This window comes from Trachypithecus francoisi, unplaced genomic scaffold (genome assembly GCF_009764315.1).
Source record: "Trachypithecus francoisi isolate TF-2019V2 unplaced genomic scaffold, Tfra_2.0 Lachesis_group6, whole genome shotgun sequence".
In the NCBI taxonomy this organism is placed as follows: Eukaryota; Metazoa; Chordata; class Mammalia; order Primates; family Cercopithecidae; genus Trachypithecus; species Trachypithecus francoisi.
Genome location: NW_022681471.1, coordinates 10,231,558 through 11,384,990, shown reverse-complemented (window position 1 = coordinate 11,384,990; position 1,153,433 = coordinate 10,231,558). Strand labels below are relative to the sequence as shown.

General features: G+C 38.9%; 2 protein-coding genes, 1 long non-coding RNA gene, 1 other non-coding gene and 2 pseudogenes across 8 annotated transcripts; 3 read left to right on the top strand and 3 right to left on the bottom strand.

Moving 5' to 3' along the window:
* The first annotated feature begins 89,016 nt into the window (after positions 1 to 89,016).
* Positions 89,017 to 89,148, top strand: LOC117078662. The gene has a single exon (XR_004435098.1). It is a non-coding gene; the product is annotated as a small nucleolar RNA SNORA17 (small nucleolar RNA).
* A 173,743-nt stretch (positions 89,149 to 262,891) lies between these two features.
* LOC117078062 lies at positions 262,892 to 264,250 on the bottom strand (annotated as a pseudogene). The gene has a single exon (XR_004434916.1). The product of XR_004434916.1 is annotated as an STARD3 N-terminal-like protein (transcript).
* Positions 264,251 to 388,370: 124,120 nt separating this feature from the next.
* On the top strand, positions 388,371 to 389,417 carry LOC117078109 (annotated as a pseudogene).
* A 138,599-nt stretch (positions 389,418 to 528,016) lies between these two features.
* FGF13 (fibroblast growth factor 13) lies at positions 528,017 to 1,101,134 on the bottom strand. 4 transcript variants are annotated; one of them, XM_033201057.1, is made up of 7 exons: positions 1,100,829 to 1,101,134; positions 1,082,327 to 1,082,539; positions 740,773 to 740,940; positions 602,961 to 603,071; positions 597,120 to 597,223; positions 532,007 to 532,205; positions 528,017 to 529,428 (listed from the first exon to the last, which is right to left on the bottom strand). In XM_033201057.1, the coding sequence occupies exons 2-7, from the start codon at positions 1,082,373 to 1,082,375 to the stop codon at positions 529,292 to 529,294; spliced, it is 768 nt and encodes a 255-aa protein (XP_033056948.1). In that variant the 5' UTR covers positions 1,082,376 to 1,082,539; positions 1,100,829 to 1,101,134; the 3' UTR covers positions 528,017 to 529,291. The 4 variants fall into 4 exon arrangements, with proteins under 4 accessions (XP_033056948.1, XP_033056947.1, XP_033056950.1 ...); XM_033201056.1 differs by lacking the exon at positions 1,100,829 to 1,101,134 and adding an exon at positions 1,083,182 to 1,083,334; XM_033201059.1 differs by lacking the exons at positions 740,773 to 740,940; positions 1,100,829 to 1,101,134 and adding an exon at positions 1,083,182 to 1,083,334.
* LOC117077387 lies at positions 606,242 to 610,694 on the top strand. The gene is made up of 3 exons (XR_004434748.1): positions 606,242 to 606,277; positions 608,831 to 608,916; positions 609,999 to 610,694. It is a non-coding gene; the product is annotated as an uncharacterized LOC117077387 (long non-coding RNA).
* Positions 872,307 to 873,231, bottom strand: LOC117077386 (ran-specific GTPase-activating protein-like). Its single transcript, XM_033201060.1, has one exon. The coding sequence runs from the start codon at positions 873,097 to 873,099 to the stop codon at positions 872,449 to 872,451; it is 651 nt and encodes a 216-aa protein (XP_033056951.1). The 5' UTR covers positions 873,100 to 873,231; the 3' UTR covers positions 872,307 to 872,448.
* Positions 1,101,135 to 1,153,433: the final 52,299 nt, after the last annotated feature.

The window sequence follows — 1,153,433 nt, the reverse complement described above, 5'->3', positions numbered from 1 at the left end:
GAGTCTTAGTGTCTTTGTAAGTCTCTAAGGACTTGCTTTGTGAATCTGGGTGCTCCTGTATTGGGTGTATATATATTTAGGATTGTTAGCTCTTCCTGTTGAATTGATCCTTTACCATTATGTAATGGCCTTGTCTCTTTTGATCTTTGATGGTTTAAAGTCTGTTTTATCAGAGGCTAGGATTGCAACCCCTGTTTTGTTTTGTTTTTTTTTTTGTTCTCCATTTGCTTGGTAGATTTTCCTCCATCCCTTTATTTTGAGCCTATGTGTGAAGAATGCTCCATGTGTACTCGAGAAGAATATGCATCCTGCTGTTACTGGATGGAAAGTTCTGTATATGAACATTAGGTTCATTTTGTTTATTGTGTTGTTCAAGTCTGCTGTCTCTTTATTGATTTTCTGTCTGCATGATCTGTTCAGTGTTGAAGGTGGGATATTTAAGACCTCTAATATTGTTGTATTACTGTCTACTTCTCCCTTTAGTTTGGTTAATATTTCATTTCTCTCTCCATATGTGGAAAGTTTTTTGTCATTATTTTTATTTTATTTTATTCTATTTTTGGTTTTTGTGGGTACATATTAGGTATATATATCTATGGGGTACATGAGATGTTTTGATATAAGCATGCAATGTAAAATAAGTATATCATGGAGAAAGGGGTATCTATCCCCTCAAGCATTTATCCTTTGAGTTACAAACAATCTAATTGCACTCTTTTAGTTATTTTTAAATATACAATTAAGTTATTATTGACTATAGTCACCCTGTTGTGCTATCAAATAGTAGGTCTTATTCATTCTTTCTATGTTTCCCATACCCGTTAACCATCGGCACCTCCCCCTTCCACCTTCCAACTACCCTTCCCAGCCTCTAGTAACCATTCTTATACTCTATGTCCATGAGTTCAATTGTTTTGAATTTTAGATCCCACAAATAAGTAAGAAGACGTGATGTTTGTCTTTTGGTGCCTGACTTATTTCACTTAGCATAATAATCTCCAGTTCCATCTATGCTGTTGCAAATGACAGGATCTCATTCTTTTTTAATGGCTGAATAGTACTCCACTGCGTACATGTACCACATTTTCTTTATCCATTCATCTGTTGATGGACACTTAGGTTGCTTCTAAATATTAACTATTGTAAACAGTACTGCAATAAACATGGAAGTACAGTTATCTCTTTGATATATTAATTCCCTTTCTTTTTGGTCTATGCCCAGCAGTGGGACTGCTGGATCATATGGTAACTCAATTTTTGGTTTTTGGAGGAACCTCCAAACTGTTCTCCATAGCGATTGTACTAATGTACATTTCCACCACCAGCATACGAGGGGTCCCATTTTTCTGTATCCTTGCCAGCATTTGTTATTGTTCATCTTTGAATATTAAAAGCCATTTTAACTGGGGTGAGATGATACCTCATTGTAATTTTGATTTGCATTTCTCTGATGATCAATGATGTTGAGCATCTTTTCATATGCCTGTTTGGCATTTGTATGACTGCTTTCAGGAAATGTCTATTCAATATTTTTGCCCATTTTTTGATCAGATTATTTGATTTTTTTCTATAGAGTTTTGGATTTCTTCCTGGTTCAATCTTGGTAGTTTGGATAAATCTAGTAATTTGTCCATTTCTTCTAGATTTTCTACTTTATTGGCATGAAGTTGCTCATAGGAGCCACCAGTGTTCCTCTGAATTTTTACAATATCAGTTTTAATGTCTTCTTTTTTGTTTCTGATTTTTATGTATTTGTATATTCTTTCTTTTTTCTTAGAAGTCTGGCTAAAAGTTTGTCTATTTTGTTAAACTTTCCAAAAATCAACTTTTTGTTTCATTGATCTTTCACATTATTATTTTCATTTAAATTTCATTTATTTCAGCTCTGATCTTTATTACTTCTTTTCTTCTACTAATGTGGGGTTTGGTTTCCTCTTGCTTTTCTAGTTCTTTAAGTTGCATCATTAGATTTTTCATTTGAAGCTTTTCCTCTTTTTTGATGTATGTCATAGGCTTTCGCTTTTTTTTTTTTTTTTTTTTTTTGACAGAGTTTTGGTCTCGTTGGCCAGGCTAGAGTGCAATGGCACGATCTCAGGTCACCGAAACCTCCACTTCCTGGGTTCAAACAATTATCTTGCCTCAGCCTCCCAAGTAGCTGGGATTACAGGTGTGCACCATCATGCCCGGCCGGCATGTTGTGTTTTTATTATCAATTGTTTCAGGAAATGTCTCAATTTTCCTCTTAATTTCTTCATTGACCTACTGGTGATTCAGGGGCATATTGTTTAATTCCATGCATTTGTACAGTTTCCAAAATTCCTCTTGTTATCAATTTCTAGTTTTATTCCATTGTGGTGAGAGAAGATACTTGGTATTATTTCCTTCAGGGTCAAGGGCTCTTAAGCCCAACTGGTGAATGCTGTTGGGTCTGGGACTCACTCTTCAGGGAAATGGGCTCCCCTCTGGCCCAGGACAGGTCCAGAAATGCTGTTGAAGGGTCAAGTCCTGGAATTGAAGAGTCAAGTCCTGAAACTGGGGACCCCAAGAGCCCACTTGGCGCTTTGTCTCCCTGTGACTGTGCTGGTAACTAAGGTTCAAGACAACATCCCCTTAAGTTTTCTTTCTGCTTTTCTCAAGCAAATGAAATTTTGCCCCATGGCCACCACAGTTGATAAGGTGCTGAAACTCACCTGTAGCCAACAATCATCAGAGGCTTATCCAGGCCCTCAACATAGTACCTGAGTATAGCTGCTTGTGATTCAGGGCCCAAGGACTCTTCAGTTAGCAGGTGAGGAATACTGCCAGGACTGGGTCCTTTCCTTCAAGGCGGAGGGTTCCCTTCTGGCCCACAGTGTGTCTAGAAATGTCACCTGGGAGCTAAGGTCTGTAACAGGAGCCTCATGACTCTGTCTGGTGCCTTATCGTGCTGAGGCTCAGATGGTATCAAAGATGCAAGACAAATTCCTCCACACTCTTTCCTCTCTTCTCCTCAAGTGGAGAAATGGATTATCTTTTGGAGTCTTGGGCTCTGCAGTCTTGGGTTAGAGGAGGGATAATGCTAGCACTCCCTTGGCTGCCCCAGCTGGTGTTGCAGTATGTCACATTCCCCCGGTGTACATTGTCTCTAGGCCTAGTTCAGTACTAGGACTAGCCTAAGAGTTGCAGTCCTGATAGTCTAGACTGCCTTTCAAATCTACTTGGAGACACAGAGTGCTGTAGCCCTCTATGGTGAGGTTTGCAGGCACTCAAATTCCAACCAACAGCCACCCACGAACCCAGATTATATTTACTGCTTTATGCAGTATTTTAAATCAGATAGAAGGAAAATAGTTAAAATAAAAAATATTTTTACTATTGTTTGTAAGTATCTATGTAGAATTCTTTATTTCTTAATACGGATTCAAATTACTGTTCAGTGAAGAATATTTTTGCTGGATGTGAAAGTCTTGGTTGACAATCATTCTCTTTCAGAACTTTGAATATATCATCACACTGCTTTCTGGCCTTCGTGGTTTCTGATGAGAAATTAGTTGCTTAATTTTATTAAAGATCCCTTATACACATTCAATAATTTGTCTCTTGCTACTTTCAAAACTCTGTCTTTTAAAGGGATGGCTATGATGTGTCTCGTTGAGTTTATATTCGGAATTTGTTACATTCTTGGATGTGTAGGTTGATTTTTCATCAAATTTAAGAAGTGTTTAGCCATTATTTATTCAAATATTCTCTTGCTCTTTTATTTCCTTCTCCTCTTCTTATGGAATTCCCATTATGAATATGTTGGTATACTTGATAGTGTCTTATAGGTCTCTGATGCTCTGCCTATTTTTATTATGTTTTATGTTCCTCTGACTGGATAATCTCAATTGGCCTGTCTTCAAAGTCACTGATTCCTTCTCCTGCCTATTCTAATTTGTGGTTAAAAACCTTTTAGTGAATTTTCATTGCAAGTATTTTACTTTTCAACTCCAGAATTTGTATTTGGGGTTTTTAATAATAATATTTTTTATCTCTTTATTGATATTGTCAACTCAGTGAAGTATCAATCTCATTTTTTTTCTTAATTGTTTAGGCATGACTTCCTTTATTTCTTTGAACACATTTATAATTTTGATTTTAAAGTATTTCTTGTCAATTGTTTTTGACAAATGCCTTGGGAATAGAACTTTTCATATAGAAAGAATTCTGAGTGAAGTCAAATTAAAAAAAGAAGAAAAAAAAGCCCTAGAATGGTGCTTTTCAGCCAACTTCCAGGCACGTCAGTTAGTGATATTTCTCTTGGGTGGGGCTTTTGGGGAGCACCAAACTGGTTTTGTCCCCTCCAGGGCCTGCTAGGATGCTGGTTTTCACAACTAAACATATTTGTGAGGTTGTTGGTTTTCAAGGCTACTGTGGAGCTGCGGAGAGAGGGATGGGATTGAAGCAAGTTAAACATACAAATCTGGCTGTTCTTACTGAGGTTTAGCTGGTTTTCTCTTTAATAAATGCTTATAGAATTATTTCAAGCCTTTGTTATTTTCAGAGCTCTGAAAACATTGTCCCTTGATGGCTTTTGCTAACGCTATTACTGATTTTATGGAGGAGCAGAATTTTGGAGGTCCTTACATAGGCAATCTAAAAATGCATCCTCTCATCTTCATTTTTTAAAATAAAAATTTTCTGGATATAAAAGTTTAGTTTATCAGGTGTTTTTTTCTTTGATTATTTAAAGCTGTGTCCCACTGTCTCCTTACTTGATTTTTTTGTTGCTTGCATATTCTTCTGTATTAAGGTATCTCTTTTTTTCTGGCTTCTTTTAAGATCTGTTTTTTATCATGGGTTTTGAGCAATTTGATTTTTATTTGCCTCCATATAATTTTCTTTATTTTTAAGTGTATCAGGTTCATTAAGCTTCTTATTGTTACAAGAAATACTTTGGACTATAACATCTTCCCCCAGAATGGGAAGGACCCAAGGGACAAAAGAATGACTGATACAAGTCCAGCTTGATGAACAGATGAGTTTATTAGGACTTACATACAGAGAACTCCTGGGTGGCAGCAGGATAGCTCTAGAGATCAGCACTGCCTCCTATCTCTAAACTGCTTTTAAGCTAATTTTCTGGCTCTGCCTACTGTGTTGAGTGCTGGGATTGTTTTTCTCGGGAGGTTTTCAGATACTTTTTGCGATGTTTTGGTTCTCAGGGACACATGCACCTCAGCTAGGCTTCATGACTTTGGTTTACCACCCGGCCTTTGGGGTTCAAGCAGCAGACATATACCCTTAAGTGATATGATGGGGCACCTGTCACCCTATAATCCACCCCATCTCCCAGCTCTTACATTCTTTCCACCAGTCTTGCACAAGAGTTCCTGAGAAGACTACAAGGGAAAGAACTATGGGGTTTATACACTATATCTGTGGCTTGTGCATACACATCGCATCTACAGTAGACACAATAGCATAAAAAGCAGAAGCTAACTAAAATTATGATTCCTATTAGCAAAACATAACTCCAATGAGTAGGTAATATCTGTAACCAGTTTGAGAATGAGTCAAAGAAACGTAATTGACTTATATCACAAATCTGAGTTTAAAAATGATTTAAAGCATTTGTGAAATTATTTTCTTTATCAGGGATATAGGTCCAACAAGCAGTGCCTATAAGGGCAAACATTGTTGGATCTTTGTTGAGTTGTTAGTTGGGCCTCTTGGTAGATGCAGTCCTTAGTAAGCTGGGGTGCACTATCAGTGCTGTTGAACTAGTCACTCCAGTTCTGTCAGAAGAAAAGCAGAATATTCCAAAGCATACAATTATTATTTAATAGGAGGAGACATCCATATACCCAACAATTGGACTTGTTGCTGATTGCTGCTATAGTCTCATCCCAGTCCACAAATCATTACTAGCTGCCAGGGGTAGTAGGAACAGCCTATGGGCATAAACACAAGTGTTTATTAGGGACCCTTGTGGATATAGTCACTTCTTCCAATATTATTACCATTGTATTTTTTCTCATTGGCCCTATTATGGAGGCCATCACTGGCTCCAGGCCTGACTTATAGCACAAGACATGGCTTTCCTCCCTAGGAGCAGGCACAATAACCAATTAGTAAGTTTTCAGCCTTGTTTATGCAATCCACACTATGATCACTCTAGCAGGTATTGGTGCTGCCATGTGTTGATATCGTAAGGATTTTGGACCTCCATCAAGGAGCATAGCTGGGACCACCTCTGCTCTGACAGTCTTCATGGCGCCCTATGGTGCCACACAATTGATCTGGTATGGGGATACGTTCCAGGTCAACTTTAGGTCCACAGAGACATTGCTGCTTGGTAGAACCGCTGGTATTCTCAGAACCACAATCTGGCCATCTGCTTCAGGAGCCTGTTTGACAGACCTTGCCAACCATTCATATGGAATAATGCCATGTGTGGGAATAGGTGAAATATTTAAAGTTTGCATGGCTTCAAGGAGATTCTTAATCCAACACATAAAAGAGCCATCCTGGAACAGTGCACATAATTTTTTTTTTAAACAGGCTATTCTTTTTTTTTTCTATGAGTCCTGCCCCTGTTGGGTTTTATGGTAAGTGGATTCTCCAGTCTATATTTTGTTCTATTGCCTAGTGTTGCGTACCTTTGCTAGACTCATCAGTGTATCAGCAGGTTCCCCTCATATGGTGGTTGGCCTGGTTGGTGGCTCCACTGCCATGTTGGCCTCCTCCATTTGTTCAAAGTGGATGAGTCTGAGCACCTCTTGTAGTGTCTGACTTAAAGAACTAGCAGACAAGACACTCTTCTGTTGTAGATAGAGGTGCCATTTCTGTTGGGTGTGTGATTGTGCCACCCCAGAGGTGGGCTAGGCTAGGAGGCCTTCCACTTATCCTTTTTTGGGGTTGGCAGTTTTTACTGTAATGTACTGCTTTTTTGGCAATGGGTTCCACTTGTTGCAATTGCCTATATGTGGTCAATAGCTGTTGCTCTAGGACTGTATAGTGGGATTCTGCCCCCTTTCATAATTGAGACCAAAACCCTACAGGTATCACTTCCATTAGTTACTTTTGTCACCAACTTCAATTTATCCCCATGACATCTCTAGTGACTTCTAACACAAAAGGATGCTTGGCAGTGGGACCCCTAGTGCTTGGGCTTGTTTCACCAACATTTTCGTTTTGTTAAATGTTTGTTGTCTATATGTGTGTCCAGTCTCTTTTTTTTACCTTGCTTTGTTAGGGTGTATAATGGGTGGACAGTTTGTGCCAAATGAGGAATAAAGATTCACCAGTAGCCCAGTAAACCTAGGAAAACCTGAAATTAGTTTATGGTCTGGGAAACAGGCTGCTGTGCTATCTTATCAATGACAATTCTGGGCATGTTTCATGTCTTATGCAACCATATAACCCTTGGGAATTTGATGGCTACACTCGGCCCCTGTATCATTTTTAGGTTTGACTTCCCATCCCCTGTCCTTTAGGCCATCGCAGACAGTTTGTTGGGCAGTTTCACATCTGTAAGAGACTCTGAGGTTAGCATGTTATCATTAATATAGTGAAACAAGGGGACCAAGGCAAGCAAAGAGAGTTTAGACAGGTCTTGCTCAGCCATACTGTGATGGATGGTGGAGCTGTGCAGGTACCCTTGTGGTAGCACCTGGAAAGTTCATTGTTGGCCCTCCTAAGCGAAGGCAAACTGGTCTTGTTAATCTCCTGATAAAGGAATACTGAAAAAGGTGTTAACCAAGTCAATCATAGCATGGACACTTCCTAGCTTAAGGACCACTTTCCCTAGCAGTTGAACAATATTGGGTACAATTGCATGTACAGAGTTCATCACTTTGCTTCGCTCACAGTAGTCTACTATCACTGTCCAGATGCCATCTGGCTTCTTCACAGGCAACACAGCGCTGTTATGGGGGTCTTGGCCAGCCTGAATGCTTGTAAATTATGTAATTTCTGCATTGTTTGGGTGATTTAAGAGTATCCCCTTGGCAGGTGGTATTATTTTGTGTTCATTACTTGCCTCAGCTGGGGCAAGTATATAAACACCCATTTTCCCCATTCTCTTTTCAATCCTTGATTACTTTCTGGACTTGGATCTTGTTTATATCTAACTCACTGAGGCCAACCAATGCTTCCCCTATTGTAGATGTTATTTACCATTAACAGACTCAGAAGTGTGACCAATGAACTGTATTATAACCCTTTACAATTGGAAACGACCCACACATTCAGCAAGTACTTAAAATAATTTTAAGATTTTAAACTACACAAAAGGTCCACTTACAAGGATTTATTTCATTTACATTTACTCAATTTATTTTTAGCAGTTAATCTAGATTACTCGTGAGAACCAAGACATTAGATAAAGCTAGTGATCATTCCAAGTTATCTCCCTGTTAACCATTTTCTTAGCCTGCAAATATCAGGTGTTCACCTAAACAAGAGCCTTAAAGTTACACACATGGGCATTTTTACCAATAACTCAGAAAATTTAGCTGTTTTAATTAAACCAGCAATATCAAATTGGTCTTGCTTATCAAAAAATCACACAAACAAAGATCATTCTAGGCAAAGACTAATCAAAGATTAGTCTTGCTTATCAAAAAATCACACAAATGAAAAGATCATTTTTGTCTGGGTTTATGGTGTTATAAACTTCATGTCAAACCCTGATGCCTTAAAATATCTAGCAAAGGCAAATATAAAACGTATCTAATTAGTAAACCCAGACAAAAATGTGGGCTGACAATTCTGAAGACATTTTTATTTTTATTTTACCAATAATTTTAAAGCCAGTTTATTTATTAAAGATCACTAAATTCACATGAACTTGAAAGGTATTTTGATTTATTTTATGAGTGCTCATTCACTTGTAAGCCAATTTGTTATTATGCTAAACACAACATCTAATATAATACATGTGCATATGGATAAACACATTTAAACATGTATACACACACACACAAAGATTCAATAGCTTTTCCCTCAGAACTCTAGCCACGAGACAGTATCACAAACTCATTATTTTACAAACGACAGCTGGACCCAAATTACTTCTGACAAAATTGGGACCTCTTCACATGCTTAAAATTTGCTTGCCTTATAGGTAATCCAATGAAGGCTATGGTCCAACACTTTAGGTGAAACAGTTTCCATAGCAGCTTTATTCTAAAAAACCTCTTTTATCCTTTCTTTCCCCACAGTTTCAACTGAGTTTTTAATGTTTACATTTTAGCTAGAACTGGCTGAACTGTATAAGAAAAATAAAATCTCCAGTGGCCTTGAGTCGGAAGTACCATAAACAGTGAGTTTTATCTCAACATAGTAGCTTAATAACAGCAGGTTCAAAGCAGATAGAAAAGGGAATAAAGAGAGAATTAGACAGAAAGCTTTAGAAAACTCGACTTAACTATAGTTGCAGGTTAACCATTTGAGCTCTGATTTTTTCTTTTGCTGTAATTTGCCCATCCGTTTAAAAATGTACAGAGGAAAGGGCCAGAATAGTTAACAAGCTGGAGTCCTAGAAAACCTGGGATACCTTTGAACTTCTGCAGGAGTTACTACCCTTTCTTCCTTTCCTGCTCTAATAATTTCTTAGTGGCTGGCCTTATTGCAACAAGGTATTGACCCTCCTATCACACTTTAATATTTTAACTTTTTGCAATATTTCCTCAATCCCCACTAGCATTTTCTGAATGTCCCTGGCCCTAAAAGGTTGAGCAGTTGGGCAACTCCACCACACATGTATATTGCCAACCACTCTGGGATTCCCTCAGCAGAGACCCTTCTTGATTCATCATTTGGTCTCTCATATCCTGTCTGTGATGCCAATTGTTACAAGAAAAATGTGCGACTGTAACCTCCCTCCCCCCGCAAAAAAATTTGGAAAGGAACTGAGAGACCAAAGAACGACTTAGAAAAGTCCAGCTTGATGAGTAGAGGAGTTTATTCGGATTTACATACAGGGTACTCCTGTGTAGAGGCAGGACAGCTCTAGAGATGTGTGCTGTCTCCCATTTCTAAACTGCTTTTAAGCTAATTTTCTGGCTCTTTTCCTAAAGTGTTTGAACACTGAGACTTTTTTTTCTTGGTAGGCTCTCAGATCCTCTGCGGAATGTATGGGTTCTCAGGACACCTGCTCTTCAGCAGAGCATCATGGCTTTGGCTCACTGTCTGGCTTCCAGGGTTCAAGTAGCAGACATATACCCTTAAGTAACCTGGTGGAGGACCTGCCATACTACACTTGATTCTGTGGTTTTACAGTTTTCATCCCATTTAGAAAACTTTTGGCCATTTTTTTTTAAAGAAATTATTTCTTTTTTTTTTTAAAAAATCAACTTTTATTTTAGATACAGGGGATACATGTGCGGGTTTGTTACATGAGTATATTGCATGATGCTGAAGTTTGGAACATGAATCCTGTCACCCAGGTAGTGAAGATAGTAGGCAATATGTAGTTTTCAACCCATGTCCTCCTCTCTCCCTCCACCCTCTCGTCTGCAGTGTTAATTTTTCACATGCCCAAGTCCATGTGTACACAATGTTGAACTACCACTTAAAAGTGAGAATTATACAGCATTTAATTTCTGCTCCTATGTTAATTTGCTTAGGTTTACGGCCTTCAGCTGCATCCACGTTGCTGCAGGTTATTAGTAAAATCGCCCATGTGTGTAACTTTAAGACTCTCATTTAGGTGAACACCTGATATGATTTCATTCTTTTTTATGGCTTCATAGTATTGCATTGTGTATCTGTACATTTTCTTTATTTAATCCACCCTTAATGGATAGCTAGATTGTTTCCATGTATTTGCTATTGTGAAAAACATGGTGACGAACATGCAAGTGCGTCTGTTTTGGAGAGAATGATCTATTTTTCTTTGGGTGTATACACAGTAGTGTGATCTCCAGATGGAATGGTAGCTCTGTTTTAAGTTATTTGAGAAATTTCCAAACTGCTTTCTACAGTAGCTGAATTAATTTACATTACCATCAACAATGTATAAGTATTTTCTTTTCTCTGAAGCCCCACCAACATCTGATATTTTTTGACTTTTTAGTAATAGCCATTCTCACTGCTGTGAGATGGTATCTTATTGTGGTTTTGATTTGCAATTCCCTATTTATTAGTGATGATGAGAAGTTTTTCCTGTGTTTGTTGGCCATTTGTGTATCTTCTTTTGAAAAGTGTCTGTCAATTTCCTTTGCCCATTTATTAACGGGATTATTTATTTTTTGTTTGTCAGTTTGTGTAAGTTCTTTATCAGTTCTGGACATTAGGCCTTTGTCAGATGCATAGTTTATGAGTATTTTTTTTCCCATTCTGTAGGTTGTCTGTTTTCTCTGTTGATTATTTATTTTGCTGTGCAGAAGTTCTTTAGTTTTACTAGGTTCTACTTGTAAATTTTTGGTTATGCTGCAATTGCTTTTGAGGACTTAGACAAAAATATTTTGCCAAGAAAAAGAAAAAAGTTCTATATTTATTTCTTTAAATAAAGAAAATGTACAGCTGCATTGAGGTCTTGCATTTAAATATTTAAATCACTTTGAGTTTATTTTTGTAGATGGTGAAAGGTAAGGTGTACAGTTTCAATCTTCTGCATATGGCAAGCCGTTTATCCCAGCACTTTTTATGAATAGGGAATTATTTCCCCACTGGATATTTGGGTCAGCCCTGTTGAATATTAGCTGGTTGTAGATGTGTGGCTTTATTTCTGAGTCTTCTATTCTGTTCCATTGGTCTGTGTTTCTGTTTTTGTACCAGTACCATGCTATTTTGGTTTCTAGTACAGTTTGAAGTTGGGTAGTGTGATGCCTCTGGTTTTCTTTTTCCTTAGGATACCTTTGACTCTTCAGGCTTTTTTTGGTTCATATGAATTTTAGATTAGGCTTTTTAATTCTATGAAAGATGACATTGGTAGTGTGATAGGAATTGCATTGAATCTGTATATTGCTTTGGGCAGTAGGACCATTTTAATGATATTAATTCTTCCAATTCATGAGCATGGAATGATTTTCCATTTATTAGTATTGTTTCTGATTGTTTTTCAGCAGTGTTTCATAGTTCTCCTTGCAGAGATTGTTCACCTCCTTGGTTAGCTTTATTCCTAGATATTTCATTTTCTTTGTTGTTATTGTACATGGGATTGTGTTCTTAATATGACTCTGAGACTGGACATTATTGGTGTACACTGATTTTGTATCCCAAAGTTTACTCCAGTCATTTATCAGTTGTAGGAGCCTTTTGGCAGTTTTTAGAGTTTTCTGGGTATAAAATCATATAGCCTGTCAAGAGAGAGAGTTTGACTTCTTTTCCAATTTGGCTGCTTTTCATTTCTTTCTCTTGTCTGATTGCTCTGGCTGGGTCTTCCAGTCCTACGTTGAATAGTAGTAGTAAGAGTGGGCATCTTTTGTCTTGTTCTAGTTTTCAAGGAGAATTGTTCCAGCTTTTGCCCATTCAGTATGATATTGGCTTTGGGTTTGTCATAGATGACTCTTATTATTTTGAGGTATATTTCTTCAGTGCCTAGTCTGTTGAGAGTTTTTATAATGAAGGGATGTTGGATTTTATGGTAAGGTTTTTCTGCATATATTGAGACAATCTCATGGTTTGTGCTTTTGATTTTGTTTATGTAGTGAGTCACACTTACTGATGTGCATATGCTGAGCCAACCTCGCATCCCAGGTATAAAGCTTAATTGGCTTAATTGATCATGGTGAATTCACTAGTTGATGTACTGCTGGACATGGTTTGCTAGTATTTTGTTGAGTAGTTTTGCATGTATGTTCATCAGGAATACTGGCCTGGGTTTTTTGTTTGTTTGTTTGTTTTGTTTTGTTTTTTGCTGTGTCTCTGACAGATTTTGGTATCAGGCTGATTCTGACTTCATAGAATGAGTTAGGAAGGAACCTCTCCTCCTCAATTTTCTTGTAAGAGTTTCTGTATAATTGGTACCAGTTCTTCTTTGTATGTCTAGTAGAATTCAGCAGTGACTGTATCTGCTCCAGGGTTTTTGTTGTTGTTGTTGTTTGTGGGTTTTTTTGTTCATTTTGTTTGTAGGTTTTCTTTTTTTTTTTTTTCGTTTATGTATCTTTTTTTTTTTATTATACTTTAAGTTCTAGGGTACATGTGCATAACGTTTATATCATGTATAACTCCCCATGCAATCCCTCCCTCCTCCCCCCTCCCCATGATAGGCCCCAGTGTGTGATGTTCCCCTTCCCGAGTCCAAGTGATCTCATTGTTCAGTTCCCACCTATGAGTGAGAACATGCGGTGTTTGGTTTTCTCTCCTTGTGACAGTTTGCTAAGAATGATGGTTTCCAGCTGCATCCATGTCCCTACAAAGGACACAAACTCATCCTTTTTTATGGCTGCATAGTATTCCATGGTGTATATGTGCCACATTTTCTTAATCCAGTCTGTCACAGATGGACATTTGGGTTGATTCCAAGTCTTTGCTATTGTGAATAGTGCCGCAATAAACATACGTGTGCATGTGTCTTTGTTTGTAGGTTTTCTTAAAGTACTAATTCTATTTCAGAACTCAACATTTGTCTACTCTGGGTTTCAATCTCTTCCTGATTCAGTCGTGGGAGGTTGAGTGTTTTCAGAAATTTATTTATTTCCTCTAGATTTTCTAATTTGTGTGCATAGAGTTGTTCATAGTGGTTTCAGAGGATATTTTGTATTTCATTGGAATCAGTTGTAATGTCCTCTTTATCATTTCTGATTGCATTTATTTGGATCTTCCTCTTTTTCTTTGTTAATCTGGCTTTCGGTTTATCAATCTTGCTTTTTTTTGAAGAACTAAATTTGGTTTTCATTGATCTTTTGTACGAACTTTTGCATTTCAATTTTATTCAATTCTTACCTAATTTCTGTTTCTTTTTTATGTTAGCGTTTGGGCTGGTTTGTTCTTTTTTTCTAGTTCTTTTACATGCAAATTTAGATTGGTTATTTGGGATCTTTCTAACTTTTTGATGAAAACATTTAGCACTATAAACTTTCCTCTTAAAATTGCGTTGGCCGAATTCCAGAGATTTTGGTAAGTTTTGTCACTGTTTTCATTAATTTCATAGAATTTTTAAATTTATGCTTTAATTTCAATGTTCATTCAGGAGTTAATCAGGAACAAGTTGTTTAATTTACATGTGATTGTGTAGTTTTGAGACATTGTCTTGATAGTGATTTCTATTTGGTCCAAGAGTGTGCTTGATATGATTTCAGTTGTTTTGTATTTATTGAGACTTACTTTATCACTAAACATGTGGTCAATCTTACAATGTGCTCCTTGTACAGATGAGAAGCATGTATATTCTGTGGTTGTTGGATGGAATATTCTATAGAAGACTATTAAGTCCTATTAGTCAAGTGTCAAGTTTAAGTCAAGAGCTTGTTGGTTTTTTACCTCGATGATCTGTCTAACATGGTCAGTGGTGTTGAAGTCACTCATTATTATTACGTGGCTAAGTATTGCGTAGGCCAAAAAGAACTTGTTTTATCAATCCAGGTGCTTCAATGTTGGGTGCATATATATTTAGAATAGTTAAGTCTTCTTGTTGATTGTACCCTTTATCATTATGTAATGTTTTTCTTTGTTCTTCTTATTGTTATTGGTTTAATGTCTGCTTTGTCTAATATAAGAATATTAGTGACTCCTGCTTTTTTTCTTTTCTATTTGTATTGTAGATCTTTCTCCATCCCTTTACTTTGAGCCCGTGAGTGTTGTTACATGTCAGATGGGTCTCTTTAAACAGCATATGGTTGGCTCATGTCTTTATCCAGCTTGCCACTCTATACTTTTAAGTGGGGGTATACTTGGTTAGTATTGATATCTGAGATTTTGATACTGTCATCATATTGTCAGCTGCTTGTTATGTAGACTTGAGTGTCTAGTTGCTTTACAGTGTCTGTGGCCTATGTACTTAGGTGTTTTTGTGGGAGCAGGTGTCATTCTTTTGATTCCATGTTTAGCATTCCCTTAAATACCTCTTGTATGTCTGGTCTAGTTGAAATGAATTCCCTCAGCACTTGCCTCTCTGAGAAGGATCTTATTTCTCCTTCACTTACGAAGCATAGCTTGGCAGGATATGAGGTTCTTGGTTGGAATTTCTTTTAAGAATGCTAAAACTAGGCCCCCAGTCTGTTCTGGCCAGTAAGTTTTCTGCTGAAAGTTGCATTGGTAGTCTGATGGGGTTCCTCTGTTGTGACTTTATCCTTCTCTCAGACTACCTTTAAGATCTTTTCTTTGGTGTTGGCCTTGGTGAATCAGATGACTATGTGCCTTGGGGATTGTCATCTTGTACAGTATCTAGCTAGGGTACTCTGTATTTCTTGGATTTGCTTGTCAACCTCTCTAGCAAGATTAGGAAAATCTTCATGGACTATAGCCTCAAATATATTTTCTAAGTATCTTATTCTCTTTCCTTTTCCCAGAAATTTCAATGAGTCATAGATTTGGTCTCTTTACATAAGCCCATAATTCTTGGTGGTTTTGTTCATTTTGTAAAATTTCTTTTTTCTTTATTTTTGTCTGAGTTGATTTGAAAAACTGGTCTTAAACTCCGAGATTCTTTCCTCAGCTTGGTCTATTCTGCTGTTAATACCTCTGACTGTATTATAAAACTATTGTGGCGAGTTTTTCAGCTATAGAAGTTCAGTTTGGTTCTTTTTTGTTTTGTTTTGTTTTTCATTTTTAGATGGAGTCTCGCTCTGTTGCCCAGGCTGGAGTGTGCGGTGGCACGATTTCAGCTCACTGCGACCTCTGTCTCCTGGGATCAAGCGATTCTCCTGCCTCGGTCTCCTGAAGTTTGGTTCTTTCTTAAAATGGCTATTTCATCTTTCAGCTCTTGGATTGTTTTATGGTATTCCTTAGATTCTTTGAACTGGATTTCAATTTCCTCTTCAATCTCAGTGAACATCTTTGCCATCCAGATTCTGAATTCTGTGTCTGTCATTTAAGTCATTTCAGACTAGTTAACAACCATTGCTGGGGAGCTAGTGAACTTGTTTGGAGGTAAGGGGACACTGGTGTTTTGAATTACCAGAATTCTTATGCTGACTCTCATCTGGGAGGGTTTGTGTTCCTTTAGCTGTTGTGTAATTTGAATATAGTCAGTTGGCTTTGTTTCTGGATGTTTTCACAGGGCCAACACTCTGTACAGTCTTCATCTGTGGCTGAAATCTTGCCCTTATTTTCACAGAGAGGGTGTACTTGCAATTTATTTTGGATGTTGTAGTTTGCGCTATGATCCAGTAGATGGCGCTTAGGATTAATGGCCCATAGATACGCTCTTAGCTGCGTGTCTCCTTTGTGTTAATACTTCCTGCGTGTCTCCTTTGTGTTAATACTTCCTGGCATTTGCAGCTCTGTTCTGCGCTGCATGAGGTAGACCGATGCCCCCTTCTTACCAGGTCCACTACTGGGCCTTGGGGGGCTGCCTCTTGTCACTGGCACTGTACTCACATTTCTTGTATCAGGTGTTCTGGGCTACAAGGCTCCCTTGAGTGGAGGCCACCACAGGGAGATAGGCCACACTCTCCATAGCGGCCCTGTGTAGGGTGCCTCACCCTGCTCCCGTGCCAGTGCATGAAAGTGCGTGTGTCACCTTTCTCAGTGTGTGGCTCCTCCTTCACTGAAGTGCCAGCCACAAATCTTGGCTCTGCACTCTCAAGCTGTATGCGGCAGCCCTGGGGCATGGGTACCTGCTCATGGCTCCATCCTCTTAACCTTCGGCATCAGGTTTTGGGTGTATTGGGAGGTCTGAGAAGAGGCCACTGGGAACATACTCAGGTGGAGCAAGGAACCAAGGCCAGGCATCAGAGATTGTGCCGTGCACATGTTCCTGTGGGGCAGCCAAGCAGCGGCTCTTGGAAGGGCTCGTGGCGGGGGGCGGGGGCCTGTAGAACACATGTGCCCCAGTGCCACAGGGAAGATGGACCCACTTTCTCCAGGTCCAGCATTCAACTGGGTCTAGAGCTTTTTGGAAGGAGATGTAGAGCCCTGTGGGGGTGGGTGCCTATGGCCGCCCCGTGCATAAAGGTCTCTGGTTCCATGATGGCTGAAGCCCTGTCTCTGCCTACTCTCCGAAAATATCCCTCTGCCAGCTCAAATGTCCATGGGGGACATGGGGTTCCCTGCAGCTAGGATCCCAGAGGGCCACAGTGAGAGTAGGGAGCCCCATAGTCTCTTCACTAACCCTTTCCCCAGGAGCCATTTGGGGCTGGGAAGTAGCCCCAGCATGTGGGTACCCCACACAGGGCTCCCAGCTTTCACCCTCTTAAGCCGCAGTGTCTGTGTGGCTTTTGCATCAACTATTGTCATTTTCTCTCTGAAGAGCTATTCAAATTTTGTTGGTTTACTCAAAATTTCTGTCTTTCTCGGTGGGAGCCGTGCTTCCTGGCTACATCTAGTCAGCCATCTCATTCCTCTCTCCAGAAATTATTTTTTTCTTTCCTTTTTCTCCTCTCTTTTTGGGAGTCTCATTGATTTGGCTACTTGGGGTATTTCCAGACTCACTGATGGTCTTTTTGTTTTAAAATACATTGTTCAAGTAGTTATCATAGAAGTAGAGAGTAGAATAGTGGTTACCTGATGCTGGGGAGGGCTGGAGGAAAGAGCTTTAAAATACGTTGTTCAAGTAGATATCATAGAAGTAGAGTAGAATAGTGGTTACCAGATGCTGGAGAGGGCTGGAGGAAAGAGGTTTGGGGAGACATTGGTCAAAGGTTATAAAGTTAGATAGGAGGAATAATTTCTGGTGTTGTTCTATTGCAGTAGGGTGACTGTAATTAACAATAATGTATTGTACATTTCCAAATAGCTAGAAGAGAGAATTTTGAATGTTCTCAACATAAAAAATAATAAATGTGTGAGGTGATAGATTTGCTAATTATCTTGACTTGATCATTACACAATGTATACATGTGTCAAGACATCACATTGTACTCCATAAATATGTGCAGTTATTATTTGTCAACTAAAAATAAAGTATAACTTTTTTAAAGTTCTTGGTAATTCAGAGAAAAAAATACATTTTTCTCCATGTGTTTCATTTCGGATAGTTTCTATTATTCTGTCCTTGAGTTTACTGATTTTTTTTTCTGCTCTTAATTTTATCCAGTGTATTTTTAATCTCAGACACTGTGTCCTTTTATCCTTAGAGGTTGGGGTTGAGTCTCCTTAAAATTGCTCACATTTCTACTTAACTTTTTGAATGCATGGAACACAGTTATAACTGTTGTAATATTATTGACTTCTATTTTTTAACATTTGGGTGAGTTTTGGTTTCAATTATTTAATTATCCTCATTATGTGTAGTTTTTTTTTCTAGTTTCGATGCTTGGTAACCTTTGACTAGAGGCCAGATATTGTTAATTTCTCTTTGTTAGTTGCTGAATGTTTTTCTATTTCTATAAATATTTTTAAGCTTAGTTTTGGAATATAGTTAAGTGACTTGAAAAGTGTAGGCCCTTTACATGTTGCTTTTTAAATTTTTTTGGTGGACTCAGAGAATTTTTCCATGTAGAGCTAATTACTTGTCACTACTGAGGCTAGACCTTTCTGTGTACTCTATCCAATGACCTGTAAATTATGAATTTTCCAGTCTAGCTTGTGGGAACATTCACTATTTCCAGTCTTATGCAAGTGCGAGACACTGCTCCCTTTAATTCTATCAGACGGTTCTCCCCTGCTATGGACTGAATTGTATCATTCCAAAATTCATTTGTTGAAGCCATAATGTGACTATTTTTGGAGGTAGAATTACAGGTGCCTAATGAGGTTTAAATGAAGGTGTAAGTGTGCGGGGTTCTATTCTGATAGAATTGGTGGCACATCATAAGCTCTCATAATGTATGTTGACTGATTAAATAAATGAATGAATGTGTGGACCAGGTAGACGCTTGGCTGGAGGGAGGTGTCGGTCCTGGCTGAGAGAGATTATAGAGGACCAGTCTATGTAGAAGAACACTGAACAAGCTCATTCAGGAAATACTTCACGCAAGATAAATACATTTTAAAATCCAGACAAGATCACAAAGACTTGCTTTAGTAGTTGTAGACATGCATTCAGAATTTTACCTTAGCACTTCAGAAGTGAAAGAAAGTATCTAGACCTTCAACCATTTGAGGAAGATAAATTTTGTATTTCAAATCCATCAGAGGGTTTATGTGATTTAAGAGATATGTGACTTCAGACCTAATCCTTATCCTCTTGGCTTAGAATTTCAAGTCAAGTTAAATTTGAAATGCCTTGATAAATTACATGGAGGCCATAAACCTAAAAAACATTTTGTTTCTCATAGCCTAAATGTTAAGGATATTACTCTTCTAACTTTAGCTTTTAGGATAAATTTAGTGTCTATGAAATAATAAGATTAGAGGCCTGGAAACAGCACAAATGTATTGGCATTCATAAGTAAAAGGGGACATTTGGCCTCTGCTCCTGAGTAAAGGGTATGTGCTTTGGGACCTTTCTGACTTTGTCAAACATGCTTAGACTTGAGCCATGTAATTGTCGTATGTTGGAAATGCATTGGGTACTTTGAACGTTTCTTGTAGCGACCTGTGTCTTTATGTTTGGGCTTTGAGATTGAAGAGACTAAAGAGGATCTGGATCAGTAAGGAGGCAGACATGACAGGATTTGGCCAAATTGCTGCACCGTCCAAGCCTGGCAGTATAGTATGTTCACACTTGCATGTTTATGAGACTTTCTTGATCCTGATTCTGGGAATTATGATATGTTTCACAGAGTCAGAGCATGTCAGAGCTGAAAAGGGTTTTAGAGGTTGCCAAAACCCATCATGATTGTATGGAGAAACTGAGGCCTGAGAAATGATTTATCCAAGGTCTCAGAGTTAGTACATGCTAGGATAGAACCCTGGTCTCTGACACTTCAATATATTGTTTTTCCTACTATGCCAAAGTAACTCCTTGGAGAAAGAAAAGGTTGAGGGACATGTATATCCTTTCTCAGTGATTGACAGCACCACTTATTGCATTATATGATGTCATTGAATCTTCCTGGACAAATACCATCTGAAATTCGGCCCACGATATGTTTCTCTAGTCTTGCCCCAGAGCATCTTTGTACTGTAAGAGAAAATCCTTCTAAAAATTCGTGATCATCAATCTCAGTTAGATTCTTGATACTTCTTGGACATCATTTTTGCTTGTCATTTCTTTCAGTGATTGTACCAAGTTTTTCCTAGTCTCGTGAAGTCCTGTATCCAACTATCAGCAGATGATGTTGCATGACTTCATTAAGAGAGTTAGAGTTATCAGATATGAGTTTTCCTCAGTCTCTTGTTCCTCCTCTACTATATTTTCCTTGCCCCCCAGTTTTTCTTCTTTTCTCGATTCTCAGTGAAAGATGTGTCCTTTCTTCAAATCCAGTTCATTCCCTTACTCTGGTTTTTGGTCATATTTAGAATCAGCTCCTCTTCTGGGATAAGTTAGTCACTCATTATTCTATTTTTTTATGCTCTCTCTCTACTAATTTCACTCTGGTCTGTCTTTGCTTTTGAAGCCTTGCTTCTTGAAACTGTATTCCATATTTGCTTTCTTCATTTATTCATTTGTGATGTAATCCTCAATGCATTACAATTTAGATTCTCTTCTCACCACTCCACTAAAGGCTTTTTACTAAGGAGGCTAATAATCTCCAAGCTGACAAATTCAATAGCTAGCTCTCTATTTTTAACATATTGCATCTATCTGCTATGTTTCCAATTGATTTCTACTCCATCTTTGTTTTAAAACATTCTATTTCCTGGGCTTCCATAATACTAGTTTTTGTTTTTGTTCTTTTGTCTTTATAGCCACTATTTTTCAATCTTCTTCAACAGGTTTTTCTCTTATTTCTGCCTCTTTTTTAAAAATTTATTTATTCATTTATTTTTTATTATACTTTAAGTTCTAGGGTACATGTGCATAACGGGCAGGTTTGTTACATATGTATACTTGTGCCATGTTGGTGTGCTGCACCCATCAACTCATCAGCACCCATCAACTCGTCATTTATATCAGGTATAACTCCCAATGCAATCCCTCCCCCCTACCCCCTCCCTGTGATAGGCCCAGGTGTGTGATGTTCCCCTTTCCGAGTCCAAGTGATCTCATTGTTCAGTTCCCACCTGTGAGTGAGAACATGCGGTGTTTGGTTTTCTGTTCTTGCAGTAGTTTGCTGAGAATGATGGTTTCCAGCTGCATCCATGTCCCTACAAAGGACACAAACTCATCCTTTTTTATGGCTGCGTAGTATTCCATGGTGTATATGTGCCACATTTTCTTAATCCAGTCTGTCACTGATGGACATCTGGGTTGATTCCAAGTCTTTGCTATTGTGAATAGTGCCGCAATAAACATACATGTGCATGTGTCTTTATAGCAGCATGATTTATAATCCTTTGGGTATATACCCAGTAATGGGATGGCTGGGTCATATGGTACTTCATTAAAAAGTCAGGAAACAACAGGTGCTGGAGAGGATGTGGAGAAATAGGAACACTTTTACACTGTTGGTGGGATTGTAAACTAGTTCAACCATTATGGAAAACAGTATGGCGATTCCTCAAGGATCTAGAACTATTTCTGCCTCTTAAACATTTATGCCTCTCATGAGTCCCTCCTTGGCCCAATGTTGTTCTCTCTTTACATGCTTTTCTTGGGCCATATTATCATCTTCCAAGGTTTCAACTACAACCTATATGGGCACTGACATTTAAAATAGGATTTTCAGCTTAGGCCTTTCTCCTGAGCTCTGGACTTATATTTCTCTTTATTTTTATTTTATTTTATTTATTTCTTTTTTGAGACAGAGTCTCGCCCTCTTTCCCAGGCTGGAGTGCAATGGTGTGATCATGGCTCACTGCAACCTCCGCCTCCTGAGTTCAAGCGATTCTCCTGCCTCAGCCTCCCGAATAGCTGTGATTACAGGCATGTGCCACCTTACCGGGCTAATTTTTTGTATCTTTAGTAGCGACGGTGTTTCACCATGTTGCCCAGGCTGGTCCTGAACTCCTGACTACTTGTTGCATGCCTCCTGTACCTTAGTCTAAATGTGACCCTATCTAAATTCATCATCTACTACTTGTTTTAGTAAACTGCATCATCTACCTAGGCATCTAATAATGCAACCTGAGAATGATCCTAGCATCTTTACTTTTCCTCTCTGCCTTTCCATTTTCCACTTTTTGTCAATCATCTTCTTGCATTTAGTGGCCAGGTTGATCATTCTAAAATAATCTGACAATTATACACCCATATTTAAAACTTCTAATGGATCCCCATTTTCTAGAGAATAAAGGTTGATTCCTTTATCATAATTTACAGGATACTTCATGATTTGGCCCCGATGTGATTCTAAAGCATCATATTTTTTGGTCATTTCTCACTCCTTCTGTATAGTCTACTACTAGCAAATTACACATCCTTCTCTGTAAATAGTGTGCTGACTTCGATTTGTTGTACTTTTCCTTCCCACATGTCTCCATATAGAAAATTCCAACATACTCTCAGCAATAATTTCCTCCTGGAGATTTTGAGCCAGGCTATGTGCCCTGCTTCAGACTTCTCATGGCATCTGTATAGACTTTTTGCATAATCTATGCTATATTTTTCTGAAATTATCTGTGTATGTGTCAGTTTTCTCTAATGGGCAATATACTCCATGAGAGTTGGGTTTGTATCTTATTTATCTTTGTAGTTTTGTGTTTTGTATATTATAGGCATTCAGTAAGTATTAATAAAATATTAATCATATTAACCACTCAAGACAGGCCTGTTAGATTCTTAGAAAACTCTTTTTCATTCATCTTTCCACATCTAATTATTCACCAACATTTAGAATATATCTTTAACCTGTCTTCTTCCCTCCATTCCTACTGTTACTGCCTTACTTCTAGACTTCATATTCTCTTGCCCATGTAATTAGAATAATTTACTCATGAGTATTTCCCTCCAATTTATTCTTCACACCTCAGCCAATGTAACCACTCTTACAAATTTAACCATGTCTCGCCTTTGCTTAATACTTTTGATAGATTCTCATAGGGCAAAAACCAAACACCTTAGTCTGGCTTTCAGTAATATCAGTTTCTTATTTCTCCAGCTTTATATCTTGCCATTTCCTCCCCACACCTTTATGCTCTATTTGTACCAAAATTTTAAAGTTCTCTAGTCACCTGTACCTGCTCCATGCTACCATGACTTTCTGGTTAAAATACTTTTCCTCTTTCATTCTGGGATACATGTATCCCAGAACTTAAAATACATTTAAAAAAATACAAAAAAAAACAAAAACAAAAACAAACAAACAAACAAAAAAAAACCCTTTCCCTCACTCCTTGTCCTTTTGGGAAAAATATTTACTTTTTTGAGAGATTCAAGATTGGTTAAATACTGTGGTCTCAGCATCCAGAACAGTGCCTGGTATGGAGTAGGTGCTTATTGACTGTTGTTGAATGAATAATTGTATGAATAAATAAAGGTAATAACCCAGTTTAGGTACCATAAAAAGACAAAAGGAGAAAGAATTTTAGGGGATAATGAACATGGAGTTTAAGAAGTGTATGATACCAGAATAAATAATTCCCCTGGTCTCAAAGTTCAAAGAAGGAACAAAGTTGAAGATATAGTCCTGAAATCAGACAAATGATCTGTTTTTAGCAGTCATAACATGCTGGTGGGTTGAAAGGAACCAACTTTTCTATTTTAATGCCATACTTCCTCATCCTGCTAAACACATAGCTCATTCCCTTCTTCTGTGACAAGTGCTCCTGAGATGGCTGAAGGAAAAGGACTCAGTGTGAATTAGATTAATCAACTTGCTTTTCTAACCTTTAATAAGCAAGCTGCACTGAGGAAATAGGATTTTTAATACAGTAGGAGAGTACGACAAATCTTAGTGGTCTTTGACGCGAGCAAGAAGGCATACGAAAGCACAAAATGGATTGGGTGAAGAGAGACAAGGCTAATACGGAGATGAGTCTGCATGAAAATAAACTATAAACAGACTTATGAACCTGGGTCTAAGACGGTATGAACACACAGAGTTCACAGGGGAAATGAAAGGGCTATTAGAATTCCAGCAAAAGAGAGCAGACAAAAGGAACAAAGATAGAAGGTCAGAAAAGACGCCTTCACATGGCCATTTTGATGGTTAGCACAGAAATAGTTGAATGTTGAAACCTGTTGCCTCATGTATTTATTTTCTATTGCTGAAAGTTTGTAACAAATTACCACAAACTGAGTTGTCCTTAAAATATCATAAATGTATTATTCTTACAGTTTGGGGTGTTAGAAATCCAAAATACATCTTGCTGAGCTAAAATCAAGATATTGGCAGGGCTGCATTCCTTTTGGAGCTCTAGGGGAGAATCCATTTTCTTGCCTGTTTCAGCTTCTAGAGACTGTCCACATTCCTTGGCTAGTGGCCCTCTTCCTCCATTTTGAAAGGTTGCAACATTGAGTCAAGTCTTTCTCATGCTGCCATCTCACTAGTTCTCTTTCTTCTACTGCCCTCCACTTGTAAGAACCCATGTGATTATGTTGAACCCAGATAGTCTGAGGCAATCTTGGCAGCTAATTAGCAACTTTAATTCCATCTGCAACCTTCAGTCTCTTTTGCCATGTAACCTAACATAGTCACAAGTTTAAGGGATTAAGATATGAACATCTCTGGGGAGGAGGCACATTATTCTACCTAACACACCTGACCTACCCAATGCAGCATGAGTACATGAGGATAAACTATGATTAGGGAGAGAAAAATTAAAAGGTCCCCTTCGTTTTCCTGAAGGTTGCTAATTCTGGGCAGTTTGTCCTGACATTCCTTGGGCCTGACTCTGAAGCATCTCATAAACAGTATGCAGCAGAAATTGCTGAACAGAATACCCAGGCCAGCAACCTATGTGCTTGCTCAGGAAGTACAGGTGGAATAATATATGAGATTCAGTTAGTTTCACAGTTATAGCCTTCCAGAACCAGGGATCTAATGGATCCCCTGAGACCCTTCTTCATTCTGACGGGAGAGAATAGTAATATTATCATCCCCTGAGACTCCAAGCTTTCATTTTTCTCCTCTTCAAATGAAAAAAAAAATGTTAGAAGAAAGCATCTGGCCAAATGAATCGCTATAGCTGCTCCTGCTGACTGCAATCTCCCGGGGATACTTTAGCTAAGCTCAAGATGAAGACAGGACCTATTTAGAAAGTCTTTAATCAAATGTATTTTGCTTTGAGTATACTGTACATTCTGCCACCCATAATTAAGCAGAGTGCAATGTGCCCATTTTGATAGTCATTTTCATAGTCTTTAAACATAAAATGGTCTTTTCTAAATCAGCACAGAGATAGAGAAATTGCAGGTTAAGTAAGAACAGAACTATGAAAGTATTTGATTCATATGAAGTCTTAGGCCAAAGGAACACCCCACTTTTTAGTTTCACTGTTAGTTTCAGCATTTTGAAATGCAATGCCATTTTAATTAGACCTTGAAATGCTAAATTATGCTCAGAAGCAGCACATTACAGGAGCAAAGATGAAAGAAGATTGCTTCAAGCAAAAATGATTTTTTCTTTGCTTTTTAAAGGTAAACAAAACAAAGCAACAAGGACAAACCCTATCATATGAATTAACCACTACATCAGAAATACAATACTGTAAGCTACAGCAGAAACTTATACAGCTTGCATATATCATTGTCATACATTGCAGGGTTTGGGCAGAGAAGCAGAGCTACTGTAATTAATATAAAATAAGGAATTTATTATAGGACTTTGATGTTATACTATTGTGGGATATGGTTAAGTGGTCCCTGTAAGGCTGTTGCTTCTGTGTCTAGTGTTGGTCATGTTACAAGAAAACTTCAGCCAAATTAAATTTAAAGGAGTTTAATTGGGCAATGAATGATTTGTGAGTCAGGCAGTCCCCAGAATCATAGCAGATTCAGAGAGACTCCAGCGCAGCCACATAGTGGAAGATTTATGGACAGCAAAAGGAAAGTGAAGTACAGAAAGCGGAAGTGAGGTACAGAAACAACTGGATTGTTACAGCTCGGCGTTTGCCTTATTTCAACACAGTTTGAACAGTTGGTTACATTTGATTAGTCAAAACTCAGTGATTGGCACGGCTGTGGGCTATGGTTGGTTTACATCTTCATTTGTCATAGTTCACGATGTACAGAAAAAACTTTAGGTATGGCTGGGCACAGTGGCTCATGCCTGTAATCCCAGCACTTTGGGAGGCCAAGTTAGGTGGATCACCTGAGGTCAGGAGTTCGAGACCAGCCTGGCCAATATGGTGAAATCCCATCTCTACTAAAAATACGAAAATTAGCCTGGCGTGGTGGCCTGTGCCTGTAATCCCAGTTACTTGGGAAGCTGAGGCAGGAGAATCGCTTGAACCTGGGAGTTGCAGGTTGCAGTGAGCCGAGATTATGCCACTGTACTCCAGCCTGACAGACAGAGCAAGACTCTGTCTGAAAAACAAACAAACAAACAAACAAAAAACAAAACAAAACAAAACAAAAAAACAAATCTTTAGGCTGAACTTAAATATGTAAGGAGGCAGCTTTAGGCTAAACTTGATTTAGCAGGCTTGAAGTAATCAGGGCTGGCAACCAGGAAAGAAAGATGGGCATAAAGTGGGGTGAGCAAGAACAAACTGGAACCTATGAGGTTAAGCTGGAATGTATGAGAATGAAGTGAAATCATCAAGGACAAAGTGGAAGCCACAAGAGCAAATGAACTTGTGAATACAAGCTGGAATCCATGAAGATAGGTTGGAATGTACATCTTTCTCTCATCACTACCAACTTCAGTGATGTGGATGACCCACACGGTCTTCACAGCATGAGCCTGTTGCCATACTTTGTCGTCTATAAAATTAATTCCTTGGTCAGAAGCAATACTCTGTAGAATACCATGAGGGGTAAGAAGACATATATAGTGGTTATAGTAGAAGTATTATAGACAGGAATGGTAAACCTGTATCCAGAGTAAGTGTCTATTCCAATGTAGACCCCACCCTTTCTATTTATTAAATGGCGTCCAATACAATAAATCTACTACCTGGAAGCTAAATGATACCTCTAGAGAATGCTGCCGTATTAGGAACTCATTATTGATTTCTGCTTTTGGCAGGTTAGGCACTCCGCAGTGGCTGTAGCCAGATAAACCATGGCAGGAAAAAGCCATTGTTGCTCAGCCCATGCATAATCTTCAACCTTGTTACCATAGCTACTATGGCTGTGAATATATTGGGCAGTGACAGGAGTTGGAGAAATAAGCTAGCAGTCTGACTTACATAGAACAGGCCAACTTGTCCATCTGATTACTAAGCTACTTCTCTGCTGAGGTAATTCTTTGATGGACATTTATATGGTACACAAATATCGTCACACACTATGCCCATTGACAAAGGTCTGTCCATATAGTGCTTCCTCAGATCTCCTTGTCAACACTTTTCCAGTATTATATTTTTCCAAGTCCCCAAACATCGAGCCAAACCGCTATCTAAGCTCACGAATCAGTGTAGATCTGTGCGCCTCTAGCCATCTCTCCTTTTAGGCACAATGAGCAACCAGATGCACTGATCAATGTTGTGCCTATAAAGAGGACTTCCCTTCACAACTTTCTTCCAGGGACATCCAGAGTGAGACAGGAATAGTACATCTGTCAACTTTTGGGTGGTGACTGCAATATTGTAAACTGATCTTGAGTTTTTTCTTTTTCAGATCAGCTCATAAGGAATTCCTCATGAGACCATACATGCAGGCTGGGAGAGAGAAGATAATGCAGCAGGAATAAGGGTAATGTGCACCTGGACCATTTGCTCATGCAACTTACTTGTTGTCTCCAGGACCTAATTGAGACTAAGCTAATCTATAGTCTCTAGCTGATGACTGAGTGCTGCTATGCAGGTCCAAATTTGTGTCTCAGTTGGTCAGACAAGAGCCAATTTATGAGGGACAGCTTAGGTCACATGGTAACTTGGAGATTTTCCCTGAGGTGCAACAGATAGTCAGAAACTGTTTATCAAATGGAGAATACCTGCATATCTCATTTATCTCCTGCATAAATGTCTGTGCTGTGATTCACCAATAGGGGCCTGGTCAAAGTTCCAGACCCCATCTTTATCCGTTCCTGACACTTCAAGCTCCCAGATCTGCTGTATGTCAAGCACTTTAGATCTGCTAGATCAATGAAGCCTATGTGGCTAAGTGGCTTGCATGAGTCCGGACCTTGTGCAGAGCCTTCTCTTGTTCTGAGCCCACTCAAAACTGGCATCCATTTGAGATACTCATTACATGGATTGAACCCAAATGAGGATCAAAATAAAGACTCAAATGCTTCCAAAATCCAGAAGCCCACTGTGCACTGTGCCTCTGCCATCAACAAATATGTTAATTTGCTCCAGCAATGAAACCATATCTGGAAGAGCAGCTGCAATTGAAATTTGGCTTCAATTTATGATAATCGGCTGTCATTCATTTTCCATGCTTGATCTGCCTTCTGTACAGGTTAAACAGTTGACTTGGATGGGAAATGGTAGGTAAAAGCAGTTTTAATGGCTTCTGCGTTTCTTCCTTACCCTAATAGTCCTCACTTCATAGATCGGAAAACCAAGATGGGTATTCTTCCAGTTGCTGAGTATGTATATTCCGACTATCTATTTGGAACTGGGGAAATAGCTACAGTGGGGGTTTGAGGACTTGCAGGTCCACTGTGAGACAGACCTGAGGTACTCTACTACTATCTGACCTACATGACTCCTATTGATGGACCATATTGGCATTTTGGGTCTCCAGTAATTAATGTCAACTCATAGACAGTGTCCAGTTATCACCCCCAAAGTTTGATTATTCCCCTTTTCTAGATACACAGTTACCCCGATAAGTGGCCACAGGTCTCTTTCTCTGCCTTCTCCAATGGACTTAGATATAACAAATCAACCCATTAGAATACTTTATTTTCCACTAAAGTGTTTTATGAGAGCAAATTCTCGGTCCCTCCAAATGGTGTCCTTTATCACAAGTGTCTACAGGTGACAATTAAGTAACTCTTTTGCCACTACACAGCATGTACTAACATATTTGTGTTACCACTGGGAAAAGGGCAATTTGCACCTTTAGATCTAATCAATTCAGACAATCAGTTACAAATAATTTAGAATCAATAGAAGAATCTATAATTAAGGCTCTGTGGGTACCCTAGAACTACATCTGGTGTCATATTCTGTATCAATTAGTATTTGATCTGAGAAGGAGAACTGTTACGGAAAATATAGCATAAGAAACTTATCATAGAAATTTGATGTTATGCAACTGTAGTACTGTGGTGAACCAGAATATGCCACCCCAAAATATGTCACTTTGGCATAAGAATTATTTTGAAATAGAGGCAAAAGGGAATCAACACATGCAGAAAGAAACTTTTCTAGAACTTCCCTTATCTGACTAAAAGTGGAAACTTCTGAGAAATGAAGATTGCCTTAAATCCCCTCTCTCAGAGAAGTTTTACGGCCATAAAAAGATGGACAACTTGATGGACGTATGCAAACAAGCCTTACTTCATTAGTTTTCCCCATATATTTACCTTCTTTTAAAAAATTTTTTTTATTATACTTTAAGTTCTAGGGTACATGTGCACAACCTGTGGGTTTGTTACATATGTATACATGTGCCATGTTGGTTTGCTGCACCCATTAACTTGCCATTTACATTAGGTATTTCTCCTAATGCTATCCCTCCTCCATCCCCCTATCCCACGACAGGCCCCGGTGTGTGATATTCCCTGCCCTGTGTCCAAGTGTTCTCATTGTTCAGTTCTCACCTATGAGTGAGAACGTGCAGTGTTTGTTTTCTGTCTTTGCGATAGTTTGCTTAGAATGATGGTTTCCAGCTTCATCCATGTCGCTACAAAGGACATGAACTCATCCTTTTCTATGGCTGCATAGTATTCCATGGTGTATATGTGCCACATTTTCTTAATTCAGTCTATTATTATGGACGTTCAGATTGGTTCCAAGTCTTTGCCATCGTGAATAGTGCCACAATAAACATACGTGTGCATGTGTCTTTATAGCAGCATGATTTATAATCCTTTGGGTATATACCCAGTAATGGGATGGCTGGTTCAAATGGTATTTCTAGTTCTAGATCCTTGAGGAATTGCCACACTGTCTTCCACAATGGTTGAACTAGTTTACAGTCCCAACAACAGTGTAAAAATGTTTCTGTTTCTTCATATTCTCTCCAGCACCTGTTGTTTCCTGACTGTTTAATGATGGCCATTTTAACTGGTGTGAGATGGTATCTCATTGTGGTTTTGATTTGCATTTCTCTGATGACCGGTGATGATGAGCATTTTTTTCATGTGCCTGTTGGCTACATAAATGCCTTCTTTTGAAAAGTGTCTGCTCATATTCTTTGCACACTTTTTGATGTTCCCCATATATTTACCTTCTAAGAGTTTGTTGCCATTGGAACTCTAAAACTCTTTTCCTTTCCCTTGTCACTTCTTTACAAATTTACTGTTCTTTGCTGAGATGCTATATAAGGGCAACTTCTAACCATCTCTTTGAGTTATTCATCTCTGAGATTTCTCCTGCATGATGTGTGCTGTTTGCACTAATGAACTGTTTTTCTCTTGTTAATATGTCTTCTGTCAGTCTAATTTGCAGGGTCCCAGCTGGAAAACTTAGGAGAATTGAAGGAAAAATGTTTTCTTCCTTACAGGATTCAGTAAACAGTTTATGTAAGGCTGTTGCTTATGAATATAGTGAGAGTGTAAAGTCAGCAGAGCCAGTAGTCAGAAAGGGAAATTGGATGTGGAGTAGGGGGTAACATATCTACACTGGAGCCTGTGAGGACAAACTAAAACCTATATTTTCTGTCATCTACTTCAATCTTGATGACGAGGGACACCTGCAGGATGAACTAGTGCCTTTTACTATAGGTACAGATGCTCCTGGCTCAGGACTTAGAGAAGATGAAGACAAAATTCATCAGGAGCTGAAAGAAATGCAGTCTTTGCTGCTTCTCCACACCAACAAGGTAAACCACATCAATGAAAGTATGGCTGAGTTGCAAAAGTACCTAGTTCTTACACCAAACTTCCAAACATAAGAATGGTTGCTGTTTTATTTCTGCCTTTTCTATCTCATGCAGATTTCTCTTTTGGAGAAGCCTAACCCTGAACTATACAGGAAGAGGAATTACTGGAAAAGTGCTTCAACCTTTAGCTAGGTTCACACAGTATCACCATATGATACATCAATCCAACAAATATTTATCATGCTCTTCCTATGACCAGGCTCTGTGCTACGTTCTGGGGGATAGAGTATGTGGTCTAAGCCCTGACCTCAAGAAAGTTCCCAGGTTAAGGGCATGGGGAGGCAGTTACATCATCTGCCAATTATAATGTAGCATACTATGTGCTCTGACAAATATTGTCACCTAGAATTCACAGAAGATGCTCAATAAATATTTTTTAAAATAAGTATTTTTAAAACTAAATATTTTGAAAACTATGATAGAAGTACACACAGATGTTATGAACATGCAGACAAAGGCATTCTAGAAGTATCAAAGAAAATGCATACTGGAGGAAGTAATTCCTTAATCAACTCTTGAAGACTGAGTTGAAGTTAACCAGGTGAAGAAAAGGACAAAGGAATTGTAAAGAGAGGAAAAGCATGGTAATAAAATGGCATAACATGTTTAGGAAACAAGTAGAGCATTAGGAGGGTAGAAGAAGTAAAGAGGTAGTCAGATCAAATAATGAAGGATTTTAGTGTCATGTTAGGGAATTTAGATTTCATCTTGTAAGCACCGAAATATCATTTTAGGATTTTAAGCAAGGGAGCAATGTGATCAAAACTGTACTACAGTTTAGGAAAGTGGATTAGAAAGTGAGACCAGGAAAAGAGACAATTGTTTGGTCCATTAAAGAAATAAGGGCTTGAAATAATGCAGCGGGAATGGAAAAGCAGTAATTACTTCAAGAGACATTGAAGGGGTAGAATTGGGAATGAGATGAGCAACATAAGAAGAAGGCCAGATTTAAAGTCGGGATGAGGCAGAGTTGGTGTTCATATGACGTTAGAGATTCCTATGGCTCTCCTATTTATGCACGTTATAAACTGCTGTGGATATGGGACTAAGACTCAGGAGAAAGTCTGGACTGAAATTACAGTTTTTAGGATGATTGGTGTGTTTGTGAGAGTTAAAACCATAGGAGTGGATGATACAAACTTCTGGATGAAAAGAGAAGTAGAGGTAGAAATCTGGAGGTGAACATTTAAGAAATAGGTAGAAGAAGGCTGAGGCAGATGAATCGCTTGAACCCAGGAGGCGGAGGTTGTAGTGATCCGAGATTGCACCACTGCACTCCAGCCTGGGGGACAGAGCGAGACTCCATCTCAAAAAAAAAAAAAAAAAAAAGGAAAAAGAAAAAGAAATAGGTACAATGAGGGGTGTAGCAAGAAAGATATGGGAAAATAAGAAAAAACAACATTCCAGATATGAAAGAAAAAGAATTTCAAGAAGGAAAGAGTAGTCCTTTGTATCAAATGCTTCACATGAAGACCATGAAATACTCCTTGGATTTAGCCCTGGAAAGTTTTGTGAGAACAGTGTTATAAATTGGTGACATTTCAGGGATTCTAGACACCCCCAATACCAAAATAATGTTCCAGATCCTCCCCTCATCCATTTTCATAGGATTGCATGAACCAGAAAATGCATGAAGCTCATATTCCTGGAAAGGCAAAATGTAGCTTTTCTTTAGTTTAATGGAGTAGAGCACAGCTTATAGAAATGGTATGAAGGGATTAGTCTGGACAGAAATTCACAGGTAAAATTGATAATCTTATAGAACAAGGTGAAATACATGAATGAAGACTTTTCAGTGTGTGAAATTAGAATGGGGAAAACCATGAAGTCCAGAATGATTAGGCAGAAAGTGTGCGTGCACATAGCCACAAGAATATGATGATTTCTAGGAGGAAAGAGCATAGGAATATGTAGTTGGATTTTCACAGCTTTGTACTTAAAAAATAACCCAATAAGAATAACAGAACAAATGTGTTCAGCATCCTAGACTACACTGGGTACATTATGATGGCCCTGATTTTTGACAGGCAGAAGAATCTCTGCAAGTGGAAAGCTCTCAATAACAGAGAGCTGGGTATGCCTGGGTTATTGCCCCAAATACTTCCTTCTCTCTTCCTCTACTTATTCTGCTCCCCTTTCTTCATTTAATGGATATATGGTTGCCCTTTGATCAGAAGTATATGAAGCTTTTATAAGGAAAATGGGAGAGGTGCTGAATTGAGAGAGAATCCATGTTCTGGGAAAATGAAAGCCTTCAAAACAAGGTAAAGAGTTGGGTTAGGGCAGAGGGGAGGTGCAGCCTACAGGCAGGGCCAAAGTTATTTTCAAAGAACCTCTAGGACATTGAAACCTGGGGAGTACCCTAAAAAAGGTGATTATTATTGAGAAAATGTTTTTGCTTTACTAATGGTTTCTTCACAGGATTCCTTTAACACAATAAGGTCCTTAATGTATTTGAAATATGATATATTTTATTTTCATGTAACTATTTGAGAAGGCATCTATCTATTGGATAAAGCCAGATGCATCTGTGTTAATAAGTAGGGTATTTTATTTAGGGAGTGTAAGCAAAAATCTAAACAATAGTTAGCAAGCCCCTTACCACGTCTCTCCCCAAACATAGGTACTCCTCAGAACAATTTTATTATTAAATTGTTCCCAAGTCTATAAAAAGAGAACTTTTTGCTTCCTAGATATCTACTCTATCACCATTTATTATTCCTAAAGATATTTTGGCACAACTATTTAATAGAAAATACACCTTATTTTTGTTTTCAGCTGTATTATTTTTTAACTATTGTAACATGTTTGCTGCAAGAAGAATAATATTTTATGAAGACTTTTAAAATTTGATGTTGGGTCTTGTCCTGTTTGACATATTTGGAAAAAGATACATTGTTTCCTTAAATATAGTGTCTCACATCTCCCAGATGGAGTATTTAGATACATTGTCTCTTAATATGTACATCTATCAATTTGTTTTTTCCAAATTTGGCAGGCCAACACCATAATTATTACTTTAGCTCCACTCTGGGCAATCATTGTATGACTTACAGAGCACAGATAAGACTACTATACTGTTCATTTCCAGGTGTCACCATTGAAAGTATAGTCTATGAGAATGGTACACCCATAGGTGCTTGGTGCACAACCCAAGTAGCCATACATAACAGCCCTGATGCCAGGAAACACATTCATAAATTACTTCAGGACAAAGATTTGTGAAGTCAACAAGCAATATTAAGGAATATTTACAGAGTGTCTTAGGAGGTCTCTGTGAACTCATTTACATTAATAACCCCTAATATCTTTTAGAGGGGACTGTAAGCAGCAAAATAAAACTGGGCTCTAAAATTTATATAGATAATAAATTTATTCAGGGAAGGATCAATTTTAGTTAGATTCAAAAGCACCCTTAACAATTACTTAGGAAATAAAAAATCTAAAATCCAATCCACCTGCACATGAACATACCTTTTTTTTTTTTTTAGACAGGTTCTCACTCTGTCATCTAAGCTGGAGTGCAGTGGCGTGATCTTGGCTCACTGAAATCTCTGCCTCCTGGGTTCAAGCGATTCTCCTGTCTCTGCCTCCCAAGTAGCTGGGATTACAGGCACACACCACCATGCCTGACTGATTTTTAATTTTTTTTTTAGTAGAGATGGGGTTTTGCCATATTGGCCAAGCTGGTCTCAAACTCCTGACCTCAAGTGATCCACTCGCCTCAGCCTCCCAAAGTGCTGGGATTACAGGTGTGAGCCACAGCCCCTGGCCAATACGTCATCATATACCAAAGTGCGATAAGATCCTACAAGGATCTACAAAGTGCGATAAGATCCTACAAGGAAAACTACAAGTCAACAAGGAAAAACATGTTGTCAGTACCACTCTCACATAACAAGCAGTGAGGATACTTTGGCAAATAATTTAAAAAGTCCAGGGTTTGTGGTAAGAATGGCCCTTTAGTGAAGCATGGTGACCCACCAGGCTGCCAGAATTATATGGGCATAATCCTTCTTATCCAACACTTCCTATTTGACTCAATTCACAGTATTCTAATTATGAATTTGGCATACTAATCCTAGGAATGTCATTCTCTAGCCAATGAACAGAAGTATATAATGTTACTTGATATTTCTTGTAATATCCTTTAGTGTCTTAGTTAGTTAGGGCTGCTATAACAAATTACTATAGATGGGTAGTTTAAACAAATAACATTTATTTTTCACAGTTCTGGAAGATGGGAAGTTCAAAATCAAGATGCCAACAGATCCAGTGTCTGGTGGGGTCACTCTTCCTGGTTTGCAGGTTATCTTCGAATAGCAACTTCACATGGCACAGAACATTGAGAAAGCAAGCAAGCCCTCTCCTGTCCTTTTGTAAGGGCACTAATCCCATTTATGAAGGCTCCATCCTTATGACCTAATTACTTCTCAAAGACCCCACCTCCTAATATCATTCCATTAGGAGTTTGGAGCTGGGTAATGGGCATAGGTTGGAAGAGTTTGGAGGAACAGATTAGAAAAAGTCTAGATTCTGGTGAAGGTTTAGAAGACAAGATGACTAGGGAAATTTCAGAACTTGTTAAAAATTGGTTAAGCGGTCATAACCAAAATGCTGATAGAAATATGGGCAGTAATGGCCATTCTGATGAGATCTCTGATGAAAATGAGAAATTCCTTATTGGAAATTGGAGTAAAAGGCACCCTTATAATACAGTTGCAAAGAACTTGGCTGCATTCTGTCCATGCCCTAGCGCTTTATGGAATACAGAATTTTAATGAACTAGAATGTCTGGCAGAAGAAATTTCTAAGCAAAATATAGAAGTATCTATGTGGTAACTTTTGGTTGCTTACACTAATATTTGAGAACAAGTGAATAATGTAAAGATGGAATTTATAATTGAACAAGAAGTAGAGCAGAAAATTTTGGAAAATTCACAGCCTGACCACGTAAACTGCAAAAAGACATGTTCAGGAGAGAGTGCTGAAGGTGTGGCCCGGGGACCCCTTGCTAAAGAGATTAGCATGGATGAAAGAGAGCCAGGTGTTGTTCATCAGGAAAGTGGGAGAAAACCTTTAAAGGCATTTCAGAGATATTCAAGGCTTCTCTTCCCATTATAAATCCAGAGCTGTGGGAGGATAGAATGGTTGTGGGGGATGGGCTGCTTCCCAGGGCCACCTTGGGTCTCTGCTCTTTGCATTCCAGTGCAGTGCTTCCCTACCACACAAGCTATGGTTCTTGTGGCTCCAAATGTGGTTTGTGCTGATGCTCCCAAGAAAGCAAGCAGTAAGATTTGGTGGGGTCCAGGTGTGCTAATTCTGCAGGCATGCAGAATGCACCAGCTATGGGGCCATGGTGTTCTTCACCAATATTTCAGAGGGTATATGCAGAAGACTGGGGGCCCAGGCAGAGAGGCAAGGGTGAAACCCCTACTAGGACAACACTGAGCAGAGGTGTGGGGTCAAAGCCAGAGCCACCCAAGACCTCAGAACTGTAAAGCCATGGGCAGCATGCAACACCTGCTTGGAAAAACTGCAGGCACCAGTGTGCAACTTTGACCGGTGAGAGCAGCCACACTGGCTGTGCCCACCAAAGCCTTAGGGGTAGGTTTGCATAATGCCTTGAAGGCCCACCTTTTTTCCAGGTGTGCACTGGATGCTGAACATGGAGTCAAACAAGATTATTCTCCAGCTTTAAGATTTTTTTTTTCCTCTGCCAGGTTTCAGAATTGCTTGGGACTGTTACTCTTTCCTTCTGGCTTATTTATCCACTTTGGAATGGGAATGCATACCCTATGCCTGTCTCACTATTGTATTTTGGCAGTAGAAAACTTGCTTTGATTTCACAGGCTTACAAATGAGACTTTAGACATTTGAGTTGGTGTTGGAACAAGTTAAGGTTTTGGGGGGTATCAGGATGGAATGATGCATTTTACAAGTGAGGACATTAATTTGGGGGGGCAGGGGTAGAATTCTGTGGTTTGTATGTGTCCTCTAAAAGTTTATATGTTGGAAACTTGGTCCCCAATGTAGCAGTGTTGAGAGGTGGGACATTTGTGAGGTGATTAGGTCAAAGGGCTCTGCCCTCATGAATGGAGTAATCCATTAATGTGTTAATGGAGTAAAGGATTAATGGGTTATTGAGGAAGTGGTTTAGTTATCAGGAGAGTGGGTCGGTTATAAAAGCCAGTTTGGCCATCTCCACGAGCCCCTCTTGCCCTGTAATGCCTTCTGCCGTGTTATAACACAGTCTGTCAGACTGGGCCTCCTGTTTGCATTCTTATTAGCAACACATAATGGTTCCTTTATTGCCACATTCTCCAGCAGGTGACATTATCTGATTTTCCAACGTTTGTCAATTTGGTAGGTAAAAAGTGTCATTTTATTGTTGTTTTAATTTACATTTCTCTAAATAATAGTGAGGTTGAGTATCTCTGAATATATATGGTAGTTATCTATATTTCTTCATTAAATTACATATTCACTGATTTAATATTGGATTTCCTGCCTTTTTCTTGCTGATTTGCAGGAGTGTCTTGTATATATCACATATTAAAATTCCTGTGGGTTTTAGATATTAAAAACATTTCCCATTCTGTCACATATCTTTTGCCATATTGTCTTTCATTGAAGAAATTTTGAATAAGATGTGTATTTTATCCATTTTTCTTCTTTGTTCTGTGCATTTTGAGTATTGTTTAAGACATTTTGCCCCACCCCAAGGTCACAAAGACATTTTTTCTCCTTTTTAAATATCAGTTTTATAATTTTACCCTTTTCAATTAGATCTTTAATCTATCTTTATTTTTTATACAATTTGGTGTAGTGATTAAATGTTATGTGTTTATAGAATGAGATAATTTGTCAACACCCATGTTAAGTAATTCATTCATTTCCCAGAAGACTATTTTTGCAATTTGAAAAGTTGAGTTATAATTAACATATTATACATTACATATTAAAATGTATATTACATATATTACATAACACAAAATTCATCATTTTAATGTGTACAATCCAATGGTACTTACTATATTTACAAGGTTGTGCAACCAACATTTCCATCACCCTCTCATATATATATATATGTGTGTTTGAGAGAGTGATGGACATATACATATTTCCATATATATATAATATATATATATATATATATATATATACACACACACACACACATATGGAAATCCTCCTCATTTCCTCCTTAAGTGTTCCTGGAAACCATTAATTTACATTTTGTCTCTAAGAAATCATACATACTGGACATTTTATAAGTGAAATCTTATAATGTATGGTTCTTTATGCTTGGCTTTTTTCAATTAGATTAATGTTTTTAAGGTACATCCATGTTGTAGCATGTATCAGTACTAAATTCCTTTATATGTAAAATCAATAATTAATCATATAGATATAGCACATTATGTTGATCCATTCATGAGTTGATGGATATTATGTATAATGCTGCTATAAATATTTGTGTATATATGTTCTCACTTCTCTTGGGTGGATACCTAGCAGTGGAATAATTGGGTTATATGGTAATTCTATGTTATTGTCACAGCTGTTATATATGCTGCCAAACTCTCTCTATATATATACATGTATATATATATATAATTTAAGTTTTATACACATATATTAAACGTTAACCATATATGTATTAAATTTTAAATAAATAGATACATATTAAAGTTTATGTTTTAAAATTTTATGACAATTGCTGTCAAACCATTTTCCATAGTGGCTGTACCATCTACATTTTCACTCTTGATGTACGAGTAATATGAGAATTTCGATTTCTCCACATTATTGCTAACATTTGTTATTGTCTGTCTATAGCCATTTTAATAACGGTGAAGTAATAGCTTATTGTGGTGTGAACTCATGTTTTTCTAATGACTAATGATGTTGAGCATCTTTTCATGCATTCATTGTCTATTTGTGTATCTTCTTTGGAAAAATATCTATTCAAATCTTTTGCTCATTTAAAATATGGTTATTTGTATTTTTATCATTGAGTTATAAGATATCCTTATACTATGGATATAAGACCATGTGGTAGGCTAAAAATATGGTTCCCCAAATTGTATCCAACTTCTAATCCCTGGAACTTGTGAATGGTGTCTTATGTTGTGCCAAAAAAAGTGTCTTCACAGTTTTGATTAAGAATCTTGAGATTATCTTGGATTATCAAGGTGGATCCTAAACACTATCATGTATCCCTAGAAGAGAGAGGCAGAGAAAGAGTTCAGATACAGACAGAAAGAGGAGAAGAAACACATAAAGAAGAGAAGGCAATGTGACGAGAGAGTAGAGAGAAATTGGAAGGTTCTGGCCTTGAAGACTGGAGTCATGTGGTCACAAACCAAGAAATGCCAGCAGCCACCAAAGGCTGGAAGAATCAAGGAATGAATTCCCCTTGAGAACTTCCAGAGAGGGTGTAACACTGCTGACATCTTTTGGCTCCATGACATTGATTTTATACTTCTGGTCTCCAGGACCATGAAATAACGAATTTCTTTTAGAATAAACCCTAAACAGGATTCCAAATGGAATATTTCCAAACGGAAATATTACATTATCCTTTCATTTATAACACAGAAAACAAATCTGCGGAGCTTGGCATGTAAGGTACTTATTAAAGAGTACTTTGGGGATCAACACCTGTGGAATGGAGGGAAAGGAAATGGGGATGTTCAGAGGGAGAAGTCACACTGTGATGAGACCCAAGAACTTGAGCTGATACTATGGAAAACTCCAGAGCTAGAATGATCCTTCAGTACTGTGTCAAGGGAGAGTACAAGAAAAGAGGGCTTCCTTACTCCATTCTCAGCCTTGGCAGATTGTTACTCCAGTTTGGCAAGACACCTATAGTACTAGCCAACAGAGACACTGCAATTTTGAAATAAGTCCAGAGCCAACTCCATGAGAGTAGGGATCAGAGAGTATCTGGGCACTGCTTCCATTTGGATTTGAGTGTTAACCTGGTACCTGGCCAGATGCGTCTTTGAAAAAAAAAAAGAACACAACAAAACCCAAAAAGCTAAAAGTCCTGCTACTTTGATTCCAAAACATTTTTATGAAGGGAACACACCTTTTTGGAGTTACTTCTGCTTCCATTTCAAACTCTATTACCACTGATGTACACAGTAAATATACTGGCATTGATATTTACATTTAGTTATTCTTACCTGCATTCAGAATGCCAATTGTCTGTTCACACACAATTGAGAAGTTTTTCATTCTTTGCATTCCACATTACTTTTTAAATCTCAATAGATCTAAGAACAGTAACAAAATACCGATTCATTAGTCATTAGCTCAATGTATTTTGTTGGCGAGATGCTAAAGGAGCATCTAACTCAGTGGGCAACCAGAGCCTTAGAGGAAAAAGTTTTAACTCAATGACATCTCCCAACAATAGGTGCTTTACTCTCCACTGCCATCCTCAAAAACCTAATCCTTTTAACTGCTATAAGCCCATCACAATAGTCTATAAATATGACTCAATAGTTCTTCCTACTCATTTAGAACTGACTCCATATCTTCAACTGCCTACTGGATATCACACACTCCAACACAGCATTGTCAAAACCTGACATCAACCTCTAGCTCTAATCAGAACCTACCTCTAACTTATTCCTGACACTATCCTTCCAGATATATGGTTCAAAATTATGTCATCCTTGATTCTTTTTCCCTTCTGATTTATTTTCAGTCCCTTATACCATACCAACATTGCTATGAAATCCTTTAGTTTTTATCTCTGAGCCCGGTGTCTACTTTCTCTAATCTATTTCAGATATAGCTGTCAGATAATCTGCCTTAAATATCCTGTTAGCTGGATCCTCTCTGAAATAGACACTAGTTGGAGTTGGGAGTGTAGGAGTTTTATCAGGCGTGGGATAGAGTAATACCCATGAGAGATAAAAAGGGGGAGATGGCAAGATTCAGCATGGAGGGCATGTAGACGGTGGTTCAGACTTTATACCTGTGAATAAAAGGAGAGAGAGGAAGCAGAATTGGCCAGAGGAAATCCCATACCACAATGCGGATCTGACAAAGTCTTGGCCAAACAAACATGGAGCTATAAAGCAAATACTACTTATTAGAGGAGTCATACATTGGGCAGAAATGGCTAGGCCCGAGCACCTCATGCTAAGTCATTGAATGGAGATGCCTACAGAAAATATAACCTTAGTTCAAAAGTTGAAGAAGTTCTCAAAAGTGCTAACAGCAGGAGTGCTAACCACACTACCCAACAGTAGAATTGGCAAACTTCTTGAAGGAAGATCTGGGCAGCACACCTCTGTGGCTGCTCAAAACACCCTTTTTTCGTTTTTATTATAATTCTACTCAGAACCTTCAATAACTTACTTATGTCAAAATTTCCTTCTATCTTTTAAGATCTCCATAATCTTGACTTCTGCTATTTTGTCAGCCTTATTTACACTACTGTACAATATAACCCTCTACTGTAGGAGTGGATGCAAACATTCTACCTGAACTAGTCTATTCCTACTCTTTCTCTCCCTCTCTCTTTAATTTTAATATTTTTACATCTACATTTTGCTCGTACCATTCCCATGACTTAAAATGTCTCCTCTGAGCCACATATTGTCTTTGGGCAAGTTCTATCTGTTCTTTAAGGCCCAAATTAAGCACTGTCTCCTTTTAAAAAATCTCTGTTCTAGCCCTTACTGAGGTATCCATGGTAGAACATGTGATTTAAATTGGATTACAGCATCTACCTGTACTTTCTCAAGTACTTTATCAGTCAGATGTCACATTTGCAAAATGGTAGTCATAAATCAGAGTTATAGAACTAAAAGAAGCTATCTAGCCTATAAGATTTTATATAACCTTGAATCATGATCAGGCTCTGATCATTGAACTTACATGTGGGAGTCCACTCTAAGTGTTAATTTTTCACATATATTAGTTGATAAAAAAGGCAACTGATTGCATACTTAAGACACCGTATTGGTTCAGATCATGACTTTTGCAGATTAGAGAGACATAGTTTTTAATATTGGTTTTCATACCTCTTTGTACCTCTTTTCAAATTCGCAATATGAGGATAATAGTAGTTCCTACTTTCTAGTGTTTCTGTGAGAATGAAAATAGATAATCCACGTAAAGCACTTAGCACAGTGCCTGGTATATGTTAAGCACTCAAGGAAGCTACCATTGTTACCCTTTTGACCAAATTGACCAAAACATCTGGATCAATTCAGTTCACAGGTATGATGGATGTATTGGTTTTTATGAATTAACTAAAGTGTTAAGCAACTAGTTATGATGGTATCATCAACTCTCCATGTCTTAGTCAGTTCGGGTTGCTACAACAAAGTACCATAATCTGGGTGGCTTATAAACAACAGAAAATTGTTTCTCAAAATTCTAGAGACTGAAAGTCGGAGATCAGTGTGTCAGCATGGTCAGGGTCTGGTGAGAGCTTTCTTCTGGATTGCAGACTGCCAACTTCTCATTGTACTCTCACATGGCAGAAAGAGGGTGAGAGAACTTCCTGGTGTCCCTTTTATAAGGGCACTAATCCCATTCACAAGGGCTCCACTCTCATGACCTAATCACCTTCCAAAGGCTCCACCTTCTAATACCAGGACATTGGGGATTAGGATTTCAGCATATTAATTTTTGGTGGACACAAACATTTTGTCCATTGCACTCAGTGGCAGAATTTCAGACAACTCAAATAAGAAAGCATTTTGAGATTTGTGGGACATTAGTATGAATGACCTTCACTCAGTGTCATACCTGATAATAAAACCATAGACTCTGCCTATGAGTACCTGGGTGGACAAAAGACCAACAGGACTCTGTTTGAAGAATATTTAAGAACCTTGTCAGCTTCTCTTGAAGGCAGAAAGTAAAAACACTAAGGATCAGCAGCTTGTGTGAATTCCAATTTGGAAGATTTGAAGAACAGCAGGGCGTTCTCACAAACCAAAAACTCACTACCTATGTGCATTGCTTCCCACAGTTCCAGATGAGAAGAAGAATCAAGAGAAAAATGAAGTACAAGAACATAAAATTGGTGTATACATGTTAAATAACATGTTGAGTCAATCATACTCATCAAGTACAAATTAGGGTTGGATTAATTAGATTATGGAATTTAATTTTGGCAACATTTGTTTGTAGAAGTGCTTTGGGTTCAGTAGTGGAGCTGAAAATTCTCAGACGCAAATTGCTGCATGTGTTAGAAAAGATCCCTTAACAGTCTGTTTAAGCAGAGTGCCTGGCATATACTATGAAGTCAATGAATGTTCACTTTCATCCCTAAATGCAAAATAAGATAAACAGATTGATTGCAAACAGAGGGTTATTTTGTTCATAACTGTGGAAGGAAGAAAAGGTAAATCTCCCTTATTGGAGATGCATTTGCTTTACATTGATGTAAATAATTTGTGTGTGTGTGTGTTGAGACTCAGCTTAGGTGCTTGCTTCTTATGGCAATTTCACTGACACCTCCACCATCCAGGCAGGTAAGGAGCCTCTATTCTGCAAGTTCCTGTGGTTACCTCCACCACAGCACTTCTCACACCTGATAGAGTCATCTAGTCTTCTTATCAGATTGTGAGCTCCTTGAGCTCTCATCTTAGCACTTCCATCTTATTCACTTACCACTGTAACCCAGCACAGTTTGACATTAACTTAAATATCTACTAGAACTCCATAAGATATTTATAACCATCCCTAAGTTATGAGGTTGCTCAGTAGGAGTGAATGGAACCATCTATTTAACTGAGTTTTCTGGTTAAATAAAGGCTAGTGATTTTTGTAGTGAAACTGCCTAGAACAATAGGATTTTGATATCTGAGTTAACTGGGAAAGGAGTAGTGTATCTGTTTTAGATGTACAGATATCTAGAACTGTAGCATTTTGTTAACCAAACAACTTAAGTCTAACAAGTAATCAATAGTTGTGTACATACTCCTTTGAGAGTCATAAAGACATACAATTAAACTTTACTGACTTTGTCTAGCCAGATTAAAGAAACACAATGGAAAAATGAAAATATTCCCCCTACATTTTACAGTTAAAAGCAGAAAGCTCTAGAAGGTCATGAAAAAGTGTTAGATAGCCACAAGAATACACTTCAAATGCAAAGTTTAATTTAAAAAATACTATATAAAAACCACACCAAAGTGATTCTGAAAACAAACATATATATATCTATTTTTTCAAACCACCTAGTGTGGCCACTGGAGCATACATGTTAAAGTAGTAACAATTTAAAGAAACAGGGATGAAATTGAACAAGCTAGCAAAATACTTCTATATCAGCTACTGATTCAATTTTCTCCTTGAAATCAAAAATACACTTTTATGGAGTTAGAGAAGATAGCAGAAATAGATAGCTAGTTTGTAGAGAGGAGAACAGGGCTTTAAATCTAGGAATTTGCAAATTTACCTTTTATTTCCCTATTTGATCATCTGCTTTGCTTTCTTCATCCCATACTTTCATTGACAGTATGCCTTGCCACTGTGCCTTACATAGCTAAGGGGATGAGAAGCATTTACAAACTTGGCATACAGTTTTTAGTTTATCCAACGTATTCCTCTAATAAATAGAACTTTCACTTCACCTGGCTATCAAGACTTTGATTTGCTAGGTTATTCAGAAGAAACTGCTCACCTAACTTCTACTCCCCCAACTTGCAGCCATCACTGGCTACAGTCACTCACAGTGTTTAGTGGGATTCAGACAGCAGGTTCTGATCACCGTATCACAGCTTCCCCCTTATAATTGATTTTTAACTACCAGAGACTCCATAGTACTGCTTGGAGGTTGTAGAGATTCTAACAATAATTGCTATTCAGGAAGTGACAATTGGAGAAAATGGCAAGCAGCCAGCTGATATTTTTGTGTTGATTAAAAAAATATTTTTTACATTTTAATGTGTATATGAATCACTTTGATAGTGGAATGAGGAAGATGGTGAACAAGCCAGGGTGGTTAGCTCCTCTCCAGAATCCAGTGTTGGAAGTATTTTACAAGTAAGAGGGAAGTTGATTAATTTCAGAACCTAACAAGTGGCTCTTACACATCCTGGTATGTGTAAGGTTAACAGCAGATTCAGGGGCAAGAGAACCACATGTTATGTATGGGGAATGCAGGAAGCATATTTTGTTGTTCTCTTGTCCCCCACATGTTGCCTTGGACATATCATTGTCTATCTCTTCAGGGCGTTAAAGCAAGGCCAGTTTAAGGGGTAGCTAGGCACTGTTAGAGATATGTAGAAGCCCAGCTGAGTTAAGGAAGAAATCACAGGTGTATTTCAACTGGCAAGCCTTTAAGCATTTCCTCCCATCCCCCATCATTTACTCTCCACCCTTTAATTTGTGGGCTAGATTATTAAAACTCAAAAAGATAGCTCTTGGAAAAGTCAGTGCTTATGATTCAAGCATCGAGAGGATCCCTGAACATAAGGATTGCCAAGTGGGAAGAGGCAAATGGTGGATGATTGAAACAAGATTATAATACCAGATAATCTCATTTACTTGAAAGCACATTATGGGATCTAAGCTCTTTCCTTTCCCTTAGGTACATACTACTGGCCAAGTAAGTTGACAGACTTGAGAAAACATAACCTCAGAAGAAACATGACCTCTAAAGAGCACACGTGCTGTAAAATTAGAGACTTTATATCAGAGAAAGACCTAGTAGTCCTGATGAAACAAGAATGTAAAATAAGTATAATGAACATCCTCAAAAGATAATAGAGAATATTGAAAACACGAAGCAAGGACAAGTAGTCATGAAGAAGAATCAACTGAAGAAATTGTATAGGAAAATTATAGTTGAAACATAGCACAGATGAATGGATTGGATAGAAGAATGAATATAAATAAAGAATTAACGAAGTGAAAGACAGGGCAAGGAACTCATTGAGAAGGCATAAAAACATTAGGAAGAAAAAGCAAAAGAGAAATATAAAGGAAATTAAGAGATATATAGCACAGGAGTAGAAGTTACAAAATCCATAAAATAAGGGCCAGAATAAGAAGAAAAAACAAATATGGAGGAATATTTGTAGAACTAATGCCTTAGAATTTTCCTAAGTTAAAGAAAAATTTAAGACCTCTGAAAGAAATGGTTTGTAGAGTACCAAACACATCAGAGAAGGGAAAAAACCACCACCAACCTTATCTAGATATGTTATGGAGAAAATTTAGAATATTAGTGACAAAGAGAAAATTTTAAAATATCTACAGGGAAAACATAGACTATCTACAAAGGAACATGAAGTATATTGACATCAGACTATAAAAATCGTATATGCAAGAAGACAATAAAATAATATTTTAAAGAATTGACAGAAATAACTTTTGAAACAAGAATTGTATTTTTAACTAAACTATCATTTAAATATGAGGTTTAAAAAAAAAGATTCTTAGGCTGGGCACAGTGGCTCACGCCTGTATCCCAGCACTTTGTGGGGCCGAGGCGGGTGGATCACCTGAGGTCAGGAGTTCAAGGCCAGCCTGGCCCACATGGGGAAACTCCGTTTCTACTAAAAAAAAAAAAAAAAAATGATTAGCTGGGCATGGTGGCGGGCTCCTGCTATCCCAGCTACTCTGGAGGCTGAGGCAGGAGAATTGCTTGAACCTAGGAGGCAGAGGTTGCAGTAAGTTGAGGTCGTGCCATTGCACTCCAGACTGGGCAACAAGAGCGAAACTCTGTCAAAAAAAAAAAAAAAAATCTTAGCCTGAACAGTTTCAGATCCTATTTGAAAGCACATCTGGGGAACATACTCCAGCATAATGAAGCATATCAATCCAGGAGGCAGTGCTTCATCTGTAGTGCATATCTATATGTTGAATGAATAAAAATGGTGCAGTACAGGTATTTTGTGGCCATCTTGTTTTATATTAGGAAAATGTACTCATGGTTTCATTCGTATTGCAAATTCTTTTCTATGCAATCTGTGACCATTCAAAATTTCTCGTTTTTTAATTGGAACTTTGTATTATACTGGAACCAATAGGACACACACAGGTTATATCTCTTTTTTGGCTATGATCTACCATTAGAAAAATATGTATCAAAGCGTGCTCTACACTAGGGCTGTGTCAGGTGTTGAGGATAAAAAGTAATCAAAACATAGTGTCCGTGATATCAATGAGCTCATGGTGTAGTATGAGAGACAGTAAATTAAACAAAAGAACAATTTATGAAAAACTTTTTTTAAATTAAAAATTTCAATTAAATTCCAACATCAAAAAAAAAACTTTTGTTCTGCCAGGCTACAAGACTGACTCAATAATGAAAGTCAATAGATGTAACCCAACATCTTAACAGGCTAAAGAAGAAAGCTGCATGATCAAATCAATAATTGCAGAAAAATAATCTGATAAAATTCAAAACCCATTCTTACAAAAATCATTTAGACAAATAGGAATAGAGAACTGCCTTAACTTCATAAAGAGCATCTACAGAAAAACAGAGCTAATTTTATACCTAAAAATAAAAGACTAATTGCTTTCCCCATCCTACCCCAAGTCAAGAACAAGACAAGAATATCTGTTCTTACCAGTTTCAGTTGACATAATGTAGGAGTTGCTAGCCAGTGCAATAAGACAAGTAAAGGAAAGAAAGGGCATACAGATTTAAAGAAAGAAATAAAACTGTCCCTATTTCCAGATAACATGATTGTCTATGTAGAAAATCTTAAGTATCCAAAAAAAATTTCCTAGAATGAATAAGTAATTTCAGTAAGATTGCAGGATACAACATACAAATATTAATATCAATCTAGATATCTGGAAAGACATATTGTGCTCATGGATTGAAAGATTTAACATATGAAAAATACAAATTCTCCCCAAATTGATATACAGATTTAATGCAATTTCTATCAAAATCTGAGCAAGACTTTTTGTAAATATGTAATATGTAAATATGTAATACATATGTAAATATGCAATTACATATGTAAATATGTAATATTATCCCAAAATTTATATAAAAGACATAGGAGTTATACCAAATAAGATAATTTTTTTTTTTTTTTTGAGACAGAGTCTCGCTCTGTCACCCAAGCTGGAGTGCACTGGCCAGATCTCAGCTCACTGCAAGCTCCGCCTCCCGGGTTCATGCCATTCTCCTGCCTCAGCCCCCCGAGTAGCTGGCACTACAGGTGCCCGCCACCTCACCCGGCTAGTTTTTTTTTTTGTATTTTTTAGTAGAGACGGGGTTTCACTGTTAGCCAGGATGGTCTCGATCTCCTGACCTTGTGATCCGCCCGCCTCGGCCTCCCAAAGTGCTGGGATTACAGGCTTGAGCCACCGCGCCCGGCCCAAATAAGATAATTTTGTAAATAAAAATAAAGTGGGAAGACACAGTGTACCCAATGTCAAGACTTGTTATGTGGCCATGGTAATCAAGACTCCATGGTGTTACAGAGGAATAAACACATGTAGAACCTACAAACCTAACCATGCAAATATGTCCAGCTGATTTTTGACAAAGGGGCAGTAGTAATTCAGTGGTGGAATGAGTCTTTCCAATAAATTGTGCTAGAGCAACTAGAATCCACATGCAAAAAAAAAAAAAAAAAAAAGCCTCTTGACCTAAGGGTCACACGTTGTAAAAAAGTAACTCAAATTATATCAAGGTCTTAAATGTAAAACAGAAAGATATTACACTTTTAGAAAAAACATAGTAGAATGTGCTCAGGATCTAAAGCTAGTGAAACATTTCTTAGTCTTGACAACAAAAGTACAATCCATAAGAAGAAAAATTGATAAATTGGACCTCACCTAAATAAAAAGATTTTCTCTGTGAAAGACCTTGTTAAGAAGATGAAAAGAAAAGCCACATAGTGTGAGAAACAATGTGCACACCACATATCCTCCAAAGGAGTATATCTAGAACATATAAAGAAACCTCAAACCCAACAGTTAAAAACAAATCCAAATAATTCAATTAGATAACTGGAAAAATACATCAATAGACATTTTACTAAAAATATATACAGATGGCAAATAAGCATACAAAAAGATGCTCAATATCATTAGACATTAGGGGAAGGCAAATTCAATATCACTGCACACTCATCAGAATAGTTAAACTAAAAAATAGTGACAACACCAAATGCTGGCAAAGATGCAGAGAAATTAGAAGATGCATACATCACTGGTGGGAGTGTAAAATGGTACAGTCGCTGTGGACAACAGTCTGGCATTTTCTTAAAAAAAAAATAAAATGCAACTACATCATGACCTAGCAATTACACTCTGAAGCACTCTTTATTATATTCTTTATCCCCAAAGAAAAGAAAACACGTTCACACATAAGGTCATACACAAATCTTTATAACAGCTTTCTTTGTAGTAGCCACAAATGAGAACCCAGATGTCCTTCAGTGAGTAAAATGTTTTTTTTTTTTTTTTTTTTTTTTGAGACGGAGTCTCGCTCTGTCGCCCAGGCTGGAGTGCAGTGGCCGGATCTCAGCTCACTGCAAGCTCCGCCTCCCGGATTTACGCCATTCTCCTGCCTCAGCCTCCTGAGTAGCTGGGACCATAGGCGCCCGCCACCTCGCCCGTCTAGTTTTTTGTATTTTTTTTTAGTAGAGACGGGGTTTCACCGTGTTAGCCAGGATGGTCTCGATCTCCTGACCTCGTGATCCGCCCGTCTCGGCCTCCCAAAGTGCTGGGATTACAGGCTTGAGCCACTGCGCCCGGCCCAGTGAGTAAAATGTTAAAAAAAGAAAAAACTCTGTTATATCCATACCATGCAGTATTATTCAGCAATAAAAATGAATGAACGATTGATACACACAGCGACATGGATGACTCTTTAGAGAATTGTGCTTTAGGAAAAAAGGCATACCCAAAATCTTTATATTGTATGATCCCATTTATATAACATTCTTGCAATGGCAAAACTATAGATAATGGAAAACAAATTAGTGGTTGCCAGACTGAGGTCTGGAGGTAAGTGGGTGTGGCTATAAAAGGGCAACATGAAAGATCATTGTGGTGATTAAAATGTTCTCTATCTTGACTGTATCAATGTCAATATCCTGGTTGATATATCGTATTATGGTTTTGCAAGATGATAGCATTGGGGAAAACTGGGTAAAGATTACACAAGATTTCTCCATATAATGTGTTACAACTGCATGTAAACATAAAATTAATTGAACATAAAAGGTCTCATTTTAAAAAATATTTTGCTCTGTGAAAGACAATGTTAAAAGAATGACAAGATAAGTCACAGACTAGATGGAAATTGCTTATTAAATAAAGCACCTGTGCCTAAAATGTATCAACAATTGTTAAAACTCAACAAAAAGGAAAGAAACAACACAATTAAAAATAGACAAAAGATGCAAGCAGACAATTCACCAAAGAAGGTAAATTAATGGCAAATAAGCATATGAGAAGATGTTCAAAATCATTAGTCATTAAGGAAGCCAGAATTAAAACCACAGTGAGAGTACGTACACATCTACTAAAATAGCCAAAGTAAATAAACCTGATAATATCAAATGTTCCTAAGAATGTAGAGCAGTAGGAATTTTCATTCATTGTTGATGGGAATGAAAAATGGTACATCCATTTTGGAAAGCAATTTGGTAGTTTCTTATAAAGTTAAATACGCACTAACCATATGACTCAGCAATCTCACTCTTTATTTACCCAAGTGAATTGAAAATGTATGTTCATATAAAAACATGCATGCAAATGTATATAGCAGCTTTACTAACTATTACCAAAAAAGCTGGAAATAACCTAGATGTTCGTCAAACTGAATGGATACACAAACTATGTGGGACACACATAAAATGGGATACTATGCAGCAATTTATATACTATTGATTCAGACAACATGGATGAATTTTAAATATATTTATCTAAGTGAAAGTGGTTGGACTAAAATGTAATTCCAGAAAAGATTAAATTATAGGGAAGGAAAATAAAGCAGGGTTGCCAGGGGTTATGAGAAGGCAAAGGGATTGACTACAAAGGGACCACATAAACTAATACTTAGCATGATGGAACTGTTCTATATGGTACTGTAGTGATGTATGCATAACTCTATGCATTTGTAAAAACCCATAGAACTCCATACTATAAAGAATAAACTTATATTCTAATTTTTTAATAGGAAACAACCAGTATGTTGGAAACCCCAGGGTTAAATGCAAACTGTGACAGATAAATTTAACTTTAATGTAAATGTACAACATAATCTCACTAAAAGGGGTTGGAAAAAATATAGAGCTGATTGGATATTGTAAGGATAAAGGAAAAAGAGCTGTACATACACATCCTACTCTAGTTGGTATTTTTTTCTCACAGGGATATGGGTTAGCAATTCTTAAACCTCCTTATAGGTATGCTATATATAATGGAAGCCAGATTTCTGGTCAACAGAGAAAGAACTTCCAAATAAGTAAAGAAGGAAGGCTAAAATGAACCCTGCAGTGAAGGATTATAGTTGGAGATATCAACATGAACTCATGTTTATTTTATCATTATTTCATTGTATATATTTAAAGTGTACAATATGATGTTTTAATATACATATGGATAGTAAGATGATTACTACAGTTGATCAAGTTAACATGTCCATCATCTCAGATAGTTACTTTTTTATGGTAAATATACCTAAAATCAATTCTCTTAGCAAATTACTACTATACAATACAATATTATTAAGTATAGTCCTCATGCTGTACATTAGATCTCTAGGTTTATTTATTCTACATAGTTAAAATTTTGTTCCCTTTGATTTCCATCTCCCTATTTACCCCACTCCCGCTAACCATTTCTTTTTAACTCTCTGTTTCTATGTATTTGAGTTTCCTTGTTTTGTTTGTTTTTTAGATTCCACATATTAGTGGGATCATGCCATATTTTTCCTTCTGTATCTAGCTTATTTCACATAATGTCTGCTAGGTTGATATATGTTGTCACAAATGTCAAGATCTCCTTTTATAAGTCTGAATAATATATCGTTGTGTGTGTATATGTGTGTGTATGCATATCACATTTTTAAAATTCATTCATTGACAGACACATGGATTGTTTCCATGTCATGGCTATTGTGAATTTTCTTTCTAAGTGATAAATTTCTCTCCTTTGGGTATACACCCAGAAGCGGGCTTACTCAGTCACTGGAAATCCTATTTTTAATTTCTTCAGAAACCTCCATACTGTTTTCCACAATGGCTGCATCAATTTACCTTCCCATCAACAGTGTACAAGCATTCACTTTCTCCACACCCTCACAAACACTCGTCATCTGTTGACTATTTAATAACTGCTATTCGAACAGGTGTGAGGTGTTATCTATTGTGGTTTTGATTTGTTTTTCCCTAATGATTAGCAATGTTGAGTGTGTATATGTATGTTGTTTTTATTTATTCTTTAGAGAAATGTCTATTGAGGTAGTTTTCCCATTTAAAAAAAATATATATGGAAGTGTCCTCAACTTCAGCACTATTGACATTTTGTGCCAGATGCTTCTTTGTTGTGGGGAGATGTCCTGTGCACTGTAGAATGTTTAGCAGCATCTGTGGCCTCTACCCACTAGATGCCACTAATACACCCTTCCAACTATGACAAACATATCTTCATACATTGTTAAATATTCCTTGGCAATGTGGGGTGGATGTAAATACATCATCAGTTGAGAACCACTGAGATAGATACATACAGAAATAAATATACATGTTTATGTATACATAAGTTAGTATATATGCATGCATTTCCTACCTCTGTCCACTGAGATAGCATAGATACAATAATAGCCCAGCAGCAACCAGCGCAATAAGCATCTATATATCGGTTTCCAAATACCTTTCCTACCTGAAGGGAACCAATGCTGTTTGGAGAAATTGCTGAATCTAGGGCTGAAATATGAAAAATAAAATATAAACATAGAGCATTTTATAATATCAGAAAGTAAGGAAGTGCTTTAAAAATAAAAACAGATGGGAGTGTGTTAAAAGGACACAGATGCCCATCTGAAAGAGCTCCCAATGATCAATAAATTTGTTGCTCAAATTTATCAATAATAACATAATATATAATTATATTATCACCCAAAGAATAAAATAAATGTCACTGAGTTGACAAGGATATAAGCAATTGGTTTTCAATACATAAATAAACAGGAGAAGGGACACATACTTACAAAAATTCAAATTAATACATATAGAAGGAATGATAAAAATGAAAAACTATCATTAGAATACTACAGGAATAATTAGTACAAGCAAACCAACAGATCAATTACAAAATTAATGGATAAAAACACAGAGGAAATAGAATATTTGGACAGCCTTAAATTATCTTCCTCAAATTCACTCATTACTGCAATGGTTTTTACATATGTACACAAATTCTTTGACACTTTTCCTTCCTGGAGGTGGAGCTTAATCTTTCTCCTCTGAATACAGGCTGGACTTTGGTTACTCATCACCATTGAATAAAGTGTACTAACTGTAAAATACTCACTTTACAATGAAGAAGCCTGGTTGACACTATCTTAACCAAATGATCAATGCTAACATTACCAATAATAAGGCAAATTTATATCATGTGTCCCAGATATGAAGTGATGAGAAGGGTACCACATCTCTGTAGTATTGTTTCTAAAAATTCATAGCCTTAGTGTAATCATTAGAAAACAGCCAAACATGAATCGAGATTTTCACTAAAATTTCTGAGTACTACTCTTCAAAGATGTAAAACTCATCAAAGCAGGAAGAAATATCTGTAACAGATTACAGGCTGCTAAGAAGACAAGATGGGTAAATGCAATGCGGGATAGGTGATTTGATCTGGAACAGAAAAAAGGACATTAGTAGAAAAACTGGTGAAATTAAAATAAAGTCTGTCATTTAGGTAATAGTATCTTACTGATGTTAGTTTCTTAGTTTTGGTATATATACCATGCTTATGTATGATGTCCACATTAGAGGACACTAAGGAAAACACTAATATATTTTAAACTTCCCTATAAATATAAAACGTTCTTAAAATTTTCATGTAAAAAATTCTTGGCAAGATAAAACTAAATATGGTTGAACAAGGAAATGGATGAAAATAACAAAAAATTTAGATTGCATCAACATTCAATAGAAAGAAAGATGACTATTAGCAGTCTATTCATACTTCAACAACTTGAGATGAACAATAAATCACTGAATTGTTAAAATGTTTCAAAGCCTTGGCAGTAAAATGCATTATCCCTGGAAATGATGAAGCATGGAAATGATCTTCTTTTTTAAAAGTAATTTGAGTTCAAAATTATATCCATAGAAACTGCATATTTTTGGCTAAAATGAATACTTTTGTTCTTTTATGAGAGAATGTTACCTGAATATTCTCATTTCAGGATTTGAATGAACAATTATCCTTTAATTGTAGATAATGGCATGGGTGACCATGTTTGCTAATAATGAGCTTTAATTAGAGTGAATATACATCAGAGAGCTCCTCAGAATTTGAAAAGTAAATTAGCAGTTAATCTGAGAGCTATGTAAACCAATAGCCAATTTTTTTTCTAGTGGATTCATTGTAGACTGTCATTTTCATTGAACACCTATTAGTACCTCACCCATAGCCTTTCACACATATACATATCCCCACATACCCAACCATATGATTTTCCACTGCCTGAGCAGTGTTAGCCACAAAATGGCTGGAGGCTCAGACTCTTGTCTTCATTCTGCCACACATGCAAGATAAAAAGAAATGCGTCGGAATTCTTGGAGGGAAAACAAATTATGAATCATGAAAGGAAGACAACTGAAAATTCTAAGGGTAAGTCTGTCGCCTGGATCAAAGGAGAAAGAAACCAGATGTTTAAGCCACAAAGAAGTAATAAATGAAATGGACACGTCTCAGACAATAATATACTTGAAATATCTTTGCCTCATAAGGTAGTAATACACTTGTGCTTTTGTAAGCTAGATCTCCACAGTAACAAACATAGAAATACACCCGGAATTACTATTTAGTCCCATTTTGCTGCCACCTCTTCCCACCATGCCATATCTAATCCAGGCAAATAAAAGTTCTTACCACTTCCCAAACATACCAGGTCTTTCACAACATCTTAAAGACAACCAGTTCACTTTTCCTTTTTCTTTATTAGTATTTTCCATACTAAAGTGGGCCCAGGGTTTCTTCTTCTTCTTCTTCTTTTTTTTTTTTTTGAGAGAAAAGTGGGCCCAGGGGACCTGCGCTCAGCATAAGGAGGACCCACGCCGGCACCTGTCTCTGAGTTCCCTCAGTATTGGGACCTCTGCCTAGGAAAGCTAGGTATTGTCCAAGGTTTCTCCTGGATAGTCTGAAATATGGCCTCCTGGGAAGGGAAAGACCCGATCGTCCCCCAGCCTGACACCAATGAAGGGTCTGTGTTGAGGAGGATTAGTAAAAGAGGAAGGCCTCTTTGGAAGGTCACGCTGGGGTAGGAAAACCTGACAGTTTTATATAATTGACAGTTGCTATAAACTCAGGGCGGACAGGTCTTCCATGCACAGTCTTCTTTCACCTCCCTAATCAGACATAATCTTTCATTGGATAAGGAAGGAGGAGGCACTTTCTCCGACAGTTCACACATCATGGAAGGTTGCAGTGGGTTCTGAATTACACCGTAGGCTCATTGCCAGCCCTTGGAAGGGATGCCAAGAGATGATTTAAATTTTAACATTCGGTTCATTCTTATCCGCCTGCCTGGGAGTCCTTCTGAATGTATCTCACTCAGAGCACAGCGGACTCTGAGGAATGTGTCAGTCACAGGGAGCTATGCATCTGCTGTCTGCGAGCTGGACACCCAGGAAAGCCAGTGCTGTAGTCTGAAGACTGGAGAACCAGAGAGCTGACAGTGTAGATTCCAGTCTAAGCCTGAGGTCTGAGGCAGAAATCCACGAGCAGAAGCCTCTTGCATTGGCCGGTGCGGGTCCTCCCTATGCTGAGCGCCGGTCCCCTGGGCCCACTTTTCTTTCTCTATACTTTGTCTCTGTGTCTCTTTCTTTTCCCAAGTCTCTTGTTCCACCTGACAAGAAATGCCCACAGGTGTGGCGGGGCAGGCCACCCCTTCATCTCTAAGTTCTCTTCCATTTATTTGTGTGTCTATCCCTTTACCAGTATCACGCTGTCTTGATTAATGAAACTTCGTAACAAGTTTGCAAACAGGTACTGTAATTTCTTCAGCTTTATTCTTTTTTTTTTTGTTTCAAAACTGAACTATTCTTGTACCTTTACCCTTCCAAAGAAATTTAAGAATAAACTAGTTTGATCTTGATAAGAATATGTTTATTTAATGACAACTACCTTCACTGAGTGCTTGCTAACTACCAGGAACTTAAATCATTAAATTTTCATATTAAATCTGTGTGATAGGAACTATTTTTAATCTTCATTACACACATGTGAACACTGTGGCTCAGAGTGGTTAAACGTCTTACCCAAATTCAAAGGTGGTTGCTGCGATCTGAGCCAAGGTGCTGCAAACTGACATAAAGCAATTCAGTGATTCAACAACTGTCAGGTCGTTTTGGAAAATATTAGACGCCTCATGACTCTTCTACCCAGTGATATGTAACATAGAAGGCAAGTCTGAGGTATGTACAAAATTTAATTAGTAAGTAGACCCTAATGGTCCTGTTCTTGAGGACTTGGTGAAATCCCATTTTGTCTTTGGGCACTCTTCCAGTTAGTAATTTATTGCCCCTCAGCTCCAAACCCACCTTTCTGTGCCTATTGTGATACTGAAGTTTAACACTGTAGATTACATTTCTTATTTCCAACCTAGCTTCGTTGTTAAGCTCTGCCAATACGGTGAACAAGAGGGAGACTGCAAGGTGGGAAATGGAAGAAGAGACATGCTATTTTCCGTGTGGCAGCAAGCATATCAGTGTATGTGAAGTCCCATCAGCTTTTGCAGTTCAGCAATGGGCTCCTTCTGGCAAATTTCTTCATCTCTAGAGCAGCAGGCTGTTCTTGCACGTGAGAGGCAGGCACACTCTGGCAAGCTTCATTGTCACTACAGTGGCTGCAGCTCTCACAGTTCCCCAGCAAGTGCCTCCACTAAGTTTCTTCATTATCACAGAAGTGCAGCATGTCTCTGTGGCAGCCACTATCTCTTCTCAGAAATCAGAATCTCAGGTTTTCAAGAGGGGGTCTCCCTCTAAGTTTCTAAGTTCTTTCCTTGTTCAGTCTTTCCTTAGCCCTAGGCCTAGCAGTTACTTTTAATATTTGCTACCTTCATATATTGTGGAATTCTTTTTTACCCCTTTTAATAGTTAATCACCTTCTACCTAATTAATCATTCTTTATATTAAATTTTCCATGTCCAAATTACTAGTATAAATTGTCTCTCTTGAGTTAACCTCCAAGCAGTCTATCAATTTCCTTGAATAAAAGAGTTTTCCTAAGACCAACACAATGACATCCTGACAAGAACTACAAGCTACTAGTCAGATCATACATCAGAGTTCTTCTTTTGTAGCCAGACTCTGGAACCAACGGGGTTCATTCAGAATTTCAGATTATACCCTTTAAGAGTTATTAGACTTTGTTCCTTCAAGGAAAAGTAAACTTATACAAGTTTTCTTTTCAGCCACATATTTTGAATAACACTATTTTTTGCTAGTAATGTCTCTCTAATAACTTTCCTGACTATTAACAGTCTCCAGTACAGGTTTAGATAACACTATTTAATGTACTTGCTGTAGCCCACTTTGGAGTGTAGACCCCAAATTTAGGGTCCTGCAAATGCTAAATGCTCACTAAGCAGTCGTGGGATAAGGATGCCTGATCATGAAACTTTATATGGTAGGTAGCTAACTGTCCCTACATATAAATTTAATGCCAACTTATATACTCATATGCATCAACCTGTTTATACTAAAACATTTTAAAATAAATCATCATATCCAGCCTGTTGTTTAACGTTATGCTTGATAGCGTATGGAATATCACAATGACTTGGTTTATCTAAACTGGCTGAAAACATGGCTCAGCTTGGCATAATTCTTTGTCTGCAGCAGGGGTCCACAAATTATAGCCCATTGGCTAAGTCAAGACCAACACATGTTTTTCTGAGTTTTTACTCGATCAAAGATATACCCACTCTTTCATATATTATATATGACTCTTTTTGTGCTAAAATGACAGAGTTGAGCTGCTATGATAGTCACAAAGTCTAAAATATTTACTTTGTGGCCCTTTAAATAAAAGGTTTGCTGATTTCTGGTCTAGAGTTATGTTTAAGAAAATATCTTGATTACTATCATAAAAGCAGTAAAAGCTACCAGCTTTCTTTATTGAAAATTTAATGGTGGAACATAAGAGTAGACTTGATTTATTTCTAGCTTCCATTATCAATGTCTTCTATCTGAAGTGTTAGAACAGATTCATTCTGGAAAAGCCTGAGAGATATTTAATTCTCATGCCTTCATTTTCAGAAGTGGAAATTAATGCTCAAAAGTGTCCTAAAAGAAAGACAGTAATGACATTCAACTTGCTGGTTTTTACTTAGTACATTTCCATTTCAATTGCATAGCGCATCTCAAACTGCATTACCTACAGCAAAATAAATATGATTCTTCTCCCCAGTTCCACAATATCTTAGCTTTGTGACCTCAGGCAACTTGCCTGACCTCTCTGTGTCTTAATTTATTATCTGTAAAATAGGCTGCTGTAAGTATGAGTTAATCTAGGTGAAGTGCTTAAAATAGTGCCTGGCACATAGTAAACATTCATTAAACATTAGCTATCATTATTAGTAGTAGTCCAGAGTATGATCATTATCATCATTATTATTAGTCCCAATTTTACTTGAAGATTTGGAAGAAAAAGACTTTTAGAAATTTAAAACAAATGTGAACATGTTATTGACAAGAACGTATGGTCTGCATGAATTTGGAAGATAAAATATAAGATCTCAAAGTGATATATTAAGTCTTCCCTGCTCCTTGGGGAAAATTGGCTGGGAAAGTTGGAGAAGTTCTGTGCCCTGCTCTGCTGTCTGTCATTTCTATCTTGTCACAGATACTCTGACTCCGGTATCTGTGTGATTTCTGCCTTGCTGGAGGGGCTTTGTGGCTCTAATACATCTGCATTTCCCTTTGGAGCTGCTTGGGAAGAAGTTCTTTGTATCTGTTAAGGTGGACTGACTGAAAACTTGTTGCTATTGTTTTGAAAAAAATTGCCCAATGACAGAGCTCACCTAGATTCTGGACTCTAACTTAGGAATGATGCAGACCAATTCCATTCTTTTTCTGGTGCTGTTTTTTTTTTTTTTAATTATACACCGCTTAAGGAACACAAGGTGAACTGGCAAGGCCCCCTTGGGCCCTTTATGTCAGCATAATGTAGGGAGTGAGTTACCTTGTTACTGCTTGTTTCAACATTTCTCATTAATGTGATTAATATGGATAGAGCTGTCAACTTTCATTTTCACTAAACAATAAAACAAGCCTAACCTTGTATCTGTGAGGCTAACAGTTTGAAAAGCAAATGAGATATAATTGGGATCTCATTAAAATAGAGTATATTATAGTTTTTTAAATTGGAAACTCAAAATATATAGTATTAACATGAGTACGTTTTCCATTTGACTAAGTAAGTCACAAATTGATCAGTTTTTAGAAATGTCTAGACATAGCCTTTAAAGATTGGGACAAATTGTTCCCAGAATATTTCTTGACATTCTAGGAAGGATGTGAGGATAAGAAAGATGTTGATAGCACAGAAATCTCTTAAAGAGAACACTTTTAGAAAGCACTTGGATTAAATGGCCAGATAATTTATTGCAAGTGGGTGAGTATAAAAACAAACCAGACAAATGTTTGACGTTGCGGAGTAGAGCTTGTTATTTTCTGAGGACTCACTGTGTGTTAGGTGATATATCAGAAGTTGATAATGCAATGCTAAATAGGCAAAATTATTGGCTTGACAGAGCTCATGGTTTAATGGAGGAGAAGACAGGTGTATTAGTCTGTTTTCATGCTGCTAGTAAGTATATGCCAAAGACTGGATAATTTATAAAGGAAAGAGGTTTAACGGGCTCACAGCTACACATGGCAAGGGAGGCCTCACAATCATGGTGGAAGGAGAATGGAGAGCAAAGTCACATCCTACATAGTGGCAGGCAAGAGGGCATGTACAGGGGAACTTCCCTTTATAAAGCCATCAGATCTTGGGAGATTTATTCACTATCATGAAAACAGCATGGGAAAAACCCACCTGCCCGATTCAATTACCTCCCACTGCATCCCTTCCATGACACATGGGGATTATTACATGAGATTTGGGTGGAGACACAGAGCCAAACCGTACCAACTGGCAAGTAAGCAATTCTATAGTTCAATTTGGTGAGTAACAGGGCAGAGACTGCCCAGGGTCCTATAGGAGCACACAAAGGAGGGGCACCAAACAAGGCTAGGGGACGGCAAAGGAAGGCTTTTTGGAGAATGCATCCTGTGAAGTAAATGTTAAAGGAGAAATCTGTTATCTAGGTGTAGTATGCCAACTTTTTGAGTAACAAAAGCCACGTCACCCCAACAGTCTTTGGTATACAAAAATCTATGTTTGCTAGGAAAGGCATAGGCACATTTGCATTGGGAGTAAGAAAACTCTTGGCAAAAATGGGATGGATAGCCAAAAAACTAAACATAGAATGACCATATGATCTAGCAATCCTACTTCTTGGTATATACTTCAAAAAATTGAAAGCAATGACTCGAATAGCTATTTGTATACCCATGTTCATAGCAGCATCATTCACAATAGCCAAAGTTGGAAAGAACACATATAGCCATGAGTGGATGAATGGACAAATAAAACGTGTCATTTCAGGGAGTTGTTTAATGGGTGCAGAGTTTCAGTTTGGAAAGAAAAAGAAGCTCTGGAGATGGATAGTGGTAATTGTTGTAAAACAATGGGACTGTACTTATGGCCACTGAATTATTAAAAAATAGTTAAAATGGTAAATTATATGTTACATATTTGTTACCACAGAAAAGATATGGAGACTTCAATGTCTTTCCCTTTTGAGATGCAATTTTATTAGGACATCTTTGACATTTTAGATAAGATGGTCTCAATTGAGATCAGTGGGCAGAGACAAACACCAAAGATCCTTTAAAGGAAAATTCATTCTAGGGGAATGTGGAACATGGACCAGCCATCCACGTAGGTTCAGCATTTGAGCCTACATTTCCCCTTGAGAGGAGAGGCTGCTTAAAGCACAATGTGTTGGGAGGTTAAAAGCTGCTCCTGGACTTGCTCCCACACACTGTAGTTATGCTTTTGGATTAATGGTTATATGAGAATGTGTGAGTATAAAAATGAAAAGTCCAGATCATGGATGTGGTATTGAAAATCATCTCTGATCTTAACTCTAAGGGAGAGATTTAATTTTTCTTACTTTCTCCAAAGCATGGAGAATTACTGCAAGAGTAGCAGTGAAGTCATTGTAGTGATGAATAGGAAAAAAATTGATATGTAGAATGGCTTTCTTTCAACAATGTGTGTATGACAGTACATTTGCTTATTCTTTAAGGTGCTTGGAAGAACACGGGTTGGTCCGGCAGAAAGCATTTTGTTGGTAGCAATGCTCATATTTTGATGGTAGTGGTGGTAACAAGTCTCTTTGGAATTCCTGAGTCTTAAATTGTAGTCCTTGGCATGATGGCATGGTGTAGCAATCCTTCCTAAAGCAAGTATCTTCTGGTGGCAATGGAAGCATTCTCCAGTGTCAATGGGGCATACCGTATTTTCAGATTAAGAGGCCAGGTGGGAGCTACTAGAAATGAGAAGAGGGATTATCTCAGTAGAAATGACTCTGGGGTGGAGAGAAGGAGATTTTGAAGGTGCCAAAAGGGGTACTGATAGTCATTTTGAATTTTAAAGTTAAAAGTGTTGTGGGATACAAGATAATACATGCACAATTATTAAAAAGCCTGTAAATATGCATTATGCATCAATATTTTATCAAATGGTAAAATTGACAGTGATTGCATGACAGAGTTGGAGTTATGTACCATTTTATTTTCTCCATTTTCCAAATTTCTATAATATTGTTATATATTTTATATGTTATAAAAAAATTTGATCCTAGGCATAGCTGTTACTAAGAGCTAGAAGAGATAAAAAAGGAACTGTAAGCAGAAGAAGTAATATTATGAAGACATTTGCAAAAACATTTGATCCTCCTAACAATCTCACAGCATGTACATTAATGTCTCTCTTGTGCTGATGAGAGAACAGACTCATCAAGGCTAATTCACTTTTTCTGAGGTTAAACATCTAGTGAGCTGGTAGGACAGGACTTCCAGCTCCAATATGTGAGACTCCAAGGACTGTGCTCTCATCACCACAGTGTTTGCCTTCCAGAAATAATATCTAGTAGATGGACCCAATAATCAAATACGTCAACATTTCATTTTTTGATTTTGATAGTGTGTGGCCATGAACAAGGACAAGTTTTCAGGAATCTGACAAATGTACCAAGGCCAATAACAAGGCTTCCAAATTCATTTTAATCAGGTGATACTCAACAAAATAAGCGAAGTCCAGTGACCCTTACTTTTCTTACAGTCTATAGAGACTCCTGGTCATTTGCAAGTAATCATTGACTATTTATTATATAGAAGACCCATTTCAAAAATATTCCAGAACTCTGTGTATGGCATATCAGTGTTATTCAATAAATGTTATAATTAAATTGAATGAAGACAAATCCCTGCTTACTTAGCACCATGTTTATACACAGCAGTATTTTGAATTTATTTGCATTTTTAAAAATTCTACATTTAATGAAAATATACTGGTTCACTGGATTTGGATTGGATTCGATTGGATTGATTTTTCCTCCTTTAGTTGGTACTTCTTTCATTCTGTAAATACTGCCAAAATTGTGCATGTGTTGGTGGAGGCTGGCTAAGCAAATTGGAGAAGGAAGGGTACAGCCAGATAAAATAAAGTTTGCCTACACAGTTGAGGAGGGAATTTTCCATATGCAGCTCATGTAACATTTCTAGGTACATTTTATTCAGGACAATAACTGTCTCTGTGGTTATCAGGATTTGGCTCTTCCTCTGGATGTTCATCATGGGAAAAAGAGTTTCTTCCCTAAAAATAGAGGACTAAGGTGGTAGCCATGTAATTTAGGATCCCAATCCCAATTATCACTTTTGATGAGAAACTGTTTCTACGTAACACTACACAGACACTTTGGGAGAAATACAACGGTGCCCAGGGGCTCCAGCATTAACAGGTTATATACCTGCTAAGCCTTTTATCCAAATCTTGCTCTCCATATCTGAGCACTGGTAGGAGGTTTCTTTACACAAGCCTCTGATTGCCTACTGCAAAGTCTGTTTTGAAGATTCAAATATCAAGTAAATTGGAGTCTATTCAACTGAAATGGCCAAATGTAGGTACTGATTTCGGCCCTGATTAGTTTTACATCAGCCATTGTTCTGGAGTTTTCCTCAAAGTAGTCCCTTCTCTCAGGTGTACTGGAATGAAAAAGGTTTGTTTCTAGCGTTTCCTCCTAAGAAAGATCTTAGATAGGTGATAAATTGGGTTAATCTTTAAAAGCATTTTATTATGGAATATTTAACCATATACTAAAGTAGAAAAAATACCATAACAGGTACTCACTCACTCTCCTCCATTCCTCCAATGGATTAGTTTAAAGCAAATCTTGGACATCAAGCCATTTTATCCATAACTACTTCAATAGGTACCTCTAAAAGATAAGGATTCCTTTTGTAAAACATAATAAAGAGACCATTATCACAACTAAAAATGTAATAATTCTTTCATATCACCACATATCCAAGTAATGTCCATATCTGTCTGAATTTGATAGAGGTTTTTCCTTGACCTCATTTGTCTTGCAGATCCTTTTGGGGATTTTCTCTGACAAAGTCTAGGTCCAATAATGTATAACGAGGCAGATAATTTCATTCTCCAGAAGTTCTTCACCTGAATTCCCTGTGGCAACACACACACACACACACACACACACACACGAACACAGAGCATTTTTATGGCAGTGAAAATATCCTGTATGATACTAAAATGGTGGATACATGTTCTTATACATTTGTCCTAACTCATAGAATCTACACCAAGAGTAAGTTTAATATAACTATGGATAATGTTGCAATACTGTAGATTCATCAGTTGTATTAAATGTACAAATTTGTCAGGGATGTTGATAATGGGAGAGGCTATGCATATGGTAGAGCAGGAAGCATATGGGATATTTCTGTAACTTCTACTCAATTTTGCTGTGAAGCTAAACTTCTTTTAAAAAGCTAACGTCTTTGCAAAAAGCAGAGAGGAAATGACTCCCAAGAAGTTTTGTGCCTTTGCTTCCACTGACAGCACAAGCAAACTGCAGGACACCGAGTCCCCAGGATCTCTGTATATCTCTCGATACAGTTGGGCCAGTGACAGGGAGCATAGCCCTGCTGGTCATTCTGGCGTACAGCTTAGGCTTGCAGATTTAGCAAATTTTAAAAAAGACGCCCAGTCAAGTTGGAATTTCAGATAAACAGCAAATGATATTTTAGTACACATTTGTCACAATATTGCATAAGACGTATGTATACTAAAAAGTCTAAAAATGTAATTACTTATCTGAAATTCTAATTTAACTGTACAACCTATGTTTTATCTCACAAATCTAGGAGAGGTGGCAGAGTGGGTTTAGCACAGGGAAAGAAATAACTAGAAGAGCTCATGAGGCCATGGTTTCTTGCAGAGTCGAAAGTGCCTGTAGGAAATGAAAGGCCTGGGAGAAATGAAGACAGGAGATTTAAAGGTGTTTTGGGGTGAGGAATTGTAGCTCTTTTAATGTTTTTTGAAATAGTCAAGTAAAATTTAGAATTACTTTTTGAAGTGATTTTGGTTGTTAAACCTTCACTTTGAATATAATACCACTCTAAAATGGAATGAGAATTCTGAATGTGTGCAGTTTATTTTGCTTGTTTTTTGCCTCTCCAGAGTTGGGCTTTCTCAAAGTGGTTTGTGGGATAACCTTTTTTTTTTTTTCTTTGCAGAATCATGGTAGAGGAAGAAAGACAGTGTTCTGATATTTGCTTAGATACTCAACATGCTTTCATTCTCTTCAGCTCCCTCCACATTTCTAGTCTCTGTAAGAAACTTCTGTTTGTGTTTGTTATACATTTTTATAGTATCCCAAATTTTGTAAATATTCTTAGGCACTTCTTAATTTTTAACATACATGGAACCTCTGTAAATGGAAGCAGAAAAAAAGAAATGTCGCTAAACTCCCTTCATCTTCTTAAGGACCTGCTTACTGGTAATGAAGAAAGATTAAATGTGATTTCTAAGTCCTTGTGTGCATAATATTCGAGGGTTTGCAAAAGTCTTAGATGTAACTCTTCATTTGTATAGTAACTGACAGTTCACAAAGCCTTTTCACATGGGGTTCAGTATCTCATTTGGTTTCCACAATAGTTCAATTGGGTAAGCATAGCACGGATGCACAGATGAAGAAGTTAAACCACTTGTTGTTGGTTATACAGCTATTGGGTGGCAGATTCCAGACAACGATCCAGTTGTTTGCTTCCTAGTTGTTTTCCCCGTGATGCCACACTGACTCGCATCCCAGGATTTTAAAAAAGTACTTTTAATACATACATTCTGACTTGCACTCCATTTGACATTTTGTTGTTGGTTAATTACATCTTATTTTTTTCCTGTTATTTTAAAGACTTCCTTTCCCATCAGAAAGCCATTTCCAAAAAAATTCATAAAACTCAATACATCACAGGCAAAGCATTTGCTAGCCTCTTTGCTAATTCCTTTCTGGAATATATTTTTCAGGCTTTTGCTTCATTATGAAATATCAAGCCAATTGCTGAATGCCATTCAAAATGAAAAGTTCATCATTTTTTCTCACTCTGCTATCTTCAGAATAATTGGAAGCAAAAATGATGCAGGAATTGAAATAACTTATCTAAGGAATGCACCTGTTTCTCATATTTTAATGTCATTTATGACTCTTTAGAAAGAGTGAAAAGCAGCTTCACCAATGGAATGGGTGTTCTTCCAGAGCAATTTTTTTTTTTTTATTTCAAGTAACAGGGTTTTAAGGAAATAAAAAATTAACATAAATTCTCTTGAAGAAATGATGGAATTTTTCCAAAGAGCTAATTTTTGCCTTTAAAATTCTTTTTATATTTGCATTTCAATATGAATTCCCACTGGAGTGTTAAAAGCTAGTAAGTAAGGATTCCAGCTCATGGTAGTGAGTCTCTGGTTCACAGAGTTTCAGAACATCATCTGTCACTGCCAGGAAAGAGACAGTTTCTTAGAAGCTGGTACATAAACGTTTAGAACTCTCTGAGTCATTATCCACTGACTTAAGGCTAACGTCTGGATAGAGAGGGAAAGTTTCACTTGTTATTTTGTTTCCAGTCAGTGGGGATAGGGATAGGATAGTTAAGAGCTGCCACAGAATTAATAAACATTAATGGTAGTTGATTGGGATAGGTGAAATGTAGAAGAAGGACATTGTGGAGTGTGAGGTAATGATATTGAGTATGGTACTAACCAAACACGGGATTCCGATTTGTAACTTTATGTATTTATTTGTCAGATAAAATCGTATATACAACATTATGTTTCAAAATATATGTACATTGCAGGATGGATAAATCAAGTAATTAACGTGCAATTTTTCATGCAGTTGTCATTTTTATGGTGAGAACACTTAAAAATCTAATGTGTTAGCATTTTCAAGAATACTATATATTTTTGTTAACTGTAGTCACAATGTGGTACAATACATTGCTTGAACTTATTCCTGCTATCCAAGTGAAATTTCATAATCTTTGATCAACATCTTCCCATTAATATCACGATGGAGAGGGGCAAAAAGCACTCTTAAATTCCTGTCTTAGCTGTATAGTGAATAGTAGTCTTGACTGACTCTGGTGGTGGATAAATAGGCCTCAGTTTCCTTGGAAAGGCACATTCTTTAAATGAATTCCTAGCTTAAAATTTGTCCTCAGTCCTATATTGAAACATCCATTTAGTAAACAGGATGTTATCAAGGAAGGAAACAAAATATAATATTCCTTTTCTGATTATTGAAAGGATAATAGTGATGCCCAATATGTCATGAATAGAGGAGGAAATTGGATTCTATTCTTAATTCATTGTTAATGACTAAACTTCACAAAACTACTTAGTTTCCATTATACTTTCTTCTGTGTTAATTGTGGAAACAATGGGGTAAGTCTTACCGTAGAAACCAATTATCTTACATGACACCTTTTAATTCTGTAATTTATTGATCCTCATGAAGTTGAGAATTTGAAACCAAGTTTGGCAGTAAGCAGTTAATTAAAATTGTCTTAGCTTAATGGCAATGTGAATAACTTTGAAATCGTCAAGAACAGAATATGCAGACATCACAACTAGATACAGATGTTTATCTGACTTTAAAGACTAAGTTCACTGGTAACTCTGTTTTATTGAGCACCTACTATGTGTCAGGCACTGCCCTGTCTCTATACATACAAGATTGGGAATGAGAGGAAGAATAAAAATTATCTGCTTGAATTCAGTTAAACAAACTATGTGAAAGAAGAGCAAGGAAGATGAATTCTGTCAAAAAGCAAGGCGATTTGTGAATCACCAGTTGCATCCAGTCAGTCAGCTGTTACTTGACTATTTTCAAAATGACTGAATGCAACCAACTGATTTAAAAATCACTAACACTCTGACTAAAGGTCAACTGATTGGTATAAATATAGCCTATTTTCTTTCTTTCCATTGTTCTCTTACAGTCCAAACAGAACAAGAAAAAACGTTTTGACCAGATTACATCATATAAAATTAGGTTAGTATGCAAAGTGGAAAAGTGGTTTTTAAGACTCACTGATTAAAAAGCAAACATTCCTAAGTGTAAAATAAAGTTTCTGATGATTTCTAGAAAACGTATACAATATATAAGTATTTTATCTTAATAAGGAATTTGTAATGAAGCTTAAATGCTTCATTACATTTGATCTTGCTTATTTTAAAAGTATTATTTTTCTGTTGAAATACTGAAGTACGTATGTAGAAATGAGAATATTTCCCCAAGTAACCTAACAATTACAGATTTAGGTCCTACTTTTGAGCTTAACACTCTGCTAGGCACTGTACACTGGAGAGTTTTCCTTTCTTTTCTTTTCCTTCTTTTTTTTTTTTTTGAGAGGGAATCTCCCTCTGTCCCTCAGGCTGGAGTGCAGTGGCGCGATCTTGGCTCACTGCAAGCTCCGCCTCCAGGTTCACGCCATTCTCCTGCCTCAGCCTCCTGAGTAACTGGGACTACAGGCACCCGCCAGGGCGCCCGGCTAATTTTTTGTATTTTTAGTAGAGACGGGGTTTCACCGTGGTCTCGATCTCCTGACCTTGTGATCCGCCCGCCTCGGCCTCCCAAAGTGCTGGGATTACAGGCGTGAGCCACCGCGCCCGGCCTTTTTTTTTTTTTTTTGACAGAAACTCCCACTGACAGTCACCCAGGCTGGATTAAAGTGGCGTGATCTCGGCTCACTGCAACCTCCATCTCCTGGGTTCAAGCGATTCTCCTGCCTCAGCCTCCCAAGTAGCTGGGACTACAGTCATGCGCCACCATGTCCGGCTAATTTTTTGTTTTTGTATTTTTAGTAGAGATTGGGTTTTGCCATGTTGGCCAGGCTGGTCTCGAACTCCTGACCTCAGGTGATCCACCTGTCTCGGCCTACCAAAGTGCTGGGATTACAGGCATGAGCCACTGCGCTCGGCCAAGGTTAATTTTCTTTGTTGGTACTCTGCAATGACAGGTTAAGTGAAGTATTTAGGCTTATATTTATTATAATGTTTTTCAGATAATGAAGAGAGAAAGAGAAAGAGAGAGAAGGAGAGAATGATCACCATTTCATTTATAGGGAAAAGATAGGTAATTAAACTTGAAAGTAGTTTTTTTTTTTTTTTTCTTTTAACGGTTTTTAGTTCCTTTTTGAGAATGAAGGATTAAGTGTTGACAGGTAATGATCCTAACAGATATCTGTCATATATCTTACTGGGAAGAGCTCACTGGAGTGAATCCTGGAGTTGAGTGTCAAAGAGGACCTGGGATCCATCCATACTAGATAAGAGTACAGAACATCAGTTTGTCAAAGGGCATTTAAAACTTGTCTTCCTTAATTCATTTCACAGTTAGGAAAATTGAGGTCCAAGGAGAATATAAAATGTGTATGATATCATCCAGTCAGTTAGTTGATCAGTTAGGAGAGTCGGGCTAAAATCCGAGTCTCTAATCCCTCGTTCAGCACTTTTTCACCCAACATACAGTACCCATGCTGGTAAAATCCAGATATGTCTGACCAGTGTGCTGAACTCTTCTGACTTTTTGAAGAAATGAGATTATGTATCTTTGATTTATCACCTCTATAAATTATTTGTTTTTTAAGAACTCTCATATGTTAATTAGTCTAATGCAGCCATGCCATAATATATACATATTTCATGAAGTCATGTTGTACACCATAAACATGTATAGTTTTTACTTGTCAATTAAAAAAGAACTCCTCAAATAGCACACATTTTTACATTTAGAATGACTGACTTGCTGTGTGCTAGGTCAGGAAGTTATTGGAATGAAAAAATGCTAGAAAATGATGAAAAAGGAACAATCTCAATCTTTGAAAGAGAAACCTCTTGTATTCTTTTGAGTTATGGCATAAATTCCTTTAGAATTTATCAACAGGAGGAAGTAAACACTTGAGAAATCTTCTACTCTCAGTCTCTTCTGTCACAGTTGTTCACAAGGAAAATCCGATCCTAAATTTCTAGACATTCCTCCAGATTACCTAAGAGCCAGTAACAGTCTTTGTGCTCTTCTGGATATCAGGAGAACAAGTCCTTCAACTTTCCAACCAAAGTTTTTCAGCAAAAGAGAAAAAATAAAACAACTCACTCTGATGAGCATCAACTAAGTGCTCTTTCTGTAGGTAATTGGCTTCCTGGAAGGTGAGTCGGCACTCATTTAGCAATACAAGGCCAAGTGGGTCTTGGCCAAGGGAAAATAAAATGTATCACATTTAGTGTTAAATTAAAGACAGGATCCACAAGCTGAGAACCCACATGAATCAGAGATATGAATCACAAAGCCTGTTCTGTTTATGGCAAATTGGCCCTGAAGAAAAATAAAAAATCAATCATTAATTTTCACACTCTGCTTTTGATAGACTTTTTCATTTGAAGGCAATTGCTATAATAATAGTAATAATGGCACCTTATAATTTTACTTTGCAAAGTGCTTTTCTGTCTACTGCTCATAATTCTAATTTCTCTAAATTCGGAGGGGAAAAATATGACTTTTTATAACTGATGCAAAATGACAATTCAAAGGAAATTCAAAGGGATACTAAAGCTCCAATTATATAGTGCCTAGCATAGGGTGATTATGTTAGGAACCAGTGTGGATAACATTTATCAGAATCCGGAATTTTTTATGGGTTGTTTGATATAGTGCTGGCTCAAAAAAGGTGATGCTTTCATTCTGTGAATTATGTTATAGCAGGTTAAAAGTAACTTGTGTGCTTGTCAGTGATGTATCAGTTCAACAGCAAGCAGTAACTGATTACCTTCTGGTTGATTGTCACATATGCTAAACTCTGAAGATTCAAAATCGAGTAAGACATTGGCCATGCCTTAGAGAAAGGAAGGAGATTTCTGGTAGAAGGAATAGCAGATGTAGAGGCCCAGAGATACAAACAATCATGGTTTGTCTGGGGAAATACAAGAGTTTGTTATGGGCAGATCATTGAGTAAAAGGGGGGTGAAGGGAGTGAGGAAGTAACAGAAGATGAAGATAGGACCACACGATAGAGAGGCTTATGGGCTATGCTAAGGCACACAGACCTGAAGCCTAAAGAAGAATGAGCATCACTAAGGGATGTTAATAGTTAATATAGAGGGTGACATGAATTGATTTCTTTTGCAGAAAAATCACTCAAGTGACTTATGGTTGATGGATTAGAGTGAACCCAAGATTGGAGGTTATGGTAATAATCCACTCAAGAGATGAAGACTTGGGCTTTGACAATAGAAATGAAGATGAAAAGGAAAGGATAGATTTGATGACCTTGACAGGTAAAATCAGAAAACATTGATGATTGAATGTGAGGGCTGAGAGAAAAGGAGATGTCAGAGTATCAAGGTGATCTAAATATCCAACTATCAGCTCTTCATCTTACCCCCAAACTTGTTCCTACTTCAGTCTACCCTGCCTCAGTAAATGACAATTCTATCTTTTCAGTTAGTCAGCCCCAAAACATGAACTCATCCTTGACTTTTCTCATTCTCTCATGTTCCACAGCCCATCTGACAATAAATTTGGTTCCACCTTTAAAACACATACAGAATATGACCACTTCTCACCAACTGCACTGCCGCTACCCTGTTTCAATCCATCATCATCTCTCATCTGGACTATTACAACAGCCCTCTGTCTAGTTTCCTTGTACTCACTCCCACCTCAGAGCATATTCTCAGATAAATTATCTAGACTGATTCATTTAAATATAAGTCAATCTAATCAGACCACTATTTCTAATTACCAGGTTACAAAAATACGTGAAGAGACACAACAAATGACACAAGGAAACAATCAGACGAAGCTTTCCAGGATAACTGGTTCAGGCTCTTCAATAAGTTAATGCCATAGGGAGAAAAAATGCGAGTTGGAGTACTGTTCTACATTAAAAGGTATGTGAGGAGCAAAGCAATCAAATCGATACATGGTCCTTGATTTGATTCTGGTTTAAACAAAGCCACTATAAAAGAAATTATGGGGATGATTAGGGAAATATAAATATCAAATAGGAATTAGAGTTGTTAGCTTTGGTAGTTATGATAATTATGCAGAAAAATATTTTACTTATAGAAGATATATACAGAAGTATTTTGGGATTAATTGTCACGATAGCTACACTTTAAAATACTTCAACAAAATATACGTGAAGGAATACACTCTGGCATAACGTTAACATGTTACTTCTAGCATAAAGGATGTTTATTATGCTGTTATTTAAACTTTTCTTTATATTTTAAATTTTTTTATGTCAATAAAAGTAGACCATATCTGGATACTCCTCTTCTCAAAATTCCTCCAATGGCTTCCCATACCACTAAGAATACAATTCAATCCTTTTACAATGATCTGAACCTCTCTATCTCTTTGATTTCATCTTCTACCACTCTCTCCATCATTCACTGTTTCAGGAAGACAGATATCCTTGCCAAGTACTTCCCTTCCTCTGGCCTTTGCACCTGTTTTTCTAGCTGCCTGGATTATTTTTGTCTCGGATATCCACATAATTCATAGTTTCACGTTATTCAGACTTCTATTTCCCTCATTAGTGAAGCCTTTCTGGATCATCCTTTGAAAAATATCACCCCTTCCATCCACTATTTCTGTGCCTTTACCTTGTTTTATTTTTCTTCTTAACATTTATCACTACCTGACATATAATATTTGTATTTTCATTGTTTGCCTCTCCCCTCCCCATGCCAGCAGACACTTGAATGTAAGTTAAATCTTAGCAAAAGCTTACTTGTTATTATTATTATTATTATTATTATTGCTTCCTGCTATGGCATGGGTAGTGATGAAATAAATCTTTTTTGAATGAAGTTAGTAAGTAAAGGTGTTTTGGTGGAAAGGCTAAGTTGAGTTTAGGGCATGCTCAGTTTGAGAACTTATAGTTTTATTTCTTCCTTTAAATCTGTATGTCCTTTCTTTCTTTTAGTGGAAATGTCTTGTTCTCTATTTAACTTGGAGAAGTTGTGGTTTTAGATTTTGTGATGAGAAGATAAATAATTTTGCCTCAGTAGTATCTATTTATGTTCATTGAAGAAGGGAGTAATGTCATCAACTAAAAATGGAGCAAAGATAGAAATTAAAATCATGGAAGTTCATGTCTTCTCATTCTATGTACTTCCTTAAGTGAAGAAAAGTGAAAAAGACAGAAAGTCCCCTGAGAAAAGGAATATTTAAGGGGCAAAAAGACCAAGAGGAGGACATTTAAAAAACAAGAAAATGTGATTAGAAAAAGGGAAGACAGCCAGGATAATCTAGGTATTATGCAAACTAAGAAATATAATAATTTTTAAAAGGGTATCAGATACCAAATGTCCTAGCATTGGCCATGTAAAATAAAGACATATGAAGACATTTGTTGTCATATGAAGGCAAATGGGAGAAAGGTGAATTGGGGTGTTGGATCCTTGGTTTCAGGAAAGAATAAGAGATACATAAATAAATATTCAATTTAGGATACTTTTTAAAATAAGTTTTGCTGAGAAGGAAAGAAAAAAGTAACTTGGGCAGAGGGGCTGGATACAGTGCTAAAGGAGTGACTTTTCTTTACAATTAGAAGACATTTGAACATATTTTAATGCTGAGGGTGATAACACAATAGAGAGAAATAAATTGAAAATCAAATACTAAGAGAAAATATATGAAGAAACAAGCTTTAGGAGAAACAACAGAGATGGCCCAAGTGACGGTCTCAATAGGAAGAAAGACAATAATGGCTATACAATGGGAAAGAAGAATGGATGGGTACAGAGAGAAATCTGTAGGTAGAATATTGGCAAGATAAAGGATTTCATCCTAATTGATTCAATATTAATGTTATAGGAGTTTTTGAAAGTGAGGGAATTTGGAATTAGGTAGATAACTTGAGTAGAGAAGCCAAGATTTGGAATAGTTATTTTGAGAAATAGGGATGAACTAAAAATAAGTAAAGGTATTGATAAGTGCTATGAAGGATCCAACTGAAGTAAGAAATCATAGATTTGTAAAATCATTTGTACAAGGTTTTCTTTAGCAGTGCTCAGCTTTCTGGTTATAAAATTGAGGAAGGCAGACTGTGTGCTGAGAATTTGTGAGGCAGGTGCAGCAGCAGGGGCAGTATTGCCTTGTGGTTAATTGTAAAGGTTTTAGTCACAGATAGGGCTTTGAGTTCTGGCCCTGCTAAGTGTATAACTTACATATCCTCCTAAACACTTAAGTTCCTCAACCTTAAAATAGAAGTGATAATAGTAGCTATTTCATGGGGTTAGAAAAATTAGATGAAAGAATCAATGCAAATTGCCTGATACTTAGTAAACCTTCAATAAATGTTATCTAAACACAGAAGAAAAAAAAAAGGATAGGAAGAAGTTGAAAGAGCTGGTGAGACAGAAATCCACCTTCTTGACCATGGGCTCCAGGCAGCATTGGGAACAAAATTAGACTCTGGGGTATGTGGGGGGGGGGGGGGGGGGTTGTAAATTAGAGGCAAATGAAGGAGTCATGGATATGGAGTATGTTTTTGAGGCTGAAAAACAGTTGTAAAGGGAGTGAGAGAACTATACAGTAGATAACTCTTTGAGACTAGTATTGACATTTCCAATTTTAAAAAATTAAACGTTTATTAGTAGTTACAAAGTCTAGGGTAAGGTCCTACAGGGGATTGCCTGAAGTAAAAAGAAGTTGAAAGGCACTAACGTAAGAAGATGCAAAAGTTGTTTTATATTTGTTTGTTTTCCTTTTTTGAGACAGGGTCTCACTTTGCTGCCCAGGCTGGAGTGCAGTGGCAAGATCATGGCTCACTGCAGTCTCAACCTCCTGGGCTCAGGTGATCCTCCCATCTCAACTTCCCGAGTAGCTGGGACTACAAGTGCATGCCACCACGGCCGGCTAATTTTTGTATTTTTTGTAGAGAGGAGGTTTCACCATGTTTGCCCAGGCTGATCTCGAATTCCTGAGCTCAAGCGATCTGCCTGCCTTGGCTTCCCAAAGTGCTGGGAGTACAGTCATAAGCTATCACACCTGGCTAGGATGCAAAAGTTTGAGGTTGGGTGTTGAAATTGCCCAAAACTGATGGGAGAATAAAGGTGGAGAGATGCCAAAGACTTCAATGGCTACAGACTGTGTATTAATTTCCAGTGACTGGTGTAACAAATTCTCACAAATTGGTAGCTCAAAATAAAATAAATTTTATCTATCTTGGTTCAGAGTTCAGAAGTCTGTAATCAAGGTTTCTCCAGGGCTGCACTTCCAATGAAGACTCTAGAAGAAAACACTTTCTTGCCTCTTTCAGCTTCTGGTGGCTCCAGGTATTCTTTTTCTTGTGACTGCTTAACTCTAATCTCTGCGTCTATTTTCACATGGCCTTTTTCTTCTTTTCCTTCTGTGTCTCCTTTGTGTGTCTCATATAAAGGCATTGTCATTGGATTTAGAGTCCACGTGGATAATTAAGGATGATCTCATACAGAGATTCTTAATTACATCTGCACAGACTCTTTTCCCAAATAAAGTCACATTCAGAGGTTCCAGGGGTTGAGACATGGACATATATTTTTGGGGGCCAACATTCAACCCACAACAGGCAGTGATTTGACAGTTAAAACACTGATGGCTAAATGTCTAACTACATTTCATCTCTCAGATCCTATGGACACATGTTAGAGTTAGTAGAGTTCAAACATAACGTTAATCTCTGTTTGATGATGCAAGAACTTTTTACTTTTGCAATACTTTCTAGCTTTTATTACTGGGGACAATATACTTAAGAATAGTGGTAATATTAAACTGCGTATTCATGGGAGGTCATTAATAAAAAACCTATTACATATATCTGTGGCAATTCTAATTGATTCCTGGGTTCAATGGATCCAGCTATCTTGTCTAAGAGTACTTAAAATATTTTCACATTATTTTGTTATTTGTCAGCTAAATAATGAAGGGATGAACAAATGTGGCCTGTGAGAATGCTGTGGTCAAGGGTAGGGGGTAGATCAACTAGGGAGTAAAGGGAGCAAGAAAAGAGAGGCTGAGGTTGGGGCTACTATCTCAGTCCAACTTCAGTCCCCTGGAACCAAGGTGTACACCCTCCTTATTTGGTCCTGAAGTTAGAATTTGATAGGTAGATTAAACTGAACTTTAGGGGATATTGCCCCTTTTGTGGAAGGTCACCAGAGTTTGTTCTATCACCTTGAGTTCTATTTTTCTGGAGTGATGAATAATCATCTAATGAAGGAATGTTCCAGTGTTACCTAAATTCTCACTAGACTTGTTGATGAATCAGACATTGAATCTATTAATTTAAAAATGATAAGTAAAAGTTACAAGGAAATCTGAAATGTCCCTACTGTCCAATAAATCCCATCTCCTCCCAGAAGGGAGATCACAAGATCTAAATGTGGCTTGATGAGAATGGTGGCCTGGTTGAGGGAGGGCATGGAAAGGTCATAAACTCTGTTAACAAAGGAATGTCCCATCCACTCTACCTGCACCAAATCAAGTATTAAGTGGTCGAGTCACTATCTCTCTGGACATATCTGAAGAAGTTGGCAAGGGCCAATTCCAGTTCTCCTTTTTCTGGACTCTGACACGACTGCCCTTCAATTTGTCTTGTCATTACATTATCCTTCCTACTTTAATAGATTTGCAGAACCTTTTATAACTTCCAAGTTGATAATTTATTTTATGCTGATTGCATTGAAGTTTGGCGGCTTCCTAGGAAGACGCTTTACTCTTATTAGTAACACGTCACCCTGCTGGATGGGTAACATCAGGGAAGGCTTCCAGTAGCCAGCTGCTTTCATTCACAGGCAAGTTTTAATCTGAAAAGATCCCATTTCGAATGCTTTTCTTTTTCATTCTTTTTATTCTTTCATGTCCACCTTGGTTCCACATCATCTTAGCTACTTTCATCCTTCTGGAGATTATTCATAAACCAAATATATACAACCAGGATGTCTACTGCTCATGATATGCAATTTTCCATAAAGGTAATTGTTTACACTTTTCTTTCATATGCAAAAACATAAAATATACAAGTTATAACATGTAAAATATACAAGTTGAAATGTTCCAGTGAATCTTTACTAGACAACTTTCCTGGAGACAATATTTTGTGGATTGCATAGCAATTAACACCAAATCATCATATCATTAGAGATAGCCTCATAAAATTCCTTCATTCTGTGCTGTATAGAACAAATCAATAAATGTTATGCTTCTTTTCCAAGATTTTCCAGTGAGGTCAGTTGTGATTCAGGGTAAACAAGAGAGCATCTAGGACAGTTAAGATATGTGGGGGCACTTGTAACTTCCACATCTCCTCAAATCAGGGCTATCTAAATTTATCTGGAAATTTAATGCTTGATCAATGTTTGCTAGTGAAAATATAGTTATTAGAAAAAGAATCATACTATCATTTACGTCTGATGTGGCAATTCTTAACACATTTAATCTTACTTTTGAAGAAATCTTAAAGAAAGCAGGTGAAAGGGGAAGATGGGTTAACATATGATTATATAGCTTCTTGTTGCATTGGAAACACATGTGCACACATCTAATTATGTGCAAACAATAAATAAGATCATCTGCACAGGCTACATGGACTTTTGTACACATCCAATATTTAGGAAGAAAGAGTAAAGGTAACCACATTGCTCTAGGTGTATAGAAAGGAGGTTTGTGAAGATAAATTTTAGTAGAACCATTCATTAAGGCTGTGCTTGCTAAGTGCCACAATAGATGATTTCACTAAACTATATAAATCAAGAGAGCATTTCACTTTTTTTGAACTGAATGGAAGAAAAGGCTGGCTGTTTAATATGATTATTTTCATTTTGTCTATTCTAGTTTATATTATTAACCAACCCTGAAGCCTACTTGCTACCAGCAGAGGGAGCTCAAAGACAAGTTGCCAAGCTGCAGTAACATGCAGGAGAATGGTGGCCTTTTGAGGGGTGTGGGGTGGGGGCTAGAGGTATGAGATTGTTCAAGAATGTACATCACTCGAAAAAAAGCCACAAAAATAATTGCCAAAAAGTGCATAGATGACATAAATGAAGTCAAGTTTGGGAATCTATTAAAAGGGTCATTTTTCAACACCCACATTTACCCCTCCTACTTCATCTACTGATTAAAAATGAATTTAACAAGTTAATCATTACATCCTTTTCTTAACAAATGGAAGGAGTATCTAAGCAGTTTTGGAAACTTTCTAGTTTATTCTTCTAACCATTGCTCAAAACAATCTTAAAATATCTGCACTTAGAGAATCCAATTAAATATTTTAAAATTAGGTTAAAGTTGATTTTATCACACAGTGATTTGCCATCCATCTTTTAATGGTCATGTTTAATAATCCTCTTTATGTTAAGAGGCTTTTTTCCCTGTATATACATTTGCTCGAGCTTAATTCAAACAAACTGTGTGACAATATGTACACAGAGATCTAATTTGAGCCATTGTTTTGTGAACAGTTTGGTGTCTACTATAATCTGAATGTTTGTGCCTCCCAAAATTCATATGCTGATACTTAATTCCCAAGGCAGTAGTATTAAGATATCTAACCTTTGGAAGGTAATTAGGTCATCAAGGCAGAGCCCTCCTGAATTGGATTAGTGCCTTTATAAAAGAGGCCAGAAGGAGGCTGTTTGCTTTACTGCCATGTGAGGACGCGTGGAAGGTACCATCTATAAGGAATGAGTCCTCACCAGATATCAAATCTCCTGAAGCCTTGATGTTGGACTTTCCAGCCTCCAGAACTGTGAGCAATATATTTTTGTTTATAAATGACCCAGTCCAAAGCATTTTATTATCGTAGCCCCAAAGGACTAAGACAGTGTCCCACCTACATTCATGTATCAATTTATCCAACATATATTTATTGAATGCCTATGATATACTAGTTGCAATGATGAGATCAATGGACCCACTAGGGAATATGACAAAGAAACTTACAGTCTACTGGGTTAACAGGCAATAACCGATCCAACAAATAATATAATTTCAGAGAAATGCCATGAAGAAATTATGAGGATAATATGAAGAGTGACTGGATGGGAGAGGGGGCATATCTCTCAGAGATGATAATATTAAACCAGAGATCTAAATAAGGAGAAGGCCATACAAGGATCTAGCTGTGTTTGGCAAACTTTTTCTCAAAGGGCTTGTGAGTCATATGATATTTGTCTCAACTTTTCAACTCTGCCACAAAAGCAGCCGCAGTCAGCAGTAAATGAATGAGCATAACTATGCTACAATAAAACTTTATTCACAAAAATAGATCCATGAAAGGGGAAACATCTTTCAGGCAAAGGGAATAGAAATTTAAAAGTCCAAAATCAGGAATAAGCTTGGCATTTTATAGGAACAAAAAGTCTGGTATGACTGGAGAATATTAAGCAAGGAAAGAATGAGACTAGCATATGTCAGAGAGATAAATACTGGGCAGGCCAGCTTGTAGTTTGTGGTAAGTTGTTTGAACTTTATTCTAAGTATAAAAGGATACTTTTGGAGAATATTAAGCAGGTTATTATTAACATAATTATTAACATAATCTGATGTGCATTTTAAAAGTTGAACTCTGACTGTTGTGTGGAAAGTAGATTTTAGGGAGGAAGAGTAGAAGTCAAAGAGTAGTTACTAGTTGGTTCTAATGAGAGGTGATGGCAGATTTGATTAGGATAATAATCAAAGTAGAGATAGGAGTAGAGATAGCAGTGGATGGACTCAGTGTGTGTGTTGGAGGTATAATCAATAGGAATCACTGATGGACAAGAAAGATAAAGAGGGAAATCCAGTTTTTAACTTGAGCCTCTAGGTAAATGGTGATACCATTTACTGAGTTGGGAGAGATTAAAAGAGAAGCAGTATTTGGGGGCAAGACAGAAACCATAAGTACTCTTTTGGACATAAGAAAGTTATAGTTGCCTATTAGATATTCAAAGAGGCAACTGGAGATATGAGACTGGAGCATGGAGCATACGGCAATTCTAGCAATATAACTTTAGGGGCCATTTATTAATAAAAAAATCAAGTCTAAACATATAACTTTTCAAGTCATTAGTTAACAGATAATATCAAAACCATTTAGTTAAATGTGCTCACCTAGGGACAGTGTATTGGACAGAGGAGATAAATGAAGATGGGTACCAAGTCTTGAGGTCCTCAATATTTAGAGTTTGAACAGAGAAGAAGCATCAAAGGAAACTGTTTTCCTCATTGGCTATGAGGAAGAGTAGGAGAGTGTACCCTTACTGGAATTAAATGGAGAAATGTCCCAAGATGAGAGAGTAGCCAATAATCAATAGTGGCCAGTCAGTTTCAGCGACCAGCCAAGAAGGTAGCAAGCAGGGAAGCTGAAACCAGACAAAACCTGTTGGTGTTCTTCTTAAGTGGGAAAAATGTATAGTGTATCTAAGCACCAAATGATCACTCTACTTTAAAAAAATGTATTAGTTTGAACACTTTGGAGGCTGTGTTGTATACTCAACCTATGATGGTCTAAATATCCTAATTGTTTTCACATTTTTACCACAACGACAAGGAGCAGTTCTTTAGTTAGAGTATTCCCAGTGCTGTTTACTTCTGTTCTGGCCCCATCTTATCCAGTTTGCTTCTCAGTTTTCCAGTACCAATTCTAACGTGAAATGAAATAACACCAATGGTGATTTCCAAAATGGTGAGTCCAAAGTGCTGGACTATTTGATGCTTCAGTTTCTTGAAGAAATGAAAAAAGGGAATCGGAGATCCACAGCAGGCATCAGAGAGATCCTTGGCAAGAAAGGAACACTATTCTGGATGCATGAAGAGACACAAAAAGTACGACAGACCTGTTATTTTCCTGGCATCAGGAAAGATGCTCTTGGCAATGAAGAGCCATGTTGTCTCTAAGAATTCCAGTCTCAGTGTCTTTACTGTTGCTGTGAGGTTCTGCCAATTGACACTTGCCTTTGCCTCCATATTAAATGGAATCACTGTGTCTGGGAAAAGAAAGCTGTCTAGTGCTCAAAAGAAATAATAAACTAGATGAAACAGAGAAATAGACAGTTGTTTGCAAAAGTTATGTTTATGAAGGGAAAAAATCTAATAATGATTTAAGTATTTTGGACTTTTCTATTCACACAAGATTGCTTTGAACGTTCATGTATCAGTTTTTCTGTGAACACATGCTTGTGGTTCTGTGGGATATAATAGTAAGAGTGGAATTGCTGAGTAATATGGTAACCTTATGTTTAACTGGTTGAGGAACTGCCAAACTGTTTTCCAGAGAGGATGTAGCAATGGACATTCCTGTCATCAATGTATGGGGATCCCAATTTCTCCACGTTCTAATCAACACTTCTTATTTTTCCATTTATGGTAATGAGGATGATGAATCCATCCTAATGAGTGTGAAATGGTCAGAGGAGCATCTGCCCTAGTGACAGTCCAGAGAACCTTTTGATTTTATGGTTTTCATTTATATTTCCTGCTGAGTACTGATGTTGAGCATCTATTCATGTGCTTATTGACTATTTGTATATCTTCTTAAAAATCTCTATTCAAATTTTTTGGTACATTTTAATAGGGTTGTTTATATTTTCCTTGTTGAGTTGTAAGAGTTCTTTATGTATTCTGGATACTAGACCCTTGTTAGGTATATATTTTGCAAATATTTTCTCCCTTTTTAAATTTTTTTTGAGATGGAGTTTTGCTCTTGTTGCCCAGGCTGGAGTGCAATGGTGCGATCTTGGCTCACCACAAGCTCCGCCTCCCGGGTTCAAGCAATTCTCCTGCCTCAGCCTCCCGAGTAGCTAGGATTACAAGCATACACCACCATGCCCAGCTAATTTTGTATTTTTAGTAGAGACGGGGTTTCTCCATGTTGGTCAGGCTGGTCTTGAGCTCCCGACCTCAGGTGATCTGCCTGCCTCAGCCTCCCAAAGTGCTAGGATTACAGGCGTGAGCCACCGCATCTGAACTGTTTTCTCCCATTTTGTAGGCTGCATTTTTACTTTCTTAATAGTGTCCTTTTGAAGTGCAATTTTTGAAAAATTTGAGAAAGTCCATTTTACCTGTTTTTTCTTTTGTTACTTGCCCTTTGGTTGTCATATCTAAGAAACTGTTGCCAAATTTTAGATCAAAAGATTTACTAATATGTCTTCTTCTAAAAGATTTATAGTTTCAGCTCTTACATTTGGGTCTTTGATATATTTCGAGTTAATTTTACATATGGTGTAAGGCAGGTGTCCAAATTCATTCTTTTGCATATGGGTACTCAGTTGTCCCAGAGCCATTTGTTGAAAAGAGTATTATTTCCCTCACTAAGTGGTCTCCAGACCCTGGTCATAATCAATTGATTATAGATGAATGAGTTTATTTCTTGACTTTCAATTCTACTCCATTGATCTATATGTCTATACTTATGCCAGTGCCACAGTATTTTGATCATTACAATGAGCTGTAGCTCTAGCTTTGTAGTAAGTTTTGACATCAGGAAATGTGAACCTTCTGACTTTATTCTTCTTGTTCAAAATTGTTTTGCTTATTCAGTGTCTCCCTTGAACTTCCCCGGGAATTTTAGAATCAGTTAGTACATTTTGCATTCCCACCAACAGTGTGCAAGGGTTTCAATTTCTTCATCTCCTAATCAACTGTTTTCTTTATTTCTTGGATAATAGCCATTCTGACAGGTGTAAAGTGATAGCTCATTGTGGTTTTGATTTGCATTTCCCTTATGATTATTGATGTTGAGAATTTTCTTATACACCTGTTGCCCATTTGTATGGGCTATGAAACATTTTGGAAAAATGAAGGTAAATAAGTGTTTTTGAACATCTAGAGTTTAAGGCTTTAATAAAACCAGAACATACTAGGAAAAGAAGTCACTGGTACATCTTATATTCCTTAGCCTATTTTTAAATCAGGTTATTAGACTTTTTTACTATTGAGTTGTATGAGTTCTTTATATATTTTGAAGATTGACACCTTATTAGATATATGACATACAAATATTTTATTCCATTCCGTAGGGTGCCTTGTCACCATGTTGATTGTTTTCTTTGCTGTGCAGAAGCTTTTTAGTTTGATGTAGTCCCATTTGTTTATTTTGTTGCCAGTTGTTTTTGCTGTCACATCCATGAAATTATTGTCAAGACTAATGTCATGAAGCTTTTCCTTGAGTTTTCTTCTAGTTTTATAGTTTCAAGTCTTAATATTTAAGTAGTTAATCCATTTTGAATTGATTTTTGTGTATGGTATGAAATAAGGGTTCATTCTTATTTTGTTTTTTGTTTTTTTTTTTTTTTGCATGTGGATATCCCATTTTTCCAACAACATTTGTTGAAGAGACTATCAATTCCCTGTTGTGTATTCTTGACACCCTTGTCAAAGATCAGTTGATCATATATACATGGATTTATTTCTGGCCTCTCTGTTGTTTTCTATTGATCTATACATCTGTCATCTGTTTTTCTTTTTCTCTTTTCTTTCTTTCTTTCTTTCTTTTTCTTTCTTTCTCTCTTTCTTCTTCTTTTTTTTTAGGCAGGGTTTCACTCTGTCATCCAGACTGGAGTGCAGTGGCATGATCACAGCTCACTGAAGCCTGAACCCCTGGGTTTAAGTGATCCTCCCACATCAGCCTCCCAATTAGTATTATCATGCCCAGCTAATTTTTGTATTTTTGTAGAAACTGTGTTTTGCCATGTTGGCAGGCTGGTCTCAAACTCCTGGGCTCAAGTGATCTGTCCACCTTGGTCTTTCAAAGGGCTGGGATTACAGGTGTGAGTCACAGTGTCCAGCCTATATATATTTCTTTATGCCAGGAATGTACTGGTTTGATTAATGTAGCTTTGAAATTTATTTTGAAATCAGGAAGTATGATGCCTCTAGCTTTGTTCCTTTACAAATTTGTTTAGCTATTCATAGTCATTTATGATTAAATATGAACTGTCAAATTGTTTCAATTTCTGTGAAAAAATTCATTTGGGATTTGTTAGGGATTATATTGAATCTGTAGATTTCTTTGGGTAGTATGGACATTTTAACAATATTAAGTTTTCCAATTCATGAACATAAGATGTCTTTCCAACTGGAGGTTCCAAGATGGCCAAAAAGGAAGACCTCCAGTCTACAGCTCTCAGCATGAGCGAGGCAGAAGATGGGTGATTTCTGCATTTACAACTGAGGTAATGGATTCATCTCACTGGGGCTTGTCAGACATTGGGTGCAGCCCATGGAGCATGAGCTGAAGCAGGGCAGGGTATCGCCTCATTTGGGAAGTGCAAGAGATCACAGAATTCCCTTTCCTAGCCAAGGGAAGCCATGACAGGTGGTACCTGGAAAATCGGGACACTCTCACCCTAATACTGTGCTTTACCAATGGTCTTAGTGAATGGCACACCAGGAGATTATATCCTGCGCTGGGCTGGGAGGGACCCATGCCCACAGAGCCTTGCTCACTGCTACCACAGCAGTCTGAGATCATATTGCAAGGTGGCAGCGAGGCTGGGGGAGGGGCATCTGCCATCACTGAGGCTTGAGGAGGTAAACAAAGTGGCCAGGAAGTTCGAACTGGGTGGAGCACACCACAGCTCAAGGAGGACTGACTGCCTCTGTAGGCTCCACCTCTGAGGGCAGGGCATAGCTGAACAAAAGGCAGCAGAAATTTCTGCAGACTTAAACTTCCCTGTCTGACAGCTTTGAAGAGTAGTGCTTCTCCCAGCACGGAGTCTGAGATCTGAGAACGGACAGACTGCCTCCTCATGTGGGTCCCTGACCCCCGAGTAGCCTAACTGGGAGGTACCCCACAGTAGGGACTGACTGACACCTCATATGGCTGGGTGCCCCTCTGAGAGGAAGCTTCCAGAGGAAGGATAACGAAGCAACATTTTCCATTCTGCAATATTTGTTGTTCTGCAGCATCTGCTGGTGATACCCAGGCAAACAGGGTCTGGAATGGACTTCCAGCAAACTCCAACAGACCTGCAGCTGAGGGTCTTGACTGTTAGAAGGAAAATTAACAAACAGAAAAGACATCCACACCAAAACCCCATCTGTATGTCACAATCATCAAAGACCAAAGGTAGATAAAACCACAAAAATGGGGAGAAACCAGAGCAGAAAAGCTGAAAATTCTAAAAACCAGAGGGCCTTGTCTCCTCCAAAGGAATGCAGCTCCACACCAACAATGGAATAAAGCTGGATGGAGAATGACTTTGACGAGTTGAGAGAAAAAGGCTTTAGATGATTGGTAATAACAAACTTCTCCAAGCTAAAGGAGGATGTTTGAACCCACTGTGAAGAAGCTAAAAACCTTGAAAAAAGATTAGATGAATGGCTAACTAGAATAAACAGTGTAGAGAAGTCCTTACATGATGTGATGGAGCTGAAGACCATGTCATGAGTACTACGTGATGCATGCACAAGCTTCAGTAGCTGATTCAATCAAGGGAAGAAAGGGTATCAGTGACTGAAGATCAAGTGAATGAAATGAACCCAGAAGAGAAGTTTAGAGAAAACAAGTAGAAACAAAGCCTCCAAGAAATATGGGACTATGTGAAAACACCAAATCTACATCTGATTGGTGTTCCTGAAAGTGATGGAGAAAATGGAACCAAGTTGGAAAACACTCTTTAGGATATTATCCAGGAGTACTTCCCCAACCTAGCAATGCAGGCCAATGTTGAAATTCAGGAAAAACAGAGAATGCCACAAAGATATTCCTTAAGAAGAGCAACTCCAAGACACAAAATTGTCAGATTCACTAAAGTTGAAATGAAAGAAAAAATATTAAGGGCAGCCAGAGAGAAAGGTCGGGTTACCCACAAAGGGAAGCCCATCAGGCTAACAGCAGATCTCTCGGCAGAAACTCTACAAGCCAGAAGAGAGTAGGGGCCAATATTCAACATTCTTAAAGAAAATAATTTTCAACCCAGAATTTCATATCGAGTCAAACTAAGTTTCATAAGTGAAGGAGAAATAAAATTCTTTACAGACTAGCAAATGCTGAGAGATTTTGTCACCACCAGGCCTGCCTCACAAGAGCTCCTGAAGGAAGCACTAAACATGGAAAGGAACAAGAGGTACCAGCCACTGCAAAAATATGCCAAATTGTAAAGACCATCGATGCTAGGAAGAAACCTCACCAACTAATAAGCAAAATAACCGGCTAACAATCATAATGACAGGATCAAATTCACAAATAACAGTATTAATCTTAAATGTAAATGGGCTAAATGCTCCAATTAAAAGATACAGACTGGCAAATCAGATAAAGAGTCAAGACCCATCAGTGTGCTGTATTCAGGAGACCCATCTCATGTGCAGAGACACTCATAGACTCAAAATAAAGGGATGGAGGAAGATCTGCCAAGCAAATGGAAAGCAAAAAAAGCAGGGGTTGCAATCCTAGTCTCTGATAAAACGGACTTTAAACTAACAAAGATCAAAAGAGACAAAGAAGGCCATTACATAATGGTAAAGGGATCAATTCAACAAGAAGAGCTAACTAACCTAAATATATATGCACCCAATACAGGAGCACCCAGATTCATAAAGCAAGCCCTGAGAGACCTACAAAGAGACTTAGACTCCCACACAATAATAATGGGAGACTTTAACAGCCCACTGTCAACATTAGACAGGTCAACGAGATAGAAAGTTAACAAGGATATCCAGGAATTGAACTCAGCTCTGCACCAAGGGGACCTAATAGACATCTATAGAACTCTCCACCTCTAATCAACAGAATATACTTTCTTCTCAGTGCCACATCACACTTATTCCAAAATTGACCACATAGTTGGAAGTAAAGCACTCCTCAGCAAATGTAAAAGAACAGAAATATAACAAACGGTCTCTCAGATCACAGTGCAATCAAACTAGAACTCAAGATTAAGAAACTCACTCACAACCGCTCAACTACCTGGAAACTGAACAACCTGCTCCTGAATGACTAGTGGGTACATAACGAAATGAAAGCAGAAATAAAGATGTTCTTTAAAACCAATGAGAACAAAGACACAATAACTCAGAATCTCTGGGACACATTTAAAGCAGAGTGTAGAGGGAAATTTATAGCACTAAATGCCCACAAGAGAAAGCTGAAAGATCTAAAATTCACACCCTAATATCACAATTAAAAGAACTAGAGAAGCAAGAGCAAACACATTCAAAGGCTAGCAGAAGGCAAGAAATAACTAAGATTAGAGCAGAACTGAAGGAGATAGAGACACAAAAAACCCTTCAAAAAATCAATGAACCCAGGAGCTGGTTTTTTGAAGAGATCAACAAAATGGATAGACCACTAGCAAGACTAAGAAAGAAGAAAAGAGAGAAGAATCAAATAAACGCAATAAAAACTGATAAAGGGGATATCACCACCGATCCCACAGAAATACAAACTACCATCAGAGAATATTATAAACATCTCTATGCAAATAAACTAGAAAATCTAGAAGAAATGGATAAATTCCTGGACACACAAACTCTCCCAAGACTGAACTAGGAAGAAGTTGAATCCATGAATAGACCAATAACAGGCTCCTAAATTGAGGCTATAATTAATAGCCTACCAACCAGAAAAAGTTCAGGACCAGACAGATTCACAGCTGAATTCTACCAGAGGTACAAAGAGGAGCTGGTACCATTACTTCTGAAACTATTCCAATAAATAGAAAAAGAAGGAATCCTCCCTAACTCATTTTATGAGGACTGTATCATCCTGATACTAAAACCTGGCAGAGACAAAACAAAAAAAGAGAATTTTAGACCAGTATCCCTGATAAGCATGGATGCAAAAATCCTCAATAAAATACTAGCAAACTGAGTCTAGAAGCACATCAAAAAGCTTATCCACCAAGATCAAGTTGGCTTCAATCCTGGGATGCAAGGCTGGTTCAGCATATGCAAATCAATAAACATAATCCATCGTATACAAAGAACCAAAGACAAAAACCACATGATTATCTCAATAGGTGCAGAAAAGGCCTTCAACAAAATTCAACAGTCCTTCATGATAAAAACTCTCAATAAACTAGGTATTGATGGGACGTATCTCAAAATAATAAGATCTATTTATAACAAACTCACAGTCAATATCACACTGAATGAGCAAAAACTGGAAGCATTCCCTTGAAAACTGGCACAAGAGAAGGATGCCCTCTCTCACCACTCCTATTCAACATAATGTTGAAAGTTCTGCCCAGGGCAGTCAGGCAAGAAAAATAAATAAAGGGTATTCAACTAGGAAAGAAGAAGTCAAATTGTCCCTGTTTGCTGATGACATGATTGTATATTTAGAAATTCCCATTGTCTCAGCCCAAAATCTCCTTAAGCTGATAAGCAACTTCAGCAAAGTCTCAGGATGCAAAATCAATGTGCAAAAATCACAAGCATTCTCATACAGCAAGAACAGACAAACAGAGAGCCAAATCATGAGTGAACTCCCATTCACAATTGCTTTGAAGAGAATAAAATACCTAGGAATCCAACTTACAAGGGATGTGAAGGACCTCTTCAAGCAGAACTACAAACCACTGCTCAACAAAATAAAGGAGGACACAAACAAATGGAAGAATATTCCAAGCTCATGGATAGGAAGAATCAATATCGTGAAAATGGCCATACTGCCCAAGGTAATCTATAGATTCAATGCCATCCCCATCAAGCTACCAATGACTTTCTTCACAGAATTGGAAAAAACTACTTTAAAGTTCATATGAAACCAGAAAAAGAGCCTGCATTGCCAAGAGAATCCTACGCCCAAAGAACAAAGCTGGAGTCATAATGGTACCTGACATCAAACTATACTACAAGGCTACAGTAACCAAAACAGCATGGTACTGGTACCAAAACAGAGATATAGACCAATGAAACAGAACAGAGCCCTCAGAAGTAATATCACACATCTACAACCATCTGATCTTTGACAAACCTGACAAAAACAGGAAATGGGGAAAGGATTCCCCATTTAATAAATGGTACTGGGAAAACTGGCTAGCCATACGTAGAAAGCTGAAACTGGATCCCTGCCCTTCACCTTATACAAAAATTAATTCAAGCTGCCCCTAGAGGCGTTGCAGCTGTGGCTGCCGTGTCACATCTGTGTCATTAGGTGGCAGAGATTAGAGAGGCTATGTCTACGCTCAGCGTTCTGTCCCGTGAACGTTTGAACGTTTGATAGTCTGACACTCCTATTATATGGACAGGCATCTGTTTTCCTTTGCTGGTATCAGAGAGAGGGCAGGCCTTGAAGGAGGTGACTTTGCCTGGGATGGACTTCCAGTGTGAGCACTGGCCAGGGTGACCAGGCTGACCTGCACCAGCCCTGATCAAGATGCAGAGCCCAGGATGTGGGCCCAGCCCTGTGCAGGAGGCTGGCTGGAATAAAGGACAATATTTCTGTGTTGGCAAAATTTGAGAATAAATTGGCCTCCAACGGAATGGACTGTGTTGACTCATGTTGGGAGCAGAGCCCGGCCTGAAGAAAGGTGTTGCTGTGGTGGGATCTTCTCCTGGGGGACGGTTGCTGGATGCCTTGGGCTGCTGGGGAGAGCGCATGGGGCTGGAAAAGAAGTTTCTAGGGAATGAGTTGTGCATCTCATGGCTGGATTTTGTAAAATCAGTTTAAAAAAAAAATTAATTCAAGATGGATTAAAAACTTAAATGTTAGACCTAAAACCATAAAAACCCTAGAAGAAAACCTAGGCAATACCATTCAGGACATAGGCATGGGCAAGGACTTCATGTCTAAAACACCAAAAGCAATGGCAACAAAAACCAAAATTGACAAATGGGATCTAATTAAACTAAAGAGGTTCTGCACAGCAAAGGAAACTTCCATCAGAGTGAACAGGCAACCTACAGAATGGGAGAAAAGTTTTGCAATCTACCCATCTGACAAAGGGCTAATATCCAGAATCTACAAAGAATTTAAACAAATTTACAAGAAAAAAATCAAACAACCCCATCAAAAAGTGGGCAAAGGATATGAACAGACACTTCTCAAAAGAAGACATTTATGCAGCCAACAGACACATGAAAAAATGCTCATCATCACTGGCCATTAGAGAAATGCAAATCAAAACCAAAATGAGATACCATCTCACACCAGTTAGAATGGTGATCATTAAAAAGTCAGGAAACAACAGGTGCTGGAGAAGTTGTGGAGAAACAGGAACACTTTTACACTGCTGGTGGGTCTGTAAACTAGTTCAACCATTGTGGAAGACAGTGCGGCGATTCCTCAAGGATCTAGAACTAGAAATACCATTTGACCCAGCCATCCCATTACTGGGTATATACCCAAAGGATATAAATCATGCTGCTATAAAGACACATGCACACGTATGTTTATTTTGGCACTATTCACAATAGCAAAGACTTGGAACCAACCCAAATGTCCATCAATGATAGACTGCATTAAGAAAATGTGGCACACATACACCATGGAATACTATGCAACCATAAAAAAGGATGAGTTCATGTCCTTTATAGGACCTGGGTGAAGCTGGAAACCATCATTCTGAGCAAACTTTCGCAAGGACAGAAACCAAACACTGCATGTTCTCATTCATAGGTGGGAACTGAACAATGAGAGCACTCGGACACAGGGTGGGGAACATCACACACTAGGGCCTGTCGTGGAGTGGGGGCAGGGAGGAGGGATAGCATTAGGAGATATACCTAATGTAAATGACGAGCTAATGGGTGCAGCACACCAACACCGTGCATTATACATATGTAACAAACCTGCATGTTGTGCACATGTACCCTAGAACTTAAAGTATAATTAAAATAAATAAATAAAAATAAAATAAATAAAAAAGATGTCTTTCCATTTATTTCTGTCTTTTGAAATTTCTTTCATGAAAGTTTTGTAGTTTATGTGTACAAGCCTTTCATTTCATCAGTTTATTCCTTAATATGTTATCCTTTTTGGTGCTATTGTAAATGGGATTGCCTTTCTAATTTCCTTGTTAGAGAGTGTGTTGTTAGTGTATAAAAACACAACTGATTTTTGTATGTTGATTTTGTATCCTGCAACTTTACTGAATTTGTTTATTAGTTTTAACAGATTTTTTAATGGAGTGTAGAATTTTCTATGTATAAGATCATGTAGTCTTCAAAAAGGGACAAAATTATTTCTTTCCTTCTGATTTGGATGCATTTTATTCACTTATTTTCCTTGCCTGATTGCTTTGGCTAGGACTTCTAATAAAAGTGGTGAGAGTGAGCACCCTTGTCTTATTTTTAATTTAAGAAGTAAAGTTTTCAGTCTGAGCTACTCTTCCAAGGATCAGTTACACAGATGAACTAAGGACAGTTGTGAATAAAACCCATGCTGCTCCTTCTTATACTAGTGCTGGGAATGTCACCAGGGGAATGTCAAATTTTAGTTTCAAGACTGAGCTGGGGATCATGACATGTGGTATTAAAATGCCACGAATCTCACTGTTCTTATTGAGATTCAGAGTTTTTTGTTGAGTAAGTGCTCTCTGGGTTGCTGCAGGCTTTTGGTTAGGTTCCAGAGTTCTTAAAGGCTTTACTCTGCCAAGTTCACCCAGTTGTTAAATAATTTTTATAGTGGAATGAACTTTGGAGTTCCTTTTCCCTACATTTTCACTGGTATCACACTTTTTAATTTTTCATACTATAATTGATGCAAGACGTTAGAGTCACATCTTACTTGGAACTAGTTCAAATATCTTCCCATGGAGTCTTTCCCATGTAAACTGACCTAGCCTAAACAGAGTCTACTTTAGCCATAAAGTTCATTTAGATTTCCCTTAAATAAAGACTTACTATTCTTCTGGCAGCCCCCAGATTATGACTGATCATGACCAGGACCTGATCATTTCCTTCCAACATGAGACTTTTCTAATGTATCCATTCCTCCAAAACAGGGTTCGTGTTGGAACGTAATATAAATAAGATTGACTAAGAACGACAGGCCAACATTACGGAGATCTCACAGGCTAGACAGAAGTCTAGTAAAATCTCACAGGCTAGGCAGAAGTCTAGGCTTACTATGTAGGCAATAGCAGGTTACTGCAAACTTTAAGTTTTATAATATAATTCTTTTTATAATACAATAAAAATTGCACTTATGGCTATTATGGGGGTGTGTTTTCTGGATCTCCCTTCAAGAAAGAACCTGTCACTCAGCTATAAAGAACGCATTTATCTGACAACCTCCACCAATTTGCTTAAACCAATTTGCTTAAAGACAGCAAATGTCTTTCTCATGGTCACACAAAAAGCTAGTTGCCAAGCTGTGGTTGAAATCAAAGTCCTCCTGATTTCACAGAGCTCCCCCTTTCTATTTTGTGGTAACCATACTGGATGTGTCAATGATTCTAGAGTATTTCTGTCGTCAAGAAGCTTAATCCAACAAAGCACATCCATCTGTAATTCTTTGCCACTCTCAATGAGCTAACATGCAGCTCAACAGAAAATTTTCTTTTTATCTGCAGAGATGATCCTTGATACATGATGAAGTGAAAATCAACTAGATGTTACATAATTTAGATTATCCAACTCCAAAGCAAGAGAAGGCCTCAAGCAACATTATCTGGTTATGGAATTTTGCTGCTGTAGGCAAGTAATCAAATTAATCTTAGAGGTTCATTTATGGGTGTGACATGCTCATTTCATCATATTGAAACTCCCCAACAATTTTCAATACAAAAGGTACTGGTGACTTCTTTTCCTAGTATTTTCTGATTTTATTAAAACCTTAAACTCTAGATGTTTGAAAATAGTTATTTACTTTGAATTTTCCAAAATGTTCATAGTCAGGCTTTCTGGCTTTAATGTTAATTTCTAATAATATAGATCAGCTCCTAAAAGGACAGCAAACTTATTAAGTTGTTTCTATAGAAAAAAAATATACCAGGTGCAATAGAATCGGGTGCAGTTGGATCTGCTTTTTCCAAAGCGCCAGGTTTAATTATAATTGTATCTTTTGGCAACTCAGTGGCTGGCATTTTTCCCTTAGTCATTATTTAACTCATGTTCCTACAAGGTATCAGGGAATACACGGCTTTGTGAAGTGCCAAGCTATTGACCGATTCTGGCTGCAGCAAATCCTATGACAAATGTAAGGATTTAGCTTGACTCATCTGTTCTCTTGTCATCCTCTTTTGATTGTTGTCTCTGAGGATGGTCCTTTGGTTTGAGATTGGCACTACCTTGAACTGGTGGGACTCAGACACCTCAGCAGGGTGAGATAGGAAGAGATTGGTAATGGCTATAGTTAATCAGGGTTATGAAATGCTGGAAAAACTCTAGAGATTTTATTTCTACATCCTATTTTTATGGGTAAATGCCTGTTCCTGGGGAAGTATAGGGTGGTACCTGTCCCTGTCTTAAACTTTCTTATAGCAGAATCAGGTTTAAATGAATTTCAAGGATATCTCACAAGGGGAGACTGTGTTGCATATTTGTAGTGGTAAGGCATTACCAAAGCAATGTTCATTCATTTATTAAGCACACACTGTGTATCACATACTGGGCCAGACAATGAGATTATAATACTAAATAAGACAGAAAAAGGTCCTTGACTTCAGAGAAGTTATGATCTAATGGGAAATAGAAACAGATACATGTATAATAATTATACACTATACAGAGATGGATTCTATTGGACTGCCTAGAAAGGGAATCTAACATGGATTTGGGAGTAATGAAAGACTTCTTAGAGGAAGTGATATCTAAGTTAAGACCCAAAGAAGGTGAGAAGTGAAGGAGGACAGAGTTTGTGCTCAGTAGTGAGGATGGCATCTGTAAACAGATTCAGAGAGTAAAAATCATGAAAGAAAGATCCATTCAATTAAGGAGAGAAGTCATGCATAGATGGAGCGTGACATGTAAAGTAAGGAATGATAAAGCTCTGAGGGCTGGCTATTATTCTGAAGAAGAGAGTTAGGACTTTAGCATCAAAACGCATATAGCTCTATTTCAACGGCACTCTATTCATTAGTATTCATCATATATGAAACTCTGCACTAGGCACTCTGGGAGTCAGATCTTTATTAATTATTATAGTACATATTTATTGAGTATTTAACTCTATGAAATGGATACTATTGTTATCTTATCCTCATTTTGCATATGAAAATACAATGAATAAATGGGAGAAAAATGTAAGCAGTATGTAGCATGGACATTCATAAGAAGAAAGGATCATAGGACTCGAGCTCTCAAAAAGACAGAAGACCTTGAGACACAGGAAATGATTGCAAAGGAGAGGTCAGAATTAGATTTTTTCATCAGCAACTATGGGCTTAGATAGACACTGCCCCTAAAAGAGAGGCTAAGCGTGAGGAAGGGCAGATACCGATGATAGAAACTTAGAAGATGCTCATGGTCTACTAGAGTGAAAAGGAGAAATCATCAAATGAGACCAAGAAGGAAATTCTTGTCTTCTCCCTGAAGCAAGTCAAAGGAACCAGAAATTTTCTTCCCCAAGGCAGGCTGTAGAAACTAGAACTCTTCTCTTCCAAAGCAAGCCTTAAAACTCAGAAAGGTCAGTATCTCCCTTTTCCCTTCTCCCTTCTCCCTTGAGGACCCTCATTCCAGAGGGGTCTTGCCCCACACCTGGGAGGAAGGAATGCTACACAGACAGAACAAGAAAAATCGAAACAGACAGAGCTTGATGGGTTCCTGGAATCTAGAAGGGATGAGTTTCACAGAATGTGTGAAGGATTGTGTCAACTAAAACTGAAGGAGGAAGTTACTGTGACCTCTAACAACACAGTTTTACTTTTTCTTCTAAATATACTATGTAACAAAGCAAATGTTGGTAGTTTTCTTGCTAATACTGAAAGTTGAGATGCAGAAACATGATGCGTTGACAGGAATTGAAGACACATTTTTGATGTAGTTAAATCCTAAAGGTGTGTCAACATTTTCATAGCCAGAAGATTTTTTCGGTGCATCACCAGATCACTTCTTTGCAAAAGTACTTGATGTTTTAAAAATAAGATTATCAGTTTATTTCATAAGGGGAAAGAAGAGTCTTCTGCTCTAACAATGCCTTCATCCTCCTCAAGAAGAACTTCTCTTTATTACAAAACCTCTAGCCCAATGGCATAAGATTAACATTCATGAAATGCTTCAATTAAAGCCAAATGTGTAACTACTTGATAAGTGCTTCTGTTAAGATTAGAACCCAGGTATCCATAGTTCTAAACTGTACTTTTTCTTCTTGGGTGTCTCTTAATATAAACCAAATTAAGAAGGAATTAACCATTGAGCTGAATGAATCCTGGCCTTTGTATTAGTCAGGGTTCTCTAGAGGGACAGAACTAATAGGATAGATGTATATATGAAAGGGAGTTTATTAAGGAGAATTGACTGACATGATCACAAGGTAAAGTCCCATGATAGACTGCCTGCTGCAAGTTGAGGAGCAAGGAAGCCAGTGGTGGATCAGTCCAAGTCCCAAAATGTCAAAAGTAGGGAAGTGACAGTGCAGCCTTCAGTCAGGCCAAAGGCCTGAGAGCCCCTGGCAAGCCACTGGTGTAAGTCCAAGAATCCAAAAGCTGAAGAACTTGGAATCTGATGTTCGAGGGCTGGAAGCATCCAGCAAGGGAGAAAGATGAAGGCCAGAAGACTCAGAAAGTCTGCTCTTCCATCTTCTCCTGCCTGCTTTATTCTAGCCATGCTGGCAGCTGATTAGCTGATGCCCACTCAGATCGAGGTTGTGTCTGTCTTCCCCAGTCCACTGACTTAAATGTTAATCTCCTTTGGCATCACCCTCACAGACACACCCAGAAGCAATATTTTGCATTCTTCAATGCAATCAAGTTAACATTCAATATTAACCATTACAAGTCCACCCTTTGCCAACTTGAACCCATACATATCTCCTGAAATCATATATAATCTTCAAATAAAGAAATAATAAGGTCTTAATTTTGCCTAATATAATACAGCTACCCTTCACACAACTGAAAGTGCACTAATCCTTAACCTAAATGCTATTACATCAAGTTAACAGCACCTAAATGCTGATATAAAGTAAATAAATCTTATGTCACATGATAAGGAAAAAGATGAAATAAAAAGTTTTTTTTTTTTTCCCCCCAAGATGGAGTTTTGCTCTTGTTGCCCAGGCTGGAGTACAGTGGTGCGATCTCGGCTCACTGCAACCTCCCTCTCCCGGGTTCAGCAATTCTAGTGCCTCAGCCTCCTGAGTAGCTGAGATTACAGCCTGGCTAATTTTTGCATTTTTATTGGAGACAGGATTTCACCATGTTGTTCAGGCTGGTCTCGCACTCCTGACCTCAGGTGATCCACCCCCCGCTGGCCTCCCAAAGTGCTGGGATTACAGGTGTGAGCCACCCACCCCACCCCCCGCCAAAAAGATATTTTCTTACTACAGGTGTATAAATGCACAAACATGTTCTTAACAAAATAAGGAGGAAATACTCATGACAATTACAGTCCTCATTTCTGCAACTGGTCATGTGGTAGTAGCTGGTAATGATGACTACCTTCTTCTACTACCCATTCTGCATTCCTTTTTTAAATATAACTTCTAATTCCAAACTATATCTTTGTGAATGAATAAAGCTGAATGTTTTTTAAGAGCAACCAACTCACCTCTTGAAAGTTTCGCTGCTTAGAAATTTCTTCGGCCAGATAACCCTAAATCACCTCTCTCAAGTTCGAAGTTCCACAGATCTCTAGGGCGGGGGAAAATGCCACAAGTCTCTTTGCTAAAGCATAGTAAGAATCACCTTTGCTCCAATTCACAATAAGCTCCACATCTCCATCTGAGACCACCTCAGCCCGGACTTCATTGTCCATATCACTACCAGCATTTTGGTCAAAAAGCATTTAACAAGTCTCTTGTGGGAAAGCTCTACACTTTCCCACATCTTCCTGTCATCCTCTGAGTCCTCCAAACTGTTCCAACCTCTACATGTTACCCAGTTCCAAAGTTGCTTCCACATTTTGGGGTATCTTAATAGCACTACCCCACTTTACTGGTACCAAGTTAATGTATTTTCATACTGATATGAGTCCATTTTCATACTGCTATAAAGAAATACCCAAGACTGGGTAATTTATGAAGAAAAAGAGGTTTAATGGACTCACAGTTTCACATAGCTGGGGAGGCCTCAGAATCATGGAAGGTGAAGGAGAAGCAAAGACACATCTTGCATGGCAGTGGGCAAACCTTCAGATCTTATGAGACTTTTTCATGATCACGAGAACAGCATGGGAAAAATCCATCCCTATGATTCAATTACCACCCACCGGGTCCCTCCCATGACACATGGAGATTATGGGAGCTACAGTTCAAGATGAGATTTGGATGGGTTCACAGCCAAACCATACCAGCCTTCATTCTTTTCCAAATGGTTGATGTGGTATTTGGACTTTTGAGGGACTATGAAGTTTTAGTAAGCAATTCCTAACTTATCACGAACCAGGCTTCTTAAACCAATGATCTTTGATGTCACATACCCAAAATACAGAAAGATAGGATGAGAATATTATCTCCCAAATTTGCTTCTTTAGCTTGATAAGCTATAACTTGTAGGTTGAGAAGCGATACATTACTTAAAAACATTTATAAACTATGATATGTAAACATTTCTGCATAATTTTAATGGCTGTACCCCTACACGTAAACCTATTTGAACCCAGTCAATACCTTTGCAGGGGTGAAGGGAATGTGCACTATTTCAACGAACTAAAATAATAAAATTCTTATTTTCTGATACTTCTGTTTCATGTAGACACAATATGATAAATAGATTTTCAGTACAAGGAAAGTTAAAGACACAGAAGAGATGGAAATAAAGGAAGACTAGAAGAATAAAAGGAAACAGAGAAGGCTGAGGCATTTTCTTGGTCTGTCTGACCTTCTACTTAGGTGGTCACTGGAAAAGGTCAAGTATTTTTCTCCAGATGAAAGTGAATCTGATTTAAATGGGAATATTGGATTTTTCAGATCACTGCAGAATGGCAATCATGCTATTTAAATGATTCATTTCTTTTGTTGACTTCACTTTGTCTTCTAATCTTTATATACCTGAAGAGCAGAAGAAAGCTCCTCAAATAATAAAAGGAACTTCAAACACACGTAAGCCCTGTTCATTTTTCTCTATCAGCTATAAACTTCACATTAACCCTAGCTGGCCAGCTCTCAAAAATGCTTTACCTTTTATAAGGAAGATTTGTGGGACAGGAAAAATGTCTAGGTCTACTCTCTAGGTTTCTACTTACATGGAAAAAATGCAGAGGTGTCACTGTTTGTAGAGGGGACCCACAAGAAAAGTTAAGAAAAGGAGGCTGTAATAGCTGTTTGGTGTGCTCCCAGATTCTCACATCAGGAATGAGGCACTCATTCCACTAACCGCAGAGTGTTGGCTGCCAAGTTGAGTTTTTACCTGGGAATCACTCCATCAGCCAAAGGAAACTGCTATGTTCAACATTAAGCCTTCTCGCCAGGGGTAGCCCACATCCAATGCCTGGAAATATGGAGTACAAAGCCTGGATCCCTTATGTTGGTTCAGTACAACTCAAAATGGCCATCTCACCTCCAGAACTCCCCCATAGGACCAGCTAAGGCCTTTGTTGCAGCTGCATATCAGTAGAACCTCTCTGCCAAAACTCACTTCTCCCATTCCTTTACCATGTTATTCCTGACAGCATTGCTCAAGAAAACTCCCGCACACAACTTCCCATTTCAAAGTCTGTTTCTTCAGGAACTTGGTGTAAGACACGGAAAAGTAGAGATGTTGTTATCTAGCAGTATAGGAACAGCTCCAAGGAGCTCGATGTTTCTTCTTTTTTCTGGGTTAGCGACAAAATACCATACTGCTGGCATACCACTTTCAGTCCAGGAATTGCTGAGTTTATCAGTACAGAGTGAACTTCTGATCTATTTATATTTTGCCACATTTAATATGACTCCATTGGGATAAATAAAATACCCTCTGATATTTTAACTGAATTGACTATTTAATTCAGTTAAGATGGTAAACTCACTCAACTGTATAGATAACAGCCCAAGAAAAGTTAATAAAATCAGACTGGGGAATTTAAGAACAATGAGTAAAGACTTACGTGATGCATAAATCTGAAATTTCTTTTTTTCAGTAGAGTGGGTTATAAAATAAAAAGCTGATATACAGAGAAAAGAAATGTATTAGTGGAAGTGCTAAGATATGCATTATTGATTAATACATAAGTTATTACCCTTGCACTTTCAAGTGATCTGCAATGGCCAATAAGGGATAGGAATGCTTTGTGCCTCAGTTTGATCATTTTTAATACAAGGCTTTTGACAAGTTCAACCTTCTCATAACCAAGGTCTCTTTTTAAAAAATTTCCTATCCCCACCCCTGCAATACTATGGACTTCACAATTAAAAATATTAAACCCATTCTGCAAACTTCTTTTTACTAAACAATAAGTAATATTTTTTACATTTGAGTGGCTAAACATACATGTGTCTGTCAATCAGAGCTTCTGATGAATGTGAGATAGCCAGATAAAGCACACTAATCTCATAAAAACTCCAGCCCAATGCAATGACACTTAATATTCTACTTAGCCTGTGTAGCTTTATTTTGAGAAACTAGGACTTCCAATTTAAAACAGTTCCAAATGCCTTAATATAAGGCTTAGAAAACCTATAGAAAGCTTAGAACTTCAGGTTGGAAATCACTAGGCTATTTTACCTTGAGAGTACCTCTCAAGTCTAACATTTTATGTTTTATGACATTTCTTCACCTCTCCTTTTAGCAATCATTTTAATGCATTTTGTTCAATCATAAAGAGTTTCACTGGATTCTGAACCCTTATAAATCTAAGAAGTAATTTCCTTTTCAATTGGTTATATAGAACACTTCGGTATAATCTTAAAAATGGTCTAATCAGAGGTGAGAATCAGAAGTTTATTATGACAAACTACAAGATAGGTGGTATCAAAGAAATCACAAAGACCTCTACCTCTTGTCATAACTCACGTGGTAAATCCACAGTGCCCCAGAAACCTAGGATCCATTATTCGAGAAATATAACTAACAAATTCCAGCGGGTGAATCCTGCTAACAAAGCTAATTCATTGCATGTACAAGTAAATCAGCCATCTGAATTTTATCTGCAAGTTTATTTGATTTCATAGGTTTCTATTTACAAATGAACAAAGGAATGTCATCTATCATCCATCAGGGTCAACATACATTTTGTACAGACATGAAAAATATTTGGCCTTGCTCTAACTGGAAAGTGATGAGATAGATCATCTGTGCTTATTGGCAGGACTGGTAAAATTTACTGGCAGCAGGAAGAATTCCTAACCAATAAGCAAAGTATCTCCATTTATGGACAAGATGGCTTTATCAAGCAGTAGCAGGGAGGACTGGCTAAGAGAAAAGCCAAAGCCTCCCTTTAAGCTGCCTAGCTCCATGCTACAAATCTCAGTCAGTGTGAAAATTAAAATCATATTTGATTTAAATAACATTCCTCTTTGGTGTAGGAAGAGTGTTGAAATAATGAGAGGACACATTACATGTTGAAATAATGAGAGGATACATTAATTATTATCTTTTGAAGAATGACTTGGGGTACCGAGGGACTGCAAAAGTTTCTTTGACTACTTTAAACACTCTTCTAAAGCAATAAAACATGCATAATATTAAAATACAGCACATTTTACATTTCTGTACTTCTTGTTTACCTGTCTTCTTTAAATGCTAATGAGCAAGGATTATTCAGTTTACAAATGCATCCAAGGCCATGTTCAAAGACCAGTGGAGTCAGATCACATATGCAGAGCTCTGCCATTTTGGAAGTCACTGGACATTAATGCCTTGCCTGTTAATGGTTTTGCTCCTATGCAAAGGTGGTGTAGAATACCCTTGGTGACTTTATAAGCAGCACTTCTGTTAAGTTCCTTCCTGTCTAGGTGCTTTAGCTTCCTGGGAGACCATCACTGTCATTTGAAACCTATGAATTTAGTAATCTATAGATCTAGGGTGAGTTACAGCTAATAGAACTATGATTCTCTGTGCTTGCAAAACATCCAGGTCCCTTCTTTACTGATTTATGTGACGTTCGAGGGAGGGTGACCTTCTTTATTTCATTATCAGATTCAACTAGACAGAACCTCAAAGGCATTAAAGACCAGGCACCATTTTTTTTTATTATGTCAGAATTTCGGCAGAGGGAGGGGTGACAATTGTGGTATCCTGGAAGGCACACTGGAGTGGGAAATGAGAGAGCTGCTTTGCTGTACTACTAACATCTTTAACTAAGGTCAATCACTTTTCTTTCTAGTAGGCAATTCTCTTAATTGCAAAATGAAAGGTTCAGGGATATGGGGAAGGAAGGAAGTTCCATTTTACTGAGAGTTTTCTATGTACTACTGGACACTACAAAAATCCTTTAACATATTACTGTATTTGGTCTTTACAACTACCCTAAAACCTAGATACTACAGTTCTTTCTGTTTTACAGAGGAGAAAACTGAGGCTTACAGAAACTAGACATTTTAAATAGTCCTCAGCGGAGCCCTAGGAGCCTTTAAAGGTGCCTCTGTACCCCTCAAGGTAGTGAGAGGGTAGATGCCTTGACCACCAATTTCAATCAAACCTATTGTGTTTTTACACATTGTATATGTTGGGTTTCCATGTATGTTTTTGTTTGCACTTCATATTCTGATGCTAGAAAGATATTTAAAAATTTTTAGTAATCTCAAAGACCTTGTCTGCCATCAATATAACATTCAACACCCATTCACCACAAGAAAATACTAAAAGGTAGACATCTGCTAGGCTTTCTCATTAGAGATCATAGACTTCTCACATGAATTTGAAATCATCCATGTTTTTCTTGCTCCTAGTATGGAAACCGACAATGTGAGCTTTCCATATCTTATGCTGTTTTGAATTCTACACAGAAAGCCAGGTTGACCTGGCCTGGGTAAAATGCTCATAGGAAATGGCTGGAAGAGTTTGCTTCTTAGACCTGGTTATCCTGGGCAAAGCAAAAGTTCAGGGTGAAATCAGGACTGTCCTCAATTCTCTGTCATTTCAAGCAGAGATGAGCTATTAGGCTTGCCCCACTTAGATGAGGCTTGGACAATCTCCAATTTCCCAGCTAATTAGGCAGCCCCTATTGCCCTGTGGAAGTTTCCAATACTGCATACTGTCATAAATATGAGTAAAGCACCCTATCTTGGCTGATAAATCAGTCAAAATTACAGTTTGGTTTCATTTTAGCACTCTTTGCCATCCATCTCTGTCCAAGTTTATTCCTAAAGACAATGTAATAATAAAATCTCATAAAAGAATGAGATTTAAAGCCACCCAATCTGCACTAAAATGCTTTCCTGATCAATAAGGCTTTTTTTCCATTCATTCATTCATTCATTTATTCATTTATTTTCTACGATGTGCAGGCAGTGAACTAAATGCTGAAAATGAAAAGATGAACAGTAAACACATGGTTCCTGCCCTTAAGAGGCTCACAGTCTTGTAAGAGACACGCATGCACGAGTAAGAATGAGACAGGGAGATGAAGGTAATTATCCAGGTATGTTCAAGGTACGTTGGTAAGGACCAAAGGACTAAATGGCTCTCAGCAGCCCTCTAAGAAGATTCTTTTTTTTTTTAAATTATACTTTCAGTTCTGGGATACATGTGCAGAATGTGCAGGTTTGTTACATAGGTATACACGTGCCATGGTGGTTTGCTGCACCCATCAACCCGTCATCTACATTAGGTATTTCTCCTGATGCTGTCCCTCCCCTAGACCCCACCCCTCGACAGGCCCTGGTGTGTGATGTTCCCCTCCCTGTGTCCATGTGTTCTCATTGTTCAACTCCCACTTATGAGTGAGAACATGTGGTGTTTGTTTTTCTGTTCCTGTGTTAGTTTGCTGAGAATGATGGTTTCCAGCTTCATCCATATCCCTGCAAAGGAGATGAACTCATCCTTTTTTATGGCTGCACAGTATTCCATGGTATATATATGCCACATTTTCTTTATCCAGTGTATCATTGATGGGCATTTGGGTTGGTTCCAAGTCTTTGCTATTGTGAATAGTGCTGCAATAAACATACGTGTGCATGTGTCTTTATTGTAGAATGATTTATAATCCTTTGGGTATATGCCCAGTAATGGGATTCCTGGGTCAAATGGTATTTCTGTTTCTTGATCCTTGAGGAATTGCCACATTGTTTTCTACAATGGTTGAACTAATTTACACTTCTGCACAGCAAAAGAAACTATCATCAGAGTGAACAGACAACCTACCTAATGGGAGAACATTTTTGAAATCTATCCATCTGACAAAGGGCTAATATCCAGAATCTACAAAGAACTCAAACAAATTTACAAGAAAAAAAACAAAACAAACAACCCCATCAAAAACTGGGCAGGGATATGAACAGACACTTTGCAAAAGAAGACATTTGTGCGGAAAACAAACATATGAACAAAAGCTCATTGTCACTGGTCATTAGAAAAGTGCAAATCAAAACCACAACGAGATATCGTCTCATGCCTGTTAGAATGGTGATCATTAAAAAGTCAGGAAACAACAGATGCTGGAGAGGATGTGGAGAAATAGGAACACTTTTACAATACGGCTTAAAAAAAAAAGAAATTAGACAGACAAAACCACACAACATTACAAGTTAGAGTTTGCACCAAAGCTGGGAACGTGACCTGGAGCAGAATAGATGTATTAATTCTTCCAAGAAGTGAGAGCACTATGCCATCAGAGGCACCGTTGTCTTTGTGACCTTCAAACTGTATAATAGCCCTAGATGCTTCTGTCTTCTCCATCATCTCTGGGCCCTGCATCCTGGGTAAAGGGGTAAGGAATAAGAGCCACCTGGCTGGGCTTTGGCCATAATCCCTTGCTGTTGGTGTTTTGTAGTCTCCAGGGCAGTATGGCACCCATGTTTCCCCCTCCTATTTCTCCAACAATTTTTATTGATGAGGAAACTTTTTAGGTGATAGATGTGTTCACTATATCTTGTTTGTGATGACGATTTTACAGGTGTATAAACATGTCAAAGCTCATCATATTGCATACTTGAAATATGAGCAGTTTGTTATAAGTGAATTAGAACTCAATAAAGCTGTTAAAATGTTTATCGGGTGCTTCCCCTGTGTCAGTCACTGTGTTTGATGCTGGAAGTGCAATGATGAATAATACCTCATGGTCTGCACCAAGTTTGATTGAACCATATAAAATTGCTTTTTGTATAGGTTAAAAATGAACAGATATTTGCAATGGTTCAACCTAGTTTAACAATGATATGTGCTTGTACTGTCACTTTGAGATAGGCAGTGTGGGTATTAATACCATTTTATTGGTAAGAAAATTGGGGCTTAAACAGGTAAGGTTAATTTTTGCCACCCTTATTACAGTAGTCTGGCCTGAGTACACTAAGAAGGCCAACTCTTACAAGCCTGGACATATAGACCATTGGTTGTTACAATTTCTATATTCTTAGTAGCCCTTGGAGGTGCTGCTCCTGTGGCAACTAAGAAGCCAGTGGGTCCTAAGGACCTGTTCGCTTTTCCTTGTTGACATACGGGTCCTTGCTGAGCTAGTGTTATGTGCTCTGGGTCTGTCTATGGGTCTGAGACACTTGCCTCTATTTGCTACAACCTCAGCTATCTTTTTGGTTTTTGGTTTCTACTTACAACTTGCTTTTTTTTCTCTATTTCCAAGTAAACTTCCTTTACCTCTGACTTCCATATTCCAATGGTTTGGCTATGGTTTTCCTACCCAATAGTGAATCTTACCTTCTAACTAGAAATAGCGCCTTCAAGGTCTAGGGCTAGAGGGCCCTGAGGACATCACAGTATAATACATTTTTAAAAATATTTTCTGAGTTCACACAGCAATTCTTTCCTTCAGTGGATGTGTATTTTTTTTTAAAATTAGCAGTCAATAATATTAGCTATTATTCTTATCCACATAGCATTAGATTAAATGGTTGGTTTATGTTCGTAGCAGTTTAGATATGATAGGATTAGAGACACAACAGAGTTGGATACTGTAAAACTACTACCTACAAGGAGCTTGCAATTAATTATCTAATTTTAATATAAGACATATTATGACAATTAACATTTAAAAAGCAAAATATGCTACAACAAAGGTGAAATTCCAAGTTAGGGATGGGGAACTGGGGAAAACTTAATAGAAAATGTGGCATTTGAAATGGTCTCTAAGGGACAAATCAGGATTTGACATGAGAGATGGGCAAGAATGGAGTGGCTATGAAGGTCAAGGAAATGACATGGGCAAAGGCAGAGAGGTGAGAAAGTATTTCTGGGCATTTGGAGGGAAGGCAAATTGCTGTGGTGTTCCTACAGGTATCATAAAAGGGGAAGCTACAAAGGTAGTCTAAGACCAGGCTTCCAGTAGATTTTAGCGTAGAGGTATTACAAGTACCTGTCAAGATCACTTTGTATATCCTGAGCCCAGCATTAGAAGCAACTGGATGTGGTGTTTTTTCACAACTGGTGATGAAACTGATTCAAAAACTGATTGCGATGTGTGACACTAAAATTTGCTTGTCTGTGAACAAGAGAAGATTTGGAATGCTTTGCCCTTCGAGGGACTATACACAAAGAAGCAGTACCAGGAATTCTCTTCTGCTTTGGAACTTCAGTTATATATTGTAAACTTTCCTTCCCTCATCTTGCTGTAAGACATAGAGTGCAGAAAGAAATAACAATGTGACCCAATAACAATATTCTAATCGACACATGGGCTACTCTTCCTCTGCTTGTAAGAAACATTAGCAGGTGGATTTAAAACCTACCTTATATGTTTTGATTGCCCTATGGGAACCTAGACAATAGTTTATCTTGCCACCCCTCTTTTTTTATTTTTCTTTTTTTAAATTATTTTGCTTTAAGTTCTGGGTACATGTGCACAACGTGCAGGTTTTTTACATATGTATACATCTGCCATGTTGGTGTGCTGCACCCATTAACTCGTCAATTACATTAGGTATATCTCCTAATGCTGTCTCTCCCCGCTCCTCCCACCCCAAAACAGGCCCCAGTGTGTGATGTTCCCCACCCTGTGCCCGTGTGTTCTCATTGTTCAATTCCCACCTATGAGTGAGAACATGTGGTGTTTGTTTTTCTGTGCTTGCAATAGTTTGCTCAGAATGATGGTTTCCAGCTTCATCCATGTCCCTGTAAAGGACATGAGCTCATCCATGTTTATGGCTGCATAGTATTCCATGGTGTATATGTGCTACATTTTCTTAATCCAGTCTGTCATTGATGGAAATTTGTGTTGGTTCCAAGTCTTTGCCATTGTGAATAGTGCTGCAATAAACATATGTGTGCATGTGCCTTTATAGCAACATGATTTATAATCCTTTGGGTATATGCTCAGTAATGGGATGACTGGGTCAAATGGTATTTCTAGTTCTAGATCCTTGAGGAATCGCCACACTGTCTTCCACAATGACAGTCCCACCAACAGTGTAGAAGCGTTCCTATTTCTCCACATCCTCTCCAGCACCTGTTGTTTCCTGACTTTTTAATAATTGCCATTCTAACTGGTGTGAGATAGTATCTCACTATGCTTTGATTTGCATTTCTCTGATGGCCAGTGATGATGAGCATTTTTCATGTGTCTGTTGGCTGCATAAATGTCTTCTTTTGAGAAGTATCTGTTCATATACTTTGCCCACTTTTTGATGGGCTGTTTTTTTTTTTTGCTTGTAAATTTGATTGAGTTCTTTATAGGTTCTGGATATTAGCCCTTTGTCAGATGAGTAGATTGCAAAAATTTTCTCCCATTCTGTAGGTTGCCTGTTCACTCTGATGGAAGTTTCCTTTGCTGCACAGAACCTCTTTAGTTCACTTAGATCTCATTTGTCAATTTTGGCTTTTGTTGCCGTTGCTTTTGGTGTTTTAGACATGAAGTCCTTGCCCATGCCTATGTCCTGAATGGTATTGCCTAGGTTTTCTTCTAGAGTTTTTATGGTTTTAGGTCTAACATTTAAGTCTTTAATCCATCTTGAATTAATTTTTGTATAAGGTGTAAGGAAGGAATCCAGTTTCAGCTTTCTACTTCTGACTAGCCAAGTTTCCCAGCACCATTTATTAATAGGGAATCCTTTCCCCATTTCTTGTTTTTGTCAGGTTTGTCAAAGAGCAGATGGTTGTAGATGTGTGATATTACTTCTGAGGGCTCTGCTCTGTTTCATTGGTCTATATCTCTGTTTTGGTACCAGTACCATGCTGTTTTGGTTACTGTAGCCTTGTAGTATAGTTTGAAGTCAGGTACCATTATGACTCCAGCTTTGTTCTTTGGGCTTAGTATTGTCTTGGCAATGCAGGCTCTTTTTTTGGTTTCATATGAAATTTAAAATACTTTTTTCCAATTCTGTGAAGAAAGTCATTGGTAGCTTGATGGAGATGGCATTGGATCTATAAATTACCTTGGGCAGTATGGCCATTTTCACAATATTGATTCTTCCTATCCATGAGCATGGAATGTTCTTCCATTTGTTTGTGTCCTCCTTTATTTTGTTGAGCAGTGGTTTGTAGTTCTGCTTGAAGAGGTCCTTCACATCCCTTGTAAGTTGGATTCCTAGGTATTTTATTCTCTTCAAAGCACTTGTGAGTGGGAGTTCACTCATGATTTGGCTCTCTGTTTGTCTGTTCTTGCTGTATGAGAATGCTTGTGATTTTTGCACATTGATTTTGCATCCTGAGACTTTGCTGAAGTTGCTTATCAGCTTAAGGAGATTTTGGGCAGAGACAATGGGAATTTCTAAATATACATTATGTCATCGGCAAACAGGGACAATTTGACTTCTTTTCCTAGTTGAATGCACTTTATTTCTTTCTCTTGCCTAATTGCACTGGGCAGAACTTCCAACACTATGTTGAACAGGAGTGGTGAGAGAGGGCATCCCTGTCTTGTGCCAGTTTTCAAAGGGAATGCTTCCAGTTTTTGCCCATTCAGTATGATATTGGCTGTGGGTTTGTCATAAATAGCTCTTATTATTTTGAGATATATCCCATCAATAGCTAACTTATTGAGAGTTTTTAGCATGAAGGGCTGTTGAATTTTGTAAAAAACCCTTTCTGCATCTATTGAGATAATCATGTGGTTTTTGTCTTTGGTTCTGTTTATATGATGGATTACATTTATTGATTTGCATATATTGAACCAGCCTTGCATCCCAGGGATGAAGCCCACTTGATCATGGTGGATAAGCTTTTTGATGTGCTGCTGGATTCAGTTTGCCAGTATTTTATTGAGAATTTTTGCATCGATGTTCATCAGATATATTGGTCAAAAATTCTCTTGTTGTGTCTCTGCCAGGTTTTGGTATCAGGATGTTGTTGGCCTCACAAAATGAGTTAGGGAGGATTTCCTCTTTTTGTATTGATTGGAATACTTTCAGAAGGAATGGTACCAGCTTCTCCTTGTACCTGTGATAGAATTCGGCTCTGAATCTTTCTGGTCCTGGACTTTTTTTGGTTGGTAGGCTATTAATTATTGCCTCATTTTCAGAGCCTGTTATTGGTCTATTCAGAGATTCAACTTCTTCCTGGTTTGGTCTTGGTAGAGTGTATGTGTCCAGGAATTTATCAATTTCTTCTAGGTTTCCTAGTTTATTTGCGTAGAGGTGTTTATAGTATTCTCTGATGGTAGTTTGTATTTCTGTGGGATTGGTGGTGATATCCCATTTACCATTTTTTATTGCGTCTATTTGATTCTTCTCTCTTTTCTTTTTTATAAGTTTTGCTAGTGGTCTATCCATTTTGTTGATATTGTTATTTGTGAATTTGATCCTGTCATTATGATTGTTAGCCGGTTATTTTGCTTATTAGTTGATGAAGTTTCTTCCTAGCATCGATGGTCTTTACAATTTGCCATGTTTTTGCAGTGGCTGGTACCGGTTGTTCCTTTCCATGTTTAGTGCTTCCTTCAGGATCTCTTGTGAGGCAGGCTTGGTGGTGACGAAATCTCTCAGCATCTGTTTGTCTGTAAAGTATTCTATTTCTCCATCACTTATGAAAGTTAGTTTGGCTGGATATGAAATTCTGGGTTTAAAATTCTTTTCTTTAAGAATGTTGAATATTGGCCCCCACCCTCTTCTGACTTGCAGAGTTTCTCCCGAGAGATCTGCTGTTAGTCTGACAGGCTTCCCTTTGTGGGTAACCCGACCTTTCTTTCTGGCTGCCCTTAACATTTTTTCCTTTGTTTCAACTTTGGTGATTCTGACAATTATGTCTTGGAGTTGCTCTTCTCAAGGAGTATCTTCATAGCATTCTCTGTATTTCCTGAATTTGAATATTGGCCTGCCTTGCTAGTTGGGGAAGTTCTCCTGGATTATATCCTGCAGAGTGCTTTCCCACTTGGTTCCATTCTCCCCGTCACTTTCAGGTACACCAATCAGACAGAAATTTGGTCTTTTCATGTAGTCCCATATTTCTTGGAGGCTTTGTTCATTTCTTGTTACTCTTTTTTCTCTAAACTTCTCTTCTTGCTTGGTTTCATTCATTTGATCTTCAGTCACTGATACCCTTTCTTCCATTTGCTCAAATCTGCTACTGAAGCTTGTGCATGCATCATGTAGTTCTCGTGCAATGGTTTTCAACTCCATCAGGTCATTAAGGACTTCTCTACACTGTTTATTCTAGTTAGCCATTCATCTACTCTGTTTTCAAGGTTTTTAGCTTCTTCACAATGGATTCGAACATCCTCCTTTAGCTTTGAGAAGTTTGTTACTACTGATCTTCTGAAACCTTTTTCTCTCAACTCGTGAAAGTCATTCACTGTCCAGCTGTGTTCCGTTGCTGGTGAGGAGTTGCATTCCTTTGGAGGAGAAGAGGCACTCTGATATTAGAATTTTCAGCTTTTCTGCTCTGGTTTCTCCCCATCTTTGTGGTTTTATCTACCTTTGGTCTTTGATGATTGTGACGTATAGATGGGGTTTTGGTGTGGATGTCCTTTCTGTTTGTTAGTTTTCCTTCTAAGAGCCAGGACCCTCAGCTGAAGGTCTGTTGGAGTTTGCTCGAAGTCCTCTCCAGACCCTGTTTGCCTGGGTATCACCAGCAGAGGCTGCAGAACAGTAAATATTGCAGAAAGGAAAATGTTGCTTCCTGATCCTTCCTCTGGAAGCTTCCTCTCAGAGGGGCACCCAGCCATATGAGGTGTCAGTAGGTCCCTACTGGGAGGTACCTCCCAGTTAGGCTACTTGGGAGTCAGGGACCCACTTGAGGAGGCAGTCTGTCCATTCTCAGATCTCAAACTCCGTGCTGGGAGAAGGACTACTCTCTTCAAAGCTGTCAGACAGGGACGTTTACATCTGCAGAAGTTTCTGCTGCGTTTTGTTCGGCTATGCCCTGCCCCTAGAGGTCGAGTCTACAGAGGCAGGCAGGCCTCCTTGAGCTGCGGTGTGCTCCACCCAGTTTGAGCTTCCTGGCAGGTTTGCTTACCTACTCAAGCCTCAGCAATGGTGGACGCCCTTCCCCCAGCCTCGCTGCCACCTTGCAGTTTGATCTCAGACTGCTGTGCTAACAGTGAGCAAGGCTCCGTGGGCATGGGACCATCTGAGCCAGGTGCGAGATATAATCTCCTGGTGTAGCTTTTGCTAAGGTCATTGGAATAGTGCAGTATTAGGGTGAGAGGGTCCCGATTTTCCAGATGCCATCTGTCATGGCTTCTCTTTGCTAGGAAACAGAATTCCCCGACCCCTTATGCTTCCTGGGTGAGGTCATGCCCTGGCCTGCTCTGTGGCCCGCTTGTCTGGCAAGCCCCAGTGAGATGAACCTGGTACCTCAGTTGGAAATGCAGAAATCACCTGTCTTCTTTGTCATTCACACTGGGAGCTGCAGACTGGAGCTGTTTCTATTTGGCCATCTTTGCGCCACCCTCTTGCCATCCCTTTTTACTTCAGCATAATCACAAACAAGCTCTGAATCAATATTTGAGATGCACAGGGATCACAGACTTTAGGTAAGGTTTCAGTAAGCTAATTCCTCTTTCAGCATGGCTAGGGATTGTCCATATTTAAAAACCTGTCACAATGGATATAAAATTTAGAACATCATCTATTCTCACCCCACACCGCAATCACTGCCAATGCTGCTACCACTGCCACTACCACCACTAATACCTGCCACCTAAACTGTGGCAGCATCTTTCTAAGAAGCCCAAAGCCCAAGAGGCATGCTACCTTGTCCAGTATTTCCTAGTATTTCGAGAGCCAGTGATTAAATCCCTCAGTCAGTTGCCTGTTAAGCACTTTGAATAATTTACAATAACATTTGTGTGTGTGTGTGTACACTTACCGTGTGCCAGGCATCATGCTATATGCTTTACATGTATTAGTTCATTTGATTGTCATAAAATCCTATTAGGTGGGTACTAGTTTTGTTTTTAATTTTAGATAAAGGAATGCTGAAATTTGGAGAAGGAAAGTGCTCAAGGTCACACATCTCTTAAGTTGCAAAGCTGGGATTCAAACCCAAACACCAAAGCCGAGTTCTCCACCTCTTTGCTATACTGTCTTCCAGGCCATTTTATCTTATAAACTAAAAATAACATACATATCCAAACATCTCAGTCTAGCTTGGACTTTCAAGTCAGACTGTCATCTGCTAGTGAGACCTTGGGCAAGTTACTTCAAGTTTCTAAGCCTCAATGAACTCACCTGTAAAAATAGTGATAATAGCATTGCCTCTCTCATAAGGGGTATTGAGGTGAAATGAATTTATGTATGTTAAGCATTTAGAACAACACCAGGCACATAGTAAGTACTGAATACATGATGCTATTACTATTACATAAATTTGAGTGTGCCATGGGAAATATTGTGTCCTCTGAAATAGTACTCAGACAATGACAGTCCGTCAGACTCTCATTATCCCATTATGCAGACATTAGTTTTGCTCTCAATGTTAGCATAATAAATTTAGAAATTCTACTCCAGTCATAGGTGGTCTGCTATGAAACTAGAGGAATTTTGTTTTTCTTTGTAAATTATTTAATTGACAAGTATTATGGAGAAAATCCTACCTGTTTCAGCACTGTACTAAGAGTGAGAGTATTACATACAAAGTATGGGATAGTTGCCCTGCCTTCATGAAGGCATAGTCCAGCCAGAGAGACTAGCATGGAGGAAATAACAATGAGGAATGCTGGATGACACATAATTAACTGCCAAGTGGTATGATACTTATTTGAAGGGACATGAAAGTTCAATAGGCAGGAAAGAGGTGAATTGGAATCAATATTCACATCAGAGCCAATTGATGACAGTATTCACTCCTAAAACATGCAGCAAAATTGACTGCTTGAGTGCTAACCAAACCTGAAGCTGGCCTGGTCTGATAGGCATTGGGACAGATGTCACCTAGCTAGTCCCCCATGTTCCTTAGCAATCCCTCGTTCCCTCTCATGACTGTTTTCTATCCAGCCACTCTCACCATGCATCCCCTTACTCTGTGTTGTTTCTTTGTAGTACTTATCACTACCTGACTTAATCATATATTTACTAGTTTTGTGTCTTGTCTATTTCTACCATTGGATTGTCAGATTTTTTATAGCAGGAATTTTCTTGCCTTCATTCCTCAATCCCAGCCCCCACAAGAGTGCCTAGAACCTACAGATGCTCAATAAATATTTTCTGGGCAAAGGAATGAACTTCTCACCATAATGCTCTCTTCAGCTTTCTTTTTTGTTTTAAGGCCAAGGCTACCCCAATACTGAAGCCACAGTTAGCTGCCACAGAAAATAGTAGTTATTGGTGATTGAGTCTTACTATATGCCAGGCTGTATAATGTGGTGCACACAACCATCTCGTGAAGCAGATAATGTTATTATTCCCATCTTACCAATGCAGCAACTGAGGCCCCAAGGTGTTGTATAACTTGTTCAGGTTCACATAGTTAAGAAATGAGTGACTTATAATAAAGATTGACTACATACCCTATGTTCTCTGGCTTTATATCTTACACTGACTTCTAGTGGTTTGGGGACATGCCCAGAATTTGAGGCACAGAAATAGACCCTTGAAAAGGTAGTGGTGGAGGAAGGTGAGAGAGTTGGTGAGTAGGTGTTATAGGCTGAATTGTGTTCTCTCTCCCTCAAAGACCATTGTCCCTTATAAGGAAACCTGCTGAGACTTCACAGATTATGTGGTCTTGCCAAGGTCAATGTTGCCCTAAGCTATCCCAAATCTTTGTACATGGATAAACTTCAGAAAACAATTTGTGTTCTAGACAACTCCCTTGTCATGACAACAGGAAGCTTTCCTCATGACTGGGGCTAGTGTTTGATTTCTCTAACACAAGGGTCAGCAAACTTTTCTGTAATGAGCCAGATGGTAAATATTGTGGATTTTGAGGGTTATACAGTCTTTGTTACAACTACTCACTTAAGCCATTGTGCAACAATGGCCATGAACCATAAATCAATGAATGGGTGGGACTGTGGACCAAAAAAATTTTACTTACAAAAATAGACAGTGTTCAGATTTGACCCATGGGCCATAATTTGTGGACCTCTGGTGTGTAACATATGCTGCTCATGGAAATAATGTTCTTATTTCCAAAGCTTTGGTGTCCAGATCTTTTCTTGGAAATGTCATGTCAGGGATCACATTATCATTATTATTATTGCTCTGTATATTCAAACAGACAAGAGAAATGAATTGATCTGTGTTGTTACTCTTTTTTTAGGGTTCCATATTACCAACACTAAACTAAAACGATGCCAACCTATGACCCTTTAATTATTTTCCCTAGAGTATGTTGGCTTATAAATTTTGTGATAAAGAACAAAGAAGAAATTGCCTTACAGAGTGTTTCCCTCAGTGATGAAATGGCATTGATAAAAGAGGACTAGACTCTGTGTCTGAAGCCCTGGCTTCTTGTCTCTGTCTCTGGCCCTGACAAGCCCAATAACCCCTTACAGTCATTTCATTTCTCTTATGCGACAACTCCTTCCTTACCTACTTCATGTGATTGTCATGAGAGTAAACTAAAAGGACCAAGATAAGAAATGTAAAGGCATTTCATTCAAAGTTAAATTGAAGCTAAATTCAGCTTTATTAGAGAGAGATTATTGTCACAGATATATTTCTCCAAAGAAGCCAGAAAGATGAGAGGAATGTTTTTCTGCATAGATAGATATGTTACAACTGAAACATGGCACTGAATCCTCACAATGTAAGGGGACCAGGACAGGAGAGGGCAAAGGGCTGCAGATGAAGCAGGGGCAGTTTCAAGCCTTCCCATTGGACTGGCTGGTTGTTGTGTCATTTATACCTAAATTGATTCCTTTCACTTTTAGTTGCTTCCCGGCAAGTTTATTGGAAATAACAGGTGCTCATTATTGAATTTCCTTGTTTATTTTCCCCCAGATCTATTAAATCAGTACCAAGCAGTCAGAATTCTCTAACACTAAAGCAAGTGATTTATTTATCCGTAGTTCTCTATTGCATCTTGCTTGATAGGCTTCATTTCTATGTTAAAAACATAGAGTCCTTTAAAAGTTTAATTTTGCTGCAAAAAGAAAAGTGACAAAATAAGCTATGTAGGAGGATGTGGATGGGAGTAAAGGGGAGCAACTCTCTGGCTGACAAGTCTAAATGTCAATGCTTTTTAAAAAATACACAAAAATACATAGAGTCTGAACATGGACTAAGAGACCAGAGTGCCAGAAATCCTTACAGGAAACTCTTATTTAGGTTTAGGCCTAAGATAAGGGTGGGAGATCTGGTGCAAGGGAAAGAGCAGTGGGGTCAGGAAGCCGACTTTGAGTCCAGGATCTGCCACTAACTTGCTATGTGATAAAAGCTAAGTTAGTCACTCTTGGCCTTTGTCTTCTGATTTGTATTATGAAGGGATGTAATTTGATGTGATCCTAAGCTCTTTCTCCACTCATTTTCTACAAGATAAGAATTCAGTCACATGACACATAACCAATAGTTCCTACTACAAATCTCATCATTCATTCATTCAGGAAATATTTATTGAGATGCTACTATATGAGCTAGGCATTGAGAATACAATGGTAGACAAAGAGCCTCAGGTCCTTAACTTCTTGCATCTCATAGCGTAGAGACAATCGCTCTCTTTCTTCCCTTGAATCAGAGAAGCAGAAGGGCTTCTATACCATCATTCTTCAATTGTTATTTCAGTCCATTCTTTTGAACAGTACAAATTTTACCTGAGTCATAAGACAATATTGACCTGATCTAAAATCAGACTCTATTGTGGTAATGAACATAATGTTTGAGTGTGCATGTGGAAGATGTTTTTGATTTAAAGAATATTACTAGAGGCTAGGGTTTCCAGTTTGAGGGCAAGAGTTGCCAAGCTTTTAGATCTTGATGACTCAGGGATTGTAAGTAACCTTGAAACCTCACCAGAAGCCTGAGTCCAACTGTCTCTAACTATAGCCTGGGTCAGGAGGGGTGGGACTCCTAGCCAATTTGCCTGGAGAGAGAAGGGAGAGGTTTCAGCAGACTCTCCAGAGAAAGGGCCACAGCCCAGAGCTCCACAAAGCATAGGACAGGAAATAAATGGCTACAATAGCATAGAAGTGTCCACAAGTTTGCAATGGCTAGGAAAGTAGGTAGGGAATGGAAAGAACAAAGATCAGGGACAGTTGTCTGGGCTCATAATAGACAAGAACAGCCATGCTGGGGCTACTACATAGTTGGGAAAGTTGAAAATTAACTCATCGATATTTGCTTGTTGAGTGCCTAATTTGCACGACATACTTTGCTACATCCTGGAGATACAGAGGTGAGTTGGACTTGACCTGTGCCCTCCACAAGCTTATGGTCCAGTGAATACAACAGATGAATAAACGGCTAATTAGTGATGATGGCTGAGCAAGAGAAAAATGGAAGAGGAAGGATCAGTGAGATATTAAGAAGGGAGACTAGACCACACTTGGTAATGGATTGGAAGTAAACTCAGGGAGAAGTGTTAGGGAAAACCTTCAGCCTTCAAGCAGGCAACTAAGTGGATAGTGATGCCATTCACTGAAGGGAAAATCTCAGGAGTTTGAACCAAGTACAGAAACTGCGGAGTAAGGGATGGGAGCCCAGTAAGGCACAACTTGCTGTGAAGCTCTAGAATTCACAAAGGAGCTGATTGTGATACTGTTCTTTCTGTTTCCAGCTTTGTTTCTACCACAGGATATCTGTTTGTGTATCATATCTTGAGGAAAAGATAACTATTCTTTTTGAAGAGTAAGTAGAAACTGGGAACGATCTGCAGTCTCTGACACAGTGAGAGTTAAATCAGGGAGGTGTGCAGTAAGTCAAGTCTACTTCCTTCTTCTTCAGAGATTCCAATGCTTAAGTAATGCCCTGAGATATTTAAAAGGATAAGAAAGAAAATCTACTTGGGAATATTTCACCTGTCAGTTCCATAGTTCAGCTCACAGATATGGATAGGGTTTGCCTTTCATCTATAAAGCCCTACCTTATTTGTGACTCCATGAAATTTTGAGATTCTCCCTCTCTTAAAGGCTCCTTTATAGAACCATTATGGCAATTAAGTTCAGGCAGAATGGAGCCACATGCCCAAACATTATGCTAGGTAGAAGGATGAAAAATTAGCCTATTACTGGTGAAAAGTGCTTCTGTCTGGAATTTCTTCTTGATGGGTTCCTTAAGAATGTATTTTTGTGATTTTGTTATTTGAAACTGTTGACTATAGCACAATACTCAGTATGTATTTGTTTGTATGTGGGGTAGAAGAGTTTTGCTGGCATATTTTGGCATAGAAGTTTAAGTAACATAATTTAAACTGAAAATTTTGTACAAAAGCAACCATCATGAGGGAGTCAAGTGTAGAAGGAACACTGCACTAGGAGTCAGGAGCCCTTTATTTTAGTTTTATCCTTATTTCTAACTAGCTATGTGACCCTAAGCAAATCTCTTTCTGTATATCTCAGTTTCCCCAGCTATAAAATACGGAAGTTGGACTAAATGGGCTTTGTTTTTTTCAGCTCTGAGGTTCTATCTAGAAAAGCGAACTGAGAAGAAAACTACTATGACATAACTACTATGAACTACTGTGAGATAAATCAAGAGTAAATAACTGTTGCAGGAAGTCAGGGAACCCGAATGGAGGGACCGGCTGAAGCTGTGGCAGAAGAACATAAATTGTGAAGATTCCATGGACATTTATTAGTTCCCCAAATTAATACTTTTATAATTTCCTATGCCTGTCTTTACTGCAATCTCTTAATCTGGTCATCTTCTTCGTAAGCTGAGGAGGATGAATGTCGCCTCAGGATCCTGTGATGATTGTGTTAACTGCACAAACTGTTTGTAGAGCCTGTGTGTTTGAACAATATGAAATCGGGGCATCTTGAAAAAAGAACAGGATAACAGCAATGTTCAGGAAACAAAAGAGATAAGACTTCTGGCCACCAGTGAGCCAGACGGGACAGAGCCATATTTCTCCTCTTTCAAAAGCAAATAGGAGAAATATCGCTGAATTCTTTTTCTCAGCAAGGAACATCCCTGAGAAAGAGAATGCACCCTGAAGGTAGGCTTATAGACGGTCCCTTTAAGGCGTGCCGCCTTTTATGGTCGAAGCCAAAGGGATGAAATGAGCCCCGGTCTCCTGTAGCGCTCCCAGGCTTATTAGGAGGAGGCTTATCAGGAAACAGTTTGTTTTATGGCTCGGGGAACATCATGGATCTTGCTGACATGTGATGTCTCCCCCGGACACCCAGCTTTTAATTTCTCTCTCCTGTGCTCTTTCCCTTTATTTTTAAAACCAGCTGAGACACTTAGGAAATAGAAAAGAACCCACGTTAAACATCGGGAGTGGATTCTCCTGATAATAACTACTCTGGTCAATAGCTTCACTGCAGACCTCCTTGAAAAGCAGTAACTGGTAGATGAAAAGATAATTAAAACAGTTTATAATTTTAATTAATTATGTCCCTATCCTAGAAATTAATCTGATGCATGTTCTCCCTACAGAGCTGGACTAAGGAGCCAAATTGCAGTTCTGAGAAGTAAAGAGCTCTACGTTTTTTGAGAGAACATCAATTGGCTTTAGGTTAACCCACGTGCTCACTTGGGGGTTTCTGCTGATATGGTTTGACTGTGTCCCCACGCAAATCTCATCTTGAGTTGTAGCTCCCACAATTTCCACATGTCATGGGGGGAAACTGGTGGGAGGTGATTGAATTATGGGAGTGGGTCTTTCCCATGCTGTTCTTGTGATAGTGAATAAATCTCATGAGATCCGATGATTTTATAAAGGGGAGTTTCCCTGCACAAGTTCTTGTCTCTTGTCTGCTGCCGTGTGAGATGTGCCTTTCACCTTTTGCCATGACTATGAAGCCTCCCCAGCCACGTGGAACTGTAGGTTCATCAAACCTCTTTGTTTTGTAAATTGTACAGTCTCTGGTGTGTTTTTATCAGCAATGTGAAAGCAGACTAATACTTCTGCTAAATACAGAAGGTGGCTAGGATAAAGGTAATCAAAGGTTCCTATACTGACAGTTAAGTGAGGGCTATGGAGAACCCCATCCCTACCATCCTAAAGTGATTTTTTCCTATGCCCAAATAAAAAGGAGTGCCTCATAATGCACTGGGGATCTGAGCTGCTTCTCAAACAACAAACATAGCCTTTCCAATCTCAAAAAGAAAGAAGCTATGGTAGCTAACACCTCTGCAGTTTGGGTGGAGACTGTAGGAGCTAATCATCTCTACTAGAATTGTGATGGGGGTCCACATCACTTTGGGACACTGAGTCTTTCTGTCACTGCCAACCCAGAACTGACAGAATAAACATAACCAAGTCATGTTTTCTTAGAGGCAAAGAGTAGAAGATATGAAGTCAACTGTGTGGGGTGGGAGAATTTAAGGTACCTGAAGAGTGGCTCCCTATGTTGGGCTTAGCCCCTGAAGTGCCTACTTGTTGGCTTCCCTTTCAAAATGGACAATTTTTCATGACAGTATTATTCATAGCTTGTATTGACTGCGGCAGTGTAAGAAAAAGAACATGAATTGTGACCCCGTCTGTGTACTCTAGCAGTGCCCCAGAAACCACGAGACAACTCCTTTTCTTAGACTCAAGAAGTCTTCTGTGAGTACCACAAGAGATTTTCTTACCCTCTCCCCAGAACAGGGATGCAGAGCCTCAGGACTTGGGCCTGGGCCATGCCATGCCTCAGATCACAGTAAGTTAATGGCAAAGTTAAAACTCAAAATCAGACTATTTTTGCTGAATAATCAACCGTGGCTACTTTCCTTGCTAGTGGTTCTGAACTGAGGCAGCACCATTTCCTCCACCTCTTCACCTCACACCCACAGTGGACATTTTGAAATGTGTGCAGACATTTGGGGTTGTTACAATGACTAAGAGTAAAGATGTTACTGGCATTAATATCCAGAGGTCTGCAATGCACTAGCCACTCCTGCATTACAAAATGCCAACAATGTCCCATTAATAATCACTACAGGTCTATACCAGGTTGTGTCCATTTAGAAAAAAGAGAGGGTTATGTCTAGGTCTATACCAGGTTGTGTCCACTTAGAAAAAATACAGGGTTATGGCTGTATCCTGTCTCCCTCTTTGCCTCAGAATAAACATGGAGAATTGAGGAGGAGGGTGATTAGAGACCTTGGTTCCAGTCCTAGCTCTGGAATTACATCATTGTGTGGCCTTAGACAAGATTTCCTATCCAGACCTCAGTTACCTAGTCTGTAAAATAGTGGTTTAGTCAAGATGGTCAGCAAGAGCTCTTCCAATTAGACATTTCGCTCCTTTTTCTTTAAGAGTACGGTCCAGGGACCACCTGAGAAGCAGTTTGTTAAGAATTGAGATTCCTGAACCCTATAACAGACTTGCTAAATCAGAATTTATGAAGGTAGGCCACTGAGATCTGTATTCACCACTCACTCCCGTCCCTGGTGATTCTGAAGTACAAAATGTTTGAGAACCAGGATTCTAGTATTCTAAATGTTAGAACTGTACCTGATCAGCTAGCAAATAGAGCATAAAGAGATGATTTCCACCTCCCATTCAGAGGTGCAGCAGCATTTGTGTGATGGCAGGCCTGTCCCCACCAAAGCTTCAGCACTGCATTCAGTGCCCTTTGCAGGCTCCTTGCCAGACTGCTGAGGCATATGGGCAGGAAGACAGAGTCAGCTCAGGGGTTGGAACTGGTAGAGGCATAGGGTCTCCAAGGGCACAGCCTGGCTTTTAAGACTGCAAGGTTTACTGCTCTGACAACAGAGAGGAGACAGCCCAGTCCTATTACAGCTGCCCACCCAGCACCTGCCTTTTCAAGCAACTGCCTCTGTCGAAGCTGTAAGCTCAAGCTACATGTTCCTATTGCTGCTAACTAAAGAACTTTTGCACTTAGTCTAAGCACTTCGTCTGTAGCCTGTCTCTTCACACAACTCCAGTGGCTTTTGGTTCTATTCCAGTACAGTGAATAGAGTCAGCAGCAAACATATTGTGTACAACACACCCAGAGTACATTGATGAGTCACAGAGTGCTTTGCTCTTCCATTTAACAACCCAAAGTTGAAGACCTCCAACAATGTTCAAAACCAAAAGGCAAATACATGGAATTCAGTCTGGCTAGTTTGGTGGAGGGTGTTTGAGTTTGGAAACAAATGGATAAGTAAAGTGGCAGACATTGCTTTTACTTATTGTGAGGAAGATGCAGGTGTTGTGTTCCAGGGAAGCTTTGAAGATTTATTATCTGGCATACTAGATGACCTTCAGGCTGACAGACCATTGGTAATCACCCTTCTAAATAATGCAAAACATGTTGGCACAAAGAAACAGAACACAGACACACACACACACACGCACACATTTATTTATTAAAACTCAGTTTTCTCAGTGAGTCTCAGGGATCTTAAGTCACCACAAGAGAATGAGGGAAGGGTAGAAGTTAATTGTCAAACTAGTGTCCCAATTTAGGGTGTACTCTCTCTTTTATAGACAACAATATTTCTGAGTTTAATTTGCTAAAAGTGATGAAATATAATATGAGAGACAGTTGGTTCTAAGATGGCCAAATAGGAACAGTTCCGGTCTGCAGCTCCCAGTGTGACCAATGCAGAAGACAGGTGATTCCTGCATTTCCAACTGAGGTACCTGGTTCATCTCATGGGGACTGGTTGGAAAGTGGGCGCAGCCAATGGAGGGTGAGCCGAAGCATGGCGGGGCATCACCTCACCCGGGGAAATGGGGTCAGGGGATTTCCCTTTCCTAGCCAAGGGAAGCTGTGATAGACTGTACCGGGAAAATCAGGACACTGCCACCTAAACACTGTGCTTTCCCAAAGGTTGTAGCAAATGGCACACCAGGAGATTATATCCTGCCCTTGGCTCAGCGGGTCCCACGCCCATGGAGCCTTTCTTGCTCACTGCTAGTTTGAGATTGAACTGCGAGGCAGCAAGCCTGGCTGGGGGAGAGGCGTCTGCCATTGTTGAGGCTTGAGTAAGTAAACAAAGCAGCCAGGAAGCTCGAACTGGGTGGAACCCACTGCAGCTTAATGAGGTCTGCCTGCCTCTGTAGACTCCACCTCCAGGGGCAGGGCATAGCTGAACAAAAGGCAGCAGAAACTTCTGCAGACTTAAAATTCCCTGTCTGGGCCGGGCGCGGTGGCTCAAGCCTGTAATCCCAGCACTTTGGGAGGCCAAGACGGGCGGATCACGAGGTCAGGAGATCGAGACCATCCTGGCTAACATGGTGAAACCCCGTCTCTACTAAAAAAATACAAAAAACTAGCCGGGCGAGGTGGCGGGCGCCTGTAGTCCCAGCTACTCCGGAGGCTGAGGCGGGAGAATGGCGTAAACCCAGGAGGCGGAGCTTGCAGTGAGCTGAGATCCGGCCACTGCACTCCAGCCTGGCGACAGAGCGAGACTCCGTCTCAAAAAAAAAAAAAAAAAAAAAAAAAAAAAAAAAAAATTCCCTGTCTGACAGCTCTGAAGAGAGCAGTGGTTCTCCCAGCATGGTGTTTGAGCTCTGAGAATGGACAAACCACCTCCTCAAGTGGGTCCCTGACCCCCATGTAGTGTAACTTGGAGACACCTCCAAGTAGGGGCCAACTGACTACTCATACAGCCGGGTGCCCCTCTGAGATGAAGCTTCCAGAGGAAGGATAAGGCAGCAATATTTGCTATTCTGCAATATTTGCTGTTCTGCAGCCTCCGCTGGTGAAACCCAGGCAAACCAGGTCTGGAGTGGACCTCCAGCAAACTCCAACAGATTGGCAGCTGAGGAACCTGACTGTTAGAAGGAAGACTAACAAACAGAAAAGAATAACATCAACATCAACAAAAAGGACATCCACACCAAAACCCCATCTGTAGGTCACCATAATCAAAGACCAATGGTAGATAAAACCACAAAGATGGGGAGAAACCAGAGCAGAAAAGCTGAAAATTCTAAAAACCAGAGTACCCCTTCTCCTCCAAAGGATCACAGCTCCTTGCCAGCAACGAAACAAAGTAGTGGGGAGAATAACTTTGACGAGTTGACAGAAGTAGGCTTCAGAAACTTGGAATAACAAACTTCTCTGAGCTAAAGCAGGATGTTTGAACCCATTGCAAGGAAGCTAAAAACCTTGAGAAAAGATTAGATGAATGGCTAACTAGAATAAACAGTGTAGAGAAGACCTTAAATAACCTGATGGAGCTGAAGACCACGGCAGGAGAACTACGTGATGTATACAGAAGCTTTAGTAGCTGATTCTATCAACTGGAAGAAAGGGTATCAGTGATTGAAGATCAAATGAATGAAATGAAGCGAGAAGAGAAGTTTAGAAAAAAAAGAGTAAAAAGAAATGAACAAAGCCTCCAAGAAATATGGGATTATGTAAAAGACCAAATCTACATTTGATTGGTGTACCTGAAAGTGATGGGGAGAATAGAACCAAGTTGGAAAACACTCTTCAGTATACAGTCCAGGAGAATTTCCCTAACCTAGCAAGGCAGGCCAACATTCAAATTCAGGAAATACAGAGAACACCACAAAGATATTCCTTGAGAAGAGCAACCCCGAGACACATAATTGTCAGATTCACCAAAGATGAAATAAAGGAAAAAATGCTAAGGGCAGCCAGAGAGAAAGGTCAGATTACCCACAAAGGGAAGCCTATCAGACTAACAGCAGATCTCTGGGCAGAAACCCTACAAATCAGAAGGGAGTGGGGGCCAATATTCAACATTCTTAAAGAAAAGAATTTTCAACCCAGAATTCCATATCCAGCCAAAGTAGGCTTCATACGTGAAGGAGAAATAAAATCCTTTACAGACAAGTAAATGCTGAGAGATTTTGTCACCACCAGGCCTCCCTAACAAGAGCTCCTGTAGGAAAGGAACAACCGGTAGCAGCCACTGCAAAAACATGCAAAATTGTAAAGACCATCGATGCCAGGAAGAAACTGCATCAGCTAATGGTCAAAATAACCAGCTAACATCACAATGACAGGATCAAATTCACACATAACAATATTAACCTTAAATGTAAATGGGCTAAATGCCCCAATTAAAAGGCACAGACTGGCAAATTGGATAGAGTCAAGACCCATCAGTGTGCTGTATCCAGGAGACACATCTCACGTGCAGAGACACACAAAGGCTCAAAATAAAAGGATGGAGGAAGATCTACCAAGAAAATGGAAAACAAAAAAGGGCAGGGATTGCAATCCTAGTCTCAGATAAAACAGACTTTAAACCAACAAAGATCAAAGGAGACAAAAAAGGCCATTACATAATGGTAAAGGAATCAATTCAACAAGAAGAGCTAACTATCCTAAATATATATTCACCCAATACAGGAGCACCCAAATTCAGAAAGCAAGTCCCGAAGGACCTAAAAAAAGAGACTTAGACTCCTACACAAAAATAATGGGAGAATTTAACACCCCACTGTCAATATTGGACAGATCAATGAGATAGAAAGTTAATAAGGATATCCAGGAATTGAACTCAGCTCTGCACCAAGCAGACCTAATAGACATTTACAGAACTCTCCATCACAAAACAACAGAACATACATTCTTCTCAGCACCACATCACACTTATTCCAAAATGGACCACATAGCTGGAAGTAAAGCACTCCTCAGCAAATAGTAAAAGAACAGAAATCACAACAAACTGTCTCTCAGACCACAGTGCAATCAAATTAGAACTCAGGATTAAGAAACTCACTGAAAACTGCACAACTACATGGGAACTGAACAACCTCTTCCTGAATGACTATTGAGTAAATAACGAAATGAAGGCAGAAATAAAGATGTTCTTTGAAACCAATGAGAACAAAGACACAACATCCCAGAATCTGTGGGACACATTTAAAGCAGAGTGTAGAGGGAAATTTATAGCACTAAATGCCCACAAGAGAAAGCAGGAAAGATCTAAAATTGACACCTAAACATCACAATTAAAAGAACTAGAGAAGCAAGAGCAAACACATTCAAAAGTTAGCAGAAGGCAAGAAATAATTAAGATCAGAGAAGAACTGAAGGAGACAGAGACACAAAAAATCCTTCAAAAAATCAATGAATCCAGGACCTGGATTTTTGAAAAGATCAACAAAACTGATAGACTGCTAGCAAGACTAATAAAGAAGACAAGAGAGAAGAATCAAATAGACGCAATAAAAAATGACAAAGGGGATATCACCACTGATCCCACAGAAATACAGTCTACAGGGATCTGCGCCAAGATGGCCAAATAGAAACAGCCCCAGCCTCTAGCTCCCAGCATGAGCAACACAGAAGACAGGTGATTTCTGCATTTCAACTGAGGTACCGGGTTCATCTCACTGGGGCATGTTGGACTGTGGGGGCAGGACAGTGGGTGCAGCCCAACGAGTGAGAGCCAAAGCAGGTTGAGGCAATGCCATGAAGTGCAAGGGGAAGGGAATTCCCTTTCCTAGCCACGGGAAACCGTGACACACAACACCTGGAAAATCGGGTCACTCCCACTGTAATACTGTGCTTTTCCAAGGGTCTTAGCAAATGGCACACCAGGAGATTATATCCCATGCCTGGCTTGGAGGGTCCCATGATCACGGACCCTCTGTCCTTGCTAGCACAGTGGTCTGAGATCTAACTGCAAGGCTGGGGGAGGGGCACCCACCATTGCTGAGGTTTAAGTAGGTGAACAAAGTGGCCTGGAAGCTCGAACTAGGTGGAGACCACCGCAGCTCAAGGAGGCCTGCCTGCCTCTTTAGATTCCACCTCTGGGGACAGGGCATAGCCAAACAAAAGGCAGCAGAAACCTCCGCAGATGTAAATGTCTCTGTCTGACAGCTTTGAAGAGAGCAGTGGTTCTCCCAGCATGGAGTTTGAGATCTGAGAACAGACAGATTGTCTGCTCAAGTGGGTCCCTGACCCCCGAGTAGCCTAACTGGGAGACATCCCCCACTAGGGGCAGACTGACACCTCACACCTCACGTGGCTGGGTACACCTCTGAGACAAAGCTTCCAGAGGAACGATCAGACAGCAACATTTACTGTTCAGCAATATTCGCTCTTCTGCAGCCTCTGCTGCAGATATCCAGGCAAACAGGTCTGGAGTGGACCTCGAGCAAACTCCAACAGACCTGCAGCTGAGGGTCCTGACTGTTAGAAGGAAAAATGACAAACAGAAAGGACATCCACACCAAAACCCCATCTGTACGTCACCATCATCACAGACCAAAGGTAGATAAAAAACCACAAAGATGGGGAAAAAGCAGTGCAGAAAAGCTGGAAATTCTAAAAATCAGAGCGCCTCTCCCCTCCAAAGGAATGCAGCTCCTCGCCAGCAAAGGAACAAAGCTAGACAGAGAATGACTTTGACAAGTTGAGAGAAGAAGGCTTCAGATAATCAAACTTCTCCGAGCTAAAGGAGGAATTACGAACCCAGTGCAAAGAAACTAAAAACCTTGAAAAACGATTTGATGAATGGCTAGCAAGAATAACCAATGCAGAGAAGTCCATAAATGACCTGATAGAGATGAAAACCATGACACCAGACCTATGTAACAAATTCACAAGTTTCAGTAACCTACTCAATCAACTGGAAGAAAGGGTATCAGTGATTGAAGATTAAATGAATGAAATGAAGCGAGTAGAGAAGTTTAGAGAAAAAATGAGTGAAAAGAAACAAACAAAGCCTCCAAGAAATATGAGACGATGTGAAAAGACAAAATCTATGTCTGATTGGTGTACCTGAAAGTGACAGACAGAATGGAACCAAGTTGGAAAACACTCTTTAGGATATTATTCAGGAGCACTTCCCCAATCTAGCAAGGCAGGCCAACATTCAAATTCAGGAAATACATAGAACACCACAAAGATACTCCTTGAGAAGAGCAACGCCAAGACACATATTTGTCAGACTCACCAAAGTTGAAACTAAGGAAAAAATGTTAAGGGCAGCCAGAGAGAAAGGTTGGGTTACCCACAAAGGGAAGGCCATCAGACAAACAGCGGATCTCTCAGCAGACACTCTATAAGCCAGAAGAGAGTGGGGGCCAATATTCAACATACTTAAGGAAAAGAATTTTCAACCCAGAATTTCATATAAAGTCAAACTAAGTTTCATAAGTGAAGGAAAAATAAAATCCTTTATAGACAAGCAAATGCTGAGAGATTTTGTCACCACCGGGCCTGCCCTACATGAGCTCCTGAAGGAAGCACTAAACATGGAAAGGTACAACTAGTACCAGTCACTGCAAAAACATACCAAAATGTAAAGACCATCGATGCTAGGAAGAAACTGCATCAACTAATAAGCATAATGACAGGCTCAAGTTCACACATAAAAATATTAACCTTAAATGTAAATGGGCTAAATGCTCCAATTGAAAGATACAGAATGGCAAATTGGATAAAGAGTCAAGACCCATCAGTGTGCTGTATCCAGGAGACACATCTCACGTGCAGAGACACACAAAGGCTCAAAATAAAAGGATGGAGGAAGATCTACCAAGAAAATGGAAAACAAAAAAGGGCAGGGATTGCAATCCTAGTCTTGGATAAAACAGACTTTAAACCAACAAAGATCAAAGGAGACAAAAAAGGCCATTACATAATGGTAAAGGGATCAATTCAACAAGAAGAGCTAACCATCCTAAATATATATGCACCCAATACAGGAGCACCTAGATTCATAAAGCAGGTCCTTAGAGACTTACAAGAGACTTAGACTCCCACACAATTATAATGGGAGAGATTAATACCCCACTGTCAACATTAGACAGATCAACGAGACAGAAAGGTAACAAGGATATCCAGGAGTTGAACTCATCTCTGCACCAAGCAGACCTAATAGACATCTACAGAACTCTCCACCCCAAATCAACAGAATATACATTCTTCTCAGCACCACATTGCACTTATTCCAAAATGGACCACATAGTTGGAAGTAAAGCACTCCTCAGCAAATGCAAAAGAACAGAAATTATAACAAACTGTCTCTCAGACCACAGTGCAATCAAACTAGAACTCAGTATTAACAAACTCAATCAAACTACACGGAAACTGAACAACTTGCTCCTGAATGACTACTGGGCACATAACGAAATGAAAGCAGAAATAAGATGTTCTTTGAAACCAATGAGAACAAAGATACAACATACCAGAATCTCTGGGACACATTTAAAGCAGTATGTAGAGGGAAATTTATAGCACTAAATGCCCACAAAAGAAAGCAAGAAAGATCTAACATTGACACCCTAACATCACAATTAAAAGAACTAGAGAAGCAAGAGCAAACAAATTCAAAAGCTAGCAGAAGGCAAGAAATAACTAAGATCAGAGCAGAACTGAAGGAAATAGAGAAACAAAAAACCCTTCAAAAAATCAATGAATACAGGAGCTGGTTTTTTGAAAAGATCAACAAAATTGATAGACTGCTAGCAAGACTAATAAAGAAGAAAAGAGAGAAGAATCAAATAGTCACAATAAAAAATGATAAAGAGGATATCACCACTGACCCCACAGAAATACAAACTACCATCAGAGAATACTATAAATACTTCTGTGCAAATAAGGTAGAAAACCTAGATGAAATGGATAAATTCCTGGACACATACACTCTCCCAATACTAAACCAGGAAGAAGATGAATCCCTGAATAGATCAATAACAGGCTCTGAAATTGAGGCAATAATTAACAACCTACCAACCAAAAAAAGTCCAGGACCAGAAGGATTCACAGCCAAATTCTACCAGAGGTACAAGGAGGAGCTGGTACCATTCCTTCTGAAATGATTCCAATCAATAGAAAAAGAGGGAATCCTCCCTAATTCATTTTATGAGGACTGTATCATCCTGATACCAAAACCTGGCAGAGACACAACAAAAAAAGAGAATTTTAGACCTGATGAACACCAATGCAGAGATTTTCAATAAAATACTGGCAAACCGAATCCAGCAGCACATCAAAAAGCTTATCTACCATGATCAAGTGGGCTTCATCCCTGGGATGCAAGGTTGGTTCAACATATGCAGATCAATAAACGTAATCCATCACGTAAACAGAACCAAAGACAAAAAACACATGATTATCTCAATAGATGCAGAAAAGGTCTTTGACAAAATTCAACAGCATTTCATGATATAAACTCTCAATAAATTCCATATTGATGAAACATATCTCAAAATAATAAGAGCTATTTATGACTAACCCACAGCCAATATCATACTGATGGGCAAAAACTGGAAGCATTCCCCTTAAAAACTGGCACAAACAGGGATGCCCTCTCTCACCACTCCTATTCAACATAGTGTTGGAAGTGCTGGCCAGGGCAATCAGGCATGAGAAAGAAATAAATGGTATTCAATTAGGAAAAGAGAAAGTCAAATTGCCTCTGTTTGCAGATGACATGATTGTACATTTAGAAATCTCCATCGTCTCAGCCCAAAATCTCCTTAAGCTGATAAGAAACTTCAGCAATTCTCAGGATACAAAATCAATGTGCAAAAGTCACTAGCATTCTTATACACCAATAACAGACAAACAGAGAGCCAAATCATGAGTGAACTCCCATTCACAATTGCTTCAAAGAGAATAAAATACCTAGGAATCCAACTTACAAGGGATGTGAAGGACCTCTTCAAGGAGAACTACAAACCACTGCTCAGTGAAATAAAAGAGGACACAAACAAATGGAAGAACATTCCATGCTCATGGATAGGAAGAATCAATATCGTGAAAATGGCCATACTGCCCAAGGTTATTTACAGATTCAATGCCATCCCCATTAAGCTAACAATGACTTTCTTCACAGAATTAGAAAACTACTTTAAAGTTCATATGGAACCAAAAAACAATCTGCATTGCCAAGACAGCCCTAAGTCAAAAGAACAAAGCTGGAGGCATCACGCTACCTGACTTCAACATATACTACATGGTTACAGTAACCAAAACAGCATAGCACTGGTACCAAAACAGAGATATAGACCAATGAAACAGAACAGAGCCCTCAGAAATAATACCACACATCTACAACCATCTGATCTTTGACAAACCTGACAAAAACAAGAAATGCGGAAAGGATTCCCTACTTAATAAATGTTGCTGGGAAAACTAGCTAGCCAAATGTAGAAAGCTGAAACTGGATCTGTTCCTTACAACTTATACAAAAATTAATTCAAGATGGATTAACACTTGAATGTTAAACCTAACACCATAAAAACCCTAGAAGAAAACTTAGGCAATTCCATTCAGGACATAGGCATGGGCAAAGACTTCATGACTAAAACACCAAAAGCAATGACAACAAAAGCCAAAATTGACAAATGGGATCTAATTAAACTAAAGAGCTTCTGAACAGTAAAAGAAACCACCATCAGAGTGAACAGGCAACCTACAGAATGGGAGAAAATTTTTGCAATCTATTCATCTGACAAAGGACTAATATCCAGAATCTACAAAGTATTTAAACAAATTTACAAGAAAAAATGAAACAACCCCATCAAAAAGTAGGCAAAGTATATGAACAGACACTTCTCAAAAGAAGACATTTATGCAGCCAATAGACACATGAAAAAATGCTCATCATCACTGGCCATCAGAGAAATGCAAATCAAACCACAGTGAGATACCATCTCCACCAGTTATAATGGCAATCATTAAAAAGCCAGGAAACAGCAGGTGCTGGAGAGGATGTGGAGAAACAGGAATGCTTTTACACTGTTGTTGGGAGTGTAAACTAGTTCAACCATTGTAGAAGACAGTGTGGCGATTCCTCAAGGATCTAGAACTAGAAATACCGTTTGACCCAGCAATCCTATTACTGGGTATATACCCAAAGGATTATAAATTATGCTACTGTGAAGACACATGCACAGGTATGTTTATTGCGGCACTATTCACAATGGCAAAGACTTGGAACCAACCCAAATGTCCATCAATGACAGACTGGATTAAGAAAATGTAGCACATATACACCATGGAATACTATGCAGCCATAACATGGATGAGCTCATGTCCTTTATAGGGACCTGGATGAAGCTGGAAACCATCATTCTGAGCAAACTATTGCAAGGACAGAAAACCAAACACTGCATGTTCTCACTCATAGATGGGAATTGAACAATGAGGACACTTGGACACAGGATGGGGAACATCGCACACGGGGGAGTAATGGGGGAGGGATAGCATTAGGAGATATACCTAATGTAAATGACGAGTTAGTGTGTGTAGCAAACCAATGCGGCACATGTATAGCTATGTAACAAACCTGTACGTTGTGCACATGTACCCTAGAACTTAAAATATAATTTAAAAGAAAACAAAAAAAGGATGGGAGACAGTTATAAATAAAATTGAAAATATCAGTATATCTCCCCTGTGGCATTTCTTAAAAATTAACAGTGCTTCCCCTTCCATTGCACTCCTCCAAGGAGAAAAATATTTGTTAATGTAGGTTTTATCATTTCTGGCCAATGGCAACAATTTCTGCTCAAGCAAATGTCAAAGAATCATTGCTCATTATTCAATAGCTCAATGTGAGAATTTAATTACAAATAAGTAATTCATTAAGAGTAAAAGATAAGTCAAAACAAAGGCCAAAAGACAATGCACTGTCAGTAAGGTAAGGCCCATTTTACACCTGTTGGAAAGTCATTAATCTGCCCTGACAGGAAGAAAGTAGTTTTGTACCTGGCAGACTTGATAAATGTGCAGACATTGGCCCTACATTTTAAAATCAGTATGGAATGTTTTTCATGGCAAATCCAGATCTAGCTGGCATACCAAACACATCGCATAACAACCAACATGTAGACTAATTGTTTAAATGAGTTCTGGGGGGCAAATTAAAATTACGAGAGGGAAGATAAGAGTGAGATAGCGGTGATAAAGGAAAATGGACTTGGCTTGGTTCAAATGAACTTTTCTCTAATAAAAATGACCTGGGATATGAACGGGACCTGTTATGACAGACAGAATAAAATGCAGGCAAGAACTGAGTAAGCATTCAGTTAGAGCTCTTTATGGATAGCATGCAATTTGGGGCTAAAAGAGTGAACTATGAATCAGAATCCTACACAGCTATAGGCACAAAAGCACTAATGTAATGGAGGAATCCTCCAGGTTAGAGATACCCAGCTACAGCTTTTATTTTACCTGGATCAATTTATTAACTAAGCACGAACACTTACCAAGAATCCTGGAGAGTCACTGGTGAACAGAACACTGTCCTTGCCCACAAGGAGCTCAGAGAAGAGTAAATAAGACAGAGATACACATGTGGAAAATTACAGTACCATGCAACAAGTGCTGTGACTGAAGGAGGTGCAAATGTTGTTGGACTAAAGAGCAGAGGCACCAAGCCCAATTTTTCTGGAGGAGAATCCAGGAAGCTTTCGTAGAGAAAGGCAGAATTATGTCACAACTTTGAGCCAGGCTCTGAAGTCAGATAGCCCGGAGTTCACATCCAGGTTTTGACAATTGCTAGTTATGTGTGACTTTGAGCAACTCACTGATTTATATGAGCCTTGGTTAACTCATTTCCAAAATGAGAACAATAGGACCTACCTCATAGGCATGTGCAGATTAAATGAACATCCCATGAAAAGCACTCAAAAACACTTCCGTCCCCAAAAAACTGCTTAGAAAACAAAAGAGAATGTATTTATTCATTCTCTTCTTTTTAAAGCAATGAGTTCTATAGACAGTAAGGAGATGTTCTGCTAATGCACAAGTTTATTTCCATAAGGGGATTAAAAGGGAATTATTTTTTCCACAGCGAGATAAAAAGGGAATGATTTTTTTTCAGAAGTCTTGCACTGAACTTGCTCAGCCAGCTCTGGAAAACCAGTTCCACAACTGCTACTGACACTGCTACTCTTTGTTTTACTAAAGCTGGCTCCTACACCTGAGCCTTAGAGGAAGCTGGTCATTAAACGCACATTCATGCGCATGCACACATATGCACATGGCACGCACACACACATCTACCTTCTCCTGGGCCTTGTGTTAGTTCTTTCACATATTTTCTCTTATTAAAACTTCACTCCAAACTTGAGAGGAAATTGTTGCTCTCCCCATTTACAGATGAAAAATAGGAGGCTCAGAGAGATTGACTAACTTGTTGTACTGGTTAATTTTGTGTGTCAACTTGACTGGGCCATGGGGTGGCCAGATATTTGGTCAAACATTATTCTAGGTGTTTCTGTGAGGCTGTTTTTGGATTAGATTGACATTTTAATCAGTAAAACAAATTGCCCTCCATACCATAATGTGAGTGGGTCTTATCCAATCAGATGAAGTCCCAAATAGAACAAATAGACCAACCTTATCCCCCCTAAGAGAGAATTCTCCAGCAGACTGTCTTCAGACTTCATCTATATCACTGAATTTCCTGGGTCTCAAGTCTGCCAGTCTAAGCCACAGATTTGGCCTTGCCAACCTCCATAATTGTATGAGCCCGTTCTTTTTAATAAATAAATGTATGTGTGTGTGTGTGTGTGGTGTTCTGTTTCTTTGGAAAATGCTCAGTAATACGGTCACATCTTCTATTTTATTAAATTATTTTAATAGTTATGTAGGATTTAAATATTATTAATCATGTTTAACAGACAAAACAGTGAGGTATAGAGAGACTAACTTACCAAAAACCACAGTTAACCTGTGTGTGTGTGGTGTTCTGTTTCTTTGGAAAATGCTCAGTAATATGGTCACATCTTCTATTTTATTAAATTATTTTAAAAGTTATGTAAGATTTAAATATTATTAATCATGTTTAACAGACAAAACAGTAAGGTGTACAGAGACTAACTTTCCAAAAACCACAGTTAACCACACATTTTCCCATAGCCAGACTGATTCTACATACCTGTTTAAAATCCTAGTTTGCACACAGCAAAATGTTACCAGTGGCTAAAAAATGTTACCAGTGCTTTTAGGTTGTAACAGCATCCAGCCGAAGCCCTAACATCCTTTGAAGGACATAGCACAGCACACACAAACATGTAAATCAGGCTATCAAATGCAAATAGAGGCATCAAGTTGGGAGTACACTTCAGTGTTGACAAAAGGTACCTCCTTATCTAGTATGCATTTCTCTAATTGGAAAGTCTGCTTTGCATAGCAAAGACAGACTTTCAGCAAGTTCAGTTTTTCTTCAGTGATGAAACTCTGGGTTTGGAACTCTTTTCTATTTCTTGTCAACGGCTGGCAGTCCTGGGTTAAGTCTGGCCTTCTATGAAGCTACTAAATGAAAAGCATATCAGACAACGCTGGACAGCAAAGTGGAGCCCCAGAGCACAGGCAGAAAGGTTCAGGTGATAGACATGGATGGATTTAGTTGAGGAGTGGAACGGCCTCAGATTTTCTGGCGGAATGTTTTTTCATCTAACATTTGTCAAGAACCTATGCTGGTGATGGTTACCCTAAACACCCAGACTTCAGGATTACAAAATAGATCCATGTAACAAATTGCACTTGTACCCTTTAAATTTATACAAATAATTTTCTTAAAAAAACAACCTATGCTATGCTAGGCATGGGAAATCCAAAGACAAATAAGATGTGTCACTGTTTTTGAGTAATTAATAATCTAGTATATATCACAAGATGACTAGGAATTCCTTCATCTATACAACAAACTTACTAATCGCCAGTGATGTGTCAAGGCCATGTGCTAACTGTTGGACATGGAAAGGTGAGTAAATTCATGTACTGTAGGCTCCCAGCACTAATGAGGCTCACCGTCTACCACTATATCTGCCCTCAAATCACCAGAATGGGGAGAAAGCCCTAGAGCCCTGCTGCCACCCTCTTCCCAATCTCCTTGAGTTGGGCTCTTCTGCAACAATGTATTGTGTTTCTCTATTAGATTCTGAATTCACTCCCTCTGTCGGGAACATAAGGCTGTGACTGTGGAGAGATTACTGTATTTTCAGTTATACAAAGCCTAACACTTTTGGGAAAAAAATAAGATGGACAGACACTATACTAAGACATGCAATCTCTCTCAGCCAGGACGCAAGGCAGCCAGAGTGCAGTGACGGCCATCCATCTTCCCTAGCCCAACCCAAGAACAAGCAATCTTCTCTGAATCTTAAAGGCCTAAGAACAATTTACAGGGAAAGTCTGCACTTGCTTTCTCTCCCCTACCCTATTCAGTGAAATGCAATTCTGACATGCAGAGAGAGGCTTCTTCTAAGTAGATAATACAGCCACATTTCTCAAAGGGCCTGCCATGGCTTTTTATCCTCCACAGCATCTAATATTTGTCAAACATTTTAAATTAAAATGAATATAAAAAACTCAGCCTTACTCAGCACTTCTTTTTCTCTGCATGTCAGAGACTAGGATGAGAACAAGCCTCAGGGCTTTTAGGTTCACACTGGGATTCCCCTTCCAGATACCCCACCCCCCACCGCCCCTTTCCCGACCAATAGCAAATAAGAAGTAGCATTGGCTTTGGAGTTGGGCATACCACTGACCTGTTGTTGACCTTGGGAAGTCACTTGACCTCTCTGAGCCTCAATTTCCTTATCTTGATACTGGGAATAATAATCCTTCTCCTTCTCCCCATAGGATTATAACAATAATTAAATAAGATCACATATATAAAAGATTTGATACACAGTGGACACTCAACTGACAGATGTCCATCCTGTCTCCCATCCCTGAAGACAGCCTGAGAGCAGACCCCTTCTCGAGGCTTACACCCTTGTTTTGACCCGTACTTTCTTACCTCTTCTCAATTCTTCATGTAACTAGGGAATTCCTCCTGGCCTTCCTTCAGGTATTTCCTGCTTCATTCTGGTTTCCATTTTTGCTGCTAATTAAGAAGTAGTAATTAGTACAACCCAATCAAAATAAGCACGATCTGTCATCATTGAGAATCTGTATAATTTAACTGATGCAAATCCTCCAATAATGTGAAAGTTTCATGTTGCATATGAAAACAAATCTCTGGTAATTAGCATCTTCTTGTCATCACTGTGTTCCGGCAGGTTGGCTGAATGGCTTAGGTCAGGGATTGGCAGCACTCCAAAGCCTCAGTCTGTTAGGAGTTCAGGCCTTTCAGTAGGTTGAAAGGAAGTAATTTAGGAAGGAGGAGAACTTTCAGCACTTCTCATGTCATACCGTGGGAGCGGCCTAACATTTGCCATCCTCTGTGCAGAAAGCTCAAAAACATTTTCCAGTCACCATCTCTCTCCCAGTCAACCTTCCTTGGTTCACCTATTAAACTGGCATGTCTGTTGCTAATCTACTGTGTGACTTGGGAAACTCTCTTCCCTTCTCTTAGTGCCAAACTTCTCTTAATTGAATAACCTGGAGAAGGGCCACAAGAAATCTGGAATGTACTAGATTTGGATTATTTCATTGTCCTCATCTCCACTCACCACTAACATAAAAAATCTCTCTGGGTAACTTAAACGGCAGCAATACAGGTCTTTATTGGCAGGATATCAGGGTGCTTGCAGATTGAATGGGAGGCTGTAGACCTATGTTAGGAAACAGACTGAAACCTGGTCAGAAGTTATTTGGGCTTAGGGTGCTGCTGCTTGCATGGATCAATCTCAATCATATATATTTTGTCTTTGGATCACTCTTTGTAAGACTGAAAGTGCTGGGATGCAAAAGCAAATGCAATAAAAACAAAGATAAATAGCTGGGACCTAATTAAACTAAAGAGCTTTTGCATGGCAGAAGGAACAGTCAACAGAGCAAACAGACAACCCACAGAGTGAGAGAAAATCTTCACAATCTATGTATCTGACAAAGGACTAATATCCAGAATCTACAATGAACTCAAACAAATCAGTAAGAAAAAACAAACAATTCCGTCAAAAAGTGGGTTAAGGACATGAATAGGCAATTCTCAAAAGAAAATATACAAATGGCCAACAAACATATGAAAAAATGCTCAACATCACTAATGATCAGTGAAATGCAAATCAAAACCACAATGTAATACCATCTTACTCCTGCAAGAATAACTATAATCAAAAAATAAAAAAAACACCAGTAGATGTTGGCATGGATGCGTTGATCAGGGAACACTTCCACACTGCAGGTGGGAATGGAAACTAGAACAGCCACTATGGAAAACAGTGTGGAGATTTTTTAAAGAACTAAAAGTAGAACTACCATTTCATCCAGCAATCCCACTACTGGGTATCTACCTAGAGGAAAAGAAGTTATTATTCGAAAAAGATCATTGCACGTGCATGTTTATAGCCTTACAATTCACAATTGTAAAATCGTGAAACCAACCCAAACGCCCATCAATCAATGAGTGAATAAAGAAACTGTGAGATATATATATGATATACATAAATATATGATATATATCATATACATATATCTATATAATATATACATATATATGATATATATATACACATATGATATATACACACACACACAATGGGACTACTACTCAGCCATAAAAAGGAACTAATTAACAGCATTTGCAGTGACCTGGATGAGACTAGAGACTATTTTTCTAAGTGAAGTAACTCAGGAATGGAAAACCAAATGTCATGTGTTCTCACTGATATGTGGAAGCTCAGCTATGAGGCATAAGAATGATACAATGAACTGTGGGGACTTGGGGGGAAGAGTGGGAGGTGGACAAGAGATAAAAGACTACAAATATGGTGCAGTGTATACTGCTCGGTGATGGGTGCACCAAAATCTCACAAATCACCATAAAGAATTTACTCATGTAACCAAATACCACCTGTACCCCAAAAACTTACAGAAAAATTTAAACAATAAAAAATAGATAAACAAATTAAAGGAAAGTGTGACCAGGTGTGGGGGCTCACACCTGTAATCCCAGAACTTTGGGAGGCTGAGGCGGGTGGATCACAAGGTCAGGAGATTGAGACCATCCTGGCCAACATGGTGAACCCTCAGATCTACTAAAAATACAAAAATTAGCCGGGCGTGGTGGCATGCACCTGTAGTCCCAGCTACTCAGGAGGCTGAGGCAGGAGAATCACTTGAACCTGGAGGTGAAGGTTGCAGTGAGCTGAGATCTGGCCACTGCACTCCAGCCTGAGCAACAGAGTGAGACTCCATCGCAAAAAAAAAAAAAAAAAAAAGGTGCTAGGATGGTCCTCACTCCCTTCCTCCAGCTGTGTCAGCTTGTTTCTTCACTTTTGATATTGTCAAGGTAGTTAAGGTTTATGCTTTGTCTTGTAATCATGCAGAAAAGAAAAAAGAAGGAAAAAAGGAAAAAATCCTTTTTATTTATTAAAAGTTTCTTTTTATCTTCTATTGTTAAGGCACTGTCATGTTTAGTCACTCTTCTATTCCCCCTAGTTAGTCTTTGCTTTTCAAATGATTATTTTCTTTTATTTGTAATTCTTTCATAAGTTCTGTCACTTTCTTTCTGAGCATTTTAAATCCTGATATATATTGTTCTTTCACATATGTTTCATTTTTTAATATATTGTAGCTTGTTTAAAAATAATAAGTTACGATTTTGATCTGTTTTATGGGCATGTCTTTCTGGCATGCTTTCATCATCTCTGGGATGTTATGCTTCTTTTTTTCGTATAATAACTTTGTATGAGATTTGGCTCTGATAAACTTTGCTTTGCTCATTTCTGTGTTAGATTAATTTTATGTTGTTTGGTGAAGTAGTCATAAATATAGTGGCTGACTTTCTGAGAATCCCTGGCTTTCTCCTCTCTCTTATTTTGATCTGAAACCTTTTACTTTGTCTCTGTTGTCCCTTTCCGGTCAATTTTGATTCCCTACCATCGATTTAAACCCTGGCCAATAATGGGAGAGTTCCTAGGAGTTATACTGCCTCAGTCTCTTTAGTAGTTGATATGGTTTGGCTCTGTGTCCACACCCAAATCTTATGTCAAACTGTAATTCCACATGTGGGGGAGGGACCTGGTGGAGGCGATTGGATCATGGGGCCAGTTTTCCCCATGCTGTTTTCATGGTAGTGAGTGACTTGTCACGAGATCTGATGATTTAAAAGTATTTGAGGGGAGGGGCGGAGCAAGATGGCCGAATAGGAACAGCTCCAGTCTCCAACTCCCAGCGCGAGTAACACAGAAGACCGGTGATTTCTGCATTTTCAACTGAGGTACTGGGGATCTCTCTAGGGAGTGCCGGACAATCGGTGCTGGTCAGCTGCTGCAGCCTGACCAGCGAGAGCTGAAGCAGGGCGAGGCATCGCCTCACCTGGAAGCGCAAGGGGGAAGGAAATCCGTTTTCCTAGCCAGGGGAACTGAGACACATAACACCTGGAAAATCGCGTAACTCCCACCCCAATACTGCGCTTTAAGGAAACGGGCACACCAGGAGAATATATCCCACACCTGGCCGGGAGGGTCCCACGCCCACGGAGCCTCCCTCACTGCTAACACAGCCGTCTGCGGCGATCGATCCGCAAGGCAGCAGCGAGGCTGGGGGAGGGGCGCCCGCCATTGCTGAGGCTTAAGTAGGTAAACAAAGCCGCTGGGAAGCTCGAACTGGGTGGAGCTCACAGCAGCTCAAGGAAACCTGCCTGTCTCTGTAGACTCCACCTCTGGGGACAGCCCACAGCTGAGGTCCAATAGGGAAAGCAGCGGGGGCGGTGCAGAGGCGAACGACTCTGTCTGACAGCTTTGGGGAGAGCCGTGGATCTCCCAACGCGGAGGTTGAGATCCGAGAACGGACAGACTGCCTGCTCAGGTGGGTCCCTGACCCCTGAGTAGCCTAGCTGGGAGACATCCCTCACTAGGGGCAGTCTGACACCCCACACCTCACAGGGTGGAGTCATCCCTGAGAGGAAACTTCCAAAGGAAGAATCAGACAGGTACACTCGCTGTCAGCAATATTCTATCTTGGCAACCTCTGCTGCTGATACCCAGGCAAACAGGGTCTGGAGTGGACCTCAAGCAATCTCCAACAGACCAACAGACAGTCCTTCTGACTGTCAGACGGAAAACTATCAAACAGGAAGGACACCTATACCAAAACCCCATCAGTACGTCACCATCATCAAAGACCAGAGACAGATAAAACCACAAAGATGGGGAAAAAGCAGGGCAAAAAGCTGGAATTCAAAAAATAAGAGCGCATCTCCCCCTGCAAAGGAGCGCAGCCCATCGCCAGCAACGGATCAAAGCTGGTCAGAGAATGACTTTGACGAGATGAGAGAAGAAGGCTTCAGTCCATCAAACTTCTCAGAGCTAAAGGAGGAATTACGTACCCAGCGCAAAGAAACTAAAAATCTTGAAAAAAAAGTGGAAGAATTGACAGCTAGACTAATTAATGCAGAGAAGATCATAAACGAAATGACAGAGATGAAAACCATGACACGAGAAATACGTGACAAATGCACAAGCTTCAGTAACCGACTCGATCAACTGGAAGAAAGAGTATCAGCGATTGAGGATCAAATGAATGAAATGAAGCGAGAAGAGAAACAAGAAGAAAGAAAAAAGAAGAAAAAGAAAAGAACAAAGCCTGCAAGAAGTATGGGATTATGTAAAAAGACCAAATCTACGTCTGATTGGGGTGCCTGAAAGTGAGGGGGAAAATGGAACCAAGTTGGAAAACACTCTTCAGGATATCATCCAGGAGAACTTCCCCAACCTAGTAGGGCAGGCCAACATTCAAATTCAGGAAATACAGAGAACGCCACAAAGATACTCTCCAGAAGAGCAACTCCAAGACACATAATTGCCAGATTCACCAAAGTTGAAATGAAGGAAAAAATCTTAAGGGCAGCCAGAGAGAAAGGTCGGGTTACCCACAAAGGGAAGCCCATCAGACTAAAGCAGATCTCTCGGCAGAAACTCTACAAGCCAGAAGAGAGTGGGGGCCAATATTCAACGTTCTTAAAGAAAAGAATTTTCAACCCAGAATTTCATATCCAGCCAAACTAAGTTTCATCAGTGAAGGAGAAATAAAATCCTTTACAGATAAGCAAATGCTTAGAGATTTTGTCACCACCAGGCCTGCCTTACAAGAGACCCTGAAGGAAGCCCTAAACATGGAAAGGAACAACCGGTACCAGCCATTGCAAAAACATGCCAAAATGTAAAGACCATCGAGGCTAGGAAGAAACTGCATCAACTAATGAGCAAAATAACCAGTTAATATCATAATGACAGGATCAAGTTCACACATAACATATTAACCTTAAATGTCAATGGACTAAATGCTCCAATTAAAAGACACAGACTGGCAAACTGGATAAAGAGTCAAGACCCATCAGTCTGCTGTATTCAGGAGACCCATCTCACATGCAGAGACATACATAGGCTCAAAATAAAGGGATGGAGGAAGATCTACCAAGCAAATGGAGAACAAAAAAAGCAGGGGTTGCAATCCTAGTCTCTGATAAAACAGACTTTAAACCATCAAAGATCAAAAGAGACAAAGAAGGCCATTACATAATGGTAAAGGGATCAATTCAACAGGAAGAGCTAACTCTCCTAAATATATATGCACCCAATACAGGAGCACCCAGATTCATAAAGCAAGTCCTTAGAGACCTACAAAGAGACTTAGACTCCCATACAATAATAATGGGAGATTTCAACACTCCACTGTCAACATTAGACAGATCAACGAGACAGAAAGTTAACAAGGATATCCAGGAATTGAACTCATCTCTGCACCAAGCGGACCTAATAGACATCTATAGAACTCTCCACCCCAAATCAACAGAATATACATTCTTCTCAGCACCACATCGCACTTATTCCAAATTGACCACATAATTGGAAGTAAAGCACTCCTCAGCAAATGTACAAGAACAGAAATTATAACAAACTGTCTCTCAGACCACAGTGCAATCAAACTAGAACTCAGGACTAAGAAACTCAATCAAAACCGCTCAACTACATGGAAACTGAATAACCTGCTCCTGAATGACTACTGGGTACATAACGAAATGAAAGCAGAAATAAAGATGTTCTTTGAAACCAATGAGAACAAAGATACAACATACCAGAATCTCTGGGGGACATTTAAAGCAGTGTGTAGAGGGAAATTTATAGCACTAAATGCCCACAAGAGAAAGCAGGAAAGATCTAAAATTGACACTTAACATCACAATTAAAAGAACTAGAGAGGCAAGAGCAAACACATTCAAAAGCTAGCAGAAGGCAAGAAATAACTAAGATCAGAGCAGAACTGAAGGAGATAGAGTCACAAAAAACCCTCCAAAAAATCAATGAATCCAGGAGTTGGTTTTTGAAAAGATCAACAAAATTGACAGACCGCTAGCAAGAGACTAATAAAGAAGAAAAGAGAGAGGAATCAAATAGTGCAATAAAAAATGATAAAGGGGATATCACCACCGACCCCACAGAAATACAAACAACCATCAGAGAATACTATAAATGCTCTACGCAAAGACTAGAAAATCTAGAAGAAATGGATAATTTCCTGGACACTTACACTCTCCCAAGACTAACCAGGAAGAAGTTGAATCCCTGAATAGACCAATAACAGGCTCTGAAATTGAGGCAACAATTAATAGCCTACCCACGAAAAAAAGTCCAGGACCAGATGGATTCACAGCTGAATTCTACCAGAGGTACAAGGAGGAGCTGGTACCATTCCTTCTGAAACTATTCAATCAATAGAAAAAGAGGGAATCCTCCCTAACTCATTTTATGAGGCCAACATCATCCTGATACCAAAGCCTGGCAGAGACACAACAAAAAAGAGAATTTTAGACCAATATCCCTGATGAACATCGATGCAAAAATTCTCAATAAAATACTGGCAAACCGGATTCAGCAGCACATCAAAAAGCTTATCCACCATGATCAAGTGGGCTTCATCCCTGGGATGCAAGGCTGGTTCAACATTCGCAAATCAATAAACGTAATCCAGCATATAAACAGAACCAAAGACAAGAACCACATGATTATCTCAATAGATGCAGAAAAGGCTTTTGACAAAATTCAACAGCCCTTTATGCTAAAAACGCTCAATAAATTCGGTATTGATGGAACGTACCTCAAAATAATAAGAGCTATTTATGACAAACCCACAGCTAATATCATACTGAATGGGCAAAAACTGGAAAAATTCCCTTTGAAAACTGGCACAAGACAGGGATGCCCTCTCTCACCACTCCTATTCAACATAGTGTTGGAAGTTCTGGCTAGGGCAATCAGGCAAGAGAAAGAAATCAAGGGTATCCAGTTAGGAAAAGAAGAAGTCAAATTGTCCCTGTTTGCAGATGACATGATTGTATATTTAGAAAAACCATCGTCTCAGCCCAAAATCTCCTTAAGCTGATAAGCAACTTCAGCAAAGTCTCAGGATACAAAATTAATGTGCAAAAATCACAAGCATTCTTATACACCAGTAACAGACAAGCAGAGAGCCAAGTCAGGAATGAACTTCCATTCACAATTGCTTCAAAGAGAATAAAATACCTAGGAATCCAGCTTACAAGGGATGTAAAGGACCTCTTCAAGGAGAACTACAAACCACTGCTCAGTGAAATCAAAGAGGACACAAACAAATGGAAGAACATACCATGCTCATGGATAGGAAGAATCAATATCGTGAAAATGGCCATACTGCCCAAGGTTATTTATAGATTCAATGCCATCCCCATCAAGCTACCATGAGTTTCTTCACAGAATTGGAAAAAACTGCTTTAAAGTTCATATGGAACCAAAAAAGAGCCCGCATTGCCAAGACAATCCTAGGTCAAAAGGACAAAGCTGGAGGCGTCACGCTACCTGACTTCAAACTATACTACAAGGCTACAGTAACCAAAACAGCATGGTACTGGTACCACAACAGAGAAATAGACAATGGAACAGAACAGAGTCCTCAGAAATAATACCACACATCTACAGCCATCTGATCTTTGACAAACCTGACAAAAACAAGAAATGGGGAAAGGATTCCCTATTTAATAAATGGTGCTGGGAAAATTGGCTAGCCACAGTAGAAAGCTGAAACTGGATCCTTTCCTTACCCCTTATACGAAAATTAATTCAAGATGGATTAGAGACTTAAATGTTAGACCTAATACCATAAAAACCCTAGAAGAAAATCTAGGTAGTACCATTCAGGACATAGGCATGGGCAAGGACTTCATGTCTAAAACACCAAAAGCAACGGCAGCAAAAGCCAAATTGACAAATGGGATCTCATTAAACTAAAGAGCTTTGCACAGCAAAAGAAACTACCATCAGAGTGAACAGGCAACCTACAGAATGGGAGAAAATTTTTGCAACCTACTCATCTGACAAAGGGCTAATATCCAGAATCTACAAAGAACTCAAACAAATATACAAGAAAAAAACAAACAACCCCATCAAAAAGTGGGGAAAGGATATGAACAGACATTTCTCAAAAGAAGACATCCATACAGCCAACAGACACATGAAAAAATGCTCGTCATCACTCGCCATCAGAGAAATGCAAATCAAAACCACAATGAGATACCATCTCACACCAGTTAGAATGGCAATCATTAAGAAGTCAGGAAACACAGATGTTGGAGAGGATGTGGAGAAATAGGAACACTTTTACACTGTTGGTGGGATTGTAAACTAGTTCAACCATTATGGAAAACAGTATGGCGATTCCTCAAGGATCTAGAACTAGATGTACCATATGACCCAGCCATCCACTACTGGGTATATACCCAAAGGATTATAATTACTCTACTACAAAGACACATGCACACGTATGTTTATTGCGGCACTATTCACAATAGCAAAGACTTGGAATCAACCCAAATGTCCATCTGTGACAGACTGGATTAAGAAAATGTGGCACATATACACATGGAATACTATGCAGCCATCAAAAAGGATGAGTTTGCGTCCTTTGTAGGGACATGGATGCAGCTGGAAACCATCATTCTTAGCAAACTATCACAAGAAGAGAAACCAAACACCGCATGTTCTCACTCATAGGTGGGAACTGAACAATGAGATCACTTGGACTCGGGAGGAGGGGAACATCACACACTGGGGCCTATCATGGGGGGGGGGAGGAGGAGGGATTGCACTGGGGAGTATACATGATATAAACGTTATGCACATGTACCCTAGAACTTAAAGTATAATAAAAAATTAAAAAAAAAAAAAAAAAGAAAAGCAAGATTAAATGCAGGATATAAAATATGCATACTCAATGATTATAACTGTAAAGTTGTGAGCATATAAAAAATATTAAAGTGCTATGTGAAATGAAAAAAAAAAAAAAAAAAAAAGTATTTGAGAATTCCCCCCTCACTCTTTCTTTCCTGCCACCATGTAAGATGTGCCTTTCTTCCCCTTCACCTTCCACCTTGATTGTAGGTTTCCTCCTCAGCCATGCAGACCTCTGAGTCAATTAAACCTCTTTTCTTTATAAATTACCCAGTCTTCGCTAGTTCTTTATAGCAGTGTGGAAACAGACTAATACAGTAGTACATTCAACTTTTCAGTTATATGATCTCACCTATGTAGGTCATTTGTTTTCTTCTGTTTCTAGGGAGACTTCTGCCCACTCAGTCTAACTCAGACTTTATAAATTGGTCTTGTTTCAGGCCTACAGTGCTATCCTAGGAATCTCCTTTACTATTTTTCTAGGGTTGATCTAATGTCTTCCTCTTTTATGATTTATTATCTTATTTTGATGATTATATCTGCAAGGAATGTTCTAAAATGAGTTTCAGAAATGCATACTTTCTGAGTTGTTATGTATCTGAAAAATATTTATTCTACCGCGAGGTTTGACTAATAGTGTCAATAAGATAAAATTCAAGTTTTCCATAGAACTTTGTATATATGTCTTCATTGTATTTTAGTTTTCAATGTTGTTGACGGGAGGTTTGATGGCACTCTGATTCTTCTTCTTTTATAGGTGACCAGTTTTCTATCTCTGAAAGCCTTTAGGATTTTCTCTCTATCTTTGCAGTTCTGAAATCTCTCAGTAATGTCTGTGTGAGGGGGAGTCATTTTTCATTCATTTTTGAGCACTAAATGGGCCCTTTTCATCTGAAGACTTATGTCCTTTCCACTCTGGAAAATTATTATTTATTTTATTCAGGAAGAATTTCTTTTCTTCCATTTTCTCTACTCTCTTATTGTGGAATTCTATTTAGTCAGCTGTTGGACCATATACACTTATTTTGTGTGCATTTTAATGAGTTTTGACAAAATGTATATGCCCAGGTAACCACCAGCACAATCAAACTATAATGTATTTTTATGATCATAATTTTTTCATGCATCTTTGCAGTTATTCTCCCCACCTCCAGCTCCAGTCAACAACTGATCTGCTTTCTGTTACTATAGATCGCTTTGACTTGAGAAAGTCATATAAATGGGATTACATAATGTGTGTCTGGCTACTTTTGTTTAGCCTAATTTTTAAAAAACTTGATTCATGTTGTTACACATATCAAAAATGCATTGTTATTGCTGAGTAATAGTCTATTTTATGGATGTACCAAATTTATTTACGTGGATTGACTTTTTAAAATCTCAGAGTTTAGTAGCTCAGAGTATGTGCTCTGGAGCTTCTGATCTTTACCCTCTGGTATCACACTTGTGATTGTGTTATGTTACTTGGCAAATGGGATTTTGAAGATGTCATTCGGATTACTAATCAGCTGACGTTAAGATAAAAATACGTATTCAGGATTATTTGGTGGGTGGGACAAATATAACCACATGCACTTTTAAAAGCAGAAAAAAAAAAAACCAGAATGATGTGGCAGAAAGGAAAGTCAGGGAGAATTTAAAGTATGAAAAGGATTCAATGTGCCTTTTCTGGCTTTGGAGATTGAGGGGAGCATGGATCAAGAAATGTGATCAATCCTTAGAAGGTGATAATAATCCCAGGCTGACAACTAAAAAGAAAATGGAGACTTCTGTCCTACAGTCTCAAGGGACGAAATTCTGCCATTATCTGAATGAGATTGGAAGCAGATTATTCCTAGAGCTTCATAATTATATTCCAACTGACCAACAACTTGATTTCAGCTTTGAGAGACCCTAAGCAGTGAACCCAGATGGGTTCTGAGAACTGTCTGCCTCAGAGCAAGCATTATATTAAATGGTGGACATTGCTATTATCATTTTTGTTCTTTTGTATTCAACTTTCTGGGAAACTATATCAAGTTTCTCTTCTAATCTTCTTATTAAATGCAATATTTTGACAATTACTTTATTTTTTAGAGGGCTTTTCTGCTGTCTGACCATTCCTTTTCCATAACAGCCTGTAAATCTTCTGTTTCTTGAATTATCTGGTTGTTAGTCTTTAAAAATGTGCATATTTAGTCGTTCTTATTTATATTGCATGCTTTTCTCAACACCCATTGACCTTTGGTTTTGCATTAATATTAAAAAAGTAATAGAAAAACTGACTGGAAACTCTAGGCATATGGATTTGGGGCTTATCGCCTGGCTAGCTTTGCCTTTGGTAAGTGAGCAGAGAGCTGCCATTAGGCAGGGGTCCCTTGACATCTCCCAGTCCAGACCATTTCTATGATATTGGCAAACAGATAAGTTCCTACCTAAGCTGCAGCTGCTTCTGCATAAATTCTAAGCTGTGTTTTCCTCTGTACTACAACAGCTGCCACTTTTTTAAAATCTGCTTTCTTCCAGAAATTTGTTGTTATTTCTTATCCACTGACGGTCCTTTTTCTAATCTTGTTGGTGTTGAATATTCGTACCTATTTAATATTTTACTCTCATTTTCATGGGCTTTCCAGATGCCCAGCCTACCATGTTGAACCAGATGCCCCCTGTCTGCCCTCAATCCTCTTAACATGTGACCTTGCCTTTTCTTTCCCTGAGAAAATAAAGCCTTTTCTGACTTGCTACTCTCAACTTCTGTCTCTTATAAATTTGCTTCCACACCCGTACTCACCTCTTTTTCTCGGAAGAACAGACGCCTCTTATTTGTCCAGAAATAATCCTCTACCTCCATGCCCTTATACTTTTGCTCATAAGAAAATTAGTAGTTGGTGACTCGCTCCTTTAACATATCTTCTCAGAAAACAGACAAAATAAGCTGCGGAAAACAACGGTAAATTCACTCTGCTCTTCTTAGAGAGACTGTTCATGTCTCTTGCCTGTGATTTCAAATCTTTCCAGCTGCCTATTTGAATGATAGGAGAAATGGTAGGCAGTCACTTAGTATTCATTGGGGTAAAATACAGAAAGGAGTCAATTGCGTCCATGAAGGATGTATCTATATATTTTTAGGTGCAGTCAAGCGCAAAGTTTACTGCCACACTTCCAAGCCTACAATTAAAAATATATTGAAAATAAGGATCTTTCTTTTACTTTAGTTTTCGTCTTCTATCTTACAGCTGCAATTTCCTCACATGGTTACACTTGGCATATCTCCTCATTACCACCTCTCTTTCTCACTCAATGTTTGTAGATTATTTGAAATAATGCTGAGCAGAATAGAAGAAATCAAAATGTAAGGCAAGAGCATGTTTCAAGAAACAGTAGAGGATCAACAGCATCAAACTATTCAGAGGTTGAGGAGGATAGAACTGAGACAAAATAGCATCAACTGGTAACATGAGATCATTGGGGATCTCAGTGAGAATTGTTTCTAGAAGATTTTTAGATCAGAAGTCCATAATGCAGGAGGCTGAGAATTAAAAGTCATGTAGAAAGCCTGAGATGTATCTAGATGAAGAGAAAGGAAATGGGAGAAGGCAAGAGTCAAGAAGGAGGTTACCTCTAAAATGTGGATGATTGGAACATGTCTGTGGGCAGAGAATAAAAAGCCAGTAAAGAGAGGGCCAGGGTGTATGTGGAAGACCAAAGAAGAGGAAACCAGTCTTTTTCTGCCCTTAAATTTGGTCATTTACCCACATTTCTATCTTTAGTCTTCTTTTTTATACCTACACACTCTCTGTCAAGTGTTTCAGCTATCATCATACTTTTAATCACTATCTATCCATTAGTAAACCCTCCATCTTCAGCTCTAGCTTATACCTCACTCACAAGCCTCTGTTCAACATTCTGGATTGCTTGTTGGGTATGGATGTATTGCTAGCCCTCAAAGTTAGTGAGTCTCAAAATATACTTCCCTGTGCCTTCAGGTCTGTTATTTCCCTTGACTTCTCTTTCTTTCTGTGAAATATTCATTTTCCAGGTGCCACTAAGATAAATTCTGCATTTTTTTTGCTTTATTTATTTTCCTCATTCTCCTTACCCAGTCATTCTTCAGATCTTGTGAAGTCTCCCTTCACAGTGACTCTAAAAAGTACTCCATTCTTTTATCTTCATCTTCACTGCCCCTGCCGTATAACAGCCTCTCATATTGCTCATATTGACTATTGGTACCTCTGCCTCTAGCCTTATCTTCATTTATTTTATCCTCCACACAACTATCAGTGCCTTCTTTCCTAAATACCACTTTCATCATACCACTGCCCTACTTAAAACCAACCATCCAACCAACCAATCAACCAACCAACCAACACCTACTGTGGTTCTCAGTACCTTTAGTAAAGTAAAAGTCAATTACTTATTTTGGCAGTCAAGGTCCTTCACAATCTTGTCCCTGACTTCCTTTAAAACTTTGTGTTGTGTTCATCTCCAAAGGAACTCCTTCACTCCAACGAATTTGAAATGGCCAAATGCTCCATTTACCATCTCTGTACTCATGCTGTCATCTAAATTGAAATGCAGTTCTTTCGCTCATTATTACCATTTATTGATATTCTTTCCATCTGTTATAGCCTAATATAACCCCCACTTGCTCCATCTACCCTTATGCGCAGTAACAATGTTGAGAATACAATGCTGGATTCAATAAATTTTTTCCATTCTTCGCCAAAAACTTTTGCAATAAGCTGAATGTTTGTGTACCCCTAAAATTCATGTGTCTAACCCTAATTCCAATTTGATCATCTTTGAAGGTAAGGCCAAATGAGAGGTATTTAGTTCATGAGGGTGGGGTGGGTCCCTTATGAATGAGGTTAGTGCCCTTATAATAAGAGGCCAGAGAACTAGCTTGCTCTCTTTCTGCCATGTGAGGAGGATACAAGGAAAAGTTGCCTCTCTGCATCCTGGAAGAGAGCCCACCCCAGAATCTGACAGTGTTGGCACCCTGATCTCAGACTTTCAACCTCCAGAACTGTGAGAAATAAATTTATGTTATTTATAAGCTCCCCAGTTTATGGTACTTTGTTTTAGCAGCCTGAACTGACTAAGACAATGATTTATCTCGTCTTCTAGAATCCCATAATGGCAACACTGAAAATTCCTTCAAATATTATCTGGCCCGAGTTTCTCACTATTTAGAAAATCAGGCCCTTGGGCTGGGGGTGGTGGCTGACTCTTGTAATCCCAACAATTTTGAGTTCAAGGCAAGAGAATCACTTAAGGCCAGGTGTTCAAGACCAGCCTGGGCAACACAGCAAGACATCATCCTTACAAAAATACAAAAATTAGCTGGATGTGGTGATGTGTGCCTGTAGTCCCAGCTACTGGGAGGTTGAGGTGGGAAAATCACTCAAACCCAGGAGTTTGAGGCTGCAGTTGGATATGATCCAGCTACTGCACTCTAGTCTCAGTGACAGAGAAGGACCTTATCTCTCAAAAGAAAGAGAGAAAAAAGAAAGAAGAAAGAAAGAAAGAAAGAAAGAAAGAAAGAAAGAAAGAAAGAAAAAGAAAGAAAGAAAGAAAGAAAGAAAATGAAGTCCAGTGAGAAGTGTCCTGCAATAATAACACAGTAAGTTGATAACTTAAGGTGTGTCTAGAATCCAGACCTTAAGCATCTTAAGCCACCAAGGCATTGGCCACTGCCCCAGCTGATTTCCTTATTATTTATCCTATGGTTCTTGTATGTTGCTGCCTTAGAATGTAGATATAAAGTTGACTCTCATATCCTGATTGGTACTGAGTTTTAGGAGGGCAGGTGATATTTCCTCTACTCCTCTGAATTCCTCACAACACTAAATCTATTGTTTTGGACAGAATAGTCACTAAGCAAATACGTATTGATTGAACAAGAAATAATACATCACAACCTGAGATAAACCATCAATTTCCACTGTCTCATTAGCATATTCTACAGAGTAAAATTAGTAATACCTTGAGTCCTTGAGCAGTTACAATAACAAAGCACAATACTCCAATATAGGCAGGAAAACTTGAAGACCCAATGTATATATGATAAAATATTTGAATAGCAGAGCTGGAATTTCCCCTTGAAGGTCATCTTACATAGCAGTCCCCTCCTTCCCCATATTTTTACTGATGGGAAAATTGAGATTCACAGAGTGACAAAACTTCCCCAAAATGTGCATAAATGCATAGTAAATTAATGATGTAGTTACTAGCAGGAATTAAATGTCCAAATTCCTGAGCCAAAGTTTCTATAACCCCAAAAAGCAGGTTGCACACTATGATGATTATATAGTGAAACACATGGGGTTTAGAGTCTGACTGACCTGGCTCTGCCACTTGATTAAGTTAGTTATCCTAATTGAGTAAGCCTGAATTTCTTTATTTTCAGTAATAAGCCTGCTTGTTGAGCTCTGAGGCCCATTGAGAAGTCAGAACTCTATATAGTCTGTAGTGCTGCCTATATCATGCCTTCAGTCTGTGTCTTCTGAATCGGATGGAGAAGATCCAACCACTAGCTTCAGCCTAAGGCCATACAGGCTCCTGAAAACACTAAGAGTAAGATATGGCCCATACTGTGTCATACTTACTTTGAGACACTAGGGAGTAGGTACTGAAATAATAGGACAGCACCCTTAGGAGTTCTCACTCCTCCATGACATACCTGTTATGAAATTGTCAACAATGGCACTGAAAGTCGCTGAGTAGAGGATGACATCTTGTCTCCAAGGTACTTAATTAGAGCTGCTTAATGCTAGGATAGCTAGAGGGACTCTAACGCCTTACTGTAGGAAAGGTAAAGAACAGTCTTCCAAAATAAAATATTTAGCATCAACCCTTTGAGTAGCTGTGGCTACAGGGACAGAGCTGCTTGGAGAAAGCTACAACCTCCAAGTACAGTTCAGACAGAGCAGGCTGGATACTTGGACACCAGAGACACTTTTAAAAAGTCATGAAAGGTCAAGTCTGCTGGGAAGCATGGGAGGCAAGAGAGAAATTTCTTCTGTCTCTGATTTCTACACTCTCTTGTAAAAGGCTCGTCTGATTAGATCAGACCCACCCAGAATAATTTCTCTTTTGAGTAACTCAAAGTCAAACTGATTGGTGACTTTAACATATCTACAAAGATTTTTTTTCATCTTTACCATATAACATAACCTAATCACAGTTGTGACATCCATCATATTCACAGATTCTGCCCACACTCAAGGAGAGGGATTATATAGCAAGTCGCAGAAATATTGGAGACCATCTTCGAATTTTGCCAACCACAGTCCTCCCTCTGGCCACCATGACTCACATCCCTTCTAAGTGCAAATGCGTTCACCATGTTCCTACGAGTTTCATCCCATCATAGCATCATCCCGGTGTCTCATCATCTAAATCTAAATTTTATCAACTCATCAGCTCAAAATCCAAAATCTCATCTAAATCTCATCAGTTGAAAGATCAAAATCTCATCATCTAAATTATCTATATTAGGTACAGATGAGGCTTCCTCTCCATCTGTTGAGTTTTTTACACACATTATTATATTTAATTCTCAAGACAATCCTCTGAATAAATTTTCATCATCTTCACCTTATAGATAAGGAAACTGGAGCATTGAGAAGTTAACTAACTTGCCTACAGTCATTTAGAGATTAAGTTTCATAGCTAAATCCTGAACCCAGGTACTTGCAAGTTTGCCAACTATACTGATCTCCAGAGAATAATTTTCTGAAGCCCTCTTGGCAAATAGGGGGCCTTCAATGATCATTCACATCCACAGTAGCCAAGCTTTGGAGGCCATTAAGATTCTCACACTGGAGAGCTAAGTATCAGATAGCATTACTAACATGTTAGAATTGATTATTTTGTCTGGATGTATTCCAGTGGTACAGGTGAGCATTGCTTTAGGGCAAAAGTATGAATTAACAAGAGGAATGAAAAAATGCTTTAGGGCAAAAGTATGAATTAACAAGAGGAATGAAAAAATGTAAGTAACCCCAATTACATGAGACAAGAAGAAAAAAAGGGGATGAGAAATAGATGAGTGCTGGCTTCAGTCCTGTCATGACTTCTTATGACTGGGCAAAAAGCTTTTTTCTTTTTGAGCCTCAGCTTCTTTTTACATAAAATGAGGAAGATACGTTTGAATGCTAGATGATCTCTAGGTCACTTTCCAAAGCCTGTAATTCTAACAAGAGGAGCAACCAACAATGCAGATAAATGTCAAGATTTGGCATTTGATAGAGAAAAGAGACATGGCTATTTGAATTCCATGACATTGTTCTTCAACAGAATATGCTTAAGCATATGGACAACCATAGCTTTGACTTCAGAATATGTGATGGAATCCTACAAAACATTGCAAGGGAAAATCCCAATACCTTTGAGGAACAAAAGTGATACTTGAGCCATCAATGATCATTATTCAGGTCACTGTATTTCTGAAAAACAGGGTCATGAGGAGTGGTGAGCAAAATGAGTGAATCTCCATGAGAAGTGGATATATCTTGGAGTAATCAGGTTGAGAACTACCAGAGGTCCTGAATGCCTGGGCAGATGAGAGGGAGTTGTGTGCATCTGAATGCTAGGTAAAATTGGAAGAAATTCCTCCCTCTCATCACTATACCTATCCAAAATAACCATTCACATCATGCAATTCCCTTCTCTCTACTCACAAAACTCTAAAACCTGTTTTCATTCATTCCACAAATAAGATAATACAACTTCTTTGTGCTGGGTACTATGAGAGCATATAACAATAGATAAGATATAGTCTAGAGCCAAATTATTTATGACATCAGTTCTTTGATGTTCCAAAAAGTATCTAAGACAATTATTCGTCCTTCAAGGTTGAGGTCTATTGTTGCCTCTTCCATGAATTTTTTTCTCTGGTAAGTGGTGCTGGCTGCCTTTACTCTTCCCTTCCTGCCCCTTCCTTCCCCTCCTTTACCCTCTCTTTTCAGCTCTTTCTGTGACTTCTTCATATAGAGTAGTCCCCACTTATCCACAAGGGATACGTTCTAATACCTCCAGTGGTTGTCTGAATCCATGGATAATACTGATCTCTATATATGTGTTGCCATTCAGTACCAGAGTTAATTTGCCTTTCTATGTTTAATGCCCTGGTGCCTCCTTTGCACTTTTATGAATGTAAGTGCTGTTGGGCATCATCATCGCAATTGAAACCTTGCTTTGCATGGTATCCTTTCTCCTTAATCATCTTCTTCAACTCAGCCAAATGTGGCAGCAGTTTCTTTGTTGGCAGATGCAGCCTCTCCAGTAAATTATGTCTTTTTCAGGCCAAATCTATTCCTGAATTTGTGTAACCATCCCTTACTTGCAGTAAATGGCTTGGTGTCACTAGTTTTGGGAAATCGCTTGCTGAAGTCTTCATTTAAGCTCAATGCTTTCTGGTGCAACACGTTGCTGTCAATCAGAACATGCTTCTGTTCATGCCTTCCACCTACAAATGTAATGTCTTTTCCACCTGAACTAAGCACTTATCATGCACTATGGCAGTAACTTTGCAAGTTTAGGGTGACACAGCAAAACTAACACACATTTATTTTTCCTTCTTCATAATTTCATGGACAGAATATTTGTTCTTACCATAAATCTGAGCAACCTCAGTGTATATATTTTTTCTTTATTTATTAAGTTGAGAAATTTCACCTTTTCACTTAAAGGAAAGACGTTATGGCTTCTCTTTGGCATATCCAAATGGCTACCATCACTCCTTTTGCACTTCAGGGTCCTTATGAAGTACAATAAGGGTTACTTCAACACAAGTACTGTGATACCTGCACACTCAGTGTGATAATCACGAAACCTATTAAGTGACTGATGGGCAGGTAGCATCTACAGCAAGCATCTGCTGGATGATGGGACGATTCACATCCCAGGCAGGACAGAGTAGAACAGGGTGAGATTTCATAATGTTACTCAGAATGTTGTACAAATTAAAACTCATGAATTGTTTATTTCTAGAATTCTCCATTTAATATTTCCAGACTGCAGGCAACTGTGGGTGACTAACCACTTAGAGTGAAACTGCAGATGGAGGAGACTACTGTATTTTGGGACCTAGAAAACCATACCCCAAAGTATGGCACTTTGGCATGCTGAATATTTTGCATTAAAGGACGTTGCAAGGCCTCAAAAGCAGTCTCAGAACAAAGATCTCTCTGACTGTCTCTTGTCCTCTTGTCTCTTGCCCCTCATTCTGCCCTGAAGCAAGTCATAGACACCTGAATTTCTGTTTCCGAAGGTGGGTCATAGAAACTAGAATCCCTTTTCCCCAAAGCCAGCCATAAAAACTAGAATTATTATTCTAACATTATCCTACCTTTCTAAGAGCTGGCCATAAAGAAATTCTCTGACCTACCCTTGTCTGATTATAGGTTGTAAGACCCTTATTCCATAAAGGTCTTGCCACATACACAGGAGAAAGAAATGTTTCAATCCAGAGACCGAGAAGAAGCTGAACAAATGGACCTTGCTGTGTTGCACCTCTTGGTTTACTAGCATTTGATCATATAATTTTTTCCCAATTATATTTCTACACAGCTGTCCATTTTTCATTGAACCTAAGCATAAAAATGGATAGTTTTCCCTGTATCTTTGGGTCTTCATTCTGAAGACTCCCATATCACGTAAAACTGGCTAAATAATTGTTATACTTTTATATTTTTCACCTGTATTTTGTTATAGGAATGTCATCCATGAGCCTTATGATCATATCTTTCCACCCCTATAGTGTAATACTTGGCACTACCTATCTTGTGCTCTAGATCGTGTACATAAGTGTGATATCCACTGGTAGTCTGTGACAAACTTGAGAAGAGAGTATGTTTTTTGTTTGTTTGTTTTTAAATCACACAGTAGGTGCTCAGTGCTGCAAAACATTTCTGAGGCTGACCTTTAAGGCATTATTCAGAATAAAAATCACTATCATTACTGTTTAAGGTATGGTGCTGAAGGTGCTGAACATTTTACATTCATTATCTTACTTAATCTTCATCATAATTGTACAAGCTAAATTGGACTGTTAAAATAGTGCAGTTCCTATAAGAACCCAGGTCTGCCTGATTCTCAAATCTGTTTAAACACCATGCTAATTTATCTCCCAGAGTATTCAGTATTGCTCTGTCATTCTTTATGGCTGCTATAAATACAGTGTCAGTTAAAATATAGGTCTTCCTAGCTTTGTTTAGTTCAGGCAAATACTGAAATGAATTTGCATTCATTAAGCCCACACTAACTACTAGTTTGGGTATGGAAGAGGGGGAGTGGAGAAAAGTAGGATGAAAACAATCCTGAAAAGTGCTGGACAATATACCATTGCAGGGAAAATGATCTTCCAGGGTCCCCAGAATCATTGAATCCTGAGGTAACAGAAGAAAAGAAAGCAGCCAATGACAAAATGATCACATTTCATCCAACCACATGCTTGGAGATTGTTTTTATGAAAGAGCAGAAGAGGGAAAGCCCGTAACCAATGTGCTCAGATTTTGACTACTAAAGGGAAAGCCAGAGGGTCTCAGTTCCCGGAATCTTACCCCACAAATCTCTATCACCTGTAGTAGGAACCAGCCAAGACCAGCATTGGCTCCTCCAAAGAAAGTGGCACCCCAGTGCCAAAGACTTCATTTGACACTTAAAGATTTTTATCAGGTTTGCGACACATGCATGAATTTTTGACAGAAGATGTAAAAATATTTTTAAAAATCCAACCGTTACTCGTTAACAAAAAGCACAGAGCAGCTTTTTGAACAAACACCACAGTGACCCTTCCATATGAGCACTCTTTCTTATGCAGAAAAAATGGATTATTTCTCCATATATTTACGGTAGCGGTAAACTTAGGGCATTACAAAATCCATTTATAAATCACATCTTAATGCTGCATATCAGATACAAATTAGATCCTCTCTCAGTTTTCTTAATAGTTTATATTCCAATCACTTTTCCTTGCTCATATTTTATATGAACAATTTTTAATTTGTCTCTAGGACTGTTTTCAATAAATCATTTGATGGTGCTCAGCTTGCATTTCCCAGCATTCTATGTGTTCACGTACTCAGCTAGTTCTGGAACTACCCAAGATTATTTTTCAATCCTAGGCACTTGGAGGACTGTAAGGAGCTCCCTCTTCAAATGCATTTTATCAGCTGCAAAACAGATTAACCACCATATAATGCATAGTTAATATGTAAAGATCTCTCTGACTGTCTCTTGCCCTCTTGTCTCTTGCCCCTCATTCTCCCCTGAAGCAAGTCATAGACACCTGAATTCCTGTTCCTGAAGGTGGGTCATAGAAACTAGAATCTCTTTTCCCCAGAACCAGCCATAAAAACTAGAATTATGATTCTAACATTCTCCTACCTTTCTAAGGTAGTAGACAGACTTTGATTGTATAATCAAACTGTGGGAGGTGAAGGGTGAACGTTGGGGAAAGTATGTTCCATTTGTCAGAGATGCTGAAAGATGGAAGGTGCTGATAGGGTTTTAGCTTTGTCAAGACCTTTAGAAATCCACATTCTCCAGAGTATAAAATTTAGCCCTAGAAAGAGGAAGAGGCATTGTCCTTTCTGAATGATTCTTCTGGCTTTTCAGAGGTACAAGCACACTGAACACCCCAAGGGATCAAGAAAAAATGCCACTGAAAGGAAAGAAAATGCTCAACTGAGACGCTCAAACTTCACTGTTCTGCAAGATGGTATACTGCCCTGGGAGAGGGGAGGGTCATAGTCATATTTATCCTCATTCCAAAATGCCGGCACCCAGAAACCAGATATAGTCCCTTCATTAAAGCTGGTATCCTGCATACACTTAACAGGCTTGGAGTTGAGGACAGTTGAAGTAGAGGTACATTGCCCATGTGGAAAGGCAGACACGGGGCAGAGATTCAGAGAGGCAGTAAGGTCAAGGTATTTGTTAGCATTTTCCAGGTCCGGCCTAAGGTCACTGTCTAGAACTGGAAACCATGGTTAAATGGTTAAAACCACAGTCTTTGTAGTCATACAGACCTAGATTTAAATTCTAGTCTAGAAACAAAGTGTGGCTTTGGGTAAGTTATTTAAACTCTCTCCTTCTCAATTACATCATCTTATAACAGGCATAATTATAGCAGTTACCTCCTAGGGTTTTAGTGGTGAGTTAGTTAAGATAAGGTGATTAGAACAGTACATAGCTCAGGCTTGAGTGCTCAATAAATAGTGGCCAGTATATAAATTAGACTTTAGGGAAGGACAGGCAAGGAAGGAGCTAGAGCTGGAGAACCTTGCTAAGCAGACACCAGACAGATCACTGTTTGATCTGAGAGCTTTAGTTGAGTTTCTAGAACTTTGTCATCAGATCAGAATACGATTTTATGCTGAAGTATCTGACATGTTTAACCAGGACTACCAGAATACTCCGTATTATTTGGTAATGATTTTCTGGCCTCGTTGAGTTGAGGGACGGGGTGAGAACTCAGCTCATCCAGCTATTGAGAGAAGGAATTCAAAGGTGCAGAGCACTAGACACCTCACCATCTTTGCAGCAGCCAAAATATTGGCAGGGACACTTAGATTCCCTCATACTTCTCATTCTCAAATCACCCTCATCCAAGCTATCATGAACTTTTTGCCTGAATTATGGCATTGGCTTCCTAACTGGTGTTCCTGTTTCCACCTCTGCTTCCTTTGCTCCAAATCTCTTCTCAAAATGCACACATCGTAATCTTGCTAAGCAATGATTCTCAGCTGATAACACACAGATTAGAATAACTTGAGGAAATTTTAAAAATACCTTAATCAAAAAACTTGGATCAGACCCTTTGGTGTAACATTTTACTTCATTGCTCATACCCTTTAGTATCTTTCTCACTCAGAGTAAAAGACAAGCTCCTTAGAAGGGTCTGTATAACCAGGTGGTTGCCTGTTTTTCTGACAATCTCCTCCCACTTTCCTCCCTTCTCACTATGCCCCAAACACAATGTTCTCTTTGCTCTTTTTTTGAATGTGCCAGGTAAGCTTCTACTTTGCATTTATGTTCCTCCTGCTCACAGCACACTCTTCCAGACACATTCAACGTTCACTTCCTTGCTTCCTACAGGTCTCTGTTTAGAAGTCATTTCATCAGAAAGGCCTTCTGTGCCTAGTCTATCTAGGGTAACATCCTAGTCACTCTCTATTTCTCTACCATGCTTTAGTTTTTTATGCACTGTCACTACCTGATGTTACATTTTAGATCAATTTGCTGCTGTTTCCCTCCACTGAAATGTAAGATCTACGAAGGCAGGAACTTGTCTGTTGTGTTCATAACTGTATCCTTAACTCCTAGAGCTGTATCTGGCACATAATAGAGACTCAATAGATATTTGTTGTTGGTTGATTGAGTGAATGCATGAATGGGTGAATCTGTGGTTCCAACTCTTAGGCTCTGAGTATATGGGGAAAGCCAGAGGTAGTTCCCAGGCTATGACAATGCATATTGAGCAGATGGCTGAGCAGAATTGGTGTGCAAAGTCTAAGCTCAGATCTCCATTAATTAATTGAAAATCCATTAATAATCATTATGTCCAGATGGATTTTTGTTCAGTGGTCATAGAATGGATCCCTAGCCTTCTTAAAATCTGTTGATTACATAATCTGATAGATATTGGAAGGCTTTATGTAGAGCTTTGGAGTGGAGAGATTTCTGAGCTCAGCTCTGACAACATAGCAGATGGCCATGCACATTTGGTATCTGATAGTAATACCACATTTGCATAAGTGCTGTATTTACAAAGAATTTTTTTTTTTTTTTTTTGCTTTACAAAAGACTAGACTAGAAATGGTATATTATGGTTTCCCATTAGCGACTGAATGTGAATCCAGTTTGAGTAAGAGGTTAGGTGGCTCTATATTCTTCAGGTTTGTCCAGTAAAGCTTTGTGAAGTTGCCATGTGGGTCCGGGTGAATCTAGAACTAGCATAAAGCTTCCCCAAACTGGCTGTGCCCACTTGTCATCACTAGACAGTGACAGAATTAGCCCTCATTGCTACTTTTTGTGCCTTATTTCCACTCTGTTCAACCTGACCCCCCTGGACAACTCACTGTCATAAGAACAATTCTGTCTCAAGCATTGCTGTTTCTATATATGTGCTTCTGGAATAGTCCCTGAAAAGAAAATTCTGTACTGTCTTCCCTGCCTGTTTGAATTCCACCTGCCATTAAGGGTCAGATCAAGTACTCTCCTTCCAGAAAGGTCTTCTCTAACCATCCTAGATCAAATTGATGGCCTGTCTGAACTCCAGCAGGCCCTGCCCATGCCATCAACCAAGCCCTTCAGTAGCTTTATCTCTGGACATCATATGGTTAGGAACACAGGCTCTTGTCAAGACATACCTGGGCTTCAATCTTGGCTCTTCTATTTCCTAGCTGCATGACCTCGGACAACTGACTTCACCTCCCAAACGATCCCACCTTAGTTGTGAAACTAAAATAGTCCTAGTATTAAAATGACACCAGATCCAATTCAAAGTTTTTTAAAAAGCTATGAAATTATCAAGCTAATTCACAAGTAAAATAACTGACAAAACAAGTTCCCCCTTGAAAGAGGACAATAAAATGTGGACACTAGATAAGTTTCACAGTGTCCATCAGCCAATTAAAAATTAAAAGAATCTGAAAAATGTAATGCACAACTTGGGGAAAATTAGTAAAAAAAAAATCAGATTCAGAAATAACATTGATGGAATTAACATATAAAGTGTGTTATGCCATTCTTGTATTGCTATTAGAAATACCAGGCTGGGTAGTTTTATTAAAAAAAGAGGTTTAGGCCGGGCGCGGTGGCTCAAGCCTGTACTCCCAGCACTTTGGGAGGCCGAGGCGGGCGGATCACGAGGTCAGGAGATCGAGACCATCCTGGCTAACACGGTGAAACCCCGTCTCTACTAAAAAATACAAAAAACTAGCCGGGCGAGGTGGCGGGCGCCTGTAGTCCCAGCTACTCGGAGGCTGAGGCAGGAGAATGGCGTGAACCCGGGAGGCGGAGCTTGCAGTGAGCTGAGATCCGGCCACTGCACTCCAGCCTGGGTGACAGAGCGAGACTCCGTCTCAAAAAAAAAAAAAAGAAAAAAAAGAAAAAAAAAGAGGTTTAATTGACTTATGGTTCTTCAGGCTATACAAGCATGGTATTGGCATCTACTTTCTTCTGGGGAGGACACTGGGAGCTTTTACTCATGATAGAAGGTGAGGCAAGAGCAGGCACCTCACATGGCCAGAGCATGAGCAAAAGAGAGGGTGTGGGGAGTTGCCACACACTTTTGAACAACCATATATTGCAAGAACTCACTCATTATCACAAGGACAGCACTAGGCCATAAGGTATCTTCCCCCATGTCCCAAACACCTCTTACCAGGCCCCATCTCTAACACTGGGGATTACGTGTCAACATAAGACTTCGGTTGGACAAACATCCAAACCATATCACAAAGATGACAGCTATTACAAATACATTAAATAATTTAAATAAAACATATATATAATGAGGAGAAATGGAATCTATAAAAAAAGACTACATTGAACTTCTAGAGCTGAGACATACAATAGCTATAATTAAACATTCCCTGGATAGTCTTAAGAACATATTAAACCCTATAGAAGAAAAGATCATTGAGCTTGAACACTTAGTAGTAGAAACTATACAAATTGAAGCACAGAAAGAAGATGAACAGAACTTTAATAATCTGTGGGACAATATCAAGAGGTGAAGCAAATGTTAATCACAGTTCCAGAAATGGTGAGAGTCCAGGAAAGTATATGAAGTAGTAATAGCCAAATATTTTCCAGATTTGATGTAGAGAATAAACCTACAGATATGAGTTAAACCTACACAGGCCAAAAAGTAAAAGACATGAAATAAACCACAACAAAGTACATAATAATCAAATAGCTGAAAACCAGTAATAAAGAGAAACTATTAAAATCAGTTAGAGGGAAAAAAGTCACATTACATATAGGAGAAGCAAAATGAAACATTACATACAGGAGAAGAAAGATAAAAATAAACACTGATTCTGCATCAAAAACAATGTTGAAGGAAAAAACACCTATCAATCTAGACAGCTTTTTCAGACAAACACAAGCTGAGAGAATTAATCACCGAAAGTCCTGCACTATAAGAAATTTTACTCAGGTTGAAGGAACACCCTGCCTATGAGAACTCATGTCTATACAAGAAAATAAAGAGTGCTGGAAAATATTAAATGTTTTCTCATTATTAAAAAGAGAATAAAAATAGTTGTTTAAATAAGTAAAAACAGCAATGTATTGTGAAGTGGAAAATACGTATACAAGTAAAATGTATGAAGATAATAACAAAATGTCTTAGGGGAAATGTTGTAAGGTTCTTACTTTATACATTAAATATCTAATATTATTTGAAGTGACTACGATAACTTAAAAGTACACATTGTAAAACGTAGAGAAACAATTTTAAAAAGTAACAACTAAAACTAATAAATCAATATGGATGAAAATATATCCTAAAACAAAACAAAAACAAGAACAATAAGCAACAACAAAAACAAAACTCTCAATCCAAAAGATAACAGGAAAAGAAGAAAAAAGAAAAAAAAAAAACAAGTGAAACATATATTTTAAAAAATTGATACGGTAAATTTAAACCCACTCATATGAATATTTGGATCAAATGTAAATAATCTAAACACACCAATTAAGAGGGCGAGTTTGTCAAATTAATAAAAAAAGGCAGACCCAACCATATGCTCTGTATAATAGACACACTTTTAATACACCAACATAGATTAAAAGTAAAAGGATGGAAAAAGTTATACCATGCAAATATTAATCATAAAAAGTTTGAGAGCCATATTAATACCAGACAAAGTGCACTTCAAAACAAGGAATACATGCCAGTGATAAGGAGGGACATGATATGATGATTAAAGGGTTGATTTATCAGGAAGACAAAAACAATAATAAATATTTATCTATCTAATTATATAGACAACTACACGGAACTGAAACAAGAATTTGACACAAGTACAATCTTACTTGGAGACTTCCACATTTTTCTCTCAGTAACTGGTTAAACAAGTAGAACGAAATCAGTGATGATACAGAAAATGTAAACACCATCAAATAATTTGACCTTACTGACATTTATACGCCACAACATCCGTTAGCAGCAACTTGCACATTCCTTTCAAGTATACATGGGATCATATTCTGGGTCATGAATTAAGTCTAACTAACTTTAAAAATATTTAAACAATACAGAGTATGTTTTCTGTCCACCAAAAAACAAACCAGAAAGTAATTAAAATGTTATTTGAGAAATACTAAATTATATGTAAACAAACAACACACTTCCATAAAACCACAGGTCAAAGAAGAAATCACAAGAGAAACTGAAAAATGTTTGAACTGAATGAAAATAAAAAACACAGCATATTATTATTTGTGCAATGTAGTTAAAGCTGTGCCTAGCAAGACATTTATAGCATTGAGTGGATACATTAGAAACTAAAGTTTCAAAATCCGGGCTTCCACGGTAAGAAGCTAAAAAAGAACGTGCTAAATCCAAAGTAAGTAAAAAAAGGAAATAAGATAGTCAAAGAGGAAGGCAAAGACATTTTATAAAACAGACAATTAATGGAGAAATACTGAAACCAAAAGTTGTTTCTAGTCAAAGTGATCAAGGAAAAAAAGAGACCACAAATGCTCAATTTCAGGAATAAGTGCAGACTCGTTAGGTATCCTATAGATTTGAAAAGGAAAATACGAGTATATTATGAACAAATATACACCAATAATTTTAACAACTTAGGTGAAATGGAAAAACTCTCTAAAAGATGCAAATTATAAAATCTGACTAAAGAAGAAATACAGAATCTAAGTATCACTATATCCATTAAAAGAATTGAATTTGTAGGTTAACCCCTTCCAACAAAGAAATGACAGCCCTCTTTTCTTCACTGATCAATTATCTCAAACATGTAAGGAAGAAATAATATCAATCACACCACTTATTTCAGAAAATAAAGAACAAGGGAACACTTCTAAAGTCATTTTATGAGGCCAGCATTACCCTGATTTTTTTAAAAAAGACATTCTAAGAATAGTAAACTACAGACCAATATCTGTAGTTCTCTACAAGAGAGTTCTCTATAAGAGAACTACTATATAGTTCTCTATATAATGTTCTCTGTAAGTAGCATCATCCCTCCTCTTAAACTCCAATATGGGGGTGGGCAGAGTGCTTAAAAATGTACCAAAGTGTGTGTATCATAAGGTAGAGCATAATTGGCATTGTAGAAAGCTCCTTAAGCAAGGTTATGTTGTTTGATGGTGTTCAAGTTTTCTATCACCTCACTGATTTCAAGTGGGCACACAGAGGAAGCAGCTATCAGATCCTCTAAACAAGCGTCTGGGGAATTAGGCAATTATTTGCATCCATATCTGAGCTTCCTTATTATACTCTAAGCTTCTCAAAAATTGGAAATATCTCATTCATCTCTACCTATGTATGGTTCTCTAATAAATTAATACTTTAGAGGAGGGATTAGCAAAAGTTTTCTGTAAATGGCCAGAAATGAACTATTTAGGCTTTCTTGACCACATTGTCAATATTGCAGTTACTCAACTCTGCTATTGCAGAGCAAAATTAGTTATAAATGATATGGAAATGAATACATCTAGGTGTGCCCCAATAAAATTTTATTTACAAAGACAATTGGAGGGCCAGATTTGGCCCACAGCCTATAACTTACCAACTACTGATTTAGGATATGCTACAGAATATGCCCCAAACTGATCCTGTGTGGTAAAGCCTTTTGTTTGGCTGTGCTCTGTCCCCAGAGGTGGAGTCTACAGAGGCAGGCAGGCCTCCTTGAGCTGGGGTGGGCTCCACCCAGTTCAAGCTTCCAGGCCACTTTGTTTACCTACTTAAGCCTCAGCAATGGTGGGTACCCCTCCCCCAGCCTCATTGCCACCTTGCAGTTAGATCTCAGACTGCTATGCTAACAATGAGAGAGGCTCTGTGGGCGTGGGACCCTCCGAGCCAGGCAGGGGATATAATCTCCTGGTGTGCCGTTTGCTAAGACCCTTGGTAAAGCACAGTATTCGTGTAAGAGTGACCCGATTTTGCAGGTATTGTGTGTCATGGTTTCCCTTGGCTAGGAAATGGAATTCCTTTCCCCCTTGCACTTCCCAGGTGAGGCGATGCCTCACCCTGCTTTGGCTCTCACTAGGTGGACTGCACCCACTGTCCTGCACCCACTGTCTGACATGCCCCAGTGAGATGAACCTGGTATCTCAGTTGGAAATGCAGAAATCACCTGTCTTCTGTGTTGCTCATGCTGGGAGCTGGAGGCTGGAGCCGTTCCTATTCGGCCATCTTGGCATGAATCTCATACTCCTTTTTCAAATCCTTCAGTGTCTTTCCAGCATATTTGCTTACAAAGCTTTACGTGATCTGGTCTTTTTCTATCTCTGATGTCATCTCTTACTACTTTTCCTGCTTACCCCCTGTATTCTAGCTAGCACCAACTCTGTTCATGCTCCTGGATGCCTTTTCCATCTCAAGAGTTTTGTGTTTGTCATTTTCTCTGCCTGGAATGTGCCAGTTCTCATCCTTCAGATCTCAGTTGAAAAGGTGCCTTCTTATGGGCACCTTCCCTACCCACTATTTGTCAAGCTGGCCTTTTGCAATTACTTGTTTATTTCCTTTGGCAATTTTTTTATTAAGTATTTAATTATTCTGCTTATTAGTTGTTTATTGTCTGTCTTTCCAACAGGTATGTAAGCTCCAAGAGAACAAGTGTTTTTTCTTAACATAGTACAGGCATATTTTAGCCTCTGAGTATACATTTCTTGAAATAATAAATGAATGAATGAAACACATTCATAGTAGAAAGCAGAGCTCTAACAAAAGCATGGGGTTGCAAAGTGCCAGAACATGGAAATAATCCCTAGGTTTTTTGTTTTCTCCCTTTTTGTCTTTCTTTCTCTGACACATATGGACACACACACATACACACACACAAATACACAAACATACACATGGTGTGTAGTCAGATAAAATGGTTAAAACCTCAGTAAACTTGTACTTAATTTTTCAGTACTTAAAATTTCTTTATATGTAGGGTTCATTTAACTGTATTGCCTGCTCTCAAACGATATTCAGATTTCTTAATAGAGAGTGAGCCATCTTTTTTTGTTCAATTTGTTTTTCCTTTTCACAGTGGGTAGCAGTTATTTCCTGATGGGAAACAGTAAGAACACAAGTTTTCATTAAATTTTCAAAGCTTTTTTTTACCCCAATGAGAAAGAATCTCTTAACTGGAAGTATAGCTTGTGATCTTTCAAATGGTATTGCATTCCTTTTGCACATATATGTAAATATATATATATGTGTGTGTGTACATATATATTTATATATATATATATAAAAATAAAATATATCCACCAGTAGTGTGATTGCCAAATCATATAGCAGTTTTATTTTTAAGTTTTCAGGGAATCTCCATACTGTTTTTCCATAAGTTGTACTAATTTACATTTCCACTAACCATATACAAGGATTCACTTTTCTTGACATTCTCATCAACATTTGTTATCTTTTATATTTCTGATAATAGTTTTGATATGGTTTGGCTGTGTCTCCACCCAAATCTCATCTTGAATTATAGCTCCCATAATTCCCACATGTCATGGAAGGGACCCAGTGGGAGGTAATTGAATCATGGGTGTGAGTCTTCCCGGTGCTGTTTCCATGATCGTGAGTAAGCCTCATGAGATCTGATGCTTTATAAAAGGGGAGTTCCCCTACACAAGCTCTCTTACTGGCTGCCATGTAAGCTGTGACTTTGCTTCTTATTTGCCTTCAGCCATGATTGTGAGGCCTCCCTTGCCATAATGGAACTGTGAGTCCATTAAACCTGTTTCCTTTATAAATTACCCATTCTCAGGCATGTCTTTGTTAGCAGCATGAGAACAGATTAATACAAGCTATTTTAACTGGAGTCAGGTGAAATCTCATTGTGGCTTTGATTTGCATTTCCCTGATGTTCAGTGGTGTTGAGCATCTTTTCACACAACTGTTGGTCATTTGTATGTCTTCTTCTGAGAAATTTCTATTCAGGTCTTTCGCTAGGTTTTCAGTCAGATCACGTGTTTTATCTTGCTGTTGAATTGTTTGAGTTTCTTATATATTTTGGATATTAACCCCTTGACAAAAGTGGAGTTTCCAAATATTTTCTCCCATTCTGTAGGTTGGCGCTTCACTCTCTCGATTATTTCCTTTGATGTGCAGAGCTTTTTTTTATGTTTATGTAACCCCATCTGTTGATTTTTGCTTTTGTTGCCTTTTTTTTGTTTGTTTCAAGTCCTTTCCAAAAAATCCTTACCCAGTCCCATTTAATGAATCATTTCATCTATATTTTGTCTTAGTAGTTTCACACGTTTGGGCTTCACATTTAAGCCTTTAATTGATTTTGAGTTGATTTTTGTATATGGTGAAAACTAGAGGTACAGTTTCATCCTTCTGCAAGTGCACATTCAATTTCTCCAACATCATTTATTAAAGAGACAGTCATTGTGTGTTCTTGACTTCTTGGCATCTTGTTGAAAATCAATTGACCATAAATATGTGGATTTATTTCTGGGCAATCTATTCTGCTACAATTGTCTATGTGTCTGGTTTTTGTACCAATATAATGCTGTTTTATTTACTATACCCTTGTAATATAGTTTGAAGTCAGGCAATATGATGCCTGCATCTTTGTTCCTTTTGCATAGGGTGGCTTTGTCTCTTTGGGCTTTTTGTGGGGTCCATATAAATGAATTTTTTTCTATTTGGAAAATAGAAAAAAATGTCATTTTCTATGGAAAATGATATTAGCATTTTGAAAGGAATTGCATTGAATCTGTAGATTGCTTGTGGCAGTATGATCATTTTTGATATTAATTCTTCTGGTCCATGCGCATAGATATCTTTCCATTGGTTTGTGTTCATTTCAATTTATTTCATCAGTGTTTTGTATAGCTTTCCTTGTAGAGGTCTTTAGTCTCTATGGTTAAATTTATTCCTTGCCATTTTGTTTTTTGAAGATATTGAAAATGGTCTTGACTTCTTGATTTCATTATCAGCTATGTCATTATTGGTATATAGAAAAGCTACTTATTTTTGTATGGTGACTTTGTATCCTGCAACTTCACTGAATTTATTGGTCAGCTCTCAGAGTTTTTTTTTTGGTGTTTTTTTATTATTATACTTTAAGTTCTAGGGTACATATGCACAATGTGCAGGTTTGTTACATAGGTATACATGTGCCATGGTGGTTTGCTACACCCATCAACTCGTCATTTACTTTAGGTATTTCTCCTAATGCTATCACTCTCCCAGCCACCGACCCTCCAACAGACCCCGGTGTGTGATGTTCTCCTCCCTGTGTCCATGTGTTCTCATCGTTCAGCTCCCACTTATGAATGAGAACATGCGGTGTTTGGTTTTCTGTCCTTGTGATATTTTGCTGAGAATGGTTTCCAGCTTCATCCATGTCCCTGCAAAGGATATGAACTCATTATTTTTTATGGCTACATAGTATACCATGGTGTATATGTGCCACATTTTCTTAATCCAGTCTATCATTGATGGACATTTATGTTGGTTCCAAGTCTTTGTTATTGTGAATAGTGCCACAATAAACATATGTGTGTATATATCTTTATAGTAGCATGATTTATAAACTTTTGGGTATACACCCAGTAACGGGATGGCTCAGTCAAATGATATTTCTCATTCTAGATCCTTGAGGAATCGCCACACTGTCTTCCACAATAGTTGAATGAATTTACACTCCCACCAACAGTGTAACAGCATTCCTATTTCTCCACATTCTCTCCAGTATCTGTTGTTTTTTTGGTGGTCTTTAGATTTTTCAATATACAATATCATGTCACCTTAAAGAGGGAAAATTTGACTTCTTCTTTTCCTATTTGGATACATTCTATTTCCTTGTCTTGCCTGATTGCTCTGGCTATGACTTTCAGTACAATGTTGAATAGGAGTGTTGAAAGTGAGCATCTTTGTCTTGTTTCATTTCTTAGAGGAAAGTGTTTCAGATTGTCCCTATTCAGTATGATACTAGCTGCAGGTCTCTCATATATGGCTTTTATTGTGTTGATGTATGTTCCTTCTATACCCAGTTTTTTGAAGGTTTGTATCATGAAGAGATGTTGAATTTTATGAGATATTTTTCTGCATCTACGTAACCGACCATATGGCTTTTGCTCTTCATTCTGCTGATGTGATATATCATGTTTATTGATTTGAATATATTGAAACATACTTGCATCCCTGGGGTAAATCCCACTTAATAATGGCATATTATCTTTTTGATGTACTTTTAAATTTGGTTTTCTAGAATCTTGTTGAGGATTCTTCTATCTATGTTTATCAGGGATATTGGCCTTCAGGTTTCTTTTTGTATTGTGTCCTTTTCTGATTTTGTTATCAGGATAATGCTAGACTCATATAATGAGTTATTTTCTTCTCTTCATTTTTCTGACAAGTTTGAAGAAAATTGATGTTACACCTTCTTTGAAATTTTGGTATAATTTGCAGTGAAGTCATAGTCCTGGACTTTCCTTTATTAGGAGACTTTTTATTACTGATTCAATCTTAATGCTCATTACTGATCTCTTCAGGTTTTCTATTTCTTCCTGATTCAGTCTTTCTAGGCTGTATGTGTCCAAGAAGTTATCTATTTTTTCTAGATTTTTCAGTTTGTTAGTGTGTAGTTGTTCATAATAGTCTCTAATAATCTTTTCTATTTCTATGGTATCAGTTGTAGTGCCTTCTTTTTAATATTTGATTTTATTTGGGTTGTCTCTCTTTTTTTCTTGGTTAGTCTAGCTAGCAATTTATTAACTTTGTTATTTTAAAAAAGTCAACCTTTGATTTTGTTTGTTTTTTGTGTTCTTCTTTTAGTCTGTATTTTATTTAGTTCTGCTCTGATGTTTAATATTTCTTTCCTTCTACTAATTTGGGGTTTGGCTCATTCTTACTTTTCTATTTCTTTGAGGTGCATTGATAGATTTTTTTGAAACCTTTATTTGATGTAGGTGTTTATTGCTAAAACTATCCTCTCAGCACTGTTTTTGCTGTATTCCATAGGTGTTGGTATGCTGTATTTCAATTTTCTTTTTTTTTATGAAAAAGTTTTATTTCCTCCTTAATCTATCTTTTGACCCAATGGTCATTCAGTACTGTATTGTTTAATTTCTGCATACTCGTATGGTTTCCAAATTTCCTCTTGTTAATTTCTAGTTTTATTCTATTGTGGTCTGAGAAGACACTTCATATGGTTTTGATTATTTTAAATTTTTTGAGAGCTCCATCAGGTCAAACAGCCTTGTACATTCTGCATACTTGAGATTCAATCATCGATGTTGCTCAAAGGGTTTAAATTAGGTTCCAAGTTTCTGCAAGACCCCCTTTCTATAGCTTCTACCAGTTCTCCAATGGATGAACATTTTCTTAAACTGTCCTCACTGATCTGGTTTGGGACAGAACAATTAAACAGTCCATACTTAATCTGGGTAATAAAGCTTATTTTTATTACACCTGCAAAGGTTCCTAGTAGGGTATTATCCCCAGCAAGTCTCCCTGTTTCTTTCCAGGCCCTAATTAGCTCTTTATACTCTCTGGATATGAATACTTTTAGACCACGTTTAACCTAAATAATATAAAGATTTTAATGATGCTTTTCTTCCATTATTACCAAAAATGAAAAAAGAAGAATTAGTGGATTCAATAACATAAAAATTAAACTGCTTAACAAATGTATTGTAAAAAAATAGTTTCAATTATAAAATAAGAGAAACATGGGCAACACACGTGAGAAAAGACAAAGCCTTAATATATAAAGAACATACAGAAATCAATAAGAAAAAAATCAGTATGCCAAAAAGAAAACAGATGAATCATATAATCTGGCAATTAAAACTTTATAAAGTAAATGGCCAAAAAATATAAAAAATGTTCAACCCAACAAATAATAAATGAAAAGTAAATTAAAACAATAATGTGTTACTACTTTTTTCATATCAAGATGCACCAAAATTGATTATATAGTTTTAAACACTTGCCAGGGGGAAAATGTTGTAAATAATTATTTTCATATATGTTTAGTAGGATTTTAAGTTAATACAATCTTTCTGGAGGGAATTCAGCATTTGTTAATAAGCACTATAGAATCTGATAATCCTTTGGCTCAATAAAAATATTGGCTGACAAAGGTCTAATATCCAGCATCTATAAGGAACTTAAACAAATTACAAGAAAAAGAAACAACTTTATTAAAAAGTGAGTAAAGGATATGAACATACACTTTTCAAAAGAAGACATACATGCAGCCAACAGGCACATGAAAAAAAGCTCAACATTGCTTATCATTAGAGAAATGCAAATCAAAACCAAAATGAGATACCATCTCACACCAGTTCAGAATGGCGATTATTAAAACATCAAATAAATAAATAAATAAATAAATAAATAAATAAATAACAGATGCTGGCACAGTTGCAGAGAAAAGGGAATGCTTATACACTGTTGGTGGGAGTGTAAATTAGTTCAACCATTGTGGAAAGTAGTGTGGAAATTCCTCAAAGAACTAACAACAGAATGACCATTAGACCCAGATATCCCATTACTGGATATATACCTGAAGGAGTATAAGTCATTCTACCATAAAGACATATGCATAAGTATGTTCACTGCAGCAATATTCACAATAGCAAAGACACGGAATCAACCTAAATGCTGACCAATGATAGACTGGATAAAGAAAATGTGGTACATATACACCATGGAGTACTATGCAGCCTTAAAAAAGAATGAGATCATGTCTTTTGCAGGAACATGGATGGAGCTGGAAGTCATCATCCTTAGCAAACTATCACGGGAAGAGAGAACCAAATACCCTATGTTCTCACTTCTAAGTGGGAGGTGAATGATGGGAACACATGGACACAAAAAGGGGGACAGCAGGCACCAGGGCCGACTTGAGGGTGTAGGGTGGGAGGAGGGAGAGAATTAGAAAAAAAAATCATTATTGAGTACTATACTTCCACCTGGGTGATGAAATAATCTGTATGCCAAACCCCCGTAACATGAGTTTACCTATGTAACAAACCTGCATATGTATCCTTGAACCTGAAATAAAAGTTTAAAAAAATCAGGAATGTGTACAAGTAATGAGTGACATGGATGTGCATCTCAGTGTTAGTAGTAATAGTAAAAATGTGGGAAAACCTAGAATTTCAACCATAGAGGATTTACTAAATACATAATGGTATTTATAGTAGAATTCTATTCAATCATTAGAAACCATTCAGTAAGAAATATTGACATGGAAAATTTTCTAAAGTAAAAAAAAAAAAAATTTACAAATGGTGTGTTTTAGATGAACGTTAGAAATTTATAAATATGAACAGAAAACGTTATTGGAAGAACATATAGAAAAATATTACTAGTAGCTTTCTGGAGGGATAATTAATTTACTTATTTTATTCTTTCTGCTTTTTAGTATGTTCTTCAATTAATATGACTCTGAAATTAGAGATAAGATGTTTATTTTGAAAGGGGTACAATTCTATTACTGATTCTACTTGAAAGAAAAGAGCTTTATAAATTTATTATATTGATCATCATTTGTGAAAATTATTAAAAGCTTCCATGAGCCATTCTAAAATAAAATGAGCATTTTAAAAGTTTTTTGATTTGAGACATAATTGACTTAAAATGCATAGCTAATAAGTGTACAGTTCAATGAATTTTGACAGTCGTATACACACATGTTAAGTACCACTCAATCAAGAAAAATGTGAGAAACTTCCATTGTACCCCTTCCAAATCAACTCTTGCCGTCCAAGGGTAACCACTTTCTGAAATCTACCATGACAGATCCTTTTTTTATGTTTTTATAGAATTTTAGGTACATGAAAATTGATATTTATTCTTTTGTGTCTGGCTTTTTCCACTTTTCATGATGTTTTTGAGGTTTGCCCATGTTGCTACATATATTAGCAGTTCATTTCATTTTAAAATTGAGTAGAGCTTTTTATTAAATGAATATAACACAAATTGCTTTCCATACTCTTGCTGATGAACTTTTGTGTTTTCATTTTTGATATTATAAATAAGACTGCTATAAATGTACTTGTCCAAGTCTTTTTGTAGACATATTTCTCATCTCTTGAATAAACACCTAAGAATAGAATTACTGGGTGGTAGGAAAGATGTTTTTAATTTTACAAAAAAATTACTGAAGTTTTTCAAAGTAGTTGTACATTTTTACACCTCCACCAGAAGTATATGAGCATTCCAGTTGTGCCACATGCTTGCCAACATTTGGTATTCTATCTCTCATGTGTTAGATGGTATCTTGTTATGGTTTTAATTTTCATTTGCCTCTTGCTTATTGATGTTGAGTACCTTTTCAAGTCCTTATTGACCATTCATGTATCTTCTTTGCCAAGTGTCCAAGTGTTTTGCCTATTTTTATTGGGTTATTTTTCATTGAGTAGTAGGAGCTCTTTATATACTTTGGGTAAAAATCCTTTAGCAGATACATATATATTATATATAATACATATCTTATATCTTATATATTAATATATTATATATTAATATATTACATATTAAATATGTTACATATCAATATATTACATACTAAATATATTATATATTAAATATGCTACATATTAATATATTACATATTAATATATTATATTAATATATTACACATTAATATATTATATATTAAATATATATTACTATATATTATATATATAATATTTTCTCTCATTCTGAGGCTTGCCTCTTAATGATATCTTTTGATGGGCAGACATTTTTAATTTAATGAAGTCTACATTATCTATTTTTTCTTAAAATGTTCATGTTTTGCATTCAACACTAATATACAGTGTCATCTTGCCAGCATAGGCAGTTCCCTAATGCAACTAGTAGTCCAGCTAACTCATTCCTATGAAGGCATACTGGCCCTTGTTACTCAGAACAACATGGAAACTCATTAGAAATGCATTATTTCAGTCCAGATCCTAGCCTAACTGGATCAAAATCTATTTTTTATTAAGATCCCAGGTGATTGGTAAGCACATTGAACTTTGAGAAGTCATGATCCATTGTGAGTTTACTTTCCTATTAATGCCATAAGGATATCAACTAAATACCCAGTGTCCAAGTGTATTCAATCTCCAACATGTTCAACATTAGAACAAAAGAATTTTTGTTAGCATGTGAATGGGTGGATTTTCATGTTCACTTGCTCTTAATCTTCAATACTTAGTTTAATTTTAGATACTCGACTGCAGTCAGAAGGCCAAAGTAGAACGGCTGGATTAGTTTATATACTTTAGAAAATCAGTTTTCTTGCCTCTCCTGAGAGATCATTGAGTCAAGCAATGCATTTTTTTCCACCATGTGGTTAGCTCCTGAGCTCATTCATTTTGTCTTCACTCTGAAAAAGCTCCATTTAAAGTTCATAATCTGTTCTGGCAATTGCTTTCTTTCCCTTTGTGCTCTTGGTTATTCTCAGAGGGACTTACTAAAACCTAAACCTTTTTAGCCAGACATCTGCCCAACTCTCATTAAGACATGTCGATGTAGGTGAACAACAAATTTATGCAACACCATGGCCTGCATGGAAAAGGACTCTAATTGTACCCTGTTAAACTACATTGACATCTGCACTTGAAGACATTCACACAGATAATGTTATGTGAAGAAGCTGTTCTACTGGAATGTTTGTTGCTCACTACATTAGACCTGCACTTGCATTCATCTGTTTTATTGTACTACAAAAATGAAGGCTAATACAGCTTTAATTATCCTCCAAGTCTTGAACTGGGTTGCCATATTTTCTGTAGGCAATGAAATCACTAAGGAATGTACCCAATGGGTAAAAGAAACCTGGGCTGGAGACCAAGTTCTTCTGCTTACTAGCTGTGTGAATTTGGGAAAACTACTTGCCTTCTTTGAGTCTCAATTTCCTTCATATATGAAATGGTGATAAATGCAATGTGAGGATCAAAGTCAATAATGCCAGGAAAACATTTTGGCAGTTTTCCTGGCCCGTAGTATGTGCTCAGTAAATGCATGCTATAAGCTATACTTCTTATTTCACATAGCACCTCTAACCTGGTCTGGTGCTTAGAACCCATACCATTCTCTATTCTGGAAATGAAGGTTGTCTTTCACATATGTATGCATAGATGCATGTATTTGGAATTTGGGCTACCAAAGAGAGACTAGAAAAGCCATGGATGACTGGTGAGGATTACAACAGGCAAACAGATGCTTCTTAACCATTGCCTATTTGATTTTTGTTTTAAGTATCTGAGTGGAAACTATGGCAGATGTGATCAGGGATAGGAAAGTTGTTTCCTATGTCCCTGCTCATTAAGCCACCTGAAGGACTAAGGATGGATTCAGGACTTGCCACTTCTGCCTACTAAAAGAAAACGCTACATCATTTTATTGAATGTGCTGTACCAGAAATCCTGGAAGATCTATGAACATAAAACTAGAAAGATTATAATTTACCATGTGAAGAATTTTTTCCTTGCTAGGAAAATATTTTTTTAAATGAGAGTGCTTGTTAGATTAGAAAATATTCCGCATGAAGAACTGATTGGTAAAAAGCATGAAAGTGTTTTCATTTTCTGATACCAGCTCTCTGAGTTGGGCTTATTTATAAAGTGTTTTAATTTCACTTTTTCCTGGTAGGGACTAAAAGGTCTGTAGCTGACTGTTTCATTTGGAGTAATGGGCAAGCATATACATGTAGAAACATGGAAAAGCCACCAACTTTTTACCACTGTTTATTAGGACAGTGAAAAGTCAGAGACTGATGTTGTGTATGGTGTGTCTGCTGAATTACAAAGCTACAAATCCTCCCTACCTATATTCCCCTCACACTTCCCTTGGCAGCCTGTGTATGGTGTGTTGCATGATGTACCTGACTTTCTGCCTTTTGGGATTTTTTGCTAGTGTCAATTAGTAAGCTTTTATTGCAAAGGTAACAGCTTGATAGGAAATCAGCTTAATAGCTAAAGGTTATTCTTAAATATTACATCGCACCTTATATTTATGTCCACCCTGCAAAAGCACTTACCAAGGAGGCATGTGCCAGAAAGCACTATTGATTTAAGAGCCGTTTGTTGTATTGCGGTACATACTCTCATTAGACCAGCATCTTGAGATGTGAGGGACTCTCTTCCTGCAGCAGGAACTGTGTAAAAATGACCAGGAAAGTAGTGTGCTAATGACATCACTCTTGCTCCTGCTACTTCATTATTAAGTGCAAACTCCCTTGGCCTTTGCCTATGTTATTCCTTGGAATCCTGAGGTCATTGAGGAGTGGGAGGCTGCGGAGCAGCCTGAATTCATTCAGCATTCTGCAGCTACCCTGCTTTCCTTATCCCACCTCTATTCTACTGTCCACTTTTGCTTCTTGCTGTCCCATTGGTGACTATGGGATTCTGGAAGGAGGTGTGCATGCTTCAGCATTTTTAGCTTCCTTTTCTTAAAGGCAGCTGATTTAGTGAAAAGAACTATTAAAGTGAGACAGACGTGTTTCTCTCTGGACTCTGCTACTGTTTTAGTCTGCTATAACAAAATACCACAGACTGGGTAGCTTATAAACAACAGAAATGTATTACTCATAGGTTTGGAGACTGGGAAGTCCAAGACCAAGGTACTAGCAGATTCAGTGTCTGGTGAGGGCTTGCTTTATAATTCGTAGATGGGTATTTTTTTTGTTTTTTGTTTTGTTTTGTTTTGTTTGCTAGTATCTTTACATGGTGGAAGTGATGAAGAAGCTCTCTGGGCCTCTTTTGTAAGGGTACTAATCCTATTTATAAGGGCTCTACCCTCATGACCTAATCACCCCCAAAGGTCCCGCCTCCTACATCATCACACTGGAGATTAGGTTTCAACATATAACATATGAATTTTCAGGGAACACAAAGATTTAGTCTATAGCAGCCACAAACTAGCTGTGTGCTTTGGTCTCTGAACTTCGTTTTTTGTGATCTACACAATCAAAGTAATAATAGCTCATTCATAAAGCTGACAGGGGAATTAAAAGAAAAAATGTGTCTAACATTTGACATAGAGCCTAATACATAGCAGCCACTTTGCAAATATTAACCTGTATTTAATATTTCTTCAAGACAGAAGCAGTCCCCATCCCACTCAGGGTCCCTCAGAGGACTCATGCCCTTTTTGCCCCCCTTACCCACTCAAGGACAACAGTACATACATACCATCTGTCTTTCTTCCCTGACCATGCCCAGGGACTTTCTGCAAATATCTCCCCTGCTCAGTCCTGGCCTCCTTACTCCTCTTCCATCAGCATTCTAAAGGTTTACAGAAATTAAAAGCAGCCCCTATCCTTACAATCATTGAGGACTATAGTTGTAACATCTGAGATTGATCTCCTCCTTAACCTGGAGTCCTCTTTAATGGGACTGTTGCCTTCCGTATCCTGGAAACTGGTTTAAATCCTAGCTTTTTCTTATACTCACAGATCCTTGATTCTAGTTGAGCTGGGAAGGAAGGGGAAAGGAACTTACAATTTCCACCAAATCCCTGAACAAATGTCACAATGACTGGCCATGGCTAAGACTCAGCTACAAAGCAAGAGGAGGCATTAAGTTTTATTTCCCTCCCCCCACAGCTTTATGAGCTTGTTACACACTATGGCTAGAATCAGCGTTAGCCTCATGAGGCCTCATGATAGGGAGAGCAGAGCTATGAGCAGCTGTTGTCAGTTTTCTGTGCCAAGGCTTATTGCACCTTCAAGTTTAGATTGCAGTGTGGGTAACTTGGGCCTGAACAACCTCATGACCTCTAAGTCGTTCCCTCACAGAGCTGGGGAGAGGCAAAAGCAATCATTGACTTTACTGAATTTCCTAGTTGCATCTACATCAACCTAAAGCAAGTGAGAGAAGAATCCCATCAAACTAGTTCTTTGGAAGTCAATCCAGAGGATTTAGGTAGGGACCACAGGAACTTCCTCAGAGGTAGGCTTGTCAAAGAAATAGGTTCAAATATACACTCTTGGAGGGTGCCGTGGCTTACGCCTGTAGTCCCGGCACTTTGGGAGACCAAGGCAGGTGGATCACTTGATACCAGGAGTTCAAGACCAGCCTGAACAACATAACAAAACACCATCTCTACCAGAAGTACAAAAATTAGCTGGGCCTGGTGGCACAAGCCTGTAATCCTAGCTACTTAGACGGCTGAGGCATGAGAATCGCTTGAACCTTGGAGGCGGAGGCTGTAGTGAGCCAAGATTGTGCCACTTCACTCCAGCCTGGGTGAAAGAGCAGGACTCTGTATGAAAAAATGAACAAACAAAATAAAAAATATATATATACACACTTACAAAGCAGAGCAGTGTATTGAAGACACATGGGTCTTCCCCATTTCCAGTGGAACTATCTACAACATTCAACGCAGTGATGGGTTCCCAAACTCCTAGTTACTTTGTCCTGTTATCTAATATACCTACAGACCCCACTTGTAATCAATCGATTTATTTTGCCTTACTACTATTTGTGTTATCACTTTCAGGAGATAGGAAACAAAACTGCTTTTAAAAATCTGATCACCAGTGACATGTTTTGATACTCTTATTTCAGCACAGAATAGGGCAAACAGACAGGGTACCAGCTCTGTGCCCTCCAATCGTCTTTCCATCTCCTGGGTTCAGTTTCACATCAGAGAAGGTATATGATATGTGTTTACTGAATGGATGAATAAATGAATGTGAAATGGGGATAATAATAACACTCAGCTTAAAGCAATTTTGTGGAGAGTAAATGAGAAGATTCATGAATTTAGCACTACACCTGGATCATAGCAGTAATGGTTTCAATAAATGTTAGCTCCCTCCCTCTTGCCTGCTCCCTCTCCCAGGCATCCATACAGCCCCACCACCTTTCAGGCAGCCCTGTTAAAACTGCTGGAGCAAATATTTCATTTCAGGCTGTCTTCCCTCAGCACCTCTAGAGACTGCCTCCCACGCAGCTGGTATGTGCATTCAGATGGCAAGTGACTCAGGGACAGAGTCAACAGGGTGATGGAAACTGTGACAAGAGAAAAGGGTAGTCTGAAGGCAGAAATAACTACTGTGAATCCAAGTGTTCATTGATCATTGTTCTTATCAAGCTGAGAAGTTGCACTTTGGGCGATTGGAGGTTTTGCTGAAAATGAATTTGTTAGAATATTTCAAGGTTTGCCGGGCGCGGTGGCTCAAGCCTGTAATCCCAGCACTTTGGGAGGCGGAGACGGGCGGATCACGAGGTCAGGAGATCGAGACCATCCTGGCTAACACGGTGAAACCCCGTCTCTACTAAAAAATACAAAAAACTAGCTGGGCGAGGTGTCGGGCGCCTGTAGTCCCAGCTACTCGGGAGGCTGAGGCAGGAGAATGGCGTGAACCCGGGAGGCGGAGCTTGCAGTGAGCTGAGATCGCGGCCACTGCACTCCAGCCTGGGCGACAGAGTGAGACTCCGTCTCAAAAAAAAAAAAAAAAAAAAAGAGTATTTCAAGGTTCATGCTCATTTAGATACTTAGACAAATGAAAGAAATTCCAGCAGGAAGCAATCCTGATAATTTACACACAGCACCAGGGGTTGTGAACTAGGTTTCAGATCCTTGAGAGCTGATAGGTGCTCAGTGATGTATTAAGAAAGTAGAGGATATGGGAGTAGCTGCTCCTGCCACGGAGAACCCTCATGGTCCACACCATGCCAGTGAAAAGTAGTTTTCTTCTGATCCTCCTGGCCTTTGCCGTTTCTGCAAAACATGCTATGTCCCCACATTTTACTTGCATTTTTGACTATCTCTGTGTCATAGCTAAAGGTTTTTCTCTCCTCTTCCTTGTCTTCCCGGCTTTCTCTTTTGTGAACCCCCTTCCTTCAGGGTTGTTGCTTTTCCCCTTTCTATTGCACCATCTATTTTCCCATGCCTGATGTGGCCTCCAATTTGACCTGCCAGATTACCCCAATTATCTCATGCAACTGAAAGAGTTTTCAGCTATAAAGATCGTTTGAGAAAATAAAACTTCCCAAGAGTTTGAGCTGCAGAAAATGAAAATAAGCTTCCTAGACAGGTTGTGAGGTCTACTTCACAGAATATAAAAACAGAATCTGTGGCCCATTGATGAAGATATTGGAGAAGGAGTTTTAGTATCTGATGAAGCTCCTTAAGAATTCTGAGATTCTATAATATTAGCAACATCAGCCCTCTCATTTTATGGATGAGAAAATTAAGGTTTAAGGTTTAAGGAGATGCAATACCTGAACAGGTTTCCTGAGTTTTAGTCCAGGACTTTTTCCACGATCACACACTGGCTTCTCAAACCCACTACTAATCTCAATCCCTCTAGAAAGCTCTCCTTGGTTAAATGAATTTCAGGCTTAATTACATTCTATTTCAAATATACCTTGTCTTCCAAAAAATTCCACCACCATTATGAGTCCCACTCACACCCACAAAGAGGGGCATTACAATTTTTATGAAAAAATATCTTTGTGCCAAGCTACTAGATGCACAATTGCTAATGAAAATAATCAGACTTAGAAGAAGTCATCTAGGGAGTTTGGCTGAGACCTTTGCCCTTTCAGATGCTGTCCATACCCTACTCCTTGATCACTTGTGGTTTCTTAGATAACTAGGCTTGACTGAAACTCTAGGTTGACATTGCCAAGTTCAATATTATGCAAAATGAAGAAAAACAAAAGGTCAGAGTCTTGCCTTTGGAGAGCTTAGATTCCTGTAGAGAAGATCACACACAGTGAAAAAAAAGGACTTAAGAGCAAGTACAAGTAAGATGGTAGCAAATAACACAATTGTACGCTTTAAACTGAAACTGTAGGTAAGTGCTTAGAGGACATTAAAGAAAAAAATTAGGGCTATTTCTCCATCAAATGTTTTTCTTAATAGCTGCTCTATTGAGGAAAATTGTTTCATCAGCAGCAGCAAACATTGATGAGCACCTTCTCCGCTGGCTGGGGAGAAGAGGAGGCATCTACATCTGGATAGAGATCTAGGCCATGCATCAGGCAGCAAGTACTCAGGTCCAAGAGTGTTCAGGTACACAGGTATGCAGGGGAGGTGCTACAATCAGAAAGTCCGAGGGCCCGAAGAGAAAGAGAGGGATTTTCTTCAGGATGCTGGGCTCAAAGTGTTCCTTGAGGAATAGCTAGGAAACAGAGAAGGCAAAAGTATACCAGGTTGAAGAAACAATCGAGAAAGGAGGTTTCGTTTACTATGAGGTTTCAGGAGCCAACATTGAAGAAAGAGAAGCCCAACTGTGGAAGACCATGGATAATACATTAAATAAGGATTTGTACTTTACCCTATAGCCACTTGGGTACCATTGAGGATGTTAAAAAGAAAAGGAGAAGGATAAACTTCACAGAAAGTTTTTAAGAAGTACTCTCTTTACTTTCAGGTGTGGGTTGTTGGTGGTAGTGATGGTAGGGAAATGATTATGTAAATGTACAAATGGAACCAAAGCTTGGGGATGTGGATCTCAGGAAGAAGAAATGGATGAAATTGTAGTCCTCGTTTTGATGTGAGTATTTATTTAAAGCAACGTACTCCATTTTAAAAACAAAAATCAAAGAATGTTGTTTACTTAAAATCAATATACAAGTCTTTAGTGATTCGGGGTATTTGACCTCTTCTTCCAGTTTCATGTTTTAAAGGAAATGCAAGAACAAGATGCATCTGGATTTCTTTTTAAAATTATGCGTGAGTAAAGCTGTCTAATATGCCAGTGAGTATCTTTCCTTCTTTAAACCTAAATATACTTAAAAGACTATTTATTGCCAAGTTAACAATTCCACATTAAAGTGAATTTTAAAAAATAAGTTCTTGTTCCTGATGATACAACTCTTTGTTATTTTTCATGCTCCCTTCCAGACCTAATCCTTATATATAATTATTTTATATAAATGTTATTATAGTCCTTTATGTAACTGTCACTGAAACCTTTGTATGAAATGAAGTTTTAATAGAAAACCAAACCACATAAAAATAAACAAAAATGTTGTAAAATGAAGTTAAAAATAAAAATGCTATTGTGATACAACTTTGCTATGCCTCTTCAAACTCTCTAAACTACACCTGAAGTCATACAAACTGTTAGAAGGCTCTCATATTTTACAAGCTTGAGATTTGACATCACTGGACCATAAACTGTCAATACTCTTAAGGTCATTATACCTCTCATGAGTAAGTAAAGTGGGCTTTAAGACTTGATCCCTAATAGTTGTGATACTTATTTAATTCTTCAAATAATCATGCTAGTTCCTTTTATTGTATGCCAACGGAATGCCAGGCACTGTGCTAATCAATTGACATACATTAATTATCTCCTTACGACACCTGAACAGGCTAGCAATTATCCTCATTTTACATAGAAGGAAACTGATGCAAGAAAGGTCAGAAACATACCTAAGATCATGAGGTTAGTTAAGTAGCAGAATGGGATTTCAAATTTAGGTCAGCCCCATTCTTGTGTCTGAACTCTTAACTGATACTCAACTTGCTATTTTCAATTTTGAAGGGGAAAAGAGCTATTTTTGTTCCTATTTAGTGCCTCATCCCCAGCTCCCATGTAGCTTTTAGTTTCAGCAGCAGCAACCTACAGAATCCTTGGTGGGAGCAATCAGTACAGTGTGAACAACCCTATGACTGACAGACACTAACTATATTAATCCTGAGGAAACTAGGTACACTGGGAAACTGCCCTGATCAAACCTTTGGAGGCTTCTACCTAGTAGGAAATTGTTTCTTCCCCCCAATAGTATTGACACCAGGTTCCCAGCTTCTGGAAATCACTTGCTTGCATAATCCATGTCTTCTATTTCTGTATTACAGTAACTGTTGGGACTGGGGGATGGGAGTTGGTATGCGATTAAAGCATAGCTTTCATCCCATTAGTCCTTCAACAAATATCTTTTGAGTACCTCATACATACCTGGTACCATAATTGAGCAACTTTTGTCATTCTCATTTGTGTTTATTCAGATGTTTTCTATTAATTTAATGGGAAGTATAATTTGTTTTCTCTTCTTAGTTGTCGCTTATTTTTCTCTACTATATATTTGAGGAAATGGAAACATCCTCAGCATTCTTCTCCTGGGCACTCTGAGCTAACAATGTCAAACACTGTCTGGTCACTTTCCTAATGGAGTCATGTCTGAGAAGAAGTCCTCCAAAGTCTCACAATCAGTGCTCTGGGTGGGGCAGGGCTAGCTTGCTAGGCATGCAGCTTGTGTAGTCATACAGGGCCTGAGCCTAGAAAGGCCCTGTACTTTGTAGACTGCTCTGCTGTTGCTGACTTGAAAATCTTAACGACTTTTGAACAAGGTGCCCCACATTTTCATTTTGCATGTGGCCTTATAAATTATAAGATTGGTCTTGGATGGGCCAACAGCCCAGTGAAGCCAGTGGGAACTGGGATCACACAAATGATCCTTGCCAACCTTGCCTAGATCCCCCATTTTGAATTGAAGAAAGATGGGAGGATGAATGACCAGGTCATCTTGTTCAATGTATGCCTGCTCTCCATTGAACAATGTGAAACACTTTGAGGTTTTTGTTTTTGTTTTTGTTTTTGGAGTCTCGCTCTGTCGCCAGGCTGGAGTGCAGTGTCGTGATCTGTGCTCACTGCAACCTCCGTCTCCTGGGTTTAAGTGATTCTCCTGCCTTAGCCTTCCGATTAGCTGGGAGTACAGGCACTTGCCACCACAACCAGCTAATTTTTGTATTTTTAGTAGAGATGGAGTTTCACCATGTTGGCCAGGATGGTCTTGATCTCTTGACCGCCTTGGCTGTTTTTTTTTTTAAAAAAAGGAGTTTCACTCTTGTTGCCCAGGCTGGAGTACAATGGCGCAAACTCGGCTCACTGCAACCTCTGCCTCCCAGGTTCAAGTGATTCTCCTGCCTCAGCCTCCGGAGTAGCTGGGACTACAGGCATGCACCACCACACCCAGCTAATTTTGTATTTTTAGTAGAGACGGGGTTTCTCCGTGTTGGTCAGGCTGGTCTCAAACTCCTGAACTCAGGTGATCCATCTGCCTCAACCTCCCAAAGTGCTGGGATTATAGGCGTGAGCCACCGTGCCCGGTGAGTTATCTCACATTTCCAGATTTCCCTGCAGTCAGACATAATCCAGGTGTAATATGATAGAATCAGAAGACATGGGTTACATTTGGCTCTAACACTTACAGGGTGATATTAATAAATCACTTAATGTCTTTGGACCTCACTTTTCTATCTGTAAAATGTAGATAGCAGTGGTCTGCCTTACATATCTGAAAGAGTGTTTGTGAGACTCAAATGAGATAATGTATTTGAAAACTGTTGAATGTTATTCATGCTTTTGAGATCAGTATAATTGTATATTCTTTCTAAAGTCTATGTCAAATAGATTTTAAATTTTTCTATTTAACAGAATAAGTGTTTGTGATTATAAAATCAAACAACCAACTACAGAAGTTAAGAAATGCACAAAGAAATAGATCAAAAGAAGAAACGTAAAACCCTATAGAGAATGCATGACATTTATTGTATTGGAAGCTATCAAAGTGATTAACAAACTGCCATGATATTTTCAAATTCTTATTGCAGTTCTCATTATTGAAATAACAATTAGGATCTCAGGAACATCATTGTCCAGCTACAAATCTATTGTCTGTCTGTACATTTGCCTAACACTTCAAAAAGTGGAACTGGAAATATTTGAGAGAAATTTGTACCTACTTGTCTGACTTCCAAATCCCCTGTATTCATCTTTCTCCTGTCCTTCTACTTGTTGACAGTTGATATTAAATTCTTGTTTTTGTTTTTAGGAGAGAACAAAATAAATGTTTAAAATGGTATGTCTCCCATATGTCAGAAGCTACCGTCAATCACCTATTCCTCCCTCCCTTTCCTGTCAGCTATGGGGAGTTTATGCAGGTATAACTTTTATTGAAAGTTGTTGTTGTTGTTGTTGTTGTTGTTGTTTTTAACCAGAGGAGCCTACACCCACCAGAACTACCAGTCACCTCTCCTGTTAACTGGCATGCGGTGAGCAGTCTAGCCATTTTTAAAGGTTGTACTCTCAAATAAGCTTCCTCTAATCCTCCATGGCTGTTCTGACAGTTTTCAGGAAAGTTGGCTCATGCCATGATGTATATAGTGAGTTCATTTTTAGGCTCATTTGCCACATTTTTCTAGTAAAATGCATAACGTGAATTCCTAAGTTACAAGCTGGGCTTTGTATCTATTTCTTTCAAGTGAAGAATTTGCTTCTTGGTTAAAAACATCATATTTCCAAGTTAATAGACATCCAGATGGGCCATATGCTGCTCCGAAAAATTTAGGAGGGGGACGTCTCACAACCACTGCTAGGGCTACTTCCTCTCCAGGCAGCTCATTTTGGAAGCGGGCAACCTTGCCTAACTTGTACATAAATGATTTTAGCATCCAAACAGTCCATACAAGTTGGTCATGAAGATGGTAAAAAGCACTGATTAACCATTTGTGGTTCTATTTTGCTTATCATATACACATGGTTACACAGCATAAAATTTAAAGTTAAAAAGCAATTTTACAGTGTCTTGTACTTCATTTCATTTTGTCATATCACCAAAAGCCATTCATAAATGAATCTTCAGATTTGTATGACTTAGCCTCTGGTCTTATCAAAGATCCTGCCTTAGCACTTTGGCTATTAAAAAAATAGGCAATAACCCTCCTGGATTAGTGTCTCTGAGGTGTTTCAGTAGATTTGTCAAACTTATTTTCCCCCAAATGCTCCAAGACTGACAGATTGAAGCTCTTTGAAAGGTACATATGTGCACAGCCTTAAGCAAAATATACCCCCATTCACAACATTAGTGACAAATGGGAAATGGAGTTGAATGATTCAATTTATCTTAAAACTAGCAAAGGGACTCCTTTTCTGACTGTCTGTGCTCAAACCCCTGAAATAAAAGCTAACGGCAGAAGGGCCAAAAGAATGTATGGTGCTCATGGACTAGATGCTTCCTCCCAAGAGATTGGCTGCCCAAGGTCAATGATAGGGGGCGTGTATGTGAACAGTAGGCTCTACTGAAGATGACTTTGGCGCAAGGCAATCTGCTTCTCCTCTCTTGGCTTCCATTTCCTCTTCTGCAAAGGCAGAGGGTTGAGGTCAGCAGAAAAAGTGGGCCTTGATGGGGAGGAGATAAGAGAGTGTAGAGAATAATGGCAAAGAGGATGGGCTATGTAGCTAGGTTGCCTGCATTCAAATTCTGGCTCTGCCATTTATTGGTTGGGTGGCCTTGGGGAAGTTATACACTCTGTGCTTCAGTTTCCTCTTCCACAGAAATGGGGCAATAATAGTGCCTACTTCACAGCATTGTAAGAATAAAATGAACTCATACATGCAAAGACTTTAGCACACTGCAAGTGCCCAGTATGTTTCACCTGTTATTATCAGTGGTCTGTAAACAAAGAAAGGTCCAGAATTGCTGATTAGGATGATATCTCATCCTGGAGTCCCAGAAAGCCCCAAATAGTAGGTCCTTTAGTGCCTCTCAGCCATCCCACTACTGAACACTGGTCGTTATCCCCTTCACCTGGCTAAGCCATTGATGAATGGAATATTCCCTTCCTTGCCCCCTCATCATATGAACCACACATACCTTACAACTCCCACCCCTTTCACAATGCTTTACGCAAACCACAAGGCACATCCACATACTCACCACAAAAGTAGGCCCACACATAATACTTAGACACATAATTCAAAATACACTCTCTCACACACCCTCCACACCACACACAACACACAATCTCTCTCTCTCTCTCTCCTCTCTCTCTCTCTCTCTCTCTCTCTCTCTCTCTCTCTTCGCTCCCCTCTCTTTCTCCGGGACCTTTGAATGCAATAAAGACTTGCCAATGTGAAGCATTAGAACAGTGGGCCAGGCCCAGGTTGTGCCCCAAGAGGGCCACTTCTTGCACAGTGCGGTATGCCTTGCCTCTCTCCATGAAAGCAATGTGCTCTGGCTGGCCTTGCACGGTCCTTGTCCAGATGGCTGGCAAGCAAATGAGAACGCCTCACATTAACTGACTGAGTGAGACCTTCATTACCTGGAGTTCAAAGCTCTTCTGTTTCCAACTCTGTGTGGGTGCCAAATAACAGAAAGAGTCCTTTCTTGCATCACAATCCCTGCAATAATTGCTGCCTCAGAGGTCAATGCCATATTACAGCATTAAACATGAGTGACCTGTACTTCCTTGCCCGAGCCTCTCTGTTGCTTCTGTGACCTGTGTAAAAACGGTGAGCTGTTCTAACAAACGTACCATTTTCTTTCATACTTTGGGGTCCAGGTACTAATTATTGGGCCAGAAGAACACAGCATAGTTGAAGCTATAACTTATTTTGATATTCTGAATTTTCTGCAACACTGGTTCAACTCTTAGGCCGGCTGCTGAGAACAGTGTGGGGGGGGGGTACAGGAGGGGCAGGAAAGAGGCTGCTACTTGATGAAAATTCAATGTAAGAAAATGAGTATCTCCCTTTCAAGCTGTCAGTTAACAACAGTGACCATCTCGTCAGGATCATTAAGCCTTTATGGAACACCCTCTGGCCTCAAATTTTGTTTTCCTCTTTAGAAACTCTTCCTCCCCGGTTACCTGTAAATTGATGCATTATAGCAATAATAGAGATAGCAAAATGCTGTAGGAAAATCACCAACTTCCACTCAGCCACAATCCTTCTGCCAGACCTCATGGAAGAGACTTCGCTTTTCCTCCCTGGTGTCAGTTTCTCCACTGGCTATGTTAAGTTTTTAGGCCATGTTTTTGAACTTCCTCTTTGGTGGGTAGCCTGAGATTATCATTTAAGGCATACACACTTATTTCCAAAACCAGAAGAGGTTATGTGTTGGGTCTGAAAAGTACCCCTGACATAAGAAGTGCCTCCACACCTATAAGCATTCCCAGAAACCAACAGGATTGCGTGGATCAGAACGTTGAATAAGGCAACATGGCTTAAATCTTTTGCTGTTCATAGTTGGAAAGCAGCTTCCAAGGAGCCAGATCTCAATTTCTTCTACAACTGAAGACACCTGAAGGCTGAAGCAGGGCTAAAGAGCCCAGAGACAGCATGGTGTGTTAGGAGAGAACTAGCCTTGCACTTAGAGGACCCAGCTTCTGGTCCTGCTATGCGACCCACTTGCTTGGTGATCAACTTATGTCTCCTCTCAGGACGCTTGTTTTTCCATGTTTCAAAAGGGGAAATTGGACTAGATGGTCTCTAAGGTCTCTTCCAGTATTGACATTTGATTGTTCTTCCCTAGGGGTTTCACATAGATCATAACCATTCTAGAGTCACACCCTCTGTCCCCAATCCTGGATCAATATTTGGTTGCTAAGGGAAACAGGCAAGCAAAAATATTTGACAATCCTTAGTGCTATCACCAGTTGCCAAGTACACATCCGTCATGCTGACAGTGTCAGCAGGGTCACTTTTTGTGTCTGGATGACAGAATGGTCATATTATTGCTTGATTTGAATAAGAGCACCATTGACTCTCTGACGGAAAAAAGCTGTGGGTTCTTTACGACTGCATGATGCACTTCCACTGTTTAGGAAACTGACTATCTGATCATGTGAACTGACAGATATGGAGCTGTGTAAAATATTAAGTATGGTAGAAATGAAAGCTGTTATTAAAGTAGTAAAATGTTTATCCAGAGACCAGTGCAGATGAAACACTGTGGTTAGTTCTTGACCTCTTTGTTAAAATAGCTAATTGATTGTACCATCCACATACCCACGTGAATATTACCCAGCATGTTGTATTTATAAGCTCCTCCCTACCTGAGTGAGAGAAAAAATGATAATTATCTAGCCTTTTTGTCCTGGGTCACTTAATTCAGTTTCAGTCAAAGTTTTGACCTTCTTTAATAAGAAAATGGCAGCTTTTCCAGCCCATAATCTGGTTATCTAATACCTTGCTCAGTGATTAAAATTGATTAAAATGAAGAAAGAATGCTCTTTTAAAAAAAGAAATGAGTGGATTTCTATGCTTTAGGTTATATTTAAGCAAAGATTGGATTAAGTTGATCTGGATTGAATAAAGGACACTCTAAACAATTCTAAACTTATTACAACTCTGAATATTGCTTTCTGGAATGCCTCAGCACAAAATGTCACTGTCACTTTTGTTTCATAAACACATATATCTCTTGATGCATAGATAATGCACCTTTTAGAAACGTTTAAAACATACGCATTTGCATATTCATTTACAACTGTTTTCACTAAACCAAAATAGAAAAGGCTTAGCTGACTTTTAAGCACTTGCATTTTCCAATTTCAATACAGAGAATTATGACTTTGGAGATCCCCATTTACATAACCAAGAGGTGGCAGTATTACATCCATTATGTATTCACTGCACCATGTATCATTTAATAATAAAAAATGAAATGTGTAAATAAAAATATGTATAACAAATACTTCTGTCCTTTATAAATGGCTGCATCACTAAAAACCATTCATTAAAGTGTAATGTTTCCTTGTAAACAATAACTTTCCCAAAAAAATCAAAGTTAGGAACCATAATTTATTACCACTAGTGAGTTTATTGCAGCTCCAAGACTCCATGCACATCTCCTTCAATAATCACTTGTTTTCTGGTAAAACATTCACCCCCTTCCCAAATATCTATATATAAAAATCAATTTTTTGAAAAAGAACGATCATAAGATGCCTCAAAGTAAGACCCTCTGTTTCTATATAAGAAACAATTTAGAAAAAAAGTAAGTCAAAGAGTTAAATACAGATAAACATCATCTTATTAGCTGATTGTTACTATTAAAATAGCTATTTGGAATCAAGCCTTTTTGGTTACCTTCCAAGATTGTTTTGAGCATCTACTATGTTATAACATGTCACTTGTGTTATGATCCAAGTAAGTTTTATCTAAGCTACCTAATCTTTTCTTATTTTTGGTCTTCTATTTCTAACCTGTCTTGGAGATCAAAAAACAATAGCAGAAGCAAAAACTATGTAAAACTTGAATCTGTTCAATCACCAGTTTATTATAAAACTATCCTCAGTAAAAATCAATACCACAAATACATCTGAACAATGAGCTATGGGTATTTGGAATAGAAAGTCTTAGAAAAATAGTTTAAATAGAGACTGAGCACTTTACATTTGGCCTTGTGGAAAGCTGAGTTACTCATAAGGAAATATGATGTTACTTTATTTATTTATTTATTTATTTATTTATTGAGACGGAGTCTTGCTCTATCGCCTGGGCTGGAGTGCAGTGGTCGGATCTCAGCTCACTGCAAGCTCCGCCTCCCAGGTTTACGCCATTCTCCTGCCTCAGCCTCCCGAGTAGCTGGGACTACAGGCGCCCGCCACTATGCCCGGCTAGTTTTTTTGTATTTTTTAGTAGAGACGGGGTTTCACCGTGTTAGCCAGGATGGTCTCGATCTCCCGACCTCGTGATCCGCCTGTCTCGGCCTCCCAAAGTGCTGGGATTACAGGCTTGAGCCACCGCGCCCGGCCCCCATGATGTTACTTTAAACCATGAACTGCATTGTAGAAGATTTCTAAAGATCCATCATCCCCAGAACTAAGCCATTTGAGTGTTGGGAAATATTTTTGTTATTTAGATGCTGATGCTACTGATTAGAATCAGTGCATATCCTAACTGTATAAGAATGTTTGTTGTACAGGGTCTAAAAGTTATCTAAAAAGCTTTTATAGGGCACTGAGATTATCAATATCAAACTGAAATATTTATAGCTCTCAATTTCCAAAAAGGTATTATATAGTTATGAGATTGACAGTTTTAATTGTGGACACTTGAATATTTTAAATATGTCCCTTTAAAATTTCTTTTTTTAGGTATTTAAAATCAGAAATTGTGGTTGTAATGGAGAGAATTGGGTATTTTTTTCATATATGGAATAAACAGCAAACACATTCTCAATGAGTTTAGACTGAACATCTAGTTTGAGAAAATTTGATTTATGGACAGGAGTCAAAGTTTATGCGTGATGATGATGAAGTAGCATGACAGAAAAGAGTGGTGTCGTGCCAATGGCCAAAAGAGTAGATCAGAGATTACCTTCCAATGATTTCAAAGTGGCAAGGGTTTTAATTACTGAAGGTGGAAGGGGAATTAATTTAATTATTGTAATCACTCCTAAGAAATCTAGTTTCACCACACTGTGGAATAATTTTAAGTTTATAATTCATTCTTAATCAATTTGATGCATTATATTGCCATCTCCCACAATGTTAAAATAAAGATGTATTTTAATGTTTTAATTAATTTACATTTTTTTCTATGTAGGAATTATGTGGCTGTATTACAATATTTGATACTTCATCAAACTCTCACCTCCCTCTGTGTACAAATACTCCTGTCACGTATTCAGATTCTTTCCCATGCCTCTATTTTCCTTCCTCAATAAAATATTCATTCCAGGGAAAGATGTTGGTTGGTCAGGAAGAGGAGGAAGCAACAAGATAATATCAACATTTTTTTGGTTACTTACAACATTATCAGGTACTTTGCTAAGAGCTTTGCAATGATTGTCTTGTGTAATCTTCACAACAACCATTTCAGGTAGGAACTGTTATTATCCTTATTTGACAAAAGGGGAAACCAGAGATGTGAACTGACTTGCCCAAAGTCAAACAGCTGGTAAGCAACAAAGATACAACACAATTCCACTTAGAGGAGGCAACATCACCATCGACAACAATAATAGCCCCCATTTATTGAACTGCATTATGGGTTAGGCATCATGCTAAGCATTTTACAAACATCAGTTCATTTAATCCTCACAACAGTCCTCATGAAACAGGGGCTAATATTTTCTCTGTTTTGCAGGTAAGCAGATGGAGACACAAAAGATTTGTAACCTGCCTAAGGGCAAGTAGCCGGTAACCTAGGATTCAAATCCAGGTCTCTCTTCGCTCCATAACCCTTAACTCTTGCGCTATAAAATAGAAGAAGACAGAACTGAAGGTTGACTCCAAGGATGATTCGGCTTGTTCAGCATATTCAAATAATCCTAGAGCTGTCCAAAGATAAGAAATTTGACTTTATACATCTTATTTGTAGCTTCCTTCAAGAGTAGACCTGGGGCTCTATCCATACACAAACTTATATGGTACACCTTCACTCAATATATTATTTTGTCCTGCCTTGTGGATCGGGATTAATCCAGGAGGGAACATGCTCATGCTACCTTTCTGACTCAAAAAAATTATTAACTGACCAGTTTTATCAGAAGGGTGGAAAATCTTGTCCATGTAGATACTACTTACAGATACAAGTGATTCCTTACCACCACTCATACCATCAAGGCATCATGAGTAGAACAGATGCCTTTGGATTTTATAGACTATTTAAAGAGTAGTACTGGTTGAGGTGGGTAGAGGACCCTGACCCAGGGTATCTGTGCTCAAAGGGAAAAGTCATTAAAGACCAAGATGTGAGATCCAAAGAAATGAATCAGAAATGATGAAATTTCCTGCAGGCTGAGAGATTACTTGCAAATATCTTTCATTTTATGGACTTTAGTGTAGACCTAGGACTGTGAGCATTCTTTTTCTCAGAAAAAAAAAAAGGTTTTTTTGACACTAACACACTGTGAGGCAGAGCTATCTACAAAAGACCACAATTAAAGCAAACTTACTTTTACTTTGTACCAAAGATATGATTTATATCCTAGTCTCCAAAGATTAAAAAAGCTCATGTGCAAAGATAGAGACATCTATGCCTTGAATTATTAAAGTTGTCAGTCTCTATTTTTAAAAAGTCAACTTAACGTGCAGTCCTGGATGTCTGAACCACATTTCCATTTGCAAAAGGCAGCAGTGAGGATGCTCACTTCATCTATTCTTTGTTAAGTAATGAGCAATCTGAAAAGATGAGTTATTTGTAATCAACCCATCCATTTTAAAAAGGACATGTCTAAGGAGAAATCCAATCATCAGTTGAAGTTTGGATTCAGTGGTAGACTTGCCTTTGGAAAACTAAGTATTAAATCTCATCTATTGGTGCATGCATTAGAAATTTATTACAAGCTAGTCTGCTAGATTTTACCTTGTGACATGCAGAATGTTGCTGCTACATATAATAAAAAAGCTTTGTGCTACAGTATGACCTCAGCGGTTTTCTGTTCAAGCATTGTGCATGAGCATGGATAATTTCAGAGTAAATGCAATGGAGATATGACTTTAAGTCAAAGCTCTGTCTCTATGACCTTGGAAAAGTTATTTAACCTCTCATGCCTCAGTTTTCTCTTGCGTGAAGTAGGATGTTTGATTGGTTCATCTCACAGGTACATATAAGGTACCTAGTATTTGATAAGTACTAAGTTTGTCATAGCAAACAAGAAAAGCCCTTGCTTTCATGAAGCTCATAGTCTATGTGTAGAGACAGCCAATAAATAGGCAAAAAACAATTTAATGTATAATTTCAGAGTGGTATGGTTTATGGAAAAAATAAAGCAGAATAAGGAAATAGAGCATGATGAAGAGGATACATTAACTTTTTGAAAGACTACTCCAGGAAGGCTTCTTTGAGGAGGAGACTTTAAGCAGAGACCCAGATAAAATAAAGAATCTAGACATACAAAGATTTGGGTGAAGGACAAAGGAGACAGAAAGTACAAAGACTCTAAATTGAGTGTGCTAAATATATTGGAGATACATAGAGGAGGCTGGAGCCGACTGAGGAAAATCGAGAGCAGTAAGAAATATGGCAAGAGCATAAGAGGCCTTCTGGGCCATGGTTAGGAGTTTTGTTTTATTTTAAGTATGATGGGATGTTATGGAGGTTTAAGCAACGTAGTACTTTCATTTGATTTACATTTTTAAAAAGATAACTCTGTCTTCTCTGCAGACAATAGACTTTAAGGGGAGCAAGAGTGGAAACAGAGAACAGTTAGGAAGCTATTACAATAATCCAGGCAGGAAATGACGTTGGCTTAGACCCTGATTTTCATCAGCAGAGGTGATAAGAAGTATTCATATTTTGAACATATTTTGGAGGTAAAGCTACGCAATATCTTGATAGATTGGATACGATGTGTGTATTAGTCTGTTTTCACACTGCTGATAAAGACATACCCAAAACTGGGTAATTTACAAAAGAAAGAGGTTTAACTGGACCACCGTTCCAGGTGGCTAGGGAGGCCTCACAGTCATGGTGGAAGGCAAGGAGGATCAAGTCACATCTTACATGGATGGCAACAGGCAAAAAGAGAGAGCTTGTGCAGGGAAACTTCCATTTTTAAAACCATCAGAACTCGTGGGACTTATTCACCATCACGAGGACAGTATGGGAAAGACCTGCCCCCATAATTTAACCTCCTCTCACAACACATAGGAATTCGAGATGAGATTTGGGTGAGGACACAGCCAAACCATATCAACATGTGAGTGAAATAGAGGTACCAGGGATGATTCTGAGAGTTTAGGTCTGAGCAAGTGAAAGGTTTGATAGTGAGATAGGAAATATCAAGTGAGATAGGAACTATATCTCACTTGAGATATCAAGTGAGAAAGGAAAGATGGAAGAACATTGTTTGGGAGATGAATCACTAGTTCTGGTAGACTTGTGAAGTTTGACATACTTATTAGATATTTAAGTAGAAATGTTGAGGCATCAGTTGAATATATGCATCTGGAGCTTAAAGAATGCTTAGATATAGAGTGACAAATTTTGGAATTTTCAGTATATAGAAGGTGTTTGAAACCATAGCAATGTAAAATATCAACTCCTAAGGAGAAAATGTAGTTGAATAAAAGAAGAGGTCCAAGGATTAAACCTGGATCACTCTTTCATTAAGAGGTTAAATAAATCTGGCGGATCCAACAAAGGAAACTGAGAAGAAACAACCCATGAGATAGGAGAAGAAGCAAGAAAAAATGATGTTTCAGAAGGAAGTGCTTCAAGATGAGGAAGAGAGTGATAAACCATATCAAATTTTGCTGAGAGAATAAGTAAAATGAGACCTGAGAATTGGCCAGTAGACCTAGCCACATGGAGGTTGCTGAAAAACGTGTTAAGGGTGGTTGCTGAAAAATGTTTGGTGAAAAATTGTTGGTTGAGAAGACAATGGAATGCAAAGAAGGAGAGACAATGAGTATACATAACTATTTTTAGGAGTTTTGCTGTGAATAGGAGCAGAGAAATTGTGTAATAATAATGCTGTTTTTACTGGCTTATGAAAGTTTTTGGCAGACTTTCATAAACTTTAATATACAAATAATTAGACTATGATAAAAAGTAATCACTTTCTAATGTCCATAACTGGCAATTCACTTTACGTGTTTCTACATATTCACACATTATAAAGGTTTATTAGTATTTTTGACCACGTTAATCTGCATGTTAAGCACATGGCAGTCTTCACTGAGTCAGAGACCCCCTCACATGAAACACAAACCGTTTGCCCCATGCTTACTGCCATTCTGGATGACTCTGTTCACTAATAACAAGTATCTATGAAGATGTCTATATTTTTCTACCAGCGTATATGCCTTGACACATATACTACATAGAGGAGTATACTTTCTCTTTAGTCTTCAATATAAGCATAAGGTCTGTGAGGAAAATTAAACAGTGAGTCAAAGTTCTAGAAGGTGGCTTGAGGTCACGTCATAGTTATGGAAAGGGGAGAAGAAAGCCAGAGAACAAAATATTTATTGATTTCTTCCTTTTCATGAGACAATCATGGAAAGGGGAGGGAAATAAACTTGCAATGAAATGAAACTTTCAGAGACATTGAAGGGTATTTATGTGATTGCCATTTTTTTGTTGTTGTTGTTCCAAAATGTCTAAGGAGTTCCTTAGAACCCAACCACATTTATTTATAAAATGAGAGTGTTGGAGGAGTTTATGCCAATAAGTGACTGACAACATTAACTCATTCTAGAGTCCTGGCCATTACCAATATTCCCTGTATTCCCAAGTAATGGAAATAGAATTTGACTTAAGCCAAAGGAAATATTGACTGCTATTTCAGGGTTCACCTGGCAGGGTTGATAATAGCAAAGAATCCCTAGTGTGTCAAGGAGAGAATGGAATCTTTTCTCCAAGTGTAAAGCCTATAATAATCACTGGTATCCACTTAGGTCAGAAAAGAAAGCTCTCAAGTTAGAAAACAGCAAACATTTACTTAGTGGATTTCAGCTAACCCCATGTGTGCATGTATACACATGCATGTGCTCACACACGCACACCCTTTGTGTGATATAATAGCAAAGGACAACTCTAAATAATGTGCTTCATAAGGAAAAGTGGTCATAGATGCATAGACTCTGTTTACATGTTTATTCCCAGAGTTGATTGTTTGTGTTAATTTCCAGAAACACTTGTCTTGATGAGAGCTAGTTGGTAGAAAGAGAAACAAACTCTATGTCATTGTATAATTATGCCCATGTTTGAAAATTTCTTTTTGTTTCTCATCAAGACGCAAGGCTTACCATATATCACTATGCACTGACAATGCTAATAGAAGAAAAAATAAAGCAAACAATTGGCCTTGAGGAAAATATATAAACTAATGCACAATTCATGAACTTGCTACTTATTCACACCTGTGATTCTAACAGTGAGTGATTTTGAACAATTTTGAGTTAATCTTTTGAGAAAATACTTGATGTTGGGATTATTTAAAATATGACTTCTTATGGTACGTATGCAGAATAAATTGTTTTCAATAGAGATTAAGTTCACTGACTAAGTAGGCCAGGAATGAGACTCAGGGCAGCTTCATTACTGCCATGAAAGCACCTTCCTGTGAACTAATGTTTGTGTCCCCTCAAAATTCATATGTTGAAGGCTAAACCCCAACATAATAGTATTTTGAGGAGAGGCCTTTGGAGGTTGATTAGGTCTTGAGGTTGGGGCTCCAATGAATGGGATCTGTACCCTTACAAGAAGAAGAGACATGACAGAGTTTCTCTCTTTCACTTTCTCTCTCTCCCTTCCATCTGAGGGTATAATAAGTAGATGACCATCTACAAACCAGAAAGTGAGTTCTCACCAGGCTTGGATCTGCCAGCAATCTTGATTTTGGAACTCCCAGCCTCCAGAACTATGAGAAATAAATTTCTGTTGTTGAGGACACCCAATCTGTATTATTCTGTTACAACAAACTGTATGGACTAAGACATGTCCCTAATGATAATGTCCGGATGGGGCACAGTTTCACAGATACAGGTATGATTTGCAGTCATCAGAACTCTGGATAGATCCCAATTTAAGTCACCTTATGCAAAAATGAGGATGTATTAGTTTAGATTACCTAGTATAGAAGGAGGTGTATAGCTGGTTGTCAGCAATGACTACAGCAAAGAATTTTACTACTCCCTGCATATACTCTTTTTCCCTGTTGCCTGTCCATTTCTCAATATATAGCAATTTTATTCTTTCAGATTAGCTTTTAAAATACTACAGAAGATATCTTATTGACCCACCTTGGGTCAGGCTCCCACTCTTATACCTGTGAGCACTACCTCTGGGAAATATAAGACTCCCTATGCCCTCATGAAGCCTTCAGATGCCCTGAAAACATGGTTTCTGGGTATGTAACAGCCACACAGCATTACCTGGACTACATCCAGGAATAGTTACTACCTGCCTGGGATTTAGAACTGTTAATATCTCAAACAAGACCAAATAAAACAAAGGAAAAGAATGCACAGGCACGTATTTATCTCCTCAATAAATCAAAGGGCTTCATTTTGCTGGATTCCTTTCTAGACTCACAGACAACTGTGTTGGAGTTGGCAGGAACTCATTACTCAGCTTTTCCTTTTTCATTCTGAAAGTAATCAAGAAAATAGGCCTAGGAGCCAGGTTAATTTAAATATTTGTTTATAGTCAGTAAAACTGGATTGGAAGAAGTGGTTTGGACTGGTTGCCAAAGTGGGAATTCCATATTACTTCCCCTCAATCTGTATTATGAGACCTACATATGGGAAGCCTTGGGGCTATAGACCAGGAATTTAGCCAGCTAGCCACATGGAAGACTGATACATACCCAGGCTGAGCAAGAGTCAGAGAGAAAGAAAAGAGGGAGACTTTCAGTTTTCCTTATGGAAAGTAGGTCCTGAGCCCTGATCCAGCTGTCTTTACCATATATGGAGCAAGGATAGAGAAAACAAGTGCCCCTAAAGACAGAGCAAGCAAGAAACAGATATATGCATGTATCCGGTGACACCTTTCCCCATTTCACCAATCATGTAAATCATTTTTTCTCCCTAGGAAAGGAAAGGGTGAAAAAATAAAGAGAAGGCCTTAAAATGTCTCTCTGATACTACTTTCTCCTGGGTAGTGAAACTAAAGCTCTCTTATGGAAACATGAGGACAGAGGAATAGGATCCACACCCCTACAAAGTATTATTTTTTCATAACCATGATTATATCATAGTATATTCTTATTGTTTATTCTAAGCTACTAAGCCACCAATAATAGAGGCATGTACTAATTATACCACAACTTTGCAAGCATCATGGATGAACAATAACATTTTGATTTTGACTAATTTAATACCTATAAAATGCAATTCATTAATTTTCTTTTTTATTTTTTTGATTGCTAGAAGGTTAAATATTTTCCCATATGCCTGTTTACTAATAGCATTTTCTTTTATAAATTGCTCATCTCCATTACCCACTTATCTCACCAATGTGTATGAGCTTATTAGATTATGTAGACAGCAACTCTTTGTCATATTTACTCTTAACTTTTTTTCTCATCTGTTGTTTACCTTATTATTTTAGTCATTTTTGTATGTATGCAGAGGTTTACTTTTCAGGCAGTCCACATCATCCATTTTCCCTTGTAAATTCTTTAATAGCTTCAAATCTAACAATGTAATTGACCCCTTGTTCTAATATATTTTGGGGGATGGAATTACTAAAAAAAAAAAAAAAAAAAAAAAAAGCAGTCATGTCTCACTTCCAAAAAAGTTATAGAATCAAAGCAATCTTGAACTAAATCACAGTTTGTAAATGAATTAGTTAAGCTTCAAGCTAAGACTTTTTCTCTTTAAGCAACAAAATATGGATCACAGCGGAAGTATTAACTTCTAACACTTTCAGAAGTGCACAAACCTTCTGTTATTCCATTCACATAAAATATCAGTTGACAGATGGTATTTGCCAGAAAATAGGAGAGAAAAGCATCTGAACAGAGATTTATAAATTGAAAATTCTCTCAAGAGAAGTACCTATCTATTTGGTTGGATATTTAAGAGATAATAAGTCGAGGGCCAGTGTCAGAAAATGGAAAGAAGATAGGGAGAAAAGGAATTTTAGTCTTAAGCCTGGTTCAATTTTAACTATGTGACTTCCATCAACTATTTACCTTCTCTGGGCACATGTTTTCTCATGGTTTTTGTAAGAAAATTGAACAGAATAATTTATTAAATCCCTTCTGATGCTAGCATTCTGATTATTCATTTATTCATTTAATAAAGATGTCTTGAGTTTATAGCATGTAGCAGATACTCTGCTAGTTGCTAGGAATGCAATGTTAAATAAGAATGGTTGCTAGGAATACAATGTTAAATAAGAAATAGCTCCTCTTTTCACTGACCTTTTGAGCAACTTGATAGGGAAAAGAGATACATAAGTAGAACATTGAAAAATCTATGTTATTAGTTATTTAATGACAGTGGAGGTAGAGCTATGCACTGTAGGCTAAGGAAACAACTTAGGGGGCACCCCCTCCATCCCCAACTTCCATCTCCATGCTTTCCTCAGCACAAGTTGGGTTGTCAAAGGAAAACTTAACTGAGACTTAAAGATGTATAGGATTTAGGTAAGAGGAAAAGAGATGTGGGTAGATAAGGAAAACTATGTAGAGGAATCCAGTAGGAACAAAGGCTGAGAAGCGTAAAACACCAGGAACCACATGGAAAACTGCAAGTTTTGATTGTCCTGGAGTTTGGAGTGTAAATCAGAATAAGCCAGAGAGAAGGCTAGAGGATACGGCACAGACCATAGAGGACTTCTTGTGTTAGGCTAAGTAATCTGGAATTTATTCTCTCAGAAAAAGAGAGTTATTATAGAGTTTCAGGTATGAGAGTACCACGGTCAGATTTGTATTCTGTCAGAAGACTGCAGGGTGGATTGGAGGAAAGTACAGATAGAGGCAGGATCAGGTAATATATTGAAAAGCTATTGTCATAAACCAAGTATGATCTTAAAGGCTTAAATAAGGACAGTAAGGGTGGCTGCATATGGTTGTTCTGGTCATTTACTTCACAAGGGTACCTGACTAGGGGACAAATGGGAGCTAAAATTCAGTTTGTACTCCAATTGTCAAGTCTGTGCCTTGGTAAGAGGCTTGGTCCTTCCAGAGGAAGAAACACTATGTTCTAATTCCTGCAAAGAGATCATAAATGCTAACTAGAATTGGCCCTAAAAATGGTCTTAGATGTGAACACGGATTTGAGAAATATTTAGGAAGGATGTAGGAAGGACTTTAACAAAATTATTGTGAGTATCAAAGAATCTAACTATTTGTTATTTCTAAAAAATCAATATTAGATGGTATTGATCTTTCCCCTCATTGAATTTACCTGCATAAGTTGTGGACTATATCAAAGTTAAGTTCATTTATTTAAATATAAGCTACCAGAGTTAACAGGAATTATTAGTTTAAACATTTACCATACCATGTGTGACACACAATTGCCATCGGCTGGGTTGGGCTATTGAAGATGGTAAATAGGACCTCCTATGGCCATACCATTAGGCTCTAAAAACCATGAGGCCATAGTGCTTCATGGTTTGTATAAATATCCACTTTCATTGTTGCTTTTTAGTTTCACACTAACCTTCTAAGGAAGGCACAGAAAAATGGCCTTATTCCCTTTTATAAATGAAGAAACCCAGGATCAGAAATGCCAAGGGACTTGGCACGGTCATACACGTAGACACAAGATGACAACCCGAGTTCCAAGCCTCCCAGACCAGTGCTCATTCCTTCACACTAATTGGCCTCCATGACTGCTCTATCTATCGTAAACTCACTGCTAAAATAGTTTGAGAAACATCACAGCTGAAAATTTCTATGTTAATTTTCAGCAATCATCAGCAGAAATCATATTGATATTTAAAGGTCATTAGTAAAAACAATTTATAAAATACTAAGTGTCAGTCCCAGTAGACTAATAAAGCTATCTGAAATGGGAGAGGCACCATTTCTCTGGCATTCATTCCATCATCTGTGCCTTCTATTCCTATATTAGTTGTCAAGTGCTGCACAACAAATCACCCCCACCTTGGTGAAATAAACGAATAGATTCAGCAAAAATCTTAAATATTTACTATGTGCCAAGCATTATACTAGGTGCTGGAAATACTGTGAGACACAGTCCCTGCCCTCACAAATCTTATGATGTAGTGTGAAAGATAAACAGGCAAAAGCAATAGACTGTGATGAGGGCTTTGATGAAGATAATCCAGGGTAGTCTGGAAGTGCAAAGAATATACATTCCTATCTCAAATTCTGTGATAAGGGAAAAGGGAAAAAAATCATCACAGAAGAAGTAACATATAACTAGAATCTTGAAGTAAAAGTTAATATACCAGTGAAAACAGGAGCAGGGGGAGGAAATAGCATTCCTGGTAGCAAGAAAAAGAAGTGCAAAGGCCTAGCAAAAAAGTGTGCTTAGATTGCTGTATTACTAATGGTTTTCCAGAGAAACAGACCCAATAAGATAATAAGATGTGTATGTTTATATAGGCGCTATATTGTGTGTGTGTGTGTGTGTGTGTGGTGTGTGTGTGTGTGTATGTGTGTGTGTGTAGAGTGAGAGCAATTAAGAGAGAGAGATCTTAAGGAATTGACATGCAACTGTGGAGGCTAACGAATCTAAATCTGCAGTGTAGGCCAGCAGGCTGGAGACACAGAAGTTGGTGCTACAGTTTGAGTTTAAAGGCAGTATGCTGGTAGAATTCATTCTTGCTTAGGGGATATTAGTCTTTACTATTAAGGCCTTCAACTGACTGAATGAGTCAGTTACATTACATTACATTACCTTACATTACATTACATCTAAATTACAAAGAATAATCTGCTTTACTCAAAGTTAAGTTTTTAACTGTTAATTGCATCCAAAAAACACCTTCATAGAAACATCTAGAATGATGTTTGACTAAATATCTGGGTACCATGGCCTAGCCAAGTTGACACATAAATTAACCATCAAAATTGCTGAACATAGTTGAGTATACCTAGAGAGCAGATGTCATGTGAAGAGGGAGGTTTTGCAAGAGACGAAACTACAGAAGAAAATGGAGACCAAATCCCTAAGGATTTTACAAGTCTAGAAAGAAACTGAAGACTGTATCTTGAGGGCAGTGAAGAGCTATGTGAGGTCTAGATTTCCATTTTAGAATGGCTCTTCTGACTGCAGGGTAGAAACTAAATTGGGGAGAACAGGACATCAAGAACTAGCAAGAGGAAGACCAGAGAGGAGAAAATTGCTGTAGTTCAAACAAGGCATGATGGTAGCTTGGACTAGAGAATGGGGATGGAGATGGAGATAAGTGCTTGAAATCCACAGACAATTTAGAGGTAGCAGTCCCAATAATTGATCATGGATTTGATGCATTAGAGAGGGAGAAGTAGCCCTAAAGTGATACCCAGGATGCTAGTTGGGCCACTGGATAAATACAGATTTCATTTACTAAGATGGACGAAAGAGAAGGAGGAGGCGATTTAAGGGAAACTATGAAGCATTCCTTTTGTACAAATTGAATTTGATATACTGTGAGATTCTAGATAGGATGGCAATTGAATGAACAGAGAGGTATATAATCCTATTCTTTCTAAAAGCAGTGAAAGGTGCTTTTACATTACCACAATTCATCTGCCTTTTTCTCTTCATCAGGCAAGTACATTCATTGTAAATTCCTGCTAATTCTATAACCTAATGATTGTCAGCCCTTCTCCCTGGATTTTACTGTGGATGCAACTGGAAATAACACAATGGAGCTGCACACACTAGCAATTTAAAAAGTCCTGGAACTCCTTGAGATATTTAGCTTAAAATAATAAAATGTGAATTATTTTTGGCATCAGATTCCAAGCCGTTTCCATTGACTCCAGAATCCTGGAAAAGTATGTGGTTTAGGTGATATCAAGCAGGTTCCCAGGATACCCTCATAAATTGTTCTTTTCCATTTTTATCCACACAGAAGCCTGAGAGATACTTTTACAATGTAAATAAGATGATGTTGCTATTTTGCTCAAAACCCTCCTATGGCTCCCCATTTGGTTCTGAGTAAAAGCCAAAGCTCTAATAATGGCTTTCATTCTATAGGATCTGTCCCCTGGCTATTTTTTCTGATCTTATTCCATTTTCCCCCTTACCCCTTCTACTCTATCCACAGAGGCCTCCTTTCTATTTCGCAAATGCACCAGATACACCTCCATCTTAGGGTATTTGTATTTTCTTTCCTACTGCCTGGAATGTTTTTCTGCCAAATATCAACGTAAATACCTTTAGTCTCTACCCCAATGTCAACTCGCCTAAGAGGCCCTCCCTGATAACCCTAAATGAATCTTGCATAAATGTGCCAAATTCAGTGCCTTCCTCTTACCCCTGCCACACATACACACACATGCACAAACACATGGATTCAGTCATTTCTCTCCGAAAGCGGAGTTTCCTGGTAGAAACATGTTATTTAACAAAAGATATCCTGGCTAAGACAGTGTGGAATGATGGGAATAGAGAGTAAGCAGTGGAAAGATGCTGAAGCCAGCCTTCTTTGGGGACACTGGTGGCCTAGTCCTACCTAGGATAGACCCACTAGGAGTGGCTTTCTCTTCTTTTTTAAAGTATTTCATTGTACTACCACTTTTCTAACATTGCCTTCTCCTGTTGAAATGGCATGTCTCTAGTTCTGTTCCTAGCTCCAGGGTCTCTGTCCCAAGTACCTCCCCTGTGAAGAAAGGAGCCCTGACCTGGCTATATGAGGTAGAAGGCAGTGCTATAGGTGTAGTTCAGGCCCTGGGACATCCGGTCCCTCTTCTTTCTCCCTGAGGTCAAGAGTCTTATCACTCTCCTCTCATTGCAATAATCATGTTTTGGTTCACTTCCAGACCTTTGCCAAAGAAAGCAGGACATGGGCTATCCTTCAAGATATGGGCCTAAAATCTCCCTGGCATGATGAATGATTCTATTGGCCCAGAAGCCATTGAGGGCTGTAATGGGAGAGGACATCATCTCTAATCTAGTTCATCACTCTCCATCTAAGAAGTGCATGTCTTATTTCCCATTTGAACCACTGGAAGTAAATGTTCTACTTTCAGCTCCTAGAGATTATGGTTCTGTTCTTTACCTGATATTTATGTTCTCTGTCAACAACTCATTAGATATGCTAAGAAAAGAAAAAAGTGGTGGGGTTGGAAGTTGAATGGAGTATGTGGAAGGCATGGGATATCCTGGAACATGTGATTTGCTTTAAGCTCTATTCTTGTCATGTCTCTTCATCCAGTGTATCCCCAACCTCACGATTGTTCCTGTAACATTAGTCTGACAAACACACCATTATAATTGCATAGTATTTTACTACTATTTGAGAGCATCAGGAGTTGGCCTAACACCTTGGCTATTATATTCAACAGAGCCTATTCAAATTATAAATAAAGCTTCATTGCTAGCTCTTTCCATTTTAATTTCTCACACATGTACATTATCTTTGCTTGCCAGAATGACAGCTCACTATCAGTGAGCAAACACAAGCAGAGGAAGAAACTACGCAGCAGAGAAATTGAAACTAGCTGAGAGGTTCAACATACATCCCTCTCTACTAAGTCTCATCTTGGAAGAAAGAAGACTACTTTCTTTTAGAGTTGGAAATCTAGGACACTGTCTCTAAGAGAGAGAAATTCCAAATCCTACACCTAGTTTGTTGCTCCATCTAGTTAGCTATTTTATACCTCTGCAGCTTTTCTGAGGGGCTTTTCTTTCAAGATTCAATTCAAGCCCTACCGCCTTTGGAAAGCCCTCTGGGGACTGAAAGGTTGTTTTTATTTTTATGCCCCTGTAACATTTTTTAAAACTTTTTTTTTGAAATACTTTTATGTTTACAGAAGAATTGCAAAGATAGTACAGATAATTCCTATAAAGCTTTCACCCAGCATCCTCTAATGTCAGCATCTTACAAAATCCTTGTTCATTTGGGATTCATCAGTTTTTCCACCAATATCCTTTTTCTGTTCCAAGATCCAATCCAGGATCCTACACTGTGTTTGGCTGTCAGGTCTCCTTAGTCTCCTCCAATTTGCAACATTTTCTTGGTCTTTCTTGTTTTTCATAACCTTGACACTTTTTAAGAGTACTAGTCCAATATTTTTCATAATGTCATCTTTCTTCACTGTAAAGTTATTACATTCTCTTTTCACACTCTATCATTAGAAGTGAATCAGCGAATCCAGCCCACACTGAAGAGGAGAGGAGTCAAGTTCCACTTCCTGGAGGGAGGAGTATCAAAGAATTTGTGGATACTTGTCAAGGCCACCACACATGCAAAAAATACATTTGCAAATATCCAGTTTCTCCTTAAGGTTTTGCCTGCACAATTTGCCACTATCATGTTCTAATAGTTGTAATAGTGATTTTCTATTTGTTTCATTCCTTTCACATTTTATTTTTAATTTTAATTTCCATAGTTTTGCGGGGAACAGGTGGTGTTTGGTTACATGAATAATTTCTTTAGTGGTGATTTCTGAGATTTTGGTGCACCCATCACCCAACCAGTGTTCACTGTACTCAATGTGTAGTATTTTATCCCTCACCACCTCCCAACCCTTTCCCCCAAGTCCCCAAAGTCCAGTGTATTATTCTTATGGCTTTGTGTCTCATAGCTTAGCTCCCACATTTGAGTGAGAATATACGATGTCTGGTTTCCTTTTCTGAGTTACTTCACTTAGAATAATAGTCCCCAATTCCAGCCAGGTTGCTGTGAATGCCATTATTTCATTCCTTCCTGAGTATATTCAGGGTGTGTGTGTGTATGTATGTGTGTGTGTGTGTGTGTGTGTGTGTATATATATATATATATAATATTTTTTTATCCAGTGGTTGATTGATGGGCATTTGGGCTGGATCCATATTTTTGCAATTACAAATTGTGCTGTTACTAACATGCATGTGCAAGTATCTTTTTCGTATAATGACTTCTTTTCCTCTGAGTGGATACCTAGTAGTGGAATTGCTGGATCAAATGGTAGATCTACTTTAGTGCTTTAAGGAATCTCCACACTGTTTTCTATAGTGGTTGTACTAGTTTACATTCCCACTGACAGTCTAAAAGTGCTCCCTTTTCACCACATCCACACCAACATCTATTATTTCTTAATTTTTTGATGATGGCCATTCTTGCAAGAATAAGGTGATATCGCATTATGGTTTTGATTTGAATTTCCCTGATAATTAGTGACACTGAGCATTTTTCCACATGCTTGTTGGCCATTTGTATATCTTCTTTTGAGAATTGTCTATTCATGTCCTTAGCCCACTTTTCAACTGGATTGTTTGCCTTTTTTTTTCCTTGCTGATTTGTTTGAGTTCTTTGTACATTCTGGATATTAGTCCTCTGTCAGATGTATAGATTTTTAATATTTTCTTCTACTCTGTGGGTTGTCTGTTAACTCTGCTGATTATTATTTTTTTATTTTTACTGTGCAGAGTTTTTTTTTAGTTTAATTGAGTCCCATCTATTTATTTTTACTTTTATTGCATTTGCTTTTGGGTTCTTGGTCATGAAGTCTTTGCCTAAGTCAATGTCTAGAAGGGTTTTTCTGGTGTTATCTTCTAGAATTTTTATGGTTTCAGGTCTTAGATTTAAGTCTTTGATCCATTCTGAGTTGATTTTTGGATATGGTGAGAGATGAGGATCCAGTTTCATTCTTCTACATGTGGCTTGCCAAATATCCCGGCATCATGAGATGAATAGATTGTCCTTTTCCCACTTTATGTTTTTGTTTACTTTGTCAAAGTTCATTTGGCCATAAGTATTTGACTTTATTTCTGTGTTCTCTATTCTGTTTCATTGGTCCATGTGCCTATTTTTAAACCAGTACCATGCTGTTTTGGTAACTATGGCCTAATCATATAATCTGAAGTTGAGTAATGTGATGCCTCCAGGTTTGTTCTTTTTGCTTACTCTTGCTTTGGCTATGATGGCTCTTTTTGACTCCATATGAATTTTAGGATTTTTTTTGCTAGTTCTGCGGAGAATGATGGTGGTATTTTGACAGGAATTGCTTTGAATTTGTAAATTGCTTTTGGCAGTATGGACATTTTTACAATATTGATTCTACCGACCCATGAGCATGGGATAATATTCCATTTGTATGTGTCATCTATGATTTCTTTCAGCAGTGTTTTGTAGTTTTCCTTGTAGAAGTCTTTCACTTCCTTGGTTAGGTATATTCCTGAGGGGTTTTTTTGTTTTGTTTTTGGTTTTGTTTTTTGCAGCTATTGTGAAAGGGCTTGAGTTCTTGATTTGATTCTCAGCTTGGTCACTGTTGGTATATTGCAGAACTACTGATTTCTGTACATTAATTTTCTATCCTGAAACTTTGCTGAATTCTTTTACCAGTTCTAGGAGATTTTGGATGAGTCTTTAGGGTTTTCTAAGTATATGATCATGTCATCAGCAAACAGCAACAGTTTGACTTCCTCTTTACTGATTTGGATGCCCTTGATTTCTTTCTCTTGTCTGATTGCTCTGGCTAGGACTTCCAGTACTGTGTTGAACAGAAGTGGTAAAAGTGAGCATCCTGTCTTGTTCCAGTTCTCCAGGGGAATGCTTTCAACTTTTCCCTGTTCAGTATAATGTTGGCTGTGGGTTTGTTGTAGATGACTTTAATTACCTTAAGGTATATCCCTTCTATGCCAATTTTGCTGAGGATTTTAATCAAAAGGGGATGCTGGATTTTGCCAAATGCTTTTTCTGCATCTATTGAGATGACCATGTGATTTTTGTTTTTAATTCTGTTAATATAGTGTATCACATTTATTTACTTACATATGTTAAACCATCCCTGCATCACTGGTATGAAACTCACTTGAGCATGGTGGATTATCTTTTTGATATGCTGTTGGAATTGGTTTGCTAGTATTTTGTTGAGGATTTTCACATCTATGTTCATCAGGGATATTATTCTGTAGTTTTGTTTTTTTGTTATGTCCTTCCCTGGTTTTGGTACTAGGGTGATATTAGCTTCATAGAATTATTTAGGGAGGATTTGCTCTTTCTCTATTTTTTGAAATAGTATCAATAGGATTGGTACCAAATCTTCTTTGCATGTCTGTTAGAATTCAGCTGTGAATCCGTCGGGTCCTGGATTTCTTTTGTTGGGAATTTTTTAAAATTACCATTTCAGTCTCACTGCTTGTCATTGGTCTATTCAGAGATTCTGTATCTTCCTGGTTTAATCTAGGAGGATTGTATATTTCCAGGAATTTATCCATCTCCTCCAGGTTTTCCAGTTTATGCATGTATAGGTGTTCATACTAGCCTTGAATAATCTTTTTTAAAATTTCTTTGGTATCAATTGTAGTATATCTCATTTTGTTTGTAATTGAGCTTATTTCGATCTTCTTCTTGGTTAATCCTGCTAATGATCTACCAATTTTTTTTATATTTTCCAAGAACAAGCTTTTTGTTTCACATTTTTTGTATTTTGTTTGTTTGTTTGTTTCATTTTGTTTCACTTAGTTCTGCTCTGATCTTTGTTATTTCTTTTCTTCTGCTGGGTTTGGGTTTGGATTTTTCTTGTTTCTCCAGTTCCATGAGGTGTGACCTTAGATTGTCTATTTGTGCTCTTTCCAACTTTTTGATGTAGTCATTTAGTGCTATGAACTTTCCTCTTAGCACTGCTTTTGCTGTATCCCAGATGTTTGAATAAGTTGTGTCACTATTATCATTTAGTTCAAAGAATTTTTAAATTTCCATCTTGATTTTATTTTTGACCCAACAATCATTCAGGAGCAGGTTATTTAATTTTCATGTATTTGCTGGCTTTTGAGGGTTCCTTTTGGAGTTGATTTCCAATTATATTTTACTGTGATCTTAGAGAGTACTTCATGTAATTTCGATTTTCTTAAATTACTGAGACTTATTTTGTGGCCTCTCATATGGTCTATCTTAGAGAATGTTCCATGTGCTGATGACTAGAATATATATTCTGCAGTTGTTGGGTAGAATGCTCTGTTAATATCTGTTAAGTCCATTTGTTGTAGGATATAGTTTAGTTCCATTGTTTCTTTGTTGACCTTCTGCCTTGATGACCTATCTAGTGCTGTCAGTGGAGTATTAAAATCCCCCACTATTACTGTGTTGCCATCTACCTCATTTCTTAGGTCTAGTAGTAATTATTTTATAAAATTGGGAGCTCCAGTGTTAGGTGCACACATATTTAGAATTGTGATGTATTCTTGTTGGACTAGTCCCTTTATCATTATATGATGTCCTTCTTTGCCTTCTTAAACTGTTGTTGCTTTAAAGTTTGTTTTGTCTGATGTAAGAATAGCTGCTCTTGCTCACTTTTGGTGTCCATTTGTATGGAATATCTTTTTCCAACCCTTTACCTTAAGTTTATGTGAGTCCTTATGTGTTAGGTGAGTCTCCCGAAGACAGCAGAAACTTGTTTGGTGAATTCTTATCCATTCTGCCATTCTGTATCTTTTAAGTGGAGCATTGAGGCCATTAGTATTGAGATATGAGGTGCTATTCTATTCATCACGCTATTTGTTGACTGAATACCTTGTGTGTTTTCATTGTGTTATTGTTATATAGGTCCTGTGACAATTATCCTTTAAGGAGGTTCTCTTTTGGTGTATTTAGAAGATTTGTTTCAATGTTTATAGCTTCTTTTAGCAATTCTTATAGGGCTGGCTTGATAGTGGCAATTTCTCTCAGCATTCGTTTGTCTGGAAAAGACTGTATCTTTTCTTCATTTATGAAGCTTAGTTTTGCTAAGTACAAAATTCTTGACTGATAATTACTTTGTTTAGGGAGGCTAAAAATAGGACCCCAATACCTTCTAGCTTGTAGGGTTGCTGCTGATAAATCTGCTGTTAATCTGGTAGGTGTTTCTTTATAGGTTACCTGATGCTTTTGCCTCACAGCTCTTAAGATTCTAAAATAATTAAGATTCTTTTTTTCACCCTGACTGTCGATGACTGTAGATGACTATGTGCCTAGGCAATGATGTTATTGTGATGAATTTCCCAGGTATTCCTTGTGCTTCTTGTATTTGGATGTCTAGATTTCTAGCAAGGCCAGGGAAGTTTTCCTCAATTATTCCCTCAAATATCTTTTCCAAACTTTTAAATTTCTCTTCTTCCTCAGGAACACCAATTATTCTTAGGCTTGGATGTTTAACATAGTCCAAAATTTCTTTGATGCTCTGTTCATTTAAAAAAATTTTTTTCTGTGTCTTTGACAGATCAGATTAATTTAAAAGCTTTGTCTTCAAGCTCTGAGGTTCTTTCTTCTGCTTATTCGATTCTATTGTGGAGACTTTCAGTGCATTTTGCATTTCTCTAAGTGTGTCCTTGATTTCCAGACATTGTGATTATTTTTTGTTAATGCTTTCTATTTCACTGAATAATTTTCCTTTCATATCCTGTATTATGTTTTTTATTTCTTTGAGTTGGACTTTACTTTTCTCTGGTGCCTCCTCAATTAGCTTAATAATCAACCTTCTGAATTCTTTCTCTGGCAAGTCAGAGATTTTGTCTTGGATTGGATCCATTGCTGGTGAGCTGGCATGTTCTTTTGGGGGTGTTGAAGAACTTTGTTTTGTCATATTACCAGAATTGTTTTTTTGGTTCCTTTTCATTTGGGTTGACTATGTCAGAGGGAAGATCTGGGATTCAAGGGCTGCTGCTCAGATTATTTTGTCCCACAGCATGCTCCCTTGATGTGGTGTTCTCCCTTTTCCCCTAGGAAAGGGGCTTCCTGAGAGCCAAATTGTAGTGATTGTTTTTGCTTTTCTGGACCTAGTCACCCAGCAGAGCTATCTGGCTCTGGACTGGTACTGGGGAGTATCTGCAGAGTCCCATGATATGATCTATCTTCAGGTCTTGCAGCTGTGGATACCAGCACCTGCTCCAGTGGAAGTAGCAGAGGAGTGATGTGGACTCTGTGAGGGTCTTTGGTTGTGTTTTTGTTTAGCATGCTGGTTTTGTGTTGGTTGGCCCCCAGCCAGAAGGTGGCACTTTCAAGGGTGCATCAGCAGTAGCCTTATAGGGAGGATGCCAACTTGCCCTAGGACACCTGGTTAAGTATTCAGTTTTCTCTGTTAATGGGCAGGGCCATAGAGCTCCCAAGAGATTATCCCCTTTGTCTTCGGCTGCCAAGGCAGGAAGAGAAAGACCACCAGGTGGGGGCAGGGATAGGGGTGTCTGAGCTCTGCCTCTGTTTAGGTAGAGCTTGCTGTGGCTGCTGTGAGAGACTGGAGTGCTCTTCCCAGTCCAATGGAGTTATGTTCCCAGGGGATTATGGCTGACTCTGCTGTGTCATACAGGTCTCCAGGGAAGAGGGGGAAAAGCTGGCAGTCACAGGCCTCACGCTGCTCCCATGCATCTGCAGTCCTAAAGGCTGGTCTCACTCTCACCATGTACCCGCCCCCCTGCCAATAGCACTGAGTCTATTTCCAAGCAGTTAGTGACTAGGACTGGGAACTTGCCCCAAATCATGAGCCTCCCCACTCAGAAAGCAAGTAGGCTCACAGGTTTTTGGCATCTCAGGGAGCCTGCAGCGGTGATCTAGATCTTTCAAAGAGTCTGTGGATTATCTCAGCTTTCCTGGTATCCTCCTGTATTATCTCCGTTTTCCTAGTATGTTTCCTGGTATGTTCCGGGTATGTTTCTGTATCTCAGCTTTCCTGGTATGTTCCTTGGAGCAAAAGTTCACAATGTGAGTTTCCACATGTTACTCTGTCTGTAGGAGCAGGAGCTGCAAGCTACTCTTGCCTCTTCTCTGCCATCTTAATCCTAGTACCACCCCTTTCACTTTAAAAAAATTTTTTTCTTTGAGACAGAGTCTCATTCTGTCGCCCAGGCTGGAGTGCAGTGGCGCGATCTTGGCTCACTGCAAGCTCTGCCTCCCGGGTTCACGCCATTCTCCTGCCTCAGCCTCCCAAGTAGCTGGGACTACAGGTGCCTACCACCACGCCTGGCTAATTTTTTGTATTTGTTAATAGAGACAGGGTTTCACCGTGTTAGCCAGGATGGTCTCGATCTCCTGACCTTGTGATCCGCCCGCCTTGGCATCCCAAAGTGCTGGGATTACAGGCGTGAGCCACCGCTCCCGGGCCCCTTTCACGTTTTCAATTGGCATTCTTCTGTGAGGAAGATTTGGCCCTTTACCTCGTTTATGTATACAAGCATCTATTTGTATCCATATGGACTCTTGGGTATTTATTTTATACTATGGATTATAATCTAATACTGTTATAATTTACTTTCTTGCTCACATTTTCAAGTGTGAGACATAGGGAGCTATTTTAGTTTGGCTCCTGTGTCCCTTTGACATCACCTGAAACATTTTAATATACTTTCCTGTGTGTGTGTGTGTCCATCTCATTCAGTTAGGTTGTCCTCAAAGACAGAAATGTTGTCCTATTTATTTTTGTGTTCCTTGTGTTGAACACAGTGATGGACATGGTAGGTCCTTGATAAATGTCTGTTGAATGAATTAGACGAACAGAGAAATGGGGGTGCTCCCCCATTTGTCTCACTAATAAAATAAGAATTCATCACTTTAGGCCCATACAAGTCCATATGAGACCACAGGAAACTTAGATACAGAGTTGTTTGTAAAGACCTCATCATTTTCGTGAGAATGTCATCTAACACAGTTATAGATCAATTTGTGAACAGAATTTCTGCTGCCAAAGAAGAAGAGGTATTGTTAAATAAGTGAACGTAGATAGGATGCTTGAAATAGTAAGTGTCCCCAGAATCATGGCCTCACAGTTTGGAAATGTGCTTTGTGAAGAGCATTTGGAAGCAGTCCATATACATTTCCTGAACACAGGGCCTTCATAAGCTACTTCTGGCTGGGAAGTTCTCACTGACTCTTGACATCCCAGAGAGTCACATTCTTTCCAGGATGAGGAGAGTGGTATAGATGTTAGAGTAAGGCTATTCAGCCAGTCAGAATATTTGGCTAAGCAATGTAAAGCTTTAAGGTAATATCTCATGTATCCCAGAGTTTTTGAGATTGATTTTTCTTCTTTCTTTGCAACTGTGAGAAAAAGCCAGCTAGTGGCAAAATTTTAGAAAACTTTCGATTCTCATCCATTTTTATCTTTGGTAAGGACCATCGATCTAGGTTTCTCAATAGAGAACTTAGAGCTCCTGAAGACAAAGTTGTATGAAACTCAGTCAGGATATTCTTGGTCTCTGCCCAGGTGTTAAATAAGAGCCAGAAAAAGCTACACTTAGGCTAACTCACAGCTACCTTAGTTTCACAATGTCCAGAAGAGAGAAGATAACCAATCATCTTTGGGTGGTGGGAAAACCTTTCTAGAACTGTAACAGAGTAGTCAATAGAATCAGTGAAACTTGAGTTGGAATTTTCTTTACCTCTTGCTTATTTTATAACCTTGGACAAATTACTTCCTCAAGCCTTGGTTTCTTCATCTGTAAAATGGTGGTAATATTGCCACCTTGGTAGGTGGCTTTAAGGAGATAAATCATAGATGTAAAGCCCCTAATGGAATGCTTGGCACATAGCAGGTGCTGAAGAATGACACCGGTTATGAAGGCTCCAAACTCCCATTCCCCAAGCTCTTCTTTCAATTTCATGTTCTTCTCCAGTCTGTAGTAAGTAACTGTTGCTGCACTACTCCATCCAAATGTGAAAAGAATTCACAAGCCCCTTCTTTTATACAGCCCACAATGTCCCCAGCCTGCAATCTTTCCTTTTAGGTTTTTTTTTCTTTTTTTTCTTTTTTTTTATGTTTGTAGTTCTCCTCAGAATGGCTCCCAAAAAGTTTCAAATTGTTACCAGCTGGAAAAAACCTCCAAAATCAACCTCCTTCTTGTATCTATTGTCCTCTCTTCAAACCATCATGTGGCTCTCTTGACAATACTCTGTGTTCCTACAGCGCTTTCTAGTAAAATGGGATTAAGTCTTTTCTGTTTGGCTCTAGGACGCTATATTGCTTTCTGATCAAGTGCTACAAGCATTTTCCAATGCAAGGAGAGATGGAGAAAAATGTATACCACATCAGCCAGATATCTAGTAGAAAAAATTCATACACATGGGAAATTATCTTCACCTGAAAGCCTTATAGTGTAGTGATTAGTTTAGATTGTTACTTGACTTCTGAGTAGTATGACTCTGAAAACAGAGAGCTTTTACATGCATTTTAGCTTTCTCTGCATCCAGTCCTCTGCCCGGTCAGGCTGACGGAGATGAATCTTTGAGTACAAGCTTTTAGGTCAGACCGTCGCAAGCACAGCACTGCATATCCTATAAGCTGACAATAAATAATAAGAGCATAAAATAAGCACATATAAAAATTTTATGGCGTGGCCTCATGTAGTGCAAGATATAATTCCTGTAATCAAGACCTAATTGGCCATTTTTTAGGACACCAGTTCCCTTCTATAAATCTCTTGCTTCCAGGACTGTAATTTGATATGTGTAGCTGAGAAGAAAGTTGGTAAGTGGGCAGAATATTTGCCTTAAATATCTGAAGAGAAACCACAAAAGGAAGAGCTGAAAATTATTCATGCGGTCAGTGGGGCAAGAAAGAGATTACAGAGCTTAAACTGTGTTTTCCCAAGCGTCAAGCTAGCTACATCATTAAGGAAAACAGCATAAAACAAAAGGTGAAACAGAGAGCATTCTAAAAGCCCATCATTAAAATAATTTTAGTATCTTGTATTCATAGGCAGATTAGTCAGGAAAAGAAGCCTACAAGTTTCCTTATAGGATGAGTTTCCAGAATAGGGACACAAGGTCAGGTGGAGTCACTCTGATTGGGATAATAAGAATTGAAAATGAAATAGATGGGGTTAGCCATCTGTGGAAATCTTTTCAGAAGCAATCAACCCTAAGAGACGTCTTGAAAATGTGTTGCTTAATGAAATGAAGGCAAGTCCCTAAAATTTCCTGGGAAGATGCCAATCAAAATGTAATGCATTTAGGAACTGCTGTAATCTCAGAATTGTTACTTAGATTGGTAGTCATAAGAGCTGGCATCCTACACTTGCTGAGTGACCTGGGGGAAGTTATTTGACCTCTCTTAGACTCAGTTTCTTCATCTGCAACATGGTAAGGACTTATATCTACCTGATAGAATTGCTGTATTGTATGAAAATATTCATTAGAAAGTGCTTGGTAAATGATAAAAACCCTAAAATATTAGTTTGATGATGATGCTGATGATGAAAGTGACAAAAATGTAAATGAATATGGGCTGTAGAAAAAGGATAATTGTAGTGTATGTTCTTCTTAATTGTGATTGTGACTAGGTCTTCCTGCCTGGTTTAGGGATATCCTAGGGTGCTACCGCCCACTGCCTACATATTTTAACCCACCCAACCGTAATTACCAGTGATTTGTCATCTGTCTCCCTTCCACATGATGACAAGTATCTCTTATTCCCTTGCCAAACCCTCCCCTTTCTTACTTCAAAGCATCTCCCATTTCCCCTTGCAACTAGTTCTGTGTAATTAAAGGAAGAGAAATCATGATGTAGTCTTGCCCAGCATTTTTCTCTCTTTTCTACCATCTTTCTTTTGCTTATTACTCGCCAAAATACATCTTCATGCAAAATAAGTTAAGTCAAAAGTGCCTTCGATTAGGTCAATAACCACACCCTTTGATCTAAAGCTTGCTTCATTTTAATTCTGCACTAGAACCCCGCCAGGCATTCCTGAATATTTTATGCCTTATGTTCCTATAGTCCTAGAAGACTAACAAGTCTCTATCCAACGTGATATTTTATCATGTGATTTGGCAACTGATTTCAAGTATATGCATATCTTCTACTTATGCTTCCACTCCCATTAGCTCTTTTGTAAATCCTGCTCTAGGACTGTCAACTGGTCAAGTTTGTGTTCTACCTCGGCAATGTATTGTCAAGATACATAATTTATTTTGATTGCTTGAAAAACACTTAATACAGAGTTCGGCATTGGAAAGAACATTACATCAAAAAGTCAGGGGAACTAAGTTCAAGTTCTCAGCCTGCCACTAACTAACAATGTGACTTGAACAAACCGCTTTATTTGTTGAACTTCAGTTTCCTTATCTGTAAAATTAGAATGATCACTGCTTGATTGCGTATCTCACAGAAGCATTGCAAGGATCACTGTATCCTGTACTTGTGTCTCTCATGCTATTTATTACTTTGTGCTTTAATTGTTTGCTTACTTATCTGTCTCTCTATCCCCAGAACCTAGCAGAAAATCAGACACATAGTAGTGCTCAATGATATTTGTTGGAAGAATGAGCACATGAATGAATAAGGTAGTGATTGTGAAAGTGATTTGCAAAAATAAAAATGTATTCAAAATTATTTCAAAATGTCCTAGTAAGGCAAGTATCGTATTTGCATATCCCTTTTAGAGATGAAGTAATAGATTCAGAGGGGTACAGTACATTGTTCAAGGTGGTAAAATGACTTGATGATGGAGAAATGAGAAGACTAGGGTCTTTTGACTCCTAGTCCAGCTCATTTTCTACTGTAGTACACTGTCTCATGTTTTGTTATCAGTATTGTTAATCTTATTGAATGGAGACTTCAGATATCTTATTTTCTGGACCATGTGGGATGAGACTGTAGTAATGATCCATTTGGCCTGGACTTCTCAAAACATTAAAGTATAAAAAGTGACTAGTAGTGCATAGGGCCCATTATGTGTTTTTGTTTTTGTTTTTTTGTTTTTTTTTTTTATCATTTGGTTCTAAAGTAATCTATCAGACCAATAAAGTCAGAACAAAAGAGCACTTTTGAGCAGGGCCCAGCCCAGTAAGAAACCACTACCCAACAACAGACGTTAAAAACATTTGCCGTCATAGTGAGCCAAGATCACACTCCAACCTGGGTGACAGAGTGAGACTCTGTCCCAAAAAAACAACAACAAGCAAAAAACAAAACAAACACCAACAACAAAAATTGAAGTCATGACTACAATTTGCAGATAATCAGACAATTGACAGGAAGCCAGACTTTTCTAAACCACTTTCTTCTCATGAAACCAGGTAACTTGCCTTTATTTTATCAAGAAACTGTTACCCTACGATTCTTTACAGCTAGAATGAATGCTAAAAGAGCAATAATCACCTTTAGGAAACAAGTGTAGGACAGAATTCAGGAGCCCTGCAACTGCAGTGTGGTGTCTCAATCAATTACATCGAAAAAGCAGCAGCTGCAGAGGCGTTGTTACCTTGGAAACAAAATAAGCATCGCTTATAGAAGTGGACAACACGACCTGAGCACCCCACGCACTTCTGTGTGAAGATAGTTCAGAGCACAATTATGCCAATTCCTGCCACACACTAATACCAATTTTAATACACAGAGAACAATCCTAGAAATCTTCCCCGAGGTTCACTTTTGGCACTGTATTATATTGCAAGCACACTGAGTAACCAAATCTAGATGGGCTCCAAGAAAACTCTGTTCCATCCTAGAATATTTCACCTTTCAGCTCCACCATCATACCTCCTCCCATAAACAATATCTCATCTTTTCTCATCTGGAGTATTGCAATAACTTCTTAGGTAGACCCTTTGGCCTGTTTTTGAACCACCTACAACACTTTCTTTACATTGTTCCCTGGGTGCTCTTTCAAAAATTCAATATTTGATCATGTTATTATCCTATAAAAACCCTTTTAAGTAGTTCTCCATAACCTCAACTGTATTTTTTAAAAAATGTATCCTGGGGTTGCACTATCAAATAAGTTTGAGAAAGGGTTTCTTAAAATATTCCTGCTCTTGTGCATTCACCCTGCATAGTAGTGTATTGAGAGCTCTGAAAAGAGTACCATAAAAATCTGTTTGATTTGTTAAATCCAGTACTTCCATACTTATTTGACCACAGACTCATTTTTCATACTACGTCTACCAACATGTCTAAGCCATTCATATGTCAATTTATCAATCTCTTCAGTGTCACTCTCTGAAAAAAATGGTTGGGTAAGGTGTCAGTATCTGAACAATTTCTTAGACCCATGTTCTTTTTAAGTTACAAGTTAGCTTTAAAAAAAACTTAAAGTTTTTGAAATGTTTTATTTTTAGCTCATTGGCTTGTATTATTTTATTAATTAACAAACTTTATTTTATAGAGCAGTTTTAGGTCCATAGCAAAGTTAACAGAAAGTACAGAGCTCCATATATGTCTATCTTCACACATGGGCAACCTCCCCACTGACCCATCCTGTAACAAAGTATATTTGTTACAATCAATGAACCTGTATTGACCCATCATTACCACCCAAAGCCCATAGTTTACATTAGAGTTCACTCTTGGGAAAACCTTAAGTTCTCACTGTGAATTGGTTCCTTGTCAATTTCTAGCCTCTATTGGGATTATACCTCTGTTTAAAATAGGGGCACCAAGCAATTCATTTTTAGGGATCAGCTTTTTACTCCTCAATAAAGGTCTTTGATAAAGAAACTTACCATACCATGAACTTAGTTATACATCAACATCTTAGAGAAACAGTTGTTCTCATTAGCAACATTTCCCACAGAGCTGAAGGATAATCCTTTCCTGCCATCAACGGCATGACACCAAAGTACAGCACACAAACAGAAAAGATGTGTGTTGAGTTTTGAAAAGGGAATAGAAGTTTGCCAAATTAAGAAATAGAGAAATGGATTCTGCTATGGACTGAATTTTGTCTCCCCCCACCGAAATTCATACGTTGAAGCTCTAACCTCATATGATTGTCCTCGGGGAAAGGGCCTTTAAAAAAGAGATTCAGGTGAAATGACGTCATAAGGGTGGGGACCTGATCCACTACAACTGGTGCCCTTAAAAGAATAGAAAAAGACAGCTGATCTTTTTCTCCACCATGTGAAGTCACATGGAGAAGGAATCCATCTACAAGCCAAGAAGAGGACCCCCCTGGACCCAACCATGCTGCCACCCTGTTCTGTGAATTTCAGCTTCCAGACCTATAGAAAATACTTTTCTAAAAGAGGGAATCCTCCCTAACTCATTTTATGAGGCCAACATCATCTTGATACCAAAGCTTGGCAGAGACACAACAAAAAAAGAGAATTTTAGACCAATATCCCTGATGAACATCGATGCAAAAATCCTCAATAAAATACTGGCAAACCAGATCCAGCAGCCATCAAAAAGCTAATCCACCATGATCAAGTGGGCTTCATCCCTGGGATGCAAGGCTGGTTCAACATTCGCAAATCAATAAACGTAATCCATCACATAAACAGAACCAAAGACAAAAACCACATGATTATCTCAATAGATGCAGAAAAGGCCTTCGACAAAATTCAACAGCCCTTCATGCTAAAAACATTCAATAAATTCGGTATTGATGGAACATATCTCAAAATAATAAGAGCTATTTTGACAAACCCACAGCTAATATCATACTGAATGGGCAAAAACTGGAACAATTCCCTTTGAAAACTGGCACAAGACAGGGATGCCCTCTCACCACTCCTATTCAACATAGTGTTGGAAGTTCTGGCTAGGGCAATCAGGCAAGAGAAAGAAATCAAGGGTATTCAGTTAGGAAAAGAAGAAGTCAAATTGTCCCTGTTTGCAGATGACATGATTGTATATTTAGAAAATCCCATTGTCTCAGCCCAAAATCTCCTTAAGCTGATAAGAACTTCAGCAAAGTCTCAGGATACAAAATTAATGTGCAAAAATCACAAGCACTGTTATACACCAGTAACAGACAAACAGAAAGCCAAATCATGATGAACTTCCATTCACAATTCTTCAAAGAGAATAAAATACCTAGGGATCCAACTTACAAGGGATGTAAAGGATCTCTTCAAGGAGAACTACAAACCACTGCTCAGTGAAATCAAAGAGGACACAAACAAATGGAAGAGCATACCCTCATGGATAGGAAGAATCAATATCGTGAAAATAGCCATACTGCCCAAGGTAATTTATAGATTCAATGCCATCCCCATCAAGCTACCAATGACTTTCTTCACAGAATTGGAAAAACTACTTTAAAGTTCATATGGAACCAAAAAAGAGCCCGCATTGCCAAGACAATCCTAAGTCAAAAGAACAAAGCTGGAGGCATCACGCTATCTGAATTCAAACTATACTACAAGGCTACAGTAACCAAAACAGCATGGTACTGGTACCAAAACAGAGATATAGACCAATGGAACAGAACAGAGGCCTCAGAAATAATACCACACATCTACAGCCTTCTGATCTTTGACAAACCTGAGAGAAACAAGAAATGGGGAAAGGATTCCCTATTTAATAAATGGTGCTGGGAAAATTGCTAGCCATAAGTAGAAAGCTGAAACTGGATCCTTTCCTTACTCCTTATACAAAGATTAATTCAAGATGGATTAGAGACTTAAATGTTAGACCTAATACCATAAAAACCCTAGAAGAAAACCGAGGTAACACCATTCAGGACATAGGCATGGGCAAGGACTTCATGTCTAAAACACCAAAAGCAATGGCAACAAAAGCCAAAATTCACAAATGGGATCTAATTAAACTAAGAGCTTCTGCACAGCAAAAGAAACTACCATCAGAGTGAACAGGCAACCTACAGAATGGAGAAAAGTTTTGCAATCTACTCATCTGACAAGGACTAATATCCAGAACCTACAAAGAACTCAACAAATTTACAAGAAAAAACAAACAACCCCATCAAAAAGTGGGCAAAGGATATGAACAGACATTTCTCAAAAGAAGACATTCATACAGCCAACAGACACATGAAAAAATGCTCATCATCACTGGCCATCAGAGAAATGCTAATCAAAACCACAATGAGATACCATCTCACACAGTTAGAATGGCAATCATTAAGAAGTCAGGAAACAACAGGTGCTGGAGAGGATGTGGAGAAATAGGGACACTTTACACTGTTGGTGGGATTGTGAACTACTTCAACCATTATGGAAAACAGTATGGCGATTCCTCAAGGATCTAGATCTAGAAGTACCATATGACCCAGCCATCCCATTACTGGTATATACCCAAAGGATTATAAATCATGCTGCTATAAAGACACATGCACACATATGTTCATTGCGGCACTATTCACAATAGTAAAGACTTGGAATCAACCCAAATGTCCATCAGTGACAGACTGGATTAAGAAAATGTGGCACATATACACCATGGAATACTATGCAGCCATAAAAAAGGAGGAGTTTGCGTCCTTTGTAGGGACATGGATGCAGCTGGAAACCATCATTCTCAGCAAACTATCACAAGAACAGAAAACCAAACACCACATGTTCTCACTCGTAGGTGGGAACTGAACAATGAGATCACTTGGACTCGGGAAGGGGAACATCACACACCGGGGCCTATCATGGGGAGCGGAGAGGGGGAAGGGATTGCATTGGGAGTTATACCTGATGTAAATGACGAGTTGATGGGTGCTGACGAGTTGATGGGTGCAGCACACCCACATGCCACAAGTATACATATGTAACAAACCTGCACTTTGTGCACATGTACCCTAGAACTTAAAGTATAATAAAAATAAATAAATAAATAAAATACTTTTCTATTGTTTAAGCTACCCAGTCTACTGTATTTTGTTATGGCAGCCTGAGCTGACTAAGACAGAGTCCAAATAGAATAGCTTATATATAGGTAAAATGTCACAGGAAAAGAGTTTGCAAAGACTACCAGGTGATAAAAGCAGATTGCACATGCCCTTTATGTCATTCAAAAAGTTTTCAAAATACACTGGTCAATAGGATTAAGTTCAATGTGTGTTCTTTTTCAATAGTTGTTATATTGTGCTTTAGAAAAATTTACAAGAAAAAGAGAAAAAAGTCAGGAAATACAACTGGAGCCAGTGAATGCTCCAGGAACTGATAAGAAAACTGTAAGATTGATAAAGGATGACCTGATTTTCAGGAGTGGAAACTTCGGTGTCCACATCATCTTTCAACTCAATTGTCTTAATAGCTTCCTAACTGTTCTCTGAAAATCTACTCTTGTCCCCTCCAACCCTGCAAACCCTTTTTTTTTTTCCTACCTCAGCCAGAGTTGTAGATAAAGGTTCTCACAATCTGATGTGCATTGGAATTCCCTGAAGGGCTCAGAGATTCTGGGTCAACAGGTCTGTGGTGGAGCCCTGAGAATTTGAACATCTACCAGCTCCTAGGTGACGCTTTTTTTTTGTTTGTTTTGTTTTGTTTTTTTTGTGTTTTTTTTTGAGACAGAGTCTCGCTCTGTCACCCAGCCTGGAGTGCAGTGGCCGGATCTCAGCTCACTGCAAGCTCCGCCTCTCGGGTTTACGCCATTCTCCTGCCTCAGCCTCCCGAGTAGTTGGGACTACAGACGCCCACCACCACCGCCCCCGGCCGGTTTTTTTGTATTTTTTAGTAGAGACGGGGTTTCACCATGTTAGCCAGGATGTCTCGATCTCCTGACCTCGTGATCCGTCCGTCTCGGCCTCCCAAAGTGCCGGGTTACAGGCTTGAGCCACCGCGCCCGGCCAGGTGATGCTTTTGTTACAGTCCTTGGACCATACTTTGAGGACTACTGGCCTGAAAACCAATCTGATTAGTCTCAGAGTTGCAATTAATATTCATTTTTCCTCCACTGTACAAATGTAGACTCCCCTCAGCTACCATACCTTCTAACCTTGGTGGCTTCTCTTGTAGCGTGAACTTGACTCTCACCCTGAGTGATCTGAGCCCCTAGTCATCGTATCGTCTCATGCTTGACTCCTACCTTTGTCTATTCAGATTACAATGGAGCAAGGGGTGCGCCAGGAGATGCCCCATTTGATTATCTGATTTCGTAAGCATTCACCCTGTTACCATTGTGTAACAGCAAACCACCTCTTCCTGCCGATAAGTCAGTGACTCCTACCAAGAGGATGACTCCTTTTTTCTCTTGTGGTCCAAGGACATAAACAGTCCCAAGTTCTCTAGTGGTAGTTGTCACTTGTAATTCAATGTTGCACTTGCTGTATCCCCTGGTAAAAGTGTGCTGCCTTTGGTGACAAGCATCTCTATTCTAACTCTATTAAACCTACAGTTCCAGGGACAGAAAGAACAGAGTCCCCTGTTGTATGACAGGGAGTAATAGAAAATGGAACCATCCTCCTTGCTTTCACACCATTGGTTTTCAGATTATGTATTCATCCTATAGGGTCACAGCACCATATATAAGTCTTTTTTATTCTTACACTGTATCCTAGAAAAGGGAACCCCATCCTCACAGAGAATTTCCTTGAAGCTGGCACTGCCTTCAGCAGGCCTTACTGACACTCTATCAGGCTGGAAATTTCTGATAGCACAATATCTGAAACAGTCAGTGGAACCCATGGTTTTAATTTTTGGGATGTTTTATTGGATCCCATTTTAATGGATCCCTTTATAAGCCCTCAGATAGTGGTGCTGGCTGAGGCTCTGCAGGCAAGAAAGGAAAACCCATGCCTGATATACCCATCTATTTCTAAAAAGAAAGCACTGGCCCTTCCAAGATGGAAGAGACCGACTTGCCACCCTCATGGGCAATTTGCATATTTAAGGAATGGTTCTATATTGAGGGCTCAGTGTTGTCCTTTGTTTCTGGCCAGTTGGTCATTTGACAGCAGCAATCAGCCTTGGTGAATGGGAACCCATGTTGTTTGGTCCATGTGTGGTCTCATTTTTTGCCTCCATGTGCTCACTATGCCAGTTTCAGAGTAGCCAATGTCAAAACAAGCTAATGTCAAATGACTGAGGTCATTCTGTATATTGGCTGTTCAGTGTCTCTCCCATAGTAGATGTTTCCTTAGTGTTAACATGTGAAACGAAGATCCTCGCATGTTGTACCTACTCAATTATGTCCATCCACATGGTTTTACTCCAGAGTTCCTTCTTTCAATCCTTTCAATTTTTTTTTCATATCCCTACCAGCCAGACAAGCAATTTGCTGCTGCTCATGAGTCTGTATATGTATTCTAAACTCCTTCCACCAAAGGGGGACAACCTGGTGCACTGTCCACAACCGTTCATTGGAAAAGTTGTTTATCACCAGTTTTTCCTGGCCATCCCTGAATAAGATTGTATTGCAGTCGTCATCCGTTTTTTGTTTGTACTCATCTACCTAGCTGATTAATCTTTAAACAAAGTTTGAACCTTTTCAAAACTCCCACATCAGCTGGTCATCTGAGACCCCAGATGTGGCCACAGGCATGGCTGAGGCAGGGGAAAGGATGATGGTGCAAATGTGGTAGATGATGCTGGTGTCTGGGCTACTTGTTCACGTGGTTTGCTGTTATCTTTTGGTCCTGCTTGTACTTATCTCAGATGTGGCACTTCTACTGTATGATGGGTTGATTCTACATCCTTATGATTTCATCTTCTCACCCTTATCAATCAGCAACTCCAATCTTCCCACCGCTTGCCTGCCATCATTCCCTTAAAAACTTTACTCCATAACCCTCAGGGAGATGGATTTGAGGGTTCCTCCTCTCTCCTCATTCAGCTACCCAATGATGACTAAACTCTTTCTCTGCTGCAACTCTTGCTGTTTCAGTGTATTGATATGTTATGGTACAGCGGGCAAATGATCATTGTGGTCCCATAACACAGGCTTACTGCTTTCTTGTGGTAAGGAGAACAAGTGCAACAGTATAACTTTTTCTTCAGTGAGGTCTCAGCACATTTCTGAAACCAGGACCCCTTAAAACTATACTGATTCAGCAGACTCCCGAATCTTTTAGTATTTACCTTTTACCTCTTGGGGTGGAATGCATGTGTCTTACCAAGTTCTCCATCATGCTAACCATCCCTTGCTGATGTGGCCTGATTAGCATGAAGTCATTGGTTTAAAGGATCAATGTGATTTTCTGCAGTATGTGCAGATCATTCAGATCTCTTCAGATGACTTTATAACAAAGGGTCAGATATTTAGCATAGCACCACGGAAAAACTGAAAATGTGTGCTAATTTTCATCCTTGAGAATGTGAACTGATTTTGATCCTCTTTGATTGGGATATACAAGAAAGAATTTGCCAAATCACTGGCCACATATTAATCACTTCTGACAAGCATATCATATCTAGCAAAACGGCTGCAGTTTGAGCTATCACTTAAATGAGTCTGTGGTAGTTTCTCAGTATCCATTACATTTCTGTAGGGACTAAACTGGTAGATTAAATGGAGATATAATGGGAACTACCACCTCAGCATCTTTCAGGTCTTTAATAGTGGTTATAATTTCAGCTACTCCCCAAAAGTAATATGGTCTTGAATTTACTATCTTTGCCTGAGGTGACAGGGGGTGGAATGAGGCAGCTCTTGCCTTGTAGGCTAAGGACCCAAGTATGTGAGTTATTCCAAATGCCAAGTATGCCAATCCAATTACACATTCGAGACCAGGGAAGTAACCATTAGGTAGTTTCATGGACCCAGTAAATTCATAGTAAGTCATCCCTTGGCCAGAGTTTTGTTTATTATCTGGCCTCCAATATGCCTCCACCCTAACAGAGGAGTCATGGCTTTTGCTTACATCCTGTTTCCCAGAACTGAGTCATATAGCTACTCCTAGCTGCAAGAGAAGTTGTGAATGTGAATATTTTAATATTTTGAGTAGTTGGGCAAATCACCAACCCAAACACAATTTGAGCTCTGTAAGTAAGGAAGAAGTGGAAAGTAGATGCTGAGTAGGTAGCTAGCCTGTCTGCAACAGTAATGCCTATTGGATTCAAGAGGTTTATTTTTTTATATGCCGTATTCATTTTATACTTAAATAAGCAGTTTAGGAGAATTAGAGCAATATTCATTTTTATTCCATTTAAGGTAATGTTTACAAAATACTGAGGTCTCCTAGTGTTAGTGAGGTTATTCCCTCAAAATCAGTGCCTATGTGACTCTGAACAATATCTGTCTCCAGCTTTCCACTGTTCCAGAATCACATTTTCCCCAAATTAATATGAATTGTTAAGCAGTTTTTCTATTTAGTTATACCTATAAGGGAGAGAGAGAAAACCAATTTTTTATTGGTCTCAGATTATATTAGTCCCACTTTTTTGGTGGTAAAATTATACCTTATGAAGTGATGATGATTGTAACTTATAATTAAATAATTTTATTTAATATCCTAATTTGGAAAAATAAATTTCCAAATATATATAACACCCAAACTTAACCCTTAAAAGTAAAGGAAAGATAATGCAGACCTTAAGTAAATTGTCTTAATGTCAGATAATATACAAATGTCTGAATCCAGAAGAACATAATAAACTCTCCTTTACTTTCAATTTAACTGTACGTTTCAAATCATCTGAGGTCCACATAATAAAAATTGTCTCTTCTATATCATTTTACCCATGCCAAGTTTCCTAATGGACACAAGTTCTTCATTCTACTCTTTTAAATTATTCCACTTAATCAACTCTTTTCAATTGGAAGGAAACCTCTTCCTTTTAAAACCACCCTATCTCATTTCTTTCTCATGTGGCCACTTAGATTTGGTGATTCTTCCTTTTGTCCTATGAAAAAGGTTATTGAGCATTTTGATCCTTAGACACCTAATGGATTCCTTAGTGTATTAGAAAAGGGGAAGCTTTAGATTCTGAAGGATAATTGGGGAACTTTAAAAGAAGCTATTACCTTTCTCTGCCTTCAGGGTATGATATCTAAAAAAAATCAGATATTGTACACTGCAAAGATCAAACTGCTCTTAGCACTTGCACTATGCATTATTAAGCGAAAATAATCTCTAGTTCCTTTTTAGCATGGAGGTACAGGACCAGAGAACAACTTTAGTTATTCTGGCCTAGATATCTCCAGAAGAAATGCAAGAACAAAGAAAAAATATGTATCCCATTGCGCTAATATCACTCCCTGTCTCAAATTGATTTTTGAAATTTGATGAGTATAGTGAACTCTAGGTGCACGATAGTAAAATTATAGCAGACTTGTACCATGTAGTTAAAATCATCTCTTACATCTAAATGCCACTTTAAAGTTACTAAAGATCTGCTGTTATCCATTACTTCATTTGATTTTCCTTAATCTCTTAAGAAGGCAACTGAGCATGGTAGTCATTAGTACTGATCACAGATATTTAAGCTGTCTCTCCCTTTTGGCACATAGGAAGATTGCCCTTCTCTCTGCCTATTTCGAGTTAGGTGTAATCATATGACTTGCTTTGGCCAATGAAAGGTGAGCAGATGTGTCATTTCCAAGGAAAAACATTGAGAGGCAGTCCATGCTTTGCCACATTTTCTTTATCCGTCTGCCAGAGCAACCGGCAATGCTAAGTCTGGGTCCAGAGTGAGAATGAAAATTCAGAGCAAATTCCCTAGACAACCCAGAATGAACACATAGTGTGAATGAAAAATAAACCTTTTTGTTGTTTTAAGTCATTAAGACTTTGGAGTTATTCATTACAGCAGCATAACCTTGCTTAACTTGCAAGATTGAAGTGGCTTTAATCTTAGCAACATATTGTTTGCAAAGAATGGAAACTCATTCAAACTAGCTTGAGAAAAGTGGGCTACAAAAGTATCATATAAAACCCAAGTATAGGAAACATGACCAAGCCTTGTGGAACCAACCACATATTTGACAATCTTTTTCTTCTCCTCTATTCTCTCTCTCTCTCTTTCTCTCTCTCTCATCTGTCTGTCTCTTTCTCACTCTTACTTTCTCTTTCACACACACACAAACACCTTAAACCCCAAGTTGACATGATCGAATTTCTAGAAAAGAGAAGCTGATTGCCTAAGCTTGGATTAAGTGTCCATCCCTGTATCATTCAGCTGTGACCAAGGCACAAGGTCATGTGGCAAGCAAGCTGCTCACTTTCTGCAATAGACAAGGCATATTCTGTAAGAAGACAGAGTGACATGATAGGCATTTTTAGTCCAGCAGTCAAAATTAGCTGGCTTCAGAGCCAGAAATAGAACTCAGGTGTTCCAACTTGTAGTTCAGGGGTTTTTTTTCTACCACAGCATTTGCTGAAGCTTCACACTTTTGTATTTGGAAGAAATGATTGGACCTAAACTCTATCTAAACCCAGGTAATGATAATACTTTTTATAACAGTTATTTATAACTGGGCACTACTGTTATTTTCATTTAACACACACACACACATATATATATAGTGATGCAAAAATAGACTGGTATCTCATAGAAGATATTCAGCTTTCATTGGATAAGTCAAAACCTTCTCAAATTTATAATTCTACATTTATTGTGTCTTATTTTCTTGTCTTCTTTCAATGTTTCTGTATTGAATGATCTTTGTCCTAAATCTATCTAAAAAATTACAAAAAAGTCTTTGATTTTCTTCTCAAAGTCTCAGAGTTAGATGTATTTTTTATCCAGATGTTTTGGGCTCAATTTTTATTTTCCCTAAGTTAACATTAACTTTTTAACTGTTAGTGTTCCTTAAAAAACCTTGTAACAGCATGAAAATCAACTTACAACTTGAGTAACTTGTATTTCTCCCAAATTAATAAATATGCTATTTTTATGTCACCTGTGATGTTACTCTCACTATATACATGGTGTTCATAAATTCAACATTTAGTACCCAATAGCCTCTGAAGAATATTTGCACAATTTGAGTAAGCTACCATGCATTAAAAGAGCAGTGACAGGCCAGGAGTGACGGCTCACGCCTGTTACCCAAGCACTGTGGAAGGCTGAGGCAGATGGATCACCAGAGGTCATGAGTTTGAAACCAGCCTGGCCAACATGGTGAAAACCCATCTCTACTAAAAACACAAAAAATTAGCCAGGCATAGGGGAGCACACCTGTAATCTCAGCTAAGGCAGGATAATTGCTTGAACCCAGAAGGCGGAGGTTGCCGTAAGCGGAGATGGTGCCACTACACTCCTGCCTGGATGACAGAGCAAGACTTCATCTCAAAAAAACAAACAAAAGAGCAGTGACAACTTGGTTATGGTTCTGTGAACTGAAATGCCAGGCTTCCCTTAGGGTTGGTTCCTCCATAAGAAAGATGATAATTCTTCTATCCTCTACAAAGAAGTGAAATATTTATCTTCTCTCTTCACTCTTTCCTGCCTCACCTATCACACACATTTCTGTATCTGATTATGGAGTTCTCCTTAGTCACTAATACTTGGGCCATGTTTCTGAAATCCAGAGCTTAAATTTATCCAGAAAACTGCTTAACTTAAAGCTTGTTTAGGATGCAGCATGCTGTAGTAGAAAAAGCTCAAACCAGGCTTGAGAAAGCTAGATTACAGTCCTAGCTTTGTTCTTTAAGAATGGCCAAACTTCTGCAAGTCATATAAACTCTGAGCTTCCATTTCCTCATCTGGAAAATATGCGTTATACATACTGTTCTACTCACCTCTCAGGCACACTGAAGGCTCAAAGGAGATGTATGTGACAATTTGTTTAGAACTGAGAAAAACTATACTAATGTAATATACCATTAACAATATTTTCTATAAGAATCTCTATCTCTTACAATCTCTCCGAAATTGACATTATAAGAGAAAATTTAAGAATAATCTTAAATAGAAGACAAGCAATCCCTTATTTAACAACATCTGTGTCATAAATGTTTCATATATGTTGTTTGCCACAGTTTTTCCAACTGTTTCTGTCAATGTAAAAACAACTGGAAATTTCAGACAACTTAAAGTTTAGAAATAGAAGAAGGCAAGATGCTGTTTAATAAACTAAATCGCTTCAAGATCCAATGATAGATTTTATAGTCATGTTCTTTAGCAGATGCCCAAATCCTAAAATTCACACGTCCCTTAGATCTTTTTCACTGCAAGAAATCCTACCAATTATAGACTCCATTGCATTAATATGCATCTTCTTTGAAAATGCAAGAAAATCCAAGTTAACCTCTGCTCTATAGGGATGCAGATTTTAGTTGAGGTGCAGAAGTAGGTATTTTTGTGGCCAGTAATACTTAGTGAGAATGCAGACCTCGGTGATTTTCTTTGGTAGGGGACTAAGGAAGCATGCAGGTATTAGGCTCCAAGCCCAAGGAATAGGAGAAAAGTAGTGGGAGTGTAATAAATATAATCTTCATCTATTTTTAATGAAAAAGTAACTAATGATAGCCCTGTAACTTACAATAGAAGAAATACTCTCCTTTCACTTCCTTCTCCTCTTTCTTCTGCTTTCAACACATGAACCCTGTATTAGGGATACAAATATTATATGGTTCTAATATCTAGGAGCTTCCTTACCTCAACCCTATGTTTCAGGAATACAGCCCTCAGAATCCAGAAATCAGGCCAGAGACATTAGATCTAGAGTCACATTTCCAATCATAGTTTACTTTCCATGCTACCTTTTATATCAATACCCTTAGATCAATCAATCTGGAACCTCTTATATCAATATGCTTCTCTTATCATCCCCTGATGTGTATATGGGAAGGGTGGAAATGGAGGGAAAGAAAAATATTTGGTCTCACCAAGGGTTACATGTATATGAGGCAACTGAAGAAAATAACTCTGCTTTTCCATATAAAATTCCATGTGGATTTTGTGGGCAAATTCACTTCCTTATCTTGAATGATATACAAAAGTTTAATGTATTCAGCAAATATTTATTGAGCACTTTCCTGGTACCAGACACTGTGGTAGATTATGGTATAATATGAGATGAATAAGCCACTATGCACATCCTAAAGAAGCTTACTGTCCACTGGGAAGAAAACACAGGCACCAGATTTCAAAACAATATATAAATACTGTATTAGGAAAACAAACAGGGTTTTATGAAAGATCAGAAAAGACTTTGTGCAGGGCAGGTTTTCAGACAAGCTAAGAGGAAGTTTGAAAACTGCACCAGACAGAAGAAATAGAATGTGCAAAGTTTAGCATTGAGATAAGGCATGACATATTTGGAGAAGTGCAAAAACTCTATTGTGGCTAGAAGGTAGAGTGAGGTGAGAAGGTGGAAAGAGTAGCAAGATACAAGGTTATGACAGTGAGCCTTATAAGTTTTATTAAAATATTACAGTGCCTTTCCAGTCATGTGTGACGATAATTCTGGAAGATTTTGGAGTTAGATGAGGTTAATAAAGAATATTCTTCTACCATATCTGAGGTTACAACCAACAGAGGGAGAAAACAAAAAGACAAATGTAGATAAAAATATCAACTTTATGTTGGAGAGTATAACTTTGTATATATTGTAATGTCATGTAGACTTGTTAATACTGCATCCCTAATTTGAATTTGTCTATCCAATCCCAGATACTACTGAAATACCCTAATAGTCTTCTATAGCAGATCAGCCTCTGTCAACTTTACAGCATGGAGGAGAACAGAATTCATGTGTCCTGAAGGCAAACTATTTCCTGAAGAGAGAGCCCAGAAGCTAAAGAACATGAGTTGTCAGATGTCTTGTAATGAACAACCACAATAGCAACAAGAACACTCATTCAGACACATAAAATATGATAACAAGGAGAAGGTCTCAGAACTTTCAAAAGGAAAAAAAATAAAAAGAAGTTCTACTATACAGGGGTGAGAATCAAATTGGCATCAGACTATTCACCAGCAATTTGCGCCTCTGTGCATCTAATGAACATCTGTCATCCTTGAAAGTCCTGTTGTACAATAAACAAGTAATCGAATCACACACACAATAACTTCTTAAGAAAGAGTGAGGAGAACCCGGAGGCGGAGCTTGCAGTGAGCCAAGATGGCACCATTGCACTCCAGCCTGGGCAACAAGAGTGAAACTCTGAAAAAAAAAAAAAAGAAGGAAGGAAGGAAGGAAGGAAGAAGGAAGGAAGGAAGGAAGGAAGGAAAGAAAGAAAAAGAAAGAAAGAAAGAAAGAAAGAAAGAAAGAAAGAAAGAAAGAAAGAAGAAAGAAAGAAAGGAAGGAAGGAAGGAAGGAGAGAAAGAAAGAAAGAAAGAAAAAGAAAGAAGGAAGGAAGGAAGGAAGGAAGGAAGGAAGGAAGGCAGGCAGGCAGGCGGAAGGAAGGAAGGAAGGAAGGAAGGAAAGAAAGAAGAAGAGAGAGAGAAGGAAAGAAAAAACAAAGAAAGAAAAAGAAAGAGAAAGAAAGAAAGAAGAAAAGAAAGAAAGAGAGGAAGGCAATGTTTGGGCACTTGCATATTTGAAAAGGTATTTTGTGTTCAAACAAGATTGGTATACTGTGTGTAGAACTGTAGGATTAAAGTGATTTTTCATTAGAACCTTGAAGTGTCACATCATTGTTACTCCTACCATCCATTTTTTTTTCCTCTAATAATCTTCCACTCTGGTTTTGAAACTCAAATAGTTAAATAATGGATCTCTTGGGTTACTTCCCTCCGTTTATTTTCTTCATATATTTATTTCCTTTTTATTTGCTTTAAATCATGCGACATCTCCACAAATTTTTTTTCTCTCAGTTTCTAAGAACTCTTTTTAGTGCTCTGATTGTTATTGCTTTTCCTGAGAACTCTCTTTTATGTCGCTGTCTTCAAATGTGTGGTTATGGTTTATTCTTTGTATTTTAAGATTTAGCAATAGAAAAGCTTTTCATATTCAAGAAGTTTGTTCACTCACGGAGTTTACTTTAAGGGAGAGAAGGTTATTTCACAAAGTGACCCAGAGAAGCCAATGTCATTCTGGAGGTGCTAATTACTACACTACTTGCCCTAATTTCCCCAATAACATATCGTTTTAACTTCTTTAGGAAAGTGTCTTATAATTTTGTTTGCTTATTTGTTTACCTGGGAGATAAATTTTGGCAGTGGGTGGTGCAAACCTAATAAGTTTCAGTGTTTTGAGGTTACGTTTCTCTTTACTGACCTCTTTGCATTAAAAGAGACTCTCAATAATTCTGCAAGTCAAATTAACCTTCTCCCCAGCTGCAGACTACAGCTCCCACTGTCCCATTCATCAATCGCTAGAATATTTTCTAGAAATTTGTTGAAATCTTTTTCCACTAATGGCCTCCTTTAGTTATTATTATGATTGAGGATTAAAGGGGGCCACAAGAAAAAGAGAGGTTAAAAGTGGTGTGTTCTGTCATTCTGAACTGGAAGCCTTTGTGAGTCCTTCAAATTTCAACATCGCTAGGTTAGTTTCACAAATGATTGTTACGAATAATGTTGCCAGCAGGATATATGAGAATACTTGCCCCGTGTCCTTGACAGCAATGAATATTATTGCTCTTTTGAATATTGACCATTCTAATTGGTTAAAAATGGCATATCATTATTGTTTTGCTTTGCAGTTTTTTGATTAAAAAGAAGTTGAGTACCTTTGGATCTCAGATGACATTTTTCTCTGATAGAGTTTGCTTTTTATGTACTTTGACCATTTTTTTGAGGTTCGATACAAACTTTTTATTCATTTGTAGCAGTTGTTTGTAATATATGTTATATATTGATAGATACCAGATAAATTTAAAAGTCAGTTCTACTATTATAAAGCAGCAAAAAAGTTGCTTCATATATATATTAGTTGTTACACAACAACAAAGAATGTACCTAGGATTACATCTGATAAAGGATGTGCATAACCTTTAAGTAGAAAATTACATAACTTTATTGGAGAGTATTAAAGATTGCCTAACGAAATGAAGAGATGTACTTTGCTTATGGATAGAGGACTCAATACAAAAAAATACAGATTCTTTGCAAACTCATTTATAGCTTCAATGACAGGTCAATTAAAATCTCCCCAAAATTCACTGTGGAACTTGACCACTAATTCTAACACACACACACACACACAAGAATGAATGAAAGAACAAAAGACCAAGGTTAGCAAAGATAATCCTGAAAAAGAAATTTGTGACAGGAGACAGAGATGTTCCTTATCTGATATAGGTATTTAATATAAAACCATAGTTATACAGATAGTGTGACATTCACAGATACACAGATGAGCCAATGGAACAGAATGAAGAGGCTAAAAATAAATCTCTATCTATATATCTATCTCTATATATGCACACACATATATATAGAAATTTGATATATAACAGAGATTGCAGATTAGTATGTAAAGAGCATAATATTTAATAAACAATGTGGTTGTATACATATGTAACAAACCTGCACTTTGTGCACATGTACCCTAGAACTTAAAGTATAATAAAATAAATAAATAAATAAACAAACAATATGGTACAATTGATCTTCCATGTGAAGAAACAAAATTGTTTCCCAATCTCACACCAGAAACAAAATCCACTCCAAATGGATTAAGGTGGCAAATCTGAAAGCCAAAACGTAAAAATAAATTCACGTGACAATATAGAGGAAAACTTCTATACCTGATGTTAGATAAAAATTTTATAATCAAGGCACAAAAATCCAACCAGGTTGGCCAACATGGTGAAACCCTGTCTCTACCAAAAATACAAAAATTAGCCTGGCGTGGTGGCATGCACCTGTGATCCCAGCTACTTGAGAGGCTGAGGCAGGAGGATTGCTTGAATCTGAGAGGCAGAGGTTGCAGTAAACCAAGGTCGTGCCACTGCACTGCAGCCTGGGTGACACAGCAAGACTCTGTCTCAAAAAAAATACAAATTTCAATTTTCTTTTCTTTTCTTTTTTTTTTTTGAGACAGAGTTTTGCTCTTATTGCCCAGGCTGGAGTGCAGTGGTGCGATATCTGGCTCACTGCAACCTCCACCTCCCAGGTACAAGCAATTCTCCTGCCTCAGCCTCCTGAGTAGCTGGGATTACAGGTACGTGCCGCAACTTTGTATTTTTAGTAGAGATGGGTTTCTCCATGTTGGTCAGGGAGGTCTCGAACTCACAACCTCAGGTGATTGGCCCACCTCGGCCTCCCAAAGTGCTAGGATTACAGGTATGAACCACCGCGCCTGGCCTACAAATTTCAATTCTTTAAAAGATATTTAAATACTGAAAAGACAAACCACAAACTGAAAAAGTACTGGTGACACATACAGCCATAAAATGTTATTTTATTGATATATAAAATGTCTATTAATGAATAAAGCAAATAACTATAAAATAGGCAAAAGAAATCCATGGATATTTTGTAATTGAGACAACATGAAAGGCCAATAATTTATTAAAAGATACACAAACTCATTAATATTTAGGAACAAAACCACAATGAGACACTATTACACACATCACATTGGTAAACACTTAAAACTCTGAAAATACTAAACGTTGGGAAGATAGTGAAAGAAGAGAAACTCATATACCAGTGATGGAATGTAAAATGGTACAATCACTTTGGAAAATAATTTGCCATGGCCTGGTAAAGTTGACCATGAGCATATCCCACAACCTAGCAGTTTCACTTCAGGTACAGCCATAGAACACTGGCTTTCAAATTCTCATGACTCACAGTAAAAGTAAAATTTACATCATGAGTCAGTGTTTACTTGCATATATTTTGACTAATATTGAAGCATATCATGTATGTTTCAAAATAATACTCATTGCTATTACATTTGATGCATTCTGATATTTTCATATTCTATTCTTTTCTGCACAATTTCCTTTTATCCCAGATGTGACTCAACCTGCTAACTGGTCACAACTCTCAGTCTGAAAAATGTAAGTGTAGAAAAGCTTTTGAGTGTGCACTTGGGGACACAGAAAAAATGTTCATCACTGCACGTCTTAAAATAGAAAATAATAGAAACAACCCAAATGCTTTTCAATAGTACAATAAAGAAATTGTCATTTATTCATACAATGTAAGAATACTACGTATCTGAGGAAATGAATGTCTGATAGCTACACACCTCTCTATGAATGGATCTCTGAAACATGTTGGATAAAAACACAAGTTGTAGAAGACTATATATATGTATTTGTACATTTATATTAAAGTCAAAACCACAAAATAATATACGGTTTAGAGATACATATTTATATATTTTTTTTTTTTCTTTTTTTTTCTTTTATTATACTTTAAGTTCTAGGGTACATGTGCATGACGTTTATATCATGTATAACTCCCCAATGCAATCCCTCCCTCCTCCCCCCTCCCCATGATAGGCCCCAGTGTGTGATGTTCCCCTTCCCGAGTCCAAGTGATCTCATTGTTCAGTTCCCACCTATGAGTGAGAACATGCGGTGTTTGGTTTTCTCTTCTTGTGATAGTTTGCTAAGAATGATGGTTTCCAGCTGCATCCATGTCCCTACAAAGGATGCAAACGCATCCTTTTTGATGGCTGCATAGTATTCCATGGTGTATATGTGCCACATTTTCTTAATCCAGTCTGTCACAGATGGACATTTGGGTTGATTCCAAGTCTTTGCTATTGTGAATAGTGCCGCAATAAACATACGTGTGCATGTGTCTTTGTAGTAGAGTAATTTATAATCCTTTGGGTATATACCCAGTAGTGGGATGGCTGGGTCATATGGTACATCTAGTTCTAGATCCTTGAGGAATCGCCATACTGTTTTCCATAATGGTTGAACTAGTTTACAATCCCACCAACAGTGTAAAAGTGTTCCTATTTCTCCACATCCTCTCCAACACCTGTTGTTTCCTGACTTCTTAATGATTGCCATTCTAACTGGTGTGAGATGGTATCTCATTGTGGTTTTGATTTGCATTTCTCTGATGGCGAGTGATGATGAGCATTTTTTCATGTGTCTGTTGGCTGTATGGATGTCTTCTTTTGAGAAATGTCTGTTCATATCCTTGCCCACTTTTTGATGGGGTGTTTGTTTTTTTCTTGTATATTTGTTTGAGTTCTTTGTAGATTCTGGATATTAGCCCTTTGTCAGATGAGTAGGTTGCAAAAATTTTCTCCCATTCTGTAGGTTGCCTGTTCACTCTGATGGTAGTTTCTTTAGCTGTGCAAAAGCTCTTTAGTTTAATTAGATCCCATGTGTCATTTTTGCTTTTGCTGCCGTTGCTTTTGGTGTTTTAGACATGAAGTCCTTGCCCATGCCTATGTCCTGAATGGTACTACCTAGATTTTCTTCTAGGGTTTTTATGGTATTAGGTCTAACATTTAAGTCTCTAATCCATCTTGAATTAATTTTCGTATAAGGGGTAAGGAAAGGATCCAGTTTCAGCTTTCTACTTATGGCTAGCCAATTTTCCCAGCACCATTTATTAAATAGGGAATCCTTTCCCCATTTCTTGTTTCTCTCAGGTTTGTCAAAGATCAGATGGCTGTAGATGTGTGGTATTATTTCTGAGGACTCTGTTCTGTTCCATTGGTCTATATCTCTGTTGTGGTACCAGTACCATGCTGTTTTGGTTACTGTAGCCTTGTAGTATAGTTTGAAGTCAGGTAGCGTGACGCCTCCAGCTTTGTCCTTTTGACTTAGGATTGTCTTGGCAATGCGGGCTCTTTTTTGGTTCCATATGAACTTTAAAGCAGTTTTTTCCAATTCTGTGAAGAAAGTCATTGGTAGCTTGATGGGGATGGCATTGAATCTATAAATCACCTTGGGCAGTATGGCCATTTTCACGATATTGATTCTTCCTATCCATGAGCATGGTATGTTCTTCCATTTGTTTGTGTCCTCTTTGATTTCACTGAGCAGTGGTTTGTAGTTCTCCTTGAAGAGGTCCTTTACATCCCTTGTAAGCTGGATTCCTAGGTATTTGATTCTCTTTGAAGCAATTGTGAATGGAAGTTCATTCCTGATTTGGCTCTCTGCTTCTCTGTTACTGGTGTATAAGAATGCTTGGGATTTTTGCACATTAATTTTGTATCCTGAGACTTTGCTGAAGTTGCTTATCAGCTTAAGGAGATTTTGGGCTGAGATGATGGGGTTTTCTAAATATACAATCATGTCATCTGCAAACAGGGACAATTTGACCTCTTCTTTTCCTAACTGGATACCCTTGATTTCTTTCTCTTGCCTGATTGCCCTAGCCAGAACTTCCAACACTATGTTGAATAGGAGTGGTGAGAGAGGGCATCCCTGTCTTGTGCCAGTTTTCAAAGGGAATTTTTCCAGTTTTTGCCCATTCAGTATGATATTAGCTGTGGGTTTGTCATAAATAGCTCTTATTACTTTGAGGTACGTTCCATCAATACCAATTTATTGAGCGTTTTTAGCATAAAGGGCTGTTGAATTTTGTCAAAAGCCTTTTCTGCATCTATTGAGATAATTATGTGGTTCTTGTCTTTGGTTCTGTTTATATGCTGGATTACGTTTATTGATTTGCGAATGTTGAACCAGCCTTGCATCCCAGGGATGAAGCCCACTTGATCATGGTGGATAAGCTTTTTGATGTGCTGCTGAATCCGGTTTGCCAGTATTTTATTGAGGATTTTTGCATCGATGTTCATCAGGGATATTGGTCTAAAATTCTCTTTTTTTGTTGTGTCTCTGCCAGGCTTTGGTATCAGGATGATGTTGGCCTCATAAAAAGAGTTAGGGAGGATTCCCTCTTTTTCTATTGATTGAAATAGTTTCAGAAGGAATGGTACCAGCTCCTCCTTGTACCTCTGGTAGAATTCAGCTGTGAATCCATCTGGTCCTGGACTTTTTTGGTGGGTAGGCTATTAATTGTTGCCTCAATTTCAGAGCCTGCTATTGGTCTATTCAGGGATTCAACTTCTTCCTGGTTTAGTCTTGGGAGAGTGTAAGTGTCCAGGAAATTATCCATTTCTTCTAGATTTTCTAGTTGATTTGCGTAGAGGCATTTATAGTATTCTCTGATGGTTGTTTGTATTTCTGTGGGGTCGGTGGTGATATCCCCTTTATCATTTTTTATTGCGTCTATTTGATTCTTCTCTCTTTTCTTCTTTATTAGTCTAGCTAGCGGTCTGTCAATTTTGTTGATCTTTTCAAAAAACCAACTCCTGGATTCATTGATTTTTTGGAGGGTTTTTTGTGTCTCTATCTCCTTCAGTTCTGCTCTGATCTTAGTTATTTCTTGCCTTCTGCTAGCTTTTGAATGTGTTTGCTCTTGCCTCTCTAGTTCTTTTAATTGTGATGTTAGAGTGTCAATTTTAGATCTCTCCTGCTTTCTCTTGTGGGCATTTAGTGCTATAAATTTCCCTCTACACACTGCTTTAAATGTGTCCCAGAGATTCTGGTATGTTGTATCTTTGTTCTCATTGGTTTCAAAGAACATCTTTATTTCTGCTTTCATTTCGTTATGTACCCAGTAGTCATTCAGGAGCAGGTTGTTCAGTTTCCATGTAGTTGAGCGGTTTTGATTGAGTTTCTTAGTCCTGAGTTCTAGTTTGATTGCACTGTGGTCTGAGAGACAGTTTGTTATAATTTCAGTTCTTGTACACTTGCTCAGGAGTGCTTTACTTCCAATTATGTGGTCAATTTTGGAATAAGTGCGATGTGGTGCTGAGAAGAATGTATATTCTGTTGATTTGGGGTGGAGAGTTCTATAGATGTCTATTAGGTCCGCTTGGTGCAGAGATGAGTTCAATTCCTGGATATCCTTGTTAACTTTCTGTCTCGTTGATCTGTCTAATGTTGACAGTGGAGTGTTGAAGTCTCCCATTATTATTGTATGGGAGTCTAAGTCTCTTTGTAGGTCTCTAAGGACTTGCTTTATGAATCTGGGTGCTCCTGTATTGGGTGCATAGATATTTAGGAGAGTTAGCTCTTCCTGTTGAATTGATCCCTTTACCATGATGTAATGGCCTTCTTTGTCTCTTTTGATCTTTGATGGTTTAAAGTCTGTTTTATCAGAGACTAGGATTGCAACCCCTGCTTTTTTTTGTTCTCCATTTGCTTGGTAGATCTTCCTCCATCCCTTTATTTTGAGCCTATGTATGTCTCTGCATGTGAGATGGGTCTCCTGAATACAGCAGACTGATGGGTCTTGACTCTTGATCCAGTTTGCCAGTCTGTGTCTTTTAATTGGAGCATTTAGTCCATTGACATTTAAGGTTAATATTGTTATGTGTGAACTTGATCCTGTCATTATGATATTAACTGGTTATTTTGCTCGTTAGTTGATGCAGTTTCTTCCTAGCTTCGATGGTATTTACATTTTGGCATGTTTTTGCAATGGCTGGTACCGGTTGTTCCTTTCCATGTTTAGGGCTTCCTTCAGGGTCTCTTGTAAGGCAGGCCTGGTGGTGACAAAATCTCTAAGCATTTGCTTATCTGTAAAGAATTTTATTTCTCCTTCACTGATGAAGCTTAGTTTGGCTGGATATGAAATTCTGGGTTGAAAATTCTTTTCTTTAAGAACGTTGAATATTGGCCCCCACTCTCTTCTGGCTTGTAGAGTTTCTGCCGAGAGGTCTGCTGTTATTCTGATGGGCTTCCCTTTGTGGGTAACCCGACCTTTCTCTCTGGCTGCCCTTAAGATTTTTTCCTTCATTTCAACTTTGGTGAATCTGGCAATTATGTGTCTTGGAGTTGCTCTTCTGGAGGAGTATCTTCGTGGCGTTCTCTGTATTTCCTGAATTTGAATGTTGGCCTGCCCTACTAGGTTGGGGAAGTTCTCCTGGATGATATCCTGAAGAGTGTTTTCCAACTTGGTTCCATTTTCCCCCTCACTTTCAGGCACCCCAATCAGACGTAGATTTGGTCTTTTTACATAATCCCATACTTCTTGCAGGCTTTGTTCATTTCTTTTTCTTCTTTTTTCTTTTGGTTTCTCTTCTCGCTTCATTTCATTCATTTGATCCTCAATCGCTGATACTCTTTCTTCCAGTTGATCGAGTCGGTTACCGAAGCTTGTGCATTTGTCACGTATTTCTCGTGTCATGGTTTTCATCTCTGTCATTTCGTTTATGATCTTCTCTGCATTAATTAGTCTAGCTGTCAATTCTTCCACTTTTTTTTCAAGATTTTTAGTTTCTTTGCGCTGGGTACGTAATTCCTCCTTTAGCTCTGAGAGGTTTGATGGACTGAAGCCTTTCATTCTCTGACCAGCTTTGATCCGTTGCTGGCGATGGGCTGCGCTCCTTTGCAGGGGGAGATGCGCTCTTATTTTTTGAATTTCCAGCTTTTCTGCCCTGCTTCTTCCCCATCTTTGTGGTTTTATCTGTCTCTGGACTTTGATGATGGTGACGTACTGATGGGGTTTTGGTATAGGTGTCCTTCCTGTTTGATAGTTTTCCGTCTGACAGTCAGAAGGACTGTCTGTTGGTCTGTTAGAGATTGCTTGAGGTCCACTCCAGACCCTGTTTGCCTGGGTATCAGCAGCAGAGGTTGCCGAAGATAGAATATTGCTGAACAGCGAGTGTACCTGTCTGATTCTTTCTTTGGAAGTTTCCTCTCAGGGGTGATGCCACCCTGTGAGGTGTGGGGTATCAGACTGCCCCTAGTGGGGGATGTCTCCCAGCTAGGCTACTCAGGGGTCAGGGACCCACCTGAGCAGGCAGTCTGTCCGTTCTCAGATCTCAACCTCCGCGTTAGGAGATCCACGGCTCTCCCCAAAGCTGTCAGACAGAGTCGTTCGGGTCTGCAGCGGCCCCGCTCTTTCTCCTAATGGACTGCAGCTGTGCGCTGTCCGCAGAGGTAGAGTCTACAGAGACAGGCAGGCTTCCTTGAGCTGCTGTGAGCTCCACCCAGTTCGAGCTTCCCAGCGGCTTTGTTTACCTACTTAAGCCTCAGCAATGGCGGGCGCCCCTCCCCCAGCCTCGCTGCTGCCTTGCGGATAGATCGCGGCAGACGGCTGTGTTAGCAGTGAGGGAGGCTCCGTGGGCGTGGGACCCTCCCGGCCAGGTGTGGGATATATTCTCCTGGTGTGCCTGTTTCCTTAAAGCGCAGTATTGGGGTGGGAGTTACCGATTTTCCAGGTGTTGTGTGTCTCAGTTCCCCTGGCTAGGAAAAGGGATTTCCTACCCCCTTGCGCTTCCAGGTGAGGCGATGCCTCGCCCTGCTTCAGCTCACGCTGGTCAGGCTGCAGCAGCTGACCCGCACCGATTGTCCGGCACTCCCTAGAGAGATGACCCCAGTACCTCAGTTGAAAATGCAGAAATCACCGGTCTTCTGTGTCGCTCGCGCTGGGAGTTGGAGACTGGAGCTGTTCCTATTCCATATTTATATATTTTATTTATTTATATGTAAACTGTAAGAAAAACAAGAGAGTGATTTAGATGATATTCAGGAAAGTGAATCTTCTGGAAGATGAAGGTACATGCCATAAAGGAGTGACCACACTGGATATATCTAAGGTATCGCTTATGTGCTCTGTTCATTTCATTAATAGTCCCTAAACTGTCCCCATTATTATATAGGCTCTTTTATGTAATGGTACAGTTTATAACTTTAAAATGTAAAGGAATGAATTTATTATTTTATTTAGCAAATGCCTGCTAGGGACAAAAAGATAAAAATCCCTGTTCTCATGGGGCTTGCATTCTAGTGAGGGAAAGACAGACAAGAAATAAGACTAATCAGTAAAAGAACTTCTATTTTAGAAAGTGATAAATGCTAAGGATGAAACATAAATCAGGAAAAGAGTTATGGAATGTGGAATATGGGTGGCAAGGAAGCCCTTCACAAAAAGTAAGGGAGTAGAAGACAAGGTTTCAGGAGAAATTAGGATCAGATCTAAGTGAGATGGGAAGCCATTCAAAAGTGTCAAGCACAGGAGTAGATTTAATCTGATGTACTTTTTAACAGTCTCACTGCTAATTAATGCCCTATCATTAATTAATTCAATTAATGCCTTTTATTGAATAAAAAATAAAATGGGTATCATAAGTGTTCCAAAATGTTACTCTGAAGATGAGAAATAAGGTATTAATGCACCAAGGCCCAAACCCTAAACAAAAAAGGGTAACTACCTTACTTTTGGATGTTTTTGAGCAAAATGGTAACATTAGAGAAACAACAAAATACTTAAGAAAGAAGACATATTGGTGCGGGGGTTATAGTCAAGAACACCAGGTTGGCAGCCATTATAATAGTCCACCTGTGAGGCAGTGCTGTGCCCTTAGCAGTCTAATAAGTACTACAGTGAGGCTTCAGGGCATTTGCTGTTTGAGCCTATCTTAATGTACACATCCAGTTTTGCAGTCCCCCTTTCCCACAGAGCTTTTCTTTCATCTTTAAGTAATTTCAGAAAGAAATGACTGTTAGGAAAAAAAAAGAAAAGAAAAAAAAAAGAAATGACTGTTAGGAATCTATGTAGGAGCTACATATAGAGCTACATATATAATCACGTAGAGATCATAGTTTCCAATGTGATCTTATTGAACAAACCACACACCTATTCATTACTCAGTGCCTGGCAATTGTTTCTATAGCTGAGAAGCTAAAAAAAGAGTTACCTGAAATGTATACACCAAACAAAGATGACCTTGAAAACAAGTTCGAAAAGTAAGTGCAAAAGTAATGATATGGTTGTCTGCTTCTTATTTCATTGTGTCTTATCACTTTCACAAATCTATTAACAGAGTGAGTCCACAAGCAGACACTGAGATTTATATGCAGAACTACTTGTTAACTTCCATTGTAGAAGATATGAACACCTGAAATTTTACATGTGAGAAGTTTGCAAAAGATAAAAATGTTAGAAGTATTAGTTCACAAAATATAATAAATCATATTTACAAGTATATAGTTTGCTATGCATGAGAGCTATACAAGTCAACCTCATTTATTTTCCTTTAGAAGCTTTTACAAACTCTATTACTGAGCATAAATAATATAGTAAATTAGCATTTTCAAAGTCTGGTATGATTCAGATAAATGATAAGAGGCATGGAAATGACACATGGGAAATGTCAGATACGTGGAGGGAAATTTAAAGAGTCATTTTCATTGATTTATTTTCCTTGTACCTAAAATCAGATACTAAACCTGGGAAGCATGGGAATTACACTGATATTAATTTGACACTGAGATGGTACGTCAAAACAAATACAAATGAGACATCTATGAATGTCACAGGAATTGCTACTGACGTAAAGAAACTTTTGTCTCTGTGCCATTGGCTAAAATCAAGGTGGTGCTGGTCAATGCTATCACAATACCCTCTAGGACGCTGACCACAAGAATTTCTTGCACAAGAATTAATTCCACTTAGTATTGGTTAGAATACATGAACCAAAATCCGGACTTCGCAATCTTTGTTACACAGAGGTTTATATTAGATATGCATGGAATGTTTAAAAAAAAACTGAGTGTTATATGTTTAACTTGTGGTATAAATGAATTAGGTGGAATTTATTTCAAAACAGACTGACTTAAAAAAATAACTCACTTAGAAATTAATCAGTGAGAAGCACTTTTGGGCAGACGACACTTCAGCGTACAAGAGCATCATAAGAGTCAGGAAAAATGGACTGATGTTGGAGCTATCCGAGAGCTGATCTTCCTCCACAAGGGAGATTGCCCCCAAGACCTGAAGCCAAGGTTCTCCTAGTGATAGAAAAGTATCAGGCAGAGGGAATTCATCAAAAGGAGGCTCTTAGTAAGTTAATAATGAAATAAAGCAAGCCTGACATTGAAACCTGCTGAGACCTAGAGCACTTAAATTGACCAGGAATTGGCTGAGGGAGAGGGTCAAGGCCACTTTAGGTCAAGTAAGAAAAGAAATTACCATTCCTTTTTTTTTTGCTTTTATTTTGGGTCTTGAATTGGCTACTTTGTTATTTTAAACACACAGCACTGTACAGAGCATTTTATTTGTTCATTCTACAAATATTTATTAAGCAACCATAATGTGGCAGATACTTTTCTCAGTGCAGGTATAAAGTGATGAACAAAATAGGTATGATCACCGTACTCATTAATTTAACGGTCTAGTGGGATAGGCAAACAAGCAGATTAATCTATACATATATACGTGAATATATACATGCAAATCAAGAATAGTCCTCTAAAGGAAAACAATAATGTGGAATAAAGGAAAATAGCAGGGATACTTACTAGTTGATTGCATGTTAAGGAAGGCTTCTCAAAGAACGTGACTCATTTCGTTTAAAACTCAATTATCCCTATTTTACACACAAGAAAAGGGAGATTTAAAGTGACTAAGTGCCAGCAGTTAACTCAGCAAGTACTGACAAGAAACTAGGATCAAATCAGGCCTGTCTGATATTGTATTTTATGCTCTTAACTACTGACCTTAGCCATCAGGTTGAGGAACAGGTGTCTGTGAGTTTCCCTGAACTGCTTGTTTGGGTTTATTTGGGTTCTGAGCAACAGCACTATCCATGCCACCTAACAACCAGCACTGCTTTAGCTTTTGATAGTCAGCAGAGGTCAGAGTGTGATACCAAGAAACAAAGAGATAACAAGACCGAACCAGAAGGTTGTGGTCATAAATTCACAGCAGTACATATAGCCGCATTTGATTGGTATGAAATAATCACGTCATATTTTGGGTTAAACCATGTGTTTATTTACATAAATGTTGTTAAACACTGAAGTTCAACTACAGTTGTGGAAATCTCTTCACCTTTTCCAGAAATTTGGTTAAGTGCAGTAACAGGCTAAGCAACTTTTAGAACTGCTCTTATTAATGAAGCACCCAGTTACATATTTTTGATCCGAGTGAGAACAACAGAATAAAATCAACTAAGACAAATAACACATTAGTAGGAGGATAAGAACAAAAATTAGTAAACTCATACAAAGACAAAGAGAATATTAATAAAGGAAAAGCTAATTCTTTGCAGAAAGAGAAGGATAGCCAGCAAGAGATGGTGTCAAGTCCAGGAAACATTTCCTTATATTCTTTATTGTCAAATGTGCCATCTTCGGCTAATTCATTTCTGCCACCACACAAAAAAGGTAGCAACATTCTTATTTAGCAAAATGTCATGGCTTTTGTTTGCATTGAAACAATATATACCTTCTTTCATCTGTAGTTTCCTAATAACATTTATTTAGTACTGGTTACATAATTTCTTTGGATCCTGACCTGTGGCTGAGAACCATCCCGGTCAGATGCAGTGGTGGGACCAATACATGAGCTGAGGTTTCAATTCCCTGACACATGCTCTATCGTCCCATCTGACTTCACTTACCAGACACAATTTCTCACAGAAAAAAGAAATGAAGAACTTCAGGATTGCAACCACAGAGCCTTAAACCCAGTGTGAGGCACTTCTGATCCCAGGGTCCTGTGTGACTATACCGACAATATGCCCATGAAACCAGCCCTGGTTGATCAAGTGATTGCTCGTTACATAGGGCCTTTTGCCATTTAAGCTCTTGTAGCTTCAATAGGCAACCATACTGAGCTAATTCCATCAAATGGCACATATACCAGTAGAATAGCTCTTGCAACTAAAGATCACTTGTTTAACTTTTAAAAGTGGAGTCCTGGAGCACTTAAATCAATAAATACTTGTGCGTCCACTGTGTTTGGGGTAAATCAACAAAAGCAAAGACAAGCTTCCTCTTCCCCAAGAGCTCACGAATCTAATTGGAGAGGGAAAAATGAGATATGATCAATGGATATATATATAACTTATTTTTCTTAAAAGCTTCATAACGTAACATAATGTGCCACTATTTACTCAAATATTTCCCTAATGTTAGGCAGTCATATTAATGTCAGTCAGTCATATCAGTTAGCTTTTGCTGTATAACTAACCACCCCTAAATTTAATGGCTGAAATTAATCATTTATTAATTTCCATGATTCTATGGGTTGATTGGGAAGTTTTTCTCATCTAGGTCAACTCAGCTGATATATCCTGGGCTCACTCTTTTGTTTATGATATAACAGCGAATTGACAGAAGGCTGGATATCCAGGATAGTCTCATTCTTATCTCTGACAGTTGGAAAGCTGTTGAGCAGAGTGACAGGACTGACAGGTGCACATGTCTCTCATCATCCATCATTCTAGCTAGTTTCATTCACATGGTGACCTAATGCTTCCAAGAAAAAGATCAAGCTTCAATGCACAAGCACCTTTGAGGCCTCTTGATCATATTTGTTAACATCCTATTGGCCAAATAAATCACATGACCAACTCAAATTTAAGGGAGAGAGAAACAAAATTCACCTCCTAATGAAAAAAAGTGATCACTTTTACAATATTTTGCGCTAGTTTTTCTGATACTATATAATAAAGATATTTATGCAAGCATACCTTGTTTTGTTGTGCTTCACTTTGTTTTGCTTCCCTTTATTGTACTTTCCAGATACTGCATCTTTTACAAACTGAAGGTTTGTGTCAACCCCGCATTGCACAACTCTATTAATGCCATTATTTTTTCCAACAGCCTGTGCTCATTTTGTGTCTCTGTGTCACATTTTGGTAGTTCTCGTAATTTTTCAAACTTGTTCACTCTTATTATATCTGTTATAGTGACCCATGTGATCAGTGATCTATGTTCTTACCATTGGAATTATTTGGGGCACCAAAAAATATGCCCATATAAGATGTCAAACATTGACAAACATTGTATGTGTTCTGATTGCTCCACCAACCAGCCATTTTTCCATCTCTCCTCCTTTCCTTAAGCCTCCCTATTCCCTGAGGCACAAGAATATTGAAATTTGACCAATTAATAACCCTACAATGACTTCTAAGTGTTCAGCTGAAAGGAAGAGTGACACATCTCCCAATTTAAATCAAAACCTAGAAATGATTGAGCTTAGTTAGAAAGGCACGACAAAAGCTGAGCTAAGCTGAAAGCTAAGCCTTTTGCAACAAACAGCCAAATTCTGAATGCAAAGGAGGAGTTATTGAAAGAAAATAAAAGTGCTATTCTAGTGAACATATGAATGATAAAAAGTGAAACAGCCGTATTGCTGATATGGAGAAAGTTTTAATGGTCTAGACAGAAGATAAAATCAGACACAACATTCTCTTCAACCAAAGCCTAATCCAGAGCAAGGCCTTAACTCTCTTCAATTATTGAAGGCTGGGAAAGATGAGGAAGCTCTGAAAAGAAAGAAAAAAAAAAAGCCTGAAGCCAGCAGAGGTTGGTTCATGAGGCTGAAGGAAATAAGCTGTCTTATAACAAAAAGTGCAAGGTGAAGCAGTAAGTACTGATGGAGAAGCTGAAACAAGTTATCCAGTAGATCTAACTACGATCATTGATGAAGTTGGCTACACTTAACAACAGATTTTCAATATAAATGAAATAATCATCTATTGGAAGAAGATACATCTAGGGCTTTGACAGCCAGAGAGGAGAAGCCAATGTTTGGCTTCAAGGCTTCAAGGTCTCAGGCTAATTCTCTTATTGGGGCTAATGTAGCTGGTAACTTTAAGTTGAATCCAATGCTCATTTACCATTCTGAAAATTCTAGGGCTCTTAAGAATTATGCTAAATTGACTTTGCCTGTGCCTTATAGATGGAATAATGAAGTCCTGTTGACAACACATCTGTTTACAGTAGGATTTACTACATATTTTAAGTCTAGTGTTGAGACCTACTGTGCAGAAAAAAAGATTCTTTTCAAAATATCACTGTGTTTTGACAATGCATCAGTCACCCAAGAGCTCTGGTGGAGATGTACAAGAAGATTCATGTTATTTTCATGCCTGCTAACACAACATACATTCTGTAGTCCACAGATCAAGGAATAATTTTTACTTTCAAGTCTTCTTATTTTAGAAATACCTTTTGTAAGTCCATACCTGCCATAAGTAGTGATTCCTCTGATAGATGTATCTGAGGAAAGTAAATTGAAAACCTTCTGGAAAAGATTCACCATTTACATGCCATTAAGAATATTTATGGCATTAACAGGAGTTTGGAAGTAGTTGATTCCAAACCTCATGGGTGACTTTGAGAGGTTCAAGACTTCAGTGGAAGAAGTAACTGCAGATGTGGTGGAAATAAGAAGATAACTAGAATTAAAAGTGTAGACTGAAGATGTGACTCTATTGCTGAAATCTCATGATAAAACTTGAAAGGATGAGGAATTGCATCTTACGGATGAGCAAAGAAAATAATTTATTGAGATGGAAACTACTCCTGGTGAAGACGCTGTGAACGTTGTTGAAATAACCATAAAGTATTTAGAATATTACATAAATTAGTTGATAAAGCAGCAGCATGACTTGAGAGAATTGCCTACAATTTTGAAAAAAAATTACTCTGGGTAAAATGCTATCAAACAGCAATTAATGTTACAGAGAAATCTTTTGCGAAAATAAAAGTCCCTTGTGCAGCAAACTTCACTGGTGTTGTATTTTAAGAAATTACCACAGCCACCCCATCCTTCAGCAGCCACCACCATGATCAGTCAGCAGTCAGCAGCATGAAAACAAGATCCTCCACCAGCAAAAAGATTATGACTGCTGAAGGCTCAGTGATTGCTAGCATTGTTTAGTAAGAAAGAATTTTTTAATTAAGGTACTTACATTGTTTTTTTTAGACCTAATGCTGTTGTATACCTAACAGACTACAGTATGGTGTAAACATAACTTTCATATGCACAGGGAAACAAAAAATTTGTCACTAACTTTATTGCACCATTTGCTTTATGGTGGTAGTCTGGAACTGAATTTGCAATATCTCCGAGGTATTCCTGTCCAAGTATGGTGGGTTTTATTTCTGTAAGACAGATTTCCTGAAACGGAATTGTCATGCTAAAGGATATGTAAATTTTTAATTTTAATAGGTATTACAAAATTGTTTCCAGAAAGATAATAGTACTTTATATTTGAACAGCAATTTGTCAGTGTTCTTTCCCCTGCATTATCACTAGGAAGGAAAGTTACCACTATTATTTTCTTTTCACAATCCAATGTGTGCAAAATGCTATCTCACTGTTATTGTAATTTGCAGTATCTTGACTACTAACGTGAAATAAACTTCAGAAAACATTTATGTTAACACAGCTGTTGAAAGGTTATTTATTAAGGTGATTAAGGACAAGTCAAGAGAAATTCTCTATTGATGTTGACAAGAAAACTGCTTATCATTTAGTTGTCGACGTAAAACATGCACATAAGTCCAAGATTTGGACTTTTAGTAAAAAGCCATGACAAAATTACACATAAGTGTATTTAACAGAAGTACGGAGAAAGTTTTATCTGGCTTTGGAGATCAGGAAGGGTCCTTAATGAAGTGATAGATGAAATAGCATTTCTTAATCCTGTGCATATTTTAGAGCATGTTTTATATATCAATCTTATCTTCAGCTCTATTTTGTCTAAGTTATTAGAGGTAAGAATTATAGGAGACAATATATGCCTGGTGGGTGAGTGGGAAAAGATAGACTTAGTAGAAATTTCACCAAAAAATAGTGCATATAGATGATGGAGATAATTAGGTGTTTCAGTAGTATAGGAATTGGTCTTTGGGGATCAGCCTCGGAAAAAAAAAAATCTGTCATTTCTTATTTTTCCACCAAAAACTGAGTGCTTTCCTTTAGAAGTAGAGGGGTGATGAACTGATTCTGAGTTTTTTCTCATTCTCAACTTTGTTAAGTTGTTGGTGTTGTTATGTTACAGTCACAGGGCACCAAATTGTCCATGAACTAACTAGCATTGTTAAATTTATAATCCTAGACAGTTAATCCTAAGAGAGAGAAAAATTTTGGAAAAACCAAAGCCTAAAAATCAAAAATACATTGAAGACTTCCAAGTCTGTGTATATGCACATATTTTTCAAAGCTTATAAAGAGCAATTCACACTTGGGATTTCTTCCTATGTATCTTAAATGGAGTTATATTCCTTGACTAGCCAAAACTCTTTCCTGATTCATTAATACAGCAACAAAATCATTTCATGCTTAGTTTACACTATTTCATGTTTTAAAAACTATAATACACATCTTCATTGTAGAATCAACTAAAAGTCACTCAATGTGTGTGGAGGTAATTTCCATATGAAAAGGGAAATGAAAATGACAATAACCTTATCTCTATTCCTCCAGGGAAGGAAATTGAATATAACATTTTAACCTTAAAAAAGACACATAGATTGAAAGCTTAGAAAAAAGCCAGTGATAGCTTTGGACAGTGGCAATACGTTGCCCAAATCAACCACTAGAACATGCATCAGAATTGTGCCTTCCTCTATTTTTATTACTTGATTAAACTACACAATCTTAGGATCACCAGAGTTTGATGACTAAAATTTTAAATTATTAGCATGAATTTTTCCTTTCATTTTTAAATGGTGTAATGTCAATTTTAAATGCAAAGCATTTCACTTGTATGCAAAAATCACTAAAATTACACAATTAATATCTTGTGGCTTTTCCCTGGAGGGCACCTGGAGTTGGCCAAAAGAAAACAACATAAGCCAGACTCAAATGTTAGAAGGAGAAAAACGACATTCAGGGGGCACCCAAGATGGCCGAATAGGAGCAGCTCCAGCCTCCAGCTCCCAGCGTGAGTGACACAGAAGATGGGTGATTTCTGCATTTTCAACTGAGGTGCAGACTGACACCTCACACCTCGTACTGCTGGGTAAACCTCTGAGACGAAACTTCCTGAGCAAGAATCAGACAGCAACATTCACTGCTCAGCAATATTCTATCTTCTGCAGCCTCCGCTGCTGATGCCCAGGCAAACAGGGTCAGGAGTGGACCTCAAGCAAACTCCAACAGACCTGCAGCTGAGGGTCCTGACTGTTAGAAGGAAAACTAACAAACAGAAAGGACACCCACACCAAAGCCCCATCAGTACGTCACCATCATCAAAGACCAAAGGCAGATAAAACCAGAAAGATGGGGAAAAAGCAGTGCAGAAAAGCTGGGAATTCAAAAAATCAGAGCGCATCTCCCCCTCCAAAGGAACACAGCTCATCGCCAGCAACGGAATAAAGCTGGACGGAGAATGACTTTGACGAGTTGAGAGAAGAAGGCTTCAGTCGATCAAACTTCTCAGAGTTAAAGGAGGAACTACGTAACCAGCGCAAAGGAACTGAAAACCTTGAAAAAAGAATGGAAGAATGGATAACTAGAATAATCAATGCAGACAAGACCATAAAAGAACTGATAGAGATGAAAACCATGACACGAGAACTACGAGACAAATGCACCAGCTTCAGTAACCGACTCAATCAACTGGAAGAAAGAGTATCCGTGATTGAAGATCAAATGAATGAAATGAAGTGAGAAGAGAAGTGTAGAGAAAAAAGAGTAAAAAGAAATGAACAAAGCCTCCAAGAAATATGGGATTATGTGAAAAGACCAAATCTACATCTGATTGGTGTGCCTGAAAGTGACAGGGAAAATGAAACCAAGATTGAAAGCACTCTGCAGGATATCATCCAGGAGAACTTCCCCAACCTAGTAAGACAGGCCAACATTCAAATTCAGGAAATACAGAGAACGCCACAAAGATACTCCTCCAGAAGAGCAACTCCAAGACACATATTTGTCAGATTCACTAAAGTTGAAATGAAGAAAAAAATGTTAAGGACAGTCAGAGAGAAAGGTCAGGTTACACACAAAGGGAAGCCCATCAGACTAACAGCAGATCTCTAGGCAGAAACTCTACAAGCCAGAAGAGAGTGGGGGCCAATATTCAGCATTCTTAAAGAAAAGAATTTTAAACCCAGAATTTCATATCCAGCCAAACTAAGTTTCATAAGTGAAGGAGAAATAAAATCCTTTACAGACAAGCAAATGCTTAGAGATTTTGTCACCACCAGGCCTTCCCTACAAGAGATCCTGAAGGAAGCACTAAACATGAAAAGGAACAACAGGTAACAGCCATTGCAAAAACATGTCAAAATGTAAAGTCCATCAATGCTAGGAAGAACCTGCATCAACTAGTGAGCAAAATTACCAGCTAATATCACAATGACAGGATCAAATTCACACATAACAATATTAACCTTAAATGTAAATGGACTAAATGGTCCAATTAAAAGACACAGACTGGCAAATTGGATAAAGAGTCAAGACCCATCAGTTTGCTGTATTCAGGAGACCCATCTCACATGCAGAGACACACATATGCTCAAAATAAAGGGATGGAGGAAGATCTACCAAGCAAATGTAAAACAAACAACCAAAAAAAAGCAGGGAATGCAATTCTAGTCTCTGATAAAACAGACTTTAAACCATCAAAGATCAAAAGAGACAAAGAAGGCCATTACATAATGGTAAAGGGATCAATTCATCAGGAAGAGCTAACTATCCTAAATACATATGCACCCAATACAGGAGCACCTAGATTCATAAAGCAAGTCCTTAGAGACTTACAAAGAGACTTAGACTCTCATACAATAATAATGGGAGACTTTAACACCCCACTGTCAACATTAGACAGATCAACAAGACAGAAAGTTAACAAGGATATCCAGGAATTGAACTCAACTCTGCACCAAGTGGACCTAATAGACATCTACAGAACTCTCCACCCCAAATCAACAGAATATACATTCTTCTCAGCACCACATCACACTTATTCCAAAATTGACCACATAGTTGGAAGTAAAGCACTCCTCAGCAAATGTAACAGAACAGAAATTATAACAAATTATCTCTCAGACCACAGTGCAATCAAACTAGAACTCAGGATTAAGAAACTCAATCAATACCACTCAACTACATGGAAACTGAACAACCTGCTCCTGAATGACTACTGGGTACATAACGAAATGAAGACAGAAATAAAGATGTTCTTTGAAACCAATGAGAACAAAGATACAACATACCAGAATCTCTGGGGCACATTTAAAGCAGTGTGTAGAGGGAAATGTATAGCTCTAAATGCCCACAAGAGAAAGCAGGAAAGATCTAAAATTGACACCCTAACATCACAATTAAAAGAACTAGGGAAGCAAGAGCAAACACATTCAAAAGCCAGCAGAAGGTAAGAAATAACTAAGATCAGAGCAGAACTGAAGGAGATAGAGACACAAAAAACCCTCCAAAAAATCAATGAATCCAGGAGCTGGTTTTTGGAAAAGATCAACAAAATTGATAGACCACTAGCCAGACTAATAAAGAAAAAAAGAGAGAAGAATCAAATAGAGCAGTAGGAAAACGAATGCATACCCTTTTGTATTAGTCTGTTCTTACACTGCTATGAAGAAATACACAAGACTATGTAATTTATAAAGAAAAGAGGTTTAAGTGGCTCATGGTTCCGCAGGCTGCACAAGAAGCATGATGCTGGTATCTGCTCAGCTTCTGGGAAGGCCTCAGGAAACTCCGACTCAGGCAGAGGTGAAGGGGAAGCAGGCACGTCTTATATGACAAGAGAGTGTGGGGAGAGGTGCTGCATACTTTTTAAAACAAGTAGATCTTATGATAACTCACTCACCCACTATCACAAGAACACCACTGAGGGGATGGTGCTCATCCATTCGTGAGAACTCCATCCCCATGATCCAATCACCTCCCACCAGGCCCCACCTCCAATACTGGGATTACAATTCAACATGATATTCAGGTGGGGACACATATCCAAACCATATCACCCTCGAAAGTACACAGAGGCCTTACTTCATGATGCGAGGCATGCTCAGACCTTACTGTTATTGGACTGCCCTGCCCATCAGCTACTAGACCTGTACCTTGCACCCCAGAAGAGGGAGGGGTCTGAGGAAGTTAACTTAGGTATCTTACCAATCCAAGGCAAAGAAGTGACTTCCAAAGATACTTAAACCTTTCCATTGAGGTGTGCTCAATACTTGAATTGGAGGTGGGTGGGCAAAAGACTCACCTCAACCAGGAGGCAGATTAAGGCTGGCCACCCACTAGTCAGTCATTTGTGCTGCCAGCCTGGCCTGGGGATGGCTGCTGCCACCATGCCTCACACTAAGATGTCATGGGGCATGCATGCCCAACTTCAACTCTCCCTGCCTTTCACCCAGGCTTCTGTAGGGGCCAGGGGATAGCAGAGCCCAGGGAGGAAGGGATAATAGGCAGGGCACAGAGTTTCAGAGAGTGGGAGGGTGTCCAAGAATTGAACCTGTCTGGGGAAGTTGGCAGGAGGTAAGACTGCATGTGAGCCAAGCCTCCGAGCCTCCAGTGCATGTCCCATTTGACTTAACTTAAAAAGGAGAATTGTAAAGATAAACTCATTTATAATATTTAAGACAGCAACTACAGAATATAAACCCCAGGTGCACGGTTTTCTGAGTGTAAGATCCTCTACAACTGCACTGATCACATGGCTATGAAGCTGGTTCTTGCAGCAGGACGATGGAAGGTACATGTAACAGGGTGAGTGGGATTGAAGAATGGATCCAGTTGTGAGGCTACTGTAATAGTTTGAGTGAGAGAACTGGGGCGTGAGCAGTGCCAATGTGCATGAAAGGAAGAACGCCATTGGTGGGCTGTGGATAGAAATATTTGCAGACACAAAGATGAGAATATGGAGAATATGCCAGTAAATAGGTGGGGCAATGAGAAATAAACTGCAAGCTGAATGGTTCAGGAAAGTCAAAGGCAGTGGTTTCTTGGGTCAATAAATGTGACCCAGACGCTTCTTTAGGATACCACACTAGCAGAGTCCAGTACTATAAGATGAAAGGCAAAATGAAGTGAAAATGAGGTTAGAACACTTTAGAACAAGACGAATACTTCTCAAAGGCATTCACTCTCTCACTGCTACTCTCTCTGATAGGTCTTCCCCTTTCCTTCTTTCAGTATAGCTACAGTCTCCATATACCATACTACTGGGAATGTATATGTAGTTCTACGGTTTGCTTGGTCATTTTGTGATGAGCTATGGAAGATAGTCCAGCTACCTGTTTATACTTGGGTGTCATCCTTGGGCTATTTGCACACATATGTTGATACAGCCACTTCTCCTATATATATAGTGAACCTTTTTAAGGACTCATTTTAGAAAAGACTCTCTTTGTCTTTCCCTCCTTTACCTATGCCTCCAAAGTTTCTGGTTTTTGTTCTTTTTTTGATTTTTTGTGACTCCAAAGGTAAGGAGAAGATAAACCACAGCAGTATTTACCAACGTTCTTTTTCTTTTTCTCTATTCCGTTTCCTCCTCTAGAGTCACATTTCAGCTGCTCAGAAACTTTTCTGTTAAAGTTGTTAATGTATAATTTATACATAATTATAAGTATATAGTTTTTAAAATTTAGACAAATGTATACACCATGTAACATTACACAATTATAAATATAGAACATTTTCACTACCCAGAAGGTTCCCTTATGTATTTGCCTGTATCCCCCATCCTTCCATCTTATGTAACCACTGATTTCTATTAACTAAAGATTAGATCTGCCAGTTCTAAATTTCATAAAAATAGAATCACACAGTATGTACTATTGTGTCTGGCTTCTTTCACTTAAGATAGAGATTTGAAATTTATTCAGGTTGCTTTTTTATCACTGAGTAGTATTCCATTATAAGGGTACATGGCCAGGTGTAGTGGCTCGTACCTATAGTCCCAGCACTTTGGGAGGCTGATGTGGGAGAATGGCTTGAGCCCAGAAGTTCAAAACCAGCCTGGGCAACAAAGCAAGATCCCATGTCTACAAAAAGTACAAAAAGAAAGAGTATGCAACTAATTTATTCATTCACTCATTGGTTGACATTATTTACAAGTTATTGGCTATTATGAATAAAGCTGCAATGAACGTTCATTTAAAATGTTTGCATGGACATGTGTTTTTTTTTCTTTTGGATAAATGCCTAGGAGTAGAGTAGCTATGTAATTAGGCAAATATATATTTAAATTGACATGAAACTGCTAAACTGTTTTCCAAGGTGATTGTACCATTTTACACTCTAACCAGCACATATGATTTATCCAGTTGCTCCACATCTTTGACATTTGGTGTTGTCAATGTTTTCCATTTTAGCCAATTGAATTAGTAAGAAGTGGTATCCCAAAGAGTTTTTTTTTTTAATTTCCTCCTTCTGGATGACTGATAATGTTAAAAATATTTTCGTGTGCTTTTTGTCCATTCATAAAGTACCTGCTCAAATATTTCATCCATTTTAATTGGATTATCTTACTTTTTAATTACTAGAGTTTATATGTGTTCTGGACAAAAGTCTATTATCAGATATATGTATAGTAATTTTCTTCTTCTAATAGGTAGCTTGACTGTTCGTTTCCTTAACTGCGTCTTTTGAGAAGCAGGCCTTTCACATTTTGATGAAGGCCAACTTATCATTTTTATTTTTGCATGATTTCTCTAAGGGTAACAAAGTTCATTCTTAATTTATTAAAGTTTACTTACAGTCAATATTGTACCTCTTCATACCTGACCTTTCATATTCTCACTTCCCAATTCTCATTTAACACCTGACACATCTCACTTCCCTCTCTACTTCACAAATACAATATTCTTACATAGTTTAATTATACTTACTCATTTCTTATCATTTGTGTTATTGTTGGCATATTTATTACTTCCACACACATTGCAAACCTCATCTTGCAGTGGTATTATTTTTACTTTAATCAGTCAGTTGTCTTTAATTAAAGACACTGTGAGAAGAAAAATAAAACCTAGTATTTTATATTTACCCACTTATTTATAATTTCTGATAATCTTATTTCCTTTATGTAGATCTTATTTTCAATCTGGTATCATTTCTCTTTAACCTGATGAGACTCTATTAGCATTCATTTTATTGCAAGTCTGCTGATAAAAAATTATCAGCTTCATTTATCTGAAAATATATTTTACCATCACACTTGAAAAATATTTTTGTTGGATATGGACATACTGGCAGATTTTATTTTTTCCCTTTAAGTACTTTACAGATGGTATATTCATCTTAAAGAGGTCATAAGTCTTCCGGCAGTCACTGTTTACGATAGGAAGCCAGCATCTATTATTACAATTGTTTCTGGTGTGTAGTGGTGTTTTATATTATGACTGCTTTCAAGATTTTCTGTTTATTTTTGGTTCAGTAATTTGATCATAATGCAATGAATTTTGGCTTATTTTTCGTTGTTAACTTGTTTTTGAGCAAATTGGATACATAAGTCAATATTTTCCATCATATTGGGGAAATTTTTGAGCATCACTTTTCCAATTTTTTCTGCTCTATTACTAGCCTCTTCTATTTTGGAGATTCTGATTACAAATATCATGTATCTTTCAATGTCATTCCACAAGTCTCTGAGGCTCTGCTCGTTTTTACCTATCTTTAGTCTTCATCTTTTTAGATAGAATATCTATTGTTCCATCTTCAAGATTACCAACTTGTTAGTCTGCAATCTGCAGTCTGCAATCTGATGTTAAGCCCATGTGGTGAATTACTTATTTCAGTTATTGTGCTTTTCACTCCTAGAAATTCCATTTTTTACATTTTCACTCTTACTGTTAATATTCCTTATCTCTTGACTCATTAAAATCATGTATTCCTTTAATTACTTTAACACATTTTCCTTTAGTTCTTTGAACATTTTTATAATAGCTGCTTTAAAGTCTTTGTCTTCCAAATCCAAAGTCTGGATCACCAATGGGTCAGTTTCTATAAACTTTTATTTTCACTTGACTATGTGTCACATTTTCCTATTTTTTTGCATATGTACTATTGTTTTAAAATTGTACTTGACATTGTTGATGATATATTTTAAACACTTTAGATTGTGTAATCTTTATTTGGAAAGTGTTTATTTCTTCTTAATTACTAGCCAATCATCTTCAACTTGGGTTAGATTAGGTTTACATTTTGGTAGGTAAGATCTATGGAAATTCCAGTGTTTTCCCAGATTCTCCTACTTAATGAAACCCGATTTCCAAACTTTGTATCCCTTGAAAATTTTGTCAGGGTTGGTTTTAGTCTTCATTAAGGTAGATCTAGAGTCAGCCATATTGTGGTTCTTAATCATAAGGCACATCTTTTCTAGTGTCTCAGTTGGGTGTTATCGATGTGTTAATGAAACTTTATACTCTGGCTAGGTCAGACTTAATATTTCCCAGTGCTGATTGACCTCTAGACTCTCTTCCTTTCTCAAACTCATAGTGGCTTCTCTCTAGTAAGCATCATGCACTCTTACCCAACACTTGCAGAGGTTAAACAAGAAATCATGCAGTACATTTCCTCAGAGTTTTGGGTGCCTTCTCTATGTGCAGCTCCTTTCTCTTCAGTATTCTTTCCTGCAGATTGCAGCCATTTCAGCTTCCTTGAACTCTCACTTCTGCTTCCTCAGTTCAATGAAATTTCTATGCCCTGCTCGATTCCAGTCCTCTGCAACATGCTTGAGATATTGTCCTCAAGCAGAGAGCTTTCTGTTTTCAAAGTCTGTGAACTGTTTCTTTATATATTTTGTACAGTTTTATGGTTGCTTACTATGGGGAGGTAAATCTAATACCAGTTACTCTATCATGGTTAAAAACCTAATTATTTTTTTCAACTCCACTCTCACTGTTGATTGCTCGTAATCACCATGCCTCTAGCTAGAATCACGGGGTGTAATCCTGGTCTTTTAAGTCACTTATTTTTAATATACTTATTATCACTTAAGAAAATTACATTTATAAGATCAGAATAGTGAGCTGTTAGTAAGGAAACAGTGTTAGCTATACTAAATATAGCACCATGAAAGGTTTATCATTTGCATTGCTGTTTCAAGAGTTATTTTTAAGATTGGTTACTTGTTATTCAGTGTGCCTCTCATTTCCCTTCACATCAATGAGCTTTCTATTTTTTCATACAGTTAATGCTTATTGAACTTTTACTGTGATACATGCACACACACACACACACACACACACACACAGATTTTACTGTGTACTGTGAATACAGAAATCAAATGCAGTCCCTCATGAAATTTATTGTCTAGTGAGAGAGGCAGACAAATAAACAAATAATACAATGTTGAAGTTGCTGACATATATAATACATCTGGGAAATTGACAGAGATGTGTTGATATCTTCATTACTGATCTGTTAGAAATTATCTATAATTTGATTATTATTTGACATCTTATTTTTTCCTTCAGCCCATGCTCAAACTTTTGCCTCACTGAAAAATATTCCTTGGTATTACTGGACCATGTACAAAATTAGTCCCTTTAACTGTTGGTACTTTGGGTCATACAATGTAAACTTTTTCAGATATAGTGCTTTAGACTCAAATATAAATTAACTGAGTTTAAGTAGGTGTTTTGATCAGACCTTATAATATTCAATTACCTTAGTAAAAACTGAAATACAATGTTATTGTTTTTTTTATGTAGAAAACATAAGTCATTTAACATTCAATAGACAGTACTTTTTATGATTAACCCACAATTTAATATACTATAGTTGGCTGCTACAAAATGTATGGTGAGACTGAAGGGATTGAGGAAAAGCACATAAAACACCTAGACCCTTCTTTATTGAAAGGCTAAGGGTTAGAACAATTTTATTTGATAGGTTAAGCGTTGACCTATAAAGGATAAAATAGGCCAGGGAAGAAAGGATAAGTCTGGTAGAAAGAAGTTAAAGTACGGTTGCTTTGGAGTTATAAAACTCCTAAACCTCATCAAAGAGAGGGAGGCCAAAGGGGTTCTTTCATGTGCTGGAAAGGATGTTTCAGAACATCCTCATGAAAAATAAGCAGTGATTTCTACTTAACTGTGAACTGGATTTCCCAGAGACTTTTTCTGTTCTTTTATTCCAACATTAGTAGTTTAATCAGGTTTATGAAGCGAGAAAAGAGCTTGCTAAAACTCCTGCTTTGGCTTTTCTCCTTTTCCTTCTTTCTTGCACACAGTTCAAAATCAACCAATAAATGAAAATCTACATGGTACTATCTCAACTCATTAATGTGAAGGAAATGGGAAGTATACTGAATAACGAATAAGTAACCAATCTTAAAAATAACTGCTAATTGATGAAGTATTAAACAGCAGTGCAAATGATGGACCTTTCATGGTGCTATATTTAGTATGATTGAGATTCATCCATAAAAGCTTCATTTTAAAGGAGACGGGAAAATTGAGTTTTCGATTATTAAAAGTGGATTTTCAAAAATGAAGAGGAAATAGATGCAATATACCCAAAGATGATAGGACTAAAATCTTAGTGACAGGGTATTTGTTTCGCTTGTTTTTCTGAATTTTTAGCTCAGAGCAGTCAAGTTCTCAATGCATTGAACAGAAAAATTGCATGAGCCCAGTAGCAAAAATTTAGTCTCAGTGAAAAAGAAAATTACTGATAGTTTCTTGGTTCATGTGGGATGGGCTAACAGAAGAGGGAAAGGTCTTCTCTATTTTGATGGCTAAATTTCAATGTAAACAAAATTAGTATACTAGTTTTTGGGCAGAGCTGCAAATCTTTTTAGAAATAGTATGTGACTGCTTAACCCAAATTTCAGACTTTTTAGATATAAATCTCTGCATGGGCTTTTGTTTTGAGATTGATTCTGTGTGAAAACTTGTGACATGTGGAGCCAAAATTCTTGGTTTCATATCACATCTCCCCAATTTATTGACTTAATGTCTTTGTGCCTCAGTTTATATACTTTTTAAGTGGGCAGGGAATTATATCCTCCTTTCTTTTTTTTTTTTTTTTTTTTTTTGAGACGGAGTCTTGCTCTGTCACCCAGGCTGGAGTGCAGTGGCCGGATCTCAGCTCACTGCAAGCTCCGCCTCCCGGGTTTACGCCATTCTCCTGCCTCAGCCTCCCGAGTAGCTGGACAACAGGCGCCCGCCACCTCGCCCGGCTAGTTTTTTGTATTTTTAGTAGAGACGGGGTTTCACTGTGTTAGCCAGGATGGTCTCGATCTCCTGACCTCGTGATTCACTCGCCTCGGCCTCCCAAAGTGCTGGGATTACAGGCTTGAGCCACCACGCCCGGCTTATCCTCCTTTCAATGTTGTAATAATTTAATGAAATTATGTATGTAATATGTCTAAGACAGCTTTGAGCATAAAAGTAGGTGATGAGCACATGGCAGTTATATTATTCACCAAAATAGAAACTCCACAAGGGCATAAACTGTGTGTTATTCATATTTTTATACCCAATAACTTTTTAAGTGACAGGCACATGGTAAACACACAATAAATAAATAAATGTTAAATGAATAAATTCCAGTTCCACACTTTTTAAACATATTTAGAAATTGGTCAAATTAAGGATGGTTTTGACTTTTGTTGATGAATTCTCATAGAAAGCAACCAATGTAGTCAACAGAAGAGTCCCAAGTAGGTTAGCTCTAGCTCTGCTCCTATGTAATGTAGATGCTTGAATTATAAGGCCTAACCACTAGAAGGTAGAGAGATAGCAATCTGGCTCTCTTACAACATATCGGTTTCAATAAATGAAGGGCATATGGTTTTGGTTTTAATCTTTTGTTATTTCTTGAAATCATTCCATCATATCAGTGACAAATGATAAGTTCCCCAATAGGCAGTGGGTCTCTAAAAACATTCTTCCTGGATACCATGATTTAATCTATGTGGTTCAAAACTACTGGATACAGCAGAAATATTCACTGATTTTCATCTACTTTATCCTTTTTCTTTTGTTAAAGTGCTAACATGTCCCCTTGATCCAAAAATCAAAAAGGCAAAAAATAACTAGAAAATTGGTACCTCCTTATTAATGCAAATAAGGTTATTAATGCAAATAATGCATTTTTAATGGTTTCATTGAGACATAATTCACATACCATAAAATTCACTAATACAAAATGGACACTTCAATTTCAAATTACGGAAAATGCCGTGGTTACACCACACTGTGAATATACTAAACCAATTTGGTCTAATATATTTTAATTATTTTATAATTTTAGTATTTCTGCTGTATTTGCATATCTGTAACTTATTAACAAAAACGTGTGATTATCTTTCTTATTATGAAAATTAATCTCTTTTGACTGAGAGACAGAGAGGGGAAAGTTTCAGATATTTTGAACTTTAGGTATACTATAGATACTATGCTTAGTACCTGGGTGACGAAATGGTCTGTGCATCAACCCACAAGACGTGAGTTTGCCTCTAATAACAAATATGTACATGTACTCTTGAACCTAAAATAAAAGTTAAAACAAGGAAAGAAATTTTGTCTCAATTCATTTATACATTTAATAGTTCCATATTTGCCTCTGGTTCTTAGCAGCCTAAAGTGGAAGAGGTTAGTTTCTCCAATCGTATTGGTTCTGCAGAAGAGCTTGGGTCACTGATTGGCAGGCATCTTTGTGCCTATCTAAATGAGATTAGTCATTCCATTGCCCTTAAACATAGACTTCTTAGCTTTGAAAGATAGGAGGCAGTCCTAGCCACCACACTTCTAGTATAAAATAATATAGCTACAATTCTTTAAATCAAGTGACACAGCTAGATTTTCTGCTGCCTGAAAGCTACTTGAATATATTACTTACGTTGTACTCTAAAAGAACATTTCACCATTTTGGCAAATGTTTTAACTTTCATAAGAATGCCTTTGCCTTTTTCTTTTTCTTTTTTCACATTGACATGTTGGATTTTATTACACTTTTTAAAACTGTACAAAGAGCACATGTGCATGAGTTAAAAAACACAAGAGAAATGTAGGGTGTTAAAAAAGAAATACAAAATAAATCTGAGACATGAAACAAAAAATCCATTCTGTGAACTGAAATAAAAAGGTATCTTGCTTACTAAAAAAGTGTTATTTCAATACATTAAGTCTTTTGATTAGGAATACAGCACAAGACTTCTTCACCTATTCGTTCGTAACACATCAGACTCAGTCTCACTGAAGAGAGGATGAATCATGACATTACCTTACCAGCCACAGGCAGGTGACTAAATGTGCATGGATATGGTACAATGTCTGTGAGGTATTACAATAAATAAATCTTTATCAGCTGTTCAATAAAGCCAGCAGTGGACGTCACCATTTCAACTTTACTGTCAACAGGGAGACTCAATTGCTGGCCTCTTTTTGCCTCAATGACTTTCTGTGAGAGTTTTTCACATTTAACAAAAGTAGTACTCATAGTTCTAAAAGTGGTTTCTCGCTGTCCCGTTTTTCTTCAGCTTCTTCAGATCCTATTTCAGATTCAGGAGGGGAATAAAACTGACCATCAGAAAGACCACCAGGTATAAGTGCTGCCCTCTCTGAAGCATCCTGAACTATCAGGAGTCTGTTTTCTTCTTCTGCTTCTTGAGGTAACACTTTGAAATCCAGGAACCACATCTCAATCCAGGCAAGATGAATGAAATGATGGGCAGCACATAGCCAAAAGCCCCTTGAGAGAAAAGCTTTGAAAGGATCACGTTTGCTAGTAAAAAGGCCTGGTTACTGCCGTTGTCAACGCTATTGCCCACCAATGGCGCAATCTGCACACAGCATATGCAAGTATTAACACTTTAAATCGAAAAACTGCCAAAGAAATATATCAAAAAATACGAAGAATGGTAGTCATACTACCTCCTTCTCTAATGTGTTCATCAACTCCTTCTCTAATGTGTTCTCAATGCTTCCATTCACATTTAACTCTATTATCCACAGTAACGTTACAATAAAAGTCAAAGGTGACAAACAAACATAAAGTCCTCCTGACATCAGATATGCCTTTCTTTTCCCTTCCTTCATAGGACTCAATCCTGGCCATTAGTTGTGTGGGGCTGATGGAATGGACGTTGCGCAGAAGAGCATGGGAGCTCTGGTTCCCAATGAGAGCGTTCTCCATGTCTTCTGCCAGATGGTTCATCCTGGAGGAGGGTTACAGGAGCCTTCTCCAACCTCACTATCCCTAAAGGAAGACACCTCAACGGGTGGTTCCTGCCCGGCTGCCCCAGGCTGGCACCGGGAACTGTGGCCGCGGGTCACACCCCGGCTGAGGGGCCGCCCTTGCCTTTTTCTTACAGTTAAACTTTTCCCCTTCCTTTTGATATTTATTTTACTGTTGGTAAGTTATGAATTTTTCATTTACATTTGTATACTTCCAGAGGATTCATTTCAACAAAGAAAAGGATCAAAAAGTGCAAGAATTAGATCAGTATAAATATATTTACAGGTACTTTTAAAATCATTGAAGGAGAATGGTAGTAAATTCTAATTGCTTAGAACTATAGCAAAGAGTATTTTGAATGGGAGCAGAGATAATCAGCAACCCCTTAGTAAAGTTGTAATCTGGCTATGCAAGGAGAACCTGTCAGTTTTGAGTCTTTTCCCCCCAATTTGGGGGGGGGGGGGCTCTTTTTGAGTATGCTTGCAAACCCTGTGATAAAAAATAAATACTTTAGTATGTCTGCTATTTGAATATCTTTCCCCTGCAACTTATTAACAAAACGTGGGGGATCTTTTTTATTATGAAGTAATCTCTTTTGCTTGGAGGACTAAGTATTGCAGTGGATAAAAAGAGAGGTGGTTAGAAGTCAGGAAACAGGTTTGATTAGAGCTCAAATCAGAATCTGTTTCAGTACAGTATGACCTTCAACAAAATCTCTTCGTCTTTCTGTAACCAATTTCTTATCTATAAAATAGGCAAAAAGGCTTGTTCTTTTTTTTTCTTTTTTTTTTTTTTATTATACTTTAAGTTCTAGGGTACATGTGCATAACGTTTATATCATGTATAACTCCCAATGCAATCCCCCTTCTCCCCTCCCCCTGATAGGCCCCAGTGTGTGATGTTCCCCTCCCGAGTCCAAGTGATCTCATTGTTCAGTTCCCACCTATGAGTGAGAACATGCGGTGTTTGGTTTTCTCTTCTTGTGATAGTTTGCTAAGAATGATGGTTTCCAGCTGCATCCATGTCCCTACAAAGGACGCAAACTCATCCTTTTGATGGCTGCATAGTATTCCATGGTGTATATGTGCCACATTTTCTTAATCCAGTCTGTCACAGATGGACATTTGGGTTGATTCCAAGTCTTTGCTATTGTGAATAGTGCCGCAATAAACATACGTGTGCATGTGTCTTTGTAGTAGAGTAATTTATAATCCTTTGGGTATATACCCAGTAGTGGGATGGCTGGGTCATATGGTACATCTAGTTCTAGATCCTTGAGGAATCGCCATACTGTTTTCCATAATGGTTGAACTAGTTTACAATCCCACCAACAGTGTAAAAGTGTTCCTATTTCTCCACATCCTCTCCAACACCTGTTGTTTCCTGACTTCTTAATGATTGCCATTCTAACTGGTGTGAGATGGTATCTCATTGTGGTTTTGATTTGCATTTCTCTGATGGCGAGTGATGATGAGCATTTTTTCATGTGTCTGTTGGCTGTATGGATGTCTTCTTTTGAGAAATGTCTGTTCATATCCTTTCCCCACTTTTTGATGGGGTTGTTTGTTTTTTTCTTGTATATTTGTTTGAGTTCTTTGTAGATTCTGGATATTAGCCCTTTGTCAGATGAGTAGGTTGCAAAAATTTCTCCCATTCTGTAGGTTGCCTGTTCACTCTGATGGTAGTTTCTTTTGCTGTGCAAAAGCTCTTTAGTTTAATTAGATCCCATTTGTCAATTTTGGCTTTTGCTGCCGTTGCTTTTGGTGTTTTAGACATGAAGTCCTTGCCCATGCCTATGTCCTGAATGGTACTACCTAGATTTTCTTCTAGGGTTTTTATGGTATTAGGTCTAACATTTAAGTCTCTAACATCTTGAATTAATTTTCGTATAAGGGGTAAGGAAAGGATCCAGTTTCAGCTTTCTACTTATGGCTAGCCAATTTTCCCAGCACCATTTATTAAATAGGGAATCCTTTCCCATTTCTTGTTTTCTCAGGTTTGTCAAAGATCAGATGGCTGTAGATGTGTGGTATTATTTCTGAGGACTCTGTTCTGTTCCATTGGTCTATTTCTCTGTTGTGGTACCAGTACCATGCTGTTTTGGTTACTGTAGCCTTGTAGTATAGTTTGAAGTCAGGTAGCGTGACGCCTCCAGCTTTGTCCTTTTGACCTAGGATTGTCTTGGCAATGCGGGCTCTTTTTGGTTCCATATGAACTTTAAAGCAGTTTTTTCCAATTCTGTGAAGAAAGTCATTGGTAGCTTGATGGGGATGGCATTGAATCTATAAATAACCTTGGGCAGTATGGCCATTTTCACGATATTGATTCTTCCTATCCATGAGCATGGTATGTCTTCCATTTGTTTGTGTCCTCTTTGATTTCACTGAGCAGTGGTTTGTAGTTCTCCTTGAAGAGGTCCTTTACATCCCTTGTAAGCTGGATTCCTAGGTATTTTATTCTCTTTGAAGCAATTGTGAATGGAAGTTCATTCCTGATTTGGCTCTCTGCTTGTCTGTTACTGGTGTATAAGAATGCTTGTGATTTTTGCACATTAATTTGTATCCTGAGACTTTGCTGAAGTTGCTTATCAGCTTAAGGAGATTTTGGGCTGAGACAATGGGGTTTTCTAAATATACAATCATGTCATCTGCAAACAGGGACAATTTGACTTCTTCTTTCCTACTGGATACCCTTGATTTCTTTCTCTTGCCTGATTGCCCTAGCCAGAACTTCCAACACTATGTTGAATAGGAGTGGTGAGAGAGGGCATCCCTGTCTTGTGCCAGTTTTCAAAGGGAATTTTTCCAGTTTTTGCCCATTCAGTATGATATTAGCTGTGGGTGTTGTAAATAGCTCTTATTATTTTGAGGTACGTTCCATCAATACCGAATTTATTGAGCGTTTTTAGCATAAAGGGCTGTTGATTTTGTCAAAAGCCTTTTCTGCATCTATTGAGATAATCATGTGGTTCTTGTCTTTGGTTCTGTTTATATGCTGGATTACGTTTATTGATTTGCGAATGTTGAACCAGCCTTGCATCCCAGGGATGAAGCCCACTTGATCATGGTGGATAAGCTTTTTGATGTGCTGCTGAATCCGGTTTGCCAGTATTTTATTGAGATTTTTGCATCGATGTTCATCAGGGATATTGGTCTAAAATTCTCTTTTTTTGTTGTGTCTCTGCCAGGCTTTGGTATCAGGATGATGTTGGCCTCATAAAATGAGTTAGGGAGGATTCCCTCTTTTTCTATTGATTGGAATAGTTTCAGAAGGAATGGTACCAGCTCCTCCTTGTACCTCTGGTAGAATTCAGCTGTGAATCCATCTGGTCCTGGACTTTTTTGGTGGGTAGGCTATTAATTGTTGCCTCAATTTCAGAGCCTGCTATTGGTCTATTCAGGGATTCAACTTCTTCCTGGTTTAGTCTTGGGAGAGTGTAAGTGTCCAGGAAATTATCCATTTCTTCTAGATTTTCTAGTTGATTTGCGTAGAGGCATTTATAGTATTCTCTGATGGTTGTTTGTATTTCTGTGGGGTCGGTGGTGATATCCCTTTATCATTTTTATTGCGTCTATTTGATTCCTCTCTCTTTTCTTCTTTATTAGTCTTGCTAGCGGTCTGTCAATTTTGTTGATCTTTTCAAAAAACCAACTCCTGGATTCATTGATTTTTGGAGGGTTTTTGTGTCTCTATCTCCTTCAGTTCTGCTCTGATCTTAGTTATTTCTTGCCTTCTGCTAGCTTTTGAATGTGTTTGCTCTTGCCTCTCTAGTTCTTTTAATTGTGATGTTAGAGTGTCAATTTTAGATCTCTCCTGCTTTCTCTTGTGGGCATTTAGTGCTATAAATTTCCCTCTACACACTGCTTTAAATGTGTCCCAGAGATTCTGGTATGTTGTATCGTTCTCATTGGTTTCAAAGAACATCTTTATTTCTGCTTTCATTTCGTTATGTACCCAGTAGTCATTCAGGAGCAGGTTGTTCAGTTTCCATGTAGTTGAGCGGTTTTGATTGAGTTTCTTAGTCCTGAGTTCTAGTTTGATTGCACTGTGGTCTGAGAGACAGTTTGTTATAATTTCTGTTCTTGTACATTTGCTGAGGAGTGCTTTACTTCCAATTATGTGGTCAATTTTGGAATAAGTGCGATGTGGTGCTGAGAAGAATGTATATTCTGTTGATTTGGGGTGGAGAGTTCTATAGATGTCTATTAGGTCCGCTTGGTGCAGAGATGAGTTCAATTCCTGGATATCCTTGTTAACTTTCTGTCTCGTTGATCTGTCTAATGTTGACAGTGGAGTGTTGAAGTCTCCCAATTATTGTATGGGAGTCTAAGTCTCTTTGTAGGTCTCTAAGGACTTGCTTTATGAATCTGGGTGCTCCTGTATTGGGTGCATATATATTTAGGAGAGTTAGCTCTTCCTGTTGAATTGATCCCTTTACCATTATGTAATGGCCTTCTTTGTCTCTTTGATCTTTGATGGTTTAAAGTCTGTTTTATCAGAGACTAGGATTGCAACCCCTGCTTTTTTTGTTCTCCATTTGCTTGGTAGATCTTCCTCCATCCCTTTATTTGAGCCTATGTATGTCTCTGCATGTGAGATGGGTCTCCTGAATACAGCAGACTGATGGGTCTTGACTCTTTATCCAGTTTGCCAGTCTGTGTCTTTTAATTGGAGCATTTAGTCCATTGACATTTAAGGTTAATATTGTTATGTGTGAACTTGATCCTGTCATTATGATATTAACTGGTTATTTTGCTCTAGTTGATGCAGTTTCTTCCTAGCCTCGATGGTCTTTACATTTTGGCATGTTTTTGCAATGGCTGGTACCGGTTGTTCCTTTCCATGTTTAGGGCTTCCTTCAGGGTCTCTTGTAAGGCAGGCCTGGTGGTGACAAAATCTCTAAGCATTTGCTTATCTGTAAAGGATTTTATTTCTCCTTCACTGATGAAACTTAGTTTGGCTGGATATGAAATTCTGGGTTGAAAATTCTTTTCTTTAAGAACGTTGAATATTGGCCCCCACTCTCTTCTGGCTTGTAGAGTTTCTGCCGAGAGTCTGCTGTTAGTCTGATGGGCTTCCCTTTGTGGGTAACCCGACCTTTCTCTCTGGCTGCCCTTAAGATTTTTCCTTCATTTCAACTTTGGTGAATCTGGCAATTATGTGTCTTGGAGTTGCTCTTCTGGAGGAGTATCTTTGTGGCGTTCTCTGTATTTCCTGAATTTGAATGTTGGCCTGCCCTACTAGGTTGGGAAGTTCTCCTGGATGATATCCTGAAGAGTGTTTTCCAACTTGGTTCCATTTTCCCCCTCACTTTCAGGCACCCCAATCAGACGTAGATTTGGTCTTTTTACATAATCCCATACTTCTTGCAGGCTTTGTTCATTTCTTTTTCTTCTTTTTTCTTTTGGTTTCTCTTCTCGCTTCATTTCATTCATTTGATCCTCAATCGCTGATACTCTTTCTTCCAGTTGATCGAGTCGGTTACTGAAGCTTGTGCATTTGTCACGTATTTCTCGTGTCATGGTTTTCATCTCTGTCATTTCGTTTATGATCTTCTCTGCATTAATTAGTCTAGCTGTCAATTCTTCCACTCTTTTTTCAAGATTTTTAGTTTCTTTGCGCTGGGTACGTAATTCCTCCTTTAGCTCTGAGAAGTTTGATGGACTGAAGCCTTCTTCTCTCATCTCGTCAAAGTCATCTCTGACCAGCTTTGATCCGTTGCTGGCGATGGGCTGCGCTCCTTTGCAGGGGGAGATGCGCTCTTATTTTTGAATTTCCAGCTTTTCTGCCCTGCTTCTTCCCCATCTTTGTGGTTTTATCTGTCTCTGGTCTTTGATGATGGTGACGTACTGATGGGGTTTTGGTATAGGTGTCCTTCCTGTTTGATAGTTTTCCGTCTGACAGTCAGAAGGACTGTCTGTTGGTCTGTTGGAGATTGCTTGAGGTCCACTCCAGACCCTGTTTGCCTGGGTATCAGCAGCAGAGGTTGCCGAAGATAGAATATTGCTGAACAGCGAGTGTACCTGTCTGATTCTTCCTTTGGAAGTTTCCTCTCAGGGATGACTCCACCCTGTGAGGTGTGGGGTGTCAGACTGCCCCTAGTGGGGGATGTCTCCCAGCTAGGCTACTCAGGGGTCAGGGACCACCTGAGCAGGCAGTCTGTCCGTTCTCAGATCTCAACCTCCGCGTTGGGAGATCCACGGCTCTCCCCAAAGCTGTCAGACAGAGTCGTTCGCGTCTGCACCGGCCCCCGCTGCTTCCCCTATTGGACCTCAGCTGTGGGCTGTCCCCAGAGGTGGAGTCTACAGAGACAGGCAGGCTTCCTTGAGCTGCTGTGAGCTCCACCCAGTTCGAGCTTCCCAGCGGCTTTGTTTACCTACTTAAGCCTCAGCAATGGCGGGCGCCCCTCCCCCAGCCTCGCTGCTGCCTTGCGGATAGATCGCGGCAGACTGCTGTGTTAGCAGTGAGGGAGGCTCCGTGGGCGTGGGACCCTCCGGCCAGGTGTGGGATATATTCTCCTGGTGTGCCTGTTTCCTTAAAGCGCAGTATTGGGGTGGGAGTTACCCGATTTTCCAGGTGTTGTGTGTCTCAGTTCCCCTGGCTAGGAAAACGGATTTCCTTCCCCCTTGCGCTTCCAGTGAGGCGATGCCTCGCCCTGCTTCAGCTCTCGCTGGTCAGGCTGCAGCAGCTGACCAGCACCGATTGTCCGGCACTCCCTAGTGAGATGACCCCAGTACCTCAGTTGAAAATGCAGAAATCACCGGTCTTCTGTGTCACTCGCGCTGGGAGTTGGAGACTGGAGCTGTTCCTATTGGCCATCTTGCTCGACCGCCTTGTTCTTTTTGTAAAAGTCAGTGACAATGCTCAGGATTTTCTTTACTATTCTATAGTGAAATGTGATTAATTATATTGATGTAATTTGTAAAATAATTAAAAGTATACCTAAAGATCAAAAATATCTGAAACTTTCCCCTCTCTCTGTCTCTTATTTTATATAATAGATTGAAAATGGATAAGAAAGAGGATTTAGCACTTAAGAAAACAATTTAGAGTTGTATTATCTGGGTGTTATGTTTTTTGTTATCCTAAAGAAAAACCCTGTACTCATTAAAGAATGAAACTCCATTCTCCCCTCCCCCAGCCCCTGGAAATCACTAATCTACTTTTTGTCTCTGTGAAGTTGCCAATTATGGACATTTCATAGAAATACAATTATACAATATATAGAATCTTGTATTTGGCTTCTTTATTTCACATAATAATTTCAAGTTTCATCTAGGTTGTAGCATGTATCAGTACATTATTCCATTTTATTCATTTGTACAGATATGTCAAGTTTTTTTTGTCCATTTGTGTTCCACTTTTAGGCTGTTATGAATAATGCTGCCATGAACATTCATTTAAACATTTTTATGTGGCCATATGTTTTCATTTCTCTTGCATGTAAACTTAGCAGTGGAATTCCTAGGTCACTTGATAACGGTTGAGTTGTAAGAGTTCTTATATTCTGAGAATAAATCTCTTATCAGTTGTATATTTGTTAATACTTTATCCCATTCTGGTGGGTTATTTTCTCACTTTCTTGATGATATCTTTTGGTACATAACACAATTTTGATGAAGTCCCACTTAGCTATTTTTTTTATTTGTTCCCTGTGCTTTCGTGTCATATCCAAGACTATTGCCTAAGCCAATGTCATATGACTTACTCCTATGTTTTCTTCTAAGAATTGTAGAGTTTTAGATGTTACATCTAGGTAATTGATAGATTTTGAATTAATTTTTGTATATGGTGTAAGGTAGTTGTCCAAGTTCATTCTTCTGCATGTGAGTATCCAGTTGTCCCAGAACCATTTGGCACCATTTGTTGAAAACATAATTTTTCTTTCATTGAATGGTCTTGACACGACTATCAAAAATCAATTGATCATAGAAATATGGGCTTTTAAAAAGAATGAGATCATGTCCTTTGCAGGAACATGGGGATGGAGGTGGAGGCCATTATCCTTAGCAAACTAACGCAGGAACAGAAAACCAAATACCGCATGTTCTCACTTATAAATGGGAGCTAAATAATGAGAACCAATGGGCACAAGGATGGGAACAACAGACACTGGTGCCTACTGGAGGGTGTAGGATGGGAGGAGGGAGAGGATCGGTAAAAATAACTATCAGATACTATGCTTACTACCTGGGTGATGAAATGGTCTGTGCATCAAACCCACATGACACGAGTGTGCCTCTAGTAACAAATATGTACATGTACTCCTGAACCTAAAATAAAAGTTAAAACAAAGGAAAGAAATATGGGTTTATTTCCAGACTCTCAATTCTATTTTACCAATCTATATATCTACACTTAGACCGGTACTACTGTAGATTTGTGGTAAGTTTTTCAAGATTGTTTTGCTTATTCTGCATCCTTTGAATTCCATATGAATTTTAGGATCAACTTATTAAACTCTGCAAAAAAAGCTGGGAATCCATTGAATCTATAGATCAACCTGGGAAGTATTGCCACCTTAATACTATTAGGCTTCCAACCTATGAACACAAGATGCTTTCCATTTATTTAGCTCTCCTTTAATTTCTTTGAACAAAATGTAACTTAATTTTGTAGGAGGAAAATTTTTATGGGATGTTCTTTAGCAGTCATCCATCTCCCATTACACCATGACACCTCTTAGTGGCATCCATATTGTCTCATGCTTTAGACCTTTTATGGGTAATTATAGGCTTGGTGTTCAAACACGTCTGGATTTAAAACCAATTATTTCGTTTAGGGTCTGTGGGACCATTTAAAAATCAATTAATTTTTCTGTGCTTTGTTGCTGTCTTATTTAAAATAGAGAAAATGTCTGCTTCAGGATTACTGTAAGGAATCAATAAGTATTGGAAAGTGTCTGCATGGTTTCTGGCACATGATGGCCATTCAATAATTGCTACTCTCCTTCTTAATCCTTGCTCACATCAAAATAAATTTTAAGATGAGTGCCAATGGATAATGGGGAAACCAATCAATCACTGGTACTGTGCTACCTTCTTAGATAGTAGACGTATTAACTTTCTTAAAAATAGTAGACATTTCAATAAATATTTTGGGAGAGATTTTAGGATATGTGCCTTTCAAATCACACACTACAGGCCACTCCCTCACAATAGTAATTAGCATTTACTACATAAATTATTCTGTGAGGAAATATAGATATGTGTAAGGTATAAATAGCTCTGCCTAAAGATACTGATATTGGAGTTGGTAGGACCAAAAAAGCAAATAATTGATAGCTGTCATAAAGGCAAGAGTTGACAGCATTTTCTCAAAAAGATTGTCCAAAATAAATGATATGAGGCTTTAGAGAAAGAAAAGGTCAAATGTAGCCTGGACTGGTCCACAAGGCTTTATGTAAATAAGGTAAATTTAGCCTTGGGGTTGAATAGGCCTTAGAGAAGAGGAGAAATGGGAGAAGAGAGTATGGCAGGAATAAAGGCAGTGTGTCAATGAAGATTATATGATTGTAGGTTAGGGGATTGACTCCTGGTTAAAAACTTTTGTGTGACTATACAGGCCTACCATACACAATTACAGGTTTTACCTGGCAGGTCTCATGGAGAAAAGCTGCCCTTCCCACACCAGACATAGTTCACAGCCAATTAGCTAAAGTTTTTGAGGGGAGCTGGAGTGAAGGCACCCCCTGGCCAGTCATGTTCTTCACATATTTGCATTCATAGCACCAGTGCCACAAAATGGATGGAACCGGAGTACATGATGTTAAGTGAAACAAACCAGGCACAGAAAGTCAAACTTTGCATTTTCTCACTCATTTGTGAGAACTAAAAATTTAAAAAATTGAACTAATGGACAGAGTAGAACGTTGGTTGCCAAAGGCTGGGAAGGATAGTGGGGTCAGGAAGCGAAGTTAGGATGGTTATTGGGTACAAAAATACAGTTAAATAGAATGAATAAGATCTAGTATTTGATAACCTTCATTCTTAAATGTGTTTACCTGAGACTTGGGCAGAGGTCTTCTTTAGGTGCCCCTGCCAAGGCTTCATTATAGAGGGAGGAGGGGGAAATCTTAAAGATAACTTTTATTTCACTATGACTCAGTAACCAGTACTTTTCTACTCCGAGCCCACCCGACCCCAGCCACCCCCAACTACCTCAGAGTCCATAAAACTCCAGGAGTCTTTTGTTTAGACTGAGATGACCCCCATGTCTGTGCTGGTCAACCTGATGTTCGACTGGTGCATCTTTTCATGGAGACAAATAAATCAGGGTGAGTTAGCACTTCGTTTCCTCGGGTTTTGACCTCTTACTATAATTGTGCAGTAAATGATTACAAGCTTAACTCTTATTTTTGACTTGTTGTTTTAATCGACTACTCCAACACCTGGCAGCTCAGCAATCTCCCAAAGCTCAGTTTAACTCTTAACAGTAGGTAAGAGCAACTTGCTCTGGCTAAATATGCAAAAGAGAAAATTTACTGGAAGGGTATGAGATAGAGTAGATAATTGAAGGAAAAGCCAAAGAACCAAGCTTTAGAAAGGATAGGAGGCAAAGAATGCTAAGGCAGTAGGATCTAACTAACAACATTCCAGGAATCACTTTCTGAATTAATTAAGTCTAATTCTTGTGTTTAGTTTGTGTGTAACTCCACTCTGAGGGAAAGTTCCAGACAAAGGGAGCTTGGCTTAATTAGGACCACATTTCTACTTTGGCCTCCTTGTCTGATAATCCACAAGATTGTATCCAAGGTGGGTTAGGTATCTCCTCAGAGAAAAATTTGCTACCAGACGCAGATAATTGGATGCTGGCAGGAAAAAAAAAAAAGACAGGTGTATTATAGGGAAGCACAAGTTGTCTTTGAAGGACAGTATAGATTTCAGTTTCTCAGGACTATGGGGTTGATGTAGAGGAGTAGAAGGGGATAGAATATAAATATCAGGGGCTTACTGTGGGACATCATAAAAGTCAGACTAAGAAATTTGTTATTTATCCTATAGCCACTGGGAGCCTTAAATCAAAAACATTTTGTCATTGGAGCAACATGATAAAAGTAATAATGTAGGAAGATTGCCTCGGTAACGTAAGGATGAAACAGAAAGGAAGAGCGAACAAGGCAGGAGGTTACCGTAAGAGTGTAAGCATGAGATATTAGCTTCCAGAAGGAGGATAAGTGGAATGAAATTGCCAGACATTGTAAAGGTAGATTTTCATAATTGACTGGTTGAATGAGGGGTAGGGAAGTCAAAGATGAAGAGTGAACAACAGACAGATAGGGTAGTGAAGAGGAATACCTTGATTAAGAGAGAAAAGGGCTTCAGTTTCTCCATCTCTACAATAAATAGGTAAGACTAGATTTCTAAGGTGACTTCTAGATTTCAATTTTTATGATTATATGAGTTTTAAACAACTTTATTGAGGAATAATTGAGATGCAAAAATGGCACCTACTTAATTGGTACAACTTAACGAATTTTGACATATGCGTACACCCTGAAACCATCACCACAATCATGATAATAAGCATATCCATCACCTAGAAAAATTTCCTCATGCTGCTGATGCTCCTCTGTTTTTATTTTACTTTTTGCAGGAAGAACACTTACTAAAATCCTCAATTACTTTTTAAAATGCACAATACAGTGTTGTTAACTACAGGCACTATGTTATACAGAAGATCTATAGAACATCTTCATATTGCATAACTGAAACTTTATACCCATTTCCCTCTTTTTCCAGCCCCTGGCAACTACTACTATCTATTTCTATCAGTTTGACTATTTTAGGTACTGCATATATGTGGAATCGCATAGGATTTTTCCTTTTGTTACTGGCTTATTTCACTTAGCATAATGCCCTCAAGGTTAATCCATGTTGTAACATATGGCAAGATTTTCTTCTTTTTAAAGATTAAAACATACTCCATTGTAAATATACACTACTGTTTTATATACATTCATCTGTCGATTGACATTTAAGTTGTTTTCATATCTTGGCTTTTGTGAGTGATGCTATAGTGAATATGAGAGTGCAGATACTTCTTCGCGATTCTAATTTCATTTTTTTTTTTGGATATATGCCTAGAAGTTGAATTGCTGGATCACAAAATACATTTGAAATTTTTTTGAGAAAACTCCATACTATTTTCCATAGTGATTGCATCCCTTTACATCCCTACCAACAATGTACATGGATTTCAATGTCTTCATATCCTTGCGAACACTTCTTTTTGTTGTTTCATAGTAACCATCTTAATTTGTATGGGATGATACCTCATTGTGATTTTTATTTGGACTTCACTGATAATGAGTGATGTTCGGCACCTTTCAATATACCTGTTGGCCACTTGTGTCTTCTTTGAAGAAATGTCTATTCAAGTCCTTTGCCCATTTTTTTTAAATTGGGTTATTTGTTTGGTTTTTGTTTTTGCTATTTAATTGTATGTTATGGCTTATAGTTGTACTTTATATGTTTTAGATATCAATCCCTTATGAGATATTGGTTTGCAAATATTTTATCCCCTTCTAAAAGCTGCTTTTTCATTCTGTTGACTGTTTGCTGTGCAGAAGGCATTTATTTTGATACAGTCCCATATACCTATTTTTTCTTTGTTTTCCTGTGCTTCTGGTGTCATATCCAAGAAATCTGGTTTAATCCTGCTGGCATAGCTCTGTGAAATTTAGAGAAGGTTCCAGATGTGGTGGCTCATGCCTGTAATCCCAGCACTTTGGGAGGCTGAGGCAGGTGGATCACGAGGTCAGCAGTTTGAGACCAGCCTGACCAACATGGTAAAACCCCATCTCTACTAAAAATACAAAAAAAATTAGCTGGGTGTGGTGGCAGGTGCCTGTAATCCCAGCGACTTGGGAGGCTGAGGCAGGAGAATCGCTTGAAACTGGAAGATGGAGGTTGCAGTGAGCCCAGATTGCGCTACTGCACTCTAGCCTGGGCAATAAGAGCAAAACTCCATCTCAAAAAAAATTTAGAGAAGGCACATAATGCTAAAACTTCTCCCCCAGGAGAGAAAGAGAGAGAAAATAGTAAAGCATGTATTCACCATTTTGGACTTTAAGTGCACCGTTATAAGGAAAAGGAATGGATGGCTTACTGCAGCAAGCGCAGCTCTGTGAGATTGGGAAAAGGTGCACAATACTGAGACTTCTCCCCCATAATGGAGGGAGAAGACTGGAAAGTGCATATTCATTAAAAAGGTTTTAAAGGCTTCCAAAATATGTAGTCAGGCTGATTGGTGAGAGTCTTTTCCTGTAAAAGCCAGTCTGTAAAATTGGGAGAGGTCCCTGTTTTTTCAAATGCATGAACACCAACACTAAACTACAAGAAACACAAAGAATCAAAATGTGACGGTAAAGAAATAGACATCTGTGAATTTATTGATAAAAAATTCAAAATAGTAGTCTTAAAGAAGCTCAGTGAGTGATATGGTTTGACTGTGTGTCCCCACCCAAATCTCATCTTGAATTATACTCCCATAATTCCCCCGTATTGTGGGAAGGACCCAGTGGGGGATAATAGAGTCATGGGATCGTTTCTCACATACTGTTCTCATGGTAGTAAGTCTCACAAGATCTGTTGTTTGTATAAGGGGAAACTTGTTTCACTTGACTTTTATTTTCTCTCTTTACCTGCTGACATCCATATAATATGTGACTTGCTCCTCTTTGCCTTCTGCCATGATCATGAGGCTTCCCCAGCCATGTGTAACTGTAAGTCCAATTAAACCTCTTTCTTTTATAAATTGTCCAGTCTTGGGTTACCTTTATCAGCAGTGTGAAAATGGACTAATGCAGTAAATTGGTACCAGTAGAGTGGGGTGTTGCTGAAAAGATACCTGAAAATGTGGAAGCGACTTTGGAACTCGGTAACATGCAGAGATTGGAACAGTTTGGAGGTCACAGAAGAAGAGAGAAAAATGTGAGAAAGTGTGGAACCTCCTAGAGATTTGTTGAATGACTTTGCCTAAAATCCTGATGGTGATATGGACAATGAAACTCAGGTTTAGGTGGTCTCAGATAGAGATGAGGAAGTTGTTGGGAACTGGAGCAAAGGTAACTGTTATTATGTTTTAGCAAAAAGACTGGTGGCATTTTCCCCTGCCCTAGAGATTTGTGGAACGTTGAACTTGAAAGAGATGATTTAGGCTATCTGGTAAAAGAGATTTTTAAGTAGCAAAGCATTCAAGAGGTGGCTTGGATGCTGTTAAAGGCATTCCATTTTATATGCGAAGCAGAGCATAAAATTTGGAAAATTTGCAGCCTGACAATGTGATAGAAAAGAAAAACTCATTTTCTGAGGAGAAATTCAAGCTAGCTGCAGAAATTTGCATGAGTAATGAGGAGCCGAATGTTAATCCCCGAGGCAATGGGAAAAATGTCTCCAGAGTATGTCAGAGGTCTTCATGGCAGTCCCTCCCATCACAGGCCCAGAGGCATAGGAGGGAAAAATGGTTTCCTGGGCCAGGCCCAAGGTCCCTGTGGTGTGTGCAGTCCAGGGACTTGTCCTGCATCCAAGCCACTCCTGCCATGGCTAAAAAGGACCAAGATAAAGCTTGGGCTGTTGCTTCAGAGGGTGGAAACCCCAAGCCTTGGCAGCTTCCACATGGTGGTTAGCCTGCGGGTGCACAGAAGTCAAGAGTTGAGGTTTAGGAACCTCTGTCTAGATTTCAGATGTATGGGAATGCCTGGATGTCCAGGCAAAAGTTTGCTGCAGGGGTGGGGCCCTCATGGACAACCTCTGCTAGGGCAGTGAAGAAGGAGGATGTGGGATTGAAGCCCCCACACAGAGTCCCTACTGTGGCACTGCCTAGTGGAGCTGTGAGAAGAAGGCCACTGTCTTCCAGAGCCCAGAATGGCAGATCAGCTGACAGCTTGTATAGTGCACCTGGAAAAGTTGCAGCCCCTCAATGTTAGCCCATGAAAGCAGCCAGGAAGGAGGCTGTACCCTGCAAAGCCAGAGGGGCAAAGCTGCCCAAGACCATGGGAAGCCACCTCTTGCATCAGCATGACCTGGATGTGAGACATGGAGTCAAAGGAGAACATTTTTGTAGCTTTAAGATTTGACTGCCCTGCTGGATTTCAGACTTACATGGATCCTGTAGTGCTTTGTTTTGGCCAGTGTCTCCTATTTGGAATGGCTGTATTTATCCAATGCTTGTATCCTCATTGTATCTAGGAAGTAAATAACTTGCTTTTGATTTTACAGGCTTATAGATGGAATGGACTTGCCTTATCTCAGGTGAAACTTTGGACTGTGAACTTTTAACTCTGAAATGAGTTGAGACTTTTGGAGACTGTCAGGAAGGCATGATTGACTTTCAAATGTGATGATATGAGATTTGGGAGGGGCTGGGGCAGAATGATATGGTTTGGCCTGTGTCCCCACCCAAATCTCATCTTGAATTGTATCTCGCAGAGTTCCCACGTGTTGTTGGAGGGACCCGGGGGGAGATAATTGAATCATGGGGGTGGTTTCCCCCATACCATTCTTGTGGTAGTGAATAAGTTTCATAAGATCTGTGGTTTGATAAGGGGGAACTCATTTTGTTTGGCTTTCATTCTCTCTCTTTGCCTGCTACCATCCATGGAAGACATGACTTGTTCATCCTTGTCTTCTGCCATGATTGTGAGGCTTCCCCAGTCACATGGAGCTGTAAATCACCCAGTCTCGGGTATGTTGTTATCAACAGCATGAAAATGGACTAGCACAGTGAGTTTCAAGGGAACAAAAATAGACAACTAAGTGAATTCAGTAAAATGATTCATAAACAAAGGAAGAATATTAACAAAGAGATAAGAAACCATAAAAAGAACCAAATGGAAAAACTGAAGCTGAAGAATACAATAACCGAAAAAAAAATTCAATTCACTAGAAGGATTCAACAGCAGACACATCAAGAAGACGAAACAGTAAATTTGAAGGCTGGTCATTTGAAATTATCTAGTCAGAGGAACAAAAAGAAAAAAAGAATGAAAAAGAGTGAGGAAAGCCTAAGGGACTAGGGGACACCTTCAAGTGAACCAATATGGAAGTTCCAGAAGGAGAAGAGAAAGAAAGGGGAAGAAAGCTTATTTTAAAAAACAATGACTGAAAACTTTCCAAATCTGACGGGAGGGAAGGATGGGAATGGAGATCCAGATTCATGAAGCCCTAAGAATCCCAAAGAGAATGAATCCAAAGTAATCTACCTCAAAACACGTTGTAATCACATTGTCAAAGAGAATCTTGAAAAGAAGCAAGAGAAAAGTGACTCATCACATAAATGGAGCCTCCATAAGACTGTTGGCAGATTTCTTAGCAGAGCTTTGCTGGCCAGAAGGAAGTGGAATGATATATTCAAAGTGCTGAAAGAACAATCTGCCAACCATAACATTATACACAGTAAAACTGTCCTTCAAAAATGAGGGAGAGATAGAGACTCCCAAAGACAAACAAAAGCTTAGGGAATTAATCACCACTAGGCCTTCCTTACAAGAAATGTTAAAGGGACCTACCTCTTCAAGTTGAAATGAAAGGATGCTGAACAGCAACATGAAAGCATATGAAGTATAAAACTCACTGATAAAGGTAAATCCATAGACAAACACAGACTGTAATACTGTACTGATGGTGTGTAAATCACCATATTTCAGTATAAAAGTATTTTAAAAGTAGTAATAACAACTTTATAAAAAATGTGTTAATTGATATGCTGGATAAATGATGAATACTGTGAAATCAATAATATAAAGTGTGTGTTGGATAGGTGTAAAATTGTGGAGTTTTTGTAAGTGGTTGAAGTTAAGTTGTTATCAGCTTAAAATAGACTGTTACAAGACTGTTATGTAAGCCTCACAGTAATCACAAAGAAAATACCTTAGCAGATACACAAAAGAAAAAGAGAAAGGAATCAAAACATATCATGACAAAAAATTGGTGAAACACACACCAAAAAAAAAGACAGCAGGAGAGGAAAAGAGCAACAAAATAACTACAAAATGAGCAGAAGGAAATTAATAAAATGGCAAAAGTAAGTCATTTACTATCAATAATTATTTTAAACATATATGGATTAACTCCCTCAATCAAAATTTACATAGAGTGGCTAAATAGTTCAAAAAACAAGATCCAACTGTGTGCTATCTACAAGAAACTCACTTTAGATTTATGAGTTTTGTTTGATTTGATCTGGAAGTATGCTAGGCCTGTGGAATGCATCATTTAAACATATATGCCCATTCTTTGAGTCTGGTGCTGGAGCTGTTATTAACCCACTCATTTTGCTTTGTGCCACTATTAGGCCATTCTCACTCTGCTAATAAAGACATATCCAAGACTGGGTAATTTATAAAGGAAAGAGATTTAATTGACTGACTGTTCCACATGACTCAGGAGGCCTCACAATCATCGTGGAAGGTGAATGAGGAGAAAAGGCACGTTTTACATGGTGACAGGCAAGAGAGCATATGCAGGGGAACTCCCCTTATAAAACCATCAGATCTTGTGAGACTTATTCACTATCATGGAAACAGCATGGGAAAAACACGCCCACAGTATTCAATTACCTCCCACCATGTGTCTCCATGACACATGGGAATTATGGGAGCTACAATTCAAGATGAGATTTGGTTGGGGACACAGCCAAACCATATCAGTGCCCCTAGACCTTTTTTAGTCAAGAAAAGGTTAATGCTTTTCCTTACTATCTTACAGGAATAAACACACATTTCTTTATATTTAAATAACCCTTTACAGATAGAGTAGTCTTCACATCTGAATCTACTATGCATTTCACCCTGTGAGGTAGGCAGTGCAATAATATATTTATTTCATTGATGAGGAAACTGAGGCATAACAAGATGAAGTGAATTTCCCAGGACACATAGATAAAAGGTGAAGCTAAAACTAGGATTCAGTTGTTCTGATTCCTAGTCTAGGACTGTTACATTATACTAAACTGTATAAAACAGTTATGGCACTTGAATGAATTTCGATTGCATATGAATAACTTAGGTGAAAAAGTGCTATAGTAGATGACTATATTAGAAGCATTTGAGTCCTGAAAAATCATATATGCCACATTTATTTCCAAAATCTAGAATATAAACTAAACAGAAAAAGTAGACATGTGTGTGTTGTAGAATGGTGTCTTTGGGCTAGTTTCAATGACTTCCCTTTCATTTTACTTCTCCCTAATGCAACCACATAGTTCAAAATTGGGTTTTAAAAATAAGCTAATTTGTTGAAATGATTAATAAAAATTGAAAATATAGAAATGGGACTAATCACACAGTATTTCTACCTCTATTTCCTTTCCCTTGACTGTAGTATGGAATACATTTATGGTTGGGCATGGATGTTGCTTATGATAGACAACATTAATGCCTCCCCAAGATCACTGGATTCTGCTGCATGAGTACCCTGATACCACCCCAAAACTATTTTTGCCATCCCAGGAAGAGTTAAAGGATAGTAGGGTTGGATCTCAGGGCATCATCCTGAAAACCATGGATGTTTGGAATGTCTTTTATAATTCCCACCTGTAAGAGTAGAACCAACTTCCCACTGGTCCTTCTCCAAGCCTGGAACACTTAAAAGTGGGGAGAGAAACTTATTACTCATTAATTTATTGCTTTTTAAAATGAAGAGAAAGGAGAGAGAGATCTAAAAATATTGGCTCAGGTACCTTATCTTCTCCAAGGGAAACAATTTTAAAACTCAAAATACTCCTCTGACTTGGTCATGCTGATCAGAACAAAATTACTTTTGATTTTTCATGTATTTTGAAAGGAAATTTTTAAAAGAACAAACTAGTTAATGTCTGAACATTAGTATGATCTTGGACTTTATTTGTTACAAAAAGGAAAAGTCACGTACAGAGTCTAAAGTGTGCTTCACCATCCTTTAACCCAACCTCTAAGATCAAACAATCACAAATAAAAATTTCAGAAATATACTCTACTATCCATCAGTCCATCTATCACATTGAGGCAGAGGCATAGCAGTCATCATTTTGAGCCACTGCTTTTATCTCAAAACCTCACAATTCCAGCTAAGAAAAAGGCCACAATAACAAACGAATTTTCTTGGAATACCGATTTTATATATGTTTACCATTCAATTTTATATTGTTTTTCTTTGTGTGGTAGGAGTATAATTAAGTCAGTAAATATAATTTTTTAAAATTTTTAATTAGTTTCTTCCATAAATACTTTTCTTAAACTTCTGGTACGTGCTACAACATGTCTTCTAGTGAGTACTAGTAAATAACACAGAAGAATTAGCAAATGGAAAACAGGTTCCATCAGAAAAAAGCTAGTGAAAATCTTATTCACTACCTATCGAATGAGTGTAGCTTTACTGTATTTGGAAAACTTTTTCAAGTTCATTGTTCAGGCAAGTTTTTCCTCAATATATGCATTTATAATCATTCTCAGCTTGGAACTCTTCAGGCCCTTTTCACCAAAGTTAGTGTATATCTTCTGCTGGGGATCTACCCTGAAAGTAAACATTAAATATGTTGTCTTAAATATTAGTAGTTCAAATCTGAAAAACCAATATGATGACTAGAAAGGTAAAAATAGGATTAGCATTTGTTTTTATAATCTATATATACCGAGAATTTGAATTCCAATTAACTAAGCCCACACAAAATGCCTGGTACCTTGCTAGTTGATGGGACTGAAAACCTAGATAGGAAAGTATCTGCATGCTCAAGACCCTCAGTGTCTCGTGGGAGATACAGAAAAAGAAGCAAATAATTCTAATACAATGTGGTGTGATACTGGCTGTCATATAGATATGTTCAAAGTACTACATGTAATTTGAAGAGCTGCAAATTTCCTCAAGTTGTGTTTAGGAGAGGTTTTCCTGAGGTGGGGATACTTACTTTGAGTCTTAAAATATGATTAGAAATCCTCAAAGGAAGAAAGATGGGTAAGGGCAATGTGAAAGGAATAAAAACTGATATGAAGTTAAGGTGACTGGTATATCCAAATATATGGGGCAAATTAAAAAATCCAAAAAAACCCATTGGATTTTTTTTTATTGATTTACAGCTTAATCATACGAGCACAATGAATATTTAGAGACTATATGATATAAAAAGAACAATCAGAATAAGCTATTATGTCTTCCTGAATCTCATTTAAAACTTAATTAGATCTGGCGGGAAGCTGGCAGAATCCTATCTGGATGGAAGGAGATAGATCTGTCACTGTAAAAAAATATCGAAAAGTCAGCTTATTTCTCCACGAGCCCAGAAATTATCTGTAAACTCCACTTTGCAATGTTGGAAGAGTAGATTCTTGCCTTAAAAGAGACATTTCAGTTTATAAGTGTTTTCCAAATACGTTTTCATTTTATCCTTACAACTATTCTTTGAGGTATTGACAAATTGGACATTTATTATTATCCCTTTCATCCATATATGAACTAAGGTCAGAGAAGTCAAGTAACTTTGAAAAGTCACAAAGCATGTCAGTTTGTATAGCCAAGACCAAAATCCATATTTTCTGATACTAAATATTTCATTCCCTGCTACACCACACACTATATTTACCAAAGTTTACAACACACTTTTAAAACAAAATATGCCATGAAATTATAATTATATTTAAATTGTTCTATGATAATCTTTACTTAAATTGAATTGAATTAATTCATTTCTTCAAAATAAATCTACTTATACCTACCCTGAGACATGTAGGTGTGAGGTAACTGTTTTCCAAAAATCCTTGCAGTAGAAAATCCTACATTCTTCACCTTACTCATTGTCCTGTGACATTGACTTGTGTAAACATACACCAACAAGCCTCTTACCTTTAGCTTCCTGTTTGCTTTGGCCAGTGGGGAGAGGCACTTTCAGGTGAGAGAAAAGACAGAAGATGAGGTTGGAATATGTGTTACATTCCCTTGACTCCTTCCTGCTGTGCTAGAGTTTAATGGCTATGTCCTGCTACTAAAGGCCACAGCTCCAGTCATGTAGTTCTTCACACATAACTATCCTGTCTGGGTTCTGATAATCATTTCCTCCTTTGTTCCTTCAAGCCCAGGGGTGCTAACAGTACCCTATTGTTGTTAGTCCTGGGGTACTTCACCATTACTTACTGCTATTCCTAAATCCTAGCCACACTTTTGTAAATAGTCCATGTATTAAATTCTCCTCAAATTATTCATCATAAGTGTGTCATATGTTTCCTGCTTGGACTGGACTGATAAAGCCCCTAATCTTCCTTTTTACTTCCTTGCACCCATTTCTGATATTCTCCCCATGCAAACTCCTTGTTTTCTAATGACCATCATAGATTCACTGGCGTATTCTCAATCTCATTATTCCCAAAATCCTCATATTCCAGTACTAGCTCTTGGTCATTAAATCATTCATGAGGGCCTCTGTCAGATGTATTTGGTGGTTAAGGATGTAACCCTGTAGACACTAAAGATCTATGGAGTCATTGATGCTTAAAATGTAATTGTATTGACTCAACAGCAAGATTCATCACACATTTTACAAATATGGAAGATACACACACACACACACAGCATAACTTTATCAGATGAATCTGGGCTTGTTGAAAATTTTGAGGTCTATGCAATTGTAGTGTCCTGGTAAGTCCAAGCTATACTCTTAAATTATAATGCCCACAAGTCTTAGGAACGATTTTTGTCATTTCAGTACAGTGCCTTTCTCAATAATGTCTATTTTGCAGAAAGCAAAAGAAGTCAGAAAACCAACAAGTAATTATAATTCCTTTTTAAAAACTTTTATTTTAAGTTCAGGGATACATGTGTAAGCTTGTTACACAGGTAAACTTGTGTCATGGGGTTTATTGTAGAGGTTATTTCATCACCGAAGTATTAAGCCTAGTACCCGTTAACTATTTTTTTTGATCCTCTTACTCCTCCCATCATCCACCCTCTGATTGACCCCAGTGTGTGTTGTTCCCCTCTATGTGTTTATGTGTTCTCATCATTTAGCTCCCACTTGTAAGTGATAACATGTGGTATTTGGTTGTGTGTTCCTGTGTTAGTTTGCTAAGAATAATGACCTCCAGCTCCACCCATGTCCCTGCAAAAGACATGATCGCATTCTTTTTTATGGCTACATAGTGTCCCATGGTGTATATGTACCACATTTTCTTTATGCAGTCTATAATTGATGGGCATTAGAGTTGATTCCAGGTCTTTGCTACTGTGAATAGAGTTACAGTGAACATACCTGTGCATATGTCTTCATAATAGAATGATTTATATTCCTTTTGTATAGCATACACCCAGTAATGGGATTGTTGGGTTGAATGGTATTTCTGTCTCTAGGTATTTGAGGAATTTGCACACTGTCTTCTACAATGGTTGAACTAATTTACACTCCCACCAATAGTGTATAAGCATTTCTTTTTTCTCCATAACCTTGCCAGCATCTGTTATTTTTTGACTTTTTCATAATAGTCATTTTGACGGGTGTGAGATGGTATCTCGTGGTGGTTTTGACTTGCATTTCTCTAATCATCAGTGATACTGAGCTTTTTTTCATATGCTTGTTGACCACATATATATCTTATTTTGCAAAGTGTCTGTTCATGTGCTTTACCCACATTTGTATAGGGATGCTTGTTTTTTTCCTGTAAATTTGTTTATGCTCCTATAGATGCTGGACATTAGACCTTTGTTGGATGCATAGTTTGCAAAACCTGTCTCCCATTCTGTAGGTCGACTGTTTACCTTGTTAATAGTTTCTATTGCTGTGCAGAAGCTCTTTAGTTTAACTAGATCCCATTTGTCAAATTTCACTTTTGTTTCAATTGCTTTTGGCATCTTCGTCATGAAATCTTGCCTGTGCCCATGTCCTGAAGTAATGCCTTGGTTGTCTTCCAGGGTTTCATTTTACGTATTAATATTGCCATGGAGCCTCAACATAAATTGACTTCTCAGTGGCTACATTTTTCCTACAGTTAAAATGGGAAACCTTTGAGAATGAGTTACTGTGTTGCAGGTTAGCTCCTGCAGCTCAGGTAATTTTTAAAAGCCTCTAAAAACATGGAGAAGAGGGACAAGATGTCTGACTAGATGCAGTCACAAAGTACTACTGCCATCAAGGGAGTCCAAATTATCCAGCAAATCACCATAATTTGGAGAAATTATGCTCAGAGTGGAGGTAGAGGCAACGCTGAAGCAGAGACTCTTTAGTCTCAACTTCGTAGCAGGGACAAAGCTGTGAACCTTGCACAGTGTGGCCAAATTCCAGGGCTTGTCCCTGACCTCAAAAGGCTCCTGGCAAAGGAGGGAGCTGAGGAATAGCTCATTCTCACTGTGGGCCTCTGAGATCCTAGCTACAAGGAACCCCACATCTCCTACGGACATGTTAACTGTCAGGGGACTCTCCCTGGGGAGCAGGCAGAAACGGGCCTTCAGATAGCATGGAGCCTAGGAGCTTTTGTGTTCTGAGCAGTTCCAGTGGACAGCAGTCATACACACCCATTCCCCAGGGCTCCATATGCCCCACCAGGTGGTATGGGCCCCATTTGAGTTCTGAGCCAGCAGAGAGTACTGCCAGCCTTCTTGCGGAAGTTCAATGCATCTGCTCTGCAAATCCTCCTGCCTTCTGGCCCTTCCCAGAGTCTATGCCTAGCTACCTTGCAGGAGGGGCTGCATAGCACAACCCTTGTAGCACAGCCTGAGTGTGTTACTGCACCTAAATACTTTCCTGTTGATCAGGAGCACATTGGACCCTACAGTGCAGCCAGGACTCAAGTGGAAGAGAAGACCCCACTATCAGAGCAGTGAGAAGTGTGAGACTTGTGGGCTCCTGTGCTGGGGTGGGAACAGTGCATGCTTCCTCCTACAAGGTCAGTCCAGAGAAAGTGTGCCATACCTCTCTGCTGCAGCCTTTGCACTTAACAAAAGAAATGCAGGCACAGGACTAGTAATTGGAGGCAGCTCCTCCAAGGCCCAGAGGAACATCTCTGATGTGAGGGGGTCATCTCTCTTTCTGCCTCCCTGTAGGGCACACCTATGGTGCATGCCTCCTCCTACAAAGTCAGTCCAGAGAAAGTATAACATATCTCCCTGTTGCAGCCTCTGCACTTAGCAAAAGAAATGCAGGCACAGGACTAGCAATTGGAGGCAGCTGCCCCAAGGCCCAGGAGTGGACCTGGTGAGGGGGTCATCTCTCTTTTTGCCTCCCTGTAGAGCACACTGTGAACATAAGAAAGTACAGAAGAGCCATGTGGCTGGGTATTAACCTAACTACCTGCCGTCATTCTCAAGTGCCATCTTCTGGATTGCAGTCCAAACTACAAAACCAAAAATTTATCCAGCTAATATATATACTTGTGAAATGAAGTACAAGAATTCATCTGCACACGGAGATGCTATGCAGACCCCTGGCCCTCTGAAAGCATCCAGAAACAAAGCCACTTGACTGTACTCAGCTTACACCATAGCTAAAGGAACATCAACCCTCCCAGATAAGAAATAATCAGCATAAGAACTTTGACTATTCAGAAAGCCACAGTGTCCTCTTACCTCCAATGAACCCACATGCTCCCCAGCAATGGTTCTTAACCAGTCTGAAATGACAGAAATATCAGACATAGAGTTCAGAATCTGGATAGCAGGAAAACTCAGTGAGATTCAGGAGAAAGTTGAAACCCAATCCAAGGAATCTAAAGAATCCAGTAAAATAAGCCAAGAGCGGGAAGACAAAAAGATTCATTTTAAGAAAGAACTAAACTGAACTTCTACAGCTGAAAAAGCTCACTACAATAATTTCATAATACAATCAAAAGTGTTAACAATAGAATAGACCAAGCCTAGGAGGGGGTCTCAGAGCTCAGAGACTGGTTCTTTGAGTCAACTCGGTCAGACAAAATTTAAGAAAAACAAATTCAGAAAAATAAACAAAACCTCTGAAACATATGGGAATATGTAAAGAGACTAAACCTATGATTCATTGGCATTCCTGAGAGAGAAGAAAAGAGAAAAAGCAACTTGGAAAATATATATGAGGATATAGTCTATGAAAATTTCCTAATCTCACTATAGAGGATGATATGCAAATCCAAGAAATACAGAAAACCCCAGCTAGATACTATATAAGATGACCATCCCCAAGGCACATAAGCCATAGGATTTACTAAGGTCAAAGCAAAAGAAAAAAATCTTAAAGGCAGCTAGGGAGTAGGAGTAGGTCACATAAAGAAGGAACCCCATCAGGCTAGCAGCAGACCTCTCAGCAGAAAACCTACAAGCTGGAAGAGATTGGGGGCCTATTTTCAACATCCTTAAAGAAAAGAAATTCCAACCAAGAATTTCATATCCTGCCAAACTAAGCTTCATAAGTGAAGAAGAAATAAAATACTTCTCAGAGAAGCAAATGCTGAGGGAAATATGTTTCAACTAGACTAGCTTTAAGACTCCCTTAAGGGAGTGCTGAGATATGGAATTGAAAGAATGACATCTTTTACCAAAAAAACACACTTAAGTACATAGCCCACAGGCATTATAAAGGAACTACACAATTAAGTCTACGTAATAAGCTAACAACACAATGACAGTATCAAAATCACACATATCAGTACTAACATTGAATATAAATGGACTAAACACCCCACTTAAAAGACACAAAGTGGCAGGCTGAATAAAATGACAAGATCCAAACATCTGTTGTCTTCAAGAGGCCCATTTTACATGTAATGGCACCCAAAAACTCAAAGTAAAAGGATGGAGAAAGATTTACCATGCAAATGGAAAACAAAAAGAAGCAGGAGTCACTGTTCTTATATCATATGAAACAGAATTTAAACCAACAAAAATTAAGAAGACAATGAAGTGCATTACATAACGATAAAGGGTACAATCCAACAAGAAGCCTTAACTATCTTAAATATATATGCACTCAATACTGGTGCACCCAGATTCATAAAACAAGCCATTCTTGACCTACAAAAAGACTTAGACAACCACACAATAATAGTGGGAGACTTCAGCACCTTACTAACAGCATTAGACAGACCATCAAGGTAGAAACTAACAAAGAAATTCTGGACTTAAACTTGACACTTCACCATTTGGACCTAACAGGCATTTACAGAACACTCCACCCAATGACCACAGAATATACATTCTTCTCATCTACACATGGAACATATTCTAAGATAGACCACATGCTGGTCATAAAGCAAGTCTCAACAAATTTTTTAAAAAATCGAAATTGTACTCTCGGTCCACAGTGCAATAAAATAAAAACCAATGTCAAGAAGATATCTCAAGACTACACAATCACATTAAATTAAACAACTTGCTCTTGAGTAACTCCTGGGTGAACATTGAAATTAAGGAATAAATCAAAACATATTTGAAATTAATGAAGATATAGACACGATTTATCAAAAGCCCTGGAATGCAGCTAAAGGAGTGTTAAGAGGAAAGTTTATAACCATAAACACCTTCATCAAGAAATTAGAATAATCTCAAACTAATCAACTAACTTTGCACTTAAAGGAACTAGGAAAAGGAAGAACAAACCAACCTGAAAGCTAGCAGAAGAATAAAAATAATTAAATTTAGAGAAGCTAATGAAACTGAGATGCAAAAATCCATTTAAAAGATCAATAAAACCAGGAATTTGTCATTCAAAATAATAAATAACACTGATAGAATGCTAGCTGGACTAACAAAAAAAAAGAGAGAGAAGATCCAAGTAAGTAAAATCATGAATGACAAATATAACATTACAACTGATCCAAAGAAATTCAAAGATCCTCAGAAACTACTATGAATGGCTCTATGAACATAAATTAAAAATCTAGAGGAAATGAATACATTACTGGAAACGCACAACCTTATAAGACTCCACTAGCAGGAAGAGATTGGAATCTTGAATAGACAAATACCAGGTTCTGAAATTGTATCAGAAACAAACAAACAAAAACCTATCAACCAAAAACAGCCTTGGACCAGATGGATTCACAGCTGAATTCTACCACATATAAGAAGAAAAACTAGTACCAATACTACTGAAACAGTTACAAAAAATTGAAGAGAAGGGACTCCTTTCTAACTCACTCTATGAAGCCAGCATCAGCCTTATACCAAAATCTGGCAGAGATACAGTGAAGAAAGAAAACTTCAGCGCATCTGATAAACACAAATGTAAAAGTTCTCAACAAAATGCTAGCAAACTGAACCCAGCAGCACATCAAAAAGTTAATTGGACCCAATCAAGTCGGCTTCACTCCTGTGAAGCAAGGTTGATTCAACAAAGGCAAATCAATAAATGTGATTCACCATATAAATAGAATTAAAACAAAAATCACATGATTATCTGATTAGATGTAGAAAAAGCTTTCCATGAAATCTAACATCGCTTCATGATAAAACCCTCAACAGATGGGTCATTGAAGAAATATAGCAATACCTCAAAATAATAAGAGCCATCTATGACAGACCCACAGCCAACATCATGCTGAATTGACAAAAGCTGGAAGTATTTCCCTTGAGAACTGGAACAAGACAAGGATGCCCACTGTCACCACTCCTATTGAACATAGCACTATAAGTCCTAGCTGGAGCAAACAAAGAAGAAAAAAGAAATAAAAAGCATCCAAATAGGAAAAGAAGTCGAATTATCTCTCTTCACCGATGATGTGATTCTATTTTTAGAAAACTCTAAAGACTATGCCAAAAGGCTACTAGAACTGATAAATGATTTTGTAAGGTTTTAAGATACAAAATAAATGCATAAAAATCAGTAGCATTTCTATACATCAAAAACATCCAGGTGGAGAGTCAAATCAAGAACACGATCCCATGTAAAACAGCCACAAAGAAAATGAAATACCTAGGAATACAGCAAACCAATGATATGAAAGAGTTGTACAAGAAGAACTATAAAAGACTGCTAAAACAAACCAGAAACAGCACAAATAAATAGAGAAACATCCCATGCTTATGGATTAGAAGAAACAGTATCATTATGACGGCCATACTGAGGTGCAATGCTTTTCCTGTGAAACTGTCAACATCATTCTTCACAGAATTAGAAAAACTTATTTTAAAATTCGTATGGGACCAAAAAAGAGCCTAAATAGCCAAAACAATCCGAAGCCAAAAGAACAAAGCCAGAGGCATCACAGTAAATGACTTCAGATTATATTATAAGGCTACAATGACCAAAACAGCATGGTACTGCTACAAAAGCAGACACATAGACTAACAGAACAGAATAGAAAACTCCAAAATAAAGCCACACACCTACAACCATCTGATCTTCAACAAGGCTGACAAAAACAAGCAATGGGGAAAGGGCTTTCTGTTCAATAAATGATGCTGGGATAATTGGTTAGCCATATACAGAAGAGTGATATTAGCCACTTAACTTTACCATATACACAAATTCACCCAAGGTGGATTAAATATTTAAATGTAGGACCTCAAACTGTAAAAAAAAAAAAAAAAAAAATCCCTAGAATAAAATCTAAGAAAGAACCTTCTCTACATACACCTTGGCAACAAATTCATAACCAATCCCCAAGAGCAACTACAAGAAAAACAAAATTTAACACTAGAACCTAATTAACCTAGAGAGCTTCTATACACCAAAGGAAACCATCAATAAAGTAAACAGACAATCTACAGAAGAGAAAAAATTATTCACGAACTATGTATGCAACAAGAGCATAATATCTAGAACCTACAAGGAACTAAATAAATCAACAAGCAACAAACAATCCCATTAAAATGTGGGCAAAAGACATAAACATACACTCCTAAAAAGAAGAAATACAAAGGGCCAGAAAACATATGAAAAAATGTTCATCATCACTAATCATCAGAGAAATGCAAATCAAACCATCTGATACCAGTCAGAATGGCTATTACTAAAACATCAAAAAATGTAACAGATTCTAGTGAGGTTATGGAGAAAAGGGAATGCTTATATACTGTTGGTGGGAATGTAAATTAGTTCAGCCTCTGGGGAAAGCAATTTGGAGATTTCTTAAAGAACTTAGAGTTACCATTCAACCCAGCAATCCCATTATAGATCCCAAAAATATAGATCATTATACCAAAAGGACATATAACCTCATATGTTCATCACCGCACTGTTCACAATAACAAAGACATGGAATCAACCTAAATCAACCTAAATGGTCATCAATGGTGGATTAGACAAAGAAAATGTAGTATATATACACCATGGAATACTACACAGCCATTAAAGAGAATGAAATCATTTCCTTTGTACCAATGTGGATGGAGCTGAAGGCTACAATCCTAAGTGAATTAATACAGGAACAGAAAACCAAATACCACATGTTCTCTCTTAAACTGAGCACACATTGACATAAACATGAGAACAATAGACACACTGCAGAATACTAGTGGAGGAAGAGGGAGGAAAGCATGAGCTGAAAAACTACTCATTGGGTACTATGATCACTACCTGGATCTAATATACCCATGTAGCAATCCTACACATGCTATGTGTAGGATAGGCTATGTATCTAAAACAAAAGCTGACATTTAAAAAAATAATCAGGGAACAACTCTCTGTATATTAGAAAAAAGCATATACCTGTACATGTCCATCAATTATCTCAAATGAGCCTGATTACTTGAAGAGTATGATTTTGTAGAGCCATCTTAGCACAGTGCAGTACTTCTGAAGTTATACCCCAAAATACAGTAATAAGGAGAAAACATGAGCAAATATATTTTTAAAAAATTATTTTTTTATATGCGGTGTTAGAAAACTGCATTCAGCTCTTTTTGATGAATTTGCTGGTTGGTTCATTGAAACAAATTCTCAGCTAATTCAAACAACTCATGCATTTTACTGTTATCATCCACAAAATTGATGTATTTGTCCAAATTGCTAGTTGCTGTGGTTTTCTTTAGCAGAGGATAAGTTCCGATGAACTCTAGTAGATGGCTGAAAGCAATGTAGTTAACTTTCTAGTAACACCCACAAATGATCACCAAAAACAACACATGTGTATAGGGTATCAAAAAGATCCTAAACCATCATCACAATCTGACTTTTAAAAATTTACACAACAATGCAAACAATTTGGTGGTAACTTCTAAAATTGTACTAGAACTAGGGCAACTTGCTCACACAGAAACAATGAGAAAAATTTGTTGCCAGAATGTTTCTGATGTCTGTGGGTTTTAAAATAAGTCCCAGTTTTCCTCCTGATCTAGAACATCTCATTATCATCATCAAAAGGAATACTTGCTTCTGATGTCTTATACATTTACTATCTTTAACAGATAGCCAGGGGATTGCAGTCTTTGACGTTTACATTTATCTAATTTATTGTCCACAGGCTTTGAATTGCTTATTTAATTTAATTAATGGGCCATGTTTAAATCAAAGAAAGCTAAACTAATTAAGGCAGAATAGCCTAATCTGGCACTGTAAACTTTAAGATTTATTGCAGACATTCAAGATTTGAAATTGACTGCATTTATTGAATAAAGCCAGGAAGTTATTTTATTCTAATGGTTAGGCTAGATTAATCTGTAATAAAATCCAGTCTAAGATTAGAGATGGGAGTTCAATTCAGTTAGACATTTGAGTACTGTGTGCCATATAGATGCTAGATACTGAGGATAGGGAGATGACTAGGAGCCATACTTTCATGGAGCCCACAGTCTACTAAGAGGGATGGAAAGGAAGAAATAATTATCACAAGGGATGCATCCTTCTTTCTTCTGTAGGTCTGAAGTCCACTCTTCTGAAGAGGATTCAACTTCCAAAGATATATACAGTTCAAAAAGCTTTTACTGAAGACCTATGATTACGCGTTGGAAACTGGTACTAGTGTTAGGGACTGAGAATATATAAATGAAGCCTTTGCTTCTGTCATTGAGATGAAGGAGACAAAAGAACCAAATGTTTACAATACAGTGGAAATAGATATATGAGCACAATGAATAGAAACACAACTTGCTCTGGAGGAGTTAGAGATAACGATATACTGCCAATTGATGCATTCAATAAATGTTTAAAAAGTGCTCACTATGTATCAGGTCATAGGGGTAAAGGGATGAATAAGTCATAGATCCTTCCCTAGAAGAGCTCATGATTCAGTGGAGCTGTGTATTGCAAAGTGCTAAAAATGTTTGCATCTGGTGGATTATTTTAACAAAAAATAAAAATTGAAATTCTCAGCCTTCTGAAAGATATAGCACTGGCTTAATGTAAAAACACAGAAAATCCTGCGGACAGAAATAATGAATGATGTAAGACTCAGAACTATCAGTTAGATGAAGGTTAATAAACAATTTTTTTACTGAACTATATTGTGTTTAAAACAACTTACAAGTTGAAGTTCAAAAATGACTTATGATGCAATTATGAGTTCTATAAATTGAATCATGATAAATTGTCTGAAATATTTTTCTTGGATTGAATTATAATCTATGATATTTGACTGTTTATACAATATCAAAATCACTGGTGGAAAATTGTAAGATTTGGTCAACGAGTTTTTATCTACTTTATGCTAAATGATTTAAATTTAACAATAATAATTTTCTAAAAATAACACTGTTCAATGATGACAAAATTGTTGTCTCAGTGCATTTCTGTACATTGTGAGTTGTTGAATTGGTTGGGTACAAAACTTCTTAAAGTTACATAGAGTGGTTGCTTCGCCTTTACAGACATATTCTTTTCAAGTTCCAAGATTCATACATATTAAGATTGCATATGATTTCCTCACTGAAACATCTATGACTAGAAATTGTCACTATTTTGGAATTTTTCATATGCATCGCCGGCAGTTGACTTTCTTGTGGGGGCTATTCTTCCTCACATAAGATTTTATTACTTAGAATTTTGTCAGGTTGACTAGAGAACAATGATGCCACTTGCAGAGAAAAATGCTTTCCAGTCCACTGCTTCACTTACCATCCAGTGAATACTAAAGGTTGCCAGGGGTGTGGAAGGGAGACAAATCATTACACCATCAAATCCAAGGGTCACTTGAAAGTATTTTAAGCTTTGAATATGAAATCTAAGAATGCTGTTTTGTACTATATAAATAATCTTACTCTTTTATTTTTAAAATACATACCTGACAATGTCTCTAATTCCATGCCAAGCAATACAGAAACTTAGAAGTAATACCAATCCTTTGGGAGGCCTAGGCAGGTGGATCACCTGAGGTCAGGAGTTTGAGACCAGCCTGGCCAACATGGTGAAATCCTGTCTCTACTAAAAATACAAAAATTAGCTGGGTGTGGTGGTGTGCACCTGTAATCCCAGCTACTCCAGAGGCGGAGGCAGGAGAATCGCTTGAACCTAGGAGGTTGAGGTTGCAGTGAGCTGAGATGTGCCATTGCACTCCAGCCTGGGTGACAGAGTAAGACTCCATCTCAAACAAAACAAAACAAAACAAAACAGAACAAACAAACAACAACAACAAAAAACAGAAGTAACACCAATCACCCCTCCCATCTTCCATGTTATTTGTCTAGTATTATAGTCTCATTTTTTGGTCACATCAACCGAAAATTATTCATTAATATGATTGTTTATGTCAGGGGTTAGCAAATCTGTTCTATAAAACTTGAATAGTAAATACATTTGGCTGTGTAGGCCCTACAATCTCTGTCACAACTGTGTAACTCTGCTAATGTAGTGCAGAAGTGATCATAGACAATAGGTAAATTAATGAGAGTGACTGTGTTCCAATACAATTGTACTTACAAAAACAGGCTGTAAGCTGCATTTGACCTGTAGGTCATAGTTTGCCAAACCCTGCTTTATATATCAGAGATTTGTTCAGCTTTACCACAATCACCCCGCTTTTTAAAAATGTTTGCATTCCACTTCTTATACATTCAATTTTCTTCTTCCTGCAGGGGAGCTCCTGTTCGTATTTCAGAGAGGGTCTCTAAAGTGTAATCATCTTTTGACAGCTAGGGTTTCCTGAAGCTCTTCAATTTAGATATCCTATTCTAATTTGATTGGTAAGTATTTTAAGTTTTACATAAAAATTACAAGTTCTTTCTAATTCTGTGAAGAAAGTAGCTTGATGGAGATTTCATGTGGAACCAAAAAAGAGCTCACATATCCAAGACAATCCTAAGCAAAAAGAAAAAAGTGGGAGGCATCACACTCCCTGACTATAAAGGCTACAGTAACCAAAACAGCATGGTGCTGGTATCAAAACAGATATACAAACCAATGGAACAGAACCGAGGCGTCAGAAATAATGCCACACATTTACAACCATCTGATCTTTGACAAACCTGACAAAAACAAGAAATGGGGAAAGGATTCCCTATTAAATAAATGGTGTTGGGAAAACTGGCTAGCCACTTGCAGAAAACTGGAACCCTTCCTTACACCGTACACAAAATTAACTCAAGATGGATTAAAGACTTAAATGTAAGATCTAGAACTAAGAAAACCCTAGAAGAAAACCTAGGCAATACCATTCAGGACATAGGCATGGGCAAAGACTTCATGGCTAAAATACCAAAAGCAACAGCAACAAAAGCCAAAATGGGATCTAATTAAACAAAAGAGCTTCTGCACAGCAAAAGAAGCTATCATCAGAGTGAACAGGCAACCTACAGAATGGGAGAAAATTTTTGCAATCTATCCATCTGACAAAGGGCTAATATCCAGAATCTACAAAGAACTTAAACAAATTTACAAGAAAAAAAACAAACGACCTCATCAAAAAGTAGGCAAAGGATATGAACAGACACTTCTCAAAAGAAGACATTTATGCAGCCAGCAAACATATGAAAAAAACCTCATCATCACAGGTCATTAGAGAAATGCAAACCAAAACTACAGTGAGATATCATCTCGTGTCAGTTAGAATGACGATCATTAAAAAGTCAGGAAACAACAGATGCTGGAGAGGATGTGGAGAAATAGGAATGCTTTCACACTGTTGGTGGGAGTGTAAATTAGTTCAGCCATTGTGGAAGACAGTGTGGCGATTCCTCAAGGATCTAGAACCAAAAATACCATTTGACCCAGTAAACCCATTACTGGGTATATACCCAAAGGATTATAAATTACTCTACTAAAAGACACATGTACACATATGTTTATTGTGGCACTATTCACAATAGCAAAGACTTGGAACCAACCCAAAATGATAGACTGGATTAAAAAAATGTGGCACATATACACCATGGAATACTATACAGCCATAAAGAAGGATGAGTTCATGTCCTTTGTAGGGACATGGATGCAGCTGGAAACCATCATTCTCAGCAAACTAACACAGGAACAGAAAAACAAACACCACGTGTTCTCACTCACAGGTGGGAGTTGAACAATGAGAACACATGGACACAGGGAGGGGAACATCACACACCAGGGCCTGTTGTGGGGTGGGGGGCTGGGGGAGGGATAGCATTAGGAGAAATACCTAATGCAGATGACAGGTTGTTGGGTGCAGCAAAGCACCATGGCATGCGTATACCTTTGTAACAAACCTGCACATTCTGCAAATGTATCCTAGAACTTTAGGTATAATTTTAAAAATTTATAAGTTCTCATTCTTCTATTCAAAAGGTCATACTCTAATAGAAAATGTATCTAAACTAGTTTTAAAACTGTTTATTTATGATATAAATATGAACAAGGACAGGAAAGGAATGTGGGAGATAAAAATAGTTGATTTGTTAGAATAGAAGGATTGTAGCTGATTCTTTTTTCTACTTATATTTGTAGAATAAATAAATCTTTTAAAAGTTTTAGTTTCAACTGATTCAACTTTATTTTCCTTAGATAAAAAACATATTTATAGCTTTCAAGATAATTAGTGTAATATCAATATCTAAACAGAATGACATTGATTTCTTTTTGTAAGATCTCAGTTTCTCAAAGAATGCCTTAGGGAAATCTTTTGACAACTCTGTGTAGTTATGCCGTCTAGATGACACAAATGTGTTCAACACTGTTTCCCAGAAGTATATGCTGGTTACTTCCCAAGAGGCCTGTGTGCCTACCTCATGCTGAAAATTGGTAGCTACTTGGCATAGGAGCTGTATTGCATAGTCAAAACTCAAATTCCATAAGTATCATTTGCGCTAATGGTTGACTCTCAAACATGTTGATCTTAATGTCTTTGGCAATGAGTGCTTAGGGGAAAAAAAAAGCTTGTCAGTAGACTACCACTAGAATCACCTTAATTTTACACTCATGACCTTTGAATAAGGACTGTTATAATGTAATATTCTTATCAGTTACTTATCACTGCATAAAAACCTACCTCAAAACTTATTGGTTTAAATATGCACATATGTCTTACGTCTTAAGATTCTATGAGTTTCCTAAGATAATTTTCTGGACTGGGTTGGTTTAACTAAAGTCTGCTCTGCTCACTGATGTGTCTCTCTTCAGGCAGTGGGTTAGCTGGCACCTGGATGTTCTAGGATGGCCTCATTTCACATGTCTAGCACTTGTCAGACTTATTAAATGGGACACATTGGTTATCTTCTGTAGTGGATGCTATGGTATGCAATCTAGATCCTCCTCTACAGGGCCAAGACAATTTTCCCAGTGTCTAGAAGTGTTGCCAGCTGACAAGTTACTACTGTGCCCTTACCCCAGTTATTGCCAAAAGTTGCAGCATAGCCCAAGATCATATTCCCTCACTGAGAGACACCCTCATTCAATTATTGGTTTGTGCAAAGAAAAAATGCCTAGACCCTTTGCCCAACTTGGCACAACATTGAATATCCATCTCAGTTCCAGAGCTTCCCAAGGGATCAGCTGAGACCTTCATCTCAACTGTGGTGCAGCCCAACTTTATCTTATGGCCAATCCTGTATTTGTTACTGTCTCACAATTGTTGCCACAGTGCTCTCAAAAGCTTCCTGCTTGGAAGTCTCCATCCCAAAATCTGTTTTCTAGGAACGTCACCTAAGACGCCTTTATGTAGTTTCTCAGCCTCTAGCAGGCTTTCAGACTCATTCATCTCAGGGTTGTTACAGGGTTCCCAAGTGCTTAAAGAAACCATGTCTTTTGAAGACTGGGGTCAGAATCTGCCCAATTTCTCTTCTGTCACATTATTTCGGTCAATCTTACCAGTTGTTAAAATAAATTTGAAAGGGTTAAATAATCATTTAAAAAAATTATAGAGGTGGGAACTTTCTATATTGCCCAGGCTTTTCTCAAACTCCTGGCCTCCAGCGATCCTCCCATCTCAGCCTCCCAGAGTGTTGGGATCACAGGCACGAGCCACCACTCTTGGCTCTATATAATCTTCAAAATTTTTTTTAAAACAGGGTCTGGCTCTGTTGCCCAAGCTGGAGTGCAGTGGCATGATCACGGCTCACTACAGCCTCAACCACCTGGGCTCAAGAAATCCTACTGCCTCAGCCTCCTGAGTAGCTAACACCACAGATGCATGCCATTATGACTTTTTTTTTTTTTTAATTTTTAGTAGCAATAGGGTGATATTGTTCGGATACTTGTCCCCACCCAAGCCTCATGTTGAATTGTAATCCCCAACACTGAAGGTGGGGCCCGGTGGGAGACGTTTGGATCATGGTGGCAGATCCCTCATGGCTTGGTGCCATCTTTGTGATAGGGAGTTTTCACAAGATCTGGTCATTTAAAAGTGTGTGGCACCTCCAGCCCCACTCTTCTCTCACTTACTCCTGCTTTCACTATGTGAAGTCCCTGCTCCCGCTTTGCCTTCTGCCATGAGTAAAACCTCCCTGAGGCCTCCCCAGGAATTGAGTAGATGACAGCACCATGCTTCCTGTAAAACCTGCAGAACCATGAGTCAACTAAACCTCTTTTCTTTAGAAATTGCGTAGACTCAGGTATTTATTTATAGCAATGCAAGAAGGGCCTAATATATGATGTCTCTCTCTGTTGCCCAGGTTTGTCTCAAACCCTTGGGCTCAAGTGATCCTTTTGCCTTGGCCTCTCTCAAAGTGATGGGATTACAGATGTGAACTACCACACCTGGCCTTAATTAATCTTAATAGTGGTGATGATGATGCTTTTTCGAAGGTTATTTTCTGCCAGGCATGATTCTAAGCACTATATTTATAATGACTTATTTATTATAACAGCCTTATATGGTAAATACTGTAGTTATCCTTTTTACAGATGAAGAAACAGTGAAGTTTCATCATATATTTCCCTCCAATAAGCTAAATGTACCACATGAAATCTATGTGAAGATGGGTGATGCGGTTCTGTGACGTACAGAACAATAAATCAATTGGCTGACTTCATATTTGGGATTTAAATCATTGAACAATGCTGATGCTAGTGAGAAGTTTCATTGATTCGAGAATTTATTAAGTGATGAGACTTGGAAGTAAAGAGTGAGAGGCCTCATTTCTCCTGGTTTTTATTTGGACTCTACAAATGTTGTGGACTTCAGCGTGCTTGTGCTCATGAATCCCTACTATATTTTATTCACTGAGGGATTCCCATGCTGAAAGAATTTCAATTGAAGAATTATCTGGTGTAGTCAAACTGCCTGTTGTGCATCAGAGCAGACATTTTAAGCATCAAGCCAGCTTATATTTGAATAAAGGTGGATCTACTTACTGATCCCATGCATTTATGCTGTCTGCCTTTTATTTTAAGGATTGTTTTTCCCCAACCTCCTTTGATAATCAGAAACTACTTTTATGGCTACTCAAATATTATTGAGGCAGCATAGATTTAGCATAAAACTTTCTACAGCTAAGAACTGTCTCCTCATTCCTCTAACATAAAAATGCAGAAACTATTACTAAAGGAGTGTGAGAGCAATGTTGCAACATTTTCACTCCATGGCATGATGGGATGGCAGTTTGGTCTGACTGGCTGTGTGGGTATTCCCTTTCTCCCTCACTATTCAACATATAATCGACCAAGGGGCTGACATTTCCATATGGTAAAGATTGCTATTTGGTTATGGAAATGCAAGTTGCTGTCCTCTCATGCTAGAATTTTTAAACAAGCTTCTAGAGAACATAAAGGGCATCTTAAATGCCCTACAATTACAGCATATGTAATTTTCACCATTGAGAAATTGTAGGTAGCCTAGCGTTGTCTTTGTGGACTCTCAACCTGAACCTCCAACACTTCACTGTCACTTGTACTATAGTTAGAACACTAAAAACATAATTCATAATGTAAACATATGTACCGTTTAACCTTAATAAAATCAAAAAAGAAGTCATCCAAAATGGGGCACTGTTCAGTCGTATTCTTTACAAACTGGTCTACAATGAGTTATCATAAAATTTTGGCTCAAAAGAGGAATTGTAGTCTACTTTCTCTAAACTGTAGTCATTGACTTCAAAAATCGTAACTATGCTCCAGGGACAGTTAGTAAAATTATTAATGGAAGGTGACTGAGCACCTATAAGTTTGAAAGGTTCCCCAATGAAGAGCAGCTAGCCAAATCAGAATATTAATTTTTATTGTATTTATGACTTATTAAGCATATTAAATAAACAGAGCTCAGGGGTAGGCTCCTGACCTCAGTATTATTATTGATATTACTTACAGAGTAAGCTTTTCATTCAGGGAAATTATTTTGATTAATTTCTTTGTTGACTAAGGAAAGATTCTCATTTCCCACTTCTAGAGTTGCTACTTCATTTACTTCAGTTGGCAGTAGAAAAAGTGATTAAATTATTGACCACCCATGTTCTCTTTTGTATTATATTCGAGTTTGTCTACTTCAAAAAGTAGAACAGGACCATAATCTCGATGACAGAGTTTCTAGGATCCGTAGCTATTCATCTCCTCAGGTCATTGCTTATTGTGTCTGTCTGACTCAGGGAAAGTTCCACCTCACTAAATGTTGCCAAGCGACAAAATGATAGAACACCATTTTCATCGATAGAGCAATATGCTAAAAAGTCTTTCAGCAAATGATTTGTTATAACTGAGCCTAAATGTACAGAACCCCCTGGGCTTCTATTTGTTTTTACCTTATGCAACTGTGTTGTCAAATAATAGTTAGATAAATTAATATCAGCTCTTAAAAATTGCCTCAAATAAGACGAAATAAAGATCTACAGCAGTTGGTTTTATACTCTTAAGTCCTCTATTTCCACAGATGACATTCTGTTCCAAGAGACTTAAAATCAAACCATCAGGTAATTGTATCTACATACAAAGTTATTTTCTTCCATATTCAAATCCCTTTGAAATTGTCTTCCCTTTAGCACTGCTTTCTAATTAAGTGTGTCTTTGGTACAAGCTTGAAATCATCCTTAAATTGCCACAGATGGTTCTGCCTTGTTCACATTTTTTCTTCAGTCTTTCCCCTGATGTAGCTAGGAGCTAGCTTTCTGCTTTGATTTGCCTTAGATTTTGAGAAGTTAGAAATGCAAATATCATTTTACTTTATAAATTGGACTAAACGCCTTTTCCTTCTCAGAATTCCTTGGAGGATCTTTGTTAAAATCAGTTTGTGTGGCTATTTCTAGTCATATGGCATGTGAATTATTTTCCTAAAATGTGTTTAAACTGATATGGTCTTCACAATCAACTGAAGGTATTTATCAAGATCATTAAAATAAATCCATATATTATCCATTCATCTGCATAGATATTTCAGATGGATATGTTTTAGTCAACATTTTAAGCCATTTCCCTAACATTCCACCTTGCCATGCAACTGTAAACCTGAGTGCTCTACAAATAACCATATGGACACAAAAGGGATTTTCAAATGCCAGTGCTGATGTTTGTAACAAGCTTTCCCCAGTTTGTGTGCAAAACTGTATTTGTTTTATGTGCTGGGTAGCTAGTGGAATTTCCTTCCAAACGTCTGTAGTAAAAGAGCCACCTCTTGAGTTAAGCTGTGAATTTTTTAAAGAGGGAACTCTCATTAACCTTGATTATGGACCCACAAGATCCAGCCTAATACTGTGGACTCTGAGTACATTTTTGGTGAATTACAGACTGATTATCCATGAAAAGCACAGGCTGTGAGGAGACTGTTAATGAAGGATTAAATTGTATGACTGATTAAATCATATTTAATAAGTTTTATGAAATCAAGTTTGATTGAAAGATATGCCAGGGTCACTTAAAAATGAATAACACTATATAACCATAATTGGAAGTAAACATGAATGAAAACAGTCCAGAAAAAATGCAGCATGAGATTGTGAACAATTGAAAACTCTTGGCATGTGCCTTCCTTCTGTCTCCTTTCTCATGATATGGAGAATTAAGTTAAAGAAGGGAAACTGCATGGAAGGTGATGTTGTTCTTATCATTCTTGTTCATTTTGTGGTTATTATTCTTGCCCACTTCTGGTTTATCTCGCTCCTTGTAAGCACCTGCGTAGCATTTTATGTTTTAGAAATTAAAGTTAGGCTTTGGGAATTATAGTTGGGAAATTATTTTCATCTTCCTAACTTATTGATCTTCATCAGAACCATATGATTTTGATAGTTGTAGTAGTAGTAGTAGTAGCAGTAGCACTAATAGTAGCAGTAATGATATAATCCTTATAAAGCACATTGTATGTGCCAAACACTGTTTTAAGCACTTTACGTATATTAAGTCAATCATCATATCAACCTTAAGAGTTAGGTTCTATTTATATTACTATTTTTAAAGATCATAAAGTCAAGTGATGGAATGGTCAAACATCATGCCTAAGGGCATAGGATTGGTGATTGGAGAGTCAGAATTCAAATCTAGGCAGTTTGATTCTTAACCACTTAATCACTTGGCCAAAATTATGTATTTGTTCATTTACTCAGGAATTATTTGCCAAGTACATACTGTATGCCAGACATTCCTCAAGGCTTTGGACATACAGCAATGAACACACCATGTTGTTCTCCTCTTACAAGGTGCTTTTCTTCTTGAAGGGAGAGACAAAATAAACAAAAAGGGGAATTTCAGTTAGTAATACATTATACAAGAAAAATAGGCCAGGCATGGTGGTTCATACCTATAATACCAACATTTGGGAGGCTGAGATGGGAAGATTGCTTGGGCTTAGGTGTTTGAGAGCCACTTGGGCAACATAGCAAGACCTTGTGGCTCCAAAAAAAAAAAAAAAAAAAGGGCGTGGTAGCATGTGCCTGTAGTCTCAGCTACTCAGGAGGCTGAGGCAGGGGGATAGCTTCAAAGCCCAGGAATTTTGAGTATGCTGTGGAAAATGGTCACACCACTGCACTCCAGCCTGGGCAACAGAACGAGATCCTGTCACAACATGAACACAAAAAACAAAAATAAAGAAGGTTGTGTGAAATAGTGATGAGGGTGGAGCTACTTACTTATTTTTTCCCCAGGTTTATTGAGTATAACTCACAATTAAAAATTGTATATATTATATTTAGGTGTGCAAACTGATGATTTGATATACACATACATTGTGAAATAATCACCAAAAATAAGCTAATTAATATATCTCTCACCTCACATAGTTACCATTTGCTTGTGTGTGTATGGTGACAACACTTATGACCTAACCTTTTATCAAATGTCAATTATACAATACCTTATTAACTATCATCTTATTGCTGTACATTCGATCTCCAGAACTTATCCATTTACTCATCCTGTGTAACTGAAACTTTGTAGCCCTTGACCAACATACCCTGTTTCCCTTTCTCACTGGCCCCAACACTATTCACAATAGCCAAGATGTGGAAAAAACCTAAATGTCCATTATTTTTTAATTATAATTTAAGTTCCAGGGTACATGTGTACAACGTGCAGGTTTGTTACATATGTATACATGTGCCATGTTGGTGTGCTGCACCCATTAACTCGTCATTTACATTAAATATATCTCCTAATGCTATCCCTCCCACCCCACCTTCACCCCATAACAGGCCCCGGTATGTGATGTTCCCCTTCCTGTGTCCAAGTGTTCTCATTGTTCAATTCCCACCGATAAGTGAGAACATGCGGTGTTTGGTTTTCTGTTCTTGTGATAGTTTGCTGAGAATGATGGTTTCCAGCTGCATCCATGTCCCTACAAAGGATATGAACTCATCCTTTTTTATGACTGCATAGTATTCCATGGTGTATATGGGCCACATTTTCTTAATCCAGTCTGTCATTGATGGACATTTGGGTTGATTCCAAGTCTTTGCTACTGTGAATAGTGCCACAATAAACATACGTGTGCATGTGTCTTTATAGCAGCATGATTTATAATCCTTTGGGTATATAACCAGTAAAGGGATGGCTGGGTCAAATGGTATTTCTAGTTCCAGATCCTTGAGGAATCGCCACACTATCTTCCACAGTGGTTGAACTAGTTTACAATCCCACCAACAGTGTAAAAGTGTTCCTACTTCTCCACATCCTCTCCAGCACCTGTTATTTACTGACTTTTTAATGATCGCCATTCTAACTGGTGTGAGATGGTATCTCATTGTGGTTTTGATTTGCATTTCTCTGATGGCTAGTGATGATGAGCATTTTTTCATGAGTTTGTTGGCTGCATAAATGTCTTCTTTTGGGAAGTGTCTGTTCATATCCTTTGCCCACTTTTTGATGGGGTTGTTTTTTTTCTTGTAAATTTGTTGGAGTTCTTTGTAGGGTCTGGATATTAGCCCTTTGTCAGATGAGTAGATTGCAAAATTTTTCTCCCATTCTGTAGGTTGCATGTTCACTTTGATGGTAGCTTATTTTATGGTGCAGAAGCTCTTTAGTTTAATTAGATCCCATTTGTCAATTTTGGCTTTTGTTGCCGTTGCCTTTGGTGTTTTAGACATGAAGTCCTTGCCCATGCCTATGTCCTGAATAGTATTGCCTAGGTTTTCTTCTAGGGTTTTTATGGTTTTAAATCTAACATTTAAGTCTCTAATCCATCTTGAATTAATTTTTGTATAAGGTGTAAGGAAGGGATCCAGTTTCAGCTTTCTACAAATGGCTAGCCAGTTTATCCAGAACCATTTATTAAATAGGGAATCCTTTCCCCATTTCTTGTTTTTGTCAGGTTTGTCAAAGATCAGATGGTTGTAGATGTGTGGTATAATTTCTGAGGGCTCTGTTCTGTTCCATTGGTCTATATCTCTGTTTTGGTACCGGAACCATGCTGTTTTGGTTACTGTAGCGTTGTAGTAGAGTTTGAAGTCATGTAGCATGATGCCTCCAGCTTTGTTCTTTTGGCTTAGGATTGTCTTCGCAAGGCGGGCTCCCTTTTGGTTCCATATGAACTTTAAAGTAGTTTTTTCCAATTCTGTGAAGAAAGTCATTGGTAGCTTAATGGGGATGGCACTGAATCTATAATTACCTTGGGCAGTATGGCCATTTTCACAATATTGATTCTTGCTATCCATGAGCGTGGAATATTCTTCCATTTGTTTGTGTCCTCTTTTATTTCATTAAGGAGTGGTTTGTAGTTCTCCTTGAAGCGGTCCTTCACACCCCTTGTAAGCTGGATTCCTAGGTATTTTATTCTCTTTGAAGCTATTGTGAATGGGAGTTCACTCATGATTTGGCTCTCTGTTTGTCTGTTATCGGTGTGTAAGAATGCTTGTGATTTTTGCACATTGATTTTGTGTCCTGAGACTTGCTGAAGCTGCTTATCAGCTTAAGGAGATTTTGGGCTGAGGTAATGGGGTTTTCTAAATATACAATCATGTCATCTGCAAACAGGGACAATTTGACGACTTCTTTTCCTGACTGAATACCCTTGATTTCTTTCTCTTGCCTGATTGCCCTAGCCAGAATTTCCAACACTATGTTGAGTAAGAGTGGTGACAGAGGGCATCCCTGTCTTGTGCCAGTTTTCAAGGGGAATACTTCCAGTTTTTGCCCATTCAGTATAATATTGGCTGTGGGTTTGTCATAAATAGCTGTTATTATTTTGAGATATGTTCCCTCAACACCAAATTTATTGAGAGTTTTTATCATGGAGGGCTGTTGAATTTTGTCAAAGACCTTTTCTGCATCTATTGAGATAATCATGTGGTTTTTGTCTTTGGTTCTGTTAATATGCTGGATTATGTTTATTGATTTGCATATGGTGAGCCAGCCTTGCATCCCAGGGATGAAGCCCATTTGATCATGGTGGATAAGTTTTTTGATGTGCTGCTGGATTTGGTTTGCCAGTATTTTATTGAGGATTTTTGCATCGATGTTCATCAGGAATATTGGTCTAAAATTCTCTTTTTTGTTGTGTTTCTGCCAGGCTTTGGTATTAGGATGATGTTGACCTCATAAAATGAGTTAGGGAGGATTCCCTCTTTTTCTATTGATTGAAGTATTTCAGAAGGAATGGTACCAGCTCCTCCTTGTACCTCTGGTAGAGTTCAGCTATGAATCTATCTGGTCCTGTACTTTTTTTGGTTGGTAGACTATTAATTATTGCCTCAATTTCAGAGCCTGTTATTGGTCTATTCAGAGATTCAACTTCTTCCTGGTTTAGTCTGGGGAGAATGTATGTGTCTAGAAATTTATCCATTTCTTCTAGGTTTTCTAATTTATTTGCCTAGAGGTGTTTATAGTATTCTCTGATGGTAGTTTGTATTTCTGTGGGGTCGGTGGTGATATCACCTTTATCATTTTTTATCATGTCTATTTGATTATTCTCTCTTTTCTTCTTTATTCGTCTTGCTAGCAGTCTTTCAATTTTGTTGATCTTTTTTTAAAAACCAGCTCCTGGATTCATTGATTTTTTGAAGGTTTTTTGTGTGTGTGTGTCTCTGTCTCCTTCAGTTCTGCTCTGATCTTAGTTATTTCTTGCCTTCTACTAGCTTTTGAATGTGTTTGCTCTTGCTTCTCTAGTTCTTTTAATTGTGATGTTAGGGTGTCAATTTTAGATCTTTCCTGCCTTCTCTTGTGGGCATTTAGTGCTATAAATTTCCCTCTACACACTGCTTTAAATGTGTCCCAGAGATTCTGGTATGTTGTGTCTTTGTTCTCATTGGTTTCAAAGAACATCTTTATTTCTGCCTTCATTGCATTATGTACCCAGTAGTCATTCAGGAGCAGGTTGTTCAGTTTCCATGTAGTTGAGTGGTTTTGATTGAGTTTCTTAATCCTGAGTTTGATTGCACTGTGGTCTGAGACACAGTCTGTTATAATTTCTGTTCTGTTACATTTGCTGAGGAGTGCTTTACTTCCAACTATGTGGTCAATTTTGGAATAAGTGTGATGTGGTGCTGAGAAAAATGTATAGTCTGTTGATTTGGGGTGGAGAGTTCTGTAGATGTCTATTAGGTCTGCTTGGTGCAGAGTTGAGTTCAATTCCTGGATATCCTTCTTAACTTTCTGTCTCATTGATCTGTCTAATGTTGACAGTGGGGTGTTAAAGTCTCCCATTATTATTGTATCAGAGTCTAAGTCTCTTTGTAGGTCTTTAAGGACTTCCTTTATGAATCTGGGTGCTCCTGTATTGGGTACATATATATTTAGGATAGTTAGCTCTTCTTGTTGAATTGATCCCTTTATCATTATGCAATGGCCTTCTTTATGTCTTTTGATCTTTATTTGTTTAAAGTCTGTTTTATCAGAGACTACGATTGCAACCCCTGCCTTTTTTGTTTTACATTTGCTTTATCCAATTTGCCAGTCTGTGTCTTTTAATTGGAGCATTTAGCCCATTTACATTTAAAGTTAATATTGTTATATGTGAACTTGATCCTGTCATTATGATGTTAGCTGGTTATTTTGCTTGTTAGTTGATGCAGTTTCTTCCTAGCATTGATGGACTTTACATTTTGACATGTTTTTGCAGTGGCTGGTACCGGTGTTCCTTTCCATATTTAGTGCTTCCTTCAGCGTCTCTTGTAGGACAGGCCTGGTGGACAAAATCTCTTAGCATTTGCTTGTCTGTAAAGGATTTTGTTTCTTCCTCACTTATGAAACTTAGTTTGGCTGGATATGAAATTCTGGGTTGAAAATTCTTTTCTTTAAGGATGTTGAATATTGGCCCCCACAATCTTCTGGCTTGTAGAGTTTCTGCTGAGAGATCTGCTGTTAGTCTGATGGGCTCCCTTTGTGGGTAATCCGACCTTTGTCTCTGGCTGCCCTTAACATTTTTTCTTTCATTTCAACTTTGGTGAATCTGACAATTATGTGCCTTGGAGTTACTTTTCTCGAGGAGTATCTTTGTGGCATTCTCTGTATTTCCTGAATTTGAATGTTGGCCTGCCTTGCTAGGTTGGAGAAGTTCTCCTGGATAATATCCTGCAGAGTGTTTTCCAACTTGGTTCCATTCTTCCTGTCACTTTCAGGTATAGCAATCAGATGCACATTTTGTCTTTTCACATAATCCCATATTTCTTGGAGGCTTTGTTCATTTCTTTTTACTCTTTTTTCTCTAAACTTCTCTTCTTGCTTCATTTCATTCATTTGATCTTCAATCGCTGATATCGTTTCTTCCAGTTTATTGAGTCGGTTACTGAAACTTGTGCATTTGTCACATACTTGTTGTGTCATGATTTTCATATCTATCAGGTATTTATGGACTTCTCTACATTGGTTATTCTAGTTAGCCATTCATCAAATCTTTTTTCAAGGTTTTTAGTTTCTTTGGGCTGGGTTCTTAATTTCTGCTTTAGCTCGGAGAAGTTTGATTGTCTGAAGTCTTCTTCTCTGACGTCGTCAAAGTCATTCTCCGTTCAGCTTTGTTCCATTGCTGGTGAAGAGTTGCCTTCCTTTGGAGGGGCAGAGGCGCTCTGATTTTTAGAATTTCCAGCTTTTCTGCACTGCTTTTTCCCCATCTTTGTGGTTTTATCTACCTTTGGTCTTTGATGATGGTGACGTACAGATGGGGTTTTGGTGTGGATGTCCATTCTGTATGTTACTTTTCCTTCTAATAGTCAGGACCCTTAGCTGCATGTCTATTGGAGTTTGTTCGAGGTCCACTCCAGACCCAGTTTGCCTGGGTATCAGCAGCAGAGGCTGCAGAAGAGTAAATATTGTTGAACAGCAAATGTTGCTGTCTGATCGTTCCTCTGGAAGCTTCATCTCAGAGGTGTACCCAGCCATGTGAGGTATGAGGTGTCAGTCTGCCCCTAGTGGGGGATGTCTCCCATTTAGGCTACTCGGGGGTCAGGGACCCACTTGAGCAGACAATCTGTCCATTCTCAGATCTCAAACTCCGTGCTGGGAGATCCACTGCTCTCTTTAAAGCTGTCAGACAGGGATGTTTACATCTACAGAGGTTTCTGCTGCCTTCTGTTTGACTATGCCCTGTCCCCAGAGGTGGAGTCTACAGAGGCAGGCAGCCCTCCTTGAGCAGTGGTGGGCTCCACCCAGTTCGAGTTTTCTGGCACTTGGTTTACCTACTTAAGCCTCAGCAATGGCAGGCAACCCTTCCCCAGTCTTGCTGCCGCCTTGCAGTTAGATCTCAGACTGCTGTACTAGCAATGAGGCAGGCTCCGTGGTCGTGGGACCCTCCGGACCAGGTACGGGATATAATCTCCGGTGTGCCGTTTGCTAAGACCTTGGTAAAGCACAGTATTAGGGTGGGAGTGACCTGATTTTCCAGGTGTTGTGTGTCATGGTTTCCTTTGGCAAGGAAAGGGAATTGCCTTCCCCCTTGCACTTCCTGGGTGAGGTAATGCCTCGCCCTGCCTTGCCTCTCACTCGTTGGGCTGCACCCACTGTCCTGCACCCACTATCTGACACGCCCCAGTGAGATGAACCTGGTACCTCAGCTGGAAATGCAGAAATCACCCATCTTCTATGTCGCTCACGCTGGGAGCTGGAGGCTGGAGCTCTTCCTATTTGGCCATCCTGGCGCCACCCTAAAAGTCTATTGTATTAGTGCGTTTTCACACTGCTATAAAAAACTACTTGAAACTTGGTAATTTATGGAGAAAAGATGTTTAATTGACCCACAGTTGTGCAGGCTTAACAGGAAGCATGACTGGGAGGCCTCAAGAAACTTACAATCGTGGCTGAGGTGAAGGGGAGGCAAGCATGTTTTACCATGGCGGAGCAGGAGAGAGAGAGAGAAAGGGAGAAGTGCCACACATTTTCAGATAACCAGATGCAATGAGAACTCACTCACTATCATGCAAACAGCAAGGGGGAAATCTGTCCCCATGATCCAGCCACCTCCCACCACATCCCTCCCCAACACTGAGACACACACACGTGTGCACACACACACACAGAGGCATACTATTTAGCCTTATAAAAGAATGAAATATTGTCATTTTCAACAATATGAACATGAACTTGTAGGCCATTATGCTAAGTGAAATAAGCCAGCCACAGAACAGCAAATACCATGTGATCTCACTTACAAAGGGTGGAGCCACTTTTGGCTATAATCTAGGAAGGCCGTTCTGAAGAGAAGACAATTGGAGGAGGCTGAAACATGTATAAGCAGAATGAAACAGCCATGTAGACAGAGTTCATCATAAAGTAAGAATAGCATTAGTTCAAAGGTGTAATGACTAAAATCATAGCAGAAAAGAGAAGAAGAGAGTGTGTCTAGAATGTAGAGAATGACGGGGAGAGTGCGGAACATGAGTTCAGAGGTCCCAAAGGGGCTTGGTTCCATAGAAGGATTTTGGATTTTGCTCCAAGCAAAGTGAAAACTCATGGAATGCTTCTGAGCAAGAAAGCGTTATAGTCGGATTTAAATTTAAAATGACAATTTCTGGCTGTTTTGTAAAGAGAGAACTCTGCACAGTTAAAAGTGGAAGCAGAAAGACCCATTAGTAAGAAGTGAATAGATTTGGGGCATACTTTGGACTCACAGGCAGTAAGGAGAGAATCTGGATGATAATTCATGTTGTCTACTTCTCAAAAACTAGTTTCAATTTTAACGCCAAAAAAATTAATATTGTAATTGCTGAGTGTGGGTAAGGAAGGAAAGAAATGTGCAGAAGACAGAGAGGAGAGACAGAGAGAGAGAGGCAGTGCCAGACAGAAAAGAAGGAAGAGTAAAGAAAGGGAAGGTGAGGGAAAGGAGGAGAAGGGAAGAAAAGAAAGGAAAGAGAACATTTATAGTATAAATCTCTGAGGAGTATCTTTCAAGTGCACTGCCACAGTTGAGAGCTTTAGCAGTAGAAAGTCTCTGGAAAAGGGGAAGCAAATATTCAGTGTTTCAGAATACTAGGAGATCAATTTAGCCGAGAAATTCTTCTCAAGACAGATTAAGGCCAAATAGACTCTAGGTGGCTTCTAAAGTGAGAGACAGAATATCAATGTTTATGCTTATAAAAGTGGCCTCCCTTTTATCCTTACAACTGACATCCTTCCCTAAATTGATAAGCATTACAGAATTTAGTCAACTGAATCTATTTTTTCTTTGCTTCTTCAATAGGAGTTATTTAGCAGAGTCTTGCCCCTTTCCTTTAAAAAGGGATGTGTTCAAGCAAAGCATGTGTCTCTTGTGCATCTTAGCCAGTCTAGTGTGGTGTGAAAACCTGATAAACGTTCAGTCATTCTAATGACCTAAGACTTCTTCCTGAATGTCCTTAGGCTTGTCTCTTGGGTGTAAAGCTTACATTGTTCTGGGAAGTAGTTACAGTAATGGTTTGGTCAATTAGTATAAGTATTAGCTGTGACTAGATCCAAATGACGAAACTGTGTTTTTAAGCATTCTGAATGTAAGGCATAATATATCTAAAACCTCTTTGTAGATTAAATCAAGTTATAGCCAATATTTCATCAAGCTCTATTTAACGAAGCATGCCAAGAATCTTCGGATCACTCTCAACTTTCTTTCTCCTTCACATCCCTTCTCCTGTTAAAACCTGCTCTAAAGGAAAGATTTGAAAGTCATTTGCAAAAGTATAAATGTCTAATAAGTCTTCAGATACTTATTTACTCCTTCAAATACATTCTCATTTCAACAGGAAAATAAGAAGTCTTGAAGGAAAAGAATGACACTCCAGTTACAAAATTTGCCCATCAACGAAAGGGGCAGAAGAAATAAATCAAGTGTTTACCGTATTAATCAAGATTCTGCAGAAAAACAGAACCAAAAGAATATTGGTTTATTGTTTATTTGCTCGTTTATTATAAACACTTGGCTCACGCAATTATGGAGGCTGATACGTCTAAATCTCCAATGTGGTCTTGCAGACTAGAGATCCAGGAGAGGTGGTGGTGATGAAGTTCCAGTCTAAAGGTAGTCTGCTTGAGAATTCACTCTTGCTTGGGGAGGCCATTCTTTCTGTTCTATTCGGGGCCTCCATTTTATTAGATGATGCCCACTTGCATTATACAGGGCAATCTGCTTTCCCCGAAGTTCACTGGTTTTAACATTAATCTCATCCACAAACATCCTCCAAGGTGACACATAAAATTAACCATCATATCTACCTTTGATAAGAACTGTTGAAAATATGGTTCTATTTTCTTACTTCTCCCATGGGTTGTGTTCCTCATTATATTTGATTGTCTTTTGTTTGGAATTCTGTTCAAAACCAAAATGATACATGTTTGAAATGTTATGTTCAAAACAAAAAACATACATATTTGATATGTTATGATCTCTTCTATCTGTATACAGATATAGTAAAGAACATATCGGGGATAAGTGATCATGTTCAAATTCACAAATGTATGTATTGAGCCCTTATGATATGATAAGGATTGCAGGTGAAAACAAAAATAGGTAGATAGTGTTTAGGAAAATCTTCATGAGGGGTGGGACTTACAAAAAAGCTTAAAGAAGAGGTGAGATTTTTTGCAAGTAAAAATGGGAGAGAGAAACAGGTGTTTATTTAGAAATATAAAATCTTCTATGAAGAGTATTGATTGTATGTATTCATATGACCCTATAATATTAATTGTAATATTTTATTTCCTAAGTGCTTTTATTTCTCCTCTGTTTTGTGCAATGAGTAATTCAAGACATTATGAAATAAATGTGAGTGTTGGTCTCATCTTTCTAAAAGTAAAGAAGTGAGGTGGGTAAGGCTACTATCCAGAGTATGTACAATCTAATGGAAAGAGCTCTTTCCTCAAAGACCTTTGTTCTCTAATTTCACAATGAGATCCACATAAATAGCTTTTGCACACCTCAGTAGAGGGTAATTCTATCTGCCATTCACACTAAAGTGAGAATAATTTTGATCAGGTAGTTGAATAACTTCTTTGTATACTCACATAACCTCAGGTAATCAGAAGGAGACTTAAAAGTCACCTCAGCCAAGCACCTCCTGATGCTTTTGTCCCCACCAAGTGATTGCCTATCTTACTGAACACAACTAATGTTCTCTCTGAGGCATCCCATCCCATCATTGGTCAGCTTGGATGAAATCATTATTTTTGTAGCATCTATCCATTGGTCTAATATCTATACCTCTGTCAGGATTCTTAGTCACAGATAATAAAATCCACCCTAGGTAGCTTAAATAGCTTAAATAGAAGGGATTTATTACAGCTTATTAGATAACTTACAGAATGTTTGACAGTGTGGGAGATCAAAGATTGGGTAATACGCAGCCAGTAACAAGAAATGCCCAACCAAACTGCAGGGCTACTTTAGCAGAAATTCCACTAACACGACTTGCCCACTATCCAGCATCTGTGATTTTAGACAACAAAAAGTAGAATCTCTGCCACATTTTCCCTTGAAGATTCTAACTCCTTTATTCACAGTCACCACTTCTCTCTCAAATTTAATGGGCAAGCTTATCTGTTTGGTGAAGTCTAGATCACATACAGAAGCTTAGACATAAGAGAATCTGGACAATGCAGTCTGTGATTGCAAGACTCTTACTAGTGAAAAGTACGGTAGAACAGGATTGGGAAGGGTACAGAATGAGCCAATCTGCAATATTTGTCATATTTCCTTTCCGAGATTTCTTGAAATTAAACAGCTTCAATTCCTTCAAATGTTGGAGGCTGTTGAGATTTAAGTCGGTTCACCATCCTGGTAGTTCTCCTCTGAGAACACCACTATTTGAATACTTCCTTCAAAATGTCATACCAAGAGCATGATAAATTTTTCAGGTATATTTTGATCTGTGAAAAATGGAGCAGTCCTACTACCTTTTCAAGACACTGAACGTCTATTGATATAGCCTCAAAATGCTGCTGACTTATTGTGTAGGACAGCAAACTCTTTGCACATGTCTCACTGTTTATTGTGTTTTTTGTTTTGAGAAGGAGTTTCGCTCTTGTTGCCCAGGCTGGAGTGCAATGGTGCGATCTAGGCTCACCACAACCTCTGCCTTCCGGGTTCAAGTGATTCTCCTGCCTCAGCCTACTGAGTAGCTAGGATTATAAGCCCGCGCCACCATGCCCGGCTAATTTTTGTATTTTTAGTAGAGACGGGATTTCATCATGTTGGTCAGGCTGGTCTTGAACTTCTGACCTCATGATCTACCCACGTCAGCTTCCCAAAGTGCTAGGATTACAGGCATGAGCCACCACGCCTGGCCGTCTCACTGTTTTTAAGATAAGTCATCCCAAAACTGTGCTACCATACTTGTAGGGCTGGTTTTATACACAAGGGTAGAATGTTGAAATGTATCACTATTAAATTTCATCTTATTAAAAATCAGAATTCAAAACCTGATATCAAGAAGCTAAAGATATGGGCAAAATATATTTTCCAATATAACTCATTATCTCTCCTGGTTGTATCTACTAATGGCTTGATAAGTGTTTCAACTATGTTCTCACTCAATTAATTAATATGATTAATATGACAAAGTAGAAGATAGAGACCTATCAGAGATGAGTTAACACTGATATATTAGTTAGAATAAATTCTGTTTAGCCATACACACACACACACACACACACACAAACACACACACAGAGTTGTTGTCTGGTCCCAATTTATTCATCTTATACAGAGTATACTAGGAAAGACTTTGAGTGTTAGTCCATTTTTTTGTGTTGCTATAAAGAAACACCCGAGGCTGGGTAATTTATAAAGGAAAGAGGTTTAACTGGCTCACAGTTCTGCAAGTTGTCAATAAGCATGACACCGGTATCTGCTTAGCTTCTGGTGAGGCCCAGGAAGCTTTCAATCATAGCAGAAGGCAAAGGAGGATCCACAAATCACATGGCAAGAAAGGGAACAAGAGAGAGCGGGGAGGTGGCACATTCTTAAACAACCAGATCTCACATGAACTCAGAACAAAAACTCACTCATATCACAAAGGTAGCACCAAACCATTCATGAGGTATCTGCCCACCATGACCCAAACACCTCCCACTAGGCCCACCTCCAACTTTGGAGGTCACATTTCACTATGATATTTGGATGGGACAGAACATCTAAACCACATCGCATTGTAAAATGCCACATAAAAATCCAGTTCCATCATTTTTCACAGAATACCCTTTATCTACCAGATTGATGAATTTCAACATAATTCATCTCATCATCCTACCCACCTAATAGATCTGACTCCTGATTTTCATATGTCTGACAAAAGGCCGTTTCTCCTTTAGGTCATTCAGGAATGTTAAACCATCTTTGAGACCTTTAATTTCCTCTCACCATGATTAATAATCACTAAGCTGGTTGTTTTTCTTCCATTATAATGCTCTGGTGTCTCCATTTTGTACTTTCACCACCTTAATCTGGGCCTGTATCACTTCAGACACGGGCTGCTGCAAAAATTTAGCTGATTTCCCTCAGTGTTTTATTTGGTGACATGATGAAGAATAACTTCCTTTTGTTCTTGTGATTCCCATCTAAAATGCAATCACCCATCTCCTCTGTACACATTTATTAGACATCTAGAGGGCTGTTTCTTTCAACCTGTTTGTAAGCAACTTGAAAGCAAATATTATGGTATCACCTCCCACAATTATTGTTCACAGAAATATTATTTAATAGCAGTTAACTAGAACTTGAACCCATTGAATCAATTCACTTATTAAATGTAGGTATGGAATATTTTTGTAGCACTTAGGTGAGGATGAATATATGCAACTGTTTTGAACCAAGAGCAGCAATACCACATTGAATTCATTTGGGTCGTCTTGTGGTAAAGCTTTAAGAATTTGTCATTTGGCAATCTTCCAAATGTATAAGCTGCTACTCCAGGCAGAAGTCGATTGGCAGATAAAATGCCCCAAGTTCAATGTTTCACTTGCAGTGTTTGGCTGAATCACATTTGGCAGTAAAATCTATTCAGAGACCTCAGAGACTCATTAAAACCAGATAACATTGAAACGTAGCAAAATGGTTTCTATTTGGACCATAGTGCCAACTTAATAGATGTGTGAAAAATAAAAGAATTAAGTAGCTTCTTGTAAGAACATACATCTAACTAGGCAAGTCCTAAAACCAGTCAATATGTGTATATGCATTAGGTCGATGGCAGTTGACCTACACAAGTGATAAGAGAGAGATGCCTGAGAGCACACTATATATGTGCTAGAATATTGAAAATAAATTACCTAGCATTAAAGTTAAGGTATTAGTACATAAATATGCTTCATTTGTATGACACAAAAAAGAATATTCACTCTATGGGAGAACCACTTAGTAATGGGGGCATAGCTCAGTGGTTCCCAATCCTATGTATGATACGCATTTATCTCAACTCTTAAAACAATTAAAAAGTTTTTCTAATCACTAGAACAATTCATTGTCATTATAGAGCATTTGGAAGATACAGAAGTACAAAAGAAAAAATATCATCCACCTGGAATCCTGCCACTCAGATTTTACTCCTATTATCATTTGGTAAAACTACATAGAACTTTAACATATTCTTATATATCGGTATCTTAATGTGCATATTGTCAAAAGAAATGTTTTCTACTAAAATAAAATTGTTCTTCATTTTCTTAGTATTGATGCTTTCAAATGAACATCCATATGTTAATTCTTACCAACTTTAATATTTTGTTGATTTTTATCAGTGCTCTAACAGAGAAAATCAAGGTATTGTCAAGGTAACTAACTGATGCTTGTTTTAGAGGTTGTGCTAGCTATTCTGAGGCTCCTTTCTAAAATACCTCACTGAAGGCATAATAACCTCCAGTGAAATGTGAAGCACTTTGGTAACTGTCAACAAGTGTCAAATAGATCCCTTGCAGGGAAGGCTGAATATCTTACTTCTTGGGAACCTCTCTGGTAAGCAATATTGAACACTGTGAATACTGCTTGCCTGGTAATCAGGACATCAGAGCTCTAATTCTGACTCTGCCACTGAATTGCTACTAATCTTATTTTCTGATCTATATATGGAGTGGAGGTGGCAGGAAAGTGAAAATATTTTAAATTATCTGAAAATTTACTGAGTTATCTATTCTGATTTAGACAGAAGACATAGGTAATCAATGTATTATATATTGGATGTTAAATGATTGAACAGCATCTTCACCTCAGAAAGGTTAAGCAGTTATAGCTATCGCATTAAATTAATTGGAAATGTGGGAAAAGGTAGAGGAAAAACAAATTGGTCAACTCTCCTAATATGCTTTTCAGAAAAAAAAAAGAAAAAGCACAATAAGGAGGTCTCCTTGACAAGTATAAATATTTGAAAACAGTCATTAAATAATACTGTCATTGATCTGTTGAGATTGGAGTCTTGACTCCCTGTTGGCTCCTTCCTATCATAACATTCAGTTTTCTTTGCCCACGTATTATTCATTCTAATCATGAAGCAGTGGAGTGACATAGGTACATGGTAATACCAAAGGAAGTCTCAAGCCAGGTTCATTATACTAAAGTCTTGACATATATGATTATGTGCCTTACTTATATTCTTATTAAAGTTGTTAGGGTTAGTCTTTCCTGAATGCATGGACTATTAATTTCTTTTAAAATCAATCAGGGGAACAATTGTATATGTGTATTAGTAAGGTTTACTAATGAGACAGTCTGTTTTCATTTTTTGGCTCAATTTTAGTGATTCAAGGCTGGAGAATCACATTAGCTCTATGGCTCTTCAAGACCTACAGCTGACAGAGCAGATTATGAATGATACAAAAGAGTGGAGCTCTGACAAGGCCTCACAGTGATAAAGTACTGGGGGCAGAGACAGGCAAAAACCTATGAATCTCAATTTTTGCCATGGAACTCTCTAAGTTTTCAACACTAATCATAGCCACACTTTAGAAATAAGATAAAGAAGCTCCACTTTCCCAGTCACTGGTTTCTTTCCTCTGCATTGTTCTTGTGTTTGCCTTTATAGACGTGGTATCTCTTCCCTCTATTCATATTGTTCCCCGGTTGCCTTTGACCACTTAGAGGGCAAAGTCAGCAAAAAATTTTTGAGAGTTTCAGAAGACAGGAGAACTGTGAGGGAATTGGAGATTTTGTTTGTGAAGTACTGTCCTGTTGTTCCTTGTTACTAACAACAGGAAACTGAAAAAAAGAGATTGCCAGATAAAGGGAAGAGTGAAAGAAGGAAACATCAAGTATTTTTTTTCTTCTCAGGGACAGGTGGATGGTGGCACTCACTGAAAGCCATGGGGAAATATGAAGAGAAGTGACAAAACATTGTTACAGGAGGGATGGAGAAGGATGGCAGAGTAGCAGGCTCCACCAATTATCACCGCTACAGGAACACAAAATATAACAACTCTCTATTAATACACCAAAAAAAAAGCACCTTCATAAGAACCAAAAATCAGATGAGCACTCACAGTACCTGGTTTTTGTTTGGACAAACGGAGGCAAGATGGCGCAGTTCCGGGTTCTTCACCGTCAACTTTCCCGTGCCCAGGAAAGACACAGGTCGACTGCGCAGGCGCAACCCGACCTCTGACGGAGAGAAACCGGAACCCGCCTAGCCTCGCCTACCGACCCGCCCCCGACCCGCCTATGTCCCGCCCACTGCCCTCCCACTCCCGGGCCCAGGACATAAAAGCCGCTCCCAGTGGGCGCGCGGTGGGAACTTCCTTGGCCCCTCCTCGTACGCGGGACCCAGGAACCTCGTCCGAGAACGCCAGTGCGAACTTCCTTGGCCCCTCCTCGTACGCGGGACCCAGGAACCTCGTCCGAGAACGCCGGTGCGAACTTCCTTGGCCCCTCCTCCTACGCGGGACCCAGGAACCTCGTCCAAGAACGCCGGTGCGAACTTCCTTGGCCCCTGCTCCTGTGCGGACCTAGGAACCTCGCCCGAGAACGCCGGAGCGACTTCGTCGGCCTCCACTGCCGGAGACCGGTGAACCTCGCTCCCTCCTTCACAATGGCTTGTAAATAAAGGTTTTTTTTGCCTTGCCTACTTGCCTTTTCTCTGGCATTTGCTCTGGGGGTCGCATTAAAGCAAATCAGTTTTAACTTCATATCACTGAAAGATGTACTAAAGAGAGTAGAAAAGACAGTCTTGAATCAGGACACCATCCCTCCCCACCCCTCCAGCAGTGGCCACGTGGTGTAGAGTGAGAATCTGTGCATTTAGGAGAAGGAGAGTGCAGCAATTATGAAATTTGGCATTGAATTCACTGCCACTCTGTCACAGCAGAAAGCAAAACCTCGTGGAACTCAGCTGACACCCATCCATAGAGGGAACATTTAAACCAGCCCTAGCCACAAGGACTCACCCATCACAGTGGTTATAACTTGAGTTCTGGCAAACAATGCCACCATGGGTTAAAGTGCTTTGGGGTCCTACATAAACTTGAAAGGCAGTCTGAGACACAAAAACCGTAACTCCAAAGCCAGTCCTAGTGCTGAACTTGGCTCAGAGCCAGTGGACTTGAGGGGCACATGATCTACTGAGATACAGTCAGAGCAGCTAAGGGAGTGCTTGCAACACCCCTCCCCCAACTCCAGGCCGCAAAGCTTGTGGCTTCAAAAGAGATCATTTCCTTCTATTTGAGGAGAGGAGAGGAAATATTAAAGAGGACTTTGTCTTGCAAAGGATTTCAGCTCAGCCACAGTAGGATAGGACACCAGTGAGAGTCATCAGGCACACTTTCCAGGCCCTAGCTCCCAGATGACATTTCTAGACACACCCTGGACTGAAAGAGAACCCAGTGTCTTGAAGGGAAGGCCCCAGTCCTTGGAGGATCCATCACCTGCTGACTAAAGGGCCCTTAGACTCTGAATAACTAGGAGTGACACCTAGGTAGTATGCCATGGGCCTCAGGTGAGACTCTGAGACTTGCTGGCTTCAAGTGAGACTTAGCATATTCCTGCCTAGCTGTGGTGGCTAAGGGGAGGGACTCTTTCTGATTGAGGAAAGTGGAGGGAAAAGTAAAGGGGACTTCTTGCACCTTAGGTACCAGCTCAGCCATAAGGGAGTGCAGCACCAAGCTGGCTCTCTGGATCCTCAATTCCAGCCTTTGGCTCTTGGATGGCATTTCTAGACCTCCCCTCTGGACCTCTGGGAGAGGGGAAGGAAGGAAGACTGGGAAGGAGAGCATCTTGTTTCAGTGCCACCGCAGCTGCATTATGATAGAACACCAGGTAGATCTCTAAAGCATTTTACTCCATTCCCTGGCTCCTGTACAGCCCCTCTGAACCTGCCTGGAGCCTAAGGGAAGTCACTGCCTTGAAGGGAAGGAAACAAACCTGGATGCCTTCACCATCTCATGATTGTAGAGCCCCAGGGCCTTACGTGAACATAGGCAGTAGCCAGGTAGTGGTTACAGTGAGCCTTGGGTGAGACCCAGCGCCATGCTGGCTTCAAGTCTGATTCAATGCAGTTCTAGTGGTAGAGGCAACAGGGATGTTTGTTCACTCCATACCCAGCTCCAGGTGGCTCAGAATAGAGAGAGACTCTATTTGTTTGGGAGAAAGTAAGGGAAGAGAACATGAGTCTCTGCCTGGTAATCCAGATAATTCTTCCAAATCTTGTCCAAGACCACCAAGGCAGTACCTCTATCAATATGCAAGAATGACAGCGTTATTGGGCTTGAGGTCCTAAAGCAGATACAGCTTAGATCCCAACATCCATGTTATTTCAAATATTTGGGAAGCCTTGTGAAGAAGAAAGAGTACAAACCAGCCTAGACTGTGAAAACTACAATAAATACCTAACTCTTTAATGCCCAGACACGGGCAAACACCCACAAGCATCAAAACCATTCAGGAAAACAGGATCTCACGAAACAAACTAAATAAGTCACCAGGGACGAATCCTGGAGAAACAGAGATATGTGAATTTCGGACAGAATTCAAAGTAACTGTTTTGAGGAAATGCAAATAAATTCAAGATAAACAGAGAATGAATTCAGATTTCTATCAGATAAATTTAACAAAAAGATTGAACTAATTTAAGAGCAGCAAGCAGTAATTCTAGAGTTGAAAAACGCAATGGACATACTGAAAAATGAATCAGTCTTTTAATACCAGAATAGATCAAGCAGATGAAAGAATTAGGAAGCTTGAAGACAGGCTATTTGGAAATACACAGTCACAGGAGACAAAAGAGAAAAAAATAAAAACACAATGAAGCATGCCTACATGATCTAGAAAATATCCTCAAAAGGACAAATCTAAGAGTTACTGGCCTTAAATAGGAGATAGAGAAAAAGATAGGGATATAAGGTTTATTCAAAACACTATAACAGAGAACATACCAAAACTAGAAAAATGTATCAATATCCAAGTACAAGAAGGTTATAGAACACTAAGTAGATTTAACCCAAAGAAGACTACCTCAAGGCATTTAGTAATCAAACTCCCAAAAGTCAAGGATAAAGAAAGGGTCCTAAAAGCAGCAAGAGAAAGGACACAAATAACATGCAATCAGGCTCCAATATGTCTGGCAGCAGACATTTCAGTGGAAACCTTATAGGCCAGGAGAGAATGGCATGACATATTTAAAGTACTGAAGGGAAAAACAAACTTTTCCCCTAGAATAGTATATCCAATGAAAACATCATTCAGACATAAAAGAAAAATAAATAGTTTTCCAGACAAACAAAAGTTGAGAGATTTCATCAATACCAGAATGCTTACAAGAAATGCTAAAGGGAGTATTTCAATAAGAAAGAAAAATATGTGAATGAGCAATAAGCAGTCATCTGAAGGTACAAAACAAACTTGTATCAGTAAGTACACAGAAAAACACAGAATATTGTAACACTGTAATTGTGGTGTGTAAACTACCCTTACCTTAAGTGTAAAGACTAAAAGATAAACCAATTTAAAATAATAACTATGACATCTTTTCAAGACATAGACAATACAATAAGATAAAAATAAAAACAAAAAGTTAATTGTGGGACAAAGTTAACGCATGCGGTTTTCATTAGTTTTTTGTTTTTTGGTTTTTTTTTTTTTGCTTGTTTGTTTGTTTATGCAAGCGTTGTTATATTGTTATCAGCTTAAAATAATGGGTTATAAGGTAGTATTTTCTAAGGCTCAGGGTAACACAAAATCAAAATTATGTAATGGATACACAAAATAAAGAATAAAGAATTAAATCATAATTTAAGAGAAAATCACCTTCACTAAAAGGAATACAGGAAGAAAAGGAAAAAGGAAAAGAAGATGACAAAACAGCCAGAAAACAAAATAAAAAATGGCCAAGAGTAAGTGCTTACTTATCAGTAATAACATAGAATGTAAATGGACTAAACTCTCCAGTGAAAAGACAGAGTGGCTGAATGGATAAAAAAAAGTAAGACCCAATGATCTGTTGCCATAAGAAACACACTTCAGTTATAAAGATACACATAGACTGAAAATGAAGGGATGGAAAAAGATATTCCATGTAAATGGAAACCAAAAAAGAGCAGAAGTAGCTATACTTATATCAGACAAAATTGATTTCAAGGTAAAAACTTAAGAAGAGGAAAAGAAGGTCATTATATAATACTAAAGGGGTTAATTCAACAAGAGAATATAACAATTTTAAATATATATGTGCCCAACACTGGAGCACTCAGATATATAAAGAAAATATTATTAGAGCTAAAGAGACAGACCCCAGTACAATAATAGCTGGACACTCCAACACTCCACTTTCAGCACTGGCCAAATCTTTCAGACAGAAAATCAGCAAGGAGACATTGGACTTAATCTGCACTATAGAACAAATGGACCTAATAGACATTTACCGTACATTTCATCCAATGGCTGCAGAATACACATTTTTCTCCTCAGCACATGGATCATTCTCAAGGACAGACCATATGTTAGGTCATAAAACAAGTCTTAAAACATTCAAAAAATTGAAATAATATCAAGCATCTTCTCTGACCACAATTGAATAAAACTAGAATTCAATAACAAAAGGAATTTTGGAAACTATACAAACAAATGGAAATTAAACAATATGTTCCTGAAGGACCAGTGGGTCAATGAAAACATTATGAAGGAAAATGAAAAGTTTCTTGGAACAAATGATAATGGAAACAAAACATACTAAATCCTATGGAATACAGTGAAAGCAATACTAAGAGGGAAATTTATAGCTGTGCCTACATCAAGAAAAACTAAAAACTTTAAATAAATAACCTAAGATGCATCTTAAAGAACTGGAAAAGCAAGAGCAAACCAAACCCAATATTAATAGAAGAAAATAAGTAATAGAGAACTGAGCAGAAATAAACAAATTTGAAATGAAGAAAACAGTAGAAAAAATCAATGAAACTATAAGTTGGTTTTTTGAAAAGATAAATAAAATTGACAAACCTTTAGCCAGGCTAAATCTGAAAAAAGAGAGAAGACTCAAATAAATAAAATGATGAATGAAAAAGGAGACATTACAACTGATACTTCAGAAATTCAAAGGATCATTAGTGGCAACTATTAGCAAGTGTATGCCAACAAATTGGAAAATCCAGAGGAAATGGATCAATTCCCAGACACATAAACCTACAAAGTTTGGACCATGAAGAAATAAAGAAAACCTCAACAGACCAATAACAAGTAATACGATCAAAGCCATAATAAAAAAGTCTCCCAGTAAAGAAAAGTCCAGGACCCTATGGCTTCATTGCTGTATTCTACCAAGCGTTTAAAGAGCTAATACCAATCCTACTCATTCTATTCTGAAAAACAGAGGGAGAGGGACTATTTCCAGACTCATTCAATGAGGACAATAGTATTGTGATACCAAAACCAAAGACACGTCAAAGGAAAGAAAACTATAGAGCACTATTCCTGATGAATATTGATGCAAAAATCCTCAACAATATACTAGCAAACCAAATTCAACAGTACATCAAAAAGATGATTCATCATAAACAGACTTTATTTTTGAAGTCTTTTCTGATCAGTAATTTGTATAAGTTTTATTTGAGCTTCAGGGGTACAGGTGCACGTTTGTTATATAGGTAAACTGAGTGTCTAGGGGATTTGGTGTGCAGAGTATGTTGTTACCGTTGTAAAGAGCCTAGTATCCAATAGGTAGTTTTTTGTTCCTCTCCTTCCTCCCACCCTCCAAGCTCAGGTAGGCCTCAGTGTCTGCTCTTCCCCTCTTTGTGTCTATGTGTTCTCATATTATAGCTACCACTTATGAGAAAATGTGGTATTTGTTTTTCTTTCTTGCATTAGTTTGCTTAGGACAGTGGCTTCCAGCTCCATTCATGTTGCTGCAAGGGACATGATTTCATTGTTTTTATGGCCGCATAGTATACCATGGTGTGTATGTTCCACATTTTCTTTATTCACTCTACCATTGATGGGCATTTAGGGTGATTCCATATCTTCGCTATTGTGAATAGTGCTGTGATGAACATATGCATGCAAGTGTCTTTACGATGACATACACCAAATAGTGGGCTTTCTGGGTCAAATGGTATTCTAAGTTCTTTGAGGAATCGCCATACTACTTTCCTCAATAGCTGAACTAATTTACACTACCACCAGCAGTGTAAAAGCCTTCCCTTTTCTCCACAACCTCACCAGCATCTGTTATTTTTTTACTTTTTTTTTTTTTGACAGAGCCTCTCTCTGTCACCAGGCTGGAGTGCAGTAGTGCGATCTCGGCTCACTGCAACCTCCACCTCCCAGGTTCAAGCGATTCTCCTGCCTCAGCCTCCTGAGTAACTGGGACTACAGGTGTGTGCCACCTTGCCTGGCTAATTTTTTGTATTTTTAGTAGAGACAGGGTTTCATTGTGTTAGCCAGGATGGTTTCAATCTCCTGACCTCAAGGTCTGCCTGTCTCGGCCTCCCAAAGTGCTGGGATTACAGGCCAAAGCCACCACACCTGCCCCTGGACTTTTTAATAATAGCCATTCTGACTGGCATGAGATTGTATCTCATGGTGGTTTTGATTTGCATTTATCTAATGACTAGTGATGTTGGGCATTTTTGCATATGCATACTGGCCATGTGCATGTGTTCTTTTGAAAAGTATCTGTTTATGCCCTTTGTCCACTTTTTAAAAATGGGGTTGTTTTTTGCTTGCAAATTCATCTACATTCCTTATAAGATTCTGGCTACTAGACCTTCTTTGGATGCAGAGTTTGCAAAAATTTTCTCCCTTTCTGTAGGTTCTCTGTTTAATCTGCTGATATTTTCTTTTGCTGTGCAGAAGCTCTTTAGTTTAGTTAGATCCCATTTGTCATTTTTTGTTTGCATTGCAATTACTTTTCATGTTTTCATCATTAAATCAGATGTAGTTTGGTTTGGCTGTGTCCACACCCAAATCTCATCATGAATTACAGCTTGCATAATCCCCACTTGTCATGGGAGGGACCCAGTGGGAGGTCATTGAATTATGGGGCCAGGGTTTTCCTATGCTGTTCTTGCCTGCCACCATGTAAGACATGACTTTGCTTCTCCTTTGGCTTCTGCCATTATTGTGAGGCCTACCAAGCCATATGGAACTGTGACATCATTAAATCTCTTTCCTTTATAAATTACCCAGTCTCGGATATGTCTTTATGAGCAGCATGAGAACAGACTAATACAGTAAGCTGGTACCAGGTAGTAGGGCACTACTGTAAAGATACCTGAAAATGTGGACGTGACTTTGGAACTGGGTAATAGGGAGAGGTTGGAACGTTTAAAGGGTTCAGTAAAAGATAAGAAAGTGGGGGAAAGTTTGGAGCTTCCTAGAGACTTGTTGGATGGCTTTGATCAAAATGCTGATAGTGATATGGACAATAAATCTAGGCTGAGGTGGTCTCAGATGGAGAAGACGAACTTGTTGGTAACTGGAGTAAAGATCATTCTTGCTATGCAAAGAGACTGGTGGCATTTTGCCCCTGCCCTAGAGATCTGTGGAACTTTCAACTTGAGAGAGATAATTTAGGGTATTTGGGGGAAGAAATTTCTAGCAGCGAAGCATTCAAGAGGAAGCAGAATATAAAAGATTGGAAAATGTGAAGCCTGACAATGAAATAGAAAAGAAAATCTCATTTTCTGGGGAGAAATTCAAGCTGGCTGCAGGAATTTGCAGGAGTCCCTACTTTGGCACTGCCTAGTGGAGCAGGGAGAAGAAGGCCACCGTCCTCCACACCCTGGAATGGTAGATCCACCAACAGCTTGTACTGTGCACCCGGAAAAGTCAAAGACAATCAATGTCAGCCTGTAAAAGCAGCCAGGAGCAGGGGTGTACCCTGCAAAACCATAGAGGTGGAGCTGCCCAAGCCTGTGGGAGCCCATCTCTTGCATCAGCATGCCCTGGATGTAAGACATGGAGTCAAAGGAGATAATTTTAGAACTTTAAGGTTTAATGACTGCCCTGTTGGATTTAGAATTTGAATTGGGCCTGTAGCCCCTTTGTTTTGGCCAATTTCTCCCATTTGGAATGGGTGTATTTACCAAATGCCTGTACCCCCATGGTATCTAAGAAGTAACTAAATTGCTTTTGATTTTACAGGCTCCTAGGCAGAAGGGTCTTGCCTTGTCTCAGGTGAGACTTTGGACTATGGACTTTTGAGTTAAGGCTGAAATGAGTTAAGACTTTGGGAGACTATCAGGAAGGCAAAATTGGTTTTGAAATGTAAGTACATGAGATTTGGGAGGGGTTGGGGTGGAATAACATGGTTTGGTTTGGCTGTGTCCCCACTCAAATCCCATCTTGAATTGTAGCTCCCATAACCCCACATGTCATGGGAGGGACTCACTGTGAGGTAATTGAATCATGGGGGTAGAGTTTTCTCATGCTGTTCTCACGACAGTGACTAAGTCTCATGAGATCTGCTAGTTTTATAAAGGGGAGTTCTCCTGCACATGATCTCTTGCCTGCTGCCATGTAAGATACGCCTTTGCTTCTCCTTTGCCTTCTGCCATGATTGTGAAGGCCCTCCAGCCATGTGGTACTGTGAGTCCATTAAGCTTCCCTCCTTTGAAATTATTCAGCTTCAGGTATGTCTTTATTAGCAGTGTGAGAACACACTAATACAAAATCTTTGCCTGGTCCTATGTCAGGAATGGTATTTCCTAGGTTATCTTCCAGGGTTTTTTACAGTTTTAGGTTTTACATTTAAGTCTTTAAGCCATCTTCAGATGATTTTTGTGTGTGGTGTAATGAATGGGTGCAGTTTCAATCTTCTGCAAATGCCAAGCCAGTTATCCCAGCACCATTTACTGAAGAGGGAGTCCTTTCCCAGTTGCTTCTTTTTCTTAATTTTGTCAGAGATTAGATGCATGGCACTGGTACAAAAACAGACACAGAGACCAATGGAACATAATAGAAAGCCCAGAAATAATACCTAACTTTAAATTATACTACAGAGCTATAATAAACAAAACAGCATGGCACTGGCATAAAAACAGACACATAAATCAGTGGAACAGAATAGATAAGCCAGAGATAAATCCATACATCTACAGTGAGCTAGTTTTGACAAAGGTGCCAAGAACATATATCAGGGAAAGGACGGCCTCTTCAATAAATAGTACTGGCAACACTAGGCATCCATATGCAGAAGAATCACACTTGACTCCTATATCTCACTATATACAAATATCAAATCAAAATGGATTACAGGTTTAAATCTAAGAACCCAAACCATGAAACTACTACAAGGAAACATTCCAGAAACTCTACAGGACACTGGACTAAGCATAGATTTCTTCAGTAATACGCCATTAGCACAGGTAACCAAGGCAAAAATAGGCAAATTGGAGCACATCAAGTTAAAAAGTCTCTGCAAAAAAAGGAAGCAATCAACAAAGTGAAGAGACAACACACAGAATGGGATTAAATATCTGTAAACTACCCATCTCTCAAGGGGTTAATAATTCATAACCAGAATATGTAAGTAGCTCAAACAACTCTATAGGAAAAAATGCTAATAATCCAATTAAAAATGGGCAAAAGAACTAAATAGATATTTCTCAATAGACATACAAATGGCAAAGAAGTACATAAAAAAGTGCTCAATATCGTTGATTACCAGAGAAATGCAAATCAAAACTACAATGCAATATCATCTCACCCCAGTTAAAATGGCTTATATCCAAAAGTCAGCAGTAAGAAATGCTGGTAAGGATGTGGAGAAAAGGAAACCTTCATACACTGTTGGTGGAAATGTAAACTAGTACAACCACTACGGAGAAAAGTTTGGAGGTTTCTCAAAAAACTAAAAATACAGCCAACATATCCCACTCCTAGATAATATCCAAAAGAAAGGAGATGAGCAGATCAAAGAGATACACTGCTATGTTTATTATAGCACAATTCATTGCAGCCAAGATTTGGATTTAACCTAAGTGTCCGTCAACAGATGAATGGATAAAGAAAATATAGGACAAATACACAGTGGAGTACTTAGTATTCAGCCATAAAACCGTAAGATCTTGTCATTTGCAACAACATGGATGAAACTAGGTGTCATTATGTTAAGTGAAGTAACCTGGGCACACAAAGACAATCTTCACATGTTCTCACTTATTTGTGGCAGCTAGAAATCAAAATAATTTAATTAATGGAGATACAGAATAAAAGAAAGTTTATCAGAGGCTAGGAAGGGTAGTGGGCATGAGTGGGTAATAAGTGGGGATGGTTAAGGAGTACAATAAAAGTTAGAAAGGGTGAATAAGACCTAGTAGTTGCTAGCAAAACAGGGTGACTGTAATTAAAAATAATTTAATGTTACATTTTAAAATAACTGAAAGAGTATAATTGGATTATTTGTAACACAAAGGATAAATGTTTGAGATGATGGCTACCCCATTTACCCTGATGTGATTATTATGTGCTACATGCCTGTATCAAAATATCTCATGTAACTCATAAATATATACACCTACTATGTGCCTACAAGTTTTTTCAAGTATCTAAATAGGCATCTGTTGCTGAAAAAAAAAAGCATTGCCATATATTTGAACGCAGTACTACCTGTCAGCAAGAGACTGAATGATATGTAAACCTTCCTTATTGACACATGAGTCAATATGCCACTAGTTTGTAGCAGCACAGCCATAATCACCAACTGAGGAGTTTACAGAAAAAAAAAGCAACAACAACAAAACAGACACGTAGGTTGATTCCAGAAATTCACATAGAATCAGTGGTCAGTTTGTAGAGAATAAAAGAGTGATAAGGAAGAAAGGCATCTAGAGAAACAGCCAAAAGCTCCACTGTCTTTTGTTAAATGTTCTGCTCACAGCCAGCAAAGTTTCACCAAGACAGGTCTTGGCAGAGCCTTGGGAAGACTAAAAAATTAAGTTTATACCTAATCCTTAAAAGCAAAGGGTTAACTAGATGACTGCTAAAGCATGTTTCCAGTCTTTCTTGATCACATATCTTCCTTATCAGTAAAATAATAATAACTCCCAACATGGCTGACGTTTGGCTAATACACTCCTGTACTTCCCTACCTATTGTTTGCATCCATTCTAATTGGCCAGTGTCTAATTAGGCCATCATATTTCTTTAAGGGGATTTTTGAAACAAAATTTCCTGATCTGTCTTGATTTTCCCTGATACACTTTATGGCTGTGAAGGCCTCTTCCATAGAGTCACTTGGGAGGTCTGAAAGGGTCACATGATGAAAATTTCCCCTATCTTACATTTGATAGCCCAATGTTGCCAGCTATTTAAGGCCTGACTAAGTTAATAAACTAGAGAACGCTTGGTTAAGGGGTACATATAAGTTAAAAGAACTAATAACCGCTGCCAGATGGGTGAGGAGGTCCAGGGGGAGCCTATTAATTCACTCCTCATCAGCTCTGTCTTCTCTTATCACCAGTTGCAGGGAGTTCTCATGGCTGCTCAACCTCCACCAAAACCAGGAGACCCTGGAAGCTCTAGCTGTGCAGAAAGCCGTACAGCCAAAAGAAGTTCAGGAAACTTCAAGTGGCAGCAGGGACATTCTGAGTGGGTGTTTCTGAACAGCACCTATAATAAGTGATGTGGCTAAAGCAACAGTAGTACCTAGAGGTCAGCAGTGGCAACCTTAGAAAGGTTGACAAACTTTAGGGTAAAACCCAGACCCTAGCTGGTTCCTTGAGATTTAGAAGCATTTAGTATCTTTGGTCACATGGCCATAACTAGTTTCCTGCTGCCTTTTCACTCCAGCTCATGGTTATTCGGTGAGGAGGAGAAGCACCACAGAACAATGCCAACACCAGTTCAGTCTGAGGTGTGAGTGTGGGAGAGGCTGTGAGTGTAAGAAAAGTAGCATGAAAAATGCAAACATTCTGATTCTAAAATAGAATATTAAATCCATTTCTATAAGCAAGTACAGGAGGATCTTGGCAGTGTATTAAAGTTCATGATTCCTGCACATCATCTCATATTGTAAGTGAAGTCCTAACAAGAGGCAGGGAGGGCCGGGCGCGGTGGCTCAAGCCTGTAATCCCAGCACTTTGGGAGGCCGAGACGGGCGGATCACGAGGTCAGGAGATCGAGACCATCCTGGCTAACACGGTGAAACCCCGTCTCTACTAAAAAAATACAAAAAATTAGCCGGGCGAGATGGCGGGCGCCTGTAGTCCCAGCTACTCGGGAGGCTGAGGCGAGAGAATGGCGTAAAACCCGGGAGGCGGAGCTTGCAGTGAGCTGAGATCCGGCCACTGCACTCCAGCCTGGGCGACACAGCGAGACTCCGTCTCAACAAAAAAAAAAAAAAAAAAAAAAAAAAAAGAGGCAGGGAGATGGGCTGTAAACATTTTTATACTTTAAGATAATGTTGTCAGGGACATTGTTCAGTCATAAGAAGCCAGTTCAAAATGGACAGGAACTCAGAGAGATGGGTGCTTTAAAAACTGGGAGGTATCTTGGTATGATGAGAAATGTATAGATTTTGGATTCAGATAAACCTGAGTTCAGATCCCAGGTCTGCCATTGAATGTATATTTTGTGACTTCAATCAAGTTGACTTCAGTCTTCTCATTTGTCAAATGGAACTAGTAATAGCACCTATAAACTAAGGTTTAATGAGGATTAACAAAAAAGCTATATGTAAAGCCCCTAGCACAAGAATCTATCACATAATAAGTGCTCAGTAAGCGGTTATTCACTTTCCACTTTGCTCTCATTTTTTCTTGGCCTCTTAGAGTATAAGAACTTAAGACACAGACAAAAACATGGGCCTAGGAAGGCCAGAAAGTGGAGGATGGTTAGGCATGGCACTTCTTTTTTTGCGACTGTAACTAGAGACAAAGCATTTCTGCCTTCTGGGTTTGGAAAGGCTCTTGTATAACAATCTGGGGATTATAGGCGGGAGGTTAAAATAAACAACTCATTAAACCAGAACATTTAATATGCTGTTACAAGAGGCAGGAGGGAAAATTAATAACTTCTAAAGGCTCCTTGGTCTCCTCTGTGTATGTGTGCTCTGAAAAACTTCAGCCAGATCGGCTTGACAGGATGTGGGCTTGTCAGGGTAAGTTATGCTCTGATGGGAGGCTCAGTGGTCTTCCAGCTTTGCTCCAGATGCATGATGGATCTCCGTTCATGAAGAGCTCATACTGACTCATCGGAGAAGTCTAGGAATTGAAAAGCTGAGCTAAAAATCATTGTGGGCAGCCTTTTCTGAGTACGTAGGAAAGGAAGATCAAGAGATAAATATCTCTGCTAGAAGGGATGCAGACAGCAGTGTTGCCAAATAGGCTGCCCTATTTGCCTTGCCTAGGATAAGCCATAAAGATTCTTCCCAGACAAACCAAAGTGGTGGCCAAAAGCCCAGATATTACAAATAATTTAATTCAAAAAATAGCTGAAAGATGCAAATGCTTATGAGAGTCCAGTTGTTTTCCTAGCTAGACTCTCCAAATGCTCTAAGAACTGCTGAGATAAAGCAAACATGTTACAAATATACCACAATTTATTATGTAAAATTGGTATTTCCTATGTTGAATTTGCTTGAAGATAAATTAGAAGCCATTTCTTTATAGAAAAGATTCACACCAGGATTTTCTTTCAATAGTGCATTTTAGAATAATCTTTCTCCATATGCAGCTCTTCATGAATGTGCCTACTGGGCAAAACAGAAAGTCCTGTATAAAGAAGGAAAGAGGTGAAGATATAGAGAGCCAAGGAAAGCAACTGCCTTCTCATTGGTCATACTGTGCTAACAACCAATCATCAGGAACAGCCGAAAATGTTACCGAAAGGGCTACAATTATAAGTGTGGCTCCTGAATTGTCTGTTTGGAATCAAACATTGCCACAAGGTTGCTATGTGCATCAGCATCTCTTAATAAGTATTATATTCTGTAGCTATATATTATGGTTAAAACCTAATAAGTACTGATTCTAGGCATCCAGGCAGCCAACATATGTCACCATAGCTCTTTTGGTGATGGAGGAGAAATTATAATTTAGAAAGGCAAGGAGGAAATAAAATTAGTTTCTATTAAAATTAAAAGAAAGCATTAGCTGACTTCATTAAGGCAAGTCAGAGCCATTAGGAAATGAAATTACATATCTAAAATCATGAAGCCTGCAGATACAGCAATAACTATGGAATCTATCTATTTCTCTTCTAAATTTATCCAGTGTTACCTCAGAGCCCTGCCAGAAACATAATTCATTCTCTCATGCCTCTTTCATCGTTAGAGTTATAGAACTTTACATAAGAGGCTAAAATTACCCCATATTGTAAGACACTTACAAGGTTGCTATTCATGTGTTTAGTCCTAGAGTTGCATCCTGGCCAAAACAGTCTGTGCAATCAAGAGAAATTTCAAAATAAGCCAAGTTTTCACTTTTATTTATTTTTATTGTTTTTACAGACAAGGTGTCACTTTGTCACTGAGCGCAGCAATCATAGCTCACTGTAATGTTGAACACCTGGCCTCAAGCAATCCTCCCTCCTCAACCTCCTAAAGGGATGGGATTACAGGCACGAGCCACCGTGCTTGGCCATCATTTGTATTGCTTAAACATTGCTGTATCAGTCAGAGTCTCACCAGGACATAGATAGAATGCTCAAATGGTGTAATTGAGGAAGGTTTAATACAGGGGCCATTTTTATGAAGATATAGTCAGGGTAGGGAAAACCAACAAGACAGTGACATGCCTGGGGACTAATAACAGAGGGAGCTGGACCATGTCCAGAAGTGAAGGAAACAAGACAAGGAGTGGTGTTACTAAAACTCAGTGGACACTGTAGCCATAAAAGTAGGGCTTCTCAACAGAAGTTTTAACACTTAATAAAGGAATGAAGCCACTGCCGAAAGCATAACCAGGTTAGTTGTGGGGTAGGGAATCAATACCATACCCAACATCTCTCTTTTCTCATTATTTGATCTCATGCTAGTGCCTTCCATCGATCGAATCTGAAGAAGCCCCAACTAGAGACCTGGAGATATAGAGCCTACAGGTGTGCAAATCAGAGAAGAGAATGGTAGAGAATAAATCATCTGCAGGAAAAAAAAAATGGAAAATAACTAGTACTGATAGGGGTAGAAGAGGGCAGGCTCGCAGCAAGACTCCCACCCTCAAACTGAAAAGGCTGATATAGAGGCCTAAAGTGAGAACATACATTCCTGTTTTCTAGCTTGAATGCTGCCTTTTCCAAAACCACCCATGTACCCCCCCGTTCCCCCATCATGTGCCCATAAAAACCCCAGGCTCAACCAGTGAGAGAGAGAAGCGCTGGATGCTAGGGACTACAGTTGGATGTCACAGAGAAGTAGCTTGACTTCAGAGGGAAAGCTTGATGGCATAACTTCAGAGAGGAGTCCAGGTGGGGAGGGCCAGACTCCATGGGAAGATTATCTTCCCATCCATCCCCTTCAGCTCCCCTTCCCACTGAGAGCTATTTTCACCAGCAATAAAATCTCCCGCATTTACCATCTTCAATTCATTCATGTGACCTCATTCTTCCTGGACACTGGACAAGAGCTCAGGTGCCATGAGTGTGGGTACAAAAGGCTGTCATACTAACTCTCCACTGAGTTGTTAATACTTAAGCCATCTGTGGATGGCAAAGCTAAAAGGGCACTGTAACACTTCCTCTGGGGCTTCAGGGGTCGCAAGCATGCTCCCCTAGATGCTGCCATGGGGTGGGTATGAAATTTGATCCTGCTAGTGTCCAAAAGCACTCACCCTGGCTCCCGCACTCACACACGTGAGCTCCCCTTCCTACAAGAGGTGGAGCAGCGAGTGAGTGAAGTTCACCCCAGCCAGCACCTGTGCACTCCAGTTTACACCTGTGAAGGGGTCAGGGAAATATCCTGCTTCGGTACTACTATGAACACGGATTCATACACAGCAATACTTCCTTAAGACGTCCCATTCTCTTTCATCAATTTTCTTCACAAATCACAGTTCTCCTCATAACCCCTTATAATTCCCTCTAGCTCTTCCCTTTATGTACCTATTATTAATATCTTATTCTCTCACCCTCCTTTTTTACTCTTGATTCATTCTATGTCACAGAAATTCAAGAGTGAGTCTGATAAGGCAAACCCTCTTTCTAGTGTGCAGGAAAAGAAGAAAGCAAGGTATACCAGGCTTGAATTCCCTTTAGCAAGCAGGAAGAAGGAAACATTGGAAACATTCATTTATTAACAATTTTTATCTCTTTAAAATAGAAATTTCAAAAATTCTAATCTAACTGCTCCTTTATTGCCATCACCATGAACACAACAATTATCAGTATTCTAAGGTCACTCTGCTAAAGCCATACCTGCTTACTCTCAAGGTTTTTAGTATTGTATTTTGACTCATCTGAGGATAAATGTCACTATGATTTCTGCAACCGCTTACATTTTTTTCTCTAGAAGTTAGAGTATTCTTGAAAGAAGTAAATGGTACTAAAAATGAACTTTAAAATTTAAAGCAATAGAGTAATGGGCCTGCAATTAGTGGAGCTTATATTCTGCTGGGTGTTGTCAGGGAAAGAGTCAAACAAAGGATTGGTAAAATTATTGTCATGTAACTGTGTGCATGCCCAAACTGCATCCTATGAAGAGCAACATCACAGGCCTCTCACTGCAGGGGAAAACAGACTGTATTAAAGTAATTCAGCCAGCAACTATACACTCTCATGCTCATTGAAGCATTATTCACAATAGTCAAGATATGGAATCAACCTAAATGTTTATCAATAAATGAATGGATAAAGAAATCGTGGTATATATACACAATTGTATACTGTTCTGCCTTTAAAAAGAAGGAAATCTTGACACTTGCAACAACATCGATGAACCTGGAGGACATTACACTAAGTGAAATAAACTAGGCAGAGAAAGAAAAATACCACATGATCTCACTTATATGAGGAATATAAAAAAGTTAAACCCACAAAAGTAGAGAGTAGAATGGGGATAACCAGAGGCTGGTTGGGTGGAGGAAGGGAATGGGGAGATGTTGGTCAAAAGGTACAAAGTTTCATTTAGCCATATAGAATAACTTTTTGAAATCAATTGCATAGTGTGGTGACTATAATTAATAATAACATAGTATACATTTCAAAATTGCTAAGATAGTACATTTCAAATGTCTCTCACCACAAAAATGATAAGTAAGTGAGGTGATGGATACGGTTTAGCTTGATTTAGTCATTCCACATTTGTATACTTTAATGAAAACATCACACAGTACTCTATAATACATAAAATTATTATTTGTCAATTAAAAATAATAACTTTAAAAGAGCCATATGGAAATTCTGGAAATGAAAAGTACAATAACTAAAATGAAAAAATTGTTAGAGGAGCTCAACAGATTTAAACTGGCAAGAGAAAGAATTAGTGTGCTTAAAGATAGATTAATAGAGATTATGCAATCTGAAGAACAAGAAAGAAGAACAGAGCCTTAGAGAAATGTGGAACAGCATTATGTGCACCAATATATACATAATGGGGGTGACAGAAAGAGGAGAGAGAGAAAAGGGATTAAAAAAAATTTGAAGAAATAATGGCTCAAAACTTCCCCAAACTCTTGAAAAACATTAATCTACACATTCAATATCTCAGCGAACTCCAAATATGAGAAAAATAGAGATCTGAAAATAGTCACATAATAGTAAAAGGGCTTAAGGACAAAAAAAGAGAAAACATTAAAAACAGCAAAAGAAAAATGGTTCATTACTTAAAAGGGAGCACCAATAAAGTTAATAGCTGACTTCACATAAGAAACTTTGTACATCAGAAAGCAGTGTGGTAACATATTCAAAGTGCTCAAAGAAAAAAATGAACAACCAAAAATCCAATATTCAGCAAAGCTGTATTTTAAAAATGGAGAGAAAATAAAAGCATTCTCAAATAAATAAAAACAGAGAATTCATTGCTAGCAGAATTTCCTTGCAAGAAATATTACAGAAAGTTATTCAGACTGAAAGCAAATGACCCCAGACAGAAATTCAAGTCTACACACACAAAAAATAAAAAGCACTGGTTTAGCTAATTAAGTAATTATGAAAGATAAATGAGTCACATCAGCATAAATGGTGGAGTAGGTACCTCCCCACTTTCATCCCACTCTCAGCCCCCACTCCAAACACCAAAAAACAAGCAGAAACTGTCAAAATCAACTTTGTCAGAACTCCAGAAAACTATTGAAAGTTTGCAGTAAACAAACTAACAGTGAATCAAGAAAAAGGCAATATAAAACTGTTTTGTGATGTTTTTACCTGCCGTCACTCCATCCCCTTTCCTGTATGGCAGTAGTCTTGGTCACTAAACAGTAGCAGTCTGTTTTCCTAGTGTGAGACCATGGCCCCTGGTTCTAGAAGGGAACAGAGCATACCTTATTCAGAAACTGTTGTGGATATATGTTCCAACCTGTCTAGGGGTTACATGGAAAACTAATGCAAGACACTCATATCTATTTTGTCTAACTTGGGGCTCAAGCTAGAAAAATGGTAGACTTTACTGGAAAACACTGCAAGCTAAACTAACAATCCTTAGATGCTGGGAACAAAAAAATTATAGTCAAAACATAAAAAAAAAGAAAAAACAACAACAACTAAGGAACGAGAAAAAACCTTGGGAGAATTTCTTTGCGAACCTAGGATTTTCAAAAGCAGCAGTTTATACCTGGTAATTTAGGAAATCATGCACACAACCAGAGACACATGCTAAGACCTAAGCTTCTACTTGGGCTGAATCCTAGGTTCAGTGCAAGCCTAAGTGTTGAAGGAGCGCCCTGGCACAGAGCTAATCTGCAAATACTGGGAGAGGTGTCCTTTGTTTGTCTCTTTGTGCTCCTGAAGTGCAAGGTAATCTCTATCAAAACACTAGCTGAATACAAGCTAAGGAACAGAAACTTCAGTTACCATACATGACAAAGAATACAGTATTTGCAAAAAATTGCCTCTAAACAAATGAACTAGTTCAGCCTTCAGCATTAAAAAAAGCAAACTCTGGGGAAGAGGGAGAATTTCATAAATAAGCTGTGTTTGAGGTAGGCCTTAAGGAATATGAAAATTTGCCTTCAATAATGGAATGAGAAGCTAGGAGAGGAAAGCTTTTACCATTAGAGGAATACAGGGAGCCACACTATGGAAAACAACAATATCTAACCTTGGTCTTAGGAAAACTCAGCCTCCAAGATATATGGCCCAGATTGTCCTTTGGATAAGAAGAGCAAGGAAAAAAATACAAGCTCAGTATTTCCTGATGAAGCTGTAGGAAAATAGGAGTTACTTTCTCCATTGGAAAGGCTGTCATTACCATTAGGTGACAAAGGTTGAAACTAGGCCAGTAGTTCTTGTTGAAATGGATTAATATAAATGTTGAGAGTTGAGAGCTGGTTACTATCCAGTGGTAGAAATAAGAACTTTGTCCAATACCCTAGCTTTAGAGATGAGGAAGATAAGGCCAATGGATAGAGTGTGACTTTACCACCAATATATTGAGGGCCTAGAATTTGAGCTAGGTCTTAAAGAATGGTTTGTATTCTAGCATTTCAGTTTTCATTACACTCTAGTGTGTATTCTGGCAACAAGGGAAACAAGTTATAGGATATTGAAAATACTTCATCAATGTCTCCTTTGAAATACCCTCTCACACCAGGGAAAAAAGATACAGATATTATTAATGTTATTTGTACATAGATCTAAAAATGTCTATCAGTAGCACCTTAATATATAGTATTGGTAATGAAATAAATAATGTCTAACTTTCATGAAGTGATTTACAGTTGACAAAGCATGTTATAGATTCAATTTAATCCACACAACAACCTTATGTGGTAGGTATTAGGATATTCTTTTTTTTTTTTTTTTTTTTTTTTTTGAGACGGAGTCTTGCTCTGTCGCCCAGGCTGGAGTGCAGTGGCCGGATCTCAGCTCACTGCAAGCTCCGCCTCCCGGGTTCCCGCCATTCTCCTGCCTCAGCCTCCGGAGTAGCTGGGACTACAGGCGCCCGCCACCGCGCCCGGCTAGTTTTTTTTTGTATTTTTTTAGTAGAGACGGGGTTTCACCGTATTAGCCAGGATGGTCTCGATCTCCTGACCTCGTGATCCGCCCGTCTCGGCCTCCCAAAGTGCTGGGATTACAGGCTTGAGCCACCGCGCCCGGCCCTGTGGTAGGTATTAGTATCCACAATTTTATAAATGGTGAAAAAAACAAAGGACACTTAAATAAATCTTTGAGTGCCCAAAATCATACAACTAAAAGTTTACTAAAGTTCAAACCTAAATTTCATGATTTAAGTCAACTCTAGGAATTATCCTTGACTACATAATCTATGCTGCTAAATCCTGTCAATTAAATCCTGCGTATTTTTCCTCATAAGCAGGTTTCAAATCTGTCTTGTTCTCCATGCCTACTACTCCTGGCCCTATCAGACTTTTGTTGTATTTCCCATGTGCTGTTGTAACAGTATTTCAACTTTTCATTCCTCCATTCTCATCCTCCTTAAATTTACCTTTCATGCCACAGCAAAAGTGTTATCAGCCAGGCGTGGTGGCTCATGCCTGTAATCCCGACACTTTGGGAAGCCAAGGCGAGTAGATCATGAGGTCAGGAGATGGAGACCATCCTGGCCAACATGGTGAAACCCTTTCTCTATTAAAATATAAAAAGTTAACCAGGCATGGTGGCATGCACCTGTAGTCCCAGCTACTCAGGAGGCTGAGGCAGGGAAATCACTTGAACCCAGGAGGCGGAGGTTGCAGTGAGCAGAGATCACACCACTGCACTCCAGCCTGGTAACAGAGCAAGACTCCACCTCAAAAAAAATGTGTTATCTAAATACAAATCAGACTTGTGTTTATAATAGTTCAAATAAAAATAGAAGAATATATCAAACTTTGGTAATATTTTAGTCAAAATGGATTAACACATTGTTGAAGTGAACTCCAATGCTGCAGTGCCATGTAGTGTTGCACTGTATATATGCCTTCAGTGGTTTTATAACTTCACTGGGGAGATAGAATTAACACTCTCAGCATAAATATCCCAAAAGAGAGTATATGATAAAGTGCTAAACTGCATAAAATTAAGAGTTGGGATCCATGAAAAAAGTACCATATGGTTTATTCTCTTGGTTTCAGAAACTGCTTTGAAAAAATATTTTTTTGTGTGTCAAATTGAATAGTTAGTGTACCCTTAAAACGTCAATCTTAAAATTTTCCTTTTAATCCTTAAAATAGATGAATACAGTTTGATATGATTTGGTTCTGTGTTTTCACCCAAATCTCATCTTGAATTGTAATTCCCAATGTTAGAGGAGGGACCTGGTGGGAGGTGATTGGATTATGGGGGCAGATTTCCCTCTTGCTGTCCTTGTGATAGTGATTGAGTTCTCATGAGATCTGATTGTTTAAAGTGTTTAACACTTCCCTCTTTGCTCTCTCTCTCCTGTTGCCATGTGAAGATGTGCTTGTGTCCCCTTTGCCTTTCTGCCATGATTGTAAGTTTCCTGAGGCCTCACATTCATGCTTCCTGTACAGCCTGTGGAACTGTGAGTGAACGAAACCTCTTTTACTCATCAATTATCCAGTCTCAGGTAGTTCTTTATAGCAATGTGAGAACAACTAATACAGAGAATTGGTACTGGAGAAGTGGGGCATTGCTATAAAGATATCTGAAAATGTGGAAGTGACTGTGGAACTGGGTAACAAGCAGAGGTTAGAAGAGTTTGGAGGGCTCAGTAGATGACAGGAAGATGAGGGAAGGTTTGGAACTTCCTAGAGACTTGTTGAATGGTTTTGACCAAAAGGCTGACAGTGATGTGGACACAATGAATTCTTGGTTGAGGTGGTCTCAGATGGAGATGAAAAACTTACTGGGAACTGGAATAAAGGTCACTCTTACTATGCTTTAGCAAAAAGACTGGAAGCATTGTGCCCCTGCTCTAGAAATCTGTGGAACTTTGAACTCGGAGATGATTTAGTATATCTGGTAGAAGAAATTTCCAGGCAGCAAAGCATTCAAGATGTGACCTGGCTGATGCTAATAGCATACGCCCATATGCAGGAACAAAGAGATTATCTGAAACTGAAACTTGTATTTAAAAGGGGAGTCGAGTGTAAAAGTTTGGAAAATTTGCAACCTAACCATACGGTAGAAAAGAAAAAACCATTTTCCAGGAAGAAATTCAAGCCAGGTACAGAAATTTGCATAAATAAAGAGGAGTGGAATATCAATAGCCAAGACAATGGGGAAAATGCCTCCACGTTATTTCAGAGACCTTCATGGCAGAACCTCCCATCACAGACCCAGAGGCTTAGGAGGAAAAAACAGTTTTGAGTCAGGTCAAACACATACAATACTGTACAACTCCATTAAAATATCATACTCATTAATGAGAATGATACGTCTGATGGAAACCATGATTGCTTTCCACTAACACTTTCACACTGATTGGCACCAGCTCTATCCTTCTTAGCCCAAATGGCTTCTCAAGTTACCAAAGAGAGTTCTTCCTCATCATCATAGTGAACTGGCAGGCTTACAATAACCACAGCCTGCAAATAGGAATTAGCAATCTCTTACACCGAACTCTCAGAATCAATTAAACTACTTTATTGAATCGATGAGTCAAATTTCCATCAAGCATCGTCTCTAAGACCCTAAAGCACAGCCATTCTTTCCTTAGATATCTGTTTGCCTCAGCGTTTGCCCTCCTTTTTAATTATCCTGTATATCTGAACATGTTCTATTTTGGCAAAAGATGCATGGAGTATTTGGTAGGCCAAGAAAGTGGGTCTTAGTATGTGACCACTAAATACAACTTCAATGAAGAAGGTGATGAGGATAGGAAGGGGAAGAAATAAAATACTAAGTATATTTAAAAGAATAATTTTAAAAAATTAAAATATATCAAAATGTCGCAAACCTCATTTGTAAAAACACAGCTGCATAAGAATAAACAAGACACATGCCATGTTATTGAATATGAAGACTCCATAGTATACAAATGTCTATTCTTTCCGAATTACTCTATACACTGAACACAATATAAGAAACAATGAAATTGATTCTGGAACTTAAAACTAATATGTTAATCAGGAAAAAAATAAATGTATGAAACACATCAAGAAAACTGTGTAAAATAAAAAAAATTAGAGGGTGCTTATATTACAAAATAATTTAAAAAGCATAATATTATCACCAAAAGAGTCAACACATTGAAACAGAACAGAAACTCCTGGCAGATATCACATTATATCAGATATAAATATACGATTAAAATGCCATGTCAATTTAGTTGATAAAGCAAAGCCATCATACATGATGTAACAAAATACAGCAAACCAATAAAGCCTTATATAAGGAAAAAATACTATGAAGAAAATTTGAAGGCAAATTACAAATAAGAAAAAATAAAATAAAACCCTACTGCTTAAAGTCCTATTATAAATAAAAAAAAGTAAAGTTTCCCCAAAATTGGCAACTGTAAATTTGAAAAAGGAATACAAAAAGCAAACAAATGTAAAGACTAGATAAAATATGAAAAAGTTCAATTTCAAAAATAATAAAGTGATGTAAATAAAGTGAGACACAATTTCACCTCTTAAACTTGCTAAATCATACAAAATTATAGTAACTCATGTTGGCAATGTAATGGGGAATGGGAATGTTGATAGGCCTAATTTGGGAATGTAATCTGGTGAGTCTCTGGAGGCAATCTGGCAATATGTACCAAAAACTCTAAAAACGTGCATCAGCTAGGACACAGCTATTCTGCTTCTAGGAATTTATTTTTAAAAATAATCATGGAAATGCAGAGATTTAGCTGCAAGAATGCTCACTTAATATTATAAGTGATGCCAAAAATTATTTCTATCTTCATTTGATCTCATTTTCCCCTAAATTTCTACAATGTGGAGTACTTTTGATATAGGAGAAAAAGAATTGTTGCTTATGGGCAGATCTAAGTAAACAAGAAAGCCACATTAGTTTAATGGAAAGAATACTGGAGACTGAATTCCAAACCTAGATGCAACTCAGAATCACCTGAGTAGCTTCTTTTTTTTTTTTTTTTTAAATTATCTTAATTGGAGAATATGCCAGTTCTGACTTCTTGCCTCTATTACTCTGTTACCCATCACCTCCATGGCTGCTAACAAGCAAAGTACTATCATCCCTGGCCTACAGAATAGAGCCACTGCTGAACTTGGTGATGCTAGTACCTTTGCACTAGCACATTCTTGATAACCTTGATGAATGGTGAGTCTTTTGGGTTCTCCTGTGGAACATAACTCTGGTGAGTTTTATGGCCTCACATAATACATGAATTCCAGCATTCTTCCTCCCCTGAGCCTTTTTATTTCTTCTTCTACCATCTGCCAGGGCAACTTTGACATTTTCACTTCCCACAGCGTGAGACATCACTTTCTCCAGGCTCGTAAGAAACATGCTAGCAGTGAGTTTGTCCCATCCGAGGAGTCTTTGCCAGGCTGTTAAATCCTGTGTCCTAAAGAAGTGCCCCTAAATCAACGAATTCTTGGTAATCTAGTCTTACATTCCAGATTCCTTGTAGAATCATCCTCAAAACCGAATCCCAGAAAATACTATGGCTTCTGAAGAACATGCTAGCAAATTTTTGCAACTCTTTCAGAGTGTAACATCTTTCCTCCTTATCAAACCCATAACATTCTGTTCCAGGTTATGTTAATATTTAACCCTAGTTATTGTCCTGGCAACCAAGAGAGGAAATGGGACATCTCTGTGTGGGGGGAGGGATAGTACCAGTTGCCTTGCATCAGATAAGCTCTGTATTTTCTCATAGGAGAAGTACTAACTCTTACTCCAAAAAGGTGGGCCACTTCTAAAAGCTTTGAGAGATGTAGGGGTATCTATAGAGTGAAAATCTTCAAGACCATCCCCTTAGATGTCCCCATCTCATGTTTCAGCATCCCATCAAATAGTGGACTTGACGTTTGCATAACAGACCTACTTTGGTTGACAATTTAAACATTTCTGGACCTCCAGGACCCTAATTAGCAAATCCTTAATTTACCCCTAAGCTGTAACTATTCTCCCATTGGAGGCCTCCTGTTAGGCTACCTTGAAGACACTCTGGCTCTCACACTTGGCCTTTAATTGTTTGTGAACCACCCTCATTTTCTCATTATCTCCCTGCAGGGCATTAGTGCAATTTAGTAACAACAAACAATCCCTACTTCATCAAAATTGAAAACTTTTGCTTCCCAAAAGACATTGTTAAGAAAATGCACAGGTGACAATCATAAAGACTGAACATATTCTGGGCCATAAAGCAAAACTTAACACTTTAAAATACTTCAAACTAAGTTCTCTGATTGTTACAGAATTAAACTGGAAACCAGAAAAGAAATATTTCTGGACAATCCCCATGGGTCCAAATGGAAAATATTTTGAGTTGAGTGATAACAAAAACACAATATACCAGAACTTGTGGGATACAGCTAAAGCAGTGCTGAGAGGAAAATTTGTAACAGTCAATGCCTATACTATAAAAGAAGAAAGGTCTCATCAATGATACAAGATTTCACCAGAAGATACTAGGTAAAGAAGACCATACTTAACAAAAAGTGAGGAGAAGAGACGAATCAATGAATCAAATTAGGTTCCTTGAAAAAGTCAACAAAATAGATAAACTTCTAGCCAGACTGATCAAGAACAAAATATGACACCAATTAGAAATATCAGGAATGAAATTGGGGAAATCACAGAAGACAATACTGATATTAAAAGCATAATAAAGGGATATTAAAAACAACCCTATGGCAATAGATTCTACAATATAGATGAAATTGATGAATTCCTCAAAACTTGCAAACTTCCAAAATTCACCAAAAGAGGCATAGGTAACCTGAATGCAATTCTGAGAATTAAATTTGTAGTTTAAAAGCTTCCAACAAAGAAAAATTCTGGTCCAAATGGCTTCACTGGCCAATTGTATCAAATATTTAAGTAAGAAATAATAACACTCCCCAGGAATTCTTCCAGAATTTATTTAAGGAAGAAATTCTTCCTAACTCAATTTATGAGACCAGAATTACACTAATAAGGAAACCAGATAAGAGCATTACAACAAAAGAAAATTGCACAATATCCCATATAAAAATCATTGCAAAAAACATCAACATAAATACTACCAAATAGAATCTAAAAATATATAAAAACTATATCATGACCATGTGCGGTTTATCTTGGGAATACAATTCATTCAAATATCAATCAGAGTAATTCATCATATAATAGATAAAAGAAGAAAAACATATCATCATCTCAATAGATGTGAAAGAAGCCTTTGACAAAATTTAATATCCATTCATGATTTTTAAAAACCTCCCAGAAATCTAGTAGTAGAAAGAAACTGCCTCAACTGTTTAAGGCTATCTCCAAGAACTTTTACATTTTTTTGTCAATGATTTACGTTCATTATTTCTTTCACAATTGAAAAAGTTTATTTTTCAGTTTATGCTGAATAGGGGCATTTACTCAAACCCTAAAAATTCACCATAAGCTTTTGAGACATTGGATTAGTATGGAATATTCTAAGCTTTGAAATGAGTAATATCACACCAGGCAGTCTAGAACCTCTCAACTGTAGTTTCTCCAGAAGATAAACCTCATGTCTCATCCTCTGTTGAGTTAGAAATGTGACTATATGAGCTGGCATTGAGGACCAGGAAGTCTAACAGCATTTTATGTCAATTTTAAAACTATCCTTATCCCTTCATATCACCTCAAGTTCACACATACTTTCTGTGGGCATGTGTGGAATGGGGCCTACTAATCCAAAGCCTATGCTCAGGTCTGTCTAAGAAAAATTATTTCACTTAATATTTCCATAAATACTTAGGGTTCAGCTCTTTCTGTTCTGATAAATCATTTCCATCCACTTCTATCCATTGCTTTCCTTTCAAAATGTTGTTTATTTCTCTCTTGTGCTTTAGTTTCTTCTCTTTCTCTGGTGGTTGTGTTTATATGTGTGTCATTTTTTTCTGTTGTTTTAATGGGATTTAGGGTGGCAGCGCAGACAAGCATATGTTTTCATGTGCCATTTTTATAGCTTTATTATTTTGTAATTTACACAACATATAATTTACCCACTCTGATTATATATTTCAGTGATTTTCAGTAAATTTATAGAGCTGTTGAACTGCTCCCACAGTTAAGGTTTAGAACATTTCCATCACCCCAAAAAGTTCTTTCATGCCCAATGTTGTCAGTCAATACTCTCAGACCCAGCCTCAAGCAACCAGTGATCTGTTTTCTTTTGCTGTAGATTTATCTTTTCTGGATAATGCATATAAATAGAACTGTACAATACACAGTCTTTTGTATCTGGCTTTTCTCACTTAGCATTATGTTTTTGAGGTTTGTTCAGGTTATAGAATTTATCAGTAGTCTGTTTCTTTTTATTGATGAATTGTACTGCATTTTATGGACACGCCACATTTTTTAAATTCTTTCACTAGTGGATGAATATTTGGATTCCAGTTTGTAGCTGTTATAAAAAGAATGCTTTCATGAACATTCTCTCACAAGGCTTTATGGGAAAATGTTTGTATATCTCATGGATAGATACATAGGAGTAGAATTGCTGTGCTGTGTGGTATGTTTAACTATTTAAAAATTTGTCAAACTGTTTTTAAAATTGCCTAAAACATTTCACATTTCCACCAGCAATGTTCTAATTTTTCCACATTATTGTTCAACATTTATTATTATCTGACTTTTTGGCTGCAGTCATTCTAGTGGTTGTATATCGGTATGTTGTTGTGGTTTTAATTTTCATTTTGATAATGACTAATGATTTTGACCATTTCTTCATGTGCTTACTTCCTATTCCTATATTTGCTAAGATGTCTATTCAAATCTTTTGTCCATTTCTTAATTGAGCTATTTGTCTTATTACTGACAAGAAATTGAGTTGTATTGAGTTGTGAGAATTATTTAATTACTCTTGATAACAGTCCTTTACAGACATATGACTGGCACATATTTTTCTCCTGGTTTGAGGTGTCATTTCTTTTTCTAGTCTTTTGAAACACAAAAGCTTTTTATGTATATAAAGTCCAAATTGTCAATATTTTCTTTTATGGATCATGCATTTGGTGTTGTATTTAAGAACTTGCCTAATCCAAGGTTACAAAGATTTTCTTCTAAAAGTTTTACCTCTTACATTTTGATATGATAGATGTTTAATTGATTTTGGGGTATTGTGTGAGGTTATAGTGTAGATTCATCTTTTTGCATATGCTACCTCACCGTCTCAGGACCATTTGTTAAAGACTACCTCTCCTCTATCAAATTGACTTGGCAATTTATTGAACATCAATGGAGTATAAAGGTGAGGAGGTATTTTGAGAATTTCAGTTTAGTTCCATTAATATATATGCCTATCTGTTTACTACAGCAACACTATCTTTACTAATGTATCTTTATAATAATTTTTGAAATTAGGAAGTGTTAATCCTCCAACTTTTTTTTTCAAGTTTGTTTTTGGCTATTCTGGGTCCCTTGCATATCTGTATGGATTTTAAGAAGAGCTTGTCAATTTCTGCAAAAAGAGCTGTATTAGTCCTTTTCATGCTGCTGATAAAGACATACCCAAGTCTGGGCAATTTACAAAAGAAAGAGATTTAATTGGACTTACAGGTCCACGTGGCTGGGGAGCTCTCAGAATCATGGAGCAAGGCAAGGAGGAGCAAGTCACATCTTACATGGATGCTGGCAGGCAAAAAGAGAGCGTGTGCAGAGAAACTCCTGTTTTTAAAACCATCAGATCTCGTGAGACCTATTCACTATCATGAGAACAGCACAGGAAAGACCCAACCCCATGATTCAGTCATCTCCCACCGGTTCCCTCCCATTATTGGGATTTATGGGAGCTACAAGATGAGATTTGGGTTGAGACACAGAGGCAAACCATATCAGAGCCACCTGGGAATTTGGTTGCATTGAATCTATAGATCAATTTTCCATCTTATCATTACTGAGACTTATAATCCATAAATGTGAAATATCTTTCCATTTAATTTGATTTTCTTTAATTTCTTTCAACAATGTTTTATGGTCTTCAATGTATAGACTTCCACTTGAAATTTGTTTCTAAACATTTGCTTATTTTTGATATTCTGGTGAATAAAATTGTTGTCTTGGTTTTATTATCATGTTATTCACTGCCTTAAAAGAAGTGCTCTATAATGGTCTTTCTCAGCTGTTTTATCTAAAATATAAATTGCATTATAATGTGTGAAAATGTATTATACACAAATATGATTTCCTGGACCATTTGCAATAACTCTTTGCGCCTTTTCCATCAGAAATCCAAGGTACAGCATTTTAAAATTACTTTTTTGTTAATATAAACAACTTGGTACCTAAAAATATAATTAAAAAACAGTAAATATTGCTTTCTAAATTTAGAGAAATGGGCTTAAGAGAAAATTTCAGATAATTGATATAAACTTAAAGATTTTCTTACTTGGTTTAACTCCTGACAATAAGCTTTTATTAGAGAGTAGAGTTAGACTTGAGAGTTATGATGAGTAGACAGGCTGAAAAAATGGAAATAAAGTCATTCTCATAGAGTACTTCTGTGTAATATTCTCTACGTGTATTTGGTTTTCACTCACGACAATAGAGTTTTATTATAGCATAAAATTTAAAAACTTTTTAATGTGCCTTGTGCACAATTTATCAGTTTACTATGGCCACAATAACATTATGTAACTAACAAAATCTCAAGGGTATCAATGTTAATCATTTGTTTAGCTCACAACTCTGTGGGTCAACTAATCTAGGCTGGACTCTGCTAATCTCAGTTTTGCTTGCTTATACATGTAGGTGATGTTTGATCTAGGCTAGGCTCATCTGGGCACCTCTTCTTAACTCAGGTGTGCTGGCTCACACATTTGGGGTTTGGCTGATCCAGGTTGGAGTAAAATAGGCTGTTTTGCTAATGTTAAATATGCTTTCTCAAACATGTGAGGATAAGCTGATCTAGGCTGGTCTCTGCCGTGGTAACAACTCTGCTCCAGTTTTCTCTCATTCTTCTTCGGGGTTCAATGGGTGAGCCTGAGTCATGTTCTTTTTCTGACAATAGGAGAGGTCCAAGAGCAAGAGTAAACGTGCAAGCCTCTTGAGGCCTAAGGTTAGAACTAGCTCACTGTTACTTCTAACTTTTTCTACTCTCCAAAGCAAATACCATAATTCTACCCAAATTTGAGTTTGGGAGGACATTTCTGCAACATGGACATAGGGAGGGACGAGGAATTTGAAACAACATAATACACAACAAAACCCTAAAAATAACTCATTATTAAAATTCTGAAATCATCATGAGTTTATTCATGACTTTTCAAACTCATATTTGAGAGTTTCACCCTTAGACTCTCTCAAAATGACCTTCAAGAATGCCAACTCAGTGTCAGAGTAAGGGACAGAGTCTTATTATCTGAGCCTTTTCTGTGTTTTCTGTGTTTTTGGTAAATAAATACATTTCTAATACAAGGCTATATTGGTGTACTGATCTACACAGTATGTCTTGAATGACATTTATCTAAATACGCTTTTTAATGTCACAAAGAATATGCTTAATTTGATAAAAAATAAAAAAGACTTTGTACTTTTGAAACTGTTTTCTAAGCATTTGCTAGCCATTTGTACGTTACTCCCTCTGATTGTTATACAGCTCTAATGAATGTTGTTATACAGCTCTAATGGATGCATGTTTCAACACTCCCTCTCCCTCTTGTGTTGAGGAGACTCTGAGTGGGATGTTCAGTAGTTGGTATATCATTCCTAGTTGACCAGATTCCATATAGTCACCAAATGGTAGAAATTATCTCAATGTGTTACAAAAAAGGAAATATTTGACATGCAATTAGACTGTACTTATTTAGTAAATTATATTGGGAGCAGAAGGAAATTGCATTTTGAGTAAATATACCAAATTACCCTAATTTGTACTTTCACTATGGTTTTCCATTCAACTATGACTAGGAAATTATCTCACTCAGTGAATTCTAAATATAGGAAAAAAATTAAAAACAAGATGCAATTCATTTAAATTCTAAATTTATTACAAATCGTTTTCTGTAACCCCTTAAGAAGTGACTTGGCACCCACATATACTGTCTACAGAATGCCATGAAACCTAAGGGAATCATAAGTTTTTGCTATAGTTAGTGATATGTTTGGATAAGAACAAACAATTAGTTCAGTTTAAATCCTCTTCTACCCACGAATCTGTGGATCCACTAGGAAAATGGCCACAGCTCTTTCAGAATCAATTCATTTTAACAACTACTTATTGAGTCCTCATTACTTCCAAGGCCATGATAAATGCTGTATGCATCCAGACATGGTACTAGAAGGTCTAAGTCTAAGAAAGGAGAGAAAAATCTAGAGAAATACTTATTACAAGAACTCACATTTATTGAGTGCTTACTACATGCCAAGTACTACATTAACTGTGTTATAATCATAATGTCATTTAATCTTGACAATAACCCTAAGACATAAATATTATCATAATTGCCGTTTTACATATGAGGGAACAGAGGTTTAAAATGGTTAAGTAACTGGTGCATGGCCTCAGAGCTAGTAAAGAAGGCAGAACTTGAACTTAAACACACTTTTGTTGGAGTCAGTATTAATCACCATTGTTACAAGTACTCTTGGTTACAAGTACTCTTATTAGGGAAAAAATGCAATGGGCTCAAAGAGAAGGAAGATATTAGATAGGAAGGAAGGGAGTCATAAAGGGGTGGGGTCCTGTGAGGAAGGGAATTCCAGGCTGAAGGATACATGAGCAAAGCTAAAACTCTGCAAAGCATATTCAGGCAATGATAAGGAATTCTAGCACGGCTGCTGCGTTTGGGGTGTGAAGAGGAGGAAAAATAGAGGGATATAAGCCTGACATGGTAGTTTGGGGGAGAGTTTGTCTCATGTTTTGACTGCTTTTCATAGGAAATTGAGCTTCAGTTTTGAAGGCAGTGGGTGGTCCTAGAAGGTATTTTAGAAAAGGAGGTGATTAATTTAAAATTATGGCATCTCTATGTTTACATAAATGGTGATACCATGTACTATTATTCAGAAGGCTGCAAACTTCTATTATTCTGGCATGCTGGCCCCAGTGCAGGTGGATAAGACAGTCAACTTAAAAAGCCAAGATTGGGCCAATTTTAGTATTAGACATGTAGTGAAGCTATTGAATCATTACTGTATAAACAATGCTCATATACAGATGTTTGTAAAAGTTGAGCCATTTGAAATTTGTTTCTCAAGTGGGTAAAATTGATAGTAAGCATTCAGAAATTTCAAGATTCTTTTGAGAAATGTATGGTTATAAACTGAAAGAAATATACCACCTATAAAAGGTGTATTCAGAAAAGAATTGTTTAATGAGGTGATGAGGTATCACATTAAGGACTAAAAATGAACTTTCCTATCCTATTGATGTTTTTGTTTGTCTTTTTCCTTCCAGAACTCCCATCCGGAATCTCTTAGTCTTATCTGAATGTCTTTGCACCTGGAATGCACTTCCGCTGTCTCTTTGCTTGATTCATTTCTAATGGTCACGCAAGACTTAGCTTGGGTGTCACCACCTTCTCCAGTAAGCTACCCTAATACATTTTCCCCACCCAATCTTATTAAGTACACATTTGGTGGTCAACCAAAGCCTCTTGTTCCCTATTCCAGCTTCTCTTATAGTCCTTCTTATATTACATGGTAGTATTATGTTTACTTTTCCACGTCCTAATGACTATGAAGTCCATGAGTGCAGAGACAGTTTTATTCATCTTTGGGTCCTCAATTTTTGTATCTTTTGTTCATATAACTACATAAGCAATAAAATGTTGGCTGAAGGAATAAATGCATATGTAACTGTGCAGTTAATATCTCTGAAGAAGCAATTTGATTGCTTAAAAGCCATAAGTTTAATCCTAATTCTATAAAATGAGATGAGATAGCATTTCCTTTTAATGAATGTTTGTTTTTATTTAATGGTTATATATTTACAAGGGGAAACAAACGTTGAGGCTAAAAACTGGATGAAACTGAACTATTACAACAACCCTTACTCTGAGAATGAATACAAAGACGATCAAAGGATATAAAATAGTCCCCCTTATCCTCAGAGGATAAGTTCCAACCCCCAGTGGATGCTGCAACTGTGGATAGTACTGATTCCAACTGCCATCAATTGGAACATGTTTCTATTCATGCCTCCCATCCACAAATGTAATGCCCTTTCCATCTTTAAAAATGGGGGTACATAATAGGTGCATATATTTATGGGATAAATGAGATGTTTTGATGTAGTCATGCAGTTGTATAATAATCACATCATGGAAAATGAGGTATCCATCCCCTCAAGCATTATCCTTTATGTTATGCCTTTTCTATCTCAGCTAAGTACTTATTACGCACTGTGGCCATAAATTTTGCAAGGTGACGTATGACAGCAAAACTAGCACAAACTTATTTTTCTTTCTTCACAAGTTCATGGACAAAAGATTTGTTCTTACTGTGTATCTTAGCAACCTCAGCATATGACTTTTTTCTTTCCTTATTAAGTGAAGAACTTTCAACTTTTCACTTAATGGAAACACTTTACTGCTTCTCTTTGGCGTAATCAAACTGCTAGCATCACTACTCTTCATAATCTCATGCCTTCACTTGGAAACCAGAAGTTAGATAACCGTCTACATCTTATTAAAGTCATTGCGTTTTATTAGGTCAGCTCCCAGTTAACACAGTCCAGAAATTTCATTCATATGCATGATTTGGGAGTCTACACTTACATATTTATCTCAACCTACATCTCTGAATTGTTTATATATTTCTTAAGGAGAAAATTTTAATTGGAATAACAATAGGCATTCCCAGTGTTTTTAGACCTATGACTTCAAAACTGCAACAAGATTCAAGAGGGGACTTCCCAACGTTTTAGTTACTTGAATCCCTCTCTCATCCCAGGATAGTGGATCTGAATTGTCTGTGACAATGTTTTTATATTTACAGTTTAAAACCTCACATACTGCACAACAAAAATACACCTTGTTATCTATGATGGCATGACGTATAAATAAATTAAGGCCCTTTCCTACCAACAGTACCACTAAGAACAAGAAACTGATATTCACATGGTATACCGAGTTGATTTATCAATTGATTTACTTTACTTTAGAGTTTAAGTGTATCGCATTAGCTATCTCTTAAAGAATATATTATCAATGCAGTTTCTTTTCATATTGTATTAGTTGTCTCTTAAAATCCAAGCATTCATGTTTAAGACATCCTCACGGAAGAACATGGTTTAATTACAAGGAGAAAGCCAACAGAAATGCTTTTGGCACAGAAAATTTGCACTCTGCCAGAGTATAATTATCCCTGCATGTACATACATAAGAGTATAGAGTGAAAAAAAAGGGGGTATATTTTCTTTTCAGAGCACATTGTTTACTGCATTCCCAGCAAAATGAAGGGAAGATGGGTTAAATAACACATAAAGCTTATGATTTTCACATTCAGTGGCAAAAATAAGATAAGCATTAATTAATTAATCCAACTAATCTTTGAATACCTCTTCAATGCCATAATCTGGAGTTGGATTTCCGAGGAAGCCAGTTCTGAGATGGGCTTCATTATGCAGGATATTTACTAAGAAGTGACTTGAGATAACATCAGCAGAAAAGAGAGGGAAGGAAACAGGAGTAGGCAGCAGGAGAAGGTGATGTTTGATGCAGCCCAATGACAGCCTTGTACACCCCCACAGGATCTCTGAAGCTATAGCTGCCCTTCAGAATTCTCATGCCCCTCCATGGGTGGGTAGGATCAGGCATATATAATCCTAAATCATTTACTCGTTGTGTCTTGGTCACCCTGGAAGGGATGTGACCTTGAGCAAGGCAGCCCTTTACAGCTGAGGTGATCCCTGAAGGTGCTGGTTACTGAAGGCTGTTTGCGGACTGCACTTCCAATAGCTGAGATGAGTCCTTCCCCGAAGGGGGAGCTGGATAACACATCATTGTGTCCACCATAGCCATGCACTGTGCTAAGACTGGAAATACAAAAATGGGCACAATTTTTGCCCTTGGGATGGTCAAAGTCTTGTAGGGTAGATTGTCTTATAAACACACAAGCAAATATATATTATTCGTTTTATGCTATTCTTGTTATTTATTTTGTGTATTTAAGGCACCGTCACAAACATTTACATACATTACCTCATTTAATCATCACTAGAACCCAATGTGGGTGGAACTATTAATATCCTATTTATCAGAAAGGAATAAATGAATCAATGGTAAAGTGACTTGCTCAAGGTCCAGTGGTAAGTGGTCGATGGATCCAGCATTCAAAGCCTTTCAGTTTGACTCCAGTGTGATAACTGGTTTTTAAAAAAACAGGTACTGCAGAAACAACAAAAGGTGTATGATCAACTTTGCCTATGTTTCCTATAGGTTTCCTATGTTGCCTATAGGTTTCAAAGAGCAGGATCTTTCCCAAATACAACACACACATGTCAATTCTCTGTTTTAAAGCCTTCAATGACTATTCATTGCCTTCTATGACAAGGCCAAACTCATCAGCATGAGGTTTACCAAAGCTGATCTAGCCTTTCTAATTAACTGTGTATGGCCTCTCTCATCTCACACCTCCTCATTCACAGGTTAAACAACTTGTAGTTTTATTAACCAATAAGTTGATGTTGTTTTAACTTACAAGCCTTCGCACACACAGCTCCCTCTACTAGGAATGGTTTTACCAGAATGGTCCATGCCCATCCAAGCAACTTTTATATGTTCTTGAAGACTTGACTCAAAGATCATCTGCTCTCTGAAGCCTTTGTCAAATTTTCCAGTTAGGGTAAATCACTTCCTCTTCTTTTGTCCCCATTGTAGCTTGTACATAATTTTACCAAGGTTACATCATACTGTCTTACAAATATTTTTATTTATTTCCATTTATGTTGCCTGAAGACAATTACTGTGTTTTACTTATTTTTAGAATTCCAGGCTCTAGCAGTTTCTGGCACAAAGTAGGAGATTAATATATTTTTGAAATAAATGGATAAATAAGTCATTCTGGACTCCAACCTCTACTTCATTCTCCACACCCGATCAGTCACCAAGTCTGGGACATCTGCCTGTTTAAAAAGTTTCTAAATTTCTGGTGCCCTCTTCATCCCTGCAAGCACAGTCTCATTCAAGTCAGCAGCCTCCTAAGTGTGGTTTCTGTTTCTTGCCTTTAATCATACTTCCTCCTCTCCTTGCTCAAGCCGTCTTTTGCATGGCTAGCAGAGTAATTTGTCTGAATGTAAATAAAATTACACCAATCTCATAGTTAAATCTCTCCATGGATCCCAACACACACAGATCAATTTTATATTTTCCATTGCATATATGGCCTGCTAGTTATTTGTTCCCTGCTGATCTTTGTAGCTTCATCTCTCTCATTACTCCCCCATATTCAGAGCCAGAACGATAAAAGGTGGTACTCTCAGGAAAGCTAATAATTTGATACTAATCAAGTCAGTATTTTTTCAATATTCTTCAGTCATTTTGTCTAAGCGAGGATAGGAAGAAATTGATTTATTGAGGATAAAATTTTATTCTTCTTTATGTTTATGGTAAAAGATTTATGACATTAATTTATACCATATAGTTCCTAAATTCTGACAACTTCTTGGAAAGCAGTGAACCAGTTAAAATGTAGCTACTAGATAATTTCTAATTCAAATAAATAGTCCAATATATGTTGTTGAATATAGGTGACTATCCTCTGACTGTCTTGGGTTTAGTTGTGCCAACTGTAGTTGGAACATTCAACTTGTGCATGTGTGTTGCAGAAAACATTTAACAATGAGAAGTCAGTACCAGTAGGAATGCTTTTTAATTTTTAGGCGAGGTACTGAGTATTTCTGTCAAAGAATGTGTGATTTCTATTTTGGCAGTGATATAATGAGTTGTAGATAGAAACATGACTTAACTGGTGCCATCTACTACTTAACACTTTAATGTTTAATGCCCATAGTAGATTGACATCAGAGCAGGTTGCCTGCCTGGTCTCCTCCTGGATATGGTTCGTTCCCTACTCACCTTGACCATACCATGTATATGCAAGTTTTCAACACATCATAGTTTCCTGAACACATGCTTTTTGGATACACTGTTCTCTCTCCCTTCAATATCCTTCACTTTCTTTTTCTTCCACTAGGTTTATTTTGTTTTTCTTTTTAAATTTTTTATTTTGACAAATTGTAACCATATATAATTATGGGACCCACAGTGATGATAATATGTATACAGTGTGGAATGATTGAATCAAGCTAATTAACATATCCATCACCTTAAATACTAATAATGTATTCCCCCTGTCTAAATGCAATTTTCTACCCTTTGACCAACATCTCCCTGATTCCTCTCCCCATCCCCACCAGCCTCTGATAACTACCATTTTCTACCCTCTGCATCTATGAGTTTGACATTTTTAGATTCTATAATAAATAAAAACATGCGGTATTTGTCTGTGACTGGCTTTTTCCACATAGCATAATGTTTTTGAGGTTCATCCATGTCACAAATGCCTGAATTTCCTTCTTTTTAAAGGATGAAGAACATTCTTGTGCATATATGCCATGTTTTCTTTATCCATTCATCCATCAATGGATACTTAGATTGATTCCGTAACTTGGCTATTATGAATAATGCTGTAGTGAACACGGAGGTGCAGATATCTCTTTGACACACTAATATTAGGGTTTCTTTTTGGTGTCATCTCTTCTATGAAGCTTTCCATAAAGCTTTTCCTAATGCCCATCTTCAAGACACTAGAGGTGGAGATAAAGTTCTCCCTCTTCTTCATTTCTATAGGGCTCTTATATGATTCCTAGGTTTATCTTCAGTCATTGAGTAGGAGGTGTCCATTACCAGGCTAGATTATGGAGATATTTGTAAGAAAGATAAAGAGTTCATTTTTAACACGTTTAATTTGGGGTTCTTTTAGAACATCCAAGTAGAGATGTCCAGTGTTCTGCTAAATATGTATGAGTTTACAGTTCAGATGAGAAGTGTTGGGAAACAGTTCCTTATGGTTTCTCACATTTTGTGCATCTTGAGAGCAGCGTTTTCCACGTAGGAGTTCTGGATTTAGGGGAATTTATTTACCATGGAATGAAGATTTCTAAACCTACAGCAGAATAGGCCATGAAAAAAGTCAGTAGTGGAAGGATGATTAATGCAGAGCACTAAGAGGTGAGAGCAACATGCCCTTGACTCCAAAAAATAATCTGCATTTAATTATCCTTGTCTGCCTAGACAGCTTCTATTCATCCTTTTATTCTCCATAATCTGCAGAATAAAAAAGTCAACAACTCTGTGAAGCCTTCCCAAATTTCCAAGAAGACTTAGATTTCCCTTTCCTATGATATTTGTAACATTATCTTCATTAGTCTATCACTTTTCACACAGTATTATTACTACTGGTTTACATGTTTGTCTTTTCTTCTGGGGCAAGAAATAATAAATAAAATATAAAGAAGACAGTAACTTTCTGAATGTATAGTTATTATAAGTGGGTTTGATGAAAAAGGAGAAGAGAGGTATCTGCAATTGGGCTAATAGAGAAATGTAGGCAGATCCAAATCCAGAACAATCTTATACAGAGCAGAAGTATGATTGAGTCGTGGGGCAGGGTGGAGAGGCTTAGGAGAGTTGCATGGCCAGTGAGCCAACACTGGGGCATGACCATGGGGGGATTATTTGTGGTTCTGCAGGGGATGCACAGATGATGATGAAGAGCAGGACATGGTGATGATAAAGAGGTGGATGCTAGGTAATGGCTACATTGCTTCAGCCTCTATGGTAGGCACTTTTTGTATATTGTTCTATATAATGTTCCAAACATCAATGGAAGGTAGATGTTATTGTTACCAAGAGGCTTAGAGATATGAGAAAATTGACCCAAAGTTGCAAAGTTGATAAAAAATGAAAAAATGGAAAAGTCTAGGCCTGTCTAGCTTCAGATGCTTTTTCTAGTACACCAGTTTTTCCCTATCTGAGATTAACATAACACTGATTTATGCATAACTGACCAGGAGATGTTAGACCAGTGTTACACAATAAGTATTCTGAGGTCAAATAAGTTGAGAACACATAAATAAGAAGATAATCGGGTATAGTAACTGCGGATTTCTACAAATTAATTTGATTATAGTATTCATTTGTTCACATACCACAAATTACCATCTATCATGACACTGGCATCAGGTCAGAGTTTGGAAAATGCTACAGTCCACTATGATAGCAAATGTCACCCATGTAAAAATCTTATTTTGTTTACAGAGAAATTGTAACCAAAACAAAACTTTCACGGCCTTCACTCACTCATTGTCACTCAGAAGTTATAAACAAGTGGATCATATGGCTCAGAGCTCCCATGAGCTAGTTCACATTATTAGTTGTCAACCTGTCAATTCATTAAAAAGGTATTAAAGTGTACTTATTTCATACCAGGGACACACATTTTGCTTCTGACTAGTTCTAGATAGGAAAATGCTTCCCTCTACCTTAGAAATACTACCCAAGTATAATTATAGAGGAACAAAAAGATCTGCCAGTGATCTTATGCAAATTTTGGAAATATCAGTGTGAGTTATCTTAAATTAGCCAGACTTTCTATGTAAGAGTACAGATTATAAACTCTTTAGGGAAAATGCGCTATTTGTTGTTACATAACAGCTAGGCAGTCCACCTGCTCTTCTTTGATCACTGTTCTACTTTGAATGACCATTTGGTATTTAATTAATCACCTTATTAGAGAACCATCTCACATTGTCTTCATGTGATTGCATAGGCAAAGGAAGATGGAGACACTAGCTACCAGAGGCTTCTTTGTATATTTTCATGTAGGTATTATTTCAGATGGATTGCATTTCACTCACAGCCTCAAAATAAATAAAATTTACACTAACTGCTATTTTGTTATAGGGAAATAATGCCACAGTTCCACCTGCTATTTAAAGTAAATGCATTAGAATAAAATTTTAGTTCAACTTGGCATAGTAGCTACAAGTAAAGACTCTAGAAACACATCTTGGACTCTGTCCCTTACTAGCCATGTGGTATGGAACAAGCAAAATATTCTCTCTGTGCCTTTGTTTCCTCAGCTATAGAGTAAAGATAATACTGATCCCTGCCCCATAAGATTTTAGGTGAATTAAATGAACAAACATATATAAAGAACTTAGAAGAGTACCTGAAACAGAGTAATGCTATATAACTGTAAGAAGATTAATTAACTACAGACTTTTAGGTCTTCTCAGAACCTTTAATATGCTTGTGTTTAGTGTGCATCTAGCATACTATCTATTCGGTATTGTACTAGAATTCCTACAAGTAAGCACTGTAAGGCAAGAAAAATAAACCAAAGGTGTTAGGTTTCAAAATAAAGAAACAGAACTGATATTAATCACAGACAAGTTTATCGACATAGAAAACTAAGAGAACACGCACGCTAGTTTTTGGAACTAAAGAGAGAGTTCAGCCACATTGCTACAAAAAAAATCAATATGCAAAAATAAATTTTATTTATTCACACTAGCAACAAACAGAAATTGCAATTAAAATTAAAACTATTGATACTAGTAACAAAATACTATCTAGAAATAAATCCAAAGTCCAAGAGTACTATAAAATTATGCTTGAAAGGTATTTTAAACATATAGTTTATTAAAATAAGAATTGTAGTCATAAGAAGACTCAGGAGAGTACAGAGATCAAATTTTGCTGAATTAATCTAAAATTGAGTGTAATCCCAACTAGGAGAGCGAGCTCTGGATATAAACTTGGCAGCATTCAAATTCCAATATAACCACTTACTATGTTATCTGGGGCAAGTTACTTCAACTTTCTGTGCTTCGGTTTTGTTATCAGATAGAGGCAATGTAGTATTTTTCTCTTTAAGCTCTTCTGAATGATAAATAAAATAATAAGGATAAAGTTCTTAAAATACTCTGGGCACATATTCAAGTGCTCAAAAAATGTTGCCTATTACTTTTGTTCTTGTTATATTAAGAACTCCTACAGGTTTATAAAAAGAGAAATGACCTAATAGAAAATAGGATATCAAACTAAAAGGAGTTCACAGAATAAGAAATACAAAGTCCAATATGCATTTAAAGTATTCTTTACTAATACTTTTTAAGAAAAATAAAACCCTATATTTCTTTGGTAATATTGGCAAAGATTAAAAAATATATTTCCAAGAATATAAGAGAAACAAGTGTTTTCATACACCACAAGAATGTAAATTGGCACAATTTTGGAGAAAAATATGACAGTATCTAACAGATTATAAGATGTGTATAAATTTTGATATAGCAATTCAATTTATGTATTCTGTAGGATTTATCCTACAGAAGCAATAGCGTAAGTAAGCTAAGATGGAATACAACAATGTTTATTGCCATAATTGTAATATCAGAAACTGAAAATATCCTAAAGATTCATATGATTCAGCCAATGAAAATGGAGAGATAGACAGATATACATTAACATGGAAAAATGCCCAAGACCTATTGTTAAGTGAAAGAGCAAGATGCAGAACAGTAGTCTAACAAGATACCACAATTTAAATTTTTCATATAAGTTTTGGAATATACATAAAATCCTCTGAAAGAATATACAGAATCTGTTCACTGAGATAAACTCTGGGGATGGGGGTGGGGAGGGAATACATATGGCTTTCATTATCTCTTTTAAGCATGTCTCAATTGTCTAAAAGTGCTACAGGGTGACTGGCTTACTTTTGTGGTAAATAGATTTACTTCCGCTAAGTTTTATTTAATTAACATGGTTTTCACCGGTAAGCTGTCTCTTAGCTTCATATATATATTAAATTATTTATATTCATTTACTAAATACTAAACACTTCTCTAATTCAGTAAGATGTTTACTATTTAAATTTATGTAATTTTAGAATGCTAGGTCATTGACATTTTAGTTCAATCTTTTCTGGTGCATGCTTAAAACTGATTATATATTTCATCAGTGTGATGGTTAATACTGAGTGTTAACTTGTTTGGATTGAAGGATGCAAAGTATTGTTCCTGGGCATGTCTGTGAGAGCGTTGCCAAAGGAGACTACGATATTTGAGTCAGTGAACTGGGAGAGATAGACCCACCCTCAATCTGGGTGAGCATCGTCTAATCAGTTGCCAGAGCGGCTAGAACAAAGCAGGCAGAAGAAGTAGGAAGGCCTTGACTGGCTGAATTCTTTTGGCCTTCATCTTTCTCCAGTGCTGGATGCTTCCTGCCCTTGAACATCAGACTCCAAGTTCTTCAGCTTTTAGACTTTTGGACCTCTACCAGTGGTTTGCCAGTGGCTCTCAGGCCTATGGCCACAGACTGAAGGCTGCACTGTCGGCTTCCCTACTTTTGAGGTTTTGGTACTCGGACTGGCTTCCCTGCTCCTCAGCTTGCAGACTGCCTGTTGTGGGACTTCACCTTATGGCCATGTGAGTCAATACTTCTTAAACCCCCCCCCTTCATATAGACATGTATCCTATTAGTTCTGTCCCTCTAGGGAACCCTGACTCTGGGATACAACCAGAGTCAAATTGCAAAGGTTTCAGTTGTCTATTTGAACAATTTTGTCATTTCCCTGTATAGTATATACCCCTCACTAGGACAATGAAGAACAATACCCATAGGCTTTGTTTGATCAGCATGGCAACTTTGGGTTTGTTTGGACATTTAAAAAGCATGACTCTTGATACCTCTGGGCAGGAGTTGGGGAAATACTAGTGAAGCCAAAATGTTCTGATTGGAGAAAGAAGGTATCTCTTTAGTATCCCCTAACAGGCCTTCCTGAAATGACCTTCTACCTCTCCTCATTTCCCTATGTTCCATTCTGTTGGCACACATGGTAAGGAGAGGATGTTTTCTCTAAGCCTTTCCCCGTTGCCAACCCATATAGTTAGTGGTTCTTTCAGTTCTCCCCTACCCTTCACCAGCACCTACTATTTTGGATGTCTTGCCTAACATCCATCCAAGGTAACGTGGCTGTATTTAGTATTTAAGTCTTGGTGAATATGTGAATCATCCCACTTTTCTTTCTATTTTTTTTCTTTCTTCTTTCTTTCTTTCTTTCTTTCTCTCTCTTTCTTCTTTTTTTTTTGTTTTTTTTTTGTTTTTTTTTTGTTTTTTTTTTTTGAGATGGAGTCTTGCTCAGCCACCCAGACTGGAGTGCAGTGGTGCGATCTCGGCTCATTACAGCCACCTTCTCCCAGGTTCAAGTGATTCTCCCATCTCATCCTACTGAGTAGCTGGGATTACAGGCACCCGCCATCATGCCTAGCTAATTTTTGTATTTTAGTAGAGATAGGGTTTCACCATGTGGGCCAGGCTAGTCTTGAACTTCTGACCTCAGGTGATCTGCCCGCCTCGGCTTCCCAAAGTGGATTACAGGCATGAGCCACCACGCCCGGCCCATCCCACTTCTTTCTTATAAATTTCCTGTTAAATCTTGGGGGTTTTGTTAATCTCAGAAAGTGTATCACCCAGACTTAGGCTTTTTTTCTTATAGCTGAAGAAGGGGCAGATATATGTATATGCTGAAAGTTGTTCTGAGTGTTTGCATTCAGGAAACTACAACTAAAAGCATTCTGTTTACCTAGGAGTTTGTTCAGTTTTGTACTGGAAATTCTATCCAGTGCAACAAGAGAAAACATAAAGGTGTCTAGATTTGAAAGGGTGATGTAAAACTGTCTTTATTCACAGACTCCAAGATAGCATGTGTAGAATATCCTATTAATCTTTAAAAACGCTTCAAGAGCTAATAATTGAGTTTAGCAATATTACAGGACAAATGATCTGTATGCAAAATATCAGTTGTATTTTTATGTACTAGTAATGAACAATTGGAAACTGAAAGTTAAAACAGTGCCATTTAAAATATTATCAGTAAATACAAAATACATAGTGAAAAATCTGGCAAAAGATGTAGAAAACCAAAAGCTATAAAAACCATTGCAGACATAAATTAATGAAAACCTAAATAAATGTTGATATTGAGGGAAAACCCTATAGAGAAACAGGTTTTGATGGACTGAATTGTAGTCTCCAAAATATATGTGAAAGTCCTAACCCCTGGCATTTGTAAATGTGACCTTATTTGGAAAAATATTCTGTGAAAAGCTAATTAAGTGAGGGATATTGAGATAAGATTCATCCTGGGCTACCTGAGTGGACCCTGAATCCAATGACAAGTGTCCTTTTAAGAAGAGGAAAAGACACAGAGAACACAAAGGAGAGACACAGGAGAAGCCATGAGAAGATGGAGGCAGAGATTGGAGTTATGCAGCCCCAAGCTAAGGAACCCCTAGAGCCACCCAAAGATGAAAGAGGCAAAAAAGGATTTTTCCAGACCCCTGAGAGAGTACCGCTCTACCAACACCTTGATTTCAGACTATAAGCCTCTAGAACGATGGAGGAATACATTTCTGTTTCAAGCTGCCCAGTTTGTGATAATTTGTTATGACAGTGCTAGAAAACTAATATACAGATATAAGAATTACAATGGACCTCTTGTCAGCAACCACGCAAAAAAAGAGAGTGAAATGAAATATTTAAAGTGTTGAAAGAAAAATTAATCCACCAACCTAGAATATTATATCCAGAAACATTGTTATTCAAAAATGAAAGAGAAATAAAGACTTTCTCACACAAAAACTGAGAGAATACATCACCAGCAGATATACCTTGCAAGAAATGTGAAAAAGGTCTTCAGACAGAAATCAATATATATACCTTATATATAGGAAAAGAAGAATGTCAGAGAAGGAATAAGTGAATGAAAACAAAATGATATATTTTTTATTCTTAATTGACATAACTGATAACTGTCTGAAAACAGTGTATTGGATGATCGTAGCATATGTGTAAGAACAGTGAATAATAGCAATGTCACAAGAAATGGATGGCAGAAATTGAGAATACTCTTTTAATGAAATATACTACATGGGAAGCAGTTTAGTGTTATTTGAAGGTTGGACTTATATTAACTAAAACTATATGTTGTAAACTCCAGGCAACTTAAATTTATTGAAAAAGGAATATTATTGATATACTAAGAGAGAGAATGAAATGGAATCATATTAAATACTCAAGTAAAATCAGAGAGGCTAGAAAAGAGAAAAATGAAGAATAAATGAAACAGAAGGTTACAAACATGGTATATATGAATCCAACTATATCAACAATACTTTAAATGTACCAATGTACACAATGTTTTAAAAACAGAGATAGTGGCCGGGCGCGTTGGCTCACGCCTGTAATCCCAGCACTTTGGGAGGCCGAGGCGGGTGGATCACAAGGTCAGGAGATCGAGACCACAGTGAAACCCCGTCTCTACTAAAAATACAAAAAATTAGCCGGGCGCGGTGGCGGGCGCCTGTAGTCCCAGCTACTCGGGAGGCTGAGGCAGGAGAATGGCGTGAACCCAGGAGGCAGAGTTTGCAGTGAGCTGAGATCCGGCCACTGCACTCCAGCCTGGGCGACAGAGCGAGACTCTGTCTCAAAAAAAAAAAAAAAAAAAAAAAAAACAGAGATAGTAAAATTCATGGAAAACAGTACCCAATCATATGTTGTTCACAAAAAAATGGATTTTAGATATAAAGACTCGGGTTGAAAGTAAGAGAATATAAAAAGATATATCATAGTAACAATAAAATAAGAAATCTAGGGTACCTATATTAATTTCATATTATGGTTGGAGAATTCTATACTATTCTATCAGTAATTGGTAGATCAAGCAGGCAGAAAATCAGCAGGGATATAGGTGACCAAAACAGCACTATCAATCAACTTGATCTACTTGACATTTATAAAATACTGTATCCAAAAACAGTATAATACATATGCACTTCACGCTACGTAAAACATTCAATAAGATAGAACACAATCAGAGCTATTAAATGCACCTTCACAAATTAAAAGAATAGAAATTATATAAGATATGCATATGGAAAATTCACAGACCACAATATATATAATTAAGAAACCATAATGGAATTGAAGAAATAATCAACAGCAGAAAGTAGCTAGAATAGCTCCCAAATATTTGGAAATTAAATAACATACTTCTAAATAATTTGTGGGTCAAAGAAGAAGTCCTCCAGCCTGGACGACAGAGCGAGACTCCATCTCAAAAAAAAAAAAAAAAAAAAAAGACTCGGACCCAACTTAAAAATGAACATAAACCTTCACAAATTTTAAAGAAAGTAGAAAAAATAAAAACAAAAATTACATAAGAAATCAATGAGACTGAAAACAGGGGAAGCAATAGATTTCAAAAAGTCTTTGGAAAGATGAATAAAGCTGGTAAACTTCTAGTTAGGATAAACATGAAAAAAATAAAGAAGAGGACAGAATTAACAACATCAGAAATATGTCCCAGAGATTCTGGTATGTTGTGTCTTTGTTCTCATTGGTTTCAAAGAACATCTTTATCTCTGCCTTCATTTCGTTATGTACCCAGTAGTCATTCAGGAGCAGGTTGTTCAGTTTCCATATAGTTGAGTGGTTTTAATTGAGTTTCTTAGTCCTGAGTTCTAGTTTGATTGCACTGTGGTCTGAGAGACAGTTTGTTATAATTTCTGTTCTTTTACATTGGCTGAGGAGTGCTTTCCTTCCAACTATGTGGTCAATATTGGAATAAGTGCAATGTGGTGCTGGGAAGAATGTATAGTCTGTTGATTTGGGGTGGAGAGTTCTGTAGATGTCTATCAGGTCTGCTTGGTGCAGAGGTGAGTTCAATTCCTGGATATCCTTCTTAACTTTCTGTCTCATTTATCCGTCTAATGTTGACAGTGGGGTGTTAAAGTGTCTCGATATTATTGTGTGGGAGTCTAAGTCTCCTTGTAGGTCTCTAAGGACTTGCTTTATGAATCTCGGTGCTCCTGTATTGGGTGCATATATATTATGATAGTTAGCTCTTCTTGTTGAATTGATCCCTTTACCAAGATGTAACGGCCTTTTTTGTCTCTTTTAATCTTTGTTTGTTTAAAGTCTGTTTTATCAGAGATTAGGATTGCAAGCTCTGCCTTTTTTGTTTTCCATTTGCTTGGTAGATGCTCCTCCATTCAATTTATAGCACTAAATGCCCACAAGAGAAAGCAGGAAAGATCTAAAAGCGACACCCTAACATCACAATTAAAAGAACTAGAGAAGCAAAAGCAAACACATTCAAAAGCTAGCAGAAGGCAAGAAATAACTAAGATCAGAGCAGAACTGAAGGAGATAGAGACACAAAAAACCCTCCAAAAAATCAATGTATCCAGGAGTTGGTTTTCCAAAAAGATCAACAAAATTGATAGACTACTAGCAAGACTAATAAAGAAGAAAAGAGAGGAGAATCAAATAGATGCAATAAAAAATGATAAAGGGGATAGCACCACCGACCCCACAGAAATACAAACTACCATCAGAGAACACTATAAACACCTCTATGCACATAAACTAGAAAACCTAGAAGAAATGGATAAATTTCTGAATATATACACTCTCCCAAGACTAAACCAGGAAGAAGTTGAATCCCTGAATAGACCAATAACAGGCTCTGAAATTGAGGCAATAATTAATAGCCTATCAACCAAAAAAAGTCCAGGACTAGATGGATTCACAGCTAAATTCTACCAGAGGTACAAAGAGGAGCTGGTACCATTCCTTCTGAAACTATTCCAATCAATAGAAAAAGATGGAATCTGCCCTAACTAATTTTATGAGGCCAACATCATTCTGATACCAAAGCCTGGCAGAGACACAACAAAAAATAAGAGAATTTTAGACCAATATCCCTGATGAACATTGATGCAAAACTCCTCAATAAAATACTGGCAAACCAAATCCAGCAGCACATCAAAAAGCTCATACACCATGATGATGCGGGCTTCATCCCTGGGATGCAAGGCTGGTTCAGCATACCCAAACCAATAAATGTAATCCAGCATATAAACACAACTACAGACAAAAACCACATGATTATCTCAATAGATGCAGAAAAGGCCTTTGACAAAATGCAACAGCCCTTCATGATAAAAACTCTCAATAAGTTTGGTATTGATGGAACATATCTCAAAATAAAAAGAGCTATTTATGACAAACCCACAGTCAATATCATACTGAATGGGCAAAAACTGGAAGCATTCCCCTTAAAAACTGGCACAAGCAGGGATGCCCTCTCTCACCACTCCTGTTCAACATAGTGTTGGGAGTTCTGGCTAGGGCAATCAGGCAGAGAAAGAAATAAAGGGTATTCAATTAGGAAAAGAGGAAAAGAAGAAATCAAATTGTCCCTGTTTGCAGATGACATGATTGTATATTTAGAAAACCCCATCGTCTCAGTCCAAAATCTCCTCAAGCTGATAAGCAACTTCAGCAAAGTTTCAGGATACAAAATCAATGTCCAAAAATCACAAGCATTCTTATACACCAATAACAGACAAATGGAGAGCCAAATAATGAATGAACTCCCATTTACAATTGCTTCAAAGAGAATAAAATACCTAGGAATCCAACTTACAAAGGATGTGAAGAACCTCTTCAAGGAGAACTACAACCACTGCTCAACGAAATAAAAGAGGACACAAACAAATGGAAGAACATACCATGCTCATGGATAGGAAGAATCAATATCGTGAAAATGACCATACTGCCCAAGGTAATTTATAGATTCAATGCCATCCCCATTAAGCTACCAATGACTTTCTTTACAGAATTGGAAAAAACTACTTTAAAGTTCATATGGAACCAAAAAAGAGTCCGCATTGCCAAGACAATACTAAGTCAAAAGAGCAAAGCTGGAGGCATCACACTACCTGACTTCAAACTATACTACAAGGCTACAGTAACCAAAACAGCATGGTACTGGTACCAAAACAGAGAGATAGACCAATGGAACAGAACAGAGCCCTCAGAAATAATATCACACATCTACAACCATCTGATCTTTGACAAACCTGACAAAAACAAGAAATGGGGAAAGGATTCCCTAGTTAATAAATGGTGCTGGGAAAACTGGCTAGCCATAAGTAGAAAGCTGAAACTGGATCCTTTCCTTACACCTTATACAAAAATTAATTCAAGGTGGATTAAAGACTTAAATGTTAGACCTAAAACCATAAAAACCCTAGAAGAAAACCTAGGCAATACCATTCAGGACATAGGCACGGGCAAGGACTTCATGTCTAAAACACCAAAAGCAACGGCAACAAAAGCCAAAATTGACAAATGGAATGTAATTAAACTAAAGAGCTTCTGCACAACAAAAGAAACTACCATCAGAGTGAACAGGCAACCTACAGAATGGGAGAAAAGTTTTGCAATCTACTCATCTGACAAAGGGCTAATATCCAGAACCTACAAAGAACTCAAACAAATTTACAAAAAAAAAAAAACACAAAAAACAAAAATACAAAACAACCCCATCGAAAAGTGGGCAAAGGATATGAACAGGCACTTCTTAAAAGAAGACATTTACGCAGCCAACTGACACATGAAAAAATGCTCATCATCACTGGCCATCAGAGAAATGCAAATCAAAACCACAATGAGATACCATCTCACACCAGTTAGAATGGCAATCATTAAAAAGTCAGGAAACAACAGGTGTTGGAGAGGATGTGGAGAAATAGGAACACTTTTACAGTGTTGGTGGGATTGTAAACTAGTTCACCCATTGTGGAAGACTGTGTGGCAATTCCTCAAGGATCTAGAACTAGGAATACCATTTGACCCCGCCATCCCATTACTGGGTTTATACGTAAAGGATTATAAATCATGCTGCTATAAAGACACATGCACACGTATGTTTATTGTGGCACTAGTCACAATAACAAAGACTTGAAACCAACCCAAATTCCCATCAGTGACAGACTGGATTAAGAAAATGTGGCACATATACAGCATGGAATATTATGCAGCCATAAAAAAGGATGAGTTCGTGTCCTTTGTAGGGACATGGATGCAGCTGGAAACCATCATTCTCAGCAAACTATCGCAAGAACAGAAAACCAAACACTGCATGTTCTCACTCCTAGGTGGGAACTGAACAATGAGATCACTTGAACACAGGAAGGGGAACATCACACACCGGGTCCTATTGTGGGGAGCAGGTAGGGAGGAGGGATAGCATTAGGAGGTATACCTAATGTAAATGATGAGTTAATGGGTGCAGCACACCAACATGGCATATGTATACATATGTAACAAACCTGCACGTTGTGCACATGTACCCTAGAACATAAAGTATAATAAAAAAAGAAAGAAAATAGCCAAGATCAGAGCAGAACTAAATGAAATTGAAACAAACAAAAAAAATACAAAAGATAAATGAAACAAAAACTGGTTCTTTGAAATGATAATTAAAATAATAGAATATTAGCAAGATTAACCAAGAAAAGAGAAAATCCAAATAAGCTCTATTAGAAACAAAATAGGAGATATTACAACTGACACCACAGCAATACAAAAGATCATTCAAGGCTACTATGAACACCTTTATGCGCAAAAACTAGAAAACCCAGAGGAAATGGATAAATTCCTGGAAAGATACAATCCTCCTAGTTTAAATTAGGAAGAATTGGATACCCTGAGCAGTCCAATAGCAAGCAGTGAGGTTGAAATGTTAATAACAAAATTACCAACAAAAATGTCCAGGACCAGACGGATTCACAGCAGAATTATACTAGACATTCAAAGAAGAATTGATACCAACACTGCTGACACTATTCCATAAGATAGAGAAAGAGAGACCCTTCCCTAAATAATTCTATGAAGCCAGTACCACCCTAATACCAAAACCAAGGAAGGATATAACCAAGAAAGAAAACTACAGACCAATATCTCTGATGAAGATAGATGCTAAAATCCTTGACAAAATACTAGCTAACTGAATCCAACAACATATCGAAAGGATAATCCATCATGATCAAGTGGGTTTCATACCAAGGATGCAGGGATAGTTTAACGTATGCAAGTCAATAAATGTGATACACCACATTAACAGAATTAAACACAAAAATCACAAGATCATCTCAATAGATGCAGAAAAAGCATTCCACAAAATCCAACATCCCTTTATGATTAAAATTATCAGCAAAATCGGCATATAAGGGACATATCTCAATGTAGTAAAAGTCATTTATGACAAACCCATAGCTAACATAATACTGAATGAAGAAAAGTTGAAAGCATTCCCTCTGAGAACTGGAAGAAGACAAGGATGCCTAATCTTACCACTCCTCTTCAACATAGGACTAGAAGTCCTAGCCTAGCCAGAGCAATCAGACAAGAGAAAGAAATAAAAGGCATCAAATCAGTAAAGAGGAAGTCAAACTGTCGCTGTTTAATGATGATGTGATTGTTTACCTAGAAAACCACAAAGACTCTTCCAGAAAGCTCCTAGAACTGACAAAAGAATTCAGCAATGTTTCCAGATACAAAACTAATATACACAAATCAGTAGTTCTTCTCTACACCAACAGCAACCAAGCTGAGAATCAAATCCAGAACTCAACCCCTTTCACAATAGCTACAAATAAAATAAAATAAAATTCTTAGGAATATACCTGAGCAACAACATGAAAGACCTCTACAAGGAAAACTACAAAACACTGCTGAAAGAAATCATTTATGGCACAAACAAATGGAAACATTTTCCATGCTCATGGATGGGTAGAATCAATATTGTGAAAATAACCACACTGCCAAAAGCAATCTACAAATTCAATGCAATTCCCATCAAAATACCACCATAATTCTTCACAGAATTAGAAAAAAAATCCTAAAATTCATATGGAACCAAAAAAGAGCACACACAGTAAAAGCAAGAGTAAGCAAAAAGAACAAATCTGGAGGCATCACATTACCTGATTTCAAGTTATACTATAAGGCTGTAGTCACCAAAACAGCATGGTACTGGTATAAAAATAGGTGCATAGACCAGTGGAACAGAATAGAGAACCCAGAAATAAACCCAAACACTTGCAGCCAACTGATCTTTGACAATGCAAACAAAAACATAAAGTGCGGAAAGGACACCCTTTTCAACAAATGGTGCTGGGATAATTGTCCAGTCACATATAGGAGAATGAAACTGCATCATCATCTCTCACCATACACAAAAATCAACTGAAGATGGATTAAGGGCTTAACTCTAAGGCCTGAAACTATAAAAATTCAGGAAGATAACTTTGGAAAAGCCCTTCTAGACATTGGCTTAGGCAAGAATTTCATGACCAAGACCTCCCAAAAAACTCAATAAAAAAGAAGATAAATTGCTGGAACTTAATTAAACTGAAGAACTTTTGCATGACAAAAGGAACATTGAGTAAAGAGAAACCCACAGAGTGGAAGAAAATCTTCACAATCTATACATCTAACAAAGGACTAATATCCAGAATCCACAAGGAACTCAAACAAATTAGCAAGAAAAAAAAAAACAATCCCATCAAAAAGTGGGCTGAGAACATGAATAGCCAATTCTCAAAAGAAGATATACAAATGGCCAACAAACGTCAACATGCTCAACATCACTAATGATCAGCAAAATGCAAATCAAGAGCCCAATGCGATACCACCTTACTCCTGCAAGAATCACCATAATTTTAAAAATCAAAAAACAATAGATGTTGTCATGGATGCAATAGACAGGGAACACTTCTATGCTGCTGGTGGGAATGTAAACTGGTACAGCCACTATGGAAAACATTGTAGAAATTCCTTAAGTAGAACTACCATTAGGAAAAGAAGTCATTATACAAAAAAGCTACTTGCACATGCATGTTTATAGTGGTACAGTCCGCAATTGAAAAATGTGGAACCAACCCAAAAGCCCATCATCAATGAGTGGATAAAGAAACTAATGTAGATGATGGAATATTTCTCAGCCATAAAAAGGAATGAATTAATGGCATTCACGTGACCTGGATTAGATTGGAGACTATTATTCTCAGTGAAGTAACTCAGGAATGGAAAACCAAGAATCGTATGTTCTCACTCATAAGTGTGAGCTAAGCTGTGAGGATGCAAAGGCATAAGAATGACATGATGGACTTTGGAGACTTGGGGGAAAAGGGTAGGAAGGGGGTAAGGGATAAAAGACCCTAATTTGGGTGCAGCTTATACTGCTCGGGTCATGGGTGCACCAAAATTTCATAAATTACCACTAAAGAACTTACTCATGTAACCAAACACCACCTGTTCGCCAATAACCTATGAAAATAAAAAATTTCAATAAAAAATAAAAATTAAAATGAACTGTACATATAAACACTGTTTTCTAGTTCTGTACAACCACTTTACCTGTATACTGGAATTGAAGAGTTAAATGGATGGCAGATGGTAAGAGCCATGTTTCTCACCATTGGAGTAAATGTTACAGCAAAGCAAGGCTAGAGTAATCCTTGCCGTAATGAATTAGAGGTAGGAACACCAATATAACTAATGTTCAGTTTAATATAGATGCAGATAGTTACATATATTAATATTTATAGATATGTGTGTATACATGAATTAATACACACATGCACATGCACATATAGACAGTGGAGAAACCTGAGAAATACCATCTCAGTCAGGTGACCAAGATGAGTACCAATGGTGATAAATCATGTTGCTCAAATGTACTCTTGATATGGTTTGATAAGAATAGCACTTCATCTCTCATCTTCCTCCTCAAACTCCATAATCCCAGTCTCATTATGGAAAAACATCAGAAAAATCCAAGTTTAGTGTCATCCTACGAAATACCTGACCAGTAATCCTCAAAACTTTCAAAACAAGCAAAGTTTGAGAAATTGAGATAGCCAAAAGGTGCGTAAGGAGACCTGATGACTAACAGCATCGTGGCATCCAAATGGGATTCTGGAGCAGTAAAAAAACATTAGGTCATATTGATTTGTTATTAGTGGCAAATGTACTACACTAACATATGACATTAATAGGAGAAACCAGATGTGAAGTATATGGGAATATTCGTTATTATTTTCACATTTTTCATGTAAATTTGAAATTATTCTAAAATTAGTTTTTTAAAAAATACATTGTTAAGATAATTTAAAGGAAACAAGTCACAGACTTGGAGAAAATGTATGTGCATACCATATCTGATTAAAATACTAATTTTCTGAATGAAGAAATCTTAAAACACCAAAATAATTCCATAAATGCATACAATTATGATTTGTTAATCAAAAAATTTTTAATAAATAATTGTTTTAAAAAACTTAAATCCCCAGCTACTTGGGAGGTTGAGGCAGGAGAATGGCATGAACCCGGGAGGCAGAGGTTGCAGTGAGCCAAGATCATGCCACTGCACTCCAGCCTGGTCACAGAGTGACACTCCGTCTCAACACAAAAACAAAAACAACAACAACAACAAACTTCAATCCTAAAAAACACAGCAAAATGAAAAAAAACATATGAATTTAAAAATGTGCAAAAGATTTGAACAGACTTTTTGCCAAAGAGGGCATACAGATTGCAAAAATTCATTTGAAAAAATGTTCGATATCATTTGTCCTTAGGGGAAAATGCAGACAAAAGCCACAGTACAATTCCGCTATACACTTATTAGAGTAGCTAAAATACAAAATCTGAAATTTCCAAATGTTGGACAGTATGTGGAGCAACAGGAACTCTTATTCATTGCTCCAGAGAATAAAAAATGATACGGCCACTTAAGAAGACTGTTTCTTATAAAGACAGACTTACCATAAATGGAAACAATCTTATACTTAGGTTTTCCCCAAGTGAATTGAAAACTTACATTCACAGCAACCTTTACATTAATATTTATAGGAACTTTATTCATAATTGCCAAAGAAGATGTGCTTCAAGAGGTAAATGGACAAATAAACCTTGTTACATCCATACAATGGAATACCATTTAGCGATAAAAAGAACTAGCTATTATTGCATATAACATGCATGGATCTTAAATGCATTTTGTTAAGTGAAGAAGCCAGATTCAAAGACTAAATATTTTATGATTCTACTCATATGACATCCAGGAAAAGGCAGTGATATAGATACAAATAGCAAATTAGTAGTTGCCAGTAGTTTAGGAAGTGAAGGAAGTGGCTGAATACAAAGGGGCTGCACAGAGGAATTTTAGACTTATGGAACTGTTCTATTATGATAGTTGAGTGGTAAATATATGACTGTATGCATTTGTTAAAATCCATACATCTGTGCATCATAAAGAGTTAACTTTGATGTATGAAAACTTAAGTAATTCAATCAGCCATTGTATATTTAAAAGAATCACTGACTGCTGAGAGAGGAATGAATTTTACAGGGGTAAAGAGGAAGGAGAGACACCAGTGTGGAAGCCTTTACCATAGTCTAGGTGAGAAATGATGTTAGCTTCACCCACAGAGGTAGTAATGGGGATCCAAGCAAGGAGAGTCTCAGAAACTGGCACGGGTAAGAAGAGGCTAAGGAGATGTGACAATGGAAAGCAGTGTGGTACACTGGAGGCCATAAAAGGAAACTAGTTAAAATTAGGGAGGATTATGAATAAACTATAAGTTTTTGTTAATAATGATGTATCAATATTGATATATTAGTTGTAACAAATGTACCATAATAATGTAATCTGTTAATAGGAGAAACTGGGTGTGGGGCATATAGGAACTTGGCACCATCTGTGCCATTTTTCTGCATGATTCCACTCACATGATGTATATAAAGTAGCAGAAGTCACAAAAACAGAAAGTAGAATGGTTGTTGCCAAGGGATATAAGGACAGAGAAATGCGAAGATGTTGTTCAATGGGCATAAAGTTTTGGTCATGCCAGATGAAAAAGTTACAGAGATTTTTTGTACAACATTGAGCAATTACTTAACATGTTAAAAATTGTTAAGATGATAAATTTATGTGTTTTTAATCACAGTGAAAGAAAAGCTGCACTAGAATACAAGGCCAGAGGTATTGATATCGTTTAACAAGTTAAGAGTGATGAATATTGAAAGGAAAGAGAACATATTTGGTAACAATACAATCTACCCAGAAAATCAATAATTAGGCATGGGGGAAATTCAAATACTTAAGAGACTTCCAAAAGATGTGTATAGAATTCACTATAGCAAAATCAAGAGTGTTGCCCCACAAAATCAATAACTAATTAGAACATGTAATAGAAAATATCCCACTTACAACAGCAGCAAAATCCAGAAATTATCTAAGAAGCTTGACAAAATTGTTTAAGATCTTTATGCAGGCACCTAGAAGTTTCCTGATAGATTCAGTAAAAATAAAAGTCCCAAATAGAAAGATCAATATACCATATTTGTCGATGGAAAACAGAGTATTGTAAATATGTCAATAGTCCTTAAATTATTTAAAGATTTGGTGCCTTATCTATATTTGCCAAGATGATAAGCTTGGGCTACTATCTTCCTGGGAAACAGCCCCGGGAAATTATAGAAGAGAGAATGACAAACAAAGGAATTAAACTTGCTAACTATATTGTATTAGTTTCTCAGGGCTGCCATAACAAATTGCCACATACTAGGTGGCTCAAAGCAACAGAAATTTACTCTCTCATAATTCTGTTCATCAGAATCTGAAATCAGTATCACTGGGCTAAAATCATGATGTCAGGAGGACTCACTTTCTTCATGCTCCAGGGGAGGATATGTTTCTTGCCTTTCCAGCTTTTGATGGCTGCCACTATTTCTTGGCTTATGGCCTCATCACTCTAATTTCTGCCACCATCTTCATGATGCTTTCTCTGAGTAGTGAGAAATGTCTCTGCCTCTCATTTATTAGGACACTTGTGATGTATTTTGGGTCTACCTGGATAATCCAAGTTAATGTCCTCAGCAGAAGATCCTTAATTTAATTACATCTGCATAGACCTTTTTTCAAATGAGGTAACATTTTTATTTTCAAAATTGGGACCTTATAGCTTTCAGAAGCCATTTTCTAGAATACCATAGTCTATTATCTAGCACCCAGAGATTCACATCCATCCCACATGCTATATACATTCACACTATCCCAGCATCTGAAAAAGTCTCAATCTGTTACAGCATCAACTCAAGTCTAAAATCTCATCTAGATAACTTTAGCTCAAAAGTCCCAATCTGAATCATCTAAATATGGTATAGGCATGATCCATTCTGGGGCATATTTTCATCTCTATCTCTGAACCTGTGTAACAAAAAAACAAGTTAGCTGTTCCCAAAATACAATGGTGGAACTGGCATAGTATAACATTATAAACATTCACATTTCTAAAGAAGATGGGAGAAAAAAAAGAGACCACATTCCAAATCTTTTAAAAATCCAGCAGGACAAATTCCATCACATTTAAAATCCTGTGAATAATCCTCTCATGATTCAAGACTTTAATCACTGGGTCAAAGTCTTTGCTTCCAGAGTTATCCATTTTTTTTCTTGAAAGTTAGTACATGTGTCCAGCCTGGGAGACAGAGTGAGACTCCGTCTCAAAAAAAAAAAAAAAAAAAAAAAAGAAAAGTTAGTACATGTGTACTGATGAGTAGTTCTAAAACTCTGTTTTCCACCCTTAAAATTTTAAAAGTTCCATAGCCTTCCTTCATTCGTATTGTCTTTGTCCCTTTCAGTCCTATCTGGAACTATTTCTAAAGATATGCCTTCTCAAAAACTTTGTGGGCCTCCCATGTATGTCACAGGGATTCACTCCATTTTAAAAGATAGTCCTCCCAAGACATACCTGGAAAATCTCAACTCTATTCCTGGCTTCTAATGGTTGAGTGTATTCATGAGTTGCATACATAATTTCTTCAGCATTGGCCTTCTCTGCAGAGCATACTTTCCTAACAATAATATAATTCAGCAATTTTTGAAACCTGGTAAGTTGAGAATTTCCCAAATCAAGAGCTGGTTCAAATTTGCTTAATAGTTCTTGCCTCAATTTATCTCTCTCCTGTCACACTTCACTATAAGCAGCAAGGAGAACCTAGGGAGAATTCATTCCTTGCCTCTTCCACTTTCTGGTGGCTGCATCGGACCCCATCACTCCAATCTTCCTGGACAGTATCTTCCAATCTCTCTGGTCCATCTTCACTTCGTCTTCTCCTCTGTGTGTGTCAAATATCCCTCTGCCTCCCTCTCAAGAATGCCAGTGATTGTATTTAGGTCTCACCCATGTAATTCAAATAATCTTCTTATGACAAGATCGTTAATCACACTTGCAAATACCCCTTTCAAATAAGGCAACATTTACAGGTTCAAGAGACTAGAATCTGATCTCTTGAGAGGCTCACCACAAATAACACCAATATCTAAACAACATGAGAAATGCTGGGAGTGGCTAAGGATTGTGTTGAATCAGTATTTGTGTTTGGAATGAGAGTAAAGGGAGGTGGCTGTGAATTTGGGGAAAGTCTGTAACCTTCAATAGATACTAGATGGCAGAATAGATACGCTATGGTCTGAATGTGTCCCTCCAAAATTCATACATTGAACCGTAATCACCAATATGACAGTGTTAAGAGGTGGGGACTTTAGGAGTTGAACAGGCAATGAAGATCCCACCCTCCTGGATGGTGTTAATGCTATCAACTGAAAAAAAAGAATCACAAGATCTATACATTTAGAAAAGGAGATTCTATTTCTTATAAAAGATTAGAACCTGCAAGGTGGCCATCCCACAGACTGGCAAGCATAGGCACTGGTAAAAACCAGAGACAGGCACTTAGAAGGAGGAGGGGTTAGGGTAGAAGCTTATGCTGAATGGATTAGCTAAACATACATATTCAATAGGTTATAGGAGTAGTTATGAATATTTATGAAGATGGTTCTGACATGTATATTGAACACACACACGTGTTACATATGACTCTTGTTCACCTTAGGGTAAATACTTCACATTTAAATGTATACAACTGCAAACTAGCCGGAACAACTTCACTGTGAATAGAATGTTATTGAAATCAGTTCTTGTCCAGTCAGAGCTCTAGTTGGAGGAATGGCTGGTGGAATAGGGGAGTCAGGTTAGTCCGTGCCTGTGAGCTGGATGAGCTGTTATTGTTTCAATATTGCTTGTCTTGAGGCCAGTGCTTGCTCAGCTGGTAGAGAAAGAGAAAAACCTTGTGGCAGTTAGAACATAAATTATTCTTTAAGTGTAATGGGTGCATGACTTAACCATTGCCTGGCACAGCCATTAGTCTTATTTATAATTTGGTATCTTATTGCCACTGAGAGTTGGTGCTGTCAGTCGCATGATCTCCATTTTAACATTAATGCTGGTCAGTGGTTGTGCATAAACTACAGAAGGGATATAATGAGACATGTCCAACTTCCTGTTTCCATCATGCCCAGGAACTCAGTTCTTAAGATTTCTCTGGGGTCCCCTCGGCCAAGAGAAGTCCATTCAGTCTGTTGGGGAGGGGGATTTAAGATTTTATTTTTAATTTACAGTGCCTTTACAAAAGCACATGAGAGAGAGTTCAGCCCCATTTGCCCTTCATCTCTTCTGCAATGTGATTACACTGCTTTCATCCCTTTTTGCTCTTTTTGCCCTTCTGCTTTCCATCATGGGAAGATGCAGCAACAAAGCTCCATTTGGAAGCAGAGACTAGGACCTCACTAGACAACAAACCTGCCAGTGCCTTGATTTTAGACTTCTGAGGCTTCAGAACTGTGAGAAATAAACCTTTATTATTTAAAAATCACTCAGTGTCAGATGTTTTGTTATAGTAGCAGGAAAGAACAAAGACAAGGTAGCAGGAAAGATTTTAAACTTTGGTCTCTGCTTCACCACATAACTCTGAGGCAGTCCCTCCAAACACAAGTGCCATTAGCCATGGGCTAGTATCAGGACAGAAGGAAAACTGGAATTGACTGAAGCAGTATGACTTGAGTCTATACTGACAACCACCTGAAACCACTTTACAGGAGGAGAACTATTCTTTTAAAAATTTATTATTTTAACAGTGTATAAAAATGGAGTATGAATAAAATAGCAACTATCATAGTAAATCACACATTGGGTAAGTATTCTTTCGTGTGTGTGTGTGTGTGTGTGTATTCTACACACACACTTTGTAGAGATGTAAAATACATTTCATTCCAAATATGAGAGTTAAAAAACTAAAAATCATTGCATCGAATAATGTAATGTTAACTTCAAAAGAGCAGGACCTTTCAAGATGATGAAAAGATAAGCCACAAACTGGGAGAAAATATTTGCAACCGACATATCTGAAAAAGGACTGTTACCCAAAATATACAAAGAATTCTTTAAAACTCAACATTAAAAAACAAAAACCTGATTTTAAAATGGGTCAAAGACCTGAACTGATACCTCACCAAAGAAGCTACAAGATGGCAAATAAGCATATGAAAAGATGCTCCACATCAGACATCATCAGGGAAATTCAAATTAAAGCAACAAAAATAGAGCACTACACACCTATTAAAATGGCAAAAATTCAGAAAACTAACAACAGCAAATGCTGGCAAGGATGTGGAGCAACAGGAAATTCATCATTGCTGGGGGAAAAGCAAAGGGTACAGGAATTGGAGGAAAGTTTGGCAGTTTTTTGAAAAATTAAACATACCCTTACCCTACAATCCAGCAACTGCACTCCTTGATGTTTACCCAAAAGGATTGAAGACTTACGCCCACACAAAAACCTGCAAGCAAATATTTACTGCAGCTTTATTCATAATTGCCAAAATTTGGAAGTAACAAAGATGTCATTCAAAAACTGTGGCCCATTCAGGCAATAGAATATTATTCAGTCCTAAAAGGAAATGAATTATCAAGCCATGAAAACAACATAGAAGGAACTTAAATGCATAGTACTAAGTAGCAGAAGCCAAATTGAAAAGACTTCTATTGTATGATTCTAACTATATGACATTCTGGAAAAGGCAAAACTATGGAAACAGTATAAAGATCAGTGATTGCCAGAGGTTGGGAGAAGTGAGGGATAAACAGGTGAAACACAGAGGATTTTCAGGACCGTGAAACTATGCTGTATGATACAACAATGGTGGATACATGTCATTATTCTTCTGTTCAAACCTGTACAATATCCAGCACCAATACTGAACTGTAATGCATACTGTGGGTTTGGATGATATGATGTGTCAATGTAGGTCATCACCTGTAACAAATGTCCCACTGTAGTACAGAGATGTTGATAATAGGAGAGACTATGCACTTGTAGGGCAAAGCGTATATGGCAGTGGTCCCCAACTTTTGGCACCAAGGACCAGTTTCGTGGAAGACAATTTTTCCACAAACAGAAGTGGAGAGGATGGTTTCGGGATGAAGCTGTTCCACTTCAGATTGTCAGGCATTAATTAGTTAGATTCTCATAAAGGCATGCAACCTAGATCCTCACATGTGTAGTTCACAACAGGGTTCACACTCCTATGAAAATCTAATGCCACCACTGGTCTGGCAGCGGGCAGAGCTCAGGCAATAATGCTTGCCTGCTGCTCATCTCCTGCTGTGCTGCCCTGTTCCTAACAGGCCACAGACTGGTGCTGGTCTGCGCACCGGGAGTTGGGAACCCCTGGTATATGGGACATCTATATACCTTCATCTCAATGTTGTTGTGAACCTGAAACTGCTCTAAAACAATAAAGTCTTTTTAAAACATGAATTGGCCACAAAATGTCATAAAGTGTAGCAGATTAAAGTACGTTTTTGAAGTCTTAAAAAGAAAGAGCATGGCCTTCCAAAATCAGGCTCGTCAGCCTCTTCCATGTAGAAAATAAATATTTTAGAACAAAAGGCTTTGAAAGTCTAAATCTGCCTGGTGAAGTGACCCCAGAAAAAAGGTGTGTTCTTCTGTAACAGATCACTTCGTATTGTGTGTGCTGCGCTCTCCCTTCCAGCTTCTAGCCTGGGAGCTGAAAACATCCTCTGTAAGAGTTACAGGTGTATAAATGCTCAGAGCTGAAAGGGTGTGGGTTCTCTCATGGAACGTTTAATCCAGGAGCCAGGACCTAAAACAACAGGGACGACCCAGCTCCCTGTCACTTCTGTCAGCCCTGGGATGCTGCAGACAGGGTTCCCGGATGTGGTGTATCTGAGCATCCATCTTTGGAGTCTGAGGTAGGTGAAGCTTTAATTGAGGGGTGTAGACTCAGGTCAGCAGGAGGAGTCGTCCTAGCAGTGTCAGACATCAAGAATGAAGAGTGGAGTTTGCTGTGGGATGGGGAGGAGGTACAGCCACCTCAGAACATGAGGTCCTTGGTTTGAGGTAAATGGACTCCAGTCTGCAGAGGGAGGAGGCCAACTCAGTGTCAGAAGTCTAGGTGATGATACTGAGGAAGGCTAAGCAGAATCCACACCAGAGAAGAGTCTAGGGTACAGGACCGTCCTGCATTTTCTGTTAGCCTTGGAAAGCCTTGGGGAATGATGGCCCTCAACCTGATTTCCACCCTGAGAGGGGAGCAGTTTCAGGGAAGTGAGGGTCTTGGTCTGAGGGGGTAAGACTCAGGTTAGCAAAGGTAGGAGTTCCAGGCCCTTCAAGGTGAGGACCTTATTGGGGGCTGAGTTACCCTCCCACCCTCAGTAGGGACCCCACCAAAATGTGAATTTGTTGTGAGCCTTTGGAGGTCCCTGACTGTCAGGAAGAGGCAGGCGCCAATCCTCACTTTCTCTACAGTTCTGTGAAGGATGTCTCAGGTAGACTGGGGAAAAGGCCCTGTGAAGACGGGGAATTCAGGTCCTGTAATGAGAAACTATGTATACTTTGAAAAGGATTGATGGTAACCATTAACCTAGAACACAAAGAGAATACCACAGAATCCTATGCTGCCCAGCTCTGGTGGCCCCTTGTACAGGCATGTCGGGCTGAAGCCCCACCAGTTTGGTGGTCTTAGTGAAGTTTGGTGGTCTTAGTGAAGTAAAGGCATCAATGAGGGGTGTGGCCTCTGGTGTACAAAAAAAAAACAGGCCTCAGGTATTGCCAAAAATCAAAGTGAGGCCACTGAGCGAGGTCTAAGGGGTTTTTCCACCCCGAGTGGAAGGGGATTTATGTGACCCTGCTCTTGTTGTCAGCCCAGAGAAACCTCAGGCAGAGTGCCCAGATGTGGCGTAACTTTTTTTTTTTTTTTGAGACGGAGTCTGGCTCTGTCACCCAGCCTGGTGTGCACTGGTGCGATTTCAGCGCACTGCAACCTCTGCCTCCTGGGTTCAAGCGATTCTCCTGCCTTAGCCTCCCGAGTAGCTGGGACTACAGGCATGTGCCACCACGCCTGACTAATTTTTGTATTTTTAGTAGAGACAGTATTTCGGCATGTTGGCCAGACTGGTCTTGAAGTCCTGACCTCAGCGTCCCAAAGTGCTAGGATTACAGGCATGAGCCACCTTGCCCCTCCAATGCGGTATATTTCTTTCTTCTTCTTCTTCTTTTTTAAATCATACTTTAAGTTCTAGGGTACATGTGCACAACGAGCAGGTTTGTTACATATGTATGCATGTGCCATGTTGGTTTGCTGCACCCATTAACATGTCATTTACATTAGGTATTTCTCCTAATGCTATCCCTCCCCCTCTCTCCCACCCCACAACAGGCCCCGAGGTGTGATGTTACCCACCCTGTGTCCACGTGTTCTCATTGTTCAATTCCCACCTATGAGTGAGAACATGTGGTGTTTGGTTTTCTGTCCTTGTGATAGTTTGCTCAGAATAATGGTTTCCAGCTGCATCCATGTGCCTGCAAAGGACATGAACTCATCCTTTATTATGGCTGCATAGTATTCCGTGGAGCTTATATGCCACATTTTCTTTATCCAGTCTATCACTGATGGGCATTTGGTTGGTTCCAAGTCTTTGCTATTGTGAACAGTGCCACAATAAACATACGTGTGCATGTGTCTTTAGAGTAGAAGGATTTATAATCCTTTAGGTATATACCCAGTAATGGATGACTGGGTCAAATAGTATTTCTAGTTCTCTTCCACAGTGTTGAACTAGTTTACAGACCCCCAACAGTGTAAAAGTGTTCCTATTTCTCCACAACCTCTCCAGCACCTGTTGTTTCCTGACTTTTTAATGATTGCCATTCTAACTGGTGTGAGATGGTATCTCATTTGGTTTTGATTTGCATTTCTCTAATGGCCAGTGATGATGAGCATTTTTTCATGTGTTGTTGGCTGCATAAATGTCCTCTTTTGAGAGTGTCTGTTCATATCCTTCCCCACTTTTTTTTATTGGATAGTTTTATTATTATTATTATTATACTTTAAGTTCTAGGGTACATGTGCACAACGTGCCGGTTTGTTACATACGTATACATGTGCCATGTTGGTTTGCTGCACCCATTAATTCATCATTTAGGTATTTTGCTTAACACTATACCTCCCCCAGGCCCCCACCCCCAACAGGGCCCAGTGTGTGATGTTCCCCTCCCTGTGTCCATGTGTCCTCAGTGTTCAACTCCCACTTATGAGTGAGAACATGTGGTGTTTGGTTTTCTGTCCTTGTGAAATTTTGCTGAGAATGATGGTTTCCAGCTTCATCCATGTCCCTGCAAAGGACATTAACTCATCCATTTTTATAATTGCATAATATTCCATGGTGTATATGTGCCACATTTTCTTTATCCAGTCTATTATTGATAGACATTTGGGTTGGTTCCAAGTCTTTGCTATTGTGAATAGTGCCACTATAAACATACGTGTGCATGTGCCTTTATAGTAGCATGATTTATAATCCTTTGGGTATATACCCAGTAATGGGATGGCTGGGTCAAATGGTATTTCTAGTTCTCGATCCTTGAGGAATCGCCACATTGTCTTCCACAATGGTTGAACTAGTTTACACTCCCATCAACAGTGTAAAAGCATTCCTATTCCTCCACATCCTTTCCAGCATCTGTTATTTCCTGACTTTTCAATGATCGCCATTGTAACTAGTGTGAGATGGTATCTCATTGTGGTGTATCTTAACTTTCACTTTGGAAGCCTGAGGGAGGGGAAGCTTCCTCTGAGGAGACGGGCTCAACTTAGGCAAGCGGAAGAAAAGTCCCAGACCCTGTCAGGCTTCAAGGTGAGGCCTGGAAGAAGAAGTAAGGGAACCGCTCACCACACTAGAAGGGTCTCCTCCAGCTTCACCTTGCCCCCAGATGTGAATGCCTCCAGGTAGAGTTCTGGGATGTGGTGTGTCTGGCCTTTCATCTTTAGAGTCACACAGAGGAAGGAGGCGTCTTCTGAGAGGACTGAAGTTGGCTTGGCAGAGGGAAGAGTCCCAGGCTCTCCAGGTATTAAGGTGAGGGCCCTGAAGAAAGAGAGAGGAGGTGTCTTACCGCAGAGAGAGGGCGACCCAGCTCCCTGCCCCTTCTGTCTGCCCTGGGATGCTGCAGACAGGGTTCCCGGATGTGGTGTATCTGGGCGTCCATCTTTGGAGTCTGAGGTAGGTGAAGCTTTAATTGAGGGGTGTAGACTCAGGTCAGCAGAAGGAGTCGTCCTAGACAGTGTCAGACATCAAGGTGAGGACTCTTACGGAGGGCTGACCGGACCTCCCATCAGACAAAACGGAGCCTGTAGAAACTCATTCCTGCTGTCAGCCCTGGGAGGCTCCAGTCAAGCAGACACACCTTCCCCTATCTTCTGCACTTCCTTGTTGGAGAGATAGGAACCTTCACTTGAGGGCTGCATCCTCAGTTCAGCAGAAGGGAGGCAATGCAAATCCTGTCGGGAGTAAATAGGATGACTTTGGGGAGGACTCAGGGGACTCCACTTCAGAACCCAGCAGGATCTCCACAAAAATTCACCCTAATCCTCGCTGTCAGCCTGAAAACCCCAGGAAATACTCTCTGGCTGAGCGTCCTCTTTTACATGCGTCATACACAGATTGGGTGTTTTAGGGGGATGAGAGCCTTGGTCTGAAGGGCGAAGCCTCTTCTCATCGTGGGGAGGAGTCGCAGGCCCTGCTAGGCATAAAGGCAAGGACCCTTATGTAGGGCCGAGAGGACCTCCCACCCAAGATAGAGAGGGTACCACAGAAACACCCTCTTCTCTGAAAGGCTCAGGCTTGGCTCTTAGGCAGAGGTGCCCCCCCCCACTCATCCCCGTCATTTCCTTGTCTGGCCCATCTGGAAGATGCACCTTAGCATAAGGGAAGCATCCTCTAGTCAGCAAAAAAGAATGGGTTGCAAGTCTTGTTGGGAGTAAAAATACCCCCAACTCTGAACCCAAAGGGAGCCGCACAGATACGTGCCCTGACCCTGCTATGAGCCCTGGTAGAATTTATTCAGGCCTGTTACGCTGAGGCCCCAACTCATTTCCTTCTGGGTGGTCTTAGTTAAGGGCCTTAGACGGGGTGCAGCTTCAGGTCAACAGAGGGAGGAGTGCCAGCCCTGCCAGGATTCAAGGTGAGAACTCAGAGAATCGACTGATGAGACCTCCAACTGTAAGTAGAGGGACTCGAACCATGTCCTGCTCCTGCAGCCAGCCCTGGGATACCCTGAGTAAGGCTGTTAGGCGTAGTCACCTCCCTCCAACCTTCCACTTCCCTCACTTGCTTGTCTGGCATGTCTGGCTGTGGAAGCCCTGGCCTGAGAGAGTTATCCTCAGGACAGCAGAAGGAAAGCAACGCAAGCCCTGCCATGACTAAATATGAGTCCCTTTGGGAGAATTGAGGGCAAATCTTACTCCAGACAAAGGAAGTTTCCATCAAAACCTGCCCCACACCTATTGTCAGCCCTGGTAGCCCCTAAGCAGGTCTGTCTGTAAGTCTCCCCTCATTTTCCACTGACCTGAGAGTCTCACAGAGGAGAAGGCCTTTGTCTGGGATGGTCAAATTCAGGTCACCAGAGGGAAGAGTCCCAGGCCCTGCTGGGCACGGAGGTGAGGACCCTGAAGGATAACTGAGTGTGTCGACCACCCAAGGACATATTAAGTCCAGCCCCTGCTATCAGCCCTAGGAGTTCCTGGGCAGGGACGGCTGTATGTGGTACTTCTTCACTTTTGTCTCATTGGTCTCAGGGAAGTGAGGGCCTTAGTCTAAGGGGGCAACCTGCACATCAGTAGAGGAAGCTACATCTAGTCAGCCCAGGAAGGAGAACTAGGTCTACCAAGAGTCCAAGTGAGGATCCTGTATGAGGATTGAGGGGACTCCCTTCCACCTTCAGAGAGTTGAGGCACCTGCCCTACACTGTTCCTCCCCTGGGAGGCCCTGGAGCATGGTGTCCAGATGTGCTGTGCCCTCACTCCCATCAGCTGGACTCAGTTCAGCAGAGGGAGGAATTTTCAGGCCCTTCCGGGAATCAATCTGAGGATGGAGGGGACTTGACAAAAACAGATGGGCCCAGCCCTTCCTGCCCTGGTGTTAGCCATGGTAGGACCTAGGAGCAGTGGGAGATCCACTCCAAAGCTGTGAAGACCTCAGAGTCTGGCCCTACCCTACCTATCAGCCCTGAAGGGCCCCCCTGAACTCCTCCAGATCCAGGAACTGAAAGTGAAGGCCTTGATATGAGGCATGTGTCCTCAGCTCACAGAGAAGAGCAGATCCAGTCAATGCCAGGAGTCATGATGAAGTGCAGGACGGGAGACCTGTGGGGCCCTAGAGCACTAAAGGAGGACCTGTTAAGACAGTATTATCAGAATGACAAGGTTAAGTTTTTCACACTCTTCCTCTCCCTCTGTCCAGTTGACTTCATCAGCCATCTCCTGCCCATACTCCTGCAGGCTGCCCCCGAAACAAGTCATGATGCCTCACAGGCAAAAGAGTCAGCACTGCAAGCTTGAGCAAGGGCTTCAGGTCCCAAAGACGCACAGGGCCTTGTGGGTGTGCAGGTTCCTGAAGCTGAGAAGGTGAATCACACAGCCTCCTCGTCTTCCTCTACTCTGATCCAGGGCACCTTGGAGAAGGTGTCTGCTTCTCAAACACCTGGTACTCCCCAGAGTTCTCAGAAGTCTGCTTCTCCTGCACTACTATCAAAGCCACTCCATGGAGTCAATCTGATGGGAGTTCCAGAAGCCAGGAAAAGAAGGATCCAGGTGCCTCCCAGGCCCTGCCAGAGCCCGAGTCCTTGCTTGGTAGCATGCTGGAGAAGGTGGATGAGTTGGTGAAATTCCTGAGTGTCAAGTATACAACAAAACAGCCCATCACAGAAGCAGAAATGCTGAAGAGTGTCATCAAAGAGCAAAAGGATCACTTCCCTCTGATCTTTATGCAAGCCCATGAATGCATGGAGATTGTCTTTGGCATTGACATAAAGGAAGTGGACCCCATCAGCCAGTCCTATGTGCTCCTCAAATCACTAGACCTCACCTACGATGGGAGGCTGAACGATGACCAGGGAATGCCCAAGACCAGCCTCCTGATTCTTATCTTTGGTGTGATCTTCATGGACGCCCACTGTGCCTCTGAAGAGAAGATCTGGGAGGTGCTGAATATTATTGGGGTGTGTGCTGGGTGGAAGGATTTCATCTATGGGGAGCCCAGGAAGCTCATCACCAGAGATTTGGTGCAGGAAAAATACCTGGAGTGCTGTCAGGTACCCAACAGTGATCCTCCAAGATATGAATTCGGGTGGAGCCCAGAGCTCATGCTGAAACCACAAGATGAAAGTCCTGGAGTTTTTCTCCAGAGTCAGTGGGAATGATGCCAGCTCCTTTCCACTCCTGTATGAGAAAGCTTTTAAGAGATGAGGAAGGGAAAGCTCAGGCTATAATTGCCACCATGGGTGGCACTACTGTCATGGCCAGCGCACATCCCCGGGCCAAGTCCAGCAGCTTCTCTTGCCCTGAGTGAAGTCTCAGGCAGATTCTTCACTCTATGTTTGAAAAGGGAAGTCGAGGTTTTAAGTAAGTAGTAAAGGGCTGATTGTAGATTTTTATCTTTTCGTTTGTTTATTTGTTTTTGCTTTTTGGTATTTTTCAAATGTTTCTCTTAAAAGGCTTATTAGCTTCCCAATGTAGATTCATGAATGACATTGATCACACATTTATTACTGCTTATCAGGTTTAAGAATAAAAGTTTTTCTATTATATAAACCAAAGGGGGGAAGCTTCTGTCTTATTTTGTGATCTGGAATAAGATAACATGGTGTTGGAATAGGAATTTTCTCAGAAATGTGTAAGAGCCTACCAATAAAATTAATGAGATCAATAAATACAGGAAAAACATAGAAGATGGTTAATTGTAGGATTTATGTACGCCTTTTAGTCTGCGGTTTTGTATTAAAGATTCATACCTGAATTATTTGGCTTATTCAACAATGTATGAGAAATTAAATCTTATTAAATATGAGCCCCAGTTCACTGGCTCATTTATTCCCCAAACATAATTGAGCATCTGCTCTTTGTAAGGCACTGTGTTAGTAGTGGGGATTCCGGGTTAAGCGAGGAAGTTGACGAGATGTTCTTTCAGACCTAAAGAACAAGCACAAAGAAGGAGTGAGGAAGTGGGACTCCAGATTAAAAGGTCAAGAATAAATGCTTGAGCCAAGGAAGTCTGGAGCTTTGGAAAAGTGCAAACTCCTTCTGTGGGAGTTCATTTTAAGTGAAGCTGGATGGTGGCAGGGGCCAGGCACTCAATGTGTTTTATAAGTGAGATAAAAGCGTGGAATGGAAAAACTGCTCCTAGCAGTTCCTTTTGGATAGGGGACAAAGCAGAGAGGAATATCCACCTGGGGCAAGGTATAGAATGCGGCCTGCACTTGTCCCAGTGTAGTCAAACAGAGTGCATGAACTAAGTGTTCATACACATCATCTGCAAGGGTTTCCTGAGAAATAGGGTGATACCCCCTCAAAGTGCTGCCCAGAAGCCTCTAGACTGGCATTCATTTCCCTGGTGTAGGACAGCCAGAGCCCACTCTATTAAAAAGGCATTTAATTAAATGATCTTGACTGTAATTTGGCCAGTTCTAAGCAAGGGCTAGATTTTGAGTGGGAGTGAAATGAATGAAAATAGCTATTTGCAGGGAAGAGAAGTTGGGAGGGTTGGAAAGAGTTATTCCTTGACTCAAAACTTCTAGGATCCTTGAGTTGCATCCAGCTGGTGAACACTTAACTACATCCAAATCAAACAATGTGTCTATCTGTCGTGCGGGTCCGTGTGAAGAGACCACCAAACAGGCTTTGCGTGAGCAATAAAGCTTTTTAATCACCTGGGTGCGGGCGGGCTGAGTCCGAAAAGAGTCAGCGAAGGGAGATAAGGGTGGGGCCGTGTTATAGGATTTGGGTAGGTAAAGGAAAATTACAGTCAAAGCGGGGTTGTTCTCTGGCAGGCAGGAGTGGGGGTCACAGGGTGCTCAGTGGGGAGCTTTTTGAGCCAGGATGAGCCAAGAAAAGGAATTTCACAAGATAATGTCATCGCTTAAGGCAAGGACCGGCCATTTCACTTCTTTTTGTGGTGGAATGTCATCAGTGAAGGCGAGGCAGGGCATTTGCACCTCTTTGTGATTCTTCAGTGACTTCAGGCCAGCTGGGTGTATACGTGCAGGTCACAGGGCATGCAATGGCTTGACCTGGCTCAGAGGCCTGACACTATCCATAGGAAAAATTTACTGAGTTTTATTTATAAAGTAGCATTTCTGACCCATTTGGCGTGTTATGTCCTAGTGTGCTGCATATTCTCTGAAATATCCTTGATCTCTCTCTCTCTCCCCCACCTTCCCAACACACACTCCCAGAGAATATGGTACATATGGAGGGTTTGGGGTTAAAATCATACTGGAAACAACTGCCATTCATGAAAGATCCAATACATGCAAGTGACTGTGCCAGGTGCTTTACTCACATTACATACATTCCAACACTTCTATAAGACAGGGCTTCTACAAGACCTTACATATGAAGAAACTGAGGCTCATAGTGCTTGAGAATTTCCCCAGATCATGTAACTAGTAAGTGACAGGACTGGGACTTGACCTCTGTCCTGAATTCATCTAGGCCCACACTGCCCCCCTCGTCGTAGCCTGAGGCAGGCCTTCTGCCTCTTGGTTCATATCTGTTCTCATTAATCCATAATGTCTTTCAGGAAACAAAAAGAACCTTATGGCTAAGGTACTAAAAAGCAGGCCTAAAGAAGGAAGATGGAATGAGAAACACAATCTGGGAATAGTCTGTGGGCTTTATGAACCTAGGGTCCTCCTGCCTGAGCCCTGTGGTCCTTGAGAGCTAATTCTGCCCAGGCGCTCACATTTTTGTCCTGTCGCAGCACTTCCCTGCATTATGGTACCCTTCCTCTGGTGTTGACCCATGTGCCCTCCTGTCCAAACCTGGACCCTGGACTGCTTACCAGATCATCACAGCCTCCTCCTCTGAGGGCTGTGCCCTGCTCCAGGTGGAATAACCCCAAATCACCTGCCCTTCCCCTGACACAGAGCATTCCTTCTCTCTGCAGCTGTTCCCTGAACTGTTGCATCCCTCATTCTGGAACCCCACTGATAGCAACAGCCCTTTCTAATGTTAAAAGCCCACTTTGGAGGATGTTTTGATGCCTGGTCATTCCCCCTGGGCCTCTTCGACACATACTCAAATTGTCTTGCAAATGGCTTGGTGAGTAGAGTTTGATTTGCGCATAATATGCTGTTTCTTGGGATATAATCCTAAAGTTAGAGAAAGAGATCTTTTAATCATCCTGGTATTTGCGATAAGAATTTAATAAAGTGTGTTATTTGAAGCAGGCTGCTGAACGCATTGACAGATGAATGGTAATACTTTGATGGTTGAAAAACCAAAGCCTCCCTTATAAGCAGTAGGCAAAGAAAGACCATATAAATTGGTTGATAAGCAAACGTCTACAAAAGGCTGATTTCCTAAAATCCTAGATTTCTCCTAGGAGGTGAACAATAATTCCCTGATAGACATGCTAGCTCTGATGAAAAAGAAAATAAAGGTTCATCATCATTCTACTTGCTCTTGTCTGTGTTTCTGCCTCCACAGGAAAATCCTGTTTTGTAGTTCACTTAGTGGTACCTGTACAGGTGTTCCAAAGTGTTCAGTCCTGTGGAGGGTAGCAGAGGCTCATAAGTTAAGATTTTGATCATGCATCAAATAGAAGGAAAAAGTTCTTGGTCTACTAAAATTATGGAAGTTATTCCAAAGATCAGTGCAGAACTCCCTGCAAAGATTTCTAGGATTCTTTGAAAATTGGATGTGATCCTGTATTTGAAAGCACTTAAGAAACGTGGTGAATTTCAAGATGAATTTAGTTTTCTAGGAAACTCCCCCAAGAAATGAAGAGTGTTGTAATAAAAGTTATGATAGTTGCTTTTTATTGAGTACCTATTATGTGACAGCAAGAACCAGTGTGCCATTTCCATGCTTCCTCTCCCTTGAGCAGCAAACATGGTGGCCTGAGTTCAGATGGTGGAGCCTCAACAGGGAAGCAGCCTGGATCCCTGGGTGGCCTGACAGAGGAAGTCCCTGCCAACCTACATCAGAATTTATGCACACAAAAAGGAAATTTTGTTGTGTTAAGCCATTCAAGTGTCAAGTTTTATCTGTTGCATCAGCTAGCAGTTACTTAACTGATAAAAGCACATTTTTATTTTTATATATACGTTCATATAATAAATTTTATTTAAATATAAAAGTATTATATTTAAACTTATTTATACTTACTTATATTTATACTTGTCTATGTAAATATTTGAATAAGTCTTGAGGAACTCCTAGGCTTATGAAATATTTTCATTATAATAGTAACTGGGCAAGTATACTTATTGCAAAAAAATTTTAAAATACAGATCAATCAAAATTCTTGCCTTTAAAAAGTTCCCCCAAAATTCAGGCACCTTTTTGGGGATAATCACAATTAACAATTTGATGTGTATTATTTTAAGTTGAATCTAGGTTTTTTTATAGATTAATATAGTAGAAAATATACTGTGAGTTTCTGGTAGACTAGCTGAGGCTTTATTTTGGAAAAACAATTGAATTGCTTTTTAGTTAGGCGGCATGAGCAATATCAGGTACCCGAGGCAGTAAACTCCCCACAGTGGTGGGCTGAGGGCTAGGGCTGAGCATCAGATGGGTCTCCTGCTCCCTATGCTCCCCTGCACAGTGGCCTCTCCCACAGGTTCTGAGGCAACCACAGGAGCGGGTAGGCTAGGAGGGACTTCTGTGGCTATTCAACTGGGCAGAACATCAGGGGACCCTGACACTAGCTTCCCATCACAGGTCTCAAAAATCTTCACAACCATGGCCCTGGAGGAGCTCCTGAGGCTAAAGGCATCAGAACCCCTGCCAGAGCCCAGGCTGTAGAGCTTGTGAGGCTCCCATAGGCCAAGCTCAGCCCACCTGAGTAGCCACTGGTGTTCTTACTATGGATACTCATGTTACTCATCCCAGACTCCATCCAGCTCTCCTCATCCTCCACTCCAGCAGCTTCCTGTAGGTGGCAATCTCAATGTCCAGGGCCAGTTTGAATTTCATCAGCTCCTGGTACTCGTGCAGCTGCTGGGCCATGTCCTGGTTGGCCCCCTGTGAGGCTGCCTCCAGCTCCACTAGCTTTGCACTGACATCCCTAATGGGCATTGGTGTCCTTAACAGCCAGCTCCCCACAGTGCTTGGCATCTGCCATGATGGCCTCAGGTAAGCCATCTTGCCTTTGAGGCCCTCAGTCTCAGCCTAGAGCTGGCTGATGTTCCAGTTCATTGTTGTACAAAGATGGATGTGGAGATATCCATCTTCGTACAACACAGGTCAGCTCTGTGCTTCCCAGGCTGCATCTGCAGCCCCTCACACTTGTTCTGGTACATGTTCTCAGCCTCAGCTGGGTTACGGCTGGCAATCTCCTCACACTGCGCACACTTGGCAGTGATGCCATCCACATCCAGGGAGCGGCTGTTGCCCACAGGTAGGAATCACAGCTGTGTCCAAAAACTGGGACTGCACCTCAGGATCTTTTCTTCATACAGCTGTCTGAGGAAGTTGATCTCGTCAGTCAGCTCTTTCAGCTGAGACTTCAGCTCTACTTTGTTCATGTAAGCTTCATCCACATCCTTCTTGTTGAGGACAAATTTATTATAGCTGTATACTTACTGATCTCATCCCTGTATTTATTCCTGAAGTTTCCCACCAGTCCCTGAATGTATCCAAGATCTGCTTCCAGCTTCAGCTTTTTCATAGCCCAGAGTTTCCAGATGTTTCCAAAGGTTATTGATGTAGCTGTCAAACATGATGTTGTTCCAAGTTGCCTTCTGCTGTGGCAGGAGGCTCCACTTGGTCTCCAGGATCTTGTTCTGCTGCTCCAGGAACCGCACCTTGTCAATGAAGGAGGCAAACTAGTTGAGAGTCTTGATCTGCTGTTTCTCCTGGGTACCCACAGCCTGGATGTTGAGGTCCACCTTCACCTTAAGAGACCCTGGTTCACCTTGAGTGGAGGCAGGTTGGCTAAACCAGATGGAGATTCAAGGAGCCCAGAAGCCGCTTCTGAGTAGAAGCATTTTTAAAAATATGCATGGGTAGTGAAGTATACATTCACCTGACATTTGCCTTTGCCACTTAATAAAGTGGATGCAAAATCTTTCCACAACAGCACATATAAATCTACCTCGCTTTTGTACCTACTCCCTAGTATTCTAAGGAATGTAAGAATGTATGTGTCATAATTAATTCAAAATTTTTCCTCCTAATGGACAAATGAGTTGTTTCTAGATTTTTTTGTATGATTAATAGGACTTACATCAACATTTTTAAAACATGAATTCTTGGTCAAATGTGTTTTTTTTTTTCTCATAAGAAAGATATTTTAACGTGGAAAATTGGGTTTAAGTGGGAGAGGTGTGAATGTTTTTAATTTTTATAAATGTTGCTGACATTTTATTCCAAAAATGCTGCAACATTCATTTTCTCATAAAACCAATGTATGTTAATACCTACATGCTCAGAACCATTTTTTATTATTAATTTTTTTTTTTTTTGAGACAGAGTCTCGCTCTATCGCCCAGGCTGGAGTGCAGTGGTGCGATCTCGGCTCACTGCAAGCTCCGCCTCCTGGGTTTACGCCCTTCTCCTGCCTCAGCCTCCCGAGTAGCTGGGACTACAGGCGCCCGCCAACACGCCCGGCTAGCTTTTTGTATTTTTAGTAGAGACGGGGTTTCACTGTGTGAGCCGGGATGGGATGGTCTCGATCTCCTCACCTCGTGATCCGCCTGCCTCGGCCTCCCAAAGTGCTGGGATTACAGGCGTGAGCCACCGCGCCCGGCTATTATTAATATTTTTAATTTGGAGTAAAATTATGGGTGGACAAGTATTATCTCACTATTATTTTAGTAGATATTTTCTCATTAGGTTAAGCAGAAAATATAACTTAATTCCTCACCCATACAAAGCGAGATTTATGCAGTGATGTCCAGAGCAACAGAATTCTTCCGGGTATGATTTAAAATTCTGAAATGTCAACGATTCTCCCTTTGCTTTGAGAAGCAAGGGTTTGGTCAGAATGTTCAAGAGCAGACCCAGGGAAGAGGACCAGACAGGACACTCCTCAGCTAGTGAGGGGCATTGGAAGGGTCTAAGGCAGAGCAATTGCCAGAGTCCATGAGCAAGACCACATGCAAAATGGTTCCAGAGAGTCCAAGGCCGGCTGACACTCAGAACTCTAAATCCGGAGTTCAGTGTAGAGTGAAGCAGTGCCTAGAAGAGAAGGTGGGAAATCTGGGTGGGGAGCATGGTGGTACAGGACAACTTATGTGAATAGGCGTAGGAATCTCTGAGTCTTTGTTCCAAGCTGGAAGCTTCAGTGTGGTCTGGGTAGGCAGGTCTACTGACGGAGTGGACCAGTGGCATGCCAGACACACCACCCTGCCTTAGAGTCATCTTATGTCCTGTCAGGAAGAGCATAGCTGGCTACCCAGCATTATTCTAGGTGAGTTACATCTCCTGACTACTCTAGTAGTCCATGACACCCTTGCCAGTGTCCCAGGCCTGGAGTTGTTGCAATGCCTGCCAGAGTCTGGTATGTTTTCCCCTCCATAGTGGACCTCCTCCATGAAGGCTGGGGCTTTGTGAGTGAGTGGGGTCGGTGACTGATGACCAACAAGATAACAAGCAGAAACACTGAGGAGCAGTGGAAGGGATGCTACAGCTTCCAACAGGGGCAGTTGGAGTGGGAATGCCCTGGGACTGCAGATAAAGGGCTGAGGGTAGACTTGTCTAGAAAATAGTCCAAATGATGTCCCGTGCTCAGATTACCTCCCTTGGAATCTGAGCCATTGGCACTCTAGAGGGTGGGTGCCTTGTGGCTATGACTGCGGGCCTACGTTGACACCAGATACTGTCTGGCATAGAGGATTGGCCCAAGGTGCAGACATGTGCAGCGTAGATGGAAAACCCATGGAGATGGTACATGCTTCCTTGTTAAACTAACAGGAATATGTGGGGTGCAAAGCAGGAAGCATCATGTATGATGATGTTGACAGCATCCCCACAGCCAAGATAGTGTTTAGGCCTGGAGATGAGACATCCATAATGACACACTCAGTGCTACTTTCCCTTGAGAATTCTGAAGTTACGTGAGCAGTTGTGGCACTGTAGGTTTTTTCCATGGAGGCAGAAAATCCAGGCATAAGTCAGACCAATGTGATCCTCTGGTACTTTGACTTATTCACTTATTCTTCCAGCAAACATTTATTGAACACATGTTGAAGAAAAACAAATGAAAAAAACAAAGCATTGAATTCAGACTGGAAATTAGGTTGTGCTGCATCAATAGAGATCATTTGAGGTCACAGGTTTAGAGAAAATTGAGGTTTGTATACAAAGCAGTCATCCTCTCTCTGGCAAACACACTAGCAACCAAACTCACACAAAACTTGATCAATCCAAGAATAATTTAAAGGGAGAAAGCACCCATCCAGAAAAATCCACCAGAGAGAAATTTCCTGTGTTTTCCTAAATACAGTCCATATCCATGTATGTATGTATGTATGCGTGTGTGTGTGTATGCTTGTGCCCATGCTTGTATATTTGTGGTTTGTTATATGTGTATATAAAAATCACCCACACATACACTTATATATGGTGAGTTTTCAATCTCACATCTGCTATCTTAGGTCACCTCTAAGGCTCTAATCTCACTGGCACCAGCACCCAGACACTCCTTTAACCCTGTGTGGCTGTTTTAGGAAGCTGGCAGATCTGCATTAACTAAAGTTTCTATGGCAAGCAGACAAAGTGCTAGGTGCAATCTTGGGCCTCAGGACCTGGAAGCCAGGTCTCAATTATCTATCATATTTATATCTAGCTGGTGGACAGCAGTTGCCAAACTTTTAGAAGAGAGACCCATCATTCAATCTGAAGCCTTCCACAGAAATCCAATAAATGAACATGAGAAGGCAGAGCAGTCTGATTGCAATGAGGACTATAAGACCAGAGTTTTGTCCACTCAGTACCCTTTCTTCTTCCTCTGAAGCAGTGGGCCTTGACACTCAACCCACAGAACCTTGGTCTTCCCTTGAGCTCTGCTAGGAAAGCTCTATGTTAAAAGACATGGCTTTCATCACACTCTGGTACAGGCAGTTATCTATGTGGACTCTATTATGTCCAATGCACTGAATTTCAATTTTGCTGTCTAGCTTTTTGATACTGTCAACAACCTGTGGCCCACCAACCTCAGCATCTCCCATATGCCTTATAATCCATTTCTTATTTCTGTGACTCCTCATTGCTCCACCCCATCAAGTTAGACACCTAGAGATACACACTGTCCTCCTATTCACTTATCTAGTCTTCATTCTTAGCATGGGACTGGCTACCTTCCCTCTAATGCATCACCCACTTTCAGATTTTGCACAGGCTTTTCCTTCCTACCGACACCAATCCCTGTCTCTACCTTGCATAGATCTGTGTCAAACTCTTGTCTCGGAAAGTCTCCCACTATTGCCTTTACCTGGTAGTCTCTTCAGCACCAAACAACAAAGAGAGCTTTCTCTGACTTTCCACCATTCCCTTCTTTTAAAACTATTCTCAGGTTCTGTTCCAGCCTTTTCAACAAGAGAGGGAACTTAGATCATTTTACCTTCACATGTTCTCTCTGCTCTTCCAACATGGCTCACAACCTTCTTGACTGATATTCAGAACCTTAACTCCCTTTAAATCTTTTATTATGTAGCTTAATTCCCTTTAATAACAAAAGGTGAAGTTATTCCTATAAGAGTTCCCCATGTAAAATAGAGAAATATAATTTGGGGTTCGCAACACCCGTGCTAATAACCTATTGCTCACTCTTTAAATTATACATGCTTCTAAAATCCTTGGTATGTGTGACCACAGTGACCACACTGAGGTAGGAGGGCCCTGGGTATAAAGACGGAAACAGCTGGCTCTACCCACTGGAATTCAGAACGCTCAGAAACACAAAAACCAACATTATACATCTATTTCTATAAACCTCTTCATATGTTTTTTTTTTTTATTTTAAACTGTCAATTACCATGAAGATACTTACATAACAAGGAAAACATATCTTATACTTACCCATGTAATTGCAGTTTCTAGTACTCTTCATTCTTTTATATAGGATACAGATTTCTATCTGGTATCACTTTCCATCTGACTAGAGGACTTTTTTTTTTTTTAACATTTCTTATGGTGCAGAACTGCTGTCGGTGAATTCCTTTAAGGTTTTGTATTTCTGAAAGAAGCTTCGTTTCATTTTTGTTTTTGAAATACATTTTCATAGGGTATAGAAAACTAGGTTGACATTTTATTTTTTTCCTTTCAGTACTTTAAAGATAGTGTCCCAATCTCCACTGGCTTTCATTGTTTTTGACAGAATATCCACTTCATCCTTATCTTTGTTCTTTTGTAGGTAAAGTGTCTTTTTTTCCTTCTCGCTACTTTAAAGATTTTCTCTTTATTGGTGGTTTTAAGCAATTTGATTATGATGTGACTTAGTATAGTGCTCTTCATATTTGTTGTTCTCGGAATTCTTTTTGGCTCTGTGAGCTTAGAGTACGCATCGAAATTGGGGATTTTTAATTTACAATTTATGCAAATATTTTTTCTATCCCCATTTGACCCTCTTTTTCAGAGTCTCAAAATTTATGTCTATTAGGCCATGTGGAGTAGTCTCATAGCTTGCCAAGTTTCTATTTATTAGTGTTAGTCTTTTTCTCTGAGAGCATCACTGTTTCATTGTGGAAATGTCTATCGCTATATCTTCAAGTACGTAAACTTTTTCTTCTGCGGTGTCTAGTCTGCCATTAATCCGGGCCAGTGTAGTTTTTTATTTTAATATTGTAATTTTCTTTTCTCAAAGTTCACTTGGGACTTTTATTATATCTTCAATGCCTGCATTTAACATGTTTAACTTTTACTCTTATTTCTTGAACGTGTGAAATACAGCTTTAATAACTGTTTTAATATCCTTGCCTACTAACTCTATCATCTGTGTCAATTACGACCAACCGATTTTCCTTTTAAGTAGCAATCTTAATTTCATGCTTCTTTGCATGTCTGGCAATTTTGATTGTATGTTAACCTGTGAATTTTCCCTTGTTGAGCGCTGAGTATATTTTTTAATTCTATAAATAAATATCCTCGAATGTTTTTTCTGAGATATAGTTAAGTTACTTGGAAATACTATGATCCTTTCAGGCCTTGCTTTTAAACTTTTTTAGGTAAGATCATAGCAGTTTTTAGTCTATTGCTGATATTGCCTCCCTACTAAGGCAAAATCCTTCAGAGTACTCTACCTAATGCCCCATGAATTATGAGGCTTTTCTCGGACTCACGGGAAGGAGAACTATCCCCAGCCTTGTATGAACTCTTGAGTTCTCTCTGTATGTTGTTCTCTCCTCTTTGGTATTCTACCCCAAAAATTCTAGCTACATGGGCCTCCCTGGGCTCCCTGCTCTATATCCTCAATTCAAAGACAAATGTCAGTTCCCACTGTGGCTTGCATTCTCTCCACAAGCAGTAAGCTGATCAAAGGTAGGGTTCATTTCACGTGTTTTCCTTTTCGTTTCTTTTTTAAATATAATACAAAATTGTTTATTGATACATAATAACTGTACATATTTATGGGATACAAGTGATATTACATAATACAATGTGTAGTGATCAAACCAGGGTGTTTAGAATATTCATTCCCTCAAACATTTATGATTTCTTTGTGTTGGAAAAATTTCAAATCTTCTCTTTTAGCTATTTCAAAATATATAATATATTATCGTTAACTATAGCCACCTTATTGTGTCTTATATAGAACTTATTCCTTCTATCTAGCTGTATTTTTTTTTTTTTTTTTTTTTTTTTTGAGACAGAGTCTCGCTCTGTCGCCCAGGCTGGAGTGCAGTGGCCGGATCTCAGCTCACTGCAAGCTCCGCCTCCCGGGTTTACGCCAGGATGGTCTCCATCTCCTGACCTCGTGATCCACTCGTTTCGGCCTCCCAAAGTGCTGGGATTGCAGGCTTGAGCCACCGCGCCCGGCGAGATCAACTTTCTTAGCTCCCACTTACGAGTGGGAATGTGCATTATTTGTCTCTCTGTGCCTGGCTTATTTCACATAACATAATGAATGACCTCCAGGTCCTTTCATGCTGCTGCAAATAGCAGGATTTCTCTCTATTTATGGTTGAATACCATTTTATTGCTTCTCATTTCTCAGAGATCAGTGTTTGTCATTGTCTGATGTCAATAAATTAAAAATCATTGTCTCATATATTTCATCTGGTTGTTATGGTATATCAGGTAGGAGTGAAGACTCAGTTCCTGTTGCTACGTTGTGGCCAGAAGCAAAGTCCTACAATCTAAATTTAAAACCTAAATTACCTAGGCATGACACACATCCCAAAATTTCGATCTTATTTAAATTAAAAACAGAATTGAAAGGCAGGAGGACACACACTTACGTTCCTATAGACACATTACACACAACTGGGAAAATAGCAAAAACATTTTTCTCTGCTAGCTGAAATATGTTACCTTTTGTTTTCTTAATTACGATTTTAAAATTTCTGACATTTATTAAATGCACATGAATTATTTTATCTTTAAAAGTTTTAAATAATATAAATATTTTGATTTAGACTACCAAGAATAAACACACATTCTCAAGATTGTTTGTTGGCAACGTTGATCAACCTCTTGCTGGGTTCGTCTCAGCCTCTGGCGTGCCTACCATTTGTTTAACAAGAAAAAAAAATCGCAATCCAATTAATAAGCTGTGGTTAGTCATCAAACTTTCCCCACAGTTTCAAATACAATGCTGCACAAGTAAGAATCGATCTTCTTTTTAAAGCCCTCCCTCTAGAAAAAGTACTAGCTTATAATTTAAAAGGGGAATTATATAATATCTAAGCCATATCCTCCATGACATGATTGCATCCAATATTTATATGAAGACAGTATACAGGCAATATGGGGTGATTGAATTATAATGATCACATTCATTATTGTGATTGTTTTTTATATGTCTTTTGTCAAAGCTGATGACAAATAAATTATGATATTTACAAAATATGTTCTTTAGTCGTTACTGCCACTAATTCCAAGTTGTATTTGGAAAAGCACCTTTAGTTGAATACTCCTTGATTTTCCTTTGAATGTTATTATTCAACATATAGTCTCTTAAGTTCCATATAAGAGAATCAAATTCCATATGATTATCTTTCACAAAGGAAACACTACGGAGAAAGAGCTTTGTTTTGTGGTTTTGTTAATGCTTCTCCACCACATATATTACATGCTTTGTTGTTAGCTATGTGTCACATACTCATTTTCTTCGTTCAACAATTCCACCATTTGAATGATTTCATTCACACACTGTCCTAATGAAACCATTAATTGTCACTGATACGATTCCATATTATCCTTGTGCTTTAGGATTTTATCTTCAGTATTACTTGTTCCTTTGTCTTTTTCTTTTTAGTAGAACCACACAGTCCCTTTCCTTATATAAGCCCCTTTCCTTATATAAACATCTCTTTATTTTTTTGACCATGGCCTTCTTTCTGAGATTCACGAATCCCTGGGTTTGCCAATGGTTTTGATTCCAAAGTGTTTGTATACATTTTCATTTGCAAAATATGCACAGATTATCTTTTATTTGCAATGGAATCATCTTATAAGGAATATTTTTTAATTGTTTTTAAATGTAGGTTTACGTTCTCCACAAAAAGTACAGGTGAATTAATAAGCACCAATATATTCACCAGTACTGTTTTTTTCCAACACCATTTAATATTTAACCAGCATTTTCCACTTGTAAAAATAAGGCTTTCAAAATTTTTTATGTTATCACACTGTTTCCTCTATGTGCATTTGCTATAAATCTAAAGAATTTGATGACTATTCCACAAGTTCAAATAATTGCAAATTATTATTATACTGTAAGACATGTATTCATTTATATGATTACAATACGTGCTCTTTCATTTTTCCCATTCTGCAAACTCCTATATCATATATTCTTTCCTCTATTTGCACATCTTTTTATATTTCAAGCTGTGTTCAGTCATTGCTTTTCTATAGTCTTTTTTAAAAAAAATTAAAATATTTCAGCTTCTCTGATATTTTTAAAGAAATGATTTTTGTTCCATTGATATTATTTATTGTTTTATGAGTTTCAATTACATTGAATTCTGTTGTTATCTATATTATTACTATCTTCTGCTTGCCTTGGGTTTAATTTATTTCCATTTTATATTTTCTTAATTTGGAAGCTGATATTATTGAATTGAATCTTTTTTTTTTTGTAATATGAGCATATAAGGATATAAAATTCCCACTAAGCACTTATTTGGCAGAATCTCACAGATTCTGATATGTTTTAGTTAGATTTTCATTCAGTTCAAAATATTTGCTAATTTTCCTCAATAATTTTTGAAGCATGGGTTAGTAAAATGTATCACATAATTGCTAAGTATTTGTGGACCTTACAGATAATAAAAAAATATAATATTAGAGCCTTAAATGCCAGAGTGACATCTTTGTAGCCAATATTTTGAAAAATTGGAATCATTGATGATTTCTGAGAAGTGCACTCACATGGTCAGAGCCGTGTTTGAGACAAATCAATCCTGGAAGGTAGAATAGATTGGAGGCAGGAAATAAATAGGTAGGGGTCTGCCATTCATTCTAGTCAACTATACCGTATCCTGCACTTACAAGTATTGAGTTTCTCTCTGTTTCTGAAGGATGATTTCTCTTAGTACTCAGTTCACTTTGGAATTAAATCCCAATTTGAATGTACTGGCAAATTCACCAGTTAGTGTCATCTGCAATCCTAATTAACACACACTTTATCTACATAAATGACTGGTTTCACTACTATCATGACCAAATCGGTTAAATAACTCAAATTGGGCTAAAACTGTTATTAGTGGAATAAATATTTGCATTTGATATATGCTTTTCAAACTGTAATTGCTACTTAGTTACATAGAATCTAAAATACAATCATTATGAGACATAATTAGCATGAAATCAGAATCTTATAAATCTGTACCTAATTATTCTGACTCGTATACCTAGAAGTCTGGTTGCTATAAACTTTAAAAGGTTTTATGATCTTTTCAATCAAAACATTTATTTCACCAAATCTCTTGAAACTTACGAATACTGTGGAAGTAACACAATTGTTACTTAACATGTGTGACTTACAAGGTAAGCAAAACTAAGTTGACTTGGACTCATAAAATAACATTACATTCTATTCAGGAAGAATTCTGTGATTTTAAAGATTTTTGTTATTTTTTTCAGAATAGCCTATTATCATAAGATCCATATTATATAGGCAGGAAGTTGGAATATTCTATTCATTTGGCATAAGAACATAAGGGTGATTACTTGCCATAAATGGGAGAATAGACAAGCATTTCAAACCAAAGCCCTGCAGTTAAAACAATCTGGTAGGGCGTTCACTTTGTCTCGCTTGCCTCTTCACAGTCTGCACTGGAGAGACACATGTATCATGGATTTGATATGCAACACTTATTCTGAGTCACAAAGCAACTTTCAATTAACACTTGAGGACTTTGTCCATGGCACGCTTCTTAATGTTTTGCAATATGGACCTCTTTCAGAATCTGATGAAAGTTGGAGAAATGAGAACTTTTGCCAAGGGAATTCTTTAACATGTACATAAAACGCATAATTTTTTCTATAGTTTCAGGGAGTTGGTAAGTTCCTCCTTGTTGTAGGTTGAATTATGTCCCCCGAAAACATATATTGAAGTCCTAACTTCCAGTGTCTGTGAATTTGGAAAGAGAATCTTTGCAGATGTAATCAAGACATTAGGGTAAGCCCTAATCCAATATAACGAGTGTCCTTACAAAAACAGGGAAAACAATGTGAAAACAAAAACACAAGGAAAATGCCGTGTAATGAAACAGGCATAGATTGGAGTGGTGCTTGTATAACCCGTGGAACACCAAAGATCCCTAAGGGTGTGGATTCTCTTGACATCCATCCACAGAAGACTGAAATGATTTTTGAGAATTTTACTAGCAAAGCATTGTCAGCCTGGATAGAAAGAGACAGAGGTGGGGCAAAATGAAGGAAGAATGACTTCAAGGGCAGAGCCAAGCATGCATAGGCACGAGATAGCACAGGCCTTGAGGGGCAGGACTTCCACTTCGTAGTTGCCGGAGGTTGAAGCCACCACTCAGGGTCAAGAGGGTAAGTCCACATCAGTGGGCCCAGAGGACAGAGCGTTGAGTCACAGATAATTATTCTTAGGCCTTGGAACCTATTGAAATTTGCCCTGCTGTGTTGCAAAATTGCTTTAGACCAGTAACCCCTTTGTCTTCCGATTCCTCCCTTTTGAAATAAGCTGCCTACATTATACCTGCCTCATGACTGTATCTTGGAAGAAGATCATTTCTTTTTCAGGTTTCACAGATCCATTGAAAGAGAGGAACGTTGCCCTACCGTGAATCACATCCAGAGTCTCATTCATAATTTATTTAAATAATTTAGATGATGAGATTTGGGACTTTTGGAGTTGATTATATGTAGATAATGTTTTGGACTTAAAATTAATGCTGGAATGGGTTAAGCCTTTTGAAGATGTTGGGATGGGGTTCAGGTATTTTGTGCACGAAAGGGACATGGATTTGGGGAGGGCAAAGGGCAGATCGTTCTGGGTTGAAGTGTGTCTTCCAAAATGATATGTTGAAGTTCCACAGTACCTGTGAAAGTGACCTTTTGTGGAAATACATTCTTTGCAGATATAATAAAATCATTTGGGTAGGCTCTAATCCAATATGACTAATGTCCTTATAAAAAGAGAGAAGATGATGTGAAGACATATATACAGGGAAAATGACATGTGCAGATGAGGCGAGACACTAGAATGATGCATCTAAAAAGCCAAGGAATGCCAAGGATTCCTGACCATCACCAGAAGTGAGGAGAGAGAAATACAACAGATTCTCCCTCAGAATGCTCATAAGGAATTAACTCTGATGACACTCTGATTTTGGACTTCTAGCATCCAGAACGGTGAGACAATAAATTTATATATTTTTATGCCACCCAGTTTGTGGTACTATGTTTCAGTAGTCCTAGAAAACTAATGACTTCACCTTCAAGTCCCATTCATAATATTTTTAGCAGTCTATGAAACCCAGGATCCTTCCATTGGCAGGTATTTGTTTAGCAGCCAGACATAGTGGCAAGATGCCTTGAATACAGTATAAAGCATATTTTGCACCAACTTATATGACTAAGACTAGATAACATTATACCTTTTAAGATATTTGCATAATTTAATGAACTACTGAAGAGTGTGCTTTAAAAATAGGATAAACTGGCAGCAGACATTTCATTCCAGTATTATGCTTCTCCATCTGACTAACCGTTGCTTACTTATTGATTAATATGTTTACCTGTTTTCTCCATAAGCACAAGATTGAATATCAAGTTTGGAGCTGACTCACCATTCAATAGATATTCAAATACACTCTTTTTCAAGTGTTAGTTAAAACATTCTTAGTAAAATAAAATATAGGCAATGGACAAATAAAGTTTTACCTACTAAGCTCTTGATATGAGTTCTTCTTAGGCTGTTACCTTGAATATATCAGTCTCCCATGCCCATAAATATTTGAAATATGCAAAATATATGAGTTTGGCAATGTATGGTGCCTAAGTCAAAAATCAAACAATATGGGCCAGTATATCATATTGTTTCGAGGTCAAAGCAGTTTTATTGAAAGTTCATGATATAGAGAAGGTTTTACAATGTTAAAAAATAGATAAAAAGAAAAATTTGTTTTCATTAAATTTATTTTTGTATTTCACTCTTCAGGGAAAAATGTACTGTCCTATCAAGTTTGAGTGTTTAACTATATTTAGAAAAGATTTTCTTTCAATTTTCTTTTGTGGAAATGGTAAAATAAATTATTCCAATTAGATATAAGAGAAAATATAAATACTAGTATCAGGAGAATCATTCATTTATCAAATATTTACTGAGTGCCTATAAAGGGTCTGGTACTCTGCTGGATAATGACAATATAGGGACAAATAAAGCATGGTCCCTACCCTCAAGGAATGTTGCTGATAGAGAAAGACACTCAAAACGGTAATTATACAGTATTGGTGGGAGAGAGTGTGGAGAATGGGTGGGTGCCTACTGGAGATAGTAATTGAGCTGATATTAAAATGGGCAAGTGAATTCCAGAGAGATATAATAGCATGAACTAAAACAAATGTAAGAAACAGCATGTTACATGGGAAATACTTATACTAAAAATGTATTAGTTGTTTATCTGCAATTCAAATTTAACTAAATGTCCTATATTTACACTTCATAAACTTGGCAACTGTATATGCGGAGACCTGAAAGCACTTCTGTGTTGTTAGAATGTCAAATGTAAGGCAGGGTTTGTGACAGTTAATACTGGAAAGGGCGCCTGTAGTCCCAGCTACTTGGGAGGCTGAAGCAGGAGAATGGCGTAAACCCGGGAGGCGGAGCTTGCAGTGAGCTGAGATCCGGCCACTGCACTCCAGCCTGGGCGACAGAGCGAGATTCGGTCTCAAAAAAAGAAAAAGAAAAAGAAAAATACTGGAAAGGTAGGTAGGAAGATGTCAGATCATGAAAAACTAGGTTTGCCAAATCAGGCAGCTTTCATTAAGTTCTGAGGAAACTAGTGAGCCATCATGTCAAGATCCATCAAGGAGCTGAAACCTTATGCCAGGAGCCATGTGAATAGGGTAATGAATAGGCATTCTTGGAAGTGAATTCTAGCTCCTCCAGTCAACCCTAGATATGACTGCAGCCCTGGCTGACATTTTGATTGCAAGTACCTGAGAAACACTGAGCCAGAACCACACAGCTAAGCTCCTCTCAAATTACTGACACTTAGAAACTGAAATGATAAATGTTTTTTTAAGCCGCTAAATTTTGGAGATGATTTGTTGCACAGCAAAAAAAAAAAACTAACATGATATGGTTTCTAGGTCTTACATTCTTGACCTTGCCCTCTGGACACATTGAAATTGCTGATGTCTACCATAATACGTAACGCAAGAATTGATCCAAGATTCTGATTCTTGCCACTCTACTAAGTATAAGATACACAGAGCTATTTTAAGAGTTGCAACATAATAGATTGTGAACTTGCAGTGAATCAAATCCCCAGATACTTTCAATGTAAACTTTTGGCAAGTCGTGCTTCGTCTATGCTATGCTTATGGAACTGAATTTTAGAAACTGAAGCCACAGATTTCACATTTAACCATATTAAATATTATCTGTTTGAGATAAAATGGTTCTACCATGCTAAAAATTTATTTTACTTTTTATTTTGAGATATTGTAGGTTTGCATGAATTGTAAGAATACAGAGAGATCCTATAAAGCCTTCATGCAGTTTCTTCCAATGATATTTTGCATAACTATAATACAACATCACAATCAGGAAATTAACATAGAAACAATCTGTTAACCTTATTTGGACTTCAAGTTTAAGATGCACTTGTGGGTGTGTGTGTGTGCATATATAGTTTTTACAATGATATTCAGTGTGTAGAGTTGTATGTCTACCATGGTAGTCAAGTCTTAAACTGTTAAATACCAAAAGAATCACCAAACCAACTTAAACCAACTTAAATTCTTCTTCCAAACTAACCTAAATTCTTCTCCCCAAGCCATCTTGACCATTTTGGTAACCACTGATCTACTCAGCAGTAGAAATGGCAGAGTAGGTAGCTAAAGAGGTCACCTCTACACAGAAACACCAACAAAAAAAAATGAGCAAAAATTGTCAGAATCAACTATGTCGGAACTCTGGAAAATAGTTAAATGTTTATGAAACTGGATGAACCAATAAGTCAAGACAAATATAACATTAAAATAATAGGAAAGGTTTCTGGTGTTTTTACTCACCCTTGCCTCATCCACCTCCCTGACTTGACAACTATCTTGAAGATAGGAGCTAGGATAGCCAGTATGAGAGCTTTGTCTCTCATTCTAAAAGAAGCAGAGGGATTTTATTCTCAAAACATTGTATTTGTTTCAACCCCTCAGAGGGTTATATGAAAGACTGATGCAAGGTGGTCGCCTTTGTTCTGCCTAATTCAGGACTCTTGAGGTGGAAAAGCAGCTATGCAGAAGGCATTCCTCAAAAACATTGTAAGACAACTGAACAATCTGCCACCACTGGAGACAAGACATCATAGATGAAGCAAACAACAGCCATATCGAAAGTCTGGGAGGAAAATTTTGGAAGAAGTTTCATGAGAAATTCATGTTGTAAAAATCACCTGCATATACAAAGGAATTTAGAAAAGTGTACACATGACCGGGGCAAGATGGATGCTCAGAATATATCTGAGAATACTCCAAACATTCACTTCTGGATGATCTCTAGGCTCAGCACAAGCAGAAAATGAAAGCAAAGGCAGAGTTGTAAGTGGCCTGGCTAAGCCCCAACACTGAGAGAATCTGCAAAAACAGAGATTTTTTTTTTTCCTTTTCCTTTTTGCTTTCTTTTTTCTCTCTCTCTCTTTTTAGCTTTAGGTATTCAAGGAAATCTCTGTCAAGATACTAGCTGACTACAAGCTAAATAGAGACTTCAGAGACTACACAGTAAGAATATAGACTTTATGAAAATAGACACTATGCAAAAAAGGACACTAAACAAATGAACAAATGTAAAGCACAGTAAATTTACAAATAAAAACATGAACAGAGGAACAATCTGATTTCCAAGAGTTATCACATTGTAGTATTCAGAGTATCCAAATTTCAACAAAAATTTATGAAGCATGCCAAGAAACAAGAAAATGCAACCCATTCACAGGATAAATTAACGATAACTGTCCCCAAGGAAGCTCAGAAATTAGATTTACTGAAGAAAGACTTTAAATCTGTCTTAATATGATCAAAGAACTAAAAGAACCCATCAATGGTTTCTAGCTAAAGGAAAGTAGGAGAATGATGTCTCAATAAATAGAGAAAATCAACAAAGAGATAGAAATTTTAAAATAAACCATGGAAATTCTGAGCTGAACGGCATAATGCCTTAAATTTTTTAAAAACTTACTAGAAAACTTCAATAGAAGCTTTAAGCAGGCAGAAGAAATAATTAGAGAATTTGAAGATACGTCAATTGAAATTATCCAGTCAGAAGAGCACAAAGAAAAAAAAGAGTGCCTAAGAAACCTGTGGGATACCATGAAGACTATCTATTTTCACACAATAAACATTTCAGGAAAGGAGAGAGAGAAAGAGATGGAAAGAATATCAGAAAATGTAACGCTCAAAATATCTCAAATTTCATAAAAGACGTTAATCAACACATCTAAGAGGTTCGACAGAGTCAAAAAAGGATAAGCATAAAGAGGTCCACAGTGAAACATATTATAACTAAACTGTTAAAAGATAAAAGCAAGCAGAATGTTGAAAGCAAAGATAAGTGACTCATCATTAACAGAGGATCCTCAATAAGATTGGCAGCCAGTTTCTCATCAGAAATTATGGAGTCCAAAAGGTAGTGGAAGGGCACATTTAAAATACTGAAAGAAAAAAACTGTCAGCCAAGGAATCTACATCCAGCAAAATTATTCTTCAAAAATCAATGAAAAAAATAAGATAATCTCAGATAAGTAAAAGCTGAAGGAGTTTACTGCTAGAACTTGCATGCAGGAAAGTAAGAAATGCTTTCAAATGTAAATGAAAGGACACAAAACAGAAACAGATAAATAAAGAACATTGTTCAAGGTTAATACAAAAGCCAGTATCACTGTGTACTTGTTTTTGTAACTCTTTTTGCTTCCCTATATGTTTTTAAGAACAAGTGCCTGAAACAATCATTGTAAATCTACATTAAGGGACAAACGAGGTATAAACTTTTCATTTGTGACAACAATTATATAAAAGATGAGGAAGAAGCTGTAAGAAGCAGAGATTTGATTACTATTGAAGCTCAGATGGTATTCATTCATTAAATATTTTAACTGAGCCTAAAAGGTTAATTGTAATCCTCATAGCAATCATCAATAAAATAACAAAAAATAAAGGGAAAAAAAAGGAATCAAGATGGTAACCTATATGCATTGTCCATTCTTGCATAACTTGAAAGGAATACCTGAGACTGGTTAATTTATAAAGTAAAAAGAATTTAATTGGCTCACAGATCTGCATGCTGTGCATGAAACGTGATGGAAGGCAAAAGAGGAAGCAGGCACCTCACATGACCAGAGCAGGAACAAGAGAGAGAGTGCAGGGGAGGTGCCACACAATTTTAAACAACCGAATCTCATAAGAACTCACTTACTATCATTAGGACAGTACCAAGGGGAATGGTGCTAAACCATTTATGAGAAATCTGCCCCTATGATCAAATCACCTCCCAACAGGCCCCATCTCTAACACTGAGGATTGTAATTCAACATGAGATTTCATGAGGACACAGATCCAAATCATATCAGTACAAAAATCAATTAAACATAAAAGAAGGTAGCGTGTAGGAATAGGGGAACAAAAAAAGATGTCAGACATAAGTCCTTCCTTGTCAGTAATTACTTAAGATTAGTTCTCCAATTAAAAGGCAAAGACTGCCATGAAGTCTTTGCCCATGCCTATGCCCTGAAAGGTATTGCCTAGGTTTTTTTCTAAGGTTTTTATGGTTTGGGGTTTTACATTTAAGTCTTTAATACATCTTGAGTTAATTTTTGTATAAAGTGTAAGGAAAGGGTCCAGTTTCGGTTTTCTGCATACGGCTAGCCAGTTTTCCCAGCACCATTTACTGAATAGGAGATCCTTTCCCCATTGCTTGTTTTTGTGAGGTTTGTCCAAAAGCAATTGCAACAAAAGTCAAAATTGACAAATTGGATCTAATTAAACTAAAAAGATTCTGCACTGCAAAAGAAATTATCATCAGAGTGAACAGGCAACCTACAGAATGGGAGAAAATTTTTGCAATCTACCCATCTGAAAAAGTTCTAATATCCAGAATTTATAAGGAATTTAAACAAATTTACAGGAAAAATGCAAACAACCCCATCAAAAAGTGGACAAAGGATATGAACAGACACTTCTCAAAAGAAAACATTTATGCTGCCAACAAACATATTAAAGAAGCTCAACATCACTGATCATCAGAGAAATGCAAATCAAAACTATAATAAGATACCATCTCATGCCAGTCAGAATGGCGATTATTAAAAAGTCAGGAAATAACAAATGCTGGCAAGTCTGTGGAGAAATAGGAACACTTTTACACTGTTGGTGGGAATGTAAATTAGTTCAACCATTGTGGAAGACAGTATGGTGATTTCTCAAGGATCTAGAACCAGAAATACCATTTGACTCAGCAATCCCATTACTGGGTATATACGCAAAGGAATATAAATCATTCTACTACAAAGACACATGCACACATATGTTTATTGCAGCACTATTTACAATAGCAAAGACATGGAATCAACCCAAATGTGCATCAATGATAGACTGGATAAAGAAAACATGGTACATATACACCACGGACTACTATGCAGCTATATAAAGGAATAAGATCATGTCCTTTGCAGGAACATGGATAAAGTTGGAAGCCATCATCCTCAGCAAACTAACACAGGAACAGATAACCAAACACTGCATGTTCTCACTCGTAAGTGGGAGTTGAACAATGACAACATATGAACACAGAGAGGGGAACAACACACACCAGGGACTGTTGGGGGTTACTGGGCAAGGGGCGGGAACTTCGAGGATGGGTCAATAGGTGCAGCAAACCACCATGGCACTTGTATACCTATCTAACAAACCTGCACTTTCTGCACATGAATCCCACTTTTTTATAGAAGAAATAAAGAAAACAAACAAACAAGCAAAAAAAAAAAAAAGGCAAAGATTGTAATGTAGTTTAAAATCAGGGAGTGTGATGCCTCCAGCTTTGTTCTTCTTCTCAAGATTGCTTTGGCTGTTTGGGATCTGTTGTGGTTCCACGCTAATTTTAAGATTGTTTCTTTCTATTTCCATGAAAAATGTCTTTGGAAATTTGATAGAGATTGTATTGAATCTGAAGACCGTTTTAACATAATTAATAAGATTAATATTGTCAATATACAGGATAATATTAATTCTAACAATTTATGGACCCAAGATATCTTTTTATTTATTTGTGTCTTCAATTTTTACATCAATATCCTACAGTTTTTAATATACAGAGTATTCACATCTTTGGTTACTTTTACTCACAAGTGTTTTATTCTTTTTGATTCTAAGGTAAATAGGACTTTATTTCAAATTTCTTTGTTGACTATTGCATTTAATTTCTTTTTGGCTAATCTTTCTGTTAGGGTATAGAATCACAGATGATTTAAACACTATGGTACTGGCATAAAAACAGACACATAGATCAGTGGAACAGAATAGAGAGCCCAGAAGTAAACCCACACGTACAGAGTCAACTAATCTTTTATGACAGTGCAAAGAATACACAATGGGGAAGGGATAGTCTGTTCAATAGATTATATTATAAAATATAGATATCCACATGAAAAAGAATAAAACTGAACCTTTGTCTTAGACCACATACAAAAATTAACTAGAAATGGATTAAAGACTTAAATATACGTTCTGAAACTACAAAATCCATAGAAAAAAAAAACAACATAGAAAAAGCTCATCGACATCAGTTTTGGCAATGAATTTTGGATATGATACAAAAAGTATAAGTCAAAAAAGCAAAAATAGGCCAGGTACAGTGGCTCATGCCTGTAATCCTAGCACTTTGGGAGACCGAGGTGAACAGATCACTTGAGGCCAGGAGTTTGAGACCAGCCTGGGCAACATGGCAAAACACTGTCTCTATTACAAATACAGAAATTATCTGGGTGTGGTGGTGCACACCTATAGTTTCAGCTACTGGGGAGGCTGAAGCATGAGAATTGCTTGAACCCGCGAGGTGGGGGCTGCAGTGAGCCGAGATCAAACCACTGCACTCCAGCCTGAGTGACAGAGCAAGACTCTGTCTCAAAAAAAAAAAAAAAATTAAATAAGTTGGATTACATTAAACTAAAAAAAGCTTCTGTACAGCAAAGGAAATTATCAAGAGGGTGAAAGGCAACTTATGGAATGGGAGAAAACAATTTTAACCCACATATTTGAAACATTAATATCCAAAATATATAAGAAACTCACACAACTTACAGGAAAAAATGAGCAGAGACCAAAGTCGATTTTTTTCAAAGAAGACATACAAACAGGTATATGAAAAGGTGTTCAACATTGCTAATCACCAAGAAAATAGACATCAGAATGACAATGAAATATCACTTCAAAACCGTTAGAATGGCTATTATCAAAAATGCAAGAAATAACACATGTTGGTGAAGATGTAGAATAAAGGGAATCCTTGTACACTGTTGGTAGGAATGAAAATTGGTACAGTCATTATAGAAAACAGGATAGCTGTTACTTAAAAATTTTTAAATACAGCTATTATATGATCCAGCAATACCTCTACTGAGTATGTATCCAAAGGAATAGAAGTAGACATCTTGAAAAAATATCTGCACCGCTGTTTTCATCGCAGCATTATTCACAATAGCCAGACATGTAAACACTCTATCATTGAAGGATGAAAGGAAAAAGAAAATGTAGAATACATATATATGTATATACAGAGATATATATGTAGGAAATGTAGAATACGTATATATGTATTCTACATTTTCCTTTGCCATTCATCCTTCAATGGAATATTATTCTACCATAAAATGAAGGAAATCCCATCGTTTGGTACAACATGGAAGAACTTGGAGGACATTATGCAAAGTGAAATAAGCCAGACACAGAAAGACAGATACTGTATACTTAAAAGTGGAACCAAAAATAGTTGAAATCATTGAAGCAGGGAGTAGAATCTTGGTGGTTGCCAGGGGGTGGGGGGTGGGGGAAATGGAGAGATGTTAGTCAAAGGGTACAAACTTTCAGATATAAGAGAAGTAAAGGCCCGGCACAGTGGCTCATGCCTGTAATCCCAGCACTTTGTGAGGCCAAGATGGGTGGATCACCTGAGGTCAGGAGTTCTGTCTCAAACTCCAGGCTTCATTGTTACACTTATAAGACACAGGCAAGTGGAATTAGCATAATTCTCAAGAGTCCTAGGATTTTCAGAATGGTAAATGAGCACTGGCTTCAACTTAATGTCACCAGGTGCATTAGCCCCTAACAAGAGAGTCAACCTGTCCTTTGAAGCTTTGAAGCCAAGCATTGACTTCTTCTCTCTAGCTATGAAAGTCCTAGATGGCATCTTCTTCCAATAGAAGGCTATTTTGTCTGCATTGAAAACCTATTATTTAGTGTAGCTAACTTCATTGATGATCTTAGCTAGATCTTCTGGATAACTTTCAGCTTCTCCATCAGCACTTGCTGTTTCATCTTGCGCTTTTATGTTATGGAGATGGCTTCTTTCCTTAAACCTGATGAGCCAACCAATCTCTGCTAGCTTCAAACTTTACTTCTTCAGCTTCCTCACTTTTCTCAGGCTTCACAAAATTGAAGAAAGTTAGGGCCTCTCGATTAGGCTTTGGTTTGAGGGAATGTTGAGGCTTGTTTGATCTTCTATCCAGACCACTAAAATTTTCTCCATATCAGCAATAAGACTGTTTTGCTTTCTTATCATTTGTATGTTTCCTGGAGTAGCACTTTTAAATTTTTTCAAGAACGTTTCCTATGAATTCACAATTTGACTAACTTGGGCAAGAGGCCTAGCTGAAAGCTGGCTTTCAGCTTTCACCATACCTTCCTCACTAAGCTTCACCATACCTTCCTTTCATCATACCTTCCTCACTAAGCTTAATCATTCCTAACTTTTGATTTAAAGTAAGAGGCATGTGACTCTTTTCTTCATCTGAACACTTACAGGCCTTTGTAGGGTGAATAATTGGCCACATTTCAATATTGTTGTGTTTCCAGGAAGAGGAAGGCCCCAAAATGATCAAGCATGGGGAGGAATGGGCAGTTGTTAGAGAAGTCAGAACACACACAACATTAATCAATTATTATCAATTATTTGTTGTCTTATATGAGCATGGTTTTTGGTACCCCCAAACGCTTACAATAGTAGCACCAAAGATGACTGATCACAGTGAGCAATAACAGATACAATGATAATGAAAAAATTTGAAATCGTGTGAGAATTAGTGAAATGTGATACAGAGACGTGAAGTTAGCACATGCTGTTGGAAAAACAAGACCATTAGACTTGTTTGATGCAGGGTTGTCATGAATTTTTAATTTGTAAAGAAATATCTGTGAAGCATAATGCAAAAAAACCCCCACAATACCTGTGAAGCTACAAAACAAGCCTCAATAAATTTAAAGAAGTTTATATCATCCTATGTATATTTTCTGACAACAATAAAATGAAACTAGAAATCAATGACAGTAGGAAAACTGAAAAACGCACAAATATGCACAACTTAACAATATACAATATCTTCTTATGCTGTGAAGCATAATACAAAAAAACTCCACAATATCTGTGAAGCTACAAAACAAGCCTCAATAAATTTAAAGAGGTTTAAATCATCCTATGTATATTTCCTGACCACAATAAAATGAAACTAGAAATCAATAACAGGAGAAAAATTGAAAAGTTCACAAATTATGCACAATATAACAATATACAACATATTCTTAAGTAATGGATGAGTCAACAAAAAAAGAAAAGAAAATTACAAAATAATTTGTGATGAATGAGAATGAAAATACAATATACCAAGATTTATGGGATGCAGTGAAAGCATGGCTTAGAGGGGAATGTATAGCTGTAAATTCCTACATTAAAAAAAGATACACAATCTCATATCAATAACCTAACTTTACATTGTAATAGACTAGAAAAAGCAGAGCAAACTAAACCCAAAGCCAAGAGAAGTAAGAAAATAACAAAGATGCCGGGCGCGGTGGCTCAAGCCTGTAATCCCAGCACTTTGGGAGGCCGAGACGGGCGGATCACGAGGTCAGGAGATCGAGACCATCCTGACTAACACCGTGAAACCCCGTCTCTACTAAAAAATACAAAAAACTAGCCGGCGAGGTGGCGGGCGCCTGTAGTCCCAGCTACTCGGGAGGCTGAGGCAGGAGAATGGCGGAAACCCGGGAGGCGGAGCTTGCAGTGAGCTGAGATCCGGCCACTGCACTCCAGCCTGGGTGACAGAGCAAGACTCCGTCTCAAAAAAAAAAAAAAAAAAAAAAAAAAGAAAAAAGAAAATAACAAAGATAAGAGAATAGAAAGAAAATATGGAAAAATCAACAAAACCAAAAGTTGTTTCTTTGAAAAAAATCAACTACATTTACAAACCTTTACCTAAATTCACTTAAAAAGAGAGATGACCGAAATTTCTAAAATCACAAATGAAAGTGTAGACATTAGTGCTGACCTTAATAAAAATGATTATAAGATAATATTATTAGCAAATCTACATAAACAAATTAGAAAACCAAGACAAAATGAACAAATTCCTAGAAAGGCACAAACTACAGAAACTGTCTCAAAAAGGAAATAATAAATCGGAACACACCTATAACAACTAGAGATTGAATCAACAATTCAAAACTTTCCATTCCTGAACAACTCAACACTAAATGGCTTCACTGCTGAATTATACCCTATCTCATACCATATAAAAGTTTTAGACATAAAATTGATCAGTATCGAAATGAGGAAGCTAGGAGTAAAAAAAAGTCATAGAAGAAAGATTTACACTTAGAAGTGTAAATCTTTGTGACATTGAATTTGGCAATAGATTCTTAGATGTCACACCAAAAGCATAAGCAATAAGAAAAAAATAGGTAAATTAGACTTCAAAGTTTTTAAAAATGTGTGCATTGAAGGACATTATAAAGACGGTGATAACACAATCTACAAAACGGGAGAAAATATTTGCAAACTATATATTTGATAAGGGTGTAGTGCTCAAGATATAAGAATAACTCTTAAAACTCTTCATCAACGACAGCAACAACCCAGTTAAAAATGAGCAAAGGGCTTGAATAGCCACTTCTCTAAAGGAGATATCCAAATGATGATAAACAGGCACATGAAAATATGCTTAACATAATTAGTCATTAGGGAAATGTAAATCAAAGCCACGATATATCACTTCACACCCACTAGAATAGCCATAATCAAAACATGCAAAATGAGTGTTGGCAAGGATGTTGAAAAATTGCCGATGGAAACATAAAATGGTGCAGCTGCTGTGAAAACCAGTTTGGTGGTTTCTTAAATTAAACACAGAATTACCCTATGACCCAGCAATTCCACTCCTGGGTATTTACCCAAGATATTTGAAAATAGATGTTCAAACAAAACTTATACATAAATGTGCATAGCAGCACTATTTGTAAAAGCCGAAAAGTGGAAAACAGCTCTCAAATGTTGATCAAAGGGTCTTCAAAGGACACTTCTCATTACCAAACTAAAATTGATTCTCAATATATGAAAGGAAATTCCATTTTCAGGACTTCAGACTCAAAGTTTCATTCCTATCTGTAAGTAAACAAAATGTTATATATCCATACAATGACATATTATTCAGCCACAAAAAGAATGAAGTATTGATATGTGCTGCCATGTGGATGAATCTTGAAAACATCATACTAAGTGAAAAAAAAAAAGACACAAAGGGTCACATGTTGTATGATTTCATTTATATGAAATATCCAAAATTTTTAAATCCATAAAGACAGAAAGCAAATTGTTGTTTTCCAGGAGGTGGGGGAAGGGTTTAATGGGGAGTAACTGCTTAATGAATACCGTATTTCCTTTAGGGATGATGAAAATGATTTGGAACTTGATATAGGCAATGGCTGTACAACATTGTGAATGTCCCAAATGCCATTGAAATGTACACTTTAAAATGATTAGCTTTATGTTACGTGAATTTTGCCTTAATAAAAATAAATGGTATATAAATGGAATCATACAGTATGTGACCTTTTGAGATTAGATGTTTCCATTCAGCATAATTTCCCTGAGATCCATCTAAGTCATCTGTCTTTTTTGTCTTCATAGAAACTGATGAAAGAGTCAATGCCAAGCACAAAGCCAGCTAACATGTCAGTGGCATTCTCTACCTATGTTAACATTGCTTCCTTTGTATTTGTGTACACTTCTACCAGGTGTAATGACACTTACCAGTCCTATTAGCTAGTCTACATTTCTCTCTCTTGTTCCTAAAGTGGTATTAAAATTCTTTGCTGAATGTAATAAGTTTCCAATTTCATTATTGTTGCTGCTGTAACAAACTACGACAAATTTAGAGGTTTAGAACTACAGAAATTTATCTTAAGGTTCTGGAAGTCAGAAATATGAACTGGACTTCACGTGACTAAAATCAAGGTGTCGTCAGGGCTGCATTCCTTTTGGAGACTCCAAGGCAGAATATGTCTCCCAGCCTTTTCAGTTTTTAGAGACTGCCAGCATTCCTTGCCTAGTGGTCCCTCCATCTTCAAATAACATCACTCCTACCTCTGCTTCCATCATCACAGCCCCTCTCTTTCTGGATGGATCATTTTTTAGTTGACAAAAGTATTTTTTATTATACTTTAAGTTCTGGGGTACATGTGCAGGATGTGCAGGTTTGTTACATAGGTATACACGTGCCATGGTGGTTTGCTGCACCTATCAACCTGTCATCTACATTGGTACAAAGAGGAGCTGGTTCCATTCCTTCTGAAACTATTCCAAACAATAGAAAAAGAAAGAATCCTCCCTAACTCATTTTATGAGGCCAGCATCATCCTGATACCAAAACCTGGCAGAGGCACAACAACAAAAAAAGAAAATTTCAGGCCAGTATCCCTAATGAACATCGATGCGAAAATCCTCAATAAAATACTGGCAAACTGAATCCCAGCAGCACATCAAACAACTTATCCACCATGATCAAATTGGCTTCATTCCTGGGATGCAAGGCTGCACCAAAGTAATTTTTGCTGAAATCCAGACATAATAGGTTCAACATCACTCCCTTGACTTACCAGCCTAGATAGCCTTTCAAGGATACCAATCTAATCTGTCAACTGCAATCCATTGAATGAAGTGAGTGGAAAGAACCACAGTAAACTGGATATGCCAAATATGCTGCAGCAAGGCTGGACATCCACAAACTGACATTTTTTGAGTTACGAATTTTAATAAAGTGCAGTTAGTACTGCTTATTCCCACACTCTGCCAGTTTGGGGGCAATGCTTGGGATATTTTGCAGACACAATATGCATTGATGAATGATTCTTTCTGGTGTCTCTTCACTAAGATATTATTTTGGTGGTTTGTATTATTGATTTACATTTTCTTACAGTGAAAGCGAAGCAATAATTTGTATTAATAAATAGAATAAACTGATACTTATTCATTTGACTTTTAATACAACCAGCTCTTGAGAGAGCAGAAGAAAATAGAGACAATATAATCTCAGACAGGCTAAGCATTTCTTCTAAATCTATGTAAAATGCAAAATACAGCAATGCATTTAATGTATATTTTATAGATAAACAAGACAGTAATGTGCATATATGTAGCCACACAAAATAAATATTATGTGGATGTGGTTTCTCCCCTTCAAGTATGGAAGCATATCCAAATGGGAGCATTTTTTCTATTTCTCACCCATACTGGGTCTTCACAAAAAATTCCCCATTACCTAACTAAAATCTATTCTCAATATATAAAAGGAAATTCCTTTTTCAGGAGTTCAGACTCAAAGTTTCGTTTCTATCTATTGCAATTACTAGCTGTATACATAAAAACATAAAAATTTCACCATACCTTCTGAGTAACATTGAGAATACTGGGACATGTATTCTCTCTGTCTATGATTCCACAGGGACCTTAGTAGTCTTCTAGCTTAAGTGTTATCTGCTAGGTTTTGTGACATCTGCACATTTATTTAATAAACATTTTTTTTCTGGGAATTCATTGAATACATTGACTGAGTAGGGCTAAAGACAGACACTAAAGCAAGAAAGCCCCTTTAGGGCCGGGCGCGGTGGCTCAAGCCTGTAATCCCAGCACTTTGGGAGGCCGAGACGGGCGGATCACGAGATCAGGAGATCGAGATCATCCTGGCTAACCCAGTGAAACCCCATCTCTACTAAAAATACAAAAATTATCCCGGTTGTGGTGGCGGGTGCTTGTAATCCCAGCTACTTGGGAGGCTGAGGCGGAGGATTGCTTGAACCCAGGAGGCGGAGGTTGCAGTGAGCTGAGATCATGCCACTGCACTCCAGCCTGGGCGACAGAGTGAGACTCCGTCTCAAAAAAAAAAAAAAAAGAAAGCCCCTTTAGGACACTCATGGCAGGTAGGCCTTCAATCTTTAGACGCTTCCTAAAACTGCTTTAGGGTTTTATGAAGTTACCTGCTACCCTCTCTTTCTCTCTCTTCCCTCCCATCCCATGCTACCTGCTTTGATGATCATGCCCTTTGCTTTGTATTTACACATATATCTGGTTGGGATATTTTTATATAAGGGAGTTACTGAGGATCTCTCTCTTTAAGCTTCAGTTTCATTCTGTGTCACTAAGTCCAGTGGACAGAAATCTCTTTTACAGATGGTGAGCTCTGTTAATGTTTCCATAATATCTTTGCGGCAGTTTGTAGCAACTGTGGATTTGCCTTACCTTACCTTTTCTCTATATGTTGTCACATTATTTATTTTTAATCAAATGATATATATTGATATTTCATTGTTTCTGTGTTTTTCTTTGTTTCCATTTGTCTGTCTAAGCTGTGAGCAGAGAGGGTTGAGAGCCAGACTTTGAAATGAGTCAGCTGTGTAGAGCCCAGACACTGAAAGAGGTTTCCTTAGCAACGGGAGATGTGTGGGAAAGCCTTATGCACACTGTAGCTTAGGAAGCAGGATTTACTGGCTGAGGCACAAAGCTTTCCTTCGGCCCTGGAGTTATTTTCTTAGTACAGTGATACTTGGTCTGTGTTAGTTTTAGCTAACAAACATTGTAAAATTTCTTCTCAGCATAAACTTTGCATTATGTGAAAATAAATTAAACACTGATATTAAACACATACTGTTTCAAAAATAACTGTAAAATCAGTAAAGCACTATTAACCAAAGGGGCCAAGCTTGAATCAAAGGTAAATAACAAAGGCATCTTGTTGATCTCATCACAAATACGTACACTGCAACAATGACTTCAATCTGGAAAATGTCTTACCTCCATCCTTATCTACAACGCTTTCCTTAAATATATAGAAAATAGATGACACCTGGCAGGTTTCCTAGAAGATATTTGATCACTCAGACAGCCAACCTTTATTTGATCTGTAGTCAGTTGATTTAATTGGTTAAACACGGTATTAAGTTAGCCAAGACTTTAGGTGTGATACCCTGTTCCTCTCAATCCTAGGTGGTTGCACTGTGAGACAGGTATTTGGCAAAAATGAAAGAATCAGTGTATTTTCACCTTCATTACTGAAGAAGCAAGTCCAAAGACATTACTTCTATTATCTAGATTACTATGTAATGTACATAAACACTAAGTTCCATGCTAATTCTTATTTGTGCACTAGTATAACAATATTAAAGGCACAGCTATAGATTCAGCAACCTACTTTATTCAAGACAAATAGTCTTAGGGCTGAAATGAGGGGGTGTTTGTGTTGGTTGTCTTTTATTAGCTAGGCTCTAAATAGAGAGAATGCCTATAAAAATGTTTTACAAATAAATATATCATTTTCACCATTCTGCCTGCTTTTTGTCTTGGTAGTACTGAGGTAGTAAAATTAACCCAAAAGCCAATAACAAGTTTGTTGAATAGTGAGTATGTTTTAACGAGTATACAGCACATAGTTTGCGCTTAGCAAATGCTTATTAAATATATAGGTAAATGAATAATATTCCCAACTGGTTTTAACCAGTCTCTCTCATGGATTCCCTATCTTCCATCTAATCCCCCCAATTGTTAGTATTAACCAGTGTCCCATATTATGGTTTCAAATGTCACATAACTTTCTAATTTAATCCTTTCATTTGAGTCCTAGTTGTAATAACTCTACCTGAATACTAGACATGTTTTTTGAATTGTGAGTTCTTTACCCCAAACCAATTATATACGTGAGTGAACTCTGTTTCCCACAGCTACCATATCCAATCAAATTCAGTTTTATTCCAAATAACTTTGTCCCTGTTAATAACATTTTTATTCTCTTAAGCCATTCAGACTTAAAATTTTGAATCATCTTTGGCAATTTCTACTCACATAGCTCTTACTCCAATTAGTCACAGACCCTATTCGTTTCCTTTCAAAACGACTGTCATTTCCATCCTTATTATGTTCCTTCTCAAGATTTTATCTTCTCATCCTTAGATTACTGCAAGAGCCTTCTAGCCAAGGCCCCGGGTGCTGAGTTCTCCTTTACCACTAATTACCTCAAGTGCTCTCCCTTTCTGCTGTCTCCTACAGCATTTAAAATTTGTGTCTCTCAGTTTAGCACTGAATTACATAGTTTTACACTGGTTCTCATTGCTGCATATAAAGTTCATTTCCCTGATATATTATAAACTCCTAAGAGGCATTAATTTCTTAAACTGCTCTGTATATTTTACAGCCCTGAGCAGACTAGTCACTCAAAAACTTAAGAAAGGCATATGAGTAAAACTAAAGAGAAAGTAAGGCGATAGGAAACAGACAAGATGAGGAGAAAATAAAGAGGAAATGAAAGAGAGTTTTTCTATGCAAAATTTCCCTTAAAGGAGCGATATCCCCCAATCCTCTCCCACTCTGCCCCTGTTGCACTTGCCCTATTCGAGTAGGTAAGAAACTGTGTTCTTTACCTTACTTGTCACTTTTTGGTTGGACTGAATAATCTGATAGACAGGTAGCAATGGCAGAAGTGAGCTCTTAGACTTAGCATCAGAATAGAGCCTGTGAAGGAGCTGATGTCTTGGCTAAAGTACTGAATTTTGAGATGGTTTGGAGAAGCATTGGGGAATAAAGCACCTTTGCTAAAGAAACAATAAAGCCTCGCATTTGTCTAGCAGGGACCACTGTCAAAAGATTTTCAGCATTCTACATCTCTGGTTTCCTACTGCCTTTCACACACACACACACACACACACACACACACAATGTTACATAACAATGTCTTATGCTTGTGCTATGGTCTGCAAATTTGTGTCCCCTCAAAATTCAAATGTTGATACCTGAAATCCTCAATGCAATAGTAGTAAGAATTTGGGATCTTTGAGGGGAGATTAGTTAATAAAGGCAGAGCCCTTGCAAATGGGATTAGTGCCCTTATAAAAGAGATGCTAAAAACTTTGCATCATCTGTCATGTGAGGACACATAGAAGGTGCCATCTATGAGGAAGAGGCCCTCACCAGACATGAATCTGCTGGCGCTTTGATCTTGGATTTCCCAGTCTCCAGAACTGTGAGCAATACATTTCTGGTGTTTATAAATTACCCAGTCTAAGGTATTTTGTTATATTAGCCCAAAGAGACTAAAACAGTTGTAACACTTTTAATCAGAATATGCTTCAATATATTTCAATAACATACAGCCTCGAAATCTCAAAAGATTAATACACAAATATTTGTTTCTCACACACATAAGGCCAATTGGGAATCATTTGAGGGTAGGATTTTCTGCTATTTAGTGACTCAGTGATTTACAACTTTTCTATCTTACAACACTATCATTTCAACATATTATCTCTGCAGTTGCTAAAGAAGGGGAACAGAGAGCTTAGATAGCACACCAACTTGTAATGCTTTGACTTAATAGTGACCCATCTTATCTGTGCAAAACCCATTGGCCAGAGTATTTATGTGGTCCCAACATAACTAAAAAGATACTGCGCTATTTAGGGGAACACATGAAAAATTTGGAGAGTACTACTGTCTTCCAGGAGAACGTTTATGTTATCCAAGAAATTTTACATGTTTCTTACTTGATTCCCATAACAGTTCTATGAGGTCTGCGGAGCAGATAGCCACTCCTTCGTAGAAATGTAGCAACTAATTCCCACAGGGTATAATGACTTTTCTAAAGTCACAAATTTGACTGATATAGAGGTTGAATTAGAACCCAGGGTGCCTCGGTTCACTCCTGAGTTCTTCGTGCTTCAAAAAATTTCCTTCTGAAAGGAAAAACATTAAGTTGCAGGAAGAATCCTAGAAGCTAAAGGTGGCCAACTCAGCCAATTTCAGTCACTTTCAGATATAAAATGCCATTCTCTATCTTCCAAATATATTAGTAAATAATATATTAAAACATTAGGAATCTTTTAAAAAGAGATTATCATATATTTGATAGCAAAAAAGAAAATTAATTTGCTAGTAAAATTAATATTTACTAGCAAAAAAGAAAATTAAAAACTCTGTTGATCTGACAGCAGTCAGCACCACAAAGCAGTTTTAAGGAAATAGTAGAGAAAGAAAATCTTGCTTAATATGCAAAAGGGATACTGAAAGGAAATATAATCAGAGGAAGTTTAATATTAATCATGTGGTCTTATGTCATGATGATTTGACATTGCACACACACGAGTTAATATGGTATGTTAGAGAGATAATTGGTCAACTGGATTTCAAAATACTTAATGTTTTCCATTCATTACTATGCCTCTCCTTATACTCATCTCTCCTATACTTATGTACCCTTGTTTTACTGCTTGTCATATTGTGTTTTAATCATTGATGTTGGTGTCTCTTCCTTTCCCCAGATTTTGAAGACAAGCACTGTGTTTTACTGGTTGTTATAGCCACAACACCTAGTGAAGTGCTCCTATCTCTCTTGTTCCTTTTCTGAAGGTTCTTCAGCTTTTGTTCATCACTTGCTCTTCCATGTTCCTCAATGTTCTGTCCTACATCCTCTTCTCTTCTCAATCTGTACTCTTCTCTTGGGAGATTTTAGCTACTCTCATGGATTTAAGTACCATCAATATTGTGATGATCCTTGATCTCTATTTCTAATTGATCTTTAGACCCATCATTCATTGTCTACAAGACCTCTCCACTGGTCCTGAAACTCAAAACCTTTCTAGTTGACTCAATTATCTCCCTCCAGACCCCCAAAATGCTATTGATTCTATGTTCCCTAGCTCTTTGGCACCATCATCTAACTAGTTGTTCAAGCCAGATATGGAGGAGTCATTTTTCTTCCCCCAATCACCCACTATGATCAATCAATCACCAAATTCTACCCATTCTACTTCATTAAAAACCTCTCAAATACATGAAATTTATTTCCATCTCCACTTCCGTTGTACTAATCATGACACTATTACCTCCCAACTGGAATACTCCAGTCTTCCTCTTCTACCTCATTTTCCATACTTCAGAGAGAGTAATCTGTCTAAAATACCAATAAGATCTTATGCTTCCATATTTAAAAATAATTAATACTCTGGTATTACTAGGTACTTTGAGTATACAAAGAAGGAAATGTATATGATTCTCATTTTTAAGGAGCTTGAAGTATAAATGAGAGTGGTGATGGAAAGAAAATAATTAAAGTTTTTTGATACCAACAACAGAAACTGACTCTGGCTAACTTAAGCAAAATTTTAAAAAATATATAAATTAAAAGAATAGTAGATAGTTTCTGAAACCAATAAGAAGTCTGAAAAAGTAGGTTTGGAAAAGAGTCAAGAACCAAAGGTAACTAGGCAGCAAAAAATACAGCCAAAGTCACTCCACAGGAGCAGCTGATGTTGGCACTACTGCTTCTGGCCACTAACTCTACTGTGTCAATGAATAATCTTTACCTGTCCACATTTCTTTGCATCGTTCCCTTAAAATTCAAAATCCCAGAAGGAACCATTCAATTGGAGAAGTCTAAGTCATGCATTCATGACTACATGCCAGGGAGGAAGGAGTGGGAGTATGGAGGATCTGGTTACTTCACAATCCATGAAGGAGATGGAGCCCAAATTCCCACTAGGACTCACACAATGGAAGATTCTCTCAGAATAGAAAGGTTGTTTAGAGAATAAGCAGCTCTGAAATGTGACAACTATATATAAATGTACACAAGTTTACAAATCTTTATCCAAAAACCTTGGGAAAAGATGTATTTGTGAATTCATAAATTTTCAAACTCAGAAGAGTAGCAAGGTCGATATACCACATATTAAGTAATACGCTGAGTGGAATTTGGGGCAGTATCCCATAGTTAAATACATTTATGTTTCTTAATTGAAATATATTACTATTAACACTAAACTTAAATAAATAAAGACTAGAAAGAGCCTTACATCAATTCAAGTTACGTTTCACTACCAAATAATTTCAGGTCAGACCAGATTTTTTAATGAATTATGAAAAAATTTTCTATTTTCGTGACTTTGGGGATTTAAACATTGTAAGAAAGAATTGATTGTCTTATTTGTGTTAAGCAACATAAATATTAATCAAAGTTTCGCAGATAAAGGATATAATTACTCTGAAGAGATCAAGGACCAATCATCCTAGTCTATCTTAAAAGATTACTAGGATTTGAATGGACCTGAATGTGAAGAAGGACATGAACTCTGGAAGGCACAGCATGAGGAAATACTCTTGGACGGGAAAAAAAGAAAATACATGAAGGATAGCTTAGATGAAAATTTTAGGGTCTGTGAAGGGGAAGAGCAGGACATAACCTTGAAAGGTTGAGAACTAGATTAAGGGAGTTCTCCAACCAAGGAGGAGTCACTGAAAGGTTTTGAATATAAAATTATAAAATCAGAGCTATGCTTTGTAAAGATTAATCTGGTTGTACTGTGTCAGTTTCAAACCATGTATACAGATGAATTCTATCTGGTGTCACAGGAGGTGTTTATACAATTGAAATCCATTTTCTCTTGTCCTTGTCTCAGTAAAGATAAGCAGCTGCTCAACACCAGTAAGTCAATATTACTACACTTTCAGAACATTCCTACTCAATTGCCTACTAAGAAGTATTGAAAAGTTGTCAGAAGACTTGTGAAGATCTAGGATACTAATGTAAGATAAACCATAAACACGCAATGTAATGCAGTATACTGAAATTTAATGTTAATTAGTCACTTCTTCAGTTGTTGATTGTTTCTTTTAATGATCTAATATCAGTATGCCAGATGTTGATCATAATAATGAGTTAATTACAACTATTCCATTGTGAGGGAAATAGTCAAAGAAAATATAAGTTCCAACAAACACTTGTTGAACATTCAGTGGAGCCAGACATTATCCTGGGCGATTTCTGTACACGATATTCAGGTCAGGAGTGAACTATTTCTTGGACTTGCACCAAGACAGTAACCTCTCTCCCCTCTCTCTTCACCCCAAATTCCACCCTCCTTTCTTGGTTGCAGAATAAAACCTCCACATTTGGCACTTATTTGTTCTTAGGAACAGGAACTGGTAGTTTTCTTCATTTTCAAAGTATCTCTAGCCTTAGCTACAGGAATCAGAATGACTCTATAGCAAAGATCATTGGCTGCCCCAGCTGATTAGCAGCAAAAAGCACAAAAGAATTGCAGCCTCAGCACATTTGATGTTATTAGCCCATTATGACCCACTAAGTGTGAGCTATAAAAATCTCATAATTGTCTCCATTTCCACCACTGCATTTGGCTCTGTAGTACTGTCCTCCCCACAAGCTGTTACCTGCAGACTCTATCATGACACATATTTGCTAGTTATGGTTATACTTAAACTGTAGAATAATTTTGCTCGGTGGGCTAGAATATTTCCTATATTTCCAGGAGTTAAGGGTCTTCAGAATGAGTTATTTTAGAACCGATTATTGTTTCACTAATATCATTAAAAAACTATATAATACAGCTCTTCAAATCTCATAATCCCTCCCCAACAAACAACTCATTCTCCAAAGTGATTCCCCTTAAACTTGGAAAAACATTTTGTTTAAATATTCTTAAAATAGGCTCGTTGTGTTAAAGAGATTTTTAAACAATGGATTCATAGCTAGAAAGACAATGTGACACAATGCAGCAATTTTGAACTTTATTCTCCCATGGCACATGAAACCAAAAAGGTGAATATACTTACAACACTCCCCTGAGAGAGTTTCAGTGCACTAGTCATAATTGCATCCTGTTTTCTTTCATCAAGAAAGCAAATAAGATTTTAATGAACTGATAGTAACCACATATTCTCTTGGTTTTCCTTCTGTTCCACTAAGTGTCACTTTTTGGCTCTTCCTTCACAACCTGACTTCAAAATAGTGGAGAACTTTGTGATTCAGTCTGGTGACATCTCTTCTCATTCTGTACTCTTTTGTTAGGAACTTCCCTAGATATCTTAAGATCGATTTAATATCTATATGATGATTACTCCAAAAATTTCTATTTCTAAGGCAAATCTGTCCTCTGATCTCCAGAAGTCTATTTGTCCCTCTGTCTATTTGATACCCCTTCTTTGATGTTTCAAAGGCATTTCAAATTCAACTTTTCTGCATAATTTTTCTTCAGCAACTGAGTCCTCTTTCAATAGGTCACGCTTCAGTGAATAGTTTCACCATCCATCCAGTCTTGTATGTCAGAATCCTAGAAGTCAGCTATAAACCTACTTCTCACTCAACATCTATAGTTAATCTATTCCCAAATCCTGTTAATGTCCTTAATCTATTTGTATTTTTCCCTTTCTACAGCTATCCTTCTAGTTTAGGCTATCTACCCCATTTCACCTAGACTACTATCATTTATTTTCTGCACAATAGACATCAAATATAATATGAATAGTGTCCTAGGAGTTAGGAGTTGCTCAACACAGCAGTTCTAAAGCTACTTGAGAGGAAGTAAGGTCAGGGGATCACGGTCAGAAGTCAGTTACTAAAATTGTAGTTGAAGAGATACACAACTTTAAGCAGATTAATATGAAAGACACATATTTCTCTGTAGAACAGTCTAAGATCACAGGTAATAAGGAAATATTAGTAAAGACTTTAAGAGTCAGGATTCAGGAGCTGGGAAGACTAGGTTCTTTTTCTGAATCCGTTTCTGCTTCCATGATACTTACGACAATCCTGCATCTACTTGTGAGAATGAAACTTGGCCATCTTAAAAACTCACTACACTGACCTAGCACCTGGCATATAATTTGTTTTCCACAAAGGTCAGCTCTGTCTCCTAGATTATTTCAGCTCTGTCTGCTAAATCCAATTCTCTTGAAGAGGGAAAGGGGTAAACAGGGAGATATGAATGAAGGCAGGGATAAAGAGAACAGAGGTGCAGTACTAGAAAAGAGAAAAATAAGATGGTCTTACACGATGAGAAATTGTTGCACCTATAGTTACCTCTGTTCTCTTGCAAAATCAAGAAATCAATTTCGTCATATATTTCTAACTGAACATGAGCCTATAGCCAAATAATAATATGTCTCATCTTTTCCACTCTCCCCTTCCTTATTCCCTTCTAACTACACCATCTTTTTGCTATTATTGAAATATACCAGGTTTTCCTCAGCCTTAATTATTTATACTCGGTGTTGTTTTTGCTTGGACCCATCTTCTCCCAGATATCCTCATCACTATCTCCCTCACTTCCTTCAGGTCACTTTTCTGACAATATTTAACCTGAAGTCTTCCTTGACTTCTCTCACTTGCACATACTATCCCCCTTCTTGTCTATGTCGCACCAGCAAAACATGAGAACCACCAGAATAAGGTCTTCCCTTTTTTTGCTGTGGTATCCACAGTATTTTAGAATAATGTCTGACTTATAGTAGGCGCTCAGTAAATATTTGTTATATGAAAATAATGAGCAACTAGCGTAATGCAAACTAGTGATGAAATATCCTAGTGAAAATTCTTCTATTAATTACTAACAAATGCTAACAAAGAAGGCTTACTTACTTAAGAAACATCAGTCTGGTTGGATAGAATCCAAGAACTGTGACAATTTCTGCCAACACTCGCTCAGAACCTTCTTTGCCCCATCCATCTGCTAAGTGTTTCTATTCATGGATTTGCCTTGCGGCTTTGTTTTCAGTCCCATCTAAACCTTTTCTTCCCCAAAGGAAGAAGCATAATCTCAGTGTCTGGTACACACTTAGCCTTTTCCTGTTCAAGACTTGGTGTCATTTCTTTTCCCAGGCATTCTGAGCCACAGTCCCACCTCTTCAGTGGTTTTCCTACCGGCCAGGCCATGTGCCCTGCTCACCAAATTGCTTATCTGAAAGAGATTCAGATTTTCTACAGACTGAGTTAAGTCCCTGCTTCATACTGGGAACGTATGGATGAGCTAAGTTGTATGTGGGCAGTACAACTGTGGGAACTAGTTTTCAAGCTACTTTTAGGAGCTGTTTGAGTAGTATGCTTATGACAGTTAGCAGCATAAGATTGTATTCATGTTCTCTAAACCCTAGATAAAAATACTAAGAACTCAGGTTTTCAGAATTTAAAAATAAAAATGTGTACTTACTTATATAGAACCAAAATAAAACACTAATTATTCTACTGCAATTATACTGGACATTTTTCTCTGAAGGTTTTGCAGAATTTTACAAACATGGCTAAATCAGTGTAGCAGGGAAAATAACAGAAAATGCAACTCTCATGCAGTAATTTTGTGACTATGGAAGGTCCATAAAACATACTTTTAAAAATCCAAATATATGAAAATTAAGCAACTCACTTTTAAATAGCAGGTGAGGAATGAATAAATCACAAGGAAAATTAGAAAATATTTTGAACTGAATAACAATAATAATATAACATATAAATTGTGGAAGGTAGATAAAGCAATGCTTATAGGAAAATGTATAGCTTTCAATGCTCATAAAAGAAAAAAGCCTCCATCCCTAAAAGCTAGAATAAGAAGAGCAAACATAATCTTGAACCTAAATAAGTAAAAGGAAATAAATAATGATGATAAAAGCAACTATCCATGGAACAGAAAACAAACATTGTAAAATATAAACAAAGCCAAAATTTGATTCTTTGACAAGTTCAACAGAAGCAATAAACCCCCAGCTAGACTGGTCAAGGAAGAAGAAGAATCCTGATTACTAATACCAGTAATTAAAATGAATGACCACTATAAATCTTATAGACATCAAAAGTATACTAAGGGGTATTATGAATAATGTTATGATAACAAACACTGTTTGTTTAGACTTTCTATCTTACTTTTGTCAGTTTTGATAAGATGTATTTTTCAATTGAAAAATACAAAATGTATCTCAAGGAAATTGAATTTGTCATTTAAAAAAAAATAGCCCTAAAAGAAAACATAGTGCTTTTATGGTTTTACCGGTTAATTTATCAACATTTAAGGAGGAAATAAAATGAATCTTAAAGAAACGTTTTCAGAAAATAGAGTAGGAGGGATTAATTCACAACTCATTTTATTATGCCTAAAGATGCAACCTGAGAAATTCATTACAAGCTGGGCACGGTTGCTCATGCCTGTAATCTCAGCATGATGCAAAGCCCAGGCAAGAGAATCAGTTGAGCTCAGGTGTTCAAGACCAGCCTGGGCAACGTGGTGAAACCTCATTTCTATTAAAAAAAAAATAGCCGGGAGTGGTGGCACACGCCTGTAGTCCCAGCTACTGGGGAGGTTGAGGTAGGAGGATGGTTTGAGGCCAGGAGGCAGAAGTTGCAGTAAGCTGAGATGGTGCCACTGCACTACAGCCTAGGCAACAGAGCCAGATCCTGTTTCATAAATAAATAAATTAATTACAAAAAAGAAACCAATAGACCAGTATCTCCCAGAAATACAAAACCTTTAACACAATTAGCACAATTTGAGCAAATAGAATTCAGAAAAAGAAAAATATACTGTAACCACATATCATTTATACCAAGAACATAGGATTGATTTAATTTTTAAAGGTTAATGTAATTTTCTATAGTTGTCAAATAAAGGAGAACCGGCATTGGATAAATTTCAACACCCATTAATCAAAAAGAACCTTCAGAAAACTGGGTATAGAAAGAAACTCTCTTAGTCAGATAAGAGTAATTTACAAAAATGCCTAGAGCCAATATCATATTTAATGGTGCAATATTGAATGAACTTCCTTTCAAATAAGGAAAGAATGACTTCTTTGACCACACCTACTCAGCACTTACTGAAAGTAAATGAGTAAAGAAAAAGAAATGAAAGTCATAAAGATCAGCAAGGAGGAAACACCAAAATTAGGGAAGGAGAAAGGAAAGAGGCAGCCTGCCTATCTGGGTGATATGGTTTGGATTTGTGTCCCCATCCAAACTGTAGTCCCCAGTGTTGGAGGAGGGACCTGGTGGGAAGTCACTGGATCATGGGGACTGACTTTCCCCTTGCTATTCACCTGACAGTGAGTGAGTTCTCATGAGATCTCATTGTTTAAAAGTGTGTGACACCTCTGCCCACCTTCCTTTTTCTTCAATCATGTAAGACGTGCCTGCTTTCCCTTCGCCTTCCACCATGATTGTAAGTTTCCTGAGGGCTCCCCAGTCATGCTTCCCGTACAGCCTGTGGAATTGTGAGTCAATTAAACCTCTTTTCTTTATAAATTACCCAGTCTCAGGTAGTTCTTTATAGCAATGTGAGAATAGCTAATACACTGGGAACTCCTGAGAGCCAGAAGTGACTTTCCAATGTAAGGAAAGGGTGAGTGAGAGACTCCCAGCAGCCAACATCCCTATCATGGAATTGTGCAACCCTGGTTATGGGTTACCTCTTGACGTTCCCAACCCTGGAAACTAACGTAGAGAGTTGCCATGAGACTGTGGGATGGAACAGTTCCAGATAGGGAGCTTGCATTGGGTTCTACACCTTTTCTGAGACTTAAGTGGCCAGAACAAGGTGCTATTTTCAAACCCATCCTTTGGCAGACTGCACACTTTCCTGGGGGTCAGTGGTGCCAGGACCAAGGCATTAGGGAAAATTGTACTGTCACTGCTTGTATTGAGAGTAAGCTAGAAGCAGTCCCATAGCTGGCCCTAAGAAGCAAACAAAGCATGGACTACAGCTGCCGATCCCAGGAAGTTGATGTTTTTGGGACAGAGACTAGGACAAGAGTGATGTTTTGCTGCTGGGAATTGGTCACTACTAGGGTGACAGCTCCTGCAGCAAGGTTGGGGGCACTTCTAATCCTTGGGAGCAAGCCCCACCAAAACCAGGGTGGGAGAGGGACATGCACTCCCCACCTGCTAGCCTACACTGTGGTCACTGAGAATGGCCACACCCTCTTCAGTGACAGGGTGTCAGAATGGCTGCTACTCTCCTCATTCAAGCACTCCATTTGTGACCTGAGGATTGCCCAGCCCTAGCCCATCATGGATGGTTCCTGCTTTCAGCAATGGGTGACCAGAGCACAAGCCCACGCAGCCTAAGTTTGTTCCCCTACCCCCAAGGCATAGCACGTATCCCAGAGTCCTGGGGATTTCCCAAACCAATCCACCACCTTGAGCATCTGAGTACTCCTCCTGAGAGCCTGAGGTTGGGCCTAAACTCCTAGCTGTTACCACCTCAGTTGGCACCTGCCTGCAAGTGCCACTTGCGGGCCTGGAGACTGGCCCAACCAGCCCATCTCAACCACCACCAATCTAAACACACAGTGCTCTGGACCCATAGAATCATCCTGCCACTGCTACTTCCATTGCCCATGCAATGCTGGCTGCCAAGGGCCTGAGAACTTGCTCACCTACCTGGTCCACCACTGCCAGTACTGGCATCTGAGCAAGTAACCTGGAGGCTTAGGAATCAGCCTGCCAGTAACTGCTAATACAGGTGCAAGTAGACATTGCCCTGAGGCACAAAGATAGGAATGCTCAGCCCTGGATAAAGAGATCAATCCAGCAAGATGATATAATAATTCTAAATATATATGCACCCAACAATGGAGAACCCAGATTGATAAAGCAAAGACAATTAGATCTAAAGAAAAAGACAGACCATAATATAATAATAGTCAGGGACTCCAACACCTCATACTCAGCCTTAGACAAATTGTCTACACAGAAAATTGACAAAGAAACATTGGCTTTAAACTGGGCTTTAGACCAAATGGACCTAACAGATATGTACAGAACATACTATCCAACAATTGCAGAATACACAATCTTGTCATCAGCACATAAAATATTCTCCAGGATAAGTCATATTTTAGGCCACAAAACAAGTCTTAACAAATTATTTAAAAATTGAAATCAGGCCGGGCGCGGTGGCTCAAGCCTGTAATCCCAGCACTTTGGGAGGCCGAGACGGGCGGATCACGAGGTCAGGAGATCGAGACCATCCTGGCTAACACGGAGAAACCCCGTCTCTACTAAAAATACAAAAAAAAAAAAACAAAAAAACCAGCCGGGCGAGGTGGCGGGCGCCTGTAGTCCCAGCTACTCAGGAGGCTGAGGCAGGAGAATGGTGTAAACCTGGGAGGCGGAGCTTGCAGTGAGCTGAGATCCGGCCACTGCACTCCAGCCTGGGCGACAGAGTGAGACTCCGTCTCAACAACAACAACAAAAAAAATTGAAATCATATCAAATGTCTTCTCAGACCACAATGGACACAACATAACTAAAACATATATGATTAATACATGTTCATGGATTGGAGAAATTATCATTAAAATGACCATATTTCCCAAAGCAATCTACAGATTCAATGCAAATGGTAACAACATACCAACATTATTTTTCACCGAATTAGACAAAAACAATTCTAAAATTCCTATGGAACCAAAAATTATTCTAAATAGCCAAAGTAACCACAAGCAAAAAGAACAAAACTGCAGGCATCATATTACCTGACTTCAAAACATGTTACAATGCTATAGTAAGCAAAATAGCATGGTATTGGCGTATAAAATAAACACACTGACCAATGGAACAACATGGAGAACCCAGAAAGAAAGCCACATATTTACAGCCAATTGAACTTCAACAAAACTGACAAGAACTTTCATTGGAAAAGGACACCCAATTCAATAAATAGAACTTGAAAATTTTGATAGCCAGATGCAGAAGATTGAAATTGGACTCGTATCTTTTATCATATACCAAAAACCAGCTCCAAATTGATTAAAGACTTAAACGTAAGACACAACATTATCAAATTACTAGAACAAACCCCAGGGAAAACTCTCCTGGATGTTGATATAGGCAAATAATTTATTACTAAGATCTTAAAAGCACAGAAAACAAAAACAGACAGATGGAACTGTATTAAACTTAAAAGCCTTTGCACAGCAAAGGAAATAAGCAACAGAGTGAAGAGACAACCCATTGAATGGGAAAAAATATTGGCTAACTATTCATCCAACATGGGACTAACACCCAGAATAACCAAGGAACTCCAACACCTCAAGGGGATAAAAACAAATAATCTCATTTAAAAGAAGGCAAAGTACGTAATAGACATTTCTCCAAAGAAAATACACAAATAGCCAACAGGTATATGAAAAACATGCTCAATATCACTATCATCAGATAAATGCAAATCCAAAACACAGTAAGAATATCATCTTACCCTAGTCAGAATGGCTACTATTAAAAAGACAAAAATAAAAGTTGTTGGCGAGGATGTGGAGAAAAGGAAATTCTTATACACTGTTGGTGGAAATACAAACCATTACAACGACTATGGAAATCAGTATGGAGATTTCTCAAAAAACTAAAAATAGAATTACCATTCAATCCAGCAATCCTACTGCTGCATATCTACCAAAGGAAAGAAATCTGGGTGCCTACATTCCTGTTTATTGTAGCACGATTCACATTAGCAAAGATGTGGAATCAACTTAAGTGTTTAATCAATGGATGAAGGGATAAAGAAAATATACTGTATACTATTCACAATAGCAAAGACATGCAATCAACCCAAATGCCCATCAATAATAGACTGGATAAAGAAAATGTGGTACATAGACACCATAGAATACTATTCAGCCATAAAAAGGAATATGATCACGTCTTTTGCATGATCATGCATTTTGCATGATCCATGACATGGTTGGAGCTGGAAACCATTATCCTCAGCAAACTGGAACAGAAAACCAAACACTGCATTTTCTCACCTATAAGTGGGAGGTGAACAATGAGAATACATGGACACAGGGAGGGGAACAACACACACTATGGCCTGTCAGGGCAGGGAGATGCGGAGGAAGGGAGAGCATCAGGATAAATAGCTAATGCATGTAGGCTTAATACCTAGGTGATGGGTTTATAGGTGCACCAAACCATCATGACACACATTTACCTATATAGCAAACCTGCACATCCTGCACATGTATCCTGGAACTTAAAAGTAAAAAAAAGAAAATGTGCTGTATATACACAGTGGAATGCTATTCAGCCATAAAAACATGAACTCATGTCATTTGCAGCTACATGAATGGAACTGGAGATCATTATCTTAAATGAAATAAGCTACACATAAAAAGACAAATATCATGTGTTCTCATTTCTATGTGATAGCTAAGAAATTTGATCACATTAGATATTGGAAAGGTAGATAACAGAGACTAGGATGGGTGAATTGATAGGAAGAAGGAAGATGAAGAGAAATGAGTCAAAGAGTACAAACATACACTAAGATAGAAGGATAAATTCAATATTTGATGGTAGAGTAGGGTGACTATACTTTAAAAATATACTCAGGTAATGAACACTCAAGATACCCTGACTTGATCAGTATGCTTTACATATGTGTAATAAAATGTCTCATGTACCCCATAAATCTGTATACATTTTTTAAAAATCTGTAAGGAAGAAGCAAGTCTTTTTATTTTCAGATCTCCTGAAAGTATATGTAGAAAATTACAAAGAATCTACCAGTAAAATTACTGTAATATTATGTCATTTTAACAAGGTAGCAGGATATAAATTAATATAAAAATCAATTTTGTTTTCATATTTTAGTGTTGAAAAATAAAAAATAGAATTCACAATAGTGACAAAAACATATTACTAGAAATAAATCTAATGACAGATGTGCAAGACCTCTACATTGAAAACTAAAAACCATTGCTGAGAAAAACTAAAGCCTAAATAACATTTTCATGTTTGTGAATTGGAAGACAACATTTTTAAGATGTCAGTTATCCTCAAAATATCTGTAGATTCCATGCAGTCTTAAACATAATGCCACCATGTTTTTTTGTAGAAATTGACTATCTCATTCCCTGAATATGTATGGAATTTAAACAACTGACCTAGAATAGTGAAAGTAGTTAGAAAAATAACAACAAATTTGAAGAAATATACCATCTTATTTTTTATTAACAGTTTTTATTTCAGTAGTTTTGGGAGTAGAAGTGGTTTTTGGTTACATGGATGAATCGTATAGTGGTGAAGTCTGAGATTTTAGTCCACCGGTTACCAGAGTGTAGTTCTTTATCCTTCATCCCACCCTCCCCTTTCTGATACCACTTAATTTTGAGAATTACTGTAAAATTACATTACTCAGGACAGTATGGTACTGGCATAAGGATTAATAGAACATAATTCAGAAAAAGACTCATACTTATAACAGTTATTTAATTTTTGGAAAAGTCACTAATGCAATCCAGTGTTGAAAGAAATGGCTTTTCAGCAAAGTTTTCACAAATACTGGCTCTCCATGTGGAAAAATAATAAAACTCAACCCTCACTTTACATCATAAACAAAAATTAATTTGACATAGATCACTTACGTAAATGTAGCATAATGCATGTTGTATATTTATACAATGGAACAAAAATTAGTAATAAAAAGGGGAAAACTACTGAAGCACAAAACAATATGGAAAATCATAAAATATTATGCTTAATGAAACAAGCCTTACACAAAAAGTACCTACTGTTTGATTCCACTTACATGAAGGTCTAGAACAGGTAAAAGTAATCTACTGTGGAAAAAAATTAGAACATTGCTTCTCTTGAGGGTATGGGCATGATGTGACTGGGAATGAAGCACTAGGGAACTTTCTGGAGTGATGGTAATGTTCCACATTTTTATAGAGATTAGAGTTACATTGCACATTCATTTGTTAACTATCATTGAATGTTACACTTAAGCTTTGTACGGACTTGAGCTCATAGGTGCTGGTCGGCAAAGGGGGGTCCAACCATAAAATCGATATACCATCCTGGCTAATATGATGAAACCCCTTCTCTACTAAAAATTCAAAAAAAATTCTCCGGGTGTGGTGGCGGGTGCCTGTAATCCCAGCTACTTGGGAGGCTGAGGCAGGAGAATGGCGTGAACCGGGAGGCGAAGCTTGCAGCGAGCCAAGATCCAAGATCACGCCACTGCACTCCAGCTTAGAGAGCAAGACTCCGTCTCAAAAAAAGAAAAGAAAAAATCAATATAATGTGTTGTGTATACTGGTGCTATTATACCTTTCTCCCCACGTTTTGTGTTCTTCAAAGATTTCATTACAAAATGTTGGTAAAAATCAGACAAATAGAGTATCTATTCATTTTGTCTGTTTGTCTGATTTTCACCAACATTTTGTAATGAAATCTTTGAAGTACACGAAAGGAGGTCTTCAGAAGCGTAAAGATGTACTCTGCCTCTAAGGGAGAAAGGGTTTGAGATGGTAAGGTTTACTTCTCCCATTGCTTTATCTCATCAACAGAAGTGCCTAAGTTGACTGAGAGAAACTTGGGTAGAGAGGATATGCAATCCACTTTTTCTTTCCAACTCAGATGATGATAATGAGCTTTCACTACATTCTAATTACTGATTTCTGCCTGGAGGAACATCTTGGCTTTTCCAATTAACAATAATTTAATATGTTATTGCTTATCCTTTGTTCTTTTTTCTTTGAGCTCATCCAATTACTGCATACTGCTTTTGTTTTCTTAGCTCTAAACACTAGTTTTATTATTTTTCTTATGAGATTTTTTTTTTTAGATCTTGTCCTAATTATGAAGTATTTCCAGTTGTACTTAAAATCACGGTTAAATGCTTTGTATTTTTGGCATGCATTAAAAGAGTGGATAAAATATCATCTGTTTGTTACTTGGGGAATAATGTAACTTATAAAATATTGTTTTGAATTTTTCAAACAAATCATTTTCACCTCTTTAAACTATTATCAGTACAAGGTATATGCAATTTAAGCTAAATTGCATCTTCTTTGCAAACCAGTGGCTTTGTAAATAATTTCCTTTGTTGATTGAATAATCAGTCTGGGAGCCATTCTGTACTTTCCTTCCTTTTACATATTGCGGATCTCAAACCATCTGAGAAGAACAATGGTTTCACCACATTCCTGAAATATTTTAGAAGAAATCATTCACTGACATAAAATTTCCCCAGATGACACTCTGTTTTTATTGAGTAATAACTATCTGGTAGACATCCTAATTAGTGTCTTCCAAACAGAGCTTGCAGTCTATACCTCATAGTTTACTGTATTGCAATGTTTTACAGTCCCCAAATGTAACTATAAAACTTCTTGAAGGCCAAAAACTTATATCACGCCTTTGTATGTCTCCATAGTGCCAAGCAAAAAGGTAGAGTCAGAGTAGGATTCCAAAAGTCAACTAACTGATATGTTTTAGTTGCATTTCTCCTTCAGTGCACTGGCTATATTTGTGCTAAAGGAATACCTGAGGATAAAGTTCAGTAAAATTAATCTTTTTTAATCTAATTGTTCATCTACAATTACATTGAAATCATGCTTGGTCCCTCTGCGTGCCCACAGACAGACTGACTGATCTGCTGATGAGACAAAAATAAATAAATAATTGTAGAATAAACACATTTCTAATAGTTTTTCTAGTCTCCACTAAAAAATTCTACAGCCCAAAGGCCAAAGTACAACCTTTTTTTTTTTTTGAGACAGAGTCTCGCTCTGTTGCCCAGGCTGGAGTGCAGTGGCACGATCTCGGCTCACTGCAACCTCTACCTCCCGGGTTCAAGCGATTCTCCTGCCTCAGTCTCCCAAATCAAAGTGCAATTTTTAAGACTACTTTATTAGCAGAACTCATCAGCTTTATTTAACTGATTTCATTCAAGATTTTCTGGTCTAATAGAAGAAATGTAACCTCTGAACCATTTATTATAAGAGTGCTATACTTTCAATCAGGTTGTATACTTTGAAAAAGGTTATAGATATTGGAATGTCTCAATTACTTACCAACCCCTAAGAGACTGGGCCAGTTTGCCTCACTGCAATAAACCATATCCTTGTACAAATAAATTATTAGAAATGTGTCTGTGAGCATTCTCATTCCATTCAAGCTTGCTAAAAATCTTTTCAGTTGATTTGTGCTTATGTAAGAGGACATGTTCTAAATGTTGATTTAATTTCAGCTGCAAAATATGTGGCCATGGGTAGCAAAATAAATTCTGAACTTGCAACTGGAAGAAGTGTTTCTAGGCCTGACCATATCACTTATTAGTCAGATAATCTTGGGGAGTCATTGTACCTCTCTAATGCTTTGACTCTTTCCTTGTAATGCTGTCTCCACTCCTACCTTTCAGGGATGTGAGGATTGACATGCTTTGTAAATGCTTGAACATGATGCAAATTTAAGGGATCATAGCTATAACTTAACCAAACACATTTCTAGCTTCAGCTGTTCTTTTATGGCTTGAGCATAAATTTTCCTGGGGGAAATTCTAGTATATAAAAGAATGAAAGTTAAAGTCATAGTGGATAATGATTGCTTCTTGCATACAAACATTATCCAGCTCTCTCTAAAAATGTACCTCTGCTTCTCTCTCTCTGACTTGGCTACCTTATATTTCTAACTACTGCTCACGCTATGCAATTTCTCCTCATTTTTTTCAGGCCATTTAAAGTCTAGTTACTTGATAATGTATCTACACCATGCTGATTTCTTCCTTCACTGAACTTCCAGAGATGTTTTTAGTGGTTCAAATTATTTGATTAAGCCAGCGTCTCCAGCAAGCCTTCCCTGACTACTGCTACCAAGACTGGCTTATGGGCTCCTCCTTTGTGCTCCAGGAGGCCGTTGGGCATATGTCTCTTCCAGCGCCTGTCATACTTAAATGTTTTAAAGAGCATTATGAACTACATTTGAAATAAAATTGAATTAAATCATATTGTGATCACTTATTTACTCAACAGGAAACTTAAGAAATAATGACATAAATATATTAAAACCTCCTAGGTACTTTTTCTGAATTCTGTTCCTCTCCATAACTTTCATAAAAACCTACTGAATTGATGTACATTGTTCCATGTAATTCGATATTATTTAACTACCCATAAATCTAGAACTGTAAAATATATAGTATTATTTGGCATGTTGTAAAAATTTTATCTGGAATTACACTAGAAGTATCCTTCTGTGATATATACTTTTATTCAATGTTGTTTGTGAGATACCTCCATTTTGCATCCTTGAGTACATTACAATACTCAGCTTTGAATATACTACAGTGCATTCATCTATTCTTCTAACTGATGGTTTGACTTTTCAAAAAATATTTTAAGATAACTATACTATGAGCATTTTTATATTTGCTTTTTGCCATACATGTCTGCATAGAAGTGGAATCATTGGGTCATAAAATTATGCACATATTAAGCTTTAATAAATATTGCCAAATCATAAAAATTTACACTCCCAACATCGCTGTAGAAGATTTGTACTTGCTCTACACGCTCTTCAACACTTTATATAGTTATATGTTTAAAATCTGATGAATCTTGGTCCCACTCCAGATTTACTCTTCATTCTTTTCTGCCCTACTATGTGATCCAGAAGACTGAACTGTATGGAGGACAGCAAAGGGTTACCTTATCTTTGGCTTCTATTTAGGTTCATATGGGAAGCAATAGAAGAATATTGAAGAAAGGGAAGAAAGCTATTCTCATTCTTCAGTCCCCACTGTGAAGAATACATTTTTTTCCCTTCAGTTTCCTTTCTGTGAAGTAACCACACCAGAGCCTGGAATACTTTCGTCATTATTTCTGTTGAAGTGACCTTTTTCTTATTAATTTGTAGAAGTTCTTTACATATTCTGAGTACTAATCCTTTTGGGGGAGGATACATGCATTGTAAAAAGCTCCTCCCAATATATGACATGTAAAAAATCACATTAAAATATTTTTAAGATATTTTTAATGTTATGCTGGTTCTATTTATCAAGTCAATCATTTTACAGTGTGTAATTTGTCTTCTTAAAGAAATATTTTTATACTTTAAAGTCATGAAGGTATTTTCTTAAATTTTCTTCTAAAAGATTAATGAAAATTTGGCTTTTAATATCAGACTTTTAATCCACCGAGAATTTATACTTGTATACAGTGTGAAAAAGAAATCCACCTTTACTTAATTTTTAAGGCCACACTGCCTCTGAAGGCTCTAGATGAGACTCCTTTCTTGTATTTTCCAGCTTCTGGAGGCCACCTGTACTATGTGCATTCCTTGGCTCATGACTCCTTCCTCCATGTTTGAAGCCCACAGCATAGCACTTCGAATCACTCTCTGCTGAGGTTGTCACATCTTCTCTATTCTGTGGAAGAATCTCTTACTCCCTATTATAAGGGTACTCATAATTACATTTAAGGCCCACTTGGTTAATCCAGGCTAATCATCTCATCTCAAGGTCTTTAATTTAATCACAACTGCAAAGCCCCCATTACCATAAAATATAACATGCACAGGTTCCAGAGATTAGGACTTGGATGTATTTGGGGGCCATTTGGGGGCCATTATTCAGTCTACCACATATTCCATTAGATATGTGAGCTTCTTGAGGGCCTATGGTCTTATTAGCCTCAAAATCTCTAGTGCATCACATATAGCAAATGTTAAGCAAGTGAATGAATACAATTTTGGTTCATTTCCATGGTATTATTATAAATTCCTTCAAGGAAGACTTTGCATCTTTAGCTTTTTATATACTTTACAGTTAGTCTGCAACAACATAGATCCCTAGTAAACTCAACACACTTGAGGCAATATGGTAAAGTATAAAAAGATGAAGAGTCCAGTCTTGGTTGTGTCACTTATTAACAACTAGTTTTAGGGCAAATTTATTTTTGCTTATCTGGGAGTATCTTTGTTTATTGACAAAATGGAGAAGAAAGCATAAGCCTAATTGGTGAGAACCCAAACTTCTCATCTTGATTCATACAGGGCATTTCTGTTTTTATCTGTTTTATGTAACTACTGAGTTTTTTAATATAAAATTTCATTGATAAAAACAAAGGGTTCTGCTTCTTTAAAAACTTTTGAAAATTATTGTTTTCATCACAGCCCACCACGGGGATCCTGAAGCAAGGAGAGGTACACGGCTTTGCCTCTTGAATTTGCTTTCTGAAACCATTGCCTTGAAACCATTCTGTTGAAACTAGTACCTTAAAACCATTGTGTTAAAAGGGCTACTAGGACCATGTCTGTCCTTATCCTGGAGGTTGCCAACATTTCCTCTTGTCCCCACGCAAAGGACAACTGGAGAAGTTCTGAGACACCATGTAAATATATTATTATCAGTGACACATTTCCTATAAGCAGACTGAGATCCAAATCTGCAGCACAGTTTCAGAAATGCAATACTGCAGCAATCATTTAGGGAGGAAGGACATAGCAGCACTAGTCAATCAGTAGGTTAGGCAACTTACTGTATGCTGTGTGGTAAGGTGTACAAAATGCTCCTTGCAAGCAGGAATGGTGTCTTATTTATATTTATATGCACACATTTATGTTTAATAAATGACACAAAACTTCCCCAAATGAACTTGTATCTCAGTATATTATATCATATCACAACTTTAATCTATTTTCATCAGTAAGACAGCAAAGCTGATTAGATTGACTGTGGGTCAATATTTGCATTCACTCAGATATGACTTACACTGTCTCTCTCCAAACTTCATCTTACAGCTCCTAGAGCTCCTATCATAAATCCAGGAAATGGTCAAAAAATTACTGGTGAGGAACATGCTTTTCTTGCATGTACTCCCACAGTTTTTCTGAACAATAAACTTAAAATCACAGCCTCACTTTGTTACATGAAAAAGAATCATGTTTATGTATTCTGATCACTATCTGTGTGACCTTAAGCAATCCCTTCCTAACCCAGTGAGTCATTTTTACCATCTATAAAATGTGAAGACTCAGACTAAATAATCCTCAAATTCCTCTTCAGATTCAAAAGTCTATGATCTATGGTTACATGAATAATATATCACTTTAACCCACTGAATTAGTTTTCTTAGGTGTCTTTACTAATCAATAACTATTTATTAAATGCTTGCCAGGTACGAATACTTCACTCAGAAAGAGTAGAAAAGGAGCATAAAAAATGTTGATTCTGTTACTAATAAGCAATAATATTCATTGACACAAATTGTGACTTCTGGAAATTTTTTTAACTCCACCAAGAGTAACCATGGCAACACAGGTTAAATTGACTATTGCCCTGTAGTAAAGTGTAAAAGTCTTAAATTCTTCCCTTGAAGCAACAATATGGAAAGAAATGTGTCTCTTATTTCTGAAGCTCAATTAGTTGAAATAAATGCAGTAAGTTGAGTAATTTCAGTGGACTTTTCAGAAATTCTGTGACAGATCATTTAAGGGTTGAAGAGCAATCTAACTGCTACAAACAAAATAACATTACCGTTTATTAATGTCCCATTCTGTCCACGCAATTTAAAACCAATAGTCTGAGTTCTTGAGGAATCTGATAATGAAGTATTAATATTGTACTTTTTGTTATGAAAGAGAAGTCTGGTCAATTTTCTAAATGACTAAAATCAGGAAATAATTTTTTAAATTGCATCAATATTATAAGAAAAGGTGGAGGAAAAAAATCACATGATGTGGAAAAAAATGAAAAATAAACCAGTGCATCATGAAACATAATTTTTAAAAGGTTGAATAATTTAGAAATACCACTCAAGTAAATCACTTGGGTATTTTATCTTAATTCATGGTTATGTTATAGTGACCCATTTTTTCACTACAAGATATATATTGACAGTACTTGTCAACATGTTAAATTCCTTCCCAGATAAAGACAATTGAATATTTTTTAGTTCCTCAATATGACATGTTAGGAGCAATGCCCACATGTGTCACGTCCCTAAATCTTTCTTTAGCTACTCTCACTTTCAGCTCCAGTTTTACCAAGAAGATCTAAGGAGACAGAAGTCATCTTCTCTGAGTTCCCTCAAAGTCTCTCCTTACCATGTCTGAAGTCCTTTCTCTGTGCCCTCATTCTCTAAATTTCGTTTTGTATTTTAGAGAAAGAAATGTCTCCCATGGTTTTAAATCTAATTCATTCCTACTACTCCTTTAATCCCATTACTCTCCTCTGGTTCTGTCTCCCAAGCGTATTCATCTATAGATTTTTTTTAATCCACTTTCTTTACTTCCATTTCTAGTATCCACCTTTCAATCTAGGATCCAAATCAAACATTACCGACTTCTGGTGAATATTTTTAGGCAACTATTCCTCAGGGTTCTTACATTTAGTGTGGTTTTTTTTTTAAATAAAACTCACTATCGCCTTGTCAACTCCTATCCAACACGCTGCCTCTCTTGATTCCTCATTTTGTGTAAGAGTACTACCCAGTTACTTTGTATCCTCTTGTACCACATTTTGAACCATTCTCCCTGTAATCCTCTATATCCAGATAGTCATCAAGCCCTATTGATTGTAAGACTACAATATTGATGACATCTGTGCTCTGCTTTGTGGTCAAGTTAACCTAATTCAAGTCCTCATTCTTTCTTTCCTAAGGTTACTACCAAAGTCTCCTATGTCATCTTTTTCTATTCTCATTCCCCTTCATTCCATCCTTCATACCACCACTAAAGTCTCTTAATATATAGCTCTAATCGTGTCGTGCATCTGTTCAAACACCTTTACCAAATCCACAGTATAAAACATAAACTACTTAACATGTTATTCCATATCCTCAGCAATGTGTGATGATGTTCCTATAAACTTTGCTTCTTAGATGTACTTAATTGCTTTCTGTTCTAGACATGATCCTAGTACATTTCAGTCTTTGCAGATCTTGCCTTCAGTATTGGCAGTCTTGTTCTCATGTATCTTTACCAAAATTCAAGGTTAGTTCAACTTTCAACTCCTCTATGAAGACTTTTATCTCTCTGTTTGAAATCAGTCTTTCCTGTTGTTTTTCCTTCACTCTCTACTTGTTCTTATCATGCTTTCCTTATAGCTGTTATATTCCTACAAATCTGACATAATATAGACACTTTTATGTTTGAAGTGAATTGAATCAATACATAATTGGTACAATACATTGATTATGGTTGTGGTTATAGTATTATACTCTGCCATATGAAATAACTGTTTCTCTTGGCAAAAAAATGACTGAATTTAGGTGATTTTGCATAATTTAACCAAACACTTAACTCTATTTTCTTCTACTTACATTTTTTCTAGAAAAGAATTTTTACAATTGGACCATAATTTAGCTAGTTTGAGGGCCATGGTTTTGCTAGTTAGAATAGAGAATGTCAGTTAGACATTTTTATTTGTATTCACAACTTTTTAGCAGTCTCATTTTATTCCCTATATCATGTCACCTAAATAACAGCACTAAGGTCATATATGATCAAAGCTAACAGCTAGGCACAGTGCATCACTGAAGAAATTTTGGCACACACATTTGATGGAAAACAGTCATATGGGCCAAAACCAGTACGATCAAACATCCCAATTCAATGGAAAAGTGCAATTTTGGTTTAGCTGATCTGGTTCCACTGAGAGAATACGACTACATTCTTGCTGCACTTTACAATGAACTGAATTCTGATTTTCTTCTTTAAATTCATGAAGTCCTGATGGTAGGAACTTCTAAAATATTTTCACACATGCAAATGAAATGCACTTATGACTTCCCTATAATTTATTTCACTGCATTGAGTCCACAGAGGCAAGTGATTTTCTGGAAATAGGTGGCATACATCAGGATGGAGATCAGTACATTTGAGTTACACCTTGCATTTTCTCAACTACCAAATATGCTCTTTTGGAGACAAAAACACACGGGAAAGTATATAATTTTATTGTCCTATATTTAATTTTTATTATCTAAGTCAGCTAATCTTCCTAAAAGTCATAATCCATTTTTAACTGTGACTCAGATATTGTGCTGTTCTGTTAATTATATACCAGATATTATATCAGAAAGATACCATATTATGAGAAGGGTAGAATGATTCCTTATATTTGAATAGCCAATGTACAACTAATTCTACATAAATATTCAATAAATCATAATTTGCAAATACATCATCAAGTAATTTTTAAGTATACATCATTTGACAAAATCAAGCATTTTTGTTCATTCTTCTGTTAGATACTGAAAGGAAGGAAATTGACACTTTGTCAACTGGTATTCTAAAATATTTTCTAAGTTTAACCTGTGTATCTGAGCCAGTGTGAAATCCTAAAAATCTCTCTTTTCCCACTCATTGCCAAAGGTGCAGGTGCCCTAAAAAGAAGCTCAGTAATTTTTTCTAAGTTCTGCTTCAATTCTCCATAATCTATCTCGCTCTGGCCGTATAATGCAGATCTCTATCCTACTTCATCATTTGTGGATAATGCTCATTGGCCTCATTCTTTTGTTTGGAATTCTTGAACTCAGTTTTTTTTTTTTTTTTTTTCTCTCTCTCTCTTTCTGTATACTATCACTCAACACTCTGAAGACCAGGGGGCAGATCACTACTACACCCTTGGGATTGCAGCCTAGGTACCCCAGGCTTCAGCTTGTTCAAGCACAGAGTTCCGACACTTGGTCTGATATAATATTGGCCATATTGTGAAGTCAAAACCAAATTCTCGTGCCAAATGTTCTTGAAAGTTTTCAAAAGCCAGGAATGGGACAAATGCATTCTGATAACTAGATTAAAGGTGTTAAAAAAAAAAAAGAGGTTGGGGTGGGCAGGCAGGAGCAGTTTAACAAAGTGATTTGGAGTCAGTGGGGGTAAGTTTGAGTCTCTGCTCAGGCACATACTAGCTGATGACACTGGACAGGCTACTTAAGTTCTATGGGCTTTTAATCCTCATGTATAAAATAGAATAACACCTTTTTTTTTTGCCAATTTCTGAAGGTTGCTGTAAGAACTGAACAAGATAACCAACAAAAATACTTTTCATGAAAAGCAGTATCATCCTTATTGAAACTATAAGGGCAAACAAGGTAACATTTTGAAAGGAATAAAACCTTTGACACTTTACCAAGTAGGTAACAAAATAGTAGCCTAAAATATAAAGGTACCCCAGTAAATATTATTTTCCTGCAGCTCCTCGAGCCTCCTAGCAGAGTTAATTGTTCATGCTAACTGGCTGTTGCCATTTTTTACTTACAATTTTGCCCATTACACCATCAATCTTATTTCTTACATGCAGAAATAGCTGCCTTTATACATCACGTCTTCTTTCCAATATCCAGACTAATACAGCACAGTGACATGAATAATAGCCAATCTGCCACAGCGTGCGCTACACTTCATAACGTGATTCATTGATGCAGTTTTGGTAGTGCAATGCTTCTTGATTAGAGGTTCTGGAGGTCCATGGTTTCCCTCTATATTAACTTTGAACATATCCCGTCTAAGACACAGTGGACTGAAGAATGCTAGATTTTGAGGCACAAGAACTCCATTGTTCAGTACAGAACTATAGTTTGCAAACTAATTCATTTTCTCAGTTTTCATGCCCTTGTTTACATAAGAAATAACTGTCACACTACAATTTATATAATGATTGGGTTTACAAAGTATTCCACTGCTTTTGCTTAATTTCCTTTTTATAAAAAGCAAGGTTGAGTTAGCAAAGCTACCACCAAAAGCCTTTTAATTGAATGAGCAGTCTATAAAGTAATCAATCGATGGCCATGAAGAGGGCAACCCCATCTATGGCTTGTCGGCTTACTTGTAATTTAAAATAACTTCCCAGCACTTTCTGAGAGATTCGTTCTTCAAAATTGTGAGATACTCTCTTTGTTCTTCGATATCAACCCTATTTATATCTCTATACCTGTAAAGTCATGTATCTGTAGAAGAGTCAGTTCTCTATTTTTAGCTGTGCTAATGGCCAATTTTCACGCAAATAGAACAACCTGACCAAACAGTGACCTGAAACAGCATGTTAAGACAGACTACATGTAGACCTGCTGCTATAATCCAAAATATTGGCTATTAAAAGCTATCTATGGCAACAGTTAAATCCAGGGCTGTTTAAAGATGACAGCCACAGTACAACTTTGGTAGAGTTATTTTCAGCTCAGTTTCATATAGACACTAAATTCATGCTATGGGACAATGCAACAAGCCCTTTTATGGGCTGAGGTTGACATTTCAACTGACTGATACATATTTCTGGAGTCCTTGCCAAATGTCCAAAGCTGTCAAAATGACTGAGTTATTTAATTGAGTTAGAAGGCAAAAACAGAGTTTTAAAGCAAAGATCAAATTTATGAAGTGAAAAACTAAAAGCTAAAATAGAAATGCCTGTACCAGGGCCTGTGCTGAGATACCTTACAAATTCCTCAAACAGGGAACCAGAGGAGCAGGCTAGGGGACAGCCACAGCAAGGGGCAGAAAGAGCAATGGTGTATACAGCCTCAGAATGGGACTGTGGAGATGAGGGCAGACCTCCAGTCATTCTGAGAGAACACTGGATGACTCTAGTCTCTTTGACATACAGGCAAATTAGTCAATTGGTAAATATTAACCATGTGTACACACTTCTCTAGGAACTGTAAGAGAAGGATGCAAAGAAACATAATATGGTCTCCACCCTTTAGTTGTTTACAGTCTAGTTAGAGAATGAAGATATCTATGCATGACAATTCTGCCTTAAAAGTTTGAATTGTGTGCCAAATGAATGGCATGGTTTATAAAGGTTATGGAAGTTTATAGTTCTCCATCTGTTTGGATCAACTTCTACCTTCCTTACCCGACTTCTTAAGCTAGGGCAGGTTATTTCATTATAAGCCATCCTAGAACCTCCCCTCTTCTTCCTAGTCCATTTTCCGGTCTGTAATTCTCCATGATTGCGTTATTTCCAGCCACCTCCCCATATAACCTGTAATCAGGTCGTGAAAGACCAACGCCATTTTTCTCTTCGCCACTGTATTTCCAGCACCTTGCACAGTTCTTAGCTTCCCTCTCATGTACTTAATGTATTTTCTAATATTTATTTTTAATTAACTTTAATTAGGTATGATTTGCATGCAATAAACCAAATTTATTTAAAATGTTCAAGCCTCGATAGATGCATAGAACCATGGAACCACCACCAACAACAAGATACAGAACATTTCCATCTCCCCTAAAAGTTCTCTTGAGCACCTTTACAATCCATCACTACCTCTGATACTGGCCCCAGAAAATCACGAATGCATTTGTCGCTATAACTTGTTCTGAATTTCCTAGAATTTCATAGACATGGAATTATACAGTATGTATCATAGTGTGTAGGTTCTTTTACTCAGTCTAAGGATTTTGAGATTTCTTCATGTTATTGTCTACCCACGATATTTTTTCTGCATCCTCCAGCAGTATTTTCTGACAAAGAATGCATTTCCATTTCACTATCATATTTTCTTACATATCAGTTCATTTTACCGTGAAAACAAAACGTGTTTCAACTGGTGTGTGATATTTTCTAATCTTATAGTAATAAGTAGGAATCCTCAGATGAGGCTTTAAAACTTTTATCATTTTAAATGAACTTATATAATGTATTGAAATGGGTATTATATTATTTTAAACATTTTAAAACTCGAGTTAACTTTTTTCTTCTTTTATTGTCCTTTTAATTGAATCCTTTTCAGATCTGTAGTCATGGTTTTTCCCTTGTAATATAGTTGATTTGTAACAGGAGTAAGAAACGTGTCGGATGTGGCGTTCACCTGTTGTTCATTTGTGCTTTTGTTATTTGTATTAGTCTCAAAGCTGAGTGTCTTCAAAGGAATATTTTTAAGTTACTTGTCAATTTTGTAAAGGTTTGTTTTATTTCAGGCTAGATTTTCAAAAATCCACAAATCAACTAGGCTCACAGAAACCATAAACAGTTGTAATCAGTGGAAACTGAGAGGATGAGTGAGGATCCCATGACAAAGGGATTTGTCCACTCTTTCCTCAGGACACTTGGCCTCCCTTATGCAATATGTTATCATATAAATACCAAGTGGGGGGGTGCCAGCGCATATTCACATACTCAAAACTAGTAGAACTAGTAGAGACTTTTCTTTTCTTCACTTTTTTGAGCTAAAATTTAGAAATAGAGTATACCCCACTTTGGAGACCATTGCTAGGCAATGGAGAGGTATTAAGAATCTTTAAGCAGACAAGTGACCTGACAAAGAAAAGGAAGTTTTAATTATATTAACTTGGTGGTACTACACATACTGCATTGCAGGGATTAGAGACTACAGGTAGAGGGAATAATCAGAGGTTGTGTTTGTTTTTATTTCCATTTATTTTTAATTAGTATTTTAAGTACTATACACGTGAAAGATTTAAAGGAATAAAGGGTATATAAAGTCCTCTTCCCCTCCTCATCTTTCAACCCAAGTCTTCAGAGTTAACTACTGTTAAGAGTTTATTGTGCATCCTTCTGAATAGTTTCTAAGTACATCCACCATGTAGATGTATGCCCATCCTTGTCTACTTGCCTAAATGTGGTTAACTGTTCATACTGTGCTGAATACTGCTTTTTCATTTAACGATATCTACCTTGAACATCTTTCCACATATATAGGTAGAGAACAACCTTGTTCCTTGTCAGTGCTACTGAGCTATATTATAATTTGTTAGCCAGTCCCCTTAAAAATTTTGATCCTTGTTAGAAACACTGTAGTGAACATATATGTACATGTGTCTTGTGTAGGATTATCTTTAGAAGCAAAATTTCCTGGATAGAAGTATATTATCAGTCTCTATTGCTGCATAACAAATTGTCCTGTAAAACAACAGCCATTTACCTGTTCATAAATTTGTGGGTTGGCAATGGAGGAGGGTTTCTTTGACATGGTTTATCTCTGCTCCGCATGATGACAGTTGGACCCACTTAGGCATTTTCAGTTGTTGGTGGGTTGTCTGGGAGCTTGCTATTCTTAGATGGCCTCTCTCACCTCTCATGGGCTCCAACTCTGAGTGCTGCTAGAGCTGACATGGCTGGGCCTCTTTTTCTCTCCGCATGCTCATTCTCTCTAGATGACATCTCATTCTCTCAGAGGTTAGCCCAGGCTTGTTTACAAGGCTTTCGTGACCCAGGTGAGTGAGATCAGAAGCTGCAAAACTTCTTCTAAACTTGGAAGTCATACAATGTCAATTTTGTCACATTCTATTGGTCAAAGAAAATCCATAGCATCCGAGACTCAAGGAGTAGAAAAATAAGTCACTTCTTGGTGGAAGTCGAGATGAAGCTACACAGCAAAGATATGTGTATAGAGATGGGAGAATATTTTATGGCCATATTTGTAAACAATCCTCAACAAAGAATGCGTGCAAGATCTTTCCAATGAGGGAACTATTGTGATATTCAGGTAACTGTGCGTAAATAACCCAAGAATGATATAAGACACATTGTAATGGAAGAGCCAAAAGAGCTTGTTAGCTGATTAGTTGTGAGATGATAGACAAGAATTTAAAAATTTTGATGTCCAAAACTAGACTTCATCAGCCAAGTTTAGAATTTAGGACTGGAAGAAATCTGCTCCAACCCTGACTAATGATCAGATTCCCTCTACAAACTCATTCCTAATATGCTTGAGCACCTCCGGTAATTAGGACATCTCTACCCTTGTGACAATAAATTTTTTTGAAAGTTCTGCTACATGGGTCTTTCCTGAATCAGGCCAAACTCTACTTCCCTGAAACTTCAACTCCTCAGTCCTCCTTCCAATCTGTAAAGTCCAGACAATGATTCCATTTCTCCTTTGACATAAGGCCTTCAACAGCTGAAGCCAATTATCAAGCGTTGTCCTTCCATGGTAACTTTTTCTCTAAACATCTCCAGTTTTTTCATCTGTTCCCATATCTCATCTCTTCCAGAATATTCTTTCTCTATATGTGTAGCGGTATGTGGATAATGTGGATATGCTCATGTTTGCCAATCTCTCTCTCTTCCTCAATATATAACGTCCAGAATGAAACACAGTACACAAGGATTGCCTGACTAATACATAGCAAATGAGCCTGATTACTTTTTCCTCTTGTTCAATTTAATGTTTTAAATTTTTTAAATTTTAATTATTATGGATACATAACAGTTGTACATACTGATTCAATTTCAATTAATGCAAACCAATACTACCCTAGCTTTTCTGGAATCTGCATGTTATATTTTATCCATTTCTACTTTCAGTACATGAGCCACCTTTTTTTTTTTTTTTTTTATCAGATATACTTCTTTTCATGATGTTACCAGAAACCCTTGAAAAATCATGTCCTTCCAAGCCAGGAGCTTTTTGCCATTCTCCATGTGACAGCCCTTCATCTATTAAAAAAATCGGCTTAATACACTGCTGTTCATATTCCTAGAGCGTAGTATCACAAGTACTGGGGCATTCTATCCTCAAATGATGATTTATGTATTGCATGCTTTGTAAGGGAAGGGAACAAAACATGAGATACTCTACAAAAATGTTATATCTGGCTTTTTGTCCTGAGACACTATGTATGTTAGTTACCTTGTAATTTTTTAAGTACAGAGGAAGCCCATTTCTCGATGTTCCAAAAAAGAAAGAAGAACTTGTAATAAGGCATAATCTTCTCAGTTATAGAAGAGGTGACTGTAGTTTCCCCTAAGAAGCAATTATCAGGTTAACTTAGCTTTCCTGAGAAGGTGGAGGAGTGAGGTTTATACTTTTCAGATTTTTAAAACATAAGAAAGAAAGGTTAGCAACATAGGGTTTAAAACTCATTACAAGTACAAATTGTTCCTTAATATTCTCTTTAGTAGAAAAGGGCCTTTGTTAAAAAAAATTCTTTTGATTTTCTTTGTGAGTCTAAATTTTTCACCAAATTGCCTTATAAAAATAATCAATTCATCAGTTTAGGACCTAGAAAGGAAAAATGTCCTTTGATATTTGGCTAAGGATTCTCCTAACATAAGGTAGTATTTCCCTAAACTATATTTGCAGAACTGTTTTTTTCAGCACAAATATGAAACATTGTATTTATTTATACCAAGCAAGGCACATATTTTTGATTCAGACTGAGTCTACCTTGAAGAAACCTTTAAGGTTCCTGATTATGTCTTAACAATATAGTCACTGTCCCTACTAAATTCTTTTCATAAGCAGATTTTATTTGCATGCTGTGAATGCCCTCGCCCAAGTCATTAAAAAATTGTTGACCAGGACAATCCCAAGTATCCAGCTCTGCAGTATGGCACTAGAAAATTCTCTTCAGGTTTTCAGTGAGCCATAATCAGAACTGTTTTGGCTACAGCAAATCAGCTGGTGCTGAATCCACCAAGTTCTCCTGGGCATCTAGCCCATGCTTCTCTAACTCATCCAAGAGGACATCATGAGAAGCACTAATATCTGCTTTCCTGGTGCCTTCTTATCTCTTCCTCTTGGAATTCACAAACTCATCAAGGTTAAAGTTTATTTAAACTTTATAAGAAAAGGTTTTCTAATGCTGAGATATTTTTAATGTCCGTAAGTTTCTTTAATTTAAAAATGCCAAATTCCTCTATACAACAAGTAAAACAAAATAGCCCAATGCACACTATTCTTAGCTCAATCTGCCAGAGCACATTTGCATAATATCACAATGTACTGATTTCAGCTGTTTGTTATATCAGTACCAGATGGAGCAAGGCCAGGAAACAGAGCGGAAGTGGTATAGATATTACCATACTGCTTTTCATTAATAAGAAGCATAAAAAATGGCCTTCAAAAAATAACACTTGTCAGAACCTCAAATGGGTGCTGTCTAAGAAGTATTGATTGATCTCGACCAGCCAGGAAATTACAAAGAGGAGAGTCATAGTGCAACAATTCATCTTTGTCAATAAAAGAATCTCTGTTTCCACTGGAAACCATCTCTCTCCTGGTTCATAGGATGCAAACTTAAAGAACTGTATGCTTCTGTAGGAGTTTCCACGTGTTATCTTGGAAAGTCCTTCAATTGTAATAATTATGTGTGCTTACACTTGTCACCTTGAATCACTTTTAGTCACATTCTCTTACCAAGCAAAGTGCCACAGAAGTGAAACGTTGACCCAACATACCAAGGAATTTATTAGAATGGTAGCATTAAAATAGGGAAAATTTATCAGTTATTTCAATACAAACCACAAGTTACATTCAGTTATGTTGTCTGGATAGTAATTTTGTCATTAGAATGTAAGTGCCGTGAGAGCACGAACATTATTTTGCTCAATGCCATGTCCCTGACAATGAGATGAGTACCCGACCCATACAAGACAGTCAATAAATATTAATGAGACTGATAAATAAATTAATGAACCACTACTTCAATATATATCCATAGAATTACTACTATGGAACAAATATTAAATGCTTACTACGTGTCAGACATTGAACTAGGTTCTAATGGTATACCTATGGAGAAGACAGAATGTGCCCTCTTGTAGATTATACCCAGTGGCAGGTAGCCAGAAGTAAAAGATTGGTTCTCCAATGAGATCACTTGGACACACGAAGGAGAACATCACACACCGGGGCCTATTGTGGGGGGGGGAGGGGAGGGGGGAGGGGGGAGGGAAGGGGGAGGGGAGGGGGAGGGGGAGGGGGAGGGGGAGGGGGGGGGAGGGGGAGGGGGGGAGGGGAGGGGGAGGGGAGGGGGAGGGGGAGGGGGAGGGGGAGGGGAGGGGGAGGGGGAGGGGGGGAGGGGGGGGGGAGGGGAGGTGGAGGGGAGGAGGAGGGGGAGGGGGAGGGGAGGGGGAGGGGGGAGGGGGGGAGGGGGAGGGGAGGTGGAGGGGAGGAGGAGGGGGGAGGGATAGCATTAGGAGATATGCCTAATGTAAATGACGAGTTAATGGGCGCAGCACACCAACAAGGCACATGTATACATATGTAACAAACCTGCATGTTGTGCACATGTACCCTAGAACTTAAAGTATAATAATAATAATAATAATAAGATTGGTTCTCTGTTCTTGGGAGTTAGGTATGTTAAAATTGAGTTGGAAGGGCAAGAAACAGACATACAAAAAGTTAAATAAGGAGACTTTAATATATATAATACAAAAGCTATCATCCTTTTCATATGTATCGCTCATAAGGCTTAGAGTCCCTCTGCAATTAAGTTCATGTCTAGGCTTTTTGTTTTGTTTTATGAAGGCTTAGCTGCCCTTACCACAAACACTTAATCTTATCATTTCCTTCCTCCCTACTATTTTATTTTCATGTATCATTTTTTCTTTCCTGTATACTATAAACCCCCACCAAATAGGAAACTAAATAAAGTGTGATACATCTTGTTTACTTTAAAACATCTCAACCTTTCTGCCTACACCACCAAAAGCAATCATACTTCAAAGTCTGTTGGCTGTATCATCTCAGCACTTTTAATTTAGATGTAGTTACATTTGCATAACAGTTTAGCTGTGAATTTGGCAGGAAATTTCTGAAGAGTTATTTTAGTTTTACAGAAAGTATGCCCAATGTCTAATAAGCAGATCTCCTGTGCAGTGTTGCATTTTTATCTTTATGAAAAAAAAAAAAAAAAAAAGACCAGGAGGCTCATACCTTGGCAAAACCTTTTTTCCTAACAAATAATACAATTAGCAACATTACTTTTCTCAAGGATGGTAATGCAGTAAAGCTTGTTAAATTTCTGAAACCATAGTAACACTACAGGATAAACTCAATGAAAATGATATTTAATATTTGGTTTACTTTTTCTGAGTATAAAATAAATGCATATTCATATCATATTTTTGGAAGACGCAGAGAAATATAGAAAGGATAAAAATTACCCATAATCTTATCACCTGAAGCCTGCTGCTTTAATATGCTAGAATAAGCCATTCTAGTTATTTTTTTTTCCTATGTGTGTACTTGTGCATATTTAAGAAACTTAGAAGTATACTCTATTGGTCAAGGATAGAAAGTGTTATCTCAAGTGGCCTTCTGGTTGATTATTAGAAACTACTAATATATTGAAGAGGATTCTTAGATAAAGATACCGTGAAGAATTAGTAATGGCTGCATTTTTTCTTTCATTCTTTCTCCTTTACATTCTTTCATCCTTTTCACTTTATATTACAGAAAATTTCAAACGTAAATTAAGGAAAATAATATAATGAAACCCCATGTACCTAATCAGCCAGCTTCAACAACTGTCAATATTCTGTCATTATTGTTTCATCTATAGCTCCACTCAATCTTCACACTACTTGATTATTATGTTTGTACACTTCTTTTTTAGGTAAAATTTGCATATATTAATATACACACATTCTAACTGCACAATTTTGAAAAACAAATCACACCCATTTCCAGATAATTCCGTGTGTCTCTCCACAGTCAATCCTGCCCTCCTCCATCTTGGAGGCACCCAGAATTCTGCATCTTCTAGAACTTCACTTACATATACATGTACAGCATGTACTCTTGGTTTCTTCACCCAGCATAGTGCCTAGGAGATTAATCCATGTCATTGTGTGTATCAGTAGTTCAATCTGTTTTATTGCTAAGTAATAGTCCATTGTATGAACATACCATGGTTTGTTCATCCATTTTTCTGTTGATGAACACCTGAGGTATTTCCAGTTTGGGCAATTATGAATAACAGTGCTATAGAATTCTGGTGCACTAATTCACATGTATGGGTGTAGATATACTTTTGTTTTTCTTGAATAAATACCTAGAAGAGGAATGGTTGCACCATAGGGTGAATGTATGTTTATTTTTGTAAGAAACTACCAAATATTTACCAAAGTGGATTTACCATTTTCCACTCAACCAACAATGAATGAGAGTTCCTTTTGCTCCATATCTTCATCTACATTAGGTGCTATCAGCCATTCCTGTGGGTATATTGGCTTCACATTGTGGTCCAGTTATTAGGATGACCAGCTTCCTCACATGTATATTTCTAGGCCAAGGCCTGACCAGGGACCAGTGGACACCAATGGCATCCCAATATCTAGAGAATCACAAGGCTGTTCCTTTACCAGTCCCAATAACAGGCTGGATCACAGAGTTACAGTGTCCAGGAATGAGCACTGGTTATAGGTGTCTTGAGAGGCTCAGGCCTGTTGGACAATCAAACTGGGCCAATCACAGCAAAACCCAGCAAACACCATGTTTTGGAAGAGAAGGCAAAGGAGGTCCTATAGGTGTAGAAATCAGACTTTCTCCTACTCCATAAAAGCCAAGCATCAGTTCCCCTTGAGCTGTGTGCACTGCCTTTTGTGGAAGAATCACTGCCCAAGACCGGAACTTGTTCACTACTTTCAAATACTTGGTGGCAACATCCTGGAGCTGATGGGCAACAAGGTCCACAAAAACTATACGAAGCACATCACCCCAAAATATGTGGAAAGAGCGGTGGACAACAATTCATTGATCAGCCACCTCTTTGAAGGTGACACAAATTCAGGTTGATGAACTATTTTGATCCAGAAAGAACAACTGTTGTCTGGGTCCCAGAGCCTGAAGGGAGTCCACACAACCTCATTTAGCTCTCAAACTTTAACCAGCTAAAGGGCCCCTAGGATACTGCCATCAGCAAATGCTAATAAAGAATCTAAATCCATGGGCATGCTTCTGGCTCCTCTCAATTTCAGACATTCTGAGCTGAAAGTGTTTGTGAGACACCCAAGAGGAGAAATCTCATATAGAATTGGAGGGATAGAAAGTATGGTCAGTGTCAGGTGTTTGAGTCAGTGATTTTAGAGAGGAGCAGTTTCTAATGATGACGGTGCAGCGCTCATTAGCTCTAAGAAAGGCCTTGTGAGGTCAAGAAGTTGTCCTGGGTCCTCCTAGGCATGTTGAATTCTCACATGATGATTGTAGTTGGGGTGAGCTGAAGACGATGGCTGAGATATAGAAGGCTACATTCGTGATAGGGAATGCCTAGAGGTTGGAGGTGAGAAGGTTGCATAATGGTTGGTATAAAATTAATGGAGTTTTAAGGTGAAGATTTAGGCATGATTGATAAAATATCAAATAAATATATTAAAAAATACATTAATGTTGATTCATTTATTTATTTAGTATTGATTTTATTTATTATTTATTCATTTATACATTACCACATTCCAAAGAAGAACTTGAAGCAAAGATTATTAGCTATTTAATGTTATGGATCTTCCTACAAAATACATCTTTCTGTCCTCTCTTATGGACACTAGTAAATAGTAATATTACATACAAGCTCCTATCCAGCCTAAGGCATGCACTTCAAGCAGTTTTTAGTGCTTAGTAAATATTAATGAATAGATATATTTATCAATGTATTCCATTATAAACATAATTTGTAATCTCATTCTTAGATGAAACACCAACAAGTCTAATGATTATATATCTGATTGAGCACCATACAGTGGTTGAATAAGTATTTGAAAATGTGTAAGTACACGCTATGCAAATTCTGTTTCCAGTGATGGATTCAAAAGAAAATGTAATTCTTACAAACACATTAACACAAGGTAGTAAGTTAAAAATAGGTGTCACATTACATGTTGTGGAAATCTGAGAATAATTTTTATTAATAATAACTATTTATTCTCTCTTGTGAGGGAGGTTTTCACTTGCTCACTGGATATTCAAGGGCCACCCTCTACTGCCTCTTGGCCTTCTTACAGAGAGCTGATAAAAGAAAGTCTGCCTAGATGATTTAAAATGTGGAATTAGAAAGCCTAGCTTTGAGACTGCAGTTCACTACTTACAGGCCATGTATTCTTGGACACTCATTTATTCCCTATGAGCATCAGTTTCCTCTTCTGTAAAATGGGAACAGTAAGAATTTCTTCATCTTCATGTCTTTGAAAGGATTAAGTCAGCTTGTGACTTAAAGCCACCTGGCACAAAGTACATCCTTAATTAGTGGCTACATGGGTCTTCCATATACACCAGATATTTAGGTGTGCTTCCCCAAGGTACAGCTAGATGTGGTTCTCATGTGATTGTTGGATGCTTAGGCAACTAGATGTGAAAATCGGACCCTGCTAAACCTTTTGGAGAGACATAAGAGTGTTGTGAAGTGGAAGTAAGAGTTAGAACAAAGAACTAGACAGTCCATACACTGGTTTCCTCTTGGTTCTCCACTGCCTGGTGACCCACCCTCTCTCTGCTGCTTTCCACCATCTTTCAAAGCAGAAGGACCCAGCCTGGCTTTTGCCTGCTCCACAAGAGTAGCCTGAGCATGAAAAAAATAGTACTGGTGTTGGGTTTTCATCTCTTTGGAATATGTGCTTGCATAAATTCCAAGAAAGCTTTGTTGCCACATAATGCTCACAAAACATCATGTTTACAGACAGCTCATTGTCAAAATGTTCACAAATTTGTGATTTGTTATAGAGTCGCGAAGCCTTCTTAACATTAGCCAAGGTAAACTCTTACTCTTCTTTTTGTTTTAACTGGCAAGCCGGCCTCTTTCTGCAACAGCTGGCAGTGGAGATTCGTTTTCAGCTGAAAACACCGTTAACACCCACATGGCAGTCATCACCCAGCTCCAAAATGAAGTATCTGTCCAGAACACTGGTTTCTCATATTAGGTTGGTGCAAATGTACTTATGGTTTTTGCATTGTTGGACTTGCCGTCTGATATGGAATACATTCTTAAATATATGTGGTTATGTTATAATCATTTTAATGGGTATTTCTCTATTTATTTATTTATTTTGCTAATGACGTATAAGTTGCTGTTATTTTAGACTATGGAAATGATGTTAGACAAAAAGCAAATTTAAGTGATTTTCTTATTCTAGTTCAAAATGGCTCATAAAGTAGCAGAGACAACTCACAACATCAACAATGCATTTGGCCCAGGAACTGCTAACAAATCTACAGTGCAGTGGTGGTTCAAGAAGTTTTGCAAAGGAAATGAGAGTTTTGAAGATGAAGAGCATAGTGGCTGGCCATCAGAAGTTGACAATGACCAATTGAGAGCAATCATCGAAGCCGATCCTCTTACAACTTTTTATCTTATTTGTCTAATTTATTGGAGTAATATTTCTCATTCGATATCTGTAGAATCTGTAGGAATGTCTGCTTTTTCATTCCTGATACTGATTATTTGCTCTCTCTCTCTCTTTTTTCTTAGTCAGTCTTGCTAGGCTTTTATCAATTTTATTAACTGCTTCAAAAACCAACATTTCACATAGTGCATTTTATGTTGTTTATATGTTTTCAGATTCATTCATATATACTCTTTATCATTTCCTTTCATTCTACACATGGGGTTCAATTTGGTACAGTTTCTAACATCATAAGGTAGAAACAAGGATTTTTACTTTCTGTATTATGAGGATTTTTAGCATGCTTTAACTGCATATCATGAAGTTTGTTATATTTTTATTTTCTTTCAATCTGAAGTGTTTTCTATTTTCCCCTTTGATTTATTTTTACCATGGGTTATTCAGAAATATATTGTTTTATTTTCAATTGAGACTTTTCTAGCTATCTGTTTTTAGTTGGTATCTAATATAGGTCCATTATAGTCAGAAAAATGTTCTGTAATATTTCAACCATCTAAAATTCATTGAGACTTGACTTATATCCCTGAATATGGTCTATCTTGGTGTACATTCCATACAAATTTAAAGAATGTATATTCTGCAATGGTTTGGTGTCATATTCTGTAATTGCCAATTAAGTCAAGGTGGTTGATAGTGTTCTTCAGATTTTCTATATGCTTAATTATTTTCTGACTAGTTCTATCACTTACTGAGACTGGGGTGTTAAAAATCTCTGACTATGCCTGTGAGTCTACCTGTTTCTCTCTTTAATATAGCCAAATTTGTGTCATTGATGTTTTCTGGCTGTGTTTTGGGCATTCTAACTATGAGTTAGAATTCCTATGTCCTCCCAATGTATTCATGTTTATTATCATTAATAAACATCCCTACATTTCTCCAGTAATACTATCTGTCTTGAATTATATTTTGTCTATTTATATAATCACTCCTGATTTTTTATGCTTCTCATTTATATATTTTCCCACCTTTTCACCTTCAACCTACTTGTGAATGTTTATTTAAAATTCATCTTTTCTAGACACGATATAGGAGCACCTTGTTATTTCTTTGTTTGTTTATATCTTGTCCAGAATTCTCTGCTTTTTAGTGTGATGTTTGGTACATTTATATTTAATACAATTATTGACATGATTGTATCTCAAACTACTGATTTATTTCCTAATCAGCTCATCTGGGTTCTGTGCCTCTTTTAATGTCTTATTTTGATTTAATAAAAATATTTTTGGCATTTAATTTGAATTCTTCTATTGGCTATTTATTGTACAATTATTTATAACATTAAAAGCATATCAAGCTTATAGACAAGTTGTAAGCACAACTTTTAAAGAAATATTTTTAAAATATTTTTTCCTAATCTCATTGAGCTAAGTTTGCTGACATGATGCTCTATCATCCCTAAATATTTTATTAGTATATCTTTTAATAGTAAGGACATTCCCCCCAAACAACAACATTACACCATTAAAATTAGAAAATCAATGTTGAAACTATTATTTAAACCAAATACTTCATTTAATTCCCACTAAAATTCCCAAAGAGTAGTAAAATATTCAATTCAAAATGATGTGCTGTATTTAGCTTCATGTCTTTTAGTATTCCTTGGTCTGCAAAATTTTCTTAGACTTTATATGAATTTCATGAATCATACAACTTTGAAAATGATAAGGCAGCTATGTCATAAAATGTCTTTTAAGTTGAGTTTGTCTGATATTTCCCTATAACTCGATTTAGGTTATACATATTTTACAGTTACATCACAGAATTTATGTTGTGTTTTCATTTTATTCTATGAGTAGCCAACAATGTTGATTTGTCTCATTACAGATGATGTTCACTATGTTCACTTTGTCAGGCTTCTATACTTAAATATCCTTGTGTTCCAAGTTTCCTTCTGGCATCATGCCTATTCCTCTAACTTAAATCCAAGACAACAAAATTCATTCATGTTTTCTCCCATTCCGCATTTAGCACTCTGTTCTCTGACATTGAGAAACTAAAATTCCTAATTCATTCATGAGAAGACGGCAATGGAGGTAAAAGCCAATCATCCCAATAGGTCCTTGGAGAGGTCCAAACCTCAGAATCAGCAGGTTTATAGGATGGAAATAAAAAACAGTGATTGTTAAAAGCAGCATGAATTCAAGGTCTCTCTTTCCATCTTATATATTAACAGAGAGTGTATTTGACTGAACAAATGAAGAAAAGCATCATCCCAAAGAGAAGGAAAAAGTTAAACAACTGATTGTGGAGGGAACAGATGTTTCAGGGAATAGAAGATAAAATTTAAATAAAATATAATCTTTCTAAATTGATATCCTTAGGCAGATTTGAGGAATTTGTGCAATCCATAAAAAAAGATAACATAAAAAGTAATTAAGGAATAAGAAACAGCTCTTAGAATTAAATAAGATTGCTTAAAGAAAAAATTCAAAAGAAGAGATGGAAGAAAAAGTTGGAGAAATTTTCTAGAACCTTGGGGCAAAATATTAGTGACATACAGATTCAGTCAAAAAGTCAATATCTGATTAATAAAAGTTCCAAAAGAAACAATAGAGGCTGATCATTAGAGAAATGCAAATCAAAACCACAACGAGATACCATCTCATGCCAGTCAGAATAGCAATGATTAAAAAGTCAAGAAACAACAGATGCTGCGAGGTTGCGGAGAAATAGGAATGCTTTTACACTGTTGGTTGGCATGTAAATTAGTTCAACCACTGTGGAAGACAGTGTGGCAATTCATTAAAGATGTAGAACCAGAAATACCATTTGATCCAGCAATCACATTACTGGGCATATACCCAAAGAAATATAAATCATTCTATTACAAAGACACATGCATGCATATGTTCATTGCAGCACTATTCACAATAGCAAAGACATGGAATCAACCCAAATACCCATCAATGATATACTGGATAAAGAAAATGTGGTACATATACACCACGGAATTCTATGTAGCCTTAAAAAGATATGAGATCATGTTCTCTGCAGGGACATGGATGGAGCTGGAAGCCATTATCTTCAGCAAACTAATGCAGGAACAGAAAACCAAACACTGCATGTTCTCACTTACAAGTGGGAGCTGAACAATGAGAAAACATGGACACAGGAAGGGGAACAACATACACTGGGGCCTGTCGGGGGTAGGGGAAGAGCATCAGGAAAAACAGCTAATGTATGCCAGGCTTAATACCTAGGTGATGGATTGAAAATTGCAGCAAACCACCATGGCATACGTTTACCTATGTAACAAACCTGCACATCTTGCACATGTACCCAGAAACTTAAAAAATAAAAAATAAAGAAACAATAGAGGAAGCTGAGGGTAATACATTGTCAAACAAACAACAAAGCAAAATTGCCCATGGGGCACAAAGACATGAATTGTCATATCAAAAGGACCTATAGAGAGATGATTAGAATGAATTTTTAAAATATCATGTCCAAATGTATCCTCATAAAATTTTAGAACACTGAGTATGAAGAAATGATTCTAAAAGCCTCAGTGGGGGCAGGGGACAGTTCATCTACAAATGAACAAATATCAGACAAGCATCAGACTTATGTGTAAAACTGGATGGTAGGAAACAATACAAGAATACCTCAAAATTCTGAAGTAAAATATTTTTTATCCTAGATGTTACATTTGACTTCATTTTGCTAGGTAGCTAATGTACTTCCTCTGTTGTTTATACTAGGCTTGTTGCCCTGCTTAATCTCTCCCTTGAAAAGGAGGATGACCGAGATCTTCTTTCTCTTCTTTCTTTCTTTCTTTCTTTCTTTTTTTCTTCCTTCCTTCCTTCCTTCCTTTCTCCCTCCCTTTCTTTTTTTCTTTCCTTCCTTCTCTCTCTCTCTCTCTTTTTTTTTTTTTTTTGAGACAATGTCTTGCTCTGTCACCCAGGCTGGAGTGCAATAGCGTGATTGTGGCTCACTGCAACCTCTGCCTCCCAGGTTCAAGTGATTCTCATGCCTCGGCCTCATGTGTAGCTGGGACTACAGCCACCATGCCTGGTTAATTTTGTATTTTTAGTAGAGACAGGCTTTCACCATATTGGCTGGGCTGGTCTCGAACTTCTGACCTCAAATGATCCTCCTGCCTCAGCTTCCCAAAGTGCTGGGATTACAGGCATGAGTCACCATGCCCTGCCAGATTTTTCTAAATCATGTATTCCTGCTTTCTTTTCGTAGATTGAATTTTTATAGGATGCTAGATATTGAGTTTTTTGTTGTTGGGACTTTGTTCTATTCTTTTAAATAACTTTAGACTTTGTTATCTTAGTTTAGTTAGTTGGCATGTGTTTGATCCCATGTTAATTGCAGCACTATTCACAATAGCAAAGACATAGAAACAACCTAAATACCCATGAATGATAGACTGGATAAAGAAAAGGTGTTACATACACACTATGGAATACTATGCAGCCATAAAAAAAGAACAATATCATGTTCTTTGCAGAAACATGAATGGAGTTGGAGGCCATTATCCTTAGCAAACTAAGGCAGGAACAGAAAAGCAAATACTGATGTTCTCACTTACAAGTGGGAGCTAAATGATGAGAAAACATAGACACATAGAGGGGAGCAATACACACTGGGACCTACCAGAGGTTGGAAAGAGGGAGGAGGGAGAAGAGGAGAAGAAAAATTTAGTATTGAGTACTACGCTTACTACATAGGTGATGAAATAATCTGTACATCAAACCTGTGTGACACGAGTTTACCTATAAAACAAACCTGCACATGTACCCCTGAACCTAAAATAAAAGTTTTTTAAAAAGTTAAATGCCTTATGTTAATATCGGTCATTTCTGGGTAGTAGGATTGGTAGTAACTTTATTCTTATTCTTTTTCTTTGCATTTTTCTAAATTTTCAAAAATTCTATAGTAAACACATTTATGGCAGAGAAAGGAAATAGAAATTATTTTATTTATTTAATAACAAGGTCTGGTATTAGGAGAGTATTTTGGTTACTTGAAAGTACAGGAATCTTAAAATAGATGAATACTTGCCCAATTTTCAGGTCTGTACGGATTCTGGATTTTCTGTGCTAAAGTGCAGGTAGTAAACTGGCAAAAATATGTCTTCTCATCTTTCTTTCTTTCTTTTTTTTTTTTTTAAGATGGAGTATCACTCTTGTTGCCCAGGCTGGAGTGCAATGGCGTGATCTCAGTTCACTGCAACCTCTGCCTCCCAGGTTCAAGCGATTCTCCTGCCTCAGCCTCCCAAGTAGCTGGGATTACAGGTATGTGCCACCATGCCCAGCTAATTTTTATATTTTTAGTAGAGACAGGGTTTCACCATGTTGATCAGGCTGGATGGTCTCGAACTCCTGACCTCAGGATATCCAACCACCTCGGCCTTCCAAAGTGCTGGGATCACAGGCGTCAGCCACCGCACCAAGCCCTTCTCATCTTTCTGTTGCAGGAGGTTGAACATTGATGCGGTACTGATAATTTTGTTCAGGACTCAATTAGTAGAAATTCTTCCCCCAAACTGTCAGTAGGTTGTCTTTCTTAATTTTCACTGCCGCTTTGTGTTTTCATCTTTCTATGTGACTTCATTGGTGTTTTAGGAAGAAGTTGTGCAAGGCTGCATTGGCAATGTTAGCCTGAAGTCTTTCTAAAACTTTGAACATCCAGGAAAAATTGTTTCTGCCGATCTACCATTCAGTTGTCATATATGCGATGGTATCTTAAGTGGGTATTTTTTTCTTTTATATTATTTCACAGAGATCTGTAATTCCTCTCACTTCAAGGTCACTTTAGTAAGTTGAGCGTGCCTTCCTGACGTATTGGGGAAATGTGTTTTGTTTTGTTTTGTTTGTATTTATCCCAGATCTCTGAACCAGAGCACATGTAACACACCCTCAGATGCAAAACAAAGGAATGTAACAGGTAGGGAATGAGCTCTGGGTGCAGCAAGCTTGTTGTTTCCAAAGATCACCTCTGATGGCAGAGGCTACCTTGGTTTTGGTTTCCCGAATCACGATTCTGAGGCCTTTTCAGAAAAGGGAAAACTATTCTGAGTCCACATAGAAAGTTCTAGAATCAATGCTGCCTTCTTGGTTTCCAGGAACTTCAGTCACCTTGTAGTTGTTAGCTTGCTTGGGGTAAAATCACCTTAAAAATTTGATTTTTGTCTACGTTGAAATTAAGGTCAGTACAAGAAAAAAGTAACTGTACATAAATCCCGCTTCTTATGTTTATGTTGGTAAAACTATTCTTTAAAATTTTTCTGCCAGAGCAGCATTGAAATGTATGAACAGATACATCTAGTTGCATGAAGATTTTATGCAGATTGGGGAATTAGGCTGTCTTAGAAGTTCACTGCAATTTTCTCCTAATATAATTTTTTGACACCTCAAAATAAAACTTCTTTTAAATTGTATACTTGTTTTTAGTGCCTTATGTGGGTTACCTTGCACATGTATAATTAAGTTTCACATATTTATATTTAAAATTGAGTGAGTTTTAGAATTTGAAAATTACCATTCAAAAATAATGATGTAACTGTAGAGTCAGGTCATGTTTCAGTTTTGTGCTGTCTTTAAGACAGTGTGATTAATAATAGTTTTGAATTCTTCTTGCCGTAATTGACAAACCTGAAACATTCTGAAAACTAGTATCACAGTTTTTTTAGATTGAAGAAAGCTTGGAAATTATCTAAACATAAATCTTTATTTTATAGGAGAGAAAGCTGAGAGCCATTAAGAATAAATGTATAACCTAGAATCATACACCAGAGTGTTAAAATCACCCTTTACTGTGCCTTTATGAGATAATCAACTGTACAGTACATGACCTGCAGAGGACACCATTGCAGGTACCCTATAATAACAAAATTGTGGACTTATTTGTCAAACAACGATTTCCTTTCTATGAAGAGAAAGGAATCAGAATATCTATTGCTTCTGCTATCCCTTTAGCCACTTAAATTTAGTTCAGAATTTTTTCAAAAGCCTATTTGATAATTGCACAAAATCACAACCATTAGGTATGAGTCATTCTACACTCAAGCAATTTTTTATTGAGATTAATATATGCTAATCAAGGATAATGGGTTGACCATGAGGAACGATATTAGCTAATGTAAATAGCCATTCAAGTTATAAGAGTGATGGCACTCTTAGGAATAAGCCAGTTTGTAATGAAATAGACCTCTTCCACATCTGAGCTACAACTGTAGACCTGTCAATCCTTCAAACTCCCTGAGGCCTATGCTTCCTAAACCTTAATGGTAGCTAGCAGAAACTAAAAACGAATTCATAATGTTTTTCACAAAAGTCCTTCTGGCATTTAGTGTCTTACTAGGCGCCTAAGCAGCAGATGCGTATCAGCTTCATGAAATTTGACTGTTTCGCTCTGTCTCTAATGGAGATGAAACTAAAGAAAAACACCGTTGATTTCTGACATTATCATGATTTTCTGCAAAATTATGTCAATATATTGTCATTCTGGTATGGACTACTCTAGCTGTTTTTTTGTGGGCTTTTAGATAATAGTTACTAATAGAGTTCCTGGGTAATGCAATGGTTGTCTAGTGATGACTCAGTTTTCCACATGCAATTCTTTTTTTTTTTCTTTTTTGAGACAGAGTCTCGCTCTGTCGCCCAGGCTGGAGTGCAGTGGCATGATCTCAGCTCACTGCAACCTCCGCCTCCCGGGTTCAAGCAATCCTCTGCCTCAGCCTCCCAAGTAGCTGGGATTACAAGCACCTGCCACCACAACCCGGGTAATTTTTGTATTTTTAGTAGAGATGGGGTTTCCTCCATGTTGGCCAGGCTGGTGTTGAACTGCTGACCTAGTGATCCACCTGCCTTGGCCTCCCAAAGTGCTGGGATTACAGGTGTAAGCCACCACATCTGGACAATGCTTGCAATTCTACAAGCACTGCCACCCCCATATCCTCCCCCATCTCTCCCACAAGAAGTGATCTCAACCTAAAAATGCAACAGTGACTTCAATCCAATATATAATTCCATATAAGTTCTTCTTAAATACATCTGTGCATAGTTGAAATTGTTAACAGGCCAGTTTGGATTAATGAAAAATTGATATTTCTGAATGCTTTAGATAAAGAATAATAAAACATTTGGCATGTGGAGTGCCTTTATGTATCCAAAAGGATTTCGAATCCATTGTTTCATTTGATGCTCAAAACAGCACTCTGAAGTTCGTAGCACAGGTACTAGCATTCTCATTTTACATCTGAGGAAACTGAAAGGCAGAGTGGTTGAAAGATTTTCCCCAGCTTACTCATAGAGTAAGTCTTACAGTAGAGACAAGTACCTATATACCTTGACTCCTATCTAAATGGCTTTTCTTCTACACACAGCTGAAACATTTCCCTTTATAAGCAATCATCATGGGTATTGTTATTAGGTTATTTGCATTAATAAATTTAGCAATACTATTTATTATAAATGAACTTCACCATGACATAACTAAGTGAGCATTTCTAAAGTGTTTGAACATAGTTAATAAAAATCACGTTATTACAAAATTATTGCAGAGATACTCGGAATTTTGCATAGAAAAGGCAAGAAATCAGAGAATTCTAGATAATATACAAAATGTTAGCACACAGTTCATCATTTCCTGATCAAAAATTGACCTTTTAAAATTGATAGAATGAGGTTAGCAGAGTTACCATTCCCATTTTAGCATATTTGAGTTGGTGTTTCTAGTGGTGAGTACAAAGTCCATGAAAGTTGAAGAATAAGACATTTTCGCTCTTTTGTATGTCATCATGTGACCCCTTTGCCTCTATCTCACTTAATTATAAGTCCTGTACCCAGCAAGTTGGCTCTACCAGGAAGTTTTCTGTTCTTGTACTTTAAACACCAAGGAAGCATAGTCTGTTCACTGCTAGTGGCACTGAGCCTATAACGGCCTCTTGCCTTTTTCTCTTATGTATTAGTAATATCTCTCATTCCTCACATTTATCATGCTGCCCTTCAATACAGGAGGCAGTATAGTGTACTTGTTAAAAAAAAAATCATAGCTTTAGAAGTCAGACCAGGGGAAACTTGATCTTATCACTTACTGCCCTACCCACTTTGCAGTCATGTGACTGCCTACCCGGGGTTGGGTTGTTGATTCCTCATCTGTAAAATGGTGTTCATGCATTAATCTGCAGGTGGTTGGATAATGTTTGTACATAGAACGTATGTGGCTGAAACAATACAGGGATTAACACTAAAAGTGATTCAACTGATTGTTAAACCAGAATGTTTCGTTTGAGGAATTGCTGTGTCATTTAAAATGGTTGTTACAGCCATTGAATTATGGATATATAGATAGGTAGGTAGGTAGGTAGATAGATAGATAGATAGATAGATAGATAGACAGACAGATAGATAGACTGACAGATAAACAGATAGATAGATAGATAGATAGATAGATAGATAGATAGATAGATAGACTGACATAGATATTGATAGATAACGTCCAGATTCTTCCAGGGCTAATTGATTATGCTACTACCTAAGTATAAATATATTCTTCTATATACATGTATTCATCACATAGTTTCTGCAGTTCATTCAACCAGAATTCTTCTTCTGCGGCCCTATTTTTAGAATATTTATGTTGCAAGGAATAGAATATCTAACTAATAAATGATTTTTAAAATAGGAATTTATTATCTCACTTAATAAAAGTTCCATAACTGGGCTTTTCCTGGGTCTATAATGACAGGACTCTCAGTTGGTTTCTCTGCAATTATTTTAGCTTTCCCATTAGGTTTGCAAGATGGCTGCCAAAATATCACATTGTCAGATAACCCATCAAAGAGTGGAAGAAAGCTACTTTCCTGCTGCATCCTCTGCTGTTCAACAGGAAGGAAACCTTTCACAGAAGACTTCTCCCCTCACCCCCATGAAATAATTCCCCTTGCATATTTTTAAACAAACTTGGTCACATACTCATCCCTAAACAGATCACTGGCGAGAGAGCAATGGGATTGCCATGTTTGGTTTGGACTGGAGGGATATCCACCTTCCTTGAGCTTGTCGCTACTTATCCTGAACAAAATCAGTATTCTGTTAGGAAGGTAGCAGGGAGCATGGCTGTTGGATGAACAATAACCAGCAGTGCCTGCCATAAGGATGCAGAGACTGTTATCAGGCAATAGATTTCTTTCTAATGTAACCTAAAACAAAGTTCAAGTCTCCTCTTGACCTGAAACTAAACTAAACTAAACTAAACTAAACTAAAATAAAATAAAATAAAAAGCCAAAGTCATTTACTAAAAGCAATGTTATGATGTTAATTATGGGACACTGCTCTGGGCTTCTTTTTTTCTTTCTCTTTTGATATAGAAGTGAAATTTGTTATACAAAACCATATAGGCTGAAATTGGAACATAGGCTGAAACTGGGGTGGAGAAGAAGAATAATCTGCACATGAAAAATTCACAGAGCTTTTCAAGGTTGGAAGGAACATTAGAAAATATCTACACTTACATCTCAAAATCCTCCATCCATTGTTTCAGTTTGCAAAAGAGAAACTATGTCAAATAATTGTTCCCCTTTACTTGAATGCTTTTGATGATGGGCATCTCATTACGCCATTAGGCACTCCAGTCTCTTTTTTGAACAATTCTAACTATTACAAATTTCAACTTACACTGACACAAAATCTATCTTCTTCAAACATTCATTATAGTGCTTAAATCTAGTGCCACACGGAACTGATCCAATCTCTCTTTAAAATTCTTTAAATTTAGAAGTAATTGCTCACTTTTGTTTCCATAGAATAACCCTGAAAATAGTTGAAGGAAGTTATGGTGCACTCTTTTGTCTCCCCTGACGTTATTTGTCTCTAGATCCTGAATGGTTTCATCCCACGTCCGTCCTGGTCGTTTGCTTGTGGTCTCTATTTATCTTAAAAGTGGCACCTAGAAAATAATAAAGTCCTCCGGAGTGGAGTGACAAGTGCAGAGTAGAGGGCAACATATCTCCATCATTCAAAATGCTAAATCTCTATTAAGGCAATCTACATATCTACTAATTTTATAATGATATTTAAATGATGGACTCATGCTGAGCTAGTTTTCGACTATATCTAAGTCTTTTTTAAAATCATGATTTAATGTTAAGCCTCAGCACCTCTATCTTGTAAAGATATTGTTTTTATTATTTGAGGAATTTTTAGGGGAGGGGTGGAATTTGAGTAAATGATGTTAAATTGATTTCTCTTAAATTTCTTCACATTAGGGTAAGGTGTTTCTTTTTCAAAAAAAAATCTTATGCTCTTTGTTGTTTTTAAATATGCATCTAAGTTGCAGTAACTGCTAAAGTTCTATTTAAAAAAAAAAAATGAGCTTATACAATTTCTTTAGACTGCTGCTCTCAATCCAGACTACAAAACAGTATCAAATCAAATATCACAGACAAAAACTCTAATATTTAGGCTCAACCCTAAACCAATTTAATCAGAAATTCTGGAGATTGGCCTTGGCATTACTATTTTTTTGTAAACTCCTCATATAATTCTTATGAGCAGCCAGGATTGAAAATAACTGTGCTTCCATTTGTTTGTGTCCTCTTTTATTTTGTTCAGCAGTGATTTGTAGTTCTCCTTGAAGAGGACCTTCACATCCCTTGTAAGTTGAATTCCTAGGAATTTTATTCTTTTTGAAGCAATTGTGAATGGGAGTTCACTCGTGATTTGGCTCTCTGTCTGTTCTTGCTGTATAAGAATGCTTGTGATTTTTGCACATTGATTTTGTATCCTGAGACTTTGCTGAAGTTGCTTATCAGCTTAAGGAGATTTTGGGCTGAGGCAATGGGGTTTTCTAGATAAACAATCATGTCATCTGCAAATGGACAATTTGCCTTCCTCTTTTCCTAATTGAATACCTTTATTTCTTTCTTCTGCCTGATTGCCCTAGCCAGAACTTCCAACACTATGTTGAATAGGAGTGTTGAGAGAGGGCATCCCTGTCTTGTGTCAGTTTTCAAAGGGAATGATTCCGGGTTTTGCCCATTCAGTATGATATTGGCTGTGAGTTTGTCATAAATAGGTCTTATTATTTTGAGATATGTCCCATCAATACCCAATTTATTGAGAGTTTTTAGCATGAAGGGGTGTTGAATTTTGTCAAAGACCTTTTCTGTATCTATTGAGATAATCGTGTGGTTCTTGTCTTTGGTTCTGTTTATATGCTGGATTATGTTTATTGATTTGCGAATATTGAACCAGCCTTGCATCCCAGGGATGAAGCCCACTTGATCATGGTGGATAAGCTTTTTGATGTGCTGCTAGATTCGGTTTGCCAGTATTTTATTGAGGATTTTTGCATCGATGTTCATCAGGGATATTGGTCTAAAATTCTTTTTTTTTGTTGTGTCTCTGCCAGGCTTTGGTATCAGGATGATACTGGCTTTGTAAAAATGAGTTAGGGAGGATTCTCTCTTTTTCTATTGATTGGAACAGTTTCAGAAGGAATGGTACCAGCTCCTCCTTGTACCTCTGGGAGAATTCAGCTATGAATCTGTCTAGTCCTGGACTTTTTTTGGTTGATAAGCTATTAATTATTGCCTCAATTTCAGAGCCTGTTATTGGTCTATTCAGGGATTCAACTTCTTCCTGGATCAGTCTTGGGAGGGTAAACATCCCATGCTCATCGATAGAAAGAATCAATATCGTGAAAATGACCATACTGCCCAAGGTAATTTACAGATTCAATGCCATCCCCATCAAGCTACCAATGACTTTCTTCATAGAATTGGAAAAAAACTACTTTAAAGTTCGTATGGAACCAAAAAAGAGCCCACATTGACAAGTCAATCCTAAACCAAAAGAACAAAGCTGGAGGCATCAGGCTACCTGACTTCAACCTATACAACAAGGCTACAGTAACCAAAACAGCATGGTACTGGTACCAAAACAGAGATATAGACCCATGGAACAGAACAGAGCCCTCAGAAATAATACCACACATCTACAACCATCTGATCTTTGACAAACCTGAGAAAAACAAGAAATGGGGAAAGGATTCCCAATTTAACAAATGGTGCTGGGAAAACTGGCTAGCCATATGTAGAAAGCTGAAAATGGATCCCTTCCTTACACCTTATAGAAAAATTAATTCAAGATGGATTGAAGACTTAAATGTTAGACCTAAAACCATGAAAACCCTAGAAGAAAACCCAGGCAATACCATTCAGGACATAGGCATGGGCAAGGACTTCATCCCGTCACAAACGGGATCTAATTAAACTAAAGAGCTTCTGCACAGAAAAAGAAACTACCATCAGAGTGAACAGGCAACCTACAGAATGGGAGAAAAATTTTGCAATCTACTCATCTGACAAAGGGCTAATATTCCAGAATCTACAAAGAACTCAAACAAATTTATGAGAAAAAAACAAACAACCCCATCAAAAAGTGGGCGAAGGAGATGAACAGACACTTCTCAAAAGAGGACATTTATGCAGCCAACAGACACATGAAAAAATGCTCATCATCACTGGTCATCAGAGAAATGCAAATCAAAACCACAATGAGATACCATCTCACACCAGTTAGAATGGCGGTCATGAAAAAGTCAGGAAACAACAGGTGCTGCTGAGGATGTGGAGAAATAGGAACACTTTTACACTGTTGGTGGGAGTGTAAACTAGTTCACCCATTGTGGAAGACAGTGTGGCAATTCCTCAAGGATCTAGAGCTGGAAATACCATTTGACCCAGCCATCCCATTATTAGATATATACCCAAAGGATTATAAATCATGCTGCTATAAAGACACGTGCACACATATGTTTGTTGTGGCACTATTCACAATACCAAAGACTTGGCATCAACCCAAATTTCCATCAATGATAGACTGGATTAAGAAAATATGGCACATATAAACTATGGAATACTATGCAGCCAGAAAAAAGGATGAGTTCATGTCCTTTGTAGAGACATGGATGAAGCTGGAAACCATCATTCTCAGCAAACTATCACAAGGACAAAAAACCAAACACCACATGTTCTCACTCATAGGTGGGAATTGAACATTGAGAACACTTAAACACAGGAAGGGGAACATCACACACCGGGGCCTGCTGTGGGGTGGGAGGAGGGGGGAGGGATAGCATTAGGAGATACACCTAATGTAAATGATGAGTTAATGGGTGCAGCACACCAACAAGGCACATGTATACATATGTAACAAACCTGCACGCTGTGCACATGTACCCTAGAACTTAAAGTATAATTTAAAAAAAAAAAGAAAATAACTGCTACATTGACCCAAGGCAATTCTAGATAATGGATGAAATGGTCCTACAATTCAAAAATTATAGCTCTATATCATAGAGACAAGATAGACCTCTCAAGTTCAGATGTTTTTCCAAATGTTTATGTATTTCAGACACAAATTAGAAATTCCCAGCATTAATTTATATAATCCCTTTTCTACACTAATACAATTATTACTAACATTTTGTATGGTTTCTTGCAGTGTCCCATGTATCTCTTTTTTTTTTTTAACAGTTTTAACCATATTAATAGTAACCCAAAATATTTTTGATGCTGCTCTCTATTCTTATATTTATCATTTTAATGAATGTCTGATTTTCCAGTGAAAGAACATAACGTACTTTCTTTACCCACTTCCCTATTATTAGACATTTAAGACGATTGTTTTAGGTAATGCTGCACCAAACACCCTCATTTATATAAGGTTTACTATATTTTGATTTTGAATAATTTCCTAAGCATAAGTCTCAGAAGTAGAATTAATTAAGGGTATTAATATTTTATTGCATATTTTTAAATTGCTTTCTAAGGGGTCTGTAAAATTTGCAATAACATTTTACATGTATAAAGATACTGGTGCTGCCAGATTGTTGCCTGCATTAGGATGTATCATTGAAGTTTTTACAACTTATACAAAAAAAGACCTAATATTGCTTTTAAAAAAGAAATCCACTCCCTAGATTATCAGCAGATAATGGCACAAGTATACATATGTAACAAACCTGCACGTTATGCACATGTACCCTAGAACTTAAAGTATAATAAAAAAAGTAAAAATACAATAAAAAAGAAAGAAGCTACAGTCTTTTTGTAAGTTACACTCAGAAGTGACACTATTCTTCCTGCCACTTTCTATTCTTACGTGTAAGTCATTAAATCTAGCCAGAACTCAAGGGAAGAGGATTACACAGGGGTGTGAATATCAGGAGACAGAGAATCATGGGAGAGTAGTTTAGAGACTGCAGACTCCTCTAGCTACTGCCATAAGTCCTCTGCCTCCCTTTCTAACTAGCCTCACTATTAGGATAGTGTCTTAGTCCATTTGTGCTGCTATAACAAAATACTATGGAGTGAGTAATTTATAAGTAATATAAATGTATTTCTCACAATTCTGAAGGCTGAGAAGTCCAAGATCAAGGTGCCAGGAGATTCAGTGTCTAGTAAAGGCAAACCTTCTGTTTCCAAGAAGGTGCATTGTAGCTTTGTTCTCCATAGGAAAATAATGCTGTTTCCTCACAAGGTGGAAAGGACAGAAGGCCAAAAGGGAACTCCAGAGCTCATTAGAGCCTCCTTTAAAAGGGCATTAGTCCCATTCATGAGGGCTCAACCCTCATGACCCAATAATTCCCCATTTATTGCATTGAGGATTAAGTCTCAACATGAATTTTGGAGGAACACAAACATTCAACCATAGCAGATGGCTACTATTAAAATATGAAGAAAGTAAGTCAGTCTTGATGAGAATGTGGAGAACTTGGAACCATTGTCCACTGTTGGTGGGATTGTAAAATGATGTAGCCACTATGGAAAGCAGTATGGGAGTTCCTCAAAAAGACACCACAAAAAAAGGAAACTATGGGTCAATCTCTCTGATGACACAGATGTAAACATTCTCAATAAAATACAAGCAAACTGAACTCAACAATACATCAAAAAGGTTATACATCATGACCAAGTAGGATATATCCCTGAATGGAAGATTGCTTTAATATATGCCATATCACTTTGCACTTAACTCCTAAAAAGTGTAATCCATACTTATTTGCATCATTTTCTCACGTCAAACACCATTAGATTTATACTTCTTTCATTCCACTGAAGGAATTTTCACCTTGCCAAATTCCATTTTTTTTTTTTTTTTTTTGAGATGCAATATCTCTCTGTTATCCAGGCTGGAGTACAGTGGCATGATCTCGGCTCACTGCAACCTCTGTCTCCCGGGTTCAAGAGATTCTCCTGCCTCATCCTACCCAGTAGCTGGAACTATAGGCATGTACCACCACACCCAGTTAATTTTTGTATTTTTAGTAGAGATGGGGTTTCACTATGTTGGCCAGGCTGGTCTCGAACTCCTGACCTCAGGTGATTCACCTGCCTTGGCCTCCAAAAGTGCTGGGATTACAGGTGTGAGCCACCATGGCCAGCCACCTTGCCAAATCTAATGATCCATTCTCAGTCCTTATATTAAGGATTCATCCACAGAATTTGATGGGGTAATTATATCTTGCATTTTTGAAACATTTTCTTCACTTGGCTTTTAGGACTCCATAGTCTTTTGGTTTTTCTGATACCACATTTGCTTTTTTAATATCAAACTCTAGTTGTTTTTTCCTCCCCTTATGTCCCATCTCTAAATGTTGGAGCCTACAAGAATTCACTCCTAGTCTTTCTTCTCATCTCTAGATTATATCATCCAGATGCACATCTAATAAGCATCTCAATCCTAAAATGTCCAAAACAGGACACTTGAGTTCTACCCACAAAATCGACTTCCAGTTTGCCCTTCTCTTTGAACAGCATCACGATAAACCCAATTGCTTAGGTAATTTTTAGCAAATCCAATATACTCCACCTTCAAATATATCCTCAATTCAATCCCTACATACCGCTTGCATTATTAGCATTTTGATCTATGCCACCACATTTTGCCTAGATTAGTGACTTCAAATTGGAAATTATGAACTTCAGGATCTTCACAAGATGACCCATGAGAACATGCCAAAAATAGAATTATAATCAATATTTTTTCTCTAATCATTTATTGCATGTTTTAGAAGACGCATGATATATTAGAACATCACATGTGTATATAATCTATAAATAATTAAAAACACACATATTAGGATATTTGCTTGCTTTAAATTTGTTACTGTTAAGGGAAATTGATTAAAAAGTTGGGAGATATATTTAATGGAGACTACTACCTGGAGGTCATTTCTATTATTTTTTTAAACCAAGAAACAATTTTCCTGTCACAAAATTTACCATTTTAAAGTGTATAATTGAGTGGTTTTTAGTATATTTGTGAGATTGTGTAAACACTACCACTACCTAGTTCTACAACATTTTTATCACCCCAAAACAAACTTTATTCTCACTAGCAGTGACACTGCATTGTTTTGTCCCTTGTACCTTGGAAACCATTAATCTTTTTGTTTTTATAAGTTTCCATATTCTGAATATTTCAAATACATTGAGTCATATTCTATGTGATCTTTTGTGTGGTTCATTTGACTTAGCATAATGGTTTCAAGGTTCGTGCATGTTGTAACGTCTATTAGTATTTCATTTTCTTTTATTGTCAAAGAATATCTCATTGTATGAATATATCACACCTTATTCAACTATCACTAGATTGATGGACATTTGAAGTATTTCCAGTTTGGGTTATTGCAAATAATATTTCAATGAGCATTTCTGTACAAGTTTTGTGTAGACATATCTTTCCAATTATCTTGAACCTATTATAACATTACTGTGTCATATACCAGTCTCATGTTAACTTCTTCAGGGACTGTCAGATAATTTTCCAAAATGGCTGCATCATTTTACATTTCAAACCAGTAACACATGAGGGTTCAATTTGTCCACATGCTGACCAACACTAGTAAATGTCTGTCTTTTTTTTTTTTTTTTTTTTTTTTGAGACGGAGTCCCGCTCTGTCGCCCGGGCTGGAGCGCAGTGGCCGGATCTCCCCTCACTGCAAGCTCCGCCTCCCGGGTTTACGCCATTCTCCTGCCTCAGCCTCCCGAGCAGCTGGGACCACAGGCGCCACCACCTCGTCCGGCTAGTTTTTTGTATTTTTTTAGTAGAGACGGGGTTTCACCATGTTAGCCAGGATGGTCTCGATCTCCTGACCTCGCGATCCGCCCGTCTCAGCCTCCCAAAGTGCTGGGATTACAGGCTTGAGCCACCGCGCCCGGCCTATGTCTGTCTTTTTTTATTGCAACCATCTTAGTGGGTGTGAAATGGTATCACATTGTGGTTTGGATTTGCATTTTCTTAGTAACTAATTATGTTGACCATCTTTTCACGTGTGTATTGGCCATTTATATCTTCTTTGGAGAAATGTTCATTCAAATTCTCTGAACATTTTTACTTTTAGTTTTTTAACTTTTACTTTACATCCAGGGGTACATATGCAGGTTGTTATTAGGTAAATCGTGTGTCCCAGAGGGTTGGCGTACAGATTATTTCATCACCCAAGTAATAAACATAGTATACCATAGACAGTTTTTCAGACCTCACCCTCCTCCCACTCTCCACCTCAAGTAAGCCCCAGCTTCTGTTGTTCCCTTCTTTGTGTCCGTATGTACTACATGTTTAGCTCACACTTATAAGTGTAGTTATCTAAGTATCTTCATAGGTCTTTAAAAACTTGCTTTATGAATCTGGGTGCTCCTGTGTTAGGTGCATATATGTTTATGGTGGTTAGGTCTTCTTGTTGAACTGAGCCCTTTACCATTATGTAATGCCTTTTGTCTTTTTGATCCTGGTTGGCTTCAAGTTTGTTGTGTCTGAAATTAGAATAGCAGTCCCTGCTTCCTTCTTTATTTTTTGTTTGTTTGTTTGCCTGGTCATTTTTCCCCATCCTTTTATTTTGAGCATATGAGGGTCACTGCATGTGAGAAGAGTCTCTTGAAGATCATACACCACTGAGTTTTGCTTCTTTATCCAACTTGCCACTCTGTGCCTTTTAATTGGAACATTTATACCATTTACATTCAAGGTTAGTATTGATACGTGTGAATTTTGATTCTGTCATCATGCAGTTAGCTGATTATTATGCAAAGTTGTTTGTGTGGTTGCTTTATAGTGTTCCTCCAGTGTGTTTTTGCAGTGTCTCAGAGAGATCTTTCTTTTCCATATTTAGCAGTCCCTTCAGGAGCTCTTGTAAGGCAGGTCTGATGGTAATGAATTCCCTCAGCATTTGCTTGTCTAAAAAGTATCTTATTTATCATATGAAGTTTAGTTGGTTGATATATAATTCTTGGTTGAAAATTATTTTCTTTAAGAATGCTACAAATGGGCTCTGAATCTTTTCTGGCTTGTTAGGTTTCTGATGATAGGTTGAGGTTTGCTGTTAGCCTGTGGAGGTTCCCTTTGTAGGCAACTTGCCCCTTCTCTCTAGCTGCCTTTAGCATTTTTCTTTCATTTTGACCTTGGAGAATCTGATAATTGTGTGTCTTAGGGATGACCTGCTTGTGTGATATTTTACAGGGGTCCTCTGCATTTCCTGAATTTGAATGTTGGCTTCTGTAGTGAAGTTGGGGAAATATTCATGGATGTTATCCTGAAATATGTTTTCCAAGTGGCTTTCTCTCCCCACATCTTTTTCAGGAATACCAGTGAGTCATAGATTTAGTCTCTTTATATAATTCCATATTTCTTGGAGATGTTCTGTATTCTTCTTTATTGTTTTTCTTTATTTTTGCCTGATTGAATAATTTTGAAGAGCCAGTCTTTGAGCTCTGAATTTCCTTCCTCAGCTTGGTTGATTCTGCTCTTAATACTTGCAATTGCATTGTGAAATTCTTGTAATGTATTTTTCAGCTCTTTCAGATAAGTTTGATTCTTTCTTACAATGGCCATTTCATCTATCAGCTTCTGTATTGTTTTATTGTAATCCTTAGATTCCTTGGATTGAGTTTTGAATTTGTCCTGAATGTTGATGATCTTCATTCCTATTCATATTCTGAATTCTATTTCTGTCATTTCAGTCTTTTCAGCTTGCCTAAGAACCAATGCTGGGAACTAGTGTGGTCATTTGGAAGTCAAAAATCACTGTGGTTTTCTTAGTTTCCTGAGTTTTTGTGCTGAACCTTTCTCATCTTTGTTGGCTGATGTTCCTCCAATCTTTGGAGTTGCTGTCCTTTGGATTTTTTTTTTTTTCCTTTTATCCTCTTTGATGTGCTTAGGTGTTTGATTGTGGTATAAGGTGGGTTCATTCAACTAGCTACATTTCTAGAAAATTTTAAGGGGGCCAAGGCTCGGCCCAGGACTCCTGGGCTAAGTTCACTCTGGCAGGCTTGTACCAGGTCCCTGGCTTTCTTCTCTGGCCTCTTCAGATTAGGAACCTGCTGTGCTAGAGTGGTTGAGATGTTCTCAGTCCTCTCATCACAGGACTCTGATGGATGGTGCCAGGCAAAGCTCTTCATAGGGCAGTGGCAGCAGATTCCATGCTCATTTGCACATGCCAGCAGCAGTGGCAGTGTAGTGAGGTGCACTCTCATTGGCTGTGGTGGGGCCTTGGTGGATGCAAGGGTACCAGACCGCATGCAGGCATTCACAATGGTGGCAGTGGCAGCACAGTACGGCAGGGTTGGGCTCTTTGCTCATTTTAAAATTGGGCTATTTGATTTTTTATTGTTCAGTTGTAAGAGTTCTATATATTTTTTATATACAGGCCCTTATCAAACTTATGATTGAAAATATTTTCTCTTATCCAAGGGCAATCTTTTCATTGCCTTGATGGTGTGCTTTGAACACAAATATTTCTAATTCTGCTGAAGTCTAATTGGTCTAATTTTTCTTTTGTTGTTTATGCTTTTGGTATTTTATACTAGAAATCATTGCCCAATCTAAGGTCATGGAGATTTATCTTTATGTTTTCTTCTTGGAGTTTTATAGTTCTAGATTTCAAATTTAGGTCTGTGTCCATTTGTAGTTAATTTTGTATGTGGTATATATGGTATGGAACCACATTTGTTCTGTTGCCTGTATATATCCAATTATCCCACCATCATTTGTTGAAAGAACATTCATACCTACTGATGTCTTGACATCCCTCTCTAAAGTCAATAGACCATAAATATACAGATTTATTTCTGTACTTTAATTCTATTCTACTTATCTTTGCACACAGTTTTAATTACTGTAGCTTTGTTAGTAATTTTGAAATAAAGAAGCATGAGTCCTCCAAGTAGTTCCAAAAAAATTTTAGTTATTTTGATTTCTTATATTTTTACATAAATCTTGAGATTTATATAAAGAGCAGATAAGAGCAAACACCCTTGCCAAGTTTCCAGTCTTAGAAGGAAAATTTTAGTCTTTTATCATTATAAGTTTCCTGTTAGCTTTTGGTTTTTGTAGACATCCATTGACATTTTTTTTTAAGTTTCCTTCTCATGTTAGTCTGGTTTTCTCAAATCATGAAGGATTTTAAATTTTTTTAATTTTTTTTGCATCTTTTTCAATATTCTAGTCAATTAATATGGTGTATTACATTGATTGATATTAATACGTTGACCCAACCATGCCTTCCTGGAATAAATTTCACTTGTCATGGTGCATCTTTTTCATATGTTGCTGGATTTGGTTTGCTAGTATTGTGTTGAAGGTCTTGCATTTAATTTCATTAGGGGTAACAGTCTGTAATTTCCTTTTGTTTTAGTTTATTTCTGGCTTTTGTATAAGAGTATCACTAGCCTCATAGAATGAAGTGAGAAGTGATTTTTTCCTCTTCTATTTTTTGGGAGAGTGTGTGAAATAATGATTTTAATTCTTATTTAAGCATTTGGTAGAATTCAAGAACAGCAAAGCCATCTGGGCATGGGCTTTTCTTTGTGGAAAGTGTTTTGATTGCTAATTCAATATTTTCACTTCTTATAGGTTTATTCATATTTTATACATTTTTTTCATTCAGTTTTGGTAATTGGTGTCTTTCTATGAGTTAACTCATTTTATTTAGGTTATGCAATTTGTTGGTATAACATTGTCCATAATACCCACGTATAATACTGTTTATGTAAGATTAGTAGAAACATTCCCTTTATCTTATCTCTCCATCTCTATTATGTCTATCTCACCTTTGGTAAATCTATAATACCTAAAGGTCTGTCAATTTTGCTAATCTTTCCCAAGAATCGGCTTTTGGTTTCACTGATTTTTACTATTCTTTATTCTCTATTTTGTTATTTTCTACTTGAATCTTTTATTTCCCTCCTTCTTCTTGCTTTGGGTTTAATTTTGTCTTCTTTTTCTGTGTCTTAATATGGAAGGTTGATTTGAGATCCTTCTTATTTTTTGTTATAGGTATTTGCAGCTATAAATTTCCTCACTAAGCACTGCTTTTAAGGTGCATCTTATGAATTTTGTTATGTTGTGCCTTTGCTTTCAGTCATTTAAAAATATTTTATAATTTCCCTTTTTTGATAAAGTGATTATATAGGTTTGTGTTACATAACTTCCACAGAGATATAAATTTCTCAAATTTATTTCTGTTATTGATTTCCAATTATATTTTATTGTGATTGCAGAGCATACTTTGTACGATTTCAATGATTTTATGTTTATTTCTATTGTTTTGTAGCCTAACACATGGCACATCCTGGAGAAGTTCTATATATACTTGAGAAGAATGTGTATTTTTCTGTTGTTGAGTGGACTGTTCCACAAATGTTTATAAGATCCAGGTTTGTATAGTGTATTGCTATTTTCATCTGGAGAATTTCTATCTTGTTTTTAAAAATAATTTCTCTCCATTTATATTCTCTGTTTAGTGATACATTGGTTTCCTGGTTTCTTTTTTTTTTTTTTGGATGAAATTTCGCTCTTGTTGCCCAGGCTGGAGCACAAGGGCATGATCTCAGCTCACTGCAACTTCCACCTCCCAGGTTCAAGCGATACTCCTGCCTCAGCCTCCCGAGCAGCTGGGAGGTGTGTGCCACCACCCCCAGCTAATTTTTGTATTTTTAGTAGAGATGGGGTTTCACCATATTGGCCAGGATGCTCTGGATCTCCTGACCTTGTGATCTGCCCACCTCGGCCTCCAAAGTGCATGCATCAGCCACCTTACCTGACTTCCTTTTGTTCTCTCTCTTTTTTTTTTTTTTTTTTTTTATGTGACGGTGTTTCGCTCTTGTTGCCCAAGCTGGAAATGGCACCGTTTCAGCTCACTGCAACCTCCACCTCCCGGTTCAAGCAATTCTCCTACCTCAGCCTCCTGAGTAGCTGGGATTACAGGCATGTGCCACCATGCTCGGCTAATTTTGCATTTTTAGTAGCTCTTTCGAGCATATTTAAGACAGTTTGTTTAAAGTCTATTAAAGTGTAACATCTGTGTTCATTCAGGGACAGTTTCTATTAACTTCTTTTCTTTCTGTTTATAAAGGTCATACTTTCTTGTTTCTCTACATATCTCATATTTTTGCTGAAAACTTGGGATTTTATATAATATAATGTGTCACTGATGGAAATCAGATTCCTCTACATCCCTGAGGTTATTTTTGCTTTTTGTTTAGTGAACTTTCTGAACTAATATCCTAAGGTCTGTATTTATTATAAGCAAATTCTTTTTTGTGTGTGGTCACTGAAGTCTCTGCTCAGTTAGCTTAGTAATCAAGTAATGATCAGACAGAGATTACCTAAACACTTGGCACTAATAAGTCTCCAGTGTTAGCTGAGGGTCACTGTTTTCGTGTAGTGCATGGCTTCCACCCTCAAGCAGTTAATTTACACTTTATATTCACTTTCTACTTGTGAAGAGCCATAACTTCAGCTTAAGGTGAGAATTTAGGACCCGCTCAGGTTTGTCCTGACCATGCTCAAAGCCCTGGGAATACACACAGCCCTTCATATGTGCATGGTTTTCTAGATTTCCACAAATATATCAGAGCTTTTCAAAGTCTACTGTGGACATTTCATTCCCCAGCTTTCCTTTTAAGTTTTTGATTAGCCTATAGTTTCCTCCAACTGTTATCCACTGTTTCAGGCAGACATGATTTTAAACAACTGCTGTAATTGTTTTCCACAAATACCTCCACGAAAAGATAGTTAACTTTGGGTAAGCTTTGAGTCAGGCCAAATAAAGATAAGCCATGGGAGTGGTGTCTTCCAGAGATCCACCAGATGGATTACATAATGACCCCTCTAGGAATAGGGCTTTAACAAAAACTTCAGTCCCATCTGTCCCCTCCAGTGGCTGCCAACTGCTGGTTTTCATTCTGATTGTAGATAGTTTACTTTTTTGGCTACTGTGCAACAGGGAAGAGGGGATTGGAAATAGGGTAAACTAAAATGCCGCAAAGCTCTCTGGTCTTAGCAAGATGCAGCTATTTTTCTTGAATAAACGTTCCTGATTATTCCAAGCCTTTGGTTAATTCCCAGCATTCTGAAAAAAAAAGTATTAACAGTTCTTACTGGTGCTTTCCTTGCTTTTATAGAGGAGAGTGGTTTCCAAAGTCTGTACTCTACCATTTCCACTAATGTAACCTAATTGTTTTTATTATGACAGATCATTCTTCCTCTGGATTTTGCATACTTGGTTATCTCACTTTGATCCGGTCTTCGCTTACATTGCAACTCCTCAGAGTGGCTTTTCCTACTCACTGTTTTCACAATACTTGCAACTACCTAACTGTACTGTATTATCTTTATAGTACGTGGCAATATACTATATAGTTAACCAATGCTGTCCCCTGTAAAATATTACTCTGTAAGGATGAAGACTTTGTGTATTTTGTTCACTGTTTTAACTCTCTCATATAACACTGTCTTTGGCACATGGTATGAGCTCAATAATTATTTGCTGAATTGTTAAATTGATTGATGGCCACTTTTCCTTTCCCCAAATCAAATACCTGGCTAAATGAAATCAGTCTTTAATAAAATAATATTTACTATTTTTTATTTATTATTTTTTATGAATATTAATGTGATATACACTAATTAAAATATGGAAATGTAGAAACTTATAGAAAATAATAATTACCCATGGATACTCTTGTGAGCAGTTTGATACATAACAGTTTGTTTTACTGAACTGGATTTTTTTTTCCGAACGCATTTTTACGTATGGATGAACCTGCTTTATTTAAACATTTCCATATTGTTGAACTTTTTGAGATTGCCTTCAATTTTTTGTTAATCCATGACAAATCTTTTTGTAAAAAATACTTTTTTTATTTTTATGGTCAGTTCCTAAGATTAAAATTGTACAATTAAAGTTTCTGAGTCTTAGAATATACAAAATGATGAGTTATTTTGATACATATTACTAAATTTCCCTTCAGAGATGATTTTTTTAACTTGTAACCATTCTGCAGTCTTGGATATTTCCTATTCCTTCAAAACTTTCCAACCTTACTACATTCATATTTATTTATCAGTTCATAGGCCAATAAAAATGTTATCTTGTATTGTTAATTTATTTCATTACTAATGACACTGAGCATTTTTATATGTTTATTAATATTGATTTCAATTTTACAATTGCCTGCCCCATAACTACTTTTAGTTTTTTTAGTATTCAGTGTTTCCTTTTTTATAAGGGAGTCCTCTGTTAAGTAAATAATTCTTTATTGAACATATACACTCTTTCTTGATTTCTCATTTCTATTTTTATGTAAATTCTAGCATTTTTATTTCTTATGCAGTCAAATATCATAATTTTATTTATATAAACACTTAACCTACTTGTTGTGTTTGATTCTTAATATTTCATATTTTTTGCTATTGTGATGAGGTTTCATCCTTTATATTTTCTAAATAATTACATTGGTAGATTTAAAAGGCATTGATATTTCTTCAATTTTTACAGATACAGTTTTATTGCTTTAAACAATGTATTAATTATTCTTTGTTATTTTCATATTGATTATATTACTTGAAAGTAATTGTTCACTCATTTCTTCATTTAACACATAATTATTTGGTACATACTCTATTCCAGAGACTGTTCCTCACACTGAGAATATATTTTCATCTACAGAACAAAAAATATGATGACTTTATCCTCATAGCAGAAGAGAGGTAATGATCAAACAAAACCTTCTGTAATATATCATATGATGATAAGTGCTATGAGTTATAAAACGGGGAAAGAGGCTATAGAGTGATGATGGCAGAAAAAGGTTACAATTTTCAATTTTCAATGGGGTGATTAAGGAAGAATGCTGTGATAAAGTGACATTTGAGAACAGACTTGAGGAAGTTAGGAAGTAAGTTATGGGAAGATCTAGATCTGGGCAAACAATGTTCCAGATAAAGAGAACAGTACATGAAAAGTGCTTCCCTGAAGCAGAAACAAGTCTAACATTTTTAAGGAACAGTAAGGAGGCCAATGTGCCTTTTGTGGAGTGATCATGAGGGAGAGTAGTAGGAGACAAGGTCAGAGAAGGAGTAGGGGTGGCAAAATATGTATAATCTTGTAGAATTTGGACTTTCATCATGAGATGGGAAACCAATACATAATTTTAATGAAAAAAATGACGTGATCCAACTTAAATTTGCTAATGATTTTTCTGACTACTAGGGGAAGAATAAAGTAGTGGGGAAGGACAGAAGCATAGAAACTAGTAGTTGCAAGGTAATAGTCTAGGCAATAGATGATGTTGGTTATGACCTGGGTGGTAGTGCCAGAGGTTGTGTAAGTATACAGATTGGGAATATACTCTGATGGAATAGCTGATAATAGTTGTCTGGTCATAAATTATGAGAGAAAGAGGATAAAGAGTGTAATTCCTAAGTTCTGGGCCTGAACAATTGAGTTAATGACCTAACCATTTATGCAGATGTGGAAATCTAAGAAAAGGTTGGGGTTAGAATGAGGAATAAATCAAGCATTCTACCTTGTAAACAGTAAGCTTGAGTTTCCAATTAAGCATCCAAGTGGAGATGTCATGTAGGCAGTTGACTATACAAACATAAGTTCAGGGGGAGTTCTGGGCTAGAGACGTAAGTTTAGGTGCCACCCATTTATGGAAGGAATTTGAAGTCATTGGGTTGGTTGAGATCATTTTATGTATGAAGTCCTCAAAGTCTGAGCACTGAGGCATTCCGACATGTATACATCATGAAAATGAGGAAGACCTAGCAGTGGAAATGGTAAGAAGTGACCTGTGAGGTACAAAGACAATAAAGAGCAAGTGGTGTCATACAAAAGAGTACTTTAAGAAGGAGCAATTGGCTCTTATTTTCTAAAATGTATATCTCTTATTTTTATTATGGCATTATATAGAAATTCCGGTAGTGATAGTACTAACAATTAATATCTATTAAGCACCTAGTATGTATTAGGCATTTTGTTTAGCATTGACATTCATTATACAATTTAGTTCTCACAATAATATAGGAGTAAGTGAAAATTATCATCCCAATTCCTCAGATGCAAATCTAAGGACCAGGTAAATTAGACCACTTGCTTAATATTTCATAGCTAGTAAGTTTTGAATGTAGATTTGAACTCAGGATGTTGGAAGTCAAAATCAGTGTTTTTAACTGCTATGCCATTTTGGCAAAGTACTGTTAATCATTAGTGATGTTAGCAGTAGTCATCATTGGCTTTGAAATACTGGCATTTTTGCATTGAGCATGATACGGGTTGTTGGCACATCGATATAAATAGATTATATGATAAGTAGGTAGGTAGATAGACAATCTTGCTATGGAAATGTAAGAAAATGAACTTTTGTGATTTAGTAACAATTTTTATTAGAAGTAAATGCTGAAATTCATTTAAAACCCATTTGGAGCTCTTTTTGAGTAAATATTGACAAGATTATTTTTAAATGCATATGGAAATTCAAGGGATCTAGAATAGCCAACATAGTTTTCAATAACAACAAAGGGAGACAACTTATCCATTTGATTTCAAAACTTACCATAATGCTATATTAATATATAGAACTAAATAGTATAATGAATGTCAAGTGCTTCACAAAATGCCTAATACATACTAAGTGCCTAATACGTTAATTGTTAGTACTATCACCAGTAGTAGTAATAAAAACAGAATAACACTTACATAAGGGTAGACATGTAGATCAATAGAACAAAATGGAAGTTCAGAAATAGATCCATACATATATAGCAATGATTTTTGACAAAGGTGCAAAGTCAATCCAGAGTCAAAAAGATAGTCTTTTAAACAAATTGTGCTTAAACATTTGGATGCAGAAACAATTAACCTGATTTTTTTTCTGATCGTATACAAAATTAACTTGAATTGGATTATAGACCTAAATCTAAGATCCAAAACTATTAAATTCTAGAAGACATGAGAGAATACCACTATGATCTTGGGTTAGGAAAAGATTTCTTAAACAGCACACAAAATACATGGACCACAAGAAAAATATTTAGTAAATTGGACTGCATCAAAATTTAAAAGTATTGTTCTTCAAAATACATGAGTAAGAAAATGAAAAGATAAGCCATAGACTTGGAGAAATAGTTGCAAAACATGCTGATAAAATACTTACTGTCTGGACGAACGGAGGCAAGATGGTGCACTTCCGGGTTCTTCTTCATAAACTTTTCCCCTCCCGCACGCGCGAAAATGCAGCCAGCGCCCAGGGAGGGTGCAGACCAACCGGGCATGCGCCAGGTGACGTCAATCCGAAGAGACCAAGATTTACCTGGTCGCACCTGCGGAACGCCCCCCTACACGCCCGTGCCCCGCCTATTGCCCTCCCACTCCTAGAAAAGACGCTCCCCACAGACGCCACGTGCAGCCTTCCGCAGTCCTTCACTCCTGTCTGGATGTCGGGACTGCAGGAACTCCGTAGGAGAGCCCCACCGGAGGACTCTGTCGGCCTTCTTTGCTGGAGGCCGACAGACCTCTTCCCCACACCTTAGGTGACCAAAATAAACTTGCAGTTTTGCTCCTACACTTGCCTACTCGCTGGTTCTTTTGTGCCTGCTCTGGTGGTCTTAGAAAAACAAATCACTTACAACCTTATAATAAGTTAAACAATTCAATTAAAAATTGGCAAAAGATTTAATCGGCTGCTTCACACACACACACAAAAATGGTATATGAACGGTCAGCAAGCACATGAAATGAGCAGATACTTCACAAAAGAAGACGTTTATGTGGCCAACAAACATATGAAAAAAAGCTCAACATCACTGATCATTAGAGAAATGCAAATCAAAACCACAGTGAGATACCATCGCATGCCAGTCAGAATAGTGATTATTAATAAGTCAAGAAATAACATGCTGGTGAGGCTGTGGAGAAATAGGAACATTTTTACACTGTTGGTGGGCATGTAAATTAGTTCAACCATTGTGGAAGATAGTGTGGCGATTCCTCAAAGATCTAGAACCAGAATTAGCATTTGACCCAGCAACCTTATTACTGAGCATATACCCAAAGGAATATACATCATTCTATTATAAAGATACGTGCAAGTTATGTTCATTGCAACACTGTTCACAATAGCAAAGACATGGAATCAACCCGAATGCCCATCAGTGATAGACTGGGCAAAGAAAATGTGGTACATATACACTTTGGAATATCATGCAGCCATGAAAAGGAATGAGATCATGTCCTTTACAGGGACATGCATGGAGCTGGAAATCAGTATCCTCAGCAAACTAACACAGGAACAGAAAACCAAACACCATGTGTTTTTACTTATGAGTGGGAGTTGAACAATAAGAACACAATGAAAACACATGGACACAGGGTGGGAACAACACACACTGGGGCTGTGCAGGGGAAAGGAGCATCAGGAAGAATAGCTACTGCATGCGGGGCTTAATACCTACGTGATGGTTTGCTAGGTGTAGCAAATCACCAGGGCACACATTTACCTATGTAACAAACCTGCGCATCCTGCACATGTATCCTGGAACTTAAAATAAATCTTGAAAATAAATAAAATAAAAGATGCTCAGCAATGTTATCAAAAATGGCGATTAGGCCAGGTGTGGTGACTTACGCCTGTAATCCTAGCACTTTGGGGACACGAGGCAGGTGGATTACTTGAGGTCAGGAGTTCAAAATCAGCCTGACCAACAGGGCGAAACCCCTTCTCTACTAAAAATACAAAAATTAGCCGGGCGTGGTGGTGCCTTCCTGTAATCCCAGCTACTGGGGAGGCTGAGGAATGAGAATCACTTGAACCCAGGAGGCAGAGGTTGTAGTGAGGCGAGACCGTGCCACTGCACCCCAGCCTGGGTGACAGAGCAAGACTCCATCTAAAAAAAAAAAAAAAGAAGAGAAGGCAAATATAACCACAAGGAAATATCAGCACACACCATTACACCATTAAATGGTTAAAATTGACAAAAAGATAGAACACAACTGTAATTTTCATACACTGATGGTGAGATGATGAGATATAAAATAGTATAATCAGTTTGGAAAACATTTAAAATTTTTCTTATTAGCTTAAACATGCACTCATTATGACTCAGCAATCCCACGCCTATATTTTTATCCAGAAAAAATAAAACCATATGCCCACACATAGAGTTGTGCACAAAGGATTATAGCTGCTTTGTTGTTAATAGCCAAAACTATAAACAATACAAACACCCATCAGCACATCAATACAATTCAATACTATTCAGCAATAAAAAGAAATGAACCACTACAGACACATGCTACAACATGAATGAATGTCAAAAATATTAGGCTGAGCAAAAGAAGTCAGATAGAAAAAATACATACTGTATTATTCCATTTATATAAAACTATGGAAGAGACAATTTAAACTGGTGGCCTTGGCCTGGCACTGGATGTACGTGGAAGGAGGATTGATGGTGATAGGACTCTGATGTGATTTTGATGGCAAAAGGACACTTTTACGTATAATAGAAAAATTCATTTTCCTGATAGTGGTGATGGTTACCTCTGTATAAATTTGTCAAAACTCAACAAATTGCAGAAAGTTGTATTTTAATATAGGTAAATAATCCTTCAATAAGCTTTTTTAAATAAAAAAAAAAAGACAATCTATTTTGGCAACCAAGGAGGTAATAATACATTTTTCCTGTCAATTATTAATGTGAGAAAGATAATAATAAATGTCCTAATATTCAACCTCTGCATTTCTGAAATGAAACATACTTCATTATAACAGTTTATTCACTTACTATCTTGCTAGATTTCAGTTTTTAGGGCTTAATTCAAGATTTTTTGTATCTATACTCATGAAACTGGTCAATGACTTCATTTTCTTATTTGTCAGATTTTAATCTCATGGTTATGATAGCATTGTAAATAAATTTGGAAGCATTTGCAAAATAAACTAATTTTATAAAATCTTAAAACTGATATTACTTTTCTTTTTTCTTGAAGCCTTGAAACAGCTCATTTATAAAACATTTTTTATTCAACACATTTATGGAGATTGTTCTTTGATAATGTCCTGGTTTTGTCATTGCAGTGTTAATCTTTTGAACTTTTCTGAGTCACTTTTTTACATTGAACTGTATGTTGTGTTGTTTGACTTGATTACTGCTTCAAGATTGTTTGTATTTACTAGCTAGATTTTTGGCTTCTTTTTACTTTTTGTTTTCTTTTATGTGAAATATTCAATTAATTATCATGACCAAAATAAAAGCCAAGTCAGTAGGCAAAGCCTTGCTTAATTTCCAAATAATATGCTTCTCCTCCTTCCAGCACACCCATCCCCAAGATTCTGATAAACTTTCTTAGAGGTGTTTTTTGTATGTATGTGTTTTTTGTTTGTTTTGTGACTTGTGACACACACAGCAATATTAACAATTAGCAAGTATTGTTAACATTAACAATACTAATAACCATCCATTAAAAGAAAGCAAAAAGGAATTTATTTATTCATGTTACCATAAAGCCCAAGCATTGCATATTCATTGCTAAAGAAATTGCTCTGGCTAGGAGCACTCAGTGTTCTCAATGGACAGGTCAGGGTCACATCCTGTATGCACATCCTCTGGGAAGAAAATAGGGTCAGACGCCTTGCAGGCAAATACATAAAATAACTAATTAATAAATAACCATTACAGTGGTCATATTTCTCTGGTTCACAATGATTAATTTAACTTATTCTTCACTAATTAATGATGTCCAAATTGAAATGATATCAATTTATTTTTTTCTATGAAAAATGAACAAGTTATTGCATCAGTCAAGATTATTTGCAGGGACAAGTGACGAAAATCCAACACAAACTAGGTTAAGCTAAAAAAGAAAAGAAGGTGGAATGTATTCATCATTTACACGATTATTTCTTGAATGCCCAGTAAATCACAGGGAAATAATATATTGGGTTACATAACTGGAAAGTTCAAGGATTCTAGTTTTTGGCAATGCTGTGGTCTGAGATACTAATGATATCATCGATGTTCTATTGCTCTCTCTTAGTTCTCCTTTCCTATTTGTTTGAGTCACCTCTGGCTGATTCTTTTATTTCATAGCCAAGATGCCACCCAAAATGTCTAGATTTACATCAACGATACAACCATTGATTTCAGTGAATAAGAACACCTATTTCCACACAATGCTGGCAAATGTTCAAGGAAGGATTGTGATTGGCCTAGCTTGGGACATGTGCCTGTTTCTGAACCAATCATATTGAGTTAGAAATTGATGTACTGGGGCCAGTCCTGGGCCATGTGCTCACTCATGTATTCATCTAAAGAAAGGTCGATCTATTAGAAGCTCAATTATATGAGTTCTCAAAAGGAACAAGTGATATCGTTAATAGAACAGAGGGGAATGGGAAATATGCTAGGCTTTCAAACACTGTATGAACACTACTACAAGTACTCTCTTGCACTTCTTACCTCTTTTTTCCTTTTATTCCCTAGTGTTATTTCATAGTCTGGTATTTAAGATCAAGTTGATTAGTTGATTACACTTTTTTTTTTTTTTTTGAGACGGCGTCTCACTCTGTCACCTAGACTAGGGACATGATCTCCGCTCACTGCAATCTCTACCTCTGACTCCCAAGTTCAAGCAATTTTCCTGCCTCAGTCTCCCGAGTAGCTGGGATTACAGGCATGCGCCACCATACTCAGATAATTTTTGTATTTTTAGTAGAGATGGGGTTTTATCATTTTGGCCAGGGTGGTCTCCAACTCCTACTCCATTCAGTTTCCTTCCAGAGACTGAATCTAATTATGAGAAATTCATTTATCTTTTGCTCCACTGAACTCTAAACGTGCGGCCATTTCTCCTCACACTTCCAACAGAGTACCTGGCCAGTCATAACTTCTCACCTTTAGACTTTTCAGAAAGTCTGTAAACACCATTCTTTGTATACCGTCAACTTCAGGGGATATATGTCAAGTTCTCTAAACTATTCTCTTGAAGTGACCCTGTCTTGGCTTGAGGTAGAGGGAAATAATTCTTTCTCTACTATCACAAGTGGTTGAGAGAGACCATATACCACACCAACAACTCTAAATTTTTCACTCTCTTCATTTTCTCAAAGAATTCTTAGTCTTTATCTATATTATTTAGACATGGATGATGGTGGTAGATCCAGTTTGGGGACACAGCCTTTGCAAGTCCTACACAGAAGGCTTAACTCTGCACTTTGAAATGAAGATGTTTCATAACACCTATTTATCTCAGAGTTTTTGCAGACACCCTGGTACAGCAGAAAATGTCTCATTAAACAAATCAGCTATACACAATTTCAGTTACTTAAAGTTAAATCTGTGACTGGTTCCAGAAGTCACTACCTTTTATAACATAATTTCACCATGTTAGGTGATTTGTTTTGATGCATATTACTTTTGGCTGATGAATATTATTGAAAGAATATATACCCAAAGACTTTCCCTACAATTTTTCTTGCATACTCATACTTAATCTCTTATTTTGTACTGTCCGTTTTTAGAATGCTCGTTAAAAACAGACATTATCTAAAATGTGTTCTTGTTTTCTCCTGTAAATCTTTTTTTTTTTTTTGAGACAGAGTCTTGCTCTGTCACCCAGACTGGAGTGCAGTGGCCGGATCTCCGCTCACTGCAAGCTCCGCCTCCCGGGTTTACGCCGTTCTCCTGGCTCAGCCTCCCGAGTAGCTGGGACTACAGGCGCCCACCACCTCGCCTGGCTAGTTTTTTGTATTTTTTAGTAGAGACGGTGTTTCACCGGGTTAGCCAGGATGGTCTCCATCTCCTGACCTCGTGATTCACCCGCCTCTGCCTCCCAAAGTGCTGGGATTACAGGCTTGAGCCACCGCGCCCGGCCTCAATCATTTTTAAAAGTATGTCCTTTTGCTTGCAAGACAAGATATTGTCCATGATTGTTATTTTTCCATTTGCAAAGTATAATAGACTTAGCAGATTTGACACTCCAAAGGTATTCATAGTATCCTTATAGCTTGCCTTCCTTCATTGTAAAAGCAGAGCATCTAAAATACCTTGCCAGACTGCCTTGAAGCTGACTACGGCTATATGAGGCAATATTTGGTCATTGAAATACAAACAAATGATGCTGGGAGGGCTTGCTACAAACTTTTTATATGAACATACTAAGCATGTATGTAAGTGTATGAACATACTAAACCAGGATGTCCTTTGGATACTTTGTATATTCCTGCCTGAAATTCAGATATGAAGCTAGGACATACAGGCACCTTGTAACCATGCAGGGAAAAGCTACACAATAAAGCTAGCAGAGTAAGAAGAAAGAAAAAGCTTAGATATTTGTTGAAGTCCTTGAGTAGCTATACCAGCCCTGGGTTACCTCCCTCTGGCCTTTACATCACTGAACTATGTAGCCTCTCACCTTTGTAGGTGCTGTTGGTCAGCTTTTCTCATACATGCAGACAAATCTGAGTGCAATTTTCTTGTTTACATTTAATACCTACCAGGTTGCTGTTGAAATCTCACACCTTAAACTGGAGAGCAGAGTGATATGTATTAAAAGTAACTGTAACTAATGGCCGGGCACAGTGGCTGACACCTGTAATCCCAACACTTTGGAGAAGCCAAGGTGAGCAGATCACTTGAGGTCAGGAGTTCGAGACCAGCCTCTACTACAAATACAAAAATTAACCAGGTGTGAATGGTGCATGCCTGTAGTCCCATCTACTTTGGAGGCTGAGGCAGAAGAATCCCTTGAACCCGGGAGATGGAGGTTGCGGTGAGCCAAGATCTCATCACTGCACTCCAGCCTGGGTGACAGAATGAGACTGTCACCCACAAAAAGTAACTAGTTATGGAGCAGTGTATGAAGAAGGGGTTGGTGCTTTGAGAAGTCTCTGGAGAATATTTTTATATTTCTGTGATAGTTTCCCTCTATTTGTAAGCCACTGAGCTATAGGACAGCTTTCTGTATTCAGATGTCTTTTTAGTTAGCCTCCATCCCAGTTATTTGGTAGCTCCGTCTGTCTGGCCTTCTTCCCAAGCCTGTTGCCAGAAATGCAGCCATCTGTACAGATGGCTATCTGCTCCTGGTAGCTCTGTGAATCATGGAGCCTCCCAGAGTAGTTGCTTGTTGATATTATGGCTCTTCACTAGCAAAGGGTACTTGAGGAGGGTTGTTATACATCTGCCCTAACATCCATCCTTGCCTGCAGCCCTTACTCTTCTAAATGAGGTGATAATGGTTGGCTTTTTTTAGGATTGCCTCTACATATGGTCATGATTCTGGATGTCTTTTCAGAAGAGAGTTGACATAAGATTTGCAGCTTTCTTCAATATGCTGACATGTTCATAATATTAAGAAGAAATTCCCAGTATGTGACTAGCACCCTTGCCAGATTTCCAGAAATGAAACAAATTCTTTGCCATCCTTTTAATTCCTTGGCTTGTTCGATAGGTGGATATTTAGAAAGAGGCACTATTCAAGTCTCAACTTATGCAGAGTTCTCAAAGTTTGCTTTACATTTATGAAGATATGTAAACATTCAGAAGGGAAATTAAACATATCTGTCCCAAATGCAAATGTTCTGCTACATGACACTTGATATTAAATCAAATGTCCGATCAGTGTGGTGCAATGTGAAGTGCAATGGCTTGGGACCTAGAGATTCAGTTACCAGGTGTGTGATCAGCGGCGAGGGATTACAAATTCTCCATTTCCTCACCTCTTAAAAAAAAGTTTGGATTATAGTTTTCAGCTGTCATTTGTTTTCTGACTAGTCTGTTCTTTTATTATTATTATTCTACTTTAAGTTCTGGGATACACGTGCAGAAGGTGCAGGTTTGTTACATAGCTATACGCGTGCCATATGGTGGCACCTATCAACCCGTCATCTATATCAGGTATTTCTCCTAATGCTATCACTCCCCTAGCCCTCCATGCCCTGATAGGCCCCAGTGTGTGATGGTCCCCTCCCTGTGTCCATGTGTTCTCATTGTTCAACTCCCACATATGAGTGAGAACATACGGTATTTGGTTTTCTGTTCCTATGTTAGCTTGCTGAGAATGATGGTTTCCAGCTTCATCCATGTCCCTGCAAAGGACATGAACTCATCCTTTTTTATGACTCCATAGTATTCCATGGTGTATATGTGCCACATTTTCTTTATCCAGTCTATCATTGATGGGCATTTGGGATGGTTCCAAGTCTTTGCTATTGTGAATAGTGCTGCAATAAACATACGTGTGCATGTGTCTTTATAGTAGAATGATTTATAATCCTTTGGGTATATACCTCGTAATGGAATTGCTGGGTCCAATGATATTTCTGGTTCTAGATCTTTGAGGACTCACCACACTGTCTTCCACAATGGTTTAACTAATTTACACTCCCACCAACAGTGTAAAAGTGTTATTTGGATTATAGTTTTTAACCAAAATTTTACTGAGAAATAGTAACTATCCAATGTCTGTAGTGTGAACTCAGGAATAAACACATAGAAGAGAGAAACAGAAAGGAACATATTTTCAAGACATGAAATAGCAGGCAATCAACTAAGAGTCCTTCTAGCCCTAATATTCTGCTATATAATCTGTTTCAGTGTGTGACATTTCTTGGAATTACCATACTTCCATCAAAAATGGGCTTCCACATTCTTGTGAATTAAAGATAGATAGGTAGAATAGATATAGATTTACATACATACAGTGGTTATTTTTAACTTGATGGTTTTTATGTTTTAAAAATTTGTGCCTTTCTGAATTTTTCATATTTTCTACAGAGCCATATATTTTACATTTAATAATACAAAAGGACAATTATTTTCCCATAATGACATATTCATTTGGGGAAGAGATTGTCTAACAAAGACCATGGGCTGTATAATATACTGCAGTCAGTTCTTTTTTTTTTTTTTTTTTTGAGACGGAGTCTCGCTCTGTCACCCAGGCTGGAGTGCAGTGGCCGGATCTCAGCTCACTGCAAGCTCCGCCTCCCGGGTTCACGCCATTCTCCTGCCTCAGCCTCCCGAGTAGCTGGGACTACAGGCGCCCACCACCTCGCCCGGCTAGTTTTTTTGTATTTTTTAGTAGAGACGGGGTTTCACCGTGTTAGTCAGGATGGTCTCGATCTCCTGACCTCGTGATCCGCCCGTCTCGGCCTCCCAAAGTGCTGGGATTACAGGCTTGAGCCACCGCGCCCGGCCAGCAGTCAGTTTCTAAAAAGGTTGATATAATAATTGCTGCAGTAGCAGCAGCAGCAACCACAATAATGATAAAAAAATTTAAGCTCTTACTTGAGCCCTATTTTTATACCTTTATTTTTACGTTATATAATATAGTTAGTATTTTTATTTACCACGTGTCATCTAACTTCTTTAATCTTCATAAGAAACCTAAAAGAACAGAACTATTATTTATCCTATTTAATATATAAAGAAACTTTGAGATACAGAGTTGTATACCATCAGAATGATGCATCATTGCATGAAACATCAGAGAAGAACTACACAAACCCAAAGAATTCTGCAAAGGTGAAGTCAACTTCTCTGGCACCAGAGCATTTATGAAGTGCTTTCTTTCTTTGTTTCCTAGAGCTGTGGGTCTTCATTGTGCTCATTTGACACATATGTTCTGAAAGATTTTAGACATATTTTGTTACTAATACTAGTTCAAAGACAGAAGTTCTTAATTATATATATATATATATATATATATTTTTTTTTTTGAGACGGAGTCTCGCTCTGTCGCCCAGGCTGGAGTGCAGTGGCTGGATCTTGGCTCACTGCAAGCTCCGTCTCCCGGGTTAACGCCATTATCCTGCCTCAGCCTCCCCAGTAGCTGGGACTACAGGCGCCTGCCACCTCGCCCGGCTAGTGTTTTTGTATTTTTTAGTAGAGACGGGGTTTCACCGGATTAGCCAGGATGGTCTCGATCTCCTGACCTCGTGATCCGCCCGTCTCGGCTTCCCAAAGTGCTGGGATTACAGGCTTGAGCCACCGTGCCCGGCCAATTATATATATTTTAAGTTTTTTTTTATTTTTAATTTTTTAAGGTGTACAATTCAGTGGTTTCCAGTATATACACAAAGTTGTGCAGCCAAAACCACTATCTAATTACAGAATATCTGAACACCCCAAAGACGAAACCCCATACCAATTAGCAGGGACTTCCCAATCTTCCCTTGCCCCAGTCCCTGGCAACTATTAATCTACTCTTTGTCTCTATAAATTTGCCTGTTCTGAAGATTTAATATAAATAATGTAATAAAATATGCTGGCTGGGCATGGTGGCTCATGCCTGTAATCCCAGCACTTTGGGAGGCCAAGGCAGGTGGAGCACCTGAGGTCGGGAGTTCGAGACCAGCCTGACCAACGTGGAGAAACCCCATCACTACTAAAAATAAAAAATTAGCCGGGTGTGATGGTGCATGCCTGTAATCCCAGCTACTTGGGAGGCTGAGGCAGGATGATCGCTTGAACCGGGGAGGCGGAGGTTGCGGTGAGCTGAGATTGCTCCACTGCACTGCAGCCTGTGCAACAAGAGCGAAACTCTGTCTCAAAACAAACAAACAACAACAACAACAACAAAAGTAGTATTTTGTGTCTTCCTTCTTTCAATTAGCATCATGTTTTCAAGTTTGTATGCTGTAGCTATACAGCACTTCATTCACTTTTATGAGTGAATAATATTCCACTATATGGGATATGACATATTATTTATCAATTCATTAGTTGGTGGACTTCTGGGTTGCTTTTAATTTTTAGTGAATAATGCTGCTGTGAACATCCATGTACAAGTTTTTAGAGAAAATATGTTTTCATTTTTCTTTGGTATGCACCTAGTAGTGGAATTACTGTATCATACGATACCATCATGTTTAGCTTTTTGAGGAAACGCCAGACTATTTCCCAAAGGAGCTGCAGCATTTTACATTCCCATCATCACTGCATGAGAGTTTCAATTTCTCCACGTCCTCATCAATATGTTACTGTCTTTTAAAAGCCATTTTAGTGGATGTGTTTATTGCAACCTCATTGTGGTTGTGATTTGCATTACCCAAATTACTAATGGTGTTGGACATTTTTTCATGTGCTTATTGGCTATTTTGACATAGTCTTTGGAGAAATGTCTATTCAGATCATTTGAGCACATTGAATCATAAACATTTGATCACAAAAGTTATGTACATATTCTGAGTTGATTTGCAAAATTTTTTCCTTCATTCTGCAGGTTTCCTTTTCATTTTCTTTATATGATTTTCGAAGCACAAAAATACGTAATTTTAATGAAGTCAAATTTAGTTATTCTTTCTTTTCTTACTTGTGCTTTTTGTGTCATATCTAAGAAGGTTTGCCTAATCTAGAGTTGTAAATGTTTATGTCTATGTTTTCTTCTGAAAGTTTTAAAGTTTACATCTTATATTTAGATGTTGTTTATATTTTGAATTAATTTTCATGCATGATCTGAGCAAGTTGTCCAACTTTATTCTTTTGTGTCTACATATCCAGTTATCCCAGAACCTTTGGTTGAAAAAGTCTTCTTTTTCCACTAAATTATCTTGACACTCTTGATGAAAGTCAATTGACAATAAATGTAGGAGTTTATTTTTGTGCTGTTAATTGTATTCCATTGACCTCTATCTATTCTTTTTTAACTTTTAAGTTCAGGAGTACATGTGCAGGCTTGTTATATAAGCAAACTTGTGTCAGGGTGGCAGGGGGTGGGGTTGCTGAACAGATTATCTCATCACCCAGGCATCAAGCCTAATACCCATTAGTTACATTTTATCATCCTTTCTTTTCTCTCCTCCCATCCTCAACCCTCTGGTAGGCTCCAGTATGTGTTGTTCTTCTCTAGGTATCCATGTGTTCTCATTATTTATCTCCCACTTATAAGTGAGAACACGCAGTATTTGATTTTCTGTTCCTGCATTAGTTTCCTAAGAATAATGGCCTCCAGCTCCTTCCATGTTCCTGCAAAGGACATATCTCATTCGTTTTTATGGCTGCATAGTATTCCATGGTGTATATGTACCACATTTTCTTTATTCAGTCTACCATTGATAGGCATTTAGGTTGATTCTATGTCTTTCCTAATGTGAAAAGGGCTGCAATGAATATATGCACATATGTGTTTCATGATAGAATGGTTTATATTCCTTGGGGTATATATCCAGTAACAGGTTTGCTGGGTTGAATGCTAGTCCTGTTTTTTTTTTTTTTTTTTTTAGGTCTTTGAGGAATTGCCACACGTTTTTCTATGATGGTTGAACTAACTTATGTCCCAGCAACAGTCTACAAATATTCCTTTTTCTCTGCAACCTTGCCAGCACCTATTAAATTTTTATTTTTTAGCCATTCTCACTGGTGTGAGATGGTATTGAGGCAGGCAAACAGGGTCTGGAGGCAGGGAACATAAGGCCAATTCACACTACAGTTATGACAGGAAATATCCTCTCCATAGAGGATATTGTTTAATTCTTTGTTCAAGATGCCAAGAACCTGGGTACCCTCCACCATTGACAGAATCTCATGTAGTTTACATTTACATTTCTCTAATGATCAGTGATTTTGAGATTTTTTTCCTTAGCCTTGCTGGCCTCATGTGTATCTTCTTTTGAAAAATGTCTGTTCATGATCTTTGCTCACTTTCTAATGGGATTATTTTTTCTTGTAAATTTGTTGAAGTTCCTTATAGAAGCTGGATATTAGACTTTTGTCAATTACATAGTTTGCAAACATTTTCTCCCATTCTGTGGGGTGTCTGTTTACTTTGTTGATAGTTTCTATTGCTGTGCAGAAGCTCTTCAGTTTAATTAGATCCCATTTGTCAATTTTCTCTTTTGTTGCAATTGCTTTGGTTGTCTTCATCATGAAATCTTTGCCCTTGCCTATGTCCTGAATAGTATTGTCTAGGTTGTCTTTCAGGGTTTTTATAGTTTTAGGTTTTATGTTTAAGACTGTAATCTATCTGGAGTTAATTTCTGTATATGGTGTAAGGAAGGGGTCCAGTTTCCATCTTCTGCATGTGGCTAGCCACATGCATCATTTATTGAATAGGGAGTCATTTCGCCATTGCTTGTTTTAGTCAGGTTTGGCCAATATCAGAGAGCTGTATGTGTGCAGTCTTATTTCCGGGTTCTCTATTCTGTTCCCTTGGTCTATGTGTCTGTTCTTGTACCAGTACCATGCTGTTTTGGTTACTGTGGCCCTGTAGTATAGTTTGAAGTTGGGTGGCATGATGCCTACAGCTTTGTTCTTTTTGCTTAGGATTGCCTTGGCTATTTGGGCTCTTTTGTAATTTGTTCCATATGAATTTTAAAATAGTTCTTTTTTTTTTTTTCTAGTTCTGGGAAGAATATCATTGGTAGTTTGATAGGAGCAGGATTGAATCTGTAAATTTCTTTGAGAAGTATGGCCATTTTAGTGATACTGATTCTCCTATCCATGAGCATGGAATATTTTTCCATTTGTTTGTGTCATCTCTGATTTCTTTCAGCAGAGTTTGGTAGTTCTTATTGTAGACATCTTTTACTTTCCTGGTTAGCTATATTCCTAGATATTCATTCTTTGTGTGACAATTATGAATGGGATTGCCTTCCTGTTTTGACTCTCTGCTTGGCTGTTGGTGGTATGTAAGAATGCTAGTGATTTTTGTACATTGACTTTGTATGCTGAGACTTTGCTGAAGTTGTTTAGCAGTTTAAGGAGGTAGACCTGTATCTATTCTTATAGCTATATCACAATTTCTTGATTACTGCAGTTTTTTTTTCACCTTTGTTATTGTTTTAGTTATTCTGGTCTCTTGCATTTCCCATGAATTTCAGGAAAAGATTTTAAATTTTAATACAAAAAGCAACCGTGACTTTGATAGAAATTGCAGTGAGTCTGTGGATCAATTTGTGGAATGTGATTGTTAGTTTCATGTGGCAACTTGTGTAGTACTCAAATCAAGCATTAATCTCAGTGTCTCCATGACGGTATTTTCTAGGTATAGTTAACATCTACAATCAGTTTCCTTTAGGTAAAGGAGATTATTTTTGATAATGGGGTGAGACTTATGCAATGAATTGACAGGCCTTAGGAATAAAAACAAGTTTCCTGGAAAAGAAGAAATTCTGTTTCCACACTCAGCATCAATTTCTGCTTGAGTTTTCAGTTGGCTTGCCTGCCCTATAGATTTGGTACTAGCCAGCACCCACAATCACATAAGCCAGCTCCTTGAATAAGTGTTTTCTTTTTTGTGTGCTTTTGAGACAGGGTCTTGCTCTGTTGCCCAGGCTGGAGTGCAGTGGTGTGATCATAGCTAACTGCAGCCTTGATCTCCCAGGCTCAAGCAATCCTCCCATCTCAGTCTCATGAGTAGCTGGGACTACCAGTGCACATAACCATGTCTGGCTAATTCTTTGTTTTTTGTAGAGATGGTTCTCACTGTATGGTCATGGATTGTCTGGAATTCTTGGGCTCAAGTGATCCTTTTGCCTTGGCCTCCCAAAGTGCTGAGATTCCAAGTATGAGTCACCACACCTGGCCTGAAATAAATGTCTTCATAAATATTCTTTCTCCTTCTCTCTCTTCCTCTCTCTCTTTCCACCACTCTTTCTCTCCTATTTGCTCTCTTTCTCTGGAAAATCCTAACTTATAATAGAGTATAGCCATCTTAACAATACAAAGTCTACTAATGCAGGATCATAAGATGTCTTTTCATTCATTACATCTTTTCCATTTCTTTCAACAATGATTTATACTTTCTAGTTGAACTCATTTATGATTCCAATAGGTTTTTTTGGAAATTACTTATAATTTCCTCAATACAAGGTCACGTCATTTGCAAATAGAGGTAGTTTTACTTCTTTCTTTCCAATCTGAATTTCTTCCATTTCTTTTTCTTACCCTATATCCCTGGCTAGGAAATCCAGTAAAATTTTGAAAACATATGGAAATGGCAGATATCTTGTCTTGTTCCTGATCTTACGGGGATAACTTTTACAATTACAATCAATAATTGTAAAGTGAGTTGTAGTTTCTCTTTTTCAAATTGAGGAAGTTCCCTTCTGTGTTTAATTTGTGAGTATTTTTCATCATAAAAGAGTGTTGGCTATCGTCAAATGGTTTTTCTACATCTATTGAGATGATTGAGTGTTTTTTTTTTTTTTTCTTGAGACGGAGTCTCGCTCTGTCGCCCAGGCTGGAGGGCAGTGGCCGGATCTCAGCTCACTGCAAGCTCCGCCTCCCGGGTTTACGCCATTCTCTCGCCTCAGCCTCCGAGTAGCTGGGACTACAGGCGCCCGCCATCTCGCCCGGCTAATTTTTTGTATATTTTAGTAGAGACGGGGTTTCACCGTGTTAGCCAGGATGGTCTCGATCTCCTGACCTCGTGATCCGCCCGTCTCGGCCTCCCAAAGTGCTGGGATTACAGGCTTGAGCCACCGCGCCTGGCCAATTGAGTGTTTTTTTTTCATTATCAAATGAACATGGTACATTACATTTTTTATTTTTATATGTTGAATTAATCTTGCATTACTGGATTAAAGCTGCTTGTTCATGGTGTATAAAATGTTTTTATGTGTTTCTGGTTTTGGTTAGCTAGCATATTTTTAGAATTTTTATATCTTTATTCATAAATCATATTGGTCTGTTTTTGCCCTGTGTATTTTGGCATGCTGTTGGTAAGAGCATATACATTCATAATTATTATGTCCTCTTGATGGATTAACCCTTTATCATTGTAAAATGTTCTTTCTCTCTAGTATGAATTTTTGTACTAAAATCTATTTTTTTAATAGAAGTATATCTACTCCTCTATCATTATTACTTTTCGCATAGTATATCTTTTTCTATTATTTTACCCTCAACATGTTTTTGTCTTAGAATCTAGAGTGTGTTCCTTTTGGAAATATGTATCTAAAACATATCATGTAGTTTTCTTCATTCTGCCAATCTCAATGCTTGAATTGGAGATTTTAATAGATTTATTTTTATTGCAGTATTATATGTATAACCTAAAATTTACTATTTAAACCATTTTAAATTGTACAATTGAGTGTCATGAATATATTCACAACCCTCAAAACTATTTATTTTCAGAACATTTTGTCTTCCCAAACTGAAATTCTGTCATTTTATGCACAATTTAAAAAATTATGGTGAATTCAATTTATCTATTTTTTCATGTGTTGCCTGAGTTGTGGGTGCCATATCTAATTCATTTATATTAATGTCACTACTAAGAGAGTAGGATTGACATCTGCCATTTTGCTATTTTTTTTATATATATCTTACATCTTCTTTGTTCCTCTTCCTCATTACTGTTTTTCCCCCCTGTTAAATAGCTATTTTCTACTGTACTACTTTAATTCCCTTGCCATTTTCATGCTATGTTTTAAAGTTATTTTCTTGGTGCTTGCCCTCAGGATTTCAATTAACGTCTTAACTTATAACAGTGTATTTTAGATTAAAAACAACTTAAATTAAGCAGTATAGAAAAACTTTTCTTCTATATATCTCTGTTCCCTCCATGTTCCTTTTTACTATCATTGTCATATAAATTCAGTCTTTATACATTATAAGTGCATCAACAGAGTTTTGTAATTATTGTTTAATGCTATTTTCTTTTAACTCAGTTAAGAGAAGACCATTACAAACAAAAAAATACATACTATCATTTGTATTTGCTTTATGTTGTTCCTGGTACTCTTTATTTCTTTATGTGGATTTTAACTACCATCTTAATGTTTTTTTTCTTTTTAACCTGAGAACTTCTTTAGTATTATTTATAGGCAAGATCTACTAGTGACAAATTGTCAGTTTTTGCTGATCTGGGAATTTTTTTTTTTTTTTTTTTGAGAGGGAGTCTCGCTCTGTCACCCAGGCTGGAGTGCAGTGGCGCTATCTCGGCTCACTGCAAGCTCCGCCTCCCGGGTTTACGCCATTCTCCTGCCTCAGCCTCCCGAGTAGCTGGGACTACAGACGACCGCCACCTCGCCCGGCTAGTTTTTTGTATTTTTTAGTGGAGACGGGGTTTCATCGTGTTAGCCAGGATGGTCTCGATCTCCTGACCTCGTGATCCGCCCGTCTCGGCCTCCCAAAGTGCTGGGATTACAGGCTTGAGCCACCCTGCCTGGCAATCTGGGAATGTTTTAATGTCTTCATCTATGAAAGATAATTTTTCTGCATAGAGAATTATTGGTTGACAGTCTTTTTCTTTAAGCACTTTGAATATGTCATCCAACTGTGTTCTGTCCTCCATGATTTCTGATGAAAAATTATCTGTCAATGTTATTGTGGATTCTTTTTACACAATGAGTTGCTTCTCCCTTTCAGGTTCTAAGATTCTCTATTTTTAAAGTTTGAGAGTTTTATTATGATCTGTTTCAGTGGGGCTTTCTTTGCATCTGTCCTACTTGGATCTCATTACTCTTGATCATACAGATTAAAGTCTTTCTTCAAATTACTGAGATTTTGAAAAGTGTTTCTTCAAATATTCTCTGTCTCTTTCACTCTCTCTTCTTCTGGGATTTCTATTTTGCATATTGTGTTAGACTGAATAATGGCCCCCAGTGATATCCAGGACCTAATCCCTAGAACCTTGAGAATATCACTTTAAATGCCAAAAGATATCTTTCACTGTGATTAAATTAAATATTTTGAGAGGATGGGATTATCCTAGATTAGTCACATGGCCTTAAGTGCAATCACAAATGTCCTTGTATGAGAGAGACAGTGGGGGAGATTTGACACAGCAGGCATAAGGTAATATGAATGTGAAAGTACAGAAACATGAAGACACTATATTGTTGACATTGAAGTTGGAAGGAAAGGGCCATACATATAGAAATGAAATTCTAGGAGCTGAAAAATACAGGGAAACAGATTATCTCTTGTGTCTCTGAAGGAGTGTGACCCTGACAACACCTTTGTTTCAGCCCAGTAAAACTGATTTCAGTCTTCTGGCCTTGGAACTCTAAGAGAATAAGCATTTTTAAAGTCACAAAATGTGTGATAATGTTTTCTACAGCAGCCAAAGGAAGCCCATATATATGTGTTGGCATGGTTGATGATATATGAAAGTTCTCTGAAATTCTGTTAATTTTTCTTCAATTTTTTCTTTCTGTTTCTGAGACTAGATAATCTCAATGACCCCATCAAGTTAGCTGATTCTTTATCTTCCTTTTTTCTTTCTTCTGTCTGCTGTTGAATCCCTCTGGTACATCTTTTATTTCTGTATTACACTTATCTACTCTAGAATTTGTAGTTCATTTGTTGTAATGTTTATCTCTATCAGTATTCTCTACTTGATGAGACATAATTCTCACACTTTCACTTAATTATTTAGAAGTGGTTTCCCCTGGTTGTTTGTATAGATTTAAAATAGCTGATGTAAAGTATTTTGCTACTAAGTACAATGTCTGCTCTTGTGTTTTCCTCTGGTTTGGTGTTGAGGTCTCTCTCTGGAGAGAGGTTATAAATTCTAGCCCTGCTTTGATGGGGTTCCAGGGGATTTGGTTGTAGATGTCTACAGTGTGCCTTTCATTTCTTAATCCTGGAAGACAGCCTAATGCCTAAATGTCCAACCCACATGGAAGGTATCTTTTTCACAGGAAACTTGTTTATAATGGCAGACACCCTTATTGCTTTTGTTTGACCTGTGTACAGTTCATTTCTACCAGGATAGCCATTCTCTAAAAGAGCCTCACTGAGAGGAAAGTAGAGTTTGCTTTTGTCAATCAGGTGAGAAACACAGGAGGCAGCACAACACAACTCATGAAATAACAGAAGCATTTTTAAACTCTCAGATCTATAGGAGAAGAGGGGTACCCATGAGGGAACACAGAAAGCCTGAAGGCAACAAAGTGCTCAACTAGTCGGTGAGGGGTGACAGACTTGGGGGACTTGTGGGACTATGCCTTTATTAAGGCTCATGGGTGTTATCCCTTAGGCTCTCCCACAGGGACTGTGGAATGGCTAGTTTAAAGAAAACATGAATGAAGCGGGAAAATTATTCACGTGACTCTGGTGTTGATCAATAGGTTTTCTTATGGTCAGCAGCTATGGGATGTGTTAGGTTTTGAGTAAGCAAGATGAGGAATAACCAGGCTATATCAAAAACACAGAGAGAGGAAGTTTTAACTAGGCCAAACAGTTCAGAGTATAACTAGGTTTTGAGTAACTTATGTCAGGCCTAAAAATGGATGCTGAAATAGCAACTATGCTAAACAAATTTCTGATAGCTTTTCTTCAGGGATAGTTTCTATTGACTGCTTTTTCCTCAGGTATGGGCCATAGTTTCCAGTTTCCTTGCATGTCTCAATTGTTTTGTTGTTGAAACTGAACATTTAAATAATATAATGTGAAATTTCTGAAAATCAGATTTTTCCCCATTCCTAAAGTTTTTTGGTGTTTTTCTGTTTACTTTTGTTGTTGCAGTTTGATTAATGACTTTCTTGAACTATTTCTGTAAAGTCTGTATTATTTGATGTGTATGGTCACTAGTCTCTGCTCAGCTTAGTGGCCAGCTAATGATTGGACATATATTAGATTAGACACATATGAGAAATTAGGGCCTTCTCAAGTCTTCCCTAGGTATGCACATAGCCCTGCCCATACTTGCATCCTTCTAAAATTCCCAAGAATATGTTGAAACTTTTAAAATCCTCCTATGGACATCTCATTCCCTAGCTTTTCCTTTTATATTTTCTAGTCAACTTCATGTTTGCCCTAATTGTAGTTGACACCTCAAGCAGCTGCAATGTTGAACAATTGCCACAGATTGATTTCAACAAAAGCCTGTTCACACTGAACGAGGTTGAATCAGGTGAAACAAAGACAAGTTCTATAGGTTGAGATATTTAGAGAACTGCCAGACAGGTCCCTGATGCCATTCTGTGGGGATGGAGCTGGCAGACACCCTTAATGGCCTTCTTCCACTTTTGATGGCTGCCAGAACGCTGTTTTTACACCACTATAATTGTAGGGCACTTGGCTTTTGAGAATATTGCAGAGTTGAGTAAAAGAATATGGAAATATGGTAAGTTAAAATGTCACAAATTTCACTGTTCTTGCCTATATCCAGAAAATTTTCAAAAATAAAGACTTCTCAAATTCTTACAAGTTTTTAATTAATTTCCAGAGTAATGAACAAGTTAATTTAGAATTTTCACCTGCGTTCTTATTGCTTTTATGGGGAAAAGGGTTTTCAGAAGTTCTTACACTGCCATTTTAGTAATTAACCACTGGAAGAAAATGTGCAAACTACACCTCTGACAAAGGATTCATAACTAGACCATATACCAAACTGAAAACTCAATGAAAATTTCTTAAAACATCCAATAGAATATAGAGAAAATTCATCAACAATCATTTTGTAAAATAGGATATATGTATTCAAAATAAACACATGAAAAATATAGCTACTTTAAAAACAGTTTGGCAATATATTACAAAACTGAATATGTGACTATTTTATAACTCAGAAATGCTTATTAATTTATCTTAGATAAATGAAAGCCAATGATCACACAAAACCTTATACATTAATATTCATAACAACTTTATTTATAATAGCCCAGAACTAGAAAGAACATAAATGTTGTTCAACAGGTGAATAGTTAAACTATGGCACATCTCTACCATGGAATACTACACAGAAATTAAACATTGTATTACTGATATAGACAACAGTTTGGATGCATCTCAAGGGAATTGTGCTGAGTGACAAAAGCCAATCTCTATGTGTTATATACTGTATGATGAGATTTATATAACATTCCTGAAATAATAAAATTATAAGGATGAAGAACAGATTAGTGTTTACCAGCTTTTATAGATGAAAAAGGATGACAGGGAGATGTTTATAAAGGAATAGCACAAGGGATCTTAGTGGTGATGGAACAGTTCCATATCTTGATCATTGTGGTGGTTACCCAAATATACACATGTGGTAAAATTACATAGACCTACACACACACAACGCACACACACACACACACACACACAAATTAGTGTAACACTAGTAAAGTCTGACTAAGGTCTGTGGATTATACAGATGTCAATTTCTTGGTTTAAATATGATACTGTAGTTATGTAAGTTGCTACCACTAGAGGAACTAGATAAAGGGCATATCACACTTCCCTGTACTCTTGCATCTTCCTTTGAATCTGTAAATATTTCAAAATAAAAGTTTTTAAAAAATCAATTGGAATAGACACATACTTATTCCTATAGTAGTGTTATTATATTCATTTATTAATATATTCTCATAGCCTTCTTCATATGAAGATAAGGTATAGGGAAGAGTCATATCTAGTATTTGGGAAACTGAAAGAAACTCCAGTGGACCCACTTGAGAGTATATCATGGCAGAAAAAATTTGTTTCAGGTGTACTATTTTCTGGTACCACAGATAAAGAATAAGGATAATGCAATTGGAACAGTTGAAATATTGGCTTGTTTACTTGCATTTGTGTGTTTGTTTTTAAATTTTTACTCTGTGTATTAGTTCATTCTCATGCTACTATAAAGAAATACTCAAGACTGGGTAATTTATAAAGAAAAGAGTTTTAACTGACTCGCAGTTCTGCATGGCTTTGGAAGCCTCAGGAGACTTACAATCATGATGGAAGGCCCCTCTTCACAGGGTGGCAGGAGAGAGAATGAGTGCCAGCAGGGGAAATGCCAGATGCTTAGAAAACCATTGAATCTTGTTATAGATCACTATCATGAGAACAGCATGAGGGAAATCAGCCCCATAATTCAATCCTCCATGGGGTCCCGCCCTTGACACATGGGGATTATTACAATTCAAGGTGAGATTTGGGTGGGGATACAGAGCCAAACCATATCATTCTGCCCCTGGCCCCTCCCAAATCTCATGTTCTCACATTTCAAAACACAATCAGGCCCTTCCAATAGTCCCCCAAAGTATTAACTCATTCCAACATTAACCCAGAAGTTCAAATCCAAAATCTCATCTGAGACAAAGCAAGTCCCTTCCACCTATGAGCCTGTAAAATCGAAAGCAAGTTAGTTATTTCCGAGATACAATGGGGGTATAGGCACTGAGTAAAAAGACCCATTCCAAATGGGAGAAGTTAGCCAAAACAAAGCTATAGGCCCATGCAAGTCCAAAATCAAATAGGGCAGCTGTTAAAGCTTAAAGTTCCAAAATGATCTCCTTAGACTCCATGTCTCACATCTATCTGGGTCACAATAAAGCCAGAGGTGGGCTCCCACAGCCTTGGGCAGCTCTTCCCCTGTGGCTTTGCAGGATACAGCCACCCTCACAGCTGTTTTCATGGGCAGGTGTTAAGTGCCTGCGGCTTTTCCAGGTGCATGGTGCAAGCTATTGGTAGATCTACTATTCTGGGGTCTGGAGAACTATGGCTCTCTTCTCAGAGCTCCACTACACAATGCCCCAGTGAAGACTCTGTGTGGGAGCTCCAACCCCACATTTCCCTTCTGCACTGCCCTAGCAGAGGTTCTCCCTGAGAGCTCCACCTCTGCAGCAGACTTCTGCCTGGACATCCAGGCATTTCCATACATCCTCTGAAATCTAGGCAGAGGTTCCCAAACCTCAATTCTTGACTTCTGTGCACCTGCAAGCCCAACACCATGCGTCAGCTGTCAAAGCTTGGGGCTTGCACTCTCTGAAACAATGGCCTGAGCTGTATGTTGGCCCCTTTTAGCCACAGCTGGAGCTGAAGCAGCTGGGACACAGGGCACCATGTCTCAAGGCTGCAAAGAGTAAGGGGGAGCCTACGGCCTGACCCACTAAACCATTTTTTTCCTTCAAGGCCTCCTGGCCTGTAGTGGGAGAGGCTGCAGTAAAGGTCTCTGACATGCCCTAGAGACATTTGCCCCATTGTCTTGCTGATTAATATTTGTAGTGAAAGGAATATTCTATATCTTGAAAGGAGTTTCTGTTACATGAGTACGCATTTGTCAGTACACATGAATTGGTATACCTAACAGGTTTGTATATGATACAGTATATAATTTTAGCTCCATTTATCCCCCAAAGAAGTACAGAAATATTAAACTCTACCTCCTGATATGCATGATAAAGAGTTTAAAGATGAAGTGTATTGATGTCTGTAACTTATTTTGAAATGAAAAAAAATAATTATTTTATAGATAAGAGCATTAATTGATGCATATATTTGTGTAAAAGGAAACATAAAAAAGTTTGCATATGACTGTATAATTCCTTACATTTTTCAGTGTGTTTGAACGAACATTTTCATAATGAAATGTTGGGTGAGATATTTGGAAATGAATATAATCAACTAACTTGTAACCTTAACTTGGAGATTGTATCAAATTGGTTAGAGGTGTGGACGAAGCCAAATTAAATTGTAACTATAGGTTTTTTAAAATTTGTGTTGAGTTAAATTGCAAGGTAAACTGAAAGAAGCTGTGTAAGAGAACCAAGGATCATGATGGTAAAGAGAATGAACATGAGATGTGTGTGTGGCTGTGCATGCACATGTGTGTGAGAGAAAAAGAGAAGGGGGGGATAGCTGGGCACAGTGACTCACAATTGGAATCTTCATGACTTGGGAGGAGGAGGTGGGAGGACCACATGAAGCCAGGAGTCCAAGACCTACCTGGGCAACATAATGAGACCCCATCTCTACAAAAAATTTAAAAATATTAGCTGGGCATGGTGACACATGCCTTGTAGTCCCAGCTACTTGGGAGGCTGAAGTGGGAGGATCACTTGAACCAAGAAATTCGAGGCTGCAGTGAGCAGCGATTGTGCCACTGTCATCCATCCTGGGTGACAGAGTGAGACCTCAACCCCAGAGAGAGAGAGAGAAAAAAAAAGAGAGAATATTTTAAATTATTTTGCAAAATTCAACAATTCCAAAATACACTTTATTCAAGGAAAAAAATAATTAAGGTATGCATTTTAGATATTGGGGTGATGTCAGCAAGATGGCAGAATAGGAATTTTCTCCTGTCATTTCTCCACTATCTACAATTTTGACAACCACTCAAGTATGAGAGTACCCTTGTGGGAGTCTGATAGTCCAGCTCACAGATGGAGCAAAACAATTATGAGAATAGGCACATTGAAAAGAACCATAAAATAGTTTCACTACTTATGTCATCCCTCTCTCAAGCTAGCAGAACTCAATGCCAAGAGATACACCTTTGACGCATGATTTCTCCAATGGGTGAAAGGGAGAGTGTAGTAAATGAATGCCTGGCTTTCCTAGCCATATGGGACACTGACCAAAAGGCCTACTTCTTTCTCTCCCCACTCAGAATACTGAGGGAATCATCATGGCTGAGTGACTGAGAGGCTGTGAGCAGGGAATGGAGGTAGGAACTCATAGCAACCAGAGACTGAAATTCAACAAAGGGACACATATGCTACTAACAATTTCATAGACTCCATCAGGAGACCCACTAGTGGCTTGGGATGCCTGAACTGTAGACCCCCGAAACTGACACATGGGTGCTCCTGAAACTTTGCATGTCTCCCTCCTTCCTCTACCTTGGCTTGCTCCCTGCACATGGCCCAAACCCTGACAGTGAGTGTGAACTTGTGAGCATGCAGAGGCAGGCAGCTTGACTCTGTGGGAATGGGAGAAGGCACACGAACTTGAACACTTTAGGGCACCATATTAGAGAAAACAAATGGGAAACTCTCAGAATTTGGTTTGGTTTTATGAAATTAAGAAAATACAGAGAATTTTAAAATTTCTCAAAAAGAGGTTGAGTGACACCTCTACAGAAAGGATGTGCAAGAGTCTTAGTATCCCCAGTCAGGCTAACTGGTATAACTGCTTCTCTTCTGAAGCCAGGCAGTATAGACTGAAGGAGGTGACTACTTCTTCAAATGTGAACATGGCAACACGAGATTTCAAGGAACACCTGCCAAAAACAACACAAATATAATACCACCAAAGAAACTCAATAATTTTCCAGTTACCAACAACAAAAAAAATGGAGATTTACAAATTTCCTGACAAAATATTAAAAATAATTGTTTTAAATAAGCTTTGGTTGCTACATGAGAATATAGACAGAGAAGTCAGTAGAATCAGGAAAACAATGCATGACCAAAATGTTAAGTTCAACAAAGAGATAGAAACTGTGAAAAACAAACAAACAAACAAACAAATCCTGAAGCTGAAGAATACAATGAATAAAACAAAAAATGTAACAGAAAAACATCCACAGGATACTCAATCAAATGAAAGAAATAGTGAAGTCAAAGCATTAGGAGAAATGCCTAACATAGATGACAGGTTGATGGGTGCAGCAAACCACCATGACACGTGTATACGTATGTAACAAACCTGCACATTTTGCACATGTACTCCAGAACTTCAAGTATAATATAAAAAAAAGAAAGAAACTATCAGAGTGAACATGCAACCTACAGAGTGGGAGAAAAATTTTGCAATCTATCCATCTGACAAAGGTCTAATATCCAGAATCTACCAGGAATTTAAGCAAATATACAAGAAAAAAAAAAATCAAGAAGTGAGCAAAGGACATGAACAGACACTTCTCAAAAAAAAGACATTCATGAGGTCAACAAACATATGAAAAAAAGTTCAACATCACTGATCATTAAAGAAATGCAAATCAAAACCACGAGGAGATACTATCTCACGCCAGTCACAATGGTGATTATTAAAAAGTCAAAAAATGACAGATGCTGGCAAGGTTGCAGAGAAATAGGAACACTTTTACACTGTTGGTGGGAAAGTAAATTAGTTCAAACACTGTGGAAGACAGTGTGGTGATTTCTCTGAGATCTAGAACCCAGAAATAGCATTTGACCCAGCAATCCCATTACTAGGTATATACCCAAAGGAATATAAATCATTCTATTACAAAGATACATGCACATGTATGTTCACTGTAGCACTGTTCAAACGAGCAAAGACATGGAGCCTACCCAAATGCCCATCAATGATAGAGTGGATAAAGAAAATGTGGCATATATATACCATGGGATACTATGCAGCAATAAAAAGGAATGAGATCATGTCATTTGCAGGGACACAGATGGCACTAGAAGCCATTATTCTTAGCAAGCTAATGCGGGAACAGAAAACCAAACACTGCATATTTTCACTTATAAGTGAGAGCTGAAAAATGAGAACGCATGGACACAGGGAGCGGAACAACACACACTGGGGCCTGTCAAGAGGGGTGGGGTGTGGGGAGAGATAATGTTAGGAAAAATAGCTAATACAGACTTGGCTGAATACCTCAGTGATAGGTTGAAGGTGCAGTAAACCACCATGGCACATGTTTACCTATGTAACAAACCCACATATCCTGCACATGTACCCTGGAACTTAAAATAAAATAAAAATTAAGAAAAAACCATATCAAACCATAATACTATAGGAAAATCATCAGTCACAAAGAAAGACAGCAAGAGAGGAAGAAAGAAACAAAAAAACTCACAAAACAGCTAAAAAACATTTAACAAAATAGCAATAGTATGTCTTTACCTATAAATACTTATTTTAATGTAAATAGATTAAATTATCTAATCAAAAGACACTGAGTGGCTGAATGGATGAAAAAGGAAGACCTAAGTTCTTGCTATCTATAAGACAGTCACTTTAGCTGCAAAGACACATACAAACTGGAAGTGAAGAGATTAAAAAGATATTGCATGTAAATAGAAACCAGAAAGAAGCAGAGACAGCTATACTATACCAGATAAAACAGACTTAAAGTCACAAACTGTAACAAGAGACAAAGAATGTCATTATAAACAGTAAATGAGTCAATTCATCAACAAGATGCTATTTTGAATATATAGACACCCAACATTGGATCACCTAAATATATAAAGCAAATATTAATAGATCTGAACAGGAAATAGAGACTGTAATGGTATAGTAGTAGAGGAATTTAATACCCTGCTTTCAACAATGGACAGATCACCCAGACAGAAAATCAATAGGGAATTGACTTGAACTACACTTTAGATCAAATGGACTTAACAGATACAAAACATTCCCTCCAAAAGCAACAGAATGTACATTCTTCCCAAGTAATTGCGCAGGTACATTTTGAAGATACATCAAATGTTAGGCCACAAAACAAGTGTTAACAAAATTAAGAAGATTGAAATCATACCAAATATCTTTTCTGATCACAATGGTAAGAAATTGTCAATCAAAGGGAGGAAAACTGTAAAATTCACAAATATATGGAAATTAAACAATACACTCCTAAATATCCAAAGAATCAAAGAGCAAATCAAAAGAAAGATTTAAAAAACTTGAGACAAACAAAAGTGGAAAAACAATATACCAAAATATATGGGATGCAGCAAAAGGCATTTCTAAGAAGGAAGTTTATAGTGATAAATGCCTACCTTAAGAAAAACAAAATCAAATGAACAACCTACACCTCAAGGAAGTATAAAAGAACACTAAACTAATCCCAAAGTCAGACGAAGGAATGAAGTAAATATCAGATCAGAAAAAAGTGAAATAGAAACTAGAAAAATAAAAAAGAGCAATAAAACTGAGTTGTTTTTTGAAAAGACTGAAAAACAGACAAGCCTTTAGCTAGAGTAACTAAAATGAAAGAGAAAAGACACAACAAATAAAATCAGAAATGAAAGAGAAGACATTACAACCAATACCATAGAAATATAAATGATCATTAGAGACTATTATGAACAATTATACACATGTTGGGCAATCTAGAGGAAATAGATAAATTTCTAGAAACATACCACAACCTAGCAAGACTGAATCATGAATAGAGAATCTGTAGAGACTAATAATGAAAAAGAATATTGAATCAGCAATTTTTTAAAAAAGAACTTCCTAACAAAGTAAAGCCCAGAACCAGATGGCTTCAGTGGTGAATTCTACCCAACATTTAAAGAAAATCTAATACCAATCCTTCTCAAATCTTCCAAAAAATGAAGAGTAAGGAACACTTCTAAACTCATTTTATGAAACCAGCATTATTCTCCTACAAAGCCAGGCAAGGACACTACAAGGACAAAAAAGAATACAGTCCCAAATCCCTGTTGAATACAGATGCAAAAATCCACAACAAAATACTAGCTAAAAGACCTTAACATCACATGAAAAAGATCATTCACCATGATCAAGTGGGATTTATCCCTGGGGTACAAGGATGGCTCAACATACTCAAATCAATCAATATGAACAATAAGACAATGAAGGATAATAATCATATGATCATTTCAACAGATACAGAAAAAGCATTTGAAAAAAATCAACAACCTTTCATGATGAAAACTTTAAAAAAATTAGTTAGAGAAGGAATATCCCTAAACATAACAAAGGCCATATATATGACAAACTCACATCTAACATCATATTCAGTAGTGAAATGCTGTAAGCTTTTCTTCTGAAATCAGGATCAAGAAGAGAATGCTCACTCTTGCCACTTCTATTCCACATGGTACTTGAAGTTCTGCTTAGAGCAATAAGTCGAGAAAAAGAAATAAAATGCATGCAAATCAGGATGGAAGAAGTAAAATGGTCTCTGCTTCAAATCACATGGTCTTCAATACTGAAACCCAATGACGCCAACAGAAATTAAAAATGTTGGAAGCGATAAATAAATTCAGTAAAGTTGTAAAGATTTTTGGGGACTTATGTGGTTCCATATGAATTTTAGAATTTCTTTATTTCTGTAAAAAATTCTATTAAGATTTTGATAGAGATTGCATTGACTCTGTAGATCACTTTGTTTAGTATTAACATTTCAGTAATATAAATTATTCTAATCTATGAACAAAGGGTTCTGTTCCATTTTTTTTTTTTTTTTTTTTGAGACGGAGTCTCGCTCTGTTGCCCAAGCTGGAGTGCAGTGGCCGGATCTCAGCTCACTGCAAGCTCCGCCTCCCGGGTTCACGCCATTCTCCTGCCTCAGCCTCCCGAGTAGCTGGGACTATAGGCGCCCGCCACTTCGCCCGGCTAGTTTTTTGTACTTTTTAGTAGAGACGGGGTTTCACCGTGTTAGCCAGGATGGTCTCGATCTCCTGACCTTTGTGATCCGCCCGCCTCGGCCTCCCAAAGTGCTGGGATTACAGGCTTGAGCCACCGCGCCGGCCAGGTTCTGTTCCATTTGTCTTCAATTACTTTCATCAATATTTAATAGTTTTTAATATACAGATATTTCACCTCCTTTGCTAAATTTATTTCTAAGTCTTTTTTTTTTTTTTTTGCAATTGCAGATGGGATTGTGTTCTTAATTTATTTTTTGGATAGTTCATTGTTTGTGTGAAGAAACAACTGATTTTTTATGTTTTTTTTTAATCAACATTGGTGAATTCTACCCAAGTGAAATCGGTGAAATCCCACTTGATCATGGTGAATGATCTTTCAAGTATGATGTTAGGTTCCTTTAGCTAGTGTTTTGTTATGGATTTTTGCATCTGTGTTCAACAGGGATTTGGGTCTGTAATTTTTTTTCCTTGTAGTGTCCTCGTCTGCAATGGTATGAGAATAATGCTGGCTTCATAAAATGAGTTTGGAAGTGCTCCTTTCTCTTCATTTTTTTGAAAGATTTTGAGAAGGATTGATATTAGTTTTTCTTCAAATGTTGGGTGGAATTCACCAATGTTGATACAAAATCAACATAAAAAAGCAGTCGTTTCTGTACACTAACAATGAACTATCCAAAAAGTAAATTAGTGGCTGAGTGCAGTGGCTCACGCCTGTAATCCCAGCACTTTGGGAGGCTGAGGAAGGCAGATCACCTGAGGTCCGGAGTTTGAGACCAGCCTGGCCAACATGGTGAAATCCCATCTCTACTAAAAATACAAAAATTAGCCGGGCATGGTGGCAGGTGCCTGTAATCCCAGCTACTCGGGAGGCTGAGGCAAGAGAATCTCTTCAACTTGGGAGGCAGAGGTTGCAGTGAGCCAAGATCACACCACTGCACTCCAGCCTGGGTGACAGAGCAAGACTCCATCTCAAAAACAAACAAACAAACAAACAAACAAAATAAATAAAATAAATTAGAAAAACAATCCCATTTGCAATTGCATCAAAAAGGAAAACTTGTTTAGGAATAAATTTAACCAAGGAGGTGAAAAATCTGTACATTAAAAACTATAAAATACTGATGAAAGTAATGAAGAAGAGAAATAAATGCAACAGTATCCTGTGTTCATAGTTTAGAAGAATTAATTTTGCAAAAATGTTGATACTAACCAAAGTGATCTACAGATTCAAAGCAAGCCCTATCAAAACCTTAATATAATTTTTTACAGAAACAGAAAAAAATTCTTAAATCTGTATGAAACCACATAAGTTGCCAAAGATCTAAAACAATCTTGAGAAAGAAGTTTAGAACTAGAGGTATCACATTTCCTTATTTCAAATTATGTTATAAAGCTATAGTAATCCAAACAGTATGGTATTTGCATAGAAACAGACACATAGACCAATGGAACAGAAGAGAAATCCAAGAAACAAACCCACACATATATGATCAACTAATCTTCAACAAAGGCACTAAAAATACATCATGGGGAAACACAGTCCATTTAATAAATGGTATTTTAAACATTGAATATCCAAATACAAAATAATGAAACTGGACCCTTATCCAACACCATACATTAAAATCAACTCAAAATCTATTAAAAACTTAAACATAAGACCTAAAACTGTAAAATTACTAGAATAAGAAATAAGGTCTCTGACATTGGTCTTCGCAATAACTTTTTTTGGCTGTAACACCAAAAGCACATGCAACAAAGTAAAAATACACAAGTCAGACTACATTAAATTTAAAAGTTTCAAAGCCAATGGTGGCCTATACCTCTAATCCTAACACTTTGGGAGGTCCCAAGGCAGGCAAGATGGCTCGAGCCCAGGAGTTTGAGACCAGCCTGGGCAACATGGTGAAACTCCATCTCTACTAAAAATACAAAAACTGAGGTGGGAGGATCACCTGATCCTGCAGAGGCCAAGGCTGTGGTGAGCCATGATCATGCCATTGCACTCCGCCTGGGTGACAGAGTGAGACCCTGTTTCAAAAACTAAATAAAATTTTAAAAAGTATCTGCCTAGCAAAGGAAACAATTGACAAAATGAAAAGGCAACCTGTGGAATAGGAGAAAAAGAGTTGCAAACCATACTTCTCATAAGGGGTTAATATCCAAAATATATAAGGAACTCATACAACTCAATAGCAAAAATACAAATAACCCTATTTTGCAAAATGGACCAAGGAGCTGAATAGACATCTCTCCAAGGAAGACATACAAATGGCCAACATATATCTGAAAAGGTACTTAACATCATTAATCGTAAGGGAAATGCAAGTCAAAACCACAATGCAGTATCACCTCACACATGTTATTAATAGGAATAATATTATCCAAAAGTTAAAAGATAATAAGTGTTGGTAAGGAGGCATTCTTGTACACTGTTTATGGGAATGTAAATTAGTATAGCCATTATGTAAAACAGTACGGAGATCCTCATAAAAGTAAAAACAGAACTACTATATGATCTAGCATTCCCACTTCTGGTTATATATCCAAAGGAAATGAATTAGTATGCACTCCCATTGCACCATTATTCACAATAGATAATGAAGAAAGAAAATTTTACATATATATATATCTTAGCCATATAAAGAGGGAACTCTTTCTATTTACATAAACATGGATGAAACTTCAGAGCATTTTGATACAAGCAAACTAAGTGAAAAAGCCAGATGCAAAAAGAAAAAATACTAGGACATCATTGAATCTTAAAAAGTTGAACTAACAGAAACAGAGAGTTGAATGGTGGTTACCAGGGTCTAGGGGTTGAGGTAACGTGGAGTTGTAAAAAAGAATTATTTTAATTTTTCACCTTTATATACCATTTAGGTTGTTCACAGTAATTATGTTACCTTAAAAAAATAAAATGTGCACGTTAGATGGGAAGATGTTGTTAGAACATAATTTTGCTGATTTTTTTTTATATGATTGTACTGGTCAAACTACCCTTATAACTTGAAGAATTCCTTTTTGAGCAGGCAAAATACAGATTGTTCAATAGAAGAAAAGGAGGAATTAGTAGGGCAATCTTCTATAGCCTAATAGGCAAGGTTGTGAATCGCACTTTGCTCATAGTCCATTTTCTTTCATTTTATCTACTGACGAGAATAATTTACTCATTAGGTTTCTACAAAACATATACAGCAACTCCATTACAGAGATGCTCAAATAATACAGACCTAAGTGGCTCATAATCTCTTTCTGGTAATGAGGTATGATGGAATGAGGAATTATAGAAAGATTGCTCCTTTCCCAGACATCATTTGCATACCAGGGGCTCTGCCCCTCATTGTCCAGCAACACTAGGCTAATTAATATTTTTGAGATACCCAGTGCTATTTCCTGTGCCTTTCAGGTGAAGCTCTATGCCTTCACTTATACTATTCTGTTCTGTTTTGTTTTATTTGACATTGAGCATCTACACTTCCTTTCCTGCTGTTGAATTCCTACTCATCTTTTAAGACTCCACTGAAAAATTAACTCTTCCTTGAACATGTTTAAATTTTCCTAACAAAAATTTTTCCTCCATTTTGCTTTTTATATTACCGCATTTATTATAATCTAAGTGTGATGCTTGCATGTCTATCTACCACTCTACACTGAGTTTGTAGAAAGAAGATCATGCAAATTCGGCTTTAGTACGGTTAGCCTTGCAGGTGACTCCAAGGAACTTTGAAGCTCTCTTTACCGAAACTTCCCTAAGAATAGCAACATGACTTCATTATTTAGTGTCCTGCTACACACAAACACACACACACACACGCACACACACGCACACAAACAAGAGGATAGTGTTTGTTTTGTGTATATCTGGCACTAAATATGTTGGTAAATATATTGGTGGTGTATTTTGAAACGTCCTTAAGACTCATGAAAGTCAAACATTTTTCAAGCTGTTTTATTCAGCTGTTTTACATTAAGAAGAAAACTATAGTATAGCCAGACTTGAAGAACTAATTCATTCTGGTTTTGAAAGTTTTGAAGAAGAAAATAACACTTGGATTGTAATCATCCAGTTTGTCCCAGGGTATTAGTGACAGAGAGGTTTCCATATGTGAAGAACATAAAACGGAATACTTTCAATTGGAGTTCCACTGTATTAATCCCAGTAAGGAAGAAAAATTCTCTGTTACTAAACCCCAGAATATCTTTTTCTACAAAATTGATGCAGTTTCAATCAATTGATCTTTGTGTGAATGCTTTATCCAGGCCTCAGTAATGTGCTGTGCAGCACTGACAGTATTTAAGGTATTCAATATCTACTGTGCCAACAAGCTGAGTGATTGACTCAAAGGAGCTGAATTTTTACTCAATCATTGTCCCATACATTTCTCCTACTCTAATTGCTACCTTTCCACAGCATTAAAAACAAATTAAGAGCATATACATTATTAGAGTATAAAATATGCAGATATGCTAACATGTTGCAGGGCAAACCTGGGCAATACTATTTAGTGTACGCAAGTGTCATGGCTGAAAGGATAGCTTCTGAAGCCAGACAGCCATGGATTTTTGAACTTGACTGCTCCGTTCTCCCAGCTGAATAGACAAATGATTATCCTCCCGGAGGAAGACAGCATCTCTGAGTTCTTCTGGAGGTACATCTATGTGTGTGCCTGTGTGTGTGTGTGTGTGTGTGTGTGTGTGTGTGTGAAGTGTTTGTACAAAACAGAAATAGAGAGGAAGTGTTTGTAACAAAAACTAATAAAAAATGAGAAACTGAATTGACATTTGGTTAATTAGTTTACAGTTCTACAACTGAAAATCATCCACATTGTGTGTTCTAGAAAGACTTCCTGCATTGTGACAGAATTGCAACCGTGACAAACTTCTTCCAGTATGCCCACATAGAAATTGGAAAATCCCCAAAATGATGTCATATATTATACTTGTCTGCATTCTTTATTATGGTAAATGTGATGAGAAATACAAGATACTTGTACTCATGCATGTGATATTAGCAAAAGAGTTCATTGATTTGTCAAAGATTATTGTTCTCTGTGCAACAAATTCAAACCAACCTCTAATAGTAACAGTGTTTAAAGATTAAAAAGGCCCAGAATATGTGATGGTTCACGAAAGAGTAACTTCCAAAATTCCTCCAAGCTGGGATTTTTTTCATTCTCTCTCTCTCTGTTTCTTGGAGATAAAGAGCAGTCCAGAATTAGAGACACGTTCTTTTGAGTATACTACTACTTATAGCATTCTCAATCGTGTGAAACCATGAGACCACATCTTTGTGGACAGAGCGATAAAACTTATGAAAAGTTGTCTTTGTAAATATGGTTAAGAATTTGAAGGGTACTAGTGGCCTGACCTAGCTATACTTTGCTAATTGTTTTATAATTGGAAATGGTCATCTATTATACCACTGCCATATCCCTGTACAGATTTTTGTACTGGCAATTAGAGTCCCGCTGTAATCAATTTCTAAAGTACAGCAATGGCTTTGAATAGAGGTTGAAAGGATTTTCAGAAACAATAGAAAAAAGTGTAGATTGTCTTGAAGAGGTTGTTGTTTAAAGACTCTGCCAGTGAAGGCACATTTCAATTTTACCCATGAAGGATATCTCATCTAAATGAGCCTTCTAAGATACATTCGTATGAAATTTGTTGAAAATGGTTATCAGTTCTGATCCCACCCCTTATCCACAGAATAGTTATGGTCAGTTGATGTAGATGAAGAGATATTCATTTTCCCTCATACGTTCATTTCGACAACGGATGCTTGGAAAAGTTAAATCCATGTAGCTGAGGTCTTTGAAAAACTCTTCAGTGAGCTTGACTGGCTTAAAACTGGAACAAATGTACTGGTTAGGGAGTGGAGGAGTGCCACAGATCACTTCCCTCTCAGTCCTTTAAGGATTCCATGGCAATGAGCATGTATTCTCTTTGGGTACAAACAAAACTCTTGGAAGGGGGAATTGAAGCCTGTTTTGCTTGAAAAACTTGCAAAAAAGCCTGAAGAAAGTGTTGTTTTCTTTCCATATTCAACCTCAGCCTAAATACAGTGTAATGACTGAATATACATTCACAGATGGGGTGGAAAACTGACATTAAGTGTTATGCCATAGAACACCGACATTAAGTGCTATGGTATAGAACAGTAGGTATCAGATTCAGGAGATTCCCAGGCCAAGCCTAAAACAAAAGAAGCATACAAAACGTCACAGATGATTCAGGTACCCATAAAAAGCTTGAGGACTACTACTCTACTGCAATGTTAATAGACGCTCCATGAAAACGTGGCTTTGTGGCCAAGTAAGTTTGTCTCAGCATTTGTAAAAGTCAAACAGATTTCTTTAACACAAGACTTTTCAGAAATTAATCTGCTGATTCACACTAATCCTGAAGAAAGCAATAGTGTATGCCAGTGTGATATGGTTTGGCTCTGTGTCCCCACCTAAACCTCATTAGAATTGTAATCCCAATGTGTTGAGGGACGGACCTGGTGGGAGATGACTGGATCCTTGGGGCAGTTTCACCATGCTGTCTCGAGATAGTGAGGGAGTTCTCACTAAATGTGATTGTTTGATAAGTGGCGCTTTCCCATTCTCTCTCCTGCTGCCATGTGAAAAAGGTCCTTGCTTCCCCTTCATCTTCTGCCATGACTGTAAGTTTCCTGAGGCCTTCCCAGCAATGCAGAACTGTGAGTCAATTAAACCTCTTTCCTTTATAAATTACCCAGTCTCAGGTATTATCTTTATAGCAGCATGAGACGAACGAATAGCAGTGGTTCTCAAAGTCCCAAGGACCAGCAGCCTCAGTATCACCTGGAAACTTGTTAGAAAAGGCAAGTTTTGGGCCCACACAAGACTCACTCAGTCAGACACGCTGAAGGTGAAGTCTGGTGATCTGAGTCTTATAAGCCTTCCAGGTGATTTTGATGTGAGCTAATATCTGAGACCCAATAGTATTTGAAGTGTTTCCCACAACTATTTGACTAAAGAGTCTTTTTTTTTCTTTCATCAGTTAGGTGGCAAGACTAATATTTTCTGCCAGGAGGAATGCTACTAAAAGATGTGTGTGAGGGGGTGGGGTGGGAAAGGGTGTGTTGTGTATGTGTGTGTAATGAAGATGTGTGAAAGTATTGATATCATCACTTGTAGGAAGGTTTATTTGAAGACTATTTATTTACTTATTAATTTACGTTAACACCACCGTCTGTTTAAAACAACTTTAAGGCAGCTCAAAAAGAATGCTGGCGGTAAAGGATTGTTCCTGGGCATTTTGACTCCATCCTATTAATGCAGGCATCCCTGAGACCCCCATTGTGCTAATTTGCTTATTACCAGCAGACCTACACTATTTCTGAACAATAAAAAAAGGAATACCAGCAACCGAAGTAGTCAATGACCAAACTTTAAAGTTCTTAGAGAAAGAGGGAGATAATGTACAATTTTCCCTACTGATTAAAAATTAATAAGAGTTAACAGGGAGAGGTGGTTGAACGAGAGTCTCCTGATTTTTAAAACATGGTACAAAGGCTCCTGCATTTGAAAAAGGCAGGTGGGCTTACCTCATGTAGGTGTGCTTTAGAGCTCAGGCAGGGTGAAGCAGGGTGAGGAGGACTTATGATGAAATCACGAGGTCACTAGACTGGGCTGGGGTGGGCAGGGGTAGGAGCTCATGCTGAATCTAGTCCAAACATCATAGAAAAGAGGAGTCTCCCCTCCTTGCAAAAGCAGGCTGTAAGTTTATTTGCAGATGCTCTGAAAAACACTAGTCAGTTACATTTTATGTATTTCACAATTCTTCCCTCTATATACAGATGTTCCTTTACTTACGATGGGCTCACATACCAGTAAACCCATCTTAAGTTGAAAATGCATTGAATACACCTAACCTAGCAAACATCATAGCTTAGCCTAGCCTATTTTAAATGTGCTTAGAACGTTTATATTAGCTTACAGTTGGACAAAATCGTGTACTACAAAGCACATTTTGTAATAAAATGTTGAATATCTCCTGTCATTTATTGAATACTGTACTGGAAATAAAAAGCAGAATGGTTGTATGGGTGCTTAAAGTATGAGTTCTACTAAATGCCTATTGCTTCTGTACCACTGTAAAGCCCCCAAAAATGTAAGTTGAGCTATTGCAAGTCAGGGACCATCTGCATTGACTGTTTTCAAAGTGTTCACTGCCAGACAATGCAGCTTTGGGGAGCTAGAGAAAAGTCATCAACATTAAAAACAATTGTACATTTTCCTTCAGTTCTCAAAGGTAGAAACGATACTAGATATTTAGTCCTGTGTATTCGCTCTAGAGAGGAGAGAAATAAGCAACAGAGACGGGAAATGACACTGTGAGTGGCAGAGAAAATATTAGCACAAAGGTCTCATTTGTATAATTTGACCACTGAATGGGAACGTGAATTCCTCTGTACCAATCTGAAGTCCAGGTACGGTAACTAGCAAAATAAACACATTTTAAAGTGTTCATGTTAATATGAATCTCTAGACTGTAGATTATCTGAGGACAGTGACCTTATCTACATTATACAATGTTTACTTCCAGTTGCTACTTCAGTTACTGGCACATAATGGACACTCAATAAATACATGTTGGAAGATTATTCTTTGAATGAATATAAAGAGTTTATTTGTTGCGTATTTGGGTATACAACAACAAATATTAAACAACTTTTTTTAAACTTTTTGTGCACAGGACAGAAAACTGCCTGTACATGCTATGTCCACTTTTGGAACACAGATGTTTAACAATTATTAATGCACAAATCTTACATATCATGCAACTCTATGCCAAGAACCCAACTTTCTTCCATGCAACAGATATGAAGATCTAAATGGAAACCTAGCTAAGTCTTAAACACTTTTCCAGTAGCAAGTATAATATATGTTGTTGAGGGAAAACCAGTCTTAACAATTCCTTGTACACAATATTCATATGCCAATACAATGACAGGAGGACTCATACATATACAGGTAAGACATTTCTTGTTTTAACAACACAAAAGACAACATCACAGTTCCACAGTTCCTGTCTTTACACAAGAAGCCACAACAATAGTTTAACATGATACACAAATGGAATTTAGAGAAATCTACACTTGAGGATAATTTTTTGAAGTTATCTTTACTGACTGGGGTTGACAATATAACTCAATTTCTACGTACAAAGTATAGCACAATACCTTGACCAGAATACTACAAATCTAAAAAAAAAAAAAAAAAAAAAAAAAAAAATTGGTAAAATCACAAGAACACTGTTACCTTGAGCCTGAGAAGCCAATTCAGATTCAACCCTGAATTTGGTCGATTTGGATTAAGTGACGCAAAAAGTCAATAGAACCATTGAATTTCAGAAATCATAAAGTTGCACTATGCCAAAGAAAAGAGTACATGTGAATCAAGCGTAGATAGAAAACATCAAGCCAAGAAAACAACACAATTCACATAATTTTGTTTGCCCCGACAAAACACTTAAGCAGTTAATTTTGTTATGTTTTGTTTTGTTTGTTTTTGAAGAACAATTGTGGTCTTTGAAATTTTCTTGGTGGGAGAGCAAATTTTGATCAGCATTAGTGCTGTGAAATCTTTTTGGATTATCATCCCCAAAGTATAGGTGAGATCATGAGAAAATTTGGCAGTCCTTCTCCCAGATTTAGTTCACTGAAATGCTTGGCATTCTTTTGCACAAGCTCAATCTAAATAATGGGGCTTTAGTATGGACGATAAGAAGGTCTAATGGCAGATAGAATAGTGAACTCTGCCTGTTGTTGGTAAATGTCACTGACAAATTTGAACTTTTGGGTGAAGGACTGCGAGAAGAATTCAACAGCACCTGGAGGTAAGGTTCTGTTACAGAGCCCTTCTTTTGCCCTCACTGGCTACGTTGATTCATTGTGGCTCATGGATTTGCCTCCGTTCAGCACGCCAGAGACACTTCTGCTCTTGGTTGGGGTCCCGCTTCCAGATCGGGAGAACTCCGTGAGGTCGTGCAGTGATGGCTCCTTGTACATGGCCACTGAAAAGCACACAAAGATGGTGTAAAAGGCCTTCAAATGGGCATACCGATCACGAAAATTTCTAAGAATAGCTTGTAGGTGTTCTGTTCTACACACCTAAATGACAAGAGTGTGAGGTAATGCATATGTTAATGAGCTTGATTTAGCTATTCCACAATGTATACATATTTCAAAATATCTTGTTCATAATAAATATATACAATTTGTATGTCAATTATAAATTAAATTCAGAAAAGGAAAAATAGAAAAAAATACATTAAAAAAATGGGCACACCGCACTGGTCCTCAACTTTTCTTTTGGTTACTAGGCTTCTGTGCCTTAAGCCAGACATGAAAAACACTGCTTTCAAGGACTCAGTAGAGAGTGGACAGGATCAGATTAAGCAAAAATCTAGCCTTGGTGTAGTAGTGTGTAAAGAATTTTAATGCCTACTTCAATCACATACGGTTATGTAAGAGAGGATTAATAAAAAATGCATTTAATAAACCTCTTAGAAGTTTAAATATGATCTATAGCATACTGTGCAAGGCAAATATTACAATTTAAAATATTTTAAAACACTGATTTCTATCATACTTTAAAATGAAACACTTTAAGAGCCTAAGTATTGGATAATTCTTGGTATATTAAATGGTAAAATTTATTATTGTTGTGCTATAAATAAACATAATAGCTTAGAGTTATGGAACACTTATAACACTAGATACTACTCTAAGTGCTTTGCATGCATTATCCCATTTAGTCCCTATGAGAATCTTATGAGTACTCTTATCCATATTATACAGATGGACTTGAGGCATACACAGGTAAATAACCTGTTCAAGACCATCCAGTTAGTAAAAAGTGAACTTGGGCCTTGAATCTAGGCAGTCTGGCTCCAAAAAACGTGCTATAAAACACAGTGCTATGCTTGTTTGAATTGCGCAGTGTCTGCCCCTACTCTAAACCCCTACTCTAACCCCAGGCTAGTAATCTCTTTGAAGTCTTCCTCTGCTTTGCCTGCATTTTCTGTCTCTTCTCTACCATATCTCACTATTTCTTATATTTCTATCTTCCATAGCCTATTCTTATCCCTCACCCTTTCTAATCTGCTGTTAATTTGCTAATAATGATGGGAAAACTATAAGCAAAATTTGCTGAAATAATGTGTTGGGCCCTTAGAGAGGACCCAAGGAACTTTCTGGTGTTAAGTGTACACACATTTTTTTTTTTTTTTTTTTTTGAGACAGAGTCTCGCTCTGTCGCCCAGGCTGGAGTGCAGTGGTGCGATCTCGGCTCACTGCAAGCTCTGCCTCCAGGGTTCACACCATTCTCCTGCCTCAGCCTCCTGAGTAGCTGGGACTACAGGTGCCCACCACCACGCCTGGCTAATTTTTTTGTATTTTTAGTAGAGACGGGGTTTCCCCGTGTTAGCCAGGATAGTCTCGATCTCCTGACCTCCTGATCCGCCCACCTCAGCCTCCCAAAGTGCTGGGATTACAGGTGTGAGCCACCACACCCAGCTGTGTACACACATTTTTAACACCTATGTTTCTGCCCAGGTAACACTGTAGCATAATTTGGGGGTCTTGGCTGTCCTGAGTTAGCATGTAAGTTACTTCTACATAAGTAAAGTGTCACTATATGTACATGCATTATGGAAAAATTAAAATCAGGAGAGCAAATATTTTTGAGTGTTACAAAATGTAAGGTTTTAAAATAAATGTCTTAATGTGGAACAACTGTTTCATTTTCAAAAGTATTATTAAGGACTGTTTTAAATTACTATTTCTAAATGTTCAACATCACTAATCATAGGGAAATGCAAATTTAAACCACAATGGGATACCACCTAAATGCTGCAAGAATGGCCATAATTAAAATGTCAAAAAACAACAGATGTTGGCATGGATGTGGTGAAAAGGGAACACTTTTACACTGCTGGTGAGAATGTAAATTAGTACAACCACTATGGAAAACAGTATGGAGAATCCTTAAAGAACTAAAAGTAGCATTGGATCCAGCAATCTCACTCCTGGGTAGCTACTGAAAGGAAAATAAGTCACCATATGAAAAAGACACCTGCACAGGTATGTTTATAGCAGCACAACTCACAATTGCAAAAATATGGAACCAACTTAAGTGCCCATCAATCAATGAGTGGATAAAAAAAGTGGTATATATACACCATGGAATACTACTCAGCCATAAAAAAGAATGATATGATGTCTTTTGCAGCAACTTGGATGGAGCTGGAGGCCATTATTCGAAGTGAACTCAGGAATGGAAAGCCAAATATTGTATGTTCTCACTTAAGTGGGAGCTAAGCTATGAGGACACAAAGTATAAGCATGATATAATGGACTTTGGGAACTTGGGTGGGGGGAAGGTTGGGAGTGGGGTGAGGGCTAAAACACTACATATTGGGTACAGTGTATACTGCTTGGGTGATGAGTGCACCAAAATTTCAGAAATCACCACTAAATAGCTTGCCTATGTAACCAAAAACCACCTGTACCCCAAAACTATTGAAATTTAATAAATAAATAAGTATTATTTAGTAGCATAATCCATAGTTCCCAAAATATCAAATGTACCTTTTAGTGGTTTGGGCAGAAAATGAGCTGCAGGCTTGTTCTTCTTCACATGGTTGCCTTTCATGATCTCTCCTTCTTTGTTCAGACCCAGATACCACCCTCGGCCTGACTGCTGCTGACGGTATATCATTGATGAATATGTCACATAATAATTTTCAAACACTGATTCTTTGAATTTGCACTCAGGTGTGAAAAGTTCCTGCAACAAAAGTATATAAACAAAAGTTCAGTGTTTATAGCTACAAATTTCCTGTAGAATCATGCGGTATTGCCTTTTAGGGGGTTAAGACATACTTTGTAAAAGCTTGCATGATTGGTGCTCTATTTTAATAGTATAAACTATCATCATTGGAAACCAGCAGACTATATATAACATTTCACATGAGGCTTTAGAAAAAGCCGTAAGTGAAGGTGTTATTGATCAATTATTAGCTCTCTTTGTAATAGGTAATGGGAACATCAGAATAAGCCACATAAGTGAAATATATCGGACAACTACAAGAGTCAAGGATTGAAAAGACAAGCACAAAACTGACACATGGAGCTTTGTTCCCTTCAGGGTTCAATATGAAAAAAAAAAAAAAATTCGGTCCTTGTACTTAATTTTCATGGATTCTTGAGTTATCATACACTATGGTTGTCAATTGCCTCAGGCTGAAACCTGTGTTACAGTGCTTTCTGCCTATGTTTCTAAAAGAATGCTACAAAGAAAGCCTACCTTTTACTTTTAGGTAAACCAAATCGATTTTTTTTTTGGATCAATGAACCTTGACTTGAGACAGAAAGAAAAATTCCCCCCTCCCCCATCCTTGCCTTACAGTAACATTTACATGCAAATCAATACAAAAGCAAGGAATTTATAGTGATTTTACTAGCAGACATGATAGAGCAGCCCAGTGGACTTTGAACTCAGGAATGTGGTTTTCTGTCATGCATTTGGCCATTTTTACTTTAGACTGGATTTTTCAAAAGAAGGGCTCCTGCCCTCAATAGACCATTTCAAAGAAAAAAAAAAAAAAACAACCTTTTGTGTGTTTGAGTGTACGCGTGTCTATGTGTACAATAAACAGCCATTAAAAATGATAATTTCTAAGCTAAATGAAATGAATAGTAGATTTGAATCTATAAGAAATCCACAGAGTAGCAAAGGGCCTACTTGGAGTGGAAGATTATTAGGAAAATGCTAACTGAGCTACATGTGATAGAGGCACCAATTAAACTACCAGATTTTTGCTAATTTGCTGAGATGTTATCAGGAAAAACACTTGGTACTATCATCAAAAACATGTATACAAACTAATATTGCAAGCTTTCTGGGGCACCAGTTTTTTAAAAACAATGTCTCCATGGTTTTACCTTTCTTTATTTTCATATTGGATACCATTTTAAGCAATACACACTAGCTGAGCAGCAACATCTGAAGCCCTCTCAGTCACTTCAGCAAAGAGGGATATATTCCTCATGCAAGGCAGCTTTTCTCTGAAATTTAAGCACTCAAGCAATTTCCTTTCCTTTCTTCTAGGATTCTACGATCAGTGCTTCACACAGTAATCTGCCTAATCTCCCCTCAGCTTCCCAATCTGGCTCCCAGAATGCACGAATTGGAGTATCTTTGGGGGTTATTTCAGCCTAGGGGCACACTCATAGATCTTCAGAGGATTCACACAAATTCAACCTACTCAAGAAGCAATGTACTTCTAAGGCAACTGTCACATGTTAGGAACCAAAATGTTCTATTTATGGGCTGTGAAAACTCCTCTTTGTAGGATTTCTCAACATAGAGAAAGCCAAGAAAGTACCAAGAAATTTGACTAGAAGTCTCCACATTTCCTTTAGTGGTGAGGACAACTACATAGAACGTTGCTGAAATTCTTTGGGAATTAAATCACTGTATGGAAAAAAATCATCATTGGAGAATGGATTTTCCTTTCATAAAGAGTCAAACCATTTGAAAACAAATCTGGTGAAAAATGCATATGATCAAGGCAAGTGATACCAATTAGCCACATAAACAATGTATGGCTGACTTCAGAATGGTGAGATGGGATCATTGCATATTCTAAGTCAGGTCCCCAAAATGGGCTGCATTTAATGTCTTATGAGATAGCAGCATTCATTCATTCATTTAATACACATTTTCTAAGGATCCATTATGTACTTGGTTGGTGCTAAATATTCATAGGTAAGTAGTATGTGGCCTCAGACAGCTTATCATATATTTGTAGGTGTCAGGCATGTACCCAAATGTCATAGATACAATGTGTGCTACCATAAGGAAAGAAAGGGAGGCTTACAGGAGGTGCTATATGAAAACAGAAAAAGCCAGACTTAATTCTGACTGAGGGACTAGGGAGGGATTCACAGAGAGGGTATCATTTTAGTTAAGCTTTTCAATACAGAAAATGGAAGAATAATATTGGAAGCACAGGGCCACACTTCCTCTACTTTTCCTGTATTCTCTGTCTTAGTAATTGGAGTCCACCATCCTGGCAGTTGCTCACACTTAACACTTCAGAGGGCCTTTCATTTCATTCCCGTGCTCTCTAGTCCATGATCCATGACCTTCACCTGCCATTCCCAATGCCACTGCTCTACTTTGCGCCTTATTACCTCTTCACTGGACTGCTGTCATAACCTCCTAACTGGTTTCTTCTCTTCAGCTGGCAGGTTTGCTTTCCTAAAGCAAAGTTCCCTTCCTTGGGAAATTTGGATGATTTCACCTTGCCTATAGTAAAAACAACAAACAACTTGATGTAACATTAAAAAATTCTCCACAATTCAGTCACTACCATGCCTTCCAGCGTCATCTTCCAGTGTCATTCACCACAGAACCATGTGTGCCTTTGTGCTTTACTAATGCCTTTGCTTAGAATGTCATTCCTTTGTTTCTCTACCTACTGGCTTTCCTCTAATCCTCCAAGGCCTACCTCAAATATGACTGTTTCCAGAATCACATATAATCTCTCCCAATCAGAACTGATCACACCTGTTATCTGTGCTGCCATAAACTCTATCTACATCTCTAGCATGGCCCTGTGACTCATACAATTGTATGATTAGCTCCAGATGGCAGGGAACTTGTCTTACTTTTTTCCCCAATCTACCTTCCCCCCACAAAAATGACACGTTAGCACATGGCAGACCACTTGATTATTGTTTATATAATTTGAATTTCAGATGTTCAGATTTAAATATTGGAAATTCTAGGATGCAGAATTATCAACTAGTAAAAAGTCTGCAGGGAATTTCCTTAATACCATATCATGAAATCAGTTGTATGTAAAATGAGGTTGTCACTGCATGGACAGATTCTGCAAGTGTAATTTAGTATCTGTTAAGAATAACATAGCACCTACAACATCAGGAGAAAAGACTTGGCAATTGTTACAACTATCGAAAAATGGCAAGGAAGGACTCAATGAACTGAATGCTCTGTCACATCCTGGCAATTTCTTAGTCATCACCACTAAATTTGGACTCAAAAACTCCGTAGAGAGGGAGAAAAATGAGGCCAAAAAAAGAACGTTGAAGCAACCAAAGGAGTGTTCTGTTCTCTGTGTATGACACTGTCATTTTATCCAGTGTTGAGTAGGCAGAAGAGGCTTGATTTTTATCAAATGTGAAAAAATGTGAACATCCCACCCAACACAGGCAGGTCCACCAAAAGGATACAGTTTCACCCCTGTGTCTCTGCAGTGATTCATATGAATAATAGAAACTGGATTTGTCCCAACCCACGAAATCCCTGTTCAGAGGAGACTAGGTAGATGTATGCTAAGGAACCAACCTACTTTGATTGATCTGGAGATGCTCACTAGTGCACTGGAAGAAGGTACCATAGCGGTCTTGACACATGGGAGGCACTAAATAAAGGCAGCGATCACTGTGTTCTGGATTTAATAGGCACTAGATAAATGTCTGCTATTGTAATTAATGCACGAATGAGTTAAAAAGATGTCATGCATTCCCTGCATAGTCACTGAGAAATTACTTGACATGACTACAAAATAAAAGATGCTTTAAGTCTTATAACCTTTTATGTGTTGATTTCTCTTAAAAGAAATATATGTTTTGCATATCTATGTTTTTTCAGAAAAATAACATTTACTTAATGAAATAATCAATCTGTCTCTAAAATTTTTCCTCTGTATAATCATGTCTATTCCCCTTGAAGTTCAATGTCTGTTTCTTAGTGAATACTGAACCTTTTATTTAAGAAATTCATGGTGGCTCACGCCTGTAATCTCAGCACTTTTGGAGGCTGAGGCGGGTGGATCATGAGGTCAGGAGATCGAGAGCATCCTGGCTAACATGGTGAAACCCTGTCTCTAGTAAAAATACAAAAAAAAAAAAAAAAATTAGCCAGGCATGGTGGCACGTGCCTGTAGTCCCAGCTACTCGGGAGGCTGAGGCAGGAGAATCACTTGAACCTGGGAGGCAGAGGTTGCAGTGAACCGAGATTGCACCAATGCACTTCAGCCTGGGCGACAGAGCAAGACTCCATCTCAAAAAAAAAAAAAAAAAATCATATCAGTTAGTATTATTATAGTATAATGATAATATTTTGGGTAAGGAATGAAGAATCTACATTCAGAGAATAGGTGGATCCAGGAGCAAAATCTAATATTCCTTTTTACCAACGTAGTCACATGATGAGGGAGGAAATAATTCTTTGGAGGTTGAAATATCACTGACAAGAATAAAACATTGAACCCTGAAATCACATCCATATAACATATTGGGGAATTGTTACAATCACAGATGTTAATGGTCAGCTGCCCTTCTCAGGGCATATTAAGACCTCCACACAGACTTTGAGAGGCAAGTGAAGAATGCATTCGTGCAACAGTTATGTTAAATATATGCAAATAACTGCAAGACCCAAGGGTGTACCAGAAAACATTTTTTCCCTAGAACAAAGGCTTGGGAGCAATATAAATTGTTATTCTCTGTTACAGTCAGAAGAAGCAACAGTGGCCTGGCTTGCCCCTGGCACCAAGGGCAAAGTACAGACAGAGTGTAGTAGTATCTCTTTGGCCTCCCAGAGCTGGAGCCAGGTTAATAGAAGAGTGGGCTGTGATGATGGCTTCCCTGAATGGAGCCAAGTAAGGACCATGTCAGTCAGCAGACGGTGTGCAGCTATATCTTCAGTAGCCATACCAAAATGATGAGGGCTAAAATATCTGTATAACATTTATGTTATTTCAGAGTCTTAAACACATCTCCAATACCAAAAGATACACACCAAGACTAAGTGCCTTCTTGATTAAAATAAGTAATTTGGCAAACACAGGCCTTAATAACAGGTTTTTCATACTTTTTTTCACCCTGCTCTTGTATTTTCAGCTATAGTGCTGAGATAGAAAGCCCCTAAGGGAAAAATTCTAAACATACATGCATGTGACCACCCCCCGGCTTACACAAACAACTTATCTAGAAAACCCCTAGCCGTTTGAGGTTGCAACATACATGCATGTGACCACCCCGGGCTTACACAAACAACTTATCTAGAAAACCCCTAGCCGTTTGAGGTTGCAACATACATGCATGTGACCACCCCCCGGGCTTACACAAACAACCTATCTGGAAAACCCCCAGCCGTTTGAGGTTGCGAAAAAGGCGGGAACCAACCAGAAACTGCCGAATGTTCAACTTTAAATGTTAACCAATAATAAGCTTGTAACTACTGTTCTCTGTGACTTGTTTGTACCTCGCTATAAAAGAAACCTACAACAGCAGCCGGGGCCTCTCTCTTTACCTGCCATTGTATAAAGCGGAGAGGTCCGGGTTCGAACTCGTAATAAAGCGACCCCGGCTATTTGGCTTTGACTCTGGACTCTGGTGGTCACTTACTGGGGTCTCGCGACTTCGGGCACAACAGTGCAACTGATAGGGTGGCACTGTTTCTTTTTTTTTTTTTTGAGACGGAGTCTCGCTCTGTCGCCCAGGCTGGAGTGCAGTGGCCGGATCTCAGCTCCCTGCAAGCTCCGCCTCCCGGGTTTACGCCATTCTCCTGCCTCAGCCTCCCAAGTAGCTGGGACTACAGGCGCCCGCCACCTCGCCCGGCTAGTTTTTTTTTTTTTTGTATTTTTTAGTAGAGACAGGGTTTCACTGTGTTAGCCAGGATGGTCTCGATCTCCTGACCTCGTGATCCGCCCGCCTCGGCCTCCCAAAGTGCTGGGATTACAGGCTTGAGCCACCGCGCCCGGCCGGCACTGTTTCATTTGAGTCCGCATCTCAGCAGGATGGGAGGCTTTGAGGATTGCCATGCAGACTGTAAATGTTTCCCTTTAGCATATTTCTCTCAAAAACAGATTTTTTTTTTTTACATGGGCTGCACTGATTCCCTTGGATCTAGAGGGAGCAACAGAGTGTACTGAAGTTGTCCATACATAAAATGGTAACACTAAGTCCCCAGTCTGGCGAACAAAGCCTGTGATGGCAGTGTTGCCAAGTGCACACATCCTGGTATAGATTCATGTGTCTCAATATATTTTGTTTAATTCACATGTAACATTTTTTTTTTTTTTTTTTTTTTTTTTTTGAGACGGAGTCTCGCTCTGTCACCCAGGCTGGAGTGCTGTGGCCGGATCTCAGCTCACTGCAAGCTCTGCCTCCCGGGTTCACGCCATTCTCCTGCCTCAGCCTCCCTGGTAGCTGGGACTACAGGCACCCGCCACCTCGCCCGGCTAGTTTTTTGTATTTTTTAGTAGAGACGGGGTTTCACTGTTTTAGCCAGGATGGTCTCTATCTCCTGACCTCGTGATCTGCCTGTCTCGGCCTCCCAGAGGACTATTTTATAGTAGAGACAGGCAAGTCAGAAACTTGCCTGTGAGGGTAGAAAAAGTAGGTGATCAAAGGAGGAAAGTGACCTAGAGGTAAATTCAATTTCAAAACTAGAAAGGATGAGAGACAGGGGAAGGAAGAGAGGTATGGAGAAGAGGGGGAGAGAGTGAGGGAGGGAAGCAAGGAGGGAGGGAGGGAGAAAAGGAGGAAGAGAATAGAGAATAACAAAAGCAAAACAATACTTAAGCAAAAATAAAGAAATTCCTAATAATCCAGACATAGGCAAGAACCTTATACTTTTAGTCTTTTTGTCTGCAAATAGTTAAGTGTTTCAATTAAATTCTATTAGACTGATTTTTGTAAAATGGTGAAAAAAATCTACCAGTTCTGCTGATCTTACTGGTTGTTGTATGAGGATGCAATGAGATGATCTAGGGTGAAAGAAGCTCTGAATATTGTAAGCTCCAAAAACATGAAATGTGGGATTGCTTCTGATAATATAGGCCCAGAAATCAGGGCCAAATAAATAAATCCACTTTTCAAGATTGTTTTTCACTACGGGATCAATTTACAAAAAAAAGAGGCCGGGCTATATGTGTTTTATTAACATGGAAGAATATAAATTCTGTCAAAAATTAGGACTGCACATGAATTACACTTTGTGTTCAGTGCTCTCCTCCAAGCTTGGTTCTCAGAGAACTGTTTTGCCTCCTTTCATTTTTCATTTCTGTCTGCAATAGGCTGAAATGGCTGCAGTCATCCAAGCCATAGCACTAAAGAAATGCAGTGCTTAAAAAGGGTTTCAAGAAATACCATGCCACAAAATGACTTAAAAATACACATGTTAATTAGCAACCATTTGTAAAGAAATGCAAATTGGAATTAAGAGTATGCACATTGGGACTATTTTTCCTCATATGGCTACACTGAATTATTTACCAAGAATTTCTATCTTCCTAGATATTTCATAGATATTTTAATTTACCTTTTTTTTTTTTTTTGAGACGGAGTTTCGCTGTGTCGCCCAGGCTGGAGTGCAGTGGCCGGATCTCAGCTCACTGCAAGTTCCGCCTCCCGGGTTCACGCCATTCTCCCGCCTCAGCCTCCGAGTAGCTGGGACTACAGGCGCCCGCCACCTCGCCCGGCTAGTTTTTTTTTTTTTTGTATTTTTAGTAGAGACGGGGGTTTCACCGTGTTAGCCAGGAGGGTCTCGATCTCCTGACCTCGTGATCCACCCGCCTCGGCCTCCCAAAGTGCTGGGATTACAGGCTTGAGCCACCGCGCCCGGCCATTTTAATTTACCTTATGTGGACCCCACAAAATGTCAGCAGAGTGTCGCTTTTTCTCCTTAGTTCTTCACAAACAAAAATAAGAAAATATTCAGGAACCTGTCAACTAATGGCCTGTTGAAAACAGAACTAGGTCTCAGATATGACCATATTTCAGCCCTGGAGTTCATTTAGTCCTCTATACTGAATTGTTCTGGATTTTCATATATTTCTGTAAAGCAATGTCATACAATGGCTTATCCAGGCTCTGAATTCTTCCAAAACAATGTTTTATAAAACACACTGAAATAAGCTAGAAGTTAAAGAACGAGAGGAAACAAATACAATACATTCCTTCCAGAGGCTAAGATGGGTTATTTTTGTTGTGATATAAAAATTACATGATCCAAACGCCTCACTCTCCTGCAAGCCTGGTCAGCAAATACATTCTGACATGGAAGTAGCTTGTTGAGACTCGTGACAAAGAAGAGAGATAGGCCACATGTCTTCAAGACTGTGTGACTGGCCCAAGACTGTGTTAGTCTGACCCTAACCTTGCAGAAGAATACAGATTGCTTAGGCAATCCAATTAGGTGGCAGAGGGAGTAATTCATTTTACATAAAGTATGTTCCAGAGAGACTGTGTGAACTGCTGTATATTTTAAAACTTACTAGGGCATCTCACTGTTTAACAGAAATCTGTGGAATGTTTTTTTCAAGTGAAGAACACTTCTCTAAGGTGAATAACCCCCTGAAAAACCTCCTATTAACCTGCTTATTATGTGTATTAATTCAGCATATTGGTTTTTTTAATGGCAGGGTTGATCTATGTGTTTTGTTGTTGTTGTTGTTGTTGATTTAAAGTCTGTGCTTTTTTATTATTATTGTACTTTCAGTTCTAGGGTACATATGCACAATGTGCAGGTTTATTACATATGTATACACGTGCCATGTTGGTGTGCTGCACCCATTAACTTGTCATTTACATTAGGTGTATCTCCTAATGCTGTCCCTCCCCCCTCCACTAACTCCACAACAGGCCCCGGTGTGTGATGTTCCCCTTCCTGTGATCTATGTGTTTTGAAAGGTGAATCAAATATCAGATATCTTTTCTAAAAATAAACCTTCTAGATTTTTAGCCAGTCGCTGGAATTCATTTGTGCCCACTGGATACATAGTCTCTGCTACTATGAAGCTTTCTAATGTGTGGCAGTCCTCTTCTCTGTATTGACTTCAGAGTGGCATCTAAATCCAGCTGCAAGAATATGAGTTCTGAAGTACATGTTATCCGGAGAACAAGCTTAGTAGGTTGTGTCTTTTTAAATAGCTGTTGCAAGCACTTGACTAAAAATTCAAAGCTTAGGAGCTCTGAAAAATTTTCACAGAGATCCAACCAACTGTCATGCACAAGACAAAGGTCCTTTTCTCCTAAATGAATTGAAAAGCTCCAGCAAGGCCTATTAAAAATAAAATGACACCAAAGTGGGTGCATATTATTCTTGTACCTCAGGATTCTTTTTCTTTCTTTCTTTCTTTTTTTTTTTTTTGAGACGGAGTCTCATTCTGTTGCCCAGGCTGGAGTACAATGGCATGATCTTGGCTCGCTGCAACCTCCACCTCCCGGGTTCAAGGGATTCTCCTGCCTCAGCCTCCCAAGTAGCTGGGATTACAGGCAAGGGCCACCACGCCTGGCTAATTTTTGTATTTTTTTATTAGAGATGGGGTTTTACCATGTTGGCCAGGCTGGTCCCAAACTCCTGATTTCAGGTGATCCGCCTGCCTTGGCCTCCCAAAGTGCTGGGATTACAGGCGTGAGCCACCACACCTGGCCAGGAATTTTTGAGAATCATACTTTTGACACACATTGGATAGCAGCTCTGTTACATTGGTAGGGTTTGTCTCTGAAGAAAAGTGTCACAGTAATTAGGAGTCTGCTTCTTCAAAACTTTGAAAGGAGACTCTCTTGAACAAGTGGGAAAGTAACGCTAGACAATAGCAACTGCTCAAATGGAAGTCACCAATGTATTCTTTCTCCTGCAAAACATAAAAGCTGGTGTCAGGGCAAGGTGCAAAGGCCTCATCTATAAACCAAGGATTTGAATGGATGAGAATGGTGCTGCAGAGGACTATTAAACTGCTGCATCACATTACATCTGCAAATGACTACTGAGGATAACAAGTGCTAAAGAGAGGAATCTTTTTTACAAAGAGCGCATTTCTACTCATCAGTCCTTTGAAAGGAGCTACATGAGAGGATGCTAGGGGCAGTCATTTGTCACGAATCTGAATGGAGGGAGCCAATTTATTCATTTGAGACCTAAGCAGAAGAATTAATTCTAATCTAGGATTTAATGAAAGCCTACTGTGTCCCAGGCACTGTGACAGCCCCCTTTGAAATATGTAACAATCTGCTTTACTCTTGAAGGCACCTCTCAGTAATTACATCCCTCTGGCCTGAGAGTTCCTCCCACCTCACAGGTTAGAAAATCACAGCATCGGTACCCTTAACAAGTCATTTTTTAAAATAAACTCAATTGCAAGTGCACTTTTTCACCCACAGAGTAGTTACTGGGTAGACAATAGCTGTAACGTCAACTCCCTTCTAAATGCGCAACTTCAACATTTGCTGAAGGCTCAGCCCTCCCTCCTATTTGTGTGCCCTGGCCCTTTTGAAGAGCTCAGTTCTAATTTGCCTCTTCCACTTCCCAGTTTTCTGACTGTAGGCAATTGGTGTGTTTTCTGATCCTGCATCTGCAAGATGGGGACAGCATCATGTGCCTCATAGGGAAGATCACAGAAGGCCTGGGGAAGCAGTTAGCCTAGGTGGAAATGTTCAACAACTACCAGATCCCTTCCCTTCCTTTAACTTTCCATTTGTGTGATATATAAGAAAATGTAGCATTCTCCCCACCCTGCAATTTGAAACTGGTATAAAAACTGGTGAATGTCAATAACAACAGAGAAGAAAAGCACCTTTCCATTTCTGTGAGGGGCGAACGCTACACATTAATTGTATGTGCGAGAAAGGCTTACAGTACTGAAAGGCTTACAGTACTGATTTCAAGGATGACAATACATGAGCCTTTGATTTAGGGCTTACAATATTCTAAGAGTCTAATGCTAGAATTACTATAATGTGTATCAGTGAGACCACATGATAATAAAGGGATTTGTGAAATAATCCAATATTAATAGGCCAGATGACATTTACACATCTCACTTTAATTACTATGCTACAAAACTACAGTATTATTATCTCATTTCCTTTGTTCCAAACCACTGTTTTACTAGTTCTACTTTCATAATGTAGGTTACTAATGACAATAATGAAAAATATAACAGTACTTTATGTTTAAGCAGTGCCTACATTTAAAGTTTTCTACAACTGCTTGAATAGTTATGGCATTCAAGTGATAGGTAAGGGACAGTTTAACAAAAGTCATGATAACAAAAGTAATAATTATAATGGGTTTTGGTAGACTTTTAAAAAATTCTCTGAAGACCTTGTTTTAGAGTCAAAGAAATGAAACCAGAGATGCTAATACACTGGAACCTGGCATGAACGCTTTCTGCTGGAGAACTAATCCAGTGCAGGGAAGCAGCTCCTTCTAGAAGAAGCTGGGATCTGTTTAAGGTAGGTGGTACTGGCATGTGATGGATATTCCTGTGGCTTCAAGACACTGAAGATCCAGGAGCTCTAACTGATCCTGAGTTCCAGAGGGTAGGAAGAGGTTTGACACAGAACAGAAGCCAGGCCAGGCAGCCTATCCCCTAGGCCACTTCTTTTTCCATTACAGTGGACAGCAGCATTCCATTTATTTTATATAAATCTGTCCACTTAACATTCTCCTAGATGGTGGCATGAAAAGGTCACTCTTCTATTGCAAAACTGTTCACAACTGAGTTTGGGCACATGTTGGGTTTTTGATTTCCAGTGAACTCTGCTCTAGAAGTATTCAGGAAATGACCCCAGAGCCCCTTGACTGAAATTAGGCTTCTGCCTTTTCAGGTACAGATGCGGGTAACACATATAAGGAGATATATTAAATTATTGAGTCAGATTCGTGTGTTTATGTGTGCACTCACATGCTTACATACGTGAGAGAGACAGAGTGAAACAGAGAAATATAAAGCAGAGAAAGACAACAGAGAATGCAAACACGGAAAGTTAAAAAAAATGAGCCATTTGCTTTCCCCAATTCTATAAACCTGTGGACTTTGAGAAATATCCACCACCCTCACCCGTGAATGTTTAAGGGGGAAGACTGGAGAGGAAGTTGTCTCTCCTTTGCGGGAGAAGACATCTCTTTACTGTTCAAACTCCCAGCTGTGCTCAGAGCTCAGGGTGAAATCTGATAGGTTGCCCAAGGTAAGTAAAGTTCTTCTATAACGTTAGTGTCTATAGAGGAGCCAAAGAGAGGAGTAAACGTATTTCTTCCTGGAGATTTTCCTATGCTCAATGCACATCCATCTCTGGCGGGGCGGGGGAGGAAACCCAGGACTCTTGAGAAGTTCAAGATTGGTGCAAAGAAATCCTGTGAAAGCTCATTAAAACAAGACACTTTGAAATATGAATGTCACCATCATAAAGTGAACCACATTTTCACAAGGGACATATAATGCTTAGATGTGTAGCTATGTTGCAGTGAACAAGACAACGATTTCCTATTTATGACTAAACTGCCATCACCTGTGATGCTGTTTATGATTGTTATCACTTTCTATTATGGCCTCTGTAGAAACCACTGCAGTGAAGTCTGAATTCTAAAAATGCAATGATTTACAGGAGTGTTTAGGCCACGTATCTAGCTACAATTCATAACTGAGCCCTTAGTAGCTTGAATTAAATTTGGCTTGCCTTGTATTTCCTGAAATATGGTAACATTTTATATTAATATTTTAAAAGGATTTTGATAACATTAAATTTTGAAATTGGCAAATTACAGTTCTTTATCAAAATATGCAATTTAAATTTTCAAATATTTGTTACCTAAGTATCACCTTAGCTGAAAACACAACACAGTAATATCATATAAACTATGAGAATATATAAAAATGATTAATACTTCATAAGCTTTGTACAACCATTACCTATCTGAAAAAATGTTCAGTTCTACTTTCAACAATGTAGACTGTTAAAGTATTTGCATGAGAATGCAAAATACATAAATTATTCCTGCAGGGAGCACTTAAAACTTGAGGTAATTATATAGCATAGAAGTTGTTTCAGACAACTCAAACAAAATAACAAGTAATTCTACAGTCACCCTTTAAAATGATTACTATTCTGTGTTACCAGTGATCCTGATCATTTAAAAATCCCTCCTTACAATTACATTCACATGATCAATTCTTACTTTGTTCTTTTACCATCAACCTCTTACAGCTGGCTCTGAAAATTTGCATGCTATAAAAGCTGAACTAGTCAGCTAGTAGAGATGAATCCTACAGTTATATTCATGCTGTGAACAGAACCGTAACACTCCCTTAATATATCTTATCATTGCACTTTTATACTAAGCGTGCATCCAAATCAAGTCCTATTTTTTACATTCCTCCTGCTCAAAATCTTTTAATGGCTCTCTGCTGCCTACAGGATAAAATCTAAACTCCCTGGCCGGGCGTTCAAGGCCCTCCACAATCTGGCACCTGCTCTCCTACAACTCTAGCATAAGATTCCTCAACTCAAGCCAGATTGGAGAAATAAGTCCAGGATGAAAAGTAGGAGAGATTTTTTTCTTATGAATGGAAAAATATCTCCTACAAACCAATTACTGTGCTTCAAGGGTAAGATACCCTCTGCGGGTAGAGAATCATTAGGTCACAAGGAGTATGTAACTAATTGCTACTAAATCTCTTTCTTATGCTCTGCAGTATTATTTTTTTTAAATCCTGAAAAATGACTTGCAGTTCTCGAACATCCCAGTTGTCGCATGTCATGGTTCCTCACACTGTGATTTAGCAGGCAGTGCACTTGTGCAAGGCTGCCATCATGCACGCAATTCTTTGGGGCCACTTGATAATAATAGGCACCTCTTCTTTTCACAGTGCACAGAGAAAAAGAGTCAAACGTCAGCATGTCAGAAACCTCCAGGCTCAGCTTTGGCAGGAATGCAAATGCACTTTACCATTGATTATTTCTGAAGACTTTTCACAGCATCAAGGAAGAGGAAAATGAAGTCGTATCTGAACAGAAGGAAGCTAAATAATTTATCTCATACTAATTTTTACCAGATGGCTGGTGAGGAAAAATCTATATTGGCAAAGATGTTGTATATATTACCTTAAAGATAATCAAGGGGCCTAAAACTTTAAATGTCCACAATATATTTCCATTTAGTCTTAGTGCTCACATTGATTTCATGCACAGGTTCTTCTGAGTGCACGTGATTGGTATACAATAAATTGTTATCACTAAGTCATTATAAGTTGCACCATCTATTCATGAATCACATCAGCACTTAGATTGCTTCTAATTGTTAAACTCTCGGATAAAATATATTTGGTGTGTCATTACATGATGATGGCTACTATATCCCTCAACATCAGGAGGATACAAACAACACTCCTTCCCCAAGAGAAAGAGAATATTGCCCTTCAGTGAGAACACAGTTCTCAAAATTAAACTCCCTCACTAAGCTTCAGGCAGAACTGGTTAAACGCTAACTTCCAACGAAAATAAACACAGTCAGTTGATGGAAAGGTGATGACTGTAAGGGAGACAGGGTGTACCAGATACACATTCTTTTCCTTTCCTGCCCAAGTTATGTCTCCGGGGGGAGGGTTGCATGTATTCCACATCGGATTCTACCCTCCCCGGCCCTGTCATGGATCCATTTGCTCTGCTTTGAAGCTCACTACTGGGGAAAGGAGACATAGACTTGTTCTTGGATTGACTCTCAAATGCCAGTTGTTCAGGAAAGACGACATTCAATTATGTGTGCTGGTTTATATCAAATAAAACGTTTTCAGATGAGCCTAGCTATTCTATTCTGTTCTCCAGGTAAGCAGGTGTAAGTTCTGGCTCCAGAAAGAAAGTGGTTTGTGTAAAGAATCATAACGCATGGTTTACCTAGACGGTCAGAACTCCTCTGAACAACATCTTGATATAATGTTTGTTGTTTGGCAGAATGTATGGTATCACCTCTGGCTGACTTATGAAGACCAATTTTTCTATATGCCATTTAATGAAGAGTTTACTCATTCAATTCAACCAAGAATTCTTAAGTGCCTATCACGTGCACTAGTTTTCCTAAACTAGATTCAGACAACCATGGTGCTTAGCACTTTTGGAATAGCATGTGCCTTCTCTAGACAGTTGTCCAACGAGCAGTTCCCAGGTCTCAGCCTGAACTCATGAAGTATCCTAAAGTGTATTCTTACAGCAAGAAGACAACAGATCAAAACTGAGTTCTATAGTCTACACTGGCCAAGCAAGATATAACTACTTTGCATGAATCTCTTCCTACTAGAATAACCTGCTTGAGCATTTATTCAATTCCAAAAGGATTCATTTGGTAAATTCATGTTATAGTTAAGTAACCTATTACCATTAGAAGCAGCAGCAGCTAATTACTTACCAATTTCTTGAAAAAAATGTGATTATCCTAGATCAAGGTACATATTAAAATTGAAATAGCTTATGTTGAAACCTAAAACCAGATCTTTCAGAATCACACTTCAGAATGACCCAAGTTGCCACCGTGACAGTACCTACAAGAACATACAAGTTGTACATGCTATGACTAGCCAAATATGAGTCAATTAATCATAGTGAACTATAAACAGTACTGTACATTCTAGGCCAATATAAGACATTAAGATTCAATTTTTTCTTTCTCTTTTTAGTTGACACATCATAATTGTACATATTAATGGGATACAGGGTGATGTTTCGATACATGTATACAAGGTGTAATGATCAAATCAGGATAATTAGCATAGCCATCACCTCAAACATTCATCATTTCTTCGTGTTGTGACCATTCAAAAATCTTCTCTTCTAGCTTTTTGAAACTATATAATAAATTATAGTTAACCATATTCACCCTTTACTGCTGCACAACACCAGAATTCATTCCTCTTATCTAGCTATAATTTTGTACAATAAGGCTCCATTTTTAAATCACCTTTCTGCACAGGAAGATTGCTTCGATCATCAGAAACAACATGCCACGAAATACACGTTGGTGTCACTGAAGTTATAGTTGTTTATGCAATTCAGATCTACTGAAGGAATGTTTACAGAAGCTGGATATTTGCTGAACACCGTAGGGAAGAGGAAGGAACAGTGGAACCATAAGCCAAGTGACCAGAATAAAAGAGAGTATGAAGACTCTGAGTAAACACTGACAGAATTTCAAATCTCACAGCTTTGGGGTAAGCTCCACAGACTAAGTTGCCAGGGACTTCACTAATTTTCTAGTGTTAGAAGGAAACAGGAGTAGATAAATTTAGCAGGTATGAAGCTATTAGAATAGGAATGTTAACGCTGTGCAAGCACATCAAATTATGTGTACAACTCCCATGACAAAGCAAAGAGATGGGGTGTGTAAACAGCAGTGACAGGAAGACAGACACACACATAAGCAGTGAAAATAATTTCAGACTACACATTTGTTTTCTTAGCAATATAAACTCTCCATTGTTTTAAGTATTCTCAATATTTAGGCACTGTTGCTCACTGTATTCTGTATAGATAATAATAGATTCGATTTTTCCTGAGCCTGAGTCACAGCCTGGTAGTAAATTAGGTGCTTAGGAAGGTACTTTACTTCTGAGGCCACTGAGCCATCATTTAGGGCGTAATATGTTTGCCATGGTTTATGAAGATGCTCCTGACTCACTTCAGTGGGAGTTGTTTTTGCTGCACTGCTGGTAGCTGAGTTAAATGAGTGTACTCATTATTTTCTTTGTGCAGTGTAGATGGGATGGGCTAATAATACTTTCTTGCCAATTCCATTCTGACCTACAGAGCAAATACCCACAACGTTTTGTTAAAATCTGAGGTTCATTCTTTGTGTGTGGAACAAAGCAAAGTCAATGAGGCTACATGGGGTGGAGGGAAAATTGTGGACTCCTTGATAGCATTCCCTAATTGACTGTGTTAGTTGGCCACTAGTACCATGTAAACTATACATGTTGTATAACAGTAATTTACAATATAAAGCAGATCATGTCATTCTTCTACTCTACACCTTCCAATAGCTTTTCATTTCACTCAGAGTCAAAGACAAAGGCCCTGACTTGGCCTAGGAGATCATCTGTGATCTGACCACTACTACATCTTTGCTCTTGTGTATCATTTGTCCTCTTTTTCATTTTATATGTCACACTGGCTTCCAGGCTTGTCCCTTTAATATGCTAAGCATAGCCACACCTCTGATTCTTTGAACTGGCTTACACCTCTACCTTGAATAATTTTTCCCCAGATATCCGCCTGAACCTTCCCCTCTCATCTTTCAAGTACCACCTCAACAGAGAGGCTTTCCCTGACCATCCTATATGAAAGAGAAACCCTTCTCTCTCCACACTCTCTATTCCTCTAACCCTTCTTGTTTATTCTCCAAAGAAAACGATATCTTTATTTGTTTAATGTCTGTCTACCCTCTCTATAATATGAGTTCCCTGTGGACAGGGATTATGTTTTGCTTATTGCTGTACTCCAGCATTTGGAACAGTACATGGTACTCTGTATTCCTGCCATAAAAATGTACTAAATTAAGGGATAGATGAATCCTGGTGGCCTGATACATTGAAGGAACAAATTATTCCAAATTATTAAGGTCTTTGCATAACTATTAAACAATTAGACCTGTCATAAAATATTTAGGACCCTACTGAGGTACAGTTCTCAGGACTTTAATTTTCACTGCTGTCATGAACTGCATTGTAATTATAAATCAGCATCTCTACCCAAAGAAACAAAATAAACCTTTATGAATACTTTTGAGCTAAACATGAAAGGCTATTCACGAAGAAGGTAGGGCAAGATGAAAGGAAACAGCTAAAGAGAATACCTTTGAAAAGTGTGCCAACAGGTAATTAATCATTAAAAGCAGCAAATCCTGATGGCTAGTAAATTTCAAGGACTTATCCTAGTAATATATGAAAGTGAAATCTTCTCAACGTATCAGAAATGCCAATTCCTTGTACTGAACAAAACAACAAATGAAGAATACATCTTTCCAAAGAAAATTCTGTAATTTTGATGATTTAATTAAAATACATTGCAGATTACAGATTAAACATTAAAACATCGAAAGCAGGTTAGCCAGGGACCTAGTATTTATCTCTGAGGTTTCATGGGGGCTTAAAACCTGATGTCACTTGTGCTTAAAATGCTCTTTGTAGAATATGGGCATCTCAGGCTGAGCACATATAGTATAGAAGGGTTCATGGTTCATTCTTTTTGCCATGGACCACAGTTTTTCTTCAATTTACCAAAACAAAGATAAGAATTTTTTTAGAAAGAGAAATATTAACCAAATACATGCCACAACTTGCTAATTAAGTACAATGGGATACAAAAATCAATCACTTCAGTGCCGCGCTTCCAATGTTACTTAGAGAAGGAAATGATTTGAAAGGAAGCATAGTAAGGAGAAAGAAAAAAGAATGATAAAGTTAATTAATTATTAGCAATTAATTATTAAATTAAATTAAAATTAATAAAAAGTTAAGAATACATTTTAATTACAAATTAATTACAAATTGGATTAAAAGAGTGATTAGATTGTGAATTACACTTCACACAAGTAAGTATTTTACCAACAGCAGTAAACACAAAATGTATCTTTATTTTACTCACTGGCAAGTAGGTACATCAGGACTCCATCATAGTGTACCTTGCTAATAAGTGAACTCAGAAGTAACGTATCTAATCAAATACTTGGGATGGTTTAGCCAGGAGCAGAGGTTCAGGGCCCTGACCTAAGAGCAGTGAAGAGGTTTAGCTGAATTCCCTGCAAGATAGTCTCTTTTGTATATAAACTAACAGACTAGATGCTGGACTCAAAATAAAAGTAAGGCCACAAGCACAATAGGCCCTTTAGTCGCTCCTTTCATGGAAACTGGTTTTTAAGACATGCTCACTGCAATCAACTGTCTTGGCTTGCTGATTTTGGCACACTGGGAAAAGAAAAAATGTATAAGGGGCGATTACATGCATTAAAAAAAATCTGAACTAAATGCATTTAAAAAAATCTGAACTAAAGGTTAATGGCAAATAGCGTTCCAGATTGGTGTGCTGTACACACTTTTGTTCTTCACTTTATATTCTATATTAAGGACGCTTTGCATTTGCATACTGGTTGAGTTTTTAAGTCAGTAAGTTGCAGAACAATAATTAGAACCCAGCCAGGTCTGTCTAACTTAGTAACTTTGGGCAAGTAATGCTACCTCCATGCCTCAGTTTCCTCATCTTTAAAATGGGGGAAAATATAGTACATTCTCCATAAAGTTGTTAGGAGGATAAAATAAGTTAAGATTTGTAAAGGGCCACCCAGCCTATAATAAGGAATACAATTTCCTAAAGCAGAAGTTTATAAATTGAGGAATGAATGGCAGTATTTTAGGATGTTTGTATTCATATAAAACAATTACTTTATGCCTGAATAAAATAGCATAGTAATGGCTGCCCCTATGTATAAACCAAAACAGGACTAACAACCAATTAGTGTCTACAGTCAGCATCAAATCTGCTTCAAGGTGAGTGATTTAGGCTTTTGGTTTTCAAAATGGGGTGATGGGCTGGGCACGGTGGCTCATGCCTGTAATCCCAGCACTTTGGGAGGCTGAGGTGGGCGGATTGCTTGAGGTCAGGAGCTCAAGACCAGCCTGGCTAACATAGTAAAACCCCGTCTCTAATAAAAATACAAAAATCAGCTGGGCGTGGTGGCACTCACCTGTAATCCCAGCTACTTGGGAGGCTGAGGCAGGAGAATCACTTGAACCCGGCAGGTGGAGGTTGCAATGAGCTGGGATTGCACCACTGCACTCCAGCTTGGGTGACAGAGTGAAACTCTGGCTCGAAAATAGATACATACATACATACATAGCGAGTGATGGCAGGTAATGAAATTCTGTGACCTCATTTTTTTTGGTAAGCTTGTTTTTTTTTTTCTGTACTTCATCAGTCATCCTTAGAGCATAGGTTAGAATCCTCCAACTTGAAGAATTTAAGTGATATTTCTAAATATCTGGCTAAGAAATCCCCAGGAGATTTCTCTGGAAGTACTTTTCCACTCCTTTGCTCTTCCACAGCTTTTGAGGAGTAAGGCTGCTCCTCCTATTGCCAGGAAATGAATTGCAAGAGCTTAAATTTTGATAGTGACCACCTAAAAGTGCATTTCATTCTAGTGTACTTTCTTCTTGTCTACATAGTAGTTCCTAGGTTTTCTTGTGTGTGTGTTTTTTGTTGTTAATACCCTCATCTAAAATACTGTCAAAATGTTGCTCTGCAACAGTAATCTGTGCCTGGTAGTCTTCATTTGGGAGTGGCCATATCATAGAAAGAAGGAAATCCGGAGTATCCACTGGCTTTTAATTCAACGTCTGTTCAACATCTGTTTCTCCCATTTAACGACAAGCTCAGATAAGGCAGAGGAAGTTTTTGGCAAGCATCAGACAATCAGTGGATTATTGTTGAATGAATAAATGTTTGGATGGATGAAGGGATAGAAATATATAATGTAGGAAGCTATTTTGACGATGGTAGAAGGAGTAAAGATACAAGGGTCAAAAATAGATTTATTCAGAATCTTGCTAATTGGTTAAAGAAAAACAAGAGAAGTTTAGATTGTCTATAAAATTTGGTGAGACTATTGATAACAGGTAGACAAAGTAAAAAGTGAGAGAAGGTTAAGAGGTGCTAAGGAGGGGCTACCACAGGGTTGATGAATGTGGATGACAGTTACTTGAGAGTGAAATGCCTTTTCGAAGGTGCTACTCTAAGCAGATTTTAGCCAATCAGTAATGATACTGCATAATGATGGTAAAACAATAATTTATTATGCAATCAAATGATTTTAATTAATATCAAAGTGTTATTATTATGTTACATCCATCCTGAGATTAGCATTTGGAGCATAATTGCTAATATTAATGCTTTGCATCTATTCATAGCAAATATGTTGATTATGCTAACCCTATGGTTTTCAGAGGGTAACTGGAGAATGCATACCTTGTTTGGGGGTTACTCTTACTCTGTAGGAATAATTCAGAACCTGTGATACTAGGATACTTTTCATTCATTCATTCATTCATTCAACAAACACTGAATACCTACTACATGCATGAAAAGTGTAGACACTATGCTAAAGCCCTAAGGATACTACAGTGAACAAGTCACAGCTATTTCCTGCTTTTTCAGAATTTACAGTCTGGTTAGAGAAACAGGAAGGATAAATGTTGCAAGCACTGTTTGGCAAGATGAGTACCAAAGTAGGAGTAATCATAGTGCGCTATTAGGAACTCTGAGAACACGTGGCGCTCTCGTCAGAGAAGGAGCTGCTGTTTAGTAAGAGCATCCTAGACTGAGGTATAACAGCCATTTTAGCCTGAGGGCCACTAGAGAGGCTCAGTCATAATAATGGATATTTTATAATAGAAATAGCTGACATTTATTCAACACGTATAGTATGTCAGTAATGTGTACAGAACTTTACATACATTATCATAGGGAATACGACGGCACAGCGTATGTAAATCCCATAGGTGTTGGGGGGAATAGCAGAGTTGCCTTGGGAAATTTTCTAAGGCTTTCTCTAGGCTGCAGTGGCTCCTCAAAGCTGATAGCAATAGCAAATAAGAACAATCCCGTCACAGTACCTCTTGGTTGGCAAGGAGTTCAACTGAGCTTATTGGAGGAGGAGACCATAGCATCTTGTGGGGTTCATGATAGCCAGTGAATGACAAGACTTGGTATAATATTTCACATTGCCAATCACTAGGGGCATATGGGTTTAACACTAACAAATCTTCTGGCAGATGCCAGTAGGTTATTAGCTTAATGCTGGTGGGTTAAAGTGTCAGAAAAGTAGGGGGCACAACCTCCTTTTCAATCTTCTAGGTAGGTACTACTAAAGTGTGAAACAAATGGCAGGCGGACTCCTTCTCAAAAAATAGACACAATGTCCAAAAAACAGAGAAGGCTGAAAGATACTAATTTGAGAACATGGTGAGGCATCTTAACCAGGGAAATGCTACACATAGAAAGGAACAAAGTACCAGCTATGGACATCATGAAGGCCTAACTTTTCAATCAGACTGACAGCACTGAATGAAATAATCTGTTATATTTAATAACCCTTGCTAAAGCTTTTCAGAAATCATGATGGCATTTCATAGATCACCCCTGTGCACTCTGAGCTCAATTCTCAATTATTGGTAAAACGACTCCTACATATTATTCTCCTTGACCTTGTTCTTTAGGAATTATTGGAAATCAATTTTAGAAAAAAAAAAGCAAATTAATTGGCATATATTTATTGATTGCCTATGGGCAGGGTAATGTACTAGGTTCTTGGAAATGAATGAAAATATTTAGTTGAATCTTTAATTTTGATCCTCTGGGATCCCATTTGTCATGAATAAACACAACCCAGTAACTTAAGAAGTAGGTGTTTATGTGACTTCATCTATTATTAAAATAACATTAATCACCATGTTATTGAATTATCTTATTACAACTGCAAACACAGAATTTCCTTTAGCAATTACTGACTTCCTACAGACACAAGCATTTAAATATGGGCATTTGCCTTTAGCCATAAAGAGCCAATATTAGGAGCTTTTGCCTCAAGCCACATGGGTATGCATAAACTATTTGAAACCATTTTGAAATTTTGACACAATATTATACAATCATATTGCATGCGATGATGTGACTACATTGACTACTTTTATCATCTCAATTTTCCACTTAATGGCTTTGGCTATATACTTAAGGAAACCAAACCAATGATTTGGAGTGTCCTTCTTGGAAATTCTCATGACACACATTTAATTTTTTAAGTTTGAATTTAAATTTTTTTGTGGATGCACAGGAGGTGTATATATTTATGGGGCCCATGAGATATTTTGATACAGGTATACAGTGTGTAATAATCACATCAGGGTAAATGGGGTATTCAACACCTCAAGCACTTACCCTTTCTTTATGTTACAATCCAATTATACTCTTCCAGCTATTTTAAAATGTACAATAAATTATTGGTGACAGTAGTCACCCTGTGACTATGAAACACTAGATCTTATCATCCTATCTAACTATATTTTTGTACCCATTAACCATCCCCACTCCCTGCCTCACCCTTTCCAGCCTCTAGTAACCATCATTCTACCCTCTATTTTCTATGGCAAATATTTTATTTGAATGTTGCTCTATGTAGGATGTACTTCATTTTTAGAATAAAGTGATCTGAAATATATTACAGTTGGTGGAATTATACAGATAATACACACTCACTATAGTATACATCTAAGAAAAATATAATGAGGAAGTTTCATTTCTGTCCCCAAACACTATGTTATACAATCCAAAAGTCCAATGGAAACACATTTGAGGAAGTCTGCTCCTTTAGGTAATATACACTGTGTTGCCTTTTCAGAAATCTACCACCACTACTCCTCATTGAGTAGAGGAGTTAGGGCTAGTTAATAGATCACAAGTGACCCAAACTACATAAGTTACTTGGCTAGTATGTGTCCATGGAATTTTCCTTCCTTCTCCCAAACCCTATCATAGTTCTCTTACTCAGCCTTTTCTTTTGTTGTACCCTAAATAAATAAGAACTTGGAAAAGGGAATAAGAAGCAGCATATCCCTCAAAGATCTTCTTCTCAGATACCTGGTGCTCCTCTACAATTGACATTTGTGGATACAGAGTAATGGTTGCTTTCTGCCTCTTACATAAATCAAAACTGTGTTTCCATTTCTTTGCAGAGACTTATGGCTAAGGAACGCTTCAGTTTCTTAAGTTCTGATGCTAAGTCCACTTGGTGCTTTGGAATTCCAGTGGGGATGAATGAAAGCATTTCACTGTGAACTCTGGTGATGTTACTAGTGCTGCATTACTTAATCATATTAGATAACTTTCATATTAGGAAGTCCAGGAGGCACCATGATTGTTTGGAGATTTTCTCTGTTTCTCACATAGTCTTCTGTTTTCACCAATAGTATTAGATAGAAATTTAATTTCTCTGCCTCAGGTGACTTTGGTAAAAGAAAATGAGAGAAGGAGAGTTGGTACATTAGGTTAGAAATAAGGGTATAGGAATAGTTGAAGATCAGTATTTCCTTGTTCATTTTTACAGGTAGTTTGCCATTTTCATGTGTTTCATTCTATAGGAATGGCTTTGTTTTATTTCGTTTGATAATTGGGCTATAATGAGAAATAGAACAAAGCTGTGAAAGGGTTCATGACAAAATCTCACTAAGTACTATTTCTTTGAACGTAATGCAGATTTCATCAGGGGGTTCTAACCTTCTTTATCACCTTAATCTTTAAGAACAATAAAACACGATTCTCAACAAAAATTCTAATCTGCATATTAATCAACATTTTCTTCTCCTTGGAGGCGTTAGAATAAAAATACAAATAAACAATGCATCAATATAAGAAATGAGAACATTTGCATTTACATAAAGCTTCATCCAAGTCTATGTGAGAAATATAACAAAATCCACACTAGTAAAGTTGAAATTCATGAAGTCCTAATGATGTTTCCCTGAATTCTATAGGACTGGCATTGAGTGATTCACTTCCTGAGCATTGACAAAATCGGATCCATTGTTCCTTTAATTTCATTATTTTTTCTTACACAATAGTTCCTTTTCAGACAAGAGTACAGTAATAGGTAATGACAAGTACAATAAAAATGATAATGTTCTTAGTTAACAATGAATGATTAAACTGTCTTGGTAGAAGTCAATACGGTTCCATATTCTTGTGAGTTAAAAGATGACTTTGGAATATGCTTCAACCATCACTTTAATATACGTTGTTCAGCATGAGAAAGTTAGCTTACTAAAGAGTGCTTTCTAAAAAGCATCTGAGATAAACGCAGCAATCAGCAAGACATACTGAATCCATGTCCAGAAAATTTCTGTTTTTAAATGGAATGAAGCATGTACCCCATGGCAGAGGCAAAAAATGGAATTCAGGTAAAATGGCACATCTGACTCTAAAAAGAGCATTTTGATTCTGTTCAAAAGTTACATCTAAACACTAAAAGCAGCAAGGGCCTCTTCAATTTTCCATTTGCTAATTGTTTCTAATCTATTCTGCAATAAAAACATGGTGTGCTAATGGATAATCATTAAGAAGGAGAGAATGGTTTTCAGCTAGCTCCCATTCTCTCGAGGTCCACCAGTTGTACTTCAGATGCCCTGGTGCCTACTGGATAGCTACTGGGTGCTGTCACCAGCCAGCTGACAAGCATAAGATTTGGGGTGTTCCTTTGCTCTAGAAGGCTCTGAGCTTTCACATTTCCTTTTTTATTGTTTGGTCCAAAGCCTTATTCAGGGTTTCCAAACTATCTCTCATTAATAAGGAACTCCAGCTTGAACAAGACTAGTTCCCCCTCCACTCTCAAAGTCTAGAGTCTGGACTAATGGAAGGAAGAAAAAATTCCACATTAGTGAAGTTGTGGAATCACAGACCTCTATTCACAGTTAAGTTACCCAGGTTAAAAAGAAAAAACCTCAAATGCGTTTCTCTTGGAGTTTTGTATTAATATTATGCAACACAGTATTTAGGACAGAAATTTATCTTCCTATGTTATTTTGCTTAGGTGAATATTGAAATGATTGTGTATTTTCTGAGCCTCCTCAGATAGGGAGGAGGCAGTCAGAAGTGTGGTGAGACTAAGCCAACCTGGAATCAAACATTTTCTACAGACAGAAATCACTAATCAGTCTTGTGTTAAATTGCTCAAGAAAATCCATAAAGCAGTTAACATCACCTTGATTATTTATATACACAGACAGTTGAAAGTTGACTAATAAGATTTGGGAACAAAATATATAAAGCAGCTGACGCCCATCATAGAAAAGCGCACATAAAATCCACACCATAATGCAGGATGATCATTTCTAAACTCATACCTTGTGTTCAGGCATCTACTAAAACCTTGAGAAGGATAATATTTGTTTTATATTTTAATTCTGTGTCTAGTTCCAAATGAATCATCATTGACTACTCTCCCTCACCCAAAATTATGTAAGCATATAATAAATGGCGTTGTGGTTGTGGATAATCTTAGAAATAGACATTCAAATAAACAGGCATATAATTCTTATTTAAAAGTAAACTGGCCATCTATGCAAAATCCAAATACAATTTGTATCGGAAAAATTATAGGGTTGGGGTGTGTTTGTTTGATAAGAGAGAGAGGAGGGGGACCATTTTAGTCTATGTTTTCAAGGCTTTACACTTCATTCAACATAATTGCAGCTGAAACTTTAGTTATTCTAAAGTCATGGTGGGGAGTTCCTAACAGAAAATCTCACAGCATCTTCTTTTGTGATTCACCTGTATCTTTGGTATTCTTTGTCATCTGATTATCTACTAGTCTAAATTAGGTTTCATTTAGCACACTTCCAAGGCTGTTCTTACAAACAGGCAGCTGCCACTAGAGCATCTTCTTAAATGGCTCCATAAATGAAGTAAAGAGTATGGCTGTTCCAGTGGCCTGTTTTGGCTCAATGGTACAATCTTCCAGCTGGTGAATTCCCCAGTAAGTAACCACTACAAGAACAATTTGTTTGACTGATGCAATGAAGCCTGAAAATTGCTATGGCACAAAGCTGCCTCCAGATTGGGAGGAAACTTTGGCTAGCACAGTCCCTTGAAGACATAAATGTGAAAGGCCATCTTACATTTTGTTTTGACTAGGGCTCTCGAAAAGCTCAAAGCTACTTCAAATTATTAGTCAGGTTTGAAATGTTATATTCAATACCTGTACAAGTCTTTAAAAGACCAATCATTCCTTTGTTTCAGTGAAATTATTTAAGTGATTTTAGGAGAAAACATTCAGAAAAGCAAGCAGTAAAGATCAGCTGAAAAAGGGAAGTTGTTACAAGAGAGATCATTTGCTCATTGATCTTCAAACACTAGTTTGCATGTGTGAGAGAGAGAGAGAAAAAAGGGAAATGAATTAATTTAAAAAATTAACTTAAGAAAAAAATATTCCACAGATGGCTAGTTATAGAACACTTGGCAGTTAGAAAATGCCAAGAGGGTTTCCCACATAAGGCTGAGAAAAAAATGAGTTTATTTCTTTTTAAAACAAGCAGTGGCAGAAGGACCAAGAAACGGAAGGAAAAAGATAGAGGTGGAAAATCTGAACCTCCCTCTACCAATAGCCAACAACGGTCTGATTACAAGAATTTAGGAAACATAGACTACTTATTTTGGTTCTAAGAAATGCAAAGGAAGTTCCCTTCTCATCCTTTTCCACCATTCTCACCACTGCTCCATTCAATTTTATACCTACGTTGTTTTTAAACTCAGCATGCACTGACCTTAATATTCAAGGGTATGCTGAGTCCAATGAGCTCTCTGGAAGTGAAGAAACACAACCAAGATCTTTGTTTGTAGGAAAGGGGCTCTCAGTGACCTAGAGTTTGCTCCTTTAGTCCCTTCATATCCTCTACCCTGGAGAGTAGATTATATCCCAGTTTCCAGAAATCACCCCAAGACAAGATCCAGGTCTCACTGAAGTCTAAGACTCAAAACTAATTTGAAGGAACAAAGAGAGGCTTGTCTGCTTCTCCTTGAACCTGTGAGGCCTTAGAATCTGTGTCAATTCTTTTTCAAGTATCATAGGAATTCTATGGCTACCTGGGGTTCAGTTTGAGCCAAGGCTCTAATGATCTCAATTTATTATTGATTTGACTCTGTAATTAAGTTAGTTTAATCCTTGTGCACTGAACAACCAGTGTACTTACTGCAAGTGTTCCTGACTGGATGGAAGAGATAGTAGGGGAGCTGTTTCCTGTGCCTTTTAAGCAGACACAGGCAAAATCATTTTGGAAGATTTTGTAAACACTCAGAATATGTGTATCTGCAATACATCTTTCTGGCTGGGCCTTTGGAAATACATCAAAAGCGTCTAGCATACTTTAGTTAATGCCTAAGCATTAACTCTGAACACAGGGATAATATTACAAGCATTTCGTTCCTATTTATGAAAAGTTTGTAGATTTTTGGCAGTAGATTGCATGTTAGTACTCTGTAAGTGCTTGTCTGATGAAGGCAGTTTAACTGAGATGTAGTGGCACTTAATTTTTGAAAGGAAGAGAAAGCCCCTACCCTCATGTAAAACAAGTGACCAAAGTGTGTGCCTAACCACTTTGTAAAAGGGCACAAGGATAAGACAGGGCAGCAAAAGGTGCTATTTTAAAGTAAAAAGAATAGCAATCTGCTATAAAGAGAAAAAAAAGAAAGCAGGGAGCAATAATGCCATCAACTAAATTAGGGCTGATACAGGGCTGGGAGGTACATAAGCATCTGCTTCTCAGATAATCAGATGAGAAGTGAAACCATTCCCAGTGTTTTCAAAAATGTTAACACGTATGCTATCACTAAGATGTTTTCACAGGGAGTTTTTGTCCTATGATTTAATTCCCTGGCATTTATATTGTATTTCTTCACTTATCTACATTTTGAAATCAAAATGTTCAACGCTGAATGATGGCAGTCTAGACTCTCTAAACTGTCCAACAAAAGACATGGATTTTCTTCTTCCTGAGAAAAGCCTGAGTTGCTGTATTATCTCATAAACCTCATCAATAAGGATCCAATATCTGAGAGTTTTTTTCTAGATATAATACACTGTGTATTTGCATTCCTGAAAAGAAAAAAAATGTGTTTTTATAGTTAAAATCTAGCCGTATTCTGTTGTCAGCTAATGAGGAAACTCATGAGAAAGCTACATTCTCCTAAGGTATGATCCAAAAATATGTAAGACAATAATTGAATAAGAGGTGCTAGAAAGAAGCACTTAAAGAAAGTGAAGTTGGGACATGGCAAAATATATTGGAAAGAGTATTGGTTAGGAGTCACAAGACTTGCTTTCTAATTCCAAATTCCAATGTTGTCAATTATTTATTAACTGCGTGTCTTTTGGAAAACCACTTCATCTTTTTGGACATAAGTTTCCTTATCTATAAGGACAGAATAATGAGTCCTTCCCTATCTCACAAGGTGGTGCAGGGATCAAATGAGGAAATAAAGATGAAAATACTATAAATTTTAAAGTGTTAGATATAGGTCTCTTACAATGATCATATATGAACAGAATACAGAAACATATATAACTTATAAATAAAAGATTATGATTCCATTTCCTAACACTTTTTTAAGAATTCAAGTGCCTGATCTAGACATAAAGGTTGCACACATTTAGGTGTGAACAGTTCCCTGTTCCCAAAAACAAAAACAAGTAGAGAACAAACTAGATTATTACTATTCAACCACTAAAATTATAATTAAGAATAATATTTTAATATATGGAAGAATATTCATAATAATGAGTAAAGAGCAAGTGTGAAATATGGTATGCATAGAATTATTCCAAATGTACATATATATCTTTATGTAATATATATTTTATATATGTACACATATATGTGTATACATATGCTATATTATATATTAGGCTATATATGTATACTATGTATTTATAAATATATGAAATACATACATATTACATGAAGATATATACGTATATTTGGAATATATGTATACATATATAATATACATATATAGTACATAAAAATGTATATTTAGAATATGTGTATGTATATATATTTAGAAATATAGAGAGAGAGACAGAGAGAGCAAGAAAGACAAAGAGAGAGACAGAGAGACACAAATTCCAGCTAGCCACTACAAGGATCTATAACAGAACATTAATATTGGTTTTCTCGTGGTTGGGGGACTTTTTTTTTTTTTTGTAGATACCGTTTTGTATTTTCCAATTTTTCTGCAAAGACCACATATTACATTAGAAAACAGAAAATAAGCATGCACAAAATAAATGTTCAGAGAGAAAAGCTCAATTAGAAACTTAAAATTCTCATTGAACCTAAGACTATAAGAGAGTTACAAAGACATTTCAATAATTACTAAAGAGACTTATCAGGATTAAGTTTCTTCATAGAAGAAGATCAGTTGACTTTTCATGAAGCATTGGGGTGGTGGGGTAAGATTCCAGGTGAAATGGCTTTGAAGTTGAGTTCCAGTCAACATTTGCCATACGGTGGTAGTCTGTGCCCTCTGTATGGGAAACCCTGCCCTGCGCTCCCTTCAGTAAGAATACAGATAGAGTGCAGACCAGGGTCTCCCAACAGCAGCTGATTCAACATTCCACTCCATATTTTCTGTCTTCTTGTGATTCCACGTGGGAATTGGATGGCTCGTTGAGTTACGTTTTCCTTTTGAGTTATTCCACTTCAGTGATGGACACTAACTGATGAGGGTAGACTGTGGCTTTGTGGGTCAGTTTGTCCCCTGTAAATAACTGTACTTTCGGACTTTACATAAATTTTTCTTAGTCTTAAAAAACAAAATATGACAAATTTAATGCATGATAGGATTTCCATAGTCTTCCAAGAATTATAGGCTTATATATATTGGCCTGAAGTCAGCATGTTATTATATGGACTGTAACAGCAAATAATATCAAGTATTTGTTAACTCAATGAACTTAATACTGTAAAATGTCATGCACATATTATCATTCCATTTAATCCTCTTAAGAGCCCTATGAGGTCTATACTACTATTACCTCCATTTTACAGATGAGGAAACTAAAGGACAGATGGATTAGTAATTCCTTTGCCCCAAATCATAAACCTTATTAGCATTTGAATTGTGTTTCAAACCCATGTAATGTCAGAGCCCTCCCTCTTAACCACTACAAGCATTTTAAAGGCAGATATTACATATCATTTATTATGATGCTGCAGCCTGCTTAAAATTTGGATAGCAAAAGGTTGTAGCCACAGGGTAAGAAGGGGAAGAAGTGGGGGAGGGTAGTGTGTTCTATTTCAGAGATAGAGACAATGACTCCATTGTTGGTTATTTTGAGTTTAAAGAGCCATTAGTGAAGGTTAATGTGCAGCAGCCATTTGTATATATAAGCCTGGCTCTCGAGATGAAAGGTGTCTGCAGATGAATGGTAACTGAAACCACAAGACTACATGTAATAATCTAGAGAACACAAGCAAAATACAAGACAACTACTGAGGCTGGAAACTGGGGGTGGGGAAGACATCCGACCTTTAAGAAGAGATGAGGGAAGTGTAAAAATTAAAAGAAAAATAGTGGTGGTGTACAACAGAGAAAAAGCTGGGTTGTGAAAGGCCATAGTGTCAGGCCTCTGAGCCCAAGTCAAGCCATGGCATCCCCTGTGACTTGCACATATATGCCCAGATGGCCTGACGTAACTGGAGAATCACAAAAGAAGTGCAAATGCCCTGCCTCACCTTAACTGATGACATTCCACCACAAAAGAAGTGAAAATGGCCGGTCCTTGCCTTAAGCCATGATATTATCTTGTGAAATTCCTTTTCCTGGCTCATCCTGGCTCAGAAAGCTCCCCCACTGAGCATCCTGTGACCCCCACTCCTGCCCGCCAGAGAACAACCCCGCTTTGACTGTAATTTTCCTTTACCTACCCAAATCCTATAACACGGCCCCACCCTTATCTCCCTTCGCTGACTCTTTTCGGACTCAGCCCGCCCGCACACAGGTGATTAAAATGCTTTATTGCTCACGCAAAGCCTGTTTGGTGGTCTCTTCATACGGACGCGCATGACACATAGACGAGATGGTTTCAATGAAAAGGGTGACCAACATGGTCAAGTGCTGTAGAAAGGAGAAATAAGGTAAGGACTGAAAGGAGAAATGGATTTTAGTTGGCAGTCACTAGTGACATTAGCAAGATGAGCTAAAATGAGGGCAGAAGATAGAATGAGGAGGGCTGAATAATTAAGAATTAGATGAGAAAATAAAAGCAAAGGTAAAGCTGAATAATTTAAAAATAGGCGAGAAAATGAAGAAAGCTCTTGCCTATCAAAGGAAAGAGACAGTCTGAAAGAGAAACTTAGGAGGGACTTTTTAGCATGAGAAGTCTTGAAATGATCTGTATGCCAGTGGGAAAAAGTTAGTAGTCCAGGAAACAGTGAAGTTACAGGACAAAGGATAATTGATGCATCTAGGTCCACATGGCTTTGGGAAGAGACAAAATAAATGGAAATATAGGCCCTGAAAAAGAAGAGGAACTTTTCTTTTGGGAGACGGTTGTTGAACTGAATGGCTTTTAAGGCCCTTCACAATACGATGTAATTTGATAAAGGATGGAAAAATCCTACCATTATTGTAGTGAGTTCTGGAAAACCAGACAGAGAATGTACTCCAACCGTATTAAGCTGGCAAAATATGGCACAAAACAATGTTATAAGGCTCCAGTGTACTTCAGACAACTACCAATAACCCTTCGCCTGATGCTAAACCCAGACTTTTTTCAACAAATCACTGTCTCTTTTTCTTTCTTGTCTGGCTTCTTTTAAAAGCTGAGTTTGAAATGTGATACCTTTGCATGAAAGTGGCATGCAATCTACATGTTAGTTGATAAGAGTATACTGGAAATGTTGCACTTTAATAATGTGAACAGGATCTTTCTGCCTCTCCCCTGGCCCCTCACACCTTGTTCTTACTATCTCTGGATTCCCTCTCTTCCCTAAAATACCTTTAGGATTTCTCCTACGTGCATAACAAATAACAGCATGATTTACATTTTAGCACTTCTTCAAAGAGGTTTCCAGGTGCTAGATACAAGCTGTAGAAGAGCTTGCATTTTTTCCTTTAGATCTAAATAGTCTGAATCTCAGTATTGCTCATGGGAAACTGTTTCAAAGGCTGAAGTGTCAGATGCAGAAAGGAAAGAAATGAGTGGGTGGGAAGTTCTACATGCAAACCTGTCACACTCTTCTTTCATTTTCAGACCTGAATATGCATGGATGCAGAAATTATAGCTTATTCCAAAGTTTTTATTGTCAGCATCAAATTTAACAAAAAAAAGTCAAGAATATCAGATTGGTATATTTAGGTGAAAATGTTCAACAGACTTCATCTTTAACTCAAATAGTTCTATCTGTTAATAAGCCCTTTAATTCCCTTTGAATACACTTCAAGAGAGGGCTCCAGGCAAAGTACACAGTAAAATCTTATTTATTCCAATTTTACTACTTTGAAATTTACAATAATTTAAAAACAGAATAGGGAAGAAACTTGATTTTGTTTAGAGATCCCTTTATACATATAGAACAAAATAATAACACTGAGAAAGAAACTTTAAAAATACTTGCAAGTCAAATTATAAAGATGATGCATGCATAAGAATGTTTACCATAATATTATTTTATAACAGCAACAAAGAAAAAAATGCATCAGCAGAGGACTGGACAAGCAGATTATGGTACACACATACAACAGAATATTATTCATCTTTTAAAACAATGATGTGGATGTACATTTATTGACATAGAAATACATGCACAAGATGTGAGTAAAAAAGCAAGTTACAGGACAGGTCATATAAAGTTATCTCATTTACACACAATCAAGTAGATATATGTGTATATATACACAGGGAGGCATACAGGTGATAGACACTGAAATATCTGTGTAGTGAGTTTGGGGTGATGTTTTATTTCTTTTTGTTTCAGTACAAAATAAAAACTAGAGATGAAAAAGTGCCTATGAACAAACTTTTCTGGAATACTCAAACAACTTATATTTACACGTAAACAACTGAAACACTAATTATATGTCATTTCATTAATTCAAGTCATCTGAGGACAAGAGTTAGCATAGTTTGAGTTAATCTAGAAAACTCATATAATTTATGTTTCCTTAAAAATACTTCATAAGACTGACCCACTTCATAATCAATTTTTAGTTGTAAGTGGATTTTGTGTGTGTCGTGTGCACTGGAAAAGTTTCAATGTTGTTCTGTAGCTGTGACAAACACACATTACCCATCACCATCGCCACCACCACTACCACCACCACCATCATTTCCATTATTAATCTACATCATCATAAAGTATATTTAAAATATATTAAAATTGATTAAATAACTCTTAGTGGAAATAAATGTATACTTCAAGTACTCACAATGCTCCCTAGCAACAAATGTCAGCAAGTGATAAGGAATCAATAGTTGGACTACAGGAGTTCAATATAAATTAGGCTGAATTACGTCTCTGCTTCATATAGAGGGATACTCTTAGCAAGAAAAACCTCTGGTTTTTCTATTTATATTTACCTGCTTTTGGACAAGTCAACATTTCCTCCTCAAAGAGTTGAGTAAAATTATGAATCTTATAAATACAGGTAATGTTTATCAATATCTTTTCCTCATACAGTACTTGGATATTTATCCATTACATTGATTGAGTTTAAACATTACTCTTGGAAGCTGTTTGAATGTCTGAACTAACTAATCAATTAATTAAATATCGTAGGCACCATTTATTGAGTACCTAGTATATTCCAGGTACTCAGGATAGATCACTAAGCAAAATAAAGACCCTGCCCTCAAGGAGCTGACATTCTAGTAGAGGAAGACAATAAACAAATAAGCAAGTACATATTTATTCATTCAACAAAAAACAGCAAAACAAAAATCCTGACTGCAAAAAAATTTATATTCTACTGTGCATACACAAACAATATACAAATAGACATTTTATTCAATAAATGTACATTTAACATATTTAACATGACGATCTATTTAAATGTGCTGTATAAATCATGGATGCATAAAATGGATATACAAATAATAGATAATGGGAGATAGGAAATTATGACAAAATACTATTTTAAATTAAGTAGTCAGGGAAGCCTCTGTGGAAATGTCATATATGAATAGAGACCTGAAGGTAGTGAGGGAGTGAGCAATGGGGAATACTGGGGAAGAGGAGTCCAAGCAAAAGAAACAGTCAGTGCAAAGGCTCTAAAGCAGTGGTGGGTTTGTCACGATGTGAAGAAATGGCAGTGGAGCATAGTGAGTGGTAAGTAAGGAGCTAATAAGGGTTAGGGGGATGAGGTCAGAAAGATAGCTAGGGGCCATGTCACAGAGGGCATTAAAATCCATACTAAGGATTTTGGACTTTAACGAATCCATTGGAGAAATCTGAACAGAGGAATTGTCACATGATCTGACTTACTATGAACAGGATAACTGTGGAGCACAAAGTGGGGAGGCATAAGGGATAGAAGCAGGGATGCTAATGAGGAGTCTATAACAATAATTCAAGCGTGAGAGGGTAGATGTAAAAGACAGAAGTGGAAGTGATGAGAATTGGTTTAGTTCTGGAGTGCATACATTCTGAAAGAAAGACAAAGGTTTGTGATGCGTTGGCTGTGTCGTGTTAGAGAAAGAGAGAAGGCAAGGAAAACTCCAAGGATGTTGACCTAAGCAAATGGAAGGATGGGATTGCCACTTATTGAGATGGAGAAGACTGTGAGCATGTAATATTTAGGGAAGTGATATGAATATTTCTATTTGGGACTTGTTAACTGAAAGATGATAATCAGGCATCTACATGAAGAAGTCAAGGAAGCAGTCGGAAATATGCCTGAACTTTAAATAAGAACACCAGGCTGGAGAATTTGGGGAATCACCAGTATGTAGACAGTGTTTGAAGCCATGAGAGTAATACACAAAGAGGGTGAGTGAGGGTAGAGAAAAGAACAAGTTCAAGGATAAGTCCTGGAGCCCACCAAAGTTTACAGGTTAGGAAGATGAAAAAGAACCAATAAAGGAGACTTAGAAGGATCAGTCAGTGAGGTAGAAGAAAAGCTAAGCGAGTGTGGTGTCCTGAAGCCAAGTGAAGAAAATGTTTTCAGGAGGAAGGAATGGTGAACTGCATCAACCACCACTGTTTAGGTCAAGGAAGCAGATATTGAAGACTAGACACCATATTTGGGAGGTGGAGGTAATTGTTGATTTTAGGAAGAGTAATTGGGTAGAATAATGTGGGGAGGGGTAAAAACCTGGTTGGAATAGGTTTAAATAGAGAGAAAGGGAAGAGATGAAGTAGATACAATGATATACAACTCTTTCAGGGATTTTGCTGTAAAGGGAAATTGGTCAATGCAATGGTAGCTGGTGAGGCATATGCAATAAAGGAATATTTTTCTCATTTAAATGAAGCTGAAAGAGGAGACCCTGTGTTTAGGGGATACCAGCCAGTTATATGCGATGGCTGGAGGAGGCGGTGTTTGATTTGCATAGGGCTCAGGGGATTGGTTTGACCAGGCATGTTATTTATGCAACCCATGAAAAAACTGGCTCTTCCACCCTAGCCTTTTAATATGGAAATGTAGGGAGCCATGATGTTTTATACACATGGGGATATGTGGGAGTAGACATGCTGCCAAGCACATGTGGAGGCAAGGGCAAGGGGACAGCAGTGGCATTAGGTGGACCCAGTTTTTAATGGCTTGGATTTGCATATTAAAGGTTGTCAGTTTGGGTTTAAGAGCCAGGGATTTTATGCTAGACAAGAAATTACTTGGAACTGCAAAAAACCTTTTAAGGACCCCTTTTTCTTTTTATTTGCCTAAATTAAATGGGATAAATAACAGTAATGTTGCCGGGCGTGGTGGCTCAAGCCTGTAATCCCAGCACTTTGGGAGGCCGAGACGGGCGGATCACGAGGTCAGGAGATCGAGACTATCCTGGCTAATACGGTGAAACCCCGTCTCCACTAAAAAATACAAAAAACTAGCCGGGCTAGGTGGCGGGCGCCTGTAGTCCCAGCTACTCGGGAGGCTGAGGCAGGAGAATGGCGGAAACCCGGGGGGCGGAGCTTGCAGTGAGCTGAGATCCAGCCACTGTACCCCAGCCTGGGCGAAAGAGCGAGACTCTGTCTCATAAAAAAACAAAAAAACAGTAATGTTTGTATGCTGATGGGGTTGATATGGTGGAGAGGGATACGAAGATATGAGAGAGAGAGAGAGAGAGAGAGACAGAAAAGAACAATTTCTAGACTGATAAATTTGAGTAAGAACTATGGAGTTGAATATACTGCATGACTGTAAGAGCTGGCCTTATATAAGAACAAGGAAAAGCATCCATAATAACAAAGAAAAAGACAGAATATGGATCACAGCTAGAAGTGGGTGAGTAGATATGGTGGTGGGGGTATGAGGACATTTTGTTCTGACTTTCTGTTTTCTCTGTGAATTAAAAGCCTTAGCCTTAGGAACGGGAGAGGGAGGCATTCAGGATTTCAGGAGAAAGAAAGTTCAAAACAATTAATTAGGTTGGTATAAAGGTAATTCACTAGGGAAATTCTAATATAGTACTACTAAAAAGGACAAGGTGGAAGAGGAGAGGGGAAAGGGGGGGAAGCAGAATAAATTGAGCACTTACTAGGTACCATGGGAATACACTTAAATCCCTCAACTCTATGACCATAGTTTTCTATTATTATCGCCATATTATAGATGACAGAACAAAGTAAAGACAGTAACTCATTTGAGTAGAAGACTTACTGGTTTGCATTGATGGTCATTACGTTTAAGCCAAACCAATCAGCATGGTTGTATTTTCCTCCGGCAGAACTAGTATAGATGCCAAATTAGCACAGATGTGGATTGAACAAGGGCTGGAGTATTGCCAATTGATTAATTATGGTGGGAGAAACAGAAAATTGAATCAATGATGTCTGAAAGTGTGATTAGTATGAGGTCTGCATCACCTAAGATGAGGAAAGACAGAAGTGAAGACATGGAAGCAATTGGAAAGAGGGAGTGGAGGTTGAGGAACTGAGAAAAGGTTTTGGGTAAATATACTCTCTCTCTGTGGGTTCATGAAATCTGAAGTCTGAGAACTAGAAGGAATGATCTGTAAATGTAGAAGGTAACAGTCAAATTGTGGGATGATTGAAACGGAGATGGGGCAGAGGGCAGAGGTTACTGATGATGACAGTCTAAGATTTTCCATAAGAGTGGATGACTGAGATAGGGTGGACAAGATCATTGGAGGATAAAAGTTCAAGGAACTGAGATGGCAGAGCACTTAAGAATCATCTATATGGATACTAAAATTATCGAGATTTACAGCAAGAGTAATGCTGGAGGGTGTGACCAAATTGTCAAGGGGCAATTGATAGTGGTGTTGGAGAGAATGACAGTCAAACACAGGAAAGCCTCCCAAAGAGTTTTATCTCCCCTTTAAAGGAGATGCAACCAAGGGAGAACTAAATAGTGGTGTACAGTATAAGGTCAACCAATAGTTGAGGACAAACATTTGGCAGTTCTCATGGTTATGGCTCTGATGAGCACTCCAAACTCTTGCCACTTTCCCAAGTAATCAGTTTATGTTTCTATTAGTTTGCTACTTGCTAACTCATGTCGTCATGAGCTTGTTAAATCTATGGATACTGTTGCTCATGCCATTTTCTTCCCAATGAAGCAAGCTAGACTTTGTACTATGCAAACGCAGAGCTCATTTGTTGTAACAAGCTTCAAACAGAAATATTTGTCAGATAAATATTTTTCTTTAAAGTCCTGGTCACCTAGTCAAAGAAATAGGATTTACTCAACTGCAAGGCAAAGGATACATGGAATCTAAATTTTTGACATTTGAAATATTCATAATTTTGTTATGAAAATCTTGAGAAATCATAATATTCATCTGTCACATTTTTAACTCTACATTGTATACTACATGCAACAATAATTCTGTGAAAGAAAAATTCTTTTTCTAATTTTTGTTTTTATTATATGTTATAAAAGAAGTATGAATAACTATATAAATATTACGAATTCAGTTTACTATTATTTTCATTTTTATTCTATTTTGATTTATTATTCTTAATTTTACTCCTTTTTTCACATTGATGCAATTCTGATAATCTAATATGCATCTCAATAACAATGCCACAAATTAAATCAGTGCCTACACAAAGGGGAGTGGAAAACTGAGATAAGTTAGACACTGTCTAAAGGGTCCATTCTTCTGCCTTTTTGTCTTCAACAAAGGTAATAAAACTAATTTTAGAAACTTGGATACAGGCATAAACATAAGAATCACATATTATTCTACCATGTGGTAACAGCCATTTTGAATCTTTTTGGGGAATGTTCATCTTTGGTAGGGAAGGAGACCTAAGAGATGAGACCTGAGTCCTCTAAGATATATTTTTGTTGCTGTTATACCCTCTCACTATTTGCATTTTGTAGTAATTCAGCCTTCTGCTAAATCATCGAGAAAAACGACAGTTGCTAAAGCATCGTTGTCATTAACCAACAGTTTTACTTTAAACAATGAATAGCTGTTTTGAATGAATGGAAACATTTTCAATCTGCAGTAAAACCAAAGGGGGAAAAGCAACTAAAGATTAGAGTCAGCAGAAAAAGACATAAGGAAAAAAAGCTGAAAAACACTTCCATATTTTACACTTGTAATAGCACAGTGAATCCACAGCTACCTCATGCCTGGCCCCACCAAACCTACAAGGTCTGTTAGCCCGGCAGACTAAGAAAACTGGGTGAGTTGGAACTAAGGTACAGGCTAAGTTAGGGGCATTCAGGGTTCAAAGACACATTAAAAGATGAATGGGATTAATGGACTTGGAAAATCCACTTAAATGTCCAGTAAAGATTTATCTTTATGAATTTATCTTTTCTTCACCACTATGTCTCATTGACTTCATAATGTCTTAACGGTGTCCTCAGTCTTTCAATCTATGAAATACAGACCCTATAAAACAGTGGTCCCCAAGCTATGTGGCACCAGGGACCAGTTTCATGGAAGAAAATGTTTCCACAGATGGGGTTGGTGGAAGGGGTGATGGTGTCGTGATGAAACTGTTCCACCTCAGATCATCAGGCATTCGATTCTCCTAAGGAATACACAACCTAGATCCTCCATTTGTGCAGCTGACAATAAGGTTCGGGCTCCTATAAGAATCTAATGCTGCTGCTGATCTGACAGGAGGCAGAGCTCAGGTGGTAATGTTTGCTCCCCCTTTGCTCAGCTCCTGCTGTGCGGCCAGGTTCTTGACAGGCCATGAATTGGTACGGAGGTTGGGGAACCCGTGCTACAAAGCATAAATGGTTGTATTATCTGAATTACACAGTACATCATTCTTACGGACACAGTCACTATTTCCTTATAAGGAATTCACATTGCTACAGAATCTTTCCCATAAATCATTCAATTGGAAATTTAAAAGGTTGAAAATATGATTCGTATTTCAAACTAGCTCTCTCTTCAGATTTTGTTGATCCTTTCACAGAAATTTTCATATTTCACTATATTATGTACTGTCTATTATCATTATGCGCTGATAGAACATCTCTGTAAAACAGACCATCAGGAACAGTGGTGAACTGTGGGATGACAGCTTAAGAAATAAAGTAGCATTCCAAATAAATTATCCCTCAAAATGAATCACTGAACTGTTAGATTCACTCATGCCAATCTTTCTTACAGTAGTTTTAAAGCACTCATTGCTCCTTTCTGATATATGGCATTCACACTGATCTTGAGTCTATGACCAAGTTAGAAGAAGCTACAACTGTGAGCCTATCATCATGCCCTATTTGTTCACATTTACAACTGAACCATAGATGTTTTACTGTTACACAGGTGAGCCATGTAAACTCTTTGCTTTGAAACAATGGCAAACTTATCTAATACGAACTTGAATGAGCGTAGTGTTTCTTTTTCCACTGAGAGTCTCAGCTTATTTAACTTAGAAAAGCTTTTGGCCTATACTGAACAAAGAAGTACACTCAACCAAGTTAAACAGGGTAACAAAGCACTCACAAGAGATGTTTTTTTTTTTACAAAATGTTCCATTAAAAGTCCAAAAATCCGGATTGCTTTTCCTCAAGTTGCACTTCTAAGCTAAAATTAGATTTTAGATCCTACAACTATATGAGCCTCAAGAAATGTTTCCAAAACTTTTGGTACATAGAAGGTAGCCTTAGTCCGATGTTCATTCAGCCACAGTGATGGGGACGCAAACATTTATTTAGCACATATATATGACTAATAATTCACACAAATAATCTCACATAACCCCATGAATAGATAATGCTCCATTTTATTTTTAGAGGCAGGGTCTCACTCTGTCAATCACCTAGGCTATACTGCTGTGACATGATTACAGATCAATGCAGCCTCAATCTCCTGGGCTCAAGCAATCCTCCCACCTCAGTCTCTTGAGTAGTTAGGACTACAGGCACATGTCACCACACGTGGCTAATTTTTTTTCCTTTTTGTAGAGACAGGGTCTCGTTATGTTGCCGAGGCTGGTCTTGAACTCATGGGCTCAAGTGATCCTTCCACCTCAGTCACCCAAACTGCTGAGGCTACAGGCATGAGCCACCACACCCAGTCCCATACTCCATTTGTTATTAAGGATTCTATTAGGTAACTTTCCCAAGAGCACACATCTTGGGAGTGGTAGAATATACAGGCATACCTTGGAGATATTACAGGCTCACTTCCAGACCACTGCAATAAAGTGAGTATCTCAATAAAGTGAATATTGCAATAAAGTGTGTCACATGAATTTTCCTTTCCCAGCTCATTTAAAAAGTATGCTTACACTATATTATAGTGTATAAAGTATGCAACAGCATTATATCTAAACATTCAGTGCATATATCTTAGTTTAAAAATATTTTATTGTTAAAATATGCCAATGATCATCTGAGCCTTTGGCAAGTCATTATCTTTAGTCCTACTTGAGGGTTTTGCCTGGATGTTGATCGCTGCTGATTGATCAGGATGGTGGCTATTGAAGGTCGGGATGATTCTGGCAATTTCTGTGACAATAATGAAATTTGCTGCATCAACAGACTCTTCCTTTCATGAAAGATTTCTCTATAGTAGGTGATGCTGTATGATACAACTTTACCCACGGAAAAACTTATTTCAAAATTGGATTATATCCTCTCAAACCCTGTATATGATTTATCAACTAAGTTTTTGGAATATTCTACATCATCTGCTGTAATTTCAAAAATTTTCATAGCATCATCACCATTCAAGAATAGATCCAACCTATGAAACTCTTTGCTCATCCATAAGAAACAACTCTTCATCCATTTGTTATGAATTTTATCATGAGATTGCAGCAATTCTGTCACATTTTCAGGCCCTACTTTTAATTCTAGTTCTCTAGCTGTTTCCATGACACCTGCAGTTGCTTTCTCTACTGAAGTCCTAAACCCCTCAAAGTCATCATGAGTATTGGAATCAACTTCTTTCAAAGTCCTGTTAATATTTTGACCTCCACCTATGAATCATGAATGCCTTAATAACATCTAGAATGATGAATCCTTTTCAAGTTTTCAATTTGCTTTGCCCGGATCCATCACAAGAATCAAGATCTATGGCAGCTATAGCCCTATGAAATGTATTTCTTAAATAAGAAGACTTGAAAATCAAAATTACTTCTTGATCCATGGGCTGCAAAATGGATGGTGTGCTAGTGGGCATGAAAACAACTTTAATCTCTTTGTACATTTCCATCAGAACTCTTGGATGACTAGGTGCATTGTCATTAAGCAGTAATATTTTGAAAAAAAATATTTTTCCCCCCAGCAGTAAGTTTCAAAAGTAGGCTTAAAATATGCAATAAACTATGCTGAAAACAGATTTGCTGTCATCCAGGCTTTGTTGTTCCATTTGCAGATTAGAAGTAGAGTCATAATTCTTAAGTGTCCTAGGATTTTTGGAATGGTAAATGAGCACTGGTTGAAACTACACTAGCTCCTAACATGAGAGTCAGCCTCTCCTTTGAAGCTATGAAGTCAGATATTGACATCTCTCTAGGCATGAAACTCCTGGGTGGCATCTCCTTCCAATAGAAGGCTGTTTCATCTACATTGAAAATCTATATGGCCGGACATGGTGGCTCACCACTGTAATCCCAGCAGTTTGGAAGGCTAAAGCAGGCAGATCACTTGAAGTCAGGAGTTTGAGAAGAACCTGGCCAACATGGTGAAACCTGTCTCTACTAAAAATACAAAAATATTAGCCTGGTGTGGTGGCAGGCACCTGTAATCCCAGCTACTTGAGAGGCTGAGGCAGAAGAGTCTCTTGAACCCGGGAGGAGGAGGTTGCAGCGAGACAATATTGCGCCACTGCACTCCAGCCTGGGCAATAGAGTGAGACCAAAAAAAAAAAAAACCAGAAAAAAAGAAAATCTGTTGTTTTGTGTAGCCACCTTCATCAATGATCTTAGCTAAATCTTCTCGATAACCTTGCACTTTTATGTTACAGAGATGGCTTTCCTTAAGCTTCATGAAGCCACCTCTAGCTTGCAACTTTTCTTCTGCAGCTTCCTCATCTCTCTCAGCCTTCACAGAATTGAAGAGAGTTAGGGCCTTGCCCTAGATTAGCCTTTGGCTTAAGGAATGTTGTGGCTGGTTCTGTCTTCTGTCCAGACAACTAAACCTTTCTCCATATCAGCAATAAGGCTATTTCTTTCTTATCATTTATGTGTTCACTGGTATAGCATTTTTACTTTCCTTCAAGAACTTTTCCTTTGCATTTACAACTTGGTTAACTGGCGCAAGAGGCCTAGTTTTTGGCTTATCTCAGTTTTCAACACGCCTTTCCCGCTAGGCATAACCATTTCTAGTTTTTGATTTAAAGTAAGAGAAGTGCAACTCTTACTTTCACTTGAACACTTACAGGCCACTGTATAGTCACTAGTTGGCCTAATTTCAATATTGTGTTTCAGGGAATGGGGAGGTTCAAGTAGAAATAGAGAGATGGGGGAATGGCCTGTCAGTAGAGCAGTCAGCACACACACAATATTTATCAATTAAGTTTGCCATCTTATATGGGCATGATCTGTGGTGCCCCAAAACAATTACAAGAGTAACATCAAAGATCACTGATGACACAAGATCACCCATAACAGATATAACAATAATGAAAAAATTCGAAATACTTCAAGAATTACCAAATGCTACCTGGAGACATAAAGTGAGCACATGCTGTTGGAAAAAAATGGCGCGGATAGAGTTTCTTGATGCAGGGTTGCCACAAACTTTGATTTGTAAAAAATGCAATATCTGCAAGGCATAATAAGACAAGGTATGCCTGTACATGCTTATGGTGGCTATATTTGGTATCAGGAGTGGATTCCCCTATATCCCTATTTTCTAACTCTGTATACGAGGAAAACAAGGTTGTGTGTAGCTACCACTGTAATTCTTTCCCATAGCTGTCTATAAGTATATTTTGAGATGGAAAATATAATGCATTGCCATGTCTAGGAAATATTTACAGTGCTCCCACAAGTTGTGCCATTCAGGTGAGCTATGTCTCTAAGACAGAAAACAAGAAGTGCCAACAGTGGAAACCTACATCATTGAATAAGTTTCTTTCTTCTGTTACTATCAGAGTTGTGTGTGTGTGTGTGTGTGTGTGCGCGTGCGCACGAGCGCTCCTTTGTTTAATTTGCCCCCCACAGTGCAGTCTTCCACACCATTTGTTATTTTCATTTTCATGTCATGTGAATAAATGTGAGTAATTGTGGTAGTTAGAGACTTTACTCCCTCAGATGGTAATTATCCAATCTATAGTTCCATTCCAAACTCAGTAAAATAGTATTAGAAAAGTTGATCTTCATCAGAAAGGATCTCTGGGCATAGCAGAATATACAAGACATGTAATCATAGGTCAAATTAAAATAATTTTACCCCCCAAAAGTACCTGTTATTTACTATGTTAACAGGTTTTATTTGTATTACTGCAAAATGTCAGCAAGCTTCTCATATATTCACAGGAATCTTGTATCTTCTATGAATTTATCAAGCTATTATTGCCTAGGACTTATATTACTTTTGCTGGCAAGAAATCATGCTTGAGAATGCTTCAGAGGAATCGTTAGCAGATGAAACATCCAAGCTCTGGTGATCTGAAGGGAGAGGAGGGGCTAATGCACCAGGTGGGCCTTAGTTTTGCTTATTTATTCCTTTATATTTAATTCTATGAAGTATAAAAACTGTTGACGTTTGGGATTTCTGAAAATTAAACCCAAGGAGTTCTGTCCTATTCCCTCATAAACAAGCCAGGAAAAAGCTAGTTTATAGTTTACAAACTCCTTTCGTTGATCACTAAATAGCAATGAAATTAAACAAAACTATTAGAGGACATAGAGTATGTCATAAAATTCCTGTTTATGCACAAATTATTACATTTTAGAGAAACACAGTAAGATCCATGATTCCAAGTTCCTCCTGCAAAAAAAAAATATTTGAAGATGGGGATTATCTGTCAGGAACTATGAAGATTCTGAATCCACTTAATTTGCAGGATCATCAGTGCTTGGATGGCAACTAAACACACACACACAAACACACACTCTCTCTTTCTCTCTCTCACACACACAGCTCCAATGTTAATAAAGAAATCATGTCTCTTCTCTTGTTGTATGGGGTACTGATATTTGAGTTTTAAGTCCACTTGATTTGCTTCCTGGGTCATTATCAGTGAGGCAAGTATACAGACGAGGCAAGTGAGCCCTCATTAAATGATTTAACAACTAATTGCACCATAGATGCACATGTCTAAGTCCAAATGAGAATTTTCTTCAGTTTAGAAATATCTAGTTATATACCTTACCATTTTCAAAAGCTGTCTACCTCCCTTTACATACAATGAATTGCTGTATTTTGACACTATTCACACATTCATTTGTTATATGAGTCATAGGCCAAGGAAATGTGACATTTTCCATAATTCAGTGGGATGAAGAGGTGGACCATTAAGTGGAGGCAAATAGCAGGCACAAACAGTCATCCTTTATTGGTCAAGTCCAGTTATGTCCCCAGTGGAATTCTGTTACTTTTATATAAATAAACCAAATAATGAAAGGCAGAGGAAAATAAAAGAATGCTGTCATGAAAGATTCATTAGAAACCTATGTCCACTGTTGTAATAACGAGCAGGAAACAGTTGTTCATTTCCCTAGGTATATCCCACCTATTTCAAAGATGATCCCCTGGATATCCAGTGCTAAAGAGCACTCATTAGATCTATATTCTACATAACCTCATTGCTGTAGATTTTATTAAAAATTTAATAATGGATGCAAAGTTAAGGCATTATTACTTGCAAAATAGACTTAAGAGGTCAAAGGAATATATTATGCACTATCATTTGATATTTAAGGTAATTGAGACCGAACAAAGGAAGGGAGCTGCTCAAGTTCATACATTTGTTTGAACAGGGGTTAGAAACTGCATTCTGTATTTCTAATTCTGTGTGCCCATATTGTGAAACACACATAATTTGAACCTCCAAATTCTTCCTTACTAAAGTGTATCTTTTTGATCCAGTCATCTTTTACTGTGTAAAAGAGAAAATCACTCATTTTTTTTTTTTTCTCAGTCCTTGGCTTTGTACATAGTAAAATTCTCTTCTATCATTTATTTACTAAATACTGGTAAAATATTTACTGGGTATTTAGTAATGAATTTGGTATGGTGGGAAATATAAAAGATGGGGAAGGCATCCTTCTGATATTCAAATAGGTTAAAATATGGTTTGGGAAATATCAGATTTACATGCAACAAACATTTGAAAATAAAGGAGATATGAGAAAATATGACACACATTGTGCTTCAAGAACACAAAACGAGGCACAGTGATGCCTCTGCAGGCTTTTTATGAGGTTGTAACATCACAAGAAAATAGCCTGATATTAGCCAATATGACTTATCTCTTATTTACAATTGACTTAATGAAGCCCAAACAGTGTATGTGGTCTCATGGGCATGCAATCCAACCTCTTCTACTCAAGAGATTTTTTTTGCTAAATAAAAATATGAAGGCAGTGAGTCCTTTCATAAACAATTCAAGAAAGGGAATAATTGCAGAGAACAACAAACAATAAAGCAAAAACAAACCAAAAAAAATCCTAACTCATTTGAATTTAGAATGTTACACCTGAAAGGAAAATTAACTACTAAATATTCTTATAAACTGAAACTTCAGTTAAAAGCAGGAAGTACTGTTGAGCTGGTATGCTTCGTTTAGCAACCACAAGGAGATATAATAAAACTATCTAGAGCAACACTTCTCCCTTTAATTAAATGGGATGACCACTAAAGGAGTATAATTGCCTTGGGACCACTAGCAATGTCGTAACAGCAAGAGAAACTTTCTAAGACTTCTGGAATCTATACAAATCTGCCACAAGATCGCACCAGGGGCAGTGATTTGGGAATTCTACACAAGATTGAGACTCATCAAACAACTAAAGAAAAGTTATTGCATCTTGCAAGAAAGCCAATTAATGGTTTCCTGACCAGCACCCCTAACAAATAAGGTACTTCATCTACAACTTCTAGAATGAGATAACCCTTTAGTGTGACCCCATGCCATTAAAAAAAAAACTGTCATAAATGGAAAAAAAAATGGACAAAATGATGAATGGCACATTATCACGATTTACTTACTGTTACAAATATATTTACTTGGACTTTATATTTAATCCAACCGTTCAAAATAGCAATCCAAATACAGCAGCTTTTCTCGATCACTTGACAAGTGCACATAGTGTGATGTAAGATAATGCAGGCAATAGGGCTTTAAAAGTATGAATTGCCATACTTAAAAGTATGTATTTTAATATTATTATTACACTGAGCTCTCTCTATAATCCTACTCTTAGAATCCTAGAAGCAATTTAAATGGAAACTATTTTTATAGCAAAGTTTATCTGGCATGTTACAAACTAAATTCCCTCAGATGAGATTCTCCTATATAGAGTGAGAACATTTATTATTTTTTTATCAAGGGTCCCTATGAACTTTTGACCCTCAATGTATTCTGATGTAGTAGCACTGCATGTGGCTTCCTGAAACAGTAATTTTCCTCAATATACTAAATGAAATGCTGGTTTGTGATGAGACGGTAATAGGTTGAGTGACCACAATAACAGCAAATAAAGGTTCAATAAAATCTTATAAAACAGAAAAATTCTTTACTATGGCTGTACTTAGATAAACCTCCTATGAATAATATTATTGCGTTTCAACATCTTGCTGCTAACTTTTAAGAAAAAAGGTTAATCTTATGTTCTAAGGGAAAAAAATACTATTTATGCAAAACTGATACTGGTTGGCATCAATTTTTCCCTAATGCTCCAACAAACATTTGAGAATGCTGTTTAGCCACTTGGTTAGGTGAACCTATATTCTTATTTATAATGTATGAAATAGTCATTGATTCATTAAGAAATTAAATGTTGGCAACACTCTGTAAAAGAGAGTGTTATTGTGCTTATAAAAGTGAAATGGGAACATGATGAACAATTTGTGAAATAATTAACTAATGTGCCAGAAATGAACAATTTGTTGGTAATACATTCCAGGATTTTTTATAATGTGCCCAATTTTCATTTTTCTTGACTTGCAAATACTATATGAAGTTTGAGATCTGTCAGGTTCAGGGGTCTGAGACATATAAAAAGCAAGATTTAACTATTAATATATGCTATTTATTCAATAAATCAGTAGGATAATATTTCACACTCTTGCAACACATTTCATATAGAGATCTTAATATACTTACGCCTCTATGCAAATGACATTGATGTCGTGGTAGAATTTCTTGTATTACTCAATTTTAGGTTTGATAAAAATCTATACAATGTCAGCTAAGAAAATTATATCATATGAAACGAGTGACTCAAACAAACTGTGTAAATGACACCTATACTTGATGATTAGTTATACTTAGAAAAAGCCCAGAATGTGTATATATAAAGCCTCTTAAAGGTTGACTTAGTCAGTATTCAATTAAGTATAATAATATTTCAGGAAATAATAATAAAACAATTAAGCACGGGTGGTTAAAGCAATGTAAGAATCCAAAACAAAATGATGATCTATCTTCCTTCAGCATGCTTTTAGGTCAGCATTTAGCTAGTACAATAACCTACCACATTCAACATATACAAAAATAAACCCAAAACGTATTAAAGATCTAAATGTAAGACCTGAAACTGTGAAACTAATAAAAGAAAACATTCAGAAAATGCTACAGGACATTGGTCTTGGCAAAGATTTTTTGGGTAAAACCTTAAAAGCACAGAAAATAAAATTTAAAAACTAGACAATACATGAAGCTAAAAAGTTCCTGCACAGCAGGGAAACAATCAACAGAGTGAAGAGACAACCTACAGAATAGGAGAAAATATTTGCATACTGTCCACCTAACAAGGGATTAATAAGCAGCATATATAATGAACACAACACAATAGCAAAAATAAATAAATAAATGAATATATTCAATGATAAAATGGGCAAAGGACCTGAATAGACATTTCTCAAAAGAAGACATACAACTCTTCAACAGACACATGAAAAATATGCTCAACATCACTAATCATCAGGAAAACGCAAATCAAAACAATGAGATATCATTTCACCTCTGTTAAAATGGCTAATATAAAACAGACAAAAAATAACAGATGCTGGGTGCGGATGTGAAGAAAGGAGAATTCTTGTACGCTGTTGGGAATGTAAATTAGTACAGCTATTATGGAAGACAGTATGGAGGTTCCTCAAAATACTAAAAATAAAACTACCATATGATCCAGCAACCTCACTACTGGGTATACATCCAAAAGAAAGGAAATCAGCATATCAAAGAGATATCTGCATTCTCATGTTTACTGCAGTACTATTCACAAGAGTTATGATATGGAATCAACCTAAGTGTCCATCAACAAATGAACGAATAAAGAAAATGTGGTACATATAAACAATGCAATATTATTCAGCCATAAAAAAGAATAAAATCATGTCATTTGCAGCCACATGGATGGAACGGGAGGTCATTATGTTAAGTGAAATAAGCCAGACACAGAAAGACAAATCCTGCATGTTCTCACTAACATATGGGAACTAAAAAAATTGGATTTTTTTTTTTTTTTTTTTTTTTGAGACGGAGTCTTGCTCTGTTGCCCAGGCTGGAGTGCAGCGAGTGGTGCGATGTTGGCTCACTGCAACCTCCACCTTCCAGGTTAAAGCAATTCTCATGCCTCAGCCTCCAGAGTAGCTGGGATTACAGGCGCGTGCCACCATGCCCAGCTAATTTTCTGTATTTTTTTTTTTAGTAGAGATGGGGTTTCAACATGTTAGCCAGGATGGTCTCGATCTCCTGACCTTGTGATCTGCCCACCTGGGCCTCCCAAAGTGCTGGGATTACAGGTGTCAGCCACCGCAGCAGGCCCCAAAAATTGGATCTTAATGGAGGTAGAGAGCAGAATGATGGTTACCAGAGTCTGGGAAAAGTCGGTGGGAGGGGGAATGCAGAAAAATTGGTTAATGGGTGCAAAAATACAGTTAGATAGAAGGAATACATTCTAGTATTCGATAGTACAGTAGGGAGATTATAGTTTACAAAAATGTATTGTATCTTTCAAAATAGCTAGAATATTTGAAACATTCCCAACACAAAGAATTGAGAAATGTTTGAAGGGATAGATGTCTCAGTTACCCTGATTTGATACTTACACATTGTATACATGTATTAAAATATAACGTGTACCCCCCAAATATGTACAATTATTATATATCAGTAAAAAACTTAAAAAAAACCCTACTCTAGTAACAACCAAATCTCATTATGGTTCCAATTTTTAAACTAAGGCAGTTCACAATAATTCTGACAAGAAGGATGAGTGTTTCCACTTCAAAATGGAAAACCGGCCATGTAAAAAGAAGATTGCTCAAATGCTTCTATATTTACCACAAAAAAATACTTTTTTCAAATATCCTAATAGAAAAACGCTAAATGAACAATAGGAGAATCTGACTTTTGGGTATGAAATCAAATCATTTAAAGCCTATTTGCATAGGTATGAATGTGAATATTAGCACAGATGGAGAGAAAATCAATGATTAGTGTCTTTGAAAATATCTGTCATCATATCATTTTCACTACTAAATAACTGAATTTACTCCTTTTTATACTGTATTTTTTTATTACAGAGGTGATACAGAGATTACTGGGCATCTGGACCAGGAGTTCTCACACTGTTGAACCCTGAGGGCAGAGGTTAGTCAGAATTTCAGAGAATACTAAAAACCTTGTGTAAGAAACTGCCTTTCATTTTCATTTTGATTCCCTGAAACTCCCAAGAATGGTGTCCTGACTGCCAAAAAGAAAGGTAGCTAGGTCTGAAATAAATCTAATTCAGAATTGTTTTACATTTCTGGAATTCTTGTTTCTTTACTATTATTATCTCTGATTTATCTGCCAGCATCTTTTGAATGTCTTGATTTTACATAATTACAAAGCAACACTACTATCCAGGCGGTTTGTTGCAAAACAACTTTCTCCTTGGGTCTACACGTACACTCAGGCCCCAAGTGGCAGAGCCCTTGCCTCTGACAGCAAGGACCATCAGTGGTTCCTGCAAACTGATAGGCATCACCAGAATGTGCCATAGATACTGAAAAACAAATGAACCAAACCACACCAAACACCTCTTTTGATGCTGAAACTCCTAGTCTCACCAAGGCTTCCGAGGTTCAAGATAGCTGCCGCTGAGCAGAGGAGGCAAAAGGCTGAGTTACAGAGAAGAAAAGTCTCACCTCAAAATCTGAAGCGAAAGCATACCTCAAGTAAGTAGGATATTGGGAAAGAGAAAATGAAATAAAATGCTGCTCTGTTTGCCCTCCATGTGGACATTTAAGGCCAAGGTCCACAGCAAAGAAAATAACTCAGCAAAACCACCCATCACGATTCTGTTGACCCCCTATTTTCAAGTTTAATTATTTGTTTGAATAGTCTCATGCCTTGATCAGGGATGGCATTTAAAGCGTCTGTTGAGTGTATTTTCTTATGTGAAATTTAATAATGGTTTGACTGAAATACCCTTGTGATGTACATGAGCTTTGATTTTTTGACAGCCCTACTGAAAGCAGAACTTTTTTGTTCAAGCAAATAATTATTTTTGGGACTAGAGGAGTACAGAGAAACATAATGAGTTGGCCAGGTCGCTTCCCTTACTAGTAAAGATTTGAGGAACATAAATGTAATGAAGAGCTTTAATAAATGTGTTTTGTATCCCACTTACTGCTTCTAGTGTTAACCACTCATCTAATTACAGGGAAGGGGTAAATGAATAACGGGGATCTCAAAGAAGGAGATAGGAGGGTCAAAACTTTGCTCTGTTTCCTCGTCACTCATGAACGTCAATAGGAGAAAATGATAACTCTTTTTTTTTTTTAGAGAAATAAGCACTTTCCGTTCCTCAAAATATCAGGTGTTAATATATATTGCATGTTATAGATTCAGGAAATTATATCTCTCGCTATGGGTCAGCATTGTTTCTCTTTGCTATGCCTACTATTGGAACTTGAAGTTACAGAAAAATGGAGGGAAATATATCCCTGTGTCATTGGCCAAATATGTGAGGTGGACTCTGATACATCTAGAAGCTTTGGTTGGTTGAATCTACTGTAATCCACTTGTGCTGGGTAAGTGGGAGCCTTTTCTTTTCTGAGTCACACATATATAAAAATTTTAAAGCATTTTATCCTACATCATTTCTTGATATGATTGAAAAGCATTTTCCAGTATATTCAATTTTACCTCCTCATGGCATATAAGCATGATCTTAGTGTGATCTGCTAAAGTCTGCGGTGCCAAGCAACCAATATATATTGTTTGATATAACTGGTAAATTTCCATAATGATGCACTCTCACCCACCCCCATCCCAAGGCATTCAAATTGTTTCCCTCTATGGAATCTTCTTCCAGTGAGTTCTGGGCTAAAAATAGCATTGCCAAGCTGCAGAAGTCAGGATGAAACAGTTTATGCTGATCCTGTAGTAGATCAACTATTAACAATTACAGATCTGAATCTGGGATGAATTTCCTTATGTATACTATAAATTCCAGACATTGACAGTATGAATGGATCAACATGATCATGGTTTGGGGAGCCTAGTATCTTATGGATATTCAACAGGTATATGCTCATCAATTGGTTGGCAAAGCTTCTGGACCATTTTATGCTTCGACTTCTCTGGGAGATTAGATGTGTGACTGGGCTCTCTGAGACTCGAAGAGCAATAAAGAGAGTTTTCAGGAAATTTCTACCTCAAAGGTTATGATACAATATAAAAGCTCTCAGTTTCAGGTCTCCCGTAGGCTCTATCGTCCTCAGTGAAAATAGCACTGCAAAGAGGCTCTTTCGTTAACACGTTTATTACAGTGAATCATTGTTATGACATGGGAAGGAACCAGGGAATACTTGAAATATTTTTAAGACGTCTTTAAGCAGATCAACAAACAAGCACTCTAAAGAGGACTTTTGTTATAGCCTTGCTGATTCTGTGGCCAGGATATAGCAATAGATTTGGTGAACACAGGCTTTTTCGTTATAGTATTTACTATACACAATGAAGTTTTACCTGTTCAAATTTCATTTCTGAAAGCTATGACTTTCATTTCCTGGTATCTCATTGCCAATTATGAAAGTATTATGGAATGATTCACATCCTCTTTCTAGCAGACATTTTTGACCCTTCGTATTATTACAGTCTAAGTTATAATACTTTGGGGTTATTTACATATGACTCTTCCAAATCCTTACAGGACATTTTTTCTTGGGTAAAAATGAACATCATACCTAATTTTAATTACTTTTGTTATATGATGTGCCAGAATTCCTATACACATCTGAGGCCCTTTTAAAAGGAGGTGTTATATATTATGGCTGCTGGCTATGTGAAAAATCCATCCAAGAAATCAATTGAGGCTTTCACAGTACTTCTATTTCCAGAACTGTCAAAAGTAGTTAGCATCAGATTATCTGATGAATAACTTAATCAGAATGTTAGCATAGATGTGTTATCTATTCACACATTCAGCCTGGACAAAAAACATTAAATGTATTATTCAGGGGCTTGCCAGTTATTAACCTTGGTTACAGCTATTACAATGATCAGAAAATGCTTTCATTTAAAATTTCCCTGTTCAGAAGTCACAATTCCCTTTAAGTGGTGTAATCATTGAAACCAGTGCTGTAGCTTCCAATTCTTTTTCTTGTGTCTCAGTAATTCACTTTCTTATGTAATTTTAAAACGTTACCACTTCAGAGGACCCACAAAAGTTTACAATTGGTCTCTGCAACTTATTCGAAATATTCAATAGGCCTGACAGAAATAATATCACCAGTCTTTATGTTTTATTATACACATCTCTATTAATTATTTCAATAAATATGTGTTGAAAGCTTACTTTTGTTAGGCTGCTCTATGACTAAGGGGGAAGTAGACAGAAAACAAATCAGTTACTAATTAACGAGCATAGGGTTTTGTAGGCAAACTATTTCAATGCACAAGGTTCATGGGAAAAATGTTTTGCTGAGCTTTTTTTTTTTTTTATGTTGTGGATTAACATTATAAAAACAAGGAGATAGAGACTAAAAACAATGTCTTCACCAAGACATGAGAATCATTGGGTAATCACATAAAATAAAGCTAAAAAGTCGTATTTGCTGTCTTTCATAAAGCTATGTAGCATTACCAAATATGTTGCTAGAGCAATCTCCAAATGTTCAGTGTAGGTTATGTATTTAAAACTTAGAATTATTTTAGGAATTCCAAAATAACTAGTGCCGTTATAGCAACAGAGCAATGAATATAACATTACATTTTTCCATTTGTTTTTCTTATATGTGCGTGTACATGTGTGCGTGTGTGTGTGTGCGCGTGTGTGTGTAAATCCCCTTACATCTGGCTTTACTTGCTAAAATTCCTCTTAGTCATTCCTGCCAGTTATTTTATTGTTTAGCTTCAAGAGTCTGGCTTTTTCCCACAAATATGAATTTAGCTTCAGAGTTAAAACCATGAAACACTCTGTTAAATATGTGCTCCATGACCTCTAATTTGTATTATTTTTTTCAACTTGGACTCTAAAACAGAATACAGAGCCAGTCACATTCTATTTAGCTACAACCAATATTGTCTCCCTGATTTCTCAGAAAGTGCCATCCTCAGTCATTCTTACACCTAAAACACTAGACCATCACCCTGAATACTTTACCCATTTTTTGATATTTTTTTAGAGTCCGTAAAGAGAAAATAGTTGACTTTGAAGGTACAAGCAACCAGAATTTATGCAATTTCATATACAAATAATGCCAAGCTAGATTTTCTTTCATATTTTGGTGAAACTTACATTAACTGCAAAGAATAATAAACGTGAAACAATCTGTGATGTAGCAAATGTTTTTTGGCCTTGACAATTATACTGATTTACTTGTGTTTGGAAGTAAAATCTAAGATGAATACTGCTACTTCTGTATATTTTTCACTGCAATAAATTTAAAGATTTTCATCTTAATAATACCAAATCAATAGCTGGACACCTCTTTAAAACATAAGAGCTAGCAGACCCATTTAGTAATAAACAAAGTTTGATTATTTTTCTCTGCTTTTTTCCTGTAAAAATTTAACTTTCTGTATTTTCCATTTCTAGTGATAGCATTCAGAAATATGTGTGTTTGTATAATTACCCATACAAACCATTAGTGTGAACTGAAAACATTCATCAGAAATGTTTAATCCCATAAAATTAAATGATTCATCAAAAAAGTTTATCAAATGTATACTACACACCAAAATTAGGAACCTAAGTTTTGATAGTAAACACTTTTCCAATTTTATATTAAATAAACAAATTCAACAATCTGTTAATTAACTGACATATATCAATAAGCAAAAGTTTTAATCAGAAGTTAGAATACTTTGTGCCTATGCTTTTTGATTTTTTTATTTTATAATGATCATTTTCTTCAATATTGGATGTGATACTGCTTGTGTTTATTTTAAATCAATTTCCTTCCATAATTGAGTCCATATCACTTCCCTAAAGAGTTTTCAATTATTAAACAAAGCTCTCCACTTAATTCTATTAGATTTTTAAGTCTCTAAAAGTAACACCAGAATTTAAATTAGATGTACCTGCTGATATACCATCTGATATAATTCAAACATTTTACATGCTAGAAGTACATTCATCACTGTAAATTGATCAATGAGTTCATCTAAAGTTTGACATCCTTTCTGTATTAGAATAAGAGTTAAAGATGCAAAGCCATACCATTGAAAATTAGGTCTTCAATTGTCACACATTAAAATCATAGGAAGTAAACAAATCAGCAAAAGCGTAAGCCTGCAGTTGACAGGTAAACATACTGAACATCTGAGGCATCTTAACATAAACCAACCCCCTACTCATGGTATGAAATTAAAACATATATCAGAATCGATGTTATTGCACCTAAACAATGCAAACAACCCTTCCATTAATTGTATTTAAGCCCAGTGACTAGAATGCTGAACCCAGAAACTGCTGCCAGATCATATTTTGTATGACATTTTTTTGGGGGGGGGAAATACATGTTAATCTTTTCTTTTCTTCTGTTTTCTTTTTTCTTTTCTTTTCTTTTTTTGAGATGGAGTCTCCCTCTGTCGCCCAGGCTGGAGTGCAGTGGTGCGATCTTGGCTCACTGCAAGCTCTGCCTCCCGGGTTCATGCCATTTTTCTGCCTCAGCCTCCCGAGTAGCTGGGACTCCAGGCACCCGCCACCAAGCCCGGCTAATTTTTTTTTTTTTTTAGTAGAGCCGGCATTTCACCGTGTTAGCCAGGATGGTCTCAATCTCCTGACCTGGTGATCCGCCCGCTTCGGCCTCGCAAAGTGCTGGGATTACAGGCGTGAGCCATCACGCCTGGCCATTTTATTTTTTTCTACCTCAGTTTAGCTATCAGTAAACTTATATGACATATCTGGGAATCATTGGTCATTTGTCAATTTATAGACTAATTATTTTACTTTTCTAAAGAGGTTGGGATTGCTGAAAACATAATATTAAAAACTGGGCTCTTAGGAGCAGGATATTTACATGGTCTCAAAGTGTCTCCCAGTGGATTATTTACTAGTTGAAACACACAAACACACACACACACACACACACACACACACACACCACACACACCCCCAGAAAACCAAGCATTATAGAGGGGGAAATCAGATAGCACCTTGATTTTATCATCAAAATTAACGTCCAACGAGGGGCAAATGGATATTGGCAACCTCCAGATGTGATACCCCAAGAAGGACATGCTATCACTTATGCAATACTCTGGCTAAAATGCCTAATCTCAATTGAATTAAGAAAAACCACCAAGCAAACCCCAAATTGTGAATGCTTATTTTAAAATTAGAAAGTGGACTCTTGTCTTCAAAAATTCTAATGTCATAAAACACAAAGAAAGTCTCTGGAAATGTTCTAGATTAAAAGAGACTAAGAAGACATGCCAACGCTGTAACTGACCCTAGACTGGATTCTCTACTGAAGGAAAAAATGAACATATTTTTCCCTTAAAAAATTGGAATATAGACAGTCGATTAAATAGAATATTGTATTAATGTTACATTTACTGCAGTTCATTACTGTCAGTATATAAGAGAACATCCCTATTATTAGGAAATAGGTGTAAAGTGCCAGGGTAGAGCATACTCTCAAATGGCTCAGAAAACTGTGTGTGTATGGGAAAGAAAGAACAAATGATAAAGCAAATGGAGCAAAATGATTGGAGGATAGGATATATGGAGTCATTTGTACTAGTGTTATTCTTGCGAGCTTTCTCTAAGTTTGAAGTTATTTCTGAAAAAAAATTTTAAGCAAAGGAACTAAAATCAGACTATAAGTATATATTATGTTTCCCTTTTGATGACAACAAAGTCAGTCGGTAAATGCGTATTGAGAAAACAACAGCATGCATTCATCAAGGCACTGGGGATACAGTAGTGAATAAGAAAAACACAATATATGCTGTCAACATGTTAAATTCTAGTTGGAGAAGATGCAAAATAAACACACAAAATGATAATTTTAAATAGTGATAATGCCTTGAAGAAGATAAATGTGGATAATACAGACAGTGAATGTACTGCTTTAGTTAAGGTGGTCAGAGATGACCTTTCTAAAGAATGTCACTCCAGTTGAGACGTGAACAAAGAAGGAAGCAGCTATGCAGGTATTTGGGGAAACAACCCAAATGTCCATCAAATGACAATGAATAAACCAATGTAGGAACATACAATGGAATATTACTCAGCCATCATATGGGATGAAGTACGGATACACGCTACAACGTGTATGAGTCTTTTAAACTTTACGCTAAGTGAAAGAAGACAGTCATAAAAGGCCATATATTGTATTCCTTTTGTATGAAATGTTCCAAATAGGCAAATCCATAGAGAGACAAAGTAAACTAATGTTTGCCTGAGACTGGGGAAAGGGATAAGGTGTGTCTATTAATTGGTATAATTTCTTCATTTAGCGTGATGAAAATATTCTAGAATTACACAGTGGTGACGGTTGGACAGCCTTGTGAAATATACTAAAAACAACTGAATTGTACACATTTTAAATGGATGATTTTAACATACGTGAACTATATCTCATTCAAGCTGTTTTAAAAAAGGAGGAGGTAATAGATAATGGAAAAGTGGTCAATAGCCTGAAATCTGAAAAGGTCCAAGAGTATGGCCGTGAGATTGATCAGGCTGACAAATAGAAAAATATCCTTACAGTTAAAAAAGGTCACAGAACTTGAGACCAGTTTTGTTGGATGGGTCATCTTCAGGGATTCTTAAGTTACCAAGAATGTTAACATATGAATGACAAACTCAATGTTAGTGTCTTTGAGAACAAGGAAAATGACAAAACACTTACTAATTGAATCATCTAAATGCTGCATCTTGGGCTGCCATCTCAGGCTTTTTCCCTGTTCACCAGCAAAAGCATTCTAAGAATATTTATGCATGTATTCATACATCACACACCTTAGTAATCAAATGCATCTCTCTAAACGTAACGTGTTTAGAGGCATAGTCAAATGAAGAATTTTTCCATTTAATATTTATATTTCTCATGTTTAGTTTGTTTAAAGCAGTAATTCTTAACTGATTTTACAATGGCCAAAAATTTGCAATATGTGTTAAAAAATTATAAACATTTAAAAACCAAGCTAAATGCATAGAATTAACTAAATATTAACTTAGCCATAGAATATTCTTAAAGGAAAGCAAATCTAAGTTGTCAAAGAGTAAAACAAGTGAAGGTAAGGTGTCACAACTGCTAAGGGGCTGGTATTGCTGTATTTGTCACTGACAGTGATTCCTTCAAAGGAGATTGCATTATGAGATGTTGTGAGTGAAATGTAAGAACTCTATGTAATGAGAGAAGAAACAGTACATTTAAGGTATGTGAAAATAATCCAGTAGAGAAGAAAAATATGTCCCCTTAGCTCAGATTGCAATCTGACTGAGCCGTTGGGATTAGTAACACAAGCTGTCTCATTCCCATGGCATCAAGCTGACTCTCAGAAAGAGGACTGCTTCTGGTCTTGCATCTATTTTGCTTTGGTAGTCCCAGGACTACAAAACATGACAGTAAAATCACTCCCACAAGTTTTCCCTGGAAATTCATGAATGAAAAAGGCTTGTCAAAGGATTTCTACTTGTCTATACATTTTGTCTGCCCCAACCTCAACCTAAGCAATACATGTATTGTGAAAAAGGAAAACTAGATTTTTTTGAAAGGTAAAGTAATTATATGCGTAGAACTGCTGCTAATGAGTTCTAGAACATTCCAAAATAAAAAAAATAATGCTTTTGGTTTGAGTTTTTGCTATCCTGTTTCTAATATCTGTTATTTCTTATTAAAGTAGACACAGAATGGGAATTTTTTTATATTTAAGACACTGGACTTTCTATAGTTAGTGATTATTTATTTCAAGCAGTTTTAAAACATTTATTACAAACAGCTTTATGCTATTAAATATTCATACTGTGAAATTTGAGGAACTCTCAAAAGCCTGTGTACAACTCCTTATTATTTCTAAAGAAAACCAAAGGTAAGAACAAAATTCTCTCTGCACAATAAATAACAACTTCCTTGCAGTCCCAGAAAGACTCAGCATACATCACGGACAAAAGTAAATATGTTATGAAATAATGGCTAATTATGATTCTCTGTGCCACAGATGGTTTTGCACTGCCACTTGAGCCTACATCAAGTCTGTCCCCCATGGCAACAAGAAAAAAAAAGGGGGGGAAGGGAGAGTGCAGTGCAAGAATTCCGAGATTAATCACGGAAAGTAAATTGCTATCTCTGTAACAATAACAATGTGGAGGTGTTGTTTCTTTATTTAATGGCCAAAAGGGAGAAAAAAATTGGTAAAAACTGTAAAGTTGAATTTCCCCCCCCCCGCCAAAAAATTGAGTGATATAGAAGTAGAAATGCAAAAGAAGGTAGAATAAAGAAAAAAAGATAAAATAAGAAAGCTCTTCCAGGGGTCAGTATTTTCTATCATCTCAAGAAATATTCCTTCAAAAATGTAAAAGCAATTTGCTTGCAACAACAGAAAAACATTGGTATCAGGAATTTGGAACAAATGATTAAGTGCATATAAACTCATGGTTTCTGACTTCAGTGGTGGGTCCTCAATGCCTCAGTGCTATTCAACAATCATTTTTCTTAAGCTCAGATCAGTGGTTTTCATAAGCATTAGCTGGGAACTTTCGAAAATATTCATGCATAGATCCCACTCTTGGATATTCTGATAGAATTGGTCCAAGTGTAACACAAAGAATGGAATTTTTTAAAGGTCCCCAGGTAATTCTGATGGGTCCCTATGACTGAGAATCATTATCTAATTACAATCTAGGGGTCAGCAAACTTTCTGGGAGGTAAAGGGACAAGTTATTTGGTAAATAATTTAGGCTTTGTGGGCCATAAGGGCTCTGTTGCAACTATTCAACTCTGCTGTTGCAGTGCAAAAGCAGCCGTAGACAATAAGTAAATGAATGGGTGTGGCTGCGTTCCAATAAAACTTGATTTTCATAAATAGGTAGTGGGCTGGATGTGACCCATGGCCTTAGCTTACCTACTCTTGTTTATTAAACTGTTTCCACTACCCTTGCCCAAAACAGTTGTTCCCACCCCTGTTTACCTACAGTCACCCCCATACCTTTGACTGTCAGTAGGTGACCTCTTATTCTACTTTAATGGAAAAATGCAGATCATCTGATAGAAAATTCTTCTACTTCGTTGTCTATCACTTGCAGACTCAGTAAACCTATGTCTGCATCTGTCTTCATCTCTTTGTCTCCTATCATAGATTCAGTGTCCCTCTTTTCAAAATGAATGTAATTCTTTCACTTATACTTAATTCCATCACCCTTCCATCTCTTCTGCAGCTCCACTACATAAAGAATACCATTTCTTATGTCTTTAATCACTCCCTTTCTATTTGTTCCTTTCCTTTACTTAACAAATATGTTCAAGTGATATCCTTAACCAAAGAACCCTTAGTCTTCCCCAACCCTGTATTCTGCCCTAAATACACACCCACCCTTCCCTTCCCTTAGAAATTCTATACCTGTTGCCTCTACTTCCTCTCATCCCATTTACTCCTCAAGCCACTAGAATCCGGCTTCTGTTCCCAATATTCCACTGAAACTGCTTTTGTTAAGATCACCCACAACATATGAAACATTTCACATTCCTGACTCTTCTTAAAACTCTTTCCCCATTTAGTGTTTGCAATACCATTATATCTGCCATAATCAGTTATTCTTCCTCTGCTGGTCACTTCTATGCTGTTACTTTCTAATACTATTTGACAAGCTCTCTCCTCTTCTTATGCTACATATTCTCATAATTATTTCCATGGCATCGACTGCTACCTACATGTGATAACTCCCGAGTTCTCTTTCTAGTTCATGTCCCTTTCTCAAGTGCTAGGTTCACATTTTCAAATATCCCTTGAAAGCTATACTCAGGTATCTTCCTCAAATCTGCTTTTTTCCCCTTTATTTCCATTGGTTAATAGCTTCACCATCAGCCCAAATGCCAGAGGCAAAATTCCACCTCTCCCTCATGACCCCTGATAATCCACTGAGCACTGCTGTGAAGACTTTTATTAAAATTCTCTACCTGCAGACACCTCATTCTCATCTATGCAGTGAATGGCGACCATACATGTTTAACCATGTATGGTGGTTCTGCTTTCCTTCCAAATCCAATCAGCCACCAAATCCTGATGACTCTACCTCTAAAGTATCTCAGTAATCCATCTCCTTTTAGCCATTCCCACTGCAACCGCTTTTTAGGCAGACTATAGTCATCCTTCACCAATTTTTTTTTTTAAAGTTGCCCACATCAGTAGCCCCTCATCTCCTTTGCTTACTTTTGCTTTCTCTTTATGTCATTGTCCTTCTCTTTGCTAAGAGACACTTTGCAAAGTTGCATGTAGTATTTCTGTAGTAGAAGTGCCATGGTTTTATGCAAGGGAAGAGTGATCCTTCCTCTTTGGTTGCTGTCTCTTCTTGATGAAACATGGTATTTCATTAAGCTTTTGATCTCAGCAATATAAGTTGCTGAAGTTATTAGGAGAGAACTCCATCCTAAATAGTCTGGGCACCACACTTTAAATAAGATGATAACAAAATGAAGTGCCCACTGAGGATGGTGATCAACTTGGTGAATGGATTCCCAGCCACAATCAATAAGGAGTAATTGGAAGAACTGGAAAATTAATTCTAAAGAGGATTCTGATTTATTTTCTGGAGCAGACTAATTTGGATATTCTTTCCATATATGAACTCCAGGATCATCAATCAGGCATATTTCCTCCTTAACAAAAACATAGTTCCTTTTCTCTAATAGAAACCCTACTTAAGGCTTCTTTTTTCTTAACAGGAAATACATGCAAGGTGTGCCACATTTGGGTATATATTGGCCCACCCATCATGGAAAGGAAGTTCACCAATCTATAGTCCTCATTTCCCCTGGGAAGCCTTTCTTAGAAATGAGCTCACATTGACATTTACCAGTTTGCTGGAATAATGATTAATTTGAATGGTAGGCTATACATTTTCAATATTGGTTCCTTAAGTGTAATGTTGAATGCCCTGATTTTCTTGAGTGGGGGCACCTGACGTAAAAACCAAGTTAAATAATTTTCCACATTCTTACTTAAATATTATTTCCAAAGTACGTTCTTCAATTGTGATGTTGCAAAATTTATATTTAGTCAGCTTTTCTCATCAGGGCACCATAACGGTGGCTGCAACCCATTGAAATTCTGGATGATTTATCAGTAATTATTTCATATGATATCTGGCATGTGCTTTCTCAAAAGTATGCCCAGTATATTCCGTTTCCTTATCATGCCTTCACAATATTTTCAGAAGGCATCTATTTTATTAAAAAACCTACCTTTGTATCTGGTCCTGTTGAGAGAGTCTGTTGAGCTACCGGAAATTACTTAAAATTAAATTATCTTACCTTAGTACACAAATCTAAAATAAAATCCCCTTTCCTATCTTTTACAGTAGCACTCTAGTATTAAAGTGACATATTTCATGAACTTTGCCATAAAATCACATTTTTCATTTAGTAAAAAGAACAAACCCCCCATATTTATTAAGCAATCAGACTGCTGAAATTGCCTGATAGGAATACTGATAGTGACGAGGGTTTGAGTTATATGCTGATAATTATCTTTTTTTCATCATCTTTTATCATAATATGAAACAAACTACCTGATTTACCAAATAAACAGGCCCTCTGTGGCCTTACTCTTCTCCCACCTCTTTCCCATCTTGGCCTCTGCAAAACAGGGTTATGATATGGTTTCCACCATATCTGCCAAGAGTCTTCCTGCACACCTGGCTTTGAAAGAAATTCAGGAAACAAGCGAGCAAGAGTGGTTAAAGGTAGTGTTTCACTTGAAGTTCAAGGAACAGATTTCTATAATCATACTAATAACGTTCTTCAAGACTTGCTAGTAAGAAGTTCGACTAGCAATGTTCTCCATTTTAAACATTCTTTTCCTTTATTAAAATACATGAATTCAAAACAAAGATTTAAAAGTACTCATATATTACGCTGGGCATGGTGGCACACGCCTGTAATCCCAGCAACTTGGGAGGCTGTGGCAGGTGGATCATTTGAGACCAGGAGTTCGAGATCACCCTGGCCAACATGGCGAAACCCTGTTTCTGCTAAAAATATGGAGTGTCACCACTGCACTCCAGCCTGGGCCACAGAGCAAGACTCTATCTCAAAAATCATAATAATAAATAAATAATAAATAAATAAATAAATAAATAAAGTTAATTAAAAATTCATATATCAAATAGTCTCCTATAATCTGAAACTAGATCTGCCAATAAGAATAAAATCTTAACCCTAATACTGTATCATTTTGCTTATATCTAAATGTCAAAATTTTTTTAAAGTTTAATTTGGCCCTATGTTCCATACTGAATTTTAGTCTACATTCTTTATACATTCATCTGAGAAAAAGTTCCATTTTTCATTTTGTTCACTGTGAAGTTACAAGAAAAAGACAAGCAGGAACTTATAGGTAAGGAAACGTTAAATAGTGCTTGTATTGAAAGCAGAAGCAATCAGGAATCCTATTCTAATCAAACTGAAGATAAGAAATAGAACTCTAGAAACCCTTCAAGAACTGGTTTTCATTTCCTCGAGTTGATCTGAGGGAGAGACCTCATTATGTTTTTTAGGAGTAAACCTGGATAAACACATGTTCAACTGAGTTCTGGAAATGACTTTCTTCCCACAGCTGCAAGGCAAGGCAGCGAGACAGACCATTATATGCTACATAAAATGACCCAAATGACACTATATTAAAAATGTTCAGTGAATCTTTGATTATATACTAAAATGCTTGCTTCAAATAATTGATTGGTAATAGATATATTTTTCACAGAAAGTTAATCTGTCCTTTCAATGAAATATTTCCATCAACATTCTTCTCCTCATCACAGAAATCTGTAATGATAACACATATAAAGCACATTTTCTTTCATATCGGATGAAAACTAGAATAGTCAAAACATGCACACAGTCAAAGGCTTACCGAGGTGTACAAGTATCCCTCACTGTTCATTGCCAAGTACAGCTTGGTTTGAACTCCTTGGATAGCCACCACTCGCAGACCCACAGGGATGAGGTTAAACAGAGCTGAAATTTAAAAAGAACATGAAAACAATGTCACAATTCTGAATTTCAGAACTTTTCAATGTTTCCAGCAGGACTGTCTGGTCCTCCAAAAGTAGTGTGTAGTTGGTGAGGGTATGCGTATATGTCTGTTTATGTATACATACATACACATACACACCCCCACAAACATACCCACACACACCCCGAGGCAGACAGATAGGGTCTCATTCTTCCTTTTAGTGTATTTAATTTCATGGTTGCAGCCAGATAACTGGAGCTGTAACTACATATTATTTAGTAGCCTGGAGAAAATGGAAGGCTTTGGTCACAATTTCATGGTTTTTACAGTGTTGGAGGTGGGGAATCTTGATGCTTCTGGAAAGATACAGTCCCAAGAATTGTTCTGTACATTAAATAGTGTCATTATCAACAAATTAAGGTTTTAAACTGCTCCCCAAGATAACTGCTGAAATTCTCACAGTCATATTTAAAATCTACCTGTTGGGTAGAGAGTCATTAGACTTTTAGAAGAGTCCAATGCCTTTATCTAAATTATCTGTGTTATTCCGTATAAAAGAACCCCAAAATAAATCCAGGTCTTGTAAAAAGAATAAGTCATTTTGTAGTCCTATGTTTCCAGAGTAGTATTTCCTTTTTTTACTTTTGTTTTTTAATTTTCGAGGTGGAGTTTCGCTCTTGTTGCCCAGGCTGGAGTGCAAGGCGTGATCTCGGCTCACCGCAACCTCCACTTCCTGGGTTCAAGGGTTTCTCCCGCCTTAGCCTCCTGAGTAGCTGGAATTATAGGCATGTGCCACCACGCCCGGCTAATTTTGTATTTTTAGTAGAGGTGGGGGTTTCTCCATGTTGGTCAGGCTGGTCTCGAACTCCTAACCTCAGGTGATCTGCCTGCCTTGGCCTCCCAAAGTGCTGGGATTACAGGCGTAAGACACCACGCCTGGCTTCAGAGTAGTATTTCTTAAAGGATCAACATTTTCCAAGATTAGAATTGAGAGGGCTCCTAGCTTTTAGTCTCCAAGAACAAAAGACATAGGAATAAAAATAATGAACTTAAAAGAGGTTTATTTTATTATTTTATTATTATTATTTTAGCAAAATAGTTGCACGTGGGCAGCCAGTTGGTGCCAGTGAGGACTTCATTTCTCCATTTGAAGATCTGACTGCGTGAAACTTACACCCAGGCTTTCCTCACAACCACACACCACTCACTGGAGACAACTAGTGGGTGTCCTCCCACTACCAGCTGTCTACTCCCTCCCACACTGTGAATAAAAATAAAACAGTACATTTTTAAAACGTAGTGCTTGCCACACACATCTTTTGAAAATAGCCTGTGCACCTTTCTCTCAGGAGTCGTAGACCAATGTTGATGATTCTGCCTTGTTTTGTAAGTTTATTGAGGATGATAAATCAGTCTGTTATGGTTTCTGTGAACAAGAATGTAAAGGAGTCACCCTGTGGGTAAGAGTAGTTTTTCTGGGATCACTTATCTCTGTGCATATATATTCTGCTGCAGTAGGTGGGGTAATATGGATGAGAAATACTAATGAAGAACTAAATATTCCTTGGTGAGCCTACAATGTATCGTTCCTTTAAAACCAGGGTGTTACCAAAGAGGAGCTAGGACATATTGTACAGTTCAAAAGACAAGTGTTCCTACCACATGCCACTGATGGCACTTCATTCAATACTCATCAAATTAAAAGCTGTGCCCTTCTGTTATGTGAGGTAAAGGAATGTAATTGCACAGATTGCAAGCCAAGATCTCATGCTATATTTGACAATGCAATACACAGGCAAGAAGTCTGACATCTCTGAGCATGTCATGTGTTTGTCATATCCCTTTCTGTTGAGGATATCTTGTTCACAGCAGGTGTTCAACACCCATTTGTGGATTGATAGCAATCTGTATGGTGAAAATATGATACTATGTTTTTGAAAAGTAAGAGATCACAATCCCATTTATATAAAAGTTCATACTTGAAAAATTCTGAGATCTAAAAAACTAAACCAAAACTTCGAATATGGGGTTGGTTTAAAAGCCATATCACTACATACCACGTGACAACTATAATATCAGTATATGTTTGACACCTAGTTTAGTCATAGTAATAAATGACAGAGAATGATAAATTAAATTCAGAATTATTTATAGAACTGCATTTTTAAAAATAATATTCTGAACTTTCTCAGTGCTCTTAATGCGGCTTATAACAAGCACAAGAAAGAAACAGAGAGAGATTAAAAAAAACTGATTTGATTTTCACCATGTTCTCCAATCACTCTGACTCAGGTTTTAATGAGCAATGAAATGTCTAAATTTCAAACATCAGACAACAGAAGGAGGAAGAGAAGAAAAAAAATCAGCAATCCATTCTTGTGATTATTTAATCTTGAATAATGGTATTAACTATATAGGAGAACTATGTACTTTTCACTCTACACTTTAAATTTCCATGAAGTCTAATTAAAAAACAAAAAACATGACCCCAAAATAAAAACTTGATGAGAGTAGCAAATCTAGAGATTGACTGATCATACTACTACGATCTTCTCATTCCTTTAAACATTCAAGATAGCTCATAAACTGGGTTGGTTTAAAATATGTCTAAAGGGACAATCTGCCCAGATAAAAACGCAAAGAAATTATATCAGGGGTGAGCTTACACCAAATAAATATCTTCCTATGTGCTTTTGTTTCTCTATATCTGGTATCTTTCCTCATGGATTTAAGATATTATTTTGATCAGGATAAAAATATTATAAATATGAGAAAAAAGTTAACTTCATTTATGTATTTAAAACACATTCATTAATACCTAAAATCTCTTCTTCCATCTCAGCAAAAGTTTTGAAGAAGTATTTAAAACATAAATGTGCCTGTGTTTCTTGTTTGTTCTGTTATGTCTGCATAAAAACAAACACCTTCTATTTGAAGGGCCACTTCATCAGAGCCATGCACCTAGTTGTCACCCAGTGTTTGCTGAAGGCAACACTGAAGCCATCCTTCTCCATCAGTTGGCCAAGGTCAATTTCTCAAGAGAGAATAATTAATAAAAGTATATATTAATGTAGGTTGGAAAGGCAACATATTGAACTGATAACGCTTCTGCAAGTTTGAAGAGAAAGCGAAAACTACTCTTTCAAAACGTCCTTCCTTGCACCCAGGGCGGATATAATAAAACTACTGCCATGGGATGTCTATCATCTTTTCCTTTTCAAGGGAAAATACATAATTTATAATGGCTGATTTCCTCATGATGAGATTTATTGAACTGAAATGTATCATTATAATACATCTACATAAGGTAAGGTTAATGCATAATATCAAACATATGTTTTCAGAAATGGATATATCTGTATAAATGTGAACTGATTTATCGTGACATTGCTTACCATGTCTGAATAAAAATAATGCAATTCAATCAAATTAAACTAAATGAGAAAATATGCTGAAAATAATGAAGGTTAATAAAAATAAGAAGAGTAAGAAAAATATAAACATAGTATCATGAATACATATTAAGGAAATATCACATACATGAGTGATAGTTGAAAAAAACAACTTGTATTCTCGTTATGCACATTTAAAATAATTAAACAATTAATACCAATAAAATGGCTTGGTTTTAAGGAAAAAAAGAATAAATTTGGATGGCTGGTCTTCATGATATATCAGTTTAATCATTAAACCTTCTTGTTTCATGATGACTTATGCCCCACAATATCCTCAATGGCAAAGCTAAGCTAACTCACTAGCTTCTGGTCACTCTTAACATCAGGAGCAGATCCAAGCTCTACTGACTTGCTATTTCTATTGAGACACTTTCCATTTGTATGCATCATGTTATGATGATACTTACCTTTAGTTGACTTACCTCTCTATTTTAATCTGCCTAAATACAGATTCCTGTTATCGGGCTATGTTCTTTAATGGTCTTTCAATATCATTAGTAGTACACAGAGATGCCATGCATACCAGTCAGTTATAAGACAACCAAAGGCAGAAGCTATGTATATGTAGGAACTGAAGAGTAAAACCTACTGTATGATTTAAAGCTCCACAGTAAGAAATGGAGCCTTGATATATGTGTGTGTGGTATGGTGTGTATCTCCTAAAATGATTACTTAGAGTGTGATCTTGAGAATTTGGTATATTGCCGTTAATAGGACACAGCACATGAATTGTCTATTTTTTTTTTTTTAATTTCCTTTCAGGAAACACATGTGAACACCAGCCCCAAAATATTTCTTCTCTGATTTGTACCAGAGATGTTAAAAAGGGGAAAGAAACGTGACTGGATAGGCTCACTGGCAGCTAATCATGAACTTCCCTTCAATAATGCTCAACAGACCCATTTTCCTGAGGCACTCTGGAAAGCAGGGCAGCTTACATCCCCTAATTCCTTCCCCAAATATCAATTTGCACAATAACTTACGGGAATGTTTTATTGCAGATCATCACTACGCACTAGCGTCTGTTATTTGATTCCAGTAAAGCCCTCTAGTTACACTTGCCCTAATAGTTTCAAATAGAAGGTGTGCATAAAAGAACAACTAGGATTCACTATAAAACTTTAATATCACAACAGTGACTTTTGCAAAACAGTGAAGAACCATTTAATATGAGGTTTTTTTTCATCCTCCATACCAACAGAGCTTTCTTCAATGGTAATTAAAAGTGACTTCTCTTGAGGTTATAGATTGGCCATCCCCCCGAAGCATTCCTAAAAGGTGGGAAACTCTTTAGAGTTATTGAGACCCTCGTCAATGGCATTGCTGTAGCCATACATCTCTTAAAAAGCTGCAGAGTATACTGCTTAGCATTCAGACCTACTTTCCTTGGCTATTTTCTCAGCCGACAATGGGATTATTACCGGGAAATTATCAAAGGGTTTGAGAAAAATTCAGTAGTTGGAGAAAACAAAAAAAAAAAAATTGTGAGAACTAGGTGTTTTAGCCTTGTGGAATATTTAATACATCTCCAGAAATCTGTATATTGCAAGAAAACATCAATTATCATTGAAGAGAAGCCTGCGCTATTTGTGTTTATATTTTTATTACTCCAAATAAATAAAACACATAATTAACGGTTATGTAACATCTTGGATTCACCTTCCTTCAATAATTAGAAATAAAACCCAATTATTTTTTATGTGTTTCTATTTTAGGCCCACCATTATAGTCTCCAATTTGGTCTTAAACCATGGTTAAAAAGAAAGAACTAAAAGAAATCCCTTTACCCACCTGTGGAGGTATCTCAATGTTTAAATTCCACTAGTCTCAGAGTTATCAGTGTGTGTGTGGAGCAGGCAGCAGAAGTGAAAGCTTGTAATGATGAATTTCGTGGTATGAAACTACTCCTCTCTCTTGGGTTAAGACCGGTTCTTAAGAGTAGAGATAACATGCTATTTCTGGATCAGTGTGTGGGTGAGTAACTTTCTGCGGGAAAAAAAGTAATAAAACCCAAAGGATAGCCATAAATCTATCTAGATTTCCATGGAGATGACATTTGGATTATTCTTCAGATGGTGTCAACATTATTTGCCCTAGTTTACTATCTTAGATAGACTCATATTCAACTTCCTTTAGGTTAACCTGTGTAAACAGGATTATGTAGTGTGATTATATTTTTGCATTCAATTCAGGATTTAGGAAAGCGTATTTATTTTTAAAATAAATAAAAAGAACAGAATGTTAACAACATACTGGCATATACTATTATTTCGCGGTCACTTACTGTAAGTGCTGTCCTCATCTTTGGTGCCATCAATGGTTCCATCCGCCTGCAGCTGCAAGTGGTAGCCTTGTCGGCTGTATAGCTTGGTAACTATACCCTTAAGCTGAGGCTCTGCAAAGAGAACAATGGTTTGGATCAATCGATACATTGTGCCTATGTAGTTGAAAAGACTCGGAATTTCAATTTCTAATTTCAGTTACAAATCTTAATAGAATAAGTCAAACTACACTTTTAAAGTGTCTGGAAGAAAGAAAACAAACTCCGAGTTTCAGAATACATTTCCAAACTAAAGAAACATTTTATTTCTACCTGGAAACATTGGTAAAGCTTCTGAAAGTGTCTATGGTTTCTGATAACCTGTCCTTTGGTTTATAGAGTGGAACTCTATCTCATTGAGTATTTGTAATGGGATGGCAAATGGCTCTTATGCCTTTTGAAATTGTGCTACTTTTCATGTGAAAGAAAAAGGAGAAATACAAAGATAATTTCAAGTTGTTTGCCAACCAACCAAGGACCAAAAACCCACTAGCAAAGATTTCCTTCAGAAGGACCACAATTTGAATAAATAATCTCCTTTATTCTAAGAAGGTAGAAAATGCATAAACAACCTGGAACCCCATTAAGGAAACTGTATTTGGAAAACTGAGCCTTTTATACCAAAAAAGGGAGGAGGGAGATACAACAACCCATGAACACATCTTGTCATATTAATTACCATGAGTGAAAATGTGTGTGAAAAGAGCAGCGTTTTTGTTGGTGGGAAGGAAAACATCAGTGCACACTCATTTTTCAAATTTCATATCAGAAGTGTGATTATCAAAAATATGAATTCTTAATTAAAATTATTTTCAATTATGAATAACCATAGATTAATCAAGTGTCTAATTACCAGCAACAGCCATGTTATCCAAATTTTCTTTTACTGAATACAGACACCTGCGCTGAAATAATATTTATGTGATTATTCGAGCCACATAATCATTCTTTGCAACCACTTAAGCCTTTTTTGAAACATGCTTAATTTACAGTTAATGCATTAAAAACTTTGTGCAAACAGAAAACGTTATGTCTGCTTTTCCACGCCAGGGTGTGTAGCACACATAAATGGAGAAATAACAGATCGGTGAGTCTTTTTTTTTTTTTTTTTTGTAACATTATCTAGTAAAAGGTAGAAAAGAGTGTAAAAGATTCATTTGGTTGAGAATGGCAAATAAACTGCATGCTCGCTTGAAGGTCTACCTTGACGCAACCTGACACCTAGAGCTGAATTTCCAGTCGCTGGAATATCGCGCTACTCGTACCACCGAAAACGTTCAAAAGCACCCACAATCTGGCTATGAGTTTAAATTCCCTCTTCGACACCGCATTTTAGTAGCATGTAACCAATTATACTAGTCTAACCAAATCTCTAAGCTCTTTGCAGCAAGGTTCTAGAAATCCCCCCTCCCCCCGCCCCAGCAAACATTTCGAAGCTGCACCACAAGTCAAGTCTGTCCCCAAAAGCTTAAAAGTAATCAAAGAAACGCAATGCCTAGACAGCAGAAGCCCACATCCCTTGGAGGTGGAAGCTGGAGGGGAAGGGTCTGACAGGCAGAGATAAAGGTAAGAGAGGGATTCCCCAGGCTCTCCTGGGGCGGGAGGATGGTGTCTGCCCAGCTCTGCGCCTGCAATTTCCACGCCACACACATCATAGCCATGTCTGGGTCACGCCTGCCCACAGCCCACCGGGCATGCACATATGTGACATGTCCGAAGCTGAGGGCAAGCCTCCCAGGGCAGAGTATGCCCCCAGGCTCTGCGCCTGTCCCAGGGCAGTTGCAATGCAGCAAGCGTGTTACTGTTACCGAGGCAAGAAAGCCATCGTCTTCCCACGCACGCACACAGGCTAGGTGGCCTCTTCTGCACAAGATGGGCCACCGACAAACTCACCTACGCTACATACCTGCTCCCCACCGCCCCCACCTCACTCGTAAAGTATGGGGAAAAGAAAGCAAAAACCCTTTCCGACCTGGTCTTCTTCTGCGTCTCTTCTTGGAGCCGAAGAGTTTGACCCGGGAAAAGACATTTAACTTGTTTTTGTCGCAGCTGGTCTTGCCTTTGCTGGGGCTGCTGACACACTTGCAGGCGTTGGATTTCTCGCGCTCGCGGGCTTGCCTCTTCTGACGGATGAGCGAGCTGGCGATAGCCGCCGCCATGGCCACGACGCCCACCACCACCGCTTCTTTTGCGGCCCCTCTGTGGGTTCACCTCCTCCTCCTTCTCCTCCGCTGCTCGTCCGCTGTCTCGCGACTTCGCCGCTTTAGTCTCCTTAGCCGGCGTTTGCCCGGGCTTCTCCGCACTCGGGCTTCAGCCAAGGAGGGGGCTCAGCATGCCGTCCGAGCTCCTCCGGCGGCGGTCCGGCTCCCGCGCGGGCTGCTGGCTGCCTGGGTCGGAGTCGACGCCACAGCCCCGGGCCGGGATCGCGGGCGAGACTGGCAGGCGGAGGCAGCGCTGCGCGACTGCGTGCGGTCGGCCCCTACGCCCCGAGGACACTGTGCAAGTCCAAGTGGCTCGGGTCGGAGTTTCGCGGCACCCCCCGCCCTGTGCCGCGCGGAGGGGGCCAGAGAAGGGAGGCGGGCGGAGGGAGTGAGCGCGGGCGGGAGACAGGCCGGGAGCCCGGGCGGCCGGAGGGAGGAGGGAGGAGGCAGCGCGCGGGGGAGCGCGCCCTCGCCCTGGCCCCTCCGAGTCTTCCACTAGTCCTTGCAACTTCTCGGCGTGATAATCGGGAAAAGTTGGCCCGTGCCAGCTTTCCGACAGGGATCAAACAGGTAATGGCCTCGCATCTTCGCTGTTGCTGCTGCTCTGGGCGCGGCACAGTCGCAGCACGGGAATTCAGCCGCCGCAGGCACCCTCCAGAACAGCGCGACAGCCTCCTTGCAGCCCCCTCCCGCGGCGGCCCCTCCCTCCCGGAGCTGAGCCCGTGGGCTCGGAGCCGCAGGCCGCCTCTCCCACCCCCACCCCCCAAGTCCCCGGCAGGCCGTGCCGGCTAACACCTGTAGGGGCTTCCGCACTGCCCCATCGTCCAAATCCTTCTCCCCTCCTTTTCCCGAAAGGAGCTTCGGGAGGAAACAGTGATGGAGGAGGAACCGGGATGAGGTAGTTGGGCTGACGGAGCGTGGGTTTGCTTGGCATTGGGGGATGGCGTGGTGGGGGTGTTTCCTTAGTGTTTGAGCTGACCAGATTGTGCTCGGGCTGGAGCCCCTCAGAAGTTCGCCAGATCCCTGCCTCAGGCTTGGACGCACCAACAACCCGGAGAACCTTCACACACCCGCGCGGAGGTATTTTGCTTGGCGACACTTGTAGCCATTCAGGAGAGGAGGCCAGAGTCCCCAGACGGGTTCAGCCCCAGCGGCAGCAGCAGAAGCAGGCACTGCAGAGCTGCGCCCGCACACCACGCTGCCACCCAGTGGTTTTTGCTGACTTTTCATTTCAAGCCAATTTGTAGAGTCCAAAACCTGTTTTTCCTCTACGCCCCCTTATCTGTCCGCTCAGATTTGGGATTCAAGCAGAGAGCTTGGGTCGTGTAGCATGAGCACTACGTGTCTGGGAAATGCAGAGTCGAACCCCTCTATTTAAGCCGTGGCCCATCTCTAATCTCCTAACTTAGTTTTTTCTGCTCCTCCAAAATCAGGCAGACTCCCTCCCTCCAATTCAGGAACCAGTCTGGCTCTTCGCTGGCGTCACTCTATTAACAAGTTCTGTCCTCTCCCTGCGTTATATTTTATTCTGGAGGAAAAGAAAGAAGAGGTTTTGAGGCCAGAAATGCAGCGAAGAGAAATGGCCTATCTACATCCCTACCTTCAAACAGACACAATTATTTGACTATTTTACTTGATTTCTGAGGTCAAACAGGAAGCAAAATAGAGCAGCTCTACTACCTGGCAGCTCTACACCGTCTTTACTGAACTCCTGCATGGCACCCCCATCACCTCTTCTCAGAACTAATGTAGATGCAAAAGCAGATGCTCAGCTTATCTTCAGACTCTAGCCCTTTTTTCCCTGCCTGACCGTCCAACAAACAGGCTCGGACTCAGCAACGCTGAAATGCTTTCAGGCTTCCTAGAACATAAGAGCTGAATCACTGGACCGTTCTGTACATTCCATTGCTTCACAGAGGAAGCTGTTGCTACCCCTCCTTCCACTTCTCCCCAATCTTGAAATGTCTCTTGCTCCATCAGAAACACCACTGTGTGTCTGCAAGGTAGACTGGGGTAAAGGTTGCAGTGGGCTGAGACTGATCGTTACAGGAGAATGATGCCAAAGGGTCTGACATTTGCCACCTACTGTTTTGTGCTTTGGCTTTCCCAAGGAAAAGGGAGGACAGGGTAGACGAGAGTTTGAACACCTCAAGTCTATTCAAGTATCCACTTCTTTACATTTCGATTCATGGGGAAAAATAAAGCCCTGCTGAATGACTGGTTGATACTGATTCTGAAGAGTAGGAGGCTACTTCCTAGTTCAAAATGTATGTGATTGTTGTTTAAATTCCAGATACCATGAAGGGAAATGTCTTACATAAAGAGGGGTCAGGAGAAGCTTTGATCGGGCCCAAATATTTGGGGTGGGTGATGAACAGGTACAAGTTCTCTGCTATTCTCTTCATGTCTTTACCTTTTGCTGAGCACCAACCCCAAGGGCCTTTTGTTCCTACTCTCATTTCTGTGTTGGGATCCTGACCCAGATCAGGCATGCAAAAGCTAAAGAAGGATGAAGTTCTGATTCAGGAAGGGGATAGACCTTAGAAGGAGAGATGGATTGAGAAAATCATAAGGGCTTTCCCACACCCTTTTTCCTCCACTTCTCCTCTCAGATAGCCCTCACTGTTGCTTCTGCCAACACCATTCATAAGGTATTTTCAGGATGCCTGTAGAATTATTGATGTGGCCCCTCTGTGGTACATATTAGAGGTAAACAGACTCCGAGAAGACTTCAGGAATATATAATAAGAATGGCGGGGGCATTTATTACAAATTTGCAAACACAAACTGTAAATACATCCTTTTGGTTCTAACTCCTGTCTACTCCACATGAGCTCATGGAACCCCTGGGCCAAAGCTGATAACCAGGTGATGCTACACATGTTTGTAGATGTCTTTCATTGCTCTAATCCTTCTCTCCCTGATTAAATTGTATAATATTGAAAAATGAAGAGTATGGGGGAGGGGGGAAACAGACTCTCCCTCCATCACATACATGTTCCTGCCAACCCACCAAAGGTATTTCTGTCTTTTTATACCCTGCCCCCCTTGAATCTGCTGTCTTCATGAACAGGAAAATACATGGCACATTATCAATGAGACTTGAGAAGGGGGCATCTCTCTGTGATCTGTCTGCCTACAGACCTCATTCATTCTCCTCTCTCTTCTACTAAGAGAACTCACAAAGGTCTGTGACCAGAGGGTAAATTCAATCTGGGGCAGAAAGTGAAAGAAAACCATTTTGAAATTGGGTCCAAATCATATTGCTCAATGAACTTAACCATTCATAATACAGATATTGGCCAGGCGTAGTGGCTCACGCCTGTTATCCCAGAATTTTGGGAGGCTGAGGTGAGCACATCACCTGAGGTCAGGAGTTTGAGACTGGCCTGGCCAACATGGGGGAAAGCCTGTCTCTACTAAAAATATAAAACTAGCCAGGCATGATGGCGCTTGCCTGTAGTCCCAGCTTCTCAGGAGCCAGAGGTTGCAGTGAGCCGAGATAAGGCCACCACACTCCAGCCTGGACGACAAGAGTGAAACTCCACCACACACACACACACACACACACACACACACACACACAAAAGCAGGTATGTTCGTGTTTTCCTAACTCTCATGTCTATTTCCCAGGTGCTTACAATTTCAGAGACGAATGTGAATATTACTTCCAAATCTCCAACAGGAAACTATGCCAAAGTCACATGTATCTTGAGAAAGTATAATGAAAGAATTGCAGCCAATCCTAGAGAAGCATATTTTGCTTTTCTTTGCTGTCCCACTGCCTTCCTGGGCCAATAGTATGACATTTGTGTAGGGGAAGTAATAAAGAATTCTCTTTTGACACCTATTTACAAATCCCTTTTTCTCCTGTTTTGATTTGTTCCTAGCAGTTCACATTGTGCCTTTGCTATGGAACTTCCTGGATCTCCTTCATATTTGTAAATTTCAATTATCTCTGCTTATCCCTGGTGGTTCAAACTCTTCTGTGCTCTATTCTAATGTAGGGTCTCTTCTCCTTTGTTTCTCCCAGGTGTCCTCTCTCCCATTGCATTGTCCACCAACCTCTTTGTTTGACCATATTCAGAAAGAAAGCATTCTTAGCTTCTTTTTCTAACTCAACTCCTAAAGAGTTCTATAGCCTGGCAGGCTGGAAACATATGTTTTAATCCTATCTCTGCCACTAATTGGCTGTGTGACCTTGAGTATGTAATTTCTCCATATTACAGACCTCAGTTTTCCCATCTTTAAAGTAATGCTTAGACAAGATTGGCAGTTTTCACTTTGTATTCTTCAGCACTCTAAAAGTAATGAAAAGTAATAAAAGTTCCCTCGCCAATGTTTCAACAGTAGATTTCATCTATTTTAACTCTTTTCATTCAACTGTTTATTTCTATTTCTCTTTTCATCTGTTTTATATAGCGGAGCGCATTGTATGATTTCTTATGTAAAAAATAAAAATGAAAAGATTCTGGTACTAAAAACAAAATGTTTGGAAACCTCCAGATGATATGTTCCTTAAAGTCCTTTTGGCTCTGGGAGCCTCTGATTATTTTTCCCATATGTTCCTGGTCCTACTTCTCTATCTTCCCCTCTTCATACTTCCCATCTCTCTGTTCTCTTCCCACCCCATGAGAACATAAATTCTAAATTGGATTCCAAGGAAAAATGCAAAAGTCCCTTTGATTCCACTCCTCGTGGGTTCACTTGAGAACTAGGTTTTAGCATTCTTTTCAGAGAGAGGTATGTGACTTATCTGGGCATAGAATGCTGATCGTTCTCTGCCAATCTCTTTTGGCAGACCTCAGAGGAGCTGTAAGGAAGCTGAGGGGACCTGCTCTCAAGAGGCATCTCCAGGAGAGAGACAGAAACCCAAACAGATGTGACTTGTGATGAGTAAAAGTGAGAGAACTCAGACAGCCTAATCGGGAGCAGCCTCAGTCCATTCTGAGCAGAAAGGTATTGACTGTCTTTCTGAAATTCTGAAAATGAGAGGTTTCAAACACCCTTCTTATGTGAAGATAAGCTCACTCAGAATCACTTGCCAGTTTGTTCTCCTTCTACACTAACAGTTCACCAAAATATCTGAGTGGCAAGTTACCAGGTCAAGGACTGATGATGAGCTCAAAGAAAGGAAACGTTGGCAGATTCAAATGCACCAAGGTCGAGTAACACTGGGATCTCCCCATTCACTAAGTAAGGCAGCAGAGGGAGTAGTTATGAGATGAGGCAGCCATGTACCACCTTTTGTGGTCTATCTACAAAGGCTCAGAGAAACAACTGGATAGAAATACAAATGAGGAGATTAGAGAAAAGCTAACAGAATAGGCTCTTTTCAGCCAGTCAGGCACAGGGGCTCACACCTGTAATCCCAGCATTTTGAGAGGCTTAGGCAGAAGGATCCCTTGAGCCCAGGAGTTCCAGGCTGCAACAAGCTATGATCCTGCCACTGCATTTCAGCCTGGGTGACAGAGTAAGACCCTGCCTCTAAAATAAAATAAAATAAAGAAAAAAGAAAGGAAGAAAAGAAATAGACTCTTGACACTTAACTCCAGGAAGAAAAATGCAGTTTAAGGAACTCTTGTTAGTGTCACACTAGAATTCCAGGTAAAGAAAGAGTGACTACTATATTCTGTTACATGCCCTGACACATATATTAGCTGGCAAAGATGAGATCATTTACGGGAGTTAATACTTCAGAAACAAAGGTCTCCAGAACCATCCTTTTAGAAACTGATTGGCCCTCTGAATTGCATTTAGAATGAAAATCCACAAGACCTTAGGCTTGCATCACACTAGGATGGTGGCTTGGTCTTCATTATGTCCTGTCTCTGAGATCTTTCTCTAAATACTTAAGCTATAGAATTTACTGAAGCTACCTTTGATTTATATTTAAAATCAATTGAGAAAACACTGACTAATTCTGATCCTTAAGAAGAAAAATCCTATCACCCACATAAAAATTTCATTGTTCAGTCATAATTTATGAACATTAAAGCCATAAAACGCCCTGATGGTATTAATCATGTCCGTGAATTCAGCACTTCACCATTTAATTAGCCATGGCAGCTGCAACATCGAGAGTTCAAGGCCTCTGATTACCTGCTTGCCATTTAATCAAGAAAACCTGGAGAGAAATAGCAGCTTTCTGGGGCGGAGGTTTCTCTCTTAATCTTGAGGAGAGAACACAAGGAAATGAGCTTAAGCTTTAATATGTGGGGATTTAAGTTTGGTACAAGGAAAACATTCTTTTCAGAGAGGGTTGTTAAATACTATAATTGATTGCTGATTTTTCTTCTATAAAAGCTTTTATGAATACAATAAAAACCTTTTCTATCTAGGTGGGTGTGTGGGTTGATTTTCATTAAGGCTATCATTCTGTCATAAAAACTACACTACTAATTGTATAACCATGACCTGCCACCAAGAAGTAATCACAGGGCAAGTGGAAAGGGGCAGTAACACCATTATGAGAAGGCAAAGGTTCCCTCTGACAGGACATGGGGATTGCTAGTGCTTTTGTTGTTGTTTTCGTTTGTTTGTTTTGTTTTTTTGAGACCTGGTCTCTCTGTCACCCAGTCAGGAGTGCAGTGGCATGATCAGCTCACTGTAACTTCTAACTCCTGGGCTCAAGCCATGTCCCACCTGAGTCCCCAAGTAGCTGCAACTATGGGCACATGCCACCACATTTAACTACTTTTCTTTCTAAGGCTAAGGTCTTTCTTTGTTGCCCAGGCTTGTCTCTATCTATCTGCTGGCTTCAGGTGATCCTCCCACCTTGGCCTCCCAAAGTGCTGGAAATTACAGGTGTGAACCAAAGCACAAAGCTGATTGTTAGTGCTTTTGCCTTTGGAAGATCATACTGGATGAACCTGGAGCATGTGGATCAAGGCAGTCACATTCATTTCCTAAAGTTTCTCTCATCCAACTTGCAGATAACACTTTGTAGACACAATAAATGTATTATTAATCAAATGGGTTGCTTCAGTGGTGACAGAGTGTCTAGAGCCAAGAAAAGCATCAGGTTCTCTAAGTGAATTTGATTCTGTTTTACTCAATAATATTTGAAGATCTTGAAGGAACAATTTCTATTTTATGAACTAAATGATGGCTAACAAACATAAATGAGGTGTTTCTCTGGTGAGACATTTATGGCGGCCTAAAAATGTACAAGAATCAGAGGCAAAGTATCTGTAACACTGGGTTCATTTCTTGCCCAGTGAACTAGGTAATCTAAATGAAAAGCTAGGGGAAAAAATGATGGAGGATTTGAGGCAAAAACAGACAACCTAATTTTTCTGGATTAAGCCAATTCAGGAAATAAAGTTACTGGAAGGTGACCTAAACTCAGGATTTGAGGAGAGGAATGCAGTGTGGGCAAATGATCTAGTGTCTGTCACTATTTAGCATATGGAGGCAAGATTCACAACCAGCATTAAGGAACACTGGTGGATTTCCTACTTGCCAATGGCACTGTTTTACCCCAATTTCCTATCAAGAATTTATATTTCTTAAAGCAACACAGAGGTAATGGGAAAATACTTTAGTGTTCCCTCAGGATTAAGAGTCTTAACACAACTCTTTTCAGACACTGACCAAGATTTGGGCAGAAGAACCTGGTATATTCAGAGAAAATACTATCCTCCATATTCCGAGGAGATGAAAGACAAGTTGTGCAGATTTAAGATGAAATCTTAAATGAAGATGAAATAGTTGTGCAGATGCCCTAGATGAAAGAGTTGTGCAGATGCCCTAGATGATTTTTAAGCTCTCCCCTCTGCTTTAGATTTGTTCTTCCCAAAACTGGGGTTGGAAATGGTGATAACACTCAATAAATACTATGGTTATAATTGGACAAGCAACTTGTTAAGTGCTATAACCTTATTCCCTTTAATCCTTTCAACAACATGTAAGGTACGTATTATCATTATTGCTGTTGCAAAGGTGAGGAAAGCGAAGCCTAGAAAGGCTAAGTGATATGATTATGGTTTCCTGGCTAGTACATAAGTGGAAGTGCAAGTATTTAAACTAAGGATCCTTAGCCAAAAAGTACAATTTATGTGTACAAGGCCAGACCTTTAAATACCACTTCTTTCCTCGTTGGCAGTGGGTCTGGAATTTGGGTTGCTCAACAGTGGTGCCTGGATGTGACTATCTTTTTGCTTGGGGGACTGAACAAGATGAATATAGCATGATTTTCTAATCAGTTTTTTCTTTAACAAAACTGAATTATGAAATAAAAATAATACATATGATCTATTTCTAGTTATAAGCACAGTTCATAACACTCAATAACTTCTTACAGCAATATTTAAAGAAAACATTGCTAACTTTCTCATGAAAATTATAGGACTATAAATCACTACTTAATGTTATTCTATGTTTCCTAGCCCAAGAAATAGTTAGACACTGGAACCTGTTTTGACTCAGGTAATCTGGGACTTTGGAATGCTATGAGACCCAAAGGACACTTGCCGGCCTTTCTCTCCATCACTACTTAGCAGAGACAAGAAGTTAAAGCACTCCAAACACTCAGTTCTTTTCATATAGGAAAAACTGGCTTTCCACACTGTAAGCTTTTTTGTGCCATCTGTTTTTAGCTACAGGAAGCTTGAGTTCAGCCAAAAGAGAGAAAAATGTTATACACAGTGTATTCACTTCCATACTAGGAAGCCCATGACTATCCTTTTGTAATTAGGAGTTTCTCCAATATCTATTCTAGCTAATTTGCTCTATCTTTTCCCTTCTGACAAACAGTTAAAAGTACAGTCAACTGACTGAACTTATTTAGTAAGTTTTCTTGCAACCACTGAAGGCCTCAAGCAATTTTAGAGACTGATTTCCTAACAGGAACCTTGATGCTCACCTAAAGATTTCATTTTAGAGAAGAGATCTGAGGCAAGAGAAGTTAAATACATTTGGCTTGGGCCATTTGTTCATTTGTTCATTCATTAATTTATTCATTCAAAATTTACTGAGAACTATTTGCCAAGTACTGAGCTAAGACCTGAAGGATACAAAAATACTAATAGCTCTAATGTATTGAGCACCAACTCTACTCCAGGCACTATTCAAAGTACAATAAATCATTACTTAGTGGCATTGATATGTTCTTGAAAACTGCAATTTTAAGCGAAATGTCATAATGAAACCAAAATTTTTTCTCGTCAACATTATGAGGAAACAATATTGAAGGAAATGACATTATTTGAAGACCTGCTGTGTGTCATTTCACTTAAAGTTGCAGTTTCTAAGAACCTATTTATGACATTTAAGCGAGGACTTATTGTACGTTATCTTTGTTTACTCTTTTAATACTTAAAATAACCTTATGGACTTATCCCCATTTTACAGATTAACAAGCTGAGATGAAGAAAAGATAATGCATTCATTAGTGTAGGGAGTGGTGGAGTCAGAATTTGAATCCATGCATACTGACTTTATATCTCATGTTTTAAAAAACGACTCTACTGCCTCTCCAGGGACTGTCCCTGGCCTCAAGTGGAGGAGAAAGAGAAGTCAAGAGTTCACTAAAACAGAAGTGTGACAAGCACCTTAAGAATGATACTAAATATCCAGTGTTTTCAGAGCCCAAAGAGGGCACAGCTAACTCCGTGGGCAGGAGGGCAGGAAGGCAGGATTGAGTCCAGCTTCAGAAAACAAAACCTGTCACTGAAGATGAATGTGGGAGGATGGGAAGAAGCTCAGAAGTTGGGGAACGAAATTAGGTAAAGCCAGACTTCAAACCTGGATTTCGACTGACTCCTGGTACTGTATTCTTTTTACTAGGCCATATTACTTTCCCTCAGCTTAAAGAACTTGCAAAACCTTTAGATTTTTATATCCCTACGCTTTGAACATCAACCATTGGGGATTGGGAGAAATCGACTGTGCCATGTGGATATTCTGATGAACATTTGTAAGTTTTTATTCCTTGCTTATAAAAGATTGTCTTCTTTTTCCTGCTGATCGCATTCAGCACATATTGTCAACATTGATGTCCAAGTATACAGTTGTTACTGATTTCTGACTGGCACCAGTAGAAGTAATCCGTTTAGAAAGATGCCAATAAAAATGAAAATTACATTGGCATGTATGCCACGTGTAAGTCAGCCATTCTCCTGATATAACTGGAGTGAAGTTGGAGACCAGACATTTTTCACTTGGGCAGTCAATAAATAATTTTATGATGATAAAACTTTAAGCTAACAAATTAAAGATTGTGTGAAAAGGTTGTCCAAGCCAGGTCATGCCAGTAATTCATCTATATAGATTTCAATATTCCTACAGGAGAGAAACAACTAGGATTTGGTTGGTATTTGAATATATTGAAAACATATTGAAAATTTCCCTGCTCACTGTATTCCTCTTCAATTGTGCTTAATCAGTTTCTGTATTGCTGTGCTTCAATTCTGGAAATTTAGCTATCAACTCTTTACTTAATGCCTCTCTTTAAATCTCTATCGTTCTACTGAAATTTCTGTTAGGTGCATCCTACTATTCTTCCACAAAACGCAGAAATGATGGATAAAATCTTCATTTTATTTAGTCTCTCCCTCATGATTCCTTACTTCTCTTTCCTAGTTCCATCTCTGTCTTCTTTGCAAAATCTGGGTGCTTCACTGCTCCCTCTTTAGCTGGATTTATCTGTTGATTTTGTTTTTATTTCATTGATAGAAATACTATATTATATATTATACAATAATATTTTATGAATGACATAAAATTACATACATACACAAATGTTATATATATTATATATACACATATATTAAATACATATACATATTTACATTTTGTTTGGTGTTTGATAATATGTCTGCTATTTTTTCATGATGTTCTGATCATATCTTATGAATTGTATTCCTTTATCTTACTGAACATTTTGATGACTCTTATGCACGTACGTTAAAGCCTCTTTCATATTGCCTTATTTCTGGAGTCTGAATTACTCTGGTTACTGTCACTGCTGACTCTTCCATGGTGTTTTATTCCTCTTCTTGCTCTGTAAATTCGACTGTGTGCTTACATTCAACAGGAGAGTTGTTCTCTGTAAAATACCACATGAACCCTGGATAGTAGAGTTATCTACCTCAATAGTTTTGTGTTTTTCTCTGCCAGCACTCTATGGGTTTCACTGATTAACAGATCAGTTTTTATTTTAATTTCCCAGTACAGATTGATAGTATGAGTTCAGATGTGGGTTCCAATATCTTATATTCTCAGCCCAGAATGGAAACCCCACTTACATTCTGTGTCCCCAGGCCTTGGACCCTGATTTGTCATGAACTGAATTGGACTCATTGGCTCCTGGGGTTGTGCAGTAAATTCAGGGCTCTGTATCAGGGCTGTGGCTTCAACTTAAGTCCCAGGGTATATACCCACTTCTGCTACACTTGATGGCCATTTAACTTCAACTGCTGTACTTTGCTTTGGCTTTGAATTGTTTCTTAATTTCTATCACCTACAGAGTTTCCTTTTTTTGCTTTTGAATTCTCTTGCATATTGTCAAAGACTTACGGTAATATTTTACTATTTCTGTGTTTTTGTAGAACAGGTAGTGGCAAGCAATATATTCAACATATTGACTATAAGTCCTCATTCATTCTTTACTTTCACCATATCACTAAAACTACTGTTACTAAAGTGATCAGTAACCTTCTTATTGTCATATCCAATGCCTTGTTCTCTGTCATTACTTTATACAACTTTCAGCAGTGTTTGATGCTGTTGACCATTCTCTTTGTAACACATGAACCTTCTCCCCTTGGCTTGTCCAACATTATGCTCTCCTAGTTTTCCTCATATCTGTATTTGACTGCTCCTACTTTGTCTCATTTTCTGGTTCCCCTTTCCTCTTATTAACCGTGAGTGCTTTAGGATTCTGTCCTATACCCTCTAATTTTTTCCTTCAGTCTTTTCTTTCTAGGTATTTGCTCTAGTGACTTTATTCATCCATCCTACAAATGTTCTTTGAGCATCTACTATGTGCCAGGCGGAGTTGTAGGTATTCAGTGGTGATCAAAGCAGATATCTTGACCACATGAAAATTATAGTGTAATGAGGAGTCAGATAATAAACAACACATATAATTAGTTATAAATTGTGATTACTGCTATAAAAATATAATGTCATTCAAGAGTAATGCAGAAGAACCTAACTGAAATTGGAAGGTTAGAGAAGGCCTCTAAAAGGAGATAACATTTTGCTGACTCTTAAAATATGATATGGACCCAGCCATATGAATAGTGCAGGAGAGAAGTACCATTTACACTATGACAACTCCAATGGTCTCCACTGCTTTCATCTACTCAGTTCTGAGCTCCATATAAGGATAGTTATACCCAATTGACCCTCAGGACCTCAAACGAAACAAATCCAAAATTGAACTTATCTCCCAATACTGATTCCTCTTCTGTTATCCATGTAGTGATTAATGGTGTTTCTTTTATCTCACCCCTTTCTGGATACATCTTCTATTTTAACCAAACCAGAAACCTGGGCATTATCCTCAACTCTTTCCTTTCCTCCCACTCTACATCCAAGGGGTAACCAAATACTACGGTTCTACCTTCTTCATAGCACCTCTAAATTCCAATTGTTAAGACATTCATCTATTCTTGTTTCATTTCTTTCCTGAATTTCATCATAGTCTCCTAACTGCATTCCTCTGCCTCTTGTCTTGCCTGTGATCAGACTACTCTGCTCACTGCTACAGTTCTAACCTACATATCTGATCACATTATGCCCTGCTAACAGGTATTCAGTGTCTCTTCATCATGCACAAGCCTTCCAGTATCGGGACCCAGATTTCTTTGTCACACTTACTTTTTGTCACTCTCTGACACACTGTATTTCAGGCATACCAAAGTATTTCCTTTCTCAAAATAACCTCCTCATACCCTTTAGCCACTCCAACTGCTATACCCTTGAAAATTCTATTCCCTCCTACCTAGCAAAGTCTTTAGGATTGATCTCAGATATTACCTCTTCTGGGACACCTTCCTCAAATTTCCCATGTAAAAATGTTCTGTTCCATAGCCTATATATGGCTATTTAATGACAACTATAAGATTACTTTCTTTCTACTTGTCTGTCTTTCCCACTAAATAGTGAGCTCACTGAGGCAGGGATTAGGACTTCATCTCTGGGTCTCCACATCTAGACAGAGTAGGGGCTCAATAAATTATGTTTCATGAATAAATGAATTAGCTAACTCTCTCTTTCTCCCTTTGGAAACCGCACAGGGGACATCTGAAGCAATGAAATGCAAGACAGGTCCATTTTGATGAGTAGGTTCATGTACAATAAATGTTAGAGTATGTAGGACTTAGGTCATGTTTTAATAACAAACAGAAGCAATGTTCAGGCATTAAAGTATAAACAGAGGACTATTTGATTCTTGTTAAAGGGAAAGTTAAATCAGGTTAGTAATTATGTTGGTCCATAGTTTAGCCATATTCTGATATTAAAATACTCTTTTACAAGTATACAATTATACAATACTCTGTCTCACGAAACTCTTTCACAACCAATGTCTTATTCAATCTGCATGAGAACTGGTGAAGTAGGCAGAGTAGGTTTCAACTGGGTCTTTTTATAAACCGGACAATTGTGTCCCACCAAGAGGTCATGGTTTGCTTAACAGCACACAACAATTATTAATTCATCATTCATTAACTCATTCCAAAGAAGAATTGAAGTGGCTTACAAAAAGGTGCACAAGAAAATAAAACTGAAACACAAATAAAGAAACATCAGAGTGAACGACCAAGAGTCAGATAGAAGAGGAGGCCAGCAGGGTTTCCAACCAAGGTTTCTAACTCCTAGTCTCACTCCCTTTCAGCTCCATTAGGCTGCCTCCAAAAGCTTTTGAACCACTGTGTGGTGACTGGCAAGAGATTTGCTGGCATTAATAAAAAAGTAGCAACAATTTTGACCTCACAAAGCAAACAGCCCAGTATCTATTTGAATAATCTCCCATCAAATGTAAGCACTGAAAATTGAATCCAAACTTGAATTACGGCAATTACCCTGCTTGGATTAGAAGCCTAATCAACCAACAGACACAAGTAAGATGAAATGAGCTGAAACCACAGAGAAAATTGGTCCATGAGAGGACAGGGGCCTGGGTTTAATTTTCAGAGCTACATATATGTTTTAAAAGGTAGCTCTATTTCTGAGGTAAACTAATTCAATTTTGATCACATCACATTTTATAGATATCCACCTGCTCCTGGATTTTGATGAGAGTTTAAATAATAAAGTGGCTTTACTTGGATCCTATGTTTCCACTAGAATCACAGCTATCATTTTCTTAAGTGTTGTACTGAAAATGAAAATGATAATATCTATAAAACCTCTCTAGTGCTGACATTTCCAAGTCTCTTTTCCAGCACAAACAAAATTAGAAAATGAAAAATATAACCTTTCCCACTCTGTAGTTTCTTTACAGGGTATAAAATAGAAAGGTAGTCTATACCCAAGACTTATGACCCACTAACAGGAATAATAATAACAGTGATAATAATAATAGCAGCTAACATTCTTACAAGCATTTACTCTGGGCCAACCATTGTTCCAAATACTTTGCGTATGTTAACTTATCCAAATCTCATAACAACTTTCAGAGGTAGGTACTATTATTAGCTCTACGTTATAGGTGAGGAGGAAAGATACAATGAGATTAAAAATTTTGCCTAAGGTCACACAGCTAATGAATGGTGGAACTAGGATACTAACTCAGATAGTCCTGCTACACACAGATATGGAATAATCCTGATTTATAGTTATTTGGTTAGAGGTCATAAAATATACAAAAAATGTATATTGTATACAATTTTTTGTATATTTTATGAATGATTTCAGACCCTCTTCTACTCCCTCTTACTTTCTTTCTGTTTATATCACTGTCAATTAACTTTCCAGTAGTAGAGGCTCAGAGATGGTAAAACTACTACTAAATTTACAGAAAGTTGTATGAATTTCTTTAAGAAGTTGGAATACTTCTCCTTTCCTCAGTTTTTTCCTATTTATAGTCATTGCAGTATTTCTATCATCCTTTGCAGCTTTGAAATCACTTCTTCACATGTAAACAGCTAACCCTGGGGTTGCCATGGAGATTATATCAAGCCTGCCATGAGCCAGGGCCTAATTTGCACATTCTGCTGATTAACAGGAGTATTTGCTAATCCCTGCCAAGCTCTCCCATCCACTACCATGACTGATCTCACCGGTTTCAATGCATGGAATTCATGAATGCTAGAAACCCATCGTCTTAGGTTATTTAACACTTCAATTCTGTTCAGTAACAACTTAATTAAATCTTGAGGGGAAAAAAAGGTCAACAGAAAAATAAAATTAAACCTTTTAAGAAATTAGTTAACAAGAAGGGAACGTTGGAATTCACTGCTGTGAAGCAGAACTAATAATACAATAATGCAATATAACATAAATGGTACATTTCATCTTGGGTACTCAGGAGGTGATCATCTGACCAAAAGGTAACTGTCATTTATTAAGAGAATTCTCTGAGCTTGTCAGTGTGGTAGGTGCTTCAATATGTGTTATTTCTTTCATTTTTACAACACTCCTGTGAGGTAGGGTGTTTTTCTGTTTGTTTTGTTTTTTATCAGGTAAGAAAATTAAGACCCAGAGAAGTTGAGTCATTAGCCCAAATTCACACAACTAACAAGTGACACTATGTGAAAAAAGCTACGACCACCCAATTGTGTCCGACTCCTTGCATACCACTTGAGTGGAACTGTGCACGGAGCTTACTTTCCATCCCATATTTTGATTTTCTGGAAGACAGAAATAGGACAAATGAAGAGAAGCTGCAAGGAAATAGATTAGGGTTCATTTTGATGAAGACATTTCCAACAATAGGGATTGTCTAAAAATAGGTAGCATGGACTATCTTGAAAGGTAATCAATGTCTTGTGACTGGCAATGTTCACAGAGGGGCCATGGGATCACACAGACCTGTGCTAGTACCAATCAGATGTTGTGGAAGGGATCGTTGCATTTAGTAGATGATTGAAGAGTATCATCATAGACCCTTTTGTCAAAGCCCTCACACAAAGACTACCAGAGAAACCTGCTGATCATACAAAGCCGGGTATGTGAAACACACTAAGCAAGAGAAAGTCTCCCTTGACAGAGTCTCACTACTAGGTTAAAAAGGAGGAGTTAGCAAAAAGTATTTACAGGGTTTCCAAGGCTGGGGTTAGTCAAAGGTAATTCATTTTAGGACAGAAGTTGTTAAGTATGGTACTTAACAATGCAGGTTGGAATTCGTAAACTAGGCAAATTGCTGGAATAGTCAGTGGTCTTATCTTTAGGATGCATAAGCCATGTGGAATTACTATTAAAACAGTCTGAGCTAAAAACCAATAAAAAGCAAAGAAACTCTCACAAACCAGAGGAGACTGAGGAGACATAATGACTAAATGCACTGTGCTATCCTGGATTGAATCCTGGAACAGAAAAAGGGCCTCAGTGGAAAACCTAGGGAAATCCAAATAATGTCAGGGGTTTAGTTGATAATAATGTACCAGTGTTGATTTCTTAGTTTTGACAGATGTACCATAGTATGTTAACTTCAGGGAAACCTAGATGAAGGGTATATATGAATTCTCTGTACTATATTTGCAACTTTTCTGTAAACCTAAAATTCTTCAAAACATTTTTATAAGTTTATTAAAAATATTTGGAGTTTCGTATGTCTTGCACATCATAGTTGGCTTCAGTTTATCTATTTTGTGAGCTATGGTTCAATATGTTTTACAACTTACGATTTGCTTCATTTCTTACCTTGATCTGGAAACCACCTCAGAGACCATCTGGTCTGAACAAAGTTTCTACTTAATTCGAACTATGGGGAAATAAGTAATGTGGTACCATGGGGCTCCAAAGATGTGTGTAAAAATAAGGCCTATTTTTTACTCATTCTTTTTTCCCTCTAACTTTATAATTTCTGGAGTTAAGAGGACCATCTTGAGTACATACATAATACTGCACCAACAGGTCTATAGGAGAAGCATGCACATCCTTCGTCACTGCTAATAGAAAAGCAACAAGTAAAGACTACTGAAGGCCATGATATGGTCATTTACCCAGGGGATACAACTCCCTGGATTTAAAAGCCAGTGCACGAGAAGTCCAAATGGGTCAAGAACAGCTCCTTTATGTCTCATTCAATCAGAAACTGCACACTTGTTCTTCCTAAGCAGTACGGTAAGATTTTTCAGTATTAAGGGTGCCAGCACCAGACATTATGAATTTCAAGTCTGTACTTCTTCGGGGAAGCTGGCTGCAGATGGTGTTCATGATTGCAGTAGAGAAATGCCATTTAGGGCAAAGAGTATTGATAATATAATGGATATTTTCCTAACGGTATTTGGCATGTATTTGTACTGATATTTACTTTTAGGTACTCAGGAAGCTTGAAGTTCCTCCCCGCTCACCCCCTCCTGTAAAAATATTATATTATTGGTAATGAACAAAGCATGACTTTGCATTTGCAAAAGTAAGGGCTACGCATTATAATAAGGTAACATTTGTTATGGGTTTGCACATAACTAGAAACAGCATTGAGTTGTGTAAAAGTTGCGTTGTCATTGCCATTTTTCAAACTACAGGCTTGGTGGAATGATGGAAACAGACATCCTGGGATTTGAGTATCAGTTTTCCTACCAACTAGTCTTAAACTTCAGGAAAGCTCCATCTATACTCTGGGCATCTACTTCCACACGATAAAATGACAGATCTAAGTTATATGACCCCCAAGGCCTATGGACATGAAAGTTCTTTGAATTTAATTAGTCCACCACTAATCAACAAGACAATAGTTATGAGGGTTTTCAGTTGCTACATGAAACTGAAAAAAAAAAAAATCATGCAGCACAGGAATCCTGAAGCCCTGGGGTAAGCTTCCCACTTAGTGCAGAAGACAGTGGACTATATGGTAGAGTGGTTAAGAGCATGGGCCTTATAACTGGGAAATTTAATTGTGAATCTCAATCCAGTAGCACGCTAGATATGTGACTTTAGAATGCTATTTAACCTCTCTGATCTTCAATTTTTTCTGTTGTGAAATTTAAATAACTGTAGTGTCTACCTCCTAGGGTAGCTGGGAGAACTAAATGGTTAATATTTGTAAAGAGTTTAGCATGTGCTTCACTTGTAGTACACACTTAATACATTGTAATTGCTGCATTTGTTATTCTTCTTGTTGATATACATATACTATTAAAGACAGCTTTATCTGCACATACATTTTGACAAAAAGTCATAATCTCTTATCTACTGTAGACCAACTGAGATGACTGATACTCAGTTAAGACCTCTGATGGTCTTCCATCTCCTCAACTTGCTGTAGTATGGGCTGTCTGAAATGGAGAAGAATAACAGCAAATACTTACATTGCACTTACTCTATGCACCAAACACGGGTCTTACACATGTATTAGTTAATCTAATCCTACTGATGAGGTAGGTACTGTTATTACTCCTAACTTTTGGATGATAAAACTGAGAGGTAGGGAGGTTAAGCAATTTGCCAAACAGCAGCTAGTACATATCAGAACCAGGATTTGGTCACAAACAGTCTGGATCTGGAGTCCCTACTTTTAACACTCTGCTTTGCTGCCATAATGACAGCTCATATTTGGTAAGTGCCTACCAAGTACCAAGCTCATTATAAACCATATCTGTAATCATTACAATAATCCTTCAAAGTAGGTATTATGTGTATTTCAATTTTTTCTGATATGGAAAGTGATGCTCAGAAAGACTAAGTAACTTGCTCGACATCACATAAAGAAAAGGAGTAAGATTCATTTTTTTAAAAACTCAGAGGCTTTAGGAAATAAGGCAAATTTTACTCGGTATCAATATCTAGAAGGGTTAGTAACTGCAACACCAACATTCTCTCTGGGAAATATGTATAGCACCCCTGTTAATGAGGCACAGGAAGCAGTAGCCTTCATTGAAGCCTCCCCTGCTGCTAGTTCAGGCCCCACAGGCACCGGGGAGATCTGTAGATCTCTTCAACAGGAAGATTTTCTCTTATATAAAGGGAGAGAGTTACTGAAGCACATAAAGAAAGCTATCATATGAAATTCAAATTTGTTCAACCTTCCTGAGAATGAATCTTAAGTGAACAAAATAACATTCTGACTAAAGCCCATAATCACATTACTTTCTACACGATGAAATACAATGAGATGCATAGAGAAAATAACTGTGGAACAAATTCACCCTATTTAATTATATGGGAGAAGAGTTCTAGATTTACCCTAGAAATACATAGGATATCAATGTGAAGCTAATACATTCTTTGTACTCTACTAAGGAAATCTACCTAGGAAAAACATGGAACTAGGCTAATGATTAATATTTTCTTGTCTTTAAATTAGATGTTTGAAAGTATAGCCCATAAAGAATGTTCCCCAAAGCATTATGGTGAACATGAACAATAAAGAGATGGAAAAACATATACGTTCTGCAATTTTAGGCTTTCATCTTTGGACGTTACTTTCATGTAACCCCTTATTTTGATTGTGTGCAAAAAATGTCTCCCAAGTTCAAAAGGTCGTAACAATAAATATGAAAAAGAAGACAGATGGGAAAACTTATATGTTAACAGTGACTTTTATTCATCCAGTATTTTCATATTATATTATCCTTTCCAAAGTCAAACTTAGCAAAAACTAAAGAAAAATGCATGAATTAATACTCTGATGAGGATCCTTACATGCAGTAAAATATAATACATTTATATTAGATCAAAGCCTTTTATGAACCATAATCCATCATAGAATGGCTTATTTGATAATATTCCACTCCAAGTAATACAATTTTTGCAACTTTCTTGTTTTGGCTCTGTGGGTTATAACTCCTGGTTATCCAAAGTTTCAGAGTGGAAGCCATCTCTCATCTAGATGTAATTGGGGAGTATCTCCCTTCCTTGAGTACTCCATCCCTTGAGCCATTGCCCCTTGAATCTTTAAAGAGTATTTTCATTTAAAATTTACCAAGAACAAACTCTGGTATCCAAATTGGAGACTGGGTTTAACCAGGCAATATGTGTAATTATTGCTTAGTCAAATATGCACAGAGTTTTGGAATATTATGTGACTGGTGGATATTTTATTTACATTATATTGAGTTCGCATACTTTTGCGATAATGGTACTCAGGCACAAGTCTAATATATGCTAGTAAACACATTTCAGAAAGTATGAGTTAAAACCCTCCCACACTCTAGGCTTTACAATGAGTAGGAAATAGTGACCATCTACTATTGGGAGAGGGGAATAAGGGCTGAGAGAGACCTCCTCTCCCAGTCCTAGGTGCGTGGTACAGGAAGGCTAGGAATAACATCTGAGAGACACCATTGACCCGCTACTGTTGTGAAGGGTAAAAAATATAAGAGAGAACACACCCTCCTGCCTGTGTTATGGAACACAGAGCTTGTAGAAGTATGGTGTTAAGAGAACAGAGACAAACCATCCAGGTACTCATAGCTAAAGCATTGCTATAGATAAGATGGTGATTCTGCTCTTAAATAAGGTAAAGTCTGTGGTGAAGTGAATGTCACTAAAGCTCAGATCCAGATCATTCTAAGAGTAGATTGATCCCAAACAAAATACTAATGACCTAATAGAAGAAAAGGTATTCTTATTTTTGGACATTGACATAATTGACCTCAGTTTCTGTTCTTTTACACATAGTGACTTGCCTTCAAATAGAAATTAGATAAACAACAAGAAAAGACTTACAAAAAAAGAAGAATATATGAAACATACTCGAATGATAGATCTGAGTCTGAGATGGCCCAGGTTATGGGATTATCAAACAGGACCATAAAATAACTATGATACGTATTTTAAAAGGTCTACTGAGAAAAGTAAATAACATGCTTGAATAAATGTATAATTTACGTGTTGCGATGGAAAGTACAAATAGAGAAAAAATTGAAAAGCTAGAAATAAAATGTAGAATGTCAGAGATGAATTCTTTGTAAGGGCTAATCAGTTGACTGAATATAGTAGAGAAAGGAATTTGTGACTTGGTACTTTGGAAACAAGTATCCAAGTATCCAAACAAAGTATCCAAATGCAACAGAAAGAAATAAAACAGTTAAAAAAAAAAAAATGGAACAGTGTGTGATATCTGTGGGACAACAGCAAACCATCTGGCACATGAGTAATTGGAGTCTCAGGAGAAGAGAGAATCAAGCAGAAGTACGTGAGGGGATAATGGCCAAGAATTTTTCAAAATTAATGAAAGATAACATCTTATATATCTAAGAATCTCAGAGAATATCAAACAAGACTAATAAAACAAACAAACAAACAAACAAAAAACAGCTAAACATATCATAGCCAAACTGCTAAAAACCAAAGATAATGAGAAAATCTTGGAAGCAGGCAGAGAAAACAGAAACACTACCTACAGTGGGACTACAATAAGAGAGATATATAACTTCTGACCAAAACAATGAGGGACAGAAGACAATGAAATATCTCATCTTTAAAGTGCTGAAAGAAAAATAAAATCTGCCAAACTTGACTTACATACCCAGCAAAAATATGCTTCAGAGATAAAGGTAAAATAAATAAGTTTTCAGAAGAAAAGAAACAAAGAATTTTTCTCCAGCAGATATACACTAAAATAAATGAACAAAAATGCTCTTTATAATGAAGGAAAACTATATCATATAAAAATCCAATCCTGCAGGAAGAAATGAAAAACACCAAGAGTAAATAAATTGGTAAAATATTAAAGATCTTTATTTTAAAAATAATGTGTGCATGTATATAGAAATTACATCAATGTGTATTGACTGCTATTAAAAAATAATAGAATTGTAATGAGAGGTTTATAGCACATATGGAATAAAATATGAGAAAACAATCATGAAGGTTGTAAGAAAATTGGAAGAATAATGTTGTAAATGTCTTACCTTGTTTGTGAAGTAATACAATATGTTTTGAAAGTAGCAGAGATAATTTAAAGATGCATATTGTAATCTTAAGAAATGCTAAAAATAATAAAAATAATGTAATGTAAAAGTTATTTGATTCACCCCCGAAACATTTAAAAAGAAAAACAGAGGGACACAGAGAAGATGGGACAAACAGAACTCAAATACTAAAATGGAAGATTTATATCCAAACACATGAACCATTACAATAAAATTGACTAAAAAATGAAATAAAAGTCAGAATTTGGGAGCTAGAAGAAGAGAGACTCAATTACATATTGCTTACAGGAAACAGACATTAAACATAAAGAATAACAGTCAAAAGATAGAAAATATAGACATTGCAAACACTAATCCTAACAAAGATTGTGACTGTATAACTATTAGATGAGGTGGACTTCATGGTGAAGAATATTATCAGAGATAATGGGGGAAATGTCATAATTATAAAATGCTCAATTAATAAATAATACACAAATTCCTGTATGTATGTGTGCCTACTAACAAAGGCACTACATACTTGAAGCAAAAAATTGATAACACTAAAAGAAAACATAGGTAAATCCATAATCATAGTTGGAAGTTGCAATATGCATCTTTCAAGAATTGACAGAAATTGTATTCAAAGTCAGAATATAGAAGAATTGAAAAACACTGTCAATCAATTTGACCTGATATAAATTTATAGAACTGACCAACAGCAAATAACACATTAATTCACATGAAATAGTCACCAAGTAAACCATAAGCTGAGCCACAACCCATATTTAAATGCATTCATAAGAAATCAAACAGAATGTTATCTGACTGCCAAATATCAAGTTTGGAATTAACATCCAGAATGTACATAGACCACCCCCATAATAAGAAATCAAACATTATATATCTAAGTAAGTCATGAGTAAAAAAAAATTCAAAAAGAAAGTTAGAAAATAGGTTGACTTGAATGATTAAGTACAATATATCAAAACAATGAAGTTAATGTAAAGCTGTTATTATAGGAAAATGTGTACCTTCAAATGCCTTCACTCAAAAAGAAGAAAGTTATAAAATAAATGATTTATGTTTCCACCTTAAGAAATGGAAAAAAAAAAAAAAAAACTAATTAAACCCCAAATAAGTAGGAAGAAAGAAGTAATAAAAATGAGAAAGGAAATCAATGACAGAAAACAAATGGAGATAATCACCAAAGCCAAAAGTTGGTTCTTTGAAAAGATTAATACAATTTTAAACTGCTAGCAAGACAGAGCAAGAAAAGAGAGGAAAAAATGAATCATTAATATAATAAATAGAGTAGAGATATCACTAGAGATGCTACAGACATTAAAAATATAATAAAGAGCTATTGTGAACAACTCAATAAGATAAGAAAATAAAGATTGGTGAAAGACTTGAAAAAATACTTCTTTAAAGAATATGTACAAATTATGTATTCTGTGCTGTTTGCATGATGCCAAATCACCTAGCAATGCATTTCTCAGAATGCATCTGCATCCCTAAGTGATGCGTGACTCTATCTTTGGGTTCACATGCAAAGTATTTCTATAGAATTGTTTTTAGAAATGAATTACTGGGCCAGGTAGTTTGTACATTTTTAACTTTGATGGGTACTGCATGTTCTCACTTATGAATGGAAGTTAAATGAGAACTTATGAGCACAAAGAAGGAAAACACAGACACCGGAGTCTACCTGAGCGGGGAGAATGATTAAATAACATGTAAAACAAACCCCCATGACAAGTGTTTACCTATGTAACAAACCTCCACATGTACCCCCAAACCTAAAACAAAGGTTAAAAAAATTAATTAAATAAATAAATAAATAAATAAATAAAAAGAATATGTACAAATTACCAATAAGCACATGACAAAGTACTCAACATCATTAGTCATTAGGCAGACGCAAATTATTACCAAGATGCAATGCTACCATATACATACAAGAATGAATAGAATGAAAATAACTGACAACCCTAAAAGCTGATGATTATGAAGAACAATCAGAACTCTCATACATCACTGGTGGGGATATAAAATGGTACAGTCATTTGGGAAAATTCTTGGGCAGTAACTCAAAAAGTTAAACTTATATCAACCTTATGACCCAATAATTTCACTACTAGGTTTTTGTCCAAAAGAAATAAAAGCATTTCTCCACAAAAAGATTTGTAAAAAATGTTTATAGCAGCTTTACTCATTTAAGCTAAACGCCAGAAACAATCCAGATATCTCCGAATGAGAGAACAGATACACAAACTGGCATATTCATGCAATGGATACTAGTCAGCAATAAAATGTAGTGACGTACTGATATACACAGAAAAACAGGTGAATTTCACAAACATTATTCTGGATGAAAGTAGCCAGACACATGAAAAAGCACAAAATGTAATGTTTCCAATTCTATGAAGTTCTAAAATAGGAAAAACGAACCTATGGTAATAGAAGTAAGTTAAATGGTTTCTTCTGGTGGCAGAGAAATGTTGACTAGGAAAAGGCATGTGAAAGCTTTTTGTGGTGATGAAAATATTCTAGATCTTGAAAGAGGAATAAATTGCACGAGTATGTGTATTTTGAAAAACTGATAAAACTACTTAACATCTGAGCACTTTATTTTATATAAATTACACTTAAATTGAAAAAAAACTTTAAAAGCAATATACAACTGCTTGTGTATGGATGGGCGAGGGGAGGACAACAATGAAGACTAGTGAGTCACTGGTGCAGAAGAATACTTACAGGAGTGAGATGTGGATGGTCTTCCTGTATCAGAATCACATGGAGCGCTTATTAAAATGTAGATTCTTGGGTTCCAACCAACTCAGCTTGAAATCTTCAATTTTAGCCAGTTTCACAGAGGATATTGATGGCACACACTAAAGTTTGGGAACAGCTGGGTTGCAGAATTTTCAGCCCAGAATACAGAATTTTCCCATATAGAAATAATGTAGTTAGACAACATTGAAGCTAGTGCTCAAAATGTGATTTTGGATATTTTCATGAGTTATAAGTGTTATGAGTCAGCTTTCATATGTCTATAAAATCAGATTATTTTATTTTATTGAGATGAGCTGACACTTATTTTTAGTTGGATCTTTGAAACTGGGCATCTTACAGAAACTATAACTGGGATTCTAAATCTTTTTGTGCTATTTACACGTGAATTGTCAATATGTATTCATGTAAAAATGTTTAAAGAATGTTTAAGCATCAAAATAATAGCTTTGTTTCTGTTAAGAATAAAGCATTCATGCAATTGCTATTAGGAACATAAACACACATGCCTGAGATTAACAGCTACCAAAGACTAACAAACTCTTATATTGTAATTTAAAATATATAAAGATCTTTCAATCAGAATGGTAACAATCGACCAACGAACAAACCAAAACTTGCTGAAAATCTACTATGTCTGGGATAGGATGGCATTACAGGAACTGAAGACTGGCTCCAGGGTTCATTAATCAGAAATCTTGGTCATGTTATGTAACCTCTCTGAGCCTCAGTTTCCCTCAGTATTAAAATGAGGAAGACAATAACCTACCGTGTGCAGTTACTGTATGAATGAGTTATACCTGTGCAGTGTACAAGTTGGGGAGGGGGCTGTAGTTGACATTGAACAAATGGTAGTTTTCATTTTTTGATCACACAGTCTAACCAGTAGGGTGGTTATTTAAGACTACTTTATTTAATGAAGAGGAGCCAGAGACTGTTTAACAAGGATCAAGTGGATCACATACTCAGAGAATGAAATAGTATGGACAGGGAAAAAAAAAAAAATGAAAACCTCACATTTTGTCTTTGGACTCAGTTTTCCTTTGGAGTACTAAGATATATAGTACTTGCTTAGCGCAAGGGGACAAAAAACATTTAGAAAAGCTATATAGGACAGGGTTATGATGTGACTTGGGGGAAAAGGACCAAAGGCTGTTTGAACCGCTTCTACACTATATATTCCATGTTCCATTCAGTACTGCATACCTAGAAGCTAGCACACTGCCTAGACTATTGTAGGTTCTCACTGCATATTTGTTGAGTGAATGAAAGAAGGCAAAGGAGTCTTCACAGTTTGTATGCAATCCAGTGCAGTTCCCCAGGAGACTATATTAAGGTTTGGAATGACGTTCCCAGTCAGTAGTAGCAAATTTGAGTCGCTTTGTCATCTGTCTTATTATCTTGGTATGCTACTGTATAGCAGTGTTTAACTAAGTCAAGGAATTCTCAGAACCTAACCAGGTTTTTTTTTTTTCACATAAATGACATGTGTAGTTACTATCATTAGTAGTTCTGTGCTATCAGTTAGGGAAATAAAGTGTTGAATATGGGCCTTGCCTCCTAGGGATTTAATAATCCAGAGGGGGAAATGAGCACAAAGGTAAAAACAATGTAAGAAAGTTTTGGATGAGTGTCATGTGATTGGTTTAGCCAGTAAGTACTATGAGAGTTCTAGAGGGGAAGAAATCTCATTTGGTTGGCAGGAGAGGAAAGGTATCTCAGAGGACACAAACCAAATTTTCACATACATTTAAGTCCCTGGTTAATTTATATCTCCTCGATGAGGCTATCCCAAATCCAGCCAGCAGACGGCATCTTTCCTAGTTCTAGTCCTCTGCTGCTTTTTGTTATTTTGGTTACAGCATTCATCATAGAGTGTCTGATATCAGCTAGCTGGGCAGTCAGACTGTGCCTTCCTGGGAGGCAGGGTCTATGATTCTTTCATCTTGGCACCTTCCTCGGTGTCTAGCACATCACAGAGAGAGCACTGCATAGATTATACATTGATGAATTGGGCAAATTCCTCTAGGAGGCGATTGGATTGCCTGAAGTAGTTCTTGTAGGAAAGGAAGGAGATAAGACTAGAAAGGTATGTTGAGCCAGACTATTGTGGGCTTTGCTTACAGAATGACATCAAACACTGCCTCCAACTAGTTGGCATTCAAAGTGAAGCCCGTAAAGGTTTTGATATAAGGAAGGGACATGAGGAATGTGGTATTTCGAGACATTATTTAGATTTTATCCTATTAGCTAGTATTAGAGCTGGAAAAATATCTTCTCTTATTCAGCTACGCAGTTAAGCATTAGTGGAACAATGAATATTACAAAGAATACTAATATTTTGTATTTACACAGAGATGCATGCACATAACCAACCACAGAAAGAGTCCTAGTAAACACCTCCAAGGCCGACTGCTCTGGAGCCCTGGAATATGCCTAAATAACACCTACTCTATTGTGCAAGGCGAAGTTCCTGTATCATAACTCTTCATTCTCTAAGAACAGAGTAAAGGATGGAGTACATTGGGAAAGAGCCAATATTTAGACATTTCAGCGGCATGTTGAACTAAATATAGGGAATTGGCATGGTAACAGATTAGAGTTTTGGGTCCAGGAGATATGCGTATACCCTATTTACATAAGTAAGTGGCCATGCCAGTTATTCACGGCTCCTTTGGATAGAGTTTTTAAAAATTCTATTTTAGAAGGCAATAATATAATGTCATATCAGATAAAGCTGCTAAATAGTAAGAAACACCAACAAGCTATTCAGAAACTTCCAAAGCAAAGTGAGCAGATTTAAATGTAACCATTTTTAACATTCTCACAAATGAGGCATTATTACATTAAAGCATACATAAGCTTAGCAAGCTTTGGTCAAATAATTTCTTCTGAATAGAATGCAGATATCTTGTTTGCAGTCTGATATTTTAGAACTCAGACTTTCAAATGGATAAATTAAAGAGTAATCCTTTTAATATGTCTATTATAAAATAAGTCTTCACTTTATAGAAACACTCACAAAAAGTCTCCTTTCTTTACTGCACATCCCATGCGGATTTCACGTGGGATTTGATTTCCATATAATTTTATGGAAACAAGTGTATTTTATAAAATGAGACACACTTATACTGCCAACTGAGATATGCCTAAACTTTTAGGCCATACCCAGTGGCCCTGCTGGAATGAAAATAAAAGTTATGGCACAATCATTTTTCTCCCATGAGACTGGTATCCCAAGGGGAACTTACAAAACTCTTTCTACCCAGGAGGCACTCGCTTCCTTTTGAATACTCTCCTTCCTTCTCAAGAGCTTAACTGCTGGGGTGAATTTTGCTACCACCCTGGATGTCTTCACTTCCAATAGTTTTCTCAATTGCAAAGCCTCCAGTTTCTAAGGCAAATGGCAAAAGACAAATGTAGACTACCACTATACATTCTAAAAACCCGAATTGAAGATGGTCATTTTTGCTTTGTTTTATAAGATCAGCTAGATTGTTTCATCATTTTCCCAAAGAAAATATAAAGAAATATGTTCTAGCGGTCTATACAGCCATTTTGGATACATACAGTTACTCAACAAACACTGAGTATATACTAAGCACAAGCCCAGGGCCAGGCAGTTGGAACTGCATATCATGAGAAAGCACTTTGAGGCACTGCCCAGGTGATAATGGCCTCAATGTTTGGAATGAGTTGGAAGTACACATTTGCAGTCCCTGAAAAATGGACAGGGAATTGTTGATAAAAAACAATTAGTAAACATATTGTTTCCTAAGTCCCTACAGCTAAGGAAATTATTAACAATATATTGTTTTATATATATACACAAAAATATATACAAATATATGTATATATATGTAAATATAGTTTTCTTCCCTGAGAGAAGAAAATCTGTCTTCATGTGCTATTTGAGAAACTCTAAGTCAATATGATCCACGGAGTACTAGGCAGGTGTAGGAATAGCCACTGAATAGAAAAACTCGTAATTATTAGAAAAGAACATGAAAGGACCTTAAAAGCTGAAGAAGTAGTTGTGGACAAGCAGAGGGGAACACAACAAGGACAAAAAATATTTAGAGAAGTAAATGGGTGAGCTAAATAAGGTAGGTTAAAAACAAGATTGAAAGGGTAGACTAAAGAAACTAGGGTTCCTTAACTTAAATAAGCATAATCATGAGGGCTTCTGGGCTGGGAAGAGTTACATAGAGCACAGCTGCTGTCTGTTCTTTAGCTTCCCTGAGGATCAAATGAGAGGCAGCAGACTTAACTGGAGATGGAGAACTTAGGGTGGATGTTTCTGCCTTGAGAGCTTCTGAGATGAGTTCTTTAGTGAGCTTGTGGATGTGGTGGCTGGGACAGTCTCATCTGTGTACGAGGGTTGAAGTGTTTTCCCATATGAAGGCTAAGAGATAAACTACGTGACCTTTCTTGTGACTTGCCATTCTTTGGCTGCATATCCTTTCTCCTGATCTCATTTGCATTGTTCTATTATGAACGCAGAGCCTATGCTATATCAGATACTTTCATATTTCTTTCAGAGGAGCAACTGCAGCATTTTCAGTCATTACCAATCTGTCCCATAGCTTGCATTCATTTCTGCAAAGGGGCTCAGTTTCTCACAAACATATATTTATTAAAAATGGACATGTCTATTTATAACATTTCATCAATCAACCTAGAAGTCTATTGTAAGCATAAAGTTAGTGTGTGCTTGAATCTAACAAAACAGCTTAGATGGCAATTTGACAGTCTCCAATTCATAGACTCACATGTCAATAAAATAATTGTTTGGTGAGAATTTCCTGTGTCACAGATCTTACTCAGCAAAGAATTAATGTGTGTGTTTCACTCAAATACTTTCAAGCAGAGTGATGAGCGTAGTTATTTCAGCCATATATACTGTATCCTGAGTAAAGAGGCATATAGTCTGTAGTTCCTTCCTTTAATGATTATAAGCTGTCCCCCACCTGGAAGGTGAAAACTCTAATGGGTTTCTTAGAGACATGAATTGTGGAAATAATCAGAACATTAAGTGTTGAACCAATCTCACAAATTCTGTAATGATTTTCATCACTAATATTGCCCTTGATGTACTAATCTTTCAAATAAGCTTTTTTATTCTCTCATTTTTATGGGGAACCCAATGAAAAACAATCAGATAAACAATGCTCATGTAACATGACAGATCAATCCAAATCTCCATTTGGGGATGCTCTAGGAGAACTCCAAATAGCTCAGGAGAACCTGTGAAGTACTCAGAAGAGAAAGCCTATTAATCCCAGTTAATTACGTGAATAAACACATGCTACTCAGCAGTTTCAGGACAGAGGGAAGGATCTGGAGGAAACAGAAAATCACCATGAATAATTACTCATCTGGACAAAATGTTCTAGCAAAATAAAACATTTATTTAGCAAGGTTAGAGTTCTCTGGGATCCTTTAAGGTTAAACGATAAAGAAAGTGCAAAGGGTTTCCATGAAAGTGTTTGCTTCATGAGGTTGCTTTATTCAGACAATACGAAGATTGGCAAAAAGTTTTCCAAGAAATGATGCCATTTTGTATTAGTTATATGTAAAAACTTCCCATTAAAAATGTAGCTGGAGGAGTGATTTCAATCCTCCAAAAGAATCCCTGTCCTGCTCTTTTTAAAGAGACTTGAAACTGGTCGCTCCGGCAACCTTCTCTCAGCTTGTTTTTCTCCGTGAGCTGGAAGCTCTTGGGCGTTGGTTCCATCAGCTATCTGCGGCATCTGCCTTGCCGCCATGGAGGAACCGATACTCTCTTAGTTTCACTGAGACATTATGGAGTGCCTATCTTCTGTGATTTCCCTGAAGATACACCTAATAAGTTTCTCAGAATTAAAGGGTGATTGTGTCCACCTTCCCTTAGCGAAGTGTCATCTTCTCTTTCTTTCCTTTCACTAAGCTAAAAGAAAACTACATTAAAAGCCAATTATAATTACTTATTCTCTTTTTTCTTTAGAAATTAAAATTAATGTTTTGTGCTGTATGCATAGAGTCAATGCAAATCTAGAAGTAGGAAATCTCTCTTGAATCAGTGAGTGCCACCATTTTCTAAATGCAAATAGAGTTTCAAATGATCAGAAAAACACATTCACTTTCCTCTAACAATTATATTTTAAATTCCTCCTAGAAAAAAAAAAATGATGCATTTTTCAAAAAGAATCCATTAACAGTCAAACATCCCGGAGTAAAGGGAATCAAGAACCCCTGTCCCATCCAGAAAGAAAAAGATATCAGCAGAAAGATCCCTGGTATAGTTTTGTTAATTTCTACAAAGTCATCAATGTCCAGGATAAACATTCAAATCTACGTCCTTCAAAAACATTGCATAAATAAATCTTACTGAATACGACTTCCTTAACAAAGCCATGCTTCTTTATAAGCTGGTCCTACCCAGACAATTGCTGTCTACATTTGGAGCAGACACAGAGAGAGAGGAGATCAGAGAAAGTTTAAGGCATATCTAAAGTATTCTCCAAGGTAATGGCCAGAAACATCAAGCTCATACTCTCGGTATAGAGAGATCATTAATGGGCATTAGTGACAGACCATTATGACTCTCCCAGATCATTAATGATTCATCATGTAGCAGTATTGTTCTGGCAGTAATCAGACCATTGCTTGGACTCAGACATAAGCTTTGCCTATACTATTTGCTGAAACTTATTATTTCCAAGCATATGATTTTATTTTGCCCTCCAGAATTGTGAAAAACGGTCTGTAACAGGATCCCTCAGCACATTAGAGAAGTTTTTGGAGCTAGCTGCCTTATTTGGTAGACTTCTCCCACAGTCAGGAATCTTACAGTCTGAAAGGCTCCCCGATAGCCTTTGGGATGTTGAAATGTGTCTTTTATTTTGAAATTGAATTACTGATGAATAGAAAATGCTACAAGCAAAATAGACATTTGTAAGAATTATAGTTGCTCAATCCTCTGTAACAATTACTCGTAAAATGTTGAAATTCTACCAGAACTTTTAGTTCTGTGCCACAAAATTATATTTTCATATCAAAGTCCCTTGTTAAAAATTCAGAAAATCTATGAGCAGCCTATGAAAAGGCTTTTAGCTAATTATAACAAAGAGCAAGAAACAGACTATTTTAGCATTACACCATACTCGTTACTGAGGCACTCAATAGTGCTAATATAGGAATCAAAATTTTAAGAAAAAGCAAACCCTGAAACAAAATTGCCATACTTTTTATTTTTGCTTTATGGAAGACCCACTATTTTTGTTAAAAATTCAAATAGAAATGGAAATGTAAGTTATTCTGGGATCAAATGAGTCTTTCCTATTGAACAGATTGGATTCTCCTTCTGTGTGGCTCTGGGAAAACTGCCCTTGAGTCAGAGAGAAAGGAAATCTGTCTCAAGTTCTGAATATTGTCACTATCAATGAATATTGAAGAATTACCAGCACCCATGGGGAGCTATATTTATTAAGCCCCAATACTCATATTCAGTGCTATATGGAAAGGAAGATAATGTATATCGAAAAGCATTCCATAAACTTACATATTTTTTCACAAGCTTCTCCGCATAATCAAAATTGCCTTGTGCTCTCTCCCTCCACTTTTCCATCTAACACTAAGAGTGTAACAGACAATAGCCGCAAATGTCAGCCCCTCCCAAATGGATCCAGCCTCAACAAAATTGGTTTAGCTCTGAGGATGGGATTTCAGCAGCAGGCAGAGGATGGAGAAAATTTGTTCTGCCCTGAAATCAAACACCGTCCCCTATACCCCAATAGCCATCCACAGCCCAGGGACCTGAACAACAGGAGCCTTTAGAACCCAAAAAGGCAAAATATCTGTTCTTTGGTAGGGCTACCTCCTGGACACATGACCTATGCAGCAGCAAAGGGCCCTGCTCTGAGAAGGGCCCTGCACTGGGTTTAATGATTTGCTGTCACCATTTTGAAACTAACAATTTTTTGAACAAGGGTCTCTACATTTTCGTTTTGCACGAACCCCTGCAAATTCTGTAGCCAGTCCTGTTCCCTAGAAAATCATTATTTTAACTAGTCAATCATGCTTAGAAGCACAGATGATCAGATTCAGAATGTGGCCATGGGGTATTCCCCATTGATCTTTGGTTGGGAAGCTGAGCTAGTGCTCAGGCCACCAGGTAAAAAGTTGCAAATATTCAGATCGCTGTTTGCAAACCAAAATGGCTAATGGAAGAATTTAGGCTTCACTAAACTCTTACACAGGAGAGATGCCAATTTCCTTCGAACAAAAATAGAAAACCCTAATATGGAGGCAGTCTCTCTTGGCCAATGTAAGAGCTCTTAAAAAAAGGCATTTCTCAAGGGACAAAATTAAGTCATCTTAATATGAGTGGTCTTATCAGGTCTAATCAAGAGACTCACTCTTTCAGATGTGCCATAGCTTCTTATAATGGCCCTGCAGGGGCTGCACTGGTCAGTGCAGTGGGGAAGGGGGTCTCCAGGGATGGGAGCAGCTCAATCTATTGATGTCTAGACAGCACAGAAATAAACAAAATGAGGGCTGACATGGAGCCAAATTGCAAGTCAGGTAAGATTTATTTCTGCTATCCTCTTTTTCCTTTCTCCTAAACTAATTCTCAGCCATGCAGGGCCTTTGTGCTGCTCCCTAGCTGCCTGTAATTCCACTGCAAGAGGAGCCCTCTCCACCCTCAGTACCCCACGCTCCTACCTTCTTTTGCATTCCATATCCCCCTATTCTCCTAGTCATCAGAGTGGCTGGTCTTGGTCAGGTGTTGTAGAGGAAAGCAATCTGATTAAGCTAATTCACACAAATTTGTCAATTTTCACAAAGGTATTCTCATTTTGGAAGCAAGTGTCTTGTTCTCCAATTGGCATACTTTTAAGAAGTATGACAAATGGAAGGATTTTAAGCAATAGAAAGGCACAGACAATGGTAGTGCTCACCTATTCTATGTAGCCTTATGTGGTGATATACTTCAATAACATCATCATTTATTTAGTGATTTCAGTTTTTAAACCTGAGGACTAAGGCCACCCCATCCTTTAAAAAGTACCAGGGGACTCAGGTTCCATACTACCAGACTTGGTTTTTGGAATGTACTAGGCTTTTTCACACCTCCACAGGTTTGTTCAAGAACTTCCCTCAGCTTGAAGTGTCCTTGTCCCCTTATCTGCCTACCAATCTTTCAAGTAGAACCTTGTCTAGGGAGAATTTTCTGCCAGCCCCTCCACATCTCTCAATTTGAATGTGACCTCCTTGGTCCCCTCACTGTACCCAACACCTATCGTTGTACTGGATTGTACCCAGCTGCTTACATGTTCCCTCATTTACTGGACTGTGAGTAGCTAGAGGGTAAGAACCACATGTGATCTGACCACCACCTGTGAATAGATCAACTCAATAGAGAAGGTGAATACACTAGATGTTTGAGACTGCATGTCTGTCATAACTGCGGCACACACATATTCACAGGTTAGAGTGCAGTTTGCATTAGTTGACTTAGGCAGTGACTACATGGGTGGCTTTCACTTGCTTTACAATGGTTTTAATCCAGATAGTGTAAATACTGAGGTCACCACATGGCTCTGTGTCATTCAGCCTTTTCTGATAGATGCCATCAGCAAGGGGCTCTCTCTCTCTCTCTCTCTCTCTCTCTCTCTCTCTGTCAATCGACGAATAATACCCCAGAGGTCAAGATCTATCATCTGTTCCTACAGGCAGAGTCCAACTAAACAGAAGCTGACAAATCTAGTTACATTTTTGGCTAGTGGCCTTTAATTCCAGCCCAAGAAGTTACAGATCTCCAGCTTTCATTGCATTGTGGTCAAGCAGCACAAGTAAGCTTCCTGCCTTCCTGGAGGCCTCAATCAATACTCTGCCCTCTTCTTAAAGCCCAGACACATCAAAGGCAATAATGCCTGAGATTTAATCATTTCCCATTAAAATGCAAAGCTCTGTCTCCAGGCCCCCTTGACAGTTTCATTGTTTTAAAATGTCTGCAGAAGCTGCTGTAAACAGATTTGTAGTACGTTGTTTACTTGCTGTGCCACCACAGCCTCTTGGCTAATTAATGAGCATTTTGCTGCAAATTGGGCCTCTTGGATGCACTGATCCCTCACCTTGGGAAGAATTTATGGAAAGGAGGAATTTATGGGAGTAAGGACAGATATATTTTTCATTTAAACAATACTGAGTACTAATGAGTTGAAATCTAATATCCACACGAAAACCTGCACAGTGATGTTTATAGCAGCTTTATTCATAGTTGCCAAAACTTAGAAGCAACCAAGATGTCCTTCAGTAGGTGAATGAATAACTAAACTGTGGTACATCCAGACGATGGTATAAAAGAGTGCTAAAAGAGATGAGCTTTCAAGCCATGAAAATACACAGAACTTTAAATGCATATTACTAAGTGAAAGAAGCCAATCTGAAAAGGTTACTCCATGTGACTCCAACTGTATGACATTCTGGAAAAGTCAAAACCATGGAGGCAGTAAATAGATCAGTCATTGCCAGGGGTGGGTAGGGAGGGAGGGATGAATTAGAGGAGCACAGAGGATTTTTTTGGGCAGTGAAACTCCTCTGTATGATACTATAATGGCCTTTTATACATTTGTCCAAACCCAGACAATGTACAACATCAAGAGCGAACCCTTATGTAATCTATGGACTTTAGGTGATAATGACGTGTCAATGTAGGTTCATCAACTGTAACAAATGTACCACTCCAGTGGGTGGATATTTCTAGGGGGGAGGCCATCCAGGGGATCACAGGGTATATGTCAGCTCTGTACTTTATGATCAGTTATGCTATGACCCTAAAACTGCTCTAAAAATAAAGTCTATTTTTAAAACATGTACTGGGTACCTAACATATTCCAGGAGTATGTTTTCTGTGATCTTTACGACAACCCTATAAGGTTTTGTTTGTTTAGATTTTTCATTTTTGTTTTTGTTTTTGCCTATGTGGAAACTCACTAAGAGAGAACTTTTTTGCCAAGGTCCCAGAGATGGCAATTTGGAATACTGTCAGGGGATTCAAAAGCTGGCTTAGTGGTTAACCTGGATACCCTTGATGGTTTCTCTCAACCTAGAGTTTTCAAGATTTTGTGTTCCTCCTCCTCCTCCTCCATAAAATGTTCTTCAGTGAATCCAGTTGTTTGAAGTCTATCGCCATTGCCCAAGTCACTCATTTCCTACAATACTAAAGAGTTCCAGGAAGGAGGGAAATGCCACACAGGAAGCTCTCCAACCACAGTTAGAAGGTTGGAAACCTTCATTCCTGTCAACCACTATGTACTGTGCTTCCTTTAATTTTCACTGAGGGTAACAGGGGCAGAGAGAACAGCCAGGAAGATGTCTGCCCTCCTGCATGAACACAAGAGTCAGCTTCAAATAACAACCCATGAACTATACTAACCCATAGTGCAAATCCTAGTCAAGCACCATTGAGACCCTGATGTGTGGAAGGCATAGGTAAAGACTATTATATACCTCCAAATACCATCTATTTGATTATTTTGATATCATGGCCACAATCATGCAAAAAACAGGTGGTGGGGCTGGGGTGATCATTATTTCTTCATTGGGCTTTTATAAGAATTAAATGAGATATTCAGATAAAGTCCTCAGTACAGTACATGGCATTTCGTGAGCAGTCAATGGAAGTTAGTCCTCTTCTCTTACCCTTAGTCTCTTCTTGCCCATTCAGTTGTCTCTCTTGTAACCTCATGATTATCCTGCTTGACATTTTTTGGCAGCATTTTTGTGAAAACAGATCAATAAGCAAGCAATCCACAAACATTAACTGAGTCCTTAGAACGTATCAGGACCTTTGTCACGTGCAGGAGTTATAAATATAGAAAACACACAGATACACACAGAGCCCAGGGGTTAAAGGACCAAGTCTCAATGAGAAGACATACATGAGTACAGTGTAAAAATATTACTGAGAATCCAAGGCCATCAAAATATGCTGAAGGTAGAAACTGGAGACGAGATGTTGAAGACAAGATGTGATTTGCTTAAGCCACTGGTTACACAAAGTACAATGTTCCCAAATATTGGCTGTGTTATGTGTGCTCCCCATCATGGTTTCCTAAGAAACAAATCTAAACAAGTGTACACAGCTCTTACTACTATATCTATGTGTTATTACTGACGAGAGCTGGCTGATATCCCATCTCTGATACCTGCATGAGCCTTCTTCTAAAATGGTCTATCCTGTATGAGAGTTAAAAGCAAACATAGTGCATGTGTTTATTCTGTTCAGTTGTGTTTCTGACATCATAGTACGTAACATCTAAATTTGTCAATGAACAAATTCCAGATATACCACAAATCATACATCTTTAAACTTGATGCCTGAATCTTTTAAAGGACTTAGGGTGTGTGAGTGTGAATCTTATTAGTAGGAAGACTTGGCCGAGGCATACATAATTTTCTGGCAATGGTGGAGAGTCATTCCATTCTTGCACAATTGTACACAATGCAGGGAAAATAGAAAAGTTACTTGGTTTGTGCAGTTCCTCTCTCTCTGAGGAAGAATACATTAACAGAGAATGGCTTCTTTTGTGTTCGTAGCACCCCTTTGTGGAGAAATAATGTATTTCAGTTGCATGCTAATCCTCCCAACAAGGCACGTTTCAACAATTTCTTTTTCCTCTCAGGAGTTTTATGGAAAAATAAATTAAATATTTAGATTTTCCAGGTTAACATCTCATGACAATAGGGACAAAACAAATCAAATTACAATCCTTATTCATTTCATTTATCTGGAAGATTCTCTTGGCCAATTTAAAAATTAATGTCAAATTCTTACCCTATTTTAGGAAAAATTCATTTCCATTCTTTTATTCAGCAAACATTTCCAGGGTTCCCATGATGTTTAAGGCCTTTTCTGGGTGTTTGAGACACAAGAATAAATAATCCCAGGTCCCTGCTAGGGAAGGAGCTTGTCTAGAGATGAGAGAAACCTGCGGAAGGCAATCAGTGCCATCTTAAAGAATATAAGGCTCAGAGGCTGTGCCAGGCCTGGTAAGACTCAGAGAAGGTGAGAGGGAACCAGAAAAACTTCACAGAGCAGGTGATAGTTGAACTGAGCATTGAAAATTGAACAGCTGTTCAAAAGGCAGATGAGGTTGATGAGGGAGCACATTTAGAAGTGTGAAATTACCTGAAACTAAACAGGACACAGCTGAAATTGGAAGTTGTTTGGCATGTCCACAGACTAAGGGGTGAGACTGGGCACAGAGGAGAGGGTTTGGGAGGTTCACACTGAAGAAACAGGCAGGGAATAGTTTAGGAAGCCAGTTTAAGGAGTTGGATTTATCTCAATGGTGACTAGGTTTTACACCAGAAAGGAATCAAATGACATTCAACAAGGTGACTTGGGCCGCAGAGTGGAGAATTATGAGGGGGAAGGAGGAAGATAGGATATAGGGAGCTCTGTGAAGAGACACAGGTGACAGTGATGAGGATCTAAGTTAGCATCTTGCTGTGAGGATGAAGACTGGAGTTGTAGGTTCCCTACCAGAACCTGGATCACTGTCTATTAAAAAAAAATAGTTCTGTTGACTACAGAACTATTTCCTAAAAGTAATTGGCTCTTGCAGGAGGGGGCAGAAAGAGATGATTTCAAATAGCTATATAAGGTACTCTTTGATTTGACCAACACAATGCAGATGGACTTCACCACCTCCCTCGATTCACCGGAAGCAACAGAGAAAATTAGAGAAAAGCAGGAATCCTAGAACCACAAGGGCATAGACTGGAGTCCTGGCTCTTCTGCTCATGCTAAGATATGCTTCCTTGGGCTTGTCTCCTCATATTTTTAAAACTCAATTTTCTGCTCTGTAAAATGGATCCAAAAATTCTGTCTATCCCATAGGTTGGTTGTAAGAACTCGAGTAATGTATGCAAAGCACTTACTACAGTGCCTGGAATATAGTAAGCAGTTGATAAATGCTGGTTTCCTTCTTCTTCTTCCAGGCAAATTAGCCTTTTGTAAGATGGCTAGTGTGCAAGTCCCTTAGTATCTCCCTAGGGCTCTCTACCCTGGGCTGTAAGCAAAGCCTCTATTTGAAAGGTATCACGTGATTTCATCTGTTTCCCTCCTAACCATGACAGACTCTAAGCTCCTTGATAGAGTTAGGAACAAACCAGGTTCTGACACTCCCAAGGGCCTGATCTGTGTGCCCACCAATTCTCATCAGAAAGAATGGAACCTGAACACAAGGCTGACAACAGAATCCTATGGAAATTCTAAGTCAGTCAAGAAAAAGGCAGGCTAACAGGAGAAGGCAGCCCAGCCAAGATAGGAGGCCAAACGGATGTTGAATTACTGGGGGCCCATGTGTAGGTGACTCAGGGAGGGAGAGAGCAGGGTAGGCCTGGAGGAATTATTTGAGTCAAAGTACAACTCACAGCAATCACTTTTTTCATGATTTTTTTCAGAGTTACCATTCCTAAAAGAGAGTCTTGGAGAAGAATAATCCCATCAAGATTCTCTGAATGCAGAGGTCCTGTGATCAGAGAGTTTGTGAAAGACGGCACAGCACAGCAAACTATTGGGAATTAGTATTATGTATTTGGCTTGCTAAAGGGACAACTAAAGCCTACAGTAAAGAAATCTATTTAATGTGAGAAACTCTGGAATAAACATACTAATTTGCCTTCAGAATCCTTTATTTCCCACAATAGCTACTAAGGTCCCTTAATAGAAGCATTGAGGGAAAATCACTTCAAGGGCACACCAGGCTGATGTCTCCTGGGCACAGGCCTCTTTAGCCAGGACTGACAGAATCACTCAGAGAGGCCCCTCTTCGTGGCCTCTCAAAGGTCTTAATCCCAGTTGGCACTGTATTCTCAACCCATCTATCAGATGGCCAGAGTGGGATGAGGTCAGAAAGTTTCCAACGACGATGCCATCTTCACTGCTTGTAGTATTTTTGGTTTCCGGGCAAGGGTTCTTTTAGGGAGCTTTTAGATGCCTGGTACCTTGGAAATAGTAAAATTAAAGTCCTTGAAGAAAGATGTCCACTTGACCTGGAGAGAATGGAGCTTCTCTGCCGGCCAAAGAGATTCTAGGCTGCAGGATTAGTAACCTGAAGGGACGGAATGGGAGAGAACTCCAATACCGTTTCTCAAGCCCAAAGGTTCTCCGGGGCTTCCACTAGTCCCTGCACTGCTCCAGCAGCACAATCCTTTGAGATGAAAGGTAAATGACACTCAGAATATTTGATCACTGGTTACAACTAATTCTGCTGCTTTGCTCCAAGGTGATTTAAATATACCGTTTCATTTAATTGCACAAAATTTTGATAATCTTGGGATATATACCTGTTATGAACTGAACTGCATCCCTCAAATGCATCTACTAAAGCTCTAACCCCCAATGTGACTGCATTTGAAGACAGGACCTTAAGGGAGATAATTGAGGTTAAATTAGGGCCCATAAGGTAGGGCTCTAATCTGATAGATCTGGTGTCCCTATAAGCTGAAAAAACACTAGAGCTCAATCTCTTTCTATGGAGAGGAAAGGCTATGTGAGCACAGCATGAAGGTGGCCACCTATAAGCCAGAAAGAGGGGTTTCTCCAGAAACCAACCTAACAGTACCCTGATTTTGGACTTCTAGCCTCCAGAAGTAAAATCCTTTTGCGTTGTTTATGCCACTCAATCTGTGGTATTTTGTTACAGCAGCACTAGCAGACAAATACAGAACTCATTTATTTTAAAGCATATACAACTTTGCCATTTCTTTCTCAAACAACTCCACCTAGAGGACAAGACAGCAGTCCAAACGTATAAAACAACGTAATGCTTGGAAAAGTTGATGTCACCAGGAGTGTTTTAAAAATGGAAATCCGCTGTACAACATTGTGCTCATAGTTAACAATATTGTATTGTACACTTAGAAATTTAAAAGAGTAGATATCATGCTATGCTTTCTTACCACAATAAAAATAGTTTTTTAAATAACTGGGAAAGCAATTTTAATGAAAGAAATAAGAGGCAAAATCACAATCTCCAAATGAAAAGTGAATCAGCAAATGTTTCACAAGTGTCTAATCTGTACTGCTCTCTGCGCTTGGCTCTAGGAGGTTGCAGTGGGAAACATAATTGTGAACAAAACCTAGTCCCTTTCTTCAAGGAGTTCAGTGTTTACTGGAAGAGACAGACAATACACAGCGCTTTCAATGCAAAGGAGAAGTTTCATGCTACAGAGAAGGGATATCTCACAGGACCTTCCATTGGTTGGGGGTTGGGAGGTTGAAGTCAGGGAAAGCATCCCAGAGAAGATGATATTAAGCTGAGAACTGAAGGAAGAGCAGGAGGCAACCAGGTGAAGAGAGTAGCTGCTCCAGAGAAATCATACAAAGCCTCTGCCCTAAATGAGCTTTTAGTCCCAGAGGAGAGAGACCAAAATACACACACACACACACACACACACACACACACACACACACGTACACATAATTACCTTAAAAGGTGATAAGTGTAATGAGAGAAATGTGGCACAGGCATTGTAAAATCACACGGGGGGTGGGTACACATGCCTACCTACCAAACCTAGCCTCAGGGATGATCAGCAAAGCCTGTCTCAGAGCAAGTGTTTGTAGCTGAGCTTTGAAGGCTAGTGGCCATCAGTCAAATCAATTTTGGGGAGGGTGAAAATGTGCTGGGCTGAGAAAATTGCAGGCAGAGTTCACAAGTACAAAGACATACAGCCTTGGGACAGTCTAGCACAGTTTAGAAATGCAGGCAGTTTGGAATGGCTGGAGCACAGATTTCCAGGGATGGGATGAGGAATAAAACGATGGAAGGTGTTAGGAGTCAGATTGTGTGTGACTCCCTGGAGCACGGGAGAGGATTTGACACAATCCTTTATGCCATGGGGAACCATGCCAGGCCTTTAAGCAAGGGAGAGACTTGATCAGATTGGCATTTTGGAAAGATTTCAGTGGCTGCAGCATGAAGACTAGTATGGCGGCTGTAGGTACAAGACTAGAGGTGGAGAGAACTATGGAGAGCATGTCAATTGTGCAAGAGCAATGTTGATAGCCTCAATTAAGGCAATGACACTGTGAATAGAGAAAAGGCAACAAACCACAGGGCCACTGTGGATATACAATCTACAGACGTTGGTTATGGACCGCAATGGGGAGGGGAAGAGGAGGTAGGTTCCAAAGAGTACTACAGGGCTTCTGACTTGGGCAACAGGATGGTTGGGGTGTTAGAAACTTGGAGTGCATTTCACCATTTTTTAAAAAAATAAAGGTTTATAATTATATGGGTGATTTAAATAACTATGGTTATATGAAAAGAGTTGTTGGATATTAGAGCAATAATTATTTCCAGCTACATTACAATGCTAAACTGTCAGGCTTTTAAATAATTCAAATTAATGGAGAGATACTTCAAATTTTTTATTTCTTTCCAAAAGACAGCTTTAGTTAACATCTTAAAAAAAATTAGATTCGGGGGTACATGTGCTTGTTTGTTACATGGGGTTACATTTGTAAATGGGGGCGGGGGGCTAGGGTTCTAAGTGTACCCATCACCCAAACGGATTTTTTAACATTTTTATAGGTGAGGAAGCTAAATTTGCACAACACCACTCAAAAAGTGACAACTCGTACTACATACCAATGTTTTTTGACTCTCTGCCAACTAATTGTTTTTTGCTGCACACATGTGAATGTGCACACATATACACATACGTTCAGTGTTTAGGTATGCCTATAGGGGATGGCAGTGAAGATAATCTAGAAGTAATAAGCCTGGAATATGGGAAAGGGACCTGGTCTAGAGAAAAAGATTCTGTACTGATGAGCAAAGAGATGGTGCTTACAGTCATGGCGGGGGTGTGGAGATGGATGAGCTGCTCTAGGAAGAATGCAGAGAGAGAGAGATTAGAAGAAGGCTGAGGATGAAACCATGAGAAACACTAACATTTATAATAGAGGAAGAGGAGGCAGGGAAGGAGACTAGGGAAGACCAGACAAAAGGTAAAAGACAAAGTAGAAAATAATGACATCACACAAACCAAGGAAGGAGAGAGTTTCAGGAAGGAAGAAGGGCCTCCCGAGAGTTCAAAGAAAACGCTCTTGAGAAGTTGAGTTAGTTCAGGATTGCATATATCCACTGGCTTTTGTCACTAGAAGATGACAACCTTGGTAGGACAACCTTGGTGAAAGTGGTGGAGACAGTGGGCTGAGGAAAGAAAAGGAGGTGAGGAAGTTATTTTTCCTTCCTTCTTTCCCTGCACCATCTATTGCCCCATTGCCAACTCACAGTATAATCGTGCACTATACTGCAGACTAGCAGAATCTGGACTCTAAGGAGTCAGAAGAGAAATGAGAAATGTGTGTCCCTGCAGAACTTTTCCTGCTTCATTCCTGCCTTACTTCAAAGTGATCCATGCTCAGAGGCATAGGCAGGTTCTGATGAGGGTGGAGAGGCAGGTGGAGGGTAACTCTGTGCCTGATAGTTAATTAGATAGGGGAGTTTAGTACATAAGATGTCACCCTTTAACTCCTCTAAGTGTGTCTTGCTGTTGCTTTTGTATCATCTCCACTAGCATCTTTCTTTCACAACTTATATCAATGAAAGGTACTACTTTTGGAGATATGCTTAAAGAGGGTAAATACCTCCTCCTTTTTTGCTTTTCTCTATGCCCATTACCAGAACATTATGTTCACAGGCTGGAACAGATGTCCTGCAGGAACAGATCTTGCTTTGAAATCCTGTGTATGGAATGCATCGTATCAACTGGAATATATGAGGTGTATCCACGGTCAAAAGTAATGGTGTGATGAGGGCAAGGCATACATCATTTCATCTAAGAAGTGGAGAATTAAACATGTTTGCCACTGTTCTCATCATCATCAATATCACAGCAATTATTATTAATATTTACTCTATTATTTAATTTAAGCCTCACAACGACCCCCCAATACAGCTATTATTATTTATACCATTTTATGGTGGACAAAACAAAGGCCTAGAATATTGATAGCAGAACCTATTCAGGTTCACACAGTAAGTAGAAAAACCTGGATTTAAACTCATTCAATAATTCAACAAATGTTATTAATTGAGCACCTATGATGGACTACATGCTAGAGAAGTGTTCTCCAAAGTGGGATGCATGAGCCTTAGGAATGGGCAAGAGAATTATATATGGACGGCTGGGCGTGGTGACTCACACCTGTAATCCCAACACTTTGGGAGGCCGAAGCGGGCAAATCACCTGAGGTCAGGAGTTCAAGACCAGCCTGGCCAACATGGGGAAACCCCATCTCTATTAAAAATACAAAAATTAGCTGGCATGGTGGCGCATACCTGTAATCCCAGCTACTTGGGAGGCTAAGGCAGGAGAATCGCTTGAACCCAGGAGGCAGAGGTTGCAGTGAGCCAAGACTGTGCCACTGCACTCCAGCCTGGGTGACAGAGTAAGACTCCATTTCAAAAAAATAAAAAAAATTACATACGAAAAGAGCATATTGGAATATGTATTTTTCTCAACTTTTAAAATTTGTATGTTTGCATATACTCTATAATACAACAAATAAAAATATGAAATATATTAGTAGATATATACATATGTGTAATTTATACATACATAAATATATACACTCAGGTAGAGGTGTGTGATCAGAAAGTTTATAGATGGGTAGTCTAGTGATAGTGGCAAAAAAGATCTTATTACCCCTGACCTCCTGGAGTTCACACATTCAGACATAGGACTGTCTGTCATCTGAGCCTATGCTCCTGAGTCTCTCAATTTTATACTGCTTTGAAGTACACAAATCCTTCACATTGTTTGGACCAAAGCACAGACTATGGGTTTAATCTAAACCATAGTTTTGTGAACAATTTATTTTCCAGACATTTATCTCTGAGGCTATTCCTCATTGTCAGAAAAAAATCAAAGGTATCTATGTTTGAATCTGTACCTTCCATAACTCATTTTTATTGATGATGAATTTTTTATAGTTGAAACATGAAATGAATCTTAAAATTTGAAATACAAACCAGATAACTGACCATACTACAGAATAGTTTCAATTTTCACACACTCCCTAATTACTATTTTGTATTTGTATATTTAATTAACCCATTCTTTCAATAATTAATTCACCAGATATTTATTGAGAGCATGCTGATTTCTGGCCACTGTTCTGTTGTTCTAGGCACTAAGGAATTAAAGCAATGATTCAAGTTGTACATCAGCATATCTTGAAATTTTTGTCATTTCCAAGAGCTAAATGCTAGGGAAAGCTTTACTTATCTGAAGTGCTGTGTTTTTCGCCTTGCTGTTTCTTAGCTACATTCAGCAGACAGGGTAGCACTGTCAGTCACTCACCTTTGTCAGATAAAAACGTAGCAAATATATAGAAATTTATTGTACTGGTAGAAACAAAGTAACAGTCCCAAAAGTGGTTTCCCATTTTCCTGGCTATGAGCTACACTTTGGATTTTAGCGTACAGACATCAGGATAGAACTGATTAATCAACTTTCTGCCTTATCAGCGTCCTGGAGTTCTGAAAGAGCCTAATTCAGTTGAAAATAAACAATGTCAATCTATAAGATTCATGGGACTTTGAGATGAGTGTATAAATGCTGTAACCATCCCAACCTCTTCAGTTTTGTGGCCAAATACGGGAAATTTCTGAGTGTAAGACTGAACTCTGTGAAAGTAAATGTTTGTTTTATGAAATGCCTCAAGTTAACCCAAGAGGAACTCTCAGTGGTATAATATGTAGACAGAATTGAGATGTGTCCTGGCTGACGACACAAGACAGTTAACAAGAATAGTTCTAGTCTACTAAATGGCAGTGTTCTTGTTGACTTAATCAAAATGATCTGATACTAGGCTTCTAATGATGCTCTTTTGTTTGAATAAAGCTGATTGATCTCTTTACTGAACTGGTTGTGTCTTACTGCTCTCTAAATAGCTAACAGGTTGTTCTTCATTATGGTTATCAACAACAACAACGAAATCACACTACTAGCACATAAATGGGTTTCTGATCATAGGACTCAGAATTGACAAAATGCCAAGCCCTCTGATCATAGTGGCAACACATAGCTTCCAATTAGAATCAACTTTATCAGCATTTAATACATACAGGTTACTAATACACAGGCCTAACTGCAATTTTGAGTAGAAGGCATCTTCTTGTGTTTCTTCTAATCATGGAGTGTGCCAAATATATGTAAATGTTGATGTTTTGCTCAAGACTGGAGAGAGGATTTCCAGTAAAATGGATGTGGCATAATTCAGTGTATGCATATAAAATGCACTAAAATGTAGGCTCCGTAAGGACATGAATATTTGTTTGATTCCCTGTTATGTCCTCAGTTCCTTATATAACACCCAATGCACAATTTTTGAATGAATAAATGGATACGAGTATTACAAAGAGTGTCCATGTGATTACCTTGACTCCCTCACCTTCTCTTGGGCATACCAAATTACATTCAGCTTCATGAGTAAGTCAGGCTCCCTCTCCCACTAGGGCTTTTGCATCTTTTGTTGCTGCCATTGGGAATCTTAATTTCCAGAATACTAGCCCCACTCACATTACTTCACTAGTCTCCGGACCTGAGACTTCTGTCCTTAGAAAGGCCTGCTTGAACAGTTGACCCTTGGCTGGTGTCTGGGAACTTGGCTGGCAAAAGTTCTTTACACGGATACAAAACTTGCTAAATGGTAAAAGTGTCTCACTATGTTTAAACAGTTTTGCACAAACAATGTGGTTTATGCCAAACACCTACCTGTTTCCCTTCTGGGCATCTGGAATTTTGGTACATCCCAGGCAGAAGATGCCTATGTGACCAGCCCTCAGTAAAAACCGTAGGCACTGATTCTCTAATGAGCTTCTCTGGTAGACAGTATTTCATGTATGGTGTCACACTTGTTGCTGGGGAAAATAAGCATGTCCTGTGTGATTGCGCTGGGAGCGGACTCTTGGAAGTTTGTGTCTAGTTTCCTCCAGACTTCTCTCCATGCACCTTTTCCCTTTGTTAATTTTGCTGGGTGTCCTATTGCTGTAATAAATCTTAGTCAGGAACATGAGTATGTGCTGAGCCCAACAAGTTCCAGAGTGAATCATCAAACCTGTGGGTGATCTTAGAAGCCTCCAACATATCTTTTACTATACACGCATCACATTTCATGAAACAAACAAATAGCCTCAGATTCAATCTAGACAGTAAGTTTTATGAGGGCAATAACCTTCCTGGTTTCACTCACCACCATATCCCTAGCCCCTAACTCCATGCATGGCACATTGTGGATATTAAAAATACTATTGGAATTCAGGAATCAATGAAAATAAATAAATAAATAAACAAATAAATCAACCAGAGAACTCTCTATAGGGAATTAAATTAATCAAAGTCTACAGTTACAAACCAATTGTTAATAGGAGAGGAATGGTTATAAACTCAATATTGGTTTTGATTTTGACACTTCAAGGTCCAACAATTTCTTGTGGAATACATGTCTAAACTTATAATAAGAACTAATTAAAAATATAATCTAATGCATTCAGCTTCTTTTCTCACATGTAGCCTAGTATGTGGCATGCATAAGGCAATAAACATGGTTATTAAGTAACAAATACATGAAAATATATAGCAAGTTCAAACTCTATAATGAAATTACATTAGTTTACTCTCAGAATAAGAATCACCCTGAACTGTGAAACACCATTCATTAGTCAGTCATCACAAACTTGCATTTCTTTTCTGCAAAACTTACCTGTACTTTATAGGATCACTTGTTTTTTGACAAGATCTCCAGGCTTCTTGCTCTAACCCATTATTGTAGTGATGGGGAGACAAAGGTTCAGAGAGGAAAAGAATCACGGCTCTCTGATAACTGTATGCAGTGTGTTACGGATTGAACTGTGTCCTCACAAAACTCATAGGCTGAACTACCCCCAAGACCTCACAATGTGACTATATTTGGAGATAAGGTCTTTATAGAGGTGATTAAGTTTAAATGAGGTTGTTAGGATGGGCTCTACTTCAATCTGATTGGTGTCCTTACAAGAAGAAGATACTAGGACACAGAGACACCAGGCACGCATGCACAAAGAAACGTCCGTCTGAGAACACAAGGGAAAAAAAGGTGTCCATCTGCAAGCCAAGGAGAGAGGCCTCAGAAGAAACCAAACCTCAAACTTGGACTTCTAGCCTCCAGAACTGTGAGAAAATAAATTAGTGTTGTTTAAGTCACCTAGTATTTTTGTTATGGCAGCTCTAGCAAACTAACAAAAGGATTTTCTCATCCTCCAGACGAAAACCTTTGCTACAATTCCTGTCAAACCAGAGAAAAGGGAAGGCAGCGGGCAGTCAAGGATTCCAGAAGCCCTGGGCAGTTTCTCCCTTTCTCCAGCTGTCCAGTCAAATTTCAGGCTGGAGAAGCCAAGCTAGTCAGTGGGAACCGCGGTGGGGGTGGGAGGAGTCTGCCTGGGCAGCCAGTTTGAAGCCGGCCTGCTGTGTGCTGGCTGTTAGCAGGCAGGCTCCTGGAGATGGCAGCATTAGCTAATGATTGCTCCTTCAGGCAGGCCAGCTGCCTTTCTGCTTTTTTTCCGTAGCAATTTGTGGCAAGGGAAGGCTAAGCAACGGGCCCAAATAAAGCAAGGACCCTTGCCAGGGCCATATGTTTCTAACTGAAATGGGGACCCCTAGAAATGCTTTTTGAAAGAACCATGTGCTGTTAGCTAATTGCAATTCCCCTGCCCCAGCCCTTTCTTTGTCAGACCATAGCCTTCAGGAATACCAGGCTGCCTGGGGACAATTGTACACTGCATTGTTAGTCTGGGGTGTAAGTTTCCCACTCCAGTAATCCTGTTCAACTCACAGTTCTGTCCCTCCTCCTAATCCTCCTTCCCCAACATGCCATCCGTATTTCTGGCTCCAGGTGATGCCCACTATATACTCCATCTGGAATACACTCCTTCTTTCTCTTTATCTAGTTTCAGTCCTTTACCTACTTCCAAGCTGAATTAGACCTCTGTTATCTGTGAGGCCTTCCTTGGGCACCACAAGCTGCGGTAAGGCTTCTTTTCCTGAAGAGTAATGGTGCCACATAGAAGGAGTTGAGCAAAAGGTACACAGAGGCAGGGGATGGAAGCGATGAGAAAAAACCCTGTCTGTGCACCTAGTGTGCCATTTACTGGCTTGGTACCTAATCCCATGCTGCCTGAGGAACATACCTAGCATCATGGTTTGACTCTTGGTCACATTACATATCATGTGCATTGGTCACTGCTGCCTCAGGGTTCTCCCTGCCAACCTCACCCCTTTCCCACCCCTCCCCCATCCTTGAGCATCACCTACGGTGTATGTCGCTGAATTCCAAGTGGCATGCAATTTTCTGCATGCCACTTGAAATATTCTCCCAAGTGGCTTGCAATTTTCTGAACTTGGTGTTGAATATACATTTAGAGGTGAATTCAAAACCAGCACGGAACCTCCGTGAATTTCCAAGAAACTCTAAAAACAACTATTTTGCTGCGTTTTCTGCCATCCTTAAAATATCAGTCAAGGGCTTGAAGAAAGAGCTAGCTGCTCTGTGAATTTTTTTTTTTTTCTGTGCCTAGAAATGTGTGTGAACCAATAGTGAGCTGGCAGTATATGAGACAGGACAAAAGGAGCACAGGAAGGAAGACACCAAAAAATGCCCACCACAGGATCTCTGACCTTGAATTGTTTAGACGAATAGGGAAGACAAGGTACTGAGTGCCACAGTGAGGGACAGGCAAGGAGATGTGCGGCCAACAGAAAGGCAGAAAGGAATAGAAAATGAGGAAGGTTTCCTGAGAACCTGCTAGACACCAGATTCAGTGATAGCGGCTTCCATGGATGATCGACTTCAATTCCTTTAGCAACTCTGTGAACTGGTAGCATTATTACATCAATGTCTGACAAAATGAAAATCAAGCATAATTGAATTGCCCAGAACCGCACATCAAAAAAGTAGTAAGGGTAGGAATTGAACGCAGGTCAATTGTACTTCAGGGACTGTACTGTAGCTCTAAATCCACGGCAAGTCAACTTTTATGAGGCGGGAATAAGGAAGCTGTGTCTGCGCCTCAAAGTCAAGTTGGAAGGGTTGAGAAACAAATGCGGGGGAAGCCAGAGTGATCCCTAAATGTCACTACTACTACACTTCTTCCTCCCATCTGAGCTCAGGGAACCTAGTCCTCACCTCCTCCCTCAATGTACATACCGGGGGCATGTACTCTGGGGAAGAGAAAAGGACTTGTCCTGTGTTCACACAGCATGTCTCTGATGCTCAGTGCACTTTCCTTGCACCCAGTGTTTAGTCCCAGAATGTTTCACCTTCTCAAAGCAAGGACCGTACATTTCTATGCATGGTCTTTTCCAGACACATCCCAGCTAGAGCAATCAACAGCCAAGACCTCGGCCACTAGATCACTGAAACTGACCAGAAAAACACAGCAAGTTCCTAGGTCCTCATGCCTGGCATTCAAGCTCTTCACTCATCTCTGCTCTGGCTCTTCGACCCTCTCTTCTCAGTGACCACTAGCTCATGGTTGAGATGAGTCCAATCTGGCTCCTCTCACACAGGAAATGCAAGGCCCTTGGCATACCAGGTGTCCTCTCCTTAAACTGCTTGACTCCCGCAGCCTACCATGAAGCTTTCTGGTCCTACAGCTCTTTTTGCTTATCAGCAAAAAAAGAGTTTTGATTACAAAAACTCTCAGAAGTAAGAACATTTATCCTTGTTAAAGGACACAGCCAAAATCAATATATACATACATTCGATCCCATATAGCAGTCATTTCATTTATGCTAATTAAATAACAGATCCACAGTCAATTATTTGGCTATTTACTAATGGAAAATTATGAAAGTGACTCATGCGAATAAATTCATGCTCCTCCTTTTAATAATTTTAGGATGGTCTGCACACATTTTAATGCAAAAGTGCTCACATTCCAGGTCTGCCGGAAGAGCAGGCAGGTCCTTTCCTTGAACGACAACTCTTTAAGGCCAACGGGGTAGCAAAAAGTAATGAGTGGAAGCTGAGAGGGTAAAAATATTTACTGCACATAGTCCACATTTGGCTTCCATTGCAGGTTGGTCTGAGTCACTGCTGGCTTTTGCTTCATAAATTAAAAAAGCAGATTTCTGAATAATTGCAGATTCCCTGACCAAGGGCTTGGAATGGCATCACGTATCTGATGAAACCACTTTTGCTTCAAGATCTCAACACCCTTAACCTTCTGCAATAGATTGAGAACACTGCATACACCAGGCGAATATTGATGTCCTGACATCGCCTTAAGGCTTATTTCAAACTGGTTGCTTTCCCTGTAAAATGCCATTATGGCAACTGGCTGAGAGGGAGCTATTTCTAGTAAGCAAAGCAGGGCATTGCTCTCGCAGACAACTCAAGTGTGCTTTTCTCATCACCTGTTTCTCTGAACAAGCAAACAAGGGAAGAATGAAGTTCCAATGTTGGCTGAGGAGAAAGAAAATGTGTGGAGCAGCTACAAAGCATCAGCTTGCCGTTCTCAGGCCCTGGTTGCCAGGGGAAATGGGGTAATCTTTAACATTCTCAGTGCGGTCCCGCCTGCCTCACTCTGTGGCTGAATTCTGGCCACTGCATTGTCCCAACTGGCCTACTTCTCAAGTGCAGCATTAGAAAAGTGGAAGGGGTACGGGCTGTGGGATCCAAGAGACCTAAATCCACTCTGGTACTTAGAAGTCATGTGACTTTGGACAGTTACATCACCTCTCTTCACTTTAGCTCCTCATCTGTAACATGGAGCTGTGTAGGCCTGTTGTGAGGCTAGAGCAGTAAAGCAGCTGACACGTCATAGGCCTTCTGTAAATGGCAATTGTTACTGTCAATAGTGACGGTCAAGATCCTATATTTCACCTCTTCTCTATACCTCGCAATGATTAGACCAGTTATTTTATGAATGAAAACAGCCTTTAATAAATCCTTGCTATATGCCTGGAACTCTGCTGGATGCTATGCATGCCTTGGTGGGGTATATGAGGATGTAGTGGGGGTAAGTGGGGAGATAATTGTTATAATGAAAGGAGTTCTCTGCTTTCTGAACTCCTGTCACCCTTAGCAACCATTATCAAGCTCAAATATGTTTGTGCCAGAGTTCCTAAACAATGCACAGTTAATCCAGACCGATGTTATTTATATTGTTGTTCACCTAACACATATTTACCATCTTTCAACAATTCTTTGCAGTCATCCTAAACAGAATAAGTGGAAAGGCACCACTGTGTGGTTTGAATGTCTATGTGTGCATGTACATGTGTGTGCATACTTGGACCAAAGAGAAGGCAAGGAATCAAATCCTTTGGCAAGTACTTAAAAAGCAGTTTCTTTCCATGAACCCTCTTCCCCTTCCTTTGAGTTCCAGTGTTGATTCCTAGGGAAAAAGGACCAGACAGCTGACACAAGCCTGCCTTGGTGTCAGCCTCACTTTACAAAGTTAGAGAAGAGAGATTCTGGAACCCACCAAGGTGGGCAGGGGAGGGTGTTGGGGGGATCTGGAAAAAACAAAGAAAAACGTTAACAGACAATTAGTTGCAAGTTAGAAGACTGAAGGCTAGCAGACTTGCCTTTGTCCATACCACTCCTCCTTATCCACAAAACTATGTGAAGCTCAGCAAGTTTAACTACTTTGTCCAAGGTCATGTGGCTAGTAAGAGGCATAGCCAGGATTCCACTTCAATGTGAGCTGACTGTCAAGGCCTCCAGCTTTCCTCTTGTACCATAATGTACCACGAGGACTTTATTGACAGGTCACTGAGTCAACACAGAGCCAGATTAGAATCCATATCTAAACTGTTAACCTAGGTCCTCTAACATCTCACCGTAAGAGGTGCCTAGAAAGCTACAAGGGAAAACAAACAAAAAAAAAACCTGGAACAATCAGGTAAGGACAGGTCAAAATGAAAACCAAACGTTCTCCCAGCTTCTAAGAACTTGTGTCTGGTCACAAATTGCATTATGTCAAGTACTGGATCAAAATCCAATACTGTCATACTGGATGTAGATTTACATGGATGCAGATACTGGATGTAGATACTGTCATATCACGTAGATTTATGTTCCTCTCCGGCCCTGATCTCAGCAGAATCACCATGTTAAATGTGCCTGAAAGAACCTCAGGGGGTTAATTCAAGTCAACTTAAAAGGCCCTTGACAATACTTTTTTATGGCTCTTGAGATTTAATATTCTCTACAGTGCTGCCTGCTCTCTCCTTCGCTTGCCATTCAGATCTTGTTAATGATAACTGACGAATTTCACAAAGGTCACAGACACGATGTTTTACTATCATTACTGTACTCAGTCTTCACCCTTGAATTGAGTAGTACTGCTCTCCCAGAGCTCTGAGTGCTTCACCACTCCTGGAAGTGCTTTGGGAAAGTTTAAGGTCAAAGGCTTTGAAAGGGCCACTGAGGCAGCAGATAGATAAGGAGCCATGCTGCCGTCCACAGGGTTAAAGCCAATAGAAAGCCAGTGGCAAGTCAGTCGCTCAAAAAGCAAGTCAATAGTGCACTTCCGTATGATGTCTGCCCCATTGGATTCGAAAGCAGCAGCTGTGACTTAGGGACCTCCACTGTCCAGCACAGTGCCAGTCATAAAGCAGCCCCATCATCAGTGCCCATCATGTTTGCCCCAAATGTCCACCTCCAGAGGATATTTTTGACCTTTAACTTCAAAAGACCGCTTACCAGCATTGGACATTGAGAACCACACTTTATTCTTCGATATTCTCACACCTTGACTTTCCTGTTCTGCATTATCCTGGTTATCTTCCCACCAAATCCATCTCCTCCTTTGTCTCCTTTATCGCCTGATTTTCCACTTTCTGACTCCTAATTGTAGGTGGTGCCCAAGGTCTGTCAACACCTCTTTTTTTCTTTCTCTTCTTGCCTTTTTCTCTAGATAAGTGCTGTGCAATAGCACTTTCTGTGATAATAGAAATGTTCTCTACCTCTGCAGTCCAATATGGTAGCCACTTTCTAGATGTGACCACTGAGTAATTAAGTGTATCTAGTGTGACTGAAGAACTGAAATGTTAATTTCATTTAATTTTAATGTTTAAATTTAACTAGCTGCACGTGGCGGGTGCCTATCTTATTGGATAATGTAGCTCTAGACATTTGCATGTAGCAATCTCATCTCATCCTATGGTTTCAGGTATCAACTCCATTTATGACTCCTCAATGTCATTTGGCTTGATACCAACTCCCCAATGGTGCCTTTGACTTGATAACCACTGTATGTGGAAGAATTTCATAGTCGTCAACTCCAATGAAATCTCTACTTACTGCCCTAGCATAGAAAATAAATACTTATTTAATGAAAGGATGAATAAAGGATAGGTAGTTTATTTTAATTTCATCCATTTTTGTGAGAACTAGATTTTTTGCACTGAGATGAAGACTATTTAGACAAAGAAGAAATTAATTGGCTGGTTGTTCAAAGATAAAATTTACATCTTTCTTCAAATTTATTACATTTCTCTACCACATTTAGGACCTTACGGGCTTCAATCCTGTCTTATGAGGAGGAAGCAGAGTGTCAGCATTAAGATCTTGGTATTGACAGTCAAATTGTCTGGGTATGAACCCTGGGTCTACCACTAACAAGCTATGCAACAATAGGCAAGTCACTTACCCTCTCTGTGCCTCAGTTTTCTTATCTGTAAAATGGGAATAATAGTAGTACTTACTTGATAGGCATATTGCAAGAAGCAAATGAGATCATGCATAAAATTGCACCTAAAGCAATACCCAGCATATAATAATGATGTTAATAATAGCTAATATTTACCTGAACCACAATCTTCCTGTGTTCACTAAATCTGGCTTGGATACATCATCCATTGGGAAGCCCAGGAATGCTGGATCTCAGGTCCAAATGAAGTACCCTTAAGGAGGTACCCAAACTCCAGAATCTAAGTTAGCAGAACTGCTGAATAGACATAGTCTTGTATATAATTTCCAAAATGGCTGAGTTTTGTTTTTACCATACTTGACTATAAGTAGAGAAAATGGAGACACCTGCTTAGCTCACAGCAAACTTGGGAAAAAATGTTTATGTTTATGTATATGTATTATATCATACATATCTAAGATAATACATAATTTATATTATATATACATATATATATTTTTCAAAACATGCTGTGAGTTTAGCAAAGGGATCCATTGTTTCAGTTATACTACATACATCTTATATAAATATATATTATGCAGATAACAAACTATAGATTTATTTATATATATATGGAAGAGTTTCCCCTATTTGAGTGGATACTTAATACCTACAAGTCTAGCTGGGAAATCATGTATGTCCTTGCTGGTTTGGGGACCGATACAGAACACACTCCACAAGTGTTTGTAGTCCTTCCATTGTCACATCCAACACATTTGCCTGTGCACAAAAGCGTGGCTGTTGTACCTATAAAGACACTGTGTCTCTTGTAATGCAAGCAAGATAACTGGATGCTAAGACCCTAAAGTCAACATTTGTTTTTGGATTGAGTGTTCTGGTAACAGTTAATTAGCATCTTCATGCACAGTATTATCCTCTATCCTAAATCGTGAACCTCGACATCAGGGGCTGCTTCAGTGGATACTAAAGAGTTGGCATTCTTCCCTTTGTGCACCACCCCGTGCCTGCCTTTAATTCACCAGCTGTAAAACATGGCCTTTAGCTCTTTCTCCACATGGTATGTTGCAGTTATATGCTACATCCAGTGTTAAGAATACATCTTCAGCAATGGAACAGCTGTCGCTCTTGCATTTACATATCATATAGTGAGAAAACAGAGCCAGGGAAATGGCCGTACCAGGGCAGCATGAGGACAGTAAGTGCTCACACCCCAGCTGGCTGCTCCTTAGAAAGAAGAGGTTGTCAACTAGATACCTTGCCATCTACCCTTTGCCTGAGGCATAGTAGAAAGGTAAGCACTGACAGTTCCACTGATCCAATCATTCCAAACCAGCTTTACTTCCCCCCGCGTGAGTAGCCTTTGCTGACCGTGTTTCTAGCTTAGACCCTGAGCTGAGAAACCCCTTCCATTCCTAAAGAACTTCAAATCCAGGGAACTATGAGAAGAATCCAGCATCTCAGGAACAAACCGTGACGAGGAAGCATGCCATCTCTGAACCTGGGCCGTGGACTCTTGGCATAAACCTCAACGTGTGGGGCTTCTTTTCCAGATGAAAGCATGTGCAATTAACCCTGTGATACTCTAACTGAATAAAATCAAATTCTATTTTTCTCTGCCTGAAATAAAGTTTGGATATGCAGCAATCCTCTAACCCCTGCTGATGCAAACACTCAACTTTTTGCAAATAGTATAACAGTTACTAGGCATACACTCTTGTGTAGGATGCTTAACTGTGGCCACAAGTTCAAATCTGGCCCAATGCCATCTATGTTTACACAGCAGCAAGTTTAGGGTGACTTCTACATTTTTAAATGGTTTAAACAAATAAAAACAAAGACTGTTTCATGATACATAAAATTATGTGAAATTCAAAGGTCAAGGTCTGTAACTATAGTTATAGAACCTGCCTTTAGTTATAGACACAATCATACTCATTGGTTTTGTAGTCTATGGCTGCTTTCTAACCAGAAAGTTGAGTAGTTGGAACAGAGGCTGCAAACTCTAACATACTAAGTACGTACTGTCTAGCATTTCACAGAAAAATTTGCCAACCCCTTTCTTAATGCTCCAGTAGCCTGTTTTATAAAATGTGGTTAACTTTACCTTTATTTTTAGACTTTTCTAAGAATCCAATTAGATGATAAACATAAATATGCCTTCTTGGGGATTTGAAAGGCAACACAGAGGCAGGAAAGAAATCTGGGGTAATCAGAGAAATGGCTGTTACTTCTTCTTTTCAGTAAGTTCCTCCACAATAATGGCAAGCATCTATTCAACACAATAAACATGTGTTAAGCCTCGGAATGGCAATAAAATGGTTAAGAACTCAGGAGTTGGAGGGATCTTGCTTTGGATATGAGTTCTATTGTTTCCCTAATATGTATTTGGGAAAAGTCTTATGACCTCACTGAACCTCTTTCTTCATCTGTGAAATGAGGCAATAATATATCATTCCATATAATGTTCACAGCAGTCCAGTGAGAAAAGGAATTATTAATAAAGTGTTTTGTAATGCAAAAATGCTTTGCATGCAGCTGTGATTATTATTACAAGTACTGTCTCTCCCTCAGTCACTTGCTTAGTCACCCCTTCAGAAAATTCCAGATCTATTAGGCATGGCTTCTCTTTACAGACTCTAACGACACATACTGCCTTTCTTCAGATAGATTTCTGTGGTCCTGTTACTCTATGATAAATTCCACCAGCTTATTTGACATAGAAAGTTAGACTCACTCATCTCACTGGTACTATACCAGGCACTCTGTCCCAGTGCCCATTTGTTACATAGTAGAAAACACCCAAGACATATTTCAAAACAAATCAAGGCACAATTTGAATGAGAGATTGCCTGAAGCTTAAGGCCTAGAGGAGATTTCAGAAAAAGTGTAGTTGCATAACAATGAACAGAAGCTATGTTGTGATTAACAGAGCTGTTTCAGCAGTCAGATGGCCTTGGGTCTCAATCACCACTGTGCCCTTTACAGCTGTGAGGCTTGGAACAAATTATACTCAATCTCTCCGAGCCCTTTGAGGTCTCCCCATTGCACTAGAGAAAACACCACCTTCCTTCCCATGACTATCAAGGACCTGCACAATCACACTTGTCGTGTGCAACTCTTCCTCTCCCTTTACTCTCAAGTCTTACTGGGCCTGTTTCAGTTCTTGAATGTTCCATGCTCTTTCCCACCAAAGGGACTGTGTACTTGCTATTTCCTCTGCTGGGAATGAAGCCCCTATTTCCACTCTACTCTCTTGCCCATCTTACCTAGTTGACACCCATTCATCTTTCAGACCTCATCTCAGCTTAAAAGTCATTTCTCTAAGAAAATCTTCTCTGACTCCATCCTCCATGTCTACATAACTAATTTAATTCTTTCTCACAGATCCCCACTATAGCCTGTACCTTTGTGTACTAGCATTTGACACCGATACTTACATTTTTAAAGTATAAATTGAGCATTATTTGTTAAATGTCTGTCTCACCCAGAGAGCTCACCACTGAGTTTGGACTTCCTCACCATTTTATCTCTAGCACATAGATTTGCACTTGCTACATAGTAGGTGGTGAATAAATGCTTGTTGTATAAATGAATGAGTGACTCTGTGATGTGCTGTTGCTAATATGAAATTTTAGAGGACATCACCTTTACAGAGCTAACAAGTTCTGGAAGGCTATCAATTGCACAGTGGTCATTCCACTGATGATAAAATGCCCTGGGAAGCAGGAAGAATGTTTTCAGAGTAGCAGTTACAACCTCCCTGCTGACATGATTTCAGTGCAAACCCATTTCTCTTTACTATTGCCAGTCAGAATGCTATTAGAAATCAAATAATGCAACCCATATTTAGGGAGTTTAAATATCTTTTTGATGTTGCACATGATTTATAATGTCTGCAAATGCATAGCTGAGGTGGCTGATGTTTCCTTACCTTGCAGCAAATTAAGTTGTCTATTTTTCCCTAGTAGGTGTGTGAATACTGTAAACCCAATTAATGCTAATGATAGAACATGCTTGTAAAGAGACCAAAGTGAATGAGAGAGATCGTTCCTATTAGAATCTTCTCACCACTTCCCATGTTATAGTTTGAGGTCTTACATTTACATCTTTAACACTTTTTGAGTTAATTTTTGTATGTGGTGAAGGGTAGTGCTCCAGCTTCAATCTTCTACATATAGCTAGCCAGTTATCTCAGCACCACTTATTGAATAGGAAGTCCTTTTCCCATTGCTTGTCTTTGTCAGTCTTGTCAACGATTAAATGGTTGTAGGCGAGGTGCTGAGGCCAGGAAACTCACCAGAGCATCCATGCCCAGATGATTCACAGGCCCATGTGCTCAGGGACAAGGCCCTGTGGGCCAGGTTTTCAGAGTCTAAGCGGCTTCAGGGGGATCTATGTTTTCGGTTGAGTGATGTGGGGTGAGAAGGGACCAGAATTTGGAGAGCGATTATGGAAACGGGATTCAGGAATTGAGATCGCCAAGTTGAGTCTCTTGGCCTCAGCAAGGCACTGGTGCTGCCTTCTTCTTCTTGAAATAAAATAAATAATCTCATTCATATTTTTGCGTCTTTTATCTAAGATATAAACACCACATAGCCCATTTAGCAGAATATACTAAACTTTGTTTCCAGGCATTCAGTGATGCATCTGAAATTTTAACATGCGCACAAGTCCCATGGGGATCTTGTTAAAATTCAAATTCTTACCCAGGAGGTCTAGGATGTGGCCTGAGATCCTTCATTTTATTCTGCTGGTCCATGGATCAAACTTTGGGAAACAAGCAATACTTTAGTCTGTGTCTGATATCATCAGTAGTAACTGATGTGATTCATGATCATTCTGAGCCCCTGCAAATTCCTTCTGAATCATCTCTAAATAGTAGAAACTCAGGACATCTATCTGAAATTCTGGAGGCCATAGTCAAACTATCTCCAATGAAGCAACTCTTGGTGAAGCTATGGAGTGCTTCAAGCTTGATATATAATGGATACAGGCAGAAGTTCTACTCAAAACAGATATGGCTTTGCATCCTGGCCCAGGCATTTACTAGGTATGTGACCTTGGTCAGGGCATTTAAACTTTCTGAACATCAGTGTTCCCGTCTGTGAAAAGGGAATAAAAATTCCATGGGGGAATTTGGAGAATTAGAAACCGGAGATAGACGACAGAGCTTGGCAGGAATTACATCATCAGAGCAGAGTGTTGTCTGTTCAGCCACATAAAATCTGGTTGCAATTAAGACTCACACTACCTGGCCAATGAAGCTTTGTCATTGGTAGTTGTCTATTGTGGGAATACCTTCTCAGAAAAGAGAGCCCCGAAGGGACCGCAAAGTTACAGAGGTTTAGGACTTGGCCCTTAGCCCTTTTTGATCACTACCGTCATGAACCCATCCAGGGCGCAGCATCATGAAAGTCGGCCATCATCATGGGCTCCCCTCTCCACAGCCACGGTCACTCTTTCAGGCCTGGTTATTTAGAAACTTGTCATTTTAACTTGAAACACCATGAAACATTTTTGAACTAAAAATATTCTTCCCTCAATGAAATGTGGAAAGGCTTGTAGTTCTAAGCATGCATTATCTGATGTATAAGCTCTGGAGTCAGACAGTCCAAGTATCATGTCTGTCATTTAGTAGTTGGACCATGGTTTCAGTTCTTCTAGCTTTTGTGCTGTTCCAATTTAGGATAGAGGTTAGCCTTAAGTGGTAGTGATTACAGTGGCTCTTTTTGGGGTGCTGGTAATGTTCTGCTTCTTCATCTGGGTGCTCATTATTTAGGTGAGTTCAGTTTGTAAATATTCATCATTAATTATACATGCACTCTTTTGTATGTATGTTATATTTCACGACAAAATTAAAATACGTCATTCCTACCTATTAATGCAACTACAAGGACTAGGCAATGATCTGAATGAATACTTTTAAATGCAAGTGCAAAGTGCAAAGTCAAGAGTAAGTAGTATATGTATCATTAAATAGTATAGATATAATATATACACATAATTTCACAAGTGGCCAGTCTCTGTGCCAATAGCCTAGGAGGAGACATTCAATTAATCCTCACAACCAACCTACTTCCTTTTATTTTGGTCTATGTGTGAGAAGACAGAAGAAGCAGATTGCAGATTCATGGATCCCTAGAGCCTCTGAGGGAAGAGTGGGGAAGACTGAGTAGTTTGGGGTTCAGCACAGCATACTCTTGACTGCTTTTGTTCTGTTCCGGGGGTGTCTAATTGTGTTATGCTGTGAGTAGTTAATATTCTGCATCAAGTAAAAGTTATGAACCAGGGTTTAACATGACTCAGTTGACTGTTCTAGTAACACTGTAAACACGCTTGATCTATTTACATATATAGCAATGATACGAAATTGATCCATGACTACTTGGCAAGTAGGTATAAATGGATCCTATTTAATGGTAGTCATTGAGGTTAGGGTGGTTTTCTTGAATATATATTTGTGTGGACATAGGAGTGGCATTAAACTTCTCTTTGATTACACACTGCAAAGGATTTACAGTAGGCTTCACAGTAATATGGCAGGGTGGTTAAACATGTAATACGTGAGCTTTGGCATCAGGCAGACCCAGGTCCACGTCCCTAATCTGCAAGTTACCAGCTGATGTAACTTTTTACAAGTTACTTAACCTCTCTGTGCTTCAGTATTGTTAGAAATGAGTTGGGCTGTCATGAAGGTCAAATGAGATAACAATTGTAAACTGTACTTAGTCCACTGCCTGGCAGAGAGTAAACATTCAATATGTAATTATTATCATACCACTATGCCCATCACCATCATGGAAAATCAGTAAGTTAAAATGTGGAAAGTGCCTGGTGTAAAGTTAGTGCTTGATACGTGTTTTTACCTTAAGACCACAGTTTCTGAGATTAGCATTGGTGTGGGACCATTCGGCGGACGGGGAAAGTGAATATTTTTCTGATTAGCTATAGTACAATCTGAATGTGTAAACAAGGGAAAATAAAAAGTGAATACAAATTATTGTTGCTGAAGAGGACTTGCAAAGCCCCCCAGAACTTGGGCCAGCCCACCTTGGGTCTGGCCTCACATGCTGCCCACTATCAATGAATCACCTAGTTCCAAGGAGACGATAGAGAAAAAATTGAGCACCATTTCATGTAAGCCTAAGCCCTGAATCCTTATCATAGATTTCTCTCACTTTATATTTATTCATGTAGTTTTGCATTTTCATGTCTCCTTTAGAACATGATTTCCCGAAGTGTGTTTCAAAAATAATAGTTTTTAGAAATGTATTATTCAGTGACAAAAACAGTTATGTGGTCAAATAAGGTAAGAATTCTGCATACTATGCCCGTCTCTTGAGATCTGTAACACACATTGTTCTGTCAAAGGCTCTGACAAGTCCTGCCATGTATTCAATCCCTTGTTCATTCATTCATTTAATAAAACATATATTGAGTACTTACTATTAGCTAGTCAATATTTTTGGCACTGGGGAGAATATAACAGGAGCAATATTACCCCATAGGGTGTTGTTTAACTCCGTGTTTCCCAAATCATTATCTCTGTAAAGACTCTTTATAATTTGCCACACTCTCAGCCCCCTACGTTTACCCCAGCTAAAATGAGTATCTTCAGGTTTCCCAAGCAGGGCACTCAATTTCAGACCTCTGTGAAGTTGCTGGTGCCGCATCATCCTCAACTTAGAATGCCTTTTCTCCATCCCTTCCACCCCCTTTTGACTCACGAACCCCATCCTTTCATTTACATCCTGCTGAAGTTCCAGCCTCTCTGAGAATCCCTCCATGTTCCATGGCACTAGACTGAGATAGCTTTCTGTCCTCTGGGCTCTCGTCATGTCCTGGGCACACCTACTATCGTGGCACATTTTTAAATGATTTCTTTGCTTGTCTGTCCCATGCCAGACTCTAATTTCCTAGAAGGAGGAGACCATGCCCCGCCCCATCCATCTCTATATTCCCAGAACTGAACACGGTGCTTGGCTCTGGGTAGTGACTTTGCAAATGGGTGTTAAATGTTTTTGTGAATCAGGGCCAAGAGTCTACTGCCTTCATGCAAATTATATAAAAAGGCACCAGCTCTGAGGAGGCACAAACTGGGAGTGCATAATCTGGCAAGTGCAAGGCCCATATGTGCATGTCTGGGTGGGGGTGGGGTGGAGAAGGTGGGAAGTGCCTTCTCTGGGGGCAAGGTTTGAAAAGCAGAATGTGGGTTGGTCTTTGGCCCCAATTGACCCCTTTGGCCTGGTAATTGTTTGTCAGCAACCCAAGAGTGTAAAGAATGGGGTCCCAGGTCAGAGGGGATTTTGGAGGTGACATTACACTGATTGACTTCCACAGCTTTTTCAGACTCTGAAATACTATACATCTAAAATGAATAAACTAAAGAAAAATTCCTATGCAAGCCTACATATAATTAGCACACATCCTTGCTCCTGCTTAAATTATTATATAAGTTGGTTGTACTCAGTTGATAGCCCATTCACCAAATCAGACATCTGCTACTCATTTGTTTCTAAGGAAGTGAAGACAATTCGGCAGGATTCCCACTATGATGAAATAAGTTAAAATTGGTCTTACTGCTGTATCTCAATTATGCAATCTGGAAATTATAATTGGTATATAGGGTTGCCAGATGAAATATAGGGTGCCAATTTAATTTGAATTTCAGATAAACGATACTTTTTTTAGTACAAGTCTATCCCATGCAATATTTGGGATCAACTTATACTAAAATTATTTTGTTGTTGTTTCTCTGAAGTCAAATTTAACTGGGTGCCTTCTATTTTTGTTTGCTAAATCTGAAAACCCAACATGTGATACCCTTCCAACAGCCAAAATAGGGAAGATTTTCCTGGCACTTCCCCTCCAGAAAAAGGTGTATTTGGGGTAGTAATTAATAGAGACACATTAGAACACTGTCCGGTCATTTCCTGACTGCAAGATAGAGTATACAAGGAAAAGAATACAGTTATGATTCTGGAAGAGAAAGAAGCTCTTCTCTTAGAAAAAAAAAAAAAAAAAAGGGAGGAAACTCAGTTTAGAAGGATTTAGAACACCAAGGTGTCATTGCTAAATTCTGTACAGACTGTGATAATGAGTCCATTTGAAGTGTAAAAGAGTGCCCTCATTTTTGCCGTTGATTTGTTAGGTTTTGTTCTCTCTGCTTTAAGAGAGCATATAAATTTATTTTTTCTTTAAAATGAAGTTTTAAAAATATTACACTGAAGAGATTAAAATATTTATGTACAAGGATTTCATAAAAGCAAATATTAAGATACATATACATATAGTAAAATTGTCTCTATAGTGGGACATATGAACATATCCATCACCATGCTGTATACCTTAAATATGCACAAAATTTATTTTAGGATGTGGAGAAATAGGAACACTTTTACACTGTTGGTGGGATTGTAAACTAGTTCAACCATTGTGGAAGACAGTGTGGCGATTCCTCAGAGATCTAGAAACAGAAATACCATTTGACCCAGCCATCCCATTACTCGGGATATACCCAAAGGATTATAAGTCATGCTGCTATAAAGACACATGCACACGTATGTTCATTGCGGCACTATTCACAATAGCAAAGACTTGGAATCAACCCAAATGTCCATCAGTGACAGACTGGATAAAGAAAATGTGGCACATATACACCACGGAATACTATGCAGCCATAAAAAAGGATGAGTTCGTGTCATTTGGAGGGACATGGATGCAGCTGGAAACCATCATTCTCAACAAACTATCCCAAGAACAGAAAACCAAATACCGCATGTTCTCACTCATAGGTGGGAATTGAACAATGAGATCACTTGGACACAGGAAGGGAATCATCACACACCGGGTCCTATTGTGGGGAGCAGGGAAGGAGGAGGGATAGCATTAGGAGATATACCTAATGTAAATGACGAGTTGATGGGTGCAGCACACCAACATGGCACATGTATACATATGTAACAAACCTGCATGTTGTGCACATGTACCCTAGAACTTAAAGTATAATAATAAAAAAAGGAAAACAAAAATTTATTTTAAAATTAACATACTGAATATAAAAAATAAAATAAGATTTCAACTGGAAAAAAAAGCAAGAATTAAATGTGATAATGCATTTTAGGCATGTAAACATGCCTAAATATTAGGCTAAATGTTCCAGAAATTAGACTTTTAATATTATCATCCTTATTGTTGTTATTATTTCCACATCTGGGGCAATCTAATATGAGCTTCCTTTCTTTTAGCACATAACAGGAGGACTACCCGTTAGAAAAGGGGACATCCGTACACTGAACTTCGCCCTCAAGGCTGTGTTTGTGCTCTCAAATTATGGCACACACAACAGCAAATGTTTTACCCAGACACAATTTTGATGTTATTTACCTTCATTCTTTATATATTTTGTGTGTGAGTTCTTCAATCCATGCTGTTTTCATCCATTTTCTTAAACACTGGCATTGGACAAACTTTGCTGAGTTTTGTTAGTTGAGTTGCAAAGATCGGCAGAGGTTGTATGCTACTTTCCATTCAAAGGCACATTCTGCTAACAAGATTATGAACTAGAAACCTGAACTCTACCATAAGTTGATTCACCACGGTTTAGGCCAAGCCACTTTTTCTTTTACCTCGGTGACCTGTTTAATAAGCCATTAGCTTTGAAAACCTTCAAAATCCAGGAAGTACTCTGAGTATAAATAGATCCTATGTAAAGCTGGTGTTACCTCTCATATTATTAGTTCCTGATAGCAATCTGGACAGGTATCATTCACGGAGTCTTGCTGGCATAACTAGCTATAAAAGGACCTATAGTGGGCTCAAATCATAGCAGCATAGAAGAATATTTCTGCACTACTGACCGAACTAACTGGTGTGTCAGTTTTTAAGTTCCAGTTGATGGCTGGGCTATATTTAGTAAAAAAAGAACAAATAAAGAAATAAAAAATAAAAATAAATAAAAAATATATTTTAAAAATGCCCTCACTGAGAAATGATAGAGGTGATTGGATGAATGATCAGCAAAAGCAAATGATAGTTGCCAAATAAAATTAAAAGAGGCATCAGGATTCCAGGAGGGAAGTCAATTCAAATACAGCCATGAAATCGGTTAGTTCACCCATATGGCTTGTGACTCCACAATGTATAGTGTGCCTGGGAATCCATCCTCATGCACAGTGCTGCTCCTTCCACTGGGGTCACTTGCAGCCCTTCCAGAAAAATCCTGATCTCACTGGGTCCTCAGAAGGCAAAGGTCCTCAGGAGCAAAGGTGGACTGACAATGGGTGAAGTGGATGAGCTTCCCAGATTTCAGTGATCACATCACAGGGAGCGCAAACATGTCATTATTCCCACTTGGACTTTTTTACAACATAGTGAACACTCATGACTATAGCCCATCGGGATCTCACTCTGAAATACTGAATTTGGATCTCAAGACTCAAATGATGCATGTTATCCATGTTTCATAAAGTCACACTACAATATGTTGTCAGGTGGTTAAGGCTAAGTGAAATTTTAGCCGTTCTTAGTCCATAGCAGTTAATTTTACAGTTTTACTTCTTAGCTGCCAATACTTTCACCGTGGCACAAAATTAATTTATGATTAAAAAATTTATTAGAAAATAATGTTCAAGGAGGGGTGATTTCACAACTTGGGGACAAAGAGCGTTCAGCATCAACCAAGTATCCAGAGAACAGGCCTAAGGTACTATACGCCAGCAATGCAGCATGCCTTTGGCCTTACTTTATGTAGCTTCTGTCCAGCTCTTTCAGCTGATTTTGTTAAAGCCAACCAAGAACAGGTTTTGCCTTCACAAATATACACGTGAATAGATACAAATAATCCAAGTCTTGGCTTATCTCCTCCATAACTTGATATAAGCCCCCATCAGCCATTGATTCCAACGACAACAGTCTTACTGTCCTCTGTCCTTTCATTTTCCCATGCTTTTTGCCTGTAAAACTCTTGCCTCGGGCCCAGACTTTACAAAAATGATGATCTAGTAGAGAAAAGTAGGTAAGGGTATTCCTACACATTCTTCACAGGAACTGGGAAAAATAGGAACTCAATAAATAAATTCTTGGCAAAGTTTTTCAATGAAAAAATGAATAATGAAATTTAACTCAGTTTACAAAACACAACTCTAATACTTCTGCAGGAATAGAGATGATGATGGTAATGATGATGACGATGATGACTGATGATGGTGGTGAAGATAGCTAAAACTTATACACAACTTGCTATGCACGAGGATTCCAAGTACTTTGGAAGTCATTTAACCCTTGCTTCAATCATATGAGGTGGGCACTATGCGATGTCAATTTATATATGAGGAAACTGAGGAATAGAAAAGCATAGCACTGTGGCCAAAGTCACCCATCTAGTACGTAGTGAAATTAGCATTCAAACTGAGAGAGTTTGGTGCCAGAGTCCGTGCTCTTACCCACCATTCCAAACCATTATGGTTTCCTAGACCTCCCATAGCACCTCCGCAAAATTTGGCTTCACTCCACACTGTTGGCACTTAACAGAAATTATTAAAATAAAAGGCATGGTATCTAAGTGCCCACTTTCACACCAAATGGTAAGATTCCTAAAGGCAGGGCCCATGTATTATTTGTCCCTGTACCATCTAGGGCCTACTACAGTATCCTGACCTATCATATATCCAGAATAAATTGTTTTAAGTGAACCCATTTAAAATATTAGGCCAATCAATAAGAAACTGACATTGTTATAGGTCAAAATAGTTGATTGTCAGAAATTTATTTTAATTAAACTTAATAGAATATGGACAACACCCACCTACTCTGAGGCTGCACATATTCTTTATTATGCTCTTTATTTTTCTTATTTTTAAAATGTGCATTTATTTATTGAGACAGGGTCTCGCTCTGCCACCCAGGCTGGGGTACAGTAGTGCGATCTTGGCTCACTGCAACCTCCTCCTCCAAGGTTCAAGTGATTCTTGTGCCTCAGCCTCCCAAGTAGCTGGGATTACAGGCATGCGCCATCTTGCCGGCTCATTTTAGTATTTTTTGTAGACACGGGGTTTCACCATGTTGGCCAGGCTGGTCTTGAACTTCTGACCTCAAGTGATCCACTGTTTTTCTCCTCCCAAAGTGCTGGGATTACAGGCATGAGTCACTGTGCCCCAGCTCCTCATGTTCCTTGAATGATTTATTAATTTGCAGCACATTGATAATCAGGAAGAGAAAAATACTATTAGAAAGGTTACTCACCTACTACTGATAAGGCCAGGACAAGAAAAAGTGCATAGTTCTTGATTTCTTCATGCAAATATTTTATTCTTCATTTTCCTTTATGGGAGGTACATAATTATGCCTTGGGGTGTCTGCAACACCATTTTTAAAGGTCTCCAAATTGGCAATGGACAGTGCATCAGACATTTTATCAAGGTGATGTTTCAATTAACAAAGTCTCCATCCAATTCTTATCTCCTCTCTCATTTATTCATTTAATTCTGCAAGTAATATTCAAGCATTTCTTGCAGACCAGGACTTGGGAGATACTAAAAAAATATAACCCAGTTCACATAGGTGGCTTTTTGTGACTCTTAAGTGCTAATGATATATCACTCCACAAGATGGCACTAATTCTTCTTTGTATTCCTTTTCCATCATGATAGAAGATTCTATGATTTTTCTGCTATCACAGAATACATAGAAGCATGACTTCTGTTTTGCAATTTATGCAGCTGACTGCCCATATTAACATATTCCAGACACTTGAGTCCATTTGGCTTTCTCAGGGACTTTCAAATGTTTCTTTGGGAGAGGACGTGTATTACAGCATGGAGACATGTTGCGATGTGAGGGAGTCGAAACCTTTTCCTATTGCCGGTCTCTACCCTGGAGGAGCACTCAGGCTTCAAGAAAAGGAGGGCAGAAAGCTGCATACAACATAGCAGAATGTACGCTAAGGCTGGAGGAGCTCAGTGGGCCTTGGGCACTTGCCTAAAGCTTCCCAGGAAAAGAGATGCTCCAATTGCATCTTGGAGTTCCTCATATGCAGCTTCGCCATCCCTAGTATTTCTACCAAGACTGATATTATGTATTTGTGCCCACTGACACCTAGATTCTCTCTGACAAAAACATGGGGTTGGCAAATTGTGACCTATGATTTTACTTCAAGAAAATATCCTAAGGCTGCAAAGAATACTTTCGAAAATCATATTAACACTGAATGTTATATACCAGGCAGTTTGCTACACACATTGTAGAGCTTATCTTATTTAATACAAGAAACTTACGAGATATTTTTGCCTGCATAACAAACACTTATACCATATTAAAAGTACTTTTGAAATATTAACTCACTTCAATTAACCATCATAACAGTCCTACGGAGATATATGCTGTTTTAATCTCCATTTTGTGAGAAACTGAGGCACAGAGGGATTTAAGTGATTTGCCAAAGGCCTCACAGCTGCTAAGAAGTGTAACTGGGGTTCATAACCAAAAATGTAAAACATCGAGTTTGGGCTCTTATGTTGCCTCTCTGTTTCACAGAAAAGTTAAGTAGACCCATCACCTAAGAATGTCCTCAATTTCCTGCCACCAAACCTATAAACTTATCTGAATATGCATCTTCTCTCCTCCCTGTCCCTTGCTAATACTTATATCCTCATCTGTGTTCTGAGTTCTTTTCTCTAAGCACGTTTTGGGACCTCACTCTGTTGACTCACTCTCTCTCTCTCTCTCTCTCTCTTTTTCTTTGCTTCCCATTTTAGGCCTTTAAACTATAATCAGATATCTGGTCCAGACAAGATGGTGTAGATGTATTTCTCCCTGCTCCTCTGCCCAAAGCGTTAATACAAATATGAACCCTGGGAATGATGCAAGCAACAACTAGAGGAAAACTCTGTAAGGTGGTAAAACGCTGGCTAACCGGTTTAGGATCCCAGTATTGGAGGAATAGCACAGCAGCAGGTGTCTTATGATCTTCCCCCTATCCAACAGAAGAAGGTGACACAGACCCAGCATTTCCTGATCCCTGACAGAACAGCAGATGGCAGCACAGGTAGGCTTACTTCTTTACTGGATCAAATGGTAATTCCTCTGACAATATCAGGTGAACCTGGTAATGGTGGCAAGGGGACATGATTGGGAGCCCTACTAATAATAAGTAGCCAGGGGACGCACTCTCCTTCCCTGCCAGCCCAGGACTCTCTTCCCTTACTGTGAAACAGCAGGCAGTCAGGCAGTACCAGCAAGGGGTATCCTGCCCCAACAAGCAGACGTTGTCCAAAAAGATATTTTGTTTCTACAGACCTGACACTCTCTCCCATTTTGAGAGACATCAGGTATTCAGGAAACACCAACCAGGGAATTTCTACCACAAGAGGGTGCCCTGTACATGAAGCATTTTTGTCCCAACAAAGGGGGAAAAAGGATCCAAGCATCCCTTCTTCTGCCAGAGGATGCTGGAGCAGGTGGATGGAAATGATGGGAAGGGCCCAGCCATGGCAAGTGGCCTACCAAGGAAGCTTCTTTATTTCTGTGGGCCTGGGAAAACCCTGTCTGCTCCATTAGGCAGCACAAGAAAGGACCAGTGGGAGTTCCCAAGGCACCAGATAAACCATGCCGACCAAAATAGCACCACAAAAGCTCTAAAAAAATATTAAAATGCCATTGTAACCTCAACTCACAAAGTAGGCCAGAATCTAATGCCAAATCTCAATGGAGTGACTTCCTGCTAAAATACAGGATTTAAACATGATCCATAGTCTCCCAACATATTAGCCAAAATGTCCAGGACACAAACAAAAATATCACCTGTCATACCAAGATCCAGGAAACCCAAAACATAAATAAAAAAAAAAAAGATACACTCAGTTCATAATAACATTGAGATGACTTAGATGTTAGCATTACCTGATTGATATGGATTTTAAAGCAGCTATCATAAAAATGTTAAATAGCAATTACTTATTGAAAAGGTGTCCTGAGTTCTCTGTCAATTTCCTCACTGCCCATTCAATCCTGCTGTTTCCTTTTGGAAATACTTTCCCCCTCCTATCTCATTGGCCAGTCCTAATATTTCTCTATTAGCCTACTTCTTTTCCTTCCAGTTCACAAGCCAGAGTAATCTCATTCTGTTAATTATCTAATTTTAGCAAGACCTGCAAGGTACTGACCTCACCACCTTCTCACAGTTCGTCATCTACCTCATGTATTCACGTCTCTCTATCCAGACCTTATATTTGATAATCCATTATATTCACCATTTTCCAAATATTATTAACTCCCTAATTTCTCTTTCCCTCCATCACACATATCTGCCTTGCCAAGCCCCAACTCTAATTAACTCTATTCTCTTCCTACTTTATTGCTGTCTTTTAGCAGGTGAGTTTTGCTTGAGAAAAGCACACAGCAGTGTTGACAAGTTTCACTTTAAAATCATAGTTGGACATATCAAATGAGCCCTCTGTGTTGTCTGAACAGTCTACTACACCTACACTTCCCTTTAATGTTCACACTTCCATTCTCCAACACAATGATGTTACAGTGTTTTTTCTATTCTTAAACCTACATGTACATCCAACATCCAGAACTTCAGTCACATATGATGACCTTGACTCAATTCACCAGGAGGAGCACTACAGTGAAATGTCCTTACTTCTCTCCATGGCTAACTCCTCCAGTTGTGCTCAGCATCCATCTCAACCCATCTAGCCTTCTCAAGGGCTTTTTTCTCTTTCTTGTATCTTACGTTTTTCCCTCTTTACAGGATTGCCCACATCAGCAGATAGGCATACCCTATTTATCAAGTATCTTACCTCACCTCTGCATTGCAGTTACCACTCCATGTCTCTGTTCCCTTTCACAACCAAATCTCTTTCATAAGTAGTCTATCATCACTATTTTCAACCCTAACATCTTTTTCTCCCCTTGACTCATTCTAATGTAGCTTTTCCTTCTCTACCACTATACAGACATCACTGTTATCAAAGTTATCAACAACCTTCAGGTAATCAAAGTCAGTGATCTCTGCTCTTCATTTACTTGGGCTCCCAGCAGGATCTGACACTGCCATCTAGCCAATCTTTTAAAAAATCTCTTCTTCTCTGGGCTTCCTGGACACTTAATTCTCATAGTTCTGTTTCTACGCCACTGGTCTTTCCTTCTAAATATTTTTTACAGCTCCTTTTCTTCTCACTCTAAGTGACCTCGGCCTCATTCAGTCCTCAGATTTAAACACCATGTATTTGTTGATGACTCCCCAGTTTATATTTCTACTCATGTCCAACTGACTACTTGACATCTCCAGCTGAATGTCCAATAGGCACCTCAAACCTAGGATTCCAGATACAAACTCATGATTCTTACCCACAAATCATCTCTCCCAGAAATTTCTAGTTGCTCACATAAGAAAACTAGGATTGATTCCACTTATTTTCAAACATCATGTTCAATTTTTTCTAAGTCTTTCTGACTTTGCTTTCAAATGTATATACCAATTCTGTCTACTTTTGTCCATCACTACTATTAGCATCTTAATCTTAACCACTATACCCATTTTTTCCAAAGCACTTGCTTCAGATGTTTTCTTTCTTAGCTTCGTTAACCCTCTAGCATCCATTATTCACTCAGAACCAGAGCAACCTATTAAAAAAATAAAGCATTCACTCCTTTTCTTAAGATCTTCCAGGAACTTCCCAACAGACTTATAATAAAATCCAAACTCCTTTTTCTGTCTATTTTTCCAACAAGTCCTATAGGAAAAGCCACAGAGGGATTTCCATCTTCACTCCCCAGAAAAAAAAAAAAAACTTGAGCCAAGGTGGAATGGAACTAAAATATAAATACCAATTCTGTACCTGCACCTGAAGAGGAGGAAGCTGCTTTATTTGCAGGAAATCAAAAGACCATGGCAGCTCTTTTCCAAGTAAGGATGACTCAGTCTGGCATCTCCAGAGCCTTCCTTGGGGGACAACTTTCCAATTTCTCTAATATAAAGTCCTTGCTTGAAGCATGCTTACTTCTTCAAGGTGTCACAGTGAGTCAGACAACTTCCTGCCTCTCAGAGTTTGTCAGAATTCTCCCACCCATCTCTTCACTTCGCCTCCTACTGTATCCTCACCTAGACAAATCCAATGATCATTCACCAGCAAGGCCAGAGGGCAGCAATGACCCAAGGAAAGGCAACAGAAAATTTTTAGCCTTTTGACTTCAGGTCCCATGTAGATCTGCTGCTAACTAGTGTGTGATGCTGGGCAAGGCACATAACCTTTCTGTGCCTTCATAGTGTTAAAGTGGTCCCTATTGACACCACCATTCCATCATTAGTTTCTACTCTTCAGGTCACCACACATCACCAGTTCTATTAGCACCAAGTCAAAGAGAGAAAATGCAATAGGTCATTTTGGAAAAACTGTAACTGGGCATTTTCCCTTCTTTTTGGGAAATCCTGTACAGTGAATCAATGTTTTAATATTTCTCTTGTGAAACAGAGAAATCTTAAGCTCCTGGACCAAATTGTCACTATCTGCTCACTTACCAGTTTACAATTTGCAACAGTTTTAGACTAATTTCTTTAAAGTAGTGGGTCTTGCTTGACTTTTCAAAGCAGAAGATTCTTCCTCATTATCTGCACTGTGAAAATGTTTTAAAAGAAATTAAATGAGGAACGATTAATTGATATTTGAATGAGCCCTTAATCAGCCAGATGAGGCTGTGGAAGCATCAGGCAAGTATTGGCTCCGGCAGCCCAGATTTTGCTGCACAGAGAAAGAGTGCCGCTCCCCATAACAGACACTGGATGTCTTAGTCATTTGGGGCAGCTATAACAAACTACCAGAGGCTAGAAGGCTTAAAACACAAGCATTTATTTCTCATAGTTCTGGAGGCTGGAAATTCAAGATCAGGATGCCAGCATAGTTGGGTTCTGGTGAGAGTAGTCTTCTGCATTGCAAATAGCCAACTTCCCTTTGTCTCTTCACATGGCAGAAAGACAGCCAGTTAGTTCTCTGGCTTCTTTTTGGTTGGTTGGTTGTTTTATTTATTTATTTTTTATTTTTGCTCTAAGTTCCCAGATACATGTACAGAATGTGCAGGTTTGTTACACAGGTATACATGTGCCATGGTAGTTTGCTGCGCCTATCAACCTGTCATCTAGGTTTTAAATCCTGCATGCATTAGGTATTTGTCCTAATGTTCTCCCTCCCTTTGCCCCCCACTCCCCAATAGGCCCTGGTGTGTGGTGTTCCCCTTCCTGTGTCCACGTGTTCTCATTGTTCAACTCTCACTTATGAGTGAAAATACTGTCTTTTTCTTATAAGGTCACTATTCCCATCATGAGGGCTCCACCCTCATAATTACCTGCCAAAGACCACACCTCCTCCTAATACCATCACATTGGGATTGGATTTCAACATATGGATTTTGGGAGGATGAAAACATTCAATTCATTGCATTCCAACCTGGCTCCCCCAAATTTTTGTCCTTTCTAAAGGCAAAATAATTCATTCCATTCAAACCAACCCCCAAATTCTTAACTCAACTCCAAAGTCTCATCTAAATGTCATCTAAATCAGATATGGATGAGATTCAAGGTACAATTCATCCTTAGACAAAATTCCTCTCTATTTATAAACTTGTGAAACCAAACAAGTCATGTCTTTCCAAAATACAATGGTGAGATGGCCATATGATAGACATTCCCTTCCAAAATGAAGAAATAGGAAAGAAAGAAGGGGTGACCAGTTGCAAGCAAGTCTGAAACCTAGCAAGGCAAAATCCACGAGATCTTAAGTCTTGAGAATAATCCTTTTTGGCTTAATTCTCTACCCTCTAGTCCCATTGAGATGGAGGTCTCGTCTCTTGAACATGCTGGGGCAGAGGTCCCAACTTCTGGATCCACTGGGGTGGCTATCTTGCCCTTGCAACTCTGCTGGGCAGAGGTCAGGCCCCTAAGGCTCTGGGTATCGCATACGTCATGGCTATGGGTGGGGATTGTTTGACCTTTTGAAACTCAGGCAGCGGCACTAATGATCTCTGAATCACCTTTAGGATCCTTCTTCCCTTGTCTTCAGGAATAAAGCATATTTTCAATACAATCTAAGAAGCCTTCCTTCCCTCCTTTCCTCCCTCCCTCCCTTCCTTCCTTCCTCCTTCCTTCCTTCCTTCTTGTCCAATACAATCTAAGAAGCCTGCCTTCCTTCCTTCCTTCCTTCCTTCCTTCCCTCCTTTCCTCCTCCCTCCCTCCCTCCCTCCCTCCCGAGGCCTCACTCCCTTCCTTCTCCATTCCCTTCAGTTCAAACTGTCCATTTTTTCTATTGGGGTAGCTGATTATGTTTGTGGTTGACATCCATGCTAATCTCCTTATCAAAGATTCCTTGGTCAAACAAACTTTTACTTTTTTTTTTTTGCAATATGGACATACTGAGAAATTTCCAAATCTTTAAGTTCTAGTTCCTTTTGGCATAATTCCATCTTGAAGTCATTTCTCTCTCTCTTCAATTCATCTTGAAGTCTCTCTCTCTCTTGAATTTTACTATAAGCAGTGAGAAGGAACCAAACTACTCATTCAACAGTTTGTGTAGAAATGTGCTCAGCTAAATAAATATCCAATTTCATCACAAGCTCTGCCTTCCACAAAACACCAAAACATGAACATGACTGAGCTAAGTTCTTAGCAACTTCACAACAAGGATCATCTTTTCTTCATCGTCCAGTAACATGTTCCTCATTTCCATCTGAAATTTCATCAGAATGGTCTTTATTCATGTGTCTACCAGCATTCAATATAGGATTATTTATTTATTTATTTATTTATTATTTATTTATTTATTTATTTATTTATTTATTTTAGACAGAGTCTCCCTCTGTTGCCAGGCTGGAGTGTAATGGCGTGATCTCGGCTCACTGCAACCTCCGCCTCCCGGGTTCAAGCGATTCTGCTGCCTCAGCCTCCTGAGTAGCTGGGATTAAAGGTGCCTGCCACTATGCTCAGCTAATTTCTGTTTTTTTTTTTTTTTTTTTTTTTTTTTTTTAAGTAGAGACGGAGTTTCACCATGTTGACCAGGATGGTCTTGATCTCCTGACCTTGTGATCCGCCCGCCTCGGCCTCCCAAAATGCTGGGATTACAGGCATCAGTCACTGCGCCCAGCCCAGGATTATGTATTTATTCTCTAAGGAGATGGAAGTTTTGTCTACAGTGTTCCTCTTTCCTTTCTGAGCTCTCACCAGAATCACCTTTAAAAGTCCCTTCACCACTAGCTTCTTCCAAAATGCACTTCAAAACTCCTCCAGTTTGTAGTATCTATTTCCAAAGCCACTTCCACATTTTTATGTATTTATTGTATCAGAACCCACCTGTTAGTACCAACTTCTGTCTTAGTTCAGGCTGCTGCAACAGAGTACCATAGATGGAGTGGCCTTAAAAAACAAACACACATGCTGGCACCGTGATCTTAGACTTCCAGTCTCCAGGACTATTTTTCACAGTCCTGGAGGGTGGAAGTCTAAGATCACACTGCCAGCATGGTTGGACCCTGGTGAAGCCTTCTTCCAGGTTGCAGAAAGCGAACTTGCCATTGTATCCTCACATGGGGGAAAGAGAACTAGCTATCTCTCTAGACTCTTCTTATAAGGACACTAATCACATCACGAGGACTCTACCTTCCCAAAACTACCTCCCAAAGGCACCATCTCCTAATATCATCACATTGGGATTAGAGTTTCAACATATGAATCTTGGGAGGACACAACATTACATCCATGGCACTGAAGCAAACCTGAACTGCCCACCCAATATACAACCCTAAAACCTCATGGCTTGCTTGCCTCCACACTCTCTTTCTTTTCAATAGCCTATCCATCACCTGGTCCTGGCGAACTAACTTCAGAAATGTTTCCCAGATAGGTCCAGACCTAAAGAGCCAACTCTTTCTCTCATCACCTTCATCTACCTTATGCTTTCTTTGTGTTTTCTCACCCCTATGCCTTTGGCCTCTGCCTTTAGTAAAATGTCTGCCTCTAATCCCATGTTTCCTTCTTATTCATCTTCTCAAATGCAGCTGAATTGTCCTTTCCTCTTGGAAGCGTCACTTGACTCTCTAAGACATAGGCATGCTTTCCTTCCTCCGTACTTTCAAAGCTATTTGCCATACCCTTTCCAAAATGCACCACAGTGTATCAAAATATTTCAAATTTACCTGTTAAGGCTAAGCCATTCTTATCTATATATTGCCAGCACCTGGCATAAGGCTGGTATACTCAAGTACAGTCAACTCTCCCTATCCGTGAGTTCCATATCTGTGGATTCAACCAGCCACAGATAAAACATATTCAGAAAAAAGAACAATAAAAAACTGTATAACAATAAAAAATACAAATAAAAATATGTCAAGAACCCCATAATTATATCCAACTACTATGTACAGATAAAAATGTAACAAAAAACTCCCCAAAACTGTAAGAAAAACAATACAGTACAACAACTATGTCCATAGCATTTACATTGTATAAGGTATTATAAGTAATCTAGAGCTGATTTAAAGTATGCCGGAAGATATGTGTAGGTCATATGTAAATACTACACCATCTTATATAGGGCACTATGGCATCTTCAGATTATGGTATCCACGTTCAGGAGGGGGGTTCTAGAACCAATCCTTCATAAACACCAACTGATGACTGTACTTAGTCAGTATCTGTTGAACAAATGAACATAAGAATGGATCCTCAAAACCTGGATTTGCCTATTCATGAAACCAGAAAGTTGTGCTTCCTTTACCTAATCTCTAGAATGATAGCTAGGCCCACTTTTTTATGTCAAACTGTTAATTGACTGTTTTATCTGGAAAGTTCTTTCTTCTACCTACCACTGGTTGTGCTATTGCATTTGAACTGATCACAGAAGACTTAGCTACTGCTTTGTATTAAACTGCAATCAAAGGAAGAAGTAATAACTCCTAGATTGCTGTCCTGGAAGGCTCCCTCAGTGGCCTCAATGGTAGTATCTTAATGTCTGAAGCAACACTTTAATTTCTGTACAAAGCAAGATATTTATGTACATTCAAGCTAGCTTTCTCACCCTAATGATCATCATTGGAAAAACTCCAGGAGCATTCAGCTAGAAAAGTAAAATGTAATTTTAAAAGGTTCATTTGTTTGTCATCTACCTTTCTCAACTTACCCCCAGGATATATTTATAATCCACGAGTTTTGACAGAAAAGACATTAGCTTTCATCTGTGGTCTTCATATCAAAATTTTAACCATAGTTAAAATGTTTGCCCATTAAAATTAATTCACCCCCAGCTTATTCATTCCCTTCTAAATTCCTAAAATTTATGCAGTTTTACCCAGAGCAAAGATGCCTTAACTGTATTCGAAGAAAATAATTTTAGTGGCCAAAAAGCTGAGTAGTGCTGCTAGCTTCTCACAATAATACTATCTTTCTCCCTTATGATCAATCTGCTCTATAGGAGGGCTGAGATACATACCTGCATTGCTCATGCATGGCAGAATGTCTAGCATAGACTAGGCACTCTGTAAGTTGCAGCCGACACCAACAATAACAACAATAAATTTAATAAACATGCATTGACACCAACTATATTTTCTGTACTTCTTTATATTAAATCTTGACATCTCTTCAAGTTATTACCCCTATACTTCAGACTAGAAGGACTAAGGTTTAGAGAGTTTCAATGCCTTGCCCCAAATTACATGGCTAGATAGTGGGTGGCAGAGCCAGGAAATAAACCCATGTCTCCTTGTCTCCAAAGCCTAGATATTTTTTTCTCTCTAGAGCATGTGACCAAAGTGATCTCATTTCTACTTTGCAGGTGAGTAATCTAAGTCCTAGAGAGGTTAAAGTAACTTATCCAAGGCCATATCACCTAGAATTATTGGAGTAGTTTTTAACCAATTTCTACCATATTCCTAAATTTATACTCTTTCTCTTATACTACTTTGTTTCAGTGAACAAATGGATCTTGGATGGCCTGAGACTGATCCCACAGGATGTCAAGAGAATCTGGAGGCGGATGGGGCATGATGGGTGAGGAGTGATATTTTAAAAGGTAGGAATGGAAGGCAGCCATAATTCTCTCTTCATATTCCTAGTGGTCCAATTTGGCCCTGTACATGCTGGTTTCCTGTATTTCAGAGCACAGTTGGGGATGTCAAGTCCCCTGTAGTGGGTTGAGTTATGTTCCCCCAGAATACATGTCCCTGCCCTAACTCCTGTAACCTGCGAATGTTACCATGTTTGGAAAAGGGGTCTTTGTAGATGTAATTAAGAACTTTGAGATGAGATTATATTGGATTATCTGATAGGCTCTAATTCAATGACAGCAGTTTCTTTATAAAAGGAAGGCATAGGAATATTTAAGACAGAAGAAGAGAAGACACATAAGAAGAGGAAGTGATGCGAAGACAGGCAGAGACTAAAGTGCTACAGCCACAAGCCAAGGAACACCAATGCCTGGAGCCACTATAAGCTACAAGAAGCTTGAAACGAATTCTTCTCTAGACCTTCTAGAGAGAGTGCAGCCCTGGTGAAAACTTGATTTTAAATTTCTTGCCTTCAGAAACTCAAGAGAATAAAACTTTATTAACTGAAGCCACCACATTTGTGGTAATTTGTTACGGCAATTACAGGAAACTACCACATGCTCTGAGCATGGTTTAAGGTACTTTCATTTCTAGATACACAAGAGGATAGTTCTATTAACCTCTAGGGCTGAGCACTTTCATTCTGACAAATCCCCAGCCATGGAATCCAGGATGGTCAGCATTCAGGGTGCAAGCCAAACTTCTTGAACTGCAAGGCACAGGGAATCAATGGGTGGCAGTCAGGGCCTAGTAAATGCCTGTGATTGGAAACATCTCTTGGTCTAATATGTTTGTCAGTAAATTCTTGATAACTGTGAATGTAAAAATTCTAACAGAAGGAATCGATACCATACTACATGTATTAACCTATACATGTGAGGACTTCAGCTAGGCTTCAATTAGGTCAATTTGCCCTGCCTTTAAACTTCATCTGAAGATTCATGATGTAGTGAAGTCCCCATGGTCTTTGGTCTAAAAACCTGGGTTTGAATTCTGGTCCTGTCCAAGGTCACAGTTATTTTGAGATGACATGACTAGAAGCTTCTCAGTTTCCTTGTATGTAAAATTGGGATAGTGACAATAACTAACTCATTGAGATGTTGTCAGGATTAATTCAATATTGCAATTTTACATGCAATATCATTGACACAAAATAAGTGCTCATTAATGGTAGTTTTTGCTCCATTCAGTAATGAGACCTCAGGCTGCAGCTCTACCATTGCCATCCTCTCCTCCAGCTGGTTTGGGAGTAAGGGGCAGGGACTATACTCCCATTCCCATTGCTCTAACTTAAATGGAAGATGGCTTTAGAACAACAGCTTCCCCTCCATCCTGGATCAAATTCTCAAAGTGGGGAAATGGTGAAATTCAGTGTATTTGATAACTCTGAAAAGAGGTGATGGCTTCTCACCTTATCTGCTAATTGTTTCTCAGATCTTACAGTAAAATTGTTTGGGTGAGTCATGTGATTGTCCCCAACCAGTATTTTTGGCAACTCAGGATAAAATGTAGTCACATTTATGAAATGAATGATTCATAAGGATTAAATTTTTTAAATGAAGCCAGCAAAACTATACAAGCTGCGTTCACAGCGAATAGGCTAGACTCTAGAATGTCATGATGTTCAGGGAAGGCATGCACTTGAGTAGCTTATGGAGATTGGATGATCCCAGTGACATGAGTAATTTCTATGAAGTCACACTTCATTTACATTGTGACATTTATATTGTGACATCATATGACGCAACTCATCTGTTACACTCAGTTAACAGGCCTTACCTCCAGTCTGATCTCTCATGTCTTTTTAGAGGTATTACAAGGAAGATCTGCCAACCTAATGGGTGGTCTTTTTAAAATTCTGACAATGGAGAAAATACCTGTAACTTCTTATTTAGTCGCAGGGAACATCAAAGGTAAGGAAACTGACCTATTGTCCCAAAGGTAATAATTTATTCTGAAATATTCTCTAGAGAAAGAAGAGGTCAGGATGGAGTGAGCAAAATTTGGTGTGCTTTTAAGTCTCGATCACTGTTACCAAGTCACAGGTTAACTCCCTCTTCAGAATGTCAGACATTTAAGAGAGAAAAAAACAGAATCATAAATAACTCTAGCCAGAAATAGTACAATGCCTGTGTTTGTCCTTAACTGAAGAGGTATTTTGACATTTTGTGCTGTGCCTGACATCTTAGAGTTTCTCCATGAAAGTATGCAGGAAGTTAAACTCAGACAATCCAAGCGAGGTTTTATTCATTCTTTTGGGAGTTCTCTTCATAACTACGAACTCAGAGTATAGGATGGGTCAAGTTATTCCCTCAAGAAGCTAAACTGTAGGTGGAATGGAGCCAAATTCATTAACTCCTACACAGGTTTAAGTTATTTATAAACCTGAGAAATAAGCACAGCCTGGATTCCCAAGTGCCTCTAGCTAACATTCTTAACTCTTTATTGACCAGCTAAAAGTACCCTGAGTCTAGCTTCTATACAGGAGAAATTTTAGTTTAACCAGGTCATTTCTACTAGCCTTACTCATTCTTCACACTATATAATTTGGCAAAAAGTCCTACAATAAACACAATGACACAAAACAGTGCTAAAATACACAATTATTTTAGGATACTTTGTACTATAAGTTATTCCTGTAAGTGATGGAGTTACTCTGAATCATCAAGATCAATCCAAATTGAATGGCTGTCATGGTTGCTTGGCAGATAACACATAGATAGCAGGTCTGGGACAGGTGAGTTCAGGAACACACAGCCTATGTTGGAAAGACAATGGTGTGAAAATGGTTCCTTTCATAGACCACATGGCCAACATAGATGTCTCATTCAAGTTGAGTTCATGCTAAAAGAAATGTAGGACTGGATTGGCCCATAAGTAATAATATAATTACATAATTTATTGTCCAAATCAGGATACTTTTGAAGATATAATGAAGAACTATGAAAAATTATACTAAGACCCAGCTATAAAGCAGGGAGCAGGGACTGCTAATATTATACCTCAGTGACAACAGAGAGCTAACACCTTGCATGATGCCTGGCTTATAGTAAAGTCCAATAAAAATTTATTGAATGAACAAAGGAATAAATTAAAGTTGAATCACTTTACTTCTCCAGTGTCTTTCAAGCACTAATAACTGAGGTTGGTGAAGTGAACCATTATTAAGGACTTGGTGGTGGCAGTGGTCTTGATTTACTTGTGTTATAATAAAGGGAGAGAATGGTGTTCTAACCATCAAATCCAACGGCTTTGTTTCAGGTTACACATTCTTCTTGAATTTTTTTTTAGTAAGTTCTGTATCTTTCTTTTTTTTTTTTTAATTTTACTTTAAGTTCTGGGATACATGTGCTGAACATGCAGGTTTGTTACATGGGTATACATGCGCCATGGTGGTTTGCTGCACCTATCAATCCGTCATCTAAATTTTAAGGCCGACATACATTAGGTATTTGTCCCAATGATCTCACTCCCCTTGTCCCCTACCCCCGACAGGCCTGGTGTGTGATCTTCCCCTCCCTGTGTCCACGTGTTCTTATTGTTCAACTCCCACTTATGAGTGAGAACATGCGGTATTTGGTTTTCTATCCCAGTGTTAGTTTGCTGAGAATGATGGTTTCCAGCTTCATTCATGTCCCTACAAAGCACATGAACTCATTCTTTTTTTATGGCTGCATAGTATTCCATGGTGTATATGTGCCACATTTTCTTTATCCAGTCTATCATTGATGGGCATTTGGGTTGGTTCTAAGTCTTTGCTATTGTAAATAGTGCTGCAATAAACATACGTGTGCATGTGTCTTTATAGTAGAATGATTTGTAATCCTTTGGGTATATACCCAGTAATGGGATTTCTGGGTCAAATGGTATTTCTAGTTCTAGATCCTTGAGGAAACGCCACACTGTCTTCCACAATGGCTGAACTAATTTACACTCCCACCAACAGTGTATTTCTCTGCATCCTCGCCAGGATCTGTTGTTTCCTGACTTTTTAATGAGTCCGTCATTCTAACTGGCATGAGATGGTATCTCAATTGTGGTTTTGATTTGCATTTCTCTAATGACCAGTCACGATGAGTTTTTTTTTCATATGTTTGTTGGCTACATAAACGTCTTCTTTTGAGAATTGTCTGTTCATATGCTTTGCCCACTTTTTGATGGGGTTTTTTTTTTCTTGTAAATTTGTTTAAGTGCCTTGTAGATTCTGGATATTAGACCTTTGTCAGATGGATAGATTTCAAAAATGTTCTCCCATTCTGTAGGTTGCCTGTTCACTCTGATGATAGTTTCCTTTGCTGTGCAGAAGCTGTTTAGTTGAATAAGGTCCCATCTGTCAATTTTGGCTTTTGTTGCAATTGCTTTTGGTGTTTTAGTCATGAAGTCTTTGCCCATGCCTGTGTCGTGAATGGTATTGCCTAGGTTTTCTTCTAGGGTTTTTATGGTATTATGTCTTATGTTTACATCTTTAACCCATCTTGAACCAATTTTTGTGTAAGGTGTAAGAAAGGAATCCATTTTCTGTTTGCTGCATACGGCTAGCCAGTATTCCCAGCACGATTTATTAAATAGGGAATCCTTTCCCTATTTTTTTTGGTAAAGTTTACTGAAGATCAGATGATTGTAGATGTGTGGTGTTATTTATGAAGCCTCTGTTCTGTTCCATATCTATTTTGGTATCAGTGCCATGCTGATTTGGTTACTGTAGCCTTGTAGTATAGTTTGAAGTCATGTAGCATGATGGCTCCAGCTTTGTTCTTTCTGCTTAGGATTGTCTTGACTGTACGGGTTCTTTTTAGGTTCCATATGAAATTTAAAGTAGTTTTTTTTTTGTTTTTTTTTTGTTTTTTTTTTCTAATTCTGTGAAGAAAGTCAGTGGTAGCTTGATGGAATAGCATTGAATCTATAAATTACTTTGGTCAGCATGGCCATTTTCACGATATTGATTCTTCCTATCCATGAGCATGGATTTTTTTTTTTTCCATTTGTTTGTGTCCTCTCTTATTTCCTTGAGCAGTGGTTTGTCATCCTCTTTGAAGAGGTCCTCCATGTCCCTTGTAAGTTTTATTCCTAGGTATTATTATTCTCTTTGTAACAATTGTGAATGGGAGTTCATTCATGATTTGGCTCTCTACTTGTCTATTATGGGTGTACAGGAATGCTTGTGATTTTTGCACATTGATTTTGTATCCTGAGACTTTGTTAAAGCTGTTTATCAGCTTAGGGAGTTTTTGGGCTGAGATGGTGGGGTTTTCAAAGGATACAATCATGTCATCTGCAAACAGAGACAATTTGACTTCCTGTCTCCCAATCTGAAAACACTTTATTTCTTTTTCTATTTGATTTTAGATCTTTCCCACTTTCTGATGTGGGCATTTAGTGCTATAAATTTCCCTCTTAACACTGCTTTAGCTGTGTCTCAGAGATTCTGGTAGATTGTCTCTTTGTTCTCTTTGGTTTCAAAGAACTTATTTCTTTCTGCCTTCATTTCATTATTTACCCAGTAGTCATGCAGGAGCAGGTTGTTCAGTTTCCATGTAGTTGTGCAGTTTTGAGTGTGTTTTTTAATCCTGAGTTCTAATTTGATTGCACTGTGGTCTGAGAGGCTGTTTGTTATGATTTCCATTCTTTTGTATTTGCTGAGGAGTGTTTGACTTCCAATTATGTGGTCAATTTTAGAATAAGTGTTATGTTGTGCTGAGAAGAATGTATATTCTGTTGATTTGGGGTGGAGAGTTCTGTAGATATCTATTAGGTCTGCTTCGTCCAGAGCTGAGTTCAAGTCCTGAATATCCTTGTTAATCTTCTGTCTCATTGATCTGACAGCGGGGTGCTAAAGTCTCCCACTATTATCGTGTGGGAGTCTAAGTCTCTGTAGGTCTCTAAGAATTTGTTTTATGAAACTGGGTGCTCCCGTATTGGGTGCATATATATTTAGGGTAGCTAGCTCTTCTTGTTGCATGGGTCCCTTTACCATTATGTAATGGCCTTCTTTGCCTTTTTTGATCTTTGTTGGTTTAAATTTGTTTTATCAAAGACTAGGATTGCAACCCCTGCTTTTATTTGCTGTCCATTTGCTTGGCAATTAGTCCTCCATCCCTTTATTTTAAGCCTGTTTCTTTGTACATGAGATGGGTTGCCTGAATACAGCACACTGATGGGTCTTGACCCTTTATCCAATTTGCCAGTCTGTGTCTGTTAATTGGGGCATTTAGCCCATTTACATTTAAGGTTAATATTGTTATGTGTGAATTTGATCCTGTTATCATGATGCTTGCTGGTTATTTTGTACATCAGTTGATGCAGTTTCTTCATATTGTCATTGATCTTTATATTTTGGTGTGTTTTTTGCAGTGGCTGGTACTGGTTTTTCCTTTCCATATTTAGTGCTTCCTTCAGGAGCTCCTGTAATGCAAGCCTGGCGGTGACAAAATCCCTCAGCATTTGCTTGTCTGTAAAGGATTTTATTTCTCATTCACTTATGAAGACTAGTTTGGGTGGATATGAAGTCTGGGCTGAAAATTCTTTTCTTTAACAATGTTGAATAATGGACCCCACGCTCTTCTGGCTTGTAGGGTTTCTGCACATAGATCCACTGTTAGTCTGATGGGCTTCCCTTTGTAGGTAATCTGACCTTTCGCTCTGGCTGCCCTTAACATGTTTTCCTTTGTTTCGACCTTGGAGAACCTGACGATTATGTGTCTTGGGGTTGCTCTTCTCGAGGAGTATCTTTGTGGTGTTCTCTGTATTTCCTGAATTTAGATGATGGCCTGTCTTGCTATGTTGGGGAAGTTCTTCTGGATAATATCCTGAGATGTGTTTTCCAACATGGTTCCATTCTCCCCGTCACTTTCAGGTACACCAATGAATCGTATGTTTGGTCTTTTCACTAAGTCCATATTACTTGGAGGCTTTGTTTGCTCCTTTTCATTCTTTTTACTCTAATCTTGTCTTCATGCCTTGTTTCAGTAAGTTGATCTTCAATCTCTGATATCCTTTCTTCCACTTGATTCGGCTATTGATACTTGTGTATGCATCACAAAGTTCTTGCTCTGTTTTCCAGCTCCATCAGGTCATTTATGTTCCTCTCTAAACTGGCTATTCTAGTTAGCAGTTCCTGTAACCTTTTATCAAGGTTCTTAGCTTCCTTGCATTAGTAGAACACGCTCCTTTAGCTCAGAGGATTCTGTTATTACCCATCTTCTGAAGCCTACTTCTGTCAATTCGTCAAACTCATTCTCTATCCAGTTTTGTGCCCTTGCTGAAGAGGAGTTAAAATCATTTGGAGAAGAGGCATTCTGTTTTTTGAAACTTTCAGGATTTTGGCGCTGGTTTTTCCTCATCTTTGTGGATTTATCTACCTTTGATCTCTGGTGTTGATGACCTTTGAATGGGACTATTTGTGTGGGCATCCTTTTTGTTGATGTTGCTGTTATTGCTTTTGTTAGTTTTTCTTCTTACAGTCAGGAACCTCTTCTGCAGGTCTGCTGGAGTTGGGAGAAGTCCACTCGAGTTCCTGTTTGCCTGGGTATCACCAGTGGAGGCTGCAGAACAGCAAAGATTGCTCCCTGCTCCTTCCTCTGGAAGCTTCATCCCAGAGGGACAACAAACCAAACCAAACCAAACCAAACCAAACCAAACAAAATAAAACAAAAAACTACTGCAGCTAGCTCAGTGTCTGGCCAAACAGCTGCCCAGATTTGTGCTTGAAACCCAGGACCCTGGTGGTGTAAGCACACGAGGGAATCTCCTGGCCTGTGGACTGCAAAAACCATGAGAAAAGCATAGTATGATGGCTGGGTAGCACAGTCCCTCACGGCTTCCCTTGGCTGGGGGCGCTAGGGCCCCCAGCTGCTTGTACTTCCCAGGTGAGGCAATGGAAACATAAGATTATTTGATTTTTCAGACTGTCTCTTCCAGTAAACTACATTAAAACAATTTTAATATTAGAAACAGATCCTTTACAGTCTAATAACTTCATTTCGGAATGTGGGGGTCTAAAAGATCCTATCTCATTTTAAATAAATATTGAAATATCATCTTGACTATAGGGTGAAGATGTGCAATAGTATTTAATACTAAATGGTATCATGATTCATTCAGGATAAAACTATCTTACAAAAATTATTTCTTGATACCAATCAAATTGAAAAGGCAGATGCTTTAAGCAGGTGAAAAATTAATTGACTTGGGTTTATGTATGTTTTGTAAACACAAAATTGTAGATGTATAACTTCCTACACATTCTATAAATACCCTCAGATATGGACAACAAAAATCATCTATATATGGTAACTTGGGGGAAATAAATATACAAGGTAATATCAGATGCTAAGTTATTTTCAGATATTGATGTCTAAGGAATCTCATCATTTCCTTCCCCTAAACCCATTTAAAATACTTTGCTATATGTTCAGACAGTCGGCAAATTACACCTGAAGTTAATTGAATTGAGAAAATTGTGATAAACCTAAGCACACCCATACTTTCAGGAAGGAATCTAAATATAAAAATGGCTGATGTTTTCATTAAATTGACTGCATGGATTGTATTTTGTGTTTTTAAAAAATGCAACATTTGATTGGACTTGTGCTCCAGCAATCTGAGGTGAAGAGTGAGAGTGGGGGGATCTTTTGGGTTCTACAATCTAATCAATCATCTGCTAAGTAGCTGGAATGAGAAGCAAAAATTGAATAATTCAAAAAAGCATAGGGGCCAGTTAAATTCTGTAAATTTTAGGATATAACCAATTCAAAAACTTTTATTTTCTTCAAAAAATTTCATTTTACTGTAGTAAGAGCACAACATGAAATCCGCCCTCTGAACAAATTTTTACACATACAATATGTTATTGTTGACTATGGGTTCAAGGTTGTGCAGTAGATCTCTAGAGCTTATTCATCTTGCTTAAATGAAACTTTATGCCCCTTGATTAACTCCCACTTTTTTCACTTCCAATTTTAATCCTAGAGAAAAAGGGGGAATGTTGGGTCACTACTCAAAACCTGGTATGGCTGATTATTTGATTAAAAATGTCTACAACCCTTGCATCTAGTTCATCTTTGTGACCCTAGGACGAAGCCTGGCATGTGATACAGTGTGGATGTTTAATAAATGGCTGTTAATGAATAACTACGTTAATGAAAATAAGATCCTTACATAATAACATAGTTTTCCAAAATATTCTCTTAATCATTTAGTTAAGTGGCATCTTACTCTAGTCATTTGTATTGTTAATTTTGAAGGTTTATTCTCCCCTTAAAATTCATATTTTTCTGCTATATAACTTACCTAATCATAAAAATAAACATGTTCTTATGTTTCAGAAGCAGCCAACAACTCTGAAAAAAAATCTCCCAATTTATTGAAAGACTTTAGTCACATTAAGAGCGTGAATCTCAGTCAGCACAGCCAGCACAGTCTGCCCGACTTCACCGTGTGCCAGGTGGCCCGTCCCCCACTGTAACCATGGACACTATCAATAAGAAAAGGCAGATGCTAAAGGTGGAGAAGGATAATGTCACCGACCTCATCGAGCAAGCCAAAGCCAATGAGAAGCAAACTGAAGACTGCTACAAAGAGCTGGGTGAGGAGCAGCAGTGCCTCCAGAAGAATCTGAAGGGGACAGGAGATGACATAGAAGCGTATTTAAAATCATGAATGATATCGTGGAGAAACTGGAACAGGAGGATAAGGATACTGTTGCTGAGGCAAATGGAGTCTCTATAAAATGCCTAATTCAGCAGGTAGAAGAGGAGCTTGCCTGGGCACAGGTACATCCGGCTGTAGCCCTGCAAAAGCTGGAAGATACTGAGAAGGTAGCCAATGAGAGGGACAGAAGGATGACGTTTATCAAATACCAGGCCATGAAGTAAGAGGGGAAGATCCAGGGAGGAAAACTAGATCACTCAGGAGAGATAGCTGAGGTGACCAAGATCCGAGCCAGACAGCTGGAGGAGAAACTTCAAGCCATGGACCAGGCCATCAAGGCACTCAGGGCCTTAGAGAAGGAATATTCCATGAAAATGTGTAACTATGCAGAGGATATCAAATTGGTGGAGGAGAAGCTGAAGGGGATTGAAATCCAAGCAGAATTTACAAAAAGGTCTACAGCAAGTTGGAGAAGGCCATCAATAAGCTAGAGAACACCATGAATAGTCCCAAAGAAAAGAATGCGGAGACTCGCCAGACCTTGAACCAGACCCTACTCTATCTATAAACTAAGTAATCTGTGAGGGCCAGCCCTGCCTTCAGCCAGACTATATAGTTGACACCCCAATGCAATAAAACTGATGCTACTAGCAAGAAAAAAAAAAGAATTATTATTTTCTATTATTTTTATGTTTAGCAACAGCAAATTTCAGTTTATATAACTGAAACCCTATGTGACACTCAAGACAAAACAATTAAAAGCAGAGCTTGGATGTATGGGGAGGTAGCCTTTAGTCCCGCTCTGAATCCCTCTGTACCCTAATCTCATTATCTCTCCCACAGCACCGTGCAGCTCAGAACCCTAGGGCTACCAAAGGCAAAGTTTGTAAACGACTACTCTAGGACACACCTTCAGTAGGGATAGAGCAGGAAGCCAAGTTTTCGACCATGGTAGGACTGTGAGGGCATGAATTTGGAGCTGGACAACACGAATTCACTTGAAAGAATGTATCACGAGGTAAAATGAGCAAGAGCTACAACCAGATTATGGTAGCTTCCTAGAATAGCACAGCCTATGCTCTGTTAGTGGCAGCTGCCTCATCAGAAACATGGAAGCTGTTGTCAACATTCAGAGTGCACTGGTACAGAGAGTCAATGCTTCCAAGTGTTGGAAGAGCTTTTTTCCCCATACACTCTCACCTGCACATCTGTATTTCTTTGCATCGCTTCGCCGCCTGAGAAAGTGAATTGATACTACTCTGAGGGAAGCACTCTACATAATGGTCCAAGCAGACGGTATAATCCCAGGAGGCAGGGATTATGTCTAGTGCTCTAGATAGGCCACAGAGGGCACAGATATTTGAGATTCCTCGAAAGTCATATGCCCCCTGCACTCCACTGTCCACATCCCTCAACTATGAGCAAACACTATAGAAGAACTGGGACATTTCAATCTCAAAGCAACGTGGAGCACAGCACCCAGGGCACTCTCAGGAAATATCAAAGTCATCAAGTCAAGACATATTAAAGCATATTCACCATAAGGAACTAAGGCCACTCTATTTTATCATAGCATTAATTCTCCACACCCTTCCTCTTTCCCTGGGCATAAATCTTAAGGATCAGATTAAATCCTACGTCCTGCAGAAAGCCTTCTTCCACTGCAGTTTTCAATGACTTCTATCTTCTAGGACCTTTATTTGCACTTATCATTTCTACTACATCACTTTTAAATTATTTACTTTTGCTTCCTGAATTTATTCTATAATAGTTTTCTGGGAGAGTTTCCAAGACAGTCAAATAGGAACAACTCCAGTCTATAGCTCCCAGCGTGAGTGACGCAGAAGAGGTGATTTCTGCATTTCCAACCGAGGTACCAGGTTCATATCACTGGGGCTTGTCAGACAGTGGGTGCAGCCCACGGATTGTGAGCTGAAGTAGGGTGGGGCATCATCTCACCCTGGAAGAGCAAGGGATGGGGGAATTCCCTTTCCTAGCCAAGGGCAGCTGTGACAGATGTTACCTGGAAAATCGGGACACTCCCACCCTAACACTGTGCTTTTCCAATGGTCTTAGCACATGACACACCAGGAGATTATATCCCACGCCTGGCTCGGAGGGTCCCATGCCCACGGAGACTCGCTCACTGCTAGCACAGCAGACTGAGATCAAACTGCAAGGCTGCAGCAAGGCTGGGGGAGGGGCATCCACCATTGCTGAGGCAAACAAAGCAGCCAGGAAGCTCGAACTGGGTGGAGCCCACTACAGCTCTAGGAGGCCAGCCTGCTTCTGTAGACTCCACTTCTGGGGGCAGGGCATAGCTGAACAAAAGGCAGCAGAAACTATTGCAGACTTAAACATCCCTCTCTGACAGATTTGAATAGAGTAGTGCTTCTCCCAGCACGGAGTTTGAGATCTGAGAACAGACAGACTGCCTCCTCAAGTGGGTCCCTGACACCCCAGTAGCCCAACTGGGAGGTACCTCCCAGTAGGGGCCCACTGACACCTCATATGGCTGGGAGCCCCTCTGAGATGAAGCTTCAGGAAGAAGTTGAATCCCTGAATAGACCAATCAGTCAGGAACATTTGCTGTTCTGCAATATTTGCCGTTCTGTAGCCTCCGCTGGTGACACTCTGGCAAATAGGGTCTGGAGTGGACCTCCAGCAAACTCCAACAGACCTGCAGCTGAGGGTCCTGGCTGTTAGAAGGAAAACTAACAAACAGAAAGGACATCCACACCAATACCCCATCTGTATGTCACCATCATCAAAGACCAAAGGTAGATAAAACCACAAAGATGGGGAGAAACCAGAACAGAAAAGCTGAAAATTATAAAAATCAGAGTGCCTCTTCTCCAAAGGAACGCAACTCCTTACCAGCAACGGGACAAAGAAACTCAATCAAAACCACTCAACTACATGGAAACAGAACAACCTGCTCCTGAATGACTACTGGGTACATAACGAAATGAAGGCAGAAATAAAGATGTTCTTTGAAACCAATGAGAACAAAGATACCACATACCAGAATCTCTGGGACACATTTAAAGCAGTGTGTAGAGGGAAATGTATAGCACTAAATGCCCACAAGAGAAAGCAGGAAAGATCTAAAATTCACACCCTAACATCACAATTAAAAGAACTAGAGAAGCAAGAGCAAACACATTCAAAAGTTAGCAGAAGGCAAGAAATAACTAAGATCAGAGCAGAATTGAAGGAGACAGAGACACAAAACACCCTTGAAAACATCATTGAATCCAGGAGCTGGTGTTTTTTGAAAAGATCAACAAAATAGATAGACCACCAGCAAGACTAATACAGAAGAAAAGAGAGAAGAATCAAATAGATGCAATAAAAAATGATAAAGGGGATATCACCACCAAGCCCACAGAAATACAAACTACCATCAGAAAATGCTATGCCTCTTAATAGGGGACTCTTAATAGCCTCTTAATAGGGGACTTCTCTGGTCCCTCCTAGCTCTAGGACTTAATTCTTCAGAGGAAAAAGGTAGAATATTTCAAAGCACCATATGGAAACTTTTTTTTCAGAAGTCCTATTGCTTCCATCTCAGAAAATCTTAAAGTTTCTATGGTAGTTAAGAGCATGGGTTCTTGAGACTTAGGTTGAAAACCCAGGTCTGCTACTTACTTCTTATGTAGCCTTTTTGAGGTTCAATATCCTTTTCTGTAAATTAAAAATATTAGTATCTACCTCAGTGGGGTTTTTTTAGGACAAGATATCAATTATATAAATAAAATATATAAATGGTATATAGTAGTGCTCAATAACTAGAATCTGTCATTAACCTAAGAATTCTGAGAAAAAGCAAGCTAGAAACATAAACTATAAGGCTGGAGGTGGGAGGGAATAATGAATGCTTCTAGCTACTAGTACATAGAAAGTCCTTTTAGAAATGGAACTCCCCAGTGATAGCTCTGGTACTTTTGCTTTCATATCATAAAGCCTCCAGATCCTTCTCTGAGATTTCTATCCTCTTATCCTTCAAGTTGCCCATTCATAAATGTATGGCTTAAGTGTGGAAGCCATTTCCCAGGTTTGCTTTCAGAATCCCACTTTTTAAATGTGACATTAAAAGGGATGGCCAAATGGTCTTTTGGTGTTAATATGGTAGTATTGGTGGCCACCGGTTTCTTACCCAAAACAGAAAACTTTCAATAATGGAGGCTGACTCTTAGTAATGTTCAAAATCAGCACATATAATGTTTATTTTATTTTATTTTTTTTTGAAGCGGAGTCTCGCTCTGTCGCCGGACTGGAGTGCAGTGGCCGGATCTCAGCTCACTGCAAGCTCCGCCTCCCGGTTTACGCCATTCTCCTGCCTCAGCCTCCCGAGTAGCTGGGACTACAGGCGCCCGCCACCTCGCCCGGCTAGTTTTTGTATTTTTAGTAGAGACGGGGTTTCACTGTGTTAGCCAGGATGGTCTCGATCTCCTGACCTCGTGATCCGCCCGTCTCGGCCTCCCAAAGTGCTGGGATTACAGGCTATAATGTTTATTTCTCCATTTTTAGTGGAGAAAAATACCTTCTTTATTTAAAAAAATTATGTTCATAATACTTATTAAGGAACTGCATGTCACATTCACATGTACTTCAAATAATAACTTGAAGGTGGAATACTGTGATTTGCACTGAAGATTCAGAAAATAACACCAACAAGTTAGGCCAAGGGTCTTATCTGAAGCAGCCAATCAGGCCAAACATCAAGCCAAGACTTGAATTCACAGCTTCTGTTATGTAATTGTGTAATGGAGGGACTCAATTTCTCAGGATTTAATCCGTTTGCATCCTTGAGAAACAAGTAAAATAAAATAGAATTACAGTAAAAATGGTAGGTGGTACATAGTATTAAACTAAAAGAATGAAGGTGGTAAAACAAAAATTCTTTTATTTAAGTGAACAATTATAAAGTAACAGTAAGATAAATATCATAAAGCATTCTAAAGAAATAGCAAGAACCATTCCTGTTCTCAAATAACTTATCAATTACAGACAGAAACATCAACTTTCATAAAACTCATCAATTCAATTTGATTCAATTTATCTATTGTTCCATTCCACAAACATGTACTGAAAACTTGCATGTACCTAGTGCAATGCTTAGCGCTGAGGATGCATAAGACAGTGTCCTCATCCTCTAGGACACAGGTAGCCAAACTATTTCTGCAAAAGGCAAGATAATCAATATTTTGGGTTTGGGGTCATTAAGTTGCTGTGGCAACTATTCAACTCTGCCACTGGAGCATGACAGCAGCAATAGATAATATGTAAATGAATGAGCATAGGTGTGCTCCAAAAGAAACCTGTATTTATTAAAACACACAATTTGGCTCATGGGCTATAGTTTGCTAACCTCTGCTCTGAGCTTGCAGACTAGTTCGTGAGACAAATCAGCTTACATTGAAGGTAATACAGTGGAAAAAGTATTTTATTTGAGAGATAAATGGGAAAGTTACTATTGCCTGACAGAAGGGCTTGTGGAAAGCTTCTGAAAGTAAATGGCATTGATCTGGGTTTTGAAGAAAGTGCAAGATTTTGGAGAAATTAGTAAAAGTGAATTTGTGGAAGGTTGTTTGTGCATGGTGCTCCTAGATAATGGAGACTAGTCCAGTGCATTTAAAGTAAGGGAAATACATGAGGGGGAGCAGACTAAGACACTAGGAAGGTTGTCAGGGAACAGCTCAGAGAGGGTCCAGCAAGTCATATTCAGAAAATTGGGTATTGTATTTCGGTCAACAGTGGGCAGTAAAGAAAACATTATGTGACCAGATATGCGATTTACCAAAATGCCTCAGGAATCAGCGAGGATGATAGCCTGAGGTAAGTTGGCAGAAAATTAAAGACAAAGAGGCTAGATAGGAGAATGTGGTAATAGGCCAAACAACCAATGGTAAAGCCTTCATCTTAGGCTTTATTAGTGAAATGAAAAAAGGAGACACATTCTAGAGATAGCTTATACCTGCATTGTCCAAGATGGTGTCCACTAGCAACATAAGGCTCTTGAACACATAAAATGTAGCTAATGTGACTGAGAAATTGAATGTTTAACTTGTTTAAAATTTTAATAAACGTTTATTTTGATATAAAAACCAGTACTTGGTTCAGTTATCAGAAAACTTTTGAGTATGCCTGGAACAACTTGGGTAATGTCAATCTACTTTTTCAGCTATAAATGTGATGAAATTGAAATACAAATTATTTCTGATGAATATTTAAGTGTCTGCATTGAGATGTACTTTAAGTACAAAATATGTACAAGATTTTGAAGACTTAGCATTTAGAAAGTACAGTATTTCACTAAAAATTTTTATATTGATTAAATGTTGAAATACTATTTGGACATATTGGGTTAAATAAGATATATTATCAAAATTACATTCACCAGTTTCTTTTTAGTTTTAAATGTGACTACTAGAAAAAGTAAAATTACATATGTGGTTTGCATTATGTTTCTATTGAATAATGCTGCTTTAAAGAGATTTCTATGGTTCTGTGACTAAATACATGGAACAGAGTAGAGGGATCAATGGCAATAAAATTGAATGATAGGAGAAGTATAAGATAAAGATAATTTCAAGCCTTTAAAAAGAAAAATAATCAAATTATTCTCCTATAGCCTAGTTTCTTCAATATGGGAAGGAGAACCAGGCTCATACCCTGCATGTCTGTTTCTAGCATGTATTACAGGTCCTCATATATGAGAGGTACAAAATGGCTGATGATGAAGACATGACATGATACACACCAAATCAAGATCAACCTCAGGTTTAGAAGTGACCTAAAAGATCAAGATCAAGATCAAGTCAAGAAATGTGATTTTTCCTCTGCCCAGGATTTCTATGCTTGGTTAGAATCAATCATTCTAAAGCATACAGAAGGCCTCTGTTAATCTCCTCCTGCAGAAATGAGGACAGGTTGTGGCACTATATTCTTCACAGTAAAAGAGTCAAAGCAATTTCTTACCTTTACGTTGTTGCACATAGTAATGCTACGGATTGTCAACAACTTTCCCAGACCACAGTTATAGATAATGGGATAGAAATATTTCGAGACACCTCAGGGGCAGTCAATAACCTGATGGAAACAAATTACCAAAAGCTACCTGGGTTCACTGAAAAGAAGGGTCTTTTCATATGGGCGGTGTCCTTGAAGAAAATAGATAGCACACTCAAGGGAATAACTGAAGAGTGTTTAATAAAGGGACCATTTATAGAAGTATGGATAGCACTCAAAAAACCCTTATGAGGGGGTGAAGCTCCCAGGAATGAGTAAGAGTATAAAGTTGTTATCACACTTAAACTTGGAAGAGCAAGTGGACAGAGTTATTATTGAAACTTACAAAGAGTTGCAGGCTTGAAAGAAGGGCCACAGATAGAGGAACCCAAAATTTTATCTCTCTCCTGTCCTCCAATCTGTCACCAGTGCTCCCCATTGGCCTATTCTAAATGAAACAACTTGAAGTCAAAGAGCAAGAGTTTCTGGATGATTCACTCAGTCCGCATCTTATGGCCAGCAAAGGGCCACAAAAAGGAAGCGTATGAATCTAGAGGGGCAAATGGGGAATGTTTTCCTTCTGAATTCATTCTCCAGCCCAGGTATGTAATCTGTGAAACTATACTGAAAATTAAAGCATAGGCAAAACCTGTGCCCAGATGATGAGGAACTTAATGAAAAGGGAAATCAATTAATAGGGATAAAATTAAACACATATAAGTCCTTATAATAGATAAACACACACAAGTCCTTATAATAGATAAACACTACAAAAATATCCAGAAAGTGAGTGGGATTGACTCAACATCATTCTTTGGAGAAAGCCTGCCTTACCTATCATTTTCTTCCTCTTCTCTTTCTAAAATAGCACAGTGCCATGTCCTGGCACTGAGGTTTCAAAATGGATAAAATCAATAACAACGTAAGTCAACTTCCCCCTGTCCTCTCCTATGAATTCATAGGTATCCCAATTGGCAGGTATTATAACCCTTTTACATATGTGGTGGCTAAGAGAGGTTAAATACTATGCCCAAAGTCAATTATCTGGTCAACGACTATGCTAGAGACCTTAATCACTGTGCTCAGGATAAAGGTATGAAGAGTCTTGAAATGATTCAAACAAGGATAAAAGGGGACATTTGAAGAAACTGACCTTTTAGATCACTTCTAAACCTCAGGTTGCCAACAAGTAGAGAACAAAGTAGAAAATTCACTTTTGGAAGAAAGGATCTGATCTCCTTGCAAGAAAAGCAAAGTAAGATCTTCAATATATCTATAGCTAAAGACTAAATATAACTAAACCATTACCTGGCACAAGGTTGTCAACCTCAAAAGAAAGCAACAATCCTAGTCCCCTGGCTAAGCAAGCCCTTTATTCTTCCTTCCTCTTCAATCAATTTCTTGTCTACCAGCAGCATACCCCTGACCCTGCCAACAGGATTGAGCCTGAGCCAATTGGATTCTCTTGTCTACGACTCTTTGCTAAATGCTGAAGCTGGGCTTTTCATCCTGGATGAAAGAGAAAGTTGATGATAATTACTGCCTCCAAATTTGTTATGTGGCCATATACACATCGAAAAAGGAATATGGCAGAGTTGTCTTTAAATTTGATGAAAAATCACTAAAGTCAATCAAGGCTTCACAGAGAGGTGAAGGAAGAGTGGCTGAGAAGAGATTCTGCTTATTGGAACCAATTATTTTGAAGAAGCTACCCGCCCCTTGTAATCAAGAAACTAAAAGGTCCAATTTCTTAGTATTCATTGGAATAGAAAGAGAGGACACACATTTGCATTATTTCCTTATCTATAGAATATTTAGGAAAGTGACATTGCTATTAACTGCTCTAAAATGTCAAAAATAAAGAATCTCTAATAATGTAATCAAAATTTTTGTTAAATGGGCCATGCAGTTCCTTACCTGGTAGTCAGTGTCATGATGCCACAGAAGTTGTCCATTACCACAATCGTTATGGTTTTACTGTATACCCAGGCAGTGGAGATACCAAGCTGAACTCATCCTTGTCCTCCAGGAGTTCCAAGTGTAGCAAATGGAAAACCAAGTCAGCTACGAACATACAATGTGGTACAGTACATATAGAGACTGTGGGATAACCAACACTGCAGAGTAGTGTGGAGATGAGGAAAGTGTCACATGTCAGAGAACATCATTCCAGGTCTTATGGAGAAGCGGGAAAGGCAGGGAAGACTGAAGGAACAGCATGAACAGAGTCAGGAGGCATGAAAGTCCACAGCATGTTTGGGGATTGTTAAGTGGTCCAATGTGTCTGGAACAAGAGAAGCTTTGAGAGGAGATGATAGAAGGTTTGGATACAGTTGTAATATATTAAACACTGTGAAAAAGGATTGGGCAGTGGGGCTATGGTGAGATAGCTATGTGGGAAGGGGTCCCCAGAGAGACTCCAGCTGGCCTGAGCACTAGGAGGAGTGCATGATGGGGTGGGGCCACAGAAGTTCACACAGTTTGCAGCAGGGAGGAGTCTGGCCTCTCCTCTTTCTGGGTGGAACCTGGAATTCAATCTGTGGGTCAGGAAGCCCACTGGCAGGATAAACACACTCTCTCACTTTGCTAAGAGTCTCTGTTTCCCCTTTTCTTCCTTTTTACCCAATAAAACTCTGCCTTCCTCACCCTTCAAACTGTCTGCAAGCCTAATCTTTCATGGCTATGTGACAAGAACCCTATCTTTAGCTGAGCTAAGGAAAAGTCCTGCAACAATGGGATTCAAGCTTCTACTTTTAGAAGCAGGGGCAACTTGAATCTATTTCAATTCAATTCCCCTATACAATTACTCCTGCTATTAATACTATAAGTACTGTAAATAAAACCATGACTGCAATTGTTTTCATTTCTGAGCACTTACCAGGTGCCTGTTTCTATGTTTGGTGATACACATTGTTCAGTGAGGTGATATGCACTGTTTCATCTGATCCTCAAAAGAACCATACCATGTCCATATTATTGTATCCATTTAAGAGAGCAGAACATTAAACTGGTGGATTATTTTTATATAGGGAATAGCTGAAACATGTGAGTGAACCCATAACTCATTTTCTTGCATTTCCTATCCCTGCCAATTAGCACCAATAGTCATCCAGTCTCCAGAGCTCCTTTATCTGATCATATTTATATTTTGAAAGACAGCATAGTCAGTGAAGTGAGAAGGAAGAAGCTAGAACTGTAAAAGAGGGAAGACTGATTGAGATCAAGGTAACTGAAGAGGCAGGAAGAATGTGATCCACAACACATAACAAAAAGGAAAGGAGGATTAACCTGGCACAGGAAGAAAGACATTTTCTGAAAGATGGGGAATGGGATGGAGGCTGACTGCAAATGAGGGTAAGTTTGAAGGTGCCGAAGAGGGAAGCTAAGGGAATTCTCCTGGACTTCTATCTGCAAAGTCAGACAGTTCACCTGATGAGTAAACTAGAGATGGGGCAAAGGCTTGAGCCTCGTTGCAGAGGTTTAGGACATCTGCTGTGAAAGATGAAAGAAGAAAACAATAAGACATATGACTGAATGACTGATGTGGTGACTTCAGTGGCAAGGCTATATCCTAAATGCACATGACCTACTCACTTGTCAGGGCAAAGAGCCAATAGGGAGAATTATTCTTTTTAAATAACCTAAAAAATTAGAAACTGACAAACTATGATACTTTTTGTTCAAAACTGACCTAATGCAGGTCAAAAGTTAAGGGATAACTGAAGATATACAATGACAGTAATATGTAGTAATATGTTAGTCTTAAAGATAGAAAGTATATTTTAAGTGGAGCTATATACGACACTGGCTATAAATACAGGCCAAATTTTACTAAATTTTGCCTATATTCCTTCTAAGTATATTCAAAGAGCCCATGATATGTTAACATTAGGTCTTTGAAGAAAAGTGATTGGGTGTGGTTAGGATTTTCCATGTTAAAAAGTCTTTAACTCACCTCCTTTTCCTTCACTTAGCTATAGTTTCATGGCCCCTAAGGAAAAGGAATAATGTCTTTCTGCTTTAAGGGAATTATATGCCCTGTTCAATTTGTACGTAAGAACAATATTCATGCTCAACCATTTTCTCCTCTGGGCATTTCCACCACTACACAGGTAGCTCCCAATACATTTTTATGCATACAGGACTAAGGACTTGAGAAAAGTGTTGCTTTAAAGAGGACGACTCTAGGATCACTGAATAAGGCTATGGGGTGTTTGGGCTGTTATTACACTAATATTCTCTTCCTCTTACCTATCACTGTGACATCTTAGTTGTGAGAAATCCCCATAAGGTTATGACAGTTTCAATATTTTAGGAGCTGCTCACTGGGGAAATGTATACATAATACTTAAAAAGGATTGTCTTTGGAGTCAGACAAATCTGGGTTCAAACTCCAGCTCCAATTTACTAGCTAGGTGATCTTGGGCAAGTAAACAAAAATCATACTCCACATCTCCATTTCTCATCCTGAAATGAAGGAAAAACATTAAGATCAAACTCATGATATTCTTATGGGGATTACAAAAATAATGTGTATAAAGACTTATTTTGGTACCTGGCACATAATAGTAGTCCATAATGTGCAGCTAAATAAAAATAACTCAGTGCTTTCTCTTGCTCTTACTTCAAAGGAAAAAGCAACTCTTTCATCCTTTATGTTTCCAGGCCCCCATGATAAGCACACAAACTCTCTGAAAATGAACTGCTATAGTTAAGAACTTGACCTCTGGACTCTGATTGCCTGGGTTTGAGTCTCTGCTCTGCTACTTACAAGCTGTGTGATCTTAGGCAAGTTACCTTTCTAAGCCTCAGTTTTCTCATTGGCAAAATGAGCAGTAAATGGAATCATGTATTTAAAGTGCAGTGATTAGCATATAATACGTGTTAAATATGTAAGCAAATGATATTAATAGGCAGCCTCACTCCTAGCTCATGAAGATAAGCTGATAGTTTTTTCAGAGGCAGTATGACAAAAATGGAATTTTAGGCTTCCTGCCAATAGTGTACAAAATTCTGTACTATACTTGGTTCTGTGGTGGCAGCAAAACTCACCCTAGGATGGTTAATTACTTGGCTTCTTAAATAGGGAGTTTCTAACTCCTTAGGCAATAAAGAAATAGTTCAGCTACACTGGGACAACCTGTGAGGACTTCTAGACCTCCGATATGGGTCTCACAATGTGGGCAAGGGCATTCAGAGACAGCATCTGACAAAAAAACTTTTTTGGATTGAATAGCCATCTATGCTCTCAGTTACCATCAGCTAGGCTTTCTGATTCATAAAGATCCTTTCTAGAAGATCACTACATCTGTCCTTTCATAAATATTTGGATCTGCTATTTTCCACAGTATCATGTGCCACGGTACTGTAGCTCTAGTTTTAGGATGTCTAACCCAGTGCATTAGGTACTCTCGGAATAAGTTTGCTATTTCTGGAAACCTCTTAATTCTTTTAGGCTAAGTGAATACCATTAGACAACATATGTCTATAATGTACTAATGGCACCCAGGTGGCCTAAAATGTGGCACACCCCTTAAATTCCTAACTCATTTCCATACAAGTCATTTATAATTTTCAAACAAACTCTACCCAAAATGAAACCAAATTATGGTATCTTTCCATAGAATATAAAACACAGAAACACATGCTTAAAATGTGCATTTCTCAAGTGGTAAAGATCTACATGGTAATATTTTACAATAAATATTCCAGTTATGAAAGCCTCTTCATGATCTGCTAACGAAACGGACACAGAAAATCAGATCCTAAGAATGCTGCTAAGGGATGGAATCAAATAAGGTAATCCCTTATTTTATCTAATAAAATGGTTTGATCTTAGAAAGGTGCGTATGAACCAATGCTTATTTAAATATACTTTGGAATAGCATTACAAAGCAATCTTTCAGTGGATCTATTAGCAAATTGAATAACCACTCCCATTTACCTCTTTATAATCCAAATACTCAAATAGTAATACTTAAAGTGGCATTTACTTATGAGCCAAGAGATGCTAGCTCAAAGCTACATACCTCAAGTAATTTTATTCCAACAAGGATCTTATGGCACTACACTGGTACACAGGTATATTGAGGCATAGTAAACTGAAAGACAAGCCATAAGACTTGTAACATCAGGAACTGTAACATGGAGAAGCATTTATGGCACATAGCTACCTCTATATAGATTCTACTTCCTGTTCCATTGGCTACATTTATTTTTTGAGACGGAGTCTCACTCTGTCACCCAGGCTGGAGTGCAATGGCATGCTCACTGCAAGCTCTGTCTCCTGGGTTCAAGCGGTTCTCCCACCTCAGCCTCCTGAGTAGCTGGGACTACAGGCGTGTGCCACCACACCTAGCTAATTTTTGTATTTTTAGTAGAGACGGGGTTTCACTATGTTGGCCGTGCTGGTCTCGAACTCCTGACCTCGTGATCGGCCTGCCTCGACCCCCCAAAGTGCTGTGATTACAAGTGTGAGGCACTGCGCCGGGCCCCAATTGGCTACATTTTTAAGATTCAATGGTATCAAAGGAAAAGTCTGCCAGCTACCAGAGCATGTTCTAATGCTAGAAGAGTTTGTATCCAAGATAGAAAAAGGCATTGAGAAGCAACTCCCTGGAAACTTCTAATGAACAGATCAGGTTGTTCTGCGGTGCTGTGAACGGATCCCAGTGATTGCAACTTCATACCCTTGCGTAGTGAGGGACACTCCTGAAGTGGAAAGAGAGTGAAAGAATGTTGAGGGTCCTGAATGGAGAACTTAAGAGAGGAGCACAGAAGAGCTTTCATGGGGGGAGGCAGTACTTTGTAACTGTGGAAATGATTTTATACACATAAAATAAATCATAAAGACTCTTTAGATTATTTAATATTCTAACATGCAGTGAAAAATTTCCAGGGCAGGGTTATGCCAATTATCTGTTTCTCAAACAGTTTTTACTCTTGGGAACTTTCGTAGGTGAGTATTTCATTTGGGTAACATATTGGGAAATGCTGCTCTAAAGACAATTTTAACAACAATAGTTAGAATAACTAGAATTTATTAAGTGTTAGGAACAGAATATGTGAAACTCAGGAATCATTCTAGAAGGAAAGTGTAAGATAGGTCCCAGTGAGCAGTTTGCGAGTGGCTAAAAACAGATGAGGACTCTGAAGGCCAATTTTTACATGTCAATGACTGTATAAGCTTAAGGATGGCAAGATGAGTTAAAAGAATTGCTCAGAGCTAAATCATGATAATCATAAACAAAGGTAATAGTAATAATTTCCCTTCATTGATTACTTGCTATGTTACAGGCACTATGCTTAATCAATCCTCAAAACAACTCTGTAAGTTGAATCTTATCATTGTCTCTATTTTGCGCTTGTTTTCCTCCAATCACACAGCTAATAAGCGGTGGAGGTGGGGTTAAAACCCGGGATTGTTCAGCTACTAGTTCTTTGTTTGAATTCTAGTGGAATGTTCCCTCATTAATACACTGGTGACAGCAATTCTTAAGGACCTTCAGAATATCACGTACAGTGGTTTACGCTAGAGTTAATTGCACTCAGCAGAAGGCACTAGGAGAAAACGATATATATGAATGGATTCTCACAGTTCAGAATTAAAAATACAGGAAAATACAATCAGCAACCCAAATGTCTTTACTCCAAAGTAACTTGTAAAAAAATTCCATGTGGATGCTAGTTGCCTTGATAAACTAATGAATCTATTGCTCACTCTGCATTTTAAAATCTCCATTAAGGTAAAAGAGCAGTCAAGAGACAGATCTATTGTGCAACACATTCTGTGAAAGCCACTTACTAGTAAGATTAACATGCCCTTAACAATGGTGTGGAACAGTCAGCATTTCCTATTATGAGAAGTATTTTTTTTTTTTTTGCATTGAGAGTTATCAGAAGGTTCCATTTACTTTGTATGCCACCCCCCCACCACCCTGTCTGCTTTATAAAACAGTAGCATTGTGGTCTTCAATTCAGAAACATGTATTGGGCACCTACTACCAGGCAGGAAAAAGACACAGGACATTCCCTCTATGGGAAGACAAAATCCTTTAATTTTTAGCAGGAAGTGATGAGAACTTAAATGGAGAGTACAATAGTTTCAATATCTCCTCTAAAATCCATATTGAAATTTAATTGCCATTGTGATGGTATTCACAGGTGGAAACTTTAAGAGGTGATTATGTCATGTGGGCTATGGCCCCATAAATGAACTAATGCTGTCATAACAGGAATGGGTTACTTAAGGCAGAAGTGTGCTCCTGATAAAAGGATGGCCCAATTTCCTTTCTCTGTCTCACACACACATGCTTTCTCAGCATATGATGCTGCTATAGTTTGGGTATGGTTTGTTTGTACCCACTAAATCTCATGTTAAAATGTCATCCCCAGTATGGGGGTGTTGTAAGGTGGGGCCTAGTAGAAGTTATTTGGGGTGTGGAAGTACACTCCTCTTGAATAGAGTAATGCTGTCCCTAGGGGGTCAGTGAGTTATGACTCTACTGGTTTCCAAGAGAGGTGGTTGTTAAAAATGGCCTGGCACCTCTTCCCCTTCTCTTGCTTCCTCTCTCACCATGTGATCTCTGCACATGCCTGCTCTGCTGCCTCTTCCATGAGTGGAAACACTCTGAGACCTTCACCAGATGTAGATACCAGTGCCATGCTCCTTGTTCAGGCAGAACTCTGAGCTAAATAAACCTCTTTTCTTTACAAATTACCCAGCCTCAGGTATTTCATATAGCAACACAAAATGGACTAAGGCAGATGCTTTCTGCCATTTTTTGACTCAGCAAGAAGGTCCTCACAAGATGCCACTCAACCTTTGACTTCATACCCTACAGAACCCTGAGCCAAATAAACTTTTTTTTTTTTTTTAAGACAGATTCTTGCTTTGTCACCCAGGCTGGAGTGCAGTGGCATGATCTCAGCTCACTGCAACCTCTGCCTCCCAGGTTTAAGTGATTCTCCTGCCTCAGCCTACCAAGTAGCTGGGATTACAGGTGTGTGCCACAATGTTTGGCTAATTTTTGTATTTTTTCAGTAGAGACAGGGTTTCACCATGTTGGCCAGTCTGGTCTCAAACTCCTGACCTCAGGTGATCCACCCACCTCGGCCTCCTAAAGTGCTGGGAATACAGGTGTGAATCATCGTGCCTGGCTTAAACTTCTATTCTTAATAAATTGCCCAGTCTGTAGTAGCCTATTGTAACAACAGAAAAGAAACAAAAACAGAAAATGGGTACTAAAAGATGGGAATGTTGTTATAACAAATTCCTAAAACTGTGGAAGTAGCTTTGGAATTGGGTAATGGGCAGAGGCTGGAAGAATTTGGAAGAATAGGCTAGAGAAAGCCTAGCTGGCTGTGAATAGAATGTTAAGGGGGATTCTGGTGAAGGCTCAAAAGAAGAAGAGAGCTTTAGGAGAAATTCAAATCTTCTTAGAGATTACTTAGGTGATTATGATCAGAATGTTGATAGAAATATGGAAAGAAAAGACCCTTCTGAGGATGTCTCAGAGAGAAATGAGAAACAAAGTATTAGAAACTGGAGTAAAGACCATCCTTGCTATACAATTATAAAAAACTTAGCAGGATTGTGCCCATGTCCTAGAACTTTATAGAATGCATAATTTAAGAGTGGTGAATCTGGCTGAAGAAATATCTAAGCAGCACAGCATTGAAGCTATTGCTTGGCAACTTTTAATCACATACAGTGAGATGTAAGAGAAAAGAAATTATTTAAAGATGAAATTTATAATTAAAATAGAGAAGCAGAACAGAAAAGTTCGGAAAATTTGCAACCTAGCCATGTAAAGAGTGAAAAGGTGCATGTGTGTTTGTGTGTGTGTACGTGTGGTGTGTGTTTTAAGCTATCTCCTACAGGAAGGAGAACAGGTGTGTTTAGGAGAGCAAATCAAAGGTATTGCCAAGCACCATTTGCTAAAGAGATTATCACAAATAGAAGGGAGCAGGAGCTACTTGTCAAGACAATGGGAGAAATATCCTGAAGGCATTTCAAAGATCTCAAAGGATCTTTGAGGCTTCCCCTCTCATCACAGTCCAACGGCAACGGGGGTGCAGAATGGTTTTGGGTGAAGGGCTTGGGGCATCTTCCATGCACTCTCTGCCTAAGGATGCCTTGGGTCTATTCTCCCCCATTCCAGCACAGTGTCCCCTGGCTAACCCAGCTGTGACCTAAGTGAGCTCAGGTGCAGCTCAACCTGTTGCTCCAGAACGTACAAGCCATACATGTTAGCAGCATCCATGTGGTGCTACTTCTTCAGGTTTGTGGAAGGCAAGGGCTGCGTAGAGATGGCTTCCTCCACTTATATTTCAAAGGATGTTGTGGCTGCCTGGGGGCCTAGTTATAGACTTGTCACAGGGGTGGGGCCACCACAGAGAGACTACTAGGCAATGACTAGAGGAGCCATGGGAAAGAGGCAACCTCAGAGAATCCAGAACTATGGGGCCACAAGTGGCCAACTCCATAGTAGGAAAGCTACAGGCATGAGACTCCAAATTGTGAGAGCTGCTGGGTAGACTGAGCCCAGAAAAGCCATAGAGGCAGAACTTTCTGAGACCTTGGGGGCCCAACCCCAACCTCAGTGTATCCAAGCAGTGAGACATGGAGTCAAAGGAGATTGTTCTCCAGCTTTAAACTTAATGATGTTTTCCCTGTTGGGTTTGGGAATTATTTGAAACAACTAACCCTTCGTGCCTATTTCTCCATTTTAGAATAGGAATATATATTCTATTCCTGTCCCTCCATTGTATGTTGTTACTTTTTTCCTTTGCCATTCTATTTTTCTTTTTTTAATTAACTTTTATTTTAAGTTCAAGGGAACAACTGTAGGTTTTTTACATAGGTAAATTTGTACATGAGGGTTTGTTTTACAGATTATTTCATCACTCAGGTACTAAGCCAAGTACCCACTAGTTATTTTTGCAGATCCTCTCCTTCCTCCTACCCTCCACCTTCTGAAATGTGCCAGTGTGTGTGTTGTTCCCCTCTATGTGTCCATGTGTTCTCATCATTTAGCTCCCACTTATACGTGAGACCATGCAGTATTTGGTTTTCTGTTCCTATGTTAGTTTGCTAAGGATAATGGCCTCCAGCTCCATCCATGTTCCTGCAAAGGAGAGGATCTCATTTTTTATAGTTGCATAGTATTCCATGGTGTATATGTAACACATTTTCTTTATCCAGTCTATCATTGTGTCTTTGCTATTGTGAATAGTGCTGCAATGAACATACACGTGGATGTGTCTTTATAATAGATTGAATTGTACTCCTTTAGGTATATATGCAGTAATGGGATTGTTGAGTTGAATGATATTTCTGTTTTAGGTCTCTGAGAAATTGCCACATTGTCTTCCACAATGGCTACACTAATTTACATTCCCATCCACAGTGCATAAGTGTTCCTTTTTCTCCACAGCCTTGCCAGCATCAGGTATTTTTTGACTTTTTAATAATAGCCATTCTGACTGGTGTGAGATGGTATCTCATTGTAGTTTTGATTTGCATTACTCTAATGACCAGTGATGTTGAGATTTTATTTTCATTTGATTATTGGTCGCCTGTATGTCTTCTTTGGAAAAGAATCTGTTCGTGTCCTTTGCTCACTTTTTAATAGGGTTGTTTATTTTTATTCTTGTAAATTTGTTTAAGTTCCTTATAGATGTTGGATGTCAACCTTTGTCAGATGCATGTCTGGCCAAAATTTTCTCCCATTCTGTAGGTTGTCTGCTTAGTCTTTTGATAGTTTATTTTGCTGTGCAGAACCTCTTTAGTTTCATTAGATTCCATTTGTCAATTTTTGCTTCTGTCACTATTGCTTTTAGCGTCTTTGTAATAAAATCTTTGCCCATGGATATATCCTGAATGATATTGCCTAGATATTCTTCTAAAGTTTTTACAGTTTTGGATTTTACATTTAAGTCTTTAATCCCTCTTGAGTTGATTTTTGTATATGGTGTAAGAAAAGGTTCCAGTTTCAACCTTCTGCATATGGTTAGCCATTTATCCCAGCACAATTTATTGAATGGGGAGTCCTTCCCCCATTGCTTGTTTTAATCAGGTTTGTCAAGGATCAGGTATTTATAGGTGTGCAGACTTATTACGCGGCTCTCTATTCTGTTCCACTGGTCTATGTGTCTATTTTTATACCAGTAGCATGTTGTTTTGGTTACTGTAGCCCTGTAGTATACAGTTTGAAGTTAGATAGCATGATGCGTCCTACTTTGTTCTTTTTGCTTAGGATTGCCTTGGCTATTCAAGATCTCCGTAGGTTCCATATGAACTTTAAAATAGTTTCTAGTTCTACAAATAAGTTTAATAGGAATGACATTGAATCTATAAATTGCTTTAGGCAGTAAGGCCGTTTTAACAATATTGATTCTTCCTATCCATGAACATGGAATGTTTCTCCCTTTGTGTCATCTCTGACTTCTTTGAGCAGTGTTTTGTCACTCTTATTGTAGAGATCTTTCACATCAGTCATTAGCTATATTCCTAGATATTTTATTCTTTTTGTGGCAATTGTGAATGGGAGTTCACTCCTGATTTGGCTCTCGGCTTGACTGTTGGTGTACAGGAAGGCTAGTGATTTTTGCACATTGATTTTGTATCCTGAGATTTTGCTGAAGTTTCCTATCAGCTTAAAAGCTTTTGAGCTGAGACTAGGGTTTTCTAGCTAAAGGATCATGTCATCTGCTACAGGGATAGTTTGCCTTCCTCTCCTCTTATGTGGAGGTGATTTATTACTTTTTTTTTTTTTTTTAATACTTTAAGTTCTAGGGTACATGTGCATAACGTGCAGGTTTGTTACATATGTATACTTGTGCCATGTTGGTGTGCTGCACCCATCAACTCGTCAGCACCCATCAACTCGTCATTTACACCAGGTATAACTCCCAATCCAATCCCTCCCCCCTCCCCCCTCCCCGTGATAGGCCCGGGTGTGTGATGTTCCCCTTCTCTTGCCTGATTGCTCTGGTCGAGACGGCCAATACTACGTTGAATAAGAGTTGTGACAGAGGGCATCCTTGTCTTGTGCTGGTTATCAAGGGGAGTGTTTCTAGCGTTTGCTCATTCAGTATAATGTTGCCAGTGGCTTTGTTATAGATGGTTTTTATTATTTTGTGTTATGTTCCTTTGATACCTAGTTTGCTGAGAGTTTTTAAAATAAATCAATGTTGAATTTGATTGAAAGCCTTTTCTGCATCTACTGAGATAATCATGTGGTTTTTGTCTTTAGTTCTGTTTATGTGATGAATCATATTTATCGATTTGTATATACTGAACCACCTTGCATCCCAGATATGAAGCCTACTTGATCATGGTGGATTAACTTTTTGATGTGCTTGCTGGATTTGGTTTGTCAGTATTTTCTTGAGGATTTTTGTATTGATGTTCATCAAGGATACTGGCCTGAAGTTTTCTTTTTTGTTGTATCTCTGCCAGGTTTTGCTATCAGGATAATGCTGGCCTCATGGAATGAGTTAAGGATGAATGCCTTGTTTTCAAATTTTTGGAACATTTTCAGTAGGAATGGTACCAGCTCTTCTTTGTACATCTGGTAGAATTCAGCTGTGAATCCCTCTGGTCCTGGACTTTATTCAATTGGTAGACTATCTATTAATGCCTCAATCTCAGAACCTGTTATTTGTCTGTTCACAGATGCAGTTTCTTCCTAATTCAGTCTTGGGAGGATGTATCTGTCTAGGAATCTATCCATTTCTTCTAGAGTTTCTGGTTTGTATGCAAAGAAGTGTTCATTCTATTCTCTGATAGTTGTTTGTATTTCTATGGGGTCAGTGGTAATATCCCTCTTGTCATTTCTGATTGTGTTTATTTGAATCTTCTCTTTCCTTCTTTATTAGTCTAACTAGCAGTCCTATTTTATTTACTTATTTTTTCAAACAAAACAAAACAAAACAAAACAGCTCCTGGATGGATTGATCATTTGAATGGTTTTTCATGTTTCTATCTCCTTCAATTCAGCTCTGATTTTGGTTATTTCTTGTCTTCTGCTAGCTTCTGGATTTGTTTGTTCTTGGTTCTCTAGTTCTTTTAGTTGTGATGTTAGGTTGTTAACTAGAGATCCTTGTGACATTCCAATGTGGACATTTAAAGCTATAACTTTACCTCTTACCATTGCTTTAGCTGTGTCCCAGAGATTCTGGTACACTGTATCTTTGTTCTCATTAGTTTCAATGAACTTCTTGATTTCCACCTAAATTTTACTATTTATCCCAAAGTCATTCAGGAGCAGGTTATTCAATTTCCATGTAATTGTGTGGTTTTCAGTGAATTTCTTAGTCTTGATTTCAAATTTGATTGTGCTGTGGTCCAAGAGGCTGTCTGTTATAATTTCAGTTCTTTTCCATTTGCTGAGGAGTGTTTCACTTCTGATTAAGTGATCAATTTTAGAGTAAGTGTCGTGTGGTGACGAGAAGAACATATAGTCTATTGTTTTGAGTTGGAGAGTTCTGTAGCTATCTGTTAGGTCCATTTGATCCAGTGATGATTTCAGGTCCTGAATATCTGTGTTAATTTTCTGTCCCAGTGATCTAATATTGTCAGTGGGTTATTAAAGTCTCCCACTGTTGCTGTGTGGGAGTCTAAGTCTCTTTGAAGGTCTCTAAAAACTTGGTTTATGAATCTGGGCCCTCCTGTGTTGGGTGCATAAATATTTAGGATAGTTAGATCTTGTTCAACTGAACCCTTTACCATTATGCAATGTCTATTTTTGTTTTGTTTTGTTTTTTGATCTTCATTGGGTAAAGTCTGTTTTGTCAGAAACTAGGATTACAATCCCTACTTTTCCTGTTTTCCATTTCGTTGGTAGATTTTCCTCCATCCCTTTATTTTTGAGCCTACATATGTCACTGCATGTGAGATAGTTCTCTTGAAGACAGCATACCAATGGGTCTTTGATCTTTAGCTTGCCACTGTGTGTCTTTTAATTGGGGCATTTAGCCCATTTACATGTGACGTTTGTATTGATATCTGTGGATTTCAACCTGCCATCATTATGTCAGCTGGTTATTTTGCACACTTGTTTATGTGGTGCTTTATAATGTCACTGGGCTGTGTACAGACTGTGTAATTCAGTGTGTTTATGCAGTGGCTGGTAACAGTCTTTCCTTCCACATTTAGTGCTTCTTTCAGGAGCTCTTGTGAGGCAGGTCTGGTGGTAACAAGTTCCCTCAGCATTTGCTTGTCTGGAAAGCATCTTATTTCTCTTTCACTTATAAAGCTTAGCTCAGCCAGATATGAAATTCTAGCTTGGAATTTCTTTTCTTTAAGATTGTTGAATGTTAAAAAAAGAAAAGAGAATGTTGAATATTGGCCCCCAATGTCTTCTGGCTTACAGGGTTTCAAGTGAGAGGTCTGCTGTTAGTCTGATGGGCCTCCATTTTTAGGTGACCTGGCCTTTCTTTCTCTCTAGTTGCCTGTAACATTTTTTCTTTCATTTAGACCTGGGATAATCTAACGATTATGTGTCTTGGGGATGATCTTATCGTAGAGTATCTTAGTGAGGTTCTCTGCATTTCCTGGAATTTGAATGTTGGCCTCTTAAGCTAGGTTGGGGAAGTTCTCATGGATGATATCCTGAAATATGTTTTCTAAATTGGTTCCATTCTCCTCATCTCTTTCAGGTACATCAGTTGGTTGTAGATTCAGTCTCTTTACATAATCCCATATTTCTCACTGGGCTTGTTCTTCATTTTCATTCTTTTTTTCTCTGTTCTTGTCTGCCTGTCTTGTTGCAAAAGCCAATCTTCAAACTCTGAGAGTCTTTCCTACACTTGGTCTATTTGGCTATCAATACTTGTGATTGCATGATGAAAGTCTTGTAGTGTATTTATCAGTTCTATCAGGTTGGTTATGCTCTTCTCTGTACTACCTATTGTGTCTGTCAGCTCTGGCAATGCTTTCTCATAATGTTTAGCTTCCTTGCATTGGGTTACAATGTATTCCTTTAGCTCAGTGAACTCATTCCTATCCATATTCTGAATTCTCCTGTCATTTCAGTCGTCTCAGTCTCAGCCTCAGCACAGTTCCGAATCCTTGTTGAAGAGGTGAAGCACTCATTTAGAGGAAACAGGGCACTCTGAATTTTTGAGGTTTCAGTGTTGTTCTTCTGCTGATTATTATTTCTGATCTTTGTGAGCTTACCTACTTTCAATTTTTGAGGCTGCTGACCTTTGGGTGGTTTTTTTTTTTTTTTTTTTCTTTAACAGTCTGGCCCCTTTTCACAGGGCTGCTGTGGCATGCTGGGGGTCTGCTCCAGTTTCTAGTAGACTTGAATTTTTCAGTACCTGGAGGTATTACCAGTGAAGGCTGTGAAACAGCAAAATATGGGAGCCAACCCCTTCCTCTGGGAGCTCGATCCCAGGGAGGTATGGACCTGTTGCCAGCGTAAACACATGTATAGGAGGTGGCGGACAATCCCAGTTGGGTGGTCTTGCCAAGTTAGGAGGACTGAGATTGGGGACATGCTTTAAAAAGTAGCCTGGCCACATTTTTTGTAGAGCTACTGTGCTGTGCTGGGGGTCCACTTCATCCCCTGGTCACCATGGACACCCTGAAGCCTGAAGACTGGAATGATTATGTTGTCCTAAGAGCAAAGATGGCAGTCTGCCCCTCCAGTTGGGAGCTCCCTCCCAGGGAAGGCTGAGACGACTGTCAGCCAGAGAACACCATTAGGGGTAGCCAGAGACTCCAGGTGCGAGGCTCCACCTGGTGATGAGAAATGGGTTTGGGAATCTACTTTAGAAAGCAGTCTCACCACGTTTTTGGGGTCTACTCTGCTGTGCTGTGGTGTTACTTCCACCCCCGGTCAGCTTTGGCTCTGCAGAAGCTGGAGGCTAAGTTTTTAAACAGCAAAGATGGCAGACCACCCCTCCCTCTGGAAGTTCAATCTCAGGGAATTTTCAAAACTCTGTAGACCAGGGAACACTAGTGGGGGTGGCTGGAGGCCCTGGCTGGGAAGTTCTGCCCGTGAGGAGGAACCTGATTGGGCACCTGCTTAAAGAAGAAGTCTGACCACACTTTTGCAGAGCAGCTGCGCTTTGCTGGGGTACTGCTTCTGTCCCCTGTCAGTTTGGACACTCGAAGGCCCACAGGCTGGACTGGCTGTGTCACCCAAACAGCAAAGATGGCAGCCTGCCTCTCACTCTGGGTTCTCTGTCCCAGGGAGTTTTCAAATCTCTGTTGGCCAGAGAAAACTGGCTTGAGTGGCTGGTGGCCCCAGTCGGGAGTTCCTGCCCAGTGAAGAGGAAAAGAGCAGGGACTCATTTAAAGAAACAGTCTGGCCATGTTTTGGTAGAGCAGCTGTGCTGTGCTGGGGGATCCCTTCAAACCTTGGTAGGTTTAGACTCTCCAAAGCTTGCAGGGTGGATCAGCTAAGTTGCCCAAACAGTAAAGATGGCGCCCCACCCTTCCCCCAGAAAGCTTTGTCCCAGGAAGGTGCAATACTGCTACTGGTGACTGATTGGAATTCTAAACCAGTGGGTCTTATCCTGTGAGGCACAGTGGAAGACTATCACTGCTTAGCCCCCTGGATTCAGCCTCTTTTGTAAGGGTATGTACAGGTGTTCAGTCTCCCACTTTGCTGGAGTTGCAGTTACTTTTGCTAAGAAGCCTGAAAAGCTGGAGTATCTAAAGCTCCTGGGTCTCCACACGTGCCCGACTGGCTACTCTGCAGAAACTCCATGTAGCTCTGTGTGTCAGGCTGAAGGTCCCAGTAGAGTGGATTCATGAGGGGATCTCCGACCTGAGGGTTGCAAAGATCCATGGGAGAATTGTGGTTTCCAGGGTCACACATTCTACTCAACTGCTTCCTTGGGTAGGGGAGGTTCACTTGGTTCTGTGTCACTCTCAGGTGGGCTGTCATTCTTTGCTCTCCATGGGTTGAGTTGTTTCCTTCATTAGTCCCAATGTGAGTACCTGAATGTTTCAGTTGAAGGTGCTGTGTTTTACTGCCCTTTCCATTCCTCTCTGTGAGAGCCACGGAACTTCTAGTCAGCCATCTTGGCCACTCCCCATTCCCTCCATTGAATTTTGAAACTAGACAGTTTGTTTTGATTTCACAGTCTCACAGCTGGAGAAAATTGCCTGAGGAATTTGCCAACCTGAGTCTCACCAATATATGATTTAGATGAGACTCTGAACATTAGAGTTGGTATTGAAATAAAATTATTGGGGCTACTGGGATGGAATGAATCTATTTTAAATGTGAGAAATACATGAAGTTTGAGGGACTAGGAGAAGAATGCTATGGTTTGTATAAGTCCCCCCAAACTCCCGTTGAAATTTAATTGCCAATGTGATGGTATTTATGGGTGACACCTTTAAAAGGTAATTAGGGCGTGAGGGCTCTGCCCTCATGAATGAATTAATACCACTATTGTAGGAATAGGTTAGTTAAGGCAGGAATGGCTCCTGATAAAAGGATGGGTTTGGTTCAATTTCCTCTATCTTTCATACCTGCACACTTCTTTGTCATATAATGGCTTCATTATCTTATGACACAGCAAGAAAGCCCTCGCTAGATGTGGCGTTTCAATCTTGGATTTCCCATCTCCAGAATGGTAAGTCAAATAAATCATTTAAAAAATAAATTATCCAGTCTATGGTCTTCTTTTACAGCGGCAGAAGAAAGACTAAGACAGAGGGTATCAAAAAGTGCTGAGAAATTGAGAATGAAGGGTTATTCCACGAATAATCAAGATGAGAGTATTGGGAATAGATCTGGGAAGGCAAAGGGTGAGGTTATGTTTGTGCAAGGTTTTTAAGAGTTATGAACTTGACAAACTTTGAACTTATAGAGATCAGCTGTGCTGTTCACAGAAAAAGAAAAGTGAAAAATCTCAAGTTAAAATGTCAGATATGAAAATCTTTAATAAATCAGGTCTTCCATTTATGAACAAGCAGATTTGAATGCATACATATGCAGCTACCATCTTTATACCTAACAAAAGATTTACCAATGCAGTGTTTTTGTACCTATTATAGCAATTACTCTAGAATAAAATATTTTGTCAATAGAGAATATAAATTTAAATTTAGCCACATCTTAAACAACAGTTCAAGTTAGTAACCCAGGAACACCCCAGATGGAAAAGTCATCTGGTTCAGAAAACTTACAGTTCAAAATTCAAATCACCTTATATTTTTAACACCTCCTGGGTTTTTCAGTTCTGCCTTACCTAAACTCTTTGAGGTTCAATTTCCTTCTGTATAAAATTGGGATAAAATATCTGCATTCTAGCATTTCTATTGAGATTATAGAAACTTGAGGTGATATCTGGCCCAGATTGCGCTTTAGAAATGGTGGTTATAGTGTTGTTGCTCTAAATCCAAAGTCAGATGCTGGGGACAAAGGTAAAGAGAGGTGAAATAAAAACCTGACTTGAGGCAATATTCTACAAGGTTGTCTAGTTTCCACTGAAACTGGAACATCTGTATGTTTCTCTAGCTATTCATTCAACTTCTCCATTATCTAAACTACTGGAATTTGGAATAGCTGTAGAAATATTAGAGATTCGAGCAGCTATGGTGCTCATAAATCAGTAGTGCTACTTCTATGAATAGGCTACCATCTAAAAGAGAAACGGGTAGTTTGAAAACCTTTATACTTTTAGTTAGATAAACATCCACCTGTGTACCTAAGGCTTATCCAGAAACAGTTTACACCCAGGGAGAATATGGATTGTTATTCAACTTCTAGCAGAAATAGGCAAACATTGGAGCAAATGAACGGTAAAATTCGATATGCACAACAGATCGCCCTGCCACTGTATACTTCTTTACAGGGGAAACCATAATAAAACAATAATAAAACAGTGGGTATCTAAATGAAAAAGGGAAACGTAAGTGAAAACAGATGTGGTTCCTTTCAGACTAGAGCCTCCCCATACCTGACTTCACTGTGTATCTGGAAGGGAAGGAAGGAAATACAGGTAGAACATGAATGCCAGGGAAGCCCCAAGACAGGGGCTGGTGAATTGAGGAGTGATGTTAAAATTGATATCTATCATTTTGACTCAGGACATAAAGGTATGAAGTCCACTGGCCAGGGTGGTGGTCTACCAACCAAGCATTTTCTCTCGCTGCCAGTTTCTGATTTTCTGCCTATGGTGAGGGGATTTTCTTTGCTCCAAATTATTCTTCCACAAAATAACACAAAACAAGGAGCTATTTACATTAGGTACATGAAAGCATTAGGTCCCTGAAGTCAAGATTTGACGCACTAAAAGGAAGAGTTAACAGGTAACAAAAGGAAAAGTATGCTTACCTCCTAATCCATATAGCAGGTCTTGAGAGTCTCCCTTTGGGAAGAAACAGAGTGTGGCTTGGAAAGAGAATATAGTTTTGCACTTCGATCTCCCCATTTTCTAATGGTGAGATATTGGGTAAGTTACTTAGCTAATTCAACAGGTTAACTAATTTTCAAAAGGAAGACAGGCAAATACTTAGAAAACGTTACTTTTGCTTCTCCCTGTGCCCATACCAGGTCATACCTAGGCTTTACTCTTCTCAAAGCCTAGAATTAAGATCATGACTTTCAGCAAAAATGTGAAAAAGGAGAAGCCCATGGCCATCATATATGGCCAGGAAACCTCCCGTCGAGCTCAATCAAGGCAGCAAAAACTTGAAACATTTATGAAGTCAGACTTCAACAATATCTATTAGTTGAATTTCCATTTTAACGATGCATAAAGTTGTCAGGAACCATAGTAACGAATTGAGTCTTATTTTAAACCATCTTGAGATATATAAAATGAGAATTCAGTACAATACACTGTGTACAATACACAGTGAGAGTCAGGTGTGGGGAGGCTCTCGTCTGAAAGGAACCACATCTGTTTTCACTTACCTTTCCCTTTTTTCATTTAGATATCCACTGTTTTATTATTGTTTTATTATGATTTCCCCTGTTCAATCCTGTTTTTAAATTTTTTTTTATTTTTATATATACGGATATGGAGACTCAAAGAAGGAACAGACCTTATCCAAAGTAACATGAGTCACTGAGGGCACTTTACCATGATAAGGAAACAAAATCAAAGCTAAGAAACAGGAACCAGATAAACCACAATTGCTTTTGAAAAAAAAAATCAAAATATATTAAATTAGCTGAGAGGTAAATTTAATTATATTCTTTAATAGTCTTTTGGAATATTAATTTCTCTGAATTTTAATGAGTTTAGTTCCTGTATATCCCCCAAAATATTATGTGAAACTTCACAAAATACCTTCTTTCCTGATCTCAAGCACTTGCTGACAGTGTAAAGGAACCAGGATGATGTAAGGACAAAGTGATGCTTCGTTGTGGCAGTCATTTTAAAAATTAAATACTGAGTGAAGCAACTAGCCCAGTGCCTGGCACCATTATAGGTACCCAATGTTAGTTGAGTCTCAATAGTTAGCTTGAACGTTCTAAGCTTTTTAATGTTGAACTAGATATGAAAACATGCAAAATAGAATCTTGAGGAATACCTTCACCTCTGCTCATCATCAGACCTGCTGAAGAAAGGCTACACTGAGCAGAAGCCTTCTAAAAGGACAGCAATGAAAAGATCTTTCTGAATGAGCTTATATTGAGCCTGAGCCCATGACATAACTGACTTACATTCCTTTTCATATACAGAGTATTCATGTCAAGCTCCTAAAAGGCAGGGACTCTGTCATATTTCTCCAGATCTCTTATAGTAGACACAGGGAAGAAACCAAGTTGGAACTCATTCAATGACAGTGGAATTTAACCCGAAGTAGCCTCAGTTTTCTTACACCAAATCATTGCATTGAGCTCAACTGGAAAGCCTTATATAATATAAATATATTTATACTTGTAGAAATAGCTGAGATAAGTTAAAGGTCTGAGAAGGGCAGGGGAAGGATCAGGAAGAGTAAGGTAGAGTTTGAATTAATTTGAAACTATTATGTTAGTAACCCAAGGATGGAGAACCTTGGTTATGATGAAACCAGAAGTATTTTGACTGGCTCTCAAAGAAGCAGAGTAATTTTCAGGCTATATGTGCTTTGTTTGTATAGGTATTATATAGCCCAGTGGTTCTTAACAAGGGGATTTTGCTCCTCATGAGATATTTGGCAATATCTGGCCATATTTTGAGTTGTCACAACTAGGATGGGGTGGTACTTGCATCTAGTGGGTAAAGTCAAGGGATGCTGCTCAATATCCTTCAACATATAGGACAGCCCTTGACAACAGAATTATCTACCCCAAATGTCAATAGCACCAAAGTTGAAAAATCCTGCTCTAGCTCACACAGAGCCTGGCACTACTGACTGAAGGAAAAATAAATACCTCAGCTAATTTTTACAGCAGAAAAGCATCACTAACAGATATGCTCACTGGGTTTTAGGTCTCACTTGTGCTTCTCATGATAATTTGGTGTAATTTTTAGGCCAATGTTATTCATTATCAAGTATTAGAATGTGTTGGTTGATTTGTGAAAACCCTCTATGTAGAAAAAATAGGTAACATTCCATAAATGTAATAAATACAAAAGCTCTAGAGCACTCTAGGGGCACAGGATGGCTTCTGATTTTCCCAGTGTCCACTCCCTGCCCCTCCCACCAGCAGTGATATTACTAAATAAGAGAGAAGATAAAGTTCAGTTTGCATGTTAAATGTAACCTTCTTCCATCTACCTGCAGAGATATTTCTCCTCCTTCTTCAAAGTCCTTTCTCAAGGTTACCACATAGAGGAGAAACGGATGACAGGATATCAAAGGGGTCACAAGCTCCCTGGTTAGCTCACATGTTCCACTATTGAGATTCCAACCTATAATCAAAGCACCAGATCCTCTCTCAGCACAGATTTCATTTAGACAAAGTCAGGAAGAAAAGTAGTATTGGATATGCTAAGGAAAAAATGGAATGCTGCTAGAGGTGGATCCGTGAATGCAGTATTTTCTTTCTACTTTTTAAAAATTTCAATAGATTTTTTGGGAATGAAGTATTTTCTGTCATGACATTCTCCTGTCTTAGAAAAAAGGGCAGGCAGAAAAAAGTGTCTAAAAGCTCTAGTCTCTGATATTAGTTTAGAAATGGGTAGTATCCTAATGTAGTCCAAATTAAAGGACAATCCAAATGCAAGGGAAAAAAACATTCAAATGTATAGCACAAACCTTAAAAAAGATTTTTTTTCCCCAAACACTCTACCTTACACTATGAAAAATGAATTCATTTAATTTATTATTGTTTTAATTCCAAACACACATTGCCTCTTTCCTCCCTTGAGGCTACTAAGGAAGTAGCATTTGACCTTGGTGAATGGGACACTCTGTACAGAAAACTTTCATCAAATTTTGCACAGGAAGTTATCATTTCCTTGGGATCAAAATTCACACATTCTAGACAAAAACTTAGCCTAATTACATAGACTGTATATCATACCGTTAACAGTTCTTCACCACAAAACTGTGTATTTGTTCTTTTTAAACACTAGATCTTCTATTCAGCAAGAAACGTTCACTGCTAGACAAGGAATCAATTTCTACAGTCTAGCAAAAGTGCACGTCTGTAAAGTTGGCAGAACACTTGCTTTATTGGCAACACATGTAATGTCATCTTGATTGCACCATATTAATATGGCTTCCTCAAAGTTTGTCAGTTTTAAAATACTAAACTTAAGAGGTGATTTAATTTTAATTCTCAGTGGTCCAATATTTTTAGATTACAGAAAAAATTACTGAGCAAGCTTAACTACATTCAGAAAGATAAACAACAAAAGAATAAATCGGTCTTGCGAAAGCCTTCAACTGAACAGGCATGACAGAGAAGCAAAATTGATGACATCTTTACAAAAACCTACTCTCTCCTTAGCACTCAGACGGCATCTAATTCCTCATGACTCCATCTATCAAGGGTCATTTTAACTATTTCAGTGATTTATGCCAGCTATTCCCAAGAGCATGAGAGGCAGAGACATCTGTTCTACCTTGAAAGGAATTGGATTACAAAGCCTAGATGCTAAAAGGGATAGATGAAAGGATTGTATTAAATTAGCAATGATTTACTGCATTCAGCTCTACTGAGCCATTCCTCCTTCCTGAAGCCGAGTCCTTCCTTCGCTTCCCTAGACCTCATTTTCTTGGTTTTCCTTCTTTTTCTTCTGGAGTCCTTTCTCCTCGATAACATCTTACAATGTTTCTATGCCCCAAGCCTTGCTTCCCTATTCTCTCTCCCTGTGTGTCTCATCTGCTTTCATGGTTTTAATACTGGCCAGAGGCTAATAATATTGAATGTCTGTTACCAGCATAGAACTCATTCCGAAGCATTTAAATGCAAGGCCATATAGTGCCTGACACACAGAAAAGTTGCTCAGTAAATGTTGAATGAAAAAAATTAATAAATGAAATATTAGAGTAGATAAATACGACTTGAAAGACACATGGAGAGCTGAGGTATGCTATACAAACTCATCATAGAACAGTCAGTGCCACGCTGCCTTACCAGCTGACCACAAATATATTGTTGAGCCCAGGAAAGATCAGCAAAGCCCAGCTTAGATCAGCAGAACCACATAGCAACCTATAGCCCAAAAGAAATAAAATATATCTAGCTGGTTTAAGCCACTATGTATTAGAGTGTTTTTGAATGCAACACAATCTTAATAATCAACTCGTTGAAAGTCTGCTTTCCTGCTAGTCTTTAATTCCTCCTTGAGGGCAGAGATGTAATCTGTCTTATCATGCTGTGCCTAGCCACCATAATGCCTGGCTTATGCAAGACACTCAATAAACATCTATTAACAAATATATCAATTCTGCTAATGGTGATGAGAAGCACTCAGTCATTTGCCACCTGGAATTAGAGCGATGGCCGCTGAATGCAGAATATCAAAATGTATTAGATAAATAAGTGATTTGTAATAATAAATATTAATTGAGCACTTACTGTTGACAGACACTGTGCTATGCTTATGGTATCTATTTAATAAACCTCTATTATAAATAGGGATGCATAGAGGTTGTATATTTAAATGGAGTCCTGGTTGGGTAGGGAGATAGACCACTTTTAAGACACCAGTAGCCATTCACAAAGAAAAAGTGGCACTAGAGGAAAAGGTTCCTAAACTATTCTGATTTGCTTTGGGGATTTTTTTCTCCCTCATTAAATATTCTGGGTACATTTAACCAATTATCCACTAAGTGAACAGCTTACCATGTATGCCAATTAGAGATTTACTGAATTAGTTCATGTACCTTCTAATATGGATTCTAAATGCTGTCTTCTCAGAGAAAAATCAAGTAAGTACAGAGGGGAAATGGCTCAAGAAGGAACAGAAGAGAAAAGTTACTAGCTGGCAGCTTCTATAATCCCCACTTTTTGAAATGCCCTTTGTTCCTTCCTTGTTGCTTGAAAAGAACCCGATTTTGTTCACAGCCTGAGGCACTCTGCTAGACAAATGTCCTTGCTGTATGAATGGCTTGCTTCAGCCATATGATCCCATAAAGGGCTGTGATTAATCTGGGCTTTGTTGGGCTGGATGTATCATAGAAAGAACTCCAGTAGAGGGACCATGTGAGCTGTGCTATTCTGCTTTGAAGAGTTTTTCCCCCAAATAAACTATTTTAAATAGTAGTATGTGTCCGTGTGTGTGTGTGTGTGTGTGTGTGTGTATTCAAACCCTCTTTGAATGACAACCAGCAAACACAAAGGGGCATGTTTCCCTGGTCCCAGTGTTTGTGCTTTTTGGAAGGGACAGAATCAACTGTGCCATTATGAGGCAAGGGCAGGTCTCTGGTGGGGCTCAACTGAGACATCTCCTGCCCTATCGAGGTCCTCTGTGAAGGTCTTACACCCACTTCAGGGTAAGTCACCTGTGCTCATGCATGGAAAGAAAAAGAGAAGAAGCAAATAATCTCAATATGGATATGCCATTTCCTAGAATCTCCCTGTATTTGTGGACAGACTATCGTCAAAAGGATGCCACACCTCTCAGTGCAAAAGATCACCACAATCCAAGGGCAACACAAATATCTGGAGCAAGAATGAAATCTCTGAGCTCTTACTAGGAGTGCCCAAATCTGGATGACCTAAAATGGGCTTCCTCTACCAGAGTGCACTGCACCTCAGAAACACAGCACTCCCAGAACTTTGCATCACTCCTTTCCTTTTCTTCATGAGGAAGCTCACGGCAGAATCAGTTAAGGCCTAGTGGTTCCAGGTGAACTATGTGTTTGAAGCATGACACCATTTAAGCAAGCATTTCAGGAAAAATGACCTGCACTTGAGATTCTATTTCTGCCCTCAAGGAGGAATTAAAGTGACTAGATGTTCATACAGGGAACAAAGGGAAGGGATGTGTGACAAATCTCAAGAATGTTGCTTCGTTTAACCCCTTGCCTACTGCCGTATCCCAACAATCAAACCAGGATGTGGGAAACACACAAAGGAAGTCCTTCATTGGGTGCACTGGGTAAGTATATCCTGCTGAGAGGTTAAAGATAGTTCTCCAGTTTTCTTCTAAAGATAAGCTCTTGCCAAAAGTCGGTAAGATAGTGCTGAGCTCTTTTCTCGTTTCCTATGCCTAAAAGGAGTCAGGATATAGGAAGAGCTGAGACAGCACAGTATGGTGGAAAAGATCAGGCTTGGGAACGAAACAGACTTGGCTTCAAATCTCATCAAGACACCAATTAGCTGTGTGACTTTGAATGAGAATTTCACATCTCTACACTCATTTCCCATTATGCCTTTCAAGACTGATGACACGCACCTCATGGGGTGGTTGGGAAGATTAGCAATAATAAACCTGAAGTACCTGGCACATAAAAGATGCTAATACTTGTTAGCTAAGCATCTAACTATAGCACAGTATAGAATCTTCTGCACAGAATAATACATCATGAAAATTGCTGGCTCCTCCTTCTTCATGCTTTCGGAGGAAATGGACCATTGTATGCAGTCTCACTCCTTGTACAAACTGTGAAGAATAATCTCTTAACAGTGACCCAATCCAGTGAGCAGGACTTAATACTCATGTGCCTTAAGTCACTTCTCACTGTATAATGACAGTGTTTTCATGCAGGTGCTTAGGTCGCCAGAAGATATTGTGTGAGACAAAGTTTTTAAGTGGAAGAAAAATTGACCTAAAGTAACCAAGAACTGCCCTGTGGTTGAGAAACTTAAACCAGCAGAGTGAATAGATTCCAACTCTGACAATGCAGATTGTAAAGTATTTTGACCAAGTCGAATGTCATAGGAATTTGCCCTGAAAACATATTTTTAAATTAAATCCGTAAATTTCTATTTTCTCTTAAGAACAAGTCAACTCTATATTGTTTTTCTGACAGCAAGTACAAGGTCCCTCCAGCTTTGGTTAGTTGGTAGATCAGGCAATATGTCTCAATAAGGTATAACCCACACGACTAGAGAACAAAGTGGGGGCCCCTTCTGAGGCCACCTTTTGTTTGAAACACATTTTCATGTAACTGAAAGAAAATGGACTTTGGAGTGAGATAAGCTGCATTTCAGTATTGGTTTTACCATTTTCCAGCCAGGTGACTTTAAACAAATTATTTCACCTCTGAGTGTCTGTTTCCTCATCTATAAAATGGAGAGAAAAAATACTAACCTACTTACCTTCAAAAATCACTGTGAGAATTAAGATGATGTTACGTGAAGTGTTTGGCGCTGTTGGGGACCGATAAACTGAGACCCTGAAGACTGACACTTTGGCACGCTGAGAGATCCGAGAAGCTGCCACAGAATTAAGGTCCCGCTAACCTTGCCTTTTCTACCGGCTCCCATGCCAAATGAAGAGAGGGACTCTTCTGGAATTTCCCTATCTGAGCAAAAAAGCTTCTTTCCAAAAGAAATACAATCATCTTAAGTCCCACTCCCTAGGGATCTCATCAAATAACCTAGACAGCTCAAACCACTGGAGAAGAGAGTGGGACTCATCACCACACGCAACAGACCTTTCACCCACTCTTCTTAAGGGGCTATGTACAGTGCTCTCACTATATGTAGTAGTGCGCCAGTGGAATTGTGCTCTCTTCCCTTTCTCCCTAGTGGATCTGGTCTTGAAGTCAATGTACCCTTGCTGTTTTCAAAGCTGGCCATGCTTGAAGGTTGTCCTACAGCTGTTCCGAGAATATATATCTTAAAAGAGTAGTTCCAAGAGATTACCTAAGAAACTTTATCTGCATAAGACAACCTTTGCTCCTTTGAATCATTGTCTGAGCACTGGTTCTATTCATTTTCCCTGAAAATCATCTGCTCCTACAACTCTCATTTCCCTCTCCCCTATGAAGATGGCATTTAAGTCTCAATCTCTTGGCCTCTCTTTGAGTTCATATTTTGTATGAACATGTGTGTGCATAACAGTAATAAATTGTTGTACTGTTTTTTTTTTTTTTTTTTTTGAGACGGAGTCCCACTCTGTCGCCGGGGCTGGAGTGCAGAGGCCGGATCTCAGCTCACTGCAAGCTCCACCTCCCGGGTTCACGCCATTCAACTGCCTCAGCCTCCCGAGTAGCTGGGACTATAGGCGCCCGCCACCTCGCCCGGCTAGTTTTTTGTATTTTTTAGTAGAGACGGGGTTTCACCGTGTTAGCCAGGATGGTCTCGATCTCCTGACCTCGTGATCCACCCGTCTCGGCCTCCCAAAGTGCTGGGATTACAGGCTTGAGCCACCGCACCCGGCCAACCTGTTTTCTTACAGTGCTGGCTGTTGGCTGTGAACATTTATGATGGAGAAGGAAGGAGTCATACCCTTTCCGTCGCTACCGCAAATACTAAGTTCTGGATAACTATCGATCATTGTTTTCATTATTAATTACCTCAGGCTAGAGAGTAGGGATCCCATAAGTTATAAAAAATAATTCTTTGCTAATACCCAGATGTCTATGTAATATCTGATCCTATGGGACTTGGGAAAGTGCTCAGGGCAAGTTTTAGTAATACTCCCAACAATGGTAGAAATTTTACTATACAGGAAAAAAGTTAAACAATGGAATCAGCTCTTGAATAATAAAAATGACATTTCCTCATTTTTACTATTATGGTTAATATGGTTTGGATCTGTGTCTCCACCCAAATCTCATGTTGACTTGTAATACTCAGTATTACAGGTGGGGAATGGTGGGAGGTGAATGGATCATGAGGGAGATTTCTCATAAATGGTTGAGCACCATCAGCTCAGTGCTGTTCTCCTGATATTGAGTTCTCATGAGATCTGGTCATTTAAAAATGTGTGGCACCCCCAACCCTGCTCTCTCTTCCTGCTGCTCTGGTCATGTGAAGTGCTGGCTCCTGCATTGCCTTCTGCCATGATTAAATGTCTCCTGAGGCCTCCCCAGAAGCTAAGCAGATGCCAGCATCATGCTTCTTGTACAGCCTGCAGAACTGTAAGCCAGTTAAACCTATTTTCCTTATAAATTGCCCAGTCTCAGGTATTTCTTTATTAGTCAGTGTGAGCACTGACTAATACATAGGTGGAAAGGCACATTCCCTAGCCTAAAGAAAGCAGAGTAGACAAATGAGCTTTTAATATATTTTATCTAGGAACAGATCTATTGCATTTAAATTGAATTTAAGTATTCATTAATCACTCCACTATTTGTATGCCGGGACCAAGTCTTCAGTTCCTTAAAGGTAAAGGTCATTTCATCTCCTCCTTTTGAGTGCTGCACTCCACCTAATCTTAGGCCTACAGAATGAGCAAGTACCTCCTGTGGCCCTTCTGCTTATGACAAACTCTTGCTTTCACAAAGCTGAGGAAGGACTGTAGAAGAATTTTATTTCTTTACACTTAAGATCACTTTTTAGCACTACAATTTGTTTTAGATAACAAATGTACTTGTGGAGCACGAGTGGGGAAACTGAGCATATGGAGAAGCCACGGAGGGGAGAAGGCATGGGTTTTAGAAGCCAGAAAAACTAGGTTCAAATCAAGTCCTGCCATTTACTGGTGAAGTGACTTACTCTTCTGCACCTTACTTTGTTGATCTGTGAAATGGTGGTAGCAACTCTATCTGACAAGGTTTTTGTGATCATGCCTCTAAGGGGCTATGCACAGTGTTGTCACTGAAGATGTGGCCCAGTGGAAGTACGCTCTCTTCCCTTTCCCTTTTGTAGATATAGTCTTGGGGCCAATGTACACTTGCTGCTTCCAAAGCTGGACATGCCTGAAGGTTGTCCTGGAGGTGTTCTGAGAATATATATCTTAAAATAGCTAGGGCACATAAGTAAAAATTTGCTAGCACATGGGTGGAAGCGGACAAGTGATTTTCATGTGTTGGAGTGAGTGTGGATGTTGGCTGTGAGGCAAGACAAGGGTAAGTGCTGATAAAATGCAGAATGTAATGTCTCTTTGTTTAACACTTTCCCAGTGGTCGTTATTCAAGGTGCTATTCTTAAGCACACTAAAAAATGCAGTAGAGTATAAGAAATGAATATCAGAATCCATGTAGTTTAAAATGCTAGGAATGATTTATAAACAGGGATAGCCATGAAAGCCTCGTAATCATGTCAGAGTCAATTTTCATATACAGGCTGCTGTAATCTTTTTATGATGCAGTAGCCGATTACATTTAGATGATGAGGGCAATGCTTCGATGATAACAGCCTCTGGTGTAACAGAGACAGATACCCAGGTTACAAGCTGCTTGAGTCAAGCTTTGCAATCTTACTCTAGAGCAGTAGCAATCAAGTAAATAACTGTCAGTACTTTTCTGGCATATCGTGACACCCTTTTCTCCTTCTCCATCTTCTTGCTTAAGTACAGTTATACACGGCTTCTGAGCACCTCTTTGACCTATGTTTGCAAGCTGCATCAGATTCGGAGAGCAGAACAAGTGTTTCAACAATTGCTTGCAAGAAAGAATGTTGGTCACAAGGTGGCAGATTACCACACGGTTATGGAGAAGCGTAATTTATTTTCTAAAAGCACAGTGTGGCAAAGAAGAAAGGGAACTTCAGAAAGGTGTGTATGCACACATGGTGGGAAAGATGGATACCTTACACGGCCATAAGTTCTAAAGGTCATATAAGGGCTGCCTCTCCAGCTGAGCCCTCTATCACAGGGCACCTTTTGAAAAGGCCCATGCAATCAGCATGATAAGATTCCTGGACTGACAGCTGACATCACTCAGCAGACCTTATGCCAAGGTGATTATTTCCTAGGGCAGTGATTTCAACCCCGTTAGCACATTATAATCACTTAGGGAGATTTAGAAAAAGTACCCCTGTTGAGCCTCCACCACAAGAAATTTTTTTCCAGTTATCAAGTTATTTTTGTTTAATTATTTCTTCTCAAGAAATATTTCTTCTCATGAAATAATTTACAAGGACATAGAATAGAAACGTTTTATCTGTATAAAAACTAATAACTAAAAGTTGAGTATCTCTTATTTGAAATCCTTGGGACCAGAAGCATGACAAGAGATTTTGCAGGTTTTGTTTGTTTGTTTGTTTGTTTGATTGTCAGGTTTTGGTTTGCTGTTGAGCTCAGGCATCAGTAGTATTTAAAGATCCTCAGTTGATTCCAATGTACAGCCAAGCTTGAGAATCACTAATCTAAAGCAGTGTTACTCAATGTATGGTACACAAACCTAGCACTGATCTGTGAACTATGTTACTTAATACAATTCTTATTTAGTTCAGCTGACATTACTTTTCACAGCAAGACAGCAATACTTTCTTCACGAAGGAAGCAGCGATTTACTTTCTGGCATAAGATCCTTATCTAGTCACGGATTGATAACAAACAATGTGGGATACATGAACAACACTTTGAGTACCCTTTCTCTAAAGATAGCAGGTGGGAGTCAGAGAGGAAGGGAACAGCAATCATTTTCACAAGTGTGCTACTTGACAAAGCTCATCTTTGATGAGAATACACTGCTTAGTAGAGCCAGCAGAGTCTTTCCCAAAGTGTTACTTGGAAGATGTTTATCTGTATTATCAGTAAAAGGGTCCAGTAGCTGGAGGATGCTGTTTACCACTGAATTGCCTTAAGGTAGACAGCTTCTTAATCTGCAAGACTCTTTAAAATCTTTCATATACTCATACACATTGTGACTCTCTAGGAATGGTGTATAATTTGGGAAACATGTTTGACCGCAAATGCTGTCTTTTTACATAAATGTATGATCAATGTTGCATGAAGTATTATTGGAAAACGTTGATCTGATAACTATTTAAGAACCTGTGAAAAAGATTATAGTTCACTCCTGTATTCTCTTCAACCAGGCAAGTGAATTGTCATTTAAAACAAAAGACAGGGTGAAAATTGGAGCAGAGGGAGCAGAACATTCTTGTGCATCTCCTTAATAGAGGTAGACTTCTAACATCAGGATTGGGCGTGATTTGGGGAATCAACTAGTCTTTCAGGCTATGCCTTTGTGGACATGGAACACAGCCTAGCTGGGTCATACCATGCTGAGTCCAGAAGGCAGAATTTCTTAAGTGTTGTATCAACTGGCTAGGAAGAGAAAAAAGCTCCAGAAAACTTGGCAACACAATCCCTGATGTCTTGGCCTTGAAAGGGGCAGCACCCACATGGATGTATAATCTCCAGATGTTTTCAAGTATCTTTGGTTTTGACTTTATAAAATCAAAATCACCAGCATACACTGTAACTCATCTAGTAGACCTTTCAAAGCACTTTTGCAAATAAGTATCATTTTAAACGTAAATGACTGAAACAGTTCATTGGTGCTGGCTTCATACAGGAGAAATGTCTGCTCCAAGTATTAACTAAGGAAGACCTCAGCCAAGAGAGTTACAAAGGAGAAACAATTTTGTCTCAAGGAAACCACCACCATGATTGGAACACATAAGATCAAGGGAGAGGAGAGGTCAGTTGCTTTAGAAGGTGAATAATATTCTAAAGAATGAATGGTTATTAGTTTCTACTGTAAAAGCCAGCCTCCAGCCTAGAGACTCAATGGAAATGCATATATTCAATAAGAGAATGATAAATGTCCATCTTATGAAAGTGAATTACTGGCTACTACACATACCCCTTGATTAGACAATAAGTTTTCCAGAGAGTAGAAACTATCCACAAAATATGACTTCATTTTGTGTTTCCTGCCATAAGTTAGGAGAAATAGGAGGGAAGAAAGAACGAGTTTCATTGCCATTGCTGGTTTCCTAATGTTATCAGGACATAAGCTGTAAGAGAATCAGAATTAAATACTTTGTGGGGAGAGGATCGTGTTTACTCGTTGCTAGTGACCAAGGCCACCAGATTTCTGGCATTAATTTGGACTAATTTTTTTTTTTTATCTTTCTTGTGACTCTTCAATTAAGCTGCCATTTGCTTCAATGAGCAAAGAAAATTGTCTTATGTCATTTTGTCATCCTTCAGGTCATAAATCAAAGGCAGGGGTGGTCCTAAGTCATGAAAGAAAAAAAGTGACTTTGAAATAAAAAGGTTGAGAATACAGTCTTCTTATCTCTTCAGAGTCACCAGAACACATGGTCCCATGCTTTTCTTTTTAAGTTCCGGTGTACATGTGCAGGATGTGCAGGTTTGTTACATAAATGTGTGCCATGGTGGTGTGCTGCACCTATCAAACCATCACCAAGATATTAAACCCAGCATGCATTAGTCATTTCTCCTGATGCTCTCACTTCCCCGCATACCCCCACCTCAACATGCTCCAGTGTGTGTTGTTCCCCTCCCTGTGTCCATGTGTTCTCATTGTTCAGCTCCCACTTACATGTGAGAACATGTGGAGTTTGGTTTTCTGTTCCTGTGTGTTAGTTTGCTGAGGATAATGGCCTCTGGCTCCATCCACGTCCCTGCAAAGGACATGATCTCTTTCCTTTTTATGGCTGCACAGTATTCCACGGTGTATATATACCACATTTTCTTTATCCAGCCTATCATTGATGGGCATTTGGGTTCATTCCATGTCTTTGCTACTGTGAAGAGTGCTGCAGTGAACATACGCATGCATGTATTTTTATAACAGAATGATTTATATTCCTTTAAGTATATACCCAGTAATGGGATAGCTGGGTCAAATGGTATTTCTGGTTCTAGGTCTTTGAGGCATTGCCACACTATCTTCCATAATGGTGGAACTAATTTACATTCCCACCAACAGTGGAAAAGTATTCCTATTTATCCACAGCCGCACTACCATCTGTTGTTTCTTAACATTTTAATAATCACTTTTCTGACTGGCATGAGATGGTACCTCCTTGTTGCTTTGATTTGCATTTCTCTAATGACGCAGAAAACGTCTTCAGTAAAATTCAACACCCCTTGATGTTAAAAACTCTCAATAAACTAATTATTGAAGGAACATACCTCAAAATAAGAAGAGCCATTTATGACAAACCCACAGCCAATATCATTCTGAATGGGCAAAAGCTGCGGGCACTCCTCTTAAAAACCAGCACAAAATATGGAGGCTGTCTCTCACCACTCCTATTCAACATAGTATTGGAATTTCTGGTCACGGCAGTCAGGCAAGAGAAAGAAATAAAGGGAATTCAAATAGGAAGAGAGGAAGTCAAATTGTCTTTCTTTGCAGATGATGTGATCCTATCTCTAGAAAACCCCATTGTCTCAGCCCAAAAGCTTCTTAAGCGGATAAGCAACTTCAGCAAAGTCTCAGGATCCAAAATCAATGTGCAAAAATCACAAGCATTCCTATATACCAACAACAGAAAAACAGAGAGCCAAATCCAACTCCCATTCACAATTGCTACAAAGTGAATAAAATACTTAGGAATACAGCTAATAAGGGAAGTGAAACACCTCTTCAAGGAACTATAAACCACTGCTCAAAAGAAATCAGAGGACACAACCAATGGAAAAACATTCCATGTTCATGGATAGAAAAAGTAAGTATGTTTAAAATGGCCATACTGCCCGAAGGAATTTATAGATTCAATGCTGTTCCCATTAGACTACCATTGACATTATCCACAGAATTAGAAAAAAACAATTTTAGAGTTCGTATAAAACCAAACAGAGCCTGCATAGCCAAGACAATCCTAAGCAAAAAGAACAAAGCTGGAGGCATCATGCTACCTGACTTCAAACTATACTATAAGGGTACAGTAACCAAAACAGCATGGTACTGGTACAAAAGCAGACACTTACAACAATGGAACAGAATAGAGAACTCAGAAATAAGACCGCACACCTACAACCATCTGATCTTTGACAAACCTGAGAAAAACAAGGAGTGGGGAAAGGATTCCCGACTTAATTAATGGTGCTGGGTAAACTGGCTAGTCATATGCAGAAAATTAGAACTGGACCTCCTCCTTGTACCTTATACAAAACTTAATTCAAGATGGATTAAATACTTAAATATAAAACCCAAAACTATAAAAACCCTAGAAGAAAATCTAGGCAATGCCATTCAGGACATAGGCATGGGCAAAGATTTCATAACGAAAACATCAAAAGCAATTGCAACAAAAGCAAAAATTGACAAATGGGATTTAATTAAACTAAAGAGCTTCTGCACAGCAAAAGGAACTATCATCAGAGTGAACAGACAACGTATATAATGGGAGAAAATGTTTGCAATCTGTCCATCTGGCAAAGGTCTAATATCCAGAGCCTACAAGGAACTTAAACAAATTTACAAGGGAAAAATAAAACAACCCCATTAAAAAGTGGGCAAAGGACATGAACAGACACTTCTCAAAAGAAGACATTCATGCAGGCAACAAACACATTAGAAAAAAAAAAAAGCTCATTATTGCTGATCATTAAAGAAATGCAAACCAAGGCCCCATGCTTTTCTAATAGAAAACGAATGTCCCCTCAATTATTCTAAAGGAGACAGACATGGAACCTAGTTATGTCTTTCCTGAAAGTCAAGATACTTTCAGCTGACAAGCATCAGAGGTTATTACCCAACTCTAGCTTAGTGACAAAATGATTTAATAACCATAGTTTAGTTTTATTTAATTATTAATTCAAATTAACACTGACACATTTTTCTCGAAAGGAAAATTAGTATTAAGATGAGAGAAGTACAACAGGAAACAACAGTGTTGAAAAAACATGAAGATGAAAAACATTTCCCTCAGCATGTTCCTTAGCATTCCTCTGACTTCCTCCTCTCGCATCATTAAGGCAAGATTGATATTCATGGTGACGTATGCTCTTTCTGGAATAACGCAACGCATTATCAGAGTAACAGACATGGTAGTTACAAATATACCCCCTTACCATTTAGCATATAATTTTGCTTTCTCTTGGTTGGTGGAAGCTGCCATACTTTATCATCAGTCTCCAGTACAGATTCTCTTCTCCAACCAAAGCCACAATGATTGGATGGCTCTCTGAATAAAAAGGTTACGAATGCTATAAGGAGACAGAGTGTGTGTGTGTGTGTGTGTGTGTGTGTGTGTGTGTAATCACATGAAAACAGGACTATAGGAAAGAGCCCAAATGCCTGATAAAAAGATGGTGACATATCACCAAGGTCTGTACTACTTTCCTGTGTTGCATTAATTTCTTCACATTTACTATGTAATCAGAATTTTCAACCCTAAAAGCAAACGCTGGGAATCCATGATTTACTTTTCCCTGTAGATTTCCAGCACTATCTACTTGCAAGCATGTTTATCTTGGTGTGATTCTCTTTAACAATCTTCGAACATCAGTAAAAGCCCAAGGAGTGGCATTTAGGAAATGACAACTATGCTAGTATTAGATTGGCTTCCAGGAGTTATTCTAAACTAGTGATTTCATTTTGGCACACATGGCATAGAAAGATAAAGTGAACAAAAAAAATAAAGCTATGAAGCTTATACTTTCTTTTGCCAAAAGGCTCCTGGAACGATAAGAAAAAGATTTTGGTAATGATCTCCACTCTCCATGTGGCTTTCTTTTGACAAAGAACATTGCTGATACTGGGCCAAATTAGACTCTCAGATACTTTGTGTGCACTTCTTCAGCCAAATTCCAGCACTCACATAATATTGTATCATAAGTGGTTTGTATAGAAATAATCATGTCACTGAAAATCACAAATGTTTGGAACAGATTTAAAAAATCGTTTCGGAATTGGATATTCATAAATAGAAACCTGGTTTTGCCAAAGTGTAATTTGGCCCTCGTGTATCCTGAAAAGCCAGTGAGATATTTTAGTCCCTTTATGTATTATTTTATATGGATTCTGAGGGCCCTGGACATAATACAAAAATATCTTTAAAAAGATGGGTGACTATAAACAATGTTAAATTATCTGTAGCAAATTGTAAGAGGTCATAAACTATGGAAATAGCCCAACACTTATAAACCTCTGCCAAACAAAAGAAATAGCAAGATTTTATCTACACTAATTTAAAAAGAGTTGGATAATTTTTATCAGTTTAGTAATTCCAACTGTATCATAATACACATAAACCTGTTTAATTTAATTAATCGTTTCTAAAGCTTATGCAATTCAAACATTTATTTCCCCAAAAGGCTTAAATTTTTTTTTTAATTTTTCTTTTGGGGGTTTTAACATTGCATAAAAAAAACTTCATTAGGAGAGGTTATACTAGCATGTTGGCATTGCATAGACCAAACAATGTATGGCTTAAACACCCTGTCCATTGCCTTCACCTGCTGTAGAATTGGTGGGCATCCACAGCCAAGGTCAATTAAGGTCTCATGTTTTCGCACGGAGACCATGACAGGGAGTATCTCTTCAAACTGTTTCACATAACAATGAAATGTTTCAATGTGTAGACACCGTTTTAATGCAAAACACTATCCATTTGTAAAAAAAAAAAAAAAAAAAAAGAGGTCTTTTATTTCTACTAATTATAATAAAATGTTACAACAACTTTAAGAGGGAACTGAACACTATAACTGATGGCATTACAAAACAGTTCTGCAAAAAATCTTCCAGGTTGCCAGAATGACCAGTGAACCCTTCCAAACCCACAATTACTTCACCTGCAAAAATCTTCCAGGTTGCCAGAATGACCAGTGAACCCTTCCAAACCCAGTTACTTCACCTCCTGGAAATGATGAGCTTCGATATCCTACATGAAGTAAGCATGTTAATTTCTTGGCAATGTTTCCTTATTTATCGAAGGTCAGCTCCACAGCATGTTTTCTTTCGCCCCCATCTAAAGTCTTCTGGATCCTGTTAATGTGTGTAGAGATCAAGTGTTTTCATTTTAAGGTCCGAGTTCACAATTAGATTCTGGGATCTTGCTTGCCGGGGTACAGTGAGATTGCAAATAGTATTGAAATGTCATCCCAGAAAACCTCTGACTTTAATACTAGTTACAAATCATTCATAAGACTAAAGACAGAAATATTAGCTTTGATATCGTGGCAGGAGGACCTGAAAGGAGGGCAAGACTAAGGAAAATCTCCAAGCTGAAACAAGACAATGCTCATCATCACAGTACACAAGTGAAAGGATGGCAGCCACATTAAACACAATGGCAACAGCTCAATTATGTGGATTAAATGACAGATCAAAAACTACCCAAACTTTGTAGAAGAGAGTTGAACTGCTACCTATTCTCTTAAGAATTCTCTATATCTGAAAATACTCATAACAGTATTGACAATCCACTCCAGATGGTACTTGAAAATAACAGATCCTGTCAAAATTTTAAGGAATGGGGTCTTAACTGTTTTTTAAAATCTGAAATATTGTAAAAAACATTTTAATTATGTAACTGATTGCTTGACTGAATTTAACCAGCTGCCTCTTAACTGGGTTATGTTTCTTAATGAAACCAAATTTTGATTTTTAGGCTGATTTGCAAGTACAAAAACTGTGTGTGTGTGTGTGTGTGTGTCTCTGTATGTGTGTGTGTGTGTGTGTGTGTGTGTCTGTGTGTGTGTTTATAATTTTTAGAGAAAAAAAGCAGAGAATATTGGAATGTAGTATATATAGTAAAGTAATTGTCACTAGTTAAAATTTTTTGTTTCAATAAAGTACAAAAGAAAGTTAGTATCTTCTCCACTAAACAACCAAATGATTGCTTTTACTCACTGTAAAGGTTCACCATTTATACCTCCAGATGAATATGTGTGGAAATCGGTCGTCACACTCAACATGAATAGTTTAGATACCAAAAGTATGGGTAGAATATAAATATGAGTGCTCTATTCTATTGTTGAATTAAACACAGATACATGTAGGCTTCTCATTTTCTCCCAATGATTGTCTAAAACTCTATTTGGAAAGAAGAAAAGGGGAAACTTTGAGTTGTGAAGTTTTGCTTCCAAAAGTGTGGACTAGAGTGCATTTGGAGAAATTTATTTACTCACCAAATTTTAACCCACATGCCAGTCCTTCCCAGATCAGAAAGACAATTATCATAAGGATTCCTCTAATGATGCAAAAGGGCAACTTGAAATAGAAACAAGGTCGCTTTTAGAAATTATACAAAAACCACAAAAGTATACACCAACTGCCAAAGAACAGGTGAATTTTGTCACTTCCCAATGTCATTCATTGGTAAACTGCCTCAATGATATTTAATGTGAGGGGAAAATGGGCTGTTTAACAATAAGTATTAGCATTTACATTATAATTCTCAGATGTTATTTTGGAAGCTGGAATGTAAACAGATGCAATACATTTACCACATTTTATTTGTAATGTGAAAAATATTCCTCTTTGATAGATGCAAAAATGTTGGAAACAATGAATAAATACCATTTCTGGCCAGACGAAATACTTTGAATGTATATTTGTGATACGGGTTGCAGTGAGTACCTTATTAACCTCAGTTTAAGTAACAGCAAGTAGAGTTGTCCAAACCTGTACTTGAGCTGAAAAGAAAAAACAAACTACTCATAGTTTCCTTTAGGCATGCATTTTACCATGGCAAAGTGCAACGGGGCGTGCATTATATAGGTAATCTGACCTGCTTCAGCAAACTAAGTAGATCATGAGCATTCGTCGAGTGCAATGCAGAAGCTTTATGGAGTGAAGGAGAGTTGACAATTTTTGAAACAATCTTCTCATTATTTCATTTTAGAAGTTTCATTCCTCAGCTGACTGCCGCTTCAGGAATGCAAGGTGATGGGAACAGACTTGGCCAGATGTTGGCTACAGAAGCAAGCAATTTTGCCAGCACAAATGGGGCAATAAAATGACAGCAACTGAAGATGTTTCCGCTGTGAAAAGCAGTGTAACGCTGTGCACTATGACAGAGATGACCATATTATACAGCGTCCCATCTGAGACTGTATAACACTTTCACCAGCCAGCCAGGGGGCCTCCTAGCTATGGCAGGATCTGAACAACACACAGCACACCAGAGGGCAATGCACAATCCAAAAGAAAGAGAAAGAAAGAAGAATGAGAGAAAACAAGCAAAACACGCGTCTGTCGTGCACAAACCTTCCGGCTCTGTGTTCTCTTTGTGGTGTACTTGCTTCAGCGGGCAGCAGAAGATTTCGTGACACTTAGCACGAAAGGGGGACTCTTTTTTCTTTAATTCCGCAGATTGGATGGAATCTTGTCGTAACATAATGTATTCCTGTGTGCCAGGGGGGGCGTCATCCAGAACTGTGGTCACCACATAACAAAATGAACTCAAGTTAGGGCCTCAGAAAAGCAGCGAATGTTCTTAAATCAAATCTACTCCCAGGGAAGACTAAAACAACAGCCCTAAGAAAAGTTTCAAAGGAAAACATCTAATAGCTTAGTGATTTTATTTTAATGGGCTTAGTTTAAAATACTAAAGCCTTGCGAACAGCTACTCAACTGTATATACCTCTGTTGCTAGTACAGTGAAAACAGTGTTAAATCATACCCAAAGTGCAAAAACGTATTTTAATATGGACACTCATGTTGTATCTAAATAAACACCATGTAGAACTTATAGGTTTCAGATTGAGATACAATATAAATATTTATAGGTTAAACTGGCTAAGGTCCACCCATTATCAGTAAATTTGCTTCTGTTTCTTTTCTTGGTCTAGCTCCTGGTGAGGGCCTTACTTCCAAGCAGTATACACGGAGACAGACAGAAGAATCAAAGTCACTGCTCTTTACTCTTTGATTTCCAAAGAGAACTGAAGCTGTTGCAAACATTCTTCAGATGTTCAAAACCCCTTAATGAAGACAAGAGATTCCAGCTGAGAGCCCACGAAGCAACACCTCGTCAAAGGACTACCTTGTTGGATTGTAAAAGAGCCAGGCCTGTTTTAATAATTTTGGCCTTAAGTATACACCAGGATCCTCTCAGTCCACATTTTCTTTCTAGGCTCTTTATATGCTTCCTAAGTGTATCACTAGTGTTTTTGTATCACTATTATTTTTATTCCCTGCAAAAGCAAGATATCTGCCTTTATAGGGTTCACTGCTACATTCCCTATTCTGAAAACGTTCCATGAAAATAGGTGCACATTTGATCTGCATTTTCAGAAACAGGGAACGGACCCCAGCATGAATTTTTTTCTTTCACACCCTTCCCAATGAGGCCATTCCATTTCACCAGAAGTGAGTCAGTGCCTCCAAAGCTTTGATTAATGATGAGCTGACTCATTCTACTACCTGAAATGCATACACTTAACATGCATTTAGGAGGACTGATACTACTAAGCAAATTTCTTGTAGGGTGAATAATGCCGTGGTGTTTATGAAAAAAATAAATAAACAAATGGTGACTGAATTTAGATGGGCTATGAAGCTTCTGTGTTGGGTAAAACATTCCTAGCTCATTGGCTGGGATCTTAAGGGGTTTTAAGAACTTCCTTTCATGTTAAGGAAAAAAATGGTATAAAAACCAACATCACTTTTAAGTTAGTATTATGAGTTTAGAACAAGTTCTTGATAGGTTGACTCTATGAGGAATTGTTGTCTCCCTTTATAAGTCATCAAATTATGCAAGATGGTGATGAATATTTTAGTCAGTTCTCTATTTTCCTCTAGCATTCAGCAGCAGCAATCAAAAATATTATATAGACACACCACGATAGCTTTTTCTGCAGAGGGTTCCCTTCATCTACTAGGAATGTGACTCTAACTTCTTAGAATCTCGTTGAATGTACATCTTTGCTAGCAACAGCTGCTATTCAAAACATTTGTAACCATTTCCTGCCATGAGCAGATAGTTATGATAATATAGACACTCATCAAATTCCAGCATCACAGCTGAAGACAAATTCTAGTTTTACCATCCAAAATATTTAAATAAAACTCCCCAAATTGGAACTCTTTAAAAAAGAGGCACCCACGATTTTATGAAATCTGAGAAATTCCATTTTCATCCACTGCTGTATAGAAAACATATAAGACTGAAGGACAATTGGAGGATAAAAGAGAAAAAAATGACTTTTTGACAATGCATAAGGAATTTGTTATTCAGAAGTACGTGACAAATAACAGTAAATTGTCTTCCATTTTCATTGTTCAATACCAACAATGATGTCACAAATGGCATTTCTGGAGATTAATAGTGGACTGAAGCTAATAGCCTTTGGCTGACTCTCCAGCCATCAGCTTTTCCCAGCTGGTCATTAATTCCCAGAAAATGCCTTGTACTGGCATCATTGTTATTTAATTAGATACAACTGGTTATCTGTAACACACAACAAAATTCTACTGAAAGCTACATGCTGACTGATACAAGTGTTCACCCCCAAATTCATCACGATGGGAAAAACATGAAGGTCATAAAAGTGCAGGATAATTGCTTTCCACAAAATTCTCCCTGTCTTCTGTTCTTTCTTCAAATTGAATTTAACAAGTGCAAAAGGTGCCAAGATGAGAGTGTTTAAGGAGTCATCTGAACAATAACCACAGGCACAGAACATTTCCTTGGAAATCGTGAACATCTGGGAGTTAATGGGTCAGCTTTGGGTCTCAGGCTGTCTCTACTCAATACCTCAAATGTCAGTCAATTCAAGCAAAACCGAAAAAAAAAAGAGTAGTCAACCAACAGTAACTTGATGTTATGTTGGCAAAAGAGCTAGAAACACTGATTTTAAACCAGAAGTGGCATTGTATAGGCAACACATTACTCTGGCTCATAAAATCTCTTTAATTGGAGATATTTTGGATGGGAAATTAAAACTATTATATCAAATGCACTTATTCCCAGGGCTCCCTCAAGTAGGAGAGTGGCTGTATGTGCGGTTGACAGCAGAAAGAATGAAAGATGACTTCCCACAAGACTCCAGCAGTAAGACAGGTGGGTAGCTTTGTTCTAATTCCCTAAGAAAGTGATAAGGATGCAAGGCATCCGTGGGGTACCAGCTCTAGGAAGGGAAAGGGAGGCTTGCAAAGAATCCAGCCGATTAAGATAGGAAAAAGGAATGGGTTTCTTTTTTCCCTGGCTTAGTCCAATGTTTTCTTCCATTTTACCCAATCTGGTACATTCCCTTCTTACACATGACCTCTATCCTCAGACAACCACTCTTGCCACTGTTCATTTGAACCATTTGTCCACCTTCCATTCAGTGACTCCTGCTGCCCTACCCAAAAATAGATTTATCCAGTCTTGGAGGTGGACAAAAAATTCCAGTGATTAGGTAGACATTAGATTTATACAAAGCTTCCTCCGATGTCAGAAATTCAACTTGACTCTTCAAGACAGATAAGGTGGTAAAAGTGGCTCATGGTTTCTTTCTGGATCTGGAAGCCCCATGGTGTTTGAAAGGCTGCTGAGCCCCATGAGAACAGCTGCCAAAGAATAGGCCTCTGGGGGAAAATTTTGCCCATATAGGCAGTGCCCCCAGCCTTGAAAACACAGCCCTCCTATTCAGGACTCCGAAGTCTCACAGGAGTAGTACAGAGTAGGAGGACACAAGGGCACACATGCAAATCCACACATCCACAGACACACAGACACTGACAGGTGGCATACTCAGACACAGAGGTGATAAGAAGAAGTGACTTTAGTGGTGGGATGATAGTTATAAACACCATTTAGAAAAGAGCTACTTCCCATTGCAAATGTTGTTCCACTGACTAACTATCAGGTTGGCAAGCTTGCATGTAGGTTTGGTTTCTCAGCAGCAGCAGTGCTGTTTTGCCATTGTCAAGGTCAAGGACACAGTCAGGGAGCAGTCATGGTAAGACGAGAGAGTTTGACGGAGTCTAAGCCTGCTGGCCTGGCCTAACGTACTCATGTTCACAGAAATACAGTATTCCCATTTCAAACTAGAGGTAAAGAAAGAACCAGTCTAATAGAAACCTTAATCTCTGATAGAATAAAAAAAATCAATGCAATGTATCCTTTAAATATATTTTAAACTAAATAAGTGAATCATTTATCTTTCCCATATTTGGAATGTCTTGGTTTACTCTATAAAAGTTCTTGATTTACTCTATAAAAGTTGTATCAATAGACATAACATTGGCCTCATAAAACAGCTACTGAAATATTTACTTCATGACAAACACTGTGATGCAATCCTCTATGTCATTTCAAACAAAATTTCTTTAGAGATAATTAATGCCACTCCTTTGTTTTAAAACATAAGAAAAATAAATCTCAGGAGGGGAAGCAACTTTTTAAAAGTCACGTAGTAAGTTATTGAAAAAGTCTATCCTGTAGCAAGCATTCCAGTGTGTTTGTCAACAAGTCTAAAGTAAGACAACTTTGGCCGGGTTCGGTGGCTCGCGCCTGTAATCCTAGCATTTGGGAGGCCAAAGCGGGTGGATCACCTGAGGTCAGGAGTGTAAGACTAGCCTGGCCAACATGGCAAAACCCCATCTCTACTAAAAATACAAAAATTAGCCAGGCATGATGGCACACGACTGTAATCCCAGCTACTTGGGAGGCTGAGACAGGAGAATTGCTTGAACACAGGAGGCAGAGGTTGCAGTGAGCCAAGATGGCACCAATACACTCCAACCTGGGTGACAAAGTGAGACGCCATCTCAAAAAAATTAAATAAATAAATAAAGTGAGACAACTTTGTAAAAGCATCAACACATTAGAGAGTTATTGGGTTCTTCAGTATTTTTTAGCTTCCAAGATTACCCCTGTCTCCAAAAAACCTTTTCCTTTACTCAAAGACAGAAAAGCAACCAGAGACAGCCTAGGAAACTATTTTGACAATGCCACAGAGGCATCTGCCCCCTCATCAGGCCACTATAATTCGTAAGCTTTGCTGGCTTCAAGCTGGAAGCAGTTAACAAGCCCTCAATTATTTGATGATGATGCTGTTTGCCTTTAACTCTTCTGAAAGATAATGCAACATAATTAATGATACATGATTTTAAATCAAAGCAAATCTGAGATCTCCAAGGCCACAGCAATGTAGACAGCAATGGGACTACCAATCAAAATTATTAGACACATATTAGTGACTCCAACAATCCTTTAAAAATCTATGAAACAGAAAATATGGCAAAATATACAGATTATCAAATGTCCTTAACTGATCAGAAAGAGAGAAAAAATGGGGTAATTAGAGCAATTACTCTTTCATGTTAGTGAGCACCTGTCATGCTGAAAAGTGCATTCAACCACAAGATGTGTTAGCTCAAGACCTCCATTTTTCCTCCCAGCTAACCATCTACTTATCTCTATGTAAGATTTCAGCTTTACTGCCACCATGAACACTATGAAGTTAGCAGGTTTAAATGTGCATGAGTAACTTAAGTAAATAATTCACTGAAGGGAACAGATCAGTACTAATGGTCTTTCAATTTGTCCAAGGTAGAAACAACTTTTAAATGTTTGGAAATTTCAGTTACCTTCTCCTTTGCAACCTCCCTCATTCTCCAAGCATTACTAGATCTTCATCCTATGTTTCTTCAGGCTAACTTGCTCTTTTCATGTTAGAATGAAATGCAAACTCCCTACCCTGGTGGCCCTCCACTTCCTGAATTTTATTATACACCTCTCTTCTGGCTCACGTTAGCTTTCCATTAGTATCTAGAATATGCCAGGCTTTCTCCTGCCTCAAGGCCTTGTACCCCTTTACGTCCTTCAAATGGCCCCTTTATGTCCTTCAGGGATCCATTAAAATGTCACCTCCTCAGAGATGCCCTTTTAACCACCTTAAGGAGGTTTCAATTTGTCACAATCTATAATTACTTATACATGTATGTGTTTGTCTCTTGTCTGGCTCTCCCTACAAGAATATTAGCCCCCTGAGGCAGAGACATTATATGTCTCATTGACCATTTATATGTGGGACCTAGGACAGTGCTTACTCATAATACACACAAACAATTCTCTTTGACCTATGTAGCCTTCCCACGATGCTAAGACATATGGTCAGCTCCCTCTCCTAACTCTTAATTTCCATATACGTTTTAAGAAATTATCTTGTGGTGCCTTGGGCCAGGTTTTTGGTTATTATCATGGACCTTAAGTAAAAAGATCGATGATCATTATTTTGACATATATCTTTTTTCAACAACTTGAATGTAAGCTCCCAGGGCAAGAACCATGTCTCAGTCTCTTTTGTAATCATTTTTGCTTTCCTAATGGCCTATAACGCTTGCCATACAGTTGTTTTGCACGCACAAAATCAGCCCCTTCTAGGGATAGTCATGCCTACATTGAAAGTGTACGTTATGAAGCGGTAATAAATGAAGAGTCTAGCCCATTGCCTGGCACCTAGTAGGCACAAAGTAAATGGTAAGTGCAATGGAGGAAACAGTGTCCCTGCCAGAGACGAAACTGGTGAGCAATGCACTCTGGGAGTTGCAAAACCAGGAGCCTCACCCTGACCTGATGCTTTCTGTGTAACCTTTAGAATGGAATTTCACCTCTGTGGGGCTCAGCTGCCTTATGTCAAAAATAAGGGATTTAGACTAGGTCAGGGTTTCTCAGCACGGGAAATTTGACGTTTGAGGCCTAATAATTCTTTGTTGTGAAGGGCTGTTTTGTCCATTGTAGGATGTTGAGCTGTAACCCTAGCCTCTACTCACTAGATGCCTGTAGCACTGTTCCCCAAAGTTGTCACAACCAAACATGCCTCTAGACATTGTCAAATCCCCCCCAATCCCCACCCTGACAACTGAAGGCAAAATTGCCTTATTTGAGAATCACTAGACTTGATGGGTAAAGTCCCTTTGGCCTGCAAACCTCTTTGTGAAGAGTTAGCACCAATCCTGGAAACACTTTTGTGACCCTCAAAGATGTTCAGCATCCTGCAAGGACTCAGCTATTCCATTCTGGAGAGTTTGGCCCATACAATGCAGACCAGGAAGAGAGGGGAATGCATTGGTGTGCACATCAACCTCCCAGGTAACAGAACGCCTCTGACGGGCAAAACGTAAAGCACCACTGCTACACATCAGTGGGGTCTTCACTCGGCATAGGACAAAGACTTTCTCTACTCAGTGGCATCACTTGGCATTCTGTGAGTAGCCTCAGGGGCCTGCTGTGAATGGCAGGTGGGGCCCAGCCAACCAAAGTCCTGGCCCAGGTGGGAACAAGAAACAAGAAGGGGAGGTTGGGGGACCCTCTTTCACCTTATGTATACAGCTTCCTCAAAGCCCATCCTTTCCATCAGCCAAAGGCCCATGTGGCCAGGAAAGATAGATAACCCTCCTGAAGACAGAAATGGGTCCACTAAGAAGAAAAGTGCAGTTTCTACCAGAAAAGCAGTCTTCTTCCAGAAGTCCTCTGCCCCTGTATGAATGACATGTATTTTTTTCTGTGCTACAATTTCAAACAGATGAGAAAGATATGTTAAGGCTAGAGAGGGGTACATTCCACCTTAGAACACTGGTTATTGCTGTACATCTCAATGGTATCATTAGGAGAGTTGACACCAGCTTGTTATGTTCAAGTTTTTTTTTTTTTTTTTTTTTTTTTTTTTTTTTTTGAGACGGAGTCTAGCTCTGTCGCCCAGGCTGGAGTGCAGTGGCCAGATCTCAGCTCATTGCAAGCTCCTCCTCCTGGGTTACGCCATTCTCCTGCCTCAGCCTCCCGAGTAGCTGGGACTACAGGCGCTCGCCACCTCGCCCGGCTAGGTTTTTGTATTTTTTAGTAGAGACGAGGTTTCACCGTGTTAGCCAGGATGGTCTCGATCTCCTGACCTTGTGATCCGCCCGTCTCGGCCTCCCAAAGTACTGGGATTACAGGCTTGAGCCACCGCGCCCGGCCTATGTTCAAGTTTTATAGCTTTAGCTCACTGCACTCCCTTTCCATAAATGTTGTTCACGTCCAAGTCAAACTTAAGTGAGCCTCACAGTTACCTAGAGGGCTTGTTGAGACTCATTGCGGACCCCCACCCAAGAGTTTCTAATTGAGGTGGTTTGGGATGGAACTTGAGAACTGGCATTTATAACAAGTTCCCAGGTGGTGCTGATGCAGCTGGTCAAGGATCATACTTAGATTGGAGAACAACTCTCCCAAGCTACTTATCTCTCCCAGGTTTCTCTGCCTGTATGCATTCTCCTCTGCCCAGTATGAACGCAATCTAAACCAGTGGTTCTCAGTTGTGGTTTAGCATTAGCACCACCTGGAGGACTTTTAAAAACTAAAATACCCATGTTGCCACACCAGACCAATTAAAGCAGAATTGCCTGGCTGGGGTCTGAGCACTAGTAGGTTTCAACGCTCCTCACATGATCTGACTACAGAGCCAAGGTTGAAAATTACTGCTCTAAGTAAAGCCTTTCTTTACTCTCTCCAGTGAAAATTCCCTTCTTTCTCCTCTCTCTCCTCTCTCTCTATCTCCCCTGAGGGCAGGCGCTGGCCCATGATTATCCAATTATTTGCATTTCTTTCCACGCCTCAGGCTAGTTGCTACATAACTCTTGTGCAGTGGTGCTGTTCATTGTGTAAAATTGTACAGCAGCACACGTCTCTACACAGAAGCCCTGTTCCAGCCTCACCCACCACGGTGGTTTGCTCAGAGTTCTATAGCATTAATACAACCCTGCCCTGTGTTCTCATTTTTTAAAATGACCATCTCCTGACTAGCCAGTTTTGAATTGAATACAATCAAATTCCATTTTTCAAAATACGCCCCCCTTCGAGATCTTAGGTGAGCAAGAAAGTCAGGACCTGTAACATGTGTCTTTACCCCGGAGCTGGTCTATGATCTTGTATCTCTACTCTCATCCCTCCTGACCAGCTCCCCACCCTTAGGGTCCGTACAGAACCGTTTCAAACTTTATATAGGCTGCAATCTCAGAGCAGTCCAAGCTCGCAGTCACAAAATAAAACGGTACCAAGAACTAATTGGAAACCTTGTTGGTGAATGTCTAGTTAAATACACTGGACATTCTTTGATGACATCCACGAAAAAGGGGACTGAGGCTACATTTTTCCAGAAATTGTTTCCTTGAATCTTGGAATTCAGTGGTTCTTTACCCTAGCTGCACATCAGAATCACCTGGGGAGCATTAATACCATGCCTGTGTTTGGGCCTCACCGCCAGAGATTCTGGTTTAATTGGCCTATGAGTGGGGTTTAGGTCTCAGTAGTTTAGAGTTCCCAACGTGAAGGGAGGGTGGCAAATCAAAGTGTCTATTTGAAGAAGCAAGAGAAAAAAACATAAACGTATGCACAATTAACTGCAAAGACCATGTTTTTCTGAGCTTAGAAGAAAGAGCTTTAGAAGAAACTAGGACTTTAAAGTGCTAGGCCCCTTCATCAAGCATGGAATCGAAATGGATTATCTCCTCTCTTAAGAAGAAAGTTTCAAAAACCTTGGGTGGTATGGCAGATTGTGCTATACTGGCAAGGGCCTTATAATCAACCTATCCTGCTTTCAGATCACAGTTCCGCTCCCCTCACCACCGCCACTCACCACCAGTGTAACCTTGGGCAAGTCCTGTGTACTCCTGGAGGCTTAGTTTCCTCAACCAAAAGATGAAATGATAGCTATTGTTAAGTGTAAATCCTGGCCCAGCATCGTGGGTTTCACCTGGGAGCTTGTGAGAAATGCAGACTTGCAGCACCGCTAAGTCCAGATCAGCAGAATCAGAATCTCTTTTCACGAGGTTCTGAAGTGACTGCTATGCACATTAAAGCTGGAAATGCGCATTGCACAGTAGCTGGCACACAGTCACATAGTCAGTACTAAGTCTGGGTCAATTCTCTCCTGAGGCCAAACATTATTTGGGCGTAAGTTAAATGTATACTCATGGAAACACAACTACAGTTTGGGGAAAGAACACCGCCTACAGCATGACCTTGTGCAAGTCAATTTCCTATCTCTTACAGATGACCAAACTGAATCTCGACGTTTAATTCCTAACAAGGTCACTTTCGGCCGGGCGCGGTGGCTCAAGCCTGTAATCCCAGCACTTTGGGAGGCCGAGACGGGCGGATCACAAGGTCAGGAGATCGAGACCATCCTGGCGAACACGGTGAAACCCCGTCTCTACTAAAAATACAAAAAAAAAAAAAAAAACTAGCCGGGCGAGGTGGCGGCGCCTGTAGTCCCAGCTACTCGGGAGGCTGAGGCAGGAGAATGGCGGGAACCCGGGAGGCGGAGCTTGCAGTGAGCTGAGATCCGGCCACTGCACTTCAGCCTGGGTGACAGAGCGAGACTCCGTCTCAAAAAAAAAAAAAAAAAAAAAAAAAAACAATTGAAAAAGATAATGTGAGTGGGAGCATCCAGCATAGGGCCTACCCCATGATAGCTATTCCCTGTGTATTAAGTACTCCCTGCTGGATGCAATGGCTCACACCTGTAATCCAAGGGCTTTGAAAGGCTGATGCAGGAGTTTGAGACCAGCCTGGGCAACATAGTGAGACCACATCTCTACAAAAAAAAAATTAATGTAAAAAATACTACCCACACATAGTGACACACACCTGTAGGTATGGCTACTCAGGAGGCTGAGGTGGGAGGATTGCTTGAGCCCACGAGTTCGAGGCTGCAGTGAGCTACGATTGTGCCACCCCACTCAAGCCTGCGTGACAAAGAAAGACCCTGTCTGTATTAGTCCATTTTCACGCTGCTGATAAAGACACACCCGAGACTGGAAAGGAGGTATAATGGACTCACAGTTCCACATGGCTGAGGAGGCCTCACATCATGGTGGAAGGCAGGGAGGTGCAAGTCACGTCTTACATGGCATCGGGGAAGAGAGAGAATGAGAGCCAAGCAAACGGGGTTTTTCCTTATAAAACCATCAGATCTTGTGAGACTTATTCACTACCACGAGAACAGCATGGGGGAATCCGCTCCCATGATTCAATTGTCTCCCACCAGATCTCTCTCACAATATGTAGGAATTATGGGAACTACAATTCAAGATGAGATTTGGGTGAACCACAGCCAAACCGTATCACTGTCTCTAAATCTATCTGTCTCTATCTATCTATCTATCTATCTATCTATCTATCTATCTATCCATCCTCCCTAAGTAGTAACTGAGGCTATTACTACTTAGGGAGGGAGTAGCCGTGACTACAGGTGTGTGTTACTAAGGAAGTTAACGTGAAGGTGTCTTCCACTCCCACCACACGCAAAAAATTGTCAACCACTTATGTCTGCTGGTCCAGAGAAGGCCTCACACGAACTTCACTTTATTTTCTAACCAAAGTAAGAGAGATGACTCAGGGGAGAAAAAAGATGGCTGTACTACTTATGGATTATCAAATTGACTAACAGTGTTTCTTTAAAAATGCTGTCTGAAATTTCATGCAAATGTTCAATATGTGTCTGGCTTCCTTGAAAAATGTTATTTGGTCTCACTCACTTTGTGTTAAATGCAAAGTGCCTCTGGCCACAGTGTCCCAGGAACTGAATCATCTAGGCAGCCTTTAAAGATTATTTACATATTGATTCCAGGCACTGTTTTTGCACTAAATTTTGCCTCTTCCTCCATGCATACTTATGGAGGTCACTGCCAACATTTCAGGCAAAGTTTCCAGAAAACTCACTGCCCTATGCATGTTGTTCCAGCCAGCTGTGCCCAGTGTGTGTGTGTGTTTGCATGCACATGTGTGTAAGGCTGGACACATGTCTTTTACTTTAGTAACTATTAGTACAGAAACTCCAGTTAGGCTCAGAGAGTGATGTCATAGTTAATTATATAAACTTTCTTGCCTGAAATCTTCTCAGCCCTTGATCTTAACACGTTTCTCAGACAACATTATAGGCTAAATTGCTAGAGAAAGCCTATTTTCTTTTCTCAATCTTTACAATTTTTGGAGTATTACAGCTCAGAGGACCGAGGTTTCCTCACCAACATACAATAGAGTGCATTCTCAGGCATTACACTCCTGTATTCCTAGAAAATGTTCTCATCAACCCCACACCTCTTCACACGACATGCTGGAAGAGCCCTGCACTATGCGTCATCACTATCCCCTTCATAATTTTATGTGGTGTTTGGAAACCTAATCTCTGCTCCAAATTTCATGGGTCAAATGAGAAGTTTGGTCCCGATGGTTGCCTGAAATCTCCAGGGATATGTTCAGAGCTCCCTGCCTCATGAAGACCCCACCTCATGGACTCAGTTGACCACCAGGAATTCCTTGGTTCTAGTGCTAGCAGCAAAAAAACTTACACTGCAATGTTGCTTAAAAATTATATGATTGAAGAGTGATCAGTGCCATCATGCGAACCTCCATCTTTCCATACCCACCCCCAAAGGTATCTAAGTAGCAAACTCATTTTACCTTATTAGTCAGGAAACACTTTTATTTTCAAGCAGGTAGGGTTCTCTCCTTTTCCTTCCTGCCAATGTTTTGTGATCATATATGCTTCTGTCACCTATTGGTGCTTTTCTCCATGCCCAGGAACAATGGTGAAAATTCACTCAAGTACATTAACAACCCATCTTGACTGACCTTTTGGCAAAAACAATAAAGCAGATACCAATAGATAGGCTGATCTATAGAACCCATTTCTGAAATATGATGAAGTATGTGTGTGACATTTTGGCTTTGTGCTACCTGGCTTTCCATGTGATGTGGCTGTGCCACTGATGAGATGAGTAGCAAAAGGAGGGAGGAAGTAGAGGAAGGGATGTAGGAGAAGCTCTTCCAATTGATCAAGACATGAGTCCTGGGATCCTCTTGTTTCATTTAAAGAATGCACTGGTAAAAGCCTTCTCTCCCTAGTTAGTCACAAGCTGCACTCAAGCTCATCAAAAGGCAGTTAGTTCAATTTGGCCGCAACATCATATTCACCAATTTGCAAGCTCAAATGGTCAACACCTCCAGGAAATGCATTTCTCTACCTATATGCTGTGGAGGAATTTGTCCTTGGATACTTAAAAGAAGCACATTTTTAGCTCATGGAAAACACTAGAACATAATCTCAATTACAATAGCTGAAATCCAGAAAACAATTCGAATAGAGAAAGAAATATTCCAATTAAATGGGTGCTTTTCTTAGCATTATTGCATGCCACAGGTTCTAATTCCCCATTCAGTAAACAGAGCTGGTGTTTCTTTTCAGTGGGGCTGTCCTTGCAGGGATTACAGATGGAAGAATATATTGTGCCAGGTTAGAACCCACTCCAAATTGTTTGAGAAGAATTTCAAAGCAAATGGTATTTTAGTTTGCTTACTCTTGGCAGCGTTCTATTTAAGAAAAAGGCATTATGACTTCTTTGAAAGCCTCAAGCCATCAAATGTCCTTAAAATAGCATTTAACGATTTAGGTTAAATGAATTATAAACACTTACATTTAACTCCCCTCTAATTCCCTATAAACCTAGCTGGTTAATTGAGGTTTTAGCAAAAGAGCACTTGGCCTCCTTTATTTTATTAAAGACAACGTCTTCCAAATTGAGCTCTAAGCTGCATTTGATGCTTAGATTCAGAACATTAGGAATTGTCACATTATTTTGTTAAGTAGTAAAATAGAGTTCTTGATATATACCATACACTTTTACGTATCATTTTTAATATTCATAGCAACTCATGTTCACATTTAACACAGAGAAAACTGAATGTCAAACAGGTTACAACATATCCCGAGTAACCTAGCTATCAAGATGCAGAGCTGATTCAAACCAAGGTCTGCATGCCTCGCAAACCTATCTTCTTACCAACTATTCCATACCTTCTATTTGTCTCTGTATCTCTGAAAGGCTGAATAATGGTCCTCAAAAATGCCCATGTCCTAAATTCCTGTAACCTATGACTATGTTACCTAAAGACTGCAGATGAAATTAAGGTTGCCATTCAATTTGCCCTTAGATGGAGGATATTAGCCTGGATTATCCAGGTAGGCCCAATGTAGTCACATGAATTCTTAAAATCAAATAAGGAAGGTAGAATAGTGGAGGAGAGAGATGAAAGAAGCAGCAGGAGGGCTCAAGAGTTTGAGGAGACTCAACTTGCCATTGCTGGCTTTGGCGATGTAGGAAGGAAGTCATGTGCCAAAGAGTATACATAGTCTTTAGAAGCCAGGGATGGCCCGCAGTTGACAGCCAGCAAGAAAGCAGAGATCTCCATTCTGCAAGGAATTGAATCATGCTAAGGATTAAAAGGAGCAAGAAAACAGATCCTCCCTAGAGTCTCCAAAAAGGTCTGCAGCCCTGCCAAGACCTTAATTTTGGCCTAGGGAGATGGGTGTCTGACTTCTGCACTACAGAAATGTAGGGTAATCAATTTGTGTTGTTTGAGTCCCTAAGTTTCTGGTAATGTGTTATGGCACCAATAGAAAACAAATGAAATGTTGAAATCTTGATACTAAAAACCTAAATAGGTTTTAAAGCCCAAATACCTGCTGTAGTTATAACAATAATCAAATATTGTATGCAGAATTGACACAGCTTCACTGAATTTAACCTGAGAAGAAAGCATACACACAAAGAAGCTTCCTCTGGGGTTTTTATTTTCCATTCCTTCTCATCACACTACCTTTCGACATTCTTCCAACAAATATTTATTGGAAATCTACTGTACGCCAGGCACTATTCAAAGCATACAGTATGTAGAAGATGGGGGAGAACAGACAAAAATTCTTGCTTTCATATAGTTTACACATTTGAGGGTCGTGAGTCGTAAAGAGACAGTAAACAAATTGTTAAGCTGAGACTTCCAAGGGTATCTGAGTTACTGATTAGAAAGAAGCTGCTCTGAATTGCTGCTAGATCCACCTAAGTGGGAAATAACCATTTATGAGTTAAGTTCCTAATGTGTCAATTAGCTTTCTGCTACTGCAGTACAATTTAGCCTCATCTACGTAATATAGAAGGCCTCACTAAGAAGAAGACATTGGCACAGAAGCCTGGAGGAAGTGCAGAAGAGAGTGAGCCATAGAGATATCCAGGAGAAAGGTTTCCAGTATAAGTATCAAAAATGTAAAGGTCCTGAGATAAGAGTGTGAATTGCTGTTTTTGTAGAAAATGAAGGAGACCAGTATGGTAGGAACTGAGAGATTGAAGAGGAGAGAGGTAGGAGATGAGGCCAGAAGGATAACAGTACGTCTGCTTATATAGGCCATTGTAATAACTCTGGCTTTCATTCTGACTGGTGGACAGCCACTGGATAGTGTCAGGCAGAAGAATGATGTGAGCTGGCTTATGTGTTCGAAGGCTCACTCTTGCTGCTATGTAGAGAACAGACTGCAGGGGGAAAAGATGGAAGCAGGGAGACTAGTTAGGAGGCTACTGCTATTATCCAAGCAACAGGTGACCGTAGTTAGGACCAGTGGCAGTTGTGTAGTTGGGAAGAAGTGCTTAGATTCTGGTTATACATAATAGGAATATAAAACTCTGATGAACAGAAGTCATGGCTGATGGTAGGCAGCATCTAATGACACTATTTACTATAGATACCCTTTGATGATAATAATTCCCTGGGATACACATTTCACAGAGGGAAAATAATTACCGTGAATTAGCTAACTCTACTCTTCGGGCAAGGAGGAGAGGCATCCCACACTTAGCTCTCTCCTGTAGTGTCTCATTGCACTAAATACATCTATGTAGAAGGTGATCACATAGGTACTTGGCAAATATTAACATTGCAGGAGAGAATTGATTGCAGTGATGGAAATGATGATGGGCAGTTTGCAAAACAACATCCTTGAAAAATTGATTCTCTAGAACCCCTACACCATTCTTGTTTCTGTCCTCTAGATCAGCCTAAATCAGCCTAGGCTCTACTCCTTATTGTATAAGACACATCATCTGTGTGAGTCCAGATTTCCTCAACTGGAGCTGACCAGATGATCTCTATTTTTTTTCAGAGCTTACATGGGGCAGGGGGATCGTCCCTCTTCTTGATATTGTTTTTTGATATGAATCTCACTAGCATAACAGTGCTGGCTTCCCTCTGGCCCGTGATTCACTCTTTTTTGGAAGCGGTAGACTGACTGGTGAGGTTTTAAAAGATAAACTAGCATTCATAGCTCAGCTCCTTCCTTTTTCCTTTCTCCTTGGGAGTCAGCTCACTGGAGAAAGCATTCATTCTTCTCTGCTCCTTTATGCCTTAAGTTTGTAGGGGGAGGGTCTTTGTGACAAGCGAGGGGTGGAAGATGGAGACAAGGGTCTACTGTCACTCAGTAGTACTGTCACTCTGTCAGGGTTTTCTGTGGCCAAGTGATGATGCCTATCTAATTGCTTTTTATACACTGTTCTCATTTTACTTCTTAATTTGCTTGCAACTTAGAGGGAGAAAAAGAACATTTTGAGGTTTCTTTGTGCTCCGCTGCCACAACTCCCAGCAATATTTCTGAATGCTCAGAATCATGGCATTCATAGTATCGGAGAAGCCTAAATCCTCTACAAAATGTGAAGCTTTGTTGGCCAATTTGGCTCTGGCTTCCTGTGTTTCATGGTCCAGATCAGTACCAGGAGACCTGCACTACAAGGCAGGAAAAAAATTGGAAAGAGGAATGATAAAAACACCAGGTAGAAGGAAGAGAGAGGTGAGGGAGCGCCGGTTTGGTCCTTCACAGATGGAAGGTACAGACTGCCACACTCATTTAAAAATCTGCTGCTGCCATGGAAATCACTAGTTATTGACCGAAGTTCTTGTAGTCCCACAGGAAGCTCTGTCAAAATCTGTATTTCAAAGCAGCAATAAGGACATGGGAAAGATAATGTAGGTGATACATGGGAACAGGAAAACTGATGCAAAGGGGAAGTAAAGCTGTGAATTCATTCTTCCTGAATGGTATTGGAGTAATGTCCACACTGGGAGGCAGCACAAGCTTCCCAAATCTTACCTCCCTGTCTTTTCCAATGGCCCCTGTCAGTGAGTCTCTCTTGACATGCCTCTGATTTTCCCGTAAATTAGACTCATGTTGAGAAACTGGTCATTTGGGGAGTGTTTATTGGTGTCTTCTAGAAATTGAAACATGCCAGTTTTCACAAGCTTGAAAAATGTCAGCCAGAGGAAAACCATTTCCCAATTCTCATACTAAAGACAGCTCTCTGCTTCCTCCTTAATGGACAGTTAAGTAGAATTTAAGATTAGACTCAAGAAAGACAGGGCAAAAGTTCCACATAAATTATCTCCCAGCCAATTAGATGCTTAATTGCTGACTGGTAGAAGAGATACTTTTAGAGTTCTTATGAAATGCAGAATAATCACAATCCCTTAAGAGTTGTCTAGAGGACAATTCTTTCTTCTCTTTTTTTTTTTCCCAATGACTTTTTGTAACCCCTGTTTAACTGACAACTTCTCAAAGACAAGCTTACTACATATAAGACATTCTAAGCTACTCGAGACATCACTTGATGCAAGTCTCTATATGGCAAATAGATCGTTAGGTGAAGTTATGGCAACCTTGAAAAAGATGTTTTGGGCAAGAGAGCAAGGGTCTTGGGTCACACTCAAATCTAAGAGGCAGCAATGAACATGGACTGACTTACATGCAAATTTGGGTTGTCAGCCTTTTTGAGCAGGCCATTTCTCTATAAGCTCCTCTTCTCTGCAGGGAACATTGGGAGTTCCTTACCAAATATCCAGTCATCAGAAGAGTTAACTTGGTTCTCTTTTTGATATCTATACCTAGGTCAGTCCTAATGAATGGAGAATGTGGCAAAGGCAAACAGACAGAGGAGGCAATAGGCATGCCTAGCTAGGAAACTATAAGCAGCCTTGGGCCTCTCTCTGTACTTAGCTTCCTATTAGCCTCTCTGCTCCTGAGAAAGTGCAGCTTGTGACTGGGCGGGGTGGCTCATGCCTGTAATTGCAGCACTTTGGGAGACCGAGGCGGGTGGATCATGAGGTCAGGAGTTTCAGACCAGCCTGATCAACATGGTGAAATCTCGTCTCTACTAAAAATTAGCTGTGCATGGTGGCGCACACCTATAATCCCAGCTACTCAGGAGGCGGAGGCAGGAGAATCACTTGAACCCGGGAGGTGGAGGTTGCAGTGAGCCAAGATTGCACCACGGCACTCCAGCCTGGGTGACAGAGTGAGACTCCGTTTCAAAAAAAAAAAAAAGAGAAAGTGCAACTTGCTACTCTTCTCCCAGCAGCTCACTGGAGACACACAGCTTAAAACCTTGTAACCACACCTGTAATGTACTCCAGCGACAGATGCAGGAAACAACCTGATGAAGGCCAGTCATCCTTGACTGGTTTCTTGGAATAGCAGAAACTGGATGAGACCATTTGTCATAATAACTGAATTAGTGCCACTTGTTAGGGGAAAGGACATGTGATTACTGAAGGACAATGTGATGGCTAATTTTATGTGTTAACTTGACTGGGCCATGTGGTGCCCAGATAGTTGGTCAAACATTATTCTAGGTATACCTATGAGTGTGTTTTTTTTTTTTTTTTAAATCGGTAGACTCAGTAAAGCAGATTCCTCTCCATAATGTGGGTGGGCCTCATCAAATCAATTGAAGGCCTGAATAGAACAAGAGGACTGATCCTCTACTAAGTAAGAAATAATTCTTCCTGCCTGGTGACCTTTGAACTGAGTCATCAGCTTTTCTCTTGCCTTCAAACTTGAGCTGAAACATTGGCGCTTCCTGTGTCTCAGCACTATGAGCCAATGGACTAGAATTGCATCATCAGCTCTCCCCTCCTGGTTCTCAGGCCTTTGGACTTGGATTAGATATATAGAATCAGCTCTTCTGCATCTCTAGTTTGCTGACTAACCCTGCAGATCTTGGGAATTGCATACCTGCATAGCCATGAAAGCCTGATTTATTATTATCTCCCTATCTGCTTGTATACACACACACAAACTTTACTGGTTCTGTTTCTCCGGAGAACCTGATTGAAGCATACACACACTATGGGAAGCTGAAACACATAAAAGGATCACTTGCCCATTTCTTTTTTTTTTTTTTTTTTTTTTTGAGACGGAGTCTCGCTCTGTCGCCCAGGCTGGAGTGCAGTGGCCGGATCTCAGCTCACTGCAAGCTCCGCCTCCCGGGTTTACCCCATTCTCTCGCCTCAGCCTCCCGAGTAGCTGGGACTACAGGCGCTCGCCATCTCGCCCGGCTAATTTTTTGTATTTTTTTAGTAGAGACGGGGTTTCACCGTGTTAGCCAGGATGGTCTCGATCTCCTGACCTCGTGATCCGCCCGTCTCGGCCTCCCAAAGTGCTGGGATTACAGGCTTGAGCCACCGCGCCCGGCCACTTGCCCATTTCTTTTACCAAGTTTGACATAGCTGCTTTGGGTTTTCATTGTAAAAATCAGTTCTCTTCTTTCCATCTCTCACCAATGCTGGGTGATAGTTCCACATGGTGGTGCACACACCCTAGAATGATGACAAACGGGTTACACGCTTGTATAATCCTCTCACCTTAAAATGTAGGGAGAATCTCTGATATGCTTTTAGCCAATAGAATATAGTAAAGGTAAAGTGATTTTTAAGATGTGATTTATGCCCCTGATCAGTTGATTTTGAGTTCATCAAAAGGCACATTAATCTGGGTAGGCCTGACTTAATCAAGTGAAAGCAATAAAAGAGAGATTTACCTTCAGGTCTTAAAAAAGTAAGCTGCCATGTGAGCAGGCCTAGGAGGGTCCACGTGGCAAGGGACCGTGGGAAGTCTCTAGCAGCTCAGAATAGGCCCTGTGTGACAGTCAGCAATAAATGGGGATGTTGGTCCTACTGCCACAAACAACTGAATTCTGCCAACAATCACATGAGCTTAGAAAAGGATGCTGACCTCCAGAAAAGAGCACAGCCATAGGCCTTGTGAGATACTGAGCCACCTATGCTATGTCCTCTAAGCATTCACTGGCAGAGAGTTTACTAGCCCTAAATAGGATGTCATTTTGAGACTTTGAGTGTTAAGTTTGAAGAAACTGGACCAGAATAGTTAAGATGGATTCTCTATGTGTTCTTTAAAGATTAAAGATAATAAAAATTCTCTCAAAACTTAGTTACCTCAGAAAGATTACAACAAAAGAAAAATTTCTTAATAGAATCTAAGTAAAGCAAATAAGGTGTCAGTACTATTTCTTCCATCAAAAAGTCATTTTAAATATAAAATCTGAAAGCCTCCTTTGAACAGAAAGCCAAGCACTGCATGTTCTCACTCACAAGTGAGAGTTGAACAATGAGAACACATGGACACAGGGTGGGGAACATCACACACCAGGGCCTGTTGGGGAGTTGGGGGGGCGGGGGGGCGAGGGGCGGGAACTTAGAGGACAGGTCAATAGGTGCAGCAAACTACCATGGCACACGTATACCTATGTAACACACCTGCACGTTCTGCATATGTATTCTGTTTTTTTTTTTTTTTTTTGGCGAAATAAAGAAAAAAAAGCCTACTTTTAATGAACATTTCATTTTTATTCATAGAAAAGACACATTTGTGATCATCTTTTTTTCTCTTTTAGAGAAAAAGATTATTGAAAACACTTTTGCTTTATTTTAAATAATGAAACCACTTTTGAATAACTTTATTTTTAATTGGAAAGGTTTTTTTCTCCGTAATATTTTTTATTGTGGTAAAATATATACAGCATGAATCCATCCATTTAAATAGTTTTTAAGTGGACAATTCAGTGACATAGATTATAATGACCATGCTATGAAGCCATTACCACTATTTCCAAAATCTTTTCATCACCACAAACAAATTCTGTAGCCATTAAACAACAACTTTCTATCCTTCTCTTCCCCCAGCCCCTAGTAACATGAAATCTACTTTTTATCCCCATGAATTTGTCTAAGTGGAATCATATAGTATTTATCCTTTGATAACTAGCTTCTTTTACTTAGCATAATGTCTTCAAGCTTTATTCATATTGTAGCATGTATCAGAACTTAATTCCTTTTTATGGTTGAATAATATTCCATTGTGCATATATACAACACATTTTTGTTTGTCTTTTCATCTGTTGATGGATTCTCAGGTTGTTTCCACCTTTGGGCTATCGTGAGTAACGCTACAATGAACTTTGGCATACACATATCTGTTTGAGTCCCTGTTTTAAATTATTTTGTGTATATACCTGGGAGTGGAATTGCTGAATCAGATGAGTCTCTATTTAGCAATTTGAAGAAGTGCCAAACTATTGTCCACAGTGACTGTACCATTTTACATTTCCACCAACACCACATAAAGGTTCCAGTTTCTCCACATCGTCATCTTCACTTCTTTTCCTTTAAAAAAGTATACACGCTAATGAGTGTGAAGTGGTATCTCATTTTGTTTTTTATTTACTTTACTCTAATGATTAATGACATTGAGTATATTTTCATGTTCTTATTGGACATCTGTATATCTTCATTGGAGAAATATCTATTTAAGCCCCTTGTCCATTCCATTTTCTTTTGTCTTTGTTGACTGTTAGGAGTTCTTTCTATATTCTAGACATTAGGCCTTTATCAGATATACAGCTCACAAATATTTTCATCCATTGTGTAAACTGTCTTTTTCACTTTCTTGATAATGTTCTTCGATACACAATTTTTTATTTTGATATAATCCAATTTTACTTCTGTTGCTCATGCTTTTGCTGTAATATCTAAGAACCCACTGCCAAATCCAAATTCCTGAAGAGTTACCCTTACGTTTTCTAAGACTTTTATGGTTTTAGATCTTATATTTAGATATTGGTCAACATGAATAAATTTTTTTTATTAAGTTCTCGGGTACATGTGCAGAACGTGCAGTTTTGTTACATAGGTATACAAGTGCCATGGTGGTTTGCTGCACCCATCAACCCATCATCTATATTAGGCATTTCTCCTAATGCTATCCCTCCACTAGGCCCCCACCCCCTGACAGGCCCCAGTGTGTGATGTTCCCCTCCCTGTGTCCATGTGTTCTCATTGTTCAACTCCCACTACCTAGTCAATACCATTCAGGGCATAGGCATGGGCAAAGACTTCATGACTAAAACACCAAAAGCAATGGCAGCAAAGCCAAAATTGACAAATGGGATCTAATTAAACTAAAGAGCTTCTGCACAGCAAAAGAAACTATCATCAGAGTGAACAGGCAACCTACAGAATGGGAAAACATTTTTGCAGTCTATCCATCTGACAAAGGGTTAATATCCAGAATGTAAAAATAACTTAAACAAATTTACAAGGAAAAAAAAAAAAACCCTATCAAAAAGTGGGGGAAGGATATGAAGAGACACTTCTCAAAAGAAGACATTTATGCAGCCAACAGACACATGAAACAATGCTCATCATCACTGGACATCAGAGAAATGCAAGTCAAAACCACAATGACATACTATCTCAAGCCAGTTAGAACAGTGATCATTAAAACGTCAGGAAACAACAGATGCTGGACAGGATGTGGAGAAATAGGAATGCTTTTACACTGTTGGTGGGAGTGTAAATTAGTTCAACCATTGTGGAAGACAGTGTGGCAATTCCTCAAGGATCTAGAACCAGAATTACCATTTGACCCAGCCATCCCATTACTGGATATATACCCAAAGGATTGTAAATCATTCTACTATAAAGACACATGCACACGTATGTTTACTGTGGCACTATTTACAATAGCAAAGACTTGGAACCAACCCAAATGCCCACCAATGATAGACTGCATAAAGAAAATATGGCACATATACACCATGGAATGCTATAAAGCCATAAACAAGGATGAGTTCTTGTCCTTTACAGGGACATGGATGAAGCTGGAAACCATAATTCTCAGCAAACTAACACAAGAACAGAAAACCAAACTCTCCATGAGTTTATTTATACATATGGTATGAGATATGGGTTCAGTATGCATGTGGAAATCCAGCTGACTCAGCAGCACCTGTTAAAGAAACTGTTTCTCCATTGAATTGATTTAGCACTCTTTCAAAAATTAATTAATCTTAGATGTATAGGCTTATTTTTGCAACCTCAATTCTATGCTATTATTCTATATGTGTATCCTTATGCCAGCATCATACTGTTACCATTACTGTACTTTATAGAAAATTTTGAAATCTATTAGTATGACTTCTACAACTTCGTTCTTCTTTTTCATGATGGGGTCTATATAGGAGGCCTTTGTAATTCCATATGATTTTGAGGATCAGCTTTTACATTTCTGTAAAAAATGCTATTGGAATTTTGATAGGGATTGCACTGAATCTGCAGATCACTTTGAGTAGTACTCACATCTTAACAGTATTAAGTCTTTCTATTCATGAACACAGGATGCCTTTCCACTAATTTAGGTTATTAATTTCTTTCAGCAATGTTTTATAGTTTTTAGTGTGTACAAGTCTTTTACCTCCTTTGTTAAATTTATTCCTAGGTATGTTATTCTTTTAGATGCTATAATAAATGGAACTGTTGTCTTAATTTCCTTTTCAGATTGTTCGTTACTGGTGTATAGAGACACAACCAAATTTACATGTTGATTTTGCACCCTGTAATTTTGCTCTATTTGTTTATTATCTCTAGAAGCTTTCTTGTGGATTCCTTGGGATTTTCTGTATATACTATTATGGCACATGCAAAGAAATAGTTTTATTCTCTCTTTCCAATTTTGTAGCAGGGTAATCCTGGCCTCAGTGAATGAATTAGGAAGTGTTCCCTCCTCTTTTATTTCATGGAAGTGTTTGAGCAGGATCACTGTTAATTCTTCTTTAAATGTTTGGCAGAATTCACTAGCAGAGTCATCTGGTCCTGGACTTTTTATTGGGTAGTTTCAAATTACTGATTCTATCTCCTTACTTGTTGTCAGTCTATTTAGGTATTGAGTTTCATCATTAGTCAATCTTGGTAGATTGTGTTTTACAAAAGTTTGAGCATTTTGTCTAGGTTATCTAGGTTATCTGATTTGTTTGCATATAGTTGTTCATATTATCCTCTTTGTTTATATTTCTATTTCCATAAGGTTGGTAGTAATGTCTCCACTTACATTCTCTTTTTTTATTTGTATATTCTCTGTTCTTTGTCAATCTAAACAAAGTTTTCTCAATTGTTCTGATCTTTACAAATGAACAACTTCTGATTTCGTCGATTCTTCATGTTGTTTTTGTCTATTCTCTATTTTAAAAGTCTCTGCTCTAATCTTTATTATTTCCTTCCTCTGCTTGCTTTGGGTCTAGTTAGTTCTTCTTTCCATAGTTTCTCAAGGTGTAAAGTTAGGTTATTGATTTGATATATTTCTTCTTTCTTAATTTAGGTATTTACAGTTTTAATTTCACTCTGAGTAGTCCCTTTGCTATATCCCATAAGTTTTGGTATGTTGCTCTGTGTTTTCATTAATCTCAATGTATTTGCTAATTTCTATTGTGATTTCTTTTTTGGCTATTGGTTGTTCAAGAGTGTGTTGCTTAATTCCCACATATTCCTGAATTTTCCAAGTTTTCTTCTATTATTGATTTCTAGTTTCGTTCTATTGTGGTTGGAGAAGATACTTTGGGTGACTTAGATCTTTTTTAAAATTCTGAGACTTATTTTGTAACCTAACATATGGTCTATCCTAGATAACTTTCCATGTGCTCTTGAGAAAAAATGTTTAATCTGCTGTTGTTGGGTGGAGTGTTTCTATATATGCCTGTTAGGTCTAGTTGATGTATAGCGTGATTCTATTTAATAGTCATTTTATGAGAAGAAGTTTGGTATTATCAGCTTGGAATCAAATAACTTTCTCAAAATAAGTAATTTTCTTCTATCATCTATCCTCAAAGGAGTCCCAAATTCTTCAGGATAACCAACAAAACCTTTAGCTCCCCATTAAATAAGCTGTTACATCAAGGAAGCATGGTTTCGATTTATACCTCAGGAAACTCAAGATATCCAGAGTAAACTAGCTGTTACCCTCAGCTTCAGCTCTCATTTTGTAGGACTCAGTGGGGCTGGTTTCAGTAGAGAGGTTATCTGTTTAGTGCAGTAGACCAGTGATTCCCCAACTTTCTTCAACAGCCGAACCCTCTGTTCAGACAAACTCTTGCATGGAAACTCAATACATAAACTTGTTTGAGGAAGGGTTAAAGAGGAATCCCTGCTAGATTTCCTCCTTCCCCTTCCCTCCCTCAGGCTTCCTTCTTCATCCCAGAGGTTTTGAAAACCTCTGCCCTAGATCACAGGCTTTGAGGCTAGGAGAAAAGATATAGAAATCTGCCTCCCCAAAACTTGTCTATTCTCTCTGCCTCTAGGACAGTGGCAGCTACCACTTGCCTATGGAATACTGTCAGGCACAGAAGCAGGTATGATGTAAAGAAGCATAGACACATGGCTCAAGCAAATTACAGTGTTGTCATCTCTGGCATCAGCTGTCCAAGGCTTGCATCAGCTTCAACAAAGAAATGTTCTGCTGCAGGGTCAGCACTCATTTCACTGCAATTTTTCCATGCACCAAACAAATAAATTCAGCCTAGTGTGAACATTTCCTTTCTATTCTAGAGACTGCAGAAGTAATTGCCTCTGATTTGGAGGTAAAGCCCAACTTTATCTCTGTCGGCCAGAAGTGTATCCAGCAGCATCTTCAGCCAACATATGGGAATTAGATATTAGGTGTGTGGGGGGTGGGGGTGGGGGAGGGGGACAGAGGACCAGAGATGAGAACATGTGATCCTACCTCATAAAACAAAGCTTTTCTTCAGGTCATAAGGTGAGTTCATGTCCAAACTGGGGTACCAAGTTTGCATTTAGAAGAGCAAGCACAGGCTAATGGAGGGAAGATCAATCACTTTAAGGGAATGGAAGGCATGCCACCACGAAGCTGAGGTACAGAGTCATGGTTACTGAAAATCTCATACAATGGAGTATGGGATTAATTGATGAAATTTCTCAATAATAGCCAACCTGGAGCCAAGACAATGAAAAGAAGGTGGCAAATATGCTAGCAGATGACAGAGATAGACAAAGAAACAGGTGGCTGTACAACTGATGAAAAGCAATGTAAAATGAGATCCAAGAATAATACAACCACAATCCAGAATATCAGAGCTCACAGAACCGCTCTGTGGGAATCAGAGTCAATCTTCAGGGGGCTTTAATGAGAAGAGCACTACCTCAGCAAATTACTTGGAGAAAACAAAGATTTGGCTTGAATAAATGGAGATGCATTGGCACCCCCACACAAAGAAGAAGTGAAATGATCATATTAACAAGCAAAACGCTAAAAATAAGTCATTATCTTTCCCTAACACTTTCTCCAGAAGGGTATAGCAGTTAGAAGACGTGGGGTCTATTTCTGACTTAGCCACTTGCTAGCTTTGTGATCTTGGGAGAGTCACTTAAATCTCTGAGTCTTTATTTATTCATCTGCAAACCGGAAACAAATTGTGCCTCCATTTACTAATTCACAGGAAAGTATTAATTAAGGTGAGAGACAGGGCAATTCACACCATTTGGACTCCTACAGGTGTTGGAGAACTAGAGAGTCAGACAAAAGGAGTATGTATATTATACAGTATGAGTTGCCTTGATCTTATACCTTAAAAGTGGTTTTGTGAAAGGGGGAATCAAAGTCCTCAGGACCATGGTCAAATCGTATGCCAAAGGTGGCTAGTGGAGAACTTCAAAGAGTTGGAGCAGCTTTTCCAAATCTTGGATTTGCTCATTCACAGCCCACGCAAGGGAGAGGGCCTCCTGTTGCAATTTTCTCACACTGCTTGCTAAACTTCATATTTACAACCAGACACTTGTTACCCAAATTATTTGTTCTCTAAACCTTGTCCCCAATAGCAATTTCCATTTGTCCAAACCAGTGAGAAGTGGAGAAAACTCAAATTTGTTACTTGGTATTACTGACATTGGTTCAGATTTTCCAGCCACAGATTATTTCCCCTTCTTAAAGTTGATACAAGGAATATCTTTTTATTGTCATGGCTCCTGGTTCGCTATTATTGAGAAATATCATCAATTAAATGACGTAAAGACAAAATGACGTAAAGCACTAGGGTATCTCAGAAAAGGACAAATACTACATTCACACACACAATTGCAAGAGCACAGGAAGGAAGTCGATATTTATTGAACAGGATTTCAAATAACTAAAATGAGGCATATAAAGGGACCTTCCTGTGGATTCACTTATCAATGTAAAAAGGAATCAATCACCGCAACACCATGCCGTTGAGACCGTAGTTAGAATGCTCCCCTTTACTGAGTGACAGAATTAGAAAGACATTCACAGATGTCAACAATGGCACCATGAGCCATCAAGTTCAAAAATATCCTTCCTGGCTCCTTTAGACTGGCATGAATGATCTGCCTTACCACCCAGGGTGCCTAGTTTAATAAAATATAACTCAAAGTTGACATTTGCAGAGAAAAATAGAGCATATTAGCTTCTAAAATTATATTGTTGAAAGTGTGTTGTTTTAGGTCAGGTTTCTTAGGTAGAAGCAGATCCTGAGACGGATTATTTGGGGTAGAATGAGAGTAAGAAGGAAGGGGAAATGAAGGAACTGAAAAGGCAAGGCTGTGGTCTCATTTGGAGTCTAGCTCTAATTGACCCCAGGAGAAGCTCTGCACCATGAATGGCACCATAGGATTGGTCTCACCTTGAGGCCAAGGGGTTGAGCCAGTCATTGGCTGTGGGCTGCTCCCAGTGCTCCTGCTATAGAGAAGGGGGTGACCATAAGCTTTAGCAACCAACACTCCAAGTAGCTAAGGGATATGTACCCCTGTGTGGTAAAGCGGATCAACAGTGTCCACTACACAGTTGAATATCACCAGTTACTTTGTAAACTTCTTTCCATGGGACAGCCAGCTCCTGGCCATGTCTTTAACTTCATCTCCCATTATTCTCTGTCTTGCTCACTCTACTTCAGCCACATTGGAGTATATCATCATCGTAAGGTCTCTGCTTGGAGCTGTCTGTGAGCATATATCTGCATTACATCCTCCTTTAACTCCTTTAGTTCATTATTCAGATGTCATTTTCTCCATGAGGCCTTCTCTAAACCACCCCCAATACTGCCACCCATTACTTCCCCTCTTGAATGTTAACTCCAACAGGGCATGAATTTTCATCTTTATTATTCTTCTTCACTGATGTATCTCCAGTGTCTAGAAGAATGCCTTGTTCATTAAATATTTGTTAAATAAATGCATAAATATTTCCTTAATATGAATTCCTTCTACCCTAAGCTTGAGCTAACTGGAATGTAATTCCAATATTCACATATTTCCCTATACTTCATCTACACTACTTCCAGTACATTAGTTTCACTTTAAAAAAAACAATTACAGTAATGGTATTGTTTATTCCCACTTCGTATTTTCAAATGTTTACCAAATCAACTACAGTCATTGCATCCACATGGGTTATGAGTCATGTTTGTTTTGAGAGTGAAAATGCTTAAAGCTACCAATTCTGCCAGTCATGAGGGACAAGGCACTATAAGAAATAATGTACTTTCACTTACCAAGTACAAAAATGGCATTGAAATGGAATGAAGGTGCATTGTACATTCTAAAAGAGACCCAAGCCCCTACCCCCACCCCAGTGAGCTGCATCTGAACAGAAATCCATGTAGCTTTTATTAACTAAAGATATCCATTATATACTATTTATTTTGAAACCTAGAAAATAAGGCAAGCTACTTTTTATATTCCTATTTATAATACAGTGTTTTATAAACAAAAATCAATACTTGTGGTATGAGTCTTTTGAACCCGGAATGAAAAAGAAATCTCAGTATTTTGAAAAGCCAAATGTTTTCCTAACTGATTCATCTCAGTAGGAACACAAAAACAGAATTGCAAGCTCTGGTAGATGTCACCCATTTCCCATAGTAAAGGTGCATAGCAATGGCTCCAAAACCTTACTAGTTTCATGACCTTGGACTTTCTCAGCCTTATTTCCCCAACTATAAAATGTGAATAACCCTCATCAGGGTTGTTGTGAGCATTTCATGAGATCATGGATATGAAAGTACTCTGTAAACAATAATACAGATGGTTTGAGGTAAATCTGGCTTCTCAGTAGGCCTCTAAAATTCAGCATGTATGTTGTGTTTCATAGTTTTAATTACTTGGAAAAAAAACTCTACCAAACTAGGCAGATATAAAGTCCTTGCAAATTATGACCACAAAGTACTTTGGATACGATGGTAGGAAACTTGGATTCAATAGTCACTTTTAAGTCCAATCCTGTGCTTTTGTACCTGTTAAACAACTATGACTGGGAGTCCTGCCAGGAAGAGCAAACTTTGGCCTTTATCCCAGACTGCTCCTTTGTCTCTGGGCTAGTGTTATCTACTTTGCTCTAGTCTGGTAAGTAGATCCAATGTGGCATGGTGGTTAAGAGCATGGGCCGTGGCATCAGATTGAATGGGTTTGCGTCCTATAACCCTAAATTACTAACTGAGCAAGCTGAATAATGCTGCATAATTATCTCCCTGAGTCTCAGCATTCTCATTTGCAAAGTGGGCAAATCAGTACACGTATTTACCTCACTTATAGGATTGTTATTAGGATTAAATAAATACATGAAATGTGTACAACGTCTAGCTCACAGCAAACTCCAGAAGGGTTAGCTATGATTGTCACATAGATGAGCTATACACAAATTCTGTTTTTGTTTCAATTTTACCTTAATAGACTCGAGTTCCCACTGTCCTAAGTGAGCATTATGGAAATGCTTATCAGCTATTAGAACAAAAGCTAAGCTACCTCATCTGGCCAAGTCATCATGGATGTAACTAACCAGGCCTCTTCCTTGTTGAGCTGCAATGTGATACCATGAAAAGAGCACTGGACTTGAAGTCAGAAGACTTCAAGTTTTGGCCCTACCACTTACCAGCATTGTGACACAGAGAAACTCCCACTACTTCCCCCATTAGAATGAAAGCTCCAAGAGGGGAGAGACAATATATAATGTGTTCATCCAGCCCCAGCACAGTGATTTGAAACTACTAGGGGCTTGACAAAGACTCATTAAATAAATTAAATAAATGAATATGTCTGAGTCCCAATGTCCTTATGCATTCAAGGGGATGATGATAGTGACCCTGCCTCTCTGTCAAGGTTATTTAAAGACTGAGCAGTGGCTCCTGCAGTAACCTCTCTTCTCCTTCTCTAGCATTTATCCCACTTAAATGTGACTGCCTTTTTATGTTGACTTCCTTTGCCTAATAGAATGTCTCTTATGAGTTCTCTCCTCCTTCTTCTCCCTTTTAGTTTAATACCCATTCATCCATCAGTTCTCAGCTCAAAAGGTCCTTTCTCTCCTCAGAGCTTCTCTTGCCATTATAGCTTTAACCATATCTTCTCCATGGAACTTATGTTATATTTGTACAGCTGTTTCATTCTTCCAACTAGACATAAAGACTGTCAGGGCAGGGCGCATGTCTACCTCGCTCACCACTCTATTTTTTGTGCCTTGGCCATTTGCTAGTCTCCATTTGCTAACCTTGGCCATTTGCTAACCTACATCAATAATTATACACCAGTGAGTTGTATCATTCCTTTCCAATGCTCTTGGGAATATCACTTGGCAAGTTATTTATCAGGAAAAATGCACTGTAAAATATTCTCAGATACTGAAATTGAGAAAGCCAGAACTCCACCTCAGTCTTTGTGAGGACACATCTGTTTCATGATGATCCCAAGAGACTAACTTTCTTGTCCTTGGACTCTCACTAACTCTTCTACTTCTAGGTTTGAGCCCCCAGCCGCCTATATCTACAGCTTAGCATGGAACCTGGCCTAGTGATCTACTGTTGGGTCATCTAAGACCCATGCTCACCAGGTCTTTATGTGTGATGGTGCTTCTCAGATTCCCTAAGGTTGGCAGCTGACATTAAGCACTCCTTTTGGCTTGTCAATGGTGGTGGGGAGGGGACGGAGGTGACGAGAGAGAAGAGGTGTAATCTTTGCTTGCTTCCCAAGTTACTGCCATTTTTCCTTCTTCTTCTTCCTTCTACCTACTCATAGGACCAAGAAAAAGAAAAAAATTCCACCTGCTACTACAAAAGTGATGAGTCAGCACCGTTTAAAAGATCTTCCTGCTGAATCTCTACAACCTTCCAGGCAATTCAGTATTATTATCATGCCTACATTCCAAATGAAGAAACTCTATGGCGAACCATTCTGCTAACAGCAGTCTCGTGAATGCCATCATTCTTCTGATATCTTCGTCCACAAGAAGTCCTTAGTGCAATATAAATATGATGCATGACACTGTAATAATTTTTGCTGTCTTCCATGGGCATTAGAATCATTCATCCAACTAATTTTTTTTTTAGCACCAACCATGTCCACGTGCTGAGCACTGTTGTAAGCACTGAACAAGACAGACAGACACAGAGCTCCAGGAACGGGAGTGGGAACAGAAAGACAGATGAAAACAAATATCACAGTATTACAAGTGCTCTAATGGTGGATACAAAGTATGTCTGTTGGTGCAGAAGAGAGTGGTAATCCAGGGTTGGGGTGTAGGGGGAGAGAAAAGGCCTTCTTTGCTGAACTACAGAAGAGAATGGCCAAATCCAAATAAGCTAATAACACAAAGCATTTCTTCCCTCTGCAAAATATTTATGTAACCAACACATGTCTGTTGCATACCAACTCTATGCCAAGCACAGTGATGTGCACTAGAGATACAGAAGGAAATAAGGCAAACATGGTCCCTACCCTTAGATGGGAAGTTGAACCAGATGTACTAAAAAGACATCCCAGCAAGAATATTTGATTGTTTTTCCTTTCAAGCAAATAAAAATCCTTTGATTTGGTGTCACCATGACAACCCCAAGGGTGACAACAGGCAGTCTATCCAAGATAAAAGCATCTCCTTAGAATCTTAGAAAGTGAAAACCCATCAAATCTCCTTGGTGTCTTAGAGAAGACAACACAGGTGGCTTTCACGACTCATCCCATAGCCTGACTCTCTGGAACAGGCCCATAAAAGAAATGACGAATAACTCTAAGCAGCAGGCATGGAGAGAGCTCCATGAAAAATCATTCTCATTCATATGCCAGAGCAAAGACTTACTACCGTGGCATCCTTGCTTATAGCTGTATATCAAGGCTAGAACAGAGAAGAGTCTGCCATGAAAAGGAGGCAATGTGTACTACCGTGCCAGAAATTGGGCTTGGGGAGCTCAGAATGGAGAGAGAGCCTAGATGTTAGTGTATATTGGAAACCCACTCGTTTTAACATGAGAGGAATGTGTTACCCAACCTCCACCTTTGGAACTTTTTTTTTTTTTTTGAGATGGAGTCTTGCTCTGTCGCCCAGGCTGGAGTGCAGTGGCATGTTCTCAGCTCACTGCAACCTCAACCTCCCGGGTTCAAGCGATTCTTCTGCCTCAGCCTCCCAAGTATCTGGGACTACAGGCACCTGCCACCACACCCAGCTAATTTTTGTATTTTTAGTAGAGACAGGGTTTCACCATGTTGGCGAGGCTGGTCTCAAACTCCTGACCTCAGGTGATCCGCCCGCCGCAGCCTCCCAAAGTGCTAGGATTACAGGTGTGAGCCACCACGCCTGGTCTGAATTTTTTCTGTGTAAATACTTGAGCACTGTGAGGGTTTGACATCATCTCATGACTTTTTGATTCTACAAATATTTTTGTAGTACCTATTATGTGGCAAGTACAGAGCCAAGTTACATATAAGATAGTGATAGTGCTTCTCTTTCCTTGAGATATATGAACCACTGGTGTCATTATTAACACTACACCTCTCCATTTTGTATCAAGTTGTACGCACTAACAGCAATGGCAACAGCACTGATACCAGTGACAAGAAATACAGGTCTTTCTCTTTGCCAGGTATTGTTTTGAGTATTATACATACATTAATTCATTTATTCCCCATAATACCCTTATGAGGAAGGTACTATTATTATTCTCATTTTACTGATGATTAAAGTATGGAGAGCTTAAGCAACTTGAAGAAGTTTAAGCAGTGATTTTGCTTACTTAATCTGGTGTTGAAATACACCATTCCAGGAATGCTTTCAGTACACTTACCATGTGCCAAACTAAGGTACACTGTGCTAGCCTTTACTAAGGTTCAGTAACCTCTCACTTATGAACCAGTCAAATGGGCTTTGGGATCAACTCACAAATACTGAGCATAAAACAACTTCCTAGGTCCATTCTAAGGTGCTAAGGAGAGATCCTTCAACGAATGTATGTTTCTGCGATTGCTATTACTGCTGTTGTCATTTTTGTTAATGTGTGTAACTTGATACAAAATGGAGAGGCATGTCTTAGTCAGTTGGAGCTGCTATAATAAAATACCATAGACTGAGTGACTTAAAAAAAATTTGTGGCCAGGAGCGGTGGCTCCTGCCTGTAATCCCAGCACTTTGGGAGGCCGAGGTGAGCAGATCACGAGGTCAGGAGATTGAGACCATCTGGGCTAACATGGTGAAACCCCGTCTCTACTAAAAATACAAAAAATTAGCCGGGCGTGGTGGTGGGCACCTGTAATCCCAGCTATTCCAGAGGCTGAGGCAGGAGAATGCCTTGAACCCGGGAGGCGGAACTTGCAGTGAGCCGAGAATGTGCCAATGCACTCCAGCCTGGGCAACAGAGTGGGACTCCGTCTCAAAAAAAAAAAAAAACAAAAAAAAATTGTTCCTGACAGTTCTGGAGGCTGAATATCCAAAGTCAGGGTGTTAGCATGTTCAGCTTCTGGTGAGGGCTCCCTTCCTGGTTCAGATGGCCACCTTCTTTCTGTATCCTCATGTTGTGAAGAGAGGAAGCTCTGGTTTCTCTTCTTATAAGAACACTAATCCCAACACTGGAGCTCACCCCCACATCAACTCATCTAAGCCTAATTACCTCCCAAAGGCCTCACCTCCTAACACCTTCACGTTAGAGGTTAGGACCTCAATGCATGAAATGTATGAATTTGTCAGAAACTCATTCAGTCCATGTGATGGTTAATGCTGCCTGTCAACTTGATTGGATTCAAGGATACAAAGTATTGATGCTGGGTGTGCCCGTGAGGATGTTGCCAAGAGAGATTAACATTTAAGTCAGTGGGCTGGGGAAGGCAGATCCACCCTTTACCTGGCAGGCACAATCTAAACAGCTGCCAGCGAATATAAAGCAGGCAGAAAAACATGAAAAGGAGACACGGGCCTAGTTTCCCTCTTTCTTCTGTGCTGGAGGCTTCCTGCCCCCAAATATCTGACTCCAAGTTCTTCAGTTTGGGGACTCGGACTGTCTCTCCTTGCTTCTCAGCTTGCATATGGCCTATTGTGAGATCTTGTGATCGTGTGAGTTAATGCTTAATAAATTCCTCTCTCTCTCTCTCTCTGTATATGTATGTGTGTGTGTGTGTGTGTGTGTGTGTGTGTGTGTGTGTGTATAATCTCCTACTAGTTCTGTCCCTATGAGAGAACCCTGACTAATACAGTCCGTAACAGGGAAATGAGTTGACGTCCAAGTCTTATCCTCCCATCTAGAGTGCAAGCACTTTTAGGGCAGAGATTATTACCCAAATATGTGGTAGTTATACAGAGCCGAATTCATACAATAACTGAGTTTAAACCTCAGTTTCACCACCTACAAACTATGTGTCCTTGGGACAGTTACTCAACCCCTCTGAACCTTATAAAACAGGCAAATTGATAACACTGAATGGTAGGGATTCAGTTATGTTATTGACGTAAAATATTAAATACAATGTCGGACACAAAGCAAACAATTCATGCTAGCAATACATATATGTATATCACAAGAAGCAGAGTAAGAATAAGTAGGGAATTAGCAGTACAGAGGGTAAGTGCTACAGAAGGTCAGCAGGGACAAGGAATATACAGACAAGATCTGTATAAACTGCAGGTGCCAGTGAAGGCTTTATGCAGAAGGTAAGAGCTACAGGATTCTTCACAATAAGTGAAGCAGAGGGGGCAGAGTGTTTGAGATGGGGAAACAACTTGAGCTACTACAGAGATCTGGAGGTGGGAATGAGTAGAAGCCTCCAAAGCAGTGACCAGGGATCAGGCTGCCAAGAATAGCTGGTGCTTAGTGGGGAGCCTCTAGTTATACATTTGGCTGATTTAGATGGGCCCTTGAATGCCAGGAAGAGGAGAGGGGGGCTCATATATAGTGGGTTCTGGAGAACCTAGTTGAGAATTCAAGGGAGCATATATGGGTGGTAGACATACTTAGTTACATGAATGTTTCTCTCCTCTAAGGTTTAAAGTGCCCTAAGAATGCACCCATCCAATATTTAGGGAGCACCCACCAAGACCCAGGAATACATAGATACACGTGGGGAGGAAGCAAAGGAGGGGAGGGGGCGGCAAAAAAGGGAGGGGGGGGGAGAGAGAGAGAGAGAGAGGAAAATGAAGGTGATGTTGTAAGAAGCTACAAAGCACACTGCAAGAGGCAGCTACCAAGGCAGCTCAAGAAATCCATGCAACATTTGAAGCATGAGGATTAGAAGAGTAAGGGGACAATTAAGAGACTCGCAGGGATATGAGAAGGACCTCAGAGGTAATTGAGAAGGCTGAAAAGGTCAGATGGTTTCAGCGACTGCCTTTGCCCTGATGACATCTGTCTTCCCCTCACCCTCTCCACAAACCCAGATCCTTTGCTTTTTGAGATATTCTTCTCACTCCATTTTGGCCATTTGCCTCCCAAGTGGGACTCATAGCAAGTGGATACACGAGGCTTCTCCTTGCATTTATAATTTTTCCACCTTATGTTGAAGTGGTGCCTCGGAGATTACAAAGGGCTCTCACATTTATTTATTATTGATCAAAATCCTCACAGCTGTCTTGTCAGGTGGGCTCAGAAGGGATTACCGCCCCCATTTTAAAGATACGGAAGCTGATGCCTACAGAGATGAAATGACTTGCCCAAGAGTCACCTAATAAATGACAAGTCAGTATGACCACTCAGATGCTTCCTTCACCCTGCTATGCTGCTGCTTGCAAGGAGCTGAGCTTTTTCTCTGAGAACGATTTCATGTCATCAATCACTTAAGGGTAAGGAAAAAAAAAAAAAGCAGGTCTTAGAGAAAAGCTTCACCTGAGGCCTATATTGGTAACACTTCACTAGATGGATAATTAGAAATAAGTCTGAATTACTAGTGCAACCTGTAAGGTGAGCCACCTTGCATAGTATCCAGCATAGGCACCCAGATATTGCTTAAAACTAGGAGCTATTATGGGTAAACAGACTCACAATAGTAATGCTGACTCCAGCCTGTCCTCAAAATGTTCCTTGACGCACTAATCAGATTCACTATCTGAATGAGCCAAGCAGAGAGTTCATATTTTTCTGTGCACGATGCTTACATTCATTATTATTGGGATAATACAGGTCTACCATACCTTATGAGGTTATTAGCAATTCCAAACTCCAAAACGTTCTACATAGAAAAGACATATTATATTTCTGTGGTATTATATGACCTGAATGGACTTATTGGGCAGCAAAATGTTACCTGAACTGCCATGAGGAAACTTACTCTCTTTATTAATCCAACTTTTTTTTTTTTTTTTACCATTCTAATACACAAAAATGTTCTCTATTTCAAAACGCCCAGGTCTCGGGGATTTGGAGGAAAGACTAAAGGACCTGTAGTATATTCTCTGCTTACCTTATAAAACTATTCTGAGGAGAAAATTTAAATGAATGTGTATGTCCTAGGAGTTCACAGGAAAAAAGACACTACGAAAATCAAAGTGATTTCCATATAATTTGGAACTATAGCTATAGGGATAAGCTTGTATTATAACGGTGCCGATCTAAGTGGCTGCAATTTTTGTGGGATCATTGAAAAATAAGGGAGCAAAATGTCAATGCACCACCCACTAAGGCTGGTGAGGCACTGATGCAGGAGATATTTTGTAAAAGTGATCCAGCAGGTTTAGCCTGAACTGTGGGTTTCACTTCCCATACAAGGGCTCAAGTTGCTGTTGTAGATTTTCCATCAGAGTCAGGGTATGGATGCGTGTCTGAAGTTGGTTCCGTTGTGGTACCCTTGTCCTTGAAACTCTATTTCCTGTGACATAGAAGCTTCTTCCTATTTTCACATATTGATTTGGAAAAAAACTTCTTCCATGCCTTTATGACTAATCCCCAGACTCAAAGCTTCATGAAAAAAACAACAACAAAAAAATTAACAAGTGGCCAGGCGTGGTGCCTCGCACCTGTAACCCAGCACTTTCGGAGGCCGAGGAGGGTGGATCACCTGAGGTCAGGAGTTCGAGACCAGCTTGGCCAACATGGCGAAACTCTATCTCTACTAAAAATACAAAAAGCCAGGTGTGGTGGAGCACATGCCTATAATCCCAGCTACTTGGAAGGCTGAGGCAGGAAGATTGCTTGAGCCCCAGAGGTGGAGGTTGCAGTAAGCCAAGATTGTACCACCGCACCACTCCAGCCTCGGTGATACAGGAGAATCTATCTCAATAAAACAATGATGATGATGGTGATGATGATGATGATAAGAAGAGGAAGAAGAAGGACGAGGAGGAGGAGGAGGAGGACATCATATGAGATACCGCAACCTACTTATGAGCTGTGTGTTCACAAGCACAGAGTCAAAGAGGTATCTGATTATGAAGGCCATCTTATTTTTCCCAAGGAGGTAGTGACACTTTCACAAGTAATTAAATCCTAATTCCCCTAATCAAAGGAAGTGAGCAAAGTGCATGGTGTGATGCACCCTCTACAGCCTCTATGCTTTGCTAATTCCCTGGTGTACCAAATCCAGTCATTTTCATCAACTCATTCCATTTTCCTGGGAATCTGTAAAGTTATACTGCATATGGGCACAATCAATATCTTCCAAATGTAGTCTGTCATGACAATTCATGTTTTCAGGCTCAAATCTCCAAACAGAATTAACATGGTCTTGGTAGGTTTGAATTTAAACGATAATTTTAGTTGCATCTTATTCAATGGGAAAGCAAGTTTTTTCCTGCAAAAATGACCTCAGAAGTATGTTATTACATCTGTACTGTATTCATAAATAGAACTAGAGAGGTTGAGTTCAGCAATTCTATGAGGACTGCAAACAACAAGTAACTCAAGGCAGTAGAATGCAAATGGTGCATTCAGAAAAAAATAAAAGAGCAACATTTATTTGCAAAGTTTTCTGATGTCTTACTGAAACTTTCTGGTCAATCGAATTTATTTGATATTCATGAAATATAAATTAAAATAAATAAGCCCGGCCAGGCGCGGTGGCTCAAGCCTGTAATCCCAGCACTTTGGGAGGCCGAGACGGGCGGATCATGAGGTAAGAAGATCGAGACCATCCTGGCTAACATGGTGAAACCCCGTCTCTACTAAAAAATATAAAAAACTAGCTGGGCAAGGTGGCGGGAGCCTGTAGTCCCAGCTACACGGGAGGCTGAGGCAGGAGAATGGCGTAAACCCGGGAGGCGGAGTCTGCAGTGAGCTGAGATCCGGCCACTACACTCCAGCCCGGGCGACAGAGCAAGACTCCGTCTCAAAAGTAAATAAATAAATAAATAAATAAGCCCTTGCCTACTGCTACTGCCCAAGTAGCTACTGTATTCCAACCACTTTCCCATTGGGAATTACATGCATGATATCAATAAGAACCCAGTAACAGAATGTACCCAAGAGAGGAAAGTAAGCACTAACAAATGTCCTTTTTAGGTAAAGCTATATTAATATGAGCTAGTGGGCACAGAACTGATAGTATTATGTTAAATAAAATCTATGATCTCAATCCACCCCAAATTACTGAAATGTAATGGGAAAGGACTTTACATCCTTTCCTACCACTGGTCTGTGCCATAGGTATACTTAAATTAACTTGTTTCTGCTTATTAATGTGGCACATGCCCAATTGTGCAAAATTAAAAATTAGGAAAATCATTAAGAAGAATACCAAATAAAGGTAATCTTCTATTGACATCTGGCAATGTTTCTCTTTCAGTTCCTTTTTTCTACACATTGTTAATTTTTCTCCATACAACTAGAGTCAAACTTTTATATCCAGTCTTTTCACCTAACATGTAACTGGCATTATCCATGTTACTATAATTCATTGTCAAATTTTAAACAGCCACATAATAAGCTACCAACCAATCCCCTAACACTGAACATTAATACATAAGGCGACAAAGAACATCTAAATCAGGTTTACAGACAATCACAATGAAATTTCTTAGTTTACGCTATAGATGTAGAATTGTAAGATCAAATGATATGTACATTTTAATACTTTAGACATATCTTCTCGACATGATTTCACAAAAGATTGTTTGAATCTACTTTTCCATCAGCATTGCACTTGAATACGTCTCAATGTTCTTTGACAATGCATATTATTAAAATAAAACCAAATAAATGAAACCACCTTTTGTCAATTTGATAAATAGAGGTTTCATTAATGTGAATTTTGTTGATTACTAGAGAAGAAAGTTGAGCACTTTCTCATAGATTTATTGGCTATTAGTAGGTTATATTTTGTAAATTTACTCATTAAGTCCTTTGAGACTAGGGTCATATTTAAAATAAGATTCTAGATATTTAAAATAAGAAGAAATAAAGTTTCCTTATACTTCCCTGTATCTATCCTAAATACCTCTTTCCAATATCCAAACCTACTTTCCCTTGTTCTGTTCTTAATGGGGATAGCTCTATGCCTTGAGATATATAAAGATCTTACTTAGTTTAGCCATCAGCACCTTCTTAGAAAGATCCTTTAGTGTAAGGCTCTCAATCTTTAATACACATAATAATTTGGCATGCTTCTTAAAATTCAGATTCCTTTATCCCATTGCCAGAGATTTTGATTTAGTAATATTCGTGTGGGACCCAGAAAGTGCGTTTTAACAAGCATACCAGTTAATTCTGATGTAGGTGATGTAGAGACCATACTTTGAGAAGCACTGCTTTAGCCATTCATCATAGATCTTTAGTAACTAGAAATTTGGTAGGAACTCCCCTATGCCTGCTTCACCAGTTTCCTCTTCTGTGTTTTTTTTCCAGGGAACTTTGGCATTTAGGCCTGGATAATTTCTTGTTGTATGGGACATCCCACTCAATGCAGAGGATTTCACAACTCTATCACCTGCCCACAAAATGCCAATACTTCCCTTCAGTCAATACAACAACCCCAAAACTCTCCCAGAACTTTGCCAAATATTCCCTATAAGGGTAAAAATGCTCCTGAGTGAGAATCACTACCACAGTCATTTTAGCTCAAATTGTAAGGGCACCTCTGACCAGTGCTGAGACTCACAAGAGAAAGTCACTCTGTGTGTGTGCATAGTGTCTATGTTTAACCCAACATCACGTTTCTTTTTACTTTTTTTCTTTTAGTTGGGTCTCGCTCTGTCACCACGCTGGCACGTAGTGCAATCATGGCTCACTGCAGCCTCAAACTCCCAGGCTCAAGCAACTCTCCTGCCTCAGCTTCCTAAGTAGCTAGGACCACAGGTATATGCCACCACATCCGCCTAATTCAAAAAAAAAATTGTAGAGAAGGAGTCTCACTATGTTGCTCAGGCTGGTCTTGAACTCATGGCCACAAGTGGTCCTTTGGCCTCCCAAAGTACTGGGACTACAGATGTGAGCCACCACATCCAGGCCATGTTTTTGTTGTTGTTGTTGTTGTTGGTTGTTTTTTTTCTCCCCTACATGACCTCAGATCTACTTGTTACCTTTTAGCAAAGATTAAGACATTTGGCACACACAAGATGGTAGAAGTAGAGCAGAGAGTGAACTAGGGAATGAAGAGCACACATCTGTCTCTTTTGGTCTCTAGGGAGCAGTCTCCATTCAAGTATAATGGAGGAACAATAAGGAGTTTGAAAGCTACACGATGACACAATTATTGCTCATATTCCTCTCACATAATAAAGTCCTTGCTATACTTTTCAACAAAGCTGTCATCCTATGTCAGGTGACTCTGGTTTGAGGCAATCAGGTGGCTGCTGGCATGGAGGCTAAGGTACATGGAGTATGTTCCTTGGATGCCCATTACACAAGAGCAGAGACGGAAAGAGTGAGACAGCAGGTATACATTGGGCAGCTATGGCAGCCAGAAGGCAATTGTGTGGAACTATGTGGGCATTTTGCCACTATGAGTTTCAGGACTACTGGGCTTTCTTTCTCTTCCTTCCTGACAGTGAAGCAACACTTAGGATGGATTGCCATGAAAATATCTCTGCATGAGTAGTTGATCATCTGAGATTAAGATGAAAGAACCAATTTCTGCCACAGTCTATGGAATGGAATGGTCCAACGAGCATGACTGTCAGCTTCTTGGATTCATTTTATTTTTTATATTAAGCGGGATGGAGGAGACAGGTTAAGAAGTGATTTACTAGGGATATCATCTGGTCAATAACCAATGGTGCAAGACCAAGGGCTACTCAACACACCAAGTAGGAAACTTGCCATGGAGCTGAGGTTACTATGCAGGGCTGTGTGTATAGGCCACTGGGGTGTGGCAGGCCTTACTGCTGCTCCCATTGCTTAAGCAACCAAGGTGGGGATGGACATTTCTATCCTCCGATTGATGGTCAAAGGAAAAAGAAACATAGTATCCAGGGTGAAAAGGTCATTCTTGAGAGTTTCAAAGAAAAGACTACAGAGCAACAGTGACTCAATAAGAATTTCTGGGCAGCAATATCAACAGGGCATCCATTCATGCATTTTGGTGGCAAGGATGATTAGTGAGTTCCTCTATCCAGAGTTTTTGCCAGTCCATTGACTGGCTGCATGACCTCTGTGCAGCAAAAAACACTAATAATCACTTGTTTCTTATTCCAGCTCCCCACGTCCTCAGTTTCCAAGGTGCATTTTCTGTCTTGCCTCTGTAATGGCCCGAACATGTACACGCTACACATCCACACTGGGAATGTGAAACACCTGATTTGGCTCTGTAAATATACTTGATACTTTTCTTGGGCTCCCTTACTTGACAACCTATTTTTTCCAGCTTTATTGATGTATACTTGAAAAGTAAAAAAGGATATATTCAGGTGTACAACTTGATGATTTGATCTATGCATACACGGTGTAATTATTACACCAATTCAAATCAGACAATCCATCATCATCCACAGTTACAGGTATGTGGTGTTGGGAGGAAGGGTGAGGACACTTTTGTCTTAGGGTTAATATCTAAAATGTATGGGGAACTCTACAACATAAAATATAGAAAGAATTCATACAAACAAAAGAAGAAACCCAAATAATCTAAATTTAAAAAGGGGCAAAGGATTTGAATAGACATTTTTCCAAAGGAGACATAAAATTGGCAAACAAGTATATGAAAAGGTATTCAACAAATCAAAATGACAAATGAGGTAATCACCTCACATCTGTTAGGATGGTCATTATCAATAGATAAAGATTTGTACAGGGTTAGTAGGAATGTATATTGGTACAGCCATAATGAAAAATAGTATGGTGTGCCTCCAAAAACTAACTAGTACTACATATGATCCAGCAATTTCACTGGGTATATATCCAAAGGATATAAAATTAGTATGTTGAAAAGATATTTTCAGTCCCAGTTCATTGCAGTTTTATTCACAGTAGCAAGATAAGGAGTCAATGATTGTCCATCAGTGGATGAATAGATGAAGAAAATGTGGCATATATACACAATGGAATACTATTCAGCCATAAAATATAAGGAAATTTATCACAGCTACAACATTCATGAAGCCAGGTACACAAGGCAATACTGGATGATATCACATACATGTGAAATTTTAAAATGTTGACTCATAGAAATAGAAGAATTACCAGAGGCTGGGTTGGAAGAAGGTCTTGAACTCCTGGGCTCAAAGGGTACAAAGATGAAAGGGTACAGCATTTCAATTAGGAGGAATACGTTTGTGAGATCTACTGCACAGCATGCTGACTATAATAATGTATTGTACTTTTCAAAATTGCTAATGTAAATTTCAAATATTCTCACTATAAAAATGGTAAGTATATGAGATGATGGATATGTCAATTAGCTTGATTAATTATTTCACAATTTGGGTGTGTGTGTGTGTGTATATATATATATAAAATATATATATCTCAAAACATCACATTGTACCCCATGAATATGTACCAATACTACTTGTCAAATTAAAATAAAAGTTAAAAATACACTTTAGATAAATATTATGATAGGGGAATTAAATATCAATAGTTCAGTACACAATAGAGTCGTAAATCATTTTCACCTATACTTTTCTTTCACCAACCAGTCTCTATTTCTAGCCTCTCACTTTCCTAATCCATCCTGCACATGGCCACCAAATTAATCTTCATAAAACATTGCTTTCATCATCTAAGTCTCCCTTCTAACCATTCAATGGCTCCCTACTTCTTATAAGATATATCCAAACTCCTCACCCTATCCTTCATAAGACAGTATATGTACAAATACACAGGCTTTGGAGTCAGGCAGACATGAGCTTGAATCCAGGCTGTGCTTTTTAGCTATGTTAACTTAAGCAGGATGCCTAACTTCTCTAACCGTCAGTGTCCTTGTTTGTTAAATGGGAAAATAATTGCCCTTCGACATCTGAAACTTTTACACGCCATTCCTCCTTCCTGGAATGCCTTCCTCAACCTCACCTGTGCCACCCTGTCTGAATGTGCCCTACCTATCCCTCAGGATACTGCTACAGTAGCTATAGCATATTAGACAGAAAAGTAATGAGACCACGTAGATGATGGCAGATGATGTGAGCATCTAAATCCCGGTTCCAATCAAAAGTTCTGGGGGTGGGCCTTTTGATTGGATCTGGGATTTAGATGCTGACCATCATCCTTCTTGACAACCTATTTTCTCTTTTTAGTTGAGGTCCTCCCCCCCCACCTGAGACAGGTTCTGGCTCTGTCACCTAGGCTGGAGTGCAGGGGTACGATCTTGGCTCACTGCAACCTAACCCTCCCAGGCTCAAGCCATTCTTCACCTCAGCCTGCAGAGTAGCTGAGACTACAGGTGCACACTACCATGGCCCGAGTAATTTTTGTATTTTGTGTAGAGATGGGGCTTCGCCATGTTGCCCAGGCAGTCTCCAATTCCTGGGCTCAAGTGATCTGCCCGCTTTGGTCCCCAAAGTGCTGGGATTACAGAGGTGAGGCACCACGCCCAGCTTATTTTCATTTATTTTTTTTTCTTTATTCAAGCTAAGTCTGTTGCTGCTTTGGCTTGCATATTGGAAGGGCTTGGGGCTCCATTCAGCCTTGCTTGGCTAAGTGAATATGGATCTCCGCTTGGAATGGCTCACACGCTGTTGATCACTAACTGCTGTGAACAATTATGTGAGCAAGTTCTAAGGCCACATGACATCAGGTAGAGTTGTTGAGAATCTAGAAGAAAAGCCTACCAGTGAAGCATGAGGGAGCAGAGCCAGTCACAGCAGATGCTACACACCTGCCATATCTCTGTCTGCTGGGCCAGCACTATTTCCATTGTGTTGGATCTGGAAGACTTTAAGGGCCCGTCTGAGACTGGGCACACTTGCTGATTAAGCTGAGCACATGAGGCACAGAACTAAAGAGTTCACGCCGCCTAACTACTGTGAGGTTGATGAGTCTCAGCCCTCACACCACATCTAGGGTTGGGATGATCACCCATGGCAATTTGTCATAAGAATGCATTTCACACCCAGGGCACTGGTCCAGATTCAGATCTGAACCAGAATTATTATCTCTGTGATAAAGAGATAAACAAAAGTCCATGCCTTTGTTTTATCTTGATGAGGTCAAACATTCATAGGACTCTCACAAACACCTGACGTCAGGAAACATCCTCTCAGGCTTTCAGTAGCACTGCTGACAAATCACACATGTACAAAGCTTAGAACATCAGCTGCCTCTGAAGTTAAATCCCACTTGCCTAAATAAATGCCATGGGATCTTTCTCCTGCTACAAGAGGCATATTTGCTCTTCTATTTAAAAATGCATCCTCTGACATTAACAACAATAATACAAATTATGATTTCCTAGTAGAGCTGCAAACAAGCCAGGAGAAAGGGAGGGGGTATGAACAGTATTTCATTGCACACCGTTTAACTACCTAAAATGTATGAGTTGTTTGAGCGCAAGCACTACCTATATTATTTACTTATGTGTCATCGGTGACTAGTACAGGGTCAAAGCTAAAAGTAGTTGGTTCATAAATATTTCTTGAACATCTAGTGGGGGCCAGGCCAGGCAATTTACCACACATTAAGTAGATGCTTGGTATATGTGGATTCAATGGATGCTTTTGTTTCATTTCCTTCTACTCAGTCACTAAGGCAAACACATAAGTGCAAGGACCATGAAAGGCCCAGCACCCATTTTATGCCCCAGTTCTTTGAAAGAGAAACACAAGGAATTATTTCACCTTCAGTCAATGTGTCTAGACTCCCTTTTTTCCCACTGTGTCCTTTTACTATTGTGAAGTATTCATATATTTTTTTCATAGAAGGTTTAAAGAATATTAGAGGTGATTAAATGCCCCAAGTTTGTTGGAAGGGGGAGATTCGTGAGAGAGAGAGGATAAAACAGAGAATCACCTATTTTAACATCTTCATAAATATCAGAGCAATTTTTGATGGAAGGAGAGAATTTGCATCATCTGCCTTTCCTGTGCAATTGGAAGTTTGAGGGAGAAATAATTGACAAACTCTTCGGTCATTTATTGTTGCCTCCCTTCTCTCTTCTCCCATTCTCTCTTCTATGCCCATATCAAAGGCTCAGAAGGAGGTTGTCACATTAAAATGCTTGGAACATCTCCTTCACTGAGCAAAGATCTTTCTGGTGTTTACTTTCACACTGGTGGGACTGGCCTCCCCTCCCTGCTCCATCACGATTCCAGCCGTCAAGTCCATAGAATTAGAACCTAGATTCAATGTTCTGTCTCTCATGTTTTCTCACGTTCTCTAGCTTTTATTTATTTTTTGTTCAAGGCTAAGTAGGTTGCTGCTTGGCTTGCATACTGAAAGACTTGGATGAGAAAAAGCTTGTGCTTTGGGGTTGGGTTATCAGAATATGGAGAACTCAACACTTGCTGGCTCTAGGCTAAGGTTGATATGCATGAGTAGGAGAAACATGGAAATGGAAGCTTGTATTTAAATACAAATTTCAATGTCATGGTGTTCAGCCAATTACAATCCCCTGTCATGTGCAGCATAGCACCCTGTCCAGGCTATGCCCTGCACTCATATCCCATGGAACATCCTTCCAGGTGTTGGGTAAGGTCACTTTATCAGTCCTTTCCTTAGCACAAAAAGTTAGTCATAGCAGCACAGTTCTCTCCATTTCTTGGGAGAATGCTTGCCAAAGTTGACATTCTTGAAATGCTTGCAAGGTTTCATGAGAAACAGAGGCTGCTTGGTCCAGGATACACATGCCCAGAAAAGCTTTCCGATCTCAAATCAGGAAGCTGCCAGAATTAGAGAAAGACGTTTAAAAACTATGTACATGGTGGGTCAAGACAAGAATGAATTGAATGATACCAACTCAGGATGCCCTCCATCTTGGATTTCTCCAAAACAGAACCTTCTATGCAGTGTATTTACCCCAAAAAGAATATTTTAGCTTTTCTTAAGGTAATTAATAAATGGATAACTAGTTTCTACCACCCTCAGGAAATTGCCTGCAATTTAGAAGCATGAGCAGACAACTAGCTAGTTCAGCTCCCTAAGTGAGGTCACTCATTTTTGGTCAAAAAATTAGAAATAGCACAATTATGTATGTATATGAATATGTAAGTGTCTATGCACATGAGTATATGCGCATATGCCCTGGGTTTATTCTCATGAAGGGAGCTCAGTTTTGGAGATTTAAAAACAAATGGGAGAAGAGAAGAGGAAGGAGAATGAAAGCTATAAATGATGAGATGTCCTATCGGGCCTGATAAGTCAGTCAGGTTCTTTTTACTAATTGAAAATGTAATGTGACTGAAGAGCACCAGTCAATATTTTGAGGCTCCCACTGGATTCTCAGCTGCATTTACATACCATAAGCTGACCATGCCACTTATTAATGTCTAAAATTCCACTAACTCAGGGATCCACACAGGATCATGTCAACTCCTCAACAAACCATTCTTACATAGTATCTCCATTCTCACCCCTCCATCCCTCAAAACTGCAACTCTTTATACTCATCCTTCCACCTCTGTTCCTTTTCTTAATCTTCTCCATCTCAATAAAAGGTACTATCCAGGAACGCAGTACAGAGAATCTGGGTTTCTCTCCTTCCCACACACCCTCAGTTCCAATCCACCAGCAGTTTCCATGAGCTCTATGTCAAAAATAGGTCCCAAATCTGATCACTCTCATCATCCTGACAGCCACAACCCTAGTCTAAGATACCACTACTCCTCTGCTAGATTCTATAGTAGCTTCCCAATATGTCTCCCCTTCTGCATTTTCGGCCCCTTCTACTCATTATTCACATAATCTTCAGAGCAAGGCTTTAAAAACTGAAATCTGATTGTGTTGCCTCTCACTTAAAACTGTCCAATGGCTTCCCATGTCACATAGAAGAAAACCCAAACCCTTGGCATGGCCTACAAGGCTTTATATGACGTTACCCCTGGGCACCTCCCTGGCCTTATATCCTCTGACTCTTCCCCTAGTTCACTGCTTTTTTCTGCCCTTTGAACATAATCAAAATATCCCTGCCATAGAGGCTTTGCGATTCCTCTGCCCTTGGCCTGGATCACTCATTCACCTCTTTTCGTTGATGAGGCCAGCCCCTTCTTATCATTTGGGTCTCATTCTAATACCAACTCGACCCCACCTTAAGTAAAGAAGTGCTCTCCAATTATTCCCTGTCTACTCACCTTGCTGTGTTTCTTTAGGACATTGATGGCTTTTAGACATTAGGTGTATATCGGCTTCCGTGTTTATTCTGTCTCCTTATTTTGGCACATAAGATACACATGAACAGGGATGTGGTCTGTGCACTGCTGTATCCCCAGCGTATTTTCTAGCACATAATCAGTAAGTATGAACTAAAAGGCATGCTAGACCTGCTCTTGTTTTTTAAGTTGGTTATTCCTCTTTCCTCCCCAGTTTCAGAATTTAGCATCTGGACTGATATGTATTTATGAAATGATGAAGCACACGGTGGGGCTGTTTGCTGGAACTTTGCCCAACCCTGGTAGTTCTGTCACAGACCCTAAGCCCATAGGTCCCGCGTATCTTTGTAATCACCAGGAAACCTGCATGGAAAAGTGGGGAGCTCAGTGTGCTGAGGGCACAAGTGCCTGTGCAAGAGGCCAGGGCAGAGGATTACCCCTTCCTTTGATGTTTATAGCATTCCCCTTGTCAGGAGCTATTGATATGGTCATCTCCAGGCACCTAGACTGTCTCGAATCTCTGAGCCTTTGAATATAAAGTATTTCCTTTCTCTCTTCCATGATTTATCCCCCTGGCAAACTTGTATTAATAGACTTCTCATCAGCACCAAATGGAGTAGTATTTTTAAAGTACTGGGGTTGTTGGTGGGGACTGAGATATCTCCATCCAGCTAACCCATCATTAAACAAGTGAAAGTGAAATTTCAATCCCAGAAAAAATAAAACTGAGAGAGTTCATTGCTTATAAAACTTCACTAAACGGATACACTGTAGTTTGAACAAAATGCATGGAGTAGGATGTAAGAAAAAACGGCAAGCAAAGAAGTTGCTAGTGAATTTAAATAAACATTAACTGTAAATATTAAAAGAAATAATGGCTAATGGAGGAATTGTGAAAGTAAGGTAGAACTAAATATTGATAGACAATAATTTGGTATGAGTTAATTGGGAGATCAAATTAAACATTCTAAGCTCCTACAAGTATTGGGAAGAGAGTAGAGAAACTGAATAGTTTTAGATTTGTGAAGCTAATCATACTTCCTAACATTTTAAGAAAAACCAGTAAAATAACAGAAGGAAAGTTTGATTATGCTTCTGAGTGTTTGACTGGTAATGCAGAAATCTACTTTCCAGTCGTTTAGCCTGTTGAGTTGCAGATTTAAGTATGTCAGATATTTCTGTTAGACTGCTAGAGCAAAGCACTCAACAGAGGTTATTTGATGGTTATAGCAAGGGATAAATGTGGCACCCATTTTGTATAATACAGAAATGTTCTTAATGTGGCCTATAAGCTTGAAAACAAAGTGAGGGTATATTTCACTCATTTGAGTAATTCAGTCTTGTTCTCATATGATCTCCTTGTTCTCTGAAGGAAACCATCCCTCCTTTTCTAATAGTTTGATCACGCCTTAAAGTTTTCCTTTCCACAGATACTCTCACAATCTCATTTAAGCTAAAAATTTTTAACGTTCTCTCCATCAACTTTTTAGCTATTTCGGGGGTAGGAACAAAATCTAAATTGGAGTTTTACTTCCTCATTTTTTTCTATCACTGTGATAACAGCAAATAGGAAGGATAAAAGAGGAGGAATACAAAATCATACTGATTAAAACTCTGCAAAGAAACCTCTTGGTAGGAATATTAAATACCAAAAATACATTTATTGGGGTAATGGTTTTTTGAAATCTATGAAGAAGTCTATATATATTTGCTAATGGCCTCTCTTTAATACAAATTATAGCAGCATCACCTAAATGCCTAAGTAAAACCACAAAATCATGTTTAAGTGCCTTTAAGGAACCCATTACCACATTTGACTAAATATTCTTAGTTTTAAATAAAGATCAATTTCATAGAAGGTGAGATTAGCTATTGTTTTAGAGCATGGTGAAAAGAACAAGGAGAAAGAAAAAGATCTAAAGTTTAAAAGCTGGTTGACAATTAAAAAGGAAAAAAAATACTAATTACCAGATTTTGTCAATCATCAAAGGACAAGCTTGACGCTTTTCCTTGCATACAAACTTCTAGGCCATCAATTAAAACTGGATTTCTAAATTCCCATTACTGAATATGCCAACAATCAAATTTTAAGGTTGATATACTACTGGATAAATGTTATTGTAGAAAGGAAGACAAGAAAACTGACAAGTCTATAAAAATATAAAATGGCAAAATGAGTAGGAACCAATAAAACTATATTCCATCAGCTGAAAGCAATCAATCTGGTCCAGGAAAATGATTTCTTCTGGCATCGAGATGTCTACAACTGTTTAACAGGGCATAACCCAGCACCCTCCCTAAGCATCTCTACCAAATTGTACGTCAGACTGAGAATGAGTTTTTCTCGAGTATTCAAAGCATCTTATTTTCACTGGTGATTGGTATCTTTGCTTCTCAAAACAGAAAGGAGTGGTTTCAAGTGGACCTTAGGCTGCATCATGATCACTGCTCCTTCCAAATAAGAAGTCTCCAAACCCCAAACAAGTAGATTAAACGGACACAACTACCACTATATTTGAGACAAAGTTTTCCCAAATACCAACGTCATTTCTAGCTCCATATCCATGATCTCCCTTTCCACTTATCTACGATGCCTTCCCAGGCCTCTATGCCTATCTTAGTTCTCTTACAGTAGGGTCCAGGCATCTGTTCCCTCTCTTAAAACTTGAGAAAATTCTTGCCTTTTATGACGACTGTAGCATTTATTTTAAACTAAATCACCTTGCATATGTGCTCTGTTTATTTCACATGTTCTTTCTCCCCTAAAGTAGGGTATTCTATGCTGCTCAATAGCAAATGATACAGTTCTGGGCACCTCAAGTCTCAAATACTGGCCCAACAATGCTTCCGTGAACAGGTGTATATGCATGGTAGGTAGGAATGGGAAACAAAGGAAGGCCACAGTGGCAGTTATGATTGACCATGTATAATGAATAGAGATTGATTCTCTAGGTGAAAGTTTCTAGCTATATCTATGTATATATTAAAGCCTTTTTTCCATTTGGCAGATATGATTGTTCTGCCTCTCTTCCTCCCAGAGCTTTAGAAAAGAGATATACAAACAAAACCCACTAAATACTAATGTCAAAATAAAACATATTAAAGACGATTTCAAGCACAAGAAGACAGTGGCTTGTGTCAGGATACTTTAAATATGGATACACAGAAGTAGCACAAATAAGATTTCAAAGAAGCACTTTGCAACTCCCAGGATGACATTAGAATTTGTGTGTGTATCGTGGTCATGTGGGTGGGCTGGGGTGGGGGGGCAGTATCTTTTAAATGAAATATAGTTGGAACTGTGTTGGTGCTTCTGGCAATGACATAAGGTGTTTGATGCAAATTGAATTGTTTCAAATAGCTGTTATATTTCACATATGAGTGCTGAGCACCTGCCAGGTTCCAAGCCCTTTGCTAGGCACTGGGAAAACAGATAAAATATAGGGCCTTCCTTAAGACACTTCCATTCTACATCAGTGGTGTTCAACCCACATCGGCTGCACAAATAAACTCTGCTGATGGACAGCACTAGAAATTCTGTAATTCAGTGGTTCTCACTCTTGGATGCACATTTAAATCCTCCTAGGCCTTACCCTGAGACATTCTAAATTGCTTGGCCTATAGGAGAACCTGGAGGCTGGACACTGGTAATTTTTAGAAGCCCTCTCAAATGAGTGTAATATGCGGCCAGGATGAGAACCTCTGAGTTGGAAAAAGAGACATGTGCATTCCAAGAGAACAAATCACATCAGCCTTTTTTCTTCCTTGATAATTTATGACTTGAACTAGTAGAATATGTTGAAAGTGAAACTTGATAAAAAATAGATTTTTCTCTAATGTGACAGGAATCTAAGTGTCAGGAATCTTTCTATTAGAAATTTAGTCGTTACCTGCAAATCCATATGGAATATTGAAAAGAACTTTGAAATCTCAGTTAACTCACAGTAAACTTAAGTACAACCATGACCTAACCAGACAGAAAGGAAGAAGAATGACTTAAGAAATCTGGCAGTGGTCTGCACACTGAGATGGAATCTGCATCCAGATTGGGTTGAGTTGCATAGAATTCCCCTAAAATCTGGGATTCTCGGGACAGAGACCTCACTGAGCAAAGAACCCATGGAGTAGATGTGCTACAGCTTGCCTGTTCTTTGAAAACGGAGCAGTGACCCGTTGAATTTTTCATGAAAACAGAGTCTCTCGCTCAAATGTAGGTCTCCTTTAAAAGGAATAATAAAAGTATTTAATTAGCTAGTTATAATACAAACACACGATAGAGACTTTAATTTTTATAAACATCAGATAATGTGACTACTTTGACAATGGAATATACCAGATATTGCCATGGGGATAAACGATGCTCAGGATGAAAATGAGACTCCATGTACTCCCTAAGCCACGTGGTTGACAGTGCATGGGAGCCCCCAGAAGGCAGTAAGACTCTAAGGGGACCTTGACAACTTTTGGATGCACATATAAATAAATATGCACTGCCCTAGGGAGCTCAGTGGGCAGCTTTTACTAGGTGTGATTTTTGTGGTCTGATGTATTTTTGTTGTATTTTATTTGGGGAGAAGGCACTACATACAAATTGCACTTTTGTGAGTGAAAGTGACTAAAAACATGACCAGGAAGCCCTAACATGCTCTGGCTTTGTAAAACAAAGTTGGGAAATGGAGTTGTTTAGGTCGTGGATCCAGTGGGAGAAAGTCCACATTACAGCATGTCGGAATAGCCATTAATCCTTATTCTTAAACCCCCCTACCATTCTCTATGTGATCTAGCATCACCGTTGAACCACAACTAAGCCAAAAAATGTTCAGTGGGTTATTTTTGCCACAGAACAATGAGGCATATCCTGCTCTTCTGGTTTGAGTTTTTAATGACAAGTCCATGGGTGCTATAGGTTAAGCAGATGGAAATGAAACAGCCACCTCATATGGTCATTTTATTGAAAGAGTTTTACACGGCTAGGTAAGAATCATGGAAGAAAAGTCCAAAAAACAACGCAAAATACTATTAAGTGAATGCTCAGTCTAATATGTCTGGAATCATCATCCCCAGGCTCATGATCAAACCCTGCCTGTATTATTTATTCATGCTGTGACCCAAAGGCAACAGAGGCAAGTCACTTAGCCCCCAAGTCTAATTTTCCTTAAATGTAAAATGAAAATAAAGATAGCATGTACCATGCAGAGTTACTGTGAGGAGTAAGTGAGTTAATGTGCAGCATGCAATAATTATTAATTGCTCTTGTCGTTTTTCTTGGCATACTCATTGTCTATTGGATACTAAGTTTATTCATTCACATGTTCATTCATTAATTCATTCAACATATATTTCCTGAGCACCTATCATGTGCTGGGCATAGTTCTAGGCCGTGGAGACATAGCAGTGAACAAAGCCAAGCCTCTGTCTTTTTGAGCCTTACGTTCTAGTGGCTGAGACAGAAAATAGAAAAATTAATAAACAGATAAAAAGCAATGTCAGGTAGCGATATATGCAGGAAAAAATAATAGTGCAGGCTAAAAGAAGCGTCAATGGCAAGGGTTACTTTTAATAGACTGCCAAAGAAAACCTCACTGAGTGTAACATTTGAACAGAGACCTGAGGTTTCAATACTCCTGGTGACTAGGCCACCTATTTTTTTTTTTTCTAATTAAATCAATCAGGCCATTGGTATAGCATGCACTCTCAGCCTTCAGTTCTGTGACATGGAGTCCTGTGTCTCCTTTCCCCAGCATTCATGTTTTAGTTGCCCAGGGATGTGTGATTACACTGACAGCATTGCACTGAGGCAGGCAAAAACGTCTGTCTCACTTGTAGCCCAGCTAAAAAACCTTGAATGTTAAAATGTGGCAGATCATTATTCTACCTGTCGATGCTCAAAGAGTAAGCTACTACTTTTTTCCACTCTTCTAAAAATAGATAGCTGCTTCACTAACGTGCTGTGTAACAAAGAGGCTGTCTGGCTCTCCATCCCATTTATATCTTATTATTCAAGTTGGCTAGGATGGTAGAGTTAGCTCCTGCCTCCTGAAGGAATTGTGGCCAGCCAGCAAGACACAGAGAATGTAGATTCCCTGTTAGAAAAAGCCTGGAGGGATCATCTTAACTCAGCTTAACTAAGGGAATGGGGACAAGGAGGCAGGGGTTCTCCTACTCTCTCCCCAGTGCAGGGATGGTTTAGCATCACCTTGACTAAGACAGAATATACTGGAAGGCCGTTCTGACCTATCTCAACTGCCCTTAGTCACATCTCTGCTACCTCCCCCTCCCCTCTCCCTAACAGATCCGAATCAGACTGATAACCAGATTGTGGGTTGGGAAGAGAACAGGGAGTTAAAGTTCAGGCTGCAGCTGGAGTTCTAGTAATTCAGCCTTGGGAGAGAGAACTGAAGCTGAGTAAAATGCCTAGGGCCTAGGCATTGCAGTCCTGACATTAACAGGACTGTAGGAAGCATCCCATGTGGCCTTTTCATTTTCTGCTCCATTTCTGAGCTGGGATGAGCACAGGCATGCAGCCCTTGTTTCAGACAGAGGTCATGCCACCGAGCATGCTCCTTGAGGGCAGGGATGTGGCTGTGCTTTTTGAGACACCTTTGAGTGTCTAGCATCATGCTTGACTCTCTGATCTAGGCCACTTTGGTGATGTATTTATTCATTATTTCATTATGACACCTGTTTTCTTAATGAGCCATATACACATGGGGGCTCACTGGCAGCATTACTTGGTTTTGAGAATTTAAAACCTAACTGTTGTTTACCAAATATCAAATAAGAATGCTGATTAGAAAGGCAGCCTGATATGCTAAGAGACAGCACTGAGCGGGAAGTCAGAAGACCTGAGTTTTAATGTTTCTGAATAGCTGAAAGAAAATGCACAGAGAGAAGACAGAGAGTTATTTGCTATTTCGTGCATCAAATACACCAAAATGTTAATGATATCTGTAGATCGGGATTATTGGTGACATTTTTCTTCTGAATCATTTTCTATTTTTTTCTCAATTTTATCTAACGAGCACATAAAATCAGAATATTGACATCATATAAGAGATCAAGCTAGAAACTCATTTTTTTCATCTATTACTTCTGTCACTTTGAAGCCACGTACAGTCACTTTTGAGGGTCCTTAGTTTTCTCATGTACAAAAGGAGAGGTAGGGATAAGGAAGATCCTTCCGTTCTAACATTCTGCGCTGCTAATGAAGTTTTTAAAAATGATATGAGTTTAAAAAAAACACAATTTAAAGAGCTGAGACATTACTACTTCTTCAAGTCACCATTACCAGAGCTGCCATGTGCTGCGGGAGCCAATCCTTTCAGCAGGGTTCTGACTCCCAGGCTGAGAGTCCACTGGTGTTGCTATTATTCTGAATTCACTTGTGAGTCACAGTCGGCCCGGTATTGGATGTTGAAATGTCTTTGTTGCCAACGTGTGGGATTAATACCAATCTATTCCTAACATCTGCCTTCAGCTGAAGCAATGTCTTTATTTCAAATTCTGCCTTAGCGTGTCCATCAGACATACATAGAACATAGTACATCAATTATCTCCTTTAACCACACTACGAAACAGAAGCAAGTATTATTATCCCCATTTTATGAATGCTGAAACTGAGGCTCAGAGAAACACAGCAAGGTACCAGAATTTGAACCGAAGGCTGCTCAGACATGCTAAATGTCATTCTAGGAATCTGACTGAAGAAAAATGTGCATAGCTAGGTTTGCTGGGGGTTACTGAGCTTCTAGTTGTCTTTATGCGGTTTTCCTCTGTGACTTAGGGACAGCAAATCTCATAGCCAAAAGGATTTTGTTATTGTGCTGTTTTCCTGTTTCCCAGGGATGGGGATAATGATCAGCACTGCAAAAGCCTCTACCGCTGCTCTCACCCAGAGTGGGAGACTTGAGGGTAGAGGCAGAAGCTGACAGAGTACCCCAATGGAGCAAGGGGTAATGATGCCATGATCTCGGCTCCTTCCATGTGAGAATGTCCCAAAACCCAGAGAGAGGTAAATGTGGCAGCAGACCCAATGGAAAGCTCCTGGATGTGAGACTAAATGACACATCCATGGAGGCTTCTCGACTTGGTTTTATGGTCTCAGTTCAATTCAGACCTCAAGTAGAGCCATTCATGCTTTAAGATTCAGAGAGGTAACACTGGCTTCTGATTGGCATGGCCACCCGATGGAAGCGTATTGTTTCCCAACTTTGTGCTAGCATGACATTTTTATCACAAGGGCCAAGAACAGGGCTAATGCACGCAGGGACAGTGAGTGTGGTCAAAGAGCAGCAGGATTACTAATTAGTGTGCACAACCCTGTAACTTACAGTGAGGTGATGTTGGACGAATCCCATAAGTTCCTTAAACTCCATTTCTGCATCCATAAAAGGGAGATAATAAATCCATTTCACAGCATGTTTATGAGGATGAAACTAGGACATTTATCCAAAGTGAGAGGAAAATATTATCTGGGTATGTTAGCAGGCATTTGGTGGGTATATATGTGAACTGGCATGCACATGAGCAGAGAGTGTGCCATAATCTAATGAGTCTGGGAAACACAAGAGCAAAAAAAATTAAGTTAGTATATCATAGCTTTTATATCACAAACTTCCCACTCCATCATGGAGTCCAGAAGCTGCTCAAAAGCCCCACAGACAGTTCAAAGAAGACCCAGAGGGTCAGGATGGCCTGAAGAAGTTAATCTAGCCCACCTGCTTGTTTAGAATATACAGAGACAAGATCAAGCTATGTACTACAGGTCTTCCTGCATTTGGCTAAAGGACATAAGGACATCATGTTAGGAGTCTTCAAGGTTAAGGAGTACACCTCAAGGTCAAGAAATATACTGGCCCCAGGCTGGTGCCCAAGACCCTCCATCATGATCAGGTTGGTCACTTTTGATCACAAAGAGCAACCCGTAAGATTGGCTGGCAAGATTTGCCATATGAAAAGACCAAGTTACAAGAAGATATTAGTTTAGCCTAGAGGTGACATTAATATCTTGGTACTGTTGTGGCCAGATTCCCAAGCAGATAGGGCAAAACCAGCAAGATTAGAAAGTTCAACGTAGAGGCCAAAGGATAGCAAGATGGCAGCATCAACTTAAAGAAGTCCCAAATGAATCTAACGTCAACAAAGGAAGCCACTGCAAGTTCTGAAAGGCTGGTCTTTCTGCTAGATCAGAAATATTTAAGGGAACTTTCCAATCTTGGCTAGAGCCAAACAAAAAGCTGAGATTTGAGGGAGACAGAGTATGCTACAAAACAGCAAGAGAAATATACTTTGGCTCTATGGAAACCCAGGTGAGCATCTACCATCCCTCCTTGAAACATGGTCTCTACACACAGGACCCAGGTAATTAATTTATTGAAAATTTATAATATACCAACTGTATCAGCTACATGACATTATATTTAATGATTAAATAATGTGCCTAGGGTAACATTAATGGCAAGAACCAGGATCCAAGTTGATCTGATTTCCAAAGCCCAGGCTTTTTCATTTATACTGTGAGGTAAGCAGGTCGTTTGGCTTTCCTAAACCTATTGGCCTCTATGTCAGTATCCCAGTGCAGGATCCTTGCCAGTATTCCTAAAACTTGGTCCCATGCTTATTCATTCACTCCCACAGTTCAAAGGCCCCAGCACTCAGGATTTTTTCAAGCAAAGGAGGATTTAGGATGTTGAGATAACATATCCTCAGGTGACTAAATAGTAAAATGAACCACAACTTATGTCAATAAAGGAGAAATTACCCCACTTCCAGGAAAATCTGAAAGTTTTGCAGTAGATTTTGAAGACAATTTCATACATACTTTGCCTGATTGCACCTCCAGGCCATTGTTCGAGCTTTTTTCTGTAGTGAGAATGCCTGTGTCTGGTCAAATCCTGTGTGTTTTTCAAAATCCATCTCATCATGTCCTTTGCAGAGACATGGACGGAGCTGGAGGCCATTATCCCTAGCAAACTAATGCAGAACAGAAAGCTTAATACCACATATTCTCACTTATAAGTGGGAGCTAAATGATGAGGACACATGAACACACAGACGGAGACAACACACACTGGGGCCTACCAGGGAGTGGAGAATGTAGGCAGGGAGAAGATTAGAAAAAATAATTAATGGATACTAGACTTAATACCTGAATGATGAAATAATCTGTACAATAAACTCCCACAACACAAGTTTACATATATAACAAACCTGCACATGTACCCCTGAAATTAAAATAAAAGTTAAAAAAAAAACAGTCTATCTCAAATCTATCTGAAATCTAACTTCCTGCTGGGAAGTATTTGCTCGTTCTCCCAACATGCAGGGGCCTTCACTGCTCTGAATCACCACGGCAAATATTTTATCTTGTATCACAGGTAACTAATAATTTACCTTTACAACCATCTGTAAACTTTGCAAGCCATCTGTAAACTTGTCAAAGTGGAGACTGCATATTCCTCACATCTGTATGTTCTGAAACACCCAGAATAACACCCTGTCTCAGAAGACACTCAGGAATGATCCCTGGACTTAAATGCTTATGGAAATGTCCAATACATATCATAACAGAATAGCTCCTTCCAGCTTCCTGGAAAAAAGAAGTAAAAGGGAGTAACACCTTGGTCTCTGAGCAAACAGCTTTCCTACTATCTTGGAGACTGGTATTTTTATATATCCCAGAAGTAGCATGGCACATTTTATAAAAATGTTTGGAGTTGAAATAAAAAATACTAAACCAGACAAATTCTGACCTGAAATCTATAATTCCTTTAAAATCCTTCTGTTTGGCCGGGCGCGGTGGCTCAAGCCTGTAATCCCAGCACTTTGGGAGGCCGAGACGGGCGGATCACGAGGTCAGGAGATCGAGACCATCCTGGCTAACACGGTGAAACCCCGTCTCTACTAAAAAAAAATACAAAAAATTAGCCGGGCGAGATGGCGGGCGCCTGTAGTCCCAGCTACTCGGGAGGCTGAGGCGAGAGAATGGCGTAAACCCGGGAGGCGGAGCTTGCAGTGAGCTGAGATCCGGCCACTGCACTCCAGCCTGGGCGACAGAGCAAGACTCCGTCTCAACAAAAAAAAAAAAAAAAAAAAAAAAAAAAAAAATCCTTCTGTTTAAGATGACAAGCAGAGATTGATTAATCCAAGGTTGATGAATGGATAGCTTCATTCCCCCCAATCTGTCTTCCCCTTTATCTATTGAGAATACATGTTTTACCATTGCCATAATGTTTCCATGGCAATTTACATTTTGAACTTTTCACAATCGTTTTCTGTTTGCATTCAGCATGCTAAAAAAGAGTGGTTAGGTCCACATAGGAAACAGCGAAAGACTCAACCATTGAGATGTTAAAGGTCATCCTTCAAATCGGAGGCAGATCTGAGAAGACAACACTGACTTCAGAGACTTGGGCTCTGAAGGCATATTAATCAACAAGCCAGCTGTCCATACAAAGGAAATAAAGAAAACTGCTACCGAATTAGAGTTAGAAATTTCTATAAATATATCACTATTTAATCAACTTGGAGTAAAAGATTGATGAAAGTTGATCAAAATTGGGCAACCTAAGGAGCAGATTAAAGAACACAGATTCCAAGCCCTACCCAAAACCCACTGAATCAACACCTTGGCAAAAAGGCCCAGTTATTTGCATTTTAGTAGATTCCCAAAAGATTCTGTTGTGCAGCTATGATTAACATCACGGATTTATGTAACTGCAAAGATGTCAGATTTGAACTCTCACTCCCAGATTCTGTTCTGCCTTGCCATGAAGTTCCCATTCAAAATGGTAGTGGGGGTTTTGGAATAATGTGGATAGTTTTCAGCCTGCATCCAGGTTTATTTTGAACCCCTTTAAAGAGTCCTGAGCAAGTCTCTGGAAGAGAGCATCCTGACCCTTCATCTGCTTGAATGCAGTCTTTAGCCCTGACATTTCCCCAGAACCAGGTTTTCACTCTTGTGTTGTCCTGGTATGAAAAGAAAACAAACCCCCAGCAAAGACAGCTCATTTGAACCCAAGATATCATTTCACAGCAATAAACTGTAAACACAAATTCACTACATCTCAAACCCATTTGTAACCAGACAGCATTATTCTACTTTTAAGGGAAGGACCTTGTTATGATTTTCTTCTCTTGCACCCGGGAAGAAAAATCATTTCTTTTTTTTTTTTGAGATGGAGTCTCACTCTGTTGCCAAGGTTGGAGTGCAGTGGCATGATCTTGGCTCACTGCAACCTCCGCCTCCTGGGTTCAAGCGATTCTTCTGCCTCAGCCTCCTGAGTAGCTGGGACTACAGGTGTGTGCCACCACATCTGGCTAATTTTCGTATTTTTAGTACAGACGGGGTTTCACCATACTGGCCAGGCTGGCCTCGAACTCTTGACCTCGTAATCTGCCTGTCTCACCCTCTCAAAGTGCTGGATTACAGGTGTGAGCCACCACACCCGGCCGCATCTACTATTTAGAAGTCCCAACTGTAGTTGGGTTACTGTTAGACTTGTGAAGATTTGAGGAAGCAGATTACCCCGAATCACAGCAATACACAAGTCAGGAAGGGGAAAGAAAGAAAGAGAGAAAGAAAGAAAGAGAGAGACAAAGAAAGAAAGAGAGAGAGAAAGAGAAAGAGAGAGAAATGAAAGAAGGAAGGAAGGAAAGAAGGAAGGAAGGAAGAAGGGAGGGAGGGAGGGAGGGAGGGAGGGAAAGAAGAAAGAAGAAAGAAAAAAGAAAAGAAAAAAGAAAGGAAGGAAGAAAGAGAAAGAAGAAGAAAGAAACAGAAGAGGAAAGAAAGAAAGAAAGAAAGAAAGAAAGAAAGAAAGAAAGAAAGAGAAAGAAGGAAAGAAAGAAAGAAAGAAAAAGAGAGAGAAAGAAAAAGAGAAAGAAAACTATCAGGTCGAACAAGGAGTATTTTAACATCAGCCTTAAAACATAATAATATGATTTGACTGTTTTTTCCAATCCTCATGATTAGAAGAATTTTTTGTTTTGGGTTTCTGGTGCAAAGGTAAGACTCCAGGATGAAATAATTTAATGGAAACAACATGCATCCACCCCAGGATTGCATCCAGACCAACCCTGAGGAAGGCTCTCACTGTTATCCTGTTAGTATTCTTTGTACTGTGCTTGAACCAGGTGAGCTAATGCCTCATTAATGAGGGCAAGGCCACCACTGAGATAATTCCTCCCCTTCCGGGCCTTAAAAATAAAGAAAATACAAAACGTCATGGAAAATTTTCATGAGCCTTTGACAAAATCCATTCACTAATTACAAATCAATCATCAGTCTTCTCAGAGATCCTACGCTCAAGGCTCCTCCTGAGAGAGGGCCTTATCCTCACCTCTTGCCACTCCCCTGAACAGCAAGTAGCTCATGGCCAATCAAGTATTGAGATCCAGGCAACAGGGCACTAGGTGGGATGGTTCCTTCTACTTGTGGCCCCAGAACTGCCATTGTCTTTCACACAAATACCCTTACAATCCTTCTGGCCCCATCCCATTTTCATGAATCCTTCTCCTACCATTATTTTGCAGCTATCTCACACTGTACATAGTCCAACTTTGTGGTCTCAGCCTGCTCTTTCTGAAACCATTTGCAAAAAGTGAAAGTCTAGCCCTTCATGCTGCCTTCCTTCGCTGATTCCCCAGACAGCAGGGTTGGGGTATTCATGGCATGGGAAACATTCATCTCTGCCTTTTTCTTTAGATCCACCGTGCCTGACAGCAGATTGGCAGCTTCCAAACCCACTAATGGTTTCCAAAGGTTTTGTAAAGCCAAGACCTCGCTAGTTTCGAAGCTTCTGTTGGACTTTTTTTTTTTTTTTTGCCTTACAAACAGAAAAACATAAGAAATAAAGGAAAATAATCTTTTTTATTTGTACGAAAAGACCTCCCATGCTTATATTGGAAAGGCCCTGCTGAGAATTCCTTGCAGAGAAAAGGAAGTAGTAGGAAAACTGCTCCAAGTTTAGTTTAGTTAGTTTTAGTTTATCTTAGAAAATCCACCAGGTAGTTTCAGGTCCCATGACAAATGCGTCACCATCTATTCTCCACCTGTAACCACTTGGCACTGCCTGCTCCTGTGCACATGGACAATTCTTTATGGCAATTACTTGCAATTTCTGCCTGCCAGAGTGCATTCTCTGGCCCCAGAAGTTTGCTCAGCCTGGGCATGGGGTAAGCTGGAGAGTTAGTAATTTCCAGGGAGTTGACATTCCCAGGAGTAGCCCTTAGCCAATGACTGATAGGAGTTAGTGAATAGCTACTCCAGTTTTTTCAACTCAGAGGCATGTTCTGCACGATTCCTAGGGTTCCCAGGATGACTGTGCTCCAGTTGCTCATTAATATACGTTATATTGGCTTAAAGACATTCCTTTCTTCCCTGTTTCACTTCCCTACTCCATTACTGGTGCTTCCGGAAATCACCTCCCAAAGAAACCACTGGAACTCAGATCTTATCTCAGGACCTACTTCAGGAAGAAGCTGACTTAAGACACTTATCCTCATTATCAGACCCAATAAACTTGGAAGAAGAAATTGGACATATTCGATTCAGTTTCTTTCTCATTCTTGGTAACTGCTTGCTTGAAGGAGCATGCATTCTTGTTTGCTTGGCCACCAATCTAATCTATGTTCTACAGCAGCTTTACCAAAAATTGAGGTGATATTTTCACCTTTATCTACTGCACTACTTTGTCTCATTTTTTCAAGACTCAAATGGGGAATGAAGGGGTGTTATTTATTGATTCACTAAAGCCTCAACAGGTATTTGTGTCTTATCACCATCTATTGTCAGATGGGATCTACAGATGAGTAAATCCAAATTCTCAGGGGTTCAGGCTGATGGTTCCATGGTCTTCTCTTCATCATTGTCATCAATTTCTATACATACTCTTCAGAGATGTAAAAATGCTCATTTCTTGCTCTATGAACTTTGGAAAACTACTTAAACCTCTGCATTTCCATCACAGAATTTTTGAAGGATTAGATGTGAACTAAAGTGTCTTTAAAAATGCCTGGCTTGTAGTATGTGTTGAACAAATGGTAGGTAAATTTAAATGGTGAACTGTGTGGCTTCTCTAAGTTCTTCCGGGTCCTAGTACCTTCACTGATCACATTTACTTCTTACCCATTCCATAGCAAATAAATTCTATAAATACATCTTTGTTTTGGGTCATTAGAAGCTGCAAGATGTGAACAGCAAGCAGCTCTGTAATGTCTGGGTAATTTCTTTTTCAATTGGTCCTGCTGGTGTTGCATAAAGGTGCCTCCAGAGCTTTGGGAGACCTATTGATCACAGACTAACATCTGCTCCATGATTCCCAGTGAGTTGATTGCAAGACAGCAGGAGATGACTTGAAAATCTCACTCTCTAAGTCTAGGATAGCAAATTTCTGACATACGGGACACTCTGAGAATTCTTAGTGCACGGTGCCCAAAACACTTTTCACAATACTTCTAAATACAGACTCCTGGTATATTTCCACAATTGATTGGAGTTGACAAGTGAAATGAGCTAATTTACAAACCCTGATCTGGTTAAATTAGATCAAAGAAGAAACAGTCTTCATTTAATATGGGAAAGCTTACAGGTATGTCTAATTATGATGCGAAGAAAGGGTCTGCATTTTGATAGACCACCATCAGACAGGGACAGCAATGAATTAGAAAAAGGCCAGCTTTCAAGACATCATATTGATTATAAACTCATTATCTATTTCTGATGTTGACAAAGGTATCATTCAGTGGAATATTAATATGAAACTGGCAGAACAAATTAACTCCTTTATAACAAATTGGATTCTCTAAAAAAAAGCTGCTTCACTTAAGAGACTGATCACATTTTACATGCTATTCAGGTATCACATCAATATTCAACTGAGTACTGATCATATTTCAGTGAGACCAATACGAGCAGAAGCAGATGAAACTTTAGAGACCGAGTTATCCAACCTACTCTTTGTACAGATTAGAACACTGATTTCTACAAAGGACAAGGAATTTGTCCAAGTTCACATAGTGAGTGAGTGACACAGTCAAGGTGTCCCAGATTCTGGGCCAAAGCTGTTTTTACTACATCAGATTATCCCTAAATTACCAAAACAAAAAACAAAAGGATGGAGGGAGCAAGAGTGACAAGAAAAGAGGGAAAGAAGGGAAAGAGCAAGATAGTAGAAGATGTGAAAGTTTTGTTTTAAAGCTGATCCTGATTATAACTATGTAAATGGGTTCAAACAATACTATTAATTATGCAAAAAATGAGAAATAAAGAAAAAGAGAACAGCATTATATTGAATTACTAAGTGGTCTAACACTTAGGAAAATGCATGTTTAGTTTTTGCCTCCTGCACTGTTAAGGACTGAAAGTGTGTGTCCCTCCCAAATTGATATGTTGAAGCCCTAACCCACAATGTGATGATACTAGGAGCTGAGTCCTTGGAGAGGTAATTAAGGTTAAATGGGTTTGTGAGGAAAAGCCCCTAAAATTAGTGTCCTCACAAGAAGAGGAAGAGATACCAGAGCATCCTCTGTTTGCCATGTGAAGGTACAGCAAGAAGGTAGCGATCTGCAACCAAGAAGGGAGCCCTCACCAGAACTCAACAATTCTGGTACCCTGACCTGGGACTTTCAGCCTCCAAAAATGTGGGAGATTAATGCCTATTCTTTAACCCACTCAGTCTACAATATTTTGTTACAGTAGCCCCAGTTAACTAAGACACCACACTTCACGTTACTTTTTGAGCAGCAAGTCTCACTCAAGGTATTTTATTTTCCTATCATTTACAATAAATTGTAAATGACAGATAACTTTTGGACAATTGCTTCAAGTTCACTAAAGATTATCAAAGTGTGTTCTTCATATCTCATGCTTCCTTGGAGTTATGCTTTATTTTCCTTTTTTTTTTTTACTTTTAAGTTGCCTTTGTTATGAACATATTTTGCTACAGGCAACATCTGTGGGTGTGTATTTCAGATGCCACAAGATACCATGACATAAAATTAGGCTTTCAGCTCTCTAATTAAAAACAGACTTTTTGCTTCAAAATGGAAAAGTCCAGAAGCAGCAAGAATTGACTCGAAAGGAGGCTCTATTTTCCCTCACTTACCATCAGAACAATCTTCCTGAGTTATGATGAATCTGAAAGGAATGTCCATGATTACTTCATCTGACATAAGGAAGTACCAGGAATTTTAAAGAGTCTGACCCATCTCCCTTGGAAAGAACATGTGTCTGTGTCTATGATGGGGAGGCAAATCATACCAACAGATAAGTTAACCATTTTGGACTAAATCTTTTCCAAAACAATTGATACAATTCTCTGCTTCTTTAAACAGAATACAAAAAAATATGATTTCCTGTCTTCTTGTGCTTCAGTATTATTTTAATGCAGCTCTTGGCTTTTAACACTGAGCCTTGTTATTTGTACATACTCTCTGGGAATTGAACTTCGGCTTTCCTTCACTCTGTCATGATTAAACAACCCTTTTTATCACCAAGGTCTTCACTGCCTTGAACACAAATCCTCCACACTGCATCCTGTGGCCCCCAGACCCTTATTCACGGTTCTAAGCAGGTCAGCCTACAGAGCACTGGCCAGTCCTGCTTCTCTCATGAGGAAGGGAGCCATAAACTATAAGGGAATTTGCCTGTGAACTAAGCACACTAAGGTTGCTTTGCTCTGTGAGGTCTTAGGTCTGCTTATTTTGAATGCATCTCTTTCATCCCCACATTCGATAAAGGGTCTCTGATCACTTACTATCCATCAGACCCTGCACTGAGTGATACAGCTATTAAACAAGTCACAGTCTCATCTCTCATGGAATCTACAGTTGGTTGGGAGACATAGGTGAGTAAACATCCAGCTACACTGCAGTGTGAGAAGGTCAATAATGAGGGTAGTGCAGGGTGATGATTAAACATAAAGAAGGAGCTCAAAACAAGTCTTGGGAAATGTAATGAAAGGCTTCCCAGAGGAGTAACAGTTGAGCACTGAAGGATGACCAAAAGTAGATGACCAACTGGAAGAAAGTCGAATGAATTGAGACGGGCTGAAAAATCATCATTTGTTGCCTTCAGAGTACTTGTCTATAGAATTTCCCTTACGCCTTCCAATGTAATTCTAACGTATGACGTGCTTCCAAATTAGATGAGTGGAAGTATTAATACCGTGTAACAATTAAGAGCAAAGAGGCTCTTTGGTCCCTAGGGGCTTACCTATGAAAAAAATGCAAAGGAATTTATTATGTAAGATCACAAAAACACAAACCATAAAGGAAATGACTGATAAACATTGCTACGTTAAAATTTAAAATGTGTGCATGAAAAAATACACCACATACAAATTAACTCAACAGGTCACAGACAGGACAACATTTATGGTATACTTAACAAGAAAGGATTAGTGTTAATAATTTTAAAAAGAACTCTAACAAATCAGCAAGAAAGGGGCCAAAAATCACATTAGAAAAAGATGGGCAAATTATATAAATGGAAATTTCAAGGAAGAGAAAGTTCTAATGACTTTATCACATATAATTTCGAAAGTGCAAATTAATAAGAGGAAGATGGTACAAAAACTCAGAAAAATAGTCTGGCAGTGACTTTCAAAACTAAATATGAACTTATTATACAACTCAACAATTGCACTCTTGGGCATTTATCCTAGAAAAATAAAGAAGTTTTGCAAATTGTAAATTATTCAAACGTCTTTCAATGGGTAAACTGATACGACTGCATGCAACAACTTGGATGCATCTAAAGGAAATTATTGCTGAGTAAAAAGGTCAATCTCAAAAGGTTATATACTATCTAATTTCTTGTATATAGTACTTGTGAAATAATAATTATAGATATGGAGGACAACTTAGTTGCCAGGAATTAGGGAGAAGAGAGAGGAGACGAATATGGCTGTAAAGGAGGAGCACAGGAGAGTCCTCTGTATAGTGAAGTATGTTAACTGTCATGGCGGTTACATGAGACTACACATATGATAAAATTACATAAAGCAACACACAGAAAAACACGAAGGTGCTCATGTCTAACTGGTGAAATCTGGGCAAGCTCTAAATATTTTACCAGTGGTTTTGATGTTGTACCATAATTATGTAATATGCTAATATTGGAGGAGGCTGGGGAAGGTTGTATAGGACTTCTCTGTGTATTCCTTTGCAATCTTCTGTGAATTTATAGTTATTTCTAATAAAAAGTTTTTTAAAAATTAGGAAGAGGGGAGAGTAGACTTGAGGCAAAGTAGGCAAAATGACATTTGTTTATCTTGTCAGCAGGCAAGTGAGAGCAGGTAATATTTCTGCGCCAAATACTGTATGTTTAAATTATTTTGTGATCATAATAAACAATAATAGTAATAGAAAAAACAGGTTTGAAGTCAAGCATACCTAATTTAAATCATATGTCTATCACTAATTAGCTATATGATCATGAGACTGTCAATGTCTCAGAATATCTATTTCCTCTTTTATGAAGTCAGCGTAAAAATCGCTGTTTTTAGGGAGGTTTTTTTTTTTTGGAGACGGAGTCTCCCTCTGTAGCCCAGGCTGGAGTGCAGTGGCCGGATCTCAGCTCACTGCAAGCTCCACCTCCCGGGTTTACACCATTCTCCTGCCTCAGCCTCCCGAGTAGCTGGGACTACAGGCGCTCGCCTCCTCGCCCGGCTAGTTTTTTGTATTTTTTAGTAGAGACGGGGTTTCACCGTGTTAGCCAGGATGGTCTCGATCTCCTGACCTCGTGATCCGCCTGTCTCGGCCTCCCAAAGTGCTGGGATTACAGGCTTGAGCCACCGCGCCCGACCAGGGATGTTTTTTTTTTTGTAAGATTGATTAAAATAACGAACATAACACGCCTGGCATATACTATGAATGGAATAATGACTGGTATGAGTTTATGATAATGATGATGATAAAGGTTGCTCCGTCCTATAAGGCATCAGCTGAAATGAATTTGACATGGTCCCACAAGGCAAGCTGAAAATCATTCGAGTTAACCTATGGAGGCTTTTTCTTAAATGACAACAAGTCCATCTTTGGTGGTTTTCTTCACTTTGGCAACATCAAATCATATCATCCTTTAAATAATTTCATATAATACCATGAAATGCTATCACACAGAAGGTAAATTGGGATAACTGATGTGCTATCAACACTGCCACAGAGTTGTATTACTAGTGTTCAATGTTGTAATGATAGAGAAAGATAGAACTGGAAGAGTGAGGTGAGAGTAACTACTGGGAAATATGCTCCAAGTTCTCTTGGTCTTCTCTACTGTCTACCTTATCACTGTAGATAAAGGTTTCAACAGTTCTTGGCAAGTCTCTATGAACTCGGCCAACCATGCACAGTAGAACTGGTATCAATTTTAATGTAGTTAATATATTATGTAAGCAGTATAGCTTAGTTCTCTTAAGAGCAAGGACCTTAGATTTAGCTGACCACTAGCTCTGCCACTTACTTCATGTATATCCCCAGACAAATTACTTGGTCTCTCTGAGCCTTCACTTTCTTATCTATAAAAATACAAATGATAAAACCTACTTCAGAGGGTCATTATCAGCATTACATAAAATAATCTATGTAAAAGTCTCAGTCTGGTGCCAAGTACATACTAAGCACTCAAAAATTAGCTATTATTTACCTACCAAACCACTAAGTATTACTTACATCAAAAGCAACCTCTACTGAGCATGATATTTTTTTCACAGAAGTTCCTAGAGGGAATTAAGAGGTCATAGAAAATGAACTGGGATAGAACATTCACGCACTCATCATTACTACCATGCAGAAGTTGTGCAATGTGAACTACAAAGTGTGTAAAGGCTTCGTTTCACTGTGTGAACTCAGGTGGTAAATACTATGGATATTTGTCAAGTTATTTGCACATTTATTATTTCATTTTATAGTATCAATTCTTACTCCAATTTAGCCCTGACTGTGCTACTGACAATGTTGATGGAATAGGTATTATTAAAAATGCTACCAAGTTCCTTAGTGTGAGTACTACATGTACCCTTTCCTGTCACTATTACTTCCAACTCCCTTGGTATTTCTGACTTCCAGCTGTAAAGAGCCCACGAAACTATAGTTTCTCTACTTGTCCTTTTTGCCTCAGCCTAAGAAACATATCTTGTGATTTATAAGAAGACAGTCAATATTATGGGGCAGTTTGATTGCTATCCTGCACAGAGGCATGAGAACAGACTTGACTGCGTTTCCAGGATCTTTTAAATCTAACCTTGTAATTCTACTTGTTGTGATGTATTTTTTTCCACAAGAGATATCTGAGTGTATGGTACACTAGTTCTGCACTGTGCTACTAGGCACTGCAGGGAGAACCAAAAATTATGAGGTAGAATCCATGCTTCAGAAAAGATGAAAATTAACTGAGGAGATAAAACAAACATAAAACAATCAGAAGAATAGGCTAATCATGTTTTCCTTATGGAACTCAAAAAAAAAAAAAGAAGACCTCTCTATCATTGTTTTTCATCTTAAGTCTATAGTTTAAGGTGTCAATAGCTGATTTTGCTACTGGCTACACTCCAAATAAGTCTCTCTAAGAAATGACTTCCCATTTCTGAAAATGTTTCCATGGCCATATTTTCTCACAAAAAAATGAAACTAAATTGGGGAATTCTAACTAACATCCTGAGCGTAAGCAATGTTTTTTCTCAAAATAACATGTGCATTATCCAGATACCAAACAGGCTTTCAATGGCAGAATCTGAATGTCTTCATAAGTTTTCCTCTTCCATAGCATAAGGCTTATATCCCAAATCAAAATGGCCCCAAGGGTGCCAATCACATTCATGGGGAAAGGGATGGTGGATTATGTCAAGGTGGCCTGCATAGAGCTCTGCCTGCCTCAGTCTGTGGGGAGTTTCTTCTCTCTCTACATTGACGTACTGGATGAGCTCATCTATTTCCATAGCTTTAGTCGTCATCTTTAAGGGGGTGATCTAAAAACGTCCATCTTCAGGACTAACTTTCTGCTCAGCTCTAGACCTGCCTTCCAATTGTCCACTAGACATCATCTTCTCAAACTAGAGTTCCTCAAGAATTCCCACTTCTATCAAGAACACTACAATATTTCCAGTTGACTTTATAGACATATATTTGATTCCTGTCCCTCTCTATTTCCTCACCTCTAATCTGTCACCAAACCCTGATAGTTTTGCTTTTAAATATCTGTCTTTGCCCATTCCTCATTTCCACTGTCACTTTCGTAGTTCATGGTAAAATTTCACTTAACCCATAGTACTAGAAACATTTCTTTGTAGGAAGCCCTGCTTCATCTCTAGCCTGCATCCATTCATTCTCTTTACAAAAAGCAGTCTTCTTTCTACACTACAAATCCACAGCAAACAGTCCATATATATTTGTTGAAATGATATGAATTAAATTGCATTACAAAATATTCCTATATGACAGACAGTTTCCTTATTTGGAACATGTGCATTTTAATGATTTAGGGATGCTATGAATGCTAGGAATAAACATGATTTCAAGGTATTTTGCAAGCATAATGTCCCAGGACTTGAAAGTAAAAATACATTTCTGTCTGCTATATTCACATTCTATGAAACCATGAGCATTTTTGCAGTATGATGTGCTTCATAATACCAGCTTATTAACATTGTGTGTTGGTATCTATGGTACTGCCTTTTGGAAACTGAGGAAAATTCTCAGAGTAAGGTACTCACACTGAGATAGGGCATACTACTGGCCCGTCTAGGGCAATAAGGAAGCCCTGGTGAATGTGAGATGTTAACTTATTTCCAACCCAATTCGTTTATTTTCAGCTCCGCTAACTTACTAGAGGATCAAACGGAATATATTTAACTATATGATCAAAACATAAGGATGATTCACTGACTTTTCTAGGTTGGTAGTACAGCAATTGATTTGCTGGTACAGCCCTGCAGACACCATCTTGTACAGCCACACTGCGTGAAACAGCGCCAGACAAGCCACCCTGCATTTTCATTGAATGAGTACAGGCCTTCTTTGCTGCCCTGGTTGCTGCCCATTTGACATCTGTCCCAAGTCAGACAATCTTCAATTCATGTATTCTCCTGAAAAATGCACATGGCCCTGGGCTTCTTCTCCATTCCTATATGTCTCCTCCTCTTTCACAAAGATCCAGCCACATGAACCTTCTGTGGAGTTCTTAAGCGAACAATCAGCCTCTTCTTTCCTGTCTCTGGGCCTTTGTGCTTGCTGTTTCCTCTACTTAAAATGCTTTTCCTCTAGATAAGCATATGTATGGCTGCTTCTCATCATCCACGTGTCAGCTCAAATGCTTATTCCTTTATTTAAAGGAGCAATGCTTACCACCACATCAGGTGCTCTTCAGCCCATTACCAAGGAAATCTCTCCAGTGGTATCATTATTGGTGCATTCCTGAATTGGGTAAGACAGGAAAGGATAACCAAGTTGAAACTTTGATACTAGAATTAATAACTTGTTGCTAATGGAAAGTTCCTTTTGATTTTCATGAAACTTTATGAGGTACTGAGGAGAGGATATATTAGTCAGTTCGCTTTTTATTGCAAATGGCAGAAAGCCCACTCAAATTAGCTTTGGCAGTGATGGGAATTTATTGGCTCACATGTGGGAAGTCCAAAGGGGTATGTTCGCGACAGACATGAAAGGATCTTATGGTTTGAACAATATCAGCAGTACTCTACCTTTTTGCTCCATCTCTCAGCTTTGCTTTTCTCTGTGTTGGTTGTATTGTCAGACAGATTTTTCCCACAGTTGGAAAAGATGGCCACTAGAAGCACTAGGCTCTGGGCTGGAGACATAACCATGAATAGGAAAGACACAATTCCAGCTCGCTTAGAGGTATGACTTGAGGAATGATGAGCCGTCTGGACATCCACCTCTTGTGACATGATACAGAAGTAAAATGGACAATAATGGAGGCAGCAAGGGCATATAGATATGCAAATAATGAAATAAATAAGGTAATTTTAGATGGTGACAACCACTATTTAATATGCCTTTAGGACGTCTTGGTCACAGCTTCCATTTATTTCTATTCTAGCCAGTCTTTATAGAGCACCTACACTGTGCTTCCCTGTGTCAAAGGGTTGGAGTGCAGAATTGAGTAACTGAGTCCATGCCCCTTAATAACATACAGTAGTAGGCTATTCTGACTCAACTAGCCACACAGTAAGCACAACAGGATGGAAACCATAAGGGACATCCTAACCAAGGACCATCCTAGTAGATGAACTCCCAGTGTTTGACGTAGGGGGAAAGTAAAAAAAAAAAAAAAAAAAAAAAGGTAAACTATTCTATGTATGAAGTGGTGAAGGGCAGAACTAAAGTCCTGGTAGTGGTAATTGAGAAGTGATCAGCCATCAATATGCCTGGGTGAATGATGGTTTCCTGAGAGCTACAATGAATTCAAGTAGCAGCAGGTTTCAATGAAAACAATAGGGCAGAGAGTGATAAGCTTGCTTTGAGACATGTTAGTTTGAAGAATATGTGGAAAGCAATGATCAATATCATTTCTGTTCCCATTTGTTGAGGGCCTTTATGTGCCAAGAAGTATGCTTCATATACATTGTTCCACTTAATTACACATCCATTGTCTCTTGGCAAAGCAGATGTTGGTAGTCCCACTTTTTACTTTTGGGACACTTGAGACTCTGAAAAGTTATGATGCTCATGCAAGGTCACACAGCAGGTTATGACACAGCCAACATTTGACCCCCTACCACTGTCTGACCCTTTCCGCCTTACCACCCTATGTTATCACAACTCTACCTTCAAAATCGGCAACCAAAAAAACCTTACTGGCTTACCTTCCCATTAAAATCATTTCCAGTTGAAGAAAGAAGAAAAGGGGATGACTCAACCCCAACAGGAAGGTTGATTTATTTTGGAAGACTTTTCACAAGACTCTTTACGGAGCTCTCTGACAGCGCTAATTTTAACCAAGTCATTGTGAAGCAACCTTGGATTCTTCTATGCAAAGCAAAGTACAAACACAAGCGTATGACTCAGCACAAAGCAGCTGTGGCTCTCCCTCCACCCCATTACCCACAACCCAAAAGGGATGAGTAACAGGTTCACTAATAAATTCAAAACTTTTTCAGAAAGCCCGTCCACATCCCCCACTGCTCCCAGTTTTTAATACCGAGGCTTCAGCACCACTTCCCCAAAAGTCCACCCTGGCGAATATTCTTCCCAAAATTCCCTATTGCTCTGGTGTTCAGCTTCGTTGTGGGACATGCCCTACAAATGGTAAATGTCAGTATTCATCTCTTTTCTGACACCACTGATCAAAGAGAAAGGTGAGCATGGAAGAGCTCAGATTGTAGTAAGAGCAGCAACAGCAATGGTCATGGAAATCCGGTCTCAATTTTGGATGAGGGTCTCTGCGTAAAGAGCTCTGAGATGCTTCCCTACATTACTGTTACTGTGAGAGAGCTGCCCAGGACCCTCTAAACCCAAAGTCTCCCCACGATTTTGTCCTATCTCTCTTGTTGATCTCACTCTCTACCGCCAAGAAATGGAGGTGGGTGGTTCCTCAGACTTTGATCTGGAGTCCACAGCCAACTACCCAGCAGGTGAGGGAAGTTCTCCCTCACTCTTCTGAAAAATCGGAAGATCCTCTTTAATGTTGCCTGCCAATCACATGATGTGTTATTCATTCCACAAAAATATAATAATGCACTACTGTGTTTAAGACACTCTTTTAGGGTTCAGTGACACAGCATGACCCAAACAAAGATTCTTGCTTTCATGAAGTGGGAGAAAACAGACAATATGCAATCAGCATAACATGTAAGTAAATCATGTAGTAGAATTAAAAGTATGGTATAATTTGATGAAAAAAGAAAAATGTGAGCAGAATAAGGAGAACAAGGAGTGCCAGCGTGGGAGGTAGGTTGTGGCATTAAATAGGATGATCAATGTGGGCCTCATTGACATTGTGAGCGATAAGCAAAGACTTGAATGAGATGAAGGATTTGGTCCAATAGGCATCTAAGAAAAGCCCATTCCAGGCTGAACGAACAACCAGTGCAAAGGCTCTAATGTGGGAGCATGCCTAGTATATTTTTAAAACAATAGGCTGGGTGCAGTAGCTCACACCTGTAATCCCAGCACTTTGGGAGGCCGAGGTGGACGGATCCCGTGAGGTCAAGAGTTCAAGACCAGCCTGGCCAACATGGCAAAACTCCACTTCTACTGAAAATACAAAAATTAGTAGGGCGTGGTGTGGCGGGCACCTGTAATCCCAGCTACTTGGGAGGCTGAGGCAGAAAGAATTGCTTGAACCCGGGAGGCAGAGGTTGCAGTGGACCAAGATCGCACCACTGCACTCCAGACTGGGCGACAAAGCAAGACTAAATCTCAAAAAGGAAAAAAGAAAAAGAAAAACAAAAACAAAAAAGCAATAACAACAACTAAGCCTACATGGCCAGAGCAGAGTAAGTGAGTCTTATTCGGTCACCTCTTAGAAAGCCAAGATGATCCATTTAGGGCCAGAGTGCGAACCTTGCACCAACCGACCAAATGCATTTGAACAAACCAACCAAGTGAAAGCTCTAGTACTATCTTCATAACTCCACACTCGCTACAGAAACAGGCCAAATTCAAAAACAATGTGTTAAATGGATGAACGAAAGAATGAATAAATGAATGTAAAACTATAACTTTTATTATTACAACCTTATCTCTCTGCAGTTCACACTTAGTCCCAGGCCCATCCAACTGTGCTCCATAGACCCATCCATAGACCCATCCAACTGGGCTTTAGGGTTCAACCCACTGGTTTTTACATTGAAACAATCCATGGTCTACTCTTTAGTCACCTACGCTGTGCTCAATGGAAGAGACCACACTTCATTTTAACAAGTTTCTCTCCTTGGCCCCATTTGCTTATATGAAGTTCCAATGCATTTAACACTATTGTTGCTCACTGGCCTTTTGCTTCTCAATCCTACCTCTCTACTGTTTCCTCCTACATATGCTTAAATTAATTTCTTCTTGAATTCCCCACAGACTTAGAACAAAAAACATGTCTTCATAATAGATCTTACCACCTTCTCCTTTGACTATGGTTTATTCAACTAACTTGCAGAGTGTGCCTGATATGTGCTGAACACCATTAAAGGAGAAAATGCCATGGTCTTTACCATGAAGAAGCTTTCCACCTATCAAGCTAATATAAACTACAAGCCATATACTTAGTACCAGCAAGGATGAGGTAGTCAGTCACTACCATAGACTGGGTGTCTATATAAATAGTTGCACTCTTTTGAGCAAACAATTTGGAACTGTATAACAAGACCTTAAAATTTCACCTCATTTTCCCTAGTAATTTCAATCCTTGAAAGCTGGACTAAAGAAATAAAGATGTGATCAACTATTTACATATAAAGCTATTTATCCCATTCTGTAGGTTGCGTGTTCACTCTGATGGTAGTTTCTTTTGCTGTGCAGAAGCTCTCTAGTTTAATTAGATCCCATTTGTCAATTTTGGCTTTTGTTGCCGTTGCTTTTGGTGTTTTAGACATGAAGTCCTTGCCCATGCCTATGTCCTGAATGGTATTACCTAGGTTTTCTTCCAGGGATTTTATGGTTTTAGGTCTAACATTTGAGTCTCTAATCCATCTTGAATTAATTTTCATATAAGGAGTAAGGAAAGGATCCAGTCTCAGCTTTCTACTCATGGCTAGCCAATTTTCCCAGCATCATTTACTAAATAGGGAATCCTTTCCCCATTTCTTGTTTTTGACAGGTTTGTCAAAGATCAGATGGCTGTAGATGTGTGGTATTATTTCTGAGGGCTCTGTTCTGTTCCATTGGTCTATATCTCTGTTTTGGTACCAGTACTATGCTGTTTTGGTTACTGTAGCCTTGTAGTATAGTTTGAAGTCAGGTAGCGAGATGCCTCCAGCTTTAGAATACAGAATGGGAGAAAATTTTTGCAAACTACTCATCTGACAAAGGGCTAATATCCAGAACCTATAAAGAACTCAATCAAATTTACAAGAAAAAAACAAACAACCCCATCGAAAAGTGGGTAAAGGATATGCACAGACACTTCTCAAAAGAAGACATTCATACAGCCAACAGGCACATGAAAAATGCTCATCATCAATCGCCATCAAAGAAATGCAAATGAAAACCACAATGAGATACCATCTCACACCAGTTAGAATGGCAATCATTAAAAAATCAGGAAACAACAGGTGCTGGAGAGGATGTGGAGAAACAGGAACACTTTTACACTGTTGGTGGGACTATAAACTAGTTCAACCATTGTGGAAAATAGTGTGGCGATACCTCAAGGATCTAGAACTAGAAATACCATTTGACCCGGCCATCCCATTACTGGGGATATACTCAAAGGATTATAAGTCATGCTGCTATAAAGACACATGCACACGTATGTTTATTGCGTCACTATACACAATAGCAGAGACATGGAATCAACCCAAATGTCCATCAGTGACAGACTGGATTAAGAAAATGTGGCACATAGACACCATGGAATACTATGCAGCCATAAAAAAGGATGAGTTCGTGTCCTTTGTGGGGACATGAATGTAGCTGGAAACCATCATTCTCAGCAAACTATTGCAAGAACAGAAAACCAAATACCGCATGTTCTCACTCATAGGTGGGAATTGAACAATGAGATCACTTGGACACAGGAAGGGGAACATCACACATCGTGTCCTATTGTGGGGAGGGGGAAGGGGCGAGGGACAGCATTAGGAGATATACCTAATGTAAATGACGAGTTAATGGGTGCAGCACACCAACATGGCACAAGTATACATATGTAACAAACCTGCATGTTGTGCACATGTACCCTAGAACTTAAAGTATAATAATAAAAAAAAAGCAAAATTAATTCCTTCTTCAGTTACTATGAATAAAAATTTCAGAAAAACAAAACAAAACAAAAAAACAAAGCTATTTATCCGAAAACTTATTTAGGACAATTAAATTCCCCTAAATAAGTAAATATTAAAATATATTACAGTAAAACTGTATAGCTACCAGGAATATTTAATGACATGGAGAAATGTTCACTAAGAAAAAATGGATACAAAACTGTATGTACAGTATTGTAATCATTTTATTTTATATAACATACATGCATAAAATATTGAAAAAGAATACAATAAAATACCAATTTGATCTTCTTTGGATGTTTAGGGTTACATATACTTTGTCATAGGCCAAACTTGTGTGCTTTCCTGAATCCTCCAGACTGAGCAAATATTTTAATTTGTATATTAAATTTTAATAAATAAATAATTTATACATTTTAAAATTAAACAATTTAAATATTCTAAAGTAAGCAATAGGCATTAGACAAAAATATATATCTCATTTTTGGAAATTTTCTCCAAGAAAAAGGGCATGAATATTTTATATGTGTGTTGCATTATATCTAGAGAGGTGACAGTTAGAGATTGTTGAATCTTTTCCGTTCCGGCCTTTGAGGGACACGCTGCTCTTGCAGGAAGATGTTATGACAGTGCTCTCAGAAAGTGAGAGACCCCACCCAGGGGTGCCCTCATACCCCAGGAATCTCCCAATCCCCGGAGGGCAGCATGATCCCTACAGCAAAAGAGTAATCAAGTTCCTCTCAGAAAGGAATCTGCAGGAGCCTTAAACCATAGAACTATATAGGCTGGGAAACAATCTTCAAAAATGCTCACTGTAGTGCCACACCTCCTCACTGACGACAAGAATTTTGTCTAGAGTTTCTCTGCGACTTAGCCAAGTCAGAATGTGCCTCAATATCAATGAGACATGAAGATTTCCCTTTCCCACACTTAAAATGACGTCCTAAAATATAGACTCACCATATCTTTCCAGTCTTCATTCTCACCATGCCACACCATGGAAAGCCTGGTTTTCAGTGACGCAGGTCTCACTACTGTTTACTAACACATGTGTTCAGGTCAGATACTAAGGAAGCACTGCTTGGGCTTTGCTTTCTCTCTCAACAATGACTGACTGTACTTGACATAACAATCACTTATTTCTCTTACTCTCTTTTCAAAGTCACACAACTTGCCCAAATAGGCATAACTGATTGGAAAAGAATGGACAACTGACCAAAGCTGGGTGACTTTGGCATCGGGACACAGGAATTCAAGTCAATCTCTGTTGGATCCTCAAACTAGGAAGTAGTTTTAAAGTGGAAGCTGATGTGACTACAAGTGTGTGAAAGCAGAAAAAGAAAACTCTGTGTGCGTGTGTGTGTGTGTGTGTGTGTGTGTGTGTGTGTTTAGTGTGGAGAAGAGATAAGCTTGAAGTGGTCTTCGAAGCAGCAACAAAAGTTTATATGACCCAAGATGATGAAACAAGTAATCTTGGGTTCTCAAAACTTCCAGTTGTTGAATTCTACCACAAGATCTAGGGGCAGGCTATGATCATGGACTCTTCCAATATAATCTCCTTTTTTATTTGAGCAGTTCAAATGGGTTCCCAACTTACTTACAGAAATTTGCCCATAAGTTAGCCAGTACAAAAGAATTAAAATAATTGTGTTCATACTAAAAGATAAGCTCCATAAGAGGCCAGATGATGCCTGGGTTATTCCTCACTCTGTCCCTAGCACTTAGGAAATAAGAGGCCCTCGACAATTATTTGCCTCACTTGGACAGCATCCTGAATCCCTGTCCCTTGTGCCTAAAATATGCTCCCATTTCTACTTAGTCCAGTTCAAACTCTATTTTTTCCACAGCTCCTTTGTTGGCTGCATGAGTCCACAGATAAGACATCCTTTCCCTGTACCACTCTGCAACTGCAGTCCACAGCATTCACCCTGATCCACTGTTGTGAACTGCCTTAGGGGTGTGTGTGTGTGTGTGTGTGTGTGTGTGTGTGTGTGCTTGATATCAAAAGATTATAAAATCCTGGAAGGAAGGGGCCACCCTTTCTCCCACTTTTCAGTATATTTCCAGTACTATCTTTGCCAGAGAGGACATTTAATAAATATTTGCCTAAAAAGTGCAGCATGCATTCAAAATGTACTTTTTCAAAAATCCTCAAGTCAGTCTAACAGGAAACTGATAATTTTTAAAGCCATGAACTCAAGCCAGCAGGGTATTGGGTGCCTAGCAGCAAGTGGCCTGAAAGAGTTAATGAGCCTCAAGTCTGAAAAAAATATATAACTTGTTTACATTGAGGCCAACATATTTGTTAAATTCCTAGCAAAACATGCACTATGCTAGAGTGCCTGATTTTCTTCCACTGTGTTTATGCTGTAATAAAGTAATGATTCTATTTGAAAGCTGAATTCAACTAATAACTGCTGTGTTCATTTATTTAGTAAAAGCAAAGTTCAGATTGTAAGGTTTTGCTTATTTTAAGGTCCACATAAACAAGGCAGATAGTAAAATGCATATAGAATGTAAAATATGATCCGCTGCTTTCTGGATGGGTCAACTTTCCCCTTCAAAAAAGACTCCAAATCCAGAGAAATGGCAAAAATGAAGATGTATGAACAAAACTTAGGAGAACAGATCTGAAGGTCTTTTAATCTCTTCTATTTAAAGTCAAAAATAGTCACTTGTTCAGTGTCATTTCTCATCATGAATCTAAGAACCTATGATATAAAACTCTATCCGTTTTCACTTGCTGTATCACCATCCCCATGTAGTTAAATGGCGGCTTAGTACAGATGGTAACAAATAAGCCGAGCTGCTTGTGTACTGCAGTTGTTTACCAAAAGTGCATCACAGGGACACACACAGTTCAAACCACCACTTGACCAAATGGATTTATAATTGAAGTTGAAAAGTCAAGAGGTGTAGAGACACCCCAAACCTCCCTTGGCTGCTCTGGGCTGAAGCACTTGATGTATCCCTAGCAACTTGGGTCACCGAGGTACACGTGTATCCTACATGTAATAATTGGTTGTCTGTAGGAAATGAAAAATGAACAGAAATGACAGAAGAAATGAGCAGGAATACAGCTCTGAAATCAATTCTCTTCTGAAGTGTATTTCTTATGAATGACACATTAAAAAGGATTTTCTACCATAATCAAAATTCCAACCATATTTTGCCCTTACGGCCAATCTTTGGGACTATTTACTCTCTACCCAAAATGTTTGGCAATAGTGACTATGTGCTGTAGGAGATACCAGAATACCTGAGCACTGGATACAGCCCATCGGCAACAGCAGACTCGGTCCTTTACTGAAGTGAATATGACAGAAAAGGGCTCTCCTTTTTTTTTTTTTTTTAATAACTGTCAACTTTTCCCTAGGCAGCAGGGCTGTGGACCGATCTATGGCTAGGGAGTAGAGACTGACAGGGACTCTTCCAGCTACAGATGCTTCTGGGAATCTTCACGCGAACACTGTCTAGGATAGTATGAATCCCCTTTGCTTTAGCGCAGATGTTTTTGTGAAACTCCAACCCACCAGAGAGTTGAGAGTCTAAGCAGAATCCTTTTGTCAAGAATCAAAATGATGAACCAACACCTCCAAGCTGAAACTAGAAAATAAACTCATTAAAAATAGAACATGTCACATTATCTAGTTTGGGGGCTGAGTGTTCTTCCAATCCTAAAAACAACTCTCTGTGGCCAAATTGCTACAGGCCTCCAACACACCCAACGTAGCTATATGTGAATAGAGTCATCAGCTTCTGCTGTGCGTATACAAAAGCCTGTGTATTTCTAGTTTTATCCAAGGATATGGAGATGGCAGAATTTATCGTTTGCAAAACCTCAAATGTACTGTACTCAGCTGTACCCTAAATACATATGTGTCTACTAAGAGGAGTGTAACAAAGGGTGATTTGCAGCATTCAAATATAGATGTATGTGCTCAGATAAAAACAAATAAGTATATAAATAAGAAAAAATGACCCAAACTCAGTGTGCAACAAGTGGGCCCTTTAGCTAGTGTTTCCCGTGTCCATTCTCCGGCAGCTTAGGTGGCTACACGGAATGAAAAGCCAGCAGCAAAGTATCCCCCCAGCCAACCCATTTTAAAGGTCACTCCTCCATGGAGCTTGCAGCAGTTCACTCCTTCGAAAGGCATAGTTTAGCCTGCAGTGCACCTTCTTTAAAAAGAGTTGAAGGCCATTTACTGTTCCTGAGATTCAATCCAATGGAGTCGTCACTCTCAACAACGTCCTTTAAAGCTTAAGTGGCCGGGCGCGGTGGCTCAAGCCTGTAATCCCAGCACTTTGGGAGGCCAAGACGGGCGGATCACAAGGTCAGGAGATCAAGACCATCCTGGCTAACACGGTGAAACCCCATCTCTACTAAAAAAAATACAAAAAAATAAAAACTAGCCGGGCGTGGTGGCGGGCGTCTGTAGTCCCAGCTACTCGGGAGGCTGAGGCAGGAGAATGGCGTAAACCCGGGAGGCGGAGCTTGCAGTGAGCTGAGATCCGGCCACTGCACTCCAGCCCAGGAGACAGAGCGAGACTCCGTCTCAAAAAAAAAAAAAAAAAAAGCTTAAGTATCGCCACGAAGATAAAAGGTGCAGAGCGTAAAGGTGGAAGAGCTTAGTACCATTTGCAGCAAAACACCCCACTAATCCCATCCTTTTGTACCAGATCACAGTTTACTGAGCCATTAAACGAAACCCCGGCCGGGGGCGGTGGCTCAGGCCTATAATCCCAGCACTTTGGGAGGCCGAGGCGGATGGATCATCGGGTCAGAAGCTTGAGACCAGCCTGACCAACATGGTGAAAACCCGTCTCTACTAAAAATACAAAACTTAGCCGGGCCTGGTGGCATGCGCCTGTAATCCCAGCTACTCTGGAGGCTGAGGTGGCAGTCGCTTGAACCCGGCGCGGGGGCGGCGGGCGGAGTGCAGAGGTTGCAGTGAGCCGAGATCGCGCCGTTGCGCTCCAGCTTGGGCAACGGAGAGGGACTCCGTCTCAACCACAACAGCATAAAAAGAAACCCCTTCCCGGAACCAAACTGAAAGATAACCCGAACTGAAAATAGAAAGGCGAAAACATGTCAGGAGTATAATGTGTGTGTGTGTGTGTGTGTGTGTGTGTGTGTGTGTGAACTTTTAAGTTGGTTTGCTTCTTGGTTGTTTTTACATTATACAACTGTGTCTGCTAGAATCAGTAGCCATCCTGGACTGTTGTCTGGTCTTCATGGCTAGTGCCCCTGCTCTACAGGCCCTGGATTATACAGACACCTTATATCTCCTCCAGTCTAGAAGCAATTTATGTTTCATAGAGGACCAGTGTTAGTTATCTGGAGCTAAATTTTAGGCCCACCTCTGCCACTTAATATGTGAGACCTAGGGCAAGTATAACCAGGAGACTAGGTGTTAAGTCTGTAAAAGAGAGGTCACCAGTTTTCTTTACATCATGCTGCCTTTAGATAGAAATTTCAGAAATATTTTTATCATGTCAATGTCCAGCTCAAAACTTGTACTGGCTCCCCACTGCCTGCAGGACTAAGTTCAAGTATCTGTCTTCCCTACCAGTCTGTGAGGTTACTGAGGGCATTCACCATGTCATAGTCATCTTTAGATTTGCAGAACCAAACATCTTTGGTTCTATACCTTTCTAACCAAGGGCATACTAATTTTTTAAGAAAACCAAAAATACTTGGACGAGAACAGCAACAGACTTGTGGAAGAGTGCCTATGGTATTTCTCAACATGGACACTCAGTGGCATGACTGGGGGTTAAATATCTGTCTCCTAAGACTTAGGTTCTGTAGTGTAGACTGGAAGCTCAGCCAATCAGACAGAGAGAGAAAAAGTTGTGTCCCCACTCTAAACACAAACAGTGAGGGGCTGTCAAAGTGCCTTGTTGCTCAGTAAATGTGATGAGGGCAAAGCTAATCTGTAAGTTTCACTTTTGGAAGTCCCAAGGGTAACTAACTTCAGAAGGAGGTCACTCTGGTTGAATAACATTGTGTTTACCTTAAGACAAAAGAGTAAAATGTGTGGGCCTTTGAGCAATGGCTTCCGAATTGGTCTTTATGCTTCGGGCCCAGCTTTCTTCACACCATGCTGCCTTTACATAAAGATTTCAGAAATATTTTCATCATGTCAATGTCCAGCTCAAAACTTGTACTGGCTCTCCATTGCCTGCAGGACTAAGTTCCCGTATCTGTCTTCCCTACCAGTCTGTGAGGTTACTGAGGGCACTGACCATGTCATAGTCACCTTTAGATTTGCAGAACCAACCATAGTAACTGTACACATTAAACTGGATTCAGTTATGAACCCAGTATCCTACGTTGAAGACTACAGATGATTTTAATTTTCTGTCTTACTAACCAATATTTGAAAATCTTCTATAATCAACAGATACAATTTTACTTTTCTAAATGAAAAAAAAATAGGTTACTGAGAATTTTGGTGTAACCTGTTTTGCTTTTAACTTTCAAGAGCTAAATCGAGATACCAGCAATCCACAAAGAACTCTGTAAAGTTCTCTGAGCAAGACTTGGCTGCCGTGGAGGGGCTCCTACACTATTCAGGTATGCGGCAACTAGAGGAACAATTATGCCATGAGGCAAAATGTGGCAATAGCTGTAAAAGTGGTCCTAGCAAAATATCATAGGAGTTCAGTGGAGGAAATGGAGCCATAACCAAGAAGAAGGTGAGGATGCCTTCTCCTTAAAAAGCTGATCAAGATAAGGAGGAGGAACATTCTTCCCCATATGATCACATCTAAAAAGTGCTTGGTTTGACCACTTCATGGGCAAGCAGAAATGAACTGCCATTATGCTAAAAACTGCTTTTCAATCCTGCCTAATTAGTCTGAAGCACAGTAACAATTTGACATCTTGTTTAACATGTCAGAATATCTTGATGGGAACTTGTATTTTATTTCAAATGTGTGCTGCTCAGGGAGCATGGCTCTCTGCTTACAGCTTTGAAAATAAACGGGATAAAATGTGCTGTACGTTGCAAAACTGCATCTGTGATTTGGTTGCTTAGTAGGTTGGAAATAAAAACATATGCTCTAATGGGAATAAATGGTAGGGGCCCAAGCCAGTCCATCATAAATCTTCTTCAATTGATCCTCATCCTCGTACAACTGTACCCAGCATTTTGACATTCGACCAAGTCTTTCTGGGAGTTAAGCAAGGCAGTAGTCATTAGCCATGTATCGAGGATGTGAAAAGAATCTAAAAGTTTTAAATGTCTGGCCAAAGGTCCCAACATCCAGTAAGGAGAGGAGTTTGGGGAAAAAAAAAAAAAAATACTATGCGTATTACTAAACATAGTCTAGTCAGAATAGAATTTGTGATAAAATTTTCTCCCTCTTCTCTTCCTGCCCTCGAATACAGCACCCCCAAGATTTCAGGAGGAGGAAAAGAGTGAAAGGAGAGATGGACACCTCCCCGATTTGGTGAAGATGAGTGGTCCTCCTGTCCTATAGCATCAGAAGAGAAGGTTTCAGAGTCTTTACTCTTTGCAGGAAACTTTGTTGGGCAACCCCTTCAATGGGTCAGGGCCTCTATAATTCAAGGTCTGCTTGCTCTGTGCTGCAAGTACAAACAAGAACTACAGTCATGTCCAATACTGTTAGAAAGCTGGGAAGCTGAGCATTTGAGGATTGTGGGCCACAGTTTGGGGGAAAAATGGGAAAAAAAAAATGCTCTTTCAGACTGCTTCACACTACTTTCCTGGAGAGTGGACTGTGATCATGCACCATCCTATTTTGCCCACAGGGCATTTCTCAAATAAGGGCACTCAGTAGCTTAACAACAGAGATGGCACAAGGGAGGATAGATTAACTTCTTGTGACTTGAAAAGAATCAGGTGCCAAGTTCAAGTAATCTCCTCACTTATTACCCTTCTTCCAACTCTGCCAAATCATTAAAGGCTTTGAATGCTCACATTTTGTACAGCCTGAGAGGTGAAAAATAGAGCACATGAGATGATGTGTGCTTTCTTATTTTTATAGTTGGACTTTTAAAATTAACCTACAGTAAACTTGACTTTTCTTAGTGTATAGTTCTATGAGTTTCAACACATGTGTACATCTGTGGAACCTCCACTGCAATCAGTCACTCCCACAGACTCCCTCATGCTACACTTTTTTTTTTTTTTGAGACGGAGTCTCGCTCTGTCGCCCGGGCTGGAGTGCAGTGGCCGGATCTCAGCTCACTGCAAGCTCCGTCTCCCGGGTTTACGCCATTCTCCTGCCTCAGCCTCCCGAGTAGCTGGGACTACAGGTGCCCGCCACCTCGCCCGGCTAGTTTTTTGTATTTTTTAGTAGAGACGGGGTTTCACCGTGTTAGCCAGGATGGTCTCGATCTCCTGACCTCGTGATCCGCCCGTCTCGGCCTCCCAAAGTGCTGGGATTACAGGCTTGAGCCACCGCGCCCGGCCCATGCTACACTTTTAAAGTCACACAGACCCTCTTCTATATTCTGACAACCACTGCTTTGTTCTCCATCATTATAGTTGGGTCTTTTCAAGAATGTCATAAAAATGTGAAAACGGAATCTATGTGGTATGTGTTTTATTTTGATGTGCATGAGGCACACTTGCAGGCCCTGCTGCTTCCAAATGTCAGTGGTTAAATGTACAGCCTGGCTGGGCTGTGGGATCAGGAAGTTATTGTAAAAACTTCATCTCTCCATCGCTTCTTCGGGGTCACTTAGGCATCCTTAGTGTCAGAGACAAAGACAAGGTATATTGGGTGATTCCAAGGCCCCAAGGTCGTACATGAGCAAAGGGGAATTATCTCAAAATTCTTGATAAGGCTCAATCATCTCTTGGGGTGAAGGCCCCACAGTCTACACTGGTTGTGCTCCCACAGACCAAAGAGCCTCCTATGTTCTACTGCTTCTTCCTAAACCTCCATCCCTGGGATGCTTCTTTTTACACAAAAAGAGCTCTCCCTTAGTAATCTTACTGATGGCTGCCAAAACTCCCTCAAGCTTCAGCCCAGACCCAAACCAACATCAAAAGCACTTTGGATGACTCCGAGAAAATTATTTAACCTCATTGTGACTAAATTTCCTCATCTGGAGAGCAGAAAATAATGAAATATATCAAGTAGAGTAATCGTAAGGATAAAATGAGATAATGCGGCCGGGCGCGGTGGCTCAAGCCTGTAATCCCAGCACTTTGGGAGGCCGAGACGGGCGGATCACGAGGTCAGGAGATCGAGACCATCCTGGCTAACACGGTGAAACCCCGTCTCTACTAAAAAAATACAAAAAATTAGCCGGGCGAGATGGCGGGCGCCTGTAGTCCCAGCTACTCGGGAGGCTGAGGCAGGAGAATGGCGTAAACCCGGGAGGCGGAGCTTGCAGTGAGCTGAGATCCGGCCACTGCACTCCAGCCTGGGCGACAGAGTGAGACTCCGTCTCAACAAAAAAAAAAAAAAAAAATGAGATAATGCACGTGAAGCGTTACCTAGACATAGTAAGGGCTCACTAAGCATTAGCTATTGTTATAATAATTATAACACCAAATAGTAATTACTTGTTAGCATACCAGTTTCTTGCATCAGACTGGGAGTTGAGTTCCTTGACAGCAGGGACCTGGTATCATTCACCTGTAACCCCAAACATCCATAATAATGGCTGACCAGAGTAAGTTCTGGCTAACTCCTGCTCACTCTAGAATTCATTAACTCATTCAATAAATACTAATTGAGCACCTATAATGCATTCCTTTCTACGGAAGCACATCTTCTGTGGGAAAATTTCTGTGAAAACTTACATATTGTGGTCTCCAGGGAAAGCCTTAACGTTTCACCATTCTCCGTTACCCCTTCAACAGTGGGGGCTGCAAGGCCACAGTGAGGGGAGCGGTCACAATGTTATAGGGTAAAGATTATACTTCATTGGGAAAAGGGATTAAAGGTCTGTGCCTACGTGGCACAAAAATGAGGATGAGTGTGACTTTGGCTTTTGTCTTTTACATCTGTTTGTGAGAACACCTCCCTGCAGTGCCAGGCCATCTCTCTCAAGTGGTGCTCTTAGACAGCTAGTATGACAGAAGCAGGCCCAGGCCCCCTTTCTGTGTGAGAAGAAGCATCCTCTTTCCAGTTCATCTCTACCCGCTCCTTTGTGGAGTTTAGTAGAAACCCAGAGAGACTGAGTTTAGACAAAATGAGCCCTTCTGGTCTTATAAGTCTAATTCAGCTCACTAGGGCTAGAGTTACACAGTATGTTGAGAACAAAACACCCAGAGAGTGTTCCTTTGTATATCTCATGGGGCAAGATGGCAAGGATGTAGCAAATATCAATATTTTCAACACAACTTATAATAACACACACGCACAAATACACACAGGCTAGATATGAACCCTCATCTGTACTCATTTCTGCACCCAAATCATCTCTATACGACACTTCCTGCTGCCTTCTGATTGCCTTCTGACTCTCTAACTAGGAGCTATGCCCTTGTCCTCATGGCATTTCTAGTGTGTGGCATAGCACCCAGTACATTGGCATTCTCCATTAGTATTTGCTGAATGAATATTTGTATGTAGCTATGTACATATGACTGCATGAATGTAAACACACTTTTCTGGTATCCCATGGAATCCTATATCCGGGCACACTGTAACTTCCCAATCCCCAATCTATACTGCAGCTAGCACTGTGTCTGACACAGTATAGATTATCTTTTAATATTTGTTGAAAGAGTAACGCTAGGTGAACAATTTAGAAAAGAAAAATTGAAGGCCAAAAAGATAAAGAGAAGGCTATTAATCAGTTGACTGCACTTTAGTATTCTGCTTTAGAGAGAAGATTTAGCACAACACATGTTGCTAAAAGGATTAGGATTGGAGATAGAAATACATAAGTCAAATGCATAAAGATTAAAGCTTGGGGAGTAGATAATCTCACTGGAGCAGGATGTAGATGAAGGCAAGAAAGCCCAGAGGCAAACCCTAAGGAAACTACCATTTAGAGAATGGTAAGTAGGAGGAAGCCAATTAAAGAGACTGAGAAGCAGTGGCCATTGAGGAAGAAGAACCAGGAGAACATAAATGAGGATGAGGGTGACTAAACATAGGCATAATACTAAACATAGTGTAGTCAGAATAGAATTTGTGATAACATTTTCTCCCTCTTCTCCTCCTGCCCTGGACGACACCACACCCAAGAGCAGTCAACAGATGGATGGTGCTAGGAGGCAAAATGGATGTGAAAAGAAAAGACTGATTGGGTGACACAGGGGTTCACTGGTAATTTTGACAAGAGCAAGATTGGCTTGATGGAGGGATGGCTGGAGGGATGGCTGAAATGGTGTGAAAAGATAATGGGAGAAGTAGAGGCGGTCAGTATACACACAAAGAGTAAGTCCTTCTTCCAGCCTTTGGGGAAACTTAGTCTGCCTGCCAAATACCTTTAGAACTTCATTCCTTGCCCACTACTTGAAAAAACATTTCTCCTGGCCAAATCAGAGCAGTTGTAGGATGTAAATAACAGGCATACATAAAAGGAAGCCAGTGGAGAGCTCTTGGCCTGGGATTCACTGGATTCTGCAGCCCCAAAGAACTATGACGTAACTGCTTATGCTACCCTCTGTTTGCTACTCAGCCCCTGGCATAGTCTCAGCCATGCCCCCACCCATTCCATCCATTATTAATAACATAATTGTAAATAAAAGAGAGAGAGAATTTGTAATGCATCAAGTAGGAGTTGCAACAAAATATTTTGTTATTCAGTGATGAATTTGTAAATTAAACATCTAAATACAGATTTCTCCCCAAGAGATGTTCTGACTTGAGGCTGAGCTTGATGTACATCCAAGAAACTGCCTAATTACAAACTAGGCCCTAAACCTAGATGCTTAGGTAAGTTTCTCAAGCAGAGCACAGTGCAGTTTTTTCTACTCAGCTTCTTGTGCAGGACTGGGGTGCAATGCAAGGCAAGGGTTAGACAAGCTCTGCTAAGAAATTTGTCCATTTAGCCCAAGGAAATTGTCCATTAGGCCTTCAGAGTCATTTGCCATGTTGAGGTGGTTGGCTTTAAATGTAATATTAATTTTACTTTGCCTTTAAAGTACTTGGAGAAGAGAAACTGGTATTTAAAGGCATTTCCTAAAACAACAACAACAAAATCCGAAACTTGATTTGTCCCAAGATTTTCATTCTTGGTTGAGATAGTGCCAGGACATAGTAAAACCAGGCCTAGTCTGGCCTCCTGCTGACATTGCCAAAGCTGCTAGTAAGGGTTTATTTATGGAAACAAGGCCAAAGATTAACTGACCCAGAACAAGCCCTAAGTCAAATGATTTCTCCCTTTATTCATAAGCTAAAACTAAGACAACACAAATATTGTTTCATATTCCACGAATTGCAAATCCTCAGCGTTTCAAATTTAATTTTCATATATCAGAGTTTAGTTATTTAACTTTTATTTTAGGTTTAGGAGTGTACATGTGCAGGATCATTATACAGGTAAACCGTGTGTCGGGAGGGTTTGATGTACAAATTATTTAGTCATCCAGGTAATAAGCATAGTACCTGATAGGTTTTTTTTTTTTATCATCTCCCTCCTCCCAACCTCCACCCTCCGGTAGGCTCTGGTGACTGTTAATTCCCCTCTCTGTGTCCATGTGCTTTCACTGTTTAGCTCCCACTTATAAGTGAGAACATACGGTATTGTTTTTTCTGTTCCTGCATTAGTCTGCTAAGGATAATGGTCTCCAGCTTTATCCATGTTGCTGCAAAGAACATGACCTCATTCTTTTTTATGACTAGATAGTATTCCATGGTGTAATTGTACCACATTTTCTTTATCCAGTCTACCATTGATGGACAGTCAGGTTGATTCCATGTCTTTGATGTTGTGAATATTGATGCAGTAAACATACATATGCATGTGTCTTTCTGGTAAAACAAATTATATTCTTTTGAGTATACACCCAAAACTGGAATTACTGGATCAAATGGTAATTCTGTTTTAAGTTCTTTGAGACATCGTCATACTGCTTTCCACAACAGCTGAACTAATTTACACTCCTGCCAGAATTGTATAAGCCTTCCCTCTTCTCTGCAACCTCACCAGGATCTGTTTTTACTTTTTATTTGTTTATTTGTTTGTTTGTGTATTTATTTATTCATTTATTTTGAGACGGAGTCTCGCTCTGTGGCCCAGGCTGTAGTGCAGTGGCGCAATCTAAGCTCACTGCAAGCTTCACCTCCAGGGTTCACGCCATTCTCCTGCCTCAGTCTCCCACACAGCTGGGACTACGGGCGCCTGCCACCACACCTGGCTAATTTTTTTGTATTTTTAGTAAAGACGGAGTTTCACCATGTTAGCCAGGATGGTCTCGATCTCCTGACCTCGTGATCCGCCTGCCTCGGCCTCCCAAAGTGCTGAGATTACAGGCGTGAGCCACCGCGCCGGGCCTATTTTTCTACTTTTTAATAATGGCCATTCTTACTAGTGTGAGATGCTACATCGTAGTGGTTTTGATTTGCATTTCTCTAATGATTAGTGATGGTGAGCATTTTTTTATATCCTTGTTGGCCGCATTTATGTCTTCTTTTGAAAAGTGTCCTTTTCAAAACTGTTCATGTCCTCTGCCCAGCTTCTAATGGGGTCATTTTGTTTTTCTTGTAAATTTGTTTAAGTTACGTATAGATTCTGGACATTAAACCTTTGTCAGATGCATAGTTTGCAAATAATTTCTCCCATTCTGTAGATCGTCCGTTTACTTTGTTGATAGTTTCTTTTGATGTAGAGAAGCTCTTTAGTTTAATGAGGTCCCATTTCTCAGTGTTTGTTTTCGTTGCCATTGCTTTTGGGGTGTTTGTCATGAAATCTTTGCCTGTGTCTATGTCCTGAATGGTATTTCCTAGCTTTTCCTCCAGGGTTTTTAGAGTTTTAGGTTTTACATTTAAGTCTTTAATCCATCTTGAGGTAATTTTTGTATATGGTGTAAGGAAGGGGTCAAGTTTCAGTCTTCTGCCTGTGGCTAGCCAGTTCTCCCAGCACCATTTATTGAACAGGGAGTCCTTTCCGTATTGCTTGTTTTTGTTGGCTTTGTTGAAGATCAGATGATTATAGCTGTGTGGTCTTATTTCTGGGCCCTCTATTCTGTTCCATTGGTCTATGTGTCTGTTTTTGTACCAGTACCATGTTGGTTTGGTTACTGTAGCCTTGTAGGATAAAGTTGGGTAATGTGATGCCTCCAGCTTTGTTCTTTTTGTTCAGGATTACCATGACTATTTGGGCACTTTTTTGATTCCTTATGAATTTTAAAGTAGTTGTAATTGTGAATAATGTCATTGTTTTATCTCAACACATGCAGAGAACGCCTCCAATAAAATTTAACCTCCCTTCATGTTAAAAACCCTCAATAAACTAGGGATTGAAGGAACATACCTCCAAATAATGAGAGCCATCTCTGACAAACCCACAGCCAACACCCCACTGAATGGGCAAAAGCTGGAAGCATTCCTCTTGAAAACCAGACAAGAAAGGATGCCTTCACTCACCACTCCTATTCAACATAGTACTAGAAGTTCCGGCCAGAGCAATCAGGAAAGAGAAAGAAATAAAAGACATCCAAATAGGAAGAGAAGAAGTCAGACTATTCCTGTTTGCAGACAATATGATTTTATACCTATAAAACTCCATAGTTTCTGCCTAAAAGCACCCTGATCTGATAAACAACTTTAGCAAACTTTCAGGTGCAAAATCAATGTACAAAAATCAGTAGCATTCCTATACACCAACAACATCCAAGCTGAGGGCCAATGCAATCTCATTCACAACTGCCACAAAAAGAACAAAATACCTAGGAATGCAGGTAGCCAGGGAGGTAAAAGATTTCTGCCAGAATTACAGAACACTGCTAAAAGAAATCAGAGATGACACAAACAAATGGAAAACATTCCATGCTCATGGATAGGAAGAATCAATACCATTAAAATGGCCACACTGCTCTAAACAATTTGCAGATTCAAGACTATTCCTTCAAAATCCTCAGTCTTATACAGACAGAAAGTCCTCAAACCTCATGGGATCATATTTAAGTGGAAAGTCCCTGCTTCTGAAATTTGAAGCCAGACTGGGTTGTATGTATGGCCTCTCATTCCTCTAAAAAAAAAAAAAAAAAAAATGTAGCATTTCTGCTGATACGCAGGCACCAGATGCTCCCTCTCCACTAGTGTGTCTATGATCAAGTCCCCTTATACCTGGAGTCCCTCAAAACCAAGGCCATAATCTGGAAGAGCACCAGATAGAGCTTAAATGTGCAGTCTATATACTTAGGTCAGAATTCTTCCCTGAGTGAGACTTACTGGCCCAAGAGAGAAAGACCTCTCTCATTGGTGTTATTTTCAAATAAACAGAGTCTATGGTCCCAGCCTTTCCTTGTCCTACAAAATGCTGTCGTGCCCATCTATCTTTTATTGAGCCACTACTTAATGATATGTCTGGCATGGTGAGATGGGTTTTCCATGGATTATCTCATTTGATCCATACAACAAGCCTTGGAAGTTGGTATTATTATTCTCCCCATGTCTTAGGTAAGCAAACTGAGGCTGAGGGTGAACCATTTGCCCCAGGTCATATATATAATAAATGACAGACCTTAGCCTCCATATCTTATGTTCCTACTCCTGCATACTGTCTACTCTGGAACAAAGTGCCTGCCTGAGTCAATAGCACATTGTACCACCTCCATTAGGAAAGATGCCCTCCAAACAACCAGGACTGGAGTGTCTTTTTAACACATACATATCTACATAACAATTTGGCAAAGAAAAAGATGCCTTAGAGGCAGCCTACAAACTTTGACCCTAGGTTACCTGTGTATAAGCTACAGTTCTAGGTCCAAGAAACCTGGTCATTTGAGCAATAAGATAATGTCCTTTTCTGTTTTGCTCTCCTCCCCTGCTTCTTTGGAAAAGCCATTAGGAAGAAATGCACCCTTTTTTTGCTTGCTACAGAGCTAATTCTTCCTGTCCATACAAAGAACCCTTCTCAGAATTTTACCTCTAACAACACATCTCTGGACAGTTAATTAAGAATCCATTCTCAACTAGACACAATGGTATTTTCTATCTCTTTAGTTCACAATGGGGGAAAAAACAACATCGATATTGCAAGAAAAATACAACTGGGGAAATTCTCATTATGCCGACTCCTTGTATATTGTGTTCTTCAAGTATCTTGCTGTTTTTTGTTTGTTTATTTTGCCATTTAACTTTCATAACTTTTCATCTTAGAGATTGCTCTAGGCCATTTACAAGACTGAAACATTTTATCTGGGCCTGACAAATAGTTCTGAAAGCATTAGACTATCCAAGATTCTACTTTGCTCATGTAATTTATATCAACTCCACCTAAAATCCCCCAAAAAACCCACCTGTTGTCTCGCATTGACTATAAACCCTTCATCAGAATTAAATACTGTGCATATATATAAACTTTTTTGTACCATGGGAAACATGGAAGGGGACTGTTGATCAGGGACTGGACAATCTGTTCCTCTCCTGGGCATCACAGTGGGCCCCAGGGCTGTGCCTGGGAGTATCACTGGCTCACTCCCAAAGCCCATGGTCTGTGATGAGGGTTTGCAGAGGCCCCTTGCAAGATCCAGTGTCCAATGTGTAGTAACTCAACATTTAGTCTTGCAGGCTATGCAGAACTCATTCTGGCTGATGTGAAGGGCACCTTGCATGTAGGACAGTACACGGCAACTAAAGCCCTGCAACTGAGCCCATATTTCAACATTCCACTGAGCTAAGAGAATATAAGCTAGCTAGGAGCTCTCTAATATGAATTCCTATGAAAATCACATCAAGTATGCACTGCTGAAGCTCTAATATCTGACCTACTGGGAAGTAGAAATCCTGTCTGTCAAAAATGTCATTCACTAAATGTCATTCAGTAAAATGTGCCCCACATGGATAACTGCAGGACATTTGAACAGTAATAGAAAGGAAGAAAAATTGAAAAGCTAAGTGGATCTTCACTATGACTTCATCTAGAAGGACTGAGAATGAACCATCCCGGAGTAGACATATTCACATTCTCATCATTTTAGCAAGGATCATCACTGTAAAGGGGATGAAAGCAAAAGAGGAGGGTGAACTTCACTGCTGAGAATAATTCCATGCTGTTTTCACCTCTCGGGGACAGGGTATAACAGGATACATGGACACTATTTGACTGCCCGAGTAAACCTTTTCAAGAGCAACAGCAGCTGAAATACTCTATAGGGAGATGTCTGAAATCATTCACGAAAAGGGAAGGAAAGGAGGCTGGGCACAAATTCAGAACTGGGAACTGGATATTTGTATTATTTTACTGGTTGTTTAAGGAATTCATCACAGATTATTTTTTATATCTCCTATACTTAAGTATTATTGCCCCTGTTCTACCAACTCATCGAGCAAAGATTTATGGAATGCCTAAACAATATTAAGCTCTAGACCTAAGGCACACGAAAATTGTGTGTGTAGAGAAAGAAGATGGAGACTCAGGTGATGCAAATTCTGGTCCTCCTTGCCATTAAGGTGCTGTGTGACCTTGAGCCAATCACTTTGCTTTTTAACTCTGATTCCCCTCCATTCTCCCTACAGAAGGATAAGATAAATGGCTTTCCACAAAGATTATAAGAAGGTCATCATGGGAATCCATGGGCTATTTTTAACATTTCAATAAGCCTAAGGGAGATGGTTTATAAAGATTGCTAAGATCAAGCTGACCCTAGACCAACTTAACCATCGACTGCCTTCACTTTGGGAAGGAATTATATCATCTTATTGTGGTTACACTGGTTATTTCATGTTGACCAGATTCTCTACTGAGAGATCATTAATGGCTCTAAGCAAATAAAAAAAAATGACAAAAGGAATTATTACATGATAAAGGTAATTTGTTTAGTAGGCCTGATATTTCAAAACACTATATGCAGGGGAAAATTAATTAAAGATGCCTTAGATAATGAAAACTTTTGGAACCACTAGACTAGATCATTTCTAAGGGCCCCTCAAGTTCGAAAATCCTCTAAAGCCCTCCTGAGCAGCCAATAGATCACAGGATGCATCTTACAGCCAGGCAGGCTAATTTCAGGCTGAAAGATTAAAAAGCAGGTTCTGTACTGCCGTTTCTCAAATATGACTAAATATTACATGTTTTTTTTAGTTGCTAAACAGAAGTGGCAATTCTCTCACTGGTATTTTTCTATTTAGGAAAAAGTTGACATAAAATTTGAATAATAAGCTACCCATTCTTCCTTCCTTCTCTCTAAACTTATGTATTGAGTATCCACTATTTGTCTCATACAGTTTTCTTTTTACCAGTTTGACCATCCACAAAAGCTGTTGGTCACCATTGCTCTAAGGACTCTGTTCTTCTTGGTGGTGGAAGGGTTGAGGTGAGGTGTCGAGCATATAAAAGCAATCTACACTAGGAGGAGGTCAAAGTGCAATTGCAAGGAGCAGTCTAGTAAAAAGTAGATACTGTAGTTAGAATCTGCAGGATCCGATGATAGACATGTAGTATAATGGAGGGCTTGAATTTTGGTTTCCTACATCTTTATACACCAAAATGGTATTCTTCACTGCTATGAAGACTACATGCGACATGCATTTATCCCCTTTTGGTGCAAAGTTCTACATCCTAAAAGCATGGGAAATCATTAAGATGATTTATGTTAGGACTGCTCCTCTACTCCTCAAGCACAGATGCTGGCCTCTACAATCTTGAGTAATCAGGGTGAGTCACAGGTAGCAATAAAAAAAGGTAGTCAAATGTCTACTCTACAGATCAAACAGATAGCAGGACTGGTTAGTTCAGCACTTCTGCAATGAACAGTGGGGGGGCATTCCTAGAAGAAGGGATCTACTGCCCCAGGGCTTTTTATTATTAACAGGGGTTGCCAACAGAACCAATTAAGTCTTTGTCAGGAAAGCATTCAGTAACTGAGAATGATCTTGGTGAGTATGTGTTCAATTAAGTGAATATGCATGAACTAAAAGGAATAGGTAGATGGAAAAATGATTCAGTGGGTTAGAGACATTGGAGAACAAAAATTGTTTTGTATTAGGAATGAGCAAAGAAGGTATCCTCTGTGCACTTACAGTGACTATAGGTTATCTTCAGAGAAGCTTGTCTTGCACCATAAGCTTTCCAATCAACTGTAGAATACTATTACCAAATTCGATGATATCGATAAATTAACAATTTAGTTTTTCTAGATACATATTTCATTGCATTTTTTAACATTATGATTTATTTTTGTCAACCTATTTCCTAAGGAATGGATTCCTCCAAGCTGGAACTTCCAAATAACTCAGTTAAAAAAGTCAGTCTACTGAATTTAAAGAGTTGTGGTGGTTTAAAGCAATGGTCTGAAGCCAGACTGGATAAGCTGGAGTTCTAGCTCTGCCACTCACTATCTGTGTGATGTTAAGAAAGTTACTTAACAGCTCCAAGTCTCAGTTTTCCTATTTGTAAGGTAGGTATGATAATACCTCTCTTGCAGAGCTATCAATTGTCACAATTCACTATGTGTTCTGTTAAAGAGGCTAGGGAGAAAAGAGCTGCTGGATCTCAATTGACATCCTACTGGACATTTGAAACCAGTAAGCAATTACTAATGATCCCAATTCTACATAATGTTTTTCCAGGAGGACAGAATGTGTACCAATTTAAAGTGAATGAATTCAGTGTATTGGACTTACAAAGAATAATTTAGCAAGGGAGATGGTGGTGATCAAAAGATGTGGGAGTTTGTCCTGCCTCCATTTAACCTCTTTGAATCTCAATTATTACATATGGAAAGTGGATATAACAATCCTGACTGATCACTTCAATATGTTTTTGTGAAAATCAAGTGAGATATAGAAGATCCATGTAAACTCTAAATGATGCAACAGCAGGAAGCATCGCTATTATCAACACCATCATAATTTGTAAATGGCCCTCCAATCCTCTGAAATATATTTCATCTGTCACAGGACCCAATACCTGCTTTCTCTCAGCAAATAATCTATCCTTACAAACTGCACCATTCACTAGGCAGGAAGAGCATCCCAAAATGTGTCACAATCATAGAAAATGTTCAGAAAACTATGATGCTCCTGACTCTTCTGTCAGTCTCTAACAACTTCAAAAGTTTGGGAACAAAACTGCAAAAGAAACAATGAGCATAAATAGAACATTTCAGTACTGTAAAGCAATTTGTTGCGACAAAGCAAACAATAACTTGAGTGCAGAGGCCACAAGGCAAATCTAAACTACTTCATTACACCAGTGTGGCTAAAACGGCTCCCTGCACCATCATACCCCAAATTGTTTTTTCTATGTACAATTAACCACTTTGCTGTCACAATTTCCTGATTCTTCAGTTGTTTAAGTGTCCATGGCAAGCTCAAAAACAAAGTGAAGCAATGCTAGTCAACTATGAGTATATGATAAAGGGACATATGGATAAAGGATGACTGTGAACATCTAGAAACTCATATAATTATTTTTTCGTTTTAATGTGACAGTTTGAAATGAGAAAAAAAAAAAGAAAAAAAAAAAACTTTGCTTTTTCAATTCCAGATAAAGGATGCATGAGGAAAGGGCATGACTTTATAGTCAGGCAGATTTATATTCAATTCTTAACTCCAGTACTTACTAGTTTTATGCCTTTGAGCAAATCACTTTAGCCCCCCTGAATCTCAACTTTCTCATCTACAAATTGGGGGTGTAAATATTTATTCTTGCTAACTGATTGCGAAGAATAAAAAAAAAATCCTATGACCATGCCTGTCACGTGGTAGGTGTTTACCAAGCGTTGACTTCCGTTATTCTTTTGCCTGTCCTGTCATGAGGAAGACCTGTGAATTGTGCTTGAGTTAATTTCTCTGTGTATACTATGAGGCTAACGTCTCAGCCCTCAGAGGCCAAGACTAAATAACAAACAAATCCATCACCAAGTGATAGCAAAATAATTTGATCCTAATCACATAACTACTACAGGACTGAACTGTCACTACCCAAAGTTCTTATGTTCAAGTTCTAACCCCCAGTACCTCGGAAGGTGACTGTATGTGGAGATAGGCCTTTAAATTACAGTAATTTCAGTAAAATGAGGCCATATGTGGGTGGGGCCCTAATCCATTCTCACTCCTGTCCTTAAAAGAAGAAGTCTGGGCACCGATATATATGTGCACAGAAGAAAGACCATGTGAAGACAAAGGAAGAAGTCAAGTCGGCCATCTACAAGCCAAGGAAAGAAGCCTCAGAAGGAAGCCAACTCTGCCAACAACTTGATCTCAGATTTCTAGCATCAAGAACTGTGAGGTAATACATTTCTGTTGTTTCAGCCATCCAGTCTGTTGTATTTTTGTTATGTCAGCCCATGCAAACTAATACAAGGGCTTACCCACACAGAAGGGGCAGGTGTGTTGTGCTTATTACTTTCCCCATGTTATCCAGGGTAGAGGTCAATGCCTATAAACCCTCCAGTATGCTTTGATAAAAAAGCTCTGAGATGATTCTGAGGATATACCTGCAAAAGAAGATGATGAACTAAACATAAGAGGATGATGTTACTTGTTGACCTTTTTAAAAAAAGATTGGTGGGCATAGAACCTGGGGATTCAGACAAAGAAAACTCAGGAAGGATAAAGAGCACATGCTAAGTCCCCACTTATGGCCAGGCAGTGTAGGCTGCGGGAGTGAAAAAACAGATTTCCTCTAGAGCTGAGGCCTTTGGGAAGGTGCCCTAGAGGAAGAGAGACCAGAATGCCATGTGGTGAACTTTTGGCTTCATTATAATGTGCAGCCAAGTACAAGTATGTTCCAGTGTCATATACAGGAGCTGTGAAATCAGTAGAGGGCTCTAACATTTCCAAAATTTTGGCTCCATTTTTAGGCATTAAGACAAAATCTACCTTGGATATTATAATGCTGGAATGCAAGGACTAAAAGGAGGTTTCTCCCTTTCAATTTTGTAAATCAGTTTCCTAGTTTATAGTTGGAACTCCTAGTGTAGACAACTGAATTCCTGAGATTGCCACTGTGAACACTACTTGTCTCTACCCTTGTTAGATGGCACATTTTGTTTTATTGTGTACAAAGTTGATTGCTTATCTGTCTCTGCTCACTCCAGCCTCTGAACTTGCAAAAACAGAACTATAGTGCTCTTATTACAAAATTATTCCAATCTGAGGCAGAATGGGTGAATGAGAGAGGGAAGGAACAGTCATATTTATTGACGCAACAACTGTATTAGGTAGGTATTACTATTTCCATTGTACAGGTGAAGAAATCTAGTCAGTAGCTGGGCCAGGATAACAGCAAAAAATTCTCTGGCACCAAAGTTTGTGATCTTTTTTCTGATACAGCATTGCTACAGAGGTGAAGAAGAGAAATGACATCTAGTTGAAGAAATCTGGAAAGACATTATATTTGAGCTTGATCTTGAAGAAGGATGTAAAAAAAATTCCTAAGGCTGCCATAACAAATTACCAAAAACTGGGTAACATAAAACAACAGAAATTGGTTCTCTTACATACGGTACGCGAGACATTTAAAATCAAGCTATTGTTATGGCCATTCTTCTTCTGAAGGCTCTAAAGAAGAATCCTTCCTCGCCTCTTCTTAGCTTCTGGTGGTTGCCAACAATCCTTGATGTTCTTGGCTTGTTGCTGCATCACTTCAATCTCTGCCTTCATCATTACATGGCCTTCTCACCTGTGTGCCCGTGTCTCTGTGATTTCACACGACTTCTTATAAGTCTTATATAATCCAGTCATTGGATTACAGCCCATTCTAATACAGTATGTTCTCATCTTAACTAATTACATCTGCAAAGACCCTATTTTCAAATAAGATCACATGCTGATGTTCCAAGTGGATGTGAATTTAGGGGGAATCACTTCAACTCAGTGAAGATGGATACATGTTTAGCAGATAGATATGGGAGGAAAGGTTTCTCAAGATAACAGAATAAATGGAACAGCATGAATAAAGAGGCAGAAACAGTAAAACATTGGAATTATTTAAAAAATAGTAAATGGTTTGCTGTGGCAAGAAAAGAGGTAAGGGGATATAATCAGGTTGCGACCAGAGCACAAAGGGCCTAGAATAATTTGCATGGGGAGAAAACCAGTACATGTCGTTCAAAACACTTGGTTAGAGACTTTGATGCCTAAGGCAAAAGGAATACTCAGTTTTTTGTGCTTCTGTCCATATACTGACTCTGAAAACAGCAGTGGTAGCATTAGCAGAAAACAACTTACATACACAATCCTCTCCCTCTCCATCCCCCACAACAGGAAGATGTTAAAAAGGGAAATGTATGGAGCAAGTTCCACATTCTTCTCTATCACTGGAATCATTCAAATATGTGTTTCCATCATTCAGATGTGACAAGTAGCCAGGGACCCTCCTCTATGATTCAGAAATGCATTGAATCAATGAGTGAGCTGCAAAATGACCTCACACATCAAACAGATATATTCTGTGAGTACCGTTCCTGAACACAAAAGAGAAATATATGAAAAAATAGACCCACAAAACTATCCTTCACCTTTTTAAGGATTAACTCATTTGAAATTGGAATCTCACTTTAGTTTACGTTTACATATATATGTCATTACAAATATGAGGCTAACCAATAAGTACTGTTTTCAGTGCCTATGATGTTAGCTACTGCGTTCATATTCTTTGAAGCACTTATATTCTCCAGTATTTATTTAAACCTCTTTCGATAGATGGTAGGAGTGAGCCTCACAACAATCAAGTCATATGTCCTTGTATTCCAGTTCCATGTTTGCTTTATGTCAAAGTCCCTGCTCTTTTCACTGTACACTGACTTAAAAACCTCTTCAACATCTACATTGACCCATATTTAATGAACACATGGTGTTTCTGGAAAAGCATTACATGTATTCCTTCATATAATTTCAGTTTTCACTAATAAAATTGTCCTTTATGCCAGGGAGTTTTATAATCATATCTGTCATGTCTGTGCTTGGGGATTCAGTTATTAGTATCACTCAAAATAATAAAGATGTGATTTTAGACATATAGAAAGAACTATGTTTGTAACTATAGCCTAACCCTTCTGAATGGGTCATCTCTATGTCAATGGTTCTGTTTGAGGTCTAGTAGGGGAAGAAAAGGTAACCCTTCCTGTATTTGCTTCTGGCACCAAAAGCTCTGGGTGAAACTGGTATAATATGTATGAAAATTATTATAAGTACAACAGATACCATCCGTTGAGGGCTTACTATGTGCTATGCCCTGTGTTAAGAAGTGACCATATACTTGCTCACTTAATAATGATCCTCTGACATAAGTTAGTGTTATTATCTCCTTTACACAAATGAGAGAATTAATACACAGAAAGATCAAGTGACTTGCCTAAGGTCACGCGGCTGGGACTGGAGTCAGAAATTGAACAAAGATCTGTTGAACTTCAAAGCTGTCTTGCTGAATTCTATAGTATTCTGCCTCCCATCAGTTTATTCTGATAAAAATTATCTCATGGACTAATGCATCCTCTATAATAAGTAAGGGCAAAGACGGATGCATGTTGTAGTCATTAAAATGTAGGCTCTTGAAGAAAACAAAGAAGAATATCTTCATGACTTTGAAGTTGGCAAATATTTCTTAGACAGGATATAGTATAAACCATAAAACATTGACAAATTAGGCATCATCAAAATTAAAATATTCTGTACAGAAAAAGAACAGAAAAAGATTAAGGAAGCCACAGTCAGGAAAAAATATTCACAAAAAATATACCAGACAAAGGACTTATATTCATAACTCCTATGATGCAATAAGAATGCAAACAGCCCAATTAAAAAATAGGTAAAAGACTTGAACAGTTGCTTCACAAAGAAAGATATATGAGTGGCCAAGAAGACATGAAAAAGTGCTCATCAGGGAAATATCAGGAAATACACATTAAAACCACAATAATATGGCAACATAACCACTAGAATGGCTAAAATTTTTAAAAACTACATATATCAAGGCTGGCAAAGATGTGGTGCATCCATAACTCTGATATATGGCTAGAACCCTGTTTGGTATAGCGTGTTTAGAAATATGCTTTGTAGTTCCTTGAAATGGTAAACATACTTTTTCCATTATCACCCAGGAAATCCACATCTAGGTAAATACACAAGAGAAATGAAAACATCTGTCTGCAAAAATACCTGAAAACAAACAATCATGGCAACTTTACATATAATAGCCAAAACCTGAAAACAATTCACACGCCCATCAACAGAAGAATGATAAGCACATTGTGATATATTCATACATTGCAACACTCCTTAGCAATAAAAAGAAACCACTGATACATGTAAGACTATGGACAGATCTTAAAACCATCATCTGAATGAAAAACAGCTAGGTACAAAAGAAGTCATAGTATATAATTCCACTTATACGAAATTCTAAAAAAGACAAAACTAACCAACATGTGGTAAAAAATAAATAAATAAACATAGAAAAGGCTTTGTCTCTGGAGTGGGTGAGGCAGTTGACTTAAAGAAACAAAGAGAAACTTTCTAGGATGAAGGAAATATCTTTATCTTGTTAGGGATGTGGGTTATACAGGGAGAAGCATTTGTCAAAGTTCATAAAATTGTACACCAAATGTTGGTGCATTTCATAGTATGCAAATTTAACAAGAGAGAGAGAGGAGAGAGCATACAAATTACTGAAGAGCAAGTTTTAAAATCAAACAGACTTGGGTTGAATCCAGGCTTCATCACTTCATTTATTTCATGAATATTTATTTACTGAGTCTCTGTTGTATGACAAACACTGTTCTTACTGCTGAGGATACAGCAGTGACCAAAACAGACAAGTATTACTGCCCACACAAAGTTGTTTAGATAATTTTTTAAGCACAATGAATAAGTCACTGAAAATTGTTAAGACACAAAGTGATTCAAGTTGCATTTTTAAAATATCATTTTCATCCCTATTCAACAATAAAAAATAACTTACCAGTTGTGTGGCCTTAGGTGAGTCACTTTATCTCTTTAAGCTTTATCTTCTTTGTTTGAAAATTAGAGAAAATATTAATGCTTATTTCAAATATTATCATAAGGATTATGGAAATATAGGTAGCAACTGACACTGAGAAGTTACTCAGTAGCTATTATTGTGATCTACTGTGAGATAATTCTACTTTATTACATATGTTGTTAAACTTCATTACTTAGAATTCAATCACTAAATAGAATGCATTTTCTTTTTAAATGATCTGAGAGATCAGCTGGGGAAACTAATTAAAAGCAGATCCGTCAAAGTTCACCCTATTCAGTATTACATGCCTTGTGGATCTGATATCAAGAGACTAAAGCAGAAACAAAATGAATTTTCCGTGGGGAAAAATATCATCTTTGAGGACAATTAGAAACATTTTATTTTCTCTGTGTGAATATCACCATGTTTGAATGGTGTAGGAAGTCATAGGCCTCATTAATGGAAAGACACCTTTAAACGGTAAGAAGTTCTAAGACTGAAAGCAGTGAGGGAAGGGAGAATCTTTACAACTCCCTAGATCAGTGGTTCCCACACTTGACTGCTGATCAGAATCACTTTGCGACTGGACCTGTAGTATAGATCCTGTAACCATCCCCTACATCTCCTCAATCAGACTGTCTGGGAATTGCAACTGTGCATCTACACTTAAAAAATAACTTTTAAGATAATTTTGACACACTCAAGTCCTGAGTCAGCATAAAGAACATGTGCTCAAGCACAAACTCTTCATTGCCTAGTGGAAAAAATTAGTCCATAGAGACAGGAGGGAACGCAATCGTGTGGCTCTTTAATCCATGCCCTGACATGTTTCCTGTGTTCCCTCCATTCAATAGGGATACAGATAATTGGTGGTGAATACAACATTCAGAATACAAAGTCTGCTGTGGGGTCCTGACGAAGATAGGCAAAATTACAAACGTTTGGTAGTCTCTCTTTTACTCCTCAAAACACTCTCCTAATGTGGGTATTATTTTTTCCAATTTGATTGATGAAAGCATGGAGGCCCAACAAGAATAAGTTAACTCGACCAAGGTTATACAGGCAGTAAGTGGCAGAGCCATGATTAAAATTCATATCTCACTGGATACAAAGTGTGTGCTCTTAACACAACACCACACCACTCCCCTGGTTTGAAACTCTGGCCTGGAAATTTTTCAATACTTTTTAGTTCCTTGGATAGGCTGAAGCGATCTCTAAGTAGGTCTCTTGTTTGGCAGATGAACTATCTTCGTTTCTGAGGTAGCACAGAGAAATTGCACCCAAAGAAACATCAGTCTTCAACTCAGGAAGTCTAAAGACCACCTTGCCTCTAACCCTAAGAAAGAGGTCTCTGCACCGCCTTTCTGCTTTCTTGAGTTTGTTGATTTGTTTCTTCCTCTCCACTTTGGTACTCTGAAGCAATGTCCTCATCCTGCACCAATACACAAGAAAGAGGGACTAGGAAAGACTAGGCTTGGCTTGCCCATAATCAGGTCCATAACGGGTAGATACTTCAGCTGAGGCTCAGTTGGATTTCTTGACAATGACAAAGTAGGTTAGAAGACTGGGATGCAGACAAGCCCAATAATAGCCTAGGTTGTTTTGCCAGTGGCCTGAAGCCAAACAAGCACCATACCAGGGCCAGCACCAGATACTGTTTCTTTAAGAATTAGGGGCAGAGAGTGTGTTTGTGGGAGGCCAATAGGATAGCACTTTGTCTAGGAAAAAGAGGATGCTTTTGACTATGATGTATATTTGAATAAAATACACGTCATAAAACGGAGACAAGTCACACAGACACGAGAACCAGCAGAAATAAGGCAGAAAGAAGAAAGGCCTTGATGGAGCGACAACACAGAAATCAGCTGTTATTTCCTTTGCCTGCTGCTCAAATGGGGGTGATTATTTGTAATTGTGGGCTTAAATTACACTGCGCCCAGGTTCTTCGAGAAGCTAATGTGGTATGAATGTAGGAAGTTTACAATGAGAAGAGAAGTGAGGGTTGGCTGAGACTCTGTCCTAGGGATCAAGGGCATGGGTTCCAGTCTCAGCTGTGCATTGACTGGATGCATGCCCTTGAGTTAGCCAACTCTGCTCTTTTTGGATAAATTTTCTCATATAAAAAATAAAGGAATTAGACCTAGATCACTAGCTTTCAAACTGTGTTCCTCAGAACCTCCTCAAGAACCACTCTAAGTGAGGTAGGGGTGTGCATGATTCAGTCTCTCCCTTGCATTTACCCCCCCGTTTCAACCAGGGATTCTGTGGTAAAAATAGTTTTGAAAACCAGTGAATTCGATGATCTGTAGGGTTGTTCAAGCACTGAAATTCTGTAGTCTTCACATACTATGGGCATGCATCCAAGAGTGGACTAAACCCTTGAGACTCTTGTAACTGGATGATAAATTATATATGCAAAACTACACATTTCTGGAAGAAGTGTTCATAGCTTTCATCAGATTCTCAAGAGTCCATGATTCCTGCTAAAAGGGATTTCATAAGGCCCCATATGCTCTAAATCAATTACACTGTAATCAAGATTTGGTACACATTAGGATATTAGTATATGCCTACAAGGAAAGAAGAAAAGAAAGGAAAAGGAAAGAAGAGTGAGAGAAAGATCAGCCCACATCTAATCTATCAAATCAGAATTAGAGAAATCATCAAAAACCACATACAGGCGCTTCATAGAGGAGACTGGAAGTATTGTCCAAACTAATTAGACCATGTCGTAATAAGAAGAAACAATTAATATATCCATGACACAGTATCAAAACACATAAATGATTTCACGGTATTCAGAGAGGCTTGGCACAGCTGCCGGGTGCTACTTTGTAAAAAGATGGATGAAGAATGAACAGACACAGGAATAGATTTACTTTTCATCTCCAAATCAGACATATGTTCAATTCAAGATGAAGAAAGCAGATGGGAGTTAAAAGTTCAGACTTCAGAAGTCAGGTAGCATGATGCCTCCAGCTTTGTTCTTTTTGCTTAACATTGTCTTGGCTAGGCGGGCTCTTTTTTGGTTCCATATGAACTTTTAAGTAGTTTTTTTCCAATTCTGTGAAGTAAGTCATTGGTAGCTTGATGGGGATGGCATTGAATCAATAAATTACCTTGAGCAGTATGGCCATTTTCACGATATTGATTCTTCCTATCCATGAGCATGGAATGTTCTTCCATTTGTTAGTGTCCTCTTTTATTTCGCTGAGCAGTGGTTTGTAGTTCTCCTTGAAGAGGTCCTTCCCATCCCTTGTAAGTTGGATTCCTTGGTATTTTATTCTCTTTGAAGCTATTGTGAATGGGAGTTCACTCGTGATTTGGCTCTCTGTTTGTCTGTTACTGGTGTATAGGAATGCTTGTGATTTTTGCACATTTATTTTGTATCCTGGGACTTTGCTGAAGTTGCTTATCAGCTTAAGGAGATTTTGGGCTGAGACGATGGGGTTTTCTAAATATACAATCATGTCATCTGCAAACAGGGACAATTTGACTTCCTCTCTTCCTAATTGAATACACTTTATTTCTTTATCCTGCCTGATTGCCCTGGCCAGAACTTCCAACACTATGTTGAACAGGAGTGGTGACAGAGGGCATCCCTATCTTGTGCCAGTTTTCAAAGGGAATGCTTCCAGTTTTTGCCCATTCAGTATGATATTGGCTGTGGGTTTGTCATAAATAGCTCTTATTATTTTCAGATAGGTCCCACCAATACCTAGTTTATTGAGAGTTTTTAGCATGAAGGGCTGCTGAATTTTGTCAAAGGCCTTTTCTGCATCTATTCAGATAATCATGTAGTTTTTGTCTTTGGTTCTGTTTATATGATGGATTATACATATTGATTTACGTACGTTGAACCAGCCTTGCATCCCAGGGATAAAGCGAACTTGATTGTGGTGGATGAAATTTTTGATGTGCTGCTGGATTAACTTTGCCAGTATTTTATTGAGGATTTTTGCATCAATGTTTATCAGGGGTATTGGTCTAAAATTATCCTTTACTGTTGTGTCTCTGCCAGGCTTTGGTATCAGGATGATGCTGGCCTCATAAAATGAGTTAGGGAGGAGTCCCTCTTTTTCTATTGATTGGAATAATTTCAAAAGGAATGGTACCAGTTCCTCCTTATACGTCTGGTAGAATTCGGCTGTGAATCTGTCTGGTCCTGGATCTTTTTTGATTGGTAGGCTATTAATTGTTGCCTCAATTTCAGAGCCTGTTATTCATCTATTCAGGGATTCAACTTCTTCCCGGTTTAGTCTTCGGAGGGTGTAAGTGTCCAGGAATTTATCCATTTCTTCTAGATTTTGTAGTTTATTTGCGTAGAGGTGTTTATAGTATCCTCTGATGGTAGTTTGTATTTCTGTGGGGTCCGTGGTGATATCCCCTTTATCATTTTTTATTGCATCTATTTGATTCTTCTCTCTTTTCTTCTTTATCAGTCTTGCTAGTGGTCTATTTTGCTGATCTCCTCAAAAAACCAGCTCCTGGATTCATTGAGTTTTTGAAGGGTTTTTTGTGTCTATCTCCTACAGTTCTGCTCTGATCTTAGTTATTTCTTACCTTCTGCTAGCTTTTGAATGTGTTTGCTCTTGCTTCTCTAGTTCTTTTAATTGTGATATTAGGGTGTCAATTTTAGATCTTTCCTGCTTTCTCTTGTGGTCGTTTAGTGCCATAAATTTCCCTCTACACACTGGTTAAAATGTGTCCCACAGCTTCTGGTATGTTGTGTCTTTGTTCTCATTTGTTTCAAAGAACATCTTTATTTCTGCCTTCATTTCGTTATGTACCCAGTAGTCATTCAGGAGCAGCTTGTTCAGTTTCCATGTAGTTGTGAGGTTTTAGGTGAGATTCTTAATCCTCAGTTTAATTTGATTGCACTGTGGTCTAACAGACAGTTTGTTATGATCTTTGTTCTTTTACATTTGCCGAGGATTGCTTTACTTCCAACTATATGGTCAATTTTGGAATAAGTGTGACGTGGTGCTGTGAAGAATGTATATTCAGTTGATTTGGGGTGGAGAGTTCCGTAGATGTCTATTAGGTCTGGTTGGTCGAGAACTGAGTTCAAGTCCTGGATATCCTTGTTAACTTTCTGTCTTGTTAGTCTGTCTAATGTTGACAGTGGGGTGTTTAAGTCTCCCATTATTATTGTGTGGGAGTGGAAGTCGCTTTGTAGGTCTCTAAGGACTTGCTTTATGATTCTGGGTGCTCCTGTATTGGGTGCATATATATTTAGGATAGTTAGCTCTTCTTGTTGAATACATCCCTTTACCATTATGGAATGGCCTTGTCTCTTTTGATCTTTGTTGGTTTAAAGTCCGTTTTATCGGAGACTAGAATTGCAACCCCTGCTTTTTTTGTTTTCCATTTGCTTGGTAGATCTTCCTCCATCCTTTTATTTTGAGCCTATGTGTGTCTCAGCACGAGACGGGTCTCCTGAATACAGCACACAGATGGGTCTTGATTCTTTATCCAATTTGCCAGTCTGTGTCTTTCAATTAGGGCATTTAGCCCATTTACATTTAAAGTTAATATTGTTGTGTGTGAATTTGATACTGTCATTATGAAAATTGCTGCTTATTTTGCTCATTAGTTGATGCAGTTTCTTCCTAGCATCGATGTTCTTTACAATTTCGCATGTTTTTGTAGTGGCTGGTGCTGGTTGCTCCTTTCCATGTTTACTACTTCCTTCAAGAGCTCTTGTAAGGCAGGCCTGGTGGTGACAAAATCTCTCAGCATTTGCTTGTTTGTAAAGGATTTTATTTCTCCATCACTTATGAAGCTTAGTTTGGCTGGATATGAAATTCTGGGTTGAAAATTCTTTTCTTTAAGAATGTTGAATATTGGCCCCCACTCTCTTCTGGCTTGTAGAGTTTCTGCTGAGAGATCTGCTGTTAACAGTCTGATGGGCTTCCCTTTATGGGTAACCTGACCTTTTTCTCTGGCTGCCCTTAATATTTTTTTCTTCATTTGACCTTTGGTGAATCTGACAATTATGTGTCTTGGGGTTGCTCTTCTCGAGGAATATATTTTTTACTTCCTGAATTTGAATGTTGGCCTGCCTTGCTAGGTTGAGGAAGTTCTCTTGGATCATATCCTGAAGAGTGTTTTCCAACTTGGTTCCATTCTCCCCGTCACTTTCAGGTACACCAATCAAACTTAGATTTGGTCTTTTCACATACTCCCATATTTATTGGAGGCTTTGTTTGTTTCGTTTTACTCTTTTTTCTCTAAACTTCTCTTCTCACTTCATTTCATTCATTTGATCTTCAATCACTGATAGCCTTTCTTCCACTTGATTGAATAGGCTACTGAAACCTGTGCATGGGTCAAGTGGTTCTCGTGCCATGGTTTTCAGCTCCATCAGATCATTCAAGGTCTTCTCTACGCTGTTTATTCTAGTTAGCCATTCATCTCATCCTTTTTCAAGGTTTTTAGCTTCCTTGTGATGAGTTCTAACATCCTCCTTTAGCTCGGAGAAGTTTGTTATTACCGATCTTCTGAAGCCTACTTCTGTCAACTCATCAAGGTCATTCTCTGTGCAGCTTTGTTCCATTGCTGGTGAGGAGCTGCGATACTTCGGATGAGAAGAGGTGCTCTGGTTTTTAGAATTTTCAGCTTTTCTGCTCTGATTTCTCCCCATCTTTGTGGTTTTATCTACCTTTGGTCTTTGATGATGGTGACCTACAGATGGGGTTTTGGTGTTGATGTACTTTTTGTTGGTGTTGATAGTATTCCTTTCTGTTTGTTAGTTTTCCTTCTAACAGTCAGGACCCTCTGCTGCAGGTCTGTTGGAGTTTGCTGGAGGTCCACTCCAGACCCTGTTTGCCTGGGTATCACCAGCAGAGGCTGCAGAACAGCAAATATTGCAGAACAGCAAATGTTGCTGTCTGATCCTTCCTCTGGAAGCTTTGTCTCAGAGGGGCACCTGGCTGTATGAGGTGTCAGTCAGCCACTACTGGGAGGTGTCTCTCAGTTAGGCTACTCAGGGGTCAGGGACCCACTTGAGGAAGCAGTCTGTCTGATCTCTGATCTCAAACTCTGTGCTTGGAGAACCACTGCTCTCTTCAAAGCTGTCAGACAGGGACATTTAAGTCTGCAGAAGTTTCTGCTAACTTTTGTTCAGCTATGCCCTGCCCTATACTACAAGGCTACAGTAAGCAAAACAGCATGGTACTGGTAGCAAAACACAGATATAGACCCATGGAACAGAACAGAGCCCTCAGAAATAATACCACACATCTACAACCATCTGATCTTTGACAAACCTGACAAAAACAAGAAATGGGGAAAGGATTCCCTATTTAATAAATGGTGCTGGGAAAACTGACTAGTCATATATTGAAAGCTGACAATGGATCCCTTCCTTACACGTTATATAAAAATTAATTCAAGATGGATTAAAGACTTAAATGTTAGACCTAAAACCATCAAAACCCTAGAAGAAAACCTAGGCAAATACCATTCAGGACATAGGCATGGGCAAGGACTTCATGACTAAGACACCAAAATCAATAGCAACAAAACCCAACATTGACAAATGGGGTCTAATTAAATTAAAGAGCTTCTGCACAGCAAAATAAACTACCATCAGAGTGAACAGGCAACCTACAGAATGGGAGAAAATGTTTGCAATCTGCTCATCTGACAAAGGGCTAATATCCAGAATCTACAAAGAACTTAAACAAATTTACAAGAAAAAAATAAACAACCCCGTCAAAAAGTGGGTGAAGGATATAAACAGACACTTTTCAAAAGAAGACATCTATGCAGCCAACAGACACATGAAAAAATGCTCCTCATCACTGGACATCAGAGAAATGCAAATCAAATCCACAATGAGATACCATCTCACACCAGTTAGAATGGCGATCACTAAAAAATCAGGACACAACAGGTGCTGGAGAGGATGTGGAGAAATACGAATGCTTTTACACTGTTGGTGGGAGTGTAAACTAGTTCAACCATTGTGGAAGACAGTATGGTGATTCCTCAAGGATCTAGAACTAGAAATACCATTTGACCCAGCCATCCTATTACTGGGTATATACCCAAAGGATTATAAATCATGCTAGTATAAAGATACATGCACACGTATGTTTATTCTGGCACTATTCACAGTAGCGAAGACTTGGAACCAACCCAAATGTCCATCAACAATAGACTGGATTAAGAAAATGTGGCACATATACACCATGGAATACTATGCAGCCATAAAAAAGGATGAGTTCATGTCCTTTGTAGGGACATGGATGAAGTTGGAAACCATCATTCGGAGCAAACTATCGCAAGGACAGAAAACCAAACACCGCATGTTTTCACTCATAGGTGGGAACTGAACAATGAGAATGCTTGGACACAGGGTGGGGAACATCACACACTGGGGCCTGTTGTGGGGTGGGGTAGGCAGTAGAGATAGCATTAGGAGAAATACCTAATGTAAATGATGACTTAATGGGTGCAGCACGTCAACGTGGCACATGTATACATATGTAACAAACCTGCACGTTGTGCACATGTACCCTAGAACTTAAAGTATAATAAAAAACAAAAAAGAAAAAAAAATTCAGCCATCAGAAATAGAATCCCCATTTGACTTTCTTGGTACATAGTAGGGACCTCACGAAACACTTGCTGATGGATTAGGAGACTGTCCCAAATCACCCACTGGTAGGAAAATTAAACTCTTTCAGGTTCCTAGAGTCTTTCCTCATGAGTCAGAAAAACCCTTAACTTACTTCTTGAGCATCTGTTAGAACCCCACTCCTGGCAAGGCCCTCTCACCACTCCCACCGGTGGACAGCTCTCAGCATTCTGCAGTTGCAGACCTGTGTGCAGCAGTTTGAGGAACATATCACCTGTCCCTTCACACCTGCCCTAGAGGTTACTGTTTGCTTTGCATTGACTAGCCGTTATCCAGAGAAGTGACTCCTGAAGGGATGTGGCCAGTGTGACTCCCGTGGCTTGGCTAAGCACTTGCCTCTAATTTTCTCTTTGACCCCACATTGCCACAGCAACACATGCCCCACATAAACCTTCTTGGTACTTGCCATCTACTACCTTGGGTTGTCAGACTTATTTGCTATGCAGTTATCTGACCTCCCCTATTACATTGCATATGCCATGAGAACAAGGAGAAAATAAACCAAACACAATCTTTTTCTGTTTTAGTGAGTCTCACTATGTTGCCCAGGCTAGTCTTGAACTCCTGGGCTCAAGAAGTACTTCTGCCTCAGCCTACTGAGTAGCAAAATAGAATCTTCATGGTTAGTGTTTTGCTTACCGAAAGTCCTATTTAATTTGTCTTCTTTGTCCTATTTCTAAGTATCCTATTTGAATGTTTAAAAAAGCAGTGTAGTTAACTGGAAAAGTATTTCTATTCTACTATATAATAGCTTTTAGTGTGGTCGTAATCAACTAGCTATGCCTCAGTTTCATCCTCGGAAAAATGGGGACAGTAATACTGCACTCATATATCCACTTAACAAATACTTGTTGAGCAGCAACACTCAGCCAGGCAGTGGGCTAGGAGACTGACTTGAACTGTTTAAATAAAAGGCAACTGTAGATTCTTCTTCCATTAAGTCTTCAGTGTATGAAGAGACTTAAATATTAAGGAAACAACGTAGGAGTTGATAAGGAAGTTCCAAGGCTACTACAGAGACAGACAGCAACAGAAAAATCGGTTTCGACAAGTCTGTAGAGAAAGAAGGATTTACTGTGAGGAGAAGAGGCCTACAACAGAAACAGGTTGAGGGAGAGTTTTCCAAGCAGAGAGAAAGCAAATGCAAACAAAGATCTGTGGTCTGAGACAACTTAATTCTCAATCAGAAATCAGCAAACAATGGTTTATGGTACAAATCTGACCCCCCACTATTTTCCTATGTCCTGTAAGCTAAAAATAGTGGCTAGGTCTTCCAGGGATCACAGAAATTTTGGCAGAGTAAAAGTCTATTTGAAATCTAGGATTTTTAAAATATCCAGAGGGGGGGATCAGGTGCCTTAGAGATAAGGAGCACGGTGGATATTTATCCTTTCTTTTTCCATAGGACATTTCAGACATCAAACAATAAGCAATTCCAGCTGTCTTAGTCGTCTTGCGTTGCTATAAAGGAATCCCCAAGGCTGGGTAATTTGTAAAGAAAATAGGTTTGTTTGGCTCACAGTTCTGCAGGCTGTACAAGAAGCATGGTGCCAGCATCTGATTCTGGCAAGGACTGCAGGAAGTTTCCACTCATGGTGGAAGGTGAAGGGAAGCTGGTCTATCACATGGTAAGAGAGGGAGCCAGAGAGACGGAGGAGTGCCAGGCTCCTTTCAACAACCAGCTCTTGCGGGTAGCTAACAGAGTGAGAACTCACTAATTTATGGGGCTGGGGGGTGCCACAAAGCCATTCATGAGAGATCCACTCCCATGGCCCAAACATGTCCCACCAGGCCCCACCTCCAAACATGAGATTTGGAGGGAAAAAATATCCAAACTACATCACCACCTATTCCAGGAGACAAGTACAATAGGTAGCTTGGAATGGGAATAAACTTCCTGAGAAGAGGCCAGCCATCTGTTCCATACACACCTGACCCCTAACGTGATGAATTCCCAGGGCAGGTTAAGATCCTTGCCCTGCTGATGAAAGAATGATGAAAGAACAGAAGGAGGACATGCCATTTCCTTGGCCTAAATGGCCTCCCCAGGATATGCCTCTCACCTCCACTTCCTTTACCCCTTCAGGTCTTCATTTAGATGTCAACTCCCTTACTCATCTCTCAGGCTGTGTTAGGGGCCCCTGCTCTGGGATGCTACACTTTCTATCATGCGGTATTGCCATCTATTCACCTACAACCTTGCTTCCTTTAGAGCACTGACTGAATCCATCTTGTGCACCACTGTATCCCCAATGCATAGCACAGTGCTTGACACAAAGGATGGACTTGAAAAATGTTTGCTAAATTAATGAAGGAATAAGTGAACGGATGCAAGGGTGTCTGGTACACTGACAAGGTCATGAACATCCAGGTGCCCCTTCTATATTCTCATTTAAGTCCAATGTTATTGAGCAAGTGGTTTCTTGCATTCTTTCACCAAGCATCATTCAAATGGGCCTGTCATTAAAAATTTCACTATGAGCAGGGAGGTTCCAGAATGATTCGAGACTCAGGACTGGCTACACAGTTTGTGGGGCTCAGTACAAAATTAAAAAAAGTGAAATGGCCCTTGTTCCAAAATTAGGAATGTCAAGATGGATACAACAGAGCATTGAACCAAGCACAGGATCCTTCCATGTGTGGTGGCCTGTGTGACTACACAGGCCAAACACCCATGATGCTTTCTCTGAATAAAATCCAGAAGTCCCTTTGATATTTATAGCCCATGAATGGGAGTATTAAAGAAAATATGTTTTTATTTTTGGTGTTTTGATGAATGAAAGCTTTGGTTTTTATTTTGTTTTAAATTTTGATATATCAAATCTATCAGTCATTTGCTTTGTGATTTCTGCTTTGGCTTTAAATACCCGTGTGATAGTTAATATTGAGTGTGAACTCGACTGGATTAAAGGATGCAAAGTATTGTTCCTGGGTGTGTCCATGAGGGTGTTGCTAAAGCAGATTAACATTTGAGTGAGTGGACTGGGAGAAGCAGACCCACTCGTGGAGAATCTCTGCTAGGGCAGTGCAGAAGGGAAATGTGGGGTCAGAGCCCCCCCTCCCACAGAGTTCCCACTGGGGTATTGCCTAGTGGAGCTGTGAGAAGAGGGCTACCGTTCTTCAGAACCCAGAATAGTAGATCCACGGATGGCTTGTACTGTGCACATGGAAAAGTCACAGACACTCAATGCCAGCTGTGAAAGCAGCTAGGGCAGGGGGCTGTGCCCTTCAAATTATTTGCTTCCAGATACAGTGTGCATACAGGCATTGGGTAAATACACCTCTTTCAAATGGGAGAAATTGGCCAAAACAAAAGGACTTTGTTTGTGCCCTTCAAAGCCACAGGGACAGAGCTGCCCAAGGATGTAGGAGCCCACCTCTTGTATAAGCGTAAACTGGATGTGAGGCGTGGAGATTGGTTAATGCTGGAATGGGTTAAGACTCTGGGGGACTGTTGGAAGGGCATGATTGTGCTTTGAAATGTGAGGACACGAGATCTGGGAGTGGTCAGGGGTGAAATGATATGGTTTGGCTCTGTGTTCCCACCCAAATCTCACCTTGAATTATAATAATCCTCATCTGTCAAGGGAGGGATAAGGTGGAGATAACTGAATCATGGGGGTTGGTTTCCCCCATACTACTATTGTGATAGTAAGTTCCCATGAGATCTGATGTTTTCATAAGGGGCTTCCCCCTTTGCTCAGCAGTCATCATTCTCTCTCCTGTTGTCTTGTGAACAGGTGCCTTGCACCATGATTTTAAGTTTCCTGAGGTCTCCCCAGCCATGTTGAACTGTGAGTCAATTAAACATCTTTTCTTCATAAATTATTCAGCCTTGGGTATGTCCTTATAGCAGCCTGAGAACAGACTAATACAACCTCCCAAAATTGCTCCCTACCCCCCAAAATTGTTAAATATTCCACATTATTCTGATATTTACTATTTCATTTTCTTTTATATTTAACTCTTTAATATAGCAGGAATTCACTTTGTCTATGTTGTAGGGTAAGAATTTAATTAGACTTTGTCCCTTAATGGGCAGAAAATTAACAAATACCATTTGTTGAACACTCCATCCCTACCCTTTGTGGTTCTTCCTGATTTTCTTGGCTTAAAAAAAATCATTGCATGCTAAGCTCAATGCACACAATTTAAATGTAAATTTCTCATCTTCTAAAAAGGATAACCATTAAGAATAAACAATGTTTTGTGATACTGAACTCACAGGTGGCAAGTCTTCCAATGTTACAGAACCTTAAGGAAGTAAAGTAAAACTGGACAAGGTGGCTACGGCTAAGAAAGGCATGGATAAAGGGAAAGAGGCCTGAAGAAGATGGACAGTCCTGGGGGGAGGGTGGATTAAGACACCAGGGAAATCAACATCCATGATATCTGGGTGGAGAGACTCAAGGCACAATTTTGAATATAAGCCATTTGATCCAACTGCATAATGCCTTCGGAATTTATCCCTTGGCAAAGGTCAAGACAAAATACAGTAAACAGAATATAAGGCTATAATGGGATTTATTTATAGCCACAGGAAAATACAAGGCTGTACCTTGTGGAGGAGATGAAATGGAAACTAAGGCAGTCTATAACTGATCATCACTCAATTAGTATGTTTGTAAAATTTCCTGCAAGCACGAAACTAAAATGAGGAGAGGCAAACTGGATACAGTGCAGTGAGCGGTCATTCTAGTTCCTTCCTTTTCCAGACGACAAAACTGACGCTCCCCACTGTGAAAATGCCTCCCCTAATTCGGCCAGCTACTAGGTTCCAGAACCCAAACTCGACTTCATATCTCCTAACTCTACTCTTTCTATTTCATCTTGATGCCCCCTCAGGAACGTGATTAAAATAAAATAAAAATATACTTCTTGCAAGTTGGGCCGGGCGCGGTGGCTCAAGCCTGTAATCCCAGCACTTTGGGAGGCCGAGGCGGGTGGATCACGAGGTCAGGAGATCGAGACCATCCTGGCTAACACGGTGAAACCCCGTCTCTACTAAAAAAATACAAAAATCTAGCCGGCCGAGGTGGCGGGCGCCTGTAGTCCCAGCTACTGTGGAGGCTGAGGCAGGAGAATGGCGTGAACCCGGAAGGCGGAGCTTGCAGTGAGCTGAGATCCGGCCACTGCACTCCAGCCCGGGCGACAGAGCGAGACTCCGTCTCAAAAAAAAAAACAAAACAAACAAACAAACAAACAAAAAAATATATATATGTATACTTCTTGCAAGTTCTGACAATTATTACACAGCAAGAAGATATGAAGGTAAAGATTAATTCACCTGTGTGTGATGGAGATTTCATTTAATTTGTTAGTTTAATATTAACTTGTAGGGATAATGATTAATAAACCAAATCACAAGGGGAAATTTCCATTTCTCCCATACTTTTAAGGAAATATAAGTTGCAAAATTTAGTGGCACTTTCTTGACTATGCAATCCTACTGGGTCATAACACAAAACTAGTTATACCTTTTCCAAACCAAGGAGAAGTGAAATTAAATTGACTTTTCTCCCTCCCTCCCTTTCTCCCTTCTTCGCTCCATCCCTCTCTACTTTTTATTTCCTTTTCTCTGTCTTTCTCCTCTCTTCTTTCCTCCCTGCCAGGCTTTCATGGACTCAAACATCTTTTCTGTTTCCTGACCAAGTGCTACAACAGTGCCAAGTACTGTGAAGACAGAGTAGAAAAGATACAGTCATGTTAAATAGAGAATGCCACAAGGGAGGGTTCTGACATGCAAATAATGAGAAACAACAGCAAAGCAGAAGCTATAGTGAAACTCTGCATGCTTCACAAAGTTCTCATGCTGCATTTTTCAGCTCCATCAGGTCTTTTATGTTCTTCTCTACACTGGTTATTCTAGTTCGCATTTTGTCTAATCTATTTTCAAGGTTCTTAGCTTCCTTGGGTTGTGTTAGAACATGCTCATTTAGCTCAGAGGAGTTTGTTATTATCCACCTTCTGAAGCCTACTTTCGTCAGTTCATCAAAATCATTCTCCATCCAGTTTTGTTCCCTTGCTGGCGAAGGGTTGTGATGCTGTACCTTTTCAGAGTTTGCTGATGTTGATGCTATTCCTTTCTGTTTGTTAGTTTTCCTTCTAACAGGCTCCTCGGCTGCAGGTCTGTTGAGGTTTGCTGGAGGTCCACTCCAGACCCTGTTTGCCTGGGTATCACCAGCAGGGGCTGCAGAACAGCAACTACTGCTGCCTGATCCCGCCTCTGGATGTTTGGTCCCAGAAGGGCACCTGCCAGATGCCAGCCAGAGCTCTTCTGTGTGATGTGTCCGTTGGCAGGAACTTTTCAGTCTGCTGAAGCTGCACCCACAGCAGGCCCTTCCCCCAGGTGCTCTGTCCCAGGGAGATGGGGGTTTTATCTATTCGTCCCTCACTGGGGCTATTGTCTTTTGTTCAGAGATGCCCAGCCCACAGAGGAGGCATCTAGAGAGGCAGTCGGCCTTGCTCAGCTGTGGTGGGCTCCACCCAGTTTGAACTTCCCAGCAGCTCTGTTTACACTATGAGCATAAAACAGCCTACTCAAGCCTAAGCAATGGTGGATGCTGATTTTCTGAAAGAGGAGTAGGCAATTTTTAGACAAATGGGGACTGAGAAAATTACTTCAGGCAGAGGAAATGGCATATGTAAAGATACAAAAGTTGTAGAAATAATATATCCATTCAGTTTGTTTCTCTCACTAGAATGTAAATTCTAGGAAGCGCCTTTTGTCTGTATTGTTCACAGCAATATACCCAGTATCTAAACAAGCACCTGGAACACAAATATCCACTGAGTGAATAAATGCTTTTTTCTGGAGCTAGAAATATTTTGGATGACTAGAAAATAAACAGAGTTGATGAGAGTTGAAAGTGGAGAGAGAGGGGCAAAACAGGCCGACGTTTGTATGTCATACTCAGGAGTTTGGGCTTTATTCGACACAGACAATGGAGAGTCATTGAAAAACTCAAAAAACAGAGAAGTGACACAGTCAACGGTGTGTCAGAAGACTTATTCTGTAGTATAGGTAGTAGGAAAGATGGAGGAGAGGGATTGATTGGAGGTAAGGAATTCTGTCGAGTTATTGCTGTAACCTTGAGATGACTGGAGCATGAACTGAGGTAGTGGCAGTGGGGATGGGGATACATTTATGGAGCAAACTCAAGAGAACTTTGGGATAGGACATATCTAGAGAGATAGGTGACAGAATGAAACATCTAGGCTGGCTTCTAGGTTTCTGATTTATCTGGTTGTATCACTTACAAACATTTGGAATATACAGGGCAAAGCAGTTTGTGGAGAAGAATCGAACAGGACATGAAATTGCAATATACCTTGTATAATGTCTGAAAAATAAAATAAGATTGTGGGGTGTCACATTTATGAAATTTCTCATAAGATAGTATGGTGCGTTTTCCTTACTAGTGTTATAGTTTTATAAGAACACTGGCTCTGAATCCAAAATGGAATGTATTAGGAATGTGTTTTAATTAGGACGCCACTACAGCAAATTCGAGAGTTGAGAGCTTGTCATTGCCTCCCATGTATAACAGGCAGCAAGAAACTAAATTTAAAAGTCTAACACCAATGGAAATCCATAAAGCTACCTGACTCAACAACTATATCCACACAGCCATTGTCCTTTGTTGGCAGGCAAGCAGCTTTCAAAGTGAATCAATCAAACCTGTTTTTGATTGGCTGACTCACCTACCATAACAGCTGTGCATGAAAATGGCAACAATCTTAGACTAAAATAAGTGAAGCTATAGAGAATTGAGTGTGTGTGTCTGTGTGTGTGCATGGACACACCCCGGATGCTATGCTGCATGTACATGCCATCTACACTTAACGCTATAATGCCAAAGTGAAGTAAACGAAAGGAAATTCACATTTTGTGAACACACTAACCATGTTTTGGGCACTTTACATCCACCACGCCTATTTATTCCTCACAGTAGGCTTACTGATCAGAAGGCAGACACAATCTATTAAATCTTTAGTTTCTGGAGTGCATGAATGATGTCTTTTATTTTCTCTTTTTTTTTGTTTTGAGACGGAGTCTCGCTATGTCACCGAGGCTGGAGTGCAGTGGCCAGATCTCAGCTCACTGCAAGCTCTTTCTGGGTTTACGCCATTCTCCTGCCTCAGCCTCCCGAGTAACTGGGACTACAGGCGCCCGCCTAGTTTCTTTTTTTTTTTTTTTTTTTGTATTTTTTAGTAGAGACGGGGTTTCACCATGTTAGCCGGGATGGTCTCGATCTCCTGACCCTCGTGATCTGCCCATCTCGGCCTCCCAAAGTGCTGGGATTACAGGCTTGAGCCAATGCGCCTGGCCAAATGATTTCTGTTTTATTCGCCATTGCAGCTACAGTGCCTAACACAATGTCTGGCACATGGTTGGCACTCAGTATTTTTAAAAATAATTAAGTGGAGGAAGAGAAGGAGGATGGGTAGCAAGACCTATTTTACAGTGAGTCATACAGTTAGTAAGGGACATACCTGGGACTGATATGCTCTTTGTTCTACGACTCTATGCTATTTCTGCACTGCCATATTGTTCTCCACAATGACATAGGAGGGAGATAAAGAAGAAGAACAATATGTCACTCTGTTTGGAGATTGTTAGGCTACAGAAACAGCATCAATTCAGATGCTCCTAAAAACAGCCTTGCTGAAAAGCTTTTGACCCAGAGTACGTCACGCTGCTTCTAGTTCAACTGTTTCCAATTATACCTAATTCACCTACAGGAGAAATTTATCTTCTCATAAAGCATCAGGGGGACCCACGATATTTGTTAGTGATTAACAAAAAATGCATCTAGGAGTTAATCACTTCCAAACTGGCCTTCATCTGCTTGAGTTTCCATCAAGCCTTTCAGATTCTCCTAAGTTCCCACTTATTCTCCACACTTTTTTCAGCAACCAAATACTATTTCCAAATATGACAAGAAATAAAATGATTTAGGCACTAGAGTTGAGAATTTATAGATAAATGTTACATTTAGATGCTTAATTCAAATAACCACACAATGGTGGCACTTAGTTTTTTAATCTTTCAGCAAACTCATTGGCAACTTGAGTAAGAGTAAAATTCAAAAATCTGGTGTCTGCAGTTAACAAAGATTAAGCGGGTTCATGATGAACTGTATTTTCCTAAACTTCAGAAGTTGAGTGTTTCTAAGTAATGAAAAAGAATATATGCAAATCTGGGGAGCACTGACCAGTGTGGCCCACAACACCAAGTGTTCCCTGGTGAGAAATAGGACAGGGTATTGCCAAGGGCCTGGAGTCAAAAATAGATTGAATTCCTGGCTCCTCTACTTATTAGCTGTATGGCTTTTGGCAAATAAACTATCCTCTCCAGATCTGTTTCCTCTGTTAAATGGGAACAGTATCTACCTCAAAGGAATATGGTTAGAATTAAATATAATGTTACATGTAAAGCAGTTAACTCAGTGTCACGTACATAGTAAGTGCTAATAATGGCTAGGGGTTTTTGTTTTTTAGTTTTGTTTTTAATGGACAAATAATAATTGTACGTATTTATGTAAAACTATCTACAGATTCTCCAATTTAATAATTTGGTTGTCTTTTTTTAATTGAGTTGTAATAGGTTTTCATAAGTCCCTTGTCAGATATATAGTATACAAATATAATTTTTTCATTGTGTGGGTTTTCTTTTTACTTTTGTTTTATTTTTAAGGTATATTTTCTTTGTAATTGTCATATAATAATTGCACATGTTTATTGGATACAGTGTGATGTTTTGATACATACATATACATTGTGTAAAAGTCAAATCAGGGTCAACAGTATGTTCATCACCTCAAACACATGATTTCTTTGTGGTATGAACTCAAAATCCCCTATTTTGAAGTATACAATACATTATTGTTCACTGAGCACTCTACTGTGCAACAGAACACAAACATTTTATTACTTCTAACTGTAACTTCATACCCATCGATCAACCTCTCCCCAACAGTGGTTACTCAAGCCTTGGTAACCACTATTGTACTCTCTACTTCTATGAGATCAATTTTTTTAGATTCCACATGTAAGTGAGATCACATCAGGTTTGTCCTTCTGCACTTGGCTTATTGCACTTAACATAATGTCCTCTAGGTTCATCCATGTCACAAATGACAAGATTTTATCTTTCTATGGCTCAATAGTATTCTATTGTGTGTGTGCATGTGTGTGTGTGTGTGTGTGTGTGTGTGTATCTCTCTCACATTTTTCTCTATTCATCCATTGATGGACATTTAAATGGATTCCATATCTTGTCTATTGTGAATAGTGCTGCAATGAACATGGGAGTGCGGATATCTCTTCAAAGTGCTTATTTCAATTTCTTTGGATATATACCTAGTTACGGGATTGTTGGATCATATGGTAGTTCTATTTTTATTTTTTTTGAGAAGTTGCCATACTGTTGACCTATACTAATTTACATTACCACCAACAGTTTATAAGGATGGAGTATCGCTCTGTCACCCAGGCTGGAGTACAGTGGCGCGATCTCAGCTCACTGCAAGCTCTGCCTCCAGGGTTCACGTCATTCTCCTGCCTCAGCCTCCCGAGTAGCGGGGACTACAGGCGCCCACCACCATGTCCGGCTAAATTTTTTTCTATATTTGTAGTAGAGACGGGGTTTCACCATGTTAGCCAAGATGGTCTTGATCGCCTGACCTCATTGCCCCCCTCCTTGGCCTCCCAAAGTACTGGGATTACAGGCGAGAGCCACCGCGCCCGGCCCTCACCAGCATTTTTTATTTTTTGTCTTTTTCATAATAGCCATTTTAACGGGGATGAGATGATATCTCATTGTAGTTTTGATTTGCATTTATGTGATTAGTGATAGCGAGCATTTTTTTCATATGCCTGTTAGCCATTTGTATGTCTTCTTTTAAGAAAAGTCTATTTAGATCTTTGCCCATTTTTTAAATCAAGTTTTTTTATTTTGCTATTGAGTTTCTTATATATCCTGAATAATTTACTTAATTATTTTTTTCTAGGTGGAAGCCTTGTCAGTTTTGTTTATTTTCTCAAAAAGCTCTTAATTTTGTTGAGCTTTATAATTTGTTTAGACCCTATTTGTTAGTTTTGCTTTGATATTTAATATTTCTTTTCTTCTACTCATTTTGGGTTTAGTTTGCTTTTGTTTCTCTAGCTCCTTGAGGTGCAATGTTAGGCTGTTTACTTCAAATATTTCTACTTTTTAATGCAAGCATTTATTGCTCAAACTTCTCTCTTAGAGCTGCCTTTGCTATATTCCATAGGCTTTTGTGTGTTGTGTTTCCATTTTCATTTGTCTCAAGAAATATTTAAATTTCTTCATTGACCCATTGGTTATTCAGGAGCATGTTGTTTAATTTCCATGAATTTGTACAATTTCCAGAGCTTCTCCTCTTATTGATTTCTCATTTCATTCCATTGTGGTCAGAAAATATAGTTAATTTGATTTTCATTTTTTAAAATGTTTTTAAAACTTGCTTTGCAGCCTAACGTATGACCTATCCTGGAGAACGTTCCATGTGCTGTTAAGAACAATGTATATTCTGGTGCTGTTAAATAGAATGTTCTGTAAATGTCTGTTAGGTCCATTTAATCTGGAATGTGGTTAAACTCTAATGTCTGTTCGTTAATTTTCTGTCTAGATGATCTGTCCATCGCTGAAAGTGAGGTGTTTAAGTCCCTTACTATTATATTGCAGTCTATCTCCCCTTTTAGGTCTATTAATTTTTGCTTGATACATTTTGGTGCTCTGATGTTGGGTGCATGCATATTTGTAATTATTATATCTTCTTTCTGTATTCCCCTTTATCATTACATAATTGCCTTCTTGGTCTCTTTTCACAGTTTTTGACTTAAAGTTTATCTTGTATCATATAAGTTTAGCTACTCATGTTCTATTTTGTTTTCTATTCACAAGGAATATATTTTCTCCTTCCTTTACTTTCAGTCTATGCCTGTTCTTACAGGTTAACTTGAGTCTCCTGTAAGGAGTATATAGTTGGGAGGTACTTAGGATTAGATAAAGTCATCAGGGTAGAGCCCCCAGGATATGACTGGTAGCTTTATAAGAAGAAGAGAGATCTGAGTTGAAGCACTCTTGCCGTCTCACCATGTAATGTCCTCTGCCATGTTGTGATTCACCAAGAAGGCCCTTACCAAATGACAGAACCATGCCCTTGGACTTCCCAGCACAGAGAACTGTAATAAATATATTCCTATCGTTTATAAATTACCCAGTCTGTGGTATTCTGTTACAGCAGCAGAAAACAAACTAAGACAAGGGATCAGAGGCCAGGAGTCAGGTGAATGCAGAATTGGATAATACAGGACAGAGCAAATTTGGGGAAAATAAAGGAAACTAAGGAAATTATAATGTTAACAGAACTAGGTTACCTGTGACTTTTCACTATTGGGTGCTTGGTACGTAATGAGTTGATTAAAAGGATATGAGCAGGATATATAGTGGAGCTATCTGGCTAGTGCAATTTTATTCATTTTATAATACAGCCTACAAGGATCCCATGACCCTGGAAACAAGGGCTCAGGCAAGATTGCCACCCCTGCAGAAGCCGCATCTCTATAATTCAGCCAAGTAGCTACTATTTGACCTGATTGTTACCTTTCAACAGTCTTTTCACTGAGTCATTATCTCCTCTTTCTGGTTCTAAGTCTTTTATTCTCAAATATTTAAATAAAGTTAGGAGAATTCAACTCCATAGGAAAAGCAAGGAAAGAGAAAAAGTCTAACAGCATATCAAATGGCCACAATACGTGTTTTGTAATCTAACAACTAGGATTTCAGTTACATATATGACATCAGTAGATATTTACATTCATCACAGCTCAGTGAAGGAGACTATGAGAATTAGCACATTCTATGGATTGGCATCAGCATGGTGCTAAGCAATGTAGAAGACGCATAGCTGAATCATATGCGGTACCTGTTTTCATGGAATTCATATCTAGTGCAATCAAGTGCTGTAACTACAGGCACCCTCATTTTTAAACCCTAAATCAGAACACACAGTGGGACTGAGGACTTCAATTTCTCTTGTGGTGCCAGAGGCAGTCTGGAAAGTAAAGTTTGGAGGCTGAAATACTGAAGTTTCTGGGACACTTTGATGGTTGTGCTCAGGGACTGACTGACAAACTTCATCCTTCTGTGCCATTCAGATGAATTGCTTCAAGCAGCCTTGGCTGATTTTTCAATGGAAAAACAATAATGAAAGCAATAATACTCCTCCTGTGCATGGCACTTCACTGTATATAGAGAGCTTTCACATGCATTATCTCCTTTGAGTTTCACAGCAAGCCTGTGACATGTGCAGGGAAGGCATTGTTATCTCCATTTTCCAGTTGATGGCACCGGCTCAGAAAGTGAGGTTAACTATCTTGTCCAAGATCATGTACATAGAGAAGGGCAGAACTGGGATCCAAACTTAGGATTTCTGATTCCCAGCTCTTCTACTATACCAGAATGTTAAAGAACCAGAGAACTGTAAAGAAGAAAGGCCTTCCGTATTACCGGGGGCTCTAAGAAGGTTCCTTGGAGTAGATAGGATTTGAACTTCAATGAGAAGAATGGGAAGTTCTTTTGTCACAGATCCAGAGGAAAGAAAGGGCCCTGGAGAAAGAATGGTGTGAGCAAAAGATGGCCAAAAAAAGCACGGGGGATGACATCAGGACTGAGAGCAGTTCACTGGGGCTGCAGGGGAACAAAATAAAAGCAGTGTTGAGAATGAGGGTAAGAGGAAACTTGTGAAGGACTTTGACATTTAGGGCAGAAAAGACCAGACCTTTATGGTCTTTGGAAACTATGGAAGGTTTGAGATGATCAGAGGTCAAGGTCACTATGTTGTGTTTTATGGAGCCTAAGCTGGCAGCAATGTGAATATACTGGGGAGGTGGCAGTTTGGCCTATATAGGAAATGGAGCTTGAGGGAGTTGCCGAAGACCAAGCGTATTAGATTTTCAGCCACTGTTCATTGGACACTTCTCACTTTCTCTTAATAGAAAAACAAATTGACAACCTGAATTGCATTAGTGTCCATTCATTGACAACTGCTGTTTTCAGTCTGGTCTTGTGACACTGCATTACTTTTGTTACGCACTGGACTCAGGAAAGCTCCTGGTCCCTTGTGACCACCTGAAACAAAGCTCACATTCCTCTGACCTTTCAAGTAAATCATTGTTAATAAATACGTTTACTCTGTAAACATGTGAGAGCTTTCAACAGCTCTATTTTAAAGAATATTTTTAAAAATTGTGAATTGCAAAGACATGCAACAAACCTAAGTGTCCATCAACCAATGAGCGGATAAAGAAAATGTAGTATATATACACCATGGAATGCTACTCAGCCATAAAAAAAGGAACAAAATGTCTTTTGCAGCAACTTGGATGGAGTTGGATGCCATTATTCTAAGTGAAGTAACTCAGGGATGGAAAACCAAATACCATATGTTCTTACTTATAAGTGAAAACTAAGCTATGAGCATGCAAAGGCATACAGAGTAATATAATGAGCTATAAAGTCTCAGAAGGGGGATGGTAAAAGGAGGACAAGAGATAAAAAATGATATATTGGGTACAATGTACACTACTCAGGTGATGGGGGCACTAAAGTTTCAGACTTCACCACTATACAATTCACCCATGTAGCCAAAAACCATTTGTACCCCAAAAGCTATTGAAACAGAAAACTTTCAAAATATTTGTGTGAATTTTCTGGGGAAAAAGGGCCATTGAAAATGGATTAAGGTGAGTTGTTAGCAGATAGATGGAATGACATTTTACACAAAGAAAACAGGCACAATAACACATTTGAGACTTGATTGTTTAAATTATAGTCCTTTTCTCAGTGGTCAGATGGAATAAAAGGTCAGAGTCACCATTTTCTCCACAGAATGCTGCTGAAGTTATAATTTTAATATGGATGGATTCCATAAATAAAAAGATGTTTTACAGTGTTCTATAAACTAGCTTCTGTTAGAATAGCAAATGTTCAAGTCATTTAAGATATTAACTATGACTCAGTGCACATTTAAGATAATCAAAACACTAACAATGAACTCTTTGAATCTGAATATTAGGAATGTAGAGAGGGGTAGTTTTGGAAGGTCCAGAAACTTTGTTCACATGATGAACACTAGCCCAAAGCACTGCCTGGATAACAACATCAGTGATTCTCACTTCATGTGGTCTGGCCGCTACTTCTTCACCTACCAAATATATTAAATGCAATTCATTTTCTTGACTTATTTTAAATGTTTATCCTTCCCTTAAAGGACTATTTAAACTTTCAAAATATAGTGTGTTATAACATGAGGAAGGCATTGAAATGTCATCTTTATATAGCTCTGGTAAATAGTGGGAGATTTGCCCTCAGTCTACAAAATCTTCAATGATCTTGCCTATGATCTACTACTTCATAGGTGAGTGGAATCAATACTAACTTGATGGACAGTAATTCTTCACATGAAAATACTGTGGGAAAAGGTTTCTTTTTGCCACAGCTTGCAAATTCCTCACAATCACCTTCCATTCCTAAGAAATTGGCCTTTGCACCACAAGTGTCTTCATATACTTGCTCTTGAATATCTGACCTTAATTGGTAAGAACATACCTATACATGCACAGGTATCAAAATATATTTGACTGAGGAGCCTGACTTTAAAGAAACATGGAGTAACGAAGGAGGGTAGCACAGATGAAATGTGAGAAATGGGAGGAGAGCTAGAGAAAAAGAGATGAAGGAGTAACAAAGAGATGGACAGAGCTGGAAGAGACAGTCTTACCTTCACTGTTCTCATGAATTATTTAAGCTGGTTTAGTATTCAAACATTTAAGGTAATTGACAAAAGCAAAGCTGAAGTCTTGGACCTGTACTGGCCAAAATATTAGCCACTAACTATATGTGGCCATATAAATTTAACTATACATTAATTAATATCAAATACAATGAAAAATTCAGTTTTCTATTCAGATTAGCCACATTTCAAGTGCTCAAGAGTCATATGTGACGAGTGGCTATCATATCAAATAGCAGCGATCATAGCAAAAAGTGTGGATGTGGAGCATTTCTATCATCATAGAAAGTTCCAGTGCACAGCATTGTCCTAAACCATTATTTCAGACATGACTTGATGGACCTCCCATAACACTGCCAGGCCACTTCCTTCTGCACGTCTGTTCTCTCTGCCTCAGAACTTACCTCTGTGTAAATTTAATCTACTTTCCAACCTGTTTAATCTCTATCGGCTAGCTGCCCCAGTGTTCTTAATGTTAGATTACTTGATGGTTTCAATCAACAATGATGATAACAATAGTTAACATTTACTGAAGACTTATTATGCTTGTACCAGGTTCTTCTAAGCATTAGATTTATATAATATATTCAATCATCACAACTCATTTTACAGAGGGGGAAACTGAAGTAACAAGAGGTTAACACTGCCTCCAAAGTCATACTGCTAGCAGGGGGCAGATCAGTATCCGAAGTGAGTCAGTTTGACCAAATTGCTGAACGTTTTACAGGATTTTGAGAAAATAGAGTAAAAAACAGAGTTATGTACTTTGAGACCCTACAATTAAATCTACAAAAATAGCAAAATTAAGTAAATAGTAAACTATTCCAAAAAAATGATAAACATCAAGAGATTTAGGTACCATAGTAAAAAGTGCATTTTCCACTAATATGGAGCAAGCTTCTCAAATTACAGGTTTTTGAATGAAGACTTGGTAAGTGGTCATCTTACCTGCTTCGCCTGCAAGTAATGTCAAAGCAGATACAAACAAATAACTACTACCATCTTGGCATTCTCTACGTACACACACCCCCGTGTAAAGAAAGGTAAAGGTCAGACCTCTTCTGTGAGAAAAACCCCACCATGACTGGATAAAGAAATTACAATCGTTTAAATATAGGACAGATTAAGGAGACACCATGAGGCAGGAAGCACATTAGTTGGGAAATCAAAATACCTGTATTCCAGTACTGGCTTTGCCACTGGTTAACAAGCATTGGCACCTGGGGTTAGTCCATTCTTTTTTCGAGGTTTCAGTTGGCCCAACAACAAAATAAGGGAGGAGTAGACAAGATCAGAGATTTTCAAATTTCGGTATCTGACTTTCCAAGAATGAGTAGCCTGGTATATCTTCCTACCATTTGTGTATTCCTTTTTTTCCCATTTCAATTTCCACAATGACCTTTTACCCATTTGACAAAAGACAGACAGACATACCTCTCATCCTGAATTTTAGTACGGAGCATTGTACCAGAGGGCAAGCTCCTCTGGGGAACCAAACAACAAAGAAGGAATTCAAGAACATAGAGACTCCTGAAAGAGTCTCTGGAGAGCAAAGCAGAGTGTTTGGGTAAGAAATCATTGATGAGGCAGTGCCTTTATTTCATCCAAGTGACAAACTCATGGCAAGGCTCTGCACCTTAGCTACCTATCTTTGTGTTAGAATTCAGCAGTGAGATGCTTGTCACAGGGGAATATAATGAAATCAGACTCTTTCAAACAGAAAGCCAGTCTGAGTTGGCAGGCTGGTTTGACAATGAGTACTGGTTTCACTATTGAGGTTACATGGCAGACATTTCCCATAAACTAAATGAGTTAATTAAGCAATGCCAAGGCTGTGATAAAAATGTACTTAAAATGTATAATCAATATGCAATGTGCTGAAAGTTATTTCCTTCATAACCACTTAAACTCATGACTAAAATGTATATACATATATCTCAACATAAAGATGTATGAACAGTTACGCAGGTTTTCAAATTTTTTTTTTCCTTTTAGAGGGGATATAAGCAAAAAGAGAAATTGAGGATCACTGAAACAGATATTCTGAAAAGCCTGTCCATCTCTACCAGTCAGTCTGGGCTTCTCTAATGTTCAGAAGCATTTTTTACCCCTTCCTTTCAATCCCTGAGCCAACCCTTACGTGATTTTCAGTCTTCAGAATATATATGACCGGATTCTGCAAATCTCCTTGAAACATGTAGCATCTTACCTTTCAAATTCTTAAGTAGGAATGAAAAAGAATACTACTCCATCTCTCTCCTGGCTCATGAGTGATGATCATAATAATTTTATGTTGTCTTTACCATAAGGACTTGATTAGGGAGAGAATGTTTTCTTTTAAAAACCAAATTTTGCATGACTCGACACTTTGTTCCTGCAATTAGCTACAAAATGGAATACAATTGCTAACACTCTTCCCATGAAACAGCTGCTTGATACATTTTAATAATCTCTAGAGAATAGTAATGATCGTAAGCACTATGGAAGCTTCCAGAAGTGTGGGTTTGTTTTCGTTTTTGTTTGCATTAATGGCAAGGAAAGCATAGAATAAATTTGTGTTCAGGAGAAATACAGGTTGTTTTCTGGATGATAAGAATGAATAGGGTTTGCTTGTAGATACCCATTCATTTTGGTGACTTCTTTATGTATTCAGTTTACAGACAAAAAAAAAAAAGGACGTGAACAAAAATGTCAAATAGAGCAGAGAATATAAATAGGAAGAAGGTTTCCATTCACATATTAAGAAAGAGACATTGAATTCCTATTATGTGCAAGGTCTTGGGTTAAGCACTAGGAGTAGAAAAATACGAATAAGATGCAGTCCCTGCCCTCTACAAGCTCATGTTTCAATATGAGATGAAATCAGACACAAAACTGTCAAGTTTTGTTTATCTCATTCTTATGGCAATGATGCCTTCAGAGTGGAATGCTATGAGACACAGAAAAGGGACATCTGAGGAGATTCTAGGGCCAAAAAGAAAAGCTTTTTGGACAAAGTAATGCTTGTGTGAAGACTGGAAGATTGAGCAAAGAATAGAGGAAAAGGGTAGTCTAGGTAGAGAAACAGCAGGTACAATGGCAAGAGGATGTGAAAGAACCTGGCCCAGTTGGATAAACACAGTTGGAACAAAATTGTGTGCTTACACACACACAAACACACACACACACACACACACACACACACACGAACACAATGGAGGAGGCTTATCCTGATGAGAAATGAGGCAGTTATGAATCAGGGTTCTATATGCTATACTAACGAATGCAAGAATTATTCTGAATAAATGATCCTATTTTGAGCAACCATGTATGTCAGGTATATACCAACATGCTAGGAGTGCATGTGAAGAAATGAAGATGGGTAGGAAATATTCTGTGCATTGTCATTCACCCACAGAGGGTTCCAGAAAATGTTCAATCAGCCTGCACCATCAGGCTATAGTCCAACAGCCCATTTGGACCGCAGCTCACAGAGAGGTAAAAATTGGGAACAAGCCTACCTTATTAAACTCAACTCAATAACCACCCACAGGCAAAACGCATTTAATTCTAACCTTGGTGGCATACCATGAAGCCTTTCTCATACTCAGTCCCCTTACCCTTTTTCTCACATCTTATTTCTCTCTCTCTCACACATATCTCTTGGTTCATCCAATTTCTTTGCTCTTACCACCTGCCTTAATCTGGCTTCCAGAATCAGTCACCAGTTGTTGTTCAGAATCAAGGATCAGACTGGGCATCTGATCAGAGCCAAGCAGTTTGAAAAGGCTTAGAAGAAGAGTCAGAAAGGGTGTGTTAAATACTATTGTTGTGTGGCCACTGTAGTGAGCATGAGGATAGAAGTATAAAACTACTTTAAAGTTCATATGGAACCAAAAAAGAGCCCACATTGCGAAGACAATCCTAAGCCAAAAGAACAAAGCTGGAGGCATCACGCTACCTGACGTCAAACTATACTACAAGGCTACAGTAACCAAAACAGCATGGTACTGGTAGCAAAACACAGATATAGACCAATGGAACAGAACAGAGCCCTCAGAAATAATACCACACATCTACCATCATATGATCTTTGACAAACCTGATAAAAACAAGAAATGGGGAAAGGATTCCCTATTTAATAAATGGTGATGGGAGAACTGCCTAGCCATATGTAGAAAGCTAAAACTGGATCCTTTCCTTACACCTTATACAAAAATTAATTCAAGATGGATTAGAGACTTAAATGTTAGACCTAATACCATAAAATCCCTAGAAGAAAACCTAGGTAGTACCATTCAGGACATAGGCATGGGCAAGGACTTCATGTCTAGAATTCAGGGAATTCCTCAAGGATCTAGAACTAGAAATACCATTTGACCCAGCCATCCCATTACTGGGTACATATCCAAAGGATTATAAATCATGCTGCGATAAAGACACATGCCCCATATGCTTTTTTTTTTTTTTTTTTTCCAGGTTCCAAATGTGTTTTTATTCCATTTTTGATGACTATAAATAAGTGTTTCCACTATGGAAAAGAAGTTAGCACAGTACATTTTCATGACTGGGGAATGGATTTTCTGAAGTCATCTTCAATAGGGCAAAAACTTAAGAGACAAAAAAAAAAAAAACCTGAAAGTTGAATTCAGTTCTTTATATAACGTCCCTTGTAAAAAGAAAGAATAAAACAACAAAAAAGAGGGGCAGGGTAAAATTTTTTTTAAAAAAAAAAGGAAAGGAGAGGAAAAGGAAATAAATAAGACGATTTATTGCTTCTCCTCGCATCCTCCTTGGTCTCCTCCTTCACCGAGAGAGCTTCTAGCTTTTCCGCCACTTTTTCAGCATGATCATTTTTGCCTGATCCTGCTTTCTTTTCTCTCTCTTCGATCTCTTTCCTGCATTCTTCAAACTTTGTTTTAAATTTCTGTGCATTCTCAGCATTCAGGAAGCGGATGGCCAGCAGCTCTGGCTTGGGGCACTCGTCGGCGAAGTCAGCGTGGGTGTTCCAGACCCAGGCACGGTCACTACCTGCGTTGGGCTTCAGCTCCATCATCGGCGTGATGTAGTGGTTGGCACAGATCTTCAGGGTCTTGTCCCTCCGCATGAGAAGGCGGATGGCCCCTTTCTCCTTGTGCTTCAGGAGCTTGACATCACCAGTGCCTCGCTCCTTCCATTCTGGGAGATCGTTCTCTGAGGCAAATCGGAACAGTTTTGCCCGCATTTTAAAAAGTTCCTCTTCATCTTCTTCCAGCGTTTTAATTTCTTGCTCAGGAAGAGAAACTATTGGCTCAAACTGAGGGTCATGGTTGGATTCGTCTGTATTCTCAGTGGAAGTATCATGGTCCTCATGAGTGTCCTTGGCGGCCGCCATGGGGGCGCGGCGGCGGCGGCGGCTCGGCTGGGTCGGTCGTCGCTGGCTCCGCGGCCTCTGGGTGGCTACTCGTAGCTCCTTCCCTCCGCGTCTGGCGCCGGCGCCTCCCGCCCGCCCGCTCTTCCCTCCGCCCCGCCCCACATATGCTTATTGCGGCACTATTCACAATAGCAAAGACTTGGAACCAACCCAAATGTCCATCAATTATAGACTGGATAAAGAAAATGTGGCACATATACACCATGGAATACTATGCAGCCATAAAAAAGGATGAGTTCATGTCCTTTGGAGGGACATGGATGAAGCTGGAAACCATTATTCATAGCAAACTATCACAAGGACAAAAAACTCAAACACCACATGTTCTCACTCACAGGTGGGAACTGAACAACGAGAACACTTGGACACAGGAAGGGGAACATCACACACCAGGGCCTGTCGTGGGTGAAGGGAAGGGATAGCATTAGGAGATTTATCTAATATAAATGACGAGTTAATGGGTGCAGCACACCAACATGGAACATGTATACATATGTAACAAACCTGCATGTTGTGCGCATGTACCCTAGAACTTAAAGTATAATTTTAAAAAAAGAGGTACAATTAACAGTGGAGGACATGGTTAATGGGGTAGAATGGCCTCAGCTCAAGTGGCTTTTTCTAGTTGAAGGATATAATCAAGGTTGGGAGAAGGCTGTTAAGGTCAGGAATGTAGGTGTGACCAGAGAGAGGTGGGAAACAGGTCTGGGAAATTTATCTGAGTTGTTGGGTATCGTCAGGATTCAGAGATATGATTTTGTTAAGGGATGTAGTTGTGCTTGGAATATAGTGAAAGGTGAAAGATGCAATGCTACAAGGGACAGGGAGCCATTATACTGTTTCTTTGTTTCTCTGATTTCAAGCTCTACCATTGTCTGTACTTTACCAACATTCTCAGTCCTTCCTCTATGAAATTATTTCCTTTTCCAGTCCCTCCACACAGTCAGGACACACCTATGCTAAAGAAAACAAAAGAGGACAAACCCCAAATCAGAAGGTATGTATTTGAATGAGGAACAGATTGTTGCTAGTGGGGGAAAATGGCTTCTGCATTTAGTAATGCATTTCTGCATGGAGACTCGGGATTCATAGAGGAAGTTTTAACAAGAAAGACTGAAGAAATAATCATTTCAGCTAAATATGATAGAATCCATGCCCTCACAGACTGGTAGAAGAGAAACTTTAATACATATGATTTAGTGGCAGAGCAGTCATCAGCACAAACTGGAGTGGGAAAAGAATGCCCAAGGAATCAGAAGGCCAAGGTTCTCATCTGGGCTCTGCCACCAGATAGTTAGAGTCTTTGGGCAAATAACATTCTTCTTTGTCTTCTTTGACCATCAATTTCTCCATCTCTAAAATGGGATTTGATTGGCCTTTCCCTGTTGATTTTGATGGTGAACATCTTTTCATATACCTGTTGGCCATTTATATGTCTTTTTCTTTGGAGAAATATCTATTTAAGCACTTTGCCAATTTTTAAGTGGTAATATTTGGTTTTTGCTATTCAGTTGTAGGAGTTCTCTACATATTTTGGGTATTAACCTTGTATCACATATACGTTTGCAATATTTTCTTTCATTCCGTACGTTGCCTTTTCACTGTATTATTTCCTTTGCTGTACAGATGCTTTTTACTTTGATGTAATCCCATTTGTTTATTTCTGCTTTTGTAACCTGTACTTTTAGTGTAATATCTAAGAAATCATTGCCAAGATCAATGTCAAGAGGCATTTTCCCCATGTTATCTTCTGGGAGTTTTACAGTTTCATATTTTACATTTAAGAGTCTTTTTTTAGTTGATTTTTGCAAGTGGTGAGAGATAGGGGTCTAATTTTATTCTTTTGCATGTGGTTATACAGTATTCCCAGCATCATTCATAGAAGAGGCTATTCTTTCCCCATTGTGTATTCTTGGCACCCTTATCAAAGATCAGTTGAATATATATATATATGAGTTTATTTCCGGGAAATGTAAATCAAGACCACAGTGAGAGATCATACCACACCTGTTAGGATGGCTACTATCAAAACAAAACAAAACAAAACGAAAGCTACCAAGTATTAGTGAGAATGCAGAGAAATTGGAACCTATATACACTGTTGGTAGGAATGTAAAATGGGGCAGCTACTATGGAAAGCAGTATTGAGGTTCCTCAAAAAATTAAAAATAGAACTACCATATGATCTAGCAACACCATTTTTGAGTATTTACACAAAAGAATTAAAATCAGGATCTGGAAAAAATATTTGGATTCACATGTCCATTATAGTATTATTCACAACAACCAAGATATGGAAATAACCCAAATGCCCATCGATAAATGAATGAATAAAGAAAACTTGGTGTAGACATACGATGGGATGGTGTTCAGCATTCAACTGGTATAAAGTTTCAGTTATGAAAGATGATTAAGTTCTAGAGATCTGCTATAACATTTTGCATATAGTTATATAAATTTGCCTATAGTTATCAATACAGTAGAATGCACTGAAAATTTGTTTAAAAAGACGGTCTCATGGTAAGTGTTTTACCACAATTGCAAAAATGAGGAGTTTTGACTATGAGCAATAAAGATCAGAGCTAGAAGAAACCTCAGCATTTTGTTTATGGTTTTGTTTTGCTTTGTTTATTAAGAAGAAGCAAGGTAGGGTGGGCGCAGTGGCTCACACCTGTAATCGCAGGACTTTGGCAGGCCAAGTCAGGCAGATCACTTGAGCCCAGGAGTTTGAGACCAGTCCAGCCAACATGGCGAAACCTTGTTTCTACTAAAAATACAAAAATTAGCTGGGCATGGTGGCACACGACTGTAGTAGTAAGTACTCAGGGGTCTGAGGCAGAAGAATCGCTTGAACCCGGGAGGCAGAGGTTGTAGTGAACCGAGATTGCACACTGCACTCCAGCCTCCAGCCTGGTGCTAGAGTGGATTCTGCCAAAACAAAGAAGAAAGAAGAGAGAAAGACGAAAGAAAAGAAAGGCAGAGAGGAGGAGGAAGGAGGAGGAGGAGGAGGAGGAGAAGGAGGAGGGGAGGCGAGAAGAAGAAGAAGAAGAAGAAGAAGAAGAGGAAGAGGAAGAAGAGGAGGAAGAGGAATAAGAGGAAGAGAAGAAGAAGAAGAAGAAGAAGGAGAAGAAGGAGAAGGAGAAGAAGAAGAGCGAGAGGAGGAGGGGGGGGAGGGGGGAAGGGGAAGGGGGAGGAGGGGGAGGGGAAGAGAAGAGGAAGAAGTAGAGGAGAAGAGGAAGAGGAGAAGAGAAGAAGGAGGAGGAGGAAGAGGAGGAAGAGGAGGAAGAGGAGGAAGAAGAGGAAGAAGAGGAAGTGAAGCAGCAGCAAGGTAAAGGTAAAAATGTACTGAGGTTCTATGTCAGTTCTCTACGTGTGTGTTTTTTATTATTTTTGTATTTTTTAAGAGCAATGAGGCAACACTGACATCAGTTCTCGCTTACAATGAAAGTACAACTGGAGATGTTCCCCAGTCACAAAAATTACCTACAGTACAAATAGGATAAAGGCAGTTTGGGGGAATATTAATGATATCACACTTAATCTCCTACTGTCTTTTAGTTAGGTAGTAGCTCCCTCCAAAATAACTCAAATGATGCAGCGCTACGTTTTTCATGCTTACCCTGATGACACCCTTGTGAAGTACGGAAACAAAACATCAGCATCCTCCATTAGGCCTATGTGGAAGGAAAAGTTTAGGCTGTGTCTAGATCACACCGAATATGTTGTGACGAGGAACTAAATGTTCCACAGATTTACAGAAAGGAACTGATGTCCTGGATTTTGGTTTTGGTTTCTGTTGGTTTTTCACCAGCTAAGCTAACAAGCTTCATAGAATCAGAGTTTTACAGAAACACACAGAGAGGAGAGGACAGTGAATAGTGGCAGAAATGGGATGAGGGTTCAAGTCGGCTGTCTCTATCTATGGCTTTCCACCATGCCCCTGCCTGCCTCATATTTCTGTTAAACAGGATGGAGTTTCCTGTGATAACACCTCCTCAATCATTCTGGTTTTTTACAGAGATTAAAAATAAAAGTGATTCTTAATCTAAATACCCTAGCAGCCTCTGAGTACAATTTAGAAGATGAGATATATCAGTAGCCCAACAGGCTGGAAAGCTTGAAAGTGCTTCCAGGTTTTGCACAAGGTCATACTGGACTATTCTCAAACTCCAAGACAATGGTGACCTAACAAATATGAGTGATTACTGGATGTGGTTTCTAATTTGCCTAAGTGTCTTATCACTTAGTCTTAAAAAAAATGGTTTAGGCCGGGCACGGTGGCTCAAGCCTGTAATCCCAGCACTTTGGGAGGCCGAGACGGGCGGATCACGAGGTCAGGAGATCGAGACCATCCTGGCTAACACGGTGAAACCCCGTCTCTACTAAAAATACAAAAACTAGCCGGGCGAGGTGGCGGGCGTCTGTAGTCCCAGCTACTCGGGAGACTGAGGCAGGAGAATGGCGTCAACCCGGGAGGCGGAGCTTGCAGTGAGCTGAGATCCGGCCACTGCACTCCAGTCCGGGCGACAGAGCGAGACTCCACCTCAAAAAAAAAAAAAAAAGGTTTAATTATTACTCAAACTATTGTTGTTAGAAAATAAGTAAACAGTAAATAAAAATATTATTTTCTCAGCAGAATGCCTAGCATTGGAATAATTTTATTAGGAGAGACTATCATTTTTGATGAATAAAAGCCATCTGGTAATAAAATTAAATGTGACATTTTTTCTACAAGATGCCTTGAGAGATGAAAAGACTGCTAGTATATGTAATCTATATAGATACCATATAATTTGGCTACTTGATAAAAACCCAGCACCCTGCTTATAATCAACTCTTGATTCTGACGTTTTACATGCATTACTTCATTTTATTTTTACAACCAGACAACTTGGCACTATTATTACACCCATTTGACAGATGAAAACCTGGGGCATAGGGAAGTTAACAAAGTCAACTAAAGTCACATAGTTAGTGAATGATAGAGATAAAATTCAAACTCAAATAGACTAGCTCCTATGTCTATGTGCCTGGAAATGTACCAGTGGTAGGATTGTTTGTCTTTAATTTTTTGCCCTATAAGGGCAATGGAGTTCAGCTCCATCTCCATGCCTGATCATGGTAATTGCAACCAAAGAAGCACTTTGAACTCATCTATCACAATTTCTTTCATTTTGCCCATGAGAACACTGAGGACTAAGCCAGGTTCAAGATCAAACAATGAGTGAATGGCAGATCCAGGAATTGAAACTATGTGCCATTACCTCACACTTCTCCAGCCTGAATTTCTTCAACTACAATATGCACTTGCCCTCTACTGGGTTAGCAAATCCAGTTAATCACTGCTTCAGCAGCAGCATGTATTACCCCAACATGGGAGGAAGGAGGGTACATTTTCCCACAAAATGGAAACATTTAAAAAATTGTTTTAGAGATGCAGTCTTGCTATGTTGCCTAGGCTGCATTTGAACTCCTGGGCTCAAGCAATCCTTTTGCCTCAGCCTCATGGGTAGCTGGGAGTGCAGAGGCACAGCACTACATCCAGCTGGAAACATTTTTTAAAGAGTAGGCTGCCATACCAACTAAATAAATTTGCTCTAGAATAAATTTCTATAAAGCAACCTGATTTTCCCATTGAATCCATTTTAAAAATAGAAATGTGTTACATTAGATTATCTTGCCACATGATATTATAAAAAGTATATCAAAATAGTCATAGGAAGAAAACATAGAAATTTAACAGAAATAGAACATTCTTAATAATCACCTATTACCTCGTTATCTGTTCATACCAAATATTTAATACTGTTATAATGTTGCTTGTGCGACAAATATTTAAAATAAATGAAACCTGAAAAACCTTCAGAAGAAAGAAGACTGACATAGCTTTGTAAATGTATGTATCATTCTGAAGGCATGTAAGGAGTTAAATGGCCCAGCCACACTTCAGTTCCTCTACATACTGAGGAATTGGACATGCTGGCAAGAGACGCCATCTCTGAAGTGTAGCACAAATGTTGTGTCACATCCATAAAGGTAGCAGTAGTGTTGGCAGATGTCAGAGTAAGCATTCAGTTTTTATAGAAATCTAATTATTTTAAATATTCAGATCTCCCTGGGTCACTGTTTGCTCTGCCCCATCCTTTCCCTTTCCTTATAGTGTTCACTCTTAGACTCTGTTCCTACTCTACTGATAAGCCTCTGGGTTATTCTGAATACTCTGCCAGAACTGCTGTAACCAGCATCAGCGGCAAAATGGAAGGTGCAAATCCTGCAAGTAGCTCCAGATGTGCAGTTCGATGGAGGGAACTCATGGCTTAAATTCATTTAATTAAATTTTAAAATTCAAAACTGGATAATTTTCAGCTAAAGTAAAGCTTTGGCTGATGTTCATTTTGTTGAATAATCTTAACATTGACCAAAATGACTTCTTAATGACTCAGACAGTAGATGAAGTTCTGATCCAAATGATGTATAAAAAATGTTAACACTGGAAATTTAGCTGATGATAATATTAGTCAGCTATATCAGGGGAAATTAGTGCATTATTGAACTCATATTGCAAATTTCTTAGGGATCATGGTGAAGTTAACATGTGTTTTCTTAACAGCTATTACGCAGCTTTTGGCTATAGAATACGAGTACATTATGATGATAAACTAAGCATATATAAAACATGCTATTCATTTGTGAGTTCATTCTCAATGTTGATGAGGGGACAAAAACATAATCTATATGACGTCCTTAGTAACCTACAATACCTTGGAGGATAGGAATGAATTTTCTCATTACAATAATAAAAATAGCCTATTGTTTTATTGTTACACATAAAAATAATAGTTTGAATTGTACAGCTTAATTATGCTCTCTCTGGTTTTCACTTGTTCCCTAGTTTCCAACAACAAGCAGAATCATTTTCCACCTAACTCACTATATGATCTTTCACAGTTCCCTTGGTGGACTCTTACATTTACACTCCTTGCCTAAATCTTGGTCTTCCAAAATCTCCTTTATTAACACCTTCCTCTTCTTTCTCTATACTCACTCCTGCTGTGAGTATCATCTGCTCCCTGTCTCCAACTAGCCATATGCTAACATCTCTCTTTAATCACCTTATTTTCTGTAGCAGATGAATTTGGCAATTAACTCAGAAAATCAGATTTCTAATTCTTAGTACAGGTTAAAAGGCGTATACCATGTGTTTCCTAAATATTTGTTGAATGAACGAATGAATAACTGAATGCAATCTATGCTATATAATGATGAGCTATTATCATAGGCTCCTCAGCTGGGATCTCTAAATCATGTTCTATAAAAATGTAGGAAAGCCCACAGATTGAAAATTTATCAAAATTTGTTACTATTTTTCTAAAAGGCTCCAGGTTCTGAATGTACATATTCTCATTCAAAATAGCTTTTCTCTGCCATTAGTATGCAGAGGGAGTATGCAAGCATTAGTATATATGACTGCAACATGTGCATCACACAGAAAGCCCAAACTTCCTTTAGCTCTGGAACACACAAACATCATTTACTACTTACGTGAATGGGACAGTCAATCTACCTAGCTGCCTCATTTTAAAATACAATCAAAGAAAGCAGGAGCTGAAACTAGCATAGAGTTTTGAGGTTTAAGTAAAGAGTGAAAGAGACAATTGCACACCATTGCGTCATTCCGAGCAGGCTTGCTGGTATCTTCCTTATTGTAGCTCATCTTTTAATACATTTTTGTACTTCATTGGCTCAACACTAGAAAATACACACAAATATCCTGAAGATTGCTGAGAACAGAAATTAAGAATGACTAAGTATTCGTTTTAGAAAGATGAGGGCTAAGGTTTTATACTCTAGCTCTTAACATGTATCCTTGGCTGTTGGCTACCACTTATAGATGAGTAAAATATATGCTACACTGAGTTGGGAAATAAGTTTATTCTCTTATGTTAATGATATGTTTGTTTTAATATCTGCAACCAGGAACAATGAAAAGAAGAAACTAAGAGACAAATGGCATCTGTATTTAACTACCAGAAAGGCCTCTTTAGAAACTGGATCAAAATGAAAACTTCCCTCCCTAGAAGCAAGTTTGTCAGTATGGAAGGACTCCATTTTGAAACTGATTTGGTATCCTGGGATTTTATTTTGCTGCCGAGTTGTACTGGCCAGAATACCACGAGGTTATGGTGATCACAACCACATTTCTTACCGGATTTCCCTACAATTGAAGTGAACAGCTGGTGAGGCCCACCTTGAACCATTTCCTAACCCAAAATATTCATTTAGAAGGGATCCAGCACCTGGTAGAAACTCAATAAACAGTAACTATTGTTACTAATTTTTCCATATTTAGAAATTCCCAAGCTAAATAAATTTCTTGGTATTGTCATAGATATCTGGAGTAGACAGATTTCATCTGAAAATAACATTCCGAATTAGAGGTCTTGCAGAGATAAAGCTATAACAGTAATCATCACAGTTATGGGAAACAGCACAGACATCTAACCATAATAGGAGACTGATTACATTTGATAGTTGACCCACACAATGATACTATGCAGACATAAAAATCATTATATAAAATGATAATGACATGGGAAAACAATCATAATTACTATTAAGTGGGAAAAAAACAGGTTATACATCTTGTGGAGTTAAATGGCCAGCCTAGAGTTAAACAACTACTTTGAAAAAGCACCAGGAAAGAACCAAGATTCATCCATACCCAAACCGTGTTCATACTATTGTGTCACATTAAAACCCCAAAATTCAAGTTTGGAGTCCCCAAATAAGCTATAATATCCACTGCCTTGAATTAAGTGAAGACTTAGTATAAATTTCCAGGCAGATATTTTTAAAGACTTTATAATAACAAAGGAATGCTGAAAATACGTTTTTGGCATCTTAAAAGAATCCTTCCTGAACAGTATGTCTCAAGGCCTGTAGATTTCCTAATATTTGAAAAAATAGAGACATCCTTTTTTTCCAGAAATACACTGAAAGATAACTTCAGAGTGAGGTATATGTACTGTGGGATTATGTGCAGGGCACTTAATCATAGGGGGCCAAAATTATGGTCTATAAAGGGTAAGATTTGGAGTAGATATTCTCTAAAATCTTCTAGCTTTCTGGGTTAAGATTTAAAAACACAGCCCTTACACCTATGTACACATAAAAATTAATCATTAAAACTAAAAATAATACATAAATAAATAAAAACTTAGCTTTCTGAGTAAAGATGGAGAAACACAGGCTTTATGGTTAGACAGACTTGGTTTTGAATTCTAACCAGAGCCTATGTATTAGTCCGTTTTCACGCTGTTGATAAAGACATACCCGAGACTGGGCAACTTACAAAAGAAAGAGGTTTAATTGGACTCACAGTTCCACGTGGCTGGGGAGGCCTCACAATCATGGAGGAAGGCAAGGAGGAGCAAGTCACATCTTATGTGGATGGCAGCAAGCAAACAGAGAGCTTGTGCAAAGAAACTCCTGTTTTTGAAACCATCAGATCTCATGAGACCCATTCAGTATCACGAGAACAGCATGGGGAAGACCAGCCCCCATGATTCAATCATATCCCACCAGGTTCCTCCCACAACACTTGGGAATTACGGGAGCTACAAGATGAGACTTGAGTGGAGACACACAGCCAAACCATATCAGCCTCCGTTACCCTATGTGGCACCTCTGAGTGAATTGGAAAGCTCTCCCATCAAGGTAGACACAACTCTGTAGGCACATGTAGACAGCCTTTGGGAGAACAAAGTGCTCCTTCCTTGGGAAAAGGCAGTCCCAAGCAAGGGCTCCAGGCTTAGTTAGCAGACCATACGCTGGATTTCAGCTCCCATTACTTCCCTCGGTATGCATCCTTGTGCACTGTGCAACCACAAGCCTCCTTTGAAATGGAGGCTCCAGGCCCAGTGCAGTCCCACAGTTACTAAAGCTCAGAGTCAAACTATCAAGAGGAAAAGATAATAGAGCTGGCCTGAAATTTAGTAGTCGCTAGTCCATTGATGCCCTCTCATGATGTTGTAGCTGTAAAGTGCTAATGGATGCCTGCTACTTGAGAACACTGGGAGAAATATTATTAATGATCACAGAAATAGAGTGCATGCTTTCCTCAATTTGGTGCTTAAAACACAAATTCCTCTCATGGAATGAAATTGGGAACGCTTGCGCCCTTTGAAATAAGTGGTTGTTATTGCTCTCATATATTGCATGCGACTGTGTGCCTGGTACTTTACATATCTTGCAAGAGATATGGAGCGTTCTGGTCAGGACCCTCTTCTTCCAGTCTTGGCTCACTGTGTGACCCTGGGAAAGTCATTGCCCCTCACTGCGCCTCGTTTCCTCCTCTAAATCATTCAGGCATGGGCTAGATCATCTCTAAAGGTCTTTTCAGCTCTGAGTTATATGACTCTATAGCTCTATTTTCTTTTAGAAAATAAGTCAGATCTCTGAATCAGGTGGAGAGTAGGAGGGAAGCAGAAATAGTTTCAGTAACAATGGAGATGGCTGGCATTTTGACGCTCCCTGAACATGACTATATTTTCTTAAAGACAATCAATAAGGGAGAGTTTCGGCAAGTATTTCAAGTAGCTATAAATGTCAGTTGTATAATCTTATGTAATATAACTTATATTACCAGTGACCTCCAGAAACATCATCGTAACGCAGTCTTCTCCCAAATACCCCCAGAAAATAAATACATTTCTGTTTCATCTGTATAACCTCTGTGCTAGATAGTTGAAAAAGTCCACTTTTGCACTGGTTTGCATTCCCATCAGCAATAAAGAGGAGTAATTCTTTCTCCACAGCCTTGCCAAGAGAATATGTTGTCATATTTTTAACTTTTCACCAGTTTGATAGGAAGAAAACAGCATCTTGCTATTGTTTTAATGTGCATTTCTCTAATTATAAGTGAGCTTAGGCATTTTTTCCTCTATTTATGGGATATCTTACATATACATATATATGCACACATATATACACATATGTGTGTATGTGTGTGTGTGTGTGTGTGTGTGTGTGAATTTCCTGCTGTCTTTATTTTTCCCTTTTTTTTGATCATCACTATGCCAACTGGGTGTGATGAGGGTTTTAGTCATTTAGCCCTCGATTTAAGAGTTCTTTATATTTGCGGGATATTAGTCTTTTGTGATATGGTGCAAACATTTTCTTCCTGTTTATCAGTTATCTTTCAATTTTGTTTAGCATGTTTTATAGTGCAATTGTTTTAGTTTCATGTAGTCTATCAATAATTTATGTATTTAGTTATTTTTGCATATGGAATTTCATGTAAATTGAAAAGTTGTAGTTGGAAAGCCTTAAACAACAAACTTTAAGAGGAAATTGTCCATATTTTCTTCTAGCATTTCTGTGGTTTCATTTTTACACTTATTTAGCTGTTCCTTTTGGAGTTCATTATTTTATATAGCATGAAATATAGGGATAATTAAATGGTGGTAATAATAGAGTCCAATCCATATAACAAAATAAATATCCTGGAGTATATACTGACAAAAATAAATAATTGAATAAATAAATAAACGGAGAAGCAGGGCAGATGTTTTTATAGTAGAATTCAAATTAATAAATGTAGAATGAGTGATGTAGATAGAACATTGCTATTGGGCAAACACCACAAAAGTAATTATTGTAGTTAAGAAATGTTAACAGGTGGTAAAAGTAGTGAGCAAAACATATGATGAATAACAGGTATTCATGGTATTTACAGAATCTCAAAGTATTTCCTAACAAAATACGAATTAATACAAAGGGAAAACCAGTATCATCCTTATAATGGAATGAGCTAGTGACAGCACATTTCCCAAGTGATCAAGGTTAACATCACCAGTAAGGAGACACAGAGAAATTATGAACCTCTTGGTATCATGCACTGGGAAAGACACACTTCTGTGTTATCCCTGCCAAAATTCCTAACCTGAATTTAACCATGAGGAAACTTCAGAAAAACTCTCATTGAGAAACATACTGAAAAATATCTTACCAGTTTACCTCAAAAATGTCAAGCTCATGAAAGACAAGAAAAGGCAGAACTGTCACAGCCGAGAAGAGGCTAAGGAGAATGGCAACTAATTGAAACATGAGATACTGGATGAGATCCTCGACCAGGAAAGGAACAGTGGTAGAATAACTGGTGAAATCTAAATAAAATCTGTAGTGTAGGTGACAGTATTGTATCCATGAGTGTCTCCTAGTTTCAATAATTATACTATGGTAATAGAAGAAGTTAAAATGAGGGGAAACTAAGTATGCAGAAAATCTGTACTAATGTTGCCACTTTTCAGTAAGTCTAAAATTATTTCAAAATAAAAAGTTACAAATGTCCCTTTTTGCAATCCAGTCTATTTATCCAAAGTGAACAGCTTAAGAACTGAAGCAGCTCTCATCATCAATGCTTAATGAAAACGTATCTCTAAGACAACAGAGTACTCAAACCTAAACTCTAGCTATTGGTTAACCATCAAAGCTGAATACCATCCCTTCTAGAAACTCATCCCTCATTACACCCAGTTGGCATAGTGATGATCAAAAACACAGATACATAGGAACCAAACCAAATTCTCACGCTTTTTGCACATCATAGCTATATGATCTTAAGTGCCTTAATCTCTTAGAGATATACTTTCCATACCTGTGAAATTGAGACAATCCCCACCTTCCCATAAAGCATAATAAAAATTAAATGACACACCATGTTGTCATAAAGATTAAATGAGTTAAGGTGTAAAAGTGTCTCTTACACTGTCAAGAAACTAGTAGACAACAAGTAGTAACTACTCTTTCCATCAATTTTATTATCATGCTAATTGATCCAACTTTTCCTCTTGGGATCTATGCTTTTAAAATTACTAGAACTATTTCTGGTCATTAGAGATATATGTTTTACCTCCTGTATAATACTAGAGACTACTGGATCCTTGAAATAGCCTCCAGTTTTGCTATTGTCATTTGTTTTAGTATGATCAGACTGCTATAACAAAACACCATATTCTGAGTGGCTTCACAGAGACATTTATTTCTCACAGTCTGAAGCCCGAAAGTCAAAGCTCAGAGTACCAGCACAGTCAGGTTCTGGTGAGGGCTCCCTTCCTGGTTGCAGATAACTGCCTACTTGCTGCATCCTCTGACAACAGAGAGAGGAGGCTCTGGTCTCTATTCCTCTTCTTATAAGGGCACTAATCACATCACAGGTGCCCCAACCTTATGAACTCATCTAAACTTAAGTATCTCCTAAAAGTCTTACCTCCAAATATCATCAAGTTGGTGGTTAGGGCTTCAATATGAATTTTGTGGGCAAACATCTAATCCATAATATTATTGATAGTCATTTTACTTGGTAGACTTAATTTCACATTTAGAAATAAATACATTTTAAACAAATAATTCCCCTACCGTAAAAGACTAATTATTATTTCAGGATATTATCCCTTATATTTTCCTATACATATATGTTAGAGATATTATAAATTATACTGAACATATAGTGTGTGTTTTCATTCAGCATTTGCATCAACATTCATACAGACTTAGAAAACACCCAAAATTCATTATTTTTATCATGCTTAATATTTAATCAGAGTATGCATTATAGTACTAATTAATCCTCTATTGTTTGATATTTTACGGTTTGCTTCACACAATATTATTCTTATAAACAATGTTACAATGTGTTGCAAAGCATGTAAACAAGTATCTCCACTTTTGAGAGCATTTATCAATGCCAATAAATATTCTTTCATAATATTCTTTTTAACAACTGCATTCAGAGAGGGGTGGAGCTACAAGACCAAAGAGAAAGCTCGACTGTTTGTCCCACCCCAACTCAAGGACAGCAATTTAACAACTATATAACAAAAAAAAAAGCATCTTCAATCAGGTAAACACTCACAGTACCGGGTGTTAACATTGTATCACTGAAAGAGGCAATGAAGAGGGCAGAAAAGACAGTCTTAAATTGCCAACATTACCCCTCCCCCATCCCCTAGCAATGGTTACATGGCATGGAGAGAGAATCTGCACTTGGGAGAGGAAGAGTGCAGCAACTGTGAAACATTGCATTGACCTCGGTGCTGCCCTGTCTCAGCAGAAAGCAAAACTGGGATAATTTCAGTTGATGCCCACCTGTGGGTTGTGTACTTATTTTATTTATTTTTTATTTCTGATTTTTATTTATTTTTTAACTTTTATTTTAGGTTTAGGAGTACATGTGAAGGCTTGTGACATAAGTAAACTCGTGTGACAGGGGTTTGTTGTAGATATTATTTCATCACGCAGGTATTAAACCCAGTATCCAACAGTTATATTTTCTGCTCCTTTCTCTCTCCCTAACAGCCCTCCCCCAAGGAGACCCTAGTGTCTCTTGTTTGTTCTTTGTATTCATATCTTCTTATCATTTAGTTCCCACATATAAATGAGAACATGCAGTGTCTGGTTTTCTGTTCCTGCTTTAGTTTGTTAAGTATGATAGCCTTCAGCTTCACCCATGTTCCCACAAAAGACATGATCTCATTTTTTATGGCTGCATAGTACTCTATGGTCTATATCTACCACATTTTGTTTATCCAATCTGTCACTGATGGGCATGTAGGTTAATTCCATGTCTTTGGTATTATGAATAGTGCTGCAATGAACATCTGTGTGCATGTCCCCTTATGGTAAAATGCTTTATATTACTCTGCGTATGTACCCAGTGATGGGATTGCTGGGTCGAATGGTAGTTCTGCTTTTAGCTTTTTGACAAATCACCACACTGCTTTCTACAATGGATGAACTAATTTACATTTGGAGGGAGTATTTAAACCACCCTCAGAGGGCAATCGCCCATCCCAGCAGTTGGAACGTCAATTCTGGCAAGCCTCACCATGGTAAGCTGAAGTGCACAGGTACCCTAAATAAACTTGAAAAGCAGTCTGGAGAGGGTCCAGCAAGATGGTCAAATAGCAACAGCTTTGGTCTGCTGCTCCCAGGGAGATCCCCACAGAAGGTGGGTGATTTCTGCATTTCCAACTGAGGAACCTGGTTCATCTCACTGGGATGAACCTCGTTCATCTCAATTGCCAGAAGAAGAATTCAGAAGGTCGATTATTAAGCTAATCAAGGAGGCACCAGAGAAAGGTGAAGTCCAGCTTAAATGAATAAAAAACATGACCCAGAAAATGAAAGGAAAATTCTTCAGTGAAATAGAATAACTAAAAAAAAAAATCACAACTTCTGGTAATCAAGGACACACTTAGAGAAATGCAAATTCACTGGAAAATCTCAGCAATAGAATCGAACAAGCAGAACCTAATCCATCAAAAACAAAGAAAAAAGAATTTTAAAAAATTAACAAAGCCTCCAAGAAGTTTGGGACTATGGTAAACATAAGAATAATTGGTGTTCCCGAGGAAGAAGAGAAATGTAACAGTTTGGAAAACATATTGGAAGGAATAATCAAGGAAAACTTCCCTGATCTTGCTAGAGATCTAGAAATCAAAATACCCCCAAAGAAGCTCAAAGAACACCTGGGAAATTCATCATATAAAGATCATCACCTAGGCACAAAGTCATCAGGTTATCTAAAGTCAAGACAAAGGAAAGAATCTTAAGAGCTGTAAGGCAAAAGCATCAGCTAACCTATGAAGAAAAACTTATCAGACGAACGCAGATTTCTCAGCAGAAACCCTACAAGCTCGAAGGGATTGGGGCCTTAATTTTAGCTTTCTTAAACAAAATAATTATCAGCCAAAAATTTTGTATCCAGAAAAATTAAGCTTCGTAAATGAAGGATAGATACATTATTTTCCAGACAAACAAATGTTAAAAGAATTGTCACTACCAAGCCAGCACTACAAGATATGGTAAAAGGAGGTCTAAATCTTGAAACAAATCCTCAAAAAACACCAAAATAGAACCTCATTAAAGCATAAATCTCACAGGACCTATATAACAATAACACAATGAAAGAAAACAAGTTATTTAGGCAACAAATAGCAATGATGAATAGAATACCACCTCAATACCACCTCATACCTCGATACTAACATTGAAAGTAATGGGCCTAAATACTCCACTGAAAAGATGCAGAATGTCAGAATGGATAAGAATTTACCAGCCAAGTTTCTGCTGTCTTCAGGAGACTCACCTAACACATAAGGACCCACATAACCTTAAGGTAAAGGCGTGGAGAAAGATATTCCATGTAAATGCACACCAAAAGCCAGCAGTAGTTATTCTTATATCAGACTAAACAAACTTTAAAGCAACAGCAATTTTAAAAGACAAAGAGGAACATTATATAATGATAAAAGGACTAGTCCAAGAGGAAAATATCATAGTCCTAAATATATATGCACCTAACACTGGAGCTCCCAAATTTATAAAACAATTACTATTAGACCTAAAAAATGAGATAGATGGCAACAAAATAACAGTGGGTGACTTCAATAATCCACTGAGAGCACTAGACAGGTCATCAATACAAAAAGTCAACAAAAAAACGATGGACTGAAACTACAGCCTATAACAAACGGACTTGACAGATATTTGCAGAACATTCTACCCAACGACTGTAGAATATACATTCTTATTTATAAGCACATGAAACATTCTCCAAAATGGACCATATGATAGACCACAAAACAAATCTCTGTAAATTTAAGAAAACCAAATTTATATCAAGTATTCTCTCAGACAACAGTGGAATAAAATTGGAAATCAAATCCAAAAGGAACCCTCAAAACCATGCAAACAACATGGAGATTAAATAATCTGCTCCTGAATGATGGTTGGGTCAACAATGAAATCAAAATGGCTATTAAAAAATTATTTGGGCCGGGCGCGGTGGCTCAAGCCTGTAATCCCAGCACTTTGGGAGGCCGAGACGGGCGGATCACGAGGTCAGGAGATCGAGACCATCCTGGCTAACACGGTGAAACCCCGTCTCTACTAAAAATACAAAAAAGTAGCCGGGCGAGGTGGCGGGCGCCTGTAGTCCCAGCTACTCAGGAGGCTGAGGCAGGAGAATGGCGTGAACCCGGGAGGCGGAGCTTGCAGTGAGCTGAGATCCGGCCGCTGCACTCCAGCCTGGGAGACAGAGCGAGACTCCGTCTCAAAAAAAAAAAAAAAAAAAATTATTTGAATTGAAATATAATAGTGACACAACCTCTCAAAACCTCTGGGAAACAGCAAATGCAATGCTAAGAAGAAAGTTCATAGCATTAAATGCCTTCACCAAAAAGTCTGAAAGGGCACAAATAGACAATCTAAGGTAACACCGCACAAAAGTGGAGCAACAAGAACAATCCAAAACAAACTCCAGCAGAAGAAAAGAAATAATGAAGATCAGAGCAGAACTAAATGAAATTGAAACAAAAAAAAACAAATAAAAGATAAGCGAAACAAAAAGCTGGTTCTCTGAAAATATAAGTAAAATTGATAGACAATTAGTGAGATTAACTAAGTAAAGAAGAGAGAAGATCCAAATAAACTCAACTACAAAAGAAACGGGAGATATTACCACTGATGCCACGGAAATACGAAAGATTATTCAACACTACTGTGAACCCCTTGAGGCACATAAACTATAAAACTTAGAGGAGATGGATACATTCCTGGAAATATACAACTCTCCTACATTAAACCAGGAAGATACAGAAACTCTGAACAGACCAATAGCAAGCAGCAAAGTTGAAATGGTAATTAAAAATTTGTCAGCAAAATGACGTCCAGGATCAGATGGACTCCCACCTGAATTCTATCAGACATTCAAAGAAGAATTGGTACCAATCCTATTGACACTGTTATACAAGACAGAGAAAGAAGAAATCCTCCCTAAAATATTCTATGATGCCAGTATCACCCTACTACCAAAACAGGGAAGGACCTAACAACAACAACAAAAACAACAACAAAACTACAGACCAATATCCCTGATGAAAATAGATGCAAAAATCCTCAACAAAATAATAGCAAACTGAATCCAACAGCATATCAAAAAGACAATCCACCATGATCAAGTAGGTTTCATACTTGGGATGCAGGGGTGGTTTAACGTACGTAAGTCGATAAATGTTACACACCACATAAACAGGATTTAAAACAAACATCACATGATCATTTCAATAGATTCAGAAAAAGCATTTGACAAAACTCAGCATCCATTTATGATTAAAACCCTCAGCAAAATCGGCATAGAAGCAACATACCTTAACGTAATAAAAGTCATCTACAACAAACTCGCAGCCAATATTATACTGAACGGGGAAAAGTTGAAAGCATTTTCCCCTGAGAATTGGAACAATACAGACATGCTCATTCTCACCACTTCTATTCAACATAGTTCTGGAAGACCAAGCCAGAGCAGTCAGACAAGAGAAAGAAATAAAGGGAATCCAAATTGGTAAAGTGGAAGGCAAACTATCGCTTTGGCAAACTATGATCATATACCTAGAAAATCCTAAAGACTCATCCAAAAAGCTCCTAGAACTGGTAAATGGATTCAACAAAGTTTCAGGATACAAAATTAATGTACACAAATCAGTAGCTCTGCTATACAGCAACCGCGACCAAGCTGACAATCAACTCAAGAACTCAACCCCTTTCACAATAGCTGAAAAAAATAAAATAAAGGCCGGGCGCGGTGGCTCAAGCCTGTAATCCCAGCACTTTGGGAGGCTGAGACGGGCGGATCACGAGGTCAGGAGATCGAGACCATCCTGGCTAACACGGTGAAACCCTGTCTCTACTAAAAATACAAAAACTAGCCGGGCGAGGTGGCGGGCGCCTGTAGTCCCAGCTACTAGGGAGGCTGAGGCAGGAGAATGGCGTAAACCCAGGAGGCGGAGCTTGCAGTGAGCTGAGATCCGGGCACTGCACTCCAGTCCGGGTGACAGAGCGAGACTCCGCCTCAAAAATAAAATAAAATAAAATAAAATAAAATAAAATAAAATACTTAGGAATATACCTAACCAAGGAGCTAAAAGTCCTCTACAAAAAAAACTAAAAAATACTGAAGTAAATTATAGATGACACAAACAAATAGAAACACATCCCATTCTCATAAATGGGTAGAATCAATACTGTTTAAATGACCATACCGCCAAAAGCAATCTACAAATTTAATGCAATTCCCGTTAAAATACCACCATCATTCCTCACAGGACTAGAAAATAGACAATCCTAAAATTCATATGGGACCAAAAAAGAGCTCACATAGCCAAAGCAAGACTAAGCAAATAGAACAAATCTGGAGATATCAGATTACCTGACATCAAACTATACTATAAGGCCATCGTCACCAAAACAGCATGGTACTGGTATAAAAATAGGCATCTAGACCAAAAGAGAACCCAGAAATAAACCCAAATACTTACAGCCAACTGATTTTCAACAAAGCAAAGAAAAACATAAAGTGGGGAAAGTACACCTTATTCAACAAATGGTGTTGGGATAATTGTCAAGCCACATGAAGACAAATGAAACTGGATCCTCATCTCCCACCCTATACAAAAATCAACTCAAGATGGATCAAAAACTTAAATGTAAGACTGAAGTCATAAAGATTCTAGAATATAACATCGAAAAAACTCTTCTAGACATTGGCTTAGGCAAATATTTCATGACCAAGAATGCAAAAGCAAATGCAACAAAAACAAAGATAAATAGATGGAACTTAATTAAACTAAAAGGCTTCTGCATGGCAAAAGAAATAATCAGCAGAGTTAACAGACAACCCACAGAGTGGGAGAAAATCTTCACAATTTATACATCCAACAAAGAACTAATATTCAGAATGTACAAAAACTCAAACAAATCAGCAAGAAAAAAAAACAAACAATCCCATTAAAAAGTGGGCTAAGAACATGAAAAGACAGTTCTTAAAAGAAGATATACAAATGGTCAACAAGCATATGGAAAATGCTGAACATGACTAATGATCAAAGAAATGCAAATCAAAATCAAAACGCAATACCACCTCACTCCTGCAAGAATGGCCATAATCAAAAAATAAGAAAATAATTGATGTTGGCTGGAATGGGTAAATAAGGAACATATTACACTGTTGGAGGGAATGTAAACTAGTGCAACCACTATGGAAAAGAGTGTGAAAATTCCTTAAAGAACTAAAAGTAGATCTACCATTTGATCCAGCAATCCCACTACTAGGTATCTACCCAGAGGAAAGGAAGCCATTATACCAAAAAGATACTTGTGCACACGTTTGTAGCAGCATGATTTGCAATTGCAAACATATGAAACCAGCCCAAATGCTCATCAATTAATGAATGGATGAAGAAAATTATATATGAATACTATGCAGCCATAAAAAGGAATGAAATATTGGCATTCACAGCAACCTTGATGGAATTGGAGACTATTATTCTAAGTGAAGTAACTCAGAAATGGAAAACCAAACACTGTATATTCTCACTCATATGTGGGAACTAAGCTATGAGGACACAAAGGTATAAGAATGATATATTGGACTTTGGGGACTCAGGGGAAAGGATGGGGGTAGCAAGGGATAAAAGACTATTCATTGGGTACAGTGTACACTGCTTGGGTGATGGGTGCACCGAAACCTCAGAAATCACAACTAAATAACTTATTCATGTAACCAAACACCACCTGTTCCCCAAAAACCTACTGAAATAAAAAAAAATGTAAATCAAGCATCTTCTCTGAACACAACAGAATACAACTAGAAATCAATAACACAAGGAACTGTGGAAACTGTGCAAATACACAGAAATTAAACAATATGCTTCTGAATGACCAGTGGGTTAATGAAAAAATTAAGAAAAAATTCAGAAAATGTATTGAAACAAATGGAAATTGAAACACAACATGCTAAATCTTATGGGATACAGCAAAAGCAGTACTAAGAGGGAGGTTTATAGCTGTAAGTGCCTACATCAAAAAAAAAAAAAAACTTAAAATAACCTAATGATGCATCTTAAAGAACTGGAAAAGCAAGCACAAACCAAACACAAAACTAGTGGAATAAATGAAATAATAAAGAGCAAGAGCAGAAATAAATGAATTTGAAATCAAGGAAACAATACAAAAGATAAAGCTAAAAGTTGGTGTTTTGAAAAGATATACAAAATTGACAAACCTTTAGCCAGATTAACCAAGGAAAAAAAGAGAAAACAGCTGAATGAAAATCAGATGTGAAAAAAGAGATGTTACAAATGGTACCACATTAATTACTACTATTAGCAACTATATTCCAGTAAGTTGGAAAATCTAGAAGAAATGAATGAATTCCTAGAAACATACAACATATTAAGATTAAACCATGAAGAAATCCAAAACTTGTATAGACAAATAACAGGTAAAGAGATTGAAGCCATATTGAAAAGTCTCCCGCTCAGGACCCAATGGCTTCACTGTTGAATTCTACCAAATATTTCAAAAATTAACACCTATACTACCCAAACTACTCTAAAAAATAGAGGACGATGGAATAATTCCAAACTCACTTTACAAAGCCAGTGTTATCCCGGTACCAAAACCAAAGATACATCAAAAAATGAAAACTATAGGCCAGTATCACTGATGAATATTGATGCAAAAATCCTCAAAAAATATTAGCAAACTGAATTCAACAATATATTAAGAAGGATCATTCATCATGACCAACTGGGTTTTATCTCAGGCATGCAAGGATGGTTGAACATACAAAATCAATTAATGTGATACATCATATCAACAGAATGAAGAACAAAAATCATATGATCATTTCAACTGATGCAGAAAAAGCATTTGATGAAATTCATCATCTCTTCATGTCAAAAACCCTCAAAAAACTGGGCATAGAAAGAACATATCTCAACATAATAAAAACCATATGTGATAAACTCACAGCTAGTATTGTAATGAATGGGGAAAAAAACTGAAAGCCTTTCTTTTACGATTGGGTACATGATAAGGGTGTTCACTTTCACCATTGTTATTCAACATAGTAGTGGAAGTCCTAGGTAGAACAAACAGACAAGAGAAAGAAATAAAGGGCATCCAAGTTGAAAAGGATGGAGTCAAATTATCCTTGTTTGCAGATGGTATAATCTTACATTTGGAAAAACCTACTAAAGACTTCACCAAAAAAATTGTTAGAAATGATATATAAATTCAGTAAAGCTGCAGGATACAAAGTCAACATACAAAAATCACTAGCATTTCTATATGCCAACAGCAAACAATCAGAAAAATGATATCCAGAAAATAATCCCATTTACAATAACTACAAAAAACCGAAGAATAACAAAAGAAGTGAAAGATCTCTATAATGAAAACTATAGAACATTAATGTAAGAAATGGAAGTGGACACCAAAAATGTAAAGATATTCCATGTACTTGGATTGGAAGAATCAATATTGTTAAAATTTCCATACTACCCAAAGCAATCTACAGGCTCAATGCAATCTCTATCAAAATACAAATGATATTATTCACAGAAATAGAAAAAAAAAATCCTAAAATCTATATGGAACCACTACAGACTCAGAATATCCAAATAAATCCTGGGCAAAAAATAACAAAACTGGAAGAATCACATTTCTTTACATTAAATTACAGTACAGAGCTATAGTAATCAAAACAGCATGGTACTGGCATAAAACAGAAACATAAATCAGCAGAACAGAATAGAGAACCCAAACACAAATCCATACATCTACAGTGAACTCATTTTTGACCAAAGTGTCAGAAACATACATTGGGGAAAGGACAGTCTCTTCAATCAATGGTACTGGAAAACTGGATATCCATATGCAAAAGAATGAAACTAGATGCCTATCTCTCACCATATACCAAAATTTCAACCCTCACTAGAAGAACATGAAACTGCCCATCTCCTTGTACTCTTACCGATACATGTCATTATTTTTTAATCTCTGCTATTTCAATATGTAGAAAATATTTCACTTCTGCCCTTTTTTTCTTCTTTGAGTTTAGCTAAACATTTTAGTCTCATTTAAATGTGAATTATGCGAACCTAGGAAGGAGTTCACCTGTTTGTGCTTTATATGTTGATAACAAGCAATATGTGAAAAGAGGGGGGAAAGTATTATTATCTCTATTGCTATTTTGCAAATAGTGAAGCTGATGCTCAGGATATCAAAGAAATTTCCCAAAGTCAGTGAAAGACCAAATCTTCTAGCACTCTTCCTAGTTCTCTCCTAATCTGAAGTTACTAAGTAAACACAAGGCTGATAGGCAATCCCGGTTTTTCTAACTGCAAATAAAAATGTAACATATATAATTTAGTGATGGAGTTGTCCCAGCTTTCTCCTCTCCTCTCTCCTTTTCCTTCTCGCATAATCTTGGCAAAAGAAAGCAAAGGGAGGAGGAAAGTAAGGCAGCTGGACTTGGGAGGTCTCCCAAGCATAACTAGAACATATTTTATTCACTTCAGCATTTGGCTCCACAACAGTACTTGAGATGACAGTCTGTGAGATGCCTCAGGGCCAATCACATGGCCTCCCTACTGATGTCCTATCTAGGTTGCTCCAGCCTCCCTGGTCTCCAGTTTGCCTTTTGCATGGAGATCCAAGAAGAAATGGGCCACTTGAGGGACAGTTGCTTTCCCCCATACCACACAAATAGACTCATTTCCGACTTTATTTTCTGTGTTTTTAAAGAAAGATGGAAATGCACTAATCTCTTTCACTCAAAGTAATGTTTGTTTTGTCTTTCTAAAATGTTCGTATCCTTCCTTCACACCGAATACTCAAAACAGACCTCTGTGGTAAACAGGTGCAGCATTCCTTCAAATGACTTAAGTAACTCTCCATTTTACTCTAGAATATATGTATATACAAACATACACATATACATGTGTATATATGTATACGCACACACACACATATATGTAATACATATACACATACATATATATCAAAACATTCAGGCTAGGATGGTTTGTGTGGAGATGGGGGGATCAAACTTCTTACATAATTAAGGCCCAAGTTATGTCCCCAACTCTGTTATATAGATTGCATTGAAAGTTCAGAATAAATCTATGTTGTTCGGAGTAATTCTACAATGATTCCAATGAAGATGAATAGATGTGTATGTATGTATTACATATACATATACACACACACATACACAAATGTATGTGTACACTCCTATATATGTAATATATATGAATACACACACGAGTGTGTGTAAATACACGATAAATGCCCAAGTGGTTGTATGAACGGAGGCGATAGAAATGAGTCCAGAGGCAGTGAGAACAAACATTAGTTAAGAGACTGCTGTGTACCAAGTACTATAACTATATTATCTAATTTAACCTTCAAAGGAATTCTTGAAGTGGGAAAAGATGGTACCAGGTTAATCTGTCAGACCTACTGGACGTATTCACTCTTCAGGTTCCCTGATCATACAGAATGTCTCCAGTAAATGCCTGGCCATATAGAATGCCTCCAGTCAATCTGCATCAGGTGACTTCACTCTGGGCGGTGTTAACTCAGGATGCTTTGTAATAGAGATAAGTAGGAGCAACTTCTTATAAAATTGCAGCCTGAGGTGTATCATCAACTCTTAGATATTCCAGAAGTTATTGAAAAACTGGAGTAATTCAGCATGGGAGAGAGATAGGTCAGGATGGTTTTTGTGGAGATCGGAGGATCAAACTTCTTATAAAATTTAGGCCCAAGTTATGTCCCCAACTCTGTTATATAGACTGCATTGAAAGTCCAGAATAAATCTATGTTGTTGGGAGTAATTCTAGAACGGTATCAATGGAGATAAATAGATTCAACTTCTTATAAAATCAAAGTGCAAGTTGTGTCATTTCTTTCAGCTTCCTTGATAATATGGATTGGCTCAGTGGAAAGCAAAAGGTAAGAATGGTTTGTTGTGAAGACTGATGCATGGGACCTCTTACAAAATGGAGACCCAGGGCATGTCTTCAACTCTTAAACCTTCCAGATTGTATCAAATGTCTCTGGTAAACCTGCAGTGAGTAATCCACATTGGAGGGTATTTCTCAGTGGGGACGATCAAGGCAGATTGCTTAAAACATATGCCCTTAACTCTATAAAATGTCTCAAGTAATTCAGCATTGGAATTGCCAGGACTATCAGGCCAGTGCAGTTTGCATTAAAGACAAACGCATCAGACCTTTGAAAAAATTGAGGCCTCAGGTATGTCTCAACTCTTCAGCTGAGGATATTAAGAGGCGACTAAGTTCCATCTGCCATAAAGCCCCAGGTGGCAAATTATTTTTGCTCTGTGCTTACCTTAGGAAGCTGCCAAATGTAGCTTCCAATATCCACAAAGGGATAAAGATTTCCAAGCTGTGTTTCTAAAGCGGGGAAAGCCTGTTTAAAAGGTCACTGTGATACAGCTGAGGAGACTCTGTCCCGGTGCAAGACCAGGTACTTGTGAGAGTTTCACTGGGCCACGAATCTGGATGACCAAACTAGAACATGGAAAAAGGTTCATCCGGGCCTTTGAGGTTGAAGGGACTCCATTGCTGGCCATCTCAGGAACCTTCCCTCCTTTAATCTTTTTTTTTTTTTCTTTTTAAACAGCTTAATTGAAATGTAGTTCATATGCCATATAACTCACCCTTTAAAGCTAACAATTAAATTTAGTGTCTTCACAGAATTGTCAAACTATCTCTACAATCAATTTTAGAACATTTTCACTACCCCAAAAAGAAACCCCATATCCTTTAGCAGTCAATGCTCCCCACGTTTCCCTCCTAGACCCTCTTATCACTAGGCAACCACTAATCTATTTTCTGTCTCTATAGATTTGCCTAAGCTGTACATTTCATATAAATGAAGTCATAAAGTTTTTTAAATTTATCTTTGAAATGTAGCTGTCTTCATGTCTTATTTAAAAAATGAGCACTCAGAGAAGTCAAGTAATTTCCCCATGAATACACAGGTAGAAAGTGGTGGAGCCAGGATATAAACCAGGGCGTTCTAGAAAACCTGGGTTCCAGCCCTACCTTAGCCACTATTTTGCTTTGTGAAATGAAATGACTCAACACATACTTTGGATGTATGTTAGAAAAGATTTGGCAAGGTTTTGCCTGTAAGAATTCAGACACAGAGAGCTCCTGGCTTGAGCAAATGGGTGGATGAAGGTTCCATTTATTGAAATATGGGAAAAATGGAGGGAAAGGTAGGTCAAGAGAGGCACATTAAGTGAAAAGCCAAACTAACACTACAGAAAATAAAAGAAAATCCTCACATTCTGAAGGTCTCCAGAGTACAAAAGTCAAAAACTAAAACACTGAAAAGAAGAGAGAAAGGAATATAGATATGAAGGGCTGAACTGACTTAGCCATCATAGGCATTTCGATGAAGTAGACAGAATAACTCCAAAACAAACCATTATTAAAACTATAACTGAGGATAACTTTTCTGAGCTGAGGAAAAAGCTGAGAATATTGATAAAATGAGTCCCACAAATTCCAAGCAAAAACAATGAAGAGATCCACACCTAGATAAATATGATGTGTATGTGTGTGAGTGTTCATGTGTATGTGTATGTGCATGAAATCCTACAATGATCCAGCTAGAAAAAAAGTGCTCAATAAACAATAACTATAAGGCTGGACTTCTCTAGAGATTTTTTCCTTCTGATATTTGGTATTGCAGAATTGTGCTAGGAAACATTAAGACCCTACAGACCTCAAAGCTGTGAAAAAAGGGCTAGCTACCACTGTTATCATCATTAAATACGATCACATTGAGCCCTGAAGAAGCAGTACAGATTAATAGAAAACCTGTCAAACTAGGTGCCCTAAGATCTAGCTTGTGGTGTTGGTCACATGAAATTACTCAATCCCCTTGAGATCTGGTTCCTTCCTATTTAATATCAGGATAATTATACTTCCTCATACTTTTATAAGAAGGACAAAAAATGATGATCTATGCTAACTTGGGGTTACAAATTCACCAGCAAAATCAGCCTAATGTTTTTCACTTTCCTTTCTTAAAGCAGTTCTGCTTTGTCCTTCCCTTCTTCGCAGACAGAAATTTGTAGTTGAGACTGCATAACCTATGGGAACAAAAAAATTCCTCTTTCCTCATCTCAAACTACCAGTTTATCAATGTGGCAGCAACACAGCTAGAAGCATCTCTTTTGCACAGAGAGCAGCAACTCTTTTGACAGTCTAGGTCCTCCAGAATTTGGTCCCATCCTGCTTGGTAAATTGTATACCTGCCCCTCTCAAGAGTGAGGCTGAAGGGTCTTCCTATTACATTATTGCTGTCTAATCTACTTTCCATCACCCACTCTGTATTATGGGGCCTGGTTCACACCTGCCCTAGTACCTTTGCTAAATGGAGTTGGCTTAGCATTGACGAAAAGATCAATGATCAGCTTAAATTCCACCTTTGCTATAAAGCTTTCCCCAAGAAGGGCAACCATTGTAGAAACTCGATAACTCAAGTTTCTAAACAGTGGTACAAATAATGTGATTAATGGTCAAGTCATATTCTTTAGTTTCTGTTCTTCACAATTTAGTTCTGTGCTATTCACTATTTTAGGTATATTTTATTGCATCCCAAAGTTCACTGTAATTCTCTTAGTTGTTAGGGGTGGAGAAGTAGGATGTACAAAAGAGTAATGACATAAGAAAATGTTTAAGCTATAACGAAAGTTAAAACAAATCAAGATAAAATATTGAATTGGATAATAACCTCAACCAGGAAAAAAAAATGTACAGAGGGAAGAACGGAAGGCTGTATGATGAAATGTTGGCAGTGATTATGACCGGGTGATGAAATCTATTGTAAAATATGTTTCACTTCCACTAAAAAGGAAGTGAAATATATTCAACCACATTCAATCGGCAGAAGCACCTAAGACATTGTCCACTGAGGCCAGCAAACAAAAATAATTAAAATGTATGTATAAATAAAAGAAGCCAATAATTTAAATTCCCACAATGAACAGTTAATTACATTTACAAGTTAACAAAATTAAGAGATATGCTTTTGGAGGTAAATTTTGGGCTGCTATTCTCTAAATTTTATAACATTTCTTTTTTTTTTTTTTTTTTTTTTTTTTGAGACAGAGTCTTGCTCTTTCGCCCGGGCTGGAGTGCAGTGGCCGGATCTCAGCTCACTGCAAGCTCCGCCTCCCGGGTTGACGCCATTCTCCTGCCTCAGCCTCCGGAGTAGCTGGGACTACAGGCGCCCGCCACCTCGCCCGGCTACTTTTTTGTATTTTTAGTAGAGACGGGGTTTCACCGTGTTAGCCAGGATGGTCTCGGTCTCCTGACCTCGTGATCCGCCCGTCTCGGCCTCCCAAAGTGCTGGGATTACAGGCTTGAGCCACCGCGCCCGGCCAAATTTTATAACATTTCTAAGAAGTAAGTACTTGTTTAAAGTTTTATCTTTTATTAATTTTACCAAAAATAAACAGGTTTATTACATAAAGATTAAATGTAAAAATATTAATAAAGTAGCACTACAGTCTAAATAGAAGTGACACAAAATGGCATACATATAAGGAAAATTAATAAATCCACAGTTACCGCAGCAGTTTTAAACACACCTGTCAAAAAAGTGCCAGATCAATCACGCAAAATTTAATACAATCATAGATTTGAACTACATAATTAACAAGCTTAATCTAATTAAACCATATAGAACCCTGCACCCAATAATTAGAGAATACACATTTCTTTCAAGCACATGCAGAACATGAGAAAATCTGGCCACACATTGGTTGTAAAGGAACTCCCAAAAATTCCAAAGAAATGCTTTAATAAAGAACACAAGCTCTTTCCAAAATTCCAAGATCCAATAATAAATGATTATCAAAGACAGGAAGGAAGAGAAAGAGAGAGAAAGAGACCTACCAACCTGTGTGTTCAGAAACTGAAAATATAATCTAAATGATGTATAGGCTGAAGATGGATTTTAAATATTTTGAACAAAGTATGCATGGTAAATACTTTGAAAGTGAATACTTAAATAGCCACCACATCAACATCGCATTCAATCAGTCTAGATGATGGAGAATTGATTATGTTAAGAGACGTCAGTGACCACTCTCTTTTATCTCCATTAGATTCTTTCTTTGTGTTACTCCAAATACCAAAGAGAATTCTTTGATAAAATTTCTAGAGAAAGTATCACTTGGAATGGTTGAGGAGTAAGTGAGATGGAAGGGATAATTGATGAAGCAAGGTGGGAGATTTGCCAGGTAAGGAAGGGACGGGAGCAAGAGGAGGAAGGGAAAGTAGGACTAATGGACTAGTCTTTGTAGGAGAAGAAGGACTCTTTTCTTCTAAGATGAGAGAGAAAGAAAAAAGGGATGGATATGGAAAGAAGCACAGAAAAGACTTAGGTTACATCAAAGGGGCAGTAATTCCAACCTTCGGTTACATAGCAGCAGTACATTCATGCACGTAAAATCCTATGTTTTCTGTATTATTTTTAGGCACACAATACACGGGGCATTGTAAAAATATTTTTCCTACATTTATTTAAAGTTATAAAGCAGTCATCACACCCAATATTTTTTCTTCTGTTGGCTTCCCTCTACTCTGTCAAGTCCCTTTTTCTTTCTTTACATCTTCTTTATCCAACCCAGTTTTTATCTTGCCTTTGGTGAAATTGTTTGTTCCATGTGCATTTGTAATCCATATGCTGCTGACAGTGACTTTGTAGAGCAAGTGAAATATATTCAATCACATTCGACCACCAGAAGCATCTAAGATGTCCCCACCAAGGATAGCAACCCAAAGTTGCTACTTGATCATGGAGACCAATTCCCACCCCAGCCACATGAAAGAGCCTCTGCAACCATTTTAGAAGGCAGATGTGGGTCAAACATATACAGTACGAGGTTCTCCAAAAGAAGCAGACTCTGTCTTGCTTCCTTTGAAATGAATAGCACACTCTTCCAATGGGACACTTTGCAAGCAGCTGCAAGCCCTCTAGTGATGTCACTTTTCAGTTCTGAGCCAAGCGCTATTCAAATACTTGAAATGTATTTCATCTACCCTTCACAAAAACCATTTGAAATTTGAAATCATCACTACTATTAGACCCATTCTACAGACAAGGAAACTGGGGTTCTGCTTCACAATATTAGTGTATGGCATACAAGAAAGCTGTTTTGGAATCAAGTTAATGGATTGACATTATCTATAATAACTTGGTAAACTCCTCAGGTTTAAATCAGGACTCATCAATCATTTCCTGTAAAGAACCAAATAATACATATTTTAGGCATTGTGGGTCATACAGTCTCTGTTGCAACTACTCAACTCTTCCATAGTAGTGCGAAAGCAGATATAGACAGTATATAAACAAATGGGCATGGCTGTACACCAAACTGTATTTATGGATCCTGAAATAAAAATTTCATATAATTTTCACATATCAAAGAAGATCATTCTTCTTTAGAATTTTTTAACCATTTAAAAATGTAAAATGCATTCTTAGCTTGTAGGATAAAATTGGTTTCAAGTGTAAATTGTAGCAAAAAAAGAAAAGCAGACAAGAAAGCAGGAAGAGAAAAAGAAGGAAAGAGAGAGAAGGGAAGAGAGCAAGAGAGAGAGAGAGAGGAGAGGAAAAAACACTGAAAACACATTTCTAAGAATGCATCCTAAGTAATCATAAACGTGTGCGAGATTAATTTCTCTTTAAGACAGTTTATACCAGGGTGATTCATAATTCTACAAAGGTGAAAATAACCCAGATGAACAGCATGAGGAGACTGGTTAAGTAGATACAGTAAGTCGATGAAATACTATACTGAATATCATGCGATAGAAGATTATTGATGATGTGATCATGTTATAAGATAATCAAGAAAATATAAAATATGTTGCTATGATCTCATTTTAGCTAAAAAGCATATTCAGAGACATAAAAATATTGAATAATATGCATCCAAATGTTAACAGTGGATATCTCCAGCTGGTGAGATTTAATGTGATTTTTTTCTTTTATCTTTGTTTTTCTATATTTTTAATACATTTTACAATACATATATCTTACTTTCATAATTAGGAAAAAATAAGCTCAACTTCTACCTGCTCCACACCAGTCAGTAGCGCTATAAAATTTCTGAAGGATTACTAAATGTTTCTCCTGGCTTAAAGCATTTTTAGTTTAGGTCCACACATTTTTTTTTTCTAGAAGGGCTAGGACTTCTGTTCACAGGGGCAGTGAACCTACAGACAACCAGCAAGTGCATGGAAAGCAGTAATCAATGAAATCCACACATAGCGCCCCAATATATTTTTGACCAAAAGTATCCCCTGAAAGCCATTTTTTAAAAAAAAAGTGTGTTGCAATGTAAATAACTTGAAAGCTGTATCTAAGCAAGCTCCCAGCTTGGTAAGAAAAACTGAAAATTGACATAAAGTACTATGTAAGTTTAGGATCCTTATACAAACTCAAGCTTGGGACTCCAAGAGCTCTCACCCATGACTCGCTTTTATACAACTCACAAAATTGCAAGGAAACTCCATAAGGCTTCCCATTGGCCTTATGCACCAACATGAGGCCAGCAAACTTCAATATTCCTCTATCCCATACTTGTCATCCTTGGTCATTGTCCTGAATATAAGTCCCTTTGTCATCTACAGTCTACAGCACCCCATTGTGCTGCTTCCCTCTGCCTCAAGATTGTATTGCTGCCCTTGTCCATAAACATTCTCCTTGTGTGTTCTGGATCCTTAAGATCATGGTAGATTAATTCACATACTTCCTAAACTTGACAGAATTCTTCTCCAACTTAAACCTTTAATGGAACCTGGCTCTTCTCTGATGACACTGCTTTCTCTAAAGGGTTTCAAGTGAAGACTGCTTAGTCTTTCCTCTACTCCCGCCATTGCAGGATCAGAGTATTGGTGATATGGCCCTGTTATTTCCTACCCAACATCATGATCATTATTCCTGGATCATTACTCTAAAGACTTCTGGTCTGTTGAAATGTTTGTTTCTCAACTATATGCCCTTCCAGGCCTCCTAATAATTCTTCCACATTCAGGATGATTCTGGGGCATAGTTTACTGCTTCTTTTACCCCATCCTGTTATCACTCTCAAAGAGTCCTGCCATCCATAGGTCTCTGCATTTCCTCCCAGCCTAGTAGATGTCTCCTCTCTTCACTTTCTTTCCTGCCCTGCCTGGATATGATGGTTATGATTACAAACCACTTGTCCTCCAGTCCTCTCAGTGTCTTTTAACCACCATCCTTCTGCCAAAACCCTAAATCCCAAACCCTGGTCTAATTTTACAATCCACCCTTTCTGATTTACACAGCAGAGAAAGACATGCAAATTTGGAGGTTTGGCATCATTACAAATTTATGATTGCCAACCTTTGCTGGATTCTCAGCTATACTCTTTGATACTTTTCTTCAGTCCATTTTCTATTCTGCTTAATGACCCTGTTCAGTTTTTACTCCCTTGCTCAAAAGTCCTTAGATCAATCCCCATCCCTTCCAATTTCAATTTTTTGCTGGCCTCTCTGCTTCATCAAGACAATTGAGGCCATCAGCTATGATTTTCTTTAACTTTCCACATCACAATATAAGCATTCAAGAGTGAGGACATTGGGTTCCCTCATCTAGTTCAAGGTCAATCAGTTCCCTCTGTGCCCTGGCCCACATCTTTCTGTTGCTTCTGGGGCATTGGTCTTCAAGTCCCTTCCTATATCTCAAAGCAGTCTCTCCCTTTTCTTTCAGACTCCAGTAGTTATGCTAGAGATGCTCCATTTCCTTAAACTTGAAAAAATACCTCTTCCTTACAGATGTGTTCCCTCTAGAAACCACACTCTTCTTTCCAGCAAAACCTTTGGAAGAACTGGACTATTCACTAACAATCTTCTCTCTTCCTTCCCTTCCTACTCATCCCTCGTTCTGCATATCTGTTTGTTGCCCTTTCAGTTTCATAGAAGGGGCTCTTGGTAAGGTCAGCAGTGACCTTCCATCTGCAAAGTCCTATGGCTATTTTCAGTCTTTATCATTCCAGACCTCTCTTCTACATCTGACAATGTTGAACACTTCCTTCTCCTTTGCATCCACGACAATGCAAACTCCTGGTTCTATTTGCACCTGTCTGACTCAAGGACTCTCTTGTAAGGCCTGCCACAGGATTCAGAACTAAACTTGACACGTGTATGCTTAATGTGGTTCATTATGTTCCAATTCCCATTGCCCCAACTTCCCTGTCCTTACACCACTTCACTGGTGAAATGTCCTTGTTATAATTTTCAATACCTAATCAACATTTTTAATAATAGTATATATCTATTAAAAGATGATGCCCTTATCATCTTTATGTCACATTATGTGATATAATTTTATTTTCTTAAATGTTAACATACTTCTCCTTGAATTCAGAAGAGCCACAGCATGAAATAGAGGGCCTTGGTTTAATAATTTTAAAATAAAAATGTCAACTTATTTCTAAACTATTATGATTATTAAATGAGATAAAAAGTGCCAGAGTGACCAGAATACTGCCTGGCACAAAGTAAGTCACATAAAAAATGTTTACTGAATTCAATTCCAAAGTCAGTGAGTCTCCTTGGCCACTAAATAATTGGCCAGTTGGCAAAACACGATGTTAGTCAAGGCAAGTAAAGCATATCAGTTCAACCAATTGTCTCGTGTACTGACATCAAGGCCAAAGGTCAGTATCCTCTGGTGTATGTGCCGAAGTATGCAAACCAGTGTTCGTTCAGCATTCTCTTCCCCAAACTGTGACCCAGCACACCTTGGCACACTCCTTTATAAAACTGCCAAACACCAGCATAAAGAAAACCAGTGGCAGATGGACTGGATACTGACTTTTACAAGGAGTCGTTTTGTCATTAATGCGTCCAGTCTTTGAGTGATTCTCCTCCCCAAGATTAATGAGGTCACCATGGGAGTTTGTGAATAGACATGGGAGGTGAAACTGCCACATTTCTTTAACTCCTCTTTTTTGACTGTCAAGTGAAATTACTCAGTGTGACTCTAGTAGTGCCAAGGCAATCACAAATTTAGCACACATTACACATATCCATTGCATCTCCTCTACTGTGCCCCTTATTCAAAGTGGCATTTGATTGTATTGGGAGAATATTTGTTCTTATGTAAGCTTCCTTAGACCTTATAAAATGTACTGTCACTTGCAATATAACTGATACAAAGATGTTTACATAATGTGACACTGATCTTTTTGAATTTGGAAGTGGCACTAATGCATAACCTTTTTTTCCAGAATGGCATGCAGGTTTTCATTCTACATTTTCCCAAAAGCATAAATGTTTAAAAACTTACCTGTGCAGTTAATAAACTTTATCATATAGGAAACTTTCAGTGAAAAGTAATACAGCGTGTCACATATTTTCTTTCCTGAGCACAAGGACTCATTTGTAAGTTTTAAAATTCCCAAACCATTTGTCTCCCTAAATATAATCTCATTCATACTTTGAAGTTACCACATGGATTCAGTTCATTTACATCCAAATGTATACACTGACAGTAACACTTAAAACATATAACATCTATTAACATCTGTTCTTCTTTTGTTCAAAACACAGAGAGGTGTGTTTCCAGTCAAGTTTTCATTCAATACTGATAAGCTGTAAGTAGAGATATATCTGTAAACATGTTAAATAAAAGGCCAGAGCCTTTTGTGCTCTCTCTTTAATGTCACTGCAAATAAAGAAACAGAAAAATGCAGGCAGACCAAAAAAAAAAAAGAAAAGAAAAGAAATTTCTAGACCTAGAGAGAAAGAATTCTGGGACCAAGATACACCTGTTCTCTCAAGCCAGACATTTCATCTCAAATTTTTGAAATAATATCACAAAGCGTCACAAGAAAGTATACACAGATACTTATTTCTGGCAAATCATTTCTACATGATTTCAAAAGAATGGACAATACAGAAAGTTCTAAGGTAGACAGTATCAGTCACACAGAACCCCTCCACCCAGAGATCACTGACAGCATTTAAGCATAGGTTCCTCAATTGTACTTGTCTAGGAGTAAGTAAGCTAACACACACATTTCCACTTCAATACATCATGCAGGGAAAGCTGAGATTGCAATGTATACAGAGCTCTTTTTATCAGCATTACACTAAAAATATTTCTGATTTCACTATGTTTTAGTATTTATATATAAAACTCCATCCACATGGAAGTGCCAAGCTAAAAAGAAATTTGTGGAAAAAAATGGTATTAAGACTACCTTGGATTTGATAGGAAAATCTGAAGCTTGGAAGTGATTAAAGCAGCCACACCTCACACAAACAAATAGAGTAATCCTTGACTTCTTATGTCAATTGCATGGAATGCCTTGGAAATTCCTGGAATTGAGGCAATAGAGCAATCAGGTGTTTGTGCTATGGGGAAAATAAAGACTGAATGATGATGGTCCAAACCTCATGTCATTCTATCTTTTGTTGTAGGTCCTGGAAAGGTCCACCATATGTTTAGGTTAAGGCGGAAGAGAGAGGGAGAGAGAGCATGTGTGTGTGTGTATGTGTGTGTGTGTGTGTGTGTGTGTAAGGCAGAGAGCGAGTGTGCTGCAAAGAAGAGGTGCCTGATCACAGGGGCACTTTCATCAAATAAGTTCTGCTTTCATCTGCTTTATACACATTGGATAGAATCGCTGGCAGCTTCTTTTAAGTCAAATAAAATTCCACTGCCAAATACATAAATTCTTACATAAATACATACATACAATAAAATAATGAGATAAAAGTTTTTAAAGCACTAGTATAGAATAAAGAACCCAGTACTGGACCCATGGACTGGGTTCATGTCCTAGCCTAGTCATGTCAATAAATGTATGACCTTAAGGAAATCATTTTTTCTCTCAAAGTCTCCAATTTCCTTACTGTGAAATGGAGATAGAAATATCAACCTCACAGGATTATTATATGTAGTAATGAATGGCATAAAAGAAAGCATATATCATGGTACCAAAGGAGTGCCACTCCAAAATATGCCAGATAAGTGTATTATAAAACACTGGAGAAATTGTAGTTTCAGAAACCTGGCTCTTCCTGCATTCAGCAAGCTGTGAAAGCCAGGAAGATTCCTCTGAAAGGTGTACCCTCTCTAAACCAGGGTGAGAAAACCGTCCTTATTACCAGATACTTGGAACTGATGGCCGCCATGGACATGAATAAACATACCTAATGAAGTAACCCATATCTTCCACCTGTTTTACACCCGTAATATATCTCCTAGTGACTCCCCTGGAAATTTTACTGCCCTATCCAGATCTTCTTAGTCCTATCATTTCTTTTCAAATGTATTGCTCTTTGTCTAGAAAATGTATAAGCATCTTGCTTTGGCCACTTGTTTAGACTTCACTCTCTTATGAAGATCTCCTGTACTTGTAAAACTAATAAAATGTGTCTGTTTTTATCTTGTTAATCTGCCTGGTGTCAATTTGGTTTCTAGACCCAGCTGAAGAGCCCACTAAGAGCTAAAGTAGGGCTGGAGGTGATCTCTGGCTTTCCTACAGTAACTATTGCATAGTAGGTACTTAACACACGTTACATGAGGCTCAATTTACCTGCTTAGTGGTCCCCAGCAAAGATGAACTTAGAAGAACATTATCATGAAGTCAAGATCTCAGACTGACTCTATGATACTGTACATAATCTCAAATATCATCAACCAGTTGGTTCAATAGTCAAGACCAGGTTTGGCAAATTTTCTGTAAAGGTTAGAAAGTAAGTAATTTTAGTTTTGTACACCATACCATCTCTCTCACAACTATTCAACTCTGCAATTACAGTGCAAATCCAGAAATAGACCTATGTAAACAAATAAGCATGCTCCAATAAAACTTTACTTACAAAAACATGTGGACTGTCTGCAGGTTCTACTTTGCCAACCACTAGTTTTAAAAGTTAGACAGAGTTAGCCTGGCAAGTAATTTGGAAGAACCCCGGCAAAAATCCTCCATAGAACTTAAGAATAAGAAATAAAGCGAAAATTTGGATGCCAAAGAGTCCAATGGGAAAGATGAAAGCTGGATTTTTGTCTCAGTGGCCTTGAACCTAATAACAAATGATTTTCTGGATCTGAGATCTAAGCCTTAACCATTTGAGTCAATGGCAATGAAAGCTGGCCTAATGACTAGGAAGCTCCAGGACCTCTAACAATCCTACCAGACACTGTGGTGATAACTTCAAATGATTCACCAGTATTTGTATTTCTGTGTGTCTGCAAACGATGTGTAATGTAGGCATCTGTTTCAGTTATCTAGTGCCGTGTAAAAACCATCCAGAACTAGTCATTCAAAACAACATTTTACTATATTACCTGACAGTTCTGTGGGCTAACTGGGTCAAACTAAGAGGTTCTTAGATAGATCTCTTCTGCAGTTGCAGCCACCAGGGCAGCATGTCTAAAATGGCTATTTTACTCACGTTTCTGGCACCTCAGCTGGGGCGACTAGAGCAGCTAAGGGCTGGTCAGACTTATCTCTCCCTCCATGTGGCCTCTTCCTGTTTAAGTTTCTCCAACATGGTGGAGTAGACAGTCAGACCTCTTACCTGCTTCGCAGCTACTCCCAGAATAAACATTCCAAGAAACCCAGACTGAAGTTGCAAGTCTTCTTATGATCTAGCCTACAAAGTCATGCGTTGTCACTTCTGCCACATTCAATTAGTCAAATGCTAGCCCAGGTTAAAAGGGAGGGCTTGAAAATCCAGGGAAGCATAGTCCACCAGAGGCATGTTAAAAGGTACACATTTTAAAGATCCAGTTTTTGGAATAGGTCTTGGCAGACTTATTTAAAAGCCTGAAGCCAAAGTACATCGCAAACTCTAAGCTTACACTATCTAGCATAAATGTGTACCTCCCTAGACAATTTGGCTACAAAGTGCAACTTGTCAGCAAGTTAGTCAAAATCTCATCTTCCTCAGGGACACTCAGAGCCACTTTACAATAAAGATGTAAAATCTCTTCAAAGCAGCTGAAGATATTTGTAAAACATTTTTGAAGCTGGATTTTGAGGCAAACAAACAATAATTTCCCAAGATTCTATACATAAAGCTCATTTGAAGGCAAATCCAAAGAAAAACGGCAACAGCTCCTGGATTATTTGACAAAACACAGCAGAAAGGATGAACCAACAGAGAATCTCAGCATTATAGGGGACTCAAGAGGGTCTAATTCAATTTCCCACACAAGGCAGATTGTATTTTCTGTAATAAATTATAAGGAATTTTAGGGAACTGACATTTTTACCACCCACTCTATGCCCACCTAATCAACTCCTCCCAACAACTTTATGAGGTCATTATAAAGTAGGCAATATCATTACTCCCATTTTACAGATAAGAAAACTGAGACTCTGATAAATTAAGTGATTTGCCCAAGGAAACATATGTAGAAATTGGAAACAATAGACTCTAAAATATATTCTGGGTTGAGGCAAAGTAATCAAGCATTAAGTTTGTCACGAAGTAGCCCGTTCCAATTCCAATATTGGGCAGTTCTAAAGATCAGGGGAAAAAAAAGAAAAAGAAAAAACATGCTCCAGAACTTTGTGTGGTCAATCAAGAAGCCTCTCCTGCCAAGTTTGTTATGCTCAAAGTGCACAGCTGGACTTCAGTGACACCAGAACTCCTTGAAATAATATGTAAATTGTGCTGTTTACAGATGTCTTTTATAGCAGTGGTTCTATAACTCGCATCAGATTATTTTAAAAGGACAGCTCCAAAAAGTTTAATAACAGCCAATCCGTAAGACAGAGTTATGCCCAACAAGAACGGGTCAGGTGTCTCTTCATAAAGACAGCAAACCTAGGCCGTGATTCTCAGGGGTTCACACTCCAGTGAGAACAGAAAATGCATCCATGCAACCACAGAACGTACAAAATAATATTAACACTAAATGTTAAATTATTAACATTACTTAGGTCCCTACCCCTCTACAGATAGTAAAGGGCTAAGCAGATGCTGTCCCACTAATTGTTTTCGCCATAGAAACCTTGATCCAAATATTTGCTGATGCCAAATATAAGATACAGATTAAAATGGAACTTCGTTGGTGGAAGTGATGATAGCTTGCCCATAGCCCTTTCTGTTTAGCTTTCCTTGGACACCAAACCACCCATCTTCCACCAACTTCCTTTTTGTAAAATCTTTGGGATTCCTTCAGAATACACCTATAGGGTTCTTCTGAAGCACAGTTTGAAAACCACCAAGTATAACTCTTAGGATGGTCTCTGCACACCCATTTATCTCTATACTTCTAGCACTAGGGGGCGGAGCAAGATGGCCGAATAGGAACAGCTCCAGTCTCCAACTCCCAGCACGAGCGACACAGAAGACCGGTGATTTCTGCATTTTCAACTGAGGTACTGGGGTCATCTCTCTAGGGAGTGCCGGACAATCGGTGCGGTCAGCTGCTGCAGCCTGACCAGCGTGAGCTGAAGCAGGGCGAGGCATCGCCTCACCTGGAAGCGCAAGGGGGAAGGAAATCCCTTTTCCTAGCCAGGGGAACTGAGACACACACCACCTGGAAAATCGGGTAACTCCCACCCCAATACTGCGCTTTAAGGAAACAGGCACCAGGAGAATATATCCCACACTGGCCGGGAGGGTCCCACGCCCACGGAGCCTCCCTCACTGCTAACACAGCCGTCTGCGGCGATCTATCCGCAAGCAGCAGCAGCGAGGCTGGGGGAGGGGCGCCCGCCATTGCTGAGGCTTAAGTAGGTAAACAAAGCCGCTGGGAAGCTCGAACTGGGTGGAGCTCACAGCAGCTCAAGGAAGCCTGCCTGTCTCTGTAGACTCTACCTCTGCGGACAGCGCACAGCTGCAGTCCTTAGGGGAAAGAGCGGGGCCGCTGCAGACCCGAACGACTCTGTCTGACAGCTTTGGGGAGAGCCGTGGATCTCCTAACGCGGAGGTTGAGATCTGAGAACGGACAGACTGCCTGCTCAGGTGGGTCCCTGACCCCTGAGTAGCCTAGCTGGGAGACATCCCCCACTAGGGGCAGTCTGATACCCCACACCTCAGGGTGGCGTCACCCCTGAGAGGAAACTTCCAAAGAAAGAATCAGACAGGTACACTCGCTGTTCAGCAATATTCTATCTTCGGCAACCTCTGCTGCTGATACCCAGGCAAACAGGGTCTGGAGTGGACCTCAAGCAATCTCTAACAGACCAACAGACAGTCCTTCTGACTGTCAGACGGAAAACTATCAAACAGGAAGGACACCTATACCAAAACCCCATCAGTACGTCACCATCATCAAAGTCCAGAGACAGATAAAACCACAAAGATGGGGAAGAAGCAGGGCAGAAAAGCTGGAAATTCAAAAAATAAGAGCGCATCTCCCCCTGCAAAGGAGCGCAGCCATCGCCAGCAACGGATCAAAGCTGGTCAGAGAATGACTTTGACGAGATGAGAGAAGAAGGCTTCAGTCCATCAAACCTCTCAGAGCTAAAGGAGGAATTACGTACCCAGCGCAAAGAAACTAAAAATCTTGAAAAAAAAGTGGAAGAATTGACAGCTAGACTAATTAATGCAGAGAAGATCATAAACGAAATGACAGAGATGAAAACCATGACACGAAAATACGTGACAAATGCACAAGCTTCAGTAACCGACTCGATCAACTGGAAGAAAGAGTATCAGCGATTGAGGATCAAATGAATGAAATGAAGCGAGAAGAGAAACCAAAAGAAAAAGAAAGAAGAAAAAGAAATGAACAAAGCCTGCAAGAAGTATGGGATTATGTAAAAAGACCAAATCTACGTCTGATTGGGGTGCCTGAAAGTGAGGGGGAAAATGGAACCAAGTTGGAAAACACTCTTCAGGATATCATCCAGGAGAACTTCCCCAACCTAGTAGGGCAGGCCAACATTCAAATTCAGGAAATACAGAGAACGCCACAAAGATACTCCTCCAGAAGAGCAACTCCAAGACACATAATTGCCAGATTCACCAAAGTTGAAATGAAGGAAAAAATCTTAAGGGCAGCCAGAGAGAAAGGTCGGGTTACCCACAAAGGGAAGCCCATCAGAATAACAGCAGACCTCTCGGCAGAAACTCTACAAGCCAGAAGAGAGTGGGGGCCAATATTCAACGTTCTTAAAGAAAAGAATTTTCAACCCAGAATTTCATATCCAGCCAAACTAAGCTCATCAGTGAAGGAGAAATAAAATCCTTTACAGATAAGCAAATGCTTAGAGATTTTGTCACCACCAGGCCTGCCTTACAAGAGACCTGAAGGAAGCCCTAAACATGGAAAGGAAAAAACCGGTACCAGCCATTGCAAAAACATGCCAAAATGTAAAGACCATCGAGGCTAGGAAGAAACTGCATCAACTAACGAGCAAAATAACCAGTTAATATCATAATGACAGGATCAAGTTCACACATAACATATTAACCTTAAATGTCAATGGACTAAATGCTCCAATTAAAAGACACAGACTGGCAAACTGGATCAAGAGTCAAGACCATCAGTCTGCTGTATTCAGGAGACCCATCTCACATGCAGAGACATACATAGGCTCAAAATAAAGGGATGGAGGAAGATCTACCAAGCAAATGGAGAACAAAAAAAAGCAGGGGTTGCAATCCTAGTCTCTGATAAAACAGACTTTAAACCATCAAAGATCAAAAGAGACAAAGAAGGCCATTATAATGGTAAGGGATCAATTCAACAGGAAGAGCTAACTCTCCTAAATATATATGCACCCAATACAGGAGCACCAGATTCATAAAGCAAGTCCTTAGAGACCTACAAAGAGACTTAGACTCCCATACAATAATAATGGGAGACTTCAACACTCCACTGTCAACATTAGACAGATCAACGAGACAGAAAGTTAACAAGGATATCCAGGAATTGAACTCATCTCTGCACCAAGCGGACCTAATAGACATCTATAGAACTCTCCACCCCAAATCAACAGAATATACATTCTTCTCAGCACCACATCGCACTTATTCCAAAATTGACCACATAATTGGAAGTAAAGCACTCCTCAGCAAATGTACAAGAACAGAAATTATAACAAACTGTCTCTCAGACCACAGTGCAATCAAACTAGAACTCAGGACTAAGAAACTCAATCCAAACCGCTCAACTACATGGAAACTGAACAACCTGCTCCTGAATGACTACTGGGTACATAACGAAATGAAAGCAGAAATAAAGATGTTCTTTGAAACCAATGAGAACAAAGACAACATACCAGAATCTCTGGGACACATTTAAAGCAGTGTGTAGAGGGAAATTTATAGCACTAAATGCCCACAAGAGAAAGCAGGAAAGATCTAAAATTGACACTCTAACATCACAATTAAAAGAACTAGAGAGGCAAGAGCAACACATTCAAAGCTAGCAGAAGGCAAGAAATAACTAAGATCAGAGCAGAACTGAAGGAGATAGAGACACAAAAAACCCTCCAAAAAATCAATGAATCCAGGAGTTGGTTTTTTGAAAAGATCAACAAAATGACAGACCGCTAGCTAGACTAATAAAGAAGAAAAGAGAGAGAATCAAATAGACGCAATAAAAATGATAAAGGGGATATCACCACCGACCCCACAGAAATACAAACAACCATCAGAGAATACTATAAATGCCTCTACGCAAATCAACTAGAAAATCTAGAAGAATGGATAATTTCCTGGACACTTACACTCTCCCAAGACTAAACCAGGAAGAAGTTGAATCCCTGAATAGACCAATAGCAGGCTCTGAAATTGAGGCAACAATTAATAGCCTACCCACCAAAAAAAGTCCAGGACCAGATGGATTCACAGCTGAATTCTACCAGAGGTACAAGGAGGAGCTGGTACCATTCCTTCTGAAACTATTTCAATCAATAGAAAAAGAGGGAATCCTCCCTAACTCATTTTATGAGGCCAACATCATCCTGATACCAAAGCCTGGCAGAGACACAACAAAAAAAGAGAATTTTAGACCAATATCCCTGATGAACATCGATGCAAAAATCCTCAATAAAATACTGGCAAACCGGATTCAGCAGCACATCAAAAAGCTTATCCACCATGATCAAGTGGGCTTCATCCCTGGGATGCAAGGCTGGTTCAACATTCGCAAATCAATAAACGTAATCCAGCATATAAACAGAACCAAAGACAAGAACCACATGATTATCTCAATAGATGCAGAAAAGGCTTTTGACAAAATTCAACAGCCCTTTATGCTAAAAACGCTCAATAAATTTGGTATTGATGGAACGTACCTCAAAAAATAATAAGAGCTATTTATGACAAACCCACAGCTAATATCATACTGAATGGGCAAAAACTGGAAAAATTCCCTTTGAAAACTGGCACAAGACAGGGATGCCCTCTCTCACCACTCCTATTCAACATAGTGTTGGAAGTTCTGGCTAGGGCAATCAGGCAAGAGAAAGAAATCAAGGGTATCCAGTTAGGAAAAGAAGAAGTCAAATTGTCCCTGTTTGCAGATGACATGATTGTATATTTAGAAAACCCCATCGTCTCAGCCCAAAATCTCCTTAAGCTGATAAGCAACTTCAGCAAAGTCTCAGGATACAAAATTAATGTGCAAAAATCACAAGCATTCTTATACACCAGTAACAGACAAGCAGAGAGCCAAATCAGGAATGAACTTCCATTCACAATTGCTTCAAAGAGAATAAAATACCTAGGAATCCAGCTTACAAGGGATGTAAAGGACCTCTTCAAGGAGAACTACAAACCACTGCTCAGTGAAATCAAAGAGGACACAACAAATGGAAGAACATACCATGCTCATGGATAGGAAGAATCAATATCGTGAAAATGGCCATACTGCCCAAGGTGATTTATAGATTCAATGCCATCCCCATCAAGCTACCAATGACTTTCTTCAGAATTGGAAAAAAACGGCTTTAAAGTTCATATGGAACCAAAAAAGAGCCCGCATTGCCAAGACAATCCTAAGTCAAAAGGACAAAGCTGGAGGCGTCACGCTACCTGACTTCAAACTATACTACAAGGCTACAGTAACCAAAACAGCATGGTACTGGTACCACAACAGAGATATAGACCAATGGAACAGAACAGAGTCCTCAGAAATAATACCACACATCTACAGCCATCTGATCTTTGACAAACCTGAGAGAAACAAGAAATGGGGAAAGGATTCCCTATTTAATAAATGGTGCTGGAAAATTGGCTAGCCATAAGTAGAAAGCTGAAACTGGATCCTTTCCTTACCCCTTATACGAAAATTAATTCAAGATGGATTAGAGACTAAATGTTAGACCTAATACCATAAAAACCCTAGAAGAAAATCTAGGTAGTACCATTCAGGACATAGGCATGGGCAAGGACTTCATGTCTAAAACACCAAAAGCAACGGCAGCAAAAGCAAAAATTGACACATGGGATCTAATTAAACTAAAGAGCTTTTGCACAGCTAAAGAAACTACCATCAGAGTGAACAGGCAACCTACAGAATGGGAAAAAATTTTTGCAACCTACTCATCTGACAAAGGGCTAATATCCAGAATCTACAAAGAACTCAAACAAATATACAAGAAAAAAACAAACAACCCATCAAAAAGTGGGGAAAGGATATGAACAGACATTTCTCAAAAGAAGACATCCATACAGCCAACAGACACATGAAAAAATGCTCATCATCACTCGCCATCAGAGAAATGCAAATCAAAACCACAATGAGATACCATCTCACACCAGTTAGAATGGCAATCATTAAGAAGTCAGGAAACAACAGGTGTTGGAGAGGATGTGGAGAAATAGGAACACTTTTACACTGTTGGGGATTGTAAACTAGTTCAACCATTATGGAAAACAGTATGCGATTCCTCAAGGATCTAGAACTAGATGTACCATATGACCCAGCCATCCCACTACTGGGTATATACCAAAGGATTATAAATTACTCTACTACAAAGACACATGCACACGTATGTTTATTGCGGCACTATTCACAATAGCAAAGACTTGGAATCAACCCAAATGTCCATCTGTGACAGACTGGATTAAGAAAATGTGGCACATATACACCATGGAATACTATGCAGCCATAAAAAGGATGAGTTTGCGTCCTTTGTAGGGACATGGATGCAGCTGGAAACCATCATTCTTAGCAAACTATCACAAGAAGAGAAAACCAAACACCGCATGTTCTCACTCATAGGTGGGAACTGAACAATGAGATCACTTGGACTCGGGAAGGGGAACATCACACACTGGGGCCTATCATGGGGAGGGGGGAGGAGGGAGGGATTGCATTGGGGAGTTATACATGATATAAAAGTCATGCACATGTACCCTAGAACTTAAAGTATAATAAAAAAAAAAAAAAAAAAAAATACTTCTAGCACGATGCCTCTGTATTATACCTTAAATGTAGCAAATGAGCAATAATGTGTTCCTAGCTCGCTTACACAAAGAGTTGTTTGGGAATAAGATTTTAAACGAGGAAAAGACATTGTGGAAAGGATAAGACGCAAAACCCTAGAGACATAAACAAAGGGCAACTTGGCTGAAATATGAAAGCAAAGGTTAGGAAAAAAGAAAAGGAACAACCAAAGTCACGAGTGGCCTAAAGGAGTTGACCCTTCAGTAGAAGCAAGGAAAACTGTTGCCATTTGCAGCTCACTGCTTCCTGCTCTGCTGGGGTCTCAATGACAGAAGAACCATGACAACTGAGATGGATGGATGTTTCTTTATTCAGTTCTCAGGAGGCAAATCACAAGCATTTCAAAGGAAACAAGGAGAACTTCCATGGACTTTCGGCTCTTGTTTGAATTTTTTGGTGCCAAGGAAAAATTAGGCTTATTGTCGCTCTCCTTTCCTGGACTGGTAAAAATAATTAGAAGCCAAGTCAGAGTATCCGATTCTACAAAAAAAAAAAAAAAAAAAAAAAAAAAGCTACAGCTCACATTCAAGGTCTAATTCGGAGAGATTTTTTGGCTCTTCCTTTTCTCGCAGCTCTGTGAGGAACCTAGCTGTATGGTCATATCAAATCAGAGCAAAATTGGAAGTTTCTGACAACTATTGCTTTAACACATCAATTTTCTTTGGAAAGGTAAGTTATATTTGACATTTTTCTTTCGTAACTGATTTGCAGAGGGGTAATAAGTAATACTAATAATAAAAATAATTAAATGCATTCACAAACTTTGTAAAAGAGGAAAGTCAGAAAGTTCACACTTATTCTTTCCAATGAGGTAAGTCTTTCCTTGACATTTGGATTTAATAGACCTTTATCAATCACTGACTTAGGTACAAGAGAATTTTCACGAGGTTAGTATGAAGCTTATGTCACTGCCCCATTTTAGAGATAGGAAATCAAAGCTCAGAGTGAGGTATTGGACTGTCCAAAGTAACACTGTAAGGAAGTAGAAAGATGAAAAATTTTTTACTACAAGTTCAGAGCTACTTTCAATATACTACAGGGTCTTGCTTACAAGGAAATAGTCAAAATTTTACTGAGAAAAAAGCCACGTAAACTTACGTGACATTTTATAACACCCGCCTCTGTGCTTCTAACCCCTAACTGTCCTATTTCAGGCACCTTCTACTTCTACACCAAATGACTGCAGCACACAGCAGAGCTGCTTCTGAAGCTTCGAAGCACTGAAGCATTGAAGCATTGAATAGGCAATGGTCTTGGAAGCATTCAAGCTAGCAATATATGATCTTTTCTTGCATAGAGCAAGTGTTAACTAAAAGTGAAAACTAGTTTGGGATGAGCTGATTTCTCTCCTTTGCTACATGTCTTATTATAATCTCTAACATAATATCTGAAGAGAAAACCATCAGCAGGGAAAAGTAATGTCCAGTTACAGGGTCTACATGCTGTCTGAGCATTCTGTGTTCTCTCACTGAACGATTATGGCGTCCTTCTCTAAAAATGACTTCTATCTGCATTAGTGACATATTCCAAGCGCCTTTCAAACACGAAAAACATGAACTTTTTTTTTTTTTTTTTTTTTTTTTTTTTGAGACGGAGTCTCGCTCTGTCGCCCAGGCTGGAGTGCTGTGGCGGATCTCGGCTCACTGCAAGCTCCGCCTCCGGGTTCACGCCATTCTCCTGCCTCAGCCTCCGAGCAGCTGGGACTACAGGCGCCCACCACCTCGCCCGGCTAGTTTTTTGTATTTTTTTAGTAGAGACGGGGTTTCACCGTGTTAGCCAGGATGGTCTCGATCTCCTGACCTCGTGATCCGCCCGACTCGGCCTCCCAAAGTGCTGGGTTTACAGGCTTGAGCCACCGCGCCCGGCCAACATGAACTTATAATAACAACAGCAAAATATATGCCTTGAGTACTTACTCTGTCTGCTACGTGCTGGAAATACAGTGACAAAGCCAGCGTTCAGAGCCTATAATCTAACAGAAGAGACACATGTTCACTAAGTAATCATCATTCACTGGGACAAATGGCTCAATACAAAAAGTACCTACAACAGGGAAGCAAGTCTGAAAACTTGAATGGGGGAAGCGGGGAGAGAATGTGATCTAGAGTTAACAACATGTATGAAGACCCAGAGGAAAGACCGTGTTCTAGAAACTAAAATATGTTTATCCTGACTAGAGTTGTATGTGGGAATGGAGGGGAGGGAAAGTGGCGAATGGCTCGAAAGTTGAAAAAGTAAATAGGGGCCCCATTTTAGAGATCTCATAGGCTATGGCGTCTGGAGCCCAGCAGGAAGTCCCTAAAATAAGTGGCTTGTTCTTCTTCTGTGACTTTCAAGTAGCAAATGCGGATTCCAAGCATCTTGAAGACTGGCCTGTTTTTCTTAAATACTTCACTTGTTTATTTTTCTACTCCTATTTATTTTGCTTAAATAGAAGTCTTCTAAGGATAGATAAATGCTCTGAAAAAAATCAAAGGTTTTGTGATACTGGAGGATTGGAGTTAGGAATTACTTTTTAAATTTCCTTTTTCTTTACTTTTTAAAGCTATTGGTAATAATTCTTCATTTTTTGTTAAAACATGAAAGAACTGTGGGAATGTTTTCATGATAACAAAACAAAAGACAATGTTTTCTATAGTTTCTGCAGCAGGATTGGCCCATATCATTCAATTTGCTGTATCTAATGGGTAGAAAAATCCCCTAGCAGTAACTAGACGCAGTATAAACATCATTTGGCAATGATCTATCTTTCTATCATCTCTCCATCTACCAACCTATCTATTGCCTCATTTCAAAATCATTTGAAGTAGATCTAACAAATACATACTGAAAAATTGATTTAAAAAATAGGTAAAGAAATTAGGAGGAAGAGTAAATCAGAACATGTCACTATGATCAAGCCCAGATCAGAACCACACTCAGAAAGGCACATCCAGTAGTGTATAACTGTTCAAAACTGTCCCAGACTTGATTTTGAGATTTCCAATGGATAAATCACAGAGACTTTATTTTGTTATAATAGTGATCTTCAATGTTAGCTACATATTAGAATCAGGAGGAGGGTGAGAGGAGGGTTTTTGCAAAATTAGCCTCACCATTTGAAAAATTAAGTTCCTGAGAGTGGGGCACTGTATTCATGCATATCTAATATGCAGCTATGGTTTTGTTATTTAGTGGGTCTGGTCACTGAATAACAAAATTCCAAATACTCATAAGTTTAAAAACACACTAGTTGCTGAAGAGAAACACAGCTTTTCCTGGCAATGAGGTCTGCGAGAACTTCTTCCCTTTGACGGGTTCTTCTAAAGTGTGTTTGGGAGATTCTGGACAATGCTCCCAATACCACCCCTACCATAAACACAGTGAGAAGTCTGTGACAAAGACTTTTTGGAGTGTTCTCTATTGGAAGACCATCACCTAATGCTGAAGTACAATTCAGAGAAGGTGGGCTTAGGAGGGTTGAGGAGCATTTCAGGGACATAGCTCTCTGATGTGCTCATTTCATTCAGAAAGACCATTTCTAGAGGAGCAGACAAAAAAAGAGCTTCTTCACCCACTCACCCACCTCCAAAAGAGAAGTCCTTTAAAACTCAAGCATTTCTCAGCAGCCAGTCAAAGTTAACAGCTCAATGTGCAATAATTTCAGATGATATATTTAAAGCATTAGAGATAGGAAGTGTCCTTAGTTTGCCAGGGACCAGTAAGTAAACCTTAAAAGTCATTTTTATGTCAAACAAATGCTTAAAGATCACAGAGAAAGTCACTAGTGATCTATGGAATAATAGTGCACCTGACCTATCACATAGGGGAATATTTGCAAATTCTATTGATTTTGACCTTTGCCAATGCAACAGAAACATCCCGTCATCACAAATGTGTTTTGTTTAAGCCTCATAGGATATGGAGCTCCAAATGCTATAATCTACTTTAAAAATCAAATAAGAGCCCAGATGCTGTCATATCCATGACATTCTGCTGCTTCTCACAGCCAGCTTGTGCTTGGGGGTCTCCAAGAATTCTGCTCTACCTCATCCTCCCTTCTCTGAGTTTCTGTGGAGTTTGAGTGAAAATCACCCTGGAGTTTCTACTTCTTCTTACCGTCTACAGTGAAAGTTTGCAGAGTGTCCACCATTATGTTCAAACTTTTTAGCCCCAGAATGGTTTTTGTGAATTGAAATGTGGCCTTCTCCATGCAGCTGCTGCCCTCTCCAAGCTCTGTTGTTTTTTTAATTTCCTATTATGTAGAATAGAATGAGCAGATCCATTTCATTATAACCCATTTAAATGAATGAGATAGCACTCTTGAGAGGATTAGCTAAGATTATAAAGTGTATACAAAAGCACTGATACTAACACATGGATATCTAGGTTGGAAGTAGAATTTCTATCTGAATCTCTTCTGCAGGATGGACTCCTCCTATTGACACCTAAAATTATACTCTAGATGAATTTCCTTTTTATTAATTACTACAGGTACTTATCCATTTAACTGGCATTAGTGTGTTTTCAGCATTGCATTTAGTCACATTTTAGGTTTGCTCTTCTACATAAACTCAGATACTTTAATAGAACTCAGTTGCTTCCATAAGTCTGATTCTGTGTTCTAAATGCAATCACAGTTCCTAACATTTTTCAAGTAAGCCTAATAGGTATTTGCCAATAACATTAACCACATCAACTTGAATTTAATTTAATGTATAAGCTGGCATTTTAACACAACATCACAAAGCTTAATGATTGTGGGTGGAAGAACAATATGGAAAATCCACTGTAAGAATTTGTTCAAATTTAGGTAATAAACCTCAAAAGCATGTATTTCCTAGAAAGAAAATGATGTGCATTCTTCTGTCAAAAACACTCAAAAATTATGTATGGTATTTAGAAGCCTGTCACGGAGAGAAAATAGTCTGAACGTTCAACCACATGAGTAAAACTGCAGACCTGTCGGAATATTTCATCACGGTATTTGACAATACTGGGCTGTTAGCCATTAACTAGAAGAATGGATATGTCTAAATTACCTAAGAGCTTAAATAAAATTTACACAGAGCAATAAAGACGGCCTGGTTACATGTGTTTCTTTCCATTTCAAAAGCTGGAGCTATGCTGTCTATAGAATAGTGCTGTTATTCTTAGCAAGAGATGGGTGTTCTCTGTGGCCCACACTAATGTGATACCCAATGATACAGAACATGGGTTTTGGGTATGTGGAGGCAGATCCATGAGAAATGAATCATTTGGACCAGGAATCATCCCAAGAATGGAGTGCTGTGTTGGTATAATACTTCAGGTAGTGCCTGACAATGGTTAAATGGAGTAGGTGGAGATATAATCAGCTCATTGGTAATGCCTGCTCTCAGGAGTTTAGGGACAGATTCGTGTTTTACATGATGACGGTAAATTCTCTCAGCTATAAACTGAAACTGACAAATATAATGCAATTATTGCAGTGCATGTTGCCTACTGATTAACATGCATTTATGTAAAAAATATTTGATTTTAATAATAAACTTCAGCTAGTGATTAGTTTGGTTTCTGAATTTAAATATTATTTTAAAGACAGATGAACCACTGTAATTATTCAATTTTGTGCAGTGCTCATCTTAGCTGAATTACGTGTAATTTTTGGACATGGTCCTCTACATATTTTATGAACTGACATAATGTGAGAGTGAGGTCACTTATCATTGAGAGATATCCCCGTATAATGTTCAATTTGTATTTCAGAGATTTGGATTTTTAAATGTATCGTGGATTCTGATTAGTGCATTACGATTTCATTAAAAATTAGTGCTCAGCTTTTAGAATCTGAGCTTATGGAGGACAGAAAATTTTCCTTGTTTCTGGATCCACAATGTTTGTCACAATTTTTGGTACATTATAGGTCTTCAAGAAGTTTGTGTTTAATAGCTGGATGTCAGCTATTGCTCCCAGCTATACGTCATCTGTTGAAGGTGGCATGCTCTTTTTCCCTGCCCTATACGTACATGTGAAGGAACTTCAGGTGTAGTGACATCCTGGCTTTATACCCACATGTGACTTACCCCATCCCAAGGAGGAGGAAGTTATCTACTTAGTGGGGCACATCCACTGGGATACACTTTTCAATTAGGGAAAGCTAATCAATATTTTTGGGGGTGGGGATGGAGTCTCACTCTGTCACGCAGGCTGGAGTGCAGTGGTGCAATCTTGGCTCACTGCAACCTCCGCCTCCCAAGTTCAAGCGATTCTCCTGCCTCAGTCTCCCGAGTAGCCAGGATTACAGGCGACCACCACCCCACCCATCAAATTTTGCATTTTTTTGTAGGGACGGAGATTCACCTGTTGGTCAGGCTGGTCTCGAGCTCCTAACCTCAGGAAATCCACCCGCCTCAGCTTCCCAAAGTGCTGGGATTATAGGTGTGAGTCACCGTACCTGGCTGCTAATCAATATTAAAGCCACAACTGTGAAAAACAGTCTGGTGCTTTCTCAACAAGTTAAACATAGAATTACCATATGACCCAGAGATTCCACTGCTAGGTATCTACCCAAAATAATTGAAAGTGGGTATCCAAGCAAATACTAGAAAACAAAAGTTCATAGCAGCACTAGTCACAATAGCCAAAAAGTGGAAACAGCCTAAATGTCCATCAACAGATAAATGAATAAACAAAATGTGGTATGTGTGTACAATGGAATACTATGCAGTCCTAAAAATTAAGAAAGTTCTGTCAGATGCTACATCATGGTTGAAATCTTGGAAACATTTTGCTAAATGGTGAAAGCCAGACACAGAAGGCAATGTATTATATGATGCTATTCATATGAAATTTCCATAATGGGCAGATTCTCCACAGAGATAAAATAGATTAGAGCTTGCCAGGGTCTTAAGGGAAGGAAAGTTGCAGGGAGGTAACTGTTTTATGGGTATTGAGTTTTCTTTTGGGGTAATAAACATGCTTAAAACTAGACAGATGTTGTGGTTATACAATATTGTGAATACTCAAAATGCCACTTAATTGTATACTTCAAAGTGGTTAAAAGGTAAATTTTATGTTGTGTATATTTTACTGTTTGTTAGGCCATTTTTGCATTGCTACAAATAAATACCTAAGACTGGGTAATTTACAAAGAAAACAGGTTTAATTGGCACACAGTTCTACAGGTTTCATTGGTGCTGGCATCTTCTCAGTTTCTAGGGAAGACTCAGGAAGCTTACAATCATGGTAGAAGCCAAAGTGGAAGCAGGCACATCACATGGCAAAAGCAGGAGCAAAGAAGAGACAGAATGAGGTGGGAGGTGCCACACACTTTCAAATGACAAGATCTCAAGGGAATTCTATCACAATGACAGCACCAATCCATGAGACATCTGCCTCCATGATCTATACACCCACCAGGTCCCATCTCCAGCATTAGGGCTTACAATTCAACATGAGATTTGGGTGGGAACAATTATCTAAACTATATCATTCCATCACTGGCCCCTCCCAAACCTCATGTCTTTCTCACATTGCAAAATACAATCATGCATTTGGAACAGTCCCTCAAAGTCTTAACTTATTCCAGCATTAACTCAAAAGTCCAAAGTCCAAAGTGTCATCTGAGACAAGGCAAATCTCTTCCACCCTTGAGCCTGTAAAATTGAAAAAAAGTTAGTTACTTCCAAGATGCAATGGAAGTAGAGTCAATGGGTAAATATTCCTGTTCCAACAGGAAGAAATTGGCCCCAAAAAGGGGGCTACATATCCTATGCAAGTTCAAAATCCAGCAGGGAAGTCATTCCGTCCTAAAGCTCCAAATAATCTTTGACTCCATGTCCCTCATCCAGGGCACGCTAGTGTGAGGAGTGGGCTCCAATGGTCTTGAGCAGCTCTACCTCTGTGGCTTTGCAGGACACAGCCCACATACCTACTCTTTAGGTGTAGGGTACAAGCTGCTGGTGGATTTGACATTCTCGGGTCTGGAAGATGGTGACCCCTATCCCACAGCTCCACTAGGCAGCACCACAGTGGGGACTCTGGGTGGGGCCTTCACCTCCACATTTCCCCTGTGCACTGTCCTAGTAGATGTTCTCTGTGGGGGTTCTGGCCCTGAAGCAGGCTCCTCCCTGGACACCAGGCATTTTTCATACATCCTCTGAAATCTAAGTGGAGGCTGCCAAGCATTCTTCACTCTTGCATTCTGCACAACTACAGGCTTAACACCACATGAAAGCCACCAAGGCTTATGGCTTGCCTTCGCCAAAGTGGTGCCTCAAACTGTACCTGGGCCCCTTTGAGCCACAGCTGGAACTGGAGTGACCAGGATATGGGGTGCAGGGTCCTGAGGGTGTGCAGGGCAGTTAGGCCCTGGGCCCAGCCCATGAATCCATTCCATTCTCCCAGGCCTCTGGGCCTGTGATGGGACAGGCTGCTGGGAAGGTCTCCGAAGTGCCTTTGAGGCCTTTTCCCCATTGCCTTGGATATTATCACTTGGTTCACTTTTAGTGATACAAATACCTCTAGCAAGTGCCTGCTAGAATACCTCTCCCTAAAGAGTTTTTTCTTTCTCTGCCACAGGGTCAGGTTGCAAGGTTTCCAAACTTTTATATTCTGCTTCCTTTTTAAATATATGTTCTAACGTAAGTCATTCCTTTGCTCCTGCATCTGATCATAAGCTATTAGAAGAAGCCAGGGTAGTTCTTGAATGCTTTGCTGCTTAGAAATTTCTTCCACCAGATGCACTAAATCATTACTCTTTAGTTCAAACTTCCACGGATTCCCTAAGGCATGAACAGAATGCAGTCAAGTTCTTTGTTAAGGTATAACACACATGACATTTGCTCCAGTTCCCAATAAGTCCCTTATTTCCATCTGAGACCTCAGCAGCCTGGACTTTATTGTCCCTATCACTATCTGCATTTGGTCACAACCATTTAACCAGTCTCTAAGAAGTTCCAAACTTTCTCTCATCTTCCTGTTTTCTTCTGAGCCCTCCAACTCTTCCAACGTATGCTCATTACCCAGTCCCGAAGTTGCTTCCACATTCTCAGTCATCTTTATAGTAATACCCCACTCCTGGCACCAATTTTCTGTGTTAGGCCATTCTTGCTTTGCTATAAAGAAATACCTGAGACTGGTTAATTTAAAAAGAAAGCAGGTTTAATTGGCTCATGGTTCTGCAGGCTTTACAGGAAGCATGGTTCTGGCATCTGCTTGGCTTCTAGGGAAGCCTCAGGAAGCAAAGAGGGAACAGACACATCATGTGGCAAGAGCAGGAGCAAGCAAGAGTGGCGTAGGAGGTGTCACACACTTTTAGATGACTAGATCTTGTGAGAACTCACTATAACAAAGTCAGAACTGAGCCACGAGGGATCCACCCCCATAATCCAAACACCTTCCGCGATGCCCCACCTCCAGCACTGGGGATTATAATTCAACATGAGATTTTGGGGGCAGGGTCAAGTACCCAAACTATATCACCCTGCAATACAAAAGGTCAAAGGCACTGAGGATTCATACTTTTCTGTCACTATCTGCCTAGAATCAGTAAGAGGCAGCATCCTGGGTAAATGTAGTGGCTTCTGTGGGCTCAACCTTTCCCTTGGGTTTGCTGTCCTGATGTCCGGACTTGAGACAGTTGAGGGATGTGACAGAGTACAAATGTCAGAAAACCCTTTTCACTATAGATCTAAAACCAAATTCTTCTGTTGGATTTATTAGTAATAATTCTGGCATTCTGTCTCCATCTCTCCACCTCTTGAATTTTATTTCCCAACGAACTTTTAACTTAGAAAGGAATGAATGGAATACTATTTATTGGCATACACCCTCTCCATCAGCAAAACTGAAAAACCTGACAAGTGTGGCTCCTGTGGCTTCCTCAAACTCAATGATTCATAGGTTGAACAATAAAGGTTAAAGACAGAAGAGCCTGTACGGCCCCCTCTACTACAGTGCACCCTCCAGGGTCTACTAAGCCAGGCTGAGTATCTGCTTTGATAATACAAGAATTAAGAAAATAACTGGTCTGTCCTCAAAACCCTGGAACAATGTAGACACAGAGCCCTAATTCAGCATTCTCCTGGTTCAATCATTCAAGCCTCTTATGTATCTACCTCATGGGATCTGAGAGCCTTGCTGAGGTTTTCCCTGTGTGTTAGCAGTCAAGCCAGAATCAATAGACTGAATTCCCTGGATACTTGAAGTCCTCTTTGAACTCTAATGCATTATCAGCTCTATGCCAACAATATTGGGGTATAATTTCTTAATGATCTAAAAATTCATCTAACTATGCCACCATCTAGCACATTTTCCCAGGCTGCAGATAGTGCAGGAGTCAACATTAATGTTTATTTTTAATAATTACAGTATTTATTATCACTAGGGTTTGTTCCACCATGATAATTTCCTTATTGAGCCAATCTGCACTTCTAAAATTAAGGTATAATTTCACTTTTTAAGATTTTAATTCATTTATTTTTAATTGACAAATGAAAATGGTGTATATCTATAGTATATTATGTGATGTTTTGATATATGTATGCAATGTGGAATGGGTAAATCAATCTAATTAACAATTCATATCACCTCACATCCTTATTATTTTGGGGAACGAGAACATTTAAAATACACTCTCTTAACACATTAATGTTAACTATAGTCACCATGCTGTACAACAGATCACCAGGAAATATGCTAGCTGTGCCACTTTTGAACTGCATGACTTTGGAAGAGTTAGTCAAACTCATTGAGCCTCAGTTTCCTTATGCATAAAATGGATAAATTAGCATTAACTGCCTGTAAGATGAGTTTTGAGGTTTAAATGAGAAGATAGATTCCACTTTTCATAGTACCTAGCATACAGTGGATGTGTCATATATGTTAATTTACTCCCTCTGTCAAATAGGAAAACACAATTACTTTTGCACCAACCTAATAATATTCCAAATAAATGTTTCAACAAATTTGTAATTTCTCCTTTAAACTGCCTATTCAAATACTTTGTTCATTTATCTATTAGGTAGTTCTTTTTTCTTATGAATTTGTAGTAGTATTTTTTATATTAGTGAGATCAAGTCTCTCTTCTATCAGATGTATGCAAATATTTTCTTCCAATAGATTACTTTTATATAATTAAATCTATAGAGATTTTTTTTCTTCAAAGAACATGGATCTATATCTTGTTTAAGGAACATCACCCCACAGACATATACATATTTTCATACCATTTTCTAATACTTCAGTAGTTCTTTTTTCATATCACTTCTAATATATCTAGAATTTACCTTTGTATATGTTGTGAAGAAGCAGTTCTGTCTTTATTTTCTTCTAACACCATATATTGAAAAAGTCACACTTTTGCAACTGATTTCAATAACACTTTTATCATGCAGCAGATTCCCATATATACTTAGATCTGTATTCTCCATTCTGTTCCATTTATTTGCTTGTCCACATTTGGACCAATATTATTCTCATTTATGTTAAATTTCGTATCTAACAGGGGCAGTTTTCCTTCAGTTTTCTTTATCCTAAGATTCGCTTCACAATGTAGCACCTGTGTTCTTCCACAGAAACTTTAGAATCATGATCTGAAGTTTTAAAAAATATTATTAAGTGCTTAAGATAATACAATTCTTGCCACGCAGGGAGCATGGTATGTCTCTCACCTTCTACAACTCTTGGTTTTTTTTCTATTAAATACAGTGTTGTGATTAATCTCACATAGACTGTATCATCCTAATTCATTCTATTCCTGGGTAATTTTTTAAATTATCACCTTGTTTGTGAACGGGATTTTGTCCTGTTTCTAACTGGTTAGTGCCAGTAGAATTAAAAGCAATTGTTCAATAATATGTATTTTGCACCAAGCCACCTAGTTAAATTCTTATTCATTCAAATGATTTTACAGTTGAATCTCTTGGATTTTATAGATATATAGTGGTACTGTATGCAATTTTGTTATTTCTGTCATTTTCCTATTTACAAAACTAATTTCTTTTCCATGGCATATAACACTAATGAGTACTTCTAAAACAGTGTTGAATAATAGTAACAATGGGGAAATCCTGTCTTGTTCCTGGTTTTAATGAAAATGCCATTTACATTTCTCTATTTATTATGATGTTTACTATTGGTTTACAGTAAATGCACTTCATCATATTTAAGAGTTAGCATTATTTTCTTAATTTAAAAAGTTTGTAATTATCCAGGCGCAGAAAGCCAAACATCACATATTCTCACTCATATATGGGAGCTAAAAAAATTGAACTCATGGAGATCGAGAGTAGAATAATGGTTACCAGGGGCTGGGAAGCGTAGTGGCAGGGGGAGGTAGAGAGGGAACGGTTAATGGGTACAAACATATAGTTAGGTAGAATTAGCTATTTTTTTTCTGTTTCTACTAATGATATGGCTTATTTACTTCAAATCTATCACACTGAGAGATCTATCATACTGATTACCAATTGTTGAGACAGTCTTGCATTTCTATAATGAACCTGACTTTGTAACTAAAATGTTTCTGTCACTCTTCCCCTCCAACTCCCCATCTTCTCTGCCCAACAGTCAACCTGACTCCATGGAGATAAATGAGTTGAAGGAAATCTATTTGTTCAGGAATGTCAGAAGACTGACTTGTGTGCTTCCCTGCCCGTTTATGGTCTCCACTCTGGGTTAGGTACCTCTGCTCTTCAGTTGTTTGCTTTTTCAAGCTGGGAACCTGCCATGAGTCACAATGGCAGCTGGGCTTCAGAGGAAAGCTGGTCTGAGTCTGCTAAGTTGTCTGCCTATGCAGATGTTATTTCTATCTTGCTGACTGAATGACTTTTCATAGTTCAGCCACACATGGCCCAGATGGCAATAAGTTTTGGAATCCCATAGCATTTCTTTTGATTTCTGGGATGTGTGCATTTGTGTAATAAGCAGTAAGGAGAACAATGTAGGCTGCCTTTTAAATAAGACCGTCATGAACATTTGAGCGAGATCTAAATGCTTTCCTGCCCCAGTTCAAAGCCAGGTCAATTAACATCTTCTTCCTAGATGTTAATGACAGTTTAAAACACGGCATAGTAACACATATTCACCGTGTTTTACTTTTCTAGAATAGTCCCTCCCAAGTTATAGCTCAGACTCATGTCTGTCATTCATTGAGTAGGTGCATAACCAACTCTGTAGGAAGTGTGCTAGGTTCTAACCATTCAAATTGAGTCAAAAAGCTGCTCTCAAGGCACTCTAAGAGGGAAGAGACATATGTCAACAGATGAATGTGATACAATGAGATAAGGTGCAATAAAAAAAGAGGTATAGGATCCATGTCCTTTAAGTCTCCCCCTTAGCCTCCATCTTGGATATGGTAAACAACTTTCTTTCTCCAGTTTTAATCAGGGGCCTCATCCAAGACAATAATCTATCTTCAAGACACTGTCTTCTAAAATGCAGTAACATACTAAGAAGAGTAGCTAATCATCTCTATATCCCCAACAGTGCCAAACACAGACTTGCTTTGAATCAGTAGGTGCTCTGTCTGCTTTGGATCGCATGAACACATGAATACAGCCAAATATCAAAGCATTAAGGCCTACAGCGATAGAGTAAAAAGCAAAAATGAATGAATGAATAGGGAATAGATAAAGAGGATGATAAAAATGGATAAATGCACATAAAAGCATCACTAGTGCCACAAAATTCTCTCTCTCTCAAGTAAAGTAACACTAATAGCACCACTGTCTCTCAGAGGGAGGCCACTATGTTTTAAAATAGAATGTGCTATATGCCTCCAGCTTATTTTCTTATAGATGTTGGGTGTATTCTGACAAAATCTAGATTTTGCTTTCATGCACGTGTTTTTTAGTCACTTGGAAATGTAATAGCTCAGAATAGCCATTTTTAGTCATAGTTAATTCAGATTGCCTGAAATAACACTTTGCCTCAAATAAATCAGCCTTTACTATAAGTGTATAAAAAATTGACCAATACTTCATACACAATCCTCCTCTCTGGTTCTTCCTCATGACATCTTCTATATAGATGTGAGAAGCATTGCCTTAACTTCAAATTCTTCACTGTCTGATTCAATAAACGTTCAACTGCCTGGCATAACTAGGGAATGGCATATATAGGTCAACGAAACATTCTAGTTACTGGAGACCCACCAAATATACCACACATAGATAGAAATATACAATAGTAAAATGACAATTAAGCCAAATTTGATCTTTCTCTGATGATTCAGAAGCTCTTTTCAATTCAATAATCAAGGTGTAAGATGTCCTAGGTAGCATGGTAGGTCATTCATCATTGGGCATGTCTATTACCATCATCATTCCAGCCCTAGAACTGGCTAACATATCACAGACAGATAAGTTACAGAATGTCACAAACACCTACTTTGGTTATTCAGATATCAAAGAACCTTAAAACCTGAAGAACCTTGATCAGGTTATGTATCCTAGGTCAGGATCATTTAGCCTGGTGGTGCTCCATTTACTCAGACCTTAGAAGCTTTTACTCAAATGAAACCCCAAGAATAGCCCCTGTATATAGACCAGTGGATAAAAGAACTACTTGGGTCATAGTTGGGGATTAAGGTCACAGAGTCCCTTCTTCAGTGATCTCTGTGGCACCTCTATGGAAGCCTATTACTACAGAACATAGTTTATAATTAATAGTTTTGACTAAACAAGTAGTTTTCAAACGAGGAAAGTAAGATCCACAACATTAAAGTGACTTGCTCAGGGTCACCCTATAAAGCATTGACTGATCTAGAACAAAAAGCCAAGTCTCCTGACTCCCAGCCAAAGGGCATTTTTCCACCCACTAGCAGTCTGCCTGTGCAGTTTCTCTTGTCTTATATTTGACCTAGAAAATATGAGTTAGCACTGATATCTGAGAGTTCAAGGTTAAGCATTATGTCTGATTTCAGCCATGTTCTAAAAGTTCTTCTGAAAAAAAATGATCTTTCTCTTATTTTAGGCCATCAATCCAACAACAGAATATCCCATATCCAGGAGTTGGTATAAATTACAAGTCTCTGAAGCTTTAGTTCTAACAATTATCAGTTTAGCAGAAGTTGCTTTATAGCTCATTCGCCTGTTCATATCTTTATGTTATACGCTGGATTTGGTGTGGAAACATTCTTTCCAACATTGCCTTGTTTTAGTATCCTGGAACCTAGCACTGGTAATAATGGTTATTTATAAAAACCATAAGTTAAAAATAATAAAAATAGAACGCAACATGCTTTAATGTGAAAATTTTGTTTTCACACAACACACACACACATTACACTAATATGAGGAGATTTCAAAAAGTTAATGGAAAAATGGAAGTAAAAGATAAAAATAAAAAATATAAACTTTATTCCTCAATGTAAGCTCCATCAAGGTCATGAGAGTTTTGTAAGTGATGATCCCAGTTATTTAGTCCATCTCTAAAGAACTGAGCGTCCTGGGAATTTAACCATGTCACTGCAGTCTTTTTTACATTATTAACTGGAGAGAAATGAGTGCCCTTTACAGATCTTTTTAAGATGAGGAAACAAAAAGAAGTCAGCAGCAGCCAAATAAGGACTTAAAGTAGATGCATAACAATTTCTCATTGAAACTCTTACAAAATTGCCCTTGTTTGATGAGATGAATGAGTGGGAGTATTGTTGTGGTGGAGAAGAACTCTCTGGTGAAGCTTTTCCAGGCATTTTTCGGCCAAAGCTGTGCCTTGTTTTCTCAAAACACTCCTGTTATAAGCAGATGTTATCATTCTTTGGCCCTCCATTTGAAAGTCAACAAGCAAAATGCCTTGAGCATGTCTTGACTGGCCTACTTTGCTTTGACCACTTCCACCTCTTAGTAGCCATAGCTGTTTTTTTTTTTTTTTTTTTTTTTTTTTTTTTTTTTGGAAACACCAATTTTCTATATTTTATTTTATTTTTATTTATTGTCATGATTTTTATTTTTGTTTAAATTTTTCCATAAGGTATTGGGGTACAGGTGGTATTTGGTTACATGAGTAAGTTCTTCAGTGGTGATTTGTGAGATTTTGGTTGCACCCATCACACAAGCTGCATACACTGCACACTATTTGTAGTCTTTTATCCCTCGTCCCCCTCCTACCCTTATCCCCAAGTCCCCAAAGTCCATTTTATCCTTCCTGTGCTTTTACTTCCTCATAGTTTAGCTCCCACATATTAGTGAGAACACATGATGTTTGGTTTCCCATTCCTGAGTTACTTTACTTAAGTCTCCAATCTCATCCAGGTCACTGCAAATGCCATTAATTCATTCCTTTTTATGGCTGAGTAGTATTCCATCATAGACAGATATGTGTGTGTGTGTATCATATATAACATGTATATGATGCAAATATAACATATATATATCCTTTCTTTATCCACTCATTGATTGATGGGCATTTGGGTTGGTTCCACGATTTTGCAATTGTGAATTGTGCTGCTATAAACATGTGTGTGCAAGTATCTCTTTCGTATAATGACTTCTTTTCCTCTGAGTAGATATCCAGCAGTGAGATTGCTGGATCAAATTGTAGTTCTACTTTTAGTTCTTTAAGGAATCTCTACACTGTTTTCCATCATGGCTGTACTAGTTTACATTCCCACTAGCAGTTTAGAAGTGTTCCCTGATTGCCACATCCATGCTGGCATCCACTGTTTTTTGGGGTTTTAAGGCCATTCTTGCAGGAGTAAGGTGGTATTACATCGTGGTTTTCATTTGCATTTCCTTGATCATTAGTGATGCTGAGCATGTTTTCATGTTTGTTGGACATTTGTATATCTTCTTTTAAGAACTGTCTATTCATGTCTTTAGCCCACTTTCTGATGGGATTGTGGGGTTTTTTTCTTACTGATTGGTTTGAGCTCGTTGTAGATTCTGGATATTAGTCCTTTGTCAGATGTACAGATTGTGAAGATTTTCTCTCACTCTGTGCATTGTCTGTTTACTCTGTTGACTGTTCCTTTTGATGTACAAAAGCTCTTTAGTTTAAGTAAGTCCCAACTATTTATCTTTGTTTTTATTGCATTTGCTTTTGGGTTCTTGGACATGAAATCCTTGCCTAAGCCAATGTCTAGAAGGGTTTTTCCAATGTTATCTTCTAGAATTTTTATACTTTCAGGTCTTAGGTTTAAGTCCTTAATCCATTTTGAGTTGATTTTTGTATAAGGTGAGAGATGAGGATCCAGTTTCATTCTCCTACATGTGGCCAGCCAATTATTCCAGCACCATTTGTTGAAAAGGGTGTCCTTTCCACACTTTATGTTTTTGTTTGCTTTGTCAAAGATCAGTTAGCTGAAGGTATTTGTGTTTATTTCTGGGTTCTCTGTTCTGCTCGATTGGTCTACATGCCTATTTTTATACCAATACCATGCTGTTTGGGGGACTATGGCCTTATGGCATAGTTTGAAGTCAGGTAACCTCATACCTTCAGATTTGTTCTATTTGCTTAGTCTTGCTTTGGCTACGTGAGCTCTTTTTTGATCCCATATGAGAATTTTAGGATTGTTTATTTTCTAGTTCTATGAAGAACGATGGTGGTATTTTAATGGGAATTGCATTAAATTTGTAGATTGCTTTTGGTGGTATGGTGATTTAAACAATATTGATTCTACCCATTTATGAGAATGGGATGTGTTTCCATTTGTTTGTGTCATCTATGATTTCTTTCAGCAGCATTTTGTAGTTTTACTTTTAGTTTTCTTCCCAGCATTTTGTACTTTTCCTTCAAGGGGGTCTTCAACCTCCTTGGTTAGGTATATTATTGTATTGTATTGTGTATTGTATTGTATTGTATTGTATTGTATTGTATTGTATTTTGCAGCTATTGTAAAAGCGGTTGAGTTCTTGATTTGATCCTCCGCTAGTTACTCTTGGTGTACAGAAGAGCTACTGATTTGTGTACATTAATCTTGTATCCGGAAAGTTTGCTGAATTCTTTTCTTAGTTCTAGGAGCTTTTTGGAGGAGTTTTTAGGGTTTTCGAGGTAAACAATCGTATTCTCAGCAGTGACAGTTTGACTACCTCTTTGCTAATTTGGATGTCCTTTATTTCTTTCTCTTGTCTGATTGCTCTGGCTAGGACTTCCAGTACTATGTTGAAGAGGAGTGGTGAGAGTGGGCATGCTTGTCCTGTTCCACTTCTCAGAGGGAATGCTTTCAACTTTTCCCCATTCAGTGCTATGTTGTAGTCATTGCTTTGATTGTACTTTGCCTTCAAGATTGTACTGGTAAAGCCAGGTTTTATCTCCTGTCATGCTTCTTTGTTTTTTCTTTTCTTTCTTTCTTTCTTTTTTTTTTTTTTTTTTTTTTGAGACAGACTTTCGCTCTTGTCACCCAGGATGGAGTGCAATGGCACGATCTCAGCTCACCGCAACCTCCGCCTCCTGGGTTCAAGCGATTCTCCCGCCTCAGCCTCCCGAGTAGCTGGGATTACACGCATGCACCACCATGCCCAGCTAATTTTGTATTTTTAGTAGAGACGAGGTTTCTCCATGTTGGTCAGGCTGGTCTCAAACTCCCAACCTCAAGTGATCCGCCTGACTCGGCCTCCCAAAGTGCTGGGATTACAGGTGTGAGCCACCACGCTCAGCCTTGTCATGCTTCTTTGAAGAAATGCTTTGGAATCTTGATTCTACTTGTTTAAAATTTCCATTGAAAGCTCTGCTCTTAGCTGCAGCTGATCTGGATGCAATGGGTGTGGCACCCGTGGAGTGGAGAGTTTGCTCAACTTTAATTTTTCACTCTGAATTGTGTAAAATGAACAAATTGAGATGTCTATGGTGTTGGCTATAGTTTCTTCTGTTAATCGCCAGTCCTCTTCAATTAGGGCATGAACAAGATGAATTTTTTTCCTCACAAATTGATATGGATGGTTTGCCACTTCAAGCTTCATCTTCAACATCGTCTTATCCCTTCTTAAACAAGTTATCCGTTTGTAAACTGCTGATTCCTTTGGGGCATTGCCCCTATAAGCTTTTTGTAAAGCATCAGTGATTTCACTATTTTTCCACCAATCTTCATGATGAATTTTATGTTTGTTTTTGCTTCAATTCTAGCAGAATTCATGCTGCTGTGATAATGGCTCTTTTCAAACTAATGTCTTATCTTTCTTAGTGCCTCAAAACTAGGTCTTGTTCAGACATGTTATACCAAGTTAGTGTGAGTTTATTTTGGTGCAAAAATAAATTGAAATTCATGTATAATTTTTTATAATACATATTTTTCATGAACTTCTTAAAGTCCTCTCATACAGGGTTAGGAAGCAACCAGTCTTTGCTTTCTCAATAAATTAATGAATGAATAGAAGAGTCTGGGGAATCCCCAAAGGCTGCCACTTCTGTTCCTAGACAACAGCCTTCGCCAACAAAGAATTTAAAAGTACCCACCATATAAGGAACACCTACTAGTACTAGGTGTTTTACACAAATTATTCCTCAGAAATGGGTATACAATCCTCACATTTTACAGCCCAGGAACTGAGGGTTATATAATTACTGAAGAACTAAGGTTCTCCCACTTGAAGTAAATTCACAGTGAGCCAAGAGATCAAACCTTGAAACCTGGACAGCCAGTCTGTGTTAGCATCTCCATCTGAGGACCAAGGATAACAAGACTGGCCCAGGGCAGTCATCACAGAATAAGGATTAGGAAGTTCATGTTTATAGCATTTCCCTTAATCTCCTTTGAAAAAATACAAACTCCATGAAATTACCAAGCATTGTTGTTATTACAAGGGATTTTGAAAACTGCTGAATGTACTTTCAACTTGAAAGATTGTGCTGGGAATCATTTTAATTCAGATTCTCATTTGGTATGAAAGCAATAAACATCCTTTTAAAAGATTTCTTTCTTTGCTCTAAGTGGCTATGAGTAATAATGTGGGTGTAAATCTTCTTAATTCTTCCTGAGCTATTTGAAATTCTTAATCATGATCAGAGTATAAAACAGAACAAGCATTATATGTGTATCGTTAAAAATGGTGTTTGCTGAAAAGTCACTTTAAGTTTTCTTTCTCTGGCTTAAATGATAGTAGTTCTCAGTGATGGAGCATGCAAGCCTTCAGTGGGAGGAGAGCTGCTTCTCTGATGTTCAATTTAAGTCCTAGAAACTTACAATATTTTTTCCTGTCAAAGATGAATTTCAATCTCTTCAAATTAGCATCAGAGGAGAAGCAAAGATGAGTAGAGGAAGCTGTCTGGGGAGACAGACAGAACCATGGAATAAAATCACGAGACTTGCCCACTAGGCCCATGTTGGCTGGTCATGTCCATTCCCTTCCCTGAGCTTCAACTTTCTCATCTATAAAATGATGGGATTGGGTAGATGGCCTCTAATGCCCTCCCAGAACTTGGATGCAAAGATTCTGTAAGAAGGAGCATCTGAGCTGAATCTTCAAGGCCTTGTCCACATATTTTAGAAAAGACAGGAAAATACTTCTTGCTCCAATTAAATCCCTGGATAGGAAATGACTTAATACTAGTTAATTTATAGAAGTTCATATTAGTATTATTTTCTGAGTATCACAGCATTATATAAAAACCTATCAAGAAGAAAGAAAAAAAAAACAAACTTTTCCACCAGAATGACTAAAATTAAAGACACTGACCATACGAAGTGTTACCAAGGATGTGAAACAAGGGAAACACTTATACATTACTAATACAAATTTAAAATGGTGCAGTCACTTTGAAAACAGTTTTGCATATGACCCAGAAATTTCGCTACTAGGTATATACCCAAAAGAAATGAAATGTATACCCAGAGAAAACATGTACCCAAAATAATTGAAAACACATGTCCACACAGAAACGTGTACATAAAGGTTCATAGCACAATTATTCATAACCACCACAAAGTAGAAAAAGCTGAAATCTCCATCAACTGATGAATGGGTACAAATATTTTGGTATATCCATGCAAGGAAATATTATTTGGCAGTAAGAATGAATGATTACTAATACGTGTCACAACATGGATGAACCTTGACAACGATATGCTAACTGAAAGAAGAAAGTCACAAGAGCTGCATATTGCTTGATCCCATTTATATGAAATATCCAGAATAGGGAAAGCAAATTAATGGTATTAAAAGTTATAGCACTTAACCTTTTGGTGAGGAATAAGGTTTAGAAGAAAAGGACAGAAGAAATTCTGGGGTGCTGGTAATGTTATCTTTCTTTATGTGGGTGCTGATTATTATCGTTTCTCCAATTTGTGAAGATTTGATGAGATACACACTTAGGATCTGTGCGCTTTTCTGTGTGAATGTCATTCTCCTAAAGAACTTTAGTAAAAAAATCTAAAGAGGCTATTTATAATTCAGCTATTTTGATTTTCCGGGGGAATATTAACTCTGCACAATCAAATACCTGCATCATGTTGAATGCTATGTTTGAACACAAAACCAGAAAAGGAAAAGGTGCAGTGTAGCTTTGATGTGATTTTCTTCCCTTACTCCCTGGAAGGGCTTCAGACATTTTCAAGATCATAAATAGCAAGTATCCTGTGGCTGGCACTCTGGGTATTCAAAGTAAGGGGACAGATATTTTAAATATAAAAGACAATGTTCCTAAAAGTGAATATCTTCTTCATGAAAGCTATTTTCAAGCAGATTTCTCCTTTCCATCTGCCTGCTCTGTCTGTTCTTCCTTTCTTCCTTCAATCCTTCCTTCCTTCCACCCATCCATCAATCCATTTATTTAACAAATACTGACTCATAAACCTCCACAGTCACAATTTAGTCATATAAATGAGTAAAATGTCCTTTTATAGAAAGAGGACTAGGTCCAATTTTCTATATTAGTCGTTAGAATTGACCATGAACTCTGTGATATTAAAATAGTGTCTGCACATACTGATTCTCAACATAATGTGTGAACATACTAAAATAAGATGAAAAAAATCGATAAATCTGTAACTGCATCAGAACTGTTTATTAGCACAAAGTTACACATCAACAAACGTATTGTAATAGTTGCAGGTTCCTGGAATGAAGAGAAAAAGTTCCAAATGAATACATAATTCAGCCATGCTCTTTTATATATGCAGAAGGGATTTCAGATCAAATCCCAGGATTCATGAACCTTACCACCTAACTTTACCACCTACGTATGGTGACAGTAGCCTGGGTAGCCATGAAGTCCCAATTTGATCTCTGCTAGTCTTCCCTTTTTCTTTTTAAAGTTACATTGCATTCAAGGGGATTACTCAACCAAAAAGTTAACTCTTCAAAACTGCCTTCATCTTTTGTGTTCTGAGATTGAAAGGAAAGGGAGTGGGAAAGAAAAAAGACTTTTAGTGTCATTTTCATTATTAGCATGGCCCAAAGCATGAAAATTGTGCTGAATTTTGAGAAGTGGCATTCTAATCTTTAACATAAACCAACCAAAAGCTAGGTGATTAGAATAATCACCAAGAACTTTTTCTTTCAAAAAGTTTTCAGTGATGCGTAAAAAAGAGAGAGAATAAAACGCAATTTAAGTTCCTCTGGTTCAGCTTGTAAACTCGGCCTTTTAATCTAGAAACCTTAGTCATTTGACCCCTCAACTCTCCTTGGCAGAGAGCACCAGACAGTATACCTGAGTCACTGCCACAATTATAGATGGTCTTAACACCAGGCTTTTCTCCAGTGATAAAGTGAAAAATGTTCTTAAAAGGGGGGAGAGAGAGAGAGAATATTCTCTAAGTAAAACAGGCCAGGAGGACCTCTCTGCTTCACTGCTTCAGGTTTGTCAGGCACGAGGAGACAGGACTGAACTTTTCCAACAATCTCCTCAGAGAACTTTCCTTGGTTTTGTGAGGCCCAATACACAAATCCTGCAAGACCCTCTAGGCATGACCAATTTCCCTCTCCTTTTGCATAAATGTATGGAACATAATGTTTTCTAAATTCTTTTGTACACTCAACACTATTTTCCAGATTCATCTTTGTAGAAATATATGGATGTGGTTAGTTACTTTAAACTGCCATATAGCCTTCCATTTTAAAATATGCTGCTATTGATAGTATTAATCCATTCCTATATGTTGGACATTATTTTTTTTACTATGGAAATGAACATCCTTGTTTATGTCTCCTGTATACACATGCCAGGATTTCTCCATAGAAAATATCTAGAAGTGGGACTTGGGATTATAATAAGGTGTGCATATCTTTGACTTTGTCAGATGTTGCCACATGCTGTCCAAGGCAGGTGTATAAATTGATACTCCCTCAAAAATCCTAATTCCTTACATCTTTGGGATATCACCACTTGGCATTATTCTACTTTTTAATACTTACTAATTTGATGGTTGTGAATTATTTTGAATTTAATGTACATTCCCCTCATTACTAGTAAGCTTGGGGACCTTGGATCATATGTTTATAGGCAAGTTTGGTTTTCCCTTCTGTAAATTGCCTGGTCACATTGTTTGCACATTTTTCTAATGAATTGTTTGTCTTTTTCATGATAGTTTCTTTGGTACATTATAGCTTCTGGATATTAATTCATCATTATTTATAGGTGCTAAAATTACCTTCTATGACTCTGTGGCTCCTGATTTTGAATGTTCTTTGTGGCATATTTCATTATATAAGTCTTTATTTTTAATGAAGTCAAATTTATCAATCTATTCTTTTATGGTTTTTGTCATGTAATTGTAAGGAATCGTTCCTATCGTGAGATCATGAAGAAATTCCTTACAATTTTAGAAGCAAGTAATTTTTATTATTCATGTTTAGGTTTTGAATCCATCTTAATTTAACTTGTGTATAGTATAGGGTAGGAAATTTTACTTTTTTTCTATATGAATAGCCAGTTGTCCCAGGATTACTTGACTAATTCATCCCTTCTCTACTGTTTTGTAGCATTCCCTCTGTCATACACCAAATTCTCACTTACGTGTGAGTCTGTTTCTGGAATTTCAATTCTCTTCTACTGGTATATTTGTCTACCCAGTACCAAAATCACACTTTTTATTAATACAGTTTAATAATAATTTTTAATTTCTTATAGAGCTGGTCTTTCTATCTGATTCTTTTTCTCCAAAAGAATAATGGCTGTGATTTGCCTTTTTCTTTTTATATGAATTTTAAGATAAATATGTCAAGTTCCATGAAAACAATAATTGGATTGCATCGAACTACAAATTAATCTGTAGAGAATTAACTCCTTTATGACAATGAGCTTTCCAAACCATTAAAATGGCATGTTTCTTCTTTTATTTATATTTATATTGTTGTTTACATTCTTCAATAAAATCTCATAATACGTACTTACAGATCTTGCACATCTTTTGTGAGGTATATTTCTAGATCTAATATGGGTTTTGCTGCTATAGTGTTTTCCAACTTGGTTCCATTCTCCCTGTCACTTTCAAGAACACCAATCAAATGTAGATTTGGTCTTTTCACATAGTCCCAAATTTCATTGAGGCTTTGTTCATTCCTTTTCATTCTTTTTTCTCTAATCTTGTCTTCTCACTTTATTTCATTAAGTTGATCTTCAATCTCTCATATCCTTTCTTCTTCTTGATCGATTCAGCTATTGATACTTGTGTAACGCTTCAGGAGGTTCTTGTGCAGTGTTTTTCAGATCCATCAGGCCATTTATATTCTTCTCTAAACTGCTTATTCTAGTTAACAATTCGTCTAACTTTTTTTCAGGTTGTTAGCTTCCTTGCATTGAGATGTCATCACCAACAGGCCTGCCTTACAAGAGCTCCTGAAGGAAGCACTAAACATGGAAAGGAACAACCAGTACCAGCCACTACAAAAATATACCAAACGGTAAAGATCATTGACACTATGAAGAAACTGCATCAACTAATGGGCAAAATAACCAACTAACATCATAATGACAATATCAAATTCACATCACAGTATTAACCTTAAATGTAAATTGGCTAAATGCCCCAATTAAAAGGCACAGACTGGAAAATTGGATAAAGAGTTCAGACCCATTGATGTGCTGTACTCAGGAGACCCATTTCACATGCAAAGACACACACAGGCTCAAAATAAAGGGATAGAGGAATATTTACCAAGTAAATTGAAAGCATAACAAACAAACAAACAAACAAACAGGAGTTGCAATCGTCTCTCATAAAACAGACTTTAAACCAACAAAGATCAAAAGACACAAAGAAGGGCATTACATGATGATAAAGGGATCAATATAACCAGAAGAGCTAACTCTCCCTAAATACATATGCACCCAAAATGGGAGTACCTAGATTCATAAAGCAAGTTCTTAGAGACCTACAAAGAGACTTAGACTCCCACACAATAATAGTGGGAAACGTTAACACCCTGCTCAATATTAGATCAATGAGACAGAAAATTAACAAAGATATCTAGGACTTGAACTCAGCTCTGGACCAAGCAGACCTAATAGACATCTACAGAACTGTCCATCCCAAATCAACAGAATATACATTCTTCTCAGTACCACATCACACTTATTCTAAAATTGACCACATAATTGGAGGTAAAACACTCCTCAGCAAATGCAAAAGAATGGAAATCATAACAAACAGTCTCTCAGACCACAGTGCAATCAAATTAGACCTCAGGATTAAGAAAATCACCTAAAACCACACAACTACATGAAAACTGAACAACCAGGTCCTGAATGACTACTGGGTAAACAACGAAATGAAGACAGAAATAAAGATGTTCTTTGAAACCAATGATAACAAAGGCACAACATACCAGACTCTCTGGAACACATTTAAAACAGTGTTTAGAGGGAAATTTATAGCACTAAATGCCCACAAGAGAAAGCATGAAAGATCTAAAATCGACACCCTAAAATCACAATTAAAAGAACTAGAGAAGGAAGAGGAAACAAATTCAAAAGCGAGCAGAAGAGAAGAAATAACTAAGATCAGAGCACAATTGAAGGAAATAGAGACACAAAAAAACCTTCAAAAAAAATCAAGGAATCAAGGAGCTGATTTTTTGAACACATCAATAAAATAGATAGGCTGCTAGCCACACTAATAAAGGAAAGAGAGAAGAATCAAACAGACACAATGAAAAATGATAAAGGGGATATCACCACTGATCCCACAGAAATACAAACTACCATCAGAGAATACTATAAACACCTCTATGCAAATAAACTAGAAAATCTAGAAGAAATGGATACATTCCTGGACACATATTCCCTCCCAAGACTAAACCAGGAAGAAGTTGAATCTCTGAATAGACCGGTAACAACTTCTGAAGTCTAGGCAGTAACTAATAGCCTACCAACCAAAAAGTCGACAGCCAGACAGATTGACAGTCGAATTCTACCAGAGGTACAAAAAGGAGCTGGTACCATTCCTTCTGAAACTATTCCAAATGATAGAAAAAGAGGGACTCCTCCCTAAATCATCTTATGAGGCCAGCATCATTCTGATACCAAACCCTGGCAGAGACACACACAAAAAAATCAAATTTCTGGCGAATATCCCTGATGAACATCCATGCCAAAATCCTCAATAAAATACAGGCAAACCAAATCCAGCATCACAACACAAAGCTTATCCATCACAATTAAGTCGACTTCATCCCTGGGCTGCAAGCTTGGTTCAACATATACAAATCAATGAATGTAATCCATCACATAAGCAGAACCAATGACAAAAACCACATGATTATCTTACTAGATGTAGAAAAGGCCTTTGATAAACCTCAACACCTCTTCATGCTAAAAACTCTCAATAAACTAGGTATTGATGGAACACAATCGCAAAAAAAAAGAGTTATTTATGATAAACCCACAGCCAATACCATACTGAATGGTCAAAAACTGGAAGCATTCCCTTTGAAAACCAGCACAAGACAAGGATGCCCTCTCTCAACAATCCTATTCAACATAGTATTGGAAGTTCTGGCCAGGGCAATAAGGCAAAAGAAAGAAATAAAGGATATTCCATTAGGAAAAGAGGAAGTCAAATTGTCCCTGTTTGCAGATGACATGATTGTATATTTAGACAACGCCATCATCTCAGCCCAAAATCTCCTTAAGTTGATAAGCAACTTTAGCAAAGTCTCAGGATACAAAATCATGTGCAAAACTCACAAGCATTCCTATACACCAATAACAGACAAACAGAGAGCCAAATCATGAGTAAACTCCCATTCACAATTGCTACTAAAAGAATAAAATACCTAGTAATACAACTTATAAAGGACGAGAAGGACCTCTTCAAGGAGAACTACAAAATGCTACTCAAGAAAATAAAAGAGGACACAAACAAATGGAAAAATATTCCATGCTTACGGATAGGAAGAATCAATATTGTGAAAATGGCCATACTTCCCAAAGTAATTTATAGATTCACTGCTATCCCCATCAAGCTACCATTGACTTTCTTCACAGAATTGAATCAAACTACCTTAAATTTCATATGGAACCAAAACAGAGCTTGCGTAGTCAACACAATCCTAAGCCAAAAGAACAAAGCTGGAGGCATCATGCTACCTGACTTCAAACTATACTACAAGGCTACAGTAACCAAAACAGCATGGTACTGGTACCAAAACAGAGATATAGACCAATGGAACAGAACAGAGGCCTCAGAAATAACATCACACATCTACAACCATCTGATCTTTGACAAACCTGATAAAAACAAGAAATGGGAAAAGGATTCCCTGTTTAATAAATGGTGTTGGGAAAACTGGCTAGCCATATGCAGAAAACTGAAACTGGATCCCTTCCTTACACCTTATACAAAAATTAACTCAAAATGAATTAAAGACTTAAATGTAAGACCTAAAACCATAAAAACTCTGGAAGAAAACCTAGGCAATGTCATTCAGGCATAGGCATGGGCAAAGACTTCATGACTAAAACACCAAAAGCAATTGCAACAAAAGCCAAAATTGACAAATGGGATCTAATTAAACTAAAGAGCTTTTGCACAGCAAAAGAAACTATCATCAGAGTGTACAGGCAACCACAGAATGGGAGAAAAATTTTGCAATTTATCCATCTGACAAAGGGCTAATATCCAGAATCTACAAAAACTTTAAACAAATTTACAAGAAAAAAACAAACACCCCACCAAAAACTGGATGAAGGATATGAACAGACAATTCTCAAAAGAAAGAGATTCACGCAGCCAACAAACATGAAAAAAAGCTCATCATCCCTGGTCATTAGAGAAACGCAAATCACACCAGTTAGAATGGCGATCATTAAAAAGTCAGGAAACAAAAGATGTTGGAGAAGATGTGAAGAAATAGGAATGCTTTTACACTGTTGGTGGGAGTGTGAATTAGTTCAATCATTGTGGAAGACAGTATGGCAATTCCTCAAGGATCTAGAACCAGAAATACTATTTGACCCACCAATCCCATTCCTGGGTATATACCCAAAGGATTATAAATCACTCTACTATAAAGACACATGCACACATATGTTTACTGTGGCACCGTTCACAATAGGAAAGACTTGTAACCAACCCAAATGCCCATCAATGATAGACTGGATAAAGAAAATGAAGAAAAGGTGGCATATACACACTATGGAATACTATGCAGCCATATAAAAGGATGCGTTCATGTCCTTTACAGGGACTTGGATGAAGCTGGAAACCATCATTCTCAGCAAACTAACACAAGAACAGAAAATCAAACACAGCATGTTCTCACAATGAGAACACATGGACACAGGGAGGGGAACATCACATACTGAGGCCTATGGGGGGTAGGGGAGGGATAGCATTAGGAGAAATACCCATGTAGATGATGGCTTGATGGGTGCAGCAAACCACGATGGCACTTATATACCTACATAACAAACCTGCTCATTCCGCACGTGTACCCCAGAATTTAAGGTATAATAATAATAATAAAGAAAATCCAACACTGAGGATCTTTATCTTTAAACCAGTAATTTATCTATACTTATTATAATTCCTGATGATTCCTACAATCTAATTTTGAATTTTGTATTTACCATGTTGTCTCTACTTCTCTGTCTACCATTTTATTGACAGTTTTCATTTTATCTTTTATGCCTTCTATTGGTTTGGAAGTTTTATGCTTTATTATCATTCTTTTAGTGGTACACACAAGTTTTTTACATAATACTTAACTTTGAAAAGCATGAAGTTGACCAATATCTCCATCCTCCTCTTACAAAATACAAAGATTCAGAATGTTTTAAATCTTATTACCTCTATTCATTGTCCATGTTACCGTTGTCCAAGAATTTTGTTCCTTCTTATTTTAACCTTCTCAAAGTAATGATTATTGTTGTTTATGCAGCCCATATTTATTAAGATTTACATACTTTATCAATAACACTGGTCCCCACTGCTTCTTATAGCTCACACCTTCTTTTTTTTAATAAATTCCCAATACAATCCATTCTGTAATAGTACTTTTTATTAAGGACCTGTTATTCATAAAATTTCTCCAGCTTTTTCATCTCAAAATGCCTTTATTGGCTGGGTGTGGTGACTCACCCCTGTAATCCTAGCACTTAGGGAGGCAGAGGTGGGCAGATCACAAGATCAAGAGATCAAGACCATCATGGCCAATATGGTGAAACCCCATCTTTACTAAAATTACAAAAATTAGCTGGGTGTGGTGACAGGCACCTGTAGTCCCAGCTACTCAGGAGGCTGAGGTAGGAGAATCGCTTGAACCCAGGAGGTGGAGGTTGCAGTGAGCCCAGATTGTGCCACTGCACTCCAGCGACAGAGTGAGACTCCATCTCCAAAAAAAAAAAAAAAAGCCTTTATTTTTCTCTCGTGCTTCAACAGTAATGTTTTGGAACCAATTGTGCCCCCTCCCCAAAATTCATATGCTGAAGCCCTAACTTGTAAGTATTTGGGACATAGGCCCTTTGGGGAGGTAATTAAGGTTAAAGGAGTTCATAAAAGTGGGGCCCTAATCCAATAGCACTGGTGTCCTTATAAGAAAAGGAACTGGTGTCCTTATAAGAAAAGGAAGAGAGAACAGAAATCAGAACTCTCTCTCTCTCAATCTCTCTCTCTCTCTCTCTCTCTCTCTCTCTCTCTCTCTCTCTCTCCCCACACACACACACACAGAAGAAAATCCATGTGAAGACACAGCAATAGGAAGCCATCTGCAAGCCAGAAAGGGAGTCTACCAGACACCCTCTCTGATGGCACCTTGATCTTGGACTTCTAGCCTCTACAACTATGAGAAAATAATTTCTGTTGTTTAAGCCACCCAAGATGTGGTATTTTGTTATGGCAGCCTTAGAAGACTAATACAATGACTTTAACTGGACATAGAGTTCTAGGTTAATAACTATTTTTTTCCTCACCTATTGGAAGATACTTTTAGTGTTGCTGATATCAGATCCACTGTCTTCTAACTTAGAATCTTCTAATAGGTCATCTCTTTTCTCTCTGACTTTTAAGATTTTCTTTTTCAGGGTTTTGCAATTTCACTACAATATGTCTAGGTTTATTCGTTTTTATTACTCCACTTAGGATTGTGTGGGCTCCTTTGAACTGAGTATCCAAGTCTTTCTTCGGTTCTAGAAAATTTGGAGCTGTTATCTATTTGAATATTACCTTTCTTATATTTTCTTGATTCTTTCCTTCTGGAACATTTGTTAGATTTATATTGGGCCTCCTCATTCTACTTCCATGCCCTTGAACCTCTTTTGTATCTTTTTATGTTTCTGTGTTGTATTTTGCGTGATTTCTTCAAATATTATTTTGACCTTCCCTTTTAAATTTCAATCATCATTTTTTTCTAGAAATTATATTTCTTTCTTTTCAAATCTACCTGTCATCATATACTATCTGTCATTAGCGTTTCTAATTCTTCCTTTATCTAGTTAATTGTCTCAACATTTCATTGTATTGTTTTATTTTTTTCTAGTTTGGAGCTGTTTGTCCCCCACTTTTCTGTGTCTCACGTTGCTCCATCCATTTCCCCATGGGGTTTGTAATTTGAGATTTTTATACTTTTCTCTACAAAACTCACGAACACTTGGCTTAGGCTTCCCAGTACAGTGCAAAGAGCATATCTTTTGAAATCAGATAGAGCAGGGAATGACTTTGGACAAGTCACTTAAGCTTTACAACTAAGGAACCCCAGTTTTCTCAGTTGTGAAGCAGGGATAATAATAAAAATAGCAATATAAGAGCTGTTATGAAGCCCAAAGAATAAAATGAGGTTAAAGTAGGTGGTGTACAGAAGATTTTAATAAACATTAGCCTTTGAATCACCTCTATCTCACTCACGCTTTTCCCTTTCTTAAGGTGTTAAGGTAATTATCTCTCTCTTTCTTGTGTTATAGATCCCTGGTTTCTAACTTTAGCCTCCCTGTTAGACAAAAGGATTCTTGCTTAGTCAAGTGGGATAAGGTAGCGGTTGGACAGCCCCATGACTACCTTCTTTGAAGACATCTAGCCCAAGCCCTTGCCCAGAGAACGTGTACCACAACACATATCAATCAAATGGAACTGAACCATTTGAAAGACATAGGCATCTAATTTCAGTGTTTTTCTCCTCTCCACTGGGAATGTTCTTTGGATACCCAGAATAGAAATCTTCATTCACAGAGCTATTCGTTTCCTATCCCAATTGGACACTGTGCAAAAGTATTACAGGGTTTAGTGTGATGAGCTGGCAAGAAATGTTTGCCAAGTTTCAAAGTTGTAGGGGAAGATGTTATAACCCTGAGAAGCACTTTCTTTTTAATTCTGTTTGGAAGTGTTTGCAATTCTCAGAACACAATGTAGTCCTTGGGCTGTCTTTTCTCAGATAGCTGGCGCTAAATTTCTCTTTCCTGTTACCAGTTTCCTAAATCAGTGTATTTGTATTTAATTACTGCTGAATGCTGGGGGGTCTTCTACTGGTCCTTCTGTTCAGCACTTTAGGATGAGAGGAATAACATGCGTGGTGGCATGTCAATGTTCTTTTATTCATTTGAAAGCTAATTTTTATTACAAAAATGAATAGCTCATCCAGACCACCAGCCTAAAGGGAGTAACTTAATACAATTCTGAATAAATTCTAAAGACTCCAAGCTAGTTCTATCTTTCGTTCATAAATCAAGTGTGGACATAACATTTTTGTTGAATACTTAACACATATAAGGGAGGTTATGCAGAGCAGATAATCTGAGAAGCAAAACCCAGTGTATTCATTAGATATGTTAGGCCACACCTGAGAGAAAATAAGCTTAATTAGGCTCAGAGAGGTGAAGCTACTTGTTCAAGGTGACACAATCTATCCATTTTTCTCCTTGATTCTACCTCATTCCAAGAAACCATCACACCTTGTCCAGACTGCTGCTAACAGCTGCCTAACTAGTCACCATGCCTTCAGTGTGGTGTCTACTTTAATCCATTGTCCACCTTACACTTCCAGAGACATCTATTTAAAACACCATCTTCCATAAAACCTGTCAATGGCTTCCCATTGTTCTTACACTAATGTTCAAGTGCTTTGCCATGGACAGGTAGACCTGGAAGTCTCTGCCCCTTTCTCAACTCCTCAGCCTCAGCTTTCTCCACTCTTATGTGCTGTGCTCCAGACATGCTGGCTTTCATACAGCGCATTAGAACATACTGTATTCTCTTGTTATGGCTTAGGAATTTTAAGCTTGCTCTTCCTTCCTTCAGGAATTTTCCCTTCACATACCCTTGCCTAAATAACTCTTCATTTTTCATATTCCTTGTTTATGCCTCTACTCGATTTTCACTGTCTCGGGATGTGAAGCTCCATCAGTGAAGTTCGCTGATGCCCCAGAATAGACCAGGTCTCTCACGACACGTATTTTTTCCTCATAGCACCTACCATGTTTGTAATATAGTAAGTTCAATAGCTATTTGGTGAACATTATGAATAACTTGATTAACAGCTCACTTCCTGACTAGGTGTTAAGCTACCAAATGATTGTTAGTCAAGTAGTAGTCCAGGATTTGAACCCTGGGATTCATCCTCTCCCTATTCTCTCCCATTATCCAGACTCTATCTTCCCATTCTGCCTTTCTCCACTCCTCTGTTCCTTTGTCCCCAACTTTTCTGGCCAGTGGTCTCCTCACAACACGCACTACCTGATCCCACTGGCGGTTCAGTGGGGACTCTTCTCCATTTCATCTAAACACACATTGGCAAGTGATCTTTGTCCAGGGACAGCTTTCCTCATACACAGAAGAGGCCATTACCTGCTAATGCTTAAAATGTCACCATCGGGATATTGTTCCACCCAATAAGAATGGCTGTCTCCACATATCCCTCTCAAAATCCTTCTAAGTCTATTGTGGGAAAGGTAACACTTGCCTTGTCCACACCTCAGAGTCAACATTTTTATGAGTCCATTCTCTTCACCTGGCTCAGAGTGGGCTTAGGCACAGACGAAAGAAGGAACGGAAATAAAAAAGAAATGGAGGAGAAAAAGAAGGCTCTCAACTCGTCCACAGGCTAAACCTGCCTCTCTTTTCCCGTCTATTTTCCCATTTGCCATTAGTGCACAATGGGGATTTTAATTTGCAAACCTGTATATTATCTGTACGTTAATTTGTCCATACCAAACCAAAGGCGAATTGTGTGTATGTGTGTCTGTGTCTGTGTCTGTGTATTTCTTAAAGTACCTTCATTTATATAGCTTGAATCTATAACAATCATTCAACTCACCCACATGTAAAACTGCTCTCTGATGATTATACCAGTTCCCTTTTCTGGCCATTTAGAGCCTCCATGCATGAAGATAGCCTTCCCCACATTTAAAGTTCTCCATTAGCAAGAACATCATATAAATGGCTTCTCTGATCACCTAACACTGAAGTACTCTGTAGGCCATTAGTGCATTCTGGATTAGAAAACCCAAAAAGTGTAAAATGGGAATTTGGGATTTGAATGTGCTCTAATTATCACATGGTCAAATAAAATCCATACAATCACTGGAATAAATGCACTGGTATGGAAGTGCAATTTGCACTTATTTGGATACTTATTTACTTTCAACAGTATCTAGTTTTTGCATTCACCAGATGTGAAAAAGTAAAAAAACAAACACACACACACAAAAACAGGGAACCATAGCACCTTCTGCATGTATAGAGATTAATTTGCTTTAAAGCAATCAACATTAGTGGGTGGTGTCTTTTTTATTTTAATGACCTTTTCCTCTTCTGTCATTTCATTGACCAGTGAAATAAGACTGCTAAATAGAAATATGAAAAACTGCAACGCTATGCTACCATAATGTTTCATTCAGTATGGATGTCACTGCTTTCTAGTAAACTCCAGTTGCCAACTCATCAGACCCCTTGGTACCATTCAATAAATGCCAGTTAAGATTTAACAAAATGTATTGCTATTTGAAAAGCTAATGGAAGATAACTAAAGTAAAGATTACCAATGAAGTGTGTGTTATTGATTAGTTTATAAGACAATTCTGTTTGGAGAAGCTTAGATTTGTTTGAAAGAAAACTCAACTTTGAATGTCACGGGATTTTTGTTATACTGTATTTGCAATACTGTGCCACTTGATTACAGAGCAGAATGTGGTATGAGGCAATTTCATTCTTAGGGTTAGGGACAATGATTCATGATCTCTGTGTCCTCAGCACCTAGCACGGTGTCAGGCACAGCATAAATATCCAGTAAATACACACATACATACACGCTTTTATGAGGTGGCTCCATAGCATAAAATTGGAACCAGTCCCTGAACACAGACTTGAAGCAAGTGTTTCATATACTTAGCTTTTAAGAATCTTTTAAGTGCAGTGATTCTCAGTGGGGATTGACCTGCAGATAATGTGTAAACTTCTTAAAATGCAGAAGCCTGATTGCCACATAAGAATGAATCATAGGAAGCACTCAGATATTAAATATACTTTTTAGTGATTACTGGTCACTGCATTTTCTCATTCACTCCTCCCATAACCTAATGAAAGCAGGGCTATCGTGTTACCCATTTGAAAAATGAAAAAAAGTGATGAGGCTAGGAGAAAGTAAATGATTGCCCAAGGGCACACGAGTAGCAAGTGATGGAATCAGGCGTCAGACCAAAGTTCACGTGTCCTCCTCTTTTCTACTGTCTTAGATCTACTTGAGCTATTCAAGCAACATCTCCAGAGCCAGAGCTTAAGCTTGTGGTGGTTTTTTGTTTGTTTGTTTGTTTGTCTGTTTAGTTTCCACAGTGATTCTGATTCATATGCCTAGTTGAGTCAGAAATTTAGGGAATGATTTAAATGAGAGAGAGAGAAAGTGACCGGGAGGGAGGAAGGAAGCAAACGGCTCAGGCCATTAGCACGGTTCTCCAAATCTGAGTAAAGCCATGTGAAATAACCCACCCATGTGAATCAAGCAGAAGATACTGGGCCCTCACTTCGCTGCAAATCAAGCACGCTAACACTTCTGTGGCCAGCGGCTTGCCCTAAACAATCTGTCACTGCACAGCAAAGATGGCCCAGTCATTTATGGTACCATTGCACAGTGCTCACTAAGCCTGATAGATGGGCGTACAAGGACAATGACATGATCTACATGCTATCCTAACTTAATACAAAAGGGTAGGTGCTATTTTCAGTTAACATTGCTGATTTTTCCCCCACTGAATTTGTAAAGACTTTGAAAAATATTCGAAACTTCAGTGCTATTGCAGAATCAAGAAGCAACTACCGTCCCATTTCCATAACAAATGCAGATCAAATACATTTGAATTGGAAAAGTAAATTTAATTTCCAGGTTTCTGTCTACATCCTCTGCTTCTATTTTCTTTGATAAGATTAGTGAACAAAGTTCAGAGGACTTTTTCAGTTCAAACATTTTCTCATAATGGCAAATCAATCTGCTCAGGCAAACAGAACATCAGAACGCTAACAATAAGGAGCTATCATTGGAAGCTGATCCGATTTGCACAGAAATATACCCACTAACGTTTAAATGAAACTTTATAGAGGAATAAAATTGGTGAAAGAATCTTTTTAGTCTTTTAAAGCAGTGACTACAATAATAACTGCAGGAGTATGCACAAATCGTGCCAACTCTAATCAATCTTGTGTATTTCTTCTGCACTGCTACAAAATACATTTCATAGAAGGGTAAAGCAAGCTCACAGCAGACAAAATGTAGTAGCTGAATTCAAGCATAGGTAATTTGCTGCTAAGGACAGATGTGATCTACAGAATTCACCAATCCATCCTCATCAGCTCTGACATGGAGGACCGATTCGCAGCGTGTGTTGCTTCTGTGGATTTTATGTTGATGAAATAGGCCTCTTGGATCTAGATGGATATAGGAGATGGTGACAGCATGCGAGCAGAAAGCATATCCTATTTTACACGTTGGCATTAAGTATGATAAGAAGGCAATTTGTAATGCCAAGCCTGATGAAGTGGGAGCCAGGAGCAGGTCTCAGACCAAGGTGAGAGCTTACAGAAAGGGCAGGGGCAAGAGACAGGATCAAACTATGGAGAACAAGATGGTTGCCTAATATCCATGGATCAAGAAAAAACAAAAGATAAAAGCAGGTCTGAGAGATGAAGGAAGCAGAGGCATGGCACCAAAGGCTTTGTCATCAGAATATATATTATGAGCCCAGAACACAAGTCTCTGGAACAGCTTTGCAGGACAAACACCATCCTCCTTCTAACTTCTTTTAGAATCCCTATATGAGCACAAAAATGATGAAGAATTTGGAGCTGAACTGCACCCACACCTTTGCCCCAACCAGCAACTAACGCATTCACTTAGCAAAGAAACTGGGCATTAGGACAGTTCTATTGCAGGGATAGAGAGATGGATGAGTGTACCAACTTTCACATGCAAAGTCTTTGGCACTGAAAGGCAATGCAGGAGTGGCTAAGAGTACGGACTAGGGAATCATAATGTTCTGGGTTCAAAATCTAATTTTGTATGTTGTTAGTCATACACTGGATAAATTACCTAACCGTATCTAAAAATGGCAGTAATGGTTCTGAATTCCTATGACTGTCATGAGGATTAAATACATTACCGAATCAAATAAAGGCACTTAGTGAAGTGCCTTCTTCATGGTAAGTACTCAGGAAATGTTCATTGTTTCTATCAACATCACTGTCATCACATCATCATCATCAAATGATCAGAAGGTTTTTACATTGATCAAAATAGAGACACTATTACCAAACACACACACACACACACACACACACAAAGTAGAACCACAGTGAGTTTTTCCCCAAAATATGTGTTATACAGTTTCTTAATATTAAATATTCTACAAGTCCCCCACGCCCTGCCAAGCAATCTTTCATCTCACCACACTACTAAAAATACTCTAACCAAGATCACCAACCTCCTTGTTGTGACATTTAGGAGAAAAGTTTTAGTCTTCCGTGCCAGTCTCTCATGGTAACATACATGTGCTTCTTCTGGGACCATGTCATTTCCTCACTCTCTCTTTCATACCTGTCTGTAGTAAGTGGAACATACGCCACATTCAATACCTGTGTAGAAGTATTATCGGCCATGTTATAAAATGAGAGAAGGTACAAAAAGGTAAGGAGGAGACATTAATGAGGCGGAAGAAGATGAATCCAAGAAGAGGTTCATATATATCCTCAATTCCCAGGCTCCTGTCTTCCTCTGTCATGTCTCTTTGGCAAAACCCAAATTTGAGTCAAGTCCAAGTCTTTGATGACTCCATGCCTGCTCCCAAGCAGCTTATTGTGGCTAGAAAAACACACACCCATGCTGTCTGTTACCCCAAGTGTGGGCCATCGGGGCTGTCTGCCATCTAGTCTCTTGGGTAGTTATTTCATAATTTCTCTTTTTTAATTATCCTTCCCTCCTCCTTGGTCTCAACTGATGTCCAAGCTTCTGATTTCAGTGAGGAAATAGAAGCAATTAGAAGAGAAATTCCACATCCTCCCACTACATTTACCCATCTACCAGCATCTGTACAATATAGTCTCCCGTCCTTTCCTAACTATTCAAAGACTTTGCCCCTGTAATTACTCCCTCTCATGTCTATACCACTGCATCATCCTCATCACATTACAATAACTCCCATCTTTAAAAAATATAAACCTATTCCCTGACTACGCATTCTCCCTCCTCCAGCCACCACCGTATCCTTCCCTTCCACTTTAGAAAACAACTTCTTGAAAGAGTTGTCCATCCATAGTTACTGCTCCAATTCAACTCCTCCTTTGAAATGCCCCCCATGCCTGCCAAGCAATCTTTCATCCCCACTACACTACTAAAAGTACTCTAACCAAGATCACCAACCCCCCTGTTGTGATATCTAGGAGAAAATTTTTACTCTTCATATTGTATAATTCTCTGCAGCATTCATAGAGTGGATTACTCCTTCACCCTTGAATATTTTCTGGGTTTCTAGGATATCTCAGTCTCTTAATTTTCCATCTATATCCATCAGCCACTCCCTCTCATCTCTATGTTGGCTTCTTCTTACCACCTGACCTTTTAATGTTCGAGTAACCCAAAACAGAATGCTCAGACTTTATCACTTTTCTATCTACACTTCGTTATGATCTCATCCAGTCTCATATCTCTATGGATGGCTTCCAGATTTACATTCTCCATCCCAGTCTTTCCCTTGTACTCCAATCTTGTACATCCTATTACCTATTTGCCACCTGCATTCTAATATGCATCTCATTCTTTACTTACCTGAAACTGAAGTCCTGATTTTTTTCCTGCAAACCCTCTCACTTTGCGGTTTTCTCCAACTCAGTAAGTAACGCCACTGAGTGTGCTCAGACCAGAAACCTTGGAGCCATTCTTAATTCCTCACTTTCTCTTTGTCTCTCTCTCTCTCTCATGTGTTGTATTAAATCCTTTCATCTCTATTTTCAAATGATAAAACTAATCTGGCTACTTTTTATCACCTCTACAATGACCACACTACTTCAACCCACCGTCATCTTTTGCCTGGATTTCTATAATAACCTCCAAATTTGCTCCTAGGACACTATCCTTGCTCTGTGACTGACTGTTGTCCGCACAGCAACTACAGTGATCATTTTCAAATTGATGTCAGGTTACATCAATCTCCTGCTCAAAAGTTTCCAGTGGGTTCTTTCTGCCTTTGAAATAATACCCAGATTGTTTCCCCCAGTCTTTAAGGTCCTGTATGATCTGATCTCTGGTTTCCTCTGACCTCATTTCCTACCACTCTACTGCATGTCTTCACACCGTACTCTAGCTGTGCTGATCTCTTTGTTTCTCTTCTAGCATACCAAGCACGCTTCAGATTGACAGCCACTGCATTTAGCCTTTCCTCTGTCTAGAGTGCTCTTCCCTCAGATATCCTCATGGCTGGCTCCACTTCTCTCAGTTCTCTCCTCAAATGTCCCGTCTTCAGAGAGGCCTTTCCCAACCATTCTGTCTAAAGACCAACCATAATTATCCCTTCTCTTTCCCCATCCGCAGTGAGTTTAATAATGCCTCCCTACACCCAAACTTCACGTCTACGTAGAACATCAGAATGTGATCTTATTTACAAAATAGAGGGTCTTTTCAGAGGTAATCAAATTCAATGAGGTCATGCTGCATTAGAGTGGGCTCTATATCCAATGACTGGAGTCCCCGTAAGAAGAGAGGAGGACATACAGACACACACAGAGAAGCTCATGTGAAAACAGAGACAGGGATTAGAGTGATGCAGACAAAAGTGAAAAAACATAAAGGATTACCAGTAACTACCAGAAGCTAGGAAAAGTCAAGAAAGGATTCCTGAGAGCTTTGAGAGGGAAGATGGCCCTAATGATGCCTTGATTTCAGATTTCTAATCTCCAGTACCATGAACAAAAAGATTTCCATTGTTTTAAGCCATTCAATTTGTGGTAACTTGTTATGGCCATCCTAGGAAACTAGTACACCTGTTTCATTTTTCTTCATAGCATCATGGCATTACAGCAATTACATGATAATATAATAGAGGTCTATTTGTTTACTGTCTGTCTCCCTCATTAGAATATAAATGATTGAGGATAATGTTGTATCTTGGAGATAAAAGCACCGCTGGGCACTTGTTAGGCACTCGATGAATGCCACCTGAGTGAATGAAAAAATGAACAAGGAAAGAAAAACATGAATTTCTCACTGTGTGTGAAATTCTGTTTTGCATGCTTATAGTGCTCGCTTTCTCTCTCCTTCCCTCTCTCTCTCCTTTCCCTCCTATCTTTTGGAGAGAAACCTAATGTCCCAGGAGTCTAGGTTATTAAAAGTTGATGTTCCCTTTCCCTGCTTTCTCTTTCTTTTTCTCCTCCCCCTATTTCATTTTATTTTTCTCCAGTCTCATATTCATAACATCTCTGGTATGTACCATGTATGCTATCCAATTAACAAGCTATTATTACATCCATTATCTCATTTGACTCTTCATGTATCATGCCCCAGTGCTCAGAAACTGGGCATCCATGTGAGTGATGATGTGTTAGATAGAACCTGGTCTTGACTAAAGAGTGCAGATGAGTGAGGCCTCTCCCACAGAGAAGTGCCAGCCAGGAAATATGGAAAGGACGCTTGTCAAGCAAAGCTTGATTTAAGACCTGGATCCCATGACAGGAAGGTTTCTTGACTTCTGAGTCTGATTATGCCAGAGAATGTGGCAACCCTCAAACACCTATAGAAAGTATCCCAGGGAGGGCCGGGCATGGTGGCTCACACCTGTAATCCCAGCACTTTGGGAGGCTGAGGCAGGCAGATCACGAGGTCAGGAGATTGAGACTCTCCTGGCCAATATGGTGAAACCCCGTCCCTACTAAAAATTCAAAAATTAGCTGGGTGTGGTGGCATGTGCCTGTAGTTCCAGCTACTTGGGAGGCTGAGGCAGGGGAATTGCTTGAACCAGGGAATAAGAGGTTGCAGTAAGCCAAGATCGCGCCACGGCACTCCAGCTTGGTGACAGAGACTCAGTCTCAAATTAAAAAAAAAAAATAAGTAAGTAAATAAAAAGAAGAAAGAAAGTATCCCAGGGAGAAAGTCTATGGTTTGTATACAGCATCTGCACAGTGTTCAGGAAGCCAGTCAGCCTTTTCAGTCGGGGGGGGGCGGGGGTGCCAGGGCGGGGGACTGGTGTGTTGGCTTGCACATTCTGCGTCAGGGTAAGATTTTTAGTCTCTGAGCACTACGGCCATGATACATGAAGGATCAAATGAGATAATGGATGTAACAGTAGCTTGTTAATTAGCTAGCATACATGACACATACCAGAGATGCTGTTATGAATATGAGAATGGAGAAAAAGAAAATAAAAGAGGAGGAGAAAGAGAAAGAGAAAATGGGGAAGAGAAGAAGGGGTGGAGAAGGTAGAAGAGGGAAAGGAGGGAGAAAATGAGAAGGAAGAGAAATCGTTTATTTAGTTTTATATGTCATTGGTGAATAAACATACAGAAGATTGCAAATGTGACCACTAAACTTTTGACACACTGGCAGTCACCCGTTTGGGCACCTTGGACACGTCCCTTTCTTTGCCTAGGCCCTGGTTTTCCCAGCAGTCAATGTGAGGAGTTCACTCCTTAGATGCTCTCCAAGGACCTGCCCAACTCTGACCTCTTTAAGTCCATAATGTTTGCATTCACCTGTTTAGCTCTGTGATCTGGGTCAGTGGAGCCACGAAGCGTCAACGCCAACCAGGACACAGTTTGGGGACTTAGCAGATGTCCTTGAAAACAGGCAAAGATTCCCAGTGCCAAAATTCTTTCAGTCCATGAATGGAACTTTACCTGCCTTCCCATAGTCCCCAGCTTTATTTCCAGAAAAACATCGTCCCTGGAGGCTTTCTGATGTGTATCTTATTTTACAGTTCTTTTTCCTAAAAAATAAATAGCACGAGCTATCATCTGTTCCTCTGCACAGAATAAAACGGTCCAATGAAATTCAGCCCATTTGTCCTTTAATACCTTTTACTGCCTCTTTAATGATAAATCCATTTGAGCACTTGGCCCCAGAACCCTAATTCACAGTAACTCTTAATGTAAATGAGATCTCTCCCAATCTCCGCTCCCGGCCCCTTTTGAACTTTCATAAATCACACCTCGCTGTCTCAGCCATAGTCACTCTAGTCTTACTTTGGGAAAGGATCCAGCATGGCAGGAACCACACTGACAGTTCCACAGAAATTAACCACAGGCAGGTATCCCCAGAGGAAGCCAGCCTAGACTAGAAATGGAGGGGGCAGGCCGGGCGCGGTGGCTCACGCCTGTAATCCCAGCACTTTGGGAGGCCGAGGCGGGCACATCACGAGGTCAGGAGATCGAGACCATCCTGGCTAACACGGTGAAACCCCGTCTCTACTAAAAATACAAAAAATTAGCCGGTCGCGGTGGCGGGCGCCTGTACTCCCAGCTACTTGGGAGGCTGAGGCAGGAGAATGGCATGATTCGGGGAGGCGGAGTTTGCAGCGAGTCAAATTGCGCCACTGACCTCCAGCCTGGGCGACACAGCGAGACCAGACTCCGTCTCAAACAAACAAACAAACAAACAAACAAACAAAGAAAAAAAGAAAAGAAAAGAAATGGAAGGGGCACAGTCTATGAACACCATGTTGCTTCCTTATTGTTAAATCTTTCCAAGATAACTAGTGCAGATCTAAATCCCTTGCCCAAGTGTAGGCTCAGAATATTTTACAATTCAAAAAAGGACTTGTGATATACTAGGAATAATACTGGATCTAGAACCCAAAATACCAAAGTAAAATTTTAGCTTGACCACTTATGTGCTTTGGGCAATTTACATAATGTCTCTGAGCCTCCTGACTCTCCTCATCTCTAAAATGGAATAATAATAGTACATAACAAATAACATTGAATAAGATGCCTTTATCTAAAGCACATAGCACAACGCCTGGTACATACGTGTCCAATAAATATTAGCTATTAGCCACTGAGAGTATTACATGAAATGATGGGTGTGGGTATGCTATGTAAAATAAAAAGAGCCGCCCAAAGTGTGTTTGCAAAGTAGCTGACTCTAATGTGAGCAACTACATTTTAGCCTTAATTTCATTATATTGCATCATTATCATCATGAGCAAAGGTCACATATTCGTTCAAAGGAAATAATCATAATACAGGCACAAATTTAGGTGCAAGCTTCAGCATTATTATGATAGCTGACGAATGGAAACTACCTAAATGCCAAAAACAAAAGCCTAGTTGAGGGAACTGTAACATCTACGTACAATGGACTACTAGCCAGCAGTTAAAATGATGCTCTGAAACTATATTTATCGACACACAAATATGTCTGAAATGTACTGTCTATCAAAAAATAAGATTGGGAAACAGATGTTCTATTTTCTATTTTATAAACCTGTCTTGTATTAATGGTAACAATTTTTTACCTTGTAAATGAAATAAGTGTGTACCATATGATCTTCTTTTTGCAAATACATCGTCTATATGTTAAAAGGCAGAGGAAGATTCCCAAAGATGTTACAGGAAATGGTGATTATGCCTGGATAACATGGACTTGGTTGACTTTTACCTCTTCTTTGAACTTTGTCGAAAAACTTTCAGGTTTTGTTTTTAATAATCTGTTTAAAATAATGAACTTGTATCTGTTCAACATCATGACAGACAGCTCCCTAGCCTTTAGTCTCTAAGTCTCTCAAAGAAGCCAAAACTTGGTTTCAGAGGCTGATATGCTGGTTTCAGGGACATTTGAACTTGCCAGTAAGCACAGGCAGGCACCTACCTACTGCCCCTCAAACATACTGTGTCAGAGAAATAAAGGCAAAATATAAATTTGTAAAATTATGCCATTCAGGAAGAAAGAGCAAAAGGAGGAGTGATTACTGAAATGGGTATGAAGTCTCCTTTTGGTGTGATGAACTGTTTCAGAACTAGATAGAGCAGATGGTTGAACAACATTGTGAATGTATTAAATACGACTGAATTGCACATTTAGAAATAGTGAACACTATTTTATTATATATTGCAAAATAGCTAGAAGAGTTGAAATATTCCCAATGCAATAAAATAATAAATGCTCGAGATGATGGATACCCCAAGTACCCTGATTTGATCATTAACACACTACATGCTTATATCAAAAGCACATGTGCCCCTTTAATAATGTACAAGTATTATGCATCCATAATAATTAGAAATTTAAAAATGGAAAAATGTGTTAATTGTATTTTGCATGAATCTCACTTTAATCAAAAATAAAAATTAAGTCACCAACTAAGTGCAGGTAACTTCATTATTCATGTGAAAATTTTGCCTCTTTAGTTTTTATGTGGCCAACATGTAAACACCTGTGCAACTCGATCAAAATTTTAACAGAAGCCTTTTCACTTTATTGTGGGGAAATGTATATTATTAACCAACATGCAGATTCCATCACGTTGTTATCATAGTCATAGAATGTCAGAACTGAAAAACAGCTCAGCCAGTTCATTTTAAAGAATAAGAAACTGGCCAGGCGCGGTGGCTCACGCCTGTAATCCCAGCACTTTGGGAGGCCGAGGTGGGTGGATCACCTGAAGTTGGAAGTTTGAGACCAGACTGATCAACATGGAGAAACCCAGTCTCTAGTAAAAACACAAAATTAGCCGGGCGTGGTGGTGCAAGCCTGTGATCCCAGCTACTCAGGAAGCTGAGGCAGGAGAATAACTTGAACCCAGGAGGTAGAGGTTGCAAGTGAGCCAAGATTGCGCCATTGTATTCCAACCTGGGCAAAAAGAGTGAAACTCTGTCCAAAAAAAAAAAAAAAGAATAAGAAACTTAGGTGAGAGAACAAAAGCTTGAATACAGATGTAAGTTTAAAAAACAGATTTAGAATTCAAGTGTCCCTGTTCAGCATTATTTCCACCATAATCTACAGCTAGTCTTTTCTGCATTTATTTTTCTGGCCTCTTTAAGAATTATTTTTTAAATAAATATTTACTCTTTGATCAGATCTCTACCTTCATGCCATTTACCAGAATTTGCTTTGTGAACCCAAAATCTTTTGATATACTGTACATAGGCCATGTGTTTTGATGGTTATATTGAGCAAAGTCATCCTTGTTGGCTATAGTTATTTCAGTTGTGAGAAGCAGGTGATGGGTTTTGGATTAACTCAGTAGTGCGCCACACCTTCTTGGCCCTACCACTTTATTCCTGGTAGCTGAAAATCTTATCTGGGTCTCAAAAGCATTATCATTAACACAGCAGTTTCTGTGTCTACGCCCCTTACACTGCCCTGATTCCTAAACCCAGCTAGATTGTTTATTTGCTGGACAAAAACATATTTCCATCAACAGCTAAGAAAATTATACCTTACTTGATCTTTGTATAGATTAATTTCTGAGAAGGCCTATGATCACATGGCTCTCAAATTTGTCTCCATAGTTGAACAGTACAGTTAACAGTGATCTCCTATTTGGAATCAGAGGAGCATTGACATGAGGGAGGCAGCAAGGACCTTCCAGAACATCTTGTTAAGTTTCATGTCACTAATTTTCAGTTTTGCAACACGTCCGTGCAGCCATTTGGAGTCTGACCTGAAGTATGTTATTCGTGAAAAACGGCAGTTTTCGAAAACATGCTGGGCAGCTATGACATTGTCAGGAGTTCTGATACATTTGGACATTCGGAGCGAATGATCTGATTTGAATCTGTATCCCAGCCTCTAGGGGTTTACCCATTGCACATCTCAGCAGTGAAACCCTATATAGTGATTCAAAATCACTCCCTAAGCTTTAGAACAAACAAGATTAAGGAGTTCAGTTTGCTTCTTGCCTATCAGAGAACCCCTGATGACTTGGTAAGTAATAACTTGAGCAGGAAACAAAAGAGAAGGAATTCTATTTCTTAACATATACCAATCTGTGCACATAATCAATGTTGAACCAAGGCCTATTTTATGGTGGGGCTTCTGACGCAAGGGAACAAGAGTTTTTCCAGGTAGATTCAACAAAGTCAGCTACAGTTGGATTCACTCAGCCTTACTTGCAAGAAAAAAAAAAAAAAAAAAAAACCAATGACCACTGACACTCAATTTGGCCACTATACATAGGTAGATGTAGACCAAAATTCGAAAGGACTGCCAATGATATGTCCCCTCTCACAGTCTCCAATTCAGGGATAAAATGAGGTTGACTGCTGTGATTTTCCACATTTTTTTCCACAGTGACACACAAGCAAGGAAAACACTCCGTGGAGGTGGCTACGGTCTGAATGTTTGCACACCCACAAAACTCAAATGATGAAATCCTAGCCTCGAAGTCGATGGCTTTTGTAAAGTAATTAGGTCACGAGGTTGGAGGCCTTATGAACAGGATTAGTGTCCTTAGAAAAGAGACCACAGAGAACTCCCTCAATCCTTCCACCATGTGAGGACACAGTGAAAAGGCATCATCTATGAGCCAGAACGTGGGCCGTCACCAGACACTAAATCTTCCAGTGCCTTCATCTTGGACTTTCCAGCCTCTGGACCAGTGAGAAATAAATTTCTCTTATTTCTAAGCCACTCAATGTATGGTATTTTGTTATAGCAGCCAAATGGACTAAGAGACGTGGTTACCCAGATTATGATAAAACACGTGTGCATGTGTGTGTACAAGCATGTGTGTTGGGGAGAAAGTGGGAGGAAGCAAGGCAATGGGGTGGCTGAGGACAGGTGGCTGAAGCACTCCAGCTAAATCCTGGCATACAGGAAATCGGGTGGCTCATAGACTCTAATGCATTTCAAAAGGTAAATCCAAGTTGGAAACTCGTGGACTGCGTACATACTAAAGTCCTTTGTGCTCTTTAAAATAACTGACGTGAATAAAAATTACTATTATCCTTATGAGACTTTTGTGGTACCCGACTGGACTCTCATGAAGGGGTGAAAACTATGTTTCAGTTGTCATGTTTATGTCCATGTCAGCCTCCACATGATTAACTTCCTTCAATGGTTATGGGCTAATATAAAGGATGGACTTTAGAGACAAAAGACCTGGATTCAATTTTTTTTTTTTTTTTTATCTGCCATTGACTAGCTTTATGTGCCTCAGCTTCTTCATCTCAACTGAAATCCTGGAGCAACTATCTGAAATTTCCTCAATTTCTCTACGGTTTGCTCTCATCACCTATAAAGCTAAGATAATAATAGTTATTTCTCTCCTAGGCTTGTTAAGGATTTAAAGAAAAGATACTTGTAGAGCTCTTCAAGTTGCCTATGGCAAAGCAAATGCTCAATAAGTGTTACTGACAGGTAATAGTAACATCATCTTCATGACCATCATTATTATTATTATTATTATTGATGGGATCTACCTCTGTCACCCAGGCTGGAATGCAAGGGTGCAATCATAATTCACGGTGGCCTTGAACTCTTCTCCTCAAGCAATCCTCCCACCTCAGCCACCCAAGTAACTGAGACTGCAGGCGTAAGCCCCTGCACCTGGCTATTAACATTATTATTAAGGTGTTTTCATAGCTCCCAGGATACAGTAGGCACTTAAAATTGGCTTTTGAATGAATTTATTAAGTTCCTATACCATAAAAATGCACATGAAACGACTACTACTACTAATAAAAATAAGCTACATTTTTGAGCTATGATATGTCAAGCACCATGACCACAGTAGCTGTTGTAACGTAAAGTAACTTACTTAACACTAACAATGCATCTGCGAAATAACTTTCCAGTAGAGATTCCCATAGATCAAGAACCTGACATCACTAGTCACACACCACTAGTCAATCACGAAGTCAGGATTTGAACTCAGGTCCGTCTTACTGGAAAGTGACTATTAATAATAACAAAAATAGCAAAGACTCATGGAGTGCTTACTAAGTAACAGGCATTAATATCTGTTATGTAGTAAGCAATACCCAATGTGTTTTTTTCAGCCTCTTATGTTAAGTTCAGGGGTACATTTCAGGTTTGTTACATAGGTAAACTTGTGTCATGGGGGTTTGTTGTACAGATTATTTCATCACCCAGGTATTAAGCTTAATACCAATTAGTTATTAATATCTTCCTGATCCTCTCCCTCCTCCCACCCTCTGCCCTCCGATAGGCCCCAGTGTGTGCTGTTAAGCATGCACTGAGACTGCATCCAAGGCCGAGTGTGGTGGCTCACGCCTGTAATCCCAACACTTTGGGAGGTCAGGGTGGGACAGATCACTTCAGGTCAGGAATTCGAGACCAGTCTGGCAACATGGTAAAACCCCATCTCTACAAAAATACAAAAGTTAGCGGGGTGTGCTAGTGCACACCTGCAGTCCCAGCAGGCTTGGGGGACTGAGGCGGCAGGATTGCTTGAGTCCGGGAGGTTGAGGAACAGGCTTCAGCCATGTTCATGCCACTGCAACCCAACCTGGGTGACAGAGTGAAACCCTGTCTCAAAAAAAAAAAAAAAATAAAGACTGTGTACAGTGGATTCTTTGTGATTATAAAACATGGCGCCTTGGTTTCCAGGGTTAGAAATTAGAAAGGCACTGGAAATATTGGGAGAACCGGGGTGTCAAGACGCAAAAAAAAAGCAGAGGCAATCTCTTGGTCTCTTTCTTTGTCTAAAGAAGGAAGCAAAGGTAACAAAAGCCCATGCTGCAGAGGAACAATTTGAGATCTAAGTAGAGCACAAACAAACACAAACCCCTTCTTGGAAAGTTGGGTCAGAATCCTAGAACTAGCCAAGGCTTTGAAAAGCAAACTTTGCAAACCCCCCCAATTTGTTGTCCAGAAACCTGAAGTCCTGAGAAGGGGAGCAATGCAGTTTATCATCTCCCACAGGGTCTCAAAGTATTTGCAAGCTTTGGCGTCTGGTAGGTAGGGCCACTACAACATTTATCACGGGCTCTGTAGGGACCAGAGGCAAAATGTGACAATCATGCATCTGGCACAGGTCCTGGCCCTCGAGGAGCTTACTGTCCACTGAAAGAGACAAGTCATGAGCACATGAATTTAAGCCAGGAGAGAAGTTCAATCACACAGTCTACGTGAGTTCTGAGGAAGTAAACCCCTTTCATTTGGGGTTAGGGTATCAAAAGAAGGTTAGTAAAATAGATGATAATGACAAAAGACAAGTAAAATTACAAGAAGGAGAAATACGTTTAGGTAAACTGCTATAGATCAGAGGCAGAAAACTTCAGGGTGTGTTCAGCCAAGAGGTCGGGGTCAGTTTTGCTGCAAATGAGCACACATGAAGGAGAACAGAGGGGCATAGGCTGCTCAGTTTATTGAAAAGCCTATGGACAAGAAGCTAGGGAGGGGAGATTCTGTTCCTTAGCTGTTGTAGTCTGAGTACAGGATGAAGCCGATAGAACTAAGCCTTAGAAAGAGGTACCTGGCACCACTTTATGTTCAATGCTGGAAGGAGAAGAGGCCAGAGAAGGCAAGCATGGGAAGTTGAAGAATAGTTGGGAAGCTATTTGTTGCAATATACAGACAAGAGGTATCGAGTGCCTGCCTAAATGAAATAGAGCAATGCCCTGGGAAGAGGAAAGGAGGGGTGGCTGCCAGCTACACTTTTGCTTCTCTTCCATGAAGGCTATGCTTAATTGCTGAATGGTACCCAGGTGACCTGAAGCAATACCTAGTCCCAACTCACACCTATCTTATTCCTTAGATACTTTTGCTCCCTAAAAGGATGACTCACTAAATAGCTTCTGATTACTCAGTCCTTCTATTCCGGCCTGCATTTGGTCAAGCTCTGGCATAATCGAGGACCTTTTAACATTCTCAAATCTTTTTTTTTTTTTTTGAGACGGAGTCTTGCTCTGTCGCCCGGCTGGAGTGCAGTGGCCGGATCTCAGCTCACTGCAAGCTCCGCCTCCCGGGTTGACGCCATTCTCCTGCCTCAGCCTCCCGAGTAGCTGGGACTACAGGCGAGCCCACCACCTCGCCCGGCTAGCTTTTTGTATTTTTTTTTTAGTAGAGACGGGGTTTCACCATGTTAGCCAGGATGGTCTCGATCTCCTGACCTCGTGATCCGCCCGTCTCGGCCTCCCAAAGTGCGGTGATTACAAGCTTGAGCCACCGCGCCCGGCCCAACATTCTCAAATCTTAAATGTTATGATCTCATCAACACATTCCTACCAATTGCTTGCTTTCTTGTCAGAGAAAAGTCACGAAGTGGGATGCAGAGGCAGAAGCCAGCCAGTTCAAACAATAGCCCTGACTGTGATCACATCAACAGTTGCATCCCATCGTCTGTGACCACTGCTTTTCTGGGTCTTAGCTTCTAGTTGGAGCTTCTTGCTGCACCAATTCTCAAACAACAAAAGGCATCTGCCTCTCAGGATCGGTGCTACTTGGCCATTTGATATGTGCATTCAGAAACTAGCATTTACCAACGGAAACGCTTCAAAGGTAGCTGGGAGGCAAAGAGCAGGAGATCCCTGATTAATTCTCCACCATGTCTTAGACATTCCAAGAAACCCAAAAGCTACACAAGAGAAACTAGTCCTTGGCATTGCATGTTTATGTTTGACCTACTCAGAGCAATCTGCACTATCCTCCCACCATTCAGTGAAGATATCTGCTAAAAATAAACTAGGTGGATTTGACTTTCTCCACTAAGATGAGTTACTGATCTTAGGATAAGGCAATAATACTCAGTAAAGCCATGCCTGTACCAATAGGACACATCTCAAATCTTACTACAACAAAGTCTGTTTAACAACTTTCACAAAGACAAAAAATGCAACCAACACAAGCAAGCAAAAGAGCTTGGAGCGATCAGCAGGGAAAAGAATAATAAAGAAGGAGGCATCAGCCTTGCAGAGATGAGCACTGGGGCATGCTGCAAACACCTGTGGAGCACTATAATGGCGAGCAAAATCATCCCTATGAAAAGACATGTAAAATTAATCAATTGGTCAGCTTTCTGCAACACACCAGGTGGAGGGTATGGTTCTAGGAGACTGGGAACAGTTGTCACAATCCATCCCAGCTTTCGCAGTCATGTGATTTCTTGCCTTCAAATTTGTCCCATCCTGATTCTAATTGACTCCCCTGCCTGTGCATGCAACGTTCAGACAGCTCCTCCTTGGAAGCTGCTTTCAGAGCTGGTCATACATACTTTGAAACATCTGCTATTGCGAGAAGAACCAAGGGTCAGTGGAGAAGCAAGTGACAGATGAACTGACTCAAGAAAAAGAGAGAAGCTCAAACCTCACACTATAGAGTTGAAAACCTTCAGAGATAGTGAAGTGGGCTCTAAACTTACTTCAGGGTTTGGTCACCTATTATGCTGGATTTTAAAGGAAGGTGCGATCCCAGAATCTACACTGGGGTATTACTTTTACAAACTGCTCTTCTTGGGCAGGACTATTAATGGTCTCAGTCTACTGGGGATGCTAGTGGTTTCAGCCTGCTGGACTTCCATGGAGCCAAGATGCACATGTTTGGTAGTACTCAGGACACTGGGCTTAGGGAACACGTACAAGAGTACAACAGTACCTCTGCTGTCACAAAACCCCCCATAAAACTGGATTTTATTATTTTCTGAGCCCTCCAATAGCGAACAACTGTACTGCTACTATTCAGAGAATTGAATACATCATGTCCAAGCGCTTTGGCAGACATTACTTTATTAGATTCTCCCAGCATTTCATGGTCAGGGTTTTTATCTCTATCGACAGATGAAGGATCTGAGACTGGGAGCAATGAAATGATTTGACCAAAGTCACTTTGCTTGGTAGAGGAGGCCAGGGATAGCACCTCAGCCTAATACAGAAATGTGAATGAAGAAAAGACTAGCGGATCTGGTATGCCTTTCAGATATCACATCGTCATATAGGCCTTCTCTAGTGCTTGTTTGTTTTTTTAGATTAATATCCCAAGAGAGGATTCCTTTGTTTAAAATGTGGCAGGACCCAAAAAACTAAGATTGAGAACTGAGTTACTCTGCATCTTATGAACTTGGTAAATAGAGCTATATATCTCTGTTAATGGTGCTGCATGAATAATTATCATGTAGTTCTAAAGTTCAGTGAAGAAAGCTGTACAAACTGTATGTACACAATGTAAAACCATTATTTAAAAACCTACATGAATTAGAAACAGAGTTTGGAATGGACTTCAAGGAACTAGATCTAATGGAGATACTAGCTGTGGAAAATCTGAGGGTCAGCACACTTAGGAACCATATCCAGGTGAGAGGAGTTGCATACAGTTGAGGGCTGCATAGTGCCAAGGGTAAGGCCATACAAAGATAATAGGAGTCATGTTTAATAAGAGTCAGAAGAAGAGGAGAGGGTTGACCTGATCAACAAACCCCTGTATCTACAAATCATGGTAGGGAGCCAAAAATCAATTACAAAATGTGCTTTCAGTCTTCAAGGCACTTAAGGACTAACTGAAAATAAAGAGCATATTCCATAGAAAAGATAACTGATAAAAAGGGTAGTCTACACTGAGGGCCAAATAAAGTTTCCCAACCTGGGACGTTCCATCAAAAGTCCTGAGTCTTGATGCAGGCTTGACTCCCACTCTGCTATGTGACTCTGGATGAGACACTCCTCCTTTCTGGTCTTTAGCTTTTTATCGACACAATGAGGGGTCTGGACCACATGACCTGTAAGACTATTGCTATGACAGCCCTAAATGGCGCTGTCAATTGGTGGAGTAAGGGAAGAAAAAATGTGCTCTCCTAGTCAGCAGAGCTCTGTCTTGAAACAGCAAGTACAAATTGCCCCCAAATATATGCAATCAACAAACATTCATGCTCCTTGGTTGGCCTCCTGGGCGATCTTCTGAGGATACATTTATTCCCAGCTTCCTTTGAGATCGCTGTCTCCCTCTTCTTTAATTGAGGAAGCTGTTGTTTCCAAGAGCTGGATGTTGGTGTGCTCAGGCTTCAGGAAGAGCCTACAGATGGGGTTGGAACTACTTGACAAAGCAGAGACTTGTTTCTGAAAAAAAAAGTTCCAGATCCTTTCAAAACCCAGACATCCCCACTCAGGGAGTAGAGTAAGATGCTGTAGGGACAAGAAGCAGCCAAAGGAATTGCACACATCACACATTCTTGCCTCATTCCAGCAGCTTCAGAGATCAGTCAGCAGAGATGAGGTCACTTTTGACCACTAAAATATCTGAAAAACTGACTGTGGAACAGTGTGGAGCCGGGCAGAGGTTACTCGTGTAACAGGTGTTTGACAAATAGCTGAGGCCTTGATATGAGGTCATAGAGAAGAGATGGCTTGGGTAGTAGAAGAATACTCTACCAGACTTCACTTTGAATCCCAACTCTGCCATTTACAGGCTGAGTGGCCTCGGCTTAATGGCTCTACCTATCTGAATCTCAGTTTTCTCATCTTTAAAACTGGAGATGATAATAGAACCTAGCTCTTTGATTTGGTGTGAAGAGTACATGTGACTTGGCACAACACTTGGAATATAGTAGATACTAAATAAAGAATAACAGCCATATGTGCCCACCACTTTCTGCATCTTTGTTCTCCCTTAGGGATGTTCCTTTTTCATGTCCTGTCTGTATGTCTGCTGTCAGGAAAAGATCTAGGAAAGCCACCATTTGTTAGGTAACAGGGAAAACTGCGAGGGGTAGGGTACAATGCCAGAGAGGGCCTCCTCTGCTTTCCAAGACCAGTTAGCATTTTTAACAAGAAAGAAACACATTAAGGAAAATTAGTGGAGTTCAAATGGTGGATTTTCAGACTTCAGCCAGTTGGTGAAGGGGGAATTCTGGGGGGTAAGGACATCTTCACATTACTCCAGTATGAATGCCTGTTCAATGCCACTTTGATTCATTCCATTTGAATTGAACAGATTCTGAGTAGTCCCCTGCTAAGTGTTTAGAATGTAGGCACGAAAAAGACAAGGATTTGCCTTCAGGAGGCTCACAACCTACTAGTTTGCAGTCATGTAAGCAACTTATTAAAATAAAACAACACAATACTTGCTATGAAGAAGTCTGAGGGAATGTGTGCTGGAAACGCAGGAGAATGAGTTATCTATTAAGTTTGGGGGAAACTGGGGGAATTCATGGATCAGGTAGAATTTGTGATGAGGCTTGAGAAACAATGAGTATTTCAAAGGATAAAGACATAGGAAGGGTGGTCAAAATGGTGAGAAGGGCATAAACAATGTACCAGGTTATGAAAGTTAAGAATACATCACGAGAAGTACACTAGTTTTGTGTGACTGGAACTCAAAATAATAAGTAGAAAATGATGTTTTTTAAATGGAAAGCTAGGCTGGAGCTAGATCATAAAGGGCACTGAAAGTCCTCCTATGATTTGTAAGTAAAGAAGATAATTATATGATTAATAACATGTTTAATAACATTGATTTAGTAATTATGTGGACTTTGAAATAAAAGGGAGTAGTACGAGAAGCAGAGGCACAAATAAACAATATTGAGAATTAAAAAGGGTCATAACTACAGATGTAGCAGATAATAAAAAAGATCAGTCAGTGTTATGAGTAACTTTACACCCATAAATTTAACAATTTCAATAAGATATCCACATTACTAGAAAAACACAAATTTAAAATTGACTCAAGAACATTCTTATCAGCACTAAATTTTTTTAAACTTCCTATTAAGCAAACATCAGTCAAGTTTTACTAAATATTAAAGAAACAGATAATTCCAATCTTACACCAACTCTTCCAGAGAAAACAAGACAGAAATATTTCCCAACTCATTTTATGTAGCTATTCTTACCTTGTCAACCCAAAATAGACAATAATATGAGAAAGGAAAATATATACTAGCATAACTTGTGATCATAAATACAAAAATACTGAATAAAATATTAAGAAATGAAATCTAGCAATGCATAGAAAACAGAATAAATTCATGACCAACTTGGATTAAATCCAGGAATTTAAGTTTATTTTAACTTTAAAAATTCTATGAAAGTAAAGTGCTATATTGCTTTAAAGCAGGAGTGTCCAGTCTTTTGGCTTTCCTGGGCCACATCGAAAGAAGAAGAATTGTCTTGGGACACACGTAAAATACACTAAGACTAATGATTGCTGATGAGCTAAAAAAAAATCACCAAAAAATCTCATGTTTTAAGAAAGTTTACTAATTTGTGTTGGGCCACATTCAAAGCCATCCTGGGCCACATGTGGCTCACGGCCCACGGGTTGGACAAGCTTGCTTTAAAGGATTAAAGGATGAGATTGGGTGCATTCAGGATGGCCCAAGCCCTCAGCCTCATGCAATACACCCAGGTAACAAACCTACACATGTACTCCCTGAATTTAAAGGAAAAGGTGGGGGAAAAAAGGGATTAAAGGAGAGAGAGAGAAAAGAAAAATAACTACACTATACGATCATCTCAAAAGACACAGAAAATGCATTTGATAAAAGTCAACATTCATTCACAGAGTAAAATATTGTAGTATTCCATTTAAAAGTCTAGAAGAAAAGAAGAATGTCTACCACTCTGATTCAACATGGGACTACAGGTCTTAACCAGTGCAGTAAGGCGAAACAATGGAGTAAATGGCATAGGGATCGGAAAGGAAAAAATAGAAGTGTCATTATTTGTAGATGATCTCATTGACTATACAGAATAAAAGAATGTGACAAATTATTAGAATTTTATTAAGAGAATTTAACAAGGTTGCCAGAGCCAGGCTTTTAAAACAGGTAACACTATTTCTCAAGCTATATGATAAATACATGGGAGTTCATTTTATTTTTTCATTATAATTATTTTTAATGTTCATGGATCTTTTCTATGCACTTTTTGAATGCATCTATCACGATAAACATTAGAAACACACACACACACAAAAACAAAAAGTTTGGAGGCAGAAAGATCAATGTTGTGCTCTCCTGTTTCAGGCGAGCGAGAAAAGGGTGTGAAATAGATCAGTGACAGTGAGCATGGACCAGGTGAGGGCTCTTAGAAGAAGCTCATGACCCCCACCTCTGAGCTCAGAGGGGGATGGAGACAGTGAGAGGGATCTTAATAGGGTAGCACATCTGTTATTTTTTTGAATTTTTAATAATAGTCATTCTGACTGGTGAGGTTTCTCAAATAACTAAAAATCGAACTACCATTTGACCCAGTAATCCCACTACTGGGTCTATACCCAAGGAAAAAATAAATAATTCTACCAAAAAGACACATGCACTTGTATATTTCTCACAGCACTATTCATAATGGTAAAAACATGGAATCAATCTAGATGCCCTTCAGTGGTGGATTGGTACATATGCATCATGTATATATTGGTACATATACACCATGGAATACTACACAACCATAAAAAGAAATGAGATCACGCCCTTTGTAGCAACATGGATGCAGCTGGAGGCCATCATCCTAAGCAAATTAATGTCCAAACAGAAAACCAATACTGCATGTTGTCACTTACAAGTGGAAGCTAAACGCTGGGTACACAGAAACACAAAGATGGGAACAATAGGCACTGGAGACTCCAAAAGTAGGGGAGGAAGGGAGAGGGACAAAGACTGAAAAATTACCTATTAAGTACTATATTCACTATTTGGGTGATGGGTTCAATAGAACCCCAAACCTCAGCATCATGCAATGTACCCATGTAACAAACCTGCACATGTACCCACTGAATCTAAAGTTTAAAAGAATGAACAGCAAAAATAAACAAAAATAGGGCAAGACAGAGCCACTCTTCACCTATCTAGCAAGGAGGACTCCCCTGAGTTAGCAACCTTGGCCACAGAGTGTCATTCCTGACAGCCTGCTCCCTCTGTACCCCTGCTACGAGAAAATGGGAGCTGATCTCTTATGGCTGCCATGGCTACAAATGGTGGTATCATCTCACCTTGGTTTGCTTCCTCTGGCCACTCCCTGCCTATGGACACACCCATCTTAGCCATGGCCTAAAATATCGTAGCCAAATGAATCAAAGAAATACGCATTTACTAGGTCTGACTGACCTAGCCTCACTTAGAATAAAAGTTAGAAATAACAACCTAATTATAAGAGTAGAACTCACTTAAATTATCTATTAAAAGGATGGCAACCTGTTGAGTTGCTATCCACAACCGGTTCTGTCTGAGGCTTGTGGCTGCAAAGAATAGTGGTGAAAAGGTTCCTCTCTATCTCGAAAGAAAAGAAAAGAAAAGAAAAGGAAGAAAAGAAAGAAGGAAGGAAGGAAGGAAGAAAGAAAGAGAGAGAGAGAGAAAGAGAGAGAGAGAAAGAAAGAAAGAAAGAAAGAAAGAAAGAAAGACAGACAGACAGACTAAAAACACAAACTCTACTTGCTAAGCCTCAATACTGGCTGGACAGTTGTTAGAGTACTGACAAATGTAGGTAGGATCAATGGTTGTCCTTTTGCTTCATGCAGGACCAATGACCAGGCCCTGGTCACAAGGTACTTCAACTTTCTGCCCTTGAGCCTTTATGTTACTGTCCTCTCCCCTGTCCTTGTCTCTGGTTCTCACCTATGAATTGAAAGAAAAGAGAACCAACCCAAGGTATATCAAAGTCTGCTCCAAAGAGCTGTAGCTGAGGCCAGGGAAGAGGAAGGAAAACTCTGAATTCTCCATCAACATCTCAAGCACAACAGCTACAATTTGACCTGTTTGAAACACTAAACTTTACATAAGATTTCAGAGAGAATTTTTTTTAATTACTGTTAGAAGAAAACAAAGCAAAACAAACCTTAAAAGGTGTGAAAACTGCTACATTAGTAGACTTCTGGTCATAAAAATGACAATTTATTTTTAGATAAGTCCAGAACAATAACCTGAAATGCTGGTGGCAGCAACTGAGAGGCAGAATTGAACGTGATCAGGGCTCACCCACAACCCCAAGAATAGTGCAATAGCCTTGTGTGTCATCTTTCTCATTACTGGGGAAAGCAAACACACACACACACACACACACACACACACACACACACACACAAACATGTTCAGTAACCGCCAGGGAGGCAAAATAACTTCTTTGGGACTGGAACTCATTGTAATAGTATGGCATCAGAAAGATTAGGTATGAGTTGGAATTTGCAGGCAGATGGCCCCAGCTTGGAACATTCCTTTACCATGTACCATAGGCCACAAACCAAGGACACACAAGCAGATTAAGGAGGTAAGGTAAAGCTATCAAATAAGTACCTCAGGAAGAACATGTTAGCACTTAAAAGTGAGAGGAATGGAGAGATGGTGGGAGAGAGAGAGGAGGGAAGGATAGAGAAAGGGAAAGAGAGAGGGAAGGAGAAGAGAAGGGACGATAATAGGCAGATATGAATAAGAATGGGAGGCTCTGTGCAGCACTGACTATAAACAACATTAGGAATTTGATCTGAAGCCCAAACCCCAAAAGATGATCAACTCAGGGAAAGGCAGACTACCAACTAAAAAAAAAAAACACACACACACACACACACAAAAACTTATGTTTAAAGGACCATGATGAGAATTATTCAGTGGAGCTGCAATACAACGAAGATGATAAAAAGCTTTTTTCCTTTGAAAAATGTGAAAACCTGTGAATGACAGGATTCCTCCACTAGCCAAGAAAGGTGAAAAGCTTTGTAATAATTACCACTTGCTTGAAAAGTAAAAGCTCAGAGGCCAAGCATCACATTCAAGAAGACATCACAGCATTCCCAGGGCCTTGGTTCAGGGATGCGATCTCTTGTATTCTAACAGAGAAAGCAGGATCACTAACCTTACGTGGTCCCGTAGGTGGTTTTCTATGTGGTCCACCTTCCATGGCCCAAGTAAAAGAAACGGATATACTATTAATATCATCCCTTATCTACTCTTCTCCTGTGATACCGTGAATGAAGAAAGGCAGTTGCTATGGCTTAGCATCTCAAAAAGACACAAAAAATCAAGCAAGAAGAGCAATTATTTGTAAGGGTGAGATGCTCTGAATTTGTCCAGTACTCAAATATGACTCATGCCCATTTAAATTGAACAAGTTCATCAAGGCGGAAAAAACTTTGCTGCTAAACCATTAATGCACTGGACTCAGAGACCCAATTCTGACTTCTGCTGAGAAGCTGCTATTAGTTCCAAAGGCCATACTCGCCTCAAAGCCATTCTGGCAAAATGCCAATAGTCTACTATCCCTCCACAGATTATTAATATTGTGGTTTTGTTAGAAATCAATAAATCCACTTTTTAATCATCCTTGAAGCCAGCAGTTATTGAATAGTCTGCTGCAAATACCTACAAACCTGTGTGATTTATTTTACTGCTATTCCAACTACAGCATTTGTTTTAAACACATTTTGTTGTTTGTGGTTTATAATCAGACTTGGTATTATACTTTTATGTGTGAAACAGATTTGCAATTTTGAAAAAGAATATTCGATGGATTGGATATTATTTTTCCTTTCACAAAAACTAAAAGAACTATTATACTTGGAAAATAAAAATTTGAATTTGAGGAAGTATAAAATCGTTATAATAAATATTAAATATGTCTGCAATTAAACAAATAAATAAAGGCCTCAAGCAATCCCCTTTAATATTGTAGTAAGTGAAAATACAGATTTTAAAATCAGGACATCATCAAATTGTATAATGTCCTTGCCTTTCCCTTTGAGAAATATAAACATATTACAAAGCCGTACAACCATTTAAATATTATGCAACTATTTGTACCCGTCTAACAGCTGTCCCAATGGTGGTTACAACCAGTGTCCACACTCTTTCTTAGAGAATTTGAGTGAATGTGGAGGACTGGCTGGGAGAATGGCTCCACAAGAAAACTTGAATGTCTTTCTCTCTCTCCTTCTCTTTGCCTCTCTCCTTTGTGCTTGGCTAACCTCACCCATCCTTTAAGGTCTAGCACCAGCCTTCCTTCATCTAAGATGTTGTCATGACTTTTTTCAAAATTTCTATGACATTTATAATCCCTACCACAATACAGCATCTTATAGTTCTTCTGTTGTTTGTGTATGTGTATCTTCTCCTCCCTATTGTTTTATAGCATGATAATTATATAAAATAGCCTGCTGAGATCCCAACCTACACAAATATCATGGTAAGGAAAAAGAAATTTGTGCTTAGAGATAGAAGTTTTAATTTTAATGTCTCTGCTTTATTACTTACTATGAACGTGGCTCTGGAAAAAATACTAAACTTGTATGAACCTTAATTTCCTCATCTGCAAAATGAGAATGATGCTGGGTGATGACAAAGGAGGAAGAGGAAGAGAAGGGACAGGACGAGCAAAAAAAAGTCATTGTCAGCACAGCATTGTGGAAATTACACTTGGCATCAGATAGACCTGAGCTCTATTACTTACTTGCTGAGACACCAAATATAAGTTACTTAGGATCTCTGAGTCTGTTTCTTCTTTGATGAAACTAGAATAACAGCTCCTACCCTCATGACTTTTCTTGTTTACAAATGTAAGGATGTAGTAAAAGACCTGACACATAACATGCCTAGGACAAATGATAGCAATTACTGTTACACTAATGATCATGATAATAAGTCATACTTGATCCCTGGCCTCAAGAGGTTCCCAGTCCACTAAAGCAAATGAGATAGAAAAGCATCTCCATCTCAATGTGCAGCCCCACGTGCTGATGGCCAAGTGGGCCGTACAGACGGTGAGAGCCTTAGGGGTTGAAAGGGAAGGGAGAGCTAGCTGAAGGCCGCAGCAACGTGGAAAGTCTCCATGGACAAGCAGGGTTTAGATGGGCTTGATTTAGTCAGCCATAAAACAGAAAGGCATTTCAAGGAGGAGAAACAGTCTAGACAAGACAATGAGAAACATATGTGAAGAATGATGCCTAGATCCATGTAAATATAATAGAGAGTTTGTGTTGAGGATCTTGGGAGATAAGGCAGGGTAAGGACAAGGGCTCAGTAAAGCACAGTTCCCTTGCCATTCCTTCCCCAGTGTAAGTCCTCACTCCAGGCCTTGTACTTTCCCGCAATAAAATCCAAACTCAAAAGTTTCAACAGTGTCCTAGAGGCAATGAGAAAGCAGTGATGACTTCTGATTGGAGGGAAGACATGATGAGAGCTGCACTTTCAGAAAATTAATCTGAGAGTGCTGTGCAGAATCTAGTTAAGAGGCTGGTTAGTTCGTAATGTCCAAAAGATGGAAACAACCCAAATGTCCATCAACTAATGGCTGGATAAACAAAATGTAGCATGTCCATACAATGGAATATTATTCAGTCATCAAACGGAATGAGGTACTGACACATGCTATATGTGAGACTTAAAAACACTACTAAGGTCAAGTGAAAGAAGCCAATCACAAAAGCACATATATTATAAGTCCACCTATGAAAGTCCAGAATAAGCAAATTCATTCAAACAGAAAGCAGATTAGCAGTTGCTTAGGGTTAGTGGGGAGGGAAGGCACAGTGAGCAGGGATAGTGGCATGATAGCTGAAGGGTTTGGACTTCTTTTTTGACATGTCAGTGTTCTAAAACGGACTGTGGTAATGGCGGCAAAATTCTGTGAATATACTAAAACCATTGTATTGTACACCTTAAATGGGTGAATTGTATGGTACTATATGTGAATTATATCTCATTACAGTTGCTTTTAAAATAAACAGTTAAGAGCTACTACAGTTGTCCAAGTGTGATGACTGTAGGACTGAGACTGAGACTTGAATAGCATGGGAGAGGGAGAAGTGAGAACACATTCTCAGCCCTAGACTGAAAGGAAGATGGAGATAATGTCTGCTTTAGAAAGGCAGGCTCCTTGTGCCTTCTGGAACCTTAAACAGGGATGAAAGTGTGGCAGAGTGGTAAACAGCAGACTTTATCATCACCCAGCATGAGCTTCAGATCTGCCTCAGCCACTCATTGACAGTGACCTGGAATAAGTCATTGAGCCTCTTTGAGCCTCAAGTTTCTCATCTGCAAAATGGCAGAAATGGTAGTATCTGCCTCATAGAGTTGTTGTAAGAATTGGATGATAAAAATGTATTAATGTTGGGTAAAGTGCCTGATACATAGGAGACCTTCAATAAATGTTATCCATCATCATCATCATTATCATTACTCATAAATACTTTTGAACAAACATGGACAATAATAGAGAGGGTGAAGCTTTAAATTCAGAGGAGCAGTCTGTAGGACCTGGTATTTGATGACACCTAGGCTGGGACTTCTTGTCATTGTCATTGGAATACATATTAGCTGATGTGACTTCACTGCCAAAAATACCTTTTAAGCTGGCTTTCCAAGCAGAAGAGTGAAACTTAATAGTCGGTCTATCAGTAAGAAATACCCTCAGAGAAATGCAGCCTTTGGCTACCCAAAGGTAACCAGGAATATTGGGCAGCACTGGACTATTCTGCCTTTACTCAGGCTTGGCCATTTCCTTCCTGCCAGATAAAAAGAGAATACATATCCAAAGCAGTCATAAACACACTGTCTTAGTCTGTTCAGGCTGCTTTAACACAGTACCACAGACTAAGTGACTTATAAACACCATAAATGTATTTCGCACAGTTCTGGAGTCTTGAAGACCAAGAGCATGGTACCAGCATGATCAGATTCTGGTGAGGGCTCTCTTTTAAGTTGAAAACAGACAACTACCCCTTGTATCCTCACATGAAGGAAAGACAGGGAGCTAGCTCTCTGCTCTATTCCTATAAGGGCACTTAATCCCATTCATGAGGGCTCAATCCTCATGACTCAATCACCTCCCAAATGCCTCACTTCCTAATAATTTTACATTGAGGGTTAGATTTTAACATATGAATTTGTAGGGGAGATAAACATTCAGTCAAACTCCACTCCTTTTACAGAGAAAGTTTGTCAACCCCCAATTTAAGTTATATTGAGCCTGCAACTGTGTCCTTTACAGTTTTCCATTTATTTCAAGATTTTTTTTTTCATTTTAAAATTGCTATTCTTCTTCACTGTATTTTACCAAGACCATTGCTAATACCAACATTGCTTTTCAGTAGGACATAGATCGATTCCCTATCTGGCCAACTCTCACCTCAGTATAAAAAGTGGTGGAAGTCGGGGCTGCTGGATGCTTTGAAAGATAAGGTCTGTTTACAATTCATTCCATACCCTTAATGGCCATGCTACAATTGATATCTTTAGACCATGAGGTGCTGTGTGTAGTAGGCACAATGTGGTATGGAGGAACAGGTGCTGAGTGGGAACCCAGGCCTTTCCACTAACTTTTTTAATAACTCAGGGATTTTTTTTTCTTTCTAGACCACAGAGTCCTCTTCTGGTTGCAACCTAAGATTCTTTACGTTCTCGTCTGACCTCATGATGCGGGCTTCAAACTCTATAGAATATAAACTACTAGAATCTACCTTCATGCTCACGAACTCCTATCCTTAAGTCAGGCAGGCCTGGATATAACCATCACACTCATATTTGGCCTGCTCTCAAACATCAGATTCACAACTTAACCTCTTAAAGACATAGTTTCTTCATCTGTTAAATATTGAGGATCCAATAAGATGGGGCATATAAAGCAACTAGCACAGGTTGGGACACATAGTAAGCAAACAATAACAAGTAATTATCAGCACTATTACTAAATATTCACTATTTATTTAGTAGATATCTAAATGACATCAGCATCTTTTTAGAATATGTTAGAATACATTATGTTACACTACAATACTTTAGAATGCATTCCTGGCTGGCATGACTAGAAAAAAAGTACATAAAGAACCTAAACTTACAGAACTGATAGATTAGAAGAGATTACAATAAGGCTTTTTCTCTTACCAAATAATTCATCACAAGTTTCCTGCAAAAAGTAAACTTCCCTCAGGAAAATATTATTCAATTCTTTAAGATCACTTCCATTGTGTAAAAACATATAGTATGCTTGATACAGATTGTGGAGAGGCATTTGGTTGACTTCTGTTGGCAATAGCAGCATTCCAGAGATGGAGTGACACTGCATGAGGATGCTAATCCTGTACATTTGCAAACTGAGGCTAAAGCAAACCTGTGCTTCTAATGCAAAATCTCTTGAGTAGCCATCCTAAGATGAGCCTCTCCCATGTGCATGACAGGCATCTTCCAGCTGACGGAGCACATTCCACACACACAGGCACCCTTAAGCCTCCTGGCAACTCCACAGAAGCAGTCAAGATTGATTATGCTCATCTGTCAAATGACTCAACAGAGCCACAGAAAAGTTGGGTGACTTACCCAAGGCCATCCAGCTGGGCAGCCACAGAGTTGGTGTTTAAAGTTCAGTGCTACTTCTCACTATACCTTCTGCATGGTTTTGTTCCATTCCAATGTCATGAATACCTGAAGAAAATTTGGGCTTTGCTTGCAGGAGTCCAGAGTTTTGTATTTCCCGCTGACTATGGTCTTACTGACCCTGCATTTATAAATTTTTAGTGCTGGATAAAGTACCAGCCTTCACAGATGGAACTGGAGCACAGAATAATGGATTTGGGCCTCCGAGATGTTTATCCTCATTATTGTTTCTGGTAGCTGATTTAAATATTTTAATGAATCGTTTTATTGTACTTAAGCTCAGAGAATATGTGAGCAAAGACAGTGACTTCTAAGATCTAGCTAGGATTCCAAATTTACTGATGAAAATACTACGTAAAGTTCAAATGTAGCTTTGACATTCTTTACAAAGGGGTTTTAAACTCTTCATTGCCAAGTGTGTAAGAGTCTGGATTTGCCCATGCAACCAGCGCCATGAAGGCCAGAGAGGAGACTAAGAAGACTCTAAGAAACTAGGGCCAAGAAAGCAAGAGTGCCTGAGCAGCATCTCTGTAAGACCACTATTACCCCCACTGAACAGATGGGGAAAGCAAGCCTCAGGATATCTGCAGAAGGCTTCAGAAGCTTGTAATTATCCTTTGTGCCAAGACTATGCTATTTATGCTAATTTTTTTTCATTGTTATTCCACTGTTAATATGTATGAGACCCTGGGGATATAAAAGTGATTAAGACACAGTCCTGTCCTTAAGGAGTACACAATAAAGTGGGGAGGAGGAGTGTGAAGAAGTAAATTGACAAGTATGATAAAGTGTGATAAAGAGTGGCAACATGCTAGGCACTATTATAAGAGGCATCTGGCCCCTGGTAATAATGCTTATAGAGTAAGTTAATGCCTAAAATTATGGTTGTGAGAGGAGAAGCATACTGTGACTTGCTCCTTTAAGATGGCTTTCCCTGAAACAAAAGCAACTGGTTATTTATGATGATACACTACATGCAAGAAACCTTTTCAATAGCCCAGGGAACAAAATAAACTAGGCCCCACAGATGGAAAGTAATCAGAAAGCCTTAGGTCATTGGTAAAATATGCTGATCCTGAAATATTTATCCTTCATTGCTGAAAAGAGAAGGATCAGGTTATGAAAGCTGGCCTCTCAGGCCATCTGCCAGGGCTAAGTGAATATTGTGAAGAACAGTTCAAAATAAATATTTATGGAAGCAACTGAAGAATGAGAGAAAGATGGAGGAAAGGAGGGAAAGGAGAGAGGTAGGAAAGGGAGAGAAGAAGATGCAAGAGGGATGACTTTGACCCCTCTTGTTCTGTGGATTATCAGACTAGTTCATGAACGGATATTCAGACCCCCAAAATATACAATATTCACTGACAGAAGGATATTGAACAGAAGGAAAAGATGATGGTGACGATCACAATGATGAGAAGGAAGAGGAGAGGAAAGGCAGCAGTGGCGGTAGTGATGATTTTATTGGATATCTAGAATCATTTCAATTAATTCATGAAAATACTGTAGTGAAGCAGCGAAAGTAAAAAAAAACAACAACCAAAAATGTGTATTCAAGTCTTGGCTCTGCCACTCCCTAGTTGTCCACATCAGGCTTCAGTTTTCTCACCTTTAAAATGAAATAATCCTACGCTACCCACCAGGAAGACTGTGACGGCCAAATGAGATGATGGAAGTATACAGCCCATGTAAATTCTAAAAAGTACCATTCAGAAGCTAGTTATCATTTTTCATAATTGTATTTCCAATGATGGAACACTGCTTGCCTTTGACATAATGTGGTTTTCAAGTCCCTGTGAGTTATAGATCTCAGTAAGGTACGGATTTCTTGTTGTTTCCACATCAAATAAGACACAGAAACCTGTGTAAGAAAATATATTCCAAAGGTCAACAGTACCAAATGTAGAGAGTCCAGATCACCGAAGTTCTAAGCTATGGACAGTCTGAGAAATGCCTGAGTCAGGCATCTGATGCCACCCTAATGTCTCGAAACCCCAGCTCTGCCCGGGCAGTTGACATAGAAGAGTGCTGTGTCTGATTGACTGGGAGGCAGAGGCACAGAGGAAAAAACATAACAGACTCAGCTATAAGAAGACACCAATGAAGGCCATGGTCAACATTTTACTTTATCATTCTTACAAAAGTCATACAAGCCCATGATAGAAAATCTCAGAATACACATGAGAAAATAAAATCAACGAAAATATGTCATAGCTGTACTACCTATTGACAACCATGTTTAACACCCTTTAGTGTGTATCTTAAGTTCTCATTCTGTGTAGTATGCATGGATTTTTTTTATATTTTGTCTGTTTATTTTTTAACTTTTATTTTAAGTTCTGGGGTACATGAGCAGGATGTACAGATTTGTTACATACGTAAACGTGTGCCATGGTGGTTTGCTGCACCTATCAACCCATCACCAAAGTATTAAACCCCACATGCATTAGCTATTTTTCCTCATGCTCTCCCTCCCCCAACCCCACCCCCTGACACGCCCCAGGGTGTGTTGTTCCCCTCCCTGTGTCCGTGTGTTCTCATTGTTCAGCTCTCACTTATCATGTGGTGTTTGGTTTTCTGTTCCTGTGTTAGTTTGCTGAGAGTAATGGCTTCCAGCTCCATCCATGTCCGTGCAAAGACGTGATCTCGTTCCTTTTTATGGCTGCAAAGTCCATATGGATTTTAAAACAACAATGACATATAGTTATCTTTTTTAAAGAGTAAGAATATTTTATCACAAAAATAAGTGAGTTTTATAAAATAAAAAGTATTAAATAATGAATGCAAGGAAGAACCAGGACAATATGGTGAGGGCACCACAATAAAGTTTTCTATTTTGTATTCTCTTGACAGGTATTAAAACCTGGTCCTGTGGTATCTGTCCTTGCTCTAGGAGATGCGACCAACTCATTAGTGTTTATTAACAATCAACTCAGCAACAAAAAATGCTCTCAGATGTCAACACATGTCACATGTAGAGTAAGCACTTTATTACCAACAAAGGGGATGAGAATCATAAAATGTATGCCAAAGTATCTGCAGTATGTTTTTGGATGATGACAAAAATGAAAAAGAAGACATGGCAAGAGAAAAGGAAGGGAAAACAGATGCATGCCCTAGATGTCATTCTCTTTGAGAAAACTAGGGCTGTCTCAGCTATTAAGAGCATGGGCTTAAAGTCAGGCAGGCACAATTTGGCATTTGAGGTTGGTCACTGGACAGCGGAGAGACCGCAGACCAGCCACCACTTTTTTCTGAGCACCCAATTCTTCGCATCTGAAACATTTATTCACTTCTTCACCTGGCTGTTGGGAGGCTCAAGTGAAACAATGCATGTTAAAGGCTTAGAACAGAGCCTGGCACATAATTAGAGAACCATAACAGTAGCTCTTCTTTAGGCTGCCCTATACAAATCAACCTAAGGAGCCCTTAGGGATATAAACTGGAAAGAATTTAGAGATCATTGAGTCCAAGCCCTTCATTTCTCAAAGGAAGACCCAGCCTCGCAGAGGAAAAGATCATTTACCAATGGCACACACCTATTTTCAATTAATTCACCAAATACTTACTGAGCATCTGGACAAAACACTGCTGGATGGAATAAAATGTGTCTCACAGAAGAAGATGCTTACAATCTGCACAGGTTACTTAATTTCTCTGTGCCTCAGTTTCCTCATCTAAAAAATTGGAGCAATTCTGTAGACCGCTGCCTGGAACATAGTAAGCTACATATATTTTTTTATTTTTATGTAAATATATTTATATTTCAAATATTTATGTATTTTATATTTGTATACTATAGTTGTGTACATGCATTTTATATACATATAATGTATATATAAATGTATATAAAATGCATATATATATAAAATATAAAAAGATATACATATCTTTCATTTTTATATGCTGATATGGTTTGGCTGTGTCTCCACCCAAATCTCATCTTGAATTGTACTCCAATAATTCCCACGTGGTGTGGGAGGGACTCAGTAGAAGATAATTGAATCATGGGGGCGGTTTCCCTCATACTGTTCTCGTGGTAGGGAATAATTCTCACGAGATCTAATGGTTTTATAAGGGGTTTCCACTTTGTTTCTCCCTCATTCTCTCTTGCTGCTGCCATGTAAGAAGTGCCTTTTGCCTTCTGCCATGATTGTGATGCCTCCCCAGCCATGTGGAACTGTGAGTTCATTAAACCTATTTTTCTTCCCAGTCCCGGGTATGTCTTTATCAGCAGCATAAAAATGGACTAATAGGCCGGGCGCGGTGGCTCAAGCCTGTAATCCCAGCACTTTGGGAGGCCGAGACGGGCGGATCACGAGGTCAGGAGATTGAGACCATCCTGGCTAACACGGTGAAACCCCGTCTCTACTAAAAATACAAAAACTAGCCGGGCGAGGTGGCGGGCGCCTGTAGTCCCAGCTACTCGGGAGGCTGAGGCAGGAGAATGGCGTCAACCCGGGAGGCGGAGCTTGCAGTGAGCTGAGATCCGCCACTGCACTCCAGTCCGGGCGACAGAGCGAGACTCCGCCTCAAAAAAAAAAAAAAAAAAGAAAAAGAAAAAAAAAGAAAAAATGGACTAATACATGTGCCTATATATTTTATAAACTAGAGTAAGCAAAGATTATCTTCCCACAGCTCCAGCTGTTTAGCTTTTTACTCCTGGTAAGCAAAGCTGTGGAGACATGGAGTATTCACAGCAATATTTGAGCATCCAGTGACTTGTTGTTCAGGTGTTGAGAGACAATTGCAGTAGCAGTGGTGGTGGCCTCTTTCCCTTGGACTGCGGCATCAGCTATGTGTGTCCTGAAATCTAGCGTTCCAGTGGTGGCTTCCCAATTCCCCACCTCTCTGCATGTAAAAGCAGTTGCAGCTCCCTTTGGCGGACCAGTTTTGTGGTGGTGGTCTAGGTTTCATTCCTGGAGACACAGCCTAAAGCCCCCACTTCCACCCACCCCATAGATTTCGTAAGTACCTAATTAACAGCACTGAAACACCTATTTTAGCTTATGTTACCTACAGATGAATGTTGACTGCTACAGATGGGTAAGATCTCAAAAGGCAGAGATGGAGTGGAGGGAGAGTCAATGCATCCCAGCTGGTGGGAACAGCCAGATCAGGTATATGCAGCATACTTTCAGGCGACCATGAGGAGAAGCGGCCTCTGGCCAATCACAGCACGTCTGGTAAAGGTTTTCAATAGGGACTGATGCACCAAAACGAACTTCATGATCATGTTATCAGACATTGAAGAGGACGGCATATGATTGCATACCACCCCAACGAGGCAAAGCTGGCAGATCCTCAGGAGCATCACAACTCCTAAGAGTTCTCTTTTAGAACTGGGGAAAGAAAATCGGGAGATATATAGTTATGGTGTCAGACTCTAAAGATTAAGATGTTTTCAGCAGTAAGGATAAAGATAGAACCGAGGCTGCCTAATACTCAATAACTTTATTGTTTCTAAATAGAATTTTTTGATTAAAGCATATCAATATTAACTCTATTTTATAGGATTCCAGTATTTCTGCCAAGACAGTTCTGTTGCAGTGCCACAGAAAATGTCCCCAATGAAACTGTTTCAGTTTATGAATGCTATCTATTTCTAGAAAAAACACACGTTGCTGCTTCTCATAAATGGGGAAAGTTTACATAAGAGAAACAAAACAGAACACCCAAAATGAACAGTACATTTAAAATAAAATGCTTCTGTACTGCCGGAAAATGAGCATAACGAATAGCTAATATAGTTTCCCTATTCTAAATTCCTTATACATGAAGCATTTTTTATTCCTTAGTTTTTAACCTAATAGATTAAAACTTAATCATTAAATTGCTGGATGAACAACCTCCTCCCCCAGCCTGGGCTGTTTCTATGTGGAAAAATAAAACATGTGGGTAGGGATGTGACAGAAACATTGCAAAGTTTTATTCCATGACCATTTAGTAGTAGAAATGGTCATAAATTCTAAGACCAATAAAAACCAGGGCCATATTTATTTGATACCAAAAAGAAAATCAATCACTTTCTTATTTTACAAAGACAGAGAAAGCACAATCTTTAAAGTCAAACAAACATGAGTTTGAGTCCTGGCTCCCACACTTACTATGTACATGATCCTGGGCAAGTCCCTCAATCTTTCTGAGTCCTGATTTCCTCATCTGTAAAATGGGGGTTATGATACACTTATTTCACAGGGCTGTTGTGAGATGAAATAAAATAATATTTGTAAAACTCTTAGCACAGTGCACAACATAGAGTAAGCTCTCCATCATCATTAACCATCAAGTTACCCTGCTTTTTTTGTAATAACATTGAGATACCATTCATATACTATATAATTCACTCATTTAAAATATGCAATTCAATGATTTTTCATATTAAATAAAAAATCAAAATTGGGCAACCATCACCACAGTCTAACCTTAAGATATTATTGTCTCCAGAAACAAAACCTTGTATGTTGCCAAGACCTTAGGCCCTGGAGCCAGTCACAACTGGGCTCAAATCCAAGCTCTACAACTTACTAGCTACATAACCCTTGGCAAGCTGCTTCACTTTACCAGCTCTCAGTTTCCTCACTGTAAGAGGGAGATGATAGTAATACCTGCCTTATAGGCCAGTTGTAAGAATCCAGTGAGACAATGTATACACGGTACTGGCTAATGTCTGGCCTATAGTGAGCACCAGATAAATGGCAAGCATCTTCATTGCTATCCTCCTCTTCATACATTCTGCTTATTTTCCTCTTCCTTTTCTTTACCTGTGTTTTACATTATTCCATTAGAATGTATCTGCAGGACCTGGAATGGTGCCTCACCCATAGTAAGCACAACACGTATTTAGTGAATTAATTACTTGATTACGTAGTGGGTGTTTGTGTGTGTGTGTGTGTGTGTTTTCATTTAGACCAGGTTCTATTCCAGAAAATAAAATTAAAGTGGCTTCTTGAGTAGTGCTAAGACACTAAGTCATGAAAACAAAAGGGTAAATGTTCACATCTAATGCCAGCTGGAGGCTGTGTCTATCAACACTGCTCCAAATTATCAAAATGCCTGTCTAGATTCATCCACAGAGACCTAGTGGGATTCAGTCACATTCAAGAGCTCCGGACCAACCCATCATCTCTCTCTCTCTCCACTAGCCCTTCTCATATTCTTCAAGTGTATGGACCTACACCTGCCAGGTTCTCCAATAGCTCCGAGAAGGTTCTTACCAAAGGCTCACAAGGCTAGTAGATTGTGAAGCCATGACTTAAAAACAGGCCACCTGACACCAAAGCCTATGATCTCTTGGCTACAGCACATTCCCACCTTACTAGAATTATTAATGTTTCTTCAGGAATTAAAAAGAAAAGTATACTCCCTCTTTGTGCATTCTGCAATGGTAGCAGGTAACACAAAGATAGAAAAACACCACTAAAAATATCATTCAATATTCAATCACAGATGTTATTTCAAACCAGGTGGGGGGGTGGATTATTCTTGGCTTATCATTTAAAATACATGATTAAATTTTAACAAATCACCTCTTTACCCTTTAGTAAAAGTCCTTTCACAATTCCTTATACACAATGAGAATACCTTTTAAGTGCTGAATAAGTGGTAGCATGATAGAATAGAAAGAGCACTGGAGTGGGAGGCAGATGGTTAGGCCACTAAATGCTTGACTTGGCCAAGTGCCTGTTGCCACTCTGAATCTCTACTTCCTCTTCCGGAAAAAGAGGAAGACTGAAACAAGGATGACTAAGCCCCTTCTGGCTCCCGTATTCTCAGATTCTCTGGTGTCTCTAGGCAAAGTAAAAGTGACTTCGGATTCTCTTAATACCCACTTAATTTAAATAATTAATGTCTTTACAACCTTGGATGGCAAGTCATCAAGTGACTTCATCATGAGCTACTCTGAGTGAAACAGAGAGCTCAGGTCTCCTTCTAAGGCCTCAGGGGCCTGGTTAACTGGAAGCTGGTTTGCTAAAGGGAATGGGAAAATTCATGCTCATGAAAAAATGCCCTTTGTATAGAATGATTTGCCTTGGAGGGTCTGAATCATTTTGCCTTAAAGTAAGCAAGCTCCATTATGCAAAAAAAGAGAACTGGTTCTGCTTTTGAAAAAACAATTACCTAAAATCTAGATGTACAAAATAGATGAATCATGAGGCAACTGTTCAAACACACGGATAGACTCAAATCACTAGGTATGTAAACTAGGTAAGCCACTCGTGTTCAACAACTGGACATTTACTGAGCATTGACTGTATGCCAGGTTCCAGGTCAGGGGATAGGACTATCAAACTCTGTACAATCAGTAGCTGCCCATGAAGATCTCACTGGCTTGTGAGTGGAACCAACACTTAAATAGGAAGCTTTCCTGGAGGAGATAACACATGGGCAAGGCATTGGACTTACCCAACTTCTCTGAGCCTGTTTTCTCATCTGTTCAATGAGGAAAATGAAGTCTGCCTCGCAGGACTGATATGAGAGTTCAACGAGGACATCAGTGAAAAAACTGAGCGCAATAAAAATCCATAATGATAGTGCTCATGATGTTTTCTCAATATTATAGAAATGATGACTTAACTAATCTATTTATTGTGATGTAATTATTTCTTGTCTGTCTGCCTCACTAGAATGCTCTACATCAGGAAAAGAGACCTTTATTTTGTTCTAAATATATATCCCCAAAACCTAAAACAGTGCTTTACTTATACTAAATGCTTATTAGACAGTTCTGGAAGAAAGAAGAAACTATAGAAAACTTTGAGATTTTCAGAAATACATAAAATACAATTTAAGATAAAAGTGTATGTATTATACAAATATATTTTCATATTAAGTCTCTGAGCTCTCCCTTTCAATCATAAGTCCTTCTTTTATGAAAACCTGGGTTTGACAGGAGAGGTAAAGTAGTGGTATGTCAACCTGAAAACTCAACTGGAAGTCTCACAGTCATCTCAAATTTAATGTGTCCTAAATGGAACTCTTGCCGTTCCTACAAACCCATTCCTCCCAGCCTTCCCCATCTCAGTAAATGCTACCATGCAGTTCTACTCCTCACATCCTTCCAGTCTGTTTCATTTCTGCTAGTTGATTATCCAACATCCATACCTGCCTTCTTTCTTAGTAACAAAGCTCCCATTTTATTCAGTATGACTACATATCTGGCTAAAAGATAGCATGTCCCAGCCTCCTTGTAACTGATATGTAAAAGACAGTAACTAGGTGAGGCTTCCAAGTATTGCTCTTCAAAGGGACTGAATCATATGGTAAGCAAGCCATTTTGCATCCACATCGCCATCCTCCTCCTTCCTGACTGGAAGCCAGCAGGCATCTTGGACCAAAAAGTGACTTTACGGATGAGAGCCCCGTTTTAACTCTGGAAAACAGAAAGCCAGAAGGAACCTGTGTCCTGATAATATTCTGGAACTACCGTATCTACCCTGGAATGCTCACCTCCAGACATCTTTCACTTGAAGGAAATATATTTAAGCTACTACTTTGAGAGATTTCTGTTATCTAGAGTTGAATGACTTTCTGATACAAATTCTCAGGTCAAATATTTGTTTTCTTCATAACATTTCTCAACAGCTTTCAATAATTGTTCTTTTTTTTTTTCAGTGTTCTATTGTTTCGCTGTTTGTCTTCTCAACTAGAAACATGAACTCCATGACTACAGAGACTGTATGTTTGGCTCACCATCTGGTAGCATGTGCCTGACACATAATAGAAGCTTAGTAAATATTTTCACATGAGTGATTCAATTATCTTGGATAATATCTGATATATAATGGGTGTACCAGGCCACTCCCGTTTTTGGAATCATGAAGGGCTCTTCAGTTCAATGAGTAAATACGTAGATCTCCAGGATCACTTCTGTGAATACAGCTCAACAAATTTTATTGAGCACCTACTAGGTGCCAGGTCCTATGCAGGAGACTAAAGGGAAGTGTTCCCAAATGTTCAGTTCAAGCATGTCATACAAAACCTATGTCTTGATTTCAATAGAAAATTAACAAAAGCAACCCGACCCTTATCGTGGGCTACTTTGCAATCTTACCAAGAAATATACAATGAGTGATCATTGCTAATTTCATTAAAAATGTATCAATTCCAACATAGTGGAATGTTCATTTTATGACATCAGGTTTAGAATTCTAATTTATTTTGCTCATTTCTGGCATACTTTATTTCCATTGGTATTTTTCCTTCTAAGTCCCAAAAAAAAAAAAAAAATTCCAGAGCAAATATTTCTAATTTATCCCAAAGACCAACTTGTTTTGGGTAATTAACACATGATAGACTATAATAATTCTATTATAGCTTTGTATTTTCTAGTAGTTGAATTCTTCCCATGAATACTGTTTTGGCATTTTTTGAATCTGAGAAATAATATGAATATTAATATGACAAAAGCAATATCCCTTCTCATTGCAAACCTAAAAGCTGATTTTAATTGTCTTTCCATAGAAACACCCTGGAAGTTGTGCTGAAGGTTGAATCCCGCTCCTTCAAGTTAGTGAAGAAAAGAAAAGGAGAGCAGGGGGAAAAAATCCATTTAGCACTATGTCATGTTCACCAGAAAAAGAGAAAAGAACACCAGGGGAATATTAGTGAGGAAAGGAAAGGCCAAATTGAAGAACATACAGCAGGAGGGAGAATATAGTACAGGGTGACCATGTTCCCATCTCCGCCATAGCAACCACCTGATTACTGATGACTAACTATACTTCCCTGGGGACTGCTAACAAGAAAGTAAAGCAGCCCATTTTGCTTTCCAAAATGTGCTGTGCTACCAACTTGAACATTAAAATAACAGTCACAGTATGACATGAGGCACAGCCAGGTTATCAATACTACTGAAGGGAAGCAAATAACAATATTATCAACTACCATTAACTGAGAACTTAAGATGTTCCAGACACTGTGCTAAAGGCCTCTGAGGAGTAATCACTCAAGTAAAAAAAAAAAAGAAGGCACCAGAGCCCACTTAACGCAATGGTTCTCAACTGGGGGTAATTTTGTAACCCCCCCCAACAGAAAACATATGGGCAATATCTGGAGACGTTTTTATTTGTCACAATTGGAATGGGAGGTGCTACTGGTGTAGAGTTGGTAGAGGCCAGGATTACTGCTAACCATCTTACAATGCACATGACGGTCCTACACAGCAAAAAATTAACAAATCCAAAATGTCAGCGGTTCAGAAATCTCAATTAAGCTCTATACTTTATGCTATAGGAGATCAAGGTCCAGGGATGTGTGTCTTATGCAAGGTCATTCTTATCTATCTGTCATCTATATATTGGACCTATATTTTTATCTATCTATCCATCCATGCATGTAGGCATCTATTGGGCTTAGCTTAAAATTTCACTAAATAAAGGGTCCTGCTACATTAAAAGTGTGAAAATCACTGCTCCAGTCCCCAGGTATTCTCAGAGGAACTGGTGCAGGCGTTCCTTCCATTTTCCAAGAAACCCACTACTATCCAGAAATATATATAACACTCTAAAAGTTAATTCTTGTTGCTATCATTAAATGAGAAGCACAGCTATCTAAACAAGAGAGGAGGCCGGGCACGGTGGCTCAAGCCTGTAATCCCAGCACTTTGGGAGGCTGAGACGGGCGGATCACGAGGTCAGGAGATCAAGACCATCCTGGCTAACATGGTGAAACCCCGTCTCTACTAAAAAATACAAAAACTAGCCGGGCGAGGTGGCGGGTGCCTGTAGTACCAGCTACTCGGAGGCTGAGGCAGGAGAATGGCGTGAACCCGGGAGGCGGAGCTTGCAGTGAGCTGAGATCCGGCCACTGCACCCCAGCCCGGGCGACAGAGCGAGACTCCGCCTCAAAAAAAAAAAAAAAAAAACAAGAGAGGAGATCATCCACCTTGCCACCCCACTCCCCCTACACACACATTACATCTCACTGACGCCTAGGGTAATACCTTCTTGTTGCTCAGGACCCATACAATAAGTCCCCTGTCCTTCCTCAATCACTACCCACTTGTTTGCTCAATGAAGGATCCTCTTTCATGCTTCCTCGCATATTCTATTCTCTTCATATTATCTCCTTGGTACAAGGCACTAAGCTGGGGTTAGGTGTAGGGGATAAAGAGATCTCAAGAATAAGGCACAGTCCAGGTCCACTAGGGACTCCAAGGCTGGTAGGGGATGGAGTGGGTAATGAATGATTTTCCACCAGGTATGCTGTGATAAGAATCTCTGCAGTTCACACAGTCCTGTAGGGGAACACAGGAGAAAAGGAGTACCTATGGCAGCTGAAATGATGAGAGAGCTTCATAGAAAAGGTAGCAGACATTTTCCATGGCCAAAAGCAAGTAGCAGATTGGCCCTTTATAGAAATGTGCATACAGATTCTCCTCGACTTACAATGGGGTTACAGCCCAATAAAGTCAACATAAGTCGAAAATATTGTAAGTCAAAAATGCTTTTTCAAGTTACAGTATTTTCGACTTACTATGGGTTTATCCAGACATAACCCCATCATAAGTCGAGGAGCTTACTAAATGCGTATTGCTTTCACACCATTATAAAAGTTGAAAAATTGTAAGTCAAACCATCATAAGTTAGGAACTCTCTGAACTAGGAAATGAGGAGACTCCACAAAAGAGGAAACAGACAGAAAAGGAGGCTCCAGATCCATCCTAGTTTTACAGCTTTTGACATTTAAGCAAAACAACAGACCCTTCCTGTAACCCCGTGTATGCCTTCTACTCAATGGCTTATAGACTATCACTAGAGAAATAAAAAAATAAATTCCCTACCTTGGAATCCAATGCCCTTCATTCCCTACCTTACACCAAATCTCCCTCCTCAGAAACCTGCTAAAGGATACAAACTGGCCTTTCATCACCACCAGAACTCCCTGAGAGCTTTTCACCTTCCTGCCTTTGCCATTATCTAAACCTCTCCCTCTCAGCTTTGGGAGGCTAGACCAGGAGAATCACTTAAGACTACAAGTTCAAAAGCAGCCAGGGCAACATAGGGAGATCCCACCTCTACCAAAAAAAAAAAATAGCTAGGTGTGCTGGCTCATGCCTGTAATCCTGGTGCTGTGGGAGGCCAAGTCAGGAGGATCACTTGAGGCCAGAAGTTCAAGACTACTCTGGGCAACATAGAGACCCCATCTTTACAAAACATAGAGACCACCAACACAAAACCCCATCTCTACAAAAAAAAATTAAAAATTAGCTGAGCATGGTGGCATGCACCTGTGGTCCTAGCTGCTCTGGAGGCAGAGGTGGGAGGATCACTTGAGCACAAAAGTTCAAGGTTGTAGTGAGCTATGATTGTGCCACTGCACTCCCATCTGGACAACAGAGCGAGACTCTGTCTTTGAATAATTAATTAATTAAACCTCTCCTCCCAAGTCCTTATTTACCTTTTGCACTGGGAGCTTGCAGTCTGCCAATAGTAACGAGAGTTACTCCTTGTATTCATTGCAATTATGAGGCTAAGTAGTAATTGTTGAATAACATCTTCATTTACTGAGTACTAACCATGTGCCAGGCACTATTCTAGGCCCTTTATGTGTATTACCTTACATAATCCTCCCAAGGATGTGCTGTCATCCTCACCATTTCGTACTCAGAGAAACAGGCACAGAGAAGTGACATAAGTTGTCCAAGGTCACTCAGCTAACAAGTGGCTGAGTCGGTATTCACACTTAGTTCTGGTAGGCCCATGGCTAAGCTGTTTTCCATCATGCTATGCAAGGTTCCTAGGGCCTGCCTGCTCTGTGATGCCCCTCTTGAGTTCCCAGCTCTCTGAGCTCCCGTGTTTCTCTGAACTCTGAAACACACAGAGTTTGCAACTCTTGTGGTCCATGTTACCTTTGTTAATGATATAAATTAATAGTAATGACAGCAGACTTTACATAGTCCTTCCATAAAGTAGGCACTCTTTTAATTGCTTAACATAGGTTAACTTATTTAATCCTGGCAACATCCCTTTATCGTCATCATCCCCATTTTACAGATGAGGCAAGTGGAACACAGAGAGGTGAAGGCACTTGACAAAGGTCCCACAACTAGTGGTATGGTTTGGCTCTGTGTCCCCACCCAAATCTCATCTCAAATTGTAATTCCCAGAGGGAGACACCTGGTGGGAGATGACTAGATCACGGAGGCAGTCTCCCCCATGCTGTTCTTGTGATATTGAGGAGTTCTCAGGAGATCTGGTTGTTTGATAAGTGTCTGCCATTTCCCCTGAGCTCACTCGCTGTCTCTCCTGCTGCCATGTAAGACATGCCTTGCTTCTCCATAGCCTTCTGCCAAGACTGTAAGTTTCTCAAGACCTCTCCAGGCATGGGGAACTGTGAGTCAATTAAACTTCTTTCCTTTGTAAATTACCCAGTCTCAAGTGGTATCTCTATAGCAGTGTGAAACAGACTAATAACAGCTAGTTAGTGGTTGAGCCAGTTTATGAACCAAGGCAATGTTGCTCCCATGCTGTCCCCTGTCTTCCTAATCACGGTACAGTATTACCTCTTGTATACTAACTCACTTAATCCATGCATCAAACCCATGAAGTAGGTACCAAAATTTCTATTTTTATAGCTGAGGAAACTGAGGCTCAGAGATGTTAAGTAACTTGCCCGAGGTCCCAAAGCCAAAAGGAAGAGGAGCTAGGATTGGAATCCACTCAGTCTGGCTCCAGAGTCGGTGGTCTTAATGTCTACACTATGACCCCTAACCAGTGATAAGCTGTCTGGGGCCTCCCAAGCTGGGTCCGTTATTAAACCACCCACCAGAAACAGTAGGTTTGAGCCCAAGAAAAAGTGTTTTTAAGCCACATTGCTAAAGGCCTCCAACAGGTTTCCCCCCAGGTCTACATGGGAACTGACCTCAATTACTTTGGGACATGTCCCGTGGGTAGCTTCAGAGCCTGGGCTTCCTAGGCCTTCAGGCACTGTGGGCTGTGGGCAGCCAGAGGACTTAAGTCCCTGCCTCCTTAGCCGCAGACTGAAGTCAGGTCTAAAGTGACAACCAGATTCACTATTGAAATACAGATGAATAATGAAGGCAGAGGAGGCAGAGAAAATGACAAGCGTATTACTCATTCTTAAACCACAAACGTACAATTATGACCTCACTCGCGAATAATTTCAGGTGGCACTCTGCTGACAAGGAAGGATGACTCTCTGCATGCAATAGGACCATTTAATATAGTAGAAAGTGGTATGGGGAGAAGCATATAATCATTTATTGTTGTTTACATTTCCCCTAAGGGCTTCCAACGTTACGATTCTGACATCATTATAATTTATTACGTTTCTTTCTATTCCTCAATAGAGCTTGTCACAAAATGTTAGCAATTCTCATTCTTTATGAAAGGATCAGATAGGATTTAAATGTTTCCAGTGTTTTCTTGAGGCCAGAATCTCCACACCATTTGTGAAATAAGCAAATTTTACAGGGTAAAAGAAAGAGCATGCATCTTAATTTTGGAGATTTGGATTTCATCCTTCTAGGCATGTTTAACGGTACCAAATATTTGATTTAGGGTCTAACTCTGTCATCCAGGCTGGAGCACAGTGGCAAGATCATGGCTTACTGTAGCCTCCAACTCCTGTGCTCAAACTCTCTTCCTGCCAGCTTCCTGAGTAGCTGGCACAACAGGCATGTGCCACCATGCCTGGCTATCTTTTTTCTTTTTTATGGAGATGGGGCTCACTATTTTGCTTTTGCTTAGGCTGGTCTCAAACTCCTGGGTGCAAGTGATCCTCCCGTCTCGGCCTACCAAAGTGCTAGGATTATAGATATGAGTCACCACCCCAAACTGAGGATTTGTTTTAATCAGGTATTTAATCAGGTACACAGACATGGAAATGACTGTCAGGAAGAAAGGGGTTTAGTATACTACTCAAAGGCCCCTCGAAGCAGGAGGGGCAGCACACCATATAGGGCCACGTGGGGAAGCACCAAGGCCAGTCAGGAGACAGAGGGAGTGAGAGAAAATGTGAGCAAGAGCATTTATTGTGGTTTCTGCAGGAAGAAACAGGTAAGGCAAGGTAAGCAAGCTTAGGATTGGCTAGTTTAAATAATTTTAGTGGACTCTGGGATAAAAAGGCTGTCCCTAGTTGTCTGATACCTAGCTCTGCAGTGATGAAGCAAGGAGATAATGACCCAGACCATGAGATTCTGATAATGAAGGCAGTTGGGGTATAGGCTTTGTATTGCTTGGTTTGCATATGAAAAGACACTCAAACTGAATTGTTTTCTACCTCTAACAAGTGGCTAACACCAGGAGGGGTGGTCCCTCCAGGGTCAGTAAGGCCCCAAGATGCCAAAGCATCAGAATACAGAAAATAGGCCGGGCGCGGTGGCTCAAGACTGTAATCCCAGCACTTTGGGAGGCCGAGACGGGCGGATCACGAGCTCAGGAGATCGAGACCATCCTGGCAAACACGGTGAAACCCCGTCTCTACTAAAAAATACAAAAAACTAGCCGGGCGAAGTGGTGGGCGCCTGTAGTCCCAGCTACTCGGGAGGCTGAGGCAGGAGAATGGCGTGAACCCGGGAGGCGGAGCTTGCAGTGAGCTGAGATCCGGCCACTGCACTCCAGCCCGGGCGACAGAGCGAGACTCCGTCTCAAAAAAAAAAAAAAAAAAGAATACAGAAAATAAAACAGGATTAATACAAGACCTCATTCCCTTCTCTATACTTGGGGATGGTAATCATGGTGTGAAGTTATTTTGAGGAGTAAATATCATATCTGTAAGTGCAAGTTTCTCTGTGCTATTCCAGAACACATAGAAGTAAAGCTGTTAGACAGAAATCATAAGGAGGTGGATTCTCATTCAAGACCTGCTCCAAGCAGGTTTTCATCTCTTCCACTCCACTGGCACCATACTTACCATGATTACCAATGATCTCCACGTTGCCAAATCCAATAGGCAATTCTCACTCATCTTATTCAACCTTTCTGTGGCATTTGACACAAGAAATCTTTTCTATACATGGCTTCTGTAACCAGCACTCTTTTGACTCACATTCTTCCTCTTTGGCTACTCCTTCTTATTTCTCCTCTAAGGAATCTTTAGATATATAACAGGCTTCTCAAAATTCAACATTGAATTATTGGTTACTCCCATCCAAACCTTTTCCCTAAAACTTCTTCATCTTAGTAAAAGGACTGGCACTTACTCAGGCCCTCAGATCAAACTTTTTGGGACCATTCTTGACTCCTCCTTACCCTCACACCTGCATCAGCAAATCTTGTAAACCCTACCATCAAAACTACGTGTGTATCTCTAGGGTCGGGTTGTCTAACTTAGGCACTATTGATATTGTGAGCCACATAATTCTTTGTTGTGAGAGGCCATCCTGTGCACTGTAGAATGTTTAGCAACATCCCTGACCCACACCTACTAGACACCTGTGGCAACCCTGTACCCACATTGTGACAATAAAAAATGCCTCCAGACATTGCCAAATGTTCCAGGGTGGCGGGAGCAAAATCACCCCCACTGAGAACCACTGCCCTGATGTAATAACTTCTCACCACCTCCACCCAAGTCCAAGCTACCCCCAGCTTTCCCCTGGAGTAGGACAATGGTCCTGTGCCCACCTCTTTCTCCTACAAGTTTATTATCAAAAGAACATCCACTGATCCTTTAAAAACACAAGTCAAATCATGTCACTTCCTGGCTCAAAACCTTCTAAAAGCTTCTTATTACATTTTTTAAAAAAATGTTGGTGTTCTTACCATGGCTTACAAGGCCTACAAGATCTGGCCCCTGCCTACCTCTTAAACCTTGTCTCCTGCCACCTTCCCCCTCACTCCCGCCACGATGGCCTCCTTGCTAGTCCTCAAGTACAACAAGCAGGTCCTGGGCACAGATGCTTTGTACTTACTCTTCTCTCTGCCAGGCATGCTCTTGTCCAGTTTTTTAGATGACTCACTCACCATATCGAGGTCTCAATTTAAAAGTCACCTCCTTGGAGAGGACTTCCATAGCTAAAATAGCACTCTAGGCACTATTCCCTTCTTTTTTTCTTTTGAAGCACTTATCACAACTTGGTATTATATACTTGTTTATTGTGTGTCTTCTGTATTAGAATGTCAGCTCCACGAGGGCAGGCACTTTGTCTTGTTCACCACTGCTTCCTCCCCACTAAGAATGGTACCAAGCACACAGCAGGTGTTGAATAACAATGTGTTGAATATATAAGTCCTAAATTAAGGGCCAATATTATGTGCTGCCTTCCCAAGTGGTAAAATTAGGAGGATCTTGAATGCCATAACCACAAGTTCTCCTTCCCACACTACTCTTGTAGATAAGGTCCCCTAGGCAAACAATCGTCCTTATCAAGGGGACCAGGCACAATTGTTGCTTGTATATGTGTAGGGAGTTTCAATTCCCTGCCAGAGTGTAGAGTTATTCAAACCAACCAATCACATCTTTCCAGGGAACAGGGAACCCCACTCTCTTCATACTACAAAGCCTGCCTCCCACAGACCCTGCTGCTTCGATTTCTTCAGGAGTTTCTCTTTGTTCACCAGTGAACCCCCATGTGTCTTTGCATGAAATGTAGTGCCCTCGTCCCTGGGATGTGAGTATATGTGCCTAATAAACTGCTGTCAGTCTTGTCTGTTCAGTGACAGATGTCATGTGTTCAGCCATCCACATAACCCCATGACATGAATCTCTCCCTCAACAATGGGATAATAGGAGGCAAGTAAGACATTGTATGAATGAACATAGAAATCTTTTCACAACTAAGACCCATCAGATATGGGAATTTAGCTCTCACTTCCTCTAAGTCTTTTCTTCTCCAGGATAAACATCATCCAGTCCCTTCAGTGCCCTCACAGGTCTTGACTCCCAGACCCTCTGCATCCTCATACACTACTCTGGATGTCCAGATCATACCCGCCTCGCAACACAGGGCCTACAAGTGAGCATAGGAACTTCTCTCCACATGTGGGCTGACCACTGAAAACAGCAGATCCTGGAATTGAACAATTCTGGGGTCTCATCAAAGCTCTCTAGCTTCCTCTCTGAGTCAACCTAGACAGGTTACCTTACCTCAGTTTCCTCATCTGGAAAAGTGGAAATAACAGCAAGTTCCTCATAAGGATTTTGTGAGGCTCAATCAAAAGCATCTCTATGGAGTGCAGTCCAGAGTTGGTACTCAATGAGCAGTTGCTATTATTAACATAATCAAGTAAGAAAAGACAAACGTTCCACAGAAGTAAACCAGGATTTCGGGAAGAAAGCAGGCTGAGGGTGGCCTGAGGATGAGTACAACCAGCCTAGGCTTCCAAATGGGAGCTGTCCCACATGGTTCCCCTAGGAAGAGGGCGCGACTGCTAACTCCCATCCCAGCTGCACAAACAGAAAACACTCTCAGGCTCCAACACAGGAGTCCAATTACCAAAATCACATAATATATGTTTTTTGCTTCTGTCCACGAGACCAAAAGAAAATCTTTTAATTTTCGGTCAAAATTATGAGTCCCAAATGTTCATGACATGGAACAAGGACCGAATCAATTAAAATGAATTATGGAAGTGAGGGGGAAGTCACACAAATAGAAATTGATACATATCTGACTTCAGGAGTATTTTTAAGTCTCTTTAGAAGCAGTCTCCTTATGGGAATATTCATATTTAGGACTGATTTTTCATAAATGTCTTCAATCAGATCCAGAAAAAAAAAACTGTTGTCACTAACACCAGCAATTTTTTGGCAATAAAAAGATATTCAGCTCTTTCTCAGCTTGCAAAATTATGGATTTTGTCATGTTCCACCTGCCATTCCCTTAAAAAATGATTAGTTAAGAATGAAAACTATTTTTTTTCTCTTTGGGGAAGCTCCAATATAATCTGGAAGAGTTCCCATGGTTGTGATGCAGTTCCATAAAGTTGTATGTCTTAGTTTTTATGAATATTAAGTTGCAGCAATTAAAACAAATGGAAATATCAAAAGAATCTGCTACCAGTTATATTAAAAAGAGTGATTGAAAGGACCCATAGCCCATAACTGAATGCTAGGTAAATCAATTAAGCAGACGTGGTCTGGGCACCTGCTCAGTGCCTGGCCCTGTGTTAGGGGGACAGTGAGAATGAAGATTCATGGTTGACAAGCACACAGCTACAGCAGAGCCAAGGCCTTGGAAAGGGATAGTCTGGTGTGTGGAAAGGACAAGGATAGAGGGTGAAAATAGATCCAGAGCGCCAGGACCATTCTAGATTCTCACAGCTCAGTCCATGCCCATCTACTGCAGCTCACCTACATGCCATATCCCACGTACACCCTCAACCCCTGCTACCAGTGCCTGGGTTTCGTCTGTTCAGATGAGGTGCTTAACACACAATCAACTGGTTGGCCTTCAGCAAGTGACTTCACCCCTATGAGACTCCATTTCTTCACAGTCAAATGGAGATGATAAATGTACCTATACTTTACATGACAGCAGTCAGCCATGGCTACAACAGTCAAGTTCATGTATTTATATATGGTCTGTGGTGGTTTTTGCACTACAAGGCTGAGTTGAGCCATCGCAACAGAGACTGTATGGCCCACGAAGCCTAAAATATTTACTATTTGGCCCTTTACAGAAAATGTTCACTGACCCTTCCCGTAGAACGTCCTCCTCTTTTGTTTCTGCTTGGCTAAGCCTTACTCATTTTTAAAATTCAGCTCAACAGTCCCCTCCTCTAGGAAACTTTCCCAGACCTTTTGCCCTGTCAGTTCTCCAGAGAAATTGGGAATCTAACCCTTCCTCTCCACCCCCACTTTGCACTCAATTCCTGCCCCTATCCAAGTACAAATCACACTGGGCTGGAATTATCTGTCTGAAACCCAAGACATTGACTTCTCTGTGGGATGGTTCATTCATCTGAGTACCCAGAACACAGGGCATGGCCTGGAAAATGGTACCAAATAAATCCTGCTTGAATGAACAGGCTTGGCTGGCCTGTACGTTTCATGTCACACAAAGTCAGCATTCAATAATCCCCTTGGCACTTAGTTGAAGTCACAGTCATGTCCCGTCGGCAATAATAATAACCTCTAGAGGGAGCTGTGCTCCAGTAGACAGGTGTGGCTGAAGAAAGTCAGCAGGAGAGTACAACCTGCTCCTGCTGGGCAGTTTCATCCCCCCAAGCCTCAAGCCCAAAAGCTATTTCCAAATCTTTCTCCACTCAAATGTCAGCTCTGAGAATGGCTTCACCAGGGGTCTGTTGTCTGAGCCGCATACCAGTCCACTGGGTCCTCTTGCCTGTCCAAAGGGCTTATCTCCTTCATTTCAGCTCAGCTCACCACACCCAACTTTGGCCAATCCCTGACTCGCCACACCACAACCAATGTGTCTTAGGTACTACTTCACTCACCACCTACTAGCATGGCTATGGACCTTGCCTTTTCACTTGATCATCATTTTCTTCTTAGGTATGAATCTTAGTACTAGGAATGGAGGGTGCAGTGCCACAGAAAAAAAGCACTGGACTTGGAGTCAGAAGACGCAGGTGTTACTACAGGTTCCTCCACTTTCTTACTGTGAAAACCTTGAGCAACTTAGGCCTCACCTTCCTTATTCATAATCTGGAGATGATATCACCACCTGGTCAGAGGAAGGGAGGAGATCATAGGAGTGAAAATGCTCTTCCATCTAAGATGTGTGATTCTCAATAGATAGGAGCATGACCCCCTTCCACAAGAAGGGTTTTCAGAGCCACCTGGAGTACTTTCTCCAATTATATCCAGCCCTGGAAAGATCTAGAACAAGGTCTTCACCTCTTGAGAATGACAGCTGGATGAGGCTTCTTTACCTGTGGTGGAGTCTTGTGTCTCAAAGGTCTGAGGCAAGAAAGGGCTTGACAACCACCACTCTGGTGTTGTACAAATAAAAGAGGACATTGTAGTGTAGTCATGAAGAGGCCAACAAGGAATGGGGCTCCAGTTATGTTTCCCAACTTTTTTCATGTATGGCACTTAGTACAGCATGCCAATAATATATGGCATGCTGGGGAAAACAGCTGAGGCTGCTGGCCACCACAGGCAACTCAGGGCCAGCCCAGCACTCTTGGCAGTCACAAGGGCTAAGGAGAACAACACGCCAAATACCCCTCAACTCATTTTTCAGCACATACTTAGGAAACCGTGCTTCAGCAGGTATTGGTAACTTTGACATATGACCACCTTTCAGGGACAAGTAAGCCAGCTGTAGCTACCTCTGCCTATACAAGGGTTAAGAGTACACTTGTAATCATTACCCCACCAACCCCTGGGCATACCAGGAGTCAAAACCACATTCTATCACTAGGAAAATGGGCTGATGTCGCCTTAGAACCTCACCCCGCTTTGAGTTTAAGGGAGGTTCTTGGTTCACTGCATGAGTCTGCCTCTCTTTCCACTTCTAATGTTCCTCAGCCAGGACTCATAGGCATTATCCTACCTCAGGCTGAATCCTAGCCTATGCTCAAATGGGGATAACAATTTGCCCAGAAGCTTAAGAAACTCAAGAGCTGAAGAAACTCAGCATCAGGATGGAGCAGGATCACTCTCAGGACCAGGGATGCAGGTGCTGCCCTGGTCCTGGACTCTAGTTCTCATTACCAGGGTTATCCTTCTTCCTTAGAGTGAGATCCCTGCCTCATCTTCCAAACCCAGTAACTTGTTTCTTGTTTTGCTTCTGTGTCCAAGGCTATCTGTTTCCCAGTTCCTAAAGGCCTGGATACCTATTTTATTCTTTCCTAATCTCTAAAGGCCTAGAATGCATACTCTCAGTCATAACTACCACCCCAATCATTATGTACTACCACAATCCCCTAGGCCCACTTGGTTCTCTGGATCTCATTTTTTCCAAGACCTTGATGCTAATTGTTCTACCCATTGCTTGTGCCATCCTGTCTGGGTTGCCTGCTGTCTACATCTATGCCCTTCCTGGTCTGGCCCCAGCCTAGTCAATGGGGTACAAAGGCTCTTTCTCCTATATAGTCTCTGCTTTGGCATGACAAAGACATGGAGTAAAACTGCAGGTCAACTGCTCACTAGCTATATGACCTTGAACAAGTCAGTCTACTTCGACATCCTCATTTATGAAATGATAATACGAAAATTGCCCACCTTATAATGTCATTGTGAGCATTAATGAAAATGTTGCATTCGTTCATTAAATAAATGGTTGAGTGCCTACTGTGTGTGAGGCACTGTGCTCGTCAGTCAATAGGAGATACAGTGGTGCTCTCTGGTGTTAACATTCTAATGGAAACTAGTAAATAATTATCTAAAAATATTAGTTATAATAATGATAATGCTGGTCAGAGACCATTTCATTTTAAGTGTTTACTAGACCCTCTGCAGTCTATTTCAGCACCTGCAACAACTGTGGGCATAGCAACACTATAGTCAGTCTGAACATTGTTCCTAATTTAATCCCTTCATTCAATAAATGTGGTGGGGGGCAGCGCTCCTCTGTGCAGGTACTCTGTCTGATGCTATGGAGGCATTCTTCCCAAACCTGGTTATTCAGCAAAATAATCAGGGAAATATATACACACACATACACTTCACACACGCGCGCGCGCGCGCGCACGTGGGTATGTAATTTATGTAAGTAATATAATATGTAATAACATCATGAATATTTAATATAATGTAATTTATAATATCATATGATATATTCATCATATATTACACCTCCAGTTCTACTAAATCTGAATCACCATGGTCAAGAATATGTGTATTTTAAGGCTCCTCAAGTGATTCTGATAACCAGCCCAGCTCAGAAACTGATGTAGTGGAGAACAGCCAGAAGACAGCCTAAATCCCACCCTTGTTAGCATGGCCTTCTTTAGGCCCTTTGTAGAACAAATAAACTACTGCATGCATAAGTGCAGAGGAGGAAGAGGTATTTTTTTGCAAGGGGCACTTGAGAAAGATTTCATATCAGAGACAGGCCCCAAAAGATGACAGGTTTCTGGCATCTTTTGAAAAGACCCAAAGCAGCAAAAGAAAGCAAGGAGATACCAGGCTGGGGCCCATGTTCAAAATTCTCACATTTCTTTATGAAGATAATGATGAGTCCGAGCTCCCAAGTATCATGACGACCCTATCTGTAAGACAAACACATACTGAGAAAAAGTCCACACAGAGGGCTAGGAGGCAGATCCTTTATTGGCTTGAAAATGTCAGCAGACAGACTACTAGACCCAGGAACAGTGTCTTCCTTTCTCACTGTGACCACTCCTGCCTTACTTGTTTAAAATGAGGGCAAGTGACTGATGTTCCGTCTTATCAATTCTCTGACATTTCGGAGAAAGCCACTTGTCCATCTCAAGCCCATTTTCAAAGCCCTTCAATAAGGATTCCTTTGTGCTTTCAACCAATATTTATGGAGTACCTTTTATGAAGCAGGGACAGTGCTAGGAACTGAATGAATAGGGAACAAGGAACTAACAAAAGATTGAACAAATACTTGACAGAAGTATAACTTCAAATGAAGAATTTTAAAACTATTTAGTGTTTCTGCCTCCTTATTCTTCTGTACAAATTTTGCTAGCAATTTGTCACATCTTATAAAGTAACCCACAGGGACTTTAATTGGCATGTAGTGACACTATATATTAACTCAGGGAATATTGTCATCTTTTTTATATTTTGTCTTTTCATCTGGAACAAGGCATCTCTCCATTCATTTATTTAATGTCTTTTATTCTTCCCATTATGATTGTATAATTTTGTTTAAATAAACCTCATGTTCCAAATTAAATTAATACCAAAGTATTTAATGTATTCTGTCTCCATTGCAAATGAATTCTCTTACTCACTATATTCTTCAGTTGTTTACAACTAAAAACATGTGTTAATTTGCTTTGAATTTCATGACGTTGCTAAGTTCATTTATACCAACTGATATTTGATAATCTTCTGTGTCCTAGACATGCACAGTCTTTCTGGATTGTATCCCCAGTACCTATCACAATGCCTGACATACAGTAGGTGCTAGACCTGTTAAGAAAGGTTTGGCTTTCTTTGCTGATGGCATTACTTTTTCCTTACTAATTCCTATGGCTCACATTTCTACTATATTGTTAAAAAATGGTAGAGCCTTAGTCCTATTTTTGTCATCTGTATTTTTTTCTGTTTTCATAGGTATTTTCTCTTTTCTCCATGAAATAGTGTTAGATTTTATACCAAAATATATGAAAATCATACTCATTTTTGGGTTGCCAAATAAATTATCCAAGAATAGTTGTTTCGTTTATTGGATGCTTTTTCAACATCTATTTAAAAATATTATTTTAATTATGTTTTCATATTATCACAATTTTTGTTTTATCATCTTATCCTTTGCCCCTAGATTAAATGCCACTTAGAGATAAATTTGTAAGTGGAATGATTTTTCTATTTGTAATGTTTAATGAAGAATGAATATCCATAAATAAGGTTGACCTATAATTTTCTTTTTTGTGTACTTTTTCTCAATTTGAGGATTGAAATCATATTCCTCAAAATATAAATTAGGAATTGGGTAAACTAGTATCAATTCAACATTTAAAAACAGTTTATGAGAGAATTTTTTTTATTCTGGTAGAAAGTTTTGTATAGGAAAATATTATAAACTTTGTAGCTAGATAAATCTGGGTTCATATCCCCACTCTATCACTTATTTGCTGAGGGATTCAGGCAAGCCATTTAACTTTTCTGAGCCTATTAGATCAGCTGTAAACTGGATTTACTAATGGTACTCATATATAATTGTTGTATGGATTAGAATATAGAGGGGTGCGTGTGTGTGTGTGTGTGTGTGTGTGTGTGTGTGTGTGAAGGATTAAGTTTATAGTAGGCAGTCAAAACTGATGAACAGAGCTAGGTGCAGTGGCTCACAACTGTAATCCCAACACTTTGGGAGGCCGATATTGGAGGATCTCTTGAGACCAGGAGTTTAAGACCAACTGGGGAAATATAGGGAGACCTTGTCGCTACAGAAAATTTTAAAAATGAGCTGGGCATGGTGGCATGTGCCTGTATTCCCAGCTACTCAGGAGGCGGAAGTGGGAGGATTGTTTGAGCCCAGGAGATCAAGACTGTGGTGAGCCATAATCATGCCAGTGCATTCCAGCCTGGGTGAGACAGCATGACCCTGTCTCAAAAAATAAAAATAAAAACGATCAGTGTTGCTCTAAAAGTCTGAATTCTTTCTATTAATCTATTGGAGCCAAAAACCCATGGTTTGTGTGGATTTCATGATAGGACTTTAATTATTTTTCTTATTCCTTCCTTTGTTACCAGTCTATTCGTGTTTTCTATTTAAGCTTGCATGAGTTTTATATTATATAATTTTGCAGGAGGTCATTCATTTCTGCTCTGGTTTATCTGATTTATTAGCATGTAGGGAAGGTTATTGTCTCTCTGCAAATTTCTAAATCTTTCACATTTGTCATCTGATCTCCTGTCTGGGTCCTAATGTAATGAATTTGTGTTTTTTCTTTTTTTAGTTAGTGAAACAGTTGTTCATTTTTTTCAAAAACAAGATGTAGTATTTAATAGCTTTTCTCTAGTTTATTTCTGCTTTTACGTTTACTACTTCCTCTGCCCACCATTTCTGGCTTCTGACATTCTTCCTATTAGAAAGCATCCAGGTGCAAGCTTAATTCATTATATTTGGCCTTTCCTTTCTTTCAAACATAAACACCTAGAGTAATGCATCTTCCTCTAAGCACCACTTTGGCAACATACAACACTATTTTGTTATGTTCATATTTATGTTTGTTTTGCTTTTTAAAATGTCTGGGTTATTAGATCTGCACTTCTGTCAAAATCAAGGTGTTATATAAGAGAACATGTTGGTAATTTCCCTTATTCCTCATTTTCTTGTGGTTGCATAAAATGCTTTCTTAGTACTTTTGTCTTTTAACATTTACAAAGTATATATCTAAGTCCAAGTATGTCATTTTTATGAATGATATGCATATATCTGTGAAGAATTTTATCACTACCTTAAGAGCAAATAATGTGATTAGTTTGAAATCTATGCTGTCATTTTAATTAAAATAAGAGCAAGAGGACTGTGAAAAATGTATATTTTCATTTTAAGATTCTAATCTTGACTATGGGAATTCTTCCAAAGGAAAATGAAATGCTGTTAGTTAATTTCCTAATATTGCCACTTAAACATAAGAATGACAGACTAAACAATTTTAATGTGTTAATTCTAACCAAATGTAGTAATTCTTGGTATCTAAACTCAGGAACATAGTAAGATCTCTTTTAGTAGAATGAAAATACACCCATGTTGCAATATGTACCTCCTTCTATGGCCATAGGTCAGGGAAATAAAATCCACATACTTCTTTTCTTATAATTGACCAGCACTTTCCAATGTATATTCATTGGGTATTGATGGAGAATAAGTGGGAAAAAGGCTTCAGTGGTAAAATACATTTGGGAAATGCTAGGTTGCACAAAAGACTTTCTTACTGCAAAATTTCTTAGGTTCTTTATATACTAATGTACCTTATGAATCTCTTAAAAATAGGGACATATGTTCTCAGGATTTGACCATAGAATCTTTCATTGTTCAGCATGTTGAAAGACTAGTATTTTCATGGAATGCACTCTGGGAAACACTACTGGTAAGTAACAAAAGCAGCTCTCCGAAGGCAGGGATGCTTGGCCTTTGGAGGCAGTTTCTCCAGGCAAGCACATATCTGAGCCTGGAGGAGGCTCAGTAAACTCAAGCTGGGACCACGTGAAAAAAAAAAGAAAAATTCTCACCAGGAGACTGAGAGAAAGCAAATGCCCAAGATGGAGGGGAAAGGAGTGAGAGGAACGTCCTGGTGATTGTTGTACAGATTTCAAAGAGTATTCATCCAAAGGCCAAAGCAGAGACTGTCCCAAGTCAAACTCAACATAGCAAAGGAAGAATGACTTCATATTTTAAGAAATGTATCCTTTCTCCTTTGAGGTTCACAACTATGCAATTATAGTGCTCTCTCCCTCTCCTCATCATTGTCACTTTAGGCCTCACAGGCACCTTCTCATATTCCCTGGGGTCTGTGGTACCTGAATCCCAAGTTTTCTCTTGGCCACAAGCCCCACCTTCACTCCAGGTGACTTCAGCGCACATGTGGATAACATATCCAACTTACGGCCTCTGAGTTCCTTGCTCTCTTCATCTCCAAAGATATTCACCTTTACATACCCACGTTGACCACTAGAGTTTGTTCTCACCTGGAACAGTTCAACTCTGAAATCTTAAATTGAAGCAGTCTACTTTCTGAGCACTAGTTTCCTCAGCCTTTTATTCTCACTCTTCTGGAACTTAGAAAGTAGAAGAATCAGGAGGCTATGAAGTCTCCATTAAGTCTATCAATCAGGCCACCCTTGTCTTCCATCTTAGATATCATGGTCCCTGACTTCAATAATTATTTTACCAATATTCTTAATATCTTTGCCTCTGCTTTCCATTTTTCCCACCTGGCAATCCCCTAACTCCAGATCAACATGGCAGAACATATGTCATGGAATCATATAGCCTGGCACCACTAAATATTTACGTTGTCCAACTTCATTTGGGTCTTCAACCATGCTCAACAACTTTATCGTGTACTATACTACGTGTCCTAATCCATTTCTTTCCCATTCCTCAGTACAGCTCATTTAATTCTTTCATCTGTTTCCTCAAGCTTGATTTTACTACCTGTCAAAATACAGCACCTGTTTAAATCCCCTTCATCTGCCATTCTGCAGATCCACATAACTATTTATTATTCTCAGAAGAATCAGGTCTCTCTTGCCAGTGGGACTTTGCACATGCTGTTTCTCTTCATGGAATACCTTTCTCCTGTGCTGGTAGAAAGTTACCTCCCCTTAAGCCTAGATACCATCTCTCACAAAATGCTTTAACTTACACCCCGTCCCTTGCATCACCTTGCATCATGGTTTCCTCAAAATCCAACCATGTCAACCCATGAACTGCCAGACCCTCCTTGAAAGCAGGGACCATTCCTATTCATTACTGGAGCCGAATACACAATGTAGAGTAGTTTAAGGTACAGTTCTCAACCCATGTTTGATGAATGCTTAAACATAGAGTCATTAAACCCTTTTAAAGAAAGCAGTGAGTTGCAACCTCTGCCTCCCAGGTTCAAACAATTCTCCTGCCTCAGCCTCCCCAGTAGCTGGGATTACATAAGGATTACCCATCCTCGTGCCTGGCTGATTTTTGTATTGTTGTAGAGACAGGGCTTCACCATGTTGGCCAGGCTGGTCTCGAACTCCTGACCTCAGGTGATCCTCCCACCTCGGCCTCCCAAAGTGCTGGGATTACATGTGTAAGCCACCACACCTGGCCTGTCCAGACAACTTCTGAGGTCTCTTCCTTCTCTTAACTGGGCAGAACCTTGATTGGAACGATTTCACAGGAGCTCAGATGAATGGCAGAAGAAACAGCTGCTTATTCTTTTTAAATTGTTAATTCATTACTTTATTTTTAAAAACTCTTTAATTCACTAAAATCATTTATCCTTGAGTCTTACTCTGGTAGAGAGCAGTGTACAGTGAGACTGACTTTAGAAAGCCAAAGATAGATTTGGCCAGTCCTGCTGTCCTTTCTATTTGCAATGTCTTGTAGGTATTAGTGGGACTGAAAGAGCCTACTTGCAATTTTAGAGTGGCTATATATCCATTTTTCAAGATTCTAGTATCCTGGGGCTGTGAGGAGTGGAAAAATACTGAATATCAGAGGTCAGAAAAGTCAGGAAACTCCCCTTAATGCTAAAACAACAAGGTTATCTGGAAAGTCCCTAGCAGGGCAAGCGGCCGTTTGTGGTTTGGTCAAAGGGCGGGAACCAATGAACAACTGACTAATGTTTAACTTTAAATGTCAGCCAATTGTAAACCTACAACTGTAAAAATTCCCAGTGACTCTGTAACTTGCTGTAACTTGTTTGTGTCTGACTATAAAAGACGGCTGAACACCGAGCTCGGGGTCTCTCCCTAGGATCGGATACCTAGCTGGAGGGAACCGAGTTCGAACTCGAAATAAAGCAATCCCTGCCGCTTGGCTTTGTCTCTGGACTCTGGTGGTTGCTTTCGGGTCATCGCGGGTCTGGGCATTACAGCTGATCCTCACCTGTTGAGCTCCGTAAGAAAGTGATGATTGTAAAAGTGGCTGTCCAGGCAGAGTATGTATGGTCCACACAAAGTGAAATGCTGCAAATTGCGTTAAAAACATTCTACTGTGGAGATCTCAATTGAAGGGTGATAGAGCAATTTGGTGTTGCTGAAAGAGATGATCATGTAAAAGTATAGTATCTCTGGTAATTATTTTCAAAGCAGCATGGAGTGTGTCTTTGCTAATTTAGATCACATATCTGGTCTTAGTACCGATGATCAGTGCTTGCTTATGTCACGCATCTGCTGAATTTCTTGTGCTTGACACAAGGACAGTTACAGGTTGCAAATATCTATATAACCTTAGTTTCCTGACTCTCTGTGCCACGTGTCTGCAATGGGAGTCTTAGATGTTTAAAATGACTGATAGTATATGGAGGTGCTAAAAGCATCACTGCCAATCCCTAATATTTGGGGGCCCAAAGAATTGTTTTGCCTTCCACTTTCATATCTGCACAGTGATCCACTCGACTGCCACCCTGTGGGGTTTCTGTCTCTGTGCGTCTTCATCAGTCCTATTAGCATGTTTGACTCACATGTTAGAAGTTCAAAATAGGGCCGGGCGCGGTGGCTCAAGCCTGTAATCACCGCACTTTGGGAGGCCGAGACGGGCGGATCACGAGGTCAGGAGATCGAGACCCTCCTGGCTAACACGGTGAAACCCCGTCTCTACTAAAAATACAAAAAACTAGCCGGGCGAGGTGGCGGGCGCCTGTAGTCCCAGCTACTCCGGAGGCTGAGGCAGGAGAATGGCGTAAACCCCGGGAGGCGGAGCTTGCAGTGAGCTGAGATCCGGCCACTGCACTCCAGCCCGGGCGAAAGAGCAAGACTCCGTCTCAAAAAAAAAAAAAAAGAAGTTCAAAATAAAATTAAATAATGTTAAAAAAAAAAAAAAAGCAGTGAGTTAAATCTAAAATTATTGAGAGGAGCACGTTATACTTTAAAGGTATATCATATATCTTTTCTTCCTGCTTCAGATAGTTAACTTCTAATTACCTTTCAAGATTTAACTCAAGTGTTAACTCTTCCAAAAACCCCTCCCAGATCCCCAGGGCTACTCTTCAGGGCTACCCTTGCCCTCTGCACTAACAACACTCATTGTATTGTAATTATATGCTTACATGTTGGCTTTCTATCTAAAGTATGAGTGTTCTTTTTTTAATTGTTATTTTTTATTGAAATAGCTTTTGGCATACAAGTGGCTTTTGGTCATATGGATGAATTCTATAGTGGTGAATTCTGAGATATTAGCACCTGTCACCTGAGTAGTGTACACTGTACCTAATGGATAGTTATTTATCCCTGCCCGCCCCCCCCCCCCCCCACACACACACCTTCCCAGTTCTGAGCCTCTAAAGTCCATTATATGACTCTGTATGCCTTTGCAGTAAATTTTGAGTGTTCTGAAAGGCAACACAAGTGTTCTACATTAAATCTAAATCGATGTGTTAGGTTCTCAAGATCAAGTCCAGGTTCAATGATCTGCTGGGAAGACTCACTAGATTTAACAAATTGTTGCACTCACAACTATAATTTATTACAACAAAAGGATACAAAGCAAAACCAGCCTAGGGAAAAAGCACATGAGGTAAAGTCCAGGAGGAACCAGGTGCAAGCCTCCAGGAGTCCTCTCCCAGTCAAGTCACATAAAACATGCTACATTCTCACAGCAACAAGTTGTGACAACACATGGGAAATGTCATCTACTAGAGAAGCTCATTAGACTCAGTGCCAAGGGTTTTTGGAGAGAGTTGGTCACGGAGACACTCTCTGCCAAGCACATACCAAAATGTTAAAAACCCCAGAGGAAAGCAGGTGCTCTTTCAAAACAACATTGTTTGTGCAAATGGCTTAGGCACCAAGAGACACTTTATCAATTACAGAATGGTGGAAACCCTCCTGAAAGACGACTTCCCAGATGCCTGCCAAGGCCCAACCATGTAAACAGGGCTTTCAACAGACAGCAATCAGGCCTACTATGCTGTTTTCTGCACAATCCATAACACCTAGTATGGAGCCTGAGACTACCAGACATTTAGATAGGTCATTCACCTATGTTATCCCATGACTTTTCACAATCACACTGGAACATCAGCATTATTATTCTAACTGTTAACAGACAGAAACAAGCTCAGAGAGGCTGAACAACATGCCCAGAACCACAGTCAATTAAACAGGGCTATCATTTGCTATTTTAGCTGCCTAATCTAGATCTCACGCCTTTTACACTTGACCACAATTGCCTATTCAGGGGATTATATAAGCAGCAAGTAAGTAGAACAAGGTAGCAGAAACTGCACGGTTAGGCAAACATACAAACAAGCAACTGAACTTGCAGAACACATACCAACCAAATTTCCAAAAGTTCTCAAGAGGCATTCCTGTAGTACCTTATGCAGAGATTTCTGGAGCCCTTTTCTGGATTCCATCCACTCTCCAGAGGCAGCTACTTAACTGTACAATTGCTAAGTTACAGACTTCTTCATCACTTAGAACTGAAGCACGTACCAGATGTACTGCCACGCTCATTAGGGCTAAGAACACAGAAGCCCACCAAAGTATTCCACTTGGGATCCAGCCTAGCGAAGAGTAGTTGGAAATAATCAAAGCACCAGAACCCTCAGGCCCTAACTGAGGAACACTCACTTTTGCTAATTAATCTTTCCTCGTGAAATATTTTGACTTTGTCAACTCTGGCACCCACTGATGGAGTTTTGAAACTGCAACAGCAGACCAAACCCACTTCAGCAACTCATCTAATGAGTTAGGTGTTGTGTGTATGTTTAGGGAAAGCATTTTAGATCACTGTAAAGCAATGGCCACATGGCCAGTTCAAGTTCTCTGCCTTGTATTCAGTGCCTGCTCACTGGCCAACGCACTAGCCTGGGCCCTGAGAATGCAGAAATGAACAAGAACCAATCATCATCTTTGCAGGCAGAGTCCAGAGTAATGGTTAAAAAGTGGAATTTCCCTTGTTCCCGTATCCTATGATTGACTAGGGACTATCCTTTGTCAATGCAAAGTTGAAAGGACCCACTGGAATCAATATAAACAATAATAACAATAGCACACACCATTTATGAAGCACTTACTGGGTACACCAGGAACTGTGCTAAGCATATTACATGCTTCATCTCATTTATTCCTCAAAATAGCCCTGTGAGGTAGATATTCTTATTATCCCCAAATCACAGATGGTAAAACTGAAGGTTAGAGGAACCAAGTCACTTTCTCAAGCCCAAACACCAAATATGTGCTAGCAGTGGGATTCAAACCCACTTCTGCTTTACTACAAAGCCCAAGTTCTTAACTTCCTACCTTAGAGAAGCTATTATAGAAACCAATTGAAGAAGTAAGACAGCAGGATTTAGCCACTCTGCCCCTCTCTCCCAAGTCAGAGGCTCTTTCTGCACCAAGGACAAAATAGTCTGCTCATTGCAGGTCCACACTGGGCTCAAAGAGCAGGTCTGTGACCTAGAGCCCATCAGTTATTTTCACATGAACAACTCCATTCTCAGAGACCCATGTACACAGAGGGTTTAAGGCGGCCACCAAAGCCCACTTAATAATAGGCCCATATCTTAGAGACACACAGTACAGGGGAAACAACAGCATAGACTGGGTACAGATCATGTACCCCAGGCCTCAGAATGGTCTGGCTGGGGTTTCAATGGCAAGCTTCCCTACCACAGAGGAAGGATTTCCAGTTTACAAAGCACTTTCATATCTGATCCTCCTGGCAACCTTTTTAAAGAGGTATGTATGATTCTCACTTCTGATTTGAGGAAACTGAGGTTTAAGGATGTCCAATGACTTGCCAATATCACACAATCTGTACGAGACAACAGCGTGGACTCCAAATCAGGTCTTTTGATTCTGAGTCAGTTTGCCTACACCAGGTCACACTTGTTATTAATCTTCTTTTTTTTTTTTTTTTTTTGAGATGGAGTCTCACTCTGTCACCCAGACTGGAGCGCAGTGGCGCAATCTCAGCTCACTGCAACTTCCACCTCCCGGATCCAAGCGATTCTCCTACTTCAGCCTCCCAAAGTAGCTGAGATGGGCACCACCATGCCTGGCTAATTTTTTTTGTATTTTTACTAGAGATGTGGTTTCACCATGTTGGTCAGGCTGGTCTTGAACTCCTGACCTCAATCTGCCTGCCTCAGTCTCCCAAACTGCTGGGATTACACGCATGAGCCACCACGCCCAACCACCATGCCCAATATTATTAATTAATATAAGCCCATTACTACACTAGTTAGGCAAAGACATATTGAGTGCCCTATTATCTACAGAGAACTGTATGAAATGCCCAAGAGTCCACAAAATAGTTATGAGTTATGCATCTTCATGTGCACACAGAAATGCTTACCTGGGAATTAACACATCACTCAAAGTCCAACAAAACATGAGCGTATTTTTTTAAAGAAGTCTATTCAACAAAGTGTTAAATTCCTTACAGACTTAAAAAGTCGACTACACAACGGAAGGCATCCAATTAAAGGTACCAAGAATGTTCAAGCTTTCAGGATTGCACAATGGTGATGAATTGAAGGCGGGGAAAAGTTGTTTGTTCTACTTATCTTAAAATGATTCAAATGTACCTTAAAAGAAAAAGGTAACCTAAATGTAGTAAGACCTGTCATCTTTATGGGTCCATTCTAGATTCATCCATTCATTTACTCAACAAATACCTACTTAGAACTACATGCTAAGCAATATACTAGTTGCTAGGCATAAAAGGAAAAATAAGGCATACTGTAAGAGAAATACACAGAGAAGGGTAGAAGGGAAGTCTAGGTACTGAGAAAAATGTGTACAAAGACGCTGAGGCAAGAGAGTATGGTGATTGCTATTGACAACTCCTATTTGAAACACCATATACATGGCTTTTCTGAAGCATGCCCTCTTGATTTTCCTTCCACACCTTTAAACATTGTTTCTATGTGTCTTACTGATTCTACTCCTCTCAACCTTTACAAGAGGTGTTATGCAACTTAGGTCATATCTTTTTCTCCTCTCACTCTACTCTTCAACAAGATCATCCATAATCCAGGACTTCATTTCCCATTCATATCTTCCTCCTCATTACCCTTTAAATCCACATCTCCAGCCTGGGACAAACATCTGAAATCCAGACTCGTCTATCCAATCATCTACTCTGTTTCTCCCCTTTCACATTTTATAGGAATTTCCAAAACAACCCCAGTTCAAACTGGAGTCATTCATTCACCTCACCACCAAACTAATATGTGCCTAGTGGTCCTAGTAAATGACGTCACCCCCGGGCTCCAGCCAGACACCCAGAAGTCATCCTTGACTCCTCCCTCACCCTCATTCCTGACATCCTACCCATTGGCAAAGTCCTGTGGGTCAGCTCTGTGTTCTGACTAACTAGCTGATATTCCCACACCTCTCCATCTCCAGGCCCATATTCATTTCCAGAACACCATCAGCTTTCTTCCAGTCTCCTAATGTATCTAGTGCAACAGGCTGCTAAAGAGTCTCCCTGCTTCTATTCTCAGCCTCCTTCAAATCTGTTCTGTAGTAAGTCATTCGATCTTATCACCTTTACAAGAAGTCCCTGATCCAAGTCATCATTTCCTTGCTTCCACTTTGTCCCTCATGGTCCATTTCAACAGAGCATCCAGGCAGTATGGGGGAGGGGGAGGGGGCAGCAATTAGATCAATCCTGTTAAAACATCATGTGCATTTTATCATTCCTCCAATGTCTTTCCAACTCACTCAACATGAAAACTAAAATCCTTACATTGGCTAACAATGCTCTCCATGATCTGGGTCCCTACTATCTCAGATATGTCATCTTCCACCACGTTTCCTTGCTCACTCCATTTCAGTCACACTGACCTTGTTGCTGAGCCTTGAATATGCCAATTCTCCTTTCTCCTAAGGGCCTATATCTGCTCTTCTCTCTGCCTGTAAAGCTCTTTTCCTTCATGGTCAGTCTCTCGCTTCCACCAGGCCTTTGCTGAAATGCCAGCTTTTCCTCGAGGTCTTTCCTCATAGATAGATAGATAGATAGATAGATAGATAGATAGATAGTGTACACACCACACACACACACAAAATTGGCACCCTTTCCCCAAGGGCACACTCTTGGACCTTTGCTGCCTTCATAGCACTCCTCACCATGTGATATGCTCTATATTTACTTGTTGGTTTCTTTACTATCTCCAAACTCCACCTCAGTAGAATATAAAATCCGCAAAAGCAAGGAATTCCTTGTCTATTTTATTATTTGACTTATCCCTTAGAGCCAAGGACAATGCCTGGAACGTAGTAAATGTTCAATAATTACTTGTGAAATGAACAGTAACTGCATTGACCTTTTCAAAATGTAACTGAAAATTGAATCATGTTACCCTAGGCTTAAAATCCTTTAATGACTTCCCACTGCTATTAGAAAAAGGTTCAAATCCAGCACCATCTTGTGCCACCCTCCAGTCACTCTGCTCCAGCCCTGCTGAATTTCTCTGTTTCTCTATCATGGTATTGTTTATTCTACTGATAAGCCTTCACACATGCTGGTCCCTCTAACTGCAAAGCTCTCCTCCCTTCTCATCATATAATGACCCCTCCACATTCTTCCAAATCCTAGTTGAAAAGTCACTTTCTTGGAAAAGTCTGTCAGGTTTGTACATCTCCTTTGCAGTTTTTTCCTACTTCTCTCATTAACTTATGTATATTTAGCTCTTCAATGTTCTGTTTCTTCAATAAACATTAACATGGAGACCATATATATTCTATTCAATACTCTAGTTCCCAGTAGGCACATAATAGGTACTCAGTGAATAGTTCTTAACTAACTGCTAAGAGCAAGTGCCTTATAATACAGCTCAAATCACATTAACATCTATGAAAGCAGTAATGTCATGGGTTTTGTGTGCCCTAGGAACCACACACTGATTAGCCAAAGAAGCGGAAAAAGTGATCCTGGGAGCTCAGGCTGACTGAAGACATTGCGGGGCTCAAACACTTAAGGTACACATTCTGCCTGAAGAATACATAGGCAAGTGAAAAAAACCCATTCCTTTTTTTTTTTTTGAGACGGAGTCTGGCTCTGTCACCCAGGCTGGAGTGCAGTGACTGGATCTCAGCTCACTGCAAGCTCCGCCTCCTGGGTTTACGCCATTCTCCTGCCTCAGCCTCCCGAGTAGCTGGGACTACAGGCGCCCGCCACCTCGCCCAGCTAGTTTTTTGTATTTTTTAGTAGAGATGGGGTTTCACCCTGTTAGCCAGGATGGTCTCAACCTCCTGACCTCGTGATCCGCCCATCTCGGCCTCCCAAAGTGCTGGGATTACAGGCTTGAGCTGCCGCGCCCGGCCTGTATATGTTAAATATCTGCTATTTTCATATGTCAGTTAGTTCAATAAAGCTGTTTAAAAATAGGAGAAAAAAGCTTCAAAAATGCTGCGCATCATGACGTCAACCTCCCTTTCTTCCTCTACTCCCCTTCAAGCCATAAAACTAACACTCGAACTGTGTGTTACTAACAGTGGTGCCCCAGACCCACCAGCACCGGTCCCTTTCTGCACCTTTCCTCTCACCCCTTCCTCTGCCTAAAATCCTTTCCCCATTAATGCCTCCACTCTCCACCCTCCCTCCTCTCCAACTGGATAAATTCCTCAAAATCTACATCAAATGTCTTCATCCCTAAGAAGCTTTCCTAGATCCCAACACCCTCTTCCCGGAAAATTAAGCGATTGTTTCTTCAAGTCAGGAAGGAAGCAGGTGAGAGCAGCGGGGGCACATTTCTATCTGAATTTCCTCAGATTGGCTTGTCTCCTGTTAATCTTCTTAGAATCAAGAAAAGACACTAAAAAGCGGATCCAAAACGTCTATGAGCAGATGAAGACAGCCTAGGGCAAGCAGCCTAGTGCTACACAGCCTACTGGAAAAGTCGATTTCCTCTGTGTTCCATCTCCCCACCACACACATCTGCAGGGAGCTTGCTGATAGGCCTACAGCCATCTATAATCCTTAAAGCACCAAGCCCATCACAGGTTCTCACCACATACCTGTGCTGCAAGGGAAGCAGGACTTCCATAGTAAGACTAAGCTTTCTCAGTAAGACCTTCAGACATAAAAAGCATCTAAGAGTATCCACCTGCCAGGGTTGCCATAAGTCCTTCTCAACAGAGTGTATTATTTTCCTAGGGCTGCCATAACAAAATCACAAACTGGATGGCTGAAAACAACAGGAATGCATTCCCTCACAGATCTGGAGGCTGTAAGTCTGAAATCAAGTTGCCAGCGGAGACATGCTTCCTTGGCTGGTAGTTGCATCACTCCAACCTCTGCCCTCGTCTTCACATGGCCTGTTATGTCTCCATGTGTCTCCAAATCTTTCTCCTTATAAAGATGCCACTGATTGGATTTAGGGTTAACCCTAATTAAGTATGACCTTGTCTTAATTTGATTACTAGGTTCATGCAAAAGTAATTGTGGTTTTAGCCATTGAAAGCAAAAAAAAAAAAAAAAAAAATCATCTGCAAAAACAAAACTCTATTCCAAATAAGGTGACATTCTGAATTCTGGGTAGACATGAATTTTGGTGGATGTACCATCATTCAGCACAGTATACAGAGCATGTGTGAAGGTATACAGTAAGTGACAGGCTCATGTGAACATCTTCCCTTCTTTCTACAAAGGTAGAAGAGTAGCAGAGGCCCCTTTCCCAGGAGAATAACCTGGGCTTGTGGAGGACTTTTTACTCAAGACACTTACCAACCAAGTAGGAGCAACTGGAAGGAAAATGAAAGACAGAAGTGGATAATAATTGTTTTCCTTCTCAGTCACTGCCCTCCTCCCATGACTGCCCTGCCTTCATTTTTCCCTGTTTCCTCACTCCACTGTATGGTCAGTGCCATACAGAACACACACTGCCTATTCAGAGTAGAACTTCATACACTATCCAGGAATTGCCTCCTTACACTTAGGGAATATAATTTATTGCTAAAATTTCTCAGCGATGAGGAGAGAATATCCCACTGAGGGAATGTTTGTTGTGTGCAGCCTACACAATAAATCATAAAGGCCAGCTTTTTTAAATGAATCAAAGGGAAAGAATGACTGAAAAAAAACTACTCTAAAAATGCCTTCACAACTAGCTCTGATCCGTAATGCTATAATGTGATTGGGCTTTCTAATGCCAGGTAGCAGCCGCTAGTTTTTAAAAAGAAAAAGAAAGAAAGAAAAAAGAAAAAACATGAAATATCATGGCAAAGTATCAAAAGCCTTCATGGGAAAACAGATACAAGTAAACATTCTATGTCCATCTTTAACACTGAAGGCCAGAGATGTTCAAGCCCCCATTTAGGAACCTGCAGTTGATCTGTTAGCTGTATTCAGTGTGCTCCTAACGTCAGTTTTGCTGTAAGTGCATATCAAACCCTACCAGTTCACAGAGGCTTGGACGCCTAGGAAATATGGTGACAACCATGGGGGCACATTGGGCAGGGTCCTGACCCCCTACCCAGAACAGAGGAATTTGTCAGACAATGAGGTAGCAGGCCTGGAGTCCTTCTGGGATCCCCTTTTGCCCCCAATACCAAATCTTAAGTTCAGTTTTGAGTTGCTCAAAACATCATTACTTCTCAAAGGCAAGTTGAACGGAGCCTCCTGCAATGTTAAAATGACCTTGACCTTTTCTGCTGTCAGTCTTGGCGATGTGGTCAAGTATTTACAAAACCCTATTATTTCCCTTGAGAATTCCTTTTCCCTCCCTGTTTTTCTTCTATTCTTTACTCTCCCTTTATTCTTTCAAGATATTCACAGTGCTTTATTCAAATTGTGATACTTACCACATCATTCATTTGCACCATTTCAAAGGTTTTCCATTTCTAGACCTATCCCCATAACATATACTATTGCAATACATTAGATGAAGGATTTAAAAGTAGAAATATGGAATTGACATGAAAGGGAGGCCACATGCCATGTTATATGGGCAATACTTTGTTAAATGTACATAGGAACCAAATCTTCACATATGCTGAAAATTGGTACTGTTTACACTTATAAGGGCTACTAATATTATCTCTTACTAGTGTGTTTGGTGAAAGAAAAGTGTGTTTAAGTTTAAAACATCCTGAGAATAACAGGTAAGTATCTGGGTCAAAATTCCCATTCAAGTAATTACATTTCCCCAACCAAAAGTTAATTAGCACTTCTTAATAACACTGTTGGATAGTGCTACTGAATAAGATTATTTGAGCAAGTACAAGTCCACAATGTACAAAACAACCCAGATCCCCATAGGTTACTTTTTTCTATTAATTGGAAATCTGTGGTCTCTTATTTAAGGGTGAGCCTCCATTAAAGGAATCTTGGACAGTCCATTAAGACAAAAGTCAACTTCATGTACATACTCTCCATAAACTCTTCTGAGAAAATATGATACTAATGACTTGCTTATCCAGCACAAAACCTATCAGTGCATGTCACCTATCCAGAACTCAGGTGATAATGGGAAGAAGAGCAAAACAGATTCTGTAGCGGTGCACAATTGCACACACCCACACCCACACCCACACACAAAGTTTCAGAAATCGTTATTCACAGGAGAACTCCTCAACTCCTCACTAGGAACTTCCATTTTCCTACTTTACACAAAGTTTTTACACGGTTGGCTCATTCTCTCCATCTGAATATCCTAGAATTACCACATGAGAGGGAGAAGAGTGAGCAAGTGCAGTAGGCCTCTAATAACAACTCAAAGTGACAGCCGCTAGCCTGCCAGGGAAGAAGACAGAAACTCAGAAACTCCAGCCCAGAACTCAAAAAGTTCTTGGTTTCAGACCATTTGTTGCAGGATAAAGTGATCCCCATACCTCAAGAACTGATACTTATTAGGAAGCGTCTGGGTTGCCAACAAAAGATAAAATATATTCAGCAGTATTTGCTTTAAAAAACCGAAGTAGTGACTAATACATTTTAAAAAGAGACTACTGAAACTTTTCAAATTAAAACTGCTTTGCTATCTAAATGGCAAATGGTCAAACTCACCTATCCACAATGACTCCCTCCCTAGTGCTCAAAGAGATAAAGTGGTGTTAAAGAGAAGGCTTTGTTTGCAGGTGGTGGCTTGGGATTTTTTCAAATAGTGAATCTTCGTTTTCCTGTTACTGTATCCAGCCGTCATCTAGCCTGTGAAGTAGGCTGAGTCCACCTGCAGTGCCTTCTCTCTATCCTATCAACAAATATTTACTGAGCCCTTTCTATGTGCCAGGCACTGTGCTAGATACTGGCAATAGGAACAAGATAGAAACAGCCAAAGCCTGCACAGAGCTGATAGACTAGACAACTTATAAAATACCAATTACTCATTGCATGATAAGCACTGGGATGCAGTGAACCTAAGAGATACAAGAATTCCAAGGAGCAGCCCCTAGTGCTGCTTTGACTCCATTACTGTAGTCACCTCATACTAGCAGCCCAGGCCACTTGTTTCAGTGGCCCACATAGGGTGCTACACCCACAGCAGTGTCTCGTGCCCTGAATCTTTCTCATACTCTGTCCATATCCTTTTAATACTTAGCTCTCCTGGGCCCCGTATATTAGGGAGTAAGACTCCTAAGAGGACACAATCAGATAAACCATGCATTCTCAAAGGGTCAGTACAGTCTCCAAAGGGTTGAAGTTGGTTCTTTGGGAGGGAAGAAAAAAATAAAACAACTTACATATTACAATGGTTTGTGGCCCTCGAGAGCTTAACCCTACCCAACAAAATCTTACAGCTTGTTATTTACTTTCTCCTGTTGTGTTTTCTTGGGTATCATATTAGTAACACTGTGCTTGACTTCATAGAAGACATACAAAATGTATGCCAGATCAGTACTAGAAAACTGTGGTGAATAGATGACTGCAATTGGAAACTTTCTCTCCATTGATCGCCCATTCTAAAAGTTAAATGGCAGAGGTGGCTGCCACTGGCTGCCTTGTAAATGTGGTTTATATTTGATCTTCAGTTGATATGTTATCATTTAATTCTAATAACATTATTCAGCCCATTATTAATTATGTCAAATATAAAGAAAGCCGGGCACGGTGGCTCAAGCCTGTAATCCCAGCACTTTGGGAGGCCGAGACGGGCGGATCACGAGGTCAGGAGATCGAGACCATCCTGGCTAACACGGTGAAACCCCGTCTCTACTAAAGAATACAAAAAACTAGCCGAGCGAGGTGGCGGGCGCCTGTAGTCCCAGCTACTCCGGAGGCTGAGGCAGGAGAATGGCGTAAACCCGGGAGGCAGAGCTTGCAGTGAGCTGAGATCCGGCCACTGCACTCCAGCCCGGGCGAGAGCGAGACTCCGTCTCAAAAAAAAAAAAATATATATATATATATATATATATATAAAGGAAAACTGTCAGCAAGATCTGAATGACTGTCTAGCAGCTAGTTAAATTAGAAGTTATTTTCCCACATTGAGCAGTAGTTAAAGTTCAGTAAAATGTTTTAAGAAGCTAATGTAATTTTTTCAATTACTTCAGTTTTGCTGGAAAAAGAGCAGATTTGGATGAATTTTTTGAACATTGAAACACGTTGCTATTAAATATTACAAATTTATATAAATTGTTAATTTTTATATGTAGTTGATACATTGAAATTTTTAGGTAAATAAATTAAATTAAAATTGACTCAGCAACTACACACAAAGTTAATTGTTAATAGCTTTTAATTTTTAACTTAATTGTTAACTGCAAATGTTAGTCATTCTTAATCCTTCATGTTATAAAAAGAATAAGTAGGCCGTATACTTATCCTTGTTCTATATAAAGGACAGATATAGGTACAACACATAAATAGTATATCTCTGGAATTAAAATGTCATGGGGAACAATTAGGAAAAATGTCCAAAAAGGCTCCTTAGGGGAGCAATAATGAAAAATAAAAAGCCTTGAGAAACATTAAGATAAGCTAATCTCCACTGCCTGAATGAGAGCTAACTGTAACACCATTAGCAGAGATTGGGTAACAAGAGGGTGCCTCTGTGTACTAGAATTTGAGGAATTCCCTGCAGATGGAAAACACACGGGATCAGATCGACAAGAGAAGAGCAAACCATAGCTCAAATAATGCACAGGAAAGGTAAAAGCAGATCCAGACAGACACTAAATTCAGAGCCAACTGTCATAAAAAAAAAACGGAGGAGGCCCTGGGGCCATTAGCGGTGTGATTAAGTTAAAAAAAAAAAAAAAAAAAAGACAAGGCCAGTATGTACTGGGCAGTAAGTACTCCAATGTGGGCCCAGCACACAGGTGCACAAACACACATACTGAACAGTGACCTTCAACCACAGACTAAAGCCTGAAAATATTATAAAAGGGAACTCTGGTTCCAGGGCCTGATCAAGCACTGTAGCTAATTCTGAATCAACAAATATGTTGGGGAAAAGGTTGGAAAGGTGGATCTAACCAGACTGAAGATACCCTGAAGCCTTATTTGTTTAGAATAAAGCTCCGTTCACTATCATTTGGGACTTGGGATCCCCAGTCTGAATGCCTACTCCATGCCCAGAAACCTGAAATGGTTTCCCACTGCCTAGGGGAAAAAAATAAAATCTCTGAAAGTTCACAAAGCTCTTCTTCATGCCCCCCAGACCCTGTGCTTCAGCCAAACTGAATTTCTTGCTGTTTTTCCACCATGTGTTTCTCTTTCTCTCACCACCAAGCCCTCACACAAAGCCTTCCCTTTGTAGGGAATACTCCTTCACCTCCAGCCTTTTGTACTGCTCCTTTACTGGGTAACTCTTATGTTTTGGGATCTCAGCTCTTTGACCTCCCCAACTCCTACCTCCCTTCCCCCAGGGTCGAATTGGATGGCCTTACTATGTCCTTCTCTCACTACACTCAGAAAAATAAGTAGACAATCGGAGTCTAGCACCGTTTAGGTGCTCACTGTTTAGGAGCTCCATAAAGGCAGGGAAAATCTCTACCCTTGTGATCAGTGAATCCTCAGGGCCTACTTCTGGTTAATAGCTCAATAAAAAGTATTGATCAGATTGAACTGAAATGGGTGGAAGAGAGATTTGGACCTTGGTAGGGCTTTTGGCCGTCAATTCACCCTCTACAGACAGCCAAGAATTCCAACTACTGGCAGGTCCAACCTGGCTTCCACTTTCCCAGCTATTTCTGGTTTTATAGAAATTTGCCTCAATGTCTGTTGCCACATGGTTTTTCAATCACTATTGCCAGTATCTTTATGAAGAGATAATGGAGGAAAAAAAAAAAAAAAAGTCCTATCCTAATCTCAGAATCAGGAAATGAAGTCTGACGACTGGCTCTATCCCTTATCAGATTTCTGACCTTAGCCAAATAGCCTCCTCTCCCCTAGACCTCAGTTGGTGAAAGAAATGGGCTATAATTTCTTCCAGGACTTTCCTCCTCCTCCTCTAACATCTATGACTTTTAAGCCATATAAATCAACTCATTCCTGTGCCACTGGTAGGGGGAGTTTTCCCTTCCTTTAAATTTAAAAACTAGGAAAAATAACAGAGATGGGGAAAAGCCACTGTTGTGAGTTAAATTATGTCCCCCAAAAAGATATGTTTAAATCCTAACCCCCAAGTACCTGTGAATGTGACTTTAGTCTCTACTGATATAATCAAGGTAAGATGAGGTCATAGTGGACTAGGTCAATTGGGCCCCAATCCAATGACTGTTATCGTTATAAGTAGAGGAAAATTTGGACACAGAGAAAGGGGAAAATACATGCAGATACATGGGAAAAGGCCTTGAGAAGACAGAGGCAGAGACTGGAATGTCAAAGATTGTTAGCAACCACCAGAAGCTAGAAGAGGTAAGGAAGCACTTTCCCCTAGAGTCCTACTAACACTTAGATTTCAGATTTCTAGCCTCCAGAACTATGAGACAATGATTTTCTGTTGTTTCAAGGAATCAAATTTGTAGTCATTTTTTATAACAATTCTAGGAAACAAACACAGATACCTCCTTGAGAAAAGACCAAACACAAAAGTCTTCTGATTTTACCTGAAATCTAACACCCCATGACTACCCGCCTTGTATATGCACACATAGGTCCTATTGGTGAGAAAATGTCCTAAGACCACTACTAGCAAGATGAGGTTCTGGCTAAACAGAAGCAAGCATGTGTGCAGGAGTGGGCAAGGGGACAAAAAATAGCACTCCTGAGAGTCTCCGTGAGTTTTTTCTACTCAGAACATTATGTGCTGTTCACAAAGCATGCCATAACTCATTATTTTAAGAGCACTGACGAAGCGACGTATTGACCAACTCCAAATCAGCAACAGGGAAGTATCCAGGACAACATATCAATTGTCTAAAGAAAGGGCTGGAGAAATACATAACATAACCATGGAAGCAATCATTATGAGCAAGGGCTGTCCTGCAGATATTAAATGAGAGTCGTGTGTCCAGACAATTATGGCTTCTAAATTAGAGAAGTCTCCAGTAGCAAAATGTAGCCACTAAATGGCAATAAGCCCTTAACAACGACAAAAGGTGTGATTGCTTTTCATTAAGCAAAGGCTTCAAAAGACAAAATATGCAATCTGCAATAGTAAAAATGATGTGGCAAGTGTAGTCAGGAGCCCTAAGGGGCCCTGTCCCTGGCTCTGCACTCATTTAAGGAACATAGCAGCAGTGGTGCTTTCAATATCTTTTGATTGAGAAAATAACAAACTGCAAGCAGCTACCATGTCTGGGTAGTCTTTTAATGTGTATATTAGTAGGAATACAGGTTAATATTTAAAGCACTTACTTTGTACCAGGAACTGTTCTAAAGATTTTTTTTAAATATTTCATGTAAGGTAGACAACAACCTTTGAGGTACATGCTATTATTATATTCCTTTCCCGGACAAGGATGTTGAGGCTCAGAGAAGTTAAGCAATTTGTCTAGCATCATTATAAATACATACAAAGCTTGTATGTTCTAAATGGACAATCTCAAAACATGCAGTCTGGTTCCAGAGCCTATTTCGTATCCTGCCATCACAAGAGTATGCATATACTTGTGAAAAACAGGAGCACATACACAGGCCATATTAATCATTTAGTCTACAGCTAAAATTAGGTGTGCGTATTTAGTACGTTAAGCATTAATGACACCCCCATACCCTCAGGGTCCATGGCTCCTGACTACTTGCTACATCGTTTATATGCTATTGCAGACCCTACTTTTCGTGTCTTGAAGCCTCTTCTTAATGAAAAGCAATTGCACCTTTTGTTGTTGTTTGCGGCCCATTGTCATCTAGTAGCTACATTTTGATATTGGGGATCTCTAATTTACATGCAATAACATGAGACCCAGCGCTGAAGACGCTTTAGAGCCTACTCCAGCTCTGTCTCTCTATAGGCCCTTCCAGGTCACTGCTGGCCAACAAGTATCTACTAGAAAGAAAGTCTCCCAAGTCACCAACTTAGGCAAAGAAATCCCCAACACTCAGATGACAGGTGGAGGGATACAACTTCTTTGACTTTTTAGTTTGTCTCCATAAGTTATCTTCAGGACACTGCAGCTAATCATGGACTATTTTGACTCACCATTCTAGGGTAGGGACTGTAAGTTTCTGGGGACAGGAAGAAAGGCAGAAATGTGAAAAGGTTCTTACTGGCCACAACACAGGAGACTAGCTCCAGCAGTCTTCAGAGGCATGTTTGCCCTGGAGATGTAGATGCCTATGAACTGAAGATGAGTGCAGAAGAGTAGGGAAATGCTTGTCTGAGAAGCCAATTTTTCTCCTCTGCTTAACATGAGCTCCCAAAGAACACCAGACCAGATACAAAAGCAGTCTTCTGGAGCTTGTCCTCCCCACTCTTCAGAAGTGCTTGGGATCATGGTTTAGGGATTTCCACTGCTAATGACCACCTCCTGGTAAAAGCTGATAGGCCAGGGATATGCAAGCCACAGCTGGGGGCTGTTTTTCAGGGTGAGTCCTGGGCAGCAGAGTCTCCTCCAGTGAGAGAAAATAAATCACACAAAACTTCTTTAGATTCATGATAAATCAACCTTTGCCCACAAGTTTTTTAAATGTCACATGCAGACAACTGAATTTACCATTTCCCCTCTCCCCTCACATTCCGTGGGGACAGGCTCTAAGGTGGCCCCCATGATCTCTGCTTCCTGGTATTCATGCCACTGTATAAACTCCTCCCTTTAAGCCTGACTTGCTTCTAACCAACAGGACATTGCCAAGGTGATAAGACCAATTTGATTATGTGTACATGATTACAATGCATCAAAATATAACATTTATATTGCTAAGTGACTCCCTTACTGGCTTTGAATAAGCAAGGAGTCTTATTGGGAAGGCCCATGTGGCAAGAAACTGAGTGTGGTCTCTGGCCAACAGCCAGTTAGAAACCGAGGCCTTCAGCCTTAAAGCCCACAGGCCTCAGTCGTTCTCCAACTTTAGTATGCACAAGAATAATCAAGGGAGCTTATGATAGTATTTATTCTAACATATTCTACCATTCTTAACCAAATCAGAGCCCACTCCCAGATATTTCTTCAGTAACTCTACCATGGGGCACGTACTTAACATCTAAGGTGAGAAAAAGTACACTGCAGTCCACAAGCCAATAAGTTTATAAGCTTTATGGGCCACAATAAATGAAGGTGAGAAAAAAGTACCTGGTCTTTATGTCATTGCTTTATGTCAAATTGAAATGAGAAGTAAAACACTAAGGAAACTAAGTAAACACCAAAAAGTCATCTGAAGAAAATAAGAACCAAACAGAGGTGGCTGGGAAAATCTAGGAGCACAATACACTATTCCAGGAACCATTAGAAGGGCAAACTGCCAATATGAGAAGAGAATGGAAAGGAAAGTGACATTTGCTGAGCATCTACCATATGCCAGTCATGTGAAATACACTGTAGATCTGATTATTATTATTATTATTTCCTTACTATAGCCCTGTAATGTAGGAATTGTCGTCCCTATTTCACTGATAAGCAAACTAAAACTCAGAAGCTGTATCATTTGCCAAAGGTCACATGACTAATTTTAAGTGACAAAGCAAGGACTCAAACCCAGGTATTTCTGATTTAGACCCAGGCACTTTGTACTAGATCAGATTATAATGAGCCCCACCTTCCACTGCTATCTTCCACTACTATTATTACTGCCACCACTACTATCACCACCATTATTATTTCTATTATTATTTAGGTTAATGTCTGTTTCTATCAAATGAACTCAGCAACTCTAAAATTTTCCTTAAGTTTTCTTAGGAAAATCCAGTCTAAGGACGCTGTGCATTAGAGATCCAGAAACAGTATGTTCAAGCAGCATTATGAATTTAAGTTGGAATGACTGAGCACAGCATGCTTATTTGGTATGTATTTTTCCTCTAGAATATTCCCCCCAAATATTCCAAATCAGGAATCGTACTTTGTGAACAACCAAAACTGAAGTATTTATGATAAAGTTGAGGTAGGGGCTAAGAACTCTGAAATTTGCAGGGCAGGCTTGCAGGCCGGAAATTCCGGCTGGGTTTTCATGTGCTAGTTTTGTGGATAATTCCTTCTATGTCAGGGAACTTCAGTTTTTGCTAATAACGTTTCCAACTGACTGGATGAGGACCATGTAATTATGGAGATGAATCTTTTTTCTTAAGGTCTACTGACTTAAATGTCAAATCACATATAAAAGTACTATTAGCCAGGTGCAGTGACTCACGTCTGCACTTTTAGAGCCAAGGTGGGTGGATCACTTAAGCCCAGGAGTTTGAGAGCGAGCAGCTTGGGCAACATAGCAAGACCCTGTCACTACAAAAACTAACACATTTTGCCGGGCATCATGAGATGTGCCTGTAGTCCTAGCTACTCGGGAAGCCGAGGTGGGCGAATTGCTTAAGCCCAGGAGGCTGAGGCTACACTGAGCCAAATCGCACCACTGCACTTCAACCTGGGTGACAGAGTGAGACCTTGTCTTAAATAAATAAATAAATGGAGAATTCTATTAAAAAATACATTCACAGCAACATTTGGACTGATGTGTGAAGAACTGTGTACTTATAGCTTAGCTAAGTTGATAAAGTTAATCATCACAATAGTAAATGAACTACTTAATATTATTTTATCTTTTCTTATCTGTACTTTAAACAAAATAAGAATGGTTGCTATACTGGAAAAAAACAAGAATCTATAGGAGCAAGTTTAAAAAACCCTAGATTGCTGTGAATAGGGCATTAAGGGAGATTCTGGGGAGGGCTCAGAAGAAAAGAAGACTAGAGAAAGTCTGGATTACTTAAGTGGTTGTGATCAGAATACTGGTAGAAATATGCACGTTAAAGTCCATTCTGACAAACTCTCAGATGGAAATGAGAAACAAGGTATTGGAAACTGTAGTAGGTGCAACTGTACAACAATTAACTTGACAGAATTGTGTCCATAAAATCCTAGGACATGGAATGCAGACAATGATGAACTAGGATATCTGGCAGAAGAAATATCTAAGCAGCATACCATTCAGGATGATGATTGGCTACTTTTAACCACATAAAGTGAGATGCGAAAGGAAAGAAATGACTTAAAGATACATTTTATAATTATAAGAGAGTAGCAGAACAGAAAGATTTGGAAAATCTGCAGCCTGCCACATAAAAACTGAAAAAGCTTGCAAGAGTGAGGCCAATGACCATTTATTTGTTAAGGAGATTGGTAGGGCTAGAAGGGAGCCAGGTGCTAGCCATCAGAACAATGGGAGAAAAAACCCAAAAGTACTTTGGATACTTTTTACTCCGCCCCTTCCATCAGGGGCCCAGAGCTCTCAGAGGGCAGAATGGTTTGAGGGAACAGGCCTGGGTGGCCTCCAAAAGTTCACTGCCCTGTGTGGCTTCAGGACACTGCTCCCCACGTTCTGGAGCTTTGTTCCCTACTTTGCCCCATCTGTGTTTCAAGCAGCGCAAGGTGTGCCTCAATCTCCCACTCTGGGAGGTACAAGCCATTAAGCTTTGTTGCATCCACATGGTATTAATCCTGCAGCCCCAAAGAATGCAAGAACTGTGGGGATATGATAGTCTCCATTTAGATTTCAAAAGAGGTTATCAAACAGCCTGGGGATTAAGGCAGAGACTTGCCACAGGGTTGGAGCCACCACAGAGAGCTCCACCAAGGCAATACTTAGTGCAGCCTCAGGAGCAGGACTGTTGCAAGCAGCCCAGAACGGTACAGCTACCAAATTGCTATATCAGCCTGAAAAACCCACAGACATCCAACTCAAACTTGTGATAGTGCAGTAGGATGAGCCACAGACAAAACTCCTCAGACCGAGTTAAAGAAGGAAGGGATTTATTCGGCCGGCGGCATTGGCAAGACTTCTGTCTTAAGAGTTGAGTTTTTCGAGTGGGCAATTTCTGTCCCTTTTAAGGGCTTACAACTTTAAGGGAGTGCGTGTGAGAGGGTTGTGATTGATTAAGTAGGGGGTACGTGACTGGGGACTGCATGCACCAGTATTTAGATCGGAACAAAACAGGATAGGGATTTTCACAGTGCTTTTCTATACAATGCCTGTAATCTACAAATAACAGAACCGATTAGGTCAGGGGTGGATTTTTAACTACCAGGCCCAGAGTGTGGCCCCGGGCTGTCTGCCTGTGGATTTCATTTCTGCCTTTTAGTTTTCACTTCTTTCTTTGGAGGCAGAAATTGGGCATAAGACGATATGAGGGGTGGTCCCTCCCTTATTCCCCCATTTTGAGACTTTGACTTATTTTATTAGTGGGAGTTTTTACTTTTATTTTTGTTATCTGTCTTTCGGTAAGACAGATGGATAGTGATTTATATAGTACACTTGTATATTATGGTGAACTAAAGTAGTGATGAAGTTTTTTATTATTTGAAGAAGTACAGGTAGTAAATAAGGGAGTAGGAAGTAGGTTTTTATTACTATTATAATTTTTATGATAAGAGTTTTAAATTTTTTAGTGTTGGGAGCCATTTTTTAAACATGGCCCTAGACTTAAATTTATGTCACACTTGCACGGGCACATGTGCCAGTTCTGTCATATTTTTAACCATGTTTTTAACTACTTGTCCTTGATTATTTATGTGTAGGCAGCAATTAGTAAGGTTAAATTTTTTTACAGTTTTTTCTTTTAGTTGCTAGCAAGTAGTCAAGAGTTAATTTATTTTGATAGATAGTATTTTTTATTTGAGTTTTTTCTGGGCCAGAATAGTCAAGGCTCTGCCGATTTTATTAGTGATTATTTTTAAGACAGTTTGTAATCATAATTGGTTGATTATGTAAAAGGGGGTCCGGTATTTCCACCAGTCATTTTGTGTCTAAGTAGTAGGCCTATAATATTGTATGATTTTTTTAGGGGGCCATTTATTTTTGTTTAATTTTTTATAGCTATGTTTTTTTGTGTGTGTGGGAAGTATAGACAGGGAAGCCCAGGAGTTTGTCTGTTTTTATGGGTAGTAGGAAGAAAGATGGTTTAATAGTGTCAATAATATAACTACCTGTCCACTGGTCAGGTAATTTGGCGTAAGTTCTATGCCCACATATTTAGTATAATTCAGTGAGGACTGTCCAGTCCCGGTGGGACTCTGGGTGGGTGCACACGGTTTGCAACTTTGGGAATTAGGACTGTTTTTGTGGTACCATTGTACAGTTTTTGTTTTAGACAACTAAGTCGTCCTACGGGGTGAGTGAATTTTTGTTGTTGTTATGTAATATTGTCTAATAATTGAGGCTTTTAGGACCCAGAAATTATTAGGGTGACTTTTTTGGGCTGGGAATTTATTAGGAACTGGGTCTGTAGGTACTAATTCTCGGGCTTTCTAAGGCCATTGATTTTTTATTACAGTTTTTTTACAGACATAACATGAAGTGACATTGAGAGACTGTGTTACATGCTTGGCTAATTGCAAAAACAAATTTTTTGTTTTTTCTGGAATTTCTGGTACTGGCACATTTAGTTTATTATAGAAAGTTTGAAACACTGGCTCAGGAGAGCATTTGTAAACTTTTTCTCGAACCAAGATATTTACTTGAGGATTCAGTCTGGCCCTGTCAATTTTAAGGTCATATGCTCTTTTTTTTTTAGTAAGGATTAAGGGGATTGGTTATAACTACCTTTAAGGGTTTTTTTTTTTTTTTTGAAGGTGGACTGGATTTTTTTTATTTTTATTTTTATTTAAGTGGCCTAAATGACACAAGACTAGTATTTACATTTATTTTTATATAGTTTTAATTTATGACAGATGTACTTATTGTTCGTCATATAGTCTTTTTTTTTTTTTTTTTTTTGAGCGGAGTCTCGCTCTGTCGCCCGGACTGGAGTGCAGTGGCCGGATCTCAGCTCACTGCAAGCTCTGCCTCCCGGGTTTACGCCATTCTCCTGCCTCAGCCTCCCGAGTAGCTGGGACTACAGGCGCCCACCACCTCGCCCGGCTAGTTTTTGTATTTTTAGTAGAGACGGGGTTTCACCGTGTTAGCCAGGATGGTCTCGATCTCCTGACCTTGTGATCCACCCGTCTCGGCCTCCCAAAGTGCTGGGGTTACAGGCTTGAGCCACCGCGCCCGGCCTTTTTTTTTTTTTTTTTGAGACGGAGTCTCGCTCTGTCACCCAGGCTGGAGTGCGGTGGCCGGATCTCAGCTCACTGCAAGCTCCGCCTCCGGGGTTCCTGCCATTCTCCTGCCTCAGCCTCCTGAGTAGCTGGGACTATAGGCGCCCGCCACCTCGCCCGGCTAGTTTTTTGTATTTTTTAGTAGAGACGGGGTTTCACCGGGTTAGCCAGGAGGGTCTCGATCTCCTGACCTCGTGATCCGCCCGTCTCGGCCTCCCAAAGTGCTGGGATTACAGGCTTGAGCCACCGCGCCCAGCTCCATATAGTCTTTTTTTAATTAAGAGAACTATACCTTATATTTAACTTATTACTATTAATGACAGTACAGGCATTAAATTTTAAGGTGACTTGTTTGGGCATCCTTTTTTTTTTTTTTTTTTTTGAGGCGGAGTCTCGCTCTGTCGCCCGGACTGGAGTGCAGTTTTTCTTTTTTTTTGTTTTGGCTAACACTTTATTTATATTGTTTATTAGTTTTTACCAGTCCTTAGTCTTTAATTTTATTTCAAGAACTGTGGTCATGGGAGGCTCAGATGGGTCATAACACACATTAGGTTGGTCATTTTCTGAGCTACGTACCTTGTATAGAATAACATTATACAAACAAGTTCTTTTTAGAGTTTTAGTACACTTATAATAACCATAAAATAATAGGACCGTAGTAACCTTTTGTCCTACCTCAGTGACTTGATGTATACACTGGGAACAGCCCTTAGTCTGAGGAAGGTCAGTGGAAGTCCTTACTGTACAAAAGTCTAAATTTTAAGGAAAATGAGTTCCGCAATGAGTGTTTTCATGTTTTGGTCGTGGGTGGACCAGTCAGCTTCTGGTGTGACTGGAGCAGGGCTTGTCGTCTTTTTTAGTGTCACTTGGCAGGGGCTGGCGAAGCTGCTCCCGTCCACGTACTGCTTATAGTCTACTAATGTTTAAGGATGGTCTTGGAGGTTGGGCCTGCTAGAATAAACTGAGTCCAACACCTCTACACAGTTATGTTCAACTGGGCTCTCTGATACCGGGAGCAAGGTGGTGGGGTTTAGGGTGTTGCAAACTTCAATGGTTATGTGGGGATGTTTACAGAGCAAGCTTTGGTACTTGGTTAATCTAGTATTTGTTAACCAAGGATGTCCTTTGGTATTTATTCAAGTTACCATAGCATGGGGGGCCTTTATATTCAGGTTTTGTCTAAGGGTTAGTTTATTTGCTTTTTGTGTAAACAGGGCCTTTGTTGTTAGGGCCCTTAGACCTGGGGGTCAGCCTTTGGAAGCTCTGTCTAGTTGTTTTGAGAGATAGGCCACTGGCCTTGGCCAGGCCCCAAAGTCTGGGTTAAAACTTTAACTGTCATTTTTTTATTTTTTTATTTTTTGACACATAGACTGTAAAGAGTTTTGTCAGGTTAGTTAGTCTCAGGGCTGAGGCTGACATGAGTTTTTTTTCTTTTAACTTATGAAAAGTTTGTTGTTGTTGGTTATAATAGATGTAGTTTATTTAATTTACATTTTTATCAACTGTCATCTATTAAAATATTGACTTAAATTCTGTAGTTATGGCCGGGCGCGGTGGCTCAAGCCTGTAATCCCAGCACTTTGGGAGGCCGAGACGGGCGGATCACGAGGTCAGGAGATCGAGACCATCCTGGCTAACACGGTGAAACCCCGTCTCTCCAAAAAATAGAAAAAACTAGCCGGCGAGGTGGCGGGCGCCTGTAGTCCCAGCTACTCCGGAGGCTGAGGCAGGAGAATGGCGTAAACCTGGGAGGCGGAGCTTGCAGTGAGCTGAGATCCGGCCACTGCACTCCAGCCCGGGCGACAGAGCAAGACTCCGTCTCAAAAAAAAAAAAAAAATTCTGTAGTTATTTGATTTTAAGTTTTAAATTGATCTGGTATTCCTCGTGGGACTCCAATTGTGTCTAAATAGACATGACAGTCAAAAGACCCATAAGGGGCTTTTCTCGCTTTATGATGTCTTATTATTATTATTATTATTTTTTTTTTTGGTTGATGAAATGTCAGGGTGAAAGGGATAGTCAATTGGACTAAAGTACAAGTGCCACTCCAGTTATTTAGCAGAGTGTCTAGTAAAGGTCCACTATAATACCACTACACATCTGTTTAGGGAGGAACAAGGACTGACTGATTGATAAGCTTTTGACAATTTTTAAGTTCACTGTATTCTTTTAGGTCTTTAAGGAATGTTAAGTTTTTTCCCTGTTATGACAGACACGAAGGGAACTTAGCGTTGGGAGACGGAAGCTGGATGGCCCTTGGGGGCTGATCCGCAGGGATTTGGGATATAGTAGAGAGAGCTTGGCGTGACTTACTACTTTAGGCTGTAGAATCCTGGAAAAGAGCTATTATGTAGCCTACGCCTGGTCGACTGGAGGACCACCTTAGTGGAAGGGGGACAATCTGGGCCTCTGGCCTGTCACGTGTCCAAGTATAACAGTTGCTTTTGTTTAATGTGTAGATGGAATATTTGATTTATTTTAACCAGGCATTTGCATCTTGGTATCCTGTCTTAATTGCTAAAGTTTCTTTTCAGTTTTTAACTTTTATGATTCTCTAGTAAAATGAATGTATGGGTTTAGGAAATTACAAAAAACCAGTTGGGGTAGTCCATCCTTGCTCTTTAGTGGTTCACAGAACGTTGGACCAACTATGGCATGAAAGTTTTACATCGGGGGGCAACACTCCTGGTTGGCACTGGGGTCTTTATTGAAATTTTCCTGGATTAAATGGTCCTAGTTTACTAATGCCTAGTCTGAGGAGAGTCAGGAGGGACAGAAGTACTTCTCTGAAGTAGAGAGCTGTCTTTGACTTGGCAATTCCTCACAGGGTATAACAAGGCAAGCATTAAATGTAATAGTTTGAGGGGAAATTGACTTGGTTGTATTAATAACTAGATGGTCAGTAATAGAACGAAGAAAGAAGAAAGAGTAATGTAATAGATTAAAAGAGTTACATTTTTCTTAGCTTTAGTTTGGTAGGGTTTTCCCCTGGGACTATGGCCCACGACTCTGGAGGGGTGGCGCTTTCTTGACTCGGGTGTGATGAGTCGATTCTTTTTTTTTTTTTTTTTTTTTTTTGAGACGGAGTCTCGCTCTGTCGCCCGGGCTGGAGTGCAGTGGCCGGATCTCAGCTCACTGCAAGCTCCGCCTCCCGGGTTCACGCCATTCTCCTGCCTCAGCCTCCCGAGTAGCTGGGACTACAGGCGCCCGCCACCTCGCCCGGCTAGTTTTTTGTATTTTTTAGTAGAGACGGGGTTTCACCGTGTTAGCCAGGATGGTCTCGATCTCCTGACCTCGTGATCCGCCCGTCTCGGCCTCCCAAAGTGCTGGGATTACAGGCTTGAGCCACCGCGCCCGGCCGAGTCGATTCTTTTTTTGCTATACGAACATCAGTCTTGGTGGTTAGCAGCACAAAGTAAGGTCCTTCCCAGACTGGCTTAAGTTTTTTTTGTTTTTTTTTTTTACCTTTTGATGAGAATGTGATCTTCAGGCTGGGGCTGGTTTACCAGAAATTCTAGGGGAGGTACTTGTGCTAAAAGACTTTTAGTAGTTTTTTGTTTGTTTGTTTGTTTGTGAGAAAGGAAAGTGGAAGATAAACCAAGTATATAATTTTTAAGAAACTGACCTTTTGTTTTAAATGTGGGGACCCTGGCAGTGAACTTTATAGTTCTTAGTGTCTTTTTACTGAGAAATTTTCTTTAGTACATATTTTTATTAGTTTTTAAACCAAAGAAAGCCAAATACCATTTTATATTTAACAATGTTTCTCATATGATTTTTATACCAGATAAGTTAAATTCTACCTTTATATTAGTGTGTTATTACTGTTAAACTTAATTTTAATAAAACCTTGTAGATATACTTATTTAATTTTTAATGTTTGACCATAAGGTAAGATTTTATAGACTCTTTTTAACCTTTTATAATTTTTGTTAAAGAGCAGGTTGGTGCTTTAAGAAAAACCTGTTATGCTTTTATTTTAGTGTCCAGTTTACAGAAAATTGCATGATACTTCTTTAACTTTAGTTAATATGTTTACACACAAAATGTTTTTTACAATTAACATTTTAAAACTTGCTTAAACCTTTAAAACAATAACTTTTTTCACTTTTGAATGTAGGTAAAAATGTATATTTTTATGCCTTCTTATAATCCTTTTACTAAAAGTATATTTTGCTTTTTATACACCTTATACATAAACTGGTTTCTTTAATAGTTTCACATTTAGGAGGACTAGTTACTTTAAATTATACAACATTTTTTGCATAAATTTTTTTAGCACTTTTTTATAACTTTTTTTTTTACGACTTTTACAGGCAATTTTTCGACATGCCTTAACTTTCTGACTTATTACAAACACTTTTTTTTTTTTTTAACAACCAGTTAATTTATTTTAGACAAGAATTTACTATATAACACTCTTGTTATATAAATTTCACCCCCCCTTTTTTCTTTTTTTTTTTTTGGAAGATGATAACCATTTTTTTTTCAAAGCGAATCTTTTTTCATGTCTGTGGACTAGACTATCTAAGGCCACAAGATAGAAGTTACTATAATACATGTTACACTGTTAACTTTTAGCAGACTTTACTTTTGTTGAAAACCTTGTACGTTTGGGATTTTAATTATCCTCTGCTATTAATAAGAGCTTATTTTGTCCAAATTAGAATTGGTATGATGGCTTTAAAGGAATAGTGTACACTGTTGTTTTCTTTTTTTAACTACTTGTATTATCTCTTTTTTTTTCTTTGACTTTCTCTGTCTCTCTTTGACTTTTCTTTTGCCTCTGTCTCTTCTCTCTGTCTCTCTCTTTTTTCTCTCTCTCTCTCCTTGACTCCCTCTTTGTCTGTCTCTTCCTCTCTCTCTCTTCTTGACTCCCTCTTTGTCTGTCTCTTTTTCTCTCTCTCTTTGCCTCTTTTCCTCTTGGTCTCTTTCCTTTTTTTCTCTCTGCTGGTCTTTCCTTGCCTCTGCCAGCCGCTTATGCTGCTGTTTTCTTAACCACTGAGTGTTGGGGGCGGGGGGGGGGGGGGGGTCTAAAACCAGCTGTAACCAAGTGTCTATGTACAGGAACTGGTCTGGGTTCCCTGGCTTACATGTTACCTTGTGTTATACTATACCTTTGAAATAAGGTACCTCCCCAGGCTTCTTTCTAATGGCCACCCTACCTCTAGTGCTGGCCAGTCTATCTTACACAAAGTTTTAAGTTTTTCTGGTGTCATAGTACTCCATAGTCTTCCTTATATCCTTTTTTTTGAAAATTTTCAACATAGTTCCTAGTGGGGTGGGCTTACTTTGTGCCTCACCCATGTTTACCCAAGACAAAACACCACGCTCACACCACACGCACACCACAAAACAAAGAACGGGTAAAAAGGGCACACACACACTTTTGTAGTTTACACAAAATCAAAACCAAAATCAGAGTATCCAGAAATTCAAGCCAGGTCAAAACCAAAACCAAAGTATCAAGTAATCCAAGTCAAGTCAAAAACAAAAACCAAAGTGCCGGTACAGGCACACCGAGGGTGATCAGGCCACGCTTCCACTCAAATGGAGTAGGCAAGTTCCCAAGACCAATCCTGTCAAGCAATTTAAACCAAGTCAAAACCAAAACCAAAGTGCTGATAAAGGCAGGCCGTGAGTGATCACGCCACGCTTCCACTCAAATGGAGTGGGCAAGTTCCCAAGACCAGTCCTGTCAAGCAAATCAAACCAAATCAAAACCAAAACCAAAGTGCCAATAAAGGCACACCACGGGTGATCAGGCCACGCTTCCACTCAAACGGAGTGGGCAAGTTTTAAAGACTAGTGTTACCAAGTTTTAGATGTCCAGACTCCAAGTGCCCGTTCCTTTCTGGTGTTTAGCCACTGCGTTGATCCTCCACGGGGCCTGCTACACACTGCTCTGGCGAGGCTTGACTGCTTTGGCGAGGCGTCCCACTGGGTCAAGCCTACCCAGGAGCGCTCGCAGGATTCGCATTGCTGGGGCTGGTCGGAGTTCCCCGCAGGGATGTTCCACAGGGCAGGCTCAAGCCGCCTAAGGAGCTGCCTCAACCATCCGCCAATCACCTCGCTTCCCGTCAGGGAACCAAGAAATGTAGCAGGATGAGCCACAGACAAAACTCCTCAGACACCAAGTTAAAGAAGGAGGGATTTATTCGGCCGGGGCATTGGCAACACTTTGGTCTCAGGAGCCGAGCTCTCCGAGTGGGCAATTCCTGTCCCTTTTAAGGGCTCACAGCTCTAAGGGGGTGCGTATGAGGGTGTCATGATTGATTGAGCAAGCAGGGTACGTGACTGGGGGCTGCATGCACCGGTAATTAGATCGGAACAAAACAAGATAGGGATTTTCACAGTGCATTTCTATACAATGCCTGTAATCTACAAATAACAGAACCAATTAGGTCAGGGATCAATCTTTAACTACCAGGCCCAGGGTATAACGCCAGACTGTCTACCTATAAATATCATTTCTGCCTTTTAGTTTTTACTTCTTCTTTCTTTAAAGACAAAAATAAAACATAAAACAATATAAAAAATGGCTTCCTCCCTTAATAGCAGCAAAGCCATAGGGGTGGGACTGCCCAAGGCCATGGGGCCCAACCCTCGCCCCAGTGTGTCCAAGAGGTGGCATGTGGAGTGGAAGATTATCCCCCAGTTTAAAACTAAATGTGGCTACCCTGTTGGGTTTTGAGGCCTGATACTCCTTTCTTCTTCCCTATTTATCCCTCTTGGAATGGGAATGACTATCCTATGCTTGTCCCATCATTGTATTTTGGAAGTACATAACTTCTTTTTTTTTTTTTGAGGCGGAGTCTCGCTCTGTCTCCCGGACTGGAGTGCAGTGGCCGGATCTCAGCTCACTGCAAGCTCCACCTCCCCGGTTTACGCCATTCTCCTGCCTCAGCCTCCCGAGTAGCTGGGACTACAGGCGCCCGCCACCTCGCCCAGCTAGTTTTTGTATTTTTAGTAGAGACGGGGTTTCACCGTGTTAGCCAGGATGGTCTCGATCTCCTGACCTCGTGATCCACCCGTCTCGGCCTCCCAAAGTGCTGGGATTACAGGCTTGAGCCACCGCGCCCAGCCGTCATAACTTCTTTTGATTTCAGAGGCTCACTGCTAGAGGGAATTTGCCTCAGGATGAATCATGCCTTGAGTCTCAGATTAGACTCTTGACTTTGGACTTTTGAGTTGGTGCTTCATATGGTTTGGCGGTGTCCCCACCGAAATCTCATCTTGAATTACAGTTCCCATAGCCTCCACATGTTGTGGGAGGGACCCAGTGGGAGGTAACTGAATGATGGGGGCGGTTTCTCTCTCCCATGCTATTCTTGTGATAGTGAGTAAGTTCTCACAAGATCTGGTGGTTTTATAATGGGCTTCCCCCTTTGCTTGGTTATCATTCTTCTCTCTCCTGCTGCCATGTGAAGAAGGGCATGTTTGCTTCCCCTTCCACCATGATTATAAGTTTCCTGAGACCTCCCAAGCCATGCTGAATTGTGAGTCAATTAAAACTTTCCTTTATAAATACCTGATCTCAGACATGTATGCCCTGGATGTGAGACATGGAGTCAAAGGAGATCATTTTGGAATGTTAAGGTTTAATGACTGCCCTGTTGGATTTCAGATGTGCATGAGACCTGTAGCCCCTTTGTTTGGGCCATTTTCTCCCATTGGAATGGGTGAATTGCCCCAATGCCTGTACCTCCATTGTGTCTAGGAAGTCACTAACTTGCTTTTGATTTTACAGTCTCATAGGAAGAAGGGACTTGCCTTGTCTCAGATGAAACTTTGGAGTTGGACTTTTGGGTTAATGCTGGAATGAGTTAAGACTATGGAGGACTGTTGGAAGGGCATGATTGTGTTTTAAAATGTGAGGACATGAGATTTGGGAGGGGAAGGTCAAGGAATGATCTGGTTTGGCTGTATCCCCACCCAAATCTCATCTTGTAGTTCCCATAATCCCCAAGTATCATGTGAGGGACCCACTGGGAGGTAACTGAATCATGGGGGCAGCTACCCCTATGCTATTCTTCTGATAGTAAGTTTTCCCAGGATCTGATGGTTTTATAAGGGGTTTCCCCCTTTGCTTGGTTCTTTCCTCTCTCTCCTGCAGCCATGTGAAGAAGGACGTATTTGCTACCCCTTCTGCCATGATTGTAAGTAAGTTTCCTGAGTCTTCCCCAGCCATACTGAGCTGTGAGTCAATTAAACATCTTTCCTTTATAAATTGCCCAGTATCTTTATTAGCAGTGTGAGAACGGACTAATATAGTGCTGAAATAAATAAGGCTTAAAGGCTATTTGGATGGAATGAATATATTTTGTATGTAAAAAGGACATGATTTGGGGGGATCCAGGGGCAGAATTCTGTGGTTTGAATACCCCCATCCAAAACTCATGTTGACATTGAATTCTCAATGCAACAGTGTTGGGATGTGAGGCCCAGTTGGAGGTATTTAGGTCATGAGGGCCTTACAGATGCCAGACACCAAGCCACTGGACTTCCTAGCCTCTAGAACCATTAGCTAAATAAACTTCTTTTCTTTATAAATCACTCAGTCTCTGATCTTTTGTTATAATCACACAAAATAGACTAGGAAACCCTCCCTAAAACCTTTTCCATATGAACATTTCACTTTTCCACAGGAAACACTCCTTCAATTCCCATTAAAAGATAACACCCAAGCTCCTTATCACGATACATGAGACCCTTCATGATCTGGCCCAACCTCAGTTTTTAGCCTCCCTCTTACCCTCACATATGCTTGCCAAACTCATCGTCCTCTTTTATACTTCTGTGCCTTTGCCAATGATATACCCTCTGCATTCAATTTGGCAAACTCCTATTTACCCAGTAAGACTCACATCAAATATCACCCCCTCTGAGAAGCTTCCCTTGAGCAATTATTATATAAACAAATATCTCCTTCCTTTTCTGTTCCTCTAATATATTGTGCATACGTCAATGGAAGCACCTGACAAAGTTCACTGTCTCTCTTATTGGACTGTAAGCTCTTCAAGAGTAACTTGTATATACCCTGTACTTGGCATAGTACTGGCGTATAGGAACATTTGATAAATGATTATGGGAAAATGGCAGGTTTAATTTAATCAAAACAAGATATATTCTAATTACAGAGATAAAGATAAGCAAAAGTCAAGTCAGCAAATACATTCATGTATGTACACACACATGTCATGTCACTCAACTCACCCTAGGTAACTTTTTATTCCTGAAATCTGAGATATTAATGTTGGCAACATCTGAAAATGAGGACATCTCACTTAGTGATGTGGTAATAACATTGTGCCAGATGAGTTACATCCAACAAAGCCAATACATCAAATACATAGCCAGGTGTCAAAGCCTCAACTGACCCTGATCCTTTATGAGTGATACATAATGATAAAAATCATCAATGTCTCTGGAGTCCCAGCTAAAAGTCTCAGAGCACATAAGTGATAACTGCACTGATAAGTCACAAGATTGATTCAGAAATAAATATGGCATCATTCATCAGCCCACAAAGTCAGACACATTCCACTTAGCAAAAAATGTGGGACAATGTATTAATGTATATGCCATATTCTGCTTTAAAAGAAAAAAGCATAAGACTCCTTTCAAACAGTAAAGTGTAAGTGCTGTGGATTAATAATTTGCAAACTATAACAATGCAACTTTACCAGAATATAAACTCCAATATCTATCCTTTCAAAAATCATGCAATTGTAGCTAAGAGAAGACATCATATTTCACAAATATAAGACTCTGGAGTTGAAAATGAAAACTAGAATACTATTTCACACTCAAATGAATAAATGTGAGAGAATGGTATATAGATGCATGCTATTTCATTTAAAACCTTTTGAACCCAACTATTTTTCAAGACACTTTCATGCTTAGTAGTCAAGATGCCAAGTCTCCAAATCCAAGCAAGTGTTATGTAAACAGAATTGTGGATGTTTCATCAATACAACCATTCAATCGAGGTTTAATAAGATGCAGGTTTTGGTACCCTATAATTATGAGTGGTCTGTAGGTATGTCAGATAAAATTCCAAAAACCAACTCTCATTCTGCCTATGTCTTTCAGAAAGTCAATTTCAAATGCATTTAGTATTTTAAATTTTTCTTTTTAATTTTACAACAAAAAGCTGACACTCTTCTCCATAACAAATAACCATTTTTATTACTTCCCTACCTTATGTACAGCAACAAGTATATGTTAATATCGATGTTAGGTAAATGTTGAGGGGGGAAAAAGAGGGCTGTTGAAGAAAAAATACAGTAAAAGGTCTTCTACATAAAGTTAAAATAATAAAAACATTATATATTCTTTACAGATAGCTACAAATGTAATAGCAATATTAAAACATTCATGAAAGTTATTCATGCCAAATTCAGAAACTTGGTACCCTCCAGGCAAGAAGGAAGGGAATATCAGTGAGGGATACACAAGGAGCTTTAACTGCATCAGTAATGTTTTACCAAGCTAAGCGGTGGGTCCATGAGTACTCCCTGGATTATTCACCATAGCATCCAATTTTGTATCTGAAATACATCTAGTAATTTTTACAATCCATGCTAGTAGTCATTCCTTGTATTTCTTTTACAGGACATAACTGAAAATATAAGATGCTCATGCCCACGTTGTTGAACTGAGATATGAAGTCTGAAGTTACTGCTGTAATGGAGTACACAGTGTTCTGATTACAAATAGAGAATATTAACAGCCAAAATATATTGAACACTACTATGTACCAGGCACTGTGTTAAGTACTTTATACAAATTATCTTCTTTAATCTTCATAAAAGCCCACAACAGGAGGTACTAGTATTATGTATGTTTCATAGAGAATGAAGCTGATGATCCAAGAGATTAGGGAAGCTGTGCGAGGTCACACACCTCATAAGCGTTGGGCAGACATTTGATTCCAACTCCAACTCCCCATTTATCTCTTGCTCTTCACCACCTCTTCATGCTGTCTTCCCAAATATCCAATGCTAGAGCATAAGGTGCCTTTGTATGAATTAGAAAAAGGTAATCCCTCTGGAAGAGTGCAGCTCCTCGTCATCTGCCAAAAGCACTGTCTGAATATCAGCCCCACAGACCCTGAGGGCCAGACATCCTTGTGCAATGGCCCTGTCTCCAGCTTCCCTTGCTTGTCTCTGGCCTAGGCACCTCTTTCATCCCCTGCTTGCTTGCTTGTATTTTTTAAAGAGACAGGTCTTGCTCTGTTGCCCAGGCTGGAATACAGTGGTGCAATCACAGCTTGAACTCCTGATCTCAAGGGATCCTCCTGCCTCAGCCTCTCAAAGAACTAGGATTACAGGCATAAGCCACTGCGCCTGCCCCTGCTTTCTACCTAGAACCCAGAAATCCCTTTCATGAATTCAGCCTGATTGGACACAAACAATTGTCCAAAATGCCTCAGGAACTACAATGTCCCTAGGTATCAAAGAATCCTCCAGATGTCTCACCAGTGACCAAGATCAGTGAGAGCCTCTAAAAGAGATCAAGTTGATTGTCTCCAGATAAGCCTGCCTTCTCAGTGCCCAACCATGACAGCAAGAGGCCAGTTTCCCTCTCCCAGCAGCATGGAGGGCAAAGGCCTGGGCTTTTGGTGGAGCACATGAATCTTTTCAGGGCAGTGGCTTTCAAACTGCATTTGCTGAACTACAGAGGGTTCAAGGAGGTACCTCAGGAGCCATCATGAAATTGTAGGATTTCAAGGGAACAAGCAGGCTTGGATCCAAGCCCAATTCCCACCTGAACTCCATGCAGCTTGGCCCTCATCTTGCATGGAGTTTGTGTAAGATTTCCTTTGAAACAAAGAGACCTACTGTGAAAACCACAGCATTAATTAAAGCATAAAAACCATTCCCCCTAAATCCCTTCAGTCCACCCTCTGTCTTGCCCAGACTTTAAGCCCCAAACGCTGTTTCTTTACGTATTTTAGCTCCATTGCCACCCCCGCTGCCTCAGCAAGCTAAGCCTTTATCATTTGTGCTAATGCATCCTCCTCACCACTGCTAGCGCGATATTTCTCAAAGCACATATCACAGTTGTTTCCTGCATACAGCCCTTGAAGTTGAAACTACCCAGCCAGGCCTACCAGTTCTGCTAGGATCTGGTCTTTACCCTCTTCCTAGCTTGGTCTCTTGCCACCCAATTCCCAGACACCTGCATTCTCTATACCAAAGTAATTGCCATTCTTCAGCATCACATGCCCTCATAGACGACTGGGACTTTGCAGGTGCTACTCTTTCTGCCTGAAATGTCTTTTCCCAACCTATTCCCTGGGGAATTCATATCCATCCTTCAAGGTTCAGCAAAATGTCATCACTTTCATGCAGCCTTCCTTGACTATGCTCCAGCTTTCACACCTTGGCAGCTTAGTGGCTCCCTCCTCGATGCCTCCAACCATTTTGTACTCTCATGTTTCTTGCCACAATATGCTGTAAATACCTGTTCGTGTCACCGCCTAGCTAATTCTCTGGATATGTCTTAGCACTACCTATAAAGTCCCAAAGACATTGGCCTGACATTCAAGGCTGTCCCTACCAATCTAGCTTCAACTTATATTGCTAACCTGATCTCCATCATTTCCCTTCCCAAGCCTCAGACTCCAAGAAAGAGGTGCGTTCTCACTGTTAGCCAACACATCACATGATTTCTCAACTATGTGACAGTTGCCCCCATCTCCTCCCATCTCTTCATGTGCGGATCCTACCTGTCTGCCAAAGTCCAGTTCTAATTGCCCTCTTCCAGGAAGCCTTCCCTGAGTCCCTCAGCAGGAATACATTTCCTCCCTTCTGAATTCCCACAGGGCCTTGATAATGCCTTTACGCTTCACTTATCCTGAGCAGCCAACTGGATTATGAGATCCCAGCAAATAAGGTTGTGCCCTATTCATCTTAGCGTCCCCAGAGCTGACGGTGAGTGTCCAATGCAAGTTTGTTGAAAGAATAAGGATGCATTCTTCGGGCTATTTTTAAAAGAAGAATCCTTATTAGAAACATGAGAAATGCAAATTCTAGCTTGTGTTCCTTTTGCCTCCTTAAGAAAACTATTATTAGATGCCTAATTTATTTTAGGTGGTACAACAGAGTACCCAAAAACGCTGAAAAAAACTTGTGAAACAAGTAAGTGCAAGAAAATAGGGGAAAGAGAATACCTCTTGATGGCTTCCGATGGGAAGTCCTAATCCAACCCTCTACTGTATGCTCTTAGGCTATAATCTTCCTTCATCAGAAATGGGATGTGAACAGATCCTGTGCCCCAGTCAGGGCTCTGCTCTGCTGTATTGTTTGTCTGCTTGCTTGTCTCCCTACCTCCTGTAGTGATGACTTTCATTTTGTAAAAAGGAAAAAAAAATCAATTTAATTTCTAAATCGGATGGTTTTTCTAAAATATATAAGCATTAATAACAACTCAGCAAGCCCATTTTCAACAGCTTCCTGAGTAGGCCTGAGGACTTATCACAAATACGTGAAAGAGTGTGCTAATTGTTTTCTTTTCAATGTGTGATTTACAAATGAATGAGTAAGTTAGAATGCTAACGACTCTATGCAAGAAAACAATGGATTATCTTCTCCGCTTTGTGATTATGATATTGCTTTGCCATGCAGCTTATTCGTAAACTTTTCAAGAGTAAAGGATGTGCATTCTTCTATGATTTTCCTTTATAAACATTCAAGTTGCTTCGATGTGACTGGTTCTTTCTTTCCTGCAAAAATTTAAGAAACTGAAAAAAATACCTTGAATGTGTTTTATCCCCAGTGGGTCCTCAATAAATATAGTTGTTTAAAACTAACTTCATCAAGATACGATTTCAATGTAAAAACTCAAAGATGACTCTATATTTATACTTTATTTGTATTAAATTCCCTGCTGCTCCATGAAATTCCCATAAACTTTCACAAACATTTGAAATGATTTTAAGATGTTTTAACTCCTAAATATCAGAACCCAAAACCAATCTGAGTGGAAAGTTACATGTGATGAATTTGATAGCTCTTGAGCTATTCCTGCAGCAGGTTGTAAGGCCAATTAACTCTTTCTGGCCAGCAGGTCATCTGGGGAGATGACAATCAGCCCTGCCAAAAGCCTTGTTTCCTGATTCAAACACGGGGCTTGCATCCAAACTCCTACTCACATTGGCTTACACTTTCCATTTCTTCCTTCCTCTTGCCCTCTCTTCATTTTCTACCCATGCGTAATCTGGCTTCCACTTTCCTAGCTCTTAGCACACACCAGGATGCCAAGGTTCTGATGAACCTTTGCACAAAGCTCTAAAGACAAAAATCTTCAAAGAAGAAACAAGATCAACTTTCCACTATTGATAGACATCAGAAAGCTCTGAGGACAATTTAGGTAGTGGTTCACAAACCCTATGGCAGAAGTCTGCAATCTCAAATTAATCTTTATATTCATGTTCCAACAGTCAGAACACACTGGCAGATACAGATTTTGTCAAATCAGGATACAAATTTTACATAATACCTGATTAGGCTAGAAAACTTGCAAATTTTATTACCCATGATGCTTTTTTTATCCTGAGCCAAGAACCAAAAGAGACTTTAATTTCCACATTTATATTAGACATACACCAACCTCCAGCTGACTTCCACTATCAGACACTAAACAACTATTTGTCAAGCATATATTACAGGCTAGGCACTAAGGAAGATTCAAAGGCAGTATAAAACCTGGCTGGCCCTCAATCTTCAGAGAGATTATAATATAGTTAGAGAAACAAAATATCTACAAATTTTAAAAGTTCATTACCAATCTAAGGCAATTTGCAAGTGCCAACGAATACTAGCGTCAAAAGAATGACATAGGAAGTGATTCCTTGACAAACCCAAAAGGACAGAAATGTATATTTTGAAAGAAAATAATTCAGAGGCAATATGGTGTGCTACAAGAAATCAGAAGATCTGTACTTTAGTCCCAGCTGAGCCGCTGGCTACATCTTGGGCCGTTAACCAACATTTTAACCTTCCTGGCTCTAAAATGTCTCTTACATAAATTGATACAAAACAACCTGCCAGGCCGGGCGCGGTGGCTCAAGCCTGTAATCCCAGCACTTTGGGAGGCCGAGACGGGCGGATCGCGAGGTCAGGAGATCGAGACCATCCTGGCTAACACGGTGAAACCCGTCTCTACTAAAAATACAAAACTAGCTGGGCGAGGTGGCGGGCGCCTGTAGTCCCAGCTACTCGGGAGGCTGAGGCAGGAGAATGGCGTAAACCCGGGAGGTGGAGCTTGCAGTGAGCTCAGATCCGGCCACTGCACTCCAGCCTGGGCGACAGAGCGAGACTCCGCCTCAAAAAAAAAAAAAAAAAAACCTGCCTCACCTATCTCATCAGATAGTTATTTTTAAAAAATATATGAATATAAATACAACATATATATATTTAAATTTTTTAAATTATACTTTAAGTTCTGGGATACATGGACGGAACGTGCAGGTTTGTTACACAGGTATACACGTGCCATGGTGGTTTGTTGCACCCATCAATCCATCATCTACATTAGGTAGTTCTCCTAATGCTATCCCTCCCCTAGCCCCCTACTCCCCAATAGGCCCAAGGGTATGATGTTCCCCTCCCTGTGTCCATGTGTTCTCACTGTTCAACTCCCACTTATGAGTGAGAACATGCAGTGTCTGGTTTTCTGTTCCTGTGTTAGTTTGCTAAGAATGATGGTTTCCAGCTTCATCCATGTCCCTGCAAAGGACATGAACTCATCCTTTTTTATGGCTGCATAGTATTCCATGTGCCACAATATCTTTATCCAGTCTATCATTGATGGGCATTTGGGTTGGTTCCAAGTCTTTGCTATTGTGAACAGTGCTGCAATAAACATATGTGTGCATGTGTCTTTATAGTAGAATGATTTATAATCCTTTGGGTATATACCCATTCATGGGATTGGTGGGTCAGATGGTATTTCTGGTTCTAGATCCTGGAGGAATCACCACACTGTCTTCCACAATGGTTGAACTAATTCACACTGCCACCAACAGTGTAAAAGCATTCCTATTTCTCCACATCTTCTCCAGCATCTGTTGTTTCCTGAGGTTTCAATGATCGCCATTCTAACTGGCATGAGATGGTATCTCATTGTGGTTTTGATTTGCCTTTCTCTAATGACCAGTGATGATGAGCTTTTTTTCATATGTTTGTTGGCCACATAAATGTTTTCTTTTGAGAAGCATCCGTTCATATCCTTTGCCCACTTTTTGATGGGGTTGTTTATTTGTATCTTGTAAATTTATTTAAGTTCCTTGTAGATTCTGGATGTTCGCCCTTTGTCAGATGGATAGAATGCAAAAATTTTCTCCCATTCTGTAGGTTGCCTGTTCACTCTGATGATAGTTTCTTTTGCTGTTCAGAAGCTCTTTAGTTTAATTAGATCCCATTTGTCAATTTTGGCTTTTGTTGCCATTGCTTTTGGTATTTTAGTCATGACGTCTTTGTCCATGCCTATGACCTGAATGATATAGCCTAGGTTTTCTTCTAGGGTGTTCATGGTTTTAGGTCTGTTTAATCCATCTTGACTTAATTTTTGTATAAGATGTAAGGAAGGGGTCCAGTTTCAGTTTTCTTCATATGGCTAGCCAGTTTTCCCAACGCCATTTATTAAACAGGGAATCCTTTCCCCATTGCTTGTTTTTGTCAGGTTTGTCAAAGATCAGATGGTTGTAGATGTATGGCATTATTTCTGAGGCCTCTGTTCTGTTCCATTGGTCTATATATCTGTTTTTGTACCAGTACCATGCTGTTTTGCTTACTGTAGCCTTGTAGTATAGTTTGAAGTCAGGTAGTGTGATGCCTCCGCTTTGTTGCTTTGTTGTTTGCTTAGGATCATCTTAGCTATACAGGCTCTTTTTTGGTTCCATGTGAAATTAAAATAGTTTTTTCTAATTCTGTTTTTTTTTTTTTTTTTTTTTTGAGACGGAGTCTCGCTCTGCCGCCCAGGCTGGAGTGCAGTGGCCGGGTCTCAGCTCACTGCAAGCTCCGCCTCCTGGGTTTACGCCATTCTCCTGCCTCAGCCTCCCAAGCAGCTGGGACTACAGGCGCCCGCCATGTCGCCCGGCTAGTTTTTTTGTATTTTTTAGTAGAGACGGGGTTTCACCATGTTAGCCAGGATGGTCTCGATCTCCTGACCTCGTGATCCGCCCGTCTCGGCCTCCCAAAGTGCTGGGATTACAGGCTTGAGCCACCACGCCCGGCCAGTTTTTTCTAATTCTGTGAAGAAAGTCAGTGATAGCTTGGCAGGGATAGCATTGAATCTATAAATTACTTTGGGCAGTATGGCCATATTCACGATATTGTTTCTTCCTATTCAGGAGCGTGGAATGGTTTTCCATTTGTTTGTGTCCTCTCTTATTTCCTTGAGCAGTGGTTTGTAGTTCTCCTTGAAGAGGTCTTTCACATCCCTTGTAAGTTGGATTCCTGAGTATTTTATTCTCTTTGCAACAATTGTGAATGGGAGTTAACTCATGGCTTGGCTCTCTGTTTGTCTATTACTGGTGTATAGAAATGCTTGTGATTTTTGCACATTGATTTTTTATCCTGAGACTTTGCTGAAGTTGCTTGTCAGCTTAAGGAGATTTTGGCCTGAGGCAATGGGATTGTCTAAATATACAATCATGTCATCTGCAAACAGGGACAATTTGACTTCCTCTCTTTCTATTTAAATATGCTTTATTTCTTTCTGTTGTCTGATTGCTCTGGCCCCTACTTCCAATACAATGTTGAATAGGAGTGCTGAGAGACAGCATATTGTCTTCTGCCAGTTTTCAAAGGGAATGCTTCCAGTTTTTGCCCATTCATTATGATATTGGCTGTGGGTTTGACATAAATAGCTCTTATTATTTTGAGATAGGTTCCGTCAATCCTAGTTTATTGAGAGTTTTAGCATGAAGGAGTGTTGAATATTATCAAAGCCCTTTCCTGCATCTATTGAGATAATCGTGTGGTTTTTGTCATTGGTTCTGTTTATGTGATAGATTATGTTTATTGATTTGCATATGTTAAACCAGTCTTGCATCCCAGGGATGAAGCCCACTTGATCATGGTGGGTAAGTTTTTTGATGTGCTGCTGGATTCAGTTTGCCAGTATTTTATTGAGGATTTTTGCATCGATGTTCATTGGGGATACTGGCCTGAAATTTTGCTGTTGTTGTTGTGTCTCTGCCAGGTTTTCATAGCAGGACGATGCTGGCCTCATAAAATGAGTGAGGGAGGAGTCCCTCTTTTTCTATTGTTTGGAATAGTTTCAGAAGGAATGGTACCAGCTCCTCTTTGCACCAATGGTAGAATTAGGCTGTGAATCCGTCTTGTCCTGGGCTTCTTTTGGTGGGTAGGCTATCAATTACTGCCTCAATTTCAGAACTTGTCATTGGTCTATTCAGGGAATCGACTGCTTCCAGGTTTAGTCTTGGGAGGGTGTATGTGTACAGGAATTTATCTGCTTCTTCTAGATTTTCTAGTTTATTTGCATAGACATGTTTATAGTATTCTCTGATGGTAGTTTCTGTTTCTGTGGAATCAGTGGCGATATCCCCTTTATCATTTTTTACTGTGTCTATTTGATTCTTCTCTCTTTTCTTCTTTATTAGTCTGGCTAGCGGTGTATTTTGTTAATCTTTTCAAAAAATCAGCTCCTGGATTCACTGATTTTTTGAAGGGTTTTTTTGTGTCTCTCTCTCCTTCAGTTCTGCTCTGACCCTATTTATTTCTTGTCTTCTGGCTTCTCCTGGCTTTTGAGTTTGTTTGCTCTTGCTTCTCTAATTATTTTAATTGTAATGTTAGGGTGTCTATTTTAGATCTTTCCCAGTTTCTCCTGTGGGCATTTATTGCTATAAATTTCCCTCTAAACACTGCTTTAGCTATATCCCAGAGATTCTGCTATGTTGTGTCTTTGTTCTCATTGATTTCAAATAACTTATTTATTTCTGCCTTCATTTCGTTATGTACCCAGTAGTCATGCAGGAGCAGGTTGCTCAGTTTCCATGTAGTTGTGCGGTTTTGAGTGAGTTTCTTAATCCTGAGTCCTACTTTGATCGCACTGTGGTCTGAGAGGCTGTTTGTTGTGATTGCCATTCTTTTGCATTTGCTGAGGAGTGTTTTACTTGCAATTATGTGGTCAATTTTAGAATAAGTGCAATGTGTTGCTTTGAAGAATATATGTTCTGTTGATTTGGGGTGGAGAGTTCTATAGATGTCTATTAGGTCTGCTTGGTCCAGAGCTGAGTTTGAGTCCTGAATATCCTTGTGAATTTTCTGTATCATTGATCTAATATTGACAGTGAGGTGTTAAAGTCTCCCAGTATTATTGTGTGGGAGTCTAAGTCTCTTTGTAAGTCTCTAAGAACTTGTTTTATGAATCTGGGTGCTCCTGTATTGGGTGCATATGTATTTAGGATAGTTAGCTCTTCTTGCTGTGTTGATCCCTTTACCATTATGTAATGCTCTTGTCTTTTTTGATCATTGTTGGTTTAAACTCTGATTCATCAGAGACTAGAATTGCAACCCCTGCTTTTTTTTTTTTTTTTTTTTTGCTTTCTCTTTGTTTGATAAATATTCCTCCATACCTTCATTGTGAGCCTCTGTGTGTCTTTGCATGTGAGATGGGTCTCCTGAATATAGCACACTGATGGGTCTTGACCCTATCCAATTTGCCAGCCTGTGTTTTTGAATTGGGGCATTTAGCCCATTTACATTTAAGGTTAATATTGTTATGTGTGAATTTGATCCTGTCCTTATGATACTAACTGGTTATTTTGCCCATTTGTTGATGCAGTTTCTGCATAGTGCCCATGGTCTTTACAATTTTGTATGTTTTTGCAGTGGCTGGTACTGGTTGTTCCTTTCCATATGTATTGCTTCCTTCAGGAGCTCTTGTAAGGCAGGCCTGGTGCTGGCAGCAAGAATTTCAAGCCATTGGATCTTAGCTTGCTGGGCTCCATGGTGGTGGGATCCAGGGAGCTAGACCACCTGGCTCCCTGGCTTCAGCCCCTTTTCCGGGACAGTGAACATTTCTCTCTCCCTTGCATTCCAGTAGCCACTGGGGCATGAAAAAGAACTCCTGCAGCTAACTCTGTGTTGGCCCAAACGGTCAGCCATTTTTGTGCTTGAAACCCAGGGCCCTGGTTATTTAGGCACCCAAGGGAATCTCCTGGTCTGCGGGTTGTGAAGACCATGGGAAAAGCATAGTAGCTGGTCCGGAATGTACTGTTCCTCATGGCACAGTCCCTCACAGCTTCCCTTGGCTAGGGGAGGGAGTTCCCCAGCTCCTTGTGCTTCCCAGGTGAAGTAATGCCCCACCCTGCTTCAGCTCGCCCTGCATGGGCTGTACCCACAGTCTAACCAGCCCCAATGAGATGAGCTGGGTACCTCAGTTGGAAATGCAGAAATCACCTGCCTTCTGCGTTGATCTCGCTGGGAGCTGCAGACTGGAGCTGTTCCTATTCGGCCATCTTGCCAGCCACCTCATTAGATAGTTCTGAAGAGCAAGCAATATGATCAATGGAAATGATTTCCAGAAGCTATACCTGGCTATGCCAAAAAACCTTGAGCAGGTCCTTTACACTCTCCAGGACTGAGTTCATCAACTATAGAAAGAATGGCCAGATGATCTCTGAGGTCACTGAGTTTAGGAAGACAGAAAATGGAAAGAAAGGATATGAGTGACATCACTTACACCATACTGCCAGAGGGAACTTGCAAACATCAGTATTTCTGTCCATTCAGGTCTAATAGCCTCAGAGAAAATGCTGCCAAGTATATGACTATTTTCATGCTAACACTACACCAATCCCATCACAAACTTAGAGCCAAAGCCCACACTCCACACCACTATGTCACATAAGCAATTTTTGCATTATTTCAGTTTGAAACTCTCCATGTAAACCTCAAGTGAGGGTAGGGCAGATTCAGATTGTGATTATGAGAGACAAAACATCTCAAGAACCAGTTCTTCATCTAAGGTCTTTAAACAAACACCCAACAAGTTATGCGTAGAAAAATATTATACCATGTGTTTCATGTGGTCTCAATCTGCATAATTTGGGAGTCAGGTCTATAATAATAATTTTGGTGTGAGGTTTGTAATCACAGTCAATTTCTTTTTTTCATCTCTGTCACCAACTGATTCCAGTTATCTTCCTACTTTATCTTTTGATTGCAGAAAAGAATAAGGGATTAAACTGGACATCAGTGTTCTAAAATAGATCTTTTGTATATCTCTTTTCTTATCTTCAAATTATTGACTCAGTGAAAGGAAGGAAAGAGAAAGAAAATCTACATAAGGGACTCTTGCTTTTAAAAATACATTTATAAATTGCAAGCCAGCAAGATCAATAACTAACACATGAAGGTGATTACATAACACCAGTGACTTTTTAACAATAGTTTTACCTTATAGAACATTTAACTCTGTGGTCAATATTCCATGATACTGCCTTCAGCCTGCCACCAGTTATTTGGAAAAGAAATCTTAAGAGATCCAAACAATTCCAAAAGTAGTGTGAAGACGAGTTTTCATGGGGAAGCTCTAGTCTAGTAAATTCTCATTTTTAATCAAGGCCCTCTCCAAATATTACCACCTCAATGTTCAGCAGTCAGCTTGAAAGGATTCTACAACTACATTGGAGCTCTAAGACAAGAAGGAATGACACAGGACATACCAGAGATCATGGCAAATCCAAGCTGGGTATATATTAGTTTGTTGCGAAATTAATTGTGGTTTTCGCCATTAGTTTTAACGGCAAAAACCACAATTAATTTTGCACCAACCTAGTATCTCACAGTGGACTGGTAAAGCAACACACCCCAATGTGGTCCCTTCTTATTTTTAGTACTTTGTTCACTCTCCCATTACATGTCTTCAAACTTTTCATAACTCCTCCTGAGTTGATGGCAATTTTCCCATTCGAAGAATCATTCTTTCATCTTTTTAGAAGATGCCTCTCTTTTTGCAGAAAATCAGTTTTCATTTTATTTCATTTTATTTCTGCTCCTACAGTACTATTCAAATAGTCTTGTGATTCCAGGACATTTAAAAAAAAAAACACATACAAAGGAATTGGACTCACTTCTCAGCTCAGCTACTTCTTAGCAGTATGAGCATAGACAAATCGCTTAACAGTTCTATGCCTTAGTTTATCATCTAAACTCATAATCTTACCTTCCTAATCTCACAAATTATGTGAGATGGGGAATATAACAGAAACAACCTCACAGGATTGCTATGAGGATTAAACTTGCCTCATATGAGAGAAGGACTTTGCAAATAGCACATAGCTGATTGTATGTTTTAACACATGCATCTACCTGGAATATGAGAGTATCTTGGACTCGTCTGACTCATTTCTGTATCCCCAGCATCCAATGCTGAGTAAGACCCAAAACATACGCTTAATGTTCGTTGAAGACATGAATGACTTACCAGTCATTTAACTCTATGGTCAATAAAGGAAGACACTTCTTGTATGTCCCCATAGTACGCCAAAAGCAGGCACCATGTCCTATGTGTCTCTGTGTCCCTAGTATCCATCATAGTGTCTGGCCCAAGGTAGTTGGTCACATACATTTCAACTGATGAATTAATGAACAACCCAGTCAGGATACGCCATTACCAACACCTCAGGTTTACTTTTACTTTCATTCCCAGGTCCCCCTACCCTCCACTTTGACTTTAATTTCCACTCACCTATTGCTTTTATCATAAAGCCTTCCTTGACGTACCCCACCCTTAGCATGTCGCCTCTGAATGCCTCTCACATGCACAAAATAGATAGCTTAGCTTTATATTTTATACTCTTCCAAGTTGCTCACCACCACTGCAGATATAACATCTGAGATCACCAATTAGAATGCAAATACTTTGGGGGCAAAGGCCATGCATCATCAATCTGTCAAATTTTCTGCAATGACTGGCATCATACTGGGCACTAAGCTAAATGATGATCTCCTGGAACTTACATACCCTAAGGGTATTCCATGCACAAATTGCTCTGAGCTGGGTAGCTACTGTAAGAATGATATCATCCAGAGTCCTCAAAAATTGAGTTCTTAGTTCTGTTTCTCTCTGTATGAAAATAAAAACGCCTCATTCTAACATATAACATATATTTCTTTTACTTGTCAAGTGGGGGCTCACAAACATGATTTGGCCACCTTATATGCATCATTAATTACAATTGGCTGTACACACAACTGATGATGGAGATGATGATGTGTGCAATAGGGCTGCCTGATTTAACTGGTGACTGTGTGTGGTCACAGTCCCCGATCACATCTAAACTGCACAGGTTGGCACACTGACCCCTCCGCAAAGGACTACTGCACTATGGGTTGCTGACCTATAGCCCTGCTTCCAAATACATCCAGAAAATAAAAGAACCCTACATCTGTGTTGCTCTCAGGTGCCATTCCGTTCACTAGTTATCTGCCGAACTATCCCTATGTGCCAGGTACTCTGTGAAAGAGAATAGTCCCACCGTTTACTGAAGGTTGAAACAAGCAGAAAAGATGACTGATAAACAAGTAACAAAATATGCCTCTTAACTGACATTTGGACAGATCACTGAAGTAGTATCAGAAAGACAAACCGACACATTTGCTCATTCATCAACCATTTACCTAAAGCAGCTCTACAGAACCAAAACCTCACAGTTCCTGCCTTCATGTGACTCACAGTCTGGTGAGAAGCAGATGTGCAATAAAATCACTAGTCCTTTGACAGAGATGTTCAAATTGCAGTGAAGCACAGGAGTACTAGCAGTTAGGTGTGCCTGGGGGCATCTCAGAAGACCTCACAAAAGGGGTAACACAGGGCATGTTCTTGATCTCAGCCCTGTTCTTGATCTCAGTCTAGCTGGAGTACTGAGGTATAGGGAACAGCTACGCCCAACACTGACCCCAACTCCAGGAAGGCAAAGATGTACTGTCATTCTAGTTGCCTCTTCTCTTCACTTCTGCCCTAGCAATCTCCACAGCTCACCTTGGTTTTGACTACTACTTCATTCGGATGTTTAGATCCCCACTGCAGAGAGTCCAGGCCTTTGGCCAAGTGGCAAATTGAAGGTGGCTGAGACTGGCTTTAGTCTAGACCTGCAGGGAAGGAAATGAACACAAGGAAGGGCAACCCTGAAAGAGAAATCTGCCCAGCTGTAGTCTGCCATTCCACGAGCATCAATGGTTTACTGCGTACCATGACATTATGCTTGAATTACACCAGTCCCTGCCTTCAAGGAGCCCACAGTATAGTGAGGGAGAGACCCATAAACAGATAATATAATGCAGTGTGATAACTGCTATAATTCAGAAACTGTTTGATATAATTCAGAAATAAAGTGCTGAGATAACAGTGGGAATTGTCCACTGGGAGAAGGGTGGAGAAGGTTGAAAGGGTTGATGCTTGAACAGGGTCTTGAAGGAACTGGAGGGGCTTTTCCAGTTGGATGAAGTGGGGAAGAACCTTTGCAGCAGATATTGCTAGTTCTTTACTGAAAAGAACTCCTTCACCATCCTCTTTTCCCTCTCCAACACAACCCAGACTTTATGCAGACTACTGTTTTAGACAGAGACGCTCTAGGCAGATAATCTCCATAATAAGGACTTAAGTAATAATAATAATAGCAAACACTTATACAGAGCTTACTCTGTATCTGTCACTATTATATGTGTTGTATATATTAACCAATTTAATCCACACAACAACCCAATGAGGCAGGTACTTGTTATCCCCATTTTACAGATGGGAAAACAAAGGCACAAGCTCTGCATGCTTCATTCCCTCTTTATTACGAGATGTTGAAGGTCCACACAGCAAAAGGGACTTTATGAGCAATCTTAGGAAGTACCCTGGATTAAATATGAAACGGTAAAGCTCAGGGAGAGCATTTCCTAAATAGTATAATTGTCCTTCCTGAAAATTTTCCAAGCTTTGAACTTCAATAGGACCATCAGTCTTTTATGTTAAATAAATGAAGTGTCATAAGGTGGCTTCTTCTGAAATTGCGTATTGTTCTAGTTCATATAGTATTAAATGTTCTGTAATATTTCATCATTGAATGACAGCAAGGCAGCACAAGTGCAGGCTCTCCTGCTGATTCGGGCCTGTCACTTTCACAATACATTATCTTTTATCTGTCAATAGTAAATTGTTCACATATTCCCTTGGGATGGGGTGGGGAAGGTAGCAAAATAAAATAATCTGGGCCATGAAAACTTAGAAACCAAGTATGTAATTTCAATTGTGAATCATGCTAAATTAGGGGAAATTCCTAATAAAAGTCCGTGTTTTTGGATAGCTAAAATATTCTACCACTTCAAGGCCTTCTAGGGAAAAGCAAGTCCATTCATTTAAAAAGTACATTTACATGTATAATGCTCACCAAATGCTTTCACATATCATACCTTGTTCTATACTCCAACAAGCTTAGTGGGTGCTTAATGTTATTATTCTCACTGTAGAGTTTCACAAAACTGTGACCCATTGAGATTAAGAGGCTCACTCAAGGGCACCCAGTTCCTGTCTTCTTTCCACAAATACACACAGTTCCCTCCCTCCTCACCACCACATTCAAATATTTATATAACAGATGGGCACTTCACTGAAGACAAAGAGGAAGGACAAATCTGCAGCCCCTTACTACAACAGCTAATTGTCCTGGCATGGATTCACTCCCCTGCTCTGTCTATTTGCACACCATTGGCTGGCAGGACATGCCAAAAACATGTCAAAAGTATCACATGTCCAAACTTTGTACAATGGAGGCTGGAGCAATAATTTTTCACATTACGTCTGTGACCTCCTCAATACAGAATCAACTCTGCCCTTCCAGACCTAGTGGGTCTTCCCCACCTTATCTACCTAGAAGTGGCAAGAGTTACACAGAGCACTGTTCAGAGTGTGAAACGATTTGGATGTGTGTCCCCTACAAATCTCATGTTGAAACGTGACCTCCAGCGTTAGAGGAGGCACTAGTGGGAGGTATTTGGGTCATGTGGGCAGATGCCCCATGAATGCCTTGGTGCCGTCCCCATGGTAATGAGTGAGTTCTCACTCTGTGAGTTCAGGTGAGATCCGGTTGTTTAAAAGGGCCTAGCACCTCCTCCCTCTCTCTTTTACTCTCTCTCATCATGTGATAAGGCAGCTTTCCCTCTGCCTTCCACCATAATTGTAAACTTCCTGAGGCCTTGCCAGAAGCAAATGCTGGTACTACACTTGTTGCACAGCCTACAAAACCATGAGCTAAATAAACTTCTTTTCTGTATAAATCTCCCAGTCTCAGGAATTCCTTTATAGCAATGCAAAATGGACCAATACCAGGAAATAGGGAGCATATGGATCTACTAGTCCTAACAGTAATCCACAGCAAATACTGAACAATAACCACTTCTCTCCATAACTTTGACTCACATACTACTCAATGCAAGTGGCTCCACACTGTTCTTGCTTGCACTTTGCAGATCCTCAGGAGAGGCTGATCCATCTAGCTGATACTTTCTCCTACTCTCAGGAGTCAAATGGTCTAAAGTAGCTCAAGCAGAACCCATGTTCCTGAGAGGTGCTCATTCTTCCCAGACATCAGAACAGTTAATACTTTCTTTTGCATAAATGAAAATATGTTATGCCTGAATTTGCAAATCATCAAGTAGATTCAACACCAAAGCGAGTATATCCATGGGTACATACCAACTTAGTACACGTAAATGCTATCTGTATCATATATAGAAATTTCAGAGAGTACAATTAAAAATGCTGTTCATGCCTGACTTATGGGTAATACATTTTTTATTCTTGTGCACCTTTATTTTACCCAGGCAACATGCAAAAGTTGGTAACCCTCTTGCCCAAGATACCTGCATGGCTTTCTCTCAGAATTTTACCCAAATATCATCTTCTCAGCAAGTCCATACCTAATCATCATACTCAAAACTACAGCCATTTACCACCACCACCACCACCATACACACACATTCCCAGATTTATTTTCCTCCATAGCACTTGTCAGCAGATAACATATCTTTTTTACCTATATATATTGCTTATTGTCTGTCCCTACACACACACATGCACACACACACACACATTAATGTAAGCCCAGGAGGGCAGAGATCTTTGTTTTATTCATTGCTATATCACTTATATCTAGAACACTGCCAGGCACATAGTAGGTATTCAATAAATATTTGTTGAATTCATGTCAAATGAAAAATCTTTATTTTCAAATTTGAAATAAAATTTTCCCATACAAGCCATAAGTGTTATTTCAGAATGAACAATCTTTTTCATTCCTTCTTTTGCTGATGCATTTCTGACTTAACATGGTTGTCTTCTTCTTTAGAGAAAGCACTCAAATGCACACTCCAGGACACTCTATTGGGAGGACTCTCATTATTTTACCTTCATTTGTAAACGATTTAGTTCTAGTTCACATACAGATGAAACCAGACGTGGAAAGTACTTGTATTAAGTTTGTTTTGCACTGCAACAAAACTCATTAAATCAGACCTAACAATGCAGAAGTCGTTGAAGTATCCACGAGAAAGGGGTATGCTGAGTACATAGTAATACTTGCCAACCACACTCACAATAACTGCTTTCAAAAACAGTAAGAAAATTTTAAAATATTTTTATTTCTTCATTATGGCAAACACGAAATCCATAAAATTCTACTAGCTAGAAGTTTATGTTACTTTGTATACTTGAGCATAAGTGTCTCTTTTAATCCACTATATAATACTGCCTTTTGGTTCTACTATTCAGAAAACACCTATACCCTGATGCAATTATTGCAAATCTCTGTGCCTTTGAAATGTTTATCTTATAATCTAACTTTTGTCAATAGCAGTTCCAATTCCTATACATTTCCCCTTTACTGGTAAGTGAGTTCTTACCAGTTGTAGTTTTGGCTTTTACATTTGATGTTCTGAAACATGAGAAGACCATATTGCTACAAGACTATGCAGAGCAGGGAAGGTCCAAAACAGCGGTAGTCCACTGTGCATGTCCACCCATGTGCCCCCACTGAAGTTGGCGTGGGGTAGAGTCAGGACCTAGATTCTCTGAAAAAGCTCTTCAGGAGCTTCTGTCCTCTGCCTTACACCACCTCCAATGACAAACACCAGGAAGTTCTTAGAGGAAAGGTCTATTATAAACACTAAATGATTATGCTTAAAAGCTATTGTCTTGTTAATAATATCACCCCTAAAACTAAAGTCAGGATCTGGCATTATCATAGACGTTTTACAAATGGGAATACTGATATAAAAGCATGTAAGTGATTTTCTGTTGCACTAAATAAAGGCAAGATAACAGCAATGTGAGTTCTTAAGTCCCAGTCCGGTACAGGGGACCATTATATCACACACATTCTATGGTTTGATTTCCACTTTAGATTATTCTCAGTAATAAGCTACAAATAAGAAAGACTAAATAGGCTAATCTGTACCTAACCAGGAAGTATACCTGCATAAGAATGTACTTGTATAATGCCAGTTCATTTATTTGGGCAATATTTATAAATGGTCTGCTATGTACCTTAGAAGTAAAGGATATTAGGATCCTTATGAATCACCATTGAAAATCAGTCTGCAATCACAGAGGGAAAATGTAAGAGATGAAAAAAAGGAGATACAGAGAAGAAGTGATACTGCTCAAGTGCTAGAGATGGGACTGAATCCCAGAAACACAGGAGTCATCATTCATGACTCCTGTCTCCCGCTTAAGTAAATGCGGTATCATTGTACCACTCATGTTATTATTTGCACAAAACCCAGTCTACCCCAGTTCCCGGATAGTGCTCTCAAATCTTTAGACATTGTCCATCTTCATTCTCACTCTACCAAGTCTCAGCCTGGACCACCGCATCAGCTTTCTCACTGCCTTCCTAGCCAGACAGGGTTTTTAAAAATGTAAATCAGGCCGGGCGCGGTGGCTCAAGCCTGTAATCCCAGCACTTTGGGAGGCCGAGACGGGCGGATCACGAGGTCAGGAGATCGAGACCATCCTGGCTAACACGGTGAAACCCCGTCTCTACTAAAAAAATACAAAAAAAATTAGCCGGGCGAGATGGCGGGCGCCTGTAGTCCCAGCTACTCGGGAGGCTGAGGCAGGAGAATGGCGTAAACCCGGGAGGCGGAGCTTGCAGTGAGCTGAGATCCGGCCACTGCACTCCAGCCTGGGCGACAGAGCGAGACTCCGTCTCAAAAAAAAAAAAAAAAAAAAATGTAAATCAGATCACAGGGCTTCCCATCATGGAAGTCTCCAAAGGCTTTCCAATGCATTTGAAATGAAATCCAAACTCTTCATCCTCATACACAAAAGTACACCTCAATGCCTTGGTGTGCCAGCCCCTGCCTACCTATTCAGGTACACCTCATGCCTCTCTAGCCATAATGCATGTCGTTATTCCCTTTTACACTTACATATGTAATACCTCTCTCTCTCTCTCTCTCCCCTCCCCCTCCTTCCTGCCATTCTTCTCACTTCTTTGTCTTCAAATGAGCTGTTCTCTCTGCTTGAAATTCTCTTTGCCCTCCTCTTTGCCAGGCTAGGTCCTAATTCACTTTTCTGATCCCAGCTGATCTCTCTCCTCAGGGAGCATTCCCTGGCCCTTCAAGGCTGTGTTAGCTGCCCTCCTCTGAGCTTGCACAGTTTCCAGGGCATCTGCTATTATAGCACTGGTCACACAGTATTTGTCCCAATTGACTATTTGCTTGTCTGTCTTCCCCACTACACTGTGAGCCCTGCAAGGGCAGGGACAATCTGTAGCTTGGTCACATTTTTCCAACACCTACAATCAAGCTTGACAGAGAGCCAGCACCCAATACATGTTCCTTGAATGAATAATGGTATGAATGGAACTATCCTGAAATTTCTGTGTGGCAACATCTGGGAAGTATCTGTGATAGTACGTTTACTTTCATGCAACTGCTGGAGACAAAGCAGAAAGTCAACATGAGTGATACAGTTGGAAGTCAGAAATCAGTTGTGTTCTGCCTGACTACACCCTACACTGTCAAGAATGGCATTATCTGTTAAATATCAATGTTCTTTTTGACTTAATAAAAATTCATAGCCTACTAATAATAGCCATAAAACTATGTACTTTCATGTGAATAAAGTTGATTAAGTTGCTTTCTGGACTGATTGTGTCTTACTGCTAAATAATGTATATTTTGAATAGTTAAGAAGTTATCCCGCTTTCTTGTTACTAATAAAAAAATCATGGCTGCAGACACATTTATGGATTTCTGATCATGGAGTCCACATTGACAAAACCCTGAAGCCTCTAATCTTAGCAGAAGAAAAAAAAAAGTCTACTTAAAATCTAATGGGTTTCATTCATTTATAATGATAATATCCTGAAGTTTTGTTCACAATCAGTACTTCATCAAGTGCATTAAGTTACTATTGAGCCTACTTGTCTTTCATGTATTTCTTCCTACCAGGAACCTCTTTATTAATGCACAGAAAAATTGCATTTTCAATATTTCTGCTTAAAAACTGGAATCAATGGGACTGTCCACTGAAATGAGAGTGGCATAATTCAGCATATGCCAGGACTATCCATGGAACTAAGGTGACTCACTACTCTAGGAATAATGTACTTCCTTCCGTTCTCTAAGTAAGCCATGTTCTTGTTCATCTCCTAGCTTCTACATGCCCTGTTACCACTTCTCAGGACACTCTTATTCCTCCTCATCAACTGACAAATTCTTACTCATCCTTGAGGTGTCAAGTTAATGATCGCATTTGCTACCAGCACCCAACTATGACAGCTCCCTCTCCTGTGAGTTTCCCTAGTTCTGTGTTTCCCAGTCAAGGCACTGCTTCCTTTTTATTTCTCCCACTATCAGCTCTGTAAGAGCAAGAACAGAGACTCTTCCCCATCAGTGTTTCACCAGTGCCTGGGCCTGCCATAATGCTTAATGCTCTTTGAATAAATGGAGTCCAGACTCTTAGGCATGTGTCTCTAAAGCATTGTCTACCACCTGAAAATAAATATATCTGCAGGCTTTCTGCCCACCAGTGGGAAACAATATATTAAAGATTGAAGGCCTTTATTATAAGCCTCAATCCACTTTGGGAGATTTCTATTTCTGGAACATTATAAAGATGTTGGAGACGGTTCAGGAGAATGTAGGGGGCATGAAAACAAAGCTTAGGAGCCAATACATGGAGTGGGAAATCTGTGCCCTGACACAAAAACAGCACTCACAGCACTAGCTGCACACTCAAAGCCACACACACTTCTTCAGAGGTGGCAGGGAGGAGGCAGAATTCACAGTGGAAGTATCAGAGGGACTTACTCAAATCAAAACTAAAGTCAAGGCCTGGATATTTCCTCCATTTGATGCCAAGTATTCAACAAATGTTCTCCTACTCCCCAAAAAGAGTTAAAAACAAAAAAAAACCTGATTGCTTCATATTTAAAACTAATTTGTGCTCCTAAACATGAGCTATGTTTCAAATATAAAAGAAGCAGATATAAACAAATAAAAATGTTGAATTCTTCTAAGACTAACTGTTAAGTTAAAATTTTCCAAATTTCTATTCAAACATTTATTGCATTTGCCTTATGAGCCAGGCTTTGTCCTAAGTACTATTCAGAAATTAATAACTTGATCCCTGCACTTAACAAGTTTACAGTATAGTGGGAGACACATACAAAGGGGAATGGAAATCAATGGTAAAGGGCAAAGATGTAAGGATGAAGGAGCACAGAGGCTATCGCAGAAGAAGTTCATTATTTCCACACACACACACGCAAAATCACTATAAAAAAGTAACATCATAGACCCAAGAGGACCTAAAAAAGTCCTATTTACTCTACTCATGGTTGTTAAACTTGAAAGTCATTTGGATTGATGCCTCATTTCTCCAGTACCCTAAAAATTTGCATTATTCCTTTATTTTATTCACCATGTTATTTTATAATCTCAGACTAAAGATTGAGAAAACAAATTGAGTATTTTAAAACAATTTCCCATCAATTAAGAAAAGATCTACACCCAAGTTCATAACAGCATTATTCACAAGAGTCAGAAGATGAAAGCAACCCAAGTGTCCCTCCATGGATGAATGGATAAGCCAAATGTGGTCTATACATACAATGTAATATTATTCAGCCAGAAAAAGGAAAGAAATTCCCACACACGCTATAACATGGATGAGCCTCAAGGCTCATCTTTTCCGTATAAATTACCCAATCTCAGGTGTCTCTTTATAGCAATGCTAAATGAAATAAGCCAGTCACAAAATGACAAATAACTATAGTTCCACTTACATAAGGTATCTAAAGTAGTCCAACCCATAGAAACAAAGCAGAATGGTGGTTGCAAGGGACTGGGGTAACGGGGAAATGGGGAATTGCTTAATGTATACACGGTTTCACTTTTGTGAGATAAAAGTGAAGACTTTGATCTTCACTGGTTGCACAACCAGGTTTCAGATTATATATACTTCAGTTAAATACTTAACACTACTGATCTGTACGCATAAAAATGGTTACGATGGTAAATTCATGTTATGTGTATTTTACCACAATTAAACGTAAAAATAAAATCTCAAGGGGGATCATGCTATAATGCTACATGGTGTATTGTCCTAAGCTCTACTCCAAGAAAACATGACTGGGGTACACAAAGGCCCCAAATGTGAGAAAATTCAATACTTCAGTTCTTTTAGTCATGAATAAATACATTGTGACGAGAAGGATGAGCATACTTTTAAAACCTGTTCTTGCCTTTGTGGGGAAAACAATACAAGCAAACTTATTTAGGTCACAGTAGTTACTGTAAACATCCCAAGGAAAGCTTATTAATAACAGCCACCCACAAAGGACCTGGTTTCAGCCAAAGAATGTCATGGAGTCAGTGAAAGGAAGGCTCGGGAAGAATTGTCATGTATTTTAGAAATAAGAATGTTAGCATCTTTTTGTAGTTCAACCTGGATTTAGAAATCACAAATACAGCCAATATTTAAATAAGGAAATTGAACTAGATAGTGTCTGAAGGACCTTCTGGCTCTAAACCATAACAATTGGTTGCTTGCTTGATAAAAAAAAAAAAAAGAAAGAAAGAAAGAAAAAGAAAAAGAAAAAAAAGAAAAATACCCTAAACATTTATGTCAATCCTCGATTCTGCTATCAGTAGAGTAACAGAGGCCACCTGCCTGAATCTGTTACTGTGTCAATGTGGAAACGTACTGGGCTAGGCCCCTGCCACTAACTTGTTCTATGACCTTGGGCAAGTCATTGCCTCTCTGTGGGCCTAATTCTTCTACTCTGTAGTAGCAAGGTTAGACCAAATGATGATGAAGGTCCCTTCCAGCCATTATAGCCTATGATTAAGGATCTGTGGAGCATGGTGATTAAGGCTGCAAAACAATGTGAATATACTTAATACCATAGACCTGGATACCATAGAATTGACCATAAAATGGTCAGTTTGATGTTGTGTATTTTGCCACAGTAAATATACTTACAATCATTAAAATAAAAAAGATAATAATCTGAGAAGCAAGAGAGCCACTCTAAGCAACAGTTTCTTTTTTTTTTTTTTTAAATTATACTTTAAGTTCTAGGGTACATGTGCATACCGTGCAGGTTTGTTACATATGTATACTTGTGCCATGTTGGTGTGCTTAGAATAGAAGAAAACAAATGCCTCAACACGAGGCCTCTAGGCTTGGTTTTTACTTCTTTCTTTTTAATCCTTCGTGCCCAAAGAAACATGCAAGCACACTAAAGATGATACTATTAAAAGAAAAACTTTTCATAAAACAATAACTCTTTTAATACTGTAACTACCTCCACATTTGGCATTTGAGTTAGATTTGTATATATAGTCTTTATAAACTGAGCCTCCCCTATATACAATGTGGTCAAGAGAGATGCACTCTGGACCAAATCTCACTCTCAGCACAGCAACTACTCTCATTTCTTCCAGCCATGTAAAATAAGCAACTCATCTCTAGCTCAAAGGCGGGGAAATAAGTTTATTATCTTCTACCAAGATTTTCAGATCCTGGGGAGATGCCTCTGCACTAAAAATCAATACAAGATTTTTCAAGGTATTCAGTTTTGTCACTTGTTCACAGACAATGGCCTCAGAAAAGAAGATGAACTGCCTTACTTCCTTTTCCTCCCTTTTTCTGCATGCTGCCCTTTAAAGACATGCTCTTTGTGCCATAAATTCAAAGGTGCTTTTATGTCCAGTGGGGTAGAGGGAGGAAGCTCAGTGTGTTTTAAACGGTGAAATCTGTCAAAGTCCCAAAGGCTCTTGTGATACAAATCAGGTCATCCTATACAGCCTGAACCCCCAATTCCACAGAGGAAATAAAAACCATTTATAACTCAAAGTAACTAGCAGTAATAGGTCAATGCACTTGATTGGTCATGAACCAATTACAGAGACACTGCTTGGTGCCTCAAGGATGACAAGGGGTGGGGGTGCACCTAGGCCCAGCCCAACACTCACACTCCTGCTTCCACCCCCCATCACCACCTGCTGCCAGATGCAGGCAGAAAAATTATGTCCAAGGAAAAGGGGAATGACTTTGTCTGCCCTGTGTCATCCTGCTCTAGACTGGCAGAGAAATGTCTTGGAAGTCCCACTCCCACCCCCTTATCCCACCAGTTTAAAATCCACTGAAGTTCAAGCTATCCTAAGGGTCAAAATATTTGGACACTGACCTCTGCTAGTCTAACAGCTGTGCTAGGATTGCCATCTCTGAATGGCATGCCCAAAGCTCCCTCCCAGCCCCACCCTCTCTGCGAGAGCCAAGGCTTTGAAATTCTCCTGCTTCCTTACTTTCTCCTAAAGGGAGACCATCCAGGGAAACAATTGAGGCAAGACTGGCAATAAGATAGAAAAAAGGAGCAAAAAGGGAGAAAGAAGGCTTCCAAGCAGAACATTTATATGTGGAAGATGAGTAGGGCTGGGAAGATCTTTAAGGTTACTTAATCCAACCCATGAAGACACTGAGAACTCAAAACACACGGTTGACAACAATGCTGGTCCTAGACTTCGGGGCTCAACCTCATGTAACAGTTTTGGAGTGGTTGACTCCTTTGAGAATCTGTTCAAACCATGGAGACTGCTCACCAGAAAAATGGACATTTTTACATAATTTCTAAGAGGATCCTGTGATTGCCTCTAGCACAACGTTTCCCCAACTAGCCTGAGGATAAGAATCACCAGGACACCTGCTTACAAGTCAGATTACCAGCTCTTTTCCTCAAGTTCTAATTCAGTAGGTCGGAGGGAGGGTTTTTGTTTTGTTGTGTTTAATTTAGAAAAAGCAAACAAACAAACCCTACAGGGGATTCTTTAGGCAAGCTTGAGAAACACTGCCCAGAGACAGTAGGTCCCTAAACCACTTGTGCATTAGAACCACTTCAGGAGCTTAATAAAAAATGTGGCTTTCTAAGGCTCACGCCCAGATATACTGAATCAAATTCTCATGATCGGGGGTATATGTGGTTAGAGGTGATGCTGACGCCCAAGCTGGTCCAGGAACCACAGCTAAGCAACTCATGTATGACTTCATCCAGCTTGACTCATTAGTAATTTGGCTTGGCCAGAGTCTGATAGCTATGATGGGCACCAGCTCACTCACTGCTTGACATATGACCAACATGGAACAGAGTGCTTCATGCACTGAAAGTCTGTTTCCCTAAGGAAACTTGCAAAATATGCTTGTATTATCCATGAAGGCAGAGATACTTATCTGTTCTGCTCACTGCCGTATTCTCAGTGTCTAAGGAAGCCGATGGCACACAGAAGGTTCAATACATATTTATCGAGTGAATTAACAGATGAGTTAATTTACACATGCATTAAAATAACTGAAATCACTTAAGATTGGGGTATGACTGTCCAATGCATGTGTGAATCTGCAGATTTATTTCTATCACCAAGAAACCTCTATCAAGAGTCCTCTAACTTGAAAAATCAATATGAAAATCACTACTATTTCAGTAATATTATCAGTATCATCACTGACCAAATTCTACGTAAATAGCACATTATGAAGTAGCAATCGTATCCTAAATTAAATTAGCAAAATTAAATCCAGCAGGATTATTGCTGTCAGTCTAAGGGCTTTTGGTACAGAGTTTCAAAAGTAAAGGAGCATTTACAGAATCCTAGGATGGATGATAAGCATTGTCATTACGTAACACATTTAGTGAGCACTTGTTTCGTGAAAAGGATGCTTGAAGACATTCCAGTCTATTCAGAGAGATAAGACATAAGCAGATGAGAAGTTAACCATGAGATATACCCAAAGTAGCCCATGGAGATTGCCAGATGGGTGATATAGAAGCCCTGTACAGGAAGTAAGCAGTGCCTTCTGGGAGGGTGGAAAAAAGGCTTCATGGAGGATGGAGATTTAGCTTGCACTTGAAGCATCATATAATATAAAAGTAATAAGTGGTTCACGCTAGATCAAGGAATGGGGGAGCAAAAACCTCAGTTTGAAGACAATCAGTAAGTAATATTTCATTAATATTACTTTTGTTATTATATCATTAATATAATTATGTATTTCCACTGTAGATAAAAATAGAAAATATGACTAAACACTATAAATTCCTATAAGCCAACTACCCAGAGATCCCTTTTGGTGCATATTCTTTCAAGATTTATTCTTAGCGTATTTGTTGTGTATCTATTTACATATGTGCATAGTTGTCTATGTGTATTTAATTTGGTATTTACAGATTTATACATACATATACATAGCCCCACATGGGCACATATTCATACATGTACTTTTACAAAATACTAATCATGCTTGTGGTGTCCAGTGAGAAGGATCTCAAGGAGGTGCAAGAAAAATGTTCACACCCCAGGCACAAATCACTATCTCTCCTTGGTTACCTCTAAGTCCACACCTAGTAAACACACTGAAAATGATGGTGCAAATTATTTAATGACATAAAATAACATTCTAACACGTTGAGGGAAAAAAGATAATTAGCCATGTCTATGTATTATAATATACAGAGAAAAAGGACTACAAGAAAAGCCTCAAAAAGTTAACTTGGTAGTGGAACCTTGGGTGATATTTTCTTCTCTATGCTTTTATGATGTTCCAAATTGTCTCCGGTAAACATGCATTATTTTATAATCTGAAAAAAATCAAGGTAATAAAACATAAGCAATATAAAAACACACAAACAAATTCAAAACTGCCTGTGAGCGTCCTGCTCAAGATGCATCTTCGGTTTTTGAGCAGCTAAAGTCAAATTAGCATTAACAAGAAGACAGAAAGCAAAGCTCTGGGGTTGGTCAAGCTCTGACTTCAAGGCTCTTGGCCTTCTACGCCTGCCTTTGAGGTGTCTAGCGGGTGGGTCAGGTGTACGGAGAGCAAAAAAGCCTTGATAGGTGTCGGTGGGGGAGGAGGGCGCGCCTCCCTGAGCCCCGCCCGGCCACCACCAGCGCTGCTCTGACGGCCACCATCTTAACGCTGCTTCCCCACAGGCTGCAACGTGCCAGCGGTCTAGACTGCGAGGCCGCGGGCTGCACCGGAGCGCGCAGTATCTTCCCCCGGACTGCAGCCGCCCGCACCGCCTGCCACGGAGCCTTGGCCCGGACCCGCGGTTCCCTTTGCGACGCCTCCCCGTGAGTCGACTGGGTCGTGGGTATCGAGGGCAAGCAAACAGAAACCCCCACTGCCCACCGCCGCTGCCGCCGCCAGGAAGGCGCTTTGTCATGCCCGGAGCCGGCGCCGGGCATCTCTTTGCCAAGTTTCACCTTCGGTGACACAACTTTTCCGTGTTTCTTTTTTAGGCAGCTGCCACATCACGAGGCTAAGGAGCACACTAAGGTTTGTAATAAACCCGCCTGCCAGATACACAGGAACTGAGGGAGGCTGGTTGACCAGACCTTTCAGCGCGATCGTCGGGTTCCCAGCTAGTCGAAAAACAAATGTTCCCCCAGAATGAGAGCATCTAGGAGCACCTTGTCCTGTTTCCAAGAGAATGGCTCACATTGTTCCCAGAGCTCCGAAAACCACTCACAAATTCAAGAGCTCTCGGAAGCCTTAATGTTCAACAAAGCCCCCAAGAGGAGAGGCAAGCATACACACAGAGAATCAAAGGTAAAATAAGCAGGTCAATTCTCCATACTTTCAAAGTCACCACTGAAAGAAGATTCTGAAAATATCTATGGGCATATTCAAGAACTGCACTCCGCCTGCCTTCTTTAGGTTGTTTACTTCTACTTTTAAGAGCTAGATAAATATTTTAAGAACCCTAGCTATTTACTAACCCTCAACTCCAGAACAGTAACAAATGCTACCTACATTATTTGGAGCAAGTTTTGAGAACTGGGTTTCATGTTTGTTATTCAATTTACCTATAGCCATGCAATAGACCCATCACTGTTCATTACTGCCGTTAAGCAACGGTTCTACAATACACATCAACACTACATGATTCCCAACTTCAAGAACTATAATTAATATGCTCGTTCAAGGCGTTGTGTCTCTGTTAACAAGATATATTTTTGGAAATATTATCTAACTGAAGGCAGCATAAATAGTATACAAAATAAAGCTTGCACTTTTTTATTTTTCCATTTAAAATGAGTTACATAAGTAGTGAAAAAGCTCTTCTATGGAGCTACACTTTGTTGTGGGGGGTGGATTTTTTTCACCACGATTAATATAGCTATCAAAGGAAAAATCCAGAAATGAAAATCTTTCAGTGGGTTCAGCACACCCTGAGGAGCCCCATTTGGTTAATAAAAACCACTGACATCTGTTAACAAGAAAAGGAGGGAGGGAAAGAAGGAGAGACGGAGGAAGAACGGGGTAGGGTTGAGAGACAAAGAGAAGGGAAATGAGACATATGATTCTGATGGGAGACAGACTGAAAGCATACACCATGTAATGAAAACTAAGATAAACAAGTGGAGTTTTCACTCAACAGTGAATTAAGAGGATGTATAATCTTGAAGACGCAGGTGAAACAAGGTCCCAGATGCAGTTGTGGAAGAAAGTACCATTGTTTTTAAACCAATATGAAAGCCAAAGTCACCTGGCCAATGAAAGCCACAGTCACCTAGCCAATGTCCTGTAGCAGTGGCTCAAGAGAATGGCCAAGTGAAGTGAGATGCACCTCGGAAAGTGAAGTCAGAATGTCCCAGGCCAGAGAAGAAAGAAAGGGCACCCCAGCACAGCGCCTGATACAGAAAAGTCACTCAAACAGTGTTCAGACGTTTGTTTAACTGAACAAAGACCACAGCCCTGGAGCAACCATGCATTTAGTATAGGCACACTCCTCCTAATTATGTCCAATCTGGTGAATGAAAGTAATTTTGTCTTGGTGAAAACCTGCATTAGAAAGACTCAGCTGTGCTGCCTAGGAAGGGAGTGTGATATAGTGGTTAGTGGTTAGGAGGTAGATTTGGAGTCAATCAAATCTGGCTCAAATCCTCACTTCACCGTCTTTTTAACTGAGTGACCGAAGGATGTCCTCAGTGTCTCAGTTTCTTCATCTGTCATATTGGAAGAATAGAATGGATATTCATTCTCCATACATTGAATGTCCATACATTATTTTGAGGCATTCATGAAATGCTTCATGTCAACTCCCTGGCCTATAGTCGGTGCTCAGAAAATACTATTATTTTGAGGACACCAGTCAAAAGTATTTCTCCAACGTAGCTAGGTGTTAGAAAGTCAACCATTAACTATTGAATTCTTTGCATGAAAGCTCTACCCCAGGCAATCTTTAGAACATAAATCTCCCTAGGTATTTATCAGATTAAGCCACCAGGAGGCTCTGAAAAAGTCTTCTCTATCACAGTGCCTTCTGATAATGACAACAAAACAGGAAGTGAGCAGGGCATAGGACCAATGAGGTTCCACAGGTGCATGGCACATGCATTCGTCATTTATTGATTACTACAAGGCCAAGCACTGTGCTAGTAATTTGCAAACCACTAGCGGTGTGACTTCATATAAGCTACATGATCTCCATGAACTTCAATTTTCTCATCTCTAAAGTCTGTATGTACTAAGACCTACTGTACTTCATTTGGCTGTCAGGATTAAATTAGATATATGTAAAAATAATGTTTGCCTAGTAAATAGTAACTGCTCAGTAATTTAGAGGCTACTACTATAAAGATAGCAATGATCATTATTGTTATTTGCTATTAAAGGATGAATAAAACATACCTCTGCTTAAAGGAATTCCCTAGCTTTCCCAGGTCATTCAACAACCACTCCTAGAATACTAACCACATCCAAGATTCTATTGAATGCCCCAGTGTGGGGCAGGGTGGGAGTCTTCCAAGTAAACCAGAGCACAAGACAAGAAGGGTTATCAATAGGGGATGAAGAGTGTTGCATGGGGAGGTGGCCAAAGAGTGCATACAGGCAAAACTAATAGATGATGATAGAAATAAAAATAGGAGGCCAGGCACAGTGGCTCACACCTATAATCCCAGCACTTTGGGAGGCCGAAGCGGGTGGATCGTTTGAGGTCAGGAGTTCAAGACCAGCCTGGTCAACATGGTGAAACCCCGTCTCTACTGGAAATACAAAAAATTGGCGAGGCGGTGGTGGTGTGCGCCTGTAATCCCAGCTACTCGGAAGGCTGGGGCGGGAGAATCACTTGAACCCAGGAGGCGGAGGTTGCAGTGAGCGGAGATCGTGTCACTGTACTCCAATCTGGGCGACAGACTGAGACCCTATCTCAAAAAAAAAAAAAGAATAAAATAAGAGCTGTCTTTAGGTAGGGGGAATGACTAGAAAGGGGCATGAGAGAACTTTCTGGGATGATAAGAATGCTCTGTATCTTGACTTTGGTGTTGATTTTACGGGTGTAAATATTTATCAAAAATCATTGAGATGCACACTTAAGATTTGTACATGCTACTGCAGGTAAACTTCAATTACAAAAAAAGAAATTGAATTTTACTGTTTTTCTTTTCTAATTTGGCCTTTGACTAGGCCTGTCTTTCACCAAAGATTATTTTCTTTCTTCCCAGCCCTACTTACAGGAACCACAATAAAAGGACAGACATGTACAACTAGGGATTCCTTTTGGCCAAAGAGTGATTGTCCAGACCAACCAATCTGATGTCTCTGCAGGCAGGCCAAGTAAGCAACTTAGCTCTGGACACAGCCCTATTGTACTCCCTAGAATGTCAACCACAACCCTACACCAGCAGAAGCTTTTGCCTGTGGGGAAGATCATTAGCCAGAGACACTAGTACTATTTCCATTTGAAAATCAATGCTAAAAGTAATTTCAAAGGGCAGAGGCAAGAATAGCCATGAGAACTGCTTTACAGTAATCACAATAAACAGTCATTGTAATTTAGGCTTAATATTTATTACAACTCAGATCCCTTAATAAAATAGTCCTTCATATGTCCATTGTGCCCTAAGAATCAATAATTTATTTCTTTTCTTTTTTTTTTTTTTTTTTTTTTTTGAGGCGGAGTCTGGCTCTGTCGCCCGGACTGGAGTGCAGTGGCCGGATCTCAGCTCACTGCAAGCTCCGCCTCCCGGGTTTACGCCATTCTCCTGCCTCAGCCTCCCGAGTAGCTGGGACTACAGGCGCCGCCACGTCGCCCGCTAGTTTTTGTATTTTTAGTAGAGACGGGGTTTCACCGTGTTAGCCAGGATGGTCTCGATCTCCTGACCTCGTGATCCGCCCGTCTCGGCCTCCCAAAGTGCTGGGATTACAGGCTTGAGCCACCGCGCCCGGCCAATTTATATCTTTTCTAATAACCCCCTCCCCATTTTCAGAATTAATGCTCTGGAAAACACTGCTTTAAAGGAAAAACCTGGCCATCCAATTCAAGGAGAAATCGGATCTGAGGCCTGGAGTGGTGGTCATAATGACTACTATATATCGTTTCACTTTCTTTAGGAGATTAATGCATTTACCTGGAAACCCACACTCTTAGGAAATGTTTCATCAATATATGACATTCAAAAAGTGATAAAATGCCATGTTAAAAAATGTCAGAAATAAGATTCAACTAAGTTTGCAGAGCTGGTGTATTACAAATAGATAACCTATATTTCAAGTTGATGAAGACTAACTAAGATGACTCACATTGCACAGGACAATGAGCCTGAAATCCACTCTTCAGCCTGTGCTGATAAATCATGGTGACGATGTGTCTTCTTGATAGGGAAACAAACATCAGCGACTGCAGAAAATTAGTTATGCAGACATTTGTGTCCTGTACTAATTGCTAAAACTATAATATGCGCCTAGTCGTCACATTTCAAAGATAATGTTAAGCTGAGCAAGGTAATAGACATGTAGGATCCCTTCATCCACTCTACTTTAATGCATATGGTTTTCCCCCCTCCTTCAATTGCTTAATCTTGACAATTATTGTCCATTCTTTTCAAATTTCTCAACTCCAAAAATATAAGTCATACTGAAGCAGACACTAGAAAGCCTTTTTATTGGATATATTTGAAGAACTGCAACACATTCTGGTGTTCTATGTTGATTGTAATCCCAGAATAAGAAGTTGATTTGGACATAAAACAGCACAGCTGCAAAGAGACCTGGAACGCTAACAGTTTCATCTCCTAACTCACCGCCTGACAAGTCAGCCCTCTGGCTTATCCAATTCTGATTCCAATTCTCTCCCTAATTCCAATTCTCTCCCCAGTCCTGACCCTGTCCTCAAAGCCACCCATAAAATCTCCCTGCTGTGGGCACAGACCTCAACTCCTTCCTTCACCCCACAGCTCACCCTCTGCTTCTTACCCAGGCCCCAATTCAACATCCATTGCCACTCCAACTTCACCCACATCTCCAGACCTAGGACACATACTAACCCCCTTAAATTATTGGAACTGTACTGAAAAGAGGCTTAGAGGAAGCAGGACTAAGCTAGAAAGAAGATTCGGTACCCCTCACCCATGCCCCAACTTGCTCCCCCTTCTAGCTTTAGCCTTTGTCAATAAAGAAGCTACACGCTGCTACAAATAACTATGAAGAGGACTTGGGTATAATGTGGACTCATCTTTTCCACCTATCCCCAAGAACAGACCAATATTTCTGATTAGAGATCTCCCTGGTCACACCTCCTTAGCAAGGCTATGATCTACCTCCTTCAGCACAGAAGAGACTGTGTGGCTTATGACACTGTATGTAAAACCATGGGACCATGATGTCAGAGTGAAAAAACAAGTCCCTACATCAGTAATAGACAGATGATCATTGTTACTTTTTAATAAGAGGTCACCAACCGCATCATTTCTTGCCGGTAAAATACCTCTAAACATCTGCTTTTGCCTGGTCCAAGTCTGAGAAAGACACTTGACGAAACCTATTACAGTAAACCACAATGATCAAGATGATCTTTTGGAAGGAATTCAGGACTCAAGCCTAGATATCTGCTGGCTGCATGACCACAATGCCCTGTCCTTCTTAAGTAGGATAGGGTAGAAAGACTATTGGAAAGGGCCAGGAAATGAACAAAAAACCAACTGTGGTGTAAATGCATGGGGCCACCATAATCCATTACAACAGCAGCTGTACAAGTGGCTGGCTTCTTGGGCTATGCATGGAATTGTCCTCCCTTGTCCAGCAGCCAGCATGAGCCCAGCCTGACAACAGTGCTGTCTCACCAAGAGAACCCACAGCCCACAGAGCCTTGAAACTTGCCTGGATATCGTGGCTGTTAGGCTAAGCACAAAGGAAAGGGTTGTTGAAAAAAACACACCCAACTCCAAACATGTAGCCATAAACCTAAAGACAGTTTTGAAAGTGAGAATTAGCTAGCATTTTTACTTAATCCAAAAAAGATTTGGTTTTATCTATAGCAGCCTACAAGATTTCCGATGCCACAGGAAAACTGTTGCAACAAACCAGAAACAGCCTTAACTGAGTGCTTTTCCAACAGAAGACTGCTGAAAAGATCTTATGTGACAAGGTAGAGAAGAGTGAGTCAAAGCTAAGAGAATATCTGCTTGAACAAACAAATATTATGCTTTCTTCTTCCCTGAAATGGAAACAGATCCTCCAGTCCAAGAGCCGCGTGACTCAACTATATACACATCTGCCAATTTTAAAGTTTATACAAAGCATACATAAATACACAAAAGGCGACTGGCTGCACAAGAGGCCTTTTTAATAGTTTCAAACAGAATCAAGGTCCCCGCCCTCTTTCCAAGAGAACAGCCTATCTTGTCTGGCTACATTTTTGAAAAGGTTATGAAAAAGATCAGTGTCCATCACTGGTCTTAACCTCAGTAAGTTGAAGAAAATGTCATTTAAAAAGACAATCAGCAGTTTATATACTCTTAAGGCCATATTCCATTCAGCAGCACAAAATAATTTACTGGAAACCTACTACCTGTGCTGTAAAAGCTCTGGAAACACTGTACTCTGTAATAATCTATGTAGTTATGATACACTGTGGGTATGAGCCCTAACCGATGGGGGTGGCAGGCTGAATTTAAATGAGCAGTAGACTGTGAAAACAGATTATGAAATTCATTCAAACTGTTACTAAATTATTTGATTTCATCCAATCATCTGTCACACCATTGTTCAAAATTAAATGTGGTATATTCAAGGTATCTATGAAATGCTTGATCCTATATCTTGCTATAGTACAAAGAATATGCCAATTAGTTTTTCAGCTTAAAAAATTAAAGATGACCTATATATAGGAAATTTGTAAGTAAGGAAAACTCTTCAAAATATGGTCAACATATATAAACTATTGACTAGAAGATAAAATAGACCTTGAACTTTTCATCTCTAATATAAAAAGTAGTCTTTAAAATTTAGTCACATAAGACTTTTCACATACGTGAAAGAAGAAAATACTAATGGCTACTACACATTTACTGTTCTGAAAATGCTCTAAATTCAACAACGAACAGAAAGGCTGAAATGGCAATCTTGCTCTTAGCAGCCTAAAGCTTCCCATCTTCTCGAGGAAGTAAACTCCTTTCTTAAAAGTTGCCTGTAAAATTAATTTATTCTAATTACAACCATCATTTCAAGTGCTAATTACACAATTCCTACAGAGGTATGTGGTTTCAAATGTGGTGAGTCAACACAAGAAAATGTTATGACACATGTCTAGTACAAATTTGTATTATTGAATTACAGAAACCTGTCCTGTTTCCAGATGCATTAATCCATTCTGGACAACTGCAAATTATATTCCTAAAACAGAAACTCGTTTTCTTTGAATGAATTTGGTTTCAGGGTCTCCCAACCGCAGCCTGAAATAAACCTGAAGTAACCACCTGATGGAAATCGGGAACCAAAGTTCCAGAAACAAACGTGAAATACTCCCAGATGCAACAGGGGAATGAGGTGCCTAGATCAATCTGGTGCTACATTCTGTAATTACATTTACTTCTCTGGGCCCTCAGTGGAAAACAAAACGATTTAATGACCCCGAAGTCATTTTCCTTTATCATATAAATGCCTGTTTGAGACTCAACAATTCGGAGAGCTCTGGAAACCTGCAGCTGTAGTTCTACATTCCAAAGTTACTCTTTCACTTGAGATTGAATGCTAGCCTTGAGCCAGACCGGGGGCAACACTGACCCGTGTGACAACGGATGTAACCCCTCCACAAACTCACGGAAACTTTCGTCACCCTTTCGCCTCGTTGGGGAAGAAATGGCTCCATTTGGAAACAAGGAGAAAGGCCTTGAGCTGAAGACTTTGACAACTTTCCGCGGGGGAGGGCTGGTGCTGCCCTAGAATCTCCCGGGAAAGAAAGCTCTGAGAGATGGGGAGAGGCGAGAAGGAGGAGAGGAGAAAAAGGAATAGAGAAAGGAGTGGGAGTGAAGGGGGCCTGAGGGATCAGGGAGAAATTGGGGCCCCCCATGAACAAAACCTGGGACTCCCCGCGCTGCAACCTCACTTCTGCAGTGGGGACTTAGCGTGGGTCGCTGCGGTCCAGTGTGCTTGGGGCCCTCAGGGCTAATCCAGCCCACTCCAGCGTCCCTTTCGTGGCCATTCCGGACACTTGCACCTAAGGCACCTGCCATCCCCACTGCTGTTCACATTCCCTCTCTGTGCCTCTCTCCGTACCCGGGTCTCCAAGGCCGCTGTCTCCAGTTCACATTCTGGAGCTAATCCTGGTCCTCAGAAAGGCAACGGCTAGAACCGGCAGGGGGTGGGGGGCGTCCTCTTCCTTTGCCTTAGTTCTCCCCAGCCTGAGCACCGCTTTGCTGTGCCTCCCCAACCCGCCGATGGGAGGCCCCGGGCAGAGGCGCGCACTCCAGGGGGACCAGTGGTCGGGTGCCCCGGACGAGGTGACTGAACCCCAGCAAGCAGAGGAAGAGGACTGCCCCCTCCCGCGGAGGCCCACTCACCCTGGGCACTAGTGGCAAGGGGACAACAGCCTTTGTTCTCCTGGGGTTTGGCGAGGCTTTGCTGCCAAAGCGCAGCGCGGGCGGCGCCAGGGCACCAGGATTGCTCACTTTTGCACGCGGCGTGTCGAAGGGTGCAAACTCCTGCCTTCCCCGAGGCTGGGGTGGATAAGGAGTTTGGGATTAGGGGGTGTACGGGGTGGGGGAGGAGAGGGGGAGGGGCTCTGCGTCTCCACCAGGCTCTTTGTTTGCATGGGGGCGGGGAGAGGGGGCTGAAGGTGGGTTCAAGCTTGGGTTCTGAAAGCAGGGCAGATTCCTGAGTATGTCACCATGTTGCACGCGCGCAGCACACATATGCACACTCGCGCACACGCACACACAAGCACTCATACAGACAGGCGGCCGACTGTCAGCAGACAGCGCGGTTCCCGGCGCTCCGGGCTGCAGCAGCTTCGTCTGCCCGCAGCGCCACCACCGTGCGTCCAGAGCGGGAGTGGAGGAGGCTGGAGGCACTCGAGGGTCGACAATTCCGCGAGGAAGGAGGGAAAGTGGTGCAAACCCAGATCCACCCCCAGCGACCTCTGCCCCTCCTTTTCTCCCGGGGTCGCAGAGGTCATGGGCAGCTTAAGCTCCGGGAGGGAGGCAGGGAGCCGCCGGAGGGCGGCGCGCACGCGAGGGGGCGAGGGAAACGAAGGAAAGGAAAGCAGGCGGACTCGGCGGGCGGGCTTACCCTTAGAAGCATCTTTCTCCTCTTTGGGCTTGGTCACCTTTCCACTCATAGATCCCAGCTTGCTTGACAAGGTTCGCTCAGAAGACGGAAGTCCTCGCCGAGCGGGCCGGACTTGGGAGAGTGCTTAGGGCGGCAAGTCTCGACCACGAGCTCCCCTCGGTGTGGCTCGGGGAGGAATCCGCTTTTCCCCACCGCTGCCGCCGCCGCCGCTGCCTACGAGAGAGTGGGGAGGAAAGGAGAGGGGTGAAGGAGGAGCCGCCGTCGCCGCCGCGGCGATCCGGAGCGGCCGGCCGCGGGAGGAGCGGCTCGCCGCGCTCAAGAAGTGAAGAGACAAAGCCGCGCGGCGCTTCCTCCGCTCCCCGCGCCCTCAGCTTCTGCCCGCCTGCGGAGAGCCACGCTCGCAACCCCCGGGGCGGCCGAGAGGAGCGGCCGGGACTCCCCGGCTTCACTGCCGGCCTCCCTGGGCTCCGCGCGGGCCGCTCGCTGGGAGTTGCCTGGGTGGGCTGCCCGCGCACTGGCAGGCTGCTTTCCCCCGCCTCTCCCAATCCGCTGCGGGCCGCCAACTCGATCAAAATAAAACCCCGAGGAAGGTTTTTAAAAAAATCAAAACAAGATAAAAATATTCACTTAAAAATAACAAGCCTCCCTGAAAGGGAAATGTTTGAACATGTGATGAGCAACGTGTGAGCCTGTTACACCGCAGAGTCGCGCAGCTTCTCGCCCGCGGGGAATTGGGAGGAGAGGGTCGCCTCTTTCCTTTCTTTCTATTTAATCCATTTCCAGGTTCCTATTATTTTGTCAAAAAGGGGGCCGGAGTTGCTTGCCGGCGGAGGAGTGGGAGACGATGGCCCTTACCTGCTCTCTTTCTCTCTCTCCCTACACCCACACCCCCTCGGAGCTCGCCCGCTCCCTCGCTCGCGCTCTCCTTCCAAAGAACTCTCCGGTCCTAGAGAGCCACGAATCAACACCGCGGCGCATTCTATATAAACGGCAAGGTGTGGGCACGCGGAGGGTGGGGGCTGGCGAAGGCGGGGCCTCACAAAGCCGCCTGCCCGCTGTAGTAAAAGAAGAGCTCGGCAGGGGCGCGCGACGTCAGCCGCCGGTTGGCAAAACCCCGGCGAGCCCCGCGTAGTGCAGGCGAGCGTGTCTGCCGGGCGTCCCCTGGCCCCTCCGGGGCAGGGAGGGCCTGCGGGTGCCACTGTAGCGGGCTCCCACCGTTGACCAAGGAGATGGAAGCCGGGCGCTCCCCCCACCCCGGCCCCTGTAACTCCTCTGCTCCTAGCGCCTGCTTTCCCAGGCCCGTGCTGGTGGCCACCTACACTTTGGGGACTCCCCTGTTGGCAACTGCTCGCACCGAGCAGTGGAATCTCAGTCCGGGAGTCGACGACTTTTCGCTTCTGGCTAGCTGCTCAAGTTGAGACAGCCGGGCTCTCATGGGGGAGAGAAGGGCCCTCTGGGATCTGGGTGTCACTAGGTCAGAGGGTGAAACTGACCGCAGCGGCTGCCACCTCCCACCCCAACCCCCCCACGCAGGCCCCTCCTCCTAGGGCTGGTCGCTCTTGTTGGTAAACTGGAAGCAAAGAGTGCCCACCCCCAGGATGGCCAATCCCAGGCAAACGGGTGAGGTGGGACTGGGGGCGAGTGCTGAAGAGGAATAAGTAGGATTGAAACGTTGCCTGAGGAATACTTGTGGCAAAATGAGGAGAGAGAGAGAAGAAAGAAAGAGGAAGAGAGAAGGAGAGGGAGGGAGGCAGCGGAAGGGAAGGGAAGTAAACGAACGAACTAGGGAAGGAAGGTGATTGATAGTATTCAGGAAGTAGCCCCTGGGGCATCCTGGAAAACCTTTTCTGCGATGGCCTTTCTTGTGCTTGTGAATCCCTGGTAGCCTCGCGCTCTGTTGAGGGACTGGGGTGGTGACTAGCAGGGCTTGGTCCTCAGAACCGTCCATGAATCAGACCTTAGACTTCAGCCTGGCCATGAAGGCGCGGTAGCAACTCCCATGCAGAAAATTCGTTTTCCCTCATCCTACTCAACCCCACCCCTTCTTAATTCGGTTTGGTTAATGGCATTAAACCAGGCGAAGAAATCATATAGATGGATTAGTCTTACTGAATCCCAGGCGGTAACTCAATTACAAGAGCCTGCTGTGGCTTTCAAGACCAGGAGTGTGGGCTCCCCCTGCTCCCAGTCCAGGTCTAAAGGTCGGCAACCCTCTAAACTCAATTTGCAGCCTCCATCCTCAGTCTGAGAGGAACTCCAGGCCCATTTTTCTTGTAAATAATATCTAATAATCTGGAGCTTGATGACACAATGTGATTATCCAACCCAAAGTTAGACCATTAATTAATATCAGTTGTCTGGGAAGGAAAACATTTCTCTTCAAATGATCGAATTCAAAAGGGTTGGAGGTTAGATGGGTTTAGAGGCAAGGTTGAGGAAAGAGGAGTCCTACCCCAAATCTCAGCATTGTGCAGTATACCCATGTAATGAACCTGCACATGTACCTCCTGTATCTAGAATAAAAGTCAAACATTTAAAAATCATAATAATTTACACCCAATAACAGTAATCATCAATTTAGCTGCATGCTAAATGCTTTACATCATTATCTTATTCCATCTTCACAACAACCCTGAGGACATGTTTGTTCTGTTGTTATTGTCATTTCACAAATGAGGAAAATGAAGCTCAGAGAGGTAAAGTAGCTTGCCAGGAGGTCACACAGCTGGTACATGGTGGAGCATGGATCACAAAGATGGGTGGCAGGCTAGGATACCCGATGGGTCTGTCTCTAAAACCAGTGTTCATCTGTTATACCGCTTGGTCTCTCAAAACTCCTATCAGCCTCTTAAAAAGAGGTGGGAGGCACATTTTCACTGGTCCTGTCTGCGAATTCTAAACTCCTAGATCTTTTAAAACTTCCCTAGCTCAGCACGTTCAATCAAAAGCATACACACGCATACTCCTCTGTTGTGTACATACCATTTACTTTGTCCACATCCCCCCAAGAAGTAACAATACTTTATTTTGGGGAAAGGATCAGTTTCTGTCTTGGAAGATATTAAGCATGGCATTGATGTGGACACCAGGTGTCTCAGCTTTCCCGCCACATTAAGATTTATAGGAAAGTTCTCTCCACAGATAAGATCCCTCTCTAAGCCCTATCAACAACGACACCTCTAGCAAGGGTAACTTCCAGCTGGAAGCTAGATATCATTCTGTTCCTTAAAGGAGACTAATCTTCAATATATGACTAAACTCAGGTTAGTTAATATGATCAAGGTGAGTTGAGATGTCTGCTTCGGAAAATTAGGGGCGTCTATCTGTCCATAAACACAAACAGGTAAAATACAGTGGTTTTCTTCACTGTAAACTACCTTGGAAAAGAAATATCAGAAGATAAAGGAAATACTTCATGCAAGAACAATATGGTGGTTTGTGTCCATATAGAGACAAATCAATGACATCATAAGGACGTTCATGTCAGAGACCAAGGATTATGAATATTCAAGTGCAGGGACAAATATTCTTATCTAAACCAAGCTTCTGAAGATTCTGCTAAAGAGGTCACTGGCAGCTTGTTCTGTGAAAGGAATGGGGGACTTTCTCTCTTCAAAGCCCCATGAGATATTTAATATGAAAAAGTGTTGTTGAAATTGACTCGGAAAAAGGCCTGCTCCAGTGTCCAGCCCCCAAGTTACTTGGTAATGCAGGATGGTCAGCTGGAAGATCTGACATCTGTGTGAGGATGGTCCAAAGGTCCTTTCCTGCCACCAAAGGGATTCAGTCTTGAAGCATCTCAAGGAAGACCTGGCTTAGCTTATAGTACTTCCCCTTTCCCACCCAGATCCATCTCCCTTATCCCGTTGTAGTGGAAGTACCCTCAGTTTTCAGTTTAGCAATTTGCACTGATCTGGTCACTAGACCTCTCTGTGCCTTGTCACTTTGGTAAAATGCGTCCCATTCTGTCTCTGCTGCTCTTATGAAAGAAATTCCATTGACCTGGTAGAGCATGGGGTGCAGAGTTATTCCATGTAGTAGAGTGAATTAGTCCTGGAATTAAAGCGATCTTCTAAAACAAAATGTTGCATGACCGTGCCTCTAAAGAGGACTGGGTTGCTTTCTGGAATAAAGGACAGAGGCTTTACTACTTGGTAGTGAAGTGGAAAAGGTCCTAAGAGGCTCACCCGCTTGGCCCTATTATCTCAGTATCAGTTTCCTACTAGTCTACAAATGCCTCAAGATACCAGACTCTGGATTCCAGGTTTGCTCATCCTACAGCAGTTCTGAGCAATGTTTCTGGGCAAGAGGCCACATGGTTCCCTTGTCTGTGCTAGCGGGTCAAGTTGGAGTGAGCAGGAGGGCAGGGGACACATACACTTAGGGGTTTTCTTTCTGGCAGTTTTGGACTACCTGGGTGTAGAGACATTGTCATCAGGCACCACTAAATTAGATCTTTTAGTGATCAGACTGCTTCTCACTGGATCAAACACGTTTTTCATTTGTGAAAAGTTTCACAGCAGAAAGCTGGTTCAAAAGGAGGCAGCCTGGCAAAAGCTCCACTTCCAGCAAGGTGCTTGAGATAAAGAAAAGCCCACTGGACCACGATCTGGGAGTTGGAAGCCACTTTAATTTTTACGCTTAAGTCTCAACAATTTGAATGTTCAGATCCAAACGCCAGAGCTCTGAAAGACATTCATTTGTGATTCAAACCCTGCAGTGTTGATCTATATCATGATTTAAGGTTCATTTTTATGGGATCTCCGATGAGTTGGTGGATTTCTATAACATAAGAGCTGGAAAACATTATCTCCAACTCCCCAACTCTTGGCCACCGTGGTAGTTTTAAAATGGGACATTGAGGCCGGGCGCGGTGGCTCAAGCCTGTAATCCCAGCACTTTGGGAGGCCGAGGCGGGCGGATCACGAGGTCAGGAGATAGAGACCATCCTGGCTAACACGGTGAAACCCCGTCTCTACTAAAAAATACAAAAAACTAGCCGGGCGAGGTGGCGGGCGCCTATAGTCCCAGCTAGTCCGGAGGCTGAGGCAGGAGAATGGCGTGAACCCGGGAGGTGGAGCTTGCCGTGAGCTGAGATCCGGCCACTGCACTCCAGCCCGGGCCACAGAGCGAGACTCCGTCTCAAAAAATAAAAATAAAAATAAAAATAAATAAAATAAAATAAAATGGGACATTGAAAGGTGGCCACTACGTCCTCCCTTCTTGATACTGACTGGGTTTGTAACTACTTCAGCCCATAGAGTATGGGAGAAGTGCTTCTCTGTTACTTTTAGGTTAGGTGAGAAGAGGCCATGTAGCTTCTGCCTGGCCCTCTTTGGAATGTTTGCTCTGGGAAAAGCCAGCTGCCATGTATGAAGTTTGTCCACACTGAGGCTGCCACACTAGAGAGTTCACATTTAGGCTCACCAGTCAACCATGCTAGCTGAGCTCCCAGATAACAGTCAGCATTGCTGGCAAAGGGAGAGATCTGTCTTGGATGTCAAGTCCAATCATACCACGAGATAACTGCAGCCCCAGCTGACATGTGACTGCAACTTTATGAGAGATCCCTCAGTGGAGAACTACTCAGTGGAGTCCTCCTCACATTCCTAACCCATAAAATTGTGAACAAAATTAAATGTTTTTAATTTCTAATTTGCTTTTAACTACTCAATTGGAGGGTAATATGCTATGCAGCAATAGTTACTGGAGTCGTGACCAACAAGTTCTCCTAATCCTGTATATATGTATATGCCACTCCACCTTGCAGAGCTAATATCTATTTCCCTCACCGTTGAATCCAGGCTGTCCTTGTGACTTGTAATGTGGCTAAAGTGATCTTATGCCAGTTTCAGTCCTCACCTTTAAGAAACTTGGCAGATGTACTTCCCTCAAGGGGAAGCCAGACACCATGTAAGAAGTCAGACACCCTGAGACTCAAGTTATAAGGAAGCCCGAGCTGACCATATGAGGAGTCCATGTAAAAGGGAACTGAACAGTCCAGCTGATGGCAAGAACTGAGGCTCCAGATATATCACACCAATTAAGCCATCTCAGTCAGCTCCTAACCATTCAAGCTGTGAGCCTCCAGATTTCACAGGACACCAAAGAGCCATTCCTGCTGCACCCTGTCCCCATTCCCAACCCACAGACTTGTGAGCAAATTGGTGGTTGTTTTAGGTCACTTAGTTTGGGAGTGCTTTGTTACACAGCAATAGGTAACTGAAATGAGAAGTCCAGACAGATTTTCAGATCAAATCTTCTCTGTTCTCTATGTTTGCCTGCTATAAACCCGAATGGGTTTTAGAGTGAGACAAAGTTACAAGACAGAGCGATGTCAATGATGTATCCAAAAACAGCTTAACACTAAGACCTTTCCAATCTACACCAAGCAGATATGTGATTTTCTGCCTCCTGTAAAATTGACATTTGGGCCATTATAATGTGATGTTGGGATGCCTGTCAGGAATGAACATCTTTAAATGTTTGTCACTTTCTTCTCCAGTGAAGAAGGAAACAATGAGTTACAGCTTTTTTAAAAGATTCCATCTCATTCCCAACCAACATCACCGGGCAGCACTGGATCTTCTCCCAGAATCCCTATCATTCCACAGCATTCAGAATCACCTGTGTCAAAGAGGAATGGGTCATCAAAGTTGGCCTTTTCCTCATAGCATGCTCCCGATATTCACTACATCCGAAATTGAGGACCTTGCCATTTTCTCTCCCAGGAAGTAACACACAAAAGACTTTGGCCTGGATCAGTTTCCAGAAGATTTTCAGGTCTTGTTCTTGCCTTCATTCTAGCAGTCATACTGACAATGGTAAAATAAAATGGTTCGGGAAAGAAAATTTTATTTCACAAAAAAATTATTGGATATAGTAGTAAGTTGTTAGCCCCTCGTATTTGCCTATATCTGAATTCTCTCAACAAGATTGTAAATTCGTAGAAGAAAAGGACTGTGTGAAACTCCTCTAAGAGTAACTTGCCCAACCTGTGGTATAACAGTGACTGGCACATAAGAGGCACAATAAATATCCTCATCATTGTAATGTTATTTGTTTAATGTACTAGTATGTACTACATATTTATCCAGAATATGGCACTTTATACTGAAAGCAACCCTCTGAGTGAATGACTATTATTATCTCCATTTTCCAGATGAGGAAACGAGCTCAGAGAGGTGGAGCAACATATCCAGATTATACAGCTAGTAAGAGGTGCACCCAGACAGGACTGAGATGCAAGTAGGCCCTTCTGCTCCCAAAATCCCTGCTCTTTCCACAATATGACACTGAATATTTTGTTAATATTATGAAATAAAAAATACCTCTAAAATTTCCCTTAAGATAAAGTCAAACATTGGAGAAAGGGAAGAGATCTCAGGGCTTACTGGGCTTTCCTTTGTTTTCTGTCAGTGCCTGACCCCCGCCCCTCCTCACACCCCGGACCCCCTACCCCCACAGTGTAGTAGACATAAAGGAGTGCTGTCCAGATTCTCCTCCCAAGAAAGGCTTGCTGCCCAGCTGTGGGGAGTGCAGTCACTAGGTAGCTTCCGGCTCTCAGCTCCCTCACGGTTTGTCTCCGCTGCGGAACTGCTTCACCTGAGGTCATTCCCTTCCTAGGTCAGCCCACATTTCCATGAATGAGCAAAGCCTGGCCATTTTAGATCAACACAGGCACTCTGACAGACAATATTCACTCCAGAGCTCCCTGCCAGGTAGGCTAAGGCTTCGTTGGTCCTGCTTCACAGTTCAACTTCTCCCTTTGCCCAATCCAGCCTCCTCCCACTTCCTTTCACAGTTGTTGATCTCTAATGAAAACATCTTCCACCACAAACTCCATCTGCTTTCAGAGATTCCCATCTGTGACACATTCTCTCTCTGTTTCTCTCCAACCCTGTCTTACTGCCACGATTTTGGTAAAGAAAGATTCTGGAAATCTTCCTCTTCCTCAGATAGTTGAAATGATCACTGCCTTGCCAGGCCTTCTGCTTCTGATCCTTTGTCTTCTTGGGTAGCTTCTTGGAGTCTTCTTTGGAGTGCCAGGGGTTGGGACATGCGAAGAGCCCTTATACACAGCTAGTACTGTATACAACTGTTACATTTTAGAGAAAGAGAAGTGACTTACAGATGGTCAAGAAATAACAAGCTGGGTTTCTAATGATAAGACACTTAGACCTATACTTTCCTTCACTTGAAACTGTAACCTACTTGGTATGATTTTACATGGTACAGAAGGGATGTGTCTGGCACATGGCTGAAGTGACTTTACCCATTACACTGTTGTCATAACTGTACCTGCCATACTGTAGCTAACTGAGGTCTTCTCTAAGAGACATCCCTAGTCATGTACTCTTGTCAGTATCCCACGTGTGGGATTCTTTATTCTTCCCCATTTTACTTCTCCCAGTGCAGTGTCTGCTGCTACTTCCCTTTCCATGTTCTCATCCCGTCTCCCAATATGAGGATCTTGCATGACTGTTTCTTATTACATTTTTTTCTCTATTTATTCCACTGTATTCTATAAGGCCTTTTCCCTCCCTACATCACCCAGCCTGCAAGGTAAGAATTCACTGTTGTCTACTTTGGGGAGGCAACTCAGATCAATAATAGGAGGTTTGCCTTACTGTTGCTAGGACAGCAAAAGAGAATCTCCTTGGAGGGTCCCCACTTACTATAAAAGAAAAGAAACAACAGCATCATTTTCCTTTGCTTTAGGCATGCACCAGAAGCATTGTCAAGGCAGCAAGACTAATGACCCAAAATAAGGGAGGTAATTAATATATGGTGCTTTATATAAACTGTCATTTCATCCTTGTACCTTTTCTCAGTATTACATAGTGTCACCCTTGGTTTACAAGTAATGAAAAGAGCTTGGAAAGGGTAATTTACCAGCTTAGGTTCCCATATCTATGTAATAGCACTAGCAGTATTTGAACCCAGGTTATTCTGTTGCAAAATCCAATACTTTTTGCATATCCGATGCTGACATTGTCAAGAAGGCTACGGTTGGCATGGGCCGGAGGATTCTGAAAGAATCCATGGATAGTGAGTGATGCTTGGTCTTTTTTGGTAGTGAAGAGGACATTTCTGAAAACCACATCAAGGCACACTAATCAAGAAAGCTATGGCATTGTGACTAAGGACAGAGGAATCCTCTCCAGAGGCTTCCTTAGCCTCACATAATCCTACACTGCTAGTCTTTGTTCTTTCTTCTGGGGTACTGTGCTGGATTGCCTGATGTCAACTCAGCGACCACTTCTGGTTAAGGCTGGGAAGTCGGTTTTCAGAAGCTCCTTCCTTGTATGGTTCCAGGTTAGAGTTTGCCACTGAGAGAAACTCACTCAAGATTTGGAATGTGGGAGTGAAACAGAAGTCATTGTTCTCAGGAGGCTGTGACAGTCAGACAGTGTGGCTTCACAGATCTCTCTTTGAGGTCCCACTTCCTATTAGCCTTATGTAACTAGACCTGGCGACTTCTCAGAATTCTTGTGAGCTTTGGTCTCCTCACCTCCTCCAGTGTTTCAAGTTAAAGTCATTAGAGATATTTGTCTGATCCTCCAGCATGAATCTCCCAGACTTTCACTCTCCTAGCTCCTCCTACTTTTGATGAATCCAGTTTCTAAAATATATTAAATTCCTCATCATTGTAACATTTCAGTGGCTCTATTTTCATGACTGTACCCAAACCGATGCAGGTACCCACCTGAATTTCACCACTAGTTCTGTGTTATTATAAAGTGACTCCCTAGGAAATAATGTAACTAAAGTCCATACAAAGGTCTTTTTACTTCTTCTTTAGAAACCAAACAGAAGGCTCTGGGAAGATATCAACCTAAGCATGTGTTGTTTCCCATTGTCAGCACCAGGCTACCTGCTTCTCCTCAACCTAATGGCTATTGAAGCCTAAGGAGAAGAGCTGGATATGAGTGGGGGTCCTAGACATTGTGGGAAGACTCAACAGAAATAAGGGTTGTCAGGCTAGCCCCTGGATCCAGCACTAGAAAGGCCCAGCACAAAGAGACTAGGAGACTGGGAAAACAACATTATACTTGTGTTCCTGGTCTCCTAAACCTTCAAGAGGCCAAGAAGGAATGAACTAAAGGAACAGAGAGGGTCCCTGTAGACCTGGGAAGGCAGCAGCTTTCTCCAGGTACTAGCTTCCCACTACTCAATGGCTTACTCCCCCTTGGGGAGCTCCCCTTCTAATATGAGCTGACCTCAATGTGCTGACAACAAAATGCTTTGTAACCGTTTCTGTGGGTTCAGCAATCACCAGTCAGAGAGGTAAATTGAGCAATGTATACCTAAAAAAATTAAACTGATGGGAGGAGAGACAAGCGACAACTTGAAAACCATCACTACCAACCACGATAACAAAATAGGAGCATATAAGGAGATACACGCACAGCATAAAAATGACTTTCTAGAACTGCAAATAAAAATGTGATTTCCCAAATAAACAGTTCAGTAGATGCATTTAAGAAGAGGATTATGGCTGAGACCCAAAACAGTGGCCTGTAAGATAAAGTGGAAGAAGAATCACAAAGCACAAAGTCAAAAACATAAAGACAATGAAATGATGAGGAGAACATAAGAACCTTGGAGGATAGATCCTGAAAAATAATAAGTCTCCGAGAAAAGAGAAGAAATACAGGAAAATCTGTGCTTTTTTTTTTTTGTTAAAGACAATGGAAAAGAGCTTTTCTGAGCATAACAACTATACAAGTTAAATGAATGATTTAAAAATATGCAAAAATAACTGTTTTGGAGTATATACCCAAAGGAAAATGAATCGGTCTACTAAAAAGACACATGCTCTTGTATGTTCATTGCAGCTTTGTTCACAATAGCAAAGACGTGGAATCAACCTAACTGCCCATCAACAGCAGACTATATAAAGAAAATGTGGTACCTATACACTATGGAATACAATATCGCCATAAAAAATAATGAAATCGTGTTCTTTGCAACAACATGGATGCAGCTGGAGGCCATTATCCTAAGTGAACTAATGCAGAAACAGAAAACCAAATACCGCAGGTTCTGACTTATAAGTGGGAGCTAAACATTAAATACATGTGGACACAAAGATGGGAACATGAGTTGGGAGGCTACCTGTCAGATACTATGTTCACTGCCTTGGTAGCAGAATCATTCTTACAACAAGCCTCAGTGACATGCAATTTACCCATGTAACAAACCTGCACATATAGTCATCGAACCTAAAATAAAATAGAAAAGAAAAAGAGGAAATTACAAAATATACTCCTAGAACACCATTGAATCAAAAGTGAAATTATAAACTATGTAAACAGCTATTAAAAAGAACATTTTATTCCAAAACCTATGTGACACAAAGAATGTTGTACTCAGAAAAAAAATTATATTATTATTTATTTATTTATTTTTACTTTAAGTTCTGGGATACACGTGGTGAACGTGCAGGTTTGTCACATAGGTATACGTGTGCCATGGTGGTTTGCTGAACCTATCAATACGTCATCTAGGTTTTAAGCCCCACATGCATTAGGTATTGGTCCTAATGCTCTCCCTCCCCTTTCCCCTCACCATCGACAGGCCCCAGTGTGTGATGTTCCCCTCTCTGTGCCCATGTGTTCTCATTGTTCAACTCCCACTTATGACTGAGAAAAAATTCTATTCTTAAATGTTTTCAGTATTCATAAACAAAGATGAGAAGGTAAATGGGCTTAAAATTCATCTTAAAATATTTGGAAAAGAACGACAAATTAAACTAAAAAGAACTAGGAAAGACTTTGATAACATAAAAGCTGTAATCAGTGAAACAGCCAAAAATTATTCTTTGAGAAATAGAACAGATAATCATCTTGCAAGTGTAATTAAGAAAAAAAGGAATAAATATTTACAAGACTTGAAATGAAAAAACAGACATAACCACAGAGGAGAAAATTTTAAATAATTATAAAAGAAACTACATTAAACTCTGTAACAACACATTTGAAAACCTAGAGAAAAAGGAAGATTTTTTTAGAAAGCCAAATTAACCCCACAAGAAGTATAAAAATTGAATAGGTCAGTTATCAAATAAAAGAATAAAATCATGAGTAAACATCTACCACTGAAACAGTCATCATAGCAGAGAGAATCATTTGTTTCAAGTCAACTTTTTTCTTTTAAAACAAGTAATTTTACTGTCATTTAAACTCTTATGGACCATAAAAAATAAAGAAAACCCCTTAATTCTTTTTTATAAAACCAACCTAAATTTAATATCCAAACCTAGAAGGAAGAACACAAAAAAGAAATCTTTAGGCACTAATTGTTGGGTGTAAATGCTGACATTCTGAATAAAACATTAGCAAATCCAATCCAGCAATCTTTCAATAAAGTATAATTATAACCAACTAGAGTGTGGTGGATTACAGTATTGGTTTCAGTTCTTCACTCCTCCCTGTGTCCAGGTATTTTACATGGTGTACATTTCCTGCCCCTTAACTTTGAAATCAGCCAACTGACTTGCTATGGCAAATAAAATGAGATGGAAATAGGCCACTTCCCAGCCTAGGCGTTAGGAAACTTTGCGCATTTTCTCCTTCCCTCCTGTGTCTCTGCAGTCACCTCGAGACTAGCCTGGCTAGTCTACTTGCCTGGCTAGCCTGCTTGCCTTGTCAGGAGGGTAAGAGTTACTTAGGGCAGAGCTGCACTTGCCACTACAACCTGAAGTAAAGCAGCCCCAACAGACCTACAGTGACAATCAGAGCCAGTCGGCTCAACCCAAACTGGATCAGCCAGACCCCAGCTAACCTGAAGACACATAAGCAGTAACAAATGATTGTTGTTTTTAAAGCCACTGGGATTTTGACTGGTTTGTTTCATAGAAATTACTAACTGACATACATAATTGAATTTGGAAATGCAAAGGAGTTTCAGTATCGGTAAATCTATCAACATAATTAATTACATCAATACCTTAAAGAGGAAAACCATATGAGTGATGATATCAAGAAAGGCTTAAAAGTCAATTGATAAAATTCAGCTACCTTTCTAATAAATTTCTAAGTTAAATCAGATTAGAATAAAACCTTTTAAAATAGTACAGATTGTTTAACAAGAACGGATGTGAAATATAATCCCAAATGGCAAAGCACTGACCTGTTCAAATAAAATTAAGAACAAGACAAGAATGCCTCTTATCTTTGTTTATTACTCAACATTGCCTTGGATGGTCTAGTTAATAAAAAGACCAAAAAGTAAATGAATATAAACATCAGAAATGATATCTATTTCTTTATCTGCTAATGGCATATTTGTATAGCTAGAAAACCAAACACTCTAGTAAAATCGATGAGATTTATTCAAAGAATGTGGTACCATAAAGGAATACAAGGTTACTGTAAAACAAATAGTGTATCTCTATTCAGACAACAGACACCAAGAAATAGAAATGAGAAACATTATATTCACAATAATGACAATAACCTATGTAATACACTGCACTGAATTTAACAAGAAAAGCATCAGACCAGCGTGAAGAAAATTGTTCTACCTTACTGAAGGATGTAAAACATAATCTGAAAATAAGGAATGAATGAATGAATAACAAAACTTTGTATCATAAGACCTCAGTTCTCCCAGTCAATATTATTTTTTAAATTCCAATTGAAAATTCCCAGTGTGGTTTTTTTAGGGGAAAAAAAAGAGGGCATTTATATAATGTAATCTTAATACTTATATAAAAGAATAAATACCCCAGAAAAGTCATGAAAAATAATAATAATGAGAGAGAAATATCTTAACCAGATATGAGAATATACTCTAAAGTCATTGTAATTAAATCAAAACATGGTAGTGGCTTGGGAGTAATAGATGATCAGATCAAAGGAACAAAATAGCGAATGCAAAATTGAAAAGCATATATAAGCATTTAATACATGACAAAGGTGATGTTTCATTTCAGTGGGGAAGAGATGGATTGTTAGTGAACAGTGTGGCTGCAACTGGCTATTAGCTTAAAATCAAGACGAACCTCTATTTTACACCTAAAAGCAATATAGTTTCCAGATAAATACATATTTTAATGTAAAAATAGTAAAAGTCCTGCAAGAAAATCTAGGGAACAACATGCACAATCTAGAAACGGAGAGACCTTAAGATATGTGACTATATACAAGTCTTCAAAATTGTGGCAGAAGACATAATAATTAAATGAATAGGTAAACAAGGAATTGGAAACATAGTTGCTCCCAGAGAGCAGATGAGGGGCTTATAGCTATAATATAGAAGAACCTCTTAACAATTGACAAAGAAAAACAACCCATTCAAAAAACAGGCAAACGGTAGGAAGAACCACTTCATAGAGAAGCAAATTCAAATGGCCAATGATTTTTTCAAAAGTCAGACTCACAGGTAAACAGAGAAAGTTAAGTTAACGTAACAATGAGATGACTTGTTTTTATCCATAAGACTTACAAAATTTAAAAAGAGCAGTAAGATAAACTGTTGGTGGGATTGCAAGGGGAAATTTGTACTCTCCTAAATTACCAGTAGACTTGTAAATATGTTATATGCTTTTTAAAAAGCAATAAGTCAACATTTGATGAAATTAAAAATAATCTGCATATACCCTTCAACCCAGCTATTTCGTTCCTAGGAACCTGTTTCAGACTGAAAAAAATCAACAGCATGTAAGGGTATATATATAAAGGTATTTATTGCTATGTTGCTCTTTAGTGGTAAAATATAAATTGGAAATAAAGTGAATGTCCACTAAAAGTGCAATGGTTGAATAAATTATTCTCCATCTATATCACAGAATGCTTTGCAGCCATTGAAAAGAATGAAATAGTGAGACTGCCATTGATTTGTAGGTTTTATTGAATGGGAGTAATACTAACGATGATAATAGCAAACATTCATACATGGTATTCTTTTAAGTGCTTTATGTATTTTAACTAGTTGACTGCTCACAACAACTCTATGAGATAGGTTCTGTTATAATCCTCATTTTCTCGTGAGGAAACTGAAGCTCAAAGAATCTAAGGCCACATAACTAGTAAAAGGCAAGAAGAGTAAGATACAAAAAGGTGTGAGTAACATGACATAATTTCTGTAAAATAATCTATAGTAAAAGACAGGCATGGGCATATGTGTATATATGCATGTATACATGTTTTATATAATTATATGACACTGGCAATATGGAAATATAATACTCAGCTGGCAGTATGGATTATTATATATATATTATATGTAAAGTATATTAAAAATAATTAAGGAGCCTCAGCATTTCAAAAACAATTTCAAAGAAGTTGCAATTGCTGCTTCAGGTGGGACAAAGAAGGGAAGCCTGTCCCAAGGGAAGTCCATCCAGATCCTTATCATCAAATATCTCTTGCCCCTCCTTGGTACCCCTTGGTACTGTGCTGATCCCTTCCTTATGGCGGGAGGGATCCGCATATGGCAGTGCTACTGTATTTAGAAGTGCCAGGTGTTTCCCATCCTAGCTAAGCCAAGAGACTCCCTGGAATACAGTCATCACTGTGCTCTGAGACTGCCCAACCGCAGAAGGCTTCTGAGATCCCACTCTTGTGCATAAATCTAAGATCTGGGACATAGAGACAGGGAACAGACCTGCCTCATGTACATACCTCCTTGGGAAAATAAAGTTTCATCTTGGGACAAGTTCTATCCTCCCTCCCATCTACAGCAAAGAGATTTAAACTTTGCCACCGCCCATTGACACAGACCAGTTTCATGCTTAAGTTTACAGCGATAATAAGCAGTGTCCTTCTTAAAGGACTCTTAAAATCTCTCAAAGAGTTTAAGTTCTTGAAGGAAAGATATGCTTTTTATATTCAATGAATATGCATTGAGTGAGGAAAATGATGACATACATGAATAAATCAAATATAAGGTAAAGAGTGAAGTGTTAAATCATAGAACTACAAACAAAATACTATAAGAGTCATAGTAGGAAAGGGCAAACATTTCCAGAAATGGTTTTGTAAAGAGATGGCATTTGAGCTAAATGCAGTGTTTCTGAATGTGTGGTCAGCATCAGATTCTCTGAGGTTCTTAAGAGCTCCAGATCTACTGGATCAGAAACTCCAGAAGTGAGACCCAGGATTTGGCATTTTAAAGGAGTCTTCCACATCAATCTTATGCACACTATAGTATAGACCATGAAAAATGGGGTAGATTTGGGTGTGCAGAGAAGTGGGGAAGGACACATAGTCAAAGGCAATAGCATGAGTAAAGTTTCCAGGCATAAAAGCAAAATGGAACACAGTGGCTAGTTCAATTCTACCATGAGTGTTGGAAGTGGGGAAGAGGAATAATGAGAAATAAGATTTGAAAGGTAGCTTAGGGCTAGATCATGGAGGGCCTGGGGGATGCTAAGTTAAAGAATTGAACTTTATCCCAAAGGGAAAAAAATTAAGAGATATGAGACAAAACAAAAATATGAGGGCCTAGACTTTCACAGTGCTTCTCAAACCTAGCCGTGCCTCAGAATGATTGCTTGCTAAGTCTAGCTTCTGGAGCTCCACCCCAGACTTTCTGAATCAGAATTTCTGGGGATGTGAATCAGAAATGACATCTTTAAACAACCTTGTCAGGTGATTCCTGGGTAGCCAGCCTGGCATTGGTTCATGAAATGGAGTGTGGGAACCACTCCTTTACTGACAAATGCATTCCTAAAAAGTTGTTTGTATGTAGACATTTTATTAGTGGAGTCACTATTCAAAGTAATAGGCAAGTAGACTATTAAGAGGCAGCCTCCTGCAAATCTCCTTGTTCAGCAGAAGAAAAAGAAATCACTTTATTTGGAGTGTTTATATTAAATAAACACCCCCATTTAAATGTAAAACCCCTGACAACTTTCCATAACATGTGACAGCACATTCGAATTTCTGGTATTGGTGATGACATATGGTTGTACAAAAAGAACATGGGAAAAATAATTCAAAGTATTTAAGTTTCCTTTAGATTTATGCAAAATGAATGGCCATAAGGTAATGTTGGAAAAGAGATAGTGCTAGTAGGATGTGATGCTGATAGAGCATGGCTTCGAAATGGACTTATCTACCATATAGCCCTTTTGAGGTTGCAGGGGAAATTGAGACACCAATATAGGTGGAAACCAGATGGTCACTCATCTCAACTCAAGCTCCAATAAGGATTAGACTATATGACTTCCAAGATTTCCTCTAGCTTTAAGATTTTAAGTTTGTGCTATTTGCACACTATCTACCTTGAAGATGGGCAAAAGGAAAAAAGTGGGCAAGGGATACAAAGTTCAAGGATCAGTCTAATTCATCTTTCATTTTTTTTTTTTTTGAGACGGAGTCTCACTCTGTCGCCCAGTCTGGAGTGCAGTGGTGCCATCTCGGCTCACTGCAAGGTCCCTCTCCAGGGTTCAAGCCATTCTCCTGCCTCAGCCTCCTGAGTAGCTGGGACTATAGGCGCCCGCCACCACGCCCGGCTAATTTTTTTGTATTTTTAGTAGAGACAGGGTTTCACCGTGTTAGCCAGGATGGTCTTGATCTCCTGACCTCGTGATCCACCCACCTCGGCCTCCCAAAGTGCTGGGATTACAGGCTTCAGCCACCGCGCCCGGCCTAATTCATCTTTCTAAAAAATGCACAGACACAGATGATTCTGAGGCTGAAGGTTTGTTTCCTAAAGCCATGTGATATTTTAAGATTGTCATTTTCCTTTAAATAAAGCATATCTGTTACTAAAGTGTCTCTTCGTTTTCATGAAAACACGTCGGTTTGGCTAGTTGGAATGTTGGCATAGTAATTTGCTTAGCAAATGCTCAAAAGTCATCGTTGAGCAAGAAATTGCTAGTGTTTAACCTTACAACAGCCAAGCTTGCTTCTTTTCCTCTCAGAGGGTGTCTAACCTCACCCCCAGAACTTTCTAGCTCCCCTTCAATTCCAGCTCCTTCCCTAATGCCCATTGCTATAAACAGGCCAGAAATCAGAGATGAGTTCTGACAGCAATATTTCAGGAAGGAAATGGAATCCAAGCAAGTCTTTTGTGCATCTGGGTTGGAATCTCTCTTTCACAAGGTCTGTCTGAACTATAGGAATACCTGCCCTGTGCAGCTTTGCATTACTCTCCACGGCTGCACCGCAGACAAGGAAAACACAGATAACCAGTGCTCTGACCCAAATTCACATTCACACAGTAATGAGTCAGGAAGGACAAAGCACCTACAATAGGGCAGTTTCAGGTAGAGTAGTTGATAAAGGGTTAAACTTAACATTGAGGTGCTTTCTTGCTAGCTAGTTCCTTAGCTTTTGGGTGAGAGGGTACAAGGAAAGGAATTAATTCCAAACATTACTGTGCCTTGATCAGTGTGTTGGGAGCATGGAGTTGTATTTTTATTCAGAGGCTATGTCCTGCCCAGACATTTGTCTCCCCACCCTAGGCCAAGGAAACCTGGGCCTGGGTTACCTAAGAGGATACCAATTCCCATAGCATTTTCCCCAATGAGTTTGGTTTCACCTACCTTAGAAGTGGAGATGCAATGGGCCTGGTGGTGAGAAACAAGCAAGATTCCACCATGGACCAAAATCTTAAAAGGCCCTGTTGTTATTAGTGCCCACGGTCACTTGCTCCCAGGCCAGGGGTAGGAAGCTCCTTGGTCATGTCGTCACTGTGCGTTTCTGCGGTTTGCAATAGTCTGCATCTGAGCCAAAGCACCCCCAACACCCTAATCCCCTCCTGGCTTCAAGGGCTCCAGGCTGGAAAAGCAAATAGTCCAGAGTGATTGCAGGGGCCAGTGGACCCTATGCAGTTCATATCAGACTGTTCTGAGGAGTGGTAAGTCACTGGGTCTATATTGCAGCTATTTTTAGTGAAACTGAATTCCTTCCCCAAGTTCTCTTGCTTCCAACTTGTTCTAAGTGTAGGAGACCAGCTGTGGTCAGATCATCTTACTGGACCAAGGCTCTGTCAAGGCGAAGGGACCAAATCAGGGAGGTGGAGCAAAGAGCTTGTGGCTGTTGGCGCTTTGGCTCTTTCTCACTGTCTCAGACATCTCCAGAGCAGTAGGATCCTTTGGAAAGGAAAGTGTCACTACACAGAGGAGTGGGGATTCCCCTCTAATCTGGCAGAAACTTGACAGGTAGATGACGTGAGAGGGAAAAATCGAGAAACTGGCAGACCTTTCCGTTTTCCCCCTCAATTCCTAAATACACACACACACACACACATACACACACACACACACACATACACACACACACACACACACACATATCAGATTCTACAGACCAAATCCAGATCTTGGACAGACTTGCCAGAAGGGTCTAGAAAAGAATGTCATCATCCATGAGCCAGGCCAGAGGTGAAAGTATGAGGAGGGCTAGTGTCTAGTCACTTTCCAGATGTCATTTGTTATTCTAAGAGGGAGTTTTTTTTTTTTTTTTTTTTTTTTTTTGAGGCGGAGTCTCGCTCTGTAGCCCAGGCTGGAGTGTAGTGGCCGGATCTCAGCTCACTGCAAGCTCCGCCTCCCGGGTTTACGCCATTCTCCTGCCTCAGCCTCCCCAGTAGCTGGGACTACAGGCGCCCGCCATCTCGCCCGGCTAGTTTTTTTTGTATTTTTAGTAGAGACGGGGTTTCACCGTGTTAGTCAGGATGGTCTCGATCTCCTGACCTCGTGATCCGCCCGTCTCGGCCTCCCAAAGTGCTGGGATTACAGGCTTGAGCCACCGCGCCCAGCCTAAGAGGGAGTTTTATTTTTTTTATTTTTTTTTTTGAGACGGAGTCTGGCTCTGCCGCCCAGGCTGGAGTGCAGTGGCCGGATCTCAGCTCACTGCAAGCTCCGCCTCCCGGGTTCACGCCATTCTCCTGCCTCAGCCTCCCGAGTAGCTGGGACTACAGGCGCCCGCCACCTCGCCCGGCTAATTTTTTTGTATTTTTTAGTAGAGACGGGGTTTCACCGTGTTAGCCAGGATGGTCTCGATCTCCTGACCTCGTGATCCGCCCGTCTCGGCCTCCCAAAGTGCTGGGATTACAGGCTTGAGCCACCGCGCCCGGCCTAAGAGGGAGTTTTAATGGGGAAAAAAATTCCAGGAAGATTGACTTTGGCTTTGAACTTTGGCAAGAAGTGTTAATTCAGAAGAGGCAGTTTTCTGGGCTTCTGAGGGTGCCAATTTCGCTCCCTGGCTTCATCTAGGTAAGTGTTTTACCAACTGTGGGCTATGACCCATTAGACAGTAATGAAATCTATCTAGTGGGCCATCATCAGCATTAAAAAATGAAAAAAAATGTATAAAATTATTTTTAAAAGTTTCACAGAAAATACTCACCGTTACTATATGCAATGGAGTGTATTCCACAGAGTATGTTCTGTAAAACTTTCGTTTCTTCTATGTATATGCGTACTCAATCGCTGCATAAAATTTATTTTTTTTTACTCTTGGTCACCATAAAATTCTACTTTTTTGGAAAACACTGATTTAGATGATTCGGTAGAGAAGCGCATGAAGATAAATCATTTAGCACTCCCAATTTTATAAATACTACTACTGTTACTATAACCGCTATCTTAGGGGTGTTCATTTTATGTCAGCACTATTCTAAGTATTTCGTTTTCATCATTTTCTTTAGTTGTTATCATAACCTTCTGTGATAAATTCATCTCAGTTTCACAGAAGCAACAGCAGAGGCTCAGTATCAAGTTCAAGACCTATCAAGAGGAAGTGCTGGGGTATAAACATAGGTCTGTCTGTCTCCAAAGTTCGTGCTCTAAAAAATTCTACACTACTTCCCTCCTTAATTGGTCAATACATAGTTAATTCTATTTGTTAAACAGATACGAAAATCTTGGCTGTGCTGGTAGCTTTATGTAAAATCAAATGAAAATGTTTAGAAAAATAATTTCAGATTCTGAGAAACTTCTAGTAACCTCTTATTTTTTTTATATTTTATTTTGCTTTATTTCTTTTTTTTTAAATTTTTTTTATTATACTTTAAGTTCTAGGGTACATGTGCATAACGTGCAGGTTTGTTACATATGTATACTTATGCCGTGTTGGTGTGCTGCACCCATCAACTCGTCAGCACCCATCAATTCATCATTTATAAGTAACCTCTTATTTAAAAAGATGGTTTCATGTTGAATTAGTTCACTATTTTACTCAGAACCTCACACCCCAAACTGAGCCTCAAGACTCTCTAATGGACATCGGAAAGATCAGCTGAAGGAATATGATTTTAAGGCACTCTATTTTCATGGCCTTACCCCTCTACTTACTTCCATTCTATTCCACACAGAAATCTTGTCCCAGGGCGCATTTGGTTTTTGTCTTTTTATAGTTTGAGCTAAATCAGTTCCACCACTTTTTGAGTTGATGAGGAAAAAAATCATAGTTATTCTACTTCCAAAATAAGCTTCTCTTTTGGGTATACAGAAAGCTCAGAAAAGGCTGAAACTTTCAAACTTCCCACTACACATATGGGGACTACTAGGTCCTCATTACTTTCAAATTTACTTTAAAAATTCCTAGTGATTTGCTCATTTTGCAAACTCCTATGTTCTGTTGTCATTTTTGTAATTTCATGGCACATACTCTGCGTGCATGCCCAATATGTTACAGATCAGAGGTACTGGTTTCCATGAACTGGTTTCATGTGGAAAGTGTGTTGTGGGGAGAGGGAGAAAGGTTAAGGAGGAGGAAAATATTGAATACAGCCTCCTGCAGAGCCCCTGTGGGAGTGCGGGTGAGACGAAAGATGCCCCAAAGGGAAGTATTTCCTGGCTGCTTGTGTGGATCAGAGCTACACCACATGGCTACCGGCTTCACAATGGTATTTTCTCCAAACCAGGGAAAGCTGAAACCCGACCTAACTGGCGATTAGCTTCTCTGTAGCAGATCCCGGCCTTTCATCAGAGCTGCTCTGATCTTCTTTGTTTGGAATGAAAACTAATTGACTCATAAACACATGCGGAATTTCCAGGCAAGAAGTTCTCCATTGTTACCAGTGACATGGCCAGATGCTGGGGTCACAGGTGCTGTCAGGAATCCAGCCCAAATCTCAGTTCCCCACCATGCAGGCCCTGCAGCTTCCTGGCTGGGCTTGGCTCTTAGGGGCAGACATTCACCCCCACCTGTAGCCACATCCTTCCGATGCTTTTCAAAACAGGAACAGTTGTCTCAGTCCTTGCATTCTCCTGGCTATTCTATTTTTGCCGGGATGGAATAGGATATTGCAGGGCTTCTCCGGCCAGAGCTGGGCAGACTTGTCTAAAGGGAGTCCAGGACTCCCTGCCCCAGGGCTCCCCACCCCAGGGCATGCTCCTGACTGTATCTGTTGCCGTCACCACATTCATGGAAGCAGTGTGGAAAGAACAAAGGAAAGGGGCTCTACTTAGCAACCTTACCACTCTGCCGAAAGCTTCGATGAACAAAAGGACATTTAATAATAGAATTCCTCCTCTGGTATTTATAGCACCAATTGCTCAAAGCTGTTTTAGGTTTTATTTTTTAAATCCAAGCCTTTGTCACAATCTCCCCAGGAACTGGAGCAAGAAGCCAGGTATTAGTAACTCCACTTTGCAGACCAGGAGACTGAGGAATCAATGGAGAGAGACTCTTCCCAGTATGGACAACAAGCAAAGACAGCTGAGAGCTGTCTACGTCTGAAAGCACAGAGCCCATTCAAACACTGTGCCAGGATGACGAGGCTGTGGTCCTTAACTCACTGACTCACTAACTTAATCATCCATTCACCTAACATTAAGTTCTGATTATTTCCTAGCTACTGCACTAGGCACCAGGGATACAGAGACAAATACATTATGCTCTCCTGTTTCTTCAACAAACAAATTTCAAGGAAACAAAAGAAGGAGGGCAAAGTTAATGACTGAAAGAGATTTGAAATATACATGAACCAAACGTAATGTGTGGACCTTGTTTGGATCCTGAATCAAACATACCAAATGCAAGAACACATTTATGAAACAAGAGGGAGTGGATATTTAGTCATTACGGAGTTGCTGTTAATTTTTTAGATGTGATATAGTTACTGTGTTAAAATTACCTTACCATTTAGGGATATATACCAGAGCATTTAGAGATGAGATGACATGATGGTTGAACTTAAAGGGAATGGGTAGGGATATAGAAGAACCAAGAATGCCCTTGAGTTGATGATTACTGCAGCTGAATAATGAGTATAGGGTAGTTAATTGTGCATTTCTCTTTAGTTTTGTGTATGCTTGAAAATTTCCACAATAGATGCATATTTTAAAAATAGAAGTCATGGTACGGTAACTGCCTTCAAGGAACTCCCAGAGTCTACATTCCCCAGAGACCCTTATTGACAGCCATTTTTGATGAGCCCAACCTCTCCTGAGCTAGAGAGGTGTCAACATCAAATAATGTAAGACCCCAGCATAGGGCCACAAGTTCAGAAACAAGTTAGCTGGAGCACTGCAAGGCAGGACAGGAGTAACTCTGACTGATGTGGGTCTTGATGTCATTTCTCTCCCCATCAAAGACTCACCAGGTGATGTTTGAACCGGAAGGATCCTAAGGTCCTCAGATAGGGAAACAGGCTGAGAGGCTGGAAGTGCTTCCCCAATGCTACACAGCAAACAAGTGATAAAATTAACAGTCTAAAACTGGGGCCTTTGACTTCTATAGCAGGACCCTAGTTTTTAAACATGTATAATATGCCCCCTACATGCCAGCAATCATGCTAGGTACTATTATATTGTAGTTTCATCATTAGATTCTCAAAAACCGAGAAATCCATATTTATTCCTTTCTGCTGCACTTAGTCCAGTATCCCCCACACAGTAAACACTTGACTGGAGTTGGATTTAATTAGGGTTGGGTCCTGAAGAACAATTTTTAGTTTGTCATTAGGATGGTAGGTTTTAATCCAAATACAACGGCTGTCTTTTTAAAAAGGGGAAATTTGGACACAGAAACAGAATTATGTATAGGGAAGATGACGTGAAGAGAGATAAGGAGAAGACAGTCATCTACCAGTCAAGGAGAGAGGCCTGGGACATATCCTTCCCTCATACCTCCCTGAAGAAACCAACCTTGCTGACACTATGATCTTGAACTTTTAGCCTCCAGGTCTGTGACACAAAACACTTCTGCTGTTAAAACCACTCAGTCTGTGGTACTTTGTTATTGCAGACCTAGAAAACGAATACAGCTTACATGAGTAGGCAGCTCAGTGGAGGAGGAGGCTGAAGGAGGGTTGACGAAGAAATTCATTTCATAGATGCCTATTGCACCCCTTTGATGTGGCAGGCACTGTGCAAGGTACCATGGGGGCTATAAAGACAGCATTTTGCTCCCAGTGTCCTGATAAGTAGTCGTCATAGAGATGACATGTTCATTCACAACTATAATATAGGAAGCAGAAAGTAACTAGAACCATGAAGAAGTACTGGTAAAGTGCCAGCGAAGTTCAGAACAGGAGAAAGAACTCTTTCAGCTAAGAGAAGGAGAGAATTAGAGAAGACTAAATACAGAGGGTGTCAGTTAAAGTATATCTTAAAGATTGAATAAAATTTAGACAGGCTAAGATATCAGAAGAGGGCATTCCAGTGGAAGAAATAGCATAGGCATAAGCATGGCAGTGACATAAAAAGAGGGGACTCCAGTCGGAACGGTGAGGAGTTTTTCAGATCAGGGTCTAAGGTGGGTAAAAGAGAATCTAAGGAGAAAAAGCTACCCAAAGGTACGCAGGAAACCAGTCAGAAGGCAGTTGTAGGAGTGTAGCTGAGACAGACGATGGTGGCCTGAAGTAAGGTAGATATAGAGCATAAGATTTAAGGCCGAGAAGGTAGCTCACAATTGGCTTATTGAAACTTTTTCTCAGGTTCACGGCTATGGCAGACAGAGGGGTTGAAATCACTTGGTTTAGTAAACTAATAGGACTTAGATGAGTCAGAGTGCTCCTGCTTGGGGCCAAGTTCATGCTAGGCCCTGACTGGTGCTTCCAGGCCCAGGAGTGAGCAAAACCATGGTCAATATCCTTAGAAAGCTCAAGCTGGGGAAGATGGGGGCAGTATATCCACAACTAATTACACATACATCTCACTCCACTTTGAGAAATGCTAAGAAGGAGATATACGGGATACTGAGTGTGTGTGTGTGCGTGTGTGTGTGTGTGTGTGTGTGTGAGAGAGAGAGAGAGAGGAGAGAGAGACAGAGACAGACAGAGAGAGAGAGAGAGAGAGAGAGAGAGAGATCTTCCCAGTCTGAGCATTCATCAGTCTGAGCATTCATAGAGAGAAGGCTTCTAAGAGGAAGTAATATATCCATTGAAAACAGAAATTAAAGGAAATTTGTGATGAAGTGGTGGGGATTGAAAGGAAATCCTCTCAAGTAAAAGGAAGACTGAATTGGGGAAAACTTTGAGAGAAGGTTAATGTAGTTGGAGCGCAGAGAGCTAGGGCGAGCATGGCGTGAGATGAAGTTAGATAGGCAGAGAAGGAAGAGATTACACAGGGCCTTATGGGCCGTGGTAAAGAGTAGAGACTTTGTTCTGAAAGCAGTGGGAAGCCATTAAAGTGTTCTAAGTGAAGTGTTGACATGCTCAGATTTGCATTTTTAAAACATCCTACTGGCAACATTATGGGAACTTGAATGGTGGAGATGTGAAAAGAAGCAGGGGACCAAATGACTGAGAGTTACAGAGAACCAGGTTAGAGACTACAGTGGCCTGGAATAGGGGGATGGAATGAAGATGGAATGAAGTGGACACTTTTTATAAAAATTTAGAAACTATAATAAACAGAATTAGGTGCCTATTTGGAAGCAGGGGTGGAGTGGGAGGAGTCAGGGATGACTCCTCAGTTTTTGGCCAGAGCAGCCAAAAAACGGTAGGGGTAGGAATTGCAGCGAACATATTTAGGAGTGAGCGAAGGTCATGAGATCAGTTTTGGAATTCCATGCCCAATATTTGCTGAGCAGCACTGTAAGGATGTAGTGGCTTCACCAGGCTGAAAGCTAAGTTTGTCTAACATCCTCTCATTGAGAGCAATTTGCAGGCTAAATCACTGAGCAACCTAGGGTGTCCTGGTGCCCCACTCCTCATTCCTGTCCCTATGAGTATATCTAAGGTGATCATGCTGGGCCTGTGCTCCCTGTGATCTCTGTTCTCCAGGAGTTCTTTATCTGGGACCTTGTATGGATAGGTTCAGCCCTTGGGCAGTATGAAACAGGTGGAGTCAAAAACAAGGAGACTCTGGATCAGTCTGGAAATTCTAAGACAGACCACAGGGCCACTCCCACTCCCACCTCCTACCTGGAGAAACTTGACATATTTTCCCAGTCATGAGCCCATTTGTTCTCCACAACACTACGATGACAAAGACAGGAAATGAAACAGCTGACAGATGTGGAGACTGAGGCCAGAGAAGTTAAGTAACCTGTTCAAGTCATTTAACAAATACTCAATGTGTGTGCTTTGGGGACTGTACCTTCTTTGTTCATCTCTCTCTCTCTTTCTACCTCTCAGTATCCCTAGCGTTTAGCACATGGCTTGGCACAGAGAAGGGACACAGCGAGCACTCAGTGGAAGATATAAAATGATATCATTTATTTTAAGTAAACAAAAGAAACAGTAGCACCTTCTAAATCTCTCTAGACATCATCTAAAGTTCCAATCTAAAGCTGTCTGGATGCCTTTTCCAGAAATACAAAACATGCCCTACAAATACAAAACATTCCTCTACAACAAGTAGTTTTAGAGGAACTACTTTTAGTTGTTATCATTTGTTATATATCTAAGCATTTCTTCTTCTTTTTTTTTTTTTTTCGAGACGGAGTCTCGCTCTGTCACCCAGGCTGGAGTGCAGTGGCCGGATCTCAGCTCACTGCAAGCTCCGCCTCCCGGGTTCACGCCATTCTCCTGCCTCAGCCTCCCGAGTAGCTGGGACTACAGGCGCCGCCACCTCGCCCGGCTAGTTTTTTATATTTTTAATAGAGACGGGGTTTCACCGTGTTAGCCAGGATGGTCTCGATCTCCTGACCTTGTGATCCGCCCGTCTCGGCCTCCCAAAGTGCTGGGATTACAGGCTTGAGCCACCGCGCCCGGCCATATCTAAGCATTTCAAAGTGCCAGGTATAGTAAACGATGGGGCCTAGCCTTCTACAAGCCATATGATCCTTTGTTTAAATAAATTTAATCAAGTGCCTTCAACAGACACAGAAATTGCCATCTGGGAATGTGAAATCTGCAAGGGAAGCAGCAGACCTTTATTACTAGAAGCCTGGGTCAGCAATAAAATTGGCAATGCTGGAGGTGGCGAGTACAGGTTATGGGGTAAAGTAAAAGAGGAAAACAGCTCTCTTGGTGGGAGAATCCATAAAGGCAGAGACAGAGGTGTACAGCATGGGCCTTAGGAGGAAGCCAGCTTTGGAGCTGCTTAGGTTTCTCAGACTGAGGTCTGCATGTCATTAGGGCAACCTTACCAAAGGTCCAATGTATTTTTGGTTGGGAAGGTGAGGGAGAATGGCTGAGAGGGACTTCTCTCTCTGTTGATTGCAAATAACAGAAACCCAATTTTAGCAGGCTTTCCCTGTCAGACTGGCCCCTTTCTGATAACCTCAGAGATATAAATCTACTAAAAAGAGATCTATTTTCCAATAATTCCAACTAAAACTCTAGAATTGAGTTCCATGTTTAATCCTAAACCATCAATGTGGAGAAGAAGCTGGAATTTATCAATAGGCCAGGCCAGGCCCACATGCCTATGCCCGAGGGATGGATGGGCATGAATCCCACCCAAACTAGTTGGTGAGAGAAGAGAGGCCAAATGATTCCTCAATGAAAAGTTCACTGCATCAGAAGATGGGGAGATTAATGCTGGGTAGGCAGAAATGACCAAAGTGCACTCACCAGAGGACAAGACTGCAGAAAATAACACACACGGAAAATTTTGAGGGGAGTGAGTCAAGACAGGAGATGAGGAAACAGCCTTGGATGTGGATGGGAGAGGAATATTGGTGGAGATAAGGGGCCTCCTTGAGACCATGTGCATGTTCTTCAGGGATTATTGCTTTGTGTTTGGGACCGTGACAAAATTCTTCACAGAACTAAGAGAAAAATGCTCCTCTGCTGGGATACCCAAAACGGAAGCATCACTTGTGGGCAGGAATTTGAAAAACCTTGTCTCAAAAAATAATAATAAAAAAGTAGGGCCTGAAGTTGGTCATGTGCTGGGGAGCAGCAAAATGCATGTGTCATGGGCTAAGCAAGTGTGCATAGTTTTTTTTTTGCTTGTTTTTGTGTGTTTGGTTCTGCTGTTCCAAGCTCCTTCATAAATATTTGCTATTACAAAGGATAAAATGATTAGTACTATTCCACAGAGTACCACCAGGCGTAGTCTGGCTTCCCATATTACTAGGGAAGTCAGAGAGTAGAAATGAGAAACTGAAAAGTTATCTACCAGCCTGTTGGGGTCATTCCATCTCATTCAGCTTCAGTTTTCTTATCTGTAAAATGCAGATAATAATATTGTATTTATAAATACTTAGCATCCTACCTAGTTCATGGTAGACACTTAAAAGTGGCAGTTCCTTTTCTGCTCTATCCCCCTTCCCGCAAGCATACACACCCCAAGGTAACAAGGAAAGCCAAGGCCTTTTTCTAAAAGCATCTGTTCACTCATTAGCACACTCTTAGCTGGAAAGCCTATAACAAAGGAAAAGCATGCTATCTGTGTGCCCCTCCTCACTGCTTGAGGTCACTTGTAATTGCCTGATGACCTTCTCCATCTTCCTTGCCTAAGAATCTGGGACTGTTACTGGTCTTCTCATTCTGATCATTCTGCTTTACCAGTAGATTGAGAGATTCATAGCATTTCCAAAACTCAAGTGAGCCACAGGGGTAATCTGGTCTGATTCCCTTCCCTGTTTTACAGATAAGAAGACTGAGGTTGGCCGGGCGCGGTGGCTCAAGCCTGTAATCCCAGCACTTTGGGAGGCCGAGACGGGCGGATCACGAGGTCAGGAGATCGAGACCATCCTGGCTAACACGGTGAAACCCCGTCTCTACTAAAAATACAAAAACTAGCCGGGCGAGGTGGCGGGCGCCTGTAGTCCCAGCTACTCGGGAGGCTGAGGCAGGAGAATGGCGTAAACCCGGGAGGCGGAGCTTGCAGTGAGCTGAGATCTGGCCACTGCACTCCAGTCCGGGCGACAGAGCGAGACTCCGCCTCAAAAAAAAAAAAAAAAAAAAAAAAAAAAAAAAAAAAAAAAAAAAGAAGACTGAGGCACAGACGGGAGAAGGTTTCACAGTATCTTAGGAACAGAGTCAGGAATAGATATTGGGACTGAAAGATCAGTGTTCTTTCTACTATTACACAGCTGTTACAAAGCTGATTTGTTGTTTTCACCAAATGTAATACATACTTTATCACCTAAACCAGCTTCTTCCAACATACCTCTACAATAAGGGCTTTCAGGAATGAGGCAAAAGGATTAAGTAGGGACTACTCCTCCAAGAAAAGAGTCATCCTTCTATTTATCCAACCAGGGCCGATTAAATGTAGTGAGGAATGTGAAAGAAGGAGGTCTCTAGGTCTGACCCACATATTCACAGAGGACCTCAAAATTAAATATTTGACTAGTCATTACTTGACAATAATGACAACAGCAACAACAGCCGCATGGTACTTGCTAGGTATGAGACCCTATTCTGAGCCCTTTATAGATAATAACACATGTAACCCAAATGATGTTATGAACTACAGTGATATTTTAAGAGCATGTTAAAATTGTTACTATGTTAATATTTTAAACATGATACAAGTATTGTGACTCTATTTTGGCATCACTGGTTTTCTTAATATACCATGAGCTTCAAACAATGAAAGAAGCCTGGATCTATTGACCTTGGAAAAACTCTGCCACCATCTATCATCTATCATCCATCATCTATCCATCTATCATTCATCATCCATCATCCATCCATCCATCCATCCATCCACCCACCCACCCACCCATCCATTCACCCAACCATCCATCCATCTGACGTTGCTGAGTTCGTCCCATAAACCAGGCCCTGTGGTTGGTGCCGGTGATATGCAGATGGAGAGAATATAGTACCTGTGCTTGAGTTGTTCACGGTTTGTTTGGTAGAGGAGGAATAACTATGAACAGACCATAGGGCATGGAAACCACTTGGGAACAGTGGCGTAGAGTACAGAGAGGAGGCACCTTGCCCAATCTGTTTGCTTGATTGTTTTAGAGGGAAGTAAGTGTCAAGGAAGGCCTGCCCAGGAAGGTGACACCTCAGAGGAGATGAGGATAATAAGAACAGAAGATTCCAGTGAGAGTTCTTCAGCCATGAAGTCATAATATTCTTGGCATATCTGATGAAAATTGTTATCACTCTAGATAAATGCATTTATATATTTGTAGATGTATTTCACCTTTTCAGAGGTGAGTTTAACATTTAGCTCCATCACTCAATAGCTGTGAGACTTCAGGTCTCAGTAACCTAATTGGTAAAATGAAAGTAACAATAATACTTGTCGTCCTCTCAGAGTAGTTGTCACCATCACATCCAAAATTGTGTGCCAGGCGCCTGCAGAGACTTGACAATTAATAAGTTGTAGCTTCTTTTTTTTTCCCTAAGTGGAATTTAACTTTCAAAAGCAGTGGGATGAAAACATAGCCAAGAGGGTAAATTGATCTTTTCTTGTTTCATATGGAGTCCATTTTTTTCTGCCTCTTCTGTCATGCATGTTATTCTATCTAGCCTCATTTTCCCAAGTGGCTTCTTATGGCCAACCTCTTAGATTATTTGGAACCCCTTAGGGTATTGAGAGTAGAGTGGGAGGCAGTTCTTTCCCTTGTGGAAATCTTTTTTTCCTACCTAAAATGACTTCAACGTCTTTTCTTGTAGGGCCCTTAGAAGTTTCTCAGCCACATTCCAATCCCCAATTCGAACAGAAAAATGGCATGGGCTGGAGGTGATGTGTCAGACCTTTGGTAAAACATCTCCACCGCCCCAACTAATTTCTTAGCTTACCTTCTAGGGTCTGTATTAGTGTTCTAGGGCCGCTGTACCACAAACTGATTGACTTAAAACAACACAAATTTATTATTTCACAGATCTGGAGGCCAGAAGGTGGAAATCCAAGTGTGGGTGGGGTGGTTCCTTCTAAAGGCTCTGAGGGAGAATCCATTGGCTGCTGCCTCCTTCCTAGCTTCTGATGGTTGCCTGTGACCCTTGATGTTCACAGATACATCACTCCAATCTCTGCTGTCATCTTCACACCCTCCTCTTCTCTATGTCTCTCTCAGTATCAAGTCACCCTTTCCTCCATCGAAAAAGGACACTTGTCATTGGATTTAGCGCACATCCAGATAGTCCACAATAATTTCATGTCAAGATCCTTAACCTAGTTACATCCACAAAGACCCTTTTTCCAAATAATGTCACAACCATAAGATCTAGGAATTAGGACTCTGACATGCCTTTTAGAAGTCCATCATTCAAGCCACTACAGGTCTTATTTCTTTGACCAAATCAAGCCTTTTCAATCATTGGGTTTAGGCTTTTGTGCGTGTGTGTGTGTGTGTGTGTGTGTGTGTGTGTGATGTCACTATCTTTGAATAAAAGAAGAAAAAAAATAAGATCAGTTACAAGTTGGTGCCAGACACAGGGCTAGGAACTGTATATGCATTGTTTTATTGAGTCCTCACAACCTTTGTGGAAGGCAGATGTCATGATAATCCCTATTTTGCAGATGAGGCTGAGAGTGATTCAGTAATTTGTCCCAGGTCACAAAGCTAGTACATAGTAAAGCTGACATCCAAACTCATCTCTGCCTAATTTTGAAACTTAATTGATTGGGCATTGACCCTGGGCAAAGTACCCTTCTATGTGTTTTACAAATCAAAACACACCTGGCATTCATAAGAACCCTACACATTGAGTACATTATTAATAGCTCCTTACCACAGAGATAAGAATTTGAGGCACAGTGAGATTTAGTAATTTGCTCAAGATAATATATCAAGAAGATCAATCATGAACGTGGATGTCCTTCATCATCGAGGTGAAAAACAAAGGTTTACTGAACACTTACTACCTGTCACCTTGTTTTTTCACAATGAGTCTTCCCTGGAAACCTATGAAACAGATACTATAATTATCCCATTTGATAGAAGAGAAAATAAGACTTGGAGGGGTGAAATAACTTGCCCATGCATGATAGAAGTGAAACACAAACCCAAGTGTTTGCAGTTGGCCAGCTATGTTATTTCCACTGTCCTTTATTGCCTTCCAGAGTCATCATGTGGATCTAGTGAGATAATGCGGTGACTCGGTCTCACTTTGAAAAGAAGGGTCTATGGAAAACTAAGTAATTATCAGTACCCTTATAGTACCCTTCTTCATCATCATCGTCATCATCATCATCATCATCATCATCACCATCATCGTTGTCATTATTGTCATCAACATCAAAGAATTACTGTAGTGTCCAACCAGAAAAGTTCAAGGCCAGGGACAGCAGTGCCCAGGGGATGCTACTGGCTTGCACAGCTCTGATCTGACTCTGATACTTCTGAGATAAAAATTACATAACCTGAGGAAGGGAGGATAAGTTGGCATAAAGCACACAGTTCAGCCACATTGTAGTCATGTTTGAAGTGTCTAGGTATTAAGTGTGTGCTTCTTGGCAACAGCTGAAAAGAGGGTCAGGACAGAACCACACACATCCTGCACACAGGACCGCACAAGGAACTGAGAAAGTAGAACATGAAGGTGCAACAGAACCATGTGGCACCAACTGCTTCTCAAGGTGAGCCAGCTGTTAAAAATGCTGGGGCATGGTTGGGGATGGGGGAGGATAGAGTTAATGCCATCAGAAATACAGTCTGAATATGCACCCTAGAAGTATGGGGCAACAGGGATCCAAGCACACAGAGCATGTTCCCCAATACACTAGCTTTCCTTGGGTTTCTTTTTGAATGATACAACCAGTCCTGAACCATCGGGTGGCCTTCACTTCTTTACCCCTATTGCCTGTGTGACTTGCATTGTGGTGGTGGTCCTGGTCCCAGAAGTCTCCACAGGTGCTATGTCTGTGGTTCCCACCTCTCTTTTGAGAAACTGTTCCTATTCCACCATGACTATGTGACTCTAGGGAGCCACCATTCCTAGCACCTCACCTCCCATCCTGCTACTGTTGTGGAGGTAGGTCCAACTATAAAGTGCTCTTAAGATATAAACCTGGCCAATTCACATTCTTTTCTGGGATTTTTCTCATTGGAGCTAGAGATGAACACCCTTTCTGTTCTTGGATCAATGGCGTGGAAGGATATGAACTTGAGGCAGCCCTGTAGTCAAGTGTCTCACCACACGGAGAAGCGCCAGCCTCCAGCAGGAAAGAATACAGCTGACGCATAAACAGAAGACAGACAAGAGGAAGAAAGAATGCTTAAAAGCACTGTTTCTTTCTGATTTCCAGCTGTCCCCAAGGCCAGCACTACTCTTGTCCTTTCCCTGGCTTGATCATGGGAACGATTATAGTCTGCCTTTTGGGGGAGTTTAAGCTCAATTGAATTGTGTTTCTGTAACTTGCAACCAAACAGCTCTTATACATCCATGTGCCAATAAGAAACATAGTAATTCTATGTAGTCCAAAACATTGGTTGCCTCATAAGATTTTTTTTTTTTTTTTTTTTTTTTTTTTTTGAGGCGGAGTCTCGCTCTGTCTCCCGGACTGGAGTGCAGTGGCCGGATCTCAGCTCACTGCAAGCTCCGCCTCCCGGGTTTACGCCATTCTCCTGCCTCAGCCTCCCGAGTAGCTGGGACTACAGGCGCCCGCCACCTCGCCAGCTAGTTTTTTTGTATTTTTAGTAGAGACGGGGTTTCACCGTGTTAGCCAGGATGGTCTCGATCTCCTGACCTCGTGATCCGCCCGTCTCGGCCTCCCAAAGTGCTGGGATTACAGGCTTGAGCCACCGCGCCCGGCCCATAAGATTTTTTTCTGAGTCAACTAGCTCCATTTTATAGATGAGGAAGCTGAGACACAGAAAAGTTAAATGAATTGCTATTCAGTAGGAAAGCCTGGAGTCTGTGTTTTCCCCTACCCCATTGCTACTAAATATTGTTAATTTCACCCCTGCAATACATCTTGTAGCCTTCATTTCCTTTCTGTCCCTTCTGTCATCTACCTAGGTTAGGGCGCCTTCACCTCTTTCCTAGTGTACGACAGTAACATCCTCACTAGTTCCCCTGCCTCTCTCCATCTCCAATCTATTGTTTCCCAATCAGTATTCCTAAAACATTCTCTCTGGTTGTATAATTTACTCAGCTAGAAAAAATACTTGAGGGCTTCCTATTGCCTACTCAATTAACTTGTTAACCTGGCATTCAAGGCCATTCAAAATCTGAGCATAATCAACCTTTTATATGTTTCTCTTCTTTTCCCTTGATCATCATCATCCAGATTCCAGCTATATCAGTACGCGTTCCTGCTTCCACTCCTTTGCTCAAGTACGTTTTCCACCCAAGCTGCCTTGGTGTCCACTTTGAAAATCCAACTGGTTCTTTAAGGTCCATTTCAGAGGCCATCATTTCATACATCCTTCACAGGGCTACTAATTATCCATCATGTTCCCCTCTCAGATCCTGATGAATCCTTCCTTCCCCCTTGTTTAGGGCACTCTTCTCATTCTGCTGAATATTATAGCCATGCTAGAGTTTTTCTTAAAATTTTTACCAAGCCAAGAGTGCCTGGAGGACAGAGTCTGTGCCTTCCTTCCTGTTTTCATTCAACACACATTTTTCAATATTGTCTGTATGCTTGGCCCTATGCTTTGTGCTGAGTATAGTTAATATTATTAGATAATATGCAAAGCACTAGTCTAAGACCTTAATGTACATTAGCTCATATAATTCTTTTTTTTTTTTTTTTTTTTTTGAGATGGAGTCTCGCTCTGTCGCCCAGGCTGGAGTGCAGTGGCCGGATCTCAGCTCACTGCAAGCTCCGCCTCCCAGGTTCACACCATTCTCCTGCCTCAGCCTCCCAAGTAGCTGGGACTACAGGCACCTGCCACCTCGCCCGGCTAGTATTTTTGTATTTTTTAGTAGAGACGGGGTTTCACCGTGTTAGCCAGGGTAGTCTCGATCTCCTGACCTCGTGATTCACCTGTCCCGGCCTCCCAAAGTGCTGGGATTACAGGCTTGATCCACCGCGCCCGGCCTAGCTCATATAATTCTTAAAATAATTCTATAAAGTAGGTATTGCTGTGCCCATTTTACAGATGAAACAGAGGCACAGAGAAATTAAGTAACTTGCCCAAAGTTACAAAGCTAGTGAGTGGCATAGTTGGCATACAAACCCATGCAGTCTGGCCCCAGAGACTGTGCTCTTAAGCACTACATAAGATGCCTTCGAAAGCCATCTCCTCAGAGTGATCCAAGATGGCTGATTAGAGGCAGCTGTGGTCTGTAACGCTTACAGAGAGGAATGAAAAGGGACAAGTGAATTCAGCACTTTCAGCTGAGATATCCAGGTTCTCGCATTGAGGCTGACTGGAGGAACAGCTCCACCCGTGGAGAATGAAGAAAAGCAGGGAGTTGGTGATGGCCCACCGGAGAGCAGCACGGAGCCAAGGGAAGCAATCCCAGCCCAGGGAATCAGTAAGTGATTGTGTGACCCTGCTTGGGAAAACACATTTCTCCCATGGATCTTTGCAACCTGCGGATCAGGAGATTCCCCTTGTAAATCCATGCTACTGGGGCCTTGGGTCTAATACACAAAGTTGTGTGGAGTTTCAGCATAGCAGGCACTCGGCCGCACACAGAGGCCTAGAAGTTTTATATATTCTGGCCCTGAGTTTCCCAGCACGGTGGGAAATCCTTCTGTACATATCCCTAGGAAGGGAGCTAAATCCAGAGAGGGAGGAAGCATCTTTTTGTGGTCCCCATTCACACAACACCTCACAAGTTAAGATTTACTGGCTTGGAATCCCAACCCCTAATGGCAGTGAGTTGGAAGCTACTTGACATGATCCAAGTTCCTGGAGGAATGGACAGCCACCATCTCTGTGATTCAGTAGACTCAGCCACTCCAGCCTGCCAGCTGTGGAGAATACAGATGATCCAGACAAGGAAAGTTCTCCTACAATGCAGCACTGCTGCCTTGCCAGATTGTGGCCAGACTGCTTTTATTTATTTACTTTTCTTCTTTTGGTTTTAAATTATACTTTATATTCTAGGGTACATGTGCACAACGTGCAGGTTTGTTACATATGTATACATGTGCCATGTTGGTATGCTGCACCCATTAACTCGTCATTTACATTAGGTATATCTCCTAATGCTCTCCCTCCCACCTCCACTAACTCCACAACAGGCCCTGGTGTGTGATGTTCCCCTTCCCGTGTCCAAGTGTTCTCATTGTTCAATTCCCACCTATGAGTGAGAACATGCAGTGTTTGGTTTTCTGTTCCTGCGATAGTTTGCTGAGAATGATGGTTTCCAGCTGCATCCATGTCCCTACAAAGGACATGAACTCATCCTTTTTTATGGCTGCATAGTATTCCATGGTGTATATGTGCCACATTTTCTTAATCCAGTCTGTCATTGATGGACATTTGGGTTGGTTCCAAGTCTTTGCTATTGTGAATAGTGCCGCAATAAACATACATGTGCATATGTCTTTATAGCTGCATGATTTATAATCCTTTGGGCATATACCCAGTAATGGGATGGCTGGGTCAAATGGTATTTCTAGTTCTAGATCCTTGAGGAATCGCCACACTGTCTTCCACAATGGTTGAACTAGTTTACAGTCTCACCAACAGTGTAAAAGTGTTCCTGTTTCTCCACATCCTCTCCAGCACCTGTTGTTTCTTGACTTTTTAATGATCACCATTCTAACTGGTGTGAGATGGTATCTCATTATGGTTTTATTTGCATTTCTCTGATGGTCAGTGATGATGAGCATTTTTTCATGTGTCTGTTGGCTGCATAAATGTCTTCTTTTGAGAAGTGTCTGTTCATATCCTTTGCCCACTTTTTGATGGAGTTGTTTGTTTTTTTTCTTGTAAATTTGACTGAGTTCTTTATAGGTTCTGGATATTAGCCCTTTGTCAGATGAGTAGGTTGCAAAAATTTTCTCCCATTCTGTAGGTTGCCCATTCACTCTGATGGTAGTTTCTTTTGTTGTGCAGAAGCTCTTTAGTTTAATTAGATCCCATTTGTCTATTTTGGCTTTTGTTGCCATTGGTTTTGGTGTTTTAGACATGAAGTCCTTGCCCATGCCTATGTCCTGAATGGTATTGTCTAGGTTTTCTTCTTGGGTTTCTATGGTTTTAGGGCTAACATTCAAGTCTCTAATCCATCTTGAATTAATTTTTGTATAAGGTGTAAGGAAGGGATCCAGTTTCAGCTTTCAACATGTGGCTAGCCAGTTTTCCCAGCACCATGTATTAAATAGGGAATCCTTTCTCCATTTCTTGTTTTTGTCAGGTTTGTCAAAGATCAGATGGCTGTAGATGTGTGGTATTATTTCTGAGGGCTCTGTTCTGTTCCATTGGTCTATATCTCTGTTTTGGTACCAGTACCATGCTGTTTTGCTTACTGTAGCCTTGTAGTATAGTTTGAAGTCAGGTAGCGTGATGCCTCCAGCTTTATTCTTTTGGCTTAGGATTGTCGTGGCAAGGCGGGCTCTTTCTTTGTTCCATATGAACTTTAAAGTCATTTTCTCCAATTCTGTGAAGAAAGTCCTTGGTAGCTTAATGGGGATGGCATTGAATCTATAAATTACCTTGCGCAGTATGGCCATTTTCATGATGTTGATTCTTCCTATCCATGAGCATGGAATGTTCTTCCATTTGTTTGTGTCCTCTTTTATTTCATTGAGCAGTGGTTTGTAGTTCTCCTTGAAGAAGTATTTTACATCCCTTGTAAGTTGGATTCCTAGGTATTTTATTCTCTTTGAAGCAACTGTGAATGGGAATTCACTCATGATTTGGCTCTCTGTTTGTCTGTTATTGGTGTTTAAGAATGCTTGTGATTTTTGCACGTTGATTTTGTGTCCTGAGACTTTACTGAAGTTGCTTATTATCAGCTTAAGGAGATTTTGGACTGAGACGATGGGGTTTCTAAATATACAATCATGTCATCTGCAAACAGGGACAATTTGACTTCCTCTTTTCCTAATTGAATACCCTTTATTTCTTTCTCTTGCCTGATTGCCCTGGCCAGCACTTCCAACACTATATTGAATAGGAGTGGTGAGAGAGGGCATCCCTGTCTTATGCCAGTTTTCAAGGGGAATGTTTCCCGTTTTTGCCCATTCAGTATGATATTGGCTGTGGGTTTGTCATAAATAGCTCTTATGATTTTGAGATATGTTCCATCAATACCTAATTTATTGAGAGTTTTTAGCATGAAGGGCTGTTGAATATTGTCAAGAGCGTTTTCTGCAGCTGTTGAGATAATCATGTGGTTTTTGTCTTTGGTTCTGTTTATTTGCTGGATTACGTTTATTGATTTGTATATATTGAACCAATCTTGCATCCCAGGAATGAAGCCCACTTGATCATGGTGGATAAGCTTTTTGATGTGTGCTGGATTTGGTTGTCAGTATTTTACTGAGGATTTTTGCATCGATGTTCATCAGGGATATTGGTCTAAAATTCTCTTTTTTTGTTGTGTCTCTGCCAGGCTTTGGTATCAGGATGATGTTGGCCTCATAAAATGAGTTAGGGAGGATTCCCTCTTTTTCTATTGATTGGAATAGTTTCAGAAGGAGTGGTGCCAACTCCTCCATGTACCTCTGGTAGTATTTGGCTGCGAATCCATCTGGTCCTGGACTTTTTTTGGTTGGTAGGCTATTAATTATTGCCTCAATTTCAGAGCCTGTTATTGGTCTATTCAGGGATTCAACTTCTTCCTGGTTTAGTCTTGGGAGAGTGCATGTATCCAGGAATTTATCCATTTCTTCCAGGTTTTCCAGTTTATTTGCGTAGAGGTGTTTATAGTATTCTCTGATGGTAGTTTGTATTTCTGTGGGGTCGGTGGTGATATCCCCTTTATCATTTTTTATTGTGTCTATTTGATTCTTCTCTCTTTTCTTCTTTATTAATCTTGCTAGCAGTCTATCAGTTTTGTTGATCTTTTCAAAAAACCAGCTCCTGGATTCATGGTTTTTTTGAAGGGTTTTTTGTGTCTCTATCGCCTTCAGTTCTGCTCAGCTTTCTGAGCATTTCTTGCTTTCTGCTAGCTTTTGAATGTGTTTGCTCTTGCTTCTCTAGTTCTTTTAATTGTGATGTTAGGGTGTCAATTTTAGATCTTTTCTGCTTTCTCTTGTGGGCATTTAGTGCTATAAATTTCCCTCTACACACTGCTTTAAATGTGTCCCAGAGATTCGGTTATGTTGTATCTTTGCTCTCATTGGTTTTAAAGAACATCTTTATTTCGGCCTCCATTTCATTATGTTCTCAGTAGTCATTCAGGAGCAGATTGTTCAGTTTCCATGTAGTTGAGTGGTTTTGATTGTGTTTCTTAATCCTGAGTTCTAGTTTGGTTGCACTGTGGTCTGAGAGACAGTTTGTTATAACTTCTGTTCTTTTACATTTGCTGAGGAGTGCTTTACTTTCAACTATGTGGTCAATTTTGGAATAAGTGCAATGTGGTGCTGGGATGAATGTATATTCTGTTGATTTGGGGTGGAGAGTTCTGTAGATGTCTATCAGATCTGCTTGGTGCAGAGTTGAGTTCAATTCCTGTATATCCTTGTTAACTTTCTGTCTCGTTGATCTGTCTAATGTTGACAGTGGAGTGTTGAAGTCTCCCACTATTATTGTATGGGAGTCAAAGTCTCTTTGTATGTCTCTAAGGATTTGCTTTATTAATCTGAGTGCTCCTGTATTGGGTGCATATATATTTAGGATAGTTAGCTCTTCTTGTTGAATTGATTCCTTTACCATTATGTAATAGCCTTCTTTGTCTCTTTTGATCTTTGTTGGTTTAAAGTCTGTTTTAACAGATACTAGGATTGCAACCCTTGCCTTTTTTTGTTTTCCATTTTCTTGGTAGATCTTCCTCCATCCCTTTATTTTGAGCCTTGTGTGTCTCTGCACGTGAGATGGGTCTCCTGAATACAGCAAACTGATGGGTCTTGACTCTTTATCGAGTTTGCCAGTCTGTGTCTTTTAATTGGACCATTTAGCCCATTTACATTTAAAGTTAATATTGTTATGTGTGAACTTGATCCTGTCATTATGATGTTAATTGGTTATTTTGCTCGTTCGTTGATGCAGTTTCTTCCTAGCATCGATGGTCTTTACAATTTGGCATGGTACTGGTTGTTCCTTCCCATGTTTAGTGCTTCCTTCAGGATCTCTTGTAGGGCAGGCCTGATGGTGACAAAATCTCTAAGCATTTGCTTGTCTGTAAAGGATTTTATTTCTCCTTCACTTACGAAACTTAGTTTGGCTGGATGTGAAATTCTGGTTTGAAATTCTTTTCTTTAAGAATGTTGAATATTGGCCCCCACTCTCTTCTGGCTTGTAGTTTTTCTGAGCAATCTGCTATTAGTCTGATGGGCTTCCCTTTGTGGGTAACCCCACCTTTCTCTCTGGCTGCCCTTAACATTTTTTCTTTCATTTCAACTTTGGTGAATCTGACAATTATGTGTCTTGGAGTTGCTCTTCTCGAGGAGTATCTTTGTGGTGTTCTCTGTATTTCCTGAATTTGAATGTTGGCCTACCTTGCTAGCTTGGGGAAATTCTCCTGGATAATATCCTGCAGAGTGTTTTCCAACTTGGTTCCATTCTGCCCGTCACTTTCAGGTACACCAATGAGATATAGATTTGGTCTTTTCACATAGTCCCATAATTCTTGGAGGCTTTGTTCATTTCGTTTTACTCTTTTTTCTCTAAACTTCTCTTCTCACTTCATTTCATTCATTTGATCTTCAGTCACTAATACCCTTTCTTCCAGTTGATCTAGTCGGTTACTGAAGCTTGTGCATTTTTCACGTAGTTCTCGTGTCATGGTTTTCAGCTCCCTCAGGTCATTTAAGGACTTCTCTACATTGGTTATTTTAGTTAGCCATTCATCAAATCTTTTTTCAAGGTTTTTTGCTTCTTTGTGATGGGTTCGAACTTCCTCCTTTAGCTCGGAGAAGTTTGATCGTCTGAAGCCTTCTTCTCTGAACTGTCAAAGTCATTCTCCGTCCAGCTTTGTTCCATGCTGGCGAGGAGCTGTATTCCTTTGGAGGGGTAGAGGCACTCTGATTTTTAAAATTTTCAGCTTTTCTGCACTGTTTTTCCCCCATCTTTGTGGTTTTATCTATCTTTGGTCTTTGATGATGGTGACGAACAGATGGGGTTTTGGTGTAGATGTCCTTTCTGTTTGTTAGTTTTCCTTCTAACAGTCAGGACCCTCAGCTGCAGGTCTGTTGGAGTTTGCTCGAGGTCCACTCCAGACCCTGTTTGCCTGGGTATCACCAGCGGAGGCTGCAGAAGAGTGAATATTGCTGAACAGCAAATGTTGCTGCCTGATCGTTCCTCTGGAAGCTTCATCTCAGAGGGGTACCCAGCTGCATGAGGTGTGAGGTGTTAGTCTGCCCCTAGTGGGGGATGTCTCCCAGTTAGGCTACTTGGGAGTCAGGGACCCACTTGAGCAGGCAGTCTGTCCATTCTCAGATCTCAAAGTCCGTGCTGGGAGAACCACTGCTCTCTTCAAAGCTGTCAGACAGGGACATTTAAATCTGCAGAGGTTTCTGCTGTCTTTTGTTTGGCTGTGCCCTGTCCCCAGAGGTCGAGTCTACAGAGGCAGGCAGGCTTCCTTGAGCTTTGGTGGGCTCCTCCCAGTTTGAGCTTCCCAGCTGCTTTGTTTACCTACTCAAGCCTCAGAAATAGTGGGCGCCCCTCCCGCAGCCTCGCTGCTGCCTTGCAGTTAGATCTCAGACTGCTGTGCCAGCAATGAGGGAGGCTCCGTGGGCATGGGACACTCCAAGCCAGACACGAGATATAATCTCCTGGTGTGCCATTTGCTAAGACCCTTGGTAAAGTGCAGTATTAGGGTGGGAGTGACCCGATTTTCCAGGTGTTGTGTATCAGGGTTTCCCTTGGCTAGGAAAGGGAATTACCCTCCCCCTTGTGCTTCCCGGGTGAGGTGACGCCTTGCTCTGCTTTGGCTCTTGCTCGGTGGACTGCACCCACTGTCCTGCACCCACTGTCTGACACACCCCATTGAGATGAACCCAGTACCTCTGTTGGAAATGCAGAAATCACCTGTCTTCTGTGTCACTCATGCTGGGAGCTGGAGGCTGGAGCTGTTCCTATTTGGCCATCTTGGCCAGACTGCTTCTTTAAGCAAGACCCTGATCCATTCCTCCTCACTGGACAGGACCTTCCTGTGGGGGTTTTAGCCACTCCAGCAAAGCTTTAGAAACAGAGCTTTGATCTCTGCCTGGGACAGAGCTCCCTGGGGTAGGGGTGGCAGCCATTTATGTGGTTCTGTCAACTCAGCTGCTCCAGCCTGCTGGCTTTGGAGAATACAGGGAGTCAGGACAAGGAAGTTCCCCCCTACTCCCCCACTCCCTCGCCCCCAGCCAGTGTAGCACACTTGCTCTACCAAAAAGCAGTCAGGCTGTATTTTGGGGCAGGTGCCTGATCCCATTCTTCCTGACTTGGTGAGACCTGCCAATGGGGAGCTTCAGCTACTTCCTACAGGTGCCTGCAGGCCAGGAAGAAGTCAGTAACCCCCAGCACAGAGATTCCAGAGGAAGGAGCTGGCTGCCATCTTTGCTGTTTCATGGCCTTCACTTGTGATACCTCTAGGTACAGGAGAAATCGAAGTGACTGGGGTTTGGGGTGGACCCCTAGCAAACTGCAGCAGCCCTACAGTAGAGTGGCCTGACTGTTAAAAGAAAAACAAACAGAAAACAACAACAACAACAAAAGACCTCACAAAAACCTCATTCATAGGTCAGCAACCTCAAAGATAAAAGGTAGATAAGCCTCAAAAGATAAGAAAGAATCAACACAAAACACCGAAAAATCAAAAAGCCAGAATGCCTCTTCTCCTACAAATGACCACAACACTTCTCCAGCAAGGGCACAGAAGTGGGCTGAGGCTGAGATGGCTGATTTGACAGATGTAGGCTTCAGAAAGTAGGTAATAATGAATTTCACTGTGCTAAAAGAGCATGTTGTAACCCAATGCAAAGAAGCTAAGAATCGTGATAAAACAATACAGAAGCTGATGACCGTAATAGCCAGTTTAGAGAGGAACATAACCTACCTGATGGAGCTGAAAAACACAACGCAAGAACTTCACAATGCAATCACAGGTATCAACAGCAGAGTATATCAAGTGGAGGAAAGAATCTCAGAGCTTTAAGACTACCTTTCTGAAATAAGACAGGTAGACAAAAATTGAGAAAAAAGAATGAAAAGGAATGAACAAAACCTCTGAGAAATATGGGATTACATAAAGAGGCCAAACCTACAACTGAACTGGGGTACCTCAAAGACACAGGGAGAATGGAACCAGGTTGGAAAACACACTTTAGGATATCATCCAGGAGAACTTTCCCAACCTAGCAAGACAGGCCAACATTCAAATTTAGAAAATGCAGAGAACCCCAGTAAGATACTCAATGAGAAGATCAACTCCAAGACACACAATCATCTGATTCTCCAAGGTTGAAATGAAAGGAAAAATGTTAAGGGCAGCCAGGGAGAAAGGCCAATTCATCCAAAAAAGGAAGCCCATCAGACTAACAGCAGACCTCTCAGGAGAAACCCTACAAGCCAGAAGAGATTGGGAGCCAATATTCAACATTGTTAAAAAAAGAATTTTCAATTCAGAATTCCATATCTGGCCAAACTAAGCGTCATAAACGAAAGAGAAATAACATCCTTTTCAGACAGGCAAATGCTTAGGGAATTCATCACCACCAGACCTGCCTTGCAAGAGCTCCTGAAGGAATCACTAAATATGGAAAGGAAAATACATTACCAGCCCCTAGAAAAACACACTGAAATACACAGACCAGTAACACTATAAAGCAACCACACAAACAAGTCTGCAAAATAAGCAGCTAACATCATGATGACAGGATCAAATCAACACATATCAATACTAGCTTTAAATGTAAATGGGCTAAATGCCTCAATTAAAACACAGAGTGGCAAGCCAAATTAAAAGACAAGACCCACTGGTGTGCTGTATTAAAGAGACCCATCTCACATGCAAATACACACATAGGCTCAAAATAAAGGGATGGAGGAAAATTTACCAAGCAAATGGAAAACAGAAAAAAGCAGAGGTTGCAAGCCTAGTTCTGGCAAAACAGACTTTAAACCAACAAAGATCAAAAAAGACAAAGAAGGGCACTACATAATGGCAAGGGGTTCAAATCAATAAGAAGAGCTAACTATCCTAAACATATATGCACCCAATACAGGAGCACCCAGGTTCATAAAGCAAGTGCTTAGAGACCTTCAAAGAGACTTAGACTCCCACACAATAATAGTGGGAGACTTTAACACCCCACTGACAATATTAGACAAATAATCAAGACAGAAAATTAACAAAATATTTAGGGCCTAAACTCAGCTCTATATCAAGTGGACCTGATAGATATCTACCAGATTTCCCACTTATTTAACAGAGTATACATTCTTCTCATCACTACATGGCACTTACTCTAAAATTGATCACATAACCAGAAGTGAAACATTCGTCAGCAAATGCAAAATAACTGAAATTGTAACAAAGTTTCTCAGATCACAGCACAATCAAATTAGAACTCAAGATTAGGAAATTCACTCAAAACCACACAATCATGTGGAAATTGAACAACCTGCTCCTGAATGACTTTTGGGTAAACAGTGAAATTAAGGCAGAAATCAATAAGTTCTTGAAACTGATGAGAACAAAGAGACAACATACCAGAACGTTTGGGACGCAACTAAGGTAGTGTTAAGAGGGGAATTTATAGCACTCAATGCCCACATTTAAAAAGCTAAAATGAGCTCAAGTTAACAACATAACATCTCAACTAAAATAACTAGAGAAGCAAGAGTAAACAAATCCCAAAAGTAGCAGAAAAGGCAAGAAATAACCAAGATCAAAGCTGAACTGAAAGAGATAGAGACACACATAAAAAAAAAAAAAAAAAAAAAAAAAAAAAAAAACTTCAAAAAATCAGTGAATCCAGGAGCTGTGTTTTTGAGAAAATAATAAATATATGGACCATTAGCTTGGCAAGTAAAGAAGTAACATCTCAATTAAAAGAACTAGAGAACCAAGAGCAAACAAATCCCAAAGCTAGCAGAGGACAAGAAATAACCAACATCAAAGCTGAACTGAAAGACATAGAGACACAAAAAAATACTTCAAAAAATCAGTGAATCCAGCAGGTGTTTTTTTGAGAAAGTTAATAAAATATATAGACCATTATCTTGGCTAGTAAAGAAGAAAAGAGAGAAGAATCACATAAACACGATCAGAAATGATAACGGGGATATCACCACTGACCCCACAGAAATACAAACAACCACCTGAGAATACTATAAACACCTCTATGCACATAAACTAGAAAATTTAGAAGAAGTGGATAAATTCCTGGGCACATACACCCTCCCAAGACTGAATCAGGAAGAAATTGAATCTCTGAATAGACCAATAACGAGTTGTGAAATTGAAGCAGTAATAAATAACCTACCAACCAAAAAAATCACAAGACCAAACGGATTCACAGCTGAATTCTACCAGCGGTACAAAGAAGAGCTGGTACTATTTCTATTGAAACTATTCCAAAAAATTGAAAAGAAGGGACTCCTCCCTAACGAATTCTGTGAGGCCAGCATCATTCTGATACCAAAACCTGGCAGAAATACAACAACAACAAAAAAACTCTGGGCCAATATTCTTGATGAACATAGTGCAAAATTCCTCAATAAAATACTGGTAAACCAAATCCAGTAGCACATCAAAAAGCTTATCCACCATGATCAAGTAGGCTTCATCCCCAGGATGCAAGGTTGTTTCAACAAACATAAATCGATAAATGTGATTCATTACATAAACAGAACTAAAGACAAAAATGACCATGATTATCTCAATAGATGCAGAAAAGACTTTCGCTAAAATTCAACATCCACTCATGTTAAAAACTCAATAAACTAGGCAATGAAGGAACATAACTCAAAATAATAAAAGCCATATATGACAAACCCACAGTCACCACCATACTGAATGGACAAAAGCTGAAAGCATTCCATTGAAAACCAGCACAAGACAAACACACCCTGTCTCACCACTCCTATCCAACATAGTATTGGAAGTTCTGGCCAGGGCAATCAGGCAAGAGAAGAAATAAAGTGTGTTCAAATAGGAAGAGAGGAAGTCAAATTGTCTGTATTTGCAGATGACATGATTCTATATCTACAAAACCCCATCATCTCAGCCCAAAAGCTTCTTAAGCTGATAAGCAACTTCAACAAAATCTCTGGGTGTAAAATAATCAATGTACAAAAATTGCTAGCATTTCTGTACACGAACAGGCAAGCAGAGAGTCAAATCATGAATTCACAACTGCTACCAACAGAATAAAATATCTAGGGATACAGTTAACAAGGGAAGTGAAGGACCTCTTCAAGGAGGACTACAAACCACTGCTCAAAGAAATCAGAGAGGACACAAACAAGTAGGAAACATTTCATGCTCATGGTTAGGAAGAATTAATGTCATGAAAATGTCCATACTGCCCAAAGTAATTTATAGATTCAATGTTTTTCCTGTTAAACTACCATTGATATTCTTTGCAGAATTAGAATAAACTATTTAAAAATTCATATAGAACCAAAAAACAGTCCAAATAGCCAAGACAAGTGTAAGCAAAAAGAGTAAAGCTGGAGGCATCATGCTACCTGACTTTGAACTATACTATTAATACAAGGTACAGTAACCAAAACAGCATGGTACTTGTATAAGAGCAGAGACATAGACCAATGGAACAGAATAAAGAACTCAGAAATAAGACTGCACACCTACAACCATCTGATCTTTGACAAACTTGACAAAAACAAGCAATGAAGAAAGGACTTCCTGTGCAATAAATGGTGCTGGGAGTGCTGGCTGGCCAAATGCAGAAAATTTAAACTGGACTCCTTCCTCACACCATATACAAAAATTAACTCAAGATGGATTAAAGATTCAAAGTAAAACCCCAAACTATAAAAACTTGAGAAGAAAATCTATGCAATACCATTCAGGACATAGGCACAGGTAAAGATTTCATGATGAAAATGCCGAAAGCAATTGCAAGAAAAGCAAAAATTGACAAATGGAATATAATCAAACTAAAGAACCTCTGCACAGCAAAAGAAAATATCATCAGAGTGAACAGACAAGCTACAGAAAGGGGGAAATCTTTGCAATCTATCCATCTGACAAAGGTCTAATATCCAGAGTCTACAAGGAACTTAAAAAAATTTACAATAAAAAAAATTAAAAAGTGGGCAAAGGACATGAACAGACACTTCTCAAAATAAAACATACATGCAGCCAACACACATATAAAAAAAAAGCTCAACATCATTGATCATCAGAGAAATACAAATCAAAACCACAATGGAAAATACAAATCAAAACCATCTTACACTGGTCAGAATGGCTTTTATTAAAAAGTCAAAAAACAACAGATGCTGGTGAGGTTGCAGAGAAAAAGAAACACTTTTACACTGTTGGTGGGAGTGTAAATTAGTTCAACCATTGTGGAAGACAGTGTGGGGATTTGTCAAAGACATAGAGGTAGAAATACCATTTGACCCAGCAATCTCATTACTAGGTATATATCCAAAGGAATACAAATCATTCTACATAAAAATACATGCATGCATATGTTCATTGCAGCAATATTCACCGTAGCAAAGACATGAAATCAACCCAAATGCCCATCAATGATAGACTGGATAAAGAAAATGTGATACAAATACACTATGGAATACTAAGCAGCCATAAAAGGAACAATATCACATTCTTTGCAAGGACATGGATGGTGTTGGAAGCCATTATCCTCAGCAAATTAACCCAGGAACAGAAAACCAAACACTACACGTTCTCACTTATAAGTGGGAGCTGAATGATGAGAACACATGGATACATGGGGGGAAATAACATACACTGGGGCCTGCCAGGGCAGGTGGTGGGAGAGAGAGCATCGGGAAGAATAGCTAATAGAGGCTGGGATTAATACATAGGTAATGGGATGATCTGTGCAGCAAATCACCATGGAACATGTTAACCTATGTAAAAAACCTGCACATCCTGCACATGTACCCCTGAACTTACAAGTTGTAGGTATAACCACCCCTGACCCCATACCACTCCCCCAACCAAAAAGAAAGCCATCCTCTCTCTCAGCACTCTTCCTAGATGATATCATCTACTCTTGCATCTTCATTTCTTTATTCTTTTATCTACTCATATCACATGGTTTTATTGGGGGCCTACTAAGAGCCAGGCAATCACGGTGATTCAGCAGTATAGCAAGCTGAATGGTGGCCCCAAATATATGTCCACGTCCTAATCCCTGAAACATGAAAATATTACCTTATATGGCAAAATGTGTGATTAAATTAAAAATATTGAGGGGAGGGGCCTACACTGGGTGGAATTATCTGGGTGGGCCCAATGTAATCACACAGATCCTTATAAAAGAGAGTCAGGAGGGTCACAGTCAGTGGAGATGTTACAATGGCAGTAGAGACTGGCATGGTGCACCATAAACCAAAGAATTCTGGCAGCCATCAGAAGCTGAAAGAGGCAAAGAACAGATTTCTCCCCTAGAGCCTCTGGAGGGAGTGCAGCCCTGCTGGCACCTTCATTTTGGCCCAGTGATACTGATTTCAGATTTCTGGACTCTAGAATTGCAGGAGAATACATTTCTGTATTCTTAACCACCTGAGTTGTAAAAATTTGTTTTTTTTTTTTTTTTTTTTTGAGATGGAGTCTCTCTCTGTCGCCCAGGCTGGAGTGCAGTGGCCGGATCTCAGCTCACTGCAAGCTCCGCCTCCCGGGTTGACGCCATTCTCCTGCCTCAGCCTCCCGAGTAGCTGGGACTATAGGCGCCCGCCACCTCGCCCGGCTAATTTTTTGTATTTTTTAGTAGAGACGGGGTTTCACTGTGTTAGCCAGGATGGTCTCGATCTCCTGACCTCGTGATCCGCCCGTCTCGGCCTCCCAAAGTGCTGGGATTACAGGCTTGAGCCACCGCGCCCGGCCGTAAAAATTTGTTATGGTAGCCCTGGGAAACTAATACAAACAATGAGCAAGATGAATGTGATTTCTGCTGTCATGGAATGGGCAAGACGGATACTAATAAAAAAATTAGGAGGTCACTAAGTATTAGAAGTTGGAGGTGTAGGGCACTATGAGAGCTTCTATACTAGCAAGCCCACAGCTCTCCTGTGTCATCATATACATGCGAGGGTCAAAGGGATGAGAGGGATGGCTGAGGGCTGGAGGAGAGACTTAGTATATTAAACAAGCATAACAGCAGTGCAGTTTGACCACTGTCCCTGATAATGTGAATTTACCATGGCATTGCTTTATGAGACTAACAATGAAAGGATATCATTCTCATCCTAACAGCTATCAGTGTTTTCATGGAGGTTACACAGCGGCTTTTGTGTACTGTGCCCAAAAGAGTACCTCTCTGCTTTGTCAACATATGTTCACAGGTTCCTGTTGAGGCATTTGTGTAGCCACTTATGCTGGGATGACAAATAGATCTCCATTAAACTGGTAGTGACTGACTAGAGGGCCATTTTGAGAAACACTCTGAAGCCATGTTCAGGTTCAATCAGAAAGGGTGTTAGGATTGATTAGCCATGCTTGCCATAGGTTACGTATCATGGAATGGGAGTATCATGCTTTTCTGTCCTTGCTCTAGACAGTGGCTCTCAAACTTTAGCTCACATGAGAATCACCTTGAGAGCTAGTTAAAACACAGATGGCTGGGCACCACTCCCAGAGTTTCTGATTCAGTAGGTTTGGAGTGAGGCCTGACATTTGACACTACTGTCAAGTTCCCAGGTGATGCCAATGCTGCTGATGCAGTATAACACTTTGGAAACCACTGCTCTAGAGTGTTTCTGGAAATGTGATATAAGTACAAATCAGTTGAGGTTCTTGTTAAAAGGTAGACTTGGATTCAGCAGTTGTAAGTTGAAGCTCAAGAGTCTGTATTTCTCATCAGCTCCCAGGCAATGCTCATGCTCCATCATGGACTACACACACCTTGAAAAGAAAGGAGCTAAATAAATGGTTATCAGTTGTGGTGACAGGGCACACAAGTGTACCAAGGCCAATTTGAGGGGTCACAAATATTTACAGTTTAACCCCCCTTATCCACAAGGAATATGTTCCATGACGCCTAGCAGATGCCTGAAACTGCAGATAGTACTTAACTCAATTGCCATCAACTAGAACACGTTTCTTCATGTCTTCCACCTACAAACTTAACACCTTTTGCATCTTAGCTAAGTACTTATCACATACTGTGGTCGTAACTTTTGCAGTTTGAGATGTGACAGCAAAACTAGCGCAATTTTTTTTCCTTCTTCACAATTTAACAGATAGAAGACTTGTTCTTGCTGTAGGTCTTAGCAACCTCAGCATACAATTATTTTTCTTTATTTAAGTCAAGAACTTTCACCTCTTTACTTAATAGAAGCACTTTACAGCTTTTTTGTCATATTCGAATGGCCGGCATCTCTTCTCTTGCACTCTGGGGCAATAATGAAGTAAAATAAGGGGTCTTTGAACACAAGCACTGTGATACCAGGACAGTCAATCTGATCACCCAGACGCCTACTAAGTGACTAACAGGAAGGGAGTGTCTACAGTCCTGAATGTGATGGACAGAAGGATGATTTATGTCCTGGGTCAGATGAGGTAGAGCAGGGAGAGATTTTATCATGTTACTCAGAACAGTGTGCAACTTAGGAATTGTTTATTTCTGGAATTTTCTATTTAATACTTTCATACATTGGTTGACTGCTGATAATTAAACATCCAAAAGGGAAACGATGGATAAACAGGGGACTATTGTAAAACTAATTACTATCTCTAAAAGTAAACTAGGGGAGATCCATTTTTTCTCTGTTTAAAAAAGCCTGTCTTGCACTTGTGTAGTATGAGAGAAAGGGATCCAATTATAGCAAATCACTAGGAATTGTGTGCAAATTCAGAGACCACCCCATCTATGCAGTAGTTCTTAGTGCATGTCATGCCTCCAATGGTCATTTATTGTGTATAGCAGCAGGAAAAGGCTAAGACCACTGTGACAGAGATTTAGATGCAGTCCTTTGGCAAAGAACACCCTACTTCTTCCCACTGAGCTGAATTACAAGAACACCATGAAGGGTGAGGAAAGAGAGAGTAAGTTCTCTAATTAAAAAGGGTAAGTGGGAGTACAGTAGGGTGACAAACATCCTGGTTAGCCCAGGTCTGAGTGTCTGCTCAGAATGAAGAAATCTCAGTGCAAAATCCCGGATGGTGTCAGGAAAACAGGGATGTTTGGTCATGCTGGCATCCAGCATCTTTCTTCTGCCCTCCTCACATTTTATGCTCCTGTGTTACATAATGTCCTGCCCCTCGCCAAACATACTATATTCTCTGGAAAGTTTCTGGTGCAGTTCTGGAACATCATAACTGCCTCCTGAATATTAGCCTTTATTATTTCAACTGTGGACACTGCTGGAGACACACTGTATAACTTCCAGTTTCCCCACTTCTCTCCATCTCCAAAAAAGAGGCAAAGGACAGGAGAGGAAGAGAGAAGAACAAGATGAGAGGCATGGGAAAAGGAAGAGAGGCTCTGATTTGGGAAGAGGCCACACAAGTGAGCAGGGAATTGTGTTTTCAGAGACACAGAGAAGATATCACACACACACATTCCCTTTCATTTCTTGTGTTCCCTTCTGGTTAGTTTTGTAGCTTTTTTCTCTGCTCCCTGCCTTGCTTGGTATAATGGGCCTATAATGTGGGCCGGAGGCTGCTTTATTCAGGGATCTGGTTTATTACAAACAAGCTAGAATCTTTGTGGATAAAGATGGTTGGACAGACAAGGGAAAATCACCCAACCAAAAACCTGCTCATCTGGAGTCATGTATGAATGTGTCAAGCCCACAAGTTCTCTAACGATAATTGGTATGCCCTGGTCATTCTTGCATAATTCAGGAATTCCAGGCTTGTGTTTTCTCACACAACATTGTCAACGAAGGGAAACAGAAGAACAGGGACCTCTCTTTTTTGAGGGGAACTATCTTCTGGGGTTGCAAGAGAGGAGATATAAAACTAAATTCAAACCAAGCTGTCATATTTAGAACCCTGATGCTTTAAAAATCCAAGGTCCTATCATAGTCTACAGCTTTCTCAGAAACAGTAGAAGAACTTTTAGTCAGTACTTAGATGAATTGCAGCATGTGTTTGTGGGGAAAAGAAAGAGAGATTAGCCTGTTACTGTGTCTATATAGAAAGAAGTAGACATAAGAGACTCCATTTGGTTCTGTATTTGAGATGCTGTTAATCTGTGACCCCACCCCCAACCTTGTCCTTGCAAGAGACATGTGCTGTGGTGACTCAAGGCTTAATGGATATTGGGCTGTGCAGGATGTGTCTTTGTTAAACAAGTGCCTGAAGGCAGCTTGCTGGTTAAAAATCCTGCCCGTCCCTGGGCAATGGAACATTGTGTACTTTGTTTACTGAGCAAGGAGAAAACCGCCTTTAGGAATAAGGTGGGACTTGCTGGAGCAATGCTGCTAAAAGGTTTATGGAGATGTTTGCATATGCATCTCAAGGCACAGCATTTTCCTTTAAACTTATTCATGTTACAGGGATTTTTGTTCATATGTCTTACTGCTGATTTCCTCCCTACAATGATCCTATTGTCCAGCCACTGCCTTATGTTTAAGATGGTAAAGATAATTATCAATAAATACTAAGGGAACTCAGAGACCGGTGCCGGTGTGGGTCCTCTGGAAGCTGAGCGCGGGTCCCCTGGGCCCCGCTTTTCTTTCTCTATACTTTGTCTCTGTGTCTTATTTCTTTTCTCAAGTCTCTCGTTCCACCTAATGAGAAACACCCACAGGTGTGGAGAGGCAGGCCACCCCTACAGTGTTGAGGGAGAAAAAAGCTCTAAGTCATGTGGTGTGGCTATGAATTTTAGAAACAAATACATGTATGCAAAAATTAAGCTTCATTTGTCTAAAGTTTAACTTAGCTCTTATGCCTCCTATTTCTATTGAAGACAGAAAATGTAACCTTACCAATACAAGGTAAACTGTCATTTCTGTGTTTTTCCAGTCTCTTTTAAGTAAATACTTAGACCAAGCTTGTCCAAACTGTGGCCTGTGGGCCACTTGCGGCCCAGCATGGCTTTGAATAAGGCCCAACACAAATTTGTAAACTTTCTGAAAACATTATGATTTTTTATTGATTTTTGTAAAGCTCATCAGCTATCATTAGTGTTAGTATATTTTATGTGTGGCCCAAGACAATTCCAATGTGGCCCAGGGAAGCCAAAATGTTGGACACCCCTGATACAGAGAATCCAGGACACTCCCTCTCCCCTTTCTTCTTTCCTTCTTCATTCTGGGGGGTTAACAAAGGGTCCACATATGTGTGATCTGCTTCTTGTCCTTGATCAGTTTCAGTCCTATGCTGACATCCACTGTCCATGTAATTTACCCAGTCTGTTCTTTGCTATGTTGCTATATCCACTGCTGAATTTGCCTGAGTCCTCCTCTAGTCATTATTCCCCTGGACCCTGCTGATTGTTTTGCATCATTCTTTTTGACTGTGCAACTTCCCCAAGCCAACTGGTCTACTTTTAGACACCATGCCCAAATCACAGGAGACGGAGCAGGTGTCAGGCAATGTCTTGCTAATCATTCCATAATGCCCTTGATGTTGGCAAGGTGTTGTGGGGTGGAAGTAGATATCTTTACTGGCCCCAGAGTGTCTCCTGATCAAGGGATACCTCTGTCCTCAGAAGGAAAAAGAGAACCAGAGTTGAAAGAGATCAAATGAAGAGACTAAGAGGCAGAAATGAAGTCCACAGGCAAACAGCCCGGGCGGCGCCCTGAGCCTAGTTAAAGATCGACGCCGGACCTAACCGATTAAGGTTATCTATAGACTCCAGACATTGTAAGGACAAACACATTAAGAAAAACAACACCTGGGGAAGCTCCAATAAGGTTACAACCGTTTGTAAAAGCGCAGGAACCCATAAGAAGGCTGCTAAAAGCATAACTTCACATTAACATGTAAACCAATTGTAATGCTGTAGCCTAGAGAAATGCCTTGTTCCTCTGTAACCTGACAAGTCCTGTTTACCTCGAGCTATAAATAGCAAGCGCACGCATTATTTGGGGCCCTCTTGTATGTTATAGAACGGAGGCACCAAGTTCGAACTTGCATTAAAGATCCTTGCCGCTTGGCTTTGACTCTGGACTCTGGTGGTCTTCTTCCGGGAACAAACGGTCTGGGCATAACAGAGTAGCTCGGAGGGAAAAGAAGACAAAAAGCAGGCTGCTTAGCTTATCTCTGGTCTGGGTAAACAATGTCTTGGTCATGCAGAAAAGCTCACTGGAGAAGTGATCACACAGGGACCTGTGGTCAGAGTTCCAGCTACTAATTTGTTTTAAGATATGACTTCCACTTTCAGGAACCTATAGTAGTAGGAGAAAATGCCTTTAGTGTTAGTAGATTTGGAGATCTGGCCAAACTGCTTGTAACATCCAGAAACCAGTTGAGCTTTATTTCCCCAACTATTGATTACCCTTATTTGTGTTATATATTCTCCCATCTTCCAAGCAATATATTTTGGCATTAGCTCAGCTCAGTTATGTTGGCATTGCAAAGAAATACTTTTCCCCGTAAGGCAAGAGTTACTGTAAGGTGATCTTTACACAGTCTCTCAGGTGGCTTGATTATTGAAACCCAGAAAAAAACTAATTATCAAATGTTTTAACGATAACATCTTAGCATGTGTTCCTTCCTACTAGTTTAGAACTATGTATCTGTTTTTTTTCAATAAAAGATATAGTTCATCTTAGTTCAAGAGAAAAAACTTGTTAATCAAATACACCTTAGTAAAGGGATCATTTTATTTGATATAGAAATTATAATGCTGGACTACTATAGCAGTAGCTGAAGGAAGTAGATGTGCAAAATTTTCCTTACAGCAATTTGGCCATATGTACAAAGTAGTCTTAAAAACATGTTTATGCATATCCTTTGTTTCAATTGCACTTCTAGGAAATTATAGTAAGAAATGATTAAAGATGTATGAGCAGACTGTGCTTCTACTTAGGATATAGAGAGATGCAATCGACTGTCTCTTCCACCCTAACAATGAGAAAAAGCTGGATAATTTATAAAAATGTAACATTTTTTTAACCCATCATAAATCTGAAGTCATAGGATCTTAGTCCATTTAGTATTAGTACAAAGAAATACCTGAGATTGGGTAATTTATAAAGAGAAAAGATTGATTTGGCTCGTAATTATGCTGCCTGAAAGGTCCAAGACTGTGTATCTGGTGAGGGCTCAGGCTGCTTCCTCTCATGGAAAAGGTAATGGGAAGTCAGTGTGTGCAGCGATCACATGGTGAGAGAGGAAGCAAGAGGTCGAGGAAGGAGCTGGTTTTTTTTTTTTTTTTTTTAACCAGCTTCCTTCAACTAATATGGCAAGAATTTACTCACCCCTTCCCCAAAGGAGGGGATTAATTTATTCCTGAGGGATCCATCTTCATTCCCCAGACACCACCCATTAGACCCCATCTCCAACATTGGGGATAAAATTTCAACATGAGATTTGGAGGGGACAAATATCCAAACTGCAGCCTAGGGAAAACAAGTAAAATGTGTTCCATGGTGACCAACCACTGTAAAAAGAGATGACACACATAATATGTTTCATCTTTGGCAGAGCAGAAGGGAAAATGAGGGAGCCACACAAGTGGTTAAGAAGAAACAAGCTGGCCGGGCGCGGTGGCTCAAGCCTGTAATCCCAGCACTTTGGGAGGCCGAGACGGGCGGATCACGAGGTCAGGAGATCGAGACCATCCTGGCTAATACGGTGAAACCTCGTTTCTACTAAAAAATACAAAAAAAACTAGCCGGGCGACGAGGCGGGCGCCTGTAGTCCCAGCTACTCGGGAGTCTGAGACAGGAGAATGGCGTGAACCCGGGAGGCGGAGCTTGCAGTGAGCTGAGAGCCGGCCACTGCACTCCAGCCTGGGCGGCAGAGCAAGACTCCGTCTCAAAAAAAAAAAAAAAAAAAAAAAAAAGAAGAAATAAGCTAGGCCGGGCGACGTGGCTCAAGCCTGTAATCCCAGCACTTTGGGAGGCCGAGACGGGTGGATCACGAGGTCAGGAGATCGAGACCATCCTGGCTAACACAGTGAAACCCCGTCTCTACTAAAAAATACAAAAAACTAGCCGGGCGACGTGGCGGGCGCCTGTCCGGAGGCTGAGGCAGGAGAATGGCGTGAACCTGGGAGGCGGAGCTTGCAGTGAGCTGAGATCGGCCACTGCACTCCAGCCTGGGTGATAGCAAGACTCCGTCTCAAAAAAAAAAAAAAAAAAAAAAAAAAAAAAAAAAAAAAAGAAGAAATAAGCTAACTTTTTAATTAATTCTTACGGACAAGTGGGGATTGGCATATCAGTTTGGAATATATAAAAACCACAGACATATGGAGAGCTCACACTCACTTCCACAGACCTCTACAGGATGTTCAATAAAAAGGCTGAAGGAAAGTCAGGAGACTGAGGAGGACTCCTCTCAATGCCACGGGTATGCAGGAGGTGACTCGCTACTGCTGGAGAAAGACACAAGTCCACTTGGCTTCCCACACCTTTCATTTCTCTGAATCAAATGCTTTAACACACTGGTGAAATGGCAGCAAAGTATTTAGCGCCCAGGCCACTAGCAGAAATCTATTTCTTCAAGAGGAGAAGTAGACAGGGCATAGTGGCTCATGCCTGCAATCTCAGCACTTTGGGAGGCTGAGGTGGGTGGACTGCTTGACATCAGGAGTTCAAGACCAGCCTGACCAATATGGTGAAACGCTGTCTCTACTAAAAATACGATAATTAGCTGGGCGTGGTGGCACGCGCCTGTAATCCCCGCTACTCGGGAGGCTGAGGCAGAATAATTGCTTGAACCCAGGAGGCAGAAGTTGCAGTGAGCCGAGATTGTGCCACTGCACTGTTGCCTCAGTGACAGAGAGAGATTGTGTAAATAAAATAAAATTAAATAAATAAATAAAAAGAAAAAAATGAAAGAAAGGAAAAGAAAAAAGAAAGGAGACGTAAAAGCAGAAATGTGTTCCTAAGAGACAGGCAGGAATCCACCTTGGGCTCAGGATCCTGAAAGGATATTATATCACCTCGGAGAGGGGACGGAAACTCCCACACCAGATCAAGCACAAAACAAATTAGAGTTTGGCACACAAAAGAGAGGTAAGAACGCTGAGAAAGCCCTACATTTGAGGCCCAAGTGCACAGGACTTATCTAAGGAAGAAGCTGCAGTAGAACAAAAGAAAATCATTCCATCCTCCACCATAAGCCCAGCATGGAGTGAGAAGCAACAGTAGTTTAGCAAGCATGTATAAAGAGTTCACCACTGTGGCACAGTTGTGAATGGACGAATAAAAGCTGAGGGGATGTGTTAGTCTGTTTGCATTGCTATAAAGAAATACCTCACATTGGATAATTTATACGGAAAAGAGGTGTATTTGGCTTACAATTCTGCAGACTCTACAAGAAGCATGGCACCAGCATCTGCTTCTGGTGAGGACCTCAGAAAGCTTCCATTCCTGGAAGAAGACCAAGAGGGAACAGCTGTGTCACATGATGAGAGAGTAAGTAAGAGAGATGCCATGCCATGCTCTTTTCAACAGTTAGCCCCTGCAAGAACTCATAGGATGAGAACTCACTCATTACCATGAGGAGGGCAACAAGACATCCATAAGGGATTTACCTCCATGACCCTAACACCCTCGATTAGGCCCCACCTCCAACACTGGGGAACACATTTCAACATGAGATTTAGAGCAGACAGAACACCTAAACCATATCAGGCGAGTAATGGAAATACTGAGAAAAACCCATTCATACCCCAGTCCCATCCTAAGCACAAGGTAACAGCAACCAATATCTGCAGGAATTTAAAGTTCATGCCACACTTAACGTAAAAACAGCAACAACACAACCCAAATTCCGTTCAATTCCTGACTACATTGATTCAACACCTAACACTAAGGGCCTGACAAAATAAGACATGTACTCATTGCCAGGCTAAATACTATTTAGTTCTATATCTAATGTTCTTCTATAAATGATGTCTGGCATTCAATCAAAAATTATAATAAACATCAAAAAAGCAAGTTTAAAAAACATTGTCAGAGATAACGTAATCAAAACAACCAGACTCAGTGATAACCTATTTGTTGGAATTTTAAAACAGGAATTTAAAACTAAATATTAATATATTAAAGGCAAAAGGAGTATAATGATAGATGGAAATTTGGATATATGTAAATAAATTAAGAGTGTCAGAAATGGTAAAGATTAACGTAAACATAAAATATACTATTTTCACATTTCTAATTGCTTTAAAAGATAGTTCATAAGTTCAAGCTCTCAGTAATTTGGAGAAAGCACACTCTATGCTCTCTCCCACTGAATGTAGTTATAAAACCTTGGTTAAGTGTGTGATTTTCTTTTTTTTTTTTTTTTTTGAGGCGGAGTCTCGCTCTGTCGCCCAGGCTGGAGTGCAGTGGCGCAATCTCGGCTCACTGCAAGCTCCGCCTCCCGGGTTCACGCCATTCTCCTGCCTCAGCCTCCCCAGTAGCTGGGACTACAGGCGCCCGCCATCTCGCCCGGCTAGTTTTTTGTATTTTTAGTAGAGACGGGGTTTCACCATGTTAGCCAGGATGGTCTCGATCTCCTGACCTCATGATCCGCCCGTCTCGGCCAAGTGTGTGATTTTCTGTTTTTTTTTTTTTTTTTTTTTTTTTTTTTTTTGAGGCGGAGTCTCGCTCTGTCGCCCAGGCTGGAGTGCAGTGGCCGGATCTCGGCTCACTGCAAGCTCGGTCTCCCGGGTTTACACCATTCTCCTGCCTCAGCCTCCCGAGTAGCTGGGACTACAGGCGCCCGCCACCTCGCCCGGCTAGTTTTTTGTATTTTTTAGTAGAGATGGGGTTTCACCGTGTTCGCCAGGATGGTCTTGATCTCCTGACCTCGTGATCCGCCCGTCTCGGCCTCCCAAAGTGCTGGGATTACAGGCTTGAGCCACCGCGCCCGGCCTAAGTGTGTGATTTTCTATACAAGGATTCTGAAAAGTAGATAGTAGCAGGAAGATTGGAGCAGTAGACCGTAATTTAAAGTATTACCAATCCAGCGATGAGTTTACCATTTTCTACCTCCTCTGCTATCCTCCAGCCTAGACTTAATGCAGCCCAAAACCTGCAAGTGGGAATTGGCATGAACAGAGAAAGTTTTAGGAGAAACCCTCTAGTTATCACTCAAGAAGCAGGGAAGTAACTTTCAAATGCTCAAAATGGGGAAAATTAACATTTTAAAAATGTCTCAATTTTCTCACACTCAAGTCCCCAAGCAATACTGTGTAAGTGGCAGCAGCGGCAACAGAAGCAGAAACGGGCTGGTAGGGGCCAAAAACTCCAAGAGAGTGGAACTATCCTTTCAAATGAGAGGACCTGTGGTCCAGAAAAGACAGACTGAACCTGCATTGCATTTCTTCCTCTGTCCTCCCACAAGCTGGTGCCAAATGTGGGCAGAGTCATGGGAAATGCACAGCAGTGTGGGGGTAAAGACAGCCTTAGCTACTGAGCCAGAGGACCAAAAAAGGGAGACACAGGGAACCAAAAGTACCTGTAAGATTATAGAAAGCAAGAGAAAGCATATCAGGATAGAAAACCCATAACGTTGTTTATGAAATCATGCGCATGTGTGAATTAGACCCCGAAAAGCATAATGTAAACTTTGAAAGCTAAGTGAGAAGGTAGTCTGCATTTAAGTCCCAGATGGAACACTTGGTGGTACATACACGGGACCAATACCAATCATACTTCAGAAACTTTGAAAGCAGAACTAACATTGAAATCACAACCCACAGAAGGATGGTTAAAACTTGAGATCTGGGCCGGGCACGGTGGCTCAAGCCTGTAATCCCAGCACTTTGGGAGGCCGAGACGGGCGGATCACGAGGTCAGGAGATCGAGACCATCCTGGCTAACACGGTGAAACCCCGTCTCTACTAAAAAATACAAAAAACTAGCCGGGCGAGGTGGCGGGCGCCTGTAGTCCCAGCTACTCGGGAGGCTGAGGCAGGAGAATGGCGTAAACCCGGGAGGCGGAGCTTGCAGTGAGCTGAGATCCGGCCACTGCACTCCAGCCCTGGCGACAGAGTGAGACTCCGTCTCAAAAAAAAAAAAAAAAAAGTAAGGATGAATGAATGAAAAATATAAACCTTAGCAAAAAAAGATACAAGAACATAATGCAATTTTTTGAACTGAGAAATACAATTAAAAAACATAATAGGCCGGGCGCGGTGGCTCACGCCTGTAATCCCAGCACTTTGGGAGCCCGAGTTGGGCGGATCATGAGATCAGGAGTCCAAGACCAGCCTGGCCAACATGGTGAAACCCAGTCTCTGCTAAAAATACAAAAATTAGTCAGACGTGGTGACATGGGCCTGTAATCCCAGCTACTTGGGAGGCTGAGGCAGGAGAATTGCTTGAACCCAGGAGGCAGAGGATGCAGTGAGCCAAGACCATGCCATTGCACTCTAGCCTGGGTGATAGAGTGAGACTACATCTCAAAACAAAAAAATTATTTGAATAAATTGTGGATGAAAATTCCCCAAAGTTGGTGCAAGACATAAACCTATAACTTCAAGAAGCTCAATGAACCCCCCACCCCAAAATATAAGCCTAAAGAAACCCATGCCCATCATAATCAATTTGCCAAAACTAAAAACAAAGAAAAACCTTAAAAGCAGGCAGAAAGAAATAGCACATCACCTTTAGGGAATAATGATGTGAATGACTAGATTTCTTGTAAATAACCATGGAGATCAGCATTTCAAAGAGATGAAAGAAAATAACTGTCAACCCCAAATTCTATATTCAACATAAATATTCTTCAGAAATAAAGGTGAAATAAAGACATTTTCAGATGAAGAAAAATGAAGAGAATCTGTAGTCAGCAGACCTGTCATAAAAGAACTGCTAAAGAAAGTTCTTTGAGGAGAAGAGAAATGATACCTGATAGAAACTTGGTAAATCAGGAATGAAGAAAGTACAACAGATATAACAAGTATCTGGGTAAACATAATAGAACAATCTTCTCTTCTTGAGTCCTTTAGAATATGTTTGATGGTTAACTATTCTTTAAACATTAGGTGGAATTCGCAGCAAAACTCTCTGAGCCTGGAGATTTATTTTTATGGAGTTTTGAAATTAGGAATTCAGTTTTCTTAGGAGTTATAGGGCTATTTGAATTATTCATTTCATATCAAGTGAGCTGTAGTAGTTTTTGCTTTCTGAGGAATTGGTTCCTTTTATCTCAGTTGTCAAATTTATGTGTGTACAGTTTTTCATAGTTTCCCTTATTATCCTTTTGCTGTCTGCAGGATCTGTAGCAATATCTCCTGTTTCATTCCTGATATTGGTAATTTGTGTCTTCTGGCTTTCTTGTTTTTATTTTACAGACTTGTTACAAGTTTTTTTCCCCAATATTATTAATCTTTTCAAAGAGTCAGCTCTTTACTTTGAAACAATGTTCTTCTCTATTGATGTTATAGTTTCCATTTCATTGATTTCTTCTGCTTATCTTTAATTTTCTTCCTTCTACTTGCATTGGGTTTAACTTGCTCTTCTTTTTCTAGGTTTCTGAAGTTAGAGCTTAGATGATTAATTTAAGACTTTTATACTTTTCTATTGTATGTGTTTAGTGCTATAAAATTCCCTCTCAGCACTAATTTAGCTGTGTCTCATGAAATTTGATATATTTTATTTTTATTTTAATTCAATTCAATGTTTTTTTTTATTTCCTTGAGTTTTCTATTTGATCTGTAGATTTGTTAGAAGAATGTTGTTTAGTTTTCAAGTGTTTGGAATTTTTCTGTTATTTTTCTGTTATTGGTGTCTAATTTGATTTCACTGTGGTTGCAGAACACACTCTGTATGATTTCAATTTTTTAAAAATTGGTTGAGGTTTATTATACGGCCCAAGATAAGGCCTCTCTTGGTAGATGTTCTGTGGTACTTGAAAATAATGTTTATTCTGCCGTTATTGGGTGGAGCGTTCTACAAATTTTGATTAAATCTTGTTGATTGGTTGATTGTATTGTTGATTTTTACATGGCCTTGCTGATTTTCTGTCTAGTTTTTCCATCAAATGTTAAGAGAGTGTTGTTGAATCCCCAACTATAGTAGTGGATTTGTCTATTTCCTCCTTTTTTTTTTTTTTTTTTTGCTTTGCATATTTTACAGCTCTGTTGTTTCATGCATATGCATTTAGGACTACCATGACTTCTTAGTGGATCAACCCACTGGTCATTATATAATGTTTCTTTCTTTCCTTCATAACATATATATTTTTGGCTCTGAAGTCTACTTTATCTGATATCAGTAAAGGCACTCCTGATGTCTTTTTATCCCTCCTTTCATTTACAATGTGCTGCTATTGTTATATTTGAAGTGAGTTTCTTATACACAGTACATGGTTGGATCATGATTTTAATCTCTAATAGCAATCTCTGTTCTTAATCAGTATATTCAGACCATTTACATTTAATGTAACTATTACTTTGTTAAGACTTGTCAATTTATTTTTTGTTTTTTGTTTATCTTCTATATTTTTCTTCTCCATTTTCTTGTTCCTATATTCTTGTGGGCTACTTGAACAATGTTCAGAACTCCATTTTGTTTTATCTAGGGTGTTTGAGTATTTCTATTCACAGTTATCTTAAAGTAGTTTAAAATACTTTCACTATATGTATCATTATACATGCATAATTTATTGCAATTTATTGGTGTCATCATCTAACCACTTGGAGTGAAGTGTAAAACCTTACCTCTATTTACATCCTTTCACATTGTTACTTACAATATAATTTTCTTATACAGTTCATCTATGTACAGTTAGAATCATATGAGACTATTATAATTTTCACTTCAACTGTGAAATATAATTTAGAAAACTCAACAGGAACCGAACAATCTATTTTATTTACCCATATTCTTACTTACTGTGTACTTTCTTTCTTCCTGCAAGCTTCCTTTTTAATCATTTTATTTTTTTAAAGAACTATCTTTAGTCTTTCTTTTAAGATAGGTCTGCTGGTGACAAATTCTTTTAGTTTCCCTTCATTTGAAAAGTTTTGATTGCCCCTTCATTCCTGAAGGATATTTTCAGTGGGTATAGGATTATGTGTTGCCAGTTTTTAGTTTCAGCACTTGGGAATATTGTGCCACTGTTTTCTAGACTTCATTTTTTTTTTTTTTTTTTAATGAAAATGGTCTCCATTCCATTGTTTTTTTTTTTCTCTATAGGAAAGGTGTTATTTTCTCTCGCTGCTTTGAAGATTTTTTCCTTGCATTTATTTTGCAAAAGTTTAATTATGATGTGTCTTAGCATGGATTTATTTGAGTTTATTCTTTTCAGGTTTGTTTAGCTTCTTAAATGTGTAGGTTAATGTCTTTGACAAATTTGAGAAGTTTTCAGCTATTATTCCTTAAGCACTTTTTCAGCTCTACCTTCTTTCTCTCTCCTCTAGGACTCTTATTACATTAATGTTACATATTTTGTTTTAGTCCTACAGGTCTTTGAGGTTCTATTCCTTTTTCAATCTATTTTCTCCTTTTGTTCAGATTGGGTAATTTTTTTTTTTTTTTTTTTTTTTTTTTTTTTTTTGAGACAGAGTCTTGCTCTGTCACCCAGGCTAGAGTGCAGTGGCCGGATCTCAGCTCACTGCAAGCTCCACCTCCCGGGTTCACGCCATTCTCCTGCCTCAGCCTCCCGAGTAGCTGGGACTACAGGCGCCCACCACCTCGCCCGGCTAGTTTTTTGTATTTTTTAGTAGAGACGGGTTTCACCGTGTTAGCCAGGATGGTCTCGATCTCCTGACCTTGTGATCCGCCCATCTCGGCCTCCCAAAGTGCTGGGATTACAGGCTTGAGCCACCGCGCCCGGCCCAGATTGGGTAATTTTTATTACTCGATCTTTCAGTTCACTGATTCTTTCCTCTGTCCCCTCCATTTTGCTGTTTAACTCATCCACTGAGATGGTTATTTCAGTCATTGTGTTTTTTAGTTCTAAAATTTGTAATTTTTTCTTTACATTCTCTATTTTTTTTTTTTGAGAATTTCTATTTCTTTTCTGAGTCTTTCTACTTTTTCACTTTTTGGTTTGTAATTGCTTCTTGAAGTATTTTTTATGATGGATACCTTTACATAGTTGTCAGATAATTCTAACAGCTACGTTATCTTGTTGTTGGTGTCTCCAGATTGCCTTTTCTCATTCAGTTTGAGATTTTCTTTCTTTTTTGTTTGTATACCATATAATTTTTGAGGGAAACCTGGGGAATTCTGTATTATGTTATGAAATTCCAAGTATCATTATTTAAAAGCTCTGCTTTAGCCAGCTGTATCTGACATCACTCTGGGAGGGGAAGGGTGATAGAGTCTTATCACTGACAAAAAGGGTTAGACATCCAGATCTCCCATTTGGCCTCTGTTGACACTTAAGAGAAGGCACCCTTTACTGTGAGAGGTGGGAGGGTTCTGGATCCCCATTAGGCTTCAGCTGATACCTCTCTGGCTGGGAGGGGTAGGAGTGCTTTGTTTTTGCTCCTACAAGACCGCCACTGACACCTTGAGGTGAAGGAATGGCCTTATTACCACTGAGAGGTGCCAAAAGTCCAGACTTTTCAGTAGACTCTCTCCAACACGACCCCAGTAAAGAACTGGAGGAGCACTCCATTAAAGCCAGGTGGGAATAGAAGTCCAGGCTTCCCACTTGATCTCCACTCACACCGAAAGCAGAGGGTCTCACTACCAACTGGTGAGGATGAAAGTAACTCCCTACTTGGTCTTTTCTGACACAATCCTGGTTACAGTTTGGGTCTATTTGTTATAAGCTACAAAGGTGGAGGTCTAGCCTACCCACACTTTATTTGTTTGTATGAATGGTTGTAGGACAATTGCTTTTTCTGTTGTGTTTGGCTGGGGTACAACAGTTACTGTCTAAAAGCTTCTGTCCTGCTATGCTGCCTCTTTCCTAGTCCTTTGGTTAGAGAGGCAATGCTTTTATTTGGAACACTTTTATTTTGTCTGTACCCATTAGTGTTTCTGAGTTGGTGACTTCTCTAGCTCCAAGTCTAGGATGTATGAGACAAGAGAAAATCCTGGGAGCGCAGTACCATGTCCTATCTTTTCCAAAGTCTTTTTATGTTCGTTTTGTATATAAGTTCCAGGGTTTTAGTTGTACTTAGCAGGGGAAACAGGATAAAGTATATCTGCTTCATCGTCTAAGAAATGAAAGTCTTCTACAAATGTTTGAGAACTGAAATCATTCAAAGTATGTTCTCTGGTCCCAAAAGAATAAACCTAGAAATAAATTTTAAAAAGATATCCAGAATATACCCAAACATTTGAAAATCAAGAAATGTACTTCTAAATAAATCATGAGACAATAGAGACATCACAAGGAAAATTAAAATATTTTGAGTTTAATACAATTAGAAGCATAAGATAACAAAATTTGTTAAAGGCAGCTAAAGCAGTGCTGAGAGAGAAATTTATAGCACTCAAATGCATAAATTAAAAAAGAGAAAAAGTCACAAATCAATAATCTAAGCTCACACCCCTAAAATCTAGAAAGAGTAGAGGAAACTAAACTCAAAATACCAAAATGAATGAAATAATAAACATAAGAAAATTAATAAATAGTTTAATTTGGGTTTAACCCATTTAACCCAGGAATGTAAAGCTGGTTCAAAATTTGAAGACCATAGAATACTGATAAGAAACTTTGAGGTCCCAGTATACTTCTTAGTTTCCCTAAAATCATCACCATAGGCAGCTTTCTACTCTGCTGGTGAAAAAAATGTGTTTTTGGTAGACAGGGGGACACTATTGGCAAAACACTCTGGACTCAAGCCTGGGGTTAATGCAATTCTTCTGAGCCATTTTTAGTGTATATGAATTAATATAGGTAACAATATAAAATTATTTCAAAAGCTTATCTTTGAAAAAATGTATCATAATATGATCATGCAGTCATTTGGTAAATAAAAAAATGCTTATTTCAAAAGAAAAATACATTTGATAATTAAGACAATATAATGAAAAATTACAGAAAACTATTTAAATGAAGGAACATTCATAACTTTCCTTATTATATATTTCAATGTAAATAAGCAAAATAAATTACACTTTTGTCACTTTTAGGTTTAAAAAATGTTAAGCCAGGTGTGGTGGCTCACACCTGTAATAGCAGCACTTTGGGAGACCAAGGTAGGATGATTGCTTGACCCCAGGAGTTTGATACCAGTGTGGGCAACATAGTGAGACCCTGTCTCTACAAAAATTAAAATAAAAGTAAATTGGGCAGGTGTGGTGGCACGTGCTTGCAGTCCCAACTACTCAAGAGAATGAGGTGGGAGGATTGCTTGAGCCGGGGAGTTGGAGCTACAGCAAGCTCCACTCAGCCTGGAAGACAGAGCAAGAGTCTGTCACAAACATAAATAAATAAATAAAGACAGGAAAAAAGTTAAAATAAATCTAGTTTCTTTCAAAGTAAAATAGAAAATATTCAAAGACCAATAAAGTAATTCATCATAACAGTAGACAAACTTATAAAAACGTTTAATTATCTCACTTGATACAGCAAGAACATTTGACAAGATTCAATATTCATTCATGTTAAAAATTCTCAGGAAACAGGAAGAGAAGAAAAATTCCTGAAACCGATAAAGGGCATCTACAAAAAACCTATAGCCAGCAGATCTCTAAAAAATTTCTGTATTATACTAAAAGATGAAAAAATTAATGTTTACCCCCTATGATCAAGAAAAATAAAGACATGGTCAATTGTTCAATCAGACCTCTCTCTCATTCAACATTGTAGTAGACAAAATTTTCAAACAATCTAATAAAAGTTTCTAGAACAAATAAGTGAGTTTAGCAAAGTCACAAGATATAGGGTCAATGTACAAATGTCAGTTATATTCTGTTTGCTGGCAATGAAAAATTGGAAAATTAAATTTAAAAAATCTTATCACTTACAATAGCACCAAAGACATAAAATACTTGCATATATATAAATCTAACAAAATACTTACCAGATCTGTATGCTGAAAATATAGCTTCATTGTAATATTGATTTTATAGATAAAAACTACAAACTAGGTAAATACCAATAATAGAGGACTGGTTGAATAATCTATGGTTCTTTCAAATAAAAAAGCACTATTCAACAATTTAAAAAGACATCATAGATTACTATTTATCAAAATGTGCTTTCAATGTGTTATGTTTAAAAAGCAAGTTTTAAAATATGCAGTAAAATTTTGTTTAAAACTAAATATGTTTATGCATAGATATGAGCTGCAATAAATATACATCAACACTAAAATAACAATTGTCTCTAAGATTATCAGTATTTAGAAATTTTTTATCTATTTGCTTACTTGTTTTTCCTCATTTTTATACATGAATATATGTAGCTTGCTCAAGCCTGTAATCCCAGCACTTTGGGAGGCCCGAGACGGGCGGATCACGAGGTCAGGAGATCGAGACCATCCTGGCTAACACGGTGAAACCCCGTCTCTACTAAAAATACAAAAAGTAGCCGGGCGAGGTGGCGGGCGCCTGTAGTCCCAGCTACTCAGGAGGCTGAGGCAGGAGAATGGCGTAAAAACCGGGAGGCGGAGCTTGCAGTGAGCTGAGATCTGGCCACTGCACTCCAGTCCGGGCGACAGAGCGAGACTCCGCCTCAAAAAAAAAACAAAAAAAAAAAAAAAAAAAAACAATAATTATTTATATACATTACATTTTGTCTCCATCAGCTCTCTGTATGGTTTAGAAGAAGTGTGAGAGTGAGATATATGCACCATCTTTCTAAATTTCTCTTCATCCTTCTTATCTTCATCTAAGTAGCTCTCTAGATAAATTTGGCCCCAAACTTATCACTAAACTAAGTAGAGATTTGGATAATTTCATTTGACCTTCATATTTTCAATATTCTAGAATCTCAATTACATTTCCTGTTTCTCTGAAACACTTTAAGATCCCTTTATATTTTGACATTCATATGCAATTTTGCCTTTTTGAATTTCTCTTTTTACCCTCATTACATTTGGTGTAATAATGTGACACATCACTAATTTCAACAGAAGTTTTAATCAAAAAATAGTATAAATGCTCACATTTTCATCTGCATTTTAAAATATCACTAAGTATTCATATCATGTATATATATTTATTCAGGTACTGCTAAGGAATGTAATTTCTGTTTTACTTGTACAGTCTGCTCTGAAGAAAATAACTAATTTACATCTTGAAATTATTATTATGTTAAAATGTTCCTGAGCAGAAATCAGATCCTGAATCATCAACAAAGTCTTCTGCCTGATCCTTTTTCTAAAAGTCACCTATCCTCCCATCCCCTTTAAAGGACTATAGAAATCATTGCACACTAGTAAGTTGCTGACCTAGGATTCTATCATGTGATGCTGAAATTGAGTGAAAAATTAAGTATTGATAACTGAGTTAATCATGACGGATCTGCAGCATAGCATAGCGTTTAGGACAACAGGCACTGGCATCATACTGCTTGATTTCCAAATCCTGACTTATGGGCCAGGGGACCTTGGAAAAGTTACTCAATCTCTCTCAGCCTCCATTTCTACTCCTATAAAAGAGAGATAATGCCAGTACATTTCTCAGAGGAATGATATGAAGATAAGTGGAATCAGTGCTTGAAACATATTAAGGACTCAATAAATATTATCGATTATTATGTAATGAACTGGTGGTTTGGGGTGGGGAGTTTTCAGGATACAGTTTAATAAACATTAGATTAAGAGGCCCTAATAATCTAATGACAGCTACCTGACTGACAAAATTGTCTGACATTTACTTACTGAGTACTGGATTCCACATATCAGTGCTAAATGCTATTGCATAGGCTGGGTGCAGCAGCTCACGCCTGTAATCCCAGCACTTTGGGAGGCTGAGGTGGGCTGATCATCAGGTCAGGAGTTTGAGACCAGCCTGATCAACGTGGTGAAACTCCGTCTCTACTAAAAATACAAAAAAATTAGCCGGGCGTGGTGGCGGGCGCCTGTAATCCCAGCTACTCGGGAGGCTGAGGCAGGAGAATCGCTTGAACCCAGGAGGCAGAGGTTGCAGTGAGCTGAGATTGCACCACTGTACTCCAGCCTAGGCGACAGAGCGACACTCCGCCTCAAAAAAAAAAAAAAAAAAAAAGCTATTGCATAATATATCTGGTTCAATGTAACTCCCCCCCAAATAATCCGATGGGATAAGTGTTAGCATGTCTATGTCATAAGCAGCATAGCATAGCAGTTAAGAACTCAGGCCCAGAATCAGACTTCCAGGATTTTAATTCTGGTTCTACCAGTTATTAGCCATGTAACTTGGAGCAGGTCATTGAAATATTCAGAGCTTCAGTTCCTCCATCTGTAAGGTGAGGAGCACTTTAAGAAAAAGCCTATGTCATATGATAACTATGAGGATTAAATGAGCTACTGCATATTAAGCTTTTAGCACAGTGCCTGGAACAGAAGGGATCAAAAACTCTTAGCTGCTATTATTGCTACTAGAATAGATGATAACAAGTATCTTGTCCTAGGCACAATGTTCCCTAATTTTTTATTTTATGTTTTTAGCATATTTCTGCTTATGATGGTAATTCAATTATGTTTCCTTCATTTCAATGATGGTTCTCATCTTTAAAATGTGATCTCTGGCTGCTCTGTAAGGTCCTTGCTACTCAAAAAGACAATTTTTGGACAGATCTAGGTAGCTTAAGTTAAAAGTTGAACAAAGAGCAGGAGGGGATTCTTTCTGGGCATCACATAACATGTGAGCATGTATGCAAGACTGAAAGGGAGACGCCAGTAATCGGCTTTGTCATTTACAGCATGGGTATTTGCATGATTTGTGAACTATCTTGTCTGTTTTTTTTCTTTTTTTCCTTTGTTTTGTTTTGTTTTGAGACGGTCTCACTCTGTCACCCATACTGGAGTGCAGTGATGCCAGGCTCAAGTCATCTTCCCACATCAGCCTCCTGAATAGCGAGTAGCTGGGACCACAGGCATGTGCCACCACACCTGGCTAAATTTTTTTTGTATTTTTGGTAGATATAGGGTTTCACCATGTTGCCCAGGTTGGTTTCAAACTCCTGAGCTCAGGTGATCCATCCACCTTGGCCTCCCAAAGTGCTGGGATTACAGGCATGAGCCACCACTCCCAGCCTGTGCTTTTCTAATAGTTATGAGTATAGAGCATATATGGTCCAATATTCTGATTAAGCTTACTAAAAAGTGCAGTAAACTAGGAATGTGTTTTGTCCAACCCAAAGATGAGATGAACTTGATTCCTGGCAGTCCTCTGTGAAAAATGGGAAGGTGATATCTAAATGGAAAAAGGCAAGCATCAAAATCCACATTCATGTGAAAATCTTTATTTTTATAATGTTAAACTATTTATTTATTTATTTGTTGAGACAGAGTCTCACTCTTTCACTCAGGCTGGAGTGCAGTGGTGTGATCTTGGCTTGCTGCAACCTCTGCGTCCCAGGTTCAAGCGATTCTCCTGCCTCAGCCTCCCGAATAGCTGGGACTACAAGCATGTGCCACCACGCCTGGCTAATTTTTGTGTTTTTAGTAGAGATGAGGTTTCACCATGTTGGCCAGGCTGGTCTTCAACTCCTGACCACAGGTGATCTGCCTGCCTTGGCCACCCAAAGTGCTGGGATTACAGGTGTGAGCCACCACGCCCATCATGAG

Coding starts and splice junctions, on each gene's coding strand:
- LOC117077386 (XM_033201060.1), bottom strand. CDS start 873,099: ATGGCGGCCGCCAAGGACACTCATGAGGACCATGATACTTCCACTGAG.
- FGF13 (XM_033201057.1), bottom strand. CDS start 1,082,375: ATGAGTGGAAAGGTGACCAAGCCCAAAGAGGAGAAAGATGCTTCTAAG. Junction 740,941..1,082,326: donor GGAGAAAGATGCTTCTAAGG/GTAAGCCCGCCC, acceptor TGGTGACCACAG/TTCTGGATGACGCCCCCCCT. Junction 529,429..532,006: donor TCTGCCCAAACCACTAAAAG/GTACATTTGATA, acceptor TGTGCTTTTCAG/TGGCCATGTACAAGGAGCCA.